Source organism: Macaca thibetana, chromosome 2 (assembly GCF_024542745.1).
Source record: "Macaca thibetana thibetana isolate TM-01 chromosome 2, ASM2454274v1, whole genome shotgun sequence".
NCBI classification, from domain to species: Eukaryota; Metazoa; Chordata; class Mammalia; order Primates; family Cercopithecidae; genus Macaca; species Macaca thibetana.
In genome coordinates, this window is record NC_065579.1 from 45413157 (window position 1) to 46566589 (window position 1153433).

The 1153433-nt window shown below is 39.7% G+C and overlaps 5 protein-coding genes, 2 long non-coding RNA genes and 1 pseudogene across 11 annotated transcripts; 4 read left to right on the forward strand and 4 right to left on the reverse strand.

The window, feature by feature from the left end:
• Positions 1-35632: 35632 nt before the first annotated feature.
• On the reverse strand, positions 35633-49960 carry PAQR9 (progestin and adipoQ receptor family member 9). The gene is made up of 4 exons (XM_050779758.1): positions 49804-49960; positions 48156-49441; positions 39231-39290; positions 35633-37035 (listed from the first exon to the last, which is right to left on the reverse strand). Exons 1-4 carry the CDS (start codon positions 49804-49806, stop codon positions 37008-37010), a joined length of 1377 nt encoding a protein of 458 aa, XP_050635715.1. The 5' UTR covers positions 49807-49960; the 3' UTR covers positions 35633-37007.
• A 38412-nt stretch (positions 49961-88372) lies between these two features.
• On the forward strand, positions 88373-145291 carry U2SURP (U2 snRNP associated SURP domain containing). 3 transcript variants are annotated; one of them, XM_050779753.1, is made up of 28 exons: positions 88373-88553; positions 97813-97857; positions 99532-99663; positions 101620-101718; positions 103534-103648; positions 104090-104223; positions 107212-107279; positions 107842-107936; positions 108561-108596; positions 108684-108766; positions 109729-109894; positions 110085-110296; positions 111214-111257; positions 114385-114489; positions 115579-115649; positions 115729-115888; positions 119976-120138; positions 120458-120537; positions 122093-122180; positions 123181-123303; positions 124384-124540; positions 125298-125393; positions 126083-126149; positions 130218-130377; positions 136041-136151; positions 138742-138860; positions 140044-140220; positions 141409-145291. In XM_050779753.1, exons 1-28 carry the CDS (start codon positions 88509-88511, stop codon positions 141545-141547), a joined length of 3090 nt encoding a protein of 1029 aa, XP_050635710.1. In that variant the 5' UTR covers positions 88373-88508; the 3' UTR covers positions 141548-145291. The 3 variants fall into 3 exon arrangements, with proteins under 3 accessions (XP_050635710.1, XP_050635709.1, XP_050635711.1); XM_050779752.1 differs by having other exon boundaries at positions 88409-88553; positions 108561-108593; XM_050779754.1 differs by lacking the exons at positions 88373-88553; positions 97813-97857; positions 99532-99663; ... (7 more) ...; positions 109729-109894; positions 111214-111257 and having other exon boundaries at positions 110158-110296.
• A 60582-nt stretch (positions 145292-205873) lies between these two features.
• On the forward strand, positions 205874-208437 carry CHST2 (carbohydrate sulfotransferase 2). Its single transcript, XM_050779757.1, has 2 exons — positions 205874-206003; positions 206106-208437. Exon 2 carries the CDS (start codon positions 206282-206284, stop codon positions 207872-207874), a length of 1593 nt encoding a protein of 530 aa, XP_050635714.1. The 5' UTR covers positions 205874-206003; positions 206106-206281; the 3' UTR covers positions 207875-208437.
• Positions 208438-236383: 27946 nt separating this feature from the next.
• On the reverse strand, positions 236384-259142 carry LOC126948223 (uncharacterized). Its single transcript, XR_007723372.1, has 2 exons — positions 259037-259142; positions 236384-237872 (listed from the first exon to the last, which is right to left on the reverse strand). It is a non-coding gene; the product is annotated as an uncharacterized LOC126948223 (long non-coding RNA).
• A 98204-nt stretch (positions 259143-357346) lies between these two features.
• On the reverse strand, positions 357347-944174 carry SLC9A9 (solute carrier family 9 member A9). The gene is made up of 16 exons (XM_050779755.1): positions 943791-944174; positions 927946-928148; positions 892093-892170; positions 890271-890347; positions 782968-783083; positions 741168-741273; positions 673317-673455; positions 668566-668671; positions 643125-643213; positions 586960-587073; positions 585281-585392; positions 552445-552598; positions 477494-477548; positions 458973-459052; positions 360690-360795; positions 357347-359081 (listed from the first exon to the last, which is right to left on the reverse strand). The coding sequence occupies exons 1-16, from the start codon at positions 943963-943965 to the stop codon at positions 358854-358856; spliced, it is 1938 nt and encodes a 645-aa protein (XP_050635712.1). The 5' UTR covers positions 943966-944174; the 3' UTR covers positions 357347-358853.
• On the forward strand, positions 679467-716177 carry LOC126947670 (ubiquitin domain-containing protein 2-like; annotated as a pseudogene).
• A 127411-nt stretch (positions 944175-1071585) lies between the features above and the next one.
• LOC126948221 (uncharacterized) lies at positions 1071586-1082877 on the reverse strand. 2 transcript variants are annotated; one of them, XR_007723371.1, is made up of 4 exons: positions 1082819-1082877; positions 1077565-1077671; positions 1075696-1075752; positions 1071586-1074015 (listed from the first exon to the last, which is right to left on the reverse strand). It is a non-coding gene; the product is annotated as an uncharacterized LOC126948221 (long non-coding RNA). The 2 variants fall into 2 exon arrangements; XR_007723370.1 differs by lacking the exon at positions 1071586-1074015 and having other exon boundaries at positions 1075695-1075752.
• Positions 1082878-1083281: 404 nt separating this feature from the next.
• Positions 1083282-1109732, forward strand: DIPK2A (divergent protein kinase domain 2A). 2 transcript variants are annotated; one of them, XM_050779759.1, is made up of 3 exons: positions 1083282-1084449; positions 1103243-1103546; positions 1106868-1109732. In XM_050779759.1, exons 1-3 carry the CDS (start codon positions 1083793-1083795, stop codon positions 1107197-1107199), a joined length of 1293 nt encoding a protein of 430 aa, XP_050635716.1. In that variant the 5' UTR covers positions 1083282-1083792; the 3' UTR covers positions 1107200-1109732. The 2 variants fall into 2 exon arrangements, with proteins under 2 accessions (XP_050635716.1, XP_050635717.1); XM_050779760.1 differs by lacking the exon at positions 1083282-1084449 and adding an exon at positions 1097626-1102660.
• The last annotated feature ends 43701 nt before the right edge of the window (positions 1109733-1153433 follow it).

Consider the following 1153433-nt stretch of genomic DNA (forward strand, 5'->3'; position numbering starts at 1 on the left):
GATTTTATTATACCATAAATATTGACTTTTTAAATTGACGCTTTCGTTCATTCACTTATTTATTCACATTTATTGATCCCTTACTGCATAAGAAGAGCTTACAAAATGTTAGGTAAGCTACAACCCACATCCCCAAGAAATTTAAAGTGAAATAAGGGAATGTGAGTAAGATCCAAGTATCTTAGATACAGAAGATAAGGAGGGACATTAGAGTGAGACAAACAATGAGTGCTAAGGTTCTCAGTATGGAGAGTTGTGAACTTCCTAAAGCCAGAGAAGATCAGTGCAGGTGGGAGGGTTATACCAGGGCTTAGCAATGGCCATTTCAGGTGGAGGAAACAACATCAACCCAGAAATGGAGATAGTTAAGTCTGTAGTTTATGTGGGGAACAGTGATTAACCTGTTTGGCTGAAGCATAGGGTCAGGGGAGTGGAGAATAGAAGGAAATTGTCTTAGTTCATTTGGACTGCTGTAACAAAATACCACAGACTGGATAGACTATAAACAACAGAAACTGATTTCTGCCAGTTCTAGAGGCAGGGAAGTTCAGCATCAAGGTGCTGGAAGCCTCAATGTCTGGTGAGGACCCACCTACTGGTTCACAGATGTTTTCTCACTGTGTCCTCACAGGGTGGAAGGGGCAAAAGGGACTTCTTTTATAAGGGCACTAATCCCATTCATGAGGGCTGTACCCTCGTGACCTAATTACTTTCCAAAGACCCTAGGTCCTAATATTACCATTTTGGGGATTAGGATTTCAACATGGGAATTTTGGGGGGAACACAAACATTCAGACAAAGGCGGAAATGAAGCTGGTTAGACTTAAACTTTGGAGGGCCTTGAATAGCAATAGACTGGAGAGTTTTGTTGGCTTTGCTTTTGTTTTTTTGTGTGTTTTTGTTTTGTTTTTAATTTTTATTTTTGAGACAAGGTCTCACTCAGTTGCCCAGGCTGAAGGGCAGTGGTGGAATCACAGCTCACTGCAGCCTCAACCTCCTCGTCTCAAGTGATTCTCCCACCTCAGCCTCCCGATTAACTGGGACTACAGGCAGGCACCACTACATCTGGCTAATTTTTCATATTTTTTTGTAGACATGCAGTTTCACCATGTTGCCCAGGCTGGTCTCAAACTCCTGGGCTCAAATGATCTACCTGCTTTGACCTCCCAAAGTACTGATATTGTAGGTGTGAGTCACCATGCCTTGTGTATTAGTCCGTTCTCATGCTGCTATGAAGAAATACCCGAGACTGGATAATTTATAAAGAAAAAAGGTTTAATTGACTCACAGTTACGCATAGTTTGGGAGGCCTCAGGAAACTTACAATCTCGGAGGAAGGCACCTCTTCATAGGGCGGCAGGAGAGAAAATGAGCGCCAGCAGGGGAAATGTCAGACGCTTATGAAACCATCAGCTCTCATGAGAACTCACTCACTATCACAAGACCAGCATGGGGGAAACCACTCCCATGATTCAATTACCTCCCACCAGGTCCCTCCCACAACACGTAGGGATTATGGGGATTACAATTCAAGATGAGATTTGGGTGGGGACACAGCCAAACCATATCACCTGGCCTGCTTTGTTTTTATATATGTGGTGCTATGGAGCCACTGGTAGCATCCAAATGATCTCATGTCTCTTTTGCCTGCTGCCTGCTTCCCGCCAGCTGCTTCTACCTTTCTATTCTCCTTTCAGCTATACTTCTTGAAAATCTTACCTAAATGTTTTTTTTTTCTGAAATTCAGATGCTTCTACATCCACAGCAACCTGGCTTCCATTCCATCGTTCTACTTGGGACTGGCTCATCAAGCCCACCACTGAACTTACAGCCACTTTGCAGCTCATACCATGTTGATACATTGACTCTCTCTCCTTATTTCATCCAACACCTCTGGCTGCTCTTTCTCATTCCTTGGCAGGCTTATCTTCCTCTGCCCATCCTTAACTATCAACATGCCTTGGGGATCTAACCACATTCCTCCTCCCTTCTCCTCATCTCTCCCTGAAGGATCTAGTGGCTCCTCTTCAGCTCTATATCACCACTTCTGTGCTGAGGACACCCAGATCCTCACGTGCAGCCCCGTCCTCTCTCCTGGGCTTCTGAGCCATATTTCCACCTCTGCTTGGATGTTCCCAGGCACCTGAACCCCAATGTGTACAACTGAACTCATTATGGGCCCCCATCCTGTGGTCTCTATCTTAATAAATTGCCAGCCATTGTCTAAGCCAGAAATCAAACGTCATTCAAGCCTCTATTCTCCCTCATTTCCAGCCACCAAGGCTTATTGCCTGTGTCTGTTTCTTAAAATCATCTACCTCTCTTCATCCTCATTGTCACTGTCTTATATTCTCTGCTAACCCTAAGTGGTCTTCCTTACAGGAAGTCTTGCCTTTTCCTCTCCATCTATTCTCACACTGTTACCCAGCCACTGTTGTTGTTTTTAAATGCAAATATGGTCATATCATCTCCTTACTTAAAACCTTCCGTAGTCCCCATTACTCATAGGGGTGAGTTGTAGACCCATCATGACTTACAGGCTCTACAGGATCCAGTCCTGAAATGACAAGCAAGTTTTATCCTAAGATTGCTTAGCGGTTTCCTATTCCCTCAGGATGGAGGCCAAACATAGGGGCTCACAAGACCTTTCATTCCCTGGCTCCTGCCTGGAATGCTTATCCAGTTCACATCTGGATTCTCACCCATGTGCACTCTGCCCTCTAGTCAGCCTGAATCTCTTCCAGGTCCTCAAATGTGCCACACAGCCTCCTCTGTCCCCAGCCCATGCACATGCTACTCCCTCTGCTCCCTCTGTATGGGGCATTTGTCTTCCCTTCCACAAGTGATATGTCCTGTTTATTTACACATTTAATTTAATTTATTTATTTTGAGATGGCGTCTTACTCTGTCTCCCAGGCTGGAGTGCAATGGCCCAGTCTTGGCTCACTGCAACCTCCACCTCCCAGGTTCAAGCGATTTTCCTGCCTCAGCCTCCCGAGTAGCTGGGATTACAGGCGCCTGCCACCACGCCTAGCTAACTTTTGTATGTTTTAGTAGAGATAGGGTTCCGCCATGTTGGCCAGGTTAGTCTCAAACTCCTGACCTCAGGTGATCCACCCGCCTGAGCCTCCAAAGTGCTAGGATTACAGGCATGAGCCACCATGCCCGGCCAGAGCAGCCTTTTCAGATTGACTTTTATCACTTAGTAATATGCATTTAAGTTTCCTTCATGTATTTTCATGGTTTGATAGCTCATTTCTTTTTGGTGCTAAATAATGTTTTGTTATCTGGAAGTACCACAGTTTACCTATCCATTCACTTACTGAAGGTCATCTTGGAGCTTCCAAGTTTTGGCAATTATGAATAAAGCTCCCATAAATCTTCACGTACAGGTTTTTGTGGGGACATAAGTTTTCAACTCCTTTGGGTAAATACCAAGGAGTGTTATGGCTGGATCAAAGGGTATGGTTAGTTTTGTAAGAAACTGACAAATTGCCTTCCAATTTTATTCCCACCAGCAATGAGTGAGAGTTCCTGTTACCTCACATCCTTTCCAGCATTTGATGTTGTGAGTGTTTGGATTTTGGCTATTCTAACAGGTGTGTGGTGGTGTCTCATGGTTTTGATTTTCATTTCCTTGATGACACATGATGTGGAGTATCTTTCTGTGTTCTTACGTGCCATCCACATGACTTCTTTGGTAAGGCATATGTTAAGGTCTTTGGTTCATTTTTTTAACTGGGTTTTTAATTTTCTTATTGTTGAGTTTTAAGAGCTTTTTGTACAATTTGGATAACAGTCCTTTATCAGAGATGTCTTTTGGAAATATTTTCTTCCAGTGTGTCACTGTCTTATTCTCTTGTCGTTGTCTTTTGGAGAGCAGGAAAATTTTATTTTAATGAAGTCCAGCTTATCGGTTGTTTCTGTCATAGATGTTGCCTTTTGTTTCACATCTAAAAAGTCAGTGCCAAACCCAAGGTCGTTCAAATTTTCTCTTACATTTTATTCTAGGAGTTTGAAAGTTTTGTGTTTTACATTTAGATCTGTGATCCATTTTGAGTTTTTTTCATGAAGGGTATAAGCTCTGTGTCTAGATTCACTTTCTGGCATGTTAATGTCCAGCTGTTCCAGCAACATTTCTTGAAAAGACTATCTTTGTCTATTGTATTGCCTTTGCTCCTTTGTCAAAGATCAGTTGACTATACTTATGTGAGTCAACTTGTGGGCTCTCTATTCTACTCCACTGGTCTATTTGTCTGTTCTTTCACCAACACACATTGTCTTGATTACTGTAGCTTTGTAGTAAGTCTTAAAGTTGAATAGGGTCAGTCCTCCAATTTTATTCTTTTCCTTTAATACTGGGTTGGCTATTTTGTGTCTTTTGCCTTTAGAATCAGTTTGTTGATATCCACAAAATACTTTGCTGGAATTTTGATTGTCATTGCGTTAAATCTATAAATCAAATTGGGAAGAACTGATATCTTGACAATATTGAGTCATTCTATTTATAAACATGAAATATCTCTCCATTTATTTAGTTGTTTTACTTCTTTAATCAGAGTTTTGTAGTTTTTCTCATTTTGTTAGATTTATACCTAAGTATTTCATATTTGGGAGCACTAATGTAAATGGTATTGTGTTTTCAGTTTCAAATTTTACTTGTTTGTTGTTTACATAGGAAAGTGATTGACTTTTGTATATTAACTTTGTACCCTAAAACCTTTCTATAATCCCGTACTAGTTCTAGGAGGGTTTTCTTTGTCAGTTCTTTTGAAATTTCTACACGGGCAATCATGTTATCTGTCACAGTTTTATTTCCTCCTTCCTAATCTGTATACATTTTATATCATATTCTTATCTTATTGCATTAGCTAGGACTTTCCAGTATAATGTTAAGCACAGACATGAGAGGGGATATTCTTGCCTACTTCCTGAACTTAGTAAGAATGTATCAAGTTCCTCACAATTAAGTATGATGTTAGCTGTGTGGTTTTTGTAGACAATCTTTATTAAGTTGAGGAAATTCCCTTTCTAGTCCTAGTTTGCTGAAAGCCTTTACCATAAGTGAGTGTTAGATTTTGTTAAATGCTTTTATGCATCAATGTATATGATTTTGTAATTTCTAAATTTGGCCTGTTGATGTGATGGATTACAATCCCATTTGTGCCTAGTGTTCCATTATTGGAACATTAAGCATGTGGGAGTAATTTTTATCTTACTGCTCAAGGTCATCTCCAAGGTCTGATTGCAAAATTAAAAAAATTGTAACCTCAGGTATAAATGGGTTAATTGATTTTCAAATGTTGAACCAGCCTTGCCTACCTGGATAAATTCCACTTGGTTGTGGTGTATAAGTCTTTTTATACGTTGTTGGATTCAATTTGCTAATATTTTGTTGAGGATTTTTTGCAACTATGTTTATGAGAGATATTGGTCTACAGTTTTCATTTCTTTTTTTTTTTTTTTTTTTTTTTTTTTTTTGAGATGGAGTCTTGCTCTGTCACCCAGGCTGGAGAGCACTGGCACGATCCTGGCTCACTGCAACCTCTGCCTCCCGGGTTCAAGCGATTCTCCTCTAGGCCTCCCGAGTAGCTGGGATTACAGGCGCACGCTACCACGCCCAGCTAATTTTTGTATTTTTAGTAGAGACAGGGTTTCTCCATATTAGCCAGGCTGGTCTTGAACTCCTGACCTCAGGTGATCCACCAGCCTCGGCCTCCCAAAGTGCTGGAATTACAGGCATGAGCCACCGTGCCCGTCCTATAGTTTTCATTTCTTATGATACCTTTGTCTGGTTTTGGTATTAGGATAATGTTGGCCTCATAGAATAAGTTCAGAAGTATTCCCTCTGCTCTGTCTCCTGAAAGAAATTTAAAAGAATTAGTGTGATTTGTTCCTTAAGTGTTTGATAGAATTCACCAGTAAACCCATCTAGGCCTGATGGTTTCTGGAAGTTTTCCTGATGGTTTTGGAAGTTTACTAATTTTTGCTTTAATTTCTTAATAGATATAGTTCTATTCAGATTGTGTATTTCTTCTTGTATGACTTTTGGCATATTGTGTCTTTCAAGGAATTGGTTCATCTCATGTAGGTTATCAAATTTATAAACATAGAGTTGTTCATAGTATTTTTTAAAATTCTTCTAATGTCCATGGAAGCCGTAGTGATGCCCCCTTTTAATTTCTGACATTAGTAATTTGTGTCCTCTTTCTCTTTCTCTTAGCCTGGTTAGAGACTTAACAATTTTATTGATCTTTGCATAGAATTGGCTTTTAGTTTTGTTGATTTTCTCTACTGATTTCCTACTTTCAATTTCATTTATTTCTTCTCCAATTTTTTTTGAGATGGAGTCTTGCTCTGTAGCCAAGGCTGAGGTGCAGTGGCACGATCTTGGCTCACTGTAAGCTCTGCCTCCCGTGTTCACGGCATTCTCCTGCCTCAGTCTCCTGAGTAGCTGGGACTACAGGTGCAAGCCACTACACCCAGCTAACTTTTGTATTTTTAGTAGAGATGGGGTTTCACCATGTTAGCCAGGATGGTCTCAATCTCCTGACCTCAAGTAATCCGCCCGCCTTGGCTTCCCAAAGTGCTGGGATTATAGGCGTGAGCCACTGCGCCCTGCTCTTCTCTAGTTTTTTATTATTCTTTTTCTTCTGCTTATTTTGGATTTTATTTATTCCCCCTTTTTAGTTCCCTAAGGTAGAAGCTAAGATGATTGCTTTCAAGTCTTTCTTCTTTTCTAATGTAAGTATCCAATGCAATAAAGTTCTCTTAGGCACTGCCTTTGCAACTTCTCACAAATTTTGATTTTGATGAGTTCTATTTTCATTTTCATTTATTTCAAAATATTTTAAAATGTCTTATGAGATTTCTTTTTCTTTATTTTTTTCACTCTTGTCATCCAGGTTGGGGTGCAATGGCACAGTACCCTCTTGGGTTCAAGTGGTTCTCCTGCCTCAGCCTCCCGAGTAGCTGGGATTACAGGCGTGCACTACCAAGCCTGGCTAATTTTTGTATTTTTAGTAGAGATGAGGTTTTGCCATGTTGGCCATGCTGGTCTTGAACTCCTGACTTCAGTTGATCCACCCGCCTTGGCCTCCCAAAGTGCTGGTATTACAGGCATGAGCCACTGCACCCAGCCCAAGAATTCTTTTTTTAATTCATGTGTTATTTACAAATATGTTATTTAATCTCCCAAGTATTTTGGGACTTTACAGCTATCTTTCTGTTTTCCAGGTTAATTCTGATTTCCAGGTTAATTCTGTGGTGATCTGAGAACAGACATTGTATGATTTCTATTCTTTTTTTTTTTTTGAGACAGAGTCTCACTCCATTGCCCAGAGGCTGGAGTGCAGTGGCGCGATCTCGGTTCACTGCAACCTCTACCTCCTGGGTTCAAGCGATTCTCCTGCCTCAGCCTCCTGAGTAACCGGGACTATAAGTGCCTGCCACCACGCCCAGCTCCTTTTGTATTTTTAGTAGAGACGGGGCTTCACCATGTTGGCCAGGCTTGTCTCGAACTCCTGACCTCAAGTGATCTGCCCCCCTCGGCCTCCCAAAGTGTTGCGATTACAGGCGTGAGCCGCTGTGCCCAGCCTTCTGATTTCTATTCTTTTAAATTTGTTGTGGTGTGTTTTATGGCCCAGAGTGTGGTCTATCCATGTGAATGTTCCATGGGAGCTTGAGAAGATTGTGTGTTCTGCTACTGCTGGATGAAGTAGTCTCTAAATGTTCATTATATCTAGTTGATTGATAGTGTTGTTGAGTTCAATTATGTCTGTACTGATTTGCTGCCTCCTGGATCTGCCCATTTCCTATAAAAGGGTGTTAAAGTCTCCAATTATAATAGTGGATTCTCCTATTACTCGTTGCAGTTCTATCAGTTTTTGCCTCATGGATTTTAACGCTCTGTTGTTAGGTGTATATACATTAAAGATTATTCTATCTTCTTGGAGAATTGACCCCTTTATCATTATGTAATGTCTCTCTCTCTCTCCCCCCTTTTATTTTATTTTATTTTATTTTTTTTTTTTGAGACAGGGTCTTGCTCTGTCATCCAGGCTGGAGTGCAGAGGCATGATCACAGATCACTGCAACCTCTGCCCCCTCGGGCTCAAGTGATCCTCCCACCTCAGCCTCCTGAGTGGCTGTGACCACAGGTGCACACCACCATGCCCAGCTAATTTTTTTGTATTTTTTAGTAGAGACGAGATCTCACTATATTGCCCAGGCTGGTCTCTTACTCCTGAGCTCAAGTGATCCACTCACCTTAGCCTCCCAAAGTGCTGGGATTACAGGTGTGAGCCACCATGCCTGGTCTGTAATGCCTCTCTTTATCCCTGACAACTTACTTTGCTCAGAAGTCTGCTTTGTCTAAAATTAATATAGCTGCTTCTGCTTTCTTTTGATTAGATAATACATTATTCTCCATCTATTTACTTTTAATCTATATGTGTATTTTATTTAAAGTGAGTTTATTGTAGATAACATATAGTTTGGTCTTTTTTTTTGGTTCATTCTGATAATGTCTGTTTTTATTTTTATTTTTTAATTTATGTAGTTATTTAAGAGATAGGGCCTCATTCCGTTGCCCAGTCTGGGTTACACTGGCACAATTACAGCTCACTGCATCCTCAAACACCTGAGCTCAAGTGATCCTTCTGCCTCATTCTCCTGAATAACTAGGACTACAGGCATGTACCATGATGCTTGGCTAATTAAAAAAAAAAATTGTACAGATGGGATCTCACTATGTCGTCTAGGCTGATCTCAAACTCTTGGTCTCAAGCAATCCTCCTGCCTCAGCCTCCCAAAGTTCTTGGATTCTAGGCATGAGCCATTATGCCCTTCCTCTCTGTCTTTTAAATGGTGCGATTAGGCCATTGATGTTCAAAGTGATTATTGATGTAGTTAGATTAATATCTATGATGTTAGTGTTTTTTTCATTTGTTGCCCTTGTTCTTTGTTCCTATGTTTGTTTTCCACTCTTATTCTGACTCTTGTGGTTTAATTGAGAATTTTATGATTTCATTTTTTTCTCCTTAGCAAACTAGTTGTACTTTTAAAAACCTCTTTTAGTGGTTGTCCTAGAGTTTGCAATACCCATTTAGAAATAATGCAAGTCTACTTACAAACAGTATTATACTGCTGCACAGATGGTATGATAACTTATAACAAAATAACCCCAATTCTTCCCTCATATCCCTTGTATCATTGTTGTCATTCATTTCAGTTATATATAAGCATATATAAGAAAATATATATGAAAAAATATGCATAGGTAAGCATACATAATCTAATACAGTGTGGCTATTATTATTTTGAGTAAACCATTATTTGTTAGATCAATTAAAAATAAAGAAAATAAAAGTTTTAACTTTACCTTTACTAATTCCTCCTTTAATGTTCTTCCTTTCTTTAGGTAGATTTGAGTTTGACTATATCATTTTCTTTCCCTCTAAAGACTTCTTTGACAACAAATTTCCTCAATGTTTGTCTGAGAAAGCGTTTGTTTCTCCTTATTTTTGGAGGATAATTTTGCATAGTACAGAATGCTAGGTTGGTGCATTTTTTTTCTCTCAACAATTTATATATTTAATTCCACTTTCTTCTTACTTACATGATTTCTGAGGAGAAGTCAGATGTAATTCTTATCTTTGCTTTTCTATAGGAAAGGTGTTTTTTCTCTGGCTTCTTGTAGAATTTTCTCCTTATATTGATTTTCTGTACTTTGAAAGTGGTATACCTAGGTGTAGTTTTTCTGGCATTTATCATGCTTAGTGTTCTCTAAGATGCCTGGATTTGTGGTTTGGTGTCTGATATTAATTTTTGGAAATTCTTAGTCCTTATCATATCAAATATTTCTTCTGTTCCTTTCTCTGTTTCTTTTCCTTCTGATAGTCCCATTACACATACGTTATACCATTTGTAATTGTTTCAGAGTTCTTAGAGATTCTGGGTTTTTTTTTTAGTTTTTTTTTTCTCTGTGCTTATCAGTTTGGGAGGTTTTTACTGAGATATCCTTATGCTCAGAGATTCTTTTCTCAGCCAGGTTCATTCTACTAATAAGCCCATCAATGGCATTTTTCTTTTCTTTATTATTATTATTATTATTTGAGATACGGTCTTGCTTTGTCACCCAGGCTAGAGTGCAGTGGGGCAAACATGGCTCACTGCAACCTCGACTTCCCAGCTTCAAGTGATCCTCCTGCCTTAGCCTCTCAACTAGCTCAGACTACAGGCATGCCACCATGCCCTGCTAATTTTTGTATTTTTTGTAGAGATGAGGTTTTGCCACGTTGTCCAAACTAGTCTTGAACTCCTGGACTCGTGTGATCTGCCTGCTTTGGCCTCCCAAAGCGCTGGGATTACAGGCATGAGCCACCATGCCCAGCCTACATTTTTCATTTCTATTGCAATGTTTTTGATCTGTAGCATTTCTTTTTGGTTCTTTCTTAGAATTTCCATTTCTCTGCTTACCTTGCCCATCTGTTCTTGCATGTTGTCCTCTTTATGCATTAAAGCCTGAGTACATCAATCATACTGGTTTTAAGTTTCTGGTTTGATAATTTCAACATCTCTGCCATATCTGAGTCTGATTCTGATACTTGTTCTGTCTCTTCAGACTGTGGGGTTTTTTGCTTTTTTGTATGTCTTGTATTTTTTGTTTTTTTTGTTTTTTGTTTTGGATAACAGGATACAATAGGTGTCCTGGGTAAAAGGAACTGCTGTCAATAGGCCTTTAGTAATGTGGTGGTAAGATGTGCTGGGAGGGGAAGTGTTCTCCTCAGGCTTTCAGTGAGCCCGTTACTCTGGATTGTGAACTTCACAGGCCTCTAGGTCCCTTCCCCCACCTCACCTTAGGTGGGACAGGATGGCTGGAATGGACTTGAGTTGGATATTTCCCTTGCCTTATGTCAGTTATGCTCTGATGAAACCCTAGCAGGTCAGGCTCTGGTTACATAGTTTCTCCTGAGGATAGACCTTGTTAAGAACATAATGCTCTAGTATTTTTCAAAATGGCTCCTCTTCCCCTCCCTCTGCTGGAAGCAGGAGGGGATTTTTCCCCTAATATTCACTATGAGACCTGGTAGTGCTCCTGGAGGTAAAACTCACAAAAGTGTGGGGACCTCCTTATGATTCAGTTCCCCTGGAGTTTTTCTCTCTCAGACTTGTTCATACTTGTCTCAGAACTGGCTCCACTGGTTCCCACGGAGGTTTTGCTCTGGAAGTTGTGATTCTCTGTATTTGCCTGTTGGTCTCCCCAATTCTGGGGGAAGAAATTTGCCCTGTGCCATCACTTCTCTTATAGAACTAAGAAGGGTTGTTGATTTTTCACTGTTTGTTTTTTTGTTTGTTTGTTTTTTGTTTTTGAGAACAAGAGTCTCACTCTGTCACCCAGGCTGGAGTGCAATGGTGCGATCTCGGCTCACTACAACCTCCACCTCCCAGGCTCAAGTGATTCTCATGCCTCAGCCTCCCAAGTAGTTGGGACCACAGGTGTGCACCACCATGCCTGGCTAATTTGATTTTTCAGTTTGTTCAGCTTTTTACTTGTTAGGAAAGAGTGGCAACTTCCAAATTTCTTACATGCTGAACCAGAAACTGTTTTGTTAGTTTTTTAGGATTCACCTTAAGTCTTTTCCTCCAGGGAGCCTTCCCCAACTTTCAGGTGTGCATTAGGGACCCCTATGATGTGGTCCTGTAGATGCTTTTTGTTTCCCATAGCTTTTACACTTACGTATTGTGATTGTCAATTCACCTGTCAGATTTCCCCCTCAGACTGTTAACTCTGTGTGGAAAGGACGGTCTGCCTTATTCATTCCTGTATTCTCAGCACCATCCATCAGTGCCTGGCATATAATAGGTATTGAATAAATATGTGTTTGGTGAATAAATGAATGAATGAAACAGGTTATTCTCTATAATTGCAAATAAATTAGAAGCAGCTGTTAAATATAATCCATTCACTCAATCAATCACTATTTACTAAGGGCCTATCACATGCCAGGCACTAGGTTAAAAAACTGATGATGAAAAAGCCACAGAAATATGGATACATGTTTATAACACAATTTAATGAAAAAGAAAACCACAATACATGTATGTACACCATGATTTAAACTCTTTAAAATATGTAGGAGGCAGCCTGGTATTGCACAGTGGTTTTAAGAGTTTCTATTTTTAGTTAAAGTCTCTTTCTTCAAATGAAATCTTAGAAGGCCAATATATAAAACATAAAAAGCAGAGATTTTCTGCTTGATGTAGGGGTGGAGGCCAGAGCCTGCCTACTCTTCTCTTCCTAGTCTGTTCTCTGTGCTATTGTCTGTCCTTTGTGCTACTGCCACCTTCCCAAGCCAGAAGGAAGCCACTGTGGCACCTCACAGGGGATTATTTGAAAGTCCCCAAAATAGACTTCTGGTTAAACATTGCAGTTTAAAAACCTGTGTTTTTCTTTGATCTCTTTCAAAATGCTACTAAAATGACAGCAAAGAAGCCAAAAAGGCCCAAGTCCACAAGACAGAAAGAATAGGTGAAAAGTCCATGTCATCTCATTTTTGGAGATGGACATGGACAGGGGCTGGAACTGCAGTATCAGCAGATGGGGAGCTTCAGAAGGAAGTTAGTTCATGGTAAAGCACAGCAGAAAGTCCCCAGAATTGGAGGCACCAGATTCTTCTGAAAGAAAAGGTAAGAGGTGGAGCTGAAAATGGGAGGTTTATGGAAAGTCTTTAGAGAAAGTACTCAGACCTCTGGATTCCTTCCTCATCTCTTAGCAGCCTCTCTCCTGTCCTGGCAGAAACCAGGTTTACTCTCTTGGGAAACCGAACCACAAGAGGATCTGGGGACACAGACCAGCCAAGGATGGTAGAGATGCCTCACTGAAACAGGAGAAATAAGTGATTGGCTTAGGGTTGGGAATGCGACCTCAACTGGATCAGTTGAGGCCATCCTTGGCATTTTTAAATTCTGAAGCTGGAAGTGTGGGGAGGATAGTGTGTGTATCCTGCAGTTGTTGAGGTCCTTGTTCTAGTCCTTGAGATTCCTGGCTGCGACTGTTTCCTGTAACTCTTTAATTCTATGAAATGCCCAATATTCTTCTATTTTTCTCTGCTTGGGCTGCATTAACAAAGTATCACAGATTGGGTGGCTGAAAATGGGAATTTAATTTCTTGTGACTTTGGAGACCAGAAATCTGAGATCCAGGTGTCATGGGGGTTGGTTGCACTCTGGGAACTCTCTTCTTGCTTGCACATAGCCCTCCTCTCTGCAGCTTCACATGGCCTTCCCTCTGCTTGTGTTTGTCCTAATCTCACTTTCTTATAGGGACACCAGTTAGATTAGATTGGGATCCATCAGAATGGCCTCAATTTATCTTAATTAGCTCTTTAAAGGTCCTATGTCAAATATGGTTATATTTGGAGGTACTGGGAGTTAGGACTTCAACACATGAATTTTGGGGGGACAAAATTCGTTCTATAATGCCTTCTACTATTGCCAGCAAATATTGAGATAATTTAAGCAATTTCATATTTAGTTTCTGTTGCTTGCACTCACAGAGAGCTCTGACTTATACTATTCACTTGCCTCTTAGATATTGCCTTTTGTCCATTATAGTCATCATTAACTGTTATTTAAATCTGCCTTACCATTAACCTTTTCCTATGTTTCTGTTCCTTAAGATGAGAGGTAGATCATAGTTTGCATGACCCATGGAGTCAGATGACCAAAGTAGTAAAGTTCTGTTTGCTGGCTGCCTGATCTTTGGTGAAGTTCTCTGTGCCTCAATTTCCTTATCTGCAAACTGGGGATGGTGATAACAGATATTCACAGAGTTGTGAAGATTAAATGTCTTAATAAATGTAAAGCACTTAGACCAGACTGGCTTATGGTGAGTGTTATGTAGGTTCATGCTATCATTTATTCATTCAGTAGTCTCTATGGGGAAGAGCCACGTGCCATGGACGTGGTAGATACTTAGTAAATATTTATTCATTTTCTCTTGTTAATGTATGTGTTATAATAGGTGATTCTCAAAGTTACCTGCAAATTGTTATTACTCTGTATATTGTTATCTGACAATGTGATGATATCTGAAGCACGTATCTTAAATACTTTAAACAATTTGATACAACAAACAAAAACAGAGTCATTTTCTTCTGTATTGGAAGCTGTACTGTGTTGGATGAGAGACTGGGGTGGAAGTAGGGATTGCAGGCTTCTGGTCCTGGCTATACCCTCACACTGTAGACTCTGGACAAGTCTATACTCTCTGCCTCGTTTATTTACACATCAAGGCTGGACTATGTAAGTTTTAGGTTCTTTAATGTTTTATATCACTTATCTTTGAAAGGTCATCTTAGGTGAGCTGCGCAGAGTCTTTAAAAGCTACATTTCCCCCTCCTTTCTTACTTTAAATATAATGGTAATTAAAATGTGTTGGAATTATAATATATATTAGATGCATCCCTGGGTATCAGTTACAAGAATGAGAAAGAAATTATTAACAGTTGGCAAAGATTAGTATCAGTTGTAGTATCTTGTGATAAATTGAGAATTTTATTTACTAATGAGTAACCTCTCCTCCCCCATACAAAAAACTAGTGTGCTTATAAAAGAATTAAAAAATGGAATTTTATTTGATTGGATTTTAACTTCTTAGCCATTCTTAATATTTTTGGAATAGCATTTTGGGTCCTGACCTTCTAAGTCAATTTGTTAGTCTGCAACTGTAGTGTCTCTGGCACGGCTGGGAAGTGGTGGGGGATGTGGGGTGGGTGGGTGCAAGAAAAGTAAAACATACGATGTTCACTCTTGACAAAACGATTTTGTGCTGTGAACACCCACACTTGCACACAATACTCAGACATATTAACACATGCGCATGCACTCTCCAATACGTGCAAAGTAACATCACATTCCTTCTTTCACTCAACAAAAATGTGCTGATTGCTCACTCTGTTCCTGGGGATCTGTGTGAACCAAGACAAAGTTGACACTGTAGTTAGATATATCTCTCTGAATAAAAGAATAAGTTTAAGGAAGCGTGAGGGTTAATTCTCTGTTTATAAGCCTCAAGGGTGAATTCACACTGAGCAGCAGGGAGCAGTGTTCTCAGGCAGGGCAGCTCTCCAGAGGATCTGCAAGGAAGCAGAGTATGCCTTGTGTGACTGGTGTTATCCAGCAGATCATTTTTTTAACACCCCACTACTCCTTACAGCATTATTTTTGGCAATAATAATGAAATGAATAAAAAGAAAAATGGACTGAAAAGAAACATGGTGAGATTTTTATTTTATTGAACTTTGTATATGTAATCATTCCAATAAAAATGAAAAATAAAATAATAAAATACATTTTATAGTATCAAAAAAGGGGAAAGTAGTGGACTAATATTTTTAATTACATTAATGTTTTTCAAACAAAAGAGAAAATACATACACCTACATACTAGACTGCCATAAAAATGAATAACATTATTGTGCAATAGTAATTACATAAGAAAAAGAACAATAAAAAAGACATCAACTTCAATTTTTAAAGATATTATTCAAAGTGTGAAATACTGCACATGTGAAATAAACTTGCAGTTACCAAAAGAAGTGGTTTACACTGCTTTATTATTTTAAATTTTAATTGTATATAAAAACTCCAAGTGAGTTTTCATGAGAGTGCTAAATCGGATGAGAGAGAATTGAGGTAGCCCAAGTCCCATCACAATCGCTGTACTGCCAATGTTTATTCCAAATCTAGTGTTTAAATGCAGAAGCAGATAGTCCCACATTGGTTGGAGCATGAAGTGTACCCAAAGCAAGCACAAATGTGAATGATTCTGAACCATCAGGAACTTAACTCTCAAACAAGAGCGTGTAGATAAGTCCATTTATGTCGTCTTCTCTGAGTTAACTCCCACGTAGGAGTTATTACTAAAGGAGAAAATGTGTTTCTTAAGAGATAAGCAGTAACATTGCTGATTTTATTTATTATGAAATTGAATGATAACCACAGAAATTTTTTAGACTGCAGATCAACCAAAGGTTTAGTGGGGAGGAGGACAGCATTTGACTATTGTGTAGAATCGCCAATGTGTGAATATAGTAAAAGCAAATCAGCTTTTAGTCCATTTAATTATTGTTTTAAAATTCTCTATAGAAAATGTGTCTCCTTATTGCCTGAGACTACTCCTATTACCACTGTTGGTCTACCAATGCCGTCGGCAATTGGAAACAATGATACAGGGACTGGACTGTAAATTAAAGCCATATGTATTTAGCAGTAGTGGAACCAGCTCTACATGGGAACCTCATGAAGCCCCAGTTGACACTCCGGATCTTGCAGCAGGGTGAAGAGTCTGTTCAAAGTTGCTTTGCATAGGTTCTGAAATGGCTGCATAAGCTGATTAATAGATAACCAGACATTTTATAAAATAAGAGTTAGGGTGCACATGTTTATGTGTGGGAGTGTGCATGTGTATACATGGGGTAAAGTCAAGAAAGGTGGTGAAAAGCACTAAGAATAAGCATAAGATGAATTTGTGCCCTCTCCTGGAAACAATGGGAAATTTTGGGTTTAAAAGTAACATGGATTTAAATAGCCTCTCCAAGTTTAAAATACCTCAAAGCATTTAATTCTTACTGTTAGTTTCCCTGTGAGTTTGCTGAGATGTCTATTGCCAGTTCAACAAGGAGGCAATTGTGATAGGGATACTCAATGGTACTTTCCCCCAGGATGAATTTATGGATCGATAGATGAGGTTTGGACGTATTTATAAGAAAAGAACCAAACTTAGTGACAAGCAACCATTTAAAGCTATTATTTAAAAGTGTTCACTTACAGAGACTGTACGTACAGATATTCACTGAAGAAAAATCTCCTGCATGTGCACCAGGAGACATGTTATGAAAATGTTCTGACAGTTTGAGGTTATTGATCCTCAGCTATGGTTTTCTGCTCAATGCTACTAATGACCCTCCAAAAAGATCACCTTCTTTTGAGTGCAGAGAGGTGGTTTTGGTCATTATTGTGGAGAAGCTCTTGGAACTCTCTCACTGCAGAAACCATGTTGTTGCAGTGTTCCTCCTGCTTAGCCAGCTGGGCCTACTGCCCGCTGCTCCAGGTGTCCCAGGTGTTCCATGGCACAGCTCAGGATCACACTGCCTCACGCCTCACACCACCGGCCTCCTCCCTCCTACCCTGGGCCCTCCTTGTCACCAGGTGCAAGACACAACAGGACCACTGGGGGCGCACTGCCTTGATAGGGCCTGGAGACCCCAGGCTGCAGGCAGAAAGGAAGTGTCCCTGGCTTGTGCCTGCTTGCTGACTTGTGTTCTGAGACTCATATAAGGGGCGAGGTAACAATGCTAGAAGCTGATGCCCAGTGAAACAAAACAAAATTTTTTTTTTTTGCTTTTTTTTTTTTTGCAACAGAATCTCACTCTGTCACCCAGTCTGGAGTGCGGAGGCAGGATCTCCGCTCACTGCAACCTCTGTCTCCCAGGTTCAGATTCTTGTGCCTCGGCATCCCAAGCATCTGGGTTTACAGGCGCCACCATCACGCCCAGCTAATTTTTGTGTTTTTAGTAGAGATGGGGTTTTGCCATGTTGGCCAGGCTGGTCTCGAACTCCTGGCCTCAAGTGATCCGCCCACCTTGGCCTCCCAAAGTGCTGGGATTACAGGCGTCAGCCACCGTGCTGAGCCCCAGTGAAGCAAATTTGAAGTACTAAGAGGCAGATGATAGGCAATAACCCATAGACAAATTCTTCCTCTTCTTCTCTTCCAAAGGATTCTTCTGAGAAATGTTTCCATGTGGGCCTCTCTGGAAACTTCCAGGTGACAGAACAACCAATAGTGCTTTCTAGTGAAGCAAGGCCAGCCCAATAATCTTCTCTTTGCTTTCCTGCCTTCCTGTATTATTGGCCTGCCCCCGTTCACTCCTGCTCCCTTGGGTTTGCACCCCTCTAGTGAAGCTTTAGAATGTAAATTTTGCCTCAGCCTATAATTTCTAGGAAACCTAGACTCAGACAAAGAGTGTTTACTGCAGTAAAATTGTCACAATGCTCATTGTTTTATGATCACAAAATAAGTAATTAAACTATCAGTACAAAGAAAAAGAAGAAAAAATAGACAAAAAAGTATTTTCAAAACCAGAAACTAGAATTAAAGCAAACACAGGCTCAGTGCAAAGAATAGATTTCACTTCTATTCTTTCTCTGCTGCTTATTTTCAAGCTGTCTTGTACACATTATATTTTAAATGTACAATATTATGAAAAAATTGAGCTCCTTAAGAAATGCTTAAATATATGGATGCCAATGATTAGTCTACAAAAGAAAAAGTAATATTCAGAAGAGTAGTAGTTGCTTCAGATGTAACTTTAATATATTTCATTATATAAAATTGGCTTGAGTTTCAGAAGGTCGGCTAAGAGTTCTGGAGTCAGGTTGACCTGGGATGAAAAGCCCAGCTATAGCCATCACGTAGAAGTTACCAAGTCTCTTTAAGCTTCAGTTTTTCTCCTCTTTTAGATAAAGATGGGATAGTACATAAGTCATAGGGTTATTATAGGTTTTAAGCGAGATAATTTAGTATGTGGCCCACAGTGCTCAATAAACATTATTATTATGACCCATAATAGTTCCAGTGAGGAAAACTAATTCTTTGTGAGCAATAATTGGTGTTGAGCAAAGCTATATTAATGCTAGTTATCTTGGGAAAGATGAATTCTAGTTGGAACTTTTGCAATAGAAAGCAGGATGTGATTTTTTCACCATTTTAAGAATGTGGGGTGTGTGTGTGTGTGTGTGTGAGAGAGAACTCATTCAATCCATTTTATGGAGCACCTACCTTGGGCCCAACAATTTTTCTAGGCACAAGGTTAGATGGAAGTCAAGGTAGAGTAGGTCCCTGTCCTCAAGGATTTTCTGTTCATGAAAAACAGCTTATTATTGTTCTTCGTTTGTTTTCTTTTGCAAAAGGAGCAGTTCAGCACTTGACAGGGAGACAAGAGGTCGACACCCCAGGACAGAGTGAAAACCTAAGGTTTGTATTTTTGATACACAAAGTGCTCTTTTGAAGAAAACCAAAAAATGTCAAGTTTCTGGCAAGATATGGAAAGAGGACAGAAGGAGACCAGAGCCCAAGCACCAGAGGGCAAAGATGTGGAAAGTGGTCCTAGTTAGGAGCTGTTGCCCCGGAAATGTTGAGGGCACAAACTGTAAGCAGGATCGCAGTGGAGACAGCTAGTGTCAAAAGCCCTGCTGAGTCAGTCCTTTACACGGGCTGTCCAGCCTTCAGCATGGGGGTCTCAGCATGGCAGGCTGCACCTGCTAAAATTTCTGTCTTCGCAGTGGTGAGAATTGGCTCCTTCTGCACTTGTAAGTGCAAATTTGGTTCTGCCACTGTCTGATTGCCTGGTGCTCACGCCTCACTTCCCTGTCAAGCCGGGTCTTCATAAAACCAGAGAGGACTTCACTTCTCCCTAGCAATTACCAATTCTGTGAAACTGATTACTCCAAACTGTATGTATAGACTTATCAACGAAGAAAGACTTTGCCAGATCATCTTTTAAAATTAAACCTCAACTTTGATGTACTCGCTGTGCTCCAAACGCACCTGTCTTTTTCCTTGTTCCTCAACGATGTCATGTTTCTGTTACAGGGTCTTAGCATATGCTATTCCTTCTGCCTGGAGTGCGCAGCCCCAGACCATCACATGACTGGCCACATTGCTCAGATTTTAGCCTAGATGTCACCTCTTTATAGAAGCCTTCTCTGACCACCCTATTTAATGTTGATCACTCCACCTGCAGCTGAGATGCCAACTAATAAATTCCCTCCTACTCCTCCATTCTTTCTTTAATTTTTATGCCCCATGTGAAAAGTATCAAGTCAATCACATACTTCAGTTCATGGTATGCTATTATTACATTTCTTTCATGGATATTTTCCCCATTAATCCCTGGTTTCCATTTCCATTACCTCTCCTTTCATATATTCATTCACTATAAGGCATTACATGTATATCCTTGTCTAAAAATGTAATATTGTCAAATGTAAGTTATTATTTGGCATATTATATGTTTCACAAATAGTATTGTGCAATTGACCTTGTTGTAGGTATTATGTTTTGTATTCACCAGTGTGTTCTAAAGACCCATCTGTATCTGTTATATATGTATGCACACTTGGTTCATTGCTTCTAACTGATCCTTGGTATCCTGCAGTGTGCATTCATCCCTGCTCTCGATACAGTCAGCTCCCAAATTCCGTAAACAACTCCTCTGTAAGTAACCTCCTTCTGACAGGGGGTAGAATTGCTCAGAGGCCAGATGCTGCCATTGTTATCTGTTCCTCACCCTGGCCAGGCTGTGGCACTGCCCTGATATTATCCTATCACCTCCGCGTAGCAGATATTTTGTCTCAAGGTGGTGCCAGGCCAGGCGATTATCTGCCAAGAACAGCGGTTGGAGAGAGGAAACAGCCTGCAACTCTGCCTGCACCATGTCCTAACAGTGACTTTCTCTGCTCAGCCTATGGGTTACCCACAGCAGGTCACAGCCACCCTTTCTCTCTGCCCAGGGGTTTCTTATGGTTTTTACCTAGATTTACATCGACTTGCAGATCGGTACACCCCTCTCTTGCTTCTGGGGCAACATCAGGGTTGGAATGTGTGGAGGTCCTTATAGTCTTCATAATGCTAATCACTACCTGGAATTATCATCTTTCTTTATTGGTTTACTTGCTTATTGTCTGTCTCCCTCACTGTAAGACTGTAAATGCCACATGAGCAAGGACCTTATCTGAACACCTTTCTGGGTTTGGGGATATCTCACCACATGCATACCACTGAGGGGCAGAGATGCCTTCCAATGTAGAAACAGCCAGGACCATATAGTCACAGCCCCAGGCAGCTTCACAGCTAAAGCGCAGGCATCTCTTCTCTATGTGACCATCAGACCAACCTGTGAATCCCAAGCTGGAGAAATGAAGTCACCAAGACAGTGGAGAATTCACTGGTGGGCGCAGCTGTAGTGGCAGCAGTAGCGCTTATGGCAACAGTTTCAGGAGTAGCAGTTGGTATCCTGCCTCCAAAGACAGAATGTAAGACCACCAGCAGCACTGCCTTTACCGGACTGGTACTAGGACCTAATTTTGGAAGTGGTTCTTCCTATCTAGCCTTTGGGCTACCTAATAGCCTTTCAACAAATTTGTCATTTCCTAAATCAGTCAGAATCAACTTTTAGTGTGTAAACTGAGAACCCCCAGAAGAACTACTAGCCACAATGTCCCCTTTTATTGTCTAAGTCCATTTGAGCTGAACTTTCTGTCACTTGAAGACAGAAGCTCCCTAACTCAGGGTCTTCAACTCCCAGGCCACACAGCAGGAGGTGAACAGTGGGCTGGCAAGCAAGGGAGGCTTCATCTGTATTTATAGTCACTTCCCATCACTTGCATCACCGCCTGAGCTCTGCTTCCTTCAGATCAGCAGTGGCATTACATTCTCATAGGAGTGGGAACCCTATTGTGAACTGTGCATGTGAAGGATCTAGGTTGTGTGCTCCTCATGAGAATCAATGCCTGATGATCTGTCACTGTCTCCCATCACCCACAGATGGGACCGTCTCGTTGCAGGAGAACAAGCTCAGGGCTCCCACTGATTCTACATTATGGTGAGTTGTATAATTATTTCATTGTATATTACAATGTAATAATAATAGGAATAAAGTGCATAATAAATATGATGTGCTTGAATCATCCCAAAACCATCCCCCACCCTTATCCTGTCCATGGAAAAATTGTCTTCCATGAAACCAGTCCCTGGTGCCAAAAAGGTTGGGACAACTGCCCTAACTGATGTAAGAGTATGGGCAGTAAGCGTTTTCAGTGCACTGAGTGATTAAAGATTGTTGCGGCAAGGTGGGTGCACAGTTGAACTGAGCTCAGTGCATCCACTGGCAAGGAGATGGTAGCAGGAAATAGGCACGTGGTGGCTTCAGTAACAGAGAGGACTGCAGGGCAGACCTGAGCTTAGTAGCCTGGCTTCTCCGGGAGCTGAGGGTGAGCATCATGCTGGCTCCATCTCCCTCTTTGTTGTGGAAAAGGCAGGTAGGAAGAATGACAGATTGCCTTACCCTTTCTAACTGTTGTGTGCTCTCCATACCCCACCCAATCCTACTTCAATATTGTCACCTAAGGCTTCACAAACCCACACTTGTACGAGTCCAGCTGTCTGTGGTCTAGACTGTCAAGGAACATATCTGATTCTGAGATGCTCAGGAAAGTATGCTCCCAATTAGCCCTTATCCAGACTAGTTTACTTGCTGAGTATCCCCAGGGCACAGGGACAATCATTTGGGGTTGCGGCTTTGTTCATAAGGTCATCAAGACAGGAGGATATGAGGCAGAATCACCACACAAGGTAAGAGTACATTTAGAAATTCTCTTGAATAAATAATACTGGCTTTATCACTATGCTTATTTCTGTGTTTCTACTTGCTCTCATATTTTGGCTTGGTTATTTGTTACTATCTTGTTAGCTTTTTGATGCCTCTAGTTTTGTTTTTATTTTTGATATTGTTGTTTTCTTTTTTTTTGAGACAGAGTCTCACTCTGTCACCCAGGCTGGAGTGCAGTGTCACAATCTCAGCTCACTGCAGCCTCCGCCTCCAGGGTTCAAATGATTCTCCTGACTCAGCCTCCCGAGTAGCTGGGATTACAGGTGCCCACAACCATGCCAGACTAATTTTTGTATTTTTAGTAGAGACAGGGTTTCATCATATTGGCCAGGCTGGTCTCGAACTCCTGACCTCAGGTGATCCGCCTGCTTCAGCCTCCCAAAGTGTTGGGATTAAAGGCATGAGCCACTGCGCCCAGCTGTTGTTGTTTTTTTCTGATTTAGCTGCATCTTTTGTTATTTTCAGTGGGAGAATGGTCCAAAATATCTTGGTTGCCATATTGTCAGAAATCAGAAATGGTAATCTTCTATTGTTTTTTAAATTTCATCATTCTTATTTAATTCTTCATTTAATTGGTTCTTTAAATCTCTTTGACATTTTAAGATAATTTCTCATTTCCTGCCTATATTTTCAAGGTTGTTCGATATTTCTCTAAAATTGTTAAACATAGTATTTTGCATTTTGTATATGATATGTCCAATATTGAAAACACCCATCCTGCCACTACAAGAAAAGTTTTGCCCAAGAATGAACCAACATAGAGAAAAACAGAGCTAAGACAAACCAAGGCTAACTGCTGATTTAATTTCCTAGATCCAGCTATTCTTGAAGCCTTCTCAGTTACACAAACCAATAATACTTAAATACTTTTTTTACTTAAACTATTTTCTGTTTCCATTACTTACAACCAAAATAGTTCTGAGTAATACATAGAATAATGTGAATTTATATTTTTATTCTGATTTTTATTCTGACTTTATAAAAAAGAACTTTTACAGTTATACATTATGCTTGGATAAATACATGTATAAATATTTGTTTGGGATGGAGGATGTATACTGAAATTTTAACATCAGGTTTCTGTGGAGGATGAGTTGGAAGGGATGAAGGAGACATTAATCTCTTTTTCTGGCAGGGTGCAGTGGCTCACACCTGTAATCCCAGCATTTTGAAGGTGGAGGCGGGCGGATCACCTGAGGTCGGGAGTTCAAGACCAGCCTGACCAGAATGGAGAAACCCCATCTCTACTAAAACATACAAAAATTAGCTGGATGCAGTGGCAGGCGCTCATAATCCCAGCTACTCGGGAGGCTGAGACATGAGAATCACTTGAACCTGGGAGGCAGAGGTCGCAGTGAGCTGAGATCGCACCCTTGCACTCCAGCCTGGGCAACAAGAGCGAAACTCCATCTCAAAAAATATATATATATATCTTTGTCACCTATGCAATGTTTGACCTGCAAGTGCTTGTATCTTTTGTAATTGTTTAACTCCTACAAAATTTTAAATGACTATTGCATATACTTTGTGTTTTTCCAAATATAAGATTTTATAAAGAAGAGAATGGTGTAAGTGACCCGGGGACAGTGGGGGGAGCTTAAATTTGAAACTAGAAAAAATTTTGAACAAAGTAATCATAATTGTTAGCTGATGAAAAACTAGAAAAGATTTTCTGAGTAAATTCTTGATTTCAGATATTAGTTATAATTTATATTGCTCTTAATATCTTACCTTTGAACATAAATGATTAATGCCCTTTAAAATGGCCTTTTTTCTAGCTAACCTGATGTACATATGACATTAATCCAATAGACTTAGGAATAAGATACAGGGGGCTTTCCTGAATGATTCAAGTACATCCCCATTCATATTAAGAAAACAAAGTATTGGCCGGGTGCGGTGGCTCATGCCTGTAATCCCAGCACTTTGGTAGGCCGAGGCCAGCGGATCACCTGAGGTCCAGATCACCAAGACCAGCCTGTCCAATATGGTGAAACCCCATCTCTACTAAAAATACAAAACTAGCCCAGCATGGTGCTGGGCGTCTGTAATTCCAGCTACTTGAGAGGCCTAGGCAGGAGAATCGCTTGAACCCCAGAGGCAGAGATTGCAGTGAGCCGAGACTGTGCCTTTGCACTCCAGCCTGGGCAAAGAGAGCAAAACTCCATCTCCCCAAAAAAAAGAAAGAAAGAAAGAAAGAAAGCAAAGTATTAAGTTATTTCATGGACCTGGAAATTTGTCTTTATCAAATTCTAATTCTGAGTTAAAAAACAAATTATAAGTTCTTATCACAATCTGTTTTGCAATATGTTTTAAATAATTACTTATTACAACGTTGGACACTTTTTTCCCGGAGATATCTTTCGTTTCTTGATTATGAATGTAACCAAGTGTCTGAACTGCTTAAATGATCAAAAATCTTTATCTCATAATTTTATGAAAACATAATTTAGATACATAGGTGTACAATATTTACATTTGCATTATTTCGTAAGATGGGCTTTTCCCCTGCTGGAGGCTGGGGAATGAGATTAGTGGGAACACTGGTGACGAGTGCAGGGGAAAACACACATTGCCAACTCTTGCCTTGGAGTGGCATTTCACAGTCTTAACCTCACAGTATACTCCAAACCCATAAAAGGTCATTTGCCTTCTCTCACAAGCCTTTAATTCACTTGAGAGATGGGCTTAGACAAAGATAAAGCCCCTGTGAATTGGTAGCCTGGCTTTGGGGAAAGACTTACACAGTAACTAAGGGTGTTGGATAAACAGATGCTAACCATTTACTTACAGATCTCATAACTATGATTATTGTATGATCATTTATTCATAGCACATAATAGCTGCCTTGAAGTTCCTTTTAACAGAAAAAGGATCAGTTTCAATATAATTACAACTTGGAAATTATTTCCTTGAATCTGGGTATATCAGATTGTTAGATTTTGTTTTTGTAAATCCATGTTTATAGGTAGAAATGATCATGTCTTTGTGTAATTTATAGAAAAAAGGTATTCTAGCAGAATAGCATTTTTAATGTACTGTGTATTAAATATTATCCATTAAATCCTTCAAAATGAAAATTTTGACACTTGATAGTGAGTGAAAGAAGTAAACAACACACCCTGAAAAGGCACAGTAATATGTAAATAATTTTTATCTTATAACATCCATTCCATAAGAGAGCATAATTGATTTTATTGATTTACAGTACAGTCAACGTTCTTGTAATGTAAAATTTAGCAGGTAGCTTAGACATTAAATTTTAAACTCAGAATCATCATCAATCTTTTATTTAGATCTGATAAGCTTCTGGAGTTGCTCCAACAGTGGAATCTTAATATGGTTCTCCCACACAGAATAATTCACCTTCGGAATATTATGTCCTCTTTTCCAAATATGTAAACAAATGTATTACTTATTTTAATGGAAATAACATACAACTACATTTTTTTCCACTTTGCATTGCAGTAAGGATTACGTTGCTTTGACTAACAGCTTATACTTTTTTCTCGGCTTTATTAACTCCAGCCAAGTCCTTAATTTTCATGAATAGAACTGAAAATGCTGTTCTTTTAATCTTCTAAGTTGAATTCTGGGTCATGCAAAGATTAAGTGAAGTGACTCCAAACCTAAAATCCTATAATTACGGAATGTCTGTTTAGATTGGTGCTTGGTCTTCTTTTTCCCTCTTCTAGATTGGGAAGAGAGCTTTCTGAACTGCAAATTAGGAAGACCTTGACTTGTTTGTCTGTGGTAGAGCAAACAGAGTTGAAGAGGCCATCTATTTAGCTACCATTTGTTTTGTTTAATCTGAGATTAGGCCTAGGTTTACAAAAGAAATCTACTAAATTTAGAGTAAACAGAATTCCTTAAGGCAGCATTGCTTGATGGTATTTTCTTCTTATAGCCTCTTCTGAGTGGTTTGTGATTAAGGGATAAAAAAGTGACTATTTTAAGCTCTGAAAACTGTGAGAACACAGTTTTGGAGGAAATAGAAGGTAAATTGATCAAATAATTTACTAGGGAACTTCAAAATGGTGGCATATGTTCTTTAAATGATTTTTTTTTTTAACTTGTAATAATTCCTCTGAAGATCTACTGGCTGTTTTTAACCACTGACCATCACCTAAGGGAAGACCATGTGACCATGTGACTCGTTACTATAACGGCCTGCATTAAAAAAAAAAAAAAAACCTCAGGGAAGGAAGACTTACAACTATAACCTCATTTCTAATTGGACTGTGGTGAAAAAGAAACTAGTCATCGCTGAAACTAGGGGCCAGGAGAGCTGCTTGCCTGTCCTGAGCAATCTGTAGTTGGCAAAACTTTAACTTTACATATAAAGAGACCATTTTTTTACAGTGAGTTTGGGGTAAATTGTGTAAAGTCTCAAAGGGACCTAATACAGGACATTTACTAGATTCCAAATTTGACACTTTAAGGAAGACTGCGATAGGTAATGTGACCGTCCACCTTAGAGATAGTATTATTCATTAATGAAGGGTATTCATTTAGTTTTGTTTTTATAACTCCAATAAATTTAAGAAATGTCTTTGTGGTCCTTAAAAGTAGAAAACATATTTATGATGCCATGTTTTTCTACTTGCTGCTTTATCTGCTTGGAGAGCCTGCCTGGAGCAGCCAGGTAAGTTGAAAGGAATAAGAACTTGGGGCCAGGCAGCCAGACAGACGTGCATTCACATTTCAGTATTCACGTTTATGAATTCAGTAGTTCAGCAGTTCAGTCAGAGGCTGGATGAGTGTGAGCGTGAAGCTTATGCTCCCTGCTTCCCCAGATCTTAAGTGGAATCAATAATAATTACACTGAGGAGATGTGAAATAATGAAGTAACATATTCAGAGTGCCTAGTTCATAGTAGATGCTTCAAAATGATGCTTTCCTTCCTCTTTCCCTTACGTTTGCCTGGTAAATCACCCATCCTTCAGATGGACTCAACGACTTTCTATTACCATCCAGCTCTCAAGTCCCTTCTCTTGTGAAAATGGAAAAGTTGAACTACAGTTGAGATATTATTCCCAGATGTTCTTTGGAACACAGGGGATTTCTCCAAAAGACACAGAACAAATTGCCTCCAAACAGCCAAGATTCCAGCAGAAGCCGGAGTAGCAGACTACTTGGATCTTCGAAGTACCTGGCCCTGAGTCAGTTAAGGAAGATCGTTTCTTCTCTTTTGTACAATCCTATCATGAGAGCTGCGAAATGAACTAAGAGCTTCTGCTTTCATCATTGACCTCCCAATCCTAATAATATGTTCACTGGCCAACTTCCTAGTCAATTTGTCTTTTGGATATAATGTTCCTCTACTATTTGCCTGATTGAGAAATCTGCTACAGAACATGACCAGTTAGCATTCCCACCAACCCCAGTGCTACACTGACTGTCTTTCGATGGACTTTCCTCCTTGCTGCCTCTCTGAGGTCCCAGACCTTCAGAGTGACCCTCACGGCTCTGCCTAAGTTTCCGTCATACTTCTGTCAAGAGAGACAGCTAAATCAATATTTTTAATGTGCTTTGCTGCCAGAATTCGATGATCTGTCACAGTTCTTGCCTAATACACCCAATCATTATTGTTAAAATGTTTTTAGCTTTGTTTGTAGAATTGCTTTAACTGGTTCCATCTCTGGGAGCTACACTTTGAAATATAACTTTAGCAATATTTTACTATACTTTTTCACAACCCAGAGCAGTAATATTTTATGCTAAGTGGTTAATCTAATTCCATAAATCTTTTGCAACTATCCTCTATTCTTTTCCTTGTAATTTCTACCTGGGAAGGTTTTTACTGATTATCATCCTATCCTGAGTCATCCCACAAACCAATCTGTCTCACTTCATTGCTTCTAACCTACAGACTAAGCATAACTTTGGCTAAATGATCTTTGATAAGATGCTATGACTCTATAAAGTCTTTGATATTCATGTCTAAATTTAATCAATCACTTGTAGATTTTCATAGAATCAATCTTTCACTTCTACAATTGGGAGTATTTGTAAGTTGTTTATCTTAAACAGTTCCTCTATTATGCTTTTCACATTAAATAAATCAACCCCTTCAAATCAATTTTCTGTCATGTCTATGATGTTATTATTTCATGGCATGGGTCAAGGGTCTACAAACTTTTTCTGTTAAGACCTAGATAGTAAATATTTTAAGCTTTTCAGGCCATCCAGTCTCTGTTGCCACTACTCAGTTCTGCCATTGTAGCACTAAAGCAACTATAGACAATACATAAATGAGTGAGCATGGCTGTGAGCCAATATAACTTTATTTATGAATGCTGAAATTTGAATGTCAAGTAATCTTCATGTGTCATAAAGTATTACTCTTTTTTTTTTTACCATTTAAAAATGTAAAAATTATTCTTAGCGTGTGGGCTGTACAAAAGCTGGCAGAGGGCCAGATTTGCCTGGGAGTTACAGTTTTCTGACTACAGTATAGTTTATGGCCAGGAGCAGATTGAGGTTTTGTGGGGACTGAGCTCTTTACAATTAGGGGGCCCTCTTTAAGAAAAGGAATACAAGGAGGGGCGCGGTGGCTCGAGCCTGTAATCCTAGCACTTTGGGAGGCTGAGGCAGGCAGATCATGAGGTCAGGAGATCGAGACCATCCTGGCTAACATGGCGAAATCCTGTCTCTACTACGGGCGTATTGACGGGCGCCTGTAGTCCCAGCTCCTGGGGAGGCTGAGCCAGGAGAATGGCTTGAACCCGGGAGGCAGAGCTTGCAATTAGTGGAGATCGTGCCACGGCACTCCAGCCTGGGTGATAGAGCAAGACTCCGTCTCATTAAAAAAAAAAAAAAAATTACAAATATAAAATTAGATACAGTGCTTTAGAAAGACCCATGCAAATGAGAGGCCCTGAAAATTGAGCCTCTTTGGCATCCTGGTGAATCTACTTCTAGTAACACTTGGACAATTCTGCTGCAAGGGTTCCCTGAACTGGCTGATCACTGGAGTCACCAAGAGAGCTTTTCTTACTTCAAAGCCCCAACAGGCTGCCTGAATTAGAATCTCTGAGGATAGAAACTGGCAATCAGCTGTCTTGTAAAGCTCCCTAGGTAATTGTACTGCGAACCCAGGCTTGGCAACCAGTATTTTAGTAACCATTTTATAACATCAAACAAATTCATTTGAACCGGTATCCCAAACACACTTATTGCCTTAATTGTGTTGCTTACCCAGAAACAGGTTTTAACTGTTGTTATTGACCCATAGCCCAAATGTTTACTTATCAAGAATACCCTATTGTTCAATGACCTCAACACAGAATATATAGATACCTTACGCCAGGCCATCTATCCCCTTTCTTTTTAGTAAGAGTCAACACATATATAAGCTGGCTCTTCACCATTTGGGCTCAGTTTAATATTTTTATGTATTAAATTTTATTTTTAAAACTATTGGTAATTTTTTAAAATCTTAAATGTTTGAGTTGGCATATAATTCAGACAATCTATAAAGTAAATAAATGACTGTTGAAGAACATCTGACACTTATGTTACCACAGCTGGGAGAGTCAAGCTTATAAACCTAGACATAAAGGTAGCAGTTGAGTCATTTGTTATTGCCTGATTAATCATCAAATGTATAGAAGACTCTTTTCATATCACCGTGAGTATTCTGCAACCTTTGTATTGTTCAAATTTAATATTATTCCCATGATACTGAGATATCTTCTTGGTCAAAATTGAGTAGTTCTGTCTATAGAGTAGGTAGCATCTATTTTTGGTAAGATAAATATGAAACAGTGTTACTTTTAGTAAACAAATGCCTTGTCATTGCCAGCAATAAAGCTCTAGTGTCAACTGAAAGTTTCATTTTAAGGGTTGAGAAAAACCTGTCCCAACTTTTTCAAATTACCTTTTTTAAATAAGGACTTGAGAATTTCATATCCCAGAAAACATGCAAATATCAATTCTTCTAATTTTGTTCATCTATTGGAAGGCAAAACTACTTATTTTCCTGACTCAGAAGCACAAACAGAAAGTAAAGCGTACTTCCTGACGCATTGATTTTAACTGTTACTGGGGCAGTATTGACATAAATAGAAAATGAAGCTGCTTTTTCCATTGTTTGGAGGTTTCATTTTTAGAAACTAGGACAATATTATATCAAACTTGTTTCCTCCAACAAGGACTCCCACATCTAATAATTTATTCATTTGCTCATTCATTAATTCATGCAAATATTAAGTAAGTGCCTATAATGTGCCACATTCTGTGCTGAGTGCTGAGGATCTAACTCTGCAGCCTGAGAACGTAGGTTCTAATGAGGAGAGGGAAACAATAAACAAGGGAATTTCACATGGTGATATATGGTGTGTTGAAAGTAAAACATGGTGAAGCTAGGTGAATGTATGTGTATGTGGGCATGAAGGGGGCAGGGGCAACTGCAGCTACTTTTTTTCTTCTTTCTGTTTTAGAGATAGGGGTCTCACTATATCCCCAGACTGGTCTCAAAGCCTCTAGTAGCTGGGACTACAGGCAGGAGCCACAGCTCCTGGAGAAGAGGAACCTACTTTAGATAAATGGTCAAAGGTGGTGGTGACATTTGAGTTGAGATCCAAATGGTGGAAAGGAGCTGGGCATTCATATGAAATGGGAGAGTTCTCTGATCCCCCTGCAGGATGTGCAGCAGGGTTGTGGCTCACCTATTTGGTCACTGCCACTGCTCAAACCCCTGACAGGAGTGGGAGCATGCAGATGGGCAAGTGCAGGAGCCAGGGGAAGTGCTTTGGGCTCTGGCCCTGTGGTAGTGTCTAGGGGTGGGTGCCTGTGCTCCCATTGTTACGATGCTCTTTCAGCCTTGCTGTCCATGAACAGCTTAAGTGTTAACCAGCTCAATGGACCCTCTGCCTTTTTGCAAGGGCAAAGGGCCAGGGTGGCAGCTTTCTAAATCCCAAGCTCTTGCCCAGCATTCCAAAAGAATCCAGTAACACACGGGCTTGAAGGATGAATGTAGGGTGTTATTGGTGGTGGAGTTGGCTCTCAGTAGGATGGATGGGGAGGTGGAAGGGGGATGGAGTGGGAGGATGATCGTCCCCTGGAGTTTGGCCGTTCAGCAGCCGAACTCCTCTCTGACCACTCCCAGCTGAACTCTTGGCATTCAGATGTCCCTCCTCTTCTTTTTGTCTGCCACGCCATTCATCTGCGTGTCCCCCCATCTCCTTGTTGGCTGGTCTGCTTCTGGAGCCTAGGGTTTGGGGTTTCTGTGGGTACGGGCCTGGGTAGCCTGGTAGGCCAAAAGGTAACTTTTGGGGCATGAAAACAGAAATGCCTGTTCCTACTTAGGGCTGAGAGTCTCCAGGCTTAAGGGTGGGGCCTTTGCTGGGGAACCATTCTCTTCTACCCAGTATCTCCCTGTCTCTTGGCCATATCACAGAGATCTTAGGGAAGAAGTATCTACAGCTGTGCTGTCTAGCACAGGGGAAATTGAAGCTCTTTAAATGTGGCTAGTGTCACATGTTGAAGTGATATTTTGGATATAGTTGTTTAAAGAAAACATATTACTAAAATCAATTAAATGCCTAACAATTGGCAGTATCTTTGCTGGATTCCTCATTACCAACATTTTTAGCACTCAATCTAAGTATAAGCACCTCAACCCTGTCACTATCTCACGCTTGCAACAAATCAACACGGTTAACACCTATAATTCCACTAATTCAATTCATCCGATTGTTTTTACACTTTTAATGTGGTTTTAGAAAATTAAAGAAATACATCTATGGTTTACATTATATTTCTATTGGACATCACTGGTCTAGGGAGAAAATCTTTATCCAGTTCTCGCACACAGGTCCCTTGGATCCTCATGGATTGGGTGTGTTATCAGTTTGACCAGTAGTTTGAGACCAGTCTGGGTAACAAAGTGAGATTCCCGTTTCTACAAAAATTAAAGAGTTTGAGCTAATAAAAACACTAGCTACAATGTGCTGAACAGTTATGGTGTGCCAGGTGCGGGGTAAAATTGCTTTACATCAATTCATTGTATCCTCATACTGTTACCAGAAAGGGGTCCCTATCCAGACCCCAAGAGAGGGTTCTTGAATCTCATACAAGAAAGAATTCAGGCCAAGTCCATACAATAAAGTGAAAGCAAGTTTATTAAGAAAGTAGAGGAATAAAACAATGGCTACTCCATAGGCAGAGCAGCCCTAAGGGCTGCTGATTGCCCATTTTTATGGTTATTTATTGATTATATGCTAAACAAGGGGGGGATTATTCATGCCTCCCCTTTTTAGACCATATAGAGTAATTTCCTGACGTTGCCATGGCATTTGTAAACTGTCATGGCACTGGTGGCAGTGTAGCAGGGAGGACGACCGGAGGTCACTCCCATTGCCACCTTGTTTTTAGTGGGCTTTAGCTGGCTTCTTTACTGCAACCTGTTTTATCAGCAAGGTCTTTATGACCTGTATCCTGTGCTGACCTCCTGTTTCATCCTGTGACTTAGAATGGCTAACCTCCTGGGAATGCAGCCCGGTGGGTCTCAGCCTTATTTCACTCAGCCTCCTCTATTCAAGATGGAGTTGCTCTGGTTCAAACGCCTCTGACAATACCATTATGAAGTAAGAAATAATTCCCGCCCTATTTTACAGATGAGGAAGTGGGAGGCTGAGGGGCAGAGTAGGTTGCCTGAGGTGATAGGAGGATGAAATAAGAGCGCGAGAAGTCGAACCCAGTACACATCCGCCCATGCAAGACACCAGAAGCCACAGGAGGAAGAAGGGGCAGGCGGGAGTTTAGAGCACTTTGGCGTGCCCAGCGGGGCGCCTTACTCCACTCTCCTCTGCGCCGCTGGAGGCCTCGAGTTCGTGTCCTCTCAGCGCCTGCCAGGCTGCCCCTCCGAGGCCACAGCGCCCTGCCAGGCCGGCCTCCCCCCGCCCACCCCTCTCCCTGAGACCCAAGCAGACTCCCAGGCTGACCCCGCCGTCTGCGCCCACCTATGTGAGATCTACCTGCCCGCGACCCAGGAGCTCAGGGACTGCCCCAGGAGATGCAGCCTCGCCTGCTCCTGCCACGCCTCCCGCGCCTGGAAAGCACCACATCCGGCAGGCTGCATATCTGAGCCAGCATGGGCCAGCGGGAGTCGGGCAGAGCCATTTTCCTGCCTGCCCCGACTCCTGACAGCCCGTGCCCAGTTCTCCTCTCCTCTCTCATGGCTCATCAAAGGGTCCTTTCTGGGAACTTTACAGCTTGGAGATTGTCTCACAGTGACCAGGGTGTTTCTGAGGTGTGTGTGTGTGTGTGTGACCACTGGAGTGTCAGAATCCCCCATCCCCACCTTGGAGGTCCCGCTTTTTCCTGCTGCTGTAAGGAACTTCACACTGCCCCTCCACAAGGTTGCTTGCCTGGGCAGTCATCCAACTCCGTGTCTGCTGCAAGGATGGTGGAGACAGTGCACCAAGACACAAGGACCAGGTTGGATCCTAAGATGCTCTGAACACCTGGGGAGCTGTTCCAGATACACCCTCCCATTTTTCAGGATTGCACTTATTTCCTGTTAGAGATTTCTTAAGGGAGGTTGTGAATAATCACCAGCGCTTTTAGTGGGAGCCCAGTGACACTGAAGCTTGGCAGATGTCTGTCAAAACCATTTACCGGACTGGACAGCGAGGACCAGGAGAAAAAGGTTTTCTTTTTTAAAAAGGTGCTCTGGTATTCATGAGACAAGCCCCGTTTTGTTATGCCCAAGAGCAAGGGGAGAACCTCATCTTCACCTTACTTGAGTCTGACTCAGTATGGCTGTGACTTATCCTTCTGTGTCTGGAATTGGTAGGTTCTTGGTCTTGCTGACTTCAAGAATGAAGCTGCAGACCCTCGCGGTGAGTGTTACAGGTCTTAAAGATGATGTATCCAGAGTTTGCTCCTTCAGATGTTCAAATGTGTCTGGAGCTTCTTCCTTCTGGTAGGTTGGTGGTCTCGCTGGCTTCAGGAGTGAAGCTGCAGACCTTCACGGTGAATATTACAGCTCATAAAGGTAGCCTGGACCCAAAGAGTGAGCAGCAGCAAGATTTATTGCAAAAAGTGAAAGAACAAAGCTTCTACACTGTGAAGGGGACCCAAGCAGGTTGCCACTGCTGGTTCCAGCAGCCTCCTTTTATTCGCTTATCTGATCCCACCCACATCCTGCTGATTAGTCCATTTTACAGAGAGCTGATTAGTCTATTTTACAGAGAGCTCATTGGTCCATTTTACAGAGAGCTGACTGGTCCATTTTGACAGGATGCTGATTGGTGCATTTACAATCCTCTAGCTAGACATAAAAGTTCTCCAAGTCCTCACCAGATTAACCAGACACAGAGCACTGATTGGTGCGTTTACAAACCCTGAGCTAGACACAGAGTGCTGATTGGTGCGTTTACAATCCTTGAGCTAAACACAGAGTACTGATTGGTGTGTTTACAATCCTTTGGCTAGACATAGAGAGCCAGACAGAAAAGTTATCCAAGTCACCACTAGGTTAGCTAGATACAGAGTACTGATTGGTGTATTTACAAACCTTGAGCTAGACACAGGGTGCTGATTGGTGTATTTACAATCCCTTAGCTAGGCATAAAGGTTCTCCAAGTCCCCACTAGACTCAGGAGCCCAGCTGGCTTCACTTAGTGGATCCCGCACTGGTGCTGCAGGCAGAGCTGCCTGCCAGTCCCGCAGGCTGCTAGCATGTTGTCGCTTCTCACTTCTAGGACAGCTCCCCTGCCACAATAGTGCAAATGATGGCCTGGGGACTGAAATGACTTTGTCAAACAGTTGAATGGAGAGAAGGTGGTAGAGTCGCCACCTGATGCCAAGACCCCCCTACCCCCCAGCTTTTCCTTTTAAGTTGTTCTCTTTAAGTTCATTGTAGCCAGGTTTCATGGCAAGGCACCGTGATTTACACCACTGACCCTGGATCCCCTTACGTGTTTATGTGACAAATTGGCACCTGTATAATAAGCTTTACATTTGGCAAGACATAGGTAACACCAGAAATCAAAGTGAGGGGCTTCTGATAGGATTTCATATCTGCTAGCTTTTATATTTGATGCTTTCTCTAGGAGCTTGGCAAAAAGAAAACACTAAAATCAAAAGTAAAAAATCAAATCAAAAGAAAAAAATCAAACCAAAATAAAGATAACAACAGGAGAGAACTGGGACACCATCTTCTTTTTTTGACGTATTACATGTATCTGTAGAATTATTTATTTCCTTAAACCTGTTTCCTTTTGTACTTTATGACATTTCTGTGTAACTAAAGAATTTGAGAGAACGCTAAACTGATATTTATAGATCCTACCCTCAAAACAGATAGTGAGGTAGGGATGAACTAATGCAGTCAACCACTGAATTAATAAGAGCTGGAGTAAAAACTAGGCCATTAGTTTCACTCAGGTCATCGTGAGGTACTAAAGTAGCTCTTAGAGAATTACATTTTGTACTAATAAATGTTCACTTCTGCCCACCTTTCAGTTTTCCACATATATTTTTACAACTGCAGAGGATCAAGATAGGGAGAATGGAAATTATGGGAGCAGGCAGGATGTGAAACCTTTTATTAATCCTATGGCTTAAAATTTATTTATAAATTGCAAAGCTAATCAGTTTTCTTAAATCTTCCATTTCTTTTAGGAATTTTTCAGCTCGTAAGAAAAAAGTTTTTGGAGGTCAGAAACTGATAGTGGACTTCTGAGAAAGAGAAGAGAGAAAGAAATTATAAGTAATTCAAAAGTCTTGTCTCTATGTGGAATGTCATTTCCTTTCAAGCTGCAGTGTTTAAGTGGGTGTTTATTTGTTAATATCCTTCTGTTCCCCTCTCCGTTTCTTCTTTTTGTATTCCCATTAAGTGTAGGTTACACCTTTTGTAATTGCACCACGGTTCTTGAATATTCTCTTCTGATTTTTTTCTAGTCTTTTTTTCTTTGTTTTTCAGTTTTAGAAGTTTCTAGTGACATAGCCTCAAGCTCACTGATTCCTTACTCAGCAGTGTCTAGCCTAGTAATGAGTCCATCAAAGCATTCTTCATGTCTGTCACAATGTTCTTGATTTCTAGCATTTATGCTTGATTCTTTCTCAGAACTTTCATCTCTTTGTACATTATCTGTTGGTTCTTGCATGTTGTTTATTTTTCCATTAGAACCTTTAGCATAATTATTTTAAATTCCCAACCTGATAATTCCAACATCCCTGTCATATTTGAGACTGTTCTCATGCTTGCTCTGTTTCTTCAAACTGTGTTTTTTGCCTTTTGGTAAACCTTGTAATTTTTTGTTGGAAACTAGTCATGATGTACAGGGAACAAAAGAACTTGGTACTGGTTCTTGCTGAAATTTCTTCTTGTGGGTTCCTACTTTGTTAAATTGTGATTCTCTGTGTCTACCTGTTTGTCTCTCTAATTTTGGGGGCAGCAGTTTGCTCTGTGACTTCATGTCTCTGAGGAGAATTGTTGATTTTTATGTTCAGCTTTTTACTTGTTAGGATGGAGTGACAACTTCCAAGCTCCTTATGTCCCATACTGGAAACTCTAAGTCCTCAGTCAATATTTTTTCATTACAGGAAATGGGAAACTTCTGATGAACTTAAGGTGGGAAAAAGGAACAAAAAATAAAGAAATAATTTATTCAAAGGCGATGGGGTAGCCCAGAGAATTACATGAAGACCTGTGCAGGCAAATCATGGAGAATAAAGAATTGAGAGAAACTCTGGGGTTGCAGGGCTGTCTTGGATTGCAGTCCCACCAAGCTTCAGTAGGAGGGATTATTCCTCAAAGGAAATTCAGGGCACTGCTAGCAGAAGCAGAGGGATGCACCTTTGTCCAGCGAAAGAGGAAACCAAGCAACTGCTGAGATCCTGACTCACTCTGGCCATTCTCCACTGGGATGGAGGACCACGGTTAATGTTTTAGATCAAAGACTTACAGGATTCTCACCCAATGTTAGAATTCTGAATATTATTTATATTTAGTGAATTTTTGGTTATTAGGGGTTGAATTTTTACATGAACATTGTATAGATGACATTGATACATGAGAATACCATTTATTGTTCATAGGATTTATTTTATTTATTTTTATTTTTTAATTTTTTGTAAAGATGGGGTCTTGCTATATTTCCCAGGCTGGTGTCAAACTCCTAGCCTCAAGTGACCCTTCTGCTCAGCCTCCCAAAGTGCTGGGATTACAGGCATGAACCACCAAACCCAGCCTGGATTTATTTTAGATTTTTTTCACTTGACATATATTCTAAATATCCGTATTGTGTCTCCCTTTACCCATTTTAAGTAAACATTATGGAAAAAAATTCCTAGGTAATTATTTTCCTAGTGTTTCTTTTTTTGCTTTGAAATAGAATCAAACTCTCTGAAGTAGCTGTCTGATTCAGAACCTGCTTTGTTTTGCCAAGGAAAATTAAAGATAAAAAATCCCCGTAGACTACTTGCCAATGATGGATTTGGGGAAAAAGAGCATTCCTGATCACCATCCTTTTCTGCTTACCTGATATATCAGTTTGGAGTCAATTGCAGACAACAGAATCTACTCAAGCTAGTTGGTGCTAAAGGGGATTTATTAGTAGGCATTTGTTGGCTTACAAACTCACTAGAATTATTACAGGAGTAGACTCAAGGTTGGGTTTTCTGAACAAGAATTAGAATGTCTCTAAATTGAGCAGGAAAGCTGACAGAAAGTGGCAGAACCAGGAAGCCACTAACAAAAGTCCTTTAACTATACCAGTATAGATGCTCTGTGTTCACTCTTTGAGAAGATTGATGTCAGGCATGAAAGTCAGTAGAGGAGATTGTAAAAGAGTAGTACAAGCGTCACAGAGGCCAAAGGAAGAGTGCTTCAAAGAGAACAGAATGGGAAAGAGGATCTCAGAAATGTCTATCCATCAACAAGGAGGCCGATGGAAATCTTAGAAGAATCATTCGAGTGAACTTAATGAAGCCAGAATGCAGTGGGTAAAGGAGTGTGTGGGAGGTACAAAAACAAAGGCGGTGTGCACCACTCTTTCAAAAAAGCCTGGCTATGAAAAAGAGAGGGGGGCGTTGTTAGAGTGTGACATAGTGGGGAGAGGGTGATTTTCTCATTTTAGAAGGTGGGAGAGACTAGTAGTACATTTTTAAATTCTTGTAGGAGGAATCCTATTGAGTAGAAGTAGTTGATGAACATAGAGGAGAACAATGTGTAATGGATAGAGTATGGTTCTTGAAAAGGTGGGAAGTGGTAAGATCAGAGAGTTGAGGAGAGGGTGGGAGTGGTAGGGTCAGATATTTGAAATATCTGCAATAAAGAATGGGAGAGAGCAGTTCAGGCATCACATCAGGGTCACTGGGTAGCTTTGAGTCCTAATACAGCATATCTGTACTTAAAAAATGAAGTATCACAAATATCTAACAGGTAGATTCTAAAATGTGAGACTGGCTCAGTCATGGTGGGATGGGAGCTGTGCAAATCCCATTATATATGGCTGAGAAGTGAGCAAATTTTATGGAACTGTTAAGATACTTCTGATTACAAGATGTAAATATAACTTAAACTCAATTGTAAGATGAAGGAAATGTATTGGCTCACATGGAAAAGTCCAAAGGTGTGTGGGCTTCAAGCACAGTTTGATCAAGGCTTCCTTTGTGAGTTACTTTGTTTGGCGCCACTCTATGTTCTGGCTTTCTTCTTATCTTGCCTTCCCTCAGGATTACACTGTGACTGCTAGTAGCAGCCAGGGCTGAGGATTCCAGGAAAAAACAAGAAGGGTGGGGAGGGACAGGAAAAAATACCTGCCTTCTGCTACTTTTTGTTTCAATGCAATCTTCCACCATTTGTCCCCTTGGCAGGACCTAATAAACAGCCAGAGGGCGAGAGAGCTGAGAATCAGTTTCAATACAGAGCAGACGAAGGGAAGTATGGGAACGTGAATCTAAAAGCAAACAAGCAGATATTTGGCACAGGCTCAAGAGATACTAAACAGCCCAAATGGAGTGGCCCTCTTAGGAGTGGCCCTGGAGCAAGGTAGACAGAGATTCTCCCAGCACACAGAACCTGAAGAACTCATACCACTATCAGCTTGTGGAGGCCTTGTCCATCTTAGGCCACAGGAGATGATGGCTGCTGTGTATTGGTGGCACAGTGCGCCACTAGAAATGGTATGCCTCTTAGCTAGCCAATTCTCTGCCTTTCTACAGTGAGTTGGGGGTGGCTGAATGTTTTATTTAGCCACATCCTGACCTGAATGAAGGGAATTCCCATCACATGGAGAACCTGAGTGCTGGAAGTTTGCTGCTGTTCTAAGTGAAGGCAGCTTTGGGTTGTCTTTGGGAAAGGGGGCAAGAGCGCTTAGATGGTACAAATACAAGTTGTGTTACATTAAGGAAAGCACATATAAAAGAGGAAAGTGTGTGCTAGCCAGCTAGGGGCTGGGCTGTGGTTGCTATTGTTTTGGGCTGTTAGCATGGTTTTCTTCCCTCCTCCAGATGCTCCAGAGCTTTAACAGGGACCCCACACTGGTAAGACACCTGGCTTGGAAAGCGCTTTATACAGTGTACATGGCCCAAACCGTCAGTCTCCCATAATCTTTGTCCACACACTCCTTAGGAGTGGGGATTATGGTGGAATGCCTGTGGACCAGACCGCCAATGGGTTGGATGAATCGGACAGCTGTTGCTTTTGTCTGCCTATCATTCCTTCCTGTGGGAACTGACCTCCAACCTCCATGTGGTTCCGGAAAGGGCTCAAATCACAGGCACCCACACCTTGTCTCTAGAGGAGTCCATGTGACCTCAGGTAGGCCAATCTGATACTCTTTTCCGGGAATTTGAATCAGGGACAGACACAACAGGGCCAGGAAAAAGCTGATGATGGCTCATCTGGTGGCAGTACCCTGAAGCTAGTTCATCTGGTGGCAGAGCCCTGGAGCGGCAAGATTTACTCACCGGAATCTCTAGCACTGCCCTGCTCCCTTCCTTCCTGAGGCCTGGGTGGTCAGCTATGTGCGCCCCCCAGTGTTCCTCCTATAAACCTTTTCTTCCTTCATGAGAGTTTTCTGTTTCCGATAACCAAAAACTTCTGAAACAATAATCAACATGATTTAAAGACTTAGCCATCACCACAGAGCTTAAGAGTTGAAATTGGATCTCCCTTGCTGGGGTTATTTAGGACAGAGGTACTGTAAGTTCACACATATCACCAAGGTTCTGGGACAAGGTTGTGTTGCACAGAAGCCCATGGACCCTATATGCTTTTGAAAAACAGAAAGGTGCAAGAAAACATTTCGTAACCTGGGTTATATAAGTATTTTCTTAGAAGATATGGTTTCAAAGTAACACATGACTTCTCTTCTTAATTTATCTAATATTATAAAAAAGTAATATACTAAGGGTGCTTCTTCAGGGTAAACTAATACTCTTGCCTTCTGCCTGCTGAATTTTATGAAAAGGGTAATTTTTTTCTTATCTTGTTTATTAGTGTTATTAATATTTTACTGTTAATTTAGGAATACCTTGTTGCTGAAAGATAACTGTTGGACATGCACAGATGCGTATGACCTAAACACTGTGCTTACAAATAATTTATTATTTCATACATTTGTTTTTCAGCAAAAATGCATAGTTATATTATTTACACAGAATTTCATATTCAAGACTGTAGTGAACAAATGTCTCAGGAAACCAAAATCATAGCAAATCATACAACAGAAATGTGTCACATTATGTTTTAGCTACATGCACAGAACTGGCCAAAGTGATACCTATTTCTATAGATTATTTTATCACATAATGGAGAATTACAATTAAGTAATGCTTTTCTGTTAGAATATACTATTGATTTGAAACCACATGGTAATCCATGCCTGGAAGCTCACATATCCTGAGAATGCCTCTCTTGCTAGCTAAATACAGTTCTTCAGGATGTAGGTAAGGACTGGAGTAAGGGTAGCCTAAAAAGAATGAATCTGGCAAGCAATAGGAAAAATTTCTTTATGCATGCATCAGTTTTACTCCCTTCTTTCTCCATCATCAGCCTTAAATGAACTTAAAAACAAAAACAAAAAACAGACACATGAAGGTCTCTATTTGATCACTGTTAACTCTTCCCTCTGCCTCTGACCTGAGGAAAAAACGAGTATGGCCCTTCAAGTATAATGCCCTTTTACTGCAAAAGGGGACTTGCTTGGTTGTACATTCTTGCAAATCCAAGGACAGTCACCGTATTTAAAACCTTAGTTTGGAAATGGATGAACCCCATAAAGCAGATGGTTAGAGAAGGCCTAAATACACATGGAATCCTTTTAGAAATCTTTTCTCTTCAAGCTGGATATGTGGAAAGTGAAGGCTTCAAGGGTAGTGAAAATGGCCTGGAAGATGGCTGAAATGAGAGTTCAGAGCAACCACATGCTCTATACAGATTAAAAAAAAAAAGGCAGCTACAGAATCCTCCCCCAGCCCTGAAACACAGAAAGCCTTTTCCTGGTCCATATAGTGATGGCATGGGGCTTATTCTTCTTTCTACTCTGAAGAAACAAGGGACAGAGTTCCAGGGTTGTACATTTTACTGGCTGTGTTACTCACCATGCTTATAAACTCATCAAAGTGAAAGGTGGCTCATCTCTTTATTGCCTTGGTACTCAGCTGATTGGTTAGAATAATTTTGTTCATCGCCTCCAGAGAAGAAAACTAGCCTGTTCAAAAAGTAGACCTTCTGTGCTAGGTTTTGCTGGGAGAGGGAATTTAATAAAGTTTCTAACCAGCATTTTTAAAAAGACTTTTAAATTTAGCCATGAGACACACCTCAAACCTATCTCACGTGTTTTCTTCTTTTTAAAAAAATGATTTGTATCCTTCTTTAGACTATACATTATTTACATTTTTAAAGACCTACTAGGTCTTTATCATTTGGGTAAGAGCTCAAGGTGATTAAACTCCCCGGATAAAGATGAGTCTTTCCAAAAAGCTCTGGTTCTCACCTATGTGCTAAGGCCTGTTTTTACAAAAAATGTCTATTAGAAACTTTACAAATATAAAATTAAAATACTTCTTTAAAAATTTTCCCATGAATTTTATTTTTTGCATCCAGCATGGTAAAAACAGATTATGCTTTCCAACTAGAGATGGAACTAAGAAGAAATGACATTGTGTTCCCACGCTTTATCTAGAAATAAGGGTTTATTTACACGGTGTCCTTCTTCAACATCATGGTGAACTGGGAGAAGCAGGGCCATCTTTACAGCATGGCCAAATGACCACCTGAAGACCCCCCATTCTGCCTTGAGTGCTTATTGTGTATTTTGGGTGGCGGTATAAGGCATGACGGAAAGGTGGCCTGTCACTTCTACACATTCGAGAATAATTTTGCACATTCAAGAAATTTTCCTTGAGAAATGCCATGTTTGGAATAGCTTCCAGAGATTGAGAACAAAAGCATTAAAGTGAGTGCATTACATTTAGAAGCACAATACATTGGGAAACATTCTCAAAAGCTCAAAGAACAGGCTGTTTTTCCATTGAGCTAAATAGTAAATAAGTGTGTATACTGTTGCATATAGGTATATGTTCAGAGCTTTCAAAAGTCACATCCTGCCATAATTAACAGCTAAATGAGCATTCTTGGCCCCTGACCTATAAACACTCTAATTCTGCAACTTGCTCACAGATTCTTAAGAAGCCATTCTAGAACAAAAATGCCTACAAACTGATTAGAAATCTGCAAACCAGAAATGCAATACAGTTATCCTTTTTTAAATGACAACAGAAATTTGTGTTCGCTTTTGGAAGAGTGATTAAGAAGAACTGATACCCATTTTCACAATTAAGAAATAATTATTCACAATATTGAAGAAGCCAAATCTTCAATAAGAAAACGTGTGGCCTCTCATAAAAGAATACAGTAGCGCTCAGTTTCAACCACTGAATGCTTCCTTTTTCAGTTTGTCTAGGCTTGTTCGCTTTTTGTCAGGTGATATATGTCAGAGAATATTGGCAATCCTTCAAGAAAATGATTCAAAAGGTGATTTACAATTGGCTGGTGCTATTCTGTAATGCCTTTTTGCCTCTGTCCTAATTTTATGGAAACAAATTAAGGACATTAAGCCAGGAGATAAATGTACCACTCAAAATATACCTGGACACTCGTGCTCAGGTCAAATGCTGCAAGATGTGGTTAAGCTGACAAACAGAATTCCTTGCCTGTCTACTTGAACACTAACACCCTGGGAGTTCACATGCTTTTCTAAGGACAAAATTTAAAACTCAGGCTAACTGCACAGTTGAACTTGCTGCCCCATTCTGACTGTTTGACTCTAAGCCTCTTTGTTCTCCTCTTCCCGTGCGTTCTTCCTTTTTTTTTTTTTTTTTACATCTGACACTTTTTAATGATTTCCTCCAGATTAATGTTTTCTAAGACATATTTCATAAGTTACAACACAAAGACCCTAAAAGAGGAAAAAGGCTAGAGAGCATTAGTTAATCTCAGTTAATTTTGGAGATCTAAGCATTTACCTTCTTATGTGTATGGTTGGTTGGTTTGTTGTATTACACTATAAAATTCAGACACTTGAAGACATCACAATTTAGGCACTTTGGATGATCCACTCTTCATAATAGTATGAATACTACCAATCTTCCAATAGTTATTGTTATTAGTGTTTTCATAATAATAGTGATAAGTTTTTCAATTCTGTACATATGCCGACTATCCCCTCACCTGGATTGTACATTACATTTTCAAGTTATTTTTAACAATAGGCCTGGGAGCAGACAGAAAAAGAAAAAAGAAAGAAATTGATTGCTGAGGAAGTCAGCATGTGAATAGAAATAAGATTCTATGGATTGCACTTATGCTAACAAAAAAGAGACCCAAACTCAGGGACTTACAGCATTCTGCCTACAGCCAAGGTCAGAGTTTGGTTCCTGGCCAGAGAGACTTTCTGGGGCTTCTCTGTTCCACCAGAAGACAAAATGGAGATAACTCCCACCATACCCTGTCTCCTGTTATAGCTTTGTGCAGATTAACTAATTAAAGTTACGAAGAGATTTAAAGATAAAAATCCCTGTTTATTATTGCTATTAGTCCTCAGAGTTGGCACCAAATCAGGAAAAAACGATAAAAATCATCTCTGTCCCAAAATTTTGCATTCTTAGAAATGATTCCTACAAAGTATCACTATAAATTAGGCTAAATGGTTTTTTGACTGCAAGCACTTACAAGCTGGATTTATGAATGGAAATATGTGAAGGCCACTCTGTCCAGCTCTGTAGCCCCATACTTGCTCCCTGGACTATTTATAGAAAGTGTATGGCTAGTGGAAAAGTTCACATTTATTTTTACAAGCCAGTCATGACATGACCGAAGAACTCACTTCCTCTCTCTCGGAAGGTCATCCTCTTCACCTGAGCTGCAAGAAGGGCAGGGAAGAAAGGAACCCCATTAGCCAACTAAGTCAGTCTGAGTCAGCCCCAGAGACCAACCCACGGGGTGACAGGCACTGAAGTCAAACACCTTCATTTTCCAGGCATGACTCTATGGCTGCTCTTTGAGATGTCATCCAGATCATGACTAACAAGTAAAAATGAAACATATTACATAATATGCCTCAAAATTCTACTGCCAAAATAGGTTGTACATAGATAATGGAGTGAATTCTTATTTATAATTTGTCCTACATTTCAAACAGCTGAACACAATAAAGTAAAACTGAATTTTAATGTGGCAAAATGGAAAGTGTGAAAAATATTTTAAAATATATATTGTTCTGATTGCTGCATTACCTTGAAATATGTAATAAACCTGGATAGTTCCATGCAAATGGGGAGATTCAAAGTAAACATTTGCTTCTAAAACATCAAGAAATTTGATAAATTTAGCAAATAAACGTATAGTTTAACAAATCATCCCTGGCTTTGACTAGTGTATATGGTACCTATTTGCAAACATGAAGTGAAGCCGAACCAGTTTTCTGCTAGAATGTCCTCTTGTCATTATTATATGTGGTCGACAAAATCTAACATGGAATGGGAAAGACAAGTGGACGAAGGAAAAGGCAAAGGGAAGAAGAAAGTGAGTCCTCATTCTCTCTGGGACATAGTGGGTGCTGAAACCTGCATGGCAAAAAGTGTGTCATCTCACTGTACTCATGCAGCATAATCACCTGAAAAATGATAGGGGTATAATTTTATCCTTAAGTGGCCTCTGCTTAAGGTCAAAGACACAGGACAAGAAGAGAATTCTGTCTGTGGACCTGGAAGAACAACAGAAAATTAAAATGACAAATTTGGTGTTTTAGTTATTGTTCTCGAACTCATTAATCCTTTCTAGAAGTCTTCCTCCTGAAAGCTCCTTTTGAAATTGAGGTCCCATTTTACAAAGAAACTACATAATACGCTTCAACCTGTTTCTCTAGCTTCCAAACCAATGTTCTTTGGGGCTCTAGAAAAAACAATCACATACAAATAAATTTGCATGTGGAAATATCCTGATTTCCACAGTTGTCCTTGAATGCATGTACTGAATTAAGTTACAGCTGAGGAATAACATCTGTGGTAAGTACAAATTAGCCTCTGTAACCTAACAGGAATCTCCTTGCACTTCACAAAGGATGATACGCTGACACTCATCAACAACTGTGCAAAGCGTATTTACAATCTCAATGAGAGGTTCTAAATTAAATATAGACATATATAAATTTAACTTCTATGTGCTAAGTAACACACACAAGGATACCGGTTCCTCCAAGGAATTGTGCTGAGCTTCTCTGTTTACAGAGAAGTGATTAAAAGCATAAACAAAACCAGCAATTGTTTTAGAAGCGCCAGTCTACCAGTGCTGAGGTAAGTGTTCATCTACCTCATATGCATGATCTAAGTTATATCATAAAATCAAGATGCACCTGTGGGACATGATCATCCTGCCCAAGACCTTCAATCAGGTGGTGGAGATCAAGCCCAGGATGATCCGCCACTACCTGGGCAAGCTCTCCATCACCTACAAGCCAGTGAAGTAGAGCTGGCTGGGCATCACGGCCACTCACTCCTCCTGCTGAGCCAATAAAGGCACACGTCTCCAAAAAAAACCAAAACAAAACCAAAAAAACTCCCATTCAGTGACTTATTTGGCTTCTAACAAAATGACCTACCGGAAGTGTGATAAGTATTTAAACAAGTCATCTCAGTGGTTTGTATTAATCTAGAGTGGTCATCTCAATTACAGGTTAGCATTTGTAAGAAATGTGTAAATAACATTGGCTAATCTGTTTGTTAGAAAGGATCTCACGGACATGTTCATAAGTGTTTCAAGGATTTAGGGTGACTGCCAATCATTTCCATAGTCTGGACCCAAATGAAACTTCAGCGTTTAACTGGGCAAGTGTAATCTTATTTAAACCACAATTTTCAGTGACAACTCAATAATGTGCTCCTGCCTTTCATAATAAAACTGCCTCATTTATTCTTGGATATTATATTTTTAATTTTAAGCAAGGATGGATGGCATCAGTCTAGAACTTCTCCCATGGCTGCATTAGGAACACTTCTACATTAGCGGGCTGGCTCTTTGTCCTTGTAGGGAATACAAATGCTCTGCATGCTCCTGTAAACTACTTCCAGTCCTACCAAAAACTTGAAACCAACACCATCTTCTGCCCTCCTGGATGCACCATGAAACCTTGATTTGCAGTCAGGTAAGAAAAGCTTATTCTTACTACTCTCCCCACGTAAGAAACTGCGTTTGAGGACCAGTCATTTGGACATTGCTTCAAAAGGCACATTTATTCCAGTGGCAATTTAAATAAGTAGAGAAGGAAAGAAAAAGATTAAAAACAAAACCAACTAACAAAAACCGGATGGGTTTTGTGGAACACATTGGAGTAAACAAAAATCTGGGGTCTATACAAACCACTCGAGCTCCTCACCAATAGTTTAACCAGAGTCCCTAAGGTAGAATAATTCACAGTTGTATCATGACACGGGCCTTCAGAAAACACTGTTTAAGAAAGTAGTTGAGAACTCTCAAGTAGCTTCCCCTGATGTCCAGTTCAAGTGTATGCAATGCAGAAGGCTGTGAAATTCAAAACTATGTGACAAAGAAAATTCAGTGCACATCACAGGCTTTGATAAATTATGAAAAATCAACGTATATATTACTATTTAAATAACATCTGAAAAACGTTTTGAAATAATTAATTTGTGTTCACATTCCATGCATTTCCTAGCAGGTTAAGCCCTGGGTTTGCGTCTTTGTGCCTGTTTCCTACAAAGCTCCATTCTTTTGACAAATCCAAGCATTCCTCAGACTGAAATAGAAGTTCCCAAGGATTCTATTTACCCTCTTTATTGTGTACCTGACCTCATAGGGGCTACTCCTTATTACCAATGGCACAGATGATTGGAAAAGCAAACTCTTTGGGGGCTTTATTTGGAATTTTACTCACTGCCTTTGAGAAATCCCTGGATGTCAAAGACATCACCTGAATTTTTTCCAAGGGCAAGAACCAGTGACTATTTCCCTACCGCTTGAACACCCCCGCCAGCCTCCTTCAAAGCCTCCAGTGGGTTGGGATCCCTTTGTAGCTGTGAACTTTTTCCCTATGGTTTTGCAGCACCTTCCTTGAGCAAAGAAGAAAACACAATGAAACCTGAAAACAAACCAACAATAGCAACAACAGAAACTCCAAACAGATGGGCGAACCAGTAGTCTCCTCCAAGGCGGAGGCTCACTTTTTACTGCAGAATTCGGAGTTGTTCAGGAACTTCCTGATGACCAGCCCCAGGCAGACCACCAGCAGCAGCATGTAGCCCACAGTACCCGAGAAAGTGGGTGCGGCAGGCGGCGCCTGGAGGAACTGGCGCAGGCCCTCTTCTACGTAGTACACCTGGTCGTAGATGCTGAGGAAGGTGAAGATGTGGAAGAGCTGGTGACTGTGGCCGATGATGTCGAAGAGACCCGGCTGGATGCGCTCGGGGATCTTGCTCACGTTGAAGAAGGCGGCCACCACCAGCCAGAAGTAGCGGCGGTAGAAGTGCACGAAGAGTGTGGGGTTCTCCCCACGCAGGTCGAAGAGCCAGCTCTCGAGCATAATGGGGCAGGCCATGCTGAGCGGCATGACGAAGACGAAGGTGCGCAGCGCGAATGGGTAGGTACACCAGTCGGTACGGCTCTTGCAGCAGGCCACAGTGCAAGCCACCGCCAGCACGAAGGCCACGGGCAGCACCAGGGCGCGGTAGGCGGCGATAAGGCGCGTGCAGTCCACGTGCCAGCCCAGGCGCTGCTGCACGTATGGAGTCATGACTCTGGCATCGAGCAAGCTGAGGCCGGGCAGCAGGTAGTAGTAGTAGGCCACCGTGCTGCCGAAGCCGTAGTAGCTGATGGACGCGTAGTCCAGGTAGAAGAAGGCGGCGCGCAGGCGCAGCGACAGGCAGCTGAACACGTGCGCCGTGCAGCTCATGGCGAAGGTCAGCAGCACTCCCGACGCGTAGCACCACAGCGGCAGCAGCCACGGGTGGTGGAAGGGCACGTCGCCGCCGCTCAGGAAGAACAGACGGCAGAACTTGCTCAGGAACAGCAGCAGCGGGATGAAGTGCGTCCAGAAGTTGAGCGTCTCGTTGGTAGGCTTCAGCACCGAGGCTAGGCACTCCTGGGCCGTGCACGGCAGACGCCGGTAGCCCGACAGGATGAAGCACTCCACGAAGTCGTCGGGCACCTCGTCCCAGCGCAGCAGCGGCTTGGCAGACGCTGGGGGGTCCCGGGAGGCGGCAGAGTGGGCGTTCCGGGCGGTCCCCGAAGCTGCCGGGGCCGGGGCCGGAGGGCCCTTTGTGCCCGCGCCCCGGGGCTGCAGGCGCCGCGGCATGGTGCCCGGGGCTCGGCTAGGGCGCGCGCAGGCGACCTCTGGCGCCGGCTCCCGGGCGCTTGGCAGCCCCCGCCGGCCGCCGTCGGAGCCTTTGTGCCCGCGCCGGGGGCGTCGCTGCAGGTTTAGGAGAAGACCCGTGCCTCCAAGCAGCCGCTCCTAAAAATTAAATAAATCAATAAGAGAATCAGTTAAAAGGCAGCGCTGCGACCGCCGGGAGCGCGGAGCGCGCGGGGCTCAGCGGCTTCCTCGCCAAGCCCCTGCTACCGGCGCGCGGCCGCCCGCGCTGCGGCAGCGGCGGCGGCGGCGGCGCGGCTGACTGCGGCGGCGGCGCGGCGGCGGTGACTGGGCATCGCGCGGTGCGGGTGCCTCCGCCGCCGCCCCCGGAGCGGGAGGCGGGGATGTGCGAGCCGAGGCGCGGAGGGAGGGACGGGCGCACCGAGGAAGGGCGGGGGCCTCCCAGGCTAGGGTTTCGCGGCCGCTTCGGGGGATAGAGTTGTCCCCTGTCTCGAGTTCCGTACCATCCCCCTCCTCGGGCCGCCGCAGCCCGGGCCGCCCCGTTAATGATTGATGCGGGGGCCAAAGGCTGGTCGGCGACGCGGCGGCGCGCGCGCCGAGGGCCAGAATCGGCCCTGGGGTTCGAAACCCGACAGCCACGCGGGCATTCTGGAGGACACTGGGGAGCCGCGTTCGCGGGGGGCGGGGAGCTGCGGCTGCGGGGGGAGGGGAGGGCGTCCGAGCTGGGCAGGGCGGAGAGATGCGCCAGCTGTAATCTCCGGAGGTGGCCGGGGAGGGGGTCACTCCGGAAGTCTGGGGGCTTTAAGCCCGCGTCCGGATCGGGGCCGTGTCATTGTCAGGTACCTTGGGCTGCGCCTTTCGCTCCCTCTCTGGTCTTTGCGTGTGTGTTAGTGTGTGTCGGCCTCTCTACGCACTACACTAAGCCTTAGTTGGTCTTCTTTCGTCTAGTGGACGCACTCAGGTGCGTCACCATCCTCCCATTTCCCTCGCCCTTGTCCTGTCCGAAAGAAACGTCCGCAAGCTGCCCTGTGGTCGCGCTCACCAGCCCTTCGAGCCGCAGCTAACCCATCTTCTTGTTCTTGTGTCTTTAACTAGGACTTTTATTTGGAACTGAGTCCGACAGCTCAGGACTGGCTGTTCAAACTCCACAATTTTAATGAAAAATCTCAGATGATGACTCAGAAAACCTCTAACGATCTGAGGAATGTATTAAGGGATTCCAAAGTCAAAGGCTGATCGTGGAGGGCATTTGATGAGGGGAGACTTCAGGTAGGAGGTGCATTGTAGCAGGAACTGAAGAGATTGAAGTCCAGTTGGTAGAGACAGGGAGGGGGTGGCTTGGATAAATCTTATGTATAATTAATCAGAAGTACCTGGCAGGCTAGGTTGGGTGGCTGGAGACCAGAAGAAAGGAACACCTGAAGAATCAAAACGGTTGTGATGCACTGCAGTGTGAAAATATGCCCTTGGGCCTTAAAGAAAGAGGCTTAAGGCCGGGACCGGTGGCTCACGCCTGTAATCCCAGCACAGAGATCACGAGGTCAAGAGATTGAGACTATCCTGTCCCAACATGGTGAAATCCCATCTCTACTAAAAATACAAAAGCATCAGCTGGGCATGGTGGCGCACGCCTGTAGTCCCAGCTCTTGGGAGGCTGAGGCAGGAGAATAGCTTGAACCCAAGAGGCGGAGGTTGCAGTGAGCCGAAATCGCGCCACTGCACTCCAGCCTGGCGGCAGAGCAAGACTGCGAGACTCCGTCTCAAACAAAACAAAACAAAAGAAAACAAAACAAAACGCTACTTTCATCACTACTGCACATCCTCTAAGTAGGTTAAGGAAGATTTACTTAGTAGAGCCTCAAGATGGATTTAAGTTATGGATAAGAATTATTTATAACTAGGATATCGTTCAGTATTATGAATGTCTGCAGTTAAGGATACTAGAAACAGTCTCTAGAAGTTTCAGCCTTCTCTCTGAAGTATGTTTTCCAGTAGTAACTGATTGAGCAAGCTCTTACACAACTAGATCAAAGGTGCGCTTCAGTCTTCTGCCTTTCTGTACTGCCACACATTCCTGCCTAGTGGATTTTTAAGAAGTGAGATTTTGTTGTAGTAATTTAGCCAGTGTCTTATTTTAGTGTTTTCTGGTTTTCCGCTGTTTGTAGCTTTGTTTTAAATTGAAATCTAATTTCCTTTTTTATCTAGACTAAGGACCCACGCCTATTTGTAAAAGGGATTAAATTTAGGCGTTTAAATGAAGTGTAGGAATGATAAACTTGAATGCAGGGCAGGCCCAAGCATTTTTTTTCATGTTCCCTTTGTTACTCCACAAACAACCAGAGCTGTCACATGTAAAAAATGTTGATCCTATAATAATTCTTATATTTACCACACTCTTAGTTGCATAATCAGCTCACTTACATAATCTAGAAAAATATAATAGGAGGTTCACTTCAAGCAAAATAGTGGAATTGACTAAATAAGTATGCAAAAACTTGAGGTAGAGAAAATATTAATCTTTATGACAAAAAATGGTGAGATTGACTCTAATAAAATATGTTTTGTTAAATCAGTATTTTATAACGTGAAAAAAAAATTGTCATGTTAAGTCTTTCAAAAAGTCTTTGCGATATCTGCCTTTGTCCTTTCTCGTACATCTCCTACCCTCCCTGAGGCACAAAACCAGTTGATGCCATGGAGTGAGTGGTGTTCATGAAAGTTCACTGGTGCAAAGCCCAGACAGCTGTCCTTGCTATACCTTGACAAGCTAAGTAAAAAGGAACTAGGGAAACAGCAAAACTGACCTAACTTATAAAGTAAAACAGCAATATGGCTTTTCCTTAATTGCTACCAATCTATAGAATTAATTTCTCTTACTTTCTAAATTGAGATATAAAAATGTGGCCCCCATATCCTGCACAGGCTGTGTTTTGTAGTTTGTTTTAATTCCAGCAAACTGTCTCTTGTCAGTGGGAAGCATGCTCACATCCTCTGGACTTGGCTAAACAGAAGCAATGAGCAGGGTGCCATTCCCTAAAGGTGCATTGGGAGATAAGGCATTTCTAAAGTAACAGGATTGACTGTAAAGTTTTTGACAGACAAGAATCACCAAGTTACACTGGAAAGCCATTGCTGGCATTTCGAGGCAAATGCCAGCTAGTTCTGTCAATTGAAATTAAATCAAGACTGCAAATGTGGTGGTGTTAGTTCAGTGGAGGCTCTGTACATCCAGGTGTTGAGGGGTCCTGGTTGCAAGATGCAGTCATGTGTCAGAACTGTAGCAAAAGGGATGAATGCTCTTTTCAGTCTGGTGTGCTTTGGTAATGGTCTTACAGACCAACTACACGTTTTTGTTTCTTTCTACAGGAATAACATGAAGTATATGTAAAAATTCCATAGCAAATTTGATGTTTAGTAAGGGCAATTAGCTATCTGTAAAACCAGCAGAAAAATATGCTGTGTTATTGGCTAATAATATACCTGTTTTTAGAGGAAATCATTTTTTCTAGTCTAATTTTTAGCCAAAAAACAACCAATAAAAGAAAGAAAGAAAAAGAAAAGAAGAAAGAGAGAAAGAAAAAGAAGGAAGGAAGGAGAGAGACAAGGAAGGAAGGAGAGAGAGAAAGAAAAGAAAAAGAAAAAAGGAAGGAAGGAAGGAAACAAAGAAAGAACAGCACTATGGACTTAGTGCTTAATTGTATCCAAGATTCTGTATTACGAGAACTCTGTAGGGTTCAGTCCCTCTCCTCAGAATATATAGTTTAAGCTGGGCACTGTGGCTCACGCCTATAATCCCAGCACTTTGGGAGGCCACAGCAGGTGGATCATTTGAGGTCAGCAGTTCGGGACCAGCCTGGCCAACATGGCAAAACCCTGTCTCTACTAAAAATACAACAATTAGCCGGGCATGGTGGTGCATACCTGTAGTCCCAGCTATTTGGGAGGCTGAGGCAGGAGAATCACTTGAACGTTGGAGGCAGGGACTGCAGCGAGCTGTGATTGTGCCATTGTGCCACTGCACTTCAGCCTGGGCAACAAAGCAAGACTGTCTCAAAAAAAAAAAATATATATATTTTTTATATAAATATTTATAAATATATTTATTTATATTTAATATATTGATATATTTATAAATATTTATATATTTATAAATATTTAAAAAATATTTATTTTTAAATAAATATATATTATATATAGTTTAAACAAAGTGTTTCCCTTTTCCCCAAATGGGAAACAGCTGTGATCTGACAGGTCAGATACAGTCACTACCAAATCATAGATCTGAGCTCTGAGCTTCCTAATTGTGGAACATCTTATGGCATCAGGTGTAACTGTAGCAACCTCTAATGACAAGTGCAATCAGAAAGCCAGCTACAGAAAGCCAGGTAGAGGGCTGGGAGAGAGCAGTGGGAGACTGAGTTATCTGGCACTGTGCCTGCCTGCTACTGACTGGGTTCCTGCCTGCTACTGACTGGGTGACAGTCATCTCTCTCTCTCTCTCTTTTTTTTTTTTTTTTTTTTTTGAGGTGGAGTGTTGCCCTGTCACCCAGGCTGGAGTGCAGTGGTATGATCTCGGCTCACTGCAACCTCCACCCTCTGGGTCAAGCAATTCTCCTGCCTCAGCCTCCCTAGTAGCTGGGATTACAGCCGCGTGCCGCCATGCCTGGCTAATTTTTTAATTCTTAGTAGAGACGGGGTTTTACCATGTTGGCCAGGATGATCTCAAACTCAACCTCAGGTGATCCACCCACCTTGACCTTCCAAAGTGCTGGGATTACAGGCGTGAGCCACCACACCCAGCCGACAGGCATCTCCTTTGAAGAAAAGCTAAGGGAAACTTGTTGAGGATTCTTTTAGGTTTTTTTTTTTTTTTTTTGGCGGGGGGGGGGTTGGTTTTTTTTGGTCTTTTAAGGCTTTATGGAGGGAGTGAAAATGCTACACTCCCCTCCCTCAGCAAATTCACCTGTTTTCTTCCTGGGGTCTCTAGAGTGGCTGCACAAGACTAATGAAGGGGAAGAATAAAATATTATAACTTCTGCTTAAATAGATGTCATCCTTTTTCCATGCACATACTCTGTGAAGGTTTTATGATGCACTAATATGTAGTCCATGAAGATAATATATAAATAATATGTTGGGACATGGGGGTGAACCAAAACACTTCACCTGTTAAGAATGTGCAACCCAAACTGTTTGCTGACCTCTTCTCGATAGTTCATTGCTCTTGTTTGTCCAGCCTGCTTCCATCCCCTCTCCCAGATCCAAGGTGGATGCCCCTTCCTGCCACTCAGGTGGCTGGAAAGGGTGTTTGGGGTCACCATCTGTAGACCAACAGTCCCCAACCTCTGACCAGACTTGCCCAAGTGCCCAGGCCTTCAGCCCCGTCCACAGCTTCCTTGACCTAGGATGGTGGTCTCTGCTCTGGAGCTGTTTTTCCCAGGTCTGCCCTTCCTGTTTCCTCACCGGAGCCCATATCGTCTTCCTACAAAGGCCTTGTATTAACTTACTATATTGAACATAATTCAGAGTTACCTTTTAGGGAGGAGACTCATTTTATCATAGGCTGTTGCTTGCTTTTGATAGAGCCTTTTGGATAGCTTCCATTTAACTTGAGAAACACTTATACAAGTGTGTGAGCTAGATTACTGAGTTCCTTCTCCCCATCATTTATCAACAGTTCTCCTTGAAACGAAGCAGTTTGCACATAGTAAGCACTTAACACCTTGTGGCTGGGAAATCTTTTCAGTACTGTAAGCTTTTAAAAGGTTAGAACTTAGAGTCCTAGAACCTTAGAGTAGGACTGCCACTTAATCCTTAAAGTCATCTAGTCCAACTCTCTTCCCATTCGTGATAATTGTTTTGGTTTATTGATAATGTACTATATTCAGGTATTGTGATAGGAGTTTAAATATACTTAATTCTTAGAACATTCTTTGAAAGGTGAATGCACTAATCCCATTTTCAGATAAAAAACACAGAGGCTCCAAGAAGTTAAGCAGCTTAGGTGGCAGAACTGGAGTCAAACTTTATTGATTCCAAACCCCTTACTCTTTTCTTTATAGGGTGCTGCCTCCTGAGAAGCTGTTGTGTAGCCAGCCTTGACCGTCTCAAGTAAAGAGACTTACTGTCTTACACAGCCTCTCCTTCTATCTTAAGATTTTTTCATTGTCGTTAGAAAACTTTGTAAATAATTAAATGAACATAACTGATAAGAAAAACACCCTGTTGCATCTTGGCCCAAAGCTCAGCCATAAGTGTTATTGAGCAGAACCAATAAGATCTGGTTAGAAAGTCCCCAAAAATAATGATGCCAAATTAGGCATATGTACAGTACATGTGGAATGTGATGGCTGGACATTGATTAGGCACATTTATTAAAAGAACATCTTCCTCCAAACAAATAACAGCTGTGAATCCCCAGGGGGTTGCCATACCCTAGATCACTGCAAAGAGGCAAATAGAAGATTCTGTGATTTCCTAGATGGTCTTTGCACTTAGCACAATGATATTGATTATAGTAATTGATTAATACACAAAAGAAAGCATCGTGCTATGATCTGCCTACTTAACATCAAGGAGAAGGCATCTCAGTCACTGGGCTCTGTTTGGCTCTTAAACTCACTTGCTGCTCGTTCCCTTTAGTTTTTTACTGTAATGATTTTCCTTTTCATTGAGATTCAATATCTGTCTGTTGAAAACATTTATGAACTTGATTATCTAGGTGCCAATCTCTAATTGAATCTATATATATATATATCCTATATATATATAGATTTTTTAAGAGTATGTTTCAGTAATCTCACATCATATGCCCCTTTCATGTGAAAACCACTAGACTTTGGGGTTACCGATGAGTTTCCTCAGTGCACTTGTCATTTCTACCCACTTAACAAGGAGCATTTTTTTCTAGGAAGGTATTTACTCTCGTGGGCACCCACTGGCGTGGCATGAGTCCTTTGTATCTTGTGTTCTGAGAATTCCGTGGTCTAAATGCATTAGTATTGTTTCATTCTTGGTCCCTGCCTTGCTCCTCCAACCTCCCTCCCTCTCCCCACCAATCTCAACTCTAGATGCCCCATTCTCATACACACTTAACTCCCTGTCTGGAGATAGTACTGGGTAGGAATTATTGAGTAAATCTATAGTAAGCATCCAGGAGACAGTGTCCAGCCTTTTTTTTTTTTATTTTTTATTTATTTATTTATTTTTTTTGTTGAGACAGAGTCTCGCTTTGTCGCCCAGACTGGAGTGCAGTGGCCGGATCTCAGCTCACTGCAAGCTCCGCCTCCCGGGTTCACGCCATTCTCCTGCCTCAGCCTCCCGAGTAGCTGGGACTACAGACGCCCGCCACCTCGCCCGGCTAGGTTTTTGTATTTTTTAGTAGAGACGGGGTTTCACCGTGTTAGCCAGGATGGTCTCGATCTCCTGACCTTGTGATCCGCCCATCTCGGCCTCCCAAAGTGCTGGGATTACAGGCTTGAGCCACCGCGCCCGGCCTTTTTTTTTTTTTTTTTAAAGACAGAGTCTCACTTTGTCACCCAGGCTGGAATGCAGTGGCTCACTGCAACCTCTGCCTCCCATGCTCAAGCAATTCTCCTGCCTCAGCCTTCCCTGTAGCTGGGATCACAGGTGCCCACCATAACTAACCCAGCTTTTTATTTAACAAGCAGTAGTGAACACCAATTGTGTCCAAAGCTGATACTAGACGCTCAGGACGTGGAAGAGCAGAGAAGTGAATTGGAGCATAGCAAAGTTAAGTCAGACTCGCCCCTGTTCTCAGTTGCAGGGAAATGGATCCACAATGTTTAAATGCAACCATTTTGTGATTTTTTTTTTTTTATTTGGTGCAGCCATTTTGAAACTAGGAACATTTTAATGCTGCACTAAACATTTAGCTTATGATGTTTTTACTTTTAACTAATGTGCTAGACAGACATTTGCACCCCATCCCTGACCTTAGCCCTACAGGGGTCAGGGCTGGGGTGAGGGTAAAGCACCCTCTGGCAGGCAAACCATGTAGAACTAAGAGTCACGAGCCAACCACACTTGTTCATCTCTGGGAGAACCATCAGTCCTGAATAATTTGTCTGTCCTTTGGCTTGTATCTCACATTCTCTGATTTCTTCTTTACAGTAACTGCCTACGTTCACTTACTTGTAATTAACACATAGGTTTGGCTGCTGGAGAATGGAATTGCCACTTTTGCATTTTGGAGGCTTCCTGATTATACGAACCTTGTTTAATGGGGTGTATGTGGGGAGGGAAGGAAAATGGGAATGAAACAACTCTGTGGGCTACAATTCCATTCCATATTCCCAGCTCGAGTGCAGTGGAAATCTTCATGTATCATTTCTAACAGTTGCCTCAGCAGTGTACATACCTTATATCTATTGTCTTCAAACTCTTTTATAATAACCACTTAGAGGGACACAAGCTAACCCAGGTCTGATAGATGTAAACGCAACACCACACAACACTCTGTTTCCTCAAATTATCAAAACAATTTTTGGGCTGGGTGTGGTGGTCCACCCCTGTAATCCCAACACTTTGGGAGGCTGAAGTGAGAACATAGCAAGCCTGGGCAACATAGTTGTAAATGACCCCGTCTCCAGAAACAAATGTAAAAGCCAGGTGTGGTGGCACACATCTGTAGTCCCAGCAGTACAGAAGGCTGAGGTGGGAGGATCACTGGAACCTGGAGGTCAAGGCTACAGTGAGTCATGATTGCTCCAGGGGCTGCAGTGAGCCACGATTGCACCACTGCACTCTAGCCTGAGTGATGGAGTGAGACCCTGTCTCACAAAAAGAAAAAAAATTCAAATATCAAGCAATTGAACAATTACTTTCAGAGTAATCACCAGCGATAGAGTTATAAAGCATTTTAAACAATTCATAAATAAAGTAGAAAATGAAAGTCTCTTATAAAGAAAGGGATTAGGAATGGAGAAGGGGTGAGGAAAATCTGTTTTACTTGAGGTTTTTTGATCATTTAAAAAATATCTGTGTTTTTACACACATGCTGGGCTCTTTTGACTTGGCTGCACAACATGCCTGCCTCAAGAGAGACTAGCATGGGTACAAATACAGTAAAGGAAGGGATACAAAGGGGAAGGAGGAGAAAATTGATGTGCGAGACAGGCGTGGAAATAGCCAGTCGTAAGTTTCCAAATTGGAATGTTGTCGTCATTAGGGCTGATGTGGTTTTAAAATTCTACTTCAGCCTCATAGTTGATGGCAGAGAATTGTCCTCCTAATGGGGGATGGAGGGAGAGCCCAGCGAAGCAGCTGACTTTGACTTCTGTCCTGCATGACTGGAAGTGGTTAGTTCAGATAAGAAAAGACTTTTTAAAGACTGAGATTGCTAATTACCACTCTCCCTCATTCTATCCTCTCTCCTCTCCACCAGCCTTCCCGCTGCTCCTCTTACTCACAAGCATGTGCCACTAGGAGAGGCTTCCTGTGGCTGTGCACAGGCTGTTCCCTGTACAGCGGCCCAGCTGAGGGGGCAGAGTGAGGCTGATAGGCAAACCACACTCTGCCGGCCACACTCTTAAGCCCAGGCCTGGCTTGTCTGCTCAGAAGAAGGGGCGCCTTTTCTTGATTCACTGATGGGCTGACAGCTGCCCCAGGGCCCTTGCATTTGATGTTTCTCTCTACCTGCCTCTGCCTCGGAGGCTTTCCTCTGAGACCTTCCCCTTCATTCAGTTCTCTGCTCAGTCTCTCCACCTCTCAGAAAGCTTTGCTGCCCATCCTGTCCTAAACTGACAGCCCCTCACCTTGCCTCACTCTCTGCCTCCACACCCTGCTTTATTTTCTTCATTATTTTCATGATCTGAGTTTGTGGACTATGTGCTGTAATACACAGCTACTCCTTTCTTTCCTTCGGAAATATATGTTCTATGAGGGCAAGGCCTTTGCTCGCTGCTCCATCTCCAGCATCTAGCAGAGTGCCTGGCACATAGTAGGCGCTTAGTAAACATTTGTGGAATTATTAAAAGATCCCCCTCACTGCAAGCTTTCTAAGCCCAAAGTTAGGCTCAGCTCACACTATGTGTATTGACCCTGCTGGCAGAATCTTCTCTAATTAACTGACCTCCACAACCCAGAAATGCTAAACCAAAAATAGAAAACACAAAAGCTGTTGGCTGTGAACCTCAGTGACTAGGGCAGTGGTTTCTGCACTTCAGAATCAATCACTTGGATGGGGACCTTACAAACACAACAAAAATGATGTGTGCCGTATCCCCCATCCCCACTCCTCTGAGTCTCTGGAATGAGGCATGTTAATTTGCTGGACTAGTAATTTATCCAGAAAGAAACAACATATAGCATGGGCCATTATGATAGAAAAGGGTTTCAGTGCTTTGATTTGAATGTTAAAGGTCAATTCTAACAAAGTAGTTTGTATCAAAAAGAATTCCTCAAATCTCTTCTATTAATAGCATCAGTTAGCACCCCTGCAGCTCAGCAGAGTCTGTTTAGGATTCTATTTTCACCTTAACTGAAATAGAAGCAAATGTCAGTGCAGATATAGGGCCATACAGGTATCAAACAGTTACACTCTTTGCCTGTGGAACTTTTGGAACTTTTGGAACTTAACAGATCCTTCTCCTGAAAGCGTTATTTGAAAATGCTTAGAGTTTTGGGGGGGGAAAAAAAAGCCATAAGAGCTTTTAAGACCACTGCACACTAATTTTTGACCCACTGGTAAGAGTGCAGCTGCAGAGAGAAACTCTAGTTTACACAGGGTCCCATGCCTACTCCTGGCACTAACGCTTGGGATGGCCCATCTCACTGGCACACACATAGTCCCATGGCTGGCCCTGTTTGGGAAGAAGAACAGAAAGAGCAGCCAGGCCTCGGGGCTGCGCCAGGTTTGTTGCAGGCCTTCTCCACATGCCCTGCCTTGAACCTGGCAGCTCCTGTAGGTGCCAAGTGACCTGACAGTCTCCCAGGGAGTGTGGAGTCTAGCCCAGTGCTGGCTGCAGACACTCAGGAAGGAAAAGAGCTCTGGGAAATGTGGGTACATGAGAGGTGGAGGAAGACTGGAGTTCAGCATCAATAACCAATGGGTGGAAGTTGAACTTCGAATGGCATCCCGCTTGATTGAGGCTGGATTTCATTTCACCTAATGTGCTCAATAAGACACTTAGGAAAATATAGTCTTGTATTTTTAAGAGAGGTGGTTAGATATCTGTGTATGATGACACAGGAAGGTTGCACCTAGTTGTAGTTCTCAGGGAAAGAACAATTTATGCCTTATTGCCTCACCTTTTCAGGCAGCTTTTATTGCAAATGTAATGCTTCCTCTCATTTGCATTCAGTGTATTTTCTTTGGTGACAGAGCCCGTGATTAAATTATTTAGCCCTGAGTGCAAAAACTACGCCTGGATGTATTTCATCCTTCCATCCCTTTCCACAAATTCAGAGCTCCCCTAACCCTGTCCCAGGAGGACCTCCTTACTGCTAATCCTGTGCCCATGGTGGCAGCCAGTAACACTCCCACACTTTCTGCACATCATGTGGAAAAGTATTTATATTACAGAGCTTGAAATTGCTACCTGAGAGCTGTATACATCAGAAAGGATTTTCTTTCCACGTGTGTAAGGAGTCCTGTGCTTGTTTCCTCATGTGACAGCTGGGGAAGAATTGACTATGGTGGCTACCCTTGATACGTTCTCCTCTTCTCCCCTTGAATGAATAATTGCCTAGAATTGTGCCATACAGGAATCTGTGACAGCCTAGCAGTGGACCCTGGGGTGAAATGGGAAAGGAGGACGTTTGGGGGCCCTTTTGCCCATTTCCTCAGCCCAGAGAATTGAAGAGTCTTGCTCAAGGTCACACAGCTAGGCTTCTGACTCCCAGCCCAGTGCTTTCCCTGAGGCTTCACAGGGCGCACAGTTAGAGGTGGTTGAAAGAGCCCCAGCTTTGAGTCAGATGGGCCTGGGCTTGAAGTCTAACTTTGTCATAGACCAGCTGTGTGACCTTGGGCAAGTTGTTTAACCTCTCTGATCTGTAAAGAGAAACCATAATGCTTTCCTGCAAGGTTGTTGTGAAGAGGGGAAAGTGCCAGACAGGCTGGGCAGGGTGGCTTATGCCTATAATCCCAGCACTTTGGGAGGCCAAGGTGGGCGGATGACTTGACACCAGGAGTTTGGGACCAGCTTGTTCAACACGGTGAAACCCTGTCTCTGCTAAAAATACAAAAATTAACCAGGTGGTGGCACTTGCCTGTAGTCCCAGCTACTTGGGAGTCTGAGAATCACTTGAACCTGGGAGGTGGAAGTTGCAGTGAGCTGAGATGATGCCACTGCACTCCAGCCTGGGCAGCAGGGCAACACTGTCTCAAAAGGTCTCAAAAAGAAAGAAAAAAGTGCCAAAGAATAGGTATTAATAAAAACCATTTCTATGCTGCCTTTACTCAATGATATCCAGCCAGGATATCATAAAACACTGGCTCTAACAGGGTACAACTTTCAGTGGTGTTTATTTTTTAATAGGGATCCTTGAAAATGAAAAGCCATTGAGATTTAAAGGGGTGAATTTTAGTAATGAGGTGGATACCTGGGTATAATCCAGTTACAGCTCCACCTGAAGGTGCTGGGAGGAAGCTCCTGTGGCAGAACACAAAAGAGACAAGACGCAAGCAGTCAGCCTCAGGCGTGGAGGGTGGCCATATCTAATGGGAAACACGGAGTGCATAGCAACCAGAAACTCAAAGTTGAGATGCATGCTTAGTCTCAATAAGTGACATCAGGGTGGTCTATGTCAGGAGGAGGTCTATCAGGGTGGTATCAGGAGGTCTATCAGGGTGGTCTATGAGGAGGTGATGGAGCTTCAGAACCTGATCTCATATTCAGGACCTGGAGAAACTGGAGCAGAGGACAGACAGACAAATTCCAACATGCAGTCAACTGCTTCCGCGCTGCCCTTTTAAGTCTAGCAAGAATACCTTTTATATGTTGAAATGACAGTTGCCTTTTCTTATTTTCATAAGAGGGTGTTGTTTATTTTTTTAAATAAAGAATTTTTTTGCCAGGCGAGGTGGCTCATGCCTGTAATCCCAGCACTTTGGGAGGCCAAGGCGGGCAGATCACTTGAGGTCAGGAGTTCCAGACCAACCTGGCCAACTAGGTGATATCTCATCTTTACTAAAAATAGAAAAATTAGCCAGGTGTGGTGGCGTGCACCTGTAATCCTAGCTACTTGGGAGGCTGAGGCACGAGACTCGCTTGAATGCAGGAGGTGGAGGTTGCAGTGAGCCGAGATCGTGCTACTGCCCTGCAGACTGGGTGACAGAGGGAGACTCTGTCTCAAAAAAAAAAAAAAAAAAAAAAAAAAAAAAGACTTTTTAGGGGAAAAAAGCTAATAAACTCTAAGCCCATTGACAATATTCTAGTTTCTCTTCCAATTATTCTTAATATACCTACGGATGTTTCATAAAATTGTAATCCATGTGTGAATTCCATCTTATGTTCTGTTTTAAGTGTAGATACTTCCATGAGATAACATTGTATATGTCCTTTACATTTTTAATACCTTTAGGATGTTTAATACAGATCACATTATAGTTCTCCATTGGAGGTATTCGGGATGCTAAGAATTTATCATGATTATCAATTACATTATTATGAAAATATCTTTGGATGTTTTTTCTTTCAGGTTGTTTTCTTGACATAATTTCTCCCAAATAGAATTACAAGATCAAATATATGGACAGTTTGGTGGCTCCTGTTATAATTAACAAATTTCTTTTGGGGGGGGGGGAAAGACTGAGATGTTTCTCCTTACTGCATTGTCAACTCAAAGCCAGAGTAGGTCTCATACTCCCTATTCCATAGAGATTCATCAGATATGCATGGACCTCTGCCCTGGACCCTGGATACACACACTATCTGTGTGCATCAAGGTTATAGCAAGGCCTGCCTTGAGGCAGAGGCAAGCATCCGTGCTGGGCAAGCTGACTCATGCTGGCCTCAGCCCAAGGCTGACCTCAGCCCCAGAGAGAAGGCAGAGAGGAAATGCTGCTTCTCTTTCTGCTTGGAAAATGTGTGCCCTGTATAGTAGTAGAGGGGAGCGGATGTAGAATTGGACTGGAAAAGGAATTTTCTTTGTGTAGCATTAGCAATTACTGAATATACTGTTAGTTTTTCTTATGGTAAAAGACTCTATTTGTTCAGACGTACAGCTAATCAGATTTGGAGATAACAATTTTGCTCCATTTTGCCATTCCAAAGGAAAGCAAATGAGTCAATCACAATTTTTGTGCAGCACTAACCTCATCCCACTAGTTTATAAGTTCCATGAGGGCAGGGCCCTGTCCTGTTGCGCTACCGTTCTATCCCCAGCACCTGGTACAGCGTGTGGTGTGTGTGCAATACATATTTGTTAAATTAATAAATGAATGAATGTATTCCTAGAAATAGGAAACTTCCAATAAATAAAACAACCTAGTTCTTTCTCTCCAGGGGACTTTCAATCCAAGCTATACATGCAGCTGTTTAAAACATAGTTAACAGTGATAACCCACCTTTTTTTTTTTTTTTTTTTAAGATGGAGTCTCGCTCTGTTGCCTAGGCTTGAGTGCAGTGGCGTGATCTCGGCTCACTGAAAGCTCTGCCTCCTGGGTTCACGCCTTTCTCCTGCCTCAGCCTCCTGAGTAGCTGGGACTACAGGTGCCCACCACCATGCCCGGCTGATTTTTTTGTAGTTTTAGTAGAGTCGGGGTTTCACCATGTTAGCCAGGATGGTCTCGATCTGCTGACCTCGTGATCCACCCGCCTCGGCCTCCCGAAGTGCTGGGATTACAGGTGTGAGCCACCACGCTCGGCCTGACCACCCAACTTTTAACAGACTGTTAAAGTGAACATCAGCCACTTGAAAAAAATTAAGCCCATGAATTCTTTTTTGAAATGAAACTTAATCAATATTTTCTGGGAAATTACAGGATTGTTTTTTGAATTCAGCTGGTGCACTTGTCCCAGCTGAAGGAATGGAGACCTGATGAGTCAGTGATGCATCCAGGGCTCTATCTCCAAATGGTCTTCCATGAATTAATCATTAGACAGCAGGCAGTGCTCCACCCATATTAACTTTCCATTTTCAAGATTATGTTTCACATAACAAAATAATTTTTTTTCTAAAAATTCTCTTAAAATGTGAAACTGTTGTATGGATAGGATATATTTCCATTTCTAACTGGTTATTGTTAGTGTGTAGAAAAGCTGTTAGTTTTTGGTATGTATCATATATCGAGCCATTTTTTCAAATTCTTTCATTTTTTCTTGGTTGAATCTCTTGGTTTTCTAATTATGCTCTCATATCATTTTTTAACACACTGCTGGATTTTGTTTGCTAATATTTTATTTAAAATTGTTTACTTCTATCTTTTTAAAATTTAATTTATTTTAATTATAGAAAGTAGAGATGGAGTTTTGCTATGTTGCTCAGGCTGGTCTTGAACTCCTGGGCTCAAGCAGTCCTCCCACTTCAGCCTCCCAAAGTGCTGGGATTAAAGGTATGAGCCACGGCGCCCGGCCTACTTTGATCTTTATAAGTAAGATTGTTTTACCATTTTTGTGTTATGTATTTTGTGGTAGGTTTCGGTATTAAGGACATGGCAAAATCATACAGTGAACTAAAGAGCTTTCTGCCTTTTTCAATGGTCTGGAATGGTTCGAGGAGCATAGGAATGATCACGTAGTGCTTATCGAGAATTGTAGTGTTCTGGCCGGGAGCGGTGGCTCAAGCCTGTAATCCCAGCACTTTGGGAGGCCGAGACAGGCGGATCACGAGGTCAGGGAATCAAGACCATTCTGGCTAACACGGTGAAACCCCGTCTCTACTAAAAACTACAAAAAACTAGCCGGGCGCGGTGATGGGCGTCTGTAGTCCCAGCTACTCGGGAGGCTGAGGCAGGAGAATGGCGTAAACCCGGGAGGCGGAGCTTGCAGTGAGCTGAGATCCGGCCACTGCACTCCAGCCTGGGCCACAGAAAGAGACTCCGTCTCAAAAAAAAAAAAAAAAAAAAAAAAAAGAATTGTAGTGTTCTGTAACATTAGGAAATATATCAACACCATCTAGAATATTGCCAAGTGATAATGTCATTATGGCAACAGATGAAAAATAAAACAAAATTAAGTAGATTTTCAAATAAAAATTCCAAGTGTAAGAACAGAAGAAAACTACCGAAACCTGTTAAAGACTATGAATTACAATCAGCAACATCATATGACGGCATGAAAAATTAAAGCTAGTGCCATTAAAATCAAGGACAAAGCTGGAATATCTGCATTCACCACTATTATTCAATATCTTCTGAAGGCTTTAACTAATGTAATAAGACTTCCTTTCCATAAATTTAACAACTGGTGTAATTTTTGGAAAAAAGGATAAACTTTTTGCATTATACCTGGAAAATGTAAAAGACTTCACTAAAAGCAACGAGAACAATTAGAGATTTCAGCCCAATTGCTGAATACAAGATAAATATGCCCAAATTGTTAGCTTTCTTTTATATTAACAATTGTCTAAATAGATATGGTGGGAAATAACACATTTACAATAGTGACAGAATTATAAAATAACTTAGAACAAATTCAATGATAAAAGTACAAGAATTGTATTAAAAGAAAACTTTAATATTTTATTGAAGAACCTAATAAATAGAACATTACACCATATTCACGGATAGAGAGATTTAATACATACATATCAATTCTTAATAACAAACACATTTAATGAAATCCAAGTCAAGACATGCAGATATATTTTCTTTGGACCTGGACAAATGATTTAAGTGTTTGTATGGAATAAAAATATGCAAAGGTTTATTGGATAAATTTAGAAGAGTAGTGAGGGAGCTCCTGCCTTACTGGAGAGAGAATAACACTTACTATAAAACTACTAAAATCAAAACAATATAATTGCGACTCAACTGCAATAGAATCCAGAGACAGACTGATTGTATTTGAGAACTTGTATCATTGATGTAGTCTGGATATTCATTCCCATGTTTGATCCCAATATTGGAGACGAGGCCTACTGGGAGATGTTTTGGGTCACAGGGGCAGATCCCTCATGAACGGTCTGGTACTGTCTTCACAGTAATGAGTGAGTTCTTGCTCTGTTAGTTCTTGTAAGAAATGATTGTTAGAAAGAAGCTGGCCCCTACTCCTCCTCTCTTGCTTTCTGTCTCGCCGTGTGATATCTGCACATATTGGCTCCCCTTCACTTGCCACCATGAGCGAAAGCTTCCTGAAGCCCTTGCCAGAAGTAGATGCTGGCGCCATGCTTCTTGTAGAGCCTGCAGAACTGTCAGCCAAATAAATCTATTTTCTTTATAGATTACCAAGCCTCAGGTATTCCTTTATTGCAACACAAATGGGCTAAGACAGTCATGAAGTTTGTGTTTCAATTAAGTGGAAAAGGATGTTTGTTAAATGCTGTTGGCATAATTAGCTGTTTGTATGAATATTTAGAAGAGTAAGGTCCAGAGTGAGATTGCTTGGGCTCACATCTCAGTTTTGTATCCTCGTAGCTTGAGAGTAGATATATAATCTCAGTTTGCTGGAGACAGTCCACGGCAAGTGGACTAACAAACAGGCTTTCCTCAGCGTTGCTGGTGAGAGTTTGACCTGCCACAATCCTTGGGAAAGTTAAATCAGTAGATAAATCAATAAAATTAAACTTGCACCTTCCTTTTGAGCCAGCAGTTCCACTTTTGAAAATCCAGAAATAAAAAATTCCAACAATTAAAGGGTAGATGCATAAAGAAATTTCTTGCAATTTTTTTCGTCGTTGTTGTTGTTCCTTTTTTTTTTTTTTTTTTTGTAGACCACATGCTCAGGAAAAAAACCCACAAAATAATCTGAAGGGTTTTTGGTTTTGTTTTTTGAGATGTAGTTTCATTCTTGTTGCCCAGGCTGGAGTGCAATGGCATGATCTCAGCTCACTGCAACCTCGGCTTCCTGGGTTCAAGCAATTCTCCTGCCTCAGCCTCCAGAGTAGCTGGGATTACAGGTGCGTGCCACCATGCCCGGCTAATTTTTGTATTGAAGGGTTCTTTTTTTTTTTTTCCTTTTTATTTATTTATTTATTTATTATTATTATATTTTAAGTTGTAGGGTACATGTGCATAACGTGCAGGTTTGTTACATATGTATACTTGTGCCATGTTGGTGTGCTGCACCCATCAACTCGTCATTTACATCAGGTATAACTCAAATAAGGAAATGGATGAACAAGTTATGGAATATTATATAACTCTACTAAATAATAAATTACATGTATATTTGTGTTGACCTTGAGTGACAAAAACCAGTTCCAGAATAGTGACATAACAGTTAACATTTATTGAGCAATTACACCATGCTAAACCATTTAGATGTGGTGTCCTTGTAAAACACTGTTGCAAGGGTTCTCTGTCAACCTTCTCTGCATCCTCCTCCTGGGTATATCCTAGGCTTTGGCTTTCTCTGCTTTGTTTTATCTGTCTTCCAGAAATATACTGTCCATTGGTTGCTTTCTCTTCTGTTCTCTTTGATGTTTTAATTTTATCCACCCCTACCACTTTTAAAACTATCAGAAATATCTACACAGTGTTGGTGTCTGGAACAACAGGGGGCAAATGTGTATGCTCGGTTCACTCTCTTGAGCCAGAAGGCTTTAATTTCATGTTGTTAAATAAGAAACAGGGAAAAAACAGCCCTACATATGCATGCATTACTTTATATAGATTTGTATGAGGGAAGAGGAAGATATCAGAGGTAAATATGAGAGTTAACATTTAATTTGACACTAGGAAACCTATTGTCCTAGAGTGGAAAGCCCTAATGATTTTGTAAATGACATTGTTTCAGTTACAATTGTGGATAAAACCTGAATCAACAGGCACTCTGTCTTTTGTCATCATACTACTTTGTCAGTTTTGAATTATATACTCACAAAGGAGGCAGAGCCCCATAACTGCTAAAAACAAGTTATCTTAATTAAGGCATTCAAGCCAGATGAAGTCTTTTAACATCCCAATAGCTCAGACTAAATCATATTAGGACTTGTCACTAGGGCTGCCATAACAAAGTACCGTAGACTGGGTGGCTTAAACAACTGGTATTTATTTTCTGACAGTTCTAGGGCCCAGAAGTCCCAGATCAAAGTCTGGTTGGGTTGGTTTCCAAGGAGGGTCCTCTCCCTGGCTTGCAGACAACTGCCTTTTCACATGGCAGAGAGAGGGAGCTCTGGGGTCTTTTCCTCATCTTATAAGGGCACCAGCTCTACTGCGTCAGAGCCCTACGCATATGACCTCATTTAACCTTTATCACTTCCTCACAAGCTCTATTTTCAAATACAACCACATGGGGATTAGAGCTTCATCATAGGAATTTTGTGGGGGACATCATTCAGTCCGTAGCAACTATTCCTCAGGTTTTTATTTTAAATTTTAAAAAGCCTGTAATCCCAGCACTTTGGGAGGCCGAGATGGGCGGATCACGAGGTCAGGAGATCGAGACCATCCTGGCTAACACGGTGAAACCCTGTCTCTACTAAAAAATACAAAAAAACTAGCCGGGTGAGGTGGCGGGCGCCTATAGTCGCAGCTACTCGGGAGGCTGAGGCAGGAGAATGGCGTAAACCCAGGAGGCGGAGCTTGCAGTGAGCTGAGATCCGGCCACTGCACTCCAGCCTGGGCGACAGAGCGAGACTGTCTCAAAAAAAAAAAAAAAAAAAAAAAAAAATTTAAAAAAAGATCTATCGAAAAAAGCCTGTAAGAAAAGGAAAATGAAGTTACATTTACGCACACCTTGGTGAAATTTAAATATACTGAAAGCATAAAGAGATAGAGTTTTAAAATCTCCTCTAAATATGTATATGTTTGTAAAATTATTTTTGTTGCTTTTCTGCTATCCAGTGGAATAAGCTCATTAAAAGTCAGTGGAGCAGCATGTCCCATTATCAGCGCACTAAACCACAGGATTAACGAATATTCTAGCAAAAGCAATCACATTTATTAATGTCCCCATGGAGCTGTGGTCTGAAACAAAAAACTTAACCATAATAATTTGGTATCCATTAATCAAATAAATGATTTCTTCCATCTACTGTTCCTAGTCTATTTCAAATTTCCTGATAATAAAAGGGGGGAAAAGGGAAAAGAAATAATTTTGTTTATTTTTAAAAAGAATAACATTGGGAAAAGAATAAACCCAAAGGAGTGTAAACAACTAATTTGCATTAGTTGGTAACTCATGATTTTGGCAAAACCACATGCAAGGAGCTAATGAACCCGTTGACTCCACTGATAACCACATTCTGTAGTTGGAGGAGGTAGTAGGAATTTAGAATCAAAATGATTGCCTGGAATGGCCGACAGGGGCACATGAAGACGGATGGTAAATAAAGGGGAAGGTTTTTTCCATTCATTCACCCAATATAATTATCTCCTTTTTACCAGTGCTAGGTGCTTTTCAAAAATGATCTCATTTAATCCTCTCGCTAACCCTTACAGATGAAGAAATCGGATGAGAGGGAGAGGAGGGAGGGCTAAGTTGGGGGAAGGGAGAAAAACAGAGGGACGCACACACACACACACACACACACACACACACACACACACACAGAGAGAGAGAGAGAGAGAGAGAGAGAGAGAGAATGACTTGACCAAAGGAACACAGCTTGCAAGTTGGGGAGCAGAGTTAGAAATGCAGAGCAATCTGACTTCAAAGCCTCTATTCTCTATTCCATGTCACACTGTAGGTGGACTGTTGTTTATACCTACAATTATTTGCTTAATATCTGTATCCCTTCTTAGAGAGTAAGAGGGCAGAGGCTGTGTCTGTCTTGTTGATTCTTGTGTCCATCATTTCACTCTGCAGACTCCTCTCAGTGGTCTCTGTTGGGAGCAGGACACTTCCTGTTACTTTTACTTCCCATTTGGTGCAACCTGCTAAGGATTTATTCATTTCACCTCAGCCAGGCCGCTGGTGCCTGTTCTCAGATTGCCTGGTCTCCTGCCTTCACCCCTTCCCTTTAAACCATCTTCCATGCAGCAGCCAGTGGTCTTCTAACATGTAAATCAGATAATTTTGACCTTAGAATAAACTGCAAAACTGTACCATGGCCTCCATGCCCTATTCCAACCCCTGCCCCTACATCTGCCCTGAAGACTCTGACCTCCCCATCACTACTCCCTGGCTCTAGCCACAAAGGCTCCCTCATGCTTCTCTCTCGGAGCTCTGTTCCACCTGAAAGCCTTTCCACCAGCTGCTTCCTTTGCTCTCTTCATTTTCTTTAATTATTCAAGAGAAATACATGCACAAGTAAGCACATATAAGAGAATTTATTGTAGCATTGCTTGTAATAAAACAGTTGAAAATAACCTTATGTCTTGCATCTAGGAGGGCCCTAGACACTTTGGGGTGTATTCTCTGTACTTGGGAATATTATGCAGCAGTTAAAAAGACCAAGATAGGCCAGGCACTGTGGCTCACATCTGTAATCCCAGCACTTTGGGAAGCTGAGGCAAGAGGATCACTTGAGGCCAGAAGTTTGAGACCAGTCTGGGCAACATAGCAAGACGCATCCCTACAAAAAAACTTAAAAATTAGCTGAATGTGGTGGCATGCGCCTGTAGTCCTAGCTACTGGGGATGCTGAGATGAGGATTGCTTGAGCTCAGGACTTTGAGACTGCAGTGAGCTGTCATTGCACTACTGCACTCCAGCCTGGGTGACAGAGCGAGACTCTATCTCTAAAACAAACAAAAAAGACCAAGATATGCACCGATGGAGTATAAATTGGCACAGCTCCTGTGGAAGGCAGTTTGGCAAAATGTATCCAAATTAGCTATTCAAATACCCTTTGACGGTGCAGTTTTCCTTTGGGGACTTTATGCTGCAGACGTATTTACATACATGGAAAGTAACATAGGCACAAGGTTCTTTATTATAGCACTGATTGTGATAGTAAACATTGGAAACAAACCAAGACTCCATTGACAGGGGTCTGGTTAAATTATAGTATAGCCATCAGGGGAATACCATGCCTCTGTAAAAAGGACAAAGATGCTCTAATAGATGTTCTGAAAGATGTGGAAAGGCACTTCAAGCTGCAGAACAGTGCCATAAAATATGCATAAATTGTGTGCAGAATGGGGAAAAATAACCTATATTCATATTTGATGGAAATGCATGAAGAATAATTATTTGTCATAAGAAACAAATGACGGTGGTTACCTAGGAAACCAGTATGAGAACTGTGTAGACAAGGAACAGGAATGGGGAGGGAAACTTTTCATTGCACATCTTTTTATTCTTCTTCCGGTTTTAACCATATAAATGTATTACCCACCATATGCATACAGTGAGGAAGAGGTGGATCTGCATATACTGACATGAAAAGGTCTGCAAGACATATTGCTCAGAAAAACAAGCAAGTAGCAGAACAGTGTGCACATGCTCAATCTATGTCTAGAAAAACAAGGGGGATGGGCTCAGAAGAAGGGCTTGAGAGGGGGGCCTGAAATGGTGGGGTTAGGATGGCCAAGAGGGACTTTCCCTTTAGCTGCATGGTTCATTTTTTTTTCCCCCAAGAAGAATGTAGTATGCACTACTTGTTAATCACTTATTAAAAAAAGGAATAAAAAAGCTTTCTGGGGTTGGTATTGTCTGGCGATGACCAGATCAAGGTTCAGATCAACTCCCAGATTCTGGGAGTTGGTGACTGAAATGGAATGAAAGTGAGGTTAGAGTTCAGGACGTACAAGAAATGTTCAGCCAGGCTGTTACCTAGATGTACACAGATGTTCAAAAGCCCCAGTGTGATGCTGGGAGCTGGGGTAAGACACTGAGGGGCAGCTCTGAAGGCTACAAATAATGAAGGGGAGCCTCTAGAATTCTTTATCAACTGAGGCAGCTCTATGACTTCTAGAAGGGATGGCTGGAAGTTCTAGAGCTGATCTGCATGGCAGGAGAGAGGACTTTTATCTGATAGTGCAAGACAAATAGTCCAGACTTGGACTGTCCAATATAGTGGCCACTGGCTGCATGCAGCTCTTGAGCATTTAAATTTTACTAGTGCAACTGAAGAACTTAATTTTTAATTAAATTTAATTTAAATAGCTACATGTTTAATTATGTTTCTCATAGTCTCACATCTAAACTGAAGTGCCTGAGGAACTGGGACTGGTAATACGGGGTGTGGAAGAATAAGTGGTCTCCACTAGAAATGCCCAAAAGTTGCAGAGTGACCTTTGGATCCTAGGAGAGTGCCAGGATCCTATTGACATAACACGAGGAAAAGTGCTCCTGGGACAGACTGAATATATGAGGCAGAAGTGCTCCTGGGACAGACTGAATATATGAGGCAGAAGTGCTCCTGGGACAGACTGAATATATGTGGAGACAAGGATCTGATGTTTCCATTATTGCAGAAAGTTCAGTTAGACAGTGCAGGTCTAGCCACATGCTGCTGTTGAGCCCTTGAAATGTGGTTAGTCTGAACTGAGATGTGCTGTGAGTATAAATAAATATACAGTGGATTACAAAGACTTGGTATAAAAAGAGTGTAAAATATCTCAATAATTTTTAATACTGGTTAGAAGTTGAAATGTTTTAGATATAGTGTATGTATATATTTTATTTATATTATGACTGTTTCTACTTTTTAAAATATAGCTACCAGAAAACTTAAAATTATGTATGTGGCTCACGTTATATTCCTTTTGGACAGAGTTGATCTAAAAAAGTACAGGGAAAAGGTTGAGAGGGGCATCAGGTCAAAGCAGGGCTGAGGATTATGAGGTTAAAAGGCATTTTGGAAATGATGGCCTCACATTTATACATTTTGGTCCCAGGTGGTATTTGGTCTTATCTCAGCTTGACGGGGAGAACTGTCATGGGCTCTGCCAAGGGACTAGGGTTCCAGCCCAGAAGGTGGTAGTACGGGCCTGGCCAGGTAGAGGGGTGGAGGAGTGATGCAGAGGGCATTGTCATGAGGATAGTTCAGGACTTTCCCTGGATCTCTTTTCCCTCATTAAAATGTACTTCTCCCTCTGGTCTTAACTTGGCTAATAATACCTTAACATTTTCACCCTTTTTATAGTAAAGTTTGGCCTGATTAAGACAAGCCCTTCTCTTAAACACATGAAAAGGTGCTTAAATTATAATAAGAGAAACATAAAGCAAATATAAGGACATACCATTCTTCACCTAGCAGATTGGCCAAGATTTAAAAAAGAAAAAAAAATCAGGTTCAAACGATGTGGGGCAAGGTATGGGAAGACAAGGGGTTGGGAATTTGATTGGCACAACCTTTATGGAAGACAAATTGGCAGTGTCTGTGACAACTTTAATTGTGTATATCCTCTGACTCAATCCCAGTATTTATCCTACAGATATACACAGGGCAAAATGATATATGTAAAAGGGCATCCATTGCAGTAGTGTTTACAAAAGTAAGAGACTGGAGTCAACTTAAATGTCAATTTATAGAGACTGATTAAATAAATTATGGGTATCATTTCAATCAAATTATTAAATAATATAACTTTATTTTTTATTTATTTATTTTTTTTTTTGAGACAGAGTCTCGCTCTGTCGCCCGGGCTGGAGTGCAGTGGCCGGATCTCAGCTCACTGCAAGCTCCGCCTCCCGGGTTCACGCCATTCTCCTGCCTCAGCCTCCCGAGTAGCTGGGACTACAGGCGCCCACCACCGCGCCCGGCTAATTTTTTGTATTTTTTAGTAGAGACGGGGTTTCACCGTGTTAACCAGGATGGTCTCGATCTCCTGACCTCGTGATCCGCCCGTCTCGGCCTCCCAAAGTGCTGGGATTACAGGCTTGAGCCACCGCGCCCGGCCAATAATATAACTTTAAAGCAGACAGCTGCTAACAATAATAAGACAGGTCTCTATGTGCAGATGTAGAAGGATCTCTAAATTATTGGTAAGTTTAGAAAAAGAAAAAGAAAGTAACAACCATGTATGTAGCACACTGCCATTTCTGTGGGGGCAAAAAAACTCAATATATTTGCCAACTTATATATTTGCAAATGTATCGATTTTTTTTGAAGGATGTATTCAGGAACAGTGGTAACTTCAAAGGAGGGCAAATGCATTGTAGGGAGAAGGCCGACTCTATCTCTCACTGTATACTTATTTTGTGCCTTTTTAATTTTATGATATAAATATATCACCAACCAAATAAAATAAGACGTTTTAAAACTTCTCTTTATGTATGAATTTCCTCTTATCACAGCTCCATACGGTGTCTTTGCCTGCACTTCACGATACAGCTCTTCCTGTTGCTGCAACTGTTTTTGCTTCCTAGAGACTCAGAATTACTCTTTCCACTTAGTAACTGAAAAGAAAAATGTATGCATTTATATGATTGTCAACTACAGTATCTGGATTTACCAGTTTTTAGGTTTGAAGAATTATTTTTCCCTCTACTTTGTCTTTTTCTTCATACTTAAATGTTTATGATTACGTTCATGAAAGTTTTTTTCTAAAATATTTACATTTAAAAAGCACATTTCGGCCAGGCATGGTGGCTCACGCCTGTAATCCCAGCTACTTGGGAGGCTGATGAAGGCAGAAGAATCACTTGAACCCAGGGCAGGGGGAGCCAGGGGGAGGCGGAGGTTGTCGTGAGCCGACATCGCGCCATTGCACTCCAGCAAAAAAAAAGAAAAAAGCAGAAAAGCACATTTCTCTTACTCTTTGACATTCTCTTGTAGTACACATTTCAGTGACATGAAATTGAAAGACAACCAAATGCAGTGTGCCCTCTAGTGGTTAAAGAAAATGATTTACAATCCACCTCTCCTGAGCCAAATACACAGATCAAATGTAATTTTTCAAAGTCTAGATTCAGTTATGTGGATAACTTAATTGGTTGTTTCAGTGTGGCTTTTGTCCTCATATGAAACCATGGCATATCAAAAAAATTGTTCATCTTATAAAATAATGATTTTTCTCTATTTGCAAAAACAAAAAAGTATTGACCTATTTGTCTGTTTGTTGAATAAACAATGTATTAAAATAGACGAAAGAATGGGGAGTGAAAAGTAAATTTCCTCCCACCCCTGACCCTCAGAAGCTAAAGACGCCTTCCCTAGTGGCAAGCACAGTTGCCAGTTTTTAAAGAAATATATTGTGTATATGCATAAACAAATATACGTTATATTAGCTATCTACCACTACGTAGCAGATTACCCAGAACTTAGTGGCTCAAAACAACAAACATTTATTATCTCACATTTTCTGTGGGTGAGGAATGCAGCAGCTTAGCTAGGCCCCCAGCGCTGGGGCTTTCCTAAGGATGTAGTCAAGCTGTCAACTGGTGCTGCAGTCAGCTCATGTCTCAGCTCGGGAGGATCTGCTGTCAGGCTCACTCAGGGGGTTCTTGGCAGGATTTAGTTCCTCACACGTTGTTGGGCCGAGAGCCTCGTTTCTTCACTGGCTTTTGGCCTGAGGCTTCCCTCAGTTTCTTGTTACACTGTCCTCTCCATAGGACACCTCACAGCATGACAGTTGGCTTCCTCAAGTGAATAAGAGAGAAGAGCCAGAAAAGGCAAGCCAGACTAGAAGCCAAAGTTTCTTGGTAATCTAATTTCGGAAGTGATATCCTATCACATTTGCTGTGTTCTGTTTGTTAGAAGCAAATTCCTGGGTCGAACCATACTCAAGGGGAGAGGATTAAATACGGGCATGGACACCAGGAGCAGGAGATCACTGGGGGCCATCTTAGAAGCTGCCTGCCACATACTTGTGTAAGATATATCTATAGATGCCTTTAAAAAAAAAAAGGTTCTGTACTTGCTTTTGTCATGTGATAGTGTATCTTGGAGCAATTTCTAAGTCAGTACAGAAAGAGCTCCCTCATTCTTCCAACAGTGGCATGGCATTTCAGCCCCACCTCTACACAGAGCATTCTTCGGGCATGCCATACCAAACCTTCTTAAAAGTCCCATATTGATGGATATTAAGGGCATTTTTGGTCTTTTGCTGCACACCTTCTTTACCTGTGTGAGAGTGCATCTAGAAGGTAAATTCCTACAAGTAGAATTGCTGGGTTAAAGGGTATGAGCACTTCACATTTGGATAGCTATGGCCAAATAGACATTCAAGGGAGGTTGTACCAATTTATTTTCCAACTATGAAGTATAAGAATTGTCTACTTACCCACAGCTTCTTGAAGCATTTTCCCACAAGTTTTAATGAAAAAGGAAAAGAGAGATCACAGGAGAAAAACTAAAATTCAAAGTCCAGTAAACCGGACAAATTGGAGTAATTAATTCTTATTAACCAGAAATGGAACAAGGCTCTGATATCTGCATAATTTTGATCTGGATTTATCAGGGTATTTTCCTAGTTCAATATACAAATGACAGGCGGGACCCTTTAGTTTAGGCCCAAGTATGCCTGGTGATCTCTTGTGGCTCCTGTCCCTACACTCTTAGAGTTGTGTGGCTTTCTTAACAACATTCAATAGATAGCATATCAGATTCCAACTTCATCTGGAGGATATGGCACTAATAGCTAGTAATATGGTTTGGCTTTGTGTCCCCACCCAAATCTCATCTCCAACTGTAATGCCCAAGTGTTGAGGGAGGGACCTGGTGGGAGGTGACTGGATTATGGGGAAGGTTTTCCCCATGCTGTTCTCATGATGGTGTGGGAGTTCTCACGTGAGCTGATGGTTTTAGAAGTGTTTGGAAATTCCCCCTTTGCAGCATTAATCTCTCGCCTGGTGCGGTGTAAGTTGTGCCTGCTTCCCCTTCTGCCATGATTGTAAGTTTCCTGAGGCCTTCCCAGCCATGTGGAACTATGAGTCAATTAAACCTCTTCCCTTTATAAATTACCCAGTGTCAGGGAAGTTATTTACAGCAGTGTGAAAACAAACTAAAACAGATAGCAAAGCAAGTTTACACTGATTAATTACTTACTTTTGAAACTTTACAACTGTGGCCACTTTTGACTTTTTTTTTTTAACTGATGTTTCAGTCATTAGAAAGACAGAATGTTGGGGGTAAAAAGAAGTCTTATAACTCACACTTAGCTTAAATGCTGCAGCTTTTCCCCAAATTCTGAAATCCTTTCTACAATCAGTCAGCGTCTATGTGTTTTCATACACAAATACTCATTTCATTAAGGTAGATTGTTCCCTTGTTAAACAAGGAAAAAACTTTAGAGTTTAAAAAATTATTTTGTACTTTGGGTTGAAATAAAAAATCTGTTGCTTTGTGTCTCTTGCCAAAGCTTTCTTCTCTAAGTGGTCACAAGGAAAAAGTTTTTGTTCCTTGTCAGCAGCTCCCATAGCTTCCTCAGGTCTGCTCTTCTCCAGGAGGAGTATTTTTTCTTTTTTTTCGAGACAGGGTCTTGCTCTGTTGCCCAGGCTGGAGTGCGGTGCTGTGATCGTAGCTCACTGCAGCCTCAGACTCCTGGGCTTAAGTAATCCAGGAGGATGATTTTAATTGGCATCATTCCTTTTTCCCAAAAAATAATTTTAAGATACACCACGACCAGGCACGGTGGTTCACGCCTGTAATCCCAGCACTTTGGGAGGCCAAGGCGGGTGGATCACAAGGTCAGGAGATCAAGACCATCCTGGCTAACCAGGTGAAACCGCAGATCTACTAAAAATACAAAAAATTAGCCGGACGCGGTGGTGGGCTCCTGTAGTACCAGCTACTGGAGAGACTGAGGCAGGAGAATGGCGTGAACCCGGGAGGCGGAGCTTGCAGTGAGCCAAGATCACACCACTGCACTCCAGCCTGGGCGACAGAGCGAGACTCTGACTCAAAAAACAAAACAAAACAAAACAAATGAACCACAACACGAATTCCTCTCCTCTGAAGATACTGAAATGGGAAAAGTTCCCTTGTCCCCCTTGCAGGGCGTGTGAGGGGGGAGTGGCTCGTTTCTTCAGTGCCCCGCTGCTCAGATCTCTAGGGCAGCATACAGACATGCAGGTTGTGGGGCTCTAACCCCATGGGAGTGTCTAGGGGTGAATGTTTACAGCTCCTGAAGTCCCAATGTGCTACCCTGTGCTGTTTTAGTTTTGCCGCCTATAGGCGGCTTGTGTTAACCAGTTCAATTAGACCTCTACCTTGTTGCAAGGACAGAGGACTTTTTGTATCCTGGGTTCTTGTCTCGATGTACCAGAATAATCGGATCACACCTGGGCTTGGAGAATGAGTGCAAGGTTTTATTGAGTGGAGGCAGCTCTCAGCAGAAGGGGGAAGTTATAAGGGGAATGGGGTGGGAAGTTATTCCCTGGAGTCAGGCTGCTCTGTGGCCTGGGCTCTCCACCCGCTGCCCCAGCCAAACTCCAGGCCGTTCTGCTTCTGCCAGTTGGTGGCATGCTGCTTCCTGTCGGTGCCTTCCTCTCAAAGTCCAGCCGCCTATGTGTTCCTCAGCTGATGTGCTTCTCTTGACATCCAGCTGCCTATGTGCCTTCGTGCTAGGGTCTTGGGGGTTTTTATAGGCACAGGATGGGGGCATGGTGGGGCCAAGGTGGTCGTGGGAAATGCAACATTTGGACAGGAAAACAAAAATGCCTGTCCTCACCTAGGTCCATGAGTACAGGTCCGGGGGATAAGCCCTCACCAGGAACCTGCCCTTCCCTTCCCAGCACTTTCCTGCCCCTCTTCCATATCAATATTTCTGCTCCCCCTGCCTCCCTCCTCCCCCGCCTCCCTCCCTGACTGGTGCCGCCCCTTGCTCCACGGGGTCCCACCAACCGCCCAAGGGCTGAAGAGTGCGGGGGCATTGCGCTGGCCACTCCACCTGCTGCCCCAGCAGTGATCCACTAGGCGAAGTCAGCTGGGCGTCTGAGTCGGGTGGGGACTTCGAGAACTTTTATGTCTAGCTGGAGGATTGTATATGCACCAATAAGCATTCTATGTTTAGCTCAGGGTTTGTGGATGCACCAATTAGCGCTCTGTATCTCGCTAATCTGGTGGGGACTTGGAGAACTTTTATGTCTAGCTAAAGGATTGTAAATGCACCAATCAGTGCTCTGTGTCTAGCTCAAGGTTTGTAAACACACCAGTCAGCACTCTCTGTCTAGCTCAAGGTTTGTAAATACACCTATCACTGCTCTGTCTAGCTAATCTGGTGGGGACTTGGAGAACTTTTATGACTCCCTCAAGGTTTATAAACACACCAGTCAGCACCCTGTCAAAACGGACCAATCAGCTCTCTGTAAAATGGACCAATCAGCAGGATGTGGGTGGGGTCAGATAAGGGAATAAAACCAGGCTGTTGGTGCCACCAGTAGCAACCCACTTGGGTCGCCTTCCAGGATGTGGAGCCTTTGTTCTTTTGCTCTTGGTAATAAATCTTGCTGCTGCTCACTCTTTGGGTCCATGTCGCCTTCATGAGCGGTAACACTCCCTGTGGAGACCACGAATGCACAGGGATAGACGAACAACTCTGGACACACCACCTTTATGAACGGTAACACTAACCGCGAAAGTCTGCAGCTTCACGCCTGAAGCCAGTGAAACTACCAACCTACCAGAAGGAAGAAACCCCAGACACACTATGTTTAAGAACTCTGACACTAACCGTGAGGGTCCACAGCTTCATTCTTGAAGTGAGACCAAGAACCCACCAATTCCAGACACAGTTGCACAACAATGTGAATGTATTTAAAGCCACTGAACTGTACACTTAAAATTGCTAAAAGGGTACATTTTAAGTTAGATACATTTATCACAATGAGAAATTATGGCATATCAATCACAGCAGCATCTCCAAACATTTGAAAAGTAGTTGTATATATATCTGAAATCTACTATTCATAGAATCGACAGTTTTGCCCCACCGTTGAAATCTTCACTTATTCCACAGCGAGCCTCTGAGGGCCATTTGGACTTTCTTTGAGCACAACTGATGAGACCAAAAATGAGCGGTTAGCCACAGCTGGACTATTCAGAACCTTATCCTAAGAATTTGGAATTCGATTTCAGAAACTTACTGTTAGTCTCTGTGTAGGGGTAAAGGTGAGGTAATATGGTTGGGAGCTATAGGGCAGTCATCTTTTTCCATGTTCATTTTTTATTCAACAAATACTTATTTTTTGTCTACTCTGTGTTAGGCATTGTGAAAGGTGCTGGGATTCAGTGGCATCCCTGACCTCCTGAAACAGAGCAAGCCTGACTGTAGAGAGATCTCTAAAGTTATTTCTCATATTTTTGTTAGACCTGATATTTTGCATACTGTTTTCTAGTAAATGAACAACACAGTATGCTATGATTTTTAAAAATTACATTTAACTTCCTCTCTATTTTTTAGCACGTTTTTCAGCACCAGGACAAGCGTAATTGCTCAAGGAAAGCTTGGTTGACAACAACAGGAAATTAGAGTCTGAATTGTAACAAATGTGGCAAGAGCACCAAGATCACTGTGTGTTCACAGAAAATGTACCAAAGAAGGTGGGTGTTCTGTTTACCAGTGGCAGCAGCGACACCACGTGGCAAAATAGTAAATGATGTGTGTAATTTCTATGCCTGCCTGCATAGAAATTACTCAATTCTTGAACAGCAAAAAAAAAAAAAAAAAAAAAAAAAAAAGCAAAAATTGGGCATGAAAGGGGATCTGTATTATTTCACAATTGGTACTTGAAGGGAGACTTTTAAGTCTGTTTCAAATTAGCATAATTGGAATTTTTTTTAAGTGAGGTAACACTGTGCTAAGGTCTTCATCCTGCCCTCTCAGAAGTTAACCCCAGAGGTGAAATCTTGAGAGCTGGACAGACACTCCCAGTGGTTCTAGAGTATCCTTCATTAGGTCTTTCCTTACTTCTCCGAAACCAATCTTCTCCTGTGTTTCCATAAAACTGTTTTTGGTGCTGATTTCATTCATTAACAAATATTCATTGAGTACCTGCATGGTGCTTACTCTGTTCTAGGCATTGCAGATGCAGCAGTGAACAAATCAAACTAAAATTTCAGCCTGTACTTCTTAGAATCTTGTTGTGATACATCTGTCTCTTTTATTCCCTGCAAGTTGTTTGACAACAGGGACCTGTCTTATCCCATCCTCACTGGAACCACACCTTCTACTCATTGAATTCCCCAATAACAATTTCAGAACTAAATTGATTAAAGATGACTGTATTTATTAGGACCATTCCCAACTCAGTTCTCTGGTGGGATCAAAGCTGTGTCCTTTCAGCCAGAGACAAAATACAAAAACAGAAACTTCATTATAGATCCCATGGTAAACTTAATAATGGCCCTCCAAAGATGTCCACACCCTAATCCCCAGAACCTGCAAATATATTGCCTTACATGGCAAAGGGACTTTGCAGCTGTGATTAAGTTAAGGCTCTTGAGATGGGAGATTATCCTGGATTGTCATAGTAGAGCCAATGTAATCACAAGGGTCCTTATAAGAGGGAGGGAGCAGAGGTGGAGAAGAGATAAGGGTGGAGGCAAGCGTCAGAGAGAAGATACCGATGGAGGAGAGGGCCACAGACCAAGGAATGCAGGTAAATTCTAGAATCCGGGAAGGGGAAAGAAAAGGATTCTTCTTCAGAGACTCCAAAATGAACACAAGCCTGGTGGTACATTTTATATTTCTGACCCCCAGAGCTGTAAGATAATACACGTGTGTTGCTATAAGCCACTAACTTTGTGATAATTTGCTACGGCAGCAATAGGAAACTATACAGATTTCTACCTGTCCTCCTCCTAATCTGTGTTCCACACTGCTCATTTTCACTGGTGTGCAGAGTGGGACATTTCTACTTTGTTCCCTTATTTTCCCAAGTCATGGAGATGTCCTGGTTATTCTTGACAAAAGCCTCTAACAATGTGCCTCTAACAGGGCTGTCTGACCGTCTAACAGGGCATTCTTTGGCGTATCCTCACAATCCCTGAGTTTTCTTAAGAGAATTTTAAATGCTATTCAGTTCCACCGTTAGCTAAATATATATATATAAAATTCAATGTACAACCCAAAAAGTTATCCTCATCCTCATAGAAATACTAAAAGCATCTCACTAGAGTCAGGAATGAGACAAGCATGTTTGGCCGGGCTCGATGGCTCATGCCTGTAATCCCAGCACTTTGGGAGGCTGAGGCGGGCGGATCACAAGGTCAGGAGATGGAGATCATCCTGGCTAACACAGTGAAACCTCGTCTCTACTAAAAATACAAAGAATTAGCTGGTGGCGGGCGCCTGTAGTCCCAGCTGCTCAGGAGACTGAGGCAGGAGAATGGTGTGAACCTGGGAGGTAGAGCTTGCAGTGAGCCGAGATCACCCCACTGCACTCCAGCCTGGGCGACAGCGAGACTGTGTCTCAAAAAAAAAAAAAAAAAGACAAGCATGTTCATTAGCACCACACTTAACATTATTCTGGGGGTATTGGCTAATGTAATTATACAAGAAAAAAGTATAAACATTTTTTATTTTTATAAAAAAAAAGGAGGCAAACTGGTAATTATTTGCAAATATGATTGTATACCTGAAAGTTCAGGGGAATAAACTGAAAACCTATGTAAATAATATAAGAATTCGGTAGACACGTTACACAACATTAATTTGTCAATAAACAGCTTATTTAGGACATACATAAATACAAAAACTTGCTATATCCACAGTAACAACAGAAAAGACAAAATGCCTAACAAAGTAACAGAAAATACGCAAAGTTAATGTGAAGGAAATGGAACAAAACTTGAAAAAGAAGAAAGGTATGCCATGTTGTTTTGATAGAATCTTACCACTACAGCAATGTCAAAATAAAGCCTTATGTGTTTTAAGACCACTGTTACTAACAACTTTTGTTATTAACAGATGAAATTGATAAGGGAAAGTCTTCTTTCATTTTCTTTTCATAACTTAATTATCCACCCCGCCTTTAATATTACCTGGTCTTGTCTCATGCGTTTCAGTCAATATGGGGATATGTAGGCTTCACACTGGCCAAAGCCAGGTCACAAGTTAAGTGAGGCCTTATCTTTGGTGGTCCAAGTCAAGCCCACCTTTGGGTTGCCTGGCCATGGCAAGAGAGAGCTCCCCAGATTTGCTGTGTGCTGGTTCTCATGACCTGCCACAGGCACCTTGAGTCCTCCTTTCTCTCTCTCTCTCTCTCTCACACACACACACACACACACACACACACACACACTCTCAGGAACACTAATTTCCATTTCCACAGTACGCCATCTGGACCCTCCTAGATTTTATTAACCTTGTTGATAAAATAATTCCTACACAGTAAAGGTTTCCTTCTCACTAGGATCATAGTTAGAATGGCAATTTCTGTATCTTCATCATGGCGCCAGTGTATTCTTGGGCTACGTACTTTTTGACATTTTTTGTAGAGACAGAGTCTCACTTTGTTGCCCAGGCTGGAGTGCAGTGGCGCAATCTTGGCTCACTGCAACCTCTGCCTCCTGAGTTCAAGCAATTCTCCTGCCTCAGCCTCCAGAGTAGCTCGGACTACAGGTGCACGCCACCATGCCTAGCTAATTTACTTTGTATTTTAGTAGAGAAGGGGTTTCACATGTTGCCCAGGCTGGTCTCGAATTCATGAACTCAGGCAATCGGCCTGCCTTGGCCTCCCAAAGTGCTAGGATTACAGGTGTGAGCCACCACGCCTGCCTGCCACTGCTAATTATTATTGTCAAAGGAATCTGTATATAATCAATAAGTGAGTCAGGTAATTTGTGTGTGTGTGTGTGAAAGGGGGAGCAGCTGGTGTTGCTACTGAAACCTTACTCATAACACTTACATTGTGAGGTGGGTGTGGGGCAGGCAGTCAAGTTCATCAGAAGGAATTTTCCATTCCACATTGACCACACCTCTGTAAAGGCTGTTTCCTAATTATTCCTAGAAGCAGCTAGGATCTCTCTTAGCAGAAGACATTAAGTCTGATTTTTAGTTGTCTCTCTTTTTATCTTCTTTCTTCAGAGCCTAGCACATACTAGAAACTCAATAAATGCCAAAAAAGCAAATGGAATGTCCCTTTTACCAACCTATATCCTGAAGCCCAGAGAGCAGGGAAAAGCTGCTTAAAAACTGTCTAGAATGAAAATGCCACCAAGTAGGAGCAGTCCATTGGCACAATACAGGAGGTTGTAGCTTTGGGGCAATCATTTTTTAAGGTCTCTATCTTTTAGCATGCACAGGTTCCACAGCTGTTTGTATTGTTAAATACTCTCTCCACTCCACTTTTTTCCTCCTTGAAGAAATCAAAACATTTTTGGTGGGGAGGTCTAAAAATTATTGTGAGCCCTAGGCACTGAGCCTCCTGTACCTGACTAATCAGTCAGTTCTGGTTGATGCCTGGGGGAACTGGTTGGTAATGTTTTGATCAACACCCCAGTTAAGAATTACACTGTACATCACAACTAGAAAACTGAAATGCCTACAAGCAGGTTGGGTATGGGGAATTTGTCCACTGTGTATGATGAGGGGGTGGCTAAATTGGTGTGCATAGCTCCCTTCCCTAGAAGTCACTACAGGCCACATCACCTGGATTGTCCCCCAGTGTTGCCAGACTTCCCCATTTTTCAAGAAAGGCTAGAAACCCTGAGTTTTATGTAAAATCTCTCTGTTTTAAAATGCTAGCTGAAATTTCAAAGAAAAAAATCTCCCTGAATGAATCAAACAAAACATCTCAGTATTGCATATATATGGCACTACTTTGTAATTTCTCTTGAATGTATCTGCTGCAGGAAGAAGCCTTAAAAACAAATGGCAGGTGTGTGGGCACCAGAGAATCAACACATCAGGAAGAGAAAAATGGCATGGTTTTAGTGTAATTGTAAAAAGGTAATATTAGTTGCAGTAAATTGCATGATTCTTAAACTGTTTATGTGTAGTCCCTTAGCACTAATAATTGTTAATCTAATTATTCAGATTGCATAAAATTCCATTTGGATTATTTTCATGCTATTTCACTTTCCTGAATTTGTAATTTGAGTAATAGGGCCAGAATTTCATGTATCAAGAACTCTTGCTCATAATTGTGATGTTCAATTTTTTTTTTTTTTTTTTTCCTGAGCTAGGGTCACTCTGTTGCCCAGACTGGAGTGCAATGGTAAGATTCCCAGTGCTCTGGTGGTCCTCCCACCTCAGCCTCCTGTCTGGGACTACAGATGTGTGCCACCACATCTGGCTGACTTTTAAATATTTTTTTGTAGAAATGAGGTTTTGCTGTGTTGCCCAGGCTGGTCTCGAACTCATGGGCTCAAGCCATCTGCCTGCCTTGATCTGCCCGCGTTGGCCTCCCAAAGTGCTAGGATTACAGGCCTGAGCCACCGCACCTGGTCATGATTTTGAACTTTTAAAAGTGTACTTAACCCTTAATAAAGGCCTATGTATTATTTCTAGTCACATCACATTTGTCTGACTTGCTTTGGGGCTTACGGTATAAAAAAGAAGTCTGCATTGTTTTTAATTCTTTAGGAGTATTTAGTAAAAATTATTTTAAAAATAAGTAGAACTTTGGGGATTTGCCTGAAAAGCTGCATATATTCACTCTTTATTATTATTATTATTATTATTCTTTGGAGACAGAGTCTCGCTCTGTCGCCCAGGCTGGAGTGCAGTGGCGCCATCTCGGCTCACTGCAAGCTCCGCCTCCCGTGTTCACGCCATTCTCCTGCCTCAGCCTCCGGAGTAGCTGGGACTACAGGTGCCCGCCACCGAGCCCGGCTGATTTTTTGTATTTTTAGTAGAGACGGGGTTTCACAGTGGTCTCGATCTCCTGTCCTTGTGATCCGCCCTCCTTGGCCTCCCAAAGTGCTGGGATTACAGGCGCATATATTCACTTTCTAGTGACAAAATCAGCCTGTGGCATTGTTAGAACACCACAAGGCATACCCAGTCCCACTTCTCTTCATCTCAGTTGATGATTTCACTTTCTAATCCTATACTGTAAACAGTTAAGATCTAGGCCCGGCGCGGTGGCTCACGCCTGTAAACCCAGCACTTTGGGAGGCCGAGGTGGGTGAATCACGAGGTCAGGAGGTCGAGACCATCCTGGCTAACATGGTGAAACCCCGTCTCTACTAAAAATACAAAAAAATTAGCCGGGCGTGATGGTGGGCGCCTGTAGTCCCAGCTACTCAGGAGCCTGAGGCAGGAGAATGGCGTGAACCCAGGAGGCGGAGCTTGCAGTGAGCTGAGATTGTGCCACTGCACTCCAGCCTGGGCGACAGAGCGAGACTCCTTACCAAAAAGCAAAACAACAACAAAAAAACCCAACAAAACAAAACCCAGTTAAGATCTAGTGTGCTGAGCTCTTCAAAGTGGGAAGGTATAAGGTTCCTTGGAAACAGAAGAAGGGTCTCTCATTTAGGATTGGTGGGGAGGGAGGACTGTAAGCCTTCCTGGAGGAAGGGACATCTTCACCAAGAGTAGAATTGGATTATACTTCAATGAGAGGTCAGGGCAAGGTTGAGGGAAGAGGCCCAGAACTGAAAAAGTATGACAGAATCCAGCACTGGAAGTAAATTCAATTGCGTTGGAGGGTGCAAGTCATTCTAATTTCATGTGTAGCACTTGTCAGTTTCTGATCATTTCTTGTTTACTGTCTGTTCTTCTACCCTCATACCCTCATACAGAATAGGAGGCCTGGCCTGCTGATTCCTTAGTGACTGGCACATAAGTCTGTTAATCTTTCCTGAGGGGCCAGCCTTGTGTCGGATCCTGTTCTAAGTGCTTCCCTCGCTCCCCACCCCCGCCATTCAACAAAATTCTACTTCTTCAGAGCCGGTTCAAATGCTTTATTCTCTATGACCACAATCCCTCCCCCGCCCCGTCTCTTTTCCTCACTCTTACTCTCAGAATTAATTACTTCTTTCAGAGGTCCCTCAGCTATTGATCCTTCCTTGCAGCATCAATTTAGTTATGCATAGTATTAGTTTGCGGTTTCCTTGTCTCCTTCATTTCTCATTAAGTTTTAAAGCATATGAAGACAGTGCATGTTTATCTGTCTCTGTAAGCCCTACAACACTTTGGGCAGGCTTTTACACACAAAACGGGGCTCAAAAATATTTTGAATAAATGAATTAGGGAGAGGTCCACGAACGCCCTCCGCTCCCACCCTAGTCCTCAGAGCAATACTTTAAAATAAAAATCTGACCATTTCAACCTTGTTAAAGGCTGATCTTCATTCTGAGAATAGAATTCTAACTCCTAAGCACGATGGTGACCTCAGGGCGCTGTGTGAACCTGCACCCACACCCCGTCCAACCACGTCCCTCTCCACACCTGATCTAATAAAATGACTGCTTAGGTGACCTGCAAGACCGGCTGTACTAATTTATGCCACAGGCTTTTACCTCAATTACTCCCTCTTTCTGGAATGTCCTTTCTTTCCTTGCCTGGCCTGATTCAGGCATAGTCTTCTCAAACAAGCTTTCCTTCTTTGAATCTAGGTCCTGATTAATAACTTTTAAAAAAAGTACTAAGTACAGAAAAGTTTAATATGATGCTCCCCCATTTATGTGATTAAAAATGAAAACAATACTAAAGTGTAAAATGTAATCTTTAAAAATGTCACACAACTTTACATGCATGCTAGATTTAGAACACCGTCTGTATTTACGATTTTCTCTCATTGACTGTCTCCACGCGCACCCACTCTGCAGACGCCCTTAACAGTGTCTACTGGATCACCCTCAGGTTGGGTCAAACGCTCCTCTTCTCGGCTTTTCGGGCGCAACCGTATGTCAACATTCACCATCTTAAGATGAGCAGACTGCAAGCGTGGGAGCTGCCGAAGTGGCGAGAACAGCGTTTCCGTCGATCGAGAGCCAGGCCACCGGTCAGCTCCAGTCCTATTTTGAGTTGAAGTAAAAGCTACTCCCTAGATGGCCAGTGCACGTCTTTAAAAAGCGGCTCCCTTCCCACAAAGGAAATACGACTGGTTCGCATCTGTCAAGGGTTGGCGTTGGGATAAGAGAGTGAAATATCAGCTGGCCCTGGACAAGGAGATACTCTGAATTCCCGGACCCAATAACGTGACCAAACACCGTGACTCCCAGGAAAACTAGCGTAGTGAGCGCGGCTGAGGAAATTACTGACACCGGAAGTCACGTGAGCGGCTTCCCCCAAGGTCGCTATCTCGACAGTCGACTATTCAGCCTTGCAGGCTCCTCTGGCGGGCTTCGCTGAGATCCGCTCTTTCGGTGCTCGACTCGCCCGTGCTGCTGCTGCCGCCGAAGGAGGGGCAAAGCTCAAGATGGCGGACAAAACGCCAGGCGGATCTCAGAAGGCCAGTTCAAAGGTAATTTCTGACAAAATTTCGTAAGTCAGCGGATCTACCACTGTCGTCTGGGGCCCACAGACGCTTCTGGCCTGTGAGAGGCGATTGGGATTGGGGTCTGCGTTCTGCTCGCGACGGTAGGCCCGGGCGCCGCCGCACCGTGGTGCGCAGGTTGAGAGGCCTGGTATCTCCCCTTATTCCCAGCCTGGATTCAGCTCGAAACTGGCGTGCCCAGGGGGTGGTGGCGTGAGTGCTTCGGCCCGCACTTGGCGTTGGAGTGAAATCAGGAATTCAGATTGAGGTCCGAAGTCGTGAAAACGCTCTCCTGTATTTCAGCTTCCTGCGCCCTGAGGCCTCCAGACAGCGCCTGGGAGAGAGGCGGGAATCGCTTCCCGGTGCTTAAGTGCTGCTTTTTCCTCGGTTTTGGATCTCACTCACTTCCGGCCTCCCTCAGTTTCCCTCCAAGGAATAAATAATCTTTAGGGTCGCCAGCTGTGAGGGGAGGACCACTAGGGCAAAGACGCGAAGTGGGAAATGCAGAGGCGGGAGCAAGCTCTCCTTTGCAGTGCTTCATAGCCAAGGTTAATGTACACGCTACACGTGGTCTTTACCTTAAGGGGAAGTAAAAAGCACTTTTTAGGGTAGAGGACTCGTGGTCTCTTTCTTCATGTTGAAGAAACACAGTGAAAAGAGAAGCCCCGTAGACTTTTAAGCTACATACGATTAGTAAATTGCATTTGTGTTTACAGGGAATCCTGTGCACGTATTGTGAAACCAGTGAGCTGTGGTAGTAGTTCAGCATTAGTAAGGTTGGGTTCTTAGTTGCCATCTTGGGCGGGACATTTAATCGTTGTTTGCTTTGGTTTTCTGGTCTCGAATATATTAATTGGTACTGCCACTAGGTAGGTAAACTTCCCGATGCTGATGCAAAAAGGTGTATAACACTTTTTTAGGTGCTGGGGACTGTTACATCTTAAAGAGTATGTGTGACTATAAATCAGTTATTAGAAAGTTAAATTTACTGTAGGAGAGAAGCTTGCTTTTACAGTTCTGAGAAACATCAACTCGTTTTCTACTTGCGTTCTCTAATCCGACTGTTTATGCCACTTGGTGAATGATGTACACCAAAATAATTAGTTCATAATTAGTAATGGTCTTACCAGACATCCTTTAGTTACGTAGAAACTTTGATAAGGGGCCAGTTTCGGCTGCTTTACAAGGTGTTGTGTCAGTTTTTTTCCCTCCTCAGTACATTTCGTCTTCTCCCCCTCTTTGGGGGCGAGGGGAATACAGGGGTAACTCGCTCTACCAACTCTTCTCAACAGACTCATGACAAGAACATACCGTTAAGGAGCTATTACTAAAGTTAGCTACGTTCATAACAAGTCATGCATAAGCCTCACAATTTCTGTTTCTTCTCAAAGTAATATTTTAAGTATTCCCTACTTGAGGTCTTGGATACATTGAAAACATTTCAATGTCTGTGTTCAGGCTTCCTTCTGAAATAGTACTTTTCATGATTGTGAATGATGGCTGTTCCCTATAAATAAATTATTGGATTATCCAGTAATCTTTTCTGTTGATATTGCCTTAGATTATAATCTCTTGATGCTGTTAACAGATTTCTTACTGATGTCTGTAAAAGGAATCAGAATATCTTAACTAATTTGGAGGCTGCATAATGTAGTGGGAAGATTATGAATTTTGTTAGCAAAAGAGATTTGGGTTTAAATCGTGACTTGGTAATTAATTATATTTGCGATAATATTAAGGCAGATTGCTTAAACTCTGGAACCTCAATTTCCTCATTTGTAATGTAGATATAATTCTTTTTTTACAAGGTTGATATAAGGATTAAATGAGCTAATGTCTATAAAGTACAACATAATAAATTGTAGTTTCTTTCCCCTCTCCTTTTTTGTTTTTAGAGGAAATAAATTCTTAACTTTCAAAATGTCAGGATAAATTTTAAACCTGTGATTTGGAATCTAAGTAATCAGCCGTCATAATGACTGCCCAGATAGCTGCTTTTTATTTTTATTTTTATTTTATTTTATTTTTGTGAAGAAGTCTCACACTGTTGCCCAGGCTGGAGTACTGTGGCACAGTCTCTGCTCATTGCAACCTCCGCCTCCCGCGTTCAAGTGATTCTCCTGCCTCAGCCTCCTGAGTATCTGGGAGTACAGGCGCGCACTTCCACACCCGGCTAACTTTTTGTATTTTAGTAGAGATGGGGTTTCACCATGTTGGCCAGGATGGTCTCGATCTCTTGACCTGGTGATCCACCCGCCTCGGCCTCCCAAAGTGCTGGGATTACAGGCGTGAGTCACTGTGCCCCGCACTGCTTTTTATTTCTAACACAAAATTTGTTAGAGAAAGTGTAAGATCATTTTGGCTAATACTACGGTATTTGGAATTTCTAGCCTTTGATACCTGGTTTGATTTCCTTTCCCCAGGAAAGAACAGATGAGTGGCTTATGTTTTACAATACAGATGGAGTGAACAGATACTTCTGTTTCATGTTTCGTCGTTTTCTTTGGTAGTTAAATTCCCATTAATATGGATAGGGATGCTTATATTTCTAGACATTGGGAAAATGGTAATTTTAAAATATACAGTATGGCAAAACTATTAACATTTCTTAATTATAAAAAGATTAGATTAGATAACCTCTACAGGTCTTCTAGTTGCTTTTTTTTTTTTTTTGAGACAAGAGTCTTGCTCTGTCGCCCAGGCTGGAGTGCAGTGGCACAATCTCAGCTCACTGTAACCTCTGCCTCCCGGGTTTGAGCGATTCTTCTGCCTCAGCCTCCCGAGTAGCTGGGACTACAGGTGCCCGACTAATTTTTGTATTTTTAGTATTTTAGTATTTGTATTTTAGTATTTTAGTATTTTGTATTTTAGTAGAGACGGGGTTTCATCTATTGGCCAGGCTGGTCTGTAACTCCTGACCTTGTGATCCCCCGGCCTCGGCCTCCCAAAGTGCGGGGATTACAGGAGTGAGCCACCGTTCCTGGCCTCTAGTTTTAAAATGATACTTTATGAATGTATACTTGAATGACTTATCTTTATTCATAATTGTCCCTAGTGAAGAGACCCCTATGCACTTTAATTTTCTGTGTAATTTTGTTGTTCTCTGCATTTTAGAGCCTGGCAGATGTAGACATTTAATAAATGTTCTAGAAATGAGCTAAAATTTTCCTGTGCATTTGTTTATCACTAGTCTAAAATATTGCTTGGCTGGGGAGGGGTGTTGACGTTATGTTGTAGCTTTGATTTTGAGAGGACAGAGAGCTAGTCTGTAATTGTTTGCTTATAAAATTGTTAAACATTTTCTTATAATTTAATTTATAAAAAATTATTATTTTGGACTGTCAGTTGTTTACTTAGCAAAATTAGGATATGAAGAAAATTTAGTATTTTCTTTCCTTCTGCAATTTCCTGTGCTGGTAATACTGCTAATGTAATGGAATTGCGTGCCCTGCTATTTCACTCTGTGACTATGGCTTTTTTTTCTTTTTTGCCGTATCGCTAAAAATTGAGTTAGATGAATGGATAAAACAGAAAAAACTACAGACTTTCTTGCACATTCAGTGCTGAATTGCTTTGGAAACTGTTTTGATTGACTGCCTTTGCTGATTAACAAAAAGTATCACTTTTAAGAAATAAGTAAAATGAGGATCTATTCAAGGCTTGTGAACCTTAGGTATTTATTACTGCCAGTTTTCGTTTTTTGTGGTAACTGAAAATTTATGAAAAAGTCCAAACAAAATATATACCTTGAAAATTAGGCTTTTCACAGTTTGCCAGTTTCAAACTGAATCTTTATTATGATATGGTTGTAACCTTATCTTAAAATATAAGGTAGTTTTTTTTGGTAGAAGGTTTTCGTTTGGTGTGGAAGGTAGAACTGAACTTCCTTCCATTTTCTCGATTGATGCTTTCTTGAAACTTGAACCTGCAGCACTGGTGCTAGAATATGCCTGTTGGTATGGTTTTAAAAATAATTCCTATCTTTCTGGATTTAATTGATTGTTTTCTGAAAGTCCAGTTTTTATTTTCACTTTTTGTTTTTTAGTTCTGAAACTTTGTTTTCCTTGGAAAGTAAACCTTCTAAGAAAGATACCCATTTGCCTTACTGGGTATCATAGAGAGAAGAGCTCATTTAGTATGCAAGTTGAAGACATCTACCCCTCTACTCCCCACTCTTTTTTACAAGGAGCCGTCATTTTTGGAATAAAAAAAACTTGCTACAAGATATTAAAATCAAAAATAGTAATATTACAAACTGCCTCTTATTCTAGTATAGGTAGTTTTAACATTTTATTGCACATCAGCTGTGAGCTGTATATTTTGCTGAAATAACGTTTTTGAAAGCAAGATACATTTGTCAGTAGCACTTGAGGCTAATGGTAGTGTTAGGCATCTATTCCCTGAGTTAAAGTTTTTCACAAGGCCGTTCCTCAGTTTAGATAAGCTATAGGTTATTCAGAGTGTACTTACAACTTTTCATATAGTATTGGTAGTGTTTTGAGTAATTTAACAAATCATCTTACATTTGGTATTTAACTTTATTTACATAGTGCTTGTATTAATGATGATTTTTTTTTTTAAAGATGGATACCTTGATTTGGCTTGGATAGTGGTATTAAGCTAGGTAGCTGTGGTTAATGAGTGGACAGCCTAGTATGTTGACAGTGTGGAGTGTAATTTTGTTTGGTGGTAGGTACTTGTTCTGACAAATCAAGTATATTGAGACTCTGTCACTTGCCAGATCTTGTGCGTGATGTTGAGTTAGACAATGTTAAATTAAGAATGTACCCATTTTTCGCGGTCGGGCGCGGTGGCTCACGCCTGTAATCCCAGCACTTTGGGAGGCCAAGGTGGGTGGATCACCTGAGCTCGGTAGTTCAAGACTAGCCTGACCAACATGGAGAAACCCCGTCTCTCCTAAAAATACAAAATTAGCCGGGCCTGGTGGCGCATGCCTGTAATCCCAGCTACTCGGGAGGCTGAGACAGGAGAATCACTTGAACCTGGGAGGTGGAGGTTGCCATGAGAGCTGAGATTGCGCCATTGCGCTCCAGCCTGGGCAAAAAGAGCGAAACTCTGTCTCAAAAAAAAAAAAAAAAAAGAATGTACCCATTTTTACCCATTTTTGAGGAGCATGCTGTCTAGTAGAAGAGAGTCAAGATAGTACAATTAAGGTGTTATTATGCTTCCTGCAGGAGAGATTGTTAAACTTGTGGAAATGAAAGTTGCTGCTCTTAGAGGGTGAGAGGAGAAACGTGGGAGATGAGGAGACAGATACGAGAATAGAGAGCTCACTAGGCAGAATGGTGGTGTTGGAGGAACGTTGCTGTGGATAGCTTGCTAATTTGGAAACTCAGATGTGGGGCTTTCACTTGAAGTAAAATTGGAGCAGCTGGAAGAAAATTAGTTTTGTTCTCAGCCAGCAAGCTGTAGGGCAATAGGTAGTGTAGTTGGCTTCACTTTTATCCCCTTAGCAGCCATCAGAATGATCTTTTTTTCTTTTTAGACTTTCTTGCTGTCCCTCCCCACATTTGTACTGTCTGGTTTCTCTGCTCCAAAATTTCTCTTGTGTATGCTACTTTATTGTCTCAAACTTCCCTTAGTCTTCCTTTTCATTTCTTGCTTTTGTGTCTTTTTTCTTTGCTTTCTTTCTTCCCTCTCGCCCCCCCCCCCCCACCCCGAGACGGGGTTCTTGCTTTGTTAGGCTGGTCTTAAACTCCTGGCCTCGAGCAGTCGTCCCACCTCAGCCTCTTGAGTAGCTGAGATTACAGGCGTGAGCCACTCCATCCAGCGGCTTTTGGGTCCTTTCATTTGGATAAGGAGCTGTGCTGTAGACTTAGGAGATCTTTAAGCATCATTCGTTTGTGTTCTTCAGTTAACAATAAAAAGCCAAACTCAAGACAAATAATACAGTTCATCTCTAGGTTAAGAAGAGGGAGAGGCTTAGCTTCTGAAGTAGTGCTATATTTACTGTTTACTTTGACTGTTATCTTTAGAAGTTGATTATTCTTTTAAAAATTGTGTTAACTGCTGTTTGAACTGTTCTTAACCCTCAAAAAGTTCTGTGCTGAAAGCTGTTTAGCTATAGGTGTGTATCAGTGGAAAATGTCTGGTTTGCAATAAATGTGATTAGTGACATCTTAAGCTAATTGACATCAGCTGGTGCATTGTCCTACATCGTACACCGGTGCATTGTCCTACACCATGCTGTTATTGCTCTATTTGCAAATTTATCAAATTGTATTATTTTGAAAGCTGACAAAATTGTTACTTTTGAACTCATTTTTGTATTAGAGGTTATTTTATTTGATGAATGGTTATGCAAGTGAGATTCTTAAAGATTATAGAGCTTCATCTTTTGATGACGACTTGGAGTCAGGGAAGAGTTAACTGTATGGAAATAGGCAGAATGTCTAGGTTCTTGTATCTTTTGTTTTTAAATCCTAGAAATGATGATTTGGATGTGATGGCATAAAAGACTAAAGAAAGGGTAGCACTTTCTTAGTTATTCTTTTGGATGCTTGTTCTTTCTGGGTGAACTTTAGAATTGTTTTGGCAATTCCTTTGCCCCCTTGCAGATATTTCCCTTTGGAATTTAGAGCTGTTGAATGAAATTGTATTAAATATGTAAAGAAATTTAGGTATCATTGACATTATCTTTATATTGAATTTTCCCATCCAGTAATATGAATCTTTTGAAAAGGTGACTTGAGTAACTGGATTTCTCCTAAAGTTTTTGTTTTTTCTTCACAAGGGTTATATACATTTATTAAATTGGTTTCTAGATGTTTTTATATTTTTTGTTGCTTTTATGATTAGGATGTTTTTGTTACCTAGCAAGTTAATACTGGTGTATTGGAAGGCAGTTGACTTGTTTTTGTTGTTATTGTTTGTTTTTGAGATGGAGTCTCACTCTGTTGCCTAGGCTGTAGTGCAGTGGTACGATCTCAGCTCACTGCAAGCTCTGCCTCCTGGGTTCACACAATTCTCCTGCCTCAGCGAGTAGCTGGGACTACAGGCGCCCGCCACCACGCCCGGCTAATTTTTGTTATTTTTGGTAGAGATGGGGTTTCATCAGATTTGGCCAGGATGGTCTCCATCTCTTGATATATCTGCCTCAGCCTCCCAAAGTACTGGGATTACAGGTGTGAGTCACAGCTCCCGGCCCAGGCCGTTGATTTTTTTCACTCCCTTCAGCCTCTTGCCTGAACTACTTTTGTAAGAGTGGTTGTTTATTCTTTTGGATTTTTAAATTTCTAGATATTTGTAAATTGATGAGTTTCAAGATATGTTTCAGAGTGTGTTTCATAGTTAATACTAAAAATTTTCTTCTTTTATACCATCTTGACGTTTAAGAAAGATTAGCTGCAAGAAGAAAATGAAGGTGGAGACAAAAGTTGGGGACAAAAAAACCATGGACAGAAAGAGTGAGATGGGGCTGGGTGCAGTCACTCATGTCTGTAATCCTAGCACTTTCAGAGGCGAGCAGATCCCCTGAGTCACAAGTTCGAGACCAGCCTGGCCAACATGGTGAAACCCTGTCTCTACTAAAAATACAAAAATTAACCAGGCATGGTGGCACGTGCCTATAATCCCAGCTACCGAGCAGGCTGAGGGAGGAGAATCACTGGAACCTGGGAGGCGGAGTCTGCAGTGAGCCAGGGTCCTGCCACTATATTCCAGAGTGAGACTCTGTCTGAAGGAAAAAAAAGAACAAAAGAAAGAATGAGATGGGAGGCGTCCCAGTGCTTGGTTGTCCTTGGCTGATTTTTGCCTATGCTAATGTGTAATACAGTGGAGTTCAGAGGAGTAAATTGATTCAGTGCAAACTTCTTACCAGCTGTTCTTAGCCTTATGTTTGGACAACATAAATAAAACAATACTGTATGGATCTATATTAATCTTCCTGATTTGCTCTTTTTAAAATAACATATGAATCTTCAATTTTCTCTTAAAATAATTTTGTCTTGAGCTTTATATGACATCTGGACTGGGAGTTGGGGTCAGGTGAGATATTTGTGATCTCAATATTCTTGATTTCATTTGAACACTTTTAACACTTAAATATATAAATAAAAACAAGTAAAATTTCACTACCCTGTACCCTCAAAAATAAAAACAGCTCAGTGACAGTTATATTTTGGATCCCCAAGTAAAAATTCTTGGAGAATCTTTCTTTCAGAAGGATAGCATATATTTAGTTAATAGCCTTGCAGCTTGTCATCTCTGTCTTTACATGCGTAGTGAAAACAAATTATTGCATACCATGTATAATCTGATCAGTTAAGAAAAATTGAAGTTTTAACAGTTGACATTGCTGGAAGATACCATATGAACTCTTTCTCGTGCCACCAGGCAGCCTGTGACATGCTATAGAATCATCTCCCTTAAAATGAGTTGTAAATGGTGCTGTATTGAAATTTGATAATATTTTCTTGAACTTTCTGCAGAATTTGTACCTTTTTTTTTTTTTTTTTTTTTTTTTTGAGATGGAGTCTCGTTCTGTCACCCAGGCTGGACTGCAGTGGCACGATCTCAGCTCACTGCAAGCTCCGCCTCCTGGATTCACGCCATTCTCCTGCCTCAGCGTCCCAAGTAGCTGGGACTACAGGTGCCTGCCACCACACCCAGCTAATTTTTTGTATTTTTTAAGTAGAGACGTGGTTTAACCATGTTAGCCAGGATGATCTCGATCTCCTGACCTGGTGATCCACCCACCTCAGCCTCCCAAAGTGCTGGGATTACAGGTGTGAGCCAACATGCCCGGCCAGAATTTGTACCTTTTAATAGACAGCAAGCATTTATATGTGGATTTCTTTATGTGGCTTTGGGTGGTTAGAGAAAGGAAGAGAGTTTTTGTACTGTGAACCAAGAAGTTGCTGGGCAGTACTGTGGCAGTAAATGATGCATCTATGTTTAGGAAGAGCTTTTGCCTAAAACTTCTGTTGTATAAATGGTGGTTAGGTTTCCAGTGTATACTATAAAGAGGTAATTGTGCCTCATATATATCTCACTAGTGTTTATATTATATTTTTGGAAATATGCAGGCTGAATTTTAAAGAAATGACTTACACGTTTACTTTGTATCATCATCTTTTCCTAAGTCAGAGACTGCCTTTGCTCAGTTTAATTAACTGAGGAGAAATTGCCAGAAGTAAGGAAATACTAAGTTTGTATAACATGAGAGACATAGTTTGTTAGTGTAAGACATTTTTAAATTATTGACTTTTATTTTTAATACTTGTAGACGAGATCATCAGATGTTCATTCGTCTGGATCTTCAGATGCACATGTGAGTATAAAAGGCAATCTTTGTCTTTTTTCCTTTAAAATTTAATTTCTCCTCGTATGTTTCCCTACATCAATGATTTTACTTCACAAATAAGTACAATTATATTGTGTGTGCTTTTTTTCCTTTTACTCTTTTTTTCTAGGTGCCTTCCTTTTTTTTATGTTCTACTTGCATAAGTTAGCCCTCTCAAGCCATGTTAGAAACCTAGTATGTATATTTCCTTATGATTTTTATTGTGTAAAAATCTGTACATACGTATGTGTACTTACACTTTGACTATGGGAATGCATTATACACATGCTTTTCTTACTGCACAGAACATGTGTTGGAAATCCCTGCAGGTAAACTGTTATAACTCTTATCTGTTCTTTCTTAAGACATCATAATGTTCTATGGTGGGGAGGTGCAGTTGTTTGTTATTTGTTTGTTGATGGGCATATATTTTTTGTTAAAAGCTTTCGAGTAACATTTTGGATAGATAATACTGCAATAAGTATTTTTTTATATATGTTATTACAGCAGTGTTCCAAGTGTAGTCTGAAGACCCCTGGGAGTCAGAAGATCCCTGGGAGTCACTGAGAATCTCTGAGAAGGGTCTGTGAATTCAAAACTATTTTGTAATAATACTAAGGCGTTATTTATGCCTTTTTCACCATTTTGGCACTTGCACTAATGCAAATATAGCTGGAGGTGCAAAAGCATTCGGTGGGTAAACTGTTGGCACTTCAGCACAAATCAAGGCAGTGACACCAGAATATACGTGTAGTCGTTATATTCTTCCCCAGCAGGCACAATAATTTCACTTGAGAAACCAGCATAATTAGAAATAATTTTTACTGCTTGGTGAAGCAGTAAAAATTACTACTATTTTACTACTTCATCAAGCAGTAAAAATTTATCATTGTCTTGATCTTTTGTATAGTTTGTCTTAATATTCTATGTGATAAGAAGTACGTATAACACTTATGCTTACCAAAATGTGATGTTTGTTTGAGTTGAGAAATGAAACTAGTTGCTTTTTTCATGAAACACCAGTTTTACTTGGGAGTGACTGACAGGCAAACTATGGTGAATCAGACTTGGGGATTTTGGCAGACATTTTCTTGAAAATGAAGGTAATGAACCTGTTACTTCAAGGAAAACAACTGTTACCAATATAAAATTCAAGCTTGTGAGTTAGAGTTATTGAAAACTTCCCCTGTTCTTAAGAACTCTTTTACGCCGGGTGCAGTGACTCACACCTGTAATCCCAGCACTTTGGGAGGCTGAGGCGGGCGGATCACCAGGTCAGGAGATCGAGAACATCGTGGCTAACACGGTGAAACCATGTCTCTACTGAAAATACAAAAAAATTAGCCGGGTGTGGTGGCAGGCGCCTGTACTCCCAGCTACTTGGGAGGCTGAGGCAGGAGAATGGTGTGAACCTGGGAGGTGGAGCTTGCAGTGAGCCGAGATCGTGCCACTGCACTCCAGTCTGGGCCACAGAGCCAGACTCCATCTCAAAAAAACAAAAAGAACTCTTTTGATGAAATCAATGGTGATATTAAGGGATGTGATATTTTGATAATGTACAATGAAATTTGTGAATATCTGACATGGCTTATTTCTAGTTTTCAGTGCTGTATATGTATGCATGTGTGGTTTGTTTTTTCTCTTGTTTTGCTTTTCCTAAAGATGGATGCATCTGGACCCTCAGATAGTGATATGCCAAGTCGGACGCGACCTAAGAGCCCAAGAAAACATAATTATAGGAATGAAAGTGCCCGTGAAAGCCTTTGTGATTCTCCTCATCAGAATCTCTCAAGAGTGAGTATAGATAAGATAAGGTAAAGATAAGAAAGGATAGTTAATGGTGTTAATCTGTCCTTGATTGAATTTAGTGGTTGAATATTTGGTTTTGTATGTGTTTCATCTTATTCTATTTGAAAATAGCATTCTTTTTGTATTTGGGATAACAGTAAACTCGTTTATATAGGGACATCCTTTTAGCTCAAATGTGAGATATATTTTATTTTAGAGTTTTAAATTTTATTCAAAAAGAAAAGTGGTGTTTGGATTTAAAATGGTTAATTGTCAAGTTTATCTTTCCCCACTTATATCAAAAATTTATTGAACCAAGTACCAAATATCAGTTACTGGAAATGCACAGATCATTGAAACACTATTCTTGTTTCCAGAGAGCTTATAGTCTCACTTTGGAAAACAAACAGGAGCACGTGCTATTCACTCTAATAAGTGCAGTGCCCAGGGTAATACAGGAACACAGAGAAGGAACTTCCTCACTTTTAGATCTGTAAAGTGCTCTCAGGCTCTTTTAGACTTTTATTCTATGTCAAGTAATTTTTTCTTGTGGTTAAATTTGTAGCATAACACAGTCATCACCAGCCAGTATTAACCACTGACAACAAATTATTTTTCTTGTTTAATAGTTCTAGGTATAAATATATTTTTACTTTGCCTAGATTTATTTTACAAGAACCCATTTTAAAATACCCTGTTTTTAGTTACAAATTTTTTTTCATTTCTGCAAAAATTCTGTAAACAAACTTTTGAATGATTGCTTATATTGTTTATTTGAATAAATACCCCATAGTTTCCTTAGCCATATCTCTCTTGGGTGTCTGAATTTAGCTCTTAGGGTATAAGTAAAATTTGAGCATGGTGATTTTTCCTTGGGTTTCATTTAATTCATATATAATTTTGCCACTTGTTTAAACTTTTGAAGTTGAAACCGGAGAGACCAAATGATGGCAAAATGATTTTCTATTTTGAGAAAATGTATTTTGAATCTGCTCCTGAAACCCAATATTGACTTTTAGGTTATAAACTGCTTTATTTTTCTCAAAGGGATTTTAATTAACTTTAAAATAGTTAGCAGCAATGTTACTCTTCTATTCTGCATCTCCCAAAGGCAAGCCTATTTAATGACTAGGGAATTTAAAGTCTTAATTTTGTAATTGGTTAGCTTCTCATTTTAGTAGAGAGAGAAACCTTCACATTTCAGTATTTTAGGTTGTATTTAATAAACATTTCCTACCTTTTAAGTTTATAAATCAAATGAGTAACTGATTGAACAAAAAGGTCTACAGACAGTATATTCAGGCTATATTTCAGAAGGAAGTTGCCTCTAAGTTGCATAAATGAAGACTTCATTAAAATACTGTTTTCTTATATTTAAAATTGATATAGTTTTACTTGAGCTGAAACCTTGAATACTGTAGGTGATATTTTAATCCCAGCAAAGAATGAAATTATGTTCATAAATATCAGTATTATTGATGAAGAATGAGGTTATTTACCAAATTATATAAAAGAAGTTATTTATAATATGTAAAATGAGGGTTGTAGATGGTAAATTCCTGCCCCGGGACCATGGAAATGTTTGCCTCCCTTTGCCTACTTCAGGATCTGTTTTCTGTCATTGCAACTTTCCCCCAGAAACATCTGTACTTTCCCTCCTCAAATGCTTTTATTCTTGTTCTAAGCATTAGTGTCTGTCTCTTCTATTTTTACCTTTTTTTAAACATGCCTTTTGCATGTTTTTGACCTAGAGCTAGTGAATGAAGGCATTCTTTGATGAATACTTGACGTCAGAGTCAAGTAAGATAGGCACCTGACGTGTAGAGTAGCCTCAGCTTTTCTTTACAATGAAATTTTTAAAAATGGCAATCTATTCTGAAGACTTAGTTATCAGTTGATGTGTATTCAAGTTTTAGATAGCACTAAGAATGTATATGTAAAGGTATACTTTTTATTTCTTAGCCTCTTCTGGAAAACAAACTTAAAGCGTTCAGTATTGGAAAAATGAGTACAGCTAAACGAACTTTAAGTAAAAAGGAACAGGAAGAATTAAAGAAAAAGGTAATGTTGAAAATGTATTTTGAATTATCCTTGGAAATGAATGTGTCAAAGTGTATTAGAGGAATGTTTCCTGAAGATTCTTGACCTCTAGGATATTCTCAGCTCCACCTCTGAGTCAAATCTGTAATACAACATATATTCCTAGGAGTTGAGCTTCTATCCTTGTTCCCTCACTCTGTTTCTTTTTTCTTTGTTATAGTTTTGGCTATTTTCTAATCTTCTTTTTGTATAAGTAAAGTGTGTGTGTGTGCACATTGTACCCATTCCCCTTAGATTAATGATAGTATGCTTTATACAGTACACTTTTTTCCAACTTGCTTTTGTAACTTAACATTATATCTCAGAAATTACCTCAAGTATATAGAAATACTCCTTATTCTTTTGCTATGGCTGTGTAGATATGCAATCATTTATTCAACTAAAATTCTACTGCGGGCATTTATGTTTTGTTCTTTTGTCATTACAAATAATGCTGTGAGGGATAATGTTATGCATATGTTTGGGTTTTTTGCTAGTGTTATCTTTGGGATACATTCTTATAGGTGAGATTTGGGATATGTTCTTATAAGTGAGATTACTGGGTTGAATGGTAAATGCATAAATGTAGTTTTTCTGTATTTGTCATTGTCAAATTGCTCTCTGTAGGGGCAGTGACATTTTGCACGCCTGTCAGTAGTGTATGAATGAATGTTTCTCCATTGCACTGCCAGTAGAGGAGTTTTGCCAGTCTCCTGCATGAAAAATGGTATCTCGGTGTAGTTTTACATTTGGATTTCTCTCATTATGAGTAAAGTTTAACAGTTTTTCTTGTGTTTGTTTCTGTGAACTGTCTGCTCATTTTTTTCTATAAGTTGTATTAACACTTTGTTATACAAGGTACAATTTTTTTTTTTCTCACTTTGTTGATTGTCTTTTTATTTTGCTGCTGGTGTTTTTCTCCATGCAGAAACTATTGTTGTACAATCAGATCAGTGTTTCCCTATGATTTCTGGTTTTTCAGTTTTTTCCATTATCAGCTTATAAGGGAATTTCCTCATGTTTTCCTCTACTACTGTATGGTTTCATTTTTAAGAATATTAAATCAGATTATTTTGTAGTTTATTCTGGTATGTGGTGTCAAGAATAGATTCATTTTTGTCTTTTTTCAAATAATATATTCAGTTATCCTAGTGTCATTTATTGAAAAGTTTTATTTCCCATTGATTTGAGATGCTTCTTTTATTGAACACTAAATTTCCACATGCTATTTGATTTTATTCTGTATTTTCTGTTATATTCTGTTGGCCTTCTGTTCGTAGATGTTTTGGGAACATTTAGAATAATTGAAACTATCAAATTTCTTCTGAGCTTTCTTTATATCAAGATTCTTCTTAGCTTTCTTTAATGCCACTTGTCGGTAGATGTTGCTGCTTCAACTTCTAATACACATGTTTTTGGTGATTTGAAAAATATTTATATTCACTGAATTAAATCATCATGCCTTGGAAACTTGGTAAACGTTAGTAGCAAAATACGTTTTCATATAGTCAATTGTCATGCAATTTGATGCTTGAGTAGTCTCTAGACAAATTTACTAGTTAATCTGTACTTAGGGGTTCTTTTCTAGTTCTACAAATTGCCGGTAGAGGAGCAAAGCCTCTCTTGGTTTCATTAATTAATATTTAATATCTACTAAAGATTAGATGTTATTAATTGTTAGGACTGCTTAACCTGGGAAGGGAGGGTTTTCTTCCATCTTACTCCTTGATAAATTTAGCCCTGTGTACATTAACAATTTTTGTATTGCGTGATATTAATATTTTCATGTGTATTTAGGAGGATGAAAAGGCAGCTGCTGAGATATATGAGGAGTTTCTTGCTGCTTTTGAAGGAAGTGATGGTAATAAGGTGAAAACATTTGTGCGAGGGGGTGTTGTTAATGCAGCTAAAGGTAAGTTTATAAGTGTAACTGCTAATAAAGTATAACTATTACAGTTTTTGAGCAAACTCCATCTTGGTTGAATGACTGCAGGTAGATAATTATGGAAGAAAGTTTGGTTGCTTTTGAATTTTACATTTTCTGTTGGCACCCTCTAGTGGTTATATTAGCAGAATAAATGGCCGAGTGTCAATTAATGAGATACTGAAGACAGATTTTAAACATATTTAGTCCCTTTCAGGTTTTAAGACAGCAGAGCACTTGTCATAGATTTTAATGTGTGTCGTAGTTTTGCTACAAAATGATTAAATTAGCATTATTGAGGTGATACTTGAATTTCATATTTGTTAATAGTGATAACATTTTAATGCTAAAGGCATTTTACTAATTTTTACTTGTTTTTAATAAAGAAAATGCGAAATTAGTTTTGAAACTTAGTATTTTAAATTTCAGAAGAACATGAAACAGATGAGAAAAGAGGTAAAATCTATAAGCCATCTTCAAGATTTGCAGATCAAAAAAATCCTCCAAATCAGTCTTCCAATGAAAGACCACCATCTCTTCTTGTGATAGAAACCAAAAAACCTGTAAGTCATACTTAAGTAATTGACCGTTTATGTTCAGAGATGACACTGCCAGTGATACTTCCACTGTAAGCAAGACTTTGGCTTTTTTTCATTTTTGGCGGGGGCAGGAGTGGTAGATGTTAAGTTTTGATGCTTTCTAACCCAGTAATTTACTTAGATGAGAGATAATGAATTAGGACACATAGATGATATTCTTTATATGCTCTTTGAGCAGTGAACATTTGCTATTTATGCTCATCATATATTGCAAGTCAAAAATTTACTATAATGCAAGTCAAAAATTGACTATATTTGACTTGCAATGGGGTTGTCTTTTTAAACATTTATGAACTGAGGTATTTAAATTATTAGTATGTGTAGTGTCTGTTTCCTAGAACATTTTTAGAACATTTTGGGAATTACTGTCAGAATTAGTGACACTTAAAATATTCTCAGTGTTAGAAAAAAAATTCTTTTTCTTTGAGAGTTTGGTTTTTATGGGAGATGGCAGACAGATGTGGGTCATGTCATTTGGAGCCACATGTGGTGAACAAATGTGATTGCATTGAATAGTAAGCCTGGTTTTTTTTGTTTGGCTTAAAAAATGTCTCTAAAAGCAATGAAAAAAAAAATCCAGCTTTATTGAGATACAATTCACATACAATACAATAAGATTTACCTTTTTTTTTTTTGGGGAGACAGTCTCACTGTTGCCCAGGCTAGAGTGCAGTAGTGTGATTACAGCTCCTGCAGCCTTAACCTCCTAGGCTCGGGTGGTCCTCCCACCTCAACCTCCTAAGTAGCTGGGACTACAGGCAATGTAGTCCCATGCCCAGCTAATTTTTTGGTATTTTTTGTGAAAACGGATTTTCACCATTTTGCCCAGGCTGGTCTCGAACATCCAGACTCAAGCGATTTGCCCACCTTGGCCTCGCAAAGTGCTGGAATTACAGATGCCTGGCTAAAATTCATCCTTTTAAAGTATACAGTTGACTAGGTGCAGTGGCTCGTGCCTGTAATCCTAGCACTTTGGGAAGCTGAGGCTGGAGGATTGCTTGAGCCCAGGAGTTTGAGACCAGCCTGGGCAACATAGCAAGACTCCCATCTATTAAAAAAAAAAAAAATTTTAAAGTGTACAATTGAGTGGTTTTAAGTATATTCAAAGTTGTGCAACAGTCACCACTCTGATTTCAGAACATTTTTATCAACCTGAAAAGAAATCCCTACCATTATCAGTCACTCCTATTTTTCTTTTTTTCCCTATTAACTTCAGTCCCTGACAACCTACTAATCTACTTTCTGTCTCTTGATTTGTTTATTCTGGACATTTTGTATGGATGGTATCATACAACATTTGGTCTTTTGTATCTGGCTTCATTACTTAGCATAATGTTTCAAAGTTCATCTTTGTTGTGGCATGTATCAGTACTTCATTCCTTTTTGTGGTTGAATAATACTCCATTTTATAGACATACCATATATTGTTTATCTGTGCATTATTTAGTAAATGGACATTTGGTTTGTTTCCGCTTTTCTGCTGTTAGAAATAATGCTGCTGTAAACATTCATGTGTGGGCTTTTTTTGTGTGAACTTACGTTTTCAGTTCTCTTGGATACATGTATATACACACAGGGAGAAGTGGAATTGCTGGGTCACATGGTAACTGTGTTTAGCCTTTTGAGAAACTGCCAGTTTTTCGAAAGTGGTTGTAGCACTTTACAGTCCCACCAGTAATGTTTGAGGGTTCCAGTTTTCTCACGTCGTACACTAATACTTTGAGACCAGCCTGACCAACATGGAGAAACACCGTCTCTACTAAAAATACAAAATTAGCCGGGCTTGGTGGTGCATGCCTGTAATCCCAGCTACTCCGGAGGCTGAGGCAGGAGAACTGCTTGAACTCGGGAGGCGGAGGTTGCGGTGAGCCAAGATCACTGCATAGCACTCCAGCCTGGGCAACAAGAGCGAAACTCCATCTCAAAAACAAACAAACAAACACAAAACTGTTTTGTTTGAAAAGTTTATTTTAGTCATTTAGTGTGTGTGAAGTTGTACTTCATTGTGGTCTTGATTTGCACTTACTTGATGATATTGAGCATCTTTTCATGTGTTTATTGTCCATTTATAGGTTTCTTTTGGAGAAATGTCTATTCAAATACTTGGCCCACTTTTTAATTGGGTTATTTGTATTTTTGTTGTTGAATTGTAAGAGTATTTTACATCTTCTTGAGTCAAGGTTCTTATCAGCTATATGATTTGGGAATGTTTTCTGTTCTCTGGGTTGTCTTTGCATTTTCTTGATGGAAGCATGGAGGTTTTAAACTTTAATGGAGTCCATTTTGTCAGTTTTTTTCTTTTGTTACTTACGCTTTTGGTGTCATATCTAAGAAACCATCACCTAATTCAAGATTATGAAGATTCCTGTGTTTTTCTCCCAAAAGTTTTATAGTTTTAGCTCTTACATTTAGGTCCATGAACCATTTTGAGTTTATTTTGTACATTTAGTATATGGTGTAAAGTAGAAGTCCAACTTCATTTTTCTGCATGTGGATATTCAGTTGTCCAAGCACCATTTTTTGAAAATATTATTCTTCCCTATTAAATTATGTTGGCACTTCTAAAAGAAGGATTCCAAAAGTAGATTAAGAAGCAGTTTTAAAAGAGGATTCCAAAGATGTTACTTATTGTTCCAGTAATTCACGTCCTCCAAAGGTGATTGTTTTGAAGAGTGCGTATTTTTGGCAGTTACTTTCCATGGCAGTTCAGTTACTTCATGTTCATTAATTTCCCTGACTACTGGTTGTCATTTTAATTGTCTAATTGTATTAATAATTTGTTATTTTGGAGGAAGGGGAAGGGAAGTTAAATGATAAGAAAAGCATTCTTTCTTTTTAATTTAATTAATTAGAACATACAATTTGTACTGAAATGATGTAAAAAGGCTATTATTGAATCATTAGATTTGCTTAACCTTTTGTTTGAAGTATAACTTGTCATATCCTTTATAGCCACTTAAAAAAGGAGAGAAAGAAAAGAAAAAAAGCAATTTGGAACTCTTCAAAGAAGAATTAAAGCAGTAAGTTTTATAGTGTGGAGAATAACTATCATAGGTATATTGAGCTGATACATAAACAGATGCAAGTATAAAGAATATACTGTACCAGTTAGTTATTACTAACCACTTTGTTATGAGATTGTTTTAGATATTATAATATTTGGTGGGGTATCTTTGAAAATAAATTAGCATTTAGTCCAGTACCTGGGTTGCTTGCATTATGAATATTCAGTTCAATTGATTTATTTAATGTCCAGAGTCCTGTTTGCAGTGGAAACAGTATACTCACTGGGGTGGGAGTGAGGGGCAGCCAGACTTAGCAAGAAACAAATTCAGTGGTTTTAATGTTGAATTTCCTCCTCACCTTTAAAGTAGGCTTTGTGTTCCATTGCCAGTATGATATATTAGAAATTTGCTCGTGGTTTTATTATAGCTGAGGGACTCTCTAATCTTGGTTCTCAGTACCAGTATTTAATTACAGATATTTCTAGTTATTTGATGATAGTAATTTGATAAGCGCTATTCTTAAATGTGAAGGAACAAATTTTGGCTCATTATAAGTGATTGTAAATATTTTCAACAGAATTCAAGAGGAACGTGATGAGAGGCATAAAACAAAAGGCAGATTAAGTCGATTTGAACCTCCTCAGTCAGATTCTGATGGTCAGCGTCGTTCTAGTAAGTGGCATTTATTTTAATGTGTATGTTTGTGATCAATTACAGTAGTTCCCACCTTATCCATGGGGGGTTACATTCCAAGGCTCACCAGTGGGTGTCTGAAACCATGGATATATACTATCCTTTTCCTTACACATTCATAGCTGTGGTAAACATTAATTTGTAAATTAATAAGTAATAGAACAATTATAACAATATTCTGAAATAAAAGTGCAATCCCAACACTTTGGGAGGCCGAGGCGAACGGGTTACCTAAGGTCAGGAGTTTGAGACCAGCCTGGCCAACATGGTGAAACCCCGTCTCTACTAAAAATACAAATATAGCCGGGCGTGGTGGTGCATGCCTGTAATCCCAGCTACTCAGGAGGCTGAGGCAGGAGAATTGCTTGAACCTGGGAGGCAGAGGTTGCAGTGAGCTGAGATCATGCCATTGCACTCCAGCCTGGGTGACAGAGCAACAGTCTGTCTCAAAAAAAAAAAAAAAAAAAAAAAGTTATGTGAATGTGGTCTCTTTTTGTCTCTCGGAAATTGTTACTGTAACAAAATGGGGGAAACAAAGGCGAGAGTAAGGGGGGACTACTGTATTATAAAAACTAATAATTGTTTTCTTTTCTCCCCTTTAAGTGGACGCACCTTCAAGAAGAAATAGATCATCTGGTGGTAATACAGTTTTTTGCTCTTTTAATTGATAAATTTTCCAAACTTTGTATTTTGCAGGTTATAATTCTTTTTTTCTTTCTGCCCTAGTTCTTGATGATTACGCACCTGGCTCACATGATGTAGGAGATCCAAGCACTACTAATTTATACCTTGGAAACATTAATCCACAGGTAATATTAAGTAAGATGAATATTGAGTGATATGCTTTATGTTTTTGGAAGAAAGCTACTTTGTCAGTCAAAAAAATCAGGATTCTGAAGCTGACAAATCTGATGGAATTTGATAGTCTTTAGAATTGTCTTGTAAACTTGAGACTTACTGGTATGGCCCAAATTGTTTTGCGACATATTCTCGTTTTCTCTTTCAGTAACTAGATTGAACTCTGAATTTGAAATGTTTTACTATGTGCTAGTTTTATTATTAAATCAGGGTATGACCACTGATGAATAATATTATTTTTGAGACTATCCACTTCTGATGCATACTTGTTTCCTTGTGGAGTCCCTTTTCTCATAGTAGCAAACTACTGTTTGTGGTTTGTCTTTTGCATTTTAATTCTTTTCCTACATTGATGCTGTTAATTATGTTATGGTGAATGTAGTAGCAGTAGTATATAATATACTGTTATTAAAAATTATATTTTGCATAGTTACTGTTAACTGTTTTCTCTGCATTTGATTACATGGGTAGTTGATTGTTAGAAGGAGAACAGATGATTAGATCCTTTTTTTCTTCATTGTCAATAAATATTTCCTCCTTAATTTAAATGTACTAACCACGCCTGCTTGAAAAATGTTCCTAAATGCCTAAACAAACCATCACTATAAAACATCTATCTTAGATCTAGGACCTTAAAGCAAAGGAAGATAGGGAGTAAAAGTGATTTTGATTTCTCTATCCGCTGAACTTGCCCACCCTGGCATCTTAAATAAACCAGAATATTTATAGTATGAAATGATGTGTGAATGCCCCACGTGGGATTTTACTTGTGTAGCGTTCCTGGTACTTGAATGGAAAATTGAAGCATGTTGCTATGTTGCTTTTCATTTTGTAAAAAACTACTTTGTTTTCTGAAAATAATTTTTTCTTTTCCCTTTTTTGCATAATAAAAATCTCCTACCCTTTTTAATAGATGAATGAAGAAATGCTGTGCCAAGAATTTGGAAGATTTGGACCGTTAGCCAGTGTGAAAATCATGTGGCCTAGAACTGATGAAGAAAGAGCCAGAGAGAGAAATTGTGGCTTTGTGGCCTTTATGAATAGAAGAGATGCTGAAAGAGCTTTAAAAAATTTGAATGGTAAGAATGTTTTTATTACCCATTTATACAATTCAGATATTTCTTTGGTTTGGAAAAGTATTTATAAAAACTAGGAAGGATTGGACCTGAAATGGAGAGGTTAAAATGAAAATTATTTCAACTCACCAGAAAGATTTTATTTGGAAACTTTTGAGAGTTAACAAAGTGACCTTTCGTTTCTTTCTTGTAGGAAAAATGATTATGTCTTTTGAAATGAAGTTAGGTTGGGGTAAAGCTGTACCTATTCCTCCACATCCAATATACATTCCGCCTTCTATGATGGAACATACACTTCCCCCACCTCCATCCGGACTGCCTTTTAATGCGCAGCCTAGAGAGCGGTTAAAAAACCCTAATGCTCCTATGTTACCGCCACCTAAAAACAAAGAGGATTTTGAGAAGGTAATTTTAAAAATGGACATAAGGCCGCATCTAATTTGTAAATACTAAAACTGTGGTAGTATTTCTTTTCAACAATTTTAAAGAAAATGTGTGTGTAATTCTGTTTGGCAACTTTTAAAGAAATAAGTAGATGTGTTCCCTGCCTTAGCCCATGGAAACCCTATATTTGAAATACTAGGTCATGTTTTTATTTGTGGCTACCATTCTTTTTTTGACCACTCGTTAAGTTTTTTTTCCTTTGTCCGGTGTTCTATCCAGATTTGCTTAAGTGTAGTATCTAAATTTACTTTGTTCTGAGAAAGTGATATTTTGTATTTGGTTAAGTGACATTTCAATTAGAAATTTCAATTAGAAAGACCTCCTAAGTAGTTATTGTTTGGATGGCAGCTAGGTCTGAGGTATTAGAATATTTGAGAAGATTTATGTGGTTCTTAAAAAATAGTTAATCTAGTAAAAGCCAAGGGTGAGTATTTTCTTTTTAGTAAACAAAAACCAACTTAAGTTATAAGAATTTGTTGGTTCTATTATGAATTAATTACACTTAAAACGACAGGGCTGGTTTTAAAGGCTTGGGAACAAAGTAGTGAACTGTATGGTCAGAGGCAAACAGTTAATTATTTCACAAATTAAAATCTTTATCTGATAATTCTCAGTGTAGTACCTATTTCAGTGCATTGATGTGCATTCTGGCAGGAATGTTCTGATTCTTTGCATTTAGTGAACATTATTGTTCACTGAACACATCCATTTGCATTTATGTAATTGCTTAGTGTATAATGACTTCAAATGCAGTGATTGCCTGCAAAACTTGTGATTAGATATGTAGTATTTTCAATGCATATGTATATTTTTGCTTGTTACTTGTTAACAATACTCACATATTCTATGTTTATTATCTGATGTGACTTCATATACAGACTCTGTCGCAAGCCATAGTCAAAGTGGTTATCCCAACAGAAAGGTACATGTTTTTCTTTATTATTACTGATCTAAATATAGACAATATCCCCTTCTGAATTTAAAAAGAAATGGTGTTGAGGAAAAGGTAGTATCTTGACTGAGCAATGGTTCCTTCCCAGTACTTTTTGGGGGGATGTGTGAAATTTAACTAACTTTTGTATACTGTGCAATTTTATGTCAATATCTTTTTTGTTTTTATTGTTATCACTGTAGGGAATGTTTATAGTTTGACTAGTTAGAATGTATTTATTAGCTCTGATTTGGAGTCAGACAATAGACTATTGTCATGGGAAAATAGATGTTTTAAATGTGTCTTAAATTTCAGATAACATTACAGTTTGACTCAATCTGTTGTTATTTTTTTCTTGTTTTCTGAATTATCTGCATTTAATATATAACGTTGGTTTGAGTTCTCCTTACTGATGGCATAGCTTTGTTTTGTTTTGGTTTTTTTTTTTTTTCAATTGATTTTAAGAAGAAATTCCTATTATTGTCATGAACACTGGACATACTCGAAACTTTCTTTTCATGATAACAAAGGTATTTGGAATTCTTTTATTTTCCTTTCTTCCTTTTTTTTCTCTTTCAACACACTGTTAAAGCAGAAGAAATCATGCTGTAGGTATGCTCTTGCTCAGTCAAGCTAAGCCTTTTCCCAAACACAGGAACACAACACTGGTTGAATAATAAATGAACACAAAAGAATACCAAATTCTCTTTGACATTGGCCTTGGTGAGCAACACCAGCTGAACTGTCTGCGGCAGCGGGGGACCAGGAAAACATCATGGGATGGATTGGGAAAGTATACAGTTTTTGACCAGACATTGGTACGATCGACTCCAATAAATGTGGTTTTATTATAACTGAGAGACAATTTTTTGTTTTTTTTTTGTTTTTTTTTTTGGTTGTTGTTGCCCAGAATAAGATAATTACCATTTTAAAATTAAATAATGCACTTTGAATATATCATCTTTTTGTACTACACTGTTTAATAGAAAAGTCACCATTTTTAAAATAAACACAATCCTTAAGGAAGAAGAATGTGATTACAGTTCTTTAGTAATCTTGAAATCAAGTTAATAATTAATTGTCAGATTTTGATTTTAAATAATCATGAAACATTTTAAAAAATACTTATAAACTTTTAATTTTATCAGTTACAAGCCTGTTTAAAACTAAGTGGGTTTTTCCCCACTGATAAAAGCATTCACAGGATAGTATTTTTGTAGCATTCAAAAAAAGCACATATCTAGTGGTAGCTTTACATGTATGTGGCTCACCGTATTTCTAAACAATTTTGAGTGTGCGTTTTGCCGGAAGTCTTCACTCACCATTCGGATGAATCCTTTGTTTTTAAACTTGCTAAACAATTTTCCTCTATCTTAAATGCTAAAGTCAAGTTGCTTTTGACTTAATTCACACAAGTTTCTGGGTGTATAACATTTGTCCACCTAGTAATTAGTCTTATACATAAAATTTCCCTTAGCTTTAATTTGGCTCATATCAGTGGGGAGTTTTGGAATTGAATCATAACTTGACATTATCTCCCTTCCTTCAAAATAATGTCATTAACCATATGAATGTTGAGGAACTGCGTATTTGCAGAGCAATTACTTCTGTGAAAGAAAAATAATTTTTAAATTTAAAATTAAGCAATGTTTTTAGTTTTTTGTTTTAACAATTTAGGGTTGAATTAGTAGTTTTAAATGCATAATTTCCCCTTTGTAAACATTTAAACTGTGATACATTTTTTTTTACTTCCTTTAGGGTTAAATTTTTTTCACTGTGTAGAGATTTCATTTTAAGTAGGTTTGTTTGAAAGCTATGAGAAAACAGTTATAGCCACCATGAGATAGATTATTTTATTGTTTATGTACTCTGAAATAGGGCATTATGGAGCAAGAAAAGTCTGTCTTATTCTATAACTATATATTTATTTACATTCTAGCAGTTATATGAATGTAATTTGAGCTGGGAATGCTAAAGGTGTAATTTAGTGTGTGCCATGTACCAAGAGCCAATATCCTTTTGCTTTTCCCGATTGTTATTTGCCAACTGTGTATGCTGGGGGACTGGTGAAATGAGAAATCAAAAGCAGCTTATAAATAAGCTGAGTCATTTTGAGCCCGACGCCATAATCAATGTCCAAAATTGTGTTTGGAGTCTAATAAAATATCACATGATTTTAGGACCTAGCTTCAGATAAAGACTTCCTGTGAGTTCAGTCAATAAAACGACTGTACTAAAAAATTACTCACATATGTTTATTTTGGTATTTGGAAAATAATTGTTACAGAAAATGGGAAGGGCATCTCACCATGTGCCCCATTTTGCAATATTTTGGAAAGAGTAGTAGAAGGCTTTGGCAACATAATTTCTTCATTGATTTATAGTGTATAGGCATATCAGTCTCTCTTGTTTTGGAGGGAAAAAAGATAATATACAGGCAGAATTATCCATTTCATGAATCGTGAACTAGTTTGAAGTATGGTCCAAAGGGATGTTGCCTCATTAAAGGTCAGATTTAATAAAAACTCCATCTGGTATGTGTACCAGAAAAACACAAGAGTTGGATGGATTTTTTATTAAATCAGGCCTTAAACTTGTTAGGTAGTTTTGCATTTTTATAAATTATAGTCATGGTTATAACATTTCAGTAGCACCACAAAAGTGCTTGGTTTAGGATTTTTTTTTTTTTTTTTTTTTTTTTTTTTTTTACTGAGATAGTGTGTGAATTTCTAGATGGCTGTAATAACATGCAGGCTCAAACTTACTGATTTTATATATCAATATTTGCAACTTTCCAATTAGTTGTGATTTATAATGTTTTACTTTTGGAAAATAAAATTAAGTGACATTTAGAAAAGTAAATATTACTATGAGGTTATATTGTGGTTTCCTACCCTCCCTCACCTTTCCATCCCCTCCCACTTCCCTACTCCCACTGCCCCACACCCTCTTAATGCACAAGGCATTAACATATGCTCCAGGTTACTGTTTTGGTATTTAATTTGGTGTTAGTCAGCAGAATAATCATTTTCTGCACAATTATAGTAACTTAGGTCAAGTGTAGTTTTATATAGTGGTAGGTCTGAATCCATTTTCTTTAACTGTGTTGTTGTTGTAGGAATTTGCTCGCCCTGATACATCGAATGATAGAGTTTGTTGTACGTGAAGGGCCAATGTTTGAAGCTATGATTATGAACAGAGAAATCAACAATCCTATGTTCAGGTGTGCATTTTTTAAAAATTGTGTTGAAATATATGTAACATAAAATTCCCCATTTTAGCCATTTTTAAGTATACAGTTCATTGTCATTAAGTATATTCACATTGTTGTGCAACCATCACCACCATCCATCTCCAGAACTTTTTTCATCTTCCAAAATGAAACTCTTTACCTGTGAAACAGTAACTCCTCAGTCTTCTGGCCCCTTAGCCCCGGCAACTGCCATTCTATTTTCTGTTTCTTAGTAATTTGATTACTCTAGGTAAACTCATATGAGTATAATCATATAATATTTACCCTTTTGTGACTGGCTTATTTCATTTAGCATAATGTCCTCAGGATTCATCTGTATTATAGCATGTATCGGGATTTCTTTTTTTAAGGGCAAATAATATTCCATTGTTTGTATTTGCCGTATTTTATCTTCAGGCATGCAGCTTAAAACTACTTTTAATTTATTAGAATTAAAAATATTTCCAAGAATAAAGTTCTAAAAGTATGGGATTAGTTCTGCAATGGGATGGGAAGGCAGTTTTAGTAATCAGAGTAGAATGTATTGAGGCCAATTTTCCATTAGATTTTGATTTGGTTAATTAAATAGTATTGTTTTTAGCATTCTCTAGGAGGAAAATACATTTCATTATGCTTTTCAGTGAAGGAATCATAAGTGAGATACAGTTGAACAAATGAGTTTTAAAATAAATTGCTTATCCTCTGAATTGTTACAGAATTCTAAAACACTAGTTTAACACTTAAATAGTATAAAATCACTGCTTTTGTAATTATATATTGGGAAAATCTCTCCATTGCCAGACACAGTATCTGCCATGTAAGTGTTCAATAAAAACGATCATAAGACTCAGCATGATGCATGCCTTCTGATTATTAATGTCAGTCACTAAGGCAGTTTAGGACTGGAGTAAGGGAATGGGGATAGGTAGTGGATGGCAGTGGGTGAGGTTCTCTTTAGGGATCTTTATTTTTGTTTTATTTTGAACTAAATAGGCAAATAATACTTCTCATTTATTTATATTTAATTGAAGATAGCTCTGTTGAAGAATATGATGTTTAATGTTTGTTTGTTTTGTTTAGGTTCTTATTTGAAAACCAGACACCAGCCCATGTTTACTATAGGTGGAAGCTTTATTCTATTCTGCAGGCAAGTAGAATCAATTACTTTGTTAATTTTGACTCTTGAGTAATTAGACCTTTATAATAACTCTCTAAATGTTTGTTAGGGAGATTCTCCAACTAAATGGCGGACGGAAGATTTTCGTATGTTCAAAAATGGATCTTTTTGGAGGCCACCACCGTTAAATCCATACTTGCATGGAATGTCAGAAGAGCAAGAAACAGAAGCTTTTGTAGAGGAACCTAGTAAAAAGGGAGCACTTAAGGAAGAGTAAGATATTTTTCTTTTATATATTCAGAAAAGTCACTGTAATGGTTGCTTTAATTAATGGTCTTATTAAGATGTTAACCCTAAAATAAATTTTTTTTCACTTGTGAATGTTTAAAATAGTAACATCTTTCATCATGTGCTTTATAATTTTAAACATCTTAACAAGTATAGGTATGTATTCTATTGTCCTTGACTTTTCTCCTAGGTAAAATTAGTGATGATCTTTTAAACATGGTTGACTTCTTTCTTTAGCATTGGAGTACTTCAGATTCTTACAGAAATTATTGGGGGATTCCTAGAATTCTTGATTCTCTGAATGCAGCATAAAGAGGAAAAACTATTATGTGGCTAGTGGGATCATATCGTGGCTATGCAAAGCCCCTTTATGGTAACTTGCACACTTCATTTGCATTGTGTGATGAGCTGTGAGATGGCCACCATGGAAGTATGTGTTGTTATTAGTCTCACTTAGCAATTGTACAGTGCAACTAGCTGGTTGAAGAAGCAGAAACATATTAAATGTTCAGAGGACATCCTGTATACCTCATGGGAAAAAAATTGGCTAAAAGCATTTTTAGAATATATAATTAAGTACAGACATATGTAGTTTTATCGTGCTTTGACTTACTGTGCTCTGCAGATAGAGTGTTTTTTATAAATTGAAAGTTTGTGGCAACCCTACATCAAACCAGTCTGTTGTCATTTTTCACACAGCATGTGCTTACTTCGTGTCTCTGTCACATTTTCATAATTCTCACAATAGCTCAAACTTTTTCATTGTTGTATCTGTTGTGGTGATCAGTGATCTTTGATTGTTTTGGGGCACTACAAACTGTGGTCTTATAAGAAGATGAACTTAATCAAAAAATGTGTGTTCTGACTGCTCCAGTGACTAGCTGTTTTCCCATCTTTCCCTCCCTTTAGGCCTCCCTATTTCTTGAGACATAACACTATTGAAATTAGGCCAGTTAATAATCCCACAATGGCCTCTTGAGTATTCAAGTGAAAGGAAGAGTCTTACTTCTCTCACATTGAATCAAAAGCTAGAATGATTAAGCTTAGTTAGGAAGGCATGTCAAAAGATGAAGTAGGCTGAAAGCCAGGCCTCTTGCACCAAACAGTGAGCCAAGTTATGAATGAAAAGGAAGAGTTTTTAAAGGAAATTAAAAGTGCTACTCCAATGAACACATGAATGATAAGGAAGCAAAACAGCCTTATTACTGATAGGAAGTTTTGGTGGTCTGGATAGAAGATCACACCAGCCATAGCATTCCCTTATGCCAAAGCCTAATCCTGAGCAAGGCCCACTCTGCAATTCTGTGGAAACAGAGGTGAGGAAGCTCCAGAAGATAAATTTTGAAACTAGCAGTGATTGGTTCATGAGGTTTAAGGAAAGAATCCATCTTCATACTATAAAAGTTCAAGGTGAAGCAGCAAGTGCTGATGTAGATGCTGTAGCAAATTATCCAGAAGATCTAAGGTCATTGATGAAGGTGGCTACACTAAATCACATTTTCAGTGTAGACAAAACAGCCTTTTATTGTAAGAAAATGTAATTTAGCACTTTTATAGCTAGAGAGGGGAAGTCACTGCCTGGGTTAAAAGCTTCAGAGGACAGGCTGACTCTCTTACTAGGGGCTAATGCAGCTGGTGACTTTAAGTTGAAGCCAGTGCTCATTTACCATTCTAAAAATCCTAGGACCATTAAGAATTATGCTAAATCAGCTCTGCCTGTGCTCTATAAATGGAACAACAAAGCCTGGATGACAGCATATCTGTTTACAGCATGGTTTACTGAATATTTTAAGCCCACAATTGAGACCTGCTCAATAAAATGATTTTTTTCAAAATATTACTGCCCATTGACAATGTACCTGATCACTGAAGATCTCTGATGGAGATGTACAAAAGAGATTAAGTTGTTTTCATGCCTGTTAACACATTATCCATTCTGTATCCCCTTGTTCAAGGAGTAATTTTGACCTTTTAGTCTTATTATTTAAGAAATGTATTTCATAAGGCTGTGGCTGCCATAAATAGTGATTCCTCCAGTGGGTCTGGGAAAAAGTCAGTTAGAAAGCTTGCGGAAAGCATTTACCATTCCAAGTGCAATTGAGAACATTTGTGGGCCAGGTGTGGTGGCTCACATCTGTAATCCCAACACTATGGTAGGCCGAGGCAAGAGGATAGCTTGAGGCCAGGAGTTCAAGACCAGTCTGAGCAATATATTGAGACCCCATCTCTATTAAAAAGAAATGAAAAAAAATCAGTTTCAGTTTTTTTGTGTATAAAATAAAATCAACATCAACAGGAGCTTGGAAGAAGTTAGTCCCTCATGGATGACTTTGAGGGATTTAAGACTTTAGTAGAGGAAGTAACTCCAGATATGGTAGAAATAGCAAGGGAACTAGAATTAGAAGTAGAGCTCAAAGATGGGACTCAATTGCTGTGGTCTCATGATAAAACTTTAATAAATGAGGAGTTGCTTCTTAGGGATGAGCAAATTAAGTAGTTTCTTGAGATGGAATCTACTTCTGATGAAGAAGCTGTAAACATTGTTGAAATGAAAGGATTTAGAATATGCATACACTTAGTTGATAAAGCAGTGCAGGGTTTGAGAGGATTGACTACAGTTTGGAAAGACATTCTCCTCTGGCTAAAATGTTAGCAAACAATATCTTGTGCTGCAGAGAAATCCCCTGTGATTAGTCAGTTGATGCGGCAAACTTCATTGTTGTTTAAGAAATTGCTGCATCCACCCCAACCTTCAGCTACCACCACCCTGATCAAGCAGCCATCAGCATTGAGGCAAAACCCTTCCACCAGCAAAAATACTATGACTCACTGAGAATTCAGATGATTGTTAGCATTTTTAACAAAGTATTTTTAAAGTAATGTATACATTGTTTTTTAGACATACTGCTATTGCATACTTAATAGACCACAGTATGGTATAAACATAACTTTTACATGCTCTTGGAAACCAAAAAACTTGTGTGATTCGCTGTATTGCGATATTTGCTTTATTGCAATGGTCTGTGACTGAATCCATATGCCGTTATGTACTTCACTGCAGTCTATAAATCTTAATACTTGCTGCATTGATTCATTGTCTATGAGAGCATTTGCCAATGGAGTGCGATACTATTTGAGTGTATTTACGTCTGAAGATGTATGTTCATAATCACTGTAATCCTAGGATCTGCAAACTCAGCTCATAGGCTAAATATGGCTGCCTCCTGTTTTGGAAAATAAAGTTTTATTGGAATACAGTCAGTCCCCTTCCGTACATGTTGTCTGGCTGCTTTGGTGCTATACCAGCAGGAGGATAGAGATCATATGGCCTTCAAAGCCTAAAATATTTATAATCTTTTTTTTTTAATCGAGACGGAGTCTTGCTTTGTCACCCAGGCTGGAGTGCAGTGGCGCAATCTTGGCTCACTGCAACCTCCGCCTCCCAGTTTCAATCTATTTTCCTGCCTCAGCCTCCCGAGTAGCTGGGATTACAGACGCCCACCACTGCGCTTGGCTAATTTTTATATTTTTAGTAGGGATGGGTTTTCACCATGTTGGCCAGGATGGTCTCGATCTCTTGACCTCATGATCCACCCACCTCGACCTCCCAGAGTGCTGGGATTACAGGCATGAGCCACTGCACCCAGCCAGTCTTTTCCTTTACAGAAAAATTAGCTTGTCCTAATCCCAGGCAGAAATGCTAAAGTAATAGACTTCCTTCAAAGAAGGGGAGTAAAGAACATGAAAATTCTTTAGTATCATGGGATGGTAAGACTGGGGTGCTCTTTAAAGACTCTTGAAGAAATGCCCATGATTTTAAATTTACTTAATTTGTAAGCTGAAAACATCATTGGTATCTTTTATTAGTTCTACGGAGTATTCTTTCTTATATAAGTTCTTCAAAAAATTATAACGATTTTGGGGGACACAACACAAATCAGACTTAACATATTACAGTCTTCAGAATTATTTTATGTGAGTAGGTTTTAAAGAAATTAGTTTGTGAGCAAAAACTACAATGGCATTTGAAATTGTATCTAAATATTTATAAGTTAAAACAATTTATGTTCAGACAGAGGGATAAATTGGAAGAAATCTTGCGGGGATTAACTCCAAGGAAAAATGATATTGGAGATGCAATGGTTTTCTGTCTTAATAATGCTGAAGCTGCTGAAGAAATAGTGGATTGCATTACTGAGTCATTGTCCATCTTAAAGACACCCCTTCCTAAAAAGGTATGGGAATGAATTTTAAGAAAAGGGGAGATAGTTAATGTCTTTTGGGATTAGAAGTGGTTTCCTTTTTGCACAAAGAACTTGACTGATGAAATTTTTTCCATGCAGTCTTATGTTACTTCTGCTTGGAAATTTAGGTTCATTAACATACAAGTTGCAAACAAATTGAAATGTAAATGAGTTAACAAATTTCATCCCTGCCAAAGTCATGGTTGTGGTGATAGTTTCATTTAACTCTTCTAATTAGTAGCCATTATTAAATTATAGCTAAACATTAGCCTTACATTAACCTATTTTGTGTTATCTTTTGGTATTATAGATTGCCAGATTATATTTGGTTTCTGATGTTTTGTACAACTCTTCAGCCAAAGTTGCTAATGCTTCATATTATAGAAAATTGTAAGTATAATGATATAACTGATATTCCTGAAATAAAGTGTTTAAGGGTAAGGAGTTCAGAAAAGAGGATTGTTTTGTTAACGTCCTCCAAGAATAAGAAATACAGCCAGCCCTCCATGTCTGTGGGTTCCTTATCCGTGAATTCAACCAACCACAAATTGAAAATATTTGAGAAGAAAAATTGTATCTGTACCGAACACGTACAGACGTTTTTCCTTGTCGTTTTCTAAACAATACAGTAATGAAAACTCTGCATAGCGTTTACATTGTATTAGGTATTGTAAGTAACCTAGAGATGATTTAACCCATGGGAAGATGTGGGTAGGTTACAGGTGAATACTATGTTATTTTCAATCAAGAACTTGAGCATCTGTGGATTTTGGTGTCCATGGAAGGTCTTGCAACCAGTCCCCCCATGGATACTGAGGGAAGACTAATTTGAATTTCTTCATGGTTTGTAGAATTTTTTAAAAAAATTGGCTTAAACTTAAGCTAAATTACCAATTTTTTTGGAAAGATTGTATATCGTATCACTTTCTTAGTTATTGACAGTAGAACAAATAGGTGTGTGTTAAAGAGAACTTTATTGCGTATCTAGCTATTCATATAATAAATAGAAACAGTGTATATACTGGCAGACATAAGAAACCAAAGACATACTATTAACTATAGAATCTGCATTCTCTTCTGATCCTTAGCATATTGATTTTAGTTCATTGCTAATGTTTCCTAAGGCAAAAGGAAGTTATGTTGCTGTATTATAATTAATGTATAACTTAGCCGGGCACAGTGGCTCATGCCTGTAATCTCAGCACTTTGGGAGGCTGAGAAGGGCTGATTACCTAAGGTCAGAAGTTCAAGACCACCCTGACCAATGTGGTGAAACCCCATCTCTAGTAAAAATACAAAGATTAGCCAGGTGTGGTGGTATAGCCCTGTAATCCCAGCTACTCAGGAAGCTGAGGCAGGAGAATTGCTTGAACCCGGGAGGCGGAGGTTGCAGTGAGCTGAGATTGCGCCATTGCACTGTAGCCTGGGTGACAAGAGCCAAACTCCGTCTCAAAAAAAAAAAAAGTGTAACTTTTTCTCAGTTCCCCAGAGCTCTCTTTCTGTGTTTATTTTTTGAATTAGGCAAAGGGAAGCTTTTCCCTAGGAAGTTGCTCTGAAAAGAAATTTAGAGATCTGAGTCCTACTCTTATGTCTGCTATTAGTTTTTTTGCCTTGGATGCGTCACCCTTTTCTAAGTTTTCTGTTTTATAAAATAAAGAAATTGGATGAGATGGTTCAACATATCCTAGATGTAATGTTTCTTGCTTATAAAGGGAGATAGTAGGGACTGTTGGGGAGTTTGTAGGAGAAAAATTCAGAGTAATAAGAGTTAAAGCAATTCAGTTACGGTTTTAGAGTTTAAACACCTAGTTTTTGATTTTTAATAATTTCTTGATTAATTTGTAGGTATTTTAAGTTCAGGAGGGGTTTTCATTGGCTGGCATGCTGAAGGGGAAAGGAATTTTAAACAGATTTTATTTTAAAGAATGTATTATTTGAATTTCAGTTTTGAAACAAAGTTATGTCAGATATTTTCAGACCTCAATGCCACCTATCGTACAATTCAAGGCCATTTACAATCTGAAAACTTTAAGGTACGTTTATTGTTTTACTATTTTTGCCCTAGTGTTTTAAATGGGTGGGGGGAGAGGGCCTTGAAGGGCTAGAAAAGTACATAAGACAAGTATGACACATAAAATTAAAACTTAGATGTTACCGAAGTTAGTGTTTTAAAATTCTGTCATTTTTTTAATCAAAATCAAAAATTTAAAAGATACTGTTTTGACAGGTGTTTAATTTTAGTTTTAAGTATTGTTTAAATATTATAAATGTTAGTCTTTTTTCATGAAACAGCCAGAAGAATCACTTGTTTTGTAATGGTATATACTATTTGGCTGGATTAAAGACATACATTTTAATCATATTTAGAAAGTCTGCTCTGTTACCAATTTTTTTATAACCTCTTAAGATGTAGGCCAGTGTTAAGAAAAGCCAGGTGGAGTACTTTATTTATAATTGACTAAGTAAATATGCTTTCATGGGAAGATGACTTTTTTACGAAAAATTTTTAGTTTGGGAAGATGCCCAGTGACCCCACCATTTAGGGCATTCAGACAACTCCCATTTTTAAAGTTTTTGACCTTAAGTTTTGACCATAAGTTAGAATTTTAAAAAAAGTTTAGGAAAGATACAGAGTAAAGTGTTAACCAGAATTAGGAAGTACTTTACTGGACCATAAGGGGATTCAGGTCAAAACTTGGCTACTTTGGTTTTAAGTTTTCATAAGTTTCTATGTAAGTCTTTCCTGAATGTGGCTCATGTGTAGTACTAATGGTATGGGAGCTGACCTTAGGTGGTAAGGAGCAAACAACTACTGTTTATTTTTCATTATATTTATTTTTAGGGTTTTTTTTCTTTTAATTAGAAGGTGACATTGATTTTTCTTAAAAAATATGGTAATGATATATAGTAATTTTCTTAAAAAATGTCATTTTAAAGGCAAATTTAGCAAATCTTGATGGTCATTCTCATGAACTGAAATTTGAGACATATAGCCCAAAATAAAAATTTGTTATCTGTTTCCTATTTATTTAGCAACGGGTAATGACTTGCTTCAGAGCATGGGAAGATTGGGCAATTTATCCAGAACCATTTTTGATCAAACTACAAAATATTTTCTTAGGACTTGTAAATATTATTGAAGAAAAGGAAACAGAGGTAGGCACTCTGTATTTGTCTGGTTGTTTTTAAAATTCGTTTCTGGGGTGGAGGTTTCTTGGAGTTATGCTGCATTACATATGCGAGGTATATTTCTTTGTGAAAAATATCTGTTGCTTACCACTAAATAGTGGATTTTTATTGCTGGAACCCAGGAGTCAAAATTACATATAACAGGAATTCTCTGTCTTGCGTCCTTATGTGAAAATTGATGAGTGGTTTTTTATTTAATGACCTAAGACTTATGATATTAATAGTAGAAAAAAAGCAAGTAATAGAGCAGTATATATGTAGCATGACTTTATTTTGTTAAAGATAGCTATATAAGTAAAATATGTGCATGAAAAGATGCATCACATGATAGCAGATATACACCACCGTTCTGTTGTTTTTCTTTACCTCCTAAATAATTACTGAACCCTTAATGTTTAATTCTGCCTTACTAGTCAAGCTACTATATTTTCACTTTCACTCCTGCAGGATCTTCCTAATTGACCTTACTGTTGTAACCCACATGGTCCTTGTTTCAGTTTCCTAAATGTGTGTTTTCACCTACCATTGGCCTGTATACATGTCCTTCCCTCTTTCTGGGACTTATCTTTACCTGAGATCCTTGAGATCTCAGCTCAGATATAACCTTAGAGAGCCTTCTCTGACCTCTTTAAGTGAAACTTATTATGCTAATAGTATGATACGCCTTTTTGCTGTAGCAGTTACCATAGTTACAGATAAGTATATATTGTTGTGATGATCTGATTTCCTGGTTTCCCCACCCCCCAAAACAACAACAAAAACCTTTACCAGGCTCTGTAACAGGGGGACCAAATTTGTTTTTGCTCATCATTTCCTTACATGGTACCTGGCACCAGTGAACACTTGGTAAATGTTAGATAAATGCACAACTGACTGCTTCTTTAGCAAACTGGATGATAGAATATATATTCTTACTATGTTCTTACAATGTACCTTGGATTGTGGGTATCCTGGTATGTTGGCTTGTACTGGATTACAAATTAATCTTACAAGCAGTGTGACTTCAGCAAGCAAAGGAAAATGTTACAATAGTACACATTTCCATAGGATGTTCCAGATGACCTTGATGGTGCCCCCATTGAGGAAGAGCTTGATGGTGCACCTCTGGAAGATGTAGATGGAATTCCTATTGATGCTACTCCCATTGATGATCTTGATGGAGTCCCTATAAAAAGTCTTGATGATGATCTTGATGGAGTGCCTTGTAAGTTCAAATTTCAAACTGATTAAATCTAGCTAATAAGTTTGGTGACCAAAACTCTAAATTTCCATACATGCTGATATGGAAGAAGGTTATAGTTTCTCATGAAGGTATCAAGTTAACTATTTCTGATTTTTTCAAAATTCAAATACCCAGTAATACATTTATTTGTATGCTATGTATATAAAAGGCCAAGAAGCAGCATTTTTTCTGGTCACATTTCTTTGCTGGGACAGTCAGCCTTCTATAACATTAGCAAGTTTCTCTTTTTGTCTTAATTGTCAGGAAATTATTGTCAGAATCTTGTGTTCAATTATGCATATTCCTGGGTACCTGGTTTTATCAGTTCTGTATTATTATTAGTTTTTCTAACCTACAACTTCAGTTTTCCTAGCTGCCTAGAACCATTTTGAAAATAGGAACTGTACACAGCTCTTTGGTACATTTGAATTATATGTTTAAATATTGAATAATGTATGCAGTTTTGTAGAGATTTGTTAAAGATTTGTTTTACTTCTCAACTTCTTCACTTGCTTAATATATTACTAACCTGTATTTTCTGAATTGATATATACTGTTAAAAATTTTGCCCTCAGATGCAGAGAATTGGTTTAGTCATAGTCCTTGTTCTCAGGATTACGGTTGGTCCATCCGTGTCCTTATTTTACTTTGCTTTTTAATAATATGGTGAACACCCATGAACGTAATACTTTGCATCATCCCCTAGTCGTCAGGGTTAATGGCTTATCTTCCCTAATAGTGGATGCAACTGAAGACTCAAAGAAGAATGAGCCTATATTTAAAGTTGCCCCATCAAAATGGGAAGCTGTGGATGAATCTGAATTGGAAGCACAGGGTGAGTAAAAGTAAAATGAGTATTTTTTACATTAAGTACTTAATAAGTTATTTATTGGTGTGCTTGTATATATGTTTTCCTTTTATGTTTTGTAACACATTTTAACCTTAATACTCAATGTTACCGTATTTTGTGTCTAATGTACACTTTTATTGTGGTTGGTGTTGCTGTTACAATTTTCTTAGGTCCTTCAGTTTGGAGGCTTTGAGAGTAATGAGATATCACTGAAAACCTTTCAAGTTAAGGCATTTTAGTAGTAAATGTAGATAGGAAGCTGTACCTACGTAGAAATCTACATAGAGGTCAGTTTCAGAGAAACTTTTTGATTTGACCCTCCCATAATCCTAGACTGATTAGATGCCATTTAGACCTGTCTCACACTTACTTAGACCTGTATCCTAGTGCTGATAATCCATAATTGTTACTATTTGTAGGTTCTAATGAAATCTTCTAATATTCAACACAGAAACAGGGATGACATTGTTCATCACTTCATGAATTTGAATTATACTGTAGGTGTGAGGAAAGAGAATTGGCATATAAATAGCTATTTAGAGAATTGATAAACATAGATAAAGGAAACTTCTGTAATATAAACTTTTCAGTTCTAAAGCTTGAGCTTCCACTGTGCTGCTGCAAAAATGCTAGTTTACCTCATGGAATTACATCCTCGTTTTCCTTCTATTCAGCTGTTACAACTTCTAAATGGGAATTATTTGACCAGCATGAAGAATCAGAAGAAGAAGAAAATCAAAAGTAAGAATCTAAGTTCCAAATATACTGTTTCTTGTTCATATACATTCCCTTTTTCATTAAGAGATATAGTTGAAATAATAGTGAAGTGGAAAACTTCACTTTTGCTTTCTGGTCTTGATGGATCTGGTTTCATTTTGCTTGTGAGTTTTTTACGCTGGGTTACATTCTCACTTTGTAGTTACTAATTGGTCAACTGCATTTGTTTCAAATCTTTGCCATCAAATATTGTTTTGGGCTCCACAAAAAGTGGGTTTTAAAATGTGAGTAGGAAAGGTTATACTCCTTTCTTTTGGATTGTACATTGCTAAGAAAAATACTGCATTATGGCCATTGTGTTAATTTAAATATAAACCTTTCAGAAGAACTAAGAATGAATACAAAGGAAAAAAAATCTTTTCTTTTGAAATACAGAGAAATAATTTTGATTTTGCTGTTTGGTAATCACCCCAAAATTGTTTCTGTATTTGACACTCTGCTCTTAGATTCTCCTGCAAGTTTATATTGGTAGTTTTTAGGAAGTGCTTGACACTTTTCAAAATCATTGCAAAGGGAGTTGATTTTTTTTTTTTTTTTTTAAATGAGTAGAAGAGATGGTTATCACAAACACAAAGCACAGGTTACTGTCTTTTAAAATTTTGCATTCTTCTATTGTTCTCAGATGGAAGTGAGAGCAAAGAGAAAGCCCCTGTGTGTCCTAGCACAATATGGGCATTTGTGTGGATTTAATAAATGGGCATTTGGATTGTTGGGAAAATGTGATCAGTCAGCAGGCTATAGAAACACAGTTTGATATGATGGTGAAAACTTGTCTACAATGTTGTTTTTTAGAAATGTTGGTGTGATTAGAACAAGTCAGCAGTGATGATGACAAAATACTTACAAAATATAGATGTGGCTTGCTAATGGAAATAGCTGTCTGAGGCTGTTTAGGAATACACAAATTGAGAATAGTTTAGTTCAGTTTGCTTTAAAACAGTGGTTTTCTGAACCCTTTTTATGTTCATGATCCTATGATTAGTAACATCTTATCATTTTAGAATCACTGCTTTAAAAGTAGTATATGTACTCATAAAATAATTATTTAATTTAGGGGGAAGGAAGGATAGAAAAGCTATTGAACTGAAAAAAGTATTGTTTCATTAGTTTTATTTCTAAAGGTATTAGTTTTTTTTTTTTTTGGCATAAAACTGATATTTGTGTTAATGTTTGGAATATGAGTACATTTTAGCATTGATGTTGAAATAATCATACAATGATGGAAGCCTGGATCACCAGAAGTATAATTTTAGATTTTTCATTTTTCTTAGGAATTCTCGGTAAATCATAATAATGTAAACATAACTGAAAGTACAAAGCAAGGAAAAAAAGCTTTTGCTCAGCTTCTGATCCTTGAAATTTTCTCATGCCTCACTACTACTCTCTAGTGGCTGAATCCTAAATGCCTTTTTACTTAAGGCTGATTTTGTAACTAGTAATTACTGTATTTTGTGGCAATATTGTGATTTGTGGCAGAAATGTGATTTTTAAAGCACATTTTGGAGAAAAGTTACAAAAAGCAATTGCATTTGTATTGAATACTGTATTGATTTAGAATCTTGAATTTGCATGTCTTTTTAAAGAACAAGAGGAATAAGCTATGATATGATTTGAACCTCGAATTGTGACTAAAAGCTAAGGCCAAAACCAGTTTAGAAAAACTGCTTAAGCCTTGAAAAAATTATAATAGCAATTTAAAATATTTACATATTTTAAATCATGAATAGAGCTCATTTAAAAAGTCTTAAGTAATATGGTTAAATGTTAATGTTCAACCATCTAGACCCTTTCTGTGTATATAAAAACATGCATAGCTCTTTGAACGTAAATGATGTAATACTACTGTACATACTATTCTGTGACATGTTTTTCATTCAGTATCATTGGTATTATTCCATTTTAATCTATTTACCTGTTCTGTGTTCATCTATTATTGAAAACAAACATTTGGGTAAGCATACAAGGATGTTTACCAAAGAATATTTGAAATTGCAAAAAAATTAGAAAAAATTTTACAGGCTAGAATTGGTTAAGTAATCAATATCTGCTGTATTGTATTTTATAGTAACTGTGACTCAGTTTAACAAAGTCATGTCCTTATTGACTCTTCTAAAATAATTCTTCAGTAAACATCCCTGTTTACATAAACAGACATACACTTCAACAATCTAAAAGCATCTGAAACACTTGTAAAATTTTGTGTACCATAAAACAGGAAATTCTTGTGTTTAAAAAAAAATTAACTAAAAAGTATATTTAGGAAATTACTGACAAATTAATGAGAAATATTAAGTAAAACTTTTTTTCCAAAAAGAATATTTTTAAACTGTTGGTTTGGACTTTTTTCTTCCTTAACTAATATTGTATTTAGTTGTACCCATATGGTGATATTAATGATTTGTGTGGTTCTGAAGATGGAGTTAGTAAAATATTTTAGTAATGTCTAGAAAGGACCTTTGGTTGAGAAATTTAAAAACTAGTATCAGAATTTTCTCAGTATCATATCTTTTCTGATTCTGAATTGACAGCCTTTCTTTATATCTGCCTGGCGTAAATTTTTCTGTCATATAAGGAAGGTCTTATTACGTAAGACTTTAATTAAATTTTATTTGGAAAGAATTTGTTTATAACCATTTTTACATTATTAGGAATAATTCTACATGTGTATTAAAAGGAATCTTTCTGCTTATCGTAGAATGTCCTTAGTACCCAAATACTAACAGAAAGACTTGTGAGGTTCAAGTATTAAAGGCAAAACAGCATTTGTTCTAGGTTATGCCAGTAATGTTATCACAGTCAACATTGTTTGTAGGAATTTTGTTTGTATATACATAAACATTCTGAGTTTGTTTGTACATGGGTATCTTGTTTTGCCCAGATTTATTTGCCAATAATACATACACACACACAACCCAGTCCCAGAATGTAAAATATATTTTTTAAAAACCCATTCATTCTTTGTGCTTCAAGAACATTTTGTTAATCCTGTACTAGCATTGATGACCAGCTTTACACATAGTTTCCTGTTTGTGTTTCCACTAGACAGCTTCTGGAAGGACAGGAGAATTTTTCTTCTTTGTATTCTAAGTGACTTACTCATGATAGTCTCTCAGGTTTTTATTTTCTTCCTGTCTGACCCAGAACCAGTGCAACTTTCAGAATCAACTAAAATGTGAATACTGATATTTGCTAATATATAAAATGCATACATTGCTTTGTTATTAAGGTTATGTGCTAATCAGGTAAGGTCTTTACCGGCTGTGTTGATTATTTCATAGTAACTGACTCAAGCTCATGTAAATTTTCTAGATTGATTATAGGCTCTGCTGAAGTTACTAAAGTCTCACATATAGCTTTTTTAATTTTTATTTTCATTTTAATAGTTTTTGGGGTACAAGTGGTTTTGGGTTACATGAATATATTATTTAGTGGTGATTACTGAGATTTTAGTGCACCTGTCACCTGAGCAATGTAGCACTGTACCCAATATATACTATAGTCTTTTATCCCTCACCCCCCTCCCATCCTTCCATGTCCCAGAAGTCCATTGTATTATTCTTATGCCTTTGCATCCTTGTAGCTTAACTTCCACTTATAAATGAGAACATACAATATTTGAATATTGTTACTCACAATAATATGAGTGAAGTAACTCAGGAATGGAAAACATGAAGCTTCTTGAAATCACTCTGAACTGTGAAGTATGCAGAAACTAGATTATTCGTTTCATTTAACTGCTGCAAGGAAAGTTTGTTGCAAATGGAAGGCACACAGATAACATAAGCAGAATTTATTAAAGTATGCTTATGTTGAAGCTCACACATTTTCTGTGGAGGAAAGAAGTGTTTTATAAAATTGTCTATAAAATATTGATCAAATATTTTGCAAAAAATACTTGAGGTATGAATTGTCCTATTATGTTTTGGTTGCATTATTTAAGCTCTAAGACAATGAAAAATAAAATAGGTGGACTATAAAATATAGTACACTCTTGCTGCCTTGACATATAATGTATTCTGCTTATTTCTAAAGTCAAGAAGAAGAAAGTGAAGATGAAGAAGATACTCAAAGTTCCAAATCTGAAGAACATCATTTGTACTCTAATCCAATCAAAGAAGAAATGACTGAGTCCAAGTTCTCTAAGTACTCTGAAATGAGTGAGGAAAAACGAGCCAAACTTCGTGAAATTGAGGTTGGTGTTGCAGTGAAACTTAAATTACACTTTATTGGTTTTTCACTTTCTCCACCAAACTAAGCTGCCTCATTGCATTATATCTTAGTGCATACTGTTCCCTCTCTCTGCTTAGAACTCTTCATACCAGGTGACTTTTCTTCAGGCCTCTTCAACCATCTTTTCACTCACAGTAGCCTTTTCTTACCCTTTTGGACTTGCTTGCTTCTTCCTATTTATTACTGTGTGATTTTATATGTATTGTGAGTTATGTATGTGAATGTGTATTTTGTTCGTTTGCTTACTTGCTTATTTAATGTCTTTCTTCCTCAGTAGGCTGTACTTTCCATGAAGAGAAAAGACCATGTCTGTTTTCTCTTCATCATTGTATCTCTAATACATGGCACATAGGAGATCCTCTGAAGAAATGAATTCTAATATCTAGATTATATGTATATACATATGTAATACGTTATATGTTAGGTACTATGAGAAATCCATTTCATTTTGAGTGTTCATAGTATGTAACTAGGAAAAAGTAAAATATTTCTGGCATGTTCTAGTTATGTTTACATTTTATTAGGCTCATTTTTAATGTCTGTACCTGTAGTATGGAGGAGAGTAGACATTGAGTGGGTCTTAATACTAAAAAATGGGGAAATGTATGGAAGAGCCCAGACTATCTCAGGCAGACATTTCCCTCCCTTTTCCCCCTCCCCTCTCTCTTTTTTTTTTTTTTTTTTTTTTGGAGACACGGTTTCTCTCCGTTGATCACGCTGGAGTGCAGTGGTGTGACCATAGCTTACTGCAATGTCAAGCTACCAGGCTCAAGAGATAGCTTCTGGAGTAGCTGGGACTACAGATGTACACCACCAAGCCCAACTAATTTTTTTTTTTTTTTTTTTTGCATAGAGGTTACGTCTCACTATGTTGCCCAGGCTGGTCTCGCCCTCTCCTTTTTAAATGCCTTTTGTTTTGTCCAAGGCTATTCAGACATGTCAGAGAGAGAAGGGCTTTGTAATGCCCTCAAGGGGATGAAATATTCCCAGTAAATGCTAGCAGGAGTTTAGCAATCAGTCTCAAACCTCTAAAGAATGTATGAGAGTGAATTTTCATACTGTATACATTCATTGAACAGTATTTTTGAATGCCTACTGTATGTTAGTACTGTCTCCCTTACTAACTTATGATACCTATCACATTGGTTACCTCATTGCCACTTCTCCACATAACCACTGTTGGGCTGATACAAGTTCTTGCCCACCTCTTTGTCAGACATCACCGAACTGAAAAGTAAACAGAGACAGCATTTTGTTTTAACCTTACGTAGAGTCATTGTGGTGTCATTTATAAGTAGACATGAAGGATTTTCAGAGTTGATTAGTTGATTTATTTTTTCCTGGGATGTATTCATACACATTTTAAATATGATTTTTAGGGGGATAAGATGTATGTCAGTGAGCACACTCACCTGTGCACCTTTTCAACCTACATATGCCCCTCTTTTACACCTCTCCCCTTATGAGAAGCTCTGCCTTTCTCTGACCTGATGAAACTGTTGGAGTAGAAACAGACTCGAGTTAAATAAAAATACATTTTCTTAATAATAGAAGCTATTCCCTTATATAAATGCCCCAGCTGTTTAGAATGTTCTATTTCCTTATTAACTTAAAGAGAGGAAACCATATAATTTAGCTTTTTTGTTAACTTAGGTGGTTTTTACAAATCTTATTCTTTCCACCTTGTATATGTGTATATGCGATACACATGCATGCACATTGCACACATACACCTTATATGCATACATTTCCATACTACATGTGCTCTTTTGTAATCTAGCCTCTCCTTTATGTATTCAGTGATTATTTCTCCTGCTTTCTTAGGTACTGCCTCTTACAACTTAGTTTTCTTTCCGGGATTTGGACTATGAACTAAGTCCTGATTTTAAAATGTGTATCTTGGCTTCATCTTAGAATTATCTAATCCTTCTCCTGTATTTCCCCTGAGAGATTTAGTCATATGGAATAAAGTTCCACAACAGGTGGCAAACTTGGACTAGAACTCAGGGCTCATGAGCTTTATCCCAGGGCTTTTCACAACTAGCTCTCTTCTCTGCCCCTAAATTTGGATATCCATTTCGAGATTTAGAATCCAGTGAGTACTAACCCTTTTATTGGAGAACCATTAAATAAAGAATTAAGTTCTAAATTAGTTTCTCTAATTAGTTCTATTATATTCTATAGTGTATATACGATAATTTTGCATCTCCACATGTGTCCTAATAAAGATACCTATAGCTGAACATTTTTTAGCATGGAGTAAATAAAAACCAAATGATTCATGTTATAAAACATGCTTTGTAAAAACACAAAAATCTTGTAGCTATATGATGTGGTGGTGGCCAGAAGCCAGTTCTTAATCTTTCAGATACCACTGAGAGCAGTGCCTAGGCTGGAGTTACCTTTTCTCATTCTGTTGTCCCCATTTCTACCAACAAGTAGAATAGTGGGTGGGGAACCAAGTGGAGGGTGTTCTATCTTGTTGGAAGAGAGGGATCACTTTCTGTCCTGGTCCCTGAGGAAAGAGTGAACAGTTGAGTCGGAAGGTGATAACTGTCTGTTGCCTGAAGGCAACAAGGGAGGGATGGTTAAGCCATTGCATGGGCCACTTCCTTTTGTGTTGAGACCCTTGATCATCTGTTTTCTGTGTGTCTTGGACTTGTGCTTGAGCCTCGGTTAGACTGTATTAACAGGAACTATAAGTAGGAATTGTACAGTGATTTTTTTTTTTTTTTTGAGACAGAGTCTCGCTCTGTCACCCAGGCTGGAGTGCAGTGGCCGGATCTCAGCTCACTGCAAGCTCCGCCTCCCGGGTTCACGCCATTCTCTTGCCTCAGCCTCCCGAGTAGCGAGGTGGCTCAAGCCTGTAATCTCAGCACTTTGGGAGGCCGAGACGGGCGGATCACGAGGTCAGGAGATCGAGACCATCCTGGCTAACACAGTGAAACCCCGTCTCTACTAAAAATACAAAAACTTAGCCGGGCGAGGTGGCAGGCGCCTGTACAGTGATTTTTAAAAAGATGATCTTAGGAATCCCTCCTCTCTCCTAAGTAACATTCAGGTCTATTGTTTGACTCTTTTTAACCCAAACTGATTTACTACAAATACATTCTGTGGAAGAGTCATCTTGGTCACGAGAGGCTTCACACAGTGATGAACTTAGCTATTTATGTTGCCCACCCCACCCCACCCCCTTGCTTTCTTAGCCTTACATCTTATCTTTTTAAATGCAGTCATGATTAAAACACACAAAAAATGTAGACTTTTAGAGAGCTTTGAAAGAAGAGAAGGAGAGAACATCAAGCTCTGATTATAAAAGACCCTGATTATAGAAGTGAAAATATGTCTGAAATTCCACCACTTTGGGAGGCCAAGGTGGGCAGTTTGAGACCAGCCTGGCCAACAGGGTGAAACCCTGTCTCTACTAAAAATACAAAAATTAGGCATGGAGGCTGAGGCAGGAACCTGGGAGACTCTGTCTGGGAGGTGGAGGTTGCAGTGAGCTGAGATAACTGCCACTGCACTCCAGCCTGGGTGAGTGAGACACTGTCTCAAAAAATAATTAATTAAAAAAAAAAAAAAAGCGAAAACAGATGGAAAAAGGACAAAATTGGAGAATGTAGAAGAAACATTCATGAAGTCAAAAATAGTGAAAATGCCAGTTGAGGCCAGGCATGGCGGCTCAAGCCTGTGATTCCAATACTTTGGGAGGCCAAGGTCGGTGGATCACCTGAGGGTCAGAAGTTCGAGACTAACCTGGCCAACATGGCGAAACCCCATCTCTGCCAAAAAAAAAAAAAAAAAAAAAAAAAAATTCAAAAATTAGCCAGGCTTCGTGGCATGTGCCTTGTAACCCCGCTACTTCGGAAGCTGAGGCAGGAGAATCGCTTGAACCTGGGAAGTGGAGGTTCTAGTGAGCCGAGATTGTGCCGCTGCGCTCCAGTCTGGGCGACAGAGTAAGACTCCATCTCAAAATAAAAAAAAAAAAGAAAGAAAATACCACTTGGAATGGGGAGAAATGGTAAAAACTAAGTTGTAGTAAAGGGGGTAAAAAGCAAATGAGGTCTTGTTTTGAAGTATAAATAAAATGCTGTAGCAGCATTTAGTCCATTTAAAGGATATATCAATGTCTGAATAAAATAGGATAAAATGTTGGCATCTACAGCAATTTCGTGGGACAAGAATGTTTCCTGTTTCTCTTTGAGTGGAACAATATTGAGCAGATTGGCAGCCCAGTGGTACCATCCAAGATCCATGTGCTTTCTACCACTTGGAGGATCTTCCAGGTCCTCATACTTTTCCACCTTATTAGTCCTCCCTTAGAAATCAAGAAGAAGGTATTTTCACCCTTGTAAATTTTTTGGGTAATTTAAGCTCCTTTAAGCCTTAGGGTAGTTTTTATTTTAACTACTTTGTGAAGTCTTTATTTTTAAATTCAAAATAAATAATTTATTCTTTTTACTATTTTTATATAGTACACAATTTTAAGATACTTATATCTCCAGAATAAAAAGCAAAATTAAGCTCACTTATTGCAGGTTTTTTTCTCTCCCTGTAACTGATTTTACTAGTTTTTTCACATCTTTATCCATTGCCATTATATATTATATGTATGTGTTTGTGTGTAGGTGTATTGGCCAGAAATCTCTGGGTAAACATCTATCTAGGTGGTCTGTTTTTACAAACAATGCTACAATGAATATTTTGTACAAATACCTTTGTCCACTTATATAGGTAATAAGAGATGGAAGTTTTTCTGTTTTGTTGTTTTTTTTGAGATGGAGTTTTGCTCTTGTTGCCCACGCTGGAGTGGAATGGCACCATCTCGGCTCACTGCAACCTCCACCCACCGGGTTCAAGCGATTCTCCTGACTCAGCCCCCTGAGTAGTTGGGATTATAGGCATGCACCACCATGCCTGGCTAATTTTGTATTTTTCGTAGAGATGGGGTTTCTCCATGGTGGTCAGGCTGGTCTCGAACTCCCGACCTCAGGTGATCCGCCTGCCTCAGCCTCCCAAAGTGCTGGGATTACAGGCGTGAGCCACTGCGCCCGGCCTGATCTGTTTTAATCAGTATTTGCTCTTACTGTCTTATAAAGTACCCTCCAAATATGATTTAACCTTTTCTTTGTGTTTTGATGTCTAGTGGTTGCACTGTGAGTGAGATCTTCAGACTGTGTGCAGCTTTGTGTGTTTGGTCTTACATGAGCTGAACCGGAATGTCACAGCCCTCCTACCTTCCACCCCCGCCTGTTTTTTAAAGATGTTTATCTGCATTCTGCTGACTGTCATATCTTGCTGGCAGTGTGCTTGCCTTTAGCAACCTTGCTTTTCTGATTTGGGGAACCAGATACCAAATTTGTTATAATTGTGTTGAGAGTAAGTGGGTTCTTACAGCCATGAAGCACGACTCATGGTTTTTGAATCCTCTCATGACCAGAGAGGGCTCCCATCTGGTCAGCTGATTTTTGCCTAGTTGGACTTGTCTGACAATTGGCCTTCAGGTGAGGTTATATTTTGACTAAGTACTAATTAGTTACTACTTTGCTATAGAAAAGAAGCAAAACAATGCTTGAGAATCTAGAATGATGAAAATGCTTATTTTTAAAATGTTTTATTTCACAGCTCAAAGTTATGAAGTTTCAGGATGAATTGGAATCTGGGAAAAGACCTAAAAAACCAGGCCAGAGTTTTCAGGAGCAAGTAGAACACTACAGAGATAAACTTCTTCAACGAGTAAGGAATAAGTATACCCAACAATACACATTTTTTGAAGTTATTTATTTGACTTCCTAGAATATTGGTATACCTAAAGATGATTTCAAATTATATCCTTTGTATAAATTTTGAATACTGGTAGACAATTAGAAACATTTGAAATTTGATATTTTAAAAGTGTTTGGATTGGAAAGGAGCTGAAAGGCAACAGCACACTATTTTATTCTGGGTACTACCTGTGGACAAGAAGATTAATTCTGCTAACAGCATGCTTTTGAAACTGGAAAACCCTTCAGGACAAGTCACATTTGTGACGGTGAGACACCAACGACCCTGAGAGGTGGTACAGAAAGAAAAAGATGGAGGCAGGGTTTGGGAAGTTCTGGTGTTGAGAAGTTTATTTCATTTCTCATGGTTTCCAAGGAGGGACAGCAAGTGGTAGAATACCTCATTGGTGAGCTTTGAGTGTTTGAGGCACTTTATCTTCTCGTGCATCACAAAATTTATAGGAACATGCAGAGAATTTTAGAACCAGGAACTCCAGGAATTTTGTTGAGACTGCTATTTATTTTGACTGTCATTGCAAAGAGTAATAATAATAATGAGATTATATAGAAAGTGAAAAAGGAAAGAGCCATAAAAAGGGAACTTAACAATCACTGTGAAGTTGTTAATATACAAAACTGGTGTCGGGGAGGAGTCTGGTAGAGCAACTGTGGTGCCGCTCTCTGCTGCGTACTCCTAGGCAAGTCACTGTAGCCTGCTTTTTCTCTGAAACTGGGTTGATATTCCCAATTTTGTAAGATTATGAGTTAGATAATAGCTACTGTTTTTACTGTTACTCTTCATTATAAGTATTTTAGCTATACTATGGTTCCTGTAAAGTAGACATCTGAATCAGGAAATCATTTTCATTATCAATCAGGAAATGCATCCTACAGATCACCAGAGAAGTCAGTCTGCTCAGCACTACTCTTTAAAAAGTTGCACTCTATATATTTGGAAAAAAGATAAATGAGATTTTGTAAAAGATGCTACTTATGGCCAGGCGCAGTGGCTCACGCCTGTAATGCCAGCACTTTGGGAGGCTGAGGTGGGCGGATCACCTGAGGTCAGGAGTTCGAGACCAGCCTGACCAACATGGAGAAACCCCGTCTCTACTAAAAAAATACAAAATTAGCGGGGCGTGGTGGCACATGCCTGTAATCCCAGCTACTCAAGAGACTGAGGCAGGAGAATCACTTGAACCTGGGAAGCGGAGGTTGCAGTGAGCCGAGATGGCGCCATTACACTCTAGCCTGGGCAACAAGCTTGAAAAAGCCTGGGCAACAAGCTTGAAAAACTGTCTCAAAGAAAAAAAAAAAAGATGCTGCTTACCTATACCCCCATAGGAAATTACGCCTTGAGATGCTTACTGTTCTGATGGTAGCAAGCACAAAATGAATAATACTTACATTACCACTTTAGTCTCCTTGCACTCTATGATTATAATTGGAGAGAAGGAACATGATCTTTGCCTGATTCTGTAAATAGTTGTATTAGAACACAGCTATGCACATTGACTTAGGTATTTTGTAGGGTGGCTTTCACTCTGCTGTGGCAGGGTGGAGTAGTTGTGACAGAGACTGTATGTGGCCCATAAAGTATTTACTGTCTGGCTCTGTATAAAAAGTGTTTGCCAGCTTCTGGTATAGGCTTTTTTCACCTTTTAAAAATTAGAAGAATCAGCTATCACATAGCTTGCTTGATGCATATAAATCATAGAGAAATTAAATTCCTGTTAATGAAGAACTTAGTTAGTTTTGTGGATTTATTGTCCGTAGCCACTCCTTTGTATGCGGAAATCAGAATTTGAAATGAGAAGTGACAGTTGTAGCATGCAAATATGTTATTTTTTTGGTTTATTGTAGAGTCATGTAGTCAGTTTGTATTTAGGATTTAAAATTTGCAGTGTAATTGGTACTTGTTTCCCACTAATAAAATTTTGATGGAAGATATTATGAATAACCATTTTCCTTTTCTAGCCTTTTTTCTTTGGTAAGAGCTCTTTTTGATTAAATCAACTTGTTTATAGTTAGAGGGATCACTTTCTACTGACTATTTTATTGTAACTTATGATGGATAGGGCAGTACATTGTTGGCTTTTTCTGATTCGAACTTTTCGGCAGGTGGGACAGTAGGGGAAGAGCTCTGATTCTAGAGCTTGGTCTCAAATTCTGACCTGACTCTCCTGTGTGACCATGGACATGGTACTTAATCTTTCTGAGTCTCAATTTTCATCTCTAGAATGAGGATAATAATAATTTTCTTAGGGATGCTTTAAATGATTGCATGAAATGGTCTGTGGAAAGTTGTTTAGTACATTGTTTGGCCTATGGTAAGCACTCAGTAAATGTTTAGCTGCTGTTGCTAGGATTAGTTTTATTTAGTATAAGCAAAAGAAATGACTAGTTTTCCCTGGAGGGGTAGATTTTTTTTTAAAACAGTATTGTACCTTAAGTAGTAATTTTAAAAATTATTTCCTATAAGAGAAAATATTGTTATATAAATGAGATTAACCCAGATTGATATTTTTAAACAACTTAATATTTTTTATAAAAAATAACAGGAGAAAGAGAAAGAGTTAGAAAGAGAACGAGAAAGAGACAAGAAAGATAAAGAAAAATTGGAATCTCGCTCCAAAGACAAGAAGGAAAAAGATGAGTGTACTCCGACAAGGAAGGAAAGGTATAACATTTCTCATATTTAATGCATTTAGTGGTTTCAAGATTTGCAGTGGTGTTTTATAATATTTTCATTATTGATGCCAGCAAACTGGAAATGTTTGTTCATGATAAACTTGTTTGGGTCCTGCTTGCAGAAGGCGGAAGTAGCAGAGAAATGGGGCATTTAGTTGGCACTTAGTTAACTGGGTGCATCATCCCTTCACATGGTTTATATGGTATCCTTAGCCTTAGTTCAGTGCAAGAATTCAATTACAGTATTAGATATCAAACCTGAGGCTTGTGTAACAAAACAACTTGCTAGATCTTCCTTGTTGCATCCAATTTAAGCATTTTTTTCCAGTATTTGTGCTTGAGGCTGCTACTTGTCAACTTGAGTCTTAGTCTTATCTTTAAAGGAGATTGTTACATAGGCCATAGGTCACTTTAAGTCTTCATTCTAATCAAAAGCATTTCTCTTTCCGTTTTTATTTCTTACTCTCACAGTTCCTAAATCTGATTGAGTAAAGAAAATTGTTTCCTTTAACTGAACTGAGGTTTTCCTAATAAAAAGACCAAGCTGTTGCAAATAATAATCTAGCTTAGTCACTCTACAGATAGTTACAAATAACAAGTTATGCCAATTGGTTAAAAGTTTGCCACTTTTTTGTCTTTTATTACTATTATGACATAATTTTAGATTTATAGGAAAGTTGCAAGAATAGTATAATTGATAGTTACCCTTCACCCACATTACCCAAATGTTAAAGTATTTCTACTTTCGCTTTATTCTTCCTCTTCTGTCCCATCTCCAACCATTTAAGAATAATTTGCCAACATGATGCCCCATTCTCTTAACCACATTCATTTAACCACAATAAAAATAATCAGTTTAGGAAATTAACATTTAAAAAAACTGATATTTAATCCAGAGACCTTAATTGAATTTGCCAGTTGTTTTAATAACCTCTCTCATTGCAAAGAGAAAATCCAATTTAGTTGAATTCAGTTGTTGTCTCTTGACAACCTATCTTTAAGACTTACTTGTTCTTGTTACAAAGGACTTTGAATATTGTTAAAAGTAACATTACATGGTTAGAATAAAAGTTAGAGTAAGCTGGTAGGAATTAATAGCTAATTTAGTAAAGGAAAATGAATACCTGATCCTTTGCTCATTTATGGAATGTTTTGGGGGCTTTGTTCCATAGGAAGAGGCGACACAGTACATCCCCCAGCCCATCTCGCAGTAGCAGTGGTAGACGAGTGAAATCCCCATCACCAAAATCGGAGCGATCAGAGCGTTCAGAAAGATCTCATAAAGAGAGCTCACGGTCCAGGTCATCTCACAAAGATTCTCCTAGAGATGTTAGCAAAAAAGCCAAAAGGTAAATGCAAGTCATTTTTGCTAATATTTCAGATACTAGTTTCCTTGTCATTTCATCAGCTTTTGAAAATAATTTGGTTGGCATACATTTTTTTTTTAAGGATTTTAGAAAACCAAAGAGGTACACTTTCATTTTTGGTTATTCCTCCCCACCTCCTCATCTCGATCTCTTTCATGACTGAAGTGAAGGCTTCCAACAAGTGAGGACCAGCCAAGAATTTTAAACATCATATCCAATGTTTTCTGTGGAATAGGGTTAAGCTGCTTTACTTTTCATTCTGTTCTTTAGTTTCTATAGAATATTATTGGATTTTTGTCAAAGCTGAAAGCAACATACATTTTTCCCCCATAGCAATATTATTAGCAAGTTCTTGGGTAGATACTTTTGGAAATACATATCATAAATACATTTTTTCAGTATGTATTTTAGTATTTCATATACTTTTTTCCTTTAGTTCCAGAAAAATGGTTCAGAAATGTATTATTTATCTGGTGATACATAGAGGAATTTTCCTAAGAGCTAAAACTGCTTTATATGCTAATACTTTATTACTGTAACTATTTTTAGTGAAATCTTTATAGAATAGATACCTTTCTCCTTTTCTAAATGGCACTTGCATATATATGTATGTATGTGTTATATATGTATGTATATGTACATGTGTGTTTATTGGTTTGAGTAATCTTCATACACAGCACTTACAAAATTTTAATGTCTTAAATGATGCCCTTGAACGATACTGCAGTAGTTGTTTGCTTCAAGGTGATAAACTTCAAAGCTGCTGTGTTTTTTAAATTTTGCGAATGATCTTAGGTGCAACTTTGAATTTTATCTTGTAGATTAAAGGTTCAAATTTGGGGGTTATCGGTCACTTGGGGAGCTTGTTAAAAATGCGAATTCTTAGTTCTAACCTCCAGAGATTTTGATTCAGTAGAGCAGTGATAAGGCACAGAAATCTGTCTTTGTAAACAAGTGCTCTACTGATGATCATTGATGCAGTGCATAGTAAGTACAAAATAAATCCGTGTGTGTGTATGTATAATAGAGTTTAAAGTTTAGAAGTTCATAGTCTTATTCCAGTGATTTTTCACCATGCTCTGTTAAAGGTCATTTTCAATAGTTTAAGGATAATCAATTTTGATCACATGAGTTCTTTCTGTATCAATTGGGATTTTTTTGTTTCCTTAGATCACCATCTGGTTCAAGGACACCTAAGAGGTCTAGGCGATCACGGTCTAGATCCCCTAAAAAATCAGGGAAGAAGTCCAGATCCCAGTCCAGATCTCCACACAGGTCTCATAAAAAGTCAAAGAAAAACAAACACTGACGTAAATTTTTAAGATGCTGTCACTTATTGGAAATGCGATTTGTTTTGTGCCTGAACGGTCTGTTTTTTAAAAAAACAAAAACAAAAAATCAAATGAAAGAGCATTCCTGGGGTTTTTTGTTTGTTTGTTTGTGTATGCATGTGTAAACTCATGAGCAACTGCATCTGTAGATGTCATTGTTTTATATTGTGTAAATTACTTTCATTGTGGCTATTTCTCAAGATGAAATTTTTATTGTTCTAATGGATTTCATCAGAAATGTGTATAATGGATCTGCTGACAGTAGTAGTATTTTTAGGATGTTGTGACTTAGCAAAAATAATACAGATGTCTTCCCCCCTTTTGTAGCTTTGACAATTTGAATTAGATTTCAAATAAAATCTGAACAGAAAACTATAATGTTGTTTTTTTGCCCCACCGGTGATATTAAGTCCCTTAAAGTCCTACTGAGTTTCACACTACTGTTGTGTTTCTTATACCTGATGCACTTTATAAGCCCCAGTGTTCAAGTAGCTTAAGTTTTATATTTACTAAGATGACTATCCAAATTAAGGAACCTGAGACTCCTATTTGGTGGTTTGCTAAGCATTTTCTTTGATAAGTTTCTCTTGGGTAATACTAATACCCACATATCAAAGACTAGGTAGATATGGCATGGCGTTTTGTTAGTGGAATGCCTGGATAAAACATTTTTTCACAGAAGCAATATTATTTCCATACATCCAACCTATGTTCTGAGCAACTACTTACTTTTAGGGGGAAATTAAATATCTTTTCAATTCCTCTTCTATTATGAAAGAAGTTTATTTGTCAAACAAATTTTCTAACAAGGTTTGGCCATAGAATTCTCTTGTATGATCGTTGACCTTTTATAATCTTCTGTAGGCTATCTTTCAAACACTGGCATCAGAATATTTTTTACAAGTTTCAGTTTAAACAGCTTAGTTGGTTCCCCGCCTACTCCCCCCACCCCCGCCCCCAAGAGACTTGGGTTTAGTTGTAGCTTTAAGTAAAATTTAAAAATAAAATGTATTTCAGGAAACTTAGTATCTAATGGTTTGTAAATTCAAGGTGCAAAAAGTTGATTTAAACCATTTGCAGAGTTGAACTCTTATGAAAATAAATTTGCTACGATATGAGGAAGAAATAAAACTTGTGTAATGTTGGTCATAATACTGCTATAAATATAATAAAGGGTTATGTAGAATTGAACTGACACTATTATTTGTGAATCTTGATTTCAGTTTTTTATGTAGACACTTTATACAGTGGTTTGATGGGTTTTTTTTTTCCTCCCTAAAAGAGAAAGTAGAAAACTATTCTAACAATGGATTATTTTGATTTAACTTGCTTTTTTAAAAAATCTTTTCAACTTGTTTTACTTAATCTTGCCTAGTCACAAAATAAGATACGCTGTACCCATGGTTTGGAGAGTAGCTATATTAGCTGAGCAGTGAGATACACTATTTCCAAACGGTGCACACCCACAGTAGCTTTGGAAATGAACCAATCGCTGTTTTACTTGATGGTTCTTATCAGCATGCAAATATTGCTTGAAAGTCATTTCCTTATTCACTGTTTTGTTAGTCCATTTTGTTAGGAAACATTAATTCCTAAAAATTTGTTCAGAATAATTAAAAGTGAACATTTGGTGCTGATACTCAAAAACCTATAAATGTAGCCATTTAAAAAATAACATGTTTTTCTCTCCTGTTCATTGCCTGGGAGAATGGAATTTTACATAACTACCTTTCTTTGCAAAAATAACGGTAGTGTCGAGTTGGTGGTGATTTTGGCATTCCATCTTACACTGGTTTCTAGTATAGGCTTAGAAATAATTGGTCAGGTAATAATCTTTCCAGTCAGGTTGCAAGGGATGCTTATTTCTCTCTCTTAAGAAAAAGACATCCTGCAGGATTGAGTAGAAAATTTTAGGTCAGTTTTGGGTGCTTATTTGTAATATTTTTCCTACTACATTGGAGTTTAGCAGTTCTTTTTTTCTGGATCCACATAAAAGTATCATAGTTTATCTTACAGTGGGTGAAACTGACTTTCTTTTGGTTGGGTGGGTGAGGATTTCTTAGGCCTGATAGAATATATATTCTGTGAAATTTGTTAATGTACGTATTAGATTGTATTGGATTTTTTTTTCTTGAATTTTTAGTGGTATTATTAGATAGGTTATTTCCAGTTTTACTTCATGACAGAATATCTAGAGTAAACCTACTTAATACCCCCATGCATTCTATGAAAGTTTAATGGGATCAGAAGTTGGTGACTTATAAGGGGGAAGATATTCTACCATATTTTTATAATAACATTATTCATGTTTCTTGTCTGAAGGACACTCAAGTTACAGAGCAAAATTTCTATAGGTTCACTAGAATGTTCATAGGCATGGTCTTCCAGTTACAGGAAAGATCATGTTCTATCTGTGGACACCTGTTGTCCTCTACCACAGCTACATGCTAGAGTTGTTTTCCACAGATCTTATAAAGGGCATGATTTAGGCTCTTTACCCTCCAACTTAATGTTTATACACAGGAATTGTTTACTAGGTTAATGACATTTAACTCCCCTCTCTTCTGTAGGTGAGAGAAAATAAGTAAGTGTTGGTCTGTTTCTTACCAAAGAGAGACAGACCTATGATGGAAAATGATCATGTCTCTGAATTTTTTCTTTAACGATACAGTTCCTTGTTATAGATAGTAAGCATATGGGAATTTCTGAGCTATAACATGTTGAGAAGTTAGAAATTAAAACTAACACAACAAAAAGTGCTGAATCAAAAGATGCTTTTATTTGGCTCAGAATATTTTTGGCTTTTCTGCTAAAGGTGGCAGACGTTACTCTACACAGACCTGATTTTTCTTTATTGCAGACCATTCTTGTGGGCTTACCCTGAGACTTTATCCCAATTAATGAATCTTGGAGGGAATACTTGCTTATTTATGACTTATGTATATCCCCCCAAACTTTAATATTCTTGAGCACTTGAAAATACTTTTGAGAAATTTTAACTGTGATTAAATTTAGGTTTATTAGAAATATTCTGTACACATTTGCCTCCATGGTGGCATAAGTTCTGAAAAATATGACCATGACAATAGTTTATCATCATCATTGTTATTCAAAATAAGGGTAAATAAATCTCTGTATTGCCAAAGTGACAAACTGTTCTGATGACCACACAGTGTGATTTCTTTAGCAGAAAAAGTTGGTTTTAAAAGTAAATAGTACCACTTTTCTAAGACTGTACAGTTTAAAAATAAGGTTTTTTTGTTTATTGTTTTCCTCTTCTATTAAGTTTTAGTGAAAAGCTTTATTACAGAAAATTGTGCAGATACTAGTGAGGATACTAGTATAAGTTTAAAGGAACATGTGACTGTAAAATCTCACATTTACAAAGTGCTTGGTGTCTTCATATTTCACACGCATGTTTTAGAATAGATTTTAGGGAGTGTTTAATTCATTATCCTTTTGACTTTTAAAATTTTTGTTACCAACTTCGTAGGACTTAGATAATATATAAATAAGTGCAAATTCCAGGGGAAGTGTTGAGATGATAGACTAAAAGGTGGGAATGTGCTGCTGTTCCGTGAGCCTTGTTCCATTGTTGAAAATTTGATGCCTCAGTGTTTATTCAGTACCACCTCATGGAGCTTCAATGTAAATGGATTATATGTATAATTGGTAATTTGTATAGTTTTGTAGATTGTAGATTAAATGCACTCATCATGTCACATGTAATTGTGCTTGGAGTATTTGTGTTTTATTATTTTACTTCAACGGGTTCTTGTCTGTTACATCTCTGGTGATTTGAAATATCAGGAAAGACAGTTTGTCAGAAATGAGAATAATATAGTTGAAATCAGTTGGGCTAAAATACTCTACAGCAAGACAATTTCTTTTGGGTGAACTGATTCTATAATTTACTTTCTTTTGATGTAAGGATTAGGTTTATTGTTGAGCTGCTTTCCAGATCAGACTGTCACTTTATAGTTTTTCTACATAAAGATTATATAGTTGCAAACAAAGGTTGTGAAATTTCCCTTTTGTTGTTTTTGACTTTTAATTAATAAAAGTACATTGTTTTCATAGCAAACTTAGACTGTCCATGTAATTTTCTCCATATTGTTTTTCAGATGCAAGCCCAGTTAATAATTAGTTTTTCAGCAGCTTTCTCTCAAGTGAAATAAGTGATGTGACATGTTTATCAGTTATGGCTAAAATGTTACATTTTACATGTTTAAACTATAATCAAGTATTTTCATGCTAGTGGTTCTCTTGGTTAGGAAATTTCATTTCCTTATTGCTGCCTTTTTTAAAAGTTATTTTATTCTGTTTATTTCATTGAGGAAAATTTTAAACATTCTACAAAAGTAAATACTACAGTGAACCTTACATACCATCAACATGCAGATAACAACTTATATGTATCTCTAAATACTTTGTTTTTAAAACATGCCTGCAATGTCACTGTCACATTAACAAATCATTGGGTCCTTTTAAAAAATGACAGTTATTTTAATTGTGAGAAGAGGCTCATAACAAAATTTACCTCTTAACAACATGGTGTTAGGTATACCCATATGATTACGCAGCTGATTTCCAAAACGTTTTTTGTCTTGCAAAATTTGAAACTCTGTACCCATTAAACAACTCATTTCCCTCTTCCTCCCCTCTCTCTCAGTATCATCATTCCACTTTCTGTTTCTGAATTTGACTACTCTAGGTACAATATATAAGTGAAATCATACAGTATTTGTCTTTTTTTGAGAGTGCTTTATTTCACTTAGCATAATATCCTCGAGGTTCATCCATATTACAGCATGTATATTGTTTTCCTTTACAAAGCGCACTTTTTCTTTGCTTCCATATTATGGAATTTGAAAATGATTTAGCCCAAATGGTTCGTTAGTATTTTCTATTTTTGATCAAAAACTTCAAAAGAGAACATGTAATACCAAGTGTATATGCCAACTACTCCACTTTCTTTATTTTTTTAACCATTTTCACAACTTTTTATGCTCTCTGTTCTCTTTAATGGTTACATATGATGTACTTTGATAACACTTCATATAATGGGGTACAAAATACACTTGAAACAAACTGATTGTGAAATTTTAGTGGATTAATACTATTAATGACCATACTTGAATGCTTTTTTAGTTTTATATATTGCATGACGAAAAGAAAACTTAAAATTTTGACATGTAGTAAACTCGCTGATTAGATTATTCATTTTTTTCACAGAGAAAGGAAAAATAGCGTTTTCGGTTTTTTTCAAGTTATTTTCTCCCATCCTTAGGAAACAGTGTGTCGAACTGTTTTAGAATAAATAACTTACTTTGTGATTTTCAAACGAGATGTGGCATGGCACAGTGGGGAAGGAAGAGGAAAGGCCTGGGCTGTGGAGTCATATTTGAATTTGTATATCAGCCATTCCCTTTTATCACCTGGAAAGAGGGGATATTAACCTTGAATGGTTATTGAAAGGATGAAATCACATGTACATCACTGGCACAGGGTTGTCATACAGTGGCGCTTAAATAAATATTCATTATTCCTGAAAACTAATGGTGGGAACATCTTATAACTAAAACAAGATAAAGAATAACACTATAATTCCATAGCACTGATACCTTTAAAAGATTTCCTTGGCCGGGCGCAGTGGCTCAAGCCTGTAATCCCAGCACTTTGGGAGGCCAAGACAGGCAGATCACGAGGTCAGGAGATCGAGACCATCCTGGCTAACATGGTGAAACCCCGTCTCTACTAAAAAAAACAAAAAACAAGTGGGGCGAGGTGGCGGGTGCCTGTAGTCCCAGCTACTCGGGAGGCTGAGGCAGGAGAGTGGTGTAAACCCGGGAGGCAGAGCTTGTAGTGAGCTGGGATCCGGCCACTGCACTCCAGCCTGGGCGACAGAGCAAGACTCCGTCTCAAAAAAAAAAAAAAAGATTTCCTTGTACTTGATTTGTATTCAGTTAACAGATTTTATAAATAAAGTTAGTGATATGTTGGCATATTTATTGCATATGGAGTACCACTTCATAATCTGCTTTCCCAGTGTTTTAGATGGCATTTAATTCTTGATCTCCTATGAGAAAAACTATTACATAGATTTTAAAATATACTTTTTATTAGTTGTCATTTATTACTGTGAATTCCCCTAACCAAAGTTCCTGGAAGGAGGAATCCCATAAAGGAAAATCTAAATGTAAACAGCTGAAATAGGGGATATGTGGAAAAAGCCTGGAGAATAGTATAAAGGATGATGAAGCACTGGATTCTTTGTCCAAGTTCAAAGTAAAAGAAAAATCTACAGATTATCAGCGCAGAGCAGCAGTGTGCAGTTTTCACAAAATGGGTGGATAGAAAACAGTATCCTGTAAGAGAATTAAGAAGAGGGCTAGTGATTACAGAAAATAAAAGTAAAGATTTCTATATGAATAGCAAAAAAAAAAAAAAAAAAAAAAAAAGAGGGCTAGTATTGTGAGTACAATTGAACTCCTGTGTTTTTGTATATTTGCAAGTTACAGTTTGTATTTTCAGATTATCCAAGAATAAGAAATGTACCCTAAAATTACTTTTAGAATAGAGTTCAAACCATATGGAATTTGGAAAGGAAATTACAGTTTAAATTCAATTCAGAAATTAACCACTTTGTAGTAACGTCCTCAGGACATGTGAAGTTCTTTGGAGTTCTCACAACTGCACAAACGTAAATCTAGAAGAGCACAACTTTGATTAGAAATATTATTTTGTCCTCCAAATAGCTGAAACTTGACTTTGGAAAGAATAAGCGCCTTGCTATATAGTTTGGCTACCTAGGCCACTAAATATTCTTACTACATGAGGGTGGTATTAGATGATTGATATGGTTTGGTTGTTTATTCCCTCCAAATCTCATATTGAAATGTAATATTCCCAGTGTTGGAGGTGGGGCCTGGTGGGAGGTGTTTGGATCATTGAGGCAGATCCCTCATGATTGGCTTGCTGTGGTAGTTCATGAGGTCTGGGGGGAGTGTGGCACCTCCCCCACCTCTTGTTCCTGCTCTTCCCATACAGTATGCCTGTTCTCCCTTTACCTTCCACTATGACTGTAAGCTTCTTGAGGCCCTCACCAGAAGCAGATGCCAGCACCATGCTTCCCATACAGCATGCAAAACCGTGAGCCAAAATAAACCTCTTTCTTTATAATTTGCTCAGCCTTAGGTATTTCTTTAGAGAGATGCAAAATTACCTAGTAAAATTATTTTTGTTTCAGCATATTTTGTTTTATTGCACTGTGCAATAGCTACTGGATGTGAGTGGTTTATTAAGAACATTTAGGAAAATGCTTTTCAGATGGCTTTTGGCTGTGCTAACATTTTAATAAAGGATCTGTCATATCCTTCACTTCTAGAAAAGTAAGCGCACTCTCTCACAGGATGTAGAAAGGTATCAAAAACCAAAAAACATTCTAAGTAGCTATTTTATATTTTCTAATCACAATAACTTTTGGCTAAAATGAACTTAAACTGTAAATTTCAAAGTTACCTATTATGTATAGCTTACATATTTCATAGGATGCTTTCCTCAACTTTGGATACATCCTATCTTATTTTAAGAATGTGTTCTCCCCAGAAAAATATGCAGCATGTCTAATTCTGTGCCAAATACTATATATGTGTAAGTTCCACAAAGCAAAAATATCAAGTATTTCTACAGAGACATTTACATCTAAAAATACTGTTTTAATTCTGAATTGATTGCCCTGAAAGCATGTGTAATTTGACTTAAATAGCAGCTATGTTAGAGAAAGTCTTTAAGCAGGGAATGATCTTTGTACTTGTTTGTTCTCATGACTGACATGACATGGAACTTGTAAAAAGTCAGAATATTCTTTATTTGCATGTATTTTGTAATAAGTATATTATTTATTCTGTCTACATTATATAATAAAACCATGACTAATAATTTATGAAGAATGAGAGAACAGTTTGGTGTTAAGATAAAGAATTACTGTCCACTGTGTATTTCAGAGCCTGTCATGCCAGTTATAAGTTGCAGAACTCAGCTGTCTAGATCAGTTTAGTGTATTTCTAGAATAGTTTATCTTCATGACTAATAATCGGTGTATATACTGATACTGTCCTCCCAGTGAATGACTCTCTTCAAGTGCCATAGTGAAATCCAAAATATTAGCTACACAGATCACCACTTCGTAGCTTTGTATCTCGTATGTCCGTATATAACTTAGATTATAGGGAAAAAGCCTTCAAGCTATTTTAGTGTCCAAGTGTACTCATACCTACCCTTCTTTATTCCACACTTGGACCCTTTGTCAGGTGTCCTTGCATAGCACCTACTGAGCATCTAAGGACCCTTGAGGGTCTTGCAAAGCTTATGACTGTATGGAAGATGGTTTACCTCTGGTGAAACAGACCCTTTGGATGAAAACAGAGGAGGATGTAATAAACTTCTGAAGAAAATAAGAGGACTTGCTGTGCCCTACTTGCCTCTTCTGATTGCCTTGCAATGCATTTATTCTCCCCACTTTCTCTGCAACCTTTAGTTTTTTCCTTGCAGAGTGTTGGAGACAAGGTGAACGTGATCAGCTGCCTGGTCTTGAGTAAGATGGTATTTCTGTCTGTTAAATTTGTGCAGATTCTTACGTTTGACTGAAACACTGCCCACCAGAAAAAGAAAGACTGGGGCAAAGAGATGAAGTATTAGATATAATTACTTTCATAATCTTATGTGTAAATAAATGTAGTTGCCAAACCTCAGGATCTTTGAGTTCTTCGGATATTTTTGTGGAATGTGATTTCTGTAGATAATTTTGGACCTTGATCATCTTTAATGAATCTAGATGAGCTCATACAGGGCTTGAAAAGACAAGGTTCACAGAACCAGAGTGCCTCCTTGAAAACCTGGCTTTTTGTGTTGCGTGGCCCAGCGGGACTTGCCCAACAATAGAATAAAATACCTGGACTCCAGAGACCCAAAGACTCCCTTCAGCCTTCAACCATTGCAAGGCAATCACTTCCCAGCTGTGTGGTCTCAGTCAAGATGTTTAACCAAGGTCTTTTGAGCCCGTTCCCTCATTTGCAGCATGAGTGTGCCATCTACTTTACAGGATTCTTCAACAAGTTGAGCATCTACTATGCACCAGGCACTGGGGAAATATATAGTGATGAATAGAACAGACAAAGTCCTTACTGTCTTGTGACTTACATACAAATGGGAGGAACCAGACGAAAATTTGAACAAGATAATTTCAGATGGTAAAATGTACTGAAAAACAACAGGGTGGTAGGATAGAAGGTGAAGGAGGGGTACCTTTCTTAGGATGGTCAAGGAGAAACACTGGTGGTGAGGTTGAGTAAGAAGGTAGAGCTGGCTGTGTGAACATAGGGCACCAAGTGTTCCAGGCCGAAGGTGCTGGAAGTAAGCACATTTAGAGGGAGACCATGTTGGCGTGCTGAGAAATGGAAAGTAGTCAATGGAGTTCAAGTGCAGTGAGGAAAGGACGGTTTGATATGAGATGAGGTTAGGTAGGGCTTGACAGTTTTAAGCAAGGGAGTGAGTGACCTGATGTAATTTCAAAAGACACGTCAGCTGCTGTATAGAGACAGAATGGGAGAAGGACAAGAGAAACAGGGAAACAAGTTAGGAGATTCTTGACTGTGAAGATTACATGGGATTATATAAATACAGTATCTAACATGTCCCAAGCACATAGCAGCTCTCTAATAATTTAACTCCTCATTTCCTTGGATCTTGTGATTCCTTTCCCTGCAACAGAGGTTGTATTCACCCTAAGATTAACTTCACTTGAGTGCTGTTATACAGAAATCAAACCAGTGGATGATCAGGACGTAGCACGCCTGTTGTTCTTAGGCTGGTATAGGAGGAAATTATAAATTGTGTAGACTGCAGAAGCAGTCTTGAATGCTTCTGTAGTCACTGGCACAACTACCTACTGCACTGTGGAGTGTTAATAGATGTTACTTGGAAAAGGGAGTTGTGTGATAAACTAAGTTGGGAAATCCTGGACTAAATAGGCTTCTTTATAGCAGTACTTCTCAGAACCTTGAGTATGTACTGTGTATCCCCAGGCAGGAGACATTACGTATTTTCCAAACGTAACTGATCTCAGAGGTCTAAGGTTCCACAAACACTTTCGAAAACACTTTAGAACTGGGATTGGGCAACTTTGTTTTTCAGTCTGATGATGTAATTAATGGGTTGGCTAGGTGTGTCAGGGTCTTTGGGTACAAACAACAGAGACCATCTGTAGCTAAATCAAGAAAAAAGGATTCGTTGGAAGCCTATGGAGGCTCAGAGAATTGACAGTGCATCTGGAAAGCCAGATGTAGGAATCAGCAGGACAGGAGACAGTGGCAGGACAAGGAAGCTAGAAACACAGATGGGGGCAGTCTGGCCAGGCTTCAGCCTTCAGCCTCTCTGTCCATCTGGAGGTTCCAGTTCTAGGAAGGGGGCACTTGATGGACCTAGCCTTTCATGTTATAAATTTTTAGAAAATGTAACTTTAATGACTACAAATGATCATTTACTGTAGGTTACTTTGCCAAGACCCTGTTATTAGAAACTGGGTTGTTTCCATTTTTTTCTTTTCTAAGGAATGCCGTGATGAACATCATTATGCATAACATTTTTGTTTTCATTCATTTAAAAATTATTGGAATTGTTGGGTCAAAGAATATAAACATTTCAAAGCTCATGTGATGCATGTTGCCAACTTGCCTTCCAAAAACGCACCATTTTTGACTTCCTCTGATGTTGAGGAATGGGTGCTTTGCTGCACCTTTGCCAGCACTGGGAATTTGTGACATGTCATTTTAAAAAGTAATTCAAATTGGATGCAATTACTTGCTCCCAGCTGGGAAGGTTTCTGGGATCTATAAAACAGGCAAATTTTGGCAAGCTATAAAGATGACTGAAGTAACTGGTCTAGTCATCTGAAGAAATTGGTAGGTCTAAAGCAATTCCACCTGCATATGCCATACTGTGTGGCAGCCTTGTCCCTAGATCATAGATTCCTTTTGACAACCAAGATAGAAGGCCAAAGACTCCCAGTATGAAGCTATTGTAACTGAGTTTTTTTTTTTTTTTTAAATAAGTCTCTATGCTATTTTTAGAAAAGAGAAATTGTATAATATAAACTTAAATGTAAGTCTTTGGGTATCTTCATCTGTTTTCAGTTTTTATGTGTAGTTTTACCAGGTTAGGGTTTGTTTGCTGTTATATAATATGGTCAAGGGGAACCTTCTTCTCCCCTATGACTCTTGAGCTGGAATGCTGTGGGATCCTCCTGCACTGGAAGTTCATCCGAAACTGGACCTTAATGTTCTTGTCCTCTAAATCTTATCTTGTGAATCATACCTCTCCTAAGCTTCCCACCCCCATCCTCATGGGTGATGAGACACCTCCTACCTTCTGGGCCAAGGAGGAGCCACGGCTTTTGGTGTGGGTGTGCCCCTTTCCCAACAAGGGCCAGATTAGGAGTGAACCTCCCTTAAGCCTCTACTTCCGTCACCAAAGGTCAAGAAGAGAGACCTTCACTAATTAAAAACTGATCATGAGAAAACCACGACACCTAGCCCTCCCTCCTCTCCTTTCCCTCCTCAGCTTCTCAGAACCTCTCCTATGTCATTTTCCTACATTTGACCAAGAATGAACCCAGTCCTTCATCCCAGGTCATGCCAGTTATCACGAGAAGCCCAGACTCAAAGGTTACACCTCACCTCTGACATTCTCATGTCCTGTTCTTAGCAAAAGTCTCTGTATCTTCATCCTCCTTTCTGAATGTTCCTATTACCTTCTGGTGTGATATCTGGACTCTGAATTTTGGAGGACAACTGGGGAAGGTTTGTGACCTTTATGTATTATCTCGTTTGGAAGTTTTACGTTTGAGTTCCCATGTGCAGGTGCAGCTAAAGGGCTCCCTCCCTTTCTGTAGTAGACATTGAGGTCTTCATGGATCAGGCAGCCCCATGTGACTATGATTTCAAGGGTGATGAAAGATCCTAGACAACTTCCAGGGCATTTTCTGGACACATGCATTTAAACTGGGTCAAAGCATCATGTTACCTAACAGGAATACATTCAGAAGCTAATGCATTTGCATTCAAAGGGCAGCCTATTATCTCGAGAACAACCCTGGATCAGAGTCAGGCAACTTGGCTTCTTGCATGAACTGACTGAGCTTGGGCAATTTATTGCCCTTGTACCTCAGTTTCCTTGAGTCAAATCACTGTTTCCCAGACACCAGTCCACTGACCAGCTACATCAGAATCTTATGGGATGCTCTCAGAACTCAGTCCCTACCTCTGAGATTCTGGTTCAGCCGGTCTGGGGTGGGGCCTAGGACCTGATGTATGTATAGTGTCTTTTAATTATGGAAAATTCAAACATATACAAAAGTAGAAAGACTGGTATAACATGACATTCACAGCCACTCTAATTTGGGCTAAAATTCCATACGTAATTTTAATTGTACATATTTTTGTATGTTTCTGTACAAGACATGGACTTTAAAAGTACCATTAGACACCAGAAAAAAAATTAACAGTGGCTACTTAATATCATCAAAAATCCTATCAGTGTTCTGAAATCCACAACTGTTTTACAAGTTTTTTTTTTTTTCCAGTTTGCTTGATGTCTTTCAAATGAAGTTCATGCATTATGATTGGTTAATATATCTCTTAAGTGACTTTTAACCTACTGATGTTCCTCAGTTTCATTTTTGCCCTTTAAACTTGTTACGAGACTCAGTGGTTTGTCCATGAGACTTTCCCACGGTCTGGATTTTTGCTGAACACCACACCCACCACCCTGCTCCCCAAGTTTATTTTCTGTAGATCAGTAATTTAATCTAGAGGTTTGATCAGATTTACTTCAAAAATTTTGTCACGTCTACTTTATAGATGATGCGCACTTTCAGGGCCACATAATGTCTGCTCGTGTCTCTTTGTGACATTTGCAGCCGTGGATCATCATTGCCTGAGTTCGCCAATTCATTAGGGTCACAACTGGTGATTCCTAAATTTATCATTTCTTTTTCACTTATTACTTGAGATAATACAGAGAAACTTCCTCACCTACTATTGACTTACTCCACAGTACAGTTCATATAAGAAAGGCAGCCTCAATGCTTTTTTCCTTTATTTTCCAGTTTTCAACATCACTTTCATGCTGGGATATTATTACCATTCTCTAAAGTGACCACTAAAGTTTTATTATTATGTTTAGTATTATTATAACCTCATGGATTTTAATGTATTTGATGTGCTTTAATCCATCACAATTCTTTTTTTTTTTTTTTTTTTTGAGACAGAGTTTCACTTTTGTTGCCTAGACTGGAGGGCAATGGTGCAATCTTGGCTCATTGCAAACTCCGCCTCCTGGGTTCAAGCGATTCTGCTGCCTCAGCCTCTCGAATAGCTGGAATTACAGGCATGCGCCATCATGCCCTACTTATTTTGTATTTTTAGTAGAGACGGGGTTTCTCTGTGTCAGTCAGGCTAGTCTTGAACTCCCAACCTCAGGTGATCCGCCCGCCTTGGCCTCCCAAAGTACTGGGATTACATAGGTGTGAGCCACCGTGCCCGGCAATCCATCACGATTTTTATCCTTAGAATTCCCCTCTTTGGCCAATGAGAGCCTCTTCAGGTTGGCTCCTGAAGTCCCTTTGACACATGACATTACTCTTTCATAGCTTGTTTTCTGAAATGACAAATTCTCCAAGTTCATCTTGTACATTTTTTACTCCACACCTAAAACAACCATTTCTCCAAGGAGCTTTCGGAAACTCAGATTAAAAGACTCTTCAGGTAACTCTGATGTGCAGCCACGTTTGGCAACTGCTAGGCATCTGAAGTTCTTCCAACTCCCAAACACTGTTTTGTTTTTTCCTCTTGTTAATTAAAGTAGCAAACATATTTGAAATGATTGTTAAACACTAATATGAAATAAAAAAATACTTCAGTGACATTCTTTTGTGCATTGCACTTTAAATCGGTACAATGTTTTAAATGCAATTTGACCAAATGTAATATGCTTTAAATATTTTCATACACTTTGACCCAGAAATTCTACTTTTAGAAATCTGGTCTAAGGACTTTTTTTTTTTTTTTTTTTTTTTTTTTTTTTTTGGAGACAGGGTCTCACACTCTTGCCCAGGCTGGAGTGCAGTGGCACACACGGCTCACTGCAGCCTTGACCTCCCCTGACTGGGATGATTCTCCCACCTCAGCATCCTGAGTAGCTGGGACTACAAGGTGTGTACCACCACACCTGGCTAATTTTTGTATTTGTTTTGTTTGTTTGTTTGTTTGTAGAGACAGGGTCTGCTTATGTTGCCCAGGCTGGTCTTGAACTACTGGGCTCAAGCAATCCTCCCGCCTCAGCCTCCCAAAGTGCTAGGATTATAGGCGTGAGCCACCGCACCTGGCAGAAAACAATTTTTAAGATACAGAAAAAGAGGCATGCATCAGAGCTTATTTGCAAATTGTAAACATTAGACATAGCTCTAACATCCAAAAATGGGGAGCAGTTTGTAAGATTGCTAAGAATTTACTGCAAGGAATATTATGAGGTCATTAAATGATGCCTGGGAGGACTATGTAGCCGGTTGCAAAATTGTATTTGTGATATGTTAAAATATGCATACGAATAAAGTTTAAGATGGAATATATCAAAATGATAGTAGTAGGTTAGTAGACTTTACAGATTATTACTCCCTACACTCTATCCTTTTCCACAATTTTTCCAAAAATTACTTAAAACATGTACTTTAAGATTCTGTAAGTCTAATATTACATGATTAACTGACTTGCAGTCCTTTGTCAATTAGAAAGAACAGGGCTTAGGAAAGGAGAGGTCACAGAGTACAAGTCACAGCTCAAAGTCTGGGGCAATACCTGGGGAGTATTAGGACTGGAGGAGGAAGTGCCGGGCTGAGAAAGGCTGGTGGGCGTGACAGCGGACAGGACTCTGCCTCCCCTGCAGTTTTCCCTGAGCCCGTGTCTTTGTTATGCTCATCAGTGCTCATCAACTCATCAGCTAGGAGCAGGGCCTTGGAATCTGAAAGTTCCTTAGTGTCTCTCTTGGACATCCCAGCCATTTCCCCAATGGGGAGTACTGTGGATTCGTTTTCACACCAAGAACATCAACAAATGCACCTTGCTGGGGATGATGACTGTCCAGCCTGGCATGCTAAGGAATTTGGTAACCACTGGAATCAGTAACAATTTGTTTGAGCTTGTACTTTTAATGATCTAGACTTTGAGCAAGCTCCTTTGGATTGTATTTATTGGTATATGAGGCAACTTTTCTCAAATCCTTTCTCACATCTGGAAGCCTTTGCCTGGCTTTCTCTCTCTTGATAGGAGGTGGTGCCTGAGGTGAAGCTGAGTGGGAGGAAGGGGAGAGAGAAGTCCTGGGACTGCTAGCACCCACCCAGGTCCCCTTGAACCCATCTGCTGGCATCTACTCCGCTTATCACCCTAGCATTTCACCCTCACAGGAGAGATGATGCTTGAGGAAAGGCAGACAGGAGCCACATTACAGAGGACATGGAATGCCGAGCTAAGAATTTTGGACTTTCTTCTGTAAGAGCCACAGGAACTTTAAAGCAAAGGAGTGATGTGGTCTGGCAGATAAATTAGGAGAACTACGCTGGTGTAGAATGGGGAAGAGGTTGGCGCGAGGTGAAACGAGTGTGAGGGCGCCAAAGCCAGGCCAGATAAAAGGCCGTAGGTAGTAATATGGTAGTAATATCCCAGGATGAAAGTGACAGAACTGGCTGCAGCAGAAAGAATGGGGTGGAGTCACCCATGGAGGAAAAGGCTGCTGTTGGTTACCAAATTCTGTTGCCTTTTCCTCCTTGGCACGTGGCTGGACCACTTGTCCTATGACTGCTGTAACAACCACAAACTTAGTGGCTTGAAAGAACATACATTTGTTTTCTTACAGTTCTGGAGGTCTGAAGTCTGAAAGTGCTGGCAGAGCTGCTTTCTCACGGGGGCTTCAGGAGAGAATCCTTTTCTTTGCCATTTCCACCTTCAAGAGGCCATTTGCATTGCCTGGAGTGTAGCTCCTTCTTCTGCTTTGAAGGACAGTCACTCTGAGAGACAGGACTAGCTGGATTTCCTAGGCCGACTAAGAATCCCTAAGACTAGCTGGGAAGGTGACCACATCCACCCTTAAACAGGGGGCTTGCAACTTAGCTTACACCTGACCAATCAGAGAGCTCACTAAAATGCTGATTAGGCAAAAACAGGAGGTAAAGAAATAGCCAATCATCTGTTGCCTGAGAGGACAGCGGGAGGGACAAGGATCAGGATAGAAACCCAGGCATTCCAACCGGTAACGGCAACCCCATTTGGGTCCCCCCCGCTTTGTATGGGAGGTCTGTTTTCACTCTATTTCACTCTATTAAATCTTCCAGCTGCACTCTTCTGGTCCGTGTTTGTTACCGCTCCAGCTGAGCTTTTGCCCCACGTCCACCACCGTTGTGCCGCCATCGCAGACCCGCGGCTGACTCCCATCCCTCTATGGCAGGGTGTCCACTGTGCTCCTGATCCATGGAGGCGCCCATTGCCGCTCCCCATTCGGGCTAAAGGCTCGCCATTGTTCCTGCAGGGCTAAGTGCCTGGGTTCGTCCTAATCGAGCTGAACACTAGTCACTGGGTTCCATGGTTCTCTTCCGTCACCCACGGCTCCTAACAGAGCTATAACACTCACCACATGGCCCAAGATTCCATTCCTTGGAATCCATAAGGCCAAGAACCCCAGGTCAGAGAACAGGAGGCTTGCCACCATCTTGGAAGCCGCTGGCCAACTGGGGGCCCCCACCCCGGAACAACTCCAACCTGTTTCTATCTTCGTGTTTCCTTGTTTTTGTTTTGTTTTGGCCCTCTGGCCACCTGTATAACCCAGGATCATCTCATATTGAGAGTGTCATGCGCGTTTGTGTGAAGAGACCACTAAACAAGCTTTGTGTGAGCAATAAAGCTTTTTAATCACCTGGGTACAGGCAGGCTGAGTCCGAAAAGAGTCAGCGAAGGGAGATAGGGGTGGGGCCCTTTTACAGGATTTGGGTGGGTAGTGGAAAATTACAGTCAAAGGGGGGTTGTTCTCTTGCGGGCAGGGGTGGGGTTCACAAGGTGCTCAGTGGGGGAGCTTCTGAGCCAGGAGAAGGAATTTCACAAGGTTAATCGCTCAGTTAAGATGGGGCAGAAACAAATCACAATGGTGGAATGTCATCAGTTAAGGCAGGAACCGGCCATTTTCACTTCTTTTGTGATTCTTCACTTGCTTCAGGCCATCTGGATGTATACCTGCAGTTCACTGGGGGTATGATGGCTTAGCTTGGGCTCAGAGGCCTGACAAAGACTCTGACCTTAATCACTCCTGCAAAGTCTCTTTGGTACTTAAGGCAACATGCTCACAGGTTCACATGGGGATGAGGACATGGACATTTTTGAGAGCCCTTATTTTGTCTATTACACCACTGTTACCAGTCTGGCCAGAGGAATAAGGACCTCTTTTTCAGGCCTGGCCCACAAGATCTCCCTTGTCTTTCCTTTTCTCTGTGCTGAGGACCCAGAGGGGAAGCAGAGCCAAAAAAAAAAAAAAAAAAAAAAAGGGGGTGTCTGGGGCCCTGGATGACCAAGCAGAAGACTGGTCATTCACAACCGGAAATTTTCACTTTACAGTTTATACACTCTAAATTTTTAACATTCTTATTATCTCTTATTAAGTATGTGTAGAATTTAAAAATACCACTGAGGAACATAGACACTGGGCCTCCTTCAGTGGAGAATAAGCCTCTGTGTTAAGCTGCTGTTTAGTCAAGATAAAGATTAGGCTTGGAGTCTCCCTTGGAACCCTTTGCCTTTGAGGTGTCGGGTGGGCATCCCAGTCCATATCCAAAGTCCAAATGTGAAAGTAAGAATACATCTGCTACCTCAGAGTGAAAAAATTAATAAGGCAATAGATCTAAAAGAAATTTCATAAATGTTTCTCCTCTTTTCTATTTTTAAATTAGGTTTTCATAGGAGCCGATTTCTGGGGAGATCAACATATTTTAGATGCAACAAATTCATCTGCAGTCAGTCTTAGATCAGGTACCCGAGAGGCTCTGCGGCAGTGGGGGTAGAAAATGGCAGGAATGAGACCATGATGGTGTAAGAGGGGTAGGACTGGAGGAACAGGGCAGGGGTTTGGGGCAGCCCTCACTGGTGGTCGATGTTTCTGGAGGAAAACAGCTTTGGTTAAGGTCTGAAGTATTTTTCAATTCTACACATACTCAGAAATAATATGAGGTAATAAGAATGTTTAACATGTAGAGTGCATAAACTGTAAAGTGAAAATTCCCAGTGGCGATGGCTAACAATTTTTCGTTCAGGTTTCCTGAATTTTTTTCTATTCATGTACACACATGCCCACCCGCCTCAACGTTTTCAACTTGCCTTTAATACTTATGAGATCTTGGCTATACTTCCTGATCATTACCTATAAATCTGCCTCATTCTTTAATTACTATTGAGAGACATTTAAGCTGTTGTTATTTTTATTTTTTCTTATTACAAGCACCATAACAGTGAATAGGCTTTGAGCACTGGGAGAGCACCTTGGGGACTCTATCCACGGAAGAATAAATCTCTTGGAGTGAAATTGCTGCATAAAAGAGTAGGAACATTTTACAATTTTAACAGCTATTTAACATTTCCTCCTAAACTATCATACCAATGCCCCTTTCTTGAGGGGCAGAAGTTGTAGAGTCAAGGAGGGGCTTGGAGCAGAGGGAGGATGGATTCTTGTTTGAAAACTTGAGGGAGATGGGAGGCTGGGGCCCAGAAAGAATCAGAACTCACTGCTCTGAATTGCAGGGGCCCAGGGGCCAGGCCCTGGGGAGAAGGGCCATGCTTGATCTAATGCTCCACTGTCACTGTATTGAAATTCTTATTGTTACAAAGAGAGGCCCCATGTTTTCATGTTACACTGGGTCTCACAAATTACATCGCCGATCTCCGCAGGAGGAAAACCGGGGTGGGGCCAATGAGTTCTTGTCCTTGTGGTGAGGGAGGAGCCACATGGACCACAGTTGGCTTGAAGTCTTGGGAAAGTTGGGCTCCTAAGGAGGGGGTGCTCAGTGCACCCAGCTGGGGTCTGAGGGCCATAGACCCAGTGAGCAGCTGGACTGGGGGGCCAGTAGGAACCTTTGTATATTGGCCACCTTAGAGTGTCCTGAAACAGTGCCCCAATGGTTCTAGAGTGTGGTCCCCAAACCAGTGGCATCAGCATCCCCAGAAACTGGTTAGAAATGCAGATTCTCAGGCCCACAGACCTACAGAACCAGAAATTCTGGCAGGGCCCAGCAATCTGTGTTTCAACAGGCAAGCCCTCTGGATGATTCCGAGAGGCACTCAAGCTTCAGAGCCACTGTCTAGACCAACCCTGAATCCAAGAGGGACCTCTCAGGGTTGGTTTCTAGAAGAGCAACAGTCTTCTGGCCTCTCAAGGCAGAAGTGAGCCCTACGAGAAGACACTAAGGAGCCTGACTTTTCTCTTGCCCAGGCCAAGGCGTCTGAAGGAAAAGCTTTGGACCATTACGAGCCTCCTGAGAATGTTAACTTGCTCTTTCTCCCCCTCCATCATGAATGTAATCTACGGGGCTAATAAAATGTCACTTAGGCCTCATTTCTGTGGGTACCCTGGTGGATACATAATATAGTCTATAAGTTCCCCCCACATAGGGAGATAAAGAAAAGCCGTGCAAAGACGAATATTCTAAAAGACATTAATGATGTGAATTCTGCTTTCAAGAAGCTAAAAGCCGCTGTGTTAGCTAATAGCTTTATGATCATATTTTAGACTCCTGGAAGTTACACACATCTAAGGTAAATATCTTTGTCAGGAAAGGGGCCTCATGGGATGCACAGAATATGAGAATATTAGAATTCTAAAGGGCAGCTAGAGATGGTAATAAAGTTGTGTCTCGTCTAGGAATAATTTTGAAAAATGCTAACGCAAATTGTAGAAACTCTCTGAAGAGTTAGTTCTTCGTGCTTTGGCCCAGTAGAATGAGTTATGAATGCACCGTATAGAATAGAAATTACAGAGCCACACTGGGTGTGGGGGGTGAGCCGAGATCTGCAGCATCCCCCTCCACTTCCCCACTAGCTAGGCAGAGCAGATGCCATTTGAACTTGCAGTGGCTGAAGCTCAGGGGGTTGCACACATTTATTTATTTATTTTTGTTTATTTTTTATTTTTATTTTTTAATTGAGATGGAGTCTCGCTTTGTCACCCAGGCTGGTGTGCAGTGGCACAATCTCGGCTCACTGCAGCCTCTGTCACCTGGGTTCAAGTGATTCTTGTGCCTCAGCCTCCCAAATAGGTTGGACTACAGGTGCACGCCACCATGCCTGGCTATTCTTTTTTTTTTTTTTTTTTTTTGTATTTTTAGTAGAGGCGGGGTTTTGCCATGTTGGCCAGGCTAGTCTCAAACTCCTCACCACCCACCTCAGCCTCCCAAAGTGCTGGGATTACAGGTGTGAGCCACTGCACCCAGCCGCACACATTTAGAAACTGTGCAAAGGAAGTGCCCATCTCTGGTTGAGTGGAGGCCTTTCACTGTGCCCTGGGTGAAGGGCATGGCAGGCTGAGGGCAAACCTGGGGTGCCCAACTTCCCTACCCTGGGAGCCGGGGCACCACAGGCCCCTGACAGTCCTGAAGGGGAGCCATTTCTGACTGGACACTTCTGTGCTGCGGGGAGAGGTCAGAGCTGGACCCTCCTCACTGCCTATCTTCTTTCCTTGGAATTCTACAAGCACTTCCTGAGTTCGTCTGAACCAGGGCGCTCCCTCCAGGTGTGTGGGAGGATGGACAAACTCAGCCTGTAGGCTGGAGAACGGTCTTCCTTTCCCTGCTCTCTGTTCCCCGTAAGAGGTGCCTGGTTCATGGAGACAGAGGTCTGCAGGTCTCCCTTACATGTGCCCAGATTTTGATATTCTCTCAGTAGCACTTTCCCCTAAGAGGAATCTCTGGGTTTGCTGTAGACTGGCTGGCTGCAGCCACACCTGTGCCTGTTGGAAATATGTGCAGGCAGGTGCGTGACAGACTGATTCACAGAATTTTCTCTAAGCTGCAGGTGTGAACAGAAGATGAATTCAGGGTATCGTAACTGATGAAAAGGCTGCATGGATAGAATGGACTTTCCAAGTCATTAACACCAGCAGGAAAACATTAACTGGTCAGAGCAGCTTGTTGGGTCAAATGCCCCAGAGCCCCTGGGGGCTCTTTTCCTTCTCCTTGGTGTCAGCCCATTGGCAATCTCCTGTTCATCTTCTCCAACACATTTGCAGTGAAAGGGGACACGATACTGTTGGATAGATTTGCAAATGAAAGTATGTGATATTCTCTAAAGTTTGTGGGCATCTTCCCAACGTTGTAAGATTAAAAAGAAAGTTGTTTTTTTTTTTTTTTTTTTTTTTTTTTAAGACAGAGTCTCAGTCTATCACCCAGGCTGGAGTACAATGGTGCAATCATGGCTCACTGCAGTTTTGTCCTCCTGGGCTCAAGCGATCTCCCTCCTCAGCCTCCCAAGTAACTGGGACTGCAGGTGTGTGCCACCATGCCTGGCTAATTGGAAAAGTTGTGTTTTGTTTTGTTTTGTTTTTTGTAGAAATAGAGTCTCAGTATGTTGCCCAGCCTTAAAATGAGAGTCATAATAAAGGAATATTCTCCAGATACACTGCACTTATTTCTTTTTAAAATTTTCCCTCTTTAAGTGACCTTTTCTTTCAAGAACGGGCCTCGGATGTTGGGTTTCCTTGGGTCTGCTGCTTTTCCTCCTTCTGAGATCATTCTTTGTGACATGATCACCATGTCCCTCACCTCTACCTCAGATGCTGCGATTGAAGGTTGCAGGTGATGAGAAGAAAACAACTTGCACGGATGAATTCTTGAGACCAGGGTCCTGTATTTATCTCAGTGGCTTCAGTACAGGGCAGGGAAGCTCACCGAAGTTGTGACACACAGGTGAAATTATGGCTAAGTGGAATGCTTTTCAAAACTTTAGATGGCATTGTTGGGTTTGTGAATAAACTCTTTTCTGCTCCCAGGTGGCTCCCAGGAGCAGAGAAATTCAAGCAGGCTGTTGTGTAGGCTGGATTCCCACCTACTGCATGGAGAAACTGGAACATGGACATGGAACAGCATTTCTGCATGAAATCTTTTTTTGTTGTTGTTTTTCTTCTCTGGCTTTGAAATTTGCATTTCTTTTAGTAAAATAAACTGGTTCAAAAACATGTACACATCTTTGTTTTGTCCATGTCACTTAACAATTCCAAAGGATTTTGCATTTGTACAGGTTATTATTATTATTATTTTTTCAAGAATTCAGCGAAATAGAGCTAGTGTTAGCAGCTCCATATTTTAATTGGGAAAATGAGGCACATTCAAGGCCTGGCATCTTATCTAAGCACAGTCTCTTTCCACTGTATGAATCACAGTTTAGTGCTGTTCGAATCAGGGTTCTTCGTTGCATGCAACAGAAACTGTCTCATGCTGACTGAGAGAAGGATAATTGCCCGGCAGCTCTGGGAATTGTTAGGAGGGCAGGCGAGCCAGGCTTGGAGAATGGTGGAAGCAGAGGCACTGCAGCACGGACGCTCCGCTGCCACTGCTGCCACTCTCAGACCAGATTCTCATCTGCCCCTGTCCCTGAATGGCTGACTAGCCAGACGGAGGGCACAAGCTGGGTCGGGGCACAGAGGGGTCCAGGAATGCAGTGTTGGCTCCTCTTTGGCATCTCCAGTGGGATGTGGACTCTGCTCTCCTATTGGGGAAATTTCCAAATATGGGAAACTGATTTGGTTACTGATATATGCTCAAATCTTTTGCCCATTTATTTCTTGGGTTGATAACTTATTAACAAAAATTTCTTTCTAAAAAATCCTTCTGCAACATCTATCTTTAGGAATTTCTGGGAAACAAAAGCATAAGGAGTGGAGAGTCAGCTTATCCCCAAGTCATAAATTTAACATTATATACATTTCTCAGACTAAAATATTTATGGTCAGCTGTATATTACACAGGGTTATTTGGAAAATTTTGGTGTGTAGAATTAAGGAGCCATAGGATGCCTTGATCTCTCATTTTCTAGTTGTCAGGCACAATCCCAGAGGTGAAGGAAAAATAATTAAACAATGGAAGAAAAAAAGTCTCATTTGCTGTGTTTTGATTTTCAGAAAAGAAAATGTTCTAAAAGCCATAACCTCAGGAAACTAAGAAACAGTTTCTTATTTTGAACCAATTATTTTAATCTGTTAGTTTTTCTGTAATTATAATAAAAACATTTAACTGAGAGTGCATTGATCCGGTAGAATTTCGTACCACTTGCTTTAAATTGCACAATCCCGTTCTTCCTACCACATCAGTTAAAATGTATTGAACATTCATTACAACCTATCATTAAGGAGATGTATAAAGACCCAATCTTGAAGTGTTTAGCAATTAGGTAAAGTGGGTTGGTTCCCCATGAGAGCGCTGCATTTAGCTACCACATTTCACGGAGCAGCAGGGCTGTTAACCTCCCTGCCTATAAAGAAGTCAGGCAAGGACCTCACCCCTTGATTTCTGGCTTGATAATCTAGTCAAGGTATTTCACACTTTCCTAATGTTCACATGTTGGATTTCCCTGCTGCCTGGGCCCACGACCATTCTATATTCTATTTTCTTCCTTATCCATTCTGTATTCAAACTCCACACCTACCTGACAGCCACTGGGCCATGGCCTCTGTCAGCACATTTTATGAGAAAGGGGAAGCAGCTCTCCAGTCCTTAGCGCCTCAAAAGACCAGGGTTAGCCAAATGCGAAACAAGGGAAAACTTGGAAAGCTTGCAGAACAAGACAACAAAATCCAAAGACGCCTAGGGGGAGTCCAGGCTTCTGGCTGGAGTGGAATTTGCTGAAGTTAGAACAATTCTACGGTCCATTCTCAAGTAAATGCTTCCGTTAGTTCAGTGATAGGCTTTCTTGTGGAAATCATGTAGACTTGCATCTGTGAACCCAGTGACCGGTGCTGTGTGAAGAATTGGTTTCTGTGATCATTAAGATCTGTTTGTTAGGATGTGAGTTTGTGGAACTGTTGTATTGAAAGAGTAGGAATCCTGAGGAGTCATAAAAACAAACAAACAAACAAAAAACTCCACATATTTTCACTTTGGGAGGCTGAGGCTGGAGGATCACTTGAGCTTAGGAGTTTGAGACCAGCCTGGGCAACCTAGTGTGACCCCTTGTCTACAAAAAATTTAAAAAAATTAGCCGGGCATGGTGGTATGTGCCTCTAGTTCCAGCGACTTGGGAGGCTGAGGAAGAAGGATCACTTGAGCCCAGGAGGTCGAGACTGCAGTGAGCCAAGATCGTGCTACTGCACTCCAACCTGGGTAACAGAGTAAGACTCTGTCTCAAAAACAAAAAACCCCACATATTTTCTTCTCTTGCCCCTCAACACCCTACAAGTGCTCTCTTCTCCCCATAGAAGGAAGGAGAGGAAAACATTCACATGTCAACACTAGCATTCCTCAACCTCACCACTTTAATACCCTTAAGGTGGTATTGGGCTGATTGAAATTCCTGATCTCTTCTTTTGCAAGTCCTGTGTGAGGGGTCCATACCAACCTGTGAAATGTGGGAGTACTTGACACCTATTGACTCCAATGGAGCTTTGACCAAAACTGACCCATTTCATCCTGTTGGGTCTGTGCAGGCAAATTATCATCTTCACCACCATCATCATAATCACTACATTGCCCAACTTTTTGCATCGTATTTAATTAAAATTCCAAAAGCAAAAAACATTGCATAAGAGAAAGTGGGTAGAGTTTCGGAAGTAGTGATGCAAAAAATAAAAAACAAGTATGGTTATATAAAATTGGAATAAGGCTAAAAATCCACACACTTACCATCAGTGGGCCAAAATTTGGCTCTGAGCTTTTGAGTCAAACCAGGAGGAGTCCAACTGGTTTTAGAATGTGAGCCAGAAGGAATATTTTTGGGGTTCAGGTAATCAGTAGATTGTGATGATGACAGCATTTCTCATATATTTAAATTGAATTTGCTTTTAAAAGCTAGACAATTATAATGCTATTAATTTCCTCTATTGCTCACCCTTCCTTCTATAAAGTTCCAACATGAAATAAATGAACATTAAAAATCCCCCGAAAAAAACCAAATCTGCCCAAGACACAAAATTATGTCCACCTTACATGTGAAGTTGTGAACTGTTCTACCTGTGAATGTTGTTACAGAGCCCGTTTTCAGTAAAGAGGAAACAAGAGTCCTCTCACGGTAACAGCAGTTTTTTGATGGTGCAGTAACCATTCCATAATCGCACCCAAGGGGTGGGCACGGGATCCAAGCAGGCTGATGCGAATTCCCTCACTGGAATTTAAATCGTAGAGTGATGTAGAGACAGAAAATGCCCGGCTGTCATTCATCCAGTTCCTGCACCTCGTGGGCTGGAGTCCAGTCTCTGAGGCCCCTCGACCCCTGGGCAGACCTACTGGCCCTGTCCTTTGTGAGCTTGGACCTTCTGCCTTCTTCCCTCTCCTGTGAGACTACCAGCTTCCCCCTGCCACCCTCAGCCTCCGATAATATCTTTCTTTACTTACGATAATCAGAGACTCAGTTCCTGTTTCTTGCAACCCAAGTATTCTGACTGGTGTGCTTTCAATACGGTTTCAGAGTGAAATACAGTCAGTGGGATGGTTTTAGGTGGCACACAAGGAACATTTACATTTTTCAGTTATGTAATTATTTTAATGCACATTCCGAAAAACTATAAACAGCACATCAAACCCACAATGTCATGGGTATTATTGCTTAGAATGACTTCAATACATTTATTTAAGTCAAAAAGTGAGTCATTTAAAAGAAAAACACTACGCGATAGTACAGGTGTCCCTGGCTATGGGGGAGAAGCAATCTCAAATGTGCTGTTCTAATAGCTTGCAGAGGCCATGAGGAGGTCACATTTTTGTAAGAGAGGGAGCGCTAGATCTGAGTGTTGAGGAGCTCCCTCTACCATCGTGGGACACGGTGAGAGATGAGTGGTTGGGGCGGTCAGAGCTGAGGGGGAGCCTCCTGCCATGGCCCAGAAAGAGGGACCAGGCATGGACTGGAGAGAAGGGGATGGAAGCTTTGAGCCCTGCAGATGACCCTTCATCCTCCTCCTCCTTGGCTGGCGGGCATAAAGCAGATCAACCAGGGAGGAGGGGTGCTTCAGGAGCCCTCCCTGGGTTTCTTTTCTTTCTCCCTTTTCCCTTCTTCCTTCCCCATTTCCTTCTGTTATCATTGAGTGTCCTCTAACCACCCCACTTCCCCCACCTCAGGCCTGTCTGGCTTTGCTGGCTGAGCGGCCCAGCATGGTGGTTATGGTAGGTGTGAGGCTTTGGAGGCCACCCTGCCCTCAACAAGGGGATGACTGTGGAGAATCACCCCAATTCTGCAGCCTCTCATCTGAAGCTCAGGCCATCAGGAGGGAGCCCTCAGGCTTCTCTCTGATGTTTCTTCCATTTGTCAACCTCTAAGTTCAGGCCACAGACAAGGTGGAGGAGCCCCCAGCATGTTTAAACAGGCTCTTTCCCTGTCACCCCTCACCACCTCCCACCACACACCAACCTGGAGGTCTCCTTGGTACTTTGCCAAGTCAGGGAATGGGGAGGGTCTGACCCTGTGGCTTCAAGCTAGAACTCTCCCCATTCTCCCCCACCTACTTGGCTCTGCTCCCTAAGCCAGCTGCCCATCCTGCCAGGGCACAGTGGATGTAAACCCCACAATACCCAGTGGCTTCTTTGCACATACATTGTTCTGTCTATATCAAGACCCCAGAACAATGTTCGTGCTAGAGAAGCCACTGGTTTTATTGTGGGGCTTTATCTTTTTTTTTTTTTTGAGAGGGGGTCTTGCTCTGTCGCCCAGGCTGGAGTGCAGTGGCATGATCTTGGCTCACTGCAACCTCTGCCTCCCAGGTTCAAATGATTCTCCTGCCTCAGCCTCCCGAGTAGTTGGGACTACAGGCATCCACCACCATGCCCGGTTAATTTTTTATATCTGTAGTAGAGATGGAGTTTTACCATATTGGCCAGGCTGGTCTCGAACTCCTGACCTCAGGTGATCTGCCCACCTCAGCCGCCCAAAGTGTTGAGATTACAAGCCTGAGCCACTGCTCCTGGCCCGTGGAGCTCTATCTTAATTCTGCCTTTAAGGACCTAATAAATCACTTTACCTCTAGTTCCTCAGCTATACAATTAGTCGGCTGTGTTATCCGAGCTCTGTGTCACTTATTTATGGCTGCTAAACAAACCACCCCACACCTTAGTGGCTTAAAGCAACACTGGTTTATGATTTCACAATCCCGCGGGTTGACTGGGTTGTTGTTAGCGGGTCTTGCCTGTGTGACCTCGACAGGTGGGTCAGCCAGGGGTGGGCTCATCTGGGACACCTGGGACTCTCTCCCTCCCCATGGTCTTTCATCCTGGGCTTCTTCCTCCCATGGTGGCCACAGGTATTCCGAGGGGATGAGGTTGGACACTGCAAGGCCCTTGAAGGTGTAGGCTCTGAGGCTGCACAACTTCACTTCCACTGCATTCTCTTGGTCAAAGCAGCAGACAAGGCCGGCCTGGACACAGAGTGGAGAGGTGAGCTACACCCTTTGATAGCCATCTGAGTGGCTGTAAACCCTTGCCCTGCCCCATGGGGCTCCCGTGGGTGTTGATGGGGTGTCTTGTATGCAATATTTTGTTTTGTTTTGTTTTGTTTCAGACGGAGTTTTGTCCTGTCGCTCTGTCGCCCAAGCTGGAGTGCGGTGGCGCGATCTCGGCTCACTGCAAGCTCCGCTTCCCGGGTTCACGCCATTCTCCTGCCCCAGCCTCCCGAGTAGCTGGGACTACAAGCGCCGGCCACCACGCCCAGCTAATTTTTTTTTTCTATTTTTAGTAGAGACGGGGTTTCACCGTGTTAGCCAGGATGGTCTGGATCTCCTGACCTGGTGATCCACCCGCCTCGGCCTCCCAAAGTGCTGGGATTACAGGCGTGAGCCACCGAGCCCGGCCCGTGGAATCTTTTTTTATCCCGGCTGACTGCCTAATGCTTAAGTGTCTGACCGTGCCCCAGGCGTCCCACACACAGGTTTATCCTGGCAGACCCCTTCATTGCTCTTGTCCCGTCTGTGTTCAGTTCATTCCTACCAAGACAGCCACTCTCTAGGAGAGCCCTGACGAGGAAAGAAGTTAGGTTCAGGTACATCCGACAGGGGAGACACAGAGGAGGCCTCTCAACAAGACACGTGAGTTAATAGAAGCAGAGCATTCCACAGCCCAGAGAAGAGGGCGGCGCACCTCTCAGGACCGATAGGAAGTGGGGAGCCATCTGGGACATGGGAAGCCCACCGGCGGGCGGGGAGCGAAAGAGTGCGGGTGACCTGCGGGCCTGTGTCTTTTTTTGGGGTCCAGGGCATTACCTAGGTGGGAGTTCCAATTGGTGGGTTCAGAGCAGGCAGGCGTGAGTTCCCTGGAGTCCTGCTGAGACTGAGAGGTGGCCACTGGGGCGTATCTCCGCAGTGCATGTATTGTGTCTGGTTAGTAGAGCCAGTCAAGTAGGTTGTATTTAGCTGTCCCACGGGAAGGCGGTCACCAGGAGGGGTTTGTATGAGCCAGATATCTGAACTGACCACATTGAGGAAATGGGAGGAGACAGAGAACTGGGACAGTGACTAAGCCCTGCTTCTGGTATGGGAAACTGCTTAAAGCTGTATTCAAAATGGACGCTGAAGCAACACAAAATTATAGAAACTCGCTACAAATAGCAAGACAACTCATTTTTTTTTTTTGAAACAGGGTCTTGTTCTGTTGCCCAGGCTGGAGTGCAGTGACCTAATCACGGTTCACTGCAGCCTTAATCTCCTGGGCTCAAGCAATCCTCCCACCTCTGCCTCATGAGTAGCTAGGACCACAGGCATGCACCACCACTCCTGGATAATTTTTAAAAAGCTTTTTGTAGAGACAGAGTCTCTCTGTGTTGCCCAGGCTGGTCTCAAATTCCTGGCCTCAAGCAATCCTCCTGCCTCAGCCTCCCAAAGTATTGGGATTACAGGTGTGAGCCACTGCACCTGGCCAAGATAACTCATTTTTTTTTTTTTCCTGCTCTATGAAGATGCCAGGGTTATAGTGGAGCTCCCAGGAGAGACACAGTTTCCAATGATTTTATCAAAAGAAACATGGAAAGGGCTTTGGGGACATTTAGTGTTGTTAAGATCCTAGAAGCCACAGGGGTTTAGAATTTCCTTAGGACTTCTCTGTGCTCTCCAGAGTCTCATTCAATCCCAATCATCATCATCATTAATGATAATCAGTATTATCATCACTGAGCACCTGAAGAGCTTAGCGCTCAGAAAAGAGAATGAGGATAAAGCACTGCACATGTTTTTCCTTAGCAGTGGCATGAACTATTGGGGGCAACAGTCATTGTTTTGGAGGCTTATGCTTGTAGTCCACCTGTGCTAATTGTGTATATATTTTAGAGTTCTCACATAGCTTCTCATTTTTTTTCTCTTAAGAAAAAAAAAAAAAAGAAATATCTGAGACTTTATTTTGATCTTTCACATCCAGCTAAAGAAGGTTCTTTAAAGATAAGTGGGTTTTGCAATCTGGTGAAAGCCATGAAGCTATTCGGCTCAGTGAGTTCCTATCAACTGCATCTGAAAAGAATTGGTGAAGACTACAATACTAAAAATTCATTTTTTTAATTTTAAAAAAGTTCCATAAGAAATATGTACTTACCGTAAGATAAGTTTCAAACGTATAAAAACATGAAAAATGGAAATTAAAAATCTGTGCTCTCAACTTTTATAGCAGGGCCCCCAGAGGCAGCCACTGATTGTAGATTTTGTCCTGAATTTTTCTGGTGCTTGCTGTCCTAAATTGATGTAACATGCTTGTACCTCTACTTCGTGATTTATCAACTTTAAGTAGAACCCTTTTACTTTTCTCAATCAAGAAAGATGTTAGCTCCCTGCATACTACTGCTCTGTTGCCTGTTATTTTGACTAATTCTTTTAGGGACTGTCAGCTGGGGGAATTCCTGTAGCTTACCAACCCACTCTTCCTTTCATCTCTTCTATCTCTCTTTTTGACCTCTTCTCCACCCCTCAGTTTATGGTTGGTATATTTACAATGCCATGGTTTACCACAACTGCATTCCATTTATGTAATTATAACCAAGGCAGTCATCTTGTCTTTAGATTAATTCTAAAAGCTGAAAACCTGTTAACAATATTTGCAATGATGCCATTATGTAGGTATTGGCCACCGTGGAGCCAACTATGATTTGAGCCTCGTAATAGAGATGTAATCCCTTTTTTAAAAAATGTTTTTGCTTGTTAAAGAGAAATTTTTCAAGCATGACAACCTAATGCATTTTCCCTTAATTCTCCCAGTTTCCTCCACTTCTATGAGATCATATTCAATGGCCACTCTTTGATTTACATAATATATATTTTATTTCACTTAATTTTGCTTGCTTAGTTCTTTCATATGGAGGATGTAGGTGATAAATCCTTTGGTACTCATTTGCCTGGAAATGTCTCAATTTTACTCTAATATTTGCCAGGGCATAAAATGTTAGGTAGAAAATGATTTTTCATTGGACGATTAAATACATCGCATGATTGTCTTCCAGAGCCCAGTGCTGCTTTAAAAAAGCTGGATTTTTGTTCCATTATGATAATCTGATTTTTTTTTTTTTTCTCTGGAAGCTTTTAAGATTTTCTTTTTATCCTTGGAGTCAGGAAATGTTAGCAGGATGTGTCTAGATGAGGGTTTTTTTTTTTTTTTAAATCTTGTTTGGAACTTGATGAACCCTTTCAATCTGAAAATTCTCATCTTTCTTCAGATGAAAGTTCAGTGGCAACTTCTTTTATTTATTTATTTTTTTGAGACGGAGTTTCCCTCTTGTTTCCCAGGCTGGAGTGCAGTGGCATGATCTCAGCTCACCACAACCTCCGCCTCCCAGGTTGAAGCGATTCTCCTGCTTCAGCCTCTGGAGTAGCTGGGATTACAGGCATGTGCCACCAGGCCCAGCTAATTTTGTATTTTTAGTACAGATGGTGTTTCTCCACATTGGTTAGGCTGGTCTCGACCTCCCAACCTCAAGTGATCCGCCCGCCTCGGCCTCCCAAAGTGCTGGGATTACAGGTGTGAACCACTGCGCCCGGCCGCAACTTCTTTTATTATCATTTTGATTATTTCTTCTCTTCAGGTATAATTGTACACTTTTACTAGAATTACTATTAGATAGGTATAAAACTTTCTGAATATATTTTCCATGACTCCAATTTTCTGCCATATTTTTTCTTTATTTTTCTTAGAGACTGGGGTCTTGCTATGTTGCCCAGGCTGTACTCAAACTCCTGGGCTCGAGCAATTTTCCTACCTCAGCTTCTGGAGTAGCTGGGACAATAGATACATACCACCATGTTCCACATATTTTTTCTTTCTCTCTTTCTCCCTTCCCCTTTCCTCTTTCTCCCCCTCCCCTCCCCTCCCCTCTCCTCCCCTCCCCTCCCCTCCTCTCCCCTCCTCTCCCCTCCCCTCCCCGTCCCTTCCCTTCCCTTCCTTCTCTATATTTGGGAGACTTTAACTCTGGCTTTAAAATCAACAACTGGGTCTTCAGTCTTTTCCATTATTCCCTTTTAAAAAAAAATTACTTTTGTGGTCATATTTTCAAATTGCTATGCTATCTTTTATTTTTTCTGATTGATCATTTTCCATACACCCAGTAGCTGACATGAGTTTGGCTTTCGGATGTGGAGGTCTGAGTTTTCCTGAGATTGGAGGCTCGTGCTTTTGTGTGAGTGGATGGGGCATGTGGAAGGCCAGCCTTCTGGTGTATTGACAAGAAAAGTCAGGCAGGTGGCCAGGAGTCCCCCTTGCCAGCAACAGGCCTCACTCCACTGTGGAGAGCTCCAGTGTTGCCAGCTGCCCTCTGCTTGTCCCAAACGCCTTCTCTGCATTCCAATGATTTGCTCCAGAGCAGCCCTGCGTACCTGGCAGAGCAAATCTCCACCCTACGCTTCGCTCTGCTGTCTGGCACTGACTTTTTCTCCTTTCCTTTATCCTGGGTATCACCACTTTTTAGGGAGTCCTCAAAGTTTCATGTCTGCTGTTGCTGTCGCGTCTCCTCATGGCTGGGAAAGGGGATAAGTTCACAGGCATCCTTGGTCCTCCATCAGGAGCCAGAGGGCTGGAAAGTTTTTATCTTGTGTTGTTCAAAATTCTGCTATAAAATCCCCCCTCATGAAACACTTTCCCACAAAGAGCCTATCAAGTTTATCTGCGTGCTGTATCTCTAAGGTAGCGAATATGCCTCGGTGTCTAGATGCCCAATTAGCGGGAAGAAGATGCAACTCCTGCACATTCTTTGGTTAATTAGATCTGCTATGAAATCATTCATTTGATGACCATCCTAATGAATCTAATAAAAGCCTCTTCTGAAGCCATCTATTCTTTGTACCTTAAGTACTGTACCTTGCTCAGCTACGTTGGCACCAGAGCTAACAGACTCATTATCTTCCAAAGTCTGATGTCTGTTTTCAGGCTCCGCTGGTTTCATTAGATACAAAATAAAATCACTACCTATTAAAATTGCATTAAAGCACTAACGTAAACTGACAAAAGCTTAGAAACATTGAGCCTGAGTTGTTGTTTGGCCTCCTGGATATGGGAAATTCCTGCCTTTTGCAGACTGAGTGGATCAGGCCAGCCCAGACTCTATGGCCTAAATGTTCTGTTTCCCTCAGCTTAAATGGCACCAATGAAATGACTTGGTTTCTCATCAAGCAGTGATTCAGCTATGTTTTAATGGTTCAGTGATTATTCTCTGATTTTCAGAATCAAATGAGGTGAATGAAAAGATGGGAAGATAGACAGGTTTTACACAGTCACTGTAACTTCTTCAGAAAAGATCACAAAAGGAGAAATTGATGGTTTGGGGCTACCGATAAACAGGCTGATAGAGCGGTTATACTTCTAGCATCACATGGAATCAAAGTTATTATCTGCACAGATTTAAAAAACAAAAAACTTGTGTAGTGGTTCACACCTGTAGTCCAAGCACTTTGGGAGACTGAGGCAGGAGGCTCGCTTGAGACCAGGAGTTCAAGACCAGTGTGGGCAACAGAGTGAGACCTCATTTCTACAAAAAATTTAAAAGATTACTCGGGTTTGGTGGTGCACAGCTGTGGTCCCAGCTATTCAGGAGGCTAAGGTGGGATTCGCTTGAGCCCAGGAATTTGAGGCTACAGTGAAGCATGATTGCACCACCACACCCCAGCCTGGGTGACAGAGTGAGACCCTATCCCCACCAAAAATACTAAAAAACAAAAAACAAACAAATGAACAGAACAATTTTGGTTCTTGTAAAAAAAAAAAAAAAAGAGGAAGAGAAGGTTAACTGTCCATAGTTTTCCAAAACCAATATGTAACCCCACTGTATGCAGGGGCATGAGGCACAGTGCATGTCTAGGGCATGCTTTGGAAATATGCAGCTGGCGGCTGCAGAGGGAGAAAGGCATTGGCTAAGAAGAGAACGGTTCCTGGCCCGGATCTTGTGACCTTCAGCTAGTCGTTCTGTGGACTTTAGGATCCTCATCTGTAAAATGGGCCTGTTGCACTATATGATTACTCTTATCAGCCAACTCAGTGTGTGTTCGTGTGTGTGTGTGTGTGTGTGTGTGCACATGGTCATGCCTGTGTGAGCGTGTGTATGTTTGTGATTTTTAAAAGCTTCCCTCCACACCAAATTGCCCCTCCTCAAATTGAGTACCACTGTTCTAAACCATTCTTCCTGATGCAAGCTGGTAAATGTTCCCTTCAGATCCCACATTAAGAATTTTGTTTTGATTACCTTCAAGACTCTTCGTAGCTCTGGCAGCCTCTGAATCTGTGCTTAGGAGGATGAAATGGTCTGTGCTCACAGGCTTTGGAAGACAGAAAACTGCCTCTCTTCCTCCCTTCTCCCCATACTTCCTCATCCCCTGATCCCCACTGGAATCTATCAGCAGCTTTCTGTGAGCCATAGCAATCTATCCCTCTCAGCAGCTTTCTGTGAGCCATAGCATTCTAGAGAAGTCATGCAGTTGAAGAATATAATTCACAAATAGATAAACTGGTTATTGACCCCTCGTTATGTGTCAGGCGCTGTGCTAATTCCTTACATATACATTTCTTAAACCCTATCATAACCTAGTAAACATAATGACGCCATATTATAGATGAGAATACAGACTCGGACAGGCCAAGGAATTTTCCCAAGGCCTCAGAGCTCCTAGTGGCTGAGCCAGGATTGAAGGCAGCTGGCCAAAGAGGCATTGTGGAGGAGACTGTTTTTCAAAATATGGGTTATAATCCATTAATACACCATGAAAATAATTCAGGACTTAAGAATAGCATTAAAAATAGAGTAGAATGGATGGAGGCCACCTGTAGTCCCAGCTACTCAGGAGGCTGAGGCAGGAGAATGGCATGAACCTGGGAAGCGGAGCTTGCAGTGAGCCGAGATCGCGCCACTGCACTCCAGCCTGGGCGACAGAGACTCTATCTCCAAAAAAAAAAAAAAAAAAAAAAAAAAAAAAAAAAAAAAAAGGTAGAATGGAAAATATCAGAGTGCATCTTATGTAATATGTAAATACTGTTTTGTGAAATTTTGTGTGTGTGTGTGTACAGGGTTGTGACATGAAATCAGCTTCTTACTATGGGTGGTCATAAACATTTTCGTTTATAATAGAGTCTGCAACACTCCAGTCTGGAGAAGTTAATAAATGAGATGGAATGAAAAGGGCAAGGTGTGGGGTGTTTGGGTATTTCCCCTGCAGAAATTGACCTTTTTGTAAATTTTTTTTTTTTTTTTCAGTTTTGTAGTTTTGTCATTTCAAATACCCTCTTTACATCTCTCAGTCTCTTTTCCTTATGGTTCCTTCTTGTTCTGAAATTCTATGACCCTTTGAGAAGCACAGGTAATTAATTAATCAGTCACTGGGCACTGGGAAACTTTGCAGGTTGCTTTCCCCTGAGCGGAGAGGAGGAGGCTGGTTTCTCTGGGCAGAGGGACCAGCACCAGCAAAGGCTGGTGAGCAAAAGGCTGGAGAGGGGACTCCAACTGCTCAGGAGTGGAAAGGTAACTCACAGGTGGGGTAAGAATGCTTAGTGCTTCCCATGCTGGGCAAAGGAGTTTGAGCAAAATATTGCTGGCAGTGAAGAAAAAATGAAATTTTTTAGATCAAGAGAATGGATTGATAAAAGTGCATTTAATTTGGGACTTGCAATGCCTCAGAGGCCAGGCAGGTACCACGAAAGGGTGAAGTGGGCCTGGTAGGGGCTATGGTGAGTTATACATCACATGGCCCCTCTGTGGGGACAGCCACTACTCAGCTCTGGAAGATTATCATATATATATATCCTATGCAGATTTTTTAACATAAGCCAGAAATCTGAATTTTTACATCAAATCCCCTGATTTGCAATGTAGACAACTGTATTAGTTAAGACAAAGCTGCTATAACAAATATACCTCAAAACACAGAGGCTGTAAGAAGATAAAAGCAGTATCCCAGATTGGTAGGGTAGCTGTGCTTCACATGGTCATTCAGGGACCATGGCTCCTCCATTTATTGCTCTGTCATAGGGCATTGTCCTCATCTACATGATCAAATCTGGGTCACAGGCCTGTCTGTGTTCCCATGGCTCTCTTGAGCTGAGGCCAACCCTGAAGGAGCTGACAGCTAAAGGAGGCCTGCCAACCACATTCTGCAGCTGGGTAGCATGGCCTTCCTTGAAGGGGTATCTAGGCAGCACATTTCTGTGTCTACTGTACTAAATGATCCATGATTTCAACAACTCTATTTCTATACTATCATTTAGAATAGTTACATAGACTTTAGTCATCTGTATATAATCATCTGCCGCCTTGTTTTTGAACTTATAGATCGTTCCCCTTATTTAAACAACATTGTTATGAACAGTCCTGACTAAAACTTCAGACACATCCCTATCATTTTTGTTGCACATATTTCTCTCTCTCTCTTTTTTTTTTTTTTGGAGATGGAGTCTGGCTCTTTTGCCCAGGCTGAAGTGCAGTGGTGCAATCTCAGATCATTGCAACTTCCACCTCCCAGTTTCAAGCTATTCTCATGCCTCAGCCTCCTGAGTAGCTGGGACTACTGGCACCTGCCACCACGCCTGGCTAATTTTTGTGTTTTTAGTAGAGACAGGGTTTCACCATGTTGGCCAGGCTGGTCTCCAACTCCTGACCTCAGGTGATCTGCCCACCTCGGCCTCCTAAAGTGCTGGCATTACAGGCATGAGCCACTGCGCCTGGCCTATTATACATATTTCTGAAGTAGAATGTTGGGCAGAGTTTCAGTCTTTCTGCCTCCAATTTCTTTTTTCCCCTCCCTATACCTCCCTCACTCTTTCCTTCTTTCCTTTCTTCCTTTCTCTTTCCCTTCTTCCTTATCACTCCCTCTTCCTCTTCCTTTGTTCTTTCCTTGTCTTATCTTCCTTCCTTCTCCTTTTATTTCCTTTTGTCTAATAAAATACACATAAGAAAAGTACATAAAATGTACATTGTAATTAATACTGATAAAGTAAATAATCATGTACCATCATCTAAGTCAACAAATATAATATGGTGAGTTTCCCCAAAGCACCCCCATATGACTTTCTCCATCATACAGGTTTTTCTCCTCCATGTCAGAGGAAACCACTATCTGATTTTTGTGAAAAGTGTTTCCTTGCTTTTTAAAAAATACAATATTGTCATCTGTGTATGTGTCCCCAAAGAATATAGTTTACTATTACCTGTTTTTGAACTTTATATGAATGAGATAATACTCTATGTTTTGCTCCTTTTACTCAACACTGTAATGGCAAAATTTATTCATGTATTTGTTTATACTCTAGTTCAGGGGTTCCCAATCTCTGAGCTGCAGACTGGTACTGGTTTGAGGCCTGTTAGGAACTGTGCTGTACAGCAGGAGGTGAGCAGTGGGCAAGAGAGCAGTACTGCCTGAGCTCTGCCTCCTGTCAGGTCAGCGGCAGCATTAGATTCTCATAGGAGCGCCAACCCTATTGTGAGCTGTGCATTCGAGGGATCTAGGTTGCGCACTCCTTATGAGAATCTAATGCCTGATGATCTGAGATGGAACAGTTTCATCTTGAAACCAACTTTGTCCTCATCTGTGGAAAAATTGTCTTCCATGAAACCAGTCCCTGGTGCCAAAAAGGTTGGGGACTGCTGCTCTGGTTTATTCTTTTCCATTTTATATTCCATCATTTGACTACACAATGTATTTATTTTTGCTCTTTGGGTTTTATAAACAATGTAGTTTTGAAGGTTGTGGCCTGAGTCTTCTGGTGCACATGTCCACAGATTATCTAATGAATATGCCCAGTGAATAAGGAATAGTGAATGACCCAGAATTGCTGAGTTTTAGGGTATCAAAATTCTCAAGTTTGCTAGGAAATGCCAAAACCATTTTTTCCAAAGTAGCAATAATTTATGATTTTCACCAGCAGTGTGTAAGAGTTCTTATTCTCACTAACAGTTGGCACTGCCAGATTTTTTACATTTTTGGCGGTGGTGTGTGGTAGCTCTTTGTGGTTTTTGTTTTTATTTTTACTTTTTGGGGGATGAAGTTTCGCTCTTATCGCTCAGGCTGGAGTGCAATGGTGTGATCTCTGCTCACTGCAAGCTCTGCCTCCTGGGTTCAAGGAATTCTCCTGCCTCAGCCTCCCGAGTAGCTGGGATTACAGGCATCCGCCACCACACCCAGCTACTTTTTGTAGTTTTAGTAGAGGTGGGGTTTCACCATGTTGGCCAGGCTGGTCTCGAACTCCTGAACTCAGGTGATCTGCCCACCTTGGCCTCCCAAAGTGCTGTGATTACAGGCATGAGCCATCACATCTGGCCCTCTTTGTTGTTTTTGATTGTACCTCCCTGATTATGATGGATGATATGATGGAGAAACTTTTCATGTCTATTGGCAATTTCATCTTCTTCCTTTGTGAAGAGCTTATTCAAATCTTTTACATATTTTCCTTTTAGGTTACCTGCCATTTTCTTATTGATCTGTGGAATTCTTTGTGTAATGTGGATAGAAGTCCATTGTTACTTACATGTATTCCAGTATCTTCTCTCATTTCATGGTTTATCCTTCCATTAGTTTTTTTTTTTTTTTTTTTAAGAGATGGAGTCTCACTATATTGGCCAGGCTGGTCTTGAACTCTGTCCTACTCAGGCTGTCTCTGTTCTACCCTTTTGCAGTGCTCACTCTGACACAACTTAGGGTCCATATATATGATGGCAGCAGTGGCCCATTTGGAGGCAGCTGCTGCAAAGATGCTGGCCGCAGCAGTGGAGGCATAGACAGGGCTGCGTGCTTAGCAGAGCCAACGGGAACCCTGCCCCCTTTCAAGTTGCTGGGGCAAGAGCCCTGCATTCCTGGGTGCAACTGCAGCCATCCAGCCGTGGCTGCAGACTCAAGCATCCCTGTGCTCTCGGGGGCCTGGGAAGACCCCTGGTGCTATTGCAGGCTTGGAAGTGCCTGCTCCCACTGCCTGGCCTCTCCCTGCTCCTGGCACCTGCTCCAGTTTTGAAGCAAAGTTGTGGCCGAGCCTGGGTGCTGTCATGACCCAACTGGGTGTGCAGGTGCTCGGGGTGGCACTGACATGGCAGCCTTCTGCTACCTTGGCCCCTTCTGGATTTTGGGTGCTGACAAGCATGGAAGGGAGGCTGAGATGGAGCTGAGGGCAGCCTGGCATGGACCTGCAGGTGCCCCTCAGCATGAACGGCCTGGGTGCTCTGAATGGTGGCAGGGAGTAGACAGGCTCCTGGGTGGAAAGGGGCAGGTCCCCAGTGAAACCCCACCTTCAAGCCAGGGATGGCCTGAAGTTTGGGGGCCAGACTGCCAGTTCCATGGACTGGTGTGAGAACGTATAGTGCTTTTTCTGGGCCTGCCCATGGCCACCCATGGACCAATCAGCATGTACTTCCTCCCCTCTGAAGCCCATAACAACCCTGGACTTAGCCAGGCTCAAGCAGACGACAGGACAACCTGCCTGTAGAGAAGAGCTACCCACTGTGTGTCGCCTCTCCACTGAGGGCTGCAGACAACAGGATGACCTGTCTGCGGATAGGAGCTACCTACTCTGGGTCTCCCCTCTTCTGAGGGCTACAGAGCTATTGAGATGTCCTGCCTGCAGATAGGAGCTACCCACTTTGAGTCTCTTGAGAGCTGTACTGTTGCTCAATAAAGCACCTCTTTGCCTTGCTCACCCTCCAGTTTTCTGTATATCTCATTCTTCCTGGACATGGGACAAGAGCTTGGGACCCTCCAAATGGCAGGCCTGAAAGAGCTATAACACAAACAGGGATGAAACACACTCCCCTGCTTGCCATATTGCAGGCAATGGGAAGAAGAGAAGATAGAAGGAGAGAAGTGCTGCGGCCCTTTGGGAAGCCAGACCTAGGAACTCCCCAAGCTAGGGGTGTGACACCCTCTTTGGGGCTCTGTGGTTCCTGGTGTCTCCAAGCTTCTGGGCATCACCACATTACCCAGTGCCCACAGTGGAAGCTGCTTGCAGTATGCCTGGTCCAGCTGTAGCCCTGCAGGGAGCCAGTACCCATGCCAGTGCCTGGAGCTGCCCACCCTGCCACAGCTGGCATGCCTGGCTATGTGCAGTAGCCAGACTGCATATTTGCTCACTCACATACCCATTACTGCCCTGTGCCTGGCTTGCCCTTGGCAGGTGTGGGCTCTGGGCTGGTAGTGCAAGCTGAGCACAGCCCACCAGGCTAAGTGGGTGGAATGAGCCCAGTGGGCCCAAGGAAAACTCAGACAAAGGCGCCACTGGCCACAGAGGTTTCCTGCTGGCAAAGTGACACGAGACATATACATCCTGAGGATCCTGAGACATATACATGAGTCTGTGATAGAGCTGCCTGGTCTATTCTAGTCCATGGTCAATTTTTTTGTTTCTACACTAATGTCATATTGTCTTAATTATGAGAGCTTTATACCAAGTCTTGTTATCTTAAAAAAAAAAAAACCTGCTATGGACTGAATTGTGTCCCCTCCAAATTCATGTGTTGAAGTGCTAACCTCCAATGTGGTAGTATTTGGAGATAGGGTCTCTGGGAGGTAATTAGGGTTAGCTAAGATCATGAGGGTGGGCCCCCATGATGGAATCTGAAAAAGTAAGTTCTCCTACTTTTTTATTTTGAGGTTCTCTTGGCTTTTCTTGACCCTTCACGTTATATATCCATTAATTTTTGTAGTCAATGGTATGTTGATCTAAATAGGCAAGTTTGTCATTAGTGGAAGCAGAACATTCTTAGTAAAAAACTTTTAAAGATTTTGGTTGTCATAAAAAATGGCCCTCTGGAATAGGTGATACCAATGTGCACTCCATAAGCAGGTTGTAATAAGATTTGAAATGGAAAATGACTATATCAGACTGGATGTGTGTTTTGTGATTTAATTTGGGGAAAAATGTCTACTTCATGCCTCTAGTATTTCTCAAAAAACATGTTGAATATGAGTCTTATTAGGTTTTGCCTGTTCGGTGAGTAAAAATGCCAAAACTCATGAGAAGCAGAATGTATTTTCTCTTTTATTGTACCTGCATGTAGAATACCTGCTATGGACTGAATTGTGTCCCCTCCAAATTCATGTGTTGAAGTGCTAACCTCCAATGTGGTAGTATTTGGAGATAGGGTCTCTGGGAGGTAATTAGGGTTAGCTAAGATCATGAGGGTGGGCCCCCATGATGGAATTAATGGCTTTATAAGGAGGGAGGGAGAGAGAGAGATAGATCAATCGATTGATAGAGATCGATCGATCGATTGATCAAGAGAGATCTTTTTACCACCTGAGGACAGAGAAGGTGGCTGCCTGCAAGCCACAAAAAGGACTCTTGCCAGGAACTGAATCAATGAGCAGCTTGATCTTGGACTTCACAGCCTTCAGAACTGTGAGAAGTAAGTGCCTGTTGTTGAAGCCACCTAGCTTACAGTATTTTGTTAGAGAAGCTCAGGCAGACTAATATAGTACCCATGTGACTCTGAATTTAGAAAATAATTGATTATAAGTTATTCTGAAAAGAAGGCCTAGATATACTTAAAAGCAAAGCAAAGTAAGAGTTTTTAAAAGTCTTAATAAAAGCAAACTGTATACATATGTAGTTTATGTAAACATTTCAAAAGAATTCTCTAGTTTTGGGTGCACAGAGATTGCTATCATATTTTGCAATGCTCATGAGCCAGGAATGGAAATATTTAACATTAAGTTAATAAGAAAATAACATGAAAAAGTTGTTTAGTGAGCTGGAGTCAGAGCTCCAGGTTGAGTGAAACTGCTTTAGGTTTCATAGCTGTAAACACAAACCTTCAAGTACAGAGAAGCTAGTGACTGCAGGATTAATATTAGACATACAACCCTAAACCAAAACCCAAACTTAAAAGCCAACTAGTGGCCCCAATAAACAGTGTGGTTCATGACCTAGTGTAAACCAAAAGGATGATTTGGCATGCAAGATGGGAAGTGTAATAAACAAACAAAAAATCCACTTCAGCCTCCATAAATGACCAAACTGACTGCAATCAAATTACATACAAATCAGGTGCTGTCTACTTGCATTGTGTAATTGGAATGCAGCACATGGGAGAAGGAAATCACAGGGCAGAATTTGTGTTGTGCTAGGGAGACACTGGACTGAACCGCTAGAGGTTAATGGAGCAGTTACACTGAGAAAAGGTACAAAATCAATTTTACAGCCAGGATGTTTGTACATTCCTTCCTTCATTCCCTCAACAAATATTTGTTCAGTGCACTCCATATGCAAAGCACTCATGCGAAGTCCTGAAGTGGTTTTAAAGATGTACATGACAGTACTAGAAAATGTTCACATTAATTTGTTATGCAGCAGTATGTCTACCTTTGAATCAGAATAGCTCCTGTAATGCAATACCCTTGTCTTTGAGAAACTTTAAATATCTGGGGCAGGGTTTCTTAAAGACTAGGAACCCTACTACTTACTCATGAGGTAATTTTTGGGAGAATGAGAAATGATTTTCAATTTTAGTTTGGGGTATTCTGTCTTTAATGCTTTCTAAAAGCTAATCTCCCCCTCCTTTAAAAAAATAAAACAAGGAACAATGTCTAAGCCTTTTATAGGCCATAATCAAACTAGAATTTTATAACTTTTTTGGTTACTTTTCATTTCTGGAACACGAAATGGTTTCAATTTACTGTGGTGGTATATGATTTTTATTTAAAATAAACATAAATTAAGTCTTGAACAGTGAGTCAGATGAAAGAAAATACTAAACAATAGGACAAGTGGAGTCGGCTTATGGTGAAAGAGAATAAAAGTGGTAGAGGAATGAATGAGGTTTAGGAACCCATATAAAAGGAAATAAGACAAGCACATGCATCTCTATAATATCAGCTAACTCAGTGGTTCAAACATGAGCTCTGGAAGGAGCTCTGGGCATTAGCTGCTGCTTTTTCCTGTAGTAATTCTGTAAGTCTCCCTGGAGGAGGCTTTCTTTGGGTGGAGATTGGCATGGGACCAAGGGACTTTCCAAATGGGGAAAAGACCATGAAAAGCTGAGTCAAGGTGTGTGCTGCTGCCATGGACGATGGTTCCTCAACTTAAGTGTGTACCAGAATCAGCTGGAGGGTGTCTCCAACAGGCTCCCAGTACCCAGCCTTGGACATGATGATTTATGGGAGGATGGGGAGTGTTCAAATTTCACTTTAAGAAGGTCTTTGGACCACTTGAAAGAGAGTGTGACTCTGGAGAATAAACATAGAACTCGAGGGCAGAAAGAAGCTCCTGAGTGGACTCAGCGTTCCTTTTGCCGTCATTGGCTTGCAGTACCACTGGGCTAGGTCAGTTTATGTATCTCAGTTGTTTATGTATCTTATTTGCCATGTTTATGTATCTCTAATGTTGCCCATGAGACTTACCTGCTTATTTGCTACCAACGAGGTGGCATTTCTGTGGGAGAAATGGGGAGGAGAATGATTGGATGTGGGAGGATAGAGAGGAGATCTTCTTTTCTTCGTTCTCTGTTCAGGTTCTCTGTATGAGCAGTGTTTAGGCATTAAGTAGTCCTTGGGAGACACTGAAATAAAGACGCTAAAATTCTGCTGGACCTAGTTATTTGTGGGCAAAATTAGTACCACGTGTTCAGTCTTCTTAAAATTTCCATCCTTCTCTCATGGGAGATATAAGGACTAGTATCTGCAAGTTGCTTTGAAAGTAAACCATGCAAGCTGATGACATTATCTGCCTTCCTTTGACAGCAAGAATCAGTGATGTGGGAGGTCTTGTAGGTAAATCAAGACTTTGAATCAGGAGTAACCATGGGATTAGACTAAATGTGAGCCCAGATAAACACTGCATATTCAGCACTTTACCATAAATAACCAGATGGATAATATTCTATTGGGGGATTACACTGTGGGTTATTTAAAAGGATGTAAAAGATTGCTGACCCAGGCTGGGACCATGGGAAAGCTGTGGGCACATCTGCAACTATTGAGCACGTATTTCTAAGGGTTTCCAGCAGAACATAAGTAAATGATTGCCTGCCTGAGTGAAATGGGAGCTTCGTAAGGGCCATAAACACCAAGCTGATGGCCATGATGGCTGGCCAAATCCAGCTGTTTAAGAAACAATGCCATTCAGCCAAAACATACCAACTGCCACTGTCTCTCTTAGGTTCCTCTCCAACACAGCACTCTATGCAGAAGGGCCACATTTGAGAAATGGATACCCAAGAGCCATGATCTGGTGACACCAGCAAAAATGCTCCAAATATGTAAAGATGTTGTGGCTTCTACATTACTGTGGACAGAGCTAAACAAGCCAGAGATCCAAAAGCTTCCAGAGCAGTGCCATGCATATTAACTGAGAAGAATTAATTTTCACCAGCAGGATAGCGTTTCCTTCTGTCATCAGTGGCTACTATTCCTGCTTCTTTGGTGCTGCCGTTCTGCCAAGCACAACACCACGTGTCGTGATGTCGTACATCAAATCTGCATTCTTTGGGCACAGAGTCCAGGCAGTGGCAATGGCTGTACATTTGCATGGCTCACTATAATGAGTATACAATGATTAACTACAATGACAGGTCAAAAGCACACCAGTCTCCTGGTTCTAGGCAGATGAGATACTGGGGAAAAAAGAAACAAAATATCCAGCATTAAAATAATGATGGGAAAATAAATCTAGATGAACCCAGATGCTTGTCATAAAAATCAAAACAGTATCTCACTACAATAAATTCCTAATATATGCTGCAAAAAATTTCATCGAGCCAATTGGATCCTGAAATAAATGACAAATGAGACATTGGCTGGAGATTAAGAAAACAACATATTTTCATAGAAAGGCTAGGCGTTTAGGTTATTTGTTTAATTGGAATTTGACCTGTGGCATTACAATGCAGATTGTCTCCAAAAACTGTAAGTGGGGCATGGATTTGCAGAAGAGACTTTTCTGTATAATAAGTTGTGTCCTAACAATAAAGTCAATGCATAAAAATTGACAGCTAACAAGGCAAAGCAAAGAAACAGTGCACAAAATCAACAAAACATTTTGTGTTCTAAAAATGGATGTGGCAGAAACTGTACTTGAGCCGAAAGGTTGTTCCTTTGAAGTAAGTAGAACTACATGTAATGTTGTGACTGAGAAAAGAGAAACCTATAGAAGGATGAAGATATATCATCTGAAAACTAATGAGATGTTACATTTTGAACCAAAATTGCATCTAACTTTTCAGCGTGTAACTAGGCAAGGTCTGAGCCAAAGTATAAAGAGTTGACATAAAACTTCGGGAATACGGCTGGGTGTGGTGGCTCACGCCTGTAATCCCAGCACTTTGGGAGGCCGAGACAGGCGGATCACCTGAGGTCAGGAGTTCGAGACCAGCCTGGCCAATATGGTGAAACCCCATTTCTGCTAAAAATACAAAAATGAGCTGGGTGTGGTGGCACATACTTCTAGTCCCAGGTACTTGGGAGGCTGAGGCAGGAGAATCACTTGAACCCGAGAGGTGGAGGTTGCAGTGAGCCGGGATCATGCCACTGCAGTCCAGCCTGGGTGACAGCACAAGACTCTGTCTCCAAAACAAACAAAAAACAAAAAACTTTGGGAATTCAGAAGTCAGCAACTGTGATAGAAGATGAAAGGGGAAAAGAGACTAATAATAGAACTGAGAAGACGCGGAATGAAACCAACTAGATTGAAAGCTACTTTCTTTATTCAGTGTTCTCCCCTGTGGAAAGCTACTTTCTTTATTCAGTGTTTATCCTGTGATGCCAAATGATATCTGTATGAAATTGTACATCCACTTCACTCACCAATACACCATAGGAATTACACACACAAGCATAGAGATCACCTGTGGAAAATTCCGTGTCTCTGCATAAGAGTTTATAAGTTACAAGGATAAGAGATAACATTGCCTAGAATAGAATTTGCTTCTGTGTGTGGCAATGTGCACTGTGAGACTCACAACGTGCCCAGAGTGCTTGTCTGTCTTCATAGAGAACCAGTGTCACAATGTGTTGCTACTGTAATGAATTGTGGCTATAATTTCTTTTTCTTTCTGGTTAATGCAAGCAAAGCAGCTATTTCTGTTGCTTTTGGTACATGTGGAGGTTTAAGGTGATGGGCTAATTTTCGGGAATTTTAAAGCATTATTTTACTTATTTTTACAGGCCTCATACAGTTGTACAGGTTATATCTGGCACCAAATATCCAGTGGTGCAGTGAGTGCCACTGAAATCCATCCTGCATCTGCCCTCTGGCTGTGTACCCTGGTGAGGGGCTGCATAAGAGAGAGGAGGGAGACACGTCTCTCTCTCTCGAAGTATTATGAAGTAATTTATTATTTTATATTATTATAATGTCATTATTATTATTATTATTTAGATTGAATTTCACTCTGTTGCCCAGGGTGGAGTGCAGTGGTGTGATCTCAGCTCACTGCAACCTCCGCCTCCCAGGTCCAAGTGATTCTTCCACCTCAGCCCCCTGAGTAGCTGGGACTACAGGCGCCCGCCACCACACCAGGCTAATTTTTTGTATTTTTGGTAGAGACAGGGTTTCACCATGTTGGCCAAGCTGGTCTCAAACTCTTGACCTCAAGTGATCCACCTGACTTGGCCTCCCAAAGTGTTGAGATTACAGGTGTGAGCCACCGTGCCCAGTCCATTCCTTTTTAATTTCAAGCTTTATTTTAGATGCAGGGGGTACATTTAGGTTTGTTACATGGGTACACTGTGTGATGCTGAGCTTTGGGGTATGAATGATCCCATCACCCAGGTAGTAAGCATAGTAACCAATAGGTAGTTTTTCAACTCTTGTCTCCCTCTTTCTCTCCCCCCATAGTAGTCCCTAGGACCTACTGTTGCCATCTTTATGTCCATGTGTGCCCAGTATTTAGCTTTCACTTGTGAGAGCATGCAGTATTTGGTTTTCTGTTCTTACATTAATTCACTTAAGATAATGGCTTCCAGCTGCCTCCATATTACTGAAAAAGACATGATTGTGTTATTTTTATGGCTGTGAAGTGTTCCATGGTGTACATGTACCACATTTTCTTTAACCAATCCACTGTTGATAGGTTCCTAGGTTGGTTCCTTGTCTTTGCTTAGTGCTTTGATGAAACATGAGTGCGTGTGTCTTTTTGGTAGAATGGTTTATTTTCCTTAGGATATATACCAAGTAATAGGATTGCTGGGTCAAATGTTAGTTCTGTTTCAAGTTACTCGAGAAAGCTCCAAGCTGCTTTCCAGAGTGGCTGAGCTAATTTATACACTCCCACTGAGAGTGACAGGAGGCAGTCAAATGCCTAGGCAGAGAGGGTTGGGTCTCCGGTGAAACGCTGCCTCCAAGCCAAAGCCATTTTAAAGCCTGAAAGCCAAGCTACAAGTTAAATCCTTGGACCAGATTGAGAACTGTCTCCTTATTTGGTGTGCTTTCTTCTAGTTGATCTTCACCCTTCACCTATTTTACATATACCTACCCTTTCCTCATTGCTGTTCTACACAATCATGCCCACCTTTGAGTGGTGTCTTCACTTTAACCATTCTTTTCGCATACTCACAAATCAATCAGCACATACTTCCCATTCTGAGTCCATAAAAGTCCCCAGACCCAGCCACACAGGGGACTTTCCTGCCTTTGTGTAGGGGGCCCACCCCCGCATCCCCTCTTTGCTGAAAGCTGTTTCATCACTTAATAAAATTCTCTGGGGGCTGGGCATGGTGACTCATGCCTGTAATCCCAGCATTTTGGGAGTCCGAGGTGGGCAGACCATGAGGTCGGGAGTTCAAGACCAGCCTGGCCAACATGGTGAAACACCCTCTCTACTAAAAAAAAAATACAAAAAAATTAGCTGGGCATCATGGCAGGTGCTTGTAATCCCAGCTACTTGGGAGGCTGAGGCAGGAGAATCGCTTGAACCTGGGAGGCAGGGGTTGCAGTGAACTGAGATTGTGCCACTGCACTCCTGCCTGGGCAACAGTGTGAGACTCCATCTCAAAAAAAATAAATAAATAAAAATAAAAATAAAATAAAATTCTCTGCCCTCCTCACCCTTCAATGTCAAGCATATTCTCATTCTTCTTGGGTGTGGTGCAAAAGCTTGGGAATCATTGAACATGGGTACAAGCTATAACACAGGTGAGCTGGGGCATGCCAGAGTGGCCAAATAGGGCCCAGGTGGGAGGTCCCTGGCTTGCAAAGTGACCAAGAAGAAAAATCCTACATTATTTTGGGGGCTTGTCTGGGATACCTGAAGAGCGAGTAAATGTGAACCTAGACTCTTCACTTTTTTCTGAGGCTTCTTGTCCTCAGACATTTTTTCTGAAGGCAGATGAAGCACTGAACCTCTGGTGAGCCCATTAAGAATGAATGGCATAGCTACAGAGGACAGGGTGCTGGAGAGGACCCCAACCCCCCACCCCATTGCTCTCAGGGTTTGGGAATGTTGGCTTTGTTCCAATCCAGCAGTCTTTTCTATGGTATTTTTCTTCTTTTCTGGGGGCTGTCACAGTATCTATTTCTTCTTTTATAATGTTAAGGGTGTTGCATATTGCAGAGATATTACTAGGTAGAATGAGCATTTGGCCCAGCCATCAGGTATGCAATTCAGAACAATGTGGTTTCTGCCTGGCAAGGAGGGTACAGTGATTAAGAGTTTTCCCCTGCTGAAGGAACCCATTTTCATAGATCAAGAGGCTTTTTTCCCCAGGCATCTTCCCTGCTGCACTTAAGTTTGTTTTTTTTTTTTTTTTTTCTCCACCATGTCAGGACTTCACATAGCCCTGTAAATACAGGGTTTTTTTTTATGTGAGAGGTTTTTACCTTTTGAAAGGTGTCTTACTAGGCCAGGACCCAATTCATGGGATTCCCTAACTTAATGAGTCTATGTACCCTCCTGAGACAGCTTTTTGTCCCAAACTCAATTCCAAGCTTCAGGTTGAAGCCCTCGAAAGAGAAGCTGGATCTGAGGGATCCAGAGGCAGACAACAACGGAAGCAAAGGGGAACAGTGCAGATGAGTATGACTAATTCCTGCTGATTAGGCACCCCCCTCCATTTCATGGATAGAGGTCATGCTAGTATCCATGGCATAAATGAGGTCTGGGGAACTCAAAGGTTACCGACAGCATGGGGTACAGGTAGTGCGTGGGTGAGTGCAGATAATTCCCACCACCTGGGCCTCCTGTTAAGATGGGTGAAAGCTGCATTGGCACCCATGGGTGGCACCCTGGTGAGGTCGCCAGGACTCGGGATATAAGGATGGAAGAAAGAAGGGGGATGCCTTTTCTTTCTCTCCCTCACATACCCTGGATATTTGCTGGGAAGAGAAAGGAACTAAGGGACAGTTTCCCCTTCCTTTTCAAATGGGTAAGCAATCATCTTCAGTCTGTATTTCTCTCAAATGCCCCCTGAATCACTGGGACTCCTTTGCAAAAAAGAACTTTTATTTTTTTCCTTTTCTTCCTCTGTCTTCTCTTTGTGGATAAGTAATTGTGTCCCTGTACCAGAGTACACTCCCCTCAGACGCATTCCCCAAACAGGGAAAAGCTAATTTCCCCAAATCTTAAACTGCTTGGCTTAAAAATTGAGCTTGAGGGAAGGGAACCCAGAAGCCTGACATGCCGGCAAAGGGTAAAGGGTTTTTTAACAAGTCGGACTTCTGACCTTTCTCTCCCTGTGCAAACTGGTAAAGGAATGGTAAAGATCACTGTAAAGTTGTGAAAAAAACTAGATGAGGTCTCCATCTTGTTTTACATCCTTGGGCGCTTGACCTTGTAACCATGTGGCAGTACTTTCTTTTGGTCTCTACCATTTTACAAAGGGAATGAGTACTTTCTGGTTAATATCTCCCCTCCATGAACAACTTCTAACTTCCTTTCTTAAATCTTCCTTTCTCTGAGCTACCTTTAAAGATTTCAGATTTTGTGAAAACTGCTTACCACCTATTTGAAAATACCTTGTATGCTCGCAGTTAAGTCATAACCTTAGTTGAGGCTTGCTGGTTTCACCTGTGAGGTTACTTTTGGTAAAGTTCAAAAGCCAGAAATATTGGCCATTGGCTAAAGTTGGGTAAAAAGGGATTTAAAAGTATTTTCTTAAAGAATGTTATAGTTAAAAGCCAGCTTAACTAAAAGTAGATATGCCAGCTATAGGTATATTTAAAAGATCTTCATGTTTTTTTTTTCCTCTTATTGGATCTTGTGTTGCTGGAAAACGTTTTTTTCTCCTCAGTTGACTGAATTTTTTTTCTCCATTTTGTCTTGCCACTCAATGCACACGTAAGAGGCCCTAAGGTAACTTCTGAGAGCATAGGACTCCTTGGGAAAAACAGAGAAGGCACCACAGACTTTGTTTAGGAAAAAAGACCTCTGTTTTCCTCATGAAACCCCAGGAATTAAAAGCAGATATATCCCTCTCAAAATCTGTTTTTGTCATCTAGCTATACCTGTTTATTAGGCCCTAGAAACTGCATGTTTTCCTAGCCCTGTTTCTTTAAGGGCTCCACCATGAAGCCAGTAATCCAATTAGGAGATTGGGGCAAATGAAAAATCCTACAACTACTGGATCTTCTTCTGTCTGCCTGTGTAATTATATATGTGTTGCATGTGTGATGTTTATTTAAAAAAAAAGCTCTAATTCATTGGCCTAAAGAAAAATAAGCACTTAGATCAATTTTTTTGAAGAAACAAAATAAAAGCTGTAATGCCTTTTAGTCCATGTGACTTTCATATTTGAGAAATAAAAACAGCTTTAAAGATAATTGGTAAAAAACAAATGTCTTCAAAATGTAAATATATGGTGAGATTATGCAGATCAGACACTAGGTTTGCTAAATGTTTTAAGGTTATAAACTGTTTCTCTGGCTTTTGAAAAATTGTTCAACTTGCCTGCTTTACAGTTTGGTAAGGCCTGGGGACATGTGGAGTTAACTACGCCCCCAACTATGTTGGGAAGTGTCAGACTTTAGCTACACCTAGCACATAATTAAAATAACTTACCAGGTTTTATATTAAAATTAAAAATTGACAAGGGTTACCATTATAACATGTAATTGAGACTACTGAAAATAGATTTACATGCAAGGTGTGTAAGAAAAGTAAAACATGTTTTTAGTAAAAATTATAAGAAGGCATGAAAATGTAAATTTTTGCATAGTTTAGAGGGTTACAAGATTGTTTTAAATTAAATAAGATAAAGCTAAAGGCTTAACCAAGTTGTGGAAAGTTTGTAAAAATTAATCTTGTAAGAGAAACTCTGTGAACATATTGACTAAATTCAAAAGGATAATATATGGTTTTTCCATAAATTGAGCACTGAAATAAAAGCACAACAAGATTTTCTTAAGGCATTAATCTGCTCTTTAACAAAAATTTATAAAGGGTTATAAAAAGTCTATAACAATCTCACCTCATGGCCAAACTAGTTAAGATTGGATAGAATTATTTATAACATTTCATTAAAAAATTGTGGTTGACGTTAATAGCAGACTAACACAAGGGTGAAATCAGATTTCCTCTCTTTTGAACAAGATTTTCATGTAATAGTAAAGGATAATGAAAGGTTTTTGCCTTTTAAAAAATTCTTGAGTCATCATTTTGGCTAAATAAATGACTTGTGGTAACCTGGAATTTTATTTCATACTATCAAGTGTTTTGGACATTTAGCATGTTTGATAGGCTTCCCAAAATCAGCTTCAAAATTGTCTTTTCTAATCCCTAACTTTTGGATGCTACAGAGGGCCCCTGGAGCATCCAAAAGAGAGGTAAACAGGATTATTTGACATGTTTATTTATTTGGGATTGCCAAAATAAAAATAAGGTTTAACCTTCAGGTTATATTTCAGTGAATAATACTAATATATGTTCCAAAATTGTATGGGATTTCTAAAATTCTAATATCTGAGTATATGTTATCAATCATGATTAAGGTTATATTATTGTAAACCATAGAAATAAGCAAATTCCTTTGTCAATCATATTTTTGAATGTGACTACCCAAAGACGTTTTGTCATTCACAGACAATTGTTGCCTTGTTTTGATCCTCTTCAAACTATGGTTTATAATCAGCTATAGGGCTTTGATAGGTGATCTCAAATGCAGGTTTCTGATAGCTTTGGATATTGTAACATTGGAATAGAGGAAAACATACAGGACTCATGAAGAGCTGAAATGTTCATGAATATCAAGCCAACAAGAGTTAACTGAATGGACTGAACTAACATAAAAACTGAAGTAATCTTTTAAAACTTTTTTGCTTAAAACATTGCTGATCTTTGTTTTGTTTTTCAGAGCCAAGGAAACTTTTCTTTTGAGCTATCTACAGCTTTTAACAATTGAGTAAGATATACTCCTGTGAACAAAATTTGAGGCATATTTGTTTCTCTCTGCCTGGTTTCTCTAGGATTTGGAAACTGTGAGTATTCTTAACTTACGGCAACATAGCTATTTGCATCAGTGCAATCAATAGGAATCCATTTTGTTTTGCAGCAGGATACAATTGGAGAAACTGGTTGTTTTACCAAGGCTTGGACTGGAAAGGGCATGCTTCCCTTAAAAAAATCAAGCTTGACTTGCAGAGCCAATAAAAGCCCCTTGGGAAAACCGGCCTCATACCTTGTCTACCTAGTCCCTATACAGGATTCCTAACTTGTGGTGAGTAAAGAATGTCACTTTCTGACAGGCCTGGGAGCCCCATGTTATCTTGGGACCTCAAGAAGAGAGAAGTTTAGGCTGGGTACAGTGGCTCATGCCTGTAATCCCAGCACTTTGGGAGGCTGAGGTGGGTGGATCACTTGAGGCCAGGAGTTTTAGACCAGGCTGGCCCAAATGGTGAAATCCTGTCTCTACTAAAAATACAAAAAAATTAGCTGGGCATGGCAGCAAGTGCCTGTAGTCCCAGCTACTCGGGAGACTGAGGCAGAAGAATCGCTTGAACTTGGGAGGCGGAGAGGGCAGTGAGCCAAGATTGTACCACTACACTCTAGCCTGGGCAACAGAGTGAGACTCCATCTCAAAAACAAAACAAAACAAAAACAAAAGCAACAAAAGAGAGGAATTTACCCAACTCATAGGTATTTGAGGGTACATACCCATGGCTGGGCTCAGCTTTAAAAGGTCTTATCTGAGATTCCTGAACAGAGTTCCATCAAAGCCATTTTTTTTTTTTTTTTTTTTTTTTGAGACAGAGTCTTACTCTGTTGCCCAGGCTGGAGTGCAGTGGTGTGATCTTGGCTCACTGCAACCTCCGCCTCCCGGGTTCAAGTGATTCTCCTGCCTCAGCCTCCCAAGTAGCTGGGATTACAGGTGCCCATCACCACGTCTAGCTCATTTTTTTGTATTTTTAGTACAGATGGGGTTTCACCATGTTGATCAGGCTGGTCTTGAACTCCTGACCTCAGGTGATCCACCCGCCTCGGCCTCCCAAAGTGCTGGGATTATTGGTGGGAGCCACCGTGCCCAGCCCCATCAAAGCCAACTTTAAAAGCCTATGTGAAAAATAATTATCCTTATTGTACTTGATGCAAATAATCAGGCCAAGTATAAGACTAAAGCTTATTTTGCAAATAATTCAGTCCTGTCATTTTTGTTTTTTGTAACTAAAATGATGACTGGAGAGAGAAAAATTATTTTTTTTAAAAGTTATATACTTGTTATTAAATTCTAGTCTTATAAGTTAAAATTTTGTCTACATTTTAGACTAACTCTGCCTATTCCTGTGAACCAACCAGCGATCTCCGGTTACAGCTCAGAAGAAACAGAAAGGATGGGTAATGTAAAAATCTGGATCAGCCTTCTAGTTCTGAACAATTATCCTGCAAATCCTGTCAGGTGATAGGTGTAAATAGGGTGCAGTACAAGAGCTCAGGAGTGGCCCAACGTGGGCACAAGCTCTAATACAGGTGAGCTGGGGCATGCCAGTGTGGCCAAGTGGGACCTGGGAGGGGTATTGCTGGTCAGAAGTCCCTGGCTTGCGAAGTGACCGAGAAGAAAAATCCTACATCACTACGAGTAAGCATTCCCTTTTCTCTGAAGCCTTACCAACATCTGTTATTTTTTTGCCTTTGTAATAATAGCCATTCTGGACCTGTCTCTCTAATTTTCACAAGTGCACTGCATGGGCTAGCAGCTGCTCCAGAAGAAGCCTTTACTATGCACCTGATAATCTCATGCAACAGGAAGGTAGGGGGTTCAGTTCACCCACCTGGACAACACTGAGTTATTCACTGTGGAGGTTTACTCGACATTAAATACTATAGTGGCTGCTACCACACTTCCCAAACCTGAATGTGAACCAGTCACTCAGAGGTCTTGTTAAAATGCAGATTCTGACACAGGAGGTCTAGGCCCTAAGATTCTGCAGCTCTAGCAAGCTGTCAGGTGACTCCAATTCAGCTGATCCACTGACCACACTTTGGATAGCAAGGCCAAGTGGATGTCAAGACCAATGAAACTCACAGGTGAACTGGCTGCGAAGGGCCCCTTCCTCTCTGTTAATCATCGAAATCTCCTCTCCATCTTTCTTCCCTTACAAACCTCAACCCTCCCTGCCCCGCCAAAGGACTTCACCAAACCAAGTCCCCAATGTCCCTATCAAGAAAGGGGTAAAGAAAGTGATATAGCATCCTGTTTCTTGTAGATCCTGAATTCTCATTTTAACCAGCTTTACCTCCTCCCCAGGAAAAAGAGGCTCTTAGCCCTGGGCTTTCCCTGGGAGTTGGGGCAGGAATTATTATTTCATAACTAGTCAGTGCTGTGACATGACATACGCTTTACTTCTGAGCTCTCTCCAGGTTTTCCTAGCCATTCTATGAGACAGCTATTAGCTCTGTATTACAGATGGGGAAAACTGAGGCCTGAAGAAATTACATATCTTTTCCGAGAACGTAGACCTGGAAAGTAAACCTGTAGGGAATTAAATCTAGGGTTGATTCCAAATTCTGTACGGGAGCCGATACTGTTTCTGAATTTCAAGGAACTTAATTTTTTCTGTCAATAAAGAGATTTTCCAATTGGCAACCCTTTAAATCAGATTCTGTAGTACCTGATGTAGAAGTGACATTGAAGGCATGGGGGTATTACAGTAGACATTGCTTTATTTGTTTTAAACCGAATTCTATTACTGCAGAGCCATATGAATGTCTCTTGGAGTTTCTACTAATGTGACATTTTCTCTGCTTCCTCGTGACAGTTGATTTTGGTGACTGGTTACTTATTTTATTTTATTTTATTTTTTTGAGATGGAGTCTTGCTCTATCACCCAGGCTGGAGTGTAGTGGCATGATCTCGGTTCACTGCAACCTCCGCCTCCCGGGTTCAAGTGATTCTCCTGCCTCAGGCTCCCAAGTAACTGGGAATTACAGGCACCTGCCACCACACCTGGCTAATTTTTGTATTTTTAGTAGAGACGGGGTTTCACCATGTTGGCCAGGCTGGTCTCAAACTCCTGACCTCAGGTGATCTGCCCACCTCGGCCTCCTAAAGTGCTGGGATTACAGATGTGAGCTACCGAGCCTGGGCTGGTTACTTATTTTTAAAGCATTTGTGATCACCCACTAAAACCTCAGTGTCAAAGCTTCTCCAGGATTTCAAATGTTGTATTTCAAAATACGGCGAGGCTCATCTCTCCTGAGCCATTAGGACCAGGTGGGAGAGTAGCCCAGAAAGTTCACAGTACATGGGACGGCCATCTCTGTGCGTGGGCACAAGGAGGTCTGGCCTCTAAGCACCCAGTCATCAGGGGCAGGCCCCCATGGAGAGAACAGGCTTGTTCCAGGGAAGAATTCCCAGAAGCTGGAGCTCCAGACAGAGGTGAGGGGCAGTGGCCAGAGCAAGGCACACTGGACAGAGTCGACTTCAATCCTATTTGGTGGGTTCATAACTCATGAATCACGGGAAACTGAGGGGAGAGCCCAGGGGAAAATTGAAATAATTTTCAAAATGCTTCCAGACCACTTTCTAATTGAGGGTAGCACAAGATGCAGCTGCTTCTGCTGTTGGGAAGGTTTGGCAGGGAGCTGTGGAAAGAGGTGACAGAAACTAAGTCTCTTGCTTCTCTGCAGGAGTTTCTCCAAGAAGCCTCTTCCTAGAAGCTAGTCATCCCTACTTACTTTGGCATGAAAATAGCTTTGCAAAGCATGCTCAGATGAGTCAGCAGGCCAGACCTTCAGAGTGGTGGACGTAGTCCACACGAAATTGCCTTTAGTGAACTGAGCATTGATGTTATGCCATTTGATTGCATTGATTTTGTTTATAAGAATCAGCACATCCCTAGCTGACTCTACGGTTGTTTTTATTGTAGAGATATATTGAAGGACATAGTCCACTTTCTATAACACATAATTCTTTTATAAGGGGCCAGAGTAAGTCAGTCAATAAATACGTTTTGAGCACTTATATACCAGACACTGTGCTATTCCCTTTATTGGGAATAAAGCAGTGAATAAAGAAATCACATGAGTGAAGCTCACATTATTGAAGGAAGATAAGATTTTTTTCTTGAGTCCCTATGTCAGGCAAAGCTGTGAATCTAAGCGATTTTCCAATTTTCCTTCTATTTTTTTTTGAGACAGGGTCTCACTCTGTCATCCAGGTTGGAGTGCAGTGGTGAGATCTTGGCTCACTGCAACCTCTGCCTCCCACCTCAAGTGGTTCAAGCGATTCTCCCATTTCAGCCTCCCGAGTAGCTGGGGTTATAGGCATGCACCACCACGTATGGCTAACTTTTGTATTTTTTGGTAGAGACAGGGTTTCACCATGTTGGCCAGGCTGGTCTCGAATTCCTGACCTCAAGTGATCTGCTTGCCTTAGCCTCCGAAAATGTTGGGATTACAGGTGTAAGTGACCATGCCCAGCTAATTTTCACTTTTTACTATGATTACTGGGAAACTCAAAGCTGTTTTGTTGTTGTTGTTGTTGTTCACCTCTAGCAAATGCAAAACCTTATGGAATGAATTGTTACACAGACCATACCCCTGAATTTATGTTATTTTCCCTTTAATCAATTTTTTTTGTCTTTTTCTTTGTGAACTACCTCACATACCTACTATCTTGAAAAGAAAAAGATAGAGGGGGCTATAAATAAATAATAGTAAAAGAACCTAGAAAGTCCTTGGGACAGAAATCAGGAGATAATGATAATGATAATGAGATGTGGCTTTGGAAGTAAATCCAATGAGAAGAGTATACTCGTTATTGTAAAGGCAATCTCGGCTGTCAGGGGTCACAAGGGAGCAGCCCAGCCAGTTGATGGTGACAATCAAGTCCAAGGAAAGATGTGAATAATGAGGCCACTGATGTTGATGTGGGGCAGAGACGGAGTTCCTTAGCATGACTGGCTCTCTAAAAACCAGAATTTAAAAGCAGGGATTCAAAGAGAAAGCCCTGTTGTAAGGACAGATGGAGAACAAGGTACAGTGACAAAAGCATGAATGACACCAGATCTGTAATTAGGCAGCGAGCCAGCCTGTCAATTAGATTTTTTTTTTTTTTTTTTTTTTGAGACAGAGTCTTGCTCTGTCACCCAGGCTGGTGTACAGTGGCGCAATCTCGGCTCACTGTAACTTCCGCCTCCAGGGTTCAAGCGATTCTCCTGCCTCAGCCTCCCAAGTAACTGGGATTACAGGTACACACCACCATGTCTGGCTAATTTTTTGTATTTTTAGCAGAGAAGCGGGGGGGTTCATCGTGTTGACCAGGCTGGTCTTGAACTCCTGACCTCAAGTGATCCACCCGCCTTGGCCTCCCAAAGTGCTGAGATTACAGGCGTGAGCCACCATACCCAGCCAGAAATTTTTGATTGTAAATAACAGAAATGGATGGTGAGTAACATAAGCAGGAGGAGAAAGGGGTTTGGTCAAGCATTTGGGGTGGCTCACAGACTTTAAAGAAAGAACTAGGCCGGGCGCGGTGGCTCAAGCCTGTAATCCCAGCACTTTGGGAGGCCGAGACGGGCGGATCACGAGGTCAGGAGATCGAGACCATCCTGGGTAACACAGTGAAACCCCGTCTCTACTAAAAATACAAAAACTTAGCCGGGCGAGGTGACGGGCGCCTGTAGTCCCAGCTACTCGGGAGGCTGAGGCAGGAGAATGGCGTGAACCCGGGAGGCGGAGCTTGCAGTGAGCTGAGATCCGGCCACTGCACTCCAGCCTGGGTGACAGAGCGAGACTCTGTCTCAAAAAAAAAAAAAAAAAAAAAAAAAAAGAACTAACAATAGTCTTAAAAAGGGTAGGGTCCCTTGTGAGAGATAATGAGCCATTGCTTTAGGGCTCCGCTGTTGGCCTGAGAGGGCAGCAACCATTTTCCTTCTTATGAATCTCTCTGCTAAAGATTCAGATTGACTGGCACATGTTGGCAGCTCAATACATACAGCATGACTGAATGAGTGACTGAGTGAATGAATGAATGCAACTTTCATGGAGAGAACATCTAATTGGTTGAGCTTGGGTCAGGTACCTGCCCCTTGGGAGGAGGGAAGAAGCAATTTGGCTGAAGGTCCCACCAAATCCACGTACAATGGGATGTGTTGGTTCAGACACTGTTACCACAGAAAAGAAGAATGGATGTGGGTCAGGAACAACCCAATGGGATGCCTACAACAGGGAACAGAGCAATGGCTGGCGGGCTAGAGGAGTCAGTGGTTCTAGCTGGGGTGGCGGAGCATCTCCAGCTATAACTGGTCCAGCTAGCTAGCTCCTGTCCTCTAATATCTGGAAGGAAAAAACTGCAAGAAGAAGCCACAGGTTTTGTTACCAACCTTCCAGGCTGGGGTGAGACCCAGGAAGTAGATAGCTGGGCTACGTCTCAAAGGTGAAGATGCAGAAAGGCTGAGGAAGTCCAGGTGGAGTCTGAGGAGGACAGAGTGGTGCTCAGAGACAACACCAGAGCGACACATTTAGAAATTAGCTACATATGTTCTTAGAGAAGCAAACCTGTGTGCCCTTCTCCCATAACATCCTTTTTGTGCTGCTGCTTTTTCTTTTTCCCCTTCCTGCCCCCTGCCACTGCCTCCTCCTCTTTTTTTTGAGACAGAGTCTTGCTCTATCACTCAGGCTGGAGTGCACTGGCACCAACATAGCTCACTTCAGCCTTGAACTCATGGGCTGAAGTGAGCCTCCCACCTCAGTCTCCAGAGTGCCTAGGACTACAGGCCTGTGCCATTATGCCCAGCTAATTTTTAGTATTTTTTGTGGAGATGGGGGTAAGGGGTAGTGGGAGGGTATTGGGGGGCAGGTCTCACTATGTTGCCCAGGCTGGTCTCAAACTCCTGGGCTCAAGTGATCCTCCTGCCTTGGTCTCCCGAAGTGCTGGGATTACAGGAGTGGGCCACTGTGCCCAATCTGTGTTTTTCAACAAGCTGCTTTTTAAAGTCTATGTTAAGGAAACCCCTTCAGGTTTTGTAAACCAGGTATACCCCAATCAGGTAGACAGCATAATTGCATTCATTGGGCTAGACCTCATCCCTACTCAGGGCTTCTGCACTTGCAGTATTGTCTGCATGCAATTCTCATCCCTCAGTTTTCATCTGGATGTGTCCTCATTCTTTGCAAGGGTCACCCCCCTCTTTGCAAACCTCACTTTCCCAATTTAAAAATAGCTGCTTCCAGTCACTCTCAATCACATTAATATTTTATTTCCTCTGTAGTACTTACCATATATTCCTGGGATAAACCCAAATTGGTTCTAGTTTATTGTCCTTTCTTCCCCACTTGACTGGATTTGTTTTGCTGATATTTTATTTAAGAGTTTTATGTATATAAATTTACAAGAAAAAAACAACCCCATCAAAAAGTGGGCAAAGGATATGAACAGACATTTCTCAAAAGAAGACATTCATACAGCCAACAGACACATGAAAAAATGCTCATCATCACTTGCCATCAGAGAAATGCAAATCAAAACCACAATGAGATACCATCTCACACCAGTTAGAATGGCAATCATTAAAAAGTCAGGAAACAACAGGTGCTGGAGAGGATGTGGAGAAATAGGAACACTTTTACACTGTTGGTGGGACTGTAAACTAGTTCAACCATTACGGAAAACAGTATGGCGATTCTTCAAAGATCTAGAACTAGATGTACCATATGACCCAGCCATCCCATTACTGGGTATATACCCAAAGGATTATAAATCATGCTGCTATAAAGACACATGCACACGTATGTTTATTGCGGCACTATTCACAATAGCAAAGACTTGGAATCAACCCAAATGTCCATCAGTGACAGACTGGATTAAGAAAATGTGGCACATATACACCATGGAATACTATGCAGCCATAAAAAAGGATGAGTTTGTGTCCTTTGTAGGGACATGGATGCAGCTGGAAACCATCATTCTTAGCAAACTATCACAAGAACAGAAAACCAAACACTGCATGTTCTCACTCATAGGTGGGAACTGAACAATGAGATCACTTGGACTCGGGAAGGGGAACATCACACACTGGGGCCTATCATGGGGAGGGGGGAGGGGGGGAGGGATTGCATTGGGAGTTATACCTGATGTAAATGACGAGTTGATGGGTGCTGACGAGTTGATGGGTGCAGCACACCAACATGGCACAAGTATACATATGTAACAAACCTGCACGTTATGCACATGTACCCTAGAACTTAAAGTATAATAATAATAATAATAATAAGAGTTTTATGTATATATTAATCAGAACAGGACCAAATTTCTTCTCTGAAATCCCTCTGTAGTTATTATCCCCTTTGAATGAGTTGGGGGAAATATGCCCTCTTGTTCTCTTTTCTGATGGAGATGAGACAGAAACAATTTAGTTCTTGAAAGTTTGGTGGAACCCTCCTTTAAATCCCTCTGGTAATAGTGTGGTTATAATTTATAAGTACTGTTTTTCTTCTTTTTCTTTCTTTTCCTTCTTTTTTTTTTTTTTTTTTTTTTTTTGAGACGGAGCCTCATTCTGTTGCCCAGGCTGGAGTGTGGTGGCGTGATCATGGCTCACTGCAACCTCTGCCTCCTGGGTTCAAGCGATTCTCCTGCCTCAGCCTCCTGAGTGGTTGGGACTACAGGTGGGTACCACCATGCCAGGCTAATTTTTGTATTTTTAGCAGAGACGGGGTTTCAGGCTGGTCTCAAACTCCTGACCTCAGGTGATCTGCCCACCTCTGCCTCCCAAAAGTGCTGGGATTACAGCCGTGAGCCACCGTGCCTGGCCATAAGTAGTCTTCTTTCTTTTTGAGATTATTAAAGGAAGTTTTTTTTTCTTCCTCTTAGAACTTTATCATTTCATCTAAGTTTCCAAGCTAAGTTACTCTTGGAGGTTTTTGGGCTGTGTAATGGGTTCATGCATATTCATTATATTAAAACATAGGACATTTAAAAGGGCCACTCTTGGACTAACGATGGCAGCATATCTTAAATCAAGGATTATAAGTAACCTGAATCTATAATCTCAAGTTCTATTGAAAATGCATATTTGTTCAAACTATGAGGGAGTGAATCTATCTTGGTGCCCAGGGGCAAACATTTGGAAGAAGATCCTTGAAGATCTCTGTAATTTTCTGGGGTACTGGGCCTACAGTACCCCAGAATGTTAGGCCCCCTATTTGTCCAGGATTAAGAAAAAGCCACACCAAGTTTCCAAGAGAACATAACAGGCAGCAGAGAAGACAGAGACTGAAGGAGCTCCTGGGGGAGATGGAATTGTGACAAACGAAACCAGTGAGCCGAAATCAAGGCTAGCCCTGTGGCATGACTGGCTCTTGAGCAAGTGACATTATTATGTGACGTATTATATGTCTGGATCATTACTATGCTAAAATAAGTAGATTAAAATGAAAGGATTTTCCAAACAAATGCGGGAAGGAAAGCATTATGAAGTTTTCAGATATCATTAGCTATAACAAAGTTCAGAATGAATCATGACACCATGCAAAATGGGAAAATATTTGCAAGCAAGGAGAGGGTGGAGATGCCAGAACCTGTGAATTTACGCCAGCTGAGCACTCACTGTGGGGGCACTTGGCAAATGGATTTACTATTTTGCCAACACCAGTAAAGTGTTACAAAATTGCAACAGAATTTCTATGCAAACAATTGTTTTTTAAAAGGGTCCCTACCTCGACTAATGCAATTCAGTTTTTTTCTGGGTAAGTACAAAGCCAGAAACTAAATGAAAAATATTAGAAATTATTTTTCTTGGAAGCATGTTGAATATTAAAATTGAGAATTACTTTCCTCCCCAAATCCCTCTCTCTCCCATCAGTCTTTTCATGCACCAACGTAACTTTAGTTTTCGTGGGAAAAGTGGTGAGTGAATAAGGGGCATGGGCATTTGAGAGAGCAGGCGAAGAGGAGGCTGGGGGATCCAGAAAAGGAAAAGATGGGGAGTCGTTCAATTGAACTCTGCCACCTTCATCTGTTAACAGGGATTCTTGCCTGTCCCGACCCACTCTCAGAGGCAATGTTACATTATCTGAGAAAGCTGGATATAAAATTTGAGCTCTACTGTCCCTGTCCCAACCCCCCTCCCCAGGAGAAAAAATTAGCTGAACTGTACTCATGGCATTACGGGTTTTTCTGGAAAACAAGGATAAATCAAGTTCTTTGAACATTTTTCTCCCCTGAAACTAAATCCATAAAAAGAGCGTTAAAAACCCATGGAAAGTGAGTTAAGTGACTTTTCGTCTTTGTACTCAGGGAATTCTGTAAGACCCACAGAAGAATAATGGCGCAAACAGCAATATTTTAATGTTGGAACGGTCCTCTGAAAAGTCTGCCCAAAATGCTACAAAGATAATTGTGCAGTAACTTTGATAAACTTCTAAAAACTCTGTTGGGACAGGAGGCAACAAAACTCCTCCAGATCAGCGAGCGTTCTGTTTATCCGAGGGTGCTGAGCCTGAGGCCCCCGCAGCGATTCCCTTTTCGGCCCTTGGAGGCCTGAACTCAGGTCTAATCTTCCGTGTGCGCGTTCTGATACTCAGCCACCGTTCAATCTCCAGAGGCTGTTACAACTGTCCCCATTCTACAGATGAAGTTGAGGCTACGGCTTAGTGTTCTTGGGGAGGGAGGGAGTTGCGGGGAGACAGAGAAGCTTTTCCTCATAACCTTAAACAAAAGTACTTAAACCCAAAGCAACTGAAAAATGATTTTCTTTCAACAACGGTGTTTCCTTTGGGGTCAAGTTCTTTTATCTCATCTACAAAACCAAGAAGCGGGACAAGTATTTTACTGCAAATTGGAATGGGGCGTTCCCCTCCCCCATCACCCCAATTCCAGAGGACGTCAATCACAGTGGACGCAGCACCGCGAGCGGAAATGCGGAGAGCATCAGCGTGGGGCACAATGAAACAAGAGCAGCCCCGGCCAGAGGTCCAGTAAAGCGGAAAGACGGCCCCGCCCGCATACCCCTCCGGAAAACTGAAGCGTCTCCTCTGACCCCCAAGGTCAGAAAGATTTATTACTTCCTTCGAGAAGGAGCAGCCACAGACCCGCTAGAGAGGGCTGGCAGGGTGTCGGAAGCCAGAGAACGGCGCTCCGCGTCCTCTCACTGCTCCAGGGCGCGGGGGTGTCCTCAGTGCCCGGAGAGGCTGGCAGTGTCGGCCCTGAGGGAAGCAAGGAGCGGACGGCCGACGGGATTTCTGCCCAAACTTTATCACCAACTCTTTCTGAGAGCAAAAACATGAGGCCGAGTCCGGCAGCTGCACGCAGAATTCAAGCCTCTGGCAGCTCTCGGCACCGACGCGCTCCGAATCCCGCCTTCGCATCCCGGCGCTTTGCGCGCAGAGAGCTACGCCTTCGGACCGGTGGACTGCAGCCCCAGCGCATCGCGGTAAAGCGGGTCACATTTTCACCCCCGAGGCGGTGGCTGTGGGAGCCGGCGCGGCGTTGGGGGCGGGGGCGGGGCCGGCGACGGGGGTGGGCCGCGCGGCGGAGGGGAGGAGCCGCGGCGACAGACGGCGGCGCGCACCAACCGGGCGCCGGCTGGCAGGAGCCGCGCAGAGGCTGGCCCGAGCGCGTTGCGGTCGCCCGGCGTAGGGGGAGTCGGGTAGCAGCATCCTCCCGGGCGCCGCTTTCGCGCGGCGGCGGCGGCTGCGGCGGCTGCGGCTGCGGCGGGGTCTTTCTTTGCTTAGACGTCTCGTTGGCTAGAAGCGGCTGGTACTGGGGGCGGGGCGGGTCGGGCAGTACTGCCCACCTGGGTTTTCTTGCCTAGCGCTGTGTGTTCAGGGTCCTTTGGGCCAGTCGGAGGCTGCGGAGCGGCGGGGGTTGCCTGCGCTGCCCGCCCGGGCATCCTCCTGGTGATGGAAGCAGCCGCCGCCGCCGCTGTGGGGTCGCGCTGTGCCCCATCCACCGCTGCCAGAGAGGTGGGAAAATTCGCCGCACGGAGGCCGAAAGCCAGAGGGGCTGCGCCGCTATGCCGGGAGCTGAGTCCCATATAAGCAGCCCCCAGCCATCGCCCCCAGCCGGCTTCATTCCCCTGAGCGAGGCAGGAAGCTGCGGTCCCGAGAGAGCGAAGGAGACGTCGCTGGAGCCGGGACGCTCCGGGTTCGGTGGAGCGCTGAGCGGGGCTCCGGGCCGGGTGAAAGTTTTTCTTCCCGAGCCGCAGGGCGCCCGCTGCCCGGAAACTCTGCTCAGGGATAAGTCGGCCGACTCCTCCGTCCCCTCGAAGGTGCGGGGACCCACAGCGGAAGCGAGAGGGAGCGAAATCGAGGAACGAGTGACAGCCGGACAGTCCGCCGGGCGGTGATCCGGGGCCGCTCCCGGACGCGCCCTCGGCTCCAGGTGAGCGGAGGAACCGGGCAGAACCGAGGGTGGGCGTTACTTAGGAGGAGAAGGCCGGGAGGGAGATTGGGGCGCATCCGCTCACTCCGCTTCCCCTCGCAGGTCCTTCCCGGAGCCGCTGCCATGGGAGAGCCAGCCTTGGGCGCTGGGGACCAGCCGCCGCGCCCACCTCGGAGTCGCGGCCCGAGTCCCGGCGCCAGCAGCCAGCCCGCTGCGTTGCACCCTTCCCGGGCTGCAGGGCTGCCTCCGCCGCGCCGCCGGCCCGGATTGTGCCTGTGATGAGCCGCAGCCCGCCGCGAGCTCTGCCCCCGGGCGCGCTCCCTCGGCTGCTCCACGCTGCGCCTGCAGCCGCGCCGCGTGCCCTGCTCCCGCAGTGGCCCCGGCGCCCAGGACGCCGCTGGCCTGCGTCCCCTCTCGGAATGAAGGTGTTCCGTAGGAAGGCGCTGGTGTTGTGCGCGGGCTATGCACTGCTGCTGGTGCTCACCATGCTCAACCTCCTGGACTACAAGTGGCACAAGGAGCCGCTGCAGCAGTGCAACCCCGACGGGACGCTGGGTGCCGCAGCAGGGGCAGCTGGAGGCAGCTGGGGGCGCCCGGGGCCTCCTCCGGCCGCGCCGCCCCGTGCTCATGCCCGTTTGGACCTCCGCACTCCTTACCGACCTCCCGCTGCCGCCGTCGGGGCGGCTCCTGCAGCCGCGGCAGGGATGGCGGGGTTTGCGGCCCCTGCAGGCAATGGCACTCGGGGCACCGGGAGCGTCGGGGACAAGCGGCAGCTGGTGTACGTGTTCACCACGTGGCGCTCTGGCTCGTCGTTCTTCGGCGAGCTATTCAATCAGAATCCCGAGGTGTTCTTTCTCTATGAGCCAGTGTGGCATGTATGGCAAAAACTGTATCCGGGGGACGCCGTTTCCCTGCAGGGGGCAGCGCGGGACATGCTGAGCGCTCTGTACCGCTGCGACCTCTCTGTCTTCCAACTGTATAGCCCCGCGGGCAGCGGGGGGCGCAACCTCACCACGCTGGGCATCTTCGGCGCAGCCACCAACAAGGTAGTGTGCTCGTCACCACTCTGCCCCGCCTACCGCAAGGAGGTTGTGGGGTTGGTGGACGACCGCGTGTGCAAGAAGTGCCCGCCGCAGCGCCTGGCGCGTTTCGAGGAGGAATGCCGCAAGTACCGCACGCTAGTCATAAAGGGTGTGCGCGTCTTCGACGTGGCGGTGTTGGCGCCACTGCTGCGAGACCCGGCCCTGGACCTCAAGGTCATCCACCTGGTGCGTGATCCCCGCGCAGTGGCGAGCTCACGGATCCGCTCGCGCCACGGCCTCATCCGTGAGAGCCTACAGGTGGTGCGCAGCCGAGACCCGCGAGCTCACCGCATGCCCTTCCTGGAGGCAGCGGGCCACAAACTTGGCGCCAAGAAGGAGGGCGTGGGCGGCCCCGCGGACTACCACGCTCTGGGCGCTATGGAGGTCATCTGCAATAGTATGGCTAAGACGCTGCAGACAGCCCTCCAGCCCCCTGACTGGCTGCAGGGCCACTACCTGGTGGTGCGGTACGAGGACCTGGTGGGAGACCCCGTCAAGACACTACGGAGAGTGTACGATTTTGTGGGACTGTTGGTGAGCCCCGAAATGGAGCAGTTTGCCCTGAACATGACCAGTGGCTCGGGCTCCTCCTCCAAACCTTTCGTGGTATCTGCACGCAATGCCACGCAGGCCGCCAATGCCTGGCGGACCGCCCTCACCTTCCAGCAGATAAAACAGGTGGAGGAGTTTTGCTACCAGCCCATGGCCGTCCTGGGCTATGAGCGGGTCAACAGTCCTGAAGAGGTCAAAGACCTCAGCAAGACCCTGCTTCGGAAGCCCCGTCTCTGAAAGCGGGGAGACCTGATGCCCTGTGATGATACCTATAAAGAGGATTGTAGTGTGTTTAAACAAACACAGTCCAGACTCAAACAGAGGAAGCCCACATACTCTATTATAGATATATAAATAATCACACAGACACTTGCTGTCAGTGTTTTGAGTCAGTGCATTTCAAGGAACAGCCACAAAATACACACATACACCCCTCAGAAAAGGCAAGACTTGAACGTTCTGTCCAGGTGCCCCTCTTCTCCTCTCCTTTGCTTTCTCTTGTCCTCCTTCTCCTATTTCTTACCCTGCCCTCCACCTGCCTTCCATTTTGAAGTGGGATGTTCATGACATCAAGTTCCAGTAACCCAAATCTTGTTTACAAAATTTTCGTGGTATCTGTGAACATGTAAGAGTAATTTGGATGTGGGGGTGGGGGTGGAGAAAGGGGAAGTGGTCCAGAAAGAAAAAGCCCCATTGGGCATGATAAGCCGAGGAGGCATTCTTCTAAAGTCGACTTTTGTGTAAAAAGCAAAGGTTACATGTGAGTATTAATAAAGAAAATAATAAATAATATTCTTTTTTATATTTGCCTCCATTACTTTGGATTCACCTGTGTTACTTGTCCTCAGCTTCAGATAGAATCTGCCTCCCCTCCCTTGTTTCCATTTTTCCAGTCTCTTTCCTGAAAGGCAGCTAAACTGGGTGGGAGCAATTTTTGTCTCCTTGGTAATAACCTGGGGGATGTTTTCTCACATGTAAATCTCAGCCTGTTAGGTGCCCAGGAATGAAACACATCTTTGAATTCTAAAGGCAGAAACCAAACAGGGCAGTGGAAGAAAAAGCACACTCTTTTCTTTAACTTTGAACACAACAAGAAGCAACTCCTTCAGGACTTGAAAGCATTTGGTTTTTCATTCCTCTTCAGTTAAGATGGGGAACCTTGAAGCAGAGACCAATGTTTTGGTGCTGAGGTTGGTTCAGAAAAAGGATTTTTTAAAAAAGTATGTAATTTTTAAAAGTCTGATTATTAGAACACAGACCTCAGAAAGTAGTGTGACCATATTGCTGGCAATGGTAGCAGCTTCTTTGGTTTAGCAAAGTGACAGAAGTATCTGTTTGGAGTGTTTTTCTGACTATGACACGGTATGTGGAGGTGGATGGAAGCAGTGAAGTTTCATCTGAGAACCGTAAGGGCTTTTCCTTTTCTTTCTTGCTTCCCATTTAAATTAGTGCAGGAGAGAATATGAATTTATAATGTTTTACTTGGGATGCCTGTGGAGTATGTTGCTTTTCTTTATCATGTTTCCTAAAAGTAAATTTGCAAAGAAAGTAACATGCTGCAGACAGTGTAAGGCTTCAGCCAAGAGCTGCTTTTAGATATAATGAATTGTGGTAAAGAGGAAATGAAAATGAACTAGTGTGTAGGATTTTGAAATTTGGTATTTTCCAAGGAGAAAACCAGTAAATTTTCCTGTAGTGGTTATGATGTTGTGTCCTGAACCCATTTGGTACTGAAACATTCTGCAGAATGTCATAGTATGGGAAAAAATTATGAAGCCCAAATGGGAACAAGAGACAGTGTAGTTGTATATTACAGTAAATACAGTACAAGTTCATTATCATCATGGTTTTATTTTACTATGATTTTTTATGAGATCTCTGAAAGCCAGCATGTATAGGTTAAATGCTGAGAATTTTATTTTAGGGAAAAGATGATAAAAATAATATGTACGTGGGGAATACTTTAACACATGATGATTCTTAAGTATAATTACCATTGCAATGCGAAATCTAGCTACACTGGTAAGAATTCCAAGATAAAGAAGCATAAAGGTTTAAAAAGGGGTGTATTTAGAAATGAATTTTATAACACAATCTAGAATGGTTATTTCTTAATTTACTGAAATAGTTTTTAGTATTGTGTTTCCGAAGCCAGATTACAGCTCTAATACATTGATCATGTTTTCCATATTTTTGTGGTAGTGCCTATGCTGAATTAGCTTCACCAGCAGTAGAATATTTGTAATAGATTTAATTTAAGAATACTTTAAAATTAAATGAACAAAATAATTAATGTCGAATGACTAGATGAAACAGATTTAACAGGAAATTAAGAGAGCAGCATTAAAAAGCAACCACTCTGAATAAAATAACCATTTATAAACAAATTTTGTGTGGCATTAGAATCAGCTCTTATCAATCACAGTGAAATTCATGCCTAATTGTTGAGTGAAGGATTTTCAAGCAGTTGAATTCATTCTTCTTTCAGCCTATCTAAGGACTTGGACTGTGTTAAAGTAGAATTACGATGGTTTGGATCTTGTATTTAAAACAATATTAGATGCTAGATAGAGCCTTTGCAGCTGGCAGAGCATTTGTGGCCTCTTCTCAGATGAAATTTTAAGCTAAACACCAACAGATCCTCAGCTTGCTCTGTTTGAACAGGGTTTCTGTTCGTAATCTCCTTGTTTTGTAGCAGCTGCATTCTCTCCACTCTGCCACTCCTGTGCTCTGTAATTTGAAAAGGTGAATTGTTGCTCCTGGAGATTTGTACCTAGCTGCCTTCTAGGAAAGTGAGACAGGTGTTGTTCCCACTAAGGGCTGATATAGTCATATCAGTGACATTCAGCTTCCGAAGGTTTGAGAAGGAGAGAGTAGCATTTTTGGCGTTAACAAGCTTCTGTCAACCCCTAGTACAAGCAGACCTGTGCTATGACAAATTGCAACAGAGCCTGTGACCATTTTTGAGGCAGCAAATATGAAAGAGATGCTTTCACATTTCCCAAGCTGGCAATATGTCCGTCAGCAAGAGAAAATATCTTTAGAGCAGGTTGTCAGAGTGATTTTCATTTTCAAATTCTGCTCAACTGATAGCACTCCTGACTTACCCCTTGACTTTGGAATGCCTTTGTTAATGAGGAAGCTGTATTTATAAAACAAAGTTTACCCGGTGCATTTGGTCAACAAATTTGAGTTTGGAACAAGGCAGAGGCACAGGCTGAGAGCTTAAATTTCAAGGAGCTCAGAGCCACTCAAAGACCTCATTCAGACTGGCAGAGATACCTTGCAGGCAGGGGCCAGAGCAAATCTATACCCTTCAGTGTCCACCACATAGTGCATGATAAATATTTATTAAATAAGTGAATGAAATATGCAACTACTAAATTTTGAAAATACTTGGAAGGGAGAGAGTGGAAGAATGTATTATCTGTGTGGAGAAAATGCCAGCCTGTTCAGTAAAGTTTGCTGAAGGAAATAAGCCATAGGCTCTAATTAGATGTGGGGAGTGAGCAATAGGAATATCTTAAGGATTTCCAGGGCAACTGTTTATAGACTGTTTCCCACCGATGAATTAGAGACAAAATGCAGAATTTCTAAGTGTGGAGAGGTAAATGTTTGAAGTAAGGAATTTGATTGTTACTGTTTTCCCAGTTGCATGAACACCATAAGGGTGGGGATCAGAATAAACCTGCAGAGCACATGTTGTCTGGGTGTGTAAGGGAGGGCTAAAAAGCTGTTTATTTTTGCAGAAGTCATGTGGCACTTATTGTTTTGAGTGCTGTGAATGTGTAGTTTGATGGATTGTGATGTATTAGGTTGGTGCAAGCGTGATTGTGGTTTTTGTCATTGAAAGTAATGGCAAAAACTGCAATTACATTTGCACCCACCTAATAGATTTTCTGCAGGTATAGGGATGGTTACTTTCAGGAAGTTTGTCCTATTGTGGATGCTGAATGAGACAATGGCTGCCTGTTTCCGTACATTCCCTGCTTGGACACAGCCAGTTCTGTCCAGGATTTCTGTTGCACACAGTACAGTTGCAGCTGGATTATGTGACTGGTTTGAAATTAATGTGAATTTGGAGGAGGTTATTAAATTAATATTCCCTGGGTCTTGAAATCCAGACTCTAGAGATGACTCTAGGAAGAGCAAGAGGGAAATGAAAAGGCATGTCTCATCATGTAGGCATGGTAAATAAGGACAAGGTGTCGCTTACCATCCTCCCCCAACTTTCTCTCTTCCCTACACACAACACACATGCACACACACATACAATTGAATGCATGCATTGTCTTGAAGAGATGTGGATGAGAGAATGTTCTAATTCCAGCTAACAGATATGTGATGAGGCACACTTTTGATCTCAGGCTTCTGGAGAGTGAGTGGTCGGCCAGTTGTTACATTAGAAAGCATGACAGTTCTGTGTCAGGATCCAACGGGGATAGGTAGAAAATGACAATCACAATTTGAGGAATGACTTGAGGTGTGTGATGGGATGTCCTGAGGTAAATGCATAGTTTATAGAACCCTTTTGTCCTTCACCTTGAGGAGACCCTTTTCAAATCTGTCACAGCTAAGAAAACAGTTCATTCAAATACTTTCCCCGCTTTCGGGACATTCAGTTGCTACTTTTGCAGTTCAAGTATGAGCCACTGAGCTGCTCAGGAACAGGCTTTGGTACAAGTATTTAATTGAAATTATAGGGCTTGACTTTTATTAGATCTGATGCAATTCTGCACATCCTTAATCAAATTATGCTAAGAAAATGTTAAACTTTGCATAACACGTTAAGTTTATAGAATTGGAAACTGTATGAACCAGTGTTTGGGGTAGGGGGTGCTGGTATTGTTTCTAAATGAAGGAGCTTTGAAGGAGCAGGAGCCTGTCTGTACACATGGTAACAGGATGATAAAGGATGGCCATGGATAAACCTTAACTTTTGGTCAAACTAGTTTTATCTGTAATCAAATGTCAAAAGTATTTTTGGGCTGCCTGAACTTTTAGGTTGGTAATAGTCACCCTACCAAGTGAATGGCAATAAAAATGATCACTGGGGCTAAAAGCTATACTCAGAACTAGTCTGTAATGGCTCCCATCCCAGGTGTAAAGACAGGGCTTGAGAGAAATTCACCTTGAAGCAGTTAGTCTTCTAGACAGGATCAACTACATAATTTGCAGGGCTCAGTGCAAAATGAAAATGCAACGCCCTTGTTGAAAAAACTATTAAGCCTTTCAAGATGGCAGCAGAGAATGAAACCAAGTGTGGGGTCCTTCTGAGTGGGGGGCCCTGTGTAACTGTGCAGGTTGTATATCCCTGAAGCTGGTCCTGTCTCCAGATGCAGAGGATGAAATGACTAGCTATAGGAGACAGCAAATAATGGTGTCCTACAAGTTCTTGGAAAATGAGTGCAAAGGTATGGGTTATTATGGGTAACTATAATGAAAGCAAACACAAGCTCACTTTGCATGATGGAATTCCAAAGAGGTCAGTGCATACATGACAAATAATCCTTGATGATTGCAGCAAGAGATTGACAATGCCCCCTCAATCACTGGTTGGGCTTGAGAACACTCAGAACTGATCTGGCTGGAGACTGAGAGAGCATTTGCTGTTCCTGGGATTCCTCTCACAAGAACAGGTCAGATGTCTTGCATAAGGATGAAGAACATGGTGTCCTTGTCCTCTGGCTGTTCCGTTTCTTCTGTAACTTTTGTAAGGCTCTCGCTTGATTTGCATAGTATATAATAGAGACAGAAAGTCTATGCATGGAAAAGCAAAAGGTCAAGTCACAATAAGCTCAAGGAGTAAATGTACAAGATGTGCTAAACACTGATATACCTCTTTATTATGTTAAGTATAGTCAGCTAAGTTTTTTTATTATAGGCTTGATATGTCCCATTTTCCTCTGAATAACTTCTCTACACTCTCTCTACTGTACCCCCTGCCTCCCATTTCTTCTTCACTTTGTGAATCTCATTATTAAGACCCTGGATCTTTTTGAAACTTTTATTCATCAGCCCACTCCAAAATGCAGAAATGCCTTTCAGTCCTCTTATTCCCCCTGACTACCTCCTGCATAGATCTGTCAGTGTGTGCTGCTACAGATTGGAATTGTTTGTTTATAGGCCCATTTCCTCTCATGTCTTGGACTTCATATATATGGGGCAGACAGAAGCTGAAAAAGCAAGGCAAATTAATCTAGACAAAAAGGAATACCAAATAATGCCCATGGAAGGCCTCAAATGTTTTTCCACATTAATGTTTGAAAGAGAGAAACAAACAAATTGAAGGCCCCAAATGAAAGGTAACAACTGAATTACACAGTCCAACACATTTTTTGAGTCAAGTAGGAAAATATATTACCGTCATGTTGGCTGAGGCTGTATTTGTTTTTGACACGTAGAGGTCATGGCCAGTATGATCATCTTTTAACCATTTCAGGAACTGAAAAAATTTTAAGAAACAATGTAGAAGTCTAAATATTACATTTCCATTTTCAGATGTCCCAGTTGCTCTGGCAAACTCCCAGTCTTTCTATGAATGAACTAGCTCCTGGGAGGAATTAAAATCTTTCATTTCTTATATTGGTGCTCAGTATTTTTACATGAAGGATGGTGTTACATTATTCATATCTAAAGGAAAATAGGAATGAAAACACATCTTCTTTCTGAGATAATGACATTCATATCAATCGTTTTTAGTCCTGTTATTTAACCAGACCTACTTGCTGGTGAGACCAGTATTCTCCCAAGGATGTGAGTTCTGAGTTCACATTATTTAGGTTAGATCTTTACCTCACATAGTTTCTCATTTATATTTACACATTTCCCAAGTGACTTCTTCATGTGCTGTGCTCTTTTATAACTTTCTATCACCATTTTCATTTCACTTTCAAATGCCCTAATAGCAAGAATGATGATGTACCAGTCAATGTGCAAAGCATTTTATAAGTGTGATTCCATTGGATTCTCATCACAATTCTATGAAATAGGTATCATTATGGTCCCCATTTTACAGAAGGGAATGTAGAAGGTTCAGATGGGTAATTTTCCTAAGGTCACACAGCTAGTGTGTGGCAAAATCTATTTCTTTTTGCTTAGTACATCAGAGACTACCCTGTTTCCATTTAAGGGATACCAACAAAATAGCAAACCCTTTTTGTGCCAGTCAGTGCTTTCTGAGAAACTTGTCCTAAATGCCTATGGCATTATGCCTTCAGCCAGGGAACAGGTGTTACCAGTATCTTTAGAGATGCATTTCTGTGCAGCAGAAAAAAAAGTAATTGTTAGTTTAAGTGCCTTTGGCCAAAATTCCTCTTAGAATGACTTTTATTTAGCAAAACACTGTAATAGGCTGTTTTAGTGGTGGAAACAAGCTCTGTAAAGAACCCAAACAGGAAATTTGGGGGTTGTGGGAAAGAAAGCTTGAAAGGAGTGGGGGAGAGGTAAAGGGTGGAATAACAGGGAACAAACAAGACAGGATACTGGAACCCAAGAGGGGAGATCACAGTGGCTCTCCCCAGAAGAAAAGAGAATGGCCAGTGACTGGAAGAGCCAGGGCCCATGGTGGAGTTGTTTGCTCAACTGTGCTGCCATAAAGTCACCTTGGTTGCCCCAAACCTCCAGTAAAGGTTTCCACATACCTAGCCTTGAGTGAGTGGTGCTTTGAAAGTTGAAGGGATCAAGGTAGTGCCAAATGGGATGACGTGGGGGCAAAAACATGCCAGTTCCTACATGGAGGTGAAAGGTAGAGAGGTGAATGCAAATTCACCAAAAGGAACTCTGGAGGTAGATTTGGTCCATGGAAGTGTTGGTTTACCCCAAGAGATGTCTGGGAGGGAGATAAGTTTCTTCCCAACTGTGAGATGATGATTCTAGGCAATCTTGTTTAAATTTTACAGGACAAAGTGGCCTCATCAAAGCTTAAGGAGCAGGGGATGTCCAGGAGGCTAATATATGGCTTGCAACTCTCAAGGCTACACAGGCAGGACTCAGTAAGCAGGTGGAGATGTAGCAAAGTTAGGAAATGTTGGCATGCCATAAAAGCTGTGTGATAGTGTCAGCTCAGTCATGTACAAGTGTGGTGGTGTGGTGTAGGTGTAGAAAGTGAGGTGTAGAAAGGCTGAATGATGTACTCAGTGTCCCATTCCTAGTTAGAGAAAGAGCACAAACTAGAAATTACAGCCTGTGATTCCCAGTTGGGAGCTCTCTGACATGCTCTCACCCTGAGACTTTTTATTTCGTTGGTTCCTACCAGTCTTTTGGTCATTCCAGTGTTTATCAATGTCTTTACAGAATGGGGATCAGAGAAGAAGTGCCCTTTGGGATTCTTGTCAAACTTTAGTAGGAGATGAGGTTGAAACTAAAGCAGACAGCTGAATAGGGTGGTCTGAGAGTGTTAGTTCAGGTTTTTTGGTGCAAAACGTACTCAACTAGATTGAGAAAATCAGGAAATTAGCTGGAAAAGATGGGAAAGCCCACACAATTGGAAGAACAGTTGAAGAACCAGATGGGATACTCTGGTTTCCTCCCTCCCTCCCCAATCCCTCCATCCCTGCCTTCCCTTTTCCTTCCATGTTTCTTTCCCCTTCCTCTTTCCTCCTTCCCTCTCTTTCTTTGTTGTACTTCACACATTTAGAACTCAAAGTCCTGGAAGAGAGAGTTGGATCAGCTGAGGCTGGGTCAGGTGTTTGTGCCTTGGTACCTGAGCAAGGTACCTTGACTAACAGTCCCACCAATCTGCACACAATGTGGACAAGTGATTTTCCATAAGAAAATCAGGCTGCAATTATCAAAAGTAGGAGAAGTGGATGCCGGGTGGTCTTAACCAATAAATGTCTTCTGTATTCATTAATATACTTTATTCTCCTGCTACCTTGACTAATTGGGGGTTATTTTATTTAGAGTCCACTACATACAAGGTTTTTCACTCTGCATTGCTATGTTAAAATGTGGGCAGAGATGTGCCTTAGTAGTTAATTGGGCCACCATGCTTGTTGGATATAAATAAGACCATTCACTTATTTTGTCTTAAGTAATGCAGATAAATGGGACACCAGATGGAATTCATGTAGTGAAATTCATGCAGATACTGTATTTTGTGATATGCCTTCTTTCAGGTTTTAATGATCATGCCGCCTTATACTTTTATAATGCTTCGTAAGTTTACGAAGTATAGCAGATATTGCTGATTCCCCACCCACTGCCCATTCTCCCCTTCTTTCTTATTCACAGAACCTTGATTTTGTTCAGGGAGGCAATATGCTTAGCTAAAAATATTTCCCAGTTTCCCTTGTAGGTAGGAATGATCATGTGACAGCCAATGAGATGTAAATGGAAGTCTGCTGGGGATATCTGGGTAAGTTTTATGTATCTGATATAGACAGAGCTTTTTCTTGCCTGTTTTGTCCTTTTTCTTTTTTTTTTTTTTTTTTTCTGGCTGGTCTGCAGATTGAGTACGGAAGTGGGGCCTCTACCTTGTGACTGAGAGGGAGCCAGGGGGTAAAGGCTGCTTGCAGAAAGAGGAGCCAGGGATACTGATGTGATGACATCATGAAGCCACTTCATCAGCGTGGGCCACTGGTGTCCAGAATACCTGTGATGTGGGAACAATAAACACCTACTTGTTTAAGCTGTTGCTGCCAACTTTGTTACTCATAGCCAAGTACAGTCCTAATGAATACAGCAAATATTCTCATTAATATTTTATTAGATCATTTGAAACTTATGATTACTGGGCAGAAATAGGATTATGATCTTTCTCTTATGGAAGAAGCTGAAACTCAGAGAAACTAAGTGACTTGCTCAAGGTCACAAAATATGGTATGTATCAGATTTGATGCCCAATTTATGCTTTTTCTACTCAGCCAGTGGTTCTCAGCTGGATGTAGGACTGTCCTTGCAATCTGGTTGGGGGAAAGATTGGGAGACAGCCTTTGGAATTTTTTTTTCCATGACTAGGGAATGGGACTGGCATTTAGTAGGCTGGAAGCAATAATGCTGAATGTTCTGCCTTGCTCAGGACAATCCCACATAATGAAGAATTGTCCTGCTCCAAATGTTAATAGTGGTCCCCTTGAGAAATACCAAGCTAAATTAAGCCAAAGAAAATTACACACTGACTCAGAACTGAGAATAAGGCTGTCTCATAATGATACTCAATAAATGTTAATAAATGATATCACCAAGGTTGTCATCAGAATCATTATTGCTATTTTGGACATTTGTGGCTATAATGAATTTAAAGGTTGCATGATTTTTTTCTAGCTACCTTCTGCTGCTTTTGTTCAGGTGTGGAGAAGATCGTTGTATGATGGGTAATGGATGGGGAAAAAGTAGGAGAAATATTGGACTGGAACTCTCTATGAGATCAGATATTTGAAATATATGTATGGTTATGGTATAATAGAATGCAGAAATGTAGTGGGGTAAGAATTATTGGAACCTACATTTCTGGGGGTGGTGAGGTTGTCACTGATCAAGAACAAGAGTAGCTGTGTTGAATCAGAGCATGAAGATGATAAGAAGCTGAAAGGCCAGGATGTCAAATGGGTTCCTAAAATGGATATTGAAATCATGAATAATGGTAGAAAGGGTCATGGGGGAGAGGAAATCATTGATCTGGGTGCTCAAATCTTGCAATTGTCCTTGTTTTTGAAGATGGCACTGTCGTATGCTACAACTCGTTTGGTCTTTTCTTGTTCCAGTGCATAAACCAGCTCATTATTGCATCTGTTTGTTCAATGCCTGTGGAAGCTTCTATTCTAGCCCACACCATGCCTCCTTTCTCTGAGCACAAATTAGCACTCAGCTGCACAGTCTTTTATATTGACCTCAAATTACTAGATGTGTGTCAGTCTGGTCTATATGGCAATTTAATCATCTTGGGAGCAAGTAAACCACACTTTTCACTTCTTATCTCCTGCACAGGAAGTAGTGAATGAACTATTTCTGAAGTGACTGATTTTGCACCATGGTGGAGGTAGGGGTGGAGGAGAGTTGACTTAAAAGCCCCCAAGAAACCAATCAGCAGTCCTTTCTAGACTGGCGCTGTGTGCACTTTGCCACTTTGCCCTGTATCTGTGGACACACACACACACACACACACACACACACACACACTCTCTCTCTCTCTCTCTCTCTCTCTGATAGTGTTTATCAGGTACCAATGTTTTTCTCCATGCCCTCATTGCCCCCTGCTCATGCTTCTAAAACACCTCTTAGCGCTGACTGTGGAACTCTAGTTGCCCAGCATCCAAGTCCTGATTTTCTTTTGGAAATCTGTCTCCTGCTTCTTCGGTGCATGTGGTTCTGTTGGAGCTAACCGCACACACAACTCTAGCATTTGCCATTCTGACTTTCCCAAGACCAAAATGATCGGCTGAGGACTGAGCACATGACCCAATTAGAGCCAATGAGATATCTTGATATTTTTGCTGAGATTTCGGGGTTAGGAAGGCGTTCTTATTTAAAAAGGAGAAGACATAAGGACTGGTATCCATGGTGCCTCTAGAAGAGAGTCAAATTGCGGGAAGCAGAGCCAAGAAATATGGAGAGAGAAACCACAGACTGGTGGACAAAGGGAAGCTAGGTTCTGGTGAAGTCATTTTAGCCCTGCTAAAGTGGATCTGAAGTCAGCCTTACTCTTGGTTTGCAATTAGAGGAGCCAGTTACATTTCCTTTTTGTTTGAGCCACTGTAGATTGGATGTTTTCTTCCTTACAGTGCAAAGAATCTCAACAAATGCAGAATTTACCCAGTGCATTATAAGCTGTTTCTTCTATTATAGGACAAGCTCCTGTAAGGCCGGGCTCTTGTCTTATCCGTGTGCCTCCAGCAGAAGGCACAGTGTCTGGCATGCGGGATGCCTCCAAACCATGTTTATTTCACTGTGTATGGAATGGTCTCGCTTTACAACATTGCTCTTCAAAGTGGGGTCCTTGGAGCAGCAGTATCAGCCCCTCTCTAGACTGCCAGATCGTAATCTGCATTTATTTATTTATTTATTTTTAGAGATGGGGTCTCACTCTGTCACCTAGGCTGGAGTTCAGTGGCATGAACATAGCTCACTGTAGCCTCCAACCCTTGGGCTCAAGTGATCCTCCCATCTGCATTTTAATAAGATCCTCAGGTGATTCCTGTGCTTTTGGGAAGGATTGCTCTACAGACTTATAGTCAATTGCATTTTGCAAACATCTGGCCTGGAGTGGTTGTGCTGGCATAAAGAGCACCACCTCAGTTCAGTAATTCTGGCTGCATTTCAAGACTCTTACCAGTAGGTATCTTGCCCACAGGATTCCATAAATGTATAGATAAGATGCTCAGAAAGCCAGGTGTGGCATCTGCAGTAGTCCAGTCCCACCGAGTGAGGGAAGTGAAAGACCCCCACAGCTTCACCATGGTTGCCTGGACCCCTTCCTGGCACCATGTCCTGGCAGCTTGCCAAAGGACTGAGCATTTGTTTACTTATGAATATGTTAACAACCCACTAGATTCTTGGTTTTGGGAGCCTGGAGAAGACTAAGTGAAACCTGAATTCTGTCACAGTCTAGGGAATAATACATGTTAAAATGAATTCTGGGCTTCCATCCTGCAGCATTTTACCCATGTGGCTGGGTCCAGAATTCGATTCTTAGAGTCTTTTCGAGCATATAATATTAGGAGGGATGAAGGCAAACAAGCGTTGTATAAATCACATAAAAAGACTAATATTTCCATTTCTGAGCTTGTTTTTGGGTGATGAGAAAGTTTGGTTAGTCAGACCCTCTACAAATTACATTAGCTATAAATGACAAGGTAAATCTATTCTTTTCTGATTTCCGTTTATCCCCTTTAGTAAGAATATATTTCTACCCTAAGAGTTTTACACCCAGCTATAACACATTAATTTTGAGTGAATTTAGAAAAACAGGGTCTCATCTAAGGAACATATATGCATGTTTCCATACATATGCATATTGACATAAATGATTTGCACAACTTTTAATAATGTGAGGCAGAAAGAATGAGTCATTTCTTCTCTGTAACTTAAGAATTTGCTTAAAAATGCATGTTAGGAAGCTTCAAGTTGGGGGCAGGAGAGGAACACATTCATATCCCTTGTAGCTGTGGTTTGCTCTCCTGGAAGTGGAAGCAATGACTAACAGCATTGTCTCTATGGGGATGTGGTCCCGGCATTGCCATTGACAGTTGCCCTTCCAGGCTTTTCAAACCATCTTCAATAACTTCTGTCTTCTGGTCTTCACTTCTTCCAGTCCCTGTTCTGCAGACTGTGGGTCAGTTCTCTAAGTTACAGTAATGTTGTGATTCCCCTTCTCCCCCCAAAATATCAGAGGACTTCCAGGAGGTCTTAATTGCTTATAGATGGTTACCTCACCACTCTGATGAAAGTATTCCAGTGGTAACTTGCATTTTAATATCCAATATATTACTCTTTCTTTGTTTCTTTGTGGCAGGTTAAGTACCTTCATTTATATAATTTTTGACAGCCAACGTGGTCTATAACTCCAGTAAACAGCAGAGAACAGAGCTACCACATACTAAATAGAACACATTGTGGAAAATACTAGACTTGGGGTATCCTGGAGGAGCACGCATTGGGCAAGAGTAATCTCTACAGTTGGCCACCCTAGCTGTCACCACTGAGTGTGGGGAGAAGTCCGCAGAGCATGGCAATAGATGGTTAGCTATCCATTATATCTAGTTCTCTAGACACACACACACTCATGTGTGCACAAACATGCATGTGTGTGTGTATTTGTAAGGAGGCTGTCTCATAGACAAATAGTATTTTAACATATCAGAGCTGTGCAAGGTGAGGCTAAACAGGGCTCAAGTGCACTTAATGGCCAGCTGGTGCAGATGAATGCAGTTTTGCTCAGGGAGAAGTACCAGCCTTTTTAGATTAGCTAAGATGATGGTTTGTTCACTTTTATTTTTCCCAGACAGAGTCTCACTCTTGTCACCCACGCTGAAGTGCAATGGTGCAATCTCTGCTCACTGCATCCTCTGCCTCCTAGGTTCAAGCGATTCTCCTGCTTCAGCCTCCCGAGTAGCTGGGATTACAGGTGCCTACCACCAGGCCTGGCTAATTTTGTACTTTTAGTAGAGACGGGGTTTCACCACATTGGCCAGGCTGGTCTCGAACTCCCAACCTCAAGTGATCTGCCTGCCTCGGCCTCCCAAAGTGCTGGGATTACAAGCGTGAGCCACTGCGCCCAGTGGTTTGTTCACTTTTAAAAAGCAACTTTATATTGGCAATGAATGAGTCGAAAATATTTTCCTTCCTTTGACATCCAGAGGATGATTGTTTGCAACCTTGATGTAGCGCCCTGCTCTAGCCACTGTGCTGTGCATATATTTAGTCCTCACAGTGACCCTCTAACATAGCCACTGCTCATATCCTTGTCTACAGATGATGCAGAGAGGAGGAGTAAACTGCTTAAGGTCACACAGCTAGTAATTGGTATAGCCAGTCCATTTCATCCCAGAACACATGCTCTTACTATTCAACTTTATTTCCCCGTTAAAGAGGTTAGGCCAGGCACAATGGTTTATACCTGTAATCCCAGCACTTTGGGAGGCCAAGGCAGGAGGATCACTGAAGGTCAGGAGTTCAAGACCAGCCTGGCCAACATAGTGAGCCGTCATCTCTACAAAAAAAAAAAAAAAAAAAAAGGAGGCTGAGGTGGGAGAATCACTTAAGCCTAGGAGTTTGGTGCTGCAGTGAGCTATGATCACATCACTACTGCACTCCAGCCTGCATGACAGAGTGAGACCCTGACTCTAAAAAGAAAAAAGAAAAAGAGTTAACAGTTGTTCTTATTTTAGATTGACATGGCTGCATTGCCTGCTGTCAAGTTAAAAACCTAGAATAGGTCTGGTTATTTGCCAAGAAGAAAACATCAGAAAATTTCTCACATGTGGATAATACTAAAGAATCTTTGTTTTTCTTTTTTTCAGTTTTTTCAAGGATACTTTAAGTTATCTAACCCAAATACCCAATTAGGATATAATTTTTTATTTGAATAATTACCACGTATCATCTATATTCTGAAACCAGTGAGCAATGTTAATAGAAATGTCCTATCTAGGGGCATGGGGAAAGCAACTATTTCCATTTTGGTGCAATTTAGAATTAGCTGACATGGAATGATTAGGAAGACTATGTGCTTATTTTCTTAATCAGAAGTACAGCCATGGGACCTCAGTGACCCCATTGTTAATAAAGATGCATACTTAAAACTTAGTCAAACACGGATATCATTTTTTAGAGATCAGGTCCTCAAGGCATTATGAAGACATCCTGTGATGTTCAGAGTAGGTTGGGGAAAATCCCCCCAAAAAACTCCAAACCTGTCATCTTCCACAGTATCATGTACTTAAAAATAAAGACATTGCTTGTGTGTTTGTGTGACAATGATTACTATTTCATGTGATAATTCTGTGCTCACTGTCAAAGGAGACAGCCACAGAGCACAGAGGCTATGCCTCTCTCAGAAAGTACACTGAGTCTCACTGGCCTGTTGAATAGCCAGTAAGAGACAAGAAGTGAGGGAGGTGTTGATGAATAGAAGTGTTACCAGCTGATGACATCGCAGTCTAGTATGGGCCAAGGAACAAGAACGATCTGTGAGCTTTTTAATGTCCTTATGAAAGAGTTCTTGGGTGCTCCTTAACTTTCCCTAAATATTCAGATAAAACATTGTATATTTTTCTTTTTCTTTTCTTTTCTTTTTCTTTTCCTTTTTCTTTTTTTTTTTCTTTTCTTTTCTTGACAGGGTCTGACTCTGTCACCAGGCTAGAGTGCAATGGTGTAATCTAGGCTCACTGCAACCTCTACCTCCCTGGTTCAAGCAATTCTCCTGCCTCAGCCTCCCGAGTAGCTGGGATTACAGGCATGCACCACCACGCCCAGCTAATTTTGTATTTGTAGTAGAGACGGGGTTTCTCCATGTTGGTCAGGCTGGTTTTGAACTCCCTACCTCAGATGATCCGCCCACCTTGGTCTCCCAAAGTGTTGGGATTACAGGCGTGAGCCACTGCGCCCGGCTGTATCTTTTTTAATGGCCTCTTTTCCAGATGGTGCTGTCTGATGAGAAGACACTGTCATGTACCAGCTAGTCACTCTGAACCCTGTTTTGTAACCTTTATGTAGTTGGCAAGAAAATTAAATGAGAGGAAACCCCTGATATTGCCCAACATGTAGAATGCTTGGTGTTCTAATATTGAAAGAACTCTACCTTCCTCACGCAAGCAATAGCAAACCCTTAATCCACAAACTTTTGTTTAAAATTCTGCTTTGGAAGTGAGGAAAATAGCATTAAGCAAAGAAACGAGGGTAAAATAGAAATTCTAAGCCCAGTAATAGAACTAGGATTAGATTTCGGATTAGATTGCCTTTAACAGGGCAACTTAGCACATGATTACTTCTCTTTATTCTTCCATATGGGCTTGATATTCTTCTTTCTCTGCCCCTTTGTGGAACTTTGGGTAAGAAAAACAACCAAAAACCATATCCTTCACTCTCCTTACTTAAATAAACAAAAACAAACCTCAAATCCACAAACATAAATTTAGGACTTTGATTTGGAACTAAAGGAAATGGTATTAAGCAAAAAAAAAAAAAAAAAAAAATATATATATATATATATATATATATTAGTGTTTTGGTTGAAATGCTCTTTCTCCTTGGCTCACACAGTTTTGCCTAAGGCTCATGGGGCACCAAAGGATAAATTAATCTGGAAAAAAAAAATCAAAGGCTTTTAACATTAAACGGGCTTTTCATGTTCATAAGCCATCTGTGCTGTGACTTCAACCGGCACAGTCCTAATGCTGCCACACCAACTCTCCTTGCTCAAGAAGTGCACAGGTGCCATCCTGAGTCCAGGGACAGCACCTGATCTGGCTGATTTCCTTGCGGGAGGTGTCAGTGATGGTTCTCTGTTGTCCTCCAGCTCAGCCAAGCAGAAACATAAGTCAGGAGCAGGAAAATCCCAGGTCCACCACATCTGAAGTCCTTTCTCTCATAAGCAGTGGGTCTGATTTCACAGGTACCTTCTCTATTACCTGCCTGGGTCTGACGTAGAGTGGCCATGTTTATGCTGAGAATATTCTTCCATTGGGCAAAGCTTCAGTAGCTTGGAAATTCAAATATAGATTCTCAAAAGTATGTGCTTGATAATTCAGCAGAAATTGAAAGAACTGTAATGTGCAAGGGACACAGTCTCTGCCCTCTTGGGATGTATGTTGCAGTAGGAGAGACAGACTAACAGTTCAGAGACAGTGTGACAAATGCCACTGTAAGACAAGTTCAAGGAGGGGGGAGGAGCTAATCCATGCTGGGTGGTGGGGGAGGGATACTCAAGGAGGCTTCACAGAGAAAGTAACATCTCTCCTGGGGCCTGAAGGTGAAACCAGAATTCTCTTAAGTGGTGGGGTTGGGGCCCAGGTAGGGTACCAGAGAGAAGGAGCAGCGAGCTCAAAGGCCTGGGAGAAGTCAAGTAGGACTGGCATATAGAATGTGAGTGATCAAGCTGGAGAGATTGGCAGGATTCCTGGTGCCTTCTGAATCGCATTCTCCCCTTCATCTATAGTCACAGGACCACCAAGTTTCAGAGAGGCATGCGACTGCCCAGAATAAAGACTACATTTCCCAGCCTCCCTTGCAACTGGATGTGGTCCATGTCCAAGTTCTGGCTAGTGAGAAGAAAACAGCAGTTATGTGTATATTCTCAGGGCTGTGTCCTTAAAGGGCGTGTCCTTCCTCCTTGTCTTTTCCGCTTCCTGCTGACCGGAATGTGGATGAGGTCAGGAGTCTCTGGGAATGGCCCCACCCAAGACAGGAGCTGGGTCCTGATACTGAAGGCATCTTACAGTCATGGACTGCTCATATTCAGATGTGGTTCTGTGAGAGAGAAATAAACTTCTGCCTTATTTAAGTTACTGGTAATTTGGATCTCTGTTATAGCAGCTAGATCTCTGTCCTAAATAATTCAGCTGGGGCCAGATGTTTTTTCCTTCCATTTGAATAGTGTGCTTGTTGAGTGCCCACTCTGTGAAGGCATTGTGTGAGGGGCTGGGGTACAGTGGTGACTGCGCTGGACAGAGTGCCTCTGGTGAGGCTCTCTAAGCAAAAAAATAATGGTGATGAAGAAGAAGATGATGATTAGAGTAGCCAGCGTTTATCAAGAGTTTTCTCTGTGCCGGAAAAGAACTTTACACATGATTTCAGGTAATCCTCACAATGGCCTTATGACTTAACTGCTATTATTTGCTCTGATTTATAAATGAAGAACGAAGAAGTTAAGTAACTTATCCAAAGCCCCAAGGCTGTTCTCTATTTTGAGAGCAGTTGCAAGTAGGGTGGAGTTGAAGCATCTGTGGGTGATATAGTTTGGCTCTGTATCCCCACCCAAAGCTCACCTCCAATTGTAATCCCCAGGTATGGAGGAGGGGCCTGGAGGGAAGTGATAGGATCATGGGGTTGGTTTCCTCCATGCTGTTCTCATGATAAGATCTCTGTTCTCACGAGATCTGATGGCTTTAAAAATGGCAGTGTTCCCTGCTCTCACTCTCTCTTCCCTGCCACCATGTGAAGACATACCTTGCTTCACCTTTGCCTTCAGCAGTGATTGTAAGTTTCCCGAGGCCTCCCTAGGCATGCGGAACTGTGAGTCAATTAAACCTCTTTTGTTTATCAATTATCCAGTCTCAGGTGGTAGTCTTTATAGCTGTGTGAAAACTGACTAGTGATCAAAGGTGTATTGTAAAGTTGTCAGGTTAGTGCCGGGACTAGGTTTTATCTGAACCCTTGAACCCTCAAGTCACCACTGTCCCCTATTTGTGGCTGACTTCTTAGCTCTATGATGGACTATACAGTCTGATCTCTACACAGCTGGTTCTAATAACACCCTGACACTAATTGCCAACTCCAAGCATAACCTCAGCCAGAACCACTAGAAACATTTTCTTTATTTTTTAATGCTTGATTTTAAAATAATTTCAGACTTACAAAAAGTTGTGATAGTAAAAAGAATTCTCATATACCTTTCAACCAAGATCCTCCAAATTTAACATTTCATACAACCACAGTAAAACTATAAAATAAAAAAAAATTGATGTAATACTATTGTATAATCTGGAGATCTTATTCACATGTCTCCAATTGTCCCTCTAATATCCTTTTTCTGGTTCAGGTTTCAATTCAGGATAACATGTCACATTTATTTGCTATGTCTCCTTAGTTTCTTTTAATATGTGACAGCCTGCTCCTCAGTCTTTGCCTTTCATGACCTTGACACTTTTGGGAGTACTGGTCAGTTATTTTGTGGAATATCCCTTAATTAGGGTTTGTCTAATGCTTCATAATTATTAAATTCGGTTATGCATTTTGACAAGAACATCACAGAAGTGATGTTGTGTCCTTCTTTGTGCAACATATGAGGAGGCACATGAGACTGATTTATTCTATAACTGGCAATATGAACTCTGATAATTTGGTTAAGGTAGTGTCTCACAGGGTTCTCCACTGGAAAGTTACTATTTTCCCCTTTGTAATTAAATAGATATTTTATGGGGAGATACTTTGAGACCATGTAAATATCTTGTTTTTCATACTTGTGCCTGTTAGTTTTAGCATCCACTGATACTTCCTGCCTGGAATAATTATTACTGTGATATTTGTCAAATGATAATTTTCTATTTCCATCATTCCTTCTACACTTATTAATTAAAATTCTACTGCAAGGAATAGTTTTCCTTTCTCTCTCATTTGTTTATTCAATTATTTATATAAGTATGGATTAATGTATTTTATTTTATTCTATCCTATCTAATATAATCACCAATTGCTATGATTAGTTCTTTTATTGTTGAAATTGTCCTGAGAGACAGGACTATCTGGATTTCCTGGGCTGACTGAGAATTCCTAAGCCTAGCTGGGGAAGGTGACTGCACCCACCTTTAAACATGGGACTTGTAATTCAGCTCACAGCCGACCAATCAGGTAGTAAAGAGGGCTCACTAAAATACCAATTAAGCTAAAAACAGGAGGTAAAGAAACAGTCAAATCATCTATCACCTGAGAGCACAGGGGGAGGGACAATGATTGGGATATAAACCCAAGGCATTCAAGCCGGCAGTGGCAACCCGCTTTGGGTCCCCTCCCATTGTACGACAGCTCTGTTTTCACTCTATTAAATCTTTTTTTTTTTTTTTTTTTTTTTTTTTTTGAGACGGAGTCTCGCTGGTTGGCCCAGGCTGGAGTGCAGTGGCGCTATCTCTGCTCACTGCAAGCTCCGCCTCCCAGGTTCACGCCATTCTCCTGCCTCAGCCTCCCGAGTAGCTGGGACTACAGGCACCCACCACCGCGCTCCACTAATTTTTTTTGTATTTTTGGTAGAGGCGGGGTTTCACTGTGTTAGCCAGGATGGTCTCGATCTCCCGACCTCGTGATCCGCCCACCTCGGTCTCCCAAAGTGCTGGGGTTACAGGCGTGAGCCACCGCGCCTGGCCCACTCTATTACATCTTGCAACTGCACACTCTTCTGGTCTGTGTTTGTTCTGGCTGGAGCTGAGCTTTTGCTCGCCATCCACCACTGTTGAACTCAGCTGTCGAAGACCCGCCACTGACTTCCACCCCTCCGGATCCAGTAGGGTGTGCGCTGTGCTTCTGATCCAGTGAGGTGCCCATTGCCTCTCCGGATTGGGCTAGAGGCTCGCCATTGTTCCTGCGTGGCTAAGTGCCTGGGTTGAGGCTCGCCAGTGTTGCTGGGTGGCTAAGTGCCTGGGTTCGTTCTAATCGAGCTGAACACTAATCGCTGGGTTCCACGGTTCTCTTCCGTAACCCACGGCTTCTAATAGAGCTATAACACTCACCGCATGGCCCAAGATTCCATTCCTTGGAATCTGTGAGGCCAAGAACCCCAGGTCAGAGAACAAATGGCTTGCCCCCATGTTGGGAGCTCTGAGAACAAAGACCCACCCTTTAACAGTCCCAGATTTGGCTAGTTGGTTCCTGTGCATTTTGACATACCTCATCATTTTTTCAAGTATTTATTTTTAGAAGCATAATATGGTCCAAGGTTATCTTTTCCTTTCCTTTCTTTGTTTTAGAATCAGCCATTATTCCAAGGAGCTAAATTCCTTTTTATTGGAGAATGGTATTTAGAAATTAACATCTGGATGCTGTGTCTGGTCATTCAACTAGAACAATTATCTCAATACAAGAGAGTTTTGTTAAGGTGTTGCCTTACATTTTTCATTTTCATTCTTTTACATTTTTCATTATTTCTTCTGTTATCTCTTTGTTATCAACTTATTTTTATGGCCTGTAAAGTATCAAGGCATAAACTACTATTCTAATAGAAATTTCAGTGTGTGTGTGTATATATATATATATATATATATATATTTTTTTTTTTTTTTACTTACTGTGTTTTAGCAAACATTTATTGAATATTTACTGTTCTAACAATTCATCTATTTACTTGTGAGTACCAACATTTATTGCTGCCACAGCTGAAAAGAGAACAGATTATGGATAATATAACTCTGATTATATACTTGTATGTTTTGGGGTGAATGTATCTATTCAGTTCCTTATCAACTGGTTATCTTAGTCCATTTTCTTAAGCCACTGGTCAGTTTGGTGGAGCAAAAATCAGCTTGGCTAGTTGATTGGCATTGTTAGATCTTAATTATACTTTTTCATTTTTTAAACCATTGTGCTGTTGTGTCCATACAACTTTAGTTAAAGATTCAATTTCCCAGTTGGTAATACATCTACCAAGATGGTTGAATCATATCAAATCTCAGCAGAGCTGATATGCTGGAACACCCATTTCTGTGAGGGATATCATAGAGTTATATGCATAGTCAACAGGTAATTTATGAACTCTAAGGCCAAATCTTCCAGTGCAAAAGCTAATCTGTTCCATTTTGGTGAAGGATGTCTCTATTTCATTTTCTATGGATTCCTCATCAAAATCACCCTATACATCAAACAGGAGTGCAGTGAGAAACCCTTGGAACAGGATTCAATCATGTTGATTTAGTCAACAACTTCCCCAGGGCTAATGCAGTTAGAGTAATCATATAAATCAAAACACCTAATTCTTCTTATATAGAATGTCAAAGACTTTTCTACATTGTGTTCAATGTAGTTGGTGCAAATGATAAAGAAGGCAAAATGCAAGATTTCAAGAGAGATGTTAGGAGGAATTCTAAATATTTTCATAACAATGCATTTTCTTTGGCGTTGCTGTTGCCTCCAGCTAGTTCCTCAAAAGGTGAGCAGTTTCTGAAGTGATCAAACTTGGGTTGTTATAATAAAAGTAGTTACCGTTCAAGGGATACATCTGAATTGGATGTATACCAGACTTTACAATGACACTGTCCTTCCAAAGGGAAGGACGTCTACAACAGGCTTGGAAAAGACAAACAGATATCTCTATTACTTCTTGTGCATTTTGAATGACTCTTTCAACAGAACCATGCTTCTTATGTAGTTCTGTCCTTACAATTGAAAAAAATAAGACTCATTCAAGTCTTCCTCTCTAGGCGCTCAAGACACAGCATGGTATCATTTGGAAGCCAGTTGGGAGCATCATGTCTTCACCCAAGCCCCTGATATAGAAGTCAACTTCCCTCATCCCACAGAGACTCATCTTATTGGCTCCTGCTGCCCAAACTGGTAGTCCTCAGCTCCAATTTCCCTTTGTAGATTAAGGTACTGTTGCCAGCATAAGAGGTATGGGGCAGGGGAAAGCTTGTGACTGACCCAGATCAGCCTACTTGGCAACAGAGTGTATGATTCCTCAGTATTTCTTAAAAACAAACAACCTGATGTTTGCCAAACACCTTCTCAGAACTCCTTACTGCCCTCCTCCCCATGTATGCTTCTACTTTGATTCTATGTGTGGTTGCTGCTTGTAATTGTCCTGGAGAATTCAAAAGGGTGTTTTTGATTAGTTCTTGCACCTAGAAAACCAACACTTATATTTTCCTCCTGTCTTGGGATTCTGTGCCCATATGATCCCCTAGCAGGACGTCCATTTCTTCAGTAAGGTGGCCATTTTCTGTAGGAGAAACATGCCCACGTTCTGCCCTGAAGTACTAGACTATCTGTTGGAGAAGTGCTGCCATGAGAAGATCTGATGTGCCATGGACCTACTTTCGTGGTGAAGGAAAGGAACATGGCACAGGCTCATCTCAGGGCCTTTGCACTTGCAGTGCCCTCTGCCTAGAATGCTTTTTACTGAGATCTCTGCATGGCTGTTTCTGTTTTGCCACATGTCTCAACTTAAACATCCTCTCCTCTGAGACCTTGCTCTGACTACATGGGTACTCTCTTTTCCAACCCCAGTTTTATTTTCTTCGCTGTACTTACCATTGTCTGATTTTTTTTGGCTCATTTGTTTACTGGACACATGTGGCTAGAATGGGAGCCCCTTCAGAGCAGGGACTTTGCCCGTTTTGGTCACTAGCATTCCCAGGGTCAGTATAGGAACAACAAATCTGTTTTAGAACAAGTCTGCAATGCCTGTGCCAATTAACATCAACTTCACCTAGAAGAAACAAGTCTAGGCTGGGTGAGGTGGCTCACGCCTATAATCCCAACACTTGGGGAGGCCAAAAGGGGAGAACTGCTTGAGGCCAGGAGTTTGAGACCAACCTGGGCAACATAGTGAGACCCCCTTGCCCCCTCCCCCCAAAAATTAGCCAGGCATGGTGGCGTGTGCCTGGAGGTGTGTGCCTGTGGTCCCAGTTACCCTGGAGGCTGAGGTGAGGGGATTGCTGAAGCCCGGCGGGTGGAGGCTGCAGTGAGCCATGCTAGTACCACTTCACTCCAGCCTGGGTTACACAGCGAGACCTTGTCTCAAAAAACAAACAAACAAAAAAGCCCTACGTGCTTCTTTATTGGCACGCCAATGGTTTCATACATGTCTCCAAATTGTAAATCTGCACAATCCCATAGCTGTTTGTCTTCTGGAATCTCATTATCATGATCACCTTCTCTAGAGGTTAGAAAAGTTGGATTTTGGTGGCAAGTGAAGAGTCATTTGCCTCTTGTAAGTAATTCCATAATGCAGGAGTTCGGATAGGGTTTGCCTTACTATGAAATTCCAGGGCTGGCTGCTGCTTCTGAGGGGACAAGGGGAGTCTGTGCTACTCGGCTGCCTCATCATGCAAGCTGGACTGAGGCCTGCCATCTGACATCTCTCTCTCCCCACCCGAATTAATATCATGAAAGGGCCATGTTTATGCAAAAGCACATGCCGAGAGGCCTTTTGCTCCTAATTTAAACTATTAAAATGCCATTAAGAATTGCACAGCACTGTTTTCCTTCATTATTTCTTGTTGAAGAACAACCATGTGGAAAGGAATGCATTTGGTTTCCATGCAAGTGGGGCTCGTTTTTCAGGACAGTTTACAGTACCTACCGGTAGAATTTATAGTCCGCAGTTCAACCTCCCTACCCAGAGATGGAGTTAGCAGATACAATTTCTGACAGCAAAAATAAGTACAATCAATACAAATATACCAAGGCATTTATTTTAGACATTTGGCTGAATAAATCATTGTGGCCACCATGCCGAAGATTTCAACCACCTTCATTTCAACCATGGAGCGTTTTGGAGCCTGTGATATTTCTATTCTATTTGCTTGTTCCTTTTCAATAAAGCATCAGCATTTACTGTACCATGGCAAGTACCTCATCAGAGGTTACATCTGCTGCCCAGATACAAGGCTGGTTATCCAAAGACTCGTTCATATGTCATGGGAAACTTTTCATGAACATAGAGTCTACCCACAAGGCTTGTTATTTTTGAAATTTTGGTCCAATTTACATTTTTTGGAGATTAAAACACACACAGTTTGATCTCAGCTTTGACCTTTTAAATTGCTACAAGTTAATCTTTGACTAAAAGCATGGAGAGCGGGAATAATTATATTTTGTGAAAGAAGCAGGTTATGTGCACAGAGGGTGACCGCAGTTATGGTAATGTGTCTCTTAGACAAAGTTGTGATGCTAGAAATGGCATACACAAAGAAAAACAGTATTTTCATGCATTTTCACTGAAAAACTGTATTTAGATTCTGGATGGCTGCTTTGCAAACAAGCTGCTTCTGGGTGTTTTCCTTGGCCTGGCCTTCCTCTGTGAGTGATGGTGTTCCTCGGCAAACACTGCCCACGGCTGCTGTGGCGGGGCGCAAAGATGCGTCCCAGCTCCCGCGCTCTGCATGATTCATTGAGGGAGCCCGTGTGGTTCGTTAGGTCTGAAGTCAGAGTCCCTTTAGGCAATGTCTTGCTGACCTTTGAAGAAAGAGCAATTTTTGGCTTCTCTGCCCTGTTAACTCTCCACAGCTGGGCGGAAGTTACTCCTCTGGGACTCTCCAGCTGGAAGGGACAGAAATAACGGCTGAGCTTGCTCAGTGCCACCACTGTGCTCAAGGCCTTGTTTCCATCAGCTCCTCAGGCCCTGATGCCCACCCCTGAGGCATGACCAGTTACCCCCATTTTATTGGTAGAGGAACTGAAGGTATTCACCTGGTAGGTGGCAGAGGTGGGAGTTGGTCCCAGGTCTGTCTGACCCAGAGCAGGTTCTGCCATTGTGACAGGCAACCTGTCATCTAAGGGACCCAGAATGTCCTTTAATCCCACCATCTGTTTGATTGAGGAAATGAGCAGAAATTCTAGAAATCTCTAAGTCTCTTATGTCCAGGGAAATAAATTCTACAAAGAGTCTGATGTTTTCTCCCTGGGGATAAGAACCACCAAGGTATCACCCAATGAAATCTCATGAGTTGTGACTGTGAAGTAAATCAGCTGTTTTTTTAAACACATGTTGCTGTGGCGTCCCCCAAAGTCACACCTGAGCTGATGGGCTTATTCCAATGGTGCTGCCAATGCCCACCACGTGTTTCCTCTTATTCCTTCATGTCCTGTGCTGGACCATGGAGCTTCTCTTAGAAATGGAGGAAAGAGCACAGTCATAAGATGATGGCTCAAACATGGGCTCCACAGATGACTAAACAAATGACCTCAGGCAATTTACTTAAACTCTGAGTCGTCACTTCCTCTAAATTGGAGATAATTATACTCTTGTCATCGTCTCCAATGATGGCCCAGTCTTAATCCTTTGAGGGTGGGTTTGATGTTTTGGAAGAGAGTTAAAAACCCTTTGCAGAAAAGAGCTGTCGAATGAGGTGAGAGGTCTGCCTGCGAGAAGTTGGGCTGATAAGATGTGACTACCGAGTCATGATGTTCCTTTCCTCTTGAGATTTGCGAAGTGACTCTGTAATCCCAGTACTTGGGGAGGCTGAGGTGGAAGGATTGCTTGAGGCCAGGAGTTTGAGAGCAGCCTGGGCAACATAGCGAGACCTAATCTCTACAAAAAAATTAAAAAGTTAACTAGGCATGGTGGTGTGTGCCTGTAGTTCCAGCTACTTGGGAGGCTGAGGTGGGAGGTTTGTTTGACCCTGAGAGGTTGGGACTGCAGTGAGCCCTGTTTGCACCACTGCACTCCAGCCTGTGTGACACAGTGGGACCCTCTCTCTAAACAAACAAACAAGGCCAGGCACAGTGGCTCATGCCTGTAATCCCAGCACTTTGGGAGGCAGAGGTGGGTGGATCACTTCGAGGTCAGGAATTCAAGACCAGCTTGGCCAACATGGTGAAACCCTGTCTCTCCTGAAAATGCAAAAATTAGCCAGGTGTGGTGGCAGGCTCCTGTAATCCCAGCTACTCAGGAGGCTGAGGATCTTTATTTTCTTTAAGACCATGGTTGAGAGTTGATTGCCTCTTAAGTTTTCTTTTCTTTATGAGGACCTCAGCACTGGATAGGTACTTAATTTATCTACAATATGGTGAAACTTGGTGAATGGGAACACTGACTCCCACTTACTCCTTGTGGTACAACCTTAGTTCACTGAAATTCTTGATACTTTTTCTCATTTCAAAAATGGGAAAAATGTTTCCATCCTTACAGGGTAAAGGATTAAAAATAATTCATGAAAAGCATTCTGCACACTGCTGGCATGAAGTAGGTACTCAATAAACAGTAATTAATGGGACCTGTCAAAATTACATCTGTTGTCATTGAAATTCCTGAGCAAAAAAAGTAACCATTTTTCATAGTTGGTTTTAAAATGTATGTTATTTCCAACCAACTATAACTTTTGCAAGAAATTAAGGACTTTAATGCATTTCAAAATAAACCTTTATCAGTGCCTGTTTTGTGCCCAGTTAATGAAGCATTGAAGGAGATCTGAGGTCAGGACAAGTGGTAGGAAAGTGAGGTCAGAGAAAGGAGAAAAAGATTAGTAGGTAAACGTAACTGCAGAATTGGAGAACTATAATAAGTTCCTATGTTAATGTGTCAGGAAGAGTAGACTGCTACAATCCAACCCATTGTGTTGTGGAAACTTCCACAATGTGGATGCAGAATAACATAATGGCTAACATCACAGCTCTGGAGCCATGTCTGAATTTGAACCCCAGCTCTTTTTTTTTTTTTTTTTTTTTTTTTTTTTGAGACGGAGTCTCGCTGTGTCTCCCAGGCTGGAGTGCAGTGGCGTGATCTCGGCTCACTGCAAGCTCCGCCTCCCGGGTTCATGCCATTCTCCCGCCTCAGCCTCCCGAGTAGCTGAGACTACAGGCGCCCGCCACCACGCCCGGCTAGTTTTTTTTTTTTTGTATTTTTAGTAGAGACGGGGTTTCACCGTGTTAGCCAGGATAGTCTCGATCTCCTGACCTCGTGATCCACCCGCCTCGGCCTCCCAAAGTGCTGGGATTACAGGCTTGAGCCACCGCGCCCGGCCTACTGTGCAATCTTAACCTCTTTAAGCCTCAATGTTTTCATCTGAAAAACAGGGTGACAGCATTTGACTTACATGATTGCTGTAAGGTTTAAATGAATTAAAATGGTCAAAGCATTTTGAATCATGCCTAGTAATAACTCAACAAATGTTTGCTTAAAAAATCATTGAACTGACATTCATTTAGCATCTTCTGTATGCCAGGCACTGCTCTGGGCACAGGAGAGTACTGGCAGAGCACCTGCTGTCATCGAGCTTTTAGACACGTAAGAAATACATGTATAGCAGCTCCATGAAGGAAAATAAAGGAGGACAAGGAAGCATTGAATGTGTTAGGGAAGGTGGCCAGGGATGGCCTTCTGAGAAAGTGACATTTAACTTGATGTATGATAAATGCTGGGTGATCTTAGAGCCTATATCAACAGTTGGAGGTTGAGAAAGACTAACTTTAATAGCATTTCAGACCTGTGACACAGTCCTGTGGCCAGGAACTCCAAGGATTATTATGTTGTTCCATAATCATTCCTGTGAATGTAACTGGAAATTGGGTAATTATGGGAGCAAATAATCACAAGTGGTAGGCTGTGGGTAGCTGAGGAGAAAACTTAAATTAGCTGCACATCACATATTTTAAGGAGTGTTATTTGCCTGTTCTCTGCACCAAATAATTCCAACTCTGCTTAGATCCATTTTATAGATTTGAAAAACTGAACTCCTGACAAATCTAACCCACATACAAATGTATGAGCATTACACATTTGTGTAATACATTAACATAAAGTGCCCGTGTTCTTCACACCGCTGTCCTGTAGATGACAACACCTGTACTGAATGGCAGGCTCATTGTCTTGGCTGCCGCTTGTAGTTGTGTGTGGTATGGTCAGCTCAGCTGCTGTAGTGGTCTTGCCAGTTGTCTCTCCAATATATATTTTCACTTTAGTAATAGAATGTTGATTTTGTTAAGGGTTGGCAGTATGTCCAGCTAAAAAGGTACACCTCTCAGACTCTTTCATAGCTAAGAGTAGTCATGCGACAACATTCTGATCACCGAATTGTAAGTAGAATGCTTCTAAGGGATTTTTGGAAAATTATTTGTTTTCTGAATACAAATGTTACGCCTTTCAATTTCTTTCTTTTCTTCTTGCCTGGATGTAGATGTGATAACTGAAGGTGCAGCAGCTATTTTGGAAACATGAAGCAATAAGCACGAGGATGGAGGCCTAAAATACAAGGCTCGTGCGGCAGAAAGAAGAGCAGAGCTGGAGCCCTGCTGTCAGTGTTGAGTCTCTGAGCTGTTGCTAAGACTGCCAAACCCCAGACTGCTGCTTGCATAAGACCAATACATATACATTCTTATCTGTTTAAGGCCCTGGAAGTCAGGTTTTCTGTTAGTTGTAGAAGAATACATTTCTAACTGATACAAATAGCTTCTATAACAATGCCCTAGTGAATGCATATAAATTTCTCCTTTCTGAAATGGGCACTAGATTTTATGTGAAAACAGAAGTTGTGTGAGCAGATAATGAAAACAATATACTGTCTAGTTCTCTGTAGAATTGGCCTTTCTAGCTACAGCTTTGTCTTAAATTATGGCATCTAGTCTCCTATGTCTTTTGTTTCTTAAAAATTTAAACTGAAGCAATCTATTGTGAAGAAGCAGATGGGCCATTTGTGTCTCTAGATCTGGCTGGGCTTAGTTCTGCTCTTACTTGGCCTGATTTCTTGTCCTGGCTTTTTTTCTTTCTTGGTCACACCCTCCAGTTCTTCCTGGCTGTATTTGTCATACAAATCAAACACTGCTCTCTCTGTCACTGTGATTTCAGAGCAGTTCTTGCTCCATCATTTTGGCCAAAAGTGACTAGACCTAAAGCTGTGAAAATGACCAGAGAGAGACCATCCGCAGTACTATTTGCTTGTTCTTGGCCCTTTAGAAAAAGGTTCTTGATCAATGCATCCCGAGGTAATTGTTTTTTCTCACCCCAACTCCCCTGGCTTCAGTCCTCAGTTTACTGGAGGAAGAAAAGGGGCAGGGTTTTAGGCAGTTGCAGCCTGGAATTGGACGCTCCCCTGCCCATCCCTCAGTGTAGCTTGGAGAGAACAATGGAAACAGCACACGCACATCCTTTAGCCATCAGCAAACAAGGACTCTATGTCTGCCAAGATATGATGGAGCCTTCAGGCTCCTCTTTGCTGTGTCCACATCTGTTAGAGATTTCCCACAGAAAAGAAACTTGGACATTTCTTCTCCTAAAGTGGTGATGGTCTTGTGGAGAGAGCATGGGTGAAATGGAGAAGTGAATGTGGTAGTCACGAACTGCTCTTGCACCTGGGAAATCATCTCCCTCTGAGTTCTTCCTTTTCCAGTAAACATATAACTACATCCTAAATCAAGAAGTGCCAGTAATGCATACCTGCAAATACCAAAAATGGTAAAAACGTTAACATGAAAGGGACCTCTCCAAAGCCCTGCTGCTGTCCTGTGTACTCTGGCAACGACTGGCTGCTACAGGAGAGATCACCGTCTAAACTCCTTGTTGTAAAAGAAATATTTTCCCCCCTAGTCTTCAGTTTCATTTTCCTCACCCCTTTGTCCTTGTGTTATTTATGGGACAAGGCCCAGGAGTGAGTTGCTGAGCTACTTTTCTGCATATGCTTCATAAGTTTTATGAACCTCCATTGAATTTGCTTTTTTGTCTCCCCAGTCTAGGCTGAATAACTCCTTTTTGGAATAGAACCCATCAGCCTGCTGAAGGCAGTGAATATGAAACCCCAGTCCTCCAGTCAGCCAGCCTAGAGCCTTCTCAGTCATTGATTTACTTCATTTCCTGACATGAGGGGGCACCTGAAATTGGGCACCCTGCTTCAGCTGAGGTGAGTGGAAGAGGGCATCTATTGTCTCCTCTGCTTCTCAGCTCATGAATTCTACTGCTCACTCCCTCTTCAGAAGTCAGGTGGCCTCTTCTCTGGGGAGCATCCCTCCCTTACACACTTTGCAAAGTGCTAAGCTAACTCGAAGCGCTCAAAAATCAGGAGCAAATCCATTTGCTAGACCCAGGCAAATGGACAGGCAGGTTGGGGCTCTTGTTTACGAATCAGGCAAAATATGGAGCTGAACCATCCAAGTGTGGTTGCCGTTTGTCACTGAGCACTCTTCTTATTTGATGGAAATGTTACATTGTTGGGGGGTATTAGAGAGAGGCAGGTCCCAGAGACCCTTGATAAAACCAAAAAAAGGGGCAGATACATCTTATTCTTTACTCTTTATTTGCTTGGAAAATAAGATGTTTGTTTTAAGATTTGGAATTTTCAGAGTCATGCAAGGATGCAGGGTCCGCTGGAGGTTAGTTGCAGCAGGCAGAACCGTGTGGCATTGGCCGTGCTGGAGATGACCTCATAACACCCTGCGTGGGAACTTGGCTGTGCTCATGGCTGCCCAGCCTCCCATTCTCTGCCTGTTTTCAAAGCCTAAATCTTCAGTCTTGCAAACAATTCAAAAAGTGTGCACATCATTTCAATATGCCCCCTTTGGTACAGCCTACAACCTTATCTGACACACCAAAGAAAAATTAAATTCCCTCCTCCCTCCCGCCCCAGTCCTCTAGAGCAAAATCATGAGAAACTGGCCTGCTGTTCCATTTCAGTCATCATCTTACCTGAGATGGACACCGTTTCATTTCTCATGTGATAGGAATGTCACTAATCCTCCAGCCCCATCATGATCTGAATTAAATGCAGGTTTGTTTTCTTTAATGCATTTGAGGGAGGAGTTTGAAGGAGGTGACCAGTTACTGATGTTTTTACCACACAAGTAATACATGAACGCATTCTTCTCATGGAAGATTCCAACAAGGCAGGAATATTCAGGGGAAAACATGATAGAGTCCTCCACTGCAGGCCCCCATCACTCTTGCTTTACTCCAAGGGGCAAGCACTATGAACACTGTTTTGCATTTGTTTAGTCCATATATGTTTAAAACACATAAATAGGAATTCTATGAATTTTGCTTTGTGACTTGCTTTTTCAATGAACAATTTGGGATAACTTTCCATAAAGGTTCAATATATTCTTCTAATGACTGCATACTATTTTTATACTAAATTTTACTTAATCTCTTCCATTTGGGAGTTCCTAATTTTTCATTAGTAGAAAAAATATTCTCATGAACACCTTGAATATTTATGTTCATATGTCAATTTTTTTTCTGGAATACATTTTTCTAAAAATTTAGTTTTTTCTAGAATGCAATTACTGAATCAAATATAATACATGTTTACAGTTTTGATAGATGTCATCCAACAGCTTTCCAAAAAGTCTTCACCAATTTACAATCCCTCTAACAGAATGGCCTAGAGCTCAGTCCTGCAGCCCTTTCCATGACTTTATGGGCATCTAACATTTCCGCTTAAAATTGGCAAAGTGTTTTTGATTTCCTGCAGCAGAACTCTGCCCAAGATACTGTGCTATGATCTTATGATTCCTTTGCTTAACAACACTTCTGTGACTACCACACACAGATCAAACTAAAGCATTATATGCTTACCTTGAGCTCCATCTTTACTTAAGGATCCACTACAGCTGCTCTTGCCTCTGCCATCAAGAATGACTCAGCCTGCCTGCTGCGTATGGGGCTCACGCCTGTAATCCCAGCACTATGGGAGGTTGAGGCAGGTGGATCACTTGAGCCCAGGAGTTCAAGAGCAGCCTGGGCAACATGGCGAAACCCTGTCTCTACAAAAATACAAAAATTAGCCGGGTATGGTGGCACACGCCTATAATCCTAGCTCGTTAGGAGGCCGAGGTAGGAGGATTGCTTGAGCCTGGGAGGTCGAGGTTGCAGTGAGCTGTGATGGTGCTGCTGCACTCCAGCCTGGGTGATGGAGCGAGACCCGGTTTAAAAGAAAAAAGAATCCCTCAGCCTGTCTTTCAGGTTTTCCAGAATTTGGCTCCATTCCCTGTTAGTCAGTATGGTTCCCCTGGTTCCTCACATCTATTCCATGCTCCAAATGAATGTGTCTCCCACTGGTCTGCTGTATCTGCAATGTGGAACTATCTGGTACCCACCCAGATATACGTGTATCTTCAGGTCTCTGCCTCTTCCTGTCCTAGGCTCAAGTGCCGCTCTCAGCCCCAACCTTTTCCTTCTTTTTCTTTTTTCCTTTTTTTTTTGAGATGGAGTCTTGCTCTGTTGCCCAGGCTGGAGTACAGTGGCGTGATCTCGGCTCACTCTAGCCTCTGCCTCCTGGGTTCAAGTGATTCTCCTGCCTCAGCCTCCCAAGTAGCTGGGATTACAGGTGTCTACCACCAGGCCTGGCTAATTTTGTGTATTTTTTAGTAGAGATGGGGCTTCGCCATGTTGGTCAGGCTGGTCTCCAATGCCTGACCTCAGGTGATCCAACCACCTTGGCCTCCCAAAGTGTTGGGATTACAGGTGTGAGCCACCGCACCGGCCACCCCCCAGCGTTTTCTTATCTGTGCACACCAAGCTCAGTACAGTCCCACTCCTTTGAAGGCCGCCCCGGGGATGCCAGCTCACATTTCTCTACTTTTGTGTGTGCTGTGCTCTGCTGCACACTGTCCCACTCGCTACTGGATCTCAGCACTTGCTTGTAAAGCTATTATTTGATAATTATTTAACATATGTGTACGTTTTGTCCCAATTTAGATTGTAAGGCCCTTATGTGAAAGGTACCATATCTTGTTTTCCCTTTGTAGTGTTAAATGTTTAAAACAAGAGAAAGGAAAGGATATTTATTGAATACCTGCCATGGATTAAGTGCTTTTTAAACCATGACCTTATTTAATATTCACAACAATCCTGGAAAGATATTTTCATATTTCAGAGATGTTAAACAACTTTCCCCTGAGAAATCCCCAAAACTGTTTAGAATTGATTCAGTCCAGTGCCATAGTGCTTCTTAAATGTGATGCCTGGCCAATTACCCTCCAGGCCTTTATATACCAGAGTGGCAGAAGTGGTGGACACTTACTATGGGTAATTAACTAATGAAAAGTGAAAGTATGCCTTATTTGCCTAGAAAGATATTTCAGGACTCCAAATATATTTACTCTATATGCTTTTATTTCCTTCAGATATTAAAAAAAAAACTTTTAAGATCATTTTTGATTTACAGAGGAGTTATGAAAATAGTGCGGAGTTCCCATATACTCCTTACCAAGCTTCCTCTAGCATTAAAATCTTATATAACTACAGTATAATTATGAAAACTAAGAAATGAACACTGGTATAATACTATTAACTAAACTATAGGCTATATTAGAATTTTCTGAGTTTTTTTTTAACTGTCTATTTCTATTTCAACATCCAATGCATCATACTCAATCACTCTCACTACTTCTATTTAACACAGTACTGGAAGTCCTAGAGCAATTAGGCAAGCTAGAACAACTAGGTAAGAAAAAGAAATGAAAGGCATTCAAATTGGAAAGGAAGAAGTAAAATTATCTCTGTTCACAGACGACATAAACTTACAGGTAGAAAATTCTAAAGATTGTACAAATAAACTGTTAAGTCATAAATGAATTCTGCAAACTTGCAGGTTACAAAATAACCACACCAAGAAAACAGCTGCATTTTTACAAACTAGCAATGAATGATCTGAAAGGGCCATTTACATTAGCATCAAGGAGAATAAAATAGTAGGAATACACTTAACCAAGAAGGTAAAAGATTTGAACATTAAAAACTACAATACATTGCTGAAAGAAATCAAAGAAGATGTAAATAAATGGAAAGATATCCCATGTTAATGAATTGGAAGACTTAATATTGTTAAGATGCCCATACTACCCAAAGTGATCTATGGATTCAAAACAATCCCTATCAAAATCCCAATGGCACTTTCTTCACAGAAATAGAACAATTCCAAAATTTATATAGAACCACAAAAGACTATGAGTAGCCAAGTCAATCTTGAGAAAGAACAATAAAACTGGAGGTATCCGCTCTGAAATATTTCCTGATATTTTAAAATCAGGAAATACTCCTTATGCCTCGCACAAAATTTTGAAATCATGAAATAATTCTTACACCCTGCACAAAAATTAACTCAGAATGGATCGAAGACTTAAACATAGGAGCTAAAACTATAAAACTCTTAAAAGAAAATACAGGAGAAAAGCTTAGTGTCTGGATTTAGCAATGATTTCTTGGATATTATGCCAAAAATAGATAAATTAGACTTCATCAAAATTAATTTTTTGTGCATCAAAAGATAATATTGAGAAGGTAAAGGCAACCCACAAAATGGGAGAAAACTTTTGCAAATCATATACTGGTAAGAGATTAATATCCAGGATGTTTAAAGAACTCCAAAAACTTAGTAAAAACCACCACAACAAAGCAATTCAATTAAACATGAGCAAATGGCTTGGTATTGATATTTCTTCAAGGGAGATGTACAAATGGCCAAGAAGCACATGAAAAAATACTCAACATCAGAAATCATTAGGGAAATGCAAATTGAAACCCCAATGAGGTACCACATCACACCTCTTAGGATGGCTATTATCCTCAAAACGGAAAACAAGTGTTGGTGAGGATATGGGGAAATTAGAACCCTTGTGTATTGCCCTAGGGAATGTAAAATGGTGCAGTCACTGTGGAAGACAATATGGCAGTCCCTAAAAAAAGTGCAATGTAAAACTACCATATGACCCAGCAATTCCACTTTTATGTATATACCCCAAAGAATCAAAAGCAGAGACTTGGCCAGACATTTGTACTGTAAAGTCCATAGTAACATTATTCACAATAGCCAAAAGGTGGTGGAAGAAGCTCAAATGCCTATTAATGGATGAATGGATAAACAAATGTGGCATATGCATACAATGGAATATTATACAACCTTAAGGAATGAAGTTTTTATGCATGCTGCAACATGCATGAACCTTGAAAACATGCAAAGTGAAATAAGCCAGACACAAAAGGACAAATGTTATGTGATCCCACTTATATGAAGTATCTAGAATAGTCAAGTTCATAGAGAAAGAAAGTAGACTGGTGGTTAGTAGGAGCTGGATGGAGGGGACAATGGGGAGTTATTGTTCAAAGGGCATGAGCATTTCAGTTCGGAAGGATAGAAAAATTCTGGAGGTAGATGGTGACAGTTGCATAACAATGTGAATGTACTTAATATCACTGAATTGTGCACCTAAAAAGGATTAAGATGGTAAGTTTTATGTTATGTATATTTTACCAGAAAAAAATAAAATAACCATAATTTCACACTGCTACCTCTGGCTCCAATCCAACTCCACAAGGTTGATTCTAGCCATCTTCCTTTCTTTGTTGATAATTTCTTCCTCTAACAGAAAGAAACTTGGTTCTCACTATCTAGAATATATTTACTTATAATGTTCAGCACTAGCACACATACAAAGTAGTTTCAGAATTGCTAACCTGGCACCCCTGTGAGAAACAAATTTACCAACTTGAGTGCAGTATTTATGTACATTCTTTTTGTCTTTAGCCTTATAGTGTCCAGTCAAGTTACTGTTTTCCAAAGTGACTTAGCTCAGATCCTTTCTTCCTCACCTTCTTCAATGTAGTTATGTCATTCATTTGTAATTCAGTTAAGTTCATTTGTCACAGTGCCTACTCGACAGCCAATGAGATCATGCATTTGGAGTGCCTAATGCACTACCTGGCATGGAGCAGGTCCTTAAGAAATATGAGCTGAACCTGAATTTGTGGCACTGATTAGTGCTGTCCATCAGCCTCATTACTTTCGCTCCATGAAATGTCAAAAGAGCTTTAACCAGGTTTCAAGTGTCTGTGACTCAAAACTAAGGTAACTGGCCCACAAGGGTCAAGTCAGAAGTGCTGCCCTCATTAGCATCATGTTCTAGACAGCTGAGTCATTTATCATAGGACAACAAATCTGGGGGTTTAAATGGTGAATAACAGTGAAAGATGTGAATCATGCAAGGGACAGAAGACTTCAGGGGTGTAAAACTGTGCAGAAACCCAATGCAATCAGAGGTGATTCCCTCATGTCCTTGTCTCCTGAAATAGCCCGCAGTTCTCCTCACATTAGCTCTTCCACATTATAGTCAACCCTTGATTTCTGTAGTGGATTCTGATGCAATTCACCAGTGCCAAATGATGCATCTCTCTGGTCACTTGAGATTCAGTTAGGATTTTTTTGGTTGCAGGCAACAGGAACCAATCCTAGCTAACCTAAGGGGAAAAGGAATGTGCTGGAGGCAATGAGGCAGCTCACAGAATTGAAGGAGCAGCTGTTGGATTTTGTTTTAGAAAAACAGTGACTGGGGAAACCCCAGGAAGCACAGTAGCAGGAACCAGCTATCACTGTGTCCAGGGCATGGCTGCCAGGATGAGTCAAGTCCAGAAACTTCTTTATGTGTCTCTTCCCTCAAGGTTCAATTCTTCAGAGTGTCCCTTGGCCATAGCCTGGGACACATGCTTATCTTTGGTGGGAAGGCAGAACACCTTGAATAGAGAGCCGCCAGTGGGAGCAGTTGGTAAACCCCAAACAGCAGATGTTCACTACATTTTATGAGGTACTCGTCTTCCTCCCATTTAATGTGAGAAATAAGTTAATTTATCAATAAAACAACAAAACAATAGACTCTCCTTTTCCTTGTTTCCTACAAGTATTAAATTCCAATCCTCACTGCCAGGGCTGTTATGAGCAGGTGGGGTTGGCTTTGCTGTTGTCTGAGTGCTGCTCCGGGCCATCATTCAGGGCAGTACAAAACCTATGGTCAGGACAGGTCCCCCAGACATCTATCCCACCTCTTTTCAGCCAGCCCTTTGCCATAGGGCTTGGGTGTTGGTTTGAAGCACTAGGATTTCCCCAATTTCACATTTTATGAAAACCTCAAATAACATCCAACTAGAAATTAGGTTGGGTATGAGAGTCAATTTAATCCAATACCAAGCTTAAGAGTGTGAGCTTTGCAAGTAGAGTGACTGGAGTTCAAATCCTGATGTGGCCCCACACCAGCTGTATGTTCTTTGATGTTATTTAACTTCTTTAGGGCTTAGTTGCCTCATCTGTAAAATATGGAGAGGGTCTAGCAGAGTCAGAGGCAGGAGCAATGGGTTTGGATGCTTGGGTTGATTCTCTGGTGCACACTCATTAGTTATATGATTGTGGGCAAGTTACTTAGTATCTTTTCATCTTTTCCTTATCGGTAAAATGGGATAATAGTAGTGCCTTCATCCAAGATTTGATCTGAGAACTAAATGAAATAATGTACATAAGTTGCCAGTGGTGTTATTAACACTGAGTTTTCTGGAGGATTACATGAGCTTCTGTATGTGAGGTGCTTGTCGTAGTCCTTCCTTGCTAGGGCAAGACCTTAGTAAATGGTGGCCACTGATACTGTGTGGCTTCGTGGCTGTTTGTGAATTTCCTGTTTTTCCTTACACTGGTAAGGAAAAACAAAATCACATTGGTCTGGGTAACTGAGTTGCTTGTATTTTAAGCAAATTGCTTCATATCTGGCAGGAGATTCCCCATTGCTGTTGTTTTCTTCAGATAATTCTAAAAGATTGCAAAGACCTGAGGAGACTTAGAAAAAGGTTTATAGACTGATTTGATTTGACAATCAAACTGCTTCTTGAATTTCTGAAATGGTGAGACTTGTGCTTCCCTGCAAGGCTCTTTTTGTTTTTCCAAGGTAGAGCTGAGAATGTAGTCTTGTAATTTAGATGAAGGAGACAACAGATAGCCCTTTTTGAAAAAGTCCAAGTTCTTTGTCCCTGGTTTTCCAACAGATTTGCTGAATTCTCCACTTAACTTTGCTTGTGGAAACAGAAATTCTTGACTGTGTCCCGATACTAGGGGTCACCCACAGATCCCACGAACAAGATTTGGAAGCTCACCTTCTCATTGGCTGTGGAATCAGGAGGGTTTCTCTTCAGGTGACCTGGATTTCATATCTACATCACACGCTCTGCCATTCGGCTTTTTAATTCCTTCTGAGTTGCCGGATGCTGCTGTCCGTCCTCACTCCCCCGTGTTTCTCTATAGGATACCTAGCCTCTCCCTGGGGGACTTCGGTCTCTCACAACCGCCGCATGATTTCCTGCTGATGGTGTCCTTGGGATGGAAACTGCTCTAAGGGACAAGCTGTTTTGCAGAATTACTTTAACCTCTCAGTCACTGTGTTACCCCCTTGGTGGGCCCCACGCCTGTGTCTTTCTGGGCTCCCAGACATTCCCGTCCTCCAAGGGCACTGCTTCTCAGCTGCATTTCCTGGGGTCCTTTGAGCTTCCAGTGTGGACCTCCCCACCCACAGCTCAGCTCTATAAACTTACATCTTCTGGGGAGATTTGCTTTTTAATTATTCAGAACGACATCTTCAGGACTCCTTAGAAGCTGCCTTGTCTGACAGTGCTTCAAGATTCACTCCTCAGTCTCTTTTGTAATTCCTGTGTGTCCAGTAGCTCATACACATTTCATATTTATGACAAAGCTATGGTTTTCTGGCAAATTTAGTTTACAAAGCGGCTCGCACACACTGTCTCCACTGACCCTCATAAGACAGGTGTGAAGCAGGCTGAGCAGAGCTGTGTCTTAGGTGAGGGTTCAGATTCTAAATATAGTACATAAGGTGAAAGTGGCACATGTCCAGAATTGCCTTGGAAAATACTGAAATCATCTGTAAAATGTAGCATCCTTGGTTAGGGTATACAACTCTGTGTGGTCATATGTATATATAATTGTGTGTGTGTGTGTGTGTGTATATATATATATATATATAAATTTTTTTTTTTTTTTAGACAGAGTTTAGCTCTTGTCGCCCAGGCTGGAGTGCAATGGCATGATATTGGCTCACTGAAACCTCTGCCTCCTGGATTCAAATGATTCTCCTGCCTCAGCCTCCCAAGTAACTGGGATTACAGGTGTCTGCCACCACCCCTGGCTAATTTTTGTGTTTTTAGTAGAGATGGGGTTTCACCATATTGGTCAGGCTGATGTTGAACTCCTGACCTTTAGTGGTCCATCTGCCTTGGTCTCCCAAAGTGTTGGGATTACAGGCATGAGCCACTGTGCCCGGCCATATATTGTTAAATATAGAAGAGAATCAAAGTACATATGTAGAATATAAATTTATAGCACTTTAATTTTTAAAAAGTATTATTATTATTGCTTAAGCTATGTAGTTGGAATTGTCTAAGAAGGGCATGATGTGCCTCTCCTAGGTAACAGCTCCTTTATGAAGGAGAAACCTAGAGCATGGATGGGTTAAGGGACCAGGGCACAGCTCTGCAATGTGGAGTGGGGCCTTGAGCTCATGCCTTCTGACTCTGATCCTAGTGTTCTTTTTTTCTTCTCTTGCTGCCTCACTGTGGCTGAAGGGGATTTAACTATTATTTTCAAACATTCCTTTTCCTTAACCATTTGTTGTCCATTTCCTTACTTTCCAAGGTTTACATAGGAAAATTCTCCCACATTTGTTGCCAATTTTTCAAAATAAGTCCAGTGTTAGACTTCTGTCCTGAATGCCTCTAACTAGGAAACTGTCTATGGACTTCAGGAAATGTTGTGTTGGTGAAACCCCATCTCTAGTAAAAATACAAAATATTAGCTGAGTATGGTGGCACATGCCTGTAGTCCCAGCTTCTCGGGCGGCTGAAGCTGGAGAATCGCTTGAACCTGGAAGGCGGAGGTTGCAGTGAGCAGAGACCACGCCACTGCACTCCAGCCTGGGCAACAGAGCGAGACTCCATCTCAAAAAAACAAACAAACAAAAAACAAAACAACAACAACAACAAAAAATAGAAAAGAAAAAAAAGAAAAGGAAATGTGTTGTAGGGGAAAAGTCATTGTATTTGTCAAAATATAACTAAATTTAGTTTTGCTTATGAGCTATTTGGCAGTTTGAAAGCTTCTTGAAATTCATTCCCTTGGATTTCAAAAATCCACCATTCTTCTGCTAATCTGTAGTATCACCTGGCTACCCAAACAGCTGGGGACACAAACCCACCTGAACACCTGGGGACTGGGGCAATGAGGGGACTGTGCTCTTGTCTTTGGAAATCCTTTTCTGCATCTCCGCCTCAGAGAGCAGCAACTGTGTTCATTTCTGGGTGAACTGAGTCTGGATCTGGTGAGACTTAACCTAAAAGTTAGAGTACCTTGAACAAGGTAGGAGGGGCACAAAACTCACTGTTCAAATGAACACTCACTTTCCCAGTCAGAAAAAGAATTTATTGAGCACCTACTGTGTACCCAGCACTGTGCTTGGTGATATGGAAGACATAAATTTAAAACCTGGCTCTGCTAACTTCAAAAAAGAATTGTTGAAAAGGGGAGAACATGTTTTGGGAGTTGACATAGGAATCAATTAGAAAATGATGTAAGTCGCTGTAATGACCACCATCATTGTAGCTAAATGCAAAGTCTGAGTGCAAGTGGAATTTAGAAAAATGAGGTAGAGGAAGATGAGATATGTTAGGGAAGTCCTCCTGGGTCTTTGAAGGCTGAAGGCTATATAGTATGATGTCTAAAAGGATGGCCTTGATATACAGTAAGACTTGAGTATGAATCACAGCCTCATTTTAGAAGCTGTGTGACATTTGTGAGTCACTTCATCTTTCTGAGCTTCAGTTTCTCAGTATCTAAAACAGGGAGAAGACACTATAGGCTTGCTGTAAAGATTAAGTAGGAAAGCATGGATTGATGGAGGTGCCAAGTTAGTTCAATGGGAGAAAATATGGTGTTTTCAACAATCGGTGCTGTGCATTTTACTGTGTGTAAATTATTCCTAAATAAAAAAAGACAGCATGGGAAAGTACATAGTACATGGTACCTCCTCATTAATGGTGGCTGTGGGTAATACAGGTGTGAACAACAACACTAGGCATTTTAGTTTTGACCTCCTACCCCATGAAGCCAGTGGCTCCGTCAGCCATCTCTCTTGCCTGTCAGGATCCTAGGGGACTCACACAGGACCCTTGCCAGATGCTGTGATGTTCTCATTCTCTTACCCCCAATGATGCACTTTGCCCAGACAGTCTTTCTGGATAATTGTTCAGGAATCAAATCTCTCTCTCATATAGATATATATGCACATAATCATGGATGGTCCCTTCCTTCCTTCCTTCCTTCCTTCCTTCCTTCCTTCGTTCTTCCCTCCCTCCCTCTCTCCCTCCCTCTCTCCCTCTCTCCCTCTCTCCCTCCCTCCCTCCCTCCCTCCCTCCCTCCCTCCCTTCCTTCCTTCCTTCCTTCCTTCCTTCCTTCCTTCCTTCCTTCCTTCCTTCCTTCCTTCCGTCCTTCCTCCTTCCCTCCCTCCCTCCCTCCCTCCCATCTTCCTGTTTATCTACCATCTTTATCCTATCTCATTCCAAAGCCAGTTTAATGTGGCTTATAAAAATATGCCAGCCTTTAGACAAATTAGTATAGGAAACAAATGTAAAACCAAAACCACAAAGAAAGGCACCAGTTGGTCCTGAACCCTTGCTATAGTCAGGCAACAGATTTGGCTCTGAGCTTCCTAGCCACAGCAACAAAAAAGGGAAGTACGATTAGTTGCTAAACAGATCACAGAGCAGATTCGCTTTATCCCAAAGCAGCATCTTGAGCTGGTATCTGTTATTCAGAGCTCCAGGTTTCCAATTTGTTTGCCTGAGTGGTGGATTAGTGTAAGGAGAGAAGAAACTGGGTTTTTTTTTGTGCTTGGCTCAGTTTTCCTGGCAGGGACACACTGAGAGTTTCCTTCTGGAAGTGAATGGCGCTGGGGTTCTCCCTCCAGCAGAGACAGCATTATTTGTATTCTGAGCCTCTGCTGTCATCCGCTGTGTGGATTAGCTACCTCACTGCACAGTTCATCCTCATGCTGTTTTTCTGAGATCTCAGTTTTGATGCTGACACCTTTTCTTGAGTTATATTCTGGCCAGACAAGCTTGTCACTGAATGGCCGATCCCAGCAGAGGTCTTTTTCATTCTTCTTGGCTGTTTTTCTTTGAATATGGTAGACATATTTATTCCCTTCTCCTTCTCAGAGTTATTTTAGACTTTGAAAACTCATCTTAGGGTTTTAACTGGAGCTATCAAGCACATAGATGGAGACACATTTTAGATAGAGAGCCCTTTCCTAGTGACCCTTCTAAAAGTGAGCTACCGAAGTGTAGGCGGTTGCTGGTCTTGCAATGTATTATAGATCCATCTTCGGCGTGCCTTAAAGAGTCTCTTCCCTTAAGAGTCTGCCATGTGGTAGCTGGAAATGAGATTTTCAGAGAGAGTTCAATGGAATTAAAACTTGACTTCAAAGAAGGGGCAACTTGTAGTATTAAGTACATTGAGGATCAAGCCTGGGTTTTGGGGGAAATGGATTCCAGACTAACTTCTGGATGTTAGGCAGTAAGAGAACCCGTCTGGGCCTGCTTTCCTTACAGTGCAATGGAGGAAGTAATTTCAGAAGATTGATATGAAGGCCAAACAAGATGTAACACTTGACGGTGTTTTGAAAATCCCAGGGTTTTAAATTGTAAGTGTGTAAGGGAGAAGACAAGAGAGAAATATTTTCTAAATTTGAGCACCGGCATTGAATTTATAGTAAAAATGCAAAACATTTACTCGAGACCTATGTGAAGTAAGTGTGTGTGTGTGTGTGTGTGTGTGTGTGTGTGTGTGTTAAGATTTTTGGGGCCAGAATTGTTTCTTCAATCTTTCTTCCTCTAAATACTGAACTTCTTCCTGTTGACACTGATATCAGGGCATTTCGAAAATGTCTCTTTTCTTACCTCCCTTGAGTAATATGTTTGACATAATGAGAGTTTCATAACTCCTCCTGTTTTCCTCTTTGCGTTGGCTACCAGCAACCTCAGAGCTATATTGCTTTTTCTAAATAACCATGATACCCAAGATGCTTGAAGCATTTCCTTTTTGCATCTTCTTTTTCTTGTCCTTCTGATTTTTTCGTTGTTGGTTTTGCATTTGAATGGCCTTATTGAATATATCTCTTGTTATAAGTTGTTCCAGATCTTTTTTGGAAATACAAGTACTTTATATAAATTAACTTGGAAGTGTAAATAATGTCAACAGATAACAGCGCATTACAAACCCTGTCCTGTGGGCAAAATGAGTTCTAATTCAACATCGCTCTTCTTGTCTCAGTGGCTGAGAAAAGAGCTCTCTTGAATTCTAAGGCAGCTGTAGCAATCAATGGCTCCCACTGAAGGAATGGGTGCCAGGTGGGAGGTAGCAGGCACTTGAAAATTCTCTAGATTGGTAGAGAAGGACAAATTTGGGCCAGTTCCTTACCAGCAGCTTGGAATAGTCTCCTCAGGCAGATTTCCCTGTCTCCTTTTGTAAACATGTGTATAGTAAATGCTTGGCACTGAGACAAGTACTAAAACTTCAAAATGCATGTAAATCACCTGGGGATCTTGCTAAAATGCAGATTCTGATTCTTATTTCTGGAGTGGGGCCTGAGAATCTGCATTTCTAACAAGTTCCCAGGTAATGCTGATGCTGCTGGTCTGTGGCCCATGCTTTGACTGGCAAGGACCTAGAAATCACTCAGCTCAATCTGTTGAATGGAAGAATCTGACTTGTTCATGAGTCATACTTCCCAGTTTCAGAAGTGGTCATATCAGTGCATCTGCCTTCCCGTAAAAATCTTAATTCTTCAGAGTTCCTGATTTCTAACTATCTTCCAAGAATTTTCTGCTAAAAATTTATTATCTCTTCTACCTTGCAATGAGCTTCCTCCTTTCTTTCTTTTTCTCTAGACCCACACCATATTCTGAAGTCCATTCCCAAAGAGGATATGCTGTGAGCTGTAGTGTCATTAGATAGGAGTCTAATCTCCCTAGTCTTAGAGGTCGACTGGCTTGTACTTTATCATAGACCTGGGGGATCTCACAAGGCCTTGCACCTATTGGGTTCTTCTTAGATGTTTATTGACTGATTGATAGACCTGTGGTTCTAAATGTTTTCAATACAGTCATGTACTGCAAAACGATATTTCAGTCAACGATGGACCATATATGTAACGGTGTTCTCATAAGATTGTAATGGAACTGAAAAATTATATTGCCTAGTGATGTTGTGGCCATCCTAGGGCCACAGCGCAATGCATGACTCACATGTTTGCAGTGATGCTGGTGTAAACAAACCTACTGCACTACCAGTCCTATAAAAGTATAGCCTATACAGTTATGTGCAGTACATAATGCCTGACAATGAAAATCAACAACTATGTTACTGGTTTCTGTATTTACTATGCTGTACTTGTAATCATTGTTTTAGAGTGTACTTTTACTTATAAAAGAAAGGGTAACTGTAAAACAGCCTCAGGCCAGTCCTTCATGAGGAATTCCAGGAGGCGTTGCTATCACAGGAGATGACGGCTCTATGCGTGCTATTGCCCGTGAAGACCTTCCCGTGGGACAAGATGTGGAGGTGGAAGGCAGTGATATGGAAGATCCTGACCCTCTGTAGGCCTAGGATCATGTGTTTGTTTGTCTTAGTTTTTACTTTTTTTAAAAAGTAAAAAAAAAAAAAAAACAAAACAAATTTGAAGTAGAAAAAAACCTGTATAGTTCAAGGTTGGCCGGGCGCGGTGGCTCAAGCCTGTAATCCCAGCACTTTGGGAGGCCGAGACGGGCGGATCACGAGGTCAGAAGATCGAGACCATCCTGGCTAACACGGTGAAACCCCGTCTCTACTAAAAAATACAGAAAACTAGCCGGGCGTGGTGGCGGGCGCCTGTAGTCCCAGCTACTCAGGAGGCTGAGGCAGGAGAATGGCGTAAACCCGGGAGGCGGAGCTTGCAGTGAGCTGAGATCCGGCCACTGCACTCCAGCCTGGGCGACAGAGCGAGACTCCGTCTCAAAAAAAAAAAAAAAAAAAAAAGAAGAAAAAACCTGTACAATCAGAATATAAAGAAAGAAAACATCTTTGTACAGCTGTACAATGTGTTTGTGTTTTCAGCTAAGTGTTATTACAAAAGAGTAAAAAAGTTGAAAAAATGGAAAAGTGTGTAAAACAAAAAATTTACAGTAAGCGAAGGTTAACTTGTTATTGGAGAACGAAAAATATTTTTTATTAATTTCATGTAGCTGAAGTTTACAGTGTTTCTAAAATCTACAGTAGTGTACAGCCATGTCCTAGGTCTTCACATTCACTCCCCACTCCTTCACGGATCCACTCAGAGCAACTTTCAGTCCTGCAAGCTCCAAGCTGCCCTACACAGGTGTGCACCATTTTTAATCTTTTACACTGTATTTTTACTGTGTCTTTTCCATGTTTAGATGTGGTTAGATACACAAATACCATTGTGTTACAGTTGCCTACAGTATTTGGCACAGTAACATGCTGTGCAGATTTGTAGCTCAGGAGCAATAGGCTATATCGTATAGCCTACGTGTGCAGTAGGCTCTACCATCTAGGCTTGTGTAAGTACACTCTATGATGTTTGCCCAGCGACGAAATAGCTTAATGCTGCATTTCTCAGGATATATCCCCATCATTAAGCAACGCATAACTGTAATTGAGAGGAGTCCAGGAAATTGACAAAAATTGGTGACCCTCCATCAACCTCCCTGGCTTGCAGAAGCACAGGTTAATGTATACTGCAGCTGCCCCAATCTTCTAATAATTTACTGTGAAGATTAAGACCCTAATCTTCAAGAGACCAAGAGGTGAAGATGGGTATTTGTGTTCAAGCACTAGTGAATTTGAGGCCAACTTTCAGACAATGCCCATAATGCTGGTCACCACACATGGGGCAATGGAGACCAAAGGTATTCACAACACAAGGACTATGGCTGGAAAGTGCTAGAATGTATGCTGTGGGGTTGCACGTGTGAAGCCACTGGTACCACCCCCATGCCACATGCTCTTTGCTGTTGCCTTTTCCCACTCTCTTGTTCGCCATCGTTTTCCTTCCTGCCTCAGTCAGAGAAGTGAATCAGGGATGCCAGGTGCAATGAGCCAGATTTCTTCCCTGCCCACATTGATATGAGATTTAGTAATACACAGTATTGCTTAACACTGGCGTCCTAGAACTTATATATCCCTGTAAATGGACCTCTCTTCCATTATTCCAGTTAGTCACACTGGCATATGATTATAATTGCTTGAGCAAAGGAAGGGCTCCACATATGTAGCAAAGCATCACTTGTGAGGTGTGTCAAAAGAAACTTGTTATTAGTCATGCTTCAAGCATCCAAGTTTGTGAATAATATATTTTAAAACATAAATTAGAGCAGATTCAGATTTCTGTATAATTTCATTCTCTTTGACTTGCATTTGACATGATTTTATGAATGAAAGGGAGAGAAAGGGTTTATTATAAGTAGTGGGTGGTAATCTGTGTATACAACAGATGCTGAATGACGCTTTTGCTATCTTGAAATATTCAGTTAAAGCCCCAAAGCCAATAAGGATTGGATAAGAAGCTCCCAGGGAATTGCTGCTTGATAGGTCCCTGTAACATCTAAGAGGTGACCAAACCAGCCCTGTGATCTTTAGCTTAACAAATATCTCCAACCTGTGCACAGAGAAGATAAAGATTCAAGGGGTGTTATCAAGGAAATGAATCATACACTCTGGGGGAGAAGGCTTTGGTTCTTCCTCCTCAGCCTAGGGTGGGAGCTTCCCGAGGCCACCAAACTGGGTCATAAGAGCACCAGTCAGGAAGCTTTTGTGCCCACTTTGCACCATCATCCTTTTCCCTGCTCCAACCTGGAGGAGTGATGGCTGAAGGTGGAGATGCTGTAAAGGGGCAGTGGAAGTGCAGACCACTCTTTATGTCCATGCGGGTCAGGGCAAGACTGGGTGGGATAGGTTGGGTGTTGAGGGTGAGGAGGCTGAGCATTGAATCCCATGGGATGGATATTTTGATTGAGACTGGAACGGGCCTGAGAGTGAGTCTTGATGACCAGAATGAAGCTTGTTTGTTGAACTGACAGTGACTGGAATGTTTTGGGATTTGTGAAGTTGTGGTCCAGGGGCAGAGAAGGGAAATCTGATAGGGCAGGTCTGAAGGCAGTGGCTGGGAGAAAATAATGAACCCCGATTGATTCAGGCCGTCTGATAAGCTGGTTGTTCTCATGATCCTGGGTGTACCATGGAGTACATCCTGTCAGGGCCCCTCATCTGTGCTGGGTGTCTTAGGGGAAAATGTACTGAGAACCTTTGGGCTACACCTTCTTCACGTGCCCTCAGTAAGCCTCAAGAAATGCCATCTTGGTGTTCAAGGAGTGGTCTGAGGAGTGTATGGAAGCCCCTGTCCTAGAAATGTCCCTTATTCTCTCATTTAACACTTCTCTCACTGAATTAACAGAGATGCTTTGCTTTTAGGAAGTTTTCATTTGAAATATAAATATTTACATTTATATGGAAATAGTCGCTGAGGCTGTATCAGTCAGTGACTTTGTGGGGTTGCTTGATGGGATCTAGTCTCTACCCCTGCTCAGAAACATTGCTGGCTCCCCGGTGCCTGCGTAATTCACTCCGCACCAGCTAGCCTGGCATGCAGGGCCCTCTGGGAATTGGCCCCACTGTCTTCTCACTGGTCTCCTCCTAATTTCTCCACCCTGCCCCAGACATCAATGTATCCAGCTCTTCTGGAGTCCGTGTGCTCTCTGGAGCATGCAGCTCACTCCCCCCATCTATTGCCATCATGCCCTTCTCCCCAGTGCCACATTAGAAGAGTCTACTCTGGGCTGGGTTCTGAGGCCATCTCCTACCATCTTCTGAGGCCATATTCCTTGAGCCTCCCAACTGATTTTTTTTTTCTCCCTTAATATCCTTAATGCAGAAACCAGCCCCTGTCTTGATAAGATGACATTACATATCAGGAGTAGGAAAAAGAGAGGCGGAATTTAGCAAAATGACAGCTCAGGAAGGTTTTACTGGACAAACTCTGGGACATCTTTCAAATATATATTATCAACAACCCCTTCCCCTGTTTTTTATTTTTAGGTCTAACGTTCGCCTTTCCCTCTCATATTGAGTCTCATGAGATCTTCCCTGAGTGTTGTGAGGGTGCCCCTGCTGCTGACCCGCGAGGTCCTCCCTCAACAAGCCTCGTGTGTTCAGGAACTGGCTGATGAACGCTTGCCTCCTCCTTCCTGCCCTTCAGACCTTCACAAACCACAAGGCTTTAAAAAAAATTCCGACGCCTGTAGGTTTAAGCTTTACACCATCCTGTAGCTTTGTCTGTGTACAAATCTAGCATACTGCCAGCCTCAGAATTTTCAGTCGGCTCCCCCTATAGATTGTATACTTCTTGGCAGTTCCTTCACTTGTTCGTTGGTTTCACACATTCTACTCCATGCAGAGTACTTTATGCTTTGTAGGTGCTTAATAAACATTTGGTGAGTGACAACCCATGACATCTGAACTTACAGAGAAAACATTCCAGAGGGAGGTAAATGAGGATGAAAGGAGGCTGTTGGCAGAGGTGAGGAAATAGGGGCTCTGCAGACCGGCTTCCATGATGCCGCCATTTGGCCTGAGATTGGCCTGGAATCAGCTGCACCATTCCCCTTCACATAAGGCTACAGACTTTGGGGAAGGAGAATCCTTCTCCCTGCTTTACCTCTATACATATTCAGGCAGCTCTGTGTGTGTGTGTGTGTGTGTAATATTGGAACAGGCAGCACAGATGAGGGCTTGGCAGTGAGAGAAACTGTAGCTTTGACCTCTTACTACAAAGTATGATGAAGAAGGCTTGAATTTTCAAAGGATTCAACTGTGTCTAATACCAGGTGTGTGGTATAACATTCTTCCTTGGCTGGGTGGCAAAATGTAACATAAATGCCACACCCAGAGCAAAGGGGTAAAAGAGACACACTAGTGTTTCCAGGGTAAAATTCTCCCTTCTCCACAGAGCCTTCCAGATTCACACAGTCCCCTCAAATCTCGCCTTTGTAGAAGATCCTACAGAATTTAATACTGGATGCTGCTCAGTTTAGCCCTCGATGATAGTGCCTTGCTATTTTTGGTTAGTTTCTTTAAAAATATAACTTCTGTCTTCCATTTACTTAAATCTCTTGCACGGCTTCTTTGCTTCTTGTTATGTGAAGCAGTGCTGAACACAGAGGAGGAACTCAGTAACTGTTAATTGTTTTACTCTCTAATTAGGCCCGCTATACAGTAGATATTATTGGGTGCTGGTCTTTAGGGGTGTAGGAAAGGAATCGGGGGAGTCATCTTCGAAGATCAAATGCGCAAATCTTAAAAAAGGCTGCCTCTCTCTAGTGGCCTCAGGGACTTGAAGCAAGATCAACTGACTTTTAAAGAAATAAACCACAAGTAGTTAAGAAACACAAAAGTTCAATTTGCATCCGGTGTAACTCTGTGAGAAAATTTCTGCAGCAGAAGGAAGTCTGTTATTCTTGACCTGAACTTTAGTATTCTGCAGTCATGTGGGGCTGCCAAAATACTCCTAATCCTGACAAAGTTACATTCTTATCCATAGATCATAAGTGAAATGAGAGGAATTGAGTGATAACAGAGAAAAAATTTCCCCACTTGGCACATACAGACAGTGTAGGTATATGTGTATATATATATCTAAATCAAAGTAATTGGTTAGTGTAATGGAAATTTAATCTCAGTTTAAAGTGGTGTTTCTTCTTTATTTGATGTGCATTATTTTAAAAACACAGCAGAGACATAGCCTTTAACCACCTCCCCCATGCCTCTGACATGATTCATACTGAAGTTTTCAACTAGCAGACTTGGAAAGTGCTTTTTAACTACAGCTCATATCATTAGTGTTTCTGCTGTATAAGCAGAAAAAATTGGGATGAAGCTTAGCAAAAGGCTTCGGGAAAACATAAAATACAAAGGGTAATAGATCTGTTTCTTAAACAGTTTTCCTGTGTAATGCGTACCCTAATGATTTTTTTTTTTTAAATTAAAATATTTTCACCAGTCTCAGAATGAGTAACCCAAGATTATGTTGTTGGGATAATCTGTGTTTCCTGAGATGTGTTAACTTCAGGGTCACTGGTCTTTATTCACTTCTTGCTCTGCCAGGCCACAGACTGCCTCTTTCTCTTCTTTGCCCTCACAGCTTGGTGTCACCTCCTGATTTTGCATCTGAGCTCTAAACCATCAGCTCCCTGATGGACATTTCAGAAATATTCTATTGATATTTCTAACTCAACAAGCCTCATGATATTATCCTTGTGTTAACATTGTTGTGACATCCTCCACACACCCAAGTCAACTTGGACTTATTTTTCTGTCTCCTACAAGCAATGGCTGCTAAGTCCTGTTGATTCTGGCTTTGAAATGTCTAGAGAATACCCTCTTATGTATTCACTTCTATTTCTGTTGCCCTAGTTCGGGCCGCACTCTCTCTTGCTTGCCTGGACCATGACAAGGAGCTGTCTAGTTGGTCTCATGGGCTGCTATCGATTTCCTCTCAAGAGTACCCTTGAAGTTGCCCCAGAGTGCTCTTCGTAAAGAATGACTTGGTGATGTCCCTTTCCTCCTGAAGAAACTTGTGGTGAGTCCCAACTGCCTACCGAATCTGTTTCCAACCTTACTCTTCAGCCTCATTTTCGGCAACTCCCTGTCATCTCCCCACATTGAACCCCAAAAGACAACTCACGATTGCTCGAGGAGATGTCCAATTTCATTCCTTTGTGCCATTGCTTGGGTTGTTTCATGCCTAGAAACTTTAGCAAGAAAACATGCAAATATTCTGCAGCTTCTCTGTGCCCCCTCACACCTGCCTGCTCCAAGCGTCATTCTTCCTTTGCAGTTAAAAAAAAAAAATCCCTTTTGGCAGGCTTTATGCAGAATTTGTTTACGTTTCTGTCTCTCTTACATATGAAACTTGAACTGCTAGACAACAGAGATAATGCAATTTATATCTTTGTTTCTTTAAAGACTCAAGTTAGTGATAGATATGTATTAAGTGCCCAATGAATTCTTGTTGAATAAATTAATTGTTGCCTTCTTTGTCAATCTTTATCCAATTATCTGAAGCAAAAATTATTTTGTATTTATCTTCAAGTTTTTTTCTCTTTGTATTTGGTTTCCAGCAGATTTCCATGATATGTGTTGGCATGTTTTTCTTTCTGTTTATCTTCATGGGGATTTAAGGGCTTCTTTTTTTTTTTTTTTGCATACACGTTTTATTTTATTTCTTTTTTTAAAATTATACTTTATTTTCTAGGGTACATGTGCACAACGTGCAGGTTTGTTACATATGAATACATGTGCCACGTTGGTGTGCTGCACACATTAACTCGTCATTTACATTAGGTATGTCTCCTAATGCTATCCCTCCCTCCCCCGCCCACCCCACAACAGGCCCCGGTGTGTGATGTTCCCCTCCCTGTGTCCAGATGATCTCATTGTTCAATTCCCACCTGTGAGTGAGAACATGTGGTGTTTGGTTTTCTGTTCTTGTGATAGTTTGCTGAGAATGATGGTTTCCAGCTGCATCCATGTCCCTACAAAGGACACGAACTCATCCTTTTTTGTGACTGCATAGTATTCCATGGTGTATATGTGCCACATTTTCTTAATCCAGTCTGTCACTGATGGACATTTGGGTTGGTTCCAAGTCTTTGCTATTGTGAATAGTGCTGCAATAAACATACGTGTGCATGTGTCTTTATAGCAGCCTGATTTATAATCCTTTGGGTATATACCCAGTAATGGGATTGCTGGGTAAAATAGTATTTCTAATTCTAGATCCTTGAGGAATTGCCACACTGTCTTCCACAATGGTTGAACTAGTTTACAGTCCCACCAACAGTGTGAAAGTGTTCCTATTTCTCCACATCCTCTCCAGCACCTGTCGTTTCCTGACTTTTTAATGATTGCCATTCTAACTGGTGTGAGATGGTATCTCATTGTGGTTTTGATTTGCATTTCTCTGATGGCCAGTGATGCTAAGCATTTTTTCGTGTGTCTGTTGGCTGCATAAATATCTTCTTTTGAGAAGTGTCTGTTCATATCCTTTGCCTACTTTTTTTTTTTTTTTTTTTTTGAGACGGAGTCTCGCTCTGTCGCCCAGGCTGGAGTGCAGTGGCGCGATATCGGCTCACTGCAAGCTCCACCTCCCGGGTTCACACCATTCTCCCGCCTCAGCCTCCGAGTAGCTGGGACTACAGGCACCCGCCACCACGCCCGGCTAGTTTTTTGTATTTTTAGTAGAGACGGGGTTTCATCATGTTAGCCAGGATGGTCTCGATCTCCTGACCTCGTGATCCACCCGCCTCGGCCTCCCAAAGTGCTGGGATTACAGGCTTGAGCCACCGCGCCCGGCCCCTTTGCCTACTTTTTGATGGGGTTGTTTTTTTCTTGTAAATTTGTTTGAGTTCTTTGTAGGTTCTGGATAGATGAGTAGATTGCAAAAATGTTCTCCCATTCTGTAGGTTGCCTGTTCACTCTGATGGTAGTTTCTTTTGCTATGCAGAAGCTCTTTAGTTTAATTAGATCCCATTTGTCAATTTTGGCTTTTGTTGCCACTGCTTTTGGTGTTTTAGACATGAAGTCCTTGCTGAAGGGCTTCTTGAATCTGTGGCTTGATGTTTGTTTGTCAATTTTGAAAAATTCTTGGTCATTACCACATATTGCTTTGCCTCCTTTCTTTCCCTCCTCTTTTGGGATTCTAATTCCATATATGTTAAATTTTTAGGTCCCATAGGTCTTCTATATTTTTTTCTATCCTTTTTCTCTGTGCTTATTCTGAATAATTTCCATTGTTTTATCTTCCAAATTGCTAGTCCCTTTTCCAGTTGTGTCTAATCTTCTGTTAAATCTGTTTATTGAGTTCTTACTTTATAATATCAGTTTAGATTTTTCATTTGTTTTCTTTTTTGTAGATTCTAATTTTCTGGTGACTTTTTTTTTCAATCTTATCTATTTTTATCAACTTATCAATCACAGGCATTTTAAGGTATTTATGTAACTCCTTGGATTTCTAGAGAGTCTATTTCTATAATCTTAAAAAAAATTTCTTGGTCGTGTCTCTTGATATGTTTGTTAACATTTTATTGAACACCAAAGGTGTATAAAAATAGCAGAGATTATGAATGGTAGTTTCTTCTTCCAGGGAAAATTTAAAAAATATTCCAGCGCTGTAACACTGTTGATAGTCCTGCCCAGTTTCTTATAGTCTCAGAAGCCACTATATGCCTCTCTATAGGTGCTTCTTATGAATCAGTAAATACCTCAAGGGGAAAAATGTTTGCCCACATGGTTGGGCTCATTTCTTTCTGCTTCCTTTCTCTCCTGGATCTTGACCCTTTAAGTCCTGATTGTCTTGCTGGCCCTGGACTGTTAGGTGATGAATGATGAAAGTTCCATTCTGCTGTTTTTTTTTTTTGTTTTTTTTTTTTTTTTTTTTTTTTTTTTTTGCTTCTTAGCAGCTGCTTTCTGCTTGGCTTCTCAGTCCTTCCACACATGCTGCATATGAATCAGAAAATGCTCTGAGGAGAAAAGTGGTGAGTTGGGCTCACCTCAGTGAATTTCTCTTTACTCTGGACTCCTGGCCCTGAAAATCCTGGCTTCCTTGAGTTTCCAACGTCTTCAAAACAGGTTGTTTTTGTTTGTTTGTTTTCCATTTTATCACACCTTTGTGGTTTGTTCACTGGGATGGTTGCACTGCCATAAAGTAGTTTGCCACGGCTAGATGTGGGAGTCTGTGTGTTCTTCTATTGTGATACTTTCTTCTACTATAAATTTCCAGGTGTGTTTCTTTCTTTCATTTGTGAGTTCCGTGAGAGCAAGGACAGTAAATTTATTTCATTTATCTCTTGTAAAATGCCAACTCATTCATTAATTCATTCAACATGGGTTTTGAGCACTTACTATGTTGCCAAGTGCTGACGACAGAGCAGTGAAGAAGATAGACAGTCTCAGCTGTCATAGGGCGCATGTCTCAGCATGGGACAGGGCACACAAACAAACAAATAGCAAGAATATCAAATAGTAAAAGGTGTTGTGTACAGGATTAAATTCAAATGCTGAGGGAGGAGGTGGGTGGCTACTTAAAGCCTTCTCTAAATGGGTAGCCATTAAGTTGAGGTCTGAATGAAAAGAAAAAGTCAGTCATGAGGAGATCTAGGGAATTTCCAGGCAGAGAGAGGAACAAAGGTGAGGGACCAGGGAGTATGCTAAAGTGGATTAAATTTGTGGGATTCTAAATTAAAATTTTTAACATAAGCTTCTTTTTTTAACCTCTGAGACTATACATGTATGTGCAAATATCCTATTTTGGTTTAAAAATGAGAATAATTAGGATTTACATAAAATTGTTATATTTTTATCAGAGCTCTGTTATCAGTTAAGGTCTTAGCAAGAACCAATCCAATTCACATAGTTCAAGAAACTGCAAAGAAAAGGCTCCTTAAGGGGTGTAGACAGGGTTGAGAGAACAAGCAGGGTTACTGAGGCACCCAGAGACTAGCAACAGTGGGAGTCATTACCACCCAGAACATTGCAAAGTGCTTTACTCCAGTCTGGTGGGAGCTGAAGTCAGGGAGGGATGTAGTTGCTACCAGAAAACATGGTACAGGGCAGGGTGCGAGCAGGAAGGCAACATCTTCTTTTCTCTTTCCTCCTGCCTCACCTTGAGGGGTCTTCCTTGGCCAAAACCCAACCAAGAGCCAGCTGGCGGTGGAGCCAGGTTGATGTGGTCCAGTGGAGGCAGTCTCCAAGGCTGCACAGAGAGGGGCAAGAATGGGCCTGGGGAGAGGCGCAAACCAACCACACTCGCAGGTGCATTTTTGAGATGACAAGCGAGAATGAATTTGGAAAGTTTATAGGCTTCCTTTGTAGCTTCAGCCTTACTAGGACTTACATGATATAAGGTGCCTTTCCTATATCGAGAATAGGGGGTCTGAAGGGTTTTCAGTCATTCATTATGTCTTTAAGGACAGAGATTTTTTTTGAGGAAACTTGCAAGTAGCTTGGGAGACTATGAGGACATGAGAATATATGGAGTTTTGAAGGAAAGTTTTAAGGCAGAGTCTGGCATTTGTGCTAGTAGGAGGAAGAGACAGACCCAGAGAGAGACTGGGGACAAAGATTTAAGTCAGAGAGAAGTCAGAGAAGAAGGTGCCTGCAGCGGAACATGAAATCCTCAGTGTAAATTCACTGATACCCAAAAAGAGTCCTTTAAATCTACCATATACTGAAAATCTGTCTGCTAACAAAGGGTTCATGATATCCATGCAAATATGGTATATGACCCAGAAATAGCTATTTTTTCAATTCAGCAACTTAAAATAGCAAAATCTTGAAATTTTATTGCCCAGGATATGCAAAAGTACTCATACATACTTGTCTGCATACCCACCTACACAAAATGTCAATGTGTCCCCAGGCCTGGAGACCATGTGCGATTAGGCTAAGTTATATTTAGTTCCTATCTAATATTTTCCCCTAAAATATTCCAGACTGAACAATCTCTCATTTCTACATTTGAATATTGTATAACTCGCCAGTGAATGTTTTTTTTTTGTTACTCTCTAAATTTCCACTGTTTCTTTTTCACATGGAAAATAGGACAGTTCTTAGATGGGGAAAGGCAACAGGATAAATCTGTGGTTCAAAGGATATAAGCACTATTTTATTACTGAAAACTTGAAATGACTTATTATGTGGCATATTATTCTTCTTAAAACCCTCGTTAGTATTTACCATTTTAAGAACTTTATACATTTTTAACTTATTAAGTCTCACAGAAACAATATGAAGCAGATACTAATGCTATTATTGTCATTATACGCATGGAAAGCTGAGAGCTGTGGCACAGGGAGGTGAAATAACCAGCACAAAGCCATACAGTTGACAAGCGAGGAAGTCAGGATTCAAATCCAGGAAGTCTGGCTCCAGAGTCTGTGGGCTAAACCACTACGCCTAGCATTCAATGGAGACTTGAATTTATCATAATCTCGCTGCTGTAGGGTCCAGATTTGCATATTATGAATAGAAATGTGTATAAATGTTCCAACCAATATTTTCTTTTTTCTTCTTCAACTTTTATTTATTTATTTATTTTTTTGAGACGGAGTCTCGCTCTGTCGCCCAGGCTGGAGTGCAGTGGCCGGATCTCAGCTCACTGCAAGCTCCGCCTCCCAGGTTTACGCCTTCAACTTTTATTTTAAACTCAGGGGTACATGTGTAGGATGTACAGTTTGTTACACGGGTAAATGAGTGCCATGGTGGTTTACTGCACAGATCATCCCATCACCTAGGTATTAAGCCCAGCATCCATTAGCTATTCTTCCTGATGCTCTCTCTCCACCACCCCCTCCCCTGACAGGCCCCAGTGTGTGTTGTTCCCCTCCCCATGTGTCCATGTGTTCTCATCATTCTGCTCCCACTTATAAGTGAGAACATGCAGTGTTTGGTTTGGCTTTCTGTTCCTGTGTTAGTTTGCTAAGGATAATGGCCTCCAACTCCATCCATGTCCTTGCAAAGGACATGATCTCATTCTTTTTTGTGGCTGCATAGTATTCCATGGTGTATATGTACCACATTTTCTTTATCCAGTCTATCATTGATGGGCATTTAGGTTGAGTCCATGTCTTTGCTACTGTGAATAGTGCTGCAATGAACATACACATGCACATATCTTTATAAAAGAATGATTTATGTTCCTTTGGGTATATACCCAGTAATGGGATTGCTGGATCAAATGGTATTTCTGCCTCTAGGTCTTTGAGGAATTGCCACATTGTCTTCCACAGTGGTGGACCTAATTTACATTTCTACCAACAGGGTGAAAACACTCCTTTTTCTCTGCAGCCTCACCAGCATCTGTTGTTTTTTTGACTTTTTAGTAATAGTCATTCTGACTGGTGTGAGATGGTATCTCATTGTAGTTTTGATTTGTATTTCTCTAATGATCAATGATGCTGAGCTTTTTTTCATGTTCGTTGGCTACATGTATGTCTTCTTTTGAGAAGTGTCCGTTCATGTCTTTTGCCATTTTTTAATGGGGTTGTTTGTTTCTTGTAAATATATTTAAGTTCCATGTGGACTCTGAATATTAGACCTTGGTCAGATGGATATATTGCAAAAATTTCTCTCATTCTGTATGTTTTCTATTCACTCCGACAATAGTTTCTTTTGCTTTGCAGAAGCTCTTTTTTTTAATTAGATCCCATTTGTCAATTTTTGCTTTGGTTGCAACTGCTTTTGGCATTGCATTTGTCATGAAATCTTTGCCCCTCTCTATGTCCTGAATGGTATTACCTAGATTTTCTTCTAGAGTTTTTATGGTTTTGAGTTTTACATTTAAGTCTTTAATCCATCTTGAGTTATTTTTTATATATGGTGTAAGGAAGTAGTCCAGTTTCAATTTTCTGCATATGGCTAGCCAACACTCTGAGCACCATTTCTTAAATAGGGAGTCTTTCCTCATTGCTTGTTTTTGTCAAGTTTTTAGAAGATCAGATGGTTGTAGGTGTGCAGTCTTATTTCTGAATTCTCTATTCTGTTCCATTGGTCTGTTCTTGTACCAGTATCATGCTGTTCTTGTTATTGTAGCCTTGTAGTGTAGTTTGAAGTCAGGTAGCATGATGCCTCCAGGTTTCTCTTTTTGCTTAGGATTGTCTTGACTATTTGGGCTCTTTTTTGATTCCATGTTAATTTGGAAATAGTATTTTTCTAATTCCGTGAAGAATGTCAATGGTAGTTAAATGGGAATAGCACTGAATCTGTAAATTACTTTGGGCAGTATGGCCATTTTCACATATTGATTCTACTTATACATGAGCATGGAATGTTTCTCCATCTGTGTGCTCTGATTTCTTTGAGCAGTGGTTTGTAATTCTCCTTAAAGAGGTCCTTAACTTCCCTTGTTAGCTGTATTCCTAGGTATTTTATTGTTTTTGTAGCAATTGTGAATGTGAGTTTATTCATGATTTGGCTCTGTGTTTGCCTGTTGTTGGTGTAAAATGCTAGCAATGTTTGCACATTGATTTTATATCCTGAGACGTTGCTGAAGTTACTTATCAGCTTAAGAAACTTTTGGGCTGAGATGATGGGATTTTCTAGATATAGGATCATGTCATCTGCAAAGAAAGATAATTTGACTTCCTCGTTTGCTATTCGAATACACTTTCTTTCTTTCTCTTGCTTGATTGCCCTGGCCAGAACTTCCAATACTATACTGAATAGGAGTGGTGAGGGAGGGCATCCTTGTCTTGTGCTGGTTTACAAGGGGAATGCTTTTGCCCATTCAGTATGATATTGGCTGTAGGTTTGTCATATAGTTCTTATTATTATGAGGTATGTTCCTTTAATATCTAGTTTATTGAGAATTTTTAGTATGAAGGGATGTTGAATTTTATCAAAGGCCGTTTCTGCATCTATTGAGATAATCATGTGGTTTTCTCTTTAGTTCTCCAACTAACATTTTCAAAAGCGCCCAAGATACAAGTTTTCAACTTAAAAATATTGTTCAATATTGTGGATAGCATCATAAGAGAATCTATTACTCTTTCTTTGGGTCAATAAAAGGGAAAGATCTAATCTAGCCTTTCTCAAAATATGTTCCCTGAAAAACTGGCCCTGCAGGATGTTCCCTCTAAAAAAAGGTTTCCATCATCAAATAACTTTGGAGAATATCACATGCTATATCCATATATTTGAGAGTCATAACACACATATTTAAAGCACCAAGGCTAGGTGCAGTGGCTAACACCTGCAATCTTAGCACTTTGGGAAGTTGAGGTGGGAGGATTGCTTGAGCCCAGGAGTTCCAGACCAGTCTAGGCAACATGGCGAAACCTCGTCTCTGCAAAACACACACAACACACACACACACTAACCAGGCCTGCTGGTGTGTGCTTGTAGTCTTAGTTACTCAGAAGACTGAGATGGGAGGATCACTTGAGCCTGGGGAGCCCAAGGCTTCAGTGAGCCATGATCACTGGATTGTACCACTGCACTCCAGCCTAGGTGACAGAGTAAGATCTTGTTTCAAAAAAAAAAAAAAAAAGTACAGAAAAGTACTTAAGTGAAGGTGCACGTTTAGCTTTTTTTCAACCTATAAGTTGATAAACTCTAAAAATAATTCCAAATAATTATTTTTCACAAAGCACTTGTTAACATCCTGTAGACTAGCGTTGTACAATTTTGACCTGGTTACTTAAAGTGAAATCATAGGCTCTGAGATTTCTAGAAGGCAAGTGGAAAGTGCTGGGGGGGAAAAAAAAAGAAAAAAAAGAAAAAGAACTAACAAGGCAAACAAGGCTATAGACTGTTATTTTCTGTCTATGGTGTCTAAATTCACCTTTTAAGCTTTACCGTAATCTACTCAATGCATATTTCACACCATTGAATTCTGTTGCCTTGTCGGATTTCCTTTTGATCTTAGGGAACTTGCAAAGTGAGTTTAGAAATACAGTGTTGAGCCTTACTTGCCCTCACGGTGTGTGCTGCGGATGTCTCCTCATATAGCCCTGCTTTGTTTGACATTTTAGAGTGATTTCTGAATGCTCAAAAAGGGCAGATTCTAAATCCAGATCTGGTAAGAAATGCTGTTACTTATCTGAGAAGAGCAGCCATGGGGTGCACACACATACGTGAAAAGGAGATCTTTCAAAAACACCGAAAAATGTGAGGGAAGGAGTGAGGGAGGGAGAGAAAGAGAGAGAGAGAGAAATAGAGAAAGGGAGAGAGAGAGAAAGAGACATAGAGGGAGAGACAGAATGAAAGAGAGATAGAGACAGAGAGAGAGAGACAGACGGGAGAAGAGAGAGAGAAGAGTTCAAGGTTGATGTGGGAGTTTATTATTTATTGAAGGGTTTGTAGTCATCGTTATAACTCCATGTGCTGATTTATCTATATCTGGGCTGGGGTTCCCAACCACATTCTATGAATATGGTTAAGCACATTGCTTTTCTTCTTCCCCATCATGCCACTCCCTCTCTCTCAGTACCAGTCAGGTTTGGTTGATTGTATTTCTGGACAACTGGTTCTGGCTCTGGTATTGGGACTCTGGCTCTGTTCTCTCTTCCCACACCTTCCAAGATGGCCCTCCCCCCACTTCACTTCCAGTCTTTTGGTTCCTGGTGGACAAGCTAACAGTCCCAAGAGCAACAAGAGAGAACAACTTTGGCTTCTCACAGCCAGTTATTGCTCATGTTTCTCTCTCCCTCAGCTGGGCTCCCGAGGCCCAGGTCTAACAGAAACCACTGTTGCATGGACCCTCAGTACTGTGCTTCAATTTTTCCATTAGACTTGGCCTGCTCTGGTGGGGAGGAAATTGCTCTCTGGAAGTAAACTTGTGACCTGTGCAAAATGAATTCACTCTTCCACGGCACCAGAGGACCATTTAGTAAATTACTTTCATTGCACAGAATACTACCTTGGTGTCCTGGAAGATGGAATTGGTGTCACACGGGTGAGCTATTTTCTCCCTGAGAAAAAGTGTTCTTATACAAAGGGCTCTGGCGTGTCAGCAGAGCCCAAGTCCTGTGGGTGGGTAGACTGAGGGAGGTGTGGCTGAGGATCTGCTGGGACGGGGCAAGACTGCCTGAGGTATGCTGCTTGTATTGGGGTTGTGTTTTGTCCCTGAAGGTTCTAGAAAGGGATCAGGAGAGTTCTGTGGGTACTTTAAAACTGAATTCCTGACCACAGTTTGCTACAATTGCTATCATTAACATCAATTAATAACAACAACAACAACAACTGTTTATTTAGCTCCTGTCATGTTCTGGCACAATGGAAGTAGTTCACACATATCATGTCACTTAATTTAGCAACAACAGAATGAGACTTTTTTTTTTAATGTCACCATTTTATCAGTGAAGAAATGTCACTTTAGAGAGTTCAGGTTCCATGTATAAGGTAATACACACAGACCACTGCTATGGATTGAATCTTTGTGTACCCCCAATGTGATGATATTAGGAGGTAGAGCCTTTGGGAGATGAGTAGGTCATGAAGGCAGAGCCTTGGTGAATGGGATTGGTGCCTTCACAAGAAGAGATGTAGAGCTTGCTTGCTCTCTCCCTGTTCTCCACCATCTGAAGGCACAAAAAGAAGATGGCCATCTTCAAACAGGGAAGAGGGCCCTCACCAGATACCAGATCTACTGGGCCTTGTTCTTGGACTTTTGGTTTCTGGAACTGCGGGAAATAAATACCCAGCATAAGGCATTGTGTTATAGCAGTCTGAATGAATGAAGACCAACATGATGGAATGAGCATTAAAATTTATTCATTATTCAACAAATACTTATGTTCTAGATATAGTTCCAGACGCTGGGGATAGAGCAGAAAACAAGCCCTCAAAAAAAGGAGTGCAGTGTATCAGGCGATGGGAAGTGTAATAGAGAAAAATAAAGCAAGGTGAGAAGGTAGAAAGCATCTGTGTGGATGACACTTCTATTTTATGTGGAACAGGCAAGAGAAATCCTCTCTAACAGGTGATATTTAAGTATAGAGATAAAGGGAGTGCATAGGAAGCTGTGTACATATTCCAGAGATAAGGAAACTGTAGGTACCAGAACCCTGTGGTAGGAGGGTTCTTGTCATGGCTAGGGACATCAGGCGATGAGTGTAAATGGAGCAGAGAGGATGAAAGAAAAGGGATAGGAGATGAGGATATAGGTGACCAACTCATGCAAGGACTTATAGGGTATTGTGAGGACTTTGGGACTTACTCTGAGTGATATTGAAACCTCTGGAAAGTTCTAGCAGAGGACTGGTGTTGATTTACCTTACACTGTAAAAAGCGGATGTATTGAGTATAGATGGTTAGGATGCAGGGCAGGAGCTAAAAGACATACTATGAAGCTATTGTAACAGTCCAAGCAAGAGACGGTGGTGGGTGAGACCAGGGTGGTGGCACTCAATGTGACGAGAAGTGTACGAAGGCAGAGGCTACAGGATTTGCTGAGGAATGGGAAAGGAGAGGAGTTGAGAATGATGCCAAGGTGTTTGGCCTGGGAAACTGGAGGATGCCACTGTCAGATATTGAGTGAGGTAGGAAAGACTGTAGAGGAACAGGTTTTGGTGGAGAGAACCTGGGAATGGCAGATAAGGAGTTCGGTTGGACAAATTAAGTTGGAAATGCCTGCTAGACACCCAAGTGGCAAGACTGAGTAGGCAGGTGTATGTATGAGTCTGAAGTTCAGGGAAGAGGTCTGAGCTGGAGATAACAAATTCAAGATCTGCAATGTATTTTAATCCATGAGCCAGATGAGATCACAAGGGAGTGATTAGAAATAGAGAAGAGAAGAAGTCCAACATGAGAGCTCCAAGCTAGGGACATGAGATGGACATGAACACACGAGACAGAGGAGAGCAGCCGGGGGAGAAGAACCAAGGAAGGGTAGTGTCCTGGCAACCAAGAGCAAAGGTGTATTGAAGAGGAGGGTGGGATCTTCTGTGTTTAATGTTGTTAATAGGTCCAGTTAGGTGAGGACTGGGAACTGACCATGGGATTTATTCATTCAACAACCAGTAAATACACTCAATGCAGAAAATATGGGGTAAGTGTTGGATCAATATGCTTGAGTAGGCAGGAAAGGAGGAGATAATAGTGTGTCCCTGAGGAGAAGCTGGTCTTGGAAATCTGGATGGCTCATCCACTGCAGCAGAAGGAAGGCAGAAAATATGGGTTTGGTGTGGGTATTGATTGGGAGTTATGAGCATGTGGAAATTCTGTGAATGATTCTTCTTCCTCAAGGAAATTGTAAGCCAGGTCATCAACAGAGAAGGAGGATGGGGAGGAGGTGCTGGATGTTGGGAGAGAAAAAAGAGGGGAGAAACACAGGAGAGTGGGAGAGTGAGTAGCCTCTGGAAAAGCAGCAGGGATGGCATGGCATCAAAGCCTGTACAAAATGGTCTTGACTTTAAAGTGAGACCTATGGCACGGTTGTGTGTTTTTCTCTAGCCACTACCAGGAGAAGTAGTGGTTGGTATAGCTGATGGCATGCCATTCAAAGCTGGGGGTTTTTAGGAAGAAGGGAGATAGCAATGGAGAGCAACCCCCAGGCCCCATGATATGAAAATTATGAGAGAAAAAAGCCATCAGTTGTGAGGGCTGGAAGGGAAAATGTGTCCTCAGAAGACAGCCAGTTCTGGTTGGAGTAGGGAGATGACAGGAAGGCTCAGAAAAGACATTGAGATTCAGAACTTTGTTAATGTGCAGTGAGTCACAGAGGACACAGTGGGAGAGTTCCAGGAGTTGGGGAGGAGTGGGAGAGAGAATCAGACTAGGGGATGCCTGAAAAGAGAGCTGGGATGTAAGGAGTGACCTGGAGTCATGTGTCTTATGGATACAGACAGGGATGAGAGGTGTGAGGGATTAATCCAGACGGCCTCTAAGGCAGCTAAAGATGTTAAGACTGACAGTGTTGGGGGTGGTAGGAGATGGAAAGGTGTGTGGGATCTTTCCTGGAATACTCAGAGCTCTGGGGCCCCTACTTGTTTCCTGTTAGTGAAGCTGGGGAGATATGAAGCTGTTGACTTCCTTTTCATTCCTGCAAATGGAGGAGATGAACTAGGAGCCAGAGTTTGTGCTTTGCCCTAGGAACGCAAGCTGGATCAGTGGGCTCCTGCCTTACTCCATGGTGAGACTAGACTGTCATATGTGGGTGACCTGGACAGGATAAATCATACCATCTGGGCCAGGCACACTGGCTCATGTCTGTAATCCCAGCACTTTGGGAGGCCAAGGTGGGAGGATTGCTTGAGCCCAAGGGTTTGAGACAAGCCTGAGCAACATAGTGAGACCCATCTCTACCAAAAAATTTAAAAAAATTAGCTGAGAATGGGGATATATGCCTGTAGTCCCAGCTACTCAGGAGGCTGAGGTGGGAGGACTGCTTGAGCCTGGGAGGTGGAGGCTGCAGTGAGCTGTGGTTGTGCCACTGCACTCCGGCCTGGGTGACAGAGTGAGAGAACCACCACCCCCTCAAAAAAATATATATCTCATCCAGACACTGTCTCTCTTCATTTGTTGACTCTGCTTTCTTCTAAGTTGTCTGCATTTTCAGGCAGATTCTCTCTATATGATGATGAAGATGGACCTAGCAGTACCAGCCTTACATCCATTCATATAACCACCTCTTAAGAAAGAAACCTTTTCCCAATGAGTCTCCAGCAAGATACCCTGAGCTCCTCTCTCTGACATGGCTTGGTTCATGTACCCATTGCTGACTCAATCACTCTGGCCAAGAAGATGTGGGGCTGCAATTTTCCAGGTAGGTCCTCATTCTTGGAGTTAGTTTATAAGAATGAGAGTGTAGGAGGGTGGGTGCCCAAAGGAAAAAATTAAAAGGTCTTGTACCAGATTTATTCGGAAGAAATCTGAGTGAGGAGATGGAGGACATGAGGACAGTGTTTGCAGCCTTCCTCTGTTATCCTGAGTAATTCTACATTGGCCTAGTCTTGCATATATGTTCAGCCAAACAAAAGCCCAGCAGTTAGTCAGGCCCACCCATGGGATATGGGCACCTGGTTGAACCTGTAGCCAGCTATGGTATCCTTGGTATGGGCTATGTGTACTAAGAGGAAGTAAAGCCTTTTTATTCCTATAAAACACTGTGTGCTGGTCAAGCCATGTACCTGGGAGACTGCATCAGCCAGAAATAAGTGTCTTTTCTTGATTTGTATTAAAGCAATGTAAAGGCTAGTAATAGTCCTTTTTCTTACTATGGAAGATGTTGACACTTGGTACCCTTTAATTGCTCAGGGCCAGGTGACCCAGCTTCTTTGTCCCTGGAAGAGAATACTCACCCTTTGGGCTTCCATAAATGGATCACTGATGAATGCTCTAATTCTTCACCTTTACAGCTAGAGATAGATAGGAAAAATACCCCTTTACCAACACCACCTCCCAGATACCTTTTAAAGCTTACCTAGGGAAGTGAATTGTCCAGCAGAATAGCCCTGAAGTGGCTCCTGCCCATCCTCCCTACCCACATACCATGTTTCATCACAAGAATGGACACAGCTCGTCCCAGGTCCTCCCACATTTCCCCTTGGGAGACTTTCTAGACCAACCCCATGTGGGTCATTAAGATTTTTGCTTTAATCCTTAATCCCCATTAGATAACCCAACACTGCATGTTCCCTTATCCTCACACTGCTCTGCACATCCTAAAGTCTGACCTTCTTCCATTCCTTTTCATCTGTCCAAACCCCTCCACTATGTTCTTAGGAGCTCATGGTCTGTCACCAGCAGATGCAAAATCTCATCTCTTTCTCTGAATGTCCCCTTTACCTTCTCACTCCAACTGCAACTTTGCTCTCCCCAAGGACACTGCCTCCCTGCAATCCTTTCAGGTAGACACCTTTGATTTTATACCTTATGGACCTTAAAGCCTGGAAAAAGGGTAAGTCTCTTCCTTACTGTCCTTTGCTGCTTCTAATTAATCATTTCTCTTACTTTCAACTTCAAAGACCTCAGCCCCTTTGAAGCACATCATCAGATGTTACCACCTGCTACCCCACCTGGCTGTCATTCACTGACCTTAGTCCTTGGTGCCTCTGGCACTTGCTTGCTGCCTTTATCTCTACTGCCAATGATAATGAGAGTTGGCATTAGCCAAGTGCTTTCTCTTCTCCTGGAACTCTTCTAAGCACTCTGAAAGCATTATTTTATTTAATTCCTGCAATGCCATGAGATAGTTGCTATCATCCTCATTTTATAGATGTGTAAACTGAGGTGTAGGGGGATAATTTGCCTAACTGCATACACAGTTAGTGACAGGATCAGGGTTGGAAACAGTCTGACCCCACGGCATGTATACTGAAACACTATATTAAGCTGCTTCCTTGTTGGTGTTCCTGGCAACATTAACATCTGTGCAGTTGACACCCTGGCCTCTCTGTCCCGTGACCTCCTGGTTTCTCTGCCCTATTACAGCCACCCAACCCTGTGGTCATACCCATGATCTTGTCATCAGTTACAACAGCACCATCTCAAAATACCAATTTCATGTTTTCTCTCTTTGGTGTCACCTCCTGTCTTTACAACTCTTCAGTTGTAGTCCTCCCACTTCAGAAATTCCCTGGCCTTATTGAAAATCTCAAATCCAACAATGCCGTTGACACTGCCACTATTTCACTTTTATCAACAGCCCTGGAACTCTTCATTCCCTTTTAGTGGGTGATGGCATCCGAGCGGCGGGAGTATTTCCTGATCCAGTTATATATTACTATGTAGCAAATCACCCTGAGGGTGATTCCCAACAATGATTTTATTTGCTCACAACTCTATGGGTCAGAAATTTGAGCAAGGCTTGGCTGGATGGTTCTTTTTTCTCTACATGGCATCAGCTGTGGTGTTTTATGAGGTTGTAGTCAGATGGTGATTGAAGTTGAAGCATCCAAGATGGTTTCACTTACTTGTCTGGAACCTTGGTGGTGATGGCTGGGATATGTCTCTCTCTGTCGCTGTCTTCCTACAGGGCTGCCTCCAAGTGCCTAGCCTGGGCTTCTTCACATGGCACCTGGACCTCAAGAGTGAGTGTTCTAATTATCAAGGTAGAAGCTGCAGATTGCTTAAGGTCTTTCTCCAGAAGTTACCCAGCATCACTTCTGCTGCATTCTATTTGTCAAAACAGGATACATGTTGAGCCCAGGTCTGAAGAGAGATGAAATATACTCCACCCAAAGACTGTACTGCAAAAGAGCATGTGGAATGATGAGGATTGTTGTGCAGCCATCTTTGGAAACATAATTTAATAGTGACACAGCACTATGATTTCTCCTTGCAAGCACTATATCTCCCTTATCCTCTCCTCTTTCCTACTTATGTGGCAATATTCCTGACCTGGTCAATCCCAACTATCAATAGTCTCCATGCCTGCAATTGAGAAGTTGAATGTTTCCGGAGAAAAATCACACAATTTCCCTAAGTATTCTGACTTTTACATTATTACCAAATAGTCTCTGAAGACTGCTAGACAATCTTATTGGTTTCCTGGATGTTCACTTTCCATTTTACATCTTGTCTCCCTCCTTAAATCCCGAATAGCACTCCACTCCTCTAGCCTACAGTAGTTAACTAGGTAACTAACTCCTCTAGTTAAGCCTACACTGGGGTTAACTTTGTCTCACTATTTATAGAGAAATAGATACAATCAGATTAGAAGTACCTCACTTTTGTACCATTATATCCATCAATTTACGTGACTGCATTTGCAAACTTTGCCTTCTGTTCTGCTGAATGAAGTGGAAAAATAATTTTTGATACCATCCAAGGCAAACCCTCCCACTTAAACATGATATCCTCCGTCTTTTCTCATCTGACCAAAAATTTAATTTCTACAAATATCTTCTCTCCAATATCATCAGTTTGTCTCTATGTAATGGATCATTCTCATTGGCATACACACAGGCTTAATATCATCACCTTAAATGAAACAAATGAGTCAAAATAAAACCCCTCTTTGACCCCATGTCGCCACTCAGCTACCAAGACACTTCTCTGCTTCTCTTCATACAACTTCTCCAAATAATTATCTATACTTCCTGATTCTAATTCCTCACCTCCTGTTCCCTTTGCAACGCTTTCCAATTGAGCTTCTGTCCCCACACTGTGGAAACTGCTTTTATCTTACTGAAGCCTATGGTCAGCCCTGTGTGTTCATGTTACTTGACCTTTCAGCAGTATCCAACAAAACTGACCTTCCTGAAGCATGTTCTCTTGTTTTCAGTGGCACACCAACTCGCCTGGTTGACTTCCTACCTCATCAGTCACTTCATCAGAGTCTTTGTTGATTTCCCATCCTCTTCTGGGTCTCTGAATGTTGGAGTCTCCCTGGTTTCTCTCTGGGCATGTCTTCTTGTTGGTGCACTCTCATCTTGGTGATCACATCTAATCCCATGGCCTTAAATGAAATCCTTCCTCTGATGACTCCTAAATTATATCTCTAGTTAGAGCTTTTCTCCTGAATCCCAGACTTGCATATTCTGCTGCTTATTTCATGTCTCCTTTTGAATGTCTAACAGGCATTTTAAATTCAACATGGCTAAAACAGAACAATGGGTTTTAGCTCCTATTTATACCCTAATTGCTGCCTCTCACCTTTTTGCTTGAGCAGAAGGCCCCACCATTCATGTAGTATCTCTCAAAAATCTAGCAGCCACAGTTGATTCCTTGTTGTTCTCAATACTCTGCATCAATCCATTCTCAAGTCATTTTCTTCTACCTCCAAATGTATTCTAAATTTGACTGTTTTTCCATCTCCGCTGCTATTGCCCTAGTCCAAACCACCACAATACCTGGCTGTCCACGTTACCTTCACTTTCACTGGTTACAACTTACTCTGTTACTAATTGGGAAAGACATTAGGAAGTGGTTAAAATCATAGCATGTGGCATAAGACTGCCTGATTCAAATGACAAACTTATTAAAGTGAGAGTCAACTTACTGAAGTGAATATCACATCATAGTACTCTCTTACTTAAAACCCTTTAATGATTTTGCATTGCAATTGAACAAAATAAAATTATTAATCATGGTTTTAAAGAACTAATAACATCTGACTTCCTGCCAAACTTTCTGGATTCCACTATTGCCTCCCCCTTACCCACTCCATTTCAGCCAACCGGCTTTCTTTTGAGCCAGTTGGAGTGTAAATACTCCAAGTTCCTTCTGGTCTCAGGACTTTGAATGTGACACTTTTGCAAAGTTTTGAGTGGCTACTTTCTCTTCATTCACATCTCTGTTCAAATGTCACCTCATCCCAGAGTCCTCTTTTGGTCACCCTGGATAAACTGAATTCCACATGCCCCCTTTTGTAGACACTCTTTATAACATTACCCAGTATTCTTCATAACAATTACTATCCGAAATTAGTTTACTCAATGATATAGTTTGGCTGTGTCCCCACCCAAATCTCATCTTGAATTGTAGCTTCTATAATTGCCACATGTTGTGGGAGGGACCTGGTGGGAGATAACTGAATCATGGGGTTGGTTTCCCCCTTACTGTTCTCATGGTAGTGAATAAGTCTCACAAGATCTGATGGTTTTATAAGGGGAACCCCTTTCGCTTGGAACTCAGTTCTCTCTTTGCCTGCCACCATGTAAGACGTGCCTTTCACCTTCTGCCTTGATTGTGAGGCCTCCCCAGCCACGTGGAACTGTGAGTCTATTAAACCTCTTTTTCTTTATAAATTACCCAGTCTTGGGTGGCTTTATCAGCAGCTTGAAAATAGACAAATACATTCATCAAATTGTTTCCATGTTTACTGTTAGTCTCACTGACCAGAATGTTACCTTTTTGAAACTAAGGACTGAATTTTGTTAATTCTCAGAACCCCAACAAGGCTGGGCACATAGTAGGTACTCCATAAATATTTACTGAGTGACTGAACCAATGCCTTTTGATTTTTTGAATACTATAAATTTCAATTCAAGAGCATGAGAAAAATCTCAAATAGAATCAAGGCATAAAATAAAAAGTAAAGTTATACTTTTGTCTACTTTCAGGACCTCCTTTACCAGGTCCTACTCGCTAGAACTAAGTTGGCTTTAGAAGTTACAGAATTTAGCACTTTACGTTACCCCTCTCTTCTCCTGACATTAAAAACTGTATGTTATTGTTTAAAACGTCTTCTTTGGGTTACTTTATAATCATAAACAGCATGCTTAAACCACTATTTCTTGGATACCTATTATGTAAGAAGAGAACATATATGCCTCCTACACTTCCTTCTACTCTTCTCTGACCCCTCCCCCTCAGCTTTGATCATTACTTTTACATGATCAAGGTTTATTACATTTATATTCCAATCTGTAACTATAATTAAGTCTTCTGTGCTTTGACGATAGGTTAGTTTCTTAAAATTGAATGCCATTAAATAGCAATTGGAAATTATGATTATGTAAATATTATTCAGTGGAGAACCAAGTAGTTTGATTAGACTTGTAGAGAAGGAAAAATAATCCTAAATCACCAAACCCATGGCACTCAAAGGCAAAAACTTCAATCTTCAAGGTCAAATGGATTTTCTATTTTCAGCTTCATATTTCTTCTTCATTTGCTCAAAATCATACTGCATTTTAATTTGCTTTGACTTAACGACATTTCTTGACAGCTTTGTTTTGTTTTTCAAAATCTTGAATTGTCTCTCTTTTCTTGTTGATACAAAAAATACAATAATAAAAACCAACATTTATAGAGAAGTTACTGAGAACCAGACACTAAATATTTTACATGCATTATTTCATTTAATAGCCACAATGACCTTATGAAGTATAAATTATTATTATTGTTTTTGAGGCAAAGTCTCGCTTTGTTGACCAGGCTAGAATGGAGTGGCACGATCTTGGCTCATTGCAACCTCCTGGGTTCAAGCAATTCTCCTGCCTCAGCTTCCCAAGTACCTGGTTCTACAGGCATGCACCACCATGCCTGGCTACTTTTTTTTTTTTTTTTTTTTGTATTTTTAGTAGAGATGGGGTTTTACCATGTTGGCCAGGCTGGTCTTGAACTCCTGGCCTCAGGTCATCTGCCTGCCTTGGCCTCCTGAAGTACTGGGATTGCACGTGTGAGCCACTGCACCTGGCCCCAAAGTATAAATTATTTTATACACATTTTTCAAATAAGGAAACTGAGCCACAGAAAATTTAAGTAATTGCCTAAGGTCACATACGTAGTTTGTGATTTGAGTTAGGCAGTATGATTCTGGAGCCTGAGATTTTCACCACACTGGGATATCTTTACTTGATTAGTAAGCTTATCAAGCTTCTTAGTTATACTATTATTGAAGTAAATATACTATTATTACTTCAATAATAGTATAGCAAGTATACTATTATTGAAGATCTTTTTAAGGGAGGCTTCTGACTTCCTGTTTAAATTTGTACTTCCAGTTTTGATACTGATGCATGGCTGTCATTGTGAGATTTTATTTTATTACACTTCTGGTTGCGTCCATGTCTTTCTCTTTCTTCCATTTTATTTAACTTTTAATTGACATCAAATGACAAATAAGTTTTTCAGAAAAGGTAACTGGGAAGTAAAATTTCCAAGTGCTTGCATGTTTGAAAAGTCATTCTATTGTCCTCACACCTGATAGATAGTATGGCTAGCTATAGAATTCAGGTTGAAAATGAACTTCTGTCAGAACTCAACCAGCATTGCTTCATCTTCTAACATCCAGTATGATTGATGAAAAGTCTGATGCCAGTTCTTTTGCATACACACACACACACATATTTTAATACACACACATACACATCTATATGCAAAAGAGATATGTATCTTGTTAATTCCCAGAGCCTCGACAAGGCTGGGCACCTAGTAGGTACTCCATAAATATTTATTGAGTGCATATATATATATATATGAGGCATATATATATATATGCCCCTCTGGAAATTTTACTACTTCTGTTTATCCTTGATGTTTCAAAATCTCATGAGAATATATTTAGGTGTAGGCCTTTGTGTTCAGTAATTGCAGCATCCAAGATGGGCTTGCTACTGCTCTAGGAGTTTTTGTTTTTTTTTTTCCTATGGGTGTTTTGATTATTTCCTTTCTTCCAACTCCTTTTTTTCCTCATCTTTTGGAACTCCTGTTGGGTTGGTTTTAGAATTCCTGGATTGAAGTTAGAGCTATGATACAGTTTGGATATTTGTCCCCACCCAAATCTCATGTTGAATTGTAATTCCCCAATGTTGGAGGTGGGCCTGATGGGAGGCGTTTGAGTCATGGGGGTGGATTCCTCATGGCTAGATGCTGTCGTCCCAGTAGTGAGTGAGTTCTCACAAGATCTTGTTGTTTAAAGTATGTGGCACCTCTCTCACTTTCTCTTGTTCCTGCTTTCACCATGTGACACGCCTGCTCCCACTTTGCCTTCAGCCATGAGTAAAAGCTCCTGAGGCTTCCCTAGAAGCCCAGCAAAGGCAGGCACCATTCGTTACAGCCTGCAGATGTGTGAGCCAATTAAATCTGTTTTCTTTATAAATTACGTGGTCTCAGGTATTTCTTTATAGCAATGCAATAATGGCCTTATACAATCTATCATATCATTTACGTTTTTCTCTTCCTTTAAAAAAATTTCTTCCTGTTTTTTTTTCTTTATTTTTATAATTGGTAATCTTTCTTTGACTTTGTCTTCTAGCTCTTATATAGATTTTTTATTTTTAATTTTTGTGGGTACATGAGTGATATGTTTATGGTGAAATACTTATTTATATATGTTTGTGGGCACATAGGTGATATATTGATGGGGTACATGAGATACTTTGATATAGACATACAATGTGTAATAATCACATCAGGGTAAATGGGGTATGTATCATGTCAAGAATTTATCTCTCCTTTTTGTTACAACAATCCAATTATATTCTTAGTTATTTTAAAATGTATAATAAATTATTTTTGACTGTAGTCACCCTGTTGTGCTATCAAATACTAGATCTTATTCATTGTATCTAACTATATTTTTGTACCCATGGTTTTTATTTTGACAGTTATTTTTTAATTTGCAAAACATTGTATTTGTTCTCTGTCCTGTGTTGAAGTGTTTGGTTCTGTTTTGATGGCTGTAGTCTCTTTTCAGTCTATACATGCATCCTTGGTAATCAGTCATTCTTTTTGCCTTACGGATTCACTTACAAGCTGTTGATTTCCCTTAAACGTTTGTTAAGCTCGGCGGCTTGTTCCTATTTGTAATAAAAGGATTAGATTGATTAATATGGACCACTAAGGCAGTTTTAAAGTTTTCTTCTGTAGCTGAGTTGATCCATTTCCACAGCAAATCTTACCATACTTCCTTGCTTAAAAAATGCCAAAATAGGGTGGATGTTATTATGTAGAACCACCACTTATGTGAAAAAGTCAGTGTTCTCAAGGCGCTATGGTTTCAGTATTTTTGCCCTCTCCAAAATTCATGCTGAAATTTAATCCTCAATGCAACAGTATCAAGGTGTTGTGGCCTTTAAGAGGTGATTAGGCCATGAGGGCTCCCCTCTGGTGAAGGGGAGTCGGTGCCTTTATAAGAGGGCTTGATGGAGGGAGTTTGTTCCTTTCTGCCCTTCTGCCTTCTGCCATGTGAGGACACAGCATTCCTCCCCTCTGGAGACCACAGCATTCAAGGCACCATTTTGGAAACAGAGACAGGATCCTCAGTAAATATCAAACCTGCCTCTTTGCTCTTGGACTTCCCAACCTCCAGAGCTCGGAGAAATGCATCTGTTCTTTATAAATTCCTCAGTCTGAGTCTCAATTTATAAATTACCCAGTTTTTATAGCAGCACAAACAGACTAAGACACAAGGGAAATATTCAACATCTTTATAGGACAGAGCATTGGCTTTATGTGGAGGCCAATCACGTGGTTGACGTGTTCACTAATAAACGTGGAAGTGAGAGATGTAGGAGCTCTGGTTTGGCTGTTTTGTATTCTGCTCTTTAATCACTCTGATTACGGCCCCCAGATACATTTTTGCTCCCTGAACCTTTTACTCTGAGCTTGGAGATTCTCTGTATGTCCTCCAGGAAAAATGGTTCCAACTTCTGCTTGAGCCTTATTTTCTTTGCATTCTGAGATTCAGTTTTCTATGCACCATTAGCTTATTCCCTAATAGAGTCACATCTACTTTTGGCTTATATGATTTCATTAAAGTCTCTGGGCTATATGTATTTGGGGGCCAGTTTCACATTTTATCTAAGTGAAATCAGAATAAAGTGAGTATCATGGGAAGAGTTTAGGGAAAGACATCATGGAAAGTCAACATGTGGCTTGAGGAGAAGATGTGAAGGGGAGTCTGTCTTACAGATGATAGTTCTCCCATGGGTTAATGAGGCCGATTGTAAAGATTGTATACATTAAATACCCTAGAGAAGGTTTGTCCAACCTGCGGCCCCTGGGGGCTTTGAATGCAGCCCATCACAAATTTATTAACTTTTTAAAAACATTATGAGATTTTTTTTGCAATTTTTTTTAGCTCATCAGCCATAATTAGTGTTACTGTATTTATGTGTGGCCCCAGACAATTGTTCTTCTTACAGTGTGGCCTAGGGAAGCCAAAAGATTGGACAGCCCTGCCCTAGAGGGTTTTTAATGGTGATAAATTTTATTTTATTTTCTCCCGCGAACAACAGCAACATGAACTATCTCCTCTAGCTGCTGAGTATCTCACAGACTTATTCCCCAGCCATAACCATTAACAGTCCAGTGGACCTCCAGGACTCACAGCATAGAACAATTGTTTATATCTATATTGACTAGAGAAGGGGCGGGGCATGCTATACTTGGACCAGTTCTGGCATCTTTCTAACTTGGTATTCTGTGTTTATTTTACAATAACATATTTTTCTCCTGTAAATATTAGTTTGTTGTGAAAATTTAAAAAATTCAGAAGAGCTAAAATATTAACTGTCATTCAATAATTCTCCAGTCAGAAAAAGGTTAATATTTCAGTGCATGTCTTTCTGATTTTTTGAGAAGAATTGGGTAGCATACAATATATAGTTTTTATTTGACTAAAAAATTTATAGCTCATGTCTTTAAATATTCTTCAAAAACATGATCCTTTATGGTTACATGATATTTTTCACATGGCTATTTATAGTTTATTTAACTGTTCTCTCCTTTTGATGTTTGAAATATTCCTGAAGTTTTTCTATTATGAATAATACTATGAGGAATTTCTTACTCATAAAGCATTTTTGGTATCTTTATTAGTTCATTGGATTAATTCTTAAAATGGCAGATATAGGCTAAAGTGTTTAAATACATTTTGGAGCTTTTGATACAAAATGGCAAATTGCCCATCGGTTGAGAGTATATCACTGGATACCCTTTCTGTTAGTGTGTAAGAATCCCCTTTGCCTGAACTAGCATCTAAACTTTATTATCTTAAAAGAAAAGGGCTGGGGAAAAAGATTTTCCATTAGCATGGTAGGAGGAAATATTTTTCAATGTTTTCCCCATGCATTTTTTTATTCTTAGTGAGATTAAACATCTGTCTATTTCATTTGCATTTCTTCTTTTGTGATTTTTCCCTGTTCGGATCTTTTGCCCATTTTTCTGTCAGCATTCTTCTCCTTTACTAATTTATTTGTAAGGCTTTTATAGATGAATAATATCGACTTCTGTTTTATATATACAAATAGCTATAGATATACATGTATTAATTAGTATAAACAATTTTTAAGTCTATGATTTTGCTTAGAATTTTAGAAAATTGATCAGCTTAACATTTTTTTTTGCCTGAATACTTTGTATTATGGATTTATTTGCTTTGGCATTTTTGACAGTTAAATCTTTAAAACATCTGTAATTTACCTTTGTGCAAGTGTGGCACAGAGATTTAACTTTATTATTTTAACAAATGGCCAGTTGTACAGGTGCTGGAGAGGATGTGGAGAAATAGGAACACTTTTACACTGTTGGTGGGGTTGTAAACTAGTTCAACCATTGTGGAAGACAGTGTAGCGATTCCTCAAGGATCTAGAACTAGAGATACCATTTGACCCAGCCATCTCATTACTGGGTATATGCCCAAAGGATTATAAATCATGCTGCTATAAAGACACATGCACACGTATGTTTATTGCAGCACTATTCACAATAGCAAAGACTTGGAACCAACCCAAATGTTCATCAATGACAGACTGGATTAAGAAAATGTGGCACATACATATACACCATGGAATACTATGCAGCCATAATAAAGGATGAGTTCGTGTCCTTTGTAGGGACATGGATGCAGCTGGAAACCATCATTCTCAGCAAACTATTGCAAGAACAGAAAACCAAACACCACATGTTCTCACTCACAGGTGGGAATTGAACAATAAGAACACTTGGACACAGGAAGGGGAACATCACACACTGGGGCCTGCTGTAGGGTCAGGGGAGGGGGGAGGGATAGCATTAGGAGACATACCTAATGTAAATGATGAATTAATGGGTGCAGCACACCAACATGGCACATGTATACATATGTAACAAACCTGCACGTTGTGCACATGTACCCTAGAACATAAAGTATAATAATAATAAAAAAAAATAAAAGTCTAAAAAAAAACCAAATGGCCAGTTGTACCAACATCATCCACTGAATTATATTTTATTTGCCCACCAAATTGAAATGTTATTTTTGAAATATAACTGAGCATTAAGATCTGCTTCAGTGATATCAATATTTTCTAACCTATCCACCTGCTTCTTCCTGAAGCAGTACTATACTCTAATTAATGTATTTTTATAATTTATTTATAAAAATTTATTAATTTATACTGTATTTTTATAATTTATTCTTATATGTGGTAGACTTACCTTTTCCAAAAATTTGAAAGCAATTAGTGACTGCTTATTCTTCTACATAAACTTCAGAATAATTTAACTGTACTCTTCCCTGTCCCTAATCTGTGGAATCTACTAAATTAAGCCTGTAAATTAATTTAAAGAAAAGTAACATGTTTTTAGTGCTCAGTCTTCTCTGTCCAAAATGGTCTATCTTTTCATTTATTCAGATAGTTAACTTGTTTTTATATAATTAGTAAAATATCTGCAATATAATATATTAAATAAACCCATAGAATAATGCAGCAATGTGGTTTGGCCCAAGCAGTCCTGGACTAGAAATCAGAAAACCTGAATTTTTGCCCCAGCTTTACCACCAACTGGCTGTGTGAACTTGGACAGGAAGTATCGTTGGGCCTTTGTGTTTTCGCCTGTAATATGAGGAAGGCTTGATTAAGTTCTCTTAAGATTTCTTCCAGCAACAACAGTCTGTGATTCTATGAATCATGATGCAAAATTTGTATAGCATGTGTCCCCCAGAGGAGGAGTAATGTTACCATAGTTCACTGCACCAACGTCACAGGCATCCGCAGAAACTTGATTGGACGTATTTACTCCTTAGATGAAATTCACCAAGAAACAGAACTGTATATACGATGGAAATAATTGCATTTCGTATATTCAGCTTTCAGTGCAGTAATAAAAACAAATTTAAAACCACCCCACAATGCCATTGTTGCAGTTCCAAACCTTGGGTGAGATGTGAGCTCTCAATGGGAGGAGGTGGGCCTCATGTAGGAGGCGTGAGCTGTCACCATTTTGTAAAGCTCCAGGGAAGCAAAATAAAAGAAACACAACGGCTTTGAAGGTCTCTGCCAAACTCTTCTTAAGAGCAATAGAATTAGGAGGAAAATGTAGCTTCTAAGAGCATAACCAAGAATTTAATACTCTCCCTTGGAGCCTACAAAACAAAAATATTATCATCTTCATCTCATGGTTAAAAAAGAAAACATGAAGCACAGTGGCTTTGCTTGATCTCTTTAATTGGATTATAAAGCTGAGATGGAAATTCTTTTGCAATGAAGTGGCCCAAACGTTATGGCCAGGACAGAATAACTCAAAGCAGAGCTTCAGGTCCAACCAGGACTTTTCATTCCTGGAAAAATGGGATTTAATTTCTACATCGTAAATGGTTTTAATCTGCAAAACGTTTCCTACTGCTTTTTTGAAACAACTTAATTTCAGGAACAATGAAGGCTTGAACTCATCTTGGTTGTGGCCATTAATAGCTCTCATTTGGATAAATATTTTTGGAAGCTCTTTTTTTCTCTTATAAAAAATGAACTGGTGATGCATAAGCAAATACTCAAAGAAGGGTTTAATATATTGGCAGATAGAAACACAGGACACACTGATGGAATGTATTATGGACGTAAGCCATAAAAAATGTTTTCAATTTCTTTTGGTGTTAAGATACTGCATAAGAAACTAGTCAATTTCTGGAGTCTCTTGAGGCAATTTGCATATAGAATGTTTATTGCAGGATGGCAGATGTGACTTTGAATAAGTATAACCAGTTCTGAATTTTGCCTCCCATCTCTGTCCAGGCTACCGGCGTCTGGAGGATGTGGCCATGCTGCATTAAGAAAAATGATTCAGGCCGGGCGCGGTGGCTCAAGCCTGTAATCCCAGCACTTTGGGAGGCCGAGACGGGCGGATCACGAGGTCAGGAGATCGAAACCATCCTGGGTAACACGGTGAAACCCCGTCTCTACTAAAAAATACAAAAAACTAGCCGGGCGAGGTGGCGGGTGCCTGTAGTCCCAGCTACACGGGAGGCTGAGGCAGGAGAATGGCATAAACCCGGGAGGCCGAGCTTGCAGTGAGCTGAGATCCGGCCACTGCACTCCAGCCTGGGCGACAGAGCAAGACTCCATCTCAGAAAAAAAAAAAAAAAAAAAAAAAAAATGATTCAAACGATTGAGAAACAGTATTAGGCCTTCCTCACAAAATTTATATAATTTTAATTTAAGTTGTAGCAAATTGATGTAACAATGCTGGAGGTTTCTGTGAGATGAGCCCCCTTGAGGAACTCTTTCAAAATCAAAAGAAATTTTTGGTTTTCTTCCAGCCCCAGAAACCTTTAATTTTTTTTTAAAAAGATGGTATAACATAAATTCACTCTGTATACATTGAGATCTTTTCCCATTTTATTGTGAAAGATAGCTTACTGCGAAGCCTCATTTACAGTCAGATTCTAGGAAAGCATTTAATTATATGCCAAGGGATGAAGTGAGGGTTTATGTGGGTAAAAAAGTGATGAAGATCCTATGAAAAGCAATAAGGATTGAAAGAGGTTCATTTGCCAAATGATAAAACCAAACAGATAATTTTCTTTGACTTCATTCCTACCTAAGAAAGATGGAGTGTGAACCAACCTTCCTGTAAACAGAACAATTGTTTTCTCTAGGGGTCCTGGGAAAGGGGAGGAGGGATAGAGAGAGCTCCACAGGTTACAGTTCATTTCGGACTTTTCATTGTAAGTGAAATGGTGGCAGTGGACGAGGTGCACTTTCTCTTCCAGTTGCTTTTGTGGCTATGCCCTAATGCTGCACATGGCCACCAGCCTCTGCTGTGCTGGTCACTTTTCCAGCCACCTTCCATGGGTTCCTAGTGTTTCTCAAGAGCAAATGTTACCTCCATAGGGAGGCCTTCCATGACTTGGTCATGTAAATGAGATGTACCAGTTGTATACGCTCATGACATTTTGTGGCTGTTTCCTTTTCAGTTCCCACCACTGTCTGTAAATGCGCATTTATTTGTGTGCTTAATTGGCTTCTCTGGCCAGGCTGTACATCCCAGTCAGGGTTCACTGATGCCTTTCCAGCATCTGAAACTGGCCTGCCACAGAGAAAGTGCCCAGTAAATCCTTGGGGACAAATGAGTAAGCCTTGTGGTTTTCCAAGGAAGACTGGTCTATCCCCCTGCCTTGTCCAGGCAGAATTTGCCACCAGCTTGATTACCATCTGTCTCCTTTTGACTTTCTCTTTTCCTTTCTATGCCTTTCTTTTCTTTCCCATGTTCATCTATAACAACTTTATTGGTTTCCTTGTTTTTTCTCCCATGTTGCTCTAGAAGAAAACAGATGGGTAGAGGATTTCAGATGAATACTGAATATCACATCCCCATTGATGAGATCATTTCAGAATTTTCTAAAATTATTCTTCACGGTCACATGGCCAGGGAGAAAATATGCCTGGGTTTTTGAGAGTTGGGATGTTACTGTCTGGCTTAAATCATTATTAAAGAGACAAAGGCCCACCAGGATAAAACTGTTGGAAAGTTTTCTCTAGCAGGAGAATACATTCAATAAATAGTTCTCACCTGGAGGAACGTGGGGTGAGAGCTCCTTCTTTCGTGTATGCGTATAATTACTTGTCACTTTATCTAAATGTCGTATCTGGGAGAGCTTATCTTTCTTTAGACATTTATAATAACATTGGCTATGGGACTGCCAACAGATTGCTTGGCCTGGGAAAGACCTTTTAACAGTGTAATGTCAATAGCATGAGATTTTCCCCTCTTCCCTTTATAAAAATGTGGGCAAATGTGTCAGAAGGGCAATGCCATGCCTTGAGCATAAGAAAGGCATTCCAGGGATTATTGCCTGTTTGCTGTGTTTGATTATCTCCATCCTTACTCTCTGGAAAATGAAGTGCATGTGGATTTGGCTCTTCCAGATAAGCAATCTGATCATTGTCAGGGTTAAGCTCATCAGTTGGCTAGCATGATATTAGAAGCTAAGTTGTTGGATTCACAGAGCAAGCAAACACAGTCATAGTACCTGGAAACTGTCCTTTCTTCCTGGTGATGTCCATAGCTATTTGGCTGTAGGTCAACTCTCTCCCCACCTACATCTCAGCCCGAGAAAGGCTGCCCTGGTGCAAAGTCTCAGCATCTCAGTGCAGGCAGGGAGGTCTGTCAGTAACCTAGCAACGTGACAACAAAAGCATCCCCGTGCTGTTCAGCTTTCAAATAATGAAATGATAGTCACAACATTTTGCATTTAAACAGCACAGTTTCCAAGGACCTTAATGTCAGCTGTGAATAGAGGAAAGAAATCACAAGAACCTGCTTCTCCAGGGCTGGCCAACTCCATTATACAGACAGGTAAGCAGAAGCAAACAGGGCACAGAGGGCCATACCATGTGAGCAGAATTAGCGAGGAAGTATACAGAAAGAATTTCTAACTACTAGAAAAAACTAAAGGAAAAGAGCTGTAAGCTAGCCCATTTTTTCTCATTAAACTTTACAACTCTAGGGAGCAGAGATTGTGCTCTTCATCCATTCTGAAAAATACTAACCTTACTGATTGTTAAATTATAGATGAATTCAGTGGGTAGGTGGTCTATCTTACAGCCTAGCTACTGAACAGAGAATTAGCTATAGGAGTCTGCAAGACATTACTAATTTTCTAAATATGTGATTATTCTGTGATCGTTTTCTGAAAATGTAACTAATTTCTGATCCAAAGGTAGATACTGTTGTGTGTCTACTCCTTTGATAACAGTGGTGGTTTTAAGAAATAATTACAATTTTTTGGATACTTTTTCCATTGAGGCATAGGGTCTTTATACTCTCTCCTGGAGTCTGGGTAGGCTGAGGACTGATTCATCCAATAGTTTAGGACTGACTTATCTAACAGAAGTGATGCTATGTAGCTTCCTAGGCTGAATTATAAAAGAGGATCCACCTTCTTCCTTGCTCAATGGAACACTCATATTTGGAGCATAGGGAAACTATATAAAAAGGCTGATTATCATGAGGTTACTTGCTGTTTGGAAGTCCAAGTCACACAGCGAGGGCATGTGTGAGTGCTCCAGTTAACCATCCCAGCTGAGCTCAGCCTTTGAGTAATTCCCACTCAGGTACCAGACATGTGAGTGAAAAAGCCTTGAATTATTCTGCAACCCCCTAGCCATTTTAATCGTCTGATCTGAAGCCCCAGATGTCATAAAACAGATGCCAGCCACCCTGCTATGGCCTTGCCAAATGACCTATGAGCATAATTAAATTGTTGTTGTTTTATGCTGCTTAATTTAAGGAATTTTCTTAAGCAACAATAACAACTGGGACACCAACAGAACCCCAATTGTTCACTTTTCTCTGCATGCTTATGTCCTGGATGAGGGACTGTGGCCCTTTCTCAAATCCTGAGGGCGAAAGTTTATTTGTCTAAGGCAATATGGTCATTTTATTTGTCTAAGGCAGTATGGTCATTTCATTTCTTTTATAACATGTTTATATTGGGTATCAACAGGTGATGCAATTCTGGCCCATAAGACAAGTGAAGAAGTTGACTGGGGCTGCTTTGGGAAAATTCCCTTTAGTCTCAATAAGATTTGCAAGGCGGGATAGATTTCAGTGCTACCTTTGAATGTTACTGTTTGCACATAATGTTTATACCTGTGGTACCCATCTTAGGGCTGTCAGGGGAGCCACCAGTCTAGGCGACAGGTTGAAGACAAAAATGGAGAAGCTATGTCCTTGATGTTCAACACCGAGGATGCTCAATCCTGGAACTATCTCCACCTTTGAACTTCTTGCTACATAATACAATATTCTAATTGTTTAACCCTTTTTGCAGAGGGTTTAAAGAGATTCAGCCAAAGCTTCATAACTGATCATAGATGTTTCAGAGCATAGGTTCTGGTCCCAGAGAGCTAGGTTTAAATTTTGGTTCTGCCACTTATTAGCTATGAAATTTTGAGTTGCTCTGTCTCTGTTTCTTCACCTACAAAATTAGGATAAAAATGTTTTCATTACTAAATTTTTAGAAAGATAAAATAATTCATTTAGTAAGTACTTACTCAGTGCCTGCTATGTGCCAGGCATCATTCTTGGCACTGGGGGAAATAGCTTTGGGTGAGACAAGCTTCCAACCCTCATGGTGCCTAGATTTGTGTAAGGAAGACAGAAAAAATGAGTAAGTGGGCAAAAACAAGATGGCCAAATAAGAACAGCTCCAGTCTATAGCTCCCAGTGTGAGCGATGTAGAAGACAGGTGATTTCTGCATTTCCAACTGAGGTACCAGGTTCATCTCACTGGGACTTGTTGGAGAGTGAGTACAGCCCACAGAGTGTGAGACAAAGCTGGGCGGGGCATCACCTCACCCGGGAAGTGCAAGGGCTCACGGAATTCCCTTTCCTAGCCAATGGAAGCCAGGACAGACGGTACCTGGAAAATCGGGTCACTCCCACCCTAATACTGCGCTTTTTCAATGGTCTTAGCAAATGGCACACCAGGAGATTATATGCTGCACCTGGCTTGGAGGGTCCCACGCCAACGGAGCCTTGCTCACTGCTAGCACAACAGTCCAAGATTGAACTGCAAGGCAGCAGCGAGGCTGGGGGAGGGGAGTCCACCATTACTGAGGCTTGAGTAGGTAAACAAAGTGGCCTGGAAGCTCGAACTGGGTGCAGCCCACTGCAGCTCAACTAGGCCTGCCTGCCTCTGTAGACTCCACCTCTGGGGGCAGGGCATAGCTGAAAAAAAGGCAGCAGAAACTTCTGAAGACTTAAACGTCCCTGTCTAACAGCTTTGAAGAGAGTAGTGGTTCTCCCAGCACAGAGTTTGAGATCTGAAAATGGACAGACAGCCTCCTCAAGTGGGTCCCTGACCCCCAAGTAGCCTAACTCAGAGACACTTCCCAGCAGGGGCTGACTGACACCTCATTCAGCCAGGTGCCCCTCTGAGACGAAGCTTCCAGAGCAAAGGTCAGGCAGCAACATTTGCTGTTCTGCAATATTTGCTGTTCTGCAGCCTCTCTGGTGATATCCAGGCAAAAAGAGTCTAGAGTAGACCTCCAGCAAACTTCAACAGACCTGCAGCTGAGGGTCCTGATTGTTAGGAGGAAAACTAACAAAAGGAAAGGAATAGCATCAACATCAACAAAAAGGACATCTGCACCCAAACCCCATATGTAGGTCACCATCATCAAAGACCAAATGTAGATAAAACCACAAAGTTGGGGAGAAACCAGAGCAGAAAAGCTGAAAATTCTAAAAATCAGAGTACCGCTTCTCCTCCAAAGGAACACAGCTCCTCGTCAGCAACGGAACAAAGGTGGACAGAGAATGACTTTGATGAGTTGACAGAAGTAGGCTTGAGAAGATCGGTAATAACAAACTTCTCTGAGCTAAAGGAGGATGTTTGAACCCATTGAAAAGAAGCTAAAAACCTTGAAGAAATATTAGATGAATGGCTAACTAGAATAAACAGCACAGAGAAGACCTTAAATGACCTGATGGAGCTGAAAACCATGGCACGAGAACTATGTGACACATGCACAAGCTTCAGTAGCTGATTTGATCAAGTGGAAGAAAGGGTATCAGTGATTGAAGATCAAATGAATGAAATGAAGCGAGAAGAGAAGTTTAGAGAAAAAAGAGTAAAAAGAAATGAACAAAGCCTCCAAGAAATACGGGACTATGTGAAAAGACCAGATTGACATCTGATTGGTGTATGTGAAAGTGACGGGGAGAATGGAACCAAGTTGGAAAACAGTCTTCAGGATATTATCCAGGAGAATTTCCCTAACCTAGCAAGGCAGGCCAACATTCAAATTCAGGAAATAAAGAGAACACCACAAACATACTCCTAGAGAAGAGGAACTCCAAGACACATAATTGTCAGGTTCACCAAGGTTGAAATGAAGGAAAAAATGTTAAGGGCAGACAGAGAGAAAGGTCGAGTCACCCACAAAGGGAAGCCCATCAGACTAAGAGCGGATCTTTCAGCAGAAACTCTACAAGCCACAAGAGACTGGGGGCCAATGTTCAACATTCTTAAAGAAAAGAATTTTCAACCCAGAATTTCATATCCAGCCAAACTGAGCTTCATAAGTGAAGGAGAAATAAAATCCTTTACAGATAAGCAAATGCTGAGAGATTTTGTCACCACCAGGCCTGCCTTACAAGAGATCCTGAAGGAAGCACTAAACATGGAAAGGAAAAACCGGTACCCGCCACTGCAAAAACATGCCAAATTGTAAAGACCATCGATGCTAGGAAGAAACTGCATCAACTAATGGGCAAAATAACGAGCTAACATCATAATGACAGGATCAAATTCACACATAACAGTGTTAACCTTAAATGTAAATGGGCTAAGTGCCCCAATAAAAAGACACAGACTGGCAAATTGGATAAAGAGTCAAGACCCATCAGTGTACTGTGTTCAGGAGACGTATCTCACATGCAGAGACACACATAGTCTCAAAATAAAGGGATGGAGGAAGATCTACCAAACAAATGGAAAACTAAAAAAGCAGAGGTTGCAATCCTAGTCTCTGATAAAACAGACTTTAAACCAACAAAGATCAAAAGAGACAAAGAACACCATTACATAATGGTAAAAGGATCAATTCAACAAGAAGAGCTAACTATCCTAAATATATATGCACCCAATACAACAGCACCCAGATTCATAGAACAAGTCCTTAGAGACCTACAAAGAGACTTAGACTCCCACACAATAATAATGGGAGACTTTAACATCCCACTGTTAACATTAGACAGATCAACAAGACAGAAAGTTAACAAGGATATCCAGGACTTGAACTCAGCTCTGCACCAAGTGGACCTAATAGACATCTACAGGACTCTCCACCCCAAATCAACAGAATATACATTCTTCTCAGCACCACATCGCACTTATTCCAAAATTGACCACATAGTTGGAAGTAAAGCACTCCTCAGCAAATGTAAAAGAAGAGAAATTATAACAACTGTCTCGCAGGTCACAGTGCAATTAAATTAGAACTCAGGATTAAGAAACTCACTCAAAACCACTCAACTACATGGAAACTGAACAACCTGCTCCTGAATGACTACTGGGTACATAATGAAATAAAAGCAGAAATAAAGATATTCTTTGAAACCAATGAGAACAAAGACACAACATACCAGAATCTCTGGGGCACATTTAAAGCAGTGTGTAGAGGGAAATTTATAGCACTAAATTCCCACAAGAGAAAGCAGGAAAGATCTAAAATTGACACCCTAACATCACAATTAAAAGAACTAGAGAAACTAGAGCAAACACATTCAAAAGCTAGCAGAAGGCAAGAAATAACTAAGATCAGAGCAGAACTGAAGGAGATAGAGACACAAAAAAAAATCCTTCAGAAAATCAATGAATCCAGAAGATGGCTTTTTGAAAAGATCAACAAAATTGATAGACCGCTAGCAAGACTAATAAAGAAGAAAAGAGAGAAGAATCAAATAGATGCAATAAAAAAAATAAAGGGGATATCACCACCAACCCCATAGAAATACAAACCAACCCCATAGAAATACAAACTACCATCAGAGAATACTATAAACACCTCTACGCAAATAAACTAGAAAACCTAGAAGAAATGGATAAATTCCTGGACACATACACCCTTCCAAGACTAAACCAACAAGAAGTTGAAACCACGAATAGACCAATAAGAGGCTCTGAAATTGAGGCAATAATTAATAGCCTACCAACCAAAAAAAGTCCAAGACCAGACGGATTCACAGCTGAATTCTACCAGAGGTACAAAGAGGAGCTGGTACCATTCCTTCTGAAACTATTCCAATCAATAGAAAAAGAGGGAATCCTCCCTAACTTATTTTATGAGACCAGCATCATCCTGATACCAAAGCCTGGCAGAGACACAACAAAAAAAGAGAATTTTAGACCAATATCCCTGATGAACATTGATGCAAAAATCCTCAATAAAATAATGCAAACCGAATCCAGCAGCACATCAAAAAGCTTATCCACCACGATCAAGTTGCTTCATCCCTGGGATGCAAGGCTGGTTCAACATACGCAAATCAATAAATGTAATCCAGCATATAAATAGAACCAAAGACAAAACCACATGATTATCTCAATAGATGCAGAAAAGGCCTTTGACAAAATTCAACAGCCTTTCATGCTACAAACTCTCAATAAACTAGGTATTGATGGGATATGTCTCAAAATAATAAGAGCTATTTATGACAAACCCACAGCCAATATCATACTGAATGGGCAAAAACTGGAAGCATTTCCTTTGAAAACTGGCACAAGACAGGGATGCCCTCTCTCACCACTCCTATTCAACACAGTGTTGGAAGTTCTGGCCAGGACAATCAGGCAGGAGAAAGAAATAAAAGGTATTCAATTAGGAAAAGAGGAAGTCAAATTGTCCCTGTTTGCAGATGACATGATTGTATATTTAGAAAACCCCATTGTCTCAGCCTCAAATCTCCTTAAGCTGATGAGCAACTTCAGCAAAGTCTCAGGATACAAAATCAATGTGCAAAAATCACAAGCCTTCCTATACACCAATAACAGACAGAGAGCCAAATCATGAGTGAACTCCCATTTGCAATCGCTGCAAAGAGAATAAAATAGGAATTCAACTTACAAGGGATGTGAAGGATCTCTTCAAGTAGAACTACAAACCACTGCTCAATGAAATAAGAGGGCACAAATGAAGAACATTCCATGCTCATGGGTAGGAAGAATCAATATGGTGAAAATGGCCATACTCCCCAAGGTAATTTATAGATTCAATGCCATCCCCATTAAACTACCAATGACTTTCTTCACAGAATTGGAAAAAACTACTTTAAAGTTCATATGGAACCAGAAAAGAGCCCGCATTGCCAAGACAATCATAAGCCAAAAGAAAAGCTGGAGGCATCATGCTACCTGACTTCAAACTATACTACAAGGCTACAGTAACCAAAACAGCATGGTACTGGTACCAAAACAGAGATATAGACCAATGGAACAGAACAGAGCCCTCAGAAATAATACCACACATCTACAACCATCTGATTTTTGATAAACCTGACAAAAACAAGAAATGGGGAAAAGATTCCATATTTAATAAATGGTGCTGGGAAAACTGGCTAGCCATATGTAGAAAGCTGAAACTGGATCCCTTCCTTACACCTTATATAAAAATTAATTCAAGTTGGATTAAAGACTTAAATGTTAGACCTAAAACCATAAAAACCCTAGAAGAAAACCTAGGCAATACCATTCAGGACATAGGCATGGGCAAGGACTTCATAACTAAAACACCAAAAGCAATGGCAACAAAAGCCAAAATTGACAAATGGGATCTAATTAAACGAAAGAGCTTCTGCACAGCAAAAGAAACTACCATCAGAGTGAACAGGCAACCTACAGAATGGGAGAAAATTTTTGCAACCTACCCATCTGACAAAAGGCTAATATCCAGAATCTGCAAAGAACTTAAACAAATTCACAAGAAAAAATCAAACAACCCCATCAAAAAGTGGGCAAAGGATATGAACAGACACTTCTCAAAAGAAGACATTCCTACAGCCAACAGACACATGAAAAAATGCTCATCATCACTTGCCATCAGAGAAATGCAAATCAAAACCACAATGAGATACCATCTCACACCAGTTAGAATGGCGATCATTAAAAAGTCAGGAAACAACAGGTGCTGGAGAGGATGTGGAGAAATAGGAATGCTTTTACACTGTTGGTGGGACTGTAAACTAGTTCAACCATTGTGGAAGACAGTGTGGTGATTCCTCAAGGATCTAGAACTAGAAATACCATTTGACCCAGTGATCCCATTACTGGGGATATACCCAAAGGATTATAAATCATGCTGTTATAAAGACACATGCACACGTATATTTATTGTGGCACTATTCACAATAGGAAAGACTTGGAACCAACCCAAATGTCCACCAATGATAGACTGGATTAAGAAAATGTGGCGCATATACACCAGGGAATACTATGCAGACAAAAAAGGATGAGCTCATGTCCTTTGTAGGGACATGGATAAAGCTGGAAACCATCATTCTCAGCAAACTATCGCAAGGACAGGAAACCGAACATTGCATGTTCTCACTCATAGGTGGGAATTGAACAATGAGAACACTTGGGTGGGGAACATCACACACCGGGGCCAGTTGTGGGGTGAGGGGAAGGGGGAGGGATAACATTAGGAGATATACCTAACGTAAATGACGAGTTAATGGGTGCAGCGCACCAACATGGCACATGTATACATATGTAACAAACCTCCATGTTGTGCACATGTACCCTAGAACTTAAAGTATAAAAAAAGATGCAAAAACAGCAGAATAATAAAATTATTGAGAATGAGAATAGTTAACACATATTACATTCTTTCACTGTGCAAAAAAATAAATGAGTAAGTGAACAAGAGAATCTTAGACAGTGGCAAGTACTATAAAGATTAAGTGAAGTGAGGTATGCAAAATGCTTAGCATGGGCCTGGCACACAGCAAGCAAGCAGTAATGTAACTTAGTTGGGGCTGCTATAACAAAATTCCATAGACTGAGTATCTTAAACAAAAAATGCATTTATTTCCCACAGTTCTGGAGGCTGGGAAGTCCAAGATCAAGGCACTGGCAGATTTGGTGTTTGTTGAGGGCCTGCTTCCTGGTTTATAGACAGCTATTTTCTTGTTGTGCCCTCACATAGTGGAAAGGCAGTGAGAGAGCTCTCTGGGTTCTCTTACAAAGACACTATTCGCATCCATAAGGTCTCCACCCTCATGATCTAATCCCTCACAAAGGTCCCATCTCCTAATACTATCACACAGGAGATTAGGATTTCAATATATCAACTTCGAGGGGACACAAGCATTCAGCCCATAGCATTCTACCCCTAGCTCCCCAAATTCATGTTCTTCTTGCATGCAAAATACATTCATTCCATCCCAACAGCTCTAAAAATCTTAACTCATTCCAGAGACAACACTAAAGTCTAAAGTCCAAAGTCTCATCTAAATATTGTTTAAATCAGATATAGGTGAGACTCAAAGTATGATTCATCCTGAGGCAAAATTACTCTCCAGCTTCAAACCTGTGAAACCAAATACAATGATAGGACCAATGTAGGCTATTCCATCCTGAAAGGGAGAAATAGGACAGAACAAAGTGGTCATAGGTCCTCTGTAACCTGACAGGGAAAACAACATAAAACCTTAGGGTTTGAGAATAATCCTCTCTGGACCCATAGGGTGGTGGTCCTGCCTCCATGGCTATCCGTCATTGGGGTTGGGAGGGCGATCACAGGCCCCTGGCTCTCCAGGGCTTGAGTCTCAAGATAGAAAGGGGTCTATTATTTTTATTGTTAAAGTTAATACTACTCAAGTCATCATTATGGAAAGGGAGTGACAAAGAAGGCATGAGTGAAGTTTGACTTTGGCTTAAGGATTATAGAAAAATGAAGCATGTTTCCCCTATTTCCACCCATTAGGATTAAGTAGTTGAGGCCTGTCCTCTGTAATGCACTGGTCTGAATTTTCACTGCTTAGAATCGTGGAACTGGCTCTTTCTTTGGTTCTCTTCCATCTCAAATAAGCTGGGGAGAGGAGAGGTGTGTGGCTATCGTTGGGTGGGGCAGAGCCAAAGAAGGAGCTAATTCATGATTCTAAGCATGTGAGGGCTTTGCTTGTTATAAGACTATTTTAGCCTTTGCAGCAGCAGTAGTTCTAAATATTCCAAATACCTAGAAATTGGAAAATAATGACAAAAATAACTCAGTGTGAATTTTTGTAGGAAGGTATGAGCAAGGCATTTATAAAGTATCTTTAAATTGTAGTGATGTCCAGGAAAGGTTAATGTATGAAATGCCTTCACCCCCAGCTAAAAGTGGTACAGAAAATCCTTTTGTAAAATGGTGCACTTCTAATCCTCATTATTGACAGAGCCTGGACCACCTTTTTCCCCTTTTTTTTTTTTTTTTCCCGGCACTGTCTTATTTATTTCTGTAGTAATGTCTCCAACGATGCTTTTCAGGTTTACTTTTTTTCCCCTGATATTCTCAGCTTGTCAGTGATAAATAGTGCTTAAGAACAATTTTAGTACCCACATACTTCCAGCTGAGAGACTTAGTTGAGGGGTTTCTTTGCCTGTGTGTTTTGAAGCATTGCCTATGCTGTGTGCTGGTTATGCTGAAGAATAACTCCTTCTCACATTTCAGTTCTCTGAACTGGGTTGGAATTCAATCTGGGTGGCTTGCTGGGCAGCCCTTTAGACTGGGCTGAGGTCTTCAGGCTGCTTCAAGCCCATGGACTGAGAAAAAAAAAAAAAAAACCAAAAACAACAACAACAACAAAAAACAAGTAATGTCTGCCCAGCCCTGGCTGCCAGGCTTTTGAGAACTGCAGCTGTGTGGCCATCATGTCTTGAGTGAGAGGCCATGGCCACTGAACTGTGCAAAGTTTCACCTCCAAAACTGCATACACAATCATTTTTTTTTGGTGTGTGCTCTTGATTCTGCTCACTGAGGCATTTCCTTGAAGCTCAAGATGGTGCATTTTTTAAAAAAGGGGATTGCCTTTTCCAAGTGCTTTTTGCAGTTTTGCAAAGAAAACCTGCTGAGTTACCAGGGGTGGCCAAATACTGTGGTCAGAGCTGACATTTGATGGTGGTTTGATGGAGGAGGCCACCTACAGTTTAATCATTCAGGCCTTTGAGAAGGAGTGAGTGGGTTCTTCCTAAAGAGGAGTAGGTAAGTAGTTGCTTTCTGGGATCCTATCTTTCAACCCATCTTTATCACTTCCCTCTTTTGGTTATCAAGAAAATAAATGGGCCCATGAATCAGAGAGATTTAAGCTGAATTAGCCATTTAGATACTGTTTGACCTTGGACAAGTTACTTAACCTCTCTGAGTCTGCCTTTTTTTTTTTTTTTTTTTGGAGAAATGGAAATGAAATAATACTTAACTCACAAGGTTGTTGGAGGATTAGATGAGCTCACTGCATGACACAGTGCTCAATAAATGCCTCATTTTGGTTGTCTTCTTAGAAAATGCAAGTGTCACATTAAGGATTCCCCTAATACAATGAGTGCTTATCAATGAGTACTCCCTGTCTTAGTCCGTACGGGTTGCTATAATGAAGTACTATAGACTGGGTGACTTATAAACAACTGAAAGTTTTATCACACAGTTCTGGAGGCCGGAAATCTGAGATCGGGGTACCAGCGTGGTCAGATTCTGGTGAGGGTCCCCTTCCAGGTTGCAGACTGCTGACTTCTTGCTTTGTCCTCACATGGCGGAAGGAGCAAGAGGTCTCTTTGGGACCTTTTTTATAAGGGCACTAATCCCATTCATGAGAGCTCCATCTTCATGACCTAATCACCTTTTAAAGGCCCAACCTCCTAACACCATCACCCTGGAGGTTAGAATTTCAACATGTACATTTTCAGGAGACACGTAATGCTCTTTGGTCATCTAATGATAATTAAAACAAGGATTGACAGGAATTGGGTAGAATTCCTAATTAGGTAGAATTAGGGTCCAAGGGGAGAAACAGGATCTTGCAGGGTGATAATATCATATTGGTAATGGTACCAAAACACTGATTTTCTCACCTTACATCTTTCCCTGGGGTCAGGCCCTTTAGAGGAAACTACTATATATATATATTTTTAAATAAATATATATATTTAAGAGTTCTGAGGTGCATACTTTTTTTCAGTTTAAAATCTCTGAATCTATGGCATTCATAATTAAAATGTTTAAATGGTCTGTGAAATAAGAATGCATCTTATAACTGATAAGCATCTTAGTTTTCATAAATATGCAATACTTTTAATAAACAACCATAGTTTCAGGAATCTGGGGCTTTTGTTGGGATTCCTTCGACCTGCACTGTCTAGCCGCGGGCCACACACGTGTTTTAAGCACTTGAAATGTGGCTACTTCAAATTGTGATGTGCTACCGTGCAATATACTCACTAGCTTCTGAAGACTTAGTGTGGGAAAAATAATGTAAATCTATCTCACTAATACTTCTTTCATTGACTACATGTTGGAATGATAATATTTTGGATATGTTGGATTAAATAAACTATATTATTAAAATTTATTTTACCTGGCTTTTAAAAATTTTTATTTTTTATGGTGGCTTCTATTAACATTTCATGTGCAGCTCACATTACATTTCTCTTGAATGGTGCAGCCTTAGAACACAGATGCCAAAGATTATCTGCAGTCACTGTGTAGAAACTGGATGGATTCTCACCCAAAATTTGGTTTAGATGTCAAGGCTGATATGCTGCACACATATCAATAGTGTAAGAAAAGGTTAGTTTCTTATATAATGAGGCTTTCTGGAGAGGGCAGGATAGATCCCAAGGAGGTCCCAAATGGCTTGAGAGCAGGGAAAGAAGACTAGCTTGGGTTTTTATGGTGATTAGGGGATGGGGCCAGGGTGAGGGTTCTGACATGTTAGCAGGTGCTTGCATTGCTTGAAACTCCAAGGGAGTACCTGGGCTTTCTTATCAACTTTCTTAGATGGGGGACAGAACCGCAAGAGGGAGGGGGAGGCTTAAAAGCTGTCAGTTTCGAAGGCTGATAATAAGTAAGTCTTATTATTTTATCTAACCCTGTGCCTTCGTTTTACCCATGAGGACTCAGAAACAGAGAGGGGATGTGACTTGCCCAAGGTCACATAGCTAGCTAGTGCAGTCCTGGTGCTGGAATCTAGGTCTCTGGAGACCAGAGATTTACCCTGTCCTCCACAGCACTGCATGGAAAGCCACTGGGAAGACAAGAAGATTGTTTCTCCAGGGGCTACTTGCCATATTTTGTGAATCTGTTGAGAAGGAGAAAGTGCTGAAGGATGATGGTCAGGCATAGAGCAACCACCAGGGTCTCTCTCTTGCTAGGCAGTCATGGGTCAACTTCGCTGATACTGATGACAAGGTGGCTCGAGAAAGTGACTTGAAACTTAAAATACTAACTCAACATAAAATGAAAAGGAAGTCAAGAGTCTGAAAAAAAGCAAAAAACAAAAACAAACTTGTGAGAACAGAGTGGGCATTGTGTACTCATTTCTTTTGACATTAAAGTGGCTTTGACTCGAGCCAGGAAGTTCACACATCTACATCTTGCTTGAGGATTAAAAACTTCCAAGAGAGGTTATTAGTCCAGGGACAGAGATCTCTCGTTACAGGAACAGAGCTTAAATGCTTTACAAAGAAAAGGAAATAAACTCATTGGAGTCTGTTTTGATCCTTCCAGGAGAGTCGTTTTGAGAGTACAGTGTGCATTTTGGAAGCCCTGACTGCTTAAAAACACACTTGGGAAGGAATTGGTTTTAAAATCCGAGTCTTTGCCTGGCTCTTGGCTTCTCTGAAGTGTCAGTAGGTTAGTGTTTTGTGTTTATTGTACCACACAAAAATAAATCTGGATTTGTTTTGATTTTTCTGATTTTTTTCTACCCTGGAAGTAGAGGAGATTTCTCAGTGAAAATGACTTTGGGTAAAGTCTCAAATAATTAATTGCTGGTTCCAGCTGACAGTCGCTGGAATGCTGGAACACGCTCTATCCACTGCCTTCCAGGAAGAAGAACAAGGATGGAAGGAGTTGATTGAGAACCAGATAGAGCTTCCTTTACCATGGCCAACCAAGAGAATTTCATAAATACCTGCACATAGGTTCACAATTGTCTGGTGAATGGAACACAATGGACTTAGAAAAGTAAAAGCCATGGACAATACCCAATTATATATATTTAGTTTTGAACTGTCTTTTATTTGGTACTGTCTTTTGAATCTGGGGGATTTTATGGTTAAAATAATACCAACATATATGAAGTACAGATTCCATGCCAAGCCTGTGTAAGGGAATTTCGCATTGGTGATATTATCTCTATTGATTCTCTTACTTACTATCTTTTGTCTTTGGAGGGGAGCACTCACTACTACCTAGCTGTGTCAGTCTGTTTTAGAATTGCTGTAAAGGATTACCTGAGGCTGGGTAATTTATGAAGAAAAGAGGTTTAATTGGCTCACAGTTTTGCAGGCTGTACAGGGAGCATGGTGCTGCCATCTCCTTCTGGGGAGGACCTCAGGAAACTTCCAGTCATGTCAGAAGGCGAAAGGAGCCGGCACATCACCTGGCAAGACCAGGAGCAAGAGGTTGGGGGAAGAGTGCGACACTCTTTTTTTTTTTTTGAGACAGCGTCTTGCTCTGTTGCCCAGGCTGGAGTGCAGTGGCGCAATCACTGCTCACTGCAAGCTCCACCTCCTGGGTTCAAGCCATTCTCCTGCCTCAGCCTCCTGAGTAGCTGGGACTACAGGCGCCCGCCACCATGCCCAGCTAAGTTTTTGTATTTTTAGTAGAGACGGGGTTTCACCATGTTAGCCAGGATGGTCTCGATCTTCTGACCTCGTGATCTGTCTGCCTCAGCCTCCCAAAGTGCTGGGATTACAGGCATGAGCCACCACGCCTGACTACCCCACTCTTTAATCAACTAGAACTTGCTTGAACCCAGAGCAAGAACTCACTCATTACCTCAGGGAGGGCGCTAACCTATTCCTGAGGGATCTGCCTCATGATCCAATACCTCCCACTAGGCGCCACCTCCAACATTGAAATTCGCATGGGACAAACATCCAAACTATATCATAACTTTCCTTTGATGCTCAATTTATTAACTTTTTGGATTTAATGAAACAATAAGCATTTCTTTAATTATTAAATAACTAATATTCCTCTAAATAAACACACTACTTAACACTTAGGATCTGCCAAAACTTAGGAGTTTGAGATGTTTCTCCCCAAACATTTAAACGCAAATTAGCAATTTATTTAATTAACCCCCTTTCAACAGTTAATTTTCACAGGTCTGATGTATCCCATTCTGTCAAACACTCTAAACACCCTTAAGAAGGAGATAAAGCATGCAGTGACTGAAGATCTTGTGATACGCTCACATCGTGGACTTAAATGTTTTATTATTTTTGTCCTATTTGTGTCCTTATTTTCATTTTCTTTCTCATACCTTCTCAGAGTAGCAGTAATTTTACCCGACTAACTTAGACGTCAGATTTCGGGATGTACCAGCTGATTTTTGGTCTGGACATAGGACCTTTGGTTTTTAAGTTCAAAATCATTTAAACTATACCCCTGCTTAGTGGCCCTGGCTGGGTTCACTTTTTAAAAAATTTGTTTCTTTTAGTAATCATGAGATTTTAGGTTTTTGAGGTTTTTAGGCTTTTGATACTCGACTTTCTCACTGTCCTCAATTGTCGTATGTTGGCTGGGTCTTTCAGTATTATTGGAAACACAGTTATACTTCCTAGTATCTCATTATTATTAATAAGTCTGCTTAGAGGATTAAGCTTGCGTAGTAAATTATCTGGGCTATACAGGTGCCTTTCAGCTCCGTACCTCAGGACTGGGCACTTATTCCCCTAGTGTCCCATTGCCTGCTAATCGCTCATAGCACTGTCCTTTCCCTGAAATTGTCCTAGGATAAAGGGAGCTGCCTTGCAAAGTGACAAGTTGAAGTGGGGGTACATATGCCGATCCGCTGGCTTCAATATGGGACATCTCTGAAGAGCCATTTCAATTTCAGAGCTCCCTATGGGATCAGCTCAGGGGTCTGTCCCACTGCATCACCGTTCAGCTTTCCTCTCTGCTCCATCACTGGCTTACAGGAGCTGTTCCCAAGAGGACACACAAGGAAACCTCCATCTCAGAGTTTGCTTTGAGGGAACGCACCTATGAAGGTTGGTGCCAGGTATAATTTTAGGAAGCAAAATCCAAACTAGGATTTTCAAGTTGGACCACTGACTACATGGTGGTAAATGGCTTGCCTTTTTGGTCAGCGGTCTGAAAGAAGAAATATTGGAAGAATGGGGATAAGGAGGTGCAGAAAAGTGGCACATAAATGGACCTATGGGAATGGTCACAAAGTGTAAGCATCTCTTTAATGCATGTTGATGGCAACCAGAGGGTATCCCATGGAAGAAGCACTAAACAACCACGAAGACAGAATGATGTGGTCAGTTGTCATTGGCCATCCTTTTTACTATTTACCTTAGGGCTGACACAATGCTGTCACAGTGATTATATCCACAAGGATGGAGTAGCTGTGGTCACTGAATGGGCCCAATGGCAGGTATTCCCACTTACCATGGCTGATCTAGCTACTGTCACTACTGAATGTGCTACCCTCCCGCAACAGAGACCAACACTAAGTTCCAATATTGTCCCATCCCTTGTTGACAAGTTGACTACATTGGGCTGCTTCCACTGTAGAAGAGGTGGAAGTAATTAATTTTAACTAGAATTTACACGTATTCCAGGTACAGGCTTGCATTTCCCACAGGGCTCAGCCAGCATCACTAACCAAACAAAACTGAGTGTTTTGTTCACTGACATGGGATCTGACATAACAATTCACTGGACTGAGGAGCTCACTTTATAGCAAAGAAAGTATGAGAGTGGGCACATGACCATGGGACCTACTAGTCCCATTGTGTACTGCATCCTTCAGAATCTTTTAGCCTGATAGAACAACAAAATAGCCTTTTGATGGTACTGCTGAGGTGCTAGCTTAGAGCAGATACCCTAAAAGGATAGGGTGACATCCTCAAGGATAGAGTATATGCCCTAAATCAACAGTCATTATATGCTATTTCCTTAATAGGTAGAGTACATGAGTCTGAGAAGTCAAGGGTACATATCATGGTGGCACAGTTTACTGTCACTTCCAGTGGCCCATCTGAGGAATTTTTGCTTCCATCTCTACTCTAGGTCTACAGGTCCTGAGTTTGTCCACTAGGCAACACTGTATAAGTCCCATTAAACTTTAAACTCTGAGTGGCACCTAGTTCCTTTGGAATCCTTATACCAGGAGACCTGCAAGTAAGGAAAAAGAGTCACCATTTTTGCAGAGTTAATTTACCATAATAACCACGAGGAAGGACTAGTGTTTCACAGTGGGGCAGGAAAGAATACGTTTGGCACCCAAGAAATTGAGTTGGTTGACTCTTGTCTGGCTAATTTTGAGGGTAAGTGGTCAAGTGCAGCTTGATGGCCTAGGAAGAGCACGGTAACCAGGAATTTAGACCTGTCAGGAACAGAGAACTCAAGATTGGCAGCATTGCTAGCTGATGGTGTGGGACATCTAGAATAGGAAGTTGAGGTATCAGTTGAAAGGTTCTGCCAAGGTAACAGCCCTCCCAGTTTGCCCCAGACTATCCTGGTTTTATGACTGAAAATCTTGCATCCCAGGAAACCTCTATGTTCTAGTTGCAGACTGGAGACCAGCTGCAGTGATGGGACCTGTTAAGTTTGCCCCACTGACCTTTCCCTTGCAAGCTTTCCCAGGAAAAGAGACCAGCTGAAATCCTGGAGGAGTTGCTTCTAAATGGGATAGACTTACAAATATGAAGGGAGTGGATTTGAATGGCACAAGGTGTGGAGTGTAGGGAATGCTGTAGTGCACCCAGATCCTTCCTTCCCTATCAAGGAACTTATTCCCCAGAAATGTTGCCTGCTTGTAGCTCATAGATGAGTCCCTCAAGAATTTCCCTCTGGCAAAGGGAAGCTGCCTTGCCCAAGGTCATGATCTAGGATAAAGCCTGATTTAGTAACTGGTAGGAAAAAGCCTGATTTAGTAACTGGCGGGAGTAGGAAAGCCTGGCCTATTACTTCACCGTGGGCCACTTGGAGGGCCATCCCAACTTTGTGATTCCCCACCGGATTGCCTATGGCCTTTCTTGCAATTGTATTTCATTTCAACTTCTTCCACTGTCCTGTTTCTTTCACTCTCTTATGGGAATTACTCCCAAGAACACTCCACAGTAAACCTCCTGCCTGCCATCTCCACCTCAGAGTTTGTTTCCTGGGAAGGCTAGTCTGCAACATGCCATTTCATCATCTTGTTGCACCTGGCTGGACCCTTTGCAATGGGTCACTGTATGTAACCACCATAGTTAACAGATGTGATATATAACAGAAGCTCCCCGTGTCTCTGGTTATGATGCACGGCCACTGGTCCTGCCCCATCCTTCCTGTTCCTGATCTAGTTTCTAATTTTTCCATTATTTTTTGGCTTACTGACAACTTTTTTTTATGTTCACTATTTCCTGCCAACCCACATTAAGGAAAAAATGCATGTATAGTTGCCTTATAGTCTCCAAAACACATTAAAAACACTTAAAACACTCAAAACAATACTTTGGTTTTATACTTGTAATAAATCAATACAGATTAAGCATAATTTATCATGTTCACCTTTCTTTTTCATAACAATTGCCATTTTGAATAATTTATATTAGCATTTTTGTTTTGAGTGTTATTGAGAGTTCATGGTCTTTCATGTACACACAAAAACTTATTTAAATTAACTATAAAGTGTGATATCAATCTATGCTCAAATTATTACAAGTTCACCAGTCAGAGTCTCTTCACACAGGTTCCATTTACTTTTAATACTGACCGTAACACTCTTTAAAGCTTCCTTACTTATTCCAGACTCGTCTGAATTTTCCTTTTCACAAGATATGGAATCTTCTACCTTCAAAGGATCCTGATTCTTCTTATAGACCAAGATTTGAGTGCTAGGGGTAATATCTGAGTTGCTGATTGGCAGGATGCAACTGTTGCTATTGGACCACTTTCAGAAATGACAACATCGGAGAAGATAAATTTGTGACCTCAACTTGATGTTACCAATTTGACCTTCTTTACTCATGGTTCCATTGATCACTAAGAGTTTCTATCATATTTACAGCCTTATTTAATTTTTATGACAATTCTCTGAGGTAGGCATTGTTATCCCATTTACAGATGAGGAAAACAAGGCCTATAAGTTTAAGTGACTTGTCTAAGGCCAGAGGAACAAGTGGCTAAGCACAATTGAATCTTAGCTTTTCCAAGTCATACTGTATCTACTGGCTTCTAGCATTCTCCAGTGGCAGGTATTAGAATTCATAACACTTGACACTAAGAAATGACCTCTTATTTTGAAATTCCTGCCATGGGTGCTGGATTACATACCATTTTTTTGTTCTAACCAGCCTATCTCTATGCTGGATATGGGAAGTGTCATGGATAAATTCAGTTTTCTTTTTATTTCCCAAGCTTTTTTTTTGAGACAGAGTCTTGATCTGTTGCCCAGGCTAGAGTACAGTGGTGCCATATTGGCTCACTGCAGCTTCTGCCTCCCAGGTTCAAGCTATTCTCATGCCTCAGCCTCCTGAATAGCTGGGATTACAGGCGTGCACCACCATACCTGGCTAATTTTTGTATATTAGTAGAGATGGCTTTTCACCATGTTGGCCAGGCTGGTCTCGAACTCCTGATCTGAGGTGATCTGCCTGCCTCGGCCTCCTGAAGTGGTGGGATTACAGGCGTGAGCCACTGCACCTGGCCCTGAGCTGGTTTTTGTCTTGGCTTATGCCTTCCTAGAAGCAGGTAGGCCTTTGTATGCCTAGAGTTAAAATGACTTTCCTGATAGTTTGATCTGAATGTGAGGATAAAACCCCCAGCCTCTCTTCCTGTGGGCTGGGGTAGTGTTCAGATGATTGTAAAATAACTACTCATCTTTTCTTGACCTATTGGCATTAGTATTAAGGTTTGCCCCATATTGTTGACAAAAGTTGTTGTAGCCATTGTTATTAATCCTCACTTGCATAATCTGAATCTTTAATCTATGAAACATGTCCAGAGATGGCCAGGGTCACATATATATTTATATTATTTGAGGTAGAATATCTTATCCTTCTTTTATTGGGACTTGAGGAGCTACTTTATTTCACTGTCCTCCCAGCTCACAATAACACACTTTCTTGTAGGACTAGACTTTTATTCACAGGGCTGAAGTCCCAGAAGCCAGGTTTCTACTTCCAGACCCTCCCTCTCTGGTCAGAGTTGATTGAACCAAGAGTGGATACCTCACCCAAGCTGGACCAACTAGATTTGTTTCTTCCAGGAATGCAGAATTAAGGATATGACCTAGTCAGCCTGGGCTGGTCCTTTGAAAAGAGAGGACGGAGTCTTGGGAGTTGATATTGTTACCTTCAGCTCATATGTGTACAGAGACACATCAAGGCTGGCCTGCAGAAAGAAAACAAGAAGCAGATTACCAGATAGATGTGCTCTTTTTGGCTTCCATCCCTCCCTTATTCCACCTTCCTTTTGACTCCTGAGATACTCCTATATCTTCCTAAACTTCTTTTTTTTCCATATTGAAGCCAATTTGAGTTACTTTTCATTACTTACAACCAATGAGACTTAACCAAGACAGAGGTCCTCTTGTCTGGTCATGTTTCTGGTGCTCAAATGTTGCTGTGAAACCTTTTCTCCCTGTCTCCCTCCTCCCTTCCTTCATCATTTCTCCCTTCTTTCCTCCCCCTTTCCTCTTTTTATTTTTTCCCCCCAAGACTGCATTGTAATTGTGCATTCAGATTACAGAGAATCCCTGTTCTAACCCAAAGCCATTTTCCTGCCAGGAATCCCAGAGCTATAAAGCCTCAACTTCAGAGGGAAAGTGAAGCTGAAGAGTTTACCTCCCAGAATATAGCTTATAATCTGTTGTCTGAAGAAAATAAGCAAAGTCATTGTTCTTCCCTAAAGGCAGCCTCCTCTTAGTTAAGTAAGTATGTCTAGTTCTATTTCTGTGGGCGTCTGCAGCTCCTTTCACTGAGAAGGAAATAACAAGCACCTAGAAGACAAGAGAAAACAAGACAGGATTGTGGCCTTTTACATGTGTTTTGTCATCCTTCTTCAAGAGTCTTTAATATGGAAGAAGAGAGACTTGGCAGTCCCTCACTTGTTAGTCAAGAAGAGTTAAAGTGTAGTGGGTTTGTTTAAATGTATTTGGTAATTCCCACTCAATTTCAATACTCTTGCTTGCTGTGGCAAAGGGAAAACAAACAAAAAGAAAACTGGAAATAACCCAGGTTTTTGGAAATAGGTGAATGGCTGGGCAAACTATGATACAGCTGCACTTTAGAAAGCTGAGCAGTTATTAAAAAGAATGATTTACAGCAACATGTATTATAGGAGGAGCTCTATCTGGGGCAAAGCCTGCTAGTTACACCTCATCTCCTAGCTCCTCATAAGTCCACCCCTTTCAGTGATTTTTCACTGGGCACACAGCTACCAGGAAAAAAGACTGCACTTCCCAGTTTCCCTTGCAGTCAGCTATAGCCATGTGATCAGCTAATGAGATACGAGGGAAAGTGAGATGAGCAACTTCTCTGCTGTGTTTTTAAAAGGAGGTGGAGAGTGTGGTGGGATGCCCTTTCTTCCCCCTTTCCTCCTCCATCTTATTTCCTAGAACATGGTTGTGATGGAAAACTAACTTGGGCCATGTGGATGAGGGGTACTGCTTGGAGAAGCTAAACAATAAAATAGAAAGAGCTTGGATTCTTCAATATATGGTGCAGAGTTCCAGAAAGTCCCTGGACTTCTGTTAAGTTAGGCAGAAATAGACTCCTTTTTTAGAAAAAAAAATTAATTTTAATTTGAATTTTATTTTTAGTAAAAATTTCTATCTTGTTCATTTGATTCTGTTACCTGGAACCAAAGCCAAAGTCTAATTAATACCTTATCTAAGGAGAAATAGTAATTTAGTTGTGCAGTAATATGTGTAGTATAGTATCTTTAAAAATATCTGTGAAACAAAGAATCTACTTTGTACATATGCATATATGCCTGTAAACATTGAAATTATCATGAAAATGGTGGAAAAGTATATGGCCAAGTTTCTAACTTTGATACCCTTAGGGGTGAGGAGGGAAGAGGGTGTTCCCATTTTTCTTTGACATCGTTTCTTGTTGTTTGACTTGTTATAATAATAAAAGCTCTTTTAAATTTACAGAAAAACATTATTTCAGGTCTTCCTGAAATAGGAGCAGCTAACATGAAGTTGCTTATTTAAACCATGCCGTTGAAGGCTTTTGAGGCAGAGAAGCCCAGCATGTTCTGCTATGGTAGCGAGCTGCATCTGTCCTAAAGATTTCTATCTGTAAGGTCGTCGTCTCAAACTTGCTTCTAGGTAGAGGTCTTGCTGGTTCTTTTATGTGGTTGGATAAGTGCTATTGGGGGAAGACTGATTATTTTGCATTTAAAAAGAAGAACTATTGTGTTTTTCACAAAATTGTCTCTAGATTTGCTTCCACTGTGTAGTGATTATGGGAAGAGGTGGAGAGAATGAGTGAAGGGAATAATTAAGCTGTCGGAAGGCATCTTTCTAGTGATTCCTGACCAGCTGGCCACATGGCCCAAGCTCAGGGTGAGAAGCTCAGGGTGTGTCACACAGCCCTGCATTTACTGCCTGTGATGAATACAACATCACCTACAGGGTGCAGAGACAGTTGTACCTTTGTTGATACGGCCTCAGTTGGAAATGAAAATTTGGAAATCATAGGCATCTTCCAGGTCAGTATGCAGCAATAAAAGTTTTCAAATGCCTTTTCCAAGCATTGTTAGAAGTGTGTGTGTGTGTGTGTGTGTGTGTGTGTGTGTGTGTGTGTGGAGAGAGAGAGAGAGAAAGAGAGAGAGAAAGAATACATTTCAGACTTTTAAAGTGTCAGACTCAGTTCATCTTTCTTAGATCCCAGAAAAATCCAGAAAGGAAAGACCCGGCTGCATTAATGTAGATTCTCTACAGATGCAAATTTTCCCCACAAAAGACAGTTTTGCAAGACCACTTCAGTCTGCTGGCAGCCATTTCAAAATATGTCAAAGAAACATGTTTTGGGGTAAAGTATTTTGATTTCTTTCAGTTCCCACTTTGAACTTAAAAAAGTTCCACATATTAAATGCCAACCTGATAGCTTTGGAGAAATTTGAGTTAGAGGTTGTTAGATAGAGGCAAAGGAATGGAAACAAATTGAGATAAACAAAAAAGAGCAGTTTTTTGTTTTGTTTTTGGTTTTCTTTTTGAGACTGAGTCTTGCTCTGTGGCCTAGGTGGGAGTGCAGTGGCATGATCTTGGCTCACTGCAACCTCCACCTCCCAGTTCAAGCGATTCTCCTGCCTCAGCCTCCTGAGTAGCTGGGATTACAGGTGCCTGTGACCACGCCCAGCTAATTTTTGTATTTTTAGTAGAGATGGGGTTTCACCAAGTTGGCCAGGCTGGTCTCGAACTCCTGACCTCAGGTGATCCACCTGCCTCAGCCTCCCAAAGTGCTGGGATCTACAGGCATGAGCCACTACACTTGGCCAAAAGAGCAAATTTTAATATATCATCCCACGTCTTCTTTAGCTGGTCTCTTAGTCCTGATAATAGATCACTTCAGTTAAACAGTTGTGTCCCATTCCAGGAGGTGGCATTGCAGATGGGCAAGGCCTTTGTACAGGATGCCGGCAAACAGATCTTTAATAAAAGACATTTCTATAGAAACAATGTTAATGTCTGGAGAAATCTACAGACTAGTATTTCTAGAGTCTCTGAAGCATCTTCAGATGACAGTGGCAATCTAACAGATTCTTTTTGGATTGGAGTTTGGAATTAGGTGTTCAAGTGAACTTTCTGAGAAGTTCATACATTAGTAGGCAAGAAAGTTGTTTATATATAAGTTGCTGTTATTTCTCCTGAAGTTCAAGTTGTATAGCTTCAGTCTGAGGGTCTTTAAGAAAAGCGTAGTTTTAATTTCTAGTGATTTGAAAGGACTATATTTTGACAATGGTTAAAATTGCATTACAGGAGCATAGGAGCAAATTAATTTTCCTCCCACTTTATCAAGGAAAGGGAAACCAGTGGCTTCCTTTGGCATTTTGTTTCTTCATAAAGTAGGAAAAACAAAAACAAAAAAACCCTTGGTTTCTCTTTTCTTCATAAAGTAGAAAAAAAGACAGTAAGAATGGAAGGGTGTGGCTCATACACATTTGGAGAGGTATCTCTTTTAGGAAAAACAGAAGACTATCAAAAAAGTATTAAATGAATTTGAACTGGCATCCTTAATTTTACATTGGTAGAGGTTGTCTGCCATAATAAAAAGAATATGGATTTTAGGATCAGGTAGATCTGGGTCCAAATAGTTAATTTCCAAGTTACATTAGTGTAATAGGATGTAGAAGTAAAACTTTTTTTTTTTTTTTTTGCTATTAGTTTCAGCTAGATCCTCTAGACCATGATATAACTTACATTACAAAGTGAGGTATGAGACTACCGTGCAGGGCTTGAAAAAGGAGGTGTTTAAAACCAGTTTTGGATTTCTTATCTTCTTCAGCCATCAAGATTATAAAAAGGTTAAATAGAAATTAGAAGAAGATTTTTGTTGGGAAAGTTGAAGCATTTTTCTTTTAACTCCAGCCTAGGGAGAAGGTCTTCAATGGGGCAACCAGTGGGCTTGACATGTGGCCCAGTGGACAGGCACATGAGTCATGTTTGAGACATCAGAAAGGCAAGAGACTATTGTTACTTTGCTTCTCTGAGAGAGCAGTGAAAAGATACTGCTGCAAAGGGGATGACTTCACTCCCCAAGTTGACTGGGGCAGAGAATATATGTTTCCTTTTTTTGCTCATGAAAGAAAACGTTCTACTGATATGCTTCCTTTTGACCAGATGTTGCACAGGAGTGTGAGAAAACTGATGATGGGTTCGCTTAAATAGCAACCAAGAACACTGCCTGGAGGGGCAAGTTGAACCCAGCAGAGAATGCTGTTGGGTGCTGCTGAACTCAGTCTCACGGGAGAAATCCAGTACAGTAGGGGGCGGGGTGTCTCTGAAGAACCCACCAAATGCCCCTCAAAGAGTCAGTTGTTTGTAGCTATTAATCCTAGAAAGCACTGACGTCAATCACACTAATGTGGCCTTTGGGGCTTACTACTAAAGAAGACTCATAGGACCCCAAATGGCAATACCTATGGATCTATATTCTGTTATAGGAAAAGGATAAAATATAGCATCAGCATTAAAGCAAGGATGTACATCTCGGGCAAAGGCTACCTCCCAGCAAGGGGTCTAGACACACCAGGGGCAAGCTCCAATTGTCTTCCCTCTGTAAGGCCATGGCAGGCTGCACTTGCTCTCTCAGATCAGGAACCACTGATGTGTTCACGGAATACCTAGTAACCAGGGAGCCCAAGGTGGAGTTTCAGCTGGGGTTTCTTATACCCTGCTGATGATATAGGTATATTTTTGCTGTGCAACCAGTTGCAATGGCAGAGGCTTTGGGGCGGGGGGCGGGGGGCACTCTTACTAAGACTAGGTTCAAATAATCAATCCTACTGCTGTCAATAAATAATGCTGACAAGCTGATAAAAAGCACCCCAAAACTCCTTGGACGTGTGGTTTCAAAGTGACATTATTAATCAGTTGTTGACCGGAATTGTGCCATGCTGGTACAATTCTTTTGTGTAAAACAGCTCAGGCTTACTCCATGCCTGCTGGGGTTAACCTTCATAACATACTAACTCATGACAGTATCTGTTTAGTAAGAACATTTCTGCTCTTTACTTCTTGCTGCTCTCTAAGCCAAAATGAGGTGAAAGTAGCCTAGAGAACAGAGAAGGAGAATAGAAACTCCAAATGGGGAAAGAGAAAAAGAGTTGACCACACCTATTTTTTTTTTTTTTCTCAAAGCACATCTTATTTGGGGGGCAGGGGGATTTAATTATAAATGGAGTTAAATCTTGTGACTATTGCATAGGGCTAGAAATAAACCTTTTTTTTTTTTTTTAAACTAAACTGGGACTGATTTTATTATCACAAGTAGCTGGAAACTTTTAAAATTAATGATGAATGACCATAAAACCATGAGACTTGCCTTAAATTTCATCTAGAGGGCAGGGGAAAAATTAGCCTGACAAAACAGGTTTGAATGGGTAGGAGGAGAAAATGATCAAGCCATTTGTTGATTATATCACAGGAGTTTTATCCTTTGAATATATCATTTATAAGATATATTGAAGATAAAATTGGAGCAGTGTTAAGGAATGTTCAAGCAAAATTAGAGATGTTAAAAACAAATAAGTAAATAGATAGATAAAACTTCCCCCTTCCTACTCCCAAACCTGACTATAAACAAGCATTGGAATCTTTTTGCTTTCTTAATAAAGCAAAATGTTTATATACATCATTTGGTCTTAGGGTGAAGGATAAGGGATTAAGGTACAAGTTTCATGAGCTTAAGAGCTGATTAGCAGGATTAAGAGATATCTTGCACAGCTGAGAAGATTGCAGGGTTGAGCCCTGAAATATGCTCTTCTAGGCCATTAAGGCAAGCAACCAGAGGAAAATGTCAGCTACTTTTTTTCCAGCTCCCTTACAGTTAGTTTGGGACTATGTGACTGGGTTCTGGCCATCAGATGCAGGCAGAAGTGGTGTAAGCCACAGACCTTGGTTTTTAAAAGCCTGCTGGGTGGACCCTCCAGATTCCTCTTTCTCTGCTACTGAGACCTCTAAAGGTCATGCTTTTAGATGGAGTAGCTACAAGACAGGAAATTCTGATCTGTATAGGGCTTTCCAAGAGCACGTTAAGCCACAGAAATGTTGGGTTAAACATAGGTTAAACTATCCCGACTATTTCATGGGAAAAGAACAATGAAGAAAAGGAGAAGGAACATGAAACAGTTTTCACAAACAAAAGTCTAAAGGTAGAATCAATATTTCTTTTAGATCAATACTTGACGGAGAGAAAAGGGAATAGGGAAAGAGAGAAGAAAAGACATTAATAACTCTACTTTGTGGTTGTATTGAAAAAATCTTTTAAGGAAGAAAAACATACACATGCATATATATATATATATATATATATATATATAAAATTTTCATAAGCTGAACATGTCATGTAACTAGCACATGAGTCAGAAAGCTATAGCCTTACCAGGATCTCAGAAGCTCCCTTCATGGCCCCTTTCAGTCACAGCCCCACAGGAGCACCCACCATCCTGACCTCTAATCGCTATGGCTGCAGGTTGACCTTTGCTTGACCATGTGGTTAAAAAAGAATATCACTCTCCAGCTCCACTTAAGTTTCTGTATTACCCAGAAACTGAGCTTCTTGAAATTTCTTAATTTTTCTAGTTTTTTTTTGTTTGTTTGTTTTATTACTAGCAGAGAATCAAGTAAAGACAATGAGGAATTAAACAATGATGACACTGATTTTGATTCTTAGTAAATTCTGTTTTAGTTTGTTTTAATTTTATTTTCTTTGAATAAATCTTATACATTTTTGTGTGTCCATAAGAATTTACAAAATTAGTTATACATATTTCCACAAAAGACCTCTTATTACATTTAAAGTTAGAGATTTTATGAGGCAAGTTGTATGGTCATAATGCAATATAATTATAAACAAACAAATACTGGAAAGTAACCAAAATACCGCTACATGGAGAATAAAAATAAATAGATAATACTTTGTCCAACTGGAAATAAAAATGGAATTTACAATCTATTTAAAAGCAGTAAAAATAATACTTTATATAAAAACTTTAATGATCACTGCAAAAGTTAGTCTCATAAAAAATTTATAGCCTTAAATATCTTTACTATTATAGAAGAAAGACTACAACTAAACATATTCCCTATCTTAAAAATAGCAAAAATATAAAGTAAACCAAGAAGTGAGGATTACCATATCTCATCAATTCAAGGCCTGCTTTATTTTTTAGTTTGACATCTCTGAAATCAGGATGTGTCCTCAATTTCTGTTGACCACGTAGCAGTGTGACCTTGTTGTTATTGCCTATGCTTGTAAGAACCTGGCTGTCTTTCCTGGTGACATGATTGAAATCCCTTGGCATGTCAGTCAAAAAACCATTTAAGCACTGTTTGGGGAGGGAGTATGAGTACTGGTTGATGTCTGCAATATTTTGAATGACACTTCCAGAAGGAGATAACTAGCATTGAAACTTACAGAGTAAGTATCAACAGTTTAGAATAAATCTTGGATGCAACAGCATAATACTCCTAAGAAATACTACATCACCAGCACAGAGGACAATATTGTGTGTAAAATGCGAACACTGAAGATTGAATCCACAATGATTTAAAAGAGCTGGACTCTCAAGGAGAAGACATTTTAGAAATACCTTAAGCAAAATTATTTTTTCCTTTTATGGATGCACAAAGATGTGATTAAAATGCATGCCTAAATACATCTAAAACAGCTATTCTAATAAGTACAAATAAACATTTTAAATGATAAGGAGGCCTTATGTTCTAGATTATGTGAAAGCACTTTGTCTTTCTAAGCGGTATCCAAAATAATGATGAAATGTGATAATATAGCCAAAAGCTATAGTTAAAGAAATAGAACGCTAAAAGAGTGAGATGCATAAATAAATGTGAAAACTAGTGTTCTGAAAAAGTTAGGCTCTTCATGAGCCTGGTTAAGAAAAAAGTGTGGGAGCAAAAACAGACAAGACTAGGAGCAAGAAGAGAGAGCTACAGATAAGGCAAAGATTAAAACTGTAAGAGCATAGGACGTGCAGCTCGTTGGCAGTCTATTTGAAAATCAAGAACATGGACTGGCACACTTTTTCTGTTGGAGGGTCACGTAGTAAATATATTAGCATTTGTGAGCCAACAGGTAAAATCAAAGCCATTACGTGGGCATTTAAATAACCATTTAAAATGTAATCATTAAACAATTTATAAATCATTCTTAGTTCAGTGGCTGTAGAAAAACAGGTGGTAGGCCTAGACTTGGCCCGTGGGTCACTGTTTGCTAACTTGATCCAGAGAAAAATAGTGATTTCCAGATAATTACCATTTCCAAAAATAACTCAAGAAGAGGTAGAAAATTTGAATAGAACAATTACTGTGGAAGATATCAGAAAGGCACTTAAAGATTGCCTAGTAAAAACACATCAGGATTGGATGATTTTACAGCTGAATAATATCTAATCTTTAAAGAAAAAATAATGCCAGTGTTACTCCAGATCATAGAAAACTATTAAAGATCATAGAAAAAAGATGAAAATCTCCCAAACTTATTTAACGAAGCCATTAAATTAACATTATATCAAAACGAGTTGTTGCACAAATAGTACACAAAATATATAGACCAACGTTGCTTATGGATAAAGCTGAAAAAAGTAAAAATGAAATATTAGCAAAAAGAATACAGCAAAGTATCAAATGGACGGTACATTATAACCAAGAAGGGAAGGCAAGAGTGATTGGATATCAATAATTGATCATATCAACAAATTGAGAAAAATCATACGGCCAGAGCAATCAGTGCTGAAAGGCATTTGATCAACAAAAACAACAATAAGAGTGGTCCACAGCAGTTATTTATACCAAGGAACTCTAAATGGCAATAAAGACAAACTACTTAAATATGATAAAGACTATTTTTGAACACAAAATAGAAAATACCATTCTAAGTACTGAAATGCTAAAAGCCAATCAATTAAATTCAGAAATGAGACAGTGGTGCCAACTATTACCTTTATTGTTCAATATTGTTTTGGAGGTCCTAGTGAATATACTAAGGCAAAATAAAATAATACACACAAGCATGGTGGAAAAAGAGCTAAACTGATCATATAATTTTACACCTAGAAAAATAAAGAAACTCTAGTTCTAAACGTTTCTGGAACAGTTAAGAGAATTTGAGAATGTTGGATACAAGCTTTTCTTTATTCTAGAAATAAGAACCTAGAAATAGAAAGGGGAAACATTTTACTTACAATGCCAACAAATATGGCATTTTAAAATATGGATAAGAAAGTTCAGAACCTATGTGACATAAATGATAATATCAAAATGGAAGAATATAAATTAACATTTGAATAAATGGAAAAACTTATGTTCTTAGATGGCAAGAGATAATACCATACAAAATCAATTATGTCAATATTAATATAGAAATGCCATGGGAGGTGGGTAATTGATGATGATGATCTTAAACTTCATATTAAGAAATTTTTCATCATGGAAGAAAAATGCCTGTGAACAGCCAGTAAAAGTGGAGAAGGAAGCATGATGTAGAGGCACCTGCTTTACTAAGTATTAAAACACTAAGAGCCATCATAATAAATCAATATGATACAGGAACAGGAATAGCTCTGTAGATTAGAACACAGATGGACAATTCAGAAATAGATCCCAAACTGTTATGTTATAGTAATAAAACAGCACCAGACTGCCCATGACAAGAGTTCTCTCAGATATTCAGCCTTCTGCTTGAATAAAGGGAACCTGAATATCCAAAATCCTGATTTTTACCTGGGATATTAATGGTTTCCTTATTTTTTTAAGCCCCCAAATATCTATAATATAACTTTATTACAGGTCTCAAACTTATATGAATATTCTCTATATGAAAATGTGCTGTTTCAATTCAGTAGAAGAAGAATGGTTTATTTAATAAATTATGTGAGTGCAACAGGCTATTCATCTGGAGGAAAGTTAAAAATGATTCATGTCTAGTATCATTTATAAAAATAAATTCCAAATAGGTGAAAGGAATGAGACTTGTAGGGTCTGTTTAACCTGGTGGATGTCATATCTTGAAAGTCGGCTTTAACTCCCACGTCTCAAGTTATTCTGTCCCAGATCCTCACAGGCAGAAAGAAGGGAAGCTGGCAGGACAACAAGTGTAGCCAGTCAGAACTGCTTTGCTGTGAGGAGCTGGGAAGTGAAGGGCTTCAGCAAGGAGACAAGGAGACTGGATATTGAGTAGGCGACTGGCGGTGTCTGCTAAAGAAAACCAGTTGTGGAGACAGAGAGAGAGAGAAAGTCTCTATTGGTATATTTTGGGCATTGGCTGGGATCAATTGCTGTTACTACAAGACAGCATGGTTTACACTGGCTTTGATTTGCTTTGGCTCCTAGCCAGCCCTTTACTGTGGTACCTGCAGCTGCCCCTGGAAGGACAGGAACACAAACTTCTATCTTAGGGACAGTGGGGAAAAAAAGTCCAAATATATTGTCTAGGAATCTCCCTAGCTTTCTAAGTACAGCTCTTTGGCAGGAAAGAAAAAAACCATAATTACAGCTGTCTCTTCACACTTAAGTCTTTTTCAAAAAAGAGATGAAAGCTAGAAAATGAAGCAGAAAGGCCAACTGCTTTCTTCACCCACTCTTAAGAGACCTTAGCCCTGTTACCAGAGACAGGTGCTGGGGTTCGCACTCATTTCCCAGCAGCCTGTGGAGGAGGACCCTCAGGGAGGCAGTGCTGGGAAGGGAGAAGCTGAGACTGGGGATGGCCTGAGATATGTCCAATTCCCTGTGCTTCTGGTGTCTGGCTCTGCGGGACAGTCAGGCCCACATGTCACCTGAGAGAAGCAACGGGCATGTGGAGGATGGCTGTGCGGCAGGGCCCAGGAGGCCTGTTCACTGCCCCTCAGGCCTGGTGCTGGCTGGGGCTGCTGGGAGAAGAGCTGGCCTGAGCTGTGGCCTCCAAGGGAGGAAGTGGCACTTTTCCAAGCTGGCTAGTAAGGTGGGGGACATTGAGCTCCCACTGCAAAGCATCAAGCATCGCTGCAGCCACGATGCGCATCAGAAGGAGTAAAAGGTGCTGGGGGGAAGGGGCAGCCATAAGAATGCCCTGCCTTAGAATCCAGGTAACCCTGCCCCAGGCGAGAGAGATGTTTATTTAAAGGTGAGGTAAGTGAGGATGAAGACAAAGCACATCTAGACCCTTCAAGGCCACTGTCTGGAGTTCTCTGACAGCCAGCTCTGAGTGGGGCTGTGTCCCTGGGTGGTGACAGAGGCATGGTACTAACAGCACAGCCCCGTTTCTCTGGTTCTTGCCAACCACTCCCATTGACTGAGCTTCCCCAGCATGACATCCTCAGGGTGGCTGCCCCTCAGGAAGGGTGTCTGAAGGAAGAAGTGTGGCTTTGGGGTCAGACAGCCCTGGGCTTGAATCCTAACTGACTCACTCATGTACGAGCTACCTGACCTTGGGCAGGTGGCCAAGCACTTGAAGCTCAGTTTCCTTGTTGTTAATATAGAAATGACAAGCCCTCAGAAAGCTGTCAAAAGGATTACACAAAACAATGAAATGGGCCAGGCACAGTGGCTTAGGCCTGTAATCCCAGCACTTTGTGAGACTGAGGCAGGCAAATCACTTGAGGTCAGGAGTTTGAGATCAACCTGTTCAATATGGCAAAACCCTGTCTCTACTAAAAATACAAAAATTAGCCGGGTGTGGTGGTGCATGCTTGTAATCCCAGCTACTTGGGAGGCTGAGGTGGGAGGATCACTTGAGCCTGGTAAGTGGAGCCTGCAGTGACTTGAGATCGTACCACTGCATTCCAGTCTGGGTGACAGAGTGAGATTCCATCTTAAAAAAAAAGATAATGAAATAGCCCTGGGCACAGAATTTGGCACAAAGTAGGCCTTGCATCCATGTGAATTTTCTTCATTCTCTGAGGAAGCAAGGGCAGCTCCCAGGAGCCCATGTGGTCCACTTCCCTTCCGTCAGGCTCTCCTGGCCCCACCTCAGGCCAGGGGGTGAGTATGGCTTGGTGAGCTCTCTTTTAATTTACTCTTTCATTACACTGGTGTCTGCTACTTTAAGTGTTTTACTGCTGTATTCCTTTGCCCAGAATAGTGCCTGGCACATAGTAGATGCTCAATCAGTATTGCTGAATGAGTGAATTCATTAGTTTCTTTTATCCTTAGACTACTTTGAGTAAAACCCTAAAAGAACTCGTAATTTTCACCTGAACAGTTATTGTCAACTGGACAGTCATCTCCTTTTTTCAGTTTATAGTTTTTCACAAAGAACTGCCACATTCTAAAGCCAGTGCCAGGCTTCAGAACTCACATCACCTTATATATTATCACCTTATATATGTAGTATCACCTTATATATGTATCAATACACATATAAAGACTGCATCAAAAAGATATATACTTAGATGTAAAATAAGACAAAAATTCTGTATGATTCTTTAGAAATGACTGGCTACTGGAAATTTACTTAATTGGCCATTTGTTAGTCTTCCTTGGCAATCATCATAACTCGCTCAGGAGTTTTGGTAAGGTGAGCAAATCTAACTTTAAAATGGTTTTCAGATGTAATGGACTTTTTATAAAAACTAAACTGAACAACTAATGAGGTTAAAATAATATGATATTTTGACAATAAATATTGATTAATTTATATTTTCCTATTTTCACATGTGGGAGCCAGTGGTTTTATATTGTGGCCTCAAACATTTTTGTAGGTCCCTGAAGAACTCACACGACATGGGCATTGCACCTAGAGTGCCTTGATGGATAAAATAGTCCCGTAGAATTGTAGATGCAGCATGTTCATAATTTCTTCTTACATAGAGTGGTTCTAGGTGTTAAGGACATCTGAGGACACTCTTCTAGCTCTGGCCTCTTCTCCATTGAGTCCTGATTCTCTTTTTCTGTCCTACTCCCGCCTACCATTTTTTAGATTTCACCCTCTATATTGAAACTGTCTAACACATCAAAGGTACAGTTCTCAGTTAATCAGACATACCCATCTGCATTACTAAGTCATTCATTTTTGTATTCCCTTAAGAAGGCAGGTTTGTGAATGTGAGCCTAAGGTCAGAAATAGTGGATGAATTCTTCGCATCACTCAAGGGCATCTTCCCTTCCCAGGTAACCTGACTGTCCCACATGGCCTCTGGTAAAGGTGCTTTTGTCTGGAAATCCCCTCGGTGTCTGTCCTCCTCATTTGGCACTGGCTTCTCATCTCTCATGTGCAGAGAGCAGATGGCAGAATGAGATTGGAAAGGAGTGGTCAAAGGGCAGGTATTTGAGACTTGGTTACTAACTTCCTTAGTAGATTTTTGCTACTCAGACTATGGTCTGAGGCTAAAGAACCCCTGTACCACCTGGAAGCTTGTTGGAAAAGCAGAATCTCAGGCCCCACCCCAGAGCTGCCAAGTTGAAAGCTGCATTTTAACAAGATTTCCAGGTGAATTTGTGTGCACTTTAAGGTTGGAGAAGCCCCGTACTAGATAACATCACTTGGCTGTACCTTAGGCACCTCAAACGTCTACTGGTATGAATCTGACCCAATCATCTACCCCTACAGCTTGTCCCGCCTCCTGAGTTTCCTCTCTTCTTCTGCATATCTGGGGTGCCTTAAACATAATTATATCATAGAATTTGTTTATTGTATGTTATGTTACACTTTTACTGCTTTCTCCTGATTAGGTTATAACCTTCTTGAAGACAGGAATTATGTCTATTAATTTCCTGTCACCAGTGGCTTGCACTGAGCCTGAAATAAGTTTTTGCTTCTCTAGACCTCAGTTTTCCTAAGTATAGGGGCTGGGCTTCATCTTAAAGACTCATTCCAATCTTAAATTCTGTGATTCTATAGAGTGCCTGAAAAAAATCAGAACTTTAAGGTTAAGAAGCACCTTGGAAGTCACCCAGCTCAACACCTTCCTCCACCCATGTCTTGCCCCATAGTACCCTCATTAAAATGTAAGGCCTTTTGGCCACATCCACATCAAATGATTGTCCAACTTAAGCTTGGACATCCTAGTGATAGAGAATTTAGTACCTTTGTAGCCAATACATTCAATTTTCAGAAGGCTCTACATTTTTAGAAATGTGTTCCTATATTTGTGAGGCTACACTGTCAAACTGAAAGGGAATGGGTATTGAAATAAAATGGAATAAAATTCCACAAGAGCCACTTACCAAGTGTGAGTGGGGCAGACACTAAGGTGACCCCAGGGCTTTTGCCCCTGGTGTTACATTATATTACGTGGCAAAGATGATGCCATTCCCATAATTATGTTACATTATATAAGTCTCCATGTCCCTAGTGTATTGTCTTGTTATCTCCAGTGGTGGCTTTAAAGAAGCAAGCTGTCATAACTTCTATAGCCACAGGGAATAAATTCTACCATCAGCCTGAGAGAGCTTGGATATAGTCCCTTCCCCAGGCAAGTCTCCAGATGAAAACCATCTCTGACTGACACCTTGATTATAGCTTTGCAGAGGACCCACTTAAGCCATTTCTGGCCTTTTGACCCACAGAAACTGTGCAATAATATATGTGTGTTATTTTAAGCTGCTAAATTTGTGTAATTTGTTACACAGCAGAGAAAATGAATATACTGTATAATTTTAGGCATGGTTCTTAACTTCACTGACTTTCTGTAAACCAGAGATGGTAATATCTACTACCTAGAGTTGTTGTAAAGATTGGAGACAATTTGGTTGCTGATAGTAGAAAATAAATGGCAACTTTTCTGCTTGTTGTTATTGCTATTTTCTCCTTGCATCTCCTGAGCCTCTTCATAGCCAATGTCATGAAAGAGTTGTCCCCATAAGCCATCTCCACTTTCTTGCCACTCAATCACTGGTCAGCCTTCTCCCCTGTAGTCTTGTCTGTACCACTACATTGAAACAGCTCTTGTCAAGGCTACCAGCAACCTCTAGTTTATGAATCCAATGTTACTTTACTCTGTCATCAATTTACTTATCTTTCAAATGATTTTGCTGTAGCTGACAGACCACTCCTTGGAACATCTGGTTGACTTCCATGATAGCATGCACTTCTGGTTTTTCTCTTTGTTGTTCTTTCTTTCTTCTTTTTCTTCTCTCTGTCTTTTTTTTTTTAGCTGTCTTTGGCTAACATCCTACCTCTACCCAGTCTCTCGGTTCCACAGGGCTTGGTGTTAAACCATCTTTTTCTTACATACTCTTGCCTTATATGAATTCATCCATTTTTAAAATCTATGTGTTTAAATAGCATCTATAAGTTAATGGATCCCAAGTTTGTAGGTCCTTTTCAGTACACTCTTCTGCGCTCTAGACTCATATATCCAACTGCCATCTGGATCCTCCAGTTGGCTATTTCACAAGCATCTTAAATTAACATATCTAAAATGGAATACTCCATTCTCCACCCTCCCAGACCTTTTCATTCAGCCTTCTTCTTCATGACAAATGGTACCACCTTCTCCCAATTTGTTTCAACCAGAGATTAGGGAACCACCCTTGATTTCTTGCTTTCACTCATTCTGCCTGCCTCTGTCGGCAAGTCCTACGTTATAACTAAAAAATATGTCTTGAAAGTGTCCGTTTTTCTCCATCTCTACTGCCATCACTGCAATTCCTGGAACAGTGATGACATTCCCCTAAGAACTAATTTTCAGACCACAGCCAGTGATCTTTTAAAATTTTAATTTGAATTATTCAACTTTTTAAAGACTTTTCATGGCATGGCTTTCCTTTGTATTTAAAATAAAATTCAAACTTTTAGATGGCTTAAAGCTCTCTACCATGTGGGTCCCCTCACCATTTTCCTGTTCTTTCCTTTCCTCCATGTCCTCATTCAGCCATGCACTCTGGCTGCTTTAGTGTGGCCCAAATGTCAAATGTCAAATTTCCACCCCAGTCCTGTTTCTGTGTGTCTTTTCCACACATACAATAGTTCATTGTTTGATTGCCAATATATAGAACAATATTTTTAGGATCTTATAAATGTCATTGAAACTCAAAACCCATTATTGCAAACATATACTTAACTCAGTTGAAAGGATGACAACATAAACAGTAGTGACCACATTTGCCACTCAGAGGCAATGACAACCATACGACAATTGCCTTGATTCTAAGGCCAGGTTCTTTCTACCTCAGGACCTTTTTACATGCTGTTATGTCCCCTGAAACATCCTCCCTGCTCTCTTAGGATCTTTTCATTGTTTATGTCTCAGTTGAAATATAACTGTCTCAGAAATATCATTTCTTTTTCTTTTCTTTTTGAGATGGGGTCTTGCTCTTGTCACCCAGGCTGGAGTGCAGTGGTACAATCTTGGCTCACTGCAACCTCTGCCTCCTGGGTTCAAGCAATTCTCCTGCCTCAGCCTCCTGAATAACTGGGATTACAGGTGCCCACCACCATGCCTGGCTAATTTTTGTATTTTCAGTAGAGACGGGGTTTCACCATGTTGGCCAGGCTGATCTCAAACTCCTGATTACAGGTGATCTGCCTGCCTTGGCCTCCCCAAGTGTTGGGATTACAGGCATGAGTCACTGTGCCCGGTCTAGAAATGTCATTTCTTATTGTGTGATTTACTTTAGAATTCCTTCCCTCTTCTCTCTTACAGCACCTTATTTTATTTCCTCTACACATTACACTTCGTAAGAATTTATTTGTTTGTTTGCTTGTCTTCCATCTGCCCCACCAGATTATAGGTTTCATGAGGGCAGGTTCTGACTGTTAGGTCAATAAACCTTTGTTGATAGAATGTATGAATTACTAGGTTGGTGCAAAAGTAATTGTGGTTTTTACCATTACTTTAATACAAGACTGTATTCTAGTTTTACATGTTGGAGCCATTCAGAAACAATGTCATCCCTCTTATACAGGCTGCTCCTTCAATTCCTGGAAGAGACTCTGCTTCCCTATCCCAAACAAAAGTTGTTTTTCCCATGAGATAAAATATTTTCAACCCTCTCTTTCTCACATGATTTTGATATTACTTTATCATTCTGGCAATTTATTCAACAAATGTATTCAATAAAATTACAAATACCAGATTGTTCTTTTGGACAGGTTCCAGTTGCATTTTGTCAGTGTTTTTCTTAATATGTGACTCCCTCATCCCTCAAGAAACGTGAGGTCCATAGAGTCGAACAAACTCTAGTAGATATTGACTGTCCAGCTCAGTTCAGAGTTGACCATGCTTTCATATTCTTTATTTTAATGTCCATATTTTATTCATTCATCCAAAGTGGGAGTTTCACAAAGTCTAGAGGAGAAGGTGGCTTCGTGGCAGTAGTGGGGACATTGGACTGTATCAATTATGGGTCTTTGGGTGCAAGCAACACAAAACTCAATTACTAACAATGGGCTGAACAATAAAGATGCTAAGTGTCTCACATAACCAGAAGCTAAGGTTTTAGGCTTGGTTAAAAAGTGGCTTAGTGATGTCATCAAGGATCCAGGTCCCCCCTCTTTTCCCTCTCTGCCATCTTTAGTGTGTGACTTGGTTCTTCAGGTAGCCTCTCTCATAGTTTCAAGCCGGCTAAAGTAGCTCCAGGCATCACCAAGTCCAGAGGTAGAAAAGAGGTTTCTTCTCATGCATCTTTTTTTTTTCTTTTTTTAAAGATCCAAGAAATCTTCCCCACCCTCTCACTCTCATCTCTTCTCATCTCATTGCTCAGAACTAGGTTACAGGCCCACTTCTAAAAAACCAGTGGGAAAGAGAAGAGATTGAGATTACCATGATGGGATCAATTCATGAAGATCCTCTGGGGTGGAGAAAGGCCAACTCTCCTCTGAAGCACAAGACCCCTAAGCCTTGAATCAATTCAAAGTTCTGTTAGCAAGAAAGACAGGGTGGCGAATGGCAACCAACCACATCTGCTACAGGGTGGTGATGCCTTTGGGTGCTCGGAACCTAGCTCTATCTCAATCAAAGTTAGCAAGTGGATACTATCTCATGAAATGAGAGTCACCCTTTTACAAATTCTAATGCACTTTAAAGGGAGTTGTGTGTTTTCCTGGGTGTGAAAGTTGTTGTGGTCATACTATATTTCATCAAACCTAAGAAACTATCTAGATGTACTACTACTTTATGAATCTCTAAGATTAAAAAGTTATTTTAAATTCTGACATAATGTCTTAACAGTAGTTCTGCATGACTCTTGAGTCTGTAATACTGGCCCCTTACTGCTTGGAAATTTCTTTCCTCTCTTGTGAGAGACCTGGCAATTACTCTTACTTGCCGTTGCATTGCTTGATGTGGAGCAAATGTAACTGCTTCATTTTTTGTGGACTTTTTTGTGTTATTAGGTGTTATGAAACCATTTGTTGTTGCTTTGTGAGAAAGTATGGAATTGCATTTGTTCCTATAACAACAAATATTTGCCTCACAAATGTAAAATTTACATCCCAGCCCTGTTCGACTTTCTGCATACACAATAGCTCGTTGTTTGAATGCCAATATGTAGGATAACATTTTGAGGAACTTTTAAACATCACTGAACCCCAACACCCATTTTGTAACCACATATTTAACTCAGTTGAAACTACGACAATATGAACAGCGGTGACCAAGTTTGCCACTCACAGGCAATGACAACCGTATCATGATTGCCTTGATTCTGAAGCATATTGTGATTTTAAAGATGTTAAAATGTGGGCAGAAAAGCTTGTTGTAGAATTGATAAAATATGGTACATCTGACAAGCTTGCAAGTCTGTGGCTTAATGAAAACCATTGATGGCTCCATGTCCCTCATGAATGCCTGAGAGAGCATGAGCACTGCAGCATGTGGAAAATGCAGAAGGCAGGTCGCTCGTGGCATGAGTGGTTCTAATTAGATCAGCGAGACGTGGAGCAAGGCTCTTTGCTGAGCTGGTTGTTCAACATGAGTGGTCACCACCAGTGCTTATAATTTTCTTATTGCTAATTGGACACATGCTTGTGTCGTCTGTCACTTCCTGCATTTGTTTTCAACTTCATTGCACTCTTCATCAAGGCAGTAAGATTGTGCTAGAAAGGAAGGAGTGTGTGTTCGTGTGTGAGACAGAGAGTGATAGAAGATGAGACACACATATACGCAGAGAATGAGAACATGAGACACACACAAACAGAGAGAATATTGGTCAGTCTTGTGTTTAGTGAAGAGAAGAAAAACACTCACCTTAAAAAAACCCAAAAAAACCAAGAAACCAGCTCCTGAGCTGATTGGCTCCATGAACTGATTGGCTCCAGTCAGCCATGTGAAATGAAGGAGGAAAACACAAATCCTTTGTGGGATTCTGTGGAAGGCTGCATCAGCATGGTTGCCCTCAAGGACCCCCTTTCTGAGATGAGGTCAGGCTCCTGCCGAGCCTGTGTCTGAACACTGCAAGCTGTGGAAAACAAAACCAGGCCAAGCCCAGACCTCCCTGCTGAGATACAGATTTCCAGGAAAAAAAAAAAAAAAAGGAAAAGACATGTGAGAACCATCTTGTCTGATGTCAAGGAATTGAAAAGGCACTTTCTTTTTTGATGATTCGCTGAAGAAAATAAGCCCTTTTGGCAAAGTTCCACCCTGCCTTTAAAGTTTATTGTTCTTCGGCATCTTGGTCCCTGGACCACCCATTCTGCATGAGTCTTTCCCATGTGGCATGAACTAGACTAAAATATCATCTTGCTCTTGTCACATCTAGAAAGGAAGAATCGTACTGACTGACATCTGTTCTCCACGTTGTCCTTTCCCCCCCAGAACACAGGCAGGCTGTGGCCAAGGCAGTTTCTGATGTGATCTTAGTGAACCATGTCTTTTTTCTTGTTTCTCCTAGCCTTCAAATCATTAAGTTTGTTATTTTAAAGTTTCGTTTTAAAAATTATACCACTTTTCTTGGCAAAGAGCAGAGAAAAAGAAAAATTCTTTTTTGTAAGTAGTATGTGGTATTGAACCACCACACATTAGTTAAGATTTGTACTCTGCTGAGTGATAAAATGAAGTTTAAAACCTGGCTCCTTCACTTTGGGCCAGTTAATGCATCACTTTGGTTCAGTTTGTTAAACTCTATAAATCTCAGTTTTACTTAACTGAAAAATGGGGATAATAATGGAGGAACCCTCCCCCAACCTTGTTTTGAGGATTAAATGAGGATCACTCATGCACAGCCATGCACTGCCTGACACCTGAAAAATGTTTCATAAATGCTACCAGCACTGGTACATTGAAATGTTTGCTGGGCTTTAAGTTCCTTATTAGGCTTTAGACATTTCATCACTGTCAACCCATATATTCCCAGAAAGAGGATTCTGGCCTTGACCATGTTTCCATCCCACAAACATGCCTGCCATGGGCAATTGCCTCTACCTCCAGCCTGTATCACTAGTCTTGTGCTTGTACTGCTGGTCAAGCTTCACCTCCCAGCCCCAGATTGATAAATTCACTTGCTGATGAAACCCAGCTTACAACTAATACTAAAATTGAACTCATTGATCTTGTCCCAAATGTGGTTTTCCTCTGAGGTTTCTCTCTTTCCATCACTTACCAGTCATTTAAGGCAGAACTTGGGCCTTGCCCAGTCTCCCTTCCACTGAGTCTCCATGTGCTGTGTCCCTCTGATTGTCCCCTGCCCCTCTACCCTCCTCACTCCTGTCTTGGAGACCCTCGATTTCCTTGATTACAGTTTTGCTGTAATGAACATTTAAAAAAAAAAAATATATATATATATATATTTATTTATGAGATGGAGTCTCGCTCTGTCGCCCAGGCTGGAGTGCAGAGGTGCGATCTCGGCTTACTGCAAGCTCTGCCTCTCAGGTTCATGCCATTCTCCTGCCTCAGCCTCCTGAGTAGCTGGGACTACAGGCACCTGCCACTGTGCCCGGCATGCCCGGCTAATTTTTTGTATTTTTAGTAGAGACAGGGTTTCACCCTGATAGCCAGGATGGTCTCAATCTCCTGACCTCGGGATCCGCCCACCTCGGCCTCCCAAAGTGCTGGGATTAGAGGCGTAAGCCACCACGCCCAGCCTGTAATGAACATTTTTAACTGGCTCTCATTTCTGTTTTCTCCATCTTCCAATCCATCCCTCACTCCGTGGCTCTATTCATCACACGATGCTTCAAACCTCCAGGGGCTCCACATTACCTTCAGCGTAAAATCCAAACTCTGTAACAGGCCTGCAAAACGCTTCCTGATTTGGTCCGCCCCTTTAGCTTTGCCCATCTCTCTCACTTTAAGTTCTTCATACTGCAGCCCTATTGGAATGCTTGGAAGCTCTTCCCGATCAAAGGACATCCCTTAATATTGTATCAATGCTTCCCTTTAGAATGCATTTTCCCAATTTTTGGGGGGATGGTATTCATTTCTTCAGTGTTCAGCTCAGTTGATACTTGTGTACAGCCTTTCCTGACCCTCACATCAGTGTTAGGCTTCCCTTTCATTGCATTCTAGGCATTCCTTAATCACAACTCTTACCATACTCCCGGAATGAAGGGAATTTGTTGGTTTTTTAAACTCTGTATCCATCATACTTTTCTTCAGTCTGTCACACAATAGAAAACAAATATTTGTTTCCTGAAAGAGTGAATGGAAGAAGGAAGGAAGGAGAGGATAAGATGTTAACCATTGTTTTGATGGGACTAAGTCTAAGAGTTAGATTGTCTACTCAGGTACAATGTCTATACGTTGATACTTGACATGGGGGTCTTTAAATTATGAAATGAAATGCCTTTGCTCCATCTCAGTTACCCGCACATGAAGAGAACTCCAGTTGTTCATTATACTCGTTAGAATCAAAATAACATTGCCCACTGGGGCTAGGTCCTTAGGCCTAGAAGGAATTAACCAGCTTGCTTCCCAGGTTCTGTCCTGACAATGGAGCTCACATAAAGAGTTTAAGTCCACCGGGTGCAGTGACTCACGCGTGTGATCCCAGCACTTTGGGAGGCTGAGGCAGGCGGATCACTTGAGGTCAGGAGTTTAAGACAAACCTGGTCAACATGGTGAAACCTCATCTCTACTAAAAATACGAAAAGAAAAAAAAAAATTACCCAGGCGTGATGGCAGGCGCTTGTAATCTCAGCTACTTGGGAGGCTGAGGCAGGAAAATTGCTTGAACCCGGGAGGTGGAGGTTGCCGTGAGCTGAGATCGCACCACTGCACTCCAGTCTGGGCAACAAGAGTGAAACTCCATCTCACAGAAGAAAAAAAAAAAGAGTTTAAGTTCACCTTCTCCACCTTCTCAGCTACTTGTCTTAGGAGTACTGAAGATTCTGAAAGAATAAATGCCAGGATGCATTGGTATGTCAACCTTGACTCTAGTCTTTCTCACAGTATATTATTGTTTAGTTTTTTTTCCCCCCCGAGATGGAGTCTTACTCTGTTGCCCGGCTGGAGTGTAATGGCGTGACCTCGGCGCACTGCAACCTCCGCCTCCCGTGTTAAAGCGATTCTTCTGCCTCACCCTCCCGAGTAGCTGACACTACAGGGACATGCCACCATGCCCAGCTAATTTTTGTATTTTTAGTAGAGGCAGGATTTCACCATGTTGGCCAGGATGCTGTCAACCTCTTGACCTTGTGATCCACCCGCCTCAGCCTCCCAAAGTGCTGGGATTACAGGTGTGAGACACCACGCCTGGCCTATTGTTTGGTTTTTTGTGCTAGTTTTCATTGTCAAGTGGCTTTGCAATGGTTAATACCATCTCCTCCACTTCAGTTTTATTATTATTATTTCCTGTTTCTCTGTAACAAAAAAGAAATTTTGACAACACAGAAATAGATCTGTAGATCTGGGGTACTCTTTGAAAACTTGTGGGTTTTTACACTTTTTAACAGATTAAGACTTCTGAATCTTCAATTTACCCTGAACATAATTCAGTTCTGAATATCTCTGATTAGCTTACTTTTCAAAATGTTTATCTTCAGCGCACTGGGGGAACCTTATATTCTCTACCTAGTTTGTTGCATTTCCAGAATTTTTGTACCTTGTTTATTTAAGTAACAGAATTAAAGCAATGGGGAGGGAGGTAAAGGTAGCATTTATTAGGAGGACTTGCCCTTCTCTTCCATTAACTTCTGCTGACTGTTTTTTCATTCAGTTATTATAGCTCAAAAGTTAGTTTTAGATAATGGCGAATACCTTTTGTTTCTTTAAAGGATCTCTTAAGTACCATGAAGGCCATGCTCATTCCTTAAGTTAGTAAACTTGGCAAGGGAGGGTACTAGATGTATCCAAGGGCATATAGCAAATGAGCATCCAAGTCTGGGAAGAGTGAGCATGTTGACGTGTTGTCACTGCAAGATTTTGCTAACTGTACCCGGGTGATCTGATCTTTTATACTTTTTGTGACAAACTTCCTCTATTGGTCATTGTCCTCCTTTATGACTGGACAGAGGTTTTTTTTTTTTTTTTTCTCATAGGCATGAAAATTTGACCTCTTTTAAAGCTGACTCAAGATCCTTAAATTCATAAACTCATACTCCTTACATACTCAAGACACGATAAATGGGACTCACAGCTCCTCAGACTTTTTTCCCAGGTGACACCAGCCTGAAGATGAATCATAAATCCTGACTTGGACTCAATGTCCTGAGATCCCCAACATCTTCTCCCAGTAGTTCTCAACTCCTCTGCACACTTGAAAGAAAATTCCGGAACTTAGGCCCCAAATCCAAAGATGTGTGTTTAATTGGTTTGGGGCGAAGCCCAGGCATGGTTATTTTAGAAAACTTCCTTGAATGATTTTCATCTGCGGCCAGGGTTAAGCATATTTTTGGCTATCTTGCCAATTTGGTACAAAACCATTTCATCCTGAAAAGCAGGCTATGTAGAGCCATGGCCAAACAGGTCAGAACTTTGCTCTATTTTTAATTTAAGCCACATTTATTTTACACTGCAGATGCCAAAGCAGAATCCTTGGCTTATCCTTGGGAATTACAGACTGATGATATAATTCGTCTGTAAGGAGACAGACGACGCAAACAGAATCACTCAAACGTCTTCTAAAGCAAGGGGTTGGGTGGAATTTGAACAGAACAAGCTGGCATGCCTTGGGAGTGAGTTATGCTTCTTGAACCTGTCAGAAGTCCTTGAAATAAAGCAGTAGATAAAAGGAACTAATGGTTATAATTTATTTAGTCTTTCCTGAGGCCCTTGGTTGTTCAAAAGAAGGGGACTTGGTAACCATGGAAGGAATTGGAGAGCTATTAGGGATTAAGGGCTGATTAGGAGATGGGATGCTTTGAGTCAGGAACGAATGACCATTTTCAATGTGGTCAGGTTTGGTAGGGGCCCACACAATAATCTGATCAACAAATGGATTTTTAAGATTCTTTTCTTGTTTTTATTATCCATTTTCAGAGCATCCTTTGAGAAACAAGGTGACTCAAGCACGGGGGTTATCAGCTCTCTGACCTCCTTCTGCCCACCTGTCTTAGCCCATATCCTTCCCTTCACCCTGCTTGTCCATGACAGAGCAGCAAGGTCAAATGGCTGTTTGTTTGGCTTAACCCAGACCTTGATTCACACTCTGAGAATGTCAGCTCTTCTAAAGTGCTCTTTATAGCATGCTGTTCTTTATAAAAAGAACCATGGACATTGTAGGAACTGTTTTGAAAGGCTGATGGGTTGTGGTAATCCACTTAATGACAGGCAGACAAAGCAAGAACTGTAACCTGAAGAGCTGCTTAGAAATCACATGTCTCTCCTCCTACCTCCACGGCCTGCTACATTGGCCTGGAGACCTCATGTTGCCAAGCGGACCCAGGCCCCCCTATAGGACCCAGGCCCCCGTCTTCTGGAAGATTTTGCTTCTCCAGCATCTGCTTTTACTTCTTTTAATCCTAGCACTGTTGTTTTGGCAAACTCCTCATCCCCCAACTCTCAATCCATGGAATTCGGATGGGAGCTGACACTACTTCCTCTTCCCCTCAACATATATATCTGAGCTGCAAGGGTGGGCATGTTCCTTGGCCTGGCGAAAGCATACTACCTTCCTCTGGCTAACTGACTGGTCTAGGGCTGGTTACCTGTTTCAAAATGGTTCAGTGAATTTTGGTCCATGGATCTTGTTGGAACTATTGAGAAAGAGGCTCTCTCTGTGCTAAGCTGGTAACCAGGGACCACCTGAGGGGGATAGCTTCTTGACAAAGAGAAAGAGAACAGAGGAAAGCAAAGTAAAGAGATAGAGCAAGACACAATTCTTGACATCTTTTAAATACCTGGATCCAGTCATATTTACCAGATATGCTTACCGGATTTTTCTGTTATATGAGTCAACAAATCTCTCACTCTACCTTTTTCTTGTTAAGCTTGATAAAGCTGTGTTTCTGTCACTCATAGGATCTTTCAATAAGAGGCCCTTAGTAGACATCTTCTTGCACACCTTAGTGTCCTGTCCCATTGGAAGCAGTTTCCCCTGTCTCCTTAGGGGCAGGCTAAGGGCAGGGGTATACGTTGAGATAATCTGAAAAATGAGTCTGTACCTCTGAACCGGCAGAAGAGGGATAGGGTGGGGTGGAGGGTTGTCTCAGGTGAAAGGGTGATTTTGACAGCAGTTTCCTGGAGCCGATGGTTCCCCCTTTTTGATAACCTCAACAGAGTAATTGTGAGGATGCAGGGAAAGAGGGGATTGGGAATGAATCCGTACTGAGCATCTTCTAAGTGTCAGATACTGCGTCAGGTGCTTAACATAAGGTACCTCACTCAGTTCTTACAACAATCTTGTGTGTATCATTATCCCAGTTTCACAGATCAGAAAAACGTATCAATAACAATAGCTACTATTCACTGAATGCTATGCTCCAACATTATTTATAATTCTACTTTATCCATTACAGTCATAATGCAAGATATACTGTAGACATATTTTATAATATAGATTATTATCTGTATTTTATAGATGATGAAACTAATGTTCAGAAGAGTTAAGTAAATTGTTCATGGCCACATGGCCAAAGAGGACAAGTGTGTATTCAAAGAGACCTAATTTGGAAGCCAAGCTTGATATGAAACAGATTTTGACTTACAGTCTTGTGGCAGATGTGGCTGGAGAGACATTCAGGCTAATGAGGGCCTCTCAGCATGCCTGACATCCCAACGGGAGGCACAGTCAACAGGACTGTCATGTCATGTATGGCGTTGACCCTCGGTGCCACCTCGGACCTTGGCATGGTGACCACCAGCTTTAGTTAGGACCTTTGGTTAGGTTACTTGCCAAACGAGACCTAAAGGAATTCTCTACCTAAGGAATTCTCTACCCAGGACTCCATGAAAACAAGAAGAAGAAATAATTAAGAACACCGTGTAGAACACAGCTTTCATTTCAGTTTATATATTGTAAAATAAAGCCACATAGATCCTAAACATGCTAGGTGCTCTTTATATTTGAGAATCTGGTGTCAATTACTCATTAAAATATCAGATTGGCTGGGATTGGGAGGTGTCTGTTGGGCCCTATTAGTATTCTCTCCTTACATTGCGCCAGTCCTGGGAATTGCGTTGGTCCATGTGAATGTCCTGTGGTGACCTGAGTGCCACACTAACGCAGGCCAGCCCACTTCACATGTGTATCTTCTTCCTGAGGCAGAGTTGGTATCTAAATTACAAAGACTTCTCTTGTCTTTGAGAATGCAACCATCCAGAGCTCAGCCTTTAAGGATTAGCAATTGTATTTCAGTCGAGGATTTACTTCTGTTCCCACCCATGGCTATGACACTTGCGGTGGGCTGAATAATGGCTCCCAAAGGTGGCCACATCTAAATCCCTGGAGCCTGTGAATATGTTACCTTACACACTGAAAGGCCCTTTGCAAGTGTGATTAAGGCTATTGAGATGGAACGAGTAGGCTGGAGCACCCAGGTGGGTCCAATGTAACCACAGAGTCAGTATAGAGCAGGGATCAGGTGATCCCAGTTAGTAGTAGGAAGCGTGATGATGGACGCAAGAGGTTGGAACCATGCGAGGAAAAGGTTCTGCGCCAAGGAATGCAGCTAGCCTCCAGAAGCAGATAAAGGCAAGGAAACAGACTCTTCCCTCAGATCCTCCGGAAGGAACCGGCTCGCCTACACCTGGGTTTTAGGTCAGTGAGACTGATTTTGGACTTCTGACTCCTAGCATTGTAAGGTAATAAACTTGTGTTGTTTAAGTACACAGCACATAAGGTCATAAACTTGTGTTGTTTAAGTACACAACACAAGTTTATTACCTTGTAGTAATTTGTTACAGTAGCCATAGGGAACTAAAACAATGCTTCAGACCAAAGCTTAGGTGCTGGAGGAATTTTTGTCCTCCAGCAAATGCCTTCTGCAACCACCTGCCGCAGAGTGTTTTAATTACACCTTTGTGAAGACATACAACTGACCTCCCTTGTTCCAGGTGGATGGGCCTCATGCTTCCCTCTGGCTCTAAGGAGGGAAATAATAACTTTTGGTTTGCATGCATCCTCAGAAATCCTTCCCTTTACTTACGAGGCCTTTACTCTTCTTTTTCTGCTAGAGTTGTTCTAGTAACCACTTCCCCAACCACAGCAGGTGCAGGTAAAAACTGTCCGCTTGCTTGTTCACTGGGTTTTACTGTGATAGAAGGGTTCTTGTCAGCTGACAAATTCAACGTTAACCATGTAATTCACACTTACATGTTGCAATGTGAAGATATCCGTAGAAGCACAGCCAGTGGGTCACTGAGTGTCTTGAAGCGGGGACAAATTTATCAGAGGGCTGGCCTCAGACGGACAGGAGGGTGACTTGACTTGGAATGTACTTGGGTATTGGAGCCGATTAGACTCAGAAGAGACTGATTATGCTGCATTTTATGTCTGCAATTGGACATATTTACTGTAAGTGACTAACATGAATACTTGCCGTTTGCGAGCCTTCTTCCCTTTAGTAGGGGAAGAATTATCAGAAGATTGCTTAGTAGCTATGAAGTTAGGGCAAAAGGAAGGATTAATAGAGAAGACAGTCTTGGAGATATTTAACCCAGGACAGCTATTTTCAGATGGAGGCACTCTTTTTTAAAAAATGAAATGTTCAGTGAAGGACCTGTATGTGGGAGTTATCAAGGGAGAGCTGCTCTGGGTACAGCAGGGGTGGGAGTTCCAGAACAGCCACAGGGTTCCTCCCCCTCACATGCAGTGGCCTCTGAGTGGCCTGATGGTTCAGTCCTGCACCATGGCGGAATAGATGTCCTTGATGTTACGGAGCTGGACAGGCCCTGTCGACCAGGGCTCTTTGGGCTCCAGGCCACCCACTCCCCTTTGTGTTCCAGAGTCTGTTCTTAAACTGGGTACAATGAAATTGATTCAGATTTATTTTGCTAAATTACACTCACATTTGAGTTTTGTTTCTCTGAAATTACACCCTGGCCCCCTTGATTGGAGTTTTCAACATTCCCAATCTTTTCAGTCACAGGTTTACAATCTTTTGGTGTATTTCCACAGATGGCTGAACTCATGCATTATGCATGGGTGTTGCTGGTGGTGTCTCAGAGGGAAAATTCATTTTTGAGTGTTTTCTGGGTACCACAGCCACTGCCATGTTTTATGCACATGTGTGGTGATGGTGCCCATTGGGGGCGATGCCTACTCTCCTAACAGGAAACCCACCCATCAGCCTAGCAAGAATGGGGGAGACAGAGAAAACACGTTTCATGTTTTCCCCAAATTCCTGAATGAGGAGGGATTCTAAGTGTTGAAATTAGATAGTGTCAGAATCAAACTCAGCTTCAAGATTTGAGAAACTCGAGTTGTGATTCTCTTTGTTCTGCAGCAGTGCAAAATCCTCATGTTTCTCACAAACCTAAATGAGAAATACAATCTGAACGTTCTGGCACAGCTCAACCGACAGTGAGTGCCAGCGTCTCTCTTCCATATGACTGCACTAACTCAGCTCTGCTTAACATCATACCCATATTCTTTACTCCAATCAGTTGCTATTTCAGCTATAGTTGGTTGTGACTTCTTTCTTGTAATTGTGTTTAATAGAAAATGATGTTGAAGCAATAATTTTCTTTTTGCCAAGTGTCCCTCAGGGGCTGCCCATGTATTACAGCTTCTGGTCTCCCACTTTGCTCCCTCTTCCTTCTGCCCATGACCAGCTCTTCCCATACCTGGTTCAGAATTCCTATGAATGGTGGAAGAGGAACCACCTGTGTCCCAGAGGAGGCATAGTTAGGCCGGCACACACCTATTGTGTGTGTGTGTGCGCGCGCGCACACATGTACATGCATACTTTGGTTATGTAACATATGGTTTAAACTGTTGTCCTGTCTCCCAGGGAATCAATATTTGTTCAGAGACCCTCAGGCCTACCCCTCTCCCCACAGAGAGCTCTCTGCAATCTTAGCAGCTGTGCTACCTGCCTTCAGCACTTGAACTTGACCTGCTAATGCTGCCTTCCAGAAGATCAGCCCAGCATGGGAGATGCGTCAATGGGTTAATTACATACCATGGAGGAAAGTTTACCCCGCAGAGCAGGAACTCTTTTGAGGTTAAAGCCACCATAAGTGCTTGTGAAATGCTGACGCCTGGAGAGAAAGAGCTAATAATTCCCCTGTCATTTCCAGGCCATCAGAGAAAGCCAAATCTAGCTGGTGTTAGAGGGAGGAGCTGTCATTGTAACAAGTGTGATGACTAGAGGTCATCTTAATTGAGCTGCTAAATGCAGTTGTGTGTATTTTGTTTTTCCTTTTTAATGTAGAAGGGTCATTGTTTTTATGGCTGTACTTGTTTCATCTTTCTTATAACTGGCTTGGCTTATTGGCACAGCTGAGTGTTGTGGACTGAAAATTATTAGGAGTATTTTTTTACCTTCAAGTGGAAAGCTGCCTGTACTTCTTCCTAGGCTATCTGTTAAAGGTACTTAGTATAACGTGACTTGTGGTAGGTGGGAGAATGAATTGGATTTGCTTGCAGCTTCTTGGCGTGTGTTTCTCAATGTTAGCACTATCTGAGCTACCTACCAGGAATTTGGTGTACCTGTAGACCGCTATTAGCAAGGGAAAAAGGATTCACTACTTCTTCATTGTAAAATTGAAATTGCTTTTAAAATGTAACCACAATAGTGTTGTGATGGTAAGAAACATGATATAGTTGATGATCTTTCACCGATATGTCCATGCCCTGTTTGGTGGAGAGTGAGAGACACAGATGAGTTTTTCTATCTGATCCGAAGTCGTAATTATATCTTTGGTAATGAAGGGACATGGAGGGTGGCTCTGTCAGATTGTTCGGAGTATCTGAAAAGCGCATGACCTCCAAATTCCAGAGGACTATCTCTAGTCTTGGTGCCCACCAGCCCTCACTATCCTACTGTAGAAATCTGGATGTTTCAACAAGGAAGGTGATGTTGAATGGATCCCTCATTTATTCTTTGGTTGTATTTATAATTTTTCTTCCAGTTCTATCACATTTAGATGTGGCTTTGAAATATGCTCACTAATAAACCATATATTTCTCTCAGAAGACAAGAAAATAGTTTTGGCGAATAGCTACTTCCAGGGATGGAGTTGTCTGCAATTTGATTTTTAAAACTCCAGATGTCTTATCCCCAACGTTAAAAATATGGTATCTCAGCTCTTGAAGTGATAGGTTCAGGACACCGAATGTAAACTGTTGTATGTAATGTGAGCAACGCAGTTGAAATAATTAACTTTAAAAAAAAAATGATGTCTTGGCATCCAGCGTCATGAAGTACAGAGTTATATCTTATCACCTGCTTAAACTGTGAGCCCCTTTCCCCTTGACATTTAGATCATTTTGGTGAGTCAATGCCCTGAAGATCTACTGTCTGGGAGGTGGAGCAGGGAGGAGGAGCACTCATCCCCATTGAGATGGCCTCAGAGGACCCAGCCTAGATCGTAGAACTCCAAGTGACACACAGACACATGAGCTAAATAAATTCTTACTGCTCGTGTTGCTGAGATTTTGTGATTGTTACGTAGTTGACCCAGATACCTTATTTCTATTACTAACTCTGGAGTCTATTTTCATGCAGCAGCCGGAATGATCCTTTTAGTCATATTTTGTCAGTTACTTATTGCCCCTGTGATTGACTGAAATTGGTTCTCGTTTCACTATGAATAAAAGCAAGGACTTTACCAGAACCTGCCTGAACTGCCCCTTTCCCCTACTGGCTTCCACTCTGACATCCTTCACAGCTTTCCCCACTGCATACTCTGCTCTGGCCATGTTCTTTCCTTGCTGTCCGTGAATGTTCCACACAAGTCCAGACACATCTCCATGGTTCACTCTCTCATTTTAGGTCTTTGCTCGAATGCAATCTTCTTATAGAGGTCTAAACGGATTGTCCCGTTTCAAATTCCAACTTCCATACCACTTCCTATCCTGTGTTTTCTTACACTGCTCTATTCCCCCAACTCCACTGTGGTGCTATCACTTAGTAATATACCGTATAACTTACTTTATTCATTTGTTTTCACATTGCTATAAAGAACTGCTGGAGACTGGGTAATTTTTGAAGAAAAGAGGTTTAGTTAACTCATGGTTCTGCAGGCTTAACAGAAAGCATGACTGGGGGGCTGCAGGAAACTGACAATCATGGTGGAAGGCGAAGGCAAAGCAAGCATATCTTGCCATGGCCGCAGGAATGGCAGGGGGTGGGTCGGGACGGGACCCCCACCCCCTCACAATTTTAAACTATCAGATCTCCTGAGAACTCACTATGATGAAACCAGCATGGAGAAAACTGCCCCCATGATTCAATCATCCCCCACCAGGTCCTTCCCTTGATACACAGGGATTACAATTTGAGATGAAATTTGGGTGGGAACACCGAGCAAAGCCATATCACTTAGCTACATCATTGTTAAAGTCTGTCATCTTCTGCTAGAATGTAAGCTTTATGTGGGCAGGAAGTGCCTGGCATATTGTAGGCACTTATTAAATATACCTCTTGACCTTTATTTAGTCAACAAATATTGGTGACCACCGAGGTTACTCTCTCTGACTAAAGCAGGGTGTGGAAACACATTTTCATTTGCACAGCAAAGACCTTCCTGGCCACCCTAACAGCACTTTGTCAGGATGATCCCAACACATCTTTCCTGGTCTGTCTCACCAGCACAGAACAATCATCTTCAAAATGGAAAATGTTTTCTTCACGCCTGTAATCCCAGCACTCTGGAAGGCCAAGGCGGGTGAATCACTAGAGATCAGGAGTTCAAGACCAGCCTGGCCAATATGGTGAAACCCCATCTTTACTAAAAATACAAAAATTAGCAAGGTGTGGTGGTATGCACCTGTAGTCCCAGCTACTCAGGAGGCTGAGGCAGAAGAAGGTTGCAGGGAAGTGGAGGTTGCAGGCAGCGGAGATCTTGCTACTGTACTCCAGCCTGGGCAACAGAGTAAGACTGTTTCCAAAAAAAAAAAAAAAAGTCTTTTCTGTAGCAAGGTGATATGGTTTGGCTGTGTCCCCACCCAAATCTCATCTGGAATTGTATCTCCCAGAATTCCCATGTGTTGTTGGAGGGACTCAGGGGGAGGTAACTGATTCATGGGGGCCAGTCTTTCCCATGCTATTCTCGTGATAGTGAATAAGTCTTATGAAATCTGATGGGTTTATCAGGGGTTTCTGCTTTTGCTTCTTTCTCATTTTCTCTTGCTGCTGCCATGTAAGAAGTGCCTTTTGCCTCCTGCCATGATTCTGAGGCCTCCCAGCCATGTGGAACTGTAAGTCTAATTAAATCTCTTTTTTCTTCCCAGTCTCAGGTATGTCTTTATCAGCAGCATGGAAATGGACTAATACACAAGGGCTTTCAGTAACAAAGAACAAAATGTTATTGTGCCTTTTTACTTCATTTATTTATCTCACATAAGCTAAGAGCTGATTTATACTCATTGGTGGTTTTGTCCAACTGAAAAGTGAAATACTAACTTGCAAACAAACATGATCAAAAAGGCTTTTCAGCTTGAAAATTGAGTCCTGGAGTTCACTTTTGTTTCCCCCCTCTAAGCATAATCTTTAAACTGGTGCAATAGACTTTTTGGCAAAATTCTAGCTTGGCCCATTTTTGCTGTTATACAACTTTGAATAATGTTCCTATGGCTTAGGGCTCTTCAACTTTGGGCCAAATTTGTCAATTTATATTGGAAAGTATATTAGTTCATTCTCACACTGTTATAAAGAATACCTGAGACTTGGTAATTTACAAAGAAAAGAGGTTTAATTGGCTCCTGGTTCTGCCGACTGTACAGGAGGTATGATGGATTCTGAGGATGCCTCAGGAAACTTTCAATCATGGAGGAAGGTGAAGGGGAAGCAGGCATTTCTTACATGGCAAGAGTAGGAGGGAGAAAGAGAAGAGGGGAGGTGTCGCACACTTTTAAACAACCAGATCTCATGAGAACTCTATCATGAGACCAGCACCAAAGGGGGAAATCTGCCTCCATGATCCAATCACCTCCCACCAGGTTCTGCCTCCCACATTGAGGATTATAATACAATTCAACATGAGATTTGGGTGGGGACACAGTATTATTTTGTACTTGCTCTAGAAAAATTCTATAGTCTTACCAGAGTAGGTAAGAGAAGATTCCCTCTGTGCTGTAAAGATGAAGGCAAAGCTTTACTAACCTCATGCCCACTTCTGGCAAGTTTCACAACAGAGGATGTCCTGTAGGGGAGAGGGGTGTACTGACAATCATGGAGTTCCAGATACTTCACTTTTGTGGTTGCTTATGTGCAGTTGACCTCCTTGTGCCTTCCCCTGCCTGGCCACCAGAATCATAGCCTATGCTCTCACTGAAGTCTTGCTTACTATACACATCTAACATTTTGAATTGTAGTATTTACACTACTATTGCCATCTCTACTTTTATGCGCCAGTGAACTACATTTGAGTCATAGACCCATTTTTATTATGGTCAGTATTAACAACCAAAATGCATACTTGACAAATGTAAACAATGATGTCAAAATAAGGTGAAAGTATATTGATCAAGATTGAGCTGTGCCCTGTTAACTGAAAGATTAGCTGGGACAAACTGACCAACACCATCCTGATAATGCTGGACAAACTTTAAAAATAGAAGGACTGACTGGGCAAGGTAGTCCCAGCACTTTGCAGGGTCAGGCAAAGAGGATTGCTTGAGACCAGGAATTCAAGACCAGCCTGGGTAACATAGCGAGACCCTCATCTCTACAAAAAATTAAGGTTGCTGGGCGTGATGGTGTGTACCTGTAGTCCCAATTACTTGGGAGGCTGAGGTGGGAGGATCGCTTGAGCCCAGGAGTTTGGGGCTTCAGTGAGCTCTGATCATTTCACTGCACTCCAGCCTGGGTGACAAGAGTGAGACTCCCTTCTCCTAAAATACATATAAAATAGAGGTTTCTGTGAAAATCAGTAATACTACATATCAAATGAATGACATGACTGGATGAAATAGTTCTGTTGCTTTATCTCTGCGACTGTCAAATTGCCTGTAGACCCTTGACAGTTAACCAAGCCTGATAAATACTGCTCCAGCCCAGGGGTACTGGAAGTGTAGTCCAGGGACCAGCAGATCAGCATCACCTGAGAGCTGGCTATGATTGCATACCCTCCAGTCCCACCCAGGGTTTCTGAATCTGCATTTTAACAGGATCCTCAGGGCATTCAAAGGCTCAAAGATTGAGAAGTGCTGCTCTATTTCTGATTATGATGGATAACAGGAGGGCTGACTTACTCTCTTAATAAAGAAAAGCAGCAGGTCTTTAAGGATGGCAGTAAACACCAGCTTAATTGGTAAATCCTAATTGAATCAATAATCATCTCTTCATTTCCAGCTGGTGCAGACTGTGGGGTGAGGCCGGGGGACAGAAGGGGATTCCTGGTCAAGATTTCACCAGGAAAAGGGTGCCCTTTGAAGACCCATAGCCAAGGATAACTGAGCCAGGGTTGAGCCAAATTGTGATGCCGTCCTCATCTTTGGATCTGGTGTTAATGAAAGGGAGACAATTGGAAGTAATGTGGTGGATGACGTTGCATGGTCACGGGGGCTTGAAGGGAGCATTTATTTTTTTTCTTCTTTTGTTCAGGCAGCAGCTGTGGCTCCCTAAAATGATATCTCAAATGTGTTGCATGCCAGGGATTTAGAACTTGATGATTCACAGGTTTTGTGAGTTGGTGCTTTTAGAGCCAGACAGTGGTCTCGGCAGTGCATGTAGTTACAGCCTGAGGATTCAGAACTAGAATATACACGATAGCAGCATCTTCATCACTTTGTAGCTACTTTTTAGCCGATATGCTCCTTATTGTCCCAGCAAACATGACAACACCTCTGCAGTCACAGCTTGCTCATCTCTTCCTTTCTCCTACCAGTCCTACCTAGCTTTTGAAATCTGTATAGCCCATCCCAATTACTGGTTCCTCTAGGAAGCCTTTGATTTTCTCCAACTGATATCTCTCTCTCCTGAAAAGTCTCTCTAATTTAGTGGCTCTCAAACTGGCTGCACATTTTAAAATGTGCACCTGGGAAGCTTAAAAAAAAATTTAGGCCGCAGCCCAGGCCAGTTAAGTCAGTCTCTGAGTGTGGGGCCCAGGCATGAGTAGTTGCTACAGTGCTCCAGGTGAGTCCAATGTACAACTGATGCAGGATTTTTTGCTCCTTAGTTCAGCTAAATCTGGGGTCTTGTCTCACGACCAGGAAAAATGAGGCAGGCAGACACATTGAAGGGTGAGGAGGGTAGAATTTATTAAGGGAAAAAAAAGCTCTCAGCAAAGAGAGGAGCTCTCCAAGCAGGTTTCCCCCTTACAATTGAATACGAGGGCTCTCACTTGTGAGCTGAAGACGCCAGGCTCCTCCCTTGCATAAGGTGCAAATTCCTGGTGGCTCCATACCATCCTTCCAGTGTGCATGTGGGCCCTTAGTCTGAGCCACTCCACATTGATTTATTTTCCTTACTGCACATGTGTTAAGGGATGGAATTTTTCACCGTGGGCATGTTTAGGAAAGCCCCCTATGCACAATGATCTGGGCAGGTGGGAGATTCTCCAGGGACCCTCCCCTATCTTCCTAGGCATTTGGCTATCTTCTGACTGTATCACAACCAGGGTTGTAAACCAGTACCATAATCCTTTTCCTTTTGAGCTTCCTTGTAACCCTAACTTGCTATGACTTACATAATTTTTACTTGATCCCTATACCCACACACTGAACTCCCAGAAGTCAGGAGCAGATCTTTCTCCCCTGAGTCCCCTGCAGCCTCTAGCACGTGGCTCAGTGCACTTGTACACTGCTTCTCCTTCTGATCATTCACCCCACTGTGGGACCCTCATCAGGGGCTGTGTGGTTCTTGCTGCTCCCATCACCTCCATTTCTGGATTCAGAGATTAGGGGTGGGCAAAGTTAGATGTGGGTATGATGGAGAGCCTAATGCTTCTAGGAAATTTGTTAAGCAAAGTATTTTACTTTGCTAGAAAAAGCGTCCTTAATGGTATGGATGGCTACAGACTTCTTTTTGTCTGTCCAGGAACTTTTCGTTAGAATTATCTACTGCTACATAACGAACTACTCCCAAATTTAGTGGCTTAAGACAATAGTAAACATTTATTTCATGTAGTTTCTGTGGCTCAGGGATCTGGGAGCTGCTTAACTGGGTGACTCTGGCTCAGGGTCTCTTATAAAGGCGCAGTTGCAAGATCAATTAGGGCTGTAGTCATCTAAAGGCCAGACTGGGTGGAGGACTCACTTCCAAGGTGTCTCACTCACGTGGCTGACAAGTTGCTGCTGGCCGTTGGCGAGAGGACTCAATTTCCTGCCACATGAACTCCACGTGACTACTTGAATGGTTTCTCCCAGAGTGAAGATCCAAGAGAGCAAGGCGGAAGCTGAAATGTGTTTTATAATTATGAACCATTATCTCCATGTATCCTGTTAGCTACACAGGTTAACGTGGGAGGGAGCAACACAAAGGACTTGATGTTTGCTCACTGCAGGAGTCATGGATGAAAGTGTTCTGCTTGATCCTCCACAGGAGGATATGCTGTAGGCTGACAGACCCAGTAGCTGCCCCTGGGTGAATATGACTGGTGCAGAGGTGAGCAAGTGACCCGACCTGGCCAATCACTGCAGTCCTAGGATTTGGCTAGAGCAAGAGGGAGAAAGCCACCCCTATGGTGTCATAGTTTGGGGATTATTAACTCTAAGAATAATGAGAGCTCGGAGCTGCTGGTGGACATCTTTGCCACTGCATTGAACCTTTTGAGAATGAAGCCAAAACGGAGAACAGAGAGAGGCACAGCATCTTAATGACCTGGTTTGGGTCTATAAAGACCCAATTCAGGGCCGGGCGCGGTGGCTCAAGCCTGTAATCCCAGCACTTTGGGAGGCCGAGACGGGCGGATCACGAGGTCAGGAGATCAAGACCATCCTGGCTAACACGGTGAAACCCCGTCTCTACTAAAAAATACAAAAAACTAGCCGGGCGAGGTGGCGGGCGTCTGTAGTCCCAGCTACACGGGAGGCTGAGGCAGGAGAATGGCGTGAACCCGGGAGGCGGAGCTTGCAGTGAGCCGAGATCCCGCCACTGCACTCCAGCCCGGGCGACAGAGCGAGACTCCGTCTCACCAAAAAAAAAAAAAAAAAAAAAAAAAAAAAAAAAAAAAAAAAAAGACCCAATTCAGCTGTACCAAAGCTAACTTCCTGAACTTGCAACTTATGTAAGCAAAGAATTTCTTCAGTTAGACTGATTTCCATTTCTGCCTCTTAGTATCAAATGAGTCTTGGCTAACCCTGGCCTGGAGGTCGGGGACCTCCTTGCTCAAGAGAGGCCACCGTCCTCTCTTCTGTGTGTGGCCATTCTTCAGTCTCTGGTCTTACCACTGTAAACTCCATAAACCTAGTGTATATCTACCTAGTTCCTTGCCCCAATGCTGGGGCATTAAGGGTTCTTAGTGCATATTGACGGACTTGTGGTAAATTTTCTTGTAGCCTCGTATAGTGGGGAAAACACTGTGATCTTTGGAGCTATACAGTCCTGGGTATAAAACCTCCTCTGTCATTAATCAACTGTAATCTTAGGCCAAGTACTTAATATGTTTCTCACAGGTTGTGTACATAAAGAAGGGCTTATAATCTGATGTTCCCAGGGTGGTTGTGAGGATGAAATGAGATCATATGAGGAAAAGTGAGGCCCGTATCAAAGGCTCAACTAACATTTTTTTCTCTTATAATTTTTCATTTCCCCTTCTGGAGATAGTAGCTGAATGCTACCTAGCCAGGATTTAATTTAATTCTGCTTAATCAGCATATTCTGAACACTTGCCATCTGCTAGATGACTGGACAATGGGGTGTCAGGAAGGGTGACTTGATAATTTTGCTTAACTGAGCACTGCCTGTAGACCACACATGTGATTGATGAGTTTCACAGTATGACTCTGTATTGCTTTTGGCCACATTATTAAGTAGGGGCATTTGAATCTGATTCCTTATGTTAGGGTGTTGCTGAGGTGCTCTTCTCCCACTGACCAGTTCCCAGTGGAGAGTGGGGCAGGCAGGAGGATGCTGCTAGGCAGAGACACTGGCCACTGTAGTATTGCCTTCAGATAGTCCAGTCCCTCCTTTACCTATAGGCTTGCTTGTTGGAGCTCCCCTTTCCTCCCCATTCATTGCTAAAACTAATCAATCTGTGTGATGAGGTGGGTCATGATATCTGCAAATTAATGTACTTTCTGGACTCTGTCATTTCTCCTCTGCCCCATCTTCATTTATCCCACTAATGATGCCAGCATCAGCAATTCCTAACCTTGATTATCAGCAGTACATTTTAAGGGTTCAATAAATGTTTCTTGAACAGAATGAATGACAGGTTGATAACAATATTTGAGAGGCATCTGGAACCTTCCAAATTAGGCAAACATCTTCCTTGAACTGCCTGTACACCTAGCCTAACAGTTGCCCTGCCATGAATGATGAATGTACCTGAATGCTTCAAACGCTTCAAGTACTCCAAGATTTTGCTTCAGGGCCATCCTTATGAACATCATTTCTCCTTGAACTGTGCTATTGATAGAGAAGAGGCAGGAGATTGGATCAAACTATAAGTAAATAAAGATACAGCGTGGAATGTGGTTTTAAGAAACAAATTCCTGGAATGTTCCTTTCAAAAACATTTGAATTTGTCAAATCTACTTTTGTTATTTTTGTGAACATTCTTTTTACAGTGTTTACCCTGCTCTAATCTGAAGGGTGAGAGAGGGAGAGATTTATTGCAAGGAATTGGTGGCTTATGTGATTGTGAAGACTGATGAGGGAAGTTTGGTATCTGTAGGGCAGGCTATCAGAAAGGGCAGGCTGGAACTCTCTGGCATGAGCTGAAGCTGCTGTCCAGAGATGGAATTTCTCTTTCTTCCCAGAAATCTCCATTCTGTTCTCACAGCCTTTCAACGGATTGAATCAGGTCCACTCAGATTATCTGGCGTAATCTTCTTAAAGTCAACTATCTACAAAGTATACCTCCACAGCAACACCCAGATGAGTGTTTGACTGAATAGCTGGGGACTATATCTTAGCCAAATTGACACATAAAAATGGCCACAATAGGCCACCCTTGTCAACTTGGCACTCATATATGTTGCATTAAATCACATTTAATCTCTAAATAAAGACAATAACAAAGTCATACTTCCTCTTAATGCTACAAGTATCCTGCATACAACTGAAAACACATTAACCTTTTCTCCAGAAGAGAATCAAAGTTCTTGCATAATTTTCATTTTCTTTGGATTTTCTATAACTTATTACTGTCATATAACTATTATTATCTTACGTTAGATGATGGCATAAGAGGGAAGAAAACAAAAGTATTTGCATAACATATTTATATTCATAACAAAATAAGAAATAACTATTAAAGTCCTCATTTCTATAACTGGTCATATTGCTGTAGCTGGTATTTATAATTACCTTTTTCCACTGTCTATTCCATATTCTATTTGCACTCAGCTAGTTGTGGTTCTTGGGCTCACAGATGAACCCCAAACTTCATTCCTGAAGAGTCTGAGTCTTTATCAGTTTTGCCTGAATTGGATTGTTGTAGTTTTCCATTAACTTTAATCACAAGACATGGTAGTATTAATAGATATCCTAAGGGATCTTCATTATTCTTTTTTACCTCCATTGTGGAGTAGGAACCCAAATCTTCCTTAGCAATCAGGATCAATAATTCCAATCAGTACAATAACTCCTTTCTTGGTTGATTCAGATGCATGAAGACTCTAGATTGGTCTGGTGCAGTCTCAGCTTCCAGTGCAGTAGAATCATTGGATCTCCTGGTGGAAGTATTTCTCCCATTAGAACTGACCTCTATGTTGCTGGTAGCGGCTACCTAGGACCCGTGTCACAGACAGTAAAGGTATTTACCAAGACAGTCATAGGTAAAGAAAGGCAGATTTATCAGAGAAAGTATGAAAATATGTTGTAAGGTTGCAATAGGTAGCACAGCAGAGAAGGGGCTATATGCAAAGAGGCAGGGACTGGAGGGAAGTTTTATAGAGCCATGCTGGAGGGGGCCACATGCATTCCAAGGTTGTGTTGCTGGGGCCACCACAGAAGGAGGTCACTGTACATGCAGAGGTTGTTGGGGCTGTTTGATTAGCTATGGGTCAGAATAAAATAACTGTTTATTGTTCTTTCCCACCTGGGGCCCTCCCCCACCTGGGGCCACTTCTTCATTGTTACTTTCTTATCAGGGCTCCACACTCTAGACCAACAGAACTTAAGGTTGAGAGAACAGGAAGCAAACCTTTTGCTAGTAGATCACTAGGGATAATAGTGGTAATACTACCATTTTCATCTTGTGATTCCTGGACCCATGAATCCTAGCTGTGGGACAAACACTGCAGATTGGATGCTGATTTAGAGCAGTCTCCTGGAGGATGGTGCTCTAGCCCTGCAAGGTTTTTTCACATAGCTGAGGTTGTAACTGAGTCTTCAAGAGGCCATTCCTTGAACCTCCATCCCTCTACCACCATGGCTAATCACGGTGGCTACTTTGTTCATGAGATCATTCTATTCCTTGGTAGGTCAAGCTGCTGGCTTCCAGATAAAGGGGGAACAGAAGACCAGTGAATTCCTTGAACATGAGCCTATTTTTGTACCTCATTTGCTGTGAAGTGAGTTCCTTGATCAGAAGCAATGCTGTGTGGAATACCATGATGGTGGATAAGACATTCCATAAGTCCATGGATGGTAGTTTTGGCAGACAAATTGCTTTCAAGGGAAGGCAAATCAATATCCAAGCAAGTAACTGTCCCAATAAGAACACAGTGCTGCTGGGCGCTGTGGCTCACGCCTGTAATCCCAGCACTTTGGGAGGCTAAGGCGGGCAGATCACGAGGTCAGAAGATTGAGACCATCCTGGCTAACATGGTGAAACCTCGTCTCTACTAAAAATACAAAAAAAAATTAGCTGGATGTGGTGGCACTTGCCTGTTAGTCTCAGCTACTTGGGAGGCTGAGGCAGGAGAATCGCTTGAACCTGGGAGGCCGAGGTTGCGGTGAGCTGAGATTGCGGCACTGCACTCCAGCCTGGGTGACAGAGTGATACTCCATCTCAAAAACAAACAAACAAAACAGTGCTGTCCTTTCCATGATAAAAGTGGTCCCGTATAATCAGCCCATATCAGATACCTGGTTGATCACCTTGGTGAATGGTGCCATTTGGTGTTGGTCTCTGCTACTGGCAGAATGGGCACTCAGCAGTGGTTGTGGCCAGGTTGGCCTTGATGAGTGAAAGTCCATGTTGCTGAGCCCATGCAGAACCTCTATCCCTCTACCACCATGGCTACTTTGTTCATGAGATCACTGGGCAGCCCAGTGGCTGGGGAAAGAGGTGAATGGTATCACAGAAGAGGTTACTCTTTTTGCTTGACTATTAAAATCCAACTCTGCTGAGGTCATTATTTCATGAGCATTCACATGGGACACAATTATCTTTACAATCTTTGTATATTCAGAGAGGTCTATTCACATACCTTTTTCTCAGACTTCCTTGTCTCCATTTTCCAGTCATGATCTTTCTAACTCTTGACCAGCCAAAGCACTGGCCACAGCCTATAAATTAGTGTAGACTCTTACCTCTGGCTGTTTCTCCTTCCAAACAAAATGAACAGCCAGGTGCACTGTGCACTGGGATCCTCTTGAGCTCTGTCTTTTAGGGATGTTCCAGAAAGACTGTAGTGCTGTGGTTTTCTACTTTTGGGTGGTACCCGCATATGCAGAGCTATTTGTAGGTCAGATCTGAGTTTTCTTTTCTTCAGGCAACTGCTCCTGTGGAACTCCCCATGAGGCTATTATGTGTAGGCTGGGAGAGAAAAGGTAAAAATAATAGCAGAAAGACTATGGACATTTGGGCCACTTCCTCATGTAAATTATACATGCTTTCATGTAAATTACACATGCCTGCAAGAGCCTGATCTCTTACATATACTATTTCCATTTAATTATGGGGTACTGCTGTACAGGCTCATCTTGTCTCGGTGGGTCAGATAACATCCTGTTCATTATGGGCAGTTCAGAACACATGGCAACTTTGTGGTCCATGGTTAAGTATTCCGTCTCTACTAAGGCCGAGTAGCAAGCCTACTAAGGCTCTGTACTATGATTTATCTAAAGTGACTGAGTGCTGGGTGCAATGGCTCATGTCTGTAATCCCAGCACTTTGGGAGGCCAAGGCGGGTGGATCACTTGAGGTCAGGATTTGAGACCAGCCTGGCCAACATTGTGAAACCCCAACTCTACTAAAAATGCAAAAATTAGCCAGGTGTGGTGGCAGGTGCCTGTAATCCCAGCTACTCTGGAGGCTGAGGCAGGAGATTCGCCTGGACCTTGGAGGCTGAGGTTGCAGTGAGCCAAGATTATCCCATTGCACTCCAGCCTGAGTGGCAGAGCGAGACTATCTCCAAAAACAAAAACAAAAACAAACAAACAAAAAAAACCTGACTTACCACAGACTTCAAACAACATCTCAATTTCTACTCCAGTTTCAAGTACCATCAGAACTGCTGGATCATGTCCAAATGTCAGAGCAGTTTGCACTGCACCCTGGATCTGTTGCAGAGCCTTCTCTTGTTCTGGGCCCCAGTCCAAACTAGAAAGTTTTCAGGTCACTTTGTGTATTAGTTTTCTAGGACAGTTGTAAAAAATTACCATGAACTAGGTAGCTTAAAACAATAGAAACTTAATCTCTCATTGTCTTAGAGGCCATAGTCTGAAATTAAGGTGTTTGCAGGGTTGGTTCCTTCTGGAGGCTTTGAGGAAAAATCTGTTCCATGCCTCTCTTCTAGCTTCTGTTGGGTTGTAGCAATCCTTGGTGTTCATGGGCTTATAGCTGTGTTATTCCAATCTCTTCTTTAATTGCCACGTGGCCTTCTTTCCTGTGTGTGTGTGTGTGTGTGTGTGTGTATGTGTGTGTGTGTGTGTGTGTCCTTATAAGGATACCAATCATTTGATTTAGGGTCCATTCTAATCCAGTACAACCTCATCTTAACTCGATTATATCTTCAAAAGCTTTATTTACAAGTAATGTTACATTCATAGGTACCATATTTTTTTTGGCAGGGGGACATAATTTAACCCACAACCTTGGTAAATGAGTGGGAGTAGCAAATGAAGAATATGTTGCCTCAAATTTAAAGCCACTATGCATCATGCCTTTTCTGGTTGTAGGAAGGCGGATGCCACAGCTTATTCTTCACCTTAGAGGGGACATCTCAACATGCCCATACCACTGACAATTTCACTGGGGTTGAAGGCCCGTTCATTTTTGTCAGAATTATTTCCCAACCTCTGACATACAAATAAATACCTTACCGGTATGCCTTGAGTAATTGCTGCTACTTCTTGTGAGGTCCAAGTAACATCAATGCAATGGACCAGGCATGATGGTTTGAAGGGAAAAGTGATCAAGGTCCCTAAGGACTAAATTATGACCTAGGACTGGAAAGTTGATACATACCTCTGAAGTAGGAGAGCGAAAGTGTATTGCTAGTTTTGCTAGCTGAAAGCAAATGGTTTGGGTGGTTTTTACTAACAGGTATTCAGGAAAAGTGCATTTGCCAGATTAATAACTGCGTGTCAGGTACCAGAGGATATGATACTTTGCTCAAGCTGGCCATTTGCAACTGGGAAGTAGTGTTACAGGTAGAGGTGTGAGTGGGGCAGAAGAGGGCTCTCCCCGCACCCACTAGAAATGTCGGGTGATGATGTGACATTTATCACACTGCCTCTCTAAAAATGATAATTCTGCAGCCAGGGAGAGACAATCTCCTGATGGTCCATGCCTGTTAACATTAAAAGTGTTGATTGAATGCAGGCTCCAGGGAGAACTTCCTGGGCCTGTGTGTTAAGAGACAAAAATGAGTAAAGTATGATCTTCCAGGGGCTCACTCCACCTGAAAAAGGAAGAAAGCCTCAGATGGGCATGCGTCTACCTCCCTAAACACACTGCACGTGCTCACTTCCCAAGGGTAAGGAGGGCTCTGCGCGTGCAGGCAGCCCACCCTAAGGGAAGAATCATGGGAAAGACTTGAGCTTATAAAAGTCCTAGGATCAGGATTAAATGGGGCACTTGACCTTCTCTCTTTAACCTTCATGTGCCCGCTTGCACCTTCCTTTTTCTCCTGTTCTAAGACCTTTTTAAATAAACTTCCATTCCTGCTCTGGAACTTGCCTTGGTCTCTTTTTCTGTGTTATGACCCTCAGTTAAATTCATTCTTCTGAGGAGGCAAGGACTGAAGTTTTTTACAGCCCCTTATACATAGGCCACTGGTAACTTGGGGGTAACTCAGATCTTTTCCACTGGTGACAGTAGAGCAGGTGTGTAAGGCCACAAGCACAGCAACAGCAGAAATCAACATTTCTAATTTCCTCCAATCTGTTCCTTCTCTCAATTCCTGTTTAGTGAGTGAAATCATCAATCATCGTCTAGACTTTAAACTTGGGGTAATTCTGGGCCCTTCCAGCTTCCTTAACTTCCGTATGCAATCAGTTACCAACTTTATAGAGTTAATTCAGAAACTTATCTAGAACCTGTCTTCTCCATCCTACCTGATACTGCCTTAGTTGCATCTCTTGTCACCTCTCTCAGGATATTGTACTGCCGCTGGTCTTACTAGCACCCCTTCTCCTGACAAACCATGCAGTTATCTTCCTTGCCTAAAATATTTCAATAGCACCCCATTCTCACAGGATTGTGGCCCAGACTCGTGTGGAATAGCTTATAGGTCCTCTAAGATGCCAGGCTGCTTCCTTCAACTGGAAGGCCTTCACTGTACTCTAATGATCCAGCTCCACCTCCTGCCCCACAGACCAGCACCAGTCATGTCTCCTTGTCTTTCAGAAACTCTTATCATTCAAGACTTCACTCAAATGTGACTACTTCGAAGTGTTTCTTGACCATGCCCCCTTCTCATTTCCACTCTCCCATCTTGAAGGCAGGACGGCCCTCAGAATAGACATTTTCTTTCATGGGTCCTCTTTACTTAGACAGAATTCAGCAACAGTGTCCATATTAATCATTTATATTTTTCATACCTTTAAATTTATTTTAATAAGCAGAGAACACATGCATACAGTGTTGTTGTAGAAAATTAAAGTAATACAGATAAACCAAAAAGCATTCTTGATCTAGTTTTCCTAACCCTACACTGTTTGCTAATTAGACTATTATTCCAGACTGTTTTTTCACCAACACATCTTGGAAATATTGCCATGTAAGTGCGTGCATATAGACCCATTTCTGTACAGAGTATAATTGCCACAGAGTATTCCCTAGTATTGGTGCTCTGTTGTTTACTTAACTTTTCTTCTATTAATGAATATGTTTTTTCTCCTAGTTATTTAAGTTGATAGGAGCTTCATCTCATTTCCATCTGGTGTGTCATTATTCTCTTCCTTCTCTTCTAGTGTTTTGCAGTAACAAACAGTGCCACAATGAATACTGTTTTGTACACCTTCTTATGTATAAATGCCAAGGACTTATTTTCTGGAGATACCTAAAAGTAGAAATTCCGGGTAGAAGATGTACATATTTAATTCTACATATTCTTGGCACAGTTTTGTACTTGGTAGTTTTTTCTCTTCTCATACGTTGGTAAGAATTCTTTGCATATTCTGAGGAATAACCCTCAGTCTGATATACAACACAAAGTGTGTATACATATTTTTCTCTCATCTTGCTTTAAAATTTGGTTTATTATGTCTTTTGTCCTATTTCATATTTTTATGTAGTGAATTTATTGTTTACAGTTTGCATCTGTCTTAGGAAGACGGTCCATATGCCAAGATTTACATTTGTTTGTTTAGCTGTTTATATTACTTAGAATTTAGTTTTGTATATGTTAGATGTTATTACCTACTTTTATTTTTCCAAATTGATAGTCAGTTGGCCCATTAATTCCTACCCCAAATTGAAATGCCATTTTAATTAACTAAGTTTCTAAATATAGAAATTCATGGGACTGTTTCTGTACCTCGTATTAGGTTTTTTTTTTTTTTTTTTTTTTTGATTTTGTTGCTTATTTCTGGGTCAATACTACACTGTTCTAGTTATTAGAGCTTTATCATCTAGTTTGTTATCTAATAAGAAATCATTCATTTTTTTAGCTGTCTTCTAGATGTTTGATGGATGGGACTGAGTAATTTGTCTGAATTTCATGACTTTTTATATAGTTTGCATCTGTGTATGTTAGATGATATAAATAAACCCAGAAGCTATCGGTGCTGCCCTTTGTATTTTCAGGGTCTCCAAAAGTTTATGACAAAAATAACAGCTTTTCAGGGTTTCACTCCTTTAATAGCATAGTACTTGGAATGAGTTATTTCATAGGAATCTTATGTATTCAGCACCAAATTAAATAATGCACATGTGAATACAAAGCTCAAAAGGTATAAAAGAGAAAAGTCAGGTCCCCTAGTTCTTAAAAGGCAATGATACTACCAGTTTCTTATTTAACCTGCCAGAATGGTCGCACATTATTCATCCCGTTCTGCAACTTGGTGTTTTCATTTAACAATAATGTCTTGGAAATCATTCCATATCAGCACATATGCTGTTTTGTAAAATGGCTGTGCTATGATTTACTTAACCTGATGGCAATTCAGTTGTTTTAGTAGATACCTTTCATATATAAACTTTCTGGCACATCTAGAATATAAGTTCTGCACATGAAATTGTCGGGTCAAAGGGTATTTAAAATTTCAGCTTGGATTTACATTAAATTGCCCTCTAAAAAATTCCTTGAAATGTCATGAATGAAGACCCTGATGTCACTTGCTACCAGGCTTCAGACTTGCTCAGACATGCCCAAGCACCACAGGGAACATCATAGAGGCTGTAGCTGGGAGCCTGGTAGAGGAAGTGAGTGGAAGTATGTATGCATGTACCCATGAATGTGTGTATGATGTACATGATAGGAAGTTAAGGGGAGACCTGTAAGTCAATGAATTACAGTCCTGCTTAAAGCTCTAGTAATCAGCAGAAGAATTAGTGGTTTGCATAAGGCTCTTTTGCCTTTATTATTCATTAAAACTGGCAGTAAATAATAGGTTTGAATTTCACAGTCCTGATGCTAATCAAAGCACAGACCTTTTCTTAACATCATAAATTATTATCCTTACAATAGCAGCATAAAGGGAATTTGGTTTTATGAATTGCTAACTGGGACACTAGCCTCTGTTTGGGTCTTGGACTGATACAGAGGGAAGAAGGCTGGCAATCACATCACGAAACTGGAACACTGTCTTACAGGTTGGGTGGGGCACAGTTTACTCAATCTTATATCGTACCTACCTGCAGTCGGCTGGGATACCTGAACCAGCCCAGATTAAATAGCCCTTCATTGTTCATGTTAGCAACAGCTCATGATGTTCAGAGGGAAAGAGATTTTTACTTCTAAGTAGGAAGAGGGCTTTGCCTGTGGGGCAGGAGGGCTATTTTTGCTACACCATCTTAGCAAGTTGGTGCTGGTTTTAGATTGTGTACCCTCCCCTCCCCACTTGATCTCATTTCCATCTGGTATGTCATATTTCTCTGCCTTCTCTCCACTCCTGCCCCCTACTAATGTTTGCCTTTTTTGGGTGGATCTTTTCTTTCCTTGGTGTCTTTCTCCACACAAAGAGAAAGAAAACGCCAAGTTTGCCTCTCTTTCTTTTAGCATAATAGGGACAGAAAAAAAGATGAACCTTTAATCTTTTTGCCTTTCTTTTCTTTCTCCTCTAGTAACTCCTTCCCTTATTTTTGTAGCTTTTGTGAACCCTGGTCATCCCTAGTGAGAAAGGTGGTGTCTGTGCCCCTCTGCTTGACTCAGGTTTCCCTTCTCTGGGATGCCTCCCCAGCCCATCCCTGCTCTCTTCATTCCTTCAGTGACTTGTCCTGCTATCCCCTTGGCTGTTTTTGACCCAGAGGATCCCTGCATCTCCCATACATTAGCTTTCAGTGCCCACTTCAGCCAGCACTCTGAGTATAAGAGCTTAGAACCACCAAGTCACCTGGAAAGAGAAAATGACTTTAAATAAAGCATTAGCCAAACACGATCATACTTTATAACAAAAATTTATTAGGATTAAGTCAAATTAGAAAACTTCATGTTCCATCACTTATCATATTTACCTGAAATGACAAAATTATACTTAGCTTGAGTATAAAACAACTTGTGCCCCAGAGATTCTGTTTGGAAAGCAAAACAACAACAACAACAACAACAACAACAACAACAAAACCCCGATGCACATAGCAGTGTGCCTGATACCACCACAGTGAATGTTTAAGGCCTAACAGTGGTCAGCAAAGCATACATTACTTTTAAGCTTTGGGTCCAAGGAAGATGTCATTCCCTACCTCCTTCAAAAGCAGACTCATTATAGCCTGGGCACCTAGGCCTGGAGTCTATTTTTTGGAGTGTAATATGAACATCTGGATTTCAAGAGGCGCTAGACTTGAGGTATCTTTATGGCTTAAAAGGCACAGGTCATGCAGCTGAATTAAAAGCTATCTTGTTGGTCTCTGGAATGTAGGCCATGAGCCATGCCTTGTAAGGGGGAGTCCTAAGGGCCTGTCTTTGGCTCCTCAATGTAACCCACACATCATTGGCTCCGTTCCTGTCGCCCTGCTCTTGCACTGCTCATCAGCTGTGAATGCTGGAATTGGAGGACAGGTTGGGGCTCCTGCACAGTCTGCTGCCAGGTGGAGAGCAACATGGGCTGCAGAATCCTACCTTCCAGCATACGGAGACAGGGGGACCTGCTGCACAGCCAAGAAGTGACTCACATGCAGGCAAGGACGGGAAGCCTTGTTCTTCAGGCACAATGTGGTATGGGGAGAAGAAACCTGCTTTTCTTGGAATGGTCCTACCAAGCTTGAAAGTGGTGCTGCATTTAGTGCAGAGCACACCCGGCCATAGGCAACCCCTTTGAGCGATGGGAGAAGTAGCATAGGAAGGATGCCAACAAGAACAATAGGTTCTTCAACTCAGCATGGACTCTGGGAAGCCATCAGCAGTGGGTACGGAACACTTCTCTGGGCTCTGCCCTGGGGTCACTGAGAGCAAATGGGAGTCAAGTCCTCAAAATAAGAAACTTATCACTTACTAAATAGCTGTACATTCCCTTCAGCTTAGGAGCCAAATGTTTACTCTCAGAAGCTTTCTTTTCTTATTTTTAAACTCTCCCTAGCGGAGGGAATAAAATCCAGAATAGAAGTGAAGGGCCTGGAGAGCTGCATACGCAGCAGAAATGCCCTGAAGACCCAGCACAGCTGTCCCAGCCTCCAGCAGCTAGACTCCTGATACCCCCATCCCCACCCCAGTCAATCCAGTAATCAAAATGGCTGCTGTCAAAAAACTAAATTCATTTGCATAATAGAGAGGGATAATAAATTCTCATTTCTTCAGGCACCAGAGGATCCATGTGACAAGGCTTTGATTCTCTCCAATTTATGCTCTTAATACATTTTCCAGCCTCTCCCCTATACTGCCTCATCAGCTTGGCTTGTATTCCTCAGTGAGCCTTGCATTACTTGTGATTACATCTGTACTCTTCGTGCCAATTAATTCAACTGGGATTGACCCGAAGTTTGCTCAAGCTTGAGTTCATAGCCTCCCAGGCCGAGGTCTCCCTCATAAATGTTTTCCTTGCCTGGCGTCTGGGGTGAAGCTTTCTGGTCCAGACCTAGCCTTGCAGGAGGACTGCAGGGTGAGGAGGCTTGCTCCTGGTAATGTATGGCTAGTTCATCCTGGTTTACAATGCATTCCACATCATCATCTTTTAGCTGTTCCTGGTTGGGAAAAGAGAGAGAGGTGTCACTTCATGATGAAGGCAGAAAACAATAGCAGTCCTACAATGTGTTTTTTTTTTTTTTTTTTTTAAATAGAATGCATGTTTTTCTTTCTGTAACTGCCCTGTCTGGCTTTGGCCTACGTTTCTGCTGCAGGCATGGTACAGCCTTTCCCTGAGTCACCATTGAATATCTCATGCTGTACAGCCATAAGGGGTCTCTAAGCTTGAGGTAAGAGGTGTTGAAGAGCATGCTACTTACATCCCTCCTTGGGTTAAGGATGTTTCCACCACTGGTATTAACTAGGGTTGACAGGAATTAGGAGTTAGCATAATCCTGTGATCTCAGAATACGGGAAGATTCTCATGTTGGTTTTGTAACATTCCTATCAAAAAATCCTCGAAACACAGTTATTGCTATTTTTTTTTTTTTTTTGAGACAGTGTCTCACTCTGTCATCCAGGCTGGAGTGCAGTGTTGCGATCTCAGCTTACTTCAACCTTTGTCTCTGGGGTTTGAGTGATTCCCCGGCTTCAGCCTCATGAGTAGCTGGGATTACAGGTGTGTGCCACCACATCTGGCTCATTTTTGTATTTTTAGTAGAGACGGAGTTTTGCCATGTTGGCCTGGCTGATCTTGAACTCCTGACTGCAATTGGTCCATCCACTTTGGTCTCCCAAAGTGCTGGGATTACAGGCGTGAGCCACCATACCTGGCCTCCTGTTACATTTTACCTTAAAAGTGTGTCTTCTCAGCATATTTCTTGGGATTAGTATCACAAGTCTAGAAATGGCTGGAAGTCACCATAGTGGATAATGCTAGAAGCTAACTGGATCTGATAATAATAATTTTTCCCATACAGAGGTTCCCTTGAAAGAATTAAGATCCCAATTCTTCTTCAATTGGCTTTGGGAAGGCCATACTAAACTACTTGTAGGATGGGCCCTCGCTGGGGGATTTTAGGGCAGTGGTTTCCAACTTTAGCCTGTCCCAGGATCACGTGGAGGGCTTGTTAAAATACAGATCATTGTTCAAGCTCAGAGTTTCTGAGGCGAGGCCTGAGAGTGTGCATTTCTAGCAAGTTCCCAAGTGAGGCTGCTGGTTTGGAGACTACTGTTTGAGAACCACTGCCTCAGGCTTCTGTGCCCTGAACACACCTGAGATGAGTTTTTGTTTGTGTACAGGGGTAGCCAGCTGGACACTTCTAAGGGCGCTTGCAACCCTAAGACTGTGCACTTCTCTAATTCCCTGACCTCTGATTTGTTGGTAATGGTTCTAAGTGCCTCTCAGCATTTTTCATTCCACTCCCTTGAGTCATAAAGCACAGGCCTAATATTCAAAACCTCAAAACACAGCAGTTTGTGAGGATGCTTCTTTTACATTTTCTAAGGTCATTTTATGGTTAAAAATATTGGTAACAATAAAAAAGAATAAGCCAACATCAGCAACAATTGATAAGAGAAATGCTTCCTGGCGCAGTGAATTTTTAAAAAATGCTTCCTCCTCAATCCTGCAAGTAGCAGGCTTTTTGAGGTTCCTGGGCTCATCGATATTCACCAAGTCTGTCCCACAAGGGCTACCTCACCCCAGAGGCCTGAGATTTACTTACCCCATAGGCTTGAGGACTGGTAAGCAGCCTGGAAATTGGACCACACCATTCGGGTAATGTTGTAGTCAGCGGGGGACCAGAGTGGGTTAAAATTGGTTTCAGATATCTGGGAGGGCTGTTAAGGAATACTTGTCAAAAGGGAGTTAGGATTTAGGAATCTCACACAGCACAAACCTTTGTATGCTGAGACAGCTACATTTGCCTTTAAATCCCCTACTACCTCACTTAGGAAGCAATTTGCCCTGCAAAAATTGCTGTTTATCATCTTTGCTACACATACTTTTCCAGCCTTCCTGATAGCCTTTAATCATGAAGAAATGGTGAATGGCCCATGCTGCATTAGAAGTATAAATGTGCTCTTCTCATCCTATCCCCGACTCAATGTCTCATCTGCTTAGAGAATGCATTCTTAAGAATTACCTTGAACGATAACATAAAAGATTGTCTTATCTTAAAACTGCACACACACATAGCTTAAACTGCCAGTAAGTTTTACAAAGATGCAAGATGTATTTTACAAAATGTTCAGTTATTTTAGAGCTAGGTAGTGAACATAGATTGTTTTCCAAAATACTTAATTTTCACTATTCAACAGTCACTTTATACTTCATACATCAATGGATTTCTATACAAAATTATGTAAATAAGTTGGTGCTGGGTTTATTCTATCGTCTAGCACCTGTCTTTCTCATCTCTTCATTCCAAAGTGCTCTAACAAGTTAAGAGAAAAACTTGTTCAGCTAAAGCCATTGTTTCCCTCCAGTCTATCAATAATGAAATCCCCAGAGCTGCCTCAGGTTGCCTTGAGTTTTTTTGCTCAAAGGAAAGCAGTGGAATTATTTCACCATTCCATCAGAAATGCCTTTTAAGCTTTATATTACTTCCTCTGCTGGAGAATATTTCACTTCATCAGCTTTCCAAAAAGCTATGGTAAATAGGGAAACGGAAAGAATGGAGAGGAGTGATCACTGGTTGGATCGTGAAGATTGCAGCTGCGCTCAGGCACTCAGGGCATGAGAAGATCTTGGAGATGCCTCTAGTGGAGTCCATCCATAGCTGGATAATTCACATGCCATTCTCATGATGCCCTGAGCATGTGGGCATAGAGGGAAGATGCAGCCCAGTGGAGGCCAAAGAGTCTTGGTACTTCTGGCTTGATGCATTTGTCACCAAAGCAGGCCATGCACCTGAATGAAGCCTTGTTATGATGCAGGGAGAGTGACTGGGAAGATGTTAGGAGGGCCCGCCATTCCAACTGCAAATAGAAAAGTTGATCCCTCCTTTCAGATGGGCAGCTGTTGTGCCCAGTTAGGCAAAGATATTAAAGTTCAGAGCCTGGTATTGGGTGTAGCATCTTGTAAATATATCTACAAATCTGAAAAACTCTTGATGTTCTTTTAATTTTCATTAGTGTTATTTCCTTCATTTTAGGTATGCAGGAATTAAGGCCTAAGGATACAATTTTAAATAATCCAAAGGCTCCATCTGCTATTTGAATCCTCCAGTGTCACCCCTAGAAGACAATTCGCAGGGCAGGGTCATGGTTTGCAACCAGCTGGGTTTTTCTGGAGAGCAAAGCACAAGATCTCGCCCCTGCTGGGCAGCTGCAGACTCAGGCTGGGGTATGTGGTCTTTCTGGGGTTTACAGTATGTGTGGGTCAATAAAAATGTCTTTATGGAGGCGAGGTGGACAAGATATATGTACAACTGGAGTACAAATTTAAAAAATCCAGCCCATTTTCTTTCCAGGTGGAAAGATGGAAAAGTGACAGCCAGTAAGCAACATTTTTAGTGATGTCATGTTAAAAGAAAAGAAAAAGTTTATCAAGGCTCTGAGCTTGAAAGAGGCCTGAGCAACTTCTACTGAGAGGCTCAGCACACTGCAAAAGCCAAAATAATGTTACAAAAGTAAAATATAAGTTTAGGATTGTGTAGTGAACACCCTTAAAAAATCCCGATGAGGTTATCTCTTTAAATCTATGCCTAGTAGTGCTCCTTTATTTATGGTTTCACTTTTCATGGTTTTAGTTACCCATGGTCAACCACAGTCCAAAAAAATTAAATGGAAAATCCAGAAATAATTCACAAGTTTTAAATTGTGCGCCATTCTGAGTTGAGTGATATCTCACACTGTCTATTCCACCCCACATGGGACATAAATCATCCCTTTGTCCAGCGTACCCATACCGTCTACACTACCTGCCTGCTAGTCACTTAGTAGCCACTGTGGTTATCAGATTGAAAAAGCATAGTGTATACAGAGCTTAGCATATGTGAGGTTTCAGGCATCCATGGGGGTCTGGGAACATATCCCCGGCAGATAAGGGGGTACTACTATACAATGCTATTAGAGTAAATGCTTAAAGGCTAAATGTGTAGCTTTTAGTTACTATGAGGACGAAACCAAACAGGATCACTTGGCTCCCTCTGTGCAGGCTCTGGGATTTTGACTCATACCCAGGCATAAATGCCAGCCCTGCCACTTTACTGACCATGTGGCCTACTTATTTATCCTCTGAGCCTCAGGCTTTGTTGTGAATAGTGACTGAAATAGCATATGTAGAAATGGTTTTAAACCTTGATATGCTATAAAAATGCTACTTACTTAAAAAAACTGAGTAATGTTTTCCAGAGAAACTGGTGTCTCATTGTTCGATAATGATGGGAAAATGATACTGAAGAGAGATAAGAGCTTTGTGCTCCAGTCAGTTGGTGTAGCACCCAGATTCATGGACTACTAAGTGGATGGAAAATTTAAGGTGGTTCAATCCCCCTAAACAGCTATTTTTGTTAAAATTTATTGTACAGGGGGCTAGCATGAGGTGGTGAGAGGTGGGTAGAATTATTTAATGTAAGACTCTCCTGGGAATTTTGTGGCATCATTTTTGCCTGTCCTGGTATCTCAGTAGCTGTGAGTCAAAGGAGGCATACCCTCTGTGGCCGTGAACGGGATACACAGGGCGCCGTCTGCAGCCACAGAAAATGTGGAGCAGAGTCTGTTCTCCAGCATCTTGGTTTGCCCAGTGCTTGCTATATATTATGTGCTCAATGGATGTTTGGATTTAGGATATAGGAAAATATTCAGGGGTGTATGAGGGATGGAAGTAGATTCGGAGGAACAGTGCCAGAGAAGAATGAAGGGGAAGATTACCGCCAACAAATGAGTTTTATGAGTGCTAGAAACCTAAGAAAGGTGAAATCAGAGTTGGACTACTTCGGTCTGAGTTATCAGACAAAAGGGACCTTAGGAAGAGTGGTAGTGGCATAAAATAAGGTGATTTAAAAATCTGTTTTCTTTCACTCACTCATTCATTTGTTCCATCATACACTCACAGGTTTTGTTTCATGTGCCAAGCTAGTGAGGAACAGAGACAAGGCACCCATACAAGGAAAGGAACCATTACATTACAGAATGGAAAATTCCCTTTTCTCCGAACTGTGGTCTCCTGAAGGCTGTCCCTTTCACCTGGATAGTGTGGCACTTCTTAGATACTTAAGAAATAGTAGTTGAATTAATGAAGGCAACAGGCTCAGAGAGGGTAAATAAATTGTTCAATGGAAACTGCTGATTAGTTTATAGCAGAGCTGGGCCTGAATTCAGGGACTCTTCTACCACACTGAGCTATCCTCCTTCTGTTACGACACTGAGTAACGGAACTTGCCTAATTGGATAACCAATTTGGAATTGGGGACATCCTGACTTCTTCATTGCTGAGCAATGTCTGGAAAGTGGCTGGATCTCCAGGGTTACCTGAATTATTAAGAGGTAAGAAAACTCTTCTGATCTATTAAAAAACCCCAAACTGCAGATTTCGCAAAATGTGTTATTTTTGTCATCAGCTTCCAGAATGGGGAGGGAGGTTTCCCATTGGGAATTTTTAATATGACTAGTTTTGCTTCTCTAATAAGCCAGAAATGCATTGAGACAAAAAATGTTCAGCCCTGGGGGAAAAACAATGACTTTTCTCATCTTTAAAGGGCATAAGTTTGAGAATAGCAGTATGGTTCAGGAGGTGTAAGTAAAAGCTGGAACTCTACCCAGAATTTAACTTGTGTGAAATAGGAAAGACAGTTAGCAAGTGCATTTTCTCCTTTGGTCTGGGCTATCAGCAGGTCCAGAGTTAAATTTGGTGTTTAACTGAGTAACATCCAAAACACCTGGCGACATTGATTTATCTTTTGTTGTTGTTTGCTTTAAATCCTCATGTTTTGTTCATTGTATATTGCTGAAACCAATGGGCGCACAGCTTGCTTAAACCTATGGCTTGTATGGTGTGGCTTTGCATAGATTGGTGAGAAGCAAAAACCCCAAAGATTCAGCTCCACAAATGAGCACCTGGCCCTTTGAAGGACTAAGTCCCATTGCACCTATGTGGACTGAATGTCTGCATCCCCCCACCCTCTAACATAGCTAGGGTTATGTCGAAGCCCTAGCCCTAAGGTGTGATATTTGGAGATGGGGCCTTTGGGAGCTAATCAGGATGGGGCCCTTATGATGGAATTAATACCCGTATAAGAAGGGATGCCGGGGAGTTTGTTCTCTCTCTCCCTCTTCCCACCTTCCACAAAGAGGTCATGTGAGACCACAGCAAGAAGGCAGCCATCACCAAGACCTGACCGCTCTATTCTTCCAGCCTCCAAAACTGAGAAAATTTCTGTTGTTTAAACCACCCAATCTATGGTATTTTGTTATGGCAGCCCAAGTAGACTAAGACATCACTTTTCTTGGGCCCTCTTTAAAAATCTTTACTTTTAGAACCCTGTGGAGCTGTGTTCTATTTTTCTCTGAACTTGCCTCATCATGAAAATCATCTAGAACATTTGTTAAAAATTCAGATTTTAAAGACCTCTTTTGGAGATTCTGATTCAGCAGATCAGGGAAGTAAACTAAGACAGTGAATTTTCAGCAAGCATCCCACGCGACTGATCAGGTGAGTTTGGAACACAGTGGTCTCTCTGGAGTATTACCTTCCATATAAGATTCAAATCTTAAATAGTAGACTATGTTCTTTTTGTCTCCCTATGTCCATAAGCCATCATTTTCAGGGTGAGGACAGGTATAAGGCAAGCCATAATCCCATTTGTCTCTGAACCCAGACCTATATAATAGTCTCTGCTAGTTGTTGCATCTTGTCTGAGGGCTGGGATAGATACTTGACTCAACAAAATGAATACTCAATGTTATACTTGGGAGTAGATTAACAAATGATCACATCTCAGCTTGTGGAAGAAGACTTTGTGCCTATTGGGAGCATTTGCAAGTGTTTATAGACTTGATAAATGGTCTTGTTATAAGGATAAAATACTTGTCAGCACACAGCTGTGTAAAGAAGGAAAGCACATTCATCTCCATATAGAATTTTCAGGAATACTCTACCCTATGCCCTTTCATTTATATAGCATTTCCATATGTCTTATTTTCTCTTTACACTTGTAGGTATACAGTCCCATTTTACAGATCAGGAAATGTGTAAACAGATGGCTTTTCTATTCCCTTCTATTCTTACCTCCATTTCTAAAGTGCTTTTTAGCTTCTAATGCCAGCTTGCTACCAGAGATGGTCAGGGATCAGTGCCCGGTGGGTGAGAAGGATAAGCGCATCCTGGAGTGGACACCAATCTTGCTTTCCAAGTTTGTACATTCCTGCACAGTAACCAGGTCCCACTTGCTGTGCCTCCACACTGTTGTTTACACAGCACCCAGGAACAGAGGACACCTCAAATTGTCCACATCCCATTGCTCTTTGATTCCAGTATACAAATTGCACCCCTTCCGTTTTGTTTCTCAGGAAATGTGGCCCAACAAATTGTACTCTCTATGGTCTTTTTGGATATGTCAGATTCTGTAATTGGACATTCACTATCTTGCTTTCTTGGCTAAGGATGTGAGGAGCTATTCTGGTGTTCAGGGGTCAGGTCAGGAAGGCTTTAAGAGTCCAACCAAAGAGCCTTAAGCTCTTCTGTGCTTGGAGAGAGAATTCAGAGAGGAATTCCAGTTCTGCTCTGAGTGCTTGTAGAGAGAATCTGGCTGGGGGTAGAATTCTGTCTTTGCTGCAGCAGCTCTATTTCAAGAAAAAGTTATCAAGATGGCACCTTGTCTTCCATTATCCATTAAGTTCTGGGTTAAAAACAAGGAAAAGGCAGAGACACTAGTTTGTTCACATAAATATGTGAACATGTGCTCCTTTGGCTGATAATTGTTACCTTTGTCATTTTAAAGGAAATTGCTCTAGACAACTGCAGGGGCAGAAAGGAAGCAACCAATGCTGCAATGAACACTGATGGGTGCAGACGGCTGCCTGGAGTAACTGTGATGTGACCCCCTGCAGCCTGGGCTGGGCTTTATTACTCCTATGCCATTTGGAGAATGGCTGTCTCTTCAAGGCCAGGCTGGTGTGTCCCTTCCTCCCAGAAGCCTCTTTGGACCTCCCATGCTAAATAAACTGTTTCAGTGCCACACTGGTTCCAAAGCAACATATATATATATATACCTATCTGACAGCATTGATCACATTGTCTTGAAACTAATTGTTTACCTCTCCATCTACTCTTTTTTTTTTTTTTTTTTTTTTGAGATAGAGTCTTGCTCTGTCGCCCAGGCTGGAGTGCAGTGGTGCAATCTCGGCTCACTGCAAGCTCCGCCTCCCGGGTTCACACCATTCTCCTGTCTCAGCCTCCCGAGTAGCTGGGACTGCAGGCGACCGCCACAACACCCAGCTAATTTTTTGTATTTTTGAGTAGAGATGGGGTTTCACTGTGTTAGCCAGGATGGTCTCGATCTGCTGACCTCGTGATCTGCCCGTCTCGGCCTCCCAAAGTGCTGGGATTACAGGCGTAAGCCACCGTGCCCGGCCCCATCTACTCTTTAGATTGAGCTCCTTGAGGGCAAGAATGTGATTATATTTTTTAAAAAAATTTTTATTGTAAAATAAAACAGGGAGGCAGGGCATGGTGGCTCATTCCTGTAATCCCAGCACTTTGGGAACCCAAGGTGGGAGGAATGCTTGAGGCCAGGAGTTTGAGACCAGCTTGGGCAACACAGCAAGACCCCATTCCTATAAAACAAAACAAACCCCTTCCCGTTCCAAAACCAACAATGTGGAGGCAAGCACATGAAGTCCTAGCTACTTGGGAGGATCACTTGAGCCCAAGAGTCTGAGGCTGTGGTGAGCTATGATCGTGCCACTATAGTCCAGCCTGGGGTGATGGAGCAAGGCTCCCCCTTTTGTGTCTCCAAAACCACGTTCGAGATACAGCAAACCTCACAAATCCAAATTAAGGCAAGGAAACTACCCAGAGCGGAAAACATAACTTTGCCACTCACTCCAAAAGTCCCTTGCAGGTGTCTTATCCTAATCACAGGTCTCCCCTTGTCCCACAAGAGACTACCATCTTGATTTTATACCAATTACTTCCTAGAGTTTATATTATAGTTTTATCACACAAATATGTATTCCTATGCACTACAGTTTGGTCTTATCCATAAAAAATGTTTTGTCTTTTAATTTATAAACTCATCCTTCACCCTTTTACTTTCTTTACAATTTATCTGAAGAACCTGGGCTATCTGACCTGTGGAATTTTCCACAGTCTGGACTTTGCTGATTGCAGACTCATGTGCAGCTCAGCATGTTCCTCTATCCTTGGTATTTCCTGCAAATTTCCAGCTGGATCCAGAGATCAGATTCAGGTTCTGGTCTATCCCTTTAGCAAGACTAAAGAAGGAAATATTATCTAGCGGTCTCTTTGTGTGATCTGAGCAGCTGTTGATATGTAATGCTTATATTTGCTTACTGGGAATTGCAAAATCATGGAATTGTAATTAGCTATTGTTTTCTAAGGTAGAATACTTTTGTAAAGAGACATTTTCATTTACTCCATCAGGATATTCAGTGGAACAGTTGATATAGGAATGGCAAGATAAATGCTTGCTTCAGTCCATGTATTTATCAGCCTTCTAGATAACGATTTGTTCCCTATCATTCTCTGAAGATGACTCATTCTTTGACTTTGTTTGAACATGATTGTAATTAATTTCAATGTATTTTATTGCAGTTATTATCATTGTTGATGGTCAAATTGACCCTCTTTGGTCAGTGGGAGTTTTTTTTTTTTTCCAAACTGGCTTGAGTCCTATTGACATGATGCCAATATCATTACAACTTAAAAGTTTATTTATTAGAGACAGGATCTTGCTTGGTTGCCCAGGCTGGTGTGCCGTGGCTTGATCATAGCTCACTGCAACCTGCAGCCTTGAACTCCTGGGCTCAAGTAATTCTCCCACCTCAGAGCTGCCTGATAGCTAAGAAAAGACTAAAGGTATGCGCCACTATGCCCAGCTAATTTTTTTTTTTTTTTGTAGAGATAGGGTCTTGCTATATTAGCCAGGCTGGTCTTAAACTCCTAGCACCAAAGTGATCCTTTTGTGTTTGCCTCCCAAAGTGCTGGGATTATAGGCATGATTCACCATGCCTGGCTGTATCTTTATAACTTACCTGTGTGACAAGTTGTTCTAGGCTTCTCATATATTTCTTGTCTCAGACCTTAAGCCAACCATTTCTCCAAAATTTCCTGTTTTTTTTTTTTTTTTGTGTTTGTGTGTGTGTGTGTGAGAGAGAGAAATAGTACTTCAAAATTACGATCTGGACACTAAAGATTGCTATATACTGTGGGGTACTGGCAAATGGTTTAACAATGGACTCTCTGTTGGGGAAGATAGGCTGGATTTGTAGCAATTCCGGGTTTCCATGGTGTATAAATACTCCCATCATGGCGGATTTCAAGCTACTGACACAAAGTTACTGACCATGGAGTTGAAAAAAGTGTACAAACTGTTGGTGTGAATTGGCTTCACCATGCCACTGGTTCTAGATCTCATGAGTTCTTATGGATATTTCCAATTCAAGTATTTCTGTTTTTCAAGGACACAAAGAATAAAATGAGAATATTCCACAATGATTCATTTGCTTTCTCCTAGATCAGAGACACAGCAATCTCAGAATAATACTGATAAAGCCATCATAATAATTACCTAAAGCATTAAAATATTTTTGGCATTTCCTTGCATTCTGACCTCCCATTTACAAAACTCCTGCAGTATAACTATAGATAGTTGTCATATATTTATATTGTCTGGACATATAGCCATTACAGACTATATTGTTTCCTTCTTAACTATCATTTAGTCCTAGCTAAATGATCAGGTGACTAGTGATCTCATGCCTACCTCCAGGACTTTTGTCAATATCTCTCTAGTCATCTTGATTGTCTGAAGCTTGTTATTCAGTAGAGTTCTTAGCAAGGGTTCATGGGAACAATATTCTGAGGTGTGTATGTTGATAATAGTTCGTGCCTATTTTGAAAGTCATTTTGCTGGAAATAAAAGCATTGGCTTATACTTGGAGCAAATTAAATATATTTTCTTTTGACATGTAAAGTTGTTCCTGAAAAGTCTAATGAACTTGTGGAACCTTTCTTTCTACCATAAATCACATGCTTCCCCTCTCCCCCCGAGATGCCCAAAGGACTTTTTCTTTAAAGTTCATTACTTTTGTTAAAACTTATCTAATGTTGGTTGTTCAACTCAGGTACACTGTGTGCTCTTTCAATGTATAGTTCCAAGCATGTTACTTCAAGATCGTTTTTAGGAGCATTCTATTTCCTTGCTTTGCGTTTCTTCTTTAGGGACTCCTGTTTTCCAGATGTTCAATTTCTTTACGTTCAGTATGTGTCACTTTGTCTTGAATTATTTTTGTTTCTGATTAATTTTTTTCTTCCTCTTTACCTGGTATTTCTCTTAAGATATTAACCATTGTGCTTATTCACTTTTGTATTCTTTCTAGTGTAAACTTGATTTTTTACATTTTTTTCTATTTCTGGAGCTTGTTTTTCTAATTCTTTCATGTCTTGTATCATTTTCTTAGTCTCTTAACTTGTTTGATATGTTATAATTTTGATCTATTTTATGAGCATGTCTTTCTGGCATGTTTTCATTGTTTGTAGGAGTATTATTCTATTCCACACCCTCATTTTTCTTATAATAGCTCTGTTGTAGGAATTGATCTCTATTCGTTTCTGTTATTCACTTTTATGTGAAATTCATTTTCCTAAACTTAGAGAATGAGGCAGGATTTAGAAAACTTTCTAAGCTTCAGAGTTCTCTCTTTGGTTGTTTTTTCACAGTGTGAAGTATGGCTGTTTGCATTATGAGCTTTCCTGCCGTTTCCCTGCCTAGCTGATCTGGACCTTGTCTGTCTCTCCCTTGTCTCTACTGACCCTATCCTGCTCAATACTAATTCCTACAGGCAATTTCTCCTCAGTATAGGGCCCTGTCCTAGGAGGGAGCCCATGTGGATCTATTTTGAGAGCTCTCAGGGGCCTTGACGACTCCAGCCTTTGTCTACCTTACTGAGACCCTCTAGTTACTACTGTTAGAGAATGTGATAGCCCCAACTCCAATTTTAAGGATGTTTTGAAAAACATTCCAACTATACTTTTCAGGGAATACTGTTGAGTAATTAGAGGTTTTCCTGTCTTCGGGTCCATCTGAGGCTACTCCATTGCTTCCTTTTTCCTGCTATATATACTTGTGGTATTGGTAGTTTGTCTCCACCCACTTGTAATTTTAGATTTATGAGAAAACTTGCCCCTAGTTTTGTTGTAAATGTGTCTCTGGGTTTTTGGTTTTGTTTATTTAATTGTTCTGCCTGTTTCTATGGTAGGGATTTGGAGGGATTGAAAGACTATGCTTGTGATGCCAGTGCCATCTTCTTTGTTGACTAGTAAAGTGTCTAGCATATTACCAATGAATAGGAGAAACATGGTCAAGTTAGATTTTGATATTGTTTTCTGTAGGGGCTGCTTACGCTGACTAGGAACTGTCCATGAGGCAAACAATGTAGCTTAGAATTATCAAAATGAACTTCCTATATCACAACCAGGTGAGTCAGATGATATCTGAAACCATGGTTCTTAACCTTCACTGGCTGTGGACTTTTGTCAAACAAACAAACAAAAAACTCCAAAATACTGCCTACATGCATATTATTTGCATACAATTTCACATGACATTTCAGAGAGTTTTCAGATGCCTTGAAACCCATCCATAACCTCCTAGAGACCTGAGATAGGAAACTCTGGTCAGGGGTGATTAAGTATTAATAATGAGAGCAGATTAAAGGCTGATAAAGTGGTATGCTTACTATCTTAGTTGTATTGGGAGTTGGTTTTAGCAATGATATCTATAGGATCTACCTATCAAATGTTAGGATAATACTATTTGGCTCTTCAGAGCCAGCCAGACAAGGGACAGAGAAAGGGAAATGGAGTTGGTTGGAAAAGTTAAAGGAAAGAAGGTGGTTCTAGGATACCAAAGCAACCAGCTTAAGTAGGGCGAATGGACACAAGATAAACAAGGGGCCATAATTGGAATCATGAGGCTGGAGGAAACCTGAGAGTTCATCTGATCTATATCCTGGGATCTTAATACAGAAGAAAGTTGAAACCCAGTGTTTCCCTAAGTATAGTCACCTGACCATCTGCATCAGAATTTCCTCTTGTGCTTGTTAAAATACCATTCCTGGGGCCTTGAAGCTGATCTCCTTGGGTAGGACCTAGTAATCTGCGTTTCAACAGTGCGCTGAAAACCACTGGAGCAGAATGGTATCTGGTCTCTTGAAAGGCTCTGAGTTTGGAAGTGTTGCATCTATGAGCTGCATAGTGCCATGATAACAATATAAATTTTACCACTATTAGGTCTTTAAAACTTTTCTCTTTGGACACACAGATCAACAGATTTCCAGGGATCTTTGCCACCTACCAGATACAGATGAAATCTATTTGTGCCATATGGAGTAGTGTTACATTTGGCTCAAGTTGTTTTGAAAGAAAACATTTCTGGAGAAGAATGCTGCTGCCACTTGCATAGTGTGAGTCTTGGCTTTTAGTGGCTTTCTGGTCAGAGGAAGTGCCACCAGACCTAGATGCCCTCTGTTAGCTCATGGTGACTTTGACAACAGGCTTTTGAAGGTCACTTCCCTGACAGTTTGTCAGAGAAATGGACTCTGAGAAGCAATTGTGCTCCTCCATTCCAAGTCTTCTCTCTGGTTTGGGGAGAAATTTCCACCTGATTTCTGCCCCCAACACTGACTGGATGTGGTCCTAAAAGCACTGGAGTTTTAGCTGGCTACCCCAGAGCTCACACTTAAGATGAGGGTGGCAGCTCATCCCGTACTCCATGGGCCTAGGTCCACGCTTGGCTCCCAGAATGGAGTGTGTGCCTCAGAAAGGACTGATCCCCTGCATGGGCAAGGATCCCAGGGAGGTGCATAATCATCTCCTACCTCTGAAAAGATGGCAACCATTATGTCTGCACCAGCAACTGCAGTGTAGGCCCCACAGATTAGGATTGTCAGAGCACTAAGTCACAGAGGAAACTACCTTCAGTGCTTACATGGGGAGGAAGAAGGCAAACACAAAACACAAAGGGCTGAGGGTCTGGCTGTTGTGCCTGCTGCTCAGTTTGAGCAAAAGTCTTCAAAGCTTTATGCCTAGATTTTTCTCATTACTAAGGAGACGCTAGATGCCGTGTTAGATCTGGTTTGGTAATTATTTGGAGATTGTGATTACTTTGTCTATTAGTTTCTTAGGGCTGTACTTTATAAAGTACACAAACTGAGTGGCTTAAAACTGGAAATTTATTGTCTGAGTTCTAGAGGCTAAACCCAAGATTTCTGAAGGCTCTGAGACCAGCAATCCTTGGTGTTCCCTGGCTGGTAGATGCATCACTCCAGTCTCTACTTCTGCCTTCACAGGGTGTTCTATGTCTTGACATGATCACCTTCTTATAAGCAAACCAGTGATGTCAGCTTAGGGGCCCACTGTATTCCAGCCCGACCTTGTCTTAACTACATCTATAAGTGAACCTATTTGCAAATAAGGTTGCATTTGAGGTACAGGGGGTTAGGACTTCAACATGTCTTTGTTGGAAGAAACAGTTCAGCTCATAACACCTTGCTACTTCTAAGTAATCCCAAGTTTTCAGTTTTTTCTTTTTTTTTTGTAGCAGTTAAAAGACAAGCTGAGTTTGAAGCATAGCCCTGTACTTATTATCTACAAGTAGGCAAACTTCCTAAGCTCTTTGACATCATAACACGGAAACACCTTGCAGTAGTGGCCTCAATATAGGAGAAGATACACTTTCTAGCACAGTTCTGGGCACATGAAAATCATTCTATAAATGTCAGCTAACATTGTTTTCACTGTGTCCCTTGAGTTATAGGTTTCAGAGATATATTTCAACCATCCCCAAGTCAATTTATTAATGTAATACTTTCCACATGCCCTGCAGAATTCATAACATCTCCTCTTCTGGCTTCTGCAGCCCTAGGAAAAATATTGCCAAGTTTCTCCCTGAAGGTTTGCTTCTCTTCTCGGAGCAGTGCCCCACATGGAGGTACCAGGGAGGCACTGCTCATTGTTTCATGACTGATGTCACAGTTTCACAGCAGCAGGATTTCAACTGAGAACTTACATAATTAGGGTCCTGCCATAGGAATGACCCATGTTTCCACACAAGTGAGGTGTTTACTTAGAAGGTGGGTGTCTTCATGTTGGGCATCAGATTTTTAAATTTTTTTAAAATTATACTTTAAGTTCTAGGATTCACGTGCAGGTTACGTAGGTATACGCGTGCCATGGTGGTTTACTGTATCCATCAACCTGTTATCTACATTAGGTATTTCTCCTAATGCTATCCCTCCCCCAATCCACCCCACAAAGGGCCCCGGTGTGTGATATTCCCCTCCCTGGGTCCATGTGTTCTCATTGTTCAACTCCCACTTATGAGTGAGAATATGCATTGTTTGGTTTTCTGTTCCTGTATTAGTTTGCTGAGACTGATGGTATCCAGCTTCATCCATGTCCCTGCAAAGGACATGAACTCATCCTTTTTTATGGCTGCATAGTATTTCATGGTATATATGGATATATGGGGCATTAGATTTTTAATGTCACCTTAGGGCAGCTTTGGTTTTTTTTTTTTTTTTTTTTAAGAAAACAAACAAACAGGGTCTTGCTCTGTCACTAGGCTGGGGTCCAGTAACAATCATGGCTCACTGCAGCCTTGACCTCCTGGGCTCAAGCAATCCTCCCACCTCAGCCTCCCGAGTACCTGGGACTACAGGCATGTGCCATGATACTCAGCTAATTTTTAAATTTTTTATAGTGACAGGGTTTTGTCATGTTGCCCAGGCTGGTCTCGAACTCCTGTGCTCAAGCAATTCTCCTGCCTTGGCCTCCCAAAGTGCTGGGATTATAGGCATGAGTCACCAGGCCCTGCCTAGAACTCCCCTTTCTTATGTTTGTTTCTCCGGTCTCTGGGTGTTCTTGAGGCCACCTTCTAACTTTCCCAAACTCTATGGACTCCTGGCCATTTAGCAAATTCGTTAGAATGCATGCCCTGTAGCTCTTTTAGGAAACATAATGAATACACGCACACTTCCCACCCCAGCAATGTTGACTGTAGCCCACCGAGTTTGTTATAGGAATCCAGGTACGTAACACTGGGTTATTTTTGAGCTACGGAATGAAGACTATTCAGGAGACTTCAGAAACTCTATTTGCTTTGAGCGGACACAAAGGAGAGCCCTTTGTTTTTATAGGGTCACATGTCACAAATCTCTTCTCCTGCTAGACATACTTTTTTCCTCAGATATAGTCCCTTTCAAGCCTTTTAAAAACATCTGGCCTCTACCTAGAACTACATTTTTTTTTTTTTTGGATGGAGTTTCACTTGTTTTTGCCCAGGCCGGAGTGCAGTGGCGCCATCTTGGCTCACTGCAACCTCCACCCCTGGGTTCAAGCGATTCTCCTGCCTCAGCCTCCCCAGTAGCTAGAACTATAGGTGCCCGCTGCCATGCCCGGCTAATTTTTCTATCTTTTTAGTAGAGACAGGGTTTCGCTATGTTGTCCAGGCTTGCTATGTTGGTCTCGAACTCCTGACCTCAGGTCACCTGCCTGCCTTGGCCTCCCAAAGTGCTAGAATTACAGGCGTGAGCCACCGCACCTGGCCAGAAATACATTTTACAATTGCTATTTAGTACATGCCTCAACATTTCCTCAACCACATACATATAACTCTAAAATACTTCTGTGATGCACTTAGATCTATTCTGTTCCATTCCATTTGTCTTCTACTCTGTTTATACTGGACATTGCTAGCTAGTATCTGCCAATATCCAGCTCTCTTCTTTCAGGTACCTGAGTAGGTGCAGCCCTAGGACTAATTCTGGCCATGTGCTATGGTTATGAAGGGATAGCATCACTTCTACACTGAAACACAGGAAGCCAGCAAGCTGACTCTCTCCCTGTTACAATGACCCAGGGAGGCCTCAGGTGAAGGTGGTGAAGCCACAGATCAGAGCTGTTTGGATCACTGAGTTGCTACATGGAGGACATTTGCTCTAGAGAATCACCACATCCTTAGCAGCCTTTGAGAGAAAATAAAACTTTGCTTGATGAGCCACTAAGAGTTTAGAAATGTTTGCCACAATGTAGTCTAACCTATTCTAATACAGTGTTCTATTTCATTAAAAAAAATGCTGGTTCTGAGTTACCTAAATGATTCCATGACCCATAATGGGTAGTCATATACAGTTTGAAAATCATTCTCCCACAGAATCGGCCACATCTGTAGCCCCAAAGTGGAGACAGGGAGCACTACAGAAGACAGAGAGCACACACTAGCACTGCCTTCCCTCAGGGTCCCAACTCTCTGGGATGAGTTGACTTGAGGACTACACAGTGTGTGACTATGGAGAGTTAGATTGCGAATGCTTTGGCAGGAGAGGCACCAGAGACTAGTCCAAAACTGAGTGGTGGTGGACTTTGTCTTTCTGTAAATCAAGATTCAGGCCTCATGGATCCTGTGTTTTGTCAATAGGCCTATGTGCATTGAGAATCCAGACTACAAGTGCAACCTACTTTTTATGAAAAGAAACTGCAGTACAAAGGCATGATTGCTACTACTTTGCTCAAGTGGTTGAATTCACAGGCCTCCATCGTAGTTATGTCCTTGGCTAGATACTAGAACTGCACTGTCCTCCACTGATCCTGCCCCACTTACCTTTCCTATCTTATTCCCCACACTGTTTCACAAACTGTAGTTTCTCATAAAGGGGAATCAGGCTCAATGTCACTTACATTTCACTATCCCTCTAGGCCTTTGCAAATGCTGTTCCCTCCATTTGGACAGCTTTTCCTTTCACCTCAGCACTTAGAAATCCTAAATCCATTCAGTATAGCTCTACTGTGATTGCCTGTGAAGTCCCATTGATCTTTTAGTTACCACTCTCTTAGGATTTGTCACTCTCTCTTGCATTCTAATTATTCAAGTACAGTTCTCTTCCTATTGCACTTTGGACCAGAGCTGCGTCTCTTACCTTTATTCATGGTGGGGTTCCACATCAGCAATAACCACAACACATACCCCCAAACCCACAACCCACTCAGAAAAATAAGATTTACTAAGGTTGACCTGGAAGGCCTTTCTAGACTATTGAGTTTCCAACACCCACCAAATACTTGACAGACTTTTATCTTTGCATGCTTTGTTTCTATTACCAGAGATGTCCTTCTTCTCTTTGTCTTTCTGGGAAGCCCCATTTATTCTTGAAGCCTGTTGCATAGATTGCTACTTACCGATTCAATATCCAGTCTCCCTCTCCTCCTTACAATATAAGCCTGAATCTATGGAGGTGTTCTATTTCCTCAGAATGGGTGGCCAATGAAATAGGAGTTCTTGAGTGGAAATCTAGAGAAGCCTCTCAAAGCATCAATTTTGCCCTTTCTGCCTTCCTGTCTGGAACTGTAATGGACTGCCTGGAGCTCCAGCAGCCATTTGGGGCCCAAGAAGCAAACTTGAGGATAGAAGCTATATAAAAAGATAAAGAAGAAATATAGAATGGTGGTGACATATGGAACTCTGTAACCAGCCATAGATTGTCTAATACCAGACTTCTTTTAGTGAGATTAAATACTGCTATTTTCATTAATCCATAGGATTTTTCTGTTATACCTAGTCAGACAATAATCCTAATGGATACTGGATACATGACCCAATTCAAATAGTACCTCTTCTTTGTCACTATTCCTGTACCCCAAACACAGGATTTCTTCACTGGGGTTTCCACGGACCTTTCTGTTTCCATTGATTATATCAGAATTATTTGACTATATATCTCCTCTCTTGTTAGACTGTGAGCTCCTTGAGGGAGGGGCAAGTCTCATTCCTCTTTGTTTCCACAAGTGCTTAATGCCCAGTAGGCAGAAATGAGTCTCCTCAATGTTTGTTGAATTGAGACTTGAAAGGGATTTAGGGCTTTATGTTAACATACAAATTCTTCTGGGAAGGTATTATCTGAAACCTCCATCTTATTTTGGACTTAATTGGTAGTAATGTAGTCAGGAAGTGGCACAAGATGGTGGCCTTAGGGACAGGGGTGTAAGAGACGGGTGGGCACTGGGCTGGGCACTGGAAGGAAAGGTGGGAAAAACGGCAGCCATGGATCTCAGCCTGTCGGGATTTCCCTAGGGCAGGTCTTGTTTGCCCTTATACTTCCCTGTATATACAATCTCACTCCCCCTGGAAAGCCCTAGAGGCGACTACCTGTGCTAGAAATGCTTTACATTGCCCTCCGGCCTCACTGAGAGGCAAAGCTGCTCTCCTGAGACTGGGTATCACAGATAACTGTCTCCTCAGGCATACCTGTGAGTCTCTCCTGCAAGCCTCAACCCTGTCCCCTTGGACCTCCCAAACCACTTTGGAAGGGTGCGTCACTCTTGAGTTGCAAGATTAAATGAATGTGTGTTTGGATAAGATGCTTTCAGGCCCAAGATCAAAGCCTTCACTGGCTGAGGTCTAGACCCCTTTCAGCGTGAGTATAAAACCTCCCTTTAGGGTGAATTATGGGTGCAAACAGAAAGTCCTGCCCATATCCACCGTATCAACACATCTTCTCAGGAGTAGAGCTCGGATGGCTCCTTGAAAACTGGCATGCTGAGAAAATGGAAAGATGTACTTTCTATTAAAACCATTCAAGTTTTGTTGGCACGAACAAGTATGATCCTTTGGCTAAATAAAACCACTAGAGAGCAAATTAAACCATGACTCATGATATGATCATTCTCTCCTTGTAAAATAATGTTTTGGTAGTTTGTTGTGTGTCCACTTTAATAAATAGTTCCAGGACCTTTTTTTTTCTTTTTATTTGGTAAGGCACAGATCTGGATTTAAGCTGAACCCAGGGCAGGAGCTGTCCTGCTTGCCTTGCCACAGAAAGCAAGAGAAAGCATCGAGTCGTTACACAACTTCACCCTCCTAAATCAAACCTTCCATTTACTACGATTATTTATCATTGCTTTGTAATTGTGAACAGACAGCTGAGTGAAGCTGGAAGTCTATTCATTCTTTAAAGTGACATAAAGTGGCACTTGGAGTCCCAAACGATAATTGTTCTTTTCTCCTTGTTAATATCCAACTGCTGTTAGGAGTTCTGTGAAAGAAGATTCATTTAATGCCAGCTCCAGAAATTTCTGTGGGATTTGGCCCCTTCTATTTTTTTTTTTTTTGAAATCCAATTTCAAATCACCCTCAGGAACTGGGAAGGCTGAATTGATTGTGACCTTCGGCCAGAATTATTCTCTAAATATTTTAGCAGGATGGAGAATTTTCCCTCATTTGTATCCCACCACTACCGTAGTGGCCATGGGTGGGAAGTATTGACAGTTTCTAAAATATAATTTCTTTGTAGACATTTCCAACTCAACCTGAGTCTTAGGAAACTGGAATTTGGAAAGGAAGCTGGATCTTATGAGATTTCTACTTCAACCTAATAGTACCTCAGTGTCTAGACATTCTCCTAATCATTTAAACACTTTTTAGAAAACTTGAAGTCTTATGGGAAGCAGCCTGCAATGCTGGGAGGGTCTCTGCTATTTAGCCATGCATTCAGGGGCTTCCCTTACCTCAAAATGAAGTTGTCATTTATGGGTAATCTTCCAAGCCCAGCAATACTTGTGACAAAATGATACAGACAGCTCTATATGAAGTTTCAAATACCTTTCATATTCCTATTGATATATCACAAACGGGGCTAGGGAAGGTAAATATATGCTGATATCAATGATCCTTTCCATACTATTTCATCCATACTATGGATGAGGTCCTGCTATTCTCATCCCCAAAGTCTGTTCAACTTTCTGATGTTCTGGCTCAGAACTCTACTATATTTTTAAAAATCTAGGATACATGTGCAGAACGTGCAGGTTTGTGACATAGGTATACACGTGCCATGGTGTTTTGCTGTACCCATCAACCCGTCTTCTACATTAGGTATTTCTCCTAATGCTATCCGTCTCCTAGCCCCCGACATCCCAACAGGTCCTGGTGTGTGATGTTCCCCTCCCTGTGTCCATGTGTTCTCATTAGAACTACACGATTAATGGTGTCTAGCATTTGTATTGCAGGCTCTGTGCTAAGTACTTTACATGAAAAATCTCCTTTAATCCTAGGAGATAGCTTTATCATTATCCTCATTTTATGGGTCTGGAAACTGAGGCATGGAGAGGCAAAGGAGCCAGCCATGGCTACATAAGTAGGAAGTGGTGAAGCCAGGATGTGAACATAGGCTGCTGCACTGTAGTCTAACATGCCCCCTCTTTAACTCGGGAGCTCAGTGCAGCGTGATCCCTTCCCTAGGCTTGAAAAGAGTTTACAGAGGCTCCTCTGAGAAAAGACCTCCACTTTTCTGCATTCCCTGAGGATGCTTCAGCAGCATCATACCTGAAGCTGTTAACCCAGTTGACAATAACTTGGGAGCTCAGTGGCATGATTCATGGGGCTCGGATTGGTTGGGAGCAGAACTAGCTGCAATTTGTTGGTAAAGATTGTCTATGAGAGGGGAGGGGTTATTGGAGACTTCCATTTGCAATGGTGGCAGGGTTAATATTTTTGCCACAGGTGTCCAGGATTTTTAAGGAAAAAGAAGGAGAGAGGACCATGGAATAGGAGCTGAGATCTCTCATTCTCCCCGCTTTCTATTAAAGTTTTGAGGAGGTTCTATTCATGAGCTGGGGTGTTTTGAGCACTTTATTGATTAGAACACAGTTGAAGTACGAGATGTGGCTTATAAATCAGAGCCTAGGAGAGGCTGGAATATCAGGGTTAGTAATATGCCCAGAGCTGAAAGATTCTCTTCTCTTTCAACCAACAAAAGGGAGGTCAAGGTCATGGAAAAGGTGATGGTTTTAGAGGCTGGGAAATTTTCATATTCCATATGCCATCTGCTGACTGAACGCTAGTTATTTTCTCCTAATTGAGCTTCCTTTTTCTGTTGCTGATTTTAAGAGTGCTTTCGAAGGAGGGTATATGTGTGCTCTAGAGGCAGTAGTGGTAGGAAGGGGCAGGGATCTCAATAAACCTTCCCAGGACCTACTTGAGAGCTTTGGAAAGCCGTGGGCCGGTGCACACAGAGTTGGTGGACATAGAGGCTGTGACCTTCCTGCAGATTCGGAGAAGGCCAAGCCAAGCATTCCCAAGCTCCTTCTGTTGGCTTTGCAGGGTCACAGAAGCCCGATGCCATTCAGAGCTCTTGGAAGAAATCTGACATTTTGAAAGGAGTCCAAGGCATTCTCAGTACAGGCAGAGGCCAGGGTCTCCCAGATCATTCTTGTTTACTGCCTGGTGACATTCCTTCCAAATCCCAACCCGCCTTTCAGCTGGGGCCTCACAGAATGTTCTTGCTCAGACTAAAGCTGCCATTGTTTTGTGCTGTGGAGCTATGTTCTTTTCTATTGATGCTTCCCAGTTTGGGGATGCGGCTCTAGATCTAAGCGGAGCTGGAAAGCAATCACACCAGATTTCAATGCCTGCAGATAACCATCAGAATGGCATCTTTTGGTGTTTTCCCCAGGAAGCAAATAACTCAGATTAACACCAAACTTTTTAGCATAATACTTCCTGGTGACTGACAGACTGTGAAACTGGTGCCAGTGCAGGTCACCTTTGGGTCATGATAGCCCATGTCATTAGGAATCTTAAAGCAACACGAGGCTCCACTAGTTCTGGACCTCACGAGGTGCGCGTCAGCAAAACTCTCCATGTCTCAGACCCTTCTCTGTCTCAGTACCTTGGTCACCACTGTCCCTACCTACCTCTTCCTCAGTAATTCAGAACTCAAAGGTTGGATTCTCTGAGACACTTTCCCTCCTCCTTCCTTCTGGTCCCTCGTGTGTGTGTGTGTGTGTGTGTGTGTGTGTGTGTGTGTGTGTGGAGCGGAGTGCAGAATAACTGCTGGCAAGTGCCGAAGGCCCAAGAATGCTCAGCAAGACAGCTCAAGATCTGCGCTGACTGGTAGGAGGTGGCAAAAGCTGATAACATTTCCTATTTTGTAGTTTGACCTTTGGCTTGGTAAGTTCACATCCTGAGTAAAGGTTTTGCTTTGCCAGTTTAGAAACTCACTAATAAAGCAAACTGATTTATTTGATGACTTCAAATAGCCTATCATGGGGTAGACATCAAAAAGTGCTATGGACAAGAAGGAAAAAAAAAAAAAAACACCCAAATTCCTTTACCCCATCTTTATACTCTGAAAGTCACCATTCCACTGCTTGCCTTTGCTAGCTTCTCTTGTCATTCTGTTTCATTTGTATGATTCACAGGTTACTGAAGCTGAAAGAACCTGGAACAGATAGTCCATTGTTCTGAGTTATTCTAGCAAATTCTGTTTCTTTGCCCACACAATGAAGGAGCTGACTATATAGCTATTCCCTTAGGGTTTGGAATAATTCCCAATGCTGCTATTCATGAAGTCCAGTACAATTACTTTCCCATTTTCTGCTCAGCACCTTGTCCTTCAGTGCTAATGGAATAACAGTGAGTTCATAGAATTGTTATACCTACAGACCTTCTCGCTGTAATTAGGAATGGCCTAGGTGAAGAGGAGCATTCACATGAAGTGAACTGCAAAGGGGATTTTAGAGATTAAAAAATTTCCCAAAGATAAGTGATTTGATTTTTCAAGAAGGGCTCAAAATTACACCAACTGCTTACGTTCAAGTATAACTAGGATGGTATTCTCCAGTAGATTCTGGTCTGTAGAGAAAAAAAAAAGTCTTCCTGGAAAAAAAATTAGGCTTTTGATCAATTTGTTTTTATTCAGAAAAGCTGAAGTGGAATTAATTTTAAATGTGGAGAACTGGTCATTGCTTCTACTGCTGACAATACTACAATAGGAAAAAATGGAACATTTCCTTCTGAACGGAATTGTAGTGAATTGAGAACTAAAGAGCTTATGGAAAATAGCCTTCAAATGATTATTTTTGTTTGCTTAAATGCTTGATTATGATGATTGCAATTTCAGCTATACACAGAGCGAGTATGGAGAAAAAAAAGCTAAGCCTAGGCTCCTGTTATAAAAAAAGAACAAAACAAAAAACAAAGAACATATCACATTATAAAATCCAAATGCCCATAGGTTTCTTGGAACTGCTAAGTATAAACACACAGCTCAGGTTCTACTTGTTTGCATTTTCGGGGCCCAAGAGTTCTTTTAGGATCTCTTTAAAAGACTGCCCTTGGCCCTGGGTCATTTTAACAACTTAGAAAGGAAACCTGAATTTTCTTACTTTGTGTACAAAGGCTAGTCCTCTGAATTACAAAAGGAAGACTTTGGGGGGCAAATAATACATCTTCAACTGGCTCAGTTTCTAGACATTGGGCTCATTCTGGTCACTGACCCAGCTGGTTGTAGGGGCAATGATTTAATGATTGCTATAGACAGCAGATGCCTCCTGCTATAGCACCAGCTACCAAGCAGAGCCCTATTGGCAGTGATGGTCCACAAAGACGTTTTTCTTCTTTGTTTGGAAAGAGTACGATTGTTATAGAAATGTGGTCACTTTAATTTCTCACACCATGATCAAGATGAATAATATCAATAAAACTTGAGGCTAAGAACATACGGCCAAAAATGGTCAGATAGAAGACTAGAGGACTTCAAATGACATTGGAAGATCTAAGGACTATCACAGCAAGTTAAAGCTCTAATACCCTCTTACCTAAGGCAAAACAAATCCCATTGCCCCTCCCCTCTTCCAGCCTGCAAAATGCCCCTGGTATGTCTGGTGCACAGGGAAGCAGTGGCAAGTGAAGAGACATGGCTGATGGGTGACTTAGGGAGCTGATGAATGACTGAGAGCATCCACTGTCAGACTTTAAATGCATTTTAGCCTGAGGCAGGACTGAGACCACCTGATGACAGCTGAGCTGTCAGTGGTAGGGATGACCGAGGCCAAGGGCTCTGTGATTAGGGTGGGTGTGAGGGATGCTTACAGGGCCCTTGTCTACACCAGCTCTGTTGTGGGGCTAAACAGAGGAGCTTAGCATTGGAGGCTCAATTCACTGCATCCCAAACAACAGCAGCCAGTGATTCATCGTGCCAGTAACAAGGCTGCTCCGGTACAGTTTGACTTGGCTTTTTGTTTCATTTAGTTTCAAGAATGTTTCTGAACAGTTATTTTTTTAAATGTCCCTTTGTCTTTACCCTTCCAGCCCTTAAGCATTGGCAAAGGCTAAGGACTCTCAGAGATGCAGCACGAGCACTTTATATTTGTCCTGTCCAAAACGAAGCTCACTGTATCGCTTTCTCCCAGATCTGTTTCTCCCTCTCATGTCCCCCATCTCATTGAAAATGTCATCATCCACTTTCATGCTCAAGCATGGGCACTACCTCCAACTCTTTCCTCTCCCTTCTACACAACAGCCAATCCATCCATCAACAAGTTCTGTCTACTCACTTGCCAAAGACCTCCCCTATCCATCTATCCATCTGTCCATCCATCCATTCATCCATCTACTCCTTTTATCCCACAGCTGCTGCCAGCACCCCTCCCTTAGGTGGCTGCAGCCACCTTCCACTGATCTAGGGGCTCTGTTGATGGGGCCAGCTCCCTGCTCCACCTCCCCTCCCATTCATAGCCAGAGAGGTTCTTCTGCAATGTTGACCAGATCATGAGACTCCCTGCTTACAACCCTATCAAAAGCTTCCTGTGTAAGGAGTGTAAACTCCTTACCCTGAGACCTGTCTCCTTTGTAACTGCATGTGTTGACTCCTCTCTCTGCTCATCATTTGTACTTGCTACTTCTTCCACCTGAGTGTGGACTTCACCACTGTCCCTCGCTATCTTGTCCTCAGTAATTCAGAACTCAAGGGTCAGATGCTCTGAGAAACCTTTCCTGACCCTCCCTTCTCTGGTCTTCTACAGCCTGCACCCATTATATCTCAGGGGGGCGAGGGAAACCATGTAATCTATTGTCAAAACTAGGACAGAGTTAAAGGGGACACCTATACATACCATACATAAACAATAGGCATAAAATGGGATGGTCCAAGGCAAACCAGGATGTGTGGTCACTCCCTAATCATGGCATTTGTCACACCTGCCAGGCCTCCCCTCCCTCACTTGGCAGACTGCAAGTTCCTTGATGACAGGGAATGCCCAGTTTTTAATATAGTTGCTTCCATAGTTTATGTTCAATACATATTTGCTAAATAAGTGAGCACAGGGATGAATGTGGCTGAAACAACAGGAATCTGGTCCCGCGTTCCCAGACTTGAGTCTGATGGGAAGCTATGTGTCTGTAAACGCTGCCTGCAGGCCTCCGTATCTCATGGAGCTAGGCCTTTTCTGTTTTATCTCTGATACGCTATCAGCCATCACACATAGCATAGAAAAGGGATCCATCAGATTGCCTTGCTAACACCCCCTGAATTCTGAATTCCAAAGCACATCTGACTGAAATAAAGCAGACGAATGGGTCCCAAAGTGTGTTCCATGGCAGACAACTACGTTAATAGATGTTAAATGGGTTCTGGGTCCAAATAACTTATGAAAATTAAGCATCTTTCATTATTGCTGAGACCTTTCTAAACACTGTGAAATAAACACTGTTCCTTAAATTTAGATCCAGCACATATCCCCTGCATCTCCCAGAATTCATGTACTATGGAACCTACTTTGAGAATCAGTAAAATCATTTTGCCCGGGCACCTCTATGTTAGGTGACAGCTTGGAGTCTTTCAAAGGCAGGGCCATGCTTTATCTCTTCCCAGTGCCTAGCAAAAGGACCTGACACACATTTGATGCTCAACAATGTTTGTTGCATGTGGCCTGGAATGTTGTACATTTAACTGAGGGCGGAAGTGCATGGGATTGGGTGAAGCCATGCAACTCTGCCAGGCCAGCACTTCAGGTGGCTTAGGAACAGGGAGGATTCTGACTTGCCCAAAAATGACATGGAGAATAGGGAGGTTGATAAAGCTCATCTTTCACATACCGTCACCCTCCCTTTGAGCAGCACTCTCCTTGTCATCATCCCCTGTTCTGTCCCCACCTTCCCAGTGTCCACTCCCAGGTGATTTGGCTGTCAGTTTCTGCTCACCGAAGTGCTAAGCTGATGAGACTTAGCCTCATCCAGCCACATTTCCCTTAGATGGTTCCTGCTGACTAAAACCTTTCTGACCTCAAAGGAGAAGAGCTCAGGTGGTGGAAGGCCGGGAGGCAGGGTTTATTCTAAGCAGGAACCTGCCCACCATACCCTCACATCATCTCTCACTCTACCCACTTGTGAGGCTGGCCTTAATCATATGCCAAAGCCATGGGTTCTCTCTCTCCACCCAAAGGGGACAGTCAGGGGGCCTCTCAGGTCAGCGCTCAGAAAGGAGCAAGAAAAGGCTATTGGGCTGGAGACATCAGGAAAGGACAAACGCAACTTAAAATACCTAGTAATGGAGGAGAAAAAGATAACAATCAGAACGTAAATCCAGCTCCCATGGACCAGGTTTAAAAAGTCTCTTGAAAGATTTTTTGCAACATCACTTTACTTTTAGTTTTTCTGTCTGAGGTGCCATTCCTTTTTCCAAATTGATTACATGTTACAGAATGACAAAATTCCATAAAAGCACAAGTGGAATCTCTTCCTTTTCCAATGTCCCTTTTCTGTTGTAAAAAGAGGAGAAAAGTCAGGAAATGCCACAGTGAAATTTTGCAGCGGAGCCAATACCAGTTTTAAATGAGTCCAGCTTGGGGGTCTCTCACCCTACACCTCTGCTCTAAGCCATGGGGATGGGCCCGAGAGGAATCCCCCATGTATCCCTGTGCTCTGAAAAAGAAGAGCCATCCTCCGGGCTTGTCCTGGTCTAACCTGCTACTCCAGCTGGATGAGTGGCCATGAGCCAGAAGCTTTAGAACCAGCAGAAGCCTCTCCATTGAGCTTGTGGGATGAGGACACAGAGCCAGAGGCCTTATATTTGGCATAGAAGCCCCTCGCTGGGTGCTGACATGGTGCTTGGCTACCATGGGACAAATAATGATGTGTGTAGCCTCATATTACTTCAGGTCAGGTTTGACCTCCAAGTAATTCCAGTTCCAGTCAGATTTGGCATGAAATGAATTATGAAACACTTTTGGTTTTCAGTACTGTTTGGGTTTCTGAACTACAGATAACAGCCTGTGGACTTACACTACTATTTCCATTGTACAGAAGAATAAACTGAGTATCAGAAGAGTTAGGGAATTTGCCTTGGTTCATATATTTGAGATCTGAACCCAACCTGGCCTAGTTTCAGAGCCCATGTTTTTTTCACCATGTCCTATATCCTGTTACCTCTTGGCCACACTGAGGTCCTCTACTCTCCTGTGTTTGCTGAGCAGCCCCTGTAGCTGGAGGTTGTCCTAGAGCTGTAAAATGAGGTGTGTGGATTAGATAGTCCCTTCCTATGATAATTAATTAATTATCAAATTAATATGAGGAAGGGACCTTATAATAATATGAGGTCCCTTCCCAACCTCGTTTCCATAATGCTATGCAAACACATATTCTACTCTCTAAGATGGGCTCACAGCTGTGTGGACACCTAGGAAGACAGATATGACCCTTTAAGGATCTCTTGCAAAATGTAGGACCCTGCTGCCTTTTGGACCAAGTGGCATATATGATCCCTGAACCCTCTGCACCTTGATGACACTGTTCTGGCTGCAGCATAAGTGGTCTTAACTGAGACACATGCCTGGGGCTGGTTAATGCTGCTGCTGCTGGGGACATAAGGAAGACACTAATTGCACTAAGGCTCTTATTTCTCTTTTACTGGGGAGTTGGGGCAGGGCAGTAAGGAGAGAGGGTTGTTCTTTAAATTAGAGCATATGTAGGTATAAGTCTTTCTCCTATCTATCTATATTTTGGAGTGTGTTTAAGGAAACACATTATATGCATTCCTCTCCCTATATACCTCTATGCTTGTATCAATTCATAAATAAAATATACAGCTGCTCAGTTAAAATGTATCACTTGTCTGCAAGATTCCTCCTGCAGGTTAATGTCTCCTGCCAGGGGAGCTGCCCCGGTTTTCATTGACTTTCAATGACCTACTTGTATGCATTGGTTTAGGCAGGGCTTAACAAGCGGCCTGGCAGATATGTGCCTCTGCACGTATTCTTCATTCTTACTTTATTTTAGTATTATATGGCTTTCTTCGGCCAAAAATCAATACTATGTGCACAAAGTTAGCTTTGCAATTATACCTTTTAATATGAAACCTGATATGAACAGAAATTTTTGGAAATGGCTGGGCAGGGGAGACTAATTCACACTGTTTATCATTCCATGGCTGTTCTGATATTGTCATAATTGGCATTTTCCCTATAATTGCCTTCAATATTGCCAGTACTTATAGGAGAGAGGACTTTCAAAATGAAATACACCTGGGGACTGGGTATTATTTTGGAAGTTCACTTTCTGTTGAATATGATCTGAGATGGAGTTTGGAGACTGAATTTTAGTATGTTACTGTCAATCACAGCTTATCTGGGTCTTACTTGGCCTGGAATTGGAAATTCTTGAATAATGTGACACTCAAGCATTGGGTAGTCTCAGAGTCAAAAGCTGGTTTAATCACTATGATCAGATTTTAAAATAAGATTACTACAGTATTTACTAATACTGAAGAATCCCATCTTTTAGCAAAAGTCAATGTTTTGAATGTCTCTGTAACCCTTGCAGAAAGTATTCATTGTTAAAACCAAGCATTCAGTTAGGAACCAGTGTTAAAAAAATGAATCTCATACACATCTATAAAAACAAATAGAACAAATACAATGAGATAATAAAAAACAAATTCATGTAAAATGTTGTAGAATATACTGAGCCCTAAGTCAAGCACTTGGTGCACTGAGAATAATTCTTTTTCTTATAAAGTAAATTACAAAAAGTTGGATTAAAAAATCAATGGACTATTATTTAGGTTCCATTTAATTTAGGTGCTTTAATAATGTCTTTCTGGCCAAATACAGTATTGATTTCTTATTGTTGTGGGATTCACTTAACCTCAAATAAAACTAAACTAAACTAAACCCAAATCGCCTACTCTTTCTTGCAATTGTTGTTTACAGCATGAAAGGACACATTGAATTTAGGCAACTGAGGGAGGAAGGGGGAGCGATTTGGGAGCCTTGGCTTCTGTCTGCTTTCAACTGACAACAACACCTATAGTAGGGCAAGGCTGAAGTTCTTACTGTGCATTTTCAAATCTTGACGAGGCAAGGCACTCAATACGTATGCAACAAGGCAGCATAGAAATCTATTAAAAAGAGCCTGCTTCAGACAAAATGAGGAGTTCCAGTTTCTATTTTACATGAACTTGGTGAGGAAATCAACTGGATCCTAAATTAGCTATCCAAATGATGCAAGAAAATAAATTTATAGACAAAGGAGGGCCTGGAGGGGTAGAGGGTAGGCAGTGGCAACCCCTGGGGGTTTGAGCCAGCTCCCTCTGATAGACCTTGTGTATGATAACTTCTAATAATTGCCCCTTTTAAATCTTACTTCCACTGAAATTCCCAAGTCAGTGTTGCCATTCTGCAGATGAAAGAACTGAGTGGTTAAGTTACTAGCTTTAGGTCACACAGCTCAGGACTGGGATTCCAACCTTGGTGTGCCAACATGCAGGTTCTTTCTACACATAGCCCAGGCAATAAATAGGATTATGTGTAAAGTAACATTATCATGAGGATTAATATTTATAATTTCAATTATTGTTTATGACAGAAAATTTTTATCTGCAAAATGAAGAGCCTGATCAGAAGATCATTGAGGGTCCTGAATAATCTTATTTAATGATTTGGCATTACTGGTTTAGAAAAAACTGACGTTACCTCTTGCATGCCCATGAGCTGAATCTGGTTTGCAGATTACTTTTGTTTTTCCTGTCTGATGTTTCAGATTGTTTTGGCCCAAAGTTAAAATAAACAGGAGAATTTATGTAAAAATCTGACTTCCAGTTTTTCCTGACAGATCAACTGAGACTGCACTCTTAAAAGGTAAGAGTGAGTTCTAAGTAGCAACAATTCACTTTAGATGTCTGCAGTTCTCCCCTTTGCCATAGTTCCCATCAATCCTTACTATACTCTGTTACTTGGTTCTTTTCTTCTTCTCAAAGTTATTTGCATGCCTTCCTTGCCCTGTAGGCATTTTAAGGTGGCTTTCCTGATGCAGACAGCAGTAAAAGCTACTAGAACAGATTTGCATTCAAGAACCTGCCATTTCAGTAATCAGGTCTATGATCTTGGGCTAGCCCATTAACCACTCTGAACCCTATTCCTCTTTTGTTATTAATAGATGGGAACAATGAATGGTGTGGAGATGATTAAATAAAATAGTCCATGAGGTTATACTCAGTAGATGTTAACTGACTCAAGACATTCTTAGAAAAACATTTCTTAAAGGTTGCCCCTATCACCAACCCACAGAGGATGTCATAACTGACAATGAGCCTTCAACCTCTCATATCCATCCTCATAGCTAACCTTTATCATCACCCACACCCTCTTGTAGGTCGCTTCTCCCTTCTTTCCTTCCCTCTCATTCATTTGGCTGAGTGACTTTTAATTGTGCTTTCAGACCATTTCCAATATTCCTGTAATTACATAGCAACATCTTTTCATAATACACAGTGGAAAAAGTGAGCAGAGAAGTATGCAAAGTCTCCTGCCCTCTCCTTAGCACCCTTTTACACAGCTGCTCATGGCACCCCTCCCTTTCAGAAATGAGGCCCCCATACTTTCTGGTATCGTGGCTCTTTCCTGCTTCCTTTTCTTATCACTCCTGTTTAAAGTGCCTGCAATAGCTAATAATGTGGCATTGCCCATCAGAGCTGGATAACTTTTTTCTTGAATTAATTATTCTGGTAAGAATTCTTTTTTTTTTTTTTTTTTTTTTTTTTTTTTTTTTGAGACGGAGTCTCGCTCTGTCGCCCAGGCTGGAGTGCAGTGGCGCGATCTCGGCTCACTGCAAGCTCCGCCTCCCGGGTTCACGCCATTCTCCTGCCTCAGCCTCCCGAGTAGCCGGGACTACAGGCGCCCACAACCGCGCCCGGCTAATTTTTTGTATTTTTAGTAGAGACGGGGTTTCACCGTGGTCTCGATCTCCTGACCTTGTGATCCGCCCGCCTCGGCCTCCCAAAGCGCTGGGATTACAGGCGTGAGCCACCGTGCCCGGCCTCTGGTAAGAATTCTTAACAGGAGGCCTACCCTCTTCAGAAATCCTAAGTGCATAATAGTAATATTGTTAACTGTAGACACAATGATGAATGATGAGTAGATTTCCTAGATACTATTCATCTTGTATAACTGAAGCTATACCAATTAAATAGCAACTTACCATTTCTCCCTCCCCAGCCTCTGGAAACCACTATTCTCTCTTTTTCTGTGAGTTTAATTATTTTGGATATCTCATATAAGTGGAACCATGCAGTATTTGTCCTTCTGTGAGTGGCTTATTTGACTTAGCGTAACGTCCTCCAGGTTCATTCTTGTTGTCCCATATGGGAAGATTTTCTTCTTTTTTAAGGCTGAATAATATTGCATTGTATGTATATGCTGCATTTTCTTTAGCCATTCATCCACCAATGGACACAGCTCAATTTCATGCTTTGGCTGTTGTGAATAATGCTGCAATGAACATGGGTGTGCAAATATCTTTTGGAGATTCTGCTTTCAATTCTTTTGGGTATACACCCAGAAGTGGGATTGCTGGATAATATAGTAGTTCCGTTTTCTATTGCAGCCGCACCATTTTACGTTCTCACCAACACTGTACAAGAGTTCCAATTTTTCCACATTTTTACCAACACTGGTTATCTTTCTCTCTTTTTTATAATAGCCATCCTAACTGCTGTGAAGTGGTATCTTATTGTGGCTTTGATATGACTTTCCCTGACTATTAGTGATGTTGAGCATTTTTTAAAAATATACCTGTTGGTCATCTGTACGTATTCTTCAGAGAAACATAAAGTCCTTTGCCCATTTTTAAATTGGGTGTTTTTTGGCTATTGAGTTGTAGGAGTTCCTTATATATTTTGTAGATTAGCCCTTTATCAGATACATAGTTTGCAAATATTTTCTTCCATTCTACAGGTTGTCTTTTCCCTCTGATTGTTTCCTTTACATGCAGAAGCCTTTGGATATAGTCCCACTTGTCTATTTTTACTTTTGTTGCTTTTACTTTTGGTGTCATATCCAAGAAAGCACTCTGTAAACAAATGTCATGAAAATATCTCCCTATGTTTTTTCTAGGAGTTTTACAGTTTCAGGTCTTACATTTAAATCTTCATTTTGAATTGATTTTTGTGTGTGTGTGTGTGGTGTAGGGATCTGACTTCATTGTTTCGCATGTGGATATCAAGCTTTCCCAGCGCTATTCATTGAAGAGTTTCTTCTTTCTCCATTGTGGGTTTTGGCACAATTGTCAGAGATTAGTTGACTGTATATGCATGGTTTTATTGTGTGAAAACATATAGGCCAGAGGATGAGAAACTCTCTATTTTGGTCCATTTATCTATTTTTATGCCAGCATAACACTGTCTTAATTGCTCTAGCTTTGTAGTATAATTTGAAATCAGGAAGTGTGGTATCTCCAGTTTTTTTCTTTTTTTCTCAAGATAGCTTTGGCTATTCTTGGTCTTCTGTGGTTCCATATGAATTTTGGGATTGCCTTTTCTATTTCTGTAAAAAAATGCCATTGGAATTTTGCTTTGCTAGTATGGACATATTAGCAATATTAAGTCTTCTAATTCATGAACACAGCATGTGTATACATTTGTGTCTTTTAATTTCTTTCATCAACGTTTTGTAGTTTTCAATGTATAAGTCTTTCACCTACTTGTTTAAGTTTATGCCTAAGTATTTTTTGATGCCATTATAAATGAAATTGTCTTAATTTTCTTTTTGGCTAGTTTGTTGTTGTATAGAAACACAACTGATTTTTATATCCTGTAACTTTATTGAATTCATTCTTGACTTTAATAGTCAGCCATGATTGTGATGTATATGCCTGGAAAAGGCAGTGGGAGTAGATCTTGGAATCCTAGTAGTGACAAGTAAATGGTAACTGTTGGGTTGGATGCAGGTTTGCAAGGAATCTCAGGTCTGACTTAACCTCAAACAAGAGGAAAAAAATCAACCATGAAAGCCCTTACAGAAAAACTGAGTTGCATTTTGTCAATGCAAAGAATGGCTTTTTTTCTTGCATGAATGAGAAAGGCTAAGACAAGATTTTTACTTTCCCTGTTGAGTTCTATATTATGTTTAGCCATTTGGACCAAGTGTTGGAAGGGATTCCCCCAGCGTTGATGTTCAGGTTAGCCATTGTGTGTCCATTCCGTGGGTGAAGATGGTGATTGGGAATTGGGTGTTGAGAGGTTGTACTCGGGCAAACACACAGGGAAGGAAGTCCATATAGATCTGCAACCTAGCCCATGTAGACCCTCAACCGGGTGTCCATCTCTGCCTACGACTGAGTGAGCCAGTGACCATTTTGTTCTCCTTGCTGGATCATAGTCCAGAGCCTTGATGCATTTAGTGGCATGAACACAAGCTCTTACTGGGGAGGATGTGGCTCACTAGCACTATCTTCATTTCCCAAGTCTGAGGTATGGCAAATATATTCCCTAGTCTTCTAAAAACCAAAGCTCAAGGCTGCTCAGTAGGGCACTGGCAATGCTAGACCTGCTGCCTTGGAACAGATGCTGCTGGTTAAGAATAGATTTCTAAGTGTTTCAGGATGCTCAAGTATAGCTGAACTATTTCACTTTTCATGGCTGGTCTATTCTTATACTTTGAGAGCAGTTTCCACAGTGAAGTGAGAACACAGAACATAACGGCACAGGACCTTTCCCAAAGACAAAGAAGATGATTGAGTTAGGCATCCCTGGGGCTTTGAGTAGGCAGCTCTCTTATGAAAGCTTGCTCTGGGATTTCTGGAATCCAGTCATTCTAGATAGTATGTGTCTTAAACTTTTTACCTTTTCTGCTGGAGGGAAAAGAATGTAGGTGTACAGGCTATGGAACAAATCCTGAGGCCACCATTGCCACTTTGTGATCTTATTCAAGTCACTTCATCTTCCTGGGTCTTAGTTTCCTCACTTCTCAGAGATCATTGTATTAAATGCAGTGATGGGTGAGCAAGGTATGTAGGCCTGTATTATTGTATGCTTGGTTCCTGGCAGACAGTGGGTGCTCAAGAAATGTCAGTTCTCCTTTCTCTTTCTGATGCTTACATTTTTACTGCCCAAGCAGAAAGTGGGTTGAAAATGTGGAAAGAGCATTTAAAATTTTATCTGTTAGCCATCATTTACTTTCTCCTTCCCAGAGCATTACAGCTCTTTCCTAAAGGGTAAAAAAAAAAAAAAAAAAAAGACTGTAAGAAGATTAAAACCACCATGTAAATTTCAGCTTAGTTCAAAGCTAAGCCCCTTAAGAAACCTTTATTTGCAGAGCAGCTCTGCATAGGAGCTCTGAGCAAGCGCAGGGCCATCTGGGGCTGCTTGCCTTAGTGGACTGGTTCTCAAACTGGCAACCATCAGAATCACTTGGAGGGCTTTTGTTAAAAAGCTTGTTGGGGGGACCTACAAATTTTTTTTTTTTTTGAGACAGATCTTGCTCTGTCGCCCTGGTTGGAGTTCTGTGGCGCGATCTCGGCTCAACTGCAACCTCTGCCTCCCCAGTAGCTGGGACTACAGGTGCCTGCCACCTTGCCTGGCTAATTTTTTTGTATTTTTAGTAGAGACGGGGTTTCACCGTGTTAGCCAGGATGGTCTCGATCTCCTGACCTCTTGATCCGCCTGCCTTGGCCTCCTAAAGTGCTGGGATTACAGGCGTGAGCCACCACGCCCGGCCACATATTTTTATTTCTTACAAGTTTCCAGATGATACAAAGCTCCTGGTTATGAGCCCATACTTTGGAACCACTGCTTAGTGGGAGGAGGCATGCAGGCAGTTGGGACCCCTGGGTTCTGAGCCTTATCCTGGCTTTAAAGAGCTGGATGACCTCAGGCAGGTCACTTAAACCTTAGAAGACACAGTTTCTCTTTTGTCCAACAATTGGCAAAAAGTATGATTTGGGAAAAGCATAATTTAGAGCAGCGCTCCCTAATCTTTTTTCTGTAGTGGGTGGCCATCCCAGATTCTGTTTGAGGGCTGAGGGGAACAAATGTCTTGGCACTTGTGGCCCATTTGGAATGTTTGGCACACAGGTTGAGAAAGTCTGACTAAGTGGTTAAAAGCATGTGCTTTTAAGTCCTGGAAGCGTTAGGGTAAGTCCTCACTTTGCCTCTCCAGGTGGTATTTTGGCTGTTTTACCTAGACCTGAGCCTCAGTTTGGTCATCTGTGAAAAGGGACAGAGTATTTGCACCTATATCATAGGGTTGTGGTGAATATCAAGAGATAATGCATGTAGAGCACTTGACATGCATATTAATTCTTATTAGCTGTTTTCATTTCTACTTCTAAAATTCTGTGATTTGCTCTCGTGCCCATTCTGCACCTCACTGGAAGAAGGAGATGAACCTCTCCAGTGTTTGGAAATGTATACACTTTTTTAGGGGGAGTGAGGAGTGCTTTAAAGGAGTGCTTTAAAAGAGTGCTTCTCAATGTTTAATATGCATTCAGATGCCTGGGGATGTTGTTATCATAAAATGCAGATTCTGATTCAGTAGGCCTGGGGTGGGGCCTGAGATTCTGTATTTCTAAGTAGCTCTCAGGTGATGCCTGTGCTCCTGATCCACAAAGCTATGCTTTGAGCAATGACTCTTAAACTCTATTATACATCAGAATCTTTGGAGGGAACTTTTAATAGCCCAGGCCATACCCAGAACTAAATCACAATCTCCGGGGTGGCATACAAACATTATAGTTGAAGCTTCCCAGACGATTCCAGTGTGTACACTTTGAGTACCATAGTACTGATTCTCAAAGTTGGCTGCATATTGAAGTTTCAAAAAAGAATGATGCTTTCATCTCACTGCTTGAGTCTGATTTGGTACAGAGTGAGGCCTGAGCATCAGGTTTTTAAAAAGTTTCTCAGCAGCCAAGTTGGAGTACCACTCTTTAAAGCACTCTTTAGTAAAACATGGGGAAAAGTTGAATTGATTTGTGTTCCAGAAGCTGGAAGTAATTAATTTCCCTTCAAATAGGTCCCCTTTTCCCTAGGAGATTTGCACTGAAATATGGCCAAAATAAGAACTTTCAAAACCTTTATTTTAAAGGCAAAAACCTGTTTAACATCTGCATTCAGGAAACTGTGTTGTCCAGTAGCTCAGAAACAGGCCCAGGAGAAAGAGCATTCAGCCCATAATCCTCTCTGCTACTGCCTTCACCATGACCTTGGGAAATCTTTTCATGTTTATGTTTCCATATTTTCTCATTTGCAAAACTTGGCTAATCCTACAGAGTGGCCACAGGATGTGTGTATGGTCAGATGCAGCTTTAAAATCACTCGTGCTGCCCATCTCCCAAATTGTTCTGATTTGCTTACTGAATTTTGACATTTGTGCAAAATGCATACTCTGTGAGTCTTGGAAATTGGTAATATTTAAACTATAGTCTTCTATCTCTCTCCCTCTTTTAATAGTACCAACTGCTTCCTCTTCTATTCACACACAGTTTAGTCTTAATGTACCCCAGAGCTGCAGAGAAATCAGCAAGAGGGCGGAAATGATTTTTTAAAAGCTGTGGCACGAAGATTGGCCTTGCAGGGTTAGCCTTTTTCTTGGCTCTCTAGTGGAAAAGTCCATCTATACTTGAGGGTTGAGGTCATGTGGATAAAAAGGGTTCAGTAGGCAAGAGTGGAATGGAATAGCTGGGTGTTAGGGCCATCCTCTGCAGGAGATGAGACAGAGGCATTCTCCAGCAGCAGTCCTTACACTTTGGTGTGTATCAGAATTACCTGGGGATCTAGTGGAGCCCACAGAGACTCAGGCCTTTGAAGTAGCGTAGGGCCCAGTCCCTGTGTTTCTGCAAGTTCCCCTAGTGATTCTGACACTGACCGAAGTGTGAGAACCACTGTCCTAGAGGGTTCCGCTTTCCCGTGGTATTTTTCAGTTAGTGTCTTCCCAATCACATTTCTAAACCCACCCAAAGCTGAAAAGCTTGCTTTTTCTGGTATGCAAAATACTAGTTGTATATGTTAATTTTCAAGCCACTCATAATGTCAGTGGAGGTATTTTTTTATAAAACCAGGAGAGGCCAACCCTCACAGAACTGCAGAGTGGAAATAAGAGGTTCAGAATCCTCATTATCTCAACTTGTCCTCCTTCACCCTAGGAAGAGTGAGAGGGCTGAGGAGAGAGGTGTTGCTAGCTGCTGGCCTGGTGTATCTTACCTGGCACCTCTGCTAGGGGCTTTAAGACAGTGTTGTCCCACCTTTGTCACAGTGGGCCAGGAACCTTTTGAAACTCTGGATTGTGATGGAGAGGATGAGGAGCACGTTGCCTTCAGCATTAAAGCTATGGTGGGTGGGGGATGCTGGAGGCGTCAGCCTGCATTTCCTCTGGATGATTGCCTATGTCCTAGCATATACAGGCAATAGGCTCATACATCTTTTCCTCACTAGCACTCAACATACTGCCCAGAATACAGTAGGTGCTTAATGAATGCTTGTCTAAAGAATGAATAAAAGATGGAAAATCAGGTAGCTGAGAAGAGCCAAAAAATGCCAGAAAACAGAAAGAAAAAAACATTGAAGGGGAAAAGTGGTGAAAATGAGGTGTTCGTATTAATAAATATTAAGAGGAATGAATTAAAGGGCTGAAAAAGCCCAAGAAAGGAGATGCAGGCAAGGCTGGGAGTCCTGAGTGAGGTTTGTGTGGAGTGGGGAGGAGGACAGGGCTCCTGAAACAGCCAGATAAGAAGTGAAAAATAGCAGGAGGGAAGGAAATAAGAGCAGTGATGAGGGACAGAGGAAAGCAGTAAAGAGCCAGGAAGATGGAGAGAGGGAGAGCCGGCAGAAAGGACAGACTCTGTAACCAGCCAGCAGGTTTGGTCTTATTCCTTACAGGGAACAGACAAAATGACTGTGTTTGATGAGGAGTGACTCAGGCTCAAGACAGGCAGAACTGGAGGATAAAGCCAGACGGGTACAAGTGAAGTGGGTCACTGTCAAGAATCATCACGTTTTCTGGAATTGGATGTTTTCAAATTGCATAATCCTCCTTGTTCTCAATTATCCTCCATGAGAGTATGGAGTCCCTCCCACGTTACAAATCCATCTCAGTTAAGCCCCAGACATGCACTTCCAATACCACGGAGGACTTCTTGGCAGCCTTCCCTGCCCGCCTTCTCCACATCCTGCCCTTCCCCTGCAGAGGGACAACTGGCTCTCCAGGCATTTCCCTTCCGGACTTCCAGTGTGACACACACGCTCTGGCCGCTTTCCTGTCCACATAGACTCTTACTCCTGTGGGGCCACTGCCAGCCTAGTCACAGCCTTTGTACAAACTAGAGAGGCCCACCTGGATCATGGGCAGATGAATGGGAGAACAAGGCACAGAGTCTGAGACTCAAAGAAGTAGCTGTGTGTTTGTGCTGGGGCGGGGGAGGGGTGTGTAGAGGAGTGTTCAGGGAAAGTTTCAAATAGAAAGTGATATCTGAACTGAGTTTCCAAAGATGAACAAATGTTTTTCCTGTTCCAGGTGGGGATTTGTCTTTTTCTTTCTTTTTTTTTTCTTTTTTTGAGGGAAGGAGGACAAGGCCTCTTAAGGGGCTAGAACAGCATGTGCAAAGCGGGGGAGGTGTGAAACAGCATGATATCCAATATTGCTGGTCTGTTCTTGCATGAGAGGCAGGAAGAGGAGGACTAAGTGATGAGGACGAGGTTAGACTAGGTAGGAAGGGCCAGGTGTCTGGTTTTAAGCAAGGGAAAGACACAGTGAGACTTGCATTTGAGGCTGATTACTTTGGAAAGATATTATGTGCTTTTTACATATGAGCATACTAAACCTCAAAGAGGTATTTATAAGTGACCTGCTTCGAGTGACACAGTTAATAGCAGAACAAGAACTTTACTCCACCTTGTGCTAAACCAGAGTCTTCTCACCTATGCTTGAGGTCTGGATGACCTCTGAGATTTCCCTTGCAGAACTTGCCAGGCCCATTCGACTCCTCCCAAAAGCCAAAAAAGACTTAGCTTCAGGCCAGCAGAGACACTGCCTTCGGTCCCCTAAAAAGATGACTTAAAACATCTGTTTTCTCCATTTCTTAACAGAGGAACTTTATTCATTCCAGATTAGTCTTTAGAAAGCGAAACCAAAATACTACACTGGACATTTACTGGCATGGGATTTCCAGAAAACATATTTATACTGAATGGGGGAAAGAGGATGAAGAGGTCTTTTAGACCTTTGTGGGGAGATGGCAACTAGAGTCACTTCTTAGTCACCCACTGGAATGGTGGCTAAGTCAAATTGTATCCATTGTTTTGGGTCTGTTCCTGCCACATAACTTCATGATAGGCCTGCTAATGATAAAAATGTAATTATTTCAGTATTTCTCCTTTTTCTGCCTCTCATACATAGGTGAGATTTCTCCTAGATAGATGGCCTCAGGGAGAAGAGAGGTGAAAAGAGCCATTAAAATCCAAACTCTGGTTGTCTGAGCCATCCAAGAAACACCCACCTTAATGGCTGTGCCTATGAGGCACATACGTTTGACTCCAGAAGCAACGAACACTCTGGTCAGACGCGGGATGTATTCCCGTTAAGACAAGGAACTGAGCGAGGAATCCAAAGGCTCTTGATAATTTTGAGTTTTACAAGAGAGGCACTTTGGAATAGGAGGGGATGTTATTGCCTTGTTCAGACATGGCTTCATCTTGGCGGCATTCAGGCCTTGGGTTAAGAACTTGGTTTTGAGTTGACAGACTTGATAAAAGTCCAGCCAAGGCTGGCTCATAAACGAGACACCCAAGATCTATCTTCAGAAAAGCCAATGCGTTTCTATTATCACTGCTGATAAGACTGAGTCTCTTGAAGTTTAATAATGACTCTTCCAAAAATGTTCCCTCAGACATTCAAAATCCATCTTGTATTAGTCTTTCTAAAGGCTGGTTTAACATCCTCCCATTCCTATTACAACTTAAGTCCAGAGGTATTAAATGCCTCAGTGTTGACACATGGCTGTTTACCTGCAAGCCAGGTGAAGAGCACCACCACCCTTAGGGCTCAGCACCCCCATACACTTTTCTGCAGCCTAGCTCCTCCTGCTGGTGTTTATAACTCAGGGTCAACAATTAATTTGGGTCTATGAATAACTTTGGAGAGTACTTTTATATTCTGATAACTGATCCTGAACCAGATATCAACATTATTATTAATTTCTGTGATTGAGAAAATGATTCCCTTCCATCTACTAAGGGAGGGATAAGGCAAAATCACGACTTCTATATCAATATCTGTTTGCTCAAGAATCTTAAATGCCAACTGATATGGGGCATTTGGGTAGGCTGAGAAAGGGAGAGTTGAGGGCAACTTTTCGAGAAGCCGTATTAAGCATTTCTTCGTCTCCTTATGTTCCAGCAGGTGACTCGTGTTCCCTCCTCTTAACCCCCTCACTGAATCGCAGTCACTTGGTTAGGCAGCTGCTGCGGATGGGAATAAGCATGCTGAGTGCTAACCCTTTATGTTCGTTACCTCATTCATTCTCCTTGACGATGATAGAAGGTGGATAGCATTTCATAGCTGAGGAACAGGCACAGGGAAGGAAATGTCCTAGAGTCACACAGTTCATAAATGGTGGCAACTAGGACTTGAGGATTTGAACTAGGTCTTTTTGACCTTAAAGTCCCAAAGGCAATATTGTTGCCTTGATAAAAATTCACAACCACTGGGGTTTCAATGTCTTTATACAGGGATGCTATGGGGGAAGTGAGTTGACAGGAAGAGTCTAGAGAAGAGGCTGCCTATGAAAATACAAATATTATCATGTGGAATGGTCTCAAGGAAGTCTTTTGGCAGATTTGACAGATCTGTTTAATGAAGATCAATTCTATTTAAAGCCCCTCATCAAAACTAACTGCCCATCACTTCATTAAAAGAGAAATGACTGAAGATAACAAGGAGTGTGCCTTTGGCCCAGAAGTGGGCTGGCTGGAAACACGGCTTGAGTTACAAAACTGTCTCCTCAGCTTCTTTCCTGGCTTGTCTCAATTTCTCAGCTGTTGAGTGGTGGAAAAGAATGCTTGCTAGTCATCAAATTTATATTTATTTGCCAATGGACAAAACAGTCTAACAATTTCCTTGTGGGATATTCTAATTGACAATTTAAGCAGATTATGAACATTTGATTTTTTTCCCCCTTGTATGACCTGAAAAATCATAAAAATGGAATTTCTTTAAAAAAAAACCCTCTAAAATGTGAGACTGACAAATATGAACATGAAGGCTAGGACAATGTTCTTTTTGATGAATCACCAGGGTCTAGCACAGTGATAGGTACGTGACACAAGCTCAATAAATGCCTGTTAAACAAATACATAAAACCTGACCCAGGTCAGCAGCACCTTCTGCTTGGAATCCTGCCATCACCTGATCTCCCCGCTTGCCCTCTTATCCCTCAACACATTCTCCACACTTCAGTCAGAGCGACGGTTCTCAAATACAAGTATGCCTATGGCTTCCTTAGCAGAAAATGCAACTCTAGAATATGGCAAACCTCACTCCTACACTCTCTGGTATTTGTGCTTCTCAGCCCTGTCTTTCCCTGCTCTAGGCTTTTCTCAAACATGCTTTCTCAGGGAGCTCTTCCCCACTCTCTGTCCAAGACACATTGCTCTGTTTTTCTCTCTGTGTCCTTGTCTATGAAACTTATGGTGCCGTCGTTTGTCTGTTCTTTCTAACAGAGGGTTAGCTCAGTGATTGCCTGGTTTAGGCTCTGCAGAGATGATGATGTACAACTCATCCCAATACCGTATTCGGTGCCTCTATGTTGGCAGATTGACATTAGCTGTGGGGACAATGTTTATACCATGGAAACTGGCATATGCCACAAAGCAGTTTTTACTTTTTCTCCAAATAGCTGGTTGTTAAACAGTTACCAGCACACCATTGGTTAATCCCATGAGAGCAGGAGGTATCTCTAATGTGTCCCACAGAGACTGGCTTATAATAGACCTCTGTAAATGTTTATGGATTTAAACAGAAACTGACATGGCCATACTGAATTCTGCACAGGTGATCTCTTGACAATGATCTTAATGCAATTCTTATTTTTCAAATGAGTACATTTAGGTTCGGCAAAGTGCACGCACTTGCCTAGGTCACAGAGTAAGCTGTAGATAACTTGAACCTGCACGCTGGGTCTTTGCCTGAGCCTATTGCCCTCTGCTCTTGTCTGTCTGCACCTCTGCACCCATATTGTCCCTAGCCTGGCTTGGGTCTCTGAATAGGCCCCGCAGCCTCTCTGTTCCCAGGCTGATTGGTCCCTCTGGCCTCTGTTGCCTGGTCCTCAGTCTTGCAATGATAGCCAGTTGGCTGCTCACCCACTTTCTGCCTGGATCAAGGTCTCTAGCCTGACCTCTGGGTGGGCCCTGCCTTTATGGACGTACATGCAGCCCACTGGGCACAGGACATGGAAAACAGATATGACTGAGAAGGCTCCAGCCCCATGTCTGTGACTCAGTGGTAGGCTAACCAAATCTACCCAGTTTGCTAGGAGCTTTCCTGACTTTACCACTGAAAGGGGATTCCCAGGATTCTCTATAATCCTGGAAAAACCTGGATGGTTGATCACCCTACTTTGCCATGTGACCCATGAGCACACAGGTTTGAGGCCATCAGAAGAAGGGAAATCCCAAAGGGGTTTTGAAATCACAGCATCCACTTAGCCACTATGGTAGCTGAGCAGTGTCTGCCTCCACCTTCACCCTGACTGCTGATTCTGTTTCTGTGTCTCCATTTTGGTGAGTGGCTGGGACCAAGAGTGAGCAATTTAACTTTACATATGTTGACACATATGTAAAATGGAGATAATGAGAATCAGCTACATAATTTGTAGGGGTCAGTGAAAAGTGAAAATGGGGACCCCTTATTTAAAAACTAAGGATTTTGGCTGGGTACAGTGGCTCACGTCTGTAATCCCAGCACTTTGGGAGGCCAAGGTAGGCAGATCACGAGGTAAGGAGATCGAGACCTGGCTAACATGGTGAAACCCCGTCTCTCCTAAAAATACAAAAAATTAGCCAGGCGTGGTGGTGGGTGTCTGTAGTCCCAGCTACTTGGGAGACTGAGGCAGGAGAATGGTGTGAACCCGGGAGGCGGAGCTTGCAGTGAGTAGAGATTATGCTGCTGCATTCCAGCTTGGGAGACAAAGCGAGACTCTGTCTCAAAAATAAAAAAAATAAAAAAAAAAAAAGGATTTAAAGGTGGTGACCACAGAGCATTAAACAAAGCATGGGGCCCTTCTGAATGGGGGTATCTACATAACTGCACAAATCTCATGCCTGTGAAGCTCGCCCTGGTGATAATAATACCCATGATTGAGTTCTGGGGGTTAAATGGCCAAATCATCAATAGCATTGAGCACAGCACCTGGCCCAGGGTAAACGTTCAGTATACTGGTGGTGGTGATTATTTCTGTGGTTTGCCCTGGCTTCCCCTGGCTTGCTTGGCCTCTTCCAGAACAGACACCTACATTTTTACCTTGACACTGAAGTGTATCTGGTTATCTTTTGTAAGTCACTTCAGCTTCTCTTAGGCTCAGTTTTCCCCACTATAAAACATGGAGGTTGCAGGAAATCTCTAAAGAACTTACGAGCTCTAAATCTATTTTGGCCAACTCCGTGACATTTATACACATGAGCAAGGTCTTCATGTTCTTTTCAAAGCAGCTTCTTCCTCCCTAGGCTTGCTAAGATTCTATTTGGACCTCAAGTTCCATTCATATTAAAGAGTCTCTACTTCCAACCCTGAATACATAAATCAAGGATTCTTAGATTATTTCTAAAGTTCCTCTAATTCAAAGGTCAACCCACTTTACACGTGAGCAGTCTGAGGCTTGGGAAGGTGGAATGACTTGCCTAGGGCCATATAATAGGATAGGCAGATGGTAGGAATCAAAGCCAGGTCCTCCACAGTATTACATTATTTCTTTCCTGGCTAAGGAAACACCACAGGGTACCTTTATGATTGTGCTTTGCAATTATTCTTTGAGTAATTTCTCATAAAAATAAACAGAAAAGCAAAAAAAAAGTTACTTTTCATTTGGGGTCATGAGATGATTTTTTCCAAGTATGTCTCCATTTTTCTCAAACCCTGGACACCTGACCCAGGCTTGGTTTCATGATTTCTCAGTAGTTTTTATTTAGCAAGGATAAGGGTTTCCTCTCTTCCTAGTTGAGTGTAGGATTTCCAGACCCTTTCTTCTCATGTTTCTGTACTCTAGGGTGAATGAGCAGATGTTCCTTTAAAGGGGCATTTTCTTAACCTTTTGTTTCCCTCTATCTCAAGTGGTCTTGTGGGGATATCCAGTCATTCCCTTAAAAGAAAAGGTTGGAAAGAAGTTAGAAATGTTCTCAGCCATTCCCTGGGTCTGGTTCATGTGAATTCCCACTAGGCCTCTCCCGGGGCATCTGGTTATCTGCCTGGTGGTTGGAAATTTTTGAACTTTTCTCAAGGGTGAGAGTGAGAGGGGAAAAAAAGTCTCTGTCCCTTGAAATCCTGTTGCGTGCCCACCCTCGTCTATGTTGCTGTTTTCACTCATGGAACCCTGACTGGGCAATGGATCTGGCTCACTTTTTAAGTGATTTATTTTTTAAGTTTGCACTTTTCACATGAACTGGCTCAGGACCAGCCAAAACATGTGTTGCTTACTTGGGAGTAAGACTGATTTTTTAATTTTTGGGCTTGCTCTTAGTTTAAGCCAGCCTTCTCCTGCTGCAGTGCTGCTGAACTGACACAGACATCAGAGTCAACTGGAAAGGATTTTTGGGTGCTCCCCTCATCATTCATTGCCATCTAGAGCAACATGCCATTTTCTCCATTTTCAAGCAGCTTAGAAAGGAACACTAAAGGCTCACATTTGAAGGGACTATGATTTTTCAACAAGTTTGAGCCTGCCTGTAAGTGAGGTTTGTAAACCTAGAACAGTTTCCAGTACACACTTTCTTCCTTCTCCATAAGGCTGGGTAATAATCTCCTCTCTAGAAGAAAGTCACGTAAATCTGGGGCTGCTATGAATTTTCAACTGGTGTCAGACCAACATGAGAGCTAAAATGCTTGAAGCGAAATGCGGGGATGGTGTGGCCTTTACAAAACAAAACCAGAAAGCCTTATACCAAAAAACAAAACAAAACAAAAAAAACCCGAATTTAGAATCAAGTTTGTACCAATTTTTAGAAATGGAGACTTTATGCTTTCTGCCTACTTTCCTACACAAGAGAGGCATTCTACCTGTAGAACTTTTGAGCAATCATTGAATAGGGTGTGTAGGTAGATGGAGCACACACTAGAGGGACTAAGAAAAGTAATGGGCATTATCCTGTGTGTGCAGAGAAGGCAGTGATGAGAACTGCGGTAACCAGAAAAGATTCTGTTTATGGGCCTCTCCCATGCTCATGAGATTATATTAACACTAATAAGTGGTCATAATTTTTGTGAACAGAGAAGCAGAGGGAAAATTTAAGTTCTAGAAAGATATTCTGGGTCTAAAATCATTCAGAGCTAAGAGTCAAACTGGATTATTTGGGAGGATGTCTGAAGTCCTCAGGCCTCTCATTTTGGAGATCAGGAAGTGGGTGCCCAGAAAGGTTAAGTTACCCAAGGTTGTAAAGGGAAGAACTCTGTAGACAACTTGATTTCCAGGGAACCTTTCCCATCCACGTCAACCAAGACTAAAACTGGCTTCTCAGCCCACACAGTCAATGGGAGACGGTGGTCTTTTCTTTAAAAGCAAGTCCATTGTGTATCAGTTGGCCCTTGCTCAATGGCTCTTGACTTGTCTACCACGACCAGGCCTCCTCTTAAGCTGCCCAGTGTCTCTCTATTGGGTAAGGGCGTTTATACTTTAGCAATAAAGGAAGGATTTGTATAGGATTTCACAGTTGGCCAGACTTTTCATACACATCATTCACATGTGTCCCAAACATCTGTTTTGTGAGGTATGTGGTTCCCATTTTAACAGATAAGGAAATTAAAAACATAGGAAGGAATGACTGGCTTAAGGCCATACAATTAAGTGGCAGATGTGGGGCCTGAACCCAGAATTCTTATTCCAATTCAAAATTCTTTTTGCCACGTGATAATTCAAGTCGTCCAGGACATGAGAAATTCTTCTCTAGGAGCTAGGTAAAAGCAGATTTCCTTCCTGGGCAGGTTGGGCGCTTCTACTCTAAGTAACTACACCTTTTATCTTGCAGAACAAAACAGCAGTAATGGGGAGAATTAGGACCAGGTACAATTGTATTTGAAGCAGGTGATATGTCAGGTCTCATTACATAAAATAACAGTATTGTGAAAAAGTCTCTCCTTTCTGTAAGAGCATATTTTCTCTAGATGCACACCTAATTATGCTGACAAGGGTGGGGAGAAGAACTATGTTCTGAATGTTCTTTTGTCTCTATGTGTGATTCTCACCTACTTTGCTCTCATGTGTACTGAAATCAACATAAGCATTATGAGAATGAAAAGTGAGGACTGTTATTGCACATTTTAGTTCCTCTGAGAACTTCCTAAGGTCAGTCTTAGAAAATATTTTGAAAATCCATTACACTTCCCTATCCAATGGGGAAAAGATGAAATGGGTTAGATTTTTGTGAGATAGAAACATTCTATTTGTCTGTTAGACAGAGAAACAAAGCATTAAGCTCAGATTTTTATGGAGAACAAAACCTGGATGCTGAGAATTTTGTCTGTTACATCTTTTTTAAGTTACAGGGATTCAAATCACTGTAGGAAAATAACCAGTTGCCCTCTCACACCATCAGAGGATATGGCATAACCTACTTCTGTCATTTACTGAACAAGAACTGGTGTGTGTGGTGGATGGTTAAAAATGTATTGCCACAAGGCTCAATCCAATAGCAAGTCAAAAGGAGTGGGAATAAACTTTGGAGGAAAAACAAGTGGTTTTTAAATGGTTGACCCTCAATTGCAATGTCACAAAAGCACCTCTACCAAAGGTCTGGCCTTGCTATTAATGCAAGCATGAGCACTTATATGGAAAGAACTTGATCTGCTCTAACATTAATCCTTGACTATCTCTGAACCCAAACATTAATCCTTGACTATCTCTGAACCTGTGCCAGAGGAGAGAAGGAGGTGAGCTGCTTGATGATATATGCCAGAGCAGTGGGCATGGCCCTTCCAAGTGGGACACTAGCTTACCAGGCCAGAGGGTGAGATGGGATCCAGTGAAGCCATCTGTTCCATCATCCTGCTTTGCTTTCTAGTAGTTGAAAACTTACCCTGCTTTACACAGCTGGCAGAGAAATAATTTTCTACATCTTCCTTCAGGCAACTCTCTCCTAGGGTAGCATCCCCAGCCTTCTCATTTTCAAAGCTGAGTCCCTCATGTCAGAGTTTGGCCACCACCTTATCCTTCAGTACAGCTGATCACGATTTTCTAATCATGTCAGACATTTGAGGACTGAAGTTGTCCCCAGGTTTTGTCTCTTACACCTCTGACCATTGCTTAGGGCAAGATGGCATCCCAGCTCTAACCCTCGCTTTATGTCGCCGATGTAAATTCCCTACTCTTCCATTCCCAAGAACGTGCTCTTCTTTAGATAGACACTTCCTCTCTTTTCAAATATCGTCCTTCAGGTCACTCTCTGGGCAAGAAAGCTAACTAATTCCTCTTAGGAGACCTTGAAGCTATAGTATTACACAAGAACAGAACATAGGCTGAGGAAATTAAAAAAAGAAAAAAACAACTCAACAAAAATACCTATAATTAATCTATCTTTACTGTGGAAAACAAGTACCATGCCAGGGACTCCCACTCATACCATCAAGTTAACCCTAATGGAGTCCTTCAAGGTAGGTTTGGCTGCGGCCACTTCTGTGGTTGAGAATGTAGAGCCTGAGTCTGCTGTGGGTGAAGGAACTGCAGTTCACTGTCTTGCAGATTCTAAAGCTGTGGTCAGACTACACAAGCACTCACAGAGGGCAGGGACCCTGGTGATGGGGAAGAGTTGCATCCTGCAGATTAAATCATGTGCCTGCCTTTTTTTTTCATTTTTTTTGGTCCTTCTGTAGCCATAGTAACATAGCTCCACAGGTAATTCACAAAACACACCCAGGACCAGTCAGTTTTGGGATTGGCAGAGTCATCTAAGCTACAGCCCTGCACCTTTCTGGCAGCCACAATGGCTAGAAACAACCTCTTACCCCCTCCCAATCCCATCACCTCCTCATAGCGTTTTTGGTCATAAGATTTCTTTATGATCCCTGCCAGAATATCAACAGTTCCATTTGCTCCCTGAATCCTGCCTAAATATTCCAAGTTTGATTCCCATTCTGCATATAGAAATACCATGTCCCGAGAGCAATGGAGGACTGAAAGTTCACAATCTTTTTACCTCTTGGCTTTGGAAAACACTCAGGTCTCCCTGCTTCCGCCATTCTGGCTAGAGGACAGGCAGCATCTTCCTCTCTGCCTAGATGCTGCTGGGGAATGGCCCTGGTTGGGGTGCTGGCTTTGCAAACGGGCCTGCCACTCATGGGAAACACCATAGCACAGAGCAGGGAGATCAACAGGGAGTATATTCTACCTCAATTTTACAATGGGCAGAACCCATTTCTAGTAAGTGATCAGGCCAGGCACAGGTATGGCTGACCATGCCCCCCATAGCTGCCTCTCTGTGGGACTGCAGATGTGAGGGCGTGGGTGGGGTGGAGAGGGAGTTCAGCAACCCTCTTCTGGGCTCCCACTGCGCCTGTACTCATCTCCATCCTACTTAACTCTCTGTATTGTGGTTTTAAGCCTCTGTCTCCCCCGTTGAACTGTGAGTTCCTTGAGAATAGGGTCTACATTTTCTCTTTTCCATCTCTAGCAGATGGCAGTTTGCTAGCACATTACTCACTGTTCAGTAAATGTGTATTGGACCAGTGGAAGGAAAAACATTAATACCTTATGTGGATCACGTTCCTTGCTGCCGGGATCACAAACTGCTGTATCTCATCAAATGTCAGGGCCCTGTGCTCCTTCCTGCTCACAATCCTCCCTCCACACTGTGCTGACCCTTCTCCCTCTGACCTGTCCCACAGAGGGGGGTAAGGAAGCTGGCAGACAGAGCCACGCCGACAAGGTTTAAGGGAGGGGCGAGGATGGTTTGAATTATAGTTTTCTAGGGCTTGAAAGGGGATTGGGTGAGTGACACAGAGCAGCTGTTTCCACTTAAAATTGATTAGCAAGTATCGCTACAAATGAACTCAGAATTTAAAACAAAGCTCCATGGAAACGAGTTATTCTAAATCATCCTAAACTGGCTGAAGTAAAGAAGTTTCTCCAGCTGATGACTAAAAAGTTCTCCTTTGGCCCTGCGTCTCCCCACTGGCCAGCCCTCTTCGAGGCTACACAGCAGAGATGGAATGAATCCCAATTCTTCCCTGCTGGCTGCTTGTCACGAATTTTAACTGCCCCCAAGCAAATGCCCTGGCACTGTCTGCAAAGCTGGAGGTAAAATATCACCTGAGACAGAGGCAGCTGGGTTAGCCTGATTCTGCTTTGGGGCAAGAGCCACACTCTTGGTGATTAACCTCAGAGCCGCCCTTGAGCCTCTTAGAATTGGTCCATCACTGCACTCAATAGTTTGTAACTGATGGGATGGTGGACAGTGCTATTTCCATGAGCCCTGCAACACCTGGGAAGTTACACATAAAATACTGTTTGGTTTTTGAAATGTTCTCATTGGAGAATTAAGAGTCTAATTCATAGAAACAAATAACCCTAAGGTGTGATACTCAAGGAAATTACAGAATCCTTAACGGCATTCAATCGGGCAGTCTTAGAATGTCTGATACAGGAGGTAAACCAAACAAAAAATATCAGTTTTTGGGGATAAATTTAAAGTGCCTCAGCTATAAGCCCCAGTAAAGACAAATTGTAGTATATCTTCTGGTCATCTAACTCATGGAAGTCACATTTTATTCCCATTACACTGGACACATATTAGCAAGCTCTGATCTCTCTAAAATCAGATCTTTGCAGAGATAGAGTTGGCTTATCCTGACAGGGCTGATGGGTGGCGAGGGCCTCTAGCAGCAACATGCTCCATCTGGGCAGATTCTGTTCAGCTCAGCTTTATAAAGTGTTCTTTGTGCTTCAAGAGGTGATGTACTACCATGTGGCATGACAAAACAAAACTCGGTGGCCTACTTATTTTCCCACTTCTGCTTCCCACACAGATTAAGTCCATAGCTGGTCCTAGCCAAACATCCCTATCCTCCCAACAAGAACTGAAAGATGCCATTTAGTCACCTTCCTACGTTTAAAAACATGTGACAAGATCATGGCTCAGGAACCATAGATAATCAAGACCCAGGGGCTTGTATGTTCTTTGGTCAAAGAGATTGAACAATACTCACTCAGAGGCTGTACCAATTTTAGGTTTTTACATTATCTTTTTTAATTGGAAGAATTCCCACTTGGGCAGAGTTAAAATAAACCCAATGTTTAATGCTTCCTTGGGGTAAAGCTAAAATGTGTATTAATTGTGGAATGGTGGCACGAACACAATCCCATGGCCCTATGCTGTGAAGAGCAGAGAAGGAAACATGGCCTGATCTGGAGAGAAAGGTCTACAAATGTCAGCTGGGAAGGATCTTTAGCTGGTGAAAAGAGGAAGCAGAGTGGGGACATGGTGACACCCAAGTCCCCTTGCCCAAAGCTACATCTATAAGGTTCTGTGATAATGTGTCTGGGTTTCTGAGCAGACAAGTTGTATTATACTTGGCTGACACAGCCAGAATTGAGGGACATTAGGGGTGGGGAGTTGGAGGGCTTGGAGCTTCAGATATGCAGAAGAAACGGCCCAGGCGAAAATATTTCCCACATCTTTAGCCATTAGCAACCACCTGTCACTCATGAGATACATTTGGCCACATGGGCAAAGAGGGTTGCTGGTTTTCTTTCATTTTCGTCATGAATCCATCCAACATTTAAAATATGTCAAGGAGTTTGCCACCAGTGAGGACACAACTGTAATTATGGCATAATCTCTGCCCTCAAACTTGCTCCTATTTTGGGGAAGACAGAAAGTAAACAGGCAGCTTCGATTTCTTGTGCTCAGTGCTCTGAGAGGGACTGGATGGGAAGCTCTGGGAGCATATAGGACTGGCAGATCTTACAAACTTGGTGGCAAGTGGATCTCTCTATATTGTGGTGCTTCCCAGAACAGTTGGCTACAATCAGCAAATATTCTATGCAGTGAATTGCCTTGGGGATATACAGGATGGCACTGACAATGATGTATCACAATGATGTTAAGATACCTTCTTGGCCCCATATCAGGCACATAAATATGAAGTAATGCACCCTGGGCATTGGATAAACTCTGACCTTCTGACATGGTCCAAAAATACAACTCTGGGGAAAACTAGGCCTGCTGGGAATCGGTAGGATATAATCAGGGAATGAGAAGGAAAAACATATTGACAATATTAAGAGCAAATTCATACTGAGCACTTAAGACATTTTACCAGTGTTACTGCATTTGATTCTGTCAACAAGTCACCGAGAAAGGAGTTCTTATTATTTCCATTTCATAGATGAGTAACTGAGGCTCAGAAAGGTGAAGTAGCTTGCACATGATCACACAGATACTATGTGGTGGGCGCAGGAGTCAATTTCAGTTCTGATTCTAGGGTTGCAGTGAGGATTAAGTAAGTTAATACTCGCAAAGTGCTAGGAACAGGGCCTGAAATACAATCAGCACTCAATAATCGTTAACGAACACAGATAAACCTGTCACACACCTCCTCTAAGAGAAAAACAAATGATCTCCCCTCAAAGAACCAATCTAATGTCAACCCCCCCAGTGATTAAAAACACTAATTACCTGCGTGAAAAGGAGTTAAAAAATGAGCCAAGAACTTGCCAGCTCCCTCTCTCCAACCAGCCATCAGGTCCACTGAGAAACGAGAACATGGTCACTGCGGCCAGGGCAGCCCTCGTCAGAGACAAGCTCCGGCTGGAGGAGCCACTGCTCCTGCACAACACGGCGACAGCCCTCCCAGGAGCCCACGGCGAAGGAGAACTCCTGCCTCGTTGCCCCCTCACTTTCCTAGCCGGCTGAATGTCTCAGTGTTACTGAGATTAAAAGACTTTCTTCAGTGAAAATCCTCCTGATTCCCCCAGCAGCAGGAGGGTGTGAGGTCTTTATGGGGGCTGAAAGGCGAGATTTGGTGAATCACACTTTCCCCCCTTCCCCGCCACCCCGCAAGATGTAGATCCTCTGGCTACAGGGATAAGCAGACATCTATTTTCTTTCTTTTAAAGAAAGCAGTGTCTACAAATTTCCTTACGTATTTCTCAGGTTTGAAATGTTCTATGTTCCATTTTCTTTTTTTTGTTTTTGAGAGGGAGTCTCGCTCTGTCGCCCAGGTCGGAGTGCAGTGGCGCCATCTCGGCTCACTGCAAGCTCCGCCTCCCGGGTTCACGCCATTCTCCTGCCTCAGCCTCCCGAGTAGCTGGGACTACAGGCGCCCGCCACTACACCCGGCTAATTTTAGTGTAGACAGGGTTTCACTGTGTTAGCCAGGATGGTCTCAATCTCCTGACCTCGTGATCCAGCTGCCTTGGCCTCCCAAAGTGCTGGGATTACAGGCCTGAGCCACCGCGCCCGCCCGGCCTCATTTTCTTCCTTCTCTCCCCATCCCAATCTCTTTAGAGGCCTTTGCATCTCAATGGGATTTCTAGTAGATTGTTACAACCACCAGCAGTGGGGCTGGATGGTGATGTAGTCTTTTTATTTTTATTATTTCTCAAGATGCTTTCAAAAACTACACCTCAGGTTGTTTCACCATTGACTAATAAATGTTCTTAAATACATTTTACCCTTCTCTCAATAAATCAAGGCTAGAATATTTCGACAGGAAAATGAGAAATAAACAACTGAAAACGATATTAGGAAGAAGCTGTCATTCCTGCAATCTTTAAAATAAAATAGATAAGCGAGTATTTTTGTGTTATTTCTTTGAAGAACTCAAAGTAACATTCAATTAACCCTGTGAAATAAATATGAGAGAAATATTAGGTGCATTTTTCTCATGAGAAAAACAGGAAAAGTGATTTGCTTGTTCACAACACACAATGCAGTTAAGCAGAGCTTGTAACTACATACAGACCTCACAATTAGCCAGTAAATGTAATAGCTAACCATCGGGAAGCATGAAGTGGCCCAAATAAGACAAAACAACCCATCTGTCACAAATGGCTGCTATTATTTGTGGGGTGTGAACTTGTTCTCACCAGTTCTCCCTGACATGGAGTGGGGTCTCAGTGGCCATTCCTGGTCCTTTACTCAACCTGCGATACCCAGTTCTGCTACCTGCCTGAAGGTATAAGACCCCCTGTCTACACAAATGTAGATGTTGCTTGAATCCTGGAGACTTGTTGCACGGGACAGAGGCAAGGCAAAGAGGGTTAGTGATGAGAGATGCTAAAATTAACTGAAGGTCTCTTGGGAGAGATGGGCTTGAGCTTGGCCATGCAAAATGTGTTGTCAAGGCGGAGAGGAAAGTAAAAAGGTGTCAGAGAAGGCCACTAGCTCTAGGTCTTTCGGTAAGTCTCTTATCTTGACCTTGATTTCTTATAACAAATAACTTTGATTTATAATAAATAACTGTCAAACTAAAAACAAACCACCCACTAGGTAAAGATAACGGAAATTGCCACAAATTTGGCTTCTTGAAGTGGCAGCTAATAAAATAAATATGGGAGCTCATTCATTGAAGATCCAATCAATAACTGAGTGCTAGTCTAATAACCAGGTCCCTGGTACCTGATTTGACAAAGTCCCTCAAAACAGTTTGAGAATGAAAGCCAAAAAAGAGATTATGGTCCTCAAGGTGTGCCCCGAACAGTCCAGGACACAGGCTTCCTGAGTTCTTTCCTGGGGAGTCCCATAAATGTCCTTCATGACCTTGGCAAACCACTTGGACTGCTGCCTCATGTTTTCTATCTGCAAACAGTAGCTAATAAGTGATACCTTCCCACAGGGTGTGGGATGGATTAATTAGTGAATGTCTGTCATTTGCTTTGAAGACCGGAGCTCTACCTAATGTAAAATGAGAAGTCAATTCCCTGAGAAAAAGAGGCTGCCTCACAGGACAGTGGCTGCTCTCCATCTGAAGGGATAAGATCTTCCCTGCATTTTCATCTGTCAGAAGAAAGGGGTTTGTTTAATTAGCAGGCAATGTTTTTCTGGAACCAGCCTCTGTGAATTAGCAAAGAGGCTGCAACTCCCAGTGTATTATTATCATTTGTCTTTTCTGCCGCTGACATTTGCAGTCTGTTGCAAGTCACAAATTCCTAAAGGATAGACGTACTGGGGGGAAAGCTAAGTGGGGAAGGTGACAAGCCACTAAGGATGTCTGCTGAAATTGAAATTTAAAACCTCGCAATAAACACCTGCAAGCTTCTCTGGGCAAAATGGTAGCAGAGAGTCGAGGTCTGGCAGGACTAGGGGTAAATGCCTTCCCATTTTGTGTTTCTGTTTTCCTGACTCTGAAATAGGAATGACAGTCTTCGGCATTTTGTTCCCTTGGCATGTTATATGGGCTGGTGCTGTCACTTGTGTCCACTGCTTCAAGAATTTTGCTACAGCTTGCCCTATAAACATGAGTTGTTTTTCCACTGGAGATAGAGCCCACTTAGTTCCCTGCCACCTGGATGGTGTCTTTGGAGTGGCAGAGATGATGGTTTTTAACCACTGTTATTTTGCTTGTTTGCTTATTGATATGCTGCCACTCTCTACTGCACCAATGGTTCCACGAGGGCAGGCCCTTCATCCATCTTACTATTGTATCCTCAGTGCCTGGAACTAGCCTGGTGCATAGTAGTTGCTCAATGAATACTGTTTGAGTGAATTACTGCCTGTCCTCTGTACACGACTGCTCCAATGACATCAGATTCCTGTTTAGAAGAGGAGGAAGTTTCCATATCCAAAGCATTGTGGGTTGAATTATGTGTTAGTCCATTCTTGTGTTGCCATAAAGAAATACCTGAGGCTGGGTGATTTATAAAGAAAAGAGGTTTCGTTGGCTCACGGTTCTGCAGACTGTCCAGGAGGCATGGCACTGCCAGCTTCTGGTGAGACCTCAGGAACTTTTACTCATGGCAGAAGGTGAAGTGGGAACAGGCACAGCACATGGCAGAGGGTGGGGTGCCATACTCTTTTAAATAACCAGATAGCATGTGAATTACCAGAGGCAGAAGTCGAACTTGCTTATCACCAAGGGGATGGCACTGAGCCATTCATGAGGGATCCGCCCCCATGATCCAATCCCCTCCATCAGGCCCCACTTCCAACATTGGTAATCGCATTTCAGCATGATTTTGGAGGGGAAAAACAATCATATGCCCCTAAAAGATATGTTCAAGCCTTAACCCCTGATACCTGTGAATGTGACCTTATTTGGAAGTAAGATCTTTTGCAGATATAATTAAGATGAGATGAGATCATAGCATGGGTCCCTAACTCCAATATAACTGGTGCCTTTAAAAGAAGAGAGAAATTTGTACTTAGAGACACACATACACAGAGGAGAATGCCATGTGAAGACAAAGGAAGGGATTGGAGTGGTGCATCCATAAGTTAAGGGATACTAAGGATTGCCAGCAATTGTCACGGGCTAGAAAGGCAAGGAAAGATTCTTCCTTAGAGCTGTTGGAGGGAGCATGGCCCTGCTGATACCATCCTTTCAAACATCTAGCCTTTAGAACTGTGAGAGAATACATTTCTGTTGTTTTAAGCCACCCAGTTTGTGGTACTTTGTTATAACAACCCTAAGAAACTAATGCATGAAGGTTATCACAGTCTAACAAGAAACCCTTTGGGGGAATGAAACAGGACACCCTGCTCACCATTGCTTAGAAGCTCAGTTTCTATGACCTCCCCTGCAGGGCAAGGCAGTGTGTTTTTAATCACAGCAGATTTGTCATAGTGGTAACAGATTATGGATAGGAAGGGAGGGAAACAGGCAGAATTATCAAACATTTCCCTTTGTGCCAAGGAACCTCCCGACCCTTGCTGGTCTGTCTGGTCTTCAAGTATGGCCACCTGAAGTCCTTCCCGCATTTCTCCCAGGGTTAGCTTTACTTGGCACATTCACCACCATGAATACTACCAGCTCTTCATTGGCTGCCTTTCATTTTGAGACTTTGTGTTCTACTTTGTGTGGTCTGTATTCTGTTTCTAGTGAAACCACTGCAGCCTGAGTGACAGTTATGTTTTAGGGTATTTTCTCTTATACTTAATGGTTACATTGTCAGTAAGGTCCAAAGAGTCAGCTGAAATGGTACATCCATTGCTCTGAATTATACTTCCTTTTCTAACTAAGGAATATTTAAGAATTCAATTCAAATATATAGGGAATGTCAATGGTTCTTGGTTCTGATTTTTAGCTCGTTAAGGAAGACTCTATTCACTCTAGAGTAGTGATTCTCAAACTTGTTTAGACTATAGACCATTTGGGAATCTGAGGATGTTACAGAGTCTCTTCCCAGATAAGTGAACACCCACACAGCATCTGGATGAGGCCTTGTGTCCCAAGTTAGGAATCCTTGTTCTACTCTAGCTGGATCATCTTTTCCTTCATCCCAGCTTGGCAAAAAGGAAAGCCACTTGGCCCTTCCAATGACTTCTCAGGAGAAGGGCTAGTTGTTGGAAGACAGAGGAGCCCTGACCTTTTGGTTGCTCTCATCTCTTTTTTCTTTTTTTAGATAATTCAACAGTGTGATTATTAATCTTATGTATTAACTTGACGAGGGACATGAGGTACCCAGATATTTGGTCAAATGTTTTTCTGAGTGTGTTTGTGAGGGTATTTCTGGATGAGATTAACATGTAAATCAGTAGACTGAGCAAAGCAGATGACCATCGTAATGTGGGTGGACCTCATCAGCTGAAGGCCAGACTAGAACAAAGGGACTGAGTAAGAGAGTCTTCAATCTGTCTCGCTTAGAATTGAGGCATCAGTCTTCTGCCTTTGGACTGGAACTTATCCTATTGGTCCCCTGGTTTTCAGAACTTTGGATTCAGACTGAGCAACACTATTGGCTCTCCTGGACCTTCAGCTTATCAAGTGTGGATCTTGGGACTTCTCAGTCTCCGTAACTACTGTATGAGCCCATGCCTTATAGTAAATGTATGTATGTATCTATCTAATCTCATTGGTTCTGTTTCTCTGGAGAAATTTGACTAATACAACCAGGGAAAGAGGCAACAGGATCTACACCTCATTTTACTTTTGAACTAGTTCTTCTCAGTGGTTCTTGGTGTTTCTTTCTTTTGTGTGTGTTCAAACCAGAAACTCCTATGAATATTTTTGGTGTATTAACTAGTATAAAATAGGATGCTTGCAGATTTTAAGAAAAAGTCTACCAGACTAGGGAGTCTGACATGGTCTTCACACAACTGTAATCATAAGAGGTGGTTTTGTTTTACTTACAGCCAACGGATCTTTGATAAAGCCAATAAGAACTAACATTGGGGAAAAGGCACCCCCTTGAATAAATGGTCCCGGGAAAATTGGATTGCCACAAGCAGACAAATGAAACTGAACCCCTATCTCTTACCATATACAAAAGTCAACTCAAAATGGATTAAAGACTTAAACGTAAGCTCTGAAACTATAAAACTACTAGAAGGAAACCTAGGCAAAGAGTTTGTGACAAAGACCTCAAAAGCACAGGCAACAAAAACAAAAATAGACCAATGAGACTTCATTAAAAAGCTTCTGCATAGCAAAAGAAATGCGTGAAGATTGGAAGAAAATATTTGCAAACTATTCATCCAAAAGGAGACTAATGTCCAAATATACAAGGGACTCAAACAAGTCAACAGGAAAAAAAACCACAAATAATTTCATTAAAAAGTGGACAAGGGACACGAATAGACATTTCTCCAAAAAAAAAAAAAAAAAAAAAAAAAAAAAACATACAAATGGCCAGTAGATATATGAAAAAATGCTCACTATCACTAATCCCCAGAGAAATGCAAATCAAAACTACAATAAGATATCTTATTCCAGGCAGAGTAGCTGTTATTAAATAGACAAAAAATAACAAATATTGGTGAGGATGTGGAGAAACAGGAGCTCTTATATACTGTTGGTGGAAATGTAAACTAGAACAGCCACTGTGGAAATTGCATAAAAATTTCTCAAAAGACTGAAAATAGAATTACCATTGGATCCAGCAATCCCACTACTGGGAATCTACTCAAAGTAGAAGAAATCAATGTATCAGAAGAATACCTGTACTCACCTGTTTATTGCAGCACTATTGACAATAGCAGAGACACGTAATCAACCTAAGTGTTCATCAATGAATGAATGGATAAAGTAAATGTGGTGTATATACACACAATGGAATACAATTCAGCCATAAGAAGAATAAAACCATGTCCTTTGCAGCAACATGGATAGAACTGGAGGTCATCATCTTAAGTGGAATAAGCCAGCCACAGAAAGACAGATACTGCATGTTCTTACTCATATATTGCAGTTTAAAAAATCGATAACATGGAGGTAGAGAGTGTAAAAGATAGATCATAGACACTGGGAAGGGTGAGTATGGGGAGGGGGAAGATGAAGAGAAGTGAGTTAAAGGGTACAAAGATACAGTGAGATAGAAAAAATAAATTCAGTGTTTGAGAGCAGGGTAGGGTGACTATACTTAACAAAAATATATTGTACTCATGTGACGAACACCTAAACATACTGACCTGATTGGTATACATTAAATACATGTAACAAAATTTTAAATGGACTCTATATTTGTACAAATAAAACCTAAAAAAAGATAAGTTATGTTTGCTTTTTTCCCTCAACATACAGCTCCATTTATAATACATACGCACCCTGAGGATACTGATATTTAAAAAATAGATTCTTGAAACTGGCTTCTGTTAGTCTTCAGTTTGTCACTTTAAGAAAAAGGTTACCTAATCTTCCAATTATTTAGTTGGTCATATATACATGGTCCCAATGTATCCATTTTCTTTTCCACTATATTTGTCAGTCTGCTCTTGGCAGTAGAGATGACAATCCAGGTGGAAGTTACTTCCCCCTGAGAAGAGGCAGCTGCTTTTTACTATTATCATCACCACTCTCCTTTACTTGACCTAAAGTACCTGCTCTATTGGGAGGGGGCAGAGGGAGGGGCAGAACAGCACCAGCCTTCCTTGAACAAGAGCCACTGAATTAGTGGGAGCAAGGTGGGGTCATTGCAATGCTCCCCAGGCAATGGATGAGCCTGGTCTAAGTCCAGAAATCTCTCCCTCTCCATTCCCACAGCCCATCCTGAGTCCTGAAGCTCCAACCACAAGCCTAGTGGGGAACCAATCTTGCATCAGACCAATCTAGTTTACAGTTGCAGCCAGGGACCTTCTTCCTACTAGTGTGTGACATAGAACAAGTTCTTTAATCTCTGGAAGCAGTGCATGCCTAGGGCTGAGTGAGGATGACAGTAAATGGAGAGGACTCGGAGGCAGTGCCAATGCAGTGTGGATGCTCAGTAAATAGTAGCTGCTGGTTGGGTGCAGTGGCTTATGCCTGTAATCCCAGCACTTTGGGAGGCTGAGATGGGCAGATCGTTTGAGCTCAGGAGTTTGAGATCAGCCTGGGCAACATGGTGAAACTCCATATCTATAAAAAATACAAAAATTTAGCTGAGTATGGTGGCATGCACCTGTGGTTCCAGCTACTTGGGAGGCTGAGGCAGAAAGGTCACCTGAGCCCGGGAAGACGAGGCTGCAGTGAGACGTGATTGCACCACTACCCTCCAGCCTGGGCCTTAGAGGAAACCCTGTTTTTTAAAAAAATGTAGCTAATTTCCCAGCAATCTGCACTAAAACTCTCATGGCAGCCTCTTAAAGGGCCTCCTTTCTCTTCTGCCTCTCCCACCTTGTACACTAATGTCAGCTTAATCTTTTAAAAATAATGTCAGTTCCCTGAACAAAAATTTTCTATGGAAAAATACATAATAATGTCCCAAATCCTTTACTCTGGCTGGTAAGATTATGTATGCCTAACATTTTCTTCTTTGTTTCTATCTCTTCTTATTAACCAGAAAAAAAAAAAAAAAAAAAGCCTTCAACACTTTTCCTTTTTCCATCGTAGTGAGAACAGTCCTGAGATCACTCTCTGGTGGCCTTCCTTGAATTTGTCTTTATTGGCTGTGTCACCATGTCACTTACCCTCCCTCAATCCCAGATTCTCCACAACTGTAAAATACAATTCATTACAACATTACAAGGATTGAACGAGACAATGCATGTAAAACACCCAACACAGTGCTTAAGCAATGGAAATTTGGGCACCGAGAAGCCTGTAATCCTGGCCTTGTTAAGTATTTGTTAATAGATCAGTGGAACATAATCAACTACTTCTCTCTCATTTCTTAACCTTCTATAACCTAAAACCTTACCCTTGGCCTCAGTTCAGACAGAGTTCACAGTCAGATAGGGTTTTACTTTGGTAGGGTCGGCCTGGCTGTCCTTGTGTTTTCATCTGTCTCTGACTGCAGGCTTCCAAGGCCATGGCACTGTCTTCCATACCACATGGGCAAATCCAGGAGTAAAGGCGTCCTGAATTTTGTTAAGGGTGAGAGTGTTGTGCATAGGAGAAACTGAGGGCCAGAGACACTCTTGGAAGGCTGTGGCCAGTTCCACAGGACATGTCCCTTTGGGCTGTATGGGGTTTTCAAACCTTTGGACCTCATGCTGGTCAGTACTATGAGCAGCAGCCTTAAAAGGGATAGCTGTGGACTATCTATTGGTGCCTTGTCAGTTACTATTTAAAGGAAGTCCTGCAGACCTGGTCTCTGCCTCTAGGATTAGCTCAGGGCAAACAGAGGAGAGGATCAGGCATCACTTGTGCATCTTCTGGAATGTGCAGACATGCCCTCAATAAAGAGTTAGGCATCATAATATGTCCTGGTTCAGTATATTGTTTGTATCTGTTTTTTAATGGTTGAAACTCTCATATCACTTGGTATTGGTTTTCTATTCATGCATGCAACTGCTCTGTGAGAACTTTATTCAGTTGTATGTGAATATTTGTAGAAAACTCAATAAAAAGTTATTAGCAATAATGGAAAGAAAAAGTATAAAAATCTTGGATGTGCAGTAAAAGGAGATTTTGACTATTTTCAGACCCACACTAGATCTCAAGGCATCAGGATTCCTTGAGGCATCGAGGTCACCATTGTCTCTTGCCTAAAGGAACAGCCTGCTAAGTGGTCTCCCAGACACTACACTTGCTTTCCTGCAGTTCTCCACACAGCAACCAGAGTGATCTGTAAAAAAGTCAGTTAGGTCACATTATTCCCTTGCTTAAAACTCTTTGATGGACACTTAGTTCACTTAGAATAAAATCTCCCCCCTTAGCCTTGCCTGCCCGCCCTGCATGATCTGTCTGCCTCACTGCTTTCTTCAGCCTTCCTTCCTCCCTCTTCTCTCCCTCTCACCATTCTTCAGCCACACTGGCCTTCTTTCTATTTCTTCAATGCACTCAGCTCCCCTGCCCAGTGTGCCCTCTCCCCCCAGGCCTTTGCATGTGCTGGTCCTTCTGCATGGGATGGTCTTCTCTCAGCTGCTCATGAGGGTGGCTCCTTCTCATTTTCACTTTTAGAAAGCCCTTCCCCAACTACCTTCTCTAATGTAGTTCCTCCCCTCCATGGCTATTCTCCATTGTGGCAAATAATGATCATACTGTATAATTATTCTGCTTGCTTAATTTGAGTTTTGTTCCCCCACCCCCCATACATTGTTAGATTGTAAACTGCATGGTAACAAGGGCTGTGCCTTCTATCCCCAGCATCTAGTATAGTGCCTGGCACTTAGTAGGCACTAAATAAATATTTGTCAAGTCAATGAAGTGTTATATCTTTGTGTACTTAAAGTTTATGGTCACTGGAGTCTATCAGGGGACCACTTTCTCTTGCCCTGTGCATATATCTTGAGGTGAAATAAAGTAATCTTTTCCTCAGCGGTAATGATCTCCTTTTATTTGTCAGTAGACGGAGTATATACACTCAAAGATAAGCCTTCTTAGGATAATTCCAGTTGAAATAGCTCATAAATGGTCCCTACAAGTATTCTGAGAGTACAGCCAGGAGACGGAAACACAGTCCTCTAGAGGTTTAACTAGAACTAACTTGTAGAGGCTCTTTCAAACAGGAGAGAAAGAGGAAGGAAGTCTAAATTCTCCAAAAATGGCAAATGATAAAGCCAAGTGAAGGCTACACTTCCTCTCTTAAAAAACCACTACCTCCCACAATTAGAGACAAAAAAATCTCATAAAAGTAGACTTGTGGAGGTGGCACAGAGTCAGGGTGAATGAATGGTAAAGGAACTTTCCTCTTAAATGTGGGAAAGAAGAAAAGGAAAATAAACTTAGACACCGGACCAGATAGTCCAAAAAGGAATCCCTTAGCACATACCATATGGAACAATATGAGTTTTAATTCAAGAGGAAAAGGAGACAGATTTTGGCAGTGTTACTTTTCCAGCTCCTTTTACTACTAGTAGATTGATTCCATTTCTTGTGCCCTGAGGCTATTCCTGTTTCCTGTCATTTGAACTTAGAAGCATTTTCCTCTACCCACCCCTGCTCGTAGCCCTCTCCCCTTCCCTATTTTTTGTTCTTCCACAAACATCTTCCGTCTATGGCCACCTACTGGAGATACAGAAATATCTCCTAAGATTGTTCTTTTTCTACATGCTGGGGGGTAATATTCTAAATGTAACAGGATTAACAGACATTCTGACTTCAAAATCTTGATGAATGCATTCTCATACTGTTCAGCAATGTGGTACTAGGTGCAGATTTTCCAGGCTAAGGGAAAAAATCAAGTACATGAGATAATTTTTATGAAAAGCAGTGCAAATTCTTTCAAATTCATTCTAAATTCATTGAGCACTAACTAATCTAATTCCTCTTTCATGTTCCACTAGAAGTTGCAAACTTAGATAAGATTTTCTAAACAGTTTGCAACCCATGTCAACAGGGCATTTTTCTATATGGACATTTTTTTTCTGTATGCACAAGTACTATCTATTTTCTCTGCTTACATGTGTTTGATAAAGAATAGATCTCTATAAATCAGAATCTGAGCTTTCTTTAAATAAACAATTACATATGATACTATAATGGTAGATACATGTCATTATAAATTTGTCAAAACCCATGGAATGTATAACAGAACCTCAATGTAAACTATGGACTTTGGCTAATAATATGTCAATATTGATGTTAATAACAGAGGAAACTATGTGTGGGACATATGGAATATATGGCAACTCGGCACTTTCTGCTCAATTTTTCTGTAAATCTAAAACTGCTCCAAAATGTAAGGTCTATTAATTTTTTTAAATATGAAAGTTTATAATCCCTTGGTTTTCAGATATTTGATGATAGCAAAGATTGTTTTACTGAACTACTGTAAACAGCCTGAAAACATAGCAACAGTGAACCATAAAGAGGCATGTAAACTTCCACTATCTTAATGAGATGCTGATGTAACACTGAAGCCTGGATAACCCTAATTGTGTCTGACACATTCCCTTCTCCATCTTCCAGATTCAAAACCCTGCACGGTATTCAAAGCCCAGTGCAATGCCATCCCCTTTATCAGAACCTCCAACCTTCCACCTGGAAGTAATTTCTGTCATTCCTACACCCTGGTGGTAATTTGCTTGAACTTTTCCAGCCTTCACATGTTGTACACAGGCCTCTCCTGTTCCTACCACAAGATGTCTTTAGCTGCTAGAAGATATTTGGATTGTTCTCCTTGATTAGCTTGATCGTTCCCCCTAATATTCGCTTTGTTTTGGACCCCAGGGGTTGGTAACAATGCCTGGATCATTCCTCTCTAATAACACTGTTCTTGCCTATCTGCAAGTCTGAATGTTTTGTGATGTTTCATATTCTGCTGTCAGTTTTGCTTGACTATATCTGACCCATTTAGGGATTTTGCCAGAGTCCTGAACATATCACTTATTGCCTACTGTGTGCCCTGAACTTTCCACTCGAGTTGACCTTTGCAAGCAGTACTTGCTCTAAAAGGGTATCAAAGTCAAATGACCAACTTTTCACAATCTAACTACATAAGAACAGGGAGATGTTTCCCAGCCTTAGCACAGCCATAACCCAAACAAAACATTGCTCCATAATGCTCACAATAAATCCTGTATATTGCATAAAGGATGTTTCCCATTAAGGGCAACCTTACAACTCAGGCAATGCTTTTTGTCTATTGAAGGTGAAGGTGTGTATGTGTTTAGGGTGCAGGTGGCGGTAGGGGAGTTAGTTGATGGGTGAGTAAAGAAAACAGATGAGAATCTGAGACCAGGGGCTGATCAGGGTACTCAGTAGAACAAGACGGCCAGAATGAAAAAATAAAGTTGTAGAACCCGTATAGGAAATTCTCTTTTGCATTGGTAGCATCAGATCCCCATTGACATGAAATTTGAAATCACTGGTTAGGGAAACATCCCATGGAGTTCTTGGGGAAGCGGTGCAAATAACATTGGTGAAGGAGGGCTCCCCCTGACTCTGTCATCCTCCCATGTGGCAGGTGTGTAGGCCACCTCGGCCTCCTGCGCGGTGCTGCTCCTCATGGGCAGCCGCGGTCCGCCCATCGTCCCTGGGGCTGATGGAGACGTGCTCGCCTCTCTGGCAGAGGGAGCTTCACTTCCGTTCCATTCATCTCCCTGCTGCCCAGAAGTTCCTCCTTATAGGTTGCTGTTCCTCTCCTCCTCCGGGGCTGGGAGCCCAGGCCCCCGCGCCACGTGAGCCTCATGCCCCGGTGCACAGCAGCCCCGCTCCTGCCCAGCCGTCAGCGCTCACTTTCCTCCCAGCTTTTCTTCCTCACCTTTCCTCCCTACAGGTTCTGGCACTGCGCCCTGCTCCTGACTTGTATTTTTTTTTCTCCATGATACAGGAGGGAGGGTAATTAGGAGGAAATCCTGAGAAAGAATCTTCAAAATACTGGAAAAAAAAAATGCTGGCGGCGCTATTCATGGAAAGTGGAACTTGGCCTGGCTGTGACCCCCCCATGCCTGGCTTAGACTCCCTGGTGGAGGAGACAGATGGTGAGGTGAGGAAAGCTGTGTGACCCGATCACTGCCGGTCAGAGCAATCGGCAGCAGCAGTGAAGAGCAGATCATTTTAAAGCAAACATAGACTTTACAGCAGGAGAGTAGAAGGATAAATCTTTATATATTGGAAACCAAGGCATTTCTGAATGGAATGAACTTAGTAGTTGTATTTTAAATTCAGCGCCAAGAGGTAGAGAGTAAGTGGACTTGACCAGCATCAAATCTCACATTCAACACTGGGGACGGCTAGCTCAGAATCTGAAAGGGACAGTCATGGTCCCTTTCTAAGGAAATGTTCCCAGCAGTTAACTAATCCGATCTGAATTGTGGAATAAATGGTGCTTTGAAATATGTTTCTCATTAATCTTCATTTAAATGTAGACAGCTAAGTGGTTTGGATGTTATTTTGAGAATGTCTCTTTAACCAAAAATGTATTATTAATGGCAAACATTTTAGGGCATGGTTAGCTGAATTTTCCTGGGTGTCAAACACATACTGTTTCCTGAAAAATCATAAAATATCCTCCTTCTGTTCCTAACAGAAGTGACATATCCCAATGTCTTGTTTCCACAATGCTTAACTGTGTTATAACAAATGTCAATAGCGAATTAACTATCCCTTTGAATGTTTCAAATGTGACTTTTAATTAAGCATATTAACCTGATATATCATCATTTGAGCAGCAACTAAAATAAGATTATATGAATTTTAAACTTTTGGATGCCCGCAGAACATGAAAAGCACTTTATGAGGCTTGCATTAATGCATATTTCATTATAATGTAATTCTATATTAGATATTCCATTTATGCATAGAGCCAAAATAGTTTCCACTCTGTAGTGACGCTGATTTAAATGAGTAAATCACAAGGAATCAAGAAATCTTAACTCTTTGGGAAGCTCAGCATTATCATGCATATAAAGAAAGTCTTTGGGGGCAGAATCTTACCTTTAGTTAATAGAGTACAGCATTTTTTATTCAAGTGGGATGGGGTAAAAGAGGATGGGTGAACTATTTCTTCCGTATAACATTAACTGATTAGGGACAATCCTGAGCATTCCCTGAGCATTTTTCATTTACTCCACATACCGCAGCTGATCAGTTTTGCCACACAGAGCAGCCAATAAGGCTGAACTACACATGAAAGGGTTGTGAGGGGCTGGAGGGCTGCCTTGCCCACATGGGTAAGGAGAACATGTGTAATATTAATGCATAAAGAAACTCTGGGAGCTAGATGCATGCTACTGTGCAGGACTGCGTTAAAGTATCCTGTGTAATATTACTAATAGACCTTTTACAATTTTTATAGCTTCCCGAGTTATTTGTGAGTCAGTGCTAGCATTCAATTATTTCCTGTTGAATAGGGAACAAAACAGACCTAAAGACTGAAAGGAAAAGCTGCTGTGGGGAGCGGTCTCTCCAGATGGAAGTTTTCTGGCAGATTGTGATTTGTGACTCAGAATGAGCCCAGATTACTGTGCCATATGGGTGGCAGCAGTGCCTGTAGACACTATTCAGTTACTCAGTAGGCTCCTCCTGAACTCCTACTATGCGTTGGTTACTCGCTGGGCACTGGGAAGCAAAGATGAGTAAGCGATAGTCTCTGTCACCTAGGAGTCCGTTCATTTATTCATTCATTCATTTAACCAACAGTTACTGAGCATCAGTGATGTGCATTGTGTATTAGGGGAGTTGAGCACGTAAACATAGAGTAAATTACCATATGGTGTGACAAAATCAGTTATAGGAAAAAAATGCTATGCAGCTTAGAGGTGGAGAGAGAGAGAGAGAGAAATTGTATTTGGGACAGTCAGGAATCCTCACAGAAAAGGTGACATTCAACATGAATCTTGAAGTAGGATTAGGAAATTATTGGGAAGAAAGAAGGACAAGGTCATTCCAGACAAAGGGAACAGCATGAGCAAAGTCATGGAGTTAAGGTTTCAATCTTGGGAGGAAAAATAAGAAAATAAGAAATTGATTGTGGATATAGCTTTTGGCTCTTAGGGAGGAAATGCAACTAGAGAAATAACTTATGCAGGATTTTTTACGTCATGTTAGAGTTTGGCATTATTCTGAATGTTGGGAATTGGAAAATCCCAGAACTCCCTCCTTTCTATCCTCATGGCACATATCCCTAATCTGGCATGAATAGTATTATTTCCTGCTGAGCCCAGGCCAACTCTTGGAATCTTTCTCTATGTAGGGTTCTAAAAAGCCTCAACCAACTTACTGGAGTTGGTACAAATAAGAAGTATATTCACCATCTTGGCTACAGGCAAAGGAAGCAAAGGTTTTTAAATAGGGAAATGACAAGTGTGTGCTGTCGTTCTCTATCCTAATTTGATTATTGGGAAGACCATTTGAACCAGTGCACTGGAGAATGAATTAGAGTGGGGAGAATATTGAATCAGGAAAACCAATAGGAAACTGTTTAATAGTTCAAGTCATTGGTTCTTTGATGGCCCATTAAAACATTTGAGATGCTTGTTACAAATGTCTAATATCTAGGTTTCACCCTTGACCAATTAATCCAGAATTTAAAACGAAACAAAAGCCAAGTGCTTCATTTGTGCCCAAGGGTTGAGAGCCACTTGTCTGCACATCCAACCATGAAAACATTTATTTATTAGAAGAGGTTTTATCTCTTTTAATGTATACTTGGAGAGGAGAGTGGATGACTTCAGGAAGATGGGAAATCATTTGCTTCCGTTGGGCCTTACTCATATAGTACTACTCATAATGGCTGCTTTCTTGATCATCGTCTATGTCTCTGCTGACTTATCTATAGATATTTCATTTAATCCACCATATCAATAGTCTGAGTATGTATTTTTAATCCCCAATTTACAGATAAGGTAACAAAGTGTCAGAGACTTTAAGTAACTTGCTTAATATCATAAAGTAATTGATGCCAACTACAACTGCCAATACATCTACTACTGTAGTTTTTTAGGGGGAAGACTGGTGTGAACGTTTCTCTCTGGTTCAAAAAAAGGTCATCCTTATCCATCAGGAACTGTGCATTTCATGTTCTGATTGGCTCAAATCCTCACTGTACGCACACTGCACAATTGCCCTGCCTAAGTGTGCTTTCATGCTTGTGATTTCTGTGAACAAACAGTACCAAGAACCACCAGCCCCCACCCCCCGCCCAAATCAAAGACATGTTGGCTCACTTTAAATATCCTTTTAAAAACATCCATACAAATTGGATTTCTTTCCCGAATTGTTATTTAGCAGCAAATAATGCTCCATGGCTGCCTAATTATTTGGATTGTTTCAGAACTAGTAAGCAGAAAACTGGTAGTAGCAATAGTATTCACAGTAAACACTAGGTTCTTACTTTGACTGAAACTTCTATTCTAGAGTCTCTCTATACAACCAAGGCAGTTCTCATAGCCAGCACCCATGCTATACATTTAATTCAACAATGTAGGTCTCATTTATAAGCCAGCAGGCTGCTTCCTGACCTGGTGGATAGACCATGAAAGTTTGGCTTTAGGAGGGGCATGCTATTGCAACCAGGTGAGCCGCATGGCTTGCATGGCAACAGAGAATGCCAAGAATAGAATGCACAAGAGTGAAGAATTCCTAATTTTGAATCCAGTGCTTTCAAGTACCAGTTGTACTAATTACTAGAAACAAAACAAAGTAAGAGGTGCTTTATTTACTGTATTTATTATGGTTTATTCTTTTGGCAAAATCTTATGCATTATGTTAGCATCTTCTTTCTTACTTGTTATTGGAAGGAGACTCTAAAACCTTGTCTTCCAGTTGTTTTCTGTGGACCCCAGGAATTCTTAGTGGATGAAGGAAACTTCAGTGTATATCATGGGAAAGTGAAGGTGAAGTTGCACTCAGCTCTACAATTTCCATCCCAACTTCGACTAGAATAGTTTTGCTTTTATTAATTTTGCATTTGAAAAAATAATCTGCTACAATTGGTACAAAGAGCACTGCACTAGACATAAGAAATCTCTGGGTAAAACATTTGCATATGCCAATGTATTGGACTTCTTGTTTTTAATAATTTGAAAATTCAAAATCCAATTTTGATCCTGTACATGTCTGGAAAAAGTGGCATGAATGTAGCCGAAGAGAGTTTTTATAAAGCCCATGAACTTGTCTCTTAGGAGATGTCTGGATCCACCTATAGGTGCTCAGTCATGGCCAGTGGAATTAAAATGAGTTTTAAAGATAAGGTTTCTGATTTTACAATCCTGGTCATTAGATTTCAAGAAAGAGCCTATATTAGCAGAGGGCTGTTGGAAGCTGACATGCTGAAAAGTGATAGATGCCACAAGGGAAGATGCGAGTTAAGACTTAGTCACCCACTGCACTGGAGGGACTATCTCATAGTGAGTAGGAGTGTGGACTCTGAAGTCTGACGGATTTTGGTTCATGACCCAATGTGGACCCTTACTTGCTTTGTGATTTTGAGCCTCAGTGTCCTCTTCTGTAAAACGGGCATAGTAGCAACCCTTACCTCATAATGTTATTGTGTATATGAAATGAAATCATGCATGTAAGGTACGTATCAGTTTCTGGAAGACAATAAAGGCTCAGTAATAATGTTCTGATTATAAAGTGACCTGAGTCATTTTTTTTTGTAGAAGCCAAAAACTGTTGAGGAAAACAGAGCATTATAACTATATATATATTAGCTAACTCATAATGATAGCCCCAACTCATAAAGATATGCCAAGCTATGCCCAATGAGAAGGCTATGTAATACATTTCAGAAAACTTTCCAAATACAATCATGTTTAAAATAATAAATTTTAAGAAACAAGGCAAGGATGTTCATTTTGCCACTGCTATTCAACATAGTACTGGAAGTCCTAGCCAGAGATATTAGGCATGAAAAAAAAAATAGTACCCATATTGGAAAGGAAGAAGTACAATGATCTCTGTTCACAGATGACATAATCTTATATGTAGAAAACCCTAAAGATTCCACAAAAAATCCGTTAGAGCTAATAAATGAATTCAGAAAAACTGCAAGATTCAAGATCAACACAAAAAAGTCAGCTGTGTTTCTATTCCCTAACAATGAACATCCTTAAAAGGAAACTAAGAAAACAATCCCATTTACAATAGCATCATAAAGAATAAAATACTTAGAAATAAACATAACCAAGGAGGAGACTTGTACATTGAAAAGTACAAAACACTGATGAAAGAAATTAAAGCAGGTGCAAATAAATAGACATTCCATGTTTCTGGATCAGAAGACTTAATATTGTTAAAATGTTTATACTGCCCAAAATGATGTATAGATTTAATAACATTCTGGTCAAAATCCCAATGGCATTTTTTACAGAAATAGGAAAAGATTCTAAAATTCATGTAGAATCTCAGGGAACCCCGAATAGTCAAAACATTCTTGAAAAAGAAGAACAAAGCTAAAGGTTTCATAATTCTTGATTTCAAAACATATTACAAGGCTATAGTATTCAAAACTATGTGGTACTGGCATAAAAACAGACATTTAGACCAATGGAACAAAATAAATACCTAGAAATAAGCTCTTGTATGATCAAATGATCTTTGATGAGTCAGGATCACACATGGGGAAAGGATAGTCTCGTCAACAAATGGTGTTGGAAAACTGAATATCCATATGCAAAAGAACTAATTTGGACCTTTATCTTACACCATATAGAAAAATTAACTCAAAATGAATCAAGGACCTAAGTATAAGACCTAAAACTATAAAGCTTCTGGAAGAAAACATAGAGGAAAGCCTTTACGATATTGGACTCAAATGATTTCCTGGATATAGCACCAAAAACACAGACAATAAATGTTAAAAATAGACAAATAGTACTACATCTTCTACGTAAATTTAAAAACTTCTGCACATCAAAGGAAACAGATGACAAAAAAGGCAACCAATGGAATGGAAGAAAATATTTGCAAACCACTGATAATGGGTTAATATTCAGATTATGTTAAAACTTCTACAATTCAACAATAACAAAATAACCTTATTGAAAAATGGGCAAAGGGCTTGAATAGACATTTCTTCAAAGAAGATATGCAAGTTAACAAGCATATGAAAAGATGCTCAATATCGCTAATCATTAGGAGACTACATAATGAGATAACACCTCATATCCATTAGGATGGCTACTATCATAAAAACAGAAAATAGGTGTTGATGAGGACATGGAGAAATTGGAATCTTTGTGCACTGTTGGTGGGAATGTAAAATGGTGCAGCTGCTACGGAAAACAGTATGTATGTTCCTAAAAAAATTAAAAATAGAACTACCATATGATTTAGCAATCCTACTTCTGGGTATATATCCAAAAGAATTGAAAGCAGGAGCTCCAAAAGATATTTGCACACCGGTGTTCACTGAAGCATTATTCACAATAGCCAAGAGGTGGAAGCAGCCCATATGTTCCTCAATGAGTAAATAGATAAAGAAAATGTGGTATGCATAATACATACAATAGGATATTATTCAGCTTTAAAAAGGACAGAAATCCTGTCACATGCTACAACATAGACGAAGCTTAAGGACATTATGCTAAATGAAATCAGCCAGTCTCAAAAAGACAAATACTGCATAATACCCACTTATATGAGCTATTTAAAGTAGTCAAATTAACTGAAACAGAAAGGATGGTGGTTGCCGGGGATTAGGGTAGGGGGTTCAATGAGTATAGAGTTTCAGTTTTGCAAGATAAAAAAGTTCTAGAGATCACTTGTAAAACAATGTGAATATAGTTGACACTATTGAACTGTATACTTAAAAATTCTAAGATGGTAATTTTTATGTGCTTTTTACTACATTAATATTTAAAATTTTTTTTTTAAATACAGAAAATCTTAAAGTGTTAGCTTCAGTTATCTGGAAAATTGACACAAGGAGCACATTGTTATAGCAGGGACCATGGTTTGCTACACAGTTCATTTTTAAAACTCCAAATTCCAAATTGGATGACTAAACTATAGCTAACCTATATATTTTAAAGGAAACTATTTATGGATAGTATGGGAGAGAATACAATTTTGTTAATAAATACTTGAGTCCCTACCATGAGCAAAGAGCTATTAAATTGCTTGCTCAATACCAAGGATATAACTGGCTTTTCTCTCCCTTGAATTGAATTTTCAACCTCAAAGAGATCAGAAGCTTCCCTCCTTCCACCCCCACCCTCATTCAGAACTGGCCACTGTGGATTTTCTGAGGTATTTATGGCCTTCTCTAAATTGTATTTTGTCATGTGTACTCTACCTGTATGTCAGCTGATAGAAAACATCAGCTGAAATCAGTGATGAAACTGCCTACTTCCAAAGAGTTAAAGATAACTCCTTCACTCCTCTTGCTTGTTTCTTTACTGGATCTGATCATTCACAGGTCCCCTGATTCAGTCAGGCTCAAATCTGGCAGAGCAGCTCCTTCACAGGACTGTGGACTTTCCCGGAGCTTTCCTGATGACCTGCTGTAGCAGAATCCCCTGGGACGCTGGAGAAACATCCGGCTCCCTTGGCCCTATCCCCAGGCTGCTGGAATCCCAAGCTTTAGTGTCAATGAAGTGAACTCTAAGCAAGTGCCCCAGGGGATTCTGAACTGCTTCCATCCTTGGAAACCTCCACTTTAGAAGCAGCTTGGCAAATCTGGATGAAGGTTCTTGGGGGAACTAAAGACAGGGAAGGGGAATCTGTAGCCTATGGTGACTTGGCCTTGTGCCCAGACCCTTTCTTCCTAGACTTGTGTCCTTTGTTGGTGGAGAAGCATCTGCCTGGGTTCTTCTTGTCAGAGCTGGAGTGGCACCAGTCATGGTCCCACGAGGGACAGTAACATGCTTTTAGCTATTCTAGCCTTGAGGAAAGAGGTAAAAGAAGAAAGGAGGGATCGCTGAATGCGATTTAAGTGACTTTTGTATATAAGAGACGAACATGCATGTCTCTTTAAATTAAACGCCCCATTAAAACATATACTCACATATCTTTGGAGAGATACAGAACGTGTACTTCTTGTACCAGGCTGAAAAACTGGCTGTGTTATCATAGTGGTCTCAGGGAGTTTCAAGAAACAAAAGAGCTCTCATTGTCACCGCAATATCAAAGTGTTATGGCCATCAACCCAGTTGTGCCTAAATACATTTTAAGAGGATTCATTATAAGTAAAAGTAAATTGTGTTTTCTGTAATATTTCAGCTTGCACAAGGAATGTGATAAAGAGAAGGACATTGTAAATATTTTTAGCCTTATTTTGTCTCGGTATTTCTCTGTGTCAGACTGATAATCCTGACAAGCAGACGGGGCAGTGTTATATTTAACAAACACCTTTCTGAAACCCATGGAGAGAAAGAGGGAGGGAGAAAAGCAGTAAGCAAAAGAGCTAGACAGCTCGGATTAATCATTTATTTCCGATTAAATCATTCCCAACCAAACTTGTGTGTGCGGATCTTGGGACATAAATACATATATTTAAAAGGCATTGTTTAAAAATAATGCTACACCTGACTGCACCCCAGTGGCCTTACGGGTGCTTGTTTTCACTCACAGTAACCACTGGGTAGAGGAAAAGAATCAGAAAGGTCCAGGGCAAATCAATCATCTTTATGTTAAAAACAACTTAAAGCAGGCTGGGGATTATATATCCAGGCTTCAAAAGTATTACCAGAGTTATGAATGTGAGTGTGGTGCCTGACACTTTCTCCCATTTTAAATACTAGAAAACGAACAGGGAGAGGGGGGCAGTGTGAACCCATGTGTTTTGAATCCATGTTACTCAACATCACACCGCCTTTAACTTATTGCATAAAAGAATGTTATGTGAATTGAAAAATTCTTCACTTCTGTTCTCTGGTAAGCAGTCCTGGCTTATTAATAAAGTATAGCCGAGGAGTGGTTGAGAAAGCTGGGACCCTTCAGATGCCATAATTTAAATCTTATTGATGTCTCCTACACAAGGCACTGTGTCAGCTGACAGCTTGAGGGATGGAATTTTGGTTTCTCTGTGCCACCATCTGCCACCAATGGTGGCAGTCAACATCAATAATTATTTGTGAGTCTCCTGCAATTCTGCTTTGCTCTATCTCACAATATTCTCATTAGAGCTCCCTCCTGGTGTGGAGGTTCATGGTGTGGCTCCTTGGACAGGGTCCCTGAGCCTCCCTCCCTGCTAGTATGTATTGCCTGTCATCTTTTTCTTTCATAATTAATTGCAATTTGCACAGCTGCATATGAGGTGAGTGGCTGGAGGGAAGAAATACAAAATGCAGCTTCTAGCTCTCTTGCTTACCTATCCAGCTCAAGCCTTGGTTGAGGATTTTCTCTGCTTGAATCCCAAGCTGCTCATTTCTCACACGGTAGATAGCATCCCTTTTCCCTGCTATCTCCTTTATGTTATATCCGCCCCCCTTCTACACTGGCATACTATGTTGTTCCTTAACGTAAATAAATTACTCTTCAGATTCTTTTCCCTGATGTTCTTAAGGCTTCCCGTCACATTATATTGCTACATCATTTAAAAATGTTGCAGTAGCTGGTGAACAACAGTTAATGACTAAAAGGGCAGATTGTTGGGAGCTGTACTGTGGAATACTCAATAATCACATCTACTCTGATAGTTTCTTTTCCTGTTCCAAAGCTGAGCTGGGTTGTATTCAGTTCTGTTCATTAGGTTCATGTTAACAACTGTTGCTCAATTCACTGTTTTTCAAAATAATTATTAATACAACTCTGGGAGTGACAAGTGCTTCTGTAAAAGGATGCTGCTGCCTGAATGATGGGGTGCGCTACACACAATTATGCTTCCAAAAAGGTATTAACTGACATAAAAAAATGCAACCAAGTCAAAGACTAGTGCATAGAAGAAATCTCAAAAGCACTAAGAACACAACATGAGAACTTTTTGCATTGTGACACTGTAAACACAATAATAAGTGACTTGGAATCACGGTTGATTAAACTGATGTTAGAAGCCCTCAGTACTATTATACCATGCTTCATCTCCTGAGCACCCTGTGCCTTGTTGTCAGCCAACAAACTATAATTTCATGCCTGACTGGCCTAATACAGTCTTAGGTTCCAGATTCTGTGCACAACCTCACCGGACCACAGAAGTTAAAGGAAAAGCAAATAAATAAATAAAACAGTGGGTAGAGGTCAAAAGACAATGCCCAACACCAACCTGAAATAAAGCAAGTCTCTCACAGGAATACATTCGGGATATTACTATCATTTAACTGAAGGACTGTGTTAACTAGACATTTATTAGAGCACCTGCTTTGTGCCAGGCACAGTGGTAGGCCTGGAGGCTATAGTGGGAAAATAAAACAGGTACTAATGAGTCGCTGGAATTTCTTCATGGATAACAAGATGATTCTCTATTGCAACCACTCTATAGCTAGTGGAGGCTTTGAAGAGACTCTTAGAGAGGTTTTAGTTCAGATCTTTCCTGGGGCTCACTGTTGTACCTTCTTCAAGATTTCTCTTGGAAAGGGGCATTAACTCCTTATTCTATCTTAGATGCAATCATATTGAGTTTTTTCCCCTTACCATATTCATCAGTTTATACTTCTGAATATACTCATAAAAGGTCTCCCGCTCAGGTCTTATCTCCACTCAGTAAAGATTCTCTTAGAATCCAGAAATCTCCAGACACCCTTTTATGTGCTCTTTCTAGAGTGACAATGTAAATGAGTTGTTACAAGAAATGTGAAAAAGAGAGATTGGAAATTTATTGAAATTTGCTAGTCATTAGTGCAAAAGGCTTTATTCACTTCCGCATATTTTCTGCAGTTAGGATCACCTGAACTTTATCACTTTTGCTGGTAGCAGAATAATTAAGCTGAATAGGACACTTAATTCTAGGAAAGTTCTAAAGAAATCCTTAAAATTATTAAGACTATCCCTCTCACTATCGTTTAGGCTGAAAGTCTGTCCAAATGTCTTTTGGCACTTATATTGAACATAATAAATTCCTTTCTCTGGATGTATCTCAGGATAGCATTAATTTGGTGTGATCGGGAGGTGAATTTCTTTAGGATCTCTTTCACTGTTCATGTGCTTCTTTTGCAGTTCCTTTGGAGTAGTGGGGGCTTAAGGGGGCTTAGCTTTCATAAACTTTTGGTCTTGAGAATATATACTTGAGATAGGGTCAGTTTGGGAGCCTCCAATGTCTGTCAATTTGGGAACTCCAGAGTAGGATTTTATAAAAATAATCATCCATTCATAACTGTATTGAGTTACAAAGGAGGGCAGGAGAGTCATCCCAGGTCATAGTTGTACAGCGTAAATTTAGACCAAGGGATGAAATGTGTTGGATGAAATGTGCTGTAATAATCATTATTGGGTATCTGTGAATTTAACACACTTTTCAGAAGGGGACAAGTTGCTTGCCATGGTAGGAAAAGCTGTGCCAAATGTTTGAGGAGAAATGTGGAGAGGAATAACATTAGCTTCAGACACCAAATTGCGAATTAAACTTCCTGAGGAATTTCTGAACCCTGTTCAAATAAATTAAAATTTTGTTTACCAAAATGACTCCAATATGCAAATACAGAATACAGTGTTATATAGGTGCTGGGGATTGAAATTTTTTACAATCCTATAATTTGTTGTAGTACTCATTATAAGACCATTAGTTTATCATATTTTCCCTATAGTGTTTACTCACATGGACAGCGATAGATCCAGATTTCATGAAGTGAAGTCTGAAGGTTACCTAATTCAGGAGGCCGTTCTTAATAAAAAGAATGCATACTTTTGAATATCAACACTGGTCCCCTACAAAGGACCCTTGCAGATGAAGAGCCCTGAAAGCTGAGTTTCACTGATTCCGGGTGAAGCTGCCTCTGGATGTGGAGCTGTGTTATGGGAATCCCGTATCACAGGCAGGACCCAGATCCGGTGCCACCTCAGTAGGAGGCAAAGGTGGAAACGTGGAAACTATTGTTGTAAGGCTCATACTTTACTGACCATCACAGAAGCTGCTTGTTAGGTCCCTTAGGAAGGGATCTCTCAATGAAACAAACACCGGAGCTTCTTATTGTTTTTGAGAGAATGTCTCACTCTGTCACCCAGGCTGGAGTGCAGTGGCACCATCTTGGCTCACTACAACCTCTGCTTCCTGGGTTCAAGTGATTCTCCTACCTCAGCCTCCTGAGTAGCTAGGATTACAGGCATGTGCTACCATACCCAGCTAATTTTTGTATTTTTAGTAGAAACGGGGTTTTGCCATATTGGCCAGGCTGGTCTTGAACTGCTGACCTCAAGTGATCCACCCTTATGACCAGCAGACCCTTGTCTGAGAAGCTGGATGATTCCTCATGAAGTCACTCACAAACCTTATTGCTGATGTATTTCACTTTCTTATTGGCCTATCTCAGATTTTAAACACCCCACCCAATTTCACCATCTATGTGGCAACCAGAGCAACACTTACAAATAAAATAACCTTCAAGGCCAAACAGCTGCCTATAGCCAGATTTGTCAAGATTAACTTAAACAAGGTTTTAAAATCAGGCAACGCTTGTAGACACCAACCCCTGGGGGCACCATAAAATATCACCTTTTTTCAAAAGACTGAGAAAGCTGAAAATGACCTGCAAAATTCCTATTGAGTGATCTATTTAATCACTCAGGTGGGGTATGGTGTGTCTGGCGCATGTTCAGCCTCAGGTGCACGTGCATGCAAATATACACACTTTTAAACATGAATCTCTCTTTGAAAAGACCATTCCTTCTTTCTTATCTGTATGTGAACAAATTGTCAAAACAACCTCAAATGCTAGATGATATAATCCTCAAATGCTAGTAATATAAAAATGACTGTAATAGTACAAGTGATATCATTGCTATCCATAGCACCACACTTTCACTGTTTCTCAAATCTGCAACTATCTTATTTTCTAGTCTTTATTCCTTTATTCACTGAAATGACTGATATGGGCAGGTTAGACACCCAGAGGAGGAGATAATGGTTTTGATTGTGCTAGATGGTTTGACTCTGCAGAGTGTATCCTATAGACTTAATACCAATAGAGGTTGTGGATATTTTTTCCCCATTTCTTTTCCTCTTTATTGTTAAGGAGACTAATTGTGTGTGAGTGTGTGACAGGAAATGTTAAATTCCTTTTGATTTTTTTTGTAGTGGCAAGAACAGGAGGGCATTCTTTTAAAAATCTTTTCTTTTTCTAGGCAAAGCGTGGGAATGGAAGATGAGAGAGAGTCAATTATCAGAATAAGATGTTCTACCAAGATGTAAAGAGGGGAAGAAAAGTAATTTTCAACAGCTAGGCAAGAACTGCCACAAGCAGTAGTGGAAAAAATCAATGGCATGGTTTCATAATGTGGTCTTGGATTCAACCAGAAAATACCACAGAGAGAAAACTGCAGGAGTCCCTATTTTGTCCCCTTAAAATGAATTAAATGGTCTGGTGGAAGTTGAAGGACTCTGAAGGTGGTGAGTCTACCACTGATTCTTCAGATGGTGTCAAAGATGATTCCTGGTTAGGTATAAAAAGCAGCACTTTTGTCTGCTATTCATACATTAAAAATGACAGAGAATATACACCTAGAATATTTACCTAGTACTGCTGCCTTGGAAACATAGTTCCAGGTCTCATGAGTTTACCAACAAGGAGTCTTTCTGCTCTTGAGACCTCAACAATGTACTGAGCTGACTACCTCAGCAATATTCTATCTAAACTGACACCCAGGTATAGTGATCAATGGTCTAACCAGCTTGCAAGTTATGACTGAAATAATGGTTTACCTATCAAATCCTTGTAACTCCCAGAATAATTATGATTCCATCTTTTGGGCTGGCAATTATTTAAATAAAACATTATTTACAAAGGAAACAGCAGGGAGAATCATGTAAATTAGATTCATTAAGTGGACAGATTCACTTACAGTTCATTTTGGAATAATTTATGCCAATTTTCTCTGATGTCATCTGTTGTTCAGGTTAACAATTAGCTCATTATTAACTGACAAAGGTTACTTTGTATATTGGCAGAGGAAGGCATATTATTTGGGAAAGCTTCTATGACTATTGAGCTTTCATATGGGTGCAAGAGTTTATTTGCAAAAGTCCAGCTCTTATTTTCTCAAACAATTCAATATCCTGATGCATTTATCTCTGTATTCTCAGGAGACTTTGCAGAGGAATATATTTCTCTTTGCTAGTGTATAAGCAGTCAAGACTAAAAGAGAATAGGGCAAAATATTCATTCCAACTCTGTATTACTCTCTGCTTTGAACTAAAGATAATATTTTCTAATATATTAAGAGACACCTCTTTTACAGGCCAAGTTACAGATCTTTTAAAAAATCCAATATGATGATGCCCATTTACAAAATTTTATGATGAGAAAATTAACTTTAAAACTCTTTTACAACTCTACCAAATGTAAGAAATATATGGCCCTAAGAAGGCAAAGCATTAGTCCATTTAGACCTTTTGAAATTCTTACTGTTGCTTGCAGTCTTTTACCCGTCTCAGCACTGTGTAGTTTAGTGACTCTGACCTTGAGGAGGCAACAGAAATGGTGCCTACTATTAATGTGGTTTTTCTTTTAAAAAACAAAATGTTTCCTGGCATGTAATTGTTTTTTTTTCAAAAAACACTTGACCCTGTGCAGTATTTTACACTTACATCATTTCCCCATTTATAATTCTTTCTTGTTTTAGTGTGTTGGAGGAAAAAAAAAGTGTTATGTAGTTCTTTAAAAACATTCAACCAAATAATAATAAACAATCGTAACATTCTGAAGTATTTATCGTGAATGTAAACTCTGAAAGCAGTAAAACTGGTAAAAGGTGATTTCCATAATAACTGGATGAGGGAGGGAGGGAGGGAGGGAGGGAGGGAGGACCCAGGAAAAATCGAGCTTTTTGCTTGCATAACAGAATGAAGGAAATGCTGAACATGGATTAGGTTTGGAAGAGAATTCCTGAGTTTGGTTTTGGATATCATGACTGTGTCTTTGAGTCACACAAGTGGAAATATCAAATAAATTCCATCTATATGACTGAAGTATAAATTTGAGTATAAATTCATTTTTGTTTACATGTTATTGTAATCCAAGTATATAGATGGAATCACCTAGCAATAGAAGACAGAAAAAAGAAGGGGGCCTTGGATAGAACCTTTGTTAATTCCAGCATTTAATGGAAAAGAAAGATGAACCTGAAAATGACCAGAGAAGTAGGGGGAAATTCAGAGTGTTGAGTTAGGGGAGATAAGGGTAAGAGTATTACAAGGAGGGAGCAACCAACAATATCATATATGTTGCTAAAAAGACACATCAGAGGAGAACTGAAAAATATCCACCTGGTTTAGCAATATGATGGTCATTGCTGACCTAACAAGCTGCTTTAGTAAAGTTGTTGAGATGGAAACCAGATAAGTAGGTTGAGGAATGAGTAGAAGGAGAGCAAATGGGCTAGGCGCACTTAAGGATAAAAATGAAAAGAGAGGTAAAGCAGGATAGTTGGGTAGTGTGGGTCTATTTGAAGTTGTTGATCAATAATAAACAAGGGAACCAGTCTCTGCAGGTGTGTAAATCTCTCCAACAGGGCTCATCTATGCAGATATAGTGTCCGAAAAACAACATGTTGGCTTCATCTCTGCTTAGGGTTTTTCCAGATGGGTATAACAAAAAGATAATGGAATCTAGACTGTTTGCAAGGGTGATACAGAAATAAAGGAGAATGGATTCCAATCCGAATAAGTAGGAAGATGGAGAAAGGACAGACATTAGTGAATTGGAGTCCCTATCAGGTCAAAGAAGGATCTCATTTATTCATATGCCACCCTAATACAGCTTGTCTATAGAGGGAGGAAAATAAATGTCCTCTTTAAAGCTACTGCATACAAAGCTTTTTTTTTTTTTTTTTTTTTTTAATTAAGCTAAAGGGCAAAGAGACCTAGGTCCAGTTTTAACAACTCCCTCTTCCCTAGACTTTGTGGGAGGGCCCAAGCACAGACAAAACAAATTTCAGACAAAGCCAGGCATATATATATATTCTTACCTGAATATAGATTTCTCCCAATATGCCAGTTGCAACTCTCTCAGCATAAAAAACTTATGGAAAAAATACTTTTGCCTTTTCACTTGGCTAAAAGAAGATTATTCTATAAAAAGAACTGTAGTCCAGATGATTAAAAAATGGAGGGAGAGGATGAAACCAAAACTTTACTCAAATGGAAACTTCCTTAAGTTTTCCCATTATTCTTAATGAAATAAAGGCTGAGCTAACTGCTAGAGAAAACTGATTATTGATGTTGCAGAAAATAAACTTAAAAATAATCATTCTAAAGTCTTGTTTCTTTTTCTGTAGTATGTGTATTTTCTGTTCTATTTTAATATTGTATCATTTTAATAAAACCTTTGGTTAGGCTGGGTGCAGTGGCTCATGCCTGTAATCCTAGCACTGTGGGAGGCTGAGGTGGGGGGATCACTTGAGGTCAGGAGTTCGAGACCAGCTTGGCCAACATGGTGAAATCCCATCTCTACTAAAAATACAAAAAATTAGCTGGGCGTGGTGGTAGGTACCTGTAATCCCAGCTACTCGGGAGGGTGAGGCACAAGAATCATTTGAACGTGGGAGGCGGAGGTTGCAGTGAGCCCAGATAGCGCCATTGCACTCCAGCCTGGGCAATAAGAGTGAAACTCTGTCTCATAAAAAACAAAAACCAAAAATGTGGTTAAAATGAAAAGGGAAAGAAATAAAATACTAACTATATAGAAAATAAGAGAATAAATAGTGAGGAAGAACTTTATATTCAAACTCTACAAAATTTTTCAGATGACTCTTGTCAATTTTCTTTATCAAATAATAAATAATATTATGTTCCAGAACAAGTCTAACTTTTCTCTATTTTTCAGACAGAAAAAGAGAAGCAGATGAAAGGAAACAGAATTTTCTATTTTCTCCTCACCATCTAAGCCTCAAATAAAAAACATCTAACAATTCAACGATCTTAACTTGGACCTGGTAGGAGACATACACTGAAGCAGTGGCTAGAACTCCAAAATATACCAATCTGTGAGGCTAGGAGATGACAGATCAAATTTTCCTCAGAAGAAACATCCTAGCTATATTTCTTCATTGAATGTGGCCATGTATTGGCCCAGTAATCTTCACAAGCATCACAACCAATTACTTAGGGCTTTAATAAAGAAGGGACCTTATGTAGAGTTTAATCAGATGGCAGTTGTGGGAAAGAAGCAGAAACAGTTTTGTTTGTTTGCATTAACAAATGGATGGTGAGAAAGATAAAAGGGGAAATCAAGAAGATAACCCAAAGGAAAAAGATAAATGGAGGAATTAAAATGAAATTCAATCTTCCCCCAAACAGAATCTGGCATAAGAAAATGCAGGCATTTTTGGCTAAACCAGAAATTAAATGGTAACTACATCTCTTTAAGGTCCAGAGCTATAAAGCATAGGGTGAGGAAAGGGCACCCAGATAGGGGAATCCTATGCACTGGGTTTTAGTCCTAGCTTTGCTAAGCCTCCGTTTCCTTACTTGTAAGGAGAGACAAATGCTTCTTGCTCTTTAACAAAAAGACCACCAATGTTGTCCCCTGCCCACACTCATCCACAGTTGTTCTGATAGACTTGGGACAGCTATCTTTTCAACCCTCTCTTCCAAATACTTGAGATGTATTTTATAGATCTATGAGTGAGCAGCTATTTCTAATTCTGTCTTGAAAGGATTATTCCAAAACCAAGACAATGAAGGGGATACCATTAGAAAAAAATATTTGTAGGGTGACAATCAATTTAAATTATCTCATAAAAAGATGAGTTCATGGCATATAATAAGGGAAGTAAGATTGCTTCCTTGTTTTTATCAGAAATAGGGTAAAACCAGCTCATGTTGAATGCTGGATAAAAAGTTAAGCAGCTATTTTTTTTTTTTGAGAGGGAATCTCACTCTGTCACCAGGCTGGAGTGCAGTGGTACGATCTCGGCTCACTGCAACCTCCACCTCCCGGGTTCAAGCGATTCTCTTGCTTCAGCCTCCTGAGTAGCTGGGACTACAGGCGGCCAGCTAATTTTTGTATTTTTAGTTGAGACGGGGTTTCACCATGTTGGCCAGGATGGTCTCGATCTCGACCTCGTGATCCACCCAACTCGGCCTCCCAAAGTGCTGGGATTTCAGACGTGAGCCACCGCGCCCAGCCCGAAGTTAAGCAGCTATTGATGGCAGTCTGTTGGACTTTATTCCATTTATTTCTTTCGTTTTCACGTGAGCTTTCTGTGACTGAATCCTAGGAAGTTAATATGCCAATGATTTACTTCCTGGGAGTCTAAGAAAGCACGTTTATTTACTATATGCCATCAAACAGAGCTATTACATTTTGTTGAATTTGTAAGGATAAAAACCATGACAAGAGCACCATATTTCTAGAAAATAGATTCCAAGTGTATAACAGAGGGCTAGGCATCTCTTTCTTTTTTTTCATATAAAACCATGAGTGAATGGACACTTTTTTATAGAAGTGTCTTTCGTTTGGTGAATAAAAGGCCGAATTCTTACAGAATACTTTGTTATAAGCACTTCCATGGTGCAATATAGTTTTGGTTGGAAAGGCTAAAAAATGAACTCTGCTTCCCAAGCCTATCAACAAATATGGAGAATATCATATGAGAGTCATGGATTGCCAAGGTCTTCGGAGTTCATGAAATTGTGTGTAGGACACTTTGGTTACAGGGGAATTGCTGTTGTGGTTAAAAAACAAGGAGAGGCATTTCTTTTACTTTACAAATGACACTGGAGCTTAGAGAGATTGGCTCAAGCTCATGTGGCCTGCAAAGCCTGGGCTCAAAATCAGAACTTCTGATGACTAACCTTGCTGCTTTGTGACCGCTGGGGTTCAACTGCATGTTGAGATTCCCAAGAATCCCCTGATCTTGGAGCAGGAGGAAGCCAGCTGCCCCAGGTCTCTGACTACAGCCAGGGGGACCTATTCCTTCCTCAGTCTCCAACTCTCTGCCCCCAGCTACTGGCAGACGGGAGTAACACGCATGTAGCAGTCCCATCTTTGCCTGTTTCTTCTTTGTGAGGGACACTTAGCATTTTCAGACCATCCCTGAGCTGGAACAAAGTAATTTTGTCTGAAGAGCCTGAAGCTGGGCTTAAAGGTGCTTACCAGAAAGGAGACGGGCAGTGATAACCTTCTTGCTCCTAAAGAGGTGGGTCCTGCCAGGTCAGCCCTGGAAACTCCTTTCTTTGGATAGAACCAGGACAAGCCTCATCCCACAGAACTAGGGAAAAGCTTCAGCACGTGGTTGTGAAGGACGGTGGGGCCCGTTAACTCATGTCCTTTAATAATAATGACAAGAGCAGCCCTTTATCAAGGGCCTAATTTTTCTAGGCCCTATGCTATGTATGTTAATCATGCGGATCTCACAAATATCCTGCAAGATAGGTATTATTGTCATTGTCCCCATTTTACAGATTATGAAATCAAGGTTCAGAGAGTTTAAGCAATTTTCCCAGTGTCACACAGCTAGTAGATGACAAAGATCTGAACCCAGCTATTTGACTCATGCTCTGTGCTGTTGCAGGCGATTGAGTCTGAACTTGATTGGTAGGATGTGGTTATCAATGTTGTATTCATAACATAAGAAACCTGGGGATTAACTTAAGTAAAGTCTACAGACAGAAGACAAGTTGATGAGACTGAATTAGCACAAAATACTAAAATAAGTATTCTGCCTATTTTTGAGTAGGATATAAATTGTAGAGCATCCCCCTATGAGAGAGCCACTCAGAGAAAAACAGGTTCACTCAGGTTTACGGAACTCCATCTGTGAGGCAAGGCTGGGCAAGTGGCTTGCTTATCTCAAAGAACTGGCTCAGTAGGTAAATGGAGCAGGTTCATATAAATAGGATTCTACTTGGAGATAGGGAATCAACCACACACATTGTCTCCCCACAAGAGTAGTCTTTCTGCCTTCCCTGTTTCTTTGACTGGCATAAGCAGAATTATAGTCATGAGGGCTGGAACCCCACAGTCACCTGGGGCTCCTACTTCCTCACAACTGGCACCTGCCTGGCCCTTCCTCTCTGTAGTCCTGATGCCCCCAGTAACGCAGCATCAGATTCTATGGATTTGAGGCCAGAGTTTTCTAGCATCTATACTTTTCCTTTCTATTCCCATTGCAACTACCATAATTGAGGCCCCCGTGACTTCTCCCTAATCACTGCTGTTAAATCAATCTTTCTAAGACAAGACTATGTCACTCTTATGTCTACAAATCATCTGATTCCTCATTATCTACTGAGTCAAATCTAGACACTTTCACCTGATACTCAAAATCTTTTCAGATTTCCCTGAACACATCTTGTTAGTCTCTCCTCCTTGGCCAATCTTATATGTGCCAAGCTGCAATCCTCACTTAACCCCAAGCATACACAACAGTTTTCCATATTTGCACCTTTACTTGTGACCTTTGCTTTGTCTAGAAAAATAAAACGTGTATGTTGTGTGTTTTGTACTTCCTAGTGTTCACAGTGGTTTCATTCACCTTTTTCCATTTGAAATTTACAGTTACTCTGTGGGACAGATATGATTATACTCATCTTACAGATTAGAAAATAGTGGCTCAGGGCAGGCCTGGAACCTAGAGTTCCACAGCTGAGGGGCTGAGGGATGACTAGCAGCTAGATCTTCAAACTCATTGCTCTGTCCACAGCTCCATGTTGCTTCTCTCTCCCCCAAATCTGGCCTTTAATTCAGCTCCCTCCAGTTGCTATTAGTAAAATTCCATCTTTTTCTCAAAGTCCAGCTCGAATCCACCAACTGTTAGCTTTTCCAAAATAAACCTAGATTTGAGGGTTCTCTCTCTTTGTGTTCTTATGGCTCCTTGCTCAACTTGCTGGGTGCTTAAAGCAATTAGGGAAAAGGCCTGAGAGTTCCTACACAAGAATTTCATACCAGCAATGATCAAGGTTTTAAAAGCTTTTAGATTATGACCCCATTAAGGCATACATGTTATATCACAACCCAGTGTACATGCACACACCCCTGAAACAAGTTTTATGAAATAAAATTTACTTCTAATTCATCAATGCACTGTGATATTTTCTCTAGTCTACTATTTATTAAGAAGTGCTGGTTAGGAACCCACTAAATTGCTTGTGAGAACCACTAATGAGTTATGATCAGCATTTTGAAAATCCCTGATTTAAATATTATGTCTCTTCTAAATGGTCTAGACAACATTTTCAAAGGTTTGCAAAAGACTGAGCTAGCAAGAAAGATAGGTGCGTTCATCAGGGATTTAATCTGTAGTTCCCAACAGGAACACAAACAGTTCTTACAAAGGCTAGGCCAGGAAGGAAGGGCCTCAGCTGGAGAGCATCAACTTCTGTTTGTTGGAAGGTCAAGGAGAGGGATTCTGGGTGAACAGTTGATGGTGGAGGGGAGTACCCATTCCACAGTGGGATATCTTCCAAAGAGTCGGATTTGTAGAAGCCGAAGATTGAGGTGAGGAAGATTTCTCAATAAGGCATATCTGTGGACTGAGAGGAGACTTATGTGCTCATCATAACCTTGAATATAGCAGGAAATCAGCTAGAATTTAAAAATAATAAAAATGTAATAAAATTCTTTGTTTATATCTGCAAAATGAGTCTGAAGGCCTTCAGGCCTATAAACCTGTCACTGAATTTAGTATCATTTTAACTTTATGAAGCACTTGATGTTTGCAAAGTGCTTGTACAATTACCAATTACCATAATGTTCATCTTCTGAATATTTCAGATCAGAGAAGGCCTGAGGACTTTAGACTAAGGGGGAAAAAAAGGAAAAAAGTTGGCCAAGCCAATTAAATACCAGACTTCTCAGCTTGTACTGCTAGAGTTGTTTACCATGTGGGGCACTTGCCTAGGGGTACTTTGGGGACATCTCTTCCTTCAGCACCTAGAGTCTGCGGTGCACACAGCCAGCCTTGGTCAGCCACCCCTCATGACTGACACCCACTCGCTGCTCTTGAGCATTCCAGGCGTAATTCTGTGTCTACATGAACCAGTGGAAGGAAAGGCAAAGGGCTTGACACCTGTAACCCAAGGGCTAGTCCATAGCGAGGGATGTGGGAAGAGGTGTTTGCAGTTGCTGGGACAGGGCAGTGAGGAAATAAAGCTGCTACAGTCTTTCCTGTTTGAGGTATTAAACACATGTTAAAGGATTAAGGAAAGATTTGCTTAGCAGCCTGCATGAGCTAGAAATCAGTTCTGGCCATGTTTATAGGCAACAGGTCAGTGAAACCTAATACACTGGTAGATTTCAAGGAATTCCAAGGAAATGGCTTCAAGGGATGTCAAAGGCAATTGTTTCAGGATGTGTCTGTTTCCTTTGGAAAAAGGTTAGCTCTCTGATGCTGCTTCTCCTACATGTAAAAGGCCACAGTGCCAGTCACTATTGGCGAGAGGCTGCTCCAGGAAGCTGAGCGTGGCTCAGGGGCTGGTGGCATTCTAGTTTATCAGTTTAAGAACAAAAACAACTTTTTATTTGAAAATGAATTGCAATTCAGATACTTTTGTTAGATTAGTTAAAACCTTTTGTTAGATTAGTTGAAATTCTCCAGTTTCTGACTATGGACAGGAAACTGAAATACTAGAAGACAAGCTTAGAGACTGATCTGGCTTTTTAGCTAAAAAACATTCTAGTAGACCCTGGCCCTAACAATGACACCACTGGATAATTTTCAGTAGTGGAAATTTAAGAATAATCTCTTAATGATACTTTTATATATTAACTCATTTATATTGGGAACACACACTGAATGCTCTAAAATAGTTTTCAAAGTAGAATGAAACATGTTTGTCTACATTTTTATCCACACAGAAAACTGGTGGGTATTTCACGGGGAAGCTGTCCTGGATTGTGGATTATTTTCAGTTTATTCGTCTCCCTGTCAGATCAGCTTTCATACAGCCACCAGTTCTCTGCATTATAACAAACAGGACTCTGTGGCTCTGTGCTTAAAGTGCTGCATTGGTTTCCTGCTGTCAATAACATAAAATCCATTTTCTTAACCGTGACGCATGTAGTCCTACACAATCTGTGCACATGATACTTCCCTGGTTTCACTTCCCACTAGTTGCCCTGAACTTTTCATCATTTTCTGAACACTCTGCACCCTGTTCAGGCTTTTGCCTGAGCTGTTTCCTTGCCACAAAGTCCTTCACACTCTCAGCCCTGCTCCTCACAGATTCTTATTCTTTTATTACCCACTTCCCAAGTCACTTCAGTGTGGCTTCCTGGCTTCTCCAAAGCTGTTTAGTTGGCTGTACCCCTCTCTGGCTTCCATAGCACTTACTGTGGTCTGAATGTTTGTGTCCCCCTAAATTCACAGGTTGAAACCTGACTCCCAAGGTGATCACCTTAAGAGGTGGAGCCTTTGGGAGGTGATTAGGTAATGAGAGTTCTGCCCTCATGAATGGGATTAGTGCCCTAAACAAAGAGGCCTAAGAGAGCTTGTTTACTTTCTTTACCACATAAGGATAGAGCAAGAAAGTGAATCCCGTGATCAGGAAACGGGTCCTCACCAGACATGGACATTGCTGGGATCTTCATCTTGGACTTCCCAGCTTCCAGAACTGTGAGCAATAAAATTCTATTGTTTATAAGCTACCAGTCTAATGTATTTTGTTATAGCAGCCTGAACAAAGTAAGAAAACACTTTTTTGCTCAGAACTTTGTGATAACTCTCAGCATTGGTGGATGGTGCCACCAATCTACCTCATTAGGATGCTGGCAGCTTAAGGGCAATCACCATTTATTTCTTTATCTTTGTGGCTTAGAAGAAGGCAGAAGCCTTTTTGCCCCCTAAGGAAGAAGTATTGAAATTCAATTTAGTTAAAATAATTGAATAAAATATAATAGAATAATTATCTTTTTCTGTGGGAAGAAATAGGAAAACTAACCCAAGCCTCACAGCAGTAAGATCTGTGACAGAAAGCAAACTTGAAAGGATAATTTAGCCTGTACCACATCACTCTACCTTTAGCCATTTGAGTAACCAAAAAAAAAAATGTAAAATATTAACCAACAAGAGAGAATTCTGATCACACTAGGCATTGGGAATAAGGGTTTCACGCTTGACTTCAAAGGCTTATTCATTGCCCCTCGAGTCTGCCTCTTTTCTCTCTCCTGTAATTCTGTACTTTTCAGGTGGGTTATTCAGGCTCTCTCGCATCTATTCATGCCACACTCACCACAGGACCTTCCCCATGTCACTCCCTATTCTTGGAAAGCTCTTCCTCCCTTCTGGTGTTTTAATTTCATGTTAGGAAATCCCAGTTCCTCTATGGACCCTTTCCCACATGACTGGAAGAAAAGCATTTATTTCTTCAACAAGCTTTTCCTCTATTAATCACCAGCATAATAATCTCTTTGCCTGCTCTTTCTCATGAGTTGGTTTGACATACGTTGAGAATCACCATCATCTACCTTGTGAAGTGAACCTTAATTAGGGAAGAGACATGTCTGCCCAACACTCTGTGTGATGTCTATCACAGCTTCACATGCAGACAAATGCTGAATAACTGCAGTCTGTGAGCTAGACCCAGGACTGTGTCTCACTGGCAGTGGTAATATGTGAAGCTGGCAGCCATGGCCCATGCTGATAATGTGTCTCTGGTAGCTCATGAACTCGTTGGCGGCCTGCAAATATCTTGGCTCCTACAGTTGAAAAGGAGTGACCAAGTAACAATTAAAGGACATTTAAACATTCTACTCTTTTTTTCATGGGAAAGAAATATTAAAACTAAATTCAATACTGGCAGTATTAAGGTAGTACATATTTTTAAAGCCCTATCATCTTTCCTTTCTCTTTTTTTCCTAATAAAATGATTCAGTACTGACCTAGAAATCTTCAATATAACACCACACTGCTAATAACAAAACACCATGGCTTCACTTGAAAGGTGCAATTGAAAGATTTCCTTTATCACAGTAAGGTACAAGAGGAATAATTATCATCAAAGGCTTGTATTGCTTTCATTGTGGAAGAGAAAAATTGCTGCACTTCTCTATCAAGTCAAAATTGCTATCTGTAGTGTAATTTCCAGAAAAATAACTATGAGATGATGGACTATAAGTTAGAAAAGTCATAAATGAAACAACTGCATGTGCAGAACAGAGGACACAAAAGAACAGCTTAACACCCAGCTCCATCCATTTACTCAAAATCAAAGAAGAAGAATTATGTCTGATTTATAGCCCAAGTGAAACCTTTCCTTTATGGAAACTAAAGACTTTGAAATGGTATTAAAATACAGCTGTTGCAACTAAAAATTATTACAGGTATATAAAATAATGGAAAACTTAGTCACTCAGATAATAAATGACAATATTATACACATTACATGATGCCTCTCTTTAAGACATGTGGAGGTAGAAATAATAATGATAATATGTGTATTGAGCACTGTTCTAAGTGTTTTGTGTTAATTCATTTAATTATCAAAACAAAGCCATGAGGTGGGGACTTCCGTTATCCCCATTTTTCAGATGAGCGATGGAGACACAGAATGGTTAAATAACTTTCCTAAAATTACATAACTAGTAAGTAGATAGGCTATAATAGCAAATCAATAACTTCTGGCCACAGAACAAGACTTTCTTCTGTTTGATAAAAACCACTAGTAGAATGTCTGTGTCTTTCTTTATACTGTAGATGTGTTCCTGAAAAGATCTCCGTAAAATTTTGAAACAGAATCATATTGCAATGATAGCTCTGTGGGAATTTCTTTATAGGTGCATCACGAGTGCCCAGGATGGTACCTGGCATGTGGTAGACTTGATAAATGTGATAAATGAATGAATAAATGAATGAGGAAAGTCTAATATGGTGTTTTGCTCTGAGAAAATAATAAATATATTTAATTTGATTTAAAGGAATTTATTTTATCCATTCTACAAGGGGAGGAGCGACCTTCTGATTTCTTATTTGTGTAAATCTAGATCTTCATATCATTTGTGTAAAGTGAAGTTGAAATATGAAAGCATTTTCATTTAATAGAAATATTATTAAAACTTTTCCAGGGAAAAAAGCAAAACAAAGCAGAGATGCCAAAGCTTACGTAGCATCCCAGGATCATTGTACAAAAATCAGTTACCATCTCGGGACCCACAAGATTTTATAATCACAGTGGGGAATCCATTGTGTTTAGGTAACAATTCATAAAGTCAAACGTGTAGTCACTTGTCAGGTCTCCAGAAGAGGTTTATACTGACTAAAGAATAGTGCAATGTATTTAGGCCATAGAGTCTTGAGAAAACTGCACTATTTAACTGTTTTAAATGTGTTGGTTCTGAGAGGCCAGTGAATCAGTTGCCATCAGTAGGAAGCTGTTTTAATAACTAGCCAACTTTTCTGATGGATTCAGCCAAAACGGAGGATAGTATGTATCATTCCTATTATGCGGAAGAAAAAATTATGGAAGATCCAAGTTGTTACCTGAACAAAAGACTGCACGTGTTTCCAGACACTGTTAAAATTCCCCTGTGTTGATTCCTACCCAAAAATCATAAGAACAGAGGAGTCCAGGAAGAAGCTGATGTTTTCTCCCAGGATTTTTTAAGAGAGAGAATCTCACTTTGTTGCCCAAGCTGGAGGGCAGGGCAAAATCATAGCTCATTGCAGTCTTGAACTCCTGGGCTCAAGTGATCGTCTTGCCTCAGCCTTCCTAGTAGGTAGGACAACAGGTGCACGCTACTATGCTCAGTTAATTTTTTTTTTTTTTTTGTAGAGATGGGGTCTTGCTATGTTACCCAGGGTGGTCTCAAACTCTTGGGCTCAATTGATCCTCCTGCTTCCACCCCTTAAAGTGCTGGGATTATAGGGTTGAGCCACTGAACCCAGCCTCTTTCAGGAAGCTATAATCCACTTTACTTAGGTGCTAAGTCAAAGACTTTCTATGAGATTTTTCTACAGCAGCACCCATGAGGATATGGATGACCAAAAGCCAACCTAAATACCCCAAAATAATAATAGTATTCTCGGTGTTATTAACCAGCGGATGGGAGTGATGGCTGCATTGCAGCCCAATGCAAGTTGGGCTCCTCCCTACAGCCAGCTTCCCGGGAGAAGCAGTTATAATGCTATGTGCATATTCATGTGCGGATGCCATCACAGAGTGTGTTTAGGAAGAGCCTTTAGGAAGCTGACTGCTTATGTTTACTTCAAATATTCTGAAATTTCGTTGCTTTCTGAAACTACTTGTGGAGTTATCTTTACATTTTGCAAGTGAGAGTTACCAATGATTTTAATTTTTGGCTCCCCTAAAGAGTTCATCCCCCCATGAAATTCTGATGATGCCAGTGCCTTCCTTTCCTGTGCTAGGGACCACCTGTGATTTCAAAGGACTTTGCCACCATGAGGTACAAAGCAAGACTTTGTGAGGGTCAACCATGACTATCCTCAGTACCTAGTATACTGCCTCCACATAGTGGGCAATCAAAGTATCCATTGAACAAAAGATTACTTACATCCTCTGCTCTCTCTCCTGCTTGCTACTGAAAGTAAAACACACCTCTCCTTCAGACGGTGGGGGCTTTTGCTGAACCATCAAAGAAGTTATCAGACTAAAACAACCAATTATACACTAGGAACACTTATGAAAATGGCATCACAGTCATGTTCAAGCTACCAGAACTCACCGGATGGGCCACCTGAACTGAGATCCTTGGATTGCTTAGGTGGACACAGCCTGTTCTCTGTTGATTACAAATGCTGGCTCCAAGTCCATGAGTACTCTTGGATGTGCCTTTTTCCTCTCTTGGGCTCAGTTACCTCATTTATAAAACTGGGATCACAGAAATAACATTCCTTGTTCCTCTGAGAGTTTTTTGTGAAGTAAACTCAAGTCATTCACAAGGCCACAGCAAACTACCCCAATAAATAATTCATGGGTGTTTCAGCTAGTCAGGATAGGGAAAAAACTGCAGTACAGGATCATTATTTAAAATGGAAATTGCTGTTCACAATATTCATACCTATGACTTAAAATAAGCATGACTGTGTGGGATATAAAAAATTCTGTCAAGTTTTAAGAGGGGAAGGTTTTTCTTTTTTTTTAGTTAAGACTAAAATGCCATTACATTTAAATCTATTAAATACGTGGTTTCCAAGTATTATTTTGAATGCCCCTGATATTTATGTTTACATTTCTTGAAGTGGATTCCCAATCTGCCTTAGCCTGTACAAGATGGGGTCTGGTACCTGCCACTTTCCTTGCCAGACCCTTTAGGATGGGAAATGCAAGCATCTTCAGCATCCACACGTCCTGCTGTGGGCTTTTGATTTTGTTGGCAATACCTCAGCGCAGCCTTCATTCCAACCAGTGACGGAAAGGAAATCTCCATCCATGTGGCTTTATGTAATTCTGTCACTGTGTCAACTTGCCAATCCATTGTTCTTTGCACTTTCTTTACACTTATAAAATGTTGGCAACCACATAATGAGTCCTTATTTTCAATTGATGTTGGCATACAGGAAATGCTAAAAATGATGTTAGGCTGCCCTTTTTATTTTGGAAAAGGTCATTCTTATCCTGTGTCATTCACATTTGTAGGGCTAATTTATACACATGTTTAAGGGGAGAGATGGTAAATGAGAGAATGGAAAGAGACTCTAGAAAGGAGATAGTCAAGCAACATCATTAGTCACCTATGAATAAGGCAACATGAGGTTCTCATACCAGCTGTAACACTGCGAATCCATGCAAATAGTTTTATCTGATGTCTTAAAATACGAATAAGGGGGCATCGATTTCTTCTTCTTGCTTCCTCATTATAAGAGATTGCTAGTGAGGATGATAAGTGGCTTTACAATTTTGAGTTTGTTATAATAAAATCAACATGATTGGTGAGATAAGACATATGTATTCAACGTCACTCAGAGAATGGCTTCTAAGCCAGAGCTAGGCTTGAATGTGCCAGATAGTTGTACTAATCAAACCTAACAAAGGAGGGACCAACCATAGGAAGGAGGTCAGCTCAAGCAATAGGGATTTAAGTCTGCTGTGAGTGGCCGTTCCTGTCTAGGGAGTGAGACACTTAGGCTGGGGGTCTACACAGGGTAGCCTGGATGAAAACATTAATATTATCCACTCTTTCTTGCTCTGCTTTCAGACTCACTTAGCAGCCTTCTCATAATTAATTGGATTTTCCTGCTACATCAATGCCTGAAATGAAGGTGCCCTGGATAGAAAATATTGCTTGCTTGCTTAATTGATTCATTCATTCCTTCAACAAATATTTATTGAGTGTTCACTCCCTGCCAGGAATTTTTCTATGCCCTGATGACATACCAGGGAATGAAAACAGACCCAATTTCTGTCTATGGAAGGCACATATCCTGGTTGCAGGAAACTATTAAAAAAAAGTCCATTCTGTATGAGATGGTGGTTAAGTGTTACGGTGAAAAAAATAAAGCAGGAAGGAGTGAGAGAGTTAGCTCCTGTTAGACATTTAGATATACAGCCAGGAAGGTCTCACCGACAAGCTGAATGAAAGAGGTAAAGAAGGAAGCAAGCAAATGCCTGAGGGAAGAGCCAGTGCAAGGGCCTGGGTGCAGAAGTGTGCTTGGTGTGCCTGAGGAAGGACAGGGTAGCTGAAGCAGAGTGAGCCAGGGGGAAAGAGTAGGATAGGAGGGGCTCTAGGGATAAGACTGTGACTTGAGCCTTCTTATGGCTGAAGAGTATCTCCCCCTGCCCATACTTCCCCTCCACGATGGGGATTTGGCGATTTAGGAATTTGGTGTCTGGTATGTACTACTGCCTCCTTTGAGCTTGGCTACAGTGAGTCCATCTTTTATCAGACTGAACCACTCTTGGAGTCTTTGAATATTTAACTTTCTGCCCCTAAAAAGTTGAGGATCTGATTCAGAAGTTGGGGACTCCTTCATGGTGGTGCTCTCTGGGTGACCAACAAAAACCTGTAACCTTGTTATCACACCAATATATTGCCAATAAATGTTCAAGATGTGAGCTCTGGACTGTATCATGTAAGGAGTCCTAATTATTCATTGTTTTAATGGTGAATTTATGAACATACTGAGACATGAGGATTTATAGGTAGAGTAAGAGATATCACGGATATAGAATTGTTAATAATCAAGCTTATTTAGGTGTCTTGATGGACTTTAGTGTGAGACTAATCTGGGCTTGAATCGTGAAATTGACCCTCACTAGCTATAGAAACAAAGTTATTTAAGTTATCTGGGAATTTGTTTCCTCCACATCAAAGAGAGTGGTTGTAAGAATTAAAAAAAACAAAAAGAGTGGTTAAATGAAGAGAGCTAAATGAAATAACATGCCTGATGGCAAAGCATTGCTACTCAGTAACATTAGTTCCCTTTCTCATCTCCCCATTTATCAGTGTCTTCTTTGTACTCCATAATTTGGAATTGCTGCCCACGTTGAATCATAATGAACCTTAATTAATCATCAGTTTTGGCACCATAGGCTTCCTTCCAACAGGGGAGCCCCTGTTGCAGCAGAGGCCAACCCAATCAGTAGTACACTTGTGTTGTTATATCTCTAGACCCTCCCAGCCTCCTGCAGAGCTGGGGAGGTGCAATGAAGTAATAAATGTAAACCACTGAACACAGTGCTTGGCATTGTTCATCATCATTGAATGTTAAGTTTTATAACTTTTATTCTGTAGTTTTTGGAAAACTTTTAGGGGAAGGTATGTATGTACTACTTATGCTATGAAAAAGAAAAAAACAAAACTATGTGAGTGACTGGTTTTATTGATAACAATAGTAAATTAAGAGGGGTTTTCTACCTTTGAGTCTGAATATTAAGCATTAATTGAATATAAATTCGGTGATGTGACTGTTAGTTTTATGGCTCAACCTGGCTAGACTACCCAGTTATTCATTTAAACCCTAACTTAGGTGTCATTGTTGACACCTAAGGTATTTTGTAGATGTGGTTAATATCTGCAGTTGACACTAAGTAAAGGAGTTCATCCTCAATACGGTTTGTGGCCTCATCCAATCAGTTGCATGGACTTAACAGCAAAACTTAGGTTTTTCTGAGGAAGAAAGGGTTCTGCTTAAGGACTACACAGTATTAGCTCTTGCCTGAATTTCCAGACAGAGAGCCTGCTCTGCAAATTTTGGACTTGCCAGCCCCCACAACTGTATAAACAATTCTTTAAAATAAATCTATATGTATATGATATGTAAAGCACTTCTGCTGATTCTGTTTATTTGGAGAACCCTGACTGATATAGGTGTGTATAAAGTTATATATTCTTCTTTTTCTTTTGTCAATAATTATTTGTGATACCTCATTTGCATGATTCATTTTTACTGAAATGAAACTTTAACAGCTCCAAACTACACAGCCAGTTTCTTTCAGCCTTGTGACAATTTCTCTTTGGTTCAGGCCAGCAAACTGATCTCAGGGTGAGGGGCTAATCTCTACACTGGTGGTGGCTGGCATAGCCTAACTTATGAGGTTCACAGGACACACTGCCTGGGTTCTGGATGAACAATAGAATGAACATAAATGCCAAATGGATAATTTGCTCTAAAATAACAGATATATTAAGAGGCCACATAGTTGAAACTGTTTGCTTGCTACTCTCTATGTATAAATTCAGAGCATAGCTAAGATACAAAAACTTCATTATCTAAGTGAATATATATTTGTGTAGTGGTGGCAGCATAGCAATTTCTAGAATGAATGTGCAGGAGGATAAACTACCATGAGAAGAGATATGACTGAGAGTGTAAATCTGCTTTTATTTTTGCTAGTCTGTCTATAATCATATGGAAATAAACCCCTAATGAAAAGTGAGACAAAAACTATGACATCATCTGAATTTAGTGTCACTGCCCTAAGCTAAAATTTTTGATGGGCTCCAACTTTTATTTTCTTGTCTTCAAGGTTTTTTTTTTTTTTTCACTTTATTCCTTTTCTTCATTGTAAAGCTTTCTTCATAGCATTGTCAGAATTTGAACAAAAACATCTTTTATCTCATTTCTGATTTACCGAGTTCTTTCTGTACATCTCATTGTGTTTACTCTTTAGTCAAATTTTTATAATTTTGAACAAACTGGGTTATCAGATACTTAAAAGCAATGGCAGGGGCAAATTCTGCTTCCAAAGAGAGATCAACCAGGAGCAAAAACCAGCAATAACTTTCTAAGAACTAGATTCCCTTAGAGAGATCAGAAAGTTTTCAGGTAGTTAATGAGATACCAGAACCTTTAAGAAATAATTGATGGCTAAGATGGACTTCTCTCAAGATGGTGGCAACCTACATTTGTCCATAAAACTGAAGACTGAGCAAGAAAGGGTATCTGGCCATAGGTAACAGAGCTATGAAAAAAAGCAAACTCTAACCTCAAAAATCCTCTATCTTCCACATCACCATTTCATAATTCTTGGAATGCTCTACTTTTGCAAAATTGCTTTTTAATTCGCACATTGTTTTACTTTTGCTTATCTCTGCAATCTTCAATTGGTTTCTCTTCACTTCTTTCTTAATTTTTGCTTTCTATTTTCCAGTCATTCCTCTAATTTGCTTTCCTTTCCTTCCTGCTGTAAATTTCCTATATTTCTCTTGCCTCCTCTCCCTGTCCATTTTCACCTCTTTTTCTTCACCTATTCTTTGAATTTCCTTTCCCTATTCTTAATTCTTCCTTCTCTCCCATTGATCTGTTTGGCTTTAATCATTTTTGCTTAGGCACTTAAAATCATCCAGTGACTGACATTTTCTCACTGAAAGGAGAGGGATTTGTGACTGGAAAACTAGCTATAAAGACCCAACACATTCAATTTACAGTGCAGTCCTTTCCTTTCTTCCTTGGAGCTTTTGCCTGGGATTAGAGACAGACTGCTTACTGCAGCTCACAATGGCAAAACACTTCAGGCCTGACTTAGCCCCACGAATCACATTGCAAGGTGTATCTGAGCTACTATATTTACAGTGATTGCCAGATTTTTTAAATTGCCCTTCAGTGGAAAAAGCTTATTCAAGTCTGCCTGGAAAACAAAGCGGTGCTATTTTATGATGAACTCTGATGAACTGGATTCATCTCCTTAGCCCATTTATTTTTGTCCCCTGTCCCCTTTCCTTCCCACTCCTTCATTTTTTACAGCATGAAACAAAAGCACACCAATGGCTTCCTGGGAGAAGGGTGCAGGAGCTTTGGCTGGGTTACCCTGGCCAGAGGCTGCTGAAACTGTTCATACAATGCCCTTAATCAAGCGGGCCTATTTGACCAATCTGACCAGAAGTAGGAGCTTTACAAAGGGAAGAACAGCAAAACAGCTTCTTCAGGACTATATGATTTTATCAACTGGCATTACAGTCAGGAAAACACTAGATGAATTTGACTCTGAGAAGTTTCACTTTAGCTCTCTGAAACACTTAAGTGTGGACTACCCTGCTTTTTATTTTATGAAATCATTCCTTGTTATAAGTTTGGCTGTGAATTCACTTTACCTTTCGGTGTTTCTTGAAGAGCAGGAGTGCACACTTCAATGATTAAGAGCTTAAAGTAATTCTCTGCCTGCAGCAGGATCTGTGAGATCGTTATTATCAAAGGATACTTGTGGTCGAAGCCATACCACATTCTGAAGAGCCGAGCACTCTCTGCTTTCGTCGTGTTTTTATCCAAGTTATTTGCTTCCTGGGGAGAAACAATAAAAAAAGGCAATGGGTAAATAGTCAAACACATTTTAATATAAAAATACATGTCAAACCAAATTAAATTTAACTACATTTAAAAAAACCTTTCTAAGTATAGGCATTTTCATCTAAATGGTGAAGCAGTTGCCAGGCAAAGTAGCTCATAAATCTTGCTATGTGGATGAGACCCTTTCGGAGTATTTCAACATTTACTTTTCTTAATAATCCCAATTTTATTAAATAGCTAAGAAAAGCTATTTTGACATCAATAAAAATGACATTTCTGTCATAGTGCTGTTGTGGGAATTTTACAGTTTACTTGTGTCAAATTTGGATGATATTTATTTATGGATTACCAAAAGGTCAAGGCTAAAGTGAGGATAATAGTCTAATAAGTGTTATGCTATATTTTATTCATTTTATTTGATAGATTACTGCCAAAGGCTATCGGTTGACTTTTGATATATTTCTGCTTAGATTATGAAGGGTTTTGAAATAGACATTCCTGATGAGAAGACTGCAACAATTGAATGTGCTTGTCTATCTCTTTTTTTTCTTTCCCACAAGGGCCATAAAGGGTGAGAGGATGATAAGGAATTAAAGACAAAAGAGGAAGAGAAAGTGTTTGATGGGTGTTTTTGTAAGAGAAGAGGATGAAATATGGATAAAAAAGGAAAGAAAGTAAAATTTTGTGAGCTTTAGAGACAGATAAAAAAATATAAGGAGGGTATCCAGTGGCATTTTTACTGTATTCCATTTTGTGTGTTAAGAGAATTTCAATCAGTTGTAATTACCCTCATCACTAAAAACATTTATATATCTTAATGTGGGCTTTGTTGCTATGTCTGGACCCCCCGTTTTCATGCCCAAACTCTGTCATGAATTGCAGTCCAGTAGTAATATGAATAGTCTTCTGAGGATATAATGACCCACGGAAGACAATGAAAGTCAACTGGACGCTCCACAGACAGCCCTTAGATGAGCTCAAATTGATTTGCTTTTATTTTTTTGTCCTTTTCTAGCCAGTTCCATCATTGGTTAATGATAAATAGCTGGACACAAAAGGTTGTGTTCAACCCCTGAAACATATGTGTACCAGTAGACGCTGCTGTTCTGTCCCCCACAAGAAAGCAAAGGGTGCTTTGCTTTTAGTCAGCCATTTATTCTTTGTTTAAAATGGCTGAAGCAGAGACTCACAATGAAATTAAAACCCAAACTTTTCATTGTCTTTTTCATTGATTGTCTTAAGATCTTTGATTTTTCAAGACTTGTAGTTTACCAGTGTCTCCTAGTGTATCACTGTTCACTTGATGTTGATGGAAATTTTGTGCTAATCATTCAGGAAAGGATGGGGTCTACAGTGTTAAATAGGTTTCTTAAATGGAGGACTTCTCATTCATTGCAGCACTATTCACAATAGCAAAGACATGGAATTAACCTAAATGCCCATCAATGGTAGACAGGATAAAGAAAATGGGGTACATATATACCCTGGAATAATATGCACTCATAAAAAGGAATGAGATTATGTCTTTTGCAGGAACATAGATGGAGCTGGAGGCCATTATCCTTAATAAACTAATGCAGGAAGAGAAAACCAAATACCACATGTTCTTACTTATAAGTAGAAGCTAAATGATGAGAACACATGGACACAAAGATGGAAACAATACACACTGGGGCCTACTTGAGGGTGGAAAGAGGGAGAGGTCAGAAAAAAACAACTAGTGGTACTAGACTTAGTATCTGGGAGATGAGACAATCTATATCACAAACCCCTGTGACACAAGTTTACCTATATAACAAACCTGCACATGTACACTTGAACCTAAAATAAAAGAAAGGAAAATGTAGAACTTCTCAGTCTTTCATTTATAAATGAGCATCGCAAATCTTCAACAGGAAGTGGGTCTCAAAGTTATTTGGTCATGGAATCCATTCCTATTCCCAATCCCTGCTGTGGGACACTGATGATCTTTTCCTGGACATCAGAGTTCCACAGGTCTCTGTTTTCTGATAGGGCTGGAGTGCCATGCCTTGTTATCTATAGTCAGAATTTATGCATATTTCCTCAAGAAAGGAAACCAGGGTGTCTGGTTCAATTTCTGTCCTTCCCCATACCTTTCTCTAAGCATTTCTACCGGAGCAAAGGTGTCAGATTTGCAAAATCACTGTTGCACACAGCGTTTTTTTCATCATCCTCAAATTGTTTCTGAGCCACTGTTTCTCAACAGCATGTTGGGGTTCATCTGGCAAAGCAAAACTGCTCATGTTGAGCTAAACTAGTTATGAAAAGCTCAGGGCCAAGGGTGGGGACTTGCCTTTTTTCCCACCCTTTCCTTTAAGAATAAGGATACACAGATTTTTATCCATCAATAATCATAGGTGATTTTTGACAGCGGATAATATCTACTGATGACTAGAAAGTCATTTAAAAAGCTGATAAAAAGGAATGAGAGCAAATTTCCTTTTTTTTTTTTTTAATGTAAGGGTGGGCAGTGTTGTGGTGAGCTATACTGGCAATCAGGGGCCGGGATTCTGGTAGCCAGTCTGCAGCTGAATGATGTTCCTAATAATGATGGGCCCAAGCTATTGAATGCCCATGAACTCCCAGGCAGAATGCTAGTTACATTATCCAGTCATTAAGTTTTTCAGTCATTATTTTTCAATTCTCACAATACTCTATCAAGGTGGGTAGCATTGTACCTATTTTGCACATAGGGATTTTAGAGAGTCCCAGAGAAGGAAAGAAGTGAGTTCAAAGTCACACAACTAGAAGGTAACAATTGGAATTTTAGTCTAGGACTGCCGGACTTCAGAGAGAATGTTTTTCTGCAGGTTTCTAATTCAGCCTTTAATTCAAAAGCACGGACATTCTATTAATAGGCTACGTAACTTCATTGGGCTGCAGTTTCCTTGTCTGTAAAATGAATTGAGGAAATTGGACTGGCTGGTCTCTTAGGTCCTAATCATATGGAAAAGACTTTTTATTAATGGCAACAGTAATAGCTGTACTTCTTGAACACTTACCATATGCCAGACACCATTCTAAATACTTTTCATACATTAACACTTCAGAGTCTTATAATTATTTGATGACGTGTGGTCTATTATTATTCCTATTTTACAGATGAGGAAACTGATATAACTGGGATACATATAGGTTTCCAAAAATACTGAGGCCCTAAGCAGGCAAGATTTCTCTTATCTAGATGGGGCCCCAGGATACAAATGGAGAGCAAACTAGTGCAAAAGGGGAGGTCAGAACAGTGGAATGCTCCTCCTGCAGGCTGAGATATAGCAGGTATACATACCCTGAAACATAACGAAAATGCAGGGTTCCCCTCAGCTGGGTGAACTGCCAGTGGCTTTGAAAATGTCCCCATAGAAGCTTAACTTTAGTGTTAGGAATTTCTTTAGTCTTCTAGATACTGGTTTCAAGGGTTTCCCAAGGTCTTAGAAATCCTCTCTTTTTCTACTTTTCCTCTCCTTTTTATTTCCCGAGGGGAATATATCAGAACTCATAAGCACTTCTGAAAGAGCTTATACTCTATTTTTGGCAAACCTTCCAGGGATATTTATGGTCAGCTGATGGGAGCAACACACGTTAGGTAGTATTTTGGAAAATTATTAACACATGCAATCTCTTTTTTAAAAACCTTCATTTTATGTGGGTGACTGGAGATGCTATTCATTTCAATACTTTATGAGGAATAAACTTGGATCTAATTAGAATAAAACACCTGTGAAATATGTTTTCCCAGGTGGGGAAAATACCACTGATGACCCGGCATTGACATTTATACTGATCCTAGATAAAATGTTCAGAATATGTCTTAAATATCTGTTGACCCAGTTCCAGATACATTCGTTTATTTCTCTGAAGTTATTGATGACTTAATAACTTGGTTATGAAAGGCCATCAATAAATGAGTAGAAATAAATGAGTTAGTCTAGTGTGTGCTCTGCTTGTGCACTGGGGGTTGAAGATAAATGTGCTAAGGGAAGGCCGGCCTTTGAAATCACCCTGGAACAGGGAAGGTATCTGATGAGGCAGCACAGAGAGCCAGCCCATGGGAGGGTCCAGATGGGCAGCAGACAGCAGGTAGCATCAATCTATCTGGATTCTTCTGAAGTAGAGATCAACTCACACCTCAAGGACAATAGATGTGAGCAGTCATCACAAGTCAAATCTGGAACTTGATGGTATTTTTCTTATCATTAGCAATATTTCTTCTCTTTTGAGGATCTTTATTCCAGAGGGGATGTGGTGTGCATGTTAGAACAAGCATAGGTTCCAGAAACCGAAGACCAAGATTTGAGTTTAGTTACAACATTTTAGTAATACTACTACTAATAACACCAACTCTGAGCCTCATGTTTCACAGCTGTAAATGGGAACTGGTGGGTCAAGCATGTGGAATCTCATCTTTTATTTTACTAGATACTCTAAGCAGCAGAATGTTTGATACATGGGGATTTTCTGGCTCTTTTATTAACCTCTTTTTTTTTTCTGGGAAAATTTAAAAAATGACTGGGGTATTTGATATCTTTTTCTCCTTAAATAAGGCAATAGACCAGAGGTTGGGAAGTGACTGAGAATAGCAGGCAGTGGGTAGTTTTCTTTTAGGTGATCCCGTAATATTTAACACCCTCTAGAGAGGGAGCAACAGAAAAATTATGATGGTACTCTGTTTTGTGCTTATTTGAACCCCTGAGAGAAAACAAAGGTTCTGGCAGGAAATCTGTGAAAAACAGACAGCAAAGCAAGAAGGGATTGTTTATTGTAAACTTTGATGAAAAAGAACTAGAGAAACGTAAATACGTTCCTCTGTCAATATTCAAATATGAGGACTTTGCTAAGTGAACTGGATGAATTCTGCTTTGGGATAATCATCTGGGATTGCTCCTCATTTCAGGGAGATTCAGTGGATTAAGCGAGAGAGGGAGGATTTTCCTTTCTATTTCTGAAGATTTCATATTCAATATTAATGTCAGTGGAAGTTGCACCAAGTAATAACAAAGACAAATAATTACCATAACAAATCTGCAGAGCTCTTTATGGGCTCGAAAGCACTTTTTAGGGTAGTGCATGTGAATAGAATTTGTTACCAATACATTTGCCCTACTGTCTCCTTCCAAATTGGAGTATATTTGTGTAACAATTTCAAATGCATTACCTTGATTTTCTAATTACCAAGGAGAGGATCAGATTCCATGCCTCTAAAGAGAAAGAATTCTGGGTTCTGAAGAGGGAACATAGTATATAATCAAGAGGCAAATAGAAAATTTTTTTTCAAATTTACATTTTAAAGGGTGAATCATTAATTCTTAGCCTCTACATAGAAAGCCCTTTATAAAAATATTCTCACCATCCTAATGCCCAGTTAAATTCATAAATGTTGCCAGGAAGATACAGTCAGAAAATACATGCCTAGAGAGAAGAAAACTGAGACAACGAGCCACAGATGGATAAAACTGTTAACATGACACAGAGATCTCACAGATTGACTACCAGATGGGCTTGGCTCATGCTTTAGCTACAAAGAAAGGGCTTGGTCCAGGTAACTTTTTCTGTATAGTAGATCCAAGTTAATCCAGAGGTAAATAAATTCTTTGGTTCAGGAAAATATTATATGATATTGTGGTGGTCTTAAAGTGTATATCAACACATTCTTTGATACTTTTTCCTTTAAAGTATGGAACTTACCTAGAGGTAGAAAGTAGAATTGTGGTTACCAGAGGCTGGGAAGGGTAGTTGGGAGGGGAGGATAGAAGAGGTTAATAGGTACAAAATTACAGCTACATAGGAAGAATAAGTTCTAGTGTTCTGCAGCACTGTGGGGTGAATATAGTTAACAATAAATTCATTGCATAATTTCCAATAGCTAGAAGAGAGGACTTTAAATGTTTCTAACACAAAGAAATGAGAAATGTTTGAGGTAACGGCTATGCTAATTATCTTGCTTGATCATTACACATTGTATACCTGTATCAAATTATCATTCTGTACCCTATAAGTATGTACAATTACAACATGCCAATTAAAAATTTTAAAATTAAGAAAAAAATCTCTTTGAAGGTTAAAAAAAAAAAAGATGGGGCCTAATTTCTCTTCCTGTTGGGTGTGGGTCATACTTAATGGCTCATTTTTAATAAATAGAATATAGCAGAAATGATGGTGTGTCATATCCAAGATTAGGTCATAAAAAGTCATTGTGGCTTTCTTTTTTGCTGTCTCTCTTGGACCACGTGCTGTGAGAAAAGTTGGCTGCCCTCTTGTGAGGACACTCAAGAAGCTCTGTGAAGAGATCCATGTGGAAAGGAATGAAGTATGCCTGCCAATGGCCGGTAAGGAACGGAGGCTTTCTGCCAACATGGGAGCAAATCCTCTAGGCTCAGTCCAGCCTTCAGATGATTCTAACTTTAGCTGACATCTTGACTGTAATCTCATGAAAGACCTTGCATCAGAAAGACTCAGTTAAGTTGCTTTCCAATTCCTGATCCATAGAAACTTTGAGATAATAAATGTGGGTTGTTTTAAGCCGCTATATTTTAGGATAATTTTTTATGCAGCAATAGAAAATACAATGATATACTGGAATAATAAATTCTAGATGTGAAAGGTATTGAAATACAATTTGGAAAGAAATAATATGTTGAGGCCTACATTTGCATAGCTTTTTACAGTTTATGAAGTGCTTTCACAAAAGTAACATTTGTGGTATAGAAGACATATGTTCCCTCTTAAAAGTATATCAAAAACTATCCTGGGTCCAATATACCCATCTTACAGATTGAAGATTAAATACAAAGACAAAAAGTGATGGACCAACTTAGAGGAGGAAGTTCACAGCATCTCACTGTACCTGCTTCATCATATTCTTAACTAATACCTGACACATTTCATAATTCAGTTAGTGTGATAACTCATATATACATGTTCACAAGAACATGCATGTGTGCGCACATACACACACATGCCCTAACAAACAATTTTCCCTGGAACAAGAAGATCCTGGTTCATGGTAATAACAAAACCCAGAGCCACTACTGCCATAGTAAAGATAAGAGTCTCACATTTAGATTTGAGATTCCATTCTTTAGTATTTTGTATGTGTCTAAAAACAAAGCAAAACAATATGTCTTCCTACAAAAACCACTTCAACATCACTTTCACAATGGCTAGCCATGACAGAAAACTGGATCATAAACATATGATAGGATTCAGGTATTGGATAATTGGCAGCAAAGGACTGTGATCCTTGAAAGAAGGGAACAAATGAGGTGAGCCCGCTATTCTCCTTGACTTGCTGCCTGTAAGTCCTTCCCTTGAAGGTAAGGAGATAGAGTTCAAGCAGAGAACAGCAGTCTCACTGACTTGAAGAACTAGAGATGGGAGTTAGGGTACCGCTTGAGTGGCTGTGTACAGAGAGGAGGAAACTGCACAGAGAGGACACCTAGAAGCCTGTGGAGATGTTTCCCATAGGTCCTTGGTTGAACACTGACCTGTACATGCACAGGTTGAGGTTCACAAAGGCTTGCAGGGAGAAACTCTTGTGAAACTGAGAAATAAATGGAGAGATTGAGATCACATGGTGCTAGGAAACACTGCAGTTTGGTCCAGCCAAAGCCAAAAGTCAGCTATTCTGTTGAGACCTCAGAAAAAAGCATGCTTTATGAGTAAACACAATGTTCTAGAATAATGACCATACCCTAAAACCGAGGATGAAATGAAAATGTATCAAGGAAGGCAAGCACAGAACTAAGGCTTAAAAGATTTTAACTGATTGATTGAATAAAATTCAGCGACCTTTATAGAATACTCCACACTCCATTCAATGTAATATTCATAATGCCTAGCATGTCACAACAACTGCTAGACATGGGAAGAAGCAGGAAAGCATGACCTGCAGCCAGAAGAAACGTAACTTATAGAAACAGAACTTCAAATGGCTCAGATGCTGGAATTAACAGGCAATGGCATTAAAATACTCTAAAAAATATACTAGGGAATTTAAAGACAAAGAGACAATGAAAACACAAGTGAAGATTTCCGCAGGATGTAAATAGTATTAAAAGAACAAAATGGAAATTCTAGAATCAGGCAAGAGAAGGAAATAAAGGGCATCCAAATGGGAAAACAAGAAGTCAAGCAGTGAACTGTTCACTGAGGATATGATTGTACACCTAGAAAACCCTAAAGACCCCTCCAAAAGACAACTGAATTTGATAAAGTAATTCAGTAAAGTCTCAGGTTACAAAATCAATGTACACAAATCAGTAGCACTGCTGTCTACCAACAGTGACCAAGATGAGAATCAAATCAAGAACTCAATCCCTTTTACAACAGCTTCAAAGAAAGATAAAATACCTAGGAATATACTTAATCAGGGAGGTGAAAGATTTCTATGAGTAGAACTACAAAAACCCTGCTGAAAGAAATCATAGATCCAAACAAATAGAAACATATCACATAGTTATAGATTAGAAGAATCAATATCATGAAAGTGACCATACCGCCTAAAGCAGTCTACAGATTCAATGCAGTTCCTATCAAAATAACTATCGTTTTTCACAGAAGGAGAAAAAACAACTCTAAAATTCATATGGAACAAAAAGAGCCTGAAGAGTCAAAGCAATCCTAAGCAAAAAGAACAAATCTGGAGGCATCACATTACTGGACTTCCAATTATACTACTAAGGCTATAGTTACCAAAACAGCATGGTACTGGTAAAAGAGTAGATACATAGACCAATGGAACGGTCTAAATGGTGCTGGGAAAATTGGATAGCCACATGCAGAAGAATGAAAGTGAACCTCTCTTTCTCTCACCTTATTAAAAAAAAAAAAACTGAAGATGGATTAAAGACATAAATCTAAGACCTGAAACCATAACAATTCTAGAAGATAACCTAGGAAAAACTCTTCTGGACATTGACCTAGGCAAAGAATTAATGACTAAGACCCCAAAAGCAAATGCAACTAAAACAAAAATAAATGGGACTTAATTAACCTAAAAAACTTCTGTGTAGCAAAATAAATTATCAATAGAGAAAACTACAGAATGGGATAAAATATTTGCAAACTATGCATCTGACAAGAAACTAGTATCCAGAATCTATAAGGAACTCAATCGGATCAAGAATAATCCCATCAAAAGGTGGACAAATGACGTGAATAGACATTTCTCAAAAGAAGAAATACAAATGGCAAAAAAATATGAAAAAACGCTCAACATTACTATTTATCAGGGAAATGTAAATTAAAGCCACAATGAGATACTACTTTACTCCTGCAAGAATGGCCATTATTAAAAAGTCAAAAAACAATAGTTGTTGGCATGAATGTGATGAAAAGGGAATGCTTATACACTACTGATGGGAATTTAAATTAGTGCAATCTCTATGGAAAACAGTATGGAGATTTCTTAAAGAACTAAAAGTAGATTTACCATTTGATCCAGCAATTCCACTACTGGGTATCTACCCGAAGGAAAATAAGTCCATATATCAAAAAGACACCTGCACGCGTACATTTATTGCAATACAATTCACAACCGTGAAGATATGGCACCAACCTAAGTGCCCATTGGCCAATGAGTGGCTAAAGAAAATGTGGTATATATATACCATTGAACATTTCTCAGCCATAAAAAAGAATGAAATAATGTCTTTTGCAGCAACTTGGATGGAGTGAGAGGCCATTATTCTAAATGAAATAACTCAGGAATGGAAAACCAAATAACTTTTGTTCTTATTTATCAATGCAAGCTAAGCTATGGGTATGTAAAGGCATACAGAGTGACACAATGAAATTGAGAGACTTAGAAGAGGGAGGTTGAGAGGAGCTAAGGATTAAAAAACTCCACATTGGGTACCATGTATACCACTCCAGTGATGGGTGCACTAAAATCTCAGACTTCACCACTTTATAGTTCATCCATGTAACCAAAAACCGCTGTATCCCCAAAGCCACTGAAATAGTAAAAAGAGAAAGAAAAAAAAAGCCATTAAAAATTTCTAGAACCAAAAAGTACAATATTTGGAATTAAAAATTTACTAGATTAGCTTAAGGGCAGATTAGATACTAAGAAGAAAGTGTCAGTGAACTTGAAAAGAGATCAGTAAAAATTATGCAATTTGTAGAACACAGAGAAACAAGATTAAAATAGACTAATACCTAAGTGATATGAGAAAAAAATATTAAGTAGCCTAATATATATAATATTGGAGGGCTAGAAAGAGGGCAGTACGAACATGGAGAACAAAAATTTTTCAAAAAGCAATAGTTGAATATTTCCGAAATTTGATGAAAATATCAACCGAGAGTTCCAAGAAACTCAGTGAAAACAAAGTAGGATAAATTTTTAAAAACCTAGGCATATAGGAATCAAACTTCTAAAAACTAGAGATAAAGATAAAAATCTTAAAAGCAACCAGGGAAAGACGGAGCATATTATGTTCCAGGAAATTAAAAAAAATTCAACTGACTTCTATCTGAAAAAATGGAGGCCAGAGGCCGGGAGTGGTGGCTCACGCCTGTAATCCCAGCACTTTGGGAGGCCGAGGTGGGCGGATCGCGAGGTCAGGAGATTGAGACCATCCTGGCTAACACGGTGAAACCCCGTCTGTACTAAAAATACAAAAAATTAGCCAGGTGTGGTGGCGGGCGCCTATAGTCCCAGCTACTCGGGTACTCGGGAGGCTGAGGCAGGAGGATGGTGTGAACCCGGGAGGCGGAGTTTGCAGTAAGCCGAGATGGCGCCACTGCACTCCAGCTTGGGAGACAGCGAGACTTTGTCTCAAAACAAAACAAAACAAAAACAAACAAACAAACAAAAACAAACAAACAAAAAGGAGGCCAGAACACAACACAATGTGATTTTTAAATCGTTGACTTTCAAAGAAGACAACCATCAAACCAGAATTCTATATCCGGTGAAAACATATGAAGCGCTATTTAACAGATAAAGAAACAGGAAAATTCCTAATTATAATTGGAGGTTTTATTTTAAATGTTTAAATTATTTTTTAAAACCATTTTTTGTGGGTACATAGTAGGTATATATATTTATGGGGCACATGAGATGTTTTGATACAGGCATGCAATGTGAAATAAGCACATTATGGAGAATGGGGTATCTATCCCCTCAAGCATTTATCCTTTGAATTGCATACAAACCAGTTACATTCTTTAAATTATTTTAAAATATACAATTAAGTTATTATTGACTAGAGTCACTTTATTTTGCTATCAAATAGTAGGTCTTATTCATCTTTTCTATTTTTTTGTACTCATTAACCATCCCCACCTTTCCCACTTCCCCAAACCCTTACTATTCTTCCTAGACACTTCTGACCATCCTTCTACTCTCTAGATCCATGAGTTCAATTGTTTGATTGGAGGTTTTATCAGTAACTGATAAAATAAGTAGACAAAAACAGGTTGACATAATTTGCACTTACTGAGCTATGCCAACTGGATTCTGCAGTTGTTTGGTATAGTATTGAAACAGTTGCAAGAATACACATTGAAGTACACACGGAATATTCCCCAAGATATATCAATTGGAATCAATAAAATAAGTATCAGTACATTTCGAAAGTCTGAAACTGTACAGATTACTATAAGGTCCAAACGGTTTACGTTGGCCCATGTGACCTAATATATGGCAGACTAATTGCATTAGAGGTGCCGTTTTTTTCATCCCTGTATCCACAGCCTTTTCCATGTAAATCTGCAGTTCTTTTGACCAAATAGGAGTCATTTATTCATACATCTGTTTTTTAGGACGACCTTGTAATTTTCTCTGCTCAGCAGAATGTAGCAGCGGTGCCAACATATCACTTCTGATGCTCAGCCTCAAGAAACCTTGCCTGTTTTTGCTTACATTCTTGCCCTCTGTCATGGCCAGGAGAAAGACACACTCAGGGTAGCCCACTGGTCCCAGATGAGATGAGAATCATGTGGTACACAGCTGAGGCACTTAAGTCATCGCTATTAAAGTTATCCTAGATCAGCCGACAGCTCTCCAAATCCAGACATATGAGCAAGCGTAGCTAAGATCAGCAGTTATCTAGCAAATTGTAGCTGACCCTAGATATATGAACAAGTCCACTGTAGAAAAACTGAACCCCAAAGACTTGAGATAAGTATTTATTGTTCATGCCTCTGAGATTTTGTTTGTTATGCAGCATTATGTGGCAATAGATAACTGATCCTGTCTGTATCTCTGACTCATAGCTTATAATACTCTTGGTGGCTCACTGTAGCTATACTTGCACCTATGCTATTTCTCGAATAGGTAGGCATGTTCCTGCCTCAGGACCCTTGTCTTGTCTGGTATGTTCTTCCTTTAGACATCTGCATGAATAAGAGCTAAAGACTCAACCCTTGATGGGAGGAAGTAACAAGCAGAGAATGATGCAGGTTGGCCCTCTCCTCCTGGGAGACAGTAGAGCCTGCTGCACTGTGAGTGAAGGATGACACACTTTGCAGTAGGAAAAGACCTCCTAGACAATGGACCCATACTCATAGCTTACTGGGTTTGGGTGAAGGGAAGGATTCCAAGGATGAGGAATATACTCTAGCCTCTTGAAATGAGAATATGCTTGATACTCTCGATAGGGTTGGGAAATGAGGCTGACCAGGAGTTAATGGGGAAAGGATTACTCAAATGTTGACTGACAGGCTATCTTACTGGGAAGAAAGAACACATTTATAGATTGGATGTGGTGCAATGGTGAGAATGAAACAGCTTTGGCCTTTAGTTCTGGTTCAGCCCATCACTGGTTTGTTGTCTTGGGAAAATTAATTCTTTGAACTCCAATTTCATCATTTGTAAAACGGGAGTGATATAGGTATCTTGATTGGTCAAGGCAAAGATTAAATGTGATTATGTATATATACACATATGTATATAATTGTTAATCACTTAATATATAAAAATGCTCATTAAAGTATAGCTACCACCTTCCACTTCTTCCTTGTTATCATTCCTACTTTCTAGAACATGTACTTGCAGGAACTACTGGTAAGATAAAAATACAGAATTTAGTCCTATGCAGTAAAAAGTTAGTAGGGAGAGGACATACTTTTGAATCTAAAATCCATAAGTAAGTATAACCAAAATAAATTTAATGTTGGCCAAGGGAAAACCCAAGATATTTTCTCTGAAATGTTTATTTTTCTCAAAATACCATTAGTTACAATGACATTGGAACGACATGACATTACAAAAACTCTCACCTGGGTCACATCAAATTTTGAGACTAGTATTCTATTTCTGAAATATCTGTGGAAGTGCAGTGTGAAATTTACATTCTATGAGACTAACTCCAACAGCATAGGAGCAATAAACGAAAAAAGTATGGAAAATGTTGACAATTGTTAAATTTAGGGGATGGGTATGTTGAGATTCATTATTATCTTATCTTTCTGTTTATTAGGAACATTTGAAAATATTCACAAAGAAAAATTTTATTTAATGACCATGATGACCCCACTATCTACTAAATTAATCTCTTCCCTTCTTGAACCTACTTATATTTCCAAGTCTTGCAACTCTGGATGGCTGTGAATAAGAACTATCAATTGTGCAGAAGAACAAATACTTCTATTATTCACCCATGGCCTCTTCCAGGCTTCAAAGGTATTCCAGGTTATGGTTTTCTGGGAGTTAGCAAACAAGTCTTCATTCGCTTTACACCTTTCATATGTTTACAGATACTTTGTTGTATCCCTTCTTCGTTCTAGTCTTTCTGATGGAAAAATCCTAATCCTTTTAATCCCCGTTGCTCTGACAGCAGGTCCCTCTGTCAGTTATTGAAGTTGCCCTTCTTCAGACCTTTCTCAGCTCTGCTCACTTTCATGTGCTGCAGTGACCAGAACTGATCCACCCAGGTTACACACAAGAATAAAGGACAACCAAAACCAGAATTTCAATGAAGGGACTTTCAGAAACAAAAGAAATTTGGAAGGTAACATCGAGAAACCATAAAGAAACAAGCATAGTGTTAGAAAATGAAATTGTATGTAAAAAGATGAAAATTATCCTCATCATAACAGCTGGCAGGGTGGAATGGGGAGACATTTTTTTTTAATGGGCTAATTCTATTACTTTCAAGCTCCAAACCAAACCATCAAGGGAGTCTATCACATTAGAAAAAAACTCAAACCTAACACCATGGGCAACGGACTGGCCCCTGCCCCTGTCTGTTTTTCCCACTTTTTCTCCATCCGCTCCCACCCTGCTTACTCAGCTCCAGCCATGCTGGCCTTCCTGCTGCTTTTGTGCACACCATAACCCATTGTGACTCCAGTGCCTCCATACTTGCTGTAGCCTCTGCCAGACCACCTCTCCTCAACCCCTTCTCACATGGATTGTTTCTTCCACACATCATTTGGCCTCTGATCAAATGCCACTTCCACCCTGACCAAGAAGCCTCCTCCCCTGTTCTCTATCCTCTGACCTGCTTTATTGTGATCATGCTTTGAAAGCACAGAATGTAGTTTACCTTTCTCTGATCAGTGTCCCCCATTACAGTATATACTCGGGAGGAAGACAACTTTGATTTGGTAACTCCTGAATCCTCACATCTAGGTTAGTGCCATAGGAGTGGGTACCAAGAATTACTTGTATGAGTAAATGAATGAATATATGCATGCATCCCAGTTAAGTGGAAACTCTGGAACCAAACTGTCCGGGTTCAAATTCCACCTCTCCCTTCTGTGTGTTCTTGGGCAAGTTTTGTCTCTGTGTACAATTTCCTTATTTGTAAAATGCAGATAATTATAGTACCCACTCAGGGTTATCTTGGAAATTAAGTGAGCAAACGCGTATTAGGTGCTTAGAGCAGTGTTAAGAATAATAGCTAGTGCCCAAAGAATATGGGAATGAGTACGATCAAATGGCAAAAGGGAAAAAGAGAAGCAATACTGGCAGCCTTCCTTGAGTAGCAGGAGTTTTCTATTAAAAGACTGAAGGCAAGTATGGTGCTCCAGTGACAATCACCTACTCTGAAAAGGTGTGCTTTCAAGTACAAGGAGTCAATTACAAGGGAAACTTCCTGTTGTGTGGGAGGCTACCTGAGGGTTTTGTTTTTCACGTTTAAGAGGCATGAAATTCACAACTGCAATATCTTCCAGTTCTCAGATTAGCACGTTTGCATGAAGTATACATCCAGAGTGTAATATCTGCATATGGAACATGCTTTCTAAAGCTTTTGTGCCTGGTGCAAATAATCGTGTAACACCATTCACATTCTAAACATATTGTATGGCAAAAAGGAAAGTTGTGACATTAGTAGTTAGCCACAGCTACAAGTTCACATTCCCAAAAGTTATTTTACTTTCCACAACAGAGAACAAAGAAAAAATTTAAAAACATATTAATATATATAATTTTAAATATATATAATTATATAGTTTATTCTTGATTTTGAGAGTGTATAATCAGTAACAACTATAACTACCTGCAAAATTTTTAGCTTTTGGTAAGTAAGAAGGGTCTTTTGTTTATATATTAAGCCTGCCCATTACAAGGATTAACCTATTTGTTAATGCAAACCCAGTTTAATAAATGCAAATCATGGGGAAACATACAATCCTCCTAAGAATTGGGGTTACATTATATAATCCAACAGAGCAAGAGATGTTGATAATAAGACAGGTGTTGCCAGGCAAAATGAGAGCAGAGAGGTTCTTGACAGTTTGGAAAGTACCAAAAAATGGTCCAGGTTCAGTGGCAGCTGTGCGGACACTAGAGCTTGTTACCTCCCATCAGAGCCCACTGTTTCCTGTACTTGATACTGAAGATAAGAATTATCCCAATATGTGGAGAAAACCTCTTTCTGAAATGTAACTTCTTTGGTAATCAAACATTATCATGAATAAGAACACTTATAGGATACTTCTTAAAAATAAAATAATTTGTAGGTAGCAGCAGTTCAGGAAGAGCCATGCCAATGATAGTGCTACTTACTTAACATTTAGATAGTGCTTTATGTGTCCTCTACAGGAGGCCCCAAGTGAGAGATTTCTTTAAAAACATAGTGATGTTTTGTATCACTTGAGGAGAGGGTATGATTTTTCCTTCTAATGATATGAATTTAATAAATTACCAATTATTATTTCTTTATTTCCCCTTTGGCCATCAGAAAGCTTACTTATGGTTTGACTACAGCAAGTATATAAGTCCTTATGATCTGCTTATTCATGATTCTTTTTACCCCTCTAGTTTTGACTATCTGCTCTTATTAATATTTTTTACTGATTTTTAAAATTCTATAAAAATATTTTACTATTATTATATGTGGTGGTTTAAGCTGTCTTCAATCATTCATAAAATGAGATGGGTTTAGCTTAATTAAGTTGGGTCATTTTCATAAACCCAATTTTCCTTATCATAAATAACAGCCTGGAGAGGTAGATGTTATCATTTACATTTTATAGAGAGGGAAACTGAGACCCAAAGGCATAAACACCTTGCCCAAGACCCCAAATATCACAGGGTTTTCACTGTTCTATGTTATGCTATCCTATTTCTCTAATAAAAAAGTGACTTTTATTGCTACAATATCTTCAGGTAAGAGTTGTTACTGATTTAATAATGAACTTTGTTTTAAAGTGTCACATGAATGAGATAAAATAAAATACATTTAAATTATAAAAGAAAGCATTTAGGCTAGTAGGAAATTTTTACCGATAATGGTATATATGATTGTAGAATATTAGGCATTTAGAAGATAGAGAATTTTATTTGATGAATTTTATAATTGTGTCTTTTCTTCTTTTAAAGAAAAAGGTATGCAAGAAGGACAAAATTTAGATAAAAGTTTTGCTTGAAGGTAGGAGAATGAATTATTTGACTGATACAAGATGAAAATGCTTTTTAAAAATCAGCCACCACCAGACATTACTGACTATTCATTATAGCCCACCAGTGTAAGGAGATGGGCTTTGATCTCCTTTCTAAGGTCACCAGGCTGGCTCTAATCCCAGTGCTTTGGGCACCCCTGCTGTGCTCCATCCTGCAGTTAGGTGTGTTTCCTGGACAATGGAGTCTGTGGAAACTGCTTGGCCTTGGAACACATGTGACAAAAAACCTCAAAGTACATGAGAGCCAGGATCATCACCAACTTAATTTCCCAGCCTTTTCCGCAGAGCACAGGCTCCTTTCTTTGTCTCATCTGTGTGTGCCAGGAAAGCAGTGTCTTGCCCAGGGAAACTCACCAATTGTGCCTCATTGATGGCATTATTGGAAAAATAAGCATGAAATAAAAGAGAGGGAGTCCCTTAGAATACAAATATGCTCATAACACAATTCATTAAGTAATATCACTTATTTATGATATTCTCCTATTACATCTATGTCTGTCTACTTCTAATTTCAGCAAAAAGGTGTAAAATTTCCCTGCATTTGCTTATTTGTGTCAAGTACTGAGTTTAAAATGGCTAGTGCAAAACCGACAATGATAGATTCTACTTTGACGTTTGGTTCAAATTCAGTTTGGAGAATGCATTTCCCCTACTTGAGGTGATATGGTTTGGCTATGTTCCCACCCAAACCTCATCTTGAATTATAACTCCCAAAATTCCCATGTGCTGTGGGAGGAACCTGGTGGGAGGTAGTTGAATTATGGTGACGGGTCTTTCCCATGCTGTTCTTGTGAGAGTGAATGGGTCTCACTAGATCTGATGGTTTTAAAAACAGTTTCCCTGCACAAGCTCTCTCTTTGACTGCCGCCATCCACGTAAGATGTGACTTGCTTCCCCTTGCCTTCTGCCCTGATTGTGAGGCCTCCCCAGCCATGTGGAACTGTAAGTCCATTAAACCATTTTCCTGTATAAATTACCCAGTCTTGGGTATGTCTTCATCAGCATTGTGAGAACGAACTAATATATCAGGGAAGAGCTCATTGTTCTAAACAATTACCCCAAAGGATTTTCAGGTCTCTGTAGATAATTGTTGTTCAATTAAGTCAGGAATGGATCACCTAGACAGTTTCTTGGGCCTCAGACCGGATGAGAAGCCGTCCAGGAGAAATAAGTCAATTTGTTGTTTGTGCAACATGCATTGGACATACTTAGTGTAAATTTCACTGAGTCGGCTAGCTAGCAAGTTGCTGGGTAGGGATTTTAACTATGGAGTGCCTCATTCTAAGAGCCATCATGGTATTGCTTGTACTTTGTAAAGTTTTCAGGCTTCGTGCTGCCATAGAGAGGCTTGCAAGTACATGCTAGTTCTAAGCATTCATATGCTAGAAGTTATCAACACCCTGAATTCCCTTGTATTTTATTGTAATCTCATTTGTTTTATCAGCAGAGGAAGCTCCATTTAGAAATAGCTCCTTGGTCACATGCTGGACAAACATGGAACAGCCTATGGAACAGAACAATCATATCTCTATATTCTGTGCATTGGTTTCTTTGACTTGCCTGGTGCTGTGAGGAGGGATCCTCCTTCAAATTTTCATCCAGGTCCACGCCAACTCTGTTAAAGAAAACCGAAAACTGGTCAATCCCCTGCTGCAGAAGGAATGAGACAGTCTTGCGCGTCAGATGACCTAACCCAAACAAAATGTGTATCTGAGAAAAGATTTGGCAGAAAACTATTCTACCTCTTCTTGAATCAAAAGAACCTCAGATTTATACCAAAATAAGAACTTGAACAGCTGGGCCTCAGGATGCTGGAGAAGTTAAGCATCAACAGCAGCTCTTCACTACTGTCTTTCCTGGCAAGGTAAGTATCCCTGAAACCTAGGATAGCAGCCATCAGGAAAAAGACCTCCATAGCCCCAAAAACACACATTCTGGAGAGAAGATGGCCTGGTACCTCGGCAACCACCCATTGACCAAAATGTCCTGGGAATGTGTGTGTCCAGCCTGGAGCAGTGTTTCCTGAGGCAGAGTAAACAGAACGTTTTTCTAGAGACTTCCCCATAGGGAGGATTCAGACTGTGGAGTCTGAGGCGTATACAGTTTGGGGGCTCTCTCTTTAAGGAAAATAATACAAAAATATAAATACAAAATTGGGAGTGAAAGTGACTCTTCAGAAGGATAAGTCACAAAAAAATTACTATGTTTTTAAAGCTGGCAACTGCAATAGACCTCTCAAAGCCCAGGACAAACACAAAACATTTTAATTAATGAACTGTCTGACACACTGCTAAAATAACTTTCTTCTGGAATTTTTGCCTCCTAACTTTGCTCCTCTCTTTATATGATAATGATTTTGTATTAGAGAATAAAAAGATAAGGCAGTCTTTCCTCTAGCAAGACTGATAAAAATTGTTGATAGTTGGAAGGCATTAAGGCACGATTTCTTACACACAGACATGCTTGCTATGTGCCTCACTGCTAAAGGGTAAGGTCCCGCAAATGCAAGATTTCTGATAAATTTTATTTTATGCAATTCCCATAAGCAATGCACAGTGTACTTATCAGTGTACATGCTTTGTCATTGAATATATTCCTGAATTTCCATTTTGATGAGGCATCAATGAAAACTGCATTTTATATATCTCATGATTAGAAGAATTTTCAACAGAGTCTCCAGCCTGGCTCAATGCATCTCAAACCTTGTTTTTCCTTCACTACCCACAGACTTCTGATGCCAGGCACCATAGGACACGTTTATATTTAATTCAGACTTGTGCATTATTCCTGTAAGCCATTCCTACTCTGGGGTGGACAGCAGTGGCTTAGCCATGCACAGAAGTGACTGCAGCCCACACGAATGTATCCCATTCAATCTAAACTAAATTCACTCTCAATTCAGTTTCCCCTTAGTTGGATCCCCCAAATGCCCACAGCTATTCCAATACCATCTGATCAGAGGAGAAGTATGAGGAAAAGGCAGCTGTAGTGGAAAGAAACAGCAGTTGAACCCAACTGTGTTGAAACTATGTATTTTTTTGCAAATCTTACAAAAATATGAGACCATGGGAACACAGTACTGGGGATCTTCCCAGGGCCTTGGAGGGCCAGACCAAGTGAGGGGCCCTGAAACTCAAACTTCCTCTGTTTCCAGGGAGCGTCCCTCTGCCTGCTTCAGCTGGAGTGGGGCAGGGTGGGAGGGCTGGGGGGAGGGCTGGGGAGAGGTCTTGCCCAAGCTCCACCAGAGTCCTTCCTGTGAATCCACATTTGCTAGACATTTAGGGACTTTTCTTCAACTCTTGTTCATCATAAACACCTCTGTAATCATCTTCCAGGCCTGCTGTTGGGGTGGGGGAAGCAAAGCCACGTGAGAAGCCTCCAGTCAAGCAAATGTGTAACTCTTTATAAGGAGAACAGTAACAGTAAAGTCCCACCTGTTTAAAATACTTCTGATTCTTCACAGGTAAGTGTCTTGTGGACATGAATAGCCCCGTCTCTCTAACCAAGGGGGGCAAATTCATAGCTATTTATTCTGTGCTGAAGTTTTTGCCTTTAGGGCACTGGGAAGAGCCTCTGGAGGGGAGGAACCTTTGCTTCTTGGAGTAGGAAAACGAGCCATTTGATCTATGTCATCTGAGAAGTAACAAGAAAGGAAAGGGGAGGAGAGAGGGAAAGGATGTCAGGGAGGAGAAAGGAAAGGGGAAGGAGGGAGGAGAAAGGAGAGGGGAAGGGACCAAGGGACGAAGGGAAGAGGGGAGAACAGCAGTGTAGAGAGGGGTGGGGATGGCCTGGCTCTGACAGTGGAACCCAGGTGTGGAGGCTCCCAGCCCACTTCTCTTACGGGGCTAGGCCACTTTCACAGCTGTGTGGTGGATTAGAGCCCTCCGGCAGGTGCTGGCTGCTCCCTAGAGGCTTCATTGCTGGATAAGCCCAGATCTCACGGACGAAGCTGCTGGGCACCCAGGTTGGCAGTGAACTGAAATGAGGGTCATGGGGCTCCCACCACTGTATCTGCTTAGGGCCTTTTCCTAGGTCTCTGTCTAGAAACCTGGAGAGGACAAAAATAGAATTTTACAAGAAGCCCAACATTTAACATTTGAGGCAGTACTGAGGCCTTTCACTAAAGTGAAAGCTTTTCTTCACAGCAGCAATCACAGAAGACATTCCTGCACAGCTAGATGGGGCGGAGGAAGTGGATGAAATTCTTTCAGTTGATGGGGACTCAGTGGAAGGCATCTCAGAGGCCTGATTGGGAAGAAGCCTGTACCTCCTCCCACATCTCATCTCAGGGCAGGTCCAGAGCAGGACAAATGCCACAAGTGGCTTGAGGAAAGTCAACCTCCATGAAAGGTGCTTCCCTCCTGGGGAAGCCAGGGTGAACATGGTCCTCGCCTGCACAGGGCATACAGTTTGGGAGGTTCAATGAGGATAATATAAAAAATGTACCACAGCTTAAGTGCTATGAAGGAAACAATGCCTTCTTTCACTTGTGATATTAGGTACTTTTGATGAAAATCTGGCTAATATATGTTTCTTGGCTACCTGCCTCCTTAAATAGGGTGTAAGGGGGATATTCTAATCTTAACTGGGGACTCAATATTGCAACTGGTCCCATAAAGTCTAACACTTGCTGCATTACAACGATTTCCGAGAGGTGTATGAACCTTTTTATGACCACAATAAATGGTCCCTGGCTACTGTCATTTTTTTTTTTTTTTTTTTTTTTTTTTCTCGTATCTGCCAGTTAGATTGCCTTTATTTTTCCTGGCTGTGACAATATGTCAACATATTGTCCCTATGACCCCCACCCCTTTTAATTTATTGTAGGACTAACCCTGACAAATTTATTTTTATTTTATCTATCTATCTATCTATCTATCTATCTATCTATCTATCTATCTATCTCTACCTATCTATCTAATTCAAATATTATAGGAGGACTTACAATCACACACAATTGTTCTTATAATACCCTTGCACACCCTCAGACCAACTTCCATTGCCTTGGAGGGCAATTTTCTGCCTTTTCTCGTTTGTGATATATAAGCTGACAGAGACATGCATGGCACCTTCACACAGCATCCCGGGGGTATGCAAACATGCCAACTACATCTGTATCTCTTACTCTTCTCTTCAAGAAAGCAAGTCAGAATATGAAACTGATGTTATTTTAGGGTTAACCATGTATCCACTCACTTTCAAAAACTTTTTACAGCCCTTTTTAATGCATGAACATCCACTTTTGTGCACAAAAGATCATTTATACATAATGAGTTTTTGAGAGGTTATTAGAAAGAAGACATAATATCGTCCCAGATTGTGGTGTTACATGTATATAGCAGCCCCCTAGGTGAGATCACAGTATGAAGTCCAACCTCCTTAGGTGACATCCAAGGGTCTTTAGCACCTCTCCCTCAATGTTAAGCTAGCTACCCTTTCTGCTCATCTGACCTGGACAGTGTCCTGGGTTCGGTAACTGGACTCGTCCTTGTTTCTGAGCCCTGGTACCAAATACAGTCCCTGAGCTCTGGCCAAACGGTAATCTGCCAGTTTCTCTCCCATGGACTGGACCCCCTCCCTCCAAACTCCAGGCTGGTATTTTGGGCCATGCTGGCTACCACTGAACTTGTGAGATACCCTGCCTGAACTCCAAGCACTGTCCTCCCTTCTGTCTGATCACCATCCTGGCCCATCCACCACGATGCCCTTCCTAGGTCTCAGATCTCCCATCACTAGAAGTTACTGAGACTTGGAGTGAAGTAGCTGTACTCCTCCAACTCTACTCTCTGCTCCCAAACAGAATCCCTTCTGGGCGCCAGAGATCACCTTGTTTTGTCTGTGGCAACCCTGGCTCACCCTTTGCTCACCTGTCTGGTTATACCCAACCATGCAGGGCAAGCTCTACAGTATACATTGGCCCTAGTTGGAATCTGGCCTTCATGATTACCCTGTAGTTGTTGAAGGGTCAGTGAAACCCAGCTGTCAAGAGGATGGTTTGTAGCCAGACTGCCTGGGTTGAGAAATGTGGCTCTGCTTCTCACTTGTTTTGTGACCTGTGTCACTCACTCTGTCTCCATCTTGGTTTCTTCACTAGTACAATGGGGATAATTAGAGAACCCATTTCACAGGGTTGTGGTGAGGACTAAATGAGAAAATTTAGGACCTGTTATATAGTAAGCTTTTAAGAATGTTAGCAGCTATTATTGATATTATTATTTTTCAGTACTTATCAGTGGGGCCAGAGCTCAGTTACTTATTACTTTCAGAGATAAGCCCTCCTAGTACTTGTTTCTGCACTGGGCAACCTTTGAATATATAGCAACAACCACAACTGAGCCACAGGGAGCAGCTAGTGTATAGCAAGGATTTCTGGTCTCATAGCAAAACATTGTTTCTGTTTAAAGAGGGCCAAGTTTCCTAGGTTTTGATTTTTTTTTAAATTTATTTCTTTTGTTTTTGAGACACAGTTTCGTTCTGTCACCCAGGCTGGAGTACAGTGGTATGTTCTTGGTTCACTGCAACCTCTACCTCCTGGGTTCAAGTGATTCTTTTGCCTTAGCCTCCCAAGTAGCTGAGATTACAGGCGTGTGCCACTACATCCAGCTAATTTTTGAATTTTCAGTAGAGATAGGGTTTTGCCATGTTGCCCAGGCTAGTCTCGAAGTGCTGGGCTCAAGTGATCCATCCACCTTGGCTTCCCAAAGTGTTGGGATTACAGGTGTGAGCCATTGTGCCTCGCCTGGTTTTGAATTATTTATAATTTATTGGTAGACTAGTTAGGGTAACAAGGCCACAAAGAAGGAAAAGATGGTGTCTGAGGAGCAAGGAGAAAGAAGAAAAAGGGAGGAGCTGAGCAGAAAGCAAGCAAACAAAAGGAAGGTGAAAAGGAAAGAAAGAGAAAGAAATACATTATTATAAAGAATAGGTGACCGCGGTGGATAAATAATTGTAAAGGTGCATGCAGCCTTAGAAAAGGTGAGCCGAGGGTGGAGGGATAAATAACCACACAGCCCAAGAAAATATAGAGGAAAAAATATAGAAAAAATATAGGGAAATAAAGAACCAGTAAAGAATTAGAAAGCAACTAAAAAGGCTGGTTAAAATTTTATATGATGTTTTGCATTCCTGATGTACCTTTTAATTTTAAGCAAGTTGAGTGCTGCCTCTATGGTATTCAAATGGAAATGAAGGCAAGCTTCGCACATATTCCCAGCTGTGCCCTCATACATCTCACTCCGGGTTCCTCATTTACAACGAGCATCAAGCTCCACTTTCAGAGCACAACACATCTCTTGTGCACCATAATGCACCCTCCCTTCCTATTGTGCTTCCATTCTTTGGTGAGTTTTATTAGACATATTGAAATCTCGGGATGCTCTTATACCCAACCATAGTTTAAAAAAAAATGCCCCAAAGTTGGGTTTTTCTTAGAGGGAAAGCAAGGTAACTAACAAAAGGCTCACTTTTCCCATTAAAGCCAACAAATTCCACTCTGATTCTTATCACTTAGCACCTCTGAAAGGCACTGAAATACTACTAGGGCTTAGTTTCATCCTGTGAATTCCAGTAGTCTTAGGTGCAGTTTTGATTCTTTTGAGCCCCCTGCTGACAGGGCCTGGGTGGTGGGGAAGATACATTATTTCCTCTAAGACCTGCTTTTGATGGCAAAGTCTAAAAAATGACATTTTCAGTAAGGGAAGAGTGGCTGGATATTGAGCACATAAATTCAGCTTGAAATGGAGGCGTCTGAAAGATACCCACTGAGGTTTGGGGACTATTGTGTAGCCATGAGAATATCACTTGGGGGCCAACATCTGCGACTGTACCCTGTATTATTTGACTAAATAATCCCAGAGCTTGTGTAAGACCAACATTAATACAGTTAATAATTCAAATATTTTAATTTCAATTTGGGAAACAAGAAAATGAACTAAAGTAAGCGGAAAAACTCACTTTGGTTCATTTTGTAATTTAAGTGTGGCACAGTAGTTAAGAATTTGGACCCTGGAATCAGGTTGCATGGATTCAAATTTCACTTCCATTATTTACTACTTGCATAACTTTGAGACAAATTACTTAACCTTTGCAAATCTCAGTTTTCCCAACTATAAGTGGGGATAAGCATGTATCTATTTCATGAGCTATTATAAGGATGAAATGAGTTAATAAAATATATAAAATATTGGCTGCCATCTAGGAAGCACTCATGAAATATTAGTTGATGCTCTCCTTGTTAGTGCTGTTATTATTAGAGAAATGGATGTACCCTAAATTGAGTCATAAATACAATATAGGTTAAAGACAAGAGTGGCTTTTCCATAAATGACAGACGCTAGGATATAAAGGTCAATGATAGGATTCCTGCCATCAGTGACCCAAGATCTAATGGGAAAAACAGATTGGAAGCAAAGAACTACAGTATGGTGTGATAAGCATTGTACATTAATTATTTGAACACACCAACAAAAAGCCCAATCAAGATGAGCTATGGAGCATTTAGGTAAGTTTCATAGAGGAGATGGACACTGAAAAGTGAGAATGAGTTTAATGGTAAGAGAGAAGTTTAGGGGAGGGGACTCCAGGCACAGCGTGGGCAAAGGCATAGGAGAACAAAGTAGGTTGGAACATCATAAATAACTCTGTATGGCTAGACTGCGAGGGTCATAAACATGGAGGTGAACAGAGTTGCTTTGGATGACACCAGAAAGTAACATAAGGCCAAATTATGAAGAATCTTGAGTGCTATGCTTAGGAAAGCATTTTTTGTTTCTCTGTAGGCAGTACGGGGTGAAATAATTACATTTATGTTTTAGAAAGATCACTGGAAGTATACATTGTGATATTAAGAAACTGGTGGTTGTCTTCAGGTTGGGATAGAAAAGAAAAAAAAAAAAAAAAACTGGAGGCATGGAGGTCATTTAGTAGTCTATTGCAATGGTCCAACCAAGAGTTCATTAGGGTCTAACTAAGTTAGCAGTGGTGGAAAAGAAGAGATAGATTTCAGAGATATATACATGAAGGGGTGGTGAGGGCCATTGCACATGACAGGCTCACTGTGGGAAGAAGAGGAGGAAAGTATTGAGGTGTTTCTGAGTTTCTACTCCAGACACTTGAATGGTTCATCCTACCATTAGCCATATTAAAGAAGGAGAAGCATGTGCATGGGAATTTCCCCCAAGGGACATCCTATTAGAAAGATAAAACTGAAACTCAGGGTCAGTAAGATTGGATCTGAGCACTTCTATTGTGAGTGAAGCAGAGTCAGCTCTCTACATTGTTATCAACTCAAGAAAAATAGCAACCCCCTCAGAGTTTTGTCTAGTTGCTTGTCTGAAGTGGAGATTCTTACCAAAAGGTAAAGTCTAAGAATAAGGAAGGGATAATGAGTTCTTCAAGGTCAAGATAAATGGACTGGGAATATTCATAGAAGCTGGAGAAGGGTGTGGCATGTCAAGTATTTAAAGACACTTTGGACATCTTATTTAAGAAGGGTTAGAGGGAGAAGAAGGAAGAAAGGGGGGTTCTATAATTTGGGGACATGAAGTATGTGATATGATTGTGAGCCCCCCCATAGGAGATGAAGATGCAGAGCTGGGATGCTGCTGAGAGCAGTGGTGCCCCTCTGGGTTTCCACCACTGCATGGACACACTGTCATTGCCTGGTACTCATATGCTTTGCTAGGTCAATTTTTCTACCCCTGGGACTTGTCTACCAAATTGAAAACAGCTGGGTCAAGGATTCATGCACCATTCCTGTCCTGGTATTCCAAGGTTGCCCATATGCCATTTACTTTTCTCTTAGAGATTATGGAGATGGAATGGATTTCATGAAACTCTGTTGGGTTGACTAGACTAAAGAAGGGTCAGGTCTCTCTTTAACTCTTTGCTGACACAGTTGACTGAAAATACTAGGTAACAGCTAAGAAGAGGCACAGAGCATGAACATTAGGAGTTAGACATTCTGACTGGCTGTTCCCATCACTTCCTTGTGTGACTTTAGGCAGGAAACTGTACCTCGGTTTCCTTTTCCACAAAATGGAGATAGGAATGGTAAGTATGTCATAGGCTGTTGTGGGATAATACACGTAAGGGGCTTGGCACAGGATCTGGCCCCTAGAAAATACTTAGAAGCAGTAGCTGTTGTTCTTGTTGTGGTAGTGGTATTAATAGATATTGTTGTCTTTGCTACTTAGGACTCCTGAATAAAAGATTTAACTGTCAAGATTTCCAGCAAAACAGTTATGTTTTACCCTTCCTCACCTGTGATTTTCCTTGTGATTTCTGATTCCAGTGGAGGCTTGTTTATGATGGAGGTTTTGGAGGGTAAAGACTAAGAGTGGGGATGTTCTGGGTGCAGAGATAAAAATGTGTGGCCGGTGTTTACATGTGTCTGACAATTTAGATATACAGTTTGGAGTGTGTAAGTGTGCTGAAAACATTATGTTCTTTGAAAAATAAACATGAATAAGCAAGTACATGTCACAGACACAAATGCAGATCTACATCCTGTGCTTTATGTTTGGCACAACTCCCCTTGAGTTTGGAGTACTTAGTTCTGCCAAGATGTAAGCTAATTTCAGGCTACAGATAAGAGTCCATTAGAAACTAGATTGAAAATGAATACACAGACTGATTTCTTTTGACCTAAGCTGCAAGCATACTGACACCCTTTGGTAGGAAGACAGATGTAATAGCTTATCAAGGCATCTGGCCTTTCTTCCCTAAGGCTTCACTCTGGGTGGCCTGCCTGGGCAATTAGGGATTTATCAGAGTCAAATGCACATCCCCAGAAAAGCCATCCTTTCAAGTGGATTTGCTTTTTAAAATTCTAGTGTTACTGGGTGGGGAGTCTTCACAATGTCAGACTGAACAAGTTATATGGGAAAAAAGAGGGGCATTTTATTACTGAATATGAAGTAGTTGTAGCAGCTTTATATGTTGGTATGAAACCATAAATGGTTGAAAAACAAATCCCAGGCTGTCAGGGGTCTGAGCAAGAAGTGGAAACCTAAAACCTGAAAATCACTGTGGTTATTTCACAGTTAAATAAACAGAATGATCTAATGCCAGAAGTGGATCTCCTTCCCTCACTTTCACTGTCAAGTGAAACGCTAAGCTATGAGGAACTCCAGGCAGAACTGTGGCCTAATCCCAGCTTGCCATTAAAGACCATGCTTGGCGTGCATCGGGGTCAGCAGTGAGATCTCAGGGTGAGTCTCCACATTGTTGCTCTTTGATGTGCTCAGGCTTCAGTGGGAAACCTGGAAGGGAAGGAGCCTTAATGGGAATGTGTTCTCTTGATGCAAGGAGCATATTCTCCCCATGAACATCATCTACAAAATCACAAGTATATTTTGACAATAAGGGGGGAATGCATGGAATATATATATAATATATTTCAAGAACCGTAAAACTCCTCTATGCAATAATCCAAAATAACATTTAACCCAGCCAAAGCAAATATTTTTGTGGAGTGATATCTTGGAAAGAATCCTTAGAAGGAAACAACAAAGCTTTGCAAAATTGATGGATATGTACCTACAACACAACTCATTCAAAACATAAAATTCTAATGGTTGATGCTGAACTGCCCCCCGCCCCCACTCCCTTACCACCAGATCAGCTTTGCATATTAATAGGGAAAGATGGTTTATAAGATGTTTTGAGAAAGCTTCCTCCCAAATCAGGACTTTCGCTAACTGCCAATGCCTAGACTTCCTTAGCACAGGATAAAACTCTTCATTCCTCATTGAAGATTAGGCCTTACAAGGCAAGGACTTAGGAGAGGTAATATTTGAGCTTGTATTCACACCAGATACAAGTGAATCAGACTTATTCCTGAGAGCAGAAAGAGATGGGAACAAAAGCCTAAGGTCAACAGAGGTATCTCCACCATGAAGCATGGAAGGAAGGCAGCGGGTGAAAAGGGAGCTGGAGACACAACATTATTATAGTAACAGCTAATATGTAGAATCTACACTAGGTAATATTCATGTATTATATAAAACATATGGAGTTTGGGAAGAGGATTTGAAGTTATTACACCACCATGTATTTTAGTTATTAAAAGCAAAAAAAGAAAAATTTATAACCCACTTCTTTAGATTAACTATTAAAAAGCACTTGCAATTGGTTTCTTTAATAATTTTGCACCAGTAAATTTGTTGCTTCAGGCTATCCATCACCAACATCCTGGAGACGGTACAGAATTATTAACCACGTGGACTGAAAACATGAAAAAATAACCAAAGAAGATTGTTTCACCAACACTAATGTATCACTAAAATTAAAATTAAAACAGCTTTGGGATATAAAATGGTTGCCAAAACTGTTGTTTAAGCCCACAATTGGAAGCAGATTTGATTTACAATCTCTACAAATAACTGAAATCTTATTTTCATTTGGAGCAGTTAACATTCTGTAAGACCATATTATATTATAGACCATATTAAGACCAGATGCTACTAATTCACAGATGTTGTGTGTATATATATATATATATACACACACACACATATATGTACACCCACATATATATCTATATTTCACTTCTATTTTTACTTTAGTGAAAAAAACTTTTTCCATAGTCCCAGAAGAGAATCAAGTCAGAAATGTCTTAATAATGCATTATCTTGGTTTTTGCTAAAAATGAATAAATATCTTAATTTTAAAAGGAAAGCTGACAGAAAGACAATGGGTAAGCAAGGAAGCTGCTACTGCATGACACATAAAAAGAGAAGAAAATCATTTCAGTTTCTTGCTGAGATGGATTAAAGTAAATCACTAGAAAAATAATGTTTTTCTCTGGTCAAGTCTGCTATTAACCATTGGGCTGAAGTGCATGCTTGTGTGCATGACTATGTTAAAAAGAAATTAAATATTTAAAATTTTAAAAGGGAAAGAATTTGTGGTTAACACTAGAATTATAATGAAAACTGTACCTTGATTTTGGAATCAATGGTTTAAAATCAGGAAAGTGAATGAAAATTGGCGACAATACTATGGGGAAGAAGCTGTCTTATAGCAGAAGAGAAAGGCAAAGAGGAAAAGAGTAGCAAGAATATGTTGTAAAACAGGTTCTGAAATTGTTATGAAGACTACGGAAAGTGCACAGCATGGAAACAGAATTAGCATTAATTTGGCAGAAAATGACATAATGAAAGTTAATTGGATGCTCGTGGCTAATGTAACATTCAGGCTGTTTTGGCCTATCATTCTAGGAGATCATGATGAAAGCTTAAACAACTATTGTATATGAACTGATATTTTTCCTGACACCACACTATCCACATCCTAAAAGCAGGGCAGATAGACTATTTCATTAATTCTCTCCTTCACTCACTAATTCACCCACTCATTCATTCATGAAATACCGGTTGAGAATATATCAAGACCATTAGTATATGCTAGATATTGTGGTGGACATGAAAAATTTGTTACACTCATATATATCTTCAAAGTACATACAGTAAGTTTCATCAAACCTAGATGTAGTTAATAAGGCATACCATTACTTTACGTACATCTAAGAAGAAAAATGCTGTTAATTATATTTGTGACACCATTGATTATGAGACACACTTGACTTCAAAAATGCTAAAGTGTGAAAAAATGTGCAGCTGGAATAAATGAATACCCACACAAAATAATAAAAATCTAGGGTTCAATAATAATGTCAAGCCATTACACATACTAGCCTCTGGATACTTCATATATGGCTAGTATGTTATTTGCTGTCCTTGGGGAAAAATTCAAAAGACATATTTTGAAATCTTTCAAACAAAATGTTCTTTTTATGCTTACAGATTAAAAGATAATTCATTCTCTACTACTCAGCCACAAAGAAGGAAGGAATTAGTGGCATCTGCAGCAATCTGGATGGAACTGGAAACTATTATTCTAAGAGAAGTAACTCAGGAATGGAAAACCAAACATCGTATGTTCTCACTCATAAGTGGGAACTAAGCTATGAGGATGAAAAAGCCTATGAATGATACATTAAACACTGGGGACTCAGGGGAAAGGCTGGGAGGTGGGTGAGGGATAAAAGACTATAAATTGGGTCCAGTGTATACTACTCAGGTGATGGGTGCACCAAAATCTCACAAATTACCACAAAACAACTTACTCATGTAAGCAAATACCACCTGTTTCCCAAAAACCTAAGGAAATAAACAATTAAAAAAAACTTTTGACTGAATTAATGCCAAAAAAAAAAAGATAATTCATTCCCTTTTAAAATTCTGTGTCAAGCAACTTTTAGTCATCACTGGGTTGAATCAGAGCCAGGACTAGACTGAGGCAAGGAAGACATCCTGTCTCTCAGGATCATGCAAGTGCTGAGCATTTTTATGAGCCCGAGAGTGACTGCCTCCTTAGATTTTGCATCCTAGGTACCTTGTTTGCCTCCCCCAGTCCTGATCCTGGGTGAAATAACAACTTTGTAATTGTTTTTACTATTTTACCCTTGGATCTTCCGGACTGCTGACCTTTTCATTTTTCCCTCTACATTTACTCTACTCCCTTTTCTCCACATTATCCTGGACTCTGGAATGCAGACCAATGTAGATGGCATCATTTGGGTTATCGTGCTCTTTGGTCTTGAATTGGTTTAGCCAATAGGAAGCACTGGCAGGATATTGGAAGGAGAGAGGAGAGTGAGACAGGGTATCTATTTCTTCCTTCCTGCCAGGTCACCAGGCTTGTCTGTATTCTTCTATCAAAGCCTCAGCTCCTTAATCCCTCTCTATTTACCCTACCCAGCTACCCTCTCTGGGTTCTGGTAAATATTCCCATTTGGGTATAGGTTGGTAACTGCTCTCCATTGATTCCAGTCCTGGGGTACTGCACTATTCCTTGTTTTCTAAAACCAGCTCATGTAATAGTTCCTTACTAAGTTCCTTTAATTTACTCAGCTTGAATGTGCCATTGTTTTTCCTACCTGGCAACAGACTAATGTAGAAAGCTATTCACATTAGTAAGCATGCAACAGTAAAAAGGTTTCACTTAAACTGGAAACTAAGTTTTCAGGGACTTGAAATTTCTTAAGAAATCCATAAATATAATAAATCTTAAACATAGCTTTGTTTCCAGCCTTAATGTCAGAATTGTGTCTTTAAATGTTTCTCTAAGGTACTTGAATATTCATGTACAACTTGACATAGACTGTTCCTATTCCTAGTCTGGCTCAGGTTTTCACAAGAAATTCACATACGAGTTGTGACATCTGACAATGGCAGATGTTAGGAGTGCAGATCATATCATAAGATATAGTAGGACCTACACAGGAGGAATGAAAGTGCTCCTGAACATAATCCACTTATGATGCCTTAAATCAAAATATGCTTTATTAAGTGCTCCAACTTAAACCTATGAATTCCATATGAACCAAGGTTCATATGGTTCATATGTTAAGAGTTCTCAGAAGCCTTTCTAGAAGCTGAAATTCTACCCTAGTGAGGTACATTTCACCATCTCAGATGGAGAAATCTAGATTCTAGAAATCTGGCTTTCCTGATGATTAGCTTGGTGAAATAGTTCATTTTCATGGTGAAAACACCAGTCTCAGAACTGTAAGTGGAAGGGAGCTCAGATGATACCACCCTACCAATGTCGTTTTAAAGATAAGAACACTGAGACCCACAAAGATTAGCTAATTTGAGAAAAGTTACATTGGTAGTAAGCAACAGAAGAATTAAACAGTTTTTTAAAAAATTTTAATTTGACATGCTGCCTACCTTAATGAATAAAAAGAAATTATAAAAATTTAAAAATCCTTTGGCATGAATAGACTTCTATGAGAAGATTTAAGTGTAGAAATTATTGGAACATACTTATTGCTTGAGATGTCCATATATAACAATGCAAAGTGAACTTGAAATCTACAAATATTATTGTAGTGTGGTAGAATGTGGTGTTTCTCAAACTAGCAATTTACTTAGCACCTTTGTGGTTTTTTTTTTTTTTTTTTTTGGTAGAACTGAAAGATACTTTCTTTAATGTTTTTCTTTTTCTGTCAGTTTTTGCTTCAGGTATCCTGGTACTCTGTTGTTGAGTGCATCTCTGTTTATGAATGTTATATATTCCAAGTGAATTAACCCTTTCATTATTATAAAGTGTCCCTTTTTGTGTCTCATGCTTTTTCATAAGTCTATTTGTCTGATATTAGTATACTACTCCAGATCTCTTGTGGTTATTGTTTGCATGGCATATCTTTTCCCATCCTCTTTCCCTTTCCGTTTCCCTTCTGGATATTTGTATCTTTGAATCTAGGTGAAATTAGTTTTTCTTTTTTCAATTCAGTCTGACAGTGTCTGCCTTTTGATTACATTGTTTAGTTCATTCACATTTAATGGTATTGATATAATTGGATTTACTTCTTCCATTTTGCTGTTTGTATATGTTTATTTGTTGATTTTTTAAAATAATTTTGTTTTTTTCTTAGTGGTTGCTCTAGGGGTTACAATATACATGTCAATTTATTAGACTCTGCTTTGGATTTATAATAACTCGATTCCAGTAAGATGTAGAACATTTGCTCCACTCTTACTTCCTGAATCAGAAATAAGATTTAATAACATCCTTTGTGCTGTCATATATATCACATGTATATGTTATAAACACAATTCAACGTTATTGTTACTTTATATCAATCTTACATCTTTTTAAAAATTGTGAAAAAAGTATATTTACAAAGTTTTTCTTTTAATCTTTTTTACTACTTCTGTTACTTTTTATTTCTTCCTGTGAATTTGAGTACTGTCTCATGCCACTTCCTTGTTCCACTACAGCTTCCTTTCCTTGCTCCTCATTTGTGCTATTATTGTCAAATACATATCTTTATATCCTATAGATAATTTTATATTGTTTTTAATTTTAAAAAGAAGGGAGATAAAATATATACTTATGCTGTTTTTTATAGTTAATATATAGTTACCTTTGCCAGCACTTTTTTTTTTTCACGTGGATTTAAATTGTAGTCTGGTGTCATTTCCTTTTATTAAAAAATTTTCCTTAGTAATTATTGTCAGGCAGGTATGCTAACAACAAATTCAGTCTTTATTTGGAAATGTGACTTTGTCTTCCTTTTTGAAAGATAGTTTTGCTGGGTATTGGGTTCTTGCTGTTGGGTTTTTCTTTAAGCACTTTATGTTATCTCACTGCTTTGTGGACTTCATTAATTCTGATAAGAAGTCAGATATTCCTATTATTGGAGTTCTGTGTGTGATGAATAACTTCTCTTATTGCATTCAAGATTTTCACTTTGTCTTTCAACATTTTGAGTATAATTTGTCTTGATATGGCTTTTTGTTTTCCCTACTTGTAATTCATTGAACTTCTTGAGGGTATAGATTGATTTTTAAAAATCATATTTGGGAGGTTTTCAGCTATTATTTCTTAGATTATTTTTTCTTCCTTTTCTCTTCTTCGAAAACTTCCATTACATACATGTTGGTGTTCCAAATGGTATCTCAGAGGTCTCTAATTATCTGCTCATTTTTTCTTCTTGTTTTTCTGATTATATACTTTCTGATGATGTGCCATCAAGTTCAATCACTGACTATTTCTTCTTCTAGCTCATATATATAGTTGAGCCCTTTTAGGAGATTTTTCATTTGTTATACTTTCACCTCAAGAGTTTTTAATTTTTTGTATAATTTTTTTTTCTTTTTTTGGAGACGGAGTCTCACTCTGTCACCCAGGCTAGAGAGCAGTGGTGCGATCTGAGCTTACTGCAACTTCTGTCTCCTGGGTTGGATTCTCCTGCCTCAGTCTCCCGAGCAGCTGGGATTACAGGTGCCTGCCACCATACCCAATTATTTTGGATTTTTAGTAGACAGTGTCTCACCAGGTTGGCCAGACTGGTCTCAAACTCCTGACATCAGGTGATCTGCCCACTTTGGCCTCTCATTTGATAAATTAGCATTATCATACTTTCTTTTACTTCTTTAAACATGGTTTTCGTTAGTTCTTTAAACATATTTCTAATAGCTGCTTTGAAGTCTTCGTTTCCTAAGTTCCACATCTGTGCCCCCTCAAAAGCAGTTTGTATTCCCCTAGCCCGCCCCACACATAATCTTTCTTTTTTCTCTTTATTCCTGTACAAGGGTTGCACTATTCTGCTTCTTTGCATGTATATATATATATTTGGTAAAAAACTGGACATTTTAGGTAATACACTGTAGCAATTTTGGATTCTTATTAGCCTCCTTCCCCACAACCAGGGCATGTTGATATTCTGGTTTTGTTAGTTTATTTAATGGCTTGCCTAGATAAAGTGTTGAAGTCTATTTTCCTTGCCTTGTGCAGCCTCTGATGTAACTGCTCAGTTTTCTTTCTCCTTTGTTTTTAAGTCTTTCTAAAAGTTGTCCCTGGGTCAGCGTAGCTTAATGTTCAGTTAGTGTTATTTTGGTCATAAGTTATGCTTAAGCCTCTTAAGTCAGAAGGTCTTTTCCTCTTTGCTGATGGATCTTTGTGTGGCTTGGGGAATGCTTTCAAAACAGCCCCACTTTCATCCAGGGACTAGCAGCTCTCAGGGGCATCCAAGGGGGTGTAACCTAGTACCATATGTACAGTCTTTGGACCCCCAGGCATGAATGTGATCCTAGAAGGGCCCTTTTTATCTGTATTTTTCCCTGTTTTATCTGTTGAACTTTGGCTGGTCTGCCTTTTTGTTTGTTGCTAGTTGTTTCAAGTGCTATTAGTCTCCACTTCATTGCTTGCCACTGAGATGTCTATTCATTTCAAAACACCTGAAAGCATAAGTTCCTCACTGTTCCATTCCAAGTAAAGCCAACTCTCTTGGCAAGGCTGTGGATCTATAGACCTACCATTTTACCTCTCTTGGAGTGATAATATCTACCCTACAAGCAAGCCGTTGGGGAGAGGATGGTGGGCCCCATCTTCCTGGCTGGGCCTACTTTTGTGGATACTCTACCCTCTGAGCAGAAGCTGGGAGGGGAGGTGACAGCCCCACAGTCTTCCCAGTTTTTCCCTCCTGTAATGGCTCCTCTGCCTATAGGTAGAAGCTGAAAAGGTGGTGATTGGGTACCCAATATTCTCAGCCTGCTGCATGTGGGGTAGAACCTTTATCATATATGTGGGAAAAGGGAGCATTATTTTTTAAAACGGCAACATACTCAGAGCATCTGCAATACAGAGCTGAGGGTGGGATGGGAAACACTGGTGGTCTGCCTCTCCCAGGGTGAAACTAGAGCTCTCTGAAGGGGCACTGGAGGAGTTCCTGTATTCTTGGTTGTATTTACTGGGAATAGTGTTTTCATAACATTGAAAGAGCAGTGGAGGGAGAAGAGCATATTCTGGCACAAATGTCACGAACTTGACATCTAACTAAAATTGAATAGATTTTCTTGAACAAATGCTTCTGGATTCTCTGTATGCCTTTAGATCAATTTCTAGAGACTTTAAATGTTTTATTTTATAATTTTCACTGGTTTAAATGCCCTTTCTGTTGAGGAGAATGTCTGCCAACCTCCCCACAGAGGCATTCTGGAAGTCTTGTTTAATTGATGTTTTACAAGCTTAGTTTTATTTTAAAAGCAATAATGTGTATGAAATAATGGTTTGATGTGCTAATGTGTTAATACCTCTTAACCATCAGTGTACTATAAGAATTCATTGGGCCTATTTTAGTTTTGGGGTTTCTCTTTTGAGTAGTTCTACTTGTAAGTAAGTATTGATATTTTATGACTTTTAAAATTATTTCCCATAAATCTTTCAAAGCACAGAGAGAAAGCTTAGTTATTTAAAACAGAGAATAATACTCATTTTGTTTTGTAATTACCACATAGATCCATTGGACCGTTGTTGAAATCTAAGATACATTATAAAATCTTAGTGATCCTATTTTTCCTGTGTCCTTTTTTTTTTTGAGATGGAGCCTCACTCTTGTCGCCCAAGCTGGAGTGCAATGGCATGATCTTGACTCACTGCAACCTCTGTCTCCCGGGTTCAAGCGGTTCTCCTGTCCCAGCCTCCCGAGTAGCTGGGATTACAGGTGCTCGCCTTTGTATTTTTAGTAGAGACAGGGTTTCACCATGTTGGTCAAGCTGGTCTTGAACTCCTGACCTCAGGTTTTTCCTGTATCTTAAAAAGTATGCTATTTCTTCATTTTAGGAATTATTTCATCATTACTCATTATTCCCAATGATGCTAAAAAAGACCAAATTAGGCCGGGCATGGTGGCTCATGCCTGTAATCCCAGCACTTTCGGAGGCCGAGGCGGGGAGATCACCTAAGGTCAGGAGTTCGAGACCAGCTGGCAAAATGCTGTCTCTACTAAAAACACAAAAATTAGCCAGGAGAATCCCTTGAACCAGGAGAATCACTTGAACCTGGGAGGCAGAGGTTGCAGTGAGCTAAGATCATGCCATTGCACTCCAGCCTGGGCAACAAGAGTGAAATTCCATTTCAAAGAAAAAAAAAATTAGCTAGGCACAGTGGCACGCACCTGTAATCCCAGCTACTAGGGAGGCTGAGGCAGGAGAATTGCTTGAACCTTGGAGGCAGAGGTTGCAGTGAGCCAAGGTCGTGCCACTGCACTCCAGCCTGGGCAACAGAGCAAAACTCTGTCTCAAAAAAAAAAAAAAAAGATCAAATTAATATGAAAATAAAAAGATTAATGGTACTACCTAGATATAATAGTGAAATGAATCATCTTTAGTATCCTTCAGTTTTATTATGTTGCCTAAAGTATCACATCATCTGTCAAAAGGATAAAACAGGAAATATTCTCTTTGTAGTCTACTTTTAGCTTTCACAGAACACAATTGAGAATTCAGATCTCATTTCTCATTTCTTACCTATATGGCAAAAATAAAATTTACAAAAAATCCATTTCAAAATTATTAGACATATGAGAAGACAAATGCAAAGATACAGCAGGACTCTATACTGTAAGGATAGTCAAACTGTTTGGCAAAATCTTAGGCTATGATACTGCAGCTGACAATTTCCTAGGTGGTTTTTTTTTTTTAACTCAAGATTCTATGCATCTGTAATACAATTCTAAGAGCAAAAAAGGAAATATGCCATTTCTATCCAGTTATTGAACAAATCTTTATGTAACATTTTGTAATATCCCGTGTTTTTAAAAGAACATATCCATTATCCTTTTATTTTTATGATGCTTTTGTGCACTTGTTCATCTTTAGCCAGGGCCTATGGGTTCTCTCCATTTCAGAGAATCACAAGTTGAGGCTGACAAGGATCTTTAGAATCAGAGTCAGGGCCTAAAAATCCTAGAGCTCATTTCAAAGTCCACTCCAGTTCACGTCTCAAGTTCCTCCCATGGAAAAAGTGATGGTCAGGATAGGGAAGGAGTTTAAATAATGTCATGATCAATATTAACTACAGCAATGTTCTTCTGAAATTTTAATATGCATACCCATCACCTGAGGATCTCGTTAGGATAAAGACTTTGAATCAGTAGGTATATTAGCAGCTTGAGCTACCATAACAAAATACCATAAACTAGAACTGGATGGTTGAAACAGAAATTTGTTTCTCATAGTTCTGAGGATTGGGAAGCCCAGGATCAAGATGCTGGCCAATTAAGTTCCTGGGGAGGGCTTTTCTTGTGGGTTGCAGATGGGGCCTACTCATTGTGTGCTCACATGATTTTTTTTCTTTGTACACACATGCTCAGAGAGAGAGCACTCTCTTATAAGGACACTAATTCTATCAGATTGGGGCCCAATGTTTATGCTTTCATTTAATCTGATTACCTGTTTATAAGCCCTATCTTTATAGTTACATTGGGCATTAGAATCTGGCTGGGGGATGTGATTCAGTCCATAGCAGTAGGTACTGTTGGGGTCTGAGGTTCATTCTGCATTTCTAACAAACTCTTAGGTGATGTGGATGCTGGTGGTCTTTGGACCACATTTCGCATATTGGGGCTGTGAAGCCAAAGGCCCCAGGTTCTGCTATAGGACAGAGTGAGGGTATTCAATGATGATGGGCAGGACATCTCAAAGCTAGCAATGTTCATAAGGCCTGTTCAGAAATAATGCTGCTGATACTAGCACTGTATAACACTTATATGTAAGATGTCACCAAAGAAAGCATGAAGAGAATCCCACAATGGCACCCAATTATTCAAGAAATAACCCCAGGTGAAACCGCCTTGAGCAGGGTGTCTTTCAGATCTCTGACCCTTTTCTAAGCGATGTGAAATTCTCCAGATTAAATGCTCCACTCCTACAAATCTGAAAGTCTATTTCCAAAATCTCCTTCTCTGGAACATTATTAAAAGTATGTTTTCAGCTAACGCAAAGAGACAAAAACATGAGTACTGTAACAAGAGAATAATATTAGCATATAGAAGGGAAAGAAAACCTCGCCTAAATTTCCACAGTGGTACTTTCATTCACTCTAAAGAGGTATGTGCAGCTTAAAAAAAAAATCAAGAATCGGGCCATTTTGCCATCATTTTATTTGGACTGCTAATGAGCACCACCAGCCAGGAAACATGGGAACTAACTTTACAAAAGATCTGCATAAAAATAAAAGGAAAAGGAAAAGAAAAAAGAACGCCTGCTGGGACCTCATTTTAACAATTTCTTGCAAGAGAGGCTAGTTAATTCTGGGCTCAGAAATACCAGTTTTCTCTAGTGATTATGTCAGTGGTTCTCAGAACTACTTTGGATGTCTGTGCCTTTCTTTTCCTGGAGCATGAATTGGGCTTGTTTGGATGTGAGGTCAAGCCATAGTGCCCATATTCAGTTACCACCACTGGTATTAACTCACAATAAAGCTCTGGAGGCTTCAACTGTAAATGGTGTAATATCCTTCTATTTATTCTAATTGAAATATGGCAGGCACGAAAATAGTTATCTGACCTTCCATGGCTTGAACACAAGATCATCCTTTTTGGGATAATGCACAGGCATTTTCAGGCACAGGTGACATAGCAAGAAGGACTAACTTGAGGTCTCCATATTATAAGCACCTCTGAGAGTCTAGAATGAATGATGGCTTAGCTGCTCAGTCCTTTGTTTCCACAGCCTCAAACAGTACACCAGAAAAGCTTAAAATCTGCTGCCAGTATTCAAAGTTTCTATTTCATTCTGCTTAAACCTTACCAAGGGCTAAGTTAACAAGGCACAAATCAGTGGTAGAGGATTAAGCAAATATAATTTGCCTGAAGCTATCCTTCTGCATCAAAGAGAAAGTCAAGATGGCCTAAGTAGAAACACAGGATAGAAGCGATTCTTTCCAGCATTTTCTCTGCCTGGCTCTATTTTCCAAGTGAATATTATTATTGAGCTGCTGCTTTTCCTAGAAGCTATGCAGGAAGATTAACTTGGATAGAAGCAAGAACATTTGTTACCAGATTTGTTTAAAAGAGTTATCTTAATATTAAGAGATCTTGACCAGCAATTCTTTTGATTCCCAAGATTGAAATTTCCTGGTGATGTGGTGCTGGGGTTCTGGGCTGCAGGAACAGCAGGAGAAGGAGGACAAGGAAAACAAATTGAGCTGAAGTGCTACAGTTGAATTTAATAGTCATTGAACAGCAACTGAGACTGTGTTTAACTACTTCAGGGACACGTCTCTTGAGAAGTTCACTTGTTTCCTAAGTAGGGCATTTGAGTTGAATAATAAAGCCCATTTGAAGAAATGTTGACCTTGTTTGTTTCTTTCTACCCCTCAATGCCCTGACCCAATCTCCTAGGATAGCCCCTCTGAGTTTAGTAGAGGAGAGGGTTGGAGAAGATAGAGCCTTCTCTCTCACTCCAGGGCCCGCACTGGACTTCTCCATGATCGGCCTAAATTAAACATACAGTTTTTTGCTTATTTGTTGCCTTGAGAGGCTAACTGCAGCCCTGCACTGGTGACACAAAAATCTGGGGTAAGCAGGGCCATAATCAGATTTATAGTGAGTATGGTACCTCTTACAGCCCCCTGCGTGCTTCAGGCATCTCCAACTCCTTATGTTCAAAATTCAACTTGTCTGACCTTTCAAACTTAGTCTTTCTTCTCCATTCTCTTATGTATTAATAATATCACCTTCCACTTAGTTACCCAAGCCCAAATTCTTACTCATCTTCGACTTCTCTTACTTCCTGTTTTCTATTTCCAGATGTCAGGATTATTTCACTTCCAAAACAGCTTCTGCATCTAGCTCTTCATTTTGATCCTACTGCTTCTGTATCTCAGAACTTTATTATATTGCTGCAGAATTATTTCTACCCTTTATCTTAGGGCATTGCTGTCAGAATTGTCTTCTTTTGCACTTTGCTATTCTTCTAATTCCTTAAGTGGGATACATAGTTTTATTTATTTTCAGTCTTTTCTTACTTTCATTTTAATTTCTCTAATATACTAAAAGTATTTAAGACTGTACATTTCCCTTTGAGTACCATTTAGCTGTGTCCTATATACTTTGAAATGAAATGTTTTCTTTTTCTGACTCAATAGCATTAAATTTTAGTGAGGATTTGCCTATTATTCAAGAGATAATTTAAAATAATGTTTCTGAATTTGCAAGTAATTAAACCTTTTTTGATAATCATTTGTTGTTGATGACTTACAATACAACTGGATTATAATTAGAGAATAGGGCCTGTAATATCACTCTTTCGTCCTTCCAGACGAATAACACTTTGGCTGGATGTAGAATTTTAGAATTACGTTTTTAACAATCCTTATAAATTTATTAAGAATTTTTATTTATTTCTACAAGGGTCATTTCAGTGTTCTGTACATTCTAGTGTTTTAGATAATCAGTAAGTAACCTGTTCTATTGGAAGGTCTGTAAGATTTTTTTTTCCCTCTTTGAAATATGGGAATTTCACCAAAGTATGTCTTAAGGTTTGTTTGTTTTTCCTCTTAATTCATCCTCTAAGGCTCAGTGGGCCTTTTCATCTGAAGGACCAAATATTTCTTTAGCTTGGATCCTACATTCAATTTTTCCTTCGACTTTTGGCTTACCACTTTCCTTCCACCTGCTACTTCATACCTTCTGCATTCCTATGGTTAATATGGTACATCCTCTGAATTTGTTCTCCAAGTCTATTTTTCCACAATTTCTACTTTTGAGGGCTAGTTCTGTGTCTTGAGGTATTTAACTCGATCTTCTAGAACACGAACTCTATTCTCAGCAGTGAGCATTCATTTTCTCAATTGGTCGACTGAATTTGAAAAATTCAGAAATATCATTCTTAGTTCTATTAATATCTTCTCTCTTTCCATTAGTTCTACTATAAATAAAGCTGCCATCCCTGGTCGCTCAGCCAGGTCTTTCTTCCCCTGGTTACAAGAGTCCTCTTAGGTTGGTCGCAATTTTTAATTGTCTTTTCATTGCCTACTCATTTTGTGTGCTCCCTCAATACCTGTACAGGTCTGCCTGTTGGGGTCTTCTATCAGACCGGGAAGGGGTCCAGAGGCAGGAGGCATGCCAGAATCTATTCTTGCGGGTCAGTGGTCAATAAGCAGGCAAACTGCTGCCCTTCTGCTGAGACACTGATTGAATCCTTCCAAACTGGGACCAATACTGCCTATCAGGGAAGTCCCATTTCAGTCTAGGAGGGCCAGTAGTCAGTATGACTTGGTAACCTCATCAAATTCCACACCCTATAGTTAGGAGAGACATACAGACAGATGAGCTCCTCAGGGAATCACAAAATCTAAGACCTTCTCTTTGAAGAAGGGCGAGACTCCTCCTCTGCCGCTGGCTGCCAGGTGTTGCAAGATGCAATGGAACCGTAAGTCCTGAATTTGCTCTCCCTGACAGGTCCTCTGGACTCTCTAATCTCGCTTTTGTTGATTTCAAGGAAGGAAGTGAAAAGGACAAGGAACAAGGGCTGTGCTTTGTCTCTGGCAGCCATCTTCTCAGAATCCATGTTATCTTCCTAAAGTGCAGGTGTGATGACTCCAACACCCTCAGTGGCCCCGCACCTTCTACAGCATAGCATCTGAACACTAACGCTTTTGAGCTATGCCCTCCCCTGGCTGGAGTTATCAGACCAGGCTCCTTCTACTGTGTTTGTCATCATGCCAAGCTCCTCACTTTCCCCAGACCCACACTGCACATCCCTCGGACTCTCTGTGCACAGTCCCCCACATCTGGAAGTCCCATCACTTTCCCTGTCTCTGGCTTTTGGAATTCTTTTCACTCTCTAATCCAGGTGCCACCTTTTACAGGAAGTATCAGTTGGAATTTATTCCTCCCTCTTTAGCACCACCAGAGTTCTTGTTTGTTCCTTAGTGGCAGCACGTCATCTGCCTTTTCTTAGATTTTCTGTGCACCCGTCTCCCTCTTCCACCCCAAACTCTAAATAACATGAAGGCAGGTTCCAGGTCTGGATCTTTCTTCTTTCTTCCCACAGTGTCTTACATGAAATGGGTGCCCAGTCTCTGTAGCAGGAATTGACAATGGCAAGCAGTTACACTGGACATTAGTGGACCAATTCTGATTTTTTCTTACTCTAGGTGGGAGAAAAGGGCCAGGAAGCTCTGGCTAAAGTTTTAAACAGAGGAACTGGTCCTGAGCATCCAGGGATTTGTGGGCTTTCCCTTACAGAAAAGTCCTCTGAATCCTACAGGAGGAACTTCCAATTATTTTCTGCTACCTCATGGTGATGTCATTGAACAGAGAGCAATGGGGTGTGGAATAACAGGGACTGTGGTCCTCTATAGCTGCTGAATTTCATGGAATGCCTCCTTCTCAGTTGCCTGGGAGTGTGAAGGGCAGTAAAGCAGAAGATGGCTGACTTAGGAAAGACCCAGTCCAGAGGTGTGTGCTTTTCCAAAGACTTCACACAATGGACCACAGAAGATGAACTGCAAGGGGGAAATGCCTCTGACACTTTAGGAAGTTTGAAAAGATGCATTATGCTGAGAGGTACAGTCCTGGGGGATGCTCAAGAGTTGGGGGTTGCCATTTCAAAAGAGGCTCATTATACTAAAACAAGACTCAACCACTTGTTCCCGATTACGGAATCCCACCTCAGAGAGATACGCTGGAAACGGTGGTGGGGGCAGTGGGGGCCACTGCACAAGAGTGGTCCTGTGGGAGACGGGGAGGTAGCTGGGGGAAAGAGGAACCACAACTGTAACTCTAGAGAACTCTTCACCTGTCACCAGACCTCTATGTGACTCGGGAATGAGCAAAGGAAAGACTGCTAGCTCTGTCCTTGACCGAGTCTCAACCATGGCTCTCCTTGTGAGCCCCTTGAAGTAGTTGTTCTCACTCTACCATTTTCTTGCTCTTGCTCTGGAAGCCATATTGCAGGCACCAAAATACAGAGATCAGTATTATTAACCGTGTGTGTGTGTACGTGCGTGCACATGCATGTGTGTTATGGTGAAGGTACGTTAGCAGGCTCTAAGCAGCCTTCCCTGGCTGAAAATATACTGGCTCTTTCTGGTGAGGGGCCTGTGGCCCCCTTTAAAAATCCCATTAAACACACCGTCGCCTCAAATAGACCATTTAAAGGCAAGGGCCAGTGCCTCGCCCAGGGCTAGACACATAGCAGGCTCTTGAAAAATGTGCTGAAAATGAAATAGTCAGTGATTGGTGGAAAGGGAGGAATTCAGTCTGATTTTTTTCTTTTCAGCTTTCACATGATTTATCAATTGCATTCCAATTCCTCTTTCCCTTTTCACAATTCCTGTCACATGTGCATGTGTGTAGGTGTGCATGCATTTGTGTGTCAATTTGTACATGTGTGCATCTGTATAAATTCTGTGTATGTATCTTATGTATGTCTATATATCTGTCAATATGTGCATATGTCTGCATAGCTACGTGTGTGTATCTGTATATTTTCATTGTGTGTGTGGTTCTGTATGTATCTGTGTACAAGCAAATCTTGTTTTATTAAGTTTTGTTTTCTTGCACTTTGCAGATATTGCATTTTTAACAAACTGCAAGTTTGTGGCAACTGTATGTTGAGCAAATCTATTGGCAGAATATTTCCAATAGAATGTGCTCTTTTCAGGTCTCTGTGTTACACTTTGGTGCTTTTAGTGATATTTCAAACATTTCATCATTATCATATCTGTTATAGTGATCTGTGTCCAGTGATCTTTGATGTTACTGTTTTGTAATTGTTCTGGGACACCAAAGACATTGCCCATGAAAGATACCAAACTTAATGGATAAATGTGTGTGTGTTCTGACTGCTCCACTTCCTGGCTGTTTCCCTATCTGTCTCTCTCCACAGGCCAGCCTATTCCCTGAGACAGCAGTATTGAAATTAAGCCAATTAACATCACTACCATGGCCTCTAAGTGTCTAAGTGAAAAGAAGAGTCACATGTCTCTCACTTTAAATCAAAAGCTAGAAATGATTAAGCTTAGTGAGGAAGGCATATTGAAAGCCAAGGGAGCTAGGCCTCTTATACCAAACAGCCAAATTGTGAATGCAAAGGAAAAGTTCTTGAAGGAAGTTAAAGGTGCTACTTCAGGGAACACACGGATGGCAAGAAAGTGAAACAGCCTTATTACCGAAAGGAAGGAAGTTTTAGCCATCTGGATAGAAGATGAAAACAGCTATACCATTCCTTTGAGCCAAGGCCTAACCCAGAGGAGGGCCCTAATTCTATTCAATTCTGTGAAGATTGAGAGGGGTGAGGAAACTGTAGAAGAAAAGTTTGAAACTAGCAGAAGTTGGTTCATAAGGTTTAAGGAAAGTAGCTATTTCTATAACATAAAAGTTAAAGGTAAAGCAGCAAGTTATCCAGAAGATCTAGTTAAAATCATTGATGAAGGTGGCTACACTAAATAGCAGATTGTCCATGTAGACAAAATGGTCTTACGTTGGAAAAAGATGCTATATAGGACTTTCATAGCTAGAGAAGAGAAACCAAAGACTGGCTTCAAAACTTTAAAGGATAGGCTGACTCTCTTGTGAGGGGCTAATGCAGCCAGTGTCTTTAAGTTGATTCCAATGGTCATTTGACATTCTGAAAATCCTAAGGCCATTAAGAGTTATGCTAAATTGACTCTGTCTATGCTATATAAGTGGAACAACAAAGCCTGATGATGCCACATCTGTTTACAGCATGGCTTACTGAACATTTTAAGCCCACTATTGAGACCTACTGCTCAGAAAAAGATTCCTTTCAAAACATTGCTGCTCATTGACAATGCATCTGGTCACCTAAGAGCTCTGATAGGGATATAAAAGGAGATTGATGTTGCTTTTGTGGCTAATACAGTATCAGTCAATGAATTAAGGAGTAATATAAACTTTCAAGTCTTATTATATAAGAAATACATTTCATAAGGCTATGGCTGCCATAGATAGTGATTCCTCTATCACTATCTGGGCAAAGCAAATTGAAGATTCCTCTATCTCTATTTGGGCAAAGCAAATTGAAGACCTTCTGGAAAGAATGCAGCATTCTAGATGCCATTAAAAACATTCATGAATCAGGAAAGGAGGTCAAAACATCAACATTAACAGGCATTTGGAAGGAGATGACTCCAACCTTCATGGATGACTCTTGGAGGCGGGTGGAGAGGTGGGGCTCAAGGTTTCAGTGGAGGAAGTAACACAGACGTGGTAGAAATAACAAGAGAACTAGAATTAGAAACGGAGCCTGAAGATGTGACCAAATTGCTGCAATCCCATGAGAAAACTTGAATAGATTAGGAATCGCTCCTTTCGGATGAGAAAAAATGTTCTGCTGAGATGGAATCTACTCCTGGTGAAGATGCCATAAACATGGTTGAAAAACAAAAAAGTGTTTAGTATATTATACAAACTTGATTGATAAAGCAATGGCAGGATTTGAGAGGGCGCCAATTAGGAAAGAAGTTCTATATGGATAAAATTCTATCAAGCAGCACTGCACACTACAGAGAAATGTTTTTTGAAAGGGAGAGTCAATTGATGTGGCAAACCTCATGATTGTCTTATTTATAGAAATTGCCACAGCCTCCCTAGCTTTCAGCAGCCACCACCTCAATTAGTCAGCAGCCATCAACATTGAGGCAAGACCCTCCACCAGCAAAAAGATTACTACTACTACTCACTGAAGGATTACATGATTAGTATTTTTTTAACAAAGTTTTTTTTTTTTTTTTAATTAAGGTCTGGATATATATATTTAGACACACTGCTATTGCATACCAAATAAAATACAGCATTGTGTAAACCTAACTTTCATATGCACTGGGAAAATAAAAATGTTGTGACTCGGTTTATTGTGACATTCACTTTATTGCAGTGGTTTGGAACTGAACCCACAATATCTCTGAGGTATGCTTGTACATCTGTATGTATATTTTTATATGTGCACATGTTACATGTATATATCTGTATATATGTATGCATATGTATGTGTGTATATGTCTACATGCATTTGCACGTGTGTACATATCGGATATCTACTATAAGCGGGAAATCAAATCATTTCATCATAGGAACTAGACTGAAAAGAGTAAATGTCATCTTGCTTGAGTTTATTCCCTGAGTCTTGCAGCATTGCTGGAGAAGGATGGAGAAGGGATAAAGAAGAGGTAGTTATTTTGGTGGGATAGGGTATAGAAGAACATACTGGTATGCTTACATTTGCCAACCAGTCTAAAGGGAGATATTGAGTATAGGAGAGAAGGAAAGGATAGCTAAGGAAATTGAGTGAGAAGGGAAGAATCCAGAGCTCAGTGGAGGAGTCTGCCTTCGACAGGAGAATGGGCGAGTCTCCTACCGGGTTAGGAAGCTCTTTCCAAGTTGGGTGACACTGCTTCACTGCTCTCAGGACAGTAGAAACTGTAGTGGCAGACTTTGAAATGCCCCTACTATGGACTGAAATTTGCCTTCCCCCCAAAGTTTACATGTTGAATTCCCAACCCCCAACATGCCTGTATTTTGGGATAGAACTTTTAGGACACAGTTCAGGTTAAATTAGTTCACAACAGTAGGGTCTTAATTTGGTAGGACTGGTGTCCTTATAAGAGAGAGGGAGGGGAAGAGAGGGAAAGGGAGAATGGAGAGTGGGGGAGAGGGAGGCAGAGGGGAAGAGAAAGGGATAGATGGAGCGAGGGAGAAAGGGATGGAGAGAGGGAGAGATCAGCCCCTGTCTCTCCACATGGAAGCACCAAGAAAAGGCTGTGTGAGGACTGTGAGAAGGTGGCTGTCAGCAAGCCAGGAGGAGAGCCCACACCAGGAACAGACTCCACCAGCACTTTGATATTGGTCTTCTCAGACTCCAGAACTGTAAGTAAAAAGTGTCTGTTGTTTAAGGCACCTGGTCTATGGTATTTTGTTCTGGAAGTCCCAGAATACTAAGGCATCCTTTAATAACTTCCCCCATATGGCCATGGAACTATGGAAGGGCATCCTTCAAGGCCTACAGAGCATCTAAACTTTGGGAAAACCACAGATTTCCTTTATCTTATGGCCATAGAGAAAATGGGAGACTCTCAGAGAAAGGAGTATCAGGATTCTGTAGTTCTTGCTTTCCAGCTGAAAGAGCCTCATTCCGTGCACTTCTTGTGGTCTGCTGCCATCTCATTCCACTTGGGTACTCAATCCCTCCATGTACTGCATCTAGAAAGCAGACCTAGCAAGAGAGTCTGTTTTGAGCACCAAAAAGTTGACATACAAATTTATGTCAAAAGTTGGCATACAAATCTCTGGACCAGATGCCCAGATTATCACTCACTAGTCACAAAACTGGTAGGTGACAATCCTGGCATCTGGTCCAGAGATTGAATTCTTAACTCCATGCAGCCTTACCATGAAGACTAGGTAGATGTGGGAGGAAGAAATAAGGAATCATAACCTTAAAGCAGATTAAACTCTCTGTGCCTTAGTTTTCTTGTTTGTAATGCGGGGACAGTAATATTATCTTTTGAGGCTTGTTTTAAAGAATAAGAAAGTTAATGTATATATGGTAAACAGTGTTGGCTCTTTTTTGCTGCCCCTCTCCCTCAAGTTCATTGCAGGTGACCTAAGGCAGTTTCTGGAGCAGAAGCAAGGACATCTGACGTCTAAACATGAGCTTTTAAAAGAAATTACTTCTTGATTGTATCAAGAGAAAGAGATGGGAACAAGTTGGGTGGCAGGTTTGATGGTAGAAGGTGAGGGAGGTTATGCCTGTTGGTTTCTGTATTCTTAAATCAGTGTGAAACAAAGTCCTCAGCTGATGAAGAGCATGGAGAAGTGGCCGTGGTTGGTTTGTAAAGGATGGAGAAGGAATAAATTATATGTCTAAGGGAGGGGGAAAATGAACCTTCTAGAGAAACCTAGTAAGCTTGCTGAGCAATATTGAGTGCCAATTTCAGTCTTGAGATCATGAATTTAAAGTGAAAACAGAGGCTTGATTGTGTGAATTTCTTCCAACATCCAGCAGCCCAGGTGCCGGCAGGGAGAAGGCATGGAGTTGCTTTCTGATTGATTGTCCTCGTTTGCAGGGATGTGTGCCCACTGTGTACTGAAGTCTGCTTTTATACACAATGATTGTGCCAATTTTTCATAATGCATTATGTTAATAATGAAGGGAAATATACTAGAGTTCTCACCTTGCTGCAGCTTCATTTTCATTTCCTTGTCCCTTTCCCTTGATATTACATGTGTAAATTACCAGTTTATGGTAATTTAATTTGTGGAATGCTTTGGACTGAGAACCCATTTTCTTAGTTTAAGTGACTTTGGTTACTATATTTTCTTTTCATTAATCTCTGCCAAAGCAACAAAGGCACAAGATGGTCATGAACGCTGATACTTACAAAGCACTTACTATGTGCCAGGCACCGCTCTAAGCACCTCACATAGAAAAACTCACTCATTTCTCACAACAATCCCATTTTGCAGGGAGGGCACAGAGAGCTTAAGTAACTTGCAAGAGGTCACACAGAGAATATCAGAGCTAGAATTCAACCCAGGCAGCCTTGCCCTAGAGTCCATGCTCAGTACTTCTATGTTTCTCTAAGTTACTCTTGAAAATAAGGTAAAACATTTGTGTTTCTTTAAAATATTAACTTCCTAGGAAATTTATAATAGGCCCCATCTACCTCTAACTGTGCTGTCTCCTTCTGTTTCTATCAGTTTATGTTTATCTCCCTCTTCCCCATATCACTAAGGATAAAAATTACCAGTACCAGTACCATCCATCCATCCAGCTAGCCAGCATGTATTTATGAAGGCCTACCCTGCGTTAGCGTGGGTGAGATGAAGTTGACCAAAACACTCTCCTTATGTCCCCAGAACTCACAGTCTAGCTGGGGATCCAGATAAATGAACAGACAAGTTACAACAAAGGATGCAGATAAACCCCCACAGACACAAGGCCCTATGAAAAACAAGATACAAAAAGGGAAAGAACAGGTTGATGATGCTGAATTTATTTCAGCCTCTGTGGGAGTCCTTTTAGTCTCTGAGCAGATGCCAACTCATCTGATTGTGTTGGAGAAATACTGTGGCAACAAGATGCCAAGGACTGTGGTCATTTTGTTCTTGCATTTCCCGAACACAGGGAGTATGGAATGCTGGGAACTAAAAGTGATACTCTGAGGTCATTTTTAGCGATTTTGTCTCTTTGTCTAAATGGGACATGGCCAGAGTTCCATGAATAAACTGGACAGGCTCATGTCCTAAGCGTGTTTCTGGCCATGATGGGTAATGTGACAGTGGGCTGAACAGAAAGAAGGCAGATTCTGGAGTCCCTTGCACATTGGGTCCAATCTGCACCCAGACATTTACTGGCTGTGTGGCCTTGGAGAAGACATTTAAGCTTTCTAAATGGCAGTATTCTAATTTATGAAATGAAGAAAGTAATATCTTTCTTTAGGGATGTAGTAAGGATTAACAATGAGTTTGTAAAGTCCTTCGTACAATAGGCATCCAGTCAACTGAAGCCGTCAATATTTATTATTACACTTAAGCATGACAGTTAAAACTCTATGGCAAAATTTTCTTAAATAGATCCTTTATTGCCAGAGCAGTCAACTACCATCCTAGTTCTACCTCATCTTGGGAATATCGGAAAGGGTGAAAATGCCATCAATATGCAACTTATTATACACAATTCCTATCTTTTGAAGATTATATCACTGGGCTGTACTTAAGAAGTGGCATGATCATTTTAACTTGCGTTAGGCTTTCTGTTAACCTACACGATTACAGTTTATTATTACTATTATTATTACATAATATTCTGGTGAGAAGAAAGGTGAAGGAAATCAACCTTTGATTGTTTCTATCTACAAGACATTGTGCCAAGTGGTTTTACATACATTTAAATATCACAGTTGCCCTGGGAGCTTGGTGGTAGCATTATTCACATTTTAAAGATCAAGAAACAAAGCTCAAATCAGGCAAGAGAAAGAAAGAAAAGGCATATGAAAAGAAAAAGTCAAATTATCTCTCTTCACTGAGGATATGATTCTATCATCAGCAAAGAAAATCCTCAAGAGCCAAAAGGCTCCTAGACCTGATAAACAACTTTGGTAAAATTTCAGGATACAAAATCAATGTACAAAAATTAATACATTTCTATACACCAATAATGTCTAAGCTAAGAGCCAAATCTAGAACGCAATCCCATTTACAACAGGTAGACATAGATAAAATACCTAGGAATTCATCTAACCAAGAAGGTGATGTGGGAGATCTCTACAAGAACTACAAAACACTACTGAAAGAAAGCAGAGATGGCACAAATGGAAAAATATTACATGCTAATGGATTGAAATAATATTAAAACGGCCAAAGTGATCTACAGATTCAATGCTATTCCTATCAGACTACCAATGCCATTTTTCACAGAATTAGAAAAAACTATTCTAAAATTCATATGGAACGAAAAAAGAGCCCAAGTAGCTAAAGCAATCCTAAGCAAAAAGAACAAAGTTGAAGACATCACATTATCTTACATCAAACTATACTATAAGCCTATAGTAAGCAAAACAGCCTGGCACTGGTACAAAAACAGACACATAGACCAACTAAACAGAATAGAGAACTCAGAAATAAAGTCACACACCTACAACCAAAGTCAACAAAAATAAACAATGGGGAAAGGACCCTCTATTTAATAAATGGTGCTGGAATAACTGACTAGCTACATGCGAAAAAGTGAAAGTAGATCATACTTTTCACCAATACAAAAATTAACCCAAGATGAATTAAAAAATTAAATGTAAAACTTCAAACTATAAAAACCCTAGGAAGAAACCTAGGAAATACCACTCTGGACATTGGCCTTGGCAAAGAATTTATGACTAAGCCCTTAAAAGCAAGCGCAACAAAAACAAAAATTGACAAGCAGGACTTAATTAAACTAAAGAGCTTTTGCACAGCAAACGAAACTATCAACACAGTAAACAGACCACCCACAGAATAGGAGAAAATATTTGCAAACTATGCATTCAACAAAGGTCTAATACCAGAATCTATAGGGAACTTAAGCAAAAAACAAGTAATCCCATGAAAAAGTGGGCAAAAGACATGAACAGAAACTTTTCAAGAGAAGACATCCAAGTGGACAATAAACTTATGAAAAAATTCTCAACATCGCTAATCAGAAAACACAAAGCAAAACCACAATGTGATATTATCTCATGCTAGTCAGAATGACTATGATTAAAAAGATAAAAAAAAAAAACAGGCCGGGCGCGGTGGCTCAAGCCTGTAATCCCAGCACTTTGGGAGGCCGAGACGGGCGGATCACGAGGTCAGGAGATCGAGACCATCCTGGCTAACACAGTGAAACCCTGTCTCTACTAAAAAAAAAAAAATACAAAAAATTAGCCGGGCGTGGTGGCGGCGCCTGTAGTCCCAGCTACACGGGAGGCTGAGGCAGGAGAATGGCGGGAACCCGGGAGACGGAGCTTGCAGTGAGCTGAGATCCGGCCACTGCACTCCAGCCTGGGCGACAGAGCGAGACTCCGCCTCAAAAAAAAAAAAAAAAAAAAAAAAAACAGATGCTAGCATGGCTGTAGAGAAAAGGGAACTCATACACTGTGGATGGGAATGTAAATTAGTTCAGTTACTGTGGACAGCTGTTTGGAGATTTCTCAAAGAACTTAAGACAGAACTACCAAATGGTTAATCCAGCAATCCTGTTACTAGGTATATATCCGAAGGAAAAATAAATTGTTCTACCAAGAAGACACATTCAGTTGTATGTTCATTGCAGCACTATTCACAAGAGCAAAGACATGGAATCAACCCAAGTGCCTGTTGATGGTGGATTGGATAAAGAAAATGTGGTACGTATACACTATAGAATATTATGCAGCCATAAAAAGAATGAAATCACATTTTTGCAGCAACATGGGTGCAGCTGGAGGCCATTATCCTTAGTGAGTTAATATAGGAACTGAAAACCAAATACCACATGTTCTCACTTACAAATGGGAGCTAAACACTGGGTATACATAGACATAAAGATGGGAACAATAGACACTGGGAACTACTAGAGGAGGGAGGGAGAAGGGAAGAAAGGGCTTAAAAGCTACCTATTGGGTCCTATGCTCATAACTTGGATGATGGGATCATTCATACCCCAAACTTCACCTATACTCATGTAACAGACCTGTATGTGTAACCCCTGAATCTCAAATGAAAGTTATTTGAGATTATTAAAAAAAATTATTATTAAAAAAAAGGAAACAAGGCTCAGAGCAGTTGTGTCACTGTTCAAGGTCACACAGCCAGTGAGTATCAGAGCCAGAGTGAACCAGGCCCTGTGCTCTGTCCCTATACAGGCTTCTGAAACAGGTATTATTGTCACAGCTATTTACAGATGAAAAATGGCAAACCCAGAGTAGTTCAAGACTTGTTTAAAGTCATAGACATATTGGAGAGGAGATCCATGACCCAGTCCCTGCAGTCATCAACTTTTTCCTTGAGCCTCCTAGTGGCAGACAATGTAGTAGAATGGTTAAGAACACAGGCTATTGGGTTTCTCACTGCCAGAGAAGGGAGTTAAAAATATGGAAAGGAAAAGACTAGAATGAATCCTGTGGTATTGAACTGGAAATGAAGGTTTTAGAACACACACACAAATATATATGTAGAAATGAACATATGTGTAAATCTCTTTACTTACCCTCCCTACATACGTGTACACACATGTGTACACACACACACAGATTTCCTAATTCTTTTCACCAAAAGGGTCATCCTTGAAGCAGCAGTGAGCACACCTAGCACCAGATCTTGGTTTCTAAATGCAATTCTTCACGTAAAGGAACCAGGGATCCTCAACAAAACGATTGATTCCAAGGTCTGGAGCAAGTAAGGTGCAAGATAAGCCCAAAACATCGTATTGCGCCAATTAACAATAAAAAGGCTTTAAAATGATGAGAACATGTTAAGGGCGGAGCAGATAGATTGAAGGGGCTCCTAGCGGCCAAATTAAAGACAATTTGAACATCAAAATAAATAATCGTAGTTACAAATGAAAGTCCATTGAATAAAATGGAAGAGCATGAGTCCATACTGATATAAATGAGTAAATGAATGACTTGAAAGTTAATAAGGACTGAGATATTTATATAGCTTCAAAGTTCCTTTCTACAAAATATTTATTAATTATGGGGGGTAAAAAGAGTAACTTTACAGCAGAGAAACCTGGTTGACAGCATCTTAATTAAGTGATCAAAATTCAGGTCACCAGTAACAGGACATGTCCAAATCACATGCCAACTGATGGCATGTGACAAGAAGAATGCAGCACTGCTTCTGTTATTCCTGTCAGCAATGTACACTCTGAATGTAATCACAAGGAAGTATCAGACACACCCAGAATAAGGGATCTCTACAAAGTATCTGACCTGTAATCCTCAAAAGTATCAAGGTCATGAAAGTTAATGAAAGATCAGGAACTGTTCCAGATTAAAAGGGACTAAAGGGACCCAAGTAAATGTAACATATGATTCTGAATTTCAGTCTTTTGATTTAAAGCGCTGAGTGAACACGTAAAACTTGAATGATTCTGGTGGTTGCGTTGTGGTTATGTAGGATTCTGGTCTGTCATAATTAGATGTTAGTGTATTTGAAAGTGAACAACTTACGTGAAAAATTCAAGAAAAAAGTACATTATACTTGAAATCTTTTTTTTTTTTTTTTTTTGAGATGGAGTCTTGCCCTGTCACCCAGGCTGGAGTGCAGTGGCGTGATCTCAACTCACTGCAACCTCCGCCTCCCAGGTTCACGCCCTTCTCCTGCTTCAGCCTCCCAAGTAACTGAGAGTACAGGTGCCTGCCACCATGCCCGGCTAATTTTTCTGTATTTTTAGTAGAGACAGGGTTTCACTGTGTTAGCCAGGATGGTCTCAATCTCCTGACCTCGTGATCTGCCTGCCTCAGCCTCCCAAAGCGCTGAGATTACAGGCGTGAGTCACTGCGCCCGGCCTAAAACCTTTTAAAGTTTGCTTTTTTTTTTTACAGTAAAAAGCTATCTTCCCAAGAATCAAAAATCTCAAAACAAAAGCAAGAACGAATACAGATGTTGAAACAGGGAGAGGAGTGAAGTGGTTAAAAACACAGGCTCTGGGTTTTAATTTTAGCTTTGCCACTTTCTAGCTCTATGAACTTAGGCCTTCGTTATCTGTATCTCCATTTCCTGGTCTGTAAAATAGGGATGATAACAATAGCACCAACCTAGGGTCCTTGTGAATTTAATGAATTGGCAACCACAGAGTACTTAATGGCATGAGTTCTACAATCCATGTTGAATACTGTTTATTGTTTTTATTAGAGGGAGGCAAAATATGGTTCTATGCGATCCATTTTCCCGTCAGGGCATTTGTCATGGAGAACAGTCTGTTGTGATCCTTCTGACTTGTTCAGAAGAGTATACTTCAGCTAAAGACACTTGCCATGTGGCCAACCCAATTATTCAGCTAGCAGGTTATATATATAGATTCATAAATGGAGGATGTTTAAAATTAACAGATGTGTTTATAATCTTTTGGTGTACACTTAGTTTTGATGTGGGGACCAATGAGGCTTAGCTTTTTTAAAACTATAATCATCATATCAGGACAAAATATTGTATTTGGAATAACCTGGGCATCAGGATGAAGAAAAAGTGATGGTCAATTGACAAGATGTCTGTTAAGCTTTACAAATATATATGTATGGTTTTTTATAAAGAATTAAAGTATATCCACTACCAAGAATGGCTGTCAGTTAAAAATGAAAGTTTTTAAATGGTAATTAAAACAATGTACTGGTTGGCATGGAAATACAGACAGCACTTTGATGTCGACTCTTTAAAATTTATTCCTTTTCTGTACTTAATGACGAACTGAAAAAATGAAATATAAGGGGCTGTTTGAGTTTGAGAATGGGTAGTGAAGTTAATATTTTGCAAGTCCTTTTTGATGCACACTTTTTTGGTCCATCTCCACTAATCAAATTCAGTTTCAAGAACCCAGAGTTCTTTTCCAGTTAGCTTCGGTTGACATGAGAACAGATAGCCTCTGACAAGGCCTTCTTGCTCTCTCATTTGACAGTCTTAAAATGTTACTTTAAAACATTTTAGAAGGTTCACAATGACTGTTGCTAACATGACAAGATGTGCTCCACCTACCCCATAGAAAAGGGTGAAAAACTCCATCTGGAGCTGAACTCTGACCTTGACCCAGGGATACATCCTTCTTGACTATGTACCTGCTCCACACTACAGAGCCACAATGGCTTTTTTTTTTTTTTTTTTTTTTTCCTAAAAAGACAGAATTTTTTGATGTACCTTCAAGATTCCATTTATATCAGTGACATAATGGTGTCAGCTCTTTGAAGGAAGAAAGAACAGGCAGAAACTAGTATTATATCGTTAAGTGCCCAAGAATCAATTACATCCTTGCTGAGACAAGAGGCAATTTTCCCATTTAAACTTCACAGATGTACGGACTGGCAAATTATTGTTGGGTTGTTGCTTCTTTTATTATAATTAACAATTAAAAAACCCATGTTATAATGTAATTAGCTGTTTACCAGCTCTTATTGGCACAGGTTGTAGCAGAGACTTTGCTTTCAAGGATATGAACTACTAAAAAAGTATTTTAATCAACCCTTTTATATTCAGTCACTAATGTGGAACTATTTTGGCCCCTCACAATTAAACCACTGGAAATTTCCAGGCTCATCTGGATTTATAAGAAACATCTTATGGAAACGTATTGTTTCCTTTCTTAAAATACCCAGCTCAGAGTTTATTGATTCTCCATTTCTGGAAAATGTAGTAGCAATTTTTCTAGGCTTTTTCTCCTCCCTTTTGTTCTTGTTCATCCCTAAATAATTTAAAAAATATCAATTTAGGCTCATATTCTTAATGTTTTTCAAATATACACTGCATGCAGCATGCAGCAAAAAACATTTTTGCTCAGGGTCAAGTAGGCATTGTTTGGTCACCCAGTGTCATGCTGGAAAAAGGAAGTAGAAATGGGAATTATTTAGGTTAATAGACAACTGTTCATAATTACGAGAGCTAACATTTACTATGCACCAGGCACTGTTTTAAGTACTATACTTGCTGTTCACATATTAACTCATTTAATCCTCACAAGGATCCTCTGAGATAATTTCTATTAAAATCCACAGTTTACAACAGAGGAAACGGAGCCACACAGAGGCTGAGTGACTAGGCCATGGCTATAGAACTTGTAAGTGGCAGAGCTGGGATTCAAACCTAGGCAGCTGACCCCAGAGCCCACACTTGCAGCCGCTACAGTCTACTGGTATCTACAAGGCATTATTGTGACTGTTAAAGCAAGGCCCAATCAATGTTTGTTTTTAAAAAACAAATCATGAAAAGAAAGTAAAAGTTTAAAAAGCAACTTCTTTGTATGCTGACTATCAGCACTGATGGGATTGTTGAGGAATGTTTCACTTGCTTACTCTGTGCCAGGCTAAAGCATGACATAGGTTAAAATGCCCAGAATATATCCATGGAAATGACGGCAAAACTTACGCTTGTGTAAAGCAGTCACACATAACAGATCACTGAAGTTGCCCATATTGCCTTCTGTGGTCTCAGACTCTAAATCTAAGAAATGATACCACTATATTTTTGCCACATAATTAAAACTATAGAGATACAAATATTTAAGCTCCTTTCCAGATATTTAAAAAAACTATTCTGAAATCATCTTTCTATTGCATCAGAGCATCTCATGTAGAGAAGCAAGTGATCTCTAATAATTAGCAAATAACCTACTTCTTACTTGTATCCCATCTTTTTACAAAGTAGGACTTGAGGCAACTCACAAGAAAAGATTTTGAACAAGGACAAGCATTATATGCAATTTTTTAAAAAATCATGGGAAGTGGGCCATACAGAAAATGATGGTTTCAGAAAACTTAAGACTGGACCTAGATACTACAACTGAGCCTGGCATTTCATCCCTAAAGGGCCACAAGGCAATGGTGTGATGTTGGTGAAATGTGCCTTAGGTTTTGATATTTCATCTTTTATCCTTGTTCCCCACCAGGCTGCCAGCACTTAATGCTGATATTTTTCTCAGTTATGTCTCCTGGGGTTGCTTCCCTCAGGGTCTCTTACTTGGCTGTCAGCTCATCTTTCAGAAACCACAACTTAGTGTCTGCGCAAGAAACTACCCCTCCTCCCATGCAGAAGAATAAAACTGGACTCCTGTCTCTCTCCATATATACAAATCAACTCTAAACGAATTAAAGACTCAAATGCAGGACCCAAATTATGAAATTACTAGAGGAAAACATAGGGGAAATGATTCATAAAATTGAGCTGGGCAAAGATTTTTAAAAATAAGAAAGCACAGACAACGAAACTAAAATTAGACAAATAGGATTACATCGAGCCCAAAAGCTTCTGCACAACGAAGGAAACAAAGTGAAGAGAAAACCTAGAGACTGGAGGTATTTGCAAACTATACATCTGACAAGGGGTTAATGTCCACAGTATATGGGGAATTCAGAACACTCAATAGCAAAAATTAATCTGATTAAAAATGGATAAAAGACCTGAACAGACATTTTTCAGAAGAAAAATACAAATATTAACAGACTTATGAAAAAATACTGAACATGCCTAATCATCAGAGAAATGCAAATCAAAACCACAATGAGATATCCCCCAGTTAGAACGCTATTATCAAAAAGACCCCCCCACCCCAGAAAAAGTGCTGGCAAGGATGCAGAGTAAAAGGAACTCTTTATACACTGTTGGTAGAAATGTAAATTTACTACAGCCATTACAGAAAATAGTATGAAGGTTTCTCAAAACACTTAAAAGTAGAAGTACTATGCGATCCAGCAACCCCATTAGTGGGTGTGTATCCAAATGAAATGAAACCACTGTCGAAGACACATCTGCACACCCATGTTTTCAGTGTACTTCACAATAGTCAAGATATGAAATCAACTTAAATGCCCATTTACAGATGAATGGATGAAGACACACACACACACACAGACACACACACGGGAAGATTAACCATAAAACAGAATGAAATCCTGTTATGAGTGGCAACATGGATGAACCTGGAGGACATTACATTAAGGTAAAGAAGCCAGACAGTATGTGATCTCACTCATCTGTGGAATCCAAACAGTTGATTTCATACAGGTAGAGAGTAGAATAGTGGCCACCAGAGGCTGCAGAGGGGTGGGGGTGGGCATCAGGAGAGGCTGGTCAATAGGTACAAATATTAGACTTAGGAGGTTTTGGTGCCCTTTTACACAGTAGGGTGACTACAGCATGTAGCGGTGAAGTGTATATTTCATGATAACTAGAAGAGAAGATTTTCGATGTCATCACCACAATGATAAATGTGGAAAGTGATATGGTAATTATCCTGATTTGATCATACTATGTATACATGCATTGAAATATAACATTGTGCCCCATAAATATGCATAATTATGTATCAATTATAAATTAAAAAAGAAACTACCCCTCCCAGGAGAGCAAAGAGAGTAGATGAGAGCACTTGAAAAGGTGTTACAAATATTTATTGTTAGTATAAATGGGATATTTAACAGAGGAATTGCTTTAGGAACTGAATCAAGTGGTAACTCAGGCAGCTATGGTAGGCTGTGAGGATGTTTGGATGATGTTTGGGGTAAGAGTCCAACTTGAGATGTCATAATATGACTGTGTGAAAGCAGCTTTTGCCTGCCAATAGGAAGAGAAAAGGAGGGGAGAAGGTAGAACAGATAAAAGTTAGAGCCCTGCGGAGCCTATTTGTAAGGAGAAGAGTGGAAAGAGAAGTCCATCCCTGCTACTTTTCTAACCACAGTTCAGGCAGGCAGTACTTTTTTTTTTTTTTGAGACAGAGTCTTGCTCTGTCACCCAGGCTGGAGTGCAGTGGCACGATCTTCACGCACTGCAAGCTCCGCCTCCCAGGTTCCTGTCATTCTCCTGCCTCAGCCTCCCGAGTAGCTGGGACTACAGGCGCCCGCCGCCATGCCTGTCTAATTTTTTGTATTTTTAATAGAGATGGGGTTTCACCATGTTAGTCAGGATGGTCTTGATCTCCCCTCCTCGTGATCCAATTCTTAAAGTGAAAGGCCAAGTCCTTACAATGGCTTTTAAGGCCCTGTATGGTATTCCCACCCCTCTTACTTCTCTAAACTCAGCCCCTCCTACCCTCCTACATGCTCACCCTTCAGCCACACTGGCCCACTTGATGTTCCTCCAATTTGCCAGGTATGTCTCACCTTACAGTCTTTACATAAGCTATTGCCACAGCTAAAATGCTCTTCTTCCTCCCAGTCTTTACTCAAGAGAGAACTTCTCATTGAGGCCTACCTGGACTACCTAATTCAAATCACAGCCCAATCCTATCCCTATAACCTAGCCTCTATTCTCTCTTCCTCTGCTCTATTTTTTTTTTCTGTACCACTTATCACCTGATACACTATATAATTTGCCCATGTGTTAAGCTAATTTCTTATGGTTTATTTTCTCTTGCCAGAATGAAAACACCCTGAGCACAGGCATTTTTGTTTATTTCAAATGCCCAGAACAGTGCTTGGCATATATGTATTTGTTAAGTGTGTGAATCAATTGATTGGCATAAGACTACTATGCACCGAGTAATTACCATGTCCTAAACTCTCTCAGCTCCTGATGATGCAGTGGTACAGGCCCTGGAAAGGCTCTTAGCACAGTGAACTGTTTGCCCGTTCCAGTTACCCCAACTAGACTAGGCTCATTAATAGGCACAGGGCAAGTATTATCAAATACAGGAAGAATGAGAACTGCAACACTGATTTCTGAAAAACTGTCTCATTACAATTACATTCCTACTTCATGCAGAAAAGGAAAACTGGAACGGTTCCAGGTTTTGGAGAACTTTACCCAGAAAAGGTTGTTAATACAAGCAGGCTGCCCTGGAATCAGCATTTGAAGGGCTCTCTTTCCCCTAGAATGGTGGCCACCTGGCTGATCTTGCCCACATTATGTTTTTGAGATGGAGTCTCTGTCGCCCAGGCTGGAGTGCAGTGGTGCGATCTCGGCTTACTGCAACCTCCGCCTCCCAGGTTCAAGCGATTCTCCTGCCTCAGACTCCCAAGTAGCTGGGACTACAGGTACACACCCCCACACCTGGCTAATTTTTGTATTTTTAGTAGAGATAGGGTTTCACCATGTTACCCAGGATGGTCTTGATCTCCTGACCTCATGATCCCCCCACCTAGGCCTTCCAAAGTGCTGGGATTACAGGCATGAACCACTGCACCCGGCCTCTTGCCCGCATTTTATTCCAGCTGAAGGCACTTCTTACCTTTGGCTCAAAACATGCTCTGATTAGACCAATAGCACCAATCAGCCCTGGTGGTGTTTCAAAGAACTCTCCTTCCTTTGAACTTAACATTGAAAGGGAGGTTAGCCTTAACAATGAAAGGTTATTTAGATATATCTTTTTGGCCAACCAACCTTTTTATGCAAATCTAACTGCACTTGATGACAGGAATCAATCTTGATAAGTTTGCTCTTGATTTCATGGAAGGGTGGACAGTTCATGTAACAAAGATTTCTTTAGTTTACTGAAATGTTTCAGGGCAATAAGAAATCCTATTGACTTTGAAGCTTTTTAAAAGAGATGGTTGCTGGGTCCTTTTGGGGGAGTTTATCCCACAAACAGCATGAAGATTTGTTTATTTTATTCAAAAAATTGTAAATTTTTTTTTTTGACTCTGCTTATCTCTTCAATGGAAAAGTCCTTTGTAACTGATAAGCATTTCAACAGATCAAGGAGATTCATTACCCTGGCAGTTTTTCATTTTCAGATAGAAATGAGTAGAAATTATCCAATTTCTCTTTTTATAATAACGTCCAATACATTTAGTGTTCAATTTCACACTGTCTCTTGATTTATAGCGTTTGCCAGATTAATCGAGATCTGGTGATATTATAAAAGGTGGGGGTGTTCTCTTAACCCTTTAAGCCCAGGAGGAAGGCATACAGAACACCATGGGAAATACACTGACTCTGAAACATTCTCCAGAAAGCAATTAACTTATGTTCTATTTACTTGTGTTTCCATCTTGTCCTACCCTGCTCCAAATCTTGAAGAAATAGGCAGATTCTTGACAGCAGCAGAGTCTCTCAGAAAGGAGTCTCTCAGAAAACTTTATTAGAACCAACTGGAAAGTAAGTGGGAAGCTGCATATGAAACCTTTAGAATTCTGATGGTTTTGAAGTATAGATAGCCTATATCTTCCATACCTTTGCATGCCAGGTTTTCATTGAGGATGACTTGCCTCTCACTGTCTACCTCTCTAGGGGGGCGCTGTGCTTTGGATGAGGCTTTCCTGGCTCCGTCACTTAGTTCCTAACTTCATCTCTCTGGGTCTCAATTTCCTTATCTTTAAAATGGACACAATAAGATGAAAAGTAAAGTATATGGCACATGGTAGCACTGTATAGTAATACCCCCCATACACTAAATTTCCCTTAATTTAGGCAATGTTTACAGCTCATTTCAAGTCCTAGCATCTCTCTCAAGGTGGCTCTTGAACTAAAGGGTGTGATGGTATGCAGACATGTGAATACAGTTGTCTGCAAATATATTGAAAATCATTCGATGACAGAAACTAGGTGTTAAATTGTGTTTCCTACATAATGTAACTGCTTCGTAGATATTTAGTGATGAATAACTTGAAAGAGAAAGAGGGGCAAAAGGAAAAAAAAAGAGAAACCTCATGGGTTATCCTTTTTGCTTATTTGAAAATTCCCTGTTTAGATTTCATTATGCTGGCAACTCGTGCAGTTCCTCTGGGCTGAAGAAGTCCTCATGGAAGAGCAACCTATACTTTTCCTTTCCGGTGTTCAACGGCAACTTCTAACCACCGTAGCCCCTTCATGCCAGCTTCAGCCAGTCTGAGGGCACAGGCTTGAAAAAAAGAATCCTTTCCACTCCTTATTTCTCCAGAATCTGCCTATGCTGCCTCTGAAACATCTCCTGCCCATCCTCCCCATCTCACAGCTACTGCCCTAGGTCATCTTATCTCACTTGGGTTCAGTCCCATAAATGCCTCTTTCCACCCTGGGCCATGCTAACCTCTGCTGCCGGATCAGTTTGATTCAGGTATAGCTCCTTTGACTGCGGAACTAAATCCCTCAGCCTGGTCCCCATCTTCCTCCATGACCTCTCCATATTCAGCTCTCTCGACCTCACCTCCTTCTCTTCATGCCTTCCGTACTTTATCCTAACCAAGCTCATGTGGTCCACCCCACGAGCCCCTTCTGACCTCCCTGCCACTGCTCATTTTGACCTATTCCCTGGTTGCCTAAATCGCTCTTGTCTGCAGCCCAGGCCCTGATTTCTTTCAGGCAGGGCTCTCAGGCCCCGCACTCATCAAGTGTTTCCATCCGTCAGCTGGGGGAAAATGGCTTCTGCTGGCATCCCTTGACCTTATCAAGACCTCTTTTAAAGTATTTATCCTTCTCAATTTTGTCGTCTATTTTATAAAATATCATGTAATATTTTATATTACAAAAAGTTGTATTTTCAGATGCCTTTTCCCTCCTACCTGACTATACTGTAAGCATCTTGTGGCCAGAACTCATGACTGGTTTGTTTTGATTTTTAAAGAAGTTTCTTTTGTACTATAAACCCAATTCACCTGATTCTCTGAGTTGGAGGAAAGGCATCGGTTGGTCGTGAGAGCCCTTGGGTCCAATGGCTTTGTGTTTCTTAAGAAGGTAACAAAGTCAAAGTTTTCAAGTAAACAAGCTTTAAATACTTAAGAAAAGTAATTTAGTTCTTCAAAACTATTAAAATGTGGCTTACATATTTTCACTTTCAGATATAGTTCTATGGCAAACTTTACTGTTCAAAAAATTACTGACTCATTACAGAAAACACGGAAACGCAGAAAAGTGGGAGCAAGGAAAAACGTCTTCACCTTGAATCCAACACATTGCCTGACACGTTAGACTTTCCCTACACTATCTCGAAGGTATGAATCAATGAGATCAAATTTTTTGGGTGACATGGGGCTTTGGAATGAGAGGAGAGTATGCTTGGGGTGGGTTTCAGAAGCAGCCAGTTCAGTGGAAGGATTTGTGGGGTGATAGGAAGCCCCACTGAGACCTGTCCCCAAAGCCCCCTAGCTTCGTGCCACACAGTCTGAAATAGTACATAAGTGTCCTCCTCTCCATCTGCTCTGCCAGCTCAGTAATACACCTGGAGGGTTAACAGTTACACAAAAAACAGGATTGCTACCCTCCCTGCAGAGTCTCGCTGGGCCAATGACAGAACTGGGAGAAACCATGTAGAAAGAAAAATTACCGACACAACAATCCTTTACCCAGCTTTTTTATCTAACCAGTCCCATGGGTCCAACCCGTGTTTCTCTGCCCTTCCTCATCCTCAGGTCAGGCCTTTCCTTCTGCCCTTCTGCTCTTCCCTTGCTCCGAGTTCCATCAAATCAGCCCTCACAGTACCTGTCCAGACACCAGGGCTGGGGGTGCCCGCTGGCACAGGGAGAAGTGGGTTCGAGCCTCCACGAGACTTCCACATGCGACCTCGTCTTGTGAGCACCAGGCATTGGTCCAGTCCTACTGCTGGCAGGATCACCACATGGCCTCCTTCCCACAGGCATGCCCCCTCTCCTGCCCCAGCAGGCTAATGAGCCAGACGGTCGCCGGTGAAAATTTATTATGAGAGCACTTAGTATTAGCACTAGGAGGCCCTGTTGCTCATCACTGTTCACAAAGCATTTTGAGGCCTTTAGCTGGAAAGTGCTATAATTGCAAAACAGCCTCAGCCAGATCTTGTTTAGTCCATCAGAAACTGATCAGTGAGTTACTGTTCTGTTCTAACGAGTCCCTTCCAATTTGGTCAGATGATTTGTGAAAATCAGATCAGAGGCAAAGTCTTGCTTTCTTCCTGGTACAGATAGAAGAAGAAACTGTGAAAGTGAGGCTGTCCTGGATTTTGGTATAATACAGCAAAATAAAACATTGCCTTGTTATGGACTGTAATTTGTGGCTAATTAGGTACAAATGCGTTCTGGCTAGCCAGCTCTAATCTAAAGGTTAGCTGGTGTGTTTCCTAATGGACCAGCAAGAGAGAAGGCAAATACTCATCACAGGGAAATGAGCGTCCTCAGCTGGGATGAGTCGGCTGTGTCTTCGTCAGCATTGCCACTCTATCTGGGCGGGGACTTCCTGAAGCCCTCCTCCTCTGAGTTAACTCTTACTTTTCTTTGATGTGTCCACTCAGAAGTCACTTTGTTCTCAAGGCCTTCCCTCACTCCCTGGATCGTGTACAATCAGGCATTGAGCTAGATTTCCCTGTTGCATCTCAAACCATTATGCACCATTCATGTAAAGCTCATATTAGAGTATTAACATCTCACATTTTTGTGAAGAGTTGATTCAACCTATTTCCCCCACCAGACTTGGCCCTTCATGTCAGCAGGACTAGGTCTACTTGAATTCCCCACTATTGTCCCAACCACAGTGGCAGCCACATAGCAGGGGCTCCATACATTTTGAAAGAATCATAGACAGCGCTGGAAGAGACACTGAAGCTTCTAGAAGTGACACGATTGGCCCAAAGATACAGTGCTCCTGTGGCAAATTGTATTTTCTTGATTCCTAGTCCCACATTCCTTCCTCTGTTCGCTTGCAAGCCCGTCCCCCCACACCTCAGAAAGAAGGTTGCTCCCAGAACATCCCTGGTCCTTGATCAGACAAGCTCAGATCCCACAACAGTCGTCAGTGGACACAGGATGGCAGGAGGAAGTGGCGCCTGGCAAGGGCCTTGTCATACCCAGCTCCCTCAGATTTTTACTACATCTTGCTTTCTTTGAGGCACGATACTGTATTGCCCTAAAGATCTAAGACTTTAGCCCAGAAAACAGCTGATATCTACTAGAAGAACATTTGAGGCCCGAGGCCACTCAACAGGCAGGAAAGTAGGTCAACTTAAATTCTATACGCAGGGGGATAGCTACAGGTAAATGATGGGAGACACGTGATGATCCCACTGTTAGGGTCTTGGAGAAAGAATAATTCCCCACCCCCAGTCACTAAACTGGCAGTAGAAACAATTAAAGACCTTAGTTACCCAGGAACATCTATTTTGTTCAGAGCAGAAAAATAGCACTTATGAGTGTTCATGAAATGATTTCAATCAAGAGCAAGACTATAAACTTAACAGCATGAATGGTATAGAAAGATAGAGCCAGGTGCACCAGGAAACACACTGTCTTTAAGTTAAATGGCTAGGCTCTCTCTTACGGTCACTAGAAAATTATAGAGGGGAGTTGTTAGCTTGGCATTTCCTTTTTCAAGAGTAAATCAATGAATCCTTCATTTTTGCTAAATTGTTTTCCTGCCCTCCAGGGAAAATATGACACAAGCATAATGCAGATGCAGAAAGGAAAGGCCAGGCTGGGACAAAACATTTAATTAAATCCCCTTTTATAAAACAACCTTCCTTCAGCTTGAAAAATGGATGAAACAAAATGTGCTTATACCGGCAAAACAATTAACCAGGTCCATAACAGTTTATAACTAGCATGGATCAATCGCAGGTGGTAGTTCATCCTATTGTACATCGTGTGTGTCAGGGCGGTTGGTAGGGGAGGCGGCGAGGAGCTCAGTCTCAGAACGGGGGCCTCAACTCTCCATTCACCTTACAGAGCAACAGAGGCTTGTGTGGAAGTTGGCAGTGCCCAAAGTTCTGTGTTTAAGGAACAGTGTGGAGACAGGTTCCATCAAGGATCTCCCTGGCGTGTCTGTGTGTGTGTGTGTGTGTGTGTGTGTGTGTGTGTGTGTGATGGAAGCTGGAAGAGGAGTGTGGGGGAAGCCTTCTCCCTATTCCAGCCTGAGAAATCTAGTCAAGTCATTCCCAAACCTGTGCCTGAGATTCACCACCATCTGGGGAGGTTTTTAAAAACACAGAAGCCCTATCCCATCCCAGACAGTGGAATCAGAGTGTCCCAGGGCAGAGTCAGAATATTCTACTTTGCAAAGCTCTCAGTCTGGAAAGACCAACAAGGTGTGGGGCTCTCTGCTCCATCCAGCGCCTGCTTTGGCAGCAAAGGAAACCAAGTTTGGGGATTGCTGAAGCCACATGGTTGTTGAGTGGGGAGTGGACCCGAGTTGCCAGCGACTGACCCAGGAGACCTCAGCTGCGTATGCTGCCTCCAGAGCCACACCCCACGAACTCCAGGCATGTCAGTGCCCAAGAGGACTCAGGGTCTTCATGGATCCAAGAGCCCAGGGCTTTTGCTGCAATAATATCCCATGTTCTTACTAAGGTCTGTTCATTTGTTGATTTGGTCATGTATTCATTTCTTTAATTCTTCAGCATTAAACTTGTATGTTTGTCTACTTCATGCCCAGCTGCAGGTGACGGGGTTATAAATGAGCAGTGTCTGTACCCTGGAGAATCATACAGCTTACCAAGAGTGACAGCCTCAGTGACCATGTGCAGTAGATGCTATTGCCCTCATTTTGAAGATGATGAAGCAGATGTGCAGAAAGGTGAACTAACTTGCCTGAAGTCACACAGCTAAGAAGGGGAGGACCCAGGATTAGCACTTTGGTGGTTAGACTGCCTCTGAGCCCATCTTCTTAGCCTTGAGCCCATGCTGCCTCTGGCTCAGCTCACTGTACTTTCAGAGTTCAGTGGGGCACAGGGAGCAAGGGTTCAGTTCTCAGAGGGATGAGGAAAAGACCATGGAGGAGAAGTCACCACACTGAGCACCGGGTAGAAGGCAGGGTAAGATGAAGAAGTGGGACAAGAAGAGCATCCTGAGCCATGGGAGCTTTGGGAGCAAAGACCTGGAGGCACCTTGCTGTGGGTTACCTGTCACACGTGGCTTGAGAAGTCACAGAGCCTTCACACATGTGACTTATCCCTTCAGTGAGGGGCCAGACTCCTAGGATCATGTCATTCTTCCCTGTATCCCCAACTCCCCTCATTCTCCAGAGCACCCGATGAATGAAAAGAGACATGCAAAGAACACAAGGACCTGGGCTCTGAGAGGAGGCTGGAATAGCCTCTTAAGGGCTCTGGGAGGTGGTTCAGTGGAATGTGTGGCCATGAGGATAAAGCGGAAGTTAGTCACGTCAGAGGTGGAGGTGGCCCTTCTAAAGCTCAGGTACTAACCTCTGGGCCTTAAAATAAAGCCCTCAGCAGTTTTATTGCTTCAGGAGTTCAGAGACTGCCCTGGTGCTGAATTCAGCCTGTCTCTGACATTGTTGGTTTTCCAGAGCAGCAGAATTAACCAATGCATACTACATTGTTTTCATGCTCACTTAAGCCACATTCAAACTGTGCTTACAGCAGGTAAGGGACAGTTAAGAAGGAGTGAATGGTGCAGAAAACACAAGGAACATATGCTGATGGTGGCTAGGAATGTATGTGACTTTTGTTTGCCACTCTCTTCTGCAGGGAGACCCACCTAGGGATTTTACAAGTGCTGAAAACACAGCAATTTATAATGTTTCCTGTGGGAATTCAACAAAGTCCTTTAAGGCATTTGAATGATATCTTTAATCTCCACTGTGCTAATGCTGCTTGAGTTCTGGGAGGTTTCCCTTTTGCTTATCATTGGCAGAGTAAGGGGACATACCCTATTCGCTGGGCGCTCTGGAGAATGAGGAGAGTGGGGGATACAGGGAAGACTAACGTGGTTCAAGGAGTTTGGCCCCTAACTGGGGGGACAAGTCGCATATGTGAAGGCTCCGTGACTTCACAAGGCAGAGAAGAGATACAGGTAATCCAGAGTGAGGTGCCTCCGGGTCTTTGCTCTCAAAGCCCACAAGGCTCATGATGCTCTTCATGTTCCACAGGGTATCCCACCGGGTGAATGAAGCTGTATAGGAAACGAGCTGTAGGAACCTGTCGGTGTTAGCCAAGGGCCACGGCAAGCCTGTGCTTACCGATGCAGGTCTTTACTGAATGTAGTGATACTCTCTTTGATGTGAAATTCCAAAATGATAACAGCTTGGTGGTAGAAAGCCAGTTGAACAGTGTACCCCTCAAAGGAGCTTTGTTGGTAAAACTGAAGCTGTTTAAATATGTTCATGGACAAGAGGCTTTAAAGCTAGCCTGACATAACTTTGGGGGCATTGTTATTCTACAGAGCTTGGTCTAGAACTACAGACTTAAAGATGCTGTTCTTGAGAATTCTATTTACTGACTTGAGGCCAACTTTCTTTTGTGACACCAGGAAGTTTGTTCATTTTCTGCGCTGTGCCCTTTCAGACAGGCTTACCCTCCTCCAGGATCTTACTGTGCTGATATATTCTTGTTAACCCAGTTTTTTTCTTTTATCATTCTCACCTTTCCACACTTCCTCCCTTTCATCAAAACTTACCCATCCTAAGCTGCATTTTCTCAGGGCCCTACTTTTTGTTTGTCAAAGTGGTAAACAGTAACTGAGAATCTCATGAGTATTCATGAGTAAATAGAATGAGCTAGAATTCCTCTTGACTCCTCAACTCCTTCCTCTACTTTGTGGTAGAATATCTGCTTAACAGATATTCTAGGTACTCTTTGGAGCTTTAAAGGGCATTTCAGGCCATGTGAAAAAGGCTGTGAAGCTATGCCAGGGTGGGCGGGAAGTGTACTTATGAATAAGGTGGGATCCTCACAGAAAACCTCAGATAAACACTTTTAACACAAACTAATATTCCTACTGCATCAGATACCTTAGCATGTACTTATAGTCACTTTCTTACTAGCCATTCGTCTCTCTACTTTTATCAAGAACCCAAGAGTTAGTCAAAGGCATCTTGGCAGTTAAACAAGCGCATCCTTCAAGCATTTAGGACAACCTAAGACTGTGATTGCTAATTTCACATGAGCCAGTATCCGCACTTTTTTTTTTTTTTCCAGAAGAAAACCTTGTTATCTTTCAATGCAGAGTTACATTGAAGTGATCAATGTGTGCTCTGGATGGGCTGTGGTTTCTGTTTTCTATGCCAGCCTCCTTGTGGGCCCTTCTCACAGAGTTCCCCAACTCTGCCCTGTACTATTAATTTGGCCATATGTAAAGTGTCCTTTAAAATATCCTCTAGGCAGTGTGTCATTTACTCATCCATCCATCCATCCATCCATCCATCCATCCATCCATCCATCCATCCATCCATCTACTTATCCATCCATCCAGCCACCTACCCACTTAACCATCCATCCCCTAATTACCCATCCATCCTTCTACCCACCTGACCACCCATATTCTTATTACCCATTCATCCTTCCACCCACCCATCAGCCCAACCACCCCTCCCCTAACTACCCATCCATCCACCCACCCACTCGTTGATCCAACCATTCTGGGTGGTTTGGTCTTAATGAAATGGGAGAGGGAGATAGGTTGCTGAGGAAGGTGCCTGCACATGGGAGCTCCACCTTTTACGATCAATGTAGAGCAAAATGAGTATAAAGTAACAATTTTATACAAACAAGATGGGCTTCCTACAAAACAGTTTCTGAAAAGACTCATATACTGTTACAGAGCAACATCTCAGTGGAGATATGCCCTCATGTCGATAAAACAGACAATATATTTTCAGTTCCCAGGTTCAGAATGCTCACCAAGCTCTCACATGTTAAAAAACTGGACAATTATAGCATCGTTGGCTTTTGTAAATTGCTTGCTACCTATGCAAATTCTAACTTTAAACTCACATGGGCTGGGCATGGTGGCTCATGCCTGTAATCCCAGCAGTTCAGGAGGCCGAGGTGGGTGGATCACCTGAGGTCAGGAGTTCAAGACCAGCCTGGCCAACATGGGGAAACTCCGCCTCTACTAAAAATATAAAAATTAGCCGGGTGTGATAGTGGGCGCCTATAATCCCAGCTACTTGGGAGGCTAAGGGAGGGAGAAGTGCTTGAACCCGGGAGGCAGAGGTTGCAGTGAGCCGAGATTGTGCTACTGCACTCCAGCCTGGGTGACAGAGTGAAACTCCATCTCAATAAATAAATAAATAAACTCACATGTTGCAAGTAAGTGTTATTAGCACTAGAAACTGAAATGGGACGGGTGAGTTCAGTTAGTTGAGACTAACAGAGGCTTGCTTAGGCATAAAACAAGACGGGAGAGGACATGATGTTGTGCAAGAAAACTGCCAGCCCATGGGGCCCGGTGGGGTGGGAGCTAGGGATGAATGACAAAGATTTTCCTACTAAGTTGGAAGAATGTTCTCTGAGGTTATGGTCCTTTGATTGTTTCTAGTACTTAAGCATGATCAACTGCCATTTGAGCTACATTAAGTATGACTAAGGACTCCATTTACAGCCTCTGGGAAAGAAAGAGGCTTTTGAATCCTCTGTAGCCTGCTCTGGCTAAAGAGACACATTAAGGTATGGTATAAAACAAGCCACCCCTGGAGGTGAACAGATTAGAGCTTGGGGGGTAGGGGCTGGGGGCCAGAATATTACATTTGAGATACAAAATTACATTGAGAGGAAAGGTTTAAAACCATTGGTCTCACCACATGTTTTCCATTTGTGACTTCTCAAAGCCACAACAAAGGCTCTCCCACTCCTCGCCCACGTGCCTGCTATACTGATAAGGTGAACAGTTTTTCTTTTTCTAAAGGTTTTCAGCATAATAGTGTTTTAAGACATAATCTCATTTGCTGCTCCTTTAATTGCTGTTTTGTAAGGTTTTATCTATTTTAATTACTATTTTAATGTGCTGCTTGTACCCTGAGGTGCTTCTGTGAAGGGTACCATTTTAAGAAATGAAGAACTAGATAAACAAATAAATCCACAGGTAAGGGATCATATTAGTCTACCCTGTGTTTGAATGAACATTTTTAATTTGCCTGGGATTGAGTATTGACTAGCAATAGTCTCTCTTTCATGTGTAAGTACAGAGGTATGATGTCTAAGGTCCAATACAAAGCATATGTTGAGCTGGGAATAAAAGGCAATATTCCCAAGGGCTGTCCTAATTCCCAATAACTAGAATGTATGCTATCATGTTTAAGTTTGATCGTATGTTCCCAACAATTCTTTAAAAGTAACAATAGCTCTAATGAAGGCAAAAGTATATATTTTCCACTTAACTCTAGTAGCAATTGAATTGTAGCTTTCTTGGCTGGGAAACAAATTCCATAGACCTAGTTCTTAACCTGAGTCATGTTACCCTTAGTCACATACACGACATGATTGCATTCCTTGGCTTACTAAAGCAGGAAATGGACCCGTGGCTTGGGGTTTCCTGACTGGATAAGTAGGTGGTGTAATGACTTAACACCCTTTCACTCCCCCACGGCCACACCCAGATTTTTATTTCCGTATTTAAGCACAAGCAAGGTCAAAACAATAGATGCAATTTAATAAAACAGTAGTAATGACGCCTAAATGTTTTTACTGACTTCCTAAAAATGCTTTGGAATCAGCTTCAGCTGCATTTATAAATGAAGAAGGAAATGAAGCTCAACACCCCAGCTACGAAATTGTTTGGTCCTAAATTGGCCAGATGCCTAGATTTCCTTTACGTAAACAGGGTCAAATGTGAGGCCAGCCAATTGTAAACTAAGATTCTAGCCTCCCATATTCTCATAGTCGAAGATGTCAATGAAGTTGCCAGGTTTCCACAAAGTTGAAATTCAACCTCTTACTATCACGAAGCCCAGGGAGATGCAACCAGTTTAGATAATGACCCAGAAGCCTAGGCTACTTGGAACAAATGTGGTTCGTGGAGTGCAAAAGAAATAACTTTATCATGCCCCACTTTTCCCCAAAACACCCAGGCATACCTGCTTTTTCAGACTCAGGCACGGGGTCCTTGACTTTTTATTACTCTCAGATAGTTTATTTTTAAGTCCTCTGGTTACTTCTAATCACATAAATAGTCTCAGCTTAGTAATATGTAGTAGTAACAATCCCTAAATTTCAGTTGGAGGGAGTCTTCCTCCCCCATCAGCTTGGGCCTGCTGCCAGGGGCGAAGGGGCAATCTTCTTACTTTCCTTCTCTTCCTTACCCTGTTCCTGCTTGCTAGCTTGACTTCTCCAAGGTGAGGGGACAGAGGAAAAGGAAGAGGTAAATGGGAAAGAAAGGTTTCATTCGATTGGCATGACTGTGGCATATCTCCCTTTGGCTGTGGTAGATGTTGGAAGCTGGCCCATGTGGGCATGTGTGAGGTCTCTTCAGGGGCCCAACTACCCCTGGGCCCTCTGATCTGCGGTTTCCTGATATGGACTGTGTGTCCCATCCACCACTGCCTTGGCCCCCGAACCTCTAACTGCATAGCCCCGGTTTTCTTCTGCTGCGGTCTTCTCACCCCTCCAGGTAGCATTCTAGGTCAGAATCTCAGCCACCTCCACAGAGGCTCTCTCCATTACATCACACAGGTCAATCAATAGGAAACACACTCTTTAGATATATTCTTGGTGGGAACGTAGCAACTTCTCAAGCTGTGGCTCTCACTCTGCTGTTGTAGACCACTTCAGCTAGCTTTTGACACTTGAGATTTCTCAGATGTGAGTCAGACAGTGAGTATATCACTGGGTTCCCCAGTCCTTTGAGGACATGCATTAAACTTGTCAATGGTCTCACTGAAGCCGTATCTCATGGGCTTAAGATGAAGACAAACAACTTATTACCCCTTTCTCATAGGAGATGTGATTCACAGGTTTACTTTGACCAAGGGAATGTGAATAGACATGATACATGACATGTCCCAGCAGAAGCTCTTGGAAACTTTGGAAGTTTCAACCTTTTTGCTCCTTTCTTCTTCTACAAGAGAATAGCATGCTCCAGATGGGGCTGCGCCTTTAGCCTGGGTCTAAGAATGAGAAAACAGATGGCACAGAGCTCCAAACACAGTCAAGCCGAGCTCAGCTGCAGATGAGCCCAGCAGACTCAAGCAGATCTCTAGCTGACACCATACTTATGGAATTTGAACGAAACACTGATCTCTGTGGTTGTAAACCACTGTGATATTAGGACTAGTTCCTGCAGCAAAAACTGGCATATACACTAGCCAATAGGTGGCCAGGGAGGTATGAGATTCATTAGGTGGAGTGTGTCTTAGCATCCAAATGAAGAAAGTGTTTCGAGTAAGATCAATTATGTTAAAAGTTTTTGATTGTCCAATGAAATGCAAAGTAAAGTTTGACCATTGGACTTAGCAACGCTGAGGGAAGTATCAAGACAAACAAGAACAGCTTTGGTGGAATGATGGGGCTACAGACTGCTCAGAATAGTTTAAGAAAGAGTGAGAAGAAAGGATTGGTAGACACTACAAGTTAGAACTCTTTTGAAGGATTTTGCTGCAAAGGACAGCAGAGAATGGGGCTGTAGCTAGAGAGAAATGTTTTATTTAAAAAAATAAAAGTAATTAATCTGGGTTTTTAAATTATTCAGTGAAAAGGACAAAATAATGATGTGAGGGAAAAAAGAGACAAATATGGGAGTAATGTCTCCACTAAGTAGAGAGGATGTGATTAACAGGCCAGTAGAAGGGCGGGCCCTCACTGGAGTGAGGCCAGTTTGTCGGTTGTAATACGGTGGAAGGTGGAGTTTAAGGGCACTGATGCAGGAGGTAGATACACTGGGGACCTTGTGGAAGTTATCTTCTGACTGTTTCTATTCTCTTATGAATTGGAAAGATGATCTGCTTAAAGAGAAGGCTGGGGAAGGGGTGATGGGGCCTTGACGAGAAAAAGTTGGAACCTGTTGCCCAGCAGAGCGGGAAGGTGAATGGGTTAGGGCACTTCAGGATGATTGATGAGCAGCTCCCAAAGGCCCTGAATGCCTACTGGGTGCCAGGCACTGTGCTAACAGCTGAGAGACAGAAGGAAGAAGTCGAGACCTCACTTTTACCCTCAGGAGTCTCACAGTCTAAGGTGGAAAGTTGTCATTCAGATCCATTAGTGAACTCCTGGGGGGTGTAATCTATCAGGACAGGAAATGTGGGAATGGCATGGGAGTACAAAGCAGGAAAGTACCTTAGCTGGGGCAGGAGGCTGCTAATGGGTGAAAGGTTCTCAGGAGAGATGAGTGACTCTTAGTGTGAGGCATGGAAGAAGAAATAGGTGGTGTGGCACGTTTGGGGGAAATTAAAGTGCTTCAATATGACTGAGATATAAGGTAGGTGTGTATGTGTGTGTGTGTGTGCATGCACACATGTGCTCACATGTGTGCACACAATCATATGTGTATGTACTCACATGCATGTTTAGAAGAGGGTTATGTGTGTGACAAAATGATTCCCAGAGACACATGTGTTGAAAGTCATGATCAATATTCTGCCTTCCCGTTTCCCTGTGACATGCACCACATACTTGAAACTACCACCTTATCCCCCTCTAAGCCTCATCTATTGCAAATATACCTGGAGGAAGCCCAAGTTATAATGTTGTTATTTATTTTTACAGCATGCATTGGGAGCTATGAGATGCACTGCACAACCCAATGAGAAATTAATTATGAAGACGTAAACACAGGCCAGATTTCCATTTCACCTTGGTGCCCAACTGGGTTACACAGACTGAGAATTTGGCTCAGTGACTGAAAAAAATTCCTAAATGTTTGTGTTGAGAACTGGAAGCAAAAATATTAAGTAAAACACAAAACATCAAAAAAATACTATTATATCATTAATTTTACAAAATACATTTACTCCTGTAGTCTTGTGTTTTCTTTGTTGCCAGTAGAACAATTTTCTCTCTGAAAACCATTGCCTTAAAGTTAACCTTGAAAAAATAAAACAGGGCAAGTTGTTTTTTGCAAATGCCTTGTATCACTGTTTGAAATGGTTTCCAGTTAGCATTCCCTAATGGCGTTCCTGCTAACTTCCTACTAAAATCCTTTTCAAGGCCCAGAAAAGGCAAACAATTCCAACACTACTGAAAACACTATGCAATGGACAAGCTTGTATAGAATATCACAGGAGTTTTCAATACTCATAATGCTGACAATGGTTATTTTGAGAAAAGCAACCACGAGAATAGAGCATTCTTGTTTGTCTAAAGATGGCAGAAACATACTTTGTTCATAACCCCACTGTCTGCCCCAATTTAAAGAATATGGGCTTTATCAACCAAAAAAACCTTTGACAACACATCATAGGGCAGGAGTGCAAGGTGAATTACGGACATAGTGTCAGCCACAGAAAGGCAGGGATTTCTATGTTTTATTTCTGTCTTTTGTTCTATGCTTTATTCATTAGCTGGCACACAGTAGAAGCTTAATTAATATTTGCTGAATACATGTAGGAAAGAATGGGGGATGGAGGATGGCATTTTCAAAGACATATTGCATCCTGTGGGACGAAATGTCCCATTAATAAAGTGGTAGCCATGGGTGGAGATCCCAGGAGTAGAATGTGCTCCATTGGCCAGAGAGCCTGGAAACTAAGTGGTAAGTACAGCAGAAAATTCTGTGCAAATAGGGCATAGCTTGAAAGATGAATGTTTGCTAGATCCTGGGCCCTGGGTAATAAATGTTGCAAATTGACCTGCTAGCTATGGCTCCAAGGAAAGAATGTGATGAACAACCAGATGGGCATTGAGGGGAGCCAGGGGCAATCCACACACCTGTCCATTGGCAAATATTGAGTCTGGAAAGATTTCTCTATAGTCAAATACTAGCAAAGACAAGAAAATTAGCACAAAGCTTATCAAGATGTTTTACTGAATGAGGAAAAAGGAACATCTTCCGCAGACCCAGAAAAAATGAGCTTCTGGAATCAGGACAAAGTTTTAGAAAATTGTTAGGCATCCTCAAAAGCATGCAATTATCCTGGACTAATAAGAAACCAATTGGAAAGCCACCAAGGAGAGAATAGATTACATTGCTGGTGTTTAAGTTAACTCAACCTTACTGGAAAGCAATTTGGCAAAATGTATTTTGAACTTTAAAACATATTCTACCCTTTGACTTCCTAATTCCGTTTTTAAGAATCTATCCTAAGAAAGAAATTAGAGATACAAAAATTTTACTTGAATAAAATAATCACAGTATCATTTATAATAGTCTAAAATTATTCTAGTCTAATATGCTTTAATACAAATGTAAATAATTTTGAATTAAAATTTATTTTATAATTTTAAATATATATAAATATATAAATTACATATAACTTATATATTATATATAAGATATAAATTACATATAACTTATATATTATAAAAATTATTCTAGTCTAATATGCTTTAATACAAATTTAAATAAATAATTTTTACATTATTTTGCTATTCAGTTCTTGAAAACAAACTCAAGATAGCTAATAAGATTAGAAAGTGATCATACTATTTTTAAGTAAAAAAAATAGAATGTCTGAATCTTATAAAAAGCTGATTGCCAATAAAAAAATGGCTTTAGAAAAATGTACTCAAGTGTTAACAATAATTATTTCTGTGTGAAAGGACTTCAGGTGAATTTTATTTTTTAAAATAATTTTCTAGCTTTCTCATTTTAGTTAACAAGCATGTATTATTTTATACTCATAAAAATTAAACACTGCTGAAATGCGTCCTATTGGCAAATGAAAAACAAAGATTACTGTTTGAAACATACACACGCCATCCTCCTTTCCTTTGAGAATCCCACTGAAATGATAAAAGGGCTATACAAAATTGAATAGACCCATGGTGACTGAATTAGAAAAGGATGGGCTTATTTTGATGACTAGGTCAGAATAAACTGCCACCCACATGGACACAGGCTGCAGTGGTGGCAGCAGAGCCATAGGGGTAGGTGAAGAAACCCACAGCAGGCTGTGATGGCCATCAGATGGGCTCAGCAAACCCACTCCCAGCACTGCCGCTGAGCTGTCTCAACAAAGAGAATGGTTTATCTTAGGGGGACTCATGCGTGGGTGCTATGCCTGAGAAGAAGAGAGAAAGGAGACCTGAGGGGTCATGAGGCGACCCCTTATGTCCAAATTGCATCCTATAGATAATAAAAGAAAAGCAGACAGTGCCACCAAGAAGAAAACTGTTGGAAATGCTTTTGAATCATCTCTAAACGTGGGACAGCTTCATTACTGGCCAACTACAATCTCTACTGCAAATCTAGCACCGGGAAGAGTGTTATTAAAAAAAAAAAAAAAAAAAAAAAAAGAGGAAAAGAAGAGCTAATTTTCGTCCAAACATTCCTGTAATGTTTTTGCAAAACAGCTAGCTGTACTGAGTACAATGAAATCTGCATTAAAGCACATTTTGCCTCTAATGGGCAATTCCCTGTCTTCAGCAGTTTCTTCCAAGCGACCCTTTATGGTAGAATCCAGCACTTATTTTTAAAAACTTTAGTTAAAAGCTCATATTTTGGTTACACAATTAATCTTTAGGGTAGATGCAAAATAGGTGTTTTATTGCAACTCTCTGGATTTTACACAGTCATTTTTTTAAACAGTTTCATTAATGTTTAAAATGCATACTAGTAAGTAAAAGACTGTAATATATTAAAACATAAGGCTTTATGTTTTAAAAGAGAAGTTAACGATCCCAGGGAATTAAATAATGTAATCAAAACACTGAAATCTGTTTCAAAGCAATACTAGATCACCGATAACCAAAAAAAAAAAGGAGAAAAGGGGAAGTTCCCCCTGCTTAATGCTTACAAAAAGGACTTTTCTATATTGCTTTCACACTACATTATAGGTTTCCACATTACCAGGACTAGAGAATGAAAGAAGGGTATGAACATATATGGAGGATATGATCATTTTAAGTTTTAATTTTGGGATAAGACATATCAGACTAACTCAAAGGCAAATTTGAGTATTTCCTCTCATAACATGATACGCATAGCCAAATATATACATACAATTAGTAATATATATGATTAATAATATAGAAATGTAAGGCCTTGATTACAAAAAATTATAATGGGAAATTTAACATACTTCTTTCAGAATCTGATACATCTAGTAAAAATATAGGTAAAGATACAGACAATTTGAGTAACATAATCAAGAAACTCAATTTAATACAAAACTGAATCATCCTAAATGTAATAGTTGAATCAGATGATGATTATTGATGGATGCTAAAAACAGTGGGTGAAAGATTGTTAGAAACAGGATATTTATACTGTACTGAAGTATCCTCCCATAGATTAAAAACTAATTACAAAGGTAAAAATATACCTTTGCAACTGAGGTTACCACTGTCACCATATGAACAAACTTAGCACTACCAGTGGTGGAAGAACCTGACCTCATGCGTCCATTAGCACACAACATTATCGATGAATATTCTTGCCAAAAATATTCAACCTGAATTTCAAGCCTTGACCTAATTTCTAGTTTACAGGAAATATAGCACCAAAAAGAATACATTAATTGTTGCTGTGAGAAAAAAAGCAAGTCCAGGATGTGGAATAATGTATGAAACAACTGACCTGGTTTCTTCTGAAAAAACAAAAAAGAAGAAAAAACTGATTAAAAAAAGACCAAATGCAACACATTATCTTGATTGGATCCTGAATTTTAAAATATCTTATACGTTTTTGCAATAACTGGAAAAATTTAAATATGTACTGATAATACTGTCAATTGTTTAAAAAAATTTCTAGGTACAATAACGGTACTTTGGTTATCTAAGAGAATGTCCTTATTTCTAGGTACAATAATGGTACTTTGGTTATCTAAGAGAATTTCCTTATTCTTAGAAGATGCATGCTTTAATATTTAGATAAGAAGTGTGTGATGCCTATTCTCACATTCAAATGGTTCAGTGAAAAATAAAGCAACAAATAAAAAACATTCACATATAATTATATTTAATATATATTAAAGGGAAAGGTAAGAATGCAAAATGGGCAATTTATTAATAATGGGTGAAACTAGGTTAAGGGCATATAGATATTCATTTTACTACTAGGTTGAACCACATGAAATTGCCAATACTTGACCACTTTTTAGCTAAAAATGACAATTTTACCTTGAATACACAAATTACCATAGGAGACACTAGAAAGGTGATAGAAAATATACCATTAAAAATGACTGAAGGAACCAGAAGGCTTCACAGTTGACTTTGATCTAGGTTTTAAAGACTAGATTATTTCTATGTTATGTCATTTCAGAATATGAAAAAATAGAAAATCCTTTAGTTCATGTTATGCATATAGCATATTCTTAATAATACCTAAACCCAGTAAAGATAGCTCCCTCCCCACAAAGGGAAAAAGAAAACTGTAAGACTAATTTCAATTATTATTATACATACAAAATTTTAGGAAAAAATAGTTATCTTGAGAATGCATGGATAATTCAGTATCAGGACATCTATTAACATATTTCATCATACTAACAAATTAAAGAAGAAAAAACTATATGATTATCTCAACATATTCTGAAAATGCTCTCTCTATATAAATAATTCACTGACATTTCTAATCAAAGCTATAAGTTAAAATAGGATTATTTTATGAGTGCTGAGCACTGCTCAAAGGACATTAACATGAATCTTTTCCCATTTAATCTTTATACATTTAATCTCCAGAGATAGATGCTGTTATTATCCCCATTCTACTTTCTAGAGTAACTGCCTAGGAGGGAGAATGCTGGGTGCTATGGTTTGAATGCTTTTTGTCCCCTCCAAATTTCACATTGAAATTTAATCCCCAATGCAACAATATTAGAAGTTGCAGCCTTTGGAAAATGAATGAGATTGGGTGCCCATATGAAAGGGTTTAAAGGAGCAAGTTTGTCCTTCTTGCCCTTCCACCTTCTGCCATGTGAGAACACAGTATGTTTGTCCCCTCCAGAGAAGGCAGCATCAAGGTGCCATCCTGGAAGCAGAGAGCCACCCTCACCAGACAACTGAACCTGCTGGCACCTTTATCTTGGACTTCCCAGCTCCTAGAACTGGGAGAAAATAAATTTCTGTTCTTCATAAATTTTCCAGTCATAGGTATTCTGTTTTGGCAGCGCAAAACAAACTAAGACACTGGGTCATATGGTAATTGTATTTTTACCTTTATAATACACTGCTAAAGTGATTTACAGATTGGCTACATTATTTTAGATTCCCACCAGCAATGTATTCTCTCTAAGTGTGTACTTTTGTATTTTCATTCTCTGAATAGTGTCTTTGGCAAAGTAAAGTATTTTCATGATTTTTTCTTTTATGGATGATGCTCTTCATATAATATCTAACAATCCTTTGCCTAATTCAAGGTCATAAATATTTTCTCTTATGTTTTTTCTAGAAGTTTTATAGTTTTATGTTTTGATCTGTGATCCAGTTTTAGTCAATTTCTTTGTAAGTTCTGAGGTTTAAGTCAAGGTTCATTTTTTGGCCTATGGATATTGTATTAGGTTTCTATTGCTGTATATCACACTACCAAGCCTTAGCAGCATAAAACAACACCTATTAGCTCACAGTTCTGTAGGTCTGATCTCTGGCATAATGTGACTGGATTTTCTGATTAGGATATCACAAGGCTGAAATGAAGGTACTGGCTGGGCTAGGTTCTTGTCTGGAGGCTCTGGAGAAAAATCTTTCTAATCTCATTCTTGTTGTGGGCAGAATTCATTTCCTTGAAGTTGTAAACTATGACTCCCTTTTCCTTTCTGGCTGTCAGCCAGGAATTATTCCCAGTTCCCAGAGGCTTCCAAAATTCCTTGCCATGTAGCTACTTCCATCTTTATGCCATGATGGTGCATCAAATCCTCCTGAATGTATGAGTTCCTCTTCAAAGACTTGCCAGAGAAAACGCTCTTCTTATAAAGAGGTTCATGTGATTAAGTCAGTCCCACAAGGTAATCTTCCTATTTCAAAGTCTACTGTGCCATATTAAGATAATTCATCATATTTGCAGTTCCAAGGATTATGCAAGGCATGTATATCAGGGTGGCGAGGGGCAGAAAATGTTGCGAGTCATCTTAGAACTCTACCTACCACAGATAGACACTTATTCTAATACCATTTGCTGAAAATACTCTCCCTATGCCATTGAATTGTTTGTTAACCTTTACAAAAATCAATAAGCCATAGTTTTGTGGGTCTATTTATGGATTTTTCTTCTGTTTAATTTATATGTCTATCCCTTTGCCAATATCACATTTTTTGGTTACAGAAATGTTAAAGTGAGTCTTAAAATCAAGCAATCTGAGTTTTCCAACTTTATTCTTTTTGAAAATTGTTTTAGCTATTCTAGTTACTTTGCGTTTCTTTCTAAATTTAAAAATCAGTTTGCCTGTATCTACAAAATGTCCTGCTGGGATTTTGATTAGAATTGTATGAACTCTCTGGATCAATTCACAGAAAATTGATGTCTTAACTATATTTAGTCTTTTAATTCATAAACACAGCATGCCTCTCCATTAATTTAGTTCTTTCTTGGTTTCTGTTACTGGTATTTTGTTTTCAATACACAGATCCTGCATGTGGTTTGTTATGTTATTCCCAAGTATTTACATTTTTTGGGACTATTAGAAGTGGTATTGACTTTATTAGTTTCTGTTTCCAATTGTTCATTTCTAGTAGTTAGATATGCATTTGATTTTTGAGTACTGACCATGTATCGTAAAACCTAAAATCACTTATTTCTAGAAGTTTTTTTTGGTAGGTTTCTTTGTTCTATATAAACAATTATAAAAGCTGAAAATTGGGCTTTTATTTCTCTCTTTCTATGCTGTATGTATCTTATTTATTTTTCTTGTTTTATTGCACTGGCTAAGATTACCAGGACAATATTGAATTAGAGTTTCTTCCTAAAATTAGGAATATTTGTCTCATTCTTAATATTAGGAAGAAAGCATTTGGCCTTTCACTATTAAATATGATGTTAGGTGTAAGTTTTTTTAGATGTATTTTATTAGTTTAAGGAAGTTTTCTCTTATTCCTGGCTTGCTAAGAGTTTTTTAAAATCATGAATAAAAATTAATTTTTATTAAATGCTTTTTCTGTATCTATTGATATGATCATGTTTTTCTTTTATCTGCTAATATACATTTCAGTGATTGATATTTACCTACTAAACCAGACTTGTATTCCTGGGATCAGTCCCATTTAGTTGTGCTGTGTAGCCTTTTTAAGTATTGCTGGACTTGATATTCTAGTATTCTGTGCAAGATTTTTGCATCTATGTTTATAAAAGAGGTTGAACTGTAGTTTTACTTTATTGTGATGATGTTTTACTTTTGTATTAGGGTAATTCTGGCCTCTTAAAATGAGTTGGAAGATATTGCTTTTGCTTCTGTTTCTTGGAAAAGATTGTTTAGAATTAGTGTTGTATCTTCTTTCAAAGAATTTGCCAGTGAAACCATCTGGGCTTGTAGTTTCTTTTTTGGAAGGTTTTACACTCTAAATTCTATTTCTTTTTGTTTTTTCTTTTCTTTTCTTTTGAGACAGAGTCTCATTCTGTCACCCAGGCTGGAGTGCAGTGGCACAATATCAGCTCACTGCAGCCTCTGCCTCCCAGGTTAAAGTGATTCTCCTGCCTCAGCCTCCTGAGTAGCTGGGATTATAGACACCCACCACCACACCCGACTAATTTTTGTATTTTTAGTAGAGACGGAGTTCACCATCTTGGCCAGGCTGGTCTTGAACTCCTGACCTCGTGATCCACCCACCTTGGCCTCCCAAAGTGCTGGGATTATAGGCATGAGCCACCACGCCTGGCCAATTCTGTATCTTTAATAGATACAGGATGATTCAGTTTATATATTTCTTCTTGAAAGGGTTTTGGTAGTTTGTCAAGAATTGTTACATTTAATCTATTTTGTTGAACATATGTGCAGAGAAAATTGTTTGTAGGATTCCCTTATCATCATTTTAATATGACATTTTAATATGACATTAAACAGATTTTAAAATCTGTCATGATATTCTCCTTTCTTGCTCTGTTGCCAAGGCTGGAGTGCAGTGGTGTGATCATGGGTAACACCGTACGTTATCATTTCTCTTAAATTAGAAAAGGTTTTATGACCTATGCTATTGGTTATTTTGCTGTAATTGTAAGCACTTGAAAAGAATGTGTATTATGCTGCTGTTGGGTAGAGTGTTCTATAAATGTCAATTAAATGTAGTTGGTTATTAGAATAGTTCTTCTGTCTCCTTGCAGATTTTCTATCTACTTGTTATATTAGTTGCTCAGGGACAAGTACTGAAGTTTGCAACTATAAGTGTTAATTTGTCTCTCTCCCCTTTCAGATTTATCAGTTTTTGCTTTATGTATTTTAAGGCTATATTCTTAGGTGCATACACATATTATATAGTTCTGTCTTCTTGGTAAATAAACTCTTTTATCATTACATAATTCCCTCCTTAATCCCTGGAAAATTTTCTTGCTCTCAAGACTATTTGATTTAATATAGCCACTCCAGCTTCATTTTGATTGGTATTTGTATGGCACATATTTTTTCATTCTTTTACATTTAACCTATCTATATCATTATATTAAAGTATGTTTCTTATAGACAGCATATAGCTGGGTCTTGTTTTTAATCTGCCTTGACAATCTCTTTTAACTGATGTCTTTAGGCAATTTAGATTTAGTGTAATTATTGTTATATTTGTATTTAGATCTACCATTTTATTACCGGATTCCGGTTTGTTTTCTCTATTTTCCCCCCCTATTTTCCTCTCCTGCCTTCCTTGAAGTTATTTTAATTGATTTGTTTTCCATTTTAATTTACCTATTGAACTTTTGACTATATCTCATTGTGTATGTGTTTTAGTGGTTGATCTAGAAATTACAGTATAAGTATATAATTTTTTACAATATATTTTGAATTAATAGTTTACCACTTCAAGTGGAATGTAGAAAACTTACCACTTACAGGTCCCTCTATTCATTTTCCTTTTTGAGAACCCCATAAGACAATGTTAATTTTTTTCCTTCAACAACCATATATATTTTTAAAACCTTAAGAAAATATATTAAACAGATATTTACTATTTCTATTGCTCCTCCTTCATTCCTGCTGTTCCAAGATTCCCTCTAATATCATTTTCCTTTCATATGAATACATTCCTTTGTCATTCTTTTTTTAAAGAGCAGATCTGTTGGTGAAAAATGTCATACTTTTGTTCAGATTAGATAATTTCTTATAATCTTCAAGTTCACAGAATCTTTCATCTATCATCCTTTATTTTGTTTTTAAGCTAATTAAATGAATATTTTGTTTTGGTCATTGCATTTTCCATTCCAAATTATTTATTTATTTATGTATCTTCTATTTCTCTCCAGTTTTTTGTTTTCATTTTTCCATTTGTTTCCATCGTGTATGCTCTTACTTCTTGGGGCATGGTTATAATAGCTGCTTTAAAGTCTTGATTCATTAATTCCAATATATGTGTCCATATTGGGTTAGCATCTTGTGAAATATTAAAATTTTTCCTGGATCTTGTGAGATATTAAGATTTTTCTGGGTATTCATATGCTAAAAATTCTAGAAATTTGGATATTATGTTAGATAACTCTGGATCTGCGATGTTAAGTGACATAGGATTTTCCTAGGGAGAATGTTGAGATTTTGTTTTATCAGGCAATCAAACCAGATTTGGTCCAGAACGCAAGTTCTTATGTGCCTTCTGTTGCCTGTTGTTCCAATGTCAGTTAAGTTTGAAAGTCTATGCAGTTGCCTTTAGATTTTTCCTGCATATGTGACACCCAGTGTCCAGTTGGGGAGCTGGCTAATGTTCTGACTTATAGTTCATTTCTCAGTGTCTTTGGTGTGTGCTGTTTAGGCTCAGACACATGCATATACAGCCTGATTTTGTGCTTGAAAATTTATAGACAACTTTATAGTGTCGCTTTCTCAAGCTCCCTTCTCTCTACAATCTTCTCTACATTTTCTAGCATCCCAAAGCCCCTTTTCCTGGTCCTCTGGCTAAAATCTCAGGGTTTTAATTTTCCCACACTGCTGCATATTTTCTATGATTTTCCCATAATATTGCACCTGCTTCCAAGGCTAATTGGTGAGAGGATTAAGAGAAAAAAAATACAATGGGAATTCTTCCCCATGATCTTAGGACCAAAGTTCCTCTGATTGACATTTTAGTTGCCTTTGTAAATGTTGCTGCCATCGTCACCTGCCACCTTATGATTGCTAGGATTGGGGAAGAGGGAATGAAGAAAACAATAACAAATCCAAGGCATATGTCCACTCTTCCGACCCACAAATGTCCCTTTTCCTTTATCTTGTTCCAGAAACAAAGAATTTCTCTTCCAGCTCTCTCTCTCTTTCTTATTTTATAATTCTGGTCTCTAAATTGTCTTTGAGTCCAGGCCAGGAGATTCCAGAGAGGAAACAAAATGAAAACTCACCACCAGTTCAATAGTACTCTGAATTCTGGTTTATTCCCTGAATATGTCTGCTACCGTTTACTTTTTAGAATCCTCATATAACTGTTACATGCATTCTGTTCAGTGTTTTTCAGCTGCATTCAGAGGAAGAGAAAGTGGGTGGAGTAAGTATGCTTACTCCATTTTGACCAGAACTGGTACCCTTCTCCATAGTTTTTGAATAACAAGTCCCACCTACTGCATTCAAAATCACTTTTTTGTTTTTTCAAATGTTGGCTGTTACCTAAAGTACAAATACATCTATTACTTAAAGTAAGGACACCATATTGGACAATGCTTTAAGATAACAGGCTAGTAAATCTCCTTTAATAGACCAGAATGTCCATTGTTTGGTAAACTTAGTAAATGAGAGAAGCTTATTGATACTGATATTCTCAAGAGCACCTTCAGAGAAGATGACTAAGAACATGGCTTGTGGAGGATAGCTGGCAGTTGTGGAGATAAAGACTGTTATCTCTGGAACTGAGACAATTTGGCATGCAGAAAGAAAGCGTATTAAGGAACCCAGATGGCACTGAAAGCAAATTTAGGAACTGCTAATTCATAACAATTGTTATAAACCTAGAATATTTTTAGGTTAACCATAGGTTACTACAGTTATCCAATATCTTTAATGTAACAAGTCAAACTAGATCGATTTAAGCAATAAATATTTAGATTTATGAAATGTAGAAGAACCTAAAGAAAACAGAACATAATTTTAAAAGGCAGTACCAGGTATGGAATATGCAGTATAAATCTATATTCAAATGAGTAAACTGGTTTTCCATGTTTCGTGGGAGAGCATATTTCTCAAGTCTGTCGATTGATATAAATTGATACGAAGTATACAAATTTGTACAAAATCACTACAAAATATAATACAATCAATACAGCTTGATGAAATGTTATAAATTAAATATCTAAAAAGTTCCCAAGCAAAGATTATTATGTTAAGAAGGAGATAGAAGCATGTTTTAGAAAGAATCTTTCTGAGCTGTTGGGTAATATAATCCTTTTTGTTAGCATTTTTCTTTATGGCGTTTATCATTTTGAATGCAGAAATAGGAGTTGCCTGTAAAATTGGTGAGTCTCATTACTAAGGAAAATGGACTAAACTTTCCAGAGACTATTTCTATTTTCCATGTATACCATGCTTTCATAAATATAATTAATTAATAATAGTTTATATGTGCATGGGTTTCAGGGGGACAATTATACAGTATTTGGGTAAGAAAAGGCTCATAGGTATCTTTTGGGTACTGTTATAACAATATTTGTTGAGCACTTACTGTGTGCCCCTAAATTCTGGACACACAGAATACTTAAACCTTATAACGTTCTAAAGTGGTAGATATCCTTATTTCAATTTTACAGATTAAGAAATTTGAGGCATAAAGACATCACATTTATTGCTCAAAGTCCTACAGCTTTAAGAGAGGGAGGCAGGGTTAGGACCTGCTCAGTCTAACTCCAGAGTATGTGTGTGTATTGATAGACTACATTAATACAACAACGAAGCAAACTGTTAAACCCGCATGAAACTTTGAATGCTAGAAAGGAAACCAAACAGAACACAGTTAATATTAAGATAACTTAATGATATATATTCCTCCATCATATTAAATTAACATTTCCTCACCTCAATAATAAAGGAAGTCTGTATGTAAGCAGATATATTTAACTCTGCTATCATTTAAGACTTAAAAATATTACTAAGGACAGTTCTCTTTTTATCTTTATATACATACTTGTGATGGCTGTTATCTTAAAAATTTGTAGCCAATGGGTATAAATGATAAATAAATCACTTGAGAATGGCTTTTCGTCATAAACTAAAAATTGAATTTAAATATTTAACTAAAATATTGACAGTGGGCTCGCGTGGTGGCTCATGCCTATAATGCCAGCACTTTGGAAGTCTGGGGTGGGAGGACTGCTTGAGCTCAGGAGTTTAAGATCAGCTTGGTCAATGTAATGAGACCTCATCTCAGCTAAAAGTAATTTTAGAAAGATTAGCTGGGCATGGTGGTGCACACCTGTAGTCTCAAATACTCGAGAGGCTGAGGCAGGAGGATCGCTTGAGACCAGGAGATCAAGGCTGTGGGGAGCTATGATTGAGCCACTGCACTCCACCCTGGGTGACAGAGCTAGACACTCTCAAAAAAAAATTAATAGTAGAAGCATTGCACTATCTAAAAGTTGCTCACTCTGCAATAGACGTAAGTCAATGTATGCAACCAAATTTTTTGGTTGATTTGGGGAAGAGGCTGATGGCAGAATAGTTTGGGATCCTGAATAGGATTGGGAGATGAGCGTGAGGGTAACAAATTCCTATAAGTCCTGTAATTCTAAATTCCTGTAATTGAGGAAGACAATCTTCTCCACTTGGCTATGTTGGACTAATCTCATTTTATTTACCTATAACTGTCCCAGGTCAAAAAGAAAACCTGCACTGAAGAATTTCTGTGTTGTATGAGCCAGTCAGCCCAATCACTTGTGATGGATGAAGATTTCCTGTGTTTGTTTTTAACAGCCCTGTCATGGTTTAAAAAGCACATCTCTTTCTTCAAAGGATTTGTTAATCAGGGTCGATTGCAGGCATTGACAATAAGCTCATTTATCAGGGTGCCAGAAGAATGCACTAGTTGGGTGTGTAGGCTCTAGGCTTAGGCTCGCTGGATTGGATCCTGGTTCTGCAGCCTGATGGTGGTGTAACCGTGGGCCATAGTGGCAGCTACTATCATCATCCGCTAGGAAGCGGCTGCTATCATCATCCCCATGTTATAGATTAGAAGCTGAGTCACAAGGAGGTTATATGCTTTGCATTTTATTATCTGATATCTGGCACAGAGTAAGCACTCATTACAAGTCAGTTATTATTGTTAGAGTGTTTAGAGGTCAAAATTTGAAGCTGTAAAGGTTATCTTGTTGAGGATACTTCTCTAATGTCAGCTAGGAGACAAGGTCTGTGTTACTCTGGCATTCAAGGCCTTCCACACTGTGATTCAGATATTGTGAAGAGATGGGCCCTACATTCTCATTTGGGGAGCCCAGGAAAGGTTTGCACTGTGGTATAGGCTCCTTTCTCATGAGCTATTTGCTGAAAGTTTGTTAGCTCCATGTGGTGCCCTACCCTAAGCTCCATGTAGTGCTCTACCCGAACCCCATTCTTGGCTTAGAGAATGGGGTTACCATCTCGAAGCTTATTATCTGGTGCCACTGCCAGAGAGCTCTGCCCTGTGGTCTTTAATGTTTATTTGTAAGCATGTGCAACCATTTGGTCGATAATCTTGTTTACTGGCTTTTGTAGGGCAAAGCCTAACACCTTTGGTCTTTTTTGTTTCCTGGCTAACAGCAGAGCTAGTCCTTGGAGACTCCTGTTGGGTTTTCCTCACCACCAGTATTAATGTATTCTACAGAAGGGAGGAGATCCGGATTTTAATCAAGAAACCATTCTACTTTATTTTACATGAAAACCTCCAAAACAATGCTGGAGGAGTCTTTTCCTTTTCTCCAGAATTTTAAAAAGCAAAGGCCTGATTTATTTTCAACGCTGCATTACAAACATTTTATGATTATTTTTAAAAAGAAAATACAACAGCCCCGGGACAAGAAATTTGAATGGTGCTTAGGACAAGACTCAATCAATGGAAAATTTGTTTCACATATAAAGATCATTATTTGTTTCTCTAAACATAGGATCATTGCTGTTTTAAAGTCAGTTCCATCAAAGTGCAATTCATATTAATACTATCAATTTTTGCCTTATATAAAACATTTTCTTCGCATCCTACTGTGGTAGTTTGCGGCTGAATGGCAAATTTTATGGGGATAAAAAAACTAATTCAAGTACATATCAAATAATTTCAGAGAAAAAATATAGACTCAAGAAGGGAAGGCCATGTAAAGTAGATAAACAAATCACATTCCAATTGAGGGTATTTGGGTTCATTCAGTGTTACATTTGTCTTTGCGTCTCTTGCATTTCTCCATTTATGTCATTTTATTAAAGCTCCAATTTACCTACTTCATGGTGTGTTTGGGGAAAAGTCTGACAGGTAAGTTGGTTAATGAGACATAGCTCTGTAAACAAGCAAGGCCTTGCTAAATGGAGTCTAAATGATGGGTGACTAGGAGTTTAAAGCCATAATGGAATTGATAATTTCTTTGACAACATTATAAACCATGGTAGGAAAGTGGAGCATATGATGGTGTCACTACAAGTTACTGTGTATTTGTATACACACAGTGACATAGTTTTATTCTTTATGTTTATTCTATTACGTCCTATTTCCCGCCCACTGATCAGGGCACAGTGACTCTTCCTCTTTAAGTGAGCCCCTCCTCCCTTTAGTATAGGTGCTAAGGAATCTACACTGCAGGCTCAGGTGTGCCTGGCCCTTGGCAACCCCAGCCACATCCGACAGTATCAATATTAGCCCCATCTCCACTAGGGGTAGGAAGTCTAAACCAGCAGTTCTCAAAGTGTGGCCCTGGGACCAGCAACACAGGCACTTCCTGGATGTGGTAGAAATACAGGTTCTCAGGCCTTGACCAAGACCTACTGGATGAGAAACTTGGGCTGGGGCTTAGTAATCTGGGTTTTAATGAGCCCTCTAGGTGGTTCTGATGTTCATTCAAGTTTAAGAGCCAAATTGGTCTTAACTTATTCTGCCCTGTATCTATCTGTCTGGGTTTACTTCCTGGGTACCCAGAAATCTAGGAACTTCAGTTTTTCCCCATTAGTTTTCTCATGAATGGGTCTCTGGTGTCTCTGACTGGGTTTCTGCCCTGATGTCAGATTTATACTCTAGTTTCCAGCTGAGATCATCACCTTGCTCACTAGACTAGAACCCTGTCAGCTCAATTCCCTAAACACATCACAGTCCTGCCTTTACCCATCTCCCTCCTGGCTGGTGGCCAAGTCTGGCACTGAATTGGTTGGGCCATTTGGAGCCAGTTCCCACTGGGGCATCTTCATGACCTGGCCGCCCCATGCTGTGCCCCCTGGCAGGCTGCCATAACACTGGCCGGGCTGACTACCAGGCACTTCACCCCTGGACACCATGGTTCACATTAGTATCTTTCCTTTCTTACTAGGCCTTGTCCTATAATCTGGATAACTATCCTAACCTGTTTAAAGCCCCACTATAATACTCCCCTCTCCCTGCTGAACCAGATATTAAGGGGCTGCATAAGTTATGACACCTATTTGACGTCAGTGGATGCTTTTGGAAAACACTAGAAGAGAGCTAGGTAAATACTTTAGGATAAAACATGTTACTGATTTGGGGACAACTTCTTTTAGGGTAAAAAAAGAAATAGTAGAAAACAAATTATATTTTATTGCTTTAAGGAAATCCTGATATCACTACTTTATGTTCTGAATATTTTAACTCACCTGATAGGGTATTTAGTACTTGTATTTTGTGGGGACCAGCATCCTCTAACTTGGTTTCCAAGCCCTAATATTTCCATGCAAGGATCTACCTACTGAATTTTATTTTCCAGAAACCTAAACACACCACTGTCTTACTAACAGTTCACAGGAGACCCAGTGCTATAGAGTTTAATGCAATCTGTGTACTCATCCATGGGAGCCTACAGGTAACAACCACTGTGAAAGAAATTGCAAGTCACATTTATGTGCTTAGGAAGTAATTCAAGAAGCATTTCAAAACACTCTCTATTCACCTTTAGTCAAAGCCTTTTTTTGTGTTTAGCAATATTCACAGTACTTCAAGAAGCCCTTTTTTCTCAGAATTTGGTTTAATGCATAGACAGTTGGCCTGGTTTGAGCATAAGTTTTCCTATACTAAACTTGTGAGACCTGCAGTAAATAGTGATTGAAAGTGTTTACATTTGTGGTTGTATTCATTTAACTTTTCATGAATTATGTATTCAATCCTACTGTGTGCCAGGCACTATACTAGGCGCTGTAATAACAGACTCTTGACTGTAAGAATCTTCTTGGAAGTCCTTTTCCAGTCAGATGGATCTTTACGTGTTGAATGTAGTAGGTATAAATTTGTCTTATAGACAATGGGTAGGAACCAGGAAGTGATTGCATGATCATCAAAAATGTATAGATTTGAGAAAAAAAAGGGATTTGCCTAAAGCACTGTTGTTACCTTCTGGAATATGAAAATGAGGACCCAGGTCACAAGAACATTAAATAAAGACAGCCACACTTTAAAATAGATTTACCCATTTTCACAATTGACACCAGCGACCCATTTTTGTCAAAACGTCTGCTCCTCCCATACTTCAGGTTTATAGTAATCATCTTCCAGAACTGCTTACTGGAGGGCCACTGACTGAAGCCTTTACCCTCTTTTCCTGTATGAAAGTGTCTAACTTGCATCTATAGCATCCCTCTGGCTAAGCATATGGCTCACTAAGCAAGTATGTTTAAGCATTTCCTATGTCCCTGTTGTAAGTGCTGTAAGGAATTAAAAAACAATAAATTCACTTTATCCTTCATATTATAGCTTTTTCTATATCAGTCCAACTGGATTGTATCTTGAGGACAAGACCTGTGTCTTATTTTTGTAAACTCCATAGTATACCGAATTGTACTGAATACAGATTGTTGAATGGAATAATTGATAGATGAATAAATAAATTTCTAGGGACAGACTATAAACAGATATCATCCTAGGATTTGGAAGCTTTCTGGAAAAGTCATTGTGGTTGGTACTATGTCATTCTGTTTCACCCGATGGGTGAAGGTCAACTTGACTGCCGGGAAAGTTAGGTTAGGACCTGCCATTGTACTATTGACTAAGTCAGCAATACCAGAAATTGAACAGCGCAGTCATGCCTCGTAACGATTTCCTTTGCTAGACGTTGTCACTCACCTGATCTGAAGCCAAGTCAGCATGGGGGTTGTTCCTCCTCCAAATACCCAGACAGTGAAGAACACGAGGAGCAGTGTGGTGGTAAACATCATTTGTTTGGGCTGAGATTCTGTGTTCCGAATAGCTAAGGCAAATGCGATCGCTCCTCGCAAACCTTGCAGGAAAAACCAAAGGAGAAAATAAATACCTTGCAAGTGTCTTTTTCATTTCAATGGATTCATCCTTACAATTTGCTGACACAATTTTTTAATTAATCTTTTTATTTTGAGATAATTATAGATTCATAAAGAGTTGTAAGAAATAATACAGAAAGACACTGTGTACTCTTTCTTCAGCTTCTATCAGTTTCAATGATATCATGCAAAACTATATAGCTCAATATCTCAACCAGAATATTGACATTGAGCCAGTCAAGATAAAGAACATTTCTGGCTGGGTGCAGTGGCTCACACTTGTAATCTCAGCACTTTGGGAAGCTGAAGTGGGAAAATCACATGAAGTCAGGCATTTGAGATCAGCCTGGGCAACAAAGCAAGACCCTGTCTCTACAAAAAAAATTTTTTAAAAATTAGCCAGGCATGGTGGCATGTGTCTTTAGACCCAGCTACTCGAAAGGATCACTTAAGCCCAGGAGTTCAAGGCTGTAATGAGCTAGGATTATGCCATCAGTCTGGGTGACAGAGCAAGACCCTGGCTCTAAAGAGACAGAGAGAGAGAAAAAAAAAAAAAACATTTCCATCACCACAAGGATCCTTCACATTGCCCTTTTATAACCACACCTACTTCCCTCCCACACACTCACTCCTTAATTCCTAACCACCAATAATCTATTCTCTGTTAAGATGATTTTGTCATTTCAAGAAAGTTATATAAATGGAACCATGCAGTATATAGTCTCTTGGAACTGCCTTTTTTTTAACCCAGCATAATTTGCTGGATAATCATTCAGGTTGCTGAATTATTGGTAGTTGTTCCTTTTTATTACTGAGCAATATTCCACAGTCTAGATGTTCCACAGTTTATTTTACCACCTGTCTGTTGAAGGATATCTGAGTTGTTTTCAGTTTTTGGCTATTACAGCAAAGGATGCTAAAATTTACATACAGATTATTGTGTGAACGTAAGTTTTCATTTCCCTGAGATATATGCCCAGGAGTACAATCACTAGGTAGTATAGTATTTCCATATTTAGGTTTTTAAGAAATTACTCAATTGTTTTCCAGAGTGGTTGTAACATTTTACATTCCTACCAGCAATATATAAGTCATCCAATTTCTCTGCCTCCTTGGCAGATTTGGTGTTGTCACTATTTTTCATTTTAGTCATTCTGATAAGTATGTGGTGATGGTTTGTTGTGGTTTTAATTTGCATTTTTCTAACAGTAAAATGGTCTTGAGCATTTTGAAATGTATTTGTTTGTTATCCATATGCCCTCTTGGGTGAAATGGCCCTTCATGTCTTTAACTCATTTTAAAAAATCGGATTGTTGAGTGTTTATTGTTGAGTTTTGAGAGTTCTTAACAATTCTATATAATAGTCCTTTGTTGGATGCATGGTTTGGAAATATTTTCTCCCACTCTGTGGCTTCTCTTTTCATCATCTTAAAAGAGTCCTTTGCAGAGAAAAAGTTTTTAATTTTGATGAGGTCTAATTTGTTGATTTTGCTTTTTATAAATTGTGCTTTTGGAGTCATGTCTAAAAACTCTGTGCTTAGCCCTAGATCTCAAAGGTTTTTCCCTATTTTTTTTCTGAAAGTGTTACAGTTGTACATTTAGGTCCATGATCACTTTGATCGAATTTCTGTATAAGGTGAGAGGTTTAGGTTGAGGTTCATTTTTTCACCTATGGATATTTAATTGCTTCATTGAATTGCTTTTGGAACTCCATCAAAAACCAGCTGGGTATATTTTTGTGGGTCTATTTCTCAGTTCTCTACTTTGTTCCATTGATCTATGTGTCTGTCCTTCTTCTAACAGCACACTGTCTTAATTATTGTAGCTATATAATAAGTCTTAACATTGGGTAGAGTGATTCTGCCCACCTTAATTTTGTTTTCAAAATTGTTTTAGCTATTCTAGTTATTTTGCCTTTCCATAACATTTTAGAATAATATTGACTGTATATACAAAAGAAACTTTCTGGGAACAATTACTTTTTAAGAATCAAATGTGTCAGGCAACAAAGAAAACTAAGCTTATGGACCACTGAAAATTAACTACTTAAATGGCATTTAAAATTACTCTAGAATGATTACATAGTTTTACAAAATCTATAAACTAGTATATTAAAACCTGATTTTTCTTCTTCTTTTACTTTTTCTTTTGTAATAATATGCTAATTGCATTTTTATGAATCCATATTAAATATATTTGCAAGAGGTATTAAAGATGAAGGGCTGGGCATGGTGGCTCACGCCATAATCCCAGCACTTTGGGAGGCTGAGGTGGGCAAATCATGGGGTCAGGAGTTTGACACCAGCCTGGCCAACATGGTGAAACCCCATCTCTACTAAAAATACAAAAATTAGCTGGGTATGGGGGTGCACACCTGTAGTCCCAGCTACTCGGGAGGCTGAAGCAGGGGAATTGGTTGAAGTTGGCAGGTGGAGGTTGCAGTGAGCCAAGATTGTGCCATTGCACTGCAGCCTGGGTGACAGAGTGAGACTTCATCTCAAAAAAAAAAAAAAAAAAAAAAAAATACTAGAACTTGAAGTTGAAGTGTGATGACACTAATAAAAATAGAAATTTAGACTTGGAAGAAGAGTAAATAAAAGCACAACTAGTAAAGGAAAGGAGCTAAAATGGAAGGTCTCTCTTGGGCAACACACGATGTGCAAGATATTTATAGTCCCTGTTATACTGTGTAATAGGACAAATAAAGATTTATAATGATAGCGAGTATAACCCAAAGAGGTAGTGATTTGGTTATTTTTATTGAAAGCTTTAAATCATACATATACAATTTCAATGATCTACTTTTTATAATATTTATTATAGCATTTAGGTTTCTAAATTTCTAAATCTGTATTCGTACATTAAAGGAATTTTAAAAAGTAGATACAGGGCAGGATGAGAAAAACTATAACCATACTGGTGTTTGTTTCTAGGTTCTCAGCTTAGAATATAATGCTCCTTTCTTATCTCCATGCTGAGACTATTCAAGAGACAAGTGGCATAACACAAGATCCACAGGATTCGACTAGAGAGACTTAATACGTTTTGCCTGAAACAAGGAAATCTCCGAAAGAGAGAAGAACATGCACTCTGATTATAAAATACCTTCAAGGAACAAAATGTAATGGAGAAAGGAAATTATTCTAAATCTCCGTGTAGACATGGAAATGGCCTATAGATAAGGAAGATACCATTTGAAGTAGATATTAATAAAAAAGTTCTTACACATCAGAAATTCTGAACACTTGAGATGGTTGTACTCAAGAAGAAAAGGCCCCACCAGAAGTACGAGTGCATTCACACCCAGCTGGGGATAAGAGTGGGGATATTAATAACCCTTAATACTGGCAACTATTTTAATAGTGTTCTCACCAGCAAATACAAATGGGATCATTAGGGAATGAGAACTCAAGGAAACAGTCTTACAATAGACTTCTGTATCTGAGGAGAGAATTTATAGGTCAAGGTAAAGCTCCTAGCAGTGTTTAGTCACAGTACAAGATTAGAGCTAGAAAGTGAACTTTCCAGCTGGGGGAGGGGGTGGCTCACACCTGTAATCTCAGCACTTTGGGAGGCTGAGGGAGGTGGATTACCTGAGGTCAGGAGTTTAAGACCAGCCTGGCCAACATAGTAAAACCCCGTCTCTACTAAAAATACAAAAAGTTATCTGGGCGTGGTGATGGATGCCTGTAATTCCAGCTACTATGGAGGCTGAGGCAGGAGAATCACTTAAACCTGGGAGGTGGAGGTTGCAGTGAGCTGAGATCATGCCATTGCACTCCAGCCTGGGCAACAAAAAAAAAAAAAAAAAAAAGAAAAGTGAACTTTCCAATTTCTCCTTTCCTCAAGCTCATAGTGATAGGTCCATAAAGCAGCACCATGGCAAAGTACATAATGTCAGAAGTATTAGACAATGAGTGGCTAAGTATTAATAGTTCTCATGATAGAAATATTTGTAGTTTTTTTAACTTTGTGTCTTTGTGACAAAGATGAGAAACTAGAATAAAAATTAAAAGTTACAATAACATGCCTACTATAAACTCTTTCATGCTGGATATTAAGGGCAAGGAGGTAAGCAATCATTAATCTTACTAAGAATGTTTAATAATGTATTGTTATTATGTTAAACTAGGGTAACTATGCTCTTAAATCTAAATTATCTATACATGAGCAATTCTTGGTTTAAAATTATACTCAAATATATGTTATGCTGACTTCTGAAACAACCTATATCTATATATAGAATACCCTATATTTACAGGAGATGCAATGTAGAGATTTCAGAAACAAATGGAAAAGTACAGCCACTGTCTTGTGGCAGGTTGAGAAACATTGTTAATTGGGGCCAAACCCCAAGATGTTGAAAAGAGGATGCCTTCTCAATGTTATAACCACCTAAAAAAACATAGATACAGGGTGGTTTTAGAGATGGGATCATCTGTCCATAGCCCTGGTAACATGTGGCATGCATGGCACTGTGGCACTGGAAGCACGGGGATGGACATGAGAATGGTGAGGCTGCCAGGTGGACAAAGTGAAGCTAATGTAGAACTCCAGATGAGGTGGACTATTGTCTATGTCCTACTCATTCTTTATGACTCTGAAGTTGCTTATCACACATTTGGAGCCTAGATAAATGTAAAACCAATGCATTCATTGGTTCATTTAATGTACATGTATTGATTACCTCCTATGTGGAGACTCTGGGCATACTGATCCTATCTTCTTTATGCTATGGTTTTGGGCAATAGAGGATTTTAGGATTGAAATAGATTATTAGGGTACCAGCAAAATACTAAAAATGAAAAATGAATATTGACTTAGGATTTTCTTTTTAGTCAAACATTATTTCCAAAAAACACAATCCATTTCTTTTAAAAACTCAAGAAATCTAGAACTTGTCAAAACTTGTATTTTGTATTGTTTTATGGATACTTTGAGTTTGAGTCTTTAGGTTTTACCTTGCTTTTTCTCTTTGTTTTGGCCAACTAATCAAAATAATTTTATACGTTTGAGGGTTGATAGACTATACCATTTCATTTTAAATGGCTTTACTTTGCAGAGATTTTGTCATATTTCATATGCCCAGTTGGAAATTTAGCATCACCTTGGGGAATAAAGGAATTCCCTGCAATTAAATGTGGTTTCATTTAAAATTGGCCTCTAAGGGATTCTTATGTTAATTATGTTGATGTTCTATTCATAACAATAGGAAACTATTGAGCCAAGGAAAGCTATCTGGCAGGCACTCCTGCTCAGAAAATGTGCAGCTTCCTGTGTATCTTTAAAGGGCAAAAGTGAAGCTTTTAATCAATTACAAATTTGCAAATGTGTTCTGAATAGGTGAAGGTCAGACATAGCTAAACTTAAATCACAGGAATAGAAATATTTCTTAGGGCATCTTTATTTAAGGTGCAAAGCAATAAACTAAAAGCATTTCCTGAGCACTCACTACATGCTAAGCTTTATCCCAGACACAGTGCGAGGATGACAGAGTTTGGCTGCTCTGCTCCAGTGTTCATGGTCCTACAAACATGACTCTTTTAAAAGGTAAACTGTAAGAAGGTGTATTAGAGATGCAAAAGAGGATACTTTGAAAGTACATTTTGATGAGGAAAAAGATTGCTATACCTCATGAGGCCCAAATCGTGACCATTGTCATGAACTGATGTGCAGCATTTAAGGCACTGAAATAAATGGTGAGGCAAAAGAGACCTTTGCGCATATAATTTTCTATGCCCAAATCTTTTTTACTCATCTAAATTTTCTCTAGTTCTTTCTCCTGTAACCCTCACCAAAACTTCACCGAATTCCAACTGGTCTTCAGAGCTCAAATGAGACACTGTTTTCTCCAGAAAGCCTCCTCTGACATCTGGGTCTGGGTTAGGCTGGGTTATATTCCTAACACAATCCATGTTTGCCCTATCAGAGCCCTTATTACTGTACATTGCAATTGGCCAGTTCTGTTTAGCTATGACATCTACAGCAATACTAAGCATACAGTAGGCATTCAATGAAGATTTTTCCAACAAATCAATGAATGGACGAATTTTCTGATTCTTCAGTAATGTCAGGTTACATACATAGATTAATGCAATGGTTTCGGAATGGTTTCTGCAAGTTCAGTTTCAGCCTTTTTATTATTTATTGAGATCCTTTAAAATCTTATTTTGAGAGTCAAGAGTTCTGGTATCTGCCGTCAGGCCTGCCCCACAGGCTGCATGACCATAAGCAGGTTACCTCATTTAGATTTCTGTTACCTCATCTCCAAATGGAGGTTTACAACTAGACTTTTTTTTTTTTTCACTAGAAGTGCACATCAGAATCACGTGGAACTTAAAAATATATGTAGTCACTCATGCCAGCATCCCAACTAGAGATTCTGATGCAGCAGAGGACGAGGTACATGAGAGCCCAGCTCCTCTCATTTCCCACTGCACCACCTTGGCCCAAGACCCATCTCACAACCTGCCTGTGCCCCGAACCACTCTCTGGTCTTGGCCTCAAGCCTCTATTCTCTTCTTCTTCCAGTCCATCCTGCTGATGTTCCTCAGAACAGCTTCCTCAAAACCTAGCTTTATGAGGTCACGATTCAACTCAGCAAGCACAACCCAATAGCTTCCCATAGCCCAGAGATACCTTTCACTCAGAACCCCACCCTACTTTTCCTGTATACTTCCTCTTCTCCACTGAGAACTTCCATAAGCAAGACAGGTTTCTCTCCTCCCATAAACTACTGTTATCCCCACCTCTGTGCCATGGTGTCACCATCAATTCGTCGCTTTAGTGCTGGGTTTCTGCCTTTCCTTTGTACTTCTCCAAACTTCACCCATTTGAACGATCTTTCTTCCCTCAACCCACTCCTATGAAGTTTTCCTGGAATACTCTAGTCCACTTTGTTCTCTCTTTCTTAGAAATCTAATGAAACATACTGCCCATGACACTTGTATTATTAAATCATTGTCTGAAATGAATCAATACTTTAATGTGGTCTTTTTCTCCAACTCCCAGTTTTTTAAAAGTTTGGAGTTATATCTTCCTTACATAGTTCTTAGGTTTTGCATAATACCCAGAACACAAAACTCAGTAAATGTTTTCAAATTGAACTATTGCAGTGGTTTCAGGCCCTCTAGATATGGGATGGTGATATTCACATATTCATTCACTGAGTAATTCATTCAGGTGGAAAATAAGACCTTAATTTAAAGGTGCTTCTAGATTATGTCAGGTGGTATGAAGAAAACCAAAGTAGGGTAAGGGGATAGAGAGTATTTACATGTGAGGGGAGAGATGTTAGCATGGTTAGGAAAGCCTTTCTGGTTAGGTGACATTTGAGCAGAGAACCTAATAGAGGGAGAAGCCATCTGGGTATCTGGAGGAAAAGCGTTCTAGGCTTCGGGAATAGTAGGTACAAAATCCTGAGGCAGGCCTATGACTGGTGTGCTTAAGCTGTGGCAAGGAGGCTGGTGTGACGGGAGTAGGATACACAGGGTGGAGCTGGGAGGCAGTAGAAGGAGATAATGCCAGAGAGGTGACATAGCCAAATCATACTGGGCTTTTGAATCGCAAGGCTTTTGAATTTTATTTTGAGACAGAAAACTTTAGGAAGGTTTTAATGCTAGAGAGTGATAGGATCTGTTCTATGCTTAAAAACTCTGACTCTGATAGGAAAACAGGCTGGTGATAGGAGGCCAGTGAGGAGGCTGCCTTTTTAGTCCAGGCAAGAAGTGAATGCAGATCAGACCACTGACGACAGCATGGTAGGTGCTGAAGGTCTGTCAGAGGCTGATGTTTGTTAATGGGTCAGATGAGGGGGATGAGGGGAGAACTCAGCACTGGAAGAATTGGGGAACCTAGCGGAAGAGCATGTTTGGGTGTATAAGGGCGATCAAGGGTTACGTTCCCACCATATTACATCCGAGCTGCCTATTAGTCTTCCAAGCAGAGAGGCTGAGTGAGTAGATATGAGTGCAGAGTTCAGGGGAAAGGTTAGGATCTTTTACTGAAGAGAGTGGAAAGATATGAGGATAGCTGGAAGAATGAAAAATGTAGGAATTGAAAAATGTACGAAGATGAAGTTTATTTTGAACCAGATTTCTTCTTGCCTTGAGGCCTCTGTACTTACAGCTTCTCCCACCCGCAGTGCTCCCCTGAGTCATCCCTTGGCTGTGCCCATCATCTCAGTCCTCAGAAGGGCTGCCCTGACCATTAGATCTAAATGCTCTCACCTTCACCCAGGTTTTTTTTTTTTTTTTTTTTTTTTTTTTTAGACAGAGTCTTGCTCTGTTGCCCAGGCTGGAGTGCAGTGGCACAATCTTGGCTCACTACAACCTCCGCCTCCTGGGTTCAAGTGATTCCCTTGCCTCAGCCTCCCGAGTAGCTGGGACCACAGGTACACACTACCACTCCTGGTTATTATTATTATTATTGTTTTGTATTTTAGTAGAGACAGGGTTTCACCATGTTGGCCAAGATGGTTTTGATCTCCTGACCTTGTGATCCGCCCACCTCGGCCTCCCAAAGTGCTGGGATTACAGGCGTGAGCCACTGCGTCTGGCCGTTTGTTTTTCATTGCACTGATCACCATTGGACATGATCTTGTTTATATTCTAGTCTTTAAGATCTGTCTCTCTATCCTGGAAAGTACGCTTGGTGAGAGCTGACCTCTGGTGTGCTGCCTCTGCTGTGGCATTTCCAGAGCTAGATGGCCCCTCTCATAGCGTAGGTGCTCTGCAAGCATTGGATGAATGCATAAGTGAATGGATAAGAGGAGGTCATTTTTTTTGTTTAAAAGCACAATTGGAACCCAAAAGAAAATGAGCAGTAGATGGACAGGGATGCAGAACTATCCCTGATAAATGGATCTATCTTTTAAAAGAAAAGTCCTTTAGATGCATTATTTTGCTGCCTGTCTTTCCATTTGGGACACGATCCATTGCAATTCCTTTTTTTCCCTTTCACTTCAAATACTCTGAATAAGTTGATTGAAAAGATTTAATACAGTCTTATTATTAATCAAACCCTGGTTTGGGTCTAGAATTGAATTACATTTCATTTTTACCCTTACTGGAATCCTGTGACCTTGCAAAGGTACCTACTTTCAGCAAAAATGTCAATCTGATTTCAAAATGTTCCAGGATAATGCAATCTTGCTATGTGGTTCCATTTTCAGTTCGACATCATTTTATCACATGGAAGTGAAGCCAACAGATTGTTTTCAGTGGGAAAATCTTCTGCATTCAAAAATAAATTGAGTTTTTCTGGAAACTAAGCCTGTGTTAGACAAGTAGAGCTTTCCCTCGTCTCTCTTCCTAAACTTGAATCATTTAAACTTAAGGCTACTAAGAAGAAATGTGATATAACTTCTGTGTATTTTTACATAAAGAGAAGTTTGTTTTTAGAAGCCCTGGGTAGCCAGAAAGGGGAATTGTAAATAGGATTAGCTCTCTCACAACTCTGAAGTCAACAAGCACAGATGCCTCTGGCTTTGGAAGTTTGTTTTTATGTGGATAAGGCGGATGTGATAGTAAACTGTGGAATCATCAGAATAATCCTCATTACTAGCAGAGAGTTTGAAGAGAAAGGCTAACATAGATCAGAAGAAAGTCAACATTCTGGGAGTACCCAACTTATGGGCAGCTTGTATTCCGAAGATCAATTTATCAATTTTCTGTTGAGGCCAGTGGTTTTTTTAACTGGAGTGATTTTGACCCCTTGGGAACATATGGCCCTGTCTGGAGATAGTTATCATTGTCCACAAAGTGGGAGGGAAGAGTGGGGAGGCGAAGGTGCTACTATTATCCAGTTGGTAGAAGCCAGGGATGCTATTAAACATTCTGCAATATACAAGACAGTCTCCACAACAAATAATTATCTGCCCCAAATGTCCATAGTTGCTGGGGTTGAGGAAACCTAGCATAGGTTTCCAATTTGGATCTGGAATTGCTTTTTCCCATGTGACATTATAAATAATGACAATATTCCTACTGCAGAGGGCTATTTTGGCAAATATGGCTATCTATCCACCGAAATCTATTTTTATATGGTCCATGATGTGCTGTTATAACTGCATAAACTATATTTTCTAGCAGCTCTTGCAGCTAGGTACAGTCACGTGACTGGTTCTCACCAGTAAAATGAGAGCAAAAATGATGTGAGTCACTTCTGGTCCAAGGCTTTTAAGCAGCAGCTTCTTATCCTCGGCTTTCTTTCTCCTTTCACTAGCCGCATATAAATCATGAAGTGGTTCCCAAATGTTAGCTGTATCAGAATCACCTGAAGGGCTTGTTCAATGCCTGCCCTTGCCCCAGATTGCAGGGCTCTATTCTGAGAGTGTCTGACTCAGGAGGTTCATGGTAGGTCTGAGAAGCTGCATTTCTGACAAGCTGCCAGGTGATGCCAAGACTGCTGCTCCATGGACCACACTTCTAGAATCCTTGCCTTAGGGAGTTCTGAAGTCATAAGATGGAAGCAGCCTTGTTATATCTGAATCACCATCTGGAGAAGAGGCATCCCCCCGACCCTACCCAGTTCCATGTTAATATCAACCCTGGCCTGTGACATCAACCAGAGAGCAATGGCTACTGTGATTAAACTGTTGAATTTTGGGAATCTGTGTGTCACAGAAGCTTACATTATCCTATGGTTCTGTGTCTACCTATGCTATGTGTCTCTGTAGAATCACAGAATATTTTTTAACAGCTGAGGAAGTAGGTGCTGGTAGAGCACCTATTCCAGGTTATCCCTACTGACTCACCTATGACAAAGCTCAAAAATCAAAGAGTAAGAATGTGAGTTCTAAGGACAGTGGAAGAAAATCTCCTTCTGCTTCCCTAAGAAAAGGGTCAATCCCAGGCAGTGTGCTCAGCGGGTGTTCAGCCTCTTGCCCACTCCTTAACTTTCTGTGTCTTTCTCTTGCTCTAGCTCTGCCCCTTTCTCCAGCATCACTGGCACTTGGGGCTTTCATTTGGCTCCAAGTTCTCCCCAAGCCACCCTAATCTAAAGTGATGTTTTTGACTCTCCAGTGGAAACTTCCAGCTCCTTGGGCAGCCAGAATGAGCTTCATGCCAGGAAGAAAGCAATTGGAAGAAATCTGTTAAGGAAGGATAGCTCACAATCCTTCCTGAGAGGAGTGCATTTTGAATACTTGTTAACACACATGCTTTCACTTTGACTTGTGGAATTTAAAACAGCTTCAAGAAAGTGCAGTGAAATGTTTCAGCCACTGTAGGAAAAGTGGTGCGAGTGACCAGGCTCCTCTAAGAGGAGGGGAAGCCTGTGAATGACAGACAGGGCATCCACTTGCCCTGGGGTCTCCTCCTTCCCTCACATGGAACCCCCAGTCCTCGAAGGTGCTTCTGGAGCAGTCTTCCAGGCTGAGTCAGCAGGAGGCTGGGAGGTGGGGCCGAGATCCTGCTCTACTCCACAGAGGCTGGGAAGGACTTGGCTGACAAAGCAGCATTTGAACCTCTCCAATATATCAGAAATAATGCTGAAAATTCTTAAATTCCTTAACGACCCTATGGATGGATACTTAGTACAAGGCATTTTAAAGTGTAACTGCTTCTTGCTCATTTGCACATATAATTTATTTGAGTCAATTTTACTGACTTCTTTTGAACTCTGTCCACAAAACCTGAGGGCAGAATTAGAGGGATTTGTGCCTGGCACAGATAGACTAATTTTTTGAACAAGGTTTGCTTGCGTTAATAGTTTTCTAAGGTTTTGTCTACCCAATGCCAACACAAGCAAGCAATTAATAAATAAATTCAGGCAGAATACAGGGAAAATAATGTAGTCCATTTGTTTGCCTCTGGGGACATGTTAATTTGGTTAAAACTCTCAGATATTTGTGGTATCTGTGACACCATGGATATCCTAAAAATCTAAATGTACACAGAAGGCTCCTAAACACAGGGAGAGGTGACACACATTCTGGACTGTCTCCTTTTATTACTCAGTTCTCTCAGAGGCTGGCACGTTCCTGTTGTCTGCACCACCTCAATACATAGGACAGTCTATGATTATCCACAAGATATTGCTACTGTCTCACACTCAATAAATGTCTAAGTAGATTGTGACAATTTATATGTGTGAACCAGTCGGGAATAGGGGGGACAATATATTTTACTCACAGTAACTGGTATTTTGAGTCACAACATTTTTTATTTTTTATTTTATTATTTAGAGACAGGGTCTCTCACTCTTGCCCAGGCTGGAGTGCGGCAGTGTGATCATAGTTCACTGCAGCCTCCCACTCCTGGGCTCAAGTGGTCTTCCCACCTCAGCCTCCTGAGTAGCTGGGACTACAGGTGAGCACCACCTCCCCTGCCTAATTAAAAAAAATTTTTTTTTGTAGAGATGGGGTCTTGTTATGTTGCCTAGGCTGATCTCAAACTCCTGGCCTCGAGCGATCCTCCCGCTTTAGCCTCCTGAAATGCTGGGATTATAGGTGTCAGCTACCATGCCGGGCTTGAGTTACACGTTTTGTTTCATGTATTAATGCCAAAAGTGAGTCACTGCTGGAACTAAAAGTAAAATACCAATGATTGTCCTTAAATGGAGGGAGGAGAGCAGGAGCCATGGGCCTCTGTCTTCTACAGGGACGTCATGAGCCCGTAGCTGTTACCTTAGACTGTCCTCAGCAGTGATTTGACAGTCAAACCTTCTTTGGAATAAAACCCTCAGTCTCTGATAGAACGTTTTTCCTGACACCAGGTGTGAGATTGAGTCCTATCTCTATGAAAGCACTAAAGGCCGTCTTGTCATCTCTGGTGGTTAAAGAAAGTAAAAGAAACTCCCATTTTGAGTGTCTCCTAGGTAGCAGTTCCTGTGCCAGGCATATTTTAAATACAGATTCTAGTTTGGTTTTCAACACTGATCATTTAAGGTAAGTATTAATATCCCCATTTTACAGCCTAGGCCCCTGAGGTTTGAACAGGATTCATCACACAGTTCCAGGTGGCTGAGCCAGCTTCAAAGCCTGAATTCACTGTACTTCATCAAAACAGTAGTTCCCATCTAAAAAATATTATGGTATGCCAAATAGCAAAACCTAACTGGCTGGTTAAAAATGCAAGAGCAGGTAATTTTTATTGTAAATTTATTTTGGAGCACAGTGAAGAATGATGATGCTTGGACTTAATAATGGGAGAAAACAAGTGTATGGGGCAGGCCACAGTTCTAAGCTATTTCTCAGATATTCTGAATTCATCATAATCACATAACCTTTTCTCAGCATTGGAAACTATGAGGACTTAATGGGATTTGCAATTCATATGGGTCTACTATAGCTGTCTGCTTCGTCACAGCAATGCTGCTTGTGGTTATTCATTATCCAAGATGACTTTTCCTTGTGATTGCTTGACACAGTTGTTAAAACATTTTTTGTGGCTCATTTCCTGCATAAGCTGGTTAACCCTATCCCATCTGGAGACCTCAGAAGACCTACTCCCATTGCTTTGCTCACTAATGCCTGCTCCAAGCTGCATAGGGCACCACCTGGGAGAGATGGAGGCTTGGGGGGAAGTTCATCTTCTCAAATGGAGAAAGTCCTGACCCTCCGCCCCATTAGTTTGTTAGTGGCCTTGTACTGGTGAGGAAGAGGCAGTGGCATAATTAAAGACACAAATATGCCTAGGGTAGGAAGGAAATGTAGCATGGGAAGGTAAGAGAACACTGGACTCTAGGCAAAGGGGCTGCAAAGAGGAAAGCTTGGACAAAGGATTCCTGACAGCATGATGGTGTCAAATAGGCTAAATCAAGGGAGGGAAGGAAAGAAAAGTCCAGCTTTTAGAGGGTCCCAGACTCTCAGCTAACTCTTGTAGCTACATTTAAAGAAATCTTTTTTCCTAAGCTGAAGTTGAGGTTAGCCTGATTCTTGACTGAGTGAAATGTATAATTTTAGTTAGGTATATCATTCATTCACCTATTTATATACCAAATATTTGTAGACACCTACTCACCTTCAAGTAGCATGCGGGGTGCTAAGGTATAGAGATAAGCATTTTGTCTTCACTAAGCTTTCAGTCTAGAGGGAATACAGGCAGGCAAACCAAAAATCATGGTACAGTGTGATGACTACTAGGGGAGGAGAAGTATTGGGAGCTATGGAAACAGATGAAAGTGACACAAACCCAGACCAGAGAAGTTACAAAGGCTTCTTATCAGAAGTGATGTCTAAACTGAGATCCAAAGAATAAAACAAACAAAGCGAGTGAGGGTGGGTGCATGTGGAAAGGGTTCCAGGCATAAGGACAGCCTGAGTGAATAGGGAGGAAGACCTTAGCATGCTGAAGGAACCACAAGAAATTCAATAACTAGATAAGCAGCATTATGCTGATCAGATGGCAAATGGAAGAACAAGAGGCGAGGTTGGCATCTAAGAGGGTCTAAAGCCAAACAGAATGAGATGGGAGAAATGTATTGAAGAGAGAGGTTCGGAAGAAAAACCATGAATTGTAACTGTGTTCTGAAACATGCTTCTCAAACTTCCATGTGCACATGAATTACCTGAAGATCTTGTTACAATGCAGATTTGGATTCAGTGCTTTTAATAAGCTTCTAAGGGATGCCAAAGCTGTTGGCCTAAGGACCACACTTTTGGATATCAAGGATCAAGACAGCATGGAAGCATCGCCTTTACATGGGGACTGGTAATTGCTGTGGGACGGTCCTGGTAGCTTAATGGAGTTCCATTAGCCTGGATAGCCATAGACATGGATTCTTATTTCTAGGCACTGCTGAAACAATGACCTTGGTTCTTCACTTTCATGAGTTTCACTTATGTTTCCTTTCTGGCTGTCACTGATGTCAGCTGGATAAGGTCCTTTGGGGTCAATGTCTCAAATTGGATTCTCACCATGGCTTGATCAGTTGGTCACCCAAAAGACACTGGGAAAGGTGGTCTACACCTTGACAGGGGCTCTTAAAAACTGCTTCCATAGAACACTGGGGTTCCATGAGCTGCAGAACAGTGCTCCACAAAACTTGAGTAGCAATGGCAGCCTTTTCACAATTGAGAGGGGAACAAGTACATGTTCATGAAAACATTTTCTGAATTTAAAGTTTGTCTTCCATGCCTTTCTCTTAATCCTTTGGTGTCAGCAGTTATTTGAATGTGAATGAGTGCTAGTGCACAACAAAATGAGTCAGGAACATTAGTAGCAAAGCCTGGCAATAGTTGGTGCTGTTGTTTTATGGCTATGTGAGCTCATGGATGAAGTTTTGTATAAATCCATGTACTGTGGTCACATTTTGCTGGTTAAAACTTTTCGTAGTTTTTGTGATAGGACATTTTGGGGTTTCAATGCCTTCTCAAAAGTGCCTTCTCAAAAATAGAAGTCAACGAATTTGAGAAGCAGTGTTCCCTGACCTATCATCTGGCTCCTACAACCTTCCCAGGTGCTTTCCTAAACTCCCTCCTGGTTAGATAAGCTCAGGAGCTCTGCACCGTGGCTCTTTAGCCCAGTAGTTCACAGTATCCAAGTCACAGTGGTTTCAGGAAGGCTGCCAGGGCTAAGTTGGGCTTGGCATTTCCCCTCCTTCCAGCAACTCCTGGTTCTTATTTAGTTTTAAATTAAATAAAAATTGCAGCACATAGATTTGAATTAAAACAAGTGGACTGATCTTTGTAATATGCACCACATCAATAGGGAAGCTAATTTGTGCAAAGCACATCTCCTCCTTTAATTTAAACAACAGAGTGCTGCCTCTTTGGTTTCAAGGGAACTGAGAGCTGAGGCGGGGCTATTCACTCGTGGCATTAACTAGGGTTATGCTCAAGAGCAACAGGAACAGTTTCAGGGGAGCTTAGCATTCCTCTTAAGCCCTTTGTGCTGGGTGTCGCACGATACAGCAGAGCAGTTATGGCCTCCTGGCCTTGAATTTAAAGAGGGTCTTAAAAATGTCTCAGGGTAAGCTCTCCTAATCGACTCTTAACTGCATTGGAGATACCAAGATCAGAATTTGCATTATTAAAAACTTCTCAAGACAGAGGAGACAGATTTCTGACCTTGACACCCATGTGGCATTTTCACGTTCCAAGGCGTCATGTGTGTAGATGATTAGTCTACAGACAATAAATCAGGTGGGATTCATGCTAGGTGAGTTTCATTGGCTCTAGAGGTAATGGGGTGGAGGCGGGGGTGGAGAGTAGCAGTAGAGTCATCCACCAACAACGTGAGCTTTACTCAAAAACATTACTGAACTGGAGTCATCTACACAGCTTCAAGCCCTTGCTTCAATGCTCACCAAAGGCCTTTCTCACCACCAGGAGATGAGTCAGAAGTAGCTAAATCTTTCTTTTTTCTTTCCTTTTTTTTTTTTTTTTGAGACGGAGTCTCCCTCAGTCGCCCAGGCTGGAGTGCGGTGGTGCGATCTTGGCTCACAGCAAGCTCCGCCTCCCGGGTTTAGGCCATTCTCCTGCCTCAGCCTCCCGAGTAGCTGGGACTACAGGCGCCCGCCGCCACGCCCGGCTAATTTTTTGCATTTTTTTTAAGTAGAGACAGGGTTTCACTGTGTTAGCCAGGATGGTCTCGATCTCCTGACCTCGTGATCCGCCCGCCTCGGACTCCTAAAGTGCTGGGATTACAGGCGTGAGCCACCGCGCCCGGCCAGCTAAATCTTTCTTAAACTTTTACATCCAGGTGCATCCAGATTTGGACGCAGGTCTGCCTCAGGTTTTGTGGGGCCTGAAGCTTATAAATTTTGAGGCCTACTTTAAGAAAAATAGTACAAAATATCTTACTTATGCAAACTTTCTATGCTCATCAGAACACACTGGTAGGGCCCCTCTCAGGATCTCGGAAAGGGCCATGTGAAAGGGATCCTAAAGCTGAAGTTTATGAAGTTCACAGAGAATCCACTTCTGCTTGGAAAGCTTCTCTGCCCAGTGCCGAAAGGCATTAAGAAGTTGAGAGTAAAGATAATGGACAAGCATTTATCATATGGTAAGAGTCACTGACTAAGACAGAAATTTTAGGTTCTTATTTGGTCTTTGAACCCCTGAGGTGTGCTGCCTTACTGAATCAAACTGGAGCCAAGCCCAGCTTTCTCTTAAGGGCAGGGCCCTCATCTTTGTCTTGTTCACACAAATACCTACCCAAGAGAGTGCATCAATCAATGTCTGCTGAATGAATGACTATCTGGATGACTGTGAATGAGGAAATAAAGAAATAAATTCACACTCCTTTTTTAGATTGAGTGTCATTGTTTACCTTCTCCAAAGAACTCTTTGCAAAATGTTTTGAGCTATGTGAAGAAAGGCTTCATCTACACTTATTCATGAAGCAGGCCAACTAGATTGTGTCAGAGGGTTACTAAAGTCATTCTCTTATTGGATGAAAACATACTCTAGTCATAGTTAAGAAACATTAAACTATATTTATAATCAAATACTCTTTAAGGGGATTGGCTTTTTCTTCTGGGTTGAGCGGGTTTTGCTCTCACACACCTAGAAAAGGCTAGACAGTGTGTTGTTTGATCTATTTTGTTAACCTTCTCCTCTCGTTTATGTTACCTTAAGTTGACCTTTCAAGTGCTTTGTTTTCTGGCAAATATATTTAAAACTTTAGGACCTAAGTAATGTATAGCTATCAGAATTCATGCAGAAAATCAAAGCTGAGTCTGCAGCATTCTCTTTTGAAGAAAAATACCACCCTGCATGTGATGACCTCACCTGATACATCACCCGATACCTGATGGGGGTCAGTGGGTGAGTGTAGATCCTGAGCCTAGGGCTGGGAGCGGGTGTTGTCCACATATTGGCTTTGTTATGAACTGGATGGGGGTCAGGTTTGCATGAGGGACATGTTAGACATGCTGGGGTTGGCCTGGATTAGAAAGGACGTGATTTTGATTTATCTTTTGTTCTCATGACTTTGAAAGTAAATCTGAGGTTGTGTTATGTAGAAGAGAAGTTTCTAAGTTCAAAATCGAGAGGCCTGGGTTCAACTCAGGGTTAAGAGATTGTGAGCAAGATACCCAAACTCCCCTTGTCTCATTGTTATTATTTTTTAATCTGTAAGAAGAGACCAATAATAGGATGCTGGGAACAGGGCAGAGTAGGAAGTACTAGAAATTTGTTTCCCCACCTAGACAACTATTATACTGGCAGAATCTGTATAATGTAACTATTTTGGAATTCTGGAGTATATTGAAGGATTGCAACTTCTAGGAGAAGGCTTGGGAAGTAATTGTGGTTAATTTTGGTCAATTATAGTTCTTAGCACAGTAGCAAGTATTCCAACCCTCGCCCTTCAGCCCTGTGGCAGGCAACTGTGCCAAGTGTTCCTGGAGCAACTTGTAAACAGTTTGCAGGAGCCAGGGTGAGCAAAAAGGACTCTGTTCTCCAAATATCAAAAATCTGTGCTCTGATCACTGATGCTGGTTCTGATCAAAGAGATGTAGACAAAATCGCTGCCATTGTTATTGCACCTCCCCTTATTGGGAAGCTCCTCCCCTCAGCTGAAGTGACCGTCAGGAGATTTAAAGGGCCAACACCCTTTTAATTTTTTCACCTTTGATTTTCTTTTTCTCCTTTTGGGGGCCTGACATTAAAGATTAGGTCATTAAAAAGTAACTACATATACAGAGAAATTAGGAAGTGACTTTGCAAGCCCAAGGAAAGGCATGGGCTCAGAAAGGACCTGAGGAGACCTTATGTTTATATCTCAGGCTGATTCCCAGAACAGAGACAGTCTATAACAACAAAATCAACAACAACAAACAAACAAACAAACACCCAAATCCAGCAAACCCTGGGAAAGGGGAAATGTGATTTCCAGAGTTACCAAATATTAGACTCAAATGTCAAGTTTTTAACAAAAAATAACAAGTCATACAGAGAAACAGGAAAGTATGGCCATTCAAAGTAAAAAAAAAAAAAAAAAAAAAAGAAACTATCCCTGAAAAAGACCTGATGGCAGATGTACTAGACAAAGACTTTTAAGCAGACTTCTAAACAACTATCTTAAAGATGCTTGAAGAACTAAAACGAAAATGTGGAAAAAGTAAAAAAAAAAAGATATATAAGCAAAAAGGAAATACCAATAAAGAGATAGACATGAATAGAAACACCCAAGAAGCTTCACAAACTCCAAGCAGATGAACTCAAAGAGATGTGGACCGAAACACTTTCAAACTTTTTAAAGAATGTTGAAAGCACCAAGAGAGAAGGTACTCACACATATAAGGGATCCTTAACAAGATTATCAGCAGATTTCTCAACAGAAACTTTGGAGGTCAGAAGGCAGTAGGCCGATATAGTCAAAGCACTAAAATAAAAAAATAAAAAAACAAAACAAAAACAAAAACCACTTGTCAACCAAGATTTCTATATGTGGCAAAACTAACTGTTCTTCAAAAGTGAGGGAGAAATTAAGGCATTCCCAAGTAAACAAAAGCTGGGGAGGTTTCATTATCATTGAACCTATCCTTCGAGAAATCCCTCAAGAGAGTCCTGCGGGGTGAAATTAAAGAATACTAAGTAGTAATTTGAGCCATATGAAGAAACAGAGAACTCAGTAAAGGTAAATTCATGGACAATTAAAAAGCTAGTATTATTACATGGTTTGTAACTTCACTTTTTCTTTTCTATGTGATTTAAGAGATGAATACATTAAAAAAATTGTCAGTATAAGAGCTAATATTATTATAACTTTGGTTTATAACTCCACAGTTTGTTTTCTACATAATTTAAGAGACTAATGCATATTAAAGAATTATTAGTTTGTATTTTTGGTAACACATTGTATAAAGATACAGTTCTGTAACATTGACAGACAAAAGGGGTGGGGACAGAGTTGTAAAGGAGGCAGAGTTTTTGTATGTTTTTCATGTTAAACTGATGTAAATTTAAATTAGAATGTTGTAGCTTCAGGATCTTAAGTGTAAACTCCATGGTAACCACAAAGAAAATAGCTATAGAATATACACAAAAGAAAGTGAGAAAGGAATTTAAACATTTCACTACAAAGAATCAACTAAACACAAAAGGCAGTAGTGCAGTAAATGAGGGACAAGAATGCTGTAAGGTGTATAGAAAATATATTTCAAAATGACAGAACCTCTTTCTTACCAGTAATTACTTTAAATGTAAATGTATTAAACACTCTAACCAAAAGACAGGTTTGGCAGAATGGATGAAAACATATGATCCAGCTATATGCTGTCTAAAGAGACTGATTTTAGGTCCAATGACACAAACAGATGAGAAGAAAAGGCTAGGAAAAGATATTCCCAGCACATACTGACCAAAAAACAGAAGGGAGTAGCTATACTAATATCAGACAAAGTAGATTTTAAGTCAAAAACATTTACAAAAGACAAAGATTAATGAAAGTTTCAATACTGCAAGAAGATAAAACAATTATAAACAATTATAAACTTTTACATACCTAATGACAGACCACCATAATATATGAAGGAAAAACTGACAAAATGGAATGGAGAAATAGACAATTCTACAATAATAGTTGGAGACTTAAATTCTCAATGATGAACATAATAGCCAGCTAGAATATAAGTAAGGGGATCGAAAACATAAACAGGACGATAAACCAACTAGATCTAACAGACATATACAGGACAATCTACCCAATGACAACAACATACACATTCTTCTCAAGTGCATATGAGACATTTTCCAGGATAGACCATAGGTTAGACCACACATTAAGACTCCCTAATAGATTTTTTAAAAATAGGACCACAGTGGAAGTTAGAAATCAACAACAGATGTAAAACTGGAAAATTCATGCATTTATGGAAATTAAATAACATACTTTTAAATAATCAATGGATCACGAATAAAATCAGAAGAAAAATTAGAAAACACTAAGAGGTGAATGAAAAGAAAACACAACATACCCAAACTTATAAGACATAGTGAAAACAGTGCTAAGACTTACTTTAAATACTTACATTAAAAAACAAGAACGATTTCAAATCAACAACCCAACAACCTAACTTCACGACTTAAATAAACAAGAAAAAGAAAAACAAATTAAACTCAGAGGTAGAAGAAAGGAAATAATAAAGATTAGAGATAAATAAAATAGAGAAAATAAAAATAATGGAAAAAATAAATGAAACAAAAAAAATGGTTCTTTGGAAAGACCAATAAAATTGACAAACCTTTAACTAGATGGACTAAGAAAAAAGAGAGAAGACTCAAGTTACTAAAATTAGAAATAATACTGGTGATTTTACTACCAATTCTAGAGAAATAACAAGAATTAGAGAATAACAAGAATAAGAGAGCACTATGAATAATTTTATGCTAACAAATGGAATAATCTAGATGAAATGGATACCTTCCTAGAAATACAAAGCTTACCTAGATAAAAGCATGAAGAAATGAAAAATCTGAATTAGACCTACAACTAATAATAAGATTCAATCAGTAATCAAAAATCTCCTCACAAAGAAAAGCTCTGGATTTCATGGTTTCACAGGTGATTTCTACAAAACATTTAAAGAAAAACTAATACCCATCCTTCACAAACTTTTCCAAAAACTTGAAGAGGAGGAAGCGCTTCTTATCTCATTTCATAAAGCCAACATTACTGTGATATCAAAGTCAGAGAAAGATACAATAAGAAAACCACAGACTGCTATTCCTTATGAACATAAATGCAAAGTTCTTGACAAAATGCTAGCAAATTGAATTCAGTAGCATATTAAAAGAACCATACACGATGACCAAGTGAGATTTGTTCCTGGAATGCCATGTTGTGTACAACATGCAAAAATCAATGAGTGTAATACACCCCACTAACAGCATGAAGAAGAAAAGTACGTGATCATCTCAATTGATACAGAAATATCATTTGATAAAATTTAACATTTTATGATAAAAAAAACCAACCAACTAGGAATAGAAGGAAACTATCTTAACATAATAAACGCTGTATATAAAAAATAGCAAATATCATACTCAATGATGAATGACTAAAGTCTTTTACTCTAAGGTCAGGAATAAGACAAAAATGCCCACTTTGACCACTTCTATTTAACATCATATTAGAAATTCTAGCCAGAGAAATTAATCATGAGAAAGAAATAAAGGTATTCAAATGGAAAAAGAAGGAAAATTATCTCTGTTTATAGATAATATAATTTTATATGTAGAATTTCCTAAAGATTTCACAAAAAACCTGTTAAAACTAATAAATGAATTAAGCAAAGTAGCAAGATATAAAGTCAACATGCAAAAATCAATTGCATTGTTATACCCTCACAATGAACAATCTAAAATTAAAATTATGAAAATAATTCCAATCACAATAGCATCAGAAATAATAAAATACTTAGGAATTAACTTAACCAAGGAGGTGAAAGACTTGTACAGTGAAAACTACAAAACATTACCGAAATAAATTAAAGAAGAAATAAATAAAGGGAAACATCTTATGCTTATGGATTAGGAGACTTAATATTGTTGTTAATACAACCCAAAGTAATTTACAGATTCAATGAAGTCCCTATCAAAATCCCAATGGCATTTTTAAAGAAATAGTAAAACCTATCCTCAAATTAATACAGAATTTCAAGAGGCCCCAAATAACCAAAACAATCTTGAAAAAGTACAAAGCAGAAAGACCTGTACTTCCAAATTTCAAAACTTACTATAAAGCTACGGTAATCAAAGCAATGTCATATATAAAAATTAACTCAAATGGATCAAAAACTTAAATGTAAGGCCTAAAACTGTAAAACTCTCAGAAAAAAAATAGGACAAAAATGTCACAACATTGGATTTGGCAATCATTTCTTAGCTAAGACTCTAAAAGCACAGGCAACAAAAGAAAAAATAGACAAATTAAATTTCACAAAAATTTAAAAAATATTGGGTATCGAAATACAATGTAAACAGAGTAAAAAAGGCAGCTCATGGAATGGAAGAAGATATTTGCAAATCATATGTCTGATAAAGGATCAGTATTCAGGAAATAGAAAACTCCTAAAACTCAATGACAAAAGACCCCATTTATAAAATAGCTTAAGACTTGAACAGAAGTTTCTCCAAAGAAAATACACAAATGGACTTCTTTTGGAGGGGCGCGCCCAAGATGGCTGAATAGGAACAGCTCCAGCCTCCAGCTCCTAGCATGAGTGACACAGAAGATGGGTGATTTCTGCATTTTCAACTGAGGCACCAGGTTCATCTCACTGGGGAGTGCCGGACAATCAGTGCTGGTCAGCTGGTGCAGCCCCACCAGCGAGAGCTGAAGCAGGGCAAGGCATCACCTCACCTGGGAAGCACAAGGGGGAAGGGAATTCCTTTTCCTAGCCAAGGGAAACTGAGACACACAACACCTGGAAAATTGGGTAACTCCCACCCTAATACTGCGCTTTACCAAGGGTCTTAGCAAATGGCACACCAGGAGATTATATCCCACACCTGGCCCAGAGGGTCCCATGCCCATGGAGCCTCCCTCATTGCTAGCACAGAGTCTGAGATCTAACTGCAAGGTGGAAGTGAGGCTGGGGGAGGGGCGCCCGCCATTGCTGAGGCTTAAGTGGGTAAACAAAGCCATCTGGAAGCTCAAATTGGGTGGAGCCCACCACAGCTCAAGGAGGCCTGCCTGCCTCTGTAGGCTCCTCCTCTGGGGACAGGGTATAGCTAAACAAAAAGCAGCAGAAACCTCGGCAGAGGTAAATACCCCTGTCTGATAGCTTTGAAGAGAGCAGTGGATCTCCCAGCATGGAGGTTGAGATCTGAGAACGGACAGACTGTCTGCTCAAGTGGGTCCCTGACCCCTGAGTAGCCTAACTGGGAGATATCGCCCACTAGGTGCAGACCGACACCTCACACCTCACACTGCGGGTTACACCCCTGAGATGAAGCTTCCAGAGCAAGAATCAGACAGCAACACTTGCTATTCAGCAATATTCTATCTTCTGCAGCCTCTGCTGCTGATAGCCAGGAAAACAGGGTCTGGAGTGGACCTCAAGCAAACTCCAATAGATCTACAGCTGAGGGTCCTGAATGTTAGAAGGAAAACTAACAAACAGAAAGGACACCCACAACAAAACCCCACCAGTATGTCACTATCATCAAAGACCAAAGGCAGATAAAACCACAAAGATGGGGAAAAAGCAGAACGGAAAAGCTGGAAATTCAAAAAATCAGAGCGCATCACCCCCTCCAAAGGAACACAGCTCATCGCCAGCAATGGAACAAAGCTAGAAGGAAAATGACTTCAACGAGTTGAGAGAAGAAGTCTTCAGTCGATCAAACTTCTCAGAGCTAAAGGAGGAACTATGTAACCAGCGCAAAGAAACTAAAAACCTTGAAAAAAGAATGGATGAATGGATAACTAGAATAATCAATGCAGAGAAGACCTTAAAAGAACGGATAGAGATGAAAACCATAACACAAGAAATACACGACAAATGCACAAGCTTCAGTAACCAATTCAATCAATGGAAGAAAGAGTATCAGTGATTGAAAATCAAATGAATGAAATGAAGCAAGAAGAGAAGTGTGGAGAAAAAAGAGTGAAAAGAAATGAACAAAGCCTCCAAGAAATATGGGATTATGTGAAAAGACCAAATATACGTCTGATGGGTGTGCCTGAAAGTGACAGGGAAAATGGAACAAAGTTGGAAAACACTCTGCAGGATATCATCCAGGAGAACTTCCCCAACCTAGTAAGGCAGGCCAACATTCAAATTCAAGAAATACAGAGAACGCCACAAAGATACTCCTCGAGAAGAGCAACTCCAAGACACATAATTGTCAGATTCACCAAAGTTGAAATGAAGGAAAAAATGTTAAGGAGAGCTAGAGAAAAAGGTTGGGTTACACACAAAGGGAAGCCCATCAGAGTAACAGCAGATCTCTCAGCAGAAACTCTACAAGCCAGAAGAGAGTGGGGGCCAATATTCAACATTCTTAAAGAAAAGAATTTTCAACCCAGATTTTCATATCCAGCCAAACTAAGTTTCATAAGTGAAGGAGAAATAAAATCCTTTACAGACAAGCAAATGCTTAGAGATTTTGTCACCACCAGGCCTGCCCTACAAAAGATCTTGAAGGAAGCACTAAATATGGAAAGGAACAACAGGTACCAGCCATTGCAAAAACATGTTAAAATGTAAAGTCCCTCGATGCTAGGAAGAAACTGCATCAACTAGCAAGCAAAATAACCAGCGAATATCAGAATGACAGGATCAAGTTCACACATAACAATATTAACCTTAAATGTAAATGGACTAAATGGTCCAATTAAAAGACACAGACAGGCAAATTGGGTAAAGAGTCAAGATCCATCAGTTTGCTGTATTCAGAAGACCCATCTCACATGCAGAGACACACATAGGCTCAAAATAAAGGGATGGAGGAAGATCTACCAAGCAAATGGAAAACAAAGAAAAGCAGGGGTTGCAATCCTAGTCTCTGATAAAACAGACTTAAACCATCAAAAATCAGAAGAGACAAAAAAGGCCATTACATAATGGTAAAGGGATCAATTCATCAGTAAGAGTTAACTATCCTAAATATGTATGCACCCAATACAGGAGCACCCAGATTCATAAAGCAAGTCCTTAGAGACTTACAAAGAGACTTAGACTCCCATACAATAATAATGGGAGACTTTAACACCCCACTGTCAACATTAGACAGATCAACGAGACAGAAAGTTAACAAGGATATCCAGGAATTGAACTCAACTCTGCACCAAGAGGACCTAATAGACATCTACAGAACTCTCCACCCTAAATCAACAGAATATACATTCTTCTCAGCACCACATGGCACTTATTCCAAAATTGACCACATAGTTGGAAGTAAAGCACCCCTCAGCAAATGTAAAAGAACAGAAATTATAACAAACTGTCTTTCAGATCACAGTGCAATTAAACTAGAACTCAGGACTAAAAAACTCAATCAAAACTGCTCAACTACATGGAAACTGAACAACCTGCTCCTGAATGACTACTGGGTACATAATGAAATGAAGGCAGAAATAAAGATGTTCTTTGAAACCAATGAGAACAAAGATACAACATACCAGAATCTCTGGGACACATTTAAAGCAGTGTGTAGAGGGAAATTTATAGCACTAAACGCCCAGAAGAGAAAGCAGGAAAGATCTAAAATTGACACCCTAACATCACAATTAAAAGAACTAGAGAAGCAATAGCAAACACATTCAAAAGCTAGCAGAAGGCAAGAAATAACTAAGATCAGAGCAGAACTGAAGGAGATAGAGACACAAAAAACCATCCAAAAAATCAATGAATCCAGGAGCTGGTTTTCTGAAAAGATCAACAAAATTGATAGACCGCTAGCAAGACTAATAAAGAAGAAAAGAGAGAAGAATCAAATAGATGCAATAAAAAATGATAAAGGGGATATCACCACCGACCCCATAGAAATACAAACTGCCATCAGAGAATACTATAAACGCCTCTATGCAAATAAACTAGGAAACCTAGAAGAAATGGATAATTTCCTGGACACTTACACTCTCCCAAGACTAAACCAGGAAGAAGTTGAATCCCTGAATAGACCAATAGCAGGCTCTGAAATTGAGGCAATAATTAATAGCCTACCAACCAAAAAAAGTCCAAGACCAGACGGATTCACAGCCAAATTCTACCAGAAGTATAAGGAGGAGCTGGTACCATTCCTTCTGAAACTATTCCAATCAATAGAAAAAGAGGGAATCCTCCCTAACTCATTTTATGAGGCCAACATCATCCTGATACCAAAGCCTGACAGAGATACAACAAAAAAAGAGAATTTTAGACCAATACCCCTGATGAACATCGATGCAAAAATCCTCAATAAAATACTGGCAAACCGAATCCAGTAGCGCATCAAAAAGCTTATCCAACATGATCAAGTGGGCTTCATCCCTGGGATGCAAGGCTGGTTCAACATACGCAAATCAATAAACGTAATCCAGCATATAAACAGAACCAAAGACAAAACCCACATGATTATCTCAATAGATGCAGAAAAGGCCTTTGACAAAATTCAACAGCCCTTCATGCTAAAAACTCTCAATAAATTCGGTATTGATGGAACGTTTCTCAAAATAATAAGAGCTATTTATGACAAACCCACAGCCATATCATACTGAATGGGCAAAAACTGGAAGCATTCCCTTTGAAAACTGGCACAAGACAGGGATGCCCTCTCTCACCACTCCTATTCAACATAGTGTTGGAAGTTCTGGCTAGGGCAATCAGGCAAGAGAAAGAAATCAAGGGTATTCAGTTAGGAAAAGAAGAAGTCAAATTGTCCCTGTTTGCAGATGACATGATTGTATATTTAGAAAACCCCATTATCTCAGCCCAAAATCTCCTTAAGCTGATAAGCAACTTCAGCAAAGTCTCAGGATACAAAATCAATGTGCAAAAATCGCAAGCATTCTTATACACCAGTAACAGACAAACAGAGAGTTCAAATCATGAATGAACTCCCATTTACAATAGCTTCAAAGAGAATAAAATACCTAGGAATCCAACTTACAAGGGATGTAAAGGACCTCTTCAAGGAGAACTACAAATCACTGCTCGGTGAAATAAAAGAGGACACAAACAAATGGAAGAACATACCATGCTCATGAATAGGAATAATCAATATTGTGAAAATGGCCATACTGCCCAAGGTAATTTATTGATTCAATGCCATCCCCATTAAGCTACCAATGACTTTCTTCACAGAACTGGAAAAAACTGTTTTAAAGTTCATATGGAACCAAAAAAGAGCCCGAAATTGCCAAGACAATCCTAAGCCAAAAGAACAAAGCTGGAGGCATCACGCTACCTGACTTCCAACTATACTACAGGGCTACAGTAACCAAAACAGCATGGTACTGGTACCAAAACAGAGACATAGACCAATGAAACAGAACAGAGCCCTCAGAAATAATACCACACATCTACAACCATCTGATCTTTGACAAACGTGACAAAAACAAGAAATTGGGAATGGATTCCCTATTTAATAAATGGTGCTGGGAAAACTGGCTATCCATAAGTAGAAAGCTGAAATTGAATCCTTTCCTTACTCCTTGTATGAAAATTAATTCAAGATGGATTAGAGACTTAAATGTTAGACCTAAAACCATAAAAACCCTAGAAGAAAACCTAGATAATACCATTCAGGACATAGGCATGGGTAAGGACTTCATGTCTAAAACACCAAAAGCAATGGCAAGAAAAGCCAAAATTGACAAATGGGATCTAATTAAACTAAAGAGCTTCTGCACAGCAAAAGAAACTACCATCAGAGTGAACAGGCAACCTACAGAATGGGAGAACATTTTTGGAATCTACTCATCTGACAAAGGGCTAATATCCAGAACCTATAAAGAAGTCAATCAAATTTACAAGAAAAAAACAAACAACCCCATCAAAAAGTGGGCAAAGGATATGAACAGACACTTCTCAAAAGAAGACATTCATGCAGCAAACAGACACATGAAAAAATGCTCATCATCACTTGCCATCAGAGAAATGCAAATCAAAAGCACAATGAGATACCATCTCACACCAGTTAGAATGGCAATCATTAAAAAATCAGGAAACAACAGGTGCTGGAGAGGATGTGGAGAAATAGGAACACTTTTACACTGTTGGTGGGACTGTAAACTAGTTCAACCATTGTGGAAAACAGTGTGGCGATTCCTCAAGGATCTAGAAATAGAAATACCATTTGACCCAGCCATCCCATTACTGGGGATATATCCAAAGGATTATAAGTCACGCTGCTGTAAAAACACATGCACACGTATGTTTACTGCAGCACTATTCACAATAGCAAAGACTTGGAATCAACCCAAATGTCCATCAGTGACAGACTGGATTAAGAAAATGTGGCACATATACACCATGGAATACTATGCAGCCATAAAAAAGGATGAGTTCATGTCCTTTGTAGGGACATGGTTGCAGCTGGAAACCATCATTCTCAGCAAACTATTGCAAGAACAGAATACCAAATACTGCATGTTCTCACTCATAGGTGGGAATTGAACAATGAGATCACTTGGACACAGGAAGGGGAGCATCACACACCAGGTCCTATTGTGGGGAGGGAGTAGGGGGGAGGGATAGCATTAGGAGATATACCTAATGTAAATGATGAGTTAATGGGTGCAGCACACCAACATGGCACATGTTGTAACAAACCTGCACGTTGTGTACATGTTCCCTAGAACTTAAAGTATAATAATAATAAAAAAGAAAATGCACACATGGCTAGTAAGCTCATGAAAAAAATGCTTAGCATCACTATTAATGAAGGAAATGCAAATCAAAAGAACAATGAGCTATTACATCATACCCATTAGGATGACTACCATAAGCAAAACAAAAAAACAAAAAAACAGAAAATAATTTTTGGCCAGAATGTACAGAAATAAGAACATTTGGGCACTGTTGGTAGAAATATAAAATGGTAAAGTTACGTTAAAACACAGTATGGCAGCTTCTCAAAACATTCAAAATAGAATTACTATATGATCCAGCAATTCTACTTCTGAGTATATATTGAAAAGAATTCACAGCCAGGTTGTGAAGAGATGTCTGTGTACCCATGTTTACAGCAGCATTGTTCAGAATAGCTAACATGTGGAAGGAACCCAAGTGTCCATTGATAGATGAATAGATAAATAAAACATGATATATACATGCAATGAATATTATTCAGCCGTTTTAAAAGGGAGGAAATTTTATAATATGCCATAATATGGATGACCCTTGAGGATGTCATGCTAAGTGAAATAAACCAATCACAAAAAGACAAATACTATATGACTCCACTTATATGAGGATCCTAAAGAAGTCAAAATCATAGAGACAGAAAGAATGGTGGCTGCCAGGAACTGGGAGGAGGGGGAATGAACTGTTTAATGTGTATAGAGTTTCAGTTTTACATCATGAAAAGAATCATGGAGGTAGACAGTGGTGATGGTTGCACATTTTGAATGTATTTAATAACACTGAACTGTATTCTTAAAATGGTTAGGATGGGAAATTTTATGTTATGTGTATTTTACCACAATAAAAAAAATGAAAAAAAAAGAGAGCATAATGGCTATCCTATCTCACTGTAGCTATGAGTCTCAAAGCAGTGCCAATGAAAGCGTTTAGGAAGGTATAAAGTGACTTTTGAGCATGGCATCAATGATTCCATTACATGTATATATAACATTACTATCTCTTCATTTGAAAGCTAAGAAGACAGCTTTTTAGTGCAAAATCCAATGTTATTTCTACCATGTAAAAGAGTACTATCAATTTTAACTTTTAATAAAACTGACATTAGAAATATAAAGAAGAAACTCAATCTCTTTGATGTTCAGATTCATTTCAATGTGAAAAGTGTACAAAACAAAAATCCAATCAAATACATAAAAGAAGTGTACCTTGGCCCAAGATGATTGTGCCCTTGAGTTCAAGCTGCTAAGTTCTAACTAACAGTGCCGATGCCAGCAGGTGATATGGATGCTCAATATGGAAGACAATGGGTGGCATTCTCTGGACATCAGAGCCATATGTATGTAGCTGTCCTGAAAATTTGGCATGTTGTCTTTTTAAGGATGGGAACTGGCTGATTGGCATTCTCATGAATTAAACTAATAACTACAACCCCATTAATATAATAGGGTTATTTTTTTTTCTCCCAGAGGGTAAGGATACTTCAGAACAGGGCCAGACAGTAATATTTTAGGTTTTATGAACCACATGATTACATATGGTTCACAACTCTGCCACTGTATTGCAAAAACAGCCATAGACAATAAGTAAACAAATGGGTTGGGCTGAGTTCCAACTTAATAATGTTAACCAAATAGCCATGGACCAGATTTGATTCAAGAGCCATAGTTTTCTGACTCCTGGCTTTAGAATACCATAAAGATAAATTCTGGACCTCCTCACATCCCCTGGCTGTATACATCATATAATTGGCCTCTACGAGGTTTTAATGCAGCTACAATCCTATGGTTAAACAAACTTAGAAGGTGCCAAAGCCTGGAGAAACCATCAAGCCAGGTGGCCATTTGGGCAGACAATTCACAACCTAACATGATTATCTAAGGCCTTACATTTTTCTCAAAGCATTGTTTGTCAAATAAAGCAATGTTTAAAATGTAATATTGAAGCTTTGAAAATAAACTGCTGTTCTCCAGAGTAAAGTTACTGATGTTTTGATGGGAAAGAAGGAAAAGTGCTTTCCAATTCCCAGAAATGTTTTGAAAAAATGCAACCCAATGCTTGCTTCCCATTTATGAGTGCTCAAGTTTACCTTTTCCTTTCTCATAATAAAAGTCAACTCATTGCCAAAGTTTATTACTGTTCTAAGTCAAAAATAACCTACCACTCCAACTTCTCACCTTCCTTATGACTCTCCCTCTCTTACCCTAACATGTCTAGAAATGTAAGGAAGTACTGTCAGAGGCCTTCAGTAGGGCAAATTTAATGTTGTATCTCCATTTGTCCCTATTTGAATCGATGACTCACTCTCAGCTTGGCAGCTGCCCCTTTAACCATATGGACCAGTCTACAATGGCACTGAAGGCGAAACAAGCCTTTCATTGCTCTCAGGAATGTGGATTTTGAGACACTTGGTTGGGTTTAGGTGGAATCTCACAGACATCGGTTCAAGAATACTTTTGTTCTTGGCCAAGTTTCATAACCTTTTTGAGATCCTGAACCTCAGTTTCTTCATCTACAAAATGTGTTAATATTTGCTTCATAGGATTAATTAAAAAATAGTGAGTGGCAAATGGCAAATGCTAATAAATGTTCATTTCTCTCACTTTCTCTGTATGCCCCTATGTACCCTAAATTGTATTTGTTCATGCTGACAGCAGGTTTTATTGTAAACTCTCGTGTATCCCCCAATAACTACCTCTGAGCACATTGTAAGTGTACAGCTATATAGGAATCATGTAAGGATCTCTGCAAAAGGTCTTTGAACAGGGAAAGACTGAAGGTAGGAAAATTAATTGACTAAAGATAAACCATAATCCCCAGAGGTTTTCAAGGTCAGAAAATTCATTTGGTTTATTTTCTTTTGGAAAGGAGCCTTGAGGTATGGTTTAAGCAATTAGAACACAAATGTCTTGAGAACAGAGACCTTGTCAGTTTCATCAATCGGTGCTCAGAACTCATCTCAGGCACCTGGTGAGTGCTCAATTAATATCTGTTTTCTCAACTAACAACTGAGCATTCTTAGGTCTGATTTGCTTTTGTATTAACCATGAGGAGTTTCTGGAGTTTTGCATAAGGAAGGAGCAAGGTTTTTATAGAGAAGGAACATTGAATAAGAGTGGCACCATTTACAAACTATTTACCCTGAGCATGCACTTTATGAAATTATAATTCAAATTCCCCAGTATGAAAAGTTGATCTGAAATGGGTCAGAGGAAAGTCTAATGTCCACTTTAGGCCAATTTCCGACCAGATATGGTACCTTGAAGCCATACCAACAAGATTCCCTCTAACTTCATTTCCCACGTGGAAAGAGAAATCCTGCTGTTGCTCAGCACTTAGGGAGAATCAGCATAGTGTTAGGTACAGTGGGGTAAAGAGAAGTTGTTTCCCCAAAAGGGTTTAAATTTCCTCATGGTTTTTCATGTTCTGTAAAAGTGTGAGAGAACCAGCAGCAATAACACATAACGTAGTTCACATACCTGAAAACATCATCATGTGCTGAAAGTTCCAGGGGATCTTCTGTTTTCGGCCTAGATTCAGGAGGAAGGAGAGGGGATATATGTTGCAGGCTCTGGCAACAAAAATTGCTAGCTGTAGATAAGCACAGGGAACCATTGAGGAAAATGTTGCTGCAATGATGGTTTGAATCCTTGAGCTTAAATATTATGTCCTTAAGCTTCTCTACATTATGACCCCAAAACCAGAAATAAACATGTCAATTCACATTTGTCCAACTTGCTTTCAAAATTTATATTTCAATGTCGTTATTCCCAGAAATAATAGAGAATTCTGTCTTTCTTTGATACTGGCTTTAAAATTGTTAGCCCAATACCATTTCAATCACTGTAAATTTTCTAATCACATTTATATTGCTGATGACTGACTATCCTCAATTCTGCTGTAAAATGTGAGGCAGAGACCATTCAAATGCTGTAGCATTATCTTCCCAAATGGCACTTTGGAAAGGATAAATGTGCTTCTGTTCATGTTTACCATCTTCCTTCTTATCAGTTTATATTTCCTATATCTAGCAAGCTTTGCATATCTTTTTCTTTTGGTGAATTAATTTCGAGAGGAATTACCTGTCTAATTACATAATACAACTGTTGCTTTATGTGGCAATTTGCTAAAATCAAAGTTTTATAAGTAAAAGTCTTTGAAAATATTGGTGCTCTTCACCTTTCCCTTTTTGTTGTCTTTGACTCCTTCCCCGATGGGCTATTCTAGTTTGTCCTCAATGGGATGGAGTTATTTGGGAAGAGGTAACTTCCGTTTAAAATCCAGGTTTTGGATGAAATTTTAGGGTTTAGCTGAATGCTCAATGAAAAGAGACTAAGAAGCGAATGCAGATGTGTAATTGGAACACAGTTTATAGAGAGGAATTGCCTCTCCTGGCTGTTAGGATTATCTGTGATCCAAGGTGGCCTCGGCCCATCTTCCAAGTGGGAAGAAGGACAACAGTTGCTAACTGTCTTTGGGGACATTCCTAATGGCTCAACATCCTTTTGGATAGATATCCATTCCCACTGGAAATACCTCCTGTCCCAGGCCTAGAGCTAGGAAAAACCCCTGCATTAAAAGTGAGGTCTAGATTTTATCTGTCTTCATAGGAAAGGAAGGGTGCTATCTTATTCAAATGAACCTACATTTGAACAATGCTTATAATGTTGAAAGCACATGCATCATGCTCATTTCATTTGATCATCTGTCCTATTTTTGAAGTCCTCATTGGAAAAGAGATTTCATCATCTTGCAATGAAAACATTTCTAAAGCTGAATAATCCTGGATGCTTCCTGATATACTCTAATGCAGATTAAGTCTGCTTCTCTATAAAGAATACACTGACATAATTTTTATGTAAGTGATTCATAATTATAGTTAAACATATTTTGACTTGAAAAATATCTTTTCCTTTAATTTCCCCCTTTATTTCCATAGTTCTTTCCAAAGTTCTTATCCTGAACCATAATTATTTAATGGAGGTCCAAATTTCTTAGGATGCTTTTCTCCCCTAACTAGAAATCACATATCTGCCTTGTGTCTGAACCTTGCAGAAGAATTTAGGAAACTGCTTTAATAATTTAACAGAATAATCAGTAAAAGTAAGTCATTTGTTATTTTCTCTAATCACCCCATGTTCTGTATTTCAAAGGATACAAAGGCACCAAGTATAAAAAAAGCATTAAATATATGATTCTGGAACGTGAACAGTGCCAGGCCCATGTAACAGAAGATGACGTTCTCTGCCAAAAAGTTCATAAATTCAAACAACTGAAACAAAACATAAACAAAAAACCATTAATTATAACTCAGGTTTGAGTGCACTTACTTTCTTGTAACTGTATTTGACAACTGGCTGGGTCTCCTTTATCTGGAAGTCCACCCCTTTGGCCTTGTGCTTAGCCTCTGAAGGAGGATGGAGGCCCTGGCTCATGACCCAGCAACAGATGCCATAGCCACATCAGCATCCCATTCTTTCCAACTGTAAGGCTGCCAGAGATACCCCCAGATAATATTAACCAGCGATCCTTCCATGGAACAATTCCTACTAAGATGACAAAATAGTCCTGTTAAAGAAACTGAAGCTAAGTGATTTGCTGAAGGTGTACTGTAGTAAATGACACAAAGATTGTTTACTCTCTGTGAACATTACCCAGTAGATCCACTTGACTTCCCAGGCACTGGACAACTTTTTTTTTTTTAAGCTTAAACTAAATTACCCTTCTCAGGCAGGCAGGAGGGACAAAGTTGGAAAACTTAGAAACCTGAAATAAGGATGAATGTCAATTATATTTTAACATTAGAGTGATCAGTATATTTCAAACTCTAGACAATAAGACTCATTAAATTGACTGATGTAGGTATATCCATTAAATGTCTACAATTTCTAGCTGCTAAAAAGAAAATGATTAATCCCAGGGATCGGTTTTTGCAGCAAGAACACAATAGATACATCAAATTCAGTCAGAAGAATAGAGTAATAACATGATATGATGAGGGATGTTCCCAAGAGTTATTCTTAGACCATTAACTAAACAATTTAAGTTGAACATGAAAAACATTCTCCAACTTTCAGATTAAAAGTAAAATGGAAATGTGTCCAGGGGCTACAACAAAGGCTGATTTGGAAAAGACTTTATTTTATGTTCCAGACTTCTCATTTGGAAATTTCTGAGACTTCATTCCTGGACCTACATAAATCACATGTTAGGTAAATATCTCTGGAGGCATTTCTCTTGACTTTTTAAGGACTCATTATTTTTTCATGTAATGTATTTACAGCCCCACAAATAATGCCCAATACTGTTCACTGACAGTTGACAGAAAGAAAAGTAGGATCTTGTCAGAAACATTATTTAAAACCAGTAATAGAAAAAAGGATTAAAAAAAAACCAGTCCCTTTGGTACAAGACAGTTTTTTCTGCAGGGGCAGCTATCATCAATTATCCTGAGTGCTTGCTTTACATTCCAGGCTGGCTCACGGAAACAAACACTGTCACCAAAATAACCACAGAAAATTTGAAAACATCAGGAAAAATGTAGGAGATAGGGAATATTTCTCTGCCTCGTTATATCTTTACTTTTTCAAAAAGTGAGATTTGGCTATTGTCTTAATCTCCTCAGGCTGGTGAAATGAAATACCATAAATTGAATGGCTTAAACAACAGAAATTTATTTCTCACAATTCTGGAGGCTAGGAAATCCAAAATCAAGGTGCCAGCTGATTTGGTGCTCATGAGAGTCCTCTTCCTGGTTTGTAAAAGGCCATCTACTTGCTATGTCCTCACACCAAGGAGAGAAAGATCATCACTTTGTGTTTCTTCTTATAAGGGCACTAATCCAATTTCTAAGGGTTCTATTATCACCATCTAACTCCCTCACAAGGGCCTCACCTCCAAATATCATCACAATGGGGATTAGAGCTTCAACATATGAATTTTTAGAGAACAAAAACATTCTGTTCTTAGTAGTTATTTAGTTTTTTAATATCAATAAACAAATATCAAGGTTAAATTTGTCGCGCCTCTCTTTCTTTTGTCCCCATCCCAACTGTATTTTACCCTAGAGTGAACACTTTGCCACCTGGACTCTATTCAGCCTCTCTTTAATGGCCTTACCCCAATTTCCGCCTGGGGAGCCCACTTCATTCCCTACTCTCAGCCCATGTGTTCATGCCTCCCTAGCTCAAACATGGAGCATATAATTTAGGACTAAACCACTCAAATTGGTGCATTTCTTTAGGCAGCATGTTTGACTCAGAAATAAGTGTGACATGTTTGGGCCCCAAAATATTCCATTTTAATTCAACACATTTAATGCAGGGAATGCTGAGACAAATGCCCCCACCTTTTCACAGGGTGAGAAATCAGAAAGATGCTTGCCAGGAAGCTGCTGGCAGCCATCTTGGAATCACAGAGGAAATGACTGCTTGAAAGAGAAGCCAGTTCCTGATAACCGTGTTTAATCTTCTGTATTCAATCTCTCCCAAAACAAAATTTACCCTTGGATTTTTGCATTGAAGAGATCACAAAATCACTTTTTGATTTGAAGTGGCATTCTATCATTACTCTTTTACAATCCTGTTTTAGTTAAATGAACAAAACAAAACACTTTTTCACTCCAGACAGATTATAAACAAAAGGGCGTAGGGTCAAATTTTTGTCTCTTTTCACATAATAAGAAAGTGTGTTACCTTTGTCCCCCTCACCTCCACCATCCAATTTAAATCTATGCATCATCTTAAAGAAAGAAAAGAAGTATATAGGAAAAGTCGTTTTGTTTTGATTTTTTCTATTTGTTATTGAGACGTGATGGGAATCTTTGCTCAACATTTTACATGGAGGCCCATAATTTTAAATATTTGTTTTAGTGATTTGCTTCCTTTGAATAACCTAGGATTTTAACTTGATTTACTCACTCAACTTATGGATATCTAAAACTTCCCAGCATTACAAGTAACTGTGTACATACACATAGTACAAAAGTTTTGTTTTGCATTTAGGTCCATTTTTGAACCTGCTCTTTGTTCCTGTTGTTATCTATTCTGCTGTCAATACTGCACTCTTTTAAATTAATGTGGATCCATAATACATGATAATATTTCATAGTCTAGACTGTTCTCACACCCCACATTATTCAGAATTTTCCTGGTTATTTTTGCATGTTTAAAGAAATGTTGCAGCCTGGCCAACATGGTAAAACACCATCTCTACTAAAAATACAAAAATTAGTCAGGGATGGTGCTGTGTGCCTGTGGTTCCAGCTACTCTGGAGGCTGAGTCAGGAGAATAACTTGAACCCGGGAGGTGGGCGCTGCAGTGAGCCGAGATCACACCACTGCACTCCAGCCTGGGCAACAGAGTGAGACTCTGTCTCAAAAATATAAATAAATAAGAAAGAATGAAAGAAAGAGAGAAGGAAAGAAAAAAAAGAAAGAAATGTGTTTCTTGATGTTTAATCACCCGGGAAAGATCATACATCATATGTTTATAATTTAAGATTAAAAAATATTACCAGCATCCCAGAATCACTCTTCTCTCTCACAATATCTCTTTCCACAATTTAACTACTATTAGCCCCTCTACCACCACAAATTAGCTTTTCTTGTTTTTCAATTTTATATGAATGGAATTGGACAGTACATACCCTTGCATTTGTCATCTTTGACTCAGCAATATGTTTGTGAGATTCTTCATGTTGTATTTAGTTCATTTAATATTAATGTTTCACAACGTACTTATTCATACTACTACTAATAGACACTTGGGTATTTTCTAGTTTGGGGCTATGATAAATTTTGCTGCTAAAAATACATGTTTGCCTTTCTGCAGAATTGTTGGGACATAGTGCCATGCAGTTTCCCAAAGCGGTGGTATCAATTTGCACTCCAATCAGCGATTCTAGTAGCTTGACATCTTGCCAACACATTTTACTGATGTTTTCTGAAATGACACTTTTGCCTCTTGATATTGCCACTTGAACTTAGAAATCAACTTTTCAATTTCCGCAAAACTTACCTATTGGCATTTTAGTTGGAGTTGTATTAATTTATAGATAAATTCAGATAAAATGTACTTCTTTTTAATATTGAAGCTTTGGATCCATGAACATCATATATCCTTATAATTATTTTGGCTTTCTTAAATTTTCATATAAGGATTTTTCACATCTTTGTTTAGATTTATTCCTAGATATTTGATGTTTCTTGTTATTATTGTAAATAGTACCTTTTTCAAAGTTCCTTTTCTAATGTTCATTGCTAGATTCACATATACAATTGATTTTTAAAATTGACCTAGTATTCAGGGCCTTATTAAATTTAGTTAATAATTCTCATAGCTTATTGGTAGTTTTTGCTTTCAAATAAGGGTAGGTTTTTTTCCTTTCCAGTCATCATACATTTTGCATCTTTTTGTTTGTTTCATTACACGTGTTAGGACCTCCAGCACAGTGCAAAATACAAGTGAGGTATGGGCATCTTTGTCTTTTTCCCAGTCTCAGAATGAACATTTTCAATATTTCCTATCAAATTTATAGAAATTCTGAACAGACTAAAGAAGTTCCCTTTTGTTCTTAGTCTATCAGAAATAGACCCTAAAAAGGTGTTGGTTTTCATAAAATGTTTTTCTTTTACCTATTAAGATGATCATATGGTATTTGTTTTTTCGCTTTTAAAATGTTGTTAATTACATTCATTGATTTTCAAATGCTAAAGCAGTCTTGCATTCCTGCAATAAATCTTACTTGGTCATTATATAGTAACCTTTTTTATATACCACTGGATTTAATTTGCTAAGATTGTGTTTAGGATTTTTGTGTTGTATATTTTATACAGTTTTATCAGATTGTATTGTTAAAGTTACTTAGGTATCACAAAACAGGTTCCTGTTCTCTTCCTTAAATGCTTAGAAAAATTCTGGGCTTGGAGTTTTTTTGTAGGAAGATTTTTAATTACAGATACAAATATTTTAATAAATATGGGTTTATTCAAATATTCTATTTACTTTTGGATCAGTTTTAGAAAGTTACATTTTTCAAAGAATTTGTCATTCCATCTACATTTTTGTATTTATTGGCAAACAATTGTTCTTAATATCCTCAATATTTGTTTCTGTAGTTATCTCTTTCCCCATGTTATTAGGAAATTGTGTTACTTTTTTTCATTCTGGATGAATCTTGTAAGGTAAGTTATTAATTTTATGAATGTTTTCAAGAAGCAACTTTGGCTTTGTCGATTTTTCTGTATGGTACCCTCTCTTCCCATTTTATTAATTTCTCTCTTTATTATTTCCTGCCTTCAGCATAGCTTAGTTTAATCTGTTTTTATTTAGTACCTTGGTCCTTCAAGTCCTGGATGTCATGGCTGCTCATATCAGACACCTGCTTTTCTGTGTATGACACAGCTTTTCTAGTTGCTTTCTGAAAGAGAGCTGTCCTGACATCTGCAGTCTTTCCTAGCTAGCTCTTCTTGTATGTATATTTTTCCAGGTGAAAACCAATTTTTGTCAGTCCTTCCTACCTCCCAACCATTTTATGGTATTTTATTTTATGTTATTTGTAATGTTATGGTATATATAAGATACCATAAATACCATAAATTTATAAAATATCAAAAATACCATAAATACCACAACTTTATGGTATTTATAAAATATCATAAATGCAATAAAATTTGCATTTTATTGTACCACAATAAAAATGTATATCAATTTAGAACAAAATAGGAGTTTTATAATATAGTTGAGAAAAAAGATAGATTGTTTGGAAAGATTTACAGTAAAAGTTGACTACTTTGGGTAAAAATAACCAGAAACCAAAGATGGATTCTAGCTCACTCCTTATACTCAAATTAGAGAAAAATAATCAATTTAAAGGAGAAAACAAAACCTACTTATGAATTATTCAATAAGTCATCAGTAATTTTGTACACATGTTTTCAATCAGGAAATTTTATAAGAATTGTTCGTAGTATAAAAATCTGGAAACAAATATCCATAATATAAGAAGTAGTTAAATAAATTATAGTATAATACATTCATATAACAGCCTATATTTTAAGGAGTTCTATATGAACTAGTATAGAAAGATATCTAAGATCTATTCTTAAATAATAAGGATAAATCTAGCTGAGTATTAACATGTACATATCCATGTAACTTTCACTCACTTTGTGGACATTTGCATAATTTTAGTTATAATGAGGATAATTTTAATTATGCAGATGCCCATAGAGTGAAAGTTATATAAAATTTCTTAGATAAAATTCCTGACATGAGTTGTCCTCTGACGAAGGGTATACGTTAATTTTTCTTTTTAAGCATACTAAAAATCTGCCTTTCAGAAAGAATGGACCAATTTGCATCTCTACAAATGGTGCAGAGGGTGCCCTTTTCCCCATGCTCTTGCCAAAGTATTTTTTATCAGTTTTTAAAAACCTTTGACAATATGATAGAATAACTTATTTTAAATTGTAGATGGTTGTTGGCATTTTAAAAAAGGCTTCTTTCATAGCAATGCGACAGTCCTGATTAGCACTCCTTTGTCTATTTATATCATATAACAACATTTCTTTGAATGAACAGGCTTCATAATAATTTCCTTCTTGGGGCATTTAATGAGAATTTGTGGGCAAATTCAATTTTTTTTCATATGCCAAAATCTCCTGAAGACATGTTTCAAAGGGAGAATCTATACAGCAAGGCCAGCTGACAGAACCAATTTGACCATTAGGACTTTATTGCCTGAGTCTGGCCCGAAGGAGTAGGCGATCACTGAGGGAATAAACTTATTGGTCAATTTTGGATAAAATTTTAAAAAATGAAAAAATTCTTCCACCCCAAAGCCAATAATAATCATCACAAAAACAACACATTTCAAACTAGTCAATTCAGTGTTCAATATAAATAACTTCAAATCTACTTCCTCCCCACTCAGGGTCAGTAAAAAATAACTTGACTCAACTTTTTATTTATCCAGTACAGTAAACATTTATTTTGTTTCCATTACTTCACAGTTTGTGAGCATTTGGAGAGGACCCAAGTTAAAACTAATCTTTGCTTAGCAGGGCTTTTTTTCAAGGGGCAGGGGGGAAGCAAGTTAATAGTGCAAACAAGACTGGGGAAATGTTTAAACTGCATAAGAGGACAATCTGTGTTTAAAAACTCTGAAAGTTCATGGTAACCATTCATATGTTAATTAAGTGACATAATCTAGTTAGCACAAACCATGTTCTCTGAAGACTTACTGGATACTATGCTTTTTAGTCTGAGTTACTGTATTTACTAGAAAGTAAAAGAAAAAGTCATATCTATTTTATAAAATATGTTTATCACTAACTCTCATTGACCTTTTTCTTCTATCCACACAAAGAATGTAATTTTACCATATCATTATGGTTCATAGAGAAATATTACAGCAGTTCAATATACCTGGCTAATACTAATTAAATTCACATGAATTCCTCAAACATAGATTTTATGAGGCTCGACACAACCTACTGACTTTCATCTACTTGTCCATGAAATGCATTGAAATTCATCGTAACTGAGATGTTAAAGAATCTCAAAACTGCAATGAAAATTAAATGAAATGGTTATTTTCTTTAGAATTGTATCTCAGAATTAATCTTGGCTTGTATTTTCATTTTACTTATAAAATTTGTCTTTATTCCTAACTGGGACCTTTCTATACAGAATAGCTCAGATTTCATTTTTATATACTATTAAGTACGTCTATAGCTATTTTGAACAAAGCTGGCATATAGGTGAATAATTTTTATTCCTGTGTTGGGGAATTTGCAAATAAACTTTATAATAAATGCTATTGAAATGATAAACTTTTGCTCCTAGGATTTCATTTAATTAATATTTTGGGCTGAGTATGCGGACTCTATTGATGGTGCAGGACAAAGTGGGACTTTCTAGGCCCCTCCCATTCTTCACCCATTCACAGTGGCATGGAAACTGTGTCTAGAAGGGGAGATTCTCAGTGTGATTGGGGATACTAAGTGGGGCAGGGACTGCACAGCAGCTGAGGGCCTCTCTTTTACTCTCATGTTCTCACTGGGGCTGGTGGTCTAGGAGGCCATGTGGACTATAAGGCCTACCACCCTGTTGCTGTAAGCAAATTCATGGTCATATCAGGAAACAAGCTTGACAAAGTGGTCATTGAGAGCAATGCCAGTCCCGGCATCAAAAGTGGAGGAATGAATGCCACTGTTAAAGTCAGAGGAGATAACCTGGTGCTCACGATGCTCAGGATGCCCTTGAGGGGGTCCTCCAAAGCCTGCTTCACCACCTTTCTGATGTCATCATATTTGGCAGGTCTCTCCAGATGGCAGGTCAGGTCTGTGACTGATGTTGGCAGTGGGAACATGGGAAGGATATGCCAATGAGCTTCCTGGTTCAGCTCAGGGATGACCTTGCCCATGCTTTGGCAGTACCAGGATATGCAGGGATGATGTTCTGGAGAGTCCTGCAGTCATCACACCATGGTCTCCCAGAGGGGCCACCTACGGTCTTCCAGGTGGCATTGATGGCATGGACATGGTCATGAGTCCATCTATGATGCTAAAATTGTCATGGATGCCCTTGACTGGGAGGCTAAGCAGTTGGTGGCACAGAAAGCATTGCTGATGACTGTGAGGTTGTTTTTGCACTTCTCATGATCTACGTCCATCACGAACATGGGGGCATCAGAGGAGGGGGCAGAGATGATGACTCTTTTGGCTCCCTTGTCTAAGTGAGCCCCAGCCTTCTCCATGGTAGTTAATACACTGGTGAACTCCGCAACATAATCAGTGCCAGCATCACCGCCATTTGATTGGGGTAGGATCTCGCTCCTGGAAGATGATTATGGGATTTCCACTGATGACAAGCTTCCCGTTCTCAGCCTTGATGGTACTGTGGAACTTGCCATGGGTGGAATCATACTGAAACATGTAGCCCATGTAGTTGAGGTCAATGAGGGGGGTTGTTGATGGCAGCAATATCCACTTTGCTAGAGTTAAAACAGCACTGGTGACCAGGTGCCCAATACAGCCAAATCCATTTACTCTGGCCTTCACCTTCACTATGGTGTCTCAGGGATGCAGCTGGGGCTGCAAGGGAAGACGTGGCTGTTTATTGAATGGAAGGAGAAGCGAGCTGTTCCTCGGATTTTAATTTTCACTCAGTTCCAAGTACTCAGGAAATGTGTTTGAGGTGAAACCAATAATTCCCATGGGCTGTAGAGGTGGTATAGGAGATGAATTATAATAAAGACCTTTACCATCAGAACATAAGGATTCTGAAGGCTTTTTTGCCTATTAAGGTCACGGTTCCCAAATGAGGTTTCCTCTATAAAGTTGAAGATTTACAGTTACATATAGGTAAAGTGCAATCTTTGGAGATCCTTCTATATCTAAAGCATTATAGTAATATCAATATTACTACTTCTAAAATAGTAACAATGCTAATGAAATTCCTATTTTTTAGGACCTAAACTGTACTAAGAAATGTATTAAAAGCTTTTACATACTTTAACAATTTTTAAAAACCTTTATGTTATAAAGTCAACAAAACCCAGGAATTGGTAATAATATTCCCATTTTACCATTGGGAAAACTACATTCAAAGGCATTAATGCACTTGCATTAATTACACAGTAAAGGGAAGAGGTCAGTTGTCCTGCGTTTTGTCCAAGGCTCACTCACACCATTTCTGCCAGATTAGGCAGCCTCCCCATTGTATAAGATTCAGGCTCTCAAGTGGCAAGATGTTTGAATATTTGTAACACTTTCACGTTTGCAAGGCATATTTTCATACATACATCTTGTTTGATCATCGGAACAAGTCAGGGGTTGGCAGGAAAGATATCAGTGACTCTGACCATATTTTTCCCAGGTTAAAAAAACAAACTTAAAAGGTAAATTTCTTTGTACCCAATTAGTGGAAGCAACAGGGTGTGGCTTGAGGCAGGGGATACTTATCCTCTCCCAAATATTTATCACCACTCACCCATCCAAGCCAATCCCTCCTACACTCATTCTCTCTCCCGGCTCCCCAAAGGCAAAACCGAAGCTCTTGCCATGTATTTGAAGTTTTAAGACAAATCCCTTTCCAAATAACCCTCTTTTCAACCCAATTTCTTCTTCAGAGAAGTTCTGTGTTTTGCTCTGTGCCCTACAGTAACATGATAATGATTATATATAGCTTTATATATGCACATAAATTATACCTATAGATTATGTATATGCCTAGAGTAAGACAAATGTCATCCAGTTTGGCAGGCTGGGCTCCAAATCCAACATCAGATTCTTCAAGTTGTTTAGGACTATCCAGTCCCTATAGTAGAGGAGGTGTATCACTTCAGTGTTTAGAGAGCTGCTCTTTATCATATATTTCTTTGTTTGAGAATTTTGGGGTTCCCTATGCACTCCTGCTCGCTACCCAGCCCTCTCCCATCTCTTGTATTTCATTGTCTTCTTTTAAACTTAATCTTGCTTTTTAAAAACATGAGAATTTCAAAAGCACAGCCTATAAAAACACAACACAACACATTTTAGGAAGATGAATAGGCATCATTAAGTAAGTAAAGTTAATATAGGAAATAAATGTAGTTACAGCTACAAGGAATTGAGCTTCATTAAACTGAATAAATACTGAACAAATACTGTAGCTAGATTTCCTTGAAACCCTCAAGCTTATAACTTAAGGGGAAGGCCATTTTCTCTGAAATTACTTAATTACTTTAGCCAGTAAACACTGATAACAGTATTCATATTTCTGGAAGTTTTCCACTTTTGACTCTTCCCTTTAAAAATTTTTTTTTGCTATTAAAGTAAAAGTCATTACAGGATTTTGTAAGGTTGCATTTAAGTTAATATACCATTAAGTTAAGAATAGCTTCTCATGTTTGCACCTTCACAGAGTACTTATCATGATACTGCTCAGAGATATTGATCATGAAATAAGATAGGCCTTAGATCCATTTTGATGAATTTAAACACAGGTACACATATGCACACAGAGTTTAAACCGTAAGACTTCAAGAATAGAATTACTTTGTAATGTATATAGTCCCAACATCCATTCAAATGCTTGATTGCTCCTAGACGCTTGTTGAGGGGCTACTCAACCTGGAACTGAACATTGCCAAAGTCAGAAACCTCACTACTTCCTAAGGAAGTGAATGGCATTTTTGGACCTATATAACTGTTAGAAATCCTTCCTTATGTTCAGCTAAAATTTGGCTATTACTTTCAACCGCTTCTCCTACTTCTTTGGTTCACAGAAAATAAGTAACATAGGGTATCATTTTATTTTATATTGCTTGGCTCTAATAGCAGAGAGAGGATTTTTATCAGAATAGTTGTAGCAGTAGGCAATTCCACAGTTTAGGCAGCAACAGCCACTTTTCATTCAACAGTCTTATTAGTCGTGAAAGTAAATATTTTGCTGCCGGTAGTTTGTGGCTGACGTATGAGGTCCTGAGTCTAGAATATCTACAAAGGCTGGGGGACTCTTTTGGAGAACACTTATTTGAATGTAATGCTGGTTACATTCAAATAAGGGTCCTACAAAAAAATTTTCTCAGTAAATCTAATGGTACTGGTCTTTTGAAAAAATAAAAGTTGTAGAATAACACAATTAGTTTCTCTGTAGTTTTGCCAATAAATACTAACGAAAGAAAATTGCCTAGTTGAAACAATATATTTTCTGTGCAGAAATTAAAATTGTGTCTTAAAAAAATCCCTTAATGAATAAGCCAAGAAAAACATTGATATTAATATTAGGTGCTGGTATGGAAAATTCACACATTATCACAGTTTTCAAAGGTTAACAGTCCCTTTTCTTTAACTTTTTAAATTTAGCTATTCCTGACCTCCTTCCTTATTCATCTTTTGCATATTATCTTAAGATTTTATTTTTTAGAGCAATTTTAGGTTCATAGCAAAATTGAGAGGAAGGTACAGAGATACCCCATATACCTCCTACCCCAACACATGTACAGCCTCTCTCATTATTAATATCCCTCATTAGAGTTGTGCATTTGTTACAATTAATGAATCTATGTTGGAGCATCATTATTGTCCAAAGCCCATAGTTTACATAAATGTTCACTCTAGATGTTAAACATTACTTGTGTATCTTTTTGTCTTTGTAATTAGCCTATGCTAAACTCTTAGGCGGGAGTATGAATAATACATGTCTTAGTTCTGGCTTCTATAATAACTATACCACAGACTGGGTGGCTGAAACAACAAACACCCATTTATCACAGTTCTGGAGGCTGAGTAGTCCAACATTAAGGTGGCTGCAGATCTGGTGTTGAGAGCTCATTTCCTAGTTTGCAGATGGCTCTTTGGTTGTATCTTCATATGCTGGAGAGCAGAGAGAATGAGCAAGCAAGCTCTCACGTCTCTTCTAATAATGGCATGAATCCCACTAGTGAGGGCTCCACCCTCATGACCTAATTACCTCCCAAAGGCCCCAACTCCAAATACCATTAAGTTGGCGGTTAGGTTTCAACATGGGGGATACAAACATGCAGTCCATAGCAACACATGAAAAAAGGGAAGATTTCTAATTATGATTTTTTAAGGTGTCTGAATTGAATACCAAAATCCTAGCCATTGCCAGTCAGATGAGTAACAACTGTTTAAGACATGACTGAGGAACTCTACTCCATCCACTATGAGAACCATGTGCTCTTTCTAAATTAACATCTACCGCTGGCAACAGAATATTAAGTCTCAGATATCTTGAGATGTGTTTGATCTCTTCATGCCAACCCAATCCCTTGATAAAAGTATTGCAAACTAAAATATGCAGGATGGAGAACATTATTCAGTGATGTTTCATAATCAGCCATGTCACAGTGGAATGCATTAGATCATCAGGACAAACATGAAACACTAGAATCAAACCAGTATTCATTCAAGTAGGCTTTGTCACCACCAGTGCTGCACCTGTCTGAAATAACAGTTTCATAACCAGCTTGAAGATTTCAAGAGCTTACTTGTTTTATATTATGCTATTCCCAATAAACATTTTCATTTGTGTTAGTGTATGTTATATTGATATTCCTTTGAAAAACTTTCTGAATTTGGTAGTTTTATATATTCTACTGTAATGGTACAACAGTAGTCAGAACTTCTCAGAAAAATTTCTTTTACCACTATCCCCCATCTCTAATTTATGAGGAAAAAGAATAAGAGGACTAATTAAACTGATTTACTATTTAACCTGACCAAATTCATTGCTCAACTTTTCCTTTTGCTTTTGGGTCATCTTTTGGGTAAGATAGAAAAGTAAATATTTCACAATTTAAAAGGTGAAGAGGCACAGATGCTTTCCTTGTGTATTTCAGTAAGATTTTAAATCTAATAAATGGACATAGCACTCAACTTTATACTATATGTAAAAAGTGATATTAAAACTCTTAATTTTTGTTCTACAGGTGGTTATAAATTTACTTGATTTAACTAACAAAGAAAATAAAAGGCTACAACAAATGGTTAAAAATCATTGTCATTAGGCAGATGACTTTGAATTCAATTTCTGATCTATGGCAGAGTGGGCTATGGAAAGGCATGCAATAGAAAGCTTGAAGCTTAGAGTAGAACATTGATTCTTCGGGACATAATAAGAAATTGGAGACTGTAAAAGAGGCTTTATAAATCAGAGAAATAAATGAAAATGAAAGACAAAAAATATATGACATTTGGATAATGTCATTCAATTGGAGAATAGGCTATCAGATAATTTTTATAAAGGCATGGTTACAAATAAATCAATAGCTGATGAAAATTATATTTGCTTGACTTGTTCCTTTGTAATGGATAGTTAAAATATAGTGACTATAGATTGTCAGTGTTTATACTAAACTCCAGAAAATTCTTATTTTATACCGATTAAGTTTTTTGAGCTTTCTTTTGATGAGATTTATAAAGCTCCCTTCTGTAAAACCTCTGTGTTGAAGCTACTGCACACCCTTGACAATATAGGCAAAATGTCAAAAATTATAAATTATTACAGTTAAGAGTGTATTTCTCTTTGTTTCCAAGGAAGACAGTTATATTTCATATAAAGACCATGTATGCATAACACAGCTCTGAAAGAGAGCTTTAACTCTGACTTATTTCTGTGGTTTGGGGTCAATTTTGTTTTTGTTCCAATCTATTTAGGTCCTTCAAAGTCACCCTACAAAGATTCCCTGGGAAAGTGCTCTTGTATATGTGTATTTATGATGATTTTCAAAAATTAGTTTATTTGCAAAAAATTATATACATATATATGGAGAAAGACTGTACTATAGATATGTGCTAGAAGCTCTTAGTTTCCACTCTCTAGACTAATCCTGTATTTGTTCTGTAAAACATAATGTCTAATGTCCTCTAAACACTAAATGCTGATGGTTAGTAAGTTGCTCTCCAGTGTGCCCAGGTAACTTCTGCTTCCACCACACGAATTTTATGCTTAACAAGAACCATGCTTGCTCCAAAATTTGTTTATGTCGACTTTAAATTGATATTTGTAATTGCATAATTTGCATAGATTAAATGTAAATATGAAAGAAAGTTCATGTTTTTCAAAAAACTAAGTTAAATATGCAGAAAGACTAGATAAAATTAAATTGCTTAGAAAATATTACTAAATTAGTAGAGAGCAGGACAATTGTAAAATGTTGCAAAAGTGTACATCCAAATACAGATGGATTCTTATATTTGCCAATGTCTTTAATCTCAAAACTAAAGCAACAGATAAACTAGAAATTCTGGTTGATATATTTGTGGTGTACTTTGTGAAAGACAGGCAACTAAGAACTGTAATATACAAAGAAAAAAATTGTCTTTGTTAAAAGATTGGAAAATGAATATATAATTTATAAGTGAAAATTAAATACCTATTTGTGTCATTTTATGGAATGATTCTTTGCTTTAGCTGACTTTTCCATTAATTGGTTGGTTCCGATTCTGTGTTGGATAAAGGTACCCAGGCTTTGAGTGTCTATTATTTCTCTATTTCGATTTCTGAATAAAACTGAATTCATCCAGTTCTTATTATGTCTTCTTGTACCTGCTTCACATTACTAACATTCTCCTTTATCTATTTAAGGATATGAATTATGCCTATTTTAAATTCTTGGTCCATATGTTCCAGTAATCTTCCTTCATGTTTATATTCTATGTTCAGCTTTTGGTCCGTTTTCTACTGGTTGTATGCATTGAGCATCTTGCTGTTTTGCCCTGTGAGTCACAGTTTCCTGGGGTCAAACTTGTTAGGCAAGGTGTATGGGGAAAGGCCCATATACACACTGGACTATCCCCTCAGTAATTTTCAGAAGGAAAAGGGTAATCTCCAGGGTGGAGAAAATCTTTAGCACAACCAAATTTTTGACCATCAATGTCTGTCTGTTCACTTCTCCAAGAAATTCCTGTCAGGAATTTGCCCTTAAATCTTTAGAATGAAGCAACACTGAAAAGACACGATTTCTTCAAGTCCTCCATCTTCCATTAGCCCAGAGAATTTGGGGGTGCAGAAGATCGAGAAAAGAATGCCCACGGGCAATTCTCGCACTTTCATCAAGTTGTTTAGCCCCTGACACCACAATGGATGCCTTGGGCTGGTGCAGTGGGGGTTGGCGAATGATCACCCCAAAACAATGAGGTAAAGAGGGCAAGGAAGAAGTTAAAATCTTTGCCTGAACCTCTCTTCCTACTTCTGTTTCTGGCTACTGTCCAAGCTGTGGCCATGCTTTCTCTTGGCCCCACCACCTTTAAGACAACCTTGGCCTTTCCAGGTGTTCTCGGAGTTAATTATTACTTCTTCAGCTCCCAGTTTCCTCTCAATTACGCAGTCCCTCCAGGTTTAATTGGGGAGGAAGGAGCCAGCAGCTGAAGCTATTTGCTATCTCGTCAGCACTGATTTGTGTATTCTTTTTCGAAGTTGGAATTGCTGATTGAGAATGATAAATGGTATTGAGGTGTTGTCTACAGGGAAATATGCTCAGTTTAATTTGAGTGAAATTACAGCCCATGTTAGGAGTACTAAGCCAAGGCTCAGTGGCCTACGAGGCAGACCACTTGTGCAGTATTAACTCGACAATGTATTACCCCAGCAATACTGGAAGACCTCGTCCGGGCATAACTGGGGGTATGATGTAGTCTATGGCCTAAGCCCTCAGCCTCTATGTGAAGTGGCACACCCTCCTTTCCTTGGATGAAGAAATCATTCATTTCAGATTTCTTGGGACTGACCTATTTTCAGACACTTTGCTCTTTTATCAGCATCTATACACAATTGTCTTTCCACCATTTGTTCTATATTTGGTCTAGAGAAAAATAGTCATTCTACCCAAAGACATATCATTTCTTATATGCCTTATGCTTGAGATGCTGAATACCCTGGAATTTCACCTTTTGGTAAATCAAACTGAACACTCCAAAAAAAAAGGGTAAAGTCACAAAACAGGCAATTTCTTAAACAACATGTATGGATAGCCCAAAAACTAGTCTGTAAGCTCAGCAAGAACACCAACCATATTTGTTGTGTTTGTCACTAACCTCAACTCCCAGCAGAAAACTTAGCATATCATAATGCTCCATAAATATCTGCTGAATGAATAAAATTAATAAAAGACAACTCTCAGGAATCGCTGGGTGGCACTGAAAGTTTGTATAATCATCCTGCATGGAGATTAGGAATATGTAGTAAAACTTTATAGGATCTAAAACCTTGAAGTGAACAATTGCACTTACTAGAATTTATCCTAAGGAAATAATGTAACAAGTAGACATAGATTTACATTTAGGATGTTAACTATTTAAAATGAAAAGGGTGGTTTTCCACCAAAACATATATCAAAAAGAGAATACTTAAACTACAGGCATACTACAGGAGATATTGTGGGTTTGGTTCCAGACCACTGCAATAAAGCAAATATAGCAATAAAATGAGTCACACACACTTTTTGGTTTCACAGTGTATATAAAAGTTATGTTTATACTGTAGTCGATTAAGTGTACAATAACATTATGTCTAAAAAACAATGTACATGGCTGGGTGCGGTGGCTCACGCCTGTAATCCCAGCACTTTGAGAGGCCAAGGCGGGTGGATCACGAGGTCAAGAGTTCAAGACTAGCCTGACCAAGATGGTGAAACCCCATCTCTACTAAAAATACAAAAATTAGCTGGGTGGGGGGGTGGGTGCCTGTAATCCCAGCTACTCAGAAGACTGAGGCAGAGAATTGCTTGAACCTGGGAGGCAGATGTTGCAGTGAGCCAAGATTGTGCCACTGTACTCCAGCATGGGTGACAGAGTGAGACTCTGTCTCAAAAAACAAACAAAACAAAAGAAATGTACATGTCTTCATTAAAAATGCTTTATTACTAAAAAATTTTAACAATCACCTGAGCCTTCAGTGAATCATAATCTTTTTCCCAGTGGAGGGTCTTACCCAGATGTTAATGGCTCCTGACTGATAAGGTTGGTGGTTGCTGAAGGCTGGGGTGAATTTGGCAACTTCTAAAAATAAGGCAACAATGAAGTTCGCTAAATTGAATGACTCTTCCTTTCATGAAAGATTTTTCTGTAGCATGTGATGCTGTTTGATAGAATTTTACCCACAATATAACTTCTTTCCAAATTAGAGTCAATCCTCTCAAATTCTGCATCTGCTTTATCAACCACGTTTATGTGATATTCTAAATCTTTTGTTGTCATTTCAACAATGTTCACAGCATCTTTACTTTCTTGAGTGGTTACTCAAGAAACCACTTTCGTTGCTCATCCATAGGAAACAACTCCTCATCTGTTCGAGTTTTATCATGAGATTGCAGCAATTCAGGCTCTCATTTTAATTCTAGTTCTCTTGCTATTCCTACCACATTTGAAGTTACTCCCCCCACTGAAGTCTTGTACTCCTCAAAATCATCTATGAGGGTTGGAATCAACTTCTTCCAAACTCCTGTTAATGTTGATATTTTGACCTCCTTTCATAAATCACAAATGTTCTTAATAGCATTTAGAATGGTGAATCCTATCCAGAATGTTTTAGATATACTTGCTCAGATCCATCAGAGGAATCACTTTCCATGGCAGCTATAGCCTTGCAAAATGTATTTCTTAAATAAGAAAGTCAAAATTACTCCTTGATCCATGGGCTGCAGAATGGATATTTGTTAGCAGGCATGAAAACAACATTCACCTCCTTGCACATACCTATCAGAGCTCTTGGGTGACCAGGTGCATTGTCAATGAGCAGCAATATTTTGAAAGGAATCTTTTTTTTTTTTTTTTTTTTCCTGAGCAGTAGATCTCAATGGCAAGGTTTCTTCAAAGAAACCATGCTGTAAACAAATGTGCTGTCATCCAGGCTTTGTTGGTCTAGAGCACAGACAGAATAGATTTAGTATAATTCTTAAGGGCTCTAGGATTTTCACAATAGCAAATGAGCATTGTCTTCAACTTAAGTAATCAGTTACATTAATCCCTAACAAGAACGTCAGCCTGTCTTTTGAAACTTTCCAACCAGGCATTGACTTCTCTCCAGCTACAAAGTCTTAGATGGCATTTTTGTTCAATTAGAGGCTGTTTTATTTACACTGGACATCTGTTGTTTAGTGTAGCCACCTTCATCAATTATCTGAGCTAGATCTTCTGGATAACTTGCTGCTTCACCTTGCACTTTTATGTTAGGGAGACAGCTTCTTCAAACCTCATGAACCAATCTTGCTAGCTTCAATCTTTTCCCCTGCAGCTTCCTTGCCTCTCAGCCTCTGCAGAATTGAAGGGAGGGTCTTGCTCTGCATTAGGCTTTTGGTTTAATGGAATGTTGTGGCTGGTTTTATCCTCTATCCAGACCACTGAAACTTTCTCTATATCAGCAGTAAGACTGTTTTGCTTTTTTTGTTATCATTTGTGTGTTCATTGGAGTAGCACTTTAAATTTATTTTAAAAACTTTTCCTTTGCATCAATAAATTGGCTGTTTGGTGCCAGAGGCCTAGCTTTCAGCCTACCCTGCCTTTGACATGCATTCCTCACTAAGCTTAATTATTTCTAGCCTTTGATTTCAACCAGGACATGTGCAACTCTTCCTTTCACTTAAACACTTAGAGGCTGTTTTAAGGTGATTGGTTGGCCTAATTTCAGTGTTGTTGTGAATAGGGAGGCCAGAGAGGAGCAAGAGAGATGGGGGAATGACCAGTTGGTGGAACAGTCAAAACAGACAACTATTAAGTTGGCCACCTTATACGAACATGGTTCATAATGCCCCTAAATAATTACAATAGTGACGTCAAAGGTCATGGATGACAGCTCATCATAAAACATATAATGAAAAAGGTTAAGATAGTGTGAGAATTACCAAAAGGTGACACAGAGACATAAAATGACCACAGGCTGCTGGAAAGATGAGGCAGACAGGCTTGCTCCAAGCAGGGTTGCCACAAAATTTCAATTTGTAAAAATTGCAATATCTGTAAAGCACAATAAAATGAAGTACGACTGTCTGCAAAAGGCATTACACTTCTGAAGGCTCACCAGCATATGCAATGTTTTCTACAGTTTTTTTTCCCACTAGATACTGTATCAGATAGAGGAAGTTCTTCCCTTTTATAACTTGCCAAACATTTTTAAATTAATATGTCTTGAATGTTTTCTATTAAATGCATTTTCTGTATCTACTGAGAGATTATTTTCTCTTCATTTGTTAATGTAGTGAACTATACTCACAGTTTTCTAATATTATTCTTATATTCCTGGGATAAATGCAGGTTAGTCATATGTATTTTTTTACATTGACAAATTTGGCTTATTGATTGTTCATAACCTTTACATCTCTGTTTATGAGATTGGCATGTATTTTTCATTTTTGTTACTGACATAAACTGATTTTCATTTCTGGAGTAATATCCCAGCCTCAGGAAATGATTTGAGGTGCATATTTCTCTTTTGTCTTTTATCTTTCATGGTTTCTATAAAATTGGAGTGATCTATTCCTTGAAAGTTAGGTAGAACTCACCTAGGAAAAATTCTGGGCCTTGTGTTTTTGGGTGAATGAATTTTTAGCTACTCACTCAATTTCTTGATGATTGCAGGGCTATTTAGGGTTTCTTTCTTTCTTCAGATAGTTTAGTCAGTTATGCATTTCTAGGAAATTGTCCATTTAAGTTTTCTGATGTATTTGCATAAATTGTACGTGACATGTTCTTACTTTTTAATTTCCACAGCACCTCCAGTCATGCTCTTCTCTTATAGCATTGCTTATTTTTGCTCTCTCTCTCTCTGACTTATCAAAATTGTCTATTCTATTTGTCTTTTCAATGAAACAACTTTTGACTTGGTTAATCCTCTTTATTTCAGTTTTATTATCTATTTCTTTTTATTTCAGCTTTTATCTTTATTTTTTGCTCAATTCTGCATTCTTTGGATTTGTTCTCTGTGTTCTTTTTCTAACCTCTCACACTGGTACCTTAACTCATTAAATTTAAGTCTCTTGTGTTTTTTAACATAAACATTAAAGGATATAAATGCCTTAATTTCATTTAAATGCTACATTTAATTAGCTGCATCTGGAAAATTTGGGTATGCAGCTTTTATCATATTTATATTATAAAATTAATTACAATCAAGCAAATACATAAATCTGCTTTTAAAAATTAGAGTATTACTGATGAGAGTCTCCTTTGATTACCCTTCTTTGCTTCCTGCCTCTCCTACCCTATGTAAAATATTTTTATTGAGAGAGATATGTTTATTAAAGTAGTAGTGTATTTTCATGTGGTTTCAAATAGGCATCATTCTGAAAATATGCTAAGGAGTAAATTTGCTGGTCATAGGTTTGTACATGATTACTTTTAATAGATACTACAAAATTGTCCTTTAAATGAGTATATAATTTTTCATTTTCTTGGGTATTGTGTTAGAATATCTGCTTTCCTAAAACCTTACCAATTCCTAATCTGATCAACTTAATTTTTTTTTCAGTCCTATGAATATTATGTTATAATCATTTTATTTTATTTTATTTTATTTTTTATTATTATTATACTTTAAGTTCTAGGGTACATGTGCATAACGTGCAGGTTTGTTACATATGGATACTTGTGCCATGTTGGTGTGCTGCACCCATCAACTCGTCAGCACCCATCAACTCGTCATTTACATCAGGTATAACTCCCAATGCAATCCCTCCCCCCCCCCCCCCCCCCCCCATGAGAGGCCCCGGTGTGTGATGTTCCCCTTCCTGAGTCCAAGTGATCTCATTGTTCAGTTCCCACCTATGAGTGAGAACATGCGGTGTTTGGTTTTCTGTTCTTGTGATAGTTTGCTAAGAATGATGGTTTCCAGCTGCATCCATGTCCCTACAAAGGACACAAACTCATCCTTTTTGATGGCTGCATAGTATTCCATGGTGTATATGTGCCACATTTTCTTAATCCAATCTGTCACTGATGGACATTTGGGTTGGTTCCAAGTCTTTGCTATTGTGAATAGTGCCGCAATAAACATACATGTGCATGTGTATTTATAGCAGCATAATTTATAATCCTTTGGGTATATACCCAGTAATGGGATGGCTGGGTCATATGGTACATCTAGTTCTAGATCCTTGAGGAATCGCCATACTGTTTTCCATAATGGTTGAACTAGTTTACAGTCCCACCAACAGTGTAAAAGTGTTCCTATTTCTCCACATCCTCTCCAGCACCTGTTGTTTCCTGACTTTTTAATGATCGCCATTCTAACTGGTGTGAGATGGTATCTCATTGTGGTTTTGATTTGCATTTCTCTGATGGCCAGTGATGATGAGCATTTTTTCATGTGTCTGTTGGCTGTATGAATGTTGGAAGTTCTGGCTAGGGCAGTTAGGCAAGAGAAAGAAATCAAGGGTATTCAGTTAGGAAAAGAAGAAGTCAAATTGTCCCTCTTTGCAGATGACATGATTGTATATTTAGAAAACCCCATTGTCTCAGCCCAAAATCTCCTTAAGCTGATAAGCAAATTCAGCAAAGTCTCAGGATACAAAATTAATGTGCAAAAATCACAAGCATTCTTATACACCAGTAACAGACAAACACAGAGCCAAATCATGAATGAACTTCCATTCACAATTGCTTCAAAGAGAATAAAATACCTAGGAATCCAACTTACAAGGGATGTAAAGGACCTCTTCAAGGAGAACTACAAACCACTGCTCAGTGAAATAAAAGAGGATGCAAACAAATGGAAGAACATACCATGCTCATGGATAGGAAGAATCAATATCGTGAAAATGGCCATACTGCCCAAGGTAATTTATAGATTCAATGCCATCCCCATCAAGCTACCAATGAGTTTCTTCACAGAATTGGAAAAAACTGCTTTAAAATTCATATGGAACCAAAAAAGAGCCCGCATCTCCAAGACAATCCTAAGTCAAAAAGAACAAAGCTGGAGGCATCACGCTACCTGACTTCAAACTATACTACAAGGCTACAGTAACCAAAACAGCATGGTACTGGTACCAAAACAGAGATATAGACCAAAGGAACAGAACAGAGTCCTCAGAAATAATACCACACATCTACAGCCATCTGATCTTTGACAAACCTGAGAGAAACAAGAAATGGGGAAAGGATTCCCTATTTAATAAATGGTGCTGGGAAAATTGGCTAGCCATAAGTAGAAAGCTGAAACTGGATCCTTTCCTTACTCCTTATACGAAAATTAATTCAAGATGGATTAGAGACTTAAATGTTAGACCTAATACCATAAAAATCCTAGAGGAAAACCTAGGTAGTACCATTCAGGACATAGGCATGGGCAAAGACTTCATGTCTAAAACACCAAAAGCAACGGCAGCAAAAGCCAAAATTGACAAATGGGATCTCATTAAACTAAAGAGCTTCTGCACAGCAAAAGAAACTACCATCAGAGTGAACAGGCAACCTACAGAATGGGAGAAAATATTTGCAATCTACTCATCTGACAAAGGGCTAATATCCAGAACCTACAAAGAACTCAAACAAATTTACAAGAAAAAAACAAACAACCCCATCAAAAAGTGGGCAAAGGATATGAATCATTTTAATTTGTAGTCCCTGGTTAATAGTGAGTTTGAGCAATTTCTGTTTATTGAGCAATTGAAATTCTTGTTTAATAAATAGCCTGTCCATTTCTTTAACTATTTTCTTTAGATTTTTGTGTAATATTATTTGTTATCTATTGAGTAGATATTATGGAATGTTTATAGCTGTGAAATATAAAAAAATACAACAAATATCTATATGCTCCTCATACAGTCAAATAAATAACATGACCTTTATATTTCAGAATTGCTCTTTACTCCTCCAGGATTCCATCCCATCCTGTCCACTGCTGCAGTAATTACTATCCTAAATTTTGTGTCCCTGATTACCTTGCTTTTCACTATACTTTTATTGCATATCTTAGTAACACAGAACAATGTATTGTTTAGTTTTTTGTTTTTCAAATATTACATAAGTGAAATAATGCTGCATATATTGCTCAAAATTTAGTTCTTGAGATTCACCCACATTGTTTGGCTATAGTTATGATTCACTCATTTTCCTTGCTATATGTTATAAATAAGTGGAAATGTGTTTCCACATATCTATTCTATTGTTGATGGACATTTTGATTGTGTCTAGTTCTTTGCTATAACAAACAGTGGAACAGTGGAACATTGTGACTATTCTTGTACTTGTCTCTTGATGTGCATAGGAAGCACTTAACTAGACAGTATCTACTAGGAGTGGAATTCCTGTGTCACAACAACACTTCTACCTGTAGTATGTAAACAAGTGTTCCAGTTGCTCCACATCCTTGCCCAAACTTGACATTTGTTCATTTATTTATTCATTCATCCAACAAAAAGCAACTGAGGACCTACTGTGTGCCAGCTACTGTTGTAGGTGCTGGAGATGCAGTAGTGAACAAAACTGACAAGAAAATCTGCCTTTTTGGAACATAAATTATGAGGAAGAGCCAATAAACAAGATAAGTAACTTAAAGATCTGACATATTAGATAGTTACAAGAGCTAAGGTAGAAAAATAAAGCATAATGGGAGATAAAACGTTGAGGTAGGTGTTGAAATTTTAGGTAGTATGCAACAAAGGTATCACTGAAAGGAGGCTTATTTGGCTTTTTTTTCCTTAAAAAATAAAACAGTGAGAGAGCAAGCCAAGTGGACATTTGGAAGAGGGACACTCTAGTTATAGTGAAGAGCAAGATAAAGACCCTGAGAAACATCAAGGAACCTAGTAAGGTTGGAGCAAGAAGTAGAATGGAAGAAGAGGAGATCAGTGTGGGAATCAGGAACCAGGTGACCTAGGAACCTATAAGACTTAGTGATGATTCTGGCTTTTAGTTTGGAAGAAGGGAAGGCACTAGAGGGTTTTGAGGAATAAAGTGACATGATCTGATAATGCTTTAACGCCATCATTCTAGCTACTGTATTAAGATAGGCCTAGAGAGGGTCAGGGCTGAAGTAGAAAAGCTGGTTAGAAGGTTATTGTCATAGTCCACGTGGAAGATGTTAGTGGCCTGGACCAGCATGGGGGCAATAGGGCTATCGAGAAGAGACACAATTCTGTATATATTTTGAAAGTAGAGAGAGGTGAGAGGATTTTTTGAAGGACCAAAGTTGGGATGTAAGAGAAAGAAATCAAATATGGCATCTGCATTTTTGGCCTGAACAAATGGAAGAATAAAATTGCTTCTAATGAGGAAGTTAATGCTTGAATGGGTTTCTGGGTGAGTGAATAGGAAGGAAAGGGGGAGCCAATTTTGGACATGTGAAATTTAAGATGCATAATAGATAGAGAAGGCAAATGGATATGCAAGACTACGGATTCGGAGATGACTCCAGGCTGGAGATGTGTATTTGGAAACTATCAGTAAATAAGTGGTATTTAAATTTATGAGGCTAAATCAGATCATCTAGGAAATGAGTATAGACAGAAAACAGAAGAAGTCTGAGGGCATCCCATAGTCATAATTGCTAATATAGTGCTATGGACTGATGTTTGTGTCTCCCTCAAATTCGTATGTTGATGCACTCACTAATCCCTACTGTGATGGTATTCATTTGTGGGGAGAAGAAATTAAGTTTGAATGAGATCATGAGACAAAGCCCCTATGATGAGATTAGTGTCCTAATAAGAATAGACTTGAGAGAGACCTCTCCTCTGTCCATTATGTGAGGATACAGCAACAAGGTAGCCACCTGCAAACCAGGAAGTGAGCCCTCACCAGATACAAATCTACCAGTACTTGGATCTTGGATTTAGAGTATAGAAATGTAAGACATAAATGTTGTTTAAACCACCCAGTGGTATTCTGTTATAGCAGCCCAAACTCATGAAGATAATTAACAAATAGATCTTATAACATGCCAGGTCCTGTTGTAAAACTCTACACATCATAACTCATTTAATTATCACAATAATTCCATTAGGTAGGAAGAATCATTAACCTCACTTTATAGACGAGAAAACAAAAGCCCAAAGAAGTGCAGTGACTTGCCCAAGAGCACAAAACTAGTATATGGATCTGGGATCTGAACCCAGCTAGTCTGACTCCAGTTTATGCTCTGAACCTTGTACTATGTATTTCATTTTTCCTAATCTAGTTGTTGTGGTTTAATTTGAACTCCCCACATGACCACTGATGTTGAACATTTTATGATATACTGATGGTCATTGAGATTTCCTCTCCTATGAAACACCTGCTCATTTATTTTGCTGATTTTTACATTAATGGGTAGCTTATCTCTTATCAAATTGAAGGAATTCCTTATTCTGGACACTGATCCTTTGATAGTTATATGTCAAATGGCAACTTTTTCTACTGTTTGTGACTAGAATTTATATTGTTTTAAAAATATATATTGATGAACAAAAGTTCTTTATTTTAAGGTAGTCAAATTGGCCAATCCCTTATAATTTTTTGTGCTTTAGAATTCTTTCCAAACTGAAATGATAAACTCTCTCTTCTAAACATTTTATGATTTTTTGTTTTTCATATTTAAATCTTTAATCAAATCTAGGTAAATAAATGAAAACTAATCAATGCTTATAGAGTCAAGATAGTAGCTACCCTTTTTCAGGAAGAAGGAAGGAGTCACTGAAAGGGGCATGAAGGGGGCTTCTGAGGTTGCTGGTAATATCCTTTGTGATCTGGATGCCGGTTACACAGTTGAGTTCAGTTTGTAAAAATTCATTAAGTTCCATACATATATGCACTTTCCTTCATGTATAATTCAATAACAAGTTTAAAAAGTAAAATCTACAGTCTTTCCCTTTTGATGCATGAGTTTAATTCATTTATAATTTTGTTTACTATTGATATATTTGAATTTATTTCTACCACATGCTTTCAAACTACTCTGCCTCTTTGTACACTTTTATATTTGTTGCTGCTTCCATTTCCTGACTTTTGTATTGATTTTTTCTTTTTTATGTCTCCACTGTGTAGAAAGTTATACATTCTATTATTATACATGCATTTTGCTTGGATAGATTACTCTTAATACCCCTTATAAGTACTCAAATTCCTTCAATCTATTTGCTCTTTATTTTAATAATTTGTTTCTTATGTTTTTGTTTTCATCTTTCATTTCTTTATTTTAAGTATACATATACAAACTTTATAATCTTTAGTTATTATATTATATACAAATCTTGAGGTCTAATTCTGTTGTTTGCCACTCTGCTGTCTCTCAATGATTTGTATATTTTACAATTTTGTAGATTTTAGATTTTGGACTGTGAGCTCGTGTTGGTGGGGCTTTAGTGAAGGTGACATCTTTGTGCTCTGGGCTGAGAGTGTGGTCTTCCAAAGATGCTTTTTGACTTTGTTTTAGCCAGTTGTTCCAAAAGTACTTCCAACCTAAGATTATGTTTTAAATTGATTTTTCAGTTTGAGTCTCTTCACCTCATAGCAATATAAACTTAAACCATAAACCTCATAGTCAAACTGGAGGTTTAAATTTCTTAGGAATACATCTTCTCCATCTAGAACACACCAATACTTTCTGAGATATTGTAGATACAGTTGCTCACATTTAAGAACTATTTATCAAACAAATATATCCCAAAAATCAGACTTGAGAAGAGTTTAAAACCATTGTTTTTATCCCTTTAATTCAATCCCTATTTATTTCTAAATATTAGTTGACTATCTACCTTGTGCCAAGATACACAATTCTTGTCTTCAAGGATTTATGGTCTTTTTTACACAGAAATGGCCAAAATCTAATATGGCTACCACAATTTCTCCTTCCTATGCTCACGACAGGCATTTAGTTGATCCCAGCTCTTTTTCCATTGATTCTAGAAACTGTCACAGACTGCAACTTCACAACATACTATCACTTCATGAGTTGTCACTTGGCATCCCCTATCATCTCATCTTCCCTGATCTAGGAGCAAGATCTGTAGCATCTAGTATTCCCACCAAATATAAATAAACCAACTTCCAAGATCACAAAAGATTGGGCATTTTCAGGGTGGCAGGAAAACAGCCAGACCTACTAAAGACTTCCCTTTGCACCTTAACCTTAACATCAGTCCTTGTATCTACCTATACTAAGACGCAACCTTGCCTCTTCATGCTATTATAATCCTCATGCTATTATGCTAGACACCTATAAAAATATAAAAAACTGTAAGAGGAAATATGCTAAAAATTCCAATAAAACACACCCTAAATCATTACCCTGAAAAAGAGAGAAAGGTTAATAGAAAGAAGAGATAGAGTCTGCTAAGTGTATCATTAGGCCCACTGCCTGCCTCTCATTACATACTCCTCCTGATTCTCATTAGGCCTTCCCTGATTTCATTTGGGTCCCAGGTCATTGCTTATTTTCATATGGGAACGATATAACAAGGTCTCTTCCAGTCCCAGAATCCCATGGGGGAGAAAAAGAGAAAATGTCAATAATTAATGAGCTGTCAGGGAGAGAGAGCTTTAGCACCTCCAGAATCATATAAAAATCCCTAGTCCATTTGTCTTGGGAGTGACTAACAAAAGGCCAGCATTGAACTTTTTTGAATAAATTATTGTTATTATTTTTACCAAACAATGCTTAGCTTTGCTTGCAAAGTGTATGATTTTATAAGGCAGGAAGAAATCAACTTGTACATTGAAATGAAAAATGTGTCCAGAAATAACTTTTTGTCTTTTACAAAACTCCAAAACCCTGAAGAACTTCATATTTTTGTTAATTTCAGAAAAAAAATCAATAAATAAAAACAATTATATAATTAATTTTATCAAAAGTTCAAGCTAATCATAATAATCACTCCTCCTCATAACTTGTACCTGTTAAGATCTGTTGTACTTAGTGTTAAGTCATGTAAAGAAAGTGTTGAGGTGGGAAGACACAGCGTGAATCCCAGCTCTTTGGTTGTATGCTGTGTGAACTTGTGAACTTGAAGTCCCAACATCATTTTATGTAAAATTGGAGAATTTAATACCTACTGTGCAAACTTGTTACATATTTCCCTTTCTGGCAAACATGAAGGGATCAGTGAAGGGTAATCATTATCATCATATTTTTCCACAATCCTCTTAATGTCAAGCCCATAGGGATTCCCAATTATTAATCGTTGGAAGACAATAAATCATGACAATATTGTGAATATTTTCTATACCTAAGGTAAGTAGGCAATAAAAATATAACACAATATTGATGGTACACATATTTATTTTTAAGTCTGCCACATAAGCTATATAAAAAGAAGAAAGAATTGAATATAAATGTCTCTTCCATCTAAGTCAAACAATGATACCTAATGGTACTGTTATTTTCTGACATGCTGAAAGAACAGGATTCTGGGATCCTTTCTGAATATAGACTTTAATGCCTTAGTAGGTCAGATAGAAGACTGAGAAAGGAAGACCAGAATGTAGAAGGAAGATCAAGAAAGGGCTGGGTGTTTCAGAGAAACCAAATGAAGAGAGGGGTTTTGAAGAATGCTCCTATTATCTACAATAAAAAATGTTACACTGAAGATAAAAAAACTAAGAGAAATCTAAGAGCCTGAAGATACAAATACAAGGGGTGGGGGATGGAGAGGATGACCCAACTCACTGAGATCCAAGACCCTGCTGAGATAGAAGAGGAAAGGGATAGAGGCTGAACTGAGATGGGAGATCAAGGTTAATAGACTTCTTATCCAACTGATGACCTCAGTTGTCTCTGTCAAGCTGAGGGCAAGATGGTCAGTGAATATGACCAAGGAGAGATGAGAACAGAGAAGATGCAGAGAGAGAAACAGATCAGCTTTAATAAACAGAGAAGATCGTGCCATGACTACATTTTCTTTTTATATGTCAATGGTCATTTTGAAAATGTTTAACAGTAATAAAATCAGCTTATGCATATTTTTTTGAAATGAGGCCCTATAATTTAATCTACACTAAATCATTTGGACTTTCCAGAGCCCCTGTCATTATGAAAAATTTGTTTAGTTAGATTTCTTAAGAGTCTGCATCTCTATCAAGATGAAGCTATAATTTGAATATGGTTTGTCCCCACCAAAACTTATGTTGAGGCTTAGTTCCCAGTGACACAATTTTGAAAGGTAGTGACTTCATGAAGTGATTAAAATGGATTAATGTCTGTTTTTCAAGACTGGGTTAGTTCTCATGGGAATAGGTTGTAATAAAGTGAGCCTGCCTCTCCTGTTTTGCCTCTTTGTGCAAGTCTATTTCTCCTTGTGCTTTTCTGCCATGTTATGATGCCATAGCATGAAGCCCTCATCAGAAGTTAGCCAAAGATGGCTGCCTGATCTTGGCCCTCCCAGCCTCTAGAATCATGAGCTAAAAAAAGTCCTTCCCTTATAAATTATTCAGTCTCAAGTATTCTGTTATTGCAATGAAAAATGGACTAAGACAATGAACAAAACATATTGAATGCTATATAGATGTCAAAAGAAATAGCCTAGGCAAAATATTGGTTACCTATGTAAAAAATACTAGCTAAAGGAGGATGAAGTTAATTTAAGAACTAGTTCTTATCTTTTTTAGACTTATGTTAAAAGTTATTTCTCTTTTTTAAATAAATCATCATTTAAATTAATACAGATCAACTATGAAAAGACCTCACTGTGAACAGTGAGGATGAAGCTTCTGTAAGCATTGATTATATGCCAAATGATATCCCTGTGTGAGGCAGATACTATCTGATCCATTTTGCAGATGAAGCCTCTGTGGATTAGGAAAGTTAAGTGGCATATTCAGGGTCACACAGCAACTAAGTGGCAAGTGCAGACTCTAATCTGGCTCTGTCAGCCTAGTGACTGATACTTTATCTAGAAAGTGGAGGTAGCATACGAGTCTCACCTTCCCAATCATCCCACAAGTTGCTCTTTGCTCCGTGTGTTTCCTGGGGAAGTATTTCATCATTTACTCTGGAAATAGCATTAAAATGTCATCACAACCTTGCAGCATAGTTCTGAGTCTGTGAGTACCAAGGAACATGTTATCCCTTTCAAACATGCCTCTTCACTTAGATAATGTCAGTGAGTTTTTGTGGAATCTGATTTAAATTTATGCGTAAACAGGAAAGAATGAAATAATCAATATCCACGGGTTGTGAGAGAAGAAAAGTAAATGATATCTAGTTACATTTATTTGACCGATAATGACAAAAGAAAAAAGAGAAATTAAAATTGATGGGGAAATTCTTAGTTATAACTGTCAAGCAGACAGCACAGGATTCAAAATTGTACATATATAGTTTATTCTTGATAAATGAAAATAGCTACAAAAGACTGGAAGGAAAAAAATGTCAAAATATTAGCAGTTACAGTGGTTGCCTTTGGTTGCCTTGAGTCTTATTATTCTGTTTTACATTTATCAATAGAGTATGCAATAATGTCATTTTTATAAACAGAAAGATATAATTAAATCAAAGCTATCACTGAAATCTTTTGGCCAGTAGCTGTGATGTCTGGGTCTTTTAAATCCACAGGGGAAGCTAAACCCTCAAACCACAGTCATATCTTCTTGTTTGGGGAAGACAGTGGGCAAAGCAGATGACTAGAAGCACCAAAAGAAAGTCTTTAGGGTTTGTTTTCTCCTTCCAAAGAATGGAGCCATCTGCGTCTCTGCACATGGAAGTTTCAATTCATGTGTGTCAGAGCCATGAGGACATGAATGGCTGCCCAAGAATGCTTAGGGGCAGGCTGCTTTGTGGGCATTTGGTAATACAAGAAAAGAGGTGGTAATAGCCCAGCAATTCCAGCTATTTTTAATGCAACTCCAAGCTAATGTACTTTTTTCCTACATTTTAGCATCTATACCAGGTTTAAAGAAACAGACTTGCCCATAATTTAAGAGAAGGCCCCATCCTGCCCCCCCACATTGTCCCTCCCATCGTCCCTCACAGTGCTGCTGCATCCTGCCTCCTCACAGCAGAGCTCACCTCGAGCAACCAATTCCATTTCTAAGGAGACAGAGAAGAATTTATTCAGCTTCAATTTGCTGAGAGGAGAAACCTCCTATTCTCTAATATTAATTCTTGAAGCCGATTCAAAAACAATTTTCGTTCCTTGCCAGGGTTTGAGGCTTTGAAAGATATTAATGTAGACAGTCTTTGAAATATTAGGAGTTCGCAGCCATTGTGAGGATCCTGAACTTAGCAAGCATAACAGGAAGTCTTAGGGCAAAGTATATGTTATTCTGTGTGTTGAAATATGTATCAAGCTTCTTGTGGGGTAAGGGGCTTGGGCACCCCTGGGGAACTATGGACTATATATATAGATAAGTGTGACATTTTTAAAGCAGATCTGCCCTGTGAGAAGGATTAGGGTTATTGGAGAGCTCTTTTCTTATTTTAAAGTAAGTTTTTTACATCTCCAGTTCTGAAACACCCTCTATGCAGTTTTAGACATATATGACTGGGAATCCACAAGCCTATAGAGAACAGTGATGAGATGATAGCACATTTTGGTGCCTGCAGTTCTCTCTCAAAGATTCAATATTTTCAGTTTAGCTTTTTATTTTTACCGTTTTTCACAGATAGCATGTAATGTATTTCCACTGGTCTTCTTCAAGCTTTACTGTAAGATTCATAAACTTTAGCATTTTAACTGAACACATTAGTCATACTGAAGCACAGTAGGCTCTAATATGGTTAAAGTATTTTATTGACACGTGACAAAACTTGACCACTTGTATTTTTTATTATTAGAATTTTCTATTGGTTCCGGAGAGTAAAAATTAGATAACAGTAGTACAAGGCTGAAGGAACTTCATGAGGTTGAGTTTGTCAATTGACTAGTTGTCTTGGTGCCACACAGTATTTGCTTAGTGGCATTGTGTCAAAATTTGTCAGGTCTCATATAATGAAGATATTCCTATAGACTCCCTGCTCCAGTTCATCTTATATTTTATCTTTCCAAAACACAGATGTGCTCATGCCATTGCTCGTAAATCTTGGTTGGCTCCTTCCTGTCTACTGAATAAAAGCCAAACTGCTTAGCACCACATTCAAGACTCAAGAATCTCCAAGATTTAGGAATAGGTCCACATCCCTCCCAATGTTTAACCCTTCTTCCCTCAGCACCTCAGCAGTGGGGCACAACCAAAGGGCTATAAGGACCACAGAGAAGACTGCTTTGCAGGAAGCAGTGGTCCAGGTAGAGGTAAGGGGCAGGATTAGTAGGACAGAGCATGGCACTTGATGTCAAGAACTGGGTAGTGTGCACTTGGAACAAGTTAAGAGGCATTGTCACCAGGCTAGGCTGGATCGTGGTATAGCCAAGGCTAATTGGCTGTAACTGAAAGTAGATCTTTGGAGAGTAGGAGTTGGAGGAGAAGGAAGAAGACTCAAAGTCAGAGAGAAATGGAGAAAATCATTTCCATGTCTTTTCCTCCAGTAACCACTTCCATAGGCAAGCTTTGTAGGAATGACAGTTACTCAGTGTAGAGAAAAGTGGACATCCCTCTTTTAGACTTATTTTGGACTCAGATTCCCGGGTTCAGTTCTTTCGTCCACCACTGTAGGCTCTGTGACCTCAGTCAGGTTACTTTGCTTTTCTGTGCCTCCTTTTAGTGACCAGCAAAATGGAGGTAAGAATTATTGTTGGAATTAAGAATTATTAGAAGAATTCAGAATTATTGGAAAGATTAAACCAATTAACTCAGTTGTCTGTACATGATAGGCCCTCAATAAATCTTACCTATTACCATTTTATTATGATGAGTTTAGAAATTTTTTCCTTTACACATTTAGGAAATAAGAAAGCACAGAAGGCAGAATTGGACTGCAGTGTGATAAGCGGGTGATCAACGAATCTAAGTTTGCCGCGATCTTTTCCCGTTTTAGCACTGAAAGTTCTATATCCCAGTAGTAGCTGGTCACCCTACAACCCTATGAACAACTCTGTGAGGGTGGGAACTCTTTGTAAACAGAACATCAAGCTTCTTAGCCCCATGAAAACAGCGGAATCACACAAAATTACCTTTTCTATAAGGTGAACTATCAAATAGCAGCAATTTCATATGGTCCGATCAAGTAAAAAGTCCTGGAAGAAGGCAAAGGAGAATAAGCCACGTTCTATACATTAACTTACGTCTCGGTATTTTTGTCCTTCTAGCTCAAAAGTAAAAAAAAAAAAAAAAAAAACCAAAAAAAAAAGTGTGACAAATATGTCTTAAGCACTTACTCTGTGCCAGGCATCAGACTATCTGATAGATCAGGAGTTTATTATCTTTACTTGATTGATCTTCATGACTCATAAGTTAGGAGAACCAACAATATGAAATAGTGGAAATGTGAAGCCATCGAGAGCATTAACTCTAAAGAGAAGGAAATAAGTCTAAAGGAGAACATGTTTATCTTATGGATGAGAAGGACAGTGCCGGGGCCATGTGGGAAGAGACCAAGCTGCAGATGAGGAGAGTGAGTCACCCTGTGCCAACAACTGCGGGGTAAGCTAAGGTGCTTGAGGGTAGAGATGCAGTCAAGCCTCTCGAGCAGAAAATGCAGCAGCTAATTTCAGAGTGGGAAATGCCCCTCTGGGAGGAAGTCAACATCTTATGATCAGAACCACAATACTGAGATAGCTAAGAAAACACAAATTCAACTTTTAAAACGTTTTTATAAAAACACAGGAGAGAGAAAAAGTCCAAGTTCACTTTGGCTTTTGGAAGAGACCCAAAGGATTTCTTAATTCATACGAAGCATTTTGGCCTCAGTTCTATTAAAACATTTTAAATTCTTTGATATGTAATCCTCTTTGGGGGTTTGGATAAAACAAGGGCATTATGAAGTTTTGTTTAGGGAATGTCATCCCATAAAAGTATTTGCCAGTGGATTTTGGAAGGATTCAACACTGTTTTGTTGGATGGTTTTATATACCAGGTGAACTGAACACATGACAGCAGGGATTTTTACTCAAGAAAACTTGAGAAGAACTGTAACAAAGGGAAGAGAATAGAAGTCATAGTTTTCAATTCCAAGGACTCAGTAATCCATCAATGATTACTGGCTTCTAGGGAGAGAGTTAGATACCAGAGTATTTTGTTAAATGTTTTATATTTATATAAATGTATACAGTACTTATTAATATTTTATAAAGTCATTGATATGTACACTACAAAGAATTGAGAAATGGAAGACTAGGAAAATTGGGCACTGTATCTGATGCTGAATTTCTAGCAAATTTAGAAAATAAAAAGTCTATCAAAGGAGTGCCCTATTTTGTTTCTGAATTTCAGATGAGAAGAACAGAAGTAACTCCTATGACTCTAGGAGGGAGGAATGAGAATGAGGAAACTGGGGTTGTGCTTGCTTGGAGTCTAATCTGTGCACCACCTGTTATGAGAACCCTGAGAAAGCAGCCTACCATACAATTTTAGGTTTGGCTTATTGAAGCCTGCATTTATTGAATTTGTAGCATGCACTGCACTGAGGGAAGGAAAGGGATACCTGCCTTCGAGGAGTTTAGAGGGCTGTGGCTAACAAGTGGCTATAAGCAAATGAATTATCATCCTTAATAAAATATTCAAGTGATAATTACTAACTTAGTGATATAGTGTGGCTGTGTCTCCACACAAATCTCATCTTGTATTGAAGCTCCCATAATTCCCACATATTGTGGGAGGGACCCGGTGGGAGATAATGGAATCATGGGGGCTGTTTCCCCCGTACTGTTCTCCTGGTAGTGAATAAGTCTCACGAGAGCTGACGGTTTTATAAAGGGAATTCCCTTTCGCTTGGCTCTCATTCTCTCTCCTGCCTGCCACAGTGTTAAGACTTGGCTTTTGCCTTCTGCCATGATTGTAAGGCCTCCCTAGCCACATGTAGCTGCGAGTTCATTAAACCTCTTTTCCTTTATTATAAATTACCCAGTGTTGGGTATGTGTTTCTCAGCAGTGTGAAAACAGACTAATACAGTTAGTAACGAAAAGCCTTGACCAAATGGAAAAGTGTGCATGCATTATCTCAAGTCCATCAGAAATCTGAAAAAAAAAAAAAAACACCAAAAACCTATTCAAATAGTTTTTGCACATGAAGAAAAAGGAGACAAAATCAGACAACTGATAAGGGTTGTATCTGGCTTCTCACTGTTCTGTCAAGATGGGAGTTTCTGATTTAACCAGTGTCATATTGGTAGCTACTCTAACTGAATTCATTGAAAAATTGCCATAGTATGAGTCAGGGTTTGCCTCTGTCAACTTACCTCCTTTTAGCATTCTATGTTTTATTTCATGGAATAAAATAATCCCATTATAGATAAGAAGCTTGAACTAGAAGATATAATTATCAGTCCTAATTCCGGCACTCAGAAAAAACACAACAAAATAACTGAAACAAAACTTACTTGCATATAGTGCTCATTATGAGCCACAAACACTCTGTAAAAACTAATGCATGAAAACTCATTTAATCTTTACAACACTATTCATTCAACAACGCTACTTGGTGAGTACTTTTATAGATTCTGGTGCCGTGAAGTAGAAGCTATCATTATCCTCGTTTATGAGTGAATTCGATACATCAACTCATGCCTCCTCTTGAGCATTTTGGCCTTACTTAGCTCTTGAGATTTCAAACGCTCCCCTGGCAAGGAAAGCAAACCACATCCCCACATTTCCTTTATCCTCATCTTCATTTATAAGCCTCTAGGGATCCTGGAGAATACAGCTGAATTTTATTTATTTGAATTCATCTCAAAGCAGTGGTAGGGCATCTTTTCATGTCTTTGGAGATAGGGATTCACATGAGGGAGAGAAGAAGCTAAAACCATGAGCTATCACAGAGTACATCTTCCTGCTGGAAGCAGCACTAAATCAAATAAGACATAATGTATAGGAAGTTTGTCTTAAAAACCTTTAGGAAGAAGGCAGTCTACACAAATCTTCACTGAGTTCCTTCTCATGTCCTCTTAATTTTCTTACTTGTTGTATAATACAATATGTGGGTGTAAATTAAGATAAATATTAGGAAAAATAAGACCAAATAATCTAGGTAATTGTTATTTAACATGTCTGAGTCTCATTGTAATGAAATAGATCAATATCATGGCCCATGACATAGTAAGTTTAAAAAGCTAAAAACAAAAAAAGATAAAAAGTAAAAGGAAAGAAACTTACGTGTAGGGATGGTTCTCAAAGTATGACTTATTGACCTCTGAGACTCCATGAGACTCTTTCAGATAGTTCATGAGGTCAACATGATTTTCAAACTATTACTAAGACATCCTTTGCTTTGTTCATTCTCATTCTACCCTGAGTATACAATGGAGGTTTCCAGAGGCTACCTAATGTGTGATAATCACAATGAATTGAATGCAGAAGCAAATCTGAGAATCCAGCTGCCTTCCATTAAACCAGAAATCAAGGAAATTTGCAAAAATAGAAAGTGTGATTTATGTTAACATGCAATGGATTTATCATTATTTTAAAATAAATTACTAAATATTTCTAAAATCCTCATTTTAAATTTCTAATATGATAAACATTGATACATGTAATCAGTGGTATGCTGCTAAATGTTTAACAACTGGCTCTCTGGGGGGACAGGGAGAGCCCTGATTTGTAGTGCAAGCTGATTCCATGGTGTAAATATTCCCACGATGGCAGATTTCAAGCTACCACTGAACCTGGAGTAGAGAGCTGGTTCCAGCTGGCTCCAGCACACTACTGGATGTAATTCACACAAACAAAAACTCTTTGGGGCCTCAATAGTTTCTAGAAGTGTAAAGAGGTCCCGTTCTCTGTCGGGGTCCTTTGTTATATAACCCCAGAGAACCATGTTACACCCCTCAGAGAACTTAATCCCGTGTTGTGTGAGCCCCAAAGGGAACAGGGCCCATGGAGGTTTTCACTAACTGCCCATGGGGGCCTGGGCCTTTACAGAGAACACTGCAACTCATTTATTCACCCACAAATAAAAAGTGATGACCTACACATGCTGGGCACATTTCTAGACATTGCAGTATAGCTGTTAACAAATGAGACCAAGTCCCTGCTCTCATGGGGCTGACATTCCCTGGCTCACAGTGACCTGGGGTCTTGCTCCAGGACATACCACAAATGCATGAGCAGACCCAGGCTGAGAACCCAGGTCTTCTATGCCTAGTGCTTCTCCCCCTTCTTGCCTTAATTCCCAGATGCTGAGGTTGTACAAAGACTGACCTCAAGACACACAGGATAATTCAGTATTTGTATCCTTTGACTTCTGGAAGGCATTGGGCCAGGTATTAATAATTCCAAAAGTCATAGATTCAATGCAGAAGAAGCTTCAAAAAAGATGAAGTCACAAAAATCTGGAAGAATGCAGTAAGTGAGGCCACATAGATGAAGTAGTCAGACACATGAGCATACCATAGCGAAACACAGCAAAGCTGACCTTTGTTGTGTTACTGATGCATAACCATAAAAAAACCCTACATCTTTAGATATCATATATCAGAATCATTCAGAGATAAGGGTATTTTAAAAAATATGTCTGAGAAAGAGAGAGAAAGAATTTAAATAGGCTATAGTTGCAAATGCGCCTCTGTCAGGGAAAGGTCTTTGTAGATAAAGTGAAATGGCATTTCTTTGTTAATGAGGTGAACATTTATGAAGAGCTCTATGTACATTTTCCAGAAAATAATAATGTAGGTATCTCTTACAATGCAATACATTTCTAGGCTTAGTCCACCTAACCTGTTGTCTAAAATATAATGCAGTTTCCAACATGAGCATCCATGAATAAATTGAGTCATATCTTGCAAGTTGGACTAATTTACAAAGCTATGGCAAATGCTTTTATTAAAGATTTAATATGGTAAAAAGTGGGTATAGTAATCACCTTGCCCAGATTTCACTTAAAAAACAGTTTATGGGAAGAAAGCCCACATTTTATACACTGAAAATTAATCCAGTTATTAGATGATACTTTGAAACTCAAGATCAGTTTATAGTAATTATAGTAATTAAAAGATAATAATGTTTCACGAATCAGGCAAATCTAGAAGTCAAAGGAATATAAAAAAGGATGTATTGGTGCTTTTCGAAATTTGAAAATAAATTCTAAAATGATTTTAAATAATGTGTAACTTCTACCCAGCAAAGCTACAAATCAAATCATTTCTCTGTTCACCTAAGTCAAAGTTAAAAAAGTGTGACCATGAAGTTTGCTGGACTGTACAATGTGAATATTTTATACTGGTTTCCTCAAAATGGCTGCCCAGAAGTCTCACATTCATTCCTGTGCTAATTGCTCTCTCCTGGAGCTCACTGCATTAGATGCCTCACCCAGAGCTCTGGAACTGCTACTCTCCAGGGTCAGGCAATGATGCTGTTTGGATACAGACGGTGGGAGTTTTTTAGCAGGCAGACCACTGGCTGATGTGAAACTTCAGGGCATTTTGATACACAGGGTTTGGATTTGGGTTTACTCCTAGGAAGTGGGAGAAGGGCAGAGTTGGGGTCCTGGAACCTACCTGCACCCCATGTGCTGACCAACAGGGCATATTTAATAATTTCTTAATGACCCAAGTGGGTGCTAGGCTTGACATCTGGAAACTCTGGTCAACCAGTTGGGATGCTGAATAGCGGGATCAAAAAGATGTATTTGGATAAATACATTCAGTTTGGCTTGAGATTTTCTTTAAATTGCAACACTTACTGAAGTCATTGGGAAACTATACACCTAAAATTTTGCTTAAAAAAAAAAAAAAACCTTAAAAAACAGTCACTCTTTTGAATCAAGCATTTTTTTTTTCCCAAATAGAATTCCAAGGTTGAGGCCTTAAAAAAAGTGATATAAAAAGTAACTTTGATCACATGAATCATATACATGTTTGGGTGAACAACAGAAATTAAACCATTCTTCTCTTAAAAGGAGATCTGATACCTAATTCCTATATGTTACCACTTAAATCATAATCCTTGACTAAAGAAAACATTCAGGAAATAATTAACTTTAAAGCACTGAGAAGGCATGTTCAAGTTGAAGTAAAATTAAGCTATTGATGAATAGACAGACTGGAGCAAGTCTTAAAGACAGGTTCAAACACTTTAGTGTTCTGTCATGAAAGTTGGAGTATTTTCTGTATCATAAAATCCACTAGTATATAATGTTTCTGAACAGAAAGGTACATGTTAAAAGGTAAAAACTGGAGTCAGGTCATATCTTTTTGCTTTCTGACAAAGATATCTGAGCAGTATATTTTAATGTCCAGTTGAACATTATCAGTACATTTATATTCTTTATTTTTTGTTTGTTTAACTTTGGAAAACATTGTGTAACTTGTTTAAAATTAAGTAGTAAAATGCACTTTTGGAAATAGGATTTTCTTTATCTATTACCAATTAGCTTAATGTGTTCCTTATGGTGATAAGAGATTTTAGAGTACTTTTGACTTAAGATACAAAGGTACTTTTCATTGGGGGAGGGATTTAGTGAGTGGAAAAAGGTATTCTAAGATGAATGCTCTTGAGAATGTTAAAGATTCTACAATTCCTAACCCAAATATGTAGAATAGTATTTGCACATAGATTATAACTTTAAAGACACATTTGATTATTTACATATTTACTCCATTACATGTAAAATGTTCCACCCATACATAGTCCTGAAAATTATCAAAGTGTACCTTAGCCATAGTTTCTAAGAAATAGACCAGTTTTCTCCTAATTCACACATGGTAGAGAATGCTAATTAGAAACACTGCTGATGAGATTTGATTACAGTCTCCTAAACCTCCAGAGAATTGATACTGAGAAGATATTACTTATTGGGATGCCAAATAATTCTATTTATTTGGTTGGGAAAAAGTGAAGAAATTTTACTCTTTTCTAGAATTATCTATGGCATAATAGAATACATAGCAAAGGTTCCTAGAGATTCTATACCTAGTAATTTTCCAGATGTATTTCATGAAATGCATCCTATATAAATTACTATATGAAACTGAAACTGGAAAGTGAGAGGTATCTGGAGGTTACTTTTGACTCAATAGAGATGAAAGGAAAGTAGCTGGGTGAGGTGGGTAAAGAACTGGACTTGAAATCAGTTCCAGTCCCATTTTCCCACCATGTTTACTTGTATAGACCCATGTAAATTACTTATTCTCTCTGCATTCCAGCTTCCTCTTCAGTAAAATAGTTGCCAATAACACCTAGCCCACTGGTTATTGTGAGGGTCAAAGGTACTAATTTTCGCTAACTGGCACCTATTAGTCCATAAATATTAACCAAATTTGTATTTTACTAAGTTAAAGATCAAAGAAGTGAAAGTAGATTCCCACTTTTTATGCAGCCTAATAGTTTTACATGCTGCAATTACTACAATGAATCTATGCTTCTTAAAGTGAAACCTCCATTTGTGAGCTTCAGGTAGGCGAGCAAGTCACTGTAGAAGGGAGCTTGACAATTGTTCTTTTTGGTTTTGACTGTGGGACTGCCTTCCCGCCTTCCCAGATCTAAGAACTGTGGGAATATAACGTCTTGGAAACATCCTGCCTGCGAATATAAATGTATTTATACAAATAGCCAAATCTTGATAGTTCTAAGTCTCCACCTACTCATACAGAATATAAAATTCCTTGCAGAGTTTTCTTTTCTCTTTTTATGGGACTCCCCAAAGGGATCCTCATGAGTGACATTGCTGTGCCCTAGGTCACTGGTTCTCAAGCGCTGCTGCACATTAGAACCATCTGGGAAGTTGGAAACAATCCTGCTGCCCACGCTGCACCCCCTGCCAATTATATCAGAATCTCTGGGGAAGCCACTGGCCAGCAAGATTTTTAAAACTCTCTAGAGTCCCAAGTCCCAAGCCTATCAGCATGTGGTTTCCCCTTGAACTCACTTGGACAGTTTGGCTCTGATCTGCTGAATCCAAAACCCCACCTGCCAAATGACAGGACCTCTGCCCTTCCCCATCCAGCATCTGGTGTCTTTCTAGATGCTCAACTCTGGCCACCCATTAGAATCACTTAGGTAGAGTTTAAAATACTGCAGCTGAAGTCCCACTCCAGACTAAATAAATCAGAAATCCTGGGCATGGAGCCCAGGTATCTGGGATTTGTAAAAAAAAATTCTAACATGTAGCCAGGATTGAGCATTACTGCTCTGGGAGTTTCTGAGAGGAGGGAGCGGGTGGCACGTGTTGTCAGAGCCTGGAGCTGACCATCCCTCACTGCCTGCACCAACCTGCCCTTGCTGGATTCCAACTGCAGCCTGTGCTCCCTCCCCACTGCTGCCCACTCTGCTGCCACCTGCCACCTGCCACCTGCAATTTCAGGACTGCCTCACTCCTTAGGGTATCTGCTATGTTTTCTGCTTCTGGCAGCTTAATCTCCATATTTGACTGTCCCCTGGTCTTGACTACTTATTTCTCTTCAATCAGCAGGAACCTCATTTTTATGTGTTCAGTTCTTTCAGAGATGGTCCCTTAGAGTTGAGCATCCACTCAAATTCTTTCAAGTTTACATCTCAGCATTTAGGGGATGGGGTGGGCTCCAGCAGGGTCACTTGTGTTCCCAGGGAAACAATTTACTTCCCCCAGAATTTTACTATTTAGTGCTCCCCTTCTCAGAGTGCAGGCATGCCAGCAGGCAGGTGGGTTGGGAGGGCCAAGTTCATTCTCACGGTGTCCCACAAGAGGATGCTGGCCCTCAGGCTACATCAAACTCCTTTCCATTTATAGGAATTTTCCTCTTAAAGGTTTAGTTATCCTTTCCCATGTCTGACTTCTTTCATTTAGCTCCTTTTCACACATATATCACTACATGTCTAAATCCCAATTATGGATGAAATTTAAATTCCTTCTTTTGGTTTGCCTGGGTCTCAGGTCCATGAACATTCCAGAACCTATAACAAAGTGTTTTCTGCCTAGAACACAGGGGAGATCCTTAAAGAGTGATGTTACCTTATTCTACAGGCCAGTATATCCAAGTCCTACAGACAGCCCAGAAATTACACGAAACATTTGTCAGGGCCAAATGAGGAAAAAAATGTGCCCTTAAAATCAGACTATTTTTCCCTGGAAGGTTAGATTGTCTCAAACTCTTTTAGTCTCTAGTATGCTTGGATGAAGCAAAAGATCCCTATAGACCTCAACTTGGTACTATAAAAGCAAGCCAAAACCCAAACGATAAATCAGTACAAAGCGGAAGAATAGTAGTGTTTTCCCTAGGGGATACTGTAAATTATTAATTTATGCCAGAAATGAATACAGGCAGTATCAAAATAATGAATCGCTATGACACCAGCCTGCAGACCACCAATTAAGAACACCTGTATAAGGACATAAAAAGTTAAAACATAATTTCTTTCGTGGCCCTAGGGAAGACCTCGGCTCTACTCACAGAACTTCACATTAACCATTCAGAAACGTGCTGTGTCAGAATTCAGAATATTGAAGCTCTGCCGGGACTCATTCCAAGTGCTAGCTCTGATCCCTGTGTGCCTGCCTGTTTCTAGTTGGCCAAGAGATCTTCTATCCCGGCCCTATGTTATAGACCCCCAAACTATCATCAGAGCAACATCTTCAGAAAGAGAAAGCAAGTCAAGGGCTGGGGTATGAAGTAATTGTCCTGGAAACAAAACAAATTACAAATTACAAGTGTCCAAATCATACTTTCTCCAGAAGTGAGTCTCAATTATCATGTTTTCACAGATCTCTAGGGGAAAAGAACTGTGTGAATTCATGTACTTATAATGACTAAGGCAAGGTTAGACATTTTTTCCCAACAGAAGCATTCCTTTATTTTTCAACAGGTATCTTTTCCCTTCTAGTTTGTTCTTGAAAATTTAATTTGAACAAAGCAAGACACAGCACAAACAGGGAAAAGAAACCTGTTTTAAAGCCGAGATTTTTTTTTTTTTTTAACAGTTAGAGCCAGTGGAAAAATACAACAGTAATAGTTTGTTACCTAGGTATTCACTGTTGAGGCAGGTCCATCATAACGGTTATTTATTTTCCCTTAAGAAGAGGTTGGTCACTGCTGATTCCAATCAAGTCCTTTTTCAATGTAACCCAGAGCAATTGCATTAAGTGACTCTCCTAAAACCAAACTCTTGTTCTCACTTATTAGATTTCTCTCTCGGGTACTTTATTCAGAGTTATATATCATATCTCCACTTATGGGATTCTTTGGAATTTTGAGCTGTGCCTCCAGAAGCAATTCAATTTCTTTTCTGAAGGAATTGCACAAAGACTTAACGTTTTATTAAATACAATTGCTGCATCTTTCAAGATTATTAAGGAAATGCCATCCTTAAATTTGGCAACATTCTTTAACAAACACATGCTCAGGCACACATATTCAGCCTTGATGTTTTCTGAATTGCACCAATAAAATTTAATTAAAATGAGTAGAAAAATTACAGTAATTTCCATTTATCATTCTAAAATGCCATTATGAGACTGAAGCCCTTCATACTTACACCTATCAAGCAGGATGATAAAACTGTAATGGGTTATTAAAGGGGGTTATGCCCTTGCCATCCTTAGAAATTTTAAGGTAATAATGGGCAACCATCTGTCTTGAGTGTCATCAAAGCAGGTACCAGACAAGCTGATCTCCTAAATTCCATTCAGATCAAGTTTTCCATTATGCATTGAATCAGATCAGTACATAGAAGGACATGAAATTTATATGTTGATATCCAAGCACTGATGATGGTATTTTTTGTTTTCTAAAAGTGAAAAATTAAGAGAGAGAGAGAGAGAGAGAGAGCACCAGTGAGCACTATCTTTTTAAGGAGTTGGGGCTCTACGTAGTGAGAAAGAATACAAAACCATGATTTGGGGGAAAATATAATAAAGAAAATTAATATTTAGAAAAGGCTAAATGAGGTAGGTATACTTTCTTCGGGTTTGGTGGGCATGAGAAAGCAAAATTAAGGGAAGACTTTGGAAACTTGTTAGTAAGCAATTTAAAGGTAAATTAGTATGTGCCACCAAGACATTGCCTATTGGGTAGAGATAAAGACAGTCCTGGGAGGTGATTCTGATACAGAGCCTTTTATGATGGTGATGAAGAAGCAGAATAAAATGACACTAATATTATTCAAGTACTCTTAGTTAGGTAGAATGCTGATGAATCCTGAAGAAAGCAAGCCAGCAGAGGCAAAACGGAATAATATATCTGTCATAAGATAAATAGGTGAACAGGATAGATGATGAGACAGCACCAACACTTTGGTGAAAAAAGACTATTGTTGGCTGTACCTATTAAGGCTCTCTCAGGGTTGTAGTAAAGCAGGGAAAAAAAAAAAAAAAAAAAACTGGAGGAGAGTAGTGATCTGCAGGAATGGGGTTTCCTTCATCATCCTCTGTTAAGGGGACAGGGAAGAAAAACAGAAAGCCCAAGGAGAAGAAGAAGAATGGATTAGTGATAAAAGGAGAAAATAGTAGAATGCATAAATTGAAAATGATCAGGATAATATGTAAAGTTTCATAAATTTAATAAAAGGGGGAAAGACATACATGTAATTTTCTGTAAGAAAAGGTCTATAATCAAACATATACAAAGGACATTAAAAACAACAATGAGTTGTTATGCACTACTCTATTCTTTGTGTGGCCTTAACTTCCCTAAGACTATAAAATCTGGTTAATAATAGCATTCACCTTGTAGATTTTATGTGAATATTAATGATAAATTGCATGAAACATATATGTTCAGTGTCTGACACAATTGTGTTCAACAACTGTTAATAGTAAAATTTTTAAAAACCTGGATAGAATAATTGTTTACTAAGAAAGTGGATATGGCCAAAATTGAATGAAGAAGCACAAAACCCAAATATTCGACCATTATGAAATTAAAAGCACTATCAAACATTACTTCCAAAAGTGGCATTGGGCCTCCTCGTACTTTAAAATGTCCACAAATTATTTGACACCCCTTCCCCCACCACCACTTCAAAATGTAAAGCTTAATTTCCTTCCCATTGTGCATGGTCCAATTTTAGGGAAGAGATTCCAGCAAATAGAATATGGCAGAAATGACAGTAAATAACTTTAGAGACTAGTTAATCAGAACCATTGCTTCTTTCTTTTTGCTCTCGCTGGTTTCACTTGCTCTGGGCAAAGTAAGCTTTCACATCATGAGGACACCCAAGCAGCCCTGTGGAAGACACAGGTGGAAGAACTGAGGTCTTCTGCCAACAGCCCATGTAAATGAGGCTCTTGGAGAGAATTCTCCAGCCCCAGCCAAGCCTTGAGACACAGAAGCCCTGCCCAACAATTTGTCAGCAACCTCACAAGACCCTGAGCCAAAGCCACCCAGCAAAGCTGATACTCCTGGATTCCAGGACTTCACAAATTATATGAAATAATAATACAAGTTTGTTGTTTAAAGCTGCTAAATTTGGGAGTAATTTGTTACACAGCAATATACGACATATATACCAAATGTTGTTTTTAGAGGCAGGTACTGTGTATTTTTAATTTACAGTGCATATTCCTTGAGCAATGACCCATGTCCAGGTTGACCCTGGGTTGGAAAACTGGCCCAAGCCCTCAAAGTCATTGAATTTTCCTGGGTTTCAGTTTCCTCCAAGAAAATTCTGGGTTCAAAAGTTTATCTTTATAGTTTCCCTTAGCTCTGAACTTCTTTGATTTCATGACTTAAAATTTCCAACTGCAATTATATGCTATGATAAACAGATTTGTGGGTGAGAGAGTAGGACAGATTTAATTGAGAAGTTATAGTCCAACTACAGCTTTGTCAGAGAAAACAATTTACATAAAAAGTTTTCAAGGAGAAGCATGGATGTCTTACTCATCTTTATTTCTCCCTGGGTCCCAGTACCCAGGGCATAGAAGGTATTCACTATTGAAGGTGCCAAATATTTATCTGTGGCTCCTACTATAATACATGTTGGTTGTGGAGTAAAGTCTTCTCAAGTAGGGAAATAATTCTTTCTGGGCACTGAAAGTACAGTGTGTTCTTGCCATGATGTGGGAGCTCCACTCTCATTAGCATTTAAAAGGAAACACGTATTAGCTGAACTACTAAATGTCCTTTATGCACTATAATGAGTTTCATTGAAAAGAATCACCAGCTTAGCTAAGGAGAAATTGAACCACTTTGCCATCATTTACAAATTCAGCCCTTCTAGGATGGTATTTTTACAGATATTTTGAATGAAGGAGAGAAGAAAAGTGGTAGAAATCTTGACAAAAGAAATGTAATTAGAGTAATTAAAAAACGGCAATTTTATGCTTTATGAAGATATCTTTGATCTTCTCAGAAGCCAGGGAGGCAGGGGCATTGTTGCCCATGATATTCTCTCTCCACTGTGCCTTGGAACAGGTAACTGGGATGGAACGTGACTGCTTTTGTTAAAAGAAATAGAAAAAAAATGCACAAAACCATAATCAAAAACCCACTGTAATGCAAATCAGTGAGGCATGGACACACTGCAGGAAACACGCAAGTAATGGAATTGTACTTCGTCTTTCTTTCAATATCTCAAGATCACCCTAGACATTTGCCTTATGCATCCAACTCATTAAATTTAAATTAATGCATCATATCAGAATTAAATAAAACCATTAATTAGCATATATTCTCTTCTCTATTTTTTATCTTGGAATGTTAATGGTCAAAATTCATTCACTCATTAATTTATTAATTAATTCAGAAAGAATTTATCTAGCTCCTAAGTTCAAGGCAAAACCAGACGGTAAATTTCCATAAACTTTTCATATAGATCACAATATCCTAAGAGGTTAAACAGTACAAAAATATGTCTGGAGTCACAGAAGGTTAAGATAAATTTAGATGTTATATATGTACACAGTTAACTAAAAAGAAGTGTGGTGAGTGTTAAGATTGATGTCGTGGAAGTCACTTACCATATTTGCCCATAACTAACCCTTAAAACCATTAACAGAGACAAAAATACTATGAGTTGTCCAGTTTTTCCTCAATGATGCTATCATAGTTATCTGCATAAGGCAGAAATCTGATTATTATCATTATCTCTATGCCTAAAAGGCTTAACCAATTATTACCCTTATAGGATAGAGTTCTCCCAAGGGGAGCACACTGAGACACTAAAAGGTTCATCTGGACTTACCTCTCCATTTTCATTCTCAGCTGTCTTCCACACGCTTCCCTTCAGTGCTCCCCAACCTATACCAGTGGCCTACCCCTACCTACTTCTCTGAGGCAACCTGGGACCTAGTTATAGTGTGTTACCTCTTTGTTTCTGAGACTTGTCAAGCTTTTTATTTTTTCCATTTTTATTTTAGATTGAAGGACTACACGTGTACTTTTGTTATATGGTGTATTGCATAATGCTGAAGTTAGGGGTATGGCTGATCCTGTACTCAGGTAGTGAGCATAGTACACAATAGTTGTATTGTCAACCTTTATTCTTTTCCTCCTGCCTTCTAGTAGCTCTTAGTGTCTACTGTTGCCATCTTTATGTCCACGAGTAACCAATGTTTTTCTTCCACTTACAAGTGAGAACGTGTGGTATTTGGTTTTCTGTTCCTGTGTTAATTCGCTTAGGAAAATGGCCTCCAGCTGCATCCATGTTGCTGCAAAGGACATGATTTCATTCTTCCTTATGGATGTGTAGTATTCTGTGGTTTATATGTACCACATTTTCTTTATCCAATCCACTGCTGATGGGCACCTAGATTGATTCCATGTCTTTCTTATTATGAATAGTGCTGCAGAACATATGCATGCATGATTTTTCGTAGACTAATTCATTTTCCTTTGGATGTATACCCAGTAATGAGTTTGCCAGGTCAAATGGTAGTCCTGTTTTAGGTTCTTTGAAAAATCTCTAAACTGCTTTCCATGGTGACTGAACTAATTTACATTCCCATCAGCAGTGTATGAGTTTTCTTTTCTCCACAGCCTCACTAGCATCTGCTTTTTTAAAATAACAGCCATTCTGACTGGTGTGAGATAATATCTCACTATGGTTTTGATTTGCACTTCTCTGATAATTAGTGATGTTGAGCATTTTCTCATATGTTTGTTGGCCACCTGTATGTCTTCTTTTGAGAAGCGTCTGTTCGTGTGCTTTCCCAATTTTTATGGGGTTATTTGTTTTTTTGCTTGTTTAGTTGTTTAAGTTTCTTATAGATTCTAGTATTAGATCTTTGTCTGATGCATAGTGTGTGAATATTTTCTCCCATTATGTAGGTTGTCTGTTTACTCTGTTGATAGTTGCTTTTGCTCTGCAGAAGCTCTTTGGCTTAATTAGGTCCCACTTGTCAGTTTTCGTTTTTGTTGCAATTGCTTTTGAGGAGTTTTTATAGTTTAGGGTCCTTCATTTAAATCTTTAATACATCTTAAGTTAATTTTTGTATATGGTGAAAGGTAGGGGATCCAGTTTCATTCTTCCGCATGTGGCAAGCCAGCTCTCCAGCACCATTTATTGAACAGGGATTCACTTCCCCATTGCTTATTTTTGTTGCCTTTGTCAAAGACCAGATGGATGCTGGTGTGCAGCTTTATTTCCAGGTTCTATATTCTGTTTTATTGCCCTATGTGTCCATTTTTGTACTGATACAATACTGTTTTGGTTACTGTAGCCTTATAGTATAGTTTCAAATCGGGTAACTTCATGCCTCCAGCTTTGTTCTTTTTGTTTAGGATTGCTTTCAAACTCTTTCTTAGTTTTATATTTTTGCATACTCTATTCTTTTTGCTTTTATCCTCCATGAAATCTGGGTGACAATATCCTAATTAACTCTACACCCAAACTCCAAAACACCCAACCCAAAAACCAGCTTCCCATGAAAACCTTCCCTCCAGTAAGCAATTCAGTTCTCTGGTTTTCATGACATGTTGTGCATACCTCTACATTAGCATATACCACATGTGGTTGTTTGTGCATGTGAGTGTGTGCATGCATACGCATATATATGTTTGTGTGCAAGTGTATGTCTTCTGCTATATTAGGACCTCCAAAGGACAAGAACCATGTGGTATTTGCCCTTGTCTCCCTGGCTTCCAGCATGGTACCGGCCATGCAATTACTGTAGTTCTTAGAACACAATTAGTCCATGTTTGAATTAAAAAGCTGTAAGGTTCTTCAGTCATATCCTGAGATGCTGAGTTATAGCAATATAAGATTTCTACTCTCTACCCTAAGGATGCAGGCAATCTTAGGGAAAGCCATCACAACCATTCACCTAGCAGCTGAGAGTTTTTCCAGGAAGAAGCATGCAGCCCTCAGTATGAAACTTTTTACTCCAGTATGAACCAGGGACTTTGGTTTTTGATGGCCTCATCCTTGGATTTGCTTTGACAACTTATTGAAATGGTATACCCAGTGATTTGGCCTCAAGTTAAATGGTAAACTCTAATTCCTCCTCTCATCTGTATGCATTTCAGTCTTTAATCAAGTGATCCCCACTCAATTGTAGTCTAAGAGAAAGAACCAGACACATGCGTTATGCTCCATGTCAAGTAAAAGTACATTAGATCTAGAGCATGATCCTTAAAACCCAGTCATTTAATTCAATCGTTCATTTTACAGATGGAAAAAGTGAAGCTCATGTGTGTTAAATTAATTCTCTGAGGCCATACTATGAGTACTAGAGGATGGGGGCAAGACCCAGTTTTCTAGACTCTCAGCCAAGTGTTCTTTCCACTATATCTTGCTGCTCCCATATTCCAGATCCTTTATTTGAATTTTCAGAGTCATGCACAGAACACATAATTTGGCTGCTATTGTCTTCTTTTATTGGAAATTTAAATTTGGATTTGCATTGCTGCTTTTCCATTCAATGGCGATAAACACCATAAATATCATCTGGGGGGAATGGAAATAAAATAAGCATCTGGAAAGAATGTGCTATAATGAAGATGTCATTGTTTGCCCATAAATGCTAGACAAAGAATCTGGCTTTTCAAAAGCAAATACATGAAAACATCTATGTCCATCCCAACTTGTATTTGTGTAAAAAATTAAAATGCACTGAAATAGGTAGATTTTCAAAGATAACAGAATCAAATACTATATAAAATAAATGACTAATTATCTGAATTAGCTGAAAGTATAATAAATATGGCCAAACATTCATTTGTTTTTCCTTCCACCCATTCAAGGTTTACTGAATAAATGATGCCCCACAATTGGTACTATCCCATCTACTAACCAAATGATATTTAGTAAGAGGCAAAACAGTTTGAACCACAAAGTAAAACATCTGAGTTGAAATCTGCTACTTATGAGCCTAGAAAAAACTTGAATACATCATTTTTTTTCTTTACTGTTTCATCTCCTCAACATAAAAAAGCACTGTTATTTCTCCTACCTTAAAAATAAAAAGGTATTTTCTTTGGTCCCGATTCTTCCTCCAGCAATTACTTCATTTCTCTGCTGCCCTTCAGCAAAACTCCATTGAAGGACTTGTTGATACACGAGGTTTCCAATTTCTTTCCTCTTATTCTCCCTTGAACCCATTCTATTCAGGTTTTCTGCCAACATGGTTCTTATCACTGTTATCGATGATGTTCATTTTCTTCATCTTTCTTGAAATTTCAGCAGCATTTGGTATAATTCATCACACTCCTTGAGACACTCTTCTTTTGACTTCTAGGACGCCATACTTTCCTTTTCTTTTCCCTAATATCTATTACCTTTCAGGCTCATTTGCTGATTTTGGATTTCTTAACATTGGAGTACCTTAGATTGGTCTTTGGACCTCTTCTCTATCACTGCCTTAGAGATTCCATCCAGTCTCATAGTCTCAGTATCATCTTTATATGATACGCAATTATCATCTCTATATGTTAGTCATATGCTGACGACACTCAAAATTATATTTTTCTCCTAGACCTCTCCTCTGAACTCCAGAATTCTACATCCAACTGGCTACACAACAGCTCCACTTGACTAATACACATCCCAAACTTAACAAGTCAACCCTGGGCTCATAATTTCCCCCCCAAACCTGTTACTCTTATAGTCTTCCCTAGTGAATAATGGACACTTCTATTCTTTTAAAATGTATGTACATGCCTGTCCTTAAAGGTCTCAAGTGTTTCCCCACCTCATTTGGGCTCTCCATGACCTGTCTCTTCTCACTGCTCTGCTATTTCTCTCATACTCTCCCTTGTTCGCTCCATACCAGCCGCATTGGTTCTCCTGCCCCACGGGGCCTCTGTATCTGTCATTTCCGATTTCTCTACAGCTCTGTCCCAAATGTCCACATGACTCCCTCTTTTACTTTTTTCAAATATCACCTTGCTGAGGCCTTTCCTGGATACCCAATCTAATATTACAAGCCTGCCTTCCCATCATATACTCCTAGCTACCCATCCCTGCTTTATTACTGGCCTTATGTCTTACCATGAGTGCACTGTATACTTTGCTTATTTATTTTGACTGCTATGAAGCTCCTCAACTAGAAATTCTTTTTTTGTTCACTGTTGTATCCCCGGTACTTTGAGCAGTGGCTGGCACAAAGTAGGCTCTCAAAAAAAAAATTGTTCAATGCATGAAGGGAATCAGTGATAATAAGAGTTACCTCTTAGGTAGAAAGGTAAGTAGAAAGTAAATGAGATAAGCACTTTGTACATGTTAATGCACAGTAAATGTTAATTATTTACATTTATTTCATATACCCATGTGTATTGTTGGCAATAATTTTTGGTGGCAACTATGTGAAGGGAAGGAGAAATTCTAATTAAAAGGGATGCTATGGAAGTACATGGGTTTGCAAGTTAGCCTCAGGCAAGGTAAATACAGCTGATGGGAACACCCTGGAGTTTGGCCCAGATAACAAGCTCCCAGGCCGGCCTGGGGGGTGGGGGAATGTGGGAGGAAATGTGTAGGAGGAAGGCTGGAAATCACCTGAGTGGGTTCATGGGGTCTGTACATAGTCTTCTGGATGGCTCTGGGTGAGACCTCTGGGCTATACTGCTGTGTGCTGATGTCCGTCTTGAGTATCCCTAGCAGTGCTCAGCTCCCAGGGTAAGAGACAGGACTTACAGTATCTGTCTGTCTCTAGGACTTGATGTGCACACCCTAAAGCAACAAAGAACTCCAAGTCCAGGGAAATGAATTGCTGCATATGTTCATATACTCTTTAATAGGACGCTTTGGTATTCAAAATACAAATCATTATGTTGGGTAACAGCATCATAGTGCCTCTATCATACTGCTTTTTGCCTAACACATAGTGATGTTACATGTGTTTTCATAGGTTGAAGCAAAAATGAAGTTCCTACATCTAAAGGGTCATTATCATGGACGAAACATATCTTAAAATGAAAAAATACAACTTTAAAAAGGCACTCTAATTCTTCAAGCTATAAAGAATGCATAATTCTCTAAAGCCTTTGTATCCAGATATAGCTATTTGATTAATGGGTATAGACAGAGTTGAATAGAACTCTTTTGTAAATCATGTCATCTTTGAATTTTATAACTCAAATGTGATTTACATGGATTTCCCTGAGTTTACTAATTGGCTTCCTACACTCTCATTAAACAGTCCTGGCAACAGAGGCAAAGAAGCTGTGTAAATGCTACCTTCCCATTGACAGTGTGAACGCAACCGGGATATGTAGAGCAAGATACTGTGTCCTGTAACCATGTAACATCATAGAATACTGCCCAAACCTTTCCCAGTTTCAGAGAGGACACAGTGGCAACGTCTTTAGTACATGCCTCAGCATTTCTCTACAATTTGGAATTCGTTTCCCATGAGAATTTCAACTCTGCTTGTTACACTAGTGCAGAGCCTCTGCTGTGGCTGAGAGCCTCTGATTGCACTCTTTCAAAGTGGGGACCTTAGACTCTTTATACTAGAGTATGGGATGTGCATGTGTATATGCACGCATAGATATGCAAGTATGTATAAATACATACATATGCTGTGTATGTACATATTATAAGAAAAAAAATAAGCAGAAAATGACAGATCCTGATAGAAAAGAAGTGAGGAAAGGGATGAAAATGAAGTGGAAGGGAATTAGCATTTATTAAGCTTCTGCTACAAGGCCAGGCACCCAAAAAAGAAGGCAGTGTGGGGAACAAAGATGGGGATATGCAGTTACCTAGATGTTAAGGAAAGAACTTGTAAAATTATCTTCCTTAAAGGAGAGTGATATAAAAATGAATGCTGGCAACCTGTCAGGGAGGGCTTGTCAAGCCATTCACAGGGAGAACAGAAGGCTATGGGCACTGATTCTGGCTTTGTCTCCCCTAGATGCTGGGCTGCTGTCTTGCCATGAGATGAGTTATCTTTGAAGTTCTGCTGAGCAGTCTAGATAGAACGACTTAAAAGTGCAAGTCCCTAAACAGGGTTCAGCTTCCCAGCATACAAATATGCTCAGAGAACCAAAAGAGGTTAGGAAAAAAACAGCCCAAGACATTTCCCTTTAAGCCCTAGGAAAAGCTAGTAGTATTCAAAATTAAAGGGATTCTGAAAGACTATATGTTGGAGGTTTCTGGATATTGGTATCAGTTTTTTGTTTAGGGGGCTTTTTTCTTTTGTTTCACTCAGGGGGTCTCAAGATTTCTGTAATTGCATCTTGTGATTCCTCTGAGGAATTTGAGGTGATGGGCAGAGGGGAAGGGTGATCTTGCAGAGTCCCTGGGCAGGTAGAGGTAGAGTCAAGCTTGGGATGCGACAAAGACAGAGGGATGAAAGTGATAGTTCATTCTGGAGAGCTTCAAAGTAAGCCCTCAGGAAATCCTGTTTAGGAATTTCTGGCCAATTACAGGTTTTGCTTTGGTTGCTTTTGCTTTCTCTACTCCCACTGCCCTAATATCACATCAGATGTCTTCAGCATCACCATGTTTATTACAAGAGACCTCTCTACCTCCACTTGCATTTTGGGCTAGATTGCATCATTCAGTCCAATTCTCCGTCATTGCCTATGTCTACATTCTTTGCCACATAACTTTGCAGTGCTCTCCCACTGTGGTCAGAGATTGGATTGGCCTCTGTACTCTGGACTATGCCATATAATTTTCCTTGGCCAATGAGATATTTAGAAGATATGATACAAGCACAGTATGGAAATGGACCTTCTTCAACACTGGGGCTTGCTTTTCTATCAGGAGAAGAATGACAAACATGTGGCACTAGCAAAGCCTACCAGTCAAGCCTACTTTAGAATAGAGCCCCCAACAAACCAACAGACATATACATAAGCTTAGCTGGTATGAGCAGATGCACCCAGTCCAACCCCGATCAAAATGGCTAAAGCTTGCAGGTGTGTGATCAATAAATGATTACTGTTGGATGACCCTAGGGTTTTGTGGTTGTTACACAGCAAAAGCTAACTGATACAAGTGCTGTTTGGTCCATGTTCTTCACGTCTGCCAGAGTCATATTCCTAAAATGGAACTACAATGATCTTAAAATTATTTTGCCTAGGACCCTTCAATGACTTCTTGTTATGGGCTGAACTGTGTTCCTCCAAAATTCATATGTTGAAGTCCTAAACCCCAGTAGCTCAAAATGTGACTGTATTTGGAAATGGAGTCATTGAAAATGTAATCAGCTAAGATGAGGTCATACCAGAGTATGGTAGGCCCCTAACTCAATATGACCTGTGTCCTTATAAAAGAGGAAATTTTGTGGTAGACACGCATGAAGGGAGAATGCTATGTGAACACAAAGGCAGAGATTGGGGTGGATTTGTCTAGAAGCCAAAGAACATTAAAGATTCCAGAAATCTTCTAGAGGCTAAGAGAGAGAGAGAGAGAGAGAGAGAGAGAGGGAACAGATTCTCCTCCACAGCCCTCAAAAGGAGTTATCCTGCCGATACCTTGATCTCAGACTCTGGTCTCTAGAACTGCGAGACAATACATTCCTGTTATGTAAGCCACTCCCCATTACTTATAGGTTATAGTCTAAAGTCCTTCGCAAGATATATAAGTCCTTTCATGAGTTTGTCCCTGATTTCACTGTATCCCACTTGCTTCAGCCTTGCCCCATTCACAAGCCATGCTGAACTATTTACAGAGCTTCCACTGGCTGCTCAAGAGACATTGTCCATGCTGATCCCTTGGCCTCAAATGCCCTTGTGGCTACCTTCTACCTTCTAGTAGACCCTAGATCTTTACCTAGGTAACTTCTATTTATATTTCAAGCTCCAGGTTGGGCATCATCTCTGGAAACTTTCTCCTGACTTTCTCAATCCTAACTGTAGGGTGATGTCCTACTAAAGCTCCTTATGGACACTATAGAGATATTTCTATGACAGCAGTTATAAAACTGTGGCAAGTTGTTAGCTACACATCTGTGTCCTCATCAACAGTCTTGATAATGAACCTCTTGAAGCCAGGGTCATAAACTGTCTGTTCTTGTATTCCTAGTAGCTAGCATGGTGCTTGGCACAGAGTGGCTGTGCAGCAAATGTCTGTGGAAAGACTATGTGTGTGTTTATGTGGAAATATCCAAACAGATGTGTTCTTGGCATAGGGAGATATATTCTGCTTGTGTGACAACTGGCATTTGAGTTTGCTTGGCATCGAAAGCACCCAGTTAAAGACCAAACCTCACCTCTTTCTTTTTCTTCATTTCCTTCTTTCTCTATAACTACCCAATTTCACATGCTTTATAATGCTTTTAGATGTAAGTGACTGTGAATTATTATCAACTGTATGCCTTTCATCTTTAAGACTGACAGTCTAAGTTCAACATCTCTCAGGAGGGAGAACTATTATAACTATATTTTTGCTTACCAAGAGAATTGTTAATGGTTATCCTGGAGGGAAAAAAAATCTATAAATATCAAACTCGTAAAGAAGCCTTAAGCTTACATTCTTCCTTTACTAATGAAATTCTTTCTGACGATACTGCCAGAATTGCTACGTAACCATTTCACTGAGAAAAGAGACCGAGTCTGTAGTAAATTTTTTCTTTTACCTGTTTAGTTCTTATTTTGGAATCCGAAGACAGATTGTTGTAGGTATAATGTGCTTGTGTGACTCCACAGAAGAGAACAGCAACTATTCCTGAAATTAAAAAACAGATCAGTCAAAACCAATTCTATTTTCCATCCAAGTCAAAGGGTAGGGCTATTCCCACTGGAAAATAGACTTGGTGTCAGTAGAGTTAAAACTGCTAGTAGTTACCATGATAATGAAACCTAGGTAAATCTTGCTACTTGCTTTAAACAGGGTTTAAACAGGGTCTTGAAGGATTAAACCTAAAGAAAAACATTAAGAAGTAGATTCTTCCTAGAGATAAACGGGTCCCTGTTCATGAGCTAGAAAAATTTTATTTGAAAACATGAACAAAAGACTGCATAGTCAACCCTGGGTTTTTCATAGCCAGTGCCAACTACTTTGCTGGATTTTACACTAAATACTGGTTTATTTTCTGAAAGATATTTGCTTTCCACTGTATAATTTGGGTAGCCTGAAGAGGTTCCTGTCATACCATAATTTAGTATTAAAAGTGACGAGTGACAAACCTAAGACATCTACAAGGGTTTTGCTGCCCCTGCCAATGCTCCTACTTGCCAAGCAAGAGAGAGGAGACCTTGTTTGTTCCTGTGCCTCTTTGGAAAGGCTAGGTGCTCTGTCCTGCTGCCGAACATACCCAAGGCATTCACTCCTTGAAAGTAAACTGGTCTGTTCTTGTGTGATTCCTACCAACAGTGAACCTTTAGTTGCTTCTTGGCATCTGCAGGGTTTATTCCTTAAACCATATATCAGCTTTAAATGTGACATGAAGTCACACATACACTAGATGCTTTCTGGAGACAGAGGAATAGCGACCCTGAGACCGATGTGCTATCTGTCCCCGGGCTCTGTTATTCTCTGTGTTATTGTCCCTGGGCTGGAGTGGGGAAGCAGTGGGAGTTGGCACTGTACTTTGGATTAAAGATTAGCTCAATTATGGGAAATTGGGCATAGAGGAGGGCTTTGGGAAAAATGCAAGATATAAGTATTCTTCTTCGACTCAGACCAAGGGGATTGAACTGAATTTTAAGCAGCAAAATCTTTCCAACTAAAAACACTCATAAATTAAATGCTGATGATTCTTAAGAATATGGAGATATGTGAACTGAATACTGACATTTCAAGTGAATCTGCAACAAAGAATTTTAAAGAACTGAGCTTTTAAAAAAATACGTAGACTGTATGCTTCCACTTACATGTTGGTTATTTTTCAGGTGAGCACTGGATAAAACATTGCTAACACATATTTACATAAGTGTGTAGAATCTACATGACTTATTGCCTTTTAACATTATGCTTCAAAATTTTAGACAAAAGAATAAAACAAGTAGGAAATTTTACCATGAAATATCTATTCAGTGGGCAATTCAACAGATTTTTTTGGTAACTTCTCAGTTTCTTAGCATCTCTTCAGAAATTCTAAGGCAAAAATGCTTACAAAATATTTTACTCATCATAGAATTTCTATTTTAAAAAGCAACAAATACCAGGGGAACTTTCAGTACGCTGAAGCCCTAAGTACTTCAAAGCACAAGGAGGATTACCCTGTATACTATTTTGGCATAAATCATTTCTCTTTATTTATTTAAAAATGTGACCTATGTCTGTCTAGTGTGTAGTCTATTAGGGGTTTTTCTGGGTGAGGTTTTGCTGATCTGTTCACTGTTGTGGAACTGTTTTGACTAGATACTGATCTGTAGAGAAGTAGTGAATAAAAGGGCAGGTGTGTCTGTGTATGGATAGCAAATAAATTCATTGTAAGAACAAGAATAGGTAACAAAGAAGTGTTATAAAGGATAAGGAAGGGACTAAGATTGTCTGAATACCTACTGTGGGCCAAGAACAGTGCTTGTTTCATTTACATCTTCTTGTTTACTGCAGTGAGTTACTATCTCACAACAGGCTCACAATGATTAAGCAGTCTCTCTCACTGCTGCCTTCTTTTTAGTAATAGCATCCATTCTTTCTGCTGCCCAGGGGGAAACTTTGGGAACACCCTAAGTGCACCTCTCACTACAAATCAGCAATTTTGTTTACTTGTCCTTCAAAATACACCTTGAACCCAAACACTTCTCAACATCTCCATTCCTAGCATCCTTTTCCAAGCCACCATAACTTTTGGCCTGGATTACAACAATAGCTTCCTAACTGGTCTCCCTGCCTCCCATGGTAGCCCCTAGCACCCTAGCAATAATGCTTCTTGAAAAACTAGTCAGACCATGTCAGGCCTTTGCTCAAAACTTTGTAATGGATTCCTGTGGCTTAAAAGGTACTGCAAGATCTGTTCCTGCCCCTTCCCCACTCCCCACAATTTGCTGACCTCTTCTCTGACCACTCCCCTCCCTCCACCTTACCTTTCAATATCCTCTCTAAATGTGTTCTGCCAGGGACCCTTGTACTTCCTTCCAGGTCCTACTGTTTGGAAAGCTCTGCAGATATCCACATGGCTCCCTCCTTCCTTCAAATGTCTGTTTAGATGTTACATGAACAGACAGGTCTTCTTCATCCACTCTGTACAAATTGTTCACTCTCATCATTCTCTACTTGCTTTATTTTTTTCCTGTATTATATACTGCTACTTGATATTTTATATATTTACGTGTTTACTTTCTGCCTTCCTGTATGATATGGTTTGGCTGTGTCCCCACCCAAATCTCGTCTTGAATTGCAGTTCTCATAATTCCCACATGTTGTGGGAGGGACCTGGTGGGAGATAACTGAATCATGGGGGCAGCTCCCCCATACTGTTCTCTTGGTAGTGAATACGTCTCACGAGATCTGATGATTTTATAACGGGTTTCCCCTTTCACTTGGCTCTCATTTCTCTCCTGTCTACTGCCATGTAAGGTGTGCCTTTCACCTTCCACCGTGATTGTGAGGCCTCCCCAGCTACGTGGAACTGTGAGTCCATTAAACCTCTTTTTCTTTATAAATTTTCCAGTCTTGAATATGTCTTTATCAGCAGCATGAAAACAGACAAATACACTGTAACTCAAGGCAAAGCTCATTGAAGGCAGAAGGATTCCTAACGCTTAGAGCAGTACGAGGCACATGGTAGGCACTCCGTATTTGTTGAATAAATACAAATACAGATTCAACATTTATTTGTTGAATAAATAAGTGAACATTCCCATCTCTATTGAACAAGTAAGACACTAAAGTAATTTACTCAAGGTCACCTCTAAAGTGACAGAGCTGAGATCAAATAGTCCATAGACTCCCTGTGCTTTTCTGCCTATATTAGACCATCTGTGAATGTTTTAAGGTGATCTTAAGCCATCTAAAAAATATCATTTCTGATATCCCAGGAACCAGCCAGAGATTTTATGAAAAAGATTACATATCTGAACTAACTGGGCTTATCACTGGAGAATATTTTCCCTAGTGGCTGCATTGGTTATCATTTCCTTGCCTCCAGTAGAAAACTAACAGGCAATGTTGTTGCTAAATACCTTTTGAGTCTTGTATGGATGTTTATATGTCCTGTATATATTTTTTCCCTGTTTTCTACCTTATGAAAGAACATTTTAATTGTCACTATGATTTTACATACTCATGCTTGTGAGCCCTAGTTGTGCTGCTGTTATGTGAGGTCCTAAATAGTTCTCTTAAATTCTATGAACCTCAGATTCTTGTGTGTAAGAAAGAGGGTGAGGGGGACCCTCAAGGGACCCAGAAATGCTTTTTGTGCCAGTCATCAAACTAGTGTCCCAGCTCCAAATCCATCCATCTTTACTGGCTCCGTGATCCTGGCACTGGGGCCTACAAACCATGCTTCCCTTTGCCAGTGCTGTTGGATCCTGCCAGTATGAAGTGCCAGAGGATGACTAGAACCCAGTGGAGGAGAGAAGGGCTTGCTCCTTCCTATTTGCCTGCTCTTCCTCTTAGCTTCATCTCAGCAATGACACACCCCAGAGAGGGCAGCCAGGCAGTGTCCTTAGAATTCTGGATCCTAGCCCAGTGGTTTCCTCTTAGGAGCTTCTAGATTCATTTCCCTTTGCTCCTCCTACTCCTAGGGTTCACAATTGCTTCCTGTAAGTATTACCTCTCTGATACCTTTGTGCACACCTTGTACCTTTTGAGATCTCCACCAACTCTCTACCCAATTTCCTGAATTAAACTCTGTCAATAGCCAGATTGTTTTTTTTTTTTTTTTTTGAGTGAATCCTGGCTGATATTCTCTTGTGGGTATCTTCTCTTTCTAAACTTTGATAATTCTTGGAAACCACAGTTTTCCATTTGAAAATAAAATCCAACTCGTATCTTCCCTGTCATAACTGAAACAATGAGGAACACTAGGGGCAGGCAAGACCCTGTGTGGTCCAAGAGAACTGAGACTCATCCTCTTTTTAATCCTACCCATGGTTGGAATTGGTATTTTTACAAAGTGATATGGTTATATGGTTTGGCTGTGTCCCCACTCACATCTTATCTTGAATTGTGGTTCTCATAATCCCCATGTGCCACGGGAGGAACCCAGTGGGAAGTGACTGGAGCATGGGTGTGGTTTCCCCCATGCTGTTCTCATGATAGTGAGTGAGTTCTCACTAGATCTGATGGTTTTACATGTGTCTAGCATTTCCCCTGCTTGCACTCATTCTCTCTCTTGCCACCCTGTGAAGACGTGCCTTCTGCCAGAATTATAAGTTTCCTGAAGCCTCCTCAGCCAAGCAGAACTGTGAGCCAATTAAACATCTTTTCTTTATAAATTACCCAGTCTCAGGTATTTCTTCATAGCAATGTGACAATGGACTAATACAGTAAATTGGCACTGAGTGGGGTGGGGTGTTGGTATAAGGGTATTCAAAAATGTCGATGCAGCTTTGGAACTGGGTAACAGGCAGAGTTTGGAACAGTTTGGAGGGCTCAGAAGAAGACAGGAAAATGAAGGAAAGTTCAGAACTTCCTAGAGACTTGGGGGACTCAGAAGACAGGAAGATATGGGAAAGGTTGGAACTTCCTAGAGACTTGCTGAATAGCTTTGACTAAAATGCTGATAGTGACATGGACAATGAAATCCAGGCTGAGTTGGTCTCAGATGAGGAACTTGCTGGGAACTGGAGCAAAGGTGACTCTTGCTATGCTTTAGCAAAGAGACTGGTGGCATTGTGCCCCTGCTCTGGAGATCTGTGGAAATTTGAACTTGAGAGAGATAATTTAGGGTATCTGGTGGAAGAAATTTCCAAGCAGCAAAGTATTCAAGAGAACTCAAAGCATAAAACATGGGAAAATTTGCAACCTGACAATACAATAGAAAAAAATAAAACCATTTTTCTGGGGAGAAATTCAAGACCACTGCAAAAATTTACATAAGTAATGAGATGCCAAATGTTAAGCACCAAAACAATGGGTAATATGTCTCCAGGACATGTCAGAGACCTTCACAACAGCCCCTCCCATCACAGGCCTGGAGGCCTAGGAGAAAAAAAATGGTTTCATGGGCCTGGCCCAGGCCTGCCCTGCTCTGTGCAGCCTCAGGATGTGGTGCCCTGTGTCCCAACTGCTTTAGCTCCAACTTCTACATGGTGTAGAGACTGTGGGTACACAGAAGTTAATAACTGAGAATTGGGAACCTCCACCTAGATTTCAGAGGATGTATGGAAATGCCTGGATGTACAGGCAGAAGTTTGCTACAGTGGTGGAACCCTCATGGAGAACCTCTGCTAGGGTAGTATGGAAGGAAAACGTTGAATTGGAACCCACACAGTCTCCACTAGGGCACTGCCTAGTGGAGCTGTGGGAAGAGGACCACTGTCCTCTAGACCCCAGAATGGTAGATCCACTGACAGCTTGCACCGTGTACCTGGAAAAGCAACAGACACTCAACACCAGCCCATGAAAGCAGCTGAGACAGGGTTGTACCCTACAAAGCCACAGGGTCAGAGCTGCCTAAGACTGTGGGAGCCCAAGTCTTGCATCAACATGACCTGGATGTGAAACGTGGAGTCAAAGGAGATCATTTTGGAACTTTAAGGTTTAATGACTGACGTAATAGATTTTGGACTTGCATGGGGCCTGTACCTCCTTTGTTATGGCCAATTTCTCTCGTATGGAATGCAATGCCTGTACCCTTGTTGTATCTAAGAAGTAACTAACTTGCTTTTGATTTTACAGGCTCATAAGCAGAAGGAACTTGCCTTGTCTCAGATGAGACTTTGGACTTGGACTTTTGGGTTAATGCTGGAATAAGTTAAGACTTTGGGGGGCTGTTGGAAGGGCATGATTGTGTTTTGAAATGTGAGATACGAGATTTGGGAGGGCCAGGGGCAGAATGTTATGGCTTGGCTGTGTCCTCACCCAAATCTAATCTTGAATTATAGTTCCCATAATCCCCATGTGTTATGGGAGGGACCTGGTGGGAAGTAATTGGATCATAGGGACAGTTTCCTCTATGCTGTTCCCATGATAGTGAGCGAGTTCTCACTAGATCTGATGTTTGTAAGCATCAGGTATTTCCCCTTCTTGCACTCTTTCTCTCTCCTGCCGCCCTGAGAAGAGGTGCCTTCCGCTATGATTCTAAGTTTCCTGAGGCCTCCCCAGCCATGTGGAACTGTGAGTCAATTAAATCTCTCTTTATAAGTTACCCAGTCTTGGGTATTTCTTTACAGCAGTGTGAGAATGGATAATACCCAGCCTTTATATTGGAACAAGTGGTTTGGAGAGAGAAATATGTTAGACCTGGAACTATTAATGAGGCATAGCCCAGACTTGGATTTATGTCTTCCAATTCCCAATCCTATAATCCTTCCGAAACACAAGCACTATCCTATGGTAGAGTAGCTACTGTGACATGTAAGTGTAAAAATGCAGTTCCCATTATATGTTTGAGCTGAAAGATTATCTGCCAGCATTGTAGTAGAAAGGATTCTTTTCTTAAAGTCTGGATTTCCTCCAATTCTGAAGGCCTGTCATTTTCCTTTGTATTACTTCATTAATCCACTAGGATGAACCCTTCAATTCAGCCTTTTTTTTTTTTTTTTTTTTTTTTTTTTTTAAGGTCAAAGAAATAATACTGGTTCCAAATGAAACCTTTAGGCATTTTGAATAGAGGCCAATTTTCTCAATAAGTGAAGACAAGAAAAACTTACCGGCTTTCAAAATTGTTTCAATTTCAAACAAGTCTGAAGTAAAATTTAAAAATATATTGTTACCATATCTTCTACTCATAAGAACTTAATTTTTTCAAATAAGCTATGAGGTTTAAAGAGAAACTCCCAAAGTCGTCTCCACATAGAAAAGGATGTTTTTAAATCTCTAGAACACAAACCTTCAGATCAAAGGGCATGGAAAATAGTGAGTTCTGATGACTCTGCCCAAGTGACAGAAGCAGTTCACCCCACAAAGGAACCCACTCCCTCTCTCCTTCTCTCTTACTGGTGTTTCTTACCATTTTGCCTTGCCTGTTCTTGTCACTTACAGGCTTTGCTTAATTTACAGCTTATATCACTGTCCTCTCCATATATCAGAAGCCACTTGACTGCACTTGGAAGTGCAACAGTGGCCCAAGAATCCACGAGGCAATGACTCTGTCCAGTGTTCCTTGAATATTAGTGTACATCTGAATCACCAAATCACCCAGGGAACTTGTTGAAATGCAGATCCTCCTTCAGTAGGTTTGGGGTAGAGCCCCCAGTTCTGCATTTTTATGCTATTAGGGGATGTCCATGATGCTGGTCCTTGGACCACACTTTGAGGAGCAAGTCTTTCACTAACATCTGGGTCTAGGTATCAACTCACCCTTGCTAAGAGTTGGCTCTGACCTTGTATGTCTTCAGAAGAGATTTTTCCCTTATTCTTGACCTTTTAGCATTTTGGAACAATTATAAGACATCTTCAAAGGAGTATCGTCATTTTTGCTACCCTTTTTTTTTGGCTTATAAATATCTTTTGCTAACTTCCAAAAAGGTTTCGAAATTATATTTTTGTGTTTTATTCTTTGGTTTTCTTTTTCTAGCTTTCCAGAATTGGCATGGTTCTGTGAAGTCATTTTAGTTTCAGAGAGTAATTATTATCAAGAAAATCTGAGCGGTTTTAAAATTTTTTTACTTTACTTTAAAATTACTTCCTTTTCATCCCAACAATATTGGAATGTGAAAAAATTACATAAAATAAAATTGATGATATACTTTACTACCAAAAAGTTGAATGAAACTTTTTCTTTCAAAAAAAAAAAGGGAAATAAATCACATCTTTTGATCACAATGTTATAAGGCTGCCATATTTTTTATCACAATGTTATGAGACTGAAAATTTAAAAAGCACAGGCTAAATAAATGTATCCACTGGAGACTTTAAAATGCATTTTTTAAAATTAAAATTTGAGTTGAGGCCAAATGCAGTGGCTCACGCCTGTAATCCTAGCACTTTGGGAGGCTGAGGAAGGCTGATCACCTGAGGTCGGGAGTTCAAGACCAGCCTGGTCAAAATGGCAAAACCCCGTCTCTACTAAAAATACAAAAACTAGCCAGGCATAGTGGTGTGCACCTGTAATCCCAGCTACTTGGGATGTTGAGGCAGGAGAATTGTTTGAACCCGGGAGGTGCAAGTTGCAGTGAGCTGAGATTGTGCCATTGTACTCCAGCCTGGGCAATAAGAGTGAAACTCCATCTCAAAATAAATAAATAAATAAATAAATAAATAAATAAATAAATAAATAGAGTTGAAGGTGAAATCAAATGTGAAATTTTAGATTATTTAGAAATAAATAACAATAAGTTTATACCACATACCCTATCAAAACCAATGGGATAAAAATCAAATAATTATTTAGTGGAAAATTGATAGTCTTATGTGCATTTTATTAGGACAAAAAGATTGAAAATCAGTAGACTATTTACCTCAAGAAACTGGACAAGGGACATAAAAATAGACCCAATGTAAGCAGAAAAAAACTTGACAAAGAAAAATGAAAAAGTAGTCAAAAAGAATATATGAAAAAGAGGACTTGGCCACTAAAATAAAGAGCTGTAAAATAAGAGGTCCATACCTCTCAGCCCCTGTGGTATCTTGGGCCTCGATGCTTCCCAGGTTGCCATTCTCTGGCCATGGCTACAGGCGTAACACGAGTGATGCTGGCCAATAGCTTCACTCTACTGAGACTTAATGTTCTCATCTGGCTGGCGGCTACTGGTCTCAGAGGTCTGTTTTTAGTATAATGCAATATGATGGATATTAAAATGCTTTACAAACTCAATACTCTTAAGTAAATATAGGGTTTTGCCATAAATATTAGGAGATGAAAGGAAGAAGACAAAAAGGAATAACTTGGAGAAACTCATTTCAGGGATAAACACAGCAACGTTTCCTATTTAACAAGTGACTGGGAGATAGTACATGCTTTGTACATTCTATGCCCTTTTTCACCTTTGTTGTCTTCTCTTCACCTTTAACTCCTGCATCAAGGAAATCAGGTAGAAATGTGCTTGCTCTTCCTAGTAATCTAAACTTAGACAATTCTCAGTAATGTCACAATTAAGCTACCAGACTTACATGAGTGAGTTTGGTATCTGGTATTTTTCCACTCAATTGCTAGTTATCTGTTGAGATCCTATACTGAGTAAAGCATTGACCATGGGTATGAGGAACACAAGAATGAATAAAGCAGGCCTAGGCCTCAAGCGGCTTTATGTCTCCTAACAGAGATAAGATATATACAAAGACATCTAAAACTGGGTAGAATAGTGGGTGATAACAAAGGAGTTCTCAAAGGGAGTACTTTCTTTAAGGCTAGAAAAGCTGAGAGAGGGATGAAGAATGTTTTCCTGAAAGTGGCAGAGGCATTTAGATCTTGAAAGATGAGAAAAATTTGGGAGTGCAGGTTCATGGGGAGGGACTTCAGCAAGAGCAAAGGGAGAGAGGCAGGTGATTGTGGGGCATATCTGAGAAACATGCACTTTACCAGCACACTTGGGCTTATCCATTATAGATAATACACATGAATTAATTAAAAAAATTTTTGAATACAAAACTTAATAGGAGAAACAATTAATAAACTATGCTTAATTGTCAAACTATTTATTATAAGCACTAAGGTATTTATCTTGCATGTTTTGTTAGGCCTGGTATACAAAAAATTAGAAATATAAAATATCTAGTATGTCTACCCTCTGCTGGCAAAATATTTCTTCATTTGCTTTCCCAGTAAAAATAAAATCTGATCATTCTGTTTCCATCTCTGCTGGAAAAACAAGCAATCCTTAAATGCAACTCTTGTGTTACATGTCCAAGATCTTAGATTTAAATTGTATGTATGGGGCCCTGCAGCAATGATGAATGGACTCAACTACATACATCTGGGTCCATGTGGAGTGGGTCATGCTCAAAAATATCTGGAACCTAAAATAAATAAGGGACTCTGAAAGAAATCAGGAGGTGGCCTACAAAAAATAAGAGCATCTGACTCATGTTTGTGCACAACACTGCCTTTCAGTGTTTGTACAGTGAGATTTTAGTGATGGGCAAGAGCCCAAAGGATTGACTGCAGGGACTCATTTATACAATTTTGGATAAGAACTAGAACCAACACTTTCTGATGTTATCTAAAAGAACCGTTTTGAAAAACCACAAAGAGGCACACAGTTAAACTCAAGTTAATTGGCAAGCAAAGAAATTTAGGAAACAGCATGAGGAGATCTATGATTCTTGGGGAAAAATAATGATTCTGCTGGCAAGTAAATTATTTCCAGAGAGATCAATTTTCAGAGAACAATTAATTCCTTTTGTTTAACGCAGTACCGTTTACACTGTTCTCCATGACTTCCACTTCTGGGCCCTCTCAGAAAGCATTAGTGCTACTAAATATAGTACGTCTATTTACTTGTTGATATGATCAAACTTCAATGTGTGGTTGTAAATTATGTAAGAAAAAATGTGCAATACTGGGTCAGAAAACAGGATCTATCTGGTCATAGTTCAGACACTTTGCTAGTTTGATGACTGGTGCAATGTAAATCCATTGCCTCGTCCATTGCTTCCTCCTCACTAAATTGAGGAAGGTAGTCTGTTTAGTGGTTTTCAAATAGGGGTATATAAGACAATCCAAGCAAGCAGGAAGAAAACGTAAGATCACCATAATTTTAATTAGCACTTTTGTATATTCTAGGGTAATATAATTACCCTTGTGGGCAAAAAACCCAAAATGAACATTACTATATAAGCATTTGTTACATAATAAATCTATTTTATTTCTTGCCAATAAGGGTCAAGAAACTCTGGCAAGCATTGCTCTAGATGACCTCTAAGCACCTTCCAATTGTAAATATCTGTGATATAAATGGTTCAGTTTTTACATTTGCTTCAAGGTCTGCATACATGGGATTGAAGAATTGCATGGGGTTTAACAGCTTCACTTGACTTCCTGTCAACTAGATTACCCAGTGTCTCCCTCTTGACCTCTATCTCCTTAAGAGCTAGGTTCCTGACCTGCTGTATTATCGCTGACTCATAACAGTGTCCAGCACATGTCAGGTACTCAAATACACATCTGTCAAAGGAATGAACTTCTACTTCAAGAAACGTTTATGTGCTTTGAAAAGAGAACACACGAAGATTAACCCTAATTCTTACATATGAATAAATGTTTATATGAATTTATTCCTGGCAGTGTCCATTGTCTTCTAATAAATTTTCTTATTCAAGACTATTGTCACATACAGTCTCTGCCTCTGATAACATTACTCCAGAATTCTTTACTCATTAAAAGTTGATGAAGCCGTCAGATACAGAAGTAGAAAAATAAGTGTCTGTCACATGAAGCATGCTTTGCCTTGACATTAAATGCAGACTTGAAGAGTTTCTAAGACTAGAGAATACTGCATTTTTGGACAGGAATATTGATTATATCACCAGAACACAGAAAAAGAATGAGTAAGAAAGAAAAAAAAAATGTAAAAAATGTGTCTTGCACTCAGATGGTCCTCTGAGGGGTTTAAGAGGTTGATAGGTTATTTTTCATGCCACATTTTATTTATTTTTGATCTACTAAAAAGAGAGATTTCTGACAGGTTTCCTACAATCACTGAAAGTGAACCTGGAACTGAGAAGTCAAAGATTTAACAAAATGGAAAAATCCTTCAGGCAATATGAAAGTATCCAGCTTTCCAAAGAGTACAATTGCTGTCTAGTTCACCATATTTGGCAACTCCATAGTTGGCAGATTAATAATGCATCTGCGGAATATAAGAGCATCAATATAGAAAACAGCATGAATCTATGTTCTTATTTCTGATTCCTCCAATGCTGAGTATAGATATGCACTTAAGTGTTACTTCAAATCTATGTTGCCAGGTTTAGAAATTTTTGTTTAAAAATATCCTCTATGTAAATTCTTCATAACATAGTAATGAGTACTTATGCAAATTATCTTGAGGTCTGGAGAAGAAGGAAAAACCTGTTTTGCTTAGATCCCTGGCATGGCACCTCAAGTTTTGGTGTTCATTAGGTTTACCCTCCTTACCCTGGTCTCGTTCTAGTTCTCATTTCCTTGGAGTCAGCTAACACGTTTACATCAACGTCACCTAAACCTGTGATCGGCAGTCTCATCCCAGATGTCCAGGCCAATTGCCCACTGTACTTTTCCACATGAATATTCCACCCTTGTGTGGAATTCTGAAGGTCCTGGAATGAACTGATTATTGTGTCTCCTTTTGGCTGCATGTATTCACTCACTTGTATTCTCCATTTTGGTGAAATGAACCACTGACCCAACAGACATAAAAACCTGGGAATTATCCTTGACTCCCTTTTCTTCTTCACCCATATGTTATTTGTGCCATCTTCTGACAATTTTCTACATGCCTGTGCAGAATGTGGGTTCTTGGGAAATAATTTTACCTCTTTCCCTATGTCTTCTGGCACCATGAAGAGTTGTTAAATAATGACTGAAAACATTTACAGTGAAGAAAGCAGGGGTAAATTTGTCCACTGCTTTAGCTACATGTGCAGGTTATTTGAATATTGAAATGAAGAGCTATTCGGTTCAAGGAAGTGCAGGTGTGAGTTAATGAGTTATTATGCGAGAAGACATATTTTACACCTGTGTTTATTAAGATGGCATCATTGCATGTTTGCCTTTGGTTCAGTGTGCTGGTTAACTAATCCCCTTGAGAATTGTAGGCACTATTTCTGCAGCTTAAACGCCTAATATTTTGAGCCTCAGGGTTTTTTTTTCCCCCCAGCTTGGAAATCACTCTCACCTCACCTCATTTGTTGGTGGATTGTTGGTTAAGTTGGATTCACCTGGTTCTGTCAATAAGAAAGCAAACCAGTTTTAAGGTAAGAGATGCTGGCTAATGACATGTATTTGGAGGCTAAAACTGGCCAGATTTGTTTTGAGAAACAATTCAAACTATTCCCCTCCTGGAGATTTGTTTTATTTACTGAGCTCCAGAAATACATTTCCCATCCAGTCATGCAATGCATCAGTGGCCAGCCAAATGGAACACATTCACCTCTGAGCTAAAAGCCTTCTTAAGAGTTTGAAAACAATTTTTGCCCAAGTGAGAAATGATGAGATGAGAAATAATAAGCCAACTTACTTACTCAGACAAGTGAAATCTCAACATGTCCAGTAATAGTCATTTCATTTGGAAATCTCTCCTCCTTATCTATTGCAAAATAGACTTTCTCAAGTTCCCCTTTTTCCTCACTGCTTACTCTACAAAAGCCTTTTAAGAACTGACTTGACAAATGTATAGCACCTCAGTTTCCAAGTGCAGCTTTTCCTATCATGGCAATGTAATTAGGCCCTTGTGATTTGAGACCAATAGGCAAACAGGCTTGGGGGAAGGGATTGAGATGATTTAACTGTTTGTGTTGTAAACACAACTTGCATGTGCTGAGCACTTCTTTCTTTCAGACATCTTGGTCATTCCTTAATGAATGGGCCAGAGTGTTACTTGTTTTTAACTTTCTACACTTTCATTGTTTTTAAGAGTCGTTTACTTTCTAGAATCAGACTACAAAGCCCAGCCCCACTACTTAATAATCAGGACTTTTTTTTCTTCATATTTCTGGATGCCTGTTTTCTTAAATGGAAGTTATTCTAAGCTGAGTAAATAGTGTTCTATACTGTTTAACTTTTTGTATGAGAAAATGAGGTATACCAGTGGCCCTCTTCCCCCTCCTTTGCCTCCAATGAACATAAAATTGCCCTAGGAATCTAAAAATGGAAGCTACCTTTATTACAGCAATGCCTGGAAGCAGAGAAATCATTAGACACGGTGTCAATGCTGCCATTAGAAATCTTACTCTTTGGGTGTTTAATGACTGTCCCTAAAAGCTTGCTTCTAGCAAAAACCTGACCCCCAAAGTCTCAGCTGGGAAACAGAGTATAAAAATGAATTTTCAAACAACCTGTCCAGCTGTGCTTTTCCGTTATCTTCATAAACTGGAAAGCAGCTTCTATGACAGGATTCAATTCCATTAGAGATTACACTATAAATAATACTGCTGAAGTATTTTCAATATTCATTTTAAAATAATGGCTCAGTAACCTAATGACTTTTAGAAAACAGCCCTCTGCACAAGAAAAATCTACCTGATCCAAAATTAGGCAGTCATGTATACCGGGTACCTCATGGAGAGAATTCCTTAGGGTCATGTATTTACCCAAAAGCCACATTCTGTATGTGTACAATGTCCTTCTATTACAAAGTAATAAATTCCTTTGACTTTAGCAGTAAGGAAAATAGAGATGTCAATTAATAGGATGACTTATTCCAATTCTTTAGCAAGTCAGCTAAGATCCAGAAAGCAGAGACACATGCCTTGGTGGCTGATTTTGTAAGGAGGGCAGACACATCCGTATATGTTCTCTTCTTTCTATGCTCTCTGGACTTGTGAGAAGTCCCTAATGTCCCTTTCTCTGTGCATACTCTCATCCTCCATAAAGATTTTTCACTTGCATTTTATATTCTGCCCTATCTTCCCAAATAAATGTTTTCTCAATGTGCTTGTATATTTCAAGTAGCAGAGATTCAGATTTCTGGGTAATAGAAACACCAGCCTTCATTTGCATGTCTAAAAGCCACTTGTTTCCATAAAACCAAGTTCTATGTGACTATTGAACACTGGCAGGTGCAATTTCCAAGAGACTGAGATGAGGTGGCTACAAATGTGGCCCTTGAAGTAAAAGATGATCAAAATAAATCAAATGATCATCATGAAATTAGTAACAACTGAAAGTGAACACAGGCGATGTGTTAATGAGCAAGCTGCTTACACTGAAGTGTTCATGATGAATCTGATAAGAAGCTGAATTGGAAAGGATAATGAACACTGCAAACTGTCTTTAAAAGCTTGATTCTTTTTGTTTGTTTATCAGTATGCACCTGGCATAAGATGGTCCCAAGTATCCTAGCCTAGAGGCTGTGCTGTCTTTGAGATTCTCTTCCCTTCTGATCTGTCACAAAGTTATACAGTTTCTTTTGTTGAAATACCTAATGGACTTTTCCTTCCTTTGTACCATTTAGATTTCTTTGTTTGCAAGTAATAAAAACAGACTCTGGCTAGCATAATCAGAAAGGAATTTATTGGAAGGAAGTGTGATAGCTCTTAGAAAGGAGGCATCATGGCTGCTCCAGGGATCTGGTGGCAGGAATAAATAAATAGAGGTTCTCAATAGGGCTCTGCTGTTGAACAGGTGCCAGCAGTTATACATCCTCCTCTCTCCCTCCTAAAGTTTTACATACCAGGGGAAGAGTGTCTAGTTGACCTAGCTTCAGATGTCCTCATTCTCTTTTTCAGGGGAGGGTGGTACACGTTGATTAGAAGATGTTATCCATTGGAGTCGGGGGTAGCTTCCTAAGAAACATCAGGATGCTATTACCAGTGGCAGTGAGAATGTGTGCTGGGCAGCCAGAACCAACATGTGTCCACCACATTCCTCTAGACAGAGCTCTTCCTGTCATGCCTATATGTCTTCATTTTTAACTTAATAATGGGAAAATAAAGTTACAGATTAATGAAATTTATGATATATCATTTACTTGATGTATGGATCTGCTGTGAAGTATTTGGACCAGTGGATGTGTAAAATCTGTAGGAATATTATCAGGCACAGAACACTTACTACCTTATAAAGTGATCTGTTATTCAGGTTTTGGGAGTTTTTTTCTTTTGTTGAGTGAAAATTATTCATTCCACTGCTCAAACGATATTTATTTTGTGCCTACAATGGTTCAGTCATTCTTTTGGTGCTGATAAAGCCCTCCTGAACTTGACAGTCTAACTTCTGCCCATTAATCCTAATTCTACATCGGCTCTAATTTTGTACTTTAGAACTACAGAGAGTAAATCAAATAGTGCAGTGCAATCTAGATGCACGTATATGAACAATAACCAGTAAGAAACTATAAAGAAAGAAGTTCCCATTTACTATAGCACCCCAAAATATAAAGTAGCTGCTAAAAAGGTACTTAACAAGAAATTTGTAGGTCTAATGTGAAGACAACTATAAAAATTTACTGAGAGCCATAAAATAAGACTCAAATAAATGGAGAGTCATAACATATTCCTGGGTGGGAAGACTTGATGTTATAAAAATGCCATTTCTCTTCAAATTAATCTAAAAATTTAATATACCCCAATTATAATTCCAAAATTATTTTCTGTTTGGAACGTGTTATTTTCAAGTCCACCAGGAATAATAAATACATGAATATAGCAAAGGAGCTTTTGGATAGGGGAAAGAGGAGTGAAAGATTGACCTACTAGATATTAAAATAAACCACGAAGCTGAAATAATTGACACAGTGAATATCAAACATTCAGTGGAACAAATGAAAGCCCAGAACATACAGATACACATACACATACATGTGTGTGCACATACACAGACATTTTAAATAGGTAAAAGTTGATGGGTGTTAAGACAAGTGACTTATCATCTGGGAAGAAAATCAAATCGCTACTATACCCCACACCTCATATCAAAACATATTCCAGTTGGTTTCTGATGCAAAAACAAAATCAAACAACTTTTAACAGAAATTATACACTACCATTAAGAAACACTTGGGTTTTCTATATATTTTTTCTTTTTTATTATTTTTTAGACTGCTAAGTTTGTGGACATACCATCCACTTGGGCTTTCTAAGGAGGCGATATAATTAACCACATAAAACTTGAAAATGCCTATGCCAATCCCTTTCCCTTACCCAAATGAACAAAACAGAGCATAGTTAAAAGGTACAAGTGCAAACTGGAGAATATTTATAGCCTATATGACAGTCAAAGGTTAATTTTCTTTTCTTTCTTTTTTTTTTTTTTAAGAGACAGGGTGTCTCTTTGTTGACCAGGCTAGAATAGCTCACTACAGTCTTGAACTCCTGGGCTCAAGCAATCCTCCTGCCTCAGCCTCCCTGGTAGCTAGGACCACAGTGTGTGCCACCATGCCCAGATAAGTTTTTGTTTTTGTTTTTTTTCTTTTTGTAGAGACTGGGTCTCACTATGTTGTCCAGTCTGGTCTGGAACTCTTGGGTTCAAGCAATCCTCCCCACTTGGCTTCCCAAAGTGCTGGGATTATAGAAATGAGCCATTGGTCCTAGCCAATTTTCTCCATAGATAAAGAGTAACTAAACTACAATGTGACAAAGATAAACATCTCAACAGGAAAAAAGTAACAATAAAAAAAGTAACAAAGGGCATAAACTGGTAGCTCACGAAAGAAGAAATACAAACAGCAAATGACATATAATTAAAGAAGCTTTTCCTTCATAAAAATATAATAAATGAAACCAGAAGAAAATGGAACTTGATTATCAAATTACCAGCAATTAATAAGATTTGGGGGGGCTCATCCAACTTGGCCAAATAGGAACAGCTCCAGCCTCCAGCTCCCAGCATGAGTGACACAGAAGATGGGTAATTTCTGCATTTTCATCTGAGGTACCAGGTTCATCTCACTGGGGAATGCCGGACAATCGGTGCTAGTCAGCTGGTGCAGCCCGACCAGTCAGAGCTGAAGCAGGGTGAGGCATTGCCTCAACTGGGAAGCGCAAGGGGGAAGGGAATCCCTTTTCCTAGCCAAGGGAAAGTGAGACACACAACACCTGGAAAATCAGGTAACTCCCACCCTAATACTGCACTTTACCAAGGGTCTTAGCAAACGGCACACCAAGAGATTATATCCCACACTTGGCCTGGAGGGTCCCATGCCGATGGAGCCTCCCTCATTGCTAGCACAGCAGTCTGAGATCTAACTGCAAGGCGGCAGCTAGGCTTGGGGAGGGGTGCCCGCCATTGCTGAGGTTTAAGTGGGTAAACAAAACCACCTGGAAGCTCGAATTGGGTGGAGCCCACCGCAGCTCAAGGAGGCCAGCCTGCCTCTGTAGACTCCTCCTCTGGGGACAGGGCATAGATAAACAAAAAGCAGCAGAAACCTCAGCAGAGGTAAATGACCCTGTCTGATAGCTTTAAAGAGAGCAGAGGATCTCCCAGCATGGAGGTTGAGATCTGAGAACGGACAGACTGCCTGCTCAAGTGGGTCCCTGATCCCTGAGTAGCCTAAATGGGAGACATCCCCCACTAGGTGCAGACCGACACCTCACAACTCACACAGTGGGGTACATCCCTGAGACGTAGCTTCCAGAGCAAGAATCAGACAGCAACACTCTCCGTGCAGCAATATTTTATCTCCTGCAGCCTCCGCTGCTGATACCCAGGCAAACAGGGTCTAGAGTGGACCTCAAGCAAACTCCAACAGACCTACAGCTGAAGGCCCTGACTGTTAGAAGGAAAACTAACAAACAGAAAGGACACCCACACGAAAACCCCATCAGTACGTCACCATCATCAAGACCAAAGGCAGATAAAACCACAAAGATGGGGAAAAAGCAGTGCAGAAAAGCTGGAAATTCAAAAAATCAGAGTGCATCTCCCCCTCCAAAGGAACGCAGCTCATTGCCAGCAACAGAACAAAGCTGGATGGAGAATGACTTTGACGAGTTGAAAGAAGAAGGCATCAGTCAATCAAACTTCTCAGAGCTAAAGGAGGAACTATGTAACCAGTGCAAAGAAACTAAAAACCTTGAAAAAAGAATGGATGAATGGATAACTAGAATAATCAATGCAGAGAAGACCTTAAAAGAACTGATAGAGATGAAAACCGTAACATGAGAAATACGTGACAAATGCACAAGTTTCAGTAACCGACTCGATCAACTGGAAGAAAGAGTATCAGTGATTGAAGATCAAATGAATAAAATGAAGTGAGAAGAGAAGTATGGAGAAAAAAGAGTATAAAGAAATGAACAAAGCCTCCAAGAAGTATGGGATTATGTGAAAAGACCAAATATACGTCTGATTGGGGTGCCGGAAAGTGACGGGGAGAATTGAACCAAGTTGGAAAACACTCTGCAGGATATCATCCAGGAGAACTTCCCCAACCTACTAAGGCATGCCAACACCCAAATTCAGGAAATACAGAGAACGCCACAAAGATACTCCTTGAGAAGAGCAACTCCAAGACACATAATTGTCAGATTCACCAAAGTTGAAATGAAGGAAAAAATGTTAAGGGTAGCCAGAGAAAAAGGTCGGGTTACACACAAAGGGAAGTCCATCAGACGAACAGTGGATCTTTTGGCAGAAACTCTACAAGCCACAAGACAGTGGGGGCAACATAGTGTTGGACATAGTGTTGGAAATTCTGGCTAGGGCAATCAGGCAAGAGAAAGAAATCAAGGGTATTCAGTTAGGAAAAGAAATCAAATGGTCCCTGTTTGCAGATGACATGATTGTATATTTAGAAAGCCCCATTGTCTCAGCCCAAAATCTCCTTAAGCTGATAAGCAACTTCAGCAAAGTCTAGGATACAAAATCAATGTGCAAAAATCACAAGCGTTCTTGTACACCAGTAACAGACAGAGAGCCAAATCATGAATGAACTCTCATTCACAATAGCTTCAAAGAGAATAAAATACCTAGGAATCCAACTTACAAGGGACATAAAGGACCTCTTCAAGGAGAACTACGAACCACTGCTCGGTGAAATAAAAGAGGACACAAACAAATGGAAGAACATACCATGCTCATGAATAGGAAGAATCAATGTTGTGAAAATGGCCATACTGCCCAAGGTAATTTATTGATTCAATGCCATCCCCATTAAGCTACCAATGACTTTCTTCACAGAATTGGAAAAAACTGCTTTAAAATTCATATGGAACCAAAAAAGAGCCCGCATTGCCAAGACAATCCTAAGCCAAAAGAACAAAGCTGGAGGCATCACACTACCTGACTTCAAACTATACTACAAGGCTACAGTAACCAAAACAGCCTGGTACTGGTACCAAAACAGAGATATAGACCAAAGGAACAGAACAGAGCCCTCAGAAATAATACCACACATCTACAGCCATCTGTTCTTTGGCAAACCTGATAAAAACAAGAAATGGGGAAAGGATTCCCTATTTAATAAATGGTGCTGGGAAAATTGGCTAGTCATAAGTAGAAAGCTGAAACTGGATCCTTTCCTTACTCCTTATATGAAAATTAATTCAAGATGGATTAGAGACTTAAATGTTAGAACTAAAACCATAAAAACCCTAGAAGAAAACCTAGGTAATACCATTCAGGACATAGGCACGGGTAAGGACTTCATGTCTAAAACACCAAAAGCAATGGCAACAAAAGCCAAAATTGACAAATGGGATCTAATTAAACTAAAGAGCTTCTGCACAGCAAAAGAAACTACCATCAGAGTGAACAGGCAACCTACTGAATGGGAGAAAAGTTTTGCAATCTACTCATCTGACAAAGGGCTAATATCCAGAACCTATAAAGAACTCAATCAAATTTACAAGAAAAAAACAAACAACCCCATCAAAAAGTGGGCAAAGGATATGAACAGACATTTCTCAAAAGAAGACATTCATACAGCAAACAGACACATGAAAAAATGCTCATCATCACTCGCCATCAGAGAAATGCAAATCAAAAGCACAATGAGATACAATTTCACACCAGTTAGAATGGCAATCATTAAAAAATCAGGAAACAACAGGTGCTGGAGAGGATGTGGAGAAATAGGAAAACGTTTACACTGTTGGTGGGACTGTAAACTCGTTCAACCATTGTGGAAAACAGTGTGGTGATTCCTTAAGGATCTAGAACTAGAAATACCATTTGACCCAGCCATCCCATTACTGGGGATATACCCAAAGGATAATAAGTCATGCTGCTATAAAGACACATGCACATGTATGTTTATTGCGGCACTATTCACAATAGCAAAGACTTGGAATCAACCCAAATGTCCACAGTGGCAGACTGGATTAAGAAAATGTGGCACATATACACCATGGAATACTATGCAGCCATAAAAAAGGATGACTTCATGTCCTTTGTAGGGACATGGTTGCAGCTGGAAACCATCATTCTCAGCAAACTATAGCAAGAACAGAAAACCAAATACCACATTTTCTCACTCATAGGTGGGAATTGAACAATGAGATCACTTGGACACAGGAAGGGGAGCATCACACACCGGGTCCTATTGTGGGGAGGTGGTAGAGGGGAGGGATAGCATTAGGAGATATACCTAATGTAAATGACGAGTTAATGGGTGCAGCACACCAACATGGCACATGTATACATATGTAACAAACCTGCACATTGTGCACATGTACCCTAGAACTTAAAGTATAATAATAAAAAAAATAAGATATAGGGTGGTGAAGATGTGAGTGAATGAGTTTGCTTTCAGATTGCTGGTGGGAGTGCAAGGGGATACAAATTTTCTAAAAGACAATTTGGATAAATTTCTCCAAAAATTTAAATTTTAGTCTTTTTATTAAACCAGACAGACATTTTATTTTTAGGCGGTTATATAAATAAAAATTTATATCTCTAGCTATAAAGATTATCATTGCAGTAATAAGAAGAATATTAAAACCTGTAAATAATCAAAAGTTTGTTACAATAAATTATGGCAAGTTCATATGATGGAGTATTTAATGTCTTGAAAAACATTAACTATAAATTTTTTAATGCTCCATTCATGGCATTTTTTTCATTATAAATTGTTGAATGAAAAAAGTGAGTTACTTAAGAAATATATATATATATATATATGTATGCATGAGTATATTTAGGTAGGCATATTTAAGTGTATCTGTGTGTGTATAATTATATATATATATATATAGTTAGCTTGACACAGCCAAATATTAACAATTGCTGTTAATATTCAGTAAGAATATAAGTGATTCTAAATTTATTTCCTTCTGTAAATCTGCATTTTCTAAATTTTCTACCATGAATATGGATTACCTTGGGGTAAGAAAAAAATAAAATATATTTAAAAACAGATGTGCTTTCTTTAAAGTAGCAGAACATTTTTTTTCAGATAGAATTGTATGTGAAATCCTAATTTCTGAAACCAATAAAAGGGTGAAGTATGGGTAGGTGGCCGAGAGCTCTGCTCGCTAGGCAGGTGTCCTTGAAAGATCAGGGCCTGGGGAGTTCTGCTGAGAAATCATTGCATGTTAATACCTTCTCTAGGAGCTACATTAAGTGTTTTTAGTGAACCCATACAAGGCCCCATGATTGCTCGTTACCTCTGTAGTTGCTCATAAACTATTTAATAGCTCTTTCCATTTTAGTTTACTATATTCATTGTTGTCCATTCAGAAATCATTTTTAAAAATTTTCTAGATTTTAGTTTTGTATCATATTAGTTTACCTGTGCATTAGAACTGAAATGATTTTATTATTACATGGAAGTAATTCGAGAATTATAATTTGATGCCACACCCTCAGGTTTTCTTGAAAGTTTATATGAGAAATGACCATATGAAGAATGAACCTCCATCTTCCCTAAAATTATTGTTAAATACACTGTCTCTTCTGGTGTTCAAAGTCCCTTATATACAGATGCATGTGATAAATTCCCCTAAAATTTTAGTGTGAAAAATAAAGTTTGCCCACTTTAATAAGCATTACTTTTTAAAAAAATATAATGCTGTATTATTCCTATATAACTCATCATGTTTCCCTTTTGGCTTTGACTGCCAGAAAGCTCAGAGCTATATTTATTGCCAAACCACAGCAATGAACAGCTGCCTAATTTTGCAGAAAAATTCTGTCCCAGAGCACTTGAGTGTTTACCCTCAACTAAATGGTCCTGTGATGTGCATGGCTTATGTTATGAGTTGTCACAAATCCAATTTGGAAATAGGCAAGGATTAAATAATAAACAACAAACAAACACGTAAGTAATTTGGACTAAGCAGTCTTGGTCTTTGGCAATGGAAAATGCTCACACCTAGAATTTGGTTTGTAGCAAATGTCTGTTAGGCACATTGCCTAAATCTAGTGGACTACTCTGGAGTGAGTCTGCCCCTGGGTGCAGCCGTGGACACTTGGGTCTTTCTGTTACTGAGGTTCACACTCATATTCACCCATCCCATGATGCTGGCTCCTTAGAAGGTGGTCTGTGTGGTAGCTCAGTAAGGATATCAGGTTGAAAGGGTGTGAAAGAGCAAGGATCAAGCAAACTAGCAATTTATACAGTTTCCCATGGATCTTAGACTTTAATGTAGTTGATAGAACAAGATCTTGCTGAAATGGACAAGCAAATAGACAATTTTTACACAAATTGACAATTCTAAAGCAATGGGGTGTGTGTGTGTGTGTGTTTATTATAATATTCAACAGTAGATTAAAAAATATTAGGTGAGTTAAGATACTTCCTTACATTTCTAGAAGGTCAAATATTTTTTCTTATTATTAATATTACTTAGATCATTTTATAAGTTAAACTTGAATAGAATACAGAATTTGGAAGAAAGGGAACTAATGTTTTTTGAATGACTGTGATGTAAATGATCTGCCTACATTATTTCACTGAAGGCACATGCTATTTTTTTTTCTGATATGCATAAGCTTTCCAGCTACCTCCTTAATAAGGTAGCAATGCACTAAAATAACATACTTTGTATTGAAATAATTTAGATACACTGGCCTGGTAGGGTGGAATCCAGTAATGTAGTCTTGATTATAGTGTCATAAGAACTGGTGGGTGGCTTTCTGTATTGGCAACAGACACCCTTGAAGCCAATGGGAATAGCTTGGACTGTGTGGCTCTGCAGTAAGTTGGGCCAGTTGATTAAAGCAATAGGTTATCATTACTAAAAAGATTTGCCATGGCATTCACAGGAGAGCCAAGACCAGCCAAGGAGCAACTGAACCAGGCAGTTGCCTGGGGCTCCAACTACTTCCCTCCTACCTACCGTTAGAGGTCTGCTTGATATTCCACAGATGGAGTTTCATTTGAGGCAGAAATGCGTGGTCCCCCAGAACCCAGGATCTAAAATTGAATTTCCTAGTTTTAAATCCCAGCTCCATCACTTAAGTTTGGCTGAGTAAACTGGGAATAGTCTTTTACTTTTGAATCTTTCTATAGATTAATGAAATCACCCACGAAAGACAGCTAGCCAGCATCTGGCTCATGGTACACCCTCAATATATGTCAACTTTTATTATTATTTAGACTTAAAGTATCACCTATTAAAATGCAAAAACCCAGGGAGGTACACCTTGCTACCAGTTAGGAAAGATTCTCACCACTCAAATGCCAGTTGAGATGTAATGAGCAGAAAGGGATCCACGATTGAAACCTGGGAGAAGCAGGGAATGTGGCTCCAGGAGAGAAACAGCATTAACATTTTGCTGGAAGCCACGGAGATTCTTCTGCATGGAAAAGCACCCAGTCGTTGCAGTTACCCAAGCACAAATCCTCACGGTTGCAGACAGGCAATCTAATTGCTTAATCCAGATCCTGGGATCTGCAGCCCTTGGGTCTAATGAACTGCCCCCTCTCTATCAACTGTTCCACATCGGAGGACTCTCTCTGTAGACTCTCTGTGCTAAGAGACATTAAACTGTACAGCCACCACATTTGCTATTTGTTTTCGTACGTGCCGTGGAACATATGTGCAGATCTCAAACACCGATGTGTATGGAGATGTGCATACTCTGGAGAGCCAGTTTACGTTGAAACCTGCTGTTAAGAGCCACCGAAAACCACCACTCTTCTCTACAAAACAGTTGTGGGTATCCTTTCACACTCTGAATGAAGACTTCCATTTGAAAAGTCATCCATCACACTATAAATCAGTCTCTTCAACACGCCTCCTGTCCAGCCAGGAGAAAAGAGGAAAGCATTTCGGAGAATAGAATACAGAATGGGGAAGAAAGCTACTCGGTACAAAATGGATGAATTACTATTATTTTTTCTCTCCAGGGTACCCAAGAGAGGCTGATTCTCACCCAAACCATCCACATACACTGTTTAAGAGAGACTTCATTTCACCTCCTGCCAGGTCAGGGAGGGGCACACACCGGAGCCACACACATATTCACACACCCAGTTGGCTGTGCAGCATGAAGCACTGACCTGTTAGGCCGGCAGCCTCGGCAGACAGGAAGGCACTCCAAGAAAGCAGGAAAAACAGGCCGGTTTCCAGCATCGGGAACTCGCACAGCTTGGTAAATTTGGTCAAGTGAGGAAGACAAGTTAAGGGAAACAACAACAGCTTTTACAGCTACATCTCCTTCTTGACTGAGAATCAAAACTGATCTGGTGATGATAGTTCCAGAGCAAAGTAAAAGAACTGATGTTCAGACCTGACTGGAAGGCTGTAATTCTTACTGGGACCTGCTTTGAAGGCCAACATGAGTTCCATGCTTCACTGGGGGCTGAACTTGCCTGTAAAAATTCAAACCTGTGTTCAGATTAAAAAGGTGTCTTCCTAAGACTATCAATTCAGCCCACTGTGGGCTTAGCCTCATTCCTTGGGATGCACCCCCTCAGGAGAGGTGTAGCAGGCATGGAAAAACAAAGCCAAGGAGAGTGTGGGGGGATGAGATGCAGCAAGTATGTCAGGACCAAGGAGCGCTGCTCCCTGGGGAGTGCAGTCTGCGGGCAGACCGCTTGGTAGAATCTTCTCGCCTGGGGACGGAAGTAGGATCAGAAGAAGAAGTTACATGCAGTGACAGGGAAGCTGCCCATGCTCTCTTGGTATAAGTACGATAAAGAGAAGGTACATTATTTCTAGGTCAGACAAGATGCCTTTGGCAGGCAATGGTTCATTTTGAAAAGGATGACACTTGGTCAATGGTCTATAAATTGCAAATAGAACAAAGGGATAGTAGGATCCAAGTTGGGCGGAGAAGGGGTCATGGGGAGATGATTAGGAGTATGTGATCGATGGGAAAGGGTTACATTGCAATTGTGTCAATATTAGGCACAAAATGCCCTGACAAATAAGGAGATGTGATCGTGTTGCATTTTTATACTGTTAGAACAAAATCTAAAGAAAATTTCACATTAAGAAATGTTTAGCAGGGGAGCAGGGAAGTAAAAGTGTGACCTCTGGAACAGAACATTTTATTCTAATTCTTGACTCTGCCAGTGACTGGCTGTGTGATTTCTCAGCAGTATATTAACCTCTCTGAGCCTCATTTCTATTCTACATAAAGTGACAATGAGAATAATACCTGATTCTACATGAGGTAAGTAAAATGTGATGAAGTATGTTAAACATGTTTTGTAAAGTTTTAGAAAGCACAAAGGCAAAATAATATCATGGATGGGAGTGTAGCGTTTGGAAGCCAACTCTACCTGGATTAAAATTCACAGTATTCACTTGGACACATCTCTTAATCACTGTGTGCCTCAGTTTTCCTGTCTGAAAACAGGAATAATAATGCAACCTACCTCAGAGGTCTATAAACTAGTTAACATATGTTAAGTACTCAGAACAGTGCCTGGCGTGCAACAAGTGATATGAACTTGTCTACTGTGGTCTAATTTTTTTTTTTTTTGGGAAATAGCATCAGTAAGGACCTGGAAGCAATTTTTTTTTTTTTTTTTTTTTTTGAGACGGAGTCTCGCTCTGCCGCCCAGGCTGGAGTGCAATGGCCGGATCTCAGCTCACTGCAAGCTCCGCCTCCCGGGTTCACGCCATTCTCCTGCCTCAGCCTCCCAAGTAGCTGGGACTACAGGCACCCGCCACCATACCCGGCTAGTTTTTTGTATTTTTTAGTAGAGACGGGGTTTCACCGTGTTAGCCAGGATGGTCTTGATCTCCTGACCTTGTGATCCGCCCGTCTCGGCCTCCCAAAGTGCTGGGATTACAGGCTTGAGCCACCGCGCCCGGCAGCAATTCTTTATCTGCTGTAAAGATCAGGCTGCCCTGAGATCCTTTTACAATATTCCCTTTTGTTACTTAGAGGGAAGTCTTTGTTTCTAGTGAGGTTTGTTCTTCTGAATTCACTCTTCTAGTTTGTTTTAAAGAGAATGTTCAGGGCAGGTGAGTAACAAAATAGCAATCAGCTATCTAACATTCTTTTCTTTCTATCTCCTCCAGAAACTAGATCAGGTCTGGGTCAGTCCCTAGTTGCAGAGCTCAGGGGCCTACAACCTGAGGAGACTGCCTCAGAATGAAATAGGTATGCGGTTAGGAAGGTGAGGAGGACAACAGTAAGCATCTACCTCCTTCACAACCTGTGTTTGTAGAGCCTGTTAAAGACCACCAAATACTGCATGATTGATATCACCACTGTTACTGAGCCCCCGTTTCTTCTGTTTCTACACCCTTTCTTTCAGATCTGATCCAATCTTATGCCAGACTTCCAATCTCCAGGAATTTTTCTTCTTCCCTTATCAACCTGATCACACGTGTTGCACCTTCTCCTCACATCAGGCAGAGAAGAATTCTGATTTTAGTTTCTCCACTTAGTGTAGCCTCCAGAGCCCAAAAGTCTGGGTTTGAATCCTGGCCCTGAAATGTCCTAGTTGTTTGGCCTTAGCCAAGTTGTTTAACTTTGTCTGTTTCCTTAGCTGTAAAATTGGGATAGTAACAGTATTTACCTTCCAGGGTTCTTGTAAAACTTAGCTGATAATCCATGCAAAACACTTAGGGCAATGGTTAGCACATAGTAATGTTTTCAATAAATGTTAGATGATATGATTATTACTGTGCTCACTATTACTTACATGTGATCCAGAGTGAGCTATGTATCCTCCTTGAACCTCAGTTTCCTCAGGTGTAAGGTGAGGAGGATAATAACTTGTTTTACAGGGTTGATTCAAATGAGGAGATGCATAGAAAGGCTCTGGCACATGTTAGACACTCACAGAATGTTCCTATCCTTGTGGCTATTACTGTACTCTAAACAACGCCTGGCCTCCACACAGTTCCAACTAAGAATGAAGAGGCAATAGGGAGCAGTGACGAGAGCATGGTCGTCCTCTTGATTCTCACTCTCTGGGTTTACTGGCTGGCTGCGTGACCTTGGGCAACAGCTTACCCTTTCTAAGCTTCACAACCAATAAAAATAGCATCTGGTGATAGGATCATTGTGAAGGTTAGATGAGACACCACATGGAAAACACATTGTAGGTGGCCTGTCACAGCATAAGTACTGGGTAGGTCATTTTTTCTTGTTGGAAACCAGCACTACCTCTTCTCACTGACTTTATTTCTGTCAATGGAGATGCCATTTTACAAGGTTCTCAGGATGAAACTTTGGAGTAGCCTTTGACTGTCTCCTTTCGTTTGATTCCAATAACCAGCCAATCACTAAGTCTTAGAGATTTTTCCTTCTGAACATCAGTCCCCTTCCTGATGCTTCCCCCGCAGTTCGTCATCACAGTTTCCCTTGATTCTCGTCTCCTTCCTCTGATTCATACTTTGTGCCAGTTCCTCATCTACATTTTAAAAACAGGACTGTCAGTGTGTCACTCTCCTGAGCAGAAACCTTCAGACTCTTTGAAATACCACTACAAGATACTCCACAAGCTGACTCCATCCCACCTAAGTACCCTTATCCTCCATTTCTCACCAGCTGGAGCCCTCTGGCCGTCCCAGGCATGCCTTCCAGATGCCACATTGGTCCCACTGCCATACCTTAGTCAATGCTAGCCTTCGCCTCCTGAGTCACCGACTGCTTAGTCTTTACCCCTATTCTATCTTCCAGGCCGTGCCCAGAACTCACTCTGCTTATAAATACTACTTTTCAAATTATTTTCCAGAATCATAAGGCTGGCCAAGGGTATTATACTATTCCAGACACAATGGCCTCATCCCAGTTTGAGTGTTTACAGTGTGATAACTTCAATGTGGCTCTGGCACTCACTTTCTATCCCAGTCTTAATGTGGCGCTCATCTTTCCAAGCCTGTTACTCAGTGAGGCCAGGGTCCTTGTTTTAAGCATCTCGTAACTCTTCTTAGATACCCCCAGTAGAACCACGTTTTTTAGCAGCAAATGTCTGGGCGAGATCCCATAGAAAAAGGCCCCCAATATTTTGCCTTCTCTTTGCCTGGGGCCTTCACCCCTCTGGCACACTTCTTCCTTCTCCTCTCCCTGAGGTCTTTGGTCCTTGATCTTCTGTTCTACCTCTCTTCTGTGGCTCCACCTAACCCTTATAGTTGACATTGGCCTTTTGCCCTTCCTCCTCTACCCCGACTTACTTTTGCCCTATCTGAGTGTTCTAAGTGAGCAGCCCACCAGACCAGCTTCTTTCTTTGGCTCAGATTCTCTAGAAACTCTACCTATCATCCCAACTTCCTAACAACAAAAAGGAATCAAATGACATGATTGCTCAGGTATGGCACACATATTTCAGCATTGCTTGCAGGTTCCTTTCTATAAAGTAGCTGTGGATGCTTGTTTAGACCCACAGTGACCTCTGGCTTGAGCTACCCTATAAGCTAGTGATTGAATAAGCCTGAAAAAGAGGCAGATCATACCCAATTTATCACTCTTAGTCAACTGTCTTATTCTTGACCCTAGATCTTTAGTGCTTCCTCTTGACCCTCGTAAGGCCAATCCTGATGCCTCCTGTTCACTAGTTTTCCTAGGTGGTATTTATTTAACGTTGTTGATGTCCTAGGATCAGATAGTGTCAATAGCATTAGAACTGACCTTGGGCAAGAAGAGAGCTTGGGCCCATTTGCCACTGGTACCAACCTTTGCCTCCAGGGATGACTCAGAACCAAGATGGCACCAGTGGTGCCGTATGAAACTTGGACCAGACTATCTAGCCTTTTATGGACCTGGAGGTTGTCCATCATCAGAAGCATTCCACAGATATTGACTGTTCTTGACAGTCTCAGCTTTCCACATACAGACAAAGGATATCAGTGCTGTGATGATGGCATACGCAGACCCCATTGCAAATGAGCCAGCGAAGATTCCCAGGAAATTTCCCACAGACTGGAAGAATGCTGCGGCATCAAATGCATTTGGATTCTCCTTGGGACTGTAAATGGATATAGAACTGAAAAGAGAAGAGGGTGGAGGTTAGTTAGTGACTTTCATCTCGCAGCCCAGATAGGATTTTGCACCCACTTTGGGGAGAGGTATCTTCTCCTGTAATGCTGGATGCTGGTTGGAAGAGTTAGGGAAAAACAGATACAGAAGGAGAGACTTGGAGAATGCAGAAATCTTTCTACTTCCTCATAGCCCCATCCCATGGGATCCATATATTGCTGCCAGTCAGTAAACATTTTTATATTGGAAGGGTCATAAAGAATATTGTTTCTGAGCAAACTAGGCATTAAAACATGGTAGGTGTATAAGGAATCTGCTGAGAAGATAGATAACTGTGAATTATTTAGTGGCCATATGTCTCCAGTGCTGTTATATATTCACAAATGTTCCTGATAAAAAGTGCACTTTTATGGCCTGTGCACAAATGGGTGATACAAATCACTGTGTGCACAAAATATTCTGCCGTGATCTTGTCATAAACCACAAAGCATTCCTCCTCTCCAGTGTAGTCCTTCAGAAATGGAGCATTGATGGTGTTCAGAACATCACGGTATTAACCCCCAGGGAGAGACAAAACCCTCATTTTCCCACCAAAACAAATGGCAGCAGCTGCCCGAGGTCATCTTTTATACCCCAATTCTGGTGGCTGCCAACAGATTTATTTCCATAGAGAAAAATCAATCCACCAATAGCCAGTCTGTTCACTTAAATATTATTGAGGACGTCATATATGCTATTTCTTTTTAAACCAGGGCCTCAGATCCCAGAGTGTGAATATGAAAGATAAGGCATGTCCTATTTTAGGAAATATGAACTCCATATTGAGCATTAAAATGAACATATGTGCTAGATCCACTAGCTTTAGGGAGACTAATGAATGACATGTCAGATTTTTTTTTTTTTGCAGTTTTTATTTTAATACAGAATTTTAAAAAACTAATCAGGAAAAATCAAGAGTTTAGCAGTGGGTTTTGGAAGAAACTCCAAAAGCAGCAGTGTGGAGAGCAAAAGTACACTAGACACACTGACTGAGATTAGATTGGATTTTACAGAGATGTAACTGAATCTTTCATGTTGCCGATGATTAGAGCATGTTAGCTTCCTGACCTGACTTTTTGTACCCAGAGATGACTTGAGAGAGCAAGGGGAACCAACTCCAATTCTTCTACAGGAAGATGCGTGGCATCAAAAAAGGTAGTTTTAAATGGTCTTAGTTTTTCCCTGGATGTCTTTAAACCCCCAAAGTAGGCCAAACACTTCTGCTTTGATCCTGTAATTGGATAAGGAAGATGAATGTGGATCTTGAATGAAGCCTTGAAATGTATGCGAGAAAAGGACTGCCTTTGAAGTGTTTTTCTTTTTTGTAAAGTGTTGTGCTTTGCAGGAAAAAAGGAAAAGTAAACCCACATCTGGGTCCTTTGTATCTGCAAGTCCTGGAAAAAGGTATAAAACTCCACTGGCTGTTAGGAAACCTGGTGTCCAAAGCTGTGATGCTTGATGTGTTTGAATCGACATTCTCCAACATATTTCTTCCTTCCAATGAAGAAACAATAGTGATGAGAAAGCATTCCATTTGCATTCTGCCCTTCAAACAAACGTTTTTGCACAGTAGCACAGCTTTGGAAGTAATTCTATTAACCTGCGGTTGCCACTAGTAGATCTGACCCATAGAGCAAGCACGGCTTTATCCTTCTCTCCACCTCCATAACTTGCAGAAGTGTTTCCCTAGCCCGGTGCTTCTGGAATTCAGAGCACCCCCATCACATCATTTGGTCATACCCCATACCATTATTTATGTATGTTTTTCTTTAAATCATTTTTATTCAAATTCAGGAGCTTTTATTAAAGAATATCTATGAAATCATAAGTTCGACGTGCTAATTATATTTCTTTTTATTATACGTAAAAGTAGGTAATTTAGAAAAAGAAAGTTCACCTGTATGTCACCTAAAATCATCTGGGTATGCCTACTGATCTGCAGTCTGCACTTTGGGAAATGTTCTCTTCCTTCCCACTCAACAGGGTATGATCACTTTGTTCACCAAACTTTATACCCTCCCCGTGATGTTTGACTTAACTGAAGGCAAAGGCTTAACTCTCCTTGACCTATGGAGATTGTCCATTGAATATGCTGACCCTAAAGCTCCCCAGACATATGCACAAGGTGCCCGCCATGTGTCATGTGATGTATTAAGTAGATACAGGAAGTGGGAGGCAGGCAGGGAAGAGCAGAGAGAAGGTAAGCAGAATTTGATCCAATAAACATCTTATTGAACACCTGATATATGCAAAGCATACCTCGGCAGGGAAGCCTGAGATATAGATGACAAATAGCTCTAGTCCCAGTGTTAAGTGTGATTTTGTGAGAAATACCCAACATGTAACGGTACAAAAGAGAAAAGGGGTACTCTTTTAGAATAAAGGAGGTGGCATTGGAGCAAGGTAGCACGTCAGCAGACAGAGATGGGGAGAGAGTATTCCAGGCAGTGGAAAGAGTGTTAAGAAAGGCAAGGAGGCAGGTGAGTTCAGGGCAATTGCAAGACATGGCTGCACCTATGTGGGCACGTGTGGTGGGGTAAAGATGGGTGAGGCAGCATTACTCAGAACCTTAAATTCCATGGTGAGAATATACTAAAGCCCTCACATTTACATAATATTTAGTCCTCTTGTGCCTACAGTATAGTTTTATTTGATCCTATAATAGCTCTGTGAAGCAAGCAAGGCATGTTTTGTTCTCTCTCCTTATCCATTTCCCTTCCTTCCTTCCTTCCTTCCTTCCTTCCTTCCTTCCTTCCTTCCTTCCTTCCTTCCTTCCTTCCTTCCTCCTTCCTTCCTTCTTTCCTTCCCTCCCTCCCTTCCTTCTTTCCCTCCTTTTGTCTTGCCTTCCTTTCTCTTTCTTTGCATAAAAGACATAAACTAAAAATCAGAGAATCGAAGATCACACAGCTACTAAATTCACAATGTAGATTTCTTGTTTCTCCCTTTAAAAAGGTGGTCATATTGTGGGGAAATATAAACCCACATCAGGATAGTTGAGTGACAGTGTGATGCTAACTATAAGGACAACAGGAGTTCAGGTACTAGAACATTTATTTTCATGCCAGGGATGGAACATGGGCAGCACCTTCCTGTACACAAGCCTAAGAGCAGAGTATGTTGACTAGGAAAACAGCACCCTCTCTCCTGGCCCACTAGCAGGTGAGACACAGAACTTCTCAGGAAATCCTGCTTTCCTGCCTGGCTTTGCTGAGACTGGACTTGGTCTTGCTTCTCTTTGGATGCCCAGGACACAGCCTGTTGTTGGGCACACGGCAGGGTATATAAAGGCTGATGGAATGAAGGTGTAGGACAACTGGAAAGGAGAAAGGAAGAAGGCTTGCAAAAACTCATTATCTCTTGAAGCAAATCATCGCCCACAAGATTTTTTAGCAGGCATTGACTATGCACAGTCACATTGTGGGTACTTTTATGGGTATCAGTCTAATCTTGAAACTGACACCTGTGCCTCTTAATTTGAGCCCAAGAACTGATACTTATTGGCTATATGGCCTTGGGCAAGTTACTTCATGTTCTGAATCAGTTACTTCATCTGTAGAATGGAGATAATAATAGTATTTATCCCCTAGAAATGTTGTGAGGATATGAGATACATTTAGAACTCTTAGATATATCTTGTGGATTATAGTCATTCCTTGAGTACTTATATGTACACTCAAAATAAATACTCAGTGAATGTTATTTATCCTCACCATCATCATCATCATTCTGCTGAGAACTTCCACAAGTCTCACAATAACAACAGAGTGGTCAGTTACAACTATGGGCAAATGGGGTGTGACTGCCCTCAGGGCACACCAAGCTCTGAGGTTGCTGGGGCTGAACTAGTCACTTTTGCATAAGAACAACAGGGTGTCCATGAAGGAAAGTACCAGGCAGGTATCCCAGAGAAATGGCCACAGGAGTGGGGCTAAAATGTTCTCATGTATTTCATGAAACTTTTGGCTCAGGGGATCAACGAGGGAAGGAGTGCCCTCAGCTGTGTGGGCAGGGGTCTTCTCCAGGGACAAGAATAGGCCAGAAGACTCAGCTTGAGTTGCATCTCTTCAAGTTTAGGGGAGGATGTTCTACAAGCAAAATCCTCTGGCTTCTAGTAAGAAATGAGGCAAAAGAAGCAGAAGCCAGGCTGGGCGAGGTGGCTCACACCTGTAATCTCAGCATTTTGGGAGGCTGAGGTGGGTGGATTTGGATTGCTTGAGCGCTGGAGTGTGAGACCAGCCCAGGCAACATGGCAAAACCCCATCTCTAAAAAAAGTACAAAAATTAGCTGGGTGTGATGGTATGTGCCCGTGGTCCCAGCTGCTCAGGAGGCTGAGTTTAAAGGGTTGATTGAGCAGGGAAGGTTGAGGCTGTAGTGAACTGTGATTGCGCCACTGCACTCTAGCCTGGGTGACCTTATCCCAAATTAAATAAATAAAAATACATATACATAAAAATTTAAAAATAAGTAAATTGGAAATAAGTCCAGGATATTGATTCATTCTGTTCAGCAATAGATTATTCAGCAAAATTAGTTTGATGGCAGTGTATTGGACCTATACTCAAAAAGAAATGTGTACAGCATCTTTTATTCAAAAATTTTGAAATGTATGAAGTATCCTAAACTCTTTGATAAAAGCAACATGAATAAGGATCGTTTTGCTTATTGTATCATTTCTCATTCACAGACATTATTCAGACTTCAGCGTTTCTCTACAGTGCATCTTTTCTTCTATATCATGCTCCTGCAAGGAATGGATCTCACAGCTTAGGTAGTGTTAAGAGCATAGAATCTGAATCTGAGTTCTGGGTGTAAGTCTCAGCTTACTGCCACTTACTGCCTATGTGACCTTGAACAAGTTACTGAAACCACCTTTATCTCAGTTTCTATAAAATCATGATACAATAATAGTACCTACTACACTGGGTTGCTATGAGAATTAAATGGATTAATGTTTATAAAGCATTTGAAATGGTGCATCTCACCTAGTAAGAACTAGATAAGCATTTCTTAAATAAATCACCTCTCTCTCTTTGAGTGCTTCATTTAGTTCTAAAAGAAGCATTTCAAGTAGATGTTCAATCAAAACCTGTATCCAAACAGAACTAAGATTTTACCACCTGTCTCTCACACTCTGACTGTCCCTGGCCTACCATCTTCAGCTGGCAGGGATCATCTGATCATATGAATTGTTTTGTGCAGAATGGTGTGTGACTCATAGTAAAGTGTTCAATAAATGCTAGTAATGAAGAAGGAGGAGGGAGAGAAGAAGGAAGAAAAAGAGGAGGAAGAAGAGATGTTGTGAGTGAAATGCTGCTGATAGTGAACATAAAATAATAGGTATGAAAAATATTATATAGATGGCACCACCACAACGCCCTCCCCTCTGTGGCTCTGGCTGCCCTTCCGCTGTGGCCCTATAGAGTCATCTCTCATCCTGATCATGACAATCTTCCTCAGGGTCTCCCAGTTTCCAACACCATCTTCCCCTGTTATTCTTCACTGGGACTGCTGAGATACTTTGCCACACAGTTACCCACAGAAACTACCCAGCGACCTCAAGCTCCTGGTGGCCCTGGTTCTACAGGATGCTCTTCCTGACCAGTCCTCCCAAATCCCACAGCCCACTCACTCTCCTGGGTGCCCGTGCCGATCAGAACAGCCTGCTTCTCCAGCCTCAGTCCAGCCTTTGTTAACATGAAATCAATGTCACTTGAAAGCTTATGAAAAGAATATATTAAGTGAACATATTGTATCTCTTGCAGGATTTCTATTAATTTAGTCATTACGGAAAAACATGAGAAAATGATTACTATAGCCAAAGATATACAAAAGAACCTTCCATTTTCTCTGCCAAATCTTTAATCCCCAACAAAAAAAAATTATTGGCACCAGTTCATTGAAAAGTTCTTGATTAGTTGGGACATATATAAATATGAAATGGTTTACTTTTTTTCCCAATCACTGCTTCCAGCTGTACTATGTCGAGTCCTGCTTTGTGCTGGGTAAGTAGTTCCATTAATGATGTCTTGGTCAAATCCCATTATTGAGTTCCTTTCAGTTATTAAAACTTAGTGCAGCCCAACTTAAAACCTACATCTTCAAAGGTAGATTCCTGTTGTCCCTGCAGAACATTCTAGAGCAGCAGCAGGATGACTGGAAGGGAGGGAAGGCAGCACGCTCCTCCTCCTCGCAGCTGGTGCCAGCGCCTGCTGGTGATGGAAGGCTGGAGGAGGGGTGGGGAGCCCAGCTCTCCTCTTTATGTGCGTAACTGCTTCTCAGTGTGTAGGGCTCCCGGCCTCAGTCTTGCTGCTCTTTGGTCCCTCTCTTAGAGACCTCTGTTGGCATGGTGGTGCCTCCATTTTGCTGAGAACCCTTTCACAGCTGCCACAGGCTCTTCCAGGTCTACACACTTCCAGCCCATTTCCTTGGGTTGGATCAGTAGTCACTTGGGCAGCTCAGTGCCTGTCACCCCTCAGGAGGTGAACGGAAAATAAATCTTGGGATCCCAAAATCACTAAGCTAAAGGGAAAAGTCAAGCTTGCAACTGCTTAGGGCAAACCTACCTCCCTCACAATTTGCCCTCAAGGAAATTTCTTGTGGACAAAAGGCAGACAGAACTCAAAGTCATCCCTCTGAGCCTCACCTGAGACAAATGCGTATCTGATTGTTTCTGCCCTATAGTTTATATACAAATGCAGATTCACTGAGCCAAACTAAATTGGGTATTCAGTGGAAGGCCGATCAAGGACTCAAAAGACTGCAACCTTTTGTCTGTCACCTACCTCTAACCTGGAAGCCCCACTTCCAGCTCTCCCTCTTTACAGGACTGAACCAATGTACATCTTACAGATACTACACACTCATGTCTCCCTAAAATGTGTGAGAGCAAGCTATACCCTGACCAGTGTGGGCACATGTCATTAGGACTTCCTGAGATTGTGTCAAGGTTGTGTCCCTAACCTGGTCAAAGTAAACCTTCTAAATTGAGACCTGTCACAGATATTTTGGGTTAAATCCTCCAAACTCCTTAATCTGGGGTTCGCCTGAGTACCTTCCATGGGCCATAGAACACTGGGCTGGGTGGGCTTACCCCCGTGCTCTCCAGACACATCAAACCGAAGAGCCTTCAGGTTCTCCTCCTGCCAACTCCTGCTTTCAGAAATCTCTAGGCCAGAAGAGGCGCTGGTCTCTGTGTTTTGTGTGATCCCACACTGTGAGGGCCACGTCCAATAACTCCCTTCCCTTGCTCTGCTTTGAGAGGGCTTTGGCTCCACTGCAGGTTCTACACTGGGGGATGAGCTCACAGCCTCTGTCCTTGTAGGTAGCACCAGCCTTTCTGGGTGATTCCACTAGACTCCCCTTCCCCTTGGCTTAGGGAAGAGGAAGAACTTCCACGGGAAGGGATAACAGGGTAACAGTTTACACCTCAAACACTGCACTCTCGCCAGGGATAACCTTTCCTTCCCCACCCCATCATATACAGATGTGAGGCAAGGGGGATGGGGTGGGGGCAGGGGAAATGAGGCTGCTTCTGTTGCCAATTAAGCCAGTTGAGGGGTTAGCATCCTAACTGCTGGGGAGACTTGCTGCTCTTTTTAGTATGAAAACATTTAGCAACTTCTGTTTTCAGCCATGGTCCCTAACCCCAATCTGGTAAACAGGAAAAGACCCACAAGATCATCATGTGACATTTATGTGGGAGTGCTTCTAGTTTCTTTTCTCCACATCTAGAGCTGCCTTGTCATTCTGCTTTTAAAGACACATTTTAAGGACCAACACAACATAAAGGGGCAATGAAAATGTGTAAAAGCTGCTCTGTTTTGTTGGGCCTGGGTGTCACAGGTAGGAAGCAAGTAGATGAAAAACAATTACAGTGCTATTTTGTGTTTAAAATTCTTTATGCCTTAAAAAAAAGAAGTGGATCCTTATCTATTATTTATCTTTTAATAACTGTACCAACCTGCCCTTTCTCAGATAAGTTGCTTAATTGTGAATAAAGAATTGATTTTTATGGGGCCAAGAATTGTGTGTACACATTGGAATTCGTTCTGGCATCTGCCTGCCCATTATTCTGGCTTATGTTCTGCCAAAGGCCAATGAAGCTCTGTCAAGAGAACCTGCTGTAAAACATAATGACTTCAGAAATTGGGGGCATTCCAGGCACCCTGGGAGGTTAGAAGAGCTGCTTCTTAATAATAAGAGGTCTTGGCTAACGTTCACTGAGCTTGAGTAAGAACCATAGGGTTTTACCTTCCCAAGGGCCAAAGACCCTGCAGAGTCAAGAGCTGTGTTTGAGGGGGAACATCAATTAACTCTTTCTGCTTCTGAGGGACCGTTTAATGACTGCTCCTTAAGAATCCAAATGTATACCAGAGAGTGATTTTCTAAATCCTTGATGAATATCATCTTGTCATTTTGATGTCAGGCACAAGAGAAAAAGATAAGAAGAATTCCATGGGAAGGATAAGCGAGTGTATCACAGCTTCCTCGGGAATAATGCAATCTCAGGCTGAATTAATTGATTCATTCCATCCACAAATATTTATTGAACATCTACTAAGTACAGACATTGTTCTTAGCACTGAAGGTACTGCAGGGAACAAAACATAACTCCTGACCTCATGTTCCTTACATTTCAGTGGAGAAGATAACATAATAAATAGCTAAGCAAATAAAAGTATAATTCAATGACAAGGATTGAAAAGAAAAATAAAACAGCAAGAGAGGATGGGACAGAGAGGACTGGGATAGTCAGGGAAGGCTTCTCTGACACAGATTATTAAATGGAGTCCTGAATGAAATAAAGGGAGAGCTTTCTAGGCCCTGAAGCAAAGCTTGTTCAGTGGGTCTGAGAAGCCACAAGGCGGCCAGCATGGCTGGAGGGAAATGATGGGGAGGACAGTGGTGGGAGTCAGGCTGGAGCTGGGCCAGGGACAGGGCCAGGGCCAGGGCCAGGTCTTAGAGAGCCTTTCAGGACACTGTTAGGATTTTTTTCTAGGGTAAAAGAGCAGGCACTGGAGGGTTGGGGTGGAGGATAGGGCTGTGTTGGAATATTCCAGGTGAAGTCTGTGTTAGTCATAGTAGAAGAAGGTGGGTGGGAGACAACACGATCCCATGGCACTCTTCAAAGGCTGCAGCAGCCAGGCCTGTCCTCATCAGCCTGGATGCCACCACCTAAATGAGACCTGACAAATAACAGCAGACCACAGGAGAAAAAGTAGAGTGGTGAAGAAAAAGATTGAGAGAAGTATGTGAGTTCAAAGTATAGATGAATTTAGCAGAAACAGCTGCAGTCAGCATTTGAATGGTTGTGCAGAGGAAGGACTGGACTCATTCTTTGTATTTCCAGAAGATAAGATCTAGTCCAAAAGTAACATATCATAGGAAGACAGATTCCCAGCTTTATATTCTATTTCAAAATTTCCTAATTCTTAGATCGGATGGAAAACGGTATGGATACTATAAAAGGGCAGTGAATTCTCTGTAGTTGGAGATGCTTAACCATAGGATAAAAGAGTTACTTGCCAGGGTGCTGTGAAGGAAATTCATGCACTAGAGGGTTATAATGTGGCCTCAAGGAACCTCCCACTCTGAGGGTCATTGACTTGCTATCTATTTTCCAACTGCCTCCAGGCCTGCCAGGAAAGGTAGTAAGGTACCTGGCCTTCCTGTGCTAACCCAAATCCTGACATTGGAAATGTCTGAGCACGCAGCCACTAAGGAGCAGTACTTCCACTGAGGATAGAGTGAGGATGCAGATGATTTAGGCTGGAGCCAGGTTGATGATGACATGCAGAACAGTTACAAATTTCAGCACAGAATAAAGCCTTTGACAGATTCCTAAGTGGCTCTGGTCCATTAAGTTCGAACTTTAAGGTGACAAAGAGGCCTCTGAGTTTAAAATTGGTTAAAAGGGAAGAAGAGTTAAAGGAGGTTTGTTATGAATTATATGTGCATTTTCTTTGAAAGGAGATCTTAAATTACTTTGCAATTTAGCTTGAAGCGTCTTGTCAGAACTGAATTAGTCTGCAGGCTTTGAGAAATTTTCTCTTATACCTAATATTGAGAGGAAAGTGAATTTGAGATAGTCCTAAAGATAAAAGCAACTTGCAAATTCACTTCTTACTTCTTTTTCTTTCTTTGTATTTCTCTTTAAAGCAGAAATAGGAATTTGAATCCCACTACTGTGAGCCTATTCATTTAAGAAAGAGAATAATTCTTATGGCCTAATGGGAATTTCTACCCTTTCTCCCACTTTTCAATTTCTTTAATCTTCATTAATGAAATCTTAGCTCCTAAGAATGCTGTGATATGCAAAATTTTAGTCACAATAGATATAAAAAGATATAGAAAAGTAGGTTAATAGCCACCAAAGATGGAAATCCAGCTAAAATTAAAATATAATCATAAACAGGTGTGAGCAAGACCAAATATTAAATATTAGGTTGAAAACAGAGAAGGAGGTCAAGTTCTCCAGTGTTTACTGAGCCCTCAAAATACTATTCCCTGTATTCATTTCTATGAAGCGTTCACTATGTGTCAAGTAATGTGTTAAGCATTTTTATAAGCATTATCTTCTTTAACCCTCAAAGTAAATCCCAAAGAAGGTGCTACTATTATTTCCATTATAGATAAAGAAATTATGACTTAGATAAAGTAACTTTTAAAATTTCATCTCATTTAATCCTTCCAATTATCTAACAAAAAAAGTACAACCATGCATTGCATAATGACATCTCAATCAACAACAGACTGCATATACAACAGTGGTCCCATAAGATTACAATATGGTATTTTTTTACTGTATCTTTTCTATGTTTAGATACACAAATACTTACTATTGGGTTATAACTGCCTACAATATTAGTATAATAACATACTGCACAGGTTTGTAGCCTAGGAGCAATAGGCTAAACCATATAATCTAGCCCTGTAGTAGGTTATACCATCTAGATTTGTGTAAGTACACTCCATAATGTCTGTATGATGACAAAATAGCCTAACAAAGCATTTCTTAGAATAGATCTCTGTTGTTAAGAGATGCATGTCTGTATTGTTCTCATTTCAGAGATAAATAGACTCAGGGAGGTTAAATCACTTTCCCAAGGTAACTTGCAGGTAAATGGAGCATCCTTAGATTCAGATCTCACCAAGGGAAAGCCTGTGACTGGAGAGTGGAAATGCCTGGCTCTGCCATTGGAATGTGCTCAGAGAAATAACTCGACCATACACCCCATCTTCATAAGACTGAGGCAAAGTCCACTCTTGGAAGTTGAAAATTTCAGAATTTCTAGTACTCATTTGCAAGAAAAAAAATACGTTAGTTAAAATATCTATTTCAATATGAGGAGTTTTGCTGACAACCTAGTACTACTTACAGGCCAAGATTTCTTAATGGAGACCCTCCTCTATCTTGAGTGGGTTTTAATATGAAACTATATCCCGTATCTCCTGGCATTCATACCAACACTAACTTAGGTTTGCCATCCTATGCAGTTTGTCCTGTTTTTCCAAGTGGTAACTACTGTCTCTTTATAGTAACTGCTTATCTGTCTCAGCACCTTCATCTGGAAAATGGTGATACCAATTGTGTTTCCTTCATAAAGTGGGGATTAAATATGTTAATATGTGTATAGTGCTTAAAATGCTACCTACAACATGGAAAGCACTCCAAAAATACTAGCTGTTATTATTGCTATTTGCATTAATATTGTTGGAATGATTGCTATATCTTTCACCATTTGCTCAAAAGAAACTAAATAAAAACTAAACTCTACTTACTCATAATATAAAGGCATTTGGGAATTCCAACTAGTGTATTAGAACATTATAAGAATCTTTTGGGGTAGAATGAACAATAGGCTTAGAGTTCAATCAAATATTGAATTCATCTTTTTCTTAATAAGGCCTATAGAGCAGAAGGCTACTAGGAGAGTATCAAACAAGGGGATGCATGTACACTGTTAACAATCACTAAGCATGGAAGATCCACGGTTTTGCAAATCTAACAAAGCTGAACTTTTAGCAGCCTTTCAGGGAAGGGGACACCGAGGTAGACATCCCACAGAAATCCTGTGGCTACACCTGAAGGAAAATGTGCACAGAATATGTTTAATAAAGTTGTGTAGACTTGCTAATTAGCAACAGTCAAGGAAAAAAAAAAACCATGAAAACAATGGAGTTTGCTTTCATGGCAAGATCAATTCACAGCTCACCACATGCTACATAGAGATAAAGAAGAATCAGCAAAGGGACACTTGCTTGGATTGGAGCCTGCAGTGTTTCATAAATGCTGTGTGCTGAGGATTGTGGTGAGTGGCTGAATAAAATGCTAGTTTCCTCTGGCTGGGTCAAAGGAGTCTTCATAGACAATGGGCTGCCTTCTTAATCTAGGTGCCTTTCATTCTCGAATTAGATAAACCCCACTCCCATTATAAACAGCTGCCTGAGACAGCCTGAGGGAGTTTCACCTGGTGACAAGCCAACTCCTGGAAAATGTTTGCACTGATAGACTCATTCCCCCAGACCCTTCCCTGATCTCCCATTTATTGGCAATTAAGTGAGCAGCTGGGCCCCATCACAGCTTAATTTAATTAAGAATCTGTATCCATCTTCTTACAGTTGCAGATAATTTCACTTTAGTTCAAGTTATCTTTGGAAGGAAAGCACATAGTTATCTTCTTAAACTAATGTATTTCACCAAGGTAGTTGCCTCATTCCCACAGATTTCAGTGTCATGTGTGAAGCATGGGAACTGCAGGCCAGCAAACCTTATCAAAGGAAGTTTTGCTTCTATGTAATATTCTTAACTTATATATTTCTAGGTGTTACCATGAAGTGTATATTCTATAGAGGAATCCTCTCTGGCATTAGCTCTTTAGGACATGGCTTTATCTGGAATAAGAATATGGACCTTAAGGTATATTTGAATCTCAAGCCAATACAGCTTGTAAGAACTGATGTATTCCTAACTCAAGCAATTAATAGACCTGTCTTGTCCATGCAATAAAGGTAATTACTAAAACTCGAGTCAGAGGCTAGATGTAAGGATAAACAGTTCATCTGTCAAGGCCATAGCCATGCCATGGAGGAGCACAAGATATTGCTTGGTGCCAGGAACTAGGGCCCTGTGTGCTGGAACAGCCTTGAAGTACCAAGAGGATGGTTTCTACATATCGAGTTGGGCCATAGGTCAGAGGCTTGGGGAACATGTAGACTGGAAGACTACACAGGCATTGGGAAGGAGGGAGGTCAGTGGAAACTTCAAGTTAGAAGCAGGTAAACAAGCTTTCATTAGTATGTGAACAACAAGCAAGGGACTCAGGAAATCAATATTCTGGAAGCCTGGGGATGAGTGTAAACTGAACATTTGTAAATGCATACATGTAATTTTCTGGAAGAAGATTCCTTAAAACTTTCATCACCTTCTCTATGTGGTCCATGACCCCCCAAAAGGTTAAAAGCCACTGAAGTAGGGATCTGCAAATACTGATGGTAGAACAAGGAAGGAGTGTTCAAAAGCTGAGGCAAACAGCAACTGGCAGAAAGTGAGACAAGAGGAAGAATTGAATAATCAGTGCAAGGCAGATGAAACAAGAGGACCTTGGTGGCTGGGCACAGTGGCTCATACCTGTAATCCCAGCAGGGTGGAAGTGGGAGGATCACTTAAGCCCAGAAGTTCAAGGCTGCAGTGAGCCAAGACTGGTTACTGCACTCCAGCCTTGATGACAGAGCAAAACCCTGTCTCAAAAACAAAACAAAACAAAAAAAAAAACACACAAAAAAACCAGTGCCTTGGTAATGGAAGAAACCCTGTGCCCTGGGCCATGACCTTTTGCTCTCTACCAGCTTGGCTGGGATCAAACGTGGCTGCTCCAGGCTAGCAGACAACATATGTGAGAACACAATTAAATTAATGATAGATCAGAAAGAGTGGCTGTTCCTGACACCTAAGAATATGTAGATAGAAAAGTGAGGTTTTGAGAGTTGTGTGTACATGGGAGTGACTGACAGAGCTGGGAAATGTAGTGGGTAACACCATGAAGCATACATTAATTTATGGCCTGGATCAGCTCTACTTTCTATTCATCATGTAAACGATGTTAACTGTATTGATTCAGTACATCAAAGGTCATGTGGCCAGGACTTACCATCCCTGCCACCACTACCAGGGCTCAGCTCTCTCCAGGTCAACCAGAATGTATGAAACGCTGCAGCTCCCGGTCCTTGGTTAAATTTACCCATGGCTAGATCTTCAAAAGATCCACTGTCTGCATATACATGTCATTACAGTAAACAGGTGAAACAGGCCTATGCTCCCCGGAACATGGGGGAGAAGTGTTCCTTGAGGGAAAATTTATGAAATTTATGAGATAAGTACCACCTTGGTAATAGTAATTAAAAAAAAAATTTGGAATGCAGATGCTTTGTCTAAGATGGGTTAAAACTAGAGAACTGTGCATATGGTTCATAAGGAAGAAAGGACGTAGGTAAGGTATGGGCCAGAAGGAGGAGTTGGTACAAGGTGCCCAAAGGTAGGGCTCCTCCTTGAGCACAGGTGGCAGAGAGTGAGGACTGCTTTCTGATGCTTTCCCTTATAGCAAGTGTATCATTTTCTCTCTCTGTAGTTTTTATTGATCAGGTTTTCTTTTGTATTACCACTGTCACCATCTGATGGATAAGCCACCAGCTTATATACCCTAACCAAGGGTATATACAAAGGGTAGAATTTAATAATTATACCCCACTGTCTCCTCTGGATTAAGTGTATTCATTAGACTTTTATTCAAACCTATAGATCAGAAAGAGTGGCTGTTTCCACCTTCCTGGAAAATACAATTAAACAAGAATACTTTAGGGCCATTGTTACGAAACATGCAAATAGAAACAGAGGTGATCCAGTGACAGGAGAGGAGAATGTTATTTACATAAATAAAATAAAGGACAGTGGCACCTTTCAGATCTATTGTGCATGTGTGAAAGGAAAAGAGAAAGAGGGAGAGGGGCTGTAAAATTTATAGTGAGAAATAGCAAAATCCTTGTTTTTATTCATGAAAAGCCTGCCTTATCACTTAATGCGAATGAATGTCATTAAAAGGAGGTTGATGCATAATTAGAGATTATAGCACCTTGACTTCATTTGAAATGTGATGGTGAAGACCCAGGTAACTTCAACCATGGGAAAAGTATGATAATCCCCACAAACCTAATGCCAGAATGTGGGGACTATGATAACATGGAGTCTTAGAGAACCAGACAAGTACTCCTGCCATCATCCTCTGCCTTGGATTTGCCTGACAATCCTTGGCTATGCCAACAGCCAGTCTGTGTTGGTGGCAATGGAGGGGATGGAGGGTATTGGTTCTGTTAAATTATTTACATTAGAAATGTTCAGCCCTTAAAATTCTAGATTTTAAAATAAGAGCTTAATTGGTAAGTTCCCAAAATGAGGAGAGAGAAAAAAATAATTCCTGGCTTTGCAAACCATAATACAGTAAGCTAGTAAGATATAAAAAGGTAATTTGTTAGTAAATTGAGTGATCACCATGTAAAATCCCAGCTTAATTTTAGAGTCTTAAATATTGAATTTGGAAAGCATATATGATCTATTTCGGCAAAACATTTGATGTTGAAATTCTCTTGGATTTTGTGCTTTCTACATTGCAATGTTAATAGCTGCTGTTTATTGAGGGCATCTTGCAAGCCATAACTGTGATATGCATCTTATTTACATTATTTGTAATCCTCACAATAACCTCATAGCAGAGATAATATTATTTACATATCACAAGAGGAAATTGAGGAGTGTTAGTGAGGTGGCCAAAGTCATGTGGTGAGCAAGTGGTAGGACTGGCATTGAATCCTGGTTGATCTGGTTCCAAAGCTCCTCTCCATTTTGATGCTCCTACCCAGAGAATGGTATGTTGGGAATTTTGTGCATCAACAAAAGTTTGTTGTATGTGGTGGTCCCAAAGGGTAAGTTCCTATCTTGGGCCCTAGGTAGGCCCCACTGGTAAGGTCTCTAAAGTATCTAGTTTAACTTGTATCTGCACATTTTCTTGGCTCTTTGTGTGTTTATTTAATATCAAACCAGAAAAAAAAAATGTGACCCCAAGGGCTATTCTGAGAAAGAAGAGCCTTTGAAACAGAAATAGAAAAGGATTAGCTTCCTTCCAGACTTTCCCTTATGCACAACAAAATGTTTATGTTTGAAAGGTGGAATGTTTGGCTTGTTATCTGGGAGCAAGCAGTGTATCTGTCCTTGGCTGCTACTAAATTGTACAGATAATTAAAACATTATTTTTCTATCAGAACAGAATGTATTGCCAAACGGAGATTCCTCCGGGGGCAAAATGATGGAAACCTATACCACCAAAGCAGACTGGAGTACATCTAGACAGGATGTCACTAAGAAATGGAAACTGGAAGACTTCTCTTTGAATGCATGATTTCTGCTTTGAAAAACACAAGGATATGGGGCAGTGGCTTCTTGTGACCTAAGCTTATCTGCAGAGACTCTGAATGGAGCTAGTGGACTTGGCCCTCTTTGCTGAGCTTTTGGGGAGATCCTCCCACAACACCATATTTCTTTTGGCTTCAGAGTTCAGCAAAATTGAGTACATTTTCTAAATGAAAAATTAATTATACTAAGATGTATTTCCTTCAGATGGTGATGATCTGTTTTCTACCAAAAATCCTTATGAAACATCTGCTGAGGCTACCTTATTCAGGGAAATGTATTGACTTCTTTAAAAGAGAATAGTATCTCCCTTCTTTATTGCTGCATTACTTTCAACATTCCTTTTCCTGAATCAGGATTTATACCAATACATCCTTCAATCTTGCTTAATTTAGTGAAAATAAGATTGTTAGAGTTGTATTCCTCTTGAGTCTCTCAATTAAGATCAGATACAATGCTACGAATAAACTGATTAGGGTGATGTAGGTGAAATATAGAAATGAGGAAGTGAGAGCGAGAGAGAGCACTGGACAGAAACTACAAGACTGGCAGAAGCTTGTACTGACCGAAAAATTAACCATGATTGGCAAGACAAAGGATATATGGGATAAATGCGGGCAATAAAACAGCAATGAAGATTTCTCTGGAAACACTCCTTCAAGTGGTGTTCTAATCCCCAATCTGGCATTGTTGGGTGTACAGTTGCTTGGTTAGTTTAAATGAGGAACAGGCTTGGCAGCGGAAAGGAGGGAGATGGGACCTACTCCTTGTTGCACAATAGATTCTAACATGCTGCCTTGTCCTATTAAAAAAAATAAAATAATCCCTAGTGGCTGGGCTTTGAGGGGGGCAAGTTTTTATGTTTCACTCATTTTCTGGACCAGGATGAGATGGAGGCTTTTTGCAATATGTTTCTGATAGCTTAGGGCAAAAACTTTCTCCATGGGCTTCTCTACCTCGTTTGAGTGATAAGAGGGAAACAAACCAGGGTACAAAACAGTTTAGTAAAGCCTGGATCACATGTAAGTTTGGTGGTAAAATACATACTCTAAAGCTTTAGGGCCCATAACTAAAGAAAAAAAATTGGAATAACTTTTTAAAAGAGATTTGAAACTTGTGAGAGATAAAGCAGATAATATAAATCCTAATCTCTTCTCAATGTGTGCGTATGTGTGCGTGCACAAACACACACACACCTGGCTCATTTCATCAGGTATCAGAGTTCTTTGGAAGTGAGTGAAGGATTTTGGTTTTGATGGATGTTCTTGCTATGCTCAAGGCTTATTCATCTGTAGTCTTAGAGATCATAGCTTTTTGAAGTTTTACTATTTCCATAAGTTAATATTGATATCATTTTTCTGTTTCCTCATAGATCCTGTCAAATCATTTGGCTGTTTTTATCAATGATATGGTCTATGGGATCATTAAAATGATGTGACATCATGCTTATAGAATATTTTAAAAACTCATTAAAAACTCAAAATGCAGGGTTTCTCCCTACAATGCATGAAGTCTTTTTTTTTTTTTTTTTTTTTTTTTTTTTTTAAAGACAGGATCTTGCTGTGTCACCCAAGCTAGAGTACAGTGGCATGAACATGGCTCACTATAGCCTCGACCTCCTGGGCTCAAGTAATCCTCCTGCCTCATCCTCCCATGTAGTTGGGACCACAGGTGTACATCATCACACCTGGCTAAATTTTATTTTTTGTAGAGATTGAGGTCTCACTTTGTTGCCCAGGCTGTTCTTGAACCCCTGGGCTCAAGCAGTCCTCCTGCCTTGGTCTCCCAAAGTGCTGGGATTACAGGTATGAGCCACCACACCCAGACCTTGTATGAGGTCTTAAACATATGTCATGGTAAATCTTTTTTTCCCCCTACGTTCCTCTTCACTCACCTTCTTCATGTTCGGTAAAAAGAAAGTGCCAGAACATGTAGCATGAGCCATCGTAAGGTACATGGATGTGCTTTGGTCCAGGAATAGGCTGAGGCAGATATCCAGGCCTGGATGAGTCAGCAAGTTTGGTGCGCAGGCACACACCTCCACTTGCTATATAACCTGTTCGTGTAAGTTCATACTTGGCTTGGAGCCACTATTGTCTGTAAAAGGTGTAACTGTCCTGTTGATGCTGTGCACGGGGCTTAGCTCTTGCGGGGCTCGGCTCGGCTCAACATGGCTTGACATGGTGGGCACGCTGGTGCCCAGAGAAAGAGAGCCAAAGCTGTCCTTCTTGCAGACAGACAAGAGGGGCCCAAAACACAGCTCAGGCTTGCTTGTGCTCAAAGAGAGAAAGAGTTAAGCTGTTGACCCTGAAGGCAAAGGAGAACTGGCCTCGCAGCCGTGCGTGGGGGTGGCCTGTTCAAGCAGCCGAGACAGAGCGGACAGTGTAAGAAAAGCTGCTCATGAGAGAGGTAGTTTAAGAAAGCTGTTGATGAGAGCTGCTGCTGAATAAAACCATATTCACCTGCCTATGGCCCCCCGAGTGTTCTTTCTGCTCATTCACCCACTCCCCTTGGACTTCAGCATGGTCTGGACCCAGACCCCAGGATCTGACAGCCATGAAAGATGCTGTTAATGTCAGAATAGAGTTAAGAGGAAATGAAAGCTTACTTTTAAACTATTTTATACTTACTGGCAGGCAGGAGCCGGGTGGTTCCTACAGTCTCAAATGTAGAGATTTACCAAGGCTGTAAGGAAGGTATGGTGCTAAAAGGTGCAGAAAACTGGCTTCAATTAACATTCTAATCATCACTGTCAACACCATTATGCAACTCTGTTCGAGTGGCATATTCGGCACTGTGGGGTTCAACAGAAGCAGTGGGCACTGCCTTCCCTAGAATCGCAGTATCAAGAGCTGTTGCCAACAGCTCCACTCAGGGCCTGCAGATAAAATATTCTGTACCCACTTACCAATTCCCTGAGCTCTCCAGTCCCTGGTAAATTTCTTTTGAACACATTCTCATACTTTTTTCTTTTTTTTTTTTTAATGAAAATGTTAGTGGGTAAAATCCAGTATAAGGGACACATTATTCTGAGATCATAGCTTTCCCCACCGATACCAGCATCATTTTCACTGCTCTGTAATAAGTGGCTGCAGCTGTTGCCATGGTGATTTTCATTTTTAAAAACTGTATCCACACAAAGACAGGCAACGCAGCTGTTTCCATGAAGCATCACGAAATAAGCCCAGATGTAATGGCACTCCTGCCTTTTTCCAGAATTAGGGAGATGTGTCTAAAAGTCCAGGTAGAGTCAAAGGATGGGGCTGTGGCTGTGCCTTGAGAGGAGCCTCCTGCTTTCACTTGAAGCTCAGAACACTCATGGAGGGTAAATTAGTGGAGCCAGTGAGCGTTCAATTTCTATCCAGTTTTCTCAGGCAGATTCTTTGTACCAGTTAATCACTATTTACACTGTGATTATAACTTCCTCCAATCGCCTCCTTTGAAAAAGACACCCTCTCCCTCTAAATCCTCACGTGCTACCCCAGAACATGACAAGAACAAGCACTGCTCACGGGGCTCGGTACTTGTTTATCTGAAGTCCCATGGCCTCCTACCTACACGTTATTAAAATGCTGCAAGCAAGCAAGTCAACACAAGTTTTTAAAATCATTCTCCACTTTCCAGTTAGAGGAAGCGTGCTGCCTGCTGCTGCCCTTGTCCTTTGATATGGAGGGAGTTTGGTTTTCTCTGTGTGTGGTCTGGTAGGCACCAATAAGGACAAAAAGATACCTGTCAAGCTCACCATTTCCTGAACAATGGTATTATCTTTCTTAGGGAACAGCAATCTTTTGTTTGTTTCTATTTTTGTTTTGAGGTCATTGATTTGCTAGCCAAGCCAGATGCTGAAAATTAGGTAAGTAGAACCCACAGGTGGCCTCAATCCCTCATTCGAAACAAGATTCAAACGAGTGACTCCCTCACTGACCTGGAGAGTTATTTCTTCTGTCATTGTTGCAGTGCACCAGATGGGACTGTAGCAGCAGAATAGCTAGGTGAAGAAAGCCTACCGTGTGCCTCATGGGGAAAGGATTTTAAAAGAAATTATATTTCCTGTCAATAGTCCCCCATCTCATGTAACTATTTAACTCTTAAAAAATGTAATTATGTTTCTGAATATCTTTATATTTTGCCAATCAGTTACAGCTATTTTGTTGTTACTAAGAGCATTGAATTATAAACAGTATAAACCGCCAAATGCCCAGGAATCTAATAATAAAAGGACTTTTCCTGGAAAGCATAAGTAGTTCTTGTATTCTATAAGGAGAGCCTTTGTTTGCAAAGAAATACGGCTGTGCTTAACATCTGAGTAGTCAGCAATCTTTGTGGTGGTGGTTGCTGTTAATTGTGGTTGAGATGTGACTTGCAAATAATCCACAGAAGCCGTGGGGCTTTATGAGCACAACAATTGCCTGTGTTTGATTCTACCTTGCCAGGGATACTCTCCATGATCCTGCAAAATATCATTTCACTCCTTTGCACTATTGAGATGCAAATGGCGCAACTGGCTGACCACCGACAAGCTTTATGAGCAATAAGGAATCCAAATTCCTTCAAGGCATCCTTAAACATTAAAAATAAAATATGTAATGAACTTCAAATAATTACAACAAACAAAATCTATGGGTCCCTCGAGACCTGTAAGAAATCAAAGGATCTCAGAATATTTCATCTGTCTTATCGTCGAAGAAATCAATGCCGCTTTCCATTTAAGAAAAATCCCAGAAACCAAATTAAAGCAAAAAATTATGGAGAATGCACTCGTCCAACATAGAGCAACTAAACAGTCACTGTCCTACATGGAATTGAGATCACCCCTCCCCAAACTCAATAAATCTGAAAGGTTGATCAGCATGAAAATGTCCATGTTGGTCAGCAACCATGGCTAAGGAAAGAATTAGGAAACTATTTCATAGCCATGGTGAGGAGTTAAGAGAATGAAATATAGGAGATATAGACTGTTAAATTAACCGTAAGGCTGAAACATTTTCTCCACAAATGTTTTAAACTACTTCAAATCCTCTCTTTCACTGTGCCTAAGGCTAAGTGAGAGGAGACCCACTGGGCTGCCTCTCTCACTCCTGGCAGGGCTTGCTGGAGATCAGAAGAATAATGCAGGGAGGAAGTTCTGTGTGATTTATTTCAACTGAGCATAACAAAGTGGTGAATGGGGATGTAAGCGGAAATGCTGCAAGTGTATTTGTGTAAGCACACATTTCATTTCTCTTAGACATGGGAAGTTGAGGGGAGAAACAGTCTCAATAATGACAGTAGGGGAGTTATTTTTCAAAATGTCTTGTCTTTGATGTAATTCTGATATTAATGTTTCTATTGAGATTCATGTTTATTCATTCAATGAATATTCACTGAGTACCTTCTGAGGGCCTGGCCCTGTTGTAGGTGCTGGAGATATGCAAGTGAATATGACATGGAAGGACTCAGGGATATAGGCAATAAATATACAAATTAACAATCAATCTTTCGAGATGGGAAATCATTTGTAACCCTCCCCACCCCCAAATTTAAAATAATTCAGAATTTAGAATTACAAAGGGACTTCAACAATATCTCCTCTGCATTTCTTCATATTCCTATGAAATAAATTCTGTGGTAAGCTTCATTTTGTAGATTTTGGAATTGAAATTCAGTCAAGTGACTTGGCGAAATCCATGTCAACAGTCAATGCGGGAGCCAGTGTTTCTATTCTGTGGAACCTCTGCTCTTTCACTGTATCACATACCACCTCCACAGATTGTTTTTAACATTTGTGCATCCATGTGCAGTTTCAAAATCTGGTATTAAACAGCTTTCCAAATTCATGCATTTAACCCTCCCACCTCTGGTGCCAACTTATAGTACTGCAGATTTCAAATAAATCATTGCTTTCAAATTAAGCTTACTATACAGAATCTATTGGAAGGTGATTTGATAAGTGCCTACATCAGATGAAATGTGAACATGACTTTGCATGATCACTACCCCTTCTATAGACTTTTCTAGAAGAAACACCTTCACTGGTCCCAAGACCCTCTCACTTTGCTACCTGGCATTGTGCCATGCCCCCTCACTGCTCCCACATCCCTCCTCCACACTCGCTGTTCCTGCAGTACCCCTCGCTGCCATCACCACTTCGCTCACACTCCCCTGGCTCAGACTTGCTCTGCTGTTCCTGGAGAGATTCTACTTCGTTGCCTTTCCAGCCTGTACAGCATTATTCCCATGTCATTTTTTGTTTAAATTCTTAGCCAATGCCTTTCTTCAAGTTTTAAGAACTAATTGCTCCTACAGGTTTTATTTGTCCTTAATATTGTCATATAATAAATTAACTTTGGTGTTGTGTCATTTATTGTCTCAAATCAGCCAAGAGTGAGAGGAGAGCAGGGCTGTTTGACCACATTGTTTTGGCATGTCCAGGGCTTGTTCACTATGGGATCAGCGGCACGTAGCCCAGTCTGGAGCAAAGAACCTCCTTCCTGTGCATGCTCCTGACCTCAGCTAAGGTTCTGGCTCAGACCCAAGAATTCTAGGTCAACACATTTCAAGATCTCAATGTGAGATCTCGGTGAATGTCTACCTCTTAAGATGTTCTCCCCAGTGGGGAAGGCCAGCTGGAACAGGTCAATTGCTCAAAACACTCACTAGCTGCCTTGAGAAGAACTTAGTTAATTTTAACAATTCTTTTACCTTCTAGACATTTTTAATGCTTAAATATCTTATTTAACTGTTTAATAATAGTTATTGTGCTTTAATAAATATTTCATTTATTTTTAATGTTTTAATAATTTCTTTTAAAAGACTAGGAAATATAGACACAAATGGGGCAATTCTGTAGTCTAAAATGACAGAGGTTAACTCTGTTTTTCCTGATTGAATATGATATCTGATGCTTAGCTCTGTATTATTGGGTAAGTTGCTGAAGCTACCTGTACAATAAGGATAATGACAGTACTGGACTTCCCCAAAGGAACCCCTTGAACCTTAGAAAATGGTTCCCTTCATTCAGTTTCAACTCTGTCCCTGAGGGCCATTTAAGATGCAGCCCTCCTCAAAATAGAGCATTTGAAATGGCATTTCCAAGATTTGTGGATAAGAATGCTGGTGACCACATGTGAGCATAAGGGTGTTTTTTAAAGCCAAGATTTCCTCTTCTATAGTCTATGTACAGATATCTGCAGCCTCAAGCTCTTAAATTCTTGAGCATATTCAAGTTTCTTTTAAGGAAACTCTTGACTTTATTAATGCAGAGATGGGAAAGAAATATGCAAACCAGGCCTGCACTTTTTCATATCATTTGGTCCAGGTACATTTGTCTCCTGGGATTGGAAGTATATACATTTCTCACTGATCAATAACATAAATATTGACTTTCACCCATAGAAGTCAGCTCTGAATGGTCTTCATCCAATACTTAAAAGTGCTCACATCTGAGATTCTAGAAGGACCATCTAAAGTATGTGAGATCCAATCATGCTTCCAGGTTACTGTGGTAGGCAGCCTTCAAGATGGCCCTCAGTGATCCCTGACAATTGGTATTCACACCCTCTACATTCCTCTCTCACATTGTACTAGGATGGGCTGTGTGACCAACAGAATTGGCCGGAAGTGACAATATGTCAGTTCTGAGATTAGATTGAATCCATTTTGGTTGCTCTTTCATTCTCTCTCAATATTTCCCTTGCATTTTTTCTCTCTGGGGAAAGCCAACTCTTGTGCAGCCCTGCAGAGAAGTCTGTGGCAAGAAACTGAAGTCTTCAGCCAACAGCCATATGAGCAAGCTTGGAAGTGGATCTTTTGGTCCTGGTCAAGTGTTCAGAGGCTATAATCCTGGCCAACAGCTTGTCTGCAACCTCATGAGAGACCATAACTAGAACCAGTCAGCCTAAAGTGACCCTTAGAAACCGTGAGATCATAAATGTTTGCTATATTAGGCAGCAAAGTTGTGACATAATTTGTTACACAGAAATGGACAACCGTTACTTAGGTTCTACCGTTGTTTCATAGCAGATCACCGGAAACAACTTGACATGACTATTTTAGCAGTGACTTTATTCAGTTAGGGGTCACTGCTTTACTTTTCGCTTTTACAGAGAGGTGACTTTTAGAAGGTGCATTTGAAGAATTCTTCTGCGTTTTTGGTAAGACTATAATCAAGAACGTTGTCTGTGACGTCACTTCATGCTTTATTTCTCACAGAATTCAATAACAGAAAAAAAACACATTGTTGATGACTTGTGTATTTTCTTTAACTGCCCTGCAGAAGCATAAAAACTGACGTACTTTCCTTTTCACTTTGTTGCCAGGAGGCTCTGAATCAAATTTAGTTCTAAATTAAGGTCTATTTTGTGCCAGATATACACTTTTTTTTTAAGAGACAGATACAGTTTTTACTTTTAGTTATCCTTTTTGAAATAAATATTCCTTAGCCCTGAAAGCCCACTCAAGTTCTTTATGGGAGTAATTAATTCAAGGTACTGTGAATTTGTTGATTCCCTGTTACGTGCCAAGCAGATTGCAAAGCTCTGGAAACACAAAGATGAGTAAGACAAGAAGTAAGGTTTTCTTTTATGGAGCTCAAAACCTAGTGATGAAGAGCTATGTGGAGAACCAACCATAAAACTAGGAGACAGACACAGTCTTCATAGAGTAAATGTAGCAAGCTTGGAGTGCTGGTGAGAGAAGATGACTCCTGAGTTGGGATGGCAACCAGAACTGGGGCTGATGAAGAAGGAGAGGCTGGCATTAAGGCTCAGAGAAAATAATAGTTATCTAGGTTGTGGTGAAAAAGTTTAGTATGGCTGAAGTGGGGTGGAGTGAAGGTGGAAGTATATAAGGTGCAAATCGAACACAATTAATATGCCTCTGAGTATGTGGGAACACAGTTTACATGGAAGAGATTGCAACACAGTAAAAGCTACTTTTTCCACATTAGGTACTGGCCAAATTAATAAATAGCTGACCTATCAGAGAATAATAAAGCCATTTAATAACAGTTTACAGTACTCCCACTCAGCTGTGATATTGTTGAATTCTTGCAAAACAAGAAAGAAGCAATACTTTAGAACTGGAAACACGTCCAATTCTTATTCATTGCCCGCGGATTCTGGCAAGTTTTCAATGAGGGCCCCTCTGGTTGAAACAAGTTAGAGACTGAATTCTGCAGGCTCTGCTTCCACAGGAACCATTAAGCTTCACAAAGGGACAAATGCACCAACATGAAGCAAAAGTGAAAGCCCCTTTTCTGCTTGTCTCAACCACATGGAGCCCATTATGTTCATATTTACGACAAGTGGTCTCTATATTTTCTTTACAGGACTTTAGATGGTTCCCCCAAATAATAAATATATTTCCTTTGGAGCACATCAAAAGAGCAGGGTCAGCATCCTAATCTGAGTGTATTAAAGAAGTACCTGAGTGCTCAAACATTCAGCAGCTAACCAGACTCATCAGCCCTTTACACATTTGGTAGGATTCTAATGGTGACTTCTTTGATGGTACACTATGACTTGTTCTAATCTTTAGAACAGCAGTTGCCAACTCAGGTGCCTGCAAGGCCACACCTATAATGTAAAGGAATAACCTGTGTGTGGAACCCAGGAGAATGATGGGAACCCCAACACACCCAGCCAGCAGCTATTCACACACACTGGTACAGGGCTGCAGTGTTGGAACATCAACTTTCTGATTATTTTTGCTCATTTAAGAGAAACTGAAAATCTAAACCATTATGTAAAATTTGCCAGTTTTTAAATGTTGGCATCGCATATAAAAGATTTAAGCTGTGTGTGGACTAAGTACATCTGCAGATGAGATCTGGCCTGTGGACCACACATTTGTAACTTAAGCTTTAGACAATCATATTAGCAGATATTATCTCTGGCACATATTGAAGGAATTGTACAGAAACCACTTTTAAGGCCTCAAATTTGTTTTTGGTGACCTTATAACATCATTCGGTGCTGACAGGAGCATAGAGCCGTGTTAAGCAAGTTATGCATCCTCAGAAAGCCATTAAAAGACAGTTCCAGATACAAGTACAAATAAGCTGATATAGAACTCTCTCCTGCATTTGTGTATATAAATTATAACAATGTTTTAAACACATAGCTGAACTCAAATCCCCAGAGGTAAGAAGCAGAGGGAAAACCCAAAGTGAGAATAAGCTCTGCTCCATGCTATTTATAAAGAAAACCCTCACAGAAGATGTGTGTGCGCTGCTTTAACTGACCCGAAGAATCATATAAATTAATATTATTTTCATTTCATTCTAACATTGTCTCACAAAAATATTTTAAACATATTAATAGGCTGGGCATGGTGGCTCACGTCTGTAATCCTAGCACTTTCGGAGGCTGAGGTGGGTGGACCACCTGAGATCAGGAGTTCCATACCAGCCTGGCCAATATGGCAAACCCCTTCTCTACTAAAAATACAAAAATTAGACAGCCATGGTGGCAGGTGCCTATAACCCCAGCTGCTCAGGAGGCTGAGGCAGGGGAATTGCTTCAACCTGGCGGGGCACGAGGCGGAGGTTGCAGTTAGCTGAGGTCATGCCACTTCACTGCAGACTGGGCGAAAGAGTGAAACTCTCTCTCTCTCTCTCTCTCTCTCTCTCTCTCTCTCCATATATATAACCACTCTGAAGGGAAGGGAGATAATTTAAAAACATTAAAAAAGAAGAGCTAGTAGTGTAAAAAAAAAAAAAAAAAAAGAAAAGAAACAGAACAGCCTGAAAGATTTTCTAAAACAACTGCATTTAAATGATTAAAAAATCATTAAATTAACTATAAAATACAATGAAAGAATAAGACTGTAGACAATTTGAAAAAGGAAGAATCAAAATCTAGAGTACAAACCATAGGCAATAAAATTGAAAACTCAGTTGGCACAGCTCAACAGAGAATTACCACAGGATTCCCTCAGGGGAATCATCCAGAACACAGGTTAAAAAAAAGGATAGGTAAAATGTAAAAGAATGTTAACAGGCATGCAGAATAAATTAAAAGATAGTCCAACATATATCTTTTGTAGAAGAAAGAAGGGAGGTGAGAGAGGCACTATTCTAAGAATTTTTTTTTTTTTTGTAGAACTGAAGAAGCATACCAAATTCTGAGTGGAGTAAGTAAAATAAACACTCAGATTTGCTGCAGTAAAACTGTATAATACAATACATAGACAGAAAGTAAAATATCAGCCAGAGAGAAAAGACAGATTAGCCAAAAAAAAAAAAAAAAAAAAAACAATTGCAGAGCATATTTTAAATCAATATCAAAAACAAAATAAATACAAAACAATATAAAATATAATTGCCTAATATCAATAAAGTTTTGAGGGAAAATATTTGTCAATTTTGAATTCTATATCCAGATAAACTATACTTCAAAATTGAGGACAAAATAGATTTTTAAGCAAAAGACTAATAATTCCTGCTAAATTACTACGGCCGAGATAGTTTACTAATCATATACTTTTACTAAGAGAATCACTAAAGGAAAAGCTTCAGAAAGAATAAAACTGAACACAGAGGAAAGAGTGCATGAAGCATTGTCAAGCCAACAAACTGTTAAACGTGTAGAGAAGCCAATGTAATCACAAATTGTCAAATAATCATGATTACTGAATGGTTAAAAATAAGGTGCAACTAAAACACTAGCAAGTTTATAGCATGGATAAGGGGAGGGATGAAAAGAATTAAAGCATTTTAATTTACACATAGTGTCCAGGATGAGGCTAGGAATATTCGTTTATTTCAGACCTTTTAATTATGTATTCTATGTTAATTATGTAGGCTAAAATTTAAGGATAATGACTAAAATAACTGAAGAAACTAGAATGAGTCACTCCACAGTAATAGAACAACAACAATAAAAGGGACATAGAGAACTCAATAATCAATCCAAACAAAATCAGGAAAGAGGAAAACAAGAACCCTAGAAAAAGCATTTACATTGAAAACACAAAATAAGGTGTGAGATATATTTATATATACATATATAAAAGGTGTATATTTAATATATATAAATGTTTGGCACATGATTTATATGTGTTTTAAATATGTTATGTTTTATAACACAAATATATTTAACTTATATGTGTAAATTTTCACAGGAGTACATAGAGATATAGTCATATACAGAAGGATATTCACATGGCATTTTTGGAATACAGAAAAAATGACAACACTTCAAAGGTCTAGTAATAGAAAATGTGCAAATAAAGTGTAATATATAATGAAATAATAAACAACAGTTAGTATGAATGAATTGTGTCTAGAATTACCAATATGGATAAATTGTAAAAGATATAATGGTGAAGAATGGCAAAAGCAAGTCGTAAAAGGATAACAGAGCAGACTCTCGACTGGCTACCTGAAAGTCATCAATAGCCTCCTTTTAATTTTTCTGGTGATATTCTCTATTGAGGGTGCTGAAAAGCTAAAAGAATCAGCAACTTGCCCTTTCTTGCAGCAAGGGGTACATCTGTTCTAGCAAATAATATGTAGTGAACGTCTCTGGGTGTTTTCCCTTCCGGAATAGAAAGATAAAACATAACAAGAACAAGACTTTAGGCTGTTGTCTTCCCTCTTCGTCCTCCCTGGAATGTGAACTTCTGAGGTTTAGTTGCTAACTTGCAAGCAACAGGTGAAGAAGAGTCACACATCAGGATAGTGAAGCAGGATGGATAGATGACGTCAGCGGGTCAAGGACTACCACGGTGGGCTTTCCCTAGACTTCTTGTTATGAAGACAAACAATATTCTTAGTTATTTAATATCCTGTAGAAGGATTTTTTTCTGGTACTGGTAGCTAAATGCAATGCAATTGAAACAGATAAATACCAGTATAATACCATTTATATAAAATTTTAAAATATAGAAATGTGTTATATATTGCTTATGGGTACAGACAGACATAAGGCATATGAAAAACTGGTCAGGAAGAACCCACGTTGATGTTAAGAGATGGTTACCTGAGCAGAGAAGGGTGTTAGGGGAAGGGAAAGAATAGGGAGGAACAGGACTATGACTGTTCCTGTATTTTATTCATTTAAAAAGGGTTCTGAAGTAATATCAATGTTAAAAAAGAATCCAAGTGATGAGTACTTGTTTTTTTCTGTATATAGTCGAATTATTTTAAAACTTTTATCTAGAACAAAATAAATTTGAAATTATGTAAACTCCTTAGCTGTCTATGATGGGACACAGTTCGTTGTGGGTGGTGCTCTGTACTTCCCTTATCTGATCCTTTTTCTCATTCCAGTGAGTGAAAGCAGGGTCGAAGATGAGTCCATTCTCCATCAGACTGTGCTATGTATACATCCACTGCAACCCTAGCAAATGACCTAAGAGAACAGATTCCTGGGAAGCTTTCATATTGTTTCAGGGTAAGTAAATAAAAGTTCCGGACAGAGTGTTCCAAAAACATTAGATGACTGCATCTCAAGAATGCAAGCAAGAAAACATGGTGATTGGCACTTGGAGTTGGTGAAGACAAAGATATGGAATAATGACAAGCTTGAAGAAATTCCAGCTCATGGGTGAATTTTCTATAGAATAGGATAGCCTAGTATCAATTCTTTTTCCAATTACATTTAAAAATTGCTTACACAATCTAGTATTTGGGCAGCAAGCTAGGAATGTTGTAGCTACTAATTTTAAATAAAATTTTATCAATCAAAGATATACATTCTCAAGGGGAATTTCTCTTTTTAATTCAGAGAACAGAGAGAGTATAAAGTGAAAAGTGAAAGACTTTTCCTCCCTCTCCGACACCCAAGTCCCACTTCCAGAGCTAAATACTGTTACTATTCCTTATACTTCTAGAGATTTTATGCATAGATTAGCAAAGTTACACCCTTTCTATTTTTTAGAAATGTGAGATAATGCTAAACATATTATTCAATAAGTTGGTTTTTAACTTAATTTATATATTAGATATATTTCCACGTCAGCTCACATAGATGCATCTACCTCTCTTCAACATTTATAAATGTTATATGCAGTTAATGCATTTATTAAACCAGTTCTGTGTTGATGGACATTTAGGTGGTTTTCAATTTTTTTTATTTTATAAATAATGTTACAATGAATATTTTTGAATAACTCATCTTTTCCATGCAGATATGAAAAGTTATTTTATCATATTCAAAATTCCCACAGGTATTTGTTTAGATTTTTCTTATGACTCTATTCTTTCATAAATCTGCCAGCCCTTTCCTTCACAAGCACCAAAGTTTGATGGTTGTGCTTCACAATACATTTTCGTATCTGATAGACTTCACTCCTTACTGTTACTTAAAATTTTGGAATTTTCCTTTATTTATTTATTTATTTGAGGCAAGGTCTCTCTCTGTCACCCAGGCTGGAGTGCAGTGATGCAATCATGACTCACTGCAACCTTGATCTCCCAGGCTCAAGCAATCCTCCCACCTCAGCCTCCCCATTAGCTGGGACTACAAGCACGCCACCACACCCAGTTAATTTTTAAATTTGCAGTAGAGATGGGGTTTCTCCATGTTGCCCAGGCTGGTCTTGAACTCCTGGGCTCAAGCAGTCTTCTCACCTTCACCTCTCACAGTGCTGGGATTACAGGCATGGGCCACTATGCTCAGCCCACATTTCTATTCGTGAATGCTTATTTTTCCAGGTGAACTTTAGCATCATTTCATCAAGTTTAAAATATCCAATCTGTTTTGCTGAGGAGCCAGCCATTATCGCAGACCCCACCTTGTAGGCTTTCCTGTCTTGAAAATTAAACCAAAAAGGTTCTGGACTAAGGACAACAGGCATGGAGGGGGCAGGAGTGGGATGCAGCACTGACGAGAGTTTGGTGAAGTGAAGTCTATAGAAGGAACTGTGAGAACCTCAGGCCCCTTTCCACACAGGGCTCCCAGAATGTTGGCACTCAATTTATACCTGCTATGAGAGAAATTATCCGGAGAAATAGACTGGTTCACAGATAATGAGATTTAGAGGTGCCTTCAAATAAAGGCCAGGTTTCTTAGTTGTCCTACAGTGAGGCTCACCAGTTGATGAGCTTAGAACTTGCCCCCGCTCCAGTCCCTCTTTCTTTTTCCCCTCACTCTTAAATACGGTTACTCATTATGGCCTTTCCACAGAAGTGAGGAAAAACAGAGAATCAAAAAGACTGAAAAAAAATTGCAGAAAGCCAACACAATTTAAGGTGCCAAAAAAATCTTCTAAAAACTATTATCAATATTTTCAGAGGCAAGAGAAGATACTGCATTCATGTAAGGGAATAGGAGGCTAGAAAAAAATCCAGAAAAACATAAAAGCTTTTAGAAATAAAAATACAAGAGTTGAAACAAAAATTTCAAAATTGGAACATAAAGTTGGGGAAATCTTCCATAAAATATTTATATTGATAGAATATAGATAAAAAGACGTTTGAGTGAGTGACATAAAGAATTGAAAAGTAGAAGAGAAAAGATGAGGAGGTCACATCAGTTGGTCCAATATTTTTATTAAATAGGTTCCATAACAAAGAGAAGAGAGAAAAGATGTAATTATCAAAGGAATGGCATGAGAAAATTTTCCACCATACGAGATGTGAATTGGTAAATTGAAGGACCCAAACATGAAACATGATGAGTAGAAATGAGCATTATACCAGGCATGTTATTGTGATATTTCAATATAAAATGCAGAGAAGAGTCTATATGATTTCTTGAGAGACAAAAGATAAATCACAAATGCAGTGATAAAAATCATACAGCACTAGATTTCTGAAAACAGCACTGAAAACTAGAAGACAATAAAATATGTCTCAATTACGGCCTGGGAGCATGAATAAAAATAGTAGGCAGACTCAGAGTGGATCTTGGATGGAAGGTCAAGAAATCAAGTATAATAATGTTATATAAAGTAACTGGAGATTAAAGGAAAGAACCCCCTTCTTTTTTGAGACAGGGTCTCACTGTCACCCAAGTTGGAGTGCGGTGATCCGATCATGGCTCACTGCAGTCCCAACCTCCCGGGTCTAAGTGAGCCTCCTGTCTCAGCCTCCTGAATAGCTAGGGCTACAGGAACATACCACCATACCTGGCTAATTAAAAAAAAAAAAAAATTAGAGATAGGGTCTCACTATGTTGACCAGACTGGTCTCAAATTCCTGGGTTCAAATGTCTCAAGCCAAAGTGTTGGGATTACAAAGATAAGCCACTATGCCCGGCCTGGGAAACTTTTAAGTTAAAGCCTTGGGTCAGTCATCAATGTCAGAAACATCTTAAAAGATAGATAGTGAGTACTAGACTTAGCCAAGACAGAATCTTAACTTGCCCCTATAGAGGGTGGGTCTCTACAGAGAGGCATTGACCCTATCCCCCTGCAGAGACAGTGATTGCCATTGTCAGTGTCAAGTTTGAAGAGAAACAGATGTCACTACAGCAGCAGAGAAGTTAAACTTTGCATTTTCAACCTTTTTCTTTCAAAGTCTCAAACCCTGAACCAACATGAACTTTCATGAGTGTAACCCATTTAAATGGAATATCGTCTGGGAGGAAGAACCAAACTCCGTGCAATCCTACGGTCCTTAGATAGTCTCTCTCTCACTCATGGGATAACCCTAGGTGAATAAGAGCTGGCGTGACTTGAGCTCACACTGATCTTCAGGGTGGTACCCCTGTATTCCAACATGTTTCCAAGAGGCATCTGGGTATTCGGATGCCAGACCACCAACATGGATGCCTGATCGAAAGTAGAGGTAAATAATTGCTTCTCTGAAGTGATTTCAAGTTTCTCCAACAGAACTATATGTATGTATCAAACCTTCATTTTATAGCATCCCTTTATTTACAGCAAAACAGACCAAAATACCTGCAACTAGTCTGAGCTGATTTGAAACGGCAGGTATGGGAATTCCCAGTTGAATTTGCACCAAGTTACATCTTCATACATCCCTAAGGGCAAATTTTGTGACATTTCTCATCAGAATGTTCCAGCCTGCCAGACAGAGGTGACTACTCTGATTTCAACTTGAATATTACACATAAACAAAAAGAATTATCTCAATAGCAACTTGCTTAAAGAAGCGTCTTATAAACCTGAAGCACTTTAAGAACATTAAATTGGACTGATACAGACTTTTCCCCCTAATGTAGAAAGATATATATTTAAAAAAAAAAAAAAACCACAGCAGGGGCTGAAATATGTGACAAACAATTTGGAAACAGCTGTGCTGATTGCAATAGCCTCCCAATAATATACTGCTTATATTTTCTTCTCAGTTTGATTCTTTGACTCCAGGAAGTACTAGAAAGATACAAAACATTTTTCTATGGCAAACTGCTTTTAACATGATCAATTACCTTTCCACCTTTATGCTGGGCTATGGTTTAAATTGCATGATTAATCTTTAACTCAAAGAGGTCTGAGGTGTGCTCTGTTTTCCTCCTTTTCTTTCTTTTCAAAAAGCATCTTAGAATTAAACAAAAATGTAAAAAAGGAATTCCAAATATCAACAGCAAGTGGTTTAATTTTTAGCAATTATAGATGTTAGCTTACTGAAAAGAAAATTAAGACTGTTGTGAAACAGTCTGTAATTTTTATATGTTTAAGGCTCTGGCAACCAGAATCTCCAGAATATGTTGAAACTTCTCAAATTTTGCATTCCAATTTTATGATCACAAAATCTTCCAGAAAGATATGTTAAGTGCTTACCAGGTAGTATTAAGTAGTAGTAAGTCTGGTATTTCTTACATTTTAAAAATCATCTGGAATTTGTTTTCATGTGAAGTATGATGGTAGAATTAAAACTTTCTTCTGTGTTTTTATAATTGGACAGCTAAATGACTCAACTTCATCTCCTTCCTTTCTTCTCACTGAATTACAATGCCACTTTTAAACATGGAGTGCATGTGCACAACTGTCCACAGACATGCTTCTTTTTTTCTGAAGGTTCTATTCTGTACGTTTGACCTCTCTATTCCTATCCCCATGCCACACTGCAATAATTACAATTTTTATTCCATTATTCCTTCTTTTGCTAAATTGCTTCAGACCTTATTGTAACTCATTTATTCTTTCACGTGGAATTAAAATAATCTTGTCCATTCTAGAAAAAAATAGCTCTATTATTTTTATGGGAATTGAATTACATTTTAAAATTAATTTTGGGAAAATTAGCACTTTTAATGTTGAGCTTTCCTATCCAACAACATAGCATATCTCTCCTGTATTCAAATTTTATAATTTCCTTTCTACAGATTCTTTATATTACCCCTGCTGTGCTTTTAGTTGTCCCTCAGCTCCACAGCAGAAACACACCACCCAAGTGAACCTTAGTCCCTCCTTAGTTTCCTCTGGGAGACTTCACCAAGGCAGGCAATAAGGGTACCATCTCTGAGGGTTAAGACTGGTATGTCTAGTATTTCCTAGGCTCAGTTTCATGTTCCTGCTTCTGGTTAGCTCTCTACACAAGGCTGTGTACTCATTTTTGGTATGCCTGTATCAATTTTTGATCCTTTTTCTCCTTCTCACTCTTGCTATACATCATTTGGCAAGCTTTATATTTAGTCCTTTGATCAGTGCCTTGATTTGATCAGGATTGCAACCATTTCTGCCTCTCTTTTATACTGAGCCACAAAGCATATTCAAGGATATGTCCGGCTTGGGGGAAAATAGGCTGTACAGAGCTCTCTTCAGATTCCAGGCACTTTAATTCATAGTTCTCCAACAGACAATAGAGTACATCTTACTGACTGTCTAATAAAAAGAGGAGAAATTGCTCTCTGGATGTGCTATAATTGGATCATGTCTTTACTCACATGGTATTCAATAGGGATCCAAGATGATTTAAGGTTTTTATCTCTTTATTAGTGTGAGAGAGATATAAACCACACTTAAGAAGTCAGAAACTTTCCACTCCCATGATGGGGAATGGAACAAACAATTCAGATTCCACATTTAGAGTAACCTTTTATGTGTCAGGTGGAGTACTTGGTGTTTTCTGAGATACTATCTGACTAAGTTTTTCAAAAGATAGCCATGAGCCCAGAAATTTGAAATTTAAAAAAAGGTTATGAAAGCTTAAGTCCATGTACTGAAATTATGACAGGGGATAACTGTCATGTTCAGAGTTCTTCAGAGTCCTTCAGAGTGCACTGGTCCCCTTGCAAGTAAGAAGAGACGGGGTCCTGGGAATAGGTCCTTATGGACACTGGGGGTGTGTCAGGGAGACAGCCTGGCTTCTCCAGGGCTGTACTACCCACAATGATGCCTGCTGGGTGCTGCTGGAAGCAGCCCATGAACAACATACACAAGTCAGCCAACTTGCCTCAGAGTCTCGTTACTAGACCTAGCTGACCCAGAGGACTCTGAATTTAGAATGATAATCCCAAGTGCACTGGCCACACCACAGGCACTGACAGTCACCACTAGGCCTATAAATAAGAAAGCAGGTGAAACATTATTATTGGCTCAATGCAAGTGTCATGAGCCTTACAAAAAACCTATCCTTCCAAGAATAGTTCAAACTCACTTTATGAATGAATCACCTAGTAATTGACCCAGATTGAATACAGATATAAGAGCAGAAATCTTCCAAACCAAAGAATGGTCTACAGATGGAGACCCTCTCCATCAGGCAGCAATCATTTGGCCCGGACTGTATCTTGCCCATGCCCTTATGCCACTTGCTCCTCCTCTCTGTCTTGTAAGAGCGCTGGCAGAACAAACCGCTTAGACCGTGTCTACGACTCATCACTGGAATTCGATGGAAGAGGAAAAGCATCCCCCTGCAACCTGATTAACTAGGACCACTCAAGAGGCCTGAATGTGACAATAACTCAGAGTCAATAATAATAGTAAAATAAATGTAGCAAGTATCATTTGATGCATTTTGTTATTAGGTACTATAAACAAATTTATCGTCATTGACTTTCAAAACAATTGCATGAGGTATATATGATTATCCTCATTTTATAGATAAGGAAAATAGGTGCTCAGGGAGATTAGGCACCTTCTCCAAGGCTGCACAGTGTAAATAACAGAAGGAAAAATTGAGTCTTCATCTGAAATTTATAACTTTAAGTTTCGTGGGGTTTTTTTGTTTGTTTGTTGTTGTTGTTGTTGTTGTTGTTTTTTGTGACGGAGTCTCGCTCTGTCGCCCAGGCTGGAGGCAGTGGCATGGCACAATCTCGGCTCACTGCAAGCTCTGCCTCCTGGGTTCATGCCATTCTCATGCCTCAGTCTCCCGAGTAGCTGGAACTACAGGTGCCCGCCACCAAGCCTGGCTAATTTTTTTTGTATCTTTAGTAGAGACGGGGTGTCACTGTGTTAGCCAGGATGGTCTCGATTTCCTGACCTCATGATCCGCCCGCCTCGGCCTCCCAAAGTGCTAGGATTATAGGTGTGAGCCACCACGCCCGGCCTAAATTTCATATTCTTTACAGTACAGTATTCTGCTTTCATTGACTTTTACCATCTGCACAATTCTGAGACGTTTAGAGAAGGTTGGTTACCTGATTTTCTAATGTAAAACATTAGAAACAGTGAATGAGAAGGAGTTGGGAGACTACTAGAAGTATAAAAACTCATGACTGAAATTGAAGGAGGAGAAAACTTTTTAAAAAACATCCCCAAACACCTAAAACACCCCCATAAAATTCCTCAAAACAAATAACTTGGGGACAGTGAATGAAGGGGCAAATAGTTCCATATGTCCCTCAATAATCTTTGAGGTTATCACTGGATTATGGCATTAAAAGGGATAACCTGTATACAGTCTATGCTGCTTAAAATGTTGAGAAAATTTCCCAGAGAATTTTGGGAATAGAAGGGACGTTTAGGGATCATGATGCAGAGTTGACTTATGGACATAAATAATCGAGGTCTAGAAGGCAACAGAGTTGACTCAGCCAAGTGCTGGTCATTGGCAGAGACCAGCACAGACCTCACTTTCCATAAATCCTGGTCTAGGAGGCTAACAACTCTTCCTGGCTTCTCCCAAGGATGTTTAGTGACACCTTAGAAACTTCTCATAAATACAGACAAAGAAGAGATTCCTTGTTTGACATTGTTAAATTAGATGTCTAAATTTTACTTGTATCTTTTATCAATTGCTCATTTTTGCTCAATAAATTAGATACTAGATAAGTGCCTGCCTGAGAGATGATCATGCTCCAGTCAGAGACACAAAGAAATAAAAGAGAAAGCACAGTGTGATAAGAAGAATGATCAGGATGAAATGGGAGCCAAGGGGGCACCGAACACAGCTGGGCTTTAGAAAGAGTCAGGCATGTTTTCCAAGACAGGTGTTTTTGCATTCAGTCTTGATGATGGATGCCTAGGAAATGAGCCAGGTGAATGAAGGAGAAAATGCCACTTTGGGTAAAGGGATAGAATCTATCATCACATGGAGTCTCTAGAGAAGTATCAGATATCTTACTTTGATTAGGCAAGAGTCAGCAAACTATAGTCAGCCTAATCCATTCTGTTGTTATAGATAAAGTTTTATTGGAACACCAGCCATGCTCATTTATTGACCTAGTGCATATGACTGCTTTTGCACTACATCTAGTGTCAAGTAATTGCCATCAAGACCCTATGGCCCATAAAGCCTAAGATATTTACCATCTAGCCATTTACATGAAAATATTGACTGAACCCTGGATTAGAATAGATGGAGGCAGGGGGCAGATTGCACACTGGTGGCCCGTGGGCTTCATCTAATTGCTATGCTTTATTTAGTCTTCTCATTTTCTTTTCATTTATTAGTTTAAAAGAAAATATGTTTAACATTTTAAAATTAGGAGAATTCACATAGAAAATCCAGATTTTTAACTTCTTTTGATAAATCAGATCTGTCCATTCTGGACCTACTTTTCAGCATGGCAAGAATTAGATAGAGCTAAGCAGCAGCAGTCGCCTTCAGGTGGGGAATGGGCTTTCCATTTTCCCATTGTCCTTCCCACTCTCTCCCAGCCTACTACGTTAGCCCTGTAGGAATCTAAGTTTACAAATTCCTGAAGAGGCTGGAGATAAAGGTAGTAGTGATTCAGTGAAGGGCTAGGAATTATTTGTTAAGAACTTTCAACTTGATCCTGAGATGCCAGGCAGCCACTGGCCTCTGGCCTGACAAGACTGGTCTTTTAGAGAACAAGACTGATAGTAACATAAAGAATGGACTAAAGGAGAGAGTCCAGAGGCAGTGAGATCACTTAAGAGGCTTTTGAGTAAGTCCAAAAAGGATCGAGGAAGACCACAAAGTGGTATCAGAGTGAAGGTAAAGAGAAAATGGATCCTAGGAATATCTGCATGACAGCCAAGAACACAGCTGAGACTGAGATACAGGTAGGAGATCTCAGAGTGCTGGAACCATGGGAGGAAAAGCATTAATATTGACCATTTCCTGAGCCCTCTTAGGGAATTCTCAACAGAGTCCTAAAGTCAGTAATGCATAGGGCCTACTTTATGTGGCCAACTGATTGAACTTGTGTCAGGAGAGTTTTATATTAAATACATTGGGAGCTTTGGAGATCGGAAGTTGAAGGAGTATAGAGGGTCTTTGGAAGAGAGCGTAAAGAAAAGTATTCGATGCCAATGGTCAGAGCCTTCCATAATAGGAGTAGAATATTAGGGTAGCTGCAGAGAGAAGGGGCTTTGTCAGGAGTCTCAGGGCCCAATGTTCATTCCAGATTTGGAAAGTCTGGTAACTGCAGAAAACCACAGATACCCAACAGGGTCTCAAAGACAGTACAAAATTGATGTGCTGCTTCCTACTCTTTCTTAATACTGTCTAGAAGACCAAAGGTGGTTCCTGATGGTGAGAGAGAGGTGGCCTTAGGACTAGACTGGCACGATGACAGGAGAATGACCATTCTTCTCAGCCTCCTTTGATACACTACAGGGGAGATATTTCTTGCCTGATGAAAAGATCCTGATGAGCCTTCAAAGATATTCTTATCTAACAGTAAGAAGTATCACCTTACAAAATTGAAATGCCACTTTCATCTATGAACACAGAAATAATATCAAAATAGCTATTTATTTGAAGGAGAAATTAAGCAAGCAGATAGAATTTCCTATCTACTTGGCTTAGTGAAAGACTCAGAGGGTTTAGACCATTCCTCTGAGGACAGAATTGGCAGTTTCCATGGAGCATCACATCAAAGGGACTGCAGAACTATGATACCCTGCATTTTGAAAATTGGGATAGCTTCCCCAATCAAGCTCATCATAACAGTGAAAATAATTTTACAGAAGAGAAAGTATTGTTCTTTAGGAACCCACACACCTCTATCTAACTCATTCAGAAGAGCTGCTGAGGCAATTTTCTAAGCCCTGTATTTTACTGATATTGTAGAGAGATGTCGAAGAATGTCCACAAGGAGTAACTGAAAGACAAGAGGAAAATCAAGGAGGTTAAAAAGAAAACACAGAAGATGCTGTCACTATAAAGATTACATAGTTTCTCAAGTAAAATCCCAGACAGGGTTCAGTTTTTGAGAGAACTTGTCATAAATGCTCTAAGCAGAGTAATTCTGTTTGTGTAAGGGGGAATAAAGAAAGAAAAAGCATTTCCAAACACTAACTAATACTTAGAAAAAAGGAAGCTTACTCAAAGCAAACCAGAACCATTATGCTTGTCTGATGAAAATGGGATTTTCAAATTTGCAAAAATTTACATTGTATACATAATGCAGACACATTTTCCATGCATAGCAGTCAAATATTAAAATCTTTACAGAAGCTTTTATTTTGTGTAATGCATGTATACAATGTTTTGCATTGCCCTAGATAAAAATTCATCTCATGGTGTCATGCTGTGTCAATCCCGAGGAAAGGCAAGTAAATCCTCATTTTACCAGGACAATAGCTTTGGGTAAGAGGATAAACTAGCTCTCATTAATCTCCACTCTTCTCCAGCTGAATCCAGAGGACCACCCACATGGACAGCAGTTTAAAAAAGGACTGAGTGTACCCTTTTCTTTCTCGGTATCTCAGCAACTTCTGGTCCCACCAACAGAACAGGCCAAGTAATAAATACCATTTTTATCATATTTTACAGTTTACAAAGAGCCCATCTCATTAAGTTTTCACGAAGCTGCACCTGTATTTTGTTGAAGGTCAAATAGGGTAAGAAACTTGTCCAGGAATATGAGGAAGTGGCAGAGGTGGAGCTTCAACCTGGGTGTCTTTGGGTCAACGAATACCCTCCCACTAAACCCCTTATCACAGCTGTATCTTAGCCACAGAAGAGAAGTGAGAGGCTGAGAGGATCCTTCTTCTTCTGGTAGCCCCTGCCTCCATGAGTCATGCTATAGTCCTTTTGTTCATTTGCAGGGAGAATCCTACTTTTATAAGACTTTTTTGATTTCATTTGACATGTAATCCATTTATGTCACTTCAAAATATACCATATATCTGATCTATCCTCAATTCCTCCACTTTCTAGCTGAGGGGTTTTGACAAGTAGTTCAACCTCCCTGAACTTCAGTTTTCTTATCTATTAAATAGGATGAGAAGTAAGTAGAGCATAGTTGCTGGGAGGATTAAATGAGCTGGGATATGTAAATCACTTATCAGTACTAACACATAGTAAACACTCAATAAATTTTAAAATTTAAAAATCAGCAGGGGGCTGGGCTGTGTTGGATGAGTGGAGTATTGCACCTGTGCAGAGCCCTGTGGTGGTGAGCTCAGAAAAGCGCCCGGAGGTGGTAGACAAGCACCAGGGAGCCCACGTGGGTATGGGCATCCAGAACAACTCCTCAAGTAGACTCAGCGAGAACTCAGAGGGCACCAGAGTTGCTCTAGGTGGTAACCGGCCTTTGAAAAAGGAGAAACAACAAAGGAAAGACTACTATCCCATGACAGATAGACAACTGACCAGCAAGAGGGTCGAATTTTGGGAGACTGCACTAGCTCTCTTTTTTTTTTTTTTTTTTTTTTTTCGAGACAGAGTCTCACTCTGTCACCAGGCTGGAGTGCCGTGGCCCGATCTCAGCTCACCACCACCTCTGCCTCCTGGGTTCAAGCAATTCTCCTGCTTCAGCCTCCCAAGTAGCTGGGACTACAGGCGCACGCCACCATGCCCAGCTAATTTTTGTATTTTTAGTAGAGATGGGGTTTCACTGTGTTGACCAGGGTGGTCTTGAACTTCTGACCTCGTGATCCACTCGCCTTGGACTCCCAAAGTGCTGGGATTACAAGCGTGAGCCACCGCGCCCGGCCAACTGCACTAGCTTTTGAAGGCTGTAAGGAGATTTGGGATTTCTTGAAGGCTGCTGCACGTGTTTTTGATAGAAGTTATTGTGAATTCGCACAAGCAGTCATTGATGGTGCAAATGTAACATTATACATGGTGCACTTACAGAGTGCTATGATGAACTGGGGAATAGATATCAGCTTCCAATCTATTGCTTGGCAGCAGCAATCAACATGACAGAGGAAAAGAACATAGAGACTCTGAACGTTCCTCAGCCACCACCCAATTCTAGATATTAATGTCAGCTCTGTTTGTATCTTCCCACAGGCAAAGCCCTCAAACTTTTGGTGTGCAGCACAGACACAGTATGCCACATACAGAGGCAGTGACTCGCAGTAAAAGGAGTGGAACTATATAGTCAGTGGTGGTTCTTTTCTGGTAGACCTCTCACTAACAAAATGAAATTGGAAGAGCCAGAGATCCCAAAGGACTGTGCTGTACAGGTGAGAGTGAGGCAACCTTTTCAAAACCCAACACCAGTTGAGAACTGAATTGGTCCCATTGGCTGGTCCCCAGGCCCCTCCTGCTCCTTTTCATTGTTGCTGTCATGTCCTACTCTATGGTGTGAAATTTATTTGCACTGCTCTGAATTCCCTATGAATGGATTTAGTTCTGAGGAATTACAAGTGAAAAATTTCATCTGTGAATGAGACCAACACAAAGAATTAATAAAATACAAAGAGCTAAAAAAAATAGCTGGAAGCTGGTAATGAATGAGCTTGGGTGGAGGTGAACATTTACTTCTCCAATTAAACTGTGAGCTGCCAGGAGGGCAGGCCATTATTTACTTAATCTATCTGTATTTATTGTATTTCATTTATCTAATTTAATGTATTATGTATTTTACCCTTCTAAACACCATTAGGAAAATATGGCTTTCTCACTGTAACTGTCGAGAAGGAGCATGCTTTTGTTTAGAATGTGAGCAACTAGGGAGCAGAGGCTATTTTCCTAAGGGACAACTAGATAGAGTATGGAGGGATGGAGGGATAAAAGGAGAGAAAGGGTACAGATGCACCTCCACTTATGATGGGGTTACATCCCAATAACCATGGTAAGTTGAAAATATAGTTAAGTCGAAAATGCATTTAATATACACCTAACCAGTGGAACACCATGGCTTAGCCTGGCCTACCTTAAATGTGCTCGGGTCACTTACATTAACCTCCACTTGGGCAAAATGGTCTACCATAAAGCCTATTTTATAATAGAATGTTGAGTATCTCATATCATGTATTGAATACTGTTCCAAAAGTGAAAAACAGAATGGTTATACGGGTACTCTTAGTATGTTTCCTACTGAATGAGTGTCGGTAAACACTCTAGTATTTAGAGTTGACAATAGTGTAAAGTTGAAAAATCATTACGTCAAAGCATTGTACATTGGAGACTATCTGTATTATAAACACTCACTCTATAATATTTAATGTTAGTAAGATGAACTACAGAGACATATTTGAGTCATTTAAATGACTATATTTGATTATTTCTGTTAGAATAATCATTTTTTGAACTGCAAAATAATTTTATGGCATAAACTTTGGTGGTATCAGAGTTACATAACATAAAATTAGAAGACATTTTGTCAACAGTCTCATTTTATGGATGCTATGAATCAGGTCCAAGGAATGTATTTAAATATGTATTTAAAATATCATAGTCAATACTGTTTTATTTTCTCCTAGATTAATATATACAAAACTTCTTCTCAAGCAAAAATAATAATAATGTAGTTCAGTTAAGTATATATATTTTTTCCAAAAAGATTAAATCAAACAGCAGAGGAGCTACACTATTGACATTTAACTGGTTAGTCTTTTTGGGGTATATTATGACCATCTCCCTGTTTTCCTCTTACCTTTGTGGTGACATCAACAAGAGATAAGGTAATTTTTTTTTTTTTTTTTTTTTTTTTTTTTTTTTTTGTGGAGTCTCATTCTGTCGCCCAGGCTGGAGTGCAGTGGCGCGATCTTGGCTCACTGCAAGCTCCGCCTCCCGGGTTCCTCCCATTCTCCTGCCTCAGCCTCCCAAGCAGCCCGGACTACAGGTGCCCGCCAAGCAGCCCGGACTACAGGTGCCCGCCACCACGCCCGGCTGATTTTTTGTATTTTTAGTAGAGACGGGGTTTCACCGTGTTAGCCAGGATGGTCTCGATCTCCTGTCTCGTGATCCACCCTCCTGGGCCTCCCAAGGTGCTAGGATTACAGGCGTGAGCCACCGCGCCCGGACGAGATAAGGTAATATTTAAAAATTGTAACTGACTGTAATCAGTAACCACATGGGGGAACCACTAAATAAATGGTCTGTCCACCCAAATAATTTATCAATTAATAATCATAAGCTTGACAGCTTATCTGATGTCCAAACTACTGACTCAACAAGTACGTATTGAGTATCTACTAGTGCAGACAACTGTGCTGAACGATGGGATAGGTTGGTGAGGAAAACAGACATTGTCCCTACTGGCATGGAATTTAAAATATGTTAGGAAATAATAGACAATAAATGAGTAAACAAAATAGAATTACAAATTATGATAAGTGCTATGATCGGGGCATTGTATTTAGAGTTGACAATATTAAATACTTAGACATTATTCATTATTTATCTGAAATTCAAATTTAACTGGGTGTCCTACATTTTTATTTGCTAAATCTGGCAATCCTACCTCTGTGTGTGTGTGTGTGTGTGTGTGTGTGTGTGTGTGTGTGTGTGGTGGGGGGCAAAGGAGAGAGATCTACTAGCTATAATACTCTGGCAAAATTCATGCCCAGACACTCCATTTAAATTGTCATTTGACAGATGAGAAAGAGCTGTCCAGGAAAGGAAGGGGGTGGAATGGTGGAATGTTTTAGGTGGTACTGAGGGCAGAGAATTCCAGACAAAAAGAATAGCATGTTTAAAGCCCCTGAGATGTTCATTCACTCAACAAGTGTTTATTAAGAGTCTATTATGAGCCAGGCATTAGGTACTAGGGATTCAGCGGTGAGCAGAACAGAAGCACTCCTTGTCTTCTTAGAGCTGTAAATCTGAAGGATCAGTTGAGGATGTCAGGACACAGCAGCAGAGAAATCATTTTTGGCAAGGAGACGAAAGATAATCCAATTATATTATATTTACTTCCTTAGTGGCTAATATGAGGCTCAACGAAAAAACAAAAATGTGTATTTTTTGTTAATTCAACAACCATTTATCCTCAACTTGGCCTGGGGGAAAAAGAGAAAAAAAACCTGAGAGATAACCTTTTGTTATCCTTTATAATAATTATCTTTGGGTTATTCATCAAGGAGATGCTTCAAACTCAATGAGAAGTGAAGTGAATTGAAATATAGAGATTTCACATTTATTTAAATAACTCCTTAAACCAAGTCATTTAAGCAGGGAAAAAAGGCAAAACCCAGAGAAACAACAGCAGAGAACAACCACTTGTCTGGTTGATGGTGTCTCAAGAATGGCAGAGCTGCCCTAGCAATGTAACCACCTTCTAAGAAGGTGCAAGATAACCACAAGTACCTTCCATTTTAGTGAACTGTCTTTTTGTTTTGAACATGCCCATTTATTTGGGGTGAAGAAATGATTCTTGTGGATAAGAGCACAAAGCCTTTTCTTTTATCACAGAAGCTAAGGTAGATTCTTTCTGCCTTGACTATTACCGGTGAGATTTTTCAGATAAGATCAATTTTGTTAATGATAATGCAGTTCATGGGGAAAAATAATCAGAGTTTAACTCTCAGGCCCTGGATTGAGTTTACTAAGTGAAAATTTGAGGGAGAAAATGGAATTCTGATTTATAGCTCCTTTTAGAATTTGATCATTTGAAAAAAATTTAAAAATAAATTCATATTCCAATTTTTTTTCTGAATATTATAGACTTTGCTTACAGTATATTTCTTTGGAAATGCTGTTACCTAAGATTATTTATCAGTTAATAGTTTAAAACAAAATCTGGTAGGATGATTAAAATATAATTAATAATTCAGAGACTAGTTATGTCAAACTAATTTTAAATACACAAGAAGTTTATTTTCCCAGCTTGTTGCTATATTTTGGGAATCTTGATATTTTATTTAGTATACTTGCTATAACTCTCAGATTCCTATCAATTGCAAATTTAACAAGCCTGCAATCTGTCCCATGATTTCAGTCACTGGTAAAAATATTAAACAGAATAAATCATTAAATAGAGCTCTTTGCAAAGCTACTAGAAACACTGGATTTTATTGCTAAATAAATCAATACCCAATTACTTAATTTTGCCTACATCTAACTCTAACTCCTTCAAATTAATCCACAAGTTACTGATGAGAGGCCAAGTGCCTTGCATAAATCCGAACAAAACTTAGTAGGGATTAAAAATAATCCCTGGATTTGGGTCAAAAATTCTAATGCACTTTTAAAAATATAGAAGTAAACTTGTTCACAGGAGAGCAACTACAATGATGAAGGGAATCAGAACGTTATCTTATATAGAACTGAAGTAGGAACTTGCATAGGAGACAACATTTAATTCTTTTTGATAGTTATACTTTTTCTATTATTTAAACAACTTTCATATCAAGGAGAGGGTACTCTTGTTCAATATTATAGGTGGCAAATTCAAATTTCCACAGGGGTTGGGCATGCAATGTGAGTGAGGAAAGTCTCACTCTTTCACATTTCCTTCTTTCATAGAGACATAAGCACAAAATATATTGCCTTTCCTCTTATCTCTTTCATAAAAAGCCACTGTTCAAACTCAATACTCCATAGCAAATGGTCCCTAGGCTCAGTTTGGAGGTGTTGTGCCTGGGTTAAGGGGAGGGATAGCCACTTCTTAATGCCAGCTTAATTGTTGTCAGAGGAGATGTATCTACAGTCTCCCAGTATTCCTACATCTTCCAGTTTTTTCAAAAGAAACTGGAAATCTGGATTTTTATGTTAGTTCTCTTGATTTTTTAAAATTTGGACAATAAATTTATATTTTTCTTAAAAAAACACTTCACTAGTCAATACTGGGCAGGTGCAACAACACATAGGCTGCTCCTGACTCTATGATTCCCAGAGGCTGGACCAGAACGAATGACTTGAAGATATAGCGAAGTAGGCAAGAGATGAGTGGAAGGAAGCACCTGTTGCCCCTCAACTGCCTGCCTTCTCCTGAGATCATCAGATCTAAGCAGAGCAACCTCATGTGATCATATTGGATATCATTTATATCTGTGACTGGATTATAGAACTTTAACTCCTTGTCTCACTTTGAGAGTCAATGGTTCCAAATAAAGCATTCTCTGGGGATTCAGGGGAGAAAATCAGTGGCTGGCAAGTTCTTGAGAGCGTTTGCCCGAAAGGTAGAATATGATCTCAGCTTTGCAAAATGATTGCCATTTGGAGGCAGATGACTTAAAGGGAATTTCTGATTGACAAAACAGCAGACACAAAAGACTAAAGGTGGAAAGGAGAGTGGCCTGGCATGGGGGTCACAATGAAAAGATTCTAATGGAATGGAGGGTTTATGGCAATTAAGCCTGGGGGTCACAACTGGCCATATCCAATTATGTTTGGCCATCACATGTTTTAAAATAAAAATTGAACCTGAGGCACTTTTGGAGGGAATGTACCCTCCACTTACCTACTGACCCCATCACTTCTTTTCTTGTATCCTGGACCACGACACAGTAACATTACCCAACTGATCCCCAAAATTCTTAGATATTCCACCCCAACAATAAATTTTGATTTTATGGAAATTTATTTTCTTGAGACAAGTTTATGGTACATATATTGAATACCTCTTGAACATTATTACATGGTTGGTAATTTGGAACTTAAAGAAAAAATAATATAAATGATAAATTTGAGGTTTGGGTTGCAGCTAGAGGAAAGTTTCATTATATTTTTGGAAGTCCACACATTAAGTGATAAATCTCATATTTGTTTGATTTTATAAGCTGTTCCTATGGTTTGGGAGATGGATGTAACTGTTCTACAAACATGGACACAATTCCGAGCAAGGGTATTAGGGCTCTGTCAGGTCTGGTTAGGCCTATCCTGTTCCAAGTCACCAAACTAATCAGTTAAACAACTGGTTGGTTGGCGAAAGATTTCACTTTTCAGTCAATTGTCCTGGCATCAGAGACACATGCATTCCTAGAGTTTTACTCTCATCACTTAAAGTCAAGTTTTGCTGTCACACAAATACCTTATGCCTTTTACAAACATCCTTTCATTGAATTCTTACTATGTTCCTATCCATTCATCCATTAATAGATAGAGACCTACTAACAATAAAGAGTCAACTATTATGCTAGTTATAGGTGGTCAGGATACAGCGTAAATACAACTTACAACATCTATTAGGTGAGCAGGGAGATTATTTCATTCCAATTAAAAAATGCATTTATTTCTTAAATCATTTTTTATTACAGAAGTAAAAGAGTAATGTATTTTCTGCCTTAAAGATTAAGGCAATGCAAACGTATATAGAGTAAAATCCTTTTACTTACATTTATATGCATTTCTATACAGATATAATTTTTATATAAATACTATTATACACTATACATTTTTCAGAAACTTCATTTTTTAACTTAAAATGTCTTAGAGGGTTTTTCAGGCCATAGTTGTTTTTTTTTTTTTTTTTTTTTTTGAGACGGAGTCTCGCTCTGTCGCCTAGGCTGGACTGCAGTGGCCAGATCTCAGTTCACTGCAAGCTCCGCCTCCCGGGTTTACGCCATTCTCCTGCCTCAGCCTCCCAAGTAGCTGGGACTACAGGTGCCCGCCACCTCGCCCAGCTAGTTTTTTGTATCTTTTAGTAGAGACGGGGTTTCACCATGTTAGCCAGGATGGTCTTGATCTCCTGACCTTGTGATCCGCCCGTCTCGGCCTCCCAAAGTGCTGGGATTACAGGCTTGAGCCACCGCGCCCGGCCTAGGCCATAGATTTTTTTTAAGGCTCCAAAGTATGCCGTTGTTTGTATGTAGCACAATATATTTAATCTTTCTTAGAGACATTTTGACTATTTACATTTTTTTGTTATTACAGTGATACAATGTATAAATATCTTTGTTGATGTAAGCAAATATTTTGTAAGGTAGATTGCTAGAAGTACCTTCACTGAGCACATTTAAAATTTTGGCTGATACTGGCAAAAATATTCTTGAAAACATTGAACATATCTATAGCTATACCCACACAAGATCTATAAAATACTGTCTATTTCTTTATTGTTTCTAGGATTCGAAGTTTATTTAGGAAGACTGTTAATATTCTAAAATTCTAAAACATGCTTCCAATGTTTTTGTAGTTTTTCTTAACATTTAGCTCTATAATCCTAGTTTCATTTTAGGAATAATGTGAATTAGGCATTTAACTTTTCTCCCAAAGGAACAGCCCATTGCCCCATACTATTTATTAAAGCACCTAATCTGTTGCCTTTATATTGGAAGAACAATTTGGCTTGAGTTTCACATTCTTTCCCTCAGAAGTGAAAATGTGCTGCCTTTCCATCTTCTGATATTGAATGTCACTGTGGTCAAGTCGAAGGCCAATCTGATTATTTCTGCTCTTGTAAGTGACTTGAATTTTCTGCCTATATGCTTCCATAACCCTTTCTTTAAGCTTGAAATTCAGTAACTTTTTCAGATTATCTTATGCTGTTGATGATTCCAAATGAAACTTTCCTGGAATCTAGTGGGTCCTTTATGTCTATCTATTTATGACATTGTTTCGGGAGAATATTGTTTTACGTCATGTTCTTATGATATTTTTCCACGTGTTTTCTTCTTCAAAACCATCCAACTATCTGTCATTCATTTATATCAGATTCTCTGGAGTCATTATATCTTTGTTCTTTTCTACTTTGTTTTGTGTTATTTCCCCAAATGCATCTTCTATGTATTTAACAATATTTTCACAATATTTTCAGAGAAGTTCATTGTATTTTTGCGGCTTCTAGAGTGTCTTTTGTCTCTTTAGTGATTTTATTTATCTCTCCAACTTTTTCCCTGAGTATTGCCAGCACACTTTTCATCTCCCTTAATTATTTTACTTCTCTTCTACAAAATTTTGAATCTTTACTCCGAACATTTTTGCTTGATACTTAAGAGCATTTGCTTGATGTTTATGACTTTACATACACACACACACACACACACACACACGCATGCACACACACACATATAGAAAGACACAGACAGAGAGATCCATATTTTCTGTAAGTCCTTCAGAATAATGGAGAACTCTTTGTCTACAATTTCTCTGAAATACTTTGGTATATTTATTTGGGGATAATGGGCTCTTCTTTGGCTTAAATTCCCTCCGTTATTTATAAAAAATTACTTTGCAGTTTTCATGAATATGTACTACTCCCTCCTTTTTGTTTATAACTCATCTTTTTAAAAGCCTGACTATTATTTAAATAATAGTACAGGGAAAGGGGTGAAATAGGGTAGAGTAAGCTGAGGCTGACTGCTCTTTTAATTTGGGTTTTGTCCTGGTTATCCATTGTTGCAGAGCAAACCACCCCACAACTGAGTGGCTTAAAATAACTATCAGTTATTTTGTTCACATTTCTGCAAATTGGGCAGGATGCAGTGGGTCCAGCTCATTTCTGCTCCACATGGTATCAGCTGGGGCAGCTTGAATGGGGTTGTAGGATCCACTTCAAAGATGGATCGCCCACATGTCTGGCAAGTCTTGCTGGCTGTCGCTCCCTCTCCAGGTGGAACTCTCCACAGACTGATTTGGCTTCCTCACAGCAAGGTGGCTGGGTTCCAAGAGTAAGTTCTCTAAGCGAGAGGAAGTGGAAGCTGCTAGTTACTAAAGGCCTGGACCTGGAAACTGGGACAGCATCCCTTCTTCTATATTCTATACATTGAAGGTGGGGCACAGATCCATTTCTGGATAGGAGTGTCAATGAATTTGGGGGCTATGTTTTAAAACTGTCACAGGCTGTCTCAAGCATCTGTCACCAAATCTGTTATTTCCTTGCTATTAGGAATACATCCTTTTGTAGTTTATGGCATTCAAATTGAGGCGGCATAGAGAAAAGCCCCTGAAGTTGCGGATGAATTATGTTTTAATTTGAAAATTTCTGCTTTTCTTCCATACAAATAACCTCCAGCAGAGTCCTTGGCTAGGAAACAAGAATGTGTCAGCATGATTTCTATTTGGCTGCTGTTTTGAGGGGTCAGACTATTTCCTCCATTTGCCCCTGACCCATCCACCTGATCTTAACTGCGCTCAAAAAACAGACTATTAGATACTCCTTTCGGTAGTGTGATGTGCTGTCAGATCTGAGAGAAACAGACTTGGCTCCGCATCTTCCCATCTTTCGTTTAAGATTTCACATTATTCAGCAGCAATATTTCATACTTAAATATTTCATAGTTTATAGTTTGGAGTTGTGAATACTTTCCTGTTTCAAGGGCTATGTTTTTTTCTATTTTTCAGTGTTTTTCTTAGTTTTAGTTTGTTTTCAGGGAGTCTAGTAGAATAAAACTATTTTATCCTGTCTTAAGCAGAAGTTCCACATGATCTGTAGAATCAGCTTAAAAATATTTGTTGTGATTTTAGAAGTGAGTTTACACTGGAGATACAGTTTACTTGTGGGAGAATTGAATTTTGAATCTCCTCATCCTGTCTCATAGTAGGTCTTATTGTTTGTGGTATCTTTTTGGTGCTTTACTACATTTAAAATTTTTCTTCTCAGATATCTGGTACATTTATTATTTAATGTTATTCTAATTGTGTTAGATTTTTAAGATGTTATTGTGAATAAAACTATTTTCCATTACATGTTATCATTAATTGTTGCTGAAGTCCTGGAAAGCTATTGATTTTTGTCTGTCAGTCATCTGTCTAGCCAGATTTCTGATTTCTCTAATATTTTGCCATTTAAGTCTCTTGTATTTTCTAAGTAGACATTCATATCAGCTCATCTATTAAGTATTTTATTTTGATTTTCCCAGTTTTAAATTTTTAAATATTTTTATAGGTTTAGGGGGTACAAGTGCAGATTTATTACATGTGTATATTGCATAGTTGTGAAGCCTGGGCTTTTAGTTTATCCGTCACTCAAATGAACATTGTACCTAATAGGTAATTTTTCAGCCTCATCACCTTCCACCTTTCCACCTTTTAGAGTCTCTATTATTTATTATTCCACTCTTTATGTCCAGGTATACCCATTATTTAGCTCCCATTTATAAGTGAGAATAGACAGAAGTACAAAGCACTGGGGAATGAGATAATCTCCTGAGACCTCTACTTCCCCATCTCTGCAGGAGACGGTGAGCCTGACAACATGCAGAGTACACCACTACTATAACCTACAAACAAGCAGTATTTGAGCAAGCCACTACACTAAGGCTATCTATAACCAAGGAATTCATACAGAGCCTTAGCCCCCATCCCCAGGATCACAAATTAGCAAAGCCAAATGACCCTACCCAACATACGCAACAATCACACCTTCAAGGGGAAAAATAAAATCCCATTAAAATGAATGTAAATTCAAAAATAAGAAGTGACAGTTTCTCCAGACAAGAAGGAACCAGCGTAAGAATTCTGGCACCATGAAAAAACAGTGTTGTAACACCCCTCAAGGATCACACTAGCTCTCTAGTGATGGATCCCAACCAAAATGAAGATTCTAAAATGACAGATAAAGAATTCAAAACATGGATCATAAGGGAGTTCAATGAGATCCAAGGGAAAGTTGAAAACCAATACAAAGAAATCTGAAAAACAATTCAAGATATGAATGAAAAATTTACTATAGAGATAGATATTTAAAGAAAGCCCAAAACTCTGGAAATGAAAAATTTACAGAAGGAATTACAAAGTACAGCTGAAAGCTTTAACAATAGACTAGACAAAGCAGAAAAATTTCAGAGCTTGAATACATATCTTTTAAATTAACCCAGTCAAACAAAAATAAAGAAAAAAGAATTTAAAAACTGAACAAAGCCTTTGATAAATATGGATTTTCCTATTTTAAATATCTATGATTTATATTTCAAATTTCAGCTTATCCCTGTTTTGTAGATATAATAGCCATTTATATTGACCTTAGTAACTATATATGTTTTGGGCTTTAGTTTTCTATAGTGTTGTTTCCCCTTAAAGTTGATCTTATCTGCTTTCAAAATCTATAGCTTTAGCGCCACACACATCTAAAATCTCAACAGATTTTTATTTTTTAAAGGTGAGGATAGATATGTATACTAAAGCTGCCATCTTGATGAAATGAGAAAGCCAACTTAAAGAGGTTGGCTGACTTGCTCGTTGATATAAAATGAGTAAATAATAAAGTCAGAATCCAGACTGCCAACCCAACCTTTACTTCTCCATGGAGAAGTAAAACACACACTATCCACATCTGAGGTGTGTTCTAAGATTAAAGTTTTTCCATGAAAACTTTTATTAGAATTACTAATGAAAAGAAAGTCAGCTGCATACATGGGTATATTCTTCTACTTTTCATAACTTTTTCTTATAAATATGCTAATGAAAAGGCAAAAAGTGAACAACTATAAGAACAATAAACAAAGTCTGAAAATTTAAATAGTCAACTGTTACGTAAGTAAGAATTAACTCTGCCAAGAAGATTTTCTGCGCTCCATAAAAAGCAAAGTAGGTGCGTAAGAATGGGAATGGGGGGTAAAAATGAAAAAGGATAAACCTCAAAACATATTAGGGTAAGAATTTAATTTAATGGCCCGAACTATCACATGCTCACCTTAACATCATTAGATCAAATTTTACCATTCAACTGCCATTCTGAAAATAAGCCATTTGGCACAGACTTTAGAATTTGACTTTCATATATCCAATTTGAATTAATTGCCTTTAGAAAAAACAGATGAAACTACATTATGATTCTGATACTGCAGGATAATGCCAGGAAGAGGGGAGTCTAAGTTCTATGTGAGTCATTTCATCTAATAATTAGTGGACATTCACTCTAACTTTTGAAATGAGAAACTCTTGCTATTAATCCATGAAGAACATCTAAATGGTGAAAGAATTTCTTCCTTTTTCCTTCAATACTGCCTGCCATTCTGGCAATGGGAAAAATGATATATTTGAGGACCCCTGGGGCAGGAAAATTGATAAGAGCTCCTGACTTCTTTCCCATAAACAACCAATATTTTAAAGCTATTAACAAGGAACTGGGCATTCAAAGACAGTTCATTTATCTTCCAATAGCTGGCAAGAGTGTCAGGCCCTGCAGTCAGGCACAGAAAAATGGGCCCAGAGTTTACCCTTTATTGCTGAACAGCTGCTCTTTCCCAAGGTTTTAATCAGAGTCCCTAAGTATCCCATTCCCCAGTAAGGCAGAGCCCACATAAAACTGGCAATAAGCCTACCATGGAAATTCATTACAAAGCTCAAGTAATATGAACAGATTATATCCTCCAGGCCAAGAGAGAGCTTTTAATTTAGACCAAAATTATTATTGCATATTGATTTGGCCCCTTGTTCTCTGGAAAGTTTTTCTTAGAAAAAACTCAGACTTGGTCACCTGAAATAAAAGACATTTTCTTGGTTGTTCAGAATGAGAAGTCAGGTTTAAGTGTATTAGAAAGAAAATATGTCTTCAGATGAAATATTCTTAATTCAGAGCTCCTGAAACTATTTATAGAGTTTTGTCTTTTTGTTTAGCTGCACCCACCCTCCAACCCCTGAAGTGAGAGCCACAGCTTCCTTTAACTCTTTTGACTTCTGACCCAAAAGCTTCATATGCAGTAGTTTAGATTATGTTATTAGAAATGAGTGTGGCAACCTTTGGAAATCTTTCCTTGCATGAGGCAGAAGTCAAGATTGGTTCTTCTCATAGACAGCCTGATGCCTAGCTATCAACTACTATCTGTTAGTAGGCACCAGCATGGGCATTCATGCCACCAGTTACAACAGAGGGAATGAGAGGGAATCACTATGAACCCCGACCAGATATTAAAGGACATTAGATAGAGACAAATGACACTGATGCATCATGACAAAAGTACACTGTATTAATTAGAAAAAGGATTGGGTAGTCATAAAAGAATCACAGAATCAAACACTGCTAGTCTTCTTCCCAGCTTTGTGTAGTATTGAGAGGGCCAGATTTTATCATCTTACTAAAAGTGAGTAGTTTTTAATTATCCTGAATGTTGGTATGGATTTAGGAGGTCATTACCAAGCACTTCAAAATTTCAAAGACCCATTGGATAAACAACAGCTTTTGTGTGAAGGATGAGGATAAACATCTGACACATCAGTCTACCCTTCATCTGTCCCTTTGTGGGTTTACCATACAACCCTCTGATATTATTTGCTTTCATATGCAGGCCTGCCTACGGGAAAGGCTGCTTTTATCATGTGGTGTTTGGAGTACTTGAAATCCAGATGACAGTAATTTTCTGTGGTGAATTAATAAAGTGGATGCTGATTATAATTCATCTTCTTAGGTACCTTGACAATAGAAAGAAAATGAACTGATCATACCAGCATGGATATTCTAGTCCCTGGGTCTGTCTTCCTTCCTTCCTTCCTTCCTTCCTTCCTTCCTTCCTTCCTTCCTTCCTTCCTTCCTTCCTTCCTTCCTTCCTTCCTCCCTCCCTCCCTCCCTCCCTCCCTCCCCCCCTCTCTCTCTCTCTCTCTCTCTCTCTCTCTCTCTCTCTCTTTCTTTCTTTCTTTCTTTCTTTCTTTCTTTCTTTCTTTCTTTCTTTCTTTCTTTCTTTCTTTCTTTCTTTCTTTCTTTCTTTCTTTCTTTCTTTCTTTCTTTCTGTTTTTTGAGATGGAGTCTTGCTCTGTCTCCCAGGTTGGAGTGCAGTGGCACAATCTTGGCTCACTGCAAGCTTTGCCTCCCGGATTCACGCTATTCTCCTGCCTCAGCCTCCTGAGTAGCTGGGACTACAGGTACCTGCCACCATGCCTGGCTACTCTTTTGTATTTTTAGAAGAGACGGGATTTCACCTTGTTAGCCAGGATGGTCTCAATCTCCTGACCTCATGATCCACCTGCCTCGGCCTCCCAAAGTGCCGAGATTACAGGCATGAGCCACTGTGCCTGGCCCTGTAATTTCTTAGTTTATTATGTTAGCACCTTTGTTCCACTTCTGCCTCATGTGTATTGTATTTAGTGCAAGTCATTCTCTTAGTACATGGCTGGCTATATTGGGCCCAGACTAGAAACCATCACTGGGCACTCCAAACTAGAGAGATAACATTTCAAACAAGGGAATAAAATGAATGAGGAGCTACTATGACGGAGTGATGATATATAGCAGAAGACAGAATTACCTTCTCCAACTTTCTCTCAAAACTGATTTTAGGCCGGGCATGGTGGCTCATGCCTGTAATCCCAGCACTTTGGGAGGCCAAGGCGGGGCAATTGCTTGAGCCCAGGAATTCCAGACCAGCCTAGGCAACATGGTGAAACCTTGTCTTTACAAAAAATACAAAAATTAGCCTGGTGTGGTAGCATGCGCCTGTGGTCCCAGCTACTCAGGAGGCTGAGGTGGGAGGATCCCTTGAACCTGGGAGGTGGAGGTTGCAGTGAGCCAAGATTGTGCCACCGCATTACAGCCTAGGCAACAAAGCGAGACCTTGTCTCAAAAACAAAACAAAACAAAACAAAATAAAACTGATTTGTTGCCAGAAAAATCATCTCAAAGTCATCTGTGCACATAAAGAAAGATTTTTAGAGCATCTCCATTACACAGCATAACAACAGCTGAGGTGGCAGAAAATGTCCCTTGTGTACCACCCACAGAGGTAACTTCTCCCCAGAAACCGGAGAGAACTGAACAGGTGGATTCCTAGTGTGGGTTGTAAATCTGACAATAAGAGAACATGAGGATGTCAGAACAGAGTAAGAGAAACTAGGAAGACAAAGTGAAAGATGAAGGAGAGCCTCCAGAGAGAACATGACATGTCCACAATTGGAAACACCAAATCCACAAAGAAGAGAGCCTAAAATTCTGGAGAGAAAAATGGAGGGGCCCTGAGGAAGATACTTTACCAGTTTCCTAATAAATAGGTATTCTTTGCACAGTCTGAAATTGTTAAGGACTACCTACAGTCTCATAGCAGATATAAACTGATTTCAGCATTTCCTTACCAAATTAAAAAGGATTATCTGTTGTCACAGTTTTTTGCATCATTTTGAGAAGCATTCTGGTGAAGGTAGCTATTGGAGTGAAAATTGGATTGCTCTAATAAACAGGTCTTTTGCTGTGTCTCCACTTTCCCCCCACTTTCTTTATACACATTATTTCTCCCTCCATGACCATTCAGTGTCCCCCATCTTTAAATGTTGTAGTGGATTATGAGTAATTGTTTCTAACTTATTTTGGCCGCCACTCCCATTAACTGTCATCACTATTATTGTCATAGTCATTCCTTATTAGATTCATGAATGTTTCTGCCAATTTCTCTGCTCAACTCTCCTTGCTTCTCCCTTATTCCGAGTTTAGTTTCCTATTTCTACTCAATCATATTCTTCAGAAATCCTATCATTGATGAGTGGTGAAGTACCTGAAAATGTATTAATCTTATTCTTAAATGATATTTTAGTTGAATTTAGAACCTGGACTGTCAATAAATTTCCTGCAATACTTTGAACCTATTATTTCTCTATCCTCTAGCAGCTAAGCAGCTATTGTTGCCAATGAGAAAACTATTGCCATCCAAATTGTAAGTAAGTGTAAGCAATCCTTATTGGAAATAAACCATCTCTCCTCTCTGGTTGCTTTTAAAATTTCTTCTTTCTCTTTGGTGATCTCACATTTCACAACAATAATCAATCAAATGTTTTCTTTGTCTTGCTTCCTCAAATATCTTATAAAGCTTTTCCCCTCCTCCAGGTGAAGGCTCAATCACTTGAGGTCTGGGGCTGCTTGATTCATGACTCACTGTTCCTCAAATAGACCCTTTAAAATTAAAAACACAACAAAATAAACCTAAAAACTGTAATGTATTTGAATGTGAATTAGTGTTAATTTATCCTGTTCTAGACATAATGTGATGTTTCCATTTATCTCTTTAATTTGGGAAAATTATCAACCATTATCATTTGAAAATATTGCCACAATTCAATTCTCTTTAGTTTCTCCTTTTGAATTTTATTTATTTATTTATTTATTTTTTTTGAGACGGAGTCTGGCTCTGTTGCCCCAGCTGGTGTGCAGTGGACGGATCTCAGCTCACTGCAAGCTCCGCCTCCCGGATTCACGCCATTCTCCTGCCTCAGCCTCCCAAGTAGCTGGGACTATAGGTGCCTGCCACGTCGCCCGGCTAGTTTTTTGTATTTCTTAGTAGAGACGGGGTTTCACCGTGTTAGCTAGGATGGTCTCGATCTCCTGACCTCGTGATCCGCCCATCTCAGCCTCCCAAAGTGCTGGGATTACAGGCTTGAGCCACCGCGCCCGGCCGTCCTTTTGAGATTTTTATTGATGAATTCTGGATTTTTAAAAAGTGCTATACTCCATATCTCTTAACTAGCCTTTCATATTTTTTTATCTCTACTACATGCCGGGCCATTTGTCAACTTTATTTTCTGTTTCATCGGTGGGTTTAATATGACATTTATGTCATTCCCTTTAGTTTTTAATGTCAATATTTGCACTTTTCATTTTGAAAAGTTCTTTTTTTCCTATTATCCCATTCTTTTCTGATTTTTCCCCACTCCGCCATTTACCTCTTTAGTCTTTTTAGTGTGCTCATTTGATAGTCTTTCTCATAGTTTCGTATTTTTTTGTTTAGTTCTTTAGGGTGCTTGTTCTTCTGATTTACTTTTGTTTTGCTTATCTCCTTTCTTTCCTTCCTTTACTCAACATGGTGGAGTTATTCTCTTTGTGGCTTGTACATTTTTTATTGTGAGCTCATTTTCAGAAAAGATTGTGTTTCTTAAGTGGGATTTCTATGTACCTGGGATGTGAAAGTATCACTTCAGGGCAGTTTCAGTGTATTTGGAAATAGGAAGAGGGGATATGGCTGGGGCAGTTGTTTCAATAGTCCTGAAAACTCTCCACGTTAATTTATTGGCTTACATTTCCTGTATCACAACTGCCCAGGCTAGGGATTTTGACTTCTCACATTCCAGATAGATGGCAAGTTTCATCGCTATTTCTTAAGGCTGCTCTACACAGTCTGTGTGACTGAAGGAACACTTTGAAATTGCAGGCCTTATTCAAAGAGCTTTGCTCAAGATGTATTACTGTGAGTGAACATTTAGACAGGGTTCTGATTTCCATATGGAAATGGGATTCCAGCTCCAAAACCTCTGGGCAGTATATGCTATGTAAAATCACACGGCCACTGACAGTGGCAGCTTCCCACTCTTGCTGTGATTTTTCCCTTGTTTCTCACACTTGGAGAACTTCCTTTTCTCTCCTTCAAAATCAACTCTACAGTTAGTAATGTTTGCTTTTTAAAATAAAGCCTTTCTTTGAGTTTTTAGTGCATAGGGCCTATCATTTTAATCCACCATGTTCTGAACATTCTAGGATCATGAAATATGGATGTTATTATTCTTACTTGTCCTCCAACCACTTTCTTCCAATAATGGATTCCATGTCACCAGTCACAGGGATGGGAATGTGACTCAGATCTGACCAGTTACCTTGTTCAATTCCCTTTGAGTATTATGTGATTGGCCTACGGGTGATCTCCTGATACAAGCAGAGGCAAATGGAATCTTCATGACTGATATGCAAATATTGGGAGAATGAAATGTTATTTTGAGCTAAAAAAAAGAAAAAGAAAAAGTAAGCCTGGACATGCCATTAGTCACCTTCTCCTGCTTTTTAGAGTAAGCCATCTATTTGCACCATGAAAGAATGAGGCTAGCACTCAGAGGCAATCGGGGCCAATAGAGAAAAAGAAAGGATAGACAGCCATGCTTGAAGTCTTAAGCCTGGCATGTCCAGAGTCAGCTCAATCCCTGTTAAACACGCCAATGAACAAATTTTGCTGAAGCTAATTTGAATTCGGTTTCTGTCACTTTCATCACTTGCATCTGACTTATACACCAATAAATTAAAGTACATTGGAACTGAGATAAGACACCGTCAACATGGATTTCTTTTATCTATTTTTGGTAGGCCAGTTTGTCATGCATGACTTGACATGAGCAAAGCAAGTTCTAAGTTACGGGGCTGAGTTCTGGAGACGCTGCCAGTGAATGTCAGATCTCATCCGAGAGACAAAAGACAGAGTCACAGAATATAATCAAGGTCAAGTCCCAGTAATCTGAACAGGGACATTAAGAGGTAGGGTAGGGGAGATGCCAGAGTCAGGAACCAGGGAACAGGAAGGAGAGAAAAACAAACAAGACAGCAGCAGCAGGCAGGGGTGTGGGCAGCACACCGAGTGCACAACTTAAAGCTGGAAGCCAGCTGAGCACTGCTTCCCAGCCTCTGTTTAAAGATCCCAGGGTAACCTTCCCATTCCTGCCATATGATGCCACCTGGCGTCTGAAAAATGAAGTCAGCATGAAATTGACTGCCAGGACAATGAGTCCTTAAGCAAAAACGGCCTTAACTTTTTTTTTTTTTTTTAAATTATGTATCACCCCGGTACCTAGACAGGCATCAAAATAAATGAGTTTCATGCTGATTATCAGTTTTCAAGGCAAATATCAAAGTGAATAACCTTCAGAAAGATGTGTCAAGATATAAGATACTTGTTTCTAAGTTAAGCAGATTCATGAGAAATGTACCTCTGGTTGTGATAACAATTTCAGTTAATTCTGATCAAAAGGGGACAGCTTCTTATCACCTCTGTGTTTACAACTATGGATCAGATTGGAGGAGCACTAATGAGGGTTTCTAACAAGGCTTTTCAAAAAGTTGGAAGAATCAGAATGAACGTTAAATATCTATCTCTGGAATAGGTTTTAATGATTAGTATTATAAAATGTCCCCATCTGCTTCTGAAGGAGTCTATCAACTCATTCAGTAGTTATTGGAGAAACTACCAAATAATCGCCTATGTGTTGTGAGGGATGGAGAAAATTTGCCTTTAAGGAACTCAAAATCTACTTCAGGATGACGTTACCAAGAGAAAAAATGGAATTATTTTAGGAACATCTTTTTATAACCAAACCCTATACATGTAAGCTATTTTCTGAGATGGTTTTTAGGGTTAGGTTTTGTTACGCATATTAAATCCCTTCATAGCTATTGTTTGCCTACTTCAGTGAGGGGTTATTGAGGGCCGAGATGAGGGGCTATCCCCATCCAATCTATATCACAAACACCTGGCATAATGTCTAGCACATACCTATCCTCAGTACATTTCTCTTGAATGGCTGGATGATAGTTCAAGGTTCCCCTCAGTTCCACGGTTGCTTGAGTCCCATAGCCATCCAATTACCTTCCATATTAAATTTCCCTTAAGATACATGGGTGGTAAGAAATGTAGTCTTTCAAAATGCCACTCAAAGTGTCAAGCATTCACTGGTATCACACTTTAAATGACATTATCTAGCAAGAACTTGTCTGCAGCATAACAGTCTCATTAAAAAGTCAAAATTGGTGCTCCATTTCTTCATCTTTTTAAATAATCGACATCAAATTTCCTTATAAGCATTTACTTAACAGGGAATAAAGACATCTAGTATGTATTTATTGTCATCCAAGAGTCAGCTGTTTAATGAGATACTTATTTTATCTCTAAGAAAACCTGGAGGCATTTGCACACTGTGGAATTATTTTACAAGTAGGTTTTAGTACAACAATGGCAATATTTCTGTTTTGCAGATAAATGGCCCAAAACATTCAACATCCTCTTTCTCTTCTATCATGGGTAGAAAAAGAATTTCAGACTTCTATCTCTGTGCAATCTGCACTTAAATGAAGGTTGACAATTATTAAGTATGTTAATGGGGATTTTCGGGACCAGAGTCTATCATAAGTAGTTTGCTCTATTTTAAATAAATATATGCAAGCCAAAAGAAAAAAATAAAAATCACCTGTGAGTCCACATAACACTTCTGACTCCATATAAATTATATATAAATAATACAAATGTTATATGTTATTTATATATACAGGTATAATAAAAATATATAAAATTTAATCATATATATTATATTCATATATAATACATATAATGTATATTAGTATATATAATAATTTTAGATGCATTTGCACACATAAATTTGGCTGTGAATTTTTAACCAAGCTAGATCTTATTATATACTAAATTTTCTTATTTAATACTTATTAAATATAAATATTATATATTAAATATTCCTATTTACTTAAAAATGTATTGTGAATATCTTTTCCCATTAACATAAACATATTTTTTCTTTATCATTTTTTAAATGACTTCATAGGGTTCGATGATATTAATATATTATAATTCACTCAACCAACTAGTAACCACTGTGCACAACTTCTTGCGCAAATCAATGGAGAGACTCATTGCTCAACTCATCTCCATGGAGAGACTGTTGCACATGCCCGTAATTACTTCTTAGAACAAATATCTAGAAACAAAATTGCTGGATCAAATGATTCACAAATTCTAATGACTCAGTAAAATTGCCTTTGTAAAAGTTTTATCACTTTCCTTTTTCACCAGTCATATAGGAGGGTTCTCAATTCCCAAACTCTGACCTACTCCAAGTATGATTATTCTTTTTTGAGTCCTGAAGATTCAAATATTTGCCAGGTAAAAATAGTACTCGATTGTTGGTTTAATTTGTTTTATTTCATTATTAGTGAAGCTGATCTTATTTAGTACAGCTATTGCCCATTTATCTTTCTTCTTTTGTTTATTCACTATTTATATCATTTGTCCATTTTTCTATTATGCTTACCTTTTATTATTGGTCTTTGATGATAGGAGTAACAGCAACAGCTAACATTTAATGTGTATTGAGCATGACGCACTAGGCCCTGATTTAGGTGTTTTATGTTTAATCCCATCCTGTGAGGTAAATGCTATTACTGTCTTTATTTTACAAATGAGGCTGCCAAGGCACAGGGGGATTGAGTAACTTGCCCAAGGTAATGTAAATAATGAATTAGGTATAGTGATGAGATTAACAATTCATCATGTATGTTACAAAGCTATTAACTGATCAACATGTGTTGAAAATGCTTCCCTTGGTTTATTATTCGTCATTTAATTTTTTTGTAGTGATTTTTGCCTGCTAGGATTGCTTGACTCTATTGCCATCAAACAAATGGGCTTTTATTTTATAGTTTCTGCGTTTGATAGCTTGATCACCGGAAGAATATATAAGTAAATATAATGCAAACACATTAAAAACATTCAGACAGCATAGAAGAGTATAAAATAAAGAGTTAACTTATTTTTCATCCTTTGCCTATATCGTGATCCTAAACAGCAAAGGTATCTGATTTTAACCATTTACGGGTTTATTTTTTCTGATTGTTATTCTATGACTCTTAACAATATGCATACATTTTCATTTCTTGACTTAGCAACTCCACATAGCATCTGTTCATTTCCTAGTATGCCAGATGCAGAATTTTAGTTAGCTTCTCCCTTCCTTTCTTTCTCCTTTTTTTCTGCTTAACTTCCACAAGAAATATCAGTTTTGGTTGTGATCACCTTTATAACTTTAAGTAACATATTAATACTTCAACCTCTATTTCTTGATTTATCAACTTTAGACAGTATGTCTTAACTAAGTGATTCATTCCTAATAGAGGAAATCACATGTAAAAATGGTTATTCTCTAAGTTTCCTGGATCATAAAATGCCGTATTTATGAAGAAATGCTTCACTAGAAGCAGATTTATCTTTAGTCATTTTAATAAAACCAGAGAGATCTCTGTAAGTAGAATGAAAGATATTGATACAAATAAGGGTAGGAATTATATTTATATTTATATAGCATAGGCTATGTAGATTACAGGGCCTTTACAACCGTAATTACTTTGTTACTCAGAATAATTCCGTAATGTATATGGAACAACTATTCTCGCATTTTCTAGATCAATAAATTAGCATAGGGAGTTTATGGCCATACAAAATCACGGTAGTGGTCATCTAGGTCAGCAGTCTCCAGACTTTTTGGCACCAGGGAACTGTTTCGTGGAAGACAATTTTTCCATGGATTGGGGGAGGGGATGGCTTCAGGATGCAAGGCATTCTCAGGCATTAGATGCTCATAGGGAGTGTGCAACCTAGATCCCTCACATGCGCAGTTCACAATAGGGTTTGCGCTCCTAGGAGAATCTAATGCCGCCCTTGATCTGACAGAGGCGGAGCTCAGGCAGTACTGCTCACTGGCCCACTGCTCACCTCTCGCTGTGTGGCCCAATTCCTAATAGGCCACAGACCAGTGCTGGTCCACGGCCTGGGGGTTGAGGACCCCGATCTAGGTTTTGTTTTGTTGTGTTACTATCCAGCATCCACTTTTCCTTTATCATGGCAGTATTACCTGAGCAATAATTCCACCTTTCTCCAGTCTCAGCTCATGTGCTTCCAACGAAGCTGATTATATACCCTTGAACTCATGGAGCAGCTGACTTAGACCCAAGCCAATAAATGCTGTACCTTTACTGGCCATAGTGATTATTCCAAGATAAACTGCATCAGAATCTATGAAAGGTACTAAAATTTCGTCTGGGAATGGTGGAACAAAAATTCTTGGTCAAATCTCCTGAAGAGACAGCCCTGGGAAATGCTGGCAGCCATCTTGTAACCAGAAGAGGGCGCTAACCATGAAGTTGAGCGAAGAAAGATTCCTGCTCATTTCATTGGATCCTTGACTGAGCCATTTCTATTACTGGTGTTCAGTTACATCAGCTAATACAGATTCCTTTTTTGTTTACCTCAGTTTGGGTTGGTTTCCTGTCAACTGTAGTAATTGCACAGTTAATTAGTGGCCATTTTGATACCAAATCCTATGACTTTTAACCTAGGCTTCTTTCTACTCTATCATGCTGCCTCTGAAATTAAGGTTTTTGTTCAGGATTCAAAAACACACACCCTTTGAGATCTCTTCCATATATCTTTTGCCTTCCTTCATAGCCTATTAAATAACATTTAGAAATGCAAATGTATCATGTGGAATTCATTTGTGAGGCAGTATGCATACATGTTTGAGCATGACATTCCCTTTATGTTTGAAATAATAGTATGAGTTAGGGACAAGCTAATTTCAAAACTTTTATGTTAAATAAAGTTATTTGCATTTTAGCACAAACAATTCTGGATCATTTTAAATCACAGGAGCATGATATAGCACCCACCAGCTGCTGCTATGTACAAGAGTTGTGGCCATCAAATTTAATTATGTTAGGTATCTGAAATTCAGAGCACAGTTAACCCAAGAAACAGTATTAAAATTAATCATATGCTTCTTAGATTAGTAAAGAAAAGCTGCTTTAATCTAAAATGTGCCTAAATACTAGAGCATAGTATTGCCACAATACTATTAAAAGTGTAAAAATACTAAAACTAAAAAAGATGGTTCTTAAGCAAGGAGGTTTGCTGGCAGATGGGAAGGTAAATAAAAGTATATGGCTATTTCAGAGGGGCTCTTGGGGCTTGGTCAAGGGTTATAGTCATCAATAATTAGGTTTCACATTGAAATGGAAAACTTTTTTTCCCATGACACAAGAATAACTCTATTACTGTTCTTAAACTTCAAAACCACACAAAGATGGAAGAAGAAAGGGAAAACACAAAAGAGGTTTCCATTTGTTCTAAGACACACTTCAAGTACATAGAGTCTGCTTTCAAAAAGTTACTATCTAGAAAGGCAAATATATATGTAAATCCAGAGCTGTGCAGGGGTGAAGCAGAAGCTCAGCCCAGGCTGGAGGTTCCCAAAGAAGGAGACTGAGGGAACAGTTGAAAGACTTGATTAGGCAGAACCAGAAGCTGAATTGGTGAACCCAAGAGGAGTGAGCTTTGTCCAAAGGCAGCGAGATACCACCCAGAGAGTTGTGTCAGGGTGCTATACAGGGTCTAGTGTGAAGAGAAAGAAAAATGGAGAGACAATGTTTGAACTTTTAGACTGAAAGTCATAGAAGACCTTTAAATGATATGTAAATATGGCTTTCCTAAGGGAACCAGAAAATGGTTGGCAGAGAGTGTGTGGAGATAAGGCATTGCAAGGAGAGGAAATATACCTGTGTAAATAGATGTACAAAGAGAATAATAGTATGTGTGCTATAAATTAAGTTTAAGAAGCAAATGAGCAAGTGAGAATAAGTGAAGAGAATGGCACATGGAAATGTGCAAAAAGGAGGACATGGTGAGCAGCAGACAGCACTGGTAGACAGCCTGGGCCAGGATATGGCAGTGCTATAGACCACTCAGTAGAGCTCATGGAAAGAAAGAGCTGGTATTCGAATATGTAAGCTTTGGAAGTGAAATGATTTTACTTAGGATTACCTTTATTTTACATTGGAGCTCACTGGGATCACTGTACGATACCAGAATTGCCGAAGCTGAGGAGTACAAGATTTCAGCTAGAATGGCAACGTCTCATTCCTAGAAAGGAAGAGCTCTTGCCACGGTGTGAAACACATCTTCTTTAATTAAACATTATGAAGACATGGGTAGAGAGGTAGGAGAGGCACCTGCAATACCAACCATGTATTGACCTCAGGAGATACTACATGGACTATTTCAAATGCTCCCAGGTTGGTGCTCAACAGCATCAACATTTATCCTTAGCGTCTGCATTTTTAATGGAAAACTACTGTGAATGGTAGTCCTGAAACCAGAAAGGCCAAACCTTCCCTGGTTGTGTCGGCATGATTCTTTCCCAAGCTCATTTGCACTTTAGTGGTTTTGCTTTACTTGGCCTTTTCTGACTTGGCAGCTCAGGAAGTAAAAATGAGAAACTCAGCAGATCTTTAAAGAGTTTTACTCCAAATGTTCTTTTAATGCTAGTATTTCTTGGACAGGGATTTCTGATGTCCTAATTAATTGTTCTTGGTGTTTCTTTAAAAGCATCCTTTAGCATTTGTGAATCTGCCCATGGCTTTTGCTCTTAATTTGCACTCGCTGATATTTTCATTTAAAGCAGGAAAGACACTTCTCCGTGGCCAGGTGAAATGTAAGTATATTTGGAGACACACTTGAAAGTTGTTGAATTCACTGACAACTTTGGGGCAGCAGCCTTAAGAAATGTCAACTGGCAAAAAGAAAGAAAGAAAAAAAGAATAGTACTGCTCTGTCATTTCCTACTCCCCTCTGTGAGATCCGACTTTTAACAATCTTTTGTTACTTCACAATACATTTTCAACTGCATTCGAAGTAATTAACACCCAGAATAGAATCTTTTTGTCACATTTAATTATCAGATATCGACTTTCTTTTGGGATATCTGACAGTTGCCCAAAATGTTGGTCTTAATCTAAAACCAGGAAGAGACCTCTGGCATAGTGAAAGCCACTGAAGTGGCATTTATTAAAGATAAATGGTAAGTGTCTAAAGAGGAGGTAAGGAAAGAGCACTGGCTCTCATCCCCCCACCCTAAAATCCTTCCAGCACAAAGGGAAATTGCATTGGTGCTGAGCTGAAGCTCCATCAGTTTCATCCGTCATGTGATTTTTAAAAGATGTATGCAATCCTATACAGCATTACCTTTGCATTGAGAAATAAAGAGTATTCTGATCCTTACGTTCTGGCTCCAATCTGCCAATCTGCCCATCAATACAAGGGTTTCTATTAGTCTATTATCTGGAAAGTGACTTATATAAGGCAAAAAATTAAATGATATTGATTTGAAATGAAAAAAGCTCATTTATGTGCATTTTAGGAACCTTAAGTGAATCAGCTAAATATATGCATTGAGTAAAATAAGTTACCCTCTAGGTAGTATCTTGTAATAAGCTGGAAACATAAAACCCATTAATAGTATTAGAAATTAGATGCCTAATGAATTGTGCCCATTATGGAGATTTTCTGTGATAACAATTCCTTGAAAAAAGCCAGAGACTGCCTGTAACTCTATGACATAAGAGAAAAGATACAAGTGAAAGTACATTTCACATGGTTAAAGAAACATAGGCCAAGTTCTGGTACTTACTATGTAAGGACTATGGCCACTGCGTCATTCAACACACTCTCTCCAAACAAGAGTGTGTACAGGTCAAGATCGACGTGCAGTTCATGGAAAATGGCCAGCACTGTCACTAGGAAGACACACACAAACATGCAGGTTAGCTGAGATGCAGGCATGGAGTTTTCCTTGGCTATGGTCGCTGCTCAAAAACATTAATTAAATGCTTATCTTCTCAAATCCAATGACTTTACTAACACCAGACCTTTATTCAAAAAAAATATCTGATGCTTAGAGGCTTGTCTTGGCTCCCCACTGCTTAAAGACAAAATTTGAGCTCCCAAGTACAAGTCTCCTGTAATCTGCATCTTGCTTACCCTCTAGCCTCATCTCCCTCTGCCCCCTTTGCCCACCCTTTGCTGCCTTTCTCAAGTCACACTGAAATTGCCATAATTTCCCAAACACACTGTGTAGTTTCTTAACTACCTTTGCATTTTGATTCCTTCTACTATGGCAGCAATTCCCTTCTCGTCCACTTGCTACCATCCTCCTATTCCTTAAACACACACACACACACACACACACACACACACACACACACACACACACTTCTTGCTACTGAAGACTCATTTTTTTTTCATTCTTTAAGAACCTTTCAAGTGTCCCCTCCCAACCCTTCAACTGCCTCATCAGAGACCTGACTCACTCCTTTCTGGATCCCAGCATTTGGATCAAATCACTGAACTTACCACAGAAAGGACTGGGAGCTCCCTGGAAATGGGGTTCATCTTTGGACACATGGTATTAGGCCATACTCAGTAACTGCTTGATGCATGAATGACTAAATGAATGAGTGAATGAATAAATGAAGTTGTTGCAATGGCCTACTACTGTGAAGGGAGGCATGGTTCCACCTGGGTCTCATTCTGTCCGGAGATCACGCTCACCTATAAAGACGGATTCAGTGTTCTTAAGAACAGGACATGAGGATTTGTTTCTGGTTGCCTGCTGCATGGCCTGCTACTATATGCCATGTTCTTGTATTGAGCCTCTGTAAGTACATTAGGGCAGTCAATAATCACATGCTGATTATCTGTGTTCATCAAAACTATTCAATATCTTGATATTTAAAACAGTTAAGCAGAGTGTGAACAGCAATCATTAGGAAAATGATCCATTGAATTAATTGCCAAGGGGGAAAGAGATAGGTTGAAAATGATACTGATGGCAAATGTTTAAGGCAGAGTGGGTACTTTTAATTCTGTTTTTTCCTATTTCATGGATGGTGAGGTTAGTAACTGTGTTGTACAAAATAGTGCTACGAGGGAATAAAAGCAAGAAAGTCAAGTTGACTTTGAAGGTTTTATAGGTAGGATTAAGAAGTTTGGAACTTGTTCTTTCATAATAGAGAGTGATTAAGAGTTTTAATAAGAGAAATGACACAATCTGAACCTTGGAAATAAAGCTCAGGCAGAAGGGCAGAGGGCAGAATGGACACATGGCTGGAGGCTTTCTCAGTAATTCCGGTAAGAGGTGAGTTGTACCAGGACAGGAAGAGGCCCGGATCCATGCTCCCAAACTCTTATATCTTCATTGTCTTGGGTTCTAATAGACCAATGGCCACTGTGCTTTGTACTTCACAAAGGTACCTCACTGGTTTTCATCTTCTCTGTGTGCCACAAGCCCTTAGCACAGTGATGCAACATAGTAAGCCTTTAATGAGTGAATGAATAAGAGATACCATCAAGAAAGATACAGCAGAGGTGACAGCACCCCAGAGATATTTGAGATGGAAAATTGGTGGGTGTTGGTGCTTGAGAGGCAGCAAGGAATGACTCTGGATTTTGATCTATGGTACAACATGTGACTATATTTAATAGCAATGTATTGTACACTTGAAAATTGCTAAGAGAGCAGATTTTAAGTGTTCTCAGTACAATGACAAAAGCATGTAAGCTAATACATGCGTTAATCAGCCTGATTTAGCTATTCTGCAAGATATGCATATTCCAAAAAATTCTGCTGTATACCATAATATATACAATTTTTGTCAATTAAAAAGTTTTTTTTAAAGAAGCTACTGCAAAATCTAAAAAAAAAAAAGAAAGAAAATGCCATGAATTGACATGACAATTGGCCAGATCCAATTTTCTGGCATAGAATCAATTTTATATTATTCTAGTTGAATAGGTCCTATTAATCATGATAGGTAAAATGGCAGAGATTTTACTAGCTTTCTACTAGCATGAAGCTGTTAACATTTGCCACAACCTTTAGATGTTGCAGGTGGTGGGAGGGAGGAAGCAAACACTTCTGCTAAGTAATCTCTTTCTCCTTTTTGGATAGAGGTAAGACACTGCATCTACCCAAAACAAAAAGGTTACAGTGGGATTTGGTTAGCAACATTTTCCTTTGGCTAGGATTTTGTGGAATAAAAGTAACTTTTTAAAACTAGAACATTCTATCGTGGCCTCTCTATTGTTAACTTTAGTCTCTGTAGCTGTTCATTTGTATCATCAAGCTCTGAAAAGGACTTGCAGCCCATCTCCACTTCCATGAAGGTTTCCTAGGCCCACAAAAAGGAAGGTAAGGCCCTTACCCCACCTCTCCACTTACGGAGCCCCTCTGCCCTGTGGGGAAGACTCTACATCTGTCTAACGAAAGCTTTGAGCTTTGAAGAGGAAAGGCTTTTAATTGAATATCCAGTTTTTGTTCACCACTGCTCTGACATTCCCACAATTCCTTTTGAACAAAGAACTGAACTCCATTTCATAAACGATGTCCCACACACAAGAGAAAACTGTTACTTTGCACATTCTTGTCTACCCTGTGAAGAAATGGAATAGTTTTGAAATAAAGCTAGGCAGTGTGTCCTACGAGAGGGAGTATTTGGCTGGGAACACAAAGAGTCGAATAGGTGAGTCAGGAAATTAGTCACCCACTCTGCTGCTGAGCTTGGAGCTTTAAAAAAAACCTCATTTAATTAGCTCCCTGGCAGGGCTCAGTCTTACATGCAATGTCCAAGACTCTCTGCAGCACCTCCCCAGGAGAGAATCTTTGGGACAGCCGTGGACATGCACATAGCAGCTCTGCCCACACCTTGCTAGGTTGGTAAGGATAACCTAGGTCCAAGGCAGGACTAAAAGTCAACGCCCATGTAAGTGAGAATTCTTGGGACCACAAGAGGAAAACACTCTGGACATCGTGTGGATAGGAAGGGGAAAAGATGCAATCCGATTTCTTAAACTTTTGATTTTATCAGACAATTTGGTCATTTCTGTCTTTATCTTACTTTAGTTCCACTCGTCTTTTAGTGGCAGATTCTCATGCTTCACTTGTGGCTTGGAGTTCCTTCTCCTCTACATACCCTCTTCCTACCTGATGTTGTAGCGAGAGAAAAATTCACTTTGTCTTTCAAATTGATAATAAAAGATACAAGCACATATGATCTTATGCTCAAGTAGATGAACACGCATGCACACACATGCGCGCGCACGCGCGCACACACACACACACACACACACACACACACCCCTACCTCTAGGTAAGCATAGTAGAGGAATGTGATAACTGAGAAATACTACTGAATCCCTGGAGATCGCTGAGAAAATAATTTCAGTTATCAAATGGTAAAGGTCTTTGAGGGGAACGAGTGAGGAGCCAGTGGTGTGGACTGCACTCTGAGAAGCTTTTGATAAAGGATGAAGAGAGAAAAATCCATAACCTATGAGGTCTAAGTGAGGCTTTCTCCTAGACATCTAATTTATAGGTTGACAAGAATAAGCCAGAGGAAAGAGAGGTTGAAGACAGAGAAAAAGGATGAGAAAACTGCTGGAGCAAGGTCTGGAGAAGGCAGAAGAAAACAGAAAGGCAGATGGGGAATGCATCTTTTCAGGAAAGTAAGATCATCTGAGAGTCAGGAGAGAAACACATGAGTTAGAGGCTAAAGGAGGGTTGAAAATGTGCAGAATATCTTGGAGGCAGATAATGCAAGTTTCATGAAACACTGTTAGGGTCAAACACAGGATAATTTTCAATCTGTAAGAGAAAACTGTAGCACTAAAATGATGCAATATTTTGATTTCTTCATCATACCAAGGGTCTTTTCCCCTACTACAACTCTATTATAGCATCAAAACTCATCCTTTTTCATCTCAAAGATGATAACCACACCACCTAGGGATAAAAATACAGAGAGTGACTACATGACTTCATGAGTATCTCAATGTATTTACTCTAAGATGTTTTACAATTTTTTTAAACTGCTGTCTTTTCAACTGACCACTTTCTTGATGCCCTTTCAGAACTTCCAAGTCTTTAGGGTGATTTAGTGACAGACCCTTCCCTAGAATCTCCATTAGCAGCTCTGTGACCCCTATTTTCTAAGTGTTTTATAAGGAATTTAAATTTCAAATGATATGTTAATGTGGCAGCTCTCAGCAACCTAGCACAAGATCTGCCTGGGTCGAAGAACAATAACATGGAATAGTTCCTACCCCTGTCCTCCTAAGTTGTCATTCAGCCTTGTCAGAATGCTGGCTCTCCCTTGGAGATTGCTCTCTATGGTTTTCTGTGCAAATCAGTATGTATGACACTTGTCCATGACACATAGAGAATCAAAAACATCTGAAGCTTTTGCAGCTGAATTGGTATCAGGCCTGACAGGTGTAGAACCTTGGTATTCTCATAAACGAGGTAGCATTTTTCCATTTCCAAAAAATGATTATTGTGAAAATGTATTTTCTTTTACTAAGAAGGAGCATGGAGGAGGAAATTCTCCTGTAACTTTTCCTACTTTCCCGAAATATTGTATACAGTGAGATCTGAAGGAGAGGCTTTCAAAAAAGTTGTGGTATCTGGGTGCAGGCTGAAATATGGGAATTATTTTGAGAACTATTAAATTCTCAGCAAAGATTCAGCAGCAAAATTGATGCCTGGATTGATTTTGCCAGTCAAGTTTTGCCAATCGTAATCCTAGAATACAAGTGAAAAGACTAACCCTTCTGAGTCGGAGAAACAATACCAGATTACAAAGCTAATGACTAGTCGTTCAATTTATTGAGGTCATTCTAAATTTTAAGTTACACAAAACATCATGAAGAATTTAGCCCTAAAACTTTGCAATTTTATTTTAAACATCAATATGCTATATCATTTTGGTACTGAGGTCATAATGGAGAATATATGATATGCATGCACACATTTGTAGCCTTCCTCAAATAGGGTTCCTTGGGGAAAACAAGCTCTTACGCCCAAGAGCAATGGCTTCAAAGTGTGGCCCAGGGACCCCTGGAGGTTCCTGAGACCTATCTAGGAAGATCCTCAAGGTCAAAACTATTTTCATAATAACATGAATACGTTACTTGCATTTTTTAATTTTCCAGAGGCTACATGATGCAACAGATTGAATGCAGAAGCAAGATATGAGAATCCAGCTGTCTTCCATTGCACTATATGTTAAAGAGCTTTGTAGAAATGTGAAACAATGCCACTCTTCTAATTTTTTTGTTTTGGAAAATAAACTTTTGGTGAAAATATGTTATTGATATTAACATGCAAATGTTTTACAATTGTTATTTTAAATACATTAATAAAAACATGTTTTAGAATTTGTTTTAATTTCTAATATGGTAAATATTTTTTATTTATTCATTTTATTTTTTGAGACTGAGTCTCGCTCAGTTGCCCAGGCTGGAGTGTAGTGGCGCAATCTCAACCCACTGCAACCTCTGCCTCCCGGGTTCAAGTGATTCTCCAGCCTCAGCCTCTTGAGTAGCTGGGACTACAGGTGCCTGCCACCATGCCTAGATAATTTTTGAATTTTTAGTAGAGACGGAGTTTCACCATCTTGGCCAGACTGGTCTTGAACTCTTGACCTCAAGGGATCTGCCCACCTTGGCCTCACAAAGTGCTGGGATTACAGCATGAGCCACTGCGCTTGGTCTCTAGTATGGTAAATATTGATAGATATATCTCACATAAGCAAAAACTACTGGGGGTCTTTCCTAATTGCAAGAGGTGTTGATACCCAAAATCTTGAGAACCACTGCTCTAAGCCATTTGTTATATGTAATGAATTAACTTGTTTCCTCTCTGTTGAGAATGATACTAGCTAAGCACATCCTTGAGAGAAACGAGAAAATATTCCCTCAAATCATCTTCGGTAGAGCTTAATTCCCTTGTTGAGAAGGGCTCCTGAGATCTTAGTATCTTTTGCCATGCAATAACCAGCTGATTCTTTTGGTATACATGTAGGAGATTTCTAATAACTTTTAAATGAGGAAAATTATTCTTTTTACATTAACTCCACTATCACATTTCTAGAATCATATTTCTGTTGCTGATATTTATATTTGTTTAAGCCTTTTTTTTTTGAAATGTAAATGCTTTGTGGGCAGAGATTTATTATGGGTGCATAATAAAAATATTGACAATCCCACCTCTATCCCTTGACTTCAAACATGGCTGAGTGGTGTTTGAGAATAACCAATTTCCTTTTGTTGATGAAAAACCAGAAGTATAATCCCTAGCAGTCACTGAGAGTAGAAAAAGGTAACCAGAAGGTCATGTGGTTTGGCATTAAGAAAAGTAGGATATATTAAGACTGGAAAGGGAGAAACTGGAAGATCAATCCAGGTGGGAATGTTTTCCAGGTTTTATATCTGGGAACTTATGGACTGAAATCTGCGGGCACTTTACCTAGTGTTTTAAAATCTTCCCCAAGGGTACCTACATCAGAGATATTCTAAATTTAACATTAGCAAAGAACATAAACATTTAACAAAGATTCAATTTTCTCACCAATGAGGTTTAATGAGCCATGGTGAAGTTTAACAGGGAATCTGTGCAACATGCCCAGTATCTGAGTGATGATGACTCATCCCTTCATACAAGCATTTTCCAACTAGGATTATCACTTCAGCATTTTTCCTTTCTAAAAATGAAAACGGTGGGCAAGGGTTTATCTACAAATCATGAAAAAACATTAAATAAAGCTCTATGGAATAAAAAAGCAGCAGCCATAGTTAGGATGGGTCACCAAAAAAAAAAAAAAAGAAAAATCAACACTTGGAGGTAAAAATATCACTGTGAGCCATGACATGTAAGAACTGTGAGGAAAGAGACATGTTCAAAAGACAACTGTGTTAGTCATGATCATGGTACACACAAAATAAGAGGGCATCCCAAACAAGTTTTTTCTCTTGCTACAAAAAGATATGAAAGAAGCAGATTTCTTGTACCATCACTTCCCAACCAGTGGATCAGGACCCGGAGGGACATTACAGAACTGTTTCAAAGTGGAAGATGACCATGCCGGTTCCCTAAATAGATTAGAAAGTTGCCAAGGGTAAACAAGAGTAATATTGAAAAGAGTCAACATTGGGCCTGGGTGAGATACAGGGAAGAAAAAAGACAGAAAGAGATTGGTTATATCATAAATCTACCCCTGTCATCACCCTATGTGGTAAGCTGAAGAATGCACTCATCCTCAGAGCATATGAATATGTTGCCTTGCATGCCAAAAGGAGCTTTGAAGGTGTACTTAAGGTTATTGATATGATTTGGCTGTATCCCCACCCAAATCTCATCTTGAATTGTAGCTCCCATAATTCCCACATGTCATGGGAGGGACCTGGTGGGAGATAATTGAATCACGAGGAGCAGGTCTTTCCTGTGCTGTTCTTGTGATAGTGAATGAGTCTCACAAGCTCTGAGGGATTCATAAAGGGAATTTCTGGTACACAAGCTCTCTCTTGCCTGCCAAGACGTAACTTTGCTCCTCATTTGCCTTCCACCATGATTGTGAGGGCTCCCCAGCCATGTGGAGCTGTGAGTCAATTAAACCTCTTTCCTTTATAAATTAGCTGGTCTTGGGTATGTCTTTATCAGCAGTGTGAGAACAGACTAATACAGTTATGGACCTTAAAATAGGCAGATCACGTTAGATTACCTGGGCAGGTCCAACCTAATCACCTGAGCTCTTAAGAGCAGAAAAATGTTTTAGGCTATAGTCAGAGAGATGTAACTGAAGAAACGTGAAAGAAAGGGAAGGTTGGGAAGATCCCAAGTGTGAGAAGGATCCAACATACTGTTCCTGGCTCTGAGATGTAGGGGATCACTTGCAAGGGCCAGAGAGAGAGAAACCTCTTGGAGCCAAGCGTGACCTCAACTTTCAGCCCCAAGGAAACAGAGACCTTGGTCTTCTGATGGGAAGAAACTGCATTCTGTCAACAACCTAAACCTAGAGCTTCCTGATGAGAGTCCTACCAGTCAGTAGGTTGATTTTTGCCTTGTGAGACTCTGATCCAAGAACCCAATAGAGCCAACCTGGACTTCTGACCTATGGAACTGTGACGTAATACATCTGTGCTGTCTTAAGCCACTAAGTTTGTAGTAATTCTCATAGCAGTTCTATCAAACAAATATACTCTGTTCCTCTCTTACAGTAAGAATGACAAAATGGTGGGGAGGCCAAGCTCCCAGATATTTGACTTTTCAATGAGTTAATGAGTGAGATGTGGCTAGAGTGTTCTCTTAGCTATAGCACAGCCTCCACTCCCCTTACCCCACCACTAGCAGGAAAGAAGTAAGTCACTTAAACAAATTCATGTTTTAGGTTATGCTTAGCAAGGGAAAACCTGGACCAATAACAAGGCTATAGATTTTCAAATATGTGTGCCTTTGAAGTCCTCTGTTGGTGATGTAATTATCCATGTCTATCCCTCTTGGTGCCATCATCACAGGCCACAGATCCCTCATTTACTCGGAATGCACCATTTTATAGCTCATCAAATCACTTTATTTGCCAGTTTTTACCCTATCTGGGCTACACTGTTGAGTTCAATCACTATGAAGAATTGGTGATGAGATGGGAATGGTAAAATCCAAACTAGGATGGAAGGTTAACAAACCTGGCAAGCCAAGTCTGAGGGGAGCAAGCCAAAAGTCATAAAGCAGCTCTCAACATAGAAGCAAACAATGGCCATTTTAATTTTCTTTTTGAGCTTTTTTGTATTTTCTAAAATTTCTACAATAAATGTGCACTATTTTTAGAATTAGAAAAGACAGCAACCTACTTATGAAACTGGTAAAACTTAACAAGAACATAAAGCCTGGAACTCAGAGTCTCTTCCCCAAGGCCCCACATGCTGTCTGTGAGGACCTGGCCTTCCTCAGGATTTCTCCCTGGGCTTCCACACTACTTGACCCCACTGTGGGACCTGGCACTGTGAACTCTTCCTGTCTCTCTAAGTGCTCTCCTCCTTTGTTTTGAGGAGACTAGCCCCTTGTGATTTTCCTTTAACCCCTCCAGGTTTTCTTCAGTCTCCTTTGTAAACCCATCCCTTTAATATAGGCATTGTCCAGGAAAAAATCTCCAATCCCCTTCTAACTTTGTAAACTCAACTTGAGTAATTTCATCAATATCTGGTGATGTCGATCTCTAGTCCATCCCTTCCTCTATTTTTAGTAGAGACAGGGTTTCCTTATGTTGGCCAGGCTGGTCTTGAACTCCTGACCTTGAATGATCCACCCATCTCGGCCTCCCAAATTACAGCTGGGATTACAGGTGTGAGTCACTGTGCCTGGCCTCCTCTTCCTCAGCTATAGACTCCCATATCCAACCATTGCCAAGACAACTCCAGTGGGAGTTGTTCTACCTGAACAACTACTTATCAAGCACCTGTTGTGTGCCTGGCACTGGGCATAGATGTCTTACAGATTCCCTACCCGCTAACTAGCCTCAGCAACTCTGCTGCTCTTGTACTTGAATTACCATCTCAAGGAGTGGAACCATCACTGATCCACAAACTTTATGTTTGTATTTTTTAGTGGTGTGATTTATCTTATTTACAATAGAAAAATCTCCAACTTTAGAGAATATAATATTAAGAGACAAGCCACATTTTGTAGTTCAGTGTTTTACAAGGTCAGGCAAGGAGAGAAAAAGAAACCAGTTTCAGAAATGTTCTATTGTACTAAACACTGCAGCATAAACTAGCTCTGTCATTTCTGGAATTTTAGCCTTATAATAATCCTTTCTGGACTGAAAAATAATATAAGAATGAAGAAGTTCAGTTGTAGATAAAATACTTATATGAAAGTAGCATTTTGAGATCGTTCTAACATGGCCAAATAGGAACAGCTCCAGTCTACGGCTCCTAGCATGAGCAATGCAGAAGACGGGTGATTTCTGCATTTCCAGCTAAAGTACCGAGTTCATCTTACTGGGACTTGCTGGACAGTGGATGCAGCCCACGGAGTGTGAGCTGAAGCAGGGTGGGGTATCACCTCACCTGGGAAGTGCAAGGGGTCAGGGAATTCCATTTCCTAGCCAAGGGAAACCGTGACAGACAGTACCTGGAAAATTGGGACTCTCCCACCATAATAGTGCGCTTTTCCAGTAGTCTTAGCAATCGGCACACCAGGAGATTATATCCCGCACCTGGCTTGGTGGGTCTCATGCCCACAGAGCCTTGCTAAGTCCAAGATTGAACTGCGAGGTGGCAGCCAGGCTGGGGGAGGGCGTCCATTATTGTTGAGGCTTGACTAGGTAAACAAAGTGTCTGGGAGGCTTGAACTGGGTGGAGTCCAGCGCAGCTCAAGGATGCCTGCATGCTTCTGTAGACTCCACCTCTGGGGGCAGGGCATAGCTGAACAAAAGGCAGCAGAAACTTTTGCAGACTTAAACACCCCTGTCTGACAGCTTTGAAGAGAGTACTGGTTCTCCCAGCACGGAGTCTGAGATCTGAGAACTGACAGACTGCCTCCTCAAGTGGGTCCCTGACCCCCAGTAGCTTAAATGGGAGATACCTCCTAGTAAGGGCCAACTGACACCTCATACAGCTGAGTGCCCCTCTGAGACGAAACTTCCAGAGGAAAGATCAGGTAGCAACATTTGCTGTTCTGCAATATTTGCTGTTCTGCAGCCTCCACTGGTGATACCCAGGTAAACAGGGTCTGGAGAGGACCTCCAGCAAACTCCAACAGACCTGCAGCTGAGGGTCCTGACTGTTAGAAGGAAAACTAACAAACAGAAAAGAATAGCATGAACACCAACAAAAAGGACATTCACACCAAAACCCCATCTGTAGGCCACCATCATCAAAGACCAATGGTAGATAAAACCACAAAGATGGGGAGAAACCAGAGCAGAAAAGCTGAAAATTCTAAAAATCAGAGTACCTTTTCTCCTCCAAAGGATCGCAGCTCCTCACCAACAATGGAACAAAGCTGAACAGAGAATGACTTTGATGAGTTGACAGAAGTAGGCTTCAGAAGTTCGGTAATAACAAACTTCTCTGAGCTAAAGGAGAATTTTCGACCCCATCGCAAGGAAGCTAAAAACCTTGAAAAAAGTTTAGATGAATGGCTAACCAGAATAAACAGCATAAAGAAGACCTTAAATGACCTCATGGAGCTGAAAACCATGGCACAAGAACTACATGACACATGTGCAAGCTTCAGTAGCCAATTTGATCAAGTGGAAGAAAGGGTATCAGTGATTGAAGATCAAATGAATGAAATGAAGTGAGAAGAGAAGTCTAGAGAAAAAAGAGTAAAAAGAAACGAACAAAGCCTCCAATAAATATGGGACTATGTGAAAAGACCAAATCTATGTTTGATTAGTGTACCTGAAAGTGATGGGAAGAATGGAACCGAGCTGGAAAACACTCTTCAATATATTATCTAGGAGAACTTCCCCAACCTAGCAAGGCAGGCCAACATTCAAATTCAGGAAATACAGAGAACACCACAGAGATACTCCTCGAGAAGGGCAACCCCGAGATACATAACGTCAGATTATCAGATTCTCCAAGGTTGAAATGAAGGAAAAAATGTTAAGGGCAGCCAGAGAGAAAGGTCTGTTACCCACAAAGGGAAGCCCATCAGACTAACAGCGGATCTCTCAGCAGAAACTGTACAAGCCAGAAGAGAGGGGGGGCCAATATTCAGCATTCTTAAAGAAAAGAATTTTCAACCCAGAATCTCATATCCAGCCACACTAAGCTTCATAAGTGAAGGAGAAATAAAATATTTTACAGACAAGCAAATGCTAAGAGATTTTGTAACCACCAGGCCTGCCTTACAAGAGCTCCTGAAGGAAGCACAAAACATGGAAAGGAACAACTGGTACCAGCCATTGCAAAAACATGCCAAAATGTAAAGACCATTTAGGCTAGGAAGAAACTGCATCAACTAATGAGTAAAATAACCAGCTAATATCATAATGACAGGATCAAATTCACACATAAAAATATTAACCTTAAATGTAAATGGGATAAATGCCCCAATTAAAAAACACAGACTGGCAAATTGGATAAAGAGTCAAGACCCATCAGTTTGCTGTATTTAAGAGACCCATCTCACGTGCAGGGACACACACAGGCTCAAAATAAAGGGTGGAGGAAGATCTACCAAGCAAATGGAAAACAAAAAAAGCAGGGGTTGCAATCCTAGCCTCTGATAAAACAGACTTTAAACCAACAAAGATCAAAAGAGACAAAGAAGGCCATTACATAATGGTAAAGGGATTGATTCAACAAGAAGAGCTAACTATCTTAAATATATATGTACCCAATACAGGAGCATCCAGATTCATAAATCAAGTCCTTAGAGATCTACAAAGAGACTTAGACTCCCACACAATAATAGTGGGAGACTTTAACACTGTCAACATTAGACAGATCAACAAGACAGAAAGTTAACAAGGATATCCAGGATGTGAACTCAGCTCTGCACCAAGAGGACCTAATAGATATCTACAGAACTCTCCACCCCAAATCAACAGAATATACATTCTTCTCAGCACCACATCATACTTATTCCAAAATTGACCACATAGTTGGAAGTAAAGCACTCCTCAGCAAATGTAAAAGAAGAGAAATTATAACAAAATGTTTCTTAGACCATAGTGAAATCAAATTAGAACTCAGGATTAAGAAACTCACTCAAAACCACACAACTACATGGAAACTAAACAACCTGCTCCTGAATGACTACTGGGTAAATGGTGAAATGAAGGCAGAAATAAAGATGTTCTTTGAAACCAATGAGTACAAAGACACAACATACCAGAATCTCTGGGACATATTTAAAGCAGTGTGTGGAGGGAAATTTATAGCACTAAATGCCCACAAAAGAAAGCAGGAAAGATCTAAAATTGACACCCTAACATCACAATTAAAAGAACTAGAGAAGCAAGAGCAAATACATTCAAAAGCGAGCAGAAGGCAAGAAATAAGTAAGATCAGAGCAGAACTGAAGGAGATAGAGACACAAAAAAACGCTTCAAAAAATCAGTGAATCCAGGAGCTAGTTTTTTGAAAAGATCAACAAAATTGATAGACCACTAGCAAGACTACTAAAGAAGAAAAGAGAGAATAATCAAATAGACACAATAAAAAGTGATAAAGGGGATATCACTAACAATGCCACTGAAATAAAAACTACCATCAGAGAATACTATAAACATCTCTGTGCAAATAAAGTAGAAAGTCTGGAAGAAATGGATAATTTCCTGGACACATGCACCCTCCCAAGACTAAACCAGGAAGAAGTTGAATCCATGAACAGACCAATAATAAGCTCTGAAATTGAGGCAATAATTAATAGCCTACCAACCAAAAAAAGTCCAGGACCAGACAGATTCACAGCGGAATTCTGCCAGAGGTACAAAGACGAGCTGGTACCATTCCTTCTGAAACTATTCCAACCAATAGGAGAAGACAGAATTCTCCCTAACTCATTTTATGAGGCCAGCATCATCCTGATACCAAAGCCTGGCAGAGACACAACAAAAAAAGAGAATTTTAGACCAATATCCCTGATGAACATCAATGCAAAAATCCTCAATAAAATACTGGCAAGCCAAATCCAGCAGCATATCAAAAAGCTTATCAAGTTGCCTTCATCCCTGGGATGCAAGGCTGGTTCAATATATGCAAATCAATAAACATAATCCATCATATAAACAGAACCAAAGACAAAAACCACATGATTATCTCAATAGATGCAGAAAAGGCCTCTGACAAAATTCAACAGCCCTTCATGCTAAAAACTCTCAATAAACTAGGTATTGATCCGACATATCTCAAAATAATAAGAGCTATTTATGACAAACCCACAGCCATATCATACTGAATGGGCAAAAACTGGAAGCATTCCCTTTGAAAACTGGCACAAGACAGGGATGCCCTCTCTCACCACTCCTATTCAACATAATGTTGGAAGTTCTGGCCAGGGCAATCAGGCAGGAGAAAGACATACAGGCTATTTAATTAGGAAATGAGGAAGTCACATTGTCCCTGTTTGCAGATGACATGATTGTATATTTAGAAAACCCCATTGTCTCAGCCCCAAATCTCCTTAAGCTGAAGTAACTTCAGCAAAATCTCAGGATACAAAATCAATGTGCAAAAATCACAAGCCTTCCTATACACCAATAACAGACAAACAGAGAGCCAAATCATGAGTGAACTCCCATTCACAATTGCTTTCAAAGAGAATAAAATACCTAGGAATCCAACTTACAGGGGATGTGAAGGAGCTCTTCAAGGAGAACTACAAACCACTGCTTAATGAAACAAAAGAGGACACAAACAAATGGAAGAACATTCCTTGCTGATGGATACGAAAAATCAATATCATGAAAATGGCCATACTGCCCAAGGTAATTTATACATTTAATGCCATCCCCAACAAGCTACCAATGACTTTCTTCACAAAATTGGAGAAAACCACCTTAAAGTTCATATGGAACCAAAAAAGAGCCTGCATTGCCAAGACAATCCTAAGCCAAAATAACAAAACTGGAAGCATCACACTACCTGACTTCAAACAATACTACAAGGCTACAGTAACCAAAACAGTGTGGTACTGGTACCACAACTGAGATACAGACCAATGGAACAGAACAGAGCCCTCAGAAATAATACCACACATCTACAACCATCTGATCTTTGACAAATCTGACAAAAAAGAAATGGGGAAAGGATTCCCTGTTTAATAAATGGTGCTGGGAAAACTGGCTAGCCACAAGTAGAAAGCTGAAACTGGATCCCTTCGTTACACCTTACACGAAAATTAATTCACGATGGATTAAAGACTTAAATGTTAGACCTAAAACCATAAAAACCCTAGGACAAACCTAGGCAATACCATTCAGGACACAGGCATGGGCAAGGACTTCATGACTAAAACACCAAAAGCAATGGCAACAAAAGCCAAAATAGACAAATGGGATCTAATTAAACTAAAGAGCTTCTGCACAGCAAAAGAAACTACCATCAGAGTGAACAGGCAACCTACAGAATGGGAGAAATTTTTTGCAATCTACCCATCTGACAAAGGGCTAATTTCCAGAATCTACAAAGAACTTAAACAAATTTACAAGAAAAAAATCAAACAACCCCATCAAAAAGTGGGTGAAGGATATGAACAGACACTTCACAAAAGAAGACATTGATGCAGCCAACAGACACATGAAAAAATGCTCATCATCACTGGCCATCAGAGAAATGCAAATCAAAACCACAATGAGATACCATCTCACACCAGTCAGAATGGCAATCATTAAAAAGTCAGGAAACAACAGGTGCTGGAGAGGATGTGGATAAATAGGAACACTCTTACAGTGTTGGTGGGAGTATAAACTAGTTCAACCATTGTGGAAGACAGTGTGGCAATTCCTCAAGGATCTAGAACTAGAAATATCATTTGACCCAGCCATCCCATTACTGGGGATATACCCAAAGGATTATAAATCATGCTACTATAAAGACACATGCACATGTATGTTTACTGCAGCACTATTCACAATAGCAAAGACTTGGAATCAACCCAAATGTCCATCAATGATAGACTGGATTAAGAAAATGTGGCACATATACACCATGGAATACTATGCAGCCATAAAAAAGGATGAGTTCGTGTCCTTTGTAGACACATGGATGCAGCTGGAAACCATCATTCTCAGCAAACTATCGCAAGGACAGAAAATCAAACACTGCATGTTCTCACTCATAGGTGGGAATTGAACATGAGAACACTTGGACACAGGGTGGGGAATGTCACACCCCAGGGCCTGTCGTAGGATAGGGGCATGGGGGAGGGATAGCATTAGGAGGAATACCTAATGTAAATGATGAGTTAATGGGTGCAGCACACTAACATGGCACATGTATACATATGTAACAAACCTGCACATTGTGCACATGTACCCTTGAACTGAAAGTATAACAATAAAAAAAAGAAAGTAGCATTTTAAAAAACAACCTCCCAATAGATAGCCTAGAAATACTTTGACTTCTTTTTTTCAATAGAACTTTTTGGCTAAAAAGTTGATTATCACTGGTATTAGTTTGTTCATCTGTGTATTTTTCAATGCCTTTGATAGTTTCTGGCAAGCAATAGGCAATTCATTCTGTTTATTGAATAAATGAATTAACAAGTGAATGAATCACTGAAGGTCACCCACCATGTGGTTAGCTCCTCAAGGACCAGAACAGCTCCTTTTCTTTTGTACTCTGCCCTTGTAATCAGTCACTCCTTTGCCCACTCACTGACCTGACATAACTTGTTTCAAAAAGCTATCTCCATTTCAGTGCAAAATAATAAATTGAACAACACAATTCCTTGTCTGTAGCACCAAGATAAAAGGTCAATTCCTGTCCTTTCTTGGCTGCTTTTCAAGAAATCCTGCCCAAGAAGCATCTGTGAGTCTTTCTGGAACAAGAGGACCAAATCCGAGTCTGGGACTAGTGGCTGCTCTCTCATCCTAGGTACCTTTCTCTTAAGAAAGCACTCCCTTTTAGGGTTGTACAACTGCTGATCCTGCATTTACATAATCCTGAGAGTGAGTGCCTTCTTAAATTTTACTCCCTAGTTGCCTCACTCTTCCATGGTTTTGACCTCATCAACCTGGCTGAGTCCTAAAAAGAACCAGACAGCAAGGAAATACTCTCTAAGAATTACTGAATCCAATTTGTCTCAGTGTACAATGTCTTCTTTAACACATAAATGGAATGTGTGGGCTGGACACTGACTTTCAAAACTTCCATCCTATACGTCTTTGAGCATTACCGAGAATAAACTGCTTTCATTTAAACAGAGCCATTCTGTTCCCCAGAGCAGTGAGCCAGAGAGGTCTGTCAACCACAGCTGTTTCCCAGCTGTCCATGGGGCTGTTGAATTGCTTCAAATGGTTTTCAGTATGTTCTTGAAATTTCATCTTCAGAACACCTGGAGCCTTGCTTTATCCACTTTCAATATCCTGAAGCATTTATATAGTTGGTTGTTCTCTATTATTGTGTCCAATTCTGTTCTGTGGAGGTGACTTTCCATAAGTAGGCTTCCAACTTCTGAAGCAAGACCTTTGTGCCAAGACCTTGCTATTCACAACTCTGCACTAAAGTAGAAAACAGTGGTTGGAAACTTGACTCTGATGTCAAACCAACCTGTGTTCAGATCAGACCCCAGGTGTTATGCAAATGAACTTGGTGATCTTGAGCCGGCTACTTAACCTCATTAAGCTTCAAGTAAGCTTCCTTGGTAAAATGGGGATAAAATAATCCCTTCCTCAGGTTTTTGAAGAATAATTAATTGGAGTTATTCATGCAAAATGTCTGGCATATTGTAAGTGCTTAGTCAGTGGTGGTTACTGTATTGTTATTGTTCATGCCACCAAAACCATTAGTGGGTCAGTCCAGCATAAAATGGAATGACAGTTTCTACTTGTTTGTTTTTCCTTTAACACTTAAAAATTACTTCAAATGAGAAAAAGTAGATATTATGAAGCAGAGAAGTCTTAAAAATTCTTCTCTATCTCTCTTACTTTCTCACAAATTACTCCCTTGAACTTCTGTATTTGGAAAGAACAACTATTTCCTATTCTGTGAGGATTTACTTTGTCTTTCTGAGTCTTAGGGTCTTCATCTAAAAATGAGGACGTTGAGCAAGATTGTCTTTAAGGGCCTTCCACATCTAAAATTCTATAGGTCTCGCTCCAAACTCCAAACTGTAGACTTCAGATGTGGAATGTGTATATTTTCCAAATCATGCCGATGGAGCCCGGATGCAGTGCTGGGATCAGGGGTGTGTTTGCAGGGTTACAGAGCATCATGTGCAGTGGGCAGAACAGTGTCAAGAAAAGTGATCATGAGTTTAACTCTTCTCTTCATGAATGAGGGGAGGGCTGTCATAATTTCAAATGCATATGCACTTGTTTTGACTCTGACTCTAAGGGTTACCAAGACAGGACACTCCAAAGAGTATCTGAGCCCAGGGAGACCTTGCGAATATTCTGCAGGTCACGTTGTCTGTGGCCCTGGAGAGAAACATGGCTCATGGTTCTTCCAGCTGACCTGTTATCTTCTTCAGCCAGGCAAAATATTGGCTTCAGTTACAGGAGACCTTAAGCCTTCTCCCCACCAGGTAGTACTCTGTGTTTACAAAACTGCCTGGATTACCTCTGTCTTGTCTTTTGAACTACTGCCAGTTGTTGTATCTACCTCCTTCTTTAGACTAGGAGCATGCTGAGAGCAGAACCTGTGTCTGGTTTATTATCCCTTCCCTCAGTAGATCCTACAGTGCCTATGACATAGCAGGCAATGAATAAATGTTTGTTAAATAAAATCAGTTACAAAGTGGGAACTTGACTCTTGACTCTTGGATTTCATTTTCATCCAAAGCTTGATTGGCACATCACTGTTCTAATTTGAGAAACAGCAATGGTTTAGGACAAAGAATATTGGACCTGATTTGTCTCCCATCTCTGCCACTTATGAGCTTTGTAAATGTAAATAATCCACTTAAGTTGTTAGAACCTCTGTTGCTTGGAATGGAGATAATTGATCGGCTGTGGTGATGATCAAATTAGATGATATATTTGTACACACTTAGTTAATGGCTGTTATCACTAGATAACATACTCTTCAGTAGAAGTATTCAGATGGAGCTTTTAATTTGCTGCCAATCCATGGCTTTGGGTTGCTTCTACACATTGATTCAAGTACAGCCATTGCTTCAATAAGTAGAATAAGGACATTACTGATTTTAAAGCTGGCTGCAAGTTACTAAAAGTCAGTCAGATTTTTTTTTTTCAGGTAGACGTTAGTGTTTAGTATCTAGCAAAAACACAGTCTAGAAATCCAAGGAAACAGAATTCTTAGCTTCCATATTTATATTTCATTGACCTGCTGTGAAACCTTGAGAAAATCTTAAAATTTGGTGCACCTCAATTATTTCACCTAAGAAATGGGTCCTCTCTACCCAAGAACACAATGTGAGAATAACTGAAATATTGTAGGTAGAAGCTCTTTGAGTTCTTTGAAGGAATCACACAATATAAATCAAAGCTGTTATTTTTATTTCTGAGTAAAGTCACTCAAGAATAGAATTTAAGTGTATATGATGTTGTTTTACAGACACAGGTTTATGTAGAGGGTTTTAAACTGATGCTATTCCATTGTGCTTAACATTGAATTGTAAAGACAGAAAATTCAGCCAAGTACTGTTAAATGACACTGTGTGCAGGTTTGGAACACAGATTGCATAGTAAAAATGGCTGGTATGTCTGTGCTCTCTGGAAGCCTGCTGGCTTCAGTGGGAGGTACTCTGGTCTAATATCCTCTGACTCTCTCTGAGGTGTAATTTCTCCCCCCTTGGAATTCATTGAAAACATGAATATCTCTCACTGCTTCTGTTGTCTCACAGCAATACCAATGCAATCTTTCTCTATCAAATATTAGATGCTAAAAGTAGAGTCATCCAACTTTCTTTATAGATGACAGAGCAAATAATTCAGGAACATACACTTTTTACTATATGTGAGCAGATTTTTTGTGTATAATATGGCATAAAACCATCTTGATTTCTTCCTATGCTGCTTAGCAGATATTAAATGAATGTTGTCTTTGTTCTCTAAGCCAGCCCTGGTACTGAAGGAACTACTTTGTCAATTACATCTTAAATTTATTTTTGTCCGTGAATAGAAAATTATTCCACTTTCTCTTGAATTCTTGTGTAGAATATTGATAACACCAGTGATGAAAAACCACAAGTGGAATATACTCTAAAACTAAATGCAGAGGCAGAGAGGGCCAGAAGGTGAAAAAGAACAATATACATGATTTTAAAAAGATGTGATCCAAACAAAAGAAATAAATGAAGAACACAATTAAATATTGAGATACAACAGTGATTAGAGAGCATGATCAGAGAAACTGAAGGGAAACAAAACTGAAAAATAAAAACTTTTCTGATTATGCCAATGTGAGTAATCATTTCTCCTGTGTTAAAAAGAATTAAATATTTAAACCTGGAGTTTCACGACGAATGAAAAATATGAGAGACAGTCCAATTAAGTCACCCTTACTGAAGAGGGTTTTCTCCAAAAATAACAGTCCTGCTTTTAATTATAGGTTCTTGGGTCTGTTAATCAGCCATCTTCCTCAAGGCTAAGCTTGGTGCAAATAACAGAGAAGGATTCAGCAAAATGCCCTGTTTAATTAAAATGAATTTAATTAAAAATATTTTTATACACATGACCAATCACTGTTATTTATGCAGATGTTCCCACATAAGTCTTTGAAAAGGCATTTCTCCCTGCCAACCTTTAAAAAATATACTGTGCTTCTACAAGAACTACTGTGAAATGAAAAGCACTATGACTGGTAGTTAATACCTATTTTTATCAAAACAGCAGTGCAGCTCACACATCACCCGTGCAGCCGTAACCATAGTAACCCCAAATAGAAAGGGGCTTCAGATTATCAACACGATCAAAGGTAAGATAGTTCATGTGCCTCTGGAATAGTTACACTGCAGCAAACTTTAAAGGATAAAGGTGGCTTTTATTCCTACTACTTAAATGTTAAATGAAAATAATGACTTGCAAGTACAGTGTATAGAAATGCCTTTCATTTTGGAAGACTCTTGTTTCCTCAAAGTGTTAATAATAGAAAAGATGAAAACTCAATGCTACACATTTCTCTGGTGCTTCTATTTGATTATACCGAGGGGACAGTAATCATCATTTTGCCAAGTTGGAGAATTCATACAGGGAAAACCCCACCCACAGGAGCCCTGCAGGATGAGAAGCTGGATGAGAAGGCATATTCTGTGTCCATGCACTCAGTGAGAGGATGGCTATGGTTAGTGATGATTGTCGACACAAATTACCTGGGATAAGGTATAGATGGCGACTTAGGGTGTAGACTGGCAGTCAAATCACAAAGAAAATGGACATTTAATTAGAGAAGGAGTGGAATTGGTTTGAAATATCAGTGAAATACCAATCCAAATACAAATCTGTATTAGGCTTTATAATTTATGGCTGGGGTAGGATGGGGTAGGGAAGGGTGGGAGGGAGGGGCATAAAAGGCTAGCAAGACCATACTTATTAATTATATTGTTAATTAATATTAATAATATTGATTATTCTATCAGAGGAATTATGATCTAGATAATCCAAAACAGAGACTAGTAGAAAAGGCTTTCTGACAACATTTCCTAATGTTCAATATGTCTAGGGGAGCAGCATCGGGAAACATGGAAAAAATATTCTCAATTTTAAATACTTCAGTGTATAGTGGCTATTACAAAAAGCAGAAATTCCACATGAGGATAAATATAATTTTATTAATTTTTTCTTTTTAATCTCCTTTCATTTGAGATTTACCATGGAAGTGGATGGACAAGTAATAAAAATGTAAGAAAACAAATTCTTTCATTATGGCCACGTAGGAAGAAAATGGTATCTAGAAATTTTATGTTCAGCAATAAATAAATAAGAATGTTATGATAGTGTTATCTAAAAATCCAATAAAGTAACTGAGAAGAATTCACTGTTAATAAAAATTTATTTTAAAACACTTAGCAATTTACTGATAATTTTCTATACAGCACTTCATTTGATCTGACAAAAATTCTTTGAAGAAATGGAAGGTACTTTCTGTTTTGTTTTGTTTTGTTTTGATAGTCTCTATTTTAAGGAAGTGGAAAGTGAGGTTCCAAGAAGTTAAAGCATTAAACTGTGATGCTCCATTCACCCATAACACTCATCTTGCCTTAATGAACAGACACTTTCAATATCCAGGATGCTCTGACCACCAATCCCAACCTCATTTTTAGGAAACTTTTCTACCCCTATTACATGCTTATTTTATTCTTAGCGGAAGGTTCCTCTTGGGATTAGTTTATGAGACATCCCTAACTGTGATCCTTTTACGCAGGCAATTTCCCAGGGCCTGTCTTAGATGCTTTCATCCACAAACACAGGAGCAGTGCCAGCGCCCCGGTTCACACCTCCCGCGGAAACCAGTGCGCCCCAGGATTAGAGCGACACCTAGCCGTGATTTTAGGTAGTACATGCTAGGAAAGCTTATTTGGGCAAGGAAGAGAGACAAGAGACATCAGGGCTGGTGGCATCTCAAGAGGATACTACTCCCAGAGGTAGAAATCTCAGAGGTTTTTTGACAGCACTTTCTACTAGGAACTAGGACTCCTGCAGTTCACATTCTCTGAGGACGAACTATATGATAAGGGAAGTTCATCTTTATAATAATTATAATAAAATGTAAGATGTGCACCCTTGAAATTACATACAGGTTCTACCAGTGCAATAAATGATATCTATTTCAGATTAAACATATCAGTTCCAAGCCTCCTTCATCTCAATAATTCATGACATTTACTCAGAAAAGCAGATATTTCATTCAGTTTTTATATTCATCAGGACTGTGGACTAGCGCTACTAGCATCAGTGGGACACTTGTTAGAAATGGGGTGTTGGACTTGACCCTGGACCTACGGAATCAGAATTTCAGGAGGCAGAACCCCCTAATTAGTACTTTCAGACTCTCCAAGTGAGTTTTATTTTCACTCACATTGGAGAACCTACTAACATAGATCAAGAAGTAACCTTAAAAATCATCTAATTTATCTAGGAATATATTAGGCAAACAAGGCCTAGAAAGTTTAAGTGACCACCTTGAATTTCCCCTGCACATCAGGAATATGCCCTGTGCATAGTAACAGGATAGTAACAGGGATTGAACTAGACCTGAGGTCTCCTAACTCCCAATAATAAAAATAGCATAGTGCTATGACACTTGTCAAGTGCAGGCTGGTTGGGCAAAACATTAGCTAAACAGAGACTTTGACTTTGTATCTATATTCCTCCTGGCTTCTAATGTCAATAAGTGAATTATCATCCATTTAATTTAGGCACCAGACAGGATAATGCCACAGTAAATTTTCTAAATTCAATTAACATGAGCCAGTAGTAGTCTCCTTATGAAATCCAACAACGAGGGCTCAGGGCTTCATCAAGCACTTGGGATTCTTAGCACACTTTAGCTGCTGGAGCAAGCAGAGATGTGTGACTTACATGTAATATAAGAAGTCATTGATTTTTTTTTTTTTTTCACTTCACGGCAGACACAATATCATATTGAGTTTGAAGATTTTCCTTTAAGATTTTCTCATTACACTTCAGAGTGATTTACTAATATGATATAAAAAATATTGGTTATTTTCTCACCTTTATGAAATTTTGAAGTTTTCAAGTGTACAGATGTGTTTCCACATAAATATGATCATAATATGCATACTCTTTGTTTAGTTGTTTGCTTTAATAGTCTTTTTTCTGTCGGATGCAGTGGCCGATGCCTGAATCCCAGCACTTTGGGAGGTCGAGGAGGGTGGATCACGAGGTCACGAGATGGAGACCATTCTGGCTAACATGGTGAAACCCCATCTCTACTAAAAACACAAAAAAATTAGCTGGACATGGTGGCGGGCGGATGTAGTCCCAGCTACTCGGGAGGCTGAGACAGGAGAATGGCATGAACTCAAGAAGTGGAGCTTGCAGTGAGCCAAGATTGCACCACTGGACTCCAGCCTGGGTGACAGAGTGAGACTCTATCTCAAAAAAAAAAAAAAAAAAAAAAAAAAAGTATGTATATATATATATATAGAGAGAGAGAGAGAGAGAGTCCTTTTTCTTTTCCTTTTTTGGTATGTCTCTCTTTTTTCCACCTCTTCCTCTCTTAAACTCATATCTCCTCTCTCCCCAAGTAACCCAGTTTTACAATGCAGTACAGAGGTCCTCAATGTTTTTGGCACCAGGGACAGGTTTCTTGTGGGGGATGGGGAGGAGGGTGAGGTGGGGATGGTTTTAGAAGGAAATTGTTCCACCTCAGATCATCAGGCATTAGATTCTCATAAGGAGCACACAACCTAGATCCCTTGAATGTGCATATATAGGGTTCACATTTCTATGACAATCTAATGCTGCTGCTGATCTGACAGGAGGTAAAGCCCAGGTGGTAATGCTCATTGGCCTGCCACTTACCTGCTGCCGTGCAGCTTGGTTCCTAACAAGCCATAGACCTGTACCCATCTGTGGCCCAGGGGGCTGGGGACACCTGACCTAGTATATGTCCTACCAATTTCTCTGTATACTAAAATTCTCATTATAACAATTACACACACACTTGTAACAATGTTAAATTAGACGTTTAAAATGAGAAACAAAGCAAAAAAAAAAAAAAAAAAAAAAAAAAAAAAAACACCAAAACATGTTTTGTAGTGAGATGTACAATCTTCAAAGTGGCCAGGTGTGGTGGCTCATGCCTGTAATTGCAGCAATTTGGGATGTTGAGGTAGGCAGTTCACGAGGTCAGGAGAGCAACATCATCCTGCTCAACATGGTGAAACCCCGTCCCTACTAAGAATACAAAAATTAGCTGGGCGTGGTAGTGGGCGCCTGTAGTCCCAGCTATGCGGGAGGTTGAGGCAGGAGAATTGCTTGAATCTGGGAGGCAGAAGTTGCAGTGACCCAAGATTGCGCCACTTCACTCCAGCCTGGGGACAGAGCGAGACTCCATCTTAAACAAACAAACAAACAAACAAAACAAAAAAACCCAGCACGTGTCTGAAAACCAGTTACATGACTCCACTGAACCTCTCTGCCATTTAAGAATGTGAAAGATCCTAGACTAGAGGTTAAGATTTGTGAAGGGAGTTCTTTTACTATTTGTGAGCTGTAAATCTCAACTCCCACATGGGGCAGTTGTTTGTGCACCTCAAGCCTGTGAAAATGGGAGGGTCGTTTGCACACCTCAAGCCTGTGAAAAGAGACTTCCCCTAGACCATCAGACAGCTTCAGATGACACACATGGAGTTTGGGGATACAGTGGACTACTGTTTGACTCTCGCTTTGCATTATTACATGGGATTGCACATGTTCATTACTGAGTTGAGTCTGTGATTACAACTCACAAACCAAATATGTTTATCCAGCAAGTCAGAAAGGAGTAGTCCCACACAATACTTTTAACAGGAGACTGGGAGAAAAAAAAAAAAAAAAAGCCGTTTCTGTGGCTATACCTCACAAGCCCCACTTTTCAATATAAAAGTTACACACAGACACACATGCATGGGGGTTAATTACCTACACATAAATTTATTGGGGTGACCACTGCTTTTAAAAATGTGAATCATATTTTTATATAGATTTTTGCATTTTACTTTAAATAGTCAACAATGCCTGCTGGAAAACTCTCAAGTTAACTGGAAGGGCACTAATTTATTTTTTTAATAGATACACAATATTGTGCAGATGTCCTACAATCTATCCTCTTAAAAAATGTTGCAGTACACATTCTTGTTCATATATCCTCAAGAACTGGTGGTTTTACTTGTGTGAGATAGCCTCCCAGGAGTCAGATTGCTGGGGCAGAAGGGGCTATATATTTTAAGATATAATAACTTTGCCAAATTGCTTTCCAGAAGTCTGTTAATGATTTCAATGTTCTCTAGAAATGTGTAAAAGTCCACTCTTTCCTGCATCCCTGCCAGCAAGGACTGTTACTTCGTATTATAATTGTTGCCAAATTGCTAGGGGTAAAATGATACGCTGTTACTTTATTTTACATTTCCATGACTTCTTGGGAGTTTGAATAACTTTTCACATTTGTGGCACAAGTGGATTTGTGTGTCTATGAATCGCCTCTTCATGGTCTTTTTTTTTTTTTTTTTTTTTTTTTGAGATGGAGTCTGGCTCTGTTGCCCCGGCTGGAGTGCAGTGGCAGGATCTCCGCTCACTGCAAGCTCCGCCTCCCGGGTTCCCGCCATTCTCCTGCCTCAGCCTCACGAGTAGCTGGGACTACAGGCGCCCGCCACCACGCCCGGCTTATTTTTTGTATTTTTAGTAGAGACGGGGTTTCACCGTGTTAGCCTGGATGGTCTGGATCTCCTGACCTCGTGATCCGCCCGCCTCCGCCTCCTAAAGTGCTGGGATTACAGGCGTGAGCCACCGCGCCCGGCCTGCCTCTTCATAGTCGTTGTCAGTGTTTCTGTTACTTATTTCCAGATTGTCATTTTAAAGTGTTCTTTGTGTATTAGAAATAGTAATATTCTGTCCTCTGTACTTACATAATTTTTCCCCACTGTGTTGCCTATCTATTGACTGTTTATGGTGTCTTTTCCACTTACATGTATTTTCTTTTGATATATTCAAATATGTCTGTATTTACGGATTCTGGTTTTCCATTCTTTGTTAAGAAGAGTCTCTATATCCTTAATCTATAGATATAGATTTATAGATTTTCTTGCAGTACTTTTAAAAAATTTCATTATTTACATTTTAATTCTTCTAAATATATTTTTGTAAATGGTTATGTGTGTTCAATTTTATAATCTAAATGGATAGCCGATGAGTTGTGCTAGTAGCATTTGTTAAATAAACCATCATTTCTCCATTGAATTGAAATACCACCTCTGTCAAATTATCATTTTCCACTGAAATCTGTGTCTGGATCATCTATTGTTTCTTACTGGTCTTGTGCTCCCTAGGCCAATACTGCACTGATTTGATTATAATGGCATTGTAGCATGTTCTTACATCTGATTAGGTAGGTTACCTCATGGTTTTATTCCACTTTATAAGCTTTAAGATAATTTTATCCAGTTTCAATGTTTAAAGTGGTAAGTGTTCATAGAAATTACATTAAATTTTTATATGAATTTGGAGGAAAGTAGAATGTTTACGAAAGCTTTCTTCTCATCACCAAGATGGTGAATTATAATAGCATTGGCTACTGCCTTCCTCCACAAAGTCAGTGATGAAGAAAGTATATAGAGAAAAGTGGAATTGAAACTAACAACAACAAAAGCCATGAGACATCCCCAGGGAGAAGGAGCACTGTTTTGGATTGGTGTGTGTGGGAAAGAGGTGAGGGGGGTGGGAAGAGTGCAGCAAATCCGGCAATGGGCGGCTACACACAGCAGTAAATAAAAGCAAATTAAGAAAAACAAACAAACAAAAACTGTTTAAGCTCTGCCATTTGGCTTACTTGCATTTCCATGAAGTAATCATTGCTTAGCCCGCCACACAAAGCATACACAACTGGCTAAACAATGGGGCAGGTGTTCATGGGGGTTATGTCAGGAGCAGTGCAAAAGGTCTTTTGGGGTAAGGAGTTGATAAGAACAGGGAGAGACTGAGCAGCCTTAGGCATTCTCTTTCCCTACAAATCCTAGGCTAATGGATTATCAATGTTGTTTCTCCCTTAGGGCCTAAACCCCAACCTGAGAAGTTGGCTAGGGCAGGGTTTCTCAACCTTGGCACTATTGATATTTTAGCACAGACAATTATCTGCAGTTGGGGGCTATCCAGCGCATTTTCAAAGTTTAGCAGCATCTCTGCCCTCTACCCATCCAATGCCAGTAGTGCATTCCCCCAGTTGTAACAAGCAAAAAATGTCTCCATAGTTAATGTGTTCTGAGGCTTAACATCACTACACTGGGTTAGTGGGGTGACAGCAAATTAAAATGATAACTGTAGTTTTGAGGCCCTTCTCCAATACATGTTGCCAATTCAATGGCTGATACTCCTAAAGGAACATGAGCAAACCTGAAAAATAACTAGACACCTGAGGGTTATAACAACTTAGAGAAAATCAACAAACAAAAAACAGAAGTATTAGAATAGATAAACATTTTCAATAAGTATATTAAATACACTTAAAGAGACAGAAGAAATTTAAATAAAAGGAAATATCAGGTATGAAAAACATAGCAGTTGGAGAAAAGATTATAATAGATGGAATAAATAGGATGAAGGATACAACTGAAGAAATGAATTAAATAAATGGGAAACCTGATTGAGGAACTCTTCCAGCAGGAAGCAATAAAGATTGAAGAGATAAAAGTACATTTTTAAAATGTTAAGAGACATGAGAGCTAAAAATAGAAGTTCAACATAAATAATAAGGGTACCACTAGATTAAAATAAAAAATGAAGAGAAATAAATATTTGAAGGAATTAAAAAAAAGAAAATAACTTTGAATCTATACTTTTATATCTAAACAAATTACTATTGAATGTGAGGGTATATGAATGTGAGGGTATAATGAAAATTTTTCAGGCATACAAGGCTTTGGAAACATTGTCACACATAAACTGACATTAAAAACATTTTTGAACGATGTATTTGAATAGAATGAAAAATTTAGAAACTGCTGGGAAGTTTATGAAAAGTAATAGGGATTATATAGTTTGCTAAGGTTTTTCATTGTTTGAAAAGTACCCCATGAAAAAAATCTAGGAGGAAGAAAAAGATAAAGTATGTCCACAATTAAATCTTCCCATCCTAGAACATGTCATGACTTTTCATTCGTTCATATCTTGTTTTATATTTTATATCCCTTAAAATGTTATACATTTATTCTTTACTAAAATTAGTATCAAATAGTTGTAAGTTTTATAGATGTTGAATTTTATTTCTAGAAACTTGCTGCTAAATTTTTTAAATGCTATTAGATTTTGTGTATTTATCTTATACTCGGGCACCTCACCAAATTTTGTTTTTAATACTAATAGTTTTTATTAAATAGAGTAACATCAACAAAAATAGCAGCTGTATTTCCTAATTTCTACTTGTATGCAATGTTTTATTTTCTTTCATTTTCTTACTGAATTTGCTAGAACTTCTATGCCAGTATCTTCCATTTTTCCCTTTACACATTCTCTGCTTTGGGACACTGACCATGTGCACTACATCAATAGGTTCCCACGCCCTCTAGCTTCTGATTGGATTTAGCCAACGAGAAGCCCCAGAAGAGATCAGAGGAGGGACAGAAAGGAAGACTTAGATATTTATTCCCTGACATTTTCCCCCTGAAATGCTACCTTGAACTAAAAGTGTCCCTGAACAGAAGGTTATTGCTCTCCACCAGGTGACATATTCCACAAGCTTTCTCCCACTGATTCTAATGACCACTCTCTCTTATTGCTTTGAACCTAAGAGTGATAACTGTTTGGATACTCCCAAGCTCCAGATGCCTGCACTATTCTTTGTAGTTCTTCTACAAATACACTTTGCAACAAGTCCTCTATAAATAAAACCTTCTTGAATTGTCCAATTTCAAGTTTTCATTTAGAATAACATTTGGTATTAGATTTTGGTAAATACTTTGAATTATATTTAAATAGTTTTTTCTTTTTTTAACAGAATTTTTACTAGTAATGCTGCTGCATATTATTAAATGTCTTTTCCTCACTGATATGATTATATATTTCATTCTCTTATAATGTATTGATGTAATAGATTATGTTAATGGGTTTCATGATATTGTGCCACTCTCACTTTCATGGTATATTCTGCCTAACTAGCATTATTATTCTTTGGATGGATTTATTTATCTGACAAGTATTTACTGATAGTCTCCTCTGAGACAGCTTATATTCTAGGCATTGTGAATATATTAGTGAACAAGATTTCTGACCACATGCAACTAACATTGCTGAGTTCTTTTTATAAGATTTCTTATAAGGTTGTTTGAATTATATTCTATTTCAGGAATTTATTTCCTGTGTATGTGCTCTGTTTATTCTGACCAGTCTTCCTCTCTCAGGCTGCTGAAAAGTCTTGATGTGTTTTTATCTTTCTTTGTCAGTTTTTTGGAGTTTAAGACTGTTGGACTATCTTCTGTGATAGCAGTCCTGTGAGTGGCAGAAGATAGGCTAGTGATGGAGAGGCACGTGGGCTACCCTTCAGGTACCGAGGAGACAGCTCCCTTACCCAGTAAGCAAAGAATCAAACTCACTCATGCAGGCTAATGTCAACTACTACCACCTTCCTACCACCAATGTCCACAGATTTCTACAACCCAAATCACTTTTCAGAATTCATAGTTTTTCAGTCTCCATCTAAAGACTTCTTCGAAACTGGTATCTAGAGGCTCAGGCTACTCATGGTAGAGAAAGCTCAGTATCTGTTATTTCTGTAGGGTTTGCACAAAGCTCAAGGCTTCATGAGCACTCAGTTGCATATAGGAACCAACAGCTCTTTGCCTTAGGAAAATCAGATAAATTACAGTAATAAAGGGCAAGAAAGCCAAGTTAAGGTCACTACTTTCCTAGAATCCACTGCTGACCTTCATGAATTTTTTAAGTGATTGTAATATTAAATTTTGAAATGACTGTCCTAGGGCCAAGTCACTCACCTCTAAACCTTAGTTGGCTCTTCTATAAAACGAGGGTGGTAAATTAAAAGAAGTAGCTCTTTCCACAAAAGCATCCTACAATTTTATTATTTTAAATCATTCATTTTATATCTAAAAGCATTGTGCATATACATTGTCTGGATCAATGAAAGCAGCTATAAAAATTTGTATAAGTTGGGAAATTTTAGCTAAACTATATATTTTATAATATTTAAAATTATATTAGTTTGCCATTTTTGTTGAAACAAATTATCATACACTTAGTGGCTTAAAATAAAGCAAATTTATTATCTTATATTTCTGTATATTAGAAATTCAACACATGTCTCAGTGATATCAAATTAAGGTATTAGCAGAGCTGCATTTCTTTCTGTAGGCACAAGAGGATAATCAGTTTCTTTGCCCTTTCCAACTTCCAGAGGACACCCAAATTCCTGGGCTCATAGCCCCCTTCCTCTGTCTTCAACGTCAGCAACATTATATCTTTCTGCCCCTTTCTTTCATAGTCACATTTTCCTCTGATTGCAGACAGGAAAAGTTCTACAACTTTTAGAGACCCATGTCATTAAACTGGGATCATTCAGATAATCCAGGGTAATCTCCATGTTTCAAGGTCCTTAATTTAATCACTGTTGTAAATCCCTTTTTGCTATTCAATGTAATATATTCACAGGTTCTGAAGATTAATGTATGGGCATCTTTGGAGGGCCATTATTTTGCCTACCATGAAAATTACTATTAATGTTTTAGGTGTGATGATGGAATTGTGGTTATGTTTAAAACTATATGTTTAAAATGGTAATTTATTTATGGGTGCATTATTTGACCAAGGGTCTAGATAAGATCTGTACATTCCATTTAGATGATATAAGTAGTAGCTTAAACTAATAAGTATATAGGAGAGTTTTGCTGCAAGAATAATTCTAGCTAATAATTTGGAAGAAGTGATAGAATTAGAAAAGAATCCCATTTTGTCAATTCTAATGAAACTAATAGGTTCAAACAATCAGCATCAATGGATGAAACCATTGTACTAAAGTTTTATAGGGAAATTTACAAGGAGGGATCAGGCTGTCATCACCTGAACTCATTGGTCACACTTAGCATCAGTAAAAGACAACACCTAGACTAAAAGTCATTGTGTGACTAGTCAACACCGAGACTAAAAGTCATTGTGTGACTTCTAATATGATGCAATGTGATCGATCAAACATCACCTATTGAATATTCTTGCAAAAACTGATGAATTTGGTTCTAAGTAATCAGGACTCTCCGAAGCTAACTTGCACTTACAGAAATATGAAGATACAGGAAAAATTAAATGATACCATGGGAAGCGACAAATCCAGAATGTGGTACATCTTATAGAACTGACCCAATTTTCTGAATAATAGCATTTTTTAAAAAGGTAGGAAGGAGCACTGCTGTAGATTAAAGGAGAATGCAGAGAAGAGACAACTAAATATCACTTGTGAAACCTGTTTGGGTTATCAAAGGCAAAGGGCAAAAATCAGGAAAATTTCAGTGTGGATTGGTTATTAGATGATACCAATGGATTATGGAACAACTTTCAGGTTGGATAGTGGCTTCACGACATACAAGAACTATGTCCTTAATCTTAGAGATGTGTACCAAAGTACATAGGGGTAAAGTGACAATGTCTGAGATTTGCTTTTAAAAATTACTACCTCTCATCTATAAGAATAGATGTCAAAGTATATTTGTGGTTTATTCAAAGCAAAATTACCACCTTACATATATTACACTCCCAACTTTAACCAAGCAACTCACAAATGAATACAGTTGGTCCCGGGAGAACTAACCAGGTAGGAAGAATCATGGAAATTCATTATTATCATGAAAACAAGAAACAATGTACATGTCTCACTGTGTTATACTGAAGGAAAAATAGCAGCCCCATCTTAGTGCAGCATAAAAATAATGATGACAACATAACAATAAAAATAAGACATATTATCTTATTTAATCCTTATCAAGAACCTTTAAAATAAATCTTGTATTCCCATTTTATATTTGGAGTAACTGAAGCCAAGCGAGTCAGATAAAATGAAGATTTAAACATGACTGTCCCACACCATGAACAGTGTTCTGAATCAATATTCAATGACGGCTCCATTTATTCGGTAAGCATTTATTATGCACTGTGCAGAACTCAATGGGCCTTTTATATTGTGAAGCATCTGTGATGATCTAGTCATTAAATATTATCTAGTGTTGATGACGATACAGATAAAGAAATAGATCCTACTAAGCACTTGTGAATTTTGCCTTGTTTGGTGAGAGAACTGAACTCATAATTTACATCAAATAGATTTTTAAAATCTAAACTTGATGAAAAAAATTATGGACTATATCTTCCAACTGGCCATGCAGGTTGTCTCCATTTACTAATTTTAGATAAATACTTACTTTTGATATTGAGTCTACCCAATTTAGGAATATTAAAACCTAATACTGAAACCATGCTTACATAATATAAATGTGAAGTTTCTTGAACCTGTGACATGTTACATAAGACAAAACAGTAATGGGAGTTCCAAAAACAATGCTGACATTGTCAGGCTTTAAGAACTTATTTATATTCTTACAAAAAGAATACAGTTGAGACATTTGGACAGGAGTTTATTTAATCCACTGTCCCCAAGTCAGAGGCTACAGTATTCATAGTTTAAATGGCACATATACGATACTTGAATCATATAGATATTTACTCTCTTTTATTTCTGAAGCTTGGGTGCAAAGTAGTTAATAGGTTATTATGCATCAGAGCAGAAAAATGAGGTTGGGAGGAAGGATTTTAGAAAGAAAATCTCAGACATATTAATTCAATCTCATAAAAATAAATTGCCTATATTTTACCTAATGGCATAATCTATGCAGTGCATTGTATCTATACTTAATACTGTATTTGTATTTAATACTAAATTTTAAATTATTATGGTATTTCTATTAAGGATCATGGTTTGGTTTCCAACAGTTTCATTTCTATATATCTTTATAGCAGTGCTGTCTAATAAAAATATAACTCAAGCCACATATGTAATTTTAAATATTCTAGTAGTCATCTTAAAAAAGTAAAAAGTAAACAAGTAAAATTAATTTTACAGAATATTTTATTTAACTCAATATTAAGTGAATATTATCATTTCAACATGTAATTAATACTGTATAAAATTATTAATGAGATGTTTCACTTTTTTCAAATGATGTCTTGGAAATGTAGGGTGTATTTATACTTGCAGCCCATATCAATCTGGACTAGTCACATTTCTGGGGTTCAGTAGCGACATGTATCTCGTAAGTATCATATCAGACACAGCAATTCTAGAATGTGCCCTATCTAATGTTGCCTAAATCAAGACACCCTGGATTAATTATCTAGAGGGAAAATCGGACAAGTCTCTGAATTAATAATTATTTCATAGTTTTGAGTACTGGATTAATACTTCTGGAGTTCAAAATAGTGCAGCTGTCTTTGAGTCTCAATGCAGCTGCATCATGTAAAATGAAGACACTCTAAACCAAATAAGAAACAGGGAAATTGATGAAGCGAGAAAAATGCACAGAAGACATGTACTTGAATGAGTGGCTTCCTGAAGACCTTGGGGGAAATGTCAGTTCCGTAAATACCAGGATGAGTTTCTGGCATCTTCTGGGTGATCATTTAATACTTGATGCAATGTACTGAGTTCTTCCTTTTCCTAAAGGAAGCTACTATTTTGAACATCTTCCAACTTAGAAAAAACACATAATTATAACTGCTTCTTGCAAGTCTACAAACCATAGGTTGGCATGCTCTGGATAGTGTTCAGCCACTGACCACCAGATAGACAGAAGAAAGAAATATCTGCTACATGATTGGACAAGAGGAAAGGCACATATCTTTGTTTTAGTTAAATATATCTTCTTTGGTGGACAGAAAATGATATTGCCACTCAGCTATGTACTAGAAGTCCGGCTATGTGCTAGAAATGCAACTACGTGCTGCAAGTCCACCTTCATCTTGGGAGACTGCCCTTCCAGGGGCCACGAGACATCTCATCCCCAAGGGTGATCTGGGATACTCAACTGCTTCACATTGCATAACTGAAAAGAGATGCCCTTCCACACTCCACACTTTGCCCTAGCAGTTTCTTCCTCGAGTTGTATTAATTCACTGATTTAACAGGTATTTATTAAAAACCTGCTGTTCTAGATATCAGAACTGTAAGACTGAAAAGATAGGAAAAAATCCAGAAAAATAGGAAAAAACATCTCCCACATAGGAGACAAAGAAATAAGTAAGTAAGTAAGTGAGTAAATAGATAAATAAATAAATTGATCACTAGTAATTAGTAATTAGTGATGTGGAGGAAAGTAAGGCATGGACAGGGGACAGAAAGCTTTGTGATTGGGGCGTCTTGGGGAAGGGGGTTCAGTATTTGATAGGGTGAGCAAGAAAGGCTCTCACTGAGGTGATGGTTGAGCATAGACCTGAAGAAGGTGAGGAGGGAGCAATGAGAGAAAATACACCAAAGCAGCCACAAAACTGGTATGTTCAAGATGCACGGGTATGCTGGTATCTCCACGTATCTTTACACATCTTAAGGACTCCCCTCTTTATCTCACCTACCCAATATGAAAGGACATTTCCGATTTGTTAATCAAAATTGTTATCTTGGATAGTTAAATTTACCAAACGAGAACCCAAGACAACAATGAAAAAGGCAAGAGGATAGTATGAGGCTAGACAGCTCCTTGACAAGCTTTGGCCGATCGCAAAATGAGAGCTGTTAAACAAATCATCTGTTTGGACTTTTGCTCTCTTGAGTTTTGCTTATCTTTCCTCTCCCATTCCCCATCCTCCTAGTCTCTGTTTTTTGCACATACCAGAAGAGCTGGCTCATTCATTGAGCCCTCTGTGTATTTCTGTCTTTCCCTGTCCTGCCATTTTTTCATACACTGTCTCTTTGATTGTTCTGCCTTTCATTATCCACTTGTTAAGTGCTGATGATGACTTTTCCATCATCAGGAAGCTCTTCATCAGTAAGGAAAGGAGGAGATAAAATGAATCAAATTATAGTCAAATAATCCCAAATGGAGCTAAATCAAAAATTGGCTGAGAGTCTGAAACGTGCAGGAAGAATTAGATTTAAGACTAAATGTGTATCCATAAAAGATGAATATGAAGGAAATAATAACACTAGCTAATATTTAGCTAAGGCTAAATGGGAAAGAATTAATTTTTAAAAGGCCAAGAAATATCAGACCTGAGAACATAGGTTTCCTCTCATAAATGAGTGAGTCATAATAATTTAGGCAATAAATGAATAATTGTGGGGTAAGATTAACTAGGTGTTTTAAGGTTGTTGAAGATCTTAAATTGAACCAATTTAGCAGAGAGTGGGTTCAGCATGTTTTAATATAACGATTAGTTCCCAGTAAAAAAAGAGGATTTAAGGGTTCCTATTTAAGTGCGGGTTTCTACCTTATATCTTTCGCATTTGTTGATTTGAGGTTGGAACCTCAGAATATAAAGTTAGCAGGCTTTGGGTTGACTTTTATTTTCCCTAAAATGAAAGCTGTTTTAAAATAAAAACCACTCTCACAGGAGTAAAAATCATGGGATGTTAGATATGGAAGGATATTAGACCTTTAGCTAAAACTTTTTATATTACAGATGAAGAGTCAGTTTTGTCTGTTAAAAAAAAAAAAAAAGAAGAAGAAGTTGGAAGCAATGAGAAACACTGTCTTCTACTTCCGATAATGTATAAAATCTAGAGAGGCTAAGTGGCTGCCCAAAGTTGCACAGCTGGTCCATGCCAAACTTGAAAAGTAGACTGGGGCCTCAGGATGCTGTTTATGGTTACGAGCCAATATTGTATTTTAAAAAATTCAGTCCGCTCAGGTGTTTGATACAATGCAGATAAATAATCATCTTACGAAGCTGGATCCCTCCCTCCCTCTCTTCCTTCCCTCCTCCCTCCCTCCCGTCCTCTCTCGTTCCCCCTTTCTTTCTCTCTCTCTCTAGCTCCTTCCTTCCTTCCTTCCTTCCTTCCTTCCTTCCTTCCTTCCTTCTTCTTCTTCTTCTTCTTTTTCTTTCTCTCTCTCTCTCTCTTTCTCTCTCTCTCTTTCTTTCTTTCTTTCTTTCTTTCTTTCTTTCTTTCTTTCTTTCTGTCTGTCTGTCTGTCTGTCTCTCTCTCTCTCTTTTGAGATGGGTTTTGCTATGTGGTCCAGACTGATCTAGAACTGTTGGCCTCAAGCCATCCTCCTGCCTCAGACTCCCAGAGTGTTGGGATTACAGGCATGAGCCATTGTGCCCAGCCTGGATTTTTTTTCCGTTTTAATTGGTTTTCCTGTGTTATCTAAACATAACTTCAGGGGCATCACCTGCCACGGAAAGAGCAGCACTTGAATATAACTCAACTGTGTTTACAGCTAGCTGAGTCACTCAGTAGAAGGCAACAAACTCAGCCTTCAGTGCTTGGACCAGGGAATGCTGGTTGTAGTGCTTCTGAACTTGAAGATTTGTGCAAAGGTGATGCAAAGTGAGGCCTGACCCTGAAAAGCAGAATATCTATATATGACAGAAGAGAACAACCTTACCTAGCTAGATTGGCTGAAAATATATAGTCTTGAGTCCATGATTCCAGTGGCTGCTAAGGGACTTCTGCATTTCCCTTGGGCTGTGTGAGGGTGAAATCTTCTAGCAATGCCATAGTGACCAGGCCATTCCTAACCCTGAGGATAGAGCAGTCTATCCCTGTCTACCACTCTGGGGCTCTGATCTTCAATCTACACCGTGGGTTCCAAACCTAAGACTCACTTTTATTTCATGTTCTTTCAATCAACCTCTCATACCATAAGCAAAATAAAACATGACAAACCAGGAAAACTATTTGTAACTTATGTTACAAATTAATATTCCTAACATATTAAGGGCATCTAAACATTGAAATGCAAAAGTTTAATGATTCTACTGGAAAAAGGTGTCTTATAAATAGAAAAAAAATAGATACATAATAGAAATATATATGTATAAGAATTTTTTTCTAAAAATTTCATATATCCTAAATATATGAATCGTACTCATAATAAAATACAAAAATACAAACATACAATCTTACTCATAATAAAAGAAGTACTAAGTCATGCTATAGGGATATATAAATCCTCACCTTTCCTATGGATAAACCCCCCAAGTTTTGATTGTCTACTGTATTGACAAGACTGTGAAGAACAGGTATTGTCATACCTTGCTGGTATGAATGCAAAATGGTACAAATTGTATGGAGGGGAGTTTGGCATCTAGGAAAATTACAAATACATTTACCATTATCTCCTTCCAGAAATGTCTCCCAAAGAAACACTGTCAAAATGTGAAAAGCTATTAATTTCAACACCATACATAACTGCAGAAGAAAGAACCCAAATTTCCATCAATAGAAGACTGATTGAATAAACCATGGGGGTACTCTTCGACTACTAAAGATAATTAGAAAGATTATCATTATTATTTATTTTGAGACATGGTCTTGCTCTGTAACTCAGGCTGGAGTGCAGTGACATGATCATAGTTCACTGCAGCCTCAATCTTCTGGGCTCAAGTGATCCTCCCACCTCAGCCTCCCAAGTAGCTATAGCTGGAACTACTGGTGTGCACCATAAAAAGATACCAAGCTATCTTTTTATTTTTTATTTTTGGGGAGACAGAGTTTCTCTATGTTGTCCAGGTTGGTCTTGAACTTCTGGGCTCAAGTGATCCTCCCACCTTGGCCTCCCACAGGGTTGGGATTATAGGCATGGGCCACTGCTCCCAGCTGAGAAAGATTCTTATATGTTGTTATGAAGAGATTTCCAAAATACTGTTAATTAAATAAAAAGTGAAGAACCATGTGCGTAGTAGCATATAGTGGAATGTGTGCATGTTTGTGTAGTCGCTTAAATTTAAATATAGAAGGGTAAGCCAAAAACTAACCAAAATCATTGGAAATTTAGGGTAAAGGAGACAGGGAGAGAAGTTAGATTTCTCTTATTTCGTTCTGTGATTTTTTAGTTTTAAAACAAAAATTAAAAACAAAATAAAACAAATGAACATTATTATATATCAACTTGTGGCTTAACCACACAGAGAAGTTATTTCAAGTGATTTTTAAAAAGGGAATAATTTTTAACTGTACCTCACTAGTGGGATACATCCACAGGTTAAAAATAACCACAATAAAATCTTAAACAGTTTTTAGTTATCATATTTTTAGTAACAGTATATATATTATACTTTTGAGAACATATGTTTTAAGCAAATAAGAAATTATATGAATGTGTAGGAAGACAAAGAGTAGGCAGAAGAAAATAAGAATGAAAATAAAAATTCAAGGCAGTTAAGTTCCTATAATACTAAATTTTAACTGAAAATATTATGAATTTGTGATATAATTTCTCCTTTTAAAAAAAGGTCTAAAAACAATTACCAATCCAGCAGCAATGCAATCCCTTAGTGCCCAGATGATGGTCTCTAACTAAATTTCCCTCTTAGAAAAAGCCAAGGCTTTTCGGAGAGAAAGGTAATTCCTAGGTAGGGTGCAGGAAATATACAAGATAAGATTGAAACATCTAGTCTTACTCAAAAGCAAGAAACCTATCGAAAACGGTTGGGATTATAATAAAAGGATACAGGAGAAACTTTAAGAGGCTCCCACTTGTCAAAAATGGATTTTTTTGATCATGAAAAAGAACATAATGACAACAGCAGATTGAAACATATCATCTATGTAAAAATCCATGTGCTCACAGTGATATGTTTTTAAAAGCTTATCTCATTGGTCACATGTGCAGGATGCTACCCAACACATTCTTTTGAAAATTAGTAAATAAAGAAAAAAAATGGATCATTTGCCCTGCTTTTGTTGTTTAAATTATACCATTGGGTACTGAAATAATTGAACTGGAAAACTACTTCATTAAGGAGAGTACCACCAGCTAATAAATGCAAAAGGTAGGATTAGATTAGCATACCACTAGTTTGTAACCGCTAATAAATACTGGCTTAAGCAAAAACTATCAGTGGGTACTAAAACCATTGGATAAAATTGGGTAATTCCAAAATGTAAAGCTTTGCAAACTTTAATGTGCATATGAATTTCTTGAGGATACTGTTAAATTCTAGCATCTGACACTAAGTCTGTGGTTGAGCCTGAGATTTTACATTTATAACAAGTCACTATGTGGTGCCAATCGTGCTGGCCTGAGAAGTGATCCTCCCACCTCATCCTCCCAAGTAGCTATAGCTAGAATTACTGATGTGCACCATCACACCAGGGTATTTTTTAAATTAAAAAAATTTTTTTTTTTTTGAGAGACAGGGTTTCCCTAAGTTTTCCAGGCTGGTCTTGACCTCCTGAGCTCAAGTGATCCTCCCAACTTGGCCTCCCATAGGGTTGGGATTATAGGTGTGAGCCACCGCTCCCAGCTGAGAAAGATTCTTATATGTTCCTAAGAAAGAGAAAAGTAGCCTGACATTCAAGAGCTGGCCTGATACTCTTACCTAGGTCTTGGTGTTCTCCTGTTGAACAAAAACAACTTCACAGAATGACATCAGGCAAGGTTATTCTGTGACCATGATGGATCCAGACAAAAACAGTACTACTATGTAATTATGTCTAAACACAAATAATGAACATTGTCCAAACCACAAAACTATCCCCCTATCCTGGCTATTATGAGTGACCACTGCTTCTTCACCAATTGTAGCTTTAGGCTCGATCGAGTCTTTCCTCCTTCTAAGTAAGACTTAACTAAGATGCCCAGTCTTGGAGTTATTCCCACTTCCTGACAGCATCGAATCGAGACCAAAGCCCTGATGCCTTAAACCCTCACTAAAATAACCAAACATAAACCCAGGTCCTATAATAAGTCCTTTCTAACACCCACTGAGACGTAACATGATTCCCCATGGTATTCACTTTCATTGCAACAGGTAATAAAACCATGTTGTTCAACCACAGGTTGTGTTCTGGTAGTCTCTGCTAGAGTAACAATCAATAATATGATGGATCAGGCTGACAGCTGAGTCACCAATCACTATTTGCCTCCTGAGGTGATGCAACAGAAGGCTCACATAACCATCTTTAAAGTAATCATACCAAAAAGGTTGAACCTGAATCTGATTAAACCTCTGAATCTAATCAGTTTATAAGAAATACAGGGCACTGAGGAATATTTTAAGGAACTCTATTCAATTCAACCACAAGACAAATTACCTCTTTTTTAAAACAAATAAACGACAAGAAAATAAAAATAAAAGGGAAACTTCTAGATAAAAAGAGGCTCAACAATCATATCAATCCATTGCAATATGCTGCCCTTGTTTGGATCTTGATTTGTACAAACTGCTATACACACGAATAATGACAATAAGACAATTAGAAATATTAAAACAATGAAAAGATTTTGGACATCATTAAAGAATGATTGTTAATATTTTTAGGTCTTACAATGGCAATGCTCATTTTTCAAAACATTTACAAGGAAAATCATATGATTGCTAGAATTTGCTCTAACATAATCCAGTCATGATGTGAGAGAGTGCGTGTGGAGGGGGTATAAATAAGATGATTGCTTGTATTTGATAATTGCTGAAGGGCATATGCGAATTCTTTTTACTATTCTCCGTTATGTTTGATATGCTTGAAAAGTACCATAGTAAACATTTTTAAAATATATCTTTAAATCATTTAATTTAATACATCATTCTCAAAAGAAGAGAAGACATATTGACTGGAGAAAAATTCAGGATGATAACTCAAAATGGTTACATGTTCTAGAGCAGGGGTGTCCAATCTTTTGGGTTCCCTGCACCACATTGGAAGAAGAATTATTTTCTTGGGCCATATGTAAAATACACTAACACTAATGATACCTGATGAGCAAATTAAAAGGTCTGTGCATAAATCTCATTATATTTTAAGAAAGTTTATGAATTTGTGTTGGCCAGCATGCAAAGTCATCCTGGGCTGCACGCAGCCCATGGGCTGCTGGTTGGACAATCTTATCTAGAGAAATAAACTATAATGACTTTAAAGATCTCTCCCACTACTGAAATTACTTTCTAATCAATTTCTTTAGCACTATTAAAATATTCCCCTTTTCTTCTCTTTAGTGATTACTAACAGATATGTGAACTGCAGATGAAGAGGAATAGAAATTATTATGTAGACTCAGGTGATGGTCTTGGGGAGAAACATTCAATTTAAATGTTTGATTTTTTTTTAATGTTTGATTTTAAAAGAAGAAAACAGATTATTTGAGCAGTTACCTGGATCTGTAGCAGACATCAGTGAACCAAAAAATAAACAGTCAGTGAAATGAAAGTCTCCATTTTTCAACTGGCCAGCATGTATCATAGCCTTCACAAAACCATACATAATTAACCTGTTGAAGAGAAAAACATGACCTTCAAACATCCAGATGAACCCCGTGTAAACCCATGCTATCATAAGCCACATGCTAATGTTTTTCCCAAATACGTATCATGCACAAATTGCCACCGCCCTGCCAAATGACAGTCATGCTAGCTCTCTGTACACTGGAATCTCTTGGCTATGAAAGACAATTTTACCAAATATCACAATTTATTCACCTGGTAAAAGGTAATGGAACAGTTTATAGTATATTCCAATGAAAACAAGATAAATCTCAAAGATATAAAAAATAATCTGTCAAATGTGGCACAGCAAATCATATCCAAAAACACAGCAGCTGTGCTGACATCTGTAAATGGATTGCTTTTCAGTTTTCCTTGTTTTGTCTGCTGGGGGTGACTGAAAAGGGTTCAAATTTCAAGTCCATCACTGTGATGAGAAGGATATTAGCCAATCACAGGGCACTCAGTCAACCAGTCACCTTATAATAGATGAGTCTCTGCTACTATTGGTGTCAGGACACTTCCACACTGGGTAGAGAATCACTGTTAGGTTAGAGCATGTAACTCCAGCTCACTGTTTAAAATGAATACTGAAATAGTTGCATTGTGATCTTTCAAGGAAAGATTCTATAACCTTACTGTCCCCACACCATGGCATGCAAATTGTCTGTTTTGGTCATCATTTGCCATCCTATAGCTTTTAATTGGTATTTAATTATTTAACTGACTGATTGATTTTGCTAAGATCCTAGTAGAGGAAATGGAGAGGTGGGTGAACTGGATCACAGTGTAATTTAAGAACTGTAAGAGTCTTTAGAAACTATAGACCATGAAACCAACAGATGGATGTTTAAACACTCACATGAACTTAAAGTTAGTTCTAAGGTTTTGGGCATAGGTAAAAAGGCTAAGAGATATTAAAAAATGTCGATAAGAATGCAGATATTTCAAATTATGTTAAGAAAAGTATCGCTATGAGGGAATATTTCAGACCTACCTGCATTTAAATCCAAGCTCTACTACCTACTATCTATATGATTTTAAGTTATTACTAAAACTTTCTGAACCTGAATATCCATGAGGTAGGGATAACAGTAAAAGCCCACGTAATTGTTTTAAGGATTAACTGAGATAATACACATTTGGTGTCTGGCACATAGCAAATGCTCAATGAGGTCATTGAGGCTAATAATAATGATAAAAATAGTAGGTAACATTTACTTACCATTTTTACTTGTACACATGCTTTAACTCATTAAATCCCCCATCAATGGTAATATTTTTGTATTTTTTAGCAAGAAAACTGAATATAGTGTGATTAAGCAATTTGCTTAAGGTGACACAGCTATTAAGTTGTGAAGCCCAGATGTGAATTGAGAAGGTCCGGCTCTAAAGTCTAGGCTTTTACCACCACACTGTATCGCCTAGATCAACAGTCCTATATTTGACATGATATGTTAGTTCATGTAATATACCCTCAACCACACCATGAGGTAGTTGCTCTAGGCAGTCCAGAAGACAGCAATGAAGAATCCCTAAGAACTTAGAAATAATTCTACCCTCTGAATTGAACTATTAAGTCAATCCATAATGGTTTAGAGCACAGGGGCCCAACATCGCTTTGCAAAGCATGGATTCTAGAAGGGGAGGCTGAATCTTAACGAGGCTGAAGGTATTAAATATCTGAGAAAGACTGTCAGTGGGACACAGCATGGGAGATGGGAAAAGGCAAGTCTAAGAGGCCTCATTCATGGCAGCTCAGCCACACTTATCCAGAGGGCAGTACACTGCCAGTTACCAGGTGCAGTCTCTTGATAAGTATAGGGTAGCTTCATTCAGCTTATTTATTCATTCAAAAGATACTTCTTTTTTTATTATTATTATACTTTAAGTTCTGGGATACATGTGCAGAACATGCAGGTTTTTTACATAGGTATACACATGCCATTTTGGTTTGCTGCACCCATCAACCCATCATCTACATTAGGTATTTCTCCTAATGCTGTCCCTCCCTTAGCGCCCCACCCCACGACAGGCCCCGGTGTGTGATGTTCCCCTTCTGTGTCCATGTGTTCTCATTGTTCAATTCACACTTATGAGTGAGGACATGTGCTGTTCGGTTTTCTGTTCCTGTGTTAGTTTGCCAAAAATCATGGTTTCCAGTTTCATCCATGTCCCTGCAAAGGACATGAATTCATCCTTTTTATGGCTGCATAGTATTCCATGGTGTATATGTGCCACATTATCTTTATCCAGTCTATCATTGGTGGACATTTGGGTTGGTTCCAAGTCTTTGCTATTGTGAATAGTGCTGCAATAAACATATGTGTGCATGTGTCTTTATAGCAGAATTATTTATAATCCTTTGGGTATATACCCAGCAACGGGATTGCTGGGTCAAATGGTATTTCTGGTTCTAGATCCTTGGGGAATTGCCACACTGTCTTCCACAATGGTTGAACTAATTTACACTCCCATCAACAGTGTAAAAGCATTCCTATTTCTCCACATCCTCTCCAGCAGCTGTTGTTTCCTGACTTTTTAATGATTGCCATTCTAACTGGCGTGAGATGGTATCTCATTGCGGTTTTGAATTGCATTTCTCTAATGACCAGTGATGGTGAGCTTTTCTTCATATGTTTGTTGGCCGCATAAATGTCTTCTTTTGAGAAGTGTCTGTTCATATCATTCACCCACTTTTTGATGGGGTTGTTTATTTCTTGTAAATTTGTTTAAGTTCTTTGTAGATTCTGAATATTAGCCCTTTGTCAGATGGATAGATAACAAAATTTTTCTCCCATTCTGTAGGTTGCCTGTTCACCTGATGTTGGTTTCTTTTGCTGTTCAGAAGCTCTTTAATTAGATACCATTTGTCAATTTTGACTTTTGTTGCCATTGCTTTTGGTGTTTTAGTCATGAAGTCTTTGCCCATGCCTATGTCCTGAATGGTATTGCCCAGGTTTTCTTCTAGGGTTTTTACGGTTTTAGGTCTTATGTTTAAATCTTTAATCCATCTTGAGTTAACTTTTGTATAAGGTGCTTCTTATTGATCCCTTACTATGTGTCAGGCTCCGTGCTAAAGGCATAAATTGTCTCAGTGAACAAACAAAGATCTCTGCCCTCATAGGGTACACAGTTTATCAGGATAGACAACAATAAGACACAATCAGATATTAAAATTATAACTGTTATCTACATTACTTTCTAATCAACACTGGGACATTCTGGTCAGTCATGGCATTAGCAGAGAAATGATCCTCAGTATTCATCTATAATGAGTCTCTTCTGCCTCTTCTGGCATTAGCCCAACTTCACCTTGGCCCTTTGTCACTTGAACTGCAGTTCAAATATTGAATATCAATTGGTTCTGGAATCAATACAAACTTTGTGATCTGTCACTATATTTCTGAATTCTATACCCATTAATTTAATTTGCACATTAGGAATCTGAAGCTCAGAATTAAAATGACTTGTTCCATATTGTACAGAAGCCATTAAATTGGATATTATAAAAAATATATGTATACATACTACCTAGGTATGGCAGGGTTACGTGGAAACTAGAAGCCTCATATACTATTGCTGGAAATGAAATTAAAGTTTTTATGGAAACCAATTTGGCAATTTATTCTGAAAGTATTAACTTTTGAAAATACTCTATAGCTTATTAAATGGTTTCCTATAAATTTATACCAAGAAATTAATAAAATATGTACCAAAAGATGTGAATTTAGATTAAGATTCCTATTATTTATAATAATAAAAATTCAAAGCAATCTCCACGTCCAATGAATGAATAGCATAATACAAATGATGGCAGACTAATATGCAACTATTAAAACTCTATATAATAATATATATTAAACACAGAAAAGTAAATTGATAACACAAATTATAAAGTGATATATAAAATAAATTACGCTGGACACAGAAAAGTGAATTATTAACACAAGTTAATGATTACATCTAACTGTATAAAATTGAGTATACTTAGGCATACATATAAACAGAAAAAGTTAGACACATGCAGCCCTGTGTTATTGTTAATAGTGGTTATATAATAGAATTAAACAACTCCTTTTTACTTTTCTGCATTTTTCCAGTTCTTTTTAAATAATTGCTATAACAAAAACAAAACAATGTACATCAGTGAGTACTATTATGGACACAATAGTTACTCATTGTGCTACTTAATCCTCATAATTCTATGAGCTATGTTCTATAATTATTCCTTTTACAAATGAGAAAATTAAGACTCAGAGAGGTTAACTAACTTGCCTAAGGTCACAGAATTAGCTTGTGACAAACCAGAGTTTGAATCCAGGCAGTTGGACACCAAAGCCTACATTCTTAACCACCAACTCTATAACACTTTTGAAATCAGGAGAAACATGCATGTGTGTGAGTATACACACACACATACACCCCCACACACAGTTTGCTTTTTCAAAAAAGAAAGGAAATTACTTATTTACTTGAAATCAACTCCTTGACCTAAAATAACTATAATTTCAGTCACTTCCTTGAGATAATACTAGAAATAAAAATAAAAAGCCCAGTTCAGTTCAAGCTCATTATGGTAATTGTTATTATTACTAATATAGAAATGGCCACTATCATTGCTAATTATAATAAACCAACAATTACTGTGCACCTACAATGTGCCAAGCATTCTTATAATGGTAGCTATTGTTATTGTTGCTACATTATTATTAATAAAAACCGATTAGTTATAAATACGTTAACTGGGAGGCTAAAAAATGAAGCCACCCATTACCAGCCACCATATCCTCACAGAGTGGTATATTCTTTCTGCCATCACTTCATAGAAGGCACTATGGCTCAGGACAGGGCAGATGCAATTTCATGGGAGCGGGAATCTGGTGAAGTCTAGCGCATACAATGCCCTGAAGACGGCAAACCTGAGTCAGATGTCCTCCCGTGGACACTCTGAGGTTAGTGACAGCCTGGGTTACAGGGGTGGACAGAAGCAGAAACTGTATCATAAAAAGTAAAATCATTAATAACATTGATTTCAGCAAATATTCAATTAGTAATTTCCTTTGAAAAACAGAGTGCTGGTGCTATAGAGCATATAAAGACAGAAATCCATGACTTGCTCTCAAAGACTAGAGACTCACAGGATGGCAGTCATAAATTTTACTCTAATAGAAGGCATTGCATAAAAGGGGATTTGGGAAAATGCTTAACATACTCATTTCATTTAGAGTTATGACGCATACACTAATTTTAAATTTCATGAGCTAGTTTCACACTATTAAAGTCCTACACTCAAAGCTATGTTGTAAAAATGTTTCAATACAAAAAGTTCCAGAAGTTTTAATTGTTTGGATGATTTAAAAATATAGCACCTTAATCTCAGTATTTTTAAAAAAGGAATCCTCCTCCTCCTCCCTCTTCTTTTTTAAAAATAGCCTTCACTAAATTATGAATAGATCACCAGAAAAGGCAGTTTTTTGAATTGTTAGGGATAAGCAAAGGAAGTTGTCAGTTTGGAGACAAAGCTGTGTGGACCAGTCCCATTAACGGTCAGAAAAGCCACATCCCTGACTGCAAAACCATGTGAAATAGGCCACTATGTGGAGCTTGCTCTGCAGTGGGAAAACCCAGGATCTACATGTGCTGGAATCAATATGAAAGTTATGATCTGCATCTAGATTTCTGAATTCTATACCCAAATGTCCTTTGGGAAAATACCTTTCCCTATTTATTTGTGCAGATTTTATGGATAGTTTCAGTCTCACATTTTCTTTCTTCCAAAGCATGCGTTCAAGGGCAATCCCTCTCAGAAGAACTCACAAACTGTGCTAGGCTGGATAGGATTGGGAAGTTCCCGTAGCGAAATTCACTCATTCATGTATTCATTAATTTACGCATTGACTCATTCATTCAACAAATAATTAAAAATATACATAATTCCTGTCCAAAAGACTTTATATTTTGAGATAGGGATAGAGGAAGATGGTAGAACAGAAGACTCCAGTGATTGTACCCCCCACAAATATATCAATTTAACAACTATCTACACAAAAAGAGCAACTTCATAAGAACCAAATAGCAGGTGAGCACTCACAATACCTGGCCTTGACTTCATATAGCTAAAAGAGGTACTGAGGAGGGTAGGAGACAGTCCTGAAATGCCAATGCCACTCCTCCTCCATCTCCTGGCAGCAGCAGTGTAGCATGGATAAAGAGAATCAGTGCATCTGGGAGAGGGAGAGTGCAGCAACTGTAGAACATTGCACTGAACTTCGGTGCCCTGTCACAGCAGAAAGCCAAACTGAGCTGAACTCAGCTGACGCCTGTCCTCAGAGGAAATACAAAACCAGCCTTGGCCAGAGAGGAATTCTCTATCCCAGCGATTAGAACTTGAGTTCTGCCAAGCATCCCCACTGCAGGTTAAATTTCTCTGGGACCCTAAATAAACTTCAAAGGCAATCTAGGCCACACGGACTAAAACTCCTAGGTGATTCTGAAGCTCAGTGCTGAACTGGGCTCAGAGTCAGTGGACTGGGGGCATGCAACCTACTGGAACACCAGTCAGGGTGGCTAACGCGGTGCTCGTGCGACCCCTCCTTCAACTGTAGGCTGCGCAGCTCATGGATAGATCCCTTCCTTTTGCTTGAAGAGAGGAGAAAGAAGAGTAAGGAAGACTTTGTCTTGTACCTTGGATATCAGCACAGCCATAGTAGGATAGGGCACCAGTCAGAGTTGTGAGGCCCCTTTTCCAGGCCCCAGCTCCCAGATAACATTTCTAGATACAACCTGGGCCAGAAGGGAACCCACTGCCTTAAAGGGAAGGGCACAGTACTGGCAGGACCCATCATCTGATGACCAAAGAGCCCTTGGGCCCTAAATAACCAGCAGCAATACCCATGTAGCATGTCATGGACCTTGGGTGAGACTCTGAGACTTGCTGATTTCAGGTAAGACTCAGCATATTCCTTGCCTGTGGTGGCTATGGGGAGAGACTCCTTCTTCCTGAGATAAGTAGAGGGAAAAGCAAAAGGTATTTTCACTTGCATCTTAGGTACCTGCTCAGCAACAGCAGGACAGAGCACCAAGCAGACTCTTGGGCTCTTGGACAGCATAGGTGGACCTGCCCTGGGCCAGAGGGGAGGCCAGTGCTCTGAAGAGTGAGTCCTAGGTCAGGAAGCATTAACCACAAGCTGACTGAAGAGAGCTTGGGCCTTAAGGGAACATTGGCAGGGGCTGGGAGTACTTCCTGTGGGCCTATGGTGGTGAACATGGGGTGAGGGTCCCTCTGCCGGTGGAAAGGAGAGGGAAGAGTGGAAATGACTACATCTCACAGTTTGAGTACCAGCTTAGTCATAGTAAAACAGAACATCAGGTAGACTTGTAAGGATTTTGACTCTAGTACCTGGCTCCCACATAGCACATCTGGACACATCCAGGGCTTAGGGGAACTTGCCACTTTGTAGGGAAGCATACAAGACTGGCTGGCTTTGCCACCTGCTGATGGTGGAGCCCAAGGGCCTTGAGCACACATAGGCAGCAGCCAGGGAGTGGTTACAGCGGGACTTGGGCAAGACCCAGTGCTGTGCTGGCTTCAGGTCTGACTTAGTACAGTTCCATTGGTGATGGTCACAGGGGTACTTGTTTCACCTCACCCTCAGGTCCAGGCAGCTCAGAACTGAGCAAGACTCCATTTATTTGGGAGAAAGTAATGGAAGAGAACAAGAGTCACTGCCTGGTAATCTGGAGATTTCTCCCTGATCTTATCTAAGGCCTTCAAGGCAGTACCTCTTCCAGTCTGCAAGAACCATAATGTTACTGGGCTTGGGGCACCCCCTGATGCAAATATGGCTTAGATAATAACACCCAATTCTTTTAGAATACTTGTAAAGCCTTTCCAAGAAATGTGGGTGCTAACAAGCTCAGGCTGCAAAGACTACAATAAATACCCAACTGTTAAATGCCCAGACAAAGACAAACATCCACAAGCATCAAGACCACCATGGAAAACATAACCTCACCAAGTGAACTAAATAAGGCACCAGGGAACAATCTTAAATCAACAGAGATATATGACCCTTTGGATAGAGAATTCAGAATAGCTGTTTTGAGGAAACTCAAAGAAATTCAAGATAACACAGAGAAGGAATTCAGAATTCTATCAGATAAATTTAATGAAGAGATTGAAATAATTAAAAAAATGAAATAGAAATTCTGGAGTTGAAAAATGCAATTGACATATGAAAGAATGCATCGGAGTCTTTCAATAGCAGAATTGATCAAGCAGAAGAAAGAATTGGTGAGCTCAAAGACAGGATATTTGAAAACACACAGTTGGAAGAGGCAAAAGAAAAAAGAATAAAAAACAATGAAGCATGCCTACACGATCTAGGAAATAGCCTCAAAAGGGCAAATTTAAGAGTTATTGGCCTTAAAGAGGAAGTAGTGAAAGACATAAAAGTAGAGTATTTATTTAAAAGGCTAATACAGAACTTGCAAAACCTGGAGAAAGATATCAATATCCAAGTACAAGAATGTTACAGAACACTAAGCAGATGTAAAAAAGAAGACTAACTCAAGGCATTTAATAATCAAACTTCCAAAAGTCAAGGATAAAGAAAGGATCCTAAAAGCAGCAAGAGAAAAGAAACAAATAACATGCAATAGGGCTCCAATATGTCTGGCAGCAGACTTTTCAGTGGAAATCTTATAAGCCAGGAGAGAGTGGATGACATATTTAAAGTGCTGAAGGAAAGAAACTTTTACCCTAGAATAGTATATCTGGTGAAAATATCCTTCAAACAAGCAGGAGAAATAAAGACTTTCCCAGACAAACAAAAACTGAAAAATTTCATCAACACCAGACCTGTTCTACAAGAAACACTAAAAAGAGTTCTTTAACATTAAAGAAAAAGATGTTAATGAGCAATAAATAATCTGAAGATACAAAACTCACTGGTAACAGTAAGTACACAGAAAAACACAGACTATTATAATACCTTATCTGTGGTATATGAACTATTCCGATCTTAATTGGAAAGGCTAAATGATGAACCAATCAAAAATAATAACTACAACTTCTCAAGACATAGACAGTACCGTAATACATAAATTGAAACAACGAAAAGTTAAAAAGCAGGAGGACAAAGTTAAAGTGTAGAGTTTTTGTAAGCTCTCTTTTTGCTTGTTTGTTTGCTTATGCAAACAGTGTTGTTATCAGCTTAAAATAATGGGTTATAAGATAGTATTTGCAAGCCTAATGAAAACTACAAATCAAAAAATACAATAAACACATAAAAAATAAAAAGTAAGATATTAAAACATACCACCAGACAACATCACCTTCATTAACAGGAAGAAAGGAAAGAAGGAAGAGAAAGTTTTAAGATTTTAAGATTTATTTTAAAGTTTTAAGATTTATTTTGTGATCTAACATATGTCCTATGCTCAAGGATAGGACATATGTTAGATCACAAAATAAATCTTAAAACATTGAAAAAATTAAAATAATATCAAGCATCTTCTCTGACCACAATGGAATAAAACAAAAAATTAATAACAAGAAGAACTTTGGAAACTATACAAACACATGAAAATTAAGCAATATGCTCCTGAATGACAGTGGGTCAATGAAGAAATTAAGAAGGAAATTGAAAAATTTCTTGAAACACAACGGTTTTTGAATGATATTCCGTTATTGAATGATAATGGAAACACAACATACCAAGATCTATGGAATACAGCAAAAGCAGTACTAAGCAGGAAGTTTATAGCTATAAGTGCCTATATCAAGGAAGAAAAAAACTTCAAATAAACATGAAGATTTTTATGCATCTTAATGATGCATCTTAACGAACCAGAAAAGAAAGAGCAAACGAAACCCAAAGTTAGTGGAAGAAATGAAATTATAAAGATCAGAGCAGAAATAAATGAATTTGAAGACAACAACACAAATGATCAATAAAACAAAAAGTCGGTTGTTTTATTTTGCCCGAGAATGGGCAAACCTTTAGTCAGGCTAAGAAAAAAAGAGAGTGAAGACTCAAATAAATAAAATTAGACATGGAAAAGGAAACATTACAACTGATACCACTGGATCATTTTAAAGGATCATTAGTGGCTACCCTGAGCAACTATATGACAATAAACTGGAAAATCTAGAAGAATTAGATAAATTCCTGTTGTCATACCTACCAACAGTGAACCTTGAAGAAATCCAACAGATGTTGATTGATCCTAAACAGAACAGTAACAAGTAACAAGATCAAAGCCATAATAAAATATCTCCCAGTAAAGAAAAGCCCGGGGAACCCAGTAGCTTTACTGCTTCTATCAAAAATTTAAAGAACTAATGCCAACTCTGCTCATTCTGAAAAATAGAGGAGGAGGAGGGAATACTTTCAAATTCATATTATGAGGCCAGTATTATCCTCATAACAAAACCAGATGACACATCAAAAAAAGAAAACTGCAGACCAATATTCCTATAAATATTGATGCAAAAATCTTCAGTAAAATACTAGCAAACTGAATTCAATAACGCATTAAAAAGATCATTCATCATGATGAAGTAGGATTTATCCTAGGGAAGCAAGGATGTCTCAACATATGCAAATAAATTAATGTGATGCATATTATAAAGAACAAAAACCATATGATCATTTCAATTGATGGCAAAAAAGCATTTGACATAGCTTAACATCCCTTCATGAGAAAAACTCAAAAAATTAAAAAACCAGCAATTTCACTTCTAGGAATATACACAAATGAAAGAAAATCAGTATATTGAAGAAATATCTGCACTCCCATATTTATTGCAGCGCTACTCACAATAGCCAAGATTTGGAAGCAACCTAAGTGTCCATCAACAGACAAACGGATAAAAAAAAAAAAAAAAGTGTGGCTGGGTGCGGTGGCTCACGCCTGTAATCCCAGCACTTTGGGAGGCCGAGGTGGGCAGATCACCTGAGGTCGGGAGTTCGAGACCAGCCTGACCAACATGGAGAAACCCTGTCTCTACTAAAAATACAAAATGAGTTGGGCATGGTGGCACATGCCTGTAATGCCAGCTACTCCAGAGGCTGAGGCAGGAGAATCACTTGAACCTGAGAGGCGAAGGTTGCAGTGAGCTGAGATGGCCCCATTGACTCCAACCTGGACAACAAGAGTGAAACTCTATCTCTCTCTCTCTCTCTCTCTCTATATATATATATATATATACACACACACACACATATGATACATATACACAATGGAGGTCTATTCAGCCATAAAGAAGAATGAGATCCTGTCATTTGCAACAACCTGAAATGGAGCTGGAAGTCATTATGTTAAGTGAAAGAAGCCAGGCACAGAAAATTTCACATGTTACCACTCACTTGTGGGAGCTAAAAACTAAAATAATTGAACTCACAGAAATAGAGAGTAGGAAGATTGTTACCAGAGGCTGCGAAGGGTAGTGGGGGTGCGGAGGAGGGGAAGTGTGGATGGTTAATGTGTACAAAAAAAAGGTGGAAAGAATGAATAAGACCTCATATTTGTTAATATAACAGGGTGACTACAGTGAAAAATAATTTAATTATACATTTTTAAATAACTGAAAGGGTATAATTGGATTGTTTGTAACACAAAGAATACATGTTTGAGGAGATGGATCCTCTATTGACCCTGATGTGATTATTATGCATTGCATGCCTGTATCAGTGAATTACATGTAACCCATAAGTATATACACTATGTATCTCCAAAAATTAAAAATAAAAAATAAATTTTAAAAAGAGCTTGTATTTTATTGGAGAAGTCAGTTAAAAGGCCTTTTATGATTTGTCATTTTATTCATATTGTGGATAAGTGCTATGGAAAGAAGTCCAGAATGCACACATACTTCTACCAGCTGGGGAACATTGAAGGATGACTTTGTTTTACAGAAGTGATTGCAAATTCAGTTTTAGAAATGTTGAGATGAAGGAGCTGATGTGACAGACTGTTGGGTATACAGATTTGAATCTCAATGAAGGGTTTTCTTAGGGGATAGATTTGACAGCAGACACTGTGTTGTGTGTTATTGCAACCTTGGGTGTGAATAAAAGTCCAGAAAGAACATAGAATGAAAGAGGACCCATGATTGATTGCTGGGGAACTCTGGCATTTGGAGGGCATCAAGGAGAATAAGGCAGCAGAGGATCCCAAGAATGAATTGACAGAGACATGAGCGGGAATCTACTAGAAGGTCACAGAAGTCAAGGGAAGAAAGTGTTTCAAGAAGTGTATAATGAATAGAGCTGGATATTGCCAAGAGAGCATTTTATTAATATTTGAGGCATTAGATTTATGGGTGCTAGAGCAAGATTACAATGGGTCGAAGAGTCCATGGAAGATGAGGAAACTGATATAAGCAACATACCCAACCCTTCTAAGAAGTCTGGCTATAAGGGGAGCCAGGTCTTTCTCCAGACAGAAAAATGGCATTGAGGTGAGACGAGTTGGTTGCAAAGGAGTGAGGAGAAGCTACGAAGAAGCTCACATCTCATAGGGCTTACAAACAGGAGTGGTATTACAAAATGATAGTTCTGCTTTATCAAGATTAGTGGCAGGAAGTGGTGAGTCTGAATTGGGGTGGTGGAAGGATGCAGGCCTTAGAGGCTGTGTAGGACCATGTGGCTCCTACAGGTGTCAAATAAATGACTCCCCTTTTTCATCGCTGTTTCTTATATCCCGTGTGTGTATATATGTACATATATATATACACACACACACATATATATATACACCTATACCAGTAAAGTATATATTTACCTGACTTTAAGAGTGTGTGTGTGTATATATATATATGGTATATGTACACTGCATTATATAATTAAAGTATATATATATATACTTTACTATATACCTAGTATATATACCTAGTAAAGCATGCCTTTACTATATACTAGGTATATAATAATGCAAAAGTGAGTCAGACACATGATTTCTGTTTTCCAGAAGGAGAGAGACGTCATCTACATAAGCACAGCACATGGTGGAAAGTGGTAAGTGTCCCACGAGAGGTACAGATCATATCCACAGAAAAACAACGCTGTTTTACTTGGGGACTTACGAAAGGCTTTGAGAGGAACACAGCGTATTTACTGAATTTTAAAAATACAGCCAGGTAAGGAGAATTCATCTATACTTGGGATTGCCCATACTCTGAATTTTTCCCCTGGACTGCAAAACCTTTCCTACTGAAGGTGGTTTCTTTAAATAGTACAAAACCCAACAGACAAAATATGAATAAATAAAAAAGAAACCCTTCTCTAGTAATCCAGAGAATCATTGCCATCTGCTACCCATTATAGAGATAGGGGAGCGGGGGAATGCCTGCCCTGACTGAGCTGTAGCTCTGCTTGTGGATTGCCTTAGGGCCCAGTATGGGCTGTTCTTCCCAAGGAGTGTAAGAGGCTCCTGGAGTCCTGTTGTAGATAAAGCAGATGCTCAGATCTCACAATAATACTTCATCCATTTGGCCACTGTGCTTAGACTTTGTTCTTTCTGTTTAATTAGAAGGTTGTGGAGAAGAGGAGGATGAAGCAGTCAATTTGATGGCTTATGGCATGTTAAAGGAAAACAGGGAGCCAGGTGAAGCCCCATTCAGCTCTGCTGTGGCGACAGGTGAGTCCCTGACCAAATCCTATATATGGGACACCTATAGTCCCCATATATATCCTATATGGTATCTTGAACAAGGATCCATGAAGACTGCAGATTGCCCGGCCTTAATCCTCTCTCCTCTGTAAGGGGTGGAGAGAGATAAGCTTTAGAGCAAGCTTGTCCAACTCACAGCCCACAGGCCACATACAGCCCAGGATAGCTTTGGATGTGGTCCAACACAAATTCATAAACTTTCTTAAAACATTATGAGATTTTTCTATGACTTATTTTTAGTTCATCAGCTATTGTTAGTGTTAGTGTATTTTATGTGTGGCTCAAGGTAATTCTTCTTAGAGTGTGTCCCAGGGAAGCCAAAAGTTAGGGTACCTCTGCACAGAAAAAGGGGAAAGTTGCCTCCAATTTTTCCCCAGTCTGAAAGAGGAGGCTTGTTAGTGAATGGGGTGGGGGCAGTAGGAAGATGGAGAGCAATGGGGGGAAGGTTCATTGTTAGGAGCATAAGAGAGTGTGTTGAGTTTGGGAAATTCTGTGCCAGGACATTTGACCACCCCAAAATTTTGTTTGCAAGGGCCATCACCCAAACAACTACAACCCCACAGTTCTCCTTTTCCCTGGCCTCTACTGTCTTCTTAGCTGTCTTCTGTCCTATAGTTCTCAGGACACTTATCTGTCATTGGAAGGGAGTTCCAGTATTGAAAATTGAAGACTATGCTATGAATAAAACTACATACGGAGGGATAGAAGGAACAGACAACTTTTGAGTACCTATTCTGTGTCAAACACCATCTTAGTACATTTTATATATTTTAAAATTTACACACACACACGCACACACACACACACACACACACACACACACACAGCCCAGCTGGGAAGCCATCATAATTCCTATTTCATAAACAAGTACACCCTACAAGTGATAGAAATTTGATTTAAACAAATGTTTTTTTTCTTACTTGTTACTATTTAATACTAAGTAGAAAATTTAAGATAGCTTTGCCTTTGTTTCCCAAATATAAAGTCAACTACTATGTTCATTGTTCCTAGTAAAATGTCTCTGACAGAATGTCATAATGGGATGAGCTCTTCAAGCATTATGGATAATCTATTAGATATTCCCTTCGGACATTTAACTTGGCTGTAAGAGGATATGGAAAACACCGTGTCTTTCGTATTTCCCCTGCAAGCCAGTTCAACATCTGGTGTCACGTGGGTCTAGAAGTGGCCACCAGGTTGTTTTAAGAACAGAAAAGACTGCAGATAGAAGGTTGTGATGAAATAAACTGTCCTTTAATCATGGTTGTGTCCCTGAGACATTTAGAACAAAGTTAAGTGAGTGCATTTCCCACACATTCTGCTGCTCACCTGCCTCAAACTTGTCACCTTCCTGGGCCTTCCTAGAAGCCCTCACTCACCTTTGCATGTTTGGGCCAGTTTCTGCTGCTATAGCAACCCACACAGCTGCCTGCAGGGGATCAAGCCTCCCTTCCGTGGAGTGCTTCAAGGTTCTTGGAGGAAATGAGATATAAATTCCAAGCATGAATATGGAATGGGCATAAATCACAATGTTGACATGCAGTGGGAGGTAGAGATCTACTCAAAGATGAGCTAAACATAGGCAAGAACTTGACTAGGCATCCTGATTGTGTGTCTATCATATCCACTATCTGGGAGCATGCCAGCCCATTCAGTTGTGAAAGGGGATCCTTTCCACAGAGCCCCACTTGGCCCACTCTCTGACTTACCTAAAGCACACCCAGGAGAGAAGAATGAGAGGAGCAATGAAGGCAGTGCAAGACTCGGTCACATTCACTAAAGGCACCATGTACCTCAAATGACAACCTCCTTTGAAGAACTGGCCAGCCTGTACCACCATCCTGAAATGTGTGGACACTAGAATGCTGTGAGCTAGCTCCTTACCTCTGTCCTCTCTAAGTATCCCACCTTCTTCCATGAGAAAACGATGCTTAGTACTCACTGGAAGTAAGCATTCCTTTCTCACTGCCATTCTTCTCTCAACCTGTATCCCCAGTCTCCACCCACTGATCAGTTTGTAAAGCTCTCTCCTTTATTCCATCTAGGTCCTAAATTCCACTTACACACTGTTAAAACCTTAGAAGATGATTCTCAGAATATTCTTACGTGACTAATTTAGAGAGACAACACATTTGGGCTATTCTGCCTTCTGTCTTTTCTGTTCCCATCTCCATTCCATGTACCCATTACCCAGTCCTGCTAGGTGCTAAGGGGTTCAGAAGATGTGGCTTCTGTCCTCCAGAACTCACAGCTTGGGAGGAGGAATAAGACACAAGTGCAAATAACTGACTACTAAGTGAAAAAGTGCAAATAACTGACTACTAAGTGTTTAGCTTGCCAGTTCAGTAAGCAAGCTAAAGCGAAAGTGATAAAGGGTTCAGAGGAGTCAAGGAGAGCCATAGTCTGGGGAAGAAGACATTGAAGGTGAGTCTATCCTGAAGAGCAGATAGGATCAGACACGAGTTATAGTAGTAGTAGGAAGAACAGGGGGAGTCATTACTGGAAAAAGTAACATGGACCACCAAACACAAGTGAATAGTAATTCGCAGGTGTGAGCAGAAAAAGTTGGGTAATTTATTGGTGAATTCTTCTACTATATATTGCTATATTGTATAATTTAGTGATCTCAAATTCTGCTGCATATTAGAATCACATAGAGATTTCAAAATCATGATGCCAAGGCTGCACCCCAGACCAAGTAAATCAGAATCTTTGTAAGTTGGACCCAGGCATCAGTATTTTAAAAAGCTCCTCCACTGTTACAAAATGCAGTCAGGGGCTAGAATAAGTGCTCTAAATCAATACCTCTGGGCACTCTGAAGTCCAGACTAAGCACCTGGGGATCAGGAGGTCTGGGGTGGGGCCTGAGATTCTCCATTTCTAATCAGTTCCAGGTGGTACCATTGTTGCTGGTCCCAAGCCACACTTTGAGCATGAAACTCGAAATGAGGGTGCTGTTTAAGCAAAATAGCTCAGCCATTAGTGTACCCTGATGGTAATTTCCTTAAGGGGCAGCACTTTGAATTCACAAACGGAGCTGCCTGAGATGCAATTAATACAGGTCCACAGATAGATAAGCACTCAATACCCACTGCTTGGTGACTTGGCCTCCCTGCTGATTTGTGGCTAAGAGACAATGATTATTGAATAGCATTATTACTGAACAGCATATGAGGATTCAAGGCGTAGTTACCTCCTCACTCCAATTTGAAGCTCCTCACAGTAGGAAATGAAAAAAGGAGTGGGAGAGGGGGAGTGAGAGAATGTGTCATCCACTGAAATTAACAGACCTCCATTATTCCTTTGATCTGTGGCTCCACAGAGACTTGTGTTTTAGGGACAGACACCCAACCTTCCCCGACAGTAGAGAAAGAGACAGATGGTTGTTTTGGTGTCATCACAGGTGATGCTCAGCACTGTAATGTCCTCCCTAGTTTTAAAAAGTGGCAAAGAGAATCTTCAAGTTTCATATCAAATATTTAAAAAATCCTAGCAGAAACTGCATATTCATTAAAGAAAAACAACAAGTTTCTTTGCTTTGGGATGAATTGCATCAACTCAGAAGCTCTAATTGGCAGCACAAACATGGAGGGGTGAGTGTCCATGTGTACAAACACAAACATATATATTTACATACACACATACATGTACATATAATCTTTCAAGTAAGGAAGCTTTCAAAAGTATCTCAAAGTATAAAATTCAGCCAGGCAAAAGCAGCAAGAGGGGATCCTGCTACCCTGTGCATGCACACTCAGCCATCAGCCATGATTTTTCACCTTTAAAAATACATGCATGGTTGCATTTTCTTATCCTTCCTGGAAGGTGAATAAAATTGAGACCCATTATTCTCCTTCCACAGACCAAGTAACTAGCTCAAGGGGCTTAGAGGCTTATCTACAACCCCACAACCCATGTGCTGCCATTTCTCCTCAAATATGAATCTGCAACACTGCTTGGAATCAGTTGTTTAGGTTTGGGGAGAAGCCACTTGGAAATTATTCAGCCCAGAATCCCTTATTCTAAAACTATAGAAACCATGACCCAACCAGGCTTGGTCACACTGAACCCAGTTGGTAGCAGAACAAAGACTAGAATCTCAGTTTTCTCCTAAAGAGAATCAGGACTGGAAATTTTTTGCAGACTCTCTGCTGTCTGGGATTTCAGCAAAGGGAATAAAACTTGTGATTTGAATATAACTTGCCTAATCTATCACTCCAGAAAATTTTCCATCCCTTTTCATATCCCCTCAGGTTTATTTATGTTCTTTAGCTATAGCATTTGGAAACAGAAAGCCCACTGCTGGTTGCAATAGAATGTAAATAACAAGAAAAAGCAACTCTGGATTTTCCCCAATCAGATCAATTTTCCAACAAGTAACAAACTCATAAATAATGTAGATGCTTTAAACATATTTAACTCAAATTAGGATGTTACACTATTTACTCTTTGATTGATGGCTTTAAAATATGTTATTATTAGTGACAAGATAGAATGAACAATTTATCTTGTGAGTGATAAAAATCAAACATCAATTCCTTGCCCTGATTCTTGGTTTTCAACCATATAAATATATTTTTGAAACCTTTTAAATCTAGAATGGAGAGTTTAATATGGTCTGTTTTGTTTATGAGGCATGTAATACAACTTGTTACTTGAAATTTCTTTGCAGTTGTAAAGTGAACTTTTGTAATATTTTGAATCACTTTTCAGAGCACCCAGACTTTTTATAGGCTTCTCTTATAATAATAGGTTTTACTCACCAATCAAATATAGGAGAAACCATCAAAATGCTTTAAAGAACAATAGAAGGTTTACTCTTTTAAAAAAAATTAAAAATAATTTTTTTTCTTAGAGACAAGGTCTCACTCTGTCACCTAGGCTGGAGTACAGTGGTGTTCTCAGCCTCTCACTCCTGGGATCAAGGTATCCTGTCTCAGCCTCCTGAGTAGCTGGGACTACAGGTGAGTGCCACCACACCTGGGTAATTAAAAAAAAACACACACAAACTTTTTTTTTTTTTTTTCTTTTTTTTTTTAGAAGAGGACTCAGCAACTTGCACAGGCTGGTCTTGAATTCCTAGGCTCAAGTGATCCTTCCCACTATGGCCTCCCGGCCTCCCAGAGTGCTGGGACTATAGGCATGAGCCACCGCTCCAGGCCAAAACATTTATAATTATTTCCTTATAGATCCTGAGCTTTGAGATCACTCCTCCTGTTTCTCACCACTCCAGCAATAGAAGTATCTGTTAAGGAAGGTAATTTGATTTGCTAAGCCTTGTTATTCACAAGTGTCTCTGACACAATACTAACTGACCAAACTCCAGGGCTAGAGCTACATGGGGCTAGTTCTGAACAATCTGTGGAAATATTTCTAACAATCACCTAGTCATCTGCTCTACACAATACCAGACAATTGTTATAACTTACTCTTCAACTATGGCCCTGCAACCTGCCCACTAACCCCTATCACCCCGACATATGGACTGGCTTTACACTGTTAGCACTGACCTGAAATGTACACCATTCTGCAAGTCCCCATTTGATTTGAGTTGAGCAGGCTTTGAATTCAGTTGTAAGGCAGAACCTGGCCTTTATTTACAGATGGTTTCATGAACCATCTGCAGATGAGGGTCAAGAATAATAAATGGCCCAATAGTTGATGATTTGATTTCTTAACAACTCTATTTCTCTGGGGAAAAAAGCACTTGCTATTATCAAGCTTGATTTGATCTTTGAGGATGCAGCACAGAAAGAATAGGTGCCTCTTCCTTTATGAAACTGAGGTTCAGAGGAAGAGGAAAGAATTAAGTTTATTAAGCCATATAATAGACTTTTAATTGAGTGATTAATATATGCCCAGCACCTTGGCCAGTTGCTTGGCATAGAATGAAAAAAGATAATGGCAATCTACTGGGGGTAACAGAGAAGTAAACAAACTATTAAAATCCAATGTAGAAGGCCATTTGCCAGCTCTTTGACCCTAGGCAAGTTAGCTATTTCTTCTTTTCCTCCATTTTTTTGTCCATAAAATGGGCATAATGTCCTCCTTTAGTATTGCTACCAGACAATCACTGCTGAATGACTCAATGGATTCTTCAGTTCTTCCAACTATTACTTTCTTTGGGAAACACAAAAGATGACTTAGCATTAACCATCTCCCTCAAAGAACCAGTGAGTTGAGAAAGTCTCCAATGTGGAAGCTGTCAAGAAAAGCCTTTAATAAGTTGTTTTCAACAAAGAAACATATGTGTTTTTTTTAAAAAATCTAATTGCTCTACAGAAAATTGCCAAGACCTTGTTGGGAAGAAATTACTCCTTTAAATGGTTCTTTGTATTGGATCTTGGGAATTTATGGGTGGTTTTGTTTCAGATGTGTATCAGAGTGACCACTTCTCCCAACACCACCCACCACCACATTTAATCTCAGATCCCCCTGAAGAAAGTAGAGGAAGAACCCAAACAGAAGATGGTAAAGGCAAGCTTTCCAGGAAGTCACAAATACCTTAACGGGTTTAATCCTTCACATCAGAAAAATATCCAAACAACACAAAATCCCGAAGTCTCAGTGAAGTGACAAGAGAAGATGAAAAAAGAAGGCAGATCTATCACAAAAGGAGTGGTAGGATGGAGGGAAGAGATCTGTATCAATGGAAGGTTATTGTGCACACATTGGGACATACTAAATCCAATGTATTCAACATTGGCTGGATCTCAGCTAACACAGTTTCTTGTTCAAAACACCCTGTTGGGAAAATGCCTCCTAAGATACTGGAGGTTAGAAACATGTTAGGCGGGCAAGAGTTGTAGGACTATGTTTGCTGGCTGGGAGAAAGCCAAGAAGGAACATGGTATCCAGAGTTTAAAACTGGAGGGTGGTCATAAGGAAGAAAGAAAAAGGATTTAATCTATGTTGTTCTAGAGGGGCAGGGGGAAAAAAGAGGTGGATATTACAAAGAGTCAGAGCAGCCTATTGAAAAATTGTCCAAAGAATGCAGTAGAAATGGATAATTGTGAGAAGTAGTGAGCCTCCTTCCCTGAAGAAATTTAAACATTACTTAAATAATCTGTAAAAAGGATATTGATTTGCTCTATAAAACAGAAAACAGATACAGGTATTGTTCTTGCCATGGTCAGGGGTGAGTAGGATGAAATAAACAAACAAAAAACAGATACAGGTGTACTTGGGGGAGCAAATTTGGGAAATAAAACTAGACAACTTTTAAGGTGATTTCAAACTAAAATTTTATGGTTTTATAAAAAGCTGAAGGAAGAAATAAAAGCAGAGACTGAGAGAGGAAGATTATACATTTTCCCAAATGTATAATTAACAATATTTTCTAGCATTTAGTCAGTTATCAAAGCAAAAATTTGTAAAAGGTTGACAGGACTCAAAATCTGGCACCACATACTGATTTTGTTAACCAGCACTATTTTTCCAAACTTGTCAGTGGCTTCTTCACAAATTCTCAGTTTGGGATTAGAATGACAACAGATGAAGCTATTCTTGTCTGTGTCGAAAAACTCAACCTTCCCAGGAGATAGAAGGTGGCATTTGCAAAACTCATTTAACTCCTCCAAATTGGGACACAACCCATTTTGCTTTCCCAGATGACCTGACAGAAAGTCTAGAAGCCTCCCTATCACATTTAACACGAAGGATCCTTTTCTGACTTTGAGGAGGACCTGCAGGTACCTCAAACTCACCAGCTGTAAGTCTGAACAAAGGCTCTTATCCAGAACCCTGGCATTATTCCAGTGTCTCTTTTTTTCATGAAGGCATCAATTCCCACCCAGAAAACTGAAGTCATTCTGAACACATCCCTACCTCCTCACCTTATGTAATCTGGTGTTAAACTGCCATTTTACATTTTGAATTGGTTTCAAATTCATGCACTATCGAGTCCAGTCTAGTACATCTGTTCTGGATATTTCTCTAGCTGCTGAAATGGTCTCCCTGTATCTCACTTCCCACCAATGTGTAGCCAGAATGGTTATTTTAAAACACAAATCTGACCATATATCTCCATGCTCAAAACCCTTTTATGACTTCCCATCACTATTACATCAAATGCCAAAATACTTGACATGGTTATGCCCTCCAAGATCCATTCTTCATCCACCCTTTCCACCAAACCATGAGGCTGATCTATATAGGCTCCATCAATGGATAACCTTGCTCTTCTGGCTTTTAGTTAGATTTGATCAATGGGGGTGAAGGGGCACTGGCAAGAGATCAGAGTGGTGAAGAAGAGTCAGGTTGGGGTATGATATAGTTCAGCTGTGTCCCCACCCAAATCTCATCTTGAATTCCCGGTTGGGGTATGATATAGTTCAGCTGTGTCCCCACCCAAATCTCATCTTGAATTCCCATGTGTTGTGGGAGGGACCCAGTGGGAGGTAATTGAATTATGGGGGCAGGTCTTTCCTATGCGGTTCTTACAATAGTGAATAAGTCTCATGAGATCTGATGGTCTTAAAAACGTGAGTATCCCTGCACAAGCTCTCTTTTTGCCTACTGTCATCCATGTAAGATGTGACTTGCTCCTCCTTGCCTTCCACCATGATTGAGAGACCTCTCCAGTCATGTGGAACTGCAAGTCCATTAAACCTCTTTCTTTTTTGTAAATTGCCCAGTCTCAGGTATGTCTTTATCAGCAGCGTGAAAATAGACTAATACAGGTTATTTATTCTTTTTCTTTCAGTTCCCTCTCTTTAGGGTCTGTATGGGCTTCCTTTGTCCTTTGTTCAAAGGCCACTGCTCCAATTGGGTGCTCCTGTCCACACAGTTCTCTTTCCAGGTTTCTAATAATGACTTCAACTATTTTGACTTCAGATGTTAATGGTATTTCACTGTTACTAGCCCTGGGAAACTGAACTACTTCTTATGTTTTTTGCTTTACCCTGCCCACATCTTTCAAATAGTCGTCAAGCATCACTCTCTTAAGGAAACCATTCTGGACTCTCCTGAAAGAGTATGATCTCCTTATTAAAAGCTTTTATAATGCCTATACTTTTTCATAGCACTCAGCATAGGATAAATGATTAATTGTGTAATTGATTGTCTTGTGTCTGTCTTTCCTGCTAGGATGAGGGCAGGGAACATCTCTGTCTTAGCCATCTCCAGATCCCTAGATAATGGACACATAGGTGATCAGAAGCTACTTGTCAAATGAAAGCTATGATAAGAGTGGGGAGAGGAAGAATTAGGGAGGAAGGTCAAGGCAGGAAGGAGATAGCCCCAGTCAGAGTGACAAGAAACATAACAAGCCAAGGGCTCCCAGACTGCAAAGCCAAGTGAGGGCAGCATCGAGCATCCTCTCAGTGTCACAGAAAACCTGGGGAGGTATGACACCAAAACACTGTTTTGTAGGTCACATTGTCCAAAGAGGTATGATTTGCCAAAGAGGACATCTTCAATTAATTGCATTTTCAAAATGTGTGGTCTATACCCAAAAGAGTAAATTCTCTTCTGTCTTACTACACACCAAGCCACTATCCATAGCAACTTGACTGTATTTCACATAAGTGTTACTTTGAGCCATTTTCAAAAGAGAAATGGTGCTTTTTCTTTGAGACTTAAATGTCATTTTTTTTTGAGACAGAATCTTACTCTGTTGCCCAGGTTGGAGCGCAGTGGTACCACCATGGCTTACTGTAGCCTTGACCTCCTAGGCTCAAGCGATCCCTGTCTTAGCTGCCTCAGTAGCTAAGACTACAGGTGTGTGCCACCATGCCTGGCTAATTTTTTATTATTTGTAGAGATGGGGTCTCCCTATGTTGTCCAAGCTGGTCTCAGACTCCTGGGCTCAAGCAATTCTCCCACCTCAGCCTCTCAAAATGTTGGGATTACAAGCATGAGCCACTGCAACTGGCCTTTTTTTTATGTCGGTATTTTTTTTTTTAAGGGAAAAAAATCACATACTTAGTTTCTTATTAAGTTTTATCAGTTAATTATCAGTTCACATCAAAGAAGACATGAGTTGGAGTGTCTTATCCCAGATTCTTGTCAAGTGGAGAAGAGTGACCAACATTGCTCAGGGAGATTAGGCAGGACTCAGGCAAATTTCTCCTTTCAGGAGGTTGTGAGAACCAAGAGGAAGAAGGATACTCAGAAACAGCACCCTAGGGAAGTAGTATCAAAGTTAGGAAATCAGTCCAGAATAGGGTTGCCAGTTCAAATGATGAGGGACAAAGTATTGACACAAAAACAAAACAAACCAATCCTCAGATAAGTAAACAACCAAGATGACAACCACAGGGGAGATGCTGAGTGAGCGAATATGCAGCAGGGAGAGGGAAAGAATAAAAGAGACAATTTCCAAGGGAGAATGTAGGACGGTACCAATGCCATTTATGTGGCTCTTTTGCTGTTGGCTTGCACAACAGAGAGGTCTATGGGAGGCAACAGCAAATGTGTTTACTGACCACAACTCATGAGACCAGGGATGGGCAAAGAAGGAAGGGCAAGGAAAGGAGGGATGGAGAGGGAGGATGGCAAATGAATCACAGCCTTCAGCTGCTTCACAATCAGTAGCTCCTAGAGTTTAAAAAGGCCTCCCCAAGAGCCTCCCAGGGTGGGTATGCCATGGCAGAACCCCCTCTGGGATATCAGGGATGTCCTTACACTAAACATAACCTCATACAGATCAGTGTTTTTCCAACTCTGATGTGTATATCAATCATTTAGGTAATCTGGACTATTATTCAGTAGATCTGTTGGGGAGGCAGGTGCTGAAAATTATGAATTCTAATATAGTCCCAGGTGATACCATGTTGCTGGTCACTGGATTAGATGTTTTGTGTCAAGGTCGTAAACTAAGGTCAAGGTCATTTCCCAAGGAATGACTCTGAGTATGGCTTCTCTCTTTAATTCCTCAGCTACGATAGAAGTTGAAAACTGGTTGTTGAGTGGCAGTGAGTGTTTATGAAATTGTTAGAATTAGTTGCTGACAATAAACAGATTATACATGAAAATTCAGACTATGAGCTTCTCTTGGAAAATAAGAAGATCTGTCAATGTTGGGCCACTGTTTTCTCATGGAAACAATGGAAACAATCCATTGGAGCTCAGTGGTGGCTGCCTGGCTGTGTCCTTTTGATGGGGACACTTTCTACACTTGCCACGCTGAACCACCCTTGTATCTAGGTGGTTTCAATCTTTTACATCACTGGTCTAGTCCCTTTTGGCATTTGTGTTTGTGAATTCTGATATACTAGTTTGAACCAAGATGCACCCCATTTGTTGGAAGGATGTTTTTTCTTCCAGTAAAGTCCTTTTAGTAGTCAATGCAATTCTTCATTTCAGAGAGAGCTATATCATTGGGATTGAGGATAGAAACAAGTCTATACACACACACACAAATCACATTTTCTGTTGCAAATGGCCTTGTCCATTTGCAGATAAGGAAAGGAAAAATGAATTGCTATACAGAGGCAAGGTTAGTAGATCTACACTTCGCAATGTGGATGCAATATTCTCAAGTGGCCAAAATTAATCAGCTGATCCTGTTCAACGACAACTGAAGAATCCAGATGGTTACAGAAAGTTCAAGCCACACAAGTTAAAAATCAAATAGGTAATGTGGAGTTAAACAGGAAAAAAAAGATAGTGCATTCTACCTAAGCCGTTTCATAGGAATTGGCACGTTTACCAGGATCTGACTTGAAAACATTAAGAACAAAAGGAAACATTCAGAGAGAACAACATAAAGCTGAAATAACCCCTTTTTCCTCTTTGCAATCTTTGGATGTGCAAACTCACCTACAGGTTTGATTTGCACTGTTTACTTACATTTTTCTCTTCCTCTTACATATTTCTCTCCCCCACACACAGGATTTTGAGAAGAAACTCAGGGGAAAATGTTTTCTTTGCCTACTTGTTTCATGCTTTTTTTGAAACAGTATCCATAACACCAACAGCATCCTCACAGAAAGAACATTTCTGCCTTTGTAATAGAATGAAGAGGTTTGAATTAAAGGCACAGACAGCAACGTGCCAGCGAGATTGGATCAGGTTCAGCTGTGTCCCAGCCATCCCCGCAGCTCTCACCTGGAGCTGAAACCCTCATGGAGTGAAATGCTTGGGTTCCACCACCTTCCTGGCCCCTTCCCATGTACCTGAACAGCCAGTTTCAGCTATTGCCCTTTAAGCCCTTCATAGCGCCTCCCACAGGCTTTTCCGGCTCAGTTCTGCAGCTGCTCACCCGGATCAGCCCATGCAGGGAATATCTCGTGTATTGAAAATTTCCTCTTTTTTCTCCTTTCACCAAAAATTATCAGTCATGAATTCCATTCCTTTAGGGCTTTAATTTCTGAGTTTCGAGGTGACAATTGAATATGAGGTAAAGAGCATTTGACTTGAAATCAGAAACTCCGAGTTCAGCTCTAAGCATTGCTATTTAGTAGCTACTTAATCTAGGACAAGTTAGCCCCTCAGTTGTCAGTCTCTTCCTCTGCACAATGAAAACAATAGCAACCTAGAGGGCTATTATGCTTACTTCACAGTAGGTAGCTCAATAAATGGTTGTTTAATCTTAAACGGATAAATGGAACATTAACTTCTCAATGTGTTCTATAAATTTGTATTTGGTTCTTATAGGACACAACACACACTTACTGAGAAGCTTTAACTGTGGGCATTTATGTTCCATGGAAGATAAAGGGCTCAGATTTTCCTTGTGTGGACAGATCTTTGAAGTTAGTTGAGTGACTTGCCATCTTATAGTCTACAAACTTTGGGTTAGGGCTCCTAGCTTCCTCAACACACCTCCATTGCTACCGGGAAACATGTGGGATGCAGCAGCCTGGGGCACCAACTGCACAGGCAAGAGGCCTAATGATGAAATCAATTGTATATTTAAACCCTGATTTTACTTGGGAAAATGTTACCTTTTCTTGTGTCTTTAATAAAAATCCATGATGAAAGGCCCCAACTAGGGCCTTTCAGGGATGGGAGAAATTCATTAAAAGATAGAGTTCTGGGTCGTCAGCATTTAGTTGCCTTTGCCCCAGTTAATCAAGACACTATTTTATTTGAGGATATGCTTGCTTTCCCTAACAGGGAGATGGTGAGATTCTTTACAATGATGTGGCCTAGAGCAGGTATCATATATTCTTCTTCTTCACATCTTCAACGCCTAGGTCAGTGCCAGGCATGTAACAGGTACTGAACAATTCCTGGTTAAGAACATTTATAATAAATGAAAAAGAAGCCATACTACTATAGTAGTACTGAACTATCCCCAGTTTTGATCCTGCATAAGCTTTCCAATCTAAATATTACCCTTCATCCTTCATTTATCAATCCATATGCAGATCAAACAGGTAATACCTTTTGCAGGCCTTTGTGAAGAGGCCTGCAATTGGAGAAATCAGAGAGAGACCTTCATACAATGAGACCCTTTATAGCTTCCTCCTGGTAAACTGTTCCCGCGATTGCTCCCACTGTTGAGTAAATGCCCAATCATTATTCAATTTATATAATAAATTTACTTTTTCTCTCATATTTTGCTGTAATTCCTAACCCAATAGTTGAAATTTTAAAAAGACTTCCAAATGAATGTTCTAAACTAAGACCCATTGATTTTTGTAAAGATTCTGATACTACATATATAAGACATATTATATATATTACATCTCATATCTTATATAGTATATAAAGTAATATATGTAGAGTTATTATATAAGATGCATATACGTATGTATGTGTGTATATGTATTTATATATATATGGTTTTGTTTCACACTTGTGTTCTTCACTGGAATTGTAAGGCACATATTTCAAGATTTCTGTCCATATAACTATACACATGGCAAGTAATTTGAAAAAGCAAAACAGATTTCTACCTAGGTTCAGGGTTGTTCTCTTCTATTTTTCTCCTGCCAATCAAAGTCAGAACTAGGACTATGAGGCTGGGGCCACCTGAGGAGAATGCAGTTGGCTGCCAATGCCTCCGGCCTCACTTGCTGAAGAAAGAACAAATGAGCAGGTGCAGAGTTTTATTTTTTCTTTCCACCCAGGTGTACCGAGGTGTCAGGAAACCAAGCTTTCCTCCCAATATAAGCCTCCTTGAAATGTCTCCTAGGCCTGTGGGTGTCCTGACACACCCTTTGTAACTGCAAAGAGCCAGTATCCCTTCCCCTCTCCACCTTCTGTTACTTCCAGCAATCTCTCTCAGCTGCCCCTCCTAACCTCCCCAGCCACCTGTCCTTAAGGAGTGCCTGTAATCTTCAGCTGAAAAAAATGGACAGAGTGCTGGAAAGTGCCTGTCTTAGGTTCTCACATTCAAATCACTTTTCTGGGTCCAGTTTAGGAAGGCAAAGGAATAGCAATGAAATATTGGCTGTTCAGGGATGGGAATGACCAATTTACTATTTTAAAGCTATTGCCTATGTTCAATCCTTAAGTATTTTCCTTAAGCCTTATCATGGTTAAAAGAACAAAGTCCAAGGCCTGCCATCCCAACACTTTGGTAGGCCAAGGTGGGAGGACCACTTGAGCCCAAGATTCGAGACCAGCCTAGGCAACACAGTGAGACCTTGTCGCTACAGAAAATAGAAAAAATTAGCCAAGTGTGGTAGTACATTAGTACATGCCTGTAGTCCCAGCTGCTTGGGAGGCAGAAGTGGGAAGATCCCTCAAGTTTAGGAGGTCAAGGCTGAAGTGAGGTGTGGGTGACAGTGAGACATTCCCCCCACCCCCCCAAAAGAAGTCCACATTACCAGGTATAATCTTTGTACCCCAGAGAAGTCCTCTCTTTAAGTGCCTCTTTAAAATCCCCCTGACATCTCCCAACTGCAAGCCCAGGCCAGGTCCTCACAGCATGTGGGAGGAAGACATACACATGAACCAAGCCAGAAACCCCTCATGTGGGCAGACAGGAGGAGTTCAACCGGGACTTCCATTTCTTCATCTCTTTTATGCCATGGAATAAACACTTCGAAGTGCTGAATTTTCCAGTCTGTGCTACTCCAAAAACTCAGCAGTGCCTGCGCAGGTGCAGCTGTAGGTAGGCAGTCTCTGGAGAGGCGGTCATCAAGAGTAAAGAGAAAGATCTGGAGGTGAGCCCTGATAGTCCTCCCCTGGGCACTCAGGAGGGTGGTACATTATACAGCTACCTCCCCAGAACTTTCTTAAAGCAGCCACAGCTTTACAGAGTCCCTCACACCAGCCTCGGGCAGAAGTGGCGGGTAGATTCAGGAATGCCTTGGTTACAAGGCTCAGCAGTAGTAGAGAGGGAGGAAGGAGAAAAACAGCCACAAGGTAACAACTCAGAGCAAGAAGAGAAAGTGGAGAGCTCTTGCTGAGGTGAACTTTAATACACTTGGAGTCCAATGGACATCAGACAGAAGTAAATGAGGAAAAGCCTGGCAAACACATTATGTTTAAAAACAGAAGGTTTTTACATTTCAGCAATCTAACTAGGCAGCATCTAAAACAAAAACATTATTTTAAAGATGGCCTTCAAGAAAAATTTTTAAAAGTGAACACAGCTTTTAAAAAGTGAACAAAGGGTAGCAGTATCTGTTAAATTTCACAGAATTTGACGGATGGGGGAGAAGTGTATCAAACTCCAATTCTGTCAGGTTCAAAACTGGGTACTGCTTACCATTCTTCTTGATCCAGTAGGTTTTTCTTGCGAGTTAAAATAAATCATCATTATCAATAAAAATTGATGGCGCACCCTAAGGGGAAACCACTGTACCAAAGCCTGGCTTCTCAGAGGCTCACAAAAGCTGTGGAATTCACATTTGACTTCCCTCCTTTTCTACTTAGTCAAAAATCCTCTAGCCTTAATTTTCTTTTCTTGTTGTCCCCTTCCTTATGTCTGATGACATTTTCTTTTCACTTCCCAGTTTTTCCCAAATTTTCCTTTCATTCTTAGCCAATTCTGTCTTTTGGGGCCACTAATTGGTGCTACATTTTCCAAGACGATTTTCTATTTATTTACCTGTTCCTTCTACATAAAGCTCAATTATTTCTGACAATTGCTATTTTAATATTTGCTGAGTACAAACAGGGCTCAGGACACCAATAACTTGGCTGTCTCTTAATTCTCCATTTTATTTAAAAATGAGTTCCTGTGTGGCCCTTATCCCATATCACCAGTTGTAGCTTTCACCAATGCTACCTATTTTTTCTGTACAACTTTCAAATTGTCATTTTTCCCCTCAGTTTCCTGACTGTAGTTTGGTGATTACTCTCCACTTCACTCCTCCCTAGTCAACCCAACAGGCTGATTTAGTTCTGGTACCCCTACAGATACATAAACCCAACAACACATAAATCTGCTCTGAGTTTCAGCATCTGCCTTCTTTAGGTGATAAAAATAATACGTCTCCCTGGGTATGTGATTGATGGAACAAAGATTGCTTTTAGAAATCAACAAACCAATAAGCAGAAAAAAAATGAAACAAAACAAAGGCCTGTGTTTCTGCAAAGCAAGGTCAAGACAAAAATTTGATAAGAATTCTGCACACATGGAGTTAGACACCTTAGAGTCCAGGTGTCCTGGATGGAGGGACCCAAACCTGCCATTGCCTCAAGTTAAAGTCCACTAAGAGGCCAGGATGGTGATGGATAGCACCTCTACACTTGGTATACACATCCCTGGGGAGTGGGGACAGAAGATGATTTTCATATTTTTCATGTTAATCCAAAGGAGAACACATTTTTTTTTTTTTTTTTTGAGATGGAGTCTCGCTCTGTCGCCCAGGCTGGAGTGCAGTGGTGTGATCTCAGCTCACTGCAAGCTCCACCTCCTGGGTTCACGCCATTCTCCTGCCTCAGCCTCCCGAGTAGCTGGGACTACAGGCACCTGTCACCACACCCGGCTAATTTTTTGTATTTTTAGTAGAGATGGGGTTTCACTGTGTTAGCCAGGATGGTCTCGATCTCCTGACCCTGTGATCCGCTTGCCTCGGCCTCCCAAAGTGCTGGGATTACAGGTGTGAACCACTGCGCCCGGCCAGGATGACACATTTTTTAGCCAGAAGGCTAGACTAATGGGTTGGTTGCCCTATTGCAAATATGTATTTTCAGTAATATTTTCAGCACTGTCAGAGCACTGATGTTATACTGGACTCAACTTGCAGGAAGCATGTTCCCTGAATATGTGACATTTCTAAACTATAGACCTTTTATAATATAAAGAACTTGAGGGAGCGTGGTCAGGGGACCAGTTTTCCAGATCAGCCTAGTCCTCTGACATCTTAGCACTTCATTCACCCCTCCAGGTATGTTCCGTGGTCCAGCAGCATCCTGGTTACCTGGGAGTGTGTTAAAAATGCAGAATCCCAGGCCGGAGTACCAACCAGAATCTACAGATTAACAAGATTCCCAGGTGATTTGAATTTGAGAATTTAAGTTCAACTCAAAGTTTGAGAAACTTTGCCTATTGAAGGAAAATAAACACCCGATGGTCAGAGGTACTAGAACATTTAAATAATAGCTCAATTATTTAGTTGGTTTCTGGAGATGGAAGTTCTTTCCTTGTCATAATTGAAGCCCACTGCAGAGATTGTTTTTCTCATGTTGATATGGTTTGGCTCTGTGTCCCCACCCAAATCTCATGTTGAATTGTAATTCCCAATGTTGGGGGAGGTGACTGGATTATGGAGGTGGATTTCTCCCATGCTGTTCTCATGATAGTGAGTGAGTTCTCACTAGATCTGATGTTTTAAAAGGGTGTGGCACTCTGCCATTCACACACCGTCTCCTGCCACTACATCAGGAAGGTGCCTGCTTCCCCTTTGCCTTCCACCATGACTGTAAGTTTCCTGAGGCCTCCCAGTCATACTTCCTGTTAAGCCTGTGGAACTGTGAGTCGATTAAACTTCTTTTCTTCATAAATTATCCAGTCTCAGTGTGAGAACAGACTAACACACATGTCTTCATTGCCCATCTCATTCCCTGTTTGAGTGTGTCTGGAAATTTAACTTTGTGGAAAGTTCTCTTTAGGTAAAGGTGACTGGCCAACATGGGAAATGATGGACAGTTGAGGACAGCCTCATGTAGTTATTTCCTGGCTGGAAAACATCAATTAACATATTTCCCAAAACTGAAACAAAAAGTCGCTCCTTCAAATTATGTCAAATTATGTAAATAGACTGAAACAAAACTATAATGATTGCCTCTGATGAGAAGAGTCTAATGTGTTAAACACAGAAACAATTAACTTTTATGAAAATGGATTTGGTGAGAGAAGTCAGACATTTTACTTACCACAGAGTATTTAGAGACTTCCTCATGAATGGCATTCCTAGGGACTAGAGCAGTCACCCCTCACATATAATATCAAAGCCTTTCCGTGTTAGGTGGCTCAAGATCCTCATGATATAGCCTTGAAAACCAGGACACAGAGTCAGAAACAGAGTTTGCACAAGAGCCTAGGCTTCACATGGCTTGGTATAAGCCTCCTTTGTGCTCCTGCCGCCAGACCCCCAATGCCTGGGCCCCTACGATATATCCTCCAGACTTGAGTATATCACTATTTTTCTGTTGAATTTCTTCAGTGTTCTTTTTTTCCTCCTAATATTATTTAAAGGCTTTGAAGACAGGAGAGGTGTCTTTTGCTTTATTCTAGCCTGGTGATTGGCACATAGTTAGAAACACAGTTCAGATCAATGGCTGCTGATGGCCAGAGGTAGGGAAACTAACGGCACATGGGCTCCAACGAAACTCTGGGCATAATGGGAAGGCTCTATATTTTGATTGACGTGGTGTTTAAATGAGATATAAGTTTGTTGGAACGCCTCTAACTGTACGCTTAAAATTGGTATCTTCTATTGTATGCAAGTTATACCTCAATAAAGATTGTTTTAAAAGGTTAAAAAAAAAAGGAATACCACCACATATTAATTTTTTTGTCTCATAATGCATCATTAGAATTGTGTTGTCCCTGAGTATTCTGAACACAGTATGTGATACATCCCTTCAAGGGATAAGCTACTTGTCCATGAAATAAGCTGTAATATAAGTATTTTTAGAGTAAGAGGTTACCAGAGGTGAATGTACATTTTGTGGCCAGAGTTCTAAAAAGTATTGACCCAGTTAATTAAATAACATCTTCATTGCCTGAAAAAAAAAATCTGTCTCTTTTCTAAAATGTCTGGGGGAAGAAATTATATTCTGGGAGGATATGGTTGATTGGAAATACAGTGACCAAGAGAGTAGTTATCTTTCCTTAATTCTTAAGGAATCCATCATTGCAAAAGCAGCAGCATAAAGTTTAAAGGACTCATTCCAGTGCCTGTACGACTGAACTTACTGCAACAGTGGGGCTTTTTAATAATCACTGGAGGATTGAGATGAATCTTAGAAAATTTTGAACAGAAGAGATCCCTACCTCCACAAAAAGTCATTAGTAAATTGAAAAAAAAATTAGCTGTAAGAAAAGGAGCCACTTCCCTAATGATAGGACACAATGATAAAAGTCTAAGTAACATGACAAAAAGAGAACAAACTTATAATTAACACCATCTGGCACATAGCAGGTATTAAATAATAAATATTCATTGATTGATATCTAGAGATTACAAAATAGTTTCTCTGAGTATTCTGAGATGAGGAGACAACCGTTGAAAACCAAATCTTTTCATTTCTAATCAAAGTGGTGCAAATACATAAATACATTTCCAAATGTAAATGGCGAATGAAGAAAATCTTATAAAACACTTTCTGTAAGAATACTAATTGGGGCATCAATAGAACCCATTCCAATGACCCAATGCACTGTCCCCTTTAAATTACAAGCATTTCTATTTCAACATATCCCTATCCATGCTGCATTAGCCTATAAGGACCAAAATTTCTCTGGCTACTCTTTAGGACCGACACTAGTTTCTCTTACTATTATTACTCTTTAGTGAATCATATTCTATTCACTACCGAGGGAAAAATTTTGCCTTTATCCTGCCAAAATTTTATGGCTGGCAGAGCCCATCTTCTATAACAAAGTAAATCTTCACTTCAAATTTGGATAGTAAAGAGAAAAGACAGCTGAGAAAATAAAACGGATTATTTTACTGAGTGCTTTCCCCTCATAGATGAAGACAATACTTTTGACAATGACCCATCTATGCTTGGGCTATTACTTTTGCTCACCACTGTAGAGTCTGCTACTACTGCATTATTTGTCTCTGTCAACTTAATCATTTAGCTAACATTAATGTGTTTGACAAATATTTATTGACATCTATTTTGTGCCAGACACTGTACAGAGTAGCTAACATGGCCCCATGCCTGTTAAGTCACAGTTACGGCTAGGCTTCCCCTTGTTGCCTGCACAGAGTTTTATTTCTTCTCTATGTTCTTCTCCTTCGAATATTTTCCCTGATAGCTGTTTTTGGGTGCTAGTTTAGTGGGTGGAGGTGTTACTAAACTATTAACAGATGATAAACACATTTCTAAGGATAGCAACTATTCTGGGCGAGGCACTCAAGGCTGAGTGTGAACAAAACAGACAAGGTGCTGCCCTCTTTGGGAATTTACAGACCAAGAGAGGAGGCAGCCATGAATTGTGGTAAGGACACTGGAGAAAATGACATGCCAGTGGTGGAGAACAAACGGGAGTGAGATGGAGGCAATGGGAGGAGGAATCTAGGAGCGCATCACTGAAGCTGCAATGGAAAGGATGGGAAGGAGGAAGTCATGTGAAGATCTAGGAGAGGAGCACTCCAGACAGGGAGAGTAGATGGACACAGGCCTTGAGGCTAGAAGGAAGATGACATCTTCTGGGATCTGAAAGGAAGTGGAATAAAGTGGGCAAAGGGTGAGAGGGATGGATGAACACACAGAGGAAGGCAGGGCCTTGCCAGTGGTGGTAAGGTATTTGGATTTTTTCTGAAATGCAAGAGAAGGCATGGAATTTCAAGCAGCATGGGAAGGTGTGTGGCCTGTTTTTTCAGAAGGTTGCTGTGGCTGCTGAGGGGAAGCACAGAGACCATGAAGGAGACCACTGCCATATTCCAAGAGAAGAATTATAGTGCCTCAGCTTCGGGGAGGGAGCCAGCAGTGAGGACGTTAAAGGGAACAGATTAGAAATATATTTGAAGGAATAAATCTCCTGGATTCCTGACTCATTGGATTAGGGGGTGGAGGAGATGGAAACAACAAGTATGACTCTCAAGCTCTGGCAATGAAATGGATGGTGGTCCCAGTAACTGATACGGTGGAGATGCATTAGAGAGGAGTGGGTGATGGTGAAAATGTCCATTGGTTATGTTAGGATTGACAATGTCTGAGCCTCTCCTCATAATCTAAAGGTTGTCGAGCTGCCCCTGCTTCAGCTCATCTTCTGCCCCTCCCTGCCTCATAATGAAAATAAGTGCTTTGCCAACACCCGGTTCTCCTACCACTTGGCAGTTCCACCCTCACACCTTATTCCCTCTGCTTAGAACACCCATTCTTCATCATGTGGCCAACTCCTTCTCATTTTTTAAAACTAAACTTATGCATCGACTCCCTAAGGAAGTCTTCTTTGCCCCCCAGCCTGAGTTAAATACCACCCCATTAAGCTTCCAAACTTCTAAATGACTGTGTTGGCCCTGGAATCTGACAGACATGAGTTTGAATCCAGACTCTTCTACATTTCAGCCATGAAGTCCTGGAAAAATTACTTGACCTCTCTCCACTTCAGTGTCTCATCTGTAAAATGGGCATAATAGTATCTACTTCATTGACTGATGTAAGGAATAGATGACATAAACTAGGTGGTACGCCAGCACAGATCAGGGTTCTATACAAGCTAGCCCTCCTATTCCTGTCCACGTGTCTGTCTCCTCCACTGGGCCAGGCCTCCATGATAGCAGGGACTGTGCCCTTTTTTTTTGTATCTGTGGATCCTAATGCAGTCCTGGGCATACAGGAGACAAAGTAAATATATAACAAATGAAATCCAGACTCCTTGGGATGGCACAAAATACCTTTACTCTCCCAGGAGCCCTCTCTGTCCTTCATCACCCCAGGCTCCTGTACACTCACTCCTCTGCCCCAACTCACCTTACTGTGACTTCTTACCCCCTAGAAGATTCTCACCTTAGACATCTTCTTCTGGGTTTCCTTATTGTCATTGTGTCTGCTACTTAAGGCCTTTCCCAGCCTGGCAACCTTTACTGTTACTCGTCTTTCAAAATAAACAAAAATATAACCTACTCTTTGTTCCTGCACAATCTCTCCCTTACTGTATCCCTCAAGGATTTAACCTGGGTAGATATGTTTTATTATAATACTTCCTATTATATGAGAGTTACTTGTTATGTGTGTGTTTTCCCTTGTAGCCTGTGAGCTAAAAAGTACAGAGCCTGGTATCCATCTCTAAAACTTGTTCTTCAAACCATATGACACAAATAGCAGGTAGTTGTTTAAATAAATGTTTGAGGAAGTGAAGCGCACATGTCAAGGCCAAGTGAGGTAGAAAGAAATGCTTATCTGATTTTGACAATCAGAACCAGAGAGGAGGTCCTGAGGATGTCAGGGAGGGTGCCCACTTGTTGGGCCCCTTTGAAAAGGTGATATTTTGGGACTTTGGCATGACTGTGAAACTCAAGAGCAAGGATTAGTCTTAGAACTCATCTCCAACTCTTCCTCAAACCCACCTTCTCCTCCTTACAGGATCTAAATAAAGTTAACTCATCTCTTTTTCTTCTTCACCATTCTCTGGGCTTCCTGTATGGTGCAGACAGTACATTTCTACATGGCCTGCCCTTCTGCATGAGTTTATATCTGGGGATGAAGCAGTTGGGATTTCTTTACTCTCCTCTTTGCTTCCACAGTTCCTACTGCCTAGAACATCCTTTCTTCTGCTCAAGTTCTGATCATTCTCTGCATGACCCGTATGACCTAACTCTGACCTGGAAATAAGAACTCATCACTTCTCACTCTTCATTACCAAGATATGTTACATATTCCTGTGTTAAATGACTTTTCATATCATATTATCATCTGTTAACAAGGCATGAATGCTATAAAAGCAGGGCTTATTTCCAATTTATCTTCATAAATTTCAGCACCTATTGAAATGCCTGGAACATACTGCAAGCACTTAATAAGCAATAGATAAATGGATGATTGATGATGGATGAATGAATGGATGGATGGATGGATGGATGGATGGATGGATGGATGGATGGACAGGGAGAATATAAAGCTTTGCACCCATACCACTACTAAGCTTTCTAAAAAGTCAGCATGACTTAAAAAAAAAAGAAAGAAAAAGAAAAAGGTTTATCACTAAAGAGGTCATAGGTTACAATTGACAAAAATTCTTGGCTCATATTGCTTATTTTTCAGCTCTGTTTTTCTCATTAAATCAACAGACTGATGTCATTGTGGTCACGACATGGCTGCAGCATCTTGTTCCAGCCATTACACAGAGACACAAGAGCCTCCAGAGACTAAAGGGCTATCTCCTCTAGGAGAGAGAAAACCTTTCCCAGAAGCCCGCAAGAGCCATCCCCCAAGTCTCATTGGCCAGAACTGGAGTACATGCCTGATCACAACCACTCTCTGGCAAGGGGCCAGGTCTCACCAATAGGGATTTACTATTAAATGAGAGAAGAACCATGTGTGTAAGAGGTGAACACCTAAACAACATAGGGGTTCTGTTAGCCACAGGGAGGAAGAAAGGCTGCTGAGTAGGCCTCTGATCCCCAAGTCTAAGTTCCCAATCAGTTCTCTTAATTCCATATACACACCTAACTAAGGTTGAATTTGAACTCTACTGCTCCTTCCTAGGCCTCTGTAGGGTCTGTAAAGGGTTGGGGATAGTGCTTCTGCTTAGCTATCAGCCCTCACTTCATTTCCTCTGTCTCTCAATTCTCTAGTGTCCAGCTCCATAGCTGCTCTCACCACCTTCTCACCAGCAGGCTCAGCCTCCTTACGTGTCCTCAACCATATTTCTGAGCCAGGAAGTGCTTGGCTGTACCCATCCCTTTCTAATATCAAGTATTCTTATTGTCAATATGATATTGAATGTAGCGCCCCGTGACAAACATGATTCTCTTAAGATGTGACAAAGTGACTCTTGCTATATTCCTGACCCAGGATATATCCTGAAGGTCATTGCTTATCCTTTTTAATGCCTAAGTTGCAGTCACCCCTCTGTACTCATTGCCCTTTTCTGAACAAGTCCTACTATGTCTTTTTCCTACGTTATCTTTGAGCCAAATCATTCCTTTCTGAGTGGTAATATATCCCCATGATCTGTTTGCCTCTATCACTCTCCAACTGTCAACGGATGTGAGACATCACTTGAAATTGTGCTCCAATGACTCTTTAAGCACTTTTCTTGCCTGCCATCTGTTCAGCTACTGCAATATGTCCAGGAACTGCCTTGATGTCTTAGTCTGGTTCGCTCTCAGCACATGAACTGCCCAACAGAGTTTATTTACATGGCTTCTGTTCCTGAGGATTGGATCTGCTCCAGGAACCCTGTGTTGGCTAGTGACTAGGAGCTGTCACTTGATGTTTATTGGAGCATGTGTCAGTGATTCAGAGGATGAACTTGATGACAACAGAAGGCCCAGCTCTCATACCTCAACAGGTAAGCACATTGTGCCATGAATTTTAAATATTTTGCATTGTCTGAAATTTGGTGCCAGCTTATGAGTCTTTGTCAAAAATCCACAAATTCCTTAGTTTAGATTCCCAAGTCCTATTTAGTATTTATTCAGAAATGGTCTTACTTTGGGTTTAATCTATGATCTAATCATGGATAAAGTAAAGAGTCTACCAAGAGAAGTGGAGCAGCTCTTCATTACCCTTTCCCCACATGTCAGAGATACCTCAAATACCATTAGCAACCTGTTTCTCACAAATGAAAGTATGTGTTTATGGCCTTAACCTCAAAGAAAGAGCTTTCTACAATGTTGCCTTCAGTTGCCCTTGTGACTGTCTCAATGAGACCCATGAGAATCTCAAGTGTGGATTTGAGGACAACCTCTGACCACTTTGACTTTAACTTCTCATTACAGAGCTATTGCTTAAACGTTTAATGTGCAATTTTACAATAGACAAATCCACTCTTCAGTAGAGTCCATCTAAATACTTTATTAACCTCCTTCCCAGCCACACCTCCTGGGATTCCAAGGCACTGTGGAGTTACCTTTTATAAAGGAGATTTTCTTTCTTACAGAAAATAATGGTGACCAGTTTGTGAACTCCAGAGAAATAAAACTTGGATCAGAGAAATAAAAGTGGTAAAATATAGCACGATTATCATTAGGGCAAATTCTGTCACAACATAAGACTGTCTTACTTTGAATATGCCAAGTGACTCTAACCAGTATTCTGAGTGGTGCAACTAAGGCCAAAAAGTCATCAAAACCATCAATGACCTGAGCATCTTTAGGTTATAAACATACTTTGCCTTATTCTCTACATGAATTGGCTGTTTGCATTTTTCCCAAGTAATTTCTTTCATGAACTATTATTACTTCTGTTTAGTTTCATCTCAGGTCAGTTTAGGCTTCAAAATTCTCAGATTTCATACTTTAAAATGGAAAAAGGTTAGAGAGAAAATGGCTTTTGAGTCTTTTCTCCAAAGCCTAGGTTTTGAATGTCAAAGCAAAGGCCATAAAGGACCAGGTCACAATGCATAGATACAGAAGAATAAGACTTCAGCCAAGCCAGGTATTCAAGACCTCTCACCCTCAGGCTCAAGTCCAGATCAGAGGCAGTTTTCCAGGCTAGAAGGGGAGAAGAAATGGGGGTAGGAGGAGGGTGAAGAGAAGATTTTACACATTGGTATGTCCCTGGGCTGGGGGTTGGGTGTGCAGATGGGAAGATACACATAGACTTGGAGCAATTTGAGAGCACAGGACTAATGAATTGTTTTCTAGGTAAACCCAAGCAAGGGAGCCCACCTCATTGAGGTCATAGGTGGGGCCTACCTTGGGAGAAGTACAGTAGAAAGAGGGGTGTGAGGTGCCCACACAGATGAGCCTGAGGCAACTTTTCCCATACACCCTCGTGTGACTCCTGGTAGAGAGACAGGCAAGACAGCCAGCATACCCAAGAGGGCTTGCTGTATACAAACCATGAGAACATGGTGGTCATCTGCTTGAATCAAGGATGAGAAAGTATCCAGGATGTAGATCTAGCCTTGAACTGTAGACAGAGGACAATGAGAGAACACATGCCCCCACTTCCCACCAATACTGCAACACCTAGAATGTAGATTATCCCCAATAAAAGGGAGAGAGAAACACTTTGAACAAACTGAAGATAACTTGAATTGACTTAGAAAATCTTGAGACTGGGCACAGTGGCTAATATCTATATTCCCAGCACTTTGGGACGCCAAGGTAGAAGGATTACTTGAAGCCAGGAGTTCAAAAACAGCCTGGGAAACATAGCAAGACCCTGTGTCTACAAAAAAACAGAAAAATTAGTTGGGTGTGGTGGTGCACACCTGTAGCCCCAGCTTCTCAGGAGGCTGAGATGGAAGGCTCACCTGAATTCAGGCATTTGAAGTTACAGTGAGCTATGATTGCACCACTGCACTCCAGCCTGGACAACAGAGTGAGAACTGTCTCTAAAGCAAATAATAATAAAATAAAATAAAAAGAAAACCTTGAATTGAAACTAAGGAAGATTTTTGGTTTTGCCACCAGGCATAATGGTGATTTGAGTTGAAAAATAAAGTTACATGACTTACACACCTGAGTTTGTTGACTGATTTATGTGTGTGTGCGTGTGTGTGTGTGTGTGTGTGTGTATATAAAATTTACAGAAAAAGAAATACATGAAAACTCCTATTAAAATCTGGGTGGGGAGGTGATAGGTAAGTAGACTCTTGGCTGGGCATTGGTGGCTCACACCTGTAATCCCAGCACTTTGGGAGGCTGAGGCGGGGGGATCATGAGGTCAGGAGATAGAGACCATCCTGGCCAACATAGTGAAACCCTGTCTCTACTAAAATACAAAAAATTAGCTGGGTGTTATGGCTGGTGCCTGTAGTCCCAGCTACTGGGGAGGCTGAGGCAGGGGAATTGTTTGAACCCGAGAGGCAGAGGTTGCAGTAAGCCAAGATTGCGCCATTGCACTCCAGCCTGGCAACAGAGCAAGACTCTGTCTCAAAAAAAAAAAAAAAAAAAAAAAAAAAGATAAGTAGACTCTTCTATAGAGAGATTCATCAATGTGTTCAAGGTCACAGAGGTGTCAGAGCTGAGAGGTGAACTAAGGTCAAATAACATGACCATGCTCTTTATTCTATCTACTCTTCCTCTCTAGATGGCTAAAGAAAATCCGAGGTAAGTGTCTTGTGGCTAAGGCATAATAAAGACAATCAGACTATAAATTGTGTTGTCACATGCACTTTGATTGAGATACATTGATTCAATCTGGCCATAGCCCAGTTGGATCCATTTAAGAAATGAGAATAATTAGCATACTCAGATTCAAACACTCATGGACTCCTCTAGGACACAGAATGCAAACCCTGACAAAATCAGCATTAATACATGAGACAGCCACACTTCCTGTCTTCTTGGTAAAATAAAAATGAAAATAAATTATCTTCTTTTTCTCTATTCCCAAAAGAGAAAGCAATCGTAGAGAATCAGCTATTTACCTAAATGAAAATCTTGCTAATGGTTAAAGCTTCTGCAATCAATAATGTGAAGCAGCCGAGTGAACAATAGACCCCTAAAGTCCTAAAATAAAAAGGACTCCTGCCCTTTGGGGAACTCTAGGAATTACTCAATAAACAATATTTTGTTCAACTCCAGAATCCTAGATTTAAAAACTATACCATTAGTAAAATTAGTTTTGCATTAACACTTAAGTGAGCCTGGGAAAAGTAAGGTTGGAGATGAAGTCTTTTCCCATGGTCTGCCCAACAAAGCCCAGGGCAAAGAGTGCTGTGAGGCAATGTCCAGCACAGTACCTGGCATACATGAGCTCAGGAACTGCTGAATGAATGAATGAATAAATGAATGAAGCAATGAGCCAGATAAAAGCTAGAAGGAAAATAGGATTCTGTAAACTCATTCAAACCATAGGCTTCCTTTTGATTTCATGGTCATTTCATGAATGACTAATTTGATTTCTCAGGTATAATAATTCAGTGACTGGATAAACTGAGTGGATGCCTTACAAATACTGCCAACAGTATAACGTTAGTGTGTAAGATTATGGGCTTTAGAGTAACGGAGACATGAATTCAGTCCTTGTTCTGCTATTTGCTACCCTGTGACATTGAGCAAGCTACTTAGCCTCTCTAAGCGTTAATTTCTTCAATGGTAATTGTAACTGGGCCATTTTCAGACTTTTTTTCAGCTTATCTGTTCTTTCCCATGTGTTGTAATTTCCTTATTTGAAAATAATGGCCATGAAATATCAAACAGTTATGGGTTATGCAAACAACTTCCCATGTTATATTTAATGGAAATGCTCTTATAGAAATCCATACCCTTATATATATTGTGTTCTTTTTTTGGAACCTCCCATTTGGCTCATTGAATTTCTAACAATTCTTTAAAACCTATGTGTCTCTCTCTCTGGAAAGTTTGCTCTGTTCTTAACTCTCCACCTCCTCCTGACACTAAATTTAGTCTCCCCTTGTCCCACATTCTTCTTTGTACCTGCTTGTAATAATTCATCACCTACTTCCTTATATCTATTTGTTTATATGTTTGTTTCTCTTCTAGAATGGGAGTTTTCTAAAAGTAAGAACCATGTCCTCTTTGCCTTTATATACTAGCATTGTGTTAAGTGTTAGATTATTCATTAAACAAACATTTATTAAGCATCTGCTACATGGCAAGCACTATTTTAGGCATTTGGATTCACGGATAAACAAGATAAAATCCTGACCTCCTAGAACTTATGCTTTAGTGAAAGCAGATGTTTAGTAAATGTTGAACAGGTACAGAGCACACACTCAATAGAGGGCTCTGTGGAAGTAACTACCCCTCCTTTCATTGTTTACCTAAATTTCTGGGGTATTTTTTTAAACAATAGTGAGAAGATTGGAGATGGAGAAATCTCTTTTCTATTTGTTCTTAGTTCTCATAATGTTCAAAATAAATGACTGCGGTAGGTAATATCACAAAAGACGAATATATCACAGTTCTGTGCTTCTGCATACGAAGGCGAGGGTAGTTAATTGGCTCATAATCAGTTCTTGAGCAAAGGGCTAACATGATAATGGGCCAGTAATGAGACGACCCTTCTGAGCTAGGCTGTCAGCTAATCACATCTGGTTTGTAAAGTATTAATCAGCTCTGAGTCAGTGGGTAGGGAACATTAAGAATGCGGTCACTTCCTAAATAAATTATTTCCCACTTACTCTGACAATCATAATTGGTGTATTTGAAAGAATTATTTTAAAACACTAAGTAGAGCAAAGCTCTAATAATATTCTTTGATTAAAATACCTAGTTATAATATTTTATATTATTAAAGATTTATAGTAATAATAGTAGACTTCATGCCACATTAATAATGTCAAAGCAGTCACATGTTAAGATTTGTTCTGCAAGGAGCATACTTTCTAGATCTCTTTTGTCATGAAAATAACATTTTCTGCTCCAGTATTTTAATTAGTCCTTTAACTGGAATTTTCTCTCTTGGCTCACTGAAAAATTAGCTCCTTTAATTGTTCTATTACTCGTTATGTTCCAGGTACACTCAGTGTGCTTCCTGTTAGTCATTTGCCTTTTCCAATTTTTACTATGATGTTCTCACAGGAATTGGAAGCATTTTTATTTTTGGAAGACAGCAGGTAGAATAATTAAGATTGAATCATAGAAATAAAGGCTTGATTCAGAATTCACTCAACACCTAAAATAAGAACCCATGTAATGAGAGTTAAAAAAAAAAAAAAAACAAGAAAAACAACAAAAAAAAGAAACTCCCATGAATGGCAAAGCTGGAGAAGACTGTCCTGATAACACACGTTCATCTTGAGTTTCAAATATGTCCACAATAACGCTCTATGTACTTGGTTGGTATAGAAAACATATTTTCCTTATTAGCTTATTAGTTAATATTACAGGTTCTTCTAATATGCTATCCTATACTAATGTTTTATATGCAGCTACAAAAAACATGACTTTCTAGCATTTCTGTTGGTGGTTTGCTTAATTTTCTTTTAAATAAGAATTGTGTTATGGTAGAAAATTCAAAAGTATGAGAAAACTATGAAGCAAGACAGAATATCCAGTCTCAGTCACTCTCGCCCAAGACTTTACCATCATCATCATCAGCAGCAAGAATGTATACCCTTACTAAATATGTAAAATGTGTCCACATGCTCTGTTAATATTTTACACACATTCTCTCATTTAAGCCCTATAAAATCCCTATGAGAATGTATGATGAATTTTTAAGTTTTTTACATATTAACATTTTATTCCATGCTTTTCCCTTTATTACAGGGGTTGGAAGACCAAAAACTACATTTCCTAGACTCTGTTACAACTTATGTGCTGCATGTAATTTATATTTTGCCATCTAGTGAGATGCTCTATCGCTAGACTCGGGAGACAGGAAGAAGTCAGAAGCCATTCTCCCTTCTGCGGTAGCAGACATGTGGGCCTTAACAGAAATTACTCTTACAATAGCCTCTGAATTCCCTTCCAGCCACATGCCACAGGGCTTAGGGCAGTACTGGATAGTAACAAGATTTCCTACAGTCCTTTGCCTCTGGATGGGATCTTTAATTCCCTCACTCTCCAGGACACCGTTATAAAATCTAGTGGCCACACTTTGACTTCCCCTCTAGCCCTTACAACAGTTTTGTAACCTCCTAAATATTATTACATCCTTTTCTGTTTGTGATACCTAGAGTGGATATGTTTCCCTGGTGAAACCCTTATTGTTATAGTTAAATAATAATATTATTCCTGGGCTGTTTTTACTCCAGTAACCAATCCTCCAATTCTCTGAATACCAACTAGGTGTCCAACAATTAAATTCAATTCTGGTACTATCTACCTGGAGTTAGTGTCACATCCCACAGGGTAAAGGACCCAGTCCCACAAGACTGCCTCCATTATAGATGCCAGTTGCCAGACTCAGACCACCTGTAGTTCTGACCCACTGTCTAGAAATTGGAAGTCCCCAAGACCCACTTTTCAGATCAAACATTTTCTGGAATAGCTCACAGAATTTAGGAAAGTGCTTTACTTACAATGACTTGTTTATTATAAAAGATGCAGCTCAGGACCAGCCAAATGAAACAGATGCACGGGAGAAGGCATGTGCAGGTGTGGAGCTTTCACACCCCCTCTGGATATACCACCTTCCTAGTACATTGATGTGTTCTTCAGGCTGAAGCTCTCTGAACCCCACCTTTTAGGAGTTTTTATGGAGTCTCCAAGCCATAGGCTTGATTGGGTAAATCACTGGCCACTGGTGAATGAACTCAATCTCTAGCCCGTCTCTCTCCCCTCCCCTAGGGTTGAGTGGTATAAGGTGAGCCGTGAAGCTGAAAGTTCAAACCCTGTAATCTTGCCTTTGTCTTTCTGATGACCAGTCCCCACCCTGTAGCTCTCTTGGGGCCCAGCGAGTCACCTCATTAATGTAAATGCAAGTACACATGAAAGAGGATTGTTGTGAATAACAATGAGTTTGTCATCAGTCCCGTCACTCAGAAATGATTTTGTCATCACTCCTATCACTCAGAGAATGCCAAGGGTTTTAAGAGTTCTGTGCCAGACACCAGGGAAAAGACCAAGTATATATTTCCCAATATCCCATAACTTCCATATCATAGCGAAGGACACAAAGGGATTAAAAACTTAATTAAGACCACCTGGCTAGAAAGTGTTAGCACTGAGGTTTGTGTTATACATGCTAAAAATCTGAGATACTTTTCTATGAAAGAAAAAAATTACAACAAAGATGATGTTGATAATTGTCACTTATTTACAAAGTTAATACATTCTTACTAGTCTTACTTTATTTTATGATTAATAACCACAATAAAAATAAGGAAGTCCAAGGTCTAAATTTCATTTCAATTCATTTCATTTCATTTCTCCAACAATTTTATTTAGGCTTTTGCCTTCAGGCAATGATATTTTCTATAATAACATATTCAGGGTTAATCTATCCTTTTGCTTCCCTTAATCCACTGCCTGAACAACTAGACCAATGGTTCTCAGTGTGCTCTCTATACCCACAGCTTCAGTATCTGCTGGGAATTTGTTAGAAATGAAAACTCTCAGGCCCCACCTCAGACCTACTGAATTTGAAACTCTGAAAGTAAGCCCCAACAATTTATGCCTCAATAAACCCTTCAAGTTTGTTTGGTTGTTTTTATCACTGTCCACATTCACGTTGATATTTTGGTCCTATCCATGCTGTATCCAAGATGCTATTTCTCCGTCGGGTTTCCATATGGTAAGTCAGAGCAAGAGCATTGCCATCAGGACTGTGTTATTAAAGATGCCAACAAAGTCCAACTTCTACTAAGAGATCCTGGGGATCTCCAGATTATGCCATTTGAAGAAGCTGCCAACTTGGTGAGAAGTGGAAAAGTGATAGATTAACTGTTGCTTCATGCAGCATAAAACTGTATGAGACTAAAGGAGGGAGAGAAGCATTGCTACTTTAGATAAAAAAAATTAAGAGATATATATATGTATATACATAGCCAAATATTGTTTTGAAATGCCAAGAATGTCATAGGTTAGAGATCTGAAGCTGAAGTAGGACTTTCAATGAGCAATGCATTAGCTAGCATGTAAATGGACCCTGTGCATAAATTAATTCTGGATTTCTCAAATTACAGCCATTCTTCTGTTACTGTCAATTTTAATTAATATGGCTCAGTTTTAAAATTAAACATAGTGATATTTGTCCTAATAATGTTCTTGAAATCATAGTGTCAGTAGGCTAGTTATATGTTTCTTCTAGTAAAATTAAGATACACACATATTTAATAAAATAAGTCCATTGAAAACATCTTTCATACAATTGGTGATATGCTTTGATGAATGCAAGATTAATTTATTTAATAAATGATCATACCTCCCCATTGGGAAATTCCAGGAAAGAATGTAGACTGACAAGAGAATCTAACTGTATTATAAATGTATAAAACACCTCATTAAAGGGGGTAGGAGAAGAGCTGACCTAAAAGATTTTGGAAATGCAGTCTGTAAGACTAAAGCCAAAGGGAACTACACATTAAGTACTAAAGCCAAAGGGAACTACACATTAAGTACTAAAGCCAAAGGGAACTACACATTGTAGTTGATAAAGTAGCTTTCCACAGAGATACAGGTTAAAAATTCTGACACTACTGTTCATGTGTATTGGAGTTAAACAATTAAGTAAATGGCTCAGCAAGGGGAGGAGGCTAGAATGTAGATTAGAGTTGGAGACATCAGCTAGAACTCGTGTTTAACTTAATATAGGTATAGATGCTTACATATAGAATGATTTATAGATATGTGTGTATATGCACATTAGTATACACACTTGTATTTCTTTCCTGTGTCATCTGAGAGGGTCTAAAAGAAACCACCCAAGATCCTGGTTTCTAATCTCATTGTCCAGTAAAAAGAATTAAGGCTCTTTGGAGAAATGGCTGTTCCTACCACTGGATAGGAAATATACAGCATAAGCCTGGAGCATCTTGTAGTGCCAGAAAGTAAGAAAGTGACTCTCCCCCCAAAAAATCACCCCATTATGTCAAAGGGGCACAGAAACCAATAGAAGGAACTACCAATGTCCAAAGCTAAAATAGCTAAAATACTTGGAGCAACAAAATAAATAACTTTGGATTATTAAACAAAATATAAAATAGATATCCATAAGTCCACACTGATGTAAATAAAGAACTGAATAAATCAATAAATGGATGGTAAGAGACAAATCTTTTTATGCAGAAGATGTTTCTGAAATGCAGATACTCCAGAAAGTTATGTAGGGGAACATAACTTGTCACTTCGTAAGTGTGGGTTATGCATAATGACTTCCTTACAAAGAGTACACTAGGGAAAGAGGGAAAAACAGTAACTTTACAGTGGAGAAACCTGACAAACACTACCTTAGCCAAATGATCAAGGTCAACATCAACAGTCATCAATTATGCTGACAGTATGTAGTCTTTGATATGATGTGATGAAAATGGCACTTTACCTTTGTGATCTTCTCTGTAACCCACTGAAACCACCTTTGCAAAATTATGACTGAAACAGTGAAAGAGACCTAACGTAACTGACTCCATCTTTCTTCTAACCCCCAAGCTGCCCTTGTTCATTCCTTGGCATAGGCTGAGTTAACTTTGGGAGAAACTTAGCTTATACTTTATAGTTTAAACAAAGATGGTAACAGCCCTTTCTCAAAGCAGACCTCCTTCTTGCCTGGAGACTGGATTGCCTTTGTAGGACTAGCATTAGCCACAAGATTAGAAATTATGGTTTAGGAGTCAAGCAGCTGGAGGCTACAAGATTCCGACCCTCCGAAAACTGCTCTTAAGATCAGTGCTTGAGATATTTTGCAGACCCTGCACTTGATGGATCAGCTGGCACCACCCAGAACAATAAACTGGCTCATCTGATCTTGGGGCTCTACCCAGGAACTGACTCAGCTCAAGAAGACAGCTCCAACTCCCTAGGATTTCATCTCTGACCAATCAGCACACCTGGCTCACTGGCTTCCCCCAACCCACCAAGTTATCCTTAAAAAACTCTGCTCTCCCAATGCTCAGGGAGACTGATTTGAGTAATAATAAAACTCCAGTCTCCCACACAGCCAACGCTGCGTGAATTACTCTTTCTCTACTGCAATTCCCCCGTCTTGATGAATTGGCTCTGTCTAGGCAGTAGGCAAGGTGAACCTCTTACACCATAACCCCGGTCTAATCATGACAAAAATATCATACATATTTCACTAGAGGGCCATTCTACAGTATATCTGACCAGTACTCCTAAAAATTATCAAAGTTATCAAAAACAGAAAATGTCTGAGAAACTGTCACAGCTAAGAGGAGTCTAAGGAGAAATGACAGCTAAATATAAGGTGATGTTCTGAATGGGATCCTGGGATAGAAAAAGAACACTAGGTAGGCCGGGTGCGGTGGCTCAAGCCTGTAATCCCAGCACTTTGGGAGGCCGAAACGGGTGGATCATGAGGTCAGGAGATCGAGACCATCCTGGCTAACAAGGTGAAACCCCATCTCTACTAAAAATACAAAAAATTAGCCGGGCGTGGTGGCAGGCGCCTGTAGTCCTAGCTACTCGGGAGGCTGAGGCAGGAGAATGGCGTGAACCCGGGAGCTGGAGCTTGCAGTGAGCTGAGATCGCGCCACTGCACTCCAGCCTGGGCCACAGAGCCAGACTCGGTCTCAAAAAAAAACAAAAACAAAAAACAAAAAAAAAAAAAAAAAAAAAAAAAAAGAAAGAAAAAGAACACTAGGTAAAAACTAGGAAAGTCAAATAAACTATCAATTAATAATATACCAAAATTTAGTTTATAACTAAGTACAATATTGGTTCATTAGTTATAACAAATGTATCAAATCAGCATAAGATGTTAATAATAAGTGAAGCTGTGGGGTGTGGGAGGGTGCAATGGGGGGTTTGTTTGTAATGGAAACTCTTTGTACTATGTGCTCAATTTTTCCATAAATCTAAAACTGTTCTAAAACATAAAATATATTATTTAAAAATTAAATGTATTACACCTCTCCAAGGAAGCCTGATGCCTTGTTCCTAGAAGGTCCTCTTCTGATCATTTCAATATGACTGCTTTGGAGGGCTGTGCCAGTTTATGCCAGTTTATGTCAGTTTAGGAAAGTGACTAGGTGCTGAAATTTAGCCACTACTCCACTTCCAGAACCCCTGGCCCTGGTAACAGGCTCCACCAATAGGAAAGGGACATCTGTATTAGTTGGGGTTTTCACAGAGACAGACCAACAGGAAGGAAGGATGGATGGATAGATGGATAGATAGATGGATGGATGGACAGATGAATAGCTGGATGGATGGATAGATAGATAGATAGATAGATAGATAGATAGATAGATAGATAGATAGATAGACGAGAGCAGATTTATTAGGGGAACTGGCTCTGTCTGCAAGCTGGAGACCCTGGAATGCCCATATCATGGCTCTGTCCGAGTCCAAAAGCCTCAGAAATGGAAGCCAATAGGCAAAGGATAAAGGCCTGAGAACCCAGCAGGCCACTGGTGTAAGTCCTGGAGTCCAAAGGCCTAACAGCCTGGAGTTTTGATGTCCAAGAGTGGGGGAAGAGTGTCCCAACTTCAGGAGAGAGAGGAAACTGGGTTTCTGTTTTGTTTTGGTTTTTGGTTTTTGGTTCTGTCTGGGCCTCTGATTGGATTGTGCCTGCCCACAGTGAGAGTGGCAGTCTTCCCCACTCAGTCCGCTAACTCACATGCAAATCTCCTCTGGAAACACCCTCACAGACATGCCTAGAAATAATGCTTTATCTGTTCTCTAGGTATTCCTTAATCCCGTTAAGTTGACACCTAAAATGAATGATACAGAACCTTCGTGTGATTGCTATGTGCTAGCTGTGCACTAGTTTCTCACGGCATGCCTAATTATTTCAGGAATGAAGGCATGAGAGTGAGGAGAAGGCTATTTTTTTCTGCTGCACAATTCTTTGGATATGAATGCAAGTGAGAGATTCAGCTTAGTAACTCCTGACACTTTTAAGCCCCTAGAGGCAGAAGTTTGGAGCAAATGACCAAAATTCTACTTTTGTGATTCTATGGATGCAGGTGACAAGCAGCTAATAGGATTAATAGTATTAATACTAGCTAACATCAATTAAATATTTACAATGTCCCAGATACTGATAACACAGATTTCAAAGTAATTTTTAGGCTTGAACAGTCCAGAATTTTTAGTGCCCCCCAGCTTTAAAGAATTTTAAAGTAAAAAAAAAAAAAAAATTCTTGATTTTGCTTTAAAGCCTAACTATGTGCCAGTTGCATCTCTTGCTTCTGGTGTCCTCAGACTTCCACTTTGCTGGTGGAAACTGCTGATACCCCTGTGCTCTTTAGAACCCTGGGCATATGGCCACTTCACACCCCTGTCAAAGACATCCCTCATGGTGCCTCTTGATTGGGAGACTGACTCTCTTAGAGGCTCTTAATTTTAGGACTCCTGGCTGTGTTAATTGGAGATGACAGTCACCCACACCTAGTTGTTTCCCATGCAGGTGTCCTTAACTCAAAACCGCTTCAGGCTGAAAACAGGATAATAAAATATCTCTCTCCTCACTGCCTCATCACTACTCAGCAGCCTGCCTAAGCCCTGCTTGTGATTCTCTCCTCAGTGAAAAAGCCTCCTGATTCCTTTTCTCTCTACCTTATCTAGATAATAACTAGAACTTACCATTCTTTGCTCTAATGGTTTTAACAGGCTTCAAAAATCTCCACTGGTCTAGTAGCTTTTTTAGTTAAAATAATTAAGTGAAAAACAGCTTTAAATGTTTCCTGAATTAGGCTAATGAATAATGATTAAATCTGATTAAGTGGAGAATCAGAGGAAAGATGTGTGAGCCAGGGATAGCTCTTTATACTGGGTATTTACCATGCCAACATCCAGAAGTTTTTAACGAGGCAGGCATGAGATGATATTTATCTGAAGTGTGCGCACTAAGAGGACCTGCCTTGGATACGGTAGACAGCCCAGAATGCAGAGGTAGGCATTCATTTTTAAATCAGTCCAAGTCTAATGGCCAATTAAGGCCCATTTGTTCAACTTCACCATCCTCTTTTGTTGTTTACTGCTTCAACTTTGAATGCCAGAAGCTTTTTAAAAAGAGCTTGACCTTTGCACAAAGGAGCTTTTTCAATTTAACCTCTAATTTAATATGACTGACATATGAAATATACTAGTTTGATGTTCAGGCAATAACTCAAAGAAGAGAGAGATGAGGCTTGGAGACAAAACACAGCATAGAAACTGATAAACGAAAAATACTGATCACTGAGTAGTTTTTAAAAACCAAGATGTTTTTATAATAAGCTTCTCTGATTGCAAAGCACTTGCAGATATTTTTATTGATGAAGCACAGCAGAAGTCTCCAGAGAAAGAAGGAAGAGACATTTTTGAATAACTAGTTTAAATTGTCACCACAATTTTATCTCTTGGGCTGTTCTCATTTTAAAGCAACACTATTTTTTAAAGTTCGTTTTTACTCCTGTGTCATAATTCTAGCTCAGCCTAGGAGTCTGGAAAGAACAGAACACTAATATCATCCTTTATGAAAACTTTACTGCTGTGCACTGTGACCTTTATGGGATTAAACTCTTAAGCCCACTTAAAATCGCAGGGTGCCAATGGTGCCAATGCCTAGAACATTAAGGCCGCTGTGTATTTTTTGGAAATTCTGTTCATTAAGGTGCCAATCTTGAGCCATATAGGTTTTGAATTTTCGTATCATTCCAGGTGCCAAAGTTTATATCTATTGTGTGACAGGCACCGAGAATAAAATGTTGTAGAAGATTAACAAGGTCCTGCCTTAAAGAAATTGCATTTCAATGGAGGATGAAAGAAAATAAAAAGAAAAGATCACTTTGGAAATTGATAATTGCTGTGAATAAAAACATTGACTGGGAAAGCCTTTTGATAGGGTGGTCTGATGAGTTCCTTCTACAAGGGGAATACTGGAGCAGCAACCTGGATGAAAAGAAATAGTCAGGTTAAACAAGGAAAACTACAGGAGTAAAGGCCCTGAGGCAGGAATGAACTCTGAGTTTCCAGGAAGACAAAGAAGGCCAACGTGCCTGGAAAATGGTGAACATAGGCCAAAGTCAAAAGGCAGGCAGGGTGTAGGTCATGTCCAGGCCAGTAGGCCATGGCTAGTAGACAGAATCTTATTTCCAATATGGTGGAAAACAATTGGAGGCAGAGAAGACATGCATGGATTTGGGGACAACAGTGTCAGCTGGAAGACCAGTGTGGAGGCTATTACAGAAGTTCAGGCAAAAGATAATGGCAGCTTAAAGTAGAGTTGGGGAAGTTGGGGAGGACAAGCTGGCTGTCCATTTATTCGAATACTTACTGAGTGTCCCCTGAGTGTCACATACTTTCCTAGGTTCTCTTTTTTTCTCCATATGAAACTTTATCTTGAACATTTCAGTCATAACCCTTACACAGCACTTAATACATTGTATTTTCATTTTCTTAATTGTTTGTTTCTATGTCTCTTTCACATGTTAAATTGTGAGTTCTCTGAGGACATGTATAGGATATAATTTATCTGTTTCCAAAACCTAGCCCAGTGCCTGGCATCTAGCAGTCTCTCAATAAATGTGTATGTGTTTTAGAGTTGAATTGAAAAGTTGAATTGAATTCAAGACTTTTATCTCACATTCTCAGGAAAAAAGCTTGCCATCAGGCCCTGCCGATTTGAATACATTTACCTTTTTTTTTAAAGTACTCAAATAATTTATTTTCAGTATGGTGCGGTTTGCTGCCTGCCTATCAAAGATAAAAATAGCACTGATTAATATAAACAAAATTAGAAAAATATTTGGCTAAAATGCCTTGCTTTCTCAGTCATTTGCTATCAGTTTTCCTCCTTAAACATAGAAAAAGGTGACAAAATAAAAACTTTTATCTCATCACTGATGGTACTCTTCATAATGTCCAAGATGAAGATATTTCTCTCTTCATATTAAACCAGGTAATGAGTTTAATTGCTTTTCCCTCAAAAGTAACATATTTTTAAGCCTTTTTCCCCCTCAAATGCCATCATTTAAATCATCAGACAATGACAATGCTGTGGTTCGCTGAACAATGGGCCCACAAAGGTATCAGGTCCTAATCTCTGGAACCCGTAAATGTTACCTTATATAAAAAGAGGGACTGTGCAGTCCCGGCATGGTGACTCATGCCTATAATCCCAGCACTTTAGGAGGCCGAGGCAGGTGAATCATGAGGTCAGGAGTTTGAGACCAGCCTGGCCAACACGGTGAAACTCCATCTCTACTAAAAATACAAAAATTAGCTGGGTGTGGCGGCAGGTGCCTGTAATCCCAGTCACCTGGGAGACTGAGGCAGGAGAATCACTTGCAACTGAAAGGCGGGGGTTGCAGTGAGCTGAGATTGCACCACTGCACTCCAGCCTGGGCAACAAGAGTGAAACTCCATTTCAAAAAAAAAAAAAAAAAAGGGGGGACTTTGCAGATGTGATTAGGTGAAAAATCTTGAGATAAGGAGATGATCCTGGATTATTCAGGAGGACCCTAAATGCAATCACATCTAACCTTATGACCTACAGGCAGAGAGAGACTTGAATACACCCACAGAGCATGAGATATGAAGGTGAAGCAAAGAGGGATTTAAGGATGTTGGCTTTGAAGACTGGAGTAATGCAGTAATAACCTGAGGAATGTCAGCAGCTACCAGAAGCTGGAAGAAGAAAACAAGAACAGGTTTTCTCCAAAAGCCTCTGGGGAAAAAGAAGCCCTGCTGATACCTTGGTTTGGTGATATTGACTTTGGTCTCCAGAACTGGAAAATCATATATTTCGATTGTTTTAAGCTTCCACATTTGTGGTAATTTGTTACAGCAGCTATGAGAAATGAATACAATCATGGTGTGCTTTCAGTTATTCATTTCTAGAATTCTCCATAGGGACCTGGCCTTCTGTCTATTTTCTTTCTTTTTTTAATTTTATTTCTTTTCTTTTTTGAGACAGAGTCTCGCTCTGTCGCCCAGGCTGGAGTGCAGTGGCCGGATCTCAGCTCACTGCAAGCTCTGCCTCCCGGGTTCACGCCATTCTCCTGCCTCAGCCTCCCAAGTAGCTGGGACTACAGGCATCCGCCACCTCGCCTGGCTAGTTTTTTGTATTTTTTGGTAGAGACGGGGTTTCACCGTGTTAGCCAGGATGGTCTTGATCTCCTGACCTCATGATCCACCCGTCTCGGCCTCCCAAAGTGTTGTGATTACAGACTTGAGCCACCGTGCCCGGCCCTTCTGTCTATTTTCTATATCTTCCCACGTTACCTCTCAGCTTGCTGGAAAGGCAGCACTGCCCTGAGCTTGGTGAAATGGCCACCTGCTGTACGCCTTGTATGTTATAGACCTCCTTAAGAACCTTGTCCAGTGGTCCTTTCCCCTCAGGGTAGGGAGCACTCCCATCTAGGCCACACTCCAGGCACTTGAGACCCTGAAATCTCCTGCTCTGATGGTCCCAAGACTGCTCCTGTGTCTCCATGGACCCCTTTCCTAAGTCTGCGATTGAGCCAGAGTGGATTGGCAGCTAGAGATCAGGGCATCTCAATCCCACTGCCTCTAAGTTAGTTGACACTGAACTTAGTTTCAAGAATTCTAAATTGAAGTAGCCTTCTCAGTCATTATGAATGCATATTTGTCAAGACAGATGTATAGAACATGTTTCTTTAGCTGTCTGGTGACTTGCCTTAGAACTTTAGATATTCAAGCCCATGATATGTGGACTCTGTTTGTGCTCTTATCCTGGGCCCCACAAATATAAGGGCCCTGTGGCTAGGTCTGGTCTCAGCCAAGCCAGCAAAACTGATGCCATCACCAAAGACACTCAAATTGCAACCCAGGAGATCTGATAGCTTGCCACAACTGTCCTCATTAAGATGCTTCAAGCCCAATGTCTGGACCTCAACTGGCTGCCCTCTGGACTTGGAAACTTGGTTTCCAACTATTAATATTTGATTTTCTTTTTCTTTTCATGAAAATTCCCCTCACTAAATGCCTGGCTGCTGCTCTGACCATCCAGCAAATATCCTCTGCTACCAAATGGTTCAGCTGACCCTTCGTGAACAAAAGGTAACTGAATGAGAAAATGGACTTACAATGTTCAAAGGAAAGAAGAATGTCATCTCTTCTTTCTTTGAACAGAGGAGGGACTGACAAAGAGTCTCTTTTCGACCAAGCTTTCTAACTGAACATCAAGTCTTTTTTTTTCTAGACCTTAATTTTGCTTCATGAATGATAGTAATAAAAGTGCAAATATAGACTACTGAAGAAAATATAAAGCATGTTAGAAGCATTATAAACACATGGTTTATATATTTGCATAATATTTTAAATTAATATTTATGAATGCTGATCACATCTTTTTACCTTCTTTGGAGCATTGCTATTGTGTTGTTAAGAACAAAAATAGCTATAGTATCATTCTTTATCATACAGGATCTAGATGTTTTCTTTCTCTACTCCTGTTTTCTTCCCTTGAGAAAAATGTATCCATGGTTAACATTAAGAAGAAAATTTGCTGTAAAATCAAAAACACAACAGTAATCTAAGAGAGTCACAACCCACTGGAAAAGGCCACAACATCGAACAGCTAAGCTAAAAATTCCATGTCTGGATACTTGGTTGAAATTCCCTCGCTCCCACTCAGCAAAGCATCCCTGGATGCCAAAGATTATGCATGCCACTTTATAAGGACTAACGTTGAATGCTTTTTAAATTCAAAATTAAAAAGCAAGTCATTCATAAACTTTAGTACTTCATCAGTACCACATCATTTGTGTCACATGTTAACGCTAGAGTTGCGGAGAATGGTTACTTGGGATAAAAGATTTCATCTTTAGTTGATTTCCAGGCCGAAGTGGCTCAATAGTTGATCTGCTTCTTACAATTCTCAGACAGTTTAAATTGCCTTTGAAATTCTCTTAATTGGTCCATGAGGTACAGCTATCCCGGTTTCAAGAGTATATTCCTATACGGAAATCCTTGGACACAATGAAGTTTGAGAACTGTGGGCTAGACTAAAATCAGGAACAAAAGGAAAGTCTATATGCAGATGTTTAGGCATTTAAATCACTGTGCCTTTTGGATATGATTAAACTCTAAAAGTGAGTAGGGGGAGAAATCTAAACTATGCAGGCTCTCCTGGAGATACTACTCCATTTTTTGTTATAAAGATTAAGCCTCTATGATCTTTATTTGCAAATAGGTTTATCATTGTAAAAATAAAAGCTCCTAGCAGACACAGAGAAAGAGACAGAGAGAAACAGACTCTAAAGTCAACTTCCTGGTTAAATGCATAAAGCCATATTGTCTTGATTCAGCAGTTAAAAGTGGCCCTAAATTCGCATGGAAGAGGAAGACAACGCACCAAAGGGGCCTTACAATTCTAACTTCAGTTATAATCATTTATTTTGAACTTTGTTCTAACTTTCAGTGGAGCCTTTAATGACTTCAGTAAATGACAATGTGCTTGAATTTTCATTGGCATTTTCTATTGTCACAAGCTTTAAGTTTCTTCAGAGCCCCAATTCTCTTGCATTGTATTTTTTAATACCTGTAATCAAGGCCTTAGCCCAGGTCCTAAGCAAAGCTAACAAATAATTATCTTTCACAATAGAGCTAAAAACAGGAACCTAATTAATTAAAGCACTAATTGAACTTCCTATTACTGATACATTTGTTCCTGCTCTGACATAAACATTAATCAAATTCACTGAATAATTCAGCTCTCCATTTCCCTCACCTGTGTAGACAAACCTGCCTGCTATCCTGTAATGGTGAAAGATGAAAATGTTTCATGATGTCATTTGCTAATATCTTTGTTAAGTGCTAATAGCTGATAATATTGTATAGTCAAATGGGAAGAGGGTACAGAGTAAAAACAAAATGTTGTTAAATATATACCTATATATGTACGCACATATATATCTTATATATTTATAACAAATATTTGTCACTTCTTTTAAAAAACAAACCCATGGAGGAAAGAACCTTTTGAAAAAATTTTAAAGTATTTCACAAGAACTTCTGCATTTTAATGAAGTGGATTATTTAGACTGCAACTGTATGGGGCAGTAGATTTCCTTTAATAATGTGATTAGATAAATACTTATATATTTTTAATCTGTCAAAATCCAAGCTTCCTGTTGAGTATCAATGCTGGCTCTCCCCTCTCCAGCTAGTAGGACCAGTTTTCGGGGCTGCTGGAGAAGATGCACATCAGACGCTGCTTCAAGGAGATAGGAAGTCATTGCTCATGGGCAGTTCTGTTTTGGAAGCCAGGCTACCTGGGACCACAGTTTGATATTGCAAGGCGAGTCAAGAGTGCAGCTCTTGCTCTTGTCTAAACAGGCTCACGCTGTGTGGAGAAAAGGTTGCAGACTCTCTGAGGGCATCGCCTTCTTTAAGTATCTCACCTTAAAACCACTAGGAGGAGGTTACCTGCAGATCCACCTAATTGTTGGTGGTGGATGATATGATGCCCAGCCTTCAACTCCCTTTGAAGATGTAGGATTTATTCCCCCTACTGTGGCAAAGACAGCCCTTAGCTGTGAACTTCCTATGGGGATGTCCTTGTTTGAAGGAAGCCATCTTTCCTGGAGGGCATGCTGCCTTCCAGAGACAACTTCCTCTGCACCCTCCTACCTCCCGCCGCTTCCTTCCACAGGTCTGATCCCCAAAGCACTCCCTAATCTGTGCATAAGAACCTCTGATTCAGAGTTGGCTTCCAAGGGAGCCTATCTGTGACAGGGATGACAGGAAGTAAATAGCATGACACTATTCAAGGTCAGGCAGACGTGGCATCAAGAGGCAAATGCTGAAAGGAAGTAAAAGAAAGCAATTGGGGGTACAGGGAGAAGTAGACCACAGTGAAGACTCAAATGAAATAGACAATGTTTGCCTTTCTCCTCAGCACTGAGTTGAGTGGAGTGTGATTCTGGGCCTGGGTCTGGGGTGTCCTCAGTGAGCCTGACTGGAAACCTGTTTAGGCCAACATGGCAGCTGGGGACAGGGAAGAACCAGGGTTGGGAGGAGAGGACTACTGTAATCGCCTCTCAGACACACATCAAACTCTTCAGAAACAGGTTCAGAGTTACTTCAAAGTAGGCTTACTTCAAAGTGATGTTGAGAGATTTTAAAATAAACCACAGAGTTCTCGGAAATTTCCTCAGCTGCAGCAGCAGAGTGGGCACCACCCCTGTCCTTACATGGAAAGAAAATGAGATTCCAGAGATCTCTCTCATTAGCAGAGAGAACAGCAGTCCTCCTTTATCACTGATGATATGGAAACAAACTATTCACAGGCTTCTAGCTACATCTGGCCCCCATTCCACCTGTTTTGAATTCTCCTTTTTATCGTATTAGCCACAGGCAGCCTAGTGAGTCTCCAGATGAGACCGTAAGTTTTAGGCACCGTTGCTGATAAAGCTGAGATGATTTAACACAGGAGATGCTCACTGTGCTTTCCCGACCAGTGAATAAAGAAAAAACATAGCGGTCTCCATAGGTCTGCCCATCTCAAGGGAGGTAAGGGGGTGAGCATTGCAAGAAAGAAAGAAGGTAGGAGAAGGAGTATGACAGCAACTTAAAAGAATGAGTGTAGTTATAATACTTGGCATGTTTTTGTCCCCAAAAGCCAGCTCAAGCCTGGCTGCCTGCACAGAGCCCCAACTCTTGAAAGGGTACCAGGAGAGCTATGTGAAAAGGTTTCTTTCTTTCTTTTTTTTTTTTTAAGTTATCTCTTAGATGCTCTGAAAAGGGCTTTTTGTGCTGAGCTTAAGGCAGCTCAGTTTAGCAGTAGGTAGAACATTGTTAAAATGGATAAAAATGGGAGATAAGCTTTGCTCCCATAATCTGCTTCCAACGGATATGGAAAAGAAAAGAAGTGACTCCTTAGAGACATATTGTTGCTGCACTTATTGGGCTCAAAGGCCTTCCTTTGGAATTAATATTTACCTCCAATTACAATTTCCTGGCGTAAGGAGTCCCTACTGATGATCCTGTTCTGAAAATCTTTGATTTATTGAATGAGTAGGCAAATCCACTCACTTAGGTACCCCATCCCAGAAAGCAGTCAATGAAAAGATTAAATCAGAGCAGGAGGAATGTTTTATTTACACTTCTTTGAAGTTCAGACCTTCACTCCTTCCCTCTCCCTGTTCCCTGGGAGCAGAATGGCTCCAAGAAGTTTTGCTCTGCTTTTAGAAAGCTCACATCTGCCTCCAGGCTGTAGCTCTGCCTTATTGTATTTTATGACCTTTGGACAGCTTTTCTGCAGCCTTGAAATTGGGATTTGGCCTGCATGAAAGAAAAAAAGTGTAGATGTATCGCTTTGCTCACACTAAATGCATACAAGTTGGTGAATAGAGGACTAGCTGGACTTTGCAGAGACACCAAACATTGATTAAAAGCTCTGCTTTCTTTTCCCCATCCCCTATTTTTGCAAGGCATGCAGAGCTCCAGTCCCTTCTCTGGATGGATGAAAGAACAAGGTGGAATTTTATCCCAAGAGAGGAAAAGAGAGGAAGCCAACAGAGGTCTTTCCCCTTGCCTAACACAGCACAAGCATTTTATTCTTTCCTAGGATCCTTTAGGACACTCTGGCTATAGTAATTGAGTTTCAGCATGGTGGTTATCCAGAGGCTGCTGCAGGGAGGAATGCTGTGCTGTGCTGTAGCCGGCCAGGGCCTGATGACCCCTCACTGTAGGTGGTCGTGGCTGAGGGACTGAGCATGGAGGGGGCTTAGTCCTCTGGAGCTTTAATGCATGGCTAGCCCTAGTCTTTCTGGGATCACATGCATTACCAGTGCTGCCCAGAGGGATGTGTAATGCTAATAGATGTAAGAAAAAGTCTTCATATTAATGTTCTAATACTTTATATAGGAAGGGGAAGAAAAAGGGGATAAAGAAAAAAACATTTTTAATAAAGAGAAAAAAAGTTCATTACATTTAACTCACAGAGACTGCCTGCCCACAGGGGACAGACCAACAATATGTGCAATTTTTCCCTACAATCAGGCATGTCTAGACATTTCAGGATTTCTCTTTCTCCTTCTAGAAGCCAGGAGAAGGGCTTGAGGCCCAGCCATCTCCAGAGTTTTGGATCGGCCTTTCAGAGATCACATCTAAGAGACTCTCCAGACAAAGGTATGGAGAAGAGACAACCAGCTGGTGCTACTAACCACCCGATTCCACAGCAGGGGAGAAGTGTGATAGAGGGAATGAAAAATATAGCAAAACATAACCACGGCAATGATGAAATAAGGAAAAGTGTCCTTGCAGCCATTCTCTGTTTCAGTAAAAGTCCCAATATGGTAACCCCAGGGTTAGGATATGATGCCTTGGGACTTTTATTCTGCTTTTATCCCTCTGAACAGGAGTCAGGTCTATGGCTGGGAAGCTCCTGTCAGTGAATATTTTCTATTCTTTCTTTGTTATGGTTTTCCTTTTCAAGCTCCCAAACAAGACTATTTTGCCAGGGGAGTATTTTCTTGTGTCTGAAAGGTTTCAGAGATTGTTTGTTTTGAAAAGCATCTGCAGAAAATAATTGGGGAATGTGTTAAACCTGCCATCAATTTGCTTTATTGATGTGAGAGCCTCGGTGGGCCCAAGTGCAGAATAGACATTTCCCCATGTGAGTGAGCTACTGAAAAGGCTGTGTTGCTGAAAAGGGCAAGTCCAACAGAGGCAGACGCTCAAGAGGAAAGGACAAGGGGAAAGCAGAGGGGTGGAAACTGAGCCAAAGTCCTGAGACAAAGCCCATGATGATAAAAACAAAAGCTTCTGGAGATGTTCAAAAGGAAAGCTGGTTATCACAGAAACTGCTCCAAAATTGATCTTTTCAGGCATTAAGCCACCTTCTCCATGTATGGTGAGGAGGAACGAGAGAGTGTGTATATCAAAAGAACCTCATTTGGGTGGCGGGATTCCCATCTGTTTAGTTTTAATAAAAGTCTCCCCCTGTCCCCTAACATAGCATTTATTTCTGCCATAGAGAAATCCAACCTTGCTTGACTTGGTTTATGGCACCCGGACAAATGGTAATTATCAGCCTGTAATTCCCTTGAGGGGAGTTGATGTTTCAATAAATTATAAGAGCTGAGCTTGAGTGGTTTATGGCACCATCAAAACCTTGATATGGACATATAATCTTATAACCACAACTTGCTAGGAAATAGGTGTTTGCACAATGGGTGATTTAGGAGTCTACAGCACCTCTCAGAGAGGAGGAGGCCTGCCAGGATGATCCCCAGCAGCCCCTATGCCAACTCTCAATGAAACCAAAGACACTTCCTATCTCAAAAGTATGCCAAGGTTTCTCCAAGTTGAACATATTTGGATGTGCACTGGTACACACATCTGTAAGACTTGGTGATCCCCCAAAATAGTTATGTGACCACAGGTGTTTTCTCAAATGCTTAACATGTTCACAGGCATCTCAGAGCAAGGAGGAGTTTCCCATATCACATCCAAGGACACAGAGAAAGAGGGGTGCCTAAATCTACATGCAACCATGATCACTGTCATTTCATATTAAAATTTATAAGATCTGTTTTCAAAATGTGTTAGAGCCGTATTAGAAGCAAGAGGGGCACAAGATATTCCATAGATATTTATTGTGAGGCTCCATTGTGGCCACATAGAATTGTCCAGTTAAACAGTCAGGTGAAAGATAGAAATATGGCAGCATTGCTAAAAAGCACTGAAAACAAATATTATTTCTTTAATTTATTTATAACATATACCCTCTGACTTCCAAAAGGATTTTGAAGTCACTTAGAATACACTGCCATGATGTATATAGATACCAAACATATTGTATTATAAAATATATTCTATTGTATATATATGTACAAATAAATGTGTGTGTGTGTGTGTGTGTGTGTGTGTGAGATTTTTCAAATGTGTCAGAAGAAAATTGGAAGAGAATTGTGTTGGTGATCAAAAAGTATGTTAAAGCAACCTGGCTCTAAATTTCTCCTTAAACTTCTTGGAAAAAGAAAAGAAAAGAAGATAAACACTACATAATTCTTGGGCAAACTGAGGTTCCAGTAAGAAACTTGCTCAGTGTCATGCCTTAGGCAATGCAGTGGTGGCTCCAAGGAACAAGTCTCTAAAATACAGTGCCAGGTAAATTGCCATTTCTCACCAGTCAGGTCTTCCACCTCTCTGTACCCACACGATGTCAAACAAATCACTTTCATCCATAGACTGTTTCATAAAGAGAAAATATCTAGGGGCCTTTTTGTGCCTGTGGTCACAAAACATGAAGGCCACAATCCCATAACTAGACCTCAGGGTTCAGAAAAGAAAAGCTATTCTTCACCACAGTGGTAGTAACCAGGCTTTATAAATCCTTGAAATAAACCAGTTACAGCTTTTGACCAGGCAAAGGCTTTAGCACAAAATGAGGGTTACATACCTGTATCATTTCCACACACTACCTAAATCTAGTGCCATGTTTTCAGTGTGCTTTCTAAAAAATATCTGTGCCCCAAGTTGCTTCACAAACTTTGGCATCAACATCCATTTGCCTTATAATCTTTGTCCTATGTATATTAAACATCTGAATATCAATGTCCAAAGAGTTTCAAAAGTACTTATTTTCAAATGTATTTATTGGTTTTCCACACCTGTGCATAACAGAATCCAGGGCACTCTGGAGAGAATGTTGTTTTGTTGGATAGCTAATCTATTTTTATAGAAATAAATGCAGACAGGTTGAAAGTATTAATAGGAATAGTCACATTATAAAACTTCATACAATAAAATATGTTTAGACTTCAATATCAACTCAAGAGGTCTATCTCACCAAAGGTGTATGCTTCTTGTAATTTGACAATAAGAAGTACACAATCCATCCTTCGGTTTATCCAAAGAAGCACAGAGCTGAATTGAACGCCTAACTGAAGTGACAAATTAATCCTGGTAGTTCTACTCTTGTTAATTGATCTCTTAAATGCTTCCGTTTTTATTTTTAATTGTGCTGTTACTGTAAACTGCCTCAAAGCCTTTTAGAAAAGGCATAAGTCATGTATAAACAATTGTGTAAAATACAAATACTTTCTACAGGGGCTTAGGTAAATTGTAAGAGGAACCAATAAATTCATATCAGACAGAGTACAACAGAAATTGGAGAAGGAAAGTTTCTTTGTGATGGCCCAGGAACTGCCCCTTGTAAACTATGGCAGAGATGATCCATAAAGCCAAACAATTCACAAATCAAACCAATACTAGGGGGAATTCAGGGTTTGCTTTTCATTTCAACAATGTAGATTTGTGACACATAAATCAAACTCACCAGGCAGATTCAAATGCCTTCAAGTTCCAAGTGGGTAACATAAATAAGTGATATGATTAATAACAACAGGCAAGTGGGAGCTGGGCATTATGGAGAAATGGAAAATGTGCCTCCCCACTATTTAAATTCAAATTTTTATAAAACATGCTTCAGGCCAAACAAAGCATATCTCCTGGCCACAGTCAATTGCTCAATTGCCATTTTGTGACTCCTGATCTAAATAATCAGTCTATTTCACTCCTCTAAATTTTCGCAACAGTGGAACTATTGGCATTTGGAGTACAACAATTTTTTTACTGGGCAGGACTTTCCTGCTCATTGCAAGTCAATGGATGTCTGGCTCTCCCAGGAACCAAAAACTGTAATATGCTTCAGACAACTAAAAATGTCACCTCTGCCAACATCTCAAACATGTGCCTGCTCCACCCACTTATCCAGGGTAAGAACTAGTGTGTCTAACTCATTGGCTAACTCATTCTATCTCTTAACATTTTCATGTTTCACCTTGTATTTTTGCTTCTTCATAATAAAGGTATAATATGATTTTTAGGATTTAAGAATAATGTATTAGGGGACCCTTTCCTTTGTCTTACGCTGGATTAGAATGGGGGGGAGTATGAAGAGGTTGGCAGGAAATGTTAAGATAATGAGATGAGGAGGAGGAGGAAAGATCAAAGGCAAGTCAATGCAGTCACTAGGTAAAGCAAACAGCCAGAAAAGTATGTGGGGAGGGAGGCTGATCCCATCATCTTTGTCATTGCTACCACCACACAGTTTTCCAAAGTTGTTCTCTTTCATCCTCTTCTAAGAACTTGGAACTTTCCCAGAATGCCCAATTTGAGAAACTCTACATTTTGTATCTTTGGCCTCTAAATAAAGGTAAAAATCCTGTCTTAATAGCTATCATTTATAACATTCAGCTCTACATAATGAGGCCATTGCCAACTCATGGTCGATAGCCCACACTAACCCAAGGTTGCTGGTATGGATATAATTAGCTCCCTTAAATGAAAATCTTATGTAGAACAGATGTATTCTAAACTCCTTGTTCATTTACCAGCCAACCTAGTTAATATGCCTATTATATAGTGTTACACTCAGAAATAGAAATTACTTTAGAATGATCACATGTTATAATATTCTTAGTAAATCTGGCATCAATTCTCAAAATTGGGCTTTTCTTGTTTTCTTTTTTTGCATGCAGAGTTCTTGCTACCTATAGGACTTAATGGCTGTAGGCATTCCCCGTGATGGGGCAATGGCCCTCACATTTTTAAGGAAGGTGGGAAGGTCTCAGAGATTTGAAGACTTGAAGCTGTTTAGAGATAAAGTGGTTAACAGAGAAGAGAAAACCAGCCAAGATGGGGGTAGTGGGGTGGGAATATGAGTGTCAGACAATTTCAAAATAGAGGATAGCTAGAGATAGGTGAAGCAGAGCAGAAGACTCAGATTGGGGGAAAGTCAGGAAGTGTAAATGATTCTAAGCTTGGTTTTGACAGAACAGTCAAGACTAGCAGGGGTGAGGGGAACGTGAAGGAGAAAGAGTCCTCTGAACCTTCCTCTAAGTCTTAGTATAAAGTGGGCGTTTGAATGTAATGTCTACACTTAATGACAAAAAAGGGAGGACTGCAAAATGAGAGGCTACTAACAAGTTTCTACAGCCTCAGAAATGGACTCAAGGTAACTGGATATTTTCTTTTAAAATAGCTGTACCTTTTAATAATGACAGTATCAAAACCAATATTTATTAGTTATGTTCTTGGCACTGTGCCGTCAACTTTACATGGATTCACTGTTTCCATCTTCTCAACAATGCTATGGACACCCTCATTTTACAGCTGAAGAAACTAAGGAGGTAAGGGTTAAATAACTTGTCTGAAGTCTTGTGAGTGCTAAGGGAGAGAGAAAGGACTTACATGAAACTGTCTGATCACATTAGGCTCCTCAGCCTCCTTCCCCATCTAACACTGCTATTTCCTGGATGACAGACCTCTTGAGAGCTACCATGACATCCCCAAGAGTGGGCTTCAGAAGCCATGTGTGCCCTGTCTCCTCCCCAGATCAGAGTTGTTCAAATCAAGATGGGCACATGGCCCCAAGTCAGTCCACTCAGATTTGCCTCCTTAAGAATTTGGGATTAGTACAGAAATAACCAGTCAGTCAGTCTGATTGGTCTTATTTATTTATTTATTCTTTTTTTGCTGAGAAACTGTCAATGTAGGTGCTATGCAATATCTACCTTATTATCTTCAAGTTTATTGAAAGGCAGAAGGAGAGAAACAAGTGGAAGGACGTAGAAAAGAGACAGAAACTGAGCCCTGTCTAAATTACTGATGGGTGTCCAGATCCTTTGTCTGGGTCCTGCCTGAGGTCGGCTCTTTTCCTGCCACCAGCTGCAGTGAGACATCCTCTATCCTCATAAGAAACACCCCATTTTTTTCAAGCTACCCTGATTTGGTATTTGTCACTTAAAACGAGAGTCATAACTAAAATACCATACAGACCTCCAAGATGTGGTTTCTATCTCCCCATATTTATTTCACTATCCTAAGCACTTGTTTCTTTCAATAGCATTTTCTATTGTCCCACAATTGAGGGATGCTTTCCTAAATCCCACTAAGATTTAGGCTTAGAATAAAAACAATATTATAGGCACCAGCAGACATCCATCTTCTATTAGAAGGACTGGCAACAAAATAACCCAACCAAGCCCACTGAAAGTTGGATCTCCACACCCAAATCTCACACAGTTAATTGTGAGTATTCGTGGAGCACTTTCACATAGGAACTGAACAAATGGATAAACTCAGAGCCATACCTTCCTTTGAAATTCCCCAAATAGTTTACTATCTTGAGTTTGATAGTGTTATAAATATGGAGAATATAGTAAACATTGGCTTTATGGAAGTGGTTCAAAATAATCACCACCACCATCATATGTAACATCTAAATACACCTTTTCTTTGTAGAACGGTATTTGGGGTATTTTGATGGGCTACCAATTTCATTACAATAGAATTCAGTTGGAATCCTTAATAATTAAAATAGCCCCTGATGGAAGATTAACTTCTATATACCCTAATAAATCTTTGTAATGGGTTGCTTTAGTAGTGCGGTGATCACCAAAGCAATTTTCCCAAGAGAATTATGTTTTTATAAGGGAGATAGAGGCAATAAAACTACCTAGAATTATTTTCTGAAGTTTATCTGAGCTTGCCAGAGCAATTGATAGACCTGTGTATGAACACAGAACAAGGAGATTGTCTTCTCCACCCTCCTCAATTTTCAGACGAAGATACTGAGGCCTGAAGAATAAGAGTCCCACAATATATGGCCAGTGTGGCACTGTCCTCTGATTCTGCTGATCTCCCTGATATAAAACTCTTTACATCCTACAACTTTGAGAAGACTGTGTAGCTGACTTTTACAGGTTTCATAACCTTAGAAGTTAAGCTTTTCATGGAAGAACTCAGATCAACTCAGACAAACAACGGGGAGCAACCAGTAGAATGCCAGACATTGGGAGGGGACCTTCCGGTCCAGGCTCTGCCATTCACTCAGGTGAGGCCTTTTGGCTCCATTTGTAAAAAAGAGGAGGGATGGAACTATTGGCTGTAAAGTTTTCATGACATCCTGGAGAGTCCTTATATGTCTATAGAAGAGCTAGGTAGTCCCACTGCTTAGGCTTTTGGTGGCAGCTTCTAGTGGCTCTCTTACTCAGTGTGCAGCACTGGAAATGCATATGTTCTTACGACCAAAGTAGTTCATGACCCTCTTCCTTCAGAATCCAGGTAACATGCATAAGAATCAACCCACAATGGATCTCATTAAACTAAAGAGCTTCTGCACAGCAAAAGAAACTACCATCAGAGTGAACAGGCAACCTACAGAATGGGAGAAAATTTTTGCAATCTACTCATCTGACAAAGGGCTCATATCCAGAACCTATAAAGAACTCAAACAAATTTACAAGAAAAAAACAAACAACCCCATCAAAAAGTGGGCAAAGGATATGAACAGACATTTCTCAAAAGAAGACATTCATACAGCCAACAGACACATGAAAAAATGCTCATCATCACTGGCCATCAGAGAAATGCAAATCAAAACCACAATGAGATACCATCTCACACCAGTTAGAATGGCGATCATTAAAAAGTCAGGAAACAACAGGTGCTGGAGAGGATGTGGAGAAATAGGAACACTTTTACACTGTTGGTGGGATTGTAAACTAGTTCAACCATTATGGAAAACAGTATGGCGATTCCTCAAGGATCTAGAACTAGATGTACCATATGACCCAGCCATCCCATTACTGGGTATATACCCAAAGGATTATAAATTATGCTGCTATAAAGACACATGCACACGTATGTTTATTGCAGCACTATTCACAATAGCAAAGACTTGGAATCAACCCAAATGTCCATCAGTGACAGATTGGATTAAGAAAATGTGGCACATATACACCATGGAATACTATGCAGCCATAAAAAAGGATGAGTTTGAGTCCTTTGTAGGGACTTGGATGCAGCTGGAATCCATCATTCTTAGCAAACTATCACAAGAACAGAAAACCAAACACCGCATGTTCTCACTCATAGGTGGGAACTGAACAATGAGATCACTCGGACTCAGGAAGGGGAACATCACACACCAGGGCCTATCATGGGGAGGGGGGAGGGGGGAGGGATTGCACTGGGAGTTATACCTGATGTAAATGACGAGTTGATGGGTGCAGCACAGCAACATGGCACAAGTATACATATGTAACAAACCTGCACGTTATGCACATGTACCCTACAACTTAAAGTATAATAATAATAAATAAATTAAAAAAAAAAAAAAAGAAGAATCAACCCACAATGGCATTCAAATATCCGTCTGTAATTACAGCAAGAGCCATTTAGTTCACAGCCTTAGAAATTTACATCCCTCTACTTTTTTCGTCTTGACTTTATCTTACTTACTAGACTATGAACAAAGGAATTTTGAGTTGACAGAATCCAATCATCTGAGTTAAGGTCTTTATAAACAAATCAGTTCAAATAATTGATGTGTTATTTTGTCACTGTGATTTTAAAGAAAAGCATAAGCCCCTTCCAGTTCTCTTTGATAATAAAATACCATCATGGATTTGTACACTCCTGGTTTCTGGTATCAATTCAGCCTCCTGTGATAGGTGTTACTAAAAACCTTAGAAGTACTTGTTTGTACATGCCAGATTTTCTTTAATATACCAACCAATAAGTAATTCTGCTCTGCAGTCTTTCAAAAAACGCTATGAAAAAATGAAGCAAAAAGAGAAAGAAAATGTTTGGATTTTTTTTTCACATTTCTTTTTGTCATAAACCATGGAATATGGCTCAGGATCTCCATCTAGTGGCATCTTTAAGGTGAGAACTCTGTTGTAAAATCTCTTAGCACTGGAAAGTTGGGGATGGGGCCATTAAATAAGACAAATATTTTTTTTTCTGCACACACGCATTTATTGAGAGTCTAATATGATAAGTGTGTGTTGCTTCTTTTTAACTAAGAGAATCCATGTTTCCTGGGTTACTATTAATAGGTCAGTCTCTACTAAGGTCTCCAAACCATGAAAGACCATCATATGTCATTTTGCTTACAGGGATACCTGGGTTCTTCCTCCTTCTCTTTCCCAAGCTCATATTATAGAATTTAACTTGTTTTTTTAAAAATCCACTCTGACAAGGTAAGGAAATGGAAAGGAAAAAAAACTCAGGAAAAGTCATTTTTCTTCTAGTTGTTAATTCTCATCAACAGTCTGATGGAGAAAGTTGTTGATGGTATGTAACATACGACGTGAGCTCTCTCAGGTATGTTAAAGAGTCATAATAAGTCATGCCCCTACTCATCTGCTTCTCAGGGTGAACACAGCCTATTTCTGTGCAGCAGACTGGAAAAATTTCAATGATAGCATGTCATTTTCCAGACAGAACACTTCTAATTATTTCTGTCCTTGGAATGTAATATATGCAATGCAAGTTACATTCCCACAAGAAGTGCCAACTACTGCCCTCAGAGTAACTTTTGGAAAACTGTTAGATGCACAATCACCACCTCATGTGGCCACCCCAGTGATCTAGAAAGGCTAAGAATTCCTTCCTCGAATTTTCTATCTTTTCTTCATTACATCTGGGTTTTGTTTGTTTGTTTGTTTTGAGGCAGGGTCTTGCTCTGTTGCCCAGGCTACAGTGCAGTGGTGTGATAATGGTTCATTTCAGCTTTGAACTCAAGTGATTCTCCTAGTCAGCCTCCCAAATAACAGGGACTACATACATGCACTACCATACCCAACTATTTTATTTATTTAATTATCTTTTGTAAAGATTGGATCTCACTATGTAGACCAGACTGGTTTCTAACTCCTGACCTCAAAAGATCCTCCCAGTGTGGCCTTCCAAAGGGCTGGGATTACAGGTGTGAGTCACCAGGCCTGGCCATGTCTGGTATTTTGTTTCATGTGTGTGAGTTCATCACCAGTTAAACCAGGAAACATTTCTTTCTTCTTTCTTTTCTTTTCTTCTCTTTTCTTTTCCTTTCTTTCTCTTTCTCTTTCTCTTTCTTTCTTCCCTCCCTCCCTTCCTTCCTCCCTTTCTCTCTCTCTCTTTTCTCTCTCTCTCTCTCTCTCTCTCTCTCTCTCTCTCTTTCTTTCTTGACAGGGTTTCCCTACATTGCCCAGGCTGGTCTCAAACTCCTGGGCTCAAGGGATTCTCCTGCCTTGGCCTCCTAAAGTGCTAGGATTACAGGCTTGAGTCACTGCATCTAGCCAAGATTCCTATTTTCTAACTTCTTGGGTTCAGATCATATGAGTGTCACACTGTCAACATGCTACCTAGAAAAGATGGGGACCACTTTGAGTTCAGTAGGGATCTCTTGTTATATTTGTGCTGCTCATTAGGTTGTTTATTCATTCAATATATTTTGTAAATTAATGTTTATTAAACTGAATTAAATAACACATAATTTATAGACTAGTTGTCCTTTATTATAAAAGAAAGCATCAATTGTCAGGTGGCACTAAAGACTGCTCTCTGTGACAAATATAAATTTGTGATTGTTGATATAAGTGACCAATATAAATCTATGCCTCAAAATCACCCGGGCCCTGTACAGTCAAATTCAATATTACTTTCATGTCATAATTAAGTTTTTACTCAGGATATATGGTGAAATGATTGCATTAACAGCCACACCTCCTCACCCTTCCATCCTTTTGCCATGTACCTTTGCAGTGTTCTCTCTGACTGCAGCCTCAGGCATGTAGCCTGCTTTGGCCAATAGGATATTGGCCAAAATTTACAAGCCTAAAAAAGCCTTGTGAATTTCTGCTGTTTCTGTCACATCTCAGCCAAAACCATGGAAACACATCTGTCCAGGCAAACCTGCTAGAAGATGAGAGGCATGTGGCCCAGTCATTCATGTCATACCAGGCAAATATTAGGCACATGAATGAGACCAACTGATACAAGAAGAATCACCCAGCAGAGCAAAGCCTAAAGCCCTGACCTGCAGACTCTTGAGCTGTTATTGTCTTAAGCTACTGAGTTTTGTGGCGGTTTGTCAAGAAGCATTATTGAGACAATAGATACCTGACAGATGATGCATACTAAGTTTTGGAATAGCATATAGGTTCTGTTGGACAACAGTGAGCTGTAAACAAAGAAGAACTACAAGTTAAAATATAGGATAGATGGGAGTCAGAGAAAATGAAGGTGAGAAAGTGCCTCATATTGAGGATAAGTTGATATTTCAAGAAAGAAAATTTAAAAGGATGTGAAGTCAGACAACAAGGCCAGAATAAATATAAACATACTTAGCTAATATGTATGCAAGGAAGAAAGTCCTGATGTTGGAGGATGGCTACCACATAAGATCTACTCTCATCACACATTTAAATATTGGGAGGGGGGGCAATTGCTTTAAACATTAAGGGACTTCTACAACTGGGTCTGTTTTCTTAGCTATGGGTGGAAGGTAGACTGGAAAAGGTTTTTTGTTGTTGTTTTTGAGAAGCAGTCTTGCCGTGTCACCCAGCCTGGAGAGTAGTGGCCTGATCTTGGATCAGTGCAACTTCTATCTCCCGGGTTCAAGCGATTCTCCTGCCTCAGCCTTCTGAATAGTTGGAACTAAGGTGCCACCACCATGCCTGGCTAATTTTTAAAAAAATTTTCAGTAGAGACAGGGTTTCACTATGTGGGCCAGGCTGGTCTAGAACTCCTGACCTCAAGTAATCTGACTGACTTGGCCTCCCCAAGTGCTGGGATTACAGGCAGGAGCCACCATGCCCAGCCTTAGACTGCAAGAGTTCTAAAGTTCTTTCCGCATGTCCCAAATATCATTCCAGTGTACTAATTTATTGTTTCGCAAATTTATTCTTAAAAAGTATGGTAGTCATGGCCACAATTGCTGTAAGCAATGGGAAAGCAGTGTCTGTATCATTAATACCACTATGATCTGAGTGTGCTTGAGCTAGAAATCATGAGAATTCTGCTAATTTTGTGGTTATGGTGTTTAGAACACATGTTTCACTCAGGAGGTATGCTCCTTGCCTGGATCTCTAGATATTTCTGCAGAGGATAGAATGAAGCAACTGAGGTTGGACTAGAGTAACATGTCTAACTTCCTGCATGTTATTCATGCCAGAGTGTCTTTGGGCAGGACTGGGCAACAAGAGCTTAGAAGATGAATTTCCCATACTGAGTAAATGTATTTACCCATTCCCTATCATATATACAGATGAGATGGCACTGCCTTTCAGGTGATTTAGTTTGTGAAACAGAAAGAGTGTGTGTGTGTGTGTGTGTGTGTGTGTGTGTGTGTGTGTTTACAGAAAATTAACTGCAAGGGCAACATTAACTGTTTATTTTGGAGGGAGGGAGGATAATTTTGTCGACAAATGTCTTGTTAACCTCAACTAGAAAGCTCTCTCTGGACTGACGATGTGGAAGAGGCCCAAGATGGCCCAATAGGAATAGCTCCAGCCTCCAGCTCCCAGCGTGAACAACACAGAAGACGAGTGATTTCTGCATTTTCAACTGAGGTACCAGGTTCATCTCACTGGGTGTGTCAGACAGTCAGTGCTGGTCAGCAGGTGCAGCCCAACCAGTGAGAGCTGAAGCAGGGCAAGGCATTGCCTCATCTGGGAAGTGCAAGGGGGAAGGGAATTCCTTTTCCTAGCCTAGGGAAACTGAGACACACAATAGCTGGAAAATCGGGTAACTCTCACCCTAATACTGCACTTTACCAAGGGTCTTAGCAAATGGCACACCAGGAGATTATATCCCACACCTGACCCGGAGTTTCCCATGCCCACGGAGCCTCCCTCATTGCTAGCACAGCAGTCTGAGATCTAACTGCAAGGTGGCAGTGAGGCTGGGGGAGGGGTGCCCGCCATTGCTGAGGCTTAAGTAGGTAAACAAAGCCGCCAGGAAGCTCGAATTGGGTGAAGCCCACCGCAGCTCAAGGAGGCCTGCCTGCCTCTGTAGACTCCACCTCTGGGGACAGGGCATAGCTAAACAAAAAGCAGCAGAAACCTTGGCAGAGGTAAATGCCCCTGTCTGACAGCTTTGAAGAGAGCAGTGGTTCTCCCAGCATGTCCGTTGAGATCTGAGAACGGACAGACTGCCTGCTCAAGTGGGTCCCTGACCTCTGAGTAGCCCAACTGGGAGACATCCCCACTAGGTGCAGACCGACACTTCACGCCTCACACGTCAGGGTACACCTCTGAGACGAAGCTTCCAGAGCAAGAATCAGACAGCAACACTCGCCGTGCAGCAATATTCTATCTTCTGCAGCCTCCGCTGCTGATACCCAGGCAAACGGGGTCTGGAGTGGACCTCAAGCAAACTCCAGCAGACCTGCAGCTCAGGGTCCTGACTGTTAGAAGGAAAACTAACAAACAGAAAGGACACCCACACCAAAACTCCATCACTACGTCACCATCATCAAAGACCAAAGGCAGATAAAACCCCAAAGATGGGGAAAAAGCAGAGCAGAAAAGCTGGAAATTCAAAAAATCAGAGCGCATCTCCCCCTCCAAAGGAACACAGCTCATCAACAGCAATGGAACAAAGCTGGAAGGAGAACGACTTTGATGAGTTGAGAGAAGAAGGCTTCAGATGATCAAACTTCTCAGAGCTAAAGGAGGAACTATGTAACCAGTGCAAAAAAACTAAAAATGTTGAAAAAAGAAAGGATGAATGGATAACTAGAACAATCAATGCAGAGAAGGCCATAAAAGAACTGATATAGATGAAAACCATGACACAAGAACTACGTGACAAATGCATACGCTTCAGTAACTGACTCGATCAACTGGAAGAAAGAGTATCAGTGATTGAAGATCAAATGAATGAAATGAAGTGAGAAGAGAAGTGTAGAGAAAAAAGAGTAAAAAGAAATGAATAAAGCCTCCAAGAAATATAGGATTATTGAAAAGACCAAATCTATGTATGATTGGTGTGCCTGAAAGTGATGGGGAAAATGGAACCAAGTTGGAAAACACTCCGCAGGATATCATCCAGGAGAACTTCACCAACCTAGTAAGGCAGGCCAACATTCAAATTCAGAAAATACAGAGAATGCCACAAAGATACTCCTCGAGAAGAGCAACTCCAAGACACATAATTGTCAGATTCACCAAAGTTGAAATGAAGGAAAAAATCTTAAGGGCAGCCAGAGAGAAATGTCGGGTTACCCACAAAGGGAAGCCCATCAGACTAACAGCAGATCTCTCAGCAGAAACTCTCCAAGCCAGAAGACAGTGGGGGCCAATTCAACATTCTTAAAGAAAAGAATTTTAAACCCAGAATTTCATATCCAGCCAAACTAAGTTTCATAAGTGAAGGAGAAATAAAATCCTTTACAGACAAGCAAATGCTTAGAGATTTTGTCACCACTAGGCCGGCCCTTCAAGAGATCCTGAAGGAAGCACTAAACATGGAAAGGAAAAACCGGTACCAGCCATTGCAAAAACATGCCAAAATGTAAAGACCATCAATACTAGGAAGAAACTGCATCAACTAATGAGCAAAATAACCAGCTAATATCATAATGACAGGATCAAATTCACACATAACAATATTAACCTTAAATGTAAATGGACTAAATGGTCCAATTAAAAGACACAGACTGGCAAATTGGATAAAGAGTCAAGACCCATCAGTCTGCTGTATTCAGGAGACCCATCTCACATGCAGAGACACACATAGGCTCAAAATAAAGGGACGGAGGATGATCTACCAAGCAAATGGAAAACAGAAAAAGCAGGGGTTATAATCTTAGTCTCTGATAAAACAGACTTTAAACCCTCAAAGATCAAAAGAGACAAAGAAGGCCATTACATAATGGTAAAGGGATCAATTCATCAGGAAGAGCTAACTATCCTAAATATATATGCACCCAATACAAGAGCACCCAGATTCATAAAACAAGTCCATAGAGACTTACAAAGAGACTTAGACTCCCATACAATAATAATGGGAGATTTTATCACCCCACTGTCAACATTAGACAGATCAACGACACAGAAAGTTAACAAGGATATCCAGGAATTGAACTCAACTCTGCACCAAGCGGACCTAATAGACATCTACAAAACTCTCCACCCCAAATCAACAGAATATACATTCTTCTCAGCACCACATAGCACTTATTCCAAAATTGACCACATAGTTGGAAGTAAAGCACTCCTCAGCAAATGTAAAAGAAGAGAAATTATAACAAACTGTCTCTCAGACCACAGTGCAATCAAAATAGAACTCTAGACTAAGAAACTCAATGAAAACCACTCAACTACATGGAAACTGAACAACCTGCTCCTGAATGACTATATATATATAATATATATATATTGAAATGGTATATAATGAAATGAAGGCAGAAATAAAGATGTTCTTTGAAACCAATGAGAACAAAGATACAACATACCAGAATCTCTGGGACACATTTAAAGCAGTGTGTAGAGGGAAATTTATAGCACTAAATGCCCACAAGAGAAAGCAGGAAAGATTTAAAATTGACACCCTAACATCACAATTAAAAGAACTAGAGAAGCAAGAGCAAACACATTCAAAAGCGAGCAGAAGGCAAGAAATAACTAAGATCAGAGCAGAACTGAAGGAGATAGAGACATAAAAAACCCTCCAAAAAATCAGTGAATCCAGGAGTTGGTTTTTTGAAAAGATCAACAAAATTGATAGACTGCTAGCAAGACTAATAAAGAAAAAAAGAGAGAAGAATCAAATAGACGCAATAAAAAATGATAGAGGGGATATCACCACCGACCCCACAGAAATACAAACTACCATCAGAGAATACTATAAACACCTCTATGCAAATAAACTAGAAAACCTAGAAGAAATGGATAATTTCCTGGACACTTACACTCTCCCAAGACTAAACCAGGAAGAAGTTGAATCCCTGAATAGACCAATAGCAGGCTCTGAAATTGAGGCAATATTTAATAGCCTACCAACCAAAAAAAGTACAAGACTGGACGGATTCACAGCCAAATCTACCAGAGGTACAAGGAGGAGCTGGTACCATTCCTTCTGAAACTATTCCAATCAATAGAAAAAGAGGGAATCCTCCCTAACTCATTTTATGAGGCCAACATCATCCTGATACCAAAGCCTGGCAGAGACACAACAAAAAAAGAGAATTTTAGACCAATATCCCTGATGAATATCGATGCAAAAATCCTCAATAAAATACTGGCAAACCGAATCCAGCAGCACATCAAAAAGCTTATCCACCATGATCAAGTGGGCTTCTTCCCTGGGATGCAAGTCTGGTTCAACATACGCAAGTTAATAAACATAATCCAGCATATAAACAGAACAAAAACAAAAACCACATGATTATCTCAATAGATGCAGAAAAGGCCTTTGACAAAATTCAACAGCCCTTCGTGCTAAAAGCTCTCAATAAATTCAGAATTGATGCAATGTATCTCAAAATAATAAGAGCTATTTATGACAAACCCACAGCCAATATCACACTGAATGGGCAAAAAATGGAAGCGTTCCCTTTGAAAACTGGCAAAAAACAGGGATGCCCTCTCTCACCACTCCTATTCAACATAGTGTTGGAAGTTCTGGCTAGGGCAATCAGGCAAGAGAAAGAAATCAAAGGTATTCAGTTAGGAAAAGAAGAAGTCAAATTGTCCCTGTTTGCAGATGACATGATTGTATATTTAGAAAACCCCATCATTGGCCGGGCGCGGTGGCTCAAGCCTGTAATCCCAGCACTTTGGGAGGCCGAGATGGGCGGATCATGAGGTCAGGAGATCGAGACCATCTTGGCTAACACGGTGAAACCCTGTCTCTACTAAAAATACAAAAAATTAGCCGGGCGAGGTGGCGGGCGCCTGTAGTCCCAGCTGCTTGGGAGGCTGAGGCAGGAGAATGGCGTGAACCCAGGAGGCGGAGCTTGCAGTGAGCTGAGATCCGGCCACTGTACTCCAGCCTGGGCGGCAGAGCGAGACTCCGTCTCAAAAAAATAAATAAATAAATAAGAAAACCCCATCATCTCAGCCCAAAACCTACTTAAGCTGATAAGCAACTTCAGCAAAGTCTCAGGATACAAAATCAATGTGCAAAAATCACAAGCATTCTTATATACCAGTAACAGACAAACAGAGAGCCAAATCATGAATGAACTCCCATTCACAATAGCTTCAAAGAGAATAAAATATCTAGGAATCCAACTTACAAGGGATGTAAAGGACCTCTTCAAGGAGATCTACAAACCACTGCTCGGTGAAATAAAAGAGGACACAAACAAATGGAAGAACATACCATGCTCATGGATAGGAAGAATCAATATTGTGAAAATGGCCATACTGCCCAAGGTAATTTATAGATTCAATGCCATCCCCAATAAGCTACCAATGACTTTCTTCACAGAATTGGAAAAAACTGCTTTAAAGTTCATATGGAACAAAAAAACAGCCCACATTGCCAAGACAATCCTAAACCAAAAGAACACAGCTGGAGGCATCACACTACCTGACTTCAAACTATGCTACAAGGCTACAGTAACCAAAACAGCATGGTACTGGTACCAAAACAGAGATATAGACCAATGGAACAGAACAGAGTACTCAGAAATAATTCCACACATCTACAGTCATCTGTTCTTTGACCAAGCTGACAAAAACAAGAAATAGGGAAAGGATTCCCTATTTAATAAAAAGTGCTGGGAAAATTGGCTAGCCATACGTAGAAAGCTGAAACTGGATCCTTACCTTACTCCTTATATGAAAATTAATTCAAGATGGATTAGAGACTTAAATATTAGACCTAAAACCATAAAAACCCTAGAATAAAACCTAGGTAATACCATTCAGGACATAGGCATGGGTAAGGACTTCATGTCTAAAACACCAAAAGCAATGGCAACAAAAGCCAAAATTGACAAATGGGATCTAATTAAACTAAAGAGCTTCTGCACAGCAAAAGAAACTACCATCAGAGTGAACAAGCAACCTACAAAATGGGAGAAAATTTTTGCAATCTACCATCTGACAAAGGGCTAATATCCAGAACCTACAAAGAACTCAAACAACTTTACAAGAAAAAAACAAACAACCCCACCAAAAAGTGGGCAAAGGATATGAACAGACACTTCTCAGAAGAAGACATTCATACAGCCAATAGACACATGAAAAGACACATTATTGCAGCACTATTCACAATAGCAAAGACTTGGAATCAACCCAAATGTCCATCAGTGACAGACTGGATTAAGAAAATGTGGCACATATACAGCATGGAATACTATGCAGCCATAAAAAAGGATAAGTTCGTGTCCTTTGGAGGGACATGGATGCAGCTGGAAACCATCATTCTCAGCAAACTATTGCAAGAACAGAAAACCAAACACCACATGTTCTCACTCCTAGGTGGGAACTGAACAATGAGATCACTTGGACACAGGAAGGGGAACATCACACACCGGGGCCTATTGTGGGGAGGGGGGAAGGGGGAGGGATAGCATTAGGAGATATACCTAATGTAAATGACGAGTTAATGGGTGCAGCACACCAACATGGCACATGTATACATATGTAACAAACCTGCACGTTGTGCACATGTACCCTAGAAGTTGAAGTATAATAATAATAATAATAAAAAAAGAAAGCTCTCTCTGGCCGGTGACTCATCTCATTCTCATATACCTGTAGCATTACACCTATTGAAAAGAACACTGTAGACTCCCTGGTTTATATTATTGTGTGGTAAGGAACTTTTAGTACAGTCTTGTTTAAATGGAGGTACAACAGTTTAGAATTTCTTCAATAGCAAGTGGTTTGTCTATCCTTTACAACATGATTTTTTTAAGGTCCAATACATGTTTAAAAATTGCCTATTTCCTTGAAGGAATGGCTATTCAGATGCCTAATTTCCAACCATCTTCATCACTTCATGCATTTCTATGATCTTTTTCCGTCTTATAACCTAATGATTATAAAGAGGAAGTTTAATGATTTAGAATTAACCATACAGGTAGTAATTATATCTCTCACTTCCTCAGAAGTTTTGTAATAATCAAAATATATTTTCTTGAAGAGAGCTGGTGTAAATGCTAATGCTTGCTCTGTTTGCTGTAAATTTTGGTCAAGGCAATTAAAGGTAAATAGATGACAGCTATTGACACGCTTTCCACAACCACTCCCTTTGCCCTTCCAGCTAGACTTTTCCATCTTTCTCACCACTTTCTTTTCCTTCTTATTCCTCACACTACCTCCTCTCCTCACTGTCACACAGGGCTCACTGACTGACTGCCGGACACCCAGGGTACACACATCAGGGCTCCTCACTCTCATTTATTCTCAGCGAGGGGGAACATTTCTACCTAAACATAATAATGATTTCTGTGATAATAAGTAATCAAAAGAATACCACATATTGAGGGGGCACTGCGTATCTGGCATTATTCTAAGAGTGTCATGTATATTAGTTTATTTAATCTTCACAACAACCTACCCTGTATTTTATGCCCAAGTTATAGATGTTAAGAAACATTGCTCTATTTTGTTTAAGGGATGAAAGCTTCATCTCTTGGCGTGAGATGTACCACATTTCCCTGTGCATGTGGCTATAGTGATAGAATACTTATTACAAGGCATTGGAACTAGAGGGGATTTACCTCATATAAACATAGGCGGAAACTGTTAAGACATCAAAGAGTTATGTTAGAGAAAATAACTCCTAATTATGCATACAATAAGACACACAGATTCTGTATTGTATACTACTGTGATGTACAGTGCTATATGCATAATAAGTACCTAACAGGTGTTGAACAAATGACATGGCATATTAGTGTTCTGTGCATGTGCCTTCATTCAGCAAAATGTGGAGCCCATGCAGGGAAATGAGATTTCTTGGGAAAGTTTCCAATGCTGGCATCCTAATGCTATTTAATTTAAAACAAGATTAGACCCTTGCCACTGTGCAACAATGAATATAAATGTTTATGTTTTACCACTTTGACAAAATGTTTTATATTGACATATGAAGAGCAAAAATATAATCAGGTCTTTTAGTCTGCCATAAAAGGTTAAGCATGGCATAGTGTTTAAGAGCTTGTTTCTATTCAGGTTGCCCCATTTGCATTTGCTATCTTTGTGACTCCGGTCAGTTTATCTACCTTTTCTGTGCCTTAGTTTCCTAACTTGCATGGGGAGAAGAAACGACATAATGGTATTATCAGAATTAAAGGAGGTAAATGTATGTAAAATACTTGGCAAGTTATACATAGTATTATAGATAGTAAACATTATTACTACTCATAATTAAAAATGAAATAAGGAGCTGCCAAAGTAGATGCAAATAAAATTGTATTTTGTAATCTTAAAAATACATAAAGAGTTTCTCTAACCCTCACTACAATCTAAACTCACCTGGGACCCTGCTCTGGGAAAGCAGTATCTGCATCATATGTTTCTTATACCCAGAAATCTAACTTCTCTTTATTCCCCTTGATGGATTCATGTAATCTCTATCCATGTTAACATTAGCCAAAACAAGCCCGTAGTGAATTCAATTGCATAACCAGTCCAGTCTATTTAATGTTTTATTCTTCCGTCCCTAAAGTATTCCTCTGAAACAAAAGCAAAGCCAGAAGTAAATACAAGAAAACTTGAGAACTGTTTCTTTTCCACGCTGTTATAAATGTTGTCTTTTGCTATTTTCTAAAAGTAGCCCTGTGTCCCCCAAATTTCCAGGAAGCTATGCTAACTTGTAATGCCATGTGAGCTAAAGAATAAAAAGTCCATGCAAAAGTACAAGAATATAGCAGCAAGTTAGACCCAATACTGACCTGAAACATTAATATCCCAGGAAAAGGTCAATAAAGTACAGCAATTTGTATTAAAGAAGGGCATATGCTCTGACTGCTATTCAAAACCTTTTCTCCTCAGTGTGACTCAAGGATGGATGATGTTTACATGCAGAATACATTCCCTTTAGTGCAGAGGTAAAATAGGCCAAGGGATATGTGGAATCCCCAGGGAGTTAACTGCAACTGTGGTTCCTTTTTCTCTTATTCAAGAGACGTGTATCTGAACACAATAAGTATGAGTGCTTATAAATAGCCTGAAATTTATTCTAACTATATTAAAAATATGACTAATTCTCTCTCATTGATACTTTATCATTTATAATAAATTTCTTATACCATGTCATATTTTTTGAATAGGAGGACTCATCCTCATAAATATATGAATTCTCTACAAATTAATCTAGAAACATAATACAATCCCAATGAAAACACCTAGTTCTAGATGATCTGGGTGAAAGATTTAATGGGTAAATCCTAACTGAATACTGAAAATAAACAAGCAAGAATAGGAAGAAAAATTCTTGGAAAAAAGGAAGAGACAATAGCAATATTCCTATCAGATATTAAAACATATTTTACAGGCATAATAATTAAGATAGTAAGGTACTAGTGTTTAAAAAAGAAAGACAATCCATAAAATAGAATACAACTTTCATGAATGGACCAAAATAAATATGTGAAGATGGTATACAGCAGCGATATTTCAAACCAATGGGTAAGGGATGGATTATTCAACAAGTATTCCTAAAAGAATATCTGGGTAACCATCTTGTGTTGGGGGGAGCCTTGGGGAGGATAAGGTTAGAGCCTTACATCACAACTATCCTACCAGAAATTGGAGACAGATCAAATAATCCAAACATAAACAAACAGACAGATAAGTACTTGAGGAAAACAAGAGGAAAATGTTTAATTTTGATTCAGACTAGGAGAAGCCTTTCTGAGAAAGATCTAAACCCTGCAAAACAAAGGCTTGATAATGTCGGTTATATGAAAGAAAATATCCCTGAAAAAAAAAACTCTCCATAAACAAATGACAAACCAGGAAATATATTTGCAACTGTCATCACAAAGGACTAATCTCATTGATGTAAGAAGAGCTCCTGCAACCTAATAAGTAAAACACAAAAGACAAAAGATATGGAGAAGGCCATGCACCAAAAAGAAATACAGCTCTTAAACAAGCCTAAAGAAACCTAGATGACGGGTTGATGGGTGCAGCAAACCACCATGGCACATGTATACCTAAGTAACAAACATGCACATTCTGCACATGTATCCCGGAAGTTAAAGTAAAAAAAAAAAAAAAAAAAAAGATGCTCAGATGCTCAGCCTTACAATAAGAGAAATGTAAGTAAAAACTACAATGAGAGATTATTTTCTACCTATCCAAATGACACAGGTGAGATTAAACGGTCTGTAGGAGGGAAAGTGCCTCCCCTGTAGTGTTCTACTTGGAGCCTTGATTCAGAGCACACAGTAACACGAAGAAGCGAGGGGGCCTCCTAACGGGCTTGAGTTGTAAGGCTGACGGGACCATCTGCAGGGAACAGGCAGGAGAGCGTTCTCTAAATAGAACCGATGTTCACTGGCTGCCAGCTCTTTAAGATGCAGTTATTCATTGTGATATTTATTTTCTTTTTGTGACATTTTAGGCAAGATCATGATTCAACTGTGTATAGTGTATGATGTTAACCAAAGAAGGAAGGTGCTAGAGTGATTAGATCAGATGAAGGCTGCCTTTCCAGATTAATAATATCTTATTAGTCACACACACCCACACATAGACACACACTCTGAAGTCACAGAGAGAAAGGTTAGAATCTCAAGTTCAAGTACAGCTAAAGATACTGAATGGGGATTTATTCTCTACATTTAACTGTCCTGTTTCAGCCTAACTTGTCATTTAAACTGCAGGAAACAGCTTAATTATATCTGGGAATTTTACTGGAATTTGGAGTAGACTTGATTAATAAGACATGATTTCCTCCCTGCTCCTGCTGTTGTGTTGTCCCTCATCACCTTTCTTGCTGGGAAAGGCATGGAGACCGCCCAGGCTCTTTTCTCCTCTTGTCATCACCTGGAGGCAGGAAGCAGAGGACTTCACCTCCTCGTCTCATTTACCAGGGTGTGGAGAAGGGACCACATCTCATTCTTGAGTGGATGGAGAAGCAGAAGCCCCCTTTCCAGGCTTCCTCCAGGTTGAGCAGGAAGACAGAGGAGGAAATGCTCAGGACGGTCAGAAGGGCTGTTGAGCTGCAACTGGGCTTTAAGACTGGGCAGATGGGTACAAGACAGCCTCAGAGCACCCCCAGAATATGTGTGTGTGTGTGTGTGTGTGTGTGTGTGTGTGTGTATGCGTGCACATTTGTGTGTGTATTGGACGACGGGAGAGGGGTGAGCAGAATGTTTCCCACAGCCTGAGAGTGGCACAGACATGCCCCAGCCTGCTGGCATCCCCAGTGCCACTTTGCTGCCAGGACAAGCAGAGTGTAGAAGTGAAGTGTGTGGACACATGCCTGAAATCCAGACCATATCACCTCTGTCAATCAGCAAACCCAGCTAACAACCAAGACCAGAGGACTCTGACTCCTTTGTGCTCCAAGGCCTCCAGAAATTGGACACGGTCCCAGGGAAAGAGACTTAGTTTCAGTTACCCAGCATAGTAAAGCATCAAAACAGAAAATAATTTCAGTTACAGAAAAAAGTAAGAAAAAATTTATTCTAGTACACTCAGGCTTGAGGATTAAAATGTATTCAAGTACAGATATTTTGGAAGGAAGGTTCTGGTTAGAAGGGCCTCAAATTCCAGGTTAAATCGTGTGTAATTCATCATGGAAGCCCAGAGACTCCATGGATGTTTCTGAGCATTTTCTCTGCCTAGATGAAGCACAAGCTGGTCCGGGAAGGAACTGTAGCCACTACCATGGCACTTAAACACTATTTAGCTAAATACCGCAGATGCCTTTTCACCTTAAAGAAGAGACATGGCAGCTATTGTGAGGTGTGATTAATAAGCCCAGTGGTTGCCCCAAGTCCAGTTTGTGAAAAACAGGTCACGGAGCTGTGACTGGAAATGTTACAGACGCTACTGCCCCAAAGTCCCACCTGGATGATGCCAATTTCAGAAGCATCATGTCAGCTCTCCATTTCCATCTGCAGATTTCAGAGAACACTGATGACTTTTTAGAAAACATGGTAATTGGGTGGATTTTAACTATGTTAAAGGATGAAACTTTAAGTTATCAGAGTTGGACACAGGGGAAAAGAAATAACCAAAATCAGAGCTGAACTGAATGAGATGCAAAATTCTATACAAAAGATCATTGTTGGAAATCATGGTGGAGCTGATAGTTTTGTTCAGCTTTTAAAACATTTTTTTTGCCGGGCGCGGTAGCTCAAGCCTGTAATCCCAGCACTTTGGGAGGCCGAGACGGGTGGATCACAAGGTCAGCAGATCGAGACCATCCTGGTTAACACGGTGAAACCCCGTCTCTACTAAAAAATACAAAAAACTAGCCGGGCGAGGTGGCAGGCGCCTGTAGTCCCAGATACTCGGGAGGCTGAGCCAGGAGAATGGCGTAAACCCAGGAGGCGGAGCTTGCAGTGAGCTGAGATCTGGCCACTGCACTCCAGCCTGGGCGACAGAGCTAGACTCCGTCTCAAAAAAAAACAAACAAACAAACAAACAAACAAACAAACAAAACATTTTTGTGTGTGTACGCATTGTTCAAATTACTGGTCCCATTAGATCAATAATTATATTTTGCTAGAGGTTGCATATTAATCGTCATTGTAACTAGTGGTGCAGTGCTAAATGTTTAGTAAGTGGCTTTTTGGGAGGAAAAGCCCTGATATGTAGCATTTGTAAATTTCCATGGAGTAAGTACTCACGCAATGGCCAATTTCAAGCTAGCAATGAGGTCTCTGGCTGTGGAGTTGGGAAGAGATGCTCAATAGCACATTCTTACGTTGCATTTCCCCCATACAGCTACAATACATATACACAACCTCAAGAGCACGAATAATAATAAAATGTAGAAAAAATTGGGAAGCTATGAGTTTTTTGTATTTATTTTGTTTTTAATATAATTTATATATTGGCATGTTTATGTAATCTAATTTTTACTTTTTCTTTCTTTTTTCTTTTTTCTTTTTTTAAACAGAGTTTTGCGCTTGTTGCCCAGGCTGGAGTGCAATGGCACTATCTTGGCTCACTGCAACCTCTGCCTCCCGGGTTCAAGCAGTTCTCCTGCCCCAGCCTCCCAAGTAGCTGAGATTACAGGCATGCGTCACCATGCCCAGCTAATTTGGTATTTTTAGTAGAGATGGGGTTTCACCATGTTGGTCAGGCTGGTCTCAAACTCCTGACTTCAGGTGATCTGCCCGCCTCGGCCTCCCAAAATTCTGGGATTACAGGCATAAGCCACCACATCTGGCCCTAATTTTTAATAATGGTTGTGTTTGATGGCTCGTTCACAAAGTTCCTGAAACATTAACCATTAGGTCTCATGGGTGGTACAAGCCATTTCCAGTGTGAGGTTCATTGTATCCCTGGCTCTGGCATGGTGATTGCCACCAAGTAGGGGTTTTACAAATGTTGGTGAATTAATTCGTTCATTAGTTAATGAGTGACTATTAGAGCCTAAAATTTTTCAAATGCAAATGCAACAACAGACATGTTTATTTAACATCAAATAAGGGGGTAATTCCCACATTTAAAACAAAAAGTCAAAAAGGCATACAAGACAAAAATTCTGTTCTATTGGCCTCAATAAATAATCAATGAACTAGTAAACATCTTACGTACTTATGCCACTACGTAGCATCCATATAACTGAAGAGTTGGATTTTAAACTCAGCAAGATATAATAACTGTGGGCCAACCATGTCACCTTTCGGTACTTGACTCAACTAAAAGTTAGTCTGGGAAAGGTGTGTGGGAGTCGCCTTTACTGGGCCCAGTGATACGTTTTATTTTTGAAGTTGAGTCAGGGCTTTCCAGGTGTTTGACTTATTATTATGCTACCTAACTTCATACAGGCACTGAGCATTGTTTAGGGACACAGGTTGAAGCCAAATGGCCTGGGTTCAAATCCCAGCTCTTCCCATTTGCCATGTGATCTTCGGGATGGCACTTACTTCTGGACTTCAGTCTCCTCATAGGTAAACTGAAGACAACATCGCTGCCCACTTCTTAGGGTGTGTGTGAGGACTGACTGGATTCATATATGCAGAGTGCTTAGAGGATAAGACAGAGTAGCCTGTAAGCATTAGCTTTTACGTTATTATGCGTATCATGTACTATATCTTATAACAAGGAAAAAACTAAGATGATGTTGGAGAATCAAAAGTTGAACTATATAATTGTAATATCTTCTAATTCTAAACATTTTTATATTATACATATATTTGTTGGCCTATTCGGAACCTTTCAAATTGACCTGGCAGTATCTCTACAAGCCCACGTCCAGGCTGGGTGAAAATGCCCCAGTGCACTCCCCTGCCCCTTTGGGACCCTGTCTGCTTCACCTCAACTGCTCGGTTGCCTCCTCCGTTCATTTTCTCCTCAGCTTTTCTGGCTTCTCTAATCCCACAGCAGTGCTCCACCACGAACCTTTGTCTTCACCTGGCATAGGAATAGGTAGCCTGAAGTTGGAGTTCCCAATCCCACTGCTGATTTTTGTAATGGACTCCAGGTCTCAAGCCTAACCCTAGAGAGAACTGTACCTCCTGGGATCAGTTAGATTAGAACCCCCTCTCTCAGGGGATCAAAAACCACATACTTAAAGCCTGAATATGCAAGTGTCAGTAGAACACAGATAGAATTTTAGCCCTGGGAAAACCTTAAAATATCAGAAAATGAAGAGGAAAAGGATTAGACTCAAATCAGAACGGATGAGATTAAATGAACCAATGCTTCTATAGTGTTTGGCACTTAGTAGGTATTCAGTAATTAATATCTTACCTGGGACTCAGGAAACTGAATAATAAATAGTTCACATCTTTCAAGCCTCAATACTCATTTATTATCTCCAGGAAAAATTAAGAGGCTGAATTAGTTAATACCTAAGTCAACTCTGTCTGTAAAAGTTGTCATGTACTTTCTCTTAGATTGAAGTTTGATTATACCCAAAGCCATAAAGCCCTGACATGAGAAACGACAGTCTGAGTCAGTTTAACTGTTAAAATTGTGATTTATAAATTTTCCCACCAGAGGGCGCAATATAAAAGCCAATGGCTGCTGAGCTGCAGCTGGTGCACCATTTACCGGGTGCAATGGTTTCATTCTGTTGATTTTGGAACGGAACTTAACCTCCTAGGTGGTGATAGTTGCCCCCTCCTGTTTAACATCCATTTTAATATAATCCACACTTCATTCTTCACATGTTTAGGGTGTGCTTGACTCTGAAATCCGCAAATAATTTTACCAAAATGTTTTTTCACATCTGCTTATTGGAACAGACCATTTTTTAAAGTTCCAACTTTTCTTTCCAGTAGGCAAAGAGATTGTTAACTTTGAAACAATCTTGAAATTTAAACTTACAATAACACACTGTGGTGCCTTTAAGAACCGTTAAAATCTGGCTTCAACTCTGCATGGGTGTTAGCGGTTAAAAAGCACTGGGAGGACTCGGGAAGGGGAACATCACACACCGGGGCCTATCACGGGGAGGGGGGAGGGGGGAAGGATTGCATTGGGAGTTATACCTGATGTAAATGACGAGTTGATGGGTGCTGACGAGTTGATGGGTGCAGCACACCAACATGGCACAAGTATATATATGTAACAAACCTGCATGTTATGCACATGTACCCTAGAACGTAAAGTATAATTTAAAAAATAAAAATAAATAAATAAAATAAAAAGCACTGGGATAATTTTATCAATTGGTTTTGTGCTATGAGTCTGGCTTATATGCAAATCCTTGGGACACTGAAGAAACGTACGTGTTCTTTATCATGTTCTAAATAAAATATGTCACCCTCAAAATTTAAAAGTATATTCTTTGTATCTAAAATACCAGAGTTTTCTGGCCTAATTTATGATTGTTTTCTGCTTTCTCCAAATATGTGTTTATTTAAAATATTGGCAGTCTGGCAAGATTTTAACACATATAATAACAAACTGTGTACTATTCCTACTTTTAGAAAGGAATAGATAGAAAGGTCATTATTAACAGCACTCTCAATCTCTGGGTCAATGATAGAATTTTTCCTTCATCTATTCAAACCAAATCTTGTTAAGGGCATTTACCCCTAGGACTGTGATGTTCTTGATAGTGATTTAATGGACTGATACAGTGGAGTTATAGACTAGTGAGAAAATATTAAATCTAAACAGTGAAGTAGGTTATGAAAACAAACTCTAATGCACTATAAAATCAACTCTTTCATTCTAAGAAATATAATTTGTGATATTCTTTCCCCTTTTTTTGAAAGTGAGAGAGTGGGCAATATGCCATTCAAAATAAAAGCTATTTTTATAACTGTATAGAGAAGGATTTTATAAATTGTCTAATTGGAGAAAATGACTAAAACTGAAATTAACAAAATGAAAAAGACTCAAATATAATTAGGTATTAACTTAGAAAATCAAGGAAACTCTATAAAGGCAGGTTATTTTACTAGAACAGAATTCTTTTCTACCATAAATAATGTTCTAAAGCAATATTTTATTTCCCCTTTGACACATGAATGTATTTCACATATAATCATGGTTGGAATATTGCTTTGATGGAGGAGAATGTATTCCTATATATGTTTATTTTAAAAAGATTGTAAATTGTGAACACTTCCTATCACAAGAATTTCATGAATTCAATTAGGGGAATGGTATAATATATTCTCCATATAAAAATTATCTTTTGTGGAGGCAAATAATTTACATTTGGGAGCTGAATATCTATCTGATGAAAGATATGTTAATTTGGGTCTTAGGGAGAACAAATAGAGTCACTAAAGGGCATTTTGTGGCCTCTTTTCTGACCCCATTGTCTCTCAGAAATACCAGCCTGGTGTTGAAGTACCCATCACAGAGATTATGAATGAAACCCCGTTTTACTGGGCTCTTCCTAAAAATAGCCATTTTTATTTAAAACTGGACAATCAGAGTTACTGGAAGATCAGCTGCCTCAAACAAACTTAGTCCACGTAGAATTTAAGACAGGAAGAAATGGAGGTAACCCAAATTCTAAGTATCAAACTCTCTCTTCTCCCTGACTCCAGTAAAATAAAATTTTGATCAAAGTTTGAGTCAGAATCTTTTTTTTAATGAAAAACTCCCTTCTAGAGAAAAAATGCCATCACTTAAAAATGTTTAAGTAATTTTCTGATTAACTTGCACAGAATGAAGATTTGTTCTGAGAAACTATTTACCTAGTGAACTATTTATGTACCTAGTGATCTATCTAATGAACTTTAAACTTTTTAAAGCCATAAACTAAAAATGATTTTCTAATTCCTCTCTTTTTCTAAATGAAATGCACCTACCATGAGGAAATCTTTGAATTGGCCTCCCTCAGCACTGTTTCTCAAACTTTCTCTGGTGAAGGGGCATTAATTAATTTATTAATTGTATCATTATTTCCAAACTATTGTCACTGATACTTTGTTTTTTGAGACAGAGTCTCGCTCTGTCACCCAGGCTGGAGTGCAGTGGTGTGATCTCCGTTCACTGCAACCTCAGCCTCCCGGGTTCAAGCAATTCTCCTGCCTTAGCCTCCTGAGTACCTGGGATTACAGGTACATGCCACCACACCTGGATAATTTTTGTATTTTTAGTAGAGATGGGGTTTCACCATGTTGGTCAGGCCGGTCTCGAAATTCTGACCTCGTGATCTGCCTGCTTTGGTCTCCGAAACTGCTGGGATTACAGGCATGAGCCCCGTGCCCAGCCCATCACTGATACTTTTATAAAATGCCAAAAAAAAAAAAAAAAAAAAAAAAGAGAGAGATGCTGAATCAATGGCATTTTTACATTACAAGATATAAATGCAAATCTTTTATTATTAAATTTAACAGACACAGAATGACTTCAATCACTGTGAATGTTTTTAAATGCTTATTCTCAGGTTTTGTACTTATTCCTCCCAACCTGGGAGCACCGAGCTCACAGACGAGCACTGGTCTACAGACAACGCTATCAGTAAGATTGTACTAATGGCCTTTTTCCCTTGTTGTTACAGTCTTGTAACAAAACTTTGATTTATGCTCCCAACTAAATTGTCTGAAGTGTATTAACACTACTCAAAATATGTTTCAACCATCTAAATAGCTATTAACTACTCAAAGTTTAACTGAAGTCCCATTTATTTTTCGGAATTTTAAAACAAGTATCTCACAGCAATTTCACTATGGCAAATAGTGGAGTTCTTTAATACGGGGGAATGAAAGCAAAGATGGTTTTCAGAACTGTGTATCAATGCCTAAGTACACCTCTTGTAATCTCAGACAACTAGAAGGCAAGGAGGAAGAAAAAAAAGGAGGGTTAGAAGTCATCTGGAAACCATGTAAGAAAATATCTTTATAAGTAGCTGTATTTTCCTAATCAGATATATGGAAAACTAGTTAAATTTAGAAGGAAAAAGAGATAAACCTTTGGGGAGATTTATGTACCTTTTCTTCCAACAGGAAAACCAATTTCCTTACAAAAGGTTATTCACTGGAAGTAACCAAGCTAAACTGCACATCAATGGAAGTAATAGATCAGTTGAGTCTAAGAAAAGATTAGAGACCCAGCTCCTGAAGAGTATAATTTGGGCTGCAATTGAGTGAGTTAATGCTGGTTGACTTGCATGCTCTGTGTATGTAATTTTCTCTAGAGATTACCCACATTCAATTCTCCAAACTTCTGTGAACAGAGTGCTATTACCAATGTTAGATTCTTTCAATGACATGAAGTTATACCTCTAGTGTCCTAAACAATTTCACTGGATTTATAATAATTTCTGGATCTTGCTCAGGGATGTCTTATGGGGAAGCTTTCTATCCCAGCTGGATTAATGGGCAATTGAAATAATCTATGTTTAAAAATTCATATATTATACTGTTATTATTTATCACATCTATCATACGTCTCAAACTTTACTGTTGTTTTGAGTGATTAATAGGACAGTCAGCTTCAAGGGAGGGTAGGCCTCTTAACCTAGTATGAAAAGCATTTGTAGAGATCTAAGAATTAGAATAAATGATATTCTTTTCCATTTGACAAACATTAACTAATAGTATTTGAAAAAGTAATTTAACTTCTTTAATTCTCAGTTTGTTTTGTTTTGTTTTTTGAGATGGAGTTTCACCCTGTTGCCCAGGCTGGTGTGAAGTGGCACAATCTCGGCTCACTGCAATCTCCTCCTCCTGGGTCCAAGCAATCCTCCTGCCTCAGCCTCTGGAGTAGCTGGGATTACAGGCATGCACCACCATGCCCGGCCAATTTTTGTATTTTTGTATTTTTAGTAGAGTCAGGGTTTCACCATGTTGGCTGCTCTCGAACTCCTGACCTCAGGTGATCTGTCCGCTTCGGCCTCCCAAAGTGCTGGGATTACAAGTGTGAGTCACCACACTCAGCCTAATCCTCAATTTTAAAATGCATAAAGTATGATAATACCTGCCCCTGCCTATCTCACATAGTTGTAAAATGCAAATATGGTGAGCTATGTGAAAACACATTGTGAAGAGGGCAAAGATATATTTTGCCCATATTTCTAACATTAGAGTAGACTTCCTATGTATGCAGTAAGGCCTTGAAGTGAAATTATTTCCTAAAGCACGTGCTAACCACAATAAACACTTACATTCTTGCAAATGAGTCTCCATTTACTTTGTACTCTTAGAGGTAATGTTGACCTTTTCCTACACTCTCTATTTCTCTGTGCTGGGATAAGGCTGTAATCGTATTTAGCCCGGTGGTGCTCAGTGGATAACCTGTAAAATAATCAGGTTATTGATTTCTGTGGAGGGCTTAAATTTATAACCTAGAATAGATATCTTTTTGCTGCAAATTAAGAGTAACACCTTCACAATCATGTAAGCAACTTATCTACATATGTTAGAAGACATAGATTTGCCTGGATAGAGAAGAGCCCAGTGAAGGAATGCCAAATTATAAAAAATCAATAGGAAAAACTAGACACATAGGCAAACCTGAAACGAACAGCATGTAAGACCAGATAGAACCAATTAGTAATAGGTGATGACATGACTGTTAGTATTTGGAGGGAAGAAGACACTGGCACATTACATGCAACCAAAAAATATAATGAAGATATTATGATCATAATGATGGAGAAAATTAGCTTCAGAAATAGAATTATGAATTGCAGTCAACTGGGGATTGATGATACAGAAGGATCACTCATTAAAAGTTTTTATCCAATCATAGCTGTGTTTATAGTGTAGTTTGGACACTGAAAGAGGAAAAACAAACCTCAAGAGGGCTAATATCCATTCCGCAAAGTGGAAGATATAAGGTTAAACATGGGCAGTTAAGAAAGCATTGTCCTCATAACACATATTCTAAGGGATTTGAAAGGGAGCCACCATATGATGCTAATCAGAGGGTAAGTTTCTCAATGGCCGTCTAGTGTCTGCCTTCTACAGTGTTGGGGATGACTGGTTAACCAAGGTGCTGCCATGAAAACTGGCCAAGTGGACAGAGTCCTAGATTCACAGAGGAGCTGAGAATCTTCCATTTTCATCCAGTGTTGGAGCAATAGGGTCATAGGAAATATCTGGTATATACTATTTGCTGTCAAAGAAAGACATTGTGTACAAAATTTATAATATAAACATTCTTTTTAAAATTAACATACTTTATATTTTTTAGTTGTTTTAGGCTTACAGAAAAATTAAGCAGAAAGTACTCAAAATACATCCCTATGTATGAAATTAAGAAGAAAGTATTGAAAACATGTCCCCATATACTCTCTCACCCCATTTCCTCTATTATTAACATCTTGCATTAATTAGTGTGGTACATGTGTTACAATTTATAAGCCAATATTGGTACATTATTACTAATTAAAGGCCATAGTTTACATTAGGGTTTACTATTTGCATTGTACATTCTATGTGGACACTCTTGCTTAAGAATGCTAAGTTTTTAATGTAAATTAACAAAATATTCTGTAAGAGTCTATTCTAGTAATAAAAATACCTATAAAATACCTTGCTAACCTCTTTAATATTCTAACGAAAAACTGGGAAATTGTTTCAATAAAAGAAAATTGGGGAAATTTTTATTATAGAAACAAATACCTATTCTCTTGATGAGAAAAATCTTTAAATGAGGAGTTAGGGGAGTAAATGAATTCAACACATATAAAGGGCACAGTAGTGGCTGGCACAAAGTAAATGCTCAATAAATGCAGGCACTTGTTATCATTGTAGTCAATATTTCTCATACGTTGCAGAACTTATTTGAGGAGGTAATATAGTATCCATGACAAGCTGAATAAAAGATTGAGTAAGCTACTTCACAAACCACTGTAACAGAGGTTCCAAGAAAAATCCAGTAAAATGAGAACAAATTCATATAGGTGTTGAAATCATGCTTACATTTTTAGAGGAAACACATGCAACCCCAGGGCAAATAGTTAAGAATTAGATGAAAATAAAGATTGTAGGAACCTATATAATCTAGCAGCAATGACCTTCAAGATTATAAGTATTCATCAATGCTAAGGCAATGATGTCATCATTCATGTTCATGGTTCTGTTGATAATGTAGCTTGCCTTTTGGAAACTTTCTTTACAGCTACCTCTCATGCAGTGGGAATTAGTAAGTATGGGTGAAATAGAGCAATAAAGCATCACAGAGCTGTAGTTAAGATTGACTTCTATTCCTTTTTATTGGGGCCATTTCATTTTAATGACATTAGAGTATAATTGCTAAATCAGGCTGAACACCTACCATACTGAAAGCGCTAAAATCCTTAGACCAGAACACTGGACATTTCTCACTGTGATGGTTCTAAGTGCCTAACAGTATTCTACCAATTATCTTCTATATGATTCACATACAACATTTGACCCAGATATGTACACAGACACAGCCATATAAATCTTGTGGATATGAATTATACAATTAATTGATTTGGTTTAGTTTCATTGATGCCTGGATAATATGGATTAAATGCTGGTTAAAATTATCTTAATTCCTATAGTCTGTCTGTACTAAATCCTAAGTAAGGTATTAAATCTCTCTACTAGGTTGGGAGTGCAGGATAGCAAATTTTAGTGTGCCTAGGAATTACCTAAGGCTCTTGCTAATATGCAGATAAAAATTCAGGAGCTCTGGGGTGAGGCTTGAAACTGCATTTCTAACAGGCTCCTGGTGCCACTGATGCTGTTGGTTCGAGGACGCAACTTAAATTGCAAGAGTAAGTTTAGCTTACAAGCTCTGGAGTCAGTCACACTTTGGAAAAGTTGCCTAAGCAATTTGAGCCTCAGCTTTCTCACTTACAAAAAGGGCACAATAAGAATTACCTATCTCTACTGTTTATTGTGAAGATTAAGTGAGATAATGAATGCCGAATGGTCAGTTTAAGGCCAAGCACACCAAAAAAATGCACCTAAAGAGCTAGCTCTTGTTGTCACTTTTGTTATTTCTACTATCTCTTTGTCAGTGAAAGGATATGCATTTTATAAATCTTTTTATGAATTCATCGATTCATTTGACAATTAAAAGTTATTGATTAAAAGCAAAGAAATGATAACTAAGAGGCTAAACCTAGTAGGGAACATACAAAAGGATGGAAAGAAATGGTACGTGAGGCCCAAATTGTGATATATTTGACAATCAAAGCCAGAATGAACTTATGGCTGAAGCCAGAAATTTGATAGTTGCCCATGATGGCTTTAATTGCTCTAAATCTGATCCAAAGCCACATTCTGTCAGTTCCATCATTCAAACAGCTCTCAGATCCAACCAAGTAGCATCCAGGTTCAAACTTTCATAACCTCCTAATTGTTATATTGCTTCCTGCCTTGGCTACCTTATATCCATTTTCATTGTCTAGTCAGAACAACTGTTAAAAGTGTGTATCCCCTGTTTAGCATCCTACAACCTACAGAGTAGGATGCAGGCTATAGGATGTTAAACAGAAGATACGTGCTTTTGAAAGTCGAAACTGTAGAACACAGGTCTTAAGTACTGAGCTGTCACCGCCCTCCACTCCATCTTTATCTCTTACTCCCTCCTACCCATACTCTGGCCTCCTTGAACAACAGGCAACACAGAGGCTCTGCCTTGCTGCTGCCCTCCCACATGCCTTCCCTCTGCCTGGATACCTTCTCCCATATCTTTGCCTGGTTCCCTCTTTTTGAAATAAACTTAAGGTCTCAGATGAGGAGTCCTTTCCCCAGACCCTAAGTGTGGTCTCGCAGTCCTACCCTGGCACAGCGCTTATTGACTTATCATTTGATCAATAGGACAATAGGTAAAGTATGGAATATTCACATATTTGTATATTATCAACCTAAAGTGGATGAACTACAGCTAAAACTATAACATGGATGAATCTTATAAAAATCGTAAGTGGGGAAAAATGAAAATGGCTTAGCAACACAGAATATAACACTATTTTCATAAAGCTCTAAACCATAACAAAAAAATGTAATAAAATTCAGAATCAGATTTACCACTGGGGGTGGAAAGGAAAAGAGAATAGAGAGGAGCAAACGATTATGTTTGACAGTTTGGGTAATATTGTAGTTTATAGTTTGCTGAAAGATTCATGAATTTTCATTTTTAAGTTACTCTGCAAGGCCCAGGAAAGGTGTAATAAAGGCCATATGGCATAGCTCCTTAAACTTACCTCTCTTCAACTGTTTAAGAAAAGTAAATAAGATGCCAATATCAAGCTTTCACCATCCCCAAAGCTCCATCCTTTCCCAAAGCACCAGCACCAGCCAGACACACATAGATGCAAACCAGAGTTCACACAATTGCCATTGATAAGAAAAATGCAGCCACGGAAGAGATTCCCTCAGCAGAGATGTTGCTGCAATTACAGCTAATATGGCCACACCTCCACATTCTCTGCATCACTGGTGGTAAAAAGATCAACTGAAGTGATCAACTTAAATAAAACTTTCCCGTAGTTCCCCATTCCAGCTGATCTGAGGTCAAGTTTCCATGAATACCCTTTGCTTTGGTACCATAAAAACTTAGTGAGTCATGCTCTCTATCTCCCTTTCTTTTAGGTTTATGTGTTTTCTCACACAAATTTTATACTCAAACAAAGAACATTATAAAATAGTGCTAAATAGACCACTTAAGTCAAAAGGGGAGGAATTCACTATATACTCGTTCTGGAATGTCAGGATGTCTAATGGAAGAGGCCAGTGAGTTAGCCCTTTTATGGTTGACTTGATACTCTGGCATGTTTCATTTTTGTAGCCATAGGTTTCACATCAGGTTCCAAGCCCTATTTTCTTACAAATTTTTAATTTTTAAAAAAAATTTTTTTTTTTTTTTTTTTTTTTAGAGAAGGGGGGTTTTACCATGTTGCCCTGGCTGGTCTCTAACTCCTGGGCTCAAGTGATCCACCTGCCTCAGCCTCACGAAGTGCTGGGATTACAGGCGTGAATCATGCAATCTCTTACCTTGATACCTCTGAAGATATTTGATAGTCCCTTCTTATGGTAGATTATTTGCAAAGATGGCAACTGTGATGGAATAAATGCTTGTGTCACCCCAAAATTATTATACTGAAATCCTAACACCCAAGCTGATTTTATTAGGAGGTAGGGCCTTTGGGAAGTAATTAGGTTATACGCCCTCGTGAATGAGATTAGTGCCCTTATAAAAAGGATGCCAGAGAACTCTCTCATCTTCTTTCCACCATGCGAAGATACGCTAGAAGTTGTTCATCTGCAGTTGTGAAAAGGGCCCTCACCAGAACCTTACCATACCAGCACCCTGATCTAAGGCTTCTAGACTCCAGAGCTGTGAGAAATAAATATCTATTGTTTATAGGACACCAGTCTATGGTAGTTTGTTATAGCAGCCTGAATTAAGACAGCTACAATCATCCTTCCCCTCCCTGTATGCCTACCCTTTTGCAATGTGACATTATTACACTTCCCAGCAAGAGGTGGAGCCTATTTCCCTATGTATTGAACCTCAACTGCCCTTGTAATAACTTGACCAATACAAGGTAGTGAGAGCAATGTTGTCTGGCTTCTGAGACTGGACCTCAAGAGGCCTTGCATTTCTGTCCCCACTCTCTTGGAATGCTGACTTGTGAGCACCATATGAAGAAGCCACTGGGGAATGAGAAGCTACATGAATTAAAGATGAACAATCCCACCTGTGCCCCCCAGAACAATCAGCCAACAGTCAGGACCAATCACCAGATAGGTGAGTGGGCCCATCTTAGACCATCCATCCCAGTCAAGGAACTGGATGACTGTGGTCACATGGGTGACCTCAGATGAGAACCACAGAACTGCCCAGCTGAGCCCAACCTAAATTGTTGAGCCACAGAATTGTGAGCTAATAAAACAATTGTCGTCTTAAGCCCATTAAGTTTTGGGGGTAGTTTGTGACATAGAAATAGACAACTGATGTACTCCCCTGATTTTGTTTTTACCTTTTATCTGAATGGAATTGATGTGTGTGATCATGTGTGTGTAGAAGCAGAGTCACATTTACGGTAACTTGGTTGGAACAAAGTCCATCAGATTTTGGTCAAATCAAGAAAAGAAAATGACTATGTCTGAGGGTATTGGAGAATAAAGGTGAGCTGAGTAATTCCAAGACTTGAATATTTCATTTAAAAGGAATCTCATATCTGGAATCCTTAGGATAGGTTGTTTAATAATAAGACTTCTCAGATAAATTCTCCTTCAGAATAGAGTCTTCTTCAATTATTCTTATACATTTTTCTTATGTTATTAGGCATTTTTCTTTTTTACCACAACAATCTTACATATCATTTTTTAACATTTCCTAATTTGGAGTTAGTATTTGTTCCCCTTTTTTTATTCCCTCAGGACTTGCTTCATTTTTTTCTCTCTCCTGTACTGTTATTCTTATTGCAACATCTCCAAGGTTGTGATAGGCGGCTGGATTGGTGAATGATGCACGGGCTCACACAGCTCTGACGGCTTCACCTCTTTTACCTCTAAACTACATCTCTGATGATCTCCACAGTCCTCTCCATTCTACCTTTTGTTTCTTTTTCCGAAACTTCACTCTCCTCTCTGCTGCCAGAAATGCAGCCCACGCATGCTGTGATATGCATATGAGAAACCACACTGCTATGCAGCTTGGGTTGTATTTGACAGATTAGAGATTATTTTGTCTTATTTTGCTCTCTCGGGGCAGCAGTATATTTATTTTTCCCTTTGACACCAGTGGCAGCTATTACTGTGCCCATTCAGAATCCAGAGAGTAAATGAATGCACAGAGGAAGCACGGGGCCTTCCAGCCTAAGTCAACACAGCCTCCCTAAGCTCCGCTGTTTTGCAGCTGGCTGAAAACGGAATCACGGAGAGCAGCAGCCCAGACATAGGCTCCAGGGGCAGTGAAGAAGACATGGTTCAGAGAGAAGGGAAGGGAGAGGCGAGAAACAAGAAGAAGATGAAGACAGCTGGGAAAAGAGAACGAAAATACAGCGACTCTGCAGCTGATTAGAACTGACCAGGAATACTGGCGACATCACTCTTGGCACTTTTTCCTCTCTGCTGCTGCCTGCCAACCCGAGTTGTTCTTATTAAAACACACAGACAAAAACAACAGAAGAATCAGAGTTTCCCAGAAATGGAAGTAAGCAACATAATCAGAGTTTTATAAATCTACTAAATAGCTCCTTTCACTCATTGTCTCTCTTATTTTCTTTTTAATATAATGGATACATGCAAGAGAATATATAGAAGATATACGGTTATAAGTTGTAATAATATTTTGAATACCTAGAAACACACCCCAACCCACAAGCCAGAACATTATCAATCACTTCCCTTTATTTGTTTCTTTTCATTCCATTCTTTTGCCTCTCCCCCAGAAATAATCATACCACTGAATTTTGTTTTAATTCCCTTACTTACTACATACATGCATATATACCTTCACACCTCCATACATGCTTGCATGCTTAAACAGAATGGTTTAATCTTGGTCATCTGTGAACATTTTGAAAAGATACCATATCATATGTGATATTACAGGACTTGATTTGTTTATTTTACATTGTTTTTAAAATTTATCCATGTCATCATAGATGACTTTATTTCACTGTTTTTCACTGCTGTGTAATATTACGTCAATTTATCTACCTATTCTGTTAATAGAATCTGTGTGTTTCCCAGTTTTTGCTATTGTGAATAGTGTTGCTACAAATATCCTTATACATGTCTCCTCGTGCTCATATGTAAGCGGGTCCCTAAGAAAAATACTTAGAAATAGAGTTATAAGGTATACAAATATAAATGAATTATATAAGAATATATTTATAAATGTAAATATATAAAGAAATAGAGTTATAAGGTATACAAATATAAATGAATTATATAAGAATATATTTATAAATGTAAATATATATACTCATAAATATATGCATTGGAGTAAATTTATATGAAACAGTAAAGAACTACAGTAATAACAGACAAGGTACTCCTGAAGAAGAAGATCCTCTCTGTCTGATCCTATAAGACATACAGACTTATTATGAAGTTAAAATAATTGAAAGCATGGTATTGGTGCAGGGATAGATTACAAACCAATAAAATTAAATTAAAAGTCTAGAAACAGATACCACAATATGTTATAGAAGAGGTGTTGTAGATCCTGAGAAAAGGCACGGCTAGACAATAAGTGGTATTAGTGTAATTAGTTATCCACTGGAGGAAAAATAATTAATTGGATGTTAACTTTGTGTCGTATAGAAAAATCAGTTCCAGGAAATGAATTCACCGTAAACGGCACAACTTTAAAACACTTTAGAAGAGAATATCTTTCTGACTTTGAGGTAGGGGAGCACTTATTAACAAAATACAAAAATTCCAACCACACAGGGAAATATTTATAAATTTGACTACATTAAAAATCAAGAACTTCTGTTCACTAAAAGACATCATGTATGGACCAGGCGCAGTGGCTCATGCCTGTAATCCAAAAACTTTGGGAGGCCGAGGTGGGTGGATCACCTGAGGTCAGGAATTCGAGACCAGCCTGGCCAACATGGTAAAACCCTGTGTCTACTAAAAGTATGAAATTAGCTGAGTGTGGTGGTGCATGCCTGTAAGTCCCAGCTACTTGGGAAGTTGAGGCAGAAGAATTGCTTGAACCTGGGAGGTGGAGGTTGCAGTGAGCCGAGATCATGCCACTGCACTCCAGCCTGGGCTACAGAGTGAGACTCCATCAAAAAAAAAAAAAAGACATCATCTCTGATGATACATACTTCATACATGTATAAACATGTATGAAGTATAAGAGACAAACTAAGAAAAAATATTTGCAAAATAAATGAGTATAGATTGTTATGAAGAACATATAAAGAACTCTGGCAAATTAATGAAAAGATGACAAAACAATAGAAAAATGGACAAAAAGCTTGAAAAGGTATGCAAAAATGTAAACAACTTTATTAACAATCAAGGAAATACAAAAGAAGATATAACAAAATGTGATTTCATACTTTCTAGATTGGCAAAAATTAAGAGGGAAAATTGATACCAGTACTTTGGAAAACAATTTGGCATATTTAAAAAAATAAATTTATTTCTTGACCCTAAAACTCAGCACATCCACTATTAGGTATATACACAGGATGGCCACCAAGTCTGGAAACACAGATAGGTACATAATAAGTAGTTTATTGTTATTACCTCACAGTACATGGCAAAATCATAGCATGCCTATCTCCATACTTTATGGCCACCCTGAGTGCATCCTAGAGAAGCCTTTAGTTCTAGCTAAACAAGAAGATAGGTAAAATTCTCACTGTCCTGACTTTCTCTTTGCCCAGGCTCTTGAAAAACATACTAGTTCTGTGCTTTTGTGGATTGTAGCTTCCCAGAGAATCTGATAAAATGGTGGAATCAATGCAGACTGTCTCCCATGAAAAATTCTCTGCTTCCCTGAAATCCTTCTATGTACCATTTCAGGGTCTCTTCCCTGGGTTAGAAACCCTGCTCTAAATCATTCTCTTTCCAGGGTTAGAGCTTAAGGAAAGCACTGAGGTACAGATTGGCCTCCATCTATGAAGGACACATCCTCAGGTTTGGGTTCTAGACCAGTAAATGTGTCCCGTCATCCAGGTTTAGAAGTCAGCATTTCCAGGCTACTGAGACTCACCATATCTCTCCTAGTTAAGAACAGGTTCCAGAACCTGTTCCAAGGGCACTTAGGTCTCAAGGTCCCCAGTTGAGCAGGCACAATGGCACACAAGAGGGCAGAGGGAGAGCATCCACACAGCCCCCTCACTCCTATGCCTCACGGATAGATTGGGAGAGGTGCCAGGTACAGTCCTATGGTGTGTATATTCAAGAAGCCCAATAAGAAATCAATACTTCTCAAGAATGTGTATATGAATAATATAAACAACCTCAAAATATTTATAAATCCATGTTTTCCTGAGTGAGTTACCGAGTCCAGCATTCTAGCTGATATGGTTTGGTTGTGTCCCTACTCAAAATCTCATGTTGAATAGTAATCTGAATTATAATCCCCATATGTTGGGAGAGGGACCTTGTGGGAGGTGATTAGATCATGGGGGTGGTACCCTATGCTATTCTCATGATAGTGAGTGAGTTCTCATGAGATCTAATGGTTTTATAAGGTGCTCTTCCCTGCTTTTCTCTCATTCTCTTTCTTGCCCCGCTGTGAAGAGGTGCTTTCTGCCATGGTTGTAAGTTTCCTGAGGCCTCCCCAGCCATGTGGAACTGTGAGTCAATTAAACCTCTTTTCTTTACAAATTACCCAGTCTCAGGTATTTCTTCACCAGAGCATGAGAATGGACTAATACATTAAGCAAGTAAAATGGATTCATACCATCCCTCCAACCACTTTCAGTAAGAAAAGACAGGTTTGATTTCCTGTTTGCAATTATATTCACAGACAATTCTGAAATATTTAGATTTTTCATAATTTCTAGCCATAATGATAAAGGTAAGAATCTGAAATTATTGAGGTCTTGGTTTGTCAGACAGATATAATTACTGACATATACTGCCCATTTCATGAAATACTGCAGGACACATGAAATGTCATTTTAGAAGGAGGAGAAGGACAAGGAGATTCTAAGAGCATGTGTTCTAGAGTCAGACTGGCTCTGAATTTAATACCACTTACTGTATAATCTTGGACAAGTCTCAACTGCAGCATCTTCATATGTAAAATGATGATAATAACAGTATTTACCTCATAGGGGTAGTATGAGATAAAATGAGATAATACATGTAAAAAGCATAAGTCACTGTCTGGCACATGGAAAGAAATTTTTTAAATGAGGTATTCTTAAAATTAATTTTCCATTCCTGATCATTTAATGTCCCTTTCTTCAAATAGTTTTGAAACTGTGGAATTTGTATTAATTCCTCATTAACAGAGAAACTAAGAGAATATAAATTTTGTTGCTCTTAAAAAGAAGCACTTCATAGATACTAATGAGTTCTTAGAACAAATGTATGTGCTGACAGTGAGCTTCAGCTAGGTTGTCATTGTGATATATTGACATGGTGTATATGGTGGAGACATAGAGTCAAAGATCAAATACTAGTCCCCCAAGATGTAAGACATGAATACAAATGTATTTCAAACACATGGACTTTTCTTTTTAGAAGGAGATGGATGTAAGATACTACTTCTCAAGTGATAAAGTGGGAGAGGGTACTAGAAAAGGTAGGTGAATTCTTTCAGAGCAATCCATCATTGAAATTAAAAAAGGTTTATTCGACTTTTTTGCCAGAAAGAATATTGTTAAACTTTCCCATGCAATATGAAAAATGGTTTACATCTAATTTCTGAAATGACATGAAATTAATAAAACTTAAAGACCTCGTTCATGCAAATAAACCCAATGATCTCCATTCCTGTAAAGTATCTGAGTCCAGCTAAAACCAATATTGTTTAGCTACAGAAGATCACAGCCCACTAGTTGAGTTTTATTTATGTTCCACAGTCTCTCTCCATGGCCTTCACATTCTCATACATTTTGGATGCTGGACTTCATGGCCTTTTGTCAGCTGACTCTAGCATTTTCATTCCCACAATCTCTGGCGCTGCTATACGAAACCTACTCTCCATCCTGGAACCTTGCACAGTGTTCCTGGCACCCACCAGAACTAATGCACTTAATGGCATGGAAAATCTGACTTCTTTATCCTTCTCCATGAAATGTCTGCCTGGGATCCACTTCCTCTATGAAATCATTCTTAAAGAGTTTGATCTAACTTCTGAATCCCTCCCCCTGCCCATTTCATGCAAGTCTGAGTATATCTGCATAAACTCAGGCCATCCCTTAAAAATGTGAATTCTTTTTGGATGGACTTCCCAAATAAAAATCTCCCATGTCTATGAGAACTCCTACTGGGATAATGAAGAAATGTGGTATGTTGATGAATGAATATTGATTGATTTATACAATTTCATTTTTTTGGTGCTAATATTCAACAAACAGAAGTAAAGCAGGTTTTAGCATTAAGAATTTGACTCTGGAGCCAAACGATTTAGTTACTAATCCCAGCTCTATTATTTACCACTGTGTTACTCTTTTTTAACCTCAGCTGTTTCATCTGTTAAATGAGGTTAATAAATAGTATCTACTTACTTAATAGGATTATTTTGAGGATTAAATGGGTAATCCAAATAAAGTACTTTTTAAAAGGGCATGATACGTATCAAGCACTCCATAAACTGTTGTTGTTCTTATCACCATTTATTTGTAAGGAAAATATAGCCAGTCATTTTCTACAGTTTGATTGCATCTCATATAATGGAAGTTACCAAGTTATGAAAGTGTCAGTTTGATCTGAATTTAAGCATGTGCCCTTTTCTTCAGAAGTTCTGAAATTATATATCAAGACTGGCAGCATAAAAGTAAATTCTTGTTTCTGATTATATGGATCCCAAAACAACTGGACTTGCCAATACTCTTCCCTCATTTTTGCCCATAAGACAAGTGTAAAGTCACCCATTACCTCCTAGGGGTCAAATCCAGTGGTACCACAATTCCTATCCCATTTGACCTCTCCTGTGTTAGGTTCTGTGGACCCTCCCTTTTCCTCTTCCTTTGACTTCCAGAACACATGCTGTGTTGGTTTTCTTTCGAGTCCAATACTCCTTGGTGCCTTGTGAGTGTCTCTTCTCTTTCTTCAAAATGCTGGTGTTCCCTAGATCTCTTTCCTTCTCGCTTCACGTACTTGCCCTGGGTGATGCCATATTCTCCCAAGATTTCACCAAGCTAATGACTCCACCTTTACTTTTTCTGCCACTAACTGAGTCCAGGCCCTTATCATTTCCAACCTGGCCCATGTAAATTACCTCTTAAATGGTACCCACTTTAAAATTTCTCCTTCACACAGCTACCAAAATGACCTTCCTAAAGTAGGAATCTGACTTTTCATCTTCAAGCTAAAACATTTCAATGATTTCCCTTACTTCACTAGATGAGGTTCTAAAATATTTAAGCTATCTTTCCCTTCTGTACTTTAATGACCCACAAAAAGAAAGTAACTACAAATTTTTGTTGCTCAGATTATACCCAGTTCAAACTAAGAACACCGTTCTAAAATTTTTTTTAGGACTACTCTTTTATTCAAATGACTTTCCATTATAAGTTGTTGGACAACCAACAATTTAAAATCTTGTCTTAAAATAAATCAAAATAGGTTCTCAACCCCAGTAAATGAAAATCACTTGATCTCTTAAATTGAAATGTTTTAGATAAAGGCAGTTATATACCACACACACACACGCGCACACACACACACACACAGAGTATATATTGGTGCTTTCTTAAAAAGAAGGATATCGAAAGATCTAAGAAAGAATTTAGATTTTTCATGATAGTGAAAGCATATAATATAAATAAATGCACTTAAATATACTTAAAACCAGTTGTACCAAAGAAATGAGGTAACAATAAAAACTTACTATTCTACAATTTGGTAGCATTGTCCAAGAGTTTAGAATTTGGATACATTATAAATTTCAAGACTCCATATTATAGAACCACTAAAATATATCTTTACTATTTTTTTTAAAGCATATGAAAAGATATTCATTGTTTTTGGATAGAGTAGTTCAATATCATCAAGATAGTAGTTCTCCCAATTAAAACATTGTCATTGTTATTCTGGAGCTAGAGAGGTTAATACTAAAGTTTTTTTTTCTTTTTTTTAAAATTATTTTTTATTATTATACTTTAAGTTCTAGGGTACATGTGCATAACGTGCAGGTTTGTTACACATGTATACTTGTGCCATGTTGCTGTGCTGCACCCATCAACTCGTCAGCACCCATCAACTCGTCATTTACATCAGGTATAACTCCCAATGCAATCCCTCACCCCTCCCCTCTCCCCATTATAGGCCCCGGTGTGTGATGTTCCCCTTCCCGAGTCCAAGTGATCTCATTGTTCAGTTCCCACCTATGAGTGAGAACATGCGGTGTTTGGTTTTCTGTTCTTGCGATAGTTTGCTGAGAATGATGCAGCTGGAAACCATCATTCTCAGCAAAATATATCTTTACTATTAACCAATGAACATTTGTTGTGAGTTCACATGTCTCAGAACCCTCTCTCAATGTGTAGAAACAATGCATAGGGATGTATAGGAATTCAAGAGAAATTGCTAAAGGAAGAGAGAGTGAAGACCTGCTGGATCAGACGCAGAAGTTCTGAGTTCTGTCTTGACCAGTGCCCTGATTCTCAGAAAGAGTGAGCCAATTATTTAACTATTGAAGATGTCTCATCTTCAGAATGAGAGGCTGTAGTTACATAGATCTCTTAGGCCCCTGCAAAGTTTAGAAATGTGAATATTTAGCTATTGCATACTCACAGAACAAAAAAGCCCTCCTAGAACATGCTTTAAGAAGGGTCAAGTACCCTGTGTCTCTCAGGTCACTCACAGTTTAAAGACCACTTGTGTCCAGACTTAATGGGGCTCCCTAATCTATACACTTGCAAACCTCCCTTTTCGGGCACTAAAATCTTTAATTTTCTCACTGTCTTAAACCATTGTGAACATATTTATATAACATAGCCTGACTTGTTCTAGTCTCCACTCAACAGAAATTTAGCAGTGCATTCAACACAAAATCCCTCTGCTTGCAGGCACAAGTAAAGACACCGCCTGACACCCGGTTGGTCTTCAACTGACACACACTAGAAACTCCATAAGAGAAGGGGTGGAGGCATGAACCGTGTGTATTTTTAGCATCAGTTTCTTGTGTTGGGTTGTAACAGCTGTAGACAGTAAAAATCAAGGGTAGAGTTGACTGTATCAGAAAATTGAAGACATCTGCATCATCACAGTCATAGTATCTGGATATATTTTTTTTTTGCAGTGGAGCTTTAATGTATTGGATGGGATTATCAGAGGCTGGATTGCCTTCACCATTTGGGACCACATTTTGCTTTATGATGAGCTGCAAGCCAGAGTGTATAAAGTGTGACTTAGGGCTCAGTAGCATAATCAAGAAAATATAATGAAAAAGAGTCTGCGTTCTACAAGGTGTTAACTGAAAAGCTATCCCAGTATTAAGCAACTCTGTTGGTATTTGCACACATCTGTTTCAGACTGCTGTCTTGTAAACTTTCTTTTAGAAAGAAAACCCTTGGCATATAGTTAGTGCAATCCTGCCAAATACAGGTAAGGTCCCTCAATAGAAAACAAAAAAGAATGCAGTGAACATATCAGCATTATTCAAACTAAAAGAAGAATGCAATGCACTTCACATAACTCAAGGCAAGTGATCCACATTCCCTAAATCAGAAGTCCAGAATTCACAGAGAAAATCCAGCAATCCTCTAGTTTGCTTTGAAGTCTTGTGTTTGTCAGAAGCCTCGGAATTAATCCAGGAATAAAATGTACAAATATGTGACATACTAAGAAAAAAAAGACAATTTTCCCAGCCAGCAAGAATCCCAGAAGTGTTAGATCCCTCACACAGATCACAGACCCCACAGCCACCTGCAACTTGAGCTCCGAATGTCACTTACCCTATGACGATGCAGGAGATGGCAGTTCCCAAGAAGGCATATGTTAAAATAGATCCTAAGTTTTGAAAAAAGTGTCTCTGGGGAGAAAAAAAAAAAAAAAAACACTTAATAGAGTACATCAGAATTTTTTCTTAGTACAATAGAAAATAAAAATAAATGTATGCAGTTCACAGATCCCTCACTGTTTAGGCAAATTTTGGTTTTGGAGCCTCATTCCTGGCCTTATTGTGCTAATAGGGACTTAACTGATTTTCACCGCAAAGGACTGGGGGGAAAGGGCAAGAAACAGAAAAAAACAAAAACAAAAACAAAAAAACACTGGAAGATGAGTAGGTAGGGATGAGAGAGGCAATTCCCAGAACTGGCTGGACCTGACAGGGAAGGAAGGAACTGGGCAATGTCTATGCCAGAATCGGGGCAATAATGGAAGACACAGTTTTCATGAAGTTTCTTTGTGAATGCAACTCCTTTAGCATTAAAACAAACAAACAAACAAAACTATTCTAAGAGTTTTAAGTTGCCTTTTGATTTTACTGGATCTCTGACTTCTCTTATGTCTTCTAAATGTGATGAAAATAAACTTTAAAAATCTACAACAGCCTGCTCATGCCTGTAATTACAGCAATTTGGGAGGCTGAAGGAAGGAAGATCATTTGAGTACAGAAGGTCGAAGCTGCTTTGAGCCATAATTGTGCCTGGGCAAAAGAGGGAGACCGTGTCTCCAAAACAAAACAAAACAAAACAAATCCCCCAACTTACAGCAATTCACTTTATTTTAACGAGTGAGCCACAAAATGATGCTTAGTATTGGGACTGGCAATGAGGAAGGGTGACCTGAACAAATCCAGCCTTCTACATTTTTTCAACTGCTTGCTTAGGGAAAACTCCATTCCAAGTTTTTGAGTGGGATCTGAGGAGCCAGACTGAGAGCAAGAGGGAGCCTGGAGTACACACAAGAAAATCAGGTCTGTAGTGAACAAGCTGCCTGGTTGCTGAAAATGACTGGTCAAGGGGAGGAAAGCCCCAGGAATCTCCTAGAGTGGGAACTGAGCAGCAGAAGAGCAGTCACATCACCTCTGCCTCTCAAAAACCATGTAGGCTGGGGCCTCGCTCTGTGGCTCAGGGGATGCCAGTACTTAAACTATTATGAGAATTACTAATGTACAAAATGTGCATAGTCAGGCTGTGTCCAAGTATTGTTAGACAAGTGCATAGAAACTGCAAAACTGGACTTTCCTCTCTATGAGCATCAACAGTATTCTTGAGTTTTCACTTGAAAGGATAAACCCAATGTTAATTAATAACCAAAGTCTTTGGTTACAATCATCCACAATAATGCTGTCCAATAGAAATATAATGCAAGCCACATATATAAAAATTTTTAAATTTTCTAGTAGCTACATTAAAATGTTTTTAAAAGATGAAATATGTTTTGATAATGTTTTGTTTAATCCAATCTATCCAAAATACTAACATTTCTACATGAAATCAATATAAAACATTATGGAAATATCTACATTCTTTTAATAAATACAAAGTCTTTAAAATCCAGTGTGTATTTTACACTTAAAGAACATCTCGATTCAGATGAGTTGCATTTCAAGAGCTAAATAGTTACATGTGGCTAATGGCCTATATTCAACAGAGTAGGTTTAGAAGAAGTCTAGAATTCTAAGCATGTCAGGTTTGAATCTGCATCACAAATCTAAGATAATGATACTCTGAGCAAAAAGAGAAGCCCATAAAAATAACAGTTTCTCATTAGTGCTGGAAAAATTCTCTACTTAATGATAAAAGAAGAAAACGATCACTATATATTTACCTTCTTTAGACTATATCCTGCATGAAATATAATTGGTGGCAGTAAAACGTTGAAGAAGATTTCTGGATCAAATGTCATCTGCCAGAAAGGAAAAAAAAGGATAGTTAGAATGATGCGCCTTTGGGTCATTAAAAAAATATGTTTCAAAAAACAGTTATAATTACTTTTGCTAAGCCTGTATGAGGCATATTAACTATTAATTTGGCAGAGATGACGGTAGGAAAAAATGCAAATTTGGAAATTCATAAATATAGTATAACTGTAGCTTCTAAATGTAAAATCTACATACTTCCACACTATAGCTAACAACAACAACAACAACAAAAACTCAGTGAAATCTCTTTGGGAAAAATGTCTTACTGTGATTAATTATCCATTTTCATATTTTACATATGTGTAGGCTTCTGATAAGGATTTATTTAAAGTTTTCCCCAAATAAAACATTTTTGGAAATTGGGTCTTCGCTTTCCCTATTTTGTCCCATTCCAAAATTTAAAACATTTTCCAGTCCATGGAAGAACACACTTGAACTTGAAGATGGAGTTTTCTAGTATTTGTTTATTGAGTTTTACTTAAATGTTAAAATAAACTTGGCCATAAAGCAAGTATGACTTGGTATGAAGTACAGTGAAATTGTCAGGCCTCTGAGCGCAAGTTAAGCCATCATATCCCCTGTGATCTGCACGTGTATGTCCAGATGGTCTGAAGCAAGTGAAGAATCACAAAAGAAGTGAAAATGGTCTGTTCCTGCCTTAACTGATGACATTACCTTGTGAAATTCCTTATCCTTGCTCATCCTGGCTCAAAAGCTCCCTGACTGAGCACCTTGTGTCCCCTGCCCCTAACCACCAGAGAACGACTTTGACTGTAATTTTCCACTACCTACCCAAATCCTATAAAACGGCCCCATCCCTATCTCCCTTCGCTGACTCTCTTTTTGGACTCAGCCCACCTGCACCTGGGTGAAATAAACAGCCTTGTGGCTCACACAAAGCCTGTTTGGTGGTCTCTTCACAAGGACGCATGTGAAATTTGGTGCTGTGACCCAGATTGGGGGACCTCCCTTGGGAGATCAATCCCCTGTCCTCCTGCTCTTTGCTCTATGAAAAAGGTCCCCCTGCGGCCTCTGGTCCTCAGACTAACCAGCCCAAGGAACATCTCACCAATTTTAAATGGGGTAAGCAGCCTTTCTTTACCCTCTTCTCCAACATCTCTCACTATCCCTCAACCTCTTTCTCCTTTCAATCTTGGCGCCACACTTCAATCTCTCCCTTCTCTTAATTTCAGTTCCTTTCCTTTTCTGGTAGAGACAAAGGAGACACATTTTATGCATGGACCCAAAACTCTGGTGCTGGTCACGGACTCGGGAAGACAGTCTTCCCTTGGGGTTTAATCACTATGGGGATGCCTGCTTGATTATTCACCCACATTCCATTGATGTCCAATCACTGCAGGGATGCCTGCCTTGGTCATTCACCCACACTCCCTTGGTGGCAAGTCAATTGCGGGGACACCTGCTTTGGCTGCTCACCCACATAGCAGCCCAGTGCTGTTCCCCACCCCCTTCTCCGTGTCTCTACCCTTCTCTTTAAACTTGCCTCTTTCACTATAGGAAACCCTCCACCCTCCATTCCTCCTTCTTCTCCCTTAGCCTGTGTTCTCAAGAACTTAAAACCTCTTCAACTCTTGCCTCATCTAAAATCTGAGCATCTTATTTTCTTCTGCAATACCGCTTGACCCCAGTACAAACTCGACAGTGGTTCCAAGCAGCCAGAAAATGGCACTTTCAATTTTTCCATCCTACAAGATCTAGATAATTCTTGTCGTAAAATGGGCAAACAGTCTGTGGTGCCTGACGTCCAGGCATTCTTTTACATATCGGTCCCTCCCTAGTCTCTGTTCCCAACGCAACTCATCCCAAATCTTGCTCCTTTCCCTCCTGCCTGTCCCCTCAGTCCCAACCCCAAGTGTTGCTGCGTCTTTCCAACATTCCTTTTCTACAGACCCATCTGACCTCTCCCCTCCTCCCCAGGCTGCTCCTCGCCAGGGGGAGCCAGGTCCCAATTCTTCCTCAGCCTCCACTTCTCCACCCTATAATCCTTTTATCACCTCCCCTCCTCACACCTGCTCCGGCTTACGGTTTCGTTCTGCCACTAGCCCTCTCCCACCTGCCCAGCAATTTCCTCTTAAAAAGGTGACTGGAGTTAAAGGCATAGTGAAGGTTAATGCTCCTTTTTCTTTATCTGACCTCTCCCAAATCAGTTAGCATTTAGACTCTTTTTCATCAAATATAAAAACCCAGCCCAATCCATGGCCTGTTTGGCAACAACACTTAGACACTTTACTGCCCTAAGCCTACAGGGGCCAGAAGGCCGTCTTATTCTCAATATGTATTTTATTACCCAGTCCTCTACCAACATTAAATAAAGCTCCAAAAATTAAATTCTGGCCCTGGAACCCCACAATAGGACTTAATTAACCTCACCTTCAAGGTGTACAATAGTAGAGTAAAGGCAGCCAAGTAGCAATGTATTTCTGAGTTTGCAATTCCTTACCTCCACTGTGAGACAAACCCCAGCCACATCTGCAGCACACAAGAACTCCAAATGCCTTAACCGCAGCTGCCAGAGGTTCCTCCAGAACCTCCTCCCCTAGGAGCTTGCTACAAGTGCCAGAAATCTGGCTACCGGGCCAAGGAATGCCAGCAGCCCGGGATTCCTCCTAAGCTGTGCCCCATCTGTGTGGGACCCCACTGGAAATTGGACTGTTCAACTCACCTGGCAGCCACTCCCAGAGCCCCTGGAACTCTGGCCCAAGACTCTCTGGCTGACTCCTTCCCAGATCTTCTTGGCTCAGCGGCTGAAGATTGACGCTGCCCAATCACCTCGGAAGCCCCCTAGACCATCATGGATGCCGAGCTTTGGGTAACTCTCACAGTGGAGGGTAAGTTTGTCCCCTTCTTAATCAATACAGAGGCTACCCACTCCACATTACCTTCTTTTCAAGGGCCTGTTTCCTTTGCCCCTGTAACTGTTGTGTGTATTGACGGCCAGGCTTCTAAATCTCTTAAAACTCCCCAACTCTGGTGCCAACTTAGACAATACTCTTTTAAGCACTCCTTTTTAGTTATCTCCACCTGCCCAGCTCCCTTATTAGGTTGAGACATCTTAACTAAATTATCTGCTTCCCTGACTATTCCTGGGCTACAGCCACACCTCTTTGCTGCCTTTTCCCCAGTTCAAAGCCTCCTTCGCATCCTCTGCTTGTATCTCCTCACCTTAACCCACAGGTATGGAACACCTCTACTCCCTCCTTGGTGATCAATTATGCACCCCTTATCATCCCATTAAAACCTAATCACCCTTACCCTGCTCAACACCAATATCCCATCCCACAGCATGCTTTAAAAGGAGTAAAGCCTGTTATCACTGGCCTGTTACAGCATGGCCTTTTAAAGCCTATAAAGTCTCCTTACGATTTCCCCATTTTACCTGTCCAAAAAGTGGACAAGTCTTACAAGTTAGTTCAGGATCTGCACCTTATCAACCAAATTATTTTACTTATCTACCTGTGGTGACAAACCCATATACTCTTTTGTCCTCAATACCTTCCTCCACAACTCACTATTCCACTCTTGATCTTAAAGATGCTTTTTTCACTATTCCCCTGCACCCCTCATCCCAGCCTCTCTTTGCTTTTACCTGGACTGACCCTGACACTCATCAGTTCCAGCAGCTTACCTGGGCTGTGCTGCCGCAAGGCTTGAGGGACAGCCCTCATTACTTCAGCCAAGCTCTTTCTCATGATTTACTTTCTTTCCACCCCTCTGCTTCTCACCTTATTCAATATATTGATGACCTTCTACTTTGTAGCCCCTCCTTTGAATCTTTCCAGTGAGACACCCTCCTGCTCCTTCAACATTTATTCTCCAAAGGATATCAGGTATCCCCCCCCAAGCTCAAATTTCTTCTCCATCTGTTACCTACGTTGGCGTAATTCTTCATAAAAACACATGTGTTCTCACTGCCGATCGTGTCTGACTGATCTCTCAAACCACAATCCCTACAAAACAATGACTCCTTTCCTTCTTAGGCATGGTTGGATACTTTTGCCTTTCAATACCTGGTTTTGCCATCCTAACAAAACCATTATATAAACTCACAAAAGGAAACCTAGCTGACCCCATAGATCCTAAATCCTTTCCCCACTCCTTTTTCCATTCCTTGAAGACAGCTTTAGAGACTGCTCCCACACTAGCTCTCCCTAACTCATCCCAACCCTTTTCATTACACACAGCCAAAGTGCAGGACTGTGCAGCCAGAATTCTTACACAACGACCGGGACCACGCCCTGAAGCCTTTTTGTCCAAACAATTTGACCTTCCTGTTTTAGGTTGGCTATTATGTCTCCATGCAGTGGCTGCCACTGCCCTAATATTTTTAGAGGCCCTCAAAAATCACAAACTATGCTCAACTCACTCTCTACAGCTCTCATAACTTCCAAAATCTATTTTCTTCCTCACACCTGACACATGTACTTTCTGCTCACTGGCTCCTTCAGCTATACGCACTCTTTGTTGAGTCTCCCACAATTACCATTGTTCCTGGCCCGGACTTCAATCCGGCCTCCCACATTATTCTGGATACCATGCCTGACCCCCATGACTGTATCTGTCTGATCCACCTGACATTCACCCCATTTCTCCATATTTCCTTCTTCCTTGTTCCTCACCCTGATCACATTTGACTTATTGACGCAGCTCCACCAGGCATCATCGCCACTTGCCAGCAAAGGCAGGCTACGCTATAGTATCTTCCACATCTATCATTGAGGCTACCGCTCTGCCCCGCACCACTAACTCTCAGCAAGCTGAACTCATTGCCTTAACTTGGGCCCTCACTCTTGCAAAGGGACTATGCATCAATATTTATACTGACTCTAAATATGCCTTCCATATCCTGCACCACCATGTTGTTATATATGTTGAAAGAGGTTTCCTCACTACACAAGGGTCCTCCATCATTAATGCCTTTTTAATAAAAACTCTTCTCGAGGCTGCTTTACTTCCAAAGGAAGCTGGAGTCATTCACTGCAAGGGCCATCAAAAAGGCATCAGATCCCATTGCTCTAGGCAACACTTATGCTGATAAGGTTGCTAAAGATGCAACTAGCATTCCAACTTTTGTCCCTCACAGCCAGTTTTTCTCCTTCTCATCAGTCACTCCCACCTACATCCCCACTGAAACTTCCACCTATCAGTCTCTTCCCACACAAGGCAAATGGTTCTTAGACCAAGGAAAGTATCTCCTTCCAGCCTCACAGGCCCATTCTATTCTGTCGTCACTTCATAACCTCTTCCATGTAGGTTACAAGCCGCTAGCCCACCTCTTAGAACCTCTCATTTCCTTTCCATCATGGAAATCTATCCTCAAGGAAATCACTTCTCAGTGTTCCATCTACTACCCCTCAGGGATTGTTCAGGGCCCCTCCCTTCCCTACACATCAAGCTTGGGGATTTGACCCTGTCCAGGACTGGCAAATTGACTTTGCTCACATGCCCTGAGTCAGGAAACTAAAATACCTCTTAGTCTGGGTAGACACTTTCACTGGATGGGTAGAGGCCTTTCCCACAGGGTCTGAGAAGGCCACCGCGGTCATTTCTTCCCTTCTGTTAGGCGTAATTCCTCAGTTTGGCCTTCCCACTTCTATACAGTCTGATAATGGATCGGCCTTTACTAGTCAAATCACCCAAGCAGTTTCTCAGGCTCTTGGTATTCAGTGGAACCTTTATATCCCTTACCGTCCTCAATCTTCAGGAAAGGTAGAATGGACTAATGGTCTTTAAAAGACACACCTCACCAAGCTCAGCCTCCAACTTAAAAAGGACTGGACAGTACTTTTACCTCTTGCCCTTCTCAGAATTAGAGCCTGTCCTTCAGATGCTACAGGGTACAGTCCATTTGAACTTTTATATGGACGCACTTTCTTGCTCGGCCCCAACCTCATCCCAGACACCAGCCCTCTAGGCAACTACCTTCCAGTCCCCCAGCAGGCTAGACAGGAAATTCGCCAGGCTACTAATCTCCTCTTGCCTACTCCAGATTCCCAGCCATATGAAGACAGCCTAGCTGGAATCTCAGTTCTTGTTAAGAATCTGACCCCTCAAACTCTACAACTTCAATGGACTGGACCCTACTTAGTCATCTATAGTACCCCAACTGCTGTCTGCCTGCAGGATCCTCCCCACTGGGTTCACCATTCCAGAATAAAACTGTATCCGTCAGCCAGCCAGCCTAATCTCTCCTCTTCCTCCTGGAAGTCGCAAGTACTCTCACCTACTTCCCGTAAACTCACTCGCATTTCTGAAGAACAGTAATAACCCTTATGAGCTTAATACATCCCTTTATTCTATTAGATCTGTTCATCCTTACTCTACTTTTTGCAACAGGGCTTTACGTAGTCACCCCTACTACTTGGACTGAGCCCCAAAAATGAGTCATCTCTACTATCTTCTGTCTAGTCATACTCCTATTCATCATTCTCAACTACTCATAAATGCCCTACTATTGCTTATACTGCCGGTTTACACTATTTCTCCCAGCCATCATAGCTGTTATCTCCTGGTGCTATCCCCAAACCACCACTCTTAACTCCTTCTTAGAGTGGACAGATTATCTTTGCTGGTAGGGCACCCTCCAATACTTTCACCATGATGAAATTCTATTATTTACTTTTATACTCACTCTTGTTCTCATTTCCATCCTTATGCCACCCTCTACATCTCCCCAACTATCTTCACCACGCTATCAACCTTACCCACTCTCTCCTAGCCGTTTCTAATCCCTCCTTAGTGAACAATTGCTGGCTTTGCATTTCCCTTTCTTCCAGCGCCTACACAGCTGTCCCTGCCTTACATACAGACTGGGCAACATCTCCTGTCTCCCTACACCTCTGAGCTTCCTTTAACAGCCCTCACCTTTACCCTCCTGAAGAACTCATTTACTTTCTAGACAGGTCCAGCAAGACCTCCCCAGACATTTCACATCAGCAAGCTGCCACCCTCCTCTGCACTTAAAAAGCCTTTCTCCTTATATCAACTCTACTCCTCCCATATTTGGACCCCTCACAACACAAACTACTATTCCTGTGGCCATTCCTTTATGTACCTCTTGGCAAAGACCCACTGGAATTCCTCTGGGTAATGTTTCACCTTCTCGATGTTCCTTCACTCTTCATCTCCAAAGCCCAACTACACACATCACTGAAACAATTGGAGCCTTCTAGCTCCGTATTACAGATAAGCCTTCTATCAATACTGGCAAACTTAAAAATATTAGCAATAATTATTGCTTAGGAAGACACCCTGTATTTCATTCTGTCTTTGGGTACCTGCCCCTTGAATGTCAGACTCTCCTCCCAGGCCCTCTTCTTGTTTACTTATACGCAGCCCCGTAAATAACAGTGAAAGGTTGCTCGTAGATACTCAACGTTTTCTTATACAACCATGAAAACTGAACCTCTCCCTGTACTCAGTTACCCTATCAGTCCCCATTACAACCTCTGACGGCTGCCGCCCTAGCTGGATCCCTAGGAGTCTGGGTCCAAGACACCCTTTCAGCACTCCTCATCTTTTTACTTTGCATTTCCAGTTTTGCCTTGCACAAGGTCTCTTCTTCCTCTGTGGATCCTCTACCTACATGTGTCTACCTGCTGCTAATTGGACAGGCACATGCACATTAGTTTTCCTTACTCCCAAAATTCAGTTTGCAGATGGAACTGAAGAGCTCCCTGTTCCCCTCATGACACCGACATGACAAAAAAGTTATTCCAGTAATTCCCTTGCTTGTCAGTTTAGGACTTTCTGCCTCCACTACTGCTCTCAATACTGGAATATCAGGCATTTCAACCTCTGTCATGACCTTCCGTAGCCTGTCTAATGAGTTCTCTGCTAGCATCACAGACATATCACAAACTATCAGTCCTCCAAGCCCAAGTTGACTCTTTAGCTGCAGTTGTCCTTCAAAACCACCAAAGCCTTGACTTACTCACTGCTAAAAGGGAAGACTCTGTAAGTTTTTAAATGCAGAGTGTTGTTTTTACCTAAATCAATCTGGCCTGGTATATGACAACATAAAAAAACTCAAGGACAGAGCCCAAAAACTCACCAACCAAGCAAATAATTATGCTGAATCCCCTTGGGCACTCTCGAATTGGATGTCCTGGGTCCTCCCAATTCTTAGTCCTTTAATACCTATTTTTCTCTTTCTTTTATTAGGACCTTGTATCTTCCCTTTAGTTTCTCAATTCATCCAAAACCATATCCAGGCCATCATCAATCATTGTATATGACAATTGCTCCTACTAACAAACCCACAATATCACCCCTTGCCACAAAATCCTCCTTCAATTTGACCTTTCCTACTCTAGGTTCCCATGCTGCCCCTAATCCCGCTCCAAGCAGCCCTGAGAAACATCACTCCATGCCACCCCCCAAAAAAATTTTTACTGTCCCAACACTTCAATACTGTTTTATGTTATTTTTCCTATTAATATAAGAAGGCAGGACTGTCAGGCCTCTGAGCCCAAGCTAAGCCATCATATCCCCTGTGACCTGCACGTATATACATCCGGATGGCCCCAAGTAAGGGAAGAATCACAAAAGAAGTGAAAATGGCTGGTTCCTGTCTTAACTGATGATATTCCACCACAAAAGAAGTGAAAATGGCCTGTTCCTGCCTTAACTGATGACATTACCTTGTGAAATTCTTTATCCTGGCTCAAAAGCTCCCCCACTGAGCACCTTGTGTCTTCTGCCCCTATCCGCCAGAGAACAACCCCCTTTTGACTGTAATTTTCCACTACCTACCCAAATCCTATAAAATGGCCCCATCCCTATCTTCCTTTGCTGACTCTCTTTTCGGACTCAGCCCGCCTACACCCAGGTGATTAAAAAGCTTTATTGAGCACACAAAGCCTGTTTGGTGGTCTCTTCACAGGGACGCGAGTGAAAGAAATGATGTGGAAATTCGTGAATCCAATATCTATCTGCCCTTTGCTGGGAAATCTGAAAATAAAAACTCACTTGATCTCTAAAACTTTCCTGGACTTATTCTCTTATTTCCCTACTTCTCTTTATCCTTTATTCTTTTCCCTCCCTCTTCCCACATCCCCTACCCCCCGCCCCCCCACCCGCACACACAGGCATTCATTATTTTACCACTAAGGGCTTCTTACCATTAGACTCCTCATCAAAATCAAATGTATGAGTTTCACAACTCTAATTCACAATTTTCTTCCCCTTTTATGCCTGAATTCTTACTCATCTCTCAATCTGCTTCTCAAATGTTACTTCCCCGTGATATCTGCCTGATTTGCCATTCCAAACCAGCCACTCTCTGTTCTGTGCTTTTTCAGCACTTTGGCCCCTCTTTTGTGGCATCTGTGTTTCATCGCATACTTTGATGATTATTGGTTTGTATTTGACTGTTTCTCCACTATATTGGGATTGTATCAAGGATCACAGTGATGCCTTAGTCTGCATTGCCTTCTCCTCTGCCAGTGCCTAGCACAATGCTCAGTATATATTTGCTCAACTGGAAAAAAAGAAAACAACTTATTTTTGAGAGTCAAATGTATTAAAATAGAATGAATTATACCCATATCACAGGTAAGGATTTTTAAATTAAAAATTTTAAAAAGCCAAAGGACAAATTTTGCATATTTTCACTCATTTCTGTAGCTAAAAGTTGAAACAATTGAAGTCATGGAGAGAAAGTGTAAGTAGAATGATGGTTACCAGAGGCTGGGAAGGGTATTATGGGGTGGGGGTGGGGGGCAAGTGGGGATTATGAATGGGTACAAAACATAGTTACATAGAATGAATAAGATCTAGTATTTGAGAGCACAACAAGGTGCTTACAGTCAACAATAACTTACTGTACATTTAAAAATAACTAAAAGAGTATGCTTGGAATGGTTATAGCACAAAGAAATAATAAATGCTTGAGGAGATGGATACCTTCACCACTGAAAATTTTAAAAGCCTCTCTTGGCTTCATGTTTTACCCTGGGCCTGGTTGGGTATTGTCAGAGCCTCCCTTCACCCTTCCTCATACTGGCTCTCTGAGGAAGTGAAATTTGAACTGAGATCCAAAGGCAGAAAAGTGACAAAAACAGGAGATGAGTGGAGGAAAGAGGATCCCAGCCAGAACATAACACGCACAGAGATCTGAGGCAGAAAACAGTTGTGTGTAGGCTGGACGCAGTGGCTCTTGCCTGTAATCCCAGCACTTTGGGAGGCTAAGGAGTGTGGATCACTTGAGGTCACAAGTTCAAGACCAGCCTGGCCAACATGGTGAAACCCCGTCTCTACTAAAAATACAAAAATCAGCCGGGCGTGGTGGCTCATGCCTGTGATCCCAGCTACTTGAGAGGCTGAGGCAGGATAATCGCTTGATCCCCTGGGGAGGCGGAGATTGCAGTGAGCCGAGATGGCGCCACTGCACTCCAGTCTGGGCAACAGAATGAGACTCTGTCTTTAAAAAAAAGAAAAATAAAAGAAAACAGCTGCTGTGTTCAGAAACCCAAAGGCCAGAGGGGCTGGATGGAGTGGGCAAAGGCCACAGCATGGGGCAATGGGGCTGAAGAAGAACAAGGTGGAATTGGGCAGCACTAGGAGTTGGTCCCAAATGGAGAAGGTGCCGGTAGAGGGCTGGGCGGGGATGAGAAAACACCTCCATGCTTTAAGAAAGTCACTTGGGTGGCTGCTGCAGAATCGCAGTGAGAGAGGATGGTGGCCTGGAGTTGGGGAGAGAAGGCAGTACCCAAGTATATTGGGGAGGCAGAACGAGCAGTCAACAAGTTAGGTGTTGGGGATAACAGGAAAGGGAGAAATGACTTGTAGGTTTTTTGCTTAGGTAGTAAGAAAGCCTAAAGGTCAAATGCCTGCTAAATCATAGCTGCTCATTAAACGTTGGTTTCCTTTCACTAGCACATATTCCACATGTCTAGAAAAATTATATTACTTACATTATGAATCAGACATGATTAAACTCCAGCCATTTCTTTTGTTATACTGGCTCATTCAGAAACCTGAGTAAAAAAACTTTGGACTGCAACAATCAACTCAGAAGCTGAAAACGATGATCTCTGCTCATCATATATTTAAAACCAACGTATTACATTAATTTCTTTTCAGAAAATCAATCTAATTCTACTAGGTTTTGTATTTTATAATTGATTCTGGGCTCTTAGTACATTTGACTTTTGGTGTACAAAGCTTGTAATTATCTTTCGAAGAGAAGCACCAATGTTTTGATTCTGTTTTTACCTCACAGACCTCTGGCTTTTAATATATGAAAACTGAGGCACTAAAGAGAAAAACAAATCATTTTATTTCATGATCTAGGTTCCTTCTGTTATGTAAATTACTTGGAGTAGTGTTTAAGGGCATGGACACTCAGAGCCAAGCTTCCTGGGTTCAAATCCTAAGCTCCTTGACTTGGACAGCTATTTAACCTCTCTGTCCTTCAGTTTTCTCATCTTTACAATAGACATAATAGTGTGGTACCTAATTCTAAGATGTTATAAGAATTAAATGAATTAATATTTGTAAAGCCCTCCAAGCATTGCCTGACATCTAGTAAGCACATTTTATTTATTACAAAAGAAAATAAAATATTTGAATGAGTATGTTCAAATTATAGCATTTGAAGAAACTGCCCTATTGGCAGAAACTCCTAAGGGTTACACAACTGTGCAAAATTTGAGGAAAGATCTTATTTTTTCATCTAAGTTCATTCCCTTTCTAAGAGTATCAGGAACACCATTATTGATCTATTTTTATGAGGATTCTTTGAGAATCTATCAATGCATATTTGAAAGCTTTTAGCATAAAGATGTATTTCTGAATGCTTGAGGGATGAAGCAGTGCAGCTGTGATCATCTGGAAGACAGAAACACAGTGGCACAACCTCCTGGACAGAAAATCCCTTGCCTCAGCAGTTTTTCTGCAAAAATCGGGTTAATCACTCAACCAGAACATTTCAATAATGAGAATGCCCCATTCCCTGCATGCAGGTTAACTAATATGCTATTGAATTATATTTTCTGGAGCAGCCAGATGAAACTGGCAGGCTGAGAATGGCATGCAGCATGCGAGGATTTATTTGTGTATACAAAACAGATTTGTGTTCTTTTCAGACTTGCTGTAAGCTTAGGAACTGCTAAATCAGAGTTCTGGGAGTAAGTCCAAACCTAGACAATTTCTCAGAAATGGCTGGATCTGCTGCTGTACTAACCTCCAGATGGGAATTCCACATGTCATTCTCTCCAGACTTTGTGTTCAAATCATGGCCTTGGAGGTGGGGCTGTTTTTAAGGCCCAAACAGTTAAACAGAAATTATTGTAACACGGGGAGAAAAAATCCAAGCAAGGGATGGGTGAGAAGAGCCGAAAGCTAACAATATTCCAGCTTAAGCCTTTCATAAGTCTAAGATACAAATCTTATGGACAAGCACTACCTACTAGAACTTTTTGTGATGGTGGAAATGTTCTTTCCTTGTACTATACAATATGGTGGCCACTAGCCACATGAGCCGTTGAGCACTTGAACAGTAGCTAGTGCAACTGAGGGACTGAATTTCTAATTTTAACACTGGTGGCTAGCGGCAATTGGAGAGTACATTTACTAGAATTTAAAATTTACACCATTTCCTTTTTAGACGTTCTGTCATACTACACAAGGTGTGACAAATTTGGAGCAACAGACTTCCAACTCCGAGATGGAAACATTATGTATGTCTTATGAAAGCAGTGAGATTTTTAAATATTAAAATTCAATTATTAATATGGGAGAGAAAAATAATATGTTCACAAGGATGCAGCATATTTTAAACATTATCTCATACGTGCACCAGCATTTGGCTAGCAATGGCCCAGACATATATTTACAGAGATAATCAACTTGAATACTTCCCAGAGTAGAAAGGATATGTACCAAGTTAATTTCCAAGTTCATCAGAAGGTTATAGATACAAAATTCTTTTTGGGTCTGAGTATTAAGGAATCCATTGACTCAAGATGACTTATCTGGGAAGAAATATCAGTGTTCCACTGAACTACTAAATAAATAATCAGTAAAACAATCATCCTAGTGAGAGATTGTGATTTATATAGTATATTCCTTCCAAAGAGGTCTTTTAAAAACATTGTTTCATCAATTCTGACAACATTCTCAAGTGGTAGCTGGCAAATGCAATTATCCCCATTTTCCAGAGACAGGAGAATAAATTAATGGCTTACCCAGTGTCAATCAATAAGACAGGACTATCACTGGGAATTGGATATATATGCATGGACAAACGAAATGTGTGCTTTCCAAAGAAACATGAGGCTAACATAACAATTTTAAGCAAGATTTAGGAGTGTTTAAGAGAAGCTGGAACTAAGAAGTAGGCTTCTGCTATTTTGCAATTGCTGATTTTTTTTTTTTTTTTGGAAAAGTAAAAGTGGTTAACAATAACGTGTTAATCATCTTCAATGCTTTATTCATTAAAAATTTAACAATCCTCTTTTTGCTGCAAAGCACTTGAAGATATATTATAGAGAGACTGACTCCATGAAGGTTATAGTCCAAGGAAGGAAAGACACTGTGTAATTGCATCTTAGGCCCTGGGAAAAGCCGTAATTCAGAGTTTTCTATGACAGCGACACCATTCTGGGCTTGCTGATCCCCCAGGAAACTTTGATGTTGAAGCAGCATATGAGTTGGATTTTGAAAAATGGGTAAGAGTCTATTTGTGGGGTGCTGACATGCAGAACCATGCTCTCCTGCCTGCCCTGGGGGCAGTGGGCCAGAGTTCCCCAAACCACAGAGAACACCAGTAGCTTCCTGGGGTTTCAGTTACAGTTGGTAGCAAGGAATTTAAAATATTAAAATAGGCCGGGCGCGGTGGCTCAAGCCTGTAATCCCAGCACTTTGGGAGGCCAAGACGGGTGGATCACGAGGTCACAAGATCAAGACCATCCTGGCTAACACGGTGAAACCCCGTCTCTACTAAAAAATACAAAAAAAAAAAAAACTAGGCCGGGCGCGGTGGCTCAAGCCTGTAATCCCAGCACTTTGGGAGGCCGAGACGGGCGGATCACGAGGTCAGGAGATCGAGACCATCCTGGCTAACACCGTGAAACCCCGTCTCTACTAAAAAATACAAAAAACTAGCCGGGCGAGGTGGCGGGCGCCTGTAGTCCCAGCTACTCGGGAGGCTGAGGCAGAAGAATGGCGTAAACCTGGGAGGCGGAGCTTGCAGTGAGCTGAGATCCGGCCACTGCACTCCAACCTGGGCGACAGAGCGAGACTCCGTCTCAAAAAAAAAAAAAAAAAAAAAACAACTAGCCGGGCGAGGTGGCGGGCGCCTGTAGTCCCAGCTACTCGGGAGGCTGAGGCAGGAGAATGGCGTGAACCTGGGAGGCGGAGCTTGCAGTGAGCTGAGATCCGGCCACTGCACTCCAGCCTGGGCGACAGAGTGAGACTCCGTCTCAAAAAAAAAAAATTAAAATAAAATAAAAAAATAAAAAATAAAATAAAATATTAAAATAAATGCAGATATGTGAAAAAGTGAAACTAAAAATCTGTATCCATTTTTAATACAAATAGAAGACTTCAAAGGAAACATCTTGGCTCAGGCAGCTTTGGGTCACACCTAGGGACAGCTCAAGTGTGTGCATTTCTTTTCCTCTGCCTTAAGTTATGCTTTGGTTTGGAAGAACCAGAGTGAGAGAAAAAAGAAAACTCTCAGAATACCTAATGAAAATATACCACCTACTAATTAGATGACCTTGGTCTATTTACTTAACCTCTCTGAGCCTCAGTTTCCTTATTTGTACTATGGGCATGAAAATGCTTACTTGCTAGAGTTGCTTCTGAGAATTATATGTAATAATGAATTTAAAGGGTTCTGTTGGTACCCAGCCCTATTTTTCAAGAAGTGTTCACTGGCCTGGCACACCTGTAATCCCAGCACTTTGGGAGACCGACGTGGGTGGATCATTTGAGGCCAGGAGTTCCAGACCAGCCTGGCCAACATGGCAAAAAACCAAAACAAAAAACAAAAAAAACCAAAAAACCAAAAAAATTAGCCGGGCATGGTGGCACATGCCTGTAATCCCAGCTACTCTGGAGTCTAAGGCACAAGAGTCTCATGAACCCAGGAGGCAGAGGTTATAGTGAGCCAGGATTGCATCACTGCACTCCAGGTTGGGTGACAGAGAGAGATCTTGTCTCAAAAAAAAAAAAAAAAAAAAAAAAAAAAAGAAAGAAAGAAAGAAAGAAAGAAAAAAAAAGAAGTAAAGAAGTGTTCACGAGATCTGAATCTAAATGAAATAAAATATTGAAGCAATGGCTTAAGAATATGAGGCACGCCGGGCGCGGTGGCTCAAGCCTGTAATCCCAGCACTTTGGGAGGCTGTGGCGGGCGGATCACAAGGTCAGGAGATCGAGACCACAGTGAAACCCCGTCTCTACTAAAGATACAAAAAATTAGCCGGGCGCGGTGGCGGGCGCCTGCAGTCCCAGCTACTAAGGAGGCTGAGGCAGGAGAATGGCGGGAACCCGGGAGGCGCAGCTTGCAGTGAGCCGAGATCGCGCCACTGCACTCCAGCCTGGGCAACAGCGTGAGACTCCGTCTCAAAAAAAAAAAAAAAAAAAAAACATGAGGCACAAGGAACACTTGGGGAACAGAAATAGACAACACTGGGTTCCTAAGGAATAGAGGGGAAGGGAAAGTCCAACAGGAGGATACAACCAAGATTGTGGGCCTCTCTCAGATCCACTGGATTTAAACTATATTTACTCAAACTTGTTGACAAAATATTGTACACAAGCAGAATTAAATAATAAAATGGCTGTTGGGAATAAAATTTGTATTACTCCTAAGAAGGGTAATTTGGTAATAGGTATCAAAATAGTAACTGTTGATACCATTTGATTCAGTAACACCTCACCTGAGAATTTATCCTGCAGATATGCTTGCGCATGTGTGGAATAATACAATTACAAGAGTATTTATTGCAGATGAAATAATGGAAAAAACAAAACATTGAGGATGATTGGACCATGGACTAGTTAAATAAATTATGATATAATTCATAAAATGCACCTGTTAGAAAAGCTGAGGAAACTGCTTGCATATGAAATAATGTGACTGTGCTCTAAAATGTATTGTCAAGTCAAAAGAGCAAGGTGCAGAATGGCAGGTCTGGCATGTGTTACAGAAATCTCTATGACTTTACAACATCCATTTCCTTTTTGTCCTGGTCAGACATGTAGACTACATTTCCTTGTAGTCAGGTGGGACCATATGACTGAGTTCAGGCCAACTGAATATGGATGGAAATAATATTTATCACTTCCTAGTCCCTAAAATCCCCCAGATTTTCCATGCTTTCTTTCCTTCCTTCCTTTTTCAGCTCACGTAGAGCATCCAGCAGCAGTTATGAATCCCTAGAGACTAACAGAGACACTAGATTAAAGGAAGTGAGATCCATGAACGACTCCAGGAGAGGAACCCAGTGCCCCATCATTGACCCAAAAAGCCACACTGGATTGAGACATGCACAAGAAATAAACATTTACTACATTAAGCTGCTGAGATTTGATAGTATTTTATTAAAGTATTTGGCCTATCTTGTGATTTGTGTATTTTTTTTAAAGAAGGACATGAAATATTTACCTGTGTATAGAAAGAGTAACTATTGGTTGCTTTGGGGAAGGCTGGGGAGAGCTTGGTGGCAGGAAGGGCGTTTGGCAAAAGAATTTTCTGTGTGTACCAAGTAAGGGGCAAGGGGTGACCTTCTTTGTGCTGGTTTCAAATCTATAAATACAGAGGTGACCACTGCTGGGAGCAGTACATGCCAGAATTTTCCCCAATATGATACAAACAGAAAATGATAATATTGGGTCAATGAGGCTAAATTGGAAGGATATTAGGGTTCTGACGAAGGTGCTCATGGCTGAAGAGGACAAGTCTGGGGCTCTGCTAATCCTTGATCCAAGGATGGAAAGATCCATATCTCGTGACACACCTGTAATCCATCAGCACACCAGCCTGGGAGTACTGGAAAGGCTTCAACCCCCCAATCCTGGTCCCAACTTTAATTCACCCCTTTTTAGGGAATAGAGAGTGACTAGTCTGATTGGTGAGTTGGAGAAGAGGAATTAAGTGTGTGCCTCTCAGCCTTCTCCTCTGTTCACACTGGAATAAGCCCGCTTGATGAGTGAATCCCCACTCTCTTCCTCCCATCCTCAAGCTTTATAAGAGCAGAGCCCAGCATGGAGGACAATTCTGTCCAGCTGGGTCTCTCTGGGTGTGTAAGTCTTTCTAATTCTGGTGTAAAGGTGAGCAAGGCATCCCTAGACCAAGCCCCATTATTTTGCATTTTGCTTTTGATCCCCATCTTTCTGATTCCTGAATCTATTTATCCACTGGCTACAACATGAGCCGGCAAAAGAGACAACAATGAATGAAACTTCAAGATTCTCACATACTCTTTTGTACCCTTTGAACATCAGGTCATGTGAATGTATTACCTAGTCAAAAATATATATATTTTTAAAGAAGATGTCCGTGCAGATTAGTTTGCAGAGACCTCAAGATTGTCCCGGATGAAGGGAAACCATTGCCAGGCTGCAGTCACCAGAACGAGCACAAGGTAATGATAGTGTGAATGAAGGTGGCTGTGATAGAATGGAAAGAAAGAAACAAGACCAGGAGACATCCATTCACTCAACATGTGTTTTCTTAAAATAAGCCAGGCACATGGCAGGGAGGACTAGCAGGGTTTGTGGGTAAAATAGAGGTAAAAATAGAAAACTCCATAAGGAACCTATGTTTCTGTACCTGGGTGAGTGACTGAGAATATGACTGAGGAGGAGCTGACTCACCAGGAGTAAGAGGGTCAGAAAGGCTGAAGGCCCATGGAGGCTTCTGCTCACTAAGTTGGAGGTGCCTGTACGCCGCTTGGAAGTATGTACCTGGTGGCAAAGTCAGGGCCAAGGAGAAATGATCCAGAATCATCGGTATGGAAAAAATGAGTTGATGAGCATAGATGGGATATCTGGGAAGTGAGTGCCATAAAAAAGAGCCAAGGATCAAAGACAGAATGCTGGGAGGGGACGCAGTGGCCCCACCAGGGAGAGAGACAACAATCAGAGACAGGAGGAGAATGAAACCCAGGGCTGCAGAAAGCCAGAAAGAGGTGGAGGATGAGAAGGAGCTGCCACTCTCTCATGCAGTGCTGCTAGGCTTAGCAATACAAACACAGGATACTGAGTGAAATTGGAACTTCAGATAAACATCAAACACTCTTTCAGAATAATTTCAAAATATTGCATTTGAGTCATAATTTTCCCCAATCATTGACTATGTATCTGAAATTCAATAAACAGAAAGAGATGTAAGAATGCAACCGCCCAAAGTGGACCTGTTTTTGCACCTGGCTCAGAGAATGGATGGGGAGGAACCGACTCCACCTTCCCTGCTCTGATGTCAGCCGCTGAAAAAAGGAGTTTAAGGACCAAGGGAAAATCCTTTGGGTTTCATAATTAGGAAGTGGTTTTTGATCATTTCTGACTGACTTACACTAAGAAGTGGGTACAGGAGGTTAAGGAAAAAATGAGTGATGGCAAGGTGGGCTCTGGGCCTTTCACAGGGCAGGCTGAGCAGTGGCTTTTTCAGGAACCTGATAAATGGCTCTTGGATGAACAGGAGGAACAAGGGAGAGGGGAAATAAAAGGACAAAGGTCGCAAAAGGGGAGGAAGGAGGTAGGAGAGGACATCAGGAAACAGAGTGGTAAGGGCCAAAATAATGAAGATGTGCTACGTTAAGAAAATTAAAGAGGTGATAAGAGCAGCAAAATTAATAAATGAATGCTTTTAAAATGGGGAGAAATTTTACTCAAGACATTCAAATCTGTGGATAGGGCAAGTTAGGGGATGGTTTCATAGTAAAAAGCATTCTTCCATTTCTCCAGGTGCTTGCTGAAGAGCCCTCAGACGTGGCAGGCACTTGTCAAAGAAATGGGTCATACCTCGTGCAGACTAACAGCCAGTGCATTGACAGCTAGGCCATTAGAGGGAGAAGCTGCCTTAGAGGTCACCTAGTTGGGGAGAAGGGTGGCAGTAATGGAAAGTGGGGACAACTGCCCCCTCCATTCCTGTCTTAGCAGTTTTGACTTCACCTGCTTGACACACTGTGAAGTCCTTTCTTTGTTAGATTTTCTTTGAATGAAGGGCTTTTTGCCATTTGGAAAAGAAAAGGTTTAAAACCCTGACTTAGTATCGGCTGGGTGCGGTAGCCCACATCTGTAATCCCAGCTCTTTGGGAGGCTGATGTGGGCAGATCATGAGGTCAAGAGATGGAGACCATCCTGGCCAACATGGTGAAATCCTGTCTCTACTAAAAGTACAAAAAAATTATCCCAGCATGGTGGCACAGCCTGTAGTCCCAGCTACTCGGGAGGCTGAGACAGAAGAATCGCTTGAACCTGGGAGGTGGAGGTTACAGTGAGCCGAGATCGCGCCACTGCACTCCAGCCTGGCAACAGAGCAAGACTCCATCTCAAAGACAAACAAACAAACAAACAAAAAACAACAAAACAAAAATCCTGACCTAATATAATCCTCCAGAGAGATGGAGAGACATGTGTAAGGTCCAACTTGTTCAGAGGCAGCACCAAGCTTGGAAATTCTAAACCAGAGACGTTTTTCTCTTATTTTATGTATGTGCTTAACTTCACCTCAAACAAGTTTTAAATGATATGCTAGAGTTGAAGTTCCTCCTCTTCTCACCCAGCCCTGGAAATAAGCAGTGCCCTGACATCAGTGCCCTTTCCTTCCATTACTGTATTTATGTATTTCATATGTGTGTGGTCATAAACCATAATTAGTATTGCTTGTGTGTTTTTACTTTATTATATTTGAGATAGGGTCTTGCTTTGTTGCCCAGGCTGGAGTACAGTGGTGCAATCATAGCTCACTGCAACCTGGAACTCGTGGGCTCAAGTGATCCTTCCATCTAAGCCTCCCAAGTAGCTAGGACCCCCAGGTGCATACCACCACAGCCACCTAATTTTAAAATATTTTTGTATATTTATTTTAAAATTGTGTCATAAATACCCTTTTACATTTATTGAATATAAAAGGCATCCTCTTGCCTTTTGCATTCAACATAGTTTTTAAGATTTATGTATATTAATATACAAGTGAATCTCATCCACTCACTTAAACTGCTGTGTAATGTTCTATGAGATGAATATATCATGATTTGATTTTTTTCCCTTCTCTTGTTACCATTACTAGAAATGCTGCAATGTATATTCTTGTACTTAAGTCTGTGTATACATGTGAGAGTTTCTCCAGAAGTGAAAATACCTAGAAGTGGGCCTGCTGGGGTATGAGGTATATAAACCTTCAACTTTAGTAGGTATCACCAAATTAGAGGGGCTATACCAATTTATACTCCCACAGTAAAGTATAAGAGTATTTCCCCAGATTTTAGCCAATACTTAGTATTGACAAATTTCTAATTTTTGGCAATCTGGTAAGTATGAAATGATATCACATGATCATTTACTTAAAATTTTTCATTACTAATTAAAGGAACATATATTCCTCATTTATTGGCCTTTGTGGTATCTCTTTAGTGAATTTTCTGATCTCTTTTACTCAGTATTAGTTTTTCTTATTGATTAGTTCTTAATGTAATCTGGTTACTATTCTGCTTTGGTTATTTAGATTTCATATACATTCTTCTATTCTCATGATCTCCTTAAGCTTTTAAACTTTGTCTTTTAACTTTGTTGATAGTATCTTTTTCATGCAAAAGTTTATTTTAATGTAGTAAAATTTATTCCATTTTTACTTTATTATTTATGCTTTTGGTGATATCTTTAAAAATATTTTCCTATCCTGATGTCATATATATATTTTCTCCTAAAGTTGTATAGTTTGATTTTTACTTAAGTCTCTAATCCATCTCAGATTTATTTGCAATAAGATGTAAGATAGATATCTAATTCTTTTTCTTCCATATTGACAGCCAATTGTCCTAGGAAAATTCATAGGTATTTGGTAATGAATCCTTTCCCCGTTGATTTCAGTTGGCTCTTCTGCCACTTTCCAGCGCTTTTTCAAAGACCCAGAAGATATTTATTCTAATAAATATTTTATAGCTGTTATCTGATAGTTATTTAATGTTTAATAGCCTATTTAATGTTTCAAAATATAGGAAAATCTTTATACAGATAGGTATTCACTGAAGTATTTTTTATATTAGTGAAAATTTAGAAACAACTACAAAATCAAGCACATTTCCACCCATTACAGTCAATTTTTAAAAGTCTGAGAGAAGGTTTAGGTTATGATAACAAGTAAGTAAAGCAAGTTACAAAGCTTTAGCGACCATCTGATTTAAGCTACACAGAAAAAAATATGTAAAGTGACTGACGGAAATTTACCAAAATTTATAGTGGTTGCATAATATTGTGGGATTATTTTAATTCTTTCAGGTAAAATACTTTCTTGTCATTCTAAAGGAATATCTTGTAAAGTTACCATTTATGAAGTTATTCTACAAATATAATGGAGTTATTAATGAAAATCAATATATTTTAAAAATTATCTTTTAAAGATCAAGGGATAATAAAAGCTGAAAATAGAATATAAGAAAAAGTTAAGAACTAGAGACTCAGACTTGTTATAATTTTTTTTTTTTTTTTTTTTTTTTGAGACGGAGTCTCGCTCTGTTGCCCAGGCTGGAGTGCAATGGCTTGATCTTGGTTCACTGCAACCTCTGCCTCCCAGGATCAAATGGTTCTCCTACCTCAGCCTTCTGAGCAGCTGGGATTACAGGCACGCACCACTATGCTCAGACGATTTTTGTTTTAGTAGAGACTGGGTTTCACCATATTGGCCAGGCTGGTCATGAACTCCTGACCTCAAGTGATCCACCCGCCTCAGCCTCCCAAAGTGCTCGGACTGCAGGTGTGAGCCACCACGTGCCCAGCCATGATTTTTAAGTGTGATAAAATATCTGAAAAAGCCTAATACAGAATCAGGCAGGTGAGCAATAAACACTCATTGAATGTCCAAACCTATTGAGTTATTTTCATTCTTTTCAAAAATTACTGGAAGTCTGTGGCAAATCCCTCCAAATAGAAAACTTAGTATTATGCATGTTAACAGTTAAAAAATGGAGGATTGGCCAGGCGTGGTGGCTCAGGCCTGTAATCTCAGCATTTTGGGAAGCCAAGGTGGGTGGATCACCTGAGGTCAGGAGTTCAAGACTAGCCTGACCAACATAGAGAAACCCCATCTCTGCTAAAAATACAAAAAATTAGCTGGGCATGGTTGCACATGCCTGTAATCCCAGCTACTCAGGAGGCTGAGGTAGGAGAATGGCTTGAACCCATTAGGCGGAGGTTGCAGTGGGCCGAGATAGCGCCATTGCACTCCAGCCTGGGTAACAAGAGTGAAACTCTGTCTCAAAAAAAAAAAAAAAAAAAAAGAGGATGATCACTGAAATATATACATTTTCATTGAAATTCATAGAAGCAAAACTAAATTACAGAGGAACAGTGAAGGGAGAACAATGCAGAGAAAAATAACAAGTTATCATTGAGAATTGGTGAGACTAGAATACCACAAAGCTATAATTACTTTTCAAGTCATTAAAATGCTAGAAGTTAGAAATGTCCCATTGTGAACATTATACAAGCAAAACTGACAGATATAAACACTGTTATTTCATTGGAGGTAGGCAGTGCCTATGACTTCATGCAAAATTAAGTGGTGAATTAAGACCAAAACATTTACATAATTCTAAACATTTAACTTGGCAGCATGGAGTTGTAGAAAGGACATTGAACTTGGAGTCAGAAGCCCTGGTCCGAATCCTAGTTCTGTTGTAAATCAAACTTGGCCAAATCACTTAAGCTTCCAGAACTTTGGTTTCCTTCTCTGTAATGTGGGTCATATCTGTTTGTCTTATGGAATAATGGTGAGACTGAATGGACAATGCAACAGGAGAAGCCTTTGTAAATAAAAAATTTCCATGGAAAAGAAAATACACTGTCACTATTATAACTTGTGTGGGGCTGAAGTTTAGGATTTGACTTCCTCACATATAACCTGGTACATTTACTATTTGCCAATTAATAATAATAGTAAGTAATAAAAAAAATCTTTCCATAAGGCTGTTACAGTTTTAAAGTTTCCTTCATACACAGTGTCTCTTTTGTTTCTTTACAACACCCTTTGAGTTAAGTATGCACACCTCATTTTTACAGAGGTGGAACCAGGCTCAGAGTTAAGGCCTTAGCTGTTTACAAGGTATGTCATTTGCCCTAGGTTACCTACCTTGTAAATAGCCAAGGTCTTGACTCAAATCATAGCTTCTAATTGCAAGTCCATTGCTTTGCTGATAACAACAATAACAAGTAACAGTTAATATACTTTGAGCACTTACTATGAGCCAGACACTATTCTAAGTGCTTCACATGAAATTTCTCATTTGCAATTCACAATAGCCCTACAAAGTAGTTAGGAAATTGAAGCATAGGATGGTTAATTATCTTACCTAAGATCACACAGCTGGTAAGTGGCATTTGATCCATGTTATATGGCTCCAGAGATTGGCCTTTTAACTTCAGTATCCCATCTCCTACTCATAAGTGGGTTCAGGTCACCCACTCAACTGCTGAATTTGTTCTCATTGGATGCAAATACATCGAGGACATCTAAATTTTCTAGATCATTGCCATGGCAACAAACCACCAATGGCTAGAAACTCTCCTATGCTTTGCATAAGATTCTTGATGCACAAACTCACCTTTGCTATCTCTGTGACTCTTTGCTAAGGTCAACACCATATATCCTGGGTTTCCTACCCTTGGACATAGATGCCCAGACTCCAGGCCTTCTCGTTTTCTGCACACTTGAATTGGCTGCTGCTGGTCCCTTGTAAGTCTGCCATTCATGTGGGGGTTGCTCTACCACACCTCACTAGCTGTGGTATTGACATAATAATGTGACTTCACTCTAAGACTGACATGATACCAGATGCATGAGAGAAGAGCCTGGTCCTGCATCTCACCAAGAGCTACTCATTCCTCAGGTGTCAGGAGCCATGCATCCAAAACAATTGAAACTTTGCACATCAACAATGATATCTTTTTTTCTTTTTTTCCAATCTAGAATAGATCTTAATATTGGCTATTTTTTTTTATTACAGGCAAAAGAAACTGCTTTCTATCACTTCAGAATATACAGGAGCATCTCAATCCTAGAGTTTCTTTCTTTGCCTTACTTTTTTTTTTTTTTTTTTTTTTTTTTTTGAGTTTGCAGTATCTTTTTCAGACCTTAGCTTTGAAGTGTGTATACAACTTCCCCCATCACATGACCTCACCAGGGAGCAATAGGCCTGGGGAAGCTGGACTGGCAAGGGCTGAGTCAGCAAGGACCACAGTCACAGCAGGCACCCTTGAGGGGACTGGGGTAAAGCAGGAAGCTGTGTGTGCTGAAATCAGCAGAAAGCACGATTTAAAATTAAATTGATGCACATTTTTAAAATGCATTTAAGCACCATTTTAAATGGTACGATAAAAAGCAACACCAAACTTTCTCCATCATGCCCTCCTCAGACTTCTTACTCCAAGGGGAAATCCATGCCCACTAAGGACAGATGTTATGGAAGGAGAAAAGGAAGTAGACTAATAGTTATAACTTGCCTAATTTTAAACATAACTTTTCTCTTTAGTTCTGAAAGTAACTCTCTAAAGTAGTATCAATAATCCCTGCTTCATTGATAAGAAAAAATATGCTCAGAGAAATTAACCTACCAAAGATTTCAGTGCTAGGAGTGGCAGAGATGAGATTCAATTAGGTCTAATTGTAGAACCTTATGCACTTCGCCATGTGATCTTAGAGGCAGTCAGAGTTTGAGCTGAAAATGTGATGCTCTAACAGTAAAATTTTAAGACAATTGTCAAGTAGGAAAGGACTTTTTGGGGAGGTGAAAAATGAAGTGTTTAGATATTTCCAATTCTCCTAAAAATGAAATTAGGTAAGCCTGTATGTAGTGATGGGCTTGTAAACCATCTGTCTGGAGAAAAACAAAAACAAAACCTCACAAGCCCTGATCTGTAGCATTTGCCAATTTCTGTGGTATAAATACTCCTATCATGGCCCATTTCAAGTTTTTGACAGGCTCACAAAATTGTTGAATATTTAATAATCAGTTCTCAAAAGCTGGGACAAGCCTGCTCCAGCACTCCACTGCAGGCATTTTACTCCAACTATGTGTTAACTCATCATCTAGGTACTGTTCTCAGGTGTAAAATCTAGATAAAGCTTCCCAGCCTATGGGGGGTCAGTGAGCCTGGTGCTGTGCTGTGCCACCCTGACTCCCCTTCGATGAAGGCTGTGTTGCCCCTGCTGCAGGGAGCACTGTCAGTCCCTTCAGGGATTGCCAAGACTGCAGAGAAGCACCTCACCCATGGTCACGCCCTTTCCAGAGTGACCCACACAAAAGAACAGAGCAATTTGGTGTTTTAGAGGCCTAGCCTTCTGAGTCCAACTGAGAATGACTTTGAAGGCTCATTCTAGCTCCACAGCTTCCCAAGGAGGCAGCCATAATCGTTGGGCCTGCATCTCAGCTGTATTTCTCTCTCTACCCACTCAGGCTTCCCTCCTCTTCTACTGAAAGTGTCAGTCTCAAGGGTACTTGATAAACGTCCTGCTCACTACACACTACCTCAGGGTCCGCTGCTCCTCTGGGAACCCATTATGTGACAGTTAGAAAGAAAGATGAAGACCACCTGAATTTGCAGGCCATTCTTGCTCCACGCACCCCAACCTGGGGCGGAACGTGATAAATCAGAGCCCATTTAGCCCTGTGATCAGAAATGGATGTGAAGGGAGCAGCTGGGAGACTCCATAACTCCGGGCAAGCTTAAAAGGCAACAAGAGACAACCAGATGAATGTGCAGCTTCAGTAGGTCCCGTCCCCTCCTGTGCCCAGTTGTCTGTGGAGCCTACCTCAGGCTGTATCTGCTACTAACCAGGAGCTTCCTAATGGCCTCAGGAGAGAACAGGGAAATGCAGGTGGGTGGAGCTTTAAATAACTACTTACTGGAGACCAGGAATGATAAATGTGCACTCTTGCCACAGTGTAATATTTTAGAAAGAACAAAGCAATGGGGAAAAGAATTGAATGATCTATTGCAAACATTATTTACTCAGACGTAAAGTACAATGGGAAATTCGTTTTTTCCCTTCCACTCTCTCTCTGTTTTCTGTTCTTTGCTCAGCCTCCTTTTCTCTCCCTCTCTCCCTGTCTTGAATCTCTCTCTGCCTCCTCCCATCCCTAAGCAATTATTTGGAGAGCAGACTTTTTAGCAGTTCAGTCCTCTGAGTAGTAAACAACCATCACAGAGCACACAGAATTCACCCTGAAGAGAAATCTGAGGTAGATGCTTGGTTACAAAATAGTCAGCAATTAAGACAGGACAGAGTAGCAGTGAAAAGGAGCTACTGACAAGCAGAGAATGATAGATACCTGGTTACATCATCCATTCATTTATCAAGATCCACAGAGAATTCACCATTTGCCGGGAATCGTGGAATAAATGTGACCACAAAACAGACCTAGCCTCTGCCATCCTGGAGCCCACAGTCTAGTGAGAATATAGATAAGTGACATTGAGAAGACAGACATGAATCAAAACATTATAGAAACGCCTGTAATCCCAGCACTTTGGGAGGCCGAGACCGGCGGATCATGAGGTCAGGAGATTCAGACCATCCTGGCTAACACGGTGAAACCCCCCGGGAGGCGGAGCTCTGAGATGCGGCCACTACTAAAAAAAAAAAAAAAAAAAAAAATATAGCCGGCGAGGGGGAATGACAGGTGGAGCTATGGACTGCAGACTTATGAGACCTGTAGTATAGTAGTATGGGGACATTTGGGGTGAGCTCCCAGAGCTAATCCCCCTAGAGGCTGAGGCAGGAGATATGGTGCTGAAGACTAAGAATACCAGAAAAGGGCGGGAGCCTGCAGAGCTTGCAGTGAGATCGAGACCATCCTGGCTAACATGGTGAAAACACGCCACTTAGCCGGGCGCACTCCAGGCTGGGGAGGCAGAGCTTGCAGTGAGCCGAGATCAGGCCACTGCACTCCAGGCTGGGCGACAGAGGGAAACTCTGTCTCAAAAAAAAAATAAAAAAAGATTTCAGAAAAGACACAAAGAATAAATGCTTGAGGGGATGGCTACCCCATCCTCCATGATGTGATTACTTCACATTGCATGCCTGTATCAAAACATCTTATGTAACCCATAAACACATATACCTACTATGTACCCACAAAAATAAAAAATAAAACTTTAAAATAAAACTTTAAAATAAAAATTAAAAGTTAAAAAAGATTTCAGAAAAGAGTGGAATTTTTAAAGATAGTTATCAAAAATATTTAATAGTTACAATAAAAATAAAATTTTAACAAAATCTAAGATATTATATCGGTCTCTAAAATGAGGTATCCATATCCTAGAGAATGGAAAGGATGATTTTGGTGTGCAAAGGACATACTGTAACTTCTGTTTATATTTCATTTTATTTCTTCCTTTTAAAAAATTCTAGTTTGATATTTGCTTTATAATGTATAGAGTATATTGATACAGTAGTACTTACATCCAACTTGTAAATAAAAAGGCATATCGGTACATATGCTCAAAGGCATTTTACTGGTGGAGTGCATAATCAAAAGTTTGGAAGTTAGTATTTGCATGGTGCATTCCGAAGGCAAGCTTTCAAAAGTGGCCATGGTACCTCATGGCACCTCATGCCCCTCGGAGCAGAGCATCCTTGTGTTTCTAGATTTCCAATCCCTATGCCAGGTTGATCGCTCTCTTCTTCTCTGCCCTTCTCTACTACAAAAAATATTTTTTTTTCTAAAACCTTTTATGTATAAAAAATGATCTTGGAATATTCATGAATAAAATGGCAAAGAGCTGGCAGGAAACAAAAACAAAAACGAAAACAAACAAACAAAAAACTGCCTTTCAGAAAGCAGCAGGCACTTACTGTTACTTAGTTTTGTCCTCTGCTTTGAAATTCCCTTCTTCCAGATTTCTGCATGGCATAGTCCCCACCTCATTAGGTCTCAGCTCCGACTTCACCTCAGTGAGGCCTTCTCCACAGGACGTATCTGAAGACCCTTTGCTCCGAACCTTCTAATTTTGCTAACTTCTCTTCATAGCACTTGCCTCCACTTAGCTCTGGATTACAAATGCTTGTGCTGAACTTCCTTTGTCTATCCCCCTCCAGGAAGCTAAACCTCATGAGTACAGGGACCTTGTTTTGTTCACTGCCATACTTGCAACACCTAAAACCAATGCCTGGCAAATGGCAAGTGCTCAATAAATAAATATTTTTTGAATGACTAAAGGAATGAAGAAAATCTGTGTTGTTCAATGACTAAATCAAAATCAAATGGAATGTTTAGAGTCTTTAAATACATTTCTGAGGTCATCTCACAGGCCAACTTTTTGCCAAAAAAGTTGAATGAAAGTGGAAGAAAACAGCTAAAGCAAATAAATTTTTAGTTTGTTTATTAACAGCAAATCTCTTAAATAAGGTTTAGGATGAAAGGAGCTACATCCGCCCAAATAGCCTCCCATTTACTGCCAGACTTGACATTCTCTGGAACCATCTCACATGGTAAGAGCCAAGACATGTCATGATAGAGAAACACAAATCATGAAGCCCCATTCTCTGTGGAAAGGAAGAATAATTGATAGTATCCTACAAATGCTTCTCCAAACCCCCAATGCTGATTTATCATCATGAAGCTTGTTTTCTCTCAGTGTGCCTAGAAAAGTTTTTTTAAAAGTTTCTTTTCAGTCCTTTCTTTATCCTCCCCAAGAGTGTCTTAGTGTTAAGCGTACATATTTATCTCTTGGCCCAGTGACTCTCTCTGCTCAAGCTATTCCTGTTACAGGAAGAGGTTTGCCCCTGGCCTTATTGAAGCTCAAGTAAAGGAAAAGACTAGAAAATGCAAATGTAGTTTACAAATAAATATATAAGAATTAAAACTGAATGATGAAAAATCAAAATCACCATCAGGAAAAGTTAGATAGTGAGAAAAAAAGGACTTTGATTTATTTATTTAAAGCTAAAACAAATTAATCTATTCATTTAATGCTTCAGAAACAAAATTACTTTAAAAGTCTTATGGTTAGCTGTTTCTATAAGGGCTTCATTAAAATATCTCTAAAATATGTAGTATTATCAACACAATTGAAATGAGCTCTGATGACCTATTTGCAGCTTGACAATTTTCTTTATTGAAAGAATAGAAAGAACAGATTGCTCGGCAGTGTAACTTACTTCAAAATAACTTCCTTCACCAAGCGATAGTGTCTACTTGTCACACAGGAAGTGAAGACTTGGCAAAATTTTCGCTGGGTGGTTTCCTTTGACTTTTTACATTACAGTCAACTTATTTATGAGTGATAGGAAGCGTAAATTTAACTGTGTTGACAACTTTTTGATAATTTACTGCATCTGCAAGACCTTTCCAGCCAAATGGCCCACTGACCTTTCCAACTGAGTATTATAAACACCTAACATGCTAAATCAATGATGAATAAATTAATGATGAAATAGATCGATTCATTCATTCCAGTTTAAAACCATACTTGTGGCCAGACACTGTGGCTCACACCTATAATCCCAGCACTTTGGGAGGCCGAGGCAGGCAGATCACTGGAGGTCAGGAGTTGGAGACCAGCCTGGCCAACATTGTGAAACCCCATCTCTACTAAGAATACAAAAAGTAGCTGGGTGTTGTGGCACACACCTATAGTCCCAGGTACTTGGGAGGCTAGGGCACGAGAATTGCTGGAACCTAGAAGGCAGAGGTTGCAGTGAGCTGGGATCGTGCCACTGTACTGCAGCCTGGGTGACAGAGCAAGACTCGTCTTTAAAATTAAAAAAAAAAAACAAAACCACCATATTTGTGATTTGTGATTTTCTCCAACAAATCAAATAAAATCCTTCTTCTAACTTTTAACTTCCACATTTTTGCCTCACCACCCTTCTGTGAACCCACATGACCAGGGTAGCAGAGGAAGCTGTTTTTCCTCTTCTTCTGACTAGTTGGGCCAAGCCCTTCACAACCTTCCTTCCTTGTTTTTCTTGCATCTACCTCTTGGTTACCATCCAAGTCTAGGCTTCACCTGTCTCTTTGCTTTCACTCTCTACCCTGTACACAGCAGGCACACTGTCCCTTTGCTTTTGTCAACGTTACACTGTTCCTCTGACTACAAATAGAGAGGGCATTACTCAACCTGTCATTCAGGGGCTTCCAAATCAAGGTCTGCCTTCATTTTCGGTCCTAGGTTTCACTGGTCTTCTACACTTCAACAAATTGGAAATGCTTTTTTTTTTTTCCCCCCTGGAATACTGTCTACCTCTTTTCCCACAACCACAACATGCTTTTCCTTCTGCATGGAATGCCTCCCCATCCCCACCCCCCTACACCACACATACCCCTATCACCAGAGTCAATCAACTGCCCTTCTTTGAAGTCTTTCCTCTTACCCCTAATAAGAGACCATATTGTCCTGTTCTGGGTACCTGTGGTTCTTGTCCCACTTTTTTGATACCTGCCTTTAGTGTTATTCATTCATTTATTCATATGCTATGTTTTTCTCTGATTTACTACTAAACTCCTTGAGACCACATCTTATTTCAGAATTGAATTTGATAGAACTCGGTTCATGTGTGTTGAAAGAATAAATGAGTGAAAGTATGGGAGAGAAAGTTATTTTATCATCTTCTCTTCAAAAGCAGGTTTTGAACTTCCTATTGACATAAAATTCAGAAATATTTGGTAGACATTTTGGTATTCCTAAATATTACATAACAGATTAATGCTTGCAAAACTATCATGTAATAGGATATAGGCCCTAAAGGACTACAACCAGTTGCAGGTATCTTGTATACACAGAACAATTTGACAAATGGGGTTAGAAACATTGGCTGAATAGATACAGAGCAACATGGTCTAGTTTTATCCTCTTAGAAGGTTGTTTTGAATTCATCAGCTGCTCATGACATATAGAAGAATACTGTTTTCACCAATCTTTAAGTGAAAATATTTTTCTTTTCTACATTTTTATCTATGTTGAGCATGAACACAACAAGTTTGGCATATGGTGTTTCCTGAAATTTTTATATGTTTAAACATGGCATAAAATCACAGTGCATTGCTGTTTATATAAATGCCAACAGCTCTCGTATATTTCCAGTTTTATACCTTCTTATTGGAAGGAACTCACAGAGCCATCAAACCAGTTCTGTCTCTAAGCACATCAATGCCTAACCATCCCAGAAATACGCACGCTCTTATAAAACCTTCTAAGAGGTGATTACACAGCATAAGAATTCATTCCAGCCTCTCCAAATTCTGAAGTCAGAAATTTCATCCAAGACACTAAACTACGTTTTTTCTAAGAGTAAAACCCATTTTCAAATCATGTAACTTTTAGAAACAAAGGCCAAATACTCACTTTAAAATACATCACAAAGGAAAAGGACCCAGTGGGGCCACACTAATGACTTCTGTGACTCTGCTGAGCTGGACCTCTTCCTCAACTCTGACTTCCCTGCACTCTTCCCAGCACTGGTCATCTCCTTCCACCTGTCTAACGGTGAGACACCCTAGGTCTCAGCCCCAGGTGCCCTGCCCTTTTCTGTCCATGTGGCCTCTCAGAGAGCCTGTCCAGTAGTGTGGGGTACAATTATTTACTTAGGACTCAGAATTAAGTAGTATAGTCCAAGTTCTATCTCTGCTCTAACCAGTAGTGGGACCCTGAACTCACCATGTATTTTCTCTAGACATTAATGTATTTTCCACATATGCACAGCTAAGCTTAAAGAATGTGTCAGGTGTCTACAAACATTAAGCATCCAGGACACTACAGTTCTACCAACTCCAAGAATGATAATTTCCAAATGCTGTGTATTTCTCTAGCCATATATGCTCTGCCAAGATCTCAGACTCATTCAATTATTTATTCATCACTGTTTAGCAGTTATTAGGCATGGGGCACCAGGACAGGCTTTGGGGATACATTGGTCAGTAAAAGAGGTATGGTTCCTGCCTTTGTGAAGTTTACAGTCTAGTGGACAATAAGCAATGTAAGAATGCTAATAAACAAAAAGTAAGCAAATACATGTATAATTTCAGATGGTGTCAAATACTATGAAATAAGAGAGAAAGAGACAGGCATGCACTGACTCCTCCCGCCAACACATACCCACACACACACACACATACACACACACACAGAGAGAGAGAGAGAGAGAGAGAGAGAGAGAGAGAGAAGGGAGGGAGGATACAGTGTGAGAAAATGGTAGGGGCAAGCCCTCTCTGAAGAGATGGTATTTCAAGCCAAAACTCTAGGAATGTGAAGGTGGCTGATATTCAAAGGGTAGAAGTGAGGCCATTTTAGGTAAAAGGAAAGACAGGTACAGAGGTCCTGAAGCAAAAAAGTTCTTGTTGTGCTGAGTGAACAAAATAAAAGGAGCTGGTATATCTGCATCAGTGGATGTGAAGTAAAGAAGAACAAAAGCAGCATCTTCCTCCTCACCATTTCACCTGAACTCGAAGTAGGACTTAAATCCCTAACTCATTTGCCCATTAGCATCACCTTGGTGATCTTCTAAAAATTCCCAAACTCTTGATACTCCCTAAATCAGCCAAATGACAAGCCCAGAGGCAGAACACAGTCATTAGTATGTTTTGAAGCTTCCCAATGATTCCAAAGTGCAGACAGTTTGGGAACCACTGACTTAAATTGATTTTAGTGCTTAATGTCTTGTTTTGCCCATCTATAAAATGATGAGGTTCAATTTAATGAGATCGGGTCTCTTTCTTGCTCTAAATTAGGGGATATGTATGTGCAGATCCAGGGCATTTTCACCCACCCCTTCCTCAAGTCTTTCCTCCCCAAACTTTTACCCTACGAACCTCATATTCTTTCATCCAGGCTTAAAATCCTGGAATCTTAGGCTCTTCTCTTCACACTGTTCCTACAGATCAAGCAGGCTCTGTTGATTCAAAGCATCCAGGCTTTTCATGAAGCCCTCTTCAATTCTTACCTGGATACTCACTTACTGCTGTCTCACCTTCCAATGCACCCTGCCCTGACAGCCTTTCTGAGTTCAATCCCTACTGTCTACCCAAAGCCCTTCTCAAGTGCCATCTCCCCAAGAAGCCTATGTAATAAGCTCAAGTATCTACAACAACGAATCTGTAAAGTTTCACAGTCCTCATAATTCATGTGATACAATTTAGGACTGAATTATATAGAAATATCCATTATATATTGGTTTTATCTCCCCAAATGAATGTTAAATGAGTTAATAAAATAAATACACATTTTATTAATTCCTGGCATATATTAAGCATTCAAACATTATCTAATAGTAGCAATGGTAGCATTATTTTCGGAGGTAGTGGAAGTGGCAGTGACACTGGCAGTGGTAGTGCAATGGCAGTAGTACTAATAGTAGTAGTATTGGTAGTAACGATGGTACAATGTAAAGGCCCCACATTAGCCAGGCACTTTATTATACATCACCTCATTTAAACATTAAAACAATCCTGCAGAATAGGTTTTAAGCTCCTCACTTCACAAATAAGAAAGTTGGGGATTTGGAAGCTTAAGAAACTCACAGAAGGGGGATGGAAGATCTGTCTAACCCTATTTTTGTTTAACCATTACTCAATGTTCCCTCCTTATAAGCCTCCCAAAAGAGAATTCTCAGTAAGGAAGACAGGCTATGGGTTGTTCAGTTTTGCAGATTAACTAGCGTCCCCCAGCATTGGCACATAAGCAACAAATGCGCATTGTGACACACTCCAGATATTTATAAACAAAATCCCTTAAAGTCATGTAATATAGTAAGTATGCCAGTAGATGCCCCTTTCTATACCAGCAATGAGAGGAGGACTTAGTCAGGTTGCTGAGTCACCTATTCCCATCTCCAGATGCCATGACTGACAAGTTCTTCTAGAAACTACTTGAGCCACTCAAGGTCAAGTAAACATTTTATGTACCGAACTTGCAGAGCTCATAATCCACTCACTGAAAACACCAAGAGGGCTCCAGCAACTTAGACATTTTCTCCATCTCTTGCCTTAATTTTTCAAAAGCAAACATTTGGCTCTGGATGCTGATGAAGGAATAAATATGTCAATAATTCAATAACAAAATTTCTGATCAGACATTTATTGGCAGTCCTGTTCAAGAACATAATTGCTACAGCAACAAGGATAATTATCAGCATTTGGTGGAAGGAGAGATGTCAACCTGTTTGAAGAAATAGTGCTGTATAGAAATGCAGATAAAAATGTGTGGGAGAGTGAGGAGAGAAATAATTTCTGTCCAGGTACTAACCAAAGGTAAAACTCAAGAATGTATTTTAATTTAAATCCTATGTTGCTAACAAGTTTAAAAAATATTTATTTTAAAAGAGATAATTTTTATGATTATATAAACAGAAACACATGGGAGAGACAATCCAAAACAAATAATCCAAAAGCAGTGGCAGAGCTAGAAGTTGCTCCTCTTTATTTCAGAAATACATTATATAATTTTCTTTTTTTGTGCTTCACTTTACTTTGCAAAGTCTGATTTAGGCTAATATTATAATTAGTTTGACTTTCCTGAGCCCTCACCAAGTACCAGGGGAAGTTAATCTAAAAATGTGCTAGTGGAAGATAATATGAAAACAATTATTATAAATTAGTCATCTTGACTGAGAAAAAGGGCAGGCCAAGTACCTCCCCTTCTGCCCCAAACCTCTTAAAATGGAAAAAAAAAAAAAAGTTGTGTTTGAACATAAAAACTAAGTACATATGGGATAAAAGTGAAACAATAGACTTCCATAATGTCAGAAAATTCTCAGCTCTGATCTGAAAAAAAATCTCAAATAAATGATGTGAGATCCTGGTTCCTAGTACACACTTGTTAAACAGAAATTCACTTATTCCAAGGACTGATCCAGGGTGTACACGGCACCACAAAAGGTAACCTCATCTGATTTCTGACCCAGATTCCTGAGAGCAGAAGAAAGTTTTCCTTCCAGTAACTGAAGCAGTTCACAAATTTGCAATTATGAAACTATTTTTAAAAGATGAATCATTTCACAATTTTTTCTACCTAAGATTCCCTAACCAAACTGATAGAGTCATGATTTCTTGAGACTGACTGCATGTCAGTGTATTTATAAATAGCCAAGTGGCCAGTGTTTTGTGTTGGTAGCCAAAAGCCAGTCATCCTAGGTTTCAAGGTTTGCGAGTGAAAATATTTTCATTTCTACTCCATTTTCCTTTTGGCTTAAGAAAGATTTGAACTGCACATTCAGCTAGCAATATGTACAACGGTGCTTAAAACACATGTGTGAAAACTTGAGTCAAATATCAGGAAAGGCAGAGTTGATGAATGTTATTTTCTTCTAACCAAATATAACTGTGGCTTGCAGAAAAAGAAAAAAAGAAAACCTTTCTTTCCTAACCTCTAGGAAAAAAAATACAGACAACTCAGCTTGTAATAAGAGTTTAACTCAGGGTTTGACTCCTTAGTCAATTAATGTCTCCAATAGAGTGGTGTTAAAATAGGCATATATGTGTGTGTGAATGCATTATATATAAAGTATAAAGGCTCAAATATCATGCAATTATTTATACTGTAAAACAAAAATATAATACCAACAGGATCCTTACCTTTTCAAGTATAGCATTGCCTTGATGAGGACTGATGTTGTGTTGACTTATTTCTCTTTTGTATTTATATTCATAAACTTGGTCAGTGATATTAACCAGCAGAGTTGATGGACTGAAAGTTAGTTTTACACAGTCATAGACAGTTCCACTTTCTATATCAGTTGGTGCTGTAGCATATCGTAAAATTAGTCCCATTATGAGGCCTAAAAAAAAAAAAAAAAAAAAAAAAAAAATAAATAATGGTACTGGACGAAGGCAATCTAAAATGCCACTATTGGAAACCTACATGACTTGGAACCTTCAGAAGTGACAGGAGAAAGTGTTGGCTTATTGCCTGGTTTAGAAAAGTGTTCACTTTTGCATGGGTACCAGTTCAACATAATATAGTGTTAAACATTTGTAGTGGACTATTGCTTGAATACCCAGCGTATCTTCCCATTTTTTTTCTTCCTAGTGGACCTACCAATTTTGGAGAGAAAAGACACCTAACTCCTTCTATCCATCCAAATCCTTCAAGAAAACCTTTGCTCTGTGGTAGACACTGAGTCATCTAATCAGTTAGGAGATGGAATTCCCCTGGGAGTGTTTCTGGTCCACAGACCAGCACAAATCTCAGTTATCCCCATCAGACTTTATTATGTCATACCCCATGGTTGGGGGGAGAGGTGTTCTTGTTCTCTCTCTCAGGACATGACCAAGGCAATATAGTTCTTTTTTTTTTTTTTTTTTTCTGCTGGCAGGTATCTGTGACCATAAGTAGATCCAGTCCAAGAATGTAGCCAATATACTGAGGAGGGTAGGACTAAGACACTGGCAGAAGACAGAGCCTAGGTGTTGAAGGACATCACAGAGCCACTAGATCAAGCAGCCTGCCCTAGAGCTATCCTAACTCTAAACTTCTTGCTGTGTGATATAATACATTCTCTAATTTCTTGATTCTAATTGAATCAAGTTTCTGGTTACTTGTAGCCAAATGCATTCTAGTGATACCACATTCCTTTTCATAAACAATTCAACCTGAGTGACAGTCCTTGACTTTTAAGTTTTTAAACTCTGGTAAGATGCTCATGGCAATCTGATAACTGTGGGCTTTTTAAATGTGGATTTATTAACAAGCAACAAAGAAACATCAGAAGCCTAAACTCTGTCAATTTAAAATTAGGACTGATGTATGTGTTTTGGGATGAATGATCCAGAGTTCACTCTTTAAAACATCTAATTTTGGAGATTTTACCTCTCTTATGAATCTAGTCATTTAATAACCTTTTATTTCTTCAGTAAAACATTTTTGGGGTGCATATTGTGTACCAGACATTTATAGGTATAAAATAAGAATACAGGCCCAGTCTTACAGGAGCTCGTTTGTATAAGTGAAGATTCATGAGCAAAGAATTATAATACAACATGACATGTGCTATGACCGCTGGGAAGCACTCTGTGATACATGAGTATAGACAGGAGGTACTCTGAAGCCCTTTGAATTATGCAAAGCTTGAGACGAATCTTAAAAGGTTGCATAGATTTGTCCAGATGAGCTGAATCGGAATGAGTAGGGATCCAGTTTGCACGTGTGGGTACCAGCACATAAGAGCAGAGACAGCTGAGAGTTCACTGGGATGCTCTCCCTGTGTGTAGACCAGTATCTGTGCTCTCCCTGTGTGTAGACCAGGATCTATGCTCTCCCTGTGTGCAGAGTTGCTATTGGCAAGTGGTTGTTCAGCCACGGGCTATGCTTCCTGATTGTCTTGCATCTGGCTGGTTCTTACCAGTGGAAAAATGTTGGGGTACTGTGTAAGAAATCACTAGTGATAACCTTACAAACACAATGCATATATACAGAAAGGCGTAAGAAATCTGGTACATTTAGGGAGTCACTAGTGATGTAAAAAGAATAGCGAGAAAGAGAGACAGAGAGAGACTCTAGACCTAGACCGTAGGCAGAGCCAGGTCATAAAGAGGCTCCTCTCTCCTGCTGAGAGGTTTTGATTTTTAACCCAATGGTAATGGAGAACTACTGAAAGATTTTAGGCAGGGGGAGTAAAACAATCAGACTTTCATGTAACCACCAACACTTTGGCAACAATGTTGAGAACTAATCAGTGAGAGATGAGAATGCAAACAGATTTCTTTCAAGATTATTTTTATTTTATTATTCCTGCTTCAGTGTTTGGCTGACTCCTCTAGAGTAATTAGAAAAATTGTATCCTAATCTCTGGGAGCAAGAGAAAATAAGTGATAGATATGTAACCCTCACTGAGTGCTTGATCCACCACAGCACAGTAGAAAACCTTCAATGCTCAGTGTTGAATGACGACAATAAAACTAGTCAGGAGCAAGAAGGGAAGATAGATCATCTACACTCTATATGGCTTAGGGTGCTTGCATAAGAACATCACTTTTTCAACACATTTTGCCTAGAAAGGATTTAATTCCTAAAAGTTGTTCAGCGAGTACCACAAATGACACCATTACTGCTCTTTCTACTTCTACAAAGAAGGGAAGTGCAAGATACTATCCGCATGGGGCCTAAATGGAAAGAACCCATATTAATGTCATTTGAAATTGCCAGTGGGTGAGCCATTTGTTTTCTGTTTTACAAAATGCTTTCAATGAAACAACAAGAAATAAACAGGAAGTGTCCACTACTACTTCCCAAGCAGAGAAAGCAAGTCTTCGTCATAATAGTGACTGCCTGGTACCTAGAGTGGTTAAATTCATGCAAGACCTCCAAACCTAAATGGCCCTGACTATCCCTCTGCACCAGCTCTGGCCTCATCCTTCGAGAAGAAGCACATTGAAGTGAACGGAGGAAGCTGCTTGCCACCGTTGTGGCGGAGGTGACCAGATGTAATATTCATGAAAACGCACCTCTCGGATAGATCTCCCACTCTGAGGAGGCAATTGGCCAGTGGTCTCAGCTTCTGTGCTCTGGAATCCATCACCACTTTCACACTGAGGTCAGACTCCCAGCTGACGACTGAACACAGCAGGGATACTAAGGCAGGGAGATGGGGACTCCTCTGAAGGGCAACCATGGCTCAGGGACCCATCATTAATCTTGCCAAACTCTTCTTAGAGTTGCACCACAGCCTAAAGATTTCCTACCCAGCTTTCCTTCCTTTCCTCACTTCACAGGATTGGGTCTGCCTCAAAACCTGACATCTGTCCTGGCATCCTCATGCTCACTCCCCACATTCTCTAAAGGAATGAAAATCTTTTGTACAATGAATCTCTTTCCAGCATCTGCTTCTTGGAGGACCCAAATTAACACACTTGCCAAAAGCCTTCAGCCCTCCTTTTCCCCAGACCTCAAGGGTTGAGAAGAAACAACGTCTTGCCAGATGTTAAGAGCCAGTGGGAAGATCTCAGCCTCCTAGCACATCTGGTTAAAAAACCCATGCACTCATTTGTGCACCCTTGCTGCAGTAGCGGCAGCTGGAAAATCCTTATTTGTCAGAGGCTACTTACCCATAGAGCCTCATAATGCTTTTTATAGCGAAACATCTACTCAGTGTTTTGCCATATGCTGACAGAAATATGGAGTGTTGAATTAATGTACACTGACACAATATTGTATATGAGTAGGTGACAGATAAAGTAGAACTGCTAGTAGAAAGAAAATGTTCATGAGAGTGGGTTGTTTTTATACCACACAAAGATACAAGATTAAGAAAGCAGAAATCATTTGTTCGCAGAAGAAGAAAAGAGGAGATTGGCTGCCATGGCTTATGAACAGTACACAAGCACCACTCTTGTTGGTAAACCACGAAACCAGGCCCCTTCTTGCTGGAGGAGAAAAGAAGCCAGCCTGCCCCTGCAAAGGGATACCCACCCAGTCCATGTGCAAACAGCCCTGGTCCCAGGTCGCGGGTCCCACATACATGACACTTCTCTGAGATCTGTCCCCTGGCCAGTTGGTGGCATCTCCTTCTCTAGGAAGGAACTCTAGTCTAGATGCATCCTGTGCTCCTTCAAGTCTGGGCGTCTGGATACCTAGGGTGACAGCAGGGTGCACCTGTGCTTTCGTGAACCCTGACTTCTCTCCACAGCATACAAGTCCCACAGAAAGCATGGACAATAGACTTCATTCCTAAAGCACTCACTGTCCTAAAATGTCCCTCTTAAGTCCCACCTGTGAGCACCAGAACCCCGATAAAGTCTGTGCTCATTGAAGTCCTTCATCTTTGCATTCTGACAGCATTTATTGTTTGAACCACACACTTTAGAGGCCAGCTTTATAAAGACATATTATTCAGTGCCGCTTTACAGATCTTGGCTTTTTCTCCCCAACTAGACAAGGAGACTGTTTAAGGTAGAGGCACTGTGCTATTCTTTATCTTTTTTTCTCTAGAAAAGCCAAGCACTTTGGGCAGAATTGTAGCCCAACTTTCTCCAAGTCCACAAGCTCCCCTGGAGTCAAGAAGAAAAGGATCCTCCGAGTTTATGTAGTCAGTCAGTTACCAACATTTTGAGTGTCACAAAGAAGGAACATCACACCAAAAGCTGTGATGTCCCTGTCCTTGCAGAGTGTTCAACATAACTCTTATATAGCACATGCATGGCATACAGTTGATAGCATGATGTTTGTGAGAGAAGAAAGAAGAGAGGGGACAGAAGGAGGAAACAGCCTCAGGAGCACTCAAACCAAGAAACATTAGAAAGATGAGACTTATCTTCCTGAACTGACTCTCATTTTATTATCCACATTGAAAATAAGAGAAAAACACCAGTCCCTTACTCTATTATTCTCTTATTACCTGTTCAGGCTGCAGACACCCAAGGCATTGCTCTAGGGCTTGTAGGAGTTATTATAAAAATGAATAAACTATGATTTTGTCCTTATGTTAACCTACCAGCCCCTTCCCTTCTGCCAAATCCTGCCATCCTAATTTCCAGTAAGAATAAGGCATAACAAGTATTTACTAATTTTTTTATATGAAGTCTGCATTTCATAACCAATTTTCCTTGCATCTTATTGATGTTCATTCTACATGATGCTGAAGCATTTTCTTAAAGTGGCTTTTCTTAGAGAAATAAAAGATAGGGACTTATTTTTTAAAAAGCTCAAAGTAGATTTCAGAATGTTTTTTAAAACGCAAAAGTGTTTTAAGGGGATTTTAATCTCTTTGGCTGTGTTCAGCACTATAATTGTGTCCAGACACCATCACAGAGTTCCCTGCTGCTTGGCACAACTCTGGCCAGATCGCTTTAGACTCCATTCCTATAGGAGTTGGGCTTCCCCAGAGTTGCACAAGCAGCAAGCACAACTATATACATGTGCCTACTTAGACTGTTACAAAGGTCTATATTTAAGTGCTACATGATGTTGGAAGAATTTAGGAGTCTAAAGCAAATGTAGTTAACACATGAAGATTGTAGGGGAACTGAGTTTTGCAGTTCTTCTGCTCTCACTGCATTGAGTGGCTACCAAGAATAATCTAGATTAATGAGGCATTGCCAATTCCCTAAAATAAGAAGATATAACCTTAAACTATGTAATATTATATAACATCATATTTCAGCCTGGTAAGTGTATCAGGTCCTATTGATTGCCAGCCCAATGTCTATCCTTGTTTACCCCACAAAGCCCTGGTTTATTTGCTGTCCACCCCTCCACACATAGCCATATGCTTAGGGGAAGTTGAACTCACTCCTGCTCCAGGGATGTTCTCACTCTCCCTGCTGATAACTGGTTCTGGAATGGGTATGTGACCCTATTCCTGTCAATAAGAAGTGAAGGGAATTTGCTAGGGAGCTTCTTAGAAAGGGTTTCACATCCTACAATAGAGACACAGAAGAGATGAACTCTCTTCTTTTCCAGTATATTACTGGGCCCGGTTAGGACACCAGGCACTGCCGTAGCCACTTCACTGCCAGCCTGATGTTGAAGTCAGCACTGAAGGTAGAAAAACAGAAAAAAGGAAAGAAACTGGGTTTTTGATGACAAAAGTAGGTGCTGAATCAAATAGCTTTGAAGACTACTTTTCTCTGGACTTCCAGTTATGGCAGATAATAAATGTCTTTATTGCTTAATTCTGTTTCTCTCAGGGTTTCTGTTACTTGAAACTGAATGCATCTTAACAGATAGAAAAGCCATTGGTTTTCCTCTCACAAAGCAATGTACAAAGTTTTAACGGACCCTAAAGAAAAGACCAACTAACCCCACCCACTACAGTATTGGAAAAACTTAATAGAAGAGGTTCTCAAGGATGTGTAAGAGTTCACCAATTAGAGAAGAGGGTATGACATTTTAGGGAGACGTATACAGAAATCAAGGAGCCCAGTGTCAATGATGCATATCAAGCAGTTTGGGATGGGCACTTAGGGCAGTGCAGGCAAAGGGCCTTGGCACAACAGAGGACTGCCGAGTGTTTAGGAGGGAGAGGTGGTCAGCAAGGTGGTCTTGAGGAAAAACCGAGTGAGTTTCTTGTAGGGAGGCAGATTTGCTCTGTTTTAGAGCAGAGGAAACAGCATTTAGAGATAATTATTTGAAGAGAGAAAAGAGAATTGAGGGACAGAGAAGACACCGAGAGGAAGTTAACATTATATTTAGTTTATATTTACATAAGGGACAATTTAGAACATCTGAGTGGAGGAATTTCAAGATGAAAGGAATAACGCTCAAGGAGGAATGTTCTTTACCATTGTTAGAACTTTGTACAATGCAAGACTTTAAGGCAAGGAATCTGTGACATTATTATTTCAGTCACTCAGATTAAAAAATTATGAACTAGGAATTCAAATGTGAGCATAAAGAAGAAGGAAATAATCTGAAAAATAATCTAAGGAAACAAAATCAGTGATCAACATTTAACTGTAAGATAGTATTCACAAAGATCATATTTTAACTGCATCTACAAAATTTTTAACTTTTTATTTGATGTTTATCCCTTCCCATTTTAGAAAAGTCTTTTAGAATACGAATTTAGAGAGATAATATGGTTTTGAACTTCAAATACCTAAATGCATTTCCTAATGTTTTCCTTTTTAGCAATTTAGTTTTGCTCTGAGATTAGTCAGGGATTGAACAAAAAGTAACAACATATAATGCCTTCTGTTTTTGGTGAGGGAGTTTGTTCTTTCTCTGTTCTCCCACCAACTTTTTAAATTCAAAAAACTAAGGAAAGTATAGGTCTTACTAAAAAGTCACAATTTATTGCTCTGTGCTAGCTCACCATCAATTTGTTTTGGTGAAGAGTCCCAGAATGATTTCAGAACAGATCTGGGGCACCTGCCAATTAAGAGAACCTTATTAAATTCCAAAGTAGAAAGTAGTCCATGAAGCTAATTCACCTTGTGATGCCTTGTTCAAAGTTTCCCTCTCCTCACAGGATAGAGTCACATGAAAACTGCCAGAAAGTTCCAACCATCAGATCCTCCATCAGAGTGGGGTGTCTAATGTCCACAATCCATCCTTGATTCACAACAAACAACACACACACACACAAGCACATGCATGCACACATATATAACACACATGTACACACACATGCACATACATAGACACAACACACATGCAAGTACAAACACACACATACACATATACACAATGTACACACTTCACAAAACTCCGGGATTTCTAACAGTATAATAGATAACTTTTCTTTAGAACCTATCTCAGCCATCAGCTTATATATAGCTAACACCCTTCCTTGCAATCATCTTAGGAAGTTGACAGAAGAAACGTAGAGACAGAGATGTCTAACTAGATGTATACTGAATAAACAAATGATTTCTTACTTTGTAATGTTTATACAACACAGTTTATTTTTTTCTCAAACCAGAGGTGGAGACATTACAAAGTGTTGTAGACAGTGAAACAAAGACGCTTTAGTAAAGGGAGATGGTCTTCCGACCCTCCCCCTTTCACCATAGGAGAGTAAAGGGATAAGAAAGAAATAAGAGAAAACAGGAAATGAAACTAGGAACAACATTTCAATTTTATTTTCCTAGCAAAGTAGTTCTCAAACTTCACTGCATCAGAACCTCCTGGAAAGTTTGTTAAAACACAGTTTGCTGGATCCCACCCCGGAGTTTCTGATTCCCTACGTCTGGGCTGGGAACGACATATTTGCATTTCTAACAAGTTCTCCAGTGGTGCTCATGGTGCTGGACAGGAAACACACTGAGAAGCATTGTCCTATGAGACAACAGTTCCTACCAACATGAGTCCTCACAGTCCTGAAATTTCATCAAAATTCATATCATCTTGGGCTCATGCACACAGGTTTCAGAGCTTGGAAAACCCAGAAGCATAGTTAATGGTTCTACCTTCAGTCTCTTCCAAAAATTAAATTCAGTTTAACTAACATATGATGAAAGCCTGTTTTGCATGATTCATATACATTCACAGTCCCTTCTCAAACTATTTATAGTACCTGTCCCACCCGTTGTTTCAACCATAGGCATTTAAAACCAGAAACAACATGAACTTGCAACATGACTATCCCTCAAGCTGGGACAATGTTTCCAGGTAGGCTTGGAATATTTCAACTCCAGCTACTTAATATGGATGTATTTTCATAGTATTGCTCCCATTCTGTTTCCCACAGTGGGCTTTTCGCTATAGACAGTGGAACATTTCTGAGGCTTCCAGGTAGAGGAGAAACTTAACTACTTTTGCCCTGAATCATTCCCTACCCTGACTTCATGGGACAGTTACACATCAAGAGCAGACTTGGACGAGAGAACGACTGTAGCCCGATTTTGAGAGTGCTCGCTTTCAAAAGAGTGTTCTTGCCAACTCTTCTGGGCAGAGTTGGTTAAGTCGTAAGTTTTCTGAGTTTCTGTTTCCTTATATGCAAACTAAAGATGATCTTGCCTGTTCAGCATGGTTGTTGTGAGGATTAGTGATAATGTATATAGTTACATATCTCAACCTCTATCTCTCTTCTGTAAACCTCCTAAGGTATCATCATCTGGGACAGAGCAGTTAATTAAAAAACAGCAATTATTCTAGGACTACATAAGCGATAGAGGTGAAGGAACAGAGGTTATATGTTCTGAATTTGAAGTACAGCCCTGTTGATTATCAGCAAGTTACTTTCTGTCTCTCAGTGTTGGTTTCCTCATCTGTAACATGAAAAAACACTCCCTCCTACACACACACACACACACAAACACACCCACATTTTAGATAGCAGATGACCATATGAAGCCAAACTACTAAAGTTTGAGACCTAGCCCTGGCATTCAGTAGATGTGCAACTTTGGGCAAGTTACTTAATGTTTTAGTACCTCAGTTTTCCTACCTAAAAAATGGTTGTTGTGAGGATTAAATGAGTTAATATACGTAAAGTGCTTATAACAGCATAGTTTATATCAGGAATGCTATTTGTGTTAGCTATTTTTATTTTCGTATATCAACTTTTTGACATAATAGATGTTTAACAAACATCTATTTTAGATGTTTAGTAAACATCAGCTCTCCATATCCCCACCTCGTTAACTATATAACATTAATTCAATTTAGATTGTCTACAATATCTACATAAATAATTTGAATCATAAATCTATTTTCTTGATATGCACATTCATTAGCCTTTCAAACACTAAGGGGGGAAACCTTTGAGGCACCACAGTAGTTCACAGTACAGTTTCATCTATAGCTTCTTTGAGATTCAGAATATATATTTTATTCATTTATTTAGTTTATTCAAAATATAGAGGCTATTATTTATTTATTTAATTTTGATACAGAGTCTTCCTCTGTCACCTAGGTTGGAGTGCAATGGTGCAAGCTCAGCTCACTGCAACCTCCGCATCCTGAGTTCAAGCAGTTCTCCTGCCTCAGCCTCCCAAGTAGCTCAGATTATAGGCGCCCGCCACCATGCCTGGTTAATTTTTGTATTTTTTGGTAGAGACAGAGTTTCACCATGTTGGTCAGGCTGCTCTCGAACTCCTGACCTCAGGTGGTCCACTCGCCTCAGTCTCCCAAAGTGCTGGGATTACAGGAGTGAGCCACAGCACCTGACCTGGCTATTTTCTTAAAATCAACTTTTAAAAACATGCAGAGTGCAGGCCAGGCGCCGTGGCTCACTCCTGTAATCCCAGCACTTTGGGAGGCCAAAGCAGGCGAATCACGAGGTCAGGAGATCGAGACCATCCTGGCTAACACGGTGAAACCCCATCTCTACTAAAAATACAAAAAATTAGCCGGGCGTGGTGGCAGGCGCCTGTAGTCGCAGCTATTCAGGAGGCTGAGGCAGGAGAATGGCTTGAACCTGGGAGGCGGAGCTGGCAGTGAGCCGAGATCGTGCCACTGCACTCCAGTCTGGGCGACAGAGTGAGACTCCGTCTCAAAAAAAAAAATAAATAAATAAATAAATAAACAAACAAACAAACAAATAAATAAACATATAGACTGCAGTATGCCTTTCATTCTTCCATTATTTTACCTTTCTCTGGCAAATGTATTAGCACAAGGAAAACATTGCACAAATCTCTGAAGTTCCTTAAAAATCAAGTTTTTTACACCAAAAGGGAGAAGAAGTTTGGTATGCTGGGCTCCTAATCCTGATTACCTTTCCTGCAGAGCCCTTCAAATTAAACCAGAGCTACTCTTGTTTTCATAAAAAATGCATCTGCAAACTGTGGAATACGTAGCCAGTCCTCTTTATTCTGGTGGTTTAACTTGTTCTCCTCACCTTTCTGACAGGAACTCAACAGAATTTACTGAGCACTCCTTGCAAAATCAGAGCAGAAGCAGGAAGTACTAACAGTGCTGAAATAACACTCACTAAAATCCCGTCTGAGAAAAAGGGCTGGGTATCATTATAGACTGCCATGTTCTGGAAGGAAAGCTTCTGGTTTGGGCTGCAGTGGTGGAAAGATGCCTGATGGTTGAACTCAGTCTTGGCCTGAATTTTGAAGGACTTTTGCAGCTGGAAGGGAGATGTATGACATCTGTTCCTTTCTTCCCCATTTTACAGATGAGAAAACTAAGGCCAGATGTACATCATTTGCCCAAGATAATGCATCTAGCTACTGAAAAAAAAAAATCATCAAGATTAAGAAACTTAAATCTCCAGGGTAGCACATCAATGTTTTCTCTATAAAACATGCCACAGTGAAATAAGTAGAGGCTTGGAAGGACCTTCAGCCAGCGGGAAGGGGGTGAAATAGCAGGAAGCATCTCCCATAGGCCTGGCGTCAGGGAGGCTGGACTGTCCTGGAAGAGGGTAAAATGGATCAGGACGGTGTAGCCACACATGTCCAACAACCCAATTTAATCCTGAGGAACCTGCAGGGAGTGCTAGGAAGAAATTAATGCCTGCAGAAGATTTTTCAGAGAATATAATTTTTCAAACCTTGATGATTCACTATGTAATTGTATTTTCTTTAAATCTTGAAAAACTTGCTGTTGAGTGAATTAAATTGATCCTATTTAACTGTTAAGCACATTCCTAAAGAATCAGAAAACGCTTCAATATGGAATAGTTTAATGAATTCAAAATGTAAATTTTGTGCCTTGAAATTTGTTATTTGCCCACTAAACAGTGGCCACAGTTTTTACATGAATTCAGAGACTAACTTCTATGGGAAGGCTAGGAAATCAAAGGCAGAAATCTAAGAGGTTTAAATTGCTCCGTCCCTAAGCTCAGATCCCAGACCTCAAATGCACAGGATTATAAATGTCCTGTAAAGTATGGCAGCCCCCAGTGATATATAATGGAATTCTTAATGCTATCAGTGAGCAAGGAGCAAATTTCTTTTAAGAGCACTGAACAGGGGATACAGGCCCTAAGTGAGCGGTACTAAGTGCACCAGCTGCTGTCAATCAATATTTTAACCACTAATTGTCATTTATGCTTTCAGTCCAATGTAAATGAATATCATTATGGCTTATATTTTAAACTAGTTATGGATTCTAATCCTTCAATTTTGAAATGAGAACCATCGAATATCATAATAGATTACCCATTACTGTTCCTGGTGAAGCAAAAATATGGTTATAAAGCTGCCACTAATTTTTTATAAGCTTCCTATGACTCTTAATAACAAGAAAAAATATTTTTTATATAATGGATTATTTATACTATTTGGAGTACCATATGTATCTCTGATTGACACAGAGTCTAGCCAAATGCCACACAATTTTTCTTGGTCTCTACAACTCTTCATATGATATTTTAAGGTTAACAACTTGAAAATTATTTCTAACAATAAATATAAAAGAACATTAAACATTCTGCTTGATAACTTTTCTCTGCATTTTTTAAACTGCTCACTTTCTAAGCCCCTGGTATCTAGAATTTTTAAATTGGACTCTCAGGGACATTGATAAAATAGACTGAACATCTATTGAGTCTTCTAAAGAACATTTGACACATGTCAAAGGAATACTGGCAGAAATGCAGATGGCAGAATAGGCTGAAGTATTATAGGAAATTTGATGCTGGGGAAAAACATTTATCACTCTCGATACAGGACAAGTGATACATTATACAAATAGAGCAAGAGCAGTACTCGGTGGAGTAGGGGAGTTGCTAGCCAAATTCATTGATAAGCATTACATGCAGGTCCACTAAATCTTACACCATGTTTCATTACAAGCATAACAAGCATATGTGTGTGTAGCATGGAGATGACTGTCACAGTCTACTCTCAAATGTTCACATCCTTAAGAATAAGAAATTTTAAAAGTTTTTACATCCTTTCTTCTTTTCTTTTCTTCCTTTCCTTTCCTTTCCTTCCTTCTTTCTTTCTCTCTTTCTTTCTTTCGACAGGGTCTTACTCTGTCACCTAGGCTCAAGTGAAGGCTGGAGTGAAGTAGCACAGTCATAGCTCAAAAAGCTTAAGTTTTAAACATAGTTTTGTTTCTTTTCTTCCCCATTGGTTATCAGCTTATCAGCATGCCCCCTGTTCTTGCAAAAGCTATGAGCTTAATCCTCTAACGGAAAAGGGAATTTGTACAGTGTGGGATGCTGAAAATTCACTCTTTTAGACCTCCTGGAAAAGAGAATCTGGCTAATCCTGAAAGCTTAACCATATGAGGATACATCCAAATCCCAGAGACACATCCTTTCTCCAGGAAAATTATTGCAATAATTTACTTATTTTTAAATATCTTAGCATCTCTTAGTAAAGAGATGGAGGTTGAATCCCACCTCAACAGCTAACTACGTGACTTTCATCTGTCTGTCTTCATTTCTTTGTCTGCAAAATGAGAATGCTGGATTTATGATCTTTGAGGCTCCTTCCCCATCTATGAATTCCAAGTTCATTTATAACTGTTGGACAATTAATTCACTTGGCATCTCCTTTCCCCTATCATTAAAAGTGTTTACTAGAGTATCCCATCGTCTTCTTCTGGTGTAGTTTCAGACTATTTTATTACATTACTGACAGAAAGTTCCTAATAAGCATTTAAGATATAACACTTAGGACATCCCTGAAGAAGAAATGTGACAAGCCATGAATGCCACCCATATGGAGTACTTTCAGAAAACATAGGGAGAGTTCTTTCAGGTGAACGTGAACCTTAGTAAGACACACAGAGGAGTGAAGGCACATGGACCAGCCATGAGTGGCTATTCAGTTTTGGAAAGTCCCTTCACTTCTCCGGGATTCAGCTTGTTTCTCTGTAAAATAAAGGGGACAGAGAAGGTAACCTCTAAAATTCTGTGACATCCTAACAATTACGATTCTATGCCAAGAAAAAGTTAAACATCACTAAAATATGTCTTTTCATTGATTTATGTAGTTCAAGATAACTGAAAGATACTCAAAATTTCTAGTAATAGAATACATACACATATACATAGCTTCATAATGTTTATAATCCTTTTACATTGCACTGGTTCAGAAGTTGCTTTCAATAACTTTTACATTTAAAAACTCATGAAAGAAGAATAGGAATCAGAGAACCCAACTTAATTCCACTCATAAACTTTAAGCCTTATCTGCCTTAAGAACAGCAATTTAGAGAAATGCTACCTCAACAGCAGTGGTCAATGAACTATTATTTTATGATTTCAAGCACAATTTAAAAATATTTCAGAGAGTTTTTCACGATTAAAGGTAATCTGGAATTTTTCAGGTTCAGAAATAAGAGTTACTGTTTGTATTGTGAATGCAAAATATGTCTGAATTTTAGTAGGTTATCAAAACTTTTACAAAAATAATATCCCCACCATTGAACTTGGTACACGAGTCATAGTTCAATCAAATTCAGGGACGTGAAGAAATCTTTCCCTCTAATAAAGGTTGCCAATCTATTAAATCTGGGTAGTTTTGCTAAAGCACATATGTCCCTTTAATATGATATCAAGTATTACATTGTTTCTGGTGTCTCAGATTCTATTCCACATCCTTGCAGATTACTTATTAGTCAAGTCAAGAGAAAAATTCTGTTCACGATGGAGATAGGCAAATGACAGGAACCTAGGGCTTCATATCTGATGGCATCATTTCCTTTTTGTTTGCTATTTCTCTCCCACCTGATTGTGACTTTTTTCTCTTAAATGAGAGTTTTCTTGAATCCACTAAGACCCTCAATACTGGCTGGGAATGGTGGCTCATGCCCATAATGCCAGCATTTTGGGAAGCCAAGGTCAGAGGATCTCTTTAGGCCAGGAGTTGGAGACCAGCCTGGGCAACATAGTGAGACTAAATTTTAAAAAATAAATAAAACAATACAGCAAAAAATTTTTAAAAGACCCTCAATACCAAGGAATTTAACTCTGTGCTCTGAATGGATCAGCATATCAGCCTCCTGAGCCTGAAACTTCCACCTTATAGCTCAAGTATCTCACAGTGGGATCCACTTAAGGCTTAGGATTCCTTATGTTCTCAAATCATGACTATACACTGTTAATATCAGGACATCACAAGATTAGCTTATATAATGTGCATTGATCTTGTACCCTGAATCTCAGGCTTAGGAAAGGGTTTCAGGATTTCCAAAATTGCTATAAATTATAGCAATGCCTTGCCTGTTGCCATTGTATTCAAACTTCCTATCCATTATCAGGCTGAGATAAGAGCAGCGAAGTCAACTATTTCATCAGTAACACCAGTTTATTAATAAAAACTGTTGTCTTTCATTTTACTTTAAAAGATGAGAGTACAGACTAGATAATCTCTGTTGGACTTTATTAAACTTTCTGAAAGGAATAATATGGTAAGTTGCCCAGAAAGAGCAATACTGTAGGTGTTAAATATTTTTCCACACCTTGGCCTCCAATAAATAAATGAAAGATACATAACAAATAACACTAGCAAAGATAATTATAAATTAGAACATCTGAAATCAGGCTAAGAAGTAAAAAGTACCGCATAAAGAAACTCGTTTATTTATAACTTTTTATTACAAGAAAATTAAACGTTGTTCATATAAATAAAAAGGACTTGGACACTATATTCTCATAAGAGGGGTGGGGTTAGTTTCTGCAAGTTTTCTTTTTGAAATTAGTTGATATTAGAGGATTTACTCCAGACATTTTGAAGTGATGTTTTTTCTAGAACTTTGTAATGTTCATCAGTGCAGTCAGTGAGAGAAGGCTGCTCTTTGTGACTGCAGAGCCATCACTTCCCAACATCATTACAAAAACAAACAGCTCGCCCTTGATTCCCCACATGACAATGGACCCGCATCTGTCAACAGACTTGCATTATGTGCCGTGTGAGAACATGACTATGACATTTGCTCTCGTGACATGGCAAATTTCGGCGGCTTGTCTGGAAAGAGATTAGCAATCATTACGCTGCAGCACCTTTCATCAAGCTAATGACATTTCAATCAGCACATTTTCTCCAGTTTCGGTACTTTGCTATCTGAGCACAAGTCTCTAATTACGCTCAAGCAACAAGTTTCACATCAATCTCCCAATTTATGCACTCACCATACACCATTGCTCCTCCAGTTTCATGCAAGAAGCGGAATCGATGATTTTTAAATAACCAGATTGTCAAAATGGTAAGGATGAGCAAAAAATTGAAGACAAGCAGCTCCACCGCTCCCTGATGTTGAAACTGATACTCATCTTTTTCTGACATAATCCTTGACTGTCTCTCCATTCTCCAGTCTTCTTGGGATTCCTTAGATAAAAACCTGGATAAGGGCTATTTTATCAAGATTTGCCTAAGACAGTCTGACTGCCTGAGAATTTCAGAAGAAACACTGCCACTTTAGCTGCTACTTCACAAGCATTCTGCCCTGGCTTAGTATTCAGATGGCTTCTAGTTACAACTTCCTGTTTCTCTCTTAAAGCAGCCCTGTCTCTTTTCAAATTCCAGAGTGTGTGGTTTCATCACTGACTCTTAATGCCTTTAAATGATTCATCTCATGAAAATATCTTTCATACTGGACAAATCTGCAAGCAATGATTCTAAGATCTTGAATCATGGTCTTCTTGTTCCAAACAAGTCTTCTTAAGCTGCATAAATATGAACCGTAGATTAATAATAAAAAAGGTAGACTTGCACAAGCAACGTTTTCTAAGTTCCAAAAGCCAATTCCTGATTCAACTTCACCTAAATGTAAGATCTTTCCTCTCTAACCAAAACCTGCCAAAGTGATGGGGATTGATAGCACAGTTATCAATCAGCCTCTGTGCACTAAATGGATCAGCATATTAGCCTCCTGAAAAGATACTACACTGCTTAGCCTCAAACTTCTGCCTCATAGCTCAAGTATCTCACTATGGGATTCACTTAAGGCACAGAGTTTCTTATGTTCTCAAATCATGACTATACATTGTTTAAGCAAACCTAAAGTGATTTCATAGGATTTTTTTTATTGTTGTAGTTGTTGAGAAGCAAGAAAGGATTTAGTATATGACTCTGTTTGGCTTTATATAACTGATAGCTGCAGAACAGCATTTAAACTCTAAATCAATTGTTTTTCTTTTAACAAGAGAAAACAATGAAAGCAAAAGACAAATAAAATTCCATCTCCATTTCTACAACTGTACTGTTTGGATGTGTTGAGACAAAAAAGAAAAAAAACAAAACACATAACTTTGAAAGAGAAACTCACATAGCCATCCTCAGCAATGCTGCATGCATGGATTTCTCTTTGTAGGGTTCCTGGTCTAGGCATCCAGGACCCACAGAAATCTGCAACAGATCACAACGTCCTCTGTCCTGTGGCAAAACAATGTTGCTCACTGAGAAATGGTTCTGCCACCAGAAATGAAAGCTCTGTATTCACAGGATTCTGACCATAAGAGTGATGATTCTTCAGATCATCTTCCATGTGGCAGGTTGCTTCTGTTTAATTTCATGTTTTTCTACTTTAAAATAGTTCAAGATAATACCATGGCTTCTGCAACTTTTTTTTCCCCCTTTTTTTTCTTTTTTCTTAGCAAATGTTATGACTTGCTTGTTTTTAACACTTGATCCCATAACACATTTGGATATATCCTGGGGTTAAGTGATTTTCTTTTTCATTTTACCATATCATTGGAATTTAGGAGTATTAATCACCTATTATCCCCATTTTGACAGAATAAATACTCAATTTATACAATGTGATTTCTTATTGAGTAGGCTGAGCCCAAACGCATCCTGAAACAATTTTTGTCACTAAAAGCTAAAGGTCAAGCATATAATATTATTGGGAGCTAACTACCTCCTCAACAAACAGTTTCACCATGAGAGTAAATCTGTCAACCCATTAATACAAAACTCTGCTGTTTCAGCATCTTTGCTTTGTGCAACTTTTGAAGCTTATTTCCTCTCTGAGTTTAACTTAGCAGAGGGTATTTATGTGTGCTGCAGATGTTCTTCTAACACGCTACCCCTTTTGGCAGGAATATCTGTGATGACTAATATTCATACTGTTTTGAAACCTGTCAGCTAATGCTTGCAAGCATTGCATGGAGCTTTGCTAGCAGGTTCTACCTTTATAATTTTGCAACTCCACAGGTTCAGTCGAGTTGTCAGATATACAAGATAACACAAATTCAAAACCTAGAAACTTCCTGTCTTTTTGTTTTTTGTCATTATGGAGTTACTTTGGTTTTCTTTTATCACAGTTATTCCATCTGAGTAGAATAAACATTTTCTGGTTGACCCGTGACATCCAGTTTCACTCTTTTACCCAATGAAACAACTTGACAAAAGATTAATGGCCCATACAATGTTTTGATTGGCTTTTACATCTTTTTAAAAGTTTTAGGTTTGATGTCAACACATTCAAATCAGTATATTTAACATTTAAAAAAAATCATATGGCTTCTTGCAGGAAACACTTGTAAGATCTGGCACACTGGGCCCTTCTTACATGGCCACAATCTGTTGGGGCTGAGTGGTTGCCTGCTGCATTTGCAGCCAGCTTGCCACAAGTCCATTCATCCCTCTTCTTTCATTCGTGGTCCCTGTGTGACTCCTGCAGATGTTTGAATGTATCACCCCTGCTTTATTCCAGGAATGGAGTACATTCACTATTTCATTGTTCATTCCTGATGCTGCTTCACACTGGGGGGAAAAGCTTAAAGGAAAGGGGTCTCAGGAAATGTCTCCAATTCCTCCACCCAGAAAAGGAATTCAGTTCTTCCTATTTTGTGTTTTCTTTTTAGAATATCATTTTTTAATTTTGCTGTACCAATATAAGTGAGAAAATAAAATAGAAACATGTAACAATAGAGAGTCTACTATGGACCAGAAAATATGCCAAGGAATTTAATTTAGTCTAATTTAATATGCAGAAAATACTCACCCTTCTCCTGGTGAGTAATTTAAGGCTCAGGGAGAGTTGGCAACATAGCCAAGGTCACACAGCCTTTAGCAGTTAAATTACATGTGGGGTATATTGGCCTAGATGGCTTTTCAGCCAGGGTGGTCAACTCATCCTAGCTTATCAGGGACTTTCCTGGTCTGCTACTGAAAGTTGTGCATCCCAGGAAACCCCCTCACTCACAGACAAACAAGGGAAGTTGGTCACTCTAACAGCCAAAGTTCCTCAAATTCTCAGATCCTGTACTGTCAATAATCACTATTTTTCATGAGATTCCTGAAGGAGATATTCACAGAAAAAAGAATATCAGTTAAAAATTACATGTTGTTTTATGACCTGGTAACCAGAATCCTTAGTTCCAGGTTCGCAGGTGAAATTGGGATGGACTCAAAACTTAGGCACAAGGACCAAAGAGGAATTCTTGACAGTCCCTAAATCTCAATATTAATACCGGCTGGCCACTGCAAGATACAACATGCAAGTGACAAACAGCAAAGAGAAAGAACAGGATGGCCCAGCCTGTTGCAGTCAGTGTGCCCTGTCTCAGCTTGCCTATCCAGCCACAATGAAAGAAAGAACTGAAGAGTGGAACCTCCCAGGCCAGTGTAACTTTGCATGGTGCGGTAATCGCACCCACTAGTGAATGGGACCCAATCAACTTTACAGAATCTAACCAATCACTTCTGCGCTCCTGGTTCTTGTAAGAGGTCATTGAAGATTGTGGGGTCAGAGTATCGAGAAGCTAAGTTTGCCTTGGGTAGGGAGAGATACTGAGAAGTCCCCTCTCCAGCTCCCTGGAGCTCCACAATGCCATCTTAGTTCTCTCTCAGCCCTTAGGATTAACAGAGAATGCTTAAGACAACACAGGCCCTGGGTTATAGGAAAATTCCCCTGTCTCTTTCATGTGGCCTTTCCCTTACTATTTATCCATCTTTGAGACCAGTGAAATGGAAATTTCATATTTTGCCCCACCCTACTCCAAGCTTCTGAAATGGGCCAGGACAGGACTGTAATTAAGTTTGTTTGAAAGCCACACAATGTCCTCATCCAAAAATCTATCCCCTATCCTATTTTCAAGCTCATCATAGACCTATCTTAGCTGTCCCTACCTGAAAAAAGTCACATGTTAGCATAAATTGCCCCTAAATTTGAGTAATATGGACCCCTCCCATTAGTATATTTTCATAGCGAAATGAAAGTTCAAAAATTTCACAGGTAATTAAATCCCATAATAAACACTTAGACAATATTAAGTCCACCCCAAGTTCACTGTTCAATGCTGGGTTTCTTTTCTTCAGCCTTTACGAAGTCTGGTCTGTGGGATCCAGGGTCATGAACCCAGGATGTGACCCCAACTCCATGTTCTTTCCACTGCTCTTCATTATAGTGGGAAGGTGAGATTAAAAATCATTGAAAACGAGTGAAATCAGAGAATTTGTATCATTTTATCAAACAATGCAAGTGTAGAAACGTGTGTGGCATGAATAGGGGATCCTTTCCTTCTTCTACCCAACAGGTGCATTCCAGCCATGCTCTGAGGAGGGAAAAATGGGTGAAGATCTCACTGTTTTTCTCTGTGAACTGTTATCTCTGTGTTGACTCTTGATGCTTAGAAGTCCATCACTCAGTGATGACCGGAGAAAAGGGGAATCTTCTTCCACCTGCACTAGAGGCTATTTGGCTGGCCTTGCCCCACCAAACACGTACTGGATGTTATTTAGGCATTTTTGCATTGAAGAGTCCCAAAACTGTATACAGCCAGGTTGAGGCAAATCTGATACAATACCTGTGATCCAGTCATGTCATCCCTATGTTATCAAAGGGGGGACCGTCGTACAGCTGAAGCCTGGGGAATGAGGAGGGTCCCAGATGCAAATCCCTTGACTCCCAACTCAGCCCCTCTTCACCCTGTTTCCTGCAATCCCCCCATTTTGTCCTCAGCTTTCTGTCCACAGCACATCATCTCTTTTCCTTTAGAAATGGTACCTCTTCAATAGAAATAATAAACTCCAGTCTATAGGTCCCCTCTTCTGTCTTGCACATCTTGGAAGGCCCATCATGAGAAAAAAAATTCACTCACTGGCTTCTTGTTTTGTTCAGTCGCTGGTTCTGCATAAGGCAGAGGTAATGCAGGCTCATCACAGTGGTTGGAACCTACTCCTAACCCAAGATAAAGACTTCAAGGATGAAAAGAAGTGTGAGCTCTGGAGCCAAGGTCAAGAAGGAAAAGATGGAGACATGCTACTCCATGCTACAACTTGTTTTAGCACAAAATTTCTGAAATAAGAGCTGAGAAAATTCATTTCTTTGATCTCCCATTCAGTGTCCACTTGATAAATTTGCATTCTTCTTAGGCTATAACTGCTACTCTATGTCTTACAAAGTAATAACTCTGACCTCACTAGCTAAAATACACTGTGTGTTAAATTATAAAATTTTTATATAAACAAAGAAAGCCATCATGCCCCTCACCTCTCCGTGATCTCTACATTTTTCTCTAAAGAGAAAAAGAGACTTAGGAGAGAAGACAGAGCTCCAGATTGGGAGAAGTTGAATACGCTTGGAAATATTTTCTGAAATGAAGTATGTCAAAATCAAGCAGATTTGGACAGTTTCACTTCTTAGTTTTTCCCATATCAATTCAAAATCTAGCCTTTGAGGCAGCCTTTGTTACAGGGTGTCTCTGTTTGAGTTCCCTCACAGCAGACCTTGAGACAAGGACTTACAGGTAGTTTATTTAGGAAAGGATCCAAGGAATCCCAAGTGAAAAAGTTTGCACAAAGACTAGAAAATACCATTTTTCAAAAATACAATTTTAATTTGCATTGAAGCCTCATTCATTCTTCATTTCATTCAATTCTGTATATGGTCTATGCACTTTGAAACTTTTATAATTTATAGCTATGCTCAAAGTAATCCTTAAGTAGCACACAAGATGAATTTTATTTGTGCTTAAGCCAACTAAATTACATAACAAATTCTATGACAAACACTTTGGTTCTCTTAGATAAGAAGGTAAATCATGTTCCATGGCCAGCAGAGTTAAAACCACATGTCACTTGTGCAGAGAAAATTCAATTTACTTTGAATACAATTTTCTGATGGTAATATTATATCTAAAGTATAAGTTTTAAGTTAAAAGTTTAAAACTACTCTGAGACTCTTTGAAGACTATAACTTGGTGTATCACACACGAACACATACACTATGCCCTACCCTACCACCCAAGGTCTTCCTCCAAATGAATTTTAAATCAACAACAGGTGGTTACGTATTCATTTAAATCTAGACCAACAGGTTTAATGGATGTCACAGGACAATGTGATTTTACTTCTATAAAAATGTCCTGCATTGCTGTGGAAAAAAAAAAAAAACAAATTCACAAAGCAAGATAGAGCAAACAATGACAATTTTTTGGTTACACCATATGTAGCTTCAAGAATGTTTCTTTGTTGGCTAGGCTAAATATGAATTCCCAAATAATGACACTTATACTATCCAGTCAGAAGCTCCAGTATCTAAGTAACGACTTTCATTTCTAAACTCTAGGTGTGGAAAAGAACTGTTTCTCAGAATATAATCAGAACCTATAAATCTCAGTTAAATCTGTAACAGAAACATTGTGTTCTAGCAGCTGTTGGACAGACTCTTCCAGATTCCCAGGTTCCTCAACAAAATCACTAAAAAGATGATTAATTATGAATATTTGCTTATCCTTTGAATCCTTGCTAAAAAGGTAATTTAAAAAGTTTTTCACCAGGGTATTTGGGCTTCAAAATTGAGGGACTATAAATAACATACAGTTTTTAAATGTTAAAGGAATAATCTTTCTGGAAAAAAAAAATGTCTTCCTAGCTTCTTACTTAAGCCATGTCCTTCATGGCACTATCTGAGAATTGTTGAAATGGGAAAAAGCAGAACCAATTAATTATCAGCAGTTTAAGATTCAAACAGTATTGGATTCCACCAAAATCTACTCTTAAAACTAGATTTATTTCTAAGTGAAAAAAACCAAAATTTTTTTGTTAGAGATTCAACAGCCAAAACCTCAGGCGTCTCCCTTCCACCATGGTAACCAAAAGACAATACACACAAAATATACAGTGGACAAGAACAGGGTACACCAAGAATGTAAGACTTTTGGTGAACTTTGTTGGATAACGTGGCTTAGACCAGAGGCTTCCCACATCTCACTTCAATCTACAGGAAAGCCAAGGACAGCATACTCCGAGACAGGCTTGCTGGGGTAAAATCTATCTGCACAGTGGAATCTACTTCCAAGTACTCAACCTCTCTAAAGAAGGGTTGCCTTTTGCAGAGACAGCAGCTAGAAAGGGAATCTTAGGGCTCCTCCTCCCACCCCTCAAGCTTCTGGGCTCATTTTGACTGATCAGAGAGAGAAAAGGATCAACCTTCTCTGCACCTGAGCCCAGAAAACTTACCTCTAGTAAGGCGTGGCCTAGCCAATGTGGTGCTTGGATCACCCACTGACCATCCCTGTTCCAAGGGATTAAGAGTGGGATATACTTTCTATGACTCTTCCAAGAGGTCAGAAGTGGAGGTAGAAGTTTCCTCCTTCGTGGACCACTGTGGAAATGTAGGGATAGAAGCAGAAGGGCCCCCTGTATTTTTAGGTTTTTTCGGGGGAGGGGATTTTGTTTTGTTTTATTTGCCGTTGTCCCAGGATTACTGAAAAAATTACAGCATTGCAGACAGATTCAAACAGCTCCCCGAGGCATTTTGAAATTTATCGCAACTGTAGGCTGAGTGACCTGTAGGTTGGACAGACTGACAAAGTTCAAAACCTTCCTCATTTCCTTAGTGTCAGGGTCTACTTCAATGGTCTCCTGATCCGTGGCTGAGATCTCGGGAACATAATTGTCTTTCCTTTCTCTTTCCTTCTCCTGCAGCTTGATGGAGATACCTCTCACTGGGTCCTTCTGAATCCGCTTCATCAGATGCATGACATAGCCTACTATCTTGTTGCAGAGCTTCTTGCTGAGGATAATGGTGGTCTCCTCGCACGCGCACGTTTGTTCGTGCAGAAGTTTTTGCCCAGGGGTGTGTAGTACTGGTCTGTGAAGACCTGGGTGGCCTTCTTCGTGATTTTGGTGCAAATGTGGTCATGTGAGCCAAGGACTCCCTGTTAACTCTCCCGATGTCTTTTTTCTTTAAACCTGTTGGAGCAGGGCTGGCGCACTCGGGAGATCAAATCTGCATTGTGTCTGAGCAGGCCTGCTCCTGTGTTAATGTGGATGTGTGTTTTGTATCCTCCTAGGGCTAGTGTGTAGAGTGGCCTAAATGTTGCACTTGAAGGCTGTAAGAAGAATACGAACTCAGTGAAATTGTCTTAACTTCACCCCATACCAAAGGATTAATATTTCCTCCTATACAGTTTTTTTTAATTGTGTTGATCACAAGTTGTGTTTAACCAGTTCAGCAAAAAGTATGCCATTTTAAAAAATACTCAAAAAATATATTGTAGATACACTATTCAAACACCTAATTTGAATGTTATTTGATTATTAAATTGTGAGAAAAAGCTCTAAAGTTCGAAATCAAATTCCCCTTCCTTCTGTAAGCTAAATTTTCTGACTTTGCTTTCTAATTTTGTTGGATTGGGCTCAGTCTCATGGTGCCAGATTTTCTTCACCAGCTGTGATGTTTGGGGCCATCTTTGGAGCACTAGAATATCTATAGAGTCTTCAGCAACAATAAAGTTGAATGAACCTAACTACAGATTACTCACACTGAGCCAAAAAACAGGAAGCATGAGCAAATCCCATGCCCCTAGAGTAGCTGTCCTAAACCAAATTATCTGTTCCTAGTATTGCAAATAGTACAATTTGGGGAAAGGCAAGAACATGAAGAAATGCAAAGTTATAGATATGATATTTTCTGTTTCAGGCTGACCAATATAGACATCAACTGGGCATTTGGTCCAGAGGTCATTATGAAAGAATTTAAACCCACAAGAAAGAAATTGTCCATTTATTGTAACATTGAGCTCCCTGTACCAGTGGGGAAATCACTTGTATGTACTGTCCTGCCATTAGAGAGTGGCACTTAAAATACTTCCTTCTAAAATTTTAAAATGTGCCAACTTGACACTTCTGGTCCTCCAGTTTTATGCAAGGCTTTGTCAGTCCCCTCTGTGTTCATCTAGTGTGTTTAAAGCCTTTTCAGGCCGGGCGCGGTGGCTCAAGCCTGTAATCCCAGCACTTTGGGAGGCCGAGACGGGCGGATCACGAGGTCAGGAGATCGAGACCATCCTGGCTAACACGGTGAAACCTTGTCTCTACTAAAAAAAAATACAAAAAACTAGCCGGGCGAGGTGGCGGCACCTGTAGTCCCAGCTACTCGGGAGGCTGAGGCAGGAGAATGGCGTAAACCCAGGAGGCGGAGCTTGCAGTGAGCTGAGATCCGGCCATTGCACTCCAGCCTGGGCGACAGAGCGAGACCCCGTCTCCAAAAAAAAAAAAAAAAAAAAAAAAAAAAAAAGCCTTTTCATTATTTATTAGTGATATAACATCTGGACCTTTAACATATTCCCTCATAAAATCTTGTGAGATAAAGTTAAAACGGAAGTAATGACAATTTTATGGTTGCTGGGGTTACATGATGGGAACGTATGGTATTTTTCTCTCTACTTTTGTGAGTGGTTGAAATTTTTCATAATACAATTTTTTATGTATTTTTATTTCCCTCTTGATTTTCACACTTGGGGGATCCAGTTCCTCCCTGGGCTTGAATGCTGCCTAGTAATGTATCTTCCATTCCCTCTTTAAGCACATTCATGATATGCATTCTGTGAAATCCCACCCTCTTTCCCTTCTCTGTTTTTCCTTATTGAGTAGAATTCCAAAAGGGTTTTAGCCTTGCACTGCAGCAGCTTTGGTCCTGGAGTTCCTTTCATCTGGGAACTCTGTTTTATGGATAAAGTTCTCTCTCATTACCCTAGTGGCCTCATTTGGAGGATTACCCTCAGCAAAGCCCTAACTAAAGCCACTGCGGATATTTCTAAGTAGGAATCATTATGCTCTTTTTTCTTTATCTTTTTTACTTCATTGTTTTCTCTACCCATACATTTTTCTATATTATCATTTACATAATTCAAACTTTTTTTATTTCAATAGTTTATGAGATACAGGCGTTTTTCGGTTACATGGATAAGTTCTTTAGTGGTGATTTCTGAGATTTTAGTGAACCCGTCACCCGAGCAGTGTACGCTGAACACAGTGTATAAACTTTTATCCCTCATTCCCATCCCAATCTTCCCCTCTGGGGTCCCCAAAGTCCATTATATCATTTTATGCCTTTACATCCTCATAGCTTAGCTCCTACTTACAAGTGAGAATATATAATACTTGGTTTTCCATTCCTGAGTTACTTCACTTAAAATAATGCCCTCCAGCTCTATCTGAGTTGCTGCAAAAGACATTATTTCATTTTGCTTTATGGCTGAGAAGTATTCCATGGTGTGTATATATTACATTTTCTTTATCGATTTGTTGGTTGATGGGCACTTAGTTTGGTTCCATATCTTTGCAATTTAGAATTGTGCTGCTATAAACATGCATGTGCATGTATCTTTTTTGTATAATGACTTCTTTTCCATTGGGTGGACACCCAGTAGTGGGATTGTTGGATCGAATGGTAGAGCTACTTTTAATTCTTTAAAGAATTTCCACACTGTTTTCCATAGTGGTTGTACTAATTTACACTAATACAATGTAAATTACACCAGCAGTATAAAAGTGTTCCCTTTTCACCACAACCATACCAACATCTATTGTTTTTTGAGTTTTTAATAATGGCCATTCTTGCAGGAATTAGGTGGTATCTCATCGTGATTTTAATTTGCATTTCCCTGAGGGTTAGTCCTGTTGAGCATTTTTTCATATATTTATTAGCCGTTTGTATATATTCTTTTGAGAAATGTCTATTTATATCCTTTGCTTACCTCTTGATGGGATTATTTGTTTTATTCCTTGCTGATTGTTTGGGTTCTTTGTAGATTCTGGACATTAGTCCTTTTTTTGGATGCCTAGTTTGCAAATATTTTCTCTCACTCTGTGGGCTGTATGTTTGCTCTGCTGATTATTCTTTTGCTATGCAGAAGCTTGTTAGTTTAATTAATCACATTTATTTATTTTTGTTTTTGTTGCATTTGCTTTTGGGGTTTTAGTCATGAATTGTTTGTGTAAGCCAATGTCCAGAAAAGTTATTCCAATGTTATCTTCCAGAATTTGTATGGTTTCAGGTCTTAGATTTATGTCTTTGATCTATCTTGAGTTGATTTTTGCATAAGATGAAAGATGGGGATCCAGTTTCATCTTACCATATGTGGCTTGCCAGTTTTCCTAGCACCATTCATTGAATAGGGTGTCCTTTTCCAAATTTATGTTTGTGTATGCTTTGTCAAATATCAGTTGACTGTACATTTTTGGCTTTATTTCTGGGTTCTGTATTCTGTATTATTGGTCTGTGTGACTCTTTTTATACTAGTACCATGGTGTTTTTGTAACTATAGCCTTGTAGTATAGCTTGAAGACGGGTAATGTGATGCTTCCAGATTTGTTCTTTTTGCTTAGTATAGCTTTGGCTATGTGGCTCTTTTTTGGTTCCATGTGAATTTTAGGATTTTTTTTTCTAGGTCTGTGAAGAATGATGACAAAAACAAAAATAAATAAATGTGACAGTATTTTGATGGGAATTGCATTGAATCTGTAGATTGCCTTAAGAAATAAGATCATTTTCACAATATTGATTCTTCCCATCCATGAGTATGCGACGTGTTTCCATTTGTTTGTGTCATCTATGATTTCTTTCAGCAGTGCTTTGTAGTTTTCCTTGTAGAGATCTTTCACCTACTCGATTAAGTATATTCCTAAATATTTTATTGTTTTGCAGCCATTGTAAAAGGGAGTGAGTTCTTGATTTGATTCTCAGCTTGGTCATTGTTGGTGTATGGCAGTGCTACTGATTTGTGTGCACTGATTTTGTATCCTGAAATTTTAGCGAATTTGTTTATCAGATCTAGGAGACTATTGGGTGAGTCTTTAGGGTTTTCTATGTATATGGTCATATCATTAGTGAACAGTGACAATTTGACTTCCTCTTTTCCAATTTGGATGCCCTTTATTTTCTCTTTTCTGATGTTCTGGCTAGGACTTTCAGTACTCTGTTGAATAGAAGTAGTAAAAGTGGACATACTTGTCTTATCCAGTTCTTAGGGGGAATGCTTTCAGTTTTTCCCCTTTCAGTATGATACTGGCTATGGATTTGTCATATATGGCTTTTATGATTACTTTGAGGTAAGTCTCTTCTATGCCTATTTTGCTTAGGGCTTTTATCATAAAGTAATTCTGAATTTTTTCAAATGCTTTTTCTGTGTCTATTGAGATAATCACATGGTTTTTGTTTTTAATTCTGTTTATGCGATGTATGACATTTATTGATTTGTGTATGTTAAACCATCCCTGCATTCCTGGGATGAAACCCACTTGATTATGGTGTATTATCATTTTGATGTGCTGTTGGATTTGGTTAACTTGTATTCTATTGAGGATTTTTGCATCTGGGTTCATCAGTGATATTGGTCTGTAGTTTTTTTTTTTTTTTTTCTTTTGAGACAGAGTCTTGCTCTGTCACCCAGGCTGGAGTGCAGTGGCATGATCTTGGCTCACTGCAATCTCTGCCTCCTGGGTTCAAGTGATTCTCCTGGCTCAGACTCCCAAGTAGCTGGGATTACAGGCACCCACCACAATACCTGGCTAATTTTTATATTTTTAGTAGAGACAGAGTTTCACCATGTTGTCCAGGCTAGTCTTGAACTTCTGACCTCAGGTGATCCACCCACCCCAGTCTCCAAAAGTGCTGGGATTATTACAGGCATGAGCCACTGCGTCTGGCTGGTTTGTAGTTTTCTTTTGTTTTTTTTTTTTATGTCATTTATTAGTTTTGGTATTAGGATGATACTAGCTTCATAGAATAATTTAGGGAGAATATACTCTTTCTCTATTTTCTGGAATAGTTTCAGTAGGACTGATACCAGTTCTTCATTGAATGTCTGGTAGAAATCAGCTGTGAATCCGTCTGATTCTGAACATTTTTGTTGACAGTTTTTTTTATTACTGATTTAGTCTTGCTGCTTGTTATTGGTCTGTTCAGGATTTCTATTTCTTTCTGAAAATCTAGGAGAGTTGTATATTTCCAGGAATTTGTCCATTTCATTTAGATTTTCTAGTTTGTGTGCATAAAGGTGTTTATAGTAGTCTTGAATTATTATATTGTTTGTATTTCTGTGGTACTGGTTGTAATATCTTCAGTTTCATTTCTAACTGAGCTTATTTGGACCTTCCATTATGATTTCTTTCATGTGATTTTCCCCAAAACCTTTCCTTTTCCTGACTTTTGAATTTCCAAGCCTTATAACCTTTTTCTCACATCATCAGCAGTAGAACTATTCTCTCAGCTACATGTTTTCCTGCGGCAATGGAATACGCCCTAATGTTGCATTTCCTTCTGCTCTTCCACGGATTCTGCAGGATCAGCAGAGCCTTGCTTTCTTCCTCCTCCTCCTGTGTAGCACTGATTGCTGGACCAGAATTCCTCTCCTCTTTTTTCTTTAGAACCAGACAATTTTCCTGGAGTCTCCCATATGAAATCATTGAGTTCTGAGTCAGTCAATTGCATCAGTTGTTCAAATGCATCCAGTCGCCATCACCAACCCAAGTTGGAAAATTCTGTCTATAAGCTACCCTCCATCAGCCCAACAGCTAACCCTGGCCTGGAGTTGATCTCCTTTGCACCTACTATGCTACCCTTTACTGTGCTTCACTTCCCTAAACCTTTGCACAGAGTCCTAACTCTATGTGTTTCCCGGAAATCATCCCCCAAACCATGGCCATAGTTTTGCCACCTGAAATGACTGTGTCACCTCCAAACTCATCTAAGGATGTTTAGTGTATTCTCTGATAATCTTCTCAGCCCTTCTATAACAAATGTCCAATGTTTCTGAAATCACCCCATGCAGCTCTTCCATGAAGTTTTCCAACTGCTCTCTTATTCTTGCAACTCTAAGAGGACACCTCTCAAAACGCTAGAAAACAAATGACAAAGTTTCCTCAACAAATAAATTAGAAAAAGAAAGCGGGGAGCTGGAGGCAGTTAATAAATAAAAAGAAGTTTAAGGGACATATCAACCAAATGTAATGTGGTAGTTTTCTTTCTGATCTTGATTCAAACAAACCATATATTTATATGGTATTTATAAACAATGGTGAAATTACAGTTGGGTGGTGGGCACACTAGAAGCTCAGACTCTACCACTGAATAATATATGCAAATAAGAAATCTGTACTTGTGCCCCCAAATCTACAAACATTAAAAAGAGAATATGTTATTTTTAAAATGGTGAAGTTAGAAAACTAGCTAGATATATAATATGAAGAGATATTATTAATATTTTAGATGTAAAATGATATTGTGGTTAAACTTTTAAAAATTCTTATTTCTTTGAGATAATATAGATGAAATCATATAATGTCTAGGATTAATTTTAAAATACTGCAGCAGGTGCTGGGATTTGGAGGAGGAGGGGGGAGGTACACAGGAAATAAGAATAGCCGTATGTTGATAACTGCTGGAGTGGAGAGATGGGCACATGGAGAGTCATTATATTACTCTCTCTTCTTTTGTGTATGTTTGGAAATTTCCATAATCAAAAGTTTTTGAAAAATAAGAAGAATAAAAGAAAAGACAAACACCCTCTCTCAATAGTTTGCTCTCTCTGGGCTCTCACTGGAGGAATTAACCTAGTGAGCTCTCATGATCTTGCCTCCTTTATTTGATTTTTATAAGCCCCCCTGCCCTAACACTCCTTAAAAAGATAACAGCTAAAATATTTCTCATTTTTTAGTCTCACCTTTTTTTTTTTAATTCAATCTGTCTCTAGAGGAGAAAACTGTTTATCCACCCTATCTTATTTCTCAATGTGCATACCTTTATTTTGCTTTCATTTTTTTTCATTGTTGTTCTGATTGCAAGACCAAACCTTTTTTCAAGGTTTTCTTTCCCCAATATGTCACTATGCAAACCAAATTCTTAATGACAGGGAGTTTTCAATGGAAAATCTTAAATGGTCCCTCTAAACTTTTGGTCCATAATGAGGGTGGGTTGCTTTGCTTCTGCTTAAAGAATGTGTCATATGCCCTATAGGAGAAAATCTGTATTGCTGTTTATCTATTCCCTTGCCCTTCTGTGGTTGAAGCTTCAGTAGGGGTCTCTAAAATTCTCACCCATGAGCAGACTTTACAACATACACAGTTTAGAACCAATTTAAGACTTGGTGATAGAAGTAGGGTATTTTCAGGACCCTATGTAGGTATAGAAGATGTGATAGAAGTAGGTTATTTCCAAGACCCTATGCAGGAGCCTCCCAAGCCCAAGAGACCATTTAGATCTTGATGTCATTTACAGAATGATAAAGAAGTCTGAATTTGGATTAACTAATCTGGAGATGCTGCTTTCAGCCTGACCCTGACAACCTGAAGGTCAGCATGAACACAGAGTATTCCGTGCCCCATGGGAAACTCAATTCCCTTTGCAAGTCTGGCTGAGAAACACTGTATGGGGAAAAAGACACTATGGAAGTAATAATTATTCTTTTCACAAAACCCTTAAAAAACTTTACATAGTGAAGTCCATCTGTTTTGAGGTGGCACTTAACTGGAGCCTTTCTGGGCTCTGATGTACCAGCTGTGGCTATGTTACAAGCCACTGTGAACTGCCCCAGCCCAAGCTGGCCTATATCAAGATCCTCATTCTCCCTGGGTTGCCCTTTGCTGCCCAAGCGTCCATCCTGTGATTTCCCAGCCTGCATTTTCGAGATCTAGCAGCTCTAAAATTCTCTCCCACTTCTTTCCAAGATGTTGACTGATGAAGTAAACACTCAAAGGACAGATAGCCAACTGTATCAATGGCTTAGCAGGGCTTCTGCTAAAGAAGGGAGAATGTTGCTTAGACACAAAGTTTTTTTAGATCCAGAATCTGCACATTCACACTGGGTGTATATCCAAGCCTGCATATAAGACCCTGAGTCCACTCACCCAGCTGGTTGCACAGACTTACTGTACTCTGTCTTCAGCAGGGACTTCTGACTACGGAAGACACTGTCTAGGTGGATTTACTTCATGGTGACAAAAGAGGAGACAAGCCTGTTTGCACCTAAAAGCTCAGGGAGTCAAAGAAAGAGAAAAAGATGGCACTTTCCACTGTTAAGAGCATAGTCCTCTAGTGTACACCATGGCCCAAAAGTAGCACACTCTGTTGAGAGGGGATGGGAGAGAGGCCCAAGCTTCCTCGTCAGGACTATTCCAAGAGGACAGAAGTGTTGGTGAATGTGTCCTTCTTTCTGGGCCAACCTGGGATCATGTGAAGAAGAGAAAATATTTTTCTCTACAACTCTTAAGTTTGAGGTTTCAAAATTGGAAATACTACATTGAAAAGTTTAGAACTTCAACCAGGTCATCTTATTATAGAAAGTTATACATTTCAGAAGTTTTTCCTTCAAAATGCCACAGAGCTCTTTGATTTTACTATTGATATAGTAGATCACTTTGCATATTAATGCTTCTAATAATTGTTTCTGAACTCTAAAAACTTTATCCTTGAAATACAGTTTTATATTTAAACACATCTGCAATAATAATGTTTACACATAGAAACACTCTACTGTTTTTCAAATATTGTTCTTCTCAAAGTGACGTATCTGGATCAGCAACATCAGCCTCACCTGGAAACTTGTTAAAATGCAGATTCTTTCACCCCGGACCCACTGTGTCAGAAGCTCTGGTGCTGTAGAGACTAGAAATCTGTGTTTAACAAGTCCTCTGGATGATCCTGATGCTCATTAAAGATTGAGGATTGCTTGCCTAAGAGATGACTTGATAGATGTCTCAATCGATACAGTAATAAATGACTCACGTCATAAAGTAAATGGAGCCAATACACAAACAAAAAAGTACTAAAGGCTGGTTTAAAAATAAATAGTGTTAAAAGATAAACTTCAGTACGTTAAACTTTTAAATAATTTATTTGGGCTGATGGGAATTCATCAATTTGGCAGCACCAAACTGAGAGTGGTTTAGGCTCCACCAAAGGGGCTTAAGGTGAAAGCTTTTTTTCTCTTTCTTGAGACGGAGTCTCACTCTGTCACCCAGACTGGAGAGCAGTGGTGCAATCTCGGCTCACTGCAACCTCTGCCTCCTGGGTTCAAGTGATTCTCCTATCTCAGCCTCCAGAGTAGCTGGGATTACAGGCAGGTGCCATCATGCCTGGCTAACTTTTTGTATTTTTAGTAGAGACGGTGTTTCACCATGTTAGCCAGGATGGTCTCGATCTTCTGACCTCATGATCCCCCCACCTAGGCTTCCCAAAGTGCTGGGATTACAGGCATGAGCCACCACGCCCGGCCCAGGTGAAAGCTTTTATAAAGTGTTCACATAAGGCAGACAATGAAAATGTTTGGTTAATGTGCAAAGTCCCTAGTTAGAGGTTAGTTGGCAGTTTCTGATTGGTTAAGCTTAAGTTTCATTTTATTGTTTACATTGAGTTCCTTTCAGGTTGTTTATGTAGGAACTCAAGGCATTGAAGTTGTCTCAGCCTAATGGATTCCCAATTTTTCTTTTAACAATAATAAAATAACTGGTACCTAATGTCACATGTAAATAAGTACTATACATACCAAAGCCGCAAGATAACAATTAACTCAGTGATCAATGAATCAGATTCCAATGTGTTCTTCTTTAAGAAGGAGTTGTGCGTAGCCACTGCCATATTTTTTCTGTTTTCTTTCTTTTCCTTTCCTTTTTTTTTTTTCTGTGCAGAAAGATAGTAAACATCCTGCTCATTCTTACAGGCATTGCATCACTTCTATTCCCAAGGGTTCAGCATCAACCTGTCTCTGCAGTATCTGACAGAACTGGCTTCTTCTCTTCTCCTTCATAGTTTATCTGATTTCTCCCTCCCCTTTATATCCTCCTCAAAGGGCATCACTGTTTTGAAATAATATTGATTGTGGTTCTGCATACAGTGCCACTAAAAGCTTTGACACAACAGACACAAAGATGATTAATTATTATCCAGATATTTAGAATAACAAATAGTATTTTTAATCCTCTATCTTTTCTTTTCTCCTCTTTTATTCTCAGAAGCTCCTCTAAGATACATTTTTTCCTTCCTTCCTGTATCCAGTTCTAGTACAACCATCTGATCCCAGGTCCCTACTGAAGTCTTTTGAATCCTATGCTTATCCCGTTCTCATCTTTCTTCCCTGTATTTTATCTTATTTTCTTCCTGATTTTATTTTCTGCTTCCCTTCTCCTTGATTTTTTTTCTCACTCCTCTGTACACTCCATTAGATCCTTTTCCTTTCCCTGATGCTTTCTCTTCTTCACCCTTCTTTCATCTTATATCCCCCTTCGGCTCAGTTTCAGTCAACAGAGGCTGAGTGGATCTGCAGTTGAGCCACCTGGAAGGCAGGTGGACACACTAAGGAGACCTTGGGACATGGAAGACACTTGGCACCCTGAGGCTGAAGGGCTCAATCTTTCGCTGGCTACTCCTGGCAATGCAATATTTAGAAGCCAGGATGGGTCTGACATTTATGTTCTGTGCGTGTTTCCTCAGGAGGTTGCCCAGTTTGACTCTGCCAATTTTGAGTTCTCAGTTTCTTTGGCCTCATTTTCCTCCTGCCTCAACCCTACAGCACTCATGGAATATCTGCTATATGAAACAGGCAAGATTGTAACCCCTGTTGCAATTGTAACCTTCACTCCCTTGTTCTTACCAGTATAACACTAGAGCAGAAGAGATAATAAATAAAATAGGCATATAGGACAACCTTTAAATCCGCAGGTGACAGAGGTTTAAACACCTCACAAAATTCCCATTCTCCCAAGGTGTGCACTGTTCCCATATACTCACAGGCTCCAGCTAGAAATCCAGAGGGCATGTCAGAATTCCACTTTTCCAGTTTTCTGGAAAGTGCATTTCTGGGCAGCTGTGTGCTCCTTGTGACGAATAAGAATTTCTCAAAAATTTCTTTCCCCTTTACGGTGGATTTCTGTTCAGGAACGCCCTTGTTTTTTGCTAAGCACCACCCTCTTTAGCTCTCAAATTCAGCTGTGCCCCCTTTAATGTCCAGTGACCACTGTTGCCCTTAATATCAGACCAGACCCAAGCATGCTGTTGGTTATTTCTTAAGGATCTTCCTGTGGTATTTTACAAAATGTACTTGAAATAGGCCCTGCCAGGCACTTGATAACAAGTCAAGAGAAAAGAGCTAAGCAATAATCATTTAAATCCCAGCAGGAGCCGGTGGAGCAGTACTATCCTGAAAGTCAAACCACCTTTACTGCCACTGCAATCAGGTTAGATGTTCAGTCAGCTTGTATCGTATTTATCTCATGTACCATCTCTTAGTTGTGTCCAATGTTTTATGGATTTTTCAGACCATAATAATGACTAACATTGTTGATGTTGTACTCTTTCATTCAATTTGCCCAACCACCCAATTTAGTGGGCATTATTATTGTGCCCATTTACTACATAAGGAAACTAAACGTAGAGAGAGGAGGCAACTTGGTTAAGGAACCATGGGTAGGAAGTAGTAGAGCTGGCACAGGAAATCTTTAAATTGGCCTTCTCTGGATTTGAAAATAAAAATAGTAATATAGTCTAATTAAGAGCTCTTTCTATCTCTGTTTCAGCTGCTTTTTCTTTTTTCTCTCATTGATCTCATATCATGTAAATCATATTCAGAATTTCAATAAAAGACTTGGAAATGTATAAATTTTTTAAAAATTACATCATTAATTAAAGGTCAAATTTCTGTTTCATCATGTGAAACACGATTAAAATTGAGAGAACATTTTCCTGGGTTGAAGGTGATGGAAGATTCTGAGCACCACACTTCTAAATAAAGTTTTGGCCATAAATAAATCTTTGCTTCATTTTTAAAGGGTGATTGAGAACTTACTTCCTGTTTAAGCAGGTAGATATTTCCCTCTTTCTCTCTTTCTCTCTCTCTCTCTTTTTTTTTTTTTTTTTTTTTTTTTTAGATGGAGTCTCTCTCCGTCTCCCAGGCTGGAGTGCAGTGGCACGATCTCGGCTCACTGCAGCCTCCGCCTCCCGGGTTCAAGTGATTCTTCTGCCTCAGCCTCCCAAGTAACTGGTACTACAGACGTGCCCCAACATGCCTGGTTAATTTTTGTATTTTAAGTAGAGACGGGGTTTCACCATATTGGCCAGGCTGGTCTGGAACTCCCAACCTCGTGATCCTCCTGCCTCAGCCTCCCAAAGCGCTGGGATTACAGGTGTGAGCTATCGTGCCCGCCTGATATTTCTCTTTATTTTTGCTTCTGTTTCAGAGCTACTCTTTTACTGCTTATTACCAGATACATCAGTAAAACAAGAGTTACTCTGACATGATTTATTTTATGCCAGGATTGGGTGATATTCTTGTTGTACAAATAGACGAGTTCACTAACGATAGAATATATTCTTTCCTTGTCCACTTCTAATGTTGGGTATAAAGGCATTTTATTCACATAAGGAATCCTATATGGTTAGCTTGACTTGATTTTGAATATACATGTAAGGTAAAATTTTAAAAAATTCTTAGAGCTTCTGTGGACTGTGTCATGGCCTGCATATCAAATTTACATGAGAAAGCCAATTACACACTGGACTGTTCAATTCTTTGATTTTTAGTTCTGAGTCTGCCACAGGTGTATGGTGTCTCAAAGAGAGTCTTTGAAAAACGTTGTTTTCACTTCTTCCCTTGTAAAATGAGATTTTACATTCTTCTAGGGAAATTCTGAGGATTAAGTATCAAATGATGGCAAAGCACTTTGAAAGTACTAAATGGGGTTATTAATAATTTAAGAAAGAAGCAAGCCTTCATCTGAGTTGTTGAAAGGAATATGTGGCATATTTATTTCAACCATTTATCATTTCATTGAAACTTCCTGTACCTTAAGCTTGAACTCCTGAGAAAAACATCTGATTCCTTTTAAAACAGAACTTTAAAATGAGTTCTCTTTTTATAGTATTCGAAGTACTTTCATACCAGTTATCTTGTTGGGTTCCTACAAAAATTCCGGGAGATATAAATAACATATTTTGTGGAAATGAAGTTGCAGCAAATAGGATACCTTACAAACACTTGCTTAAACAAACAGGGGTTTATTATTCTCACTTAAGGAAGAGTCTGGGGCAGAGTCCCAGGGGTGTCCTCAAAGATCCAGTCTCCTTCTATCTCTTCCCTCTGCTTTCTTTAGTGAATGGGCTTGTTATCTCAGGTTATCAAAATGGCTGCTAGAGGTCCAGATATCATATTTATTTTCAAGGTAGGAGGAATGGAAGGAGAGAAACTCCACTAACCACATCTATTCCTTTATAAGGAAAGCAAAACTTTTTCCAGAAGCTGCCTCAAACAGAGTTCCTCTAGAACTGGATTATCTGACAAGACAAAAGAAGTGAGGGCAGTGAGTGTATGGCTTTCTAGGCTCTGTGGAGGAAGGTGGCAAGAAAAAGCGTGGTTGTGAACCTTTTTGGAGAAGCCCAGTGCTAGTGCTGATGAAGGATGAGAGGCATTAAAAAGTCAGTTTTTCAAGGTGCACAGCAGAGGACATTAAAACAGATCTGAATCTCTCTGATGAAGCAGAAATATCAAACAGTAACTCATAAAAACTACTGATATTTTTAAAGAGTGACCACGTTGAGGGCTAGTCTGGGTGCTCTTACCAGATGACTCCATTGCACCCCATAACAGTGCTACAGCAAAAGAATGACTTTTCCCCTTATAGACATGATAAACCCTGTTTGCTGTTGTTTTAAGGAAACATTCTTTATCAGCATTCTAACACCTCAGCTGGCTGCTTCCATTCTTATTCTACTGCACTATATAAAGAGAAGCTCTGGAAGTTCACACTGAATAAATTGGGAAAACGAGTCACTTGATAAAGGACTGCCATGAGGAAGACAACTTTTGTGACTCCCTGTTTGAATCAGACAGAATTTGGGTACAAAAAAAATAAAAAATAAAAAGAGCTGAAAGGATGGAATTCAGGGAATTGGGTGCTTATGCAATCGCTGGAGGGGCTGCATGTGTGGAGTCCAGAAATGATTCCCAGTCACCATCAGAGAACAGTCCTGCCAAGGGAGCTGCTACCTTTGACACATTCAGACATGTAGGATTTCAGGAGATACATTTTTGGTTGGTTGACATCAAAATGACTATTAATGCTTGTGATCCAGGGATCAGGGAGCTGCAGCCACTGCCTTCACACCCCATCACAGCTGCCTCTTCAACACACACAAAATTAGTGAGCAGATGCTGGGCTTCTGCTCCAGAAAAACCCAGAGTCCTGACAACCATATTTGCCAGTAGGAAGAGTCAAAGCAACAGGAAAATGGCCCCACCACACATCTACCTTAAATACTCTGTATAAATGCACCTGATTGGAAAACCTACTGTGTATTCAGAACACTAGCTTCATGGGAGTTTGGGAAAGCTAGGTTTTAGTTCACTGGCCTTTGCAGGATTCTAGGCACCCTTGCAGGAGGTTGGAAATGATGCTGAGTGCATCTACCATTTATATAACATTTCTGCCTCTTTCAAATATGGACAGAAACAGGAACCAAAGTGTTAGCAATAGAAAGGAGTTTTCCATTAGCATATAGCTTTTGGCGGTCTTGCTCGCAATGTCTGAATTTACCTTGGCTATAAATTCTAGAGACAAAGGCTTAATTTAGAATAAATCTCACAGGATATCAGATCTGGTGTTTGGTATACAAAAATAACAGTTGTTATTCACTGAAGACTTCCTGTGTGCCAGATACTGAAATGAGTGTTTTGAATGTAATTTATTAAAACTCACAATAACCCTATATGACAGGAACTGTTATTAGAGCCAATGTTCAGATGAGGAAATTGAGGCACAGAAATATAATTTGCTCAACATCATAAAGATACCAGTGGTACAGCCACATTTAGCAATCTGGCTCCAAAGTCCAGGCTCCGAACACTTACAGTATGTTGCTGCTCCACAAACATAAAACCACTGGACGAATTTGCCCTTCACAATTTTTCTTTCAATTTACTATTAATGTCCTTGGTAGTGCCATAATTAATGGATCTTGATGACTTTTATAGGAATAATCTGAGATGATACTGTTATAAAAATTTTGTTCAACTAATTCTATTTGACACTAATTTCTAAATATTCAGATTAAAAAATAAAATTAAAGCTGCATTTTGCTTGACAATCTCCTTGAGATTTAAATTCACACCAAAAGCAATTTATTATTTTGGCAAAAGTTCCTTCAAAGTTAGAAGTGGAGACTACTCGTTTTATAATTTCCCCTTCTCACAAAATAGTACTAATTCTCAGGAGGAGCTCCCAGGGGCCAAGGGAGAAGGACTGGAAAGAAACTGATGGAGGGAGAGCAAATCCTGCAAATGACCAACTGCAGATTCTAGCTGGGGCCAGCTGCATCCCTGACTCTACTTTATTTCAGGAAGGCATCACAAGGATCTTCTCAAAAATAACCAAAATTTTTTCTTTGGTCTAGTTATTTATCACTGTATAGCAACAAACCATCATAAAACATAGTGGCCTAAAACAACATATCATTTATTTTGTTTGTAAATCTGCAGTTTGGGCAGAGCTAGGAAAGGACGGGTCATTTCTGCTCTGGTCAGCACCAGCTGGGTGGCCTGAAAGTTATCTGTGTGAAGGCTGGTTCATTCCCAAGTCTGGTGGTTGATGCTGGCTGTCAGCTGGGGCCTAAGCTGGGGTGGTGCAGGAGCACCTACCCCAAATCTTTCAGTGAGGCTGCATGGCTTCCTCACAACATGGTAGCTGAGTTCCAAGGACAAGCAGTTGAGGGCAGGTGAGAGGAAGACAGTTGGGGCAGCTATGTTACTTGTAATGACTTTACCCTTGAAATTCAAATAGTCACTTCCACATGGTCCCAAGCCTAGCCAGATTCAAGGGGAGTGTCAGTGTCACCTTGTAAGAAGAGCATGTGGGATGTGATATATTGATATACTTATCTTTGGAAATTTTGATCTGCCATACTCTGTTTAAGGAGATACAAATTGTGTTTCTTAAAAATAAAAATGTCTGCTCCTTACAAACAAGAGTGTTTTTAAGTTTTTAAATGGATAGTACATTTGTAGTTCAAAATTCAAACATATACATAAGTGTGTGTGTCTGTGTGTGTGTGTGTAGATAGATAGAAATATAATGGAAAGTTTCACTCCCTCCTTACCCCCAGTCCTCCAGTTTCCCTCTGTGAGGGTGGCATATGCTATCACTTTCTTGCGTGTCCTTCCAGAGGTAGCTTTTGCTTCTATAAGCAAATACTGTGCATATACATAGACCTCTCCTCCACCCATTCCATGTAAATGGTATCTTTCTCTTTGGTTTTTTTTTCCACTTAACAATTATAAATCATTATATCTATCTATCATCTATCCATCTCTTCAGTCTTTTTAAGGCTGCTACCTGTTCCAATGTGGGGATGTACCATAATTTAGTAACTTATCGATAAACATTTAAAGCTGTTTCCAATAAAGTGCTATTACAAACAATACTGCAGTAAATAATGTTCCACATCTGCCACTTGGCATGTGTGTGAATATATTTATAGGATAAATTTCCTGGAAGTGTAACTTATAGGTCGACAACTATATGCATGGACAATTTTGTTCAATTTTTCCAAATCTCAGCATTAATTTTGATAGTGTCTGTTTTGCAACATGTTCCCTAGCACAATGAGTTATCAGACTTTTTGACCTTTGTCAGTGTGCCGGGTGAAAAAAGAATGGTTTACCGGGGTAATGTGCATTTCTCTTATGAATGGTGCTGAGCATCTATGTTGAGACCTTTATATTTCCTTTTCTTTGAATTGTCCGCTCATATTCTTTGCCCTTTAAAGAGTTATTTGACTAGCAATGACTTCATTTTTATCATTATTAACAATATCATTATTGTTTTGCTTCTTTGCTATGAACTGGTTCTGGCCCACTATCACACATCTGCAACCACTGCCCTATGCATCACTCAGTGGAGAAGTCAGAAGGAAGGACAGAGAAAGGACCTACAATGGGAAGGACTTTACAACAATGGACATCAGAGTAGAAGAAATTTCTTTAAGAGAGTTTTTTTTAAAAAAAACTTGTTTCATGATTCAATTGTTAAAATACCTCTGAGTGAGCCATTCACTCAGAGTGGCATAGGGAAAGTGGTTCTGCATTTTTAGTAACTTCAATAAAGGAGATATCAAATACATGCCATATATTCAAAGGAGAAAGAAGACCATTAAATGCCAACTTAGATGAACTTTTGTAGGGACCAACCCTACGGGGCTTAGCGGGTGTTCTCCCTGTGTGTGGAGATGAGAGATTGTAATAAATAAAGACACAAGACAAGGAGATAAAGAGAAAACTGTTGGGCCAAGGGGACCACTACCACCAAGACATGGAGACCGGTAGTGGCCCGGAACAGCTGGGTGCACTGATATTTATTGTATACAAGACAAGGGGGGCAGGGTAAGGAGGGTGAATCTTCTAAGTGATTGATAAGGTGAAGTAAGCCACGCGATCATAGGACAGTGGGCCCTTCCCTTTTAGGTAGCCAGAGCAGAGGGAGAAGGCAGCATACGTCAGGGTTTTCTTTTATGTACTTATAAGAAAGATTAAAGACTTTCAGACTTTCACTATTTTTTTTTTTATCATTATCTACTACGAACTTCAAAGAGGAACCAGGAGTACGGGAGGAACATGAAAATGGAGAAGGAGCATGACCACTGAAGCACAGCACCACAGGGAGGGGTTTAGGCCTCCGGATGACTGTGGGCAGGCCTGGATAATATCATCTTCCATAAGAAGCTGGTGGAGTAGAGTGTTCCCTGACTCTTCCAAGGAAAGGAAACTCCTTGCTAAGTAATGTGTGTCTTCCCAGACACAGGCATTACCGCTTGACCAAGGAGCCCTCAAGCGGCCCTCATGCGGGCGTGACAGAGGGCTCTCCTCTTGCCTTCTATGTCACTTCTCACAATGTCCCTTCAGTATCTGACCCTATACCTGACGGTTATTCCTAGGTTATATTAGTAATGAAACAAAGAGTCATATTAAAAGCTAATGATTAATAATGTTTATAATGACTGATAAGTGTCCATGATCATCTCTGTATCTAATTTGTATTATGACTATTTTTATTTTAACTATTTTCTTTATTATACTGAAACAGTTTGTGCCTTCATTCTTTTGACTCAGCATCTAGGTAATCATTCGCCCACAAACTTCCAAACTCTAGAACTTTGTATCTAGGAAAAATGAGATTTCTTGAGGGGTTGTTCCTCCCCTTAGTTGAGCCTTTCCAGGTAAGGCAGAATGGATTGTGGATTGTCTGTTGACTCAACTTTTAGGCAAAATTGTTTTGATTAAAATTATAATGGTAACAATACCTGACTGGGCCGGGCGCGGTGGCTCAAGCCTGTAATCCCAGCACTTTGGGAGGCCGAGATGGGCGGATCATGAGGTCAGGAGATCGAGACCATCCTGGCTAACACCGTGAAGCCCCGTCTCTACTAAAAACTACAAAAAACTAGCCGGGCGAGGTGGCGGGCGCCTGTAGTCCCAGCTACTCGGGAGGCTGAGGCAGGAGAATGGCGTGAACCCAGGAGGCAGAGCTTGCAGTGAGCTGAGATCCAGCCACTGTACTCCAGCCTGGGCGACAGAGCCAGACTCTGTCTCAAAAAAGAAAAAAAAAAAATACCTGACTGAAAAATGATTCTTCTGGTTATTTTTTTCTATTGTAAACACCATCTGTGGATTTTTATTTGTTTGCTTGTTCATTTTTATTCACCTTAGAATGTTCCCAAGCTAAAAATACGTTATTTAACTATAGAATAGGGCCAGGCACAGTGGCTCACGCCTGTAATCCCAACACTTTGGGAGGCCAAGGGGCAGATCACTTGAGTACAGGAGTTCGAGACCAGCCTGGCCAACATGATGAAACCACGTCTCTACTAAAAATAAAGAAATTATGTGGGCTAGGCACAATAGCTCATGCCTCTAATCCCAACATTTTGGGAGGCCGAGGTGGGTGGATCACCTGAGGTCAGGAGTTCGAGACCAGCCTGACAAACATATGGTGAAACCCCATCTCCACTAAAAATACAAAAAATTAGCCAGGCATGGTGGATGGTGGCAGGCACCTGTAGTCCCAGCTACTCAGGAGGTTGAGGCAGAAGAATCGCTTGAACCTGGGAGGCAGAGGATGCAGGGAGTCGAGATCGTGCCACTGCATTCCAGCCTGAGCAACAGAATGAGACTCTGTCTAAAAAAAAAAAAAAAAAATTACCCGGACATGGTGGCATGAGCCTGTAGTTCCAGCTACTCAGGAGGCCGAGGCACAAAAATCACTTGAACCCAGGAGGCGGAGGCTGCAGTGAGCCAAGATTGCACCACTGCACTCCAACCTGGGTGACAGAGCAAGATTCTGTCTCAAAATAATAATAATCATTGTTATAGAATAGGATTCTCTGGGTTTCTCATCATCTGCTAAATATCTAGTTTGGCATGGGGGTCTCATCCAGCTGCAGTTTGGGGGATGCCTTGTGGCAATGAACCTGAACATGGGAGGAAAAGGGGAAGGGGAAGGTTATTGTCAACTAAGAGCAAATTGCTGGTAAGGTTCATGATGCAACTGCTTTGCAACTGCTTTGGATGCGGCCAACTTTGGATTTTTCTGATACTGGGGACAGTGGGACAGACTAGGAAGTGGACTCCATGGCAAACACAAAGAGAAAAAAAAGAGCATTTTTCCCATTATTTCAAGCCTTTCCTGTTGACCTTATAAATAGTTCAAGTAACTAACTGAACTCCCTCCCACTTCCTTGCTCTGCCATGTTCTGAGGAAGTGCTTACAAGGCAAAGATACCCAAATAAACCTCAAACTGGGTTGTCTATATTTGCCTGTGTTTGTGTTTTATAATCTTGCTGCTCCAATTGCCTAGGGGTGGTGGAAGGTAGGAGAAACCCAACCTTCTTGTATATGTCTTAGTCTGGAAATAGAAATAGCAGCACAGAGTTTTTACAGAGTTCAAAATGTGAGTCTGAACCCTTTGATATAAAAAGAAAGTGTTGATTATTTCTCTGTACATGAGGAAAACATTTTCTGGATCGAGATACACAGGCAAAATGAAAGCTAGCAACTAAGACTCATTATTATCTCTATATAGCCTCCTGACTCCCGCAGATAAATGAACCTGCAAGTATTTTTCTGCATGCTATATAACACGACATTCTTTTGGGGTAATGAGAACATTCCTATTAGAAATAAGAGGTTCAGTTCTGCAGAAAATGCTGATGCTGTCACTGGCCTTCTAGGGGCTCTCTTTCTGGGTTGTTCCTCCCACTCTCACTTGTAACACACAAGCTAACTGTAGCTACGATGTCCGCTTTTGATACTTAAGCCTTTACTTCCACCAGTGTGGAGTTTATGTAAGGACACTTTGAAACTCAAGACCCTTCCAAATGCCAACTTTGAACATGAAAACTTAGGGACCCATAGTTCTGGAGTGTGTATGGCAGGGCCTGGGAGAGGAAAGCCCTGAGACAGGAAGGGGTGCTACCAGATGGGGAGGGCTCCCTGCCAGCACAAATCAGTCAGGGTTAAAGAGTGTAAGGAGGCCAGGCGCGGTGGCTCACGCCTTTAATCCCACCACTTTGGGAGGCTGAGGCAGGTGGATCACGAGGTCAGGAGATCGAGACCATCCTGATTAACACAGTGAAACTCTGTCTCCACGAAAAATACAAAAAATTAGCCGGGCGTGGTGGCGGGCACCTGTAGTCCCAGCTACTCAGGAGGCTGAGGCAGGAGAATGGCGGGAACCTGGGAGGCGGAGCTTGCAGTGAGCCGAGATCACGCCGCTGCACTCCAGCCTGGGCGACAGAGGGAGACTCTGTCTCAAAACAAACAAACAAAAAAAAGAGTGTAAGGATCAGGAAAATGTGATGACATATCACCAATGTTCTTTCTGTGTAATGCAGGTGGCTTCTCTTCTTCTTCAGCTACATACTGTAAAGACCAACCCAGGAAAGCAAAAAAGTGGTAACATCTGAAGTTAAGACTTGTTTGGACTTTTTCCCAAGTTCCTAGCAAGATATTTTTTCTCCTCATAACTAACTTGTGTTAAAGATTTTCTTGATTATCCAAAAGCTATGTTTTTATACATTAAGGTCCAAAGCTTGAAGATCAAAGGGAGGAGAAAGGACAGAGCTCTTTCAGGGGCTGTTCCTCCGGCCCCTGAAAGAGCCTCCTGAAAGTCTTAGGGAGGGCAATATAACAAAATACCATACACTGGGTGGCTTCAACAACAGAAATTTATTTCTCACTGTTCTAGAGGCTGGGACTTCCAAGATCAAGGTGACAAGAGATTTGGTGTCTGGTGAGGGGGTGCTTCCTGGTGCATAGTCATCTTTGCTATGACTTTTCCATGGTGTGTGCTCATGGAAAGCTGTCTCTTCCTCCTCCTCCTCCTCCTCCCCCACCCCCTCCTCTCCCTCCCCTTCCTCCTCCTCCTCCTCCTCCATCATGAGGGCCTCAGCCTTAAGACCTAATATAAACCTAATTACCTCCTAAAGACCCCACCTCCAAGTATTATCACACTGGGGCTAGAACCATAACTTATGAATTTGAGGGGAATGTAAACATTCAGCTCATGGGAAGAAGGCTCTGGAAAGTTTGGGTCAGTCATTGTGAAAAGTTCCCTTGTTTCCCTGTAAGAAGCCTAGGAAAACGGCAAGCCTCTCATTCCTGCTTCCAGCCCAGCCTGGGAAAGGCAAAATAGCCATGGGTGGGGAGCCTAGGTACAGGTAGATGAGAACACACTCAAAGGGTCTGATCACTCCAGTAGCCTGTGGAGAAGCTGCCAAGAGTTCCTGGACCCTTGAGGAAGAGATCCAGAGGAGACTGGAGCTCAAATGAGAATGCTTGGGGGTCTTGACAACTGGGAGCAGTAGCAAGATCCATGGACATTCTGACCTTGAGACTTACAGGCTGTGGACAAGATGCTTGGACTTTCTAAGTCTCCATTTTCTTATCTATACTTACCTCACAGAGCTGGCATGAAAATTACATGAGCTAGGACACCTCAAGGTGTTAGAACAATGATCTTGCACATAGCACATGCTCAATGAAAGCTAGTTGTTATAAACATCAATTGCAAATACTGCCCCAAACACCAAGTGAGACGAGGTTCACTCCCATGGTTCACAGAGCAGGACCCAAGTGACCAAGAGGCCAAGAGCCACTGTGGCTGATGTGGCAAGTGGCAAAATGAAGTGACATAGGAAACCAGGGCCAGCAAAGACCAAATGGCACTTCTCTGGAGCCAACTTGTAAATGCTGTTCACCTGATTTATGTCAATCAGAGAAAGACGAGATGGAAAAACCAAAAGTAACACAGAAGAATTACCCCAAACATACTATTTTAAGCTATACCAGATAGAGACCCCTTTAGTTGACAGCTCAAGCATTTTCTGTCAAGTGGCATGAGAAAAGGTAGTGTGAAATGTGACCCATGATGGTAAATAAAGAAAGTTCCTTTTTACACATATCTGAGCCATAGAAATGAACTTAAATCTTGCTAAATGGATATCTGGCCTTGCTTTGTAAGGCAATGAATTGAATTTTACGCATGTTTGATTCCTGTTCACCCATCTGTTGGTCCACATCTGTCAGTGGAAGTGCTAATGACCATGAGCATTCATGGAGCGGAAGTTTCCCTGTGAACTACAATGAGTTTTAAGACAAATTATATATACTATTCTGATTCTAAAGACAATAAAATGTGATATTTAAATAAAATATAAAGATGAAAATTTAAATCACTACTTACTCTACCAATGAGAATTTTAGCCAAAGTTAACATTGTAAGGATTTACTGCTTTTATTTATGCATACATTTTATATATTATAATCATATGATATCTAAGATATTGCTTTTTCCTTTTCTACTTAGCATTGTATCATGAACATTTTTCTAGGACTAAAGTAAAAATTGGTTTGAACTCATTGTTTTAATTTTTAATTTTTTAAATTTGACATAACAATGGTACATATTTACAGGGTACATAGTGATGCTTCAATACATATAATGTACAGTAAATAGATCAGGGTGATGAGCATATTCATCATCTCGAACATTTGTCATTTCTTTGTCTTGGAAACATTCAATATCCTCCATCTATGTAAAACTATATAATATTGTTAAATATAGTCAACTGACAGTTGTATAGAAGAGTAGAACTTACTCTTCCTACCCAGCTGTAATTTGATAACCATTAACAAATCTCTTCCTATCCTCCCCCTTCTCCTTCCCATTGTCAGCCTTTAGTATTCTCTGTTCTACTATTATTGTTATTATTATTATTTTTTTTTTGAGAGAGAGTCTCACTCTGTCACCTAGGCTGGAGTGCAGTGGCAGGATCTCGGCTCACTGCAAGCTCCACCTCCCAGGTTCACACTATTCTCCTGCCTCAGCCTCCCGAGTAGCTGAGACTATAGGCACCCACCACCACGTCCGGCTAATTGTTTGCATTTTTAGTAGAGACAGGGTTTCACCATGTTAGCCAGGATGGTCTCGATCTCCTGATGTTGTGATCTGCCCGCCTCAGCCTCCCAAAGTGCTGGGATTACAGGCATGAGTCCTCTGTTCTACTCTTTACTGGAACTGTATATTAAGTGGAATAAGCCGGGAAAAGAAAGGTAAACACAACATGTTCTCATCTGAATGTGGAAGATAAAAAACTTGATCACATGGAAATCATTTTAATGCCTGTTTAATATTCCATTATGTGAGTAAATCAAAATGTATTAAACTTTTCCTCTATTAAAATGTAAAATTTGAACTCCTGACCTCGTGATCCACCCGTGTGGGGCAATCCCAGCTATTCAGGAGGCTGAGGCAGAGAATTGCTTGAACCAAAGAGGCAGAGGTTGCAGTGAGCCGAGATCACGCTACTCTACTCCATCCTGGGTGACAGAGTGAGACTCCATCTCAAAAAAAGAAAAAAAGTAAAATTTATTACACTATTTCCCTAAGTGTTAGACATTTAGTTTTTTTCAGTTTTTTATTATGATTAATAATGCTGTAATAAACACCTTTTAGCTATATCAATTGGCATGTCATATTCTGGATTTCTAGAATTGAAAGTACTAGGTTTTAAAAAGATATATACTTCATATATTCTACACTCTTAATTTCAAATTGTTTCCCAAAAATGTTGACTAAATTTATACTTCTTCAAGAGTATGAGAACGTCCTTATCAACTAGCCAGTGATGAATATTATCCTTTCTTCAAAAAAAAAAAAAAAAAAAAAAAAAAACTCTCGGCTGGGCGTGATGGCTTACGACTGTAATCCCAGCACTTTGGGAGGCCGACACGGTCGGATCACCTGAGGTCAGGAGTTCAAGACCAGCCTGACCATTACGGTGAAACCCCGTCTCTACTAAAAATACAAAAATTAGCCTGGCATGATGGCAGGCGCCTGTAGTCCCAGCTACTCGGGAGGCTGAGGCGGGAGAATTGCTTGAACCCAGGAGGCAGAGGTTGCAGTGAGCAACAGAGTGAGACTCTATCTCATTAAAAAAAAAAAAAAAAAAAAAAAAACAGTCGTCCATCCACTAATTCATTCATTCAACAAAAACTTAACACATGCCTACTCTGTGCTAGGCACTGTTCTAAGTGTGGGTTTATAACCAAAAACAGAGCCCCTGCCCTTACAAATGAACAGGATATAAATAAAGTCAGAAATACCACTGGCACCAGATGGGATCGGGCTTTCTGTGCCAGGGTGTATAGGGACTTCAGTTTTACTCTAAATGTAATGAAAATCCATAAAGAAAGTCTAAATAGAGCAATGGCATGATCTTGTTAAATTTTTAAAGGATCATTCTAACTGTTGGGTGGTGAGTAGAACATAGGAAGGCAAAAGAGGTGTCCATTATTCTAAATCCCTATGCTTCCAGGACAGAAAATTGGTAAGTGTGGCTTGGACAGGAAAAGTGGAGGGCAGACAGTGAGATGTGGATTCTAGATTATTACTTGTGAAAGTATTTTTAAATATAATTATGTTTATTAGCCTCTTATTTTGTTGGAAGTATATTTCTAGTCTTTTTACTTCTATATTTGCATATGATTTTTGACATGCAGAAATTTAACTTTTCTACAATATATATCAAATCTATTATTTTCATGCTTCATAATCCTCTTTTGCCTAGAAATTTTCTTTGTTGTGGTTTTATGAAACATGATATTAAAACTCCAATACTTTCCATCACAGTGTTTTCTGAGGCCTGAAAAAGCTGTGATTTTTTTTAAAGGTGGCAAGTAGTCCCACATCCAAAGAGGGGTGCCTCTGCAGCACCAGAGAAGGAGTGACAGATACCTCCATGTAGCACGTAGAAAAAGGCATAAAAATATTGACTACAAAAAAGCCAAGGGACAGTGGGTTTCTCTGAAGAGAGTTGTGGTGGTGGGCCCCACACTACACTGAAGGGAGGATTTGGGGCTCTTCACTCTGGGAGCATGGTGTGTGTTTTCACGGGCTACTGTGTACCATGTCTGACTCAAGCCACCCCTCAGTAGTCTGTGGGGACACAGTGGCTGAAGTGACCCATGGCAGCAGAGAGCTGCAATCAGGAAGTGCCAGTGGGTCAGAGTGCTTATTTCCAGGGGCCAGATATGGACAGTAGGAGTGGTGAGGAGGTCAGACTTGTGTTGTTTAAAAGGGATCTTCTATGGTGACCAGCCATCCTGGTTTGCCCAGGACTCTCCCGGTTTTAATCTGAAAGGCTCACATCCTGGGAAACTCTTCAGTCTCAGACAAACCAGGGTGGTTCGCCGTCCTATACCTTGTGGGAGGAGCTGAGCAAAAAGAGGCAGGGCAACCTTTATGAGGAAAAAGGCTGAGGCAAGAGACAAGAACTAGCCAATGGAGAAGCTCTGCCCCTCAAGGGATCCGCAACGGAAGGGGCCCAGTAGGGAAATCTTAGGGTACCCCCCACCCCCATGAATGCCTGCATAATAAAGAGCCAGCTTTAAACATCTGTGACAGCCAGGAAACCAAAGCCAACATACATCAGTGCCTGTCAGTTACATCTTTCTGACCCTTACCACTCCTACTTTTATGACTAAATAAAATAAATCCATGTGACTGAAGGGACTTTTATTACCTAGAAATGGTTGGCTAAATGTTGGGACCTACCTTCCAGGACAGTACCCAAGTACACAAAAGAAAGGAGTCAACATGGCAGGTTTGCAGAGATGGCCATGAGAAAGCATGGAAAGGACTGACGCCCCTGTCTCTTTTGATGCCACAGTCACAATGTGATGCAGGGAATGTGAGGGCCTCACTAGATTCTTCCCCAGGAGCCAGTTTTCATGGGTCCACTTGCCAAGTTTTAACCCTTCTTTTCTAAGTTTGCATATTAAGTTCTGTTTAGGGCTACCTTTCATTCTCTGTTGATTCCTCTGGAAAGATTTCATTTTCATTATTGGGGGTTTGTACTGTGTGGTTATATGTTTACTCTTCAAGATACCCTTTAGAAAAATTTCAAAAATTCTCAAGGCTCGGTCCATTAGGGTTTCAATTGAGATAATATTAAACACATTAATCTGAGCAGGCTTAACGTTTTAAAAAGTCTTTCCAGACTGTCTGGGTTGGATAGCTTTGCCACTTGCAAGCTATGTGGCCACAGGCAAGATATGTAACTTTAAAGCTCAGTTTCCTCATTTATAAAATGAGGTGAATAGTCATACTTATTTCAGAGGGTTGTGGTGAGGATAAAAATGAGTTAATAAATGTAAAACACTTGGAGAGTGTCTAGCATGTCATAAATGCTATGCATTTGTTCTTCTTATTACCCAGGGACATGTTCTATATTTATATATGGTTGATTTATACAGGATCAATTTATCTCAGGCAGAACTATGCTTCTCAGATTTTCCTCCTCTATATGGTTCTGGTTAGGGTTGGCCACAAGAGAAATTTATGCAAGATTAGGAGGGTGGAAATGAAGCAGTGGCTGGATTCACAGCTACTCTAGTTCATGCAGAATCTCCTCCTTCAGTTTCTCCAAAGCTAGGCTGGGTTCATGTGGTGCATTCCCCATGGTGAAGGTGCCAGTTTATCCTGCATCTCATCCATGTCATTGAGGCTGGAGGTGATGAAAGATGCAGGTTCCATTTTGTCCCTATTCTCCCCAAATTAAGACCATCTTTCTTTTCAATGTGCCAGCTCCACTGACGTGACACCAGCACCAGATGCAGAAACAACAAGCATTGACTTCTCTACTGGTTTCCACAATTGGATAAATCTCTTACTCTACAGCACTCAATGGTTCTCCTTCACTGACAGAACCCTGACTGATATTATATGTCTCTCCATTTATTCCATTTTAAAAATACTTCTTAGTAAGATGTTACAGTTTTTATCATGTATGCTCTGCACATTTCTTGATAGGATAATTGGCTATTTTATGTCTTTTGTGACTTTGGAAATTGTATCCTTTGTTTTCTTTATCAGGTCTTCTAATAGGTAAACTTAGAAAAATTATTTACTTTGAAATATTTTATCTTGTATATGACCACTGTAGCAAACTCTCTTATCAATTCTAGAAGTTTTTCAGGTGCTCTTTACATCAATTAGGAAAGGAAAAAGTACTGGAAGTGCAATGCTGCAGCCCTTCCCTTTACTTAGGCATGTCTCAGTCTGCCCCGTAACAAGCCATTTTTGTTCCCCTTCCATTCTTCCTCCCTTTCCACCCTGGCAGCTCTGGATACCAGGAAGTGTTTCTCTCTTCCTGGTTCTTCAGCAAAAACTTCAAGCTTTTCTCAGTTGTCCTTGGAAAGATGATGTTTGTGAAACTCATCCATACTAATCTACTGCTGAGAAATAAAAAGAAAACAACTGTTCTCCCAACTCCCAATTTCTCCCTGCTTTACCATAGCCTTCGGGATGGGTTATCCACCTCAGCCCACATGATAAGTAAAGCTCTTAATGTTTCACCTCAACCAGTGATGATCAGATCATATTACAGACTGGAAATGTAAATGACCCAGAATCTGAATGAATTCGCCTCTGGTGAAATTTCAGCCCCGCAGAAAATTGGGTCTGGCTTCACTCTGAAAATCTAGCACAGAGCCAACAGAAGCTAAGAAAACTGAAAGAGAGGGCCAAGATTAAGTAAGCAAATCATAAACACTTAGAAAAGGAATAATTTTCCCCAGTCCCTGAGACTATTAAAAATTCACTTCTAAATGACCAGAACATAACACCATTGCTTACATAAAAAGGACTACTTTTCATCCACAGTTCTTAGCTGAATCACTGGTATTTAACACGCAACACAAATCATACTTTAAAATGCTGTAAGAAAAGAAAAATACATTGTTATGCTTAATGAAAATACTGTGCTTGCTCTAAAATAGACAGAAGAAAAAAAGCTTTCTATTCACTGGGATCTTGGACCAAATCTGATATTGTATGGGCTATAGGCTAAGAATGTTTTTATATTTCTCAATCTTCGAAAAAAACCAAATGAAAGATAATATTTTGTGACTTATGAAAATTAAGTGAAATTCAAATTTTAGTGTCCATAAAGAAACTTTTATTAGAACACAGTCACCTTTTTTATTTCTACTGTCTATGTCTGGTTTCACATCACCAGTTGAGTTATTGCAACAGAGAGCATCCTAAAACACTTAATCATCAGCTGGGCATGGTGCTGCACACCTGCAGTCCTAGCTACTTAAGAGGCTGAGGCAGGAGAATCACTTGAACCCAGGAGTTGGAGTCCAGCATGGGCAACATAGCAAGTCCTTGTCTCTAAGATAAAAAAATAAATAAAATACTACCTGGACCTTTGCAAAAAACAGTTTGCTAACCTCTGGGTAAATCAGAGTGTTTCAACCTTGGTACTATCAATATTTTGGACCACTCTCTACTCCTTCCCTTATAAAACAGGTCTCCAGACACTGCTGAATATCTCCTGGGGAGCACAAGTCCTCCTAATTGAGGCTATGAGGACAATTCAGGTTGGCAGGGTAAGAAAGAAGACGGAAACTGAAGAGGGGAGAGGAGGGAGGGGAGGGGAGGAAAAGGAGTATATGGGCCCTGGGCCTTATTTCTTTAGGTTCCAGATAGCTCTGCACTGAAAGAGGATTCACGCTGGAAGAAGCTTTTTTCCTCAGTGTTTTCTCTGGGTTAATCTGTTGAAACTTTCCTGACCTCAGCCTTCCTGACTTTATGCTTGCTTTGATCCTAAAGACCAGCTTCCTAGCTGTCCCTAGGATTTCCAGCTCGAGTTTAGTCTGGGATGCAGATACGTCTGGTGTTTCTGGAAGTTGTAGGTGGGCTCAGTAGCAGCGTGTTGGCCTGAGGTTTCTGAGGGAGAACTTATTCTGAGAGAAATAGGTGCCAAACCCAAGAGCTCAGCCCAGGAACATCTGAAAGGAGAGAAGGCTATGAGTACAGTGAGCTGTCTGCCATGTACATTTGTCTCTAGATCCAGTCCCAGTGAAGCTGGGACTCATGCCACTAAAATAAACCTGGAAGAGCTATTGCTCTAAAACACCATAAGACAGCAAGCATTTTTTCTATTAAAAAAAATGTTAAACATTGAAAAGTGTTTAATTTTCTGTTTTGATTTCCAGAAAGTTAAAGATACAACTCTCATACAAATAGAGTGAGCAGGTGTCAAATATTTATCTGATTTAGTGATGAAGGAAGCCACAGAATGAGAAGCTAGCTCAAAGCAGAATATGAAAACCTAATACAGTTGATCCTTATTGTTTATAGATTTTGTGCTTCAGAGAATACTCCATGTTTGTATTTTCTTGCTAAAATGTATTTGTAAACCCAAAATCAAGACTCACAGCACTTTCGCAGTCACATGCAGAGTTCCTGCAGACCTGTATATGTCATGTGCCGAGCAGCAAAATGTTTGGGTCACCCAACACACAAGTTCCCAGCTGGATGAATAAGATAATGAGCATTGACTCTATATACATTCAGAGAAAACAAGAATGATGGACTAAAATTGCACAGCTAGATTTTTTTAGAGCTGGTCAATGATTATTAGGACAATACAACTTCTGTACTAGACAGAACTTATTAGCTACTTGTCAATCTTCTCTAAATTTGCATCCCACTTTGCAGAGTCTAAGGCGTAATCAATGTAAAGCCAAACAAAGTTAAAATCACGTAGAGCATCAGATGACTCTTAATCAGGCTTAGTAGACAATGTTGTAGTACAGGGCTTCTCAACTTTGGTAGTATTGACATTTGGGGCCCGTAACTGTTGTGGGGGGCTGTCCTGTATGTTGTATGATATTCTGCAGCAACCCTGGCCTCTACCCACTAGGTGTCAGTAGCACCTCCTCTCCCAATTGTAACAATTAAACGTGTCTCCAAATATAGCCAAATGACCTCTGCAAGACAAAATTGCCCCTGTTTAAGAACCACTAGTCTAGCGTGATTTTAAAAGAAGTTTTTGATGATTTTTCTTGATTTACTCAGATCCGTTCTGGCTGCTATAACAAAATACCATAAACAAGATCACATATAAAAAACAAAATTTGGCCGGGCGCGGTGGCTCAAGCCTGTAATCCCAGCACTTTGGGAGGCCGAGATGGGCGGATCACGAGGTCAGGAGATCGAGACCATCCTGGCTAACACGGTGAAACCCCGTCTCTACTAAGAAATACAAAAAATAGCCAAGCCAGGTGGCAGCGCCTGTAGTCCCAGCTACTCGGGAGGCTGAGGCCGGAGAATGGCGTGAACCCGGGAGGCGGAGCTTGCAGTGAGCTGAGATCCGGCCACTGCACTCCAGCCTGGGCTACAGAGCGAGACTCCGTCTCAAAAAAAAAAAAAAACAAAATTTATTTCTCACAGTTCTGGAAGCTGGGAAGTCTGAAATCAAGGTGTCAGCAGATTTGGCATCACTGAGGGCTCATTTCCTGATTCACAGATGGCACCTTCTAACTGTGTCCTCACATGGAAGAAACATCACAGCAGCCTTCTGGAGTCCCTTTTATATAGAATGGAGCACTAATCCCATTCTACAGAACATCATCCTCATCATCAATCACTTCTGAGAGGCCCCAACTCCTAATAGCATCACATTGGTGATGAGTTTTCAACATACGAATTTGGTGAGGGGGACACAAACATTCAAATTATAGCACTCTGAGAAAGGAAAAGAAAGGTATCCTTTTCCCACATTTGCAAGCATATAGGTTTGAAATCTTCTGCACATGTATCATAATTTGTAGTTATATATATGTGTGTATATATATCTGTGTGTGTGTGTGTGTATATATGTGTGTGTTTGTATACATATATATACATATACACTTCACTTGTTTATTTTCTGTCTTGCCCACAGTGGGAGAACAAAGCACAGTGCCAGGAACACAGAAGGCATTCAATAATCATTTCCAGTAGGAAGTCATAAAGCTTGACAGCTTCAGGATCGCAGCCTAGGGTGAAGTGTGGGGACTGGGGAGGGGAGCTGCCTGAGGACAGACTGTCCTGCTGAAGCTTATTGCTGCCCACAGGTGACATCTCCCTGTAATCTGCCAGAAGGACTGAGGGGCTGCAATTTATAAGGGATGAGACCCTGAATGAGAAGGAGAGGAGAGATCCAGTTGGAAACCTATCTCCATTTGTACGCATGGGCTGCTAAGGGCTGGGGAATTAGGTGATACTGACATCAGCCAGTGAGGAATTGTCCCAAGGGTGGCTCAGTGAAGATAGCCTGGCCATTAAGGAACTAGGAGGTGGAGGCAGAACAGGCACAACTCCTGACTCCTCTACCGATTAGCTGAACCTCTCTGAGCCTCAGTTTCTCTACCTATAAAATGGGGATAACAATAGGATGACCCTCATAGCACTACTGGGGTGATTAAATGAGAAATATATGTACGACTTCTAGCACAGTGTCTAAGAACACCCTACATTTTAACCAAAAAGGCAGAACCTGAAACCACAGTGAATAGAGGCTGACTATTCAGCTGACTTGGAAGTCCCTCCAGTACATTGTATTCTTTTTCTGCTGCTAAGAGTTTGGGGGTCCAGTGATACATTTACAGCAGCAAAATCTGCTACTTTCGGCCAGGCACGGTGGCTCACACTTGTAATCCCAGCACTTCGGGAGGCTGAGGCGGGCGGATCACGAGGTCAGGAGATCGAGACCATCCTGGCGAACACGGTGAAACCCTGTCTCTACTAAAAATACAAAAAAATTAGCTGGGCGTGGTGGCAGGCGCCTGTAGTCCCAGCTTCTAGGGAGGCTAAGACAGGAGAATGGCGTGAACTCGGGAGGCAGCGGAGCTTGCAGTGAGCGGAGATCTCCTCACTGCATTCCAGCCTGGGCGAGACAGTGAGACTCTGTCTCAAAAAAAAAAAAAAAAAAAAAAAAAAAAAAAAAAAAAAAAAAAAAAAAAATCTGCTACTTTCACTAGTTTATTTTGAAATGTGAAGAAATACCAGTACCCAGTATGCAGTTATATTCAGAAACTTGTTTATTTTAATAGTTACTAAAAATGTATTGAACCCAATCTATGAAAGTAGAGAAACAATAATACAATGTTGCCTTTTTGAAGAGGTCCTACATATTGTATTTCTTTTATATCATACCTAATACAGCCATACAATGTGTGTCCTAAAAGAGTTCATATATGTGCAGAAACTGAGGAGTTGTGGTCTCCACATAGGTGACATAAAGTTTAGCCCAAGACTAATCTTATCTGGTCCTATATCAAATAGTCATGTGGTCTGTATACAGCAAGATATAAATTAATGATCCAACGTGAAAACTGTACTTTTATAATGGAGACATCTTCTACTTTCATTCGCAGTGGTAGTCCTACTGTTAATACCTGATAAGAATTTAAATCAACTTTTTCCATTGCCATCTCCTCTAAATGTAATGACCATCTCCTTCCCTGTTTCTGTGAAAAATGACCAGAAAGTAACTCAGAAGACACACTTGGCTACACTTAGAGTTTCAGTCAATAAAGAGCCAACCAAAGTCCAAATAAAGTGTAATTTTGAAAGGCACAGGCAAAAGCATTATATGCCACACTCTAGATATTTTGGAGATTTCCCTGATACATGCTTTCCAAAAAACACTTTATTTGGGTATGTGCATGGAAACTGGAAATTTTTTTTGTTTATAATGTTTGGATAGAAAATATTTCTGATTTAGAACACTTATTTTGAAAAATATTTTAATACGTCCTTTTGTTTGGGAGATTTAGGGAACAGTAATAATTTTTGCAAAAGGTTTCTGTCTGTTGTTTAAATGTCAAAGTGTCTGTAGAAGCGCTAATGCAGTAGAGTGTAGTCCTGAGATTCAGAGCAAATAGAGCTCTGCTGAAGCAGAGTGCAGCCCATCTCCCTGGTAACCTCAGGACATCTGTGCATTCTGGGTTCAGACGGGAGGAGGCTCAGGGTCATGAGCACAACTTCTGGAAAAAGTTCCTTCTGCCCCAGTGTTCTTCCAGATCTAAATCATGTGGGCTACCAAAGTGACCTTTGGAGGTACTTTAAAATAATTTACAAGTATACAGAAGGGTTAATGCCCTAAGAAATTCCTGGCTAGCAATGTGTGAAGCACATAGCAAGTTTACCCTACAGACTCAGGTGTGCAAGAATGTCATGTTTATTTAAAGCAAATTCAATTTTAGTTTATGTCTTGATTTGTCAGAGTTTTTGGGAAATTCAATCTCAGGATTATTAGGCCTTCCTATCAGGTCCGGGGTGGTTCTGGCAATCTTATAGAGAGAAGAATGGTTCAAAGGTGTAAGAAGCACTCAGGAGTTTGATCACTCTGTGTTACTTACATGCATTAGCAAAAGCTATATGGTCGCTGAAGGTCAGGGGTGCTGCTCCTGCTTCGGTCAACGTATGAGATTCTGATGATATTCATTTTCTGTTATCTTCCAGGATACCCAAGAGGCCTCAGGTCCTCATAGATCTCTGCCCCTTTCTCCTCTGGGGAGACTGTTTTGCTTTCTTATGCTGCTTCTGAAGAACCCTCAGAACACTCTTGCCCTGATGAGCCGTTATCACAGTGGTTCTCTAAGAGTGATCCGGAGCCCAGCAGCAGCAGCACCTGGGAGCTTTTTAGAAATGTAAATCATCAGGCCCTACCCCTGACTGGCTAAATCAGAATCTCTAAGGGCCCAGAAATCAGTGTTTTAACAAACCCTGTAGGTGATTCTCATGCAAAGCTAAATTTTGAGAAAAACTGACCTATCACAATCCTGTCAATTAACTCAGAGTTTTGAAGATGAAAGTATTAGGCAACTTCTGTTTTCAGCCTTCAATATAGCACTCTCAGCTCTACTCAAGGCAAGGGAAAGGAGAGGCCTGGCCGTATTCAGAAAATAGACACTAAATATAAAACATAAGCATGTTTCATTCTTTCTAACTTTTCTGTAACAGGAAAACAAAAACACAAATTAATATCTCAATAAATATTTTAATAAATTATCCTGCCACATAAGGGTTAACTTTACCAATAACAGGTTTCTGAAATAGCAAGTTCCAAGCACGAGATGTGGTAGCAGTGTACTGGCTTGGAATTAGGGGTTAGGAGTGAGACCAGGAAAGCAGGATAAAAGGTGAAAGAAAGGTGCTACATCAAGTATAGGGAAGAAAGATGAGGTTTCCCTGGACCAGTGTCAACTCTTAGAGGAGCTGGTCATCCTAACTTTTGTCTCCAAAAGTGAGGTCTCAGAATGGTTTTCAAGCGGTGATTGTAAAAATGTGCTGACCTACGCTGTTGAACCAACGCATGTGTGAAGCATAAGGAGCCCTGATTGCCCTGAGAGGCTGTGACAGAGCACTAGCTGTCTATGGGTTTTCACTATTTTCTTTTCTCCAGTAGAGTACAGTTGTACCTGGTCATGTGGCCACTTAGCTAGAGACTAACATTTCCTAGGCCCCTTTGAATCTAGATGTAACAAGTGGAGTGTGAACAGAAGTCATGTGTATGTCACTTCCAGGCCTGCACCTTAAAACATGGCACATGAAACCTGCTTTGCACTTTTCCTCCCATGAGGCGGAACAGTGAGGTGCTTGTGACCCATCTTTGACCATACAAATGAGGGCCTCAACCTAGAGTTGAAGCAAGAGAAATGGAACCTGGGTCTCTGAATGGCATGTGAGGCAGAGGAGCCCACCTACCTGTCCTGGATCATTAGGTGAGAGACATAATCTTCCTTAATCTACTGATCTGTTGAGTTCTTTGTTATAGTAACATGTTTTCATGTAACCAATACAAAAACCAAGGGCCCATGTAGGGAATTGAAACCACACTTATAATTCACTGAAGGCCAAATAGCACCAAAGCCCCACAGCACCTGGCACTCAGGAGGTGCTCCATAAATATTAAATAGTTACTAAATGAATGAGTATGGCACCACTAGGAACTGTTGAGGCAAGAGATACCCCATTGTTCCATAAAAAAATCTGCCTGAAACTACATCTAAGTAGTGTGTTACAGTTTACCATGAGAAGAGCAAGCAGCTCACTAATACAGTAACAGTGGGTTAAAATCAAATGGGAATTTTTGTGTGTACAATGTAGAAATGATTGTTAATTACAGAGAAGTCATTTTAGTGTTTTGTGGATGGTAATCACAGTCACCATCATTTTCTAAAACAAAAGACTTACACATGCACAGACATATGCAGACAGGTAAATTTTTTTTTTTAACAAATTTGATGAGACATCATGCTTGCTATGTTGTACATAGTCCATAAGAAACTGAAAACCCATTGCTACAATATGCAGAATGAATACAAAGTAGCATTTTACTTAATCTGTAAAAGGCTTTTTTTTTTTTTTAACATATGGCATGACTCCAACTCCATTTGCTGAACATTTTTGAGGGCCTACTATGTGAGAGGTATTGTATTAAATACAATGAGGAATTGAAAGATACCAACAAAAAATATGAATAAAGATTTAGGAGGGAGAGGGTGTTACAAAACACAGATATTTAGATTTCCAAGAAATGGCTATTAATTGTATTTGTACAGTCCTGGCTCTGTTGAAACTCTCTGTGGTGTCTCTGTTTAATGCCTATTGCATATGTCGTTCTGAGGTTTAAATGAAATAACATACATAAAGCACACGGTACATTGAGTAACCCCCAGCAAATGCTAGTTTCTTTGTTCATACCCTGTAATGAACAAAACAATAAAACACGTTTTTCCCAGTGTTTTAAAGTTTTGAAATAATTATCAAATGTTTTCATTGATGATTTATTCTGGAGCCATAAAAAATATTTTCTGCCTGTCACAAGCCCCTATATATACATAAATATGCTCACACACACCCACATCCAGAGCAAGCAAAGAGTATTATTGCATTTTGCAAGCCAAAGGATAATGGGCTATGAAAGAGATCAATTCTACTCTAGTTAGTTAAGCTGAAAGCTGGTTTATTGGAAAGAAGACCAGTAGCTTAAAAATCAATAGAGAACTAAAAAATAAACACTCATTTCCATTTTCCCCTAGCAATGGGGGCAATTGTTACAATGTCACTGCTGGCATGGTCACCGTGGAATACCAGATGTGTGCTTAAAAATCTTCATTGGTTTCCTTGACTATCTATTAGTGCCAGACCCTATTTCTGTACCATCGCAGAGCCGCTGAACCCTCATATCTTCAGGCTTGTGCCACTCGCCTGGCTTTCCAGGCAGGCAATTCAAGAGAAATGGCTCATGCAATTCCTGTGGTACGAAAAGCTCCACTGCCAACTGTCAGGCCTCTGAACCCAAGCCAAGCCATCGCATCCCCTGTGACTTGCACGAATATGCCCAGATGGCCGGAAGTAACTGAAGAATCACAAAAGAAGTGCAAATGCCCTGCCCCACCTTAACTGATGACATTCCACCACAAAAGAAGTGAAAATGGCCGGTCCTTACCTTAAGCGATGACATTATCTTGTGAAATTCCTTTTCCTGGCTCATCCTGGCTCAAAAACCTCCCCCACTGAGCACCTTGTGACCCCCACTCCTTCCCGCCAGAGAACAAGCCCCCTTTAACTGTAATTTTCCTTTACCTACCCAAATCCTATAAAACGGTCCCACCCTTATCTCCCTTAGCTGACTCTCTTTTCCGACTCAGTCCGCCTACACCCAGGTGATTAAAAAGCTTTATTGCTCACACAAAGCCTGTTTGGTGGTCTCTTCACATGGACATGCATGACATTTTGGTGCCGTGACTCGGATCAGGGGACCTCCCTTGGGAGATCAATCCCCTGTCCTCCTGCTCTTTGCTCCGTGAGAAAGATCCACTTATGACCTCTGGTCCTCAGATCAACCAGCCCAAGGAATATCTCACCAGTTTTAAATTGGGTAAGCGCCCCCTTTTTACTCTCTTCTGCACCTCTCTCACTATCCCTCAACGTCTTTCTCCTTTCAATCTTGGCACCACCCTTCAATCTCTCCCTTCTCTTAATTTCAATTCCTTTCATATTCTGGTAGAGACAAAGGAGACACGTTTTATCCATGGACCCAAAACGCCCAGGCTGGTCACGGACTGGGGAAGGCAGCCTTAGCTTGGTGTTTAATCATTGCAGGGACGCCTCTCTCATTACTCACCCACGTTTCAGAGGTGTCTGACCACGCTGCAGGGATGCCTGCCTTGGTCCTTCACCCTAAGAGGCAAGTCTCACTTTTCTGGGGGAGGGGCAAGCACCCCAACCCCTTCTCTCCATGTCTCTACCCCTTCTCTGCTTTTCTGGGGGAGGGGCAAGAACCCCAACCTCTTATTTTTGTGCTCCGACCTCTTATTTGTGCCCCGACCTCTTATTTTTATGCCCCAACCTCTTATTTTTGCACCCCAACCTCTTTTGTGCCCCGACCTTTTATTTTTGCGCCCAATCCCTTAGTTCCACGCCCCAACCCCTTTCCCGCTTTTCTGGAGGGCAAGAACCCCCGAACTCCTTCTCTCCATATCTCTACTCTTTCTTTTATCTGGGCTTGCCTCCTTCACTATGGGCAACCTTCCACCATCCATTCCTCCTTCTTCTCCCTTAGCCTGTGTTCTCAAGAACTTAAAACCTCTTCAACTCACACCTAACCTAAAACCTAAATACCTTATTCTACAATGCCGCTTAACCCCAATACAAGCTCGACAGTAGTTCCAAATAGCCAGAAAGCGGCACTTTCGATTTTTCCATCCTACAAGATCTTAATAATTCTTGTCGTAAAATGGGCAAACTGTCTGAGGTCCCTGATGTCCAGGCATTTTTTTATACATTGGTCACTCCCTAGTCTCTGTTCCCAATGCAACTCATCCCAAATCTTCCTTCTTTCCCTCCCTCCTGTCCCCTCAGTCCCAACCCCAAGCATCGCCGACTCTTTCTAATCTTCCTTTTCTACAGACCTATCTGACCTCTTCCCTCCTCGCCAGGCCGAGCTAGGTCCCAATTTTTCCTCACCGTCCACTCTCCCACCCTGTAATCCTTTTATCACCTTCCCTCCTCACACCCAGTCTGGCTTACAGTTTCATTCCGTGACTAGCCCTCCCCGACCTGCCCAGCAATTTCCTCTTAAAAAAGTGGCTAGAGCCAAAGGTATAGTCAAGGTTAATGCTCCTTTTTCTTTATGCTACCCCTCCTAAATCAGTTAGCATTTAGGTTCTTTTTCATCAAATATAAAAAACAGCCCAGTTCATGGCCTGTTTAGCAACAACCCTGAGACGATTTTCAGCCCTAGACCCTGAAAGGTCAGAGGCTGTCTTATTCTTAACATGTTTTATTTTATTACCCAATCTGCTCCCAACATTAAATAAAGCTCCAAAAATTAAATTCCAGCCCTCAAACCCCACAATAGGACTTAATGATCCTCGTCTTCAAGGTGTACAATAATAGAGTAGAGGCAGCCAAGTAGCAACTTATTTCTGAGTTGCAATTCCTTGCCTCCACTGTGAGACAAACCCCAGCCACATCTCCAGCACACAACTCCAAACGCCTGAACTGCAGCTGCCAGGGGTTCCTCCAGAACCTCCTTCCCCAGAGGCTTGCTACAAGTGCCGGAAATCTGGCTACTGGGCCAAGGAATGCCCGCAGCCTGGGATTCCTCCTAAGCCGTGTCCCATCTGTGCGGGATCCCACTGGAAATTGAACTGTTCATCTCGCCCGGCAGCCACTCCCAGAGCCCCTGGAGCTCTGGCCCAAGGCTGACTGACTCCTTTCCAGAACTTCTCGGCTTAGCGGCTGAAGATTGACGCTGCCCCATCTCCTTGGAAGCCTCCTGGACCATCACAGACGCTTTGGGTAACACTTACAGTGGAGGGTAGGTCCGTCCCCTTCTTAATCAATACGAAGGCTAGTCATTCCACATTACCTTCTTTTCAAGGGCCTGTTTCCCTCGCCTCCATAACTGTTGTGGGTATTGACGGCCAGGCTTCTAAACCTCTTAAAACTCCCCAACTCTGGTGCCAATTTCGACAACATTCTTTTTTAGTTATCCCCACCTGCCCAGCTCCCTTATTAGGTCAAGACATTTTGACTAAATTGTCTGCTTCCCTGAGTATTCCTAGGCTACAGCTACACCTCATTGCCGCCTTTTCCCCCAGTTTAAGGCCTCCTTCACATCCTCCCCTCGTATCCCCCCACCTTAACCCACAAGTATAGGATACCTCTACTCCCTCCTTGGTGACTGATCAGTCACCCTTTACCATCTCATTAAAACCTAATCACCCTTACCCCACTCAACACCAATATCCCATCCCGCAGCATGCTTTAAAAGCATTAAAGCCTGTTATCACTCGCCTGCTACAACATGGCCTTTTAAAGCCTATAAACTCACCTTACAATTCCCCCATTTTACCTGTCCTAAAACCAGACAAGGCTTACAGGTTAGTTCACGATCTGCATCTTATCAACCAAATTGTCTTGCCTATCCACCCCGTAGTGCCAAACCCATATACTCTCCTATCCTCAATACCTCCCTCCACAACCCATTATTCTGTTCTAGATCTCAAACATGCTTTCTTTACTATTCCTTTACACCCTTCATCCCAGCCTCTCTTCGCTTTCACTTGGACTGACCCTGACACCCATTAGACTCAGCAAATTACCTGGGCTGTACTGCCGCAAGGCCTCACGGACAGCCCCATTACTTCAGTCAAGCCCAAATTTCTTCCTCATCTGTTACCTATCTCGACATAATTCTCATAAACACACACTTACTCTCCTTGCTGATCGTGTCTGGCTAATCTTCCAAACCCCAATCCCTTCTACAAAACAACAACTCCTTTCCTTCCTAGGCATGGTTAGTGCAATCATAATTCTTACATAAGAGCTGGGACCGCGTCCTATAGCCTTTCTGTCCAAATGACCTTACTGTTTTCGCCTAGCCCTCATGTCTGCACGCAGCGGCTGCCACTGCTTTAATACTGTTAGTGGCCCTAAAAATCACAAACTATGCTCAACTCTCTACAGTTCTCATAACTTCCCAAATCTATTTTCTTCCCCCAACCATCGCTCAGGACAATGCTTATGCTGATAAGGCAGCTAAAAAAGCAGCTAGCATTCCAACTTCTATCCCTCACGGCAGTTTTTCTCCTTCACATCAGCCGCTCCCACCTACTCCCCCGCTGAAACTTCCACCTATCAATCTCTTCCCACACAAGGCAAATGGTTCTTAGACCAAGGAAAATATCTTCTTCCAGCCTCACAGGCCCATTCTTTTCTGTCGTCATTTCATAACCTCTTCCATGTAGGTTACAAGCCGCTAGCCCACCTCTTAGAACCTCTCATTTCCTTTCCATCATGGAAATCTATCCTCAAGGAGATCACTTCTCAGTGTTCCATCTGCTATTCTACTACCCCTCAGGGATTTTTCAGGCTCCCTCCCTTTCCTACACGTCAAGCTCAGGGATTTGCCCCTGCCCAGGACTGGCAAATTGACTTTACTCACATGCCCCGAGTCAGAAAACTAAAATACCTCTTGGTCTAGGTAGACACTTTCACTGGATGGGTAGAGGCCTTTCCCACAGGGTCTGAGAAGGCCACCGTGGTCATTTCAGACATAATTCCTCAGTTTGGCCTTCCTACCTCTATACAGTCTGATAACGGACCAGCCTTTAATAGTCAAATCACCCAAGCAGTTTCTCAGGCTCTTAGTATTCAGCAAAACCTTTATACCCTTTACCGTCCTCAATCTTCAGGGAAGGCAGAACGGACTAATGGTCTTTTAAAAACACACCTCAGCAAGCTCAGTCACCAACTTAAAAAGGACTAGACAATACTTTTACCACTTTCCCGTCTCAGAATTCAGGCCTGTCCTCGGAATGCTACAGGTTCCAGCCCATTTGAGCTCCTGTGTGGACACTCCTTTTTATTAGGTCCCAGTCTCATTCCAGACACCAGACCAACTTAAACTGCACCCCAAAAAACTTTCATCCCTACTGTCTTCTGTCTAGTCATACTCCTATTCACCGTTCTCAACTATTCATAAATGCCCTGCTCGTGTTTACACTGCCGGTTTACACTGTTTCTCTAAGCCATCACAGCTGATATCTCCTAGTGCTATCCCAAACTGCCACTCTAAATTCCCTCTTAAAGTAACTAAATAATCTTTGCTGGCAAGGCTATGCTGAACCTCCTTGGGCACTCTCTAATTAGATGTCCTAGGTCCTCCCAATTCTTAGTCCTTCAATATCTGTTTTTTCTCCTTCTTTTACCTTGCATCTTCTGTTTAGTTTTTCAATTCATACAAAACTGCATCCAGGCCATCACTAATCATTCAATACGACAAATGTTTCTTCTACTGACTCCACAATATCACCCCTTACCACAAAAATCATCCTTCAGCTTAATCTCTCCCACTCTAGGTTCCCACGCCACCCCAATCCCGCTTGAAGCAGCCCTGAGAAACATTGCCCATTCTCTCGCCATACCATCCCCCCAAAAATATTTTTGCTGCCCCAACACTTCAACACTATTTTGTTTTATTTTTCTTATTAATATAAGAAGGCAGGAATGTCAGGCCTCTGAGCCCAAGCCAAGCCATCCCCTGTGACTTGCATGTATACGCCCAGATGGCCTGAAGTAACTGAAGAATCACAAAAGAAGTGCAAATGCCCTGCCCCACCTTAACTGATGACATTCTACCACAAAAGAAGTGAAAATGGCTGGTCCTTGCCTTAAGCGATGACACTATCTTGTGAAATTCCTTTTCCTGGCTCATCCTGGCTCAAAAACTCCCCACTGAGCACCTTGTGACCCCCACTCCTTCCCGCCAGAGAACAACCCCCCTTTGACTGTAATTTTCCTTTACCTACCCAAATCCTATAAAACGGTCCCACCCTTATCTCCCTTAGCTGACTCTCTTTTCAGACTCAGCCCGCCTGCACCCAGGTGATTAAAAAGCTTTATTGCTCACACAAAGCCTGTTTGAGGGTCTCTTCACACAGATGCGCATGACACAAACATTATCAAATCTCTTATTTTATCAATCTCCTACTTCACAGGTGAAGTAGGAGATCAGGCCCCCCGGGGCAGAGTTGGGTTTTGCATGGTCAGTATCTTGTCACTATGTCTTCTTTGTCAAGAAGCCAAAGCAGTTTGAGGGTTAGAACAACCTGTTTATAGCTACATAGAGCCTTGCCCAGAAGCTGCCACTAAGACAGATCCCATGCTCTCCGAAGGGACATGTCTCATATAACTAAGCCAGCAAATTGTGTCTGCTTGAGAGCTGTGGGTAGCCTAGTGATGCACCACTTTGTATTTTCCTTCTCCCCTTTCCTTCCCTTTTCTTCCTTCTGTCTCACTTTCCTTTTCCCTCTCACTTTCGCTTCCTTGGAATTGCACGTTCTCAATAAAAACATGGCATCTAAGCTTTTTTTGCCCAGGCGTTGTTTCCTGGGGAACATGTGCTAAGTTAGTGTCATATCTCTAAATTTTAAACTTCTGGGCTGGAGCAGTCAGTTGGCTGATACTGGGCTACAAGCCACATCCTTACTGCCAGGGAACTGGGAAAATGAACATCTGACTCACTTATGATGCTATGAAGAGAGGTGGAGTCCTGCCTCTCATCTATTTGGATTAACCCCAAGTAAGAACAGTGTTTGGATTTTGAACAGGCACAATGGTGACAAATGTTCCCTCTGAATCCACTTGGCTTTAGCGGCTCTCTTCCTGCTCCTGGGTTTCTCTGGGTGGAGTGTCTCCCTCTATGCAGTGTCACCCCAGGGTATTTCCTCCACTTCCATCTCCTAACCCTGCCAAATCAGTCTTCAGCTGTTGTAGACCCTTTGTTCTAGTGTGCTTGTTTTTCCCATGTTTCCCATTAGAAAACATGTTCCATATTGCCTCATTCTTCCTAGCATCCCCATCCCAGAATGTAAAATTTAATTCTCTTTTGCATTTCACAGCCCACAGGCCAACGAGCCGACTCTCACACTTAGCCCTCGCACTGGTCCCTTGTGTGGTTTTGGCATTCCAGTTCTTTGCTTCCCGCAAAGTAAGAGGGGATAGTTTCAGATACAAACAGAAAATGCTGGATATTTTATATCTTTTAAGTAGAGAAAGATTAAAGTCAGAACCAGCAGGAATCTAATTCTTTGGATTTGAACGAAGTGACTAGACATCTCGGCCTTTCTTTTGTAAAGACGTATCTGGGGAAAGGTCTTGGACTGGCTTCAAAGGGGATTTTCCTGTAACTGTAGATGTCCTGAACTATAGCTCTAGCAGTCTATTTTGCAGCCTAGTCTGGGGAAAATGTACACATTATGCAACTGTTTAAAGATATCATTCATTCAGGTAAACAGAAACGATAATGTTCTTGGTCAGCCCTCACCTGCCAAGATTAGGAGGCTCACTCTCAAATCGTACTCAGGATCTTCGGGACATGTTAATGTTTTGCATTTTGTCTCTCTCATTAACACAGATAATGTGTCTGGTTATGTAGATTCTGTAATGCACAAGGGCACCACATATAAGGGGCATCATTTCCATTATAGACACCATAGATTTATTGTAACAATTTTGTGGCAGATGGGACTGAAGAGTTTTGTTTTAACAAATTAATATACCAAATCCATTTCCCGGCAGAGGTAAGTAAAAAGTTACCTTTGAAGAAGAATGGGCACTTTTCCTAGTTCTTGTAAGAATGTTGTAAGAGGTAGAAAGAGCTCTTTCTGTCACTCCTTCAGCCCAGATGAGTGGATATCATGAGATGCCCTGACTGCTCCTAAGCTGCTTTGTCCTAAGAGTAAACAATGTCATTCACATATTTCCCCAAAGTTCAACGGAAACCAGCTAGAGTGCTTAATGCAACTGAAGGCTTGGAGCTTACAGAGGGGAATTAAAATACAAGAAAGGAAGAAGCAAATATCTTTATATTTCAACTCTCTTTCCTTCCCTTGGTCAGGTCTGCTGCCCATTTGTCTCTTTAGCCCCCAGGGGGATGCCAGGTTTTAGAGATCAGCTTACTGCCTGTACCCATAAGTGTCTTTAACTATGTCACAAGGGAGGGGAACATTATCTCCTTATCCCAACCTATCTCCAGCATGATGCCCCTTGAATGCCATGATAATCTCTGCAACAATGCCACTCTGATAAAAATGAAGAGACTCTACTGCACTTGCTAATGTAGCTCAGCTTAGCTTTTTTATATCCTGGCTTGGACATTCTGAAATTTGATTTGTCTTTACCTTTGCATAACAAAAGGGCCATTAATATATTTTCACAAAATAAAATTTAGGCTACTTCTTAGCTAAAACAACAAAAACTTGTCTACATCTCTAGCAGTCACTCCTTCAGAATTACTGGGGTTCAGTCCTTGAAGCCTCTTACTACACATTTAACCAGTATTTAACGAGCTCCTTTTAGGAGCCAGACCCTGGGCTAAGCACTAAGAATATCAGTCAGAAGCAGGTGTGGCCCAGATTACCTTCCAGCTTGGAGAAAGTGGCAGGTAAATAAATAGGTTCAAGAAATTGGCAAAGGGGTGACCAAGCAAGTATGTAGAGGTTATAGTTGTAGCATGAGGAAATGGTTCTTTTCAACCATTGGGTTGAAAGCAAAGGATTATAAAATCTTCAAAAATGAGGAAGTTACAAGCAGTTGGCATGGTAAATAAGAGGCAAAGGATATTCCTGTTAGAAGAGCATACGCAGATGTCGTCAGAAAACCCCAAGCAGCGAGGAATGTCTTAGTATAGAAAGGTGGGGAAGTATCTACCAAGAGACAGAATGAAAACCCTAAGATGTTTCCACATGAGAAAGGGCCTTTTATGTTGTACCAAGAAGTTTTGACCTCAAAAGAACTGAGATGAAATATTTGAATAATAAGAGAGCTATGATTTTATCCCTGCTATGTGAAGAATTGACAAGGTCAAGGCACCAATTCCTAGACTGCCATGGTGGTCCAGGTGAAAAATTACCACTACACAGAGCAGCCCCAGAGCATTTCAGAAGCCGAAATAAATGGATACAGAACATGTTAAGAATTGGGGATCAATAGAATTTGATGACTGGTGGTCCAAGTGAAGGAGAGGGAGATGTGAATGTGGTAGCATCCTGGGTTTGTGGGGAGTGGAGGGCTTTTTTGCAGTATTTTTCTGGGAGAGGAAACACATAGAGAAGCTATGCATGGAGTGGGGTTTGTGGGGAGCTTTCGATAAAATTAGAGTAGTTCAGGTTCTAAAAGTTTTATCATTTCCATGTCTTATGCACCTGAATCCCTCTGGGCATGCCACATTTTCTGCCTAAGGAACCCTCAATAAAACCTTCACAAGGGCTTGAGAGTTGGGACAGGGAATGGTTCCAGGCTTTACCTTTCTACTTCAGGCAGGACAACACCCCCTGCATTTATTCCTTCAATTCCAAATTCTCTTGCTTGTTGTCTTCACTGGCCCACCTCACCACAAGCGACGGACTGGAAATCCAGTTTCCATCCTTTACATCCACACACTCCCAATACATCACCAGGAAAATCCCAGTAAACAGTGAATATGCAGTATTGAACTCTAGAATAAATCAAGTCACATAGTAGAGAAAGTGTAAGTGATATGGATCCATCTAGCTATAGAAACCCTGGTTTTCACTTTGGAGTCAATTACCACCTCCGCAGACATGTCAAGACAGGCAGATAACAGTTAGAACCTATTGTTGCTCAAGCTTGGAGATCAAAAGAAAATAAGCAGAGAAAAAAATATCAAGGAAAACCCCAAAACCTCCCCTGCTGTAGAAATTTTCTTGTGGAGAGGTTAAAAATTTCCTTTGTCAGCTGGCCGCGGTGGCTCACGCCTATAATCCCAGAGCTTTGGGAGGCGGAGGCGGGTGGATCACGAGGTCAGGAGATTGAGACCGTCCTGGCTAACACGGTGAAACCCCGTCTGTACTAAAAATACAAAAATTAGCCGGGCGTGCTGGCGGATGCCTGTAGTCCCAGCTACTCGAGAGGCTGAGGCAGGAGAATAGCGTGAACCCGGGAGGCGGAGCTTGCAGTGGGCCAAGATCGTCCCACTGCACTGCAGCCTGGGTGACAGAGCGGGACTCCCACTCAAAAAACAAACAAAAAGAAATTTTCCTTTGTCTTGGGGTAAAATGTATTCAGAAATTTTATCTTACAGCTTGCAAAGTCATTGCTATTTCCTTTTTGCTTTTTTTTTTTTTTTTTTTTTTTTTTTTTTTAATGTTTAAGTTCAGGTGTACCTGTGCATTTCTTTAACAATACAGTTCATCTGAGTTGGTTTAGACATTCTCATTAAAAAAAAAAAAAAAAAAGTTCCAGCAGGGGTCTCTCTTTGCACATGGTACAAAAAAATTCTTAACAGTCACAGTGCAATATTTTTATTTTGCTTATCCATCTTACAATGTAAATGGATGTGATTGCAAAATATGTCAAACTCTTTTCTTATATTATTAGAAAATCACTGAAAAGACATTAAGTTTCATATTATGATCTGGGAGGTGATTAAACAGGTGTGTTCCCTATGTGATAAATCAACAAGTAGCAAATTTATAATTTAGGTACTTTTATGTTTACATGTTTTACTTTAAAAAGCTTGTTTTTAAGGGTATAGTTCCTAACTTTACTCCTAATCATGTTCCTTTGATTTTTTCATTTCAATTCTCATGTATCTAGAACATTGGGAATTTTGGCCATTTTATTTATGTATTTCATTGAGTTTTATACATATTTTACAAATGATGCTTGGTATGTATGTTTGTAGAGAAATAGAAAAAAAAATTAAAAACATAGCCACAATATTTTTTAAAAACACATATTTTAAACTGAGGATTATCCAGTAAAAGGTTTGTACTGGTTTTTGAATCGTGAACTCTCAGAAAGAGGCAGTCATTGTTGGCACCCAAGTTTATGGGATGGATCCCAAAGGTCAGAGAGATGATGGTTCTGTGATGAGATCTGTGGCTTGGTCTGTACTTCTGATGAAAGCAGGTCAGCAGTGCCTCTGGCTGAACACGTGGGCCTTCCTAAAGAGGTTTCCTCATCCAGGATGTCAACCAGTGGACTTATTCTTAGCAGAAGAAACAATGACCTCAAACCACCCCTTGCCGTGTTAGCAAATCACACCCAAAATACAGTGAAAGAAATGCCTGTCATTTAAAAAAAAAAAAAATCCTATTATAGGCGCGGTGCAGTGGCTCATGCCTGTAATCCCAGCACTTTGGGAAGCCGAGGTGGGAGGATCATGAGGCCAAGAGATCGAGACCATCCTAGCTAACACGGTGAAACCTTGTCTCTACTAAAAATACAAAAAAAAAAAAAAAAGAAAAGAAATTGGCCAGGCATGGTGGCGGCCACCTGTTACTCGGGAGGCTGAGGCAGGATAATGGCGTGAACCTGAGAGGCAGAGCCAGCAGTCAGCTGAGATCACAACACTACACTCCAGCCTGGGAGACAGAAAGAGGCTCCGCCTAAAAAAAAAAAAAAAATCCTATTATAATTCGTGGGACCAGATTTCTGCAAAGCACCCAGACTGCTGGTTTTATTTCTATGCTTTAATCTCGAACTTGTGTTATTTTTCTCTTGACTATTTATGACTGCACCTATAATTTCTATTTTCATTCCTTTTGAAATCTCTTATGAAAATCATTTTTTAATACAAATGAAGTATTGACATTTTAGTGGCATCTTTTAGTAAAAAATATATTTTCCCTTCCCAAAAAGTTAATATTGGGCCATAAAAACTTCAGTCCTGTCTAACTGATAATAAAACATAGAAAATATCAAGTGAAGATGTTTTATTCCAAATGACATTGCCACTTACTTTTTAATAGTATTAGAGTAATTCCCTTAATTGTTTCATGGAAAAAAATCCATTAAGATCCTTTAATGAAGAAAACATATATTTGTAATGGACCAAATGGCAATGTGCCCTTGTCTGAAGCAATTACACTGTCCAATAAAGGAAGACTCACATTCAAATGTGGTACTTTTGAACACCAAATATTACAAGAATTCCTAGTCAGCAGGATGCTATTCCAAAAGCACTCCACAAATGGTTTTCCCCTTTCTTACTATCTTGTGGCCTCATTCTAAATATCTCTTCAATACTTCTATTAGCATTCTAGAGAGTTTCAACATAGACTTTAACATTCCATGCTTATCTGACCCTGGGCTATTAAAATTGGTAAACATTATGAATGTTCTCATTTGAACATGGCTTTGACTATTCTGTTTCCGCGTTTCTTCCTGCCTTGCTCTTTCTTAATGCGAGCCACGTCTCTGCCCTCTGTTTGGCTTATTGTTTCCCTTCTCTCTTGTTTGTTCAGCTTCTGTACAATCATTTCTCTTTGCTCTGGCCCTTGCTCTAGCCTCGTGTTCATTTCAGCCTCCGCCTTTTTTCCTTTTCAAACGTCTTTGATTCCAGTTGACAGTTTAAGTTTTTTTTTTTCTTTTACTTTCCAGAGGCTCCTGTTGCCATAGTGATACTTGATTACGAAGGCCATGACTGCTTCCATTGGCACTCTGGTTGCTATAACAATGCCAGTTAGCTGAGAATTCTGTGGAAACTTGTGAGAAGGATGCTAGTTCACACCTTTCTGTGGGACAGCTTGCCAGGAAACGTTTCTTATTTAATGGTTATTCCTAGTACTAAAACTTAAGTCTGTAAACTTAAGGGCAGCTCATTCTTCAGTAACTGAAAAACAGAGACACCAATATTTACTCTTTACACCATGTAAAATTCCTCTTCTTCCCTCACTTTGCTTGCCCTCTGTTCCTAATCTATTAATTTTTTTTTTTGCATTAAAAATATGTTTGCTATGGACTGAATTGTGTCCTCCCAAAATTCATATGTTTAAGTCTTAATCCTCAATGTGATGGTTTTTGAAGATAGGGCTTTTAGGAAGTAATTAAGGTTAGATGAAGCCATTAGGGTAGGGACCTAGTCTGATAGGTTTGGTGGCCTTATAAGAAGAGGATACATGTTTTCAGTTATAAGTGGGAGCTAAACATTGAGTACACATGGATGCAAAGAAGGGAGCAATGCATACCTAGGCCTACTTGAGAGTAGAGGGCAGGAGGATGGAAATACTGCCTATTGGGTACTATGCTTATTACCGGTGTGATAAGATAATGTGTACACCAACCCCCTACAGCACACAATTTATTTATAGAACCAATTTGCACATGTACCCCTGAAACTAAAATAAAAGTGAAACAAAAAAGAGGGCACTGCAAGAAAGCAGCTGCCTACAAGCCAAGAAGAAAACCCTAACTAGGAACCGAATCAGACGGCATCTTGGTCTCGGACTTCCCAGCCTTCAAAAGTATGAGGAAATACATTTCTGTTGTTTAAGTCACCTATTCTATGGTATTTACGATAGCACAAAATGACTAATATGATACCCTAATATTATTTAACATTAATAGCTCCTAAGTGCTTTTGATTTTAGAGATATCAATTTCTGGGAATATACCCAAGTAAGAGAACCACAGAGTATTGCGATGTGCATTATCAGTCTTTTGTCTTTGAATACTAGATGAACCAGGAGATAAAAATGGACACATTTAGCCAGGCACCGTTGCTCAAACCTGTAATCCCAGCACTTTAGGAGGCCGAGGCAGGCAGATCACCTGAGGTCGGGAGTTTAAGACCAGCCTGACCAACATGGAGAAACCCCATCTTAAATCCAAATTAGTCAGGCTTGGTGGCACATGCCTGTAATCCCAGCTTCTTGGGAGGCTGAGGCAGGAGAATTGCTTGAACACAGGAGGCAGAGGTTGTGGTGAGCTGAGATCGCCCCATCGCACAAAACAAAACAAAACAAAAACCAATGGAACCAATGGATACATTGATTGAATTTTTGTGATCCTTTTTGTTGTTACAGCTTTTTTAATCTCAAAAATATTAAGAAATATGTAACTATTTCCATCTTTATAGATAGTATAACTCGCCCATGAAAAGCTGTACAAAATTTTTCTTTTGTTGCAATTGTGTTACCTCCCTAGGTTGTTAAGTTAGACAGCTTGCAATCATTCACACTAGTCCTCCCATTTGTGCCACTCACATGAAGAAAGTGAGCAGCCACAGCATCAAAGCTTGCTCAGGACTAACATAAAAAGACCTTTTTAGTGACACATGTTCTATTATTCAAAGTGCCAGATGAAGGTCAGTAACTGACCATGCACAACCAGAAAGGAAGAATACAAACTTGACATGTTTCAAAGTGTGTTAAAGATATCAAAACACAAAACACAAAGATAACACACATTTTGCTAATGTGTTATTGGATCAATTTATTCATCGGTTCCTACATTTGCCTCCACCAAAAGTGTCAATCAAGATAACATTAATTTATTGGAGCAGATGTGAGGCACCACAATATTTTTTAAAAAGTTTCAATATTCTATATTCCCAGGGCATACGTTTCCAGAAAATTAAAGGTGTAAATATTCTGGAATTGTTTAATGATTTCTAGAGAATTTCAGGTAAAATGATGTTGCTTGTAGAGTGATATGAAAAGCAGTTTGTGGTTATTATAATTGTTCTAATTGTGCTACAAAACTAGTTTCTTTTATCATAGAACAAGAGCCCCTCTGTTATTATTAATAACAATACCAACTTCCTATTATGTACCAGGCACTATATTAAGTAAGTGATACCTATTATCTTTCCCCCTCACCCCCCACCGAGAGGGAGTCTTGCTCTGTCACACAGGCTGGAGTGCAGTGGTGTGATCTCAGCTCACTGCAACCTCCACCTCCTGGGTTCAAGTGATTCTCCTGCCTCACCTCAGGAGTAGCTGGGATTACAAGCGTGTACCACCACACCTGGCTAATTTTTGTATTTTTAGTAGAGATGTGGTTTCACCATGTTGGCCAGGCTGGTCTCAAACTCCTAACATCAGATGATCTGCCCGCCTCAGCCTCCCAAAGTGCTGGGATTACAGCTGTGAGCCACCACACTTGGCCAGACACCTATTATCTTTAATTCTCCCTATAGACTTGAAAGCTAAGAAACTAGTAGATGGGGAAATTGAAGCTCTGAGAATTAAGGTAACTTGCCTAACTTGGTCACATTTGCAATATTTCCCTTCAGGCTCAGGAAAGTAAACTGACACCACAGCCCAAAACATGATCAGTCAAAGAAGCATACCAGGAACCCTACGGTTGGCCCTATATTCAGTTGCATACATTCTGGAATCACAATAACTAAATCCAACTAACTGAACAATTGTTACAAATTAACATTATCTTTAATTTGGCTTGTTGGTGGTTTATTTCTTATACTCTCTAGGCATCCTTCCCCACTTAATGAACCAGGTAGAATGTGGCTGAAGAATGCAAATAAGATTTATGAAACATTAAGTTATTTTTAGATTAGGTTTAATTATTTAAGGAAACTTCAAACTGGAAATGTAGAAACTTTGATCTCTGCTGCGGCTCTGAGTGACTAAATTGCTGAAAGTGTGTGTGTGTGTGTGTGTGTGTGTGTGGAGAAAAAAATAGCAAATGAGCAAGAATAGGAGCAGAGTGACTCAAGAGGAATCAGATCTGTTGCTGTATTTTGTAATTTCATTAGTCATTTTATGAGTAACGGATTAGAAATTATTGCAATATATAACCACAACCAATTTGAGGACATCTGCATATTACTAATTGACATATAATATAAATAAATGGCCCTTCTGAGTGTTGTGACTTTGCATACACTGTGGTTTCTGGGAACCCCAAGGTATAAATGATTCTGTCTAATACCTGGGTTTCTTAGACCAAACCTTTCATGTTTCTTAAGGGGGAAAAAACCCTCATCAATAAAATTTTCTTCAAAGAACTGTCTTTTCTTTGAACATGCTCATGTCCTACTGAGTTTCTCCATAGAAATAAGAGGATTCTCAAATTTCTAAGAGATGCTCTCACTGAAAGGATGGTAGAGATTGGAATTTTAGAGATAATATGGAGAAAGGCCAGACTAACCCAGTGGGAAATGAACCAATGTTTTGTAGATTATTGGGCTAGTCATCACCTGGTCATTGTTCCCTCTGCTCTAGCTACTTTCATGAACTAACCCCAGAAAGCAAGAAACAGAGGGTGTCTTCTTAGTGCTTAAGTCTTGGGTCATCCAGAGTGCATCCCTCAGGTTACTGTTTAGAATACAGGAGCACTTGCAATAAGAAGCAATAACCCTCCTTGAATTATCCCTAGAAATTAGCAAATTGGGAAGTGCTATGGGTATAGTATGGTAAGAAAAGGAATAGGTGAAGAATCAAGAGGCCTGCTTTCTTATCCCAGCTTTCTCATTCTAGGAACAATTTTGAGCCAACTACTTATTATTTCTGGGCTTTAGCTCCTTCTAAAAATGTAGAGGTGTTTCAGGTAAAGCTTTGACAGTGTCTCCATTACTAATACTATGGCTAATAACTGAAAAATAAACAGTCTGCATTTCTGCTCCTCAGAGAAGGATGATGTACACTTGTCCCCTGGGGACAGGAAACCGTAAAGCATTCAAGGGAGGAATGGCAACTGACTGTGTAAATGAGCTTCTGGTTCCTTGACTACAGGATCCTGATGCTTTGGACTGTTAAAGATCTTTCTTAATAACTTATTTACACCCCCTTGTTGCAAAAGGTATTTGAGGTGACTTAGATAACTAACAAATTAAAATAATTTGAAGTAATTGGACTAAGAGGAAAATGAACTTAGTCCAAGACCAGCACATCAAATATAAAGAGGTGGAAAATTGGATTCTAATCTTCCTGTAGGTGCATTAAAAAGAATAGTCAACTACAAAACTCATTGTATCTCTAAGTACTGTGTGTGGAAATGCTCGCTGTAGCATAAGTGGAGGTGAGGTACTTTGGACAGTTATTCCTAGAATTGAAGAAAGAGATTGTATTAGTTCATTCTTACATTACTATAAATAAATACTGGAGACTGGGTAGTTTATTGTAAAAAGAGGTTTAATTGGCTCATCGTTCTGCAGGCTGTGCAGGAAGCATAGTGGCATCTGCTTCTGGGGAAGCCTCAGAAAGCTTCCAATCATGGTGGAAGGCATAGGGTGAGCAGGCATCTCAAGTGGTGTGAGCAGGAGCAAGGGAGTGAGAGGGGAAGCGCTACACTTTTACATGACCAGATCTTACAAGAACTCACTATCATGAGGATGATACCAAGAGGGATGGTGCTAAACTATTCATGAGCAATCCACCCCCATGATCTAATCACCTCACACTAGACTCCACCTCCAACCTTGGGAAATACAATTCAACATGAGATTTGAGTGGGGACACATATACAAACTATATCAGAGATGTTTCTCATGGTTTCTTACAAAGGAGAGATATGTGATATGTCATAGTGGTTTTCAACTGGGATATGTATAGAAGAGGTCCTTGTTAATATACAGAATTATATGTTAGCATATAGAATCATAATCCTAAGCGACAGTCTCAGGCTTATGATTCAGTAGCTTTGCATGTGTGCATTTGACAAGAGCCTCAATTATTATTATTATTTTTTTGAGATAGAGTCTCACTCTGTTGCCCAGGCTTGAGTGCAATGGCACGATCTCCACTCACTGCAAACTCTGCCTCCCAGGTTCAAGCGATTCTCATGCCTCCCAAGTACCTGGGACTACAGGAGCATGCCACCACACCTAGCTAATTTTTGTATTTTTAAGAGAGACGGGGTTTTGCCATGTTGGTCAGGCTGGTCTCAAACTCCTGGCCTCAAGTGATCTGCCCACCATAGCCTCCCAAAGTGTTGGGATTACAGGTGTGAACCACCATGCCTGGCCAAGAACTTCAGATGCTTTTGATGTAGTCAAATCCATGGACATGCTTTGGGGAAACCACTCCTCCAAAAAAGATGATGTTGAGTTTCAAGGGATATTTTTTCAATGCATTCTTCAATAGAAGCAGATGACATAATGGCAAAAAACAATTAAATTAAACTTTATGTGGTCAAAAAGAATATACAGTCTGGGTACACAGCTCTCTGGGGTTCACGTTTGATCCTATGTTAAAATATAAAATATCAAGAAGGATTAAAATATAGGTAACTCGTTATTTTGAGTTTAAAGGTACTCCCTTTATAATAAAAGGAGGCTGGTAGCAAACAACTGCATTGTTAGATAGAGTTCATTGAATATCATGTGGAAAAGTGTCTTTCATTTTGCTTCAGGTTGATTAATCCAAGCCCTACATACTTCATAGGGGAACTGAGATTTAGGATTGGCTTCTTGACTCTCATTTGTCTGCAGTTCCTGAAACACTTGAAGCCGAATTTTTAAATTGTCAAAGTATCTCTATGTGGCCACCCCTCTGAGGTTGGAATTTGGCAAGCAAACTCTTTGTTTTTGATTCTTTCTCTTGGTCCTCCCCCTTCCTGCCATCCCTTGGTCATTTGGTCATTTTCACTGTTGGTTTGCCTCAATTACCACTTTTTTTTTGTGTGTGGCAACTTTATTGAGGTATAATTTACATGCCATAAAGTCAGCCTGTTTAAAGCATAAAATTCTTTTTTTTTTTTTTTTTTTTTGGAGACAGTCTTGCTCTGTCTCCCAGGCTGGGGTGCAGTGGCGTGATCTTGGCTCACTGCAACCTGATGGGGATCTCACCACGTTGCCCAAGCTGGTCTCAAACTCCTGAGCTCAGGACATCTGTCTACCTCAGCCTCCCAAAGTGCCAGGATTACAGACATGAACCATCACACCCTGCCTAAAACATACATTTCTATGGCTTTCAGTATATTCAGACTTGTGCAACCATTGCCACAATAAATTTTAGAGCATTTTCATCACCTCAACTCCTCCTAAAACCTATATACTTCTCAGCTATCACAATTGGTTAACTGCCCCTTCCCTCCAATGCCAGGACACCACTAGTTTATTTTCCGCCTCTACAAATCTGCATATTCTTGACATTGCATATAAATGTGATCATATAATGTGGACTTCACTTTCTTTTGTGGAGTCTCCCTTCTTCTAACTCTTTTTCAGCCTCTGGTGCTAGTTGGTCTTTTTAAAATTTATTTATTTGTATATATTCATAGGGTACAAGTGCAATTTTGCTGCATTGATATATTGCATTGTGATGAAATCAGGACCTTCAGTGTATCCATCACTGGAGCAAAAGACATTGCAGCACTAGGCAGCTAGTTGGTCTTAAATTAGAGCACTAGGAATGGAAAAAGTTTCCAATCCTATTTTAGGAGATATCTGAAAGGTAATTACAATCTCTGTTTAGAAATTTTCTTTATTTTTCCTTCTTTTGGCATTTCTTTTAGTCTGTTTTATTAAAAGGCCTTATCTATGATTATCACCTCAGGAGGCGACTGGGTTCAGGAAAGGTAATGGAGGCACAGGAGAAAAAAATAAAACCTCTGTGTCACAGGGATGATGATGATTATTATTAACGAATAAATTTTATTCTTTAGAGAAGCTTTAGGTTTAGAGGAAAATTGAGCAGAAGGTATGGAGATTTCCCATATAGCCCCTGTCCCCACACATGTGCAACCTCCCCTACTACCTACATCCTGAACCACAGTGGTGGTGCAATTTGTACAATTGATAAACTTACCGTAACACATTATTATCACCCAAAATCCATAGTTGAAATTTCAGTTCATTCTTGATATTGTACATTCTATGAGTTTTGGCAAATGCACAGTGGCATGTATCAACCATTGTAGCATAATACGGTAGCATACAGAATAGATTTATTGCCCTTCCTTACAGCAGAAGTTTTTAATTTTAATGAAGTCCAGCTCAATTATTTCTTTCATGAATCATGCCTTTGGTGTTTTATATAAAAAGTCGTTGCCATACTCAAGGTTACTTAGGTTTTCTTCTGTTATTTTCTAGAAGTTTTATAGTTTTGTGTTTTATGTTTATGTCTATGAACCACTTTGAGGTTTTTTTTTTGTTTGTTCGTTCGTTTGTTTGTTTTTTTTTTTTTGAAAAGGGTATAAATTCTGTGTCTAGAGTCTTTTTTTTTTTTTTTTTTTTTTGCATGCCAATATCCAGTTGTTCCATCATCGTTTTTAAAAAGACTATTTTTGGTCCATTGTACTGCTTTCACTCTTTGCCAAAGATCAGTTGGTGATACTTATATGGGTTTATTTCTGGGTTTTCTGTTCCATTTGATCTGTTCTGTTGATCTAGCTGTCTATTCTTTCACGAATACCACATTATCTTGCTTACTGTAGCTTTATAGTAAGTCCTGAAGTTGGATAGTGTCAGTCCTCTGACTTTGTTTCTGCCTTCAATATTAAGTTGGCTTTCTGGTTTTTTTTTTTTTTTTTTTTTTTTTTTTTTTTTTTTTTTTTTTTGCCCCTCCATATAAACTTTAGAATGAGTTTGTTAATATTTACAAAATAACTTACCAGAATTTTGATGGGATTAAATTGAATCTACAGATCAAGTTGAAAATAATTGATATCTTGACAATATTACATCTTTCTATCCATGAACATGGAGTATCTCTCCATTTATTTAATTCTTCTTTAATATCTTTCATGAGAGGTTTATAGTTTTTCACACATAATTATAAAATTATAAATATAAAGAAGTATAACATGCAACTTATAATTTAAAAATAATTAATATAGGCCGGGCGCGGTGGCTCAAGCCTGTAATCCCAGCACTTTGGGAGGCCGAGGCGGGCGGATCACAAGGTCAGGAGATCGAGACCACAGTGAAACCCCGTCTCTACTAAAAATACAAAAAATTAGCCGGGCGCGGTGGCCGGCGCCTGTAGTCCTAGCTACTCAGGAGGCTGAGGCAGGAGAATGGCGTGAACCCAGGAGGCGGAGCTTGCAGTGAGCCGAGATCGCGCCACTGCACTCCAGCCTGGGCAACAGCGTGAGACTCCGTCTCAAAAAAAAAAAAAAAATAAAAAAAAATAAAAAAAAAAAAAATAATAATAATAATTAATATAATTATAAAATAATATATTTTTAATTATTCTGTTGGATTTATACCTAAGTATAAATTTTTGGGTGCCAATGTAAATGATAGTGTATTTAGTTTCAAATTCCACTTGTAATTTTTGCCCATAAATAGAAAAGCAATTGACTTTAATATGTTAACTTTATCCTGCAACCTTGCTATAATTGCTTATTAGTTCCAAGAGTCTTTTACAGATTCCTTCAGATTTCCTATAGAGATGATCGTGTAATCTACATACAAGATGGTTGTATTTCTCCCTTCCCAATCTAAATACTTTTTACTTCATTTTCTTGTCTGTCTTAATTAGCTAGTACTTCCAGTATGATGTTGAAAAGCAGTGGCAAAAACAAACAAACAAACAAAAAAACTTTGTTTTGTTTCTGATCTTACAGAAAAGCTTCAAGTTCTCACCGTTACATATGACGTTGGCTATAGTTTTTAAGTTTTTTTGTAGTTTTTAGGTTTTTTGTGTTTTTTTTTTTATGTTCTTTATCAAGTTGAAGAATTGCCCTTTAACCTAACTTGCTAAAACTTTTTGTCATAAATGGGTGTGGATTTTGATAGATGCTTTTTCTGCATCTATGTATATTGTCAAATGATTTTTCTTCTTTAGTCTGTTAATGTGATGAATTAAATTAATTGATTTGTCAATGTTGAAACAGTCTTGGATACCTAGGGAAAAATAAATCCCAGTTGGCTGTTATGTATAATGTTTTATATTCATTCTTGGTCAATGTACTAATATTTTATTGGAGGTTTTTGCATTGATGTTGCTGAGAGATATTAGTCTGCAGTTTTCATTTCCTATAATATCTTTGGGTTTGGTAGTATGTTAATGCTGCCCCATAGAAGGAATTAGAAAGTATTTCCTTTGTTTCTCTGTTCTGAAGGAGATTGTAGAGAATTTCGAGCAATTTTAAAAAGTATTGCCTTTGTTTCTCTGTTTGAAGGAGACTGTAGAGAAATTGGTGTAATTTTTTCTTAAATTTTTGGTAGGAGTCACTGATGAAATCATCTGGACCAAATTTTTCAGTTTTGGAAAGTTATTAATTATTGATTCAATGTCTTTAATAGATATACAGCTATTCAGATTATCTATTTCTGCTTGTGTGAATTTTCACAATTGTGTCTTTCAAGGATTTGGTTCATGTAATCTAGGCTATCAAATTTGTAGGCATAGAGTTGTTCATAATATTCCTTCATTATCTTTTTAGTGTCTATGAGGTCTGTAGTGATATCTCCTATTTATAATATTTGTAATTTGTCTCATCTCTTCTTTTTTCTTTTTTAGTTAGCCTGGCTAGAGGTTTGTCAATTTTATTTATCTTTTCAAGAAACTATCTTTTGTTTGTTGATGTTCCTAATCTATATCCTCTTTTGAATTTTATTCATTTCTGCTCTAATTTTTATTACTTCTCTGCTTACCTTGAATTGTATTTGCTCTTCTTTTTCTAGTTCCCTAAGGTAGAAGCCAAGATTGTGGATTTTAAATTTTCCTTCTTTTCTAACATACACTTTTTTTTTTTTTTTTGAGACAGTCTCGCTCTGTCACCGAGGCTGGGGTGCAGTGGTGCGATCTCGGCTCACTGCAAGCTCAGGTTCCCGGGTTCACGCCATTCTTCTGCCTGAGCCTCCCAAGTAGTAGCTGGGACTACAGGTGCCCACCACCATGCCCAGCTAATTTTTTGTATTTTTTGATAGAGACGGTGTTTCACCATGTTAATCAGGATGGTCTCGATCTGCTGACCTCATGATCCGCCCACCTCGGCCTCCCAAAGTTCTGGGATTACAGGTGTGAGCCACCGTGCCTGGCCTCTAACATATACATTTAATGATAAATATTTCCCTGTAAGCACTACTTTCATTGCGTACCTCAAATTTTGATGAGTTGTGTTTTCATTTTCATTTATTTCAAAATATTGAAAAAATTTCTCCTGAGATTTATTTGACCAATATGTTATTTAGAAGTGTGTAGCTTAACCTCCAAGTACTTTTGTATTTTTCAGCTATTGCTCTGTTATTGATTTCTAGTTTAATTTCACCGTAGGCTGAGAGCAGACATTGTATCATTTGATTAATATCTACCATATTTTTATTGTTTCTATTAGTTTCTCTTATTTTTCTACTTTGTCTTTCAGACTATTTCTGCCTTTTGTGGGTTTTACTAGGCATATTATGTCTTCTTTTTTACATGTCAATTATATCCTTTTAAAAGTAGTTGCCCTAGAGTTTGTAATAAAAATGTACAACTAATTCAAGTTCACTTTCAAATAATATTATAACATTTCACGGATAGTGCAAATAACTTGTAATTACAAAATATTCCTAATTCTTCTCTCCTGTCTCCTCTTTGTTGCTATTCATTTTACTTACACATAAGCATACAAAATTGAATACATTGTTGCTATTTTTTTGCTATTGTTTTGAAAAAACTTATTTGTTAGTTCGATCAAGAAAACAATGAATGTATCACATTCATTTTACCTTCACTTGTTCATTCTCCAGTGCTCTTCCTTTCTTAATATAGATTTGAGTTTCTGACCTACATTATTTTCCTTCTCTCTGAAGAACTTACTTTAACATTTCTTGCAAGGCATGTCTATTAACAACAAATTGTCTCAATTTTTGTTTGTCTGAGTCTTTATTTCCTCTTCACTTGTGAAGAAAAATTCTGCAGCTACAGAATTTTTGGTTGATAGTTTTCTTCTCTCAATGCTTTTAAATATTTCACTTTCATACAGATGATTTATTCTACATTCCTTTTGTTTATTTAGTTTCTGGGGGGAAGTCTAATGTAATTCTTATCTTTTTTCCTCTACAGGTAAGGTTTTTCCCCATCTAGCTTCTTTCAAGAATTTTTTTTTTTTTTTTTTTTTTTTGGAGGTGTGGAGCAAGATAGCAGAATAGAAGCCTACACTGTTCATCCCCACTGCTGGAACACCAAATGTAACAACTATCTGCACACAGCAAAGCACTGTCACAAGACCCCAAAATCAGGTGAGCAATCACAGTACCTGCTTTTAACTTTCTTTCTTTCTTTTTTTTTTTTTTTTTTTTTGTGAGACAGAGTCTCACTCTGTCATCCAGGCTGGAGTGCAATGGCATGATCTCGGCTCACTGCCACCTCCACCTCCCAGGTTCAAGCGATTCTCCTGCCTCAGCCTCCTGAGTAGTTAGGATTACAGGCATGCACCACCACACCCAGCTAATTTTTGTATGCTTAGTAGAGATGAGGTTTCACCACGTTGGTCAGGCTGGTCTCAAACTCCCGACCTCATGATATGCCTCCTTGGCCTCCCAAAGCTTTTAATTTTCTATTGTGGAAAGAGATATCAAGAAGGGCAGGAGACTTGAATTGCTGATGCAAGGAGGACTTTATCTTGAGTTGGATACCAACTCAACCACAGTAGGATAGGGTACTGGGCAGAGTCATGACCCCCTGATTCCAGGCCCTAGCTCCTGGATATAATTTACATACACCCTGGGCCAAAAGGGAACCTGCTGTTTTGAAGGGAAGGACCTAGTCCTGGCAGGATTCATCACTTGCTGACTAAAGAGCCCTTGGCCGTTGAATACCCATCAGTAGTACCCAGGGAGTATGCCATGGGCCTTGGTCTCTGAGACATGCTGGCTTCAGGAGAAACTCAGTACATTCTCAGCTGTGGTGGCTATGATTAAAGACTCCTTTTGTTTGAGAAAAGCAGAAGGAAAAGTAAAGGGGACTTTGTCCTGCATCCTAGGAGCCAGCTAGGCCACGGTGGGGTAGAGTAACACACAGGCTCTCGGGGTCACCAAGTCCAGGCCTAGGCTTTTGGACAGCATTTCTGGACATGCCATGGGAAGAGGGGAGCACAGAACTCTAAAGGGTGAGTCCGAGGCTTAGCAACATTTACCACAAACCACATGGATACTGGCAGTGGCCTGGCAGAACTTCCTGTTGATGAGTGGTGGCAGTCACAGGGAGAGGCTTTTCTACCTGTGGTAAGGCAAGGGAAGAGTGAGAAGGTCTTTATATGGTGGTTTGAGTGCCAGATAAGCTGCTGTAGAATAGAACATTAGGTACATTTCTAAGGTTTTTTCTCCAACCCTGCCACCCAGGCAGCATCTCTGGACATGCCTAGGGCCTGGGGAACTCACCACCCTAAGCAGCATCTCTGGACATGCCTAGGGCCTGGGGAACTCACCACCCTAAAGGGAAGGGCTTTGGAAAAGGGTCAGTGCTGTGCTAACCCAGCAAGCTCCCAGTGGTGGTGGCCACAAGAGTGCCTGCATCACCACACCCCCAGTTCCAGGTGGCTCAGCACTGAGAGAGGTACTCCATATGATTAGGAGAAAGAACAAGAGTCTCTGCTTGGCAATCCAAAGAATTCTTACGGATCTTATCCAAGACCATGAAGGCAGTACCTCTATGCATCTGCAAAAGCTACAGCATTATTGGGCTTGGAGCCCAAGTCCCTTTGAATACCTGCAAAGCCTTCCAAAGAAGGACAGACACAAACAAGCCCAGACGTGAAGATTGCAATAAAGTAACCCTTTGATGACCAGACACTGAAGAACATTTACAAACATGAACACCATTCAGGAAAACATGAAATCACCAAATGAACTAAAGAAGTCACTGGGGACCAATCCTGGAGAAACAGGGATATATGACTTTTCAGACAGATGACTGAAAATAGATCTGTTGAAGAAACTCAAATTCAAAATAACAGAGAAGGAATTCAGATCAGATAAATTTAAATAAAATATTGAAATAATTAAAAAGAATTAAGCAGAAATTCTAGAGCTGAAAATGTAATTGAAGTGCTAAAAAAGCAAGTCTTTTAGTAGCAGAAATGATTAAGCAAAAGAATTAATGAGCTCAAAGACAGGCTATCTGAAAATACATCATTAGAGGAGACAAAATAAAAACTAATATAAAACAATAAGGCACACCTACAAGATCTAGAAAACAGTCTCAAAAGCACAAATCTAAGAGCTATTGGCCTTAAAGAGGAGGTAAAGAAGGAGACAGGGGTAGAAAGTTTATTCAAAGATAATAACTTCCCAAACTTAGAGAAAGATATCAACATTAAAGTGCAGAGAGGTTATAGAACACCAAGCAGATTTAACCCAAAGAAGACTAACTTTAGGCATTCAATAATCAAACTCCTAAAGGTTAAGGATAAAGAAAGGACCCTGAAAGCAGCAAGAGAAAAGAAACAAATAACATAAAATCGAACTCCCATACATCTGGCAGCAGACTTCTCAGTGGAAACCTTACAGACTAGGAGAGTAACATGACATATTTAAATTGCTGAAAGAAAAAACTGTTACCCTAGAACAGTATATCTGGCAAAAATATTCTTTAAGTATGAAGGAGAAATAAAGACTTCCCTAGACAAACAAAAGCTGAGGGATTTCATCAACACCAGACCTGTCTTATAAGAAATCCTAAAGGGAGTACTTCAATCTGAAAGAAAAGAACTCTAATGAGCAAGAATAAATCATCTAAAGATACAAAACTCATTGGTAATAGTATGCATGCAGCAAAACACAAATTAGTATAACACTGTAATTATGGTGTGTTAACATCTCTTGACCTCATTAGAAATACTAAGAGACGAGCCTATCAAAAATAATAACTACAACAACTTTCTAAGACATAAACAGTACAATAAGTCAAAGAAAAACAACAAAAAGTTAAAAATCAGTGGAAGAACTGAAAATGTAGAGTTTTTATTCATTTTCTTTTGGCATATTTGTTTACACAATCAGTGGTAAGTTGTCATCAGTTTAAAATAATAAGTAATAAGATTGTATTTGCAAGCCTCATGGTAATCTAAAACTGAAAAACATCTAATGGATACACAAAAAATAAAAAGCAAAAAATGAAAGCACACTACCAAAGAAAATCACCTTACTAAAAGGAAGACAGGAAGAAAGGAAAGACTGCAAAATAGCAAGAAAACAGATAACAAAATAAAAGGAACAAGCCCCTACTTATCCATAATAACATTGAATGTAAATGGACTAAACTCTTCAATCAAAAGATACAGAATGGCTGAATAGTTGAAAAACAAACCCCAATGATCTCTTGCCTACAAGAAACACCCTTCACCATATAAAGATACACAGATAATGAAAATAAAGAGATGGAAAAAGATATTCTATGTCAATGAAAACCAAAAAAGAACAGGAATAGCTCTATTTCTACCAGAAAATAATAGATTTCAAGAAAAACTGTAAGAAGAGACAAAGGACAAAAAGGTCATTGATAAAGGAGTCAATTAGCAAGAGGATATAATGATTGTAAATATATATGTACCCAACACTAGAGTACCTAGATATATAAAGCAATTATTATTAGAACTAAAGAGGGAGATATGCCCCAATATAATAATAGCTGGAGACTTCAATAGCTCACTTTTAGCATGGGATAGATTTCCCAGATAGAAAATCAACAAAGAAATGTAGGACTTCATCAGCACTATAAACCAAGTGGACCTAATAAATATTTACAGAACATTTTTTCCGATGACTGCAGAATACACATTTGTCTCCTCAGCACATGAATCATTCTCAAAAACAGACCATATGTTAGGTCACAAAATAAGTCTTAAAACATTCCAAATTTGAAATAATATCTAACATCTTCTCTGACCAAAATGGGACAAAACTAGAAATCAATAAAAAGAGGAATTTTGGAAAATATACAAACATATGAAAATTAAATAATATGCTCCTTAATGACCAGTGGGCCAATGAAGAAATTAAAAAAAAATTGAAGAAATTCTTGAAATAAATGATAATGGAAACACAACATACCCAACTGTATGGGGTACAACAAAAGTAGTAATAAGATGGAAATTTATAGCTATAAGTGACTATATCAAAAAAGTAAACCTTCAAATAAATAACCTAACGATGCATTTCAATGGCCTAGAAAAGCAAGAGCAAACTCAACCCAAAATTAGTAGAAGAAAAGAAATAATAAAGACTACAGCAGAAACAAATGAATTTGAAATGAAAAAACAATATAAAAGATCAATGAAACAGAAAGTTGGTTTTTGAAATGATAAAGAAAATTGACAAACCTTTAAGCAAATGAAGAAAAAAGAGAGAAGGCCCAAATAAATAAAATCAGAGATGAAATAGGAGACTTTATAACTGATACTACAGAAATTCATAGAACCATTAGTGGCTACTATGAGCAACTGTATGCCAATAAATTGGAAAATCCAGAAGAAATGGATAAATTCCTGGATGCATACAACCTACCAAAACTGCCATGAAGAAATTCAAAACCTAAACAGACCAATAGCAAATAATGAGATTGAAGCTGTAATAAAAAGTCTTGCAGCAAAGAAAAGTCAAGGACCCAGTGGCTTTACTGTTGAGTTCTATCAAAAATTTAAAGAACTAATACCAACCTACTCAAACTATTCTGAAAAATAGAGGAGGAGGGAATACTTCCAAACCCATTCTCTGAGGCCAGTATTGCCTTGATACTAAAACCAAAGATGCATCAAAGAAAGAAAACTACAGGCCAATATCTCTAATGTATATTGTTTCAAAAATCTTCAACAAAACACCAGCAAACCAAATTCAGCAATACATTAAAAAGATATTTCATCATGACCAAGAGGGATTTATCCCAAGGATGAAAGGTTAATTCAACATATGCAAATCAATCAATGTGATACCCCATGTCAAAGGAATGAAAGACAAAAACTGTATGATTGATTTCAAGAAAGCATTTAATAAAGTTTAGTATCTCTTCATAATAAAATCCTCAAAAAACTGTGTATAGAATAAACCTATCTCAACAGAATAAAAGCCATATATGACAGACCCACAGCTAGTATAATACTGAATGGAAAAACTGAAGGCCTATCCTCTAAATCTGGAGTATGACAAGGATGACCACTTTTACCACTGTTATTCAACATAGCACTGGAAGTCCTAGCTAGAGTAAACAGATAAGAGGAAATGAGGAAGTCAAATTATGCTTGTTTTCAGATGATATAATCTTATATTTGAAAAAACCTAAAGACTCCACACAAAAAACGATTAGAACTCATAAACAAATTCAGTAAAGTTACAGGATACAAAATCAACATACAAAAATCCACAGAATTTTACGTGTTAACAGAGAGCAATCTGAAAATAATCCCATTTACAATAGCCACACATAAAATTACCTAGGAATCAACTTAGCCAAAGAAGTGAAAGATCTCTACAGTGAAAACTATGAAACATTTAAGAAATGGAGGAGGTCACTAAAGAATGGAAAAATATTCCATGTTCATGGATTAGAAGAATCAATGTTGTTAAAATGTCCATACCACCCAAGGCAATCTACAGATTCAATGCAACCTCTATCAAAATACCAATGACATCTTCACAGAATTTTTTTAATCCTAAAATTTATAAAGAATCACAAAAAACAACAACAACAACAAAAAAAAAACAGAATAACCAAAGCTATCTTGAGCAAAAAGAACAGAACTGGAAGAATCTCATTATCTGACTTTAAATTATACTACAAAACTATAGTAACCAAAATAGCATGGTGCTGGAATAAAGATACATAGGCCAATGGAACAGAGTAGAGAATTCAGAAGAAAAATTCACACACCTACAGTGAATTCATTTTCAACAAAGGTGTCAAGGACATACACTGGGGGAAAAGACAGTCTCTTCGATAACTGGGGCTGGGAAAACTGGATACCCATATGTAGGAGAATGAAACTAGAGTACTATCTCTCACCTTACACAAAAATGAAATCAAAATGGATTAAAGACTTAAATCTGAGACCTCAAACTATGAAACTATTACAAGAAAGCATTGGGGAAACTCTCCAGGACATTGGTGTGGGCAAAAATTTATTGAGTAATACCCCACGAGCACAGGCAACAAAAGCAAAAATTGACAGATGGTATCACAGCAAGTTAAAAACCTTCTGCATGGCAAAGGAAACAATCAACAAAGTAAACTCATCAAACTACTCATCTGACAAGGAATTAATAACCGAATATATAAGGAGCTCAAACAACTGTACAGGAAAATATCTAATAATTGGATTTAAAAATGGACCAAAGATTTGAATAGATATTTCTCAAAAGAAGACGTACAAATGGCAAACAGGCATAACAAAAGGTCCTCAATACCATTGATCATCAGAGAAATGAACATCAAAACTAAAATGAGATATGATTTCACCCTCATTAAAATGGCTTTTATACAAAAGACAGGCAATAACAAATGCTGGTGAGTATGTGAAGAAAAGGGAATGCTGTTGGTAGGAATGTAAATTACTAAAACCACTATAAAGAAAAGTTAGGTGGTTCCTCAAAAAAAAAAAAAAAAAAAAAAAAAAAAAAAAAAAAAAAAAAAAATAGAGCTACCACATGTTCCAGCAATCCCACTGCTGGGTATATACCCAAAATAAAGGAAATCAGTATGTCAAAAGAGATATTTGTACTCTCATGTTTATTGCAGCACTGTTCATAATAGGTATGATTTGGAAGCAACCTAAGTGTCCATCAACAGATGAATGGATAAAGAAAATGTGGTACTTATACACAATGGAATACTAGTCAACCATAAAAAGAATGAGATCCTGTCATTTGCAACAACATGGACAAACCTGGAGGTCATTAGGTCAAGTGGAATAAGTCAGGCACAGAAAAACAAACATCACACGTTCTCACTTATTTGTGGGATCTAAAAATCAAAACAATAAAACATTTGGAGATAGAGAGTAGAAGAATGGTTACCAGAGGCTGGGAATAATAGTGGAGGAAGGGGACTGGAAAGATGCTTGGATGGTTAATGGGTTTAAAAGTTTAAAAGAATAGTAAGACTTAGTATTTAATAGCATGACAGGGTGACTATGTCAATAATAATTTAATTGTATATTCTATTTTACTTTTTGAGACAGGGTCTTGCTCTGTTAAACAGCCCAGGCTAGAGTGCAGTGACATGATCACAGCTTACTGCCATTTCAAGCTCTCAGGCTCAAGCCATCCTCCTACCTCAGTCTCCCAATTAGATGGGACCACAGGCGTGTGCCACCATGCTCATCTAATTTTTGTATTTTTTTATAGAGACATGGTCTTTCTATGTGGCCCAGCCTGGTCTTGAACTCCTGGGATCAAATGATCTGCCTGCCTCAGCCTCCCAAATTTCTGGGATTACAGGTGTGATATACCACACCAAGCCTAGCTGTACAATTAAAAACAACTAAAAGGCTTGAGGGGATGGATACCCAATTTTCCATGGTGTGATTATTATGCATTGCATGCCTGTAACAATATCTAATGTACCTAGTAAGTATACACATCTACTATAATATAGAAATATTAAAGATTTTTTGGCTTTGATTTTCTGAAATTTGTATAAGACTAACAAATGCATTTTTGTTTTTGTTCCTTTGTTCATTTGCATTTATCCTATTTGGTGTTCTCTGCGCTTCCTGGATCTGTAGTTTGTTATCTGACATTAATTTGAGGAAATTCTCAGTAATTATTGCTTCTAAATACTGCTGTTTCTCTTTTACATCTCCTTCTTGTATTTCCATTACACATATGCTACATCTTTTGTAGTTGTTCCACCGTTCTTGGCCAATCCGGTCCGGTTTTTTTTTTTTTTCCCCAGTCTTTTTTCTACATGGATATTCTGTTTTGGGTTCTTTTTTCAGTCTTTTTTTCAATTTTTGGGTTTCTATTGTCATATCCTCAAGTTCTGAATAGTTTTTCCTTAGCCATGCCCAGTTCACTAATGAAATCATCAAAATAATTCATTTCTATTACAGCTTTTTTTTTTTGCTCTCATTTTATTCTTAGAATTTTCATCGGTCTAATTATATTATTCATCTGTTCTTGTATGATGTCTACCTCTTCCATCAAAGTCCTTAGTATACTAATCATAGTTTAAAAAAATACATGGACAAATAATTGTAACATTACTGTCAGATCTGACTGTGGTTTTTATGCTTGTTTAGTCTCTCCAAAGTGTGCACTTTGCCTTTTAGTATGCTTTATAAATTTTTGTTGAAAGGTAGACATGATATACTAGGTAAAAGGAATGGGCATAAATAGGCCTTTAGTGATGTAGTGATGGGATATTTGTTGGAGGGGAAGTGTTCAATTGTCCTATCATTAAGTCTCATTCTTTTTATAAACTTCACCAGTACTTCTCGGTTTTTTCCCATCTTAGAGGGTACAGGAGTTTCATCTTTCCCTTCCCTTCCCTCAGGTAATGCTCTGATAAAACCTCAAGTGTGGCTCTGGTAACGTTAGTTCTCCTAAGGACAGGTCTTGTTAAGAACAGACTGTTATGGCATATCTCAAAATTGTAACTTTTCCCTTCTTGCCAAACCATGAGGATACTTTTCTTCAATATTTACTGTGAGAATCTAGTGGAGATCCTGGAAGTAAAACTCACAGAAATGTGGGGCCCCTGAAGTTTTTCTCTCTCATACTTGCCCATGCCGAGCTTCCAGTAATGCATCAATTACAGCTTAAGTTTTTCTACACCAGCACTGGTTCCTGTGGCAGTTTCTGCTCAGGGGTTCCTGCTGTAGTATGTTGTGATTCTCTACATCTGCCTCTCTCCCCAATTCTCAGAGCAGCAATTTGCCCTGTGACTTCACTTCTCTGATGGGTCCAAGAAGAGTTGCTGACTTTTTTCAGTTTGTTTAGGTTTTAGTTGTTTTTAGGGCAAAGTAGCAACTTTTAAGTTCTTCACATGTTGAACTATAAGTTAGAAATTCCTGATGAAATTTATTAGAAGTACATTTTTAGTAAGGGCTGAGCCACAAAATTCAAGGTTATATGGCCAAAGTCGTACTTCATTGGCAGTATCTGTACTACTAAATACTTATTTATTCAACGTGTATCTATTGAGTCCCCCCTAAGTTGTATATTGAGGTCTCTGCAATTTCTGGAGTTACTGGCCATACGACAGAGGACCAGATATGATCATCAAACTCAAGGAGTTAGAGGGAGGCAAGATAGAAGAAAACATGTAATTGCTATTTGAAAAAGAGCAAGTCGTTCCAAACCTGATCTGAGCAAGAATATATCTAGAATAATGTAACTCATGATATTCTTTTGAGGACTGATTAATGCTTAAATAATTTTCTTATAAATTTTAATCGATAAAAATGTGTTCTGGGAAATTAAGTGATTTGCCACCCGGATGACTGTCAGTTAAAAGCCTGGTGGTCTTTAAAGAAATATTCTTTTCTTTTTGTATCTGCTTCAACAATAATTATCTAACGATTCTTGGTAACAACACAATTTCTTACCAAGAAAGAATCTTTAAGTTGCTCTACTCTGTCACAGACCTTGTTTTCCTGGAAGCAAAGTTATAATGAAATTTTGACACATGCTCATAATGAAATTGGCTGAACGCCCTTTTTTAACATTGCAGTGGAAATTACTGAGTTGTGATAAAAGTCAGTAAAATGATATGGGGAGTACTTGAGTTTCAGAGGTATGGTGGGTAGGTGTGGAGGTGAGGAAGTATTCATCTAGAAGTGATATCTAAGCTGAGTAGAATGAGAAGAAGAAAGGGCAGTGAGGGATGAGGTAGCAACAGTCTGAGGAGGTAGGGAGTAGCAAACAAAAAGGACCTACAAGAGGAAAGGCAATACCTGTGTAGCAGGCCTGTGGCAAACTTGCCCATGTCCCTGGAGCCTGAACTCTTCCTAGTTCTCCAGCAGTGCACTTCCACCTGCCTGCATCTGCATCTCTACTGGAGGGCTTTCCCCAGGTGGCAGAGGCCACTTTCCTTCTCCTGTAAAATGCTGGTAAAATGCATGAGAGAAATGACACCCTAAGTATAGCCCTCCATCCATGCCTGGCATAGTTGATTTGTAAATACCAGGTCCTTTTCCCCACAAGTGGGAAAATTCTTAGTGAGTTTTATAATGTTTCCCACTGTTTCCCCACAGGATTTAGTGCCAGCCATCCACTGTGAGTTCTGACTTTCTTTTCCTGTGTTGCGTCACCACTTCCTACCAGTGTTTTCCGTACTTCCCAAATAAAGTACTTGCACTCCAGTCCTTCACAGGGTCTGCTCTGGGGAGCTCAGGCTGAGCAGCCTATTGGGGGTATTGCCAGCAGCTAAGTAACAGAGTGAACCTATAATATGCAAAGAGGCAAAAAGTAAGGTTGGGCCAGAATATGCAGGGCCATATTTAGCACATAAAAATACAGAATGCCCAGTTAATTTATTTTCAGATAAAAAAACAAATTTTTAGTATATGTGTCCCATGTAATACTTGGGATAAGCTTATACTTAAAAAAAATGCCTTATTTATCTGCAATTTAACTGCATGTCCTGTATTTTATTTGTTGTCAAATAAAATATAAGACATGCATTTTATTTTTATTTCTAGGACTTATTTTTATTTCTAGCTCTTATTTTATGAGACCTAGAAAGAATATGGCTTTATCTGCAGGACAGTTTGGCTCCAGGATGGAACATAGATTTGAGCAAAGTAGAGAGACCCATGAGGAGGTATTACCATTGCCCAGAGGCAAGGCCTGGGCCTGGGGCAGGTAGGAGGATGGGAGAAGTGGACAGAAGGGATAAAGGCATTTGGAAAGCTATCTGCAGCTCTCAGACTAGCTGTCAAGGCAACAGAACTATCTCATTGGATAGAATGGTAGGAGGCTGCCAGAAATGAGTTCAAGATGTCCTGAAAATGCATGATGGTTTAAAGAAAGACACAAAGTCTAGTAGTGAAGGTAATCCCTTCCCCACCTCCGCAAAGCGCTCACAGCCATGGAGTGAAGCACACTTTCATTCTTTTTTTTTTTTTTATTTTTTTAATTTTTTTTTTATTTATTATTATTATACTTTAAGTTGTAGGGTACATGTGCATAACGTGCAGGTTTGTTACATATGTATACTTGTGCCATGTTGCTGTGCTGCACCCATCAACTCATCATTTACATCAGGTATAACTCCCAATGCAATCCCTCCCCCCTCCCCCCTCCCCATGATAGGCCCCAGTGTGTGATGTTCCCCTTCCTGAGTCCAAGTGATCTCATTGTTCAGTTCCCACCTATGAGTGAGAACATGCGGTGTTTGGTTTTCTGTTCTTGTGATAGTTTGCTAAGAATGATGGTTTCCAGCTGCATCCATGTCCCTACAAAGGACACAAACTCATCCTTTTTTATGGCTGCATAGTATTCCATGGTGTATATGTGCCACATTTTCTTAATCCAATCTGTCACTGATGGACATTTGGGTTGATTCCAAGTCTTTGCTATTGTGAATAGTGCTGCAATAAACATACGTGTGCATGTGATATGAACAGACATTTCTCAAAAGAAGCACACTTTCTTAGGCCCAAACATCTAGTACTCTGAATCAGACTGCAGGACTGGCTTTGAATCTGAACGCTCCTCCCAAGCTGCTCTCATGTCTTGTGTTACAATGAGCTCAGCTCAGCCCTATCCCCAAATGGGCTCCTCACCAAAGCCTCAGAAAGGGCAGACATGGTGTTTGATGAATTACCAACTGTGCATGGCAAGGGGCACTAGGAAAAGCAAATTCTCTCATAGTTCACTTTTTGTCTTCCTCTTCTTTTTGCCTGAGATGGACTTTGCCCTATTAGTCTCCATCTATGATATATTAGAGTTCTTTAGAGGGACAAAATGAAATATACATATATACATGTGTATTTTCTTAGTGCAAATATATACGTGCACAAACATGATTTTAACAAAAGAAAGAGGAAATACTCATGACAATTATAGTACCCGTTTCTGCAGCTAGTCACGTGATTGTAACTGGTATTGATGACTACCTTCTTCTACTGCCCATTTTGTATTCCCTTTGCCTTCAGCAAGCACCTCAGCAGGTCGTGGTTTTTTTCCTGGTGGAATGATCCAAACCTTCATTCCTGAAGGGTCTGGGCTATGTGTAGTCCTACCTGGATTGGGCTGTTGCAGTTTCCCACTGACCTTAAATACAGGGCATGGTAATACTAAGAGATGCCCTAATGGATCTCCTGTATTCCATGCATACTCTTCCTTACCTCCATTGTGGAGTAGTAGACTGGTTTCTTCTTGATAGTCTGGGTCAATCACCCCAGCCAACACTATCTCCCTTTTTAGCCTGTTAACTTAAAGGCAGGAGGAGCTGAAAGTGTCCAGGTGGCAATCTTAACTCCCAGCTTAATGCAATCGTTGTTGTGTCTCCTGGTGGCAGTGTTCCTCCCTCTAGAACTAAGACCTCTAGGCTAGCAGAATGAAATGTTGTGGGAACAGGAAGTAAAAATTTTGCTAGTGGATCACTTCCACTTCCACGTCTTGATTCTTGGACCTATGAATCCTGGCTACAGAAGAAACAGTGCCATATATTGGATGCTGATTCAGATCATACATGGCCTTCTGGAGAACCTTGCTGTGAAAAGTATTGTCACTTAGTTGGCACTATAATTGTGACTTCAAAAGGCCATTCTACCATTCTGTCAACCCAGCTGCTTCAGGATGATGGGGAACATGGTAAGACCAGTGAATTCCATGAGTATGAGCCCACTGCCACACTTCTTAGCTGTAAAGTGAGTGCCTCAGTCAGAGGCAATGTTCTATGGAATACTATGACGGTAGATAAGGCATTCTATGGGTCCACAGATGGTAGTCATGGCAGAAGCATTGCCTGCAGGATAGGCAAACCCATATCTGAAGTGTCTGTTCTAGTGGGGACAACCCTCTGTCCTTTCTATGATGGAAGAGGTCCAATATAATCAACCTACCACCAAGTAGCTGGTTGATCATCCCAGGGAATGGTGCCATATCGAGGGCTCAGTGTTGGTCTCTGCTGCTGGCAAATTGGGCACTGAGCAGTGGCTGTAGCCAGGTCAGCCTTGGTGAGTGGATGTCTATGTTGCTGAGCCCATGTGTATCCTCCATCCCTGCTACCATGGCCACTTTGCTCAGGGCCCATTGGGTGATGACAGGGGTGACTGGGGAAAGAGGTTGAGTGGTGTCCACAGAATGGGTCATCCTATCCATTTGATTATTAAAATCCTCCTCTGCTGAGGTCATCCGTTGGTGCACCCTGACATGGGATACAAATATCTTTGCAGTTTTTGACCACTCAGAGAGGTCCATCCACATACCTCTTCCCCAAATTTCTTTGTCACCAATTTTCCAATCATGCTTCCTCCAAGTCCCTGACCATCCAGCCAAACCATTGGCTATAGCCCATGAGTCAGTACCTAATCACACATCTGGCCATTTCTCCTTCCATGCAAAGTGCACAACCACATGCACTGTTCAAAGTTCTGCCCACTGGGAAGATTTCCCTTCACTGCTGTCCTTCAGGAATGTCCTAGAAAGGGGCTATAGTGCTGCATCTGTCCGCTTTCGGGTGGTGCCTGAATATCATGCAGAACCATCTGTGAAACAGGCTCTAGTATTATGTTCCTCTGTTGACTGATCATAGGGAACTCTCCATGAGGCCATCAGTGCAGGCTGAGGGAGAGAAGGCAGGGTAGCAGGAGTGGAGACATGGGCATTTGAACTACTTCCTCATGTAACTTACTTGTGCCTTCAGGACCTGCTCGAGCCTGATCAAGTATATACCACTTCCATTTGATGATAGAATGCTGCTGTGCATGACCCACTTTACGGCTAGATGGGTCAGAAAGCACCCAGTTCATGATAGGCAGTTCAGGTCCCATGGTGACTTGATGACCCACAGTCAGACATTCAGTTTCCACCAAAGCCCAGTAACAGGCCAAGAGCTGTCTCTTGAAAGGAGAGCAGTTATCTGCAGAGGATGGCAGAGGCTTGCTCCAAAATCCTAGAGGCTTCTGCTATGATTCACCTATGAGAACCTGCTAAAGGCTCCAAACAGGATCCCTATCTGCCACTCACACCTCACGCACCACTGGATTTACTGGGTCATATGGCCCAAGTGGCAGAGCAGCTTGCACAGCAGCCTGGACCTGTTGCAGAGCCTTCTCTTGTTCTGGACCCCACTCAAAACTAGCAGCCTTTCGGGTCAGTTGATAAATGGGCTGGAGTAACACACCCAAATGAGGAATGTGTTGCCTCCAATATCCAAACAGGCCCACTAGGTGTTGTGCCTCTTTCTTGGTTATAGGAGGGGATAAATGCAGCAACTTATCTTTCACCTTAGAAGGAATATCTCTACGGGTCCCACACCACTGGACCCCTGGAAATTTCACTGAGATAGAAAGTTCCTATATTTTAGTTGGATTTATTTCCCATCCTCTGGCACACAAATGTCTCACCAATAAGTCCAATGTGTTTGCTACTTCTTGCTCACTGGATCTAATCAGCATAATACCATCAATGTAATGGACCAGTGTGATATTCTGCAGAAGTGAAAAGTGATCAAGGTCTCTCTGAATAAGATTACGACACAAAAAGAGTTGATATACCCCTGAGGTAGGACAGTAAAGTGATATTGCTGGCCTTCCCAGCTGAAGGCAAATTGCTTGTGCTTATGGACAGGAATGGAGAAAAAGGCATTTGCTAAGTCAATGGCTGCACACCAGGTACCAGGAGATGTGTTAATATGCCCAAGCAATGAAACCACGTCTGGTACAGCAGCTGCAATTGGAGTCACCACTTGGTTAAGCTTATGATAATCCACTATCATTCTCCAAGATCCATTTGTTTTTTGCACAGGCCAAATGGCAAAGTTGAATGGGGATGTGGTGTGAATCACCACCCCTGCATCTTTCAAGTCCTTAATGGTGGTGCTAATCTCTGCAATCCCTTTACGGATGTGATATTGTATTTGATGTACTATTTTTCTAGGTAGAGGCAGCCTCAATGGCTTCCATTTGGCCTTTTCCACCATAGTAACCCTAACTCTACCAGTCAGCCAGTGTGGGGGTTCTGCCAGATGCTAAGTACGTCTATGTCAATTACGCATTCTGGCACTGGGGATATGACCACAGGATGTGTCCAGGTACCTGCTGGACCCACTGTAAGTCAGACCTGAGCCAAATTCCTCAGAGCGGTATCACCAAAAATCCATTCTCATTGTGGAGATGAAATAGAAAGCATGTTTGGTATCACACGGCCTTCTCTCTGTGAAGAGCTCTTCAGTTTCATTTCAACTTTCATGAAGGAAATTCTATACCTGTGGGAATCCACTTCAAAAACAACAGACTAAAAAAGAAACGAGAAATGAAATCCATTATACCAATGGTAGCTTCTCTCTTCTGTTTTGCTCTGTTTCTTCAATTTGTAAAATGCATGCCAAAGATCATTAGGGAATATAATTTGAATTGCTTCACTCCAAAGTTAAAGTGTTGAGAGGAAAAAAAAGAGAAAAACTGCAGCAAAATGGAAACAGGCCTTCTTTCATTTTCTAACACCCGAAATTGACTCTCACTTTCATTTCTGAAGTTGCATTAAGCTTTTTCCTTAAATTAAATTATAAATACTTGTATCTGATACTAAAAAGGAACATGCATGAGTGGTTATCTAGAAGTCCCATGTTTCCTGCCCACATTCACATACACACACAGGCACAGTAGTGTGTTTTGCTGTGAAAGCCATGCTTTGCACCCCACGTCCAGCACCACTGGCAGTGGTCAAGTGGGCACCCCAGGGTCTATGAGTCTACTCTGTGCCAAGGATCATTTTGTTTATTTAAATATAGTAAATAACCAACTTTCAAATGTGGGAGGACAGAACAATGGTACAGACCTCTGGCCACAGAAGCTTTGGGATCTATTCCCTGTAGTTAAGTGCTTCTTTCTGTGACTGTTTCCCATACCAATGTTGCATACCAAGTATGAGTACCTAGGAGTACTGCTCTTCTCACCCTTGCTGTTATTGAGTATATAAAAATTGGACTGATCTAAAATGTTAATGCTGAAAAGCTGAGGTGGCCCTCACTGACAGCCAGCAGCCTTTGTGTGTTGGTATTGGTAAGTTGGCCAGAACTGGCATCTATAGTCATAATTCCTATAATCGTACACTTTATACACTCAATATTTTCCTTAAGCAATTCATTATATTTCAGCTGCCTGTGGGCTCTGCATACTGCTAAGATGTCAAATATCACCAGAAAACTTATGAATATTATAATGAACAGCCAGATGTCATCTGAACCAGTCTCACCTGATGAGGAAAGTTCTATAGTTATATCTCTCAAATGTGTCAACCAGACTTTCTTCAATGCTATAGTGTCAGGAATTTTGCTGCTTTCTGAAAGAACCTACTATGTTGTTACATGGCTCTAAACAAGGATGTTTCTATTTCTGTTTCTTTTGTTTTCTAAACTGAACTAAAATCTGTCCTATAACATCTAGGCTCTCCCCTTAGTTCCACCATCTTGGACAGAATCCAATAAGTGATTCTGCTGATGAAAACTTGCCCAGAGCAAGTGGTTCTTTCTCAAAGTGTGCACCTCACCTCTCCCTGAACTCATCTCTCTCCTCTCTCTGGATACAGCAGCCCCACCTGATCTTCACACTGAAATCCTATGTGAGATTTCATTTTCAGAATGGGCTCTTGTGTTTCATTCAAAGAGAACCCTGCCTAATCCCATAAGGCACACAGAGAGTGTCCTACCCTGGGCAATCTGTGGACACATGCAGTGAGTGCTTACTCTTCAGGAAGCCTGATGTGATAAACTTAACCTGGTCTATTCCCACAAGCTAACTTACATAAATTAAATCAAGAGAAAGAGAACAAAAGTGTAAGATGCTTTATAGCTTGCTTTTTGTTGGGTAATTGACTTTCCATGATTGTGACTTTATAAATTTGGTGGAGAGTAAAGGAAGCTGGCCTGTCATTGCACCAGATGAGAACGGGAAAGATGGACATGAAGTCCTCATTTTCTGTTACCCTTTTTGCTTATAAAGAGACAGCTCACCTCAAGGGGAAAGAAAAAGTGACCAGGTTGTATTGCAGAGTCTGACATGGATGACTCCCTTTGAATATCTCCTTCCTAAGATGGTTTTTTTTCATTCCTGAAATACATAAAGTAAGGTCTCACCTGTCAGGGCTGAGAAACCAGTACAGGTAATATCTGTTACCTCAGTTTTTCTTGAGTAGAAAATGAAGCAACTTCATTCAGAAACTTGACTAATAACTATCTCTTGGCATTTTGAATGTTTTATTCACTGCCATATAAAAAGAATCTATTCATTTAGTTGAGGCCTGGAAGAAAACAAAGTCTTCTATTCTGCTAATATATTCTAGAAGAAGGAGAAGAAGAAAAAGCATGAGAAGAGGAGAAGTAGGTGGATGAGGAGAAGGAAAAGGAAAAGAAGATGAAGAAAGCAGACAGGGAAGGGGAAGAACAGGGGAATGGAAAGGAAGGGAAAATTTCCAGTTCTTTGGATCTGACAGCTAAACCACTTCAGTTGCCTATTAGGCATGAGTGGTCTGTTTGACTGTAGCCCTGCCTAGATAATGAGCAAATAACAATATTAGTCACATCTACCCCTTGTGTCTCACGATGTCTGCTACATTCTGGGGTTTCACTATCCTTGGAATGGGTCCCTCTAGGCTTTGTAGCCTTCCACTGTGGGATTTCTTAGAGGGCCTCGGTGACGAAGTAAACCAGGGCATGATCTCTATGTGTCCTCAGCCAGACCTCAAAGCTGTGAGAGGTGACAGCATGCTGGCAGCCCTTGCTCACTCTCGGCTCCTCCTCAGCCTCAGCACCCACTCTGGCTGCACTTGAGGAGCCCCTCAGCCAACTACTGCACTGTGGGAGCCCCTCTCTGGTTTGGCTGAGGTTGGAGCCAGCTCCCTCTGCTTGCAGGGAGGTGTGGAGGGAGAGGCGCGGGCAGGAACCGAGACTGCACAAGGTGCTTACGGGCCAGCGCGAGTTCTGGGTGGGCACAGGCTCGGCAGACCCTGCATTCAGAGCAGCTGGCACTGCCAGCCCTGGGCAGTAAGGGGCTTAGCACCCGGGCCAGCAGCTGCGGAGGGTGTGCTGGGTCCCACAGCAGTACTGACCCGCTCGCACCATGCTTGAATTCTCACCAGGCCTCTCGCCAGGCCTCAGCCGCCACCCCTCCCTGCAAGGCAGGGCTCAGGAGCTGCAGCCCACCATGCCCGAGGCCCCTGCCCGACTCCCAGCCTCCCTGATGGGCACCTCCCCCTGCTCTATGGCACCCGGTCCCAGCAACTGCCCAAGGGCTGAGGAGTGCAGGCAAGTGGCGTGGGACTGACGGGCAGCTCTGCCCACACCCCAGCATGGCATCCACTAGGCAAAGCCAGTTGGGATCCTGAGTTGGGTGGGGACTTGGAGAACTTTCATGTCTAGCTAGAGATTGTAAATGCACCAATCAGTACTCTGTGTCTAGCTCAAGGTTTGTAGATACACCAATCAGCACCCTGTCAAAACGGACCAATCAGCTCTCTGTAAAACAGACCAATCAGCTCTCTGTAAAATGGACCAATCAGCAGGATGTGGGTGGGGCCAGATAAGGGAATAAAAGCAGACTGTCCAAGTCAGCAGCAGCAACCCACTTGGGTCCCTGTCCATGCTGTGGAAGCTTTGTTGTTTCACTCTTTACAGTAAATCTTGCTGCTGCTCACTCTTTGTGTCCACGCTGCCTTCATGAGCAGTAACACTCACCGCTAAGGTCTGCAGCTTCACTCCTGAAGCCAGTGAGACCATGAACCCACCAGGAGGGATGAACAACTCCAGACACGCTACTTTTAAGAACTGTAATACTCACTGCAAAGGTCTACAGCTTCACTCCTGAAGTCAGTGAGACCATGAACCCACCAGAAGGAAGAAACTCCGGACACACCATCTTCAAGAACTGTAACACTCACTGTGAGGGTCTGCAGTTTCATTCTTGAAGTCAGCGAGACCAAGAACCCACCAACTCTGGATGCATTTTGGCGACCACGAAGGGACTATTGTCTATCACCAAGCAGTGAGACTATAGCCAAGCAGTGAGTACCATCGGACCCCTTTCACTTGCTGTTCTGTCCTATTTTTCCTTAGAATTCGGGGGCTAAATAGCAGGTACCTGTTGGCCAGTTAAAAGCAACTAGCATGGCTGCCGGACTAAAGACATGGGTGTCAGGCTTTCTGGGAAAGGGCTAACAACCCCCGATTTTTGGAGTTGGGAGCATTGGTTTGCCTGGAACCAGCTTCCACTTTTCCTGTACTTCTGGACTGAGCTGAGGGTTGACAGGAAAGCCATGCAGCTCCGGGGTCCTGACAAGTTGGTTGACCTTGTGGCCATGAGCAGAACTCTCAAAGGCATGTCACCCAAGCTACACTCGCCCATCTCTCCTATCTATCCTGACCCTTGCCCCCTGGGTCCTAATGCCTAGCAAACAAAGTTCCTCTTACCACTCTTCTCTGAGGCTAGTCCCTCTTTTAAAAATCACTCCCTGTCTCTGGTGTTTTTCTAGCTTCTCCTATAAGAATGACTTCTAGTATAAACTCCAGGACTCTGTTATCTACTTTAGGCACGTGGGCTCACCAATCAGAAGGACATAATTTTTGCCCAAAGTCCCATTGCAGGGGGTACTATCTGGAATTTTAGGATCCCTCCTCGGACTAGCAGGCCTAACAAAAGCTATTCCTGAAGCTAGAATATAGGGAGCCTCAGAAATTGTATCCTTCCTATTCATATGAGGACAAAAGGTGTCACTCTTCCAACACTGGAGATCCCTTTCCTCCCTCAGGGTATGGCCCTCCACTTCATTTTTGGGGCATAACATCTCTATAAGACATGGGTAAGATCCCAATACTAACAGGAGAATGCTTAGGACTCTAAAAGGTTTTTGAGAATGTGTCAGTAAGGGCCACTAAATCTGATTTTTCTCGGTTCTCCTTGTGGTCTAGGAGGACAGGTAAGGGTGCAGGTTTTCGAGAATGCGTTGGTAAGGGCCACTAAATCCAACCTTCCTCAGTCCTCCTTGTGGTCTGGGAGGAAAACTAGTGTTTCTGCTACTGCATCGGTGAGCGCAACTATTCCGATCAGCAGGATCCAGGGACCGTTGCGGGTTCTTGGGCAGGGGTTGTTTCTGCTGCTGCATCGGTGAGTGCAACTATTCCAATCAGCAGGGTTCAGGGACCATTGCGGGTACTTGGGCAGGGGGAAAAACAAAACAAACCAAAACTGCAGGTGGTTTTGTCTTTCAGATGGGAAACACTCAGGCATCAACAGGCTCACCCTTGAAATGCATCCTAAGCCATTGGGACCAATTTGACCTGCAACCCCTAAAAAAGAGGTGTCTCATTTTTTTCTGCACTATGGCTTGGCCCCAATATTCTCTCTCTGGTAGGGAAAAATGGCCACCTGAGGGAAGTACAAATTACAATACTATCCTGCAGCTTGACCTTTTCTGTAAGAGGGAAGGCAAATGGAGTGATACCTTATGTCCAAGCTTTCTTTTCATTGAGGGAGAATACACAACTACGCAAAGAGCTTACAATTTATATCCCACAGGAAGACCTCTCAGCTTACCCCCATATCCTAGCCTCCCTATAGCTCCTCTTCCTATTATTGATAATCCTCCTCTAATCTCCCCTGCCCAGAAGGAAATAAGTAAAGAAATCTCCAAAGGACCACAAAAACCCCCAGGCTATCGGTTATGTCCCCTTCAAGCTGTAGGGGGAGGGAAATTTGGCCCAGCCTGGGTACATGTCCCCTTCTCCCTCTCTGATTTAAAGCAGATCAAGGTAGATCTGGGGAAGTTTTCAGATGATCCTGACAAGTATACAGATGTCCTACAGGGTCTAGGGCAAACCTTTGACCTCTCTTGGAGAGATGTCATGCTACTGTTAGATCAAACCCTTTAATGAAAAGAATGCGGCTTTAGCTGCAGCCCAAGAGTTTGGAGATACTTCGTATCTTAGTCAAGTAAATGATAGAATGACAGCTGAAGAAAGGGACAAATTCTCTACCGGTCACCAAGCCGTCCCCAGTATGGATCCCCACTGGGACCTTGACTCAGATCATGGGGACTGGAGTCGTAAACATCTGTTGACCTGTGTTCTAGAAGGACTAAGGAGAATTAGCAAAAAGCTGATGAATTATTCAACAATGTCCACCATAACTCAGGGAAAGGAAGAAAATCCTTCTGCCTTCCTCGAGTGACTACGGGAGACCTTAAGAAAAATATACTCCCCTGTTACCCAAATCACTTGAAGGTCAATTGATTCTAAAAGATAAGTTTATTACCCAATCAGCTGCAGATATCAGGAGAAAGCTCCAAAAGCAAGCCCTGGGTCCTGAACAAAATTTGGAGGCATTATTAAACCTGGCAATCTCGGTGTTCTATAATAGGGATTAAGAGGAACGGGCCCAAAAGGAAAAGCGAGACCAGAGAAAGGCTGCAGACTTAGTCATGGCCCTCAGACAAACCAACCTTGGTGGTTCAGAGAGGACAGAAAATGGAGCAGGCTAATCACCTGGTAGGTCTTGTTACCAGTGTGGTTTGCAAGGACACCTTAAAAAAGATTGTCCTATAAGAAACAAGCTTCCCCCTCATCCATGTCCACTATGTCAAGGCAATCACTGGAAGGTGCACTGCCCCAGAGGACGAAGGTTCTCTGGGTCAGAAGCCCCCAACCAGATGATCCAACAACAGGACTGAGGGTGCCTGAGGCAAGTGCCAGGTCATGTCATCACCCTCATGGAGCCCTGGGTACGCTTAACTATTGAGGGCCAGGAAATTGACTTCCTCCTGGACACTGGCACAGCCTTCTCAGTGTTAATCTCCTATACTGGACAATTGTCCTAAAGGTCCATTACCATCCAAGGAATCCTGGGACAGCCTGTAACCAGGTATTTCTTCCACCTCCTCAGTTATAATTGGGAGACTTTGCTCTTTTCACATGCCTTTCTTGTTATGCCTGAAAGTCCCACACCCTTATTAGGGAGGGATATATTAGCCAAAGCTGGACCTATTATCTACATGAATATGGGAAACAAGTTACCCATTTGTTGTCTCCTACTTGAAAGGGAATCAACCCTGAAGTCTGGGCATTGGAAGGACAATTTGGAAGGGCAAAAAATGCCTGCCCAGTCCAAATCAGGTTGAAAGACCCCACCACTTTTCCTTATCAAAGGCAATATCCCTTAAGGCCTGAAGGTCATAAATGATTACAGGATATTGTTAAACATTTAAAAGCTCAAGTCTTAGTAAGAAAATGCAGCAGTCCTTGCAACACCCCAATTCTAGGAGTACAAAAACTGAATGGTCAGTGGAGACTAGTGCAAAATCTTAGACTCATCAATGAGGCAGTAATTCCTCTGTATCCAGTTGTACCCAACCCCTATACTCTGCTCTCTCAAATATCAGAGGAAGCAGAATGGTTCATGGTTCTGGACCTGAAGGATGCCTTCTTCTGAATTCCCCGCCACTCTGACTCCCAGTTTCTCTTTGCCTTTGAGGATCCCACAGACCACACGTCCCAACTTATGTGGATGGTCTTGCCCCAAAGGTTTAGGGATAGCCCTCATCTGTTTCGTCAGGCACTGGCCCAAGATCTAGGCCACTTCTCAAGTCTAGGCACCCTGGTCCTTCAGTATGTGGATGATTTACTTTTGGCTACCAGTTTGGAAGCCTCATGCCAGCAGTCTACTCTAGATCTCTTGAACTCTCTAGTTAATCAAGGGTACAAGGTGTCTAGGTTGAAGGCCCAGCTTTGCCTACAGCAGGTCAAATATCTAGACCTAATCTTAGCCAGAGGGACCAGGGCCCTCAGCAAGGAACGAATACAGCCTAAACTGGCTTATCCTCACTCTAAGACATTTAAACAGTCACAGGGGTTCCTTGGAATTACCGACTTTTGCTGACTATGGATCCCTGGATACAGCAAGATAGCCAGGCCCCTCTATCCTCTAATCAAGGAAACCCAGAGGGCAAATACTCATCTAGTAGAATGGGAACCAGAGGCAGAAACAGCCTTCAAAACCTTAAAGCAGGCCCTAGTACAAGCTCCAGCTTTAAGCCTTCCGACAGGACAAAACTTCTCTTTATATGTTACAGAGAGAGCAGGGATAGCTCTTGGAGTCCTTACTCAGACTTATGGGACAACCACACAACCAGTGGCATACCTAAGTAAGCAAATTGATGTAGTAGCAAAAGGCTGTCCTCACTGTTTAAGGGTAGTTGCGGTGGTGGCTGTCTTAGTGTCAGAGGTTATCAAAATAATACAAGGAAAGTATCTCACTTTCTGTACTACTCATGATGTAAATGGCTTACTAGGTGCCAAAGGAAGTTTATGGATACCAGACATAAACAAGGAGTAGCACCAGGTGCTACTCCTTGGGGGACTGGTGCTTCAAATATGTATGTGCGTGGCCCTCAACCCTGCCACTTTTCTCCCAGAGGATGGGGAACCAATTGAGCCTGACTGCCAACAAATTATAGTCCAGACTTATGCCACCCAAGGTGATCTCTTATAAGTCCCCTTAGCTAATCCCGACCTTAACCTATATACCGATGGAAGTTCATTTGTGGAGAATGGAATACGAAGGGCAGGTTATGCCATAGTTAGTGATATAACCATACTTGAAAGTAAGCCTCTTTCCCTAGGGACCAGCACCCAGTTAGCAGAACTAGTGGCCCTTACCCAAGGCTTAGAACTGGGAAAGGGAAAAAGAATAAATGTGTATACAGATAGCAAGTATGCTTATCTAATCCTACATGCCCATGCTGCAATATGGAAAGAAAGGGAGTTCCTAACCTCTGGCGGAACCCCCATTAAATACCACAAGGAAATTATAGAGTTATTGCACGCAGTGCAAAAACCCAAGGAGGTGGCAGTCTTACACTGCCAAAGCCATCAGAAAGGTGAAGGAGAAAAGGCAGAAAGAAACCATTGGGCAGATGCTGAGGCCAAAATTACTGCCAGGTGGAACCCTCCATTAGAAATACCTATGGAAAGACCCTAGGTATGGAACAACCCCCTCCAAGAGACTAAGCCCCAGTATTCCCCAACTGAAACAGGATGGGGACAGAAGGGGCATAGTTTTCTCCCCTTGGGGTGGTTAATGACAGAAGAAAGAAAGAGAGAGACAAAGTCAGAGAGAGAGAGAGGAAGTGACAGAGAGACAAAGCAAAGAAGAAGTCAAAGAGAAAGACAGAGAGATGGAGGTAGTAAAGAAAAAACAGTGTACCCTGTTCCTTTAAAAGCCAGGGTAAAGTTTTGTCTACCCAGCCAAGGTATATTCTTCTTATGTGGAATATTGACCTATGTCTGCCTCCCCACTAACTGGACAGGCACCTTATTCTTTGTAAGTCTCAACATTAACATTGCCCCAGGAAATCAGACCTTATCAGTACCCCTCAAAGCTCAAGTCCATCAGTGTAGAGCCATACAACTAGTACCCCTACTTACAGGGTTAGGAATGGCTACTGCTATAGGAACCAGAAGAGCTGGCTTATCTATTTCATTATCCTACTACCACACACTCTCAAAGGATTTTTCAGACAGTTTGCAAGAAATAATGAAATCTATCCTTACTTTACAATCCCAAATAGACTCTTTAGCAGCAGTGACTCTCCAAAATCGCGAAGGCCTAGACCTCCCCACTGCTGAGAAAGGACGACTCTTTACCTTCTTAGGGGAAGAGTGTTGTTTTTACACTAACCAGTCAGGGATAGTATGAGATGCCACCCGGTGTTTATAGGGAAAGGTTTCTGAAATCAGACAATGCCTTTCAAAGTCGTATACCAACCTCTGCAGTTGGGCAACATGGCTTCTTCCCTTTCTAGGTCCCACAGCAGCCATCTTGCTATTATTCACCTTTGGGCCCTGTATTTTTAACCTTCTTGTCAAATTTGTTTCCTCTAGAATCGAGGCCATCAAGCTACAGATGGTCTTACAAATGGAACCCCAAATGAGGTCAACTAACAACTTCTACCGAGGACCCCTGGACTGACCCGCTGGCACTTTCCCTGGCCTAGAGAGCTCCGCTCTGGAGAACACTACAACTGCAGGACCCCTTTATCACCCCTATTCAGCAGGAAGTAGCTAGAATGGTCATCGGTCAAATTCCCAACAGCAGTTTGGGTGTCCTGTTTAGAGGGGGGATTGAGAGGTGACAGCATGCTGGCAGTCCTCGCTTGCTCTTGGCACCTCCTTGACCTTGGCACCCACTCTGGTCACACCTGAGGAGCCCTTTAGTCCACTGCTGCACTGTGGGAGCCCCTCTCTGGGCTGGCCGAGGCTGGAGCCGGCTCCCTCTGCTTGCAGGGAGGTGTGGAGGGAGAGGTGTGGGTGGGAACTGAGGCTGCACAAGGCAGTTGTGGGCCAGCATGAGTTCTGGGTGGACTCAGCAGAGCCCGCACTCAGAGCAGCTGGTGCTGCCGTACCTGGGCAGTAAGGGGCTTAGCATCCGGGGCCAGCAGCTGCGGAGGGTGCGCCGGGTCCCACAGCAGTGCCAGCCCACCTGCACCAAGCTCAAATTCTCGCCAGGTCTCAGCCACCTCCCCAAAGGGCAGGGCTCAAGACCTGTAGCCCGCCATGCCCGAGCCTCCCAGATGGGCACCGCCCCCTGCTCCGCGGTGCCCTGTCCCATCGACTGCTCAAGGGCTGAGGAGTGTGGATGCGCAGTGCAGGACTGACGGGCAGCTCTGCCTTTGGTTCCGGCGTGGCATCCATTAGGAGAAGCCAGCTGGGCTCCTGAGTCGGGTGGGGACTTGGAGAACTTTAATATCTGGCTAGAGGATTGTAAATGCACCAATCAGCACTCTTTGTCTAGCTCAAGGTTTGTAAATGCACCAATCAGTGCTCTGTGTCTAGCTCAAGGTTTGTAAATGCACCAATCAGCACCCTGTCAAAATGGACCAATCAGCTCTCTGTAAAACAGACCAATCAGCAGGATGTGGGTGGGGCCAGATAAGGGAATAAAAGCAGACTGTCCAAGCCAGCAGCTGCAACCCACTTAGGTCCCCTTCCACGCTGTGGAAGCTTTGTTCTTTTGCTCTTTACAATAAATCTTGCTGCTGCTCACTCTTTGCGTCCACGCTGCCTTAATGAGCTGTAACACTCACCATGAAGGTCTGCAGCTTCACTCCTGAAGCCAGTGAGACCATGAACCCACCAGGAGGGAGGAACAACTCCAGACGCACTGCCTTTAAGAGCTGTAGCGCTCACTGCGAAGGTCTACAGCTTCACTCCTGAAGTCAGTGAGACCATGAACCCACCAGAAGCAAGAAACTCCGGACACGTCAGAACATCAGAAGGAACAAACTCTGGACACACCATCTTTAAGAACTGTAACACTCACCACGAGGGTCCGTGGCTTCATTTTTAAAGTCAGCAAGACCCAGAACCCACTAATTCTGGACACATTTGGATCCCCCTTCTTTTTCTTGAACCTTTAACTAAACTCAATCTCGTGGTACCACTTGACTCAGAATCTAATATGGTGCCCCCTAGTATTATTAAGAACTACACTAATCAGCCTGGCTCCTCTTGGGCCAGAACTCCCTGCATCTCCCTGGTATAAATAAAAATAAATGCTGCTCCTCTGTGCCTGGGTTCAGATTTGCTGACATGACTGTCAGCCCTTCTAAGCCAGGAGTTCAAGACACACAGTTGATATGGATTAAATATGTCCCTCCCAAATTCGTAGGTTGAATTCCTAACCCCTATGTGACAGTATTTGGAGATAAGTCTTTTATAAAATTAAGGTTAAATAAAGTGATACATAAGGATCTATCCTGATCCAGTAGAGTTAGCTTCCTTATAAGATGAGACATCAGAATTTTCTTGCTCTCTCTCCATGATGTTAGGACATGGTAAGAAGGTGGCCATCTGCAGGCCAGAAAGAATCCTCACTAGAGACTGAAGATGCCATATCTTGATCTTTGACTTTCCAGCTCCCAGGACTATGAGAAAATAAATTTCTGTCATTTAAGCTATGTAATCTACAGTATTTTGTTACAGAAGCCCAAACAGGGTAAGACAATAGATGAGTAAAACATGTGCCTGTCTCACAGTTTTCCAAAGAATATATAAAAATAACATTGGTTTCCAAGTGTCTATCAATGGACACTTTATAAAGGGTTTTCACAGCCATTATTAAATTAGATCTTAACTGCCGATCCAAGTGGTATATTAAGGTATTAATTTTACAAAGGGAAAAAGATGGAAGGTGATTTGCACAGTATCATCCTGGGAGTCAAAGTCTGAGCTTGTACTCAGATCACTGTTCTTTGCATAACACTAAGTTGCTCTCACAAGTCGACCTTCACATTGTGATACCTTCTGCAAATCTGATGAGGTTTCAATGTCTTCACACAAACATCTACCAAAGTGTTTAAAGGGGGAATTTTTAGTCATGCTTTCTAACCTAAAGGTGACAGATGGGTTTCACCTTGTAGTGACTGCTTGGCATTGGCTGCCAATCCTTTGTATTGACAAAGATTTTGAGATCATGCAACAAACAGTACCTAAATCAACTAACAATGTCTGTCACAAGCACAGGAAGTAGAGTATACAGCTTGAGAACTTAGGAATACTGATGCTACTCCAACCCTCAGGATGAAAAGGGATGTTTGTGGGTGAACAAAAATAACCTTCCAGTGTGAGGAATAAAAATATTATAAATAAGGTTGGTCAAGGACAATTTTTTTCTCTCTTAGAATTCTTACTTAATTCTCTCTGGTAGCATCTCTGACTTTTCATTCTTCTCTGTTGTTGAGAAAAGTTAGGACTTCAAAATGAAATTCCAGAAGAAATTCCTCCCATGAAGCTTTATATAGAAGATAATGAGTGTTTGAGGGAACAAAGTCTTTAAGATTTTTACTGTAAATGCAGAAGCAGATTTCATGAAGGACTGATAAGGGGGAAAACTGGTTCTCAAGAACATTCCCAGCAACTGTTTCATAACTGGTAGGACAATTGCACATGTAATCAGAAAGTATACAACTTTGATTACAGTGGATTATACCAAGATACATAATAATTCTACTATGATTATATGTCAGCAGTTAGGCCTCAAAGTCTTTTTTTAGAAAATAATGACTACAAGTTTTACAGGAATAGATCCATGGTAACAAGAGACATAAGGAACATGGTAAGAACCCTTTGTGATTGAGGAAGTGGTATCCTGCCCCTCTCCACTCCTCCATTTTAAGTGGAGACAAATTCTTATTGCAGAAGACAGTAAACCACAAAGCACATTCAGCTTTTAATTTGAATTCTTATCATTCAGTCTTGCATAAACTAGACTTATGCTTTCAAAACAGATACATCCCTAAGATTATTTAAGATGTAAAGTAGCTTAAATAAGACTGGCTAATTTGGCAATAGTTACTGGCAGACATAACTTCACATAATTGCTTTTCTTACCTAAAGCTTATAAAATGCCACTTTCATTTACCAAAAATGATGAAGGCTTTCTTATTATGGAAACCAGATATATATTTCTATATCTCTATATAAATAAATATAGATATAGACATGTAGATATATAGAGATACAGATATAGAGATATAGAAATATAGATATAGATAGATAGATATATTACATACATATATGACATATATATATAGATATATGACATCATTTTATGATACAATTAGAATGTTTTAATTTCTAATGCTTTTTTTTTTTTAAGTTACGGTTCTAGAAGTTAATGCTTTTTCCATTAACTTTTAAAGGCAATTTTTCTAAAGATCTTGCCTGAGCCGCCTTCTACCTAGGTGCTGTGATCCACATGTTCTCTACACCTAATATTTATGCTCCTGAGAAAAGCTCCCTGATAAAGTAAATAATGCAGTTGAATTTCTAACATGGCTCTTTTAAAATGAAGGCAATAACTACAAAATTGTGTGCAAAGAAATCTAGCAAGCTTGTGGCTCTAGCATAAGCATAGAGATTTCATGTAAAAATGAAGGAAGATTCAAATCAATTGTTATCTCAGTGACAGGTTTGTCTTCACTAAAAACATGATGCTTTACCCTTATTTCATAAAATACTTATTTCGAAATAAACAATTGGTTACTCAAATATTCCTTATTTGAAAATAGAGCTCAAAAGATAAGAGAATTAATCTGAATTATAAAAATACACAAATGCCTCAAATTAATTTTTTAAGTCATAGAATTGGACACAAAATACTCCATTGTACTTATAGAAGATGTTAAATTTTTGATACAAGTTATCGGACTGAGAATAATACTATCTTAACTTTATGAGACGCTTTAGTGCTCCCAACTCCCACCTGCTTGTGGCCCAAGAATCCCAAAGCTGAAGAACATGGAGTCCAACGTTCGAGGGCAGATAGCATCCAGCATGGGAGAAAGATGAAGTCCAGAAAAAGACTCAGCAAGTCTGCTCTTCCCAACTTCTGCCTGCTTTATTCTATTGCACTGGCAGCTGATTAGATGGTACCCACCCAGACTGAGGGTGGGTCTGCATCTCCCAGTCACAGACTCAAATGTTAATCTCCTTTGGCAACACACTCACAGACACACCCAGGAACAATACTTTGCATCCTTCAATCCAATCAAGTTGACACTCAGTATTAACCACCACACACAAGTTAATTTCTTTCTAACTAGCTCCAAGTGTAGCATTTTTAATCCAAGCAGGCTGCTTTTACCGAAATTTTAGACAATGCCAAAACGAACACTTATTTATGTTCTCCATGATGTAACCACTTATTGCTTTTTCAAGTGACCTTTAAGTTTTATTTTCAGTGACATTCAACACTTGCAATTGAACAGTTGTGGTTGGGGAATAATGACTATAGCTGGGTTAAATTTATTTGCCTCCTTTTTTGTAACCAATTCTCTTGGGTAACCTTTATAAACAACTGAAACTAACATTGATTGAGGCTGTTTCAGAAAGCTTCCCCAAACACTTTTTCTGTTGTTCAACATGAAACTATTAAAAGAATGCCCTATAACATGAGACTTTAAGATCGCTATTTTTTTTTTTTTTTTTGAGGAATAAATAATTTTAAGGAAGAAACTGAAACTCACATGTTATGTTCTAGCATATAGGCAATTGTCTTTTAACTTTCTTACTAGGATGAATTGTGATGTCAGTTGTTAAAATTTTTCTTATTACACATAGAAAATTATACCATTTATTCTTGATAACAGTACAAATATTAACCCTATGCTACAGGTGAAAAAACTACAGTTCCAAGAAATGAAATGACTTAGCTAGCATCATATCACCAGGAAATAAAAGAATTGAGTCAAGTCCATCCAAATGAGTTTCCTTAGAATAAAAGCAAAATACAATAACCTGAGTAATGACCTGAGATTAAGAAGAATGTTTATCTAGCAATCAATTCTGTAATACCAAAAATAAATTCAATCCTAAGTATTATTTCATTACCAAACATTTTCAAATATCCCTTGGAATTCTCGTCAAACCCTTTCCCTTTTTACTTGTGATAGGGTAATTTACTATCAAACTCAAGGGTTTAAATAATCATTTTCTCTCAATATGTTATTCTTATATTTAAATAATTTGTGCCTATGCCAAAATAAAAATAGCAATTCAATACTTACTTTTTAAAACAAAAATGATACATCATTTCAAAGACTTTCTAAGGCTATTTTTGTTCCTACAAGTGTACTGAGGTAGAGGATTTTATTCTCCAGAATCTCAGGGGGACTGTTTACTAAGAGAACACTCAGAAACAACTGCTTTTCTCAGAAGAAGTGTAGGTCAGAATTTGGGTAGATTTTGAAAGTGGTAGAACCTGAGCTAAAGACTATGAAATGCAAGGGGTGTCGATGAGAGGATCATTTGCAAAAACATGGGGGTGAAGAGAGAGACTGACTTTAAAACAGCTGTTTCAAGTGTGAAAACTTGGAGCACAGCTTTATGTCGATGTTGTATGATGCAGTCTGAGATTACTGTGCCACCCCTTTAGGAAATTGCAAAGCAAATGCCCACCTTGTTCTTCAAGTCTTTTGTAGTTTATTTGGTTGTTATTTTGTGCAGAGGTAGACGTCTGACTTTGTGTTTTGTGTAAAAATTCTTTTTGGGTTAAGAGAAAGAGAACATAGAAGTAGCTAGCTAGGTTCTTGAAGTGGAGGCTGGCTGGAGCTCACTGAACTGCGAAATCCTGGCTTTTGGTCAACCTTTTAATATTGAAAAATGCTTTCAATATTAAGCCTTTTTATATTAAAACCTTTTAGTGTTGAAAAATGAGGACTTTTTCTATCTTCACACAGGAGTGATAAGACCTGAGCAAGTTTCTTGGTTCCTAAAGTGAATCTCAGCTAAAAGACACAAGAACAAGAACTCCCCGTCATGGTTTAGAATGCCTACATTTCTACTATGGTCATCTTCTCAGCCTGAATTCAAACATCATCAGAAGCCACTTGATTAGTTCACCTTAAGAACCATTATCAAGGGAATCAGAAAGGACCTAAGCCCATTTAATTAGTACATGTGCCCATGTAAGCAACCAAATCAGGAGGAGGCCCTTGTTGGGATGGAATCCTATCAAGCAGAGACACTAACTTAAACTTCTCGATAAGAATGGTCTTGATTAAAATAAAAACAAAAACCAAAACCAATAAAACCCCTTAAATGTCCATTGGTTATACTCCCTGAATCTGTAGATATACCAGAACTCATCTGAATGAAATACTCTGAAGTCCAACTACTACATAGGTGCTCTTTGACTGAGCATCACCCCCATTATTGGCATAATCTTTCATTGACCATGATGATTCAGTCAGACTTGGAATTGCCAAGACTATTCTCTTTCCATTGACTTCACATACCTAAGGGATTATACTCTCTGCTTTGATCTTCAAGTTTGTTAACAATCTTATATCCTTCATTTCCTACACCTTGCTGAGACCCAAACTGCAGGTTTCTGAGAAAATACTACAATTCCTTCCAAAATAACAGGGCTATAATTTCTGTGTAAGAAGCTATGCAGTTACTCATTCCTTTTCAAAAAGAATTCCTCCTAAATTTTTATTTCTCCTTATGCTTAATTTTAATTTTAGAAACCTAGGTAAACTTAGAGATATACAGTCTTGTTAAAAAGTAAAATGACATTTATTCTTGAAAGCTGAGGTTCTGAACATTAGTAGTAAAAGATATGTCTTTTGTGAGTCTTCCTGTAACACCTCTTTTTGCTCCCTTTCAACATTTTTAGATTCGATAGCAAACATTTTCCCTAACCTCTTGTTCATTAAGTCCAAATGGAATTCAAGCATATCAACTATGTACTTATATTGTTTATTTTTGTTTTTGTTCTACACTAAAGCTAAAAAAAAATAGGGGAATGCATTTCAGAAGTCTCTGTACTTTCTGAGATAATACAGTATTACAGCAAACACTAAGTTTATGTGTCAAAAAAAAAAAAAACAAAAAACAACTAACAAAAACAAACAGGTATAGGAAACATCATCGACTCTATTTGTGAATTGGGTCTATTTCTATAGCATTCCAAAATGTAAATAATGCATGGAGTCCTTCTCTACCCATTCTTATTAATTATTAATTCACAAGTATTTAGTGAGCATCTCTATTCTATGTCAAGCACTATATTACATACCAGCCACAAGAGAGAACAAGCTTACAGTTAGAGTTAAATGTTTACAAATCTACAAACTCTTTTTTTTTTACATTTAACATTAGTTTACTAAGAGTTGCATGATAATCAACAAGACATATGATGCAGAGAATTATATTGTACTCAGAATGTGATTTGACTAAATATTGTTTTCATTTTTAGTTATATATTTTAATATTATTGAGCTTACTTCTTATATTTACTATTAATCAGGTTACAATTTGACATTTTTATCACTTCCTGGTCAATGCTAGAATCTTACTTTTTTCAATTTTAGTCAGGACAGAAGGATTTATTAACATTTATGAGACCTGAGCACCGAGATAAATATTGTTGGAGAAATGAGTTACAGTTACTACCCTCAAGGAACTTATTATATTTTTGGGATGACAACATACTTAAACAGCTAGACACCAAGATGTAAGCTGTGGTCAACGAAATATGCAAAGTTAAATACTCACATTTATCTTTTTTGGTAAAACTACAGATCTTTACTGAAAAACATTAAAAAATAGAAAGACATATGCTCATCACAGATAAGAAAACGTCACTTCTCCCAAAATTGCTGTATGACGTCAAAGCAATTCCTATCAAAATTCCAACAGGCTTTGTTGTTTCTGTTTTAATATTTTTTGACCTTATTGAGGTAAAATTGACAAATAGGAATTGTACATTTTTCTTTTTTGAGACGGAGTCTCACTCTGTCGCCATGCTGGAGTGCAGTGGCGCGATCTCGACTCACTGCAACCTCCACCTCTCAGTTTCATGCAATTCTCCTGCCTCAGCCTCCCAAGGAGCTGGGACTACAGGTGCACACTACCACGCCCAGATAATTTTTGTATTTTCAGTAGAGATGGGGTTTCACCATGTTGGCCAGGATGGTCTCAATCTCTTGACTTCGTGATCCGCCCGCCTCAGCCTTCAAAAGTGCTGGGATTACAGGTGTGAGCCACCGTGCCCAGCCAGGAATTATATACATTTAAGATACACACTTGCTGCTCTGATATATTGTGAAATGATCACCATAGTCAAGCTGATTAACAAATTTATGATCCTCACATAATAACTATTTTTCTTTCTTTCATCCTTCCTTTCTCTCTCTCTTTTTTCTCTCTCCCTTTTTCTTCCTTTTTCAGTGAGAGCACTTATGATCTACTCTTTAGCTAATTTCAAGTATACAATACAGTATTGTTCACTGTAGTTACCATGCTGTATATTAGCTATGCAGAACCCATTCATCTTGCACAATCAAAACTTTGTACGCTTTCATCAACATCTCCCTATGTTCCCCTACACAGCCACTATGGAGAACAGTTTGCAGGTTCCTTGAAAAACTAAAACTTGAGCTGACATGTGATATTCCACATTTTTCTTATTCATTCATCTATCGGTGGGCATTTAGGTTGCTTTCATATCTTGGCAATTATGAATAATGCTGCAATGAACATAGAAATGCAGCTATCTCTTTGAAATACTGAGTGGGAGAAAATTTTTGCCATCTGTCCATCTGACAGAGGTATAATATCCAGAATCTACAAGGAACTTAAACAAATGTACAAGAAAAAAACAACCCACCCCATTTAAAAGTAGACAAAGGACATAAACAGACTCTTCTGAAAAGACATTCATGCAGCCAACAAACATATGAAAAAAAGCTAAACATCACTCATCATTAGAGACATGCAAATCAAAACCACAATGAGATACCATCTCATGCCAGTTAGAATGGCCATTATTAAAAAGTCAAGAAACAAGAGATGCTGGTGAGGTTGCAAAGAAATAGGAACGCTTTTACGCTGTTGGTGGGAATGTAAATTAGCACAACCATTGTGAAAGACAGTGTGGCGATTCTTCAAAGATCCAGAACCCAAAATACCATTTGAACTAGCAATCCCATTACTGGGTATACACCTAAAGGAATATAAATAATTCGATTACAAAGATACATGCATGTATATGTTCATTGCAGCACTATTCACAATAGCAAAGACATGGAATCAACCTAAATGCCCATCAAGGATGTGGTACATATACACCATGGAATACTATGCAGCCCTAAAAAGGAACAAGATCAGGTCCTTTGCAGGGACATGGATGGAGCTGGAAGCCATTATCCTCACCAAAGTAACAGAAAACCAAACACCTCATGTTCTCACTTATAAGTGAGAGCTGAACAATGAGAACACATGGACGCAGGGAGAAGAACAACACACACTGGGGCCTGTCAGGGAATGGGGGTGGGGGAGGAAGAACTTTCAAAAAAATAGCTAATGCCTGTTGAGCTTAATACCGAGGTGATGGGTTGGTAGTTGCAGCAAACCACTATGGCACACTTTTACCTATGTAACAAACCTGCACATCCTGTACATGTACCCCAGAACTTAAAATAGAAATAAAAATTAAAAAGAAAAACTGATTTCATTTCCTTTGGGCACATACCCAAAAGTGGGATTGCTGGATTATATGGAAATGAAAAAATTAATAAATATGTGGGAGCTAAACCACATAATCTTGAAGAACCTTTGGGTCGAGGAGGATATCAAAAGGATTTTTTAAAAAAATTCAAGAAAAATGAGAAAACAAAAATACCATATACCAAAACTAATGTGTTGCACCAAAAGTAGCACCAAGAGGGATGCTTATCACAATAAATACCTACATTAAAAAAGAAGGAAGGTCTCAAATAAGCAACCCAATATACAAGGTTCAGTTCTTTGTACCTCAAGTAACTGAAAAGTCTAAAATTATCAGAAAAAAAAAGCAGAAAATAGAAAGGAAATAAAAAAATAGAAAATGATAAGAAAAAAATCAATAAAATTATGAGTTTTTAAAAAAATAAATGACAAAAATCAACAAATCTTTAGCTAGAGAGAAGACTCGAATAAATACAATCAGAAATGAAAGAGAAGACATTACAATGAATGCCTCAGAAATTAAATGGATTATAAAGGACTATTATGAACACTTATATGGCAACCAATTGGATAACCTAGAATAAATGGATAATTTTCTAGAAACACAAAACCTATCATCATTCAGTCAAGAAATAGGAAGCCTGAACAGACCACTAACAAATACGGAGATTGAATGAGTAATAAAAATTTCCCAAAGAAAATCCCAGAACCAGACATCTTCATGGGTGAATTCCATCAAACATTTCAAAAAGAATTAATCCAATCCTTTTTAAACTCCTAAACTCCTCCAAAAAATAGGAGGGATATTTCCAAACTCATTTTATGACGTTAGCATTACGCTGATACCAAAGCCAGATAAAGTTACCATAGGAAAAAGAAAAACCTTACAGGTTAATATCCCTATGAACATAGATAGAAAAAACTTAAGTAAAATACTAACAAAATTAATTTGACAGCACACTAAAAGGATTATACAGCATGACCAAGTATAATTTATCCCTGGGATGCATGGATGGTTTAACATTCAAATCAATCAATGTGGTACATTAAGAGAATAAGAGATAAAAACCAGGTGAACATATTAAAAGATACAGAAAAAGCATTTGACAAAATTTAATACCCATTCATGATTAAAACACAACAAAACAGGTATAGAAGAAACTAACATAGGAAAGGTCATATATGAAATAGCTGCAGCTACCATCATAATCAATGAGGGAAAAGTAAAGGTTTTCCTCTAAGATCTGGTACAGAGCAAAGATGCCCACTCTAGCTGCTTCTATTCAACATAGCACTGAGAGTCCTAGCCAGAACATATTAGAGATGAAAAAAGAAAAGTCATCCAAAGAAAGAAGGAAGTAAAATTATCTGTTTGCAGATGATATGATCATATATGCAGAAAACCTTAAAGACTCAACAATACATCAAAATGTTAGAACGAATGAATTCACTGAAGTTTTAGGATACAAAATCAACATACAAAAATCAGTGGTATTCCTATATACTAACAACAAGACATCTGAAAACAAAATTAAGAAAACAATCCCATTTACAACAGCAACAGAACGAACGAAATATTTAGAAGCGAAATACTTGTATACTGAAAACTAAAACATTGATGCAGGAAACTGAAGATGACACAGATAAATGAAAAAACCTCCCTGTGTTCATAGATTAGAATAATTAAGCTGGGAGTGATGGCTTGTGCCTGTAAACCCAGCTATTTAGGAGACTAAAGCAGCAGGATGCTTGAGGCCAGGAGTTCTGGGAAAGCCTGGGCAACACAGCAAGATCCCATCTCAATAATACTAAATTTAAAAATTAGCTGGTCATTGTTGCATGTGCCTTTATTTCCAGCTGCTAGGAAGGCTGAGGTAGAAACATCACTTGAGCCCAAGAATTCAAGACTGTAATCTAAAAATAACAAATGAAAAAAGGATTAATATTATAAAAATGTCCATACTACTCAAAGTGATCCACAGATTGAATGCAATACCTATCAAAGTCCCAATGGCATTCTTTATAGTGAGAAAAAAAATTAAAATTCGGCCGGGCGCGGTGGCTCAAGCCTGTAATCCCAGCACTTTGGGAGGCCGAGATGGGCGGATCACGAGGTCAGGAGATCGAGACCATCCTGGGTAACACAGTGAAACCCCGTCTCTACTAAAAATACAAAAACTTAGCCGGGCGAGGTGGCAGGCGCCTGTAGTCCCAGCTACTCGGGAGGCTGAGGCAGGAGAATGGCATGAACCCGGGAGGCAGAGCTTGCAGTGAGCTGAGATCCGGCCACTGCACTCCAGCCTGGGTGACAGAGCGAGACTCCGTCTCAAAAAAAAAAAAAAAAAAAAAAAAAAAAAAAATTAAAATTCGTATGGAACTACAGAATACCTCAAATAGCCAACGCCATTTTGAGCAAGAACAAGGCTAGAAATATCACATTTTCTGATTTCAAAATACATTACAAAGCTACAAAACAGTATACTGGCTTAAAAACAGACATACAGTCCAACAGAATAGAATTGAGCTCAGAAATAAATCCATATATTTATGGTGAACTGATCTTTGATAAAGATGCCAAGAAATGCATAATCAAGGAAAGGATAGTTTCTTCAATAAATGGTATTGGGAAAACTAGATATCCACATGTAAAATAATGACATTGGAGCCTTATCTCCTGTCATATACAAAAATGAACTCAAAATATATTAAAATCTGTAAGACCTGAAACTGCAAAACTAGAAGAAAAGACAGGGGAAAATCTTCTTGGCACTGGTCTTGACAATTTTTTGGTTATGTTACCAAAAGCACAAGCAACAAAAGCAAAAATAGACCAGTGGGATTGCATCAAACTGAAAATCTTTTGTACAGCAAAGGAAGCAATCAAGTGAAAACTAAAGCTAAAGAATGAAGGAACGTATTTGCAAACCATATATCTGATAAAGGGTTAATATCCAAAATACGCAAGGGACTCAACTAAATAGCAAAAGAACAAATAATCCAATTAAAAAATGGACAAAGGATTGGAGTAAACATTTCTAAGACGACATACAAATGACCAACAGATATTTTAAAAGGAGCTACACATTGCTAATCATCAGGAAAATGTACAACTAAAACCACCATTAGATATCACATCATATTTTGTAGAATTACTATTATCAAAAATACAAAAATAATTGTTGATTAGAATGTGGGGAAAAGAGAATGCTTGTACACTGTTGATACGAATGTAAATTGGTACAGCCATTATGAAAAATACTATAAAGTTTCCTCAAAGTTTAAAATAGATCTACAAAGTTTTTAAATTGCGCAATGCTATTAGGAAATTCAATTGTGCACCAGCATACCCATTAAATATAACTTATCTACAAATTACATACACGTATTTCTATACTAATATCTTACATATTATGGGAATTCATAAAAATAGCCATTTTAAATGAGTGAACTTTTAAAAAAATTAACAAGAAACATATGTTCTAATATTTTCTTCGCGCATCACACTAAATCTATTTGCAGAGCAACTGAGGTGTGTGCACAGTACTTTGAAGACTACTAAACCTGTTCACCAATGTTTAATGCATTTGACCTTAATATTTAAATAATGAATTTGTAAAGTGAAAGCATGCTCATTGAGCTATTTTACTGATGAATAAATATTTTTCAAAATGCATTGTGAGTTTAATAAATACATGTCCATGTAGGAAAACAACTTAAGAAATATGTTTCCTCAAACTTCAATTTCCCTGAAACAAAATTATGTTATGATTTTAGATTGGTAATTGAAATAATATATGGCATGAAATAAGCATCCAAGTTTGGTATTTTAATGGAGAATATAAATATAAGTTTTAGCTGGGCATGAAGCTGGACTATATTTTCTTTGTGTATGGACAAAAACTCGTATTGAAATTCTGGAGGAACATTATATTCCATACAATTAACTAGATAAGGGTAATTACTATCCCTGGAAATTAATGATTTCTTAAGGTAAATTTAAAAAATGAAAAGTTAGAGGAATTCTGTAACTCCATCTCATTTTGCTACAGTTTTTTTTGGCAGCAAAAGTGTATCTTTTTAGTCCAACCATAACAAAATCCTGCATCTCAGAGATTATAATGTTGTGGCTATGTTTATGTCACTGATTTTCATACAACTGTTTCAATATATAGAAAATTTGAGAATTTAAAAATAGAAGGGAAAAGTAATATATGGTATAATCTTTACAATCTTTATAATATATAATATTATATATAATATAATCTTATAATCTTTATAAGTTCTGAGTATAAAATTCAGTGTTGGGAGTCAACTCAAAACATTTTGTTGTATTTTTCACTTTTTTTTGACTCTCCGCCAGCACCCACTGCTCAAAACACAAAGACTATTTAAGATGTCAACCCCTTCACATACAATTATTGAGTGTCTATAAATTCCTAGGCACTGAGGCAATTCAAGTAGAAGTACCAACCTTTTCCCCAGAGACTTTGCAATCTAAATGAGGAGACTAGACCACTTATTTTTAAAAAATGTAAAACACTTAAACATTATTTTATTATTGAATTATCTAATGAAAAAATAAGAGAATACATAATATATATTACATAGATAATATATGGATACAATATATATGATAATCACATATAGTGGTATGCTGGTAAATGTTTAAGAACTGATGCTCTAGGAAAAAGAAAAGCCTTGTATCTTTTGCCAATTTCTGTAATGTAAATAGTTTTATCATGGCCCAACATCAAGGTACTAATGTGAAATCAAGTGGTTTACAAAATTCCTTAAATTTTAAAAACCTGCTCTCATGATCTGGTACACGCCAGTTCCAGAACACCACCACTTAAATGTCTAGTGAGATTAGAAATTAATTCTACGGAATTTGCAGAATAATTCACTTTATTAAGCTTCTACTAAAAGCAAGTACTGTGTTCAGTATTAGAAACAAAAAGATGATTATAGTCTCTGCCTTCAGATTTTATAGTCTAGTAGGAATGCGACTGGAAAAGTAAATCACTAACTGTAAACGTTACCATTAAGTATTACAATAAGGGAAACACAAAGGAGGTAGCAAGTCACTAGGTAATGGATTCAAAAAGCTTCCCAGTAGTGATACTTGAGTTTGATGTTGGACACGGGTAGGAAGTACTTATTGTCAAGCAGTATTGGTGACCTGACTTTAGCAGACCTAACACTTAGGTTAGGCAAAAGCTGTGTTTACAGACATTTTGGAGAATGTCTTATTATTCTTATTTCCTTATAAATCTTTTCAAAGACAAGCATTTGAAGTAATAAGTATCCATATTCAAGTCAATTTATAAATGCCAAAAAACTGAGTGAAATAGTGTCTTTTTTGCTAGAGATCAAAATAAAACATCTTAATACCTTATGCCAGCATGTATTAGTCTGTTGTCATGCTGCTGATAAAGACATATCTGAGACTGGGTAATTTATAAAGAAAAGAGGTTTAGCTGACTCACAGTTCCACATGGCTGGGGAGTCCTCAAAATCATGGCAGAAGGCAAATGAGAAGCAAAGTCACATCTCACATGGTGACAGGCAAGAGGGCTTGTGCAGGGGAACTCCCATTTATCAAACCATCAGATCTCGTGAGACTTATTCACTACCATGAGAACAGTATGGGGGAAACCGCCCCCATGATTCAATTATCTCCACCTGGCCCCATCTTTGACACATGGGGGTTATTACAATTCAAGGTGAGATCTGGGTGGGAAACAGCAAAACCGTATCACAGCATATACCAAAGTAACTTCCATGGAATGTTAATATCACATTCAAATCAAGATTTCTTGGGTAAGTAAACTTGAAAATATTTAATGAGGAAAATCAATAGGCTACTGCAATTCTTCCCAGGGCATTAAATCTGCTCCTGTGCATTGTGATCTTTTCAGAGCGGGCTATATGTACAAGATCTTCTACAGAGACTCATAGAATTAGTGTTCTAAGAAGCAAACTTCAGGAAGAAGTCCAAATGGCTCATTAACATAATTTTAAAATATATATTCTTTTCAAGAGCAGAGTCTTTGTAGACACATAGTCAAATCAGTAACATCTGTAATTGTCTTTAAGAAAACATGAAAAAAATCACTACACCTGAGTTCCATTTTATAATTTTTCAATTATATCATGGGTAATGCAACACCTGAGAATCCAGAGAAATTTTAAAATTTCTCTAGAACACTAAAGTATTATCAAACGTGAGCAGACATTATACCACTTATTTTTGAAGCTATAATGCTATTTGGTGAGGGAATAAAACAAAATTATGCCCCAAATGTTGGTTCACTGACAGCATCAAGGTTGACTTTACGGACAATTATCTCCATGGTAAGTCTCCAGAATGGCTCTTCTGCCCTCACTTTCTGCAGAGCAGCTTTAGGTCCCAGCTTTATAAATTCTTTTCTTACTTTTTAAGGCATTTCTTGGAGGCTCCTAAAAAAAGAAAGTTCTACCCTGAGGATTAGTTAACACTTAGTAGACTTATCAGATGTTTTCTAAATGAGAATCAGCAGGCAACTTGTCCTGGAGAAATAGAGAAGCAATAAGCTTTAGTTTGGAAGAGAGGAGAAAGATTTGTGCACAGTACAAGATTCCCTCAGGAGACAGCAGTCCAGTTTTGGCAAGCAGTGAAGAATCTGTGTCTAGATAAGGCATCCTCAAAGTTGAAGTTTCTCTATCCTCCTGGCTTCTCATCTCCTACTGATGCCAACCAAAACTCAAGGGTGATACAGTCTAAGGTCAGCCTTCCAGGAGACAGTGGCGAGTAAAAAAGGGAGAGTAGGGAGGTAGGAGCAAATGAAGCACAAGCAGCATATCTTCAAAGTCAATTAGATTGTGATTGATGCCACCATTTTGAAATTTTCTCTCCCTTATAGATTATGGCAAATGTTTACTGATTACCCAAAATAAAGTATGTCTGATATCTTCAGTATTTTATACTGGGCCAAACAAATGCAGCTCATGACTGGCTGCTTGCTTTTGTAAATGAAGTTTTATTGGCATCCAGCCACACCTGTCTACTTTACAAAGGCAAAGTTGAGTAGTTTCAAGAAGACTATGTGTCCTACAAAGTCTAAAATATTTGCTATCTTGTCTTTGACAGAAAACGATTGCTAATCCCTGGTTTAGACAGACTCTTTTTTCTTCTATTCTAATTTACTAGAATGTTTTGGAAGTGACTTAAAGTTTATATTTTTTGAATTGGATTTGTTTTTGAAACAATTCAGAATGTTTTACACTAAAAGTCAAATTATTGTTAAGTTTGTAATAGTGAGGCTAGCACATGCAGCTGAAAAGTGGCAAAATAAAATGTTTTGAAAATATCTTTTTTTAAGACCACAACATCTGGATGTTTCCCAAGAGATACAGAACACCACCTGATTAAATCATTTATATTTAGGCAGGTGCATTTTATAAACACTTTACCTAAAAACAAAGCCTTACAGGTAAAAATAGCAATTTCATGTAACATCTTTGTAAAAAATATTTCTAATTTAAAATATAAGCTTTCTTGCTCTTTTAAAGTACACCAAGAGGTACAAACAAGTAGACAACTCTGTCAGAGATATTGGAAAATTTAAAGAATTTGATATTATCTTTTTTCTTTTCTTTCTTTGGTGACACAATCTTTGCATTTTAATTATGTGAATGATAGAAGAAATGATTGTGATGTTTTACACAAGGCCTCAAAACTCAGAATAAACAATGTATTTTTCATTTATTATATAGTAGAGTATCAGCCAAGTGGTATGAGTAGTGTTCTGAGTACTTAAGTTGAAATAAAACATATTTCTTGGTCTTTCAATGTCACTTCTCTTAATGTCAGAATGGTGTTTGGTTCAATATATCATTAGAGCCAGATAGATTAATTTGAAAGGATCTGGGGCTTTGGACCCAACTGGGGCTTGACTGTTGGTCCAACTACTTTCTAGCTTGTCTGAACCTAAATTTCCACCCAATAAAATGGAGATAATATTGGATAATACTTTTCTTGGAGAGGTGGTATGTATAGTGCCTGAAAAAGAATAATGAAATAACTCTTATTTATCAACTGTGTGCCAACCACTAAGCTCAGTGTCATATACTTTACTGTTATTATACCTAATTCACAGATGAGTTAGTTGAGGTGTTAACTTCCAGTTTACAAAGAGCAGCTCCTGATCGTCTAGTGCCTACTGCATGCTGGGATAGGGGAAATTGTATATATTTTCTCATATACCATGCAGTGCCAGGAGGTGGATGCTATTATCACCTCCAGTTTACAAATGAGAACATTAAGATTTAAAGAGGTTAAATAGTTTGCCAAAGTTACACAGCTAGTAAGAGGCAGAACTAGGATCAGAATCCAGGAAGATAAATTCCCAGGTCCTTTGCCTTTAACTTTTACTATACTCTTCAGTAAGGCATAGGTATTGTTGTTGTTGTTTTTATTATTATTACTATTATTATTATTATTATTGCCACAGGTATCAGTTAAAAATCTATGCGCTAAAAACCACAGTGAAGTATATGTTTGAAATTTGACAAACATATTTAGGGAACCAAATAGTTTTAAGTATAATCTCTTGAATTGAGAGCATCCAACTTGGTACTGAATTGCAAAGTAGATATGAAGACAACTTCTAAAAGTCAAAACAGCACTAAACACTCCACCTCTGGATCCACTTCCCTAAGCCTTCAAATAACAAAATTTGAAATTTTTATTTCAAAGTTATGTTTGCGTTTACATCAAACATCTTAAATAGTATGTGCTGCTGAGAACTGACAAAGCCCAAAGCTATTATGGGCCTTGTCAATTTTCAAGCGCTGAAAAAGGTGTAGTAATGTTTATGAAAGAACATGATGCCAGATGTACTTAATGTCAGAAAAATCAGTTTGAGTTCCTGTGTTCTTGTAACCTCACTGCAGATTGTCAGCCCAAGTGATATGAGAAAATATATAGCTTGCCTGACTGCCTTTACCCAAATAGTCGATATTATGGAATAGATGGACTAGAATTTCTATTTGAATAGACATCTTTTTCTCTTCTGATTTTTTGTTTATTTACATGCCTGCTAAAATTTCTGTAAATAAATTACATATAGCAGGAAAATTGCTGAAGAACTTTGGTTTTTATTACATTTGGACAAGTTTTGAAGAAAATGTCTTCAAATAATAAAATACAGTGTTCAAAAAAAATCAAATATTTGTTGACCATTCTAAGCAAGCCACTTTGCAAATTCTGCAGGAAGCATAAGACTAGTCCATACCTTGCAACCTGGAAAGAAAATGCTAGAAATGCAAATAGTTAAGGACTAGTCTTTCTTTTTTGTTTTGCATTCTCATGATTCCATTCTTTCTATACTCATAATGTACCATAATTGACCCTTTGTGTCACCCACTCATTGGAGAATTTCTGAACATGTGAGCATGCCACCTGGTGGTAGATAAGTATTTATCAGGCATTTGCAAAAGATCGATTGAAACTTTTTGGGTCCTTTAAGAAAAAAGCAGTATCCTGAGGCTTCTGCTTGCATTATTAATGATTCAACTGATTTGTTCCAATAGTTTTATTTTTTCAGCATCACAGTCAGGTCTTATTCATTATTACCATGTGAATGTTGTTTTAGCAGGTCAGTATAATGAGCTTAAAATAACTAAGGTAAAGTTCTATAGCCTGGGGGATTCCTGTCTTTCTCACTTTGCCTAGGAGCATAATGAGAACTGAAGATATAGTATCTGCAATGCAGTTCCTGATTCAGAGGTCATATTGAGAGTGGATTTCATAGGTCTTAAAAGCACTGAAATTTCCTTTTTTTTTTTTTTTTTTTTTTGCCATTTTAGAGTATTAGATTTGACAATTCAAAACCAGATTCTGAAGAATTTAAATTCCAAATTAATCTGGAAAATTCATAATGCACAAGAACTCATTTTTATGATTACTACATTAAAAGCTTTAAAAGGCAAAATTAAATTTATTCCTAAGTGTAGACATTTTCATAGTAGCTTTGTATTGTTGAAGACAGAAGAGATTAAATTAATACTTCTACAATATACCACAGTATATTGTTTAAAATCTATAATAACATGCTGATTTTTAGAAGAGAACCTTAGCTGTTCCCTCATCAGTATGTACAGTTGCCAGATAAAATACAGAATGTCCAGTCAAATAATCACAAATAGTATAGTTTTTAGTATAAGTATGACCCATGCAATATTTGAGATATATGTTACTAAAGAGAGTTCCTTGTTTATTTAAATTCCAGATTTACCTGGGAGTCTTGTATTTTTATTTGCTAAATCCGGCATCTGTATCAGTAGGCTAATGTCTTTGAATGGTTTTTCAAGTAGTGCTCATGAGGTAAACTGGCATACAACACTTTTTACATTCACTCACTCATTTATTTATTTAGTAGGTATCTAAATACCTTTCATACTGGTGTTAGCATCAAGAATAGTTTTCCACAAACCCCATACTTCATAGAACACATCTGTGATTCTCCATCTTGTAATCTCAGTATTCTCAATCTATTGTAATCATTTGGGAAACTTTAAAAAAAAGTTAATTGTGCCCCAATTGGATCTCTCAAATATTCTGAATTACTTGTTCTCGAGTTTTGCCTACTCATCAGACTTTTATAACCTCCCCAGGTGATTCTAATGTGTGGCCACAGTTGCAAGCCACTTGCTGTAGATGAAGACAAATTAGGTTTTCTTAGGCCTTATCTTTGCAGAGCCTGCACCTGCCACCAGATGTGCCAATTAATGCTTGTTTCACTGAGCAGATCAACTCTTTTCAGAGAAGCAAATTGGCTTACAATTTTAGCCGATTGAAATTTTTCCAAAGCAAAATAACTCTTTATTAAGCTAGCATTACACATTTTAAAATTAAACCATTTTGCCTCAATTTTAGAACTACGAATTATTTAAATAAATGCATTCATCCATTTACTCAAAAATACTTATTTCTATCCAAGCACTGGGCACCGTACCAGGCACCGGGGATGGAGCCATGGAAAACACAAAGCTCCTATTCCTGTAGGAGGGACAATTCATATGAACACAGAAAATAAATACTTGTAAGGAAGAAAATTAATAAAGGAGTAAAAAGGAATTGAGTGGTGGAGAGCACTGCATTTTAAATAAAGCAATCAGAAAAAAAGCTTCATAGAGGACACTTGACAGATACATGAATGAGGTGAAGAACTGAATCATGCAAACATCTCCAGAGACAGGTAAAAGAAATAGCAAGTGGAAAGGCCTTGAGACTTGAGCCAGCTAGGTGTGTTCCTAGTAAGAGTTGGAAGGACAGCATGGCTAAGCCAGTGTTAGGGGGACAGCAGTACAAGATGAAGCCAGAATGGTATGTAGGCCCTTAGGCCAAGGTAAGGACATTGAGTCATATTCCAGATGTGATGGGAAACCATTCAAAAGTTTTGAGTTGTGGAGTAACAGGTATGTTCTAATTTACATAATAAATATATCACTCTGGCTTCCATCTAGAGACTTGGTGCTAGGTAATGGTTGGGTAAAAGCAGGCAGACATTTAGGAGACAACTTCAGTAGGTCAGGTGAGAGGTAACAGTAACTTGGATTAGGGTGGTAGCAGTCAAGGTTTCAAGAAGTGCCTGGACTTAGAATAGACTTTGAAAGTGTACAGCAGTACTTGCTGATAGGTTGAATGTGGATGTGAAGGAAAGAAGAAATAAGAATGTTTTCATTGTATCCATCTTCTAAGATGGCGATGACAAGCTGACACACGAGTTCTAGTAGGGCTATGTTAAATTAAAGTTGCATAATGATCATCCTAGTGGGCAGGACCATTTGGCAGATATGTATATCTGGAGTTCAGAGAAGCAATCAGGGCTGCAGAAATAAATTTAGATCATCGGCTATACAAACAGGAGTGGTTTTTTTTCTCTCTCTCAAGTTTAACATAAATTGGACTGTTTTTAAACAAAGTGGGACAGTCATTTCCTTTCACAGTGAATTACCTTCTCTAGGAGTTATATCTATGACCTCTAAATTATACTAGCACTTGATAATATAATTACAATTATTTACTACAGAAAATGTACATAAGAGAAACAATTGTCCCCTACAAATTTTAAAATGTTATTGGCAGGCACAGGTAAAGCAACTATGAAAAGTATATTGGATGACGCATGAGGTCTTTTTAGACTATAATGAGAAAGGTCTTCTTATGACAAAGAAATGATCATTTTCAGCTATAACTGTGTTTTCTCTTAAAATGGTTTTATCCCATATTTTAATTTGCAAACAATACAAAAGTATTTTTAGTAAATAAATTATGAATAAAAATTAATTTTTATGTGATTCTATTTTAAAAATTAGTTCATAAAAGTAGCATTATTTTTGATAGCTTCAATGGAGAATTTTAATACATCAAGTATATTCTATTACAATAGTCACAAGAGGATATTCAGTTTGTAAAATTGTTGAAAAGCTGAGTTACAGTAGAAAAAAACAGAACTTTAATTTTCAAATTTGCCACTAAACTGTTGCGTGATTGAAGACAAATTGTTTAACTTCCCTGAACCTCAATTTCTTTATTTGTAAAAAGGCAATCTATCTCAAAAGTCTCCTGTGATGATAAGTGAAATAATCTTGTAAAGGCATTTTATAAACAACAAAATTATATATGGCAGAAAGATACAATAAATCAAGGAATACTGTCCGCATTCTTCTCTATTAGTAAATGTCATGTATCTCGTACTCAAGAACTCATGGCAAATGGCAATGATGCTACCCTCACTAGGACACATTTGTGGAAAAGTATTTTAAACTAAAGAGCATGAAGTCTAAAAGTCTTATCTGTTTTCTTTTTTGTAATTGTTTCTTTTTTTCCCCCTCTGTATCCACTCATTTCGTCATTTACTTATTTTTTCTTTTTTTTTTTTTATTATACTTTCAGTTCTAGGGTACATGTACAAAATGTGCAGGTTTGTTACATATGTATACATGTGCCATTGGTGTGCTGCACCCATTAACTCGTCATTTACATTAGGTATATCTCTTAATGCTACCTCTCCCCCCACCCCCTCCCCACAATAGGACCCTTCTGTGTCCAAGTGATCTCATTGTTCAGTTCCCACCTATGAGTGAGAACATGCGGTATTTGGTTTTCTGTTCTTATGATAGTTTGCTGAGAATGATGGTTTCCAGCTGCATCCATGTCTCTATAAAGGACATGAACTCATCCTTTTTTATGGCTGCATAGTATTCCATGGTGTATATGTGCCACATTTTCTTAATCCAGTCTGTCACTGATGGACATTTGGGTTGATTCCAAGTCTTTGCTATTGTGAATTGTGCTGCAATAAACATACATGTGCATGGGTCTTTATAGCAGCATGACTTATAATCCTTTGGGCATATCCCCAGTAATGAGATGGCTGGGTCAAATGGTATTTCTAGTTCTAGATCCTTGAGGAATCGCCACACTGTTTCCCACAATGGTTGAACTAGTTTACAGTCCCACCAACAGTGTAAAAGTGTTCCTGTTTCTCCACATCCTCTCCAGCACCTATTGTTTCCTGATTTTTTTAATGATTGCCATTCTAACTGGTGTGAGATGGTATCTCATTGTGGTTTTGATTTGCATTTCTCTGATGGCCAGTGATGATGAGCATTTTTTCATGTGTCTGTTGGCTGTATGAATGTCTTCTTTTGAGAAGTGTCTGTTCATATCCTTTGCCCACTTTTTGATGGGGCTGTTTGTTTTTTTCTTGTAAAATTGTTTGAGTTCTTTGTAGGTTCTGGATGTTAGCCCTTTGTCAGATGAGTAGATTGCAAAATTTGCAAAAATTTTCTCCCATTCTGTAGGTTGCCTGTTCACTCTGATGGTAGTTTCTTTTGCTGTGCAGAAGCTCTTTAGTTTAATTAGATCCCATTTGTCAATTCTGGCTTTTGTTGCCATTGCTTTTGGTATTTTAGTCATGAAGTCCTTGTCCATGCCTATGTCCTGAATGGTATTGCCTAGGTTTTCTTCTAGGGTTTTTATGGTTTTTGGTCTAACATTTAAGTCTCTAATCCATCTTGAATTAATTTTCGTATAAGGAGTAAGGAAAGGATCCAGTTTCAGCTTTCTACTGATGGCTAGCCAATTTTCCCAGCACTATTTATTAAATAGCGAATCCTTTCCCCATTTCTTGTTTTTGTCAGGTTTGTCAAAGATCAGATGGCTGTAGATGTGTGGTATTATTTCTGAGTACTCTGTTCTGTTCCATTGGTCTATATCTCTGTTTTGGTACCAGTACCATGCTGTTTTGGTGACTGTAGCCTTGTAGTATAGTTTGAAGTCAGGTAGTGTGATGCCTCCAGCTTTGTTCATTTGGCTTAGGATTGTCTTGGCAATGCAGGGTCTTTTTTGGTTCCATATGAACTTTAAAGCAGTTTTTTCCAATTCTGTGAAGAGAGTCATTGGTAGCTTAATGGGGATGGCATTGAATCTGTAAATTACCTTGGGCAGTATGGCCATGTTCACAATATTGATTCTTCCTATCCATGAGCATGGTATGTTCTTCCATTTGTCTGTGTCCTCTTTTATTTCACAGAGCAGTGGTTTGTAGTTCTCCTTGAAGAGGTCCTTTACATCCCTTGTAAGTTGGATTCCTAGGTATTTTATTCTCTTTGAAGCTATTGTGAATGGGATTTCTTTCGTGATTTGGCTCTCTGTTTGTCTGTTACTGGTGTATAAGAATGCTTGTGATTTTTGCACATTGATTTTGTATCCTGAGATTTTGCTGAAGTTGTTTATCAGCTTAAGGAGATTTTGGGCTGAGGTAGTGGGGTTTTCTAAACATACAATCATGTCATTTACAAACAGGGACAATTTGACTTCTTCTTTTCCTAACTGAATACCCTTGATTTCTTTCTCTTGCCTGATTGCCCTAGCCAGAACTTCCAACACTATGTTAAATAGGAGTGGTGAGAGAGGGCATCCCTGTCTTGGGCCAGTTTTCAAAGGGAATGCTTTCAGTTTTTGCCCATTCAGTATGATATTGGCTGTGGGTTTGTCATAAATAGCTCTTATTATTTTGAGATACGTTCCATCAATACCGAGTTTATTCAGAGTTTTTAGCATGAAGGGCTGTTGAATTTTGTCAAAGGCCTTTTCTGCATCTATTGATATAATCATGTGGTTTTTGTCTTTGGTTCCGTTTATATGCTGGATTACATTTATTGATTTGCGTATGTTGAACCAGCCTTGCATCCCAGGGATGAAGCCCACTTGATCACGGTGGATAAGCTTTTTGATGTGCTGCTGGATTTGGTTTGCCAGTATTTTATTGAGGATTTTTGCATCGATGTTCATCAGGGATATTGGTCTAAAATTCTCTTTTTTTTGTTGTGTCTCTGCCAGGCTTTGGTATCAGGATGATGTTGGCCTTGTAAAATGAGTTAGGGAGGATTCCCTCTTTTTCTATTGATTGGAATAGTTTCAGAAGGAATGGTACCAACTCCTCCTTGTACCTCTGGTAGAATTCAGCTGTGAATCCGTATGGTCCTGGACTTTTTTGGTTGCTAGGTTATTAATTATTACCTCAATTTCAGAGCCTGCTATTGGTCTATTCAGGGATTCAACTTCTTCCTGGTTTAGTCTTGGGAGAGGGTAAGTGTTCAGGAAATTATCCATTTCTTCTAGGTTTTCTAGTTTATTTGCATAGAGGTGTTTATAGTATTCTGTGATGGTAGTTTGTATTTCTGTGGGGTCGGTGGTGATATCCCCTTTATCATTTGTTATTGCATCTATTTGATTCTTCTCTCTTTTCTTCTTTATTAGTCTTGCTAGCAGTCTATCAATTTTTTTGATCTTTTCAAAAAACCAGCTCCTGGATTCACTGATTTTTTGGAGGGTTTTTTGTGTCTCTATCTCCTTCAGTTCTGCTCTGATCTTAGTTATTCCTTGCCTTCTGCTAGCTTTTGAATGTGTTTGCTCTTGCTTCTCTAGTTCTTTTAATTGTGATGTTAGGGTGTAAATTTTGGATCTTTCCTGCTTTCTCTTGTGGGCATTTAGTGCTATAAATTTCCCTCTACACACTGCTTTAAATGGGTCCCAGAGATTCTGGTATGTTGTGTCTTTGTTCTCATTGGTTTCAAAGAACATCTTTATTTCTGCCTCCATTTCGTTATGTACCCAGTAGTCATTCAGGAGCAGGTTGTTCAGTTTCCATGTAGTTGAGTGGTTTTGATTGAGTTTCTTAGTTCTGAGTTCTAGTTTGATTGCCCTGTGGTCTGAGAGACAGTTTGTTATAATTTCTGTTATTTTACATTTGCTGAAGAGTGCTTTCCTTCCAACTATGTGGTCAATTTTGGAATAAGTGTGATGTGGTGCTGAGAAGAATGTATATTCTCTTGCTTTGGGGTGGAGAGTTCTGTAGATGTCTATTAGGTCCGCTTGGTGCAGAGTTGAGTTCAATTCCTGGATACCCCTGTTAACTTTCTGTCTTGTTGATCTGTCTAATGTTGACAGCAGGGTGTTGAAGTCTCCCATTATTATAGTATGGGAGTCTAAGTCCTTTTGTAAGTCTCTCAGGGCTTGCTTTATGAATCTCTGTGCTCCTGTATTGGGTGCATATATATTTAGCATAGTTAGTTCTTCCTGATGAATTGATCCCTTTACCATTATGTAATGGCCTTCTTTGTCTCTTTTGATCTTTGATGGTTTAAAGTCTATTTTATCAGAGACTAGGAATGGAACCCCTGCTTCTTTTGTTTTCCATTTGCTTGGTAGATCTTCCTCCATCCCTTTATTTTGAGCCTGTGTGTATCTCTGCATGTGAGATGGGTCTCCTGAATATAGCAAACTGATGGGTCTTGACTCTTTATCCAATTTGCCAGTCTGTGTCTTTTAATTGGAGCATTTAGTCCATTTACATTTAAGGTTAATATTGCTATGTGTGAACTTGATCCTGTCATTATCATATTAGCTCGTTATTTTGCTCGCTAGTTGATGCAGTTTCTTCCTAGCATCAATGGACTTTACATTTTGACATGTTTTTGCAATGGCTGGTACTGGTTGTTCCTTTCCATGTTTAGTGCTTCCTTCAGGATCTCTTGTAGGGCAGGCCTGGTTCTGACAAAATCTCTCAGCATTTGCTTGTCTGTAAAGGATTTTATTTTTCCTTCACTTATGAAACTTAGTTTGGCTGGATATGAAATTCTGGGTTGAAAATTCTTTTCTTTAAGAATGTTGAATATTGGCCCCCACTGTCTTCTGGCTTGGAGAGTTTCTGCCGAGAGATCTGCTGTTAGTCTGATGGGCTTCCCTTTGTGGGTAACCCAACCTTTCTCTCTGACTGCCCTTAACATTTTTTCCTTCATTTCAACTTTGGTGAATCTGACAATTATGTGTCTTGGAGTTGCTCTTCTCGAGGAGTATCTTTGTGGAGTTCTCTGTATTTCCTGAATTTGAATGTTGGCCTGCCTTACTAGGTTGGGGAAGTTCTCCTGGATGATATCCTATAGAGTGTTTTCCATCTTGGTTCCATTTTCCCCATCACTTTCAGGCACACCCATCAGACGTAGATTTGGTCTTTTCACATAATCCCATATTTCTTGGAGGCTTTGTTCATTTCTTTTTACTCTTTTTCTCTACACTTCTCTTCTCGCTTCATTTCATTCATTTGATTTTCAATGGCTGATACTCTTTCTTCCAGTTGATTGAGTCAGTTACTGAAGTTTGTGCATTTGTCACATAGTTCTCGTGTTGTCGTTTTCATCTCTATCAGTTCTTTTAAGGTCTTCTCTGCATTGATTATTCTAGTTATCCATTCATCCATTCTTTTTTCAAGGTTTTTAGTTTCTTTGCACTGGTTATGTTGTTCCTCTGTTAGCTCTGAGAAGTTTGATTGACTGAAGCCTTCTTCTCTCAACTTGTCAAAGTCATTCTCCATCCAACTTTGTTCTGTTGCTGGTGATGAGCTGTGTTCCTTTGGAGGGGAAGATGCGCTCTGATTTTTTGAATTTCCAGCTTTTCTGCTCTGCTTTTTCCCCATCTTTGTGGTTTTATCTGCCTTTGGTCTTTGATGATGGTGACATACTGATGGGATTTTGGTGTGGGTATATTTTCTGTTTGTTAGTTTTCCTTCTAACAGTCAGGATCCTCAACTGTAGGTGTGTTGGAGTTTGCTTGAGGCCCACTCCAGACCTTGTTTGCCTGGGTATCAGCAGCGGAGGCTGCAGAAGATAGAATATTGCTGAACAGCAAGTGTTGCTGTCTGATTCTTGCTCTGGAAGCTTTGTCTCAGGGGTGTACCCTGCCGTGTGAGGTGTGAAGTGTCGTTCTGCACCTAGTGGGGAATGTCTCCCAGTTAGGCTACTCAGGGGTCAGGGACCCACTTCAGCAGGCAGTCTGTCTGTTCTCAGATCTCAACCTCCATGCTGGGAGATCCACTGCTCTCCTCAAAGCTGTCAGACAGTGGAATTTACCTCTGCTGAGGTTTCTGCTGCTTTTTGTTTAGCTATGCCGTGTCCCTATAGTCGTCGTCTACAGAGGCAGGCAGGCCTCCCTGAGCTGTGGTGGGCTCCACCCAATTCTAGTTTCCCTGAGGCTTTGTTTACCTACTTAAGCCTCAGCAATGGCAGGTACCCCTCCCCCAGCCTCACTGCAGCCTTGCAGTTAGATCTCAGACTGCTGTGCTAGCAATGAGGGAGGCTCCATGGGCGTGGGACCATCTGGGCCAGGTGTGGGATATAATCTCCTCGTGTGTCATTTGCTAAGATCCTTGGTAAAGCACAGTATTAGGGTGGGAGTTACCCAATTTCCCAGGTGTTGTGTGTCTCAATTTCCTTTGGCTAGGGAAAGGAATTCCCTTCCCCCTTGCGCTTCCCAGGTGGAGCGATGCCTCGCCCTGCTTCAGCTCTCACTGGTTGGGCTGCACCTGCAGAGCAGCACCAACTGTCTGACATGCCCCAGTGAGATGAACCTGCTACCTCAGTTGAAAGTGCAGAAATCACCGGTCGCTCACACTGGGAGCTGCAGGCTGGAGCTGTTCCTATTTGGCCATCTTGGGCACGCCCCCTTTTGTAATTGTTTCTCTGATGATGATAGTTTATTATTTATTTTTGAGCTGTTAATGTGGTTGGTTTTATACTTTTTTCTCTCTCATGGAGAAATAACATGTGTATTTGAGATGGATAGACTGAAAATTAACCACTGACTGATGGGAGAAATAAAATAACTATAAAGACATCTGATAAGGCACAAATAAACTGCAACTCAAGTCTCTTTTAAATTCAACAGTATAAACAACCAAATCATACATTTATATTAGTAACTGTGATATGTTTATGGCTGACAGGTTTTCTTTTGAGAGTTAATTTTAACTAGTCAGTAAAGTTCTATTGTTGGTCAACATTTAGAATACAGAAACAGTTGCATTGAACAGTAATAGTGTTAATTCCCATTTCTACCCCTTGTTTCCTGGAGCTGTGAATCCTGGCTATGGAAGAAAAAGACACCATATATTGGAAACTGATTTAGATACAAACATCTTCCTAGACAGAAGTGGCACCAGTTACTTCTAGTGATACACTAGCAAGATTTTTGCTTCCCTTTCTGCAGTAGACCATTTGTGTTGCTGTGGCAGAATACCACTGACTAGGTAATTTACAAAGAATAGATATTTATATTTCACAGTTCTGGAAGCTGAGAAATCCAAGATCAGCACACAGACAGGTTCAGTTGTTTGGTGAGGGCTGCTTTCTGTTTTCATGATGATACCATGTTGCTGCATTTTCTGGAGGGAGGAATACTGTGTTCTGACACAGCAGAAGGTAGAAGAGCAAGAGGGACAAACTCCTTTCTTGAAGCTCTTTCATACAGGCACCTAATCCTATTTATGAGGGAGGAGCCCTCATGGCCCAATTACCTCTTAAAGATCCCACCACCTAATACTATCACTTGGCAATGCCTGTGTCTTGGAGGGGACACATTGAAAGCATAGCAATTCCTGTACCTTATGCTTTGCTGGTCCAGAGTTTTGAGTTTCAAAGGGAGGAATGCTTCTAACAGGAGATACAAGGAGAGAACCACGTGAAGACACAAAGGACTGGAGTGATGCATCTACAAGCCAAAGAATGCCAAAGATTGCTGACAAACCACCAAAAGCTAGGAAGTGGTAAGGGAGGATTTCCCTACAAGTTTCAGAAAGAGAGTAGAAGCCTGCCAACACCTTGGTTTGAGGTATCTCCAAAACTCTGAGAAAATAGATTTCTGGGTAATTTTTTTGATGCCACCTAGTTTGTGACATTTTATTAAGACAGCCTAGGAAACTAATATAGCTACTATTTCAATAAACTCCACGGATGTAAACAAGGCATATTATTTGTTTAGGAAGATTTACTGTTTGTGGGGATTTGTTGGAAAAGGGGCTATGTCTACTGTCTTCCAGAAGCAGTTACGAGGGGCAGAAAGGCAAATATGAATCAGATAGTACAATCTTTAAGTAAAAAAAATGTCATGAAAACAGAAAGCAGCCCTCACCAAACAACTGAACCTGCCTGTGCGCTAATCTTGGACTTCTCAGTAGCTCTCCGCAATAAAGCACATTTTTTCCACTTTAAGAGAACTATAGGGTGATTCTAGATAGAGAATTATACAGACACATAAACTTGGAGAATATAAGCTAGTGTTACAAGTGTAACAAGGGAGGCTTTAACATCCAATAATGTACTTTCAAACTTTACCAGAGCCACGGGCCTAAAAGACAAAGGAGGTTATTATGTTACCCAAACTCCTAAAACAGTATTTGATTTGGTCAAGGTAGTACAGGCACTCCAGACAGATGGGGGAGGAGGCAGGGAGAATTTTAAATAATCCCATAAGGAAACTCTTAAAGAAGTATAACATCCATCATTTTGTCAACAGTGATTTCGTTAAGCTTGAGATTTCAGAGCAGTTCAATAGAACTTTGAAATCTAAAATGTGGCGTTATTTAAATGCTTACAGCACATTTTAATACATTGATGTAATTCAGCACTTTATCACTAGTTACAACCACCAATCTGAAAAAATATGTATAAATGCCATAGCCACAAATTCTTTAGATATTTAAGAGAAAAACCAGAAAACCTCATTTTATGGGGAAGAAAAAAAAAAAAAAAAACTATGTCAAAAGTGGGTTCAAGAAACAACAATAAGTGAGATATATTTAGTAACAGAAAGTGGTAACCAGGAGTTAGCAACCAGTTTATAATTAAAATACCATGAGGATACAAAGATTAGCTGTGTTTTTATCCAGAAGAACAAGAAACAATAACCCTAAGTCAAAAGCCAGTACACAGTATTGAAAAACAAATTGTCCAAAGGGAGAAGATTGGAATGAGATTATTATCAAATGATTGGGCTGACTTAAAAATATTAATAGTTGGAAGGTGCTGGTGATTCAGGATTACTACACGCTAGAAGGTAGGTGAATGGAAATGTTTTCTATTTGAACTACCCAGCAATACTTCAGTATTACCTTTTACCTGAAGTTTAAGGATATATGATAAGTGGGATTTGAGCATACTCAGGCCTCAGAAACTAGAAAATTACCCATGAAGAAGCTACCTTCTGGTATAAAAGGCTATGCCCTCTAGAGAAATAAATATAAGTTATCAACTAGATATATTCATATTTAGAAAAGAACAAATTAGTTCAAGCTATCTCCTATGGTCTCTCAGAAATTTTTGTATACTGATTTTAGCTTGTCAAGAAAGTGGAAGATCTCATGAAACATTTTATTGCCAAAACTGGAAGTGGGTATATCACTTCCACCACATTACTTTGGCCAGAATCCAGTAACAAGAACATATTCTTATTGAAATTTTGGTAGCTAGTGTTGCTGTTTGCTACTGTTTAGTGATTTTTTTTCTTTTAGGATTTTAGAAATTACAATTTTTTTCTAGGATTATAAATTTTTTTTCTACAGGGCTTTTGTTTCTTTTATTTTACATCTGTATCTCCTCTCTTCCACAGTGAGAATTCTGGTTCTCAAGGTCACAGAAAATGATAGATTTAGAATACAATTATTCATTTGCTTTATCCAATTTTATAATACAACAGGCTTAAGATAACACTATTAATAGCATAACTACAATTATGATTATTGAATGTTAAACAAAAGTGGTTTTTCATATGTTTTAGCTATTCTTCACCACTCCTCCATTTTAAAAATATTCTCTACTCTTTCAGATCATATAGCTATTACATACTATAATCTCTCCTTTTAGCTTTTATTTCTTCTTACTTCTAAAAGTAACTGTATTTTTAATGCTCTTTTCCAGTCCTTGGATAGCTCTGTCAAGTCGTTTTGGATGTCCAAGGCTTGCTGTCTGGCAGATTCCCTAGGAAGTGCTCATGGGAAAAATGGTTTCTGAGTTCATGTTCTACAGTTTGACTCTGTCATTTATACTTGAGATTAGTTTTGCTGGATATAAAATCCTTGGTTCAAATTTTCTTTTGTTGAGTATCTTAAGAAAATTAAGACTATTTGATAATATTGATGTCCTTGCACAACATGTGCTATTTTCCTCTGCATTCTTAAAGAATTATTTTTTCTTTAAAGTCTAGTAATTTTTCTAGGATATGTATTGGTTCTGTTTTTTCCTGGATTGTTATTCTCAGAGAAGAGTGTGATCTTTTAATGTGTATTTCACAATGGTATTTTCAGCAAGTTTTAAATAATTGTTCTATTCCCTAGATTTTTTTGGGGGAGGGTGGGGACTTATATAGGTACATTGTATCTTCTTACCTTCAATCTTTGTCATTCTCTCTCAAATCCTTTTTCCTTCTTCATCTTGTATTTGGTTTTTAAAAATCCCCCCTTTTATTATTCCTTAGGAATTATTTGTTGTGTTTGGTGGACATACGTGTGTGCACATATGTTTTATTTTATATTTTTTCTGGTTAATTCATTAATCCTTTCTTTTGTGAGCTGTAATCGGCTCATTTCTGAATTTTTCTAATTCTGATTTAATGTTGTTTTTAACGTCTCATATTGTTTTCTCAACATCATTTCATTCATTTTAAAATGATTTTCATATGTCGAGTATATCTTTCTAGTGTGGCTTCATTGTCTACAGGGTTATTCTGTTTTTATGGCCATCTTTTCTTGTAGTTACTTGCATGGTATTTCACTTCAGTAGTTTTTGTGTGTTCATTTTTGTGTGCATTTAAAAGAATCACATAGCATTTTTAGAGTTGGAAAATACTTATCTGAAATGAAAAATATACTGAATGGGATTAACAGCAGAATAGATACTAAAGAAGAAAAGACTGGTGAATGTGAAGGCATAGCAATACAATCTATCCAAAATGAAACATAAAAATAAATTAAGAAAAAAAATCAACAGTGTTAGTGGCCTGTGGGAAAATTTCAAAAAGGCTATGTTATGTGTAATTGGAATCACAGGAAGAGATAGGGGAAAACATTTAAAGAAATATTGGGTAAAAAATGTCCAAATTTCACAAAAGTAGAAACCTACATATTCAAGAAGCTCAATACCTCCCAAATAGAAATGTGAAGAAAACCATACCAAAGCACATAATAATCATATTGCTGAAAATCAGTAATAAAGAAAAAAAATTTAATGCAGAGAAAAAGGGTACATAACATGCAGAGGAATAAAGCTAGGAATGACATCAGACTTCTCAAAACTAAGCAAGGCAGAAGACAATGAAAGAAAATCTTGTTTTGAAAAAAGTCAACCTACAATTTTACATCTAGAGAAAATATCTTTCAAAACTTGAGGTGATATGCTTTATCAGACTAAAAACTTGAGAAATAGCATCACTAATAGACTGCATTACCAGAAATTGTAAAGGAAGAAATAGAAAAGAAAAATGCCCAAGATGGACATTAAATGAGGAGCATGGGAAATAGATGTATCATTGATTTAAAAAGGGAGATAAGAAGAATTGCTGTTTCAAACTGCATTTGCATTATGTCTAATGATGCCAAAAAAAATAAAAATAAGATTCATATATAAGAGAGTCCTCTGACTCATAGAAGGAAGTAATTTACTCATATAAACTAGGTATAATGTAAATAAGAAATAAAAAATATGAGAAAAGGTATATTTTCCTTGCCCCCATCTTATTGTGTCTCATGTAAGAAACCTTTTCAGATAAGTTATACTTTCATTTTGAGATCATAGTTTTATGAAAAAGAAATTGAATATTTAAACAGAGATAAGCTCCTTAAACCAAAAATTATTATGGCATTTGAAATTATAAGTGAAAAAGCTACTGAAACATTTTACAGGATGAATTATTGTATAGCATTGGCTAGAGTGCAACAAAATACTAAACCATATACAAATTACAGTGTTAAATACCTGCTGGAAGAAAAGTCACTGAAAGTAATCAGGAAAGCTCCATTTTCCAAACATAGTAACTTTTTGAATGAAAGATTTAATTACAAAGATGAAGACTGTATTGATGTCTATAGAATTGTAATTGTTTCTAAAAATGCACAGGTCTACAGATTTTGCTGGACATGCTCTTTTGCTTGCATTTGTCTAGTATCAGCACCAAGTAATCATCAAATATCTTTTATTTGAATATTTGGCATTAAATGCAAGTTGCACTAAAATATTAACATGTTAAATAAATATTTTGAACATCATAATTTATTTTAGAACTCCTGTGTTGACATTTGCATCAATGGTTCAAAAACAATAGTGAGTAAAACTGCTAGCATGCATCCAGTCATTGTATTTTTCCTTGAACGTAACAGCTATTTAAAAACAAAACAACAGTTTAATTTGAAAATGCCTTTTAAAAGCTTACTAAGATCTACTGGTCATGCACAGTTGCTAATGCCTTCAATCCCAACACTTTGGGAGGCTGAGGGGGGAGGATTCCTTGAGACCAGGAATTCAAGACCCAGCCTTGGCAACATAGCAAGACCCTGTCTGTACAAAAAAAAAAAAAAAAGAAATAGCCGGGCATGGTGTTCCATGCCTGTAATCTCAGCTACTGAGGAGATAGAGGTGGGAGGATCACTTGAACTCAGGAGTTTGAGGCTGCAGTGAACCATGATTGTAGCACTGTACTCCAGCTTAGGTGACAGAATGAGACACAGAAAAATAAATATTCATTTTATTGAGTGCACATTCTTTTAACATTTTGTGTGAATGGCAAATATGAATAATACTGAAGTACAATATCTTCAGGAAAAGCATTTGTGTAATTCTTTGAGTTGCAATCTCAAATAGGGGCTTTTTTCATAGTTTTAGTTGAAACAATAAGTATGATTATTTATTCTGAGTATTTAAGATATTTTCTTGAACAGAAATGAAGTCTATTACCGCAAGGAAAATAATGAAAACAATTTGATGACAGTGTTAAAAAATCAAACCACAGCTAACTCTTCTCTTTAGAGATCTAGATTTGCCAGACCTGAAATTTACACCGTGTGTGTGTGTGTAGAGCGGAGGATGGTGGTGGTGGTGGTGGTTCATATTTAAGAGAAAAAATACAAAATAAATACAAAATTAGGTTTAAAGTATTTATTTAGAATAAGAAAACATCAGTGAGGTAATTCAGATGCCTTTCTTCTGAGGTCTCTTTGGGCAATTTAACCAGGCATGTTTACACAGAAATGCTTCTGACTGAAACCTGGCTTCCATTCTGTACCTAGGACTCATTACTACTCCCAGAAACTCCCTGCACTTACAGGGTCTCGTGAAAGTGAGGGGACCTGAAATTGAAATTTTATCAGGTGCAAAGTAAATCACTCTGACTGTTTCCATTAGAATATGTTTCTCATGATATTATCTGATAGATGTAAATTTAACTAATGAAGTTTTTAAAACCTGTGAACTGCTTAATTTTTACAAACTGAAAACACCTGCATAACTAATATAACGCTCAAGAAGCAGAACTTGAATGGCATCCCAGAAACTCTTTGTGCACCCTCCACTCACTTCATGCCTCCTGTATCACCAAAGATAACTGCTATCCTTATTTCAAATTACTGATTTTGTACTTTATACAAATGGAATCACAAGGTATTCTATTGTGTCTGACTTTTTCTTAACATTTTGAGATTCATCCATATTTTATAGTGGTAGACCATTTTCATTGTATTGTATTCCATTGTGTGGAATATTATTGTCTTTATTAATGAACATTTGCATAGTCTCCAGCTTTTTGCTATTATGAAGAGTGTTCTATGAACATTCTAATTTATGTCTGTTGGCAAATGGATGCATCCATTTTCTCGTGGGTAAACACTTAGAAGTGGAATTGCTGAGCCATGGGATATGCATATATTCACCTTTAGCAGATACTGCCAAACAGTTGTCCAAAGTGGTTGTACCAATTCAGACTCCCACCAGCAGTGTATGAGAGGTGTGATTGCTCCACATCTCTGCCTACTCTGTTACTGTCCATCTATTTCATTTTAGCCATTTTGCTAGGTACGCCATAGTATTACATTATCATTTTAATCTACATTAGGCTGATAACTAAAGAAGCTGAGACTTGGATATCTTCTTTTCTGAAGTGCCTTTAAAAATCTTTCACCTGTTGTTTACCTCCTGGACCCTCTAATTGGGTTTCTTATTAATTTATATTAGTGTTTTATATAGTCTGGAAGATACCAGTCCTTTGTCAAATATATTTATTGGAAATACTTTCTTTCACTCTTGTGAGTTGCCTAATCATTCTTTTAATGCCTAATAAATCTATCAACCTTTAATACAGGCCAGTTGCTCATGTAAAAAATTTTTATGGTTATTTTGTCTTTGCTTACATATAGTAAAGGATTGAGCTTGTCCAAAGAAAGCTATGGCCCTTATCCCAGCAGGTAATCTGCAAACCCTTGGAATGTCCTGCTTCATGACAGTATCTTTGTTTACCTGGATGCCTTGGTCCATGCCAGTTGTTAGTTCATTCTTGTACTGCTATAAAGACATAACTAAGACTCAGTAATTTATAAAGATGAGAGGTTTAATTAGCTTACGGTTCTGCAGGCTTTACAAGAAGCATGATGCTGACATCTGCTCAGCTTCTGGTGAAGCCTCAGGGAGATTTCAATCACGGTAGAAGGAGAAGAGGGAGCAGAACCATCACATGGGAAAGCAGGAGCAAGCGAGAGTGGCTGGGGGGTGCCACACACTTTTAAATGACCAGATCTTGCGAGAACTATTGCAAAGACAGCACCTAGCCATGAGGGATCTGTCCCCTTGACTAAACACCTCCCATCGGGCTCACCTCCAGCACTGACGATTACAATTCAACGTGAGATTTGCGTAGGGACAAATACCCAAACTGCATCACCAGTCTATGCTAACACTGTTACTTATGGTTGGGACCTTGGGTCATGTAGTACCACATTGACCTCTGGAGATGCTGGCAGCTCCAAGGTCAGCAATGTGAGAAGTGAGTCATAATTACGCCATTGATACCCTCCCCACACCCACCTCCAGTCCTCTAAAAACAACGGACACCAAGGTTTGGTTGAGCTTCCCTGGTTCCATTGCCATAAGGTTCCATTACATCTTTGCTAGAAGTAAGCACTGTTCACGCAACTCCACTGGAAGACAACTGGAAGCTCTGTCTGTTCTCTCCTGGACCCTGCCCTATATGCTTCCTTCTATTTAATTTTAATCTATAACCTTTTGATATAGCAAACTATGAGTATAATAACTTTGCTGAGTTCTGTTTGTCTAGTGAATTACTGAACCTGAGGGGGGTTTTGGGGAACTGTTGCCTATCAAAGGTCATGCAAATGTCCTCGTTTTAAGGCTTTGTTGTTATGCACATTTGGTTATGCCATCACTCTAGAATCACTTTTTGTGCACAATGTGGTATATGAATTACAAGATACATTTTTTTCCTTATGTGACATTCATTTCATCTTGCATCATTCATTGAAAAGACCACCTTTTCTCACTACATTGATGTCACTTTTGCCATAAATCAGCTGATCTGTATGTTTTTATATTATTTTCTATTCTGTTACATTAGTTCATCTTACTGTTTTGAACAAATATGTCTCAATTACTAATTCTTTATAATGGTACTTCAAATCCATTAAATCCTCCAGCTTTGCTCTCCTTCAAAATTGGCCTGGCTATTTGTGGCCTTTTGTATATCTATGTAAACTTTAAGCTTGTCTTTTTTTTTTTTTTTTTTAAGACCAGGTCATGCTTTGTCACCTAGGTTGGAGTGCATGGCACGATTTTGGCTCACTGCAATCTCTCTGCCTCCCAGGCTCAAGCAATCGTTCCACATCAGCCTTCTCAGTAGCTGGGACTACAGACAGGTGCCACTATCCTTTGCTACTTTTTTTTTTCTAGAGACTGCGTCTTACTATATTGCCCAAGCTGGTCTTGAACTCCTGAGCTCAAGCGATCTGCCCCCCTTGACCTCCCAAAGTCCTGGGATTACAGGCGTGAGCCATTGTGCCCAGCCAGCTTGTCAATATAAATATTTTAATCTCCTGGAATTTTGATGAGGGTTATATTGAATTGTAAATTAACATTTTTACATCTGATATCTTTACAGTATTAAATCCAGTAATCCTTGAACACAGTATATACTTTCACTTATTTAGATATTTAATTTCTCTCAATACTGACCTGTAGTTTTCAGTGTAGAGATGTTGTACATTCTTCCTTCAGTTTATTCCTAGGTATCTGAAAGGTTTAAAAATGATGCTATTGTAATTTATAATATAATTTTTTGTATGTTAAACCCAAAAGAAACTACTGCGGTAGTTAATCGTGATGACTATTAACAGCAATTTTCCTAATTGCAAAGACAACATTAAAAAAGCAATTTTATTTCTATATGCCAACAACAAATAGAAAAATTATAAAAAAGATAGGCTGTTTTATTTGAAAAATATTTTTCTTTTAATACATGAGTTAGAAGGATCTGTGGAATTTGAAAGTAATTTTTTGTTTGAGGCCGGGTCTTGCTCTGTCACCTAGTCTAGAGTACAGTGGTAGGAACATGGCTCACTTGCAGCCTCGACCTCCTGGGCTCAAGTGATCCTCCCACCTCAACCTCCCAAGTAGCTGGGACTACTGGTGCGCGCCATCATGCCTGGCTAATTTGTGTGTGTGTGTATGTGTGTGTGTGTGTGTGTGTGTATTTTTTGTTGAGACAGGGTTTCATCATGTTGCCCAGGTTGGTCTTAAACTCCTGGGCTCAAGTGATCTGCCTGCCTTGGTCTCCCAAAGAGCTGGGATTATAGGCATCAGGCACCATGCCTGGAGGAAAGTAATTTTTAAAATAATTATTTTCTTAGAATTTTCCCCGAAATGTCCTTTGCAATCTATTTCCAGTGTTATGTGGAAAAACAATGTAAAAATGTAATTCATTGGTAGTCATTTTGGTAGGAAGATACATTCCAAAAAATGGATAGACACACATGTTAACTATCGAATGATGTAATGATTTTTATAGAGTTCAACGTTCCTTTTAGAACTCCAATAACTGTGTTTATTTAATCTGCTTACTGATGACTGCAATTAGGGGTCACTTTATCTTAGAATAATTAAATATATTATGACATCACAGTTTAATCCATTAAATTGTTACTTTCAGTTTGCCAACAAGTTCTTATGGTCTGGTTATCTTATGATTAAATCAGCACAAAATATATTTCACGGCCGGGCGCGGTGGCTCACGCCTGTAATCCCAGCACTTTGGGAGGCCGAGGCGGGCGGATCACGAGGTCAGGAGATCGAGACCATCCTGACTAACATGGTGAAACCCCGTCTCTACTAAAAATGCAAAAAATTAGCCGGGCGAGGCGGCGGGCGCCTGTAGTCCCAGCTACTCGGGAGGCTGAGGCAGGAGAATGGCGTGAACCCGGGAGGCGGAGCTTGCAGTGAGCCGAGATGGCGCCATTGCACTCCAGCCTGGGTGACTAAGCGAGACTCTGTGTCAAAAAAAAAAAAAAAATATATATATATATATATATATATTTCACTTATTTATAATTATTCAAGTTTTATTTTCTAAGTAGCAGGCAAATCTTCAAGGAAACCTAATTATAACAAAACAATATGTCATATTTCTATTTCAATTGATGTAAATTTTAATTCCTGATTTCTCAAAAAATAATTAGAGCTTTACCATTTCCCAAATATAAAAAGAAAAATGTCCTGGATATCAATCTACAGAAAGGCATGAAGCTGCAAAGGGCAGAGGAGTAGGAGATGATATGTCAAATCAAATAGACCAGTGTATCAATTATAGCTCAAAGATGGAGACTCTCTTGGGTGAACCCATAATTCTACTAGCCATACTCTTTGATTAGACTACACTGGATAATAAGACATCTCTCTAATTAGTTCCCTAAACTTAGATATCTTAATTATTTGCCTACAGAGTTTTATAAGTCCTTTTGTAATAAGAAAACAAAATGGACATTTCTGGACTATATCATTTTGAACATTAAATACACATTGTATTTGATATCCAAGTGTAACACTTACCTGGCCTCTCTCTCCCAGCTGTGGCTGACCTTTAAAACTGGCACGGTCATTAGATTGAAGACTATAGCAGCTCTTTTACCTATACAAGTGGTTTCCACAAAAGGAGCCTGTTAAAGAAAACTGAGTCAGAAACAAGGCAGCACTTCTGGTATCCAGAAGGATGCTTTTGCTCTGAACAGGCAGCTGCTCTTCTCCAAGATCTCTGGCATGCTTGCCCACAGAGACGAGCTGTGTAGCATCCATCATCCAAAAAGGTGGCAGGAACACCATTTGCACAAGTCAGAATGAGGAAAGGTAGGAGACTTAGGATGTGAGGCTTGAGAGAAAAACAGTTGACAAAGCAGCAGCAAAATTCTCCTAGTATACACAGCCTATTTTCCTGAGGGGAGTCATATAGATGCAAAGACATCTATAGCTACAGGAATTTTTTGTTTGTGCTCTTTTAATATTTACTTTTATCTCACTATTTGTCACAAACACGTAATGAACATTGGTATGCATATATCTGCCTCCTCCACTGGACTCTGAGAACCCACATGCCTAGAATCTTGTACATGGTTGGAACTAAATAAACCACACTTTCAGATGTATGCCAAGCTTTAAAATAGACGATTGTAATGTTTATACCTACATACATGACTTTTCAAAAGATCTTAACAAGTGGGTACGTAAGTCCCCTCTCAGTGATGTGTTAATTTTTTAAATATTTGTAAATTGTGTTCTGTGCTGAAACAAACTGGAAAAAAACAAGTTTTACAAATTTACTGAGCAAAACGAAAATGTGCCTCTCTACTAACCTAGCCAATGTGGAAAACTCTATAACACTGCAAATTATTTGGAATTAATATAAATCATGAATTATAATATTACAGTTGCATTTGGGCTAATTTGCATTATTCTGACAATGTCAGAAAATTATATGATTCAATTATTTCAAGCAAAATCATGGTTTTAGTGCATATGTTTGACAATTCTATTTTTACAACTAATGAAGCCAACTGTCTGATACAAAATCTGTCCTAGAAAATACCTATGTGGAGAGTTATGGATTTAAAATACAATAAAATGTTTTAAAAATTTGATTAAAATGCTAAACGGCTTAAAAAAAAACCCCGTTAACAAAACCGGTCCTTAAGGTACATCTCCTAACACATAAATCAGGAAATTGAAACATAAATGGACACTGAAGAATATGGACACGTGAACTGTACTGGCATCTTCCTCATCCTTTTCCTCTCAGTCTCCCCCATCTCAGTACACGGTGCTAGGACCCGAATGGTTGTGTTAGTTGCACCTCCACCCCCTTGTGCCATAATTCTTATGTTGAGGCCTAATCCTCAATGTGATGGTATCTGGAGGTGAGTCCTTTGGGAGATGACTTATAGTCTTGTAAAAGAGACCCCAGAGTGATTCCCTTGTCCCTTCTGCCATGCGAAGACAGCAGAAACATTTATGAATGAGGAAAATACCCAACACAAAATTTGCAAGCACCTTGATCATGGGCTTGCCTCCAAAACTGTGAGAAAGAAATTTCTGTTGTTTATAAGCCACTACTCTAAGATATTTTTGTTCCAGCAGCCCCAAAGGGCTTAGACAAATGGTAATTCTTACAATAGTTTAAGACAAAAACCATGCTGTGATACCTGATGCTTGCCTTTCTCTCACATTAAAATCTTGAGTAAACTTTGTTAGCTCTGTGTTCACAATACATCAGAATGTGCTAGTTTTTTTTTTATTTTTTAAACTAGTTAATACCCATCATTTCTAGTTTGGATTATTACAATAATAGTTAATCTGAAAGTGTTTATTCCTTCAATTGTTCATCTACCCACTACTGGAACAAACCACTTAAACCAGACACTGTTCTGGGTTGTTTAGTACACAGGAAACTGTCTTTTTGGACTCTACAAAACAAATACCTCTTATCCATCCTGAATCTTACTATAGTGCACTGTCCCAGGACATGAGTGCCAGAGCACTAAATATACTTAATATGAGAAAATAATTCTAATACCCAAGTAAAAAAATCATTTTCCAAGATGGGCTTCCAATGCTTTGCTTCTAAATCCAACTAACTTGGAAAACCTAATTGGTATGTATAATAATACATATCAATAATATTCTGATGATTGATCACCATCGGTAAATGATTCTAGTCAAAAAGAATAAAAAGAAATGAATGAAATTCCTATATAAACTTTTTTTTCAACATAAATGAAGACGTTTTGGCCTTTACATGTCTAAAAGTGAAGAGAGAAAACTGATGTTAGACTTTGACTCTAGCAATAAATAATATTTGTTCATGAAAATCTAATTTAAAAAAATGCCCAAGCTAATTAAGAAATACATTTCAATAAAATGTTACTTTTTGTATTTATTTATTAAAATTGGGATATTTATGTTATTTTGATCAGCTGAACACTAATAATAGTTGTAATGATACAAAAAATTCCTATGTTAACATTTAGAAGATTATGATCACAGGATATGCACAAAATTTAAATACAGTTGTCTGTTGGTATATACCTGGGATTGGTTCCAGGGTCTCCCGTCTACCAAAATCCTCTCATACACAAGTTCTGCAGTCAGTCCTGCAGAACCTGCTTACAGTAAAAGTCAGCTGTCCTTGGGTTTCATATACAGCAAATACTATATTTTTGATCCTCATTTGGTTGAAAAAAATCTGTGTGTAAGTACAATTCAAACCTGTGTTGTTCAAGAGACAACAGTATACACATATTTTTTTTTGCTGCAGGAAAGGATAACCAATAAGGCTTATGCCTAAAACCGTACTACACAGAATTCTTGTCAGTCAGGGTTTCTCAACAGCTCACTATTGAGATGTTGAGTGGGTTAATTCCTTATTGTTGGGGGTTGTCTTTTGCAATGTAGGATATTTTGCAGCATCCTTGGCATGTTCCCACTAGACAACAGTGGCATCCCATTCCCTAGTTTATGAAACCAAAAATGTCTCCAGACATTGCCAACTGTCCCCTGGGAGGCAACAGTCCCTTGCTGAGAACCACTGCTGTAGAGAATAGAATAGTCATACAATGTAAAACTTTGACTATCAAAATGGATTTTAGTATCAAACTACTATGGTATTTAATTCCATTTGATAGCATTTAAAACAGTGATAGTTATTGTAAAATATTTTACAGTGCACTGGAAATTACATTATTTACCATTATTTAAGATAATGGTCAAGAACTTTAAATGATCCACTGGTTGAAAGCATCCTGTAGTTTATGGGAAAGGTGAGTAACACACATTAACCTTCACTTAAGAGTTTTTTTTTTTGGAAATTGAGTTTTGCTCTGTCGTCCAGGCTGGAGTGCAGTGGCACAATCTCAGCTCACTGCAGCCTCCGCTTCCTGGGTTCAAACAATTCTCCTGCCTCAGCCTCCCGAGTAGCTGGGACTACAGGCGTGCACCACCATGCCTGGCTAATTTTTGTATTTTTAGTAGAGACAGGGTTTTACCATGTTAGCCAGGATGGTCTTGATCTCCTGAGCTCGTGATTCGCCTGCCTCGGCCTCCCAAAGTGCTGGGATTACAGGTGTGAGCCACTGCACCCGGCCCCAATTAAGAGATCTTTTGCAAACCCTAATATGGCACTTTAGAACACTATACGTTTATCTTATATAGTTCTAAGACTTTTTTCCTTTTGATGAATATATTAAGTTCTTGAAAACTATCTTTCTTGATAAACGTCTAGAAAATTTAACTGAAAAGATCAGTTTTTAAACAAATGTAAACTACTTAGATGCAAAGCAAACATTTTTCAAAATTCAAATTGCGTAGACTAGTAACCGCGTTTTATTTCCATGTTTCAAGCGATGTCTATACAATTCCAAGCATCTGGAGGCTGAGAATAGTTTAGGAACTCCAAAGACCTATTCCATACAAAGAAGCAGTACAGGTACCTCCTTAATCCTGTTACTAGTTACCTAAATAGTGTCACTATGCCCCGGTGCTCTCAGCTTAATCAGTTTAATGACAACTTATGTAGTATTTTTATTGTTTTAAACCAATTCTACATGGATTGTCTAGTATTAATCGAACAAATTCATGAGGCAGATAGAAAAGATGTCAGAAAGAAAAAAATTGTAGTTAAGTAATAACTCCCTTTGTTTACAATTCAGCAGCAGCAGCAGCAGCCTCACAGCTGAACTACAGCACAGGTCTCCAGAACCATCACCAAATTCCTTTTCCTAAGAATATCTCACTTGAGCTTTTAACTCTATATTACATGGAGTTTGGGAATATTTGAAAGCAAGTTAAATAAAATTCCCACCAAAGGTAGCATAAGGCACTAGGTAGAAGCAGCCAAACTTAAGTACAGTAAGTCAATTTCTACAAAGCTTTGAAGATTTCAATTTGTGTCTGTATTCAATGCAAATCGTTACAAAATCACGTGTTTTGAATTTATTAAATTTCTCAAAGTTTTTCAAAATCTGAGTTCTTCTAAGAAATTTTTTTTTGTAACAAATACCTGTTACAATCAAACAATACTGAAAGCATTGGTATAGATGTTTCTTATTCACCTGCTGTAAAGAGTTGATCTACACATGCCAGTGACCATGGTCTTCTAAAAGCACTGTTCAATCCCTAAAATTAACTCAGTTAAGACTCAGATGTTTTAATAACCTATCGGGAACCACCTGTCCCTCAGACTAAAAATCACTTCTCATTTTAACTATTCTAGCACTAAAAGTGAAAAGCATGATAATAATGTAATCACTGGCGCTACCTAAACAGTCTGGGTCCCCTAAAACTCATCCCTAAACACAGTGCTTTCCTGCGGCATCTGCACCTTACTTTCACAGTCTGGGGTGACTGAGTCAACGTAACCGTGCGGAGCGCCAAGCAGCCCCGGGTCCCCAGGGCTACCGCCAGGGCAACGCTTCGCGGCCCGCCGCCTCAGAGGCGGCGCCGGGAAATCCGCCTCGCGGAGAGGAACCGCAGGGCTCTGGGGCCTGGCTGTGGCAGCCAGCGGGGAGCAGAGGCAAGCCTGGCAAGCTCTTTCCGGCTTCTTCGTGGCGCTTGAGGCAGACGTCCTGGCGACACCAGGCCGCGTCGGTTCCCCTTCATCCTATCTTTCCCTTTAAGACGTTGGCTTGAGAACTTTTTTCTGTGCCCACTCAAGAAAATTTTAAATGCTTTTACACACACAACCCCAAAGATGAAGCTCCAACCAGCCAGCCACCACTCGCGCCTTTCCTACCGTCTCCCCGCAGGCCCCACCCCCTACCGTGAGGCGCACGAGCTGCGGGGAACACAAGCTCGGTCGGGCACTCCCAGGCCTCGCCCCGCCCCCAGGCGCGCAAGCAACCCATATAAGGCGGGGGAGGCAATCGCGCCAGCTCTGCCTCCGCCTCGCGCGCCCTTCGGAGGAAAGGAACTGCAATAGACTTCCTCAGTTCATTTCTTCTTATTCCCTCCTCCCTTAAAGGGCCGTTTCCACAATGGTAAAAGGAAGGCACCAGTAAACCACAATAATCATAAAAGATGACTGTAACTAAGAGTCTTTCTGAAACTAGAAACCGCGAGTTCAGGCCCAGACCTCGAGAACCCGAGCTTCGCCCTCACTGAACCGCCCCCACAGCCGCTCCCGCGAGCCCGCGCTTACGCTTTCCGGGCGGCGCGCAACGCGCTAGCTCCGCCCCCTGGCCCCGCCCCCGGCCCCCCTTCTCGGTCTCAGGAGAGCCGACGCGCACAAGCAGGGGTGTGCGGCTCTGGGACGTGCGTTCCCGCTTGTGGGTGTGAGACATCCCAGCTCCTCTTCCCCTTCCGTGAGTCCCTCCTTTCCTCGCAGACCCCACTCGTCGTGGCTGGCTGCCGCCGCAGCTCTCGTGCCAAGCCGGCAGTGCGCGTGCGCGCGGGCACGAGCGCGCGGCCGTCGGGCCCCCGCGCTCCCTCCCCCTCCCGCTCCTCTATAACTTGGCTGGCGTGGAGGAGGCGCCGCCGGAGTCGGAGGGCGGGGAGCTAGGAGGAGGGAGCTCGAGAGTTGTGGAGACTACTGACTAGGAGAAGTCGCAGCCCGCTCAGGCCCGCGTCTTCCCGCTCCCCGTCTTCCTCTCTCACACACCTACTCCGCCCTCCACCCCAGCCCCCGCGCTCGCTCCTTCTCTCGCCCGGGGTTCCTGCCGGTAGCTCTCCGGGTCTTGGCGCGGCGGGGGCGCCCCGGGGGTGCCCTCGCCCTCCCGTTGCGGGCGGGCGGGCGGTATGTGGCGCCTGGTGCCCCCGAAGCTGGGCCGCCTGTCCCGCTCCCTGAAGCTGGCGGCGCTGGGCAGCCTGTTGGTGCTGATGGTGTTGCACTCGCCGTCGCTGCTCGCCTCTTGGCAGCGCAACGAGCTGACCGACCGGCGCTTCCTGCAGCTCAATAAGTGCCCGGCGTGCTTCGGCACGAGCTGGTGCCGCCGCTTCCTCAACGGGCAGGTGGTATTCGAGGCGTGGGGCCGTTTGCGCCTGCTGGACTTCCTCAACGTGAAGAACGTGTACTTCGCGCAGTACGGCGAGCCCCGTGAGGGCGGCCGCCGCCGAGTGGTGCTCAAGCGCCTTGGCTCGCAGCGCGAGCTGGCGCAGCTCGACCAGAGCATCTGCAAGCGGGCCACCGGCCGGCCCCGCTGCGACCTGCTGCAAGCCATGCCCCGGACCGAGTTCGCGCGCCTCAACGGCGACGTGCGTCTGCTCACGCCCGAGGCGGTGGAGGGCTGGTCGGACCTGGTGCACTGCCCCTCGCAGCGCCTTCTCGACCGCCTGGTGCGCCGCTACGCGGAGACCAAGGACTCGGGCAGCTTCCTGCTCCGCAACCTGAAGGACTCGGAGCGCATGCAGCTGCTGCTGACCCTGGCCTTCAACCCCGAGCCGCTGGTGCTACAGGTAGGCGCGGAGCCAGGGCGGGGGGCGTCCTGGGAGGGGCCGCGCGTGGGAACCGGAGTCGGGAGAAGTGGCTCCGCCCGCGCTCGCCGCCAGTTCGGACTCGGCCAGGCTGGGCCGGGTGCAGGCTTGGGAAGGGGCGGCTCCGGGGGAGCCCCGGGGCTGTGTAGGGAGGCCGAGGGCGACTCGGCTGATGGAGAGTATGCTCTTGTCACCTAGATTCGGGCGCATTTCGGATTTGACTGCGGATCCTTCAACGCCAGAGGGAGTGCGTCTCTTAACGCTCCCCAAAATGTCTCTGCCGCGAGTTTCCTTCCGCTCGCTTCCCTGCCTTTCTGCTTTTATCTGCCGGGGCTTGCAGGTCCGCGGCGCAGGCTGTTCACGAGCCCTTGGACCCTCTCTTAGTTCCTCTGAAGTGTTTTACACCGCGTTCGCTCTTCTTTTCTGGCGCTGGTGGCTGGCCTAACTTCGGTCTCAGAGTCTTTGTTTTCCCTCATTTACCTGGCAGTCATTTGGACAGCTAATTCGGGGACAAGTTGGGGAGGATGAAGTCGGAGAATGGGACAGTGGCCGGGGTGGGGTTAATCCGTGAGCCGAGCTTTGGGTGGGATTAGAATCAGAGAAACAGGAAAAGTAAGGCAGCGTCGGACTTGGCCGGGAGGGCTTAAGGCCAGAAGGACATTTTCATCCTGATCCTGTGACCTGCCCTATTCATCTGGTAATCTAGTTGAAGGGAGATGAAATAGTAGGCCAGAGCGAGTATCAGGGAAGGAGATTCTTGCCTTTCGCCAATTGCGTTATTTGCTTTCGTCTGATTTTATTCTGAAAAGTAATGTGTCTTTTAGGGGAATAGGATGGAATCTCTTTACTGGTGACATCAAAAAGAGAACAAAAAACAAAAACACTGTTTACTTTCGGAGTATTTACTTGTTTCTGCACATTCCCACCCGGCTTCAGTGCGGTGTCCTTGAACAGTGATTACAGCTGTGGGGTTGTGGTTTCTCTTGCTGTCTACAGGAAAAGTTACCGTGCTCCTTTCCATGACAAGAGAAAAAAATGATTTAAAGTTCACAAGTAATTTTGGTATACTTCACATTCTTTCTGGGTTTTTAAGAATGTCACTGAGGGCTGGAGGGTTTGTACAGGGTGTTTTTTTGGTGGTTGTTTGTTCGTTTTTAATCTAAAATGCATGAATAGGAAAGTGCAGATTTATTTATATTACTTTCTTTTCTCAAGCTCCACACTATCCATTTTAGCCAAAAGAAACCAGCTTCGTTTGATTAGTTCAGCCAAATAATGTAAAACAAATATTTTGCCTCAAATGAAACTTTAGTGTGGGTCTTAATAAATTTCAGGACATCAGAGGCTATGTGTATTGGGTTAATTTTAAAGTCAGAGTGTATTTTAAATACTGCTGTATCTCCTAACTGAATGGATGCATAAAACTGGTTAAACTTTCCATGAAATTTTCTTTATTCAGTAGTTTCCAAACTAGTCAGTCTCTAAAGGTTTAGCCTATATCTGTGATGTACATACACTTGAACTGAAGTTTCTCATTAAGCTATCTTTAAAAAAAGAAAAAAAGCCTTGTTTATATTAACAAGGTTGGTTCATGGAGATTGTGTTAGCAATTTGCTGAAGTAGATACCTGGACAAATTCTCTGAGACCCAAAAATTTAGCAAGAAGCTATCTTAGTGTAATATACATTTACTGTACTTAAAATGCTGGCGTCCCTACTGAAAGATTTTTTTATTAGGTAATTTTGAATAGTGGTGTACTAGTAACAACTAATAGTAGAATTGATATTTTAAGAACATTGTGTAGCCAGTTCTTTGTAAGTGTAGTCATAGCATTGAATTTGAGAAACTTTGGCATCTGATTTTACGCTAAGGTAAATTTGTGCTTTGTGCAGGAAGGTTTTATATTTTTTTAAGTTTGAACTTATCATGGCATTCTCAGTTTACTTTGTAGTTGAGATAAAGTGTGCTTTTATCTTGTTTTCTGTTTAGCTTTTCCCTCAAACGTACTCTTTATCTCTTCTCATCTTTAGTGATGAAACAGCCTTTTTTGAAAATGCACAATTATTTTCTTATATATGACACATAATGGCACAATTGCTCTGAGTGGGTAAATACATGGGCCATAGGATAACAATTTGTTTTTAGTATGTGATGAAACATGTCTCAACATTTTAGAGTGTGAGATTTGTAAATTACATTTTAAATTTACACAACCCAGTTCCCGGCAATAGTACTAATACTTATATATGTATTATAATTATAGCTAATTACGTGTGGTGTAGTATAATTTAGGGGTCTTTAGTACCAACCAGTCATATAGGCATGTTATTTTTTTAAAACTGGATTAACAAGCAAGTAGAGGAAGAAGATATTTTTAAGTAAAAGTTTTCGTAGAGCTGCTGCTTTCTTTGTAGAATCACTTGATCTTTGGTAAAAGCTAGTGAATTTACAAGTCTGAACAATATACTTGAGGACTGATGATTGTATAAAACCACCAAAATGGAAGGTATCTCAACATTCTGTGGTCAAGTACAAAGGTTGCTGTACAGTAAGTCAAATTATGATGTTCATTACCTTTGTTAGCTAGGAAACTACATTTTTAGTATTTATACAGGTTTCTATAAAACTGTTTATAGCTGTTTACAGTAATATTGGGATATTAATTGATACTTATAGAAAAACTCAGGTTTGGCCGTTTATTACTTCATGTATTAAAAAAAAATTTTTTTAAGAGTACAAATGTTTTACAGCTTTAAGAGGAACTCACTTTTTTCTTCCAGGAGAGGGAGCTACTTGTCGAATTTTTGGACAGCTGGTGACAAACTAGATTTTTCTTACATTGTCCAGAAATTAACAACTTTAGGGGAAAAAAAGTCTTCGAACTGACTTCATCAAAGTATTCTTAACAAAACTTCCAGTATATTAAGAATGCTTCAGAATAAGCATGTAAAAATTTCTTTTGATAAGGTGGTTAAGAACTGAAAAATACTTATGAATTTAATCCATTAAACTCACCTCTTCTGATTTGGAAAAAAACAGTACAATTTGAAGTTGCTATTATGCCTTGAAAGGAGAGGTGAAAGATACTAAGTGTCTGTAAAATGTGTACACACATACCTTATCTATGTAAGGCTGTATAGATTTGTAATATAAATTTCCCTATATGAAATGGCTTGAGAGTACGGCTTTCTTCCTATTGTTGGATAGTTTCACTAGTTTACAACAGTTTACCCATAGAATTATTGTCTTCAAAAAAATGTTTATAAACATCAAGCAACAAGAGAATGCTAGTAGTACCTTTATCTTCTGTTCTAATACTCTCTTTTCGTCTTCACATTTTTACTTTACTAAGAGGTGTATTTTAGTGCCAAGTATACTGTAATCCTATGGAGAAAAATGGAGGAGAGGAACTATGTTGATTTTTATATTGTGTAAATAGGAGTCTTGGAGTATTCAAAAATTGAGTTATTGAAGTAATTGGCAAGACAACAAGTTATGGTTGATAACTTTTCTATCAGTATTTGTATTTCACCTATTGAACTTACAGAAAGAGAGAAAGAGAAATGCTGTCTGGATTTCTTGAAGTTCAGACAGAGTCTCTGACTTTATAACCTGGATGTAGTGAAAATGGTCTTGTTTGTAGGAAATGGAGAAAGTTCTTTGTTAAGGGGGAAGAGCTGGGAGTTTTACTATTTGTGGAACTTCATTTGCTTTACATTTTCTGAATCATAATTTTAGTAGGATTTACTTTATTTTTATAGTATGTGACTATCATTAAGCTATGGCTTTTAAGCTTGTTTTTCTGTTCTTGTAAATGCTGTAATACATGCAAAATACTTCACGTAGTATCTGACAAATTGTAAGCATTCCATAAATGTTAGATATTAAATAAAGTAAAGGTAATTGTAACTGCCTGGTGCATTTGATCAGCTGTTTTGAAGCTCATGTGGGGTATGGATCACCTTAAAAATAACAGTGATTTTGAATATCAACCATACTTTAGTTATACTGATTTTTGTCCATTTTTACTTTATTATTTTTTTTTGTAGAAAACCTTCAATGAATGTTTTTGCCCTTAAAAGTAATTTATATAGGGAACAACATATTTTTTTAAGTTCACTGGTAACAATAGAGTTTTTGAAGTAAACAAATAGATTATTTAGCTAATGGTACTTTAGAAAAGTTGATAGATTTTTACTGTTGGACTCACTCTCCTCTTTATAGAATGAAGCTATTGGATTAGCTCCTTTCAGCCCCAACATTCTGGGGCTTCCAAACTCTTGACTTGAGAAATTTGGGGTTTTTTTTGTTGTTGTTTTCTTTTGAACTTGACTTTAACGAGTGGGTTTAATTAAGCTCTTCTGAAAGGGGATTGGGAGTTGGATGCTGTCTTTCAAGCCTTTTTTCTCACCCCCTACACACATGAAATCAGATTAAACCAAAACCAAAACCAAAACCTTCCTTTAAGGGGAAATATGTGGAGTTAAGGGTAGCTAAGGATCTTGTGAGGCAATAGTGTGCAAGATCTTTTCTTTTCAAACAACAGCTTAAGGAACCACCTACTTCTCCTTCACTGGCTGTTTCTTTAGTTACTGTCTTCCTAGATTTCGGCTTCAAAACACATTGGAGATGGTTCCTAGTAGAGCAGTTTTTAATCTAATGAATTTTGTAAGTTTTTGGACTTTTTGTGGCTTTTCATCTGAGAGTCCATTAAACAAAAATAATAAAACAATTCTGTGTACCTCAAGTCCAAAAAGGGGGTGGGGACTTTTATTTTACAAGGACCCTAGAAACGGACAATCACTCTTAAGAAAGCATCATTTCCGAATCAGTAGAGCAAAGTCATTTGGCATCCTGGTCTAGTTTCTGGACGTATCCATATCTTTTGACCATTCTGAATTTTGTTCTTTATATACGTTTGTCTAGTCTTTGAACTATTCTTAATATTTCCATTGCATAGGTTAGCACATATTCTTCACACATGTTGGGAAATAGAAAGCTTGTTTTTATAGGTCTTCTGGACATGGGTGTCCAGCTTCCCAGGGGATTGTCAAACTGGTTTTTATTCTGTTTTTCTGGTTTGTGGTCTCTGGCTTACTTCCTATTTTTCTGTCATTGCTGCTGACTCTTCACAGAATGCTGACTTTTTCTTTCTTCACTTTCACTCATTACCTATACGTTAAATCATGGCCTTATAATTTAAATCTTGCATTTTTCTAATACACTTGATGAACTTTAGTAAATGGTTGTAAAATGACTGAAAATTATTAGTGTAAGGTGAGGTTAGTATAAGGTGATAGGAAGTTGTCTGTGAAATTCTTGGGAACTCTTTGAATTTATAACCAAAAGAACTGAATTTGTCTGTTCATTTTACAATCTGTGACAAGGCATTTGGATTGAAAAGATGGAAAAACGGCCCTAGGAAACAAGTAGCTTACTATGTAGGAGGTAGGTACACAAGTGACTAATTAATATACAATCCATGTAATGTAATAAGCCCTATACAAAAGGTGTATATATACACTGTCACATGACTCAAGGAGGGACATCTCATTGTATATTGGTAGGAATGGTACCAGGGAATGTTTCAGAGATTTTGCCAATAGATGGAGGTGGAGAGTGGGAGGAAGGGTGGAGGAGACAGTATTGATAGAGCATCCGGTTCACATTCTGTATTACCACAAAGTTGTTGGATGGTATTGAGCAAGTCACTTAATGTTTCAGATTCTAAGTTTTTTTCACCAGTAAAATGGGGTTGTTAATACTTACCTAACAGGATTGTTTTAAAGATTAAAGGAGAAAGGATTATTCAAGTAATATCTGTTAAATGTTTTCAGCTGTAAAGCTTTTTACAGTGTATTATGTCTTTGAAAATCAGCTTATTCCATTTTTAGTCAGGTATAATAGTTAAAAGTTCTTTAGTACATTATGCTGATATCTGTCTTAGAAATGTAAAAATCCTACTTTTCTTATTGCAGACATTGAAATGTCACTGTCCTTATATATACATACATCATATGTACCTATTCAGGCTATAATTTTTTAAGAATAGCAGTTCAAAAGGGGGTTAAGGATTTGTCTCATATGAAGTATACTGAATAGAATGAATATGTTAGGAAAGAGGGTTTAGATAAGGATTAAGAAATAAAAAGCAAATAGTTTCTTTTTTTTCTCTGTAAATCATTATTATAGTTTAATAATTCTATTTAGTACATTTGTAAATGGTAGTACAAAAAGGTTAAGTTTGGAACTTAGACAAAATCTTAAAATATTTGTAATCTGAAGTAAGTATGATGCTTCAGTGTCTTCTTTGTATTTTTTCTTTAATGCTTTTTTTGAGGTTTAACTCTGAAGTGAAAAGATCTGACAGTAATTATGTGGAATTGGTCAATAGCGCCAGGAACTGATCTGTACACCCTTGGGACACAGTAAGGGTCAGTTGACACTAGTAAACTTACGCATTTTTAAAACCTGTGAACAAGTGATTTTTTTTTTTTTTTTTTTTTTTTTTTTTTGGTGGGGGCAGCATTTCTTAAGCAATTGATTCTAAAAGATAATGTATTTCTGTTAAATTTAGTTTTTTAAAAATGTATTTTGACATCAGTTTCCAGTTTTAGATACAGCTGTTGGACATGATATTCAGTAAAATAACACAACTTTACTATTTCCAAGGCATTGCTTAATATCGTTGGAATTTGAGGTGGGTGGAAAATGGCATTCAGAAAATTATTTCATGAAATAAATGGGACATATGCTAGGACTTTAAAATCTTGAAATTGTTAAGCTTCTACAGTATTTGCCATGGATTTTGGCTGCTATTTAGCAGTATAAATTAAGAAGCTAAGATCTTAGAGAAATTTTAGCAAAAATTCAGTAACCATTAAATCATCCCAGTAATTTTACTATATCTCCCCTCCAGACAGTTCACCAAACTGTGAACACATTAGTCTGTCACCAGTACAGTTGACTAATCTTTATGAACAGCTGTTACAACATGTGTGTTACTACAATGTGATTTCATTCAAATTTGGGCTTTAAAAAATAATTTTAAAACTTAAGTTAGCTCTTTCTTTCTTTTCTGTCTGTCTTTTGACGGTGTCTCTCTTTGTCACCCAGGCCAAAGTGCAGTAGCATGGTCTCAGTTCACTGTAACCTCTGCCTCCCGGGTTCAAGCAATTCCTGCCTCAGCCGCTGGGATTACAGGTGCACACCACCACGCCTGGCTAATTTTTGTATTTTTAGTAGAGATGAGTTTCACTGTGTTGGCCAGGCTGGTCTTGAACACCTGACCTCAGGTGATCTGCCCTCTTCGGCCTCCTAAAGTGCTGGGATTACAGGTGTGAGCCACCGTGCCTGGCCCCTTTAAACGTTTTCTATCCTTTTGATGACATATACTTTGTAAGAGTATTTTCAAGCTTAAACTTTTTAATTTTTTTGTAGAAATGCCAGTTATGTAGAAAATCGATATTCACATTTTAGATTGTATGTTTTATTAATAGTTTTTTTGAAGTTAGTTTATTTATACTAAGAACTTTCAACTTTAACAAAAATCAGTCTTGCATGGTAACATATCTCTTGGTCTGTATTTGTTTTCTCTCTTAAGGCCAACTGCAAAGCTATGTTCCTTTTAGTGGAATCTTATGAGGTAATGAAGTATTATAAAATATTTTATATTGTATAAAAGGAATTTTGATCTTTTAAATTTAGTATATAATGTTTTTGGTCATGTAGGAGAAAAAAGAATGCAAGCACTTTTAAGTAGACTTTATTTTAATCTATTAGTCTTATGTCATTTATTGTTTGTAAGTAAATAAATAAAACCAAAATGTATTCGTTTATGTATCTTTACTCATATATTCCATGTCTACCTTTTTCATGACTGTGTTATAACATGATAGAGTGAAATGGCCTTATTAACCTGGCAGGATGATGCATATTGATCAAAGGGTATTATTGTGATATTTTAAAGACTTGTTTTTTAGAATAAATATACCACAGCATACTGTTTGATTTCAGTATGTAAGATAATCTTGAACATTAAGATTTTGACGTGTGTTTGTTTTTGCATGACATGCATATAGACCACGCTGTAAAGCCTGTTTTGAAGATTTCTGTTTGATTCTGTAAGTCCCAACATGATCTGGTCCTTGCTTCACTTTCCAGATTCCATTACCTCAAGTCATTTCTCCATTCATTTCACTGCAGCTGCTTTGGTCTTTTATTCATTTCTGAGAAGATTTTCATGTGCCTAAACTGCCCCATCTCCAGTCTGCTTAATATTAAACTCTTCCTTTAGGTCTCAGCCTAGGTGGAGATCACTTAGGGTAAATAGTCAATCTTACATTATTTTTCCAGCATAATGGCTTCTGGAATGCTGCTATGTAATATATAACCTGTTACCTTTATAAAATCTGAAAAATTCTTAAACAGATGGTAAATAAGCAAAAACAAAAACAGAAACAAAAAACCCAAAAAAGCCACCCCAAACTAATAAAGTTTAACTTCAACAGAAGGATATTAGCTTGAGGGGGGTTGTATTAATCTATCTTTTGAATCCATTTTGACTCTTGCAAAGGTAATTATAGCTTGACCTAAATTTGCTTCTTACTACCTGTGTGACTTTAGGTAAATCATTTAACACTGTACTAATAAGATTGAATGGGATTTACAATTGAGGTACTGTTAAACTCTAAATTTCTTTGATTTTACATTTTTTTATTGATCACATAAAATACTTGATTTTGATCTTGGTAGATTATAGGTTATTTCAGCATTTGGAATTTGTTTTGTGCTTATCAGTAATAAATAAAAAGCCAGTTAAAATACTGTGTTTATGTGTGTACATGTTTCCAGTTTTTAAATTTCTTGCACTTTTAGTGCTTGTGGATGCTGTCTACATTTCTTATAGCATCAGTGGTTTTAAAGGTTTAGTGACTGGTCTATATATTTCATTATGAATTAGAAATTACTAGAGCTCAGTAAAGATGTTTCTCTAATTTAGTGATTCTTCACTCTATTTGGAAGGGGGTTCATTATTTGTAGATGCCGTTTTAGTAGGTGTTTAGTAGGTGCATGAAAATAAGCATATCTCTTGATGAATGTCTGGAATTGTTATTAAAAAATTTTAAATAGAGAAAGGTCAGGTTACCCACAAAGGGAAGCCTAACAGCAGATCTCTCTGCAGAAAGCCTATAAGCCAGAAGAGAGTGGGGGCCAATATTCCACATTCTTAAAGAAAAGAATTTTCAACCCAGAATTTCATATCCAGCCAAAGTAAGCTTCATAAGCGAAGGAGAAATAAAATCCTTTCCAGACAAGCAAATGCTGAGAGATTTTGTCACTACCAGGTTTGCCTTACAAGAGCTCCTGAAGGAAGCACTAAATATAGAAAGGAAATACCAGTATGAGCCATTGCAAAAACATACCAAATTGTAAAGATAATTGACACTGTGAAGAAACAGCTTCAATTAACGGGCAAAATAACTAGCTAGCATCATAATGATAGGATCAAATTCACACATAACAATATTAATCTTATATGTACATTGTGTAAATGCCCCAATTAAAAGACACAGACTGGCAAATGGGATAGAGTTAGAACCCACCAGTGTACTATATTCAGGAGAACCATCTCACATGCAAAGACACACACAGGCCCGAAATAAAGGGGTGGAGAAACATTTGCCAAACAAATGGAAAGCCAAAAAAACAAAACAAAACAAAAAAAGCAGGGGTTGCAATCCTAGTCTCTGATAAAACAGACTTTAAACCAACAAAGATCATAAAAGACAAAGAAGGGCATTTCATAATGGTAAAGGGATCAATGCAATAAGAAGAGCTAACTATATATACTTGCACCTAATACTAGGAACACACAGATTCATAAAGTTAGTTTTTAGAGACCTACAAAGAGACTTAGACTCCCACACAATAAAAGTGGGAGACTTTCACACCCCACTGTCAATATTAGACAGATAAACGACCAGAAAATTAGCAAAGATATTCAGGACTTGAACTCAGCTCTGGACCAAGCAGACCTGATACACATCTACAGAACTCTCCACCCCAAATCAACAGAATACACATTCTTCTCAGCACCATATTGCACTTATTCTAAAATTGACCACAAAATTGGAAGTAAAACACTCCTCTGCAAATGCAAAAGAGTGAAAATCTTAACAAACAGTCTCTCAGACCACAGTGCAATCAAAGTAGAATATGGGATTAAGAAACTCACTCAAAGCCACACAACTACGTGGAAACTGAATAACCTGCTCCAGAATGACTACTGGGTAAATAATGAAATTAAGGCAGAACTAAATAAGTTATTTGAAACCAGTGAGAACAAAGATACAACATACCAGAATCTCTGGGACACAGCTAAAGCAATGTTTAGAGGGAAATTTATAGCATTAAAGGCCCACAGGAGAAAACGAGAAAGGTGTAAAATCGACATCGTAACATTGCAATTAAAAGAACTGGAGAAGCAACAACAAACAAATTCAAAAGCTAGCAGAAGACACGAAATCACTAAAATCAGAGCAGAACTGAAGGAGATAGAGACACGAAAAACCCTTCAAAAAATCGATGAATCCAGGAGCTGGTTTTTTGAAAATATTAAAAAAAAATAGACCGCTAGAAATACAAACTACCATCAGAGAATACCATAAACACCTCTACGCAAACAAACTAGAAAGTCTAGAAGAAATGGATAAATACCTGGACACATATACCCTCCCAAGATGAAATCAGGAAGAAGCCGAATCCCTGAATAGACCAATAACAAGTTCTGAAATTGAGGCGTGATTAATAGCCTACCAACCAAAAAAAGCCCAGGACCAGATGGATTCACAGCCGAATTCTACCAGCGGTACAAAGAGGACTTGGTACCATTTCTTCTAAAACCATTCCAAACAATAGGAAAAGAGGGACTCCTCCCTATTTTATGAGGCCAGTATCATCCTAATATCAAAACCTGGCAGAGACACAACAAAACAAGAAAATTTCAGGCCAGTATTCCTGGGTCAATATTCCTGATGAATAACAATGTGAAAATCCTCAATAAAATACAGGCAAACTGAATCCAGCAGCACATCAAAAAGCTTATCCACCATGGTCAAGTGGGCTTCATCCCTGGGATGCAAGGCTGGTTCAACATATGCAAATCAATAAATATAATACATCACATAAACAGAGCCAATGACAAAAATCACATGATTATCTCAATAGATGAAGAAAAGGCGTTTGATAAAATTCAACACCCCTTCATGCTAAAAACTCTCGATAAACTTGGTATTGATGGAAGGTATCTCAAAATAATAAGAGCTATTTATACAAACCCACAGTCAATATTATACTGAATGGGCAAAAACTGGAAGAATTCCCTTTGAAAACTGGCACACGACAAGGATGCCCTCTCTCACCATTCTATTCAACATAGTATTAGAAGTTCTGGCTAGGGCGATCAGGCAAGAGAAAGAAAGAAAGGGTGTTCAAATAGGAATAAAGGAAGTCAAATTGTCTGTGTTTGCAGATGACATGATTGTATATTTAGAAAACCCCATCGTCTCAACCCAAAATCTCCTTAAGCTGATAATCAACTTCAGCAAAGTCTCAGGATACAAAATCAAAATCAATGTGCAAAAATCACAGGCATTCCTATACACCAATAATAGCCAAATCATGAGTGAACTCCCATTCACAATTGCTACAAGGAGAATAAAATACCTAAGAGTACAACTTGCAAGGTATGTGAAGGACCTCTTCAAGGAGAAGTAACAAACCACTGGTAAAGGAAATCAGAGAGGATACAAACAAATGGAAAAACATTCCGTGCTTGTGGATAGGAAAAACCAGTGTCATGAAAATGGCCATACTGCTCAAAGTAATTTATAGATTCAGTGCTATCCCCATCAAGCTACCTTTGACTTTTTTCACAGAATTAGAAAAAAACTGCTTTAAATTTCATGTGGAACCAAAAAAGAGCCCGTAGAGCCAAGATAATGCTAAGTAAAAAGAACAAAGCTGGATGCATCATGCTACCTGACTTCAAACTATATTATAAGGCTACAGTAACTAAAACAGCATGGTACTGGTACCAAAACAGATATATCGACCAATGGAACAGAACAGAAGCCTCAGAAATAACACCACACATCTGCAACCATCTGATCTTTTGACAAACCTGACAAAAATAAGTAATGGGTAAAGGATTCCCTATTTAATCAATGGTGCTGGGAAAACTGGCTAGCCATATGCAGAAAACTGAAACTGCACCCCTTCGTTACATCTTATAAAAAAGTTAACTCAAGATGGATTAAAGACTTAAACATAAGACCTAAAACCGTAAAAACCCTAGAAGAAAACCTAGGTAATACCATTCAGGACATAGGCATGGTCAAAGATTTCATGACTAAAACACCAAAAGCAATGGCAACAAATGCCAAAATTGACAAATGGGATCGAACTAAACTAAAGAGCTTCTGCACAGCAAAAGAAACTATCATCAGAGTGAACAGGCAGCCTACAGAGTGGGAGAAAATTTCTGTAATCTATCCATCTGACAAAGGGCTAATATCCAGAATCTACAAGGAAAAACAAATTTACAAGAATAAAACAACCCCATCAAAAAGTGGGTGAAGGATATGAACAGACCCTTCTCAAAAGAAGACATTTATGGCCGGGCATGGTGGCTCCTGCCTGTAATCCCAGCACTTTGGAAGGCTGAGGCGGGTGGATCATGAGGTCAAGAGATTGAGACCATCCTGGCCAAACTGGTGAAACCCTGTCTCACTAAAAATACAAAAATTAGCTGGGCATGGGTGCACATGCCCTACAAAGACTTGGAACCAACCCAGTCAATGCCCATCAATGATAGACTGGATAATGAAAATGTGGCACATATACACCATAGAATACTATGCAGCCATAAAAAGGATGTGTTCGTGTCCTTTGCAGGGACAGGGATGAAGCTGGAAACCATCATTCTCAGCAAACAACACAGGAACAGAAAACCAAACACCGCATGTTCTGACTTATAAGTGGGAGTTGAACAATGAGAACACATGGACACAGGGAGGGGAACATCACCCATCAGGGCCTGTCGGGGTACGGGGCTGGGGGAGGGGGATAGCATTAGGAGAAATACCTAATATAGATTACAAGTTGATGGATGCAGCAAACCACCATGGCACGTGTATACCTATATAACAAACCTGCACGTTCTGCACTTGTATCCCAGAACTTTATAATAATAAAAGTGTAAATACTTCGGTAAATAATTCCTTACTACATAGTGTTGAATGTGCAATGTACCTTTCATATCTTTTTTTCTTTGATCCTTAGATTGCCCTGATGAATATGGTGATACAAATATTCCAGTTTTACAGAGGAAAAAACCAAAGCTCAGAAAAGTTACTGCTTTGCCATCGTTATAGCTAGTGAGATGTAGGGGTGGAAGGGACTTCACAATCTAGCATTGTAATTTAAGATTCATTTTTCTACTTATATACTATATTGGCCGTTAAATATGGAAATTTTATGAAATATTGTATTCCTATAAAGAGTATAAAGTATCCAAATTTTCCAGTCTTTAATATTGATTACATACATTACATATCACCTTCTCTTAAGGCAACGTTAGTAGTTTTGTTTCTGAAATCTTGGCTTTCAGATACTGTCAGTATGTACAATATTGTTATTAGTATTATTTGAGTTGTATGCTATCCGAGAAGTAGGTTGTGGTTTTGTAACCAAATTTAAAAAAGATGCCTAGACGTGATTTATATTACACTTCAAATTCAAAACAAATTTTGCTTTAAAAATTAAAAGTGAAAGCATTTAATATTTTTTCAGCTCTTAGCAGTTAACCATGCTGCTTTTCTAAAGACATCTTCTTTAGTTATTACCAACTTAATTTTAAAAAAAAATACAGTTATAGAAAAGTAAATATATAATTGTTTTGGGCCTTTGTACAACCGTTAACTAATATTTACTTTAAAAAATTCTACGTTTTACACTTAATGTCATATATTCAATCCTGATTAAAAGCCTAGCAAAATTAAGTGACGTGCCTCCAATCCCGAGTTAGGACTGATATCATTCTAAATTTAAATGTTCCTTTTTTCATTTGAAAAGTATTTGTACATTTTGTTCAGTTGTAAATAATTTATTAAAATCACATTTTATTGTATTACTTTAAACTATATGCTTGTGCTAGACAATCTGAAAAATCTGATTTTAAATTTTTTTTTAAATAGAAAAATGTAGACCTTAGCAGTAAACTTTCTATCCTACCTAATGTGTTTTATGCACTGTGGGAGTTTGGTAATCAGGAATAAGTTATTTTCTGACTGCTTGATAAGTTTAACAAATCCAAGTTCTAACGTATATAAATTTTGTCTCTCAAACTCTGCTTGACCATGGTAATTTGGTTCTAAGCCCGAATTGCATTAATCGCAAATTACAAATTTTTGGCTTTCCTTGAGGATTTTGTTTGGACTACAGTGTGTTCGATAGAATTGTATTATCAGTAATGAAATCTGACTTTTGATTAGACAATGAAAAATTCTTACCATCTGAGCAAATGGTGTGAATTCATTTATTAAAGTTCTTCCGAAAGATTAGGTAGCAAACTATATGAAAGAACTATAGTGCTCTTCTTAAAATGAGGCATAACAGAATTTCAGTTAACATTGTCAGAAAGCACTCTATGAATATAAAGTTGCTCAATGTGACATTTACTTATATATGTTACCCTCTTCTATGGGGAACTTGGGTAATGAAGTGTAGTTTTGACTGCCATTTGTCAGTTGGAAAGGTTCCAAAAACAAGGAAGCATTTGTACATGTGCAGATGTTGGCCCGGTTCCTCATTTCTCCTGTTGTCAAAGACCATTTTATTTTCACAAAGATATGTTTGTATCTGTTCTACAATATGGCATGTGAATAGTATACCAGTAGTGTATGGAGGAGTTTTTTGTTTTACTTTTTGCATGACAAAACTGTGTAATCTTACATATTTCTTATTTTAGTGCTTTCATTTTTATGTCAGGGTCTTTATATCTGAATGTTTCTGGGAAATAGTTAAATCTTTTGTAATTGTCTAACAAAAATTTCAAGGTCATGGAGGTATTTTAAGTTAGGGGAATAGCTGAGAATGCTGTTTGGTTCCTCAACAGTTTTTGTATTGCACATTGGACACAAGTAATCTCTTTTTCTAATTGGACACAAGTAATCTCTTTTTCTAATTCCCAAAATAAATTTTAAAATTATCAGGCAAGGCACAAAATTAGATATGTGTTTACCTCTAATTTCTAAAGAACCAGTACCTATGACCTCCTAACTAAAATGGAATCAATTAAATTACTTTGATTAATGATTCATATATATCTAAGTTTTTCATTTACATAATTAGGATTTCATCACAAAGCTGCAATATTAAAACTTAAGAGAAAAACGTTACATACCCAAAGAACAAGTACAGATATTGTGCATTGTTATAGTTGAAAGGGAGCAATTGAAATTGGTAATTCTGGATAAAGTATAATTCTCAATTTGTTTTTTGTTTTAAAGTTGATAAAATTTTAATGCAAGGATATTGAGTTGTGACAGTTTTATAAAGCTCAGGGCAAAATTAATATTGCCTGTTTTCCTAAGAGATACAAGAATAGGAGCCTGATTTTGGGGTCACTAAGTGTGTGTAGATTGTTCAGTTTCTAGCAATAGAGTATTGATACAGGCATGCCTTGGAGATATTAAGAGTTTAGTTCCAGACCACCTCAATAAAGCAAACATCATGATAAAGTGAGTCATGTGAATTTCTTGGTTTCCCAGTGCATATAAAAGTTCGGTTTACATTACACTGTAGTCTACTAAGTATGTAAGCATTATGTCTAAAAAACATATAGATACTTTAGTTAAGAATACTTTTTTTTTTTGGCTAAAGAATGTTAATGATCATCTGAGCCAAATCTTCAGTGAGTTGTAATCTGTTTGCTGGTGGAGGGTCTTGCCTCAGTGTTGATGGCTGCTGACTGATCAGGGTGGCTATGACAGTTATTTCTTAAAATAAAATGACAAATGTAGTTTGCTGCATCAGTCGACTCTTCCTTTCACGAAGGATTTTTCTGTAGCTTGCCATGTTTTTCATAGCATTTTACCCACTGTAGAATTTCAAAATTGGAGTCAGTACTCTCAAACTCTACTGCTGTTTGTCAGCTAGGTTTATGTCATATTCTAAGGCCTTTGTTGTCATTTCACTAATATTCACAGCATCTTCACCAGGAGTAGATTCCATCTCAAGAAACCACTTTCTTTGCTCATCCATAAGAATCAACTCCTCTTCTTTTCAAGTTTGATCGTGAGATTTCAGTAATTTAGCGTCCACATCTTCAGACTCCACTTGTAATTGTGGTTCTCTTGCTATTTTCACTCTATCTGTAGTTACTGCCTCCACTACAGTCTTGAGCCCCTCAGTTATCCATGGGATTTGGAATCAACTACTTCCAAACTCTGTTAATGTTGATATTTTGACCTCCTCCCATGAATCACAGATACACTTAATAGCATCTCGATTGGCAAATTATTTTCAGAAGATTTTCAATTTATTCTTCCAAGATCCATTAGAGGAATTACTATGTATTGCAGTGATAGCCTTACAAAATATTATTTCTTAAATCATAAGACATGAAAGTTGAAATTACTCCTTGATCTGTGGGCTGCAGAATGGATGTTGTTAGCAGGCGTGAAAACAACATGAATCTCCTTGCACACCCCCATCAGAGCTTTTGAGTAGCTAGGTGCATTGTCAGTGAGCAATAATGTTTCAAAAGGAATCTTTTTTTCTGAGCAGTAGATCTCAATGGTGGGCTTAAAATATTTAGTAAAGGATGCTGTAAACCATTGTGCTGTCATGCAGGCTTTCTTGTTACATATATAGAGTGAAGGCAAATCAATTTAGCATCATTCTTAAGGATTCTGGGATTTTTGGAATGGTAAACAATTATTGTTTTCAACTTAAAGTCACCAGCTGCATTAACCCCTAACAAGAGAGTCTGCCTTTGCTTTGAAGCTTTGAAGCCAGGCATTGACTTCTTGGATCTAGTTGTGAAAGTCCTAGGGAGCATTTTCTTCCAATAAAAGGCTGTTTGATCTACATTGAAAATCTGTTGATTAGTCACTTTCATCAGTTATCTTAGCTAGATCTTCTGGATAACTTGCTGTGGTTTCTATATCAGCACTTGCTGCTTCTATTTGTACTTTTATATTTTGGTGATGAATTCGTTCCTTAAACTGCATTAACCAACCTCTGCTAGCTTTAGGCTTTTCTTCTGAACTCTGAGCCTTCATAGAATTGAGGAGAGTTGGGTTCTCGTTCTGGATTAGGTATTGGCTTAAGGGAATGTTGTGACTGATTTGATCTTTCACCCAGATCACTAAAATGTTCTCCCTATTAGCAATAAGGCTGTTTTGCTTTCTTAACATTTGTGTGTTCACTGGCGTAGCACTTCTGATTTCTTTTGATAATATTTCCCTTGCATTCACAGCTTGGCTGTTTGGGTTAAGAAGCCTAGCTTTCTGCCTATCTCAGTTTTAGATGTGCCTTCTTCACTATGCCTATTGTTTCTAGTTTTTGATTTCAAATGAGAGACCTGCAACTCTTTTCATTTGCTTACTTAGAGGCCATAGTAGGATTAATAGGCTTATTTTCAGTATTGTTGGGTCTCAGGGAACAGGGAGGCCCGAGAAGAGGGAAGAGTTGGGGGAACGGCTGGTTGGTGGATCAGTCAGAACACACACATTTATTGATTCCTTTTTTTCTCCAATATTCATTTTCTAATATGTATTTTAGCAGTGGAAAGTACCTTAGATAAAGCCTGTTATTTTACTTAAGGTGAAAATGAATGTTCATGGCCATGGAACACTTTTCTTTTGATTTAGGATGATAATCCTCCCAGTAGTTTTAAAATCCATTAGAAAACCTTGCTAAGATGAGAATAATTTTGAGGCTGGGCCAAGGAGAACAGAAAATATGGCTGGGAAAGGGAAACAAGATAAACTTGGACCAGATGTGCTCAGAATGGAGGTTGCATTAATCGGATATCGGTTTGTCCCTTCCAAACCTTTGGATGTAGGGTAAAAGACACCTCTCAAGAATCTTTCCCTGAATTCCACCCCACCTGCTTCCTGACTAGGTAAGGCCCCTGCTAAATGCTCCCCTGGGACCTGCACCGCTGCTTAGTAACTAACACTTTTCATATTCGTATTTGTTTGGTGTCTGCATGCTCTTCTAAAATAAAAGCCCATGGCTAAATGGAGACTGTTTGGTTCACCCTTAATTGCCACCATAACACAGTTCCTGATGCCTGGTAAATAACTGCTGGTTAATAGGCTGCAGTGCTATCGGTTTAAATAAAAGGATTGGTTGACTACATTTACACAAGTGAAGAAGATAAGGGAAAGCGTAAATACTTTCAGATTTGGTAATAAAGACAGTATCTTCCCTCTTATTGATCAATGTGGTTCTTAGATTTTGATAAGCAAGACTTGTCATCCTATTTCAGCTTTATAGTGTAAAGTTCTCTATTTAAATATTTTTCAGGTCCATAGTACTGGTATGAATTAGGAAAAAATGAATTTAATCTCTAATAAACTGTCAAATGTAGTAAGAAAATCCAAAGTCATTCCTAGTAGCAATTTCTACTGAAAGGATCTGAGGATAGACCTAGGATATATTCATCAGAATCTCTTGTAATATTAAGATAATTCTTTTGTAGAGTTTTCCGTCTGATGAAGGTTGGCCATTTGCAAAGTATCTTGGAGCTTGTGGAAGAATGGTGGCTGTAAATTATGTTGGAGAAGAACTGTGGAGTTACTTTAATGCTCCATGGGAGAAACGAGTTGACCTCGCTTGGCAATTAATGGAAATAGCAGAACAGCTTACAAACAATGACTTTGAATTTGCACTCTACCTCCTGGACGTCAGCTTTGACAATTTTGCAGTTGGTCCTAGAGATGGGAAGGTAATCATTGTGGATGCTGAAAATGTTTTGGTTGCTGACAAAAGATTAATTAGACAAAGTAAGTATATAGTTTTTAGATTTTTTTCTACTCATTTTTTCCTATGTCAATATAATGTTTATACTTGTATGAAATGAGCCTTGAATTTCCTCCTTAGATGGCAACTTTACACGTCTTTCTTTGCTTTATATAACCACTGTCAATAAACGAATACAGATACTCTTTGACTTACTAGGGGGTTACATCTTGATAAACCCAGTCTACGTTGAAAATATTGTTATTTGAAATACATCTAACATATAGGGCATCATAGCTTAGCCTCGCCTACCTTAAACATACTGAGAGCACTTACGTTAGCCTACAGTTGGGGGAAATTGCATAAAGTAAAACTTATTTTATAATAAACTGTTGAATATAATTATATTCATGTAATATGTTGAATTCTGTACTGAAAGTGAAAAACAGAATGGTCGTATGGGTTCTTGAAATATGGTTTGTACTTTATTTAACCATTTTGGTGATTCCTGGCACTGCAGCTGTGAGTTTGGTTTGATATTCTGATTATTACATCTCACCCAAAACTTTGCTCTCCGTTTGTTTTTGAGTTCTTCACAGGATAGATGGATAGTGTCTGAAGTGTTTTGAAAATTAAATGCCATGGAAGTTTTAAAGCGTCAGGGACAAAGCCTGTAGGTCTAGAACCAATTCAGTTAGAAAAACCAAAGGGTGAGGGTTTTATATTTTTTAATTCCTTCTTTCCCCCTGATAAAAGTAATATGAATATCTTTTGACAAAGGCTGAAAATTTGTGGCACCTGGGGAAAAGTTTATGTGACAGCCATATATTAGGTTGACATTTACTTTTTGCATGATCTTAGCATGATCCTATTAAATACTTGATTTTCCCACCCCTTTGTTCAGATTTTATACTTACCAGACTATTTTCTGATTATTTATTGACTTGCCCCGTAGATCCTCCTATGGGAGGTGAACATCCTGCTGAAATATTCTACTCTCTATTTACCTCTTCCTACATTTGTGAATATTGTAGCAGCGTATACTATGCTTTCTTTTTTAAAGTGTACACAAGCAGGTGGTTTTTATTATATTCATAGAGTGCAATTTTCCTAAGCTTAAAAAATTATTTCAGTGTTTATAAAAATAATTTTTTTATAATTCATTTTATGCAGACATTCCTGGAATAATTATTACTAATTCCTGACCTTAGATGAATCCAACCATATAGCTTCTGTATTCTTGCATTTCATACAGTGAGCGAGCATTGCTCTAGTGCTACTTTAAGTGTGGTCATTTCTTTTCAAATGTCTCATGGGTCCTCTAAGTAGCCACTTTGCAAAAGCCTCTGTCTATTCATTCACTCCCTTTTCTTTCCACTTTCTAGTAAATTACCTTTATTTTATTTCTTCACAGGGAAATTGAGATTTTGCTGTGGCAAATCCCTCAGTGTCCTTTATTGTCTAAACCTCATTAAAACAACACACATTGGTCTTTCTTTTTCAGATAGATTCTTCTTTGAGAATTTGTTACATCAGTTACCTTCTTCAGTGTCCCACCTCCTTCCTTTAATATCCAACGTTTCTTTTGCCTCCCTATAAAAAGTATATATAAGATTCTCTTCTGCTTCTCCTTGCTTGTCCACTGTTTTATTTAAAAGTATTTATTGCCCTTCTGCTTCCTCAGCCTCTGTTCATTCCTTAGTCCATTAAAACCTGACATAGACCTCTGCCTTGCCATTAGCAACCACCTAATTGGCAAATTTGTGAAGTGATTTTGACTAGTATCAACTTCTTGAAGTTTTTTCCTCCTTTGGAATAGTAACCCTAAAAAAACATTAATCTTACTACTCCTTTGCCTAAATGGTTTTAATGACTTCCCATTGTTCTTGAAGTACAATCCAAACACCTTACCAGGGCATAATCTGTAATCTGTGTGACTTGGCCCTCTTCTGATTCTTTTTTTTCTTTTTTTTTTCTTTTTTGAGACAGGCTCTCTGTCACCCAGGCTGAAGTGCAGTGGCATGATCACAGCTCAGTGCAGCCTTGACCTCCCTGACTCAAGTGATCCTCCTGCCTCAGCCTCCCAAGTAGCTGGGACTACAGGCATACACCACCATGCCTGGCTAATTTTTATATTTTTTGTAAAGGTGGGATCTTGCTGTGTTGCCCAGACTGGTCTCAAACTTGTGGGCTCAAGCAGTCCTCCCACCTTCGCCTCTCAAAGTGCTGGGATTACAAATGTGAGCCCACCCCGCCCAGCCTTATGTATGTATGTATTTTTCGAGTGTTTCATTTTTAATACCCCTCTGTCTATTGCCCTCAGTGCTTCTGCTACAATGGTCTTTTGTTTTCCTGAATGAATTGGCCCACTTCTGGGTATTCCCATATGCAGTTTCCTCTTCCAAAAATGTCTCTTCCTTCCATATACAGCTAGCTATTTGTTTTTCGAGCCTTGGCTCCTTCAAGTACGTGTGTGCTTATGTGTTCTCAATATGCCTATTATCCCTCTTATCTCAAACTCATGTGTCAAGTCTAGTTCTAGTTGCACATATGACATGCCCACCTGATACCTTATAGCTCCTTTATATTTATGTTGTCTATATATAAAATATTGATACTATTATGCAATTGTACATACCTTGTCATCCAATTAGAACCTTAAACTTTACCCATATACTTACTTATTTTTACCTGAAATGTTTCCCCAATCTAGCTTTTCATTCTGGGCCCTCTATAGTTGCTGTCATGGTCTTAATCCTTCCAGTCTTCAGGCCACAGTTATCTTTCTATAAAATAAATTATGGTCATGATTACACAAGTTACGACCTATTTCTCTAGCATCACCTGTATCTCCTTGCCAACTACCTTTCTCACACTGTAGCCACAGTGAACTTATTGCCTCGTCAACCAAATGGACCAATCTCTTAAGTCCATGCCTTTGCATATACTGTGTCCTGAACCTAGAGTGCTATTTTTCCTAGTTTCTTTTCAGATTTGTTACTTTTAAGACCTAAATCAGATGTTCTCCTTTTTGCAGTCTTCTACAGCCCCAGGGATAAGTGCGAATTCCCCACTATTCCTGTAGCATTGTGTCATTTTCTTTATGGCACTTTCTGTGTACCATGGAAAGTCACTAGACTAAACCTGTAAGTGGTAGGGACCTTTTTGAATCTTTCTGCCTAGCGTTGGTGGGCTCTCAGTGAATATTTGTATGAATTTATATATTTAAATGTTTAAAGTTATAATATACTTTTACCTAAAAGTGTAGAACAAATACTATTAATTAGTGAAATATTCTATTTTTGGAAGCAATGAAAACTATTTAAAACATTTTTTTTCTACTTCTGCTTTTCCTCCTTTCACAGATAAACCTGAAAATTGGGATGTATGGTATGAAAGCAAGTTTGATGACTGTGATAAGGAGGCTTGCTTATCATTTTCAAAAGAAATTCTTTGTGCTCGTGCCACTGTGGACCACAATTACTATGCTGTTTGTCAGAACCTCTTATCCAGACATGCCACCTGGCGTGGCACTTCTGGAGGACTCCTTCATGATCCACCAAGTGAAATTGCCAAAGATGGCCGGCTCGAGGCCTTGCTGGATGAGTGTGCCAACCCAAAGAAGCGCTATGGCAGATTCCAGGCTGCAAAAGAACTGCGTGAATACCTAGCACAATTAAGTAACAACGTGAGGTAGTCTATGGTGACCTTTTCTTTTTTCCTTCATTTAAACAGCACTGGCTAAAACTAAACCACCAAAAAACTATCTGAAAAAATGAAATTTGGAAGTGTTACATTCAGAGGATGATAAACTTGCACTGATAGATCTTAATGTTAACATCCATCAAAATAAGACATTACTTCAAAAATCACATGATGCTTCTGCAAATAAGTATGTTCTTATACTTTGGAGGCTTGAGCTGTCATCAGCTGCTCCCCACTACACCGGAATGCTTGAGTGGATTAATGAATATTGTTAAGCTATTGGAAATGAGTCTGATAGTACATTGACTTGTGTATCAAAGGGTACTTGGTACTTAGTTTGCATTTACTATCATGATTTTGTGAATCTCTTGCATTTACTTTGAATGTCAAGTCAGATTGGCCTGTTTTATAGGCCGCTTTTTCCTTCTGATGTGTAGGGTTTTTTCCCATTTTTGTTTTTCTTTTAAATTAAATTTTGAAAATTCAGGTTACTGTAGGTGTTCATTTAAATTTTTACTAGTTCTCATTCAGTGCTATTTGGTACGTATTTACTGTTAGGGCAGGATTCCCAGGTTTACTGTGTGTGTGTTTTTTTTAAAGAAAGCTAAATATTATATTATGTAAATACTTCTTTTCACCACCTTCTATAGTTTCACCATTGCTTGGTATCATTTCAGGTTATTTAACAGTTACATCCCTCTATGCCAATAATTACAAGTATACACTAAACATGAAGTTTGGCATATGTTGCAAAATGTCATTTATCTTTTACTAAAGACTTTAAGAAGAATATACTAGAATCTGTATCTTGATGTTAATTTTGATTCAGAAAAAAATACAACCCAGTATCTAAAAAGTGTTAACTAGTCCAAGATAGTAATGCATATGCCAAAGAAATCTTACAGCTAGTCTCATGTTTAGAATTTAAAATAGAATTGGTCACCTACTTATTCTTACCACCCTACTTCCAGTTTTCTAGCTCTGTCATTATTAAATTCAGATCTTCCTGATGATTCTTTCTGTTGAAAGTTAAACTACTGCTTTTAAGTAAAGTTATCCTACCTTTTACTAGTAGGTAGTTTTGCAAAAGTAACATGGTAGCCATTGTTTGAATTTAATTGGGCATCATAACCTTTTATTTGTTGAGGAACTAATCATTATTACTGTAAAGCAGACAAGTTAGCCAGTCAGCCCACTTTGGTCTTCTTTACCTAATGGTTAAACATCAAAACATCAAATTTAATTATTTGCATAGAAATGTGTGGGCTCTTTAAAAAATGTTACGGTATGTAAGTTGATTATCACTAACAGGTAATATTTTTCTGTTTGAAGTTGTTACTTTTGTTTACAGCAAAATTTGATGTAGTGTGCAGTAGTGAGCTCTAGACTGATCTTTTTCTAAATCAGAAAGTGATTAAAGTATGCACAACCAAAGCCACGTTTTTCTTTTTCATTTATTCAGCAACTATTTATTAAGCATCAACTCAGTGCCAGGCACGTTACTAGCTGCTACATACTGTCTGAACATGACATACGGTTAAGTAACTTTACAATTATTATCAAATACTTCAATGTACATATTTCTTAAGTTGAAATAGCATTAACTAGGATAATGCATTCATGTTATTTTATTGTCTTGTGATAGAAATTCAACTTGTACCATCTAAAACTAGGTTGCTATAAAAATAGGAGGATGAAGTCAATAAAGTTAATTCCAGTTTAAAAAGTGGAAGGAAAAGGTAAGAGCTCTCCATTATAAAATAGTTGCATTATGTTAATTTTTACATATTAGTGCATTGCATATATCAACTGGCCCTCAATGAAACATTTAAGTGCTTGGAATTTTACTAAACTGACTCTTTTGCAACTTTGGGAGATTTTTGAGGGGAGTAGCTAAAATTGCCAAACACCTCTTACTCAAAACTTCAAATAAAATACACATTTTGAAAAGGGAGCACCTTTTATATTTGATAAGTTTTCATTATAAACCTTACAATACCAGTCACAAAGAGGTTGTCTGTCTATGGTTTAGCAAACATTTGCTTTTCTTTTTGGAAATGTGATTGCAATTGCAGAACAGAAAGTGAGAAAACACTGCCAGCAGTGATTGCTACTTGAGGTAGTTTTTAATAACTACCATTTCCCCTCCATGAAATTACGTGAAATTTATTTTATCTTTGGGAAAAGTTGAGAAGATAGTAAAAGAATTAGGAATTTAAAATTACAGGGAAAAATATGTAAGTGAAAAGCAATAAATATTTTGTTCACTTTGCTATCAAGAAGTTCACTATCAGATATTTATTATATGGCAGCAATTTATATTTTTAATCATTGCCCATTAATAGACGCAGTAAAATATTTTTGAATCAGACATTTGGGGTTTGTATGTGCATTAAAATTGTCTTTTGTACTGTAAGTTACTGTTAATTTGAATATTTTATCAAACTGTCTCCCTGTGCCTTTATAATATGAAGTTGTTTCTACAACTTTTAATGATCTTAATAAAGAATACTTTAAGAATGACACTTTTCAGACTATTTCTTAATTTCAGATATTCACATTTTTCTTGAGTGGAAAGTAAGTTTGAGTAGATAAGTTACTAGTTTCCTCTTGCATGCACTTTAATTAGAATTTTGAGGGAACTACTGATTGGTTGTACACCGGGCTTTAAGGTTGTGTGTGTTTCCTTTTTCTGTAGTAGTGAGTTTTTTAAAAATTTTACCACTAAAATGGAATTAAAAAAAAAAAAAACCTCATTATGGAAATTTTCAAATGTATGCAAGAGAATAACATAATGAACAGTAGTATAACTATCATTACACTAACTTCAAAAGTTAAAAACATGTGGCCAAACTAGTTTCATCTCTAAACTACTTGCTTCCAGCTTATTTTGAAGCACATCTGAGATGTATCATTAGATTTATATTAGGCATTTTCTCCTAGTAAAACACAATACTATTTTTTTTTTTTTTTTTTTTTGAGACTGAGTCTCGCTTTGTCACCCAGGCTGGAGTGCAGTGGCACGATCTCGGCTCACGGCAACCTCTGCTTCCTGGGTTCAAGCGATTCTTGTACCTCAGCCTCCTGAGTAGCTGGGATTACAGGCGCGCCCACCACCACGCCCGGCTAATTTTTATATTTTTTGTAGAGACGGGTTTCTCCATGTTGGCCAGGCTAGTCTCAAACTCCTTACCTCAAGTGATCTGCCTGCCTAGGCCTCCCAAAGTGCTGGGATTACAGGCGTGAGCCACTGCTCTGGTCTTACAATATTATTTTACATCTAAAAAATTACAGTACAAACTCAGTATCACCAAAGGAGGAAAACTTAAACACCATTGTTTTTCTAAGAAACACTGGATCCACTACAGGGATTCTGAACCACTGGCTGTATAGACGGAGTAATTTCATGATCAGTAAGAGTGATAACTGAAATTGATTCCAACATGCTATTATAAATATGTAAACCTATGCATTCAAAATGCTACTAAAACCAGCAACCACAAACAGCAAACTACCTCGATAACCTTTGAAAGGATATTGAAAAAATCATTCTGAAAACTGCTAACTTGGAGAAGAAGAAACATTTATCCTGCCTTACCTCAGGATGATCAAATTATGAAGGGAAAATTTTGTTGACTACATAGAATTATTGCAATTAACAAATGCAGAAGAAGTGTTAGAATATCGCTGTTTTTCAATTCTGTTAAATTGACAAATCTAAGCAATGATCATCAATGGCTTCAGAGAGTGTTAGTTGAAAAGCTGATGAGAAACCTTGTAAGGATAGATGAGAATGGCAATACCTGAACCCACTGGTCAATCTTACAGTAATGTGCCTTCTGATAAGACTCAGCAGGTACCCAGCACCACCTATGAAGTGTTTGGCCAAAGTACAAAACCCCTGAATCGAATCAAGCTCCTACACCTATCTGTAAATGGAGAGTGAACAGCACAAAGGAACACATTAAAGAACCACCATGGGGGCGCAGTCAACAAAATTCTGAACAGGCAATTCTACAGGATAAATGACTCGGTTTTCTTTAACAAGTTGTAGGGAAAAGGAGGAGGGACTTTTACAAGATTTAAGAAACACAAAAATGCAAGTGTTACCTTTGTATACTTATTTGAATAAATCAACTTTTTGAAAAAGTTGAAATTTGAACAACTGAACAATAAGGTGAATGTCTTGGGTAAGCTCATCCATTTTAATTTTGCATCTTGACATGTCAAAAAACCACAAAGTACCTACTTTATATTAAGTAACTCATAGTTTACTAATTTATATTGTTAACTGTAAGTCTAAATTTTGGATAAGAATATTTAGTAGGGTTCCTTTTTTTTCCCCCAAAGATTATTTGCCCCTAGTCACAAAAATAGGTAGTAGCAGAGCTGGAGTTCAGTGTTCTGATTGATTTTTTGATTGACTTCAACAATTTTTCTACTGCCCAAGTTCTTCAGCTTGAAGTCCTAGAAGTATATAGTTGAAGGCAAAATCATACAATTGTAAAGAAAAAAAATAATTTCTTCAATTATTATAAATTAGGGGAAGGGAAGATTTGGGAAGACAAGAAGAGGTAGAAGAATCAAGTGACATACAAGATAAAAAGAGTTAGAGGGAGGGGTGAAGAGGGTAGAAAATGAGAGAATTAACATCTCATGGAAAGAAAGGGTAAGATCTTGTTCCCTTTGACCTCAAAACTTGAGGCTTCTCACATATGTATACAGATGATTTAGATTACTCTTCTCAACATGGATCTACTAATGTATTCTATCTCTAGGGATCTACCTCGGCCTTTTCTTTCCCCTTATCTATGAATATTGTTGAAACTGCAGGCCATGCCTTGTACCCTAAATTCTAAGAGTATAGACTTGTAAAAAAAAAATAAAAACTACCTTTTAAAGTGACGGATGATTAAAAATATGCTTGACAGTTATTCAATCAGGCTTGTTATTTTGTTAATTTTAGCCTGCCTTTTCTGTCTGTATATCAGATGTCTATGTAACTTAGTATATTGAAAGAGGTCACCTATAGGCTATTAGATGAAGATAGGAGTAGCAGATGCAGTGCTCTTTTAGTATTTCATTTTAATCCTGGAACAAAACCAATAGTGCTCCCAGTATCATTAAGTGAACTAATTTATTTATTTTTTGTACTTGAAGTCATTGATTACTAGTTTTAGTTTCTTGTCATGTTTTCATTTTTTTTTAAAGCTACTCTAATTATACTCAACTGTATCCTAAGGACTCCGTGTAAATTGTCCTTCTATTTTTTGAAGAATCACTTAGTAATATTTTTGGGTGGGAGGAGTGGTAAGGAAAACATACCCACTCTCACTTATTTTCTGAGACTTACCTTAAAAGGTGTGTTTTCAATAGTGTCATCAGCAATTCAGAAAGGCAACATTTTAGAGTTGGTTTTTAAAACAATGCCTATATATTTATAGTATTACTATTGATTGAGTTTCTTTGATTTTTTTTTGGTCTCATTTGGACACTGTATATTTCTGTGGTTCTTTAATATTATGACTTTCTGACAAATTAGTTTCAAATATTTGGGGAAGGAGAATCAGATTACAGGCAGGTTTTGGTCATACAAACCTAAATAGATTGGTGTACTCTTTGTGAGATGTAATGCAAGTTTTGAGGCTATTTCTCTATCTCCCTCTAGCAGCATTTTTTAGTCATTGCTGTCATTAAAACCATAAATAGAAATCTCAAACAGTTGACACTCATTTATTTTCAAGGGAGAGAATATTTCTCTGATGCCATTTAATAAAAGGCAGTTAAAAAGAGGAAACAGACATCTTTGAACTACTTAAAATGAATACTTAGATGTTTCTGAGAGGGAGAATTTGAATTTCTTCTTTGACATTTGCCACTTGTGTTCCTAGACAAATCATTTAACATCTGTGAGACAGTTGTTCACACAGAATTTTCTCTTTGACCCTACTACAAGGTCACTGGACAGATGGGGTAATGTATAGGAAAGCACTTTGTAAGCTGTGAAGTACTATACAAGAATAGTTTAATAATATATAAACATTGATGGTTTGCCTAGAGAGAAAGAAGGGACTTCATTCAAGAATTAAATAATTGATTTCTTGCTAGCTGGCCGGGCACAGCCACCAATGACTTCTACCTCTTTGTAACTCAAGACTGTAAACTAGTTTTAGCAGGGGAGAGACATTCAGCATATACTTTTAGAAAACTTCCTGTGATTTAGATGAATTTGCCAAAGATATGATTTGGCGTGAAGATTTTAAGTTTCCAATTCTTAGCATTTCATAGGATAAGCATTTATAATTAGCTGGGGGAAAAATACATTTTGAGGGGAGGAGACTGTTCAAGACTATTAATTAGTATTGTCAAATTATTCTTGAAGTTAACTATCTTTTGTTGAAATATCAAAAGTAAGGAAAAATGTTACCATAAGTAACTATTTATGTTGTTATAAATTTATATACATATGAAGTATATATAAATTTATATTAAGTTATACTTAAGTATATTTATATAGTTATGTTAAATAAGTTACAGTATTTGAAACCAGTAAGTCTAACTTACATCTTGACATCCTCAAAAGAGAAAACACAATAGAAACTAACATGGCAAAATGTGCAAGCTCATTAAAAATCAAATAATGGGTCACTCCATCTCTACCCTCATCATTGGAAGGAAACAGTACCAGTAAAAATGGTAGAGAATCAGATTGAGTGTTCCTCCTTGACTTAGCAGAACATGTGTCTTCAGCAAGGAGATGGTGGAGGGACCAGGGGTGCTATAAGGCAAAGAGAGAAATCCTATGGTGGATCCAGACACTTCTTTGCCCTTTTGGATGCCTATGCCAAACAAAACTCCAAAAGAAAAATAGGCTGAAGTTGGCCTGTGGGTCATAATTTGCCAACCTGTGTTCTAAAGTATTGTATAGTATTTGTACATAAAAATATGCCATACTTCATTTAATCATTTCTCTGGTTAATGTCCAACTTTTCACTATTAAACATGCTGTTATGAATATCATTATGCAAATAACCCTGCACATGTATGAATACTACTTCTGCAAGAAGTGAGATTTGCAGGTCAAAATGTGCATATTTTTTTCAAATTTTTATTTTGGGTTCAGGAGTATATGTGCAGGTCTGTTTATAGGTAAACTTGTGTCACGGGTTTGTTGCACAGATTATTTTGTGACCCAGGTACTAAGTATAGTACCCAATAGTTATTTTTTCTGCTCCTCTTTCACCCTTCTCCCTCAGGTAGGCCCCAATGTCTCTTGTTTCCCCCTTTTTGTCCATGTGTTCTCATAATTTAACTCCCACTTTTAAGTGAGAACATGGAGTACTTGATTTTCTGTTCCTGCGTTAGTTTGCTAAAGATAATGGCCTCCAGCTCCATCCATGTTTCTGCAAAGGACATGATTTCATTCTTTTTTATGGCTGCATAGTATTTCATGGTGTGTACCACGTTTTCTTTATTCAGTTTACCATTGATGGACATTTAGGTTGATTCTATGTCTTGCCTATTTTGAGTAGTGCTGCGATGAACATACACATGCATGTGTCTTTATGATAAAATGGTTTATATTCCTGCAGGTGTATACCCAGTAATGGTATCACTGAGTTCAACAGTGGTTCTGTTTTCAGCTCTTTCAGGAACTGCCACACTGCTTTCCAAAGTGGTTGAACCAGTGAACAGTAGTTCTGTTTTCAGCTCTTTGAGGAATTGCCACACTGCTTTCCATAATGGTTGACCCAGTGTACACTCTCACCAACTGTGTAAGCGTTCCCTTTGCTTCGCAACCTCACCAGCATCTGTTATTTTTTGACTTTTTAGTAATAGGCATTCTGACTGGGGTGAAATGGTATCTCCTTGTGGTTTTGATTTGCATTTCTCCAATGATAAGTGATACTGAGCTTTTTTTTTTTCTATGCTTGTTGGCTGCATGTATTTCTTCTTTTGAAAAGTGTCTGTTCATGTACTTTGCCCACTTTTAAATGTTTTTTTTTCTTGTAAATTTAAGTTCCTTATAGATACTTTTGTCAGATGCATAGTTTGCGAAAGTATTCTCACATTCTGTAGATTATCGTTTTTACTCTGTTGGTAGTTTCTTTTGCTGTGCAGAAGCCCTTTCATTTAATTAGATCCCATTTGTCAACTTTTGCTTTAGTTGCAATTAGGTGTGCATATTTAATCATGTAAACTTCCAAATTCTCCTTCGAAGATCTTTGACAACTTCGACTCCCAAAACAGTGTATAAGAATGGGCTTCTTATAGGCCGTGCCAACACTGGCTATTTTACTTGATTTATTTTTATAAATATTACCAATATTACCTGTAAAACAGGTAACTTTGCAACTGCTTAGTTTGCAACTACTTAATTTGTTCATGAGGCTCAAAGGAACTAATAACATCCCTTTACTTTCCTACTTGATTTAGAATAAGAAACAGATGTAGGAAGTAAGAAGCTAGGGAATATCATCTATGCTGATGTTAAAGCTGTTAGCGTAGTTTATATACAAGGTAACATAGTTTTCCTAATACTGTGTCCCAAAATTAATCCTCTCTGCTTTTGTCACAGAGTGGGGAAACCACAGACCTGCCATTGGCAATCACCCCTTGAGAAACATACATGAAGAAGCAGAGAATTTGTGATTCATGAGACAGCCATCCTGAAAGGGAAGAGAAAGTGACTGACTGCACATGCCTAGTTCCTTTTCTCAAATTCACCCATTAGATGAGTCATTGGTGAAGGGGAAAATACAGATTGAGAGTCCTCCTTGTAGGAAGTCCTTACACGGGGAAACTTGAGAAGTAGAAATTCAGTATCTTCCCCTAATCTTAGCTCCAAACTTCATGATGCTCACCATCTCTCCCATGAGTTTGATGGCCATGTAAATTTTTGTGAACTGCTTGTTTTATCTTTTGCCCATCCTAAAAGCAGTTGTGGTGAGTTCTTATCACTTAGAATTTTTATTTTATACTTATTAAAAAAAGCGAATTTAAACTTTTTGTGTTTATTTAGAAGAGAAAATAAAAGTGAAAACAAAATGATTAAGGTATTTGCAAAACATTCTATGTTGAGTTCACCTACTGTCTTGACTCACTTTTATGTTTTCTGTCTCACGTAATGATGTTGCCATTATGGCAAAAACAGCAATTACTTTTGCACCAACCTAATACAACGAGGGGGCATCAATTATGTTCATAATGTTGTGTAACCATCACCACTATCTATTTCCAATATCTTGTATCCCAAACAGAAACTCTGTATCCAGTAAGCAATAATTACCCATTTTTCCTTGTTCTAGCCCCTGATAATTTCTAATCTTTCTGTCTGTATGAATTTGCCTAGTCTAGATATTTCATATGAGTGAACTCATACATTTTTCCTTTTGTGCCTGGCTTCTCTTGTTTAGCATAATGTACCATATTTGTTTATCTACTTATCTGTTAATAGATACTTGGTTTGTTTCTACCTTTAGGCTATTGTGAACAATGCCACAGTGAATCCTGGTGTATAGGTTATCTGTTTGAGTCCCTGTTTTCAATTCCCTGGGAGTGGAATTGCTAGGTTGTATGATAATAGTACATTTAACTTTTTGAGGAGCCCCTAAACTGTCACACATCTTTTATCTCTAAGATATGATTAATACTGTGGGGATGAGTAGGAAGTTGTCCACCCTTGTTGCAGTGCCAGTAAGGAAGTGGCATTGACTGTAAGCAAATTGGGAGTGACCCATCTCTCAACAGTATCCATGCAGGTTTGTCTTACAGTTGCAAGAGCTGCCAGAGGTTCTTCAATTACATCTTTAGAAACAAAGACACTGTTGTAAGTAACTCTAAGGAGTAGGCCTATGCCCAGAGATACTGAACAATTCATTTTTTAAAGGTTTGAAATGGTAGGTGGGAAAGCATTAAATGGCTGCTTGAGGAAGGGAGAGAGATTGAGAAACCACAGGCATCATTTGGGGCTTGTAAAGGGCAGAGGCCAGTATGAGGAGGTGGAGAGAGAAGGAACAATTACTTTAGATGTATTAGCGTCAATATACCCATATAACAAACCTGCACATTTACCCTCAAATCTAAAATAAAAGTTGAAATTATAAAAAATAAAGAATACCACTCCTCACAAGCACACTCTAAGTGACAGACATTGTGCTACGTACTTTAAAGCAAGATAGGTATGCTATTTTCACTTTACATATAAAGAAACTATGGATATAGAGATTAAATGACTTGTCCAAGGCCACAGAGCCAGTAAGTTGCCAAGATGGTATTTGAATTTAGGGTTCTCTGGTTCTTCATGTGCCCAAGCCCTTTTCACAGTGCCACACAAACCCTGCAAGTTCCAGTAATGGAATTTGTTTTTGACCACCACTCTCTGTGTGCAGTTGTTTTGGGAAGAGTGAGTCCTCTCTTTTCACTTTCAGGTTTGCACTGGGACTGGCCATTGTTCTGCTGTGAGACTGCCCAGAGTGTGTTTTTCCTTTAGTGTGTCCGGTTTCTGGTTAGTGAAGCATAAAGCTTCATTCCCAAGCTCAAACTGAGCCTTTGCACTGCTGTTATTTTACTTTCTTCTAACCTTCTCTGTCTACTTTTGGCGTGCTTCAGTGTATGAGGTATGTCTGCTGAGCTTGGAAGTTCTTCCTCATCAACAAAATTGCAACTCTGCTTCATAAGGAGGCCCTGTGTTTTCACTGGAAGAAAAAAAAATGGCATACAGGGGTGCCTTCCTAAAGTGCCAACATACCCCACCCCTACCCTGTCAACAGATTCTCCATTTCCCTTTTTAATTTATTTTTCATTTTAAGAAATTTTGTCTCCTAGATGCTATATCAAGGGGACTTCTATCTCTGGGTTGCAACTAACTACAGGGGTCTGCAGATCTGTTGTTTCTCTTTTCCCTGCTACTCTGAGAGTTACATTTGCACAGTGCAAACACCCTATTACTTATTTATTGATAAATTGATTGTCATAACGTTCTACAGTACACTGCTGCCTCACAATGATTTCTCCTCAAGAACCTGCATTTATTTTCTACTATCCCAAATTTACTCTCTGTTCCCTCAAGACTGTTAGAAGTCAGGAGCACCAGGGTGAGGAGTAGTAGCAAGGAGCCTGAATTGAGTGCACACTCATAGGGCTTCAGGACACAGAGAGAGTATCTTAGAGGATGCTAACTCAACAACCAGGCTGAGGTGCTGGGTAATAGTTCACAGAATTAGAAAACTTAAACATCTGTCTAAGGGAATGGTTAAAAAAAAAAAAAAAGGATGGTCCCTTCATGCAGTAAAATACTATGTTACTATCTGCCACTTAAAATGATAATGCAAATATATATTTATTCACTTAGAAACAGGAGTGTATACAGGTTTTGTGGGACCTGAAGTTTACATAATTTAGAAACTATCTTTAAAAAAATAGGTTCTGATACTTGGAAAAAGCCTATGCCAATGTGGGACTTTGAAGATTAAGCTTCATAAATATGCTTCATGAAGAAAGTAGGTTCCTGAACAGCATGTAAAATTTTGTTCTTAGTTTGTTTTTTTTGGATTGTTTTTGTTTTTGAGACAGAGTCTCACTCTTTTGCCCAGGCTGGAGTGCAGTGGTGTGATCTCGGCTCACTGCAACCTCTGCCCGCTACAGGATCAATGATTCTCCTGCCTCAGCCTCCCAAGTAGCTGGGATTACAGGGACGTGCCACCATGCCCTGCTAATTTTTGTATTTTTAGTAGAGATGGGGTTTCACCATGTTCGGCAGGCTGGTCTTGAACTCCTGACCTTAGGTGATCCACCCGCCTGGGCTTCCCAAAGTGCTAGGATTACAGGCGTGAGCCACCACACTTGTCCCCTGTTCTTAGTTTTAAATGTATACATAAATAAAATATGTGTATATATTTATATCAGAAGAGCCTAATTGGCTACGTAGAGGACTGTCAGCTAAGGTTATCTGTTGTATTTGTACTTTTGGTGTATTTATTTTCGTTTTGTCTCTGCAATGTAGTGATTAAACATGTGTGTTATGTTTGTGCCTGTTTGCATTTTGAATGTGCTTACCAACCTAACTACTGTGTTTATGTACATTTAGTGTTTAGTCTTACAGTTTCCAGTCAAAATAGTACTTTCCAAGGTGACTTACATCAGCACCTTTTCTTTAAATGCCAGTTGATATTATTTGGAGCTGGCACTCAAAATATGACTGAGGAAACATACACTAAAGACATAGTAGTTGATTGTTTGTAAAGATAGAAGGCCCAATAATTCCTCCCATCTTATGTCATACACAGGTTCCTTTGCAATGTGACTGTTCTCGCATCAAAAGGTAGATTCAATTTTCTCACCCCTTGAATCTGAGACTGGATTTGTTGCTTGCTTGGGCAGATGGAATGTGCCAGAATGGCGAGACTTGTGGACCTAAGCCTCCAGAAGCCTGGCAGTTTTTGCTGTTGCCTGCTTGGCACACTGCTGCCCCTGAGAAGGAGCCTGAGGACACTCCTTGGAGACATGTGGCTCAGCCAACAGGCAGCATCTACTGCCAGATTATGTCCGTGAGGCCATCGTAGACCATCTTGTGTTAGCTGAACCAACTAATACCTACAGCCACATGACTGACCCCAGGCAAAACCCACAGAACTGCCCAGCTGAGGCAGCCTAAATTGCTAACCCACTGAACTGTGAGCGTATAAAATGGTGGTTGATTTATGCTTCTATCTCTGTCTTTAAGATTTGGTGTAGCAGTATATGAATGATCCTGGCACTAACCCAGCCTGGGCATTTTTTCATGTTCAAGGAGGGTCTTATAACTTACCCCACACAAGTTTTTAGAATATTTCCAATAAGGCTATAGATCAGCTAACTTAAAACTGTTGCAGGTCACATGATAAACAATGCTACTATTTCTTTATACAAATATGAAGTCAAACAATTTTGAAAATTTCATGTTGAATGTATTTCAAATATGAATTTCAAGGAGATTTATATTTGAAAATATCTTGTTTAATTTCACCCACTTTATTTTGTTGAGACATTTAAATCTTACATGATTTTCATAAAGATTCCTGATGCTGGATCTTTAGAATATCAGAAGATAGCCAGAGGTTCCATTTGTAAGTGGCTAGATAGAACTTCCACCTCGTAGCATTTCCTCAACCATCATGACCCCTATTTGGCTTTTTTTGTAAATTTAATTTTAATTTTTTTATTCAGCTTTAAAATCGGAAACTTTCTTGCTGGGTGTGGTGGCTCACCCTGAAGTGCTGTAACTGCAGCACTTTGGGAGGCTGAAGTGAGCAGATCACTTGAGCCCAGGGTTCCAGATCAGCCTGGGCAACACGATGGAACCCCATCTCTACAGGAAATACAAAAATTAGCTGGGCACATGGCACACACCTCTAGTCCCAGCAGCTCCTCAGGAGTCTGAGGCAGGAGGGATTATCTGAGCCCAGAGGGTCCAGGCTGCAGTGAGCTCTGATGGTTCCACCGCATTCCAGCCTGGGCGACAGAACATGACATTGTCTCTAAAAAATTAATTGAATTGAAAAAACCAAGAAACTTTCTACACTTTCTGATTACCCTCATCTCTCTCTCTATATTTTTTGCTTTCTCTTGTCTCAATTTGTATCTGGATTATTATGTATTTGTTTCTGCACCTTTTCACTTGATGCTTTTGCTCTTTCTTTCCAGTATCAGCCTGGTCAGCTGGGACCTGCTATGTCAGGTCAGCTAGGACAGTGCTGACACAGAACTTGTTAAGAAAGACATCCCCTTCTCTCCAGTCTTGCGGATTATCTTTTGGTACTAAAATCACGTTCTCTGACACATAGACTGCCTCTGTCTGTAAAGGACCACCAAAATCCAGGCAATACCTGGATTAAGAACAATACTTAAACCCATGGCAAGGCAGCCATAGAAAGAAATGGGTATGTTACTCTTCAGTGGAAATAATTCAATAACATTGAGGGATTACAGCAGAAACTCTTTTTAAAAATACGTAACTAATTCTGCTCTTTTCAAAATTAGAACTGGAAAAGGATGTGAGAAGTTTAGTCCAATAGTTTTTGAAATTATTATGGGCAGAGGTAAATTTGTATGCAAACAAAAACTGCTATGAATTCCCAATAGATATGGCAGTTAAATACCGACCTACTCTGACTGATTGGTAGCCATCACCTTGTGCATCCCTAGGGCGTTCCCCAAAATAGGCACTTTCTCAGAACTGTATTACTTTGAAAAACACAGTTTAAAAAAAATTCACTGAATCTGGTTCGTCATTTGGTACCTAAGAAAGCAGATCAGGAATGGTGAAGGTCAGTCTACTCAGGCAATTTGGGCGTTGATGGTAGTACCTGGCCTTGAACCTTGGTATCCTGCTTCAGTTCAGGGCTTTTTCACATACATCCTAGTTCTCATTCAATCTCCTCTCACTCAGTAATATTTCATAATTTAAATCTTATTACCAGTATTCGAGGATCTCTTCATTTTACGCATTTGTTTTGTTAAGATTTATTTAAAATGGATATGCTTTTTATATCTATCATAGTGGGATGATGTATATTAAAAAGGTATAGTGAATAAAAGAAGTGGGTGAGAAAATACTTAAAACTGTAAATATTGAATTTATCTTTCTTTTTTTTTTGAGTTGGAGTCTCGCTCTGTAGGTCAGGCTGGAGTGCAGTGGCATGATCTCAGCTCACTGAAACCTCTGCCTCCCAGGTTCAAGCCGATTTTCCTGCCTCAGTTTTCCAAGTAGCTGGGACTACAGGTGCCCACCACCACACCCGGCTAATTTTTGTTTTTTTAGTAGAGATGGGGTTTCGCCATGTTGCCTAGGCTGGCCTCGAACTCCTGGCTTCAAGTAATCCACCTGCCTCAGCCTCCCAAAGTGCTGGGATTACAGGCATGAGCCACCATGCCCGGCCACATTTATCTCATTTTTAATGGTAGCCATAATAAAAAATCTAAGTTGGAAGATATTAAATTTCTCACTTGATTCTTTTTCTTTTCTTGGGATGCATACTTTTCCCAAGTACAGATATTTCAGTGGGAAATGATTTGTCCATTCTTAACTGGATTCATAAAGCTAAGCTCTGAATTATAACTATGCTGTTACATTTTGAAAATTTAGATGAATGTTGGCAATCATGGGGAACATTGTTAAGCTCTGTAGATCTTTAGCAATGCTTTAGTTCCAAAAAGCTATCCAGGCTGTCAAAAACGTATCTAGGTAATTTGGTCCCTGAAGAAAAAGTAATTCGTGTCATGTCTTTGGAAGAAGAAACCCTTTCTTTTGCTGTTAAGTAAACAGTTTAGTTGTTTGATCCCACTTAAAATTCTCAGAAATTCTTTCTTCAAAGTATTTTTACCAAACTAATACTGTTTCGGTTAAGAAGCATTTACTTGCTGCCTTTTTTGGTATGTTTTATGGGAATAAAAAAGGGTCTTTATAAAAACTATGAATTCAAGCAGTTTTTTTATATTCTTCATGTATGATTTTAATAAGTATTCTAAATTGAAAGTTTGCCAACAGCTAAAAGTAATGTTCATATCTGTTTCATGTTTCCTTTTAAAATACTCTTAAGTCACATGTTAGGAAATAACTCATTTTGATGAGATTACCTTGAGTTTACATGTCCTCTCATTATATTCAGTGCTACTTGCAAGAAATTTTATGTCTGCTTATTTTTTAGCTTTTTTCAAATTTTTGGCAAGATTTCTTTTCTGTGTGTGATTTTTGTTTTTTCTTGACAAGCTTCTGACAACTTGATGTTTAAAAAATATATGTCTGTGATGTGATCTTCAATACTTGCCTTCACCATTTTATTTTTTGACACTAAAAAGTTAGCTTGTACCAGGCCTTGAGCTAAACAAAATGTATTCTCATACGTGTTGCCACATTTTGAGAGGCCGCTCTCCCTTTGTAGGGCATTTCTATTTGTGGATGAATGTACCTAGAGTTACGTATGTGAGATACAGAGAAAAGGAGTTGTGGCCACAGGAAATCATCCTTTATCAACTTACCACTTGTCTTCAACAAGACCAAGAAGAAATGTTCAGCCTGTGACCAAATAAGAGACTGTTGAAAAATCATTCTTAAAAGAGGAAAAAGCATAATCTGAAAATGTGAGACATAGTCGTTAATTTTTTTTGTCTGTTTACATTTCAAGTCCTCAGGAAACCAAGTTCACTTTTACCACTATAAAGTGATTTGTGCTGTCTTATCATAACTAAGCATTAGTCCATTAATTAACATTACATTTTAGGTGGAATTTCTTAATTGTTGAGCTCTTTTCTGAAGAGTATAGGAGTATATTTCGTAACAATTCAAATGCCTCATATACTTGTTCCCTTGCATTGGCACTAGTATCAAGTGATTATATAGATTGCATTGTCTAATATGGAAGCCATTAGCCACAGGAGGCTAATTAAAATTACTTAAAATTAAATAAATAAAAAATTCAGTGCTTCAGTTACTCTAGCCACATTTTGAATGCTCAGAAGCCACAGTGGCTTGGGCTACTACTGTATTGAATAGTACAGATGTAGAACATATGTCCATGTTATTTTCCTGACGTGGTTGAGTAATTAAGTAAAATATATTTTAGAAGAAAGCAATTTTGTACTTTAAAGTATAACACATTTAGAGCTCAGCTTGGAAACTCCGTTTCCCTCTGTAACTTGGAAAATATTTAATACAAAGTGACTGACAGATATAGGTATCTTTAAACAAAACTTCAGATCAGCTATTCTTTCATAAACTTTGCGTTTCCTTTTCTTTGATTTGCTATTGAAAATATTTTTCCATTTAAAATGTATTTTAATCACATTATTAAAAATGAAGAAATGCTTGGATTTCCCCCTTTCTCCTCTGAGCAGCCGCCTTATAAATAATTGTGCATATCCGGTCAGTAGTGACATTGGTTGAATGAAAAAGAATGTTTAGGACATTTCTGTGATTTCTGTTGAGAAAAAAACATTTATTTGTGTGCTTTTCTCTGCAAAATGCAAGGATTTTGTCAAACCTTTGACAAAAATTTCCACTGTAATTTCCATATGTACTCTGTGGACTTAAAAGAACTCCTTCTCATCTTTTGCTTTATACAGAAATGTTCCATATTTAAGTACTCTCTGTACCCACCTTTTAGCTCCTTTGCTGTCTCTCCAAAGCTGAGTCACCACAAATAATCTCGTTGTCTCTGAGGCTAGGTGAAGCCTGGAGGACAGTATAAGAAAACGCTTCATTCTTAAGGTTGAATTAGCTCGTTAGATTTCAGAATCAGATATTCTTTGCTGAGAGCTACTGCAATGTCTACCTAAATGTCTTCATCTTGGACAATGGGTGTACCAAGGTCATGATGGCTGCAACCGCAAGGCAAAGACTGTGTTTATTTCTTTTAAACATGATTTGGCAAAGAAGATTTAAATGCTGTTGCTTGTCTATGATAACACAAGTGGTGCCTATACAGTAAATATAAGGATATACATTGTCAGAGCATATTTAAGCATTTTAAGGATTTTTCTTTAACCTAAATCTTTAAAGATTCACTTTGTGTGCTAGATCATAATTCAGATTATTGAGTTTTAATATTTAGGGCATTTATGAAGTTTTAGCAAAAAGAGGTGTGACTTGTATGCGACGGTATTTATATTTGAGCTCTCTCCTTACCAATAATGAACTGAATAATCTTGGTAAAATCACTCCGTTTCTTTGGTTTTTAACTTTCTGCTCTTAAAAGGAAGCAGGGTTAAGTAGGTTTAAATTATTCTTAAGGACAATTTCAGTTTCCTATAATTTCAAGTTGATATGTTGAATGTGGTCTTTAAAGTATATTTACATATTATAATTTAAGAGGTGTATTAATTTTCAAAGATCTCTGTTCTAAAATAGTAGTTATTACATCATTGGATAAGTCATAGTGAAAAAGTCATTAAAAATTGTTAAATATTTAAAAATATTATTTCAATAAATATCTATTCCCTTAAGAAACTTGCAGTCTATGAGGGTGATAGGAAGTGAACATTCATAAATATAGTGTGATACAAGATGATCCATATTAAAATTTTGCATGAGGATTAGATATGTTTTGTAAACTGTAATGGGTTGTGGCAGATTTTGTGAGAAATGTGTTAGTACAAAAAGTAAGACCAATGGATAAAGTTCTTCTTAGATCTGTTTTCCCATATTCTCGTGAGCGATTTTAGTACCTAAATGAAATATATTTGCTTTCATAGATGTGTGTGTGTGTGTGTGTGTGTAGTTTGTTGGGGTGGGGTGTGGCACTGATGGAGATAAGTGTAAAGGATAATCTTGTTGCTATGTAAGTGTTATTGCTAGAATTTAGTAAGGCTTTTTTTATTATTATTTATAGGAGCTGTTTATAAAGCTTTATAAAATTGTATTTCCTTTGCATATTCTTAAAGTCTCTAAATAGCTATGTGTTCAATTAGATCCCGAACTCATTACTAATCCTGTCATTTTTTTTAAAGTATTTGCAAGACACAATTATATTCACATTTGAAATAGAAAATACATTTTCCCCTGTGGAAAAGGTGCATTAAATATGACTATACCTCTTTCTAGATTTATTTTTCTCGATGGCACTTTTTATCACCTGATGTACTGTATTTTTTAGTACTATATATTTTATTTGCTTATTGTCACTGCTTTTTCCCTCCCTTTCTTGGTGTGTCACCTCCATGAAGGTGGGGGTTTCATTATATTTATCTTTATTTCATTTGTATTTATCACTGTTTTAACCCCAATGACTGGAATATTGCCCCACAAAGACACTCAAGAAATATCTGTTGAATGAATGAATGAGAGTGCATTTCAGAACTTTAAAAGACTATGCTTTACTGTTTTGTATTTAAAAGCAAGCCCCAAACATATAGTAACTCTCATTATCTAGCAAGCATATAACCACAAGGTGCAAACCAAGAAATGTATACTAATTGCATTTTATTCTTATGATAGAAAATCAAACACATTAACAATTTGGGGGATAAGACAGAATGATCATTACTTTATAATATAAAGTTGTATTTAAAGTCCAGTCAAAAAAAGTATTGTTTGAATGAAGCATTCTAATATTCTCTCTAGGGAATTAAAAGAAATAATTTGGGATACACAAAGCCTCACTTGAAAAACTTCATCCTTTTGAAATGCTGTTCTGGAGAGATTTTTAAGATCTTGAAATGGCCTTTACAGTAAAAAAGGGGTGCACAGAATAGCTTTGATGTAAATTATATTTTATTATTCTTTTTTTCTCACATTTCTTCTCCTGATCCAATCAACAAAGGTCAAGTAGATAGATTTGCATAATACAAATATTGCTGAGATCTCAGCCCAGTGTGTCCAGAGCATTTCAAAGAGAATGGGGTAAATGGCTAGTGGGCTGGTCTAATACTTTGAAAATAAACAATCTCATTTAGATATATGAAGTGATTATGTTAGACAGAAAATTAAATGGGCTGGCCTAATGCTTTGAAAATAGTAGTGCCATTTCAATATATGGAGTGCCATTTCAATATATAGGCTAAATTATCCCATTGTAGGCACATTATGGATTGTGAACACCAAAATATGAACACTGCACATCTCTAGTATTTTAAAAAAATATACAGATGCTCCTCTACTTATGATGGGGTTATGTTCCAATAAAGTGAGTAAGCTGAAAATATTATAAGTCAAAAATGCATTTAATACACTTGGCCTGTTGAACATTATAGCTCAGTTGAGCTTACTGTAAATGTGCTTAGAACACTTACATTAACCTACAGTTGGGCAAAATCATCTATCACAAAGCCTGTTTTATAATAAAAAAGTACTGAATAAAGTGCTGAATATTTCATGTAATTTACTGAATACTGTAATGAAAGTGAAAAACAATGGTTGTATGAGTATGGGTCTGCTGAATGCATGTCACTTTTGCACCATTGGAAAGTGGAAAAATCATATGTTGAATGATTACAAGTCAGGGACTGTCTGTATTTGAAATTAGGGTTTCCATTAGACAACAGTTGCCTAATCGTGGTTTGTTATTTTTTTAATTAAAAAAAATTTGTTGGCATAATTAAATGTAGATGGATTACTAAAATTACCTTAAAAAGAGTAACAAAGGATCATTTGTTCAGCTAGGAAAGAGACTTAAAGTCTGAATCTTTCCAACAATTTTTGGTTCCCAACAATTTTTAATTCTATTGAAATTGTTCTGTATACATAGGAAAGATGATGGCTACTATTAACACAGAATTTGTTTTCTCAGGAGACCTTTTTCTCACTAGGAATAGATTCTAACTTCTTTTTTGTAAAATAGTTTCCAATGTCTCCTTTCCTGAAAAGTTTTATTGTCAATTCCTGATTTTGCTTTTATTGTGTATTTACTTGTACATGGGATTATAATTGACGGATTCTACAATATCCACTAAATACACTGAACTAAATTAACAAGGGGGAAGGAAAATGTGACATTTCTTTCACATATTACTGATCCAATAATAGAGCCTTGACACTTTTCTGCAATAGAATTCTTCATTTGGTATTTGCAATAATATTAAGGCAAATATAAGAAAGTTTAAAAAAATATTTATAGAGGAAAAAAAAATAATATTCTAATATCAAAGTGAACATTAAGAAAAATATGTGGGGGGTGATTCCAAGATGGCCGAATAGAAATAGCTCCAGGCTACAGCTCCCAGCGTGAGCAACACAGAAGACGGGTGATTTCTGCATTTCCAATTGAGGTACTACTGGGTTCATCTCACTGGGGTGTGTTGGACAGTGGGTGTGGGAGAGTGGGTGCAGCCCACAGAGCGAGAGCTGAAGCAGGGCAAGGCATCGCCTCACCCAGGAAGCACAAGGGGTAAGGGAATTTCCTTTCCTAGCCAAGGGAAACCATGACACACAACACCTGGAAAATCAAGTCACTCCCATGCTAATACTGCACTTTTCCAAGGGTCTTAGCAAACGGCACACCAGGAGATTATATCCCGTACCTGGCTCAGGGTCCCACACCCAAGGGGCCTCCCTCCTTGCTAGCACAGCAGTCTGAGTCTGCTGCAAGGCGGCAGCAAGCCTGGGGGAGGGGCGCCCGCCATTGTTGAGGCTTGAATAGGTCAACAAAGTGGCCTGGAAGCTCGAACTGGGTGGAGCCCACCACAGCTCAAGGAGGCTTGCCTGCCTCTGTAGACTCCATCTCGGGACAGGGCATAGCCAAACAAAAGGCAGAAGAAACTTTTGCAGATTTAAATGTCCCTGTCTGACAGCTTTGAAGAGAGTAGTGGTTCTCTCAGCATGCAGTTTGAGATCTGAGAACAGACAGACTGCCTCCTCAAGTGGGTCCCTGACCCCCAAGTAGCTTAACTGGGAGGCACACCCCAGTAGGGGCAGACTGACACCTCACATGGCCGGGTGCCCCTCTGAGACGAAGCTTCTAGAGGAACGTTCTGGCAGCAACATTTGCTGTTCAGCAATATTCACTCTTCTGCAGCCTCCGCTGCTAATACCCAGGCAAACAGGGTCTGGAGTGGACCTCGAGCAAACTCCAACAGACCTGCCACTGAGGGTCCTGACTGTTAGAAGGAAACTAACAGAAAGGACATCCACACCAAAACCCCATCTGTACGTCACCATCATCAAAGACCAAAGGTAGATAAAACCACAAAGATGGGGAAAAAACAGAGCAGAAAAGCTGAAAATTCTAAAAATCAGAGTGTCTCTCCCCCTCCAAAGGAATGCAGCTCCTCACACAACGGAACAAAGCTGGATGGAGAATGACTTTGACGAGTTGAGAGAAGAAGGCTTCAGATGATCAAACATCTCCCAGCTAAAGGAGGAAGTTCGAACCCATCACAAAGAAGCTAAAAACCTTGAAAAAAGATTAGACAAATGGCTAACTAGAATAACCAATGTAGAGAAGTCCTTAAATGACCTGATAGAGCTGAAAACCATGGCATGAGAACCACATGACAAATGCACAAGCTTCAGTAACTGATTCGATCAACTGGAAGAAAGGATATCAGTGATAGAAGATCAAAGGAATGAAATGAAACAAGAAGAGAAGTTTAGAGAAAAAAGTAAAAAGAAACAAACAAAACCTTCAAGAAATATGGGACTATGTGAAAAGACCAAATCTAAGTCTGATTGGTGTACCTGAAAGTGACAAGGAGAATAGAACCAAGTCGGAAAACACTCTGCAGGATATTTTCCAGGAGAACTTGCCCAGCCTAGCAAGGCAAGCCAACATTCAAATTCAGGAAATACAGAGAACTCCACAAAGATACTCCTCGAGAAGAGCAACTCCAAGACACATAATTGTCAGGTTCACCAAAGTTGAAATGAAGGAAAAAATGTTAAGGGCAGCCAGAGAGAAAAGTCAGGTTACCTACAAAGGGAAGCCCATCAAACTAACAGCAGATCTCTCGGCAGAAACTCTACAAGCCAGAAGAGAGTGGGGGCCAATATTCAACATTCTTAAAGAAAAGAATTTTCAACCCAGAATTTCATATCCAGCCAAACTAAGTTTCATAAGTGAAGGAAAAATAAAATCCTTTACAGACAAGCAAATGCTGAGAGATTTTGTCAGCACCAGGCCTGCCCTACAAGAGGTCCTGAAGGAAGCACCAAAATGGAAAGGAACAACCAGTACCAGCCAGTGCAAAAACATGCCAAAATGTAAAGACCATTGATGCTGGGAAGAAACTGCATCAACTAATGAGCAAAATAACCAACTAACATCATAATGACAGGATCAAATTCACACGTAACCATATTAACCTTAAATGTAAATGGACTAAATGCTCCAATTAAAAGACACAGACTGGCAAATTGGATAAAGAGTCAAGACCCATCAGTGTGCTGTGCTCAGGAGACCCATCTCATGTGCAGAGACACACATAGGCTCAAAATAAACGGATGGAGGAAGATCTACCAAGCAAATGGAAAACAAAAAAAGGCAGGGGTTGTAATTCCAGTCTCTGATAAAACAGACTTTAAACCAACAAAGATCAAGAGACAAAGAAGGCCATTACATAATGATAAAGGGATCAATTCAATAAGAAGAGCTAACTATCTTAAATATGTATGTACCCAACACAAGAACACCCAGATTCATAAAGCAAGTCCTTAGAGACTTACAAAGAGACTTAGACTCCTACACAATAATAATGGGAGACTTTAACACCCCACTGTCAACATTAGACAGATCAACAAGACAGAAAGTTAACAACGATATCCAGGAATTGAACTCAGCTCTGCACCAAGTGGACCTAATAGACATCTACAGAACTCTCCACCCCAAATCAACAGAATATACATTCTTCTCAGCACCACATTGCACTTATTCCAATACTGACCACATAGTTGGAAGTAAAGCACTTGTCAGCAAATGTGAGAGAATAGAAATTATAACAAACTGTCTCTCAGACCACAGTGCAATCATATTAGAACTCAGGGTTAAGAAACTCACTCAAAACCTCTCGACTACATGGAAACTGAACAACCTGATCCTGAATGACTACTGGGTACATAACGAAATGAAGGCAGAAATAAAGATGTTTTTTGAAACCAATGAGAACAAAGATACAACATACCAGAATCTCTGGGACACATTTAAAGTGGTGTGTAGAGGGAAATTTATAGCACTAAACGCCCACAAGAGAAAGCTGGAAAGACCTAAGATTGACACCCTAACATCACATTTAAAAGAACTAGAGAAACAAGAGCAAACACATTCAAAAGCTAGTAGAAGGCAAGAAATAACTAAGATCAGAGAAGAACTGAAGGAGATAGAGACACAAAAAACCCTCCAAAAAATCAATGAATCCAGGAGCTGGTTTTTTGAAAGGATCAAAAAAATTGATAGACTGCTAGCAAGACCAATAAAGAAGAAAAGAGAGAAGAATCAAATAGATGCATAAAAAATAATAAAGGGGATATCACCACCGACCCCACAGAAATACAAACTACCATCAGAGAATACTATAAATACCTCTATGCAAATAAACTAGAAAACCTAGAAGAAATGGATAAATTCCTGGACACTTACACTCTCCCCCAACTAAAGCAGGAAGAAGTTGAATCCCTGAATAGACTAGTAACAGGCTCTGAAATTGAGGCAATAATTAGTAACCTACCAACGAAAAAAAGTCCAGGGTCAGACGGATTCACAGCTGAATTCTACCAGAGGTACAAGAAGGAGCTGGTACCATTCCTTCTGAAACTATTCCAATCAATAGAAAAAGAGGGAATCCTCCCTAACTCATTTTATGAGGCCAACATCATCCTGATACCAAACCCTAGCAGAGACACAACAAAAAAAGAGAATTTTAGACCACTATCCCTGATGAACATTGAGGCAAAAATCCTCAACTGGCAAACCGAATCCAGCAGCACATCAAAAAGCTTATCCACCATGATCAAGTGGGCTTCATCCCTGGGATGCAAGGCTGGTTCCACATATGCAAATCAATAAACATAATCCAGCATATAAACAGAACCAAAGACAAAAACCACATGATTATCTCAATAGATGTAGAAAAGGCCTTTGACAAAATTCAACAGCGCTTCATGCTAAAGACTCTCAATTCGGTATTGATTGAACATATCTTAAAATAATAACTATTTATGACAAACCCACAGCCAATATCATACGGAATGGGCAAAAACTGGAAGCATTCCCTTCGAAAACTGGCACATGACAGGGATGCCCTCTCCCACCACTCCTATTCAACATAGTGTTGGAAGTTCTGGCCTGGGCAATCAGGCAGGAGAAATAAATAAAGGGTATTCAGTTAGGAAAAGAAGAAGTCAAATTGTCTCTGCAAATGACATGATTGCATATTTAGAAAACCCCATCATCTGAGCCCAAAATCTCCTTAAGCTGATAAGTAACTTCAGCAAAGTCTCAGGATACAGAATCAATGTGCAAAAATCACAGGCATTCTTATAAACCAATAACAGAAAAACAGAGAGCCAAATCATGAGTGAACTCTCATTCACAATAGCTTCAAAGAGAATAAAATACCTAGGAAGTCAACTTAAAAGGGATGTGAAGGATCTCTTCAAGGAGAACTACAAACCACTGCTCAATGAAATAAAAGAATCCACAAAACAAATGGAAGAACATTCCATGCTCATGGATAGGAAGAATCAATATCGTGAAAATGGCTATACTGCCCAAGGTAATTTATAGATTCAATGCCATCTACATTAAGCTACCAATGACTTTCTTCACAGAATTGGAAAAAACTGCTTTAAAGTTCATATGGAACCAAAAAAGACCCTGCATTGCCAAGACAATCCTAAGCCAAAGGAACAAAGCTGGAGGCATCATGCTACCCGACTTCAAACTATACTACAAGGCTACGGTAATCAAAACAGCATGGTACTGGTACCAAAACAGAGATATAGACCAATGGAAGAGAACAGAGCCCTCAGAAATAATACCGCACATCTACAACCATCTGATATTTGACAAACCTGACAAAAACAAGAAATAGGGAAAGGATTCCCTATTTAATAAATGGCACTGGGAAAACTGGCTAGCTACATGTAGAAAGCTGAAACTGGATCGCTTCTTACACCTTATACAAAAATTAATTCAAGATGGATTAGAGACTTAAATGTTAGACCTAATACCATAAAAACCCTAGAAGAAAACCTAGGCAATACCATTCAGGACATAGGCATGGGCAAGGACTTCATGTCTAAAACACCAAAAGCAATGGCAACAAAAGCCAAAATTGACAAATGGGATCTAATTAAACTAAAGGCTTCTGCACAGCAAAAGAAATTACCATCAGAGTGAACGGGCAACCTACAGAATGGAAGAAAATTTTTGCAATCTGCTCATCTGACAAAGGGCTAATATCCAGAACCTACAAAGAACTCTAACAAATTTACGAGAAAACAACAACCCCATCAAAAAGTGGGTGAAGGATATGAACAGACACTTCTCAAAAGAAAACATTTATGCAGCCAACAGACACATGGAAAAATGTTCATCATCACTCTCCATCAGAGAAATGCAAATCAAAACCACAATGAGATACCATCTCACACCAGTTAGAATGGTGATCATTAAAAAGTCAGGAAACAACAGGTGCTGGAGAGGATGTGGAGAAATAGGAACACTTTTACACTGTCGGTGGGACTGTAAACTTGTTCAACCATTGTGGAAGACAGTGTGGCGATTCCTCAAGGATCTAAAACTAGAAATACCATTTGACCCAGCCATCCCATTACTGGGTATATACCAAAAGGATTATAAATCATGCTACTATAAAGACATATGCACACGTATGTTTATTGTGGCACTATTCACAATAGCAAAGACTTGGAACCAACCCAAATGTCCATCAATAACAGACTGGATTAAGAAAATGTGGCACATATACACCATGGAATACTATGCAGCCATAAAAAAGGATGAGTTCATGTCCTTTGTAGGGACATGGATGCATCTGGAAACCATCATTCTCAGCAAACTATTGCAAGAACAGAAAACCAAACACTGTGTGTTCTCACTCATAGGTGGAAATTGAACAATGAGAACCCTTGGACACAGAAAGGGGAACATCACACACCGGGGCCTGTCGTGGAGTTGGGGGAGCAGTGAGGGATAGCATTAGGAGATATACCTAATGTAACTAACGAGTTAATAGGTGCAGCACACCAACATGGCACATGTATACATATGTAACAAACCTGCACGTTGTGGACATGTACCCTAGAACTTAAAGTATAATTAAAAAATAAAAAAATATGCAAACATAATAAAACCAAGAGCATGGACACATTATTATCAACAGGCAAAGTCAGTAAATGAAAGATGTGGTATAACAGTTGGACAATTTGAAGGCTAGATGCTGCCAATATCATATTTGAAAAAGAATATAAGCCACCAGCATTAAGAAATGACAGGCTGTATAGTGAAACTTCTTCACAATCAGAAAGAAACTACATGAGAAAGCTGCCCAAGTGTGGTTACTCATCATTATATTAAATTACTGGGTGCATATTTCAGAACTGGCATTAAATAGAAATCCATGATAGAGGAAAAATTGAAGTGCATTATGGGTAATATACTTTGATTGAAAGTAACAGAGAGTAACTCAAACTAGATTGTGTTTGTAATGTAAGTATTATTAGTGCCTCATACTCCAACATTAGAAAGATGACCAGGCTTCAAGAAGAAGTGAAGCCAGGAGTCAGAAAGCGTCAGTTTCTTTCTCTCCATTTCTTGTTTCAACTTCTTGCAAGTGTACTTTTAACACAGAGCTAACTCCTGACTGGGAAGACACCCGAAGGCAATTTCTACATAGACTTATAGGATAAAGCAAATGGAGTTCATAGAGTGTTGGTTACTAGCAGAAGGTTGGGCCTGGAGTGGGGACCTCTTCTAATAAGAAACCTTAGGCCTTGTACTTAATACAGCAGGTAAGAAAGTCAGTGTCCATGAAATCTGATGTCTAGGAGGCCAGAGGCTTCAGGATGGAATTGGGGGAGTATAGGACCTTACTTTGACCTTACTTCTCTTTTAAGTGGGAGAAGATTCTTACCTGGGCTCCTTATGTGCCTTGTATTCAATGTCAGCTCAAATGTCACATACTCAGAGAGGCCTTTTATGACTACCCTATTTAACCCCCACATCACATATAAAGCACTCTTTCATAATTACTCTGTTTTGTCTCCTTTACAAGCACTTATTTTTCTGGAATTACCTTGTTTCTTTGCTTATTATTTGTTCTCACTTTCCTCTGCCTTTCATGATGTCAGAGGTCTTTTCCAACTTGTTTTTTGGGTCTAATAGCTAGCACAATGCCTAGGAAATTTCAGGAACACAATAAATACCTGTTCAGTGGATGACTAGGAGCACGGATTGCTATTGTAGAATTGGATCTAAGATCAGGAAGTAATTCCAGGACTTGGAGATTGCGTGGTGCCTTGATGTTCTAGAACTGAGTGAAAATTTTTCTAGTCGTATCATAGGGAGAATCTCCCCTGCCATGTTTCTGGGGCCTAAAAGTACTTAATTATTACATCTGTGTTTCAGTGAAGTTGGGAAATCAAGACTTAGCCAGTTTGTGATCATATCTCAGTATAGAACAGGGGATTATGTGCTCAGAGTATAGAGGGCCCTTGGGCACATCTATGCTCTATAAAGAAAGGCTCAGCTACCTCTGACAGATTATTGTTACACATCTATTGACTGCCTCCCGGATTCAAGGGAAGACAAATGGGACTATTGGTTAAGGAAGAAGTGGCTGCAGCTATTATTCTGGGTTTCTAATAGGAATGTGTTTTGTCATTGTTGGTCGTGGTAGTTAATGAAGCAGAAATTTAAGTCATCTCCCTATATTTGAAGGATCTGAATTAGATTCTATGAACAGACAGTATATCTGCCTTTAAGCCTGAGTGTTGGTATTAGGACATAAGTTTTTTCTCGTAAAGTTTATCAACATGTCTGATGTCATGAAAGTCAAACAAGGTAATATAAATATACAGTTTTCTTTATTTTTTTCTTCCTTTTGGACTCTTTCTGAGGAAGTAACTTTATAAAAAGATAGAAATGAGTCTTAATTTAAACAGAAGGTGTTTCTTCAAGAAGAAAGTCAGAGTGAAGTTTGGAAGAAGTCAGAGAAGCTAGTTAGTTGTGAGCATTAACATTTTTAGTAGAACTTCAAAGCAAATGGTACGTTCTGGTAACACTGCATTGGAAATGCACTGCAACCTGAGTCCCAGCTACTCAGGAGGCTGAGATAGCAGAATCACTTGAACCCAGGAGGCAAAGGTTGCAGTGAGCCAAGATCGTGCCACTACACTCCAGCTGGGGTGACAGAGTGAGACTCCATCTCAAAAAAACAAAAAACAAAAAACAAACAAAAAAAAAAAAGAGAAGAAAAGAAAAGAAAAAGAAATGCATCCGTCTACGTAACTTGAAAATCATTTTTTTTTCTGAAATGGTAATTTCTTTGTTTTGCTCTAAGAATAAACTTGTTTTTACAGAGCCAGAATGTATTGCTCTCTAAAGATCAAGTTTTAGCAATCTTAGACTAAACAAATGAGCTTAACTTTAAGAACTTGTGGCTTTCACCACAGCTTCTTCTCCCTGTACTTATGAGTTCATTATTTATACTCTATTCTGGGGAAAATGAAGCAATGCAAGTAAAGACTGCTTATTCTAGAATACATTAGGAAAGGGGAGATTTTAGCATGTGTTCCTCCTAAGTCCTCTTAGAAGAATTTGCACTTTAGGATCATGCACACTTCCCAGGGCTGGTGTGAAAACACACTGAAAGCATTCAGGTCTTCACAGAGATATGTCAGGTACTAATCTCAGCTCTACACCCTCAGTTCCAAATTTCTATTGAAAGTGTGCTGGGTGAATCTCACTGACCTTTCAGAAAAGCCCAATGCCTATACAGAGAAGTAGGATGTAAGTATCCTAGACCCCTTTTCCTAATAATACATTTCACTAAGGTTGAGGTATTCTGCTAGTTGGTTGATGATGGGGACTAAAGAGGCAAGAAAGTTCATCGGTGGTGATTGCTAGAATGCCAGATCCAACTGAAGGGAGAGAGGAATAGGCAGAGCTGGGTTTCTTCTTCCTTGACTATACAATTTCCATATTTGGATTCCTTCAAGATCTTTTCACCAGCTTTCTACTTCCAGCTAAGATAGAATAATGGAGATTGAACTTACCCTCTTGTCAAAAACAAAAAAGAAAACAAAGCAAAATATAGAAACAATGGTTTTTAAGGCACTGGACATCAGGCAATGATACAACTGTGCTGAAAAAGAAAGCTTAAGAATATTTATAGGAATATAAAACTATACAGACCCCAAAACTATAAAATTCACAATATTTGGCATCCAATCAACAACTAGTAGTCATTCCAAGAAACAAGAAGATATGAGTCATAATGAGAAATAATGATCAATGGAAACTGACCCAAAATTGGGTCAAGATAAGGACATCAAAACAGTTATTATAACTATATTCCATATCTTCAAAAAGCTAAGTAAAATATCTTTAAAAAAATCAAATCAGACTTCAGGAGAGGAGACTTATAATGGCTAAAATATTAAAATATAATAAATAGGATAAATAACAGATTAGACATTACAGAAAAAAAAGATCAGTACACTTGAAGACATATAATAAAATTCACCCAAAGTGAACAATAGAGAAAAAAAAAGAGCATGAGTGAAGTTGGGATAAATTCATGCAGCTTTATATGCATGTAATTAGAGTCTCTAAAGGGAGAATAGAAAATATCTAAATAAATAATGGCTAAAAATGTTCCATATTTTTTGACATTTTAAACCCACAGATTCAGTAAACACAATGAATTCCATACACAAGAAACCTGGACAAAAGTACAAGGCTAATCACAATTAAATTACCTAGGAGGAGTGATAAAAGGAATACTTTAAAAACAACCAAAGGAGACAAGAAAAAATGCCGTAGATAAATAAAAATAAATGGACAACAGATTTATTTGTATGAATCAATGCAGAATATATATGTCTGCTCCAGTATGGAGGGTTTTGCTGGCTTTGCTTGCTGCTTTGCCTTCTTTGACACTACTCCAAAGGGGATGTTGGAGCACCTCATTACCGCCTCACAAAGCAGGGTGTCCCAGGCTCCCTACTTAACGTTTGCTGGCATGGCACAGTTATTTTTGGTTGTTTGTTTGTTTCCATGGTGTTTGGTTGGAGCATAGTGATAGTTGTTTAACGTGTTCTGTCTTGCCAGGTTCCTCCCCTCTTGATCCTTTGGGTGAGGAAGGCAGGCTTTTTGTTTGTTTGCACCCATTGGTGTTTCTGGATCACTGGCTTCTTCAAACTGCAAATTCGTGATATATAGGAAAAAAGAAAACCTGTAGAACTCACCAATTTGTCGTTCTTTGGGTCCTGAGTTCCCTAGGCAGTCTGCCTTCTCTTCACCTCTCAGGGTCTTTTATATTTGCTTTATATAAAATGCATAGGGTTTTTAGCTGTATGTCATTGGACAAACATGAAAGGTACATTTACTTCATTTTCTAGAAGCAAAAGTCTTGACAACTCGTTGTTAACAAAATTGCAAACTTAAATCAGTGAAGAGCAATAGTCTTCTCAAAAATGTTGCTGGAACATTTGGGAATCCACATGCAAAAAAATAAACTCGTTCCATAACTCACACCACGTAATAAAATTACCTGGAAATGTATTGTAGATTAAAGTGTAAAACCTAAAACTATAAATTTTTAGCAGAATACATAAGACAAAATATATGTGGCCTAGGCTATTTAAAAATTGTTTAGATATAATACCGAAAGCACAATTCAGGAAAGAACAGACTGATCTATTGTGCTTCTTAAAATGGTTTCTTTTCAAAAGTTACTGTCATGAGAAAAAAAAGACAAGCCACAGAAATAGAGAAAATATTTGTACAGCATATATCTGGTGAAAGACTTTTATCCAAAACATTTAAAAAATGCTCAAAACTCTGTAAGAGAACAAGCAACTCAAAAAAAAAAAATGGGCAAAGGATTTGAAAAGACGATTCACAAAGGAAACATACAAATGAAAAATAAGCACATAAAAAGGCACTTGTCATCATTATTCATTGGGAAAATAAGAATTAAATTGCAGTGAATACAATTATGTACATATTAGACTGGTTAAAATTAAAAAGACTGACCATAGCAATTGTTGATGACAAACTGGAACTCTTGTATGCCTGATGTTCACAATATAAAATTGTACAATCACTTTGGCAAACAGTGATAATTTTTTATAAAGTTAAATATGTTGTATGATTCAACTCTTCCACGTCTTTGTATTTACTTAAGAGAAATAAGGCTTATGTGAATACAAACAACCTGTACACAAATGCTTATAGAAACTTGATTTGTAATAGTCAAAAACTGAAAACTACTCAAATATCCACTAACAACTGAATTGATAAATTGTGGTGTAGCCATACAATGGAATAGTACTCTGCTATGAAAGGAATAAACTAAAACATGCAACAAAATGGGTAAATCTTAAAATAATTTCATAGTTGCAGAAGCCAGCAAAAGAAAAAAAAAATACTGTTAATACTGTTGTGGGTTGAATTGTGTTTCACAAAAAAAGATGCTGAAGTTCTGATTCCATTACATGTAAATATGACCTTACTTTGTAATAGCATCTTTGCAGTTTTATTAATAATTAAGTTAAAACTATGTCATGATAGGTTAGAATGGGCCCTAGGTCTAATGACTATTATCTTTATAGGAAGAGGGTGATTTGAAGACACAGAGGAGATAGAAGGAAAAAGGCTGTGTGAAGACAGAGTCAGTAATTAGAGTTAGGCTGCCATAAGGCAAGGAATGCCAAGGATTACTGGCAACCACCAGAAGCCAGAAGAGGCAAGGAAGGATCGATACTTCCCTAGAGCCTTTAGAAGTAGCAGAGTCCTGCTGACACCTTTCCTTCAGACTTCTAGTCTCCAGAAGAGCGAGAGAGTACATTTCTGTTATTTCAATTCACCCAACTTGTGATACTTTTAAAACCCTAGCCCCAGGAAACCATTGCAAGTAGGTACCATATGATTTCATTTATAGACAAATTTTAGACAATGACTGAAAGCAGATTAGTGGTTGCCTGGGGACAGGGGTGAGGAGAGGCAGGTAGGGAGCAGAAGGAGAGATTTCAAAAGGGTATGAAGAAACATGATGTTCGTGGATATATTTATTATATCTTGCTTGTGATGATGGTTTCATACGTGTGTACACATCAAAACTTAACAAGCTTTATACTTCAAGTAGGTGCAGTTTATTGTATGTTGATTGTACTGTCATTAAAAAGAAAAAGATCTCATCGCTGTGATTTTCAGGACTGCCTTTATCTTTTTCTGACTTATTGAAGTCAGTCATGAATTCTCATAGATGGCAGAGTATACATAAGGGGTTGTAAAGTAATGCCATGTAAGCTAGATTTGGCATGAAGTCCTATTGGCTGGCCCTATTGTATTTTAAAAATCAGGGGCCAGTCGTGGTGGCTTATGCCTGGGGCTTTGGGAGGCCCAGGTGAGAGGGTCACTTGAGGCCAAGAATTTGAGGCCACACTGAGCTGTGATCATGCCACTGCACTGCATCCTAGGTGACAGAGCAAGAACTTGTCTGTAAAAAATAAATAAATACATAAATAAAATCAGGAGATTTCACATAAAATTTTATTATTCTTGATGCTTTAAAAAAGTAATTAACTCTAACCACACTGAATCCTCCTTCCTGTACGGCAACAACTGGCTGTTGCTGGGTAGCCGTTGCCACCTTAAATTGTGCATGCATTTTCCAGTTTTCCTCAGTCCCTGCCTGTTACCTGCCTCTCCTTATAGACATTTGAGTTACATGACTGCTTTCTGCTCTTAAGTTCATAAGGAGAAAGAAACCGATTTTCATTTACCAGGCTGCTTCAGTTACTGTACAGTTTGTATTTCACATTGTTATTTAGAGTAGTGTCAGTTTTCTTTACTCCTTTCTTGCCCTTCCTTCAGATCCAACTTGCAAAACAGGTACCCTTGTGTCAGCTTGCATAGCTACATATGGTTATCAGTTACTTTGAAATGATCAGTTATAAGGGCTTGATTAAATACTTCTTTTTCCATAGGCGATTCTTATATCTGTCTATATCCATCATAATAAAAAAACAATCTAAAATAAGCTCTATAAATAAAAATTCATATAAATGTTAAGCATAATTTATCTAATTCAAATTAAACTCCTAAAATTGTACTGAAAATGGAATTTATTTTATGTCTCTTTGTTTAAAAATTACTGTCTTGACTCATATTGGACATTAAGCCCTCAATGGAATTTATGATTTGGAATTAATGGTATTGCTCTCTAATGCTGCAGTTATCATACCCTTCGCTTTCCCACAGGAACACAAGACCTAAAGCCTGTGAAGATGAGGTTCTTGCATTTGCTTTTCAGTCTTTTTTTTCTTTATATGTTCACTGTAAAATATGTGCCAAGAATGGACAATATAAGAATATATAATACTTGGAAAATAATTCCCCTTTGTCATTTTAATTTAGTGTTGAGACTTTCATTTCTATCAGCTGGAAAAAGTGAAAACTAATCTTTTTTAATAATGTTCTTCAAATTGCATTTTTGTGGTGTTTCAACAGTTCACTTGCATCAAGCTATCCATATTAAGCATTTGTAAAACTTTTATATAAATTTTCTAATAAAATATTATTAACTGCAAATTTCTATTTCTAAAACATTTTACTTTTTATTTAGAGAATTGGTTATGTCCCTGGGAAACTCCACTCAGAAGAAAAGTCTACAGTAAATCTTTGTAACCACTGTTGTAGTTCTAAGGAATTTGTTGGGGGTTGAAAGTGACTGAAAATTGTAGTGGCTTTGAAAGCTTAGATTCACATAAAAACCTGCACATGGATGTTTTTAGCAACTTTATTCATAGTTGCCCAAACTTGGAAGAAACAAAGATGTCCTTCAGTAGGAGAATGAATACATTAATGGTAGTACATCCAGACAATGGAATATTACTCAGTGCTAAAAGAAAATGAGCTATTATCCCATGAGAAGAGAAGGAAACTTAAATGCATGCTACTAAGTGAAATAAGCATATCTGAAAAGGCTACATGTTATGATTCCAACTATGTGACATCCTGGGAAAGGTAAAACTATGGATATAGTAAAAATATCAGTGTTTGCGAGCGGTTAAGAGGATGGGAAGGATGAATAAGCAGAGCATAGAGGATTTTTAGGGAAGTAAAAATACTCTATGATACTACAATAGTGGATGCATGTCATTTGCCATTTGTCCAAACCGACAGAATGTACAACATCAAGAGTGAACCCTAATGTAAACTATGGCCTGTGGGTTATAGTGATGTTGATGTAGGGTCATCGATTTTAACAAATGTACCATTGTGTTGTGGGATGTGAATAGCTTCGGAGGCTGTGCATGTGTAGGGACAGGGGTATTATATAGGAACTTTGTACTTTCTGCTCAATTTCACTGCGAATCTAAAATTGATCTAAAAATAAAGTTTATTAATTAAAAAATTGCTGGTAAGCAATTGGGATTAAGAAACTATTTGAGATATTGAAAATAACATGACTTTTGGAATAAAACAGTCATTATTTGAATCTTGACTCCACCAATTTCTAGTCTAACAGCTATGAAATGTAAATTTGCTGGGCATTAGTTTTCTCATGAATAAAATGAGCGAGTAATATTCACCTTGCAGGATTTTTATGAGGAGTAGACTGAGATAACTTCCAACAAACTCAACAAATGGCAGCAGTTATTATTTATAATACATTTCAAGTCTGGAGCCAGGAAATTGATCCTCCATATCAGTGGGAGACGAAGGAGATACGCCCATTGCTGTCTGACCCCCAGGGGTTGGAGCCTTATGAAGTGAATAGATAAAACTACACGCTTTTCAAAAGAGCAGTGTACAGCAGACAGAAAAAAAGATTAAAGCTGGCTAGTGTCAAGTATACGGTTTTAAATGTTTAGCTTTTACTCTAGCAGTGAAAACGTGAGATCACCTTAGATAAATCGATGCTCTTTTTTTTTTTTGGAGACGGAGTCTTGCTCTGTTGCCCAGGCTGGAGTGCAGTGGCCGGATCTCAGCTCACTGCAAGCTCTGCCTCCTGGGTTCACGCCATTCTCCTGCCTCAGCCTCCCGAGTAGCTGGGACTACAGGCGCCCGCCACCTCGCCCGGCTAGTTTTTTGTATTTTTTAGTAGAGACGGGGTTTCACCATGTTAGCCAGGATGGTCTCGATCTCCTGACCTCGTGATCCGCCCGTCTCGGCCTCCCAAAGTGCTGAAATTGATGCTCTTTAAAGAAATGCCACACATACCCCCACCCCTGAAAAAGCATTGGAAATTATACATGGAAAGCCTTTATTTCTTAATGAATTTTCCCTTCGAATATTAGAAAGTTGACTAATATTTCCAAAACTAGAGGAAAGAAGAATACATACATGAAAAAAGTTACTGGAGGTCCCAGTGTATTAGACCCTGATCACTAATCTTATTGAGAAATTAAACTTGCAAGTAGGCAAATAAATGGAAATCAATAACAGGGAAAATATTAGGAGAAATATAAAAAGAGAAAAACAAAGGCAATTGTGGGAGTAGGTAACCATAAGAACTGTCAAATAGCTTCTTTTCCATTTTCTCCGTTACTCCACACCAAAGTTTCCCACTTAAAAACCAAAAATAATATCAAGTGGCAGAGCTTGTTAGTCTGCCATAGCATCCATTCTTTCCTTTCCTCTTTGTAACAGGCCCCTCCCTCCCTCACTGCATCTCCTTTCTTTGTTATTATATTCTCTTTCCCCCTCCTAGCCCATGGAATTCAGGAAAAAAAGACCTTTCTCCCGATTCTAGGCATCGATATCACAGACCTAAGATGATTCCTGTTTGGGCCAATGAGACAGGAGAGAAGGTTTGCTAAGGGCTTCTGAGAAAGAAATTTTCTTGCTCTGAAAAAAGACCCACTGAAGGAGACACGCTCTCTTCACCTTGTCACTGTGGAGTTGCAGATGAAAAGCTCAGAATTGCCGCAGTTACTTTTCCACCATAGGAAAGTTAATCTATGAACAAAATTAATACACAATAGAGGTCTTAGTGGAGGGATTTACAGAAAAACTGGGCTAGAGTTATTGGCTTGTTCAAAGCCTACATTATGCCCTCCTCCGAATTTCTAGATATTTGAGCCAATACATATTCTCCTCTGAGTCAGCTGATATCAGTTTATTATTCGCAGCTGAAAGCTAATATCAACCAACTAATGAACCATTAAAAAATGGTTATTTCTGACATGTTGGCTTTTACTGACATTGTGTACAAAAATGTTAACAAAGATATGGGAAAACCTTGATGATCATGGCACAGGATAAAAGAAACTCAGGAATTTGATACCCTGGGAAAAGAGTTCTAAAGGGGCAGCTGGCTTGCCATGTGAAGCTAACACTGGATGATTAAGCCCTTACACTAATGTCCTTTTAATTTACTTTTTATTTGGACAGTTTCGTGAATTGTTATGTGACCTTCTACATATCTGGGTTAGAGACATAGCAGAAACACCATAAATAACTATGTAAGAGAGCTGGAATAGACTCAGAGGAACTTAATCATATCATGGATAATGGAAGCTGAGTAATACTGACAAGTATAGCAAAGTTGAAGGCATATAATTTGGTATAAATGGGTTTAATGCAATGTCGAATCTAGATGCAATAAAATTTTAAGACCAGGCTTATTAACAGATATTTTTAAAAGGATGGAATGTGTTATGAAATTGTGGAGATAGAATCACACTGATATTTTCCATGATATGAAAACAACCTGTCTTGATTTTTCAATACACAAGTAATTTCCAGCATACAGGAGACAGCACACATTCTGTAATTATCCTGAATTGACTTTAGCCTGCTTTGAATTTTACTTGTAAATCTTCTTAATGGGAATAGGATTAGAATGTCGTTGATGTAGAATCAATGATATATGTCATTTGTGACGCAATAAGTATATATCTGTTGAATAAATAAATGAATAAATTAATTAATGAAGATTATATTCACCCCTGTTTCAATGATTACTTAAGCTACTGGCCTATTTAAGGAGCATCTAGATAGTTAAGATGGTGGATTCTACAAACCACTCTTGAAACTCTTCACATTTCTTTATTTCCGACTTCACTCTACACTTTATTTCTGAGTTCATCTTTCCAGGTACCTGTAGAACATTTTCATATGCATGTCCCACAAGCAGCGCAAATGTAAATATCCCAAATTAAACCTACTTGTCATTGTGATCTTCCTCCCATCTCCTCACTCCACTTTTCGGTTGGTGGTATAACTTTCCCCCAGTCACTAAGGAATACATTCTTCATCATCACTGACTTTTTCCTCTTTACCATGTGTCTTAATTAGCCATGGAGTCCTGTTTATTATTCTTTACAGTGCTCCTCCTTCCTAGTCTCATGACTATAGCCATCGCTCACTCATTGTTGTAGACATGTAACCCTTTTTTTCAGATTCTATTTACCCCCAATTTAAACCACCCTATGTACTTTCCCATACTTTAATCTTTCTAAAACATTGTTTTCACTATTGCTTTCTTTGGCTTGAGGACTCACAGGAATTGGATATTGCTTGAAGTTTGAAATCCAGTTGTATTAGACTATTATTCAAGTCTTTTATCATTGGTCTAATATTACACAAAAGTTGTCTTTTAAATATTATCAGAATACACTTTCTGCTATAACTAGATTGGTTTCTGCCATGTACAGACATGTTCCCAGTGCCACACCTTTGCTTATGTTGTCTCTGCCAGAGATGTTCATTTTCAAACCCTTATAAAATTCAATCCTTTCCCATGTTCTTTTATCTTTACCCTAACTCTTAACCCAGATACCCATGCCATGCTTTCTTTCAGGTCCAGCTAAATCTTATTTCTGTGTATATTTCTGACTATCTCAGTTCATAATTATTCTTCTCTGAAGAAGCATACTCCCAAGCCTAAATTGTCTGGTGTTGTTTCAAGTTGTTTGAAGTTATAAAATTAGATGTCAATATTATGCAGCTTTAACAGGAATGAGCCTTTGGTCCCATCTCTGGCTGGACCCAGGCAGTGGGGAGCCCTGAAGGCATGATTCCAATTGTAATATAGCTTAGTGGTTATCTACTAACTATGATTGTCCTCTTTGTGGCTTCCCCAATAGGGATTTCTCTAATGGAAAATGGTAATTAAATATTGACTTAAAAAATCCTTTCTTATACTTAAGTGCATTGTAGTTGTATAATCTACTCTGTGATTGGAAAATTCTTCAAGACAATTTAATAATATGTAGAAAAAAAATAGTACTATGTGGCCTGTTAAAAAAAACACAGAGGCTGGGCGCGGTGGCTCACACCTGTAATCCCAGAACTTTGGGAGGCCAAGGCGGGCAGATCACAAGGTCAGGAGTTCGAGACCAGCCTGGCCGATATGGTGAAACCCCGTCTCTACTAAAAATACAAAAATTAGCCGGGGTGATGGTGGACGCCTGTAGTCCCAGCTACTCAGGAGACTGAGGCAGGAGAATCGCTTGAACCTGGGAGGCGGAGGTTGTAGTGAGCCGAGATTGGGCCACTGCATTCCAGCCTGGGAGACAGAGTGAGACTCCGTCTCAAAAAAAAATAAAAAATAAAAAAAACACAGAGTACAAATTCATATATAATAATTTTGAGTATGTAAAAACATATGTACTCAAAAAAAAGACTAGAATATCAGTATTAGAAGTGGTCATTTTGGGTGGTAATACTGTTAGTGACTTGCTATCATATAAAATACTTTTTAGTGCTTCTCAAAATGTCTGCAATAAACAAGAATTACTTTTATAGTAATAAAGAATAAAGAGTAAATTTAATTTTCAAATACATATTTTAAGTTATCTTCCTTTTCCAGGCACTCAGTGCAAGCTGTCAGTGGATCTACCATTCTGGGATCTGGAGGATGGTGGCTCTCTTCTCACACTTCCCCTAGGCAGTGCCCCAGTAGAGACTCTGTGTGCAGGTTCCAACCCCACATTTCCCTTCCTCACTGCCCTAGCAGAGGTTCCCCATGAGGGCTCTGTTCCTGCAGCAAACTTTCACCTGGACATCCAGGAGTTTCCATATATCCTTTGAAATCTAGGTGGAGGTTCCCAAACCTCAATTCTTGACTCCTGTGTACTCGCAGGCTCAACACGACGTGGAAGCTGCCAAGGTTTGAGGACTGCACCCTCTGAAACTATAGGCCAAGCTGTACCTTGGTCCCTTTTAGCAATGGCTGGAGCAGCCGGGATGCAGGGAACCAAGTCCCTGTGCTACACACAGCATGGGTACCCTGGGCCTGGCCCAGTAAACCATTTTTTCCTCCTAGGTTTCCAGATCTGTGATGGGAAGGGCCACTGTGAAGACTTAGGACATGCCCTGGAGGCATTTTCCCCATTGTCTTGGGGATTAACATTGGGGTCCTTGTTACTTACGCAAATTTTTGCAGCAAGCTTGAATTTCTCCTGAAAAAAAAAAAAAAAAAAAAAAGGATTTTCCTTTTCTACTGCATTGTTAGGCTGCAAATTTTCTGACTTTTATGCTGTTTCCCTTTTAAAATGGAATGCTTTTAATAGCAACAAAGTCAACTTTGGAATTCTTTGCTGCTTAGAAATTTCTTCAACCAGATACCCTAAATCATCTATCTTGAGTTCAAAAAGTTCCACAGATCTCTAGGGTAGGGGAAAAATGCTGCCAGTCTCTTTGCTAAAACATAACAAGAGTCACCTCCAGTTCCCAACAAGTTCCTCATCTTCATCTGTGACCACCTTGGCCTGGACCTTATTGTTAATATCACTATCAGCATTTTTATAACAGCCATTCAAGAAGTCTCTAGGAGGTTCCAAAGTTTCCCACATTTTCCTGTCTTCTTCCAAGCCCTTTAAACTCTTCTAACCTCTGCCTGATACCCAGTTCCAAAGTTGTTTCCACATTTTTGGGTATCTTTTCCACAACACTCCCACCTACTGGTAGCAATATACTGTATTAATCCGTTTTCACACTGCTGATAAAGACATACCTGACCCTGGGAAGAAAAAGAGGTTTAATTGGACTCACAGTTCTACCTGGCTGGGGAGGCCTCAGAATTACGGTGGGAGGCAAAAAACACTTCTTACATGGTGGCAGCAAGAGAAAAATGAGGAACAAGCAAAAAGCAGAAACCCTTGATAAACCCATCGGATCTCATGAGACTTATTCACTATCATGAGAATAGCACAGGAAAGACTGGCCCCATGATTCAATTACCTCCCCCTGGGTCCGTACCACAACACGTGGGCATTCTGGGAGATAAATGTGAAACTGAGATTTGGGTGGGGACACAGCCAAATAACATTGCTCAGTCTATTTAAAAAAAAAAAAAATTTTTTTTTTTTTTTTTTTTATTTAAGATTCAGGGTCTTGCAATATTGTGCAGGTAGGTTTCAAACTCGTAGCCCCAAGTGATCCCTCCACCTCAGCCTTCCAAAAATCTGGGATTTCAGATGTTAGCCACCTACCCTGGTCTATTGCTGTTCTTTATCTTGGGTTCTTAGGTATCCCAGCAATCTCACTTCTAATAATCTACCTCAAAGATTCATAGGCAAAAAGTTAAAAGACATTTACATGCTATTTATTGCAAAATTATATGCAGTAAATGACTAGGAAAAAATGTCAATGCCCATCAGTTGGGACTGATTGACAAAACTATATTATATTCATACTGAAAATCCTGTTCAAATGTTTAAGGAAATGAGGAATACCTCTGTATACTTCTATGTAGCAATATTTGGGATATATTGTTCAGTTAAAAAAAAAACATAATGCAGACAACGCCATGCTTAATATCAACTATTTATACAATAATCTTTCCTCCTTCATTCATTCAACAAATATACATTTCTTTGTATCATTAATGACATAGTACATGTATTTTACACCAATGGCATTCTCATCACATTCCCATTAGGAAGATTTACAAGTGAAATTCAAAGACTTGGTGTTATCTTTGATTTTTCTTTTCTTTCCTTGCCAGCCCCTTTATAAGTTGAATCCATAGGCAAAAATTCTGTCAATCCTATATGCGAAATACATTCCAAATCCTGTGACTTCTCACCATCTTCTCAACTATCCTCCCACCCAACTGTTATCTCTCATCTAAGTATAGCAAAACCTGTTTTCTACTTCTTATGTCCACTCTTGCATCATGAAAGCCTATTCTCCATAGAAGAGTCAACATGGTCATTTTAATCCAACTTCTTAAAATCTCCAATGGTTACATAACACATTCAGAATAAAATCTAAACTCTTGACTACGGCCTATGAGACTTGCTCTGGGTCCTCTTATTCTATCACTTATATCTTTATTAACTATAATTAGGCTACAAAATCTGGTCCTGCAATCTGGCAAGCTGTCTTGCTCAGAAACTTTGCTATTCCTTCTGCTTTGAATTCTCCCCTCTTAGATGTTCACCGGATTGATTCTTTATCATTCCCATATTGCTTAAATGTCCTTTCTTCAGCAGGGCTTCTCTAACCACCTTATATTAAATATCCTTGATCTTATTTCAGTTCTGCTCAGTCCCTTTTCTGTTGGTTTTTTTTTTTTTCAGAGTGATTTTTCCATCTCTGAAGTTATACTAAATTACGAAATTATATTTGTCTCCCTAACTAGAAGGTATGCTTCTGGAGAGCCGACAGGGTCTTTCTCTTGTTGATCACCAAATTCCTGGTTCCTAGCATGTGATAGGAACTCAGTAAATACTTGCTGAGAAAATGAATGTATCTTTATAAAATGAGACTGAGTAACTTACAGATGCTAAATGGGGAAGTGGGAAAGGGGAAATGGAGTGAAAGTAAGAAGTGGTACTGCCACGTAAATTTTCACAGCTGAGAGTAATAGTGAACATCTTTGTGTTGTTTTACATCACCACCATCTGGATTTGCCAGCAACATTGCTCTCTGGAGCCCATGTCATTTTTCCCGTGTTTCCAGAGTGCTCCCAGGGCATCCGCGTGTGTGTGTGTGTGTGTGTGTGCGCGCGCGCGTGAGCATGTGTGTGTAGGCAGGCTTCTCCAATAGACATGAAGAATAATGGACTGACAGTTTTTACTACTGCTGCTTCCCTTTCCACAAGTAAGATGTTAGTGGCTAAACCTGGTGCTGCATTCATGAACACCACAGAGGCTCAGCAACAGGAGATGGGCAGAGTGGTGTTGGGCCCAACAGCAGGGTCTGAGAGCTAGTTGAATGGCCTGTGTGACTTGTAACTCATTCCATGCTTCATCGTTCCACGTCAACAATGGTCCAGGCAGTATGCCATCAGGTACTGCTGGGTGTCCCCCAACTTCTTATCAACTTTTTTGTTTGTTTGTTTTAGACAGAGTCTCACTCTGTACCCAGGCTGGAGTGCAATGGTGTGATCTCGGCTCACTGCAACCTCCATTTCCTTGGTTAAATTGATTCTTGTGCCTCAGTCTGCTGAGTAGCTTGTACTGCAGGCGTACACCACCACACCTGGCTAATTTTTGTGTTTTAAGTAGAGACGAGGTTTCTCCATGTTGCCCAGGCTCATCTTGGCCTCAAGTGCTCTACCTGCCTCGGCCTCCCAAAGTGTTGGGATTACAGGCGTGATTTACCATGCCCAACCTTTTTCAACTTTTATTCCTCTTATTCTGATATTATATCCATGGGGAAATTGTGGAAATGTATCTATCTATCCATCCATCCATCTATCACCTATCTAGATATGTATCTATCTACCTATCTATTGTTCTTATATCTATCTATCTATATCTATCTACCTAATATCTATCTAATAGGTAGATGATATAGGCATAAGGCATATCTAGACAGATAGATAGATGATAGATAGATAGATAGATAGATAGATAGATAGATAGATAGATGACAGATAGATAGGTAGATAGATAGATAGACAGATAGATAGAGGGATAAGGCATGTAAGTATTTGGGACTTTGATAAAATAAGCACTCCGAATCTTAACTATTATGATGTTTAGACATCTGAATATCAGTGTGATCACTTCATTCTTTCTAGCTAGGTGGTTATATCACATGCAAGATCAAGATGTTGTGACGTAAACTGTTTTCTTCTCTGTTGCACTGGAGAATTTTCCACTCCCATGCTGCTCACCCTTGATATCCCCTTTCCTTTCTCCTGTTGTAGCCTTTGTCAACAGGAGTACTTAAATGCAACTAGTTATAAGTCTCAGTTTTATTTGAGAGACTGATCACATTTGCTATAAAAAAAAATATTTTGATATGTTACATAAAAGACACCATGACTAGGCCCAAATGAAAATTTCATATACAAATTTTGCAATAGTAATAATTATTATTACATTTTCATTCACAATTACCCTAAAAATAACTCTGAATATTTTAATGTAAATAATGAGCTCAAAAAAATCAAGGAAGTTGTGCATTTGAAATACCACATTTGATCAGATCATATTTGCTTTAAAATGTTTTTAAAATAAAATTGATATAGTATTTTTATCTAGATTTCAATGGAGTGGAAAAAAATATACTCCTAAGTGTTCTACAAAAGTTATTGAATTAAGGCCCAGATACCTGCTTTTTCGGAAACAATTAAAAAATAGGAATAAATGGAAGATCAAAAGTTATTCTTTAGGATTTATCAAACAGGAAGACCATTACATGCAATAAATATTATTTTACTTTGAATAACTAAAGTTTAAAAAGGATGTAACAGAAACAACTTTAAAAAAATGGTAGCTTTGTTTTGCTTATATTATTAAAATTTAAAACACATAAAAAGTAGAGGGAATACTACAAAAAACTCCTGTATATCTACCAGTTAGATTTATAGTTATTAAAACTTTTACCATACTTACTTCATCTATTTTTTTCTGAAGTTTTAAAAATTAAATTATGGACAACATGACATTTCATCTCTAAATTCTTCAAAGTACATCTCTTTAAAAATAAGGACAATTTTCCAAATAACTATAATTCTATTATCACAATTAAAAATATAATAATAATTGCCTTATTCTCTCTACTGAGCTCATAGTCAAATTTTCCACGTTATTAAAATATGCCTTCTACAATTGTAGTTGTTGGGACCAGGATCCTCATGAGGGACACACATTGCATTTATTTGTGATGTCTCCTGTATGTTTTAATTTAGAACACTCCCTTGTCCTCCCTTCCTCCTTTTTCCATCTTAATGATATTAACTTGTTAATGTGACTGGGCCAATTGTGTTATGGAACAGCCTGCTTTTTGAATTTGTTTGTTTCTTGGTGGTGCTGTTTTAACTTGTTCTATCACATTTTTCTATAAACCAGAAGCTCAATCTTTAAGGTTGATTATATTCAGGTTGAATATTTATTCAAATATTCAGCAATGAATTAATGCTTTATGAGTAATGTCACCTACTTTGTGTGGCATCCTATTCTGAGATGCGTGATGTCCAGCTGTCTCTCCACTGTTATGCCAAGACTGACCCCTGAGTCAAGGTGGTCCCAGACAGATACTTCTCAAAGCCACATTCTTCCCATCCAATCAACAGTCTCTACAGCGATGCTGTGGCACCACTCATTAGCTAGATTTTAAGAATGATTACTTTTTTTGAAAATAGACATCTTTATATAAGCTCATATTTAAATATGCTTAATTTTGAAAAGCCCCTAGAGTATGTGAAAAAAGTCCTTGACTTTGAAATACGGCCATCTAACATCAACTTTCTTTAGTGGGTAATAGAAACACTGTCTTAGACTAATCACTTTAACAAATTAATTTTTCCTGAAGTATAAGCTCAAAATTCTTTTAAAACTTTCTTTCCTGTTCCACTAAATACAAATACTGACATGTTTCATTCATGCTGCAAAAACTATGACAGCTTTTGCTGTGTAGGCACTCAGGGGTCCCAACACTGTATCTTTTCTGGGGCTCTCAGGACATGGAACATAAGTGTGCTTTGTGTGCTTTGCTGTACTTCTCAGACTGTGCCTTCTGCCAGTCAAAACTGACCGATCCTGCTGTGCCAGGCTCTTGTGTCAGTTCCTGGGCTTTTGCCAGTCCCTAAACCTGGCAATAGGACTTGTGTTACAAACCTTGTGTTGTTACACTTCTGCTCACTTTTAAATCCTGGGCAAATACATTACTCCTTAATGTTTCTTTGGGAGGGTACTTAAACATTTCTTGTGAATTTTGAACTCTGGGCACATGGACTTGCTGATATATTTTTATAAAAGCTGACATAATTTATGCAATTTAAATAAAGATTTAAATAAGTGATTTTAATTAAAATTGTCCATTTGCTGTGTTTGTCATTGGGCATCATTTACCTATTTAATGGAATATACACTAGATTCATTGGTAGTTTAGCAACATTTCAGAATGGAATCTAGAATGTGGCTCTTGAATTCATAACACTTTTAGTAACATTATTCTTGGAAATTGTTATATACTTAGAGTAAGCGGGAGAGTAGATCGATCACTTAGTATTTAACTTAGTAGATATAAATCTCAGGATACTTTCTCCTTGTGTTATTTTTGTATTAAAGAAAATATTCTCTTATAAAGATAGATTATTGAAAAAATGCAAGAGTGAGAAATACTAAAAAGGTGGACAAATGAGTAGGTAGAAATAGAAACTGA

Coding starts and splice junctions, on each gene's coding strand:
- CHST2 (XM_050779757.1), top strand. CDS start 206,282: ATGAGCCGCAGCCCGCCGCGAGCTCTGCCCCCGGGCGCGCTCCCTCGG.
- SLC9A9 (XM_050779755.1), bottom strand. CDS start 943,965: ATGGAGAGACAGTCAAGGATTATGTCAGAAAAAGATGAGTATCAGTTT. Junction 477,549..552,444: donor CTGACTTGGCTTCAGATCAG/GTGAGTGACAAC, acceptor TTTCTTTAACAG/AGTTGGCGTGGACCTGGATG. Junction 360,796..458,972: donor TGGTATGGCTTCGACCACAA/GTATCCTTTGAT, acceptor CAGCCCTCCCAG/ATATCTGAAACCAATTTTAA.
- U2SURP (XM_050779753.1), top strand. CDS start 88,509: ATGGCGGACAAAACGCCAGGCGGATCTCAGAAGGCCAGTTCAAAG. Junction 120,538..122,092: donor GCTTCATATTATAGAAAATT/GTAAGTATAATG, acceptor TTTGAATTTCAG/TTTTGAAACAAAGTTATGTC. Junction 138,861..140,043: donor ACTCCGACAAGGAAGGAAAG/GTATAACATTTC, acceptor TTTGTTCCATAG/GAAGAGGCGACACAGTACAT.
- DIPK2A (XM_050779759.1), top strand. CDS start 1,083,793: ATGTGGCGCCTGGTGCCCCCGAAGCTGGGCCGCCTGTCCCGCTCCCTG. Junction 1,084,450..1,103,242: donor CCGAGCCGCTGGTGCTACAG/GTAGGCGCGGAG, acceptor ATTCTTTTGTAG/AGTTTTCCGTCTGATGAAGG. Junction 1,103,547..1,106,867: donor CAAAAGATTAATTAGACAAA/GTAAGTATATAG, acceptor CTCCTTTCACAG/ATAAACCTGAAAATTGGGAT.
- PAQR9 (XM_050779758.1), bottom strand. Junction 39,291..48,155: donor TCCGAATTCTGCAGTAAAAA/GTGAGCCTCCGC, acceptor GCTGTTTATTAG/GTCCTGCCAAGGGGACAAAT. Junction 37,036..39,230: donor CAAAAAGTAGCAGAAGGCAG/GTATTTTTTCCT, acceptor TCCCACCTTAAG/TTCATCAGAAGTTTCCCATT.